At 43.1% G+C, this 1,153,433-nt stretch overlaps 2 protein-coding genes and 1 non-coding gene across 4 annotated transcripts; 1 reads left to right on the forward strand and 2 right to left on the reverse strand.

Annotated features, from left to right (window-relative positions):
- Nucleotides 1-73,150: 73,150 nt before the first annotated feature.
- Nucleotides 73,151-73,225, forward strand: Trnas-cga (transfer RNA serine (anticodon CGA)). The gene has a single exon. It is a non-coding gene; the product is annotated as a tRNA-Ser (tRNA).
- A 279,521-nt stretch (nucleotides 73,226-352,746) lies between these two features.
- Nucleotides 352,747-918,838, reverse strand: LOC126262767 (COBW domain-containing protein 1-like). 2 transcript variants are annotated; one of them, XM_049959580.1, is made up of 13 exons: nucleotides 918,468-918,836; nucleotides 911,945-912,041; nucleotides 890,467-890,558; nucleotides 849,571-849,630; nucleotides 849,435-849,472; nucleotides 647,685-647,764; nucleotides 610,963-611,049; nucleotides 560,866-560,910; nucleotides 548,838-548,897; nucleotides 482,625-482,682; nucleotides 476,647-476,763; nucleotides 359,264-359,390; nucleotides 352,747-352,930 (listed from the first exon to the last, which is right to left on the reverse strand). In XM_049959580.1, exons 1-13 carry the CDS (start codon nucleotides 918,637-918,639, stop codon nucleotides 352,836-352,838), a joined length of 1,128 nt encoding a protein of 375 aa, XP_049815537.1. In that variant the 5' UTR covers nucleotides 918,640-918,836; the 3' UTR covers nucleotides 352,747-352,835. The 2 variants fall into 2 exon arrangements, with proteins under 2 accessions (XP_049815537.1, XP_049815538.1); XM_049959581.1 differs by lacking the exon at nucleotides 610,963-611,049 and having other exon boundaries at nucleotides 918,468-918,838.
- A 43,819-nt stretch (nucleotides 918,839-962,657) lies between these two features.
- LOC126262796 (probable cytochrome P450 6a13) lies at nucleotides 962,658-1,033,144 on the reverse strand. The gene is made up of 6 exons (XM_049959617.1): nucleotides 1,033,011-1,033,144; nucleotides 1,024,744-1,025,007; nucleotides 1,014,616-1,014,778; nucleotides 999,615-999,914; nucleotides 983,938-984,189; nucleotides 962,658-962,970 (listed from the first exon to the last, which is right to left on the reverse strand). The coding sequence occupies exons 1-6, from the start codon at nucleotides 1,033,035-1,033,037 to the stop codon at nucleotides 962,804-962,806; spliced, it is 1,173 nt and encodes a 390-aa protein (XP_049815574.1). The 5' UTR covers nucleotides 1,033,038-1,033,144; the 3' UTR covers nucleotides 962,658-962,803.
- Nucleotides 1,033,145-1,153,433: the final 120,289 nt, after the last annotated feature.

The raw sequence follows: 1,153,433 nt of genomic DNA on the forward strand, positions 1-1,153,433 counted from the left end.
CAGGGTAAAAGATGGCCGGAGAGAACGGTCCCCACCCTCTCCCCTGTACTCTGTGCAGTCAGGCCGATAGCCCCGTCACGGACTTGCGCCTTGAATTTTACTTTTAATGGGAGATACAATAGACTTCACATTCACGTTTTCATAGCTTCCATCAATTTGGCCATATACGGTGTCCTGTGACCACCAGTAAAAACCTTTTGCAGCGCGAACTATGCGAGACGTACAGGAAGAGACTCAATGAGATTCTGGAAGGAACCGACAGGGACGTGGACCCATGCCTCGGCCAGCTACGCTAGGTTTCTCAGTCGACGGTCGAGGTGGTCCCAAATATTCTCGATTGAGCTTGGTGGCCAGTGGACTACGGTAGACTCATCCTATGCTGCTCGAACCACACACAAACAATGGGATCTGTGTGACACGTTTGCACTGCCCTGCTGATGGAAGCAGCCGGCCAGTGTGGCCGAGCGGTTCTAGGCGCTTCAGTCTGGAACCGTGTGACCGCTACGGTCGCAGGTTCGAATCCTGCCTCGGGCATGGGTGTGTGTGATGTCCTTAGGTTAGTTAGGTTTAAGTAGTTCTAAGTTCTAGGGGACTGATGACCACAGATGTTAAGTCCCATAGTGCTCAGAGCCATTGAATCATTGATCCATTGATGGAAGCAATCGTGCCGAGAACAAGAGAAAGAATGCATGTCGTGGAGGAATCGTGGACATGGTCCACATACTTTTGTTGATCCATTGTACCTTCAAGAATGAGAAGATCACTCCGGGAATGCCAACAAAACATTCCCCAGACCATAGCGCTCCCTCCTCCAGTCTGGACCCTTCTAACAGTTGTTGCAAGTTGTTTGCTTTCAGACGTTTTACGCCATACACACCAACGGCCATCTGTCTGACGGAGCATAAAACTTTATTCATCTCAGAAGGCCAGCTGTCGCCACTCAGCGGACGTCTGGTTTCGTTCGCCGCCGATGCAGTCGTGAACCAGGAGCGTGCTGCAAAGGCATGTAAGCAACAACATTCACTGAACGGTCATTGAGGAGACGCTGTTGGTCTCTGTGCGCTCAGTTGCTCAACAGTTGCACGTCTATTTGCCCGTAGACACCTCCTCAGCCGTCGTTGACCCCCGTCATTTATGCCCAATGGTACACCTCAGTTGCCATGTCCGCTGTCTTGCCACGCACAGTATACTTCAACCACGGCGCACGCGAACAGTTTACAAACTTAGCCATTTCGGAAATGCTTCCACCTTTGGCTCCAATGCCAATGATGAAGCCCATTTCGACGTCAGATGAATCGCTGCGTTTCCACATTAGGTTAACTGTTTCACTGTAATCCGCGTCCCCCCCCCCCCCCCCCCACCACTACTCCTCAGCACGGCACGTCTATATTACCTCCACAGCTAGTGCCGTTTGTGATTGTTCATTGTGCGTTGACGTCGAGCATAGGTGATAGTCTCATTAATGTGACTGGACCGTGAAAAATTTTGTATTCTCCATACGTTGCCGGGACATTCTTTACAAATTTGACTTTGGTCAGCATTTAAGACATCCATCTTAAACAAAAATTTCTCGAATTACCTAAGCAAAGTGACTGATTACTGATTTATGATATATCTATGACATTAGCAATTTCCTAAAACTGTACTCGCCGATCAAACAAAGTCGCACTTTTTATTTGTTCGTTTTTGGCACATAATGCTAATTTCGTGGTTATACCGACCGGTAATATACCGGTTTTGTATATTTCGCTCTACGGATCCTTCATCTTTTCTGATACACATTACATTTTATCTTTTTACCGTCCTCTCTCCATTTAGTAACATTGATCTTAAATTTTCCTCTATTCGCAAGTAAATAACATACCATCGCTACATTTAAAATTTGCTGCTTGAATCACTTATTTTAGTGGATGAAATTATAGTCTGTTATTTCACGATCTCCGAAAGATTACGTGTTTCGTTCCTTCATTGGGATACTCGTATGACAAATAATTATTTCCAATAAATGATCACAACAAAGTCAGTTGCGATACCCCTTTTTCTAAATGAAGTTGACAAGCGACCGCTCCACAGATGGAACGACGCAACGTTGTAAGAAACTTACGTATAAGTAAAAATAACCTGCAAACCAAATTATTCTAGCTTCTTTAGCGAGGGATCTTTTCTCGGACACTTTTCTTCTGGTTTCCGTCCTGCGTAACTCACGCTTTTTAGAGGAGGTGGGGTGTTTTCTTCAAGTTTGAGTCTTTTGTGACAATACATTCCTTAAACTTTAAAATGTTCCTTTGTTTTAGAAAATGTCAGAATATCTATCTTGTTCTAATCCGTATTTCTTTCTGTCAGCGATAATTAGACAATGCAACGTGGAAGTCTTTACAAGGTGATGCAACTGATCGGATGCCATTGTAGGTCACTGTATGCAAACATGCATAATCAATCACAGAACCTGCTTTAATTTTTTTAATGATTGACGAAGTCCGATTAAAATTTGTTGTACGCTTTTTTGTGCCCGTTAGCTTTGGCGACTCAAAACTTTACTACTGATACACAGTCTAGCATCACCCTATTAACGATTGACCACGAAAATCACCTACATGATCATTTTCTTTAACAGAACGTTTGGTCTTCCTTATAATAAATTCCTGCTCTCATCAGTTCCATTAGTACACGTTTTTAATAATTAACTCTGTACCGGTAACAGGAATTATATCATACACTGTCTATAAGGTAACCTCCGACCGCACAAGTACAACAGGGGACGATTACTGTTATTGCCTACATGTATTAAAGATGTACATATAAATGCGAACGCATAGGTAAACTATGCATAAAACGTCAAGGTGATGTAGCGGAATCGTCTATTCTGGATTCATGAGAATCTACAAAAATGGTTCGTCTCCTGATTTTTCGCGGTTTCTCAAAATTGTTTTGAGGCGGAGGAGCCCACTCCAAAAGGGCATGGCCGCTGGCCTGTCCTATGCTTCTGCAGTTGGGTTGACCCTCTGTGTCCAATGACCTTGATGTTCAACGGACATTAAATACACTACTAGCTTATATTTCTGTATGTAGTGCTGGAAACCTAAGGGGTGCGTGTGTACTTCAAACTACAGATCTGTGCACAGTATGACACTAAACTTGCATGCAATAACCATCATCCCTTAGCAGATAAATAGTAAATCTTTGTATTTTAGAAATCAATGTATGCTAACGTAGCGTACTGAAACTGTTGAATTTTAACAGAACCAACGAAACATACATGACTTTGTTGGTAAACACTTCCAATATTTTTAGATTTTGTAGATAATATTATATGAAATTTAAAACAGCCATTTCCATTACATGAATTTATTATTTTTGGTGACGTTTTCACGATTTGGATGCCAATAAGAAAAAATTAATGTGGTGCATGTCAAATGTAATTTAATTTCTTAACGATAGACTTAACTGCTGTATAAAGTCAAATATTAGTTACGAAAGAAGAGTTTCTGAAGAAAATCATTCATGTCTGTAAGGAAATAATTGAGTTTATTGTCAATAAGGGGAAAAGGACTAGAGACAGAGAACTGCAAAAGGGAGGGGCGAGTCATTGTCAAAACCAGGTATAGGACATTCACGAAAAATAATTAACTGAAATGTTGTTCATCTGTGAGATGCTGTCATAGTAGGAGGAGACGTGATACTCCTACGTGGCGCGTCCCAGGATAGGGAAGTCCTCACCGGTTTACTGGCGGACTTGATCGGATTCGGTGGGTAGTCAACTAGAAGACAGCAACGAGTCGGAGCGTTTGCAACCATCCAAATGCACACTAAAACACGAAAAGAAGATTAAACATGAACAAATAAATTATATAGCAACACACAACATAAGCTCAGTACTTCAGACCGGAAAATTCAAGGAGCTCACAGATGAACTAAATAAACAAAAAATTTTAATAATAGGGATCCAAGAAATGAGAAACACCACAGAGGACCCTTTCGAACCACAAGGATACAGAATTTATAATGGGAAACCAAGACCGAGGACAATGAAACAATGTCCCCACTTTGGAACAGGGTTTTTAGTAAACATAAAAATAATAGATTTAGTAACGGATTTCCAAGCAGTATCACCAAAAATTGCGACTCTAAGCTTTAAAACAATGAATAAAACCTATACAATAATAAATGCTCATGCCCCAACAAATGAAAAAAATTGTCTAACAAAAACAAAGGAAGAGGTAGATAAATTTTGGGACCTTCTAGAACAAACTGTGAACAGAGTAAATAAAAAGAATATAAAAATCTTATTGGGAGATTTGAATGCTCAGTTGTGAAAAGAAAGGAAATATAAAGATATAATTGGAAAATGGAGTCCACATAAATTTACGAACAAAAACGGTCAAAGACTTGTAGAACTCTGCAGAGAACACAACCTTATATCTAAATCAACATATTTAAGAGGAAGCCAAATAAACTTAAAACATGGAAACATCCAGACTGGAGGAAGGGCGAGTGGCAGTTAGACCATGTCTGTATGGACAAAAGTTTTCATAAGGAGATCCACAATGTTAAAGTTCTGAGAGGAGTAGACACAGGCTCAGACCATTATATGGTTAAAATTAAAATCAAATTCACTCCGTTAAAGAAGAGGAGCGGAAAAACTAATAAAATAAAAAGGAGGTTTGACCCACATCAGCTAATTAAAAATAACAAGTACCAACAAATAACACAAACCATCAAATTAACAAGTGATGTAGATCGACTAGTGCCTAGTCTTAAAAAAGAAGCAGAGAATATAGCTCCCTTGAACACACGAAGGAAACATGCATGGTGGACATCAGAATGTGACAAATTCCATGAAGATAGACACCAAGCATGGTTAAAGTTTCAAACACATAAAACTGAAGAAAATGCCATCAACCTAAAAAATGAAAGAAAAAAAAATCACACAAAATATTAGAAGAATAAAGAGAGGATTTCATAAAGATATTATAAACTCTATAGAAGGTAATTATCATAAAACCAACTCCAGGAACTACTATAAAATCTTTGGGAAACAACTACAACAATATGAGGCCCCTACACTAATACTGAAAGATGAAGATGGAAGAATGGCACCAGTAACAAAGAAAATGCAGAAATCATGGCAAAAGCATTTAGCAAACTTCTAAATTGCGAGGAACCCAATGAACCCTTACAAATCAACATAAATACCCCAATAAAAACCAAACCTAACAAACTAGACCCTCCAACTTTACAAGAAGTAGAAAAAATTCTTAAAGAACAAAAAAATTATAAGGCATGTGGAGAAGATCAGGTTTTTGTTGAAATGTGGAAATATGCAAGTGACACAGTCAAGACCTCCTTACACAGGGCTCTAACAAAAATTTGGGTAACAGAACAATTTCCCGAACATTGGACCACAGCTATCATCCACCCACTACACAAAAAGGGAGATAAGAGCAACCCAGACAACTACAGAGGAATCTCTCTCCTAGATTGCACATACAAAATTCTATCCAAGATCCTACGAGGGCAGTTCAATAAGTAATGCAACACATTTTTTTTCTCGGCCAATTTTGGTTGAAAAAACCGGAAATTTCTTGTGGAATATTTTCAAACATCCCCGCTTCGTCTCGTATAGTTTCATTGACTTCCGACAGGTGGCAGCGCTGTACGGAGCTGTTAAAATGGCGTCTGTAACGGATGTGCGTTGCAAACAACGGGCAGTGATCGAGTTTCTTTTGGCGGAAAACCAGGGCATCTCAGATATTCATAGGCGCTTGCAGAATGTCTACGGTGATCTGGCAGTGGACAAAAGCACGGTGAGTCGTTGGGCAAAGCGTGTGTCATCATCGCCGCAAGGTCAAGCAAGACTCTCATCTCCCGCGTGCGGGCCGGCCGTGCACAGCTGTGACTCCTGCAATGGCGGAGCGTGCGAACACACTCGTTCGAGATGATCGACGGATCACCATCAAACAACTCAGTGCTCAACTTGACATCTCTGCTGGTAGTGCTGTCTCAATTGTTCACCAGTTGGGATATTCAAAGGTTTGTTCCCGCTGGGTCCCTCGTTGTCTAACCGAACACCATAAAGAGCAAAGGAGAACCATCTGTGCGGAATTGCTTGCTCGTCATGTGGCTGAGGGTGACAATTTCTTGTCAAAGATTGTTACAGGCGATGAAACATGGGTTCATCACTTCGAACCTGAAACAAAACGGCAATAAATGGAGTGGCGCCACACCCACTCCCCTACCAAGAAAAAGTTTAAAGCCATACCCTCAGCCGGTAAAGTCATGGTTACAGTCTTCTGGGACGCTAAAGGGGTTATTCTGTTCGATGTCCTTCCCCATGGTCAAACGATCAACTCTGAAGTGCATTGTGCTACTCTTCAGAAATTGAAGAAACGACTTCAGCATGTTCGTAGGCACAAAAATCTGAACGAACTTCTCCTTCTTCTTGACAACGCAAGACCTCACACAAGTCTTCGCACCCGATAGGAGCCCACAAAACTTCAGTGGACTGTTCTTCCTCATGCACCCTACAGCCCCGATCTCGCACCGTTGGATTTCCATATGTTTGGCCCAATGAAGGACGCAATCCGTGGGAGGCACTACGCGGATGATGAAGTTATTGATGCAGTACGACGTTGGTTCCGACATCGACCAGTGGAATGGTACCGTGCAGGCATACAGGCCCTCATTTCAAGGTGGCGTAAGGCAGTAGCATTGAATGGAGATTACGTTGAAAAATAGTGTTGTGTAGCTAAAAGATTGGGGAATAACCTGGTGTATTTCAATGCTGAATAAAACAACCCCTGTTTCAGAAAAAAAATGTGTTGCATTACTTATTGAACTGCCCTCGTATATGAAAGAATCAAGGAGCAATAAGAATAGGAGTTAGGGGAATATCAGGGAGGTTTCAGACCATGGAGAAGCTGTGCAGAGCAGATAATTAGTTTAAAATTGATTATGGCATACTACAAGAAACGGAACAAACCTATGGCAATAACATTTGTAGATTTTAAGAAGGCATATGACTGTCTCCACAGACCTTCAGTATTAAAAATTTTAAGAAATCTAGGACTCCATCCAAAACTAATTAAAATAATATAACTCACTCTAACCAACACCAAATCAAAAGTGAAGTTTAGAGGAGAAATTTCGGAACCATTCCTCATAAAAACAGGCTTAAGACAAGGTGACTGCCTATCACCATTACTGTTCAACTGTGCACCGGAATACATAATGAGAGAATGGTACAAGGACAATCTATAGATGATAAGAATTGGAAGTGCAACAGATGATATTAGCTTAAACTGCTTGGGATTCGCTGATGATCTCGCTCTCCTAGCCAACACCGTTCAAGAAGCCAGGCAACAAGTGAAATCACTATAAGAAATAGCAGAGAAAAAACGGAGATTATGCTAACTGATCCACCACTTGCAAACAATATTACAATAGGAGAACAGGAAATCAAAATTGTTGATAAATTTAAACATTTAGGCGAAATAATAACAAACAATCTAAATGAGAAGCTATCGTGGCAGAATAGAATAAAAAAACTGAACTACGCAAATTACATTACCAAAACTACATACAACAAAACAAGCCTATCTATAGATGCAAAATTAAAACACTATAAAACAGTTACACAACCAGAAACAACTTATGCAGCTGAAACTATCTTCAGAACAACTAATACAGCAGAAATTAACAGAATACTAAAAATGGAAAAAAGAATGATTAGGACATGTATAAATAAACAGTAAAAATAAATGGACATTGGAGAATAGCATAAAATGAAACAGTATATAAGAAAATAGAACCAGCCATGAGCACAATCAGGAAGAAATGCATCTCATTCTTCGGACATCTGATGAGAACTCCAGAAAACAGAATTAGTAAAAAAATAATACAAAAATTGTGGAATAGCAAGAGTGACATTAAATGGATCACAGAAATTAATGACGATATAAAAGAACTTCAAATTACAGTAGATGACCTAAAAAACGAGACAGAGGAAACCAGAATGCTGCAAGACCCGCAAACCAGACTACAAATGAAAATCAATAAAGGAGTACAGGAAGAGTGGTCTCAGATGAAGAAAGAAAGAAAATATCTGAAAGAATGAAGAAATATTGGGCAGACAGAAGAGCAAAACACCTTTCATATAAGAATAGACTCTAATACACTCCTGGAAATGGAAAAAAGAACACATTGACACCGGTGTGTCAGACCCACCATACTTGCTCCGGACACTGCGAGAGGGCTGTACAAGCAATGATCACACGCACGGCACAGCGGACACACCAGGAACCGCGGTGTTGGCCGTCGAATGGCGCTAGCTGCGCAGCATTTGTGCACCGCCGCCGTCAGTGTCAGCCAGTTTGCCGTGGCATACGGAGCTCCATCGCAGGCTTTAACACTGGTAGCATGCCGCGACAGCGTGGACGTGAACCTTATGTGCAGTTGACGGACTTTGAGCGAGGGCGTATAGTGGGCATGCGGGAGGCCGGGTGGACGTACCGCCGAATTGCTCAACACGTGGGGCGTGAGGTCTCCACAGTACATCGATGTTGTCGCCAGTGGTCGGCGGAAGGTGCACGTGCCCGTCGACCTGGGACCGGACCGCAGCGACGCACGGATGCACGCCAAGACCGTAGGATCCTACGCAGTGCCGTAGGGGACCGCACCGCCACTTCCCAGCAAATTAGGGACACTGTTGCTCCTGGGGTATCGGCGAGGACCATTCGCAACCGTCTCCATGAAGCTGGGCTACGGTCCCGCACACCGTTAGGCCGTCTTCCGCTCACGCCCCAACATCGTGCAGCCCGCCTCCAGTGGTGTCGCGACAGGCGTGACTGGAGGGACGAATGGAGACGTGTCGTCTTCAGCGATGAGAGTCGCTTCTGCCTTGGTGCCAATGATGGTCGTATGCGTGTTTGGCGCCGTGCAGGTGAGCGCCACAATCAGGACTGCATACGACCGAGGCACACAGGGCCAACACCCGGCATCATGGTGTGGGGAGCGATCTCCTACACTGGCCGTACACCACTGGTGATCGTCGAGGGGACACTGAATAGTGCACGGTACATCCAAACCGTCATCGAACCCATCGTTCTACCATTCCTAGACCGGCAAGGGAACTTGCTGTTCCAACAGGACAATGCACGTCCGCATGTATCCCGTGCCACCCAACGTGCTCTAGAAGGTGTAAGTCAACTACCCTAGCCAGCAAGATCTCCGGATCTGTCCCCCATTGAGCATGTTTGGGACTGGATGAAGCGTCGTCTCACGCGGTCTGCACGTCCAGCACAAACGCTGGTCCAACTGAGGCGCCAGGTGGAAATGGCATGGCAAGCCGTTCCGCAGGACTACATCCAGCATCTCTACGATCGTCTCCATGGGAGAATAGCAGCCTACATTGCTGCGAAAGGTGGATATACACTGTACTAGTGCCGACATTGTGCATGCTCTGTTGCCTGTGTCTATGTGCCTGTGGTTCTGTCAGTGTGATCATGTGATGTATCTGACCCCAGGAATGTGTCAATTAAGTTTCCCCTTCCTGGGACAATGAATTCACGGTGTTCTTATTTCAATTTCCAGGAGTGTAATTATATTATCCTAAATATCATATTAAGTTATTGTTGAAACAAATTGTATCCCTGTGTAACAACTTGTTTACAACTTTGTATTTTTGACTATAATGGTCCAATGAAGGCCATAAAATAAATAATAATAACATCTGTGAGATGGGTATAACTGTCAAGTAAATAGTTTTCAGCATAATGACGCTCTGAAAGTCGGTTGGCATTAGATTTTTTAAAAAATATATGAATTTTGATGGTTTTCCAGTGCGTTCTTCATACAATTAGTGACATACAGTGATAATTAATGCCGATAGCGAGGAACAATCTTCCTTTTTCATATCAACAAAAGGTCCCGAAAGAGAAAGTAATTTTAGTAGTAATAAATCTGGAAGGCTGAAACATTAAAAGTAGAAATCCACATGGGAGATTCCTGACTCTAACACAGTATTCACAGTATTCTGTATTATGTATAAAGAATATAAGAGAATGTTGTACCTGCGTGATAGTGTACCTCGATCTGTATTTCAATCTAGTGACCGATTTTCGAATCACACGAAGGTCCGCGCAGTAGAGACCGCTACAAGCATATTCTGCATTTCCTATTTTTTGCTGTCATGAGACATGGGATTGTGTTTTGTGCAGCGTTTGTAAATATTACGATATGTACTTACTTAAGTGCAGTATAATACATTGCAGTTCTTTAAATGATATCGTTAATTCTTCGGTTACAGACTTTTATAGTGAATATAGTTGTATATATTTCTACAACATGTTACGTAACGTGTGGACGGTTAAGAGATACTTCGGCAGTCACGCGTCATTTGTGCATTGGAAAGGAAGGTCTCCTACAATGGAACACGAAGTAGTTGCAATTGAGTCGAGTTTATTTAAAAATTTTCCATATCTTGAAAATGGAAAATTGTGTTGGTTGCGAATAGTTTCTCTTTCAAAATATTCTGACTTGTAATCGGTTTTTGATAATACTTCTTAATTTTATTTTACTTACTGATTATTGGCGTGTAGTAGAGTAGTAATGTAACTCAGCGGCTATAAATAGATTATTGATATGATTATTTCGATTACAGTAAGTTTAAATTTGAGCTGAACGTTTGTTCCTAGGTATATGACCATGCAGTTGTACTTTGGAACAGTTTTCCACATTTGTAAAAACGTTACTTTTTCGGAGTATTTTTTTAATTACTGACTGCAGCACACATAAAGTGAATGTTATCATTTCAAACTGGAATAAGAAAATAAATTAAACTTCCATTACAGGGCTGACTACAACCGAAAGTCTGAAAAGTGTTCCAATGTAGAAAACTCTCTCCCGCTACAAAGGTGACGAATTTGATCTTTTGGCTTGTTAATATTGCTTTGTGATTGGTGAGATACATTCATCCAGACGACCTGTAACCGTAAAAATTCACACAGTTGCAGAGAATATATTATGATCACGTTAAACCTGTAGACAAACGTGAATGTAATTTGTAACATGAGCAGGACTAGTACTAATACATATTTTTGTGATGCTGGTTCAATTCAGCTTGTACCTAAACTATTCGTAGGACAGGTAATACGTAATGTTACCGATGAACCACATTCCAGGAACGTGGGCTTCGCGATCTGCAGGTGTCTGTAAAGCATAAGTTGCTCGTGAATCTATACTTATAATAAGAATGGATACCTGTGTGTGTTCCACATCTCCCCCTTAAGCAACTGAAGTGACTTCAACCAAACTTATGTTTCACGTCTCCCCCTAAACCACTCAAGTGATTTCAACCAAATTTGGTACATGAACTCCCTACTGTCCAGTGATAATTGGTGTGAGGGTAAAAACAACCTACCTATCGCAGTCGAGGAGGTATGACGTCATGATCATGAGATGTGTCTGAAGCTGCCACTTCATGCATGACGTTTAAATGTCTTACTACTGTGCTACTAAGTGTATTCACAATAAATTTTGTACATGTCCCCTAAGTGCAACTACAATAGTGTATCATGATATCACACATAGTTAAGGAAATATGACGTCATGAACTCCGAGCTACGTGAAAAATGACACATCGTTCATGAAGTTTTAATACTTCTTAATTTTTACTGTTAAAGAGAAACCTAGAGTCGAGTCAAGTTAAGCAAAGCTTTCGACAGCTTTCTGCTACGAGGTGCAAGCGGCTGTAGGCGAAAACGATAGACGTCAATGAAGAGGTGGTGCCATAGAGGCGTTTACAAAATCGCGCTGTAGGCACGCAAAGTAACTGCGCGCAGGGATCACGTTCCTTAATTTGAATACTGTACTTACACATTTGTACATAATGCAAATTTCTTTACACGACTGTTTCATAATTTCAAAGGTGTTTTCATGAAAACGTGGAAATCAAATATTTTCGACACTTCACTAAAAACACAGTTCACTTTTTAGTTTTTGCTTCTAACAGAAAGTTGCAAGGTGAATACTCGGGCATTACCGAGTTTGTCAGCTAGTAGCTTGATATAGGTGAGAAAAGCTACGCTAACAAAAACTAATATAACTTAGACGATTATTGTGGTTTGGTCTCTGGGTAATGGAAGAATACTATAAAAGCTGCGCAAAAGATTGAAGCAGCAATGAGTTTTCTTACTTTGCTTAAGAAAATGTGGCAAGTAAATAGGTTTTCAAGTGTAGCATTTAATTATTTTGAAAATATTTGTAAGCACAAAGCTGCGACGTTGAATTATAAGGAATTGCCAACTGAATTCACAAAGCAGGACTCATTTTTAATTAAGTGCGTAATATTTAGAAGACTGTATGTTCAAAACCAGCTACGGTCGTCTTTTTTTCCAGTCGACTTACGAAATGATTTGTTCAGTGAGGCCACAACTGGATCTTTCCTAACTGTCGACCGAGACCGCTTTTCTCAGGTTTCAGTATCCCGACGGGTAAAAGTAAGCAGCCTTCCTCTCCAAAAAGTACAAACTTCGGGGTTCTGGATGAAGTTTCCAAGAAATTCAGGAAAAAATATCAACGAGATTCATACTTATTAAAATATTCCAGGCTATACGGATGAATTTGTTGTTGAAACCTAATGTTTCGTCCCGTCTGCGAAGGATATCGCTAGTGATCCGGGATGTGCATCGATGAAGCTACAACCTCCCTTGTGGATGTTCTCCATAAACGGAGACGCAGCCGGCGTCTGATACCGAGCGGTTCTAGGCGCTTCAGTCCAGAACGGTCGTAGGTTCGAATCCTGCCTCGGGCATGGATGTGTATGATGTCTTTAGGTTAGTTAGGTTTAAGTAGTTCTAAGTTCTAGGGGACTGGTGACCTCAGATGTTAAGTCCCATAGTGCTTAGAGCCGTTTGAACCATTCGAACGGAGACGCAACGTTGGGTTTGTGCGAAAAATAGCCCGGAATATTGTTATAAGCGTGACATATCCTGCCATTAAAGTTTACAGTTTACAATAAGGAGGAGATCCGCAAACGAGTATAACTTCATCGAATCAAATTAAGGTAGCAAGCTCGACTGTGTCCATTTTAGTAGTTTAGACTACCTTTTATGCGAAAGTAATGTAAACAACTAAGCGTTTCCCGTGACCTTTCATAGGCAATATTCACATATGCCGCTAAGTGTAACTGCAATAGTCAATCATGGTACCACACGTACTTCAGGAGGTATGAGTCATAAACATAGAGATACGTGAAAAATCGTGCATCATGGACGAAGTTTTAATCCTTTTTTTCTTTACTAATAAGATCCCCCGTCAGTCGAATCAACTTAAGGAAGTCCCTGACATCTGTCAGCACTATAGACACCGTTCAACAGCGAGGTGCAAGCAGCTGTACGCGAAAACAATAGACGTCTATGGCTCGTAGAGAGCTTTGAAGAAGCGTTGCCATAGAGATGTTTACAAAATGCACTGTAGTCACGAGAAATATCTGCATCCAGGAATCATATGCCTCAATTTGAATACTATACTTACACATTTGCACATAAGGCATATTTATTTTTACGATTGTTTCATAATTTCAAAGATGTTTTCACGAAAACATGGAAATAAAATTTTTTCGATGCTTCACTGAAAATGAGTCCATCTTTTGCTTTTGTTTCTAATAGAAAATTGCATAATGAATACCCGCTCATTGCCGGGTTTATCAGCCAGTACCTTAGAATAGGCGAGATAAGCTACACCAAGCAAAATTAATGTAACGTAGGGGATTATTGTTTTTTGGTCACTGGATAATGGAGAATACTATAAAATGTTGTAATTCCATAAGCTGCACAAAAGGTTCCAGCAGTAATATGTTTTCTTGTGTTGCTGTCACAATGAATGAAAATGTGGGAAGTAAAGAGGTATACTCTGTTTAACATTTAATTATTTTGAAAACATTTATAAACATAAACCAGTGACGTTAAATTATAAGGAATTGCCAGCTGTGTTTACAAAACAGGACACATTTTTAATTATGATCCATGTGTATCGTGGAGTATTTGTTCCGCAAGTTATAGCGGACTTCTTATTGGGCCTATAACCAGAAAGTTTGTGACAGACCGCGCAATGAAGCTGTACAGTTTGAGGAATGTATGATGGTGCTGTAATTCGAGGAACGGGAAAACATAATCTAATTTGCACTGTGCTGACTGTGCTGAATAGCTGACAACACCAGAAGCAACTCGGCACCAGCTGCTGGAAGAGACAAGATCAATTCCCTCACGCTTGTTGTCGCCCAATATTCGTTGTTCGCGGGGATACAAAGGAAGGTCAGTTGGCTGTCTTCGCGGACGGTCATCTGGCTTCCCCTCCCCGTCTCGTTGCTCGACAAAAGCGAGGGCGTTATCTGGTGTCTGGTATTCTCTTCTCCCCGCTCGTCCGCGTTCTTCCAGCCCACGCGGCACCCGCCAGCAGATTATCGTATCGATTGACCCCAGCGTGACGTCAGAGGACAATCTGAGGCGAACAGGTGTTGGAACGGGTCTACCTCTAAACGGGAGACTACTGGTTCCCATTAAATCAGCAGTCCAAGCTCACGGTACAGAAAATAAGGGTTTACTTGGCTGCAAGGCAGCTCGTCTCAGGATGGCCGTTCTTCAAGGAATTGTCAGACAAGATTGGAAGTACCATGGAGCCCATTACTAACACTGACAATGGCAGTTCTGTATTTATACTACAAATTCGTACAGTTTACATGATATATCAACAGAAAAAAATACGCAGGCTATTCCAAATCCTTTGCATCAAACGTCTATAGGTGGTAGATCACGTCACGGAGAATAGCTTTTGTTAGAAGCAAAGTGTTCGCTGACCCTTCCCAGAGACCCTACGCCGTCTTATTAACTGCTTATGCCCCGAAGAGGCGGCAGAGCGTAGACACTCCGAGTTGTTTGAATGCAATGTGTATTAACTATAAGGCAGTCATCTGCTTCGCATGAAAAGGGATAGCCTGAGCTTGTAAAATACTTTTCCTCATTTAGAGACATTCATTCTTAATGTTTTCTTGTTGAAACTCACAATATCAAATTACTGGGGTAGGAAGTATGCAGATGTAACACACCTGTTTAGCAGACCCTGCTAGTCGTAGAATATCGTCGTCCCAGGACCGAAGAATTCAAATAAAAGCGCAGCGTGAGCGGTAAGTATCGCCGAACATTATGTCTCCGACAAAAGTTGCTCTCTATTATGTCATCTATCAACCCTAGACGTTCTATGCAAAGACTCTGAAGCACCCTGTATACAAATTTGGAAATTTGTGGTAAGGTATTGCCGGCCGGAGTGGACGAGCGGTTCTAGGCGCTACAGTCTGGAGCCGCGCGACCACTACGGTCGCAGGTTCGAATCCTGCCTCGGGCATGGGTGCGTGTGATGTCCTTAGGTTAGTTAGGTTTAAGTAGTTCTAAGTCTAGGGGACCGATGACCTCAGATGTTAAGTCCCATAGTGCTCAGAGCCATTTAAACCATTTTTGGTAAGGTCTTATGGGACGAAACTACTTAGGTCATCGGTCCCAAGCCTGCACACTACTTAATCTACCTGAAACTAACTTACGCTATGGACAACAGACACACACATGCCCGAGGAAGGACTCGAACCTCCGACGGGGGGAGCCGCACGGACCGTGACAAGGCGCCCAGACCGCGCGGCTACCTCGCGCGGCACCCTCTATACAAGGTGTTCGGAAATTCCCGTTAGAAACTTCTTGGACTTACTGGTCTGGGTGAGTAGATAACATTTTGTATTGGAACTCATGTCCGGAAACGTACCATTTCCATGCTAGAACCATTTGAAACCATGGTAACGCGACCACTTTTACAAGTAATTTATTAGACGTGATTCATTGCGCCACTTGTTTTAAAATCCCACTCATTAATAACCAGCGAAACTGCTCGTGTACTCGTTGACCGGTTCTCTTCAAGTTATGCATTAAGGCCTGTTCCATCTCGGCTGTGCTGCGTCTCTTTGGAGCAACACAGCCACGCCTTCTGACGGTCAAGGTACCCTTTCTCGAAGCCGTTGCGTAATTGTGGCGAAAAGGGTGTGCGATGGTGTCGGACCTTATGGAGAACGATCTAGATAAAGGCAATGAGCAGCTCTTCCATTACCGTGAGCTTCGCCATCCAAAACGATCATGTCGGTGTATTTTACAGACGTGTACTCACTCACAGACGCGTGAATGAGGTTCGAACCTGGCCAGGGAGGTAGGGTAGACGTCAAGTGATGTCAACCGATCCGACGTCACCACCCCCACACTAACTAACCTGTTGCATACCAACGTAGCAAACATACTTTCAAACGGCTGTAACACGGAAACGGTACGTTTCCAGACATTGGTTTCTGTTAAAAATATTATGTAGTCACTCCTTTCTAAGCGTTCTCGAAGTTTGTAACGGGAATTTACGAACACCCTGTTCAATAAATATGATACACATTCAAAGAAAATAATCTTTTCGTACATTCAGTCGACAGGACGTTACAAATGGATAACCGTTTGGACTCTTTTGTGATACAATTACAGGTTCTTAAACTGCACTTCTGATTAAGTAACAATGAAGACACGGAAACTAATCTGTTTTGGGTAAGAGGAAAGAAATGACGAAATCGAAATTATTACACATAAGGCAAGGATAAGCTCGACATTAACTATAATCGCGTTTCTATTGGCGTAAACAATTTGATAACGTCTAGTAAGACTATTACAGATCCTGAATGCGAATAATCTGTTTGTAAATAACCGTCAAACCTGAGTCAAACGTGTCAATCGGCAGTTTTTACAGATCACCTGCATCAGGAGGTGTAATAAGAAAACGCTTTAGTGAAAACTTGGAGATTTTTGGTCGTTAATTTCAGGGCCATGCTGTGGTAATAGGAGGAGATTTCAGTTTATATACTAAAACATTCGTGTGATTAAGGTAGACCAAGGTAGAAATTTTTGCAGCCTAATCTTCTTATTGACTTAAAATGTACCGTAGAGAGTCTATTTTTAAGATTCATTCATATAAAGTGTGCCATAAATATTAAAATAAGAGTATGTTAAAACTGCGATTTATTGCATGGGGGTCTGGTGTATCCGAGCGCTCGAATGCAACCGATGTAATACTGTAATAGTTACCGACGGAATATGTGTCCTATTAGTTTTGGATAATATCAAAGAGGATATTAGTATCAACTAAAATATTATTCTCGTCACGATTTATCTTCGTAACATGATTCATTTACGATAAACGGCCTGAAAGCACGTTCTTGTCTCGCGTCTACTGAACTGATCATTCACTTGTTTTTTATTCGATGTAAAACACAAGAGCTTGGAAATGACAGACGTTACAGATAGTTTTAAAACTATGGCAGCCACAGCTAAAACAGTCGTACATCACTGACCGACTATTTGATACAGGTGTTAAATACAGGTTTAAAACTCTATGTTGTTCATTTTTGGAACACATCCTACGACCAGTTTAGAGACAGAAGTAATGACACTGCTACAAATCGTCGGGCAATAGACCGCGCGCGCTTGAACTGTCAACACAACTGGCACCGAGAAGAGTACCCTACGACTTCCACATTGCTGGCAACGGGTTATACACAACGCTGGTGACTACTTTGGAGGTCATTTACACCTTTGAAACACGTATCTATTTTGTACGAGCTGTAAATAAATATTTGCCACTATTAAAGGTGCAACCCTCGTATTTTATTAGTTTAACACCTATAAATACATAAACACCTGTTGTACTGTATGAACTGGTCAGTCGATCATGAATGACAAACTTATTTATACGGATAAAAGAGGTTCGGGAAGTAATGCCAATAGTGCAAAATACGCTTCGATTGGTAATCGGAAGCCAGTTACGAGATATAATTTCATCAAAATGAGAGATTGTGCAGTTTCAGTATCAGAAAACACAAGTTGAAACTTTAGACGCTTGTTTTTTCAAAACAACAGTTTTCGAGTTGGCGGGAGCTATAACTCATGAAGCATACATGCAGTTACGTAATACCTTTTGTTTCTGAGTTGGCTTTATTTCTACTGTAATACGTAAGATGTTTTAGATCTAGTTTAATTTCGATTTTTGGTGCAGTTTTATAACGAATTTTTTGTCGAAAGCTTTGAATTTTATTTCACAGTTCCGCCATATTGTTGAAAAGCATTTTTAATATCCCTAAATACTATGTTAGGAAAGATCATCAGTTTCAAAGCAGTTTTATCCTAGGATGAAAATTGTGGCATTCAGAGATCCCACGAACAACCGTCGCATTTCACGAAGGCCTTTCGTCGATGTCGTGCAGCGTCCCCTGGGTACAAGATTTTTACTTTACAAAATTCTAAATACAATCTTAAGAGTCTACGATGAGGATCTAAAGTCAGTTTTTTAACTGACTTTTCATTTTACTGAAAAAAAATCACGAATATCGATTCCAAAATCGAGCGGCACCCTGGTCTACCCCCTTAAAACTAGTCCCAGGACATGGATTGACGTGCAATTATTTCGAATGTATTCCCAGAAAATCTTCTTCAGTAGTTAGAGAACTGACTATTGAAGGTTACGTCTTAAATATCCTAGTAGGTAACAAGACTAGTCTTTCAACGTGCACGGGGGACATAGTGACCATAAGGTTCTCACAGTAACTCGAAAATTGTGGTGAAATGCAGAAAGACTCACTCAGAGCAGTACATTCATTAAATTTGCAGGAGCATGTGTACGGAATGTGTGGAACTTAATCAGAAGTAAGGCAAATGCCATACTAGGAAGAACCCTCAGAAAGAGTACTCCACCTACGAAGGTTGGACAGGGGAAAAGGAGAACTTGGAAAGAAGGAGAGTAACGCGTTTCGTCACAGACTGGTTTAGTGAGAGCGACGACGTCACGGATGTGCTCAGACAACTCCAAAGGCAGACGATACACGAGAGCCGTTGTGCTTTATGGTTGCGGCTTAGTGTTAAAATTCCAAGCGCGTTCGTTCCTAGAAGATTCAGTCAATTTATTGCTTCCTGCAAAAGAGGTCGAAGGTAGAGTTCGTCTGGGACAGGAAAAGGGGAGAACGACAGTGGAACACAAAGTACCCTATGCCACAGATCAAAAGATGGTTTGCGAAATATGGAAGTAGACATCGCTAATTCTGTATTCGGATCTATAGTGAGTGACAGCTTCCCTTTAAGTATCGCATGGATGATTTTGTGCTGTCTGACAAGTTCATTACCTCCGTGACGAAACTCCACGCATTCGAGTACCACAGGCTTTTCTCTCCAACAAAGTTCTTTAGTTTCCAGAGATCGCTACGAGTATTTTATCGACAAACGATACGACACTTTGGAATCATTGGCCTTCTTAGGTGAGAGGTGCTCCATCGGCCTCCAATACAAGTCAACCGATTGAACTTCCTTTAGCGATCTCTCCACTCGATTCCATCAAGCTGCCTTTTAGTAGCCTTTTAAGACTGATTTCACATAAGCGCAAGTATCATAATCTCCCAAGTGCTGTCAAAAACTCTGCAAGTTATACCGCTTTGCTGTCACTCATTTACGCGGTGAGCTTTACAGTATTGACAGGATTTGGTTGAGAGATTCAGTCTAAAGTAATTGAGCAACCTTTCAGTCTAGAGACAGTTACAGTGCAATAGCTTTTCAAACAATGCCATTGTACTGATTAAGCTTATTGGTCTATATTATCTCGAATCCGCAGGATCTTCATCACCAGCGTTGATGATTGTAGCTGATTTACACATTCTCTATACATCGGGACCGTTTCCGTTATAAGTGCGTCGTTAAGTAGAGACCTTATTCAGGGCACAATCCACGACCTCAACCGATAGCGTACATCGATGTAGAGACCGTCATCTCCTTGAACGATTCTCCAACACTAATCCATTAAACATAATGTAGCAACAATCCTACAGTTCTCAGGCTACTTCATTAAATTGCCCTTAGTTGACATCATGAAGTACTGTATTGTTGCCACATATAGGCGATGAGCAAAGTCTTAGAATTTCAGTCACTATCAGACGGCAGTAACGTTAGTTTTGGCTGAACAGAAAGAAATTGGTTATCGAATAAATAAATTTACGAGTATTATAGCTTGTATTGGTCGGCCCTAATTACTCAGAATGTATTGCAACATAATTGTGTTGAATTCACTACTTTTATCAGTGAAACAACTATTGTAAACAATCACTCTTGACATTTGTTTGATTGCGACAGACTGAACCCCTTTGCTCCTTGGTGCATAAATGTACACGTATTGAAAGGTGAGACCAATCTAACATATCAGATATGTTTGGCTACAACAGACAACTGCTTGAATTCATCCGTCTCTTTCCACATCAGTAATTTTACTTATGTTTACAATATCTGTTGTCATTATATGATCCACCTTTTCACTTTTTGATCCTTTTTGGAAATCCAGCATTGCTAACATTTATTGAAAATGAGAAAAATATTTTATTCTCAGAGTCATAATAGGGTCACAGCTTTCGCTGGTAAAACCACCCAGTATGGCATCAGAGCGCTGCTCCACTGGTTTTGTGACACTTTTTAGTGGCAAGCTTTTGAAACAGTTGAAGTATTTCAGTCGAAGCATGAGGTCCAAGTACCTCGATTCCCATAAAGTACTTACGATGTAATCGATATTAATTAATTGTAGGGCCTATATCACTCTGAATCCAATATATACCTTCAAAAGCATTTCCTTGACAAAATCTGATTGCTGATTCGTGCTTTCTAAAATGCCATCGCTTCACACCGATAATACAAAAATTGTGATCAATTTTTATTTTGAAATTTTCTTAGTAAATTTTCTTCTTGTATGTTTTCATTCTTTCTGTCCCGGTTTGAGGCGTCTTGCCACGGAAAGGGTCATCACTTCAGTCTCTATGCTGTTCATTTTTGGAACACAACCTACGACCAGTTTAGAGACAGAAGTGATAACACTTTCTGCAGGACGTGACCATCATTTTGCAGGACAGTGCTCAAGCACGTACAGTGCAAGCTGTTAATGATTTGTTTGACTGATTGGGCTGCTAAGTGCTATACCATCTACTGCACTCCCCTGACTTAAGCCCTCGATTTATAAACTGAAGGTAACACTTCACCTCATTCGCTTCAGAATTGCGTCAAATTCGTCGGGCAATAGACCGCGCCGCTCGAACTGTCAACACAACTGGCACTGCTAAGAATATCCTACGACTTCCACATCGCTGGCAGCGGGTTATACACAATGCTGGTGACTACTTTGAAGGTCAGTAAAACTTTGAAACACGTATCTATTTTGTACGAGCTGTAAATAAATAGTTGCCACTATTTAAAGTTCCAACCCTCGTATATGAAGCGACCATTTCAAATGAAACTGCCTCAGTTGAAAAAGGCAGTGAGTGGCTGACAGCGTGAGGAGAAGTTTTGTCACTGTGTGAATATCCCTGTTCAATATAATTCAGTAGCGGCAAGGCTTGGAATTTGAACGATTGCATCTATGCCGATTTATAAGTTTTTATTTGAAATGCAAGTGAAACAAAGGTAAACATTACGTAAGTTTTTTTTTTTTTGCTTTATTGACTGCTAACACAACAGTAATAAGAAACAGACATCAACAAAAGACATGGATCTGTACCTCTGGACAAATAAACTACACCAATACGGTACGTATACACGCATGTGAATATGCCAAGGTACACCGCCTGATAAAGAAATATGAAGCAGCTAGAAGATATTGTCGGATGTCGATGTAACTTTGCACATGTACACATTCTGGGCGAGTATGTAAACGATTACGTGATGACTGGGTGTTGTGTGATGTCCTTAGGTTAGTTAGGTTTAAGTAGTTCTAAGTTCTAGGGGACTGATGCCCATAGATGTTAAGTCCCATAGTGCTCAGAGCCATTGATGTAAACGATTGGAGTTCTAATTCTCTGTGGCAAGTATGGCAGCCACCAAAGTGCGTTAGATTTTTGAGTTTAGAGCTATTGAAAGGCCTGGTGGGATAAGGGCCGCGCACAGCGTCAGATATTGAGTGTTCACTCTGAAGAACACGGAGATGCCGCATACTCGTGTGGGACAGCCTGAGACAGTTTGAAAGGGGCCTTATTATGGGCCTCTATTTGGTCAGATGGTCGAACCGCGCAGTACCCAGATTAGTGGGTTGTTCGGATGTGACAGAGGCCCAGTGTTGATCTGCATGGGAACGCGAGGGCAGCCATAATCGTCGTCAAGGGTCCGGTCGGTCTAACCACTAAAAGGAAGGAGCTCCGTATTGTGCACAAGACGTATTGTAGGCCCTTCACATCTGCGCCTGCCGACCAGGAACAGGAAACGGACCCCTTGCAACATCCTGTGTCATCACGCATCATTGGTCAGGGACCAGCGGCAGCTGGACTAGTGAAGTATCGACCTATGAGCAGACTAACATATTCATCAGAACAGAAACGGCTGCGTTTGTAGTGGTGCCGTGACAAGGAAGCATGCACTGCTGACGAATGGACCAGATCGACAACACTGGCGGGTTGTTGGTTGGCTGATTTGTGGGAGGGGACCAAACAGCGAGGTCGTCGGTCCCGCCGGTATAGGGAAGGATGGGGAAGGACATCGGCGTGCCCTTTCAAAGGTACCATCTCGACATTTGCCTGAAGCGATTTAGGAAAATCACGGAAAACCTAAGTCAGGATGGCCGGACGCGGGTTTGATCCGTCGCCCTGCCGAACGCAAGTCCAGCGCGCTAACCACTGCGGCACCTCGCTCGGTGCTGACGATTGTCGGCGCATTGTGTTCAGTGATGAATCGCGATTCTCCACTACTCCGATGACCACCGTCAGCGAGTATGGCGCTGACCTATCCTTCTGTTACAGCGTTTTGGAGAAGCACTGTGGTATTACTCCTGGTGTCTTGGAGTCAGAAGTCATCGGGTATAACTCTGGGTTACAGCTGGTACTGATTGACGAATTTCTGTCGGCAGAAGCTACCTCACGAACATCCTGCGTCCTCGTGTGTTACCTCTCATGCAGCAGTATCGTGGTCCAATTTCTCAACAGGACAATGCTCGCCAATACAAGGCATCTGTCTTTATGAACTATCTGAATGATGCTGAGCTACTCCCGTGGCCAGGATGACCCCAGATCTGTACACGATTGATCGCATATGGGACTATTTAAGAAATAAATCCGCCAAACAGCCGTGCAGATTAAGAAGTTATTTTATTTTGTTTTCGCTATCAGTTTCGGCAATTCAGTATGCTATCTTCAGGCAAGTCTTCGAAGGAAGCACTTGAGGGTTCACAACATCCAGAAACAGATGGCTCCAGTAGGCCAATACCGATAATTTTTGAGAGATGCATATGGGGCCTGGAAATGGCATATTGAATTGCCGAAACTGGTAGCGAAAATAAAATAACTTCTTAATCTGCACGGCTGTTTGGCGAAATTCTTTGTTAAACATTTGACCAACGGCTGTCCCACGTCCATAATGGATCAACAGAGTCTTTATGGGACTAGGTCAGACGTCAGCTCTGGCCGAGTGCCAGTATGCATGACATCAAGCACCAGTTACGACAGGTGCGTGGCAGCTTGCCTCAGGGGAGGACACACCGACTCTACGACACCCTTGCCAGCCCAGTCAGTGCATGCGCCCAGGTCAGAGAGAGTACACCGATATTCTGATAACTGAGCCCCCACTGTCAAGTTCTTTGCACATAATCATTGAAATAATATGACACACCCGCTCACCATTTCGTTTCCTTCTCACCTTCTGGATGCTTCGCTTCTTTTTGTCAGTCAATGTGAATTCACCAGTTGTCGTGACTTACCGAAAATAATCATTATATAGAACTCAGTACACAAGAAGATCCCTCACTGCATGTCTACGCACGGCGTCCCACAAGTGTTGCGTCCCATAAACCATGTGGTAGGTAATTGAGTAACAGTGGAAGCTGCGTCCATGTGATGGTACTGGCTGGTTCAGCTACGACGTACGGCCTTTGTGCTGACAGCGTGGCTGCAGCGGCGCGGCGAAAATCTCAAAGGAAATATGGCCGGAGCTGTTTAAACCTCTTGGGCCGACCTCCATAAAAGGCGAGCCCCTGCCGAGGAATGGACAAACTCTGCGTCCTTTGTTCTCTTTTAGCTTCCACGGCCCCCGAAAGGGCTCGCAGAATTTTTTTAGAGAGCGCAGCGCGTGAAATGAACCTCTTTTCCCTCATTCTCCTTTGCGGGGCTCCGCGTTTTCCAACAGAGGCTCGACGCAGATGTGAAAAAAATCCATTTACTGCTACGAGCAGGCGAACTTACTTGAAACAAATGCTCGTTTTCCCTACGTTCTTTTAATCTGTCGCTCAACGAACTCCGTGCGGTTCCGATTCATACAGACTGCGCTTTCAGTGTTTCTACTTGAAAATGATGCAAGGAATGGGGAAATTTTGCCTTAACTACAACGTTCAGATGCAAATTTCTTGTGAGAACAAGTTGGGGCAAAAATATTCGTTATTCAACATTGGATCCGAGTCTCATAACTTCTTTGCGGAGCTTTTTCGTCTGACTTTTTCTTTGCAAAAGAAATGAGGTCTCTTCATTTGTGCTGGATACTTGTAGTTCCTTGTCCACATACTTACAAGGCTGTTGTTGGTCACTTGATTCCAGGAATTACATACGGTTGTCTTGTCAGCTGTGAGAACAGCACTGAAAATTCCATCACTGAACAATTTAGATATATGCTACCCAGCTTGCATTTTAGTTTTACCAAGGCCTGGAAATTTCTTATGTATACGGAGTGATTCATCTGCCTCTACCGATGTCGTTTTATGCAACCCGAAAGGTTATATCTGACTTTCATAAACCACGCGCGAGATTTTCATATTCCTTTTTCGCTACGCGCGAACAATTAGTCCCACAGAAAAAAATGAACAGGTTCTTTTCATTGGATGTAATGTAGTTAATTGTGCGTTGGGATCCGTTTTTCAAGAGGCCGTAGTTCTCGAGTTATTCGAGAAAAACGTGCAAAAGTGCCCTTCAAACGTACCTGCAGTACCATACTCATCCTTCACTAGTATGTTATTATCCATCACAATCCCACTGTACAAAAATTTGCGACTGCGCGAATTAACATTCGATCTTGTATGGCCCACACTGATTGTCCTCATTACGCCATCGGCTTAGTGGAGCTCTTAAAAATTGTAAAAGTGGCGTTTGTGTAAATTTTACCCTAAAATTTTGTGAATGTTAACAGCCTAAAGTAGTCTCATCGTTGTATTCGTAAGGACTCCTGACTGCAAAACTATTGTGCTTGTAAGGGTTAAGTTTTGATCGAATTGTCAACGCAACTAGTTTTAGCGTAACGTTTAAAAAAGGGCAAGTTTAAATTCATAATGTTAATGAAATAGCCAACTATACTGGCGACGTAACAGTCCAATCAATAGGTACTGTTGAATCAACCCATATATTTTAGCAAACCATTCAAATTCAACTACGATCACACTTCCTTTGGGCACTTCAGACGATACCCTTGTCTCTGATGAAAACTCGCCGTCGAGGAGAACATACTGGGTTCTGTTACTTGGAATCTTCGAGCCACTCAAATATTTGGGAATCTGTTCCGTACGCTTGTACTTCGTTAACAGTCGACAGTGTGGCACCGTGTCAAATGCCATATGGAAACCTCGGAATATGGAACTGACCTGTTGCCCTTCATCCATGGTTCGCAGGATACCATGTAAGAAAAGGGCAAGCTGAGTTTCGCACGAGCGATGCTTTCTTAAACCGTACTGATTCGTGGACATTTCTCACCGTGTTGCCACATTTATTTTCTAGTGCTGCCCTCTCAACAAATGCTACGTAGATTTTAACTAGCATGCATACTGCCACCTTTTTAGTAAACTGTAGTAGAAATAGACGTTCGGCCTGAACTGGCAGTAACATTCAGTTACAACATCCCTACAGTTCACTTTTATTGCTTCAAAGTTAGCACTACACAAATGTAGCAAAAACTGTTTGCAGAGTTTATGTATTTTCGAGAAATACTCGGCTCTGTTACAGCTGGCTACCGTCAGCGTTATCAGGTGGCCATTCCTGACACTGGCGATATCTGTGAGTAGATGCGGATGGATTCTCCAGGAGTATGGCGAGTGCTCTCTCACCAGGAACACTCACTATCAGTATTATTTGCCTTTCATACAGCACACTCATAATAGTGGCCCAGATGCCAGACGAGCTATTAGCTAGCGGATGACACATGCTTGGACATGGAATGCTGTAGCAGCACAACAGCATCTGGCGACGACGGGGCACTTGCTAACGTAAGTACGGTGTAAACTTTACGGCAGCACAATAAGGCCTAGGGGCTGGGCTAGCGTACATCACACGCGGCCCGAGGCGGTTGGCAGGAATGCTCAGGCGCTCTGAGTTGAACCGGGGGCCCTTAGAGACTGGCTGTAGTGTCAGGCGATATCCCACATGGGGCGGCCTCACCTTGGCGGATCCAGTTCGATGCTCGGAACCACCAGTGCTGACCGACGACTCGTGAAACAATGGCTGCACCTAGTTGGTGACGATACTCAGTGAGGCTGTTGCAGATACAATGCCTGTTGAATGCACTACACTGAAAGAATGATGTTGCCAGTTCCAGCAACAATACTCACATCATCCTATCTGCACTTCTCTTTGAAATAATCACCACTGGCTGTTCCCAAGGACTGGTATGTTCCTCAATAACACCGTCTCGTAGCTATTGGTTAATAAGTTCTTCCGTTTCTGATTCCATGTAATGTGTATGGTAGTGTACGATAAGCAGCCTATTCATTTCCATTTGGGATCCACAAGGGCTACGCAGAACCCCATATTCTAACAACAACTGCTCGACCACCATGTTCTGTGCTCCTTCCAAGTGTGTTACCTTCTCCCACAACGCAGCTAAACTGGCGGCTTGCTTAAGACTAGTGTAGTAATCTGCTCTGTCTAAATAGTTTTCCTGCAAGATCTCCCAATGGACAACCATCAACCCCTTGTACAATTCCACATCCATGGTCCCAAACTCATGCGTCTGTCTCTTTACCACGTAATACTTGTATGCATACAACACTTCTGCTTGTGAAACTCCATGCTTGTTTCCTTTAGCTGCTCCACTACAATGCGTTTACCAGCAAGTTACTTCGTACATTCACTGAAAGTAATTTTGCCATATCTTCCAGTACAGAATCACGCAAATTGATCTATAGTGGCCGTGCTCCCAGCTGTAACTGCTCCCCCTTGAGCCATGGATGAACCTTGCAGTAATATGGCACTGTCAACAATTTCCCTCAGATGCAACGACGTCCCATCAAGTTCTACCAAGCATTGATGACGGTCAAGTCTAGCGTGATGTTCGTGGAAGAATATAACCTTAAGATTGCACATTAACCATCGCCTATATGAGGTAAAACTTCCATATAAAACGGAAAACTTTTTGCCCTAACCCGAAAACTCAGCATCGCTGAACCTAGAGAGCACACGTCATTTCCACTACTTCCACTTAATCTACATCGTTATGGACTAAGCCTCCCATTCCCCCTCTAGTCTACACTCGTCACTAACACCTGAAAGCCCATGTCCAGTAACAACTTAGGCATCCTTCCGTAAACTATGCTACTTAAGCAAAATCCCACTGCTGCACATGTTTTTGCTATCCTTATATTTCCCGCTCCGACCTCCGTGTCTATTTATCACGCATCCTGTTAAACTTTTACCTGCATGTCCATTCTGAACGCCTTATTCGCGTGCATTTCTTATATTGTAGTTAACAGTATTCGCGCAATGTGTCTTATTTGTCTCCATCTGTAACATCTAACGCTCAGCGAAATTACCCTTCCTACCTCTTGTAATGTACCCGCTATGGTTTCAGCTAAACTGTTAGCGTCTCCGCTAGGGTGAGTCGCGAAAACCATAAAGTTCCATTTATTTCGTGATTGGTTAAAGATCTCGAAACGAGGTTCTCGGCAAATTTCTTGTCTCTTGCACCGAGCGATATAATAAACCAAGTTGATTCCTTTTAATGGAATGGCATACTTCTTTTAACGGCATTCTAAATATCCTGAAACGGCGAGTACAGTGATATAACGCTAATTAATAGTGTATTTTCTTTGCAACTTAGAAATATGCTAAAACTGAAAGACAAAATGGCCTGAATCGGTTACATGATGGAGTAAACACCACCTAGTGGGGCTCCTTTGTCAGGCTCTTAGGCTCTGACGTTAAATGCAGCAAGATGATAGAACTACGCGCTTAAGATAAAACGTTTTTCCTCGCCGTCTTACTTTACGTAACATAGATATACAATCATTTAGAATGTTGTAAATGGAGCTACATGTCAACATCTAGGTTATCAAAAGGGTTAAAAAAAGGTACTTCACACGGGTGTGCGTACTCATATTTAAGTGATCGGTTTTTAAGAAACAAGCAAATAGTCAGAAGGGTTAACACAACGACGGAGTCTGCCATGAGAGCCTTACGTGGAAATATTATAGCGCAATAGCCAGCCGCTTTGCCATTTAATTTTAGCCCACTTTTCGGAAATTTTTGAGAAAAGTGTTAACGCCAACATCAACAATTGGCACCTTACTGTACCGTTCTTTATAAATAGCAACTGAAACCCATTAAGAAAAAAAAAGTCTACCTCCGTAACTAAGTGGTCAACACGGCTGACCATCGTACGGCGTACCTGAGTTCGATGCCTGGTACAGCCAGCGGTTTTTCCTTGGTGCGAGGACTGGAGCGGGATGCACTCAGCCTCTTTACGCCATCTGAGGAGCTGCTTGACTGAGTAGTAGCGGAACCAGGTCTGCTAAGCCGATAATGGCAGCGAGAGCAGTGTGGTGACACCATGTCCATTCATACCGCACCTCGATCAGACAATTGGCTGAGGATGACACGGTGGTCAGTCAGGATTCATTTCCACGTATTTGGCCATAAAGGCGGTGTTTTCTGTGCCTTTAAGAGAAAAAAGAAGACGAACGTGATTAAATATCTCCATTGGTATACAGTTAAGAGTACTAACCGCATAACAGAATTACGTGCTCATCTGTGTGCTATCATTTGTACTAAATCTCGTTTGATATCCTAAACTGATCTCTATATAGAAAAGTGTTACGTCTCACGTGATACATCTGTTATAGAGTGTCGACAAAAAGTGTCCCTTATTTTGAGAGGTGGGAGTATCGATCAAAAAAAGACAAAAAGTCCAGAAATTTGGGCTTAAAACGCATTCCTTATGAATTATGAGCAATCGTTCCTCTTCGCTACTTTGAAATCTCTACTACAGCAAAGTCTTTGCTATTAGAACGATCTATGGAGGGCAGTAAGCAGATGAGAACACATTACTCTTTCACTGTGAAATAGCAGAGTCTATTGCCCACTAAATGTATGTGTGAAAGTTATCTGACATTTATAAGAAAATGGTTTGTTGCTTCACTTGTATGAACCACATTTCAGCTTTTGTTTGAACGGTGCATTTTATAGTATGACAGGCAAGTTGTCTGATAGGAACTGAAGATACACTATGTGATCAAAAGAATCCGCACATCTGGCTGAAAATGACTTACAAGTCCGTGGCGACCTCCATCGGTAATACTGGAATTGAATATGGTGTTGACCCACCCTTAGCCTTGACGACAGCTCCCACTCTCCCAGGCATACGTTCAGTCAGGTTCTGGAAGGTAATGGCAGCCCATTCTTCACGGAATGCTGCACTGAGGACAGGTATCGATGTCGGTCGGTGAGGCCTGGCACGACGTCGGCGTTCCGAAACATGCCACAGGTTTCTATAGGGTTCAGGTCAGGACTTTGTGCCGGTCAGTCCATTACAGGGATGTTATTGTCGTGTAACCACCCCGCCACAGGCCGTGCGTTATGAACAGGTGCTCGATCGTTTTGAAAGATGCAATCGCCATCCCCCAATAGCTCTTCAACAATGGGAAGCAAGAACGTGTTTAAAACATCAATGTAGGTCTGTGCTGTGATAGTGCCACGCAAAACAATGGTTCAAATGGCTCTCAGCACTATGGGACTCAACATCTCAGGTCATCTGTCCCCTAGACTTAGAACTACTTAAACCTAAGGACATCACACACATCCATGCCCGAGTCAGGAGTCTAACCTGCGACCGTAGCAGCACCGCAGTTCCGGACTGGAGCGCCTAGAACCGCTCGGCCACCGCGACCGGCTCACGCAAAAAAACAAGGGGTACAAGCCCCTCCATGAAAGAAAACGTCCACATCGTAACACCACCGCCTCCGAATTTTACTGTTGACACTACACACGCTGGCAGATGATGTTCACCGGGCATTCGCCATACCCACACCCTGCCATCGGATCGCCACATTGTGTGCCATGATTCGTCACTCCACACACCTTTTTTCCATTGTTCAATCGTCCAACGTTTACGCTCCTTACACCAAGCGAGGCATTTACCGGCGTGATGGGTGGATAATGAGCAGCCGCTCGACCATGAAATCCAGATTTTCTCACCTCCCGCCTAACTGTGATAGTACTTGCAGTGAATCCTGATGCAGTTTGGAATTCATTTGTGATGGTCTGGATAGATGTCTGCGTATTACATATTACGACCCTCTTCAACAGTTGACGGTCTCTGTCAGTCAACAGACGAGGTCGGCCTGTGCGCTTTTGTGCTGTACGTGTCCCTTCACGTTTCCACTTCACATCGGAAACAGTGGACCTAGGGATGTTTGGGAGTGTGGAAAGCTCGCGTAAAGACGTATGACACAAGTGACACCCAATCACCTGACCTCGTTCGAAGTCCGTGAGTTCCGCGGAGGGCCCCATTCTGCTGTCTCACAATGTCTAATGGCTACTGAGATCGCTGATATTGGGTACCTGGCAGTATGTGGCAGCAAAATGCACCCATTATGAAAAACATATGTTTCTGGGGGTGTCCGGATACTTTTGATCTCATAGTGTACCTTTCAACAATCAACCAGTTTGGTAGTACGTGAGGTACTATCAGTCTATCGCCCATACCAGAAATAAAAGTCGGCGCTGATGCCTTGCTTCTTGAACTGCGTGAGGATTTGTATCAGCGCACACATGTTGGTTATAAAAACCGACAATCTCATCTCGCTTGAAACCGGTCTCCTGTGTGCACAATATTTTTGGTATGAAAAGTGAATTTTCGCAACATCTTTGCAACAGCCATTGGCAGAACTACTTTTGTTTGGTCGGCTGATCTTGTGGCCGAAGGCCTTGGACATGGTGTACATGGGGGGGGGGGGGGGGTAGCAACTGCTCATGCCAAAATTGTGAATACGGTTTACAGAAACCACCGTATTATGTGTTTACTGTTTGCTGTACCCATGGAAAATAACAGAGGAATGGGTCTTTACTTGTTTACTGCATTCTGTAGGTCGTTCGTAAGAGCAAATGTCTTGCAGTAGTAGGAATGTGTTTCACAGTAGCGAAGGTGAACAAATGTTCATAGCTCTTAAGATATGCATTCTAGAGTCCATGTTTACCCGAGACCATGTCTTCCTTGTGTTTGGTCCATACTACCATCACTCAAAGTATGGGATACCTTTTTGGCAGCCAGTATACGGGTAAGTGATTTAGACGACTGCGATTCGAGTGCTGGTCTTTGTATTCCTTCACATCAAAACCAGAACTCTCTTGACAAAATAAAAGTGCGACTGTACACTATAGAAAATATTTTTCTTGTGTTTGGGCTGGCCGCTGCTCCATCTGACAGTTTGCCCGAAATATGCCGCTAGGTATTCGACGACCGTATTTCTCATCTAATGTACCTGTTTGCAGCTGTGTCACAGTATACTCCCTCAGTGTAACTTCCCAGAATGGTTTACCGTATCTTGAGATAGAGGATAGTTATAATTAAACTTTCGCTACTTGAGAGGGGCTCCATAAAAAATGAGTGATCGTAGGACAATGAAACTTTGGAAACATTTGTAAGGACATGAGGAAGAGAAATGTCGAACAAACAACTGAAAGAAACACATTTTAATTTTCGCTTGAGAAGGTAACATTTGTTAACTGTGTATCATGTTTATGTCCCACGTTACAAACATTGCTCAGTGTACGACCATTTGCATACATGATAGACTTGAACCGCACTACAGATATTATTTCGCAGCAAATGTCAAACGGTGGACCATGAAATTTTTAGCTGACACAACTCGTAGACTGCTTGAAGATGGCACATTGCGCCCAGCATTCTCGGTCATGACAACAGTAAATTCTTCAACAACTGGCCGTCAGTCTTTCCCACCAACAATTCTCAAATCACCAGTTAATTCGAACTTCCAAATCGTGTTCCTCAATCCCGATGCGGAAAGTCAACCTGTCCGTAGTCTTTTATGCATTGCGAAGAGCAGCAGCATTGTTGCTGTTGTTTTGATTAGACAGGTTGATGCGTAAAACTACGCTATCCTTGTCTAGACCCGTGTTGACTGTATGGAACTGTAACGCACACAAATGCTTGTGTTTCAACCGTCCCAGTACCGACGCCCAACGGCAAGTCATGGCACCAAGACCACTAGCAAAATAAATCCTACACCGCACAGTCTGAAGATCATTCATATGAAGTTGGGTACCCATAAGGTTAACCCGAGCGAGGTGGCGCAATGGTTAGCACACTGGACTCGCATTCGGGAAATTTGGAAATTTAAGATAAGTTCCTATGGGACCAACCTGCTGAGGTCATCGATGCCTAGGCTTACACACTATTTAATCTAACATAAACTAATTTACGCTAAGGACAACACACACATCCGTGCCCGAGGGAGGACTCGAACTTCCGAAGGGGGCACTCGCATTCGGGAGTCTGTATCCGGCCATCCTGGTTTAGGTTTCCCGTGATTTCCCTAAATCGTTTCAGGTGTAAGTAGGCTGTTTAGGTTTTTATGTTGGTAACGCCACGTAGCGCTCTGTATGAAAATCACTGACTGCTGTGTGCAGTCAGTGGCTGGTTTGCATTGTTGGAATATTTGCTATTGTAGTGTTGGGCAGTTGGATGTTAATAGCGCGTAGCGTTGAGCAGTTGGAGGTGAGCCGCCAGCAGTGGTGGATGTGGGGAGAGAGATGGCAGAGTATTGAGAGCGGACGATCTGGACGTGTGTCCGTCAGAAGAAGGAAATTTGTAACACTGGATGTCAATATATAATGTTTTTTGAACACTATTAAGGTAAATACATTGTTTGTTCTCCATCAAAATCTTTCATTTGCTTACTAAGCCCATCATTAGTTAGTGCCTTCAGTAGTTAGAATCTTTCATTTAGCTGGCAGAATTGGCTCTCGCTGTATTGCAGTAGTTCGAGTAACGAAGATTTTTGTGAGGTAAGTGATTCATGAAAGGTATAGGTTATTGTTAGTCAGGGCCATTCTTTTGTAGGGATTATTGAAAGTGAGATTGCGTTGCGCTAAAAAAAAAATATTGTGTGTCAGTTTACTGTTGATCAGAATAAGTAAAGAGAGAAATGTCTGAGTACGTTCAGTTTTGCTCAGCTGTCTGAAAATCAAATGACGTAGAGGTTTTCCAGCACTGTCATTTATAAATTATTCTAAGGGGACGTTTCACAGGTGAATGCTGGGGTGGTTCTTTCGAAAGAGCACTGTCGACTTTCTTCCCCATTCTTCCCTAATCTGATGGGACCGATGGTCTCGCTGTTCGGTGCCCACCTCCCCAGCCAACCAACTATAAACAGTTTTTTGTCTATAGTTGCACAGCCGGCCATGGTGGCCGAGCGGTTCTAGCCGCTACAGTCTGTAACGGCGCTACCGCTACGATCGCAGGTTCGAATCCTGCCTCGGGCATGGATGTGTGTGATGTCCTTAGGTTAGTTAGGTTTAAGGGGGTTAGGACGTCAAACGGGCCGACTTGGAGCAGGAGAGGCACCACAGGACATTTTAATTTCTACTGTCTATACTTTTACAAATAAATTCATAAAACTTTGTCAGCATGACCAGGAAGGATTGAGGACTCACACTCATAGCAGTGGAAGTTCAAAAACGTAGCAAAATACCTTTTTTTACATGTGAAATTTCATCATTTTTTCACTTACTACTGGCTGCATTTGTTTCTGTAGGTACACTTTTCATCCTAAGTAAGAGAGATTCTTCGATGAATTTTGCACAGCATACAAGCAGTACTTACAGGTGTATGAAACTCTAGAATTTTCCAAATCTATTAAAAACTGTGGTAAAAATTGAGATAATTAACCATAAAATTTGAGTTTTTTCTGTACAAGAAGTTTAAAATGTAACAGTTCATTTATTTTTTCATAAAGTAAATAAACTCTAGAGTATCATACAAATGTAACTACAGTTTGTATGCTGTGCAAAATTCATCGAAGAATCTCTCTTACTTAGGAAGAAAAGTGTACCTATAGCAAGAAATGCAGCCAGCAGTAAGTGAAAAAATGATGAAATTTCACATGTAAAAAAATGTATTTTGCTACATTTTTGAGCTTCCACTACTATGAGTATGAATCCTGAATCCTTCCTGATCATGCTTTCAAAGTTTTATGAATTTATTTGTAAAAGTATAGACAGTGGAAATTAAAATGTCCTGTGGTGCCTCTCCTGCCCAAGTCGGCCCGTTTGACGTCCTACCCCCCTTAAGTAGTTCTAAGTTCTAGGGGACTGATGACCTCAGAGGTTAAGTCCCATAGTGCTCAGAGCCATTTGAACCATTTTATAGTTGCAGAAGTAGCGAAAGTTCAATTATAACCACCCTGTAACCAAGTGCTAGGTTCTTCGCTGCTGGCGAGGATAGCACGCAAACGCCAGTACAGCGACGGAACTGCAATAAAAATAAATAACGGTCGGTGCTTGCGATTCCCGTCAGAATAATGGAGACCTCGCCTCCGCCAGTTCGCAACCAGTTGCGAGGAGAGATTCCGCGAGGTTGGCAACTCGCCGTATCCCACGGTAGACGCTCCTCCTGCACAAGTGCCCAGCCACGGCGGACGGCAGATCTTGCACATTGTCATCCACTTACCGCGGCGCTTCTTTTTTCGCCTCCCGCTGGCAGGACCGTGCACGATCTCGAGATGCTGCGGTAACTGCCTCCGCTCCTCCCCCCCCCCCCTCATATTTCTGCGACAAACAGGGCGGAGAGCGTCCGACATAATCCCCCGCGGCCACGAAACCACATCCTCGAGCTTTTCACGCTGCGACCTCACGCTTGGATGACGCGCTACGGGGCTAATCCGGGCCGCTGCGAGGACGACAGCGGGGAAGGCCGCTACAAAGAAAAATGGTAATATAAGAGCAGTTATGAAACGAGTTCCACATTCATAACCGCGGGCCGCGCCGCCATAGGGAGCAAACGAGGCGCGAGGCGGAACGCCGTGTCGCTGACGCGGGCCGGCGGGGCGGGCCGCGGCGAGGCAAGGCGACCCACTCGAGCGGCGCTGGCGGCAGTTGGCGGCCGCCTCTCGACCAACTGGCGGCTCCGGGGCCGGCCCGCGTGAACACGTGGCCCGCCGCTCTGCCGCCGCCACTCGACGTCCGCGCATTGTCCCGACGCCCGGGCAGCGGCCGGTGGTACACACACTCGACGCCGATCTGCGTCCGCCCGTCGGGCCGAAACCCGTGCTGAGGGGGCCATTAACATGCGTTCGAGATAGAGGCGACGAGACAAACAGCTCGCATTAGGGACCTCTCGAGCTCAATTTGTTTTGTGTGCGCAGCACACTGTGCGAACAGTTTGCGCAGCCGCTTTTGTCATTTCGCCGATTGACATGACGCAGTGGCGACTCTGAAAACGCAGTCGTGATGTTCGTAAGTACACGAGTTCCGAACAATCAGTTTACATCTACAGTGTCCCAGTTGGGTTGTTTGGGGGAAGAGACCAAACTGCGAGGTCATCGGTCTCATCAGATTAGGGAAGGACGGGGAAGGAAACCGGCCGTGCCCTTTCAAAGGAACCATCGCGGCATTTGCCTGGAGCGATTTAGGGAAATCACGGAGAAACTAAATCAGGATGGCCGGACGCGGGATTGAACCCGAATGCGAGTCCAGTGTGCTAACCACTGCGCCACCTCGCTCGGTACGCAGTGTCCCAGGAGGAATGGTCAGTATGCAGGGATATGACAGAAACGATCGTTCAAAACAGAAGCCGGCCACGGAGGCGGTTCTAGGCGCTTCAGCCCGGAACCGCGCCACTCCTACGGTCGCAGGTTCGAATCCTGCCTCGGGCATGGGTGTGTGTGATATCCTTAAAAAAAATTGCTCTGAGCACTATGGGACTTAACTTCTGAGGTTATCAGTCCCCTAGAACTTAGAACTACTTAAACCTAACTAACCTAAGGACATCACACACATCCATGCCCAAGGGAGGATTCGAACCTGCGACCGTAGCGGTCGCGCGGTTGCAGACTGTAGCGGTTAGAATCGCTCGGCCATTCCGGCCGGCTGTGATATCCTTAGATTAGTTAGATTTAAGTAGTTCTAAGTTCTAGGGGACTAATGACCTCAGAAGTTAAGTCCCATAGTGCTCAGAGCATTTTTTTTAAGCAGAACAGGTTTGAACGTAGGCTGTAAAATTCACACCTTATCAGCCACGAGCAGTTTTTCAGTACAAGAGACGTGTTTCCCAGTGCCGAAGATAAACAAGTGCTCATGGATCTTACAGCATGCGCTTTAGAGCCCTTGTTTACTAGACGTTTTTGCTTCGAATGATGGTTCCCGTCATATACTTCGATAGTTACCATGCCTTCTGCGACACACTGTGTGCCACGTTTACTAGAATACGCGGTACGGATTACGAGGTGTGTGTCCAGTAGCAAGAAGCGACGCTGACGTCACAGATGACAATGCCGACGCTAGGTAGTCCGCCGTTTGCATATCCTACTGTAATCACTGCGTTTTTGAGAGAATACAGGAGCAGAAATTTGGAAACAAAATGTTCAAGGAGAAGAAATAAAAACTATAAAGATTACAAATGACACTGTATTTTTCTCAGGGATGGCAAACGGCCTGGAAGAGCAGTTGAACGGAATGTATGGAGTCTTGAAAAGAGGTTATAAGACAAGTGTAATTGAATGTACTCGAGTGAAATCGGGTATTGCTGAGGGAATCAGAACAAGAAACGAGACACAAAAAGTAGTAGAATAGTTTTGCTATTTAGGTAGCAAAATAACTGATGTAGGGCGAACTAGAGTAGATATAAAATGTAGACTGGCAACAGCAGAAGAAGCGTTTCTCTAGAACAGAATTATTATCTAATACACCGAAGAGCCAAAGAAACTGTTACACCTACCTAATATCGTGTAGGGCCCCCGCGAGCACGCAGAAGTGCCGCAAGGCGGCGTGGAATGGACTCGACTAATGTCTGAAGTAGTGCTGGAGGGTACTGACACCATGATTTGACCAGGGCTGTCCATAAATCCGTAAGAGTACGAGGGGTGGACATCTTTTCTGAACAGCACGTTACAAGGCATTTCAGATAAGCTCAATAACGTTCATGTCTGGGAAGTTTGGTGCCCAGCGGAAGTGTTTAAACTCAGAAGAGCTCTCCTGAAGCCACTCTGTACCAATTCTGGGCATGTGGGGTGTCGCATTGTCCTGCTGGCTCTGCCGAAGTCCGTCGGAATGCTCAATGGACATGAATAGATGCATCTCATCAGACAGGATGCTTTCGTACGTGTCACCTGTCAGTCGTATCTAGACGTATCAGGGGATCCATATCACTCGAACTGCACACGCCTCACACCATTACAGTGCCTCCACTAGCTTGAACTGTCCGCTGCTGATATGGAGGGTCCATGAACTGATGAGGTTGTCTTCATATCCTTACACGTCCACCCGCTCGATACAATTTGAAACGAGACTCGTCCGACCAGGCAACATGTTTCCAGACATCAATAATCCAATGTCAGTGTTGACAGACCCAGGCGAGGCGTAAAGCTTTGTGTCGTGCAGTCATCAAGGGTACACGAGTGGGCCTTAGGCTCCAAAAGCGCATATCGATGATGTTTCGTTGAATGGTTCGCACGCTGACACTTGTTGGTGGCCCAGTATTGGAATCTGCAGCAATTTGCGGAAGGGTTGCACTGCTGTCACACTGAACGATTCACTTCAATCATCGTTGGATGACTGATCTTGCAGGATCTTTTTCCGGCAGCAGCGATGTCAGAGATTTGATGTTTTACTGGATTCCTGATATTCACGGTACACTCGTGAAATGGTCTTACGGGAAAATCTCCACTTAATCGCTACCTTGGAGTTGTTGTGTCCCATCGCTCGTTCGTCGACTATAACACCAAGTTCAAGCTCACTTAAATCTTGATAATCTTCCATTGTAGTAGCATTTACCGATCTAACAACAGCGCCAGACAGTTGTTGTCATACAGGCGTTGCCCTCCGCAGCGCTGTATTCTGCCTTTTACGGTATATTGATAATTTTTACTTTTTGGACCGTCTGATTACAACTGAATGAAACACAATTTTCGTGTCATACGCGTTTCGCCTTTATTCTCTGCAAGGCATCTTCAGTGGCCTGGAATATGTACATACTTTCACTATTCAGTTTACATTTTGGGGCACTATACCTATACGTTATTAACAGTTCTCGTGGATGGTTTACGCTATGATGTAGTAATATTTTAAATTCTACTTACACGGTGCGTGAACGGTTGGTTTTCTACAAATTATGTTTCTGCTCCATTTTTAGTGCCGTTGCTCTTCTTATAATTGCCACTTGGGGTTTTCTCCACATTTCACAGCACTAGGAACTGAACACTTGTTTTGAAGCAGTGTTTTTGTTTGTGTTGCTGACTGTCGGATGTTCTTGCCAAAGATCGAATGTTAGTGCCAACTTTCGAGAGTAAATTTTGAGGTATCTGTGATCTGTTTGTGTATGCATGTGTGTGTATGTTTTGGTGTGAAATAATATTAATTTTGGTGAGTTCTTTTTGTGGTTATCAATATACCGTAAGATTACACGCAACTGAGGAAGACAGGGCTACAGAAGTTGAAGCTGTATTCTGCCTATTTACATATCTCTGTATTTGAATTCGCATGTCTATAACAGATTCTTTGGCCCTTCAGTGTATAAAGTTATGTGTTAGAAAGTCTTTTCTGAAGTTATATTGTCTCGAATGAAACCTTGTACGGAACTGAAACGCGGACAATAAACATTTCGGACAAGAAGAGAGTGGAAGCTTTTGCAGGTTAGATGGGTGGATCGAATAACAGATGAGTAGGTACGGAATCGAGTTGAGGGTAAAAAGAAATTTGTGGCACCGTCTTGAATAGACCAGCATGAAGTGCTACATGAAATGTCTTCGGACTGAACAGCACAAAAGTAACAACGACAAAGTTGCTTACGTGAGTCTGAGACTTTTCGAAGACTTACGGTCAAGTACAGAGTCACGCTACAGCTACGGTGTATTGAGAGATTCTAAGAATATGTTCTGAATTTTGTTCGGCGGAAAATGATTTGCTGATCGCGAGTTGTACTAACCACTGCAGACGACTAAGCAAGTTAGAAATTATGTTTCATATATTTTCTAAGAACAACTACACGAAACTAAAAAATGGATAAATGTTTCTAAACGTACCGTTCGTTTTCAATTGCTAATGCCTGTGCTTGCTCAACAAAGAGCCTATTTGGTTTATGAAAGGAATTTCAAAAGCGTGGTGTTGAATCTTCCACCCAAACCCAAGCTGAAGCCTGACGCTGTTCCAGCTCTTACAGCTTCCATCCCCTAGAGTTAGTAATGAGCGTAACAATGAGAGAAATATTCGGTCACAAAAAGGAAGTTAACTGCGTAAAATTAGAAAAGATTTTACAGGTAAACAATTACCAATTAGTGAAGAAAATACTAACAGAGAAAACATTAGGAATGAAAATAAACAATCCTATAATTGCGACAGTGAGCCTTTGCGTCACCACTTAGAAATCTTGAAAAAAGAGGTGAAAGTACTTAATAAAAAGAGATGGTCTATTTTGATGTAATTCTTAGTAACTTAAAATAAAACATCTTCGCAAAGTAGTTTGAGGGTTCTGTTTCTGACTGTCAACAAAAATGGTAATGAAAGGACGGTGCTCTAACTGGTCATTTGAGGATAGTAAATGGTTGTGAGCGTACGTTGCATATCTTATAAAAATTGTGTTATGTCAGGCATGTATTGAAACATCTTATACTACAGTCACTATTAAAAGACGGAGAGTCACGCAGTTTAGTACTCCGCCAGGTTTTGTACTGTCATTTCACCGACCAAGATAAATTTTATAAAACGAACGATGTTTTAGATATTTCTTAAGCAAACTGAGAAAACTGTCACATACTGACAAATTTGTTTGTTTATTAAACTATTTTGCATAAAAACAAATTTATTTGGTCATTAACTAATAGAAAAGTTAACAATAATAATAATATACTATAAAATGAAAAACCCCGATTGTATTAATAATTATGCTCGGCAAACCCATAAATTTCTATGAGTTGCGCTGAAGCGAGAATGTTAGCGATGACGTCAGCGCTTATAGCAAATCTGCACGTGATACCTACCGTCTGTTGTAGTAACTGAGGTCCATACTCTGCTGACCACTTGACATTGTACCACTTGTTAAGGTTTCTCCCCTTTCCATTCGCGTGTGGAGTGCGCGAAGTTCGTTTGCCTAAATGGCTCTGTACGCACCATAATTAATCTTGACTTGGCGGTCCATACGATATCGATGTGTAGTGGGTTGTGGTATATTCCTAGGTCTTTTAGTAAATGCTATTTCTTCAGTTTTTGCAAGTAGGTTTTCGCTGGTAACTGGTATCTGTCTTCAAGCGGCTGCCATTTTAGTTTTCTCAGGATCTCAGTAACGCTTCCCAGTGGGTCAAACAAACCATTCACGGTGCCCTTCTTTATTGAAGTTCAATATCCCCTGTTAGTCCTGTCTGGTATGGGTCTCACACACTTCCGTTTTCCCAGTATACTACCAATGAAGCTACGTCTTTTAACTTTTGTACCTACGACTGAGTTTATGTCATCATTCTAGTTCATATCAATACAAAATATTTGACCCAGGTTTTTTTGTATGAGCTGTCATAGTGTAATAAGTTGGTTTTTTTTTTTTTTTTTTTTTTTTTTTTTTTTTTTTTTTTGCGAAGTGTATAATTTTACACCTCGGAACACTGAAAGAAAGTTCCTAATCCCTGTACCACTTTGAAACGTTATTTATTATTTATTTAACGTATGGCTAATACAGACATATGATGACATTACATATACATATGTACATATTGACACACAAGAAACTTAAGTTTGTCTTTACAACTGAATATCCAGTCCTTCAATCCAGCGCACTGCATCTGGAGTTGCTAGCAGGAAGTCCTCTTTGGCGCCGTGATACTCTCGAATCCTGCATTCACTGACAATGTGGTGAACAGTCTGGTATGGAGCCCCGCAGTCACAAGCTGGATCAGGCTTGAAACGTTATCACGATCTGACTGAATGTTTTTGCAGCTTTCCTTCAGCCAGTACGTTATATACACTGAGATTACAATGGACATGGGAAAGGGTGATGCACTTATACAGATAGCGGTAATACTGCGTAGGCCTACACAAGGTATGAAAGGGCAGTGCACTGGCGTAGCTGTCTCTTTTATTCGTGTGAAAAAGTTTCCGACGTGATTATGTCCGCACGACGGGAAGTAACGGACTTTGAACGCGAAATAGCAGTTGGAGCTAGGCCTACGCGACACACTGTTTCGGAAATCGTTACGGAATACAGTTCTCCAAGATACACAGTGTCAAGAGTGTGCCGAGAATACCAAATTTCAGGCATTATCTCTCACGACGGACAACACAATGGCCGACAAACTTCACTTGACGACCGAGAACAGCGGCGTTTGCGTAGCGTTGCCAGTGTAAGCGGACAAGCAACACTGCTTGAAATGACCGCATAAACCAATGTGGGACGTACGACAAATGTATCCGTCAGAACAATGCTGCGAAATTTGGCGTTAATGGACGATGGCAGCAGACGAGAGGCGCGAGTGCCTTTGCTGACACCACCACATCGCTTGCTGCGCCTCTCCTTGGCTCGTGACCGTATCGCATCGAACTTAGACGACTCCAAAACAGTGCCGCTGTAAGATGAGTCCCGATTTCAGTTGGTAAGTGCTGATGGTAGGTTTCGAGTGTGGCGCAGACCCGACAAAACCGTGAACCCAAGTTGTCAACAAGGTACTGTGCAAGCTGGTGATGACCGCATAATGCTCTGGGCTGTGTTTACACGGAATGGACTGGATCCTATGGTTCATCTGAATCGATCGTTGGCTGTTCGACTACTTGGACACCATTTGAAGCCATTCATGGAGTTCACGCTCCAAAACAACAATGGAGTTTTTATGGATGACAATGCACCACTTTACTGGGGCACAATTGTTCGTGTTTGCTTTGAAGAACATTGTGGGAAATTCGAGTGAATGATTTTGTCGCCCAGATCGCCCGACATGAATCCCATCGAATATTTACGTGACGTAATCGAGTAGTCAGTCCGTGCACGAAATCTTACACCGGAAACACTTTCGCAATAATGGCCGGTTATAGAGGCAGAATGGCTCGATATTTCTGCAGGGAACTTCCAACGACATGTTGAGCCTATGTCACGCTATGGCGGAAAAAATGAGGTCCGACTCAACATTAAGAGGTATCCGGTGACTCAGTGTGCGAAATGACCGTATGGCATTTATTGGCCAGGATATCACCTTTGGGGTTTCGGCCGCTGTATTGCAAGTCTTTTTAGTCGACGCCACTTCGGCGACTTGCGTGTCTATGATGATGAAAACGATTATGAAGGACACACAACACCCAGTCCCCTACCGGGAATCGAACTCGGCCCCCCTTGTGTGGTAGGCGGTACCGCTACTGCTGCGCTATGGAGGCGGCAGTATGTAACTGCATGATTTGTGAAAATTCTGTGGTTCTTATTAATATGGCAGGTAATTATTGTGTGAGGGCCATCTAGAAAGTAAAGAACGTTTGTGCATACAACCCAGGCCGGCCGAAGTGGCCGTGCGGTTAAAGGCGCTGCAGTCTGGAACCGCAAGACCGCTACGGTCGCAGGTTCGAATCCTGCCTCGGGCATGGATGTTTGTGATGTCCTTAGGTTAGTTAGGTTTAACTAGTTCTAAGTTCTAGGGGACTAATGACCTCAGCAGTTGAGTCCCATAGTGCTCAGAGCCATTTGAACCATTTGAGCATACAACCCACGCACCTGTCTCCTGGCAATCCCTAGTTGGTTGCTGGTGTTCATTGTGATGCGGACAGCTGTAACCACGGCTGTACTGATTGTGAATCCTTCCGACTGTGAGGTGCGAGGTGTTATTCGTATTCTGCAGACAGAAAATGTCAGATCGTGTGTCGCTCACAGTAGACTCGTTATAATTTATGGTGAAGGTGTCTGAAAGTGATGCATTTGGTACACCTGTAGTTACTTCTACAGTTACCAATGACTCCGCGTCCAAGACATGTTGCGTTCTCCTTACCAGTTAACCCTCAATACAGTCACGAATTTTGTTTGGTACCCAGTACAATCGTATGCCTCGGTAGCTGAGCGGTCAGAGCAGCTGGCTACCATGCCAGGGCCTTTTCCTTGGTGACAGGACCTGAACAGGTGAACATCCTCGTAATGCCAACTAAAAAAAGGAGCTACTTGACTCATCATTATTAGCGACTCCAGGTCAAGAAAACTGACAATGGCCATGAGAGCAGAGTGCTGACCACATGCCTCTCCATATGGCACCCAATGACACCATTGGCAGAGTATGACACGGCGGTCGGTCGGTGTCTATGGGCCCACCTGGGCCTGTGGACGGAGTTTACATTCACATTTACCTTTATCTGATACAATCGTACTTTTGTTTTAAGCGTATGCTTGGTACCGAGCTAAATACTTTTCAGAAGACAGGATACGCTACACATACTTGACTGTCATTTTCAGTGGCTTTCAGAGTGTCACGTGATAAAAACGCGAGTTGAGTTTCGCATGACTGATGTTTTATTGGCTTTTTAGACCATGTCTCTTCCTCAAAATAAAATTACGCTTTTCAGTAAATACAATCATAATTTGTTGACTCTTGCCAGCGGAGTGACTTGAGTATATCACCTGGGGGCGGGACGAGGGCAACATTTCCAAGGGGGCAGTTGAAAAACATGGAGGACCAAAAAACAGGAAGGACGAAGTGGGAAGAAGAAGAAGAAGAAGAAGAAGAAGAAGGGAACTGAATGAAGGCCGCTAAAATGGGAAGGAGGCCAAGGTGTACGAAAGGGAACCGTGAGGGGATTCGGACTGGGCTGTGTTAAATGACAGTTACGTAAGAGATTTATTAACTTTTACCGACACGGAGCCGTATGTTTCCTATTTTCGACTAATGATGATACCACTCTCATTACGCCGAATGACCTAATTCAATAAAAGAGTAGCGATAATGATCTGCATATGTTGCTTTGTTTGTTACGAGTTTGCATCTTTCGGCAACGAAACAATGAAAGCCGAATCGCGTTATTTTTGCAAGCAACTTCGCTTCGGAACGTCTATCGCTTACAGTTGTATCATGTCAGTCTTTACAGGTCGCATAATTTATTATCGTGACCTCATAGAATTTCCGTAAATTTGTTGAAAATTTTTCTTTAACTCGACTTTTAGTTGGCTTTGATCACATCCTCACCCGGTTAAAATACCGGCTTCAGTTGGAAAGTTGTCGTGTACCAAATGAGGCAGCTTATTTTACGTTATCTTCTACGAGGGTTTCTCAGAAAGTAATGCACCGCATTTTTTTACGTTTGTACACACATTAAAAAGAGATTTGCATCACCTCAGTTACGAGAGTTCCGGAACTGTACAGAAAATTGGAATAGAGATCAACATCAACATCACATCCTCCCTTTTTATTGCTCATGAAAACCACACATTGCATGTTGTAGCACCATACAGCGAGACCTTCAGAGGTGGTGGTCCAGATTGCTGTACACACCGGTACCTCTAATAACCAACAGCACGTCGTCTTGCATTGATGCATGCCTGTATTCGTCGTGGCATACTATTCACAAGTTCACCAGGGCACAGTTGGTCCATATTGCTCCACTCCTCAATGGCGATTCGGCGTAGACCCCTTGGTGGATCACGTCGTCCGTATACAGCCCTTCTCAAACTATCCCAGGCATGTTCGATAGGGTTCATATCTGGAGAACATGCTGGCCACTGTAGTAGAGCAATGTCGTTATCCTGACGGAAGTTATTCACCAGACGTGCACGAAGGGGGCGCGAGTTCTCGTCCATGAAGACGAATGCCTCGCTAATGTGCTGCCAATATGGTTGCACTATCGGTCGGAGGATGGCATTCACGTATCGTGCAGCCGTTACAGCGCATTCCATGACCACCAGCGGCGTACGTCAGCTCCACATAATGCCACCCCAAAATAGCAGGGAACGTCCACCTTGCTGCACTCGCTGGACAGTGTCTCTAAGTCGTTCAGCCTGAACGGTTTACCTCCAAACACGTCTCCGATGATTGTCTGGTTGTAGGCATATGCGACTCTCATCGGTGAAGAGAACGTGATGCCAACCCTGAGCGGTTCATTCGGCATGTTGTTGGGCCCATTTGTTGTACTTTTGTATTTTATCCTTTTATTAAATTTATTAAATTCAATATCCCATGTTTTATCCAGGGACTTCTATTTGGCCTTGTGCTTATTGCCTATTTGATCACCACTGACTTCACTACTTTATCTTTCAAAGCTACCCATTCGTCTTCTATTGTATTTCTTTCCCCTGTTCCTTTAATTTACCCCCATCTCATCTCTTTAATTTCTCACCTTTTTGTAGCTTCCTCGGGTATGATCTGCAGTTCATAGCCAACAAATTGTGGTCAAATCACATCTGCCCCTGGAAACGTTTTGTAGCTTAAAATTTGATTTTGATAAATCTCCCTCGCCATTATATTATCTAGATGAAACCTTCTGCTGTCTCCAACTCTTTCCAAGTATGTAACTATTTTTGATCATTCTTAAGCTGTTAGCAAATATTAAATTATACTCTGCACAAAATTCCTCTTTCACTCCTTTCCTCCAGTCCCTGAACTCCTAGTTTCCCTTCTCTTCCTTTTCCTACTATCGAATTCCAGACCCCCATCACAATTAAATCTTTGTCTCCTTTAACTGAATAAGTTTTGCCTCATCATACACTCTTTCAGTCTCTCCATCATATGCTGTGCTAGTAGGCATATAAACTTGTACTGCTGCAGCAGGTTGGTTCCTCCATTACTCCTAATTCCCACTATATCTAATAACAGCCTATTCTCTTACCTTTTTAAATTCTCTAGTCCACCTACCTGTTTTAGGACTCTTTAACATATCACACCACAACCAATAAAGCATCAGGTGTGTTTTCCCTGATGTCATCCTGCTGGTTAAAACCCATACGGAGTTCTGAATGGGGGCCAGTTTTACCGCCAACATGTTTTCCCCCAGAAAATACCCCCTTTTTTTAATTTAACATTACACAGCTTCACAATGCGGGAAGTTTTTGGGATATTTGGAAGCTAAACATGCAGAAATGCTTCTAGACTGGAACATGGGTATTCCTTTTATTTTGGGAAAGGAGGGCTTTACGTATGTGCAATGAACATTGCTAACAGATACTTTGATTAGCGAGACAGTGTATCAGATCTGGCCAGTCCAATGTCAGGACATGTCCAGAGCAAGTTTAACTGAAAACCAGAGAAGAGAGCCGGCTGAGGTGGCCGAGCGGTTCTAGGCGCTACAGTCTGGAACCGCGCGACCGCTGCGGTTGCAGGTTCGAATCCTGCCTGGGGAATGGATGTGTGTGATGTCCTTAGGTTAGTTAGGTTTAAGTAGTTCTAAGTTCTAGGGGACTGATAACCTCAGAAGTTAAGGCCCATAGTGCTCAGAGCCATTTGAACCATTTGATCCAGAGAAGAGATCCTCCTAGAGTCTCACACTTTACTACTAGTATTCACGTAAGGAGCAGCATCAGCACCTGGGAGATATCCGAGAATAAATGATGAGCGACAGTCAGAGTCACTGTTGGTACATGCAGAATCCAAAATGGCCACCAACCCCCGCTTACACTCGGTGGCTTCCACCTTGATACGCTACTAATTGAATCCCATTTGCAGCCAGTTGGCATGCCCAAATTTCAGGCACACACAGGCTGGTAATAATATGCAATACACGATCCAAAGAAAAGTACATCTGTCAGTGTCCTGTTTCTTTCAAAGCAGTATTATTTAGCGTATGGCTAATACAGACATATCATGAAATTAAATTACATATACATATTATGTACATATTGACACACAAGAAACATAAGTTTGTCTTTACAATGAATATCCAGTCCTTCAATCCAGCGCACTACATCTGGAGTTGCTAGCAGGAAGTCGTGATAGGCTCGAATCCTGCATTCAGTGACAATGTGGTGAACAGTCTGGTATGGAGCTCCGCAGTCACAGGCTGGATCAGGCAGCTTCTTCCACTTAAAGAGAGCATCCCTGCATCGGCCATGGCCGGTACGTGTTCTGTTGAGAGTAGTCCATGTCCTGCGTGGTAGGTCGAATCCACTTGGAAGTTTAGCACCTGAGAAGATGTTATGCAGGTGCGCATCTGTCACTGCTTCCCACCGACCTTTCCATTCTTCAAGAGGTTTGAAATCCTTAGCAACCATGTCAGCAGCATCGCACAGAGTTGGCGTGATTTCAGTCTCTTGCGATTTAAAAGTGGCAGGTCGCTATGCACGGGTAGGTTAGAATTCCTGGAGATCTTGTGGAATTCTCTCATAAGGGCAGTACATCTGCATAGATCAGGAGGCATTATACCGGTTAACATTGGAAGCCAATAAACTGGAGTAGATCTGATTGCACCAGATATTATGCGCATTGTCGTATTCAGCTGGGTATCAACAAGCCTTGTATGATGACTGTTCATCCAAACAGGTGCACAATACTCAGCACTTGTAAGTAGGCTGTTTAGGATTTTATATTGGTAACGCCACGTAGCGCTCTGTATGAAAATCACTGGTTGTGTTACGTGCAGTCTGTGGCTGGTTGGCATTGTTGTAAATTCGCTATTGTAGTGTTGGGCAGTTGGATGTGAACAGCGCGTAGTGTTGCGCAGTTGGAGGAGAGCCGCCAGTAGTGGTGGATGTGGGGAGAGAAATGGCAGAATTTTGAGAGCGGACGATCTGGACGTGTGTCCATCTGAGACAGTAAATTTGTAAAACTGAATGTCATGAACTGATATATATATATATATATATATATATATATATATATATATATATATATATATAATGACTTTTGAACACTATTAAGGTAAATACATTGTTTGTTCTCCATCAAAATCTTTCATTTGCTAACTATGCCCATCATTAGTTAGTGACTTCAGTAGTGAGAATCTTTTATTTAGCTGGCAGTATTGGCGCTCGCTGTATTGCAGTAGTTCGAGTAATGAAGATTTTTGTGAGGTAAATGATTCATGAAAGGTATAGGTTATTGTTAGTCAGGGCCATTCTTTTGTAGGGATTATCGAAAGTCAGATTGCGTTGCGCTAAAAATATTGTGTGTCAGTTTAGTGATGATCAGAATAAGTAGAGAGAGAAATGTCTGAGTACGTTGAGTTTTGCTCAGCTGTTTGAAAATCAAATAACGTAAGGGGTTTATCAGCACAGTAATTCATAAAATTTTCTAAGGGGACGTTTCACACTTGAGTACCCCAAGCCCAGAGCTGAAGATCGCAGGGTGGTTGCTGAAGATCCCCAGGTAGTTCCGCATAGCTTATGGATGATGTTGTTTCGAGTCCTCAACTTTTGAGCTAAGTTAAGAAGGTGTTGTTTGAAGCATAGTGTACGATCCAGGATGACACCAAGATATTTTGGGTTCCAACTATGACGAAGAATTCTGCCTCTGAAACTTACTTCCAGTTTTACGTTCGTCAACCGCTTATTTAGATGGAAGCAACACACTTCTGGTTTACTCACACTGGGTGGGAGTCTCCAGATTTTGAGGTAATTATCTAATGCAGACAGGTCATTGGCTAGAATCTCTTCTGTTGTCTTCATTTCCTGGTGGTTTACGGCGAGAGCCAGGTCATCGGCATAGCAGTATTTTCTGGACGAAGTGTCAGGTAGATCAGATATATATAGGTTGAACAGTAAGGGTGAGAGGACTGATCCTTGAGGCAATCCGTTGTTCAGCTTCCTGTCCTTACTTATGTTGCTTCCAATGATTATCTGGAACTTCCGATCACTTAGCATGCTGTTAATCAGTCGAGCCATTGTTCTGCAGGGTATGATGCGGAGAAATTTGTAGATAAGGCCTTCCCTCCACACAGTGACGAAGGCGGCAGTTAGATCAACAAATGCCACAGGTGTTTTCTGCTTCATTTGGTATCCTGACTCTATGAAGGATGTGAGAGACAATACTTGGTCGCAGCAGCTACGCCCTGGTCTGAAGCCTGCCTGATCAACTGGAACGTTTCCTAGGATAGCGCTACTTATTCTGTTATATAATAGCCTTTCAAAAAGCTTGTAGTAGCAGCTAAGTAGGGCCATGGGGCGATAGTTTTCTACCTTGTTGCTGGTTTAGCCAGGTTTCAGAACAGATATTATCTTCGCCTTTTTAAACTCCAATGGAAGTTGACCAGTCAGCAGGATGCCAGTGAAGAATTCTGCCAGCCATTTCTTAGCTTTTCCTCCCATATGGATCAGGAATTCTGGATGGATACCATCGAATGCAGGCGCCTTAAGAAGTTTGAGGTCCTTCAGTCCAGAGTCAATGTCTGAAACTGTGAAGGGATGGGTATACTCAGATGAGGGAGATGCCTTCTTTTTCAGGTCACGAAGCTGTCGTCTGATATGTCTTGTATGTTTCTTGTCAGGAGGTACTCTTGAGGTAGTAATGATGTGGGAAGCAATATGATCTGGTGTTACTTCGGAATTTTTTCTGCATGCTGGTGCGCTTCCTCCAAGTTTTCTCAGAAGACTCCATGCTTTCCTGTTCGAGTGGGTAAAGTCCTTATTTTCGACTGTTTCTGCCTCCGAGACATGTCCAAGCTGGACAATAGTTCCGTAGCTATCTCTGGGTCACCACTTTGCTGGAAGTGTTGGTACAGTGTTTCACTTTCATCATTCCATCCTGGAACATATTCTTTTCGGTATCATCTTGGCATACACTTTTTAGCTGTTGTTCTTACTGCACCAATGAAGCGTTGATAGTTATTATGTGATGGAGGTATCCATCGAATGGTCTTATCCAGTTCCGTTGAAAACTTCATCCAGTCAGCTTTCTGGAAATTCCATCGAGCATGCGGAGTTGATCGTATGACAGGAACCGCGCAGCCAATTTGTATTATTACAGGTCTGTGTTGGCTATGAGGAAAGGCATCTATCACTTTACTTGTGGTGTTGATGGCAAAGCCAGTTTCGTTGCAGCTAACAAAGCATAAGTCAGGATTTGAATCCTTGTCCGAAGCAGCCTACATGAAAGTGTCTTGATATTTGACATCAAACACTACATGAAGATTATTCTCTTCGACCCATTCTGCAAGCATGCCCCCATTTTCATCATTTTTAGAGTACTTCCAAAGTTCGTGGTGACTATTGAAGTCTCCTATGTAAATTGCAGGATGTTCTGCTGTGTGTAGGACAAAATCGGGCCATGTTGTTTTGGGTGGTTTGTAAACATTTGTAATAGTAATGCCGTGCAATTGTATGACAACTGAATGTATATCTGCCTCCACACTTACAGAAATCAGTGAAGCTTCGTTTATGTTGTGTTTAGCGAAAGATCCAGGTTTTATCTGATCAAAGATGATCATCAAATAAGAATACGCAGTCAGCCTTTGGAGTATGTAGACCAGAGGTTTACTTCGAACTGTCACGTACAGATTTAGGAATGTTACGAATGCAGCTCCGAATGGCTTTCGAGGTTTCGTAAATGCTAATCGTGACAGGCGTAAGTGGTACGCCTTTTATTTAATGTGTAAATAAAAATGAATTCTTTTACTTTTCCGACATCCTTGAAGATTGCCTCATGTAGGATTTGTTGAAGGATTTTCGTATCAGTTCTTTCGTAATAGGCATTATACGGTATATTTTTGTTTACTGACATAAGTCAGTTCTTCATAAATCTCCTCACTGTAGGGTTTATGGAAATTTCAGTGTATCTAACCTAATGAAATCGAGAGATATGTTAGCATTCCGCTCTTATTACAGCGCATTTTCTAGCTACCAGCGGTCTGACATTTTATTAAACACGTTACGGAAATATTAAGATTGCATCGATAAATATTTGTCGTAGACTGTTATCGTGATAGGTAATTTGGGTAATTATTATCTCCTGCCTTTGTGTTGAGCATTACGTCACTGCCAAAAGCTCTTTTTGTTCCCTCTTTTCAAAACAGAATATCTGAGTTTATTATGTGTTCTCGGACGTGGTAATTAGATATAATTTCTGCTTCTTTCTGTGGACCAGTTCCGTCTGGATTTTACTCGTGGCCTGTTTTCAGCATCGAGCTTTTACACAGCCAACCCTACTTCACTCTTCATGGACAGAGAAACAGGAAATAAAGTACAAAATTTCTATGTCACTTTTGTTAGGGAAATTCGTTACTTTTTTTCACTCTCTTTTTGGCAGTGAAAAGAAGAGCGCCTATGTTGTATAATATGTGATCACTAGATCGTACATCACAGGTTATATTAATTTCGATATTAGTCAACAATGCGCAAGGAAATAAGGCATGCTGTTGATGATGATTTCTTATGTCTATGGAAAATTTAATTTCCAAGATCCTACCGCTGCTTCTCAAAAACAATAACATATAATTTACGCGGGTATTGGATTTTATTCTCATTTATCATTCCGTTTTCGCTTTCAACCATTATACTGCCACCAGAATGAAAAATGCTCCTATCGTTGCACAAAAATGGCGAATATGTCCTTGGCAGAGTTAGGGATATAAAAGAAGGGAACTTGCTCTTCGACTTCTCTGGCAACTTCAAAGACATTGCAGTCAAAACAACTTGAAATATTCGCGCTTTTCTACTTGTTCTACTTGTTAGTATTAGTACCCCATGTCATGTACTATGATACATCGTGCCAAGCATAGTAACATGTCGCATAATATAACACGTTCTATTATAGTATCCAACATGGCATTTGTCATATCGTGCAGTACGACACAAAGTGTCATTGAAGTTTATGCTGCATGCATCCCCACTCTGGGATACTTCCGTTACACATATACCGCCACTCTCGGATACTTCTTATAGTACCTTCATTCTACTCTCTAGAAGCACATAAATCTGTGTCTGCTTGTTGTTACACACGTCACCATACATGTAACAGGTGCGGGTCTAAGGAAGTCACTGCGCTGGGGGCAGTAGGGTTAACTATTTAAAATAATTGGCCAACTGCGAGAAAGGACTCTGATCCCGTATAGGTTTTCTTTTTATCGTTTCTAAGCATGCTGCTTACATCGTGGCAACGAATAAAGCTTTCACAAAACAACAGGACGTCCATTAAGTACATCAGTTTGTCTGCCGTCTTACTAAATTTCAAACTATTCGCACTAGTCTGAAATACAGAAGTCGAGCGAGTAAAAAAGCTCACAACAACGTGATTTTTGCCCCTAAAATTGGAATAAAGCAATGTTTTTGAAAGCGAGTTATATGGCCGTGGTCTATGGAATACTTCTATTCCTAACGTTTCGTCCAATACTACGTTGGACATCCTCAGAGGTATGGCTCGTCCTGTTGAGTCCTGCCGACTGACGAGTCGGGCGTCGGAGAGCGGCCTAAATACTGAGGAAAGTGAAACCGGTATTCAAACCTACCAGAAAAATAGGACAAGTACTTCGTTCTGTTAAAGATAGAAGGCCGCCATTATCATCTAGCGGTGTGTATAAAATTCCGTGTACTACGAAAAGAAGTGTGAATACGAGGGTAAAGGAGCATAAAAGTCTTTGCCGATTGGGTAAAACAGATAAATCGGCCGTTGCGGAACATGCACTTCAGTCCGGTGACCATGTAGTTAAGTTTTCTGAAACTACAGTTTTAAGTGCTACCACGAACTATTATCCACGACTGTATAGGGAGGCTATTGAAATTTATATACATGAAGATAATTTTAATAGAAAAGAAGAAGCCTTGAAATTAAGCGAGATATGGACAGTGGCGTTATAGAATCGATAAGTGATTTTTATCTATGACGGACTATTAGCGATAGTTACATTTTATCTTTGACTAGTTTTCTCTCTGCTACTATGTGCAAGCTAGACCACGCCCACTTTCCTTAGTATTTAGGCCGCTCTCCGACGCCCGACTCGTCAGTCGGCAGGACCCAACAGGACTAGCCATACCCCTGAGGATGTCCAACGTAGTATTGGACGAAACGTTAGGAATAGAAGTATTCCATGGACCACGGCCATATGTTGTTGTTGTTGTGGTCTTCAGTCCTGAGACTGGTTTGATGCAGCTCTCCATGCTACTCTATCCTGTGCAAGCTTCTTCATCTCCCAATACGTACTGCAGCCTACATTCTTCTGAATCTGTTTAGTGTATTCATCTCTTGGTCTCCCTCTACGATTTTTACCCTCCACGCTACCCTCCAGTACTAAATTGGTGATCCCTTGATGCCTCAGAACATGTCCTACCAACCGATCCCTTCTTCTTCTCAAGTTGTGCCACAAACTCCTCTTCTCCCCAGTCCTATTCAATACTTCCTCATTAGTTACGCGATCTACCCATCTACTCTTCAGCATTCTTCTGTAGCACCACATTTCAAAGGCTTCTATTCTCTTCTTGTCCAAACTATTTATCGGCTATATAACCCGGAAGAATTATCAACAACAGTACCATTCGGTCGTGAAAGCCTTCATTGTATGATTTTCGAAAGCGAGTTTTTAATTTTATTGTAAAAATGCATATTTTATTTACCTGATTCACTTTAAACCGTTTCTGCGCAGTTCCAGCAAGAACGAGTATTACCGACCACATCTAGCTCAACTCTAAACTAACGTATGTCGAAAACGGATAAAGATTATTGGTTAAAAAATTTAGTTTCGACTTTATCCATTTGTCAACGTCCGTGCAAAGTTTCTACCGATTATACAAGTTTAAAACACAAAAGTGGCAAGCTTCAAAAACCTCCCAAAAAAAAGGCGTTTTTAACACGTAAATTCCAAACGAATCAAGATTTTTTTCAGACGATTTGAAATCATCTTATACCAAGGTCTGTTACATCGGTGGACCAAATTTGAACCATCTGTCTCGCTCCATTCCGCATTTATTTAAGAGTGACTGTTTTTGTACGTAAAATCCGAACAATGGTGACCGTTTCTGCACGTAAAATCCGAACGGTGCACCTGCAAAGAGTGTCAGTAGTCGAGCATTAATTTCAGCCCGCCGTTTTGAAAAAGGAAGTAATCGATACGCACAGTTTGCCTGGGCGACAGCTCCATTTCGCCTTCAAACCTTACTTAATATACGGTAATATAGCTCGTAGTGAGGCGGATGTTCGAATGACTGTACAAATGGCCGCTGGTCCGGGCTGTACCAAAAATCTTTTCACCCCATGTTTCTGGCTCACATAGGAGCCGAGCACTGTAACGATAATACTACAAATAATAAGCATGCCCAGTAGTCTTACACTGATCATAACGGGAGATGCACCCATATCTAGAAACAAAGCTCCAGTTCACTCTGAAATCATTGTAACATTCAAGAGTTTCAGAGAAGGAGTAATGTAATAGAACATAATGATGCAGGGTCTCTATAATTTTTCTATACATGGCACGAGGTTTTAGGAAAACCAATTTTAGTACCAGTGAAATAACTCACACTAATGAAGCAACTATAAGTAGTTACGTTAGGCTCGGAGCCCAAGTGAGTAAATGTCTGACTACACTTCCGAAGGTTCAGAAAAGGTGACCAATAGTAAACGATTAAGTGTCTGATTTCACAACCGTTAGTTCAGGGTTCAGAGAGCAGTCGGCCCAAGAATTTTTTTTTCCTGCCGCTAATAGTTTCTATCAGCTTTGACAATAATTTGTAAATAAAAATGGCAAGTTTTACCATCGTTCAAAGTCCAAATTAAGCATATACCCCCACCTCTATAACTGGCAGTAATTAGTAAATAAAAAATGCCAAGTTGTACCATCGTTCAGAGTCCAGATTAACCATAGGTCCCCCAATAACTGGCTTGGCGAGTCAGTTCAGAGTTCGAAGGTAGGCACGAACACAACATCTCTAATAGTACGGTTACTGGTGGAGAACTATGATCTTCCAAGCAACGCTCAACTTAATAACACCTTTAGCTTTTGATACAGAGTCCAGTCAGAGGAAATGATAAATATCGTGTTTTGAGTATTTTTTATATATATTCAATGAAATTGTTGATGATGTTCTTAAGGTAAATTGTTAAACCCAAATGAGAGCCATTTCTAGCTAGGAGACGTATGTGAGGTGGTGGCTGATACGAAATTTGTCTTTCAAATGAATCTAAAATACGTCAACTGAGATTAAATCTAGGGACCACACTGGCCTTTGTATTCAAGTGACACCACCTTCTCGCGGCGTGCCGACAACAGCGCAAGAATGTGGATGACCATCCATGTCGTCTACATGGAGGAAAGAAATGTCAACGGCATATATTAAACAAAATATCGGGTAGTAATCCCCTTGCACCCTTCGCTACGCTTGCAATCGGCCTGATTAAGTGTACCTAATTACTGAGAGAGGTATCAGTTCCAAAGCAGATAAACCGAAACGATATAAGGAATGTGCATGACTAATCGTTATTATGACAAGTGAATATGTTGGCTGCAAATATGAATAATTACAATAAATTTCTGTCAGTTAGTCGAATTTAATATCTAATTAGGAAAGCCCAGTTTAATGAGAATTTAGGTATGGAGTGAAATAACAGGATAGCCGGTCTTAGAGCAAGGTATAGTTTTGGTACTGATCGAGTTAGATCGGTATTTAATTCACGTAACAGCAAATGGAATAAGGCGTACATGGGCGATAACGGTCATTTCACATGTGGGAGCTCAGTGTAATATGCAAGCTTTCACAGAATGTATTTGGTCAGTTATCATTATACTTAAATGGAAGAAAGAAACACCTTAGCATTAATTAAATTCAAGATTGATTGACTTACAGTGTCAAGTGACGCAGTAAGTTCTACGATCTCGCAGTCACCAAGTTTAACTTCCATTTGGTTGACATTATAGTATCCCTTCATAAACTGTAATGCAACCTGTGATATAAATCGAAATAAAGAGGGCTGCAACGGGTCGATAGACATTTTCCAACACACGTAATCTACTTAAGTACCACTAACCAGAGTCGCTAAAACCGATTTTACTAGGGGTGTACTGAAAATTTCGTGCTGCGAATGGTGCAATAAGCCAGTGGGGCGGGGGGGGGGGAATAAAATATTAATAAAAATTGTGTCATACATATTGCTATATTGTCTTAATTAAATGATGCATCGACAGCATATATATAAAATACGCTAACGTTTAATTAAACATGTTATCATAATTGACGCAACACATAAATTGTTGTTTCAATCACAGTAGTCAAATATATTAGAAATATACAACTATATTTGCAGAAGCATTATCTGTACCAATTCCTACCGTATTAGCGATTGGAAGTTTGAGATCTTTCAAAGAATTCACAAGAACAGCAGCCAGATTTCTTGCATCTGCAGTTTCTACTACAGCGAGTTTGAGAAATGCTGATCTAAGGTTTAGATTTTTACACTGTAGTACCGTATAACGATACCCAGCAGTTTAGACATTGATACATCTGTGGATTCATCTATTAGCACACTGTATTTTTGGTTACCTATATCTTCAACCAATGATTGTGTAAAATATGGAGCCAAAACTTCAGTTATAATGTTAGTGCACTTTGTACGATGTAATTGCATGTTTTTAGCGCCCTCATCACCGGAAAACACCTTCTTGCACAGTATTCCTAAATGATTTACAGTTAAAATAGAACAATATTCAGCAATAAATAAAGAAAGGGCGCCTTCCGCTCTGCTTGCTATTACAACTGTAGTTTTCGGAACAATTTTCACAGGTAAGGTGGTTTGTGTTTTTTTTAAATCAGTTTTTTGTTTATGTTTAATAGTTTTCGAATAGTTTCTAATATCACGCAATTTAGCATAAAACTCTGTTGCACATACTTGACATCTTGCCTTGGATAAGTCTCCAGCGACTGGTTTCAGCCACCCATTGAATTCAGGTTCTGCTTCCCACGCATCCCGATATTTTTGAGCGTACTGCTTCTTCTTCTGCGGTAAATCCATTATGTAAGCCACCACACCAATTTATAATCACTGAAAACTCAAGCGAACTAGAGGTCATTAAACAATCTACTCACTTGGTAACTCGATGTCAGTCCTATTGTTCATTGTTTAAAACGTAATAATGTCTGAGATAGCCCCACCGAATTGTTCTTGAGTTACCACTGTGCATGTGGTAATAATTTGATTGCGAGTTAACATTTCGAAATCTAGTGGGTAATGAATAATGAATTGTTCTATAGTCAGGGTTTTCTTCCTCTGTAGGCAATTCCCACATTCAGGTTTACTAAATGCTGAACAATGCTACGTGATCTGCTAAGAACTTAATGTAACGTAGTAAATCTAGAACGAAGTCAGTGTAGTGCCCATGCTATAGTTAAATTCTTAGTTTTATTAATGAAAATACTGGCCCAAAATAGTTTAGATTTGTATTTCAAAAGTCGCCAGACAATTTTAGTCGCTTAAAAGTTTATTTTGTCGCCAAGACGAAGGCAAACGGCGCCATAAACTCTCGTTTATAAAAAACCTGAATTATCACTTTCGCCTGCGAGAGCGTAGCGTTGTTAAGTAACGTTGTTGGCGTGTTAGCGATCAGTGATTTTTAACAAACTTGTGTATTCCGTGACTTTACTAATGATTTTTTGTTCTGATAGAAGACTACGAAAGGACGTATTTTCAAGGGAGGTGTACTACTGTTGTTAAAAAAAAAAAAAAAAAAACAAAAACGACAGCTACCATTGCTGCGAGATGTCGGAAAATGGAAAATATTAATTTTTGTCTATATACGCTCTTGTAAGATGGTTCAAATGGTTCAAATGGCTCTGAGCACTATGGGACTTAACAGCTGTGGTCATCAGTCCCCTAGAACTTAGAACTACTTAAACCTAACTAACCTAAGAACATCACACACATCCATGCCCGAGGCAGGATTCGAACCTGCGACCGTAGCAGTCTTGCGGTTCCGGACTGAGCGCCTAGAACCACTCGGCCACCACGGCCGGCGCTCTTGTAAGAAGTTGAATATATACTGTAATAGTTGAACACTGAGAAGAACGTTTTCATGAAAGAATGATTCTTATCTTAAAACGTAAAATTACGATACAAAGTTCGAGCAAGCAGAAGACAGGATTTTGAGCGCTAGGTCGTACTGTGCGATCCCTGTTTAATAACACGGTCTTTTGGAATGAACAGATTCCTCTGTGAAAAGCGAAAATTTGTAGAACTTGCCCTACCGACACAGACTATCATAATTGTTCAGAATCGTATCCGTCTGACTTGCTCTTCAATAACAGCATCAAGAATTTTTTCAGAGCTACATTACGATGCAGGTCTTGTAAAGCTCTTTCTTACGCTGGCTGCTAAGAACTTTAACCTCGGGTGCACTCGATTTCACTCCGGAGACGTCACGCATTACTGCAAATTTAATAATTTACTCATCGTCAGCCAAGAAGACAGTAATTAAGATCCAAAGTACTAATTATTTCATGTTTGATGAAAACGTCAATTTCAATTTCCATTTTCAAAAGTAACGCCAAAGGATAGATTTATTTAAATCATTTAATACTAGGAAAGAAAGAGGACCTGGTGAGAATAGGGAACAGTAGTTACAATGAATTTTGCAGCGGAAAGTTTCAAGGCTGCCTGTCTGTTCGTTTTGCTCTTATCAGGAATACTTAAAAAAAATTTCTAGTGGCCAAGGGAGGGTCATTAGAACATTTATTATAAAAAAATTATTAAATATAAATGACATCACAAGCAAATTTAACGTAATAAGGCAAAGCCGAAACACACTGAGGTGACAAACTATATGGTGTCGGACCTCATCTTGCCCGCTGTATGCAGCATGAACTCAATAAGTCGTTGGAAGTCCAGCTCAGAAATAGTGAGGCATGCTGCCTCTATAGCCGTCCATAATTTCGAAAATGTTACCGGTACAGTATTTTCTACACGAACTGACCTGTTGTTTATATCCCATAAACGTTCGATGGGATTCATGGCTAGCCATCTGGGTGGCCATATCATTCGCCAGAATTGTACAAAATGTTTTTCAAACCAGTCACGAACAGCTGTGGCCCGGTGACAATTCTATCATTGTTTAGGAACATGAAGGGCTGAAAATGGTGTCGAGATAGCCGATCATAGCTATTTTCAGTCAATGGTCGGTTCAGTTGGACCAGAGGACGCAGTCCATTACATGTAAACACAGCCCACACTACTGTTTCGCCGCACTGTCCTAACGAATACGTTCGTCGTATGTTCAGCATTGATTTCAGCGCTTACTTCAGGCAGTGTTGCTTGTCTATTAGCACTGAAAAGTCTATGCAAACGCCACTTCTCTCGGTCGTTACGTGAAGGCTGTCGGCCACTGCGTTATCTGTGGTTAGACGATAGAGGTAATTTGGTATTCTCGGCACAGTCTTGACACCGTGGATCTCGGACCAATGAGTTCCCTAACGATTTCCGATATCGAATGTCCCACGTATCTAGCTACAACTACCATTTCGCGTTCAGATTTTAATTCCTGCCATGCGGCCGTAATCAAGTGGGAAATCGTTCCACATGACAGTACAAATGATAGCTCCGCTAATGTACTAGCTCCCCTACTGCACTGCTCTTTTATACCTTGTGTACGCGCTACTACCGACATCTATATATGTGCATATCGCTACCTATGACTTCTTTCAGTTCAGTGTACAATAGACAATTACTAAACAGACAAAGCTGAAGAATATTGTTGACTAAGAATATAAAATTACTGTATCTTGCCAAGTTCACGGATCTCCATATTTAATTAACTTCTCTTTCAGAAAGGCTATTAATATTGCTGTAGTGCAAGATCTTGTAACAATTTGATTAACCTGCTACCATGACATTTTCAATGCAACGGAAAGATTTAGCTTCGCTGTTTGGCACATTTATTATTTTAATAACGTGATATTGGTTGTTAGGATCATAGGATATGGACCTGCCGTGAGAAGTTTTCCGGGAAGGGGGGGAGGAGAGTAACTCCGTTCTAAAATTTCCAGTTTTGGTATAAATCAAATCAGGCTTATAACAAGTAGATGTTCTTTCATATGTTTCCTTCAACCTTGCTTTGGAGAAAGTGATTTCCAGAGAGCTATTTACAGCTATTCAATGGTCTCCGATTCGGAGACAGTGACGTAAAGCTCCTGGCATACGCAAATGATGTAGTCTTACTCAGTGAAACGGAAGAAGAGCTGAAGGACACGTACAAAAAATCCCTCAGGCACAGTTCCAGAAAAATGGGACTTTTGATAAACCAAGAAAAAAATAGAATATATGGAAGCAGGTCGAGTCATAAACCTAGATCCATACTTTGAAACTGACCACCATTCGAGATTCACAAAAGTTCATCAGCTTAAATACATTGAGTCGCGATTCAGCAGTAAAAATTTCATAACACTGGATGTAAATGAAAGAATAGCCTCAGGATCAAGATGTCTCTAAGCTCTAAGCAGCCCACTCAAAAGTAAAGCTTTGTCATTCACCACAAATACGAAGACATATAACACCATCATCTGATAGCTAGTACTGTATGGTTCGGAAAGCTGGACGCTTACCGAGAAAGAAAGAGAAAAAACTGAATGTTTTCGAAAGAAAAGTGCTGAGAAAAACTTGAGAACCAGTCCTGGAGAACGACATCTGAAAAGTTCAAAAGAACACTGAAATTTATCAGTTAATGAAGCAACCCACTATCGTCCAGAAATGAAAAAGTACGAGACTGCAATGGGCTGGGCATGTGGCTAGAAGGAAACCAACAGAATTCCTAAGAAGGCATTTGAGGCCACTCTCCAAGCATCAAGACCAATGGGCCGACCGGTGGAAAGATGACATAGAGAAGGATGCCGCAGCATTAGGGATCATCGCAGGGTGGAGACAGACAGCGAGGAATACAAGAAAATGGAAGCAAATCGTTGATGCAACGCGTGGACTACAGGGCCTGTGATCACTGAAAAAAAAAGGTATGAGTGGTTGGTCAGTTTAGAGACAAGTCATGCCATAAGAACTACATTTTTTAAGTGACACGAAAAGATTATTGTATTCCAGAGAATTAATGGTTATCCACTCAATACGCGAATAAAAGCTGTGTACTTCAGTTTCTGTGGGACGCCTATGATTATTGATTATATAAGTGCCACAGGATTGGGTTTAAATTTTTATACATTTGACTAAATATTGTCCAAATAATAATTCTACGACTCTGGCAAGCCTTTTCCAGTTCTGACTTTTTGAAATGATACAGACATTCCTGAAGCGACATTGCTGGAGCAAAGTAACAGTCCTGCGGCAACAATGACTTCAGTCAAGGCTCAGCAGTTGTGAATAACATTAAATAGGCTTCATCCACACAGTATTCTTCCATTAATAATTTTCTTGAAGCTTTTTCCTTAATAAATACTGTACTGTGCCCCACAAAACTGCTTACCCGTCACATCCACAAAGCCTGGCTACATACACTGCCACCACTCGTTCGACGTACGCACTTATGTGCGCGCGTTTTTTCTCGCTCGTATGCCAAAGATCCTACTACCATTTAGATATTACGTTTGATTTTGTATACAGCAAAAACTCTGACCTGGCTAGTGTGTCTTCTTTATAAAATTAATAAAAATTTACCCCAACAGTTATACAAAAATAATATGCCAATATTGCAAACTGATAGCACGTATACAAAGAAACAATAAAGAAGGGCATTGAACCTTACGTAAAATAATATTGTAGCATAACGTGACATACTGTGGTGTAGTTTTGTAGAATGATTTCGCCTCTTCACCATCGAGTTAAATAACATGGTAGGATCACATGAATGTCCGCGAGTATGTCGATGTTGATTTTTACTCAATACCTTAGTCCTCGACCAAGGTGAAGTATTTTATTTCCAAGCATAAGTTACTTTGTTTCGCGTACCAGTTTCTCCCGAGAAGCGATTGTGCGGTGTCAAGCCTCATCACTACATCTCGAGCCTTCAGATAATCTGAGTAACGAGTTCTTCCATTCTATGTCTTCCATTCTGTGTCAAGTGTTTGTGGCACATACATCCACAGGCTAAGTTCCTACCACACACACGAAGAAGCTTACTGTGGACAGTGTGGGTTAACATACTCCTTTATACAGTTGATTCGCATTCTGCGCCTTGTCGCGTTGGGTTGTTGACAATCTTGCAATGGTTCTTTTCGAATATCTCCGTTTGTCTGAAGATGAGGTAATTACTGTATGTTGAAATTGCACTTGGCGACACTGATGGTATTTGCACCTCGTAGTACTGAAATTTACTATCTCTTTAACATTGTCCACCCTATGAATCCGATAACGGTGACCAGCTTCTATATTACCAATAGCTCGACGTTGCAGAAAGCCAATAATCCATGTCGCTGAGATGAAACTTCCTGGCAGATCAAAACTGTGTGCCGGACCGAGACTCGAACTCGGGACCTTTGCCTTTCGCGGGCAAGTGCTCTACCATCTGAGCTACCCAATCATGACTCACGCCCCGTCCACACAGCTTTACTTCCGCCAGTACCTCGTCTCCTACCTTCCAAAATATCGACGACCTAAGGAACTTCAATAACTGAGCAACGCATTGTTTGTCTTAGGCACTTAGTTCATGTATCTGTATGTATGGCATGACTTCTGTGTTTGATGTAAGCAGTTGAACTCCAAGTAATCTCATTCACAGCGTTCTCCACGAGGAATGCCAGGATATATTGACTGATCCCAAGTTTCTTTTACGTTCAATACCTCGCACGTGCAGCTGGGAGCGAGACAGACGCTTTCTGTCTTCACTAGGTCACTAGGAAACTATCGTGAGAAGAACGGAAGAAGTCCTATACTGTGGTAATGGGAAGACGTGAATGATTCAGAACTCGAGAACTCTGTTCTCCAGAACGAATAGGAATCACATTATATGAGAAAAGTACCACCACAGCTGTATCTTGAGAATGTCTTCAGTGTATCACACTAGTTTCGGCGTCCAGTTACCCCCATCCTCAGGCCCCACAACTGCCAAAAGAGTATTTGATTTTCTTGCCGCATTTACTATGGGATCCTTGTTACTAGCACACTTGGGCTACCTTTCATCAGGAGTCTATACTCGACACTATGTTGTCTCCACTGTGTTTTGGAACTGGAGACAGCACGGTGCCGCCGAAACTAGGCGTGTGATAGAATAAATACGTTCTCAAAATGCAGCTATGGTGGTACTTTTTCTCATATATTTCATCAGCTGAAGTCCCTCGTCTATGGAGTAAAATGGACATAAAAGGCATCACATTGATATCAGACAACCTAGAGCATTTTCGGGTATATCCTAGGTCTAACAGGCACCGTATACTTCATCTATGCAAGCGACTGTACTCGAGAAATACTCATATGTGTATCTACAGGGCTGCTACGACAATGTGGGATTTTACGATATTTGCAATGTTTCTAAGCAAAGTAGTTTATCTAAACCAAGTAAAGTTATATCCATTCCTGAAGTTAGTTTTTCAGATAAGATTTTACTTTATACATAAAAATAAAAAAAGTAGATTTGAATACGTGGATTTGTTATGCTGTCTTTCATGCATTTTACGGAAGGTATTCGCAACAAAATCGTTTCTTCTGCTTATTATACTGTACAGTATTATTTGAAGGGAAAACCGGCGTACGATTTTTTTTTTTTTTTTGAAAGAGAGGTTGCAAAATTTGACAGAACTTTACTCCTGAATTAAAGTGGAAACTAAACATCAACGTTCGAGAAGGAATATGCACTCTGCAGCGTGGTGTTCCCTAATTTGAAACTTCCTAGCAGATTAAAACTGTGTTTCGGGCGCCAACTCAAACCCGGCATGATTGCCTTTCTCGGATAATTGCTTTATCCATTGAGCTATCCAGTCACGAGTCGGAACTGACTCTCAAAGTTTTACTCCCGCCAGATCTACTATTCTAACCTCACAGATGTTCTCCTGCATACCTAGCAGAATAAACATTCCCGGGGGAAAAGCTACTGCGGAGAAACGGCTACCCCACTGCTTAGTGGGTTGTTTCCCGAATAATTTTTACTCTGCAACGGAATGTGTGTCGATTGAGACTTTCTGCTACGTGAAAACTATGTGCCGCACCTGAATGAGAGCACACTCCAATACAGAGCGGAAATTCATTCTGAAAACAATACCCTAGGCTGCGGTTAAAGCATTTCTTTGCAGAATCCTTTCTATTGGAATCATTTGTCGTACTAGGTATGTATGAGAACGTCTCTTGAATTTGAAAAGTTGGAGGACGGCTGTGGCGCGTACGTCACAGGACGTAACACAGCAGGTCTTACAAGTGCCAGCAGCCCTCTTCGGCAGCGAGTGAGTAACTGTTTCAGACGAGTTTAATAACTCTTGACCGCGCTTTTAAATGCATGCAAGCTTTGGATAGCACACGCAAAAGTTACGACATTAAGTGGGAAACTTTTCAATTACATACTGATTTCGCGTGGGTCTTGCACGGAGTCGAGCGTTCGCGAAGTGTGGGGGACAAACCGACTAGTGTGACGTCACAAGTTCTTTCCCGGGTTTATATTTCTCACAGGGCTGGGGAGAAGAGATACTGACAGAAGTCCAGATTTGAGGAGGGAAACATAAACATAGCCAAAGCCTTGCACGAAAAAAAAAAAAAAAAAAAAAATGCGCCAAGCGAAATGTAGTGTTAGGAGGGCTATGCGAGAGGCGTTCAATGAATTCGAAAGTAAAGTTCTATGTACTGACTTGGCAGAAAATCCTAAGAAATTTTGGTCTTATGTCAAAGCGGTAGGTGGATCAAAATAAAATGTCCAGAGACTCTGTGACAAAATGGTACTGAAACAGAGGATGACAGAATAAAGGCCGACATACTAAATGTCTTTTTCCAAAGCTGTTTCACAGAGGAAGAGTGCATTGTAGTTCCTTCTCTAGATTGTCGCACAGATGACAAAATAGTAGATATCGAAATAGATGACAGAGGGATAGAAAAACAATTAAAATCGCTCAAAAGGGAAAAGGCCGCTGGACCTGATGGAATACCAGTTCGATTTTACACAGAGTACTTGAAGGAACTTGCCCCCCTTCTTGCAGCGGTGTACCGTAGGTCCCGAGAAGAGCGTAGCGTTCCAAAAGATTGGAAAAGGGCACAGATCATCCCCGTTTTCAGGAAGGGACATCGAACAGATGTGCAGAATTACAGACCTATATCTCTAGCGTCGATCAGTTGTAGAATTTTGGAACACATATTATGTTAAGGTATAATGATTTTTCTGGAGACTAGAAATCTACTCTGTAGGAATTAGCATGGGTTCCTAAAAAGACGATCGTGTGAAACCCAGCTCGCACTATTCGTCCACGAGACTCAGAGGACCATAGGCACGGGTTCCCAGGTAGATGCCGTGTTTCTTGACTTCCGCAATGCGTTTGATACAGTTCCCCACAGCCGTTTAATGAAGAAAGTAAGAGCATATGGACTATCAGATCTTATTGTGTGATTGGATTGAAGAGTTCCTAGATAACAGAACGCAGCATGTCATTCTCAATGCAGAGAAGTCTTCCGAAGTAAGAGTGATTTCAGGTGTGCCGCAGGGGAGTGTCGTAGGACCGTTACTATTCACAGTATACATAAATGACCTTGTGGATAACATCGGAAGTTCACTGAGGCTTTTTGCGGATGATGCTGCAGTATATCGAGAGCTTGTAACAATGGAAAATTGTACTGAAATGCAAGAGGATCTGCAACGAATTGACGCATGGTTCAGGGAATGGCAATTGAATCTCAATGTAGACAAGTGTAATGTGCTGCGAATACATAGAAAGAAAGATCCCTTATCATTTAGCTACAATATAGCAGGTCAGCATCTGGAAGCAGTTAATTCCATAAATTATCTGGGAGTAGGCATTAGGAGTGATTTAAAATGGAGTGACCATATAAAGTTGATCGTCGGTAAAGCAGATGCCAGACTGAGATTCATTGGAAGAATGCTAAGGAAATGCAATCCGAAAACAAAAGAAGCAAGTTACAGTACACTTGTTCGCCCACTGCTTGAATGCTGCTCACCGGTGTGGGATCCGTACCAGATAGGGTTTATAGATGAGATAGAGAAGATCCAACGGAGAGCAGCTCGCTTCGTTACAGGATCATTTAGTAATCGCGACAACGTTACAGAGATGATAGATAAACTCCAGTGGAAGACTCTGCAAGATAGACGCTCAGTAACTCGGTACGGGCTTTCGTTGAATTTTCGAGAACATACCTTCACCGAGAAGTCAAGCAGTACATTACTCCCTCCTACGTACATCTCTCGAAGAGACCATGAGGATAAAATCAGAGAAATTAGAACTCACACAGAGGCATACCGACAATCTTTCTTTCCACGAACAATACGAGACTGGAATAGAAGAGAGAACCGATAGAAGTACTCAAAGTACCCTCCGACACACACCATCAGGTGGCTTGCGGAGTATGGATGTAGATGTAGAAGGTTAGTCATGAGCATAAGATGTGCTTGGATACCTCAGTCGACAAAGCAATGTTGCCCCAGAATGCAAAGGTTCCGCATTCGATTCGGATCTGGGAAACAATTTTAATCTGCCAGAAACTTTCAACTTAGAATTTGTCTTATGCTCTTGTCGTTCCATAGTCATTTGTGAAATTTAGTAGAACAGTCCATATCTAATTCTGTGGGGTTTCGTTAATGCAAATTTAAATTATGTTTGTTCGATGTTTAAAATTTTTCAATAGAACGTTCTCTTTCTCTCACTCTCTCTTTGTGTGTGTGTAAGAAGCAAGGGAACAAGCGAAAATCGTTTCCTGAATTCCTACAGTAAGAGGACGCTTGTGACAACGGAAAGGCATAGACATCCAGTAAGTGCATATCTGAATGTAGGCTCTCCCGGCATTCACTACTGGTGAAAAACTCTCGGATTTCCAGCCGGGTGGCAGTCTTAAGACACGGCGACTTCTCGACAGTGTCATGCGCTTCATCTTATGGCCAGCTAGAAACGCGAATACATAAATCAAATAATTGAGAACGTAGGTTGCAGGTGCTACTCTGAGATGAAAAGGTTGCCACAGAAGAGGAATTCGTGGCGGACTGCATCAAACCAGTCAGAAGACCGACGACGCCCCCCCACACCCCCCCCACACCCACCCAAAAAAAAAAAAAAAATTACGAGAGCTCTCCACCATTCAATAACTCAAGTGCCAGCACGAACCGATCCTGGACATAGAGCGAGGACTATTGTTCTCGGATGCGACATTCGAATACTCGAGACCAGTTCTCGATAACACTCTGGATTCGAGTTCCCACTGCCACGCTGTCATCGTGCTCAGTCGCTGAACACCCACAAGAACGGCAGCTGCTGCCTTATTCCGGGTTACTTAAGGCGCATTACGGCGACCCCGCGTGTTTGAACACTGGCGGGCACCAGGCAGCCGCGTCCTTGACGAGGCCGTGGAGGGCGCCTCGAGGGCGGCGGCGTGCCCGCACAATGCGCCATCACGCCGCCTGTAATTGCGTGCACAGCCACCGGCTGCCAGCCGCCAAACAAGGGCCGCAGATTGTGCACACCGCGTCCTCTGTCACCAATGCGGATGTCTGACTGCTCCACGCTTTGCAAACTCGCTGCTCACTTTTTTTGACAGGTAGCTGCATTTCTCCGTTTAGGGCTCGAAATGGTATGTCTCTCCCATATAATGAAGCATCATTCACCATCAACTGCTTCAGTGTCTGCTGCAACTTACATAGAACGCTATAAATCAGTTTTAGCCCTCCTTAATTATTGTCCTAATTATTTGCTCTCAGCTGTAAGGGTCGTCTTCAGTCAGTCAGTGATGAACACCTTTTTTACCTGACTATTTAGCCATTCTCTTCTTAGTTCGAAGATTTCCGGATATGGAGATTTGCGGCCACCGCAGATTTGCGGAGACAGTCTCCACTCCCCCGTCACTCAAGCGCTGGAATAGTATCCCGTCTTCTCCCATGCCTCTCGGTCCTTATACTTTTTTTCCCTCTCCCCTACCTCCAGGCGATACTAGCAAAATTAGGTCCTGCTTGAAAAGCATTTCCCACATTCAGAAAATGAAATAAGATCTGTTCACAAGTAAAATGTAAATGTCGAGTGACTAGGGCCTCCCGTCGGGTAGACCGTTCGCCGGGTGCAAGTCTTTCGATTTGACGTCACTTCGGCGACTTGCGCGTCGATAGGGATGAAATGATGATGGTTAGGACAACACAAAGCCAGTCCCTGAGCGGACAAAATTTCCGACCCAGTCGGGAATCGAACCCGGGCCCTTAGGATTGACATTCTGTCGCGCTGATCTCTCAGCTACCGGGGGCTGACTTGTTCACAACTTATACATTCTAAGACAAAAAGAAACGACGCATCACTAAGGAATTATCCAAATGAGAAGGAAATCGGGTGTAATGTATGTACACAGACAAACAAATGATTACAGTTTAAGAAAAACTGGATGGTTTATTCAAGATAAATAGCTTCACAAATTGACAAGTCAGTAAGGTATTGGTCCACCTCTGGCCCTTATGCCAGCAGTTACTGACCTGAGTATTGATTTACGCAGTTGTCCAATACATTTCGGCGTATTAAGCACTCGACAATTTACATCGTAAGCAGGTTGCACGCGGCGAGAGCCTGTTCTTGCCGGCTAAACCCTTGGTAACAACGGTCAGCGCTGCAGGAAAACGCGGATCATCATAGCCCAACCGTCAACGGTTTCAAATCTCAGCAATCGCCAGGACGCCGAGGCCCAGGCACATCCGTGCAGCCTACTATCACAAAGCCCCAGAGGGAACACATAACTAAGCAAAGACGATACGACGAGGGCCAGAGTCGATGGAACGCGCGCTCAAATTACACCAGTAGGATTGGCGAGCGCCCTCATAGAAGTCGCCACGGCTCATCATAAATTGAGAGAGTTACTGGATTTCCTCCTGAGGGATATCGTGCCAGATTCTGCCCAAAAGGCGCGTTAGATCGTCAAAATCCCGAGCTGGTTGGAGAGCGGAGGGCACAATGCTCCAAACGCCCCAACTAGAAAGAGAGCGGACCTTGCTGGCTAAGGTACGGTTTGGCAAGTGTGAAGACAATAGAAACTCTGGCCCTGTTGGGAGGGGAATATCTTGCTGACATGTAAGCCCGGAATCGCTCGCCATGAAGGGCAACAAAACGGTGCGTTGAATTTCGTCCACATACCGCCGTGCTGTCAGTGTGCCGCAGATGACAACCAAAGGGGTCCTGCCATGAAATGAAATGGCACCCCAGACCATCACCTCTGGTCGTCGGGCCACATGGCAGGTGACATTCAGGTTAGTATCCCATCGCTGTTCGAGATGTCTCCAGACACGTCTGCGGCTGGAATCTCATTGGACCGAGTAGAATCGTCTTCGGTGAAGAGACCCACTTCGAACTGAGCCCCGATGACCAGATAGCGTTGGGAGAGTAATCATTTGTTTGTCTGTACATGTGCATCTTATCTACCGACTGCCGTCCCATTCTGATAATTCCTTCGTGGTGCATATTTTCTTTTCTTCTTTTAGATTTCGACTATTTTTTCAGGCATCAGTTAACAGTATATATCTACCTGAAAAAATACGTGACACAATGTTGTCTTACAAAGTTATTTATTAACTACTAGTTTCTGTCATTGACCATCCTGCGACTCTGAATATGGTTAGTGACGGAAACCGGTCCTAAACAAATAATTTTACAAGACAACATTGTGTCATGCATTTTTCCAAGTACTTTGAAATTTACATACGCTCTTCCACGAACGGCAATAACCCTTATCGTTGTTAACCGCTGCAAATAGTCTATATTTGTAAATATCTACGATTGTGTTAGTTGTAAAGCTGGAAAGCTGGAAACGACCTCCTGTCTTTACAACAGTCTTATTGGCAGGAATTCCATTGACCTCGTTTTCCACATAGTAGCTGGCCACACACGGGTATATTTTAGCAACAGGCCACGTATATTTCCAACACATTCTGGAACACCTGCAGGTCCCACGTGTATATTAGGGGAGACACGCCCTTCTCGGTACCAGCAGTCCAACCTCAGCTGCTGTCCGCAAATCTCCGCAAACCCTCCTGTCCGGATATCTCCGTGTCCGCATTCCTCCGGCATTCTTTCCCCTGTGACGTGTCGAGGGTCACTTTTGTCTTGCCAGTGGTCAGGGAGTCGTGCTTGGCGGCGTATCGCGCCGGTGCTGCGAGAGGAAGGGCCGCACACGCACGTGATGGGACCGAGGTGGAGCAGCGACCAACGAAAGGAAGTGAGTCGGTACACGGCCGAGAACGGGCAGCCTTCTCCAAGCCGATAGGCCAATGAGCTGTCTACGCGACGTTGACAGCGGCCATTTGGGGCGTGGCCGTGGTGTGGACACAAACGAACTATGTCCTGTCCCGGGCCGGAGGACAGCTTTACCAGTGGAACAGAAGAAAGGGGCTTCCGCTTTCCAAGAGGATCACTACCTACTTTCTTTAATAGTCGATGGCTCCATCTTGGTCCTTAAGTGGTTCAGTATAGCGTACAGTGCAGAGTGCAAGTGGTGCGCTGAATGCACTGGTTAACAAGTAATACTCGTATAAAGCACGGAAAGTCTGTAGTTATGGTGCAATGTGTTATGGTTATTGTGTGCTGGCGAATCAGGCGTCCGAATGTGTTCTCTAAAGCCCAGAGCCATTTTGATTTTCTTAATTGCATGTCGTGAATGTGATTGATTTATATGTTTTGTTGTAAGGAAGGTGATGTGTTTTTATTATACTGTGAATGTAACAGATTTTTTTCTATCACTTAAACAAAGGAAGTTATTATTATGTTCTGTGAGAATGCTTCATTATGTAGTTCATTAAACAGAAGATTCTGTAGAGATATATGTGTAGGTAGTTCTTTAGATACTTGATAGTAGCTTGTCATAGAGAATACCAGGTGGTGGTGGGAGTAGTCATAGATCAATATTTAGCTGCATTCTATGTGAGAGTTATCGTATTGTCCTACAGTTAATTGCAGAAGCTATATTTATTTTTTTCTGTGTGTGACCATGGACCATCTTTTGTAATTATTATTGATGTTGCCTGACTCTGCGTGCCGGGCATTAATTGACTTTAATTCTGTTTCCTTGAATTCTGTTGAAGGCATTTTAATTGTTATTGTCTTTCTTGAACTCTGCTCTCAAGAACTGCGTTGGGCTGAAGATTAAGTTCTGTTTAATTTTTATTGTTCTGTTGCCAATTAGATTTTAGGTTTAAAAAAGTAGTTATTAAATTGAGTCGTCTCCTATAGCTCCCTGCCCGAATCCCATTCCACCAAATCGTATGCTTCATTCAATTCACTATTAATCCTGTAGGAATAACAGCATAGCTATGAAGAAATCCACAAGACTACAACCCCATGGTAATGACGTTCCTTAGGTGATTCAGTCTAGATGTAACGCTGTGTCTTATACAGATGTTCCCCGGAGGGATAGCAACTTGTCTGGTTTATCAACTATCGTGTGATGTCGTTTCCTATGAGATCCTGAGGGCTGGGTTCAGTCGCATAGTTGGATAGGTTTCTGTGTACTTCGAATAGAATGGCTCTTTTCCTTCGCGAAGTGTGAGAGTTGTGTGGTAAGTGTATCTTCGATAAAATGCTCTCGGAATTACAGCAGCTTTTAGTGTATTAAAACTCATGAGCTTTCGACCATTGCTCCTTGCGTGTTGCAAAGCCGTGACAGGCGTGTGTGGCTGCTGCTATCGTCCTTACATAGACGTGCTATCGTCTATGACAACACTGGTGCCCAGTCCAGTGCCATATAGAGTAATTTTTTGGTCGCAGGAGGGCTGTGCCCGTGTCACCCATCCGATGGCCTGGTCCCAACCTGTGCTTGACTGCGGACAGCCGTCTGATACCGTGTGAATGCGGACAATTTTACACAGAATAATCTGTACATACTGTTGAATAGTGCCATGTAGAACACGAGAGCTGTTTCTGCCTACGGTGTCATGAGAAAACAGCGGCAGCAGAACCTGCACTAGAAAACGGACACTGAATTGCATTCTACACTACATCTGGTATGAAATGGACAAATAGTTTTTGGGGTGGTGTTATAAAAAATTCCGATGCACGACACGCTTGATCTCGCGATACAGACGGCGAAGAAGCCTTTCGATTTGTAGACCCTGATCAGTCTCCTACACTCGTACTCGTCTGCTTGTGAAACTGATTCCATATGGGTGATCAATCTTGCTTTGTTTCATAATATAAAGCTAGCCCGAACTCACACCGATGATCGGTACATCCAAAAATATGGGAAATCCTGTTTTTGAAATACCAACATTTATTGTGAAGAATGAGATTTTCACTCTGCAGCGGAGTGTGCGCTGATATGAAACTTCCTGGCAGATTAAAACTGTGTGCCCGACCGAGACTCGAACTCGGGACCTTTGCCTTTCGCGGGCAAGTGCTCTACCAACTGAGCTACCGAAGCACGACTCACACCCGGTCTCACAGCTTTACTTCTGCCAGTATCTCGTCTCCTACCTTCCAAACTTTACAGAAGCTCTCCTGCGAACCTTGCAGAACTAGCACTCCTGAAAGAAAGGATATTGCGGAGACATGGCTTAGCCACAGCCTGTGGGATGTTTCCAGAATGAGATTTTCACTCTGCAGCGGAGTGTGCGCTGATATGAAACTTCCTGGCAGATTAAAACTGTGTGCCCGACCGAGACTCGAACTCGGGACCTGGAAGGTAGGAGACGAGATACTGGCAGAAGTAAAGCTGTGAGACCGGGCGTGAGTCGTGCTTCGGTAGCTCAGTTGGTAGAGCACTTGCCCGCGAAAGGCAAAGGTCCCGAGTTCGAGTCTCGGTCGGGCATACAGTTTTAATCTGCCAGGAAGTTTCATATCAGCGCACACTCCGCTGCAGAGTGAAAATCTCATTCTGGAAACATCCCCCAGGCTGTGGCTAAGCCATGTCTCCGCAATATCCTTTCTTTCAGGAGTGCTAGTTCTGCAAGGTTCGCAGGAGAGCTTCTGTAAAGTTTGGAAGGTAGGAGACGAGATACTGGCAGAAGTAAAGCTGTGAGACCGGGCGTGAGTCGTGCTTCGGTAGCTCAGATGGTAGAGCACTTGCCCGCGAAAGGCAAAGGTCCCGAGTTCGAGTCTCGGTCGGGCACACAGTTTTAATCTGCCAGGAAGTTTCATTTATTGTGAAGTTTGGAAAGTAGGATTGAGGTAGTAGCTGAAATGAAGCTGGAGGTGTGGGCCGTGAGCCCTTCCTAGGTAGCTCAGTCTCGCCAAATTTCCGTGCTCGAGTTCTACTCTGACATACAATTTCAGACAGTCAGTAAATTTCAGCTATCTTCACTGTATCACATACCGGATGGTTATAATCAAACTGAAGGTGTCCTGGTTGCTGCAGTGTAGACTGTATACATTGCAGTACGCTGAAGCATCATAGGTAACTTTCGTTACTCGCTGCACTTGTGGAGTATGATGAAAACATAATTGTTTCACTTTCTGCCACTAGTTGAAAATATGGCGCTGTAAGCAGATTATGGTGTGGTTCTAGGGAAAGAGGAGGAACGATCAAACACATGATAGCTGTGGTTCTGTTTACGTTTATCAGAAAATACGCAAAAGTTACAACATGTGTTCAAAATGGTCTACAGACTCAGCAATATGATGCATTTGCAACACGGGTGGTCGACAGTTGTTCGCAGCATATCCGATGTGATCAGAGTGATATGTCATCATATGTTATCCTTCAGACGACGAAGAGTCAGGGTTGTGGGCTTCCAAAAATAAAATAAAATGTGACCCTCAACTACGTACCCTCAGGCTCAGAGTTGAAATACAGTATTAAGGGTTTTGGCTGGTTTCGTTGTCTAGGGGTTTGGACACGTAGTTGCCGCATTAAGCCAAATACTGCTGAGTCTGCAGTATGAATATACACATGAATCGAGTGGTCGAAGGTTCCTATCACTTGACAGTTGTGAATTTTGAATGTAACATAGAAATTTATAAATGAATGATTGCAATTAAATAAATCTGCAGGTACAATTTTTTTGAATAACAGGGAAACAATAGATTCCTACTCCACGTAATTAGCTATGAACGAGAACATAGCTCGTGAGATATTCACTTCTAAACGCATACTACGTCTTCACTGCAGAAGCCACGGAAATCTCACGAGTGCACAAGTCGGCTCTACGAAATATTTCTATCTCCCGCGTTCACGCGCAAACTGCTCCACTCTCCAAGTATTTCCCACAGCCATCCGTCGCGCCTCTCCGTCAAGCACTTTCCCGCGTCCTCTGTGACCCGATGCTCCTCCCCCACTTCCAGACACTTCTCTCCATTCTCCGATAGTCGCCTACCGTAGTAACGAGCGCTGTGATTGCCTGGAGCGCTCCCGCCATGTGTCCAAGTCAACGCACACTCACAAACATATTAAAACACATACTTAATACTGGATTTACCTTTAAATAACTTGAAATTAAATAACTATTCCTACGGCTGGACCATAAACACGCTCTAACACACATTATTAAATACATAAACAAATTAAATAAACATAGGAATAGAAGCAAAAGTAGGCCAGTAGCCTAATGTCTCTGTGCTTTCTGAAACACAGTAAATATTTGACCAATTTCTTCATGAATAGTGTATATCGGATATAAACAAAGACATAGACGAATAAATATATTTACAAGCATGCTGCTACGGTTTTTTCGTGTAACTGTGGAGTACTTATAGCCCGACGCGATCGATAGTAATAGGCCACTTTGACCTCCAATAACTTATGCACTATTCAAGTTACATAGCTTTCTCAAGACACGTCGATCGACAAAATCGGATGAACCATTTAGATTTTGGAAATTCGTTGCTGGGAGCTACTTGTATAATTTACAGTCAGATACTAAACTTTAAGCTAATAAAGATATTGAAAATCTGTTTACACCATCAGAATCGTCGTGCAAATAATGGTAATGTACATGTTTCTTTTTGAGGTATCATGATTCCTCTGGTTACTATTAATTTCTACATGAGCTGTGAAATGTCTGCCATTAGGGTTTCACAAAATTCGCCATCTTTGGCAATCCCGGCGTAAAAATCTCCCTCATCAACACAAAGCACAGCACTCGACACAGCGTCAATATGGAATTCCCAGCCACGAGGACGGCCTGTACCACGTGCTGGGGCTGCCCCTCTTGCTACGGCTAACGTTCGACCCCACGCGGCTGCTGACGAGCCCCGGTTTGCCGGGTGACCCGTGCGGCCACGCCAACCCCGAACTTAGAACAGTTTCAGGGTGCCACAACTCGTCCATTACCTCACAGCGTACATCAGTGGTACACAATCTTTCAGATATCCCCACAAGCAGACTTCACGATTTAGGTCGACGGGTCTGGAAGAAAACATATCTTGAAATTACCTAGGTGGTTCAAATGGCTCTGAGCACTATGGGACTTAACTTCTGAGGTCATCAGTCCACTAGAACTTACAACTACTTAAACCTAGCTAACCTAAGGACATCACACACATTCATGCCGAGGCAGGATTCGAACCTGCGACCTTAGCGGTCGCTTGGTTCCAGACTGTAGCGTCTAGAACCGCTCGGCCACTCCGGCCGGCGAAATTACCTAGAGATGATTCGGTCGTTATCGAAGGTTTCTCGAAGCAAATCCTTCGCCTGGCAGCTAACATGTGCTGTTCTCACATTCTGCATGAAAATAATATTGTAGACAGAGCTATGTTCTTGGAAAGCTGGAATCGCGTGTTCCACAAGGGGGTCCTTATAACGTGCGGATGTCAATGTGTACCTAACACACCAGCGAAGTGTCATCTCCTCGAAGAAAATCGGACCTAGACTGAAGGAGCTTGTGAAACCACACCACTCCGTCACATAACCTGAGTGCTGTGGATGGTTCCGCACAATACATTGCGGAGTAGAGCTCCATATGCTTCTGTTCTGCGCATTTACGGCACCGTGCAGAGAAAAACGTGCCTCTTCCGCCCAAAGAACATACCCCAGCCATATGTCATTCCAATGTGTGAATGTGTGTTGTAGGGACACCAGAGGAGAGACACAGCTTGAGCACTGGTTGCATAGTTCAAGGCATGTGCTGTATGGGTTGGCTATAGCTACAGCAACTTCATCAACAACTGCCATGCGAATGGGCCGCCTCCCTCTCCGTGATGTACCACCTAATTCACCTGTTTCTTCAAATTCCTTTATCATGCTCTTCACATGAAACCTCTTCGCAGCTGTTCCGGTCGGCCTTATTCGCGCAATGCAACGTTGCTATTGCTGCCGTTCTGATTATACAACTTTACCTGCAATGCACTGGCTTTCTTCTCAATACCCACTGCATTTCCTATGGAAAACTTCAACCTTCTTAACCCCTTACACCAACGATCACTTTATAAAAGAAATCAACAAGTGTCACCAAGCAACAAAAACGTACTGACATCTAAACAGAAAACATTTGCATTCTGACTGCTTACAGCGCAATATTTTCACCTGGTGTCAGAAAGTGGAACTACTATTTTTTCTGCATACTCCACGAGCGCACCGATTAATAAACGTAACTACCATGTTTCAGTCTCAGCTGCAGCATACCGAACACCGATAATTTAATTCTAACCACCAGTTTCGCAATTCATAATAGAATTCTCAAATGCATATCACCACATTTAATACCCCCAAAGGAAGGTGTTGCAGTTAGTCTCTGATTGGATATGGGTTGTAGGTTGCTGGATACAGCTCTTAAGATAAACAGTACATCATTCGTGTGAATATTACAAAATCTCTGTGACGGATACGCTACAACCTCCCACCTTTCGCCATCAGCATTATCATTCTGTGGTAAGACTCACTCTAAAATTACCGATGGAGTCCGCTCGATCGTCAAGGTGAAGGATGTAAAGAGATCTCACCATGTAGCCAGCTCACTGCTCTTTCAGGGACTACCAATCTGACCAAATAGACCACAATCTCTCCCCACTTAACCTCCCAACCAACTCCTTGCTACGTCCTTAAAATGCGGAAAATGAAAGTCTCAGCAAAACATTTCGAAAGTACGAGACTCTGTCATGCAAAATGATAGTATTTATTTTCTACTAGAAGATTACGCCTTATTCCCACTTTAACAAATCTCTCCGCGTCTATAAAAACCTTCTTCCATTATTAGCTCCCCAATCCAAAACGACTACCGGCGAAAAGTGATGCACAGTTAAACTAGAAAAAAGACCATTAAGTGTACCTACGGTAAGGAAACATGAAGGCCGAAAACAACTATAAGTGGATTAAAAAAAATACACTCCATTACTGTGTCATGGCCGAACCAAGCAAGATCCTTATCACTGAAGAAATACCGTGATGTAATCCTGTCGTCGTCGCCAGTAAAATATCGTCACCAACATCTTCGTTACAGAATTCCAGAAAACAACAACAAGCCACAAATAAGGACTACATAATCATCTGTATTTGCACTAAATGGCCTACATCTCTCCCCACCTCTCCTCTCCCTTTCCCCTCCCTTCTCATCCTTACTGGCAACAACACTAGCGCCCTTCGCGTAACTACCAGTACTGAGTCCCTCAACTACATTACCAGGTGTACAACACCGAGAGAACAACCAAACGACAATAACTGAAGTTGACATAGAAGCTGCAGCCTTAGTCTAAAGTTATCAGTAACACTGAGGTCCATCAAAAATCTCAATAATTGGTAACAACCTTCGCACTTTTCTTAAATAATATACAAATTTTATATTGAGTCTTTACAGTGAAATGACAAAAGCCATGGGATAGCGATATGCACATATACAGATGGCGCTAGTATAACGTACACATGGTGTTTTGGTGGAGCTATTATTTGTACGCAGGTGATTCATGTGAAAAGGTTTTCGACGTCACTAGGATCTCACGACTGCAATCAACAGACTTTGAACGAGGAATAGTAGTTGGAGCTAGAGACATGGTACTTTCCGTTTCGGAAATCGTTAGCGAATTCAGTATTCCGAGATCCACAGTGTCAAGAGTGAGCCGAGAGTACCAAATTTCAGGCATTACCTCTCATCACGGACAACGCAGTAGCCGGTGGCCTTCACTTAACGACCGAAAGCAGCGGTCTTTGCGTGGAGTTGTCAGTGCTAACAGACAAGCAATACTGCGCAAAATAGCCGCAAATAAACCTCAATAACGACGAATGTATCACTTAGGACAGTGCGGCGAAATTTGAAGTTAATAAGCTATTGCAGCAGCACATCGCCTGCTGCACCTTTCCTGGGCTCGTGACCTTATCAGTAGGACCCTAGACGACTGGAGAACTGTGGTCTGGTCACATGAGTCCAGATTTTAGCTGATGATAGGGATCGAATGTGGTGCAACCCCACCAAACCATGGACCCAAGTTGTCAAAAAAACAACTCTGCAAGCTTGTGGTAGCTCCATAATGATGTGTGCTGTGTTTACAGAGAATGGGCTGAATCCTCTGGTCCAAATGAACGTATAATTGACTGGAAATGGTTATGTTCGGCTACTTGGATACCATTTGCAGCCTGAAGTTCAAATGGCTCTGAGCACTATGGGACTTAACATCTATGGTCATCAGTCCCCTAGAACTTAGAACTACTCAAACCTAACTAACCTAAGGACATCACACAACACCCAGCCATCACGAGGCAGAGAAAATCCCTGACCCCGCCGGGAATCGAACCCGGGAACCCGGGCGTGGCAGCCTGAAGTGTTGGCAGAAAAGCCAACACCGTTTTGCTAGAGGAGGCCGAAATGCACGCGTTTAATTACACGCAGGCTGGCGTGAGGTCTGGAACATTACAAGGAAATGAGAACGTAGAAAACGGACGCAGTTGCTGTAATACTTAGCTTTAATCCACAATTGGTGAACATTGGTCTGACGGTACAGGCATCACAATATATATAGCATAGGATTATGGCGCCTTGCTAGGTCGTAGCAAATGACGTAGCTGAAGGCTATGCTAACTATCGTCTCGGCTAATGAGAGCGTATTTGTCAGTGATCCATCTCTGGCAAAGTCGGCTGTACAACTGGGGCGAGAGCTAGGACGTCTCTCTAGACCTGCCGTGTGGTGGCGCTCGGTCTGCAATCACTGACAGTGGCGACACGCGGGTCCGACGTATACTAACGGACCGCGGCCGATTTAAAAGCTACCACCTAGCAAGTGTGGTGTCTGGCGGTGGCACCACACAGCCATTGATGGACTTCATTTTCCCAGACCTGTCACCGTGCCAAAATTGTTTGCGATTGGTTTGAAGAACAGTATGGACAATTCGAGGGAATGATCTGGCCACCCAGATTGCCGGACATGAATTCCATCGAATATTTGTGGGACAAAATCGAGAGGTCAGTTCCTGCGCAACATCCTATAGTGGCAACACTTTCGCAGTTATGGATGTCTGTAGAGGCAGCATGGCTAATTATTTCTGCAGGGAACTTCCAAAGACTTGTTGAGTCCACGCCACGTCGAGTTGGTGCACTACGCCAGACAGAAGGAGATCCGACACGATGTTAGGCGGTATCCCATGACTTTTATCACCTCAGTGAAATACAGATTGAGTTAAACAGCAATGAAACTAACACAAAACGAAGACCTGAAAGCGCGGTACTGGCATTTGTTTACATACAGCGGAGAACAACATATTTGACAGTAGGGTACCAGACGTAAGGCCAATTCTACAAGAAATAAACTCGAAGGACGAACACTAAACGTTAAATTGTTAAATGTAATACACAAATTACTTGCGCTGTCAATCAATACCTAATAAAAGATCCCATACGTTGTATAAAAAATTTGCATCCAAAATTCATAATGATCCTTCGTTGTGCTTCAGGATGTATAAGACACTTGTATTTTAACAGTAACCAACGAAGCTAAGCTATTTCGATTTTGTCGCAAATTTATTTTGGCAATTTAAGAACGTAGGACGTGTCTTCGTGTGTGAGCAGGTATATGTCACACTAAAAATAGAAACGTGTGTCCTGCATATATGGTTACTTTTTGAACAATTAACATGTGGTGATACATTTTTGACACAAAATTACGCTTGTATACAGTGGTCGAATATCAAGTTACAAGCCCATCTGTCTCCTCCCCCCCCCCCTCCCCTTGCCCAATAATTGATAAATTGTTTCGCATATCGAAGGATGTCAAGAATTTATCCCTTCCATAAGGACCATAACTATGAAAGCAAAGTGATATTCCACACAAACTTTTACATGATGACCACTTTTCTATTCATAGGCCCACTGTCTACAAACTGCTGGGGATAGTGGTACCAACTGTTGCAGAAACAGAATGATACGTCAGCCATGAAGACACAGGATATGCAGTTACGTAGCAAGAACCATTTCTGTGCAATTCCTCTAAAAACTAGTAACTGTTTGCAGAGTTATTACACAAGATACACACTGATCTGCTCAAAGACTCTTCTGCAATTTCCGTCGGCTGTGAAAGCAGGTGTTTTCCTTCGCAGAGCCGCCAAAGTACATAGACAGCAGGGCGACGGTGTGGCCTCACGGCGTTTGGGTAATTCACGTGAATGTTGTTCGAAGATAAGCCGCGCGATACCGCAAACCAACAGCGGAAATTTATAATCGGGAGGGTGTTATCGTCTCGCAAGGATAAGCAGTCTGCCCCGGTGCGAAGACGCCAGTGAGGTGTCGCGCCAAGTTGCATATGCGCACCGCGAAAGGGGCACCTACGTCACCCTGAACAAAGACAACAGCCCAACTGCTTATCCCACTTGTGGAAACACTGCTTCCATTAGATAAGGAAAGATAATTTCTCCGCGACGTAATACGCTGGTCTCTATAAATAACGGAAAAGTCGCACCTCAGAAATCCGTGAGGTGAAAGCCTAGAACGTCACAAAGGCTACAGTATGTGCCACGCTACGCAGTACAAGTTACGTCAATACGGAGATGTTTATCATGAGCAGAAATACACCACATTCAACTGTGTACGATGCTGGTAATTACTGTATCTGAGATTTAACAAGCGCATCGATGATCTTATATACCGCTATCAGTGGGAGCAACGTATGACCTAATTACTTGTTGGCTTGACTCCTTTTTGTCAGAAGAGGTCGGTAGTAATCTGTCACTTTAAAGCCCATACATTTAAAACAGAAGTAATACGTAAACTCTTTTTAGTAAATAAACATATGAATGAAACAAACATTTTAAATAAATAAGAATATGACTGGGTGAATCCCATAGGCTTTATGATGTTGGCGAAACCGGAAGAGTTCTATTGTAAATCAAATATTATTGAAGTTCTAACGCTTGAGTGTGGTAGTCTCCCATGGATCGCTGATTCGAAATAAAAACAACTAAACAATAAATTTCAGCTGAAAAACAAAATTCATGACAAATATAAAAAATGCACCAAAATACATAGAAACACAAATAGGTAAAATAGAGCGAGTAAATAAATGTAAATGTCTTGGAGAAACTATACAACAGAATGGACTAGAAAAATCTGCAATAGATGTAAGAATTAACAAAATGGAAAGAGCATATGTTTTGGCCAAAAATATTTACAACAAGAAATGTATACCTAGAAAAACAAAACCAAAACACTACACCATAGTGGTACGACCAGAATGTTTATATGGATCTGAATGCCTAACTATGAACTATAAGATGGACAAACTAGAGGTACTGGAAAGGGGGATTATTAGAAAAATAATGGGTGCAATGAAAACTGCAGATGGTTCGAAAATGAGAAGTAATGAGGAGATCTATAAAAATATAGAGAAAATATCTGGTCAAACGAAGATTAACATTTATTGGACACCTCTACCGAATGAATGGAAATAGACTAACAAACCAAATAATCCTATATTTCTGGATGAAGAAATCGACAATAGCATGGATTACAGAAGTAAGAAAAGATCTTGAAAGAAACAACATCAAAGAATCAGAAATACTAAATTTGGAAGGCTTTCAAAGCAGAAGAAATAAAAAATCGGGAACAAAATGGACAGAAGAAAGGAAGAGACTTCCTGGGGATAAAATGAGGGAATACTGGAAAAATAGGAAACAACAACAAAGGAAGAAGAGGAGCTTAAGTTGTTAACGTGATCCTGGTTGGTCAATACGATTGTAAAGAAAAAAAAAACAATTATGTGTTATGTGATACAAGCAGAACAATTACAAAAACACTCGGTGGTAAAGTTCATTTGACTGCACAGTACTTTACAAAATTCAACAGCAAATATTTAAAGTCTGGAAGTGCAGTTTTCCCAGTGCAGTTTTCTTCGATCAACCAGAACGTAACCCAAAGTTCGTTATTCTGAAAAACCACTGCGAAATTATGCAACAGTTACGTATTAACTACAGCAAATAATTATAGTTCACAGTTGCTGCAGATCCAGTAAATAAAATTAAAGTACAAAGTGAATCACCAAAAACACATTCAATTGCTCCAAGTGCAGTGAGAAAATAGCCTATAACTTGCGCAACAAAAATTGTTCTAAATATTTAAAAACGCTAAGGTCCTCAACTCACACGAAACTGCTCGGCACCACAGCAACCTGACAAAACACACTCACCAACACCGACAAAAGCCCGCCGACAAAACCTCACACACCTTTCCCCTCGCCCTTAAATGTTATCTGTGGCGTCACATACTACTGAATCCAAGTTAGACACTTTAATAACGAGCACCATCCAAATCTAAAGCTATTTACATATGCAATTATGATACTGTAAAACACAGAGAATTATATCGGTCGTTTTGCGACCTGTCATTGAAACATCAACACAGTGGTAAACAAGCTATTGACAAAGTTCATCAGGTTTTCATTGTGACAAACCTGAAGTATAAATATGCAAACATTTTGAATAATAAATTGTGGCTACTCATACTGTCGGAAAATTACATAAGGATATGAGAACTCGTGCTGCCTTCATACTGCATCTGATTTTAGAGCGTAATAATATTGACATGTTTGCATATCAATTTCTGACAAACTCATCTGTAAGTCTTTATATACAAGCCATTGTTGTTGTTTTTTTTTTGTTTTTTTTTTTTGTAAAAAGTAGCGTGGTGTAGTATTTACTGACATTGTCAGTTGTCATGTGACACCTCACATTATTCCCGCGACTTACTAGTTATTTATATTACACTGAAGCGCCAAAGAAACTGGAAAAGGCATGCTTATTGAAATACAGAGATATGTAAACAGGCAGATTACGGTGCTGCGGTCGGCAACGCCTACGTAAAGCAACAAATGTCTGGTGCAATTGTCATCTCCGTTACAGCTGCTACAATGGCAGCTTACCAAGATTTAAGTGAGTTTGAACATGGTGTTATAGTCGGCGCACGAGCGATGGGACACAGCATATCCGAGGTAGTGATAAACTGGGGATTTTCCTTTACGACCATTTGACGAGTGTATCGTGAACATCAGGAATCCGGTACAACATCAAACCTCCAACATCGCAGCGACCGGAGAAATATCATGCAAGAACGGGAACATCGACGACTGAAGAGAATCATTAAACGTGACTGAAGTACAACCTTTCCGCAAAATTGCTGCAGATTTCAATGCCGGGCCACCAACAAGTGTCAGCGTGCGAACCATTCAACGAAACGTCATCGATACGAGCTTTCGGAGCCGAAGGCCCACTCATGTGGCCCTGATGATTGAACGACACAAAGTTTTACGCCTCGCCTAGGCCAGTCGACACCGACATCGGACTGTTGATGACTGGAAACATGTTGCCTGGCCGGACGAGTCTCGTTTCAGATTGTATCGAGTGGATGGACGTGTACGCCTATGGAGACAACCTCATGAATCCATGGACCCTGCATGTCAGCAGGGGACTGTTCCAGCTGGTGAAGGCTCCCTAACGGTGTGGGGCGTGTGCAGTTGGAGTGACATGGGACCATTGTCTAGATACGACTCTGACGATGACACTTACGTAAGCATCCCGTCTGATCACCTGCATCCATTCATGTCCATTGTGCATTCCGATGGACTCGGTCAATCCCAGCAGACAATGCGACACCCAACACGTCTCGAATTGCTATGCTCCAGGAGAACTCTTCTGAGTTTAAACACTTCCCCTGGCCACCATACTCCCCAGACTTCAACATTATTGAGCATTTCTGGGATGCCTTTCGACGTGCTATTCAGAAGAGATCTCCACCTCCTCGTACTCTTACGGATTTATCGACTGTCCTGCAGGACTCATGATGTCAGTTCCCTCCAGCACTACTTTAGTGCCGGCCGGTGTGGCCGTGCGGTTAAAGGCGCTTCAGTCTGGAACCGCGTGACCGCTACGGTCGCAGGTTCGAATCCTGCCTCGGGCATGGATGTGTGTGATGTCCTTAGGTTAGTTAGGTTTAATTAGTTCTAAGTTCTAGGCGACTGATGAACTCAGAAGTTAAGTCGCATAGTGCTCAGAGCCATTTGAACCATTTTTGAACTACTTTAGTCGAGTCCATGACACATAGTGTTGTGCCACTTCCGCGTGCTCGCTGGGGCTCTACACGATATTAGGCAGGCGTACCAGTTTCTTTGGCTCTTCATTTTATAATCTATCATAACAATACTATCCTTTGTAATAATAATCATAGAGCTGTGCTTAATATCACATGAGCGCTCCACATTGTAGAGATTTTGTGGTGTACTTGATTTTTGTATATCCTTTTTGTATGATCTGTAATATAATTTCGTTAAAATATACGAGGGCGCACTAAAAAGTAATGCCTACGAATTTTTATGTGACAACTCTTAAGGCTTTTTAAGTAAAACAAAAGGTGTTAACAGTCTACTTCATTATTCTTCATGTCTACATATTTCGAGCCCTATGCATCTAGAGGGTAACGTGTGACACGGTGGCTTATAACATAACTATGTCGGTGAAATCGAGTTTAGAATTCGAAGAGATCGTTCACACATGGAGCACCTTCCCTTCCGCGGAACAGTGTCAGACCACACACGAACGCTGTGGCATCTGCAACAATCCGAAACATTGTGTTCCCTGTCATCTATCATCCTCCATACACTCCCGACTCGACCCCAACCGATTTCCACCTGTTTCCAAAAATTGAAGAACACTTTTAAGGACTTCACTTTGATAGTGATGAAGCGTTGCAAACAGAGGTGATGTTGGGGCTCCGACCACAAAGCCCAGTATTCTACAGTGACTGTATGAACAAACTGGTCTCTCGTTGGGAAAAGTATGTTCATCCCAAGGTTGCATATGTTGAGAAATAAATATGTAGACTTGAAGAATTAAGATGTAGAATGTTAATAACGTTTTTTTTTAAAAAGCTTTAAGAGTTTTCACATAAAAAATTCGAATAATGTTCATCTTTCATTTACCGGTTCAGCCAGCGTGCACGCACGGTCTCGGGAATACCCACGTCCGACTGATGACCACAGATGTTAAGTCGCATAGTGCTCAGAGCCATTTGAACCATTTGAATACCCATGTCCAGCCACTCAGTCATCAGCTCTACCTAAATTGCTCAGATGCCTCACCCAGTTTGCTTGCCGATCCGTCAAATACTCATGACAGTCTCTGGCATTCCGAGCTGGCTTCTTCTAGTGTCACAAGTTTTATAGCAGTAACTCGTTATCCTTGGAAAAGGCCATAGCGAGTAGCAACACACATTTGGTGAGTGTCCAAAACAATTTCTCTGGGATTCTGGATGGACGTTCAAGATGATCATATAATCTGTAGAATTTATTTCATTTCAAGATATACCTAGGTTGGATTGTCGTCTTTCACGAATAAATCCTCGCCCATTGCCGGCAAAGATTCACGCTTCCTGTGAGATTGTTCGAACGCCTCCCACAGAAAACCTTTCGGTGACAGTGCTAAGTTCTATTTTTCTCATCATTCCTAAAAGCATCAATCATCATTACGGAAAAAATTCGTAAAAAATTCTAATGGCGATCAGGAACCACTAGGGTCACTCCAAAGGAAATGCACAATATTTTTTTAAACATCAAATTTATTTTCTGTACCTTTGGTATTTTTACGGTACAGTGACATATCCTTCAGAGACAAACTCAGTTTTCCGCATAATCTCCGTCCTTTCAAACTGCGTAACGTCACCATAGAATTACAGTCTTTATACCTGCACGGTAGAAGACATGACAGTACGTTTTGAACTACTCTTTTCCGGCCTTCCCAAGGGAGTTATCCTCTTCAAATATCATTTCGGGAAAGGATTCCTTCAGTTTACCAAGAAATGATAAATAGTACCAGTCCCGTGCTGTAGGGCGGGTGTTTCAGTGCCGTCCAACCAGGCTTTGCGATCTCGGCGGTTGTTTTCTCACCGATATTTTTCTCAGTATTCGGCAACAACTCGCTTCTCCTAGTTCCACTTACACTGACGTTTCGTTTGTGGACCATCTTGACGGAGTGCTACGACAGTGCGACTTCTGGAAACAGCTTGAATTAAATTTGAATACAAGTGGGAAGAATGTTTCTATGACCTCCGTGAACAGCAAAGATTTTAGCACAAAAATTTGGTTTTGAAAAAAATATTGTGCATTTATTTTGGAGTGACCACCACAAAAGTCCTAGATTAACAACGGGGCTCTTAAGACAGGACGATGCTCGCAAAAGTAACAGCTCGAAAGTGCGTGTTACTTTCTTACACAGTTTTTAACACTGAAGCCTTTCAGTTCTTTCCGACAGCTTTTGTTCTGTTATCTGTTATGCACGTCAATGAATGCTAGATTTTTTTCCTCTACTACTCTTACCTGAAGATGTTTTATTGGGCATCGTCAATATCTAAGAAACATCCGGCCCGACATCTTTTGTTACTTACCTCACCTAACTGCGCACCAATAACTGTTCTTTCTGAAAGTCAGTCCGCAGCTCGTGGTCTTGCGGTAGCGTTCTCGCTTCCCGCGCACGGGGTGCCGGGTTCGATTCCAGCGGGGCCAGGGATTTTCTCTGCCTCGTGATGACTGGGTGTTGTGTGTCTTTCATCATCATTTCATCCCCATCGACACGCAAGTCGCCGAAGTGGCGTCAACTCGAAAGACTTGCACCAGGCGAACGGTCTACCCGACGGGAGACCCTAGCCACACGGCATTTCATTTCTGAAAGTCAGTCTGGACTCCTCTTTAACCACTTTGGTCTGTACAAGTTTCACTTTGGCCTGTACAAACACTAGGGAGAATCGCCTGGCGAAACAATTACAGATGACAGCTGCAACACCAATTATCAAATTTACCACCCAACAGGGATAGACTGTTCCAGTGGATAGGTAATTCTGTTCAAGTGATAACCATGTTACTGTAACATGCAACGGATATTACCTTTCCTTGAAGACGAAAAATTGGAATAATGTCTGTTTGTCCTAAAATGACAAAAGGAACCATTTTAACATACAAAAAAAGAAAAAAAAGAATTAGATGTCGGCAGTCTGTGTTTAATTTTTAAAATTTCAGCCTTTCCTTCCACTCGGAATGAAATTAACTAACACGATGTTGCAGAGCCTGTGTTACTCCGAACTACGATGCAAAGTTCCTTCGTACATGTATGCATGTCCTGGACTTTAAGGGTGCATGGTGAGAGAATGGGAGATTGCCTCTTCCGTCTTTACAACCTCCGTGAACTACATTTTACACTACTGGCCATTAAAATTGCTGCTCCACGAAGATGACGTGCTACAGACGCGAAATTTAACCGACAGGAAGAAGATGCTGTGATATGCAAATGATTAGCTTTTCAGAGCATTCACACAAGGTTGGCGCTGATTTCTCATACACAAACAGCAAAAAATGGTTCAAATGGCTCTGAGCACCATGGAACTTAACTTCTGAGGTCATCAATCCCCTAGAACTTAGAACTACTTAAACTTAACTAACCGAAGGCCATCACACACATCCATGCCCAAAGCAGGATTCGAACCTGCGACCGCAGCGGTCGGGCGGTTCCAGACTGTAGCGCCTAGAACCGCTCGCCACTCCGACCGGCCACAAACAGCAGTTGACCGGCGTTGCCTGGTGAAACGTTGTTGTGATGCCTCGTGTAAGGAGGAGAAATGCGTTCTGTCACGTTTCCGGCTTTGATAAATGTCAGATTGTAGCCTATCGCGATTGCGGTTTATCGTATCGCGACATTGCTGCTCGCGTTGGTCGAGATCCAATGACTGTTAGCAGAATATGGAATCGGTGGGTTCAGGAGGGTAATTCGGAACGCCGTGCTGGATCCCAACGGCCTCGTATCACCAGCAGTAGAAATGACAGACATCTTATCCGCATGGCTGTAACGGATCGTGCAGCCACGTCTCGATCCCTGAGTCAATAGATGGGGACGTTTGCAAGACAACAACCATCTGCACGAACAGTTCGACAACGTTTGCAGCAGCATGGACTATCAGCTCGGAGACCATGGCTGCGGTTACCCTTGACACTGCATCACAGACAGGAGCGCCTGCGATGGTGTACTCACGACAAACCTGGGTGCACGAATGGGAAAACTTCATTTTTTCGGGTGAATCCACGTTCTGTTTAGAGCATCATGATGGTCGCATTCGTGTTTGGCGACATCGCGGTGAACGCACATTGGAAGCGTGTACTCGTAATCGCCATACTCGCATATCACACGGCGTGATTGTATGGGGTGCCATTGGTTACACGTCTCGGTCACCTCTTGTTCGCAGTGACGGCACTTTGAACAGTGGACGTTACATTTCAGATGTGTTACGACCCGTGGCTCTACCCTTCTTTCCATCCCTGCGAAACCCTACATTTCAGCAGGATAATGCACGACCGCATGTTGCAGGTCCTGTAAGGTCCTTTCTGGATACAGAAAATGTTCGACTGCTGCCCTGGCCAGCACATTCTCCGAATCTCTCACCAATTGAAAACGTCTGATCAATGATGGCCGAGCAACTGGCTCATCACAATACGCCAGTCACTACTCTTGATGAACTGTGGTATCGTGTTGAAGCTGCATGGGCAGCTGTACCTGTACACGCCATCCAAGCTCTGTTTGACTCAATTCACAGACGTATCAAGGCCGTTATTACGGCCAGAGGTGGTTGTTCTGGGTACTGATTTCTCAGGATCTATGCACTCAAATTGCGTGAAAATGTAATCACATGTCAGTTCTAGTGTAATATATTTGTCCAATGAATACCCGTTTATCATCTGCATTTCTTCTTGGTGTAGCAATTTTAATGGCCAGTAGTGTATATATACAGTATGATTCAGCTGCCCCTCCACAGGGGTTTTATGCAACCCACAATGCCTTCAAATATCACACACAAGATTTTAATATTCTCTCGCTTGCTCTGCGCAACTGATTAGTCTTACAGAAAAAATGATCAGGATCTTTGTGTTAAATTCTGTACTGGAATAACTTCTCGCTAGGAGCGTCATTTTCTTAAATAACTAGAAAACCGAAGTCCTCAGTGTAAACGCATCCCAGTAAAAATTTTAACTGATTTAAATTTCCTACAAAAAGATCCTGTTAATTTTTTCTGTAGGATTAATGGTTCAAAAGTAACAAACGCAAGAATATGAAAATCTCTCATGTAGTTTTTGAAGGTGTTTTGGGTTGCATAAAACTCTTAGGTTAGGAGCAGCTGAAGCACTGTGTCATTATTACTCCCATTTCACCTAATCTGTCCGTGATTGATAATAAGGAAGGACCAGTCTTGGTAAGGTTGTCTAAACTCGAATTCCTGTGATTTTATTGTAATAATTATTTTGTGATTTATGTGTGGGAGTAGGAAGTGTATTGTTAGACTCTTCTTGAAACGTGCGATAGTAAAGAGTAAGCCAATCTTTAATATACAATCATTCTCCTGAAGTGTGTGACATGTGTGTTCGATGAAACTCTGTGACGCTTTCGTGTTGATTAAATGAAACTATGACACAAAGTGTGCAGTTCTTCCTGTCATCTTTACTTTCTCTTCTATTAATCATCGTACCTGATAAAGGTCCCATACCGACGAACTATACTCAAAAAACTCTCGAATGACAGATGCTTTAGCTTGCTCCCTGTGGACGAATTTCTCAGATCTCTTCCAATGAATTCTAGTCCGCTATCTGCGTTTAGTACTACTAGCCTTTATGTAGTTTTCCACCTTAAATCACTCGGGACGCATACACATAGACATTTTATCTTTGTGAATGTTTCCAAGCGTTGATCGCCAATGATATAATCAAATAATAATTTGTCTTGGCGCATTTTTATGTGTAAAGCGTTTCATTGATTTGTGTTTCAGGGGAACTGCGGGTATTCCATCAAGCGGTTATCCTCTGGAGATCTTCCGGGATCTTGTCGCAATTTTTTCTAACTGCATCTTAACTGTATTCAGTAATAATTGTTCTGTCATTTCTTCTTCCCTACATTCAACAACAGCAATGAACTTCCAAAGGTATATCGTATAATATTGCTTTGTGGTACTCTCGAAGCTATATTCACGTCTGACGATTTCTCCCTTTTACGGACAATATAGTGATTCCTGTTTCCTAAGTAGTCTTCAGTTACAAAACTGCTCTGAAACACCATATACCGTCCTTCGTCCACTATGAGACAGAGTGAAACTACAACTGATGGCTTCCGCGAGTCGAAGAACACCGAAAGAGTTTAGCTGCCGCTGTGCACCTCATTCTTCTACGGAAATAACACTCGGGTTTCAGAGGATCACGTAACCCAGAGTTCCACATTGTGCTTGCATTAGGAGAACATACTCTCTATTATGACAAGGCTGCCAACAAAAGGAGTATCTTCTCAGCTGAAGGGTTCGAAGCCTTTTCTGCAAAACCCGGCAGATGCTTTCATTCGCCCCATTGTCTACGACGGTTCTCTGGCACTGCACTTAATGCACGTAAACTCACCTCTGTGCTAAAATCTGGATCGTGTTATTAAACCTCTGACACTATTTCGCTGCCAGACTGCATAATATATGCCACAAGACTCGGTACTGAATCTATAAGAGTACCTTGATCTGCAATATTGTGCACATTTTGCGATAATGGATGGCCACTGGCACTCGAACATATTAACTATATTTGAACTACAGTAAATTTTTCTGATCGTACTCCTGCCAGTTTTTCTCCTGATACGCAGTTCTAGCGGCGAAGGTGTATTACAACACGAGGGAAATCCGCATTGCACCGGCTGCTACGCTATCATTCCAGGCAGTGGCGCCTTAAACCAGAGAAGCTCCATTACGCGGACGGGGTGCCCGCTGTTGTGGGCCCGCCTTATCTGCAATGATGGCGTAACTGCGCCAAGCCCCTGGGCGTGTACAATGCACCGAGGTCGTGTGGCAACGGCGGACACTTTACTGCATCACGTTCGTTTCCCACGTCCCAGGCTTTCCAAAACATTGCAGCAAAAGTGCAACCATTTATGTTTCTAAGTAGTCCAGACGTAGTCCACATGCATATCTATAACTTTACTCCACGAGCCATCGTAGAGTGGATGATGGAGGATGTGTACTGTACATTTATTACTTTGCTCCTTCTTGTCCTGTTTAAAGATATTCATTATCTAACGTAACTTGGCTGTCCTTAGAGAGGGTTTGCAGACTATCACTGTGACATAAGGGTTTGTGTTACGTCACGCACGGTCAATAGAAGATGATTATGAAGAAATGCCCACAAGACACTGTCTGTGGACCAGTCTACTAGGAGGCAGCATGTGAACCAGTGGCGCAGATGACGCACAAAACGAAATAAGGAGTGTGCGACAGTATTAGTTACAGCAATAAACTATGTGCTATACCGTCCTTCCTTTCCGATTCCACTGCTGTTAATACATGACCATAAATATATTACCTAAAAATTATTACAAGAAATCAAATTTCTATATGCCTATAACCAGAATAGGTGGACCACTACACATTCTCTTAACCTGTCAAAGCCTGATAATAAATCTCGATGTAATAGTTAAAAATACTAAGTACAAGAATAGCATGCCTAAGCTCAGCGCACAAATCAATCCACTGGAATGTAGAAACGAAATCGAAAGGTCACTAGTCCAATGAGCACGTATCCTAATGTCTACTAGTCACTTATTTAACAACACGTATATAGTACAAAAATGAAACATGACCCTGATTACTCACTGCTGTTGCCATTCAACCTGAATACAAAGAACTAACACTCCAGTTATAATAGAAAGTTGTGAACTGACAGTTGATGTATGGATCAGCCACGTCCTCAGAGTAACATACATTGTTAACACACATTACTTTCACTAATGGTACAGTTCCGAACTGCACATTAACATGTACTTGCAACACAACTACAAAAAAATTGACAGAATGCAGCTACAGACACAGATAAGGGACAGCATTAGACAGAACACGCTTATAGCAATAATTTAAACACAGTTCAAATTTCATAGTTATTTAGCTATATTGTGATAATTTTGTAAACTTTGGTGTGTACTCAGAGACAGCGCTCTTACTAAACAAATAATTACAACGGGTAAAGTGCATTCGAACTTCTAAGGCAAATAGTTTGGCGCAATATACTATCGCCAACAAGCACAATACGGCCTTGTTTTTGACAGTATCAACAATGTTTTGACAAGACTGAAACTGAACCCTAGTGAGACCTGGAACCTTGATGAAACTGGAATCACTATAGTCCAAAGGCCTGACAGAATAGTCGCCGAAGGAGATTACGGCAAATGGGAGAGTAACGTCTACTGAAAGAGAATCACTTATCTCTATGGCTTTAGCTGTTAGTGCAGTTGGGAATAGCATGTCTTCATTTCTCACATTCCTTAGTTTGACTTGGAACCCTATTTTATCAGAGACTGTGTCACTGGGAGCAAAGATAGCTGCGTCCAAAGGTAGTGCCAATTCCTCAGGGTGGATGACAGAAACAAATGCATCATTTTCTGTCACATGTTCGATGTTCCAAAGACCATCCCTGCTTGGTACTAATTGAGAACTATAGTACCCATTATCTGCCGGAAAATGTCGCCTGTCACACTTTTATCTTTTCCAGCTCACAGCCTTTAGACAGAAGCGTTTACGGCTCCTTCAAGACATTTGTCAATAGAGCATGCGATGCATGAGGGGCAGCAAACGACCAATACAGTATACGACTCCCAGAATTTGTGTAAACTGCACTAACAAATGCAGTTACGTCGAGAAATTTATTGACTGAATTCAGAGTGACAGAAAGCTTCCCCTTAAACAGGAACATTTCCACCTATAGTGACTTCCTGCCTCCATGGCAGACCATGAGAAAAAGATTGAAAACCATCATCACCATCATCATCATCATCATCATCATTTAAGACTGATTATGCCTTTCAGCGTTCAGTCTGGAACATAGCCCCCCTTATAAAATTCCTCCATGATCCCCTATTCAGTGCTAACATTGGTGCCTCTTCTGAAGTTAAACTATTACTTCAAAATCATTCTTAACCGAATCCATGTACCTTCTCCTTGGTCTGCCCCGAATCCTCCTACCCTCTACTGCTGAACCCATGAGTCTCTTGGGTAACCTTGCTTCTCCCATGCTTGTAACATGACCCCACCATCTAAGCCTGTTCACCCTGACTGCTACATCTATAAAGTTCATTCCCAGTTTTTGTTTGATTTCCTCACTGTGGACACCCTCCTGCCATTGTTCCCATCTACTAGTACTTGCAATCATCCTAGCTACTTTCATATCCGTAACCTCAACCTTGTTGATAAGGTAACCTGAATCCGCCCAGCTTTCGCCCCCTTACAATAAAGTTGGTCGAAAGATTGAACGGTGCACAGATAACTTAGTCTTGGTACTGACTTCCTTCTTGCAGAAGAGAGTAGATCGTAGCTGAGCGCTCACTGCATTAGCTTTGCTACACCTCGCTCCCAGTTCTTTCACTATGTTGCCATCCTGTGAGAATATGCATCCTAAGTACTTGAAACCGTCCACCTGTTCTAACTTTGTTCCTCCTATTCGGCACTCAATCCGTTTATATTTCTTTCCCACTGACATTACTTTCGTTTTTGAGATTCTAATCTTCATACCATAGTCCTTACATTTCTGATCTAGCTCTGAAATATTACTTTGCAAACTTTCAATCGAATCTGCCATCACAACTAAGTCATCCGCATATGCAAGACTGCTTATTTTGTTTTCACATATCTTAATCTCACCCAGCCAGTCTATTGTTTTCAAAATATGATCCATAAATAATATGAACAACAGTGGAGACAGGTTGCAGCCTTGTTTTACCCCTGAAACTACTCTGAACCATGAACTCAATTTACCGTCAACTCTAACTGCTGCCTGACTATCCATGTAAAGACCTTTAATTGCTTGCAAAAGTTTGCCTCCTATTCCATAATCTCGTAGAACAGACAATAACTTCCTCCTAGGAAGGATAATCTTCTTACACTCGGGGGGTGGAATTTCAGAACCCTGAACGTCGTAGAGAAGCTAGAAAATCTAAAAAATGAAATGCAAAGGCCCAATCTATAGTAGGAGTCAGTGAAATGAAATGGAAAGAAGACAAGCAGAAAATTGTATAACGGGAGTAGGATTCGTTATGAATATGAAGGCACGGCAGAGACTGTGTTACTGTGAACAGTTCAGTAATAGGGTTATTCTTATCAAAATCGACAGCAGCCAACACCGAAAACTATAGTTCAGGCATACATGCCGATATCGCAAGCTGAAGATGAGGTATATGAGGATATTGAAGGGCAATACAGTAAGCAAAGGGAGACGAAGATCTAATAGTCAAGGGGGAATAGAATGCAGTTGTAGGGGAAGGAGCAGAGGAAAGGTTACAGGAGAATATGGGCTTGGGACAAGGAAAGAGAGAGGAGAAAGACTAAATGAGTTCTGTAATTCATTTCAGGTAGTGCTAGCTAAAACTCTTCTCAAAATTCACAAGAGGAGGAGGTATACTCGGAAAAGGCCAGGTGATGCGGGAAGATTTCAATTAGATTTCATCATACTCAGAGTTTCCGAAATCAGAGACTGGATTGCGAGGAGTACCCAGGAGCAGATATAGACTCAGATCACAGTGTAATAGTAATGAACAGTAGGCTGAAGTTTAAGAGATTAGTCAGGAAGAATCAATACCCCAACAAGTGGGATACAGAAGTACTAAGGAATGACGAGATACCCTTGAAGCTCTCTAAAGCTGTTGATACGTCAATTAGCAATAGCTCAGTAGGCAGTACAGTTGAAGAGGAATCGGCTTCTCTAAAAAGGACGATCACAAATGTTGGAAAGCAAAACATAGGTAAAAAGAAGGTAACTGCGAAGAAACCATGGGTAACAGAAGAAATACTCTAGTTGATCGATGAAAGAAGGACGTACAAAAATATTCAGGGAAGTTCAGGAATACAGCTTTACAAGTCGCTGAAAAATGAAACCAACAGGAAGTGCAGAGAAGCTAAGACGAAATGACTGCACGGAAAATGTGAAGAGAGCGAAAGAGAAACGATTGTCGTAAGGACTCACTCAACACATAGGAAAGTCAAAATATCCTTCGGTGAAATTAAAAGCAAGATTAGTAACATTAAGAGTGCAACGGGTATTCCGCTGTTAAGCGCAGATGAGAGAGCGGGTAGGTGGAAAGAGTACATTGAAGGTTCTGTGAGGGGGAAGAGTTATCTGATGTGATAGAAGAAGAAACAGGAGTCGATTTAGAAGAGATGGATAATCCAGTATTACAACAAGAATTTAAAAGAGTTTTGGAGGACTTAAAATCAAATAAGGCAGAAGGAATAGATAACTTTCCATCAGAATTTCTAAAATCATGTGAGCAATTGGGAACGAAACGACTATTCACATTGGTGTGTAGAATGTATGAGTCTGACGACATACCATCTGACTTTCGAAGACTGCAAGAGCTGACAAGTGCGAGAATTATCGCTCAATCAGCTTAACAGGTTCTAATGACCCTCCCTTGGCCACTAGAAAAATTATCAAGTATTCCTGATAAGAGCAAAAGGAACAAACAGAGAGGCAGCCTCTAAACTTTCCGCTGCAAAATTGATTGTAACTACTGTTCCCTACTCTTACCAGGTCCTCTTTATTTCCTAGTATTAAATTATTTAAATAAATCTGCTCTTCGGTGTTACTTTTGAATATGAAAACTGAAATTTACTTTTTCATCAAAAATAAAATATTTAGTGCTATGGACCTTAATTACTGTCTTCTTGACTGAGAAACAGTAAATTATTAATTTTGTAGTATTGCGTGGCGTCTCCGGAGTGCAGCCGAGCGCACCCAAGGTTAAAGTTCTTCTTAGCAGCCATCGTAAGAAACACCTTTTCAAGATCTGCGTCTTAATGTAGCTCTGAAAAATTCTTGACGCTGTTATTGAAGAGTAAGTCAGACGGATACGATTCTGAACAACTATGATAGTCTGCGTCGGTAGGGCAAGTTCCACAAATTTTCGTTCTTCACAAAAGAGAATCTGTTCATTCCAAAATACCGTTTTATTAAACAGGGATCGCACAGTACGACCTAGCATTCAAAATCCTAAGTCTTCTGCTTGCTTGCACTTTGTATCGTAATTACTAGGAGAGGATAGATGAGCATAATATTCACTTCAAAAATGAGAAAAAATTTACCTTTTAAGATAATTATAAAAACGTTCATCTCAGTGCTCAACTATTACAGTATATATTCAACTTTTTACAAGAGCGTATATTGACAAAAATTACTATTTTCAGATTTCTCGCAGCAATGGTGGCTGTCGTTTCCTTTTTTAACACCTCCTTTGAAAATACGTCCTTTCGTAGTCAAGTCTACTACCAGAAACAAATAATTAGTAAAGTCACGGAATACACAAGTTTGTTAAAAATCACGGAATGCTAACAAGCCAACGATGTTATTTACAATGCTGCTCTTCCGCAGGCGAAAGCGATAATTCAGGTTATTTATAACTGAGAGTTAGTCTGTAGAATCTGGTTCGTAATGGTTGGTTCCACCAATTAGACCATTTTACAGGACCCCTCTAATAAATAGACAGAATATTCCAGAATGAGATTTTCACTCTGCAGCGGAGTGTGCGCTGATATGAAACTTCGTGGCAGATTAAAACTGTGTGCCCGACCGAGACTCGAACTCAGGACCTTTGCCTTTCGCAGGCACGTGCTCTACCATCTGAGCTACCGAAGCACGACTCACGCCCGGTCCTCACAGCTTTACTTCTGCCAGTATCTCGTCTCCTACCTTCCGAACTTTACAGAAGCTCTTCTGCGAACCTTGCAGAACTAACACTCCTGAAAGAAAGGATATTGCGGAGACATGGCTTAGCCACAGCCTGGGGGATGTTTCCAGAATGAGATGTTCACTCTGCAGCGGAGTGTGCGCTGATATGAAACTTCCTGGCAAATTAAAACTGTGTGCCTGACCGAGACTCTAACTCGGGACCTTTGCCTTCTGTAAAGTTTGGAAGGTAGGAGACGAGATACTGGCAGATGTAAAGCTGTGAGGACCGCGCGTGAGTCGTGCTTCGGTAGCTCAGATGGTAGAGCACTTGCCCATGAAGGGTAATTTTAAGATTAGTAAAAGCAAAGATGGCAATTGGTTGCAAAGTAGATGTCAGTGTCCGAAGCCACGGGGCAGGTGCTAACAGAAGTTGCAAACACTAGCAAAACGTTAAGTACAAAATTGAGAGCAGCACTCCAAGTGAGGAAAACAGACATGTCGGAGCTTACCGAGATTGGCTACAAGAGGCAAGGAGAGGCGCGCCAGCGGTCTCACTGAGAATTCCCTCTGAATACAAAAACATAGGTTTCTAAAGAATCTCGGCGGCGCATCATTTCTCCCTTTCTATAGTCGCCCCATCAATCCACCGGCACTTAACAAGCTTCAGTCAGTCTGGTGAGTCGCTGTGCATCTCCACCAGTGGCCAATCACATTTAGATTCCCCCTTTATGCCTACTCGGTATGTAGGGATTCTTCTGGATTTTACATTAACAAATTCCAAGTTTGGTATCAACAGCGTTCAGCTGAAAGATAAACGTGACTGCCACTCCTATTACGGCCAGCAACAACCGTGTTTAATGTCACTTGGTCCCGCTATCCGTCCTTCTGTGGGTGGGGACTGCTGCAGTAGCACTCTAACCTGTGTAAATCCACTGACGTTGCAGTTCTCAGGAGCAAGTATCAAGCTTGCTGCCTCTGCTAAGACGCGCCTTTTCGTGGCCATCTTCTACAGTGACGCCTTACGACAGCATCTAGGTGGTGGATGGCGCTACCAATTAATTCCCTGAAGTGAAACTTCTCCCTTGAGGCAGCTGCCTAGAGCGTATACAGTTTTCACGGCTGTAGTGCTACAGTTCGTCTCCGGTAACCCAAACGCTACGACTTTTGATTGCTTTCTGCATTAGTCTAAGATCTCCTACCTTGGAGTGTCATTGATGATCCAAATAGCCTTAAGCGTAACAACATACAAGTCATTATGTGATTGATCTATATACGACAACGTGGCATGGACTCAATAAGTCGCTGGAAGTCCCCTGCTGAAATATTGAGCCGTGCTGCCTCTGGGTGAGCTGGGTGGCCAAATCATTCGCTGCAACTGTCCGGAATGTTCTTCAAACCAAAAGCAAACAATTGTGGTCCCACCGCGGCTGCTATCCATAAGATATCCATCGTTGTTTGGGAACATTAAATCCATTAATGGTTGCAAATGGTCTCCAGATAGCCAAACATAACCATTTCCAGTTAATGATCGGTTCAGTTGGACCAGACGGCCCAATCCAGTCCATGTAAACACAGCCACCACCAGCCTTCACAGTGTCTTGTTGACAACTTACGTCCATGGCTTCATGGGGTCTGCGCCACACTCGAAGCCGCCGCCATCAGGTCTTACCAACTTAAGTCAGGACTCATCTGACCATGTCACTGTTTTTCAGTCGTTTAGGGGCCAACTAATATGGTCGCGAGCTCAGGAGAGGCGCTGAGGCGATTCTGTGCTTCAGCAAAGGCACTCGCGTCTGTTGTCTGCTGCCATAGCCCATTAACGCAAAAATTTCGCCGCATTGTCCAAACGGACACGTTCGTCGTACAACCCACTTTAGTCTATGCGCTTCTTTCAGGCAGTGTAGCTTGTCTGTTAGCACTGGCAACTCTATGCTGACGCCGCTGCTCTCGGTGGTTACGTGAAGACCGTCGGCGACTGCGTTGTCCATAGCGAGAGGTAATGCCTGAAATTTGATATTCCTGGCACATTCTTGACACCATGAATCTCGGATATAGAACTCCTTAACGGTTTCTGACATGGAATGTCCTATGCGTTTTTTCTTCTGCCTATCTGCGACTCAGCATGTCTCCTATATGGTGAGTGGCAACTACGCTTTTCATTACGTTGTAACACTCAGTCCTCGATTTTCGATTGTAATGCTTTTGACAATAAATTACGAGGTGTGGCTAGAAAAAAACCGGACTAGTACTGGTGAAACAATGAAACGAATGCAATAAGGCTGAAAGTCGCGTGGCCTGTCACGTGACTCTCGCTCCGGCTACTGCTCGAGTTTCATCTGCCTCCTGCACTCAGTCTGCCCGTGGCGTCTGTTTTAAGTAGTTGACGTTTTGTCTGTGCGTCGGAAAATGTTGAGTGTACAGAAAGAACAGCGTGTTAACATCAAATTTTGTTTCAAACTAGGAAAATCTGCAAGTGAAACGTTTGTAATGTTACAACAAGTGTACGGCGATGATTGTTTATCGCGAACACAAGTGTTTGAGTGGTTTAAACGATTTAAAGATGGCCGCGAAGACACCAGTGATGACACTCGCACTGGCAGACCATTGTCAGCAAAAACTGATGCAAACATTGAAAAAATCGGTAAACTTGTTCGACAAGATCGCCGTTTAACAATCAGAGCAGTGTCTGAGTTAACAGGAGTTGACAAGGAAAGTGTTAGGCAGATTCTTCATGAAAGTTTCAACATGAACAAAGTGTGTTCAAAGATGGTTCCAAAGTGTCTCACAATTGAACAGAAGGAACGCCGAAGAATGATTTGTTCTGACATCCTGGAAAACATTGAAAGTGATCCCACCTTCTTACAAAATGTTATTACTTGCGATGAATCGTGGTTTTTTACTTACGATCCCGAAACTAAACGCCAATCGATGCATTGGAAAACTCCTGGTTCTCCACGACAAAAAAAACACGAATGTCAAAATCGAAATTCAAGGCAATGATGATTGTTTTTTTTGACATCAAAGGGATTGTGCACATTGATTGGGTACCAGAGGGACAAACAGTGAATCAGCATTACTACATTAGCGTCCTGGCTACCCTACGTGAGCGAGTACGGAGAAAACGGAACGATTTGTGGAGAAAAAAGTCATGGATCCTTCACCAAGACAATGCCCCAGCTCACAGTGCGTTGTCAGTGAAGACGTTTTTGGCAAAACACAACATTCCCATCTTAGATCATCCACCCTACTCACCTGATTTGGCCCCCTGTGACTTTTTTCTTTTCCCTAAAGTCAAGTCAGCTTTGAAAGGAACTAGATTTGAGACTGTTGAAGCAGTAAAAGAAAAAGCGACGGAAGTAATGTATGGACTTAGCGAAAATGATCTGCAGCATTGCTATGAACAGTGGAAAATTCGTATGGAGCGGTGTAGAGACCGAGGAGGAGAGTACATTGAAGGAGATAACATGAAATTGTAAATAATTGTAAATAAATGTTTTTTCCAGCATCAGTCCGGTTTTTTTCTAGCCGCACCTCATATATATTATTTTGACAATACAATAAATTTTACAATTTTCAATTAAAAGTTTAGATTGACAAGAATATCACCTGTTCTTAACTACCTCTCTGAGTTTGGCCTGGCATTAATTAGTATTGGACGTGTAGTCCTCTTAAATAAATTGTGCAGCGCGATCTAACTCTATACAGACTAATAGGATGTCGTCGAGTTACAGGAAAAAGAAGTAACCAACTGCTAAACGAATCTGACAGCTTTTGAATACAGCACAATGGCATGGAGCTCAACGCATTTATTGAATTAAGGCCCTATATTCTGCCGAGCTGGTCGTGTGGTAGCGTTCTCGCTTCCCGCACCCGGGGTCCCGGGTTCGATTCCCGTCGGCGTCAGGGATTTTCTCTGCCTCGTGATGACTGGGTGTTGTATGCTGTCCTTAGGTTAGTTAGGTTTAAGTAGTTCTAAGTTCTAGGGGACTGATGACCATAGATGTTAAGTCCCATAGTGCTCAGAGCCATTTGAACCATTTTTCTGCCCAGCTGCGATATCACCATATCACGACAGTGAAAGTGACCGCTGCTGACTGCCTTGACTGCAGCTCCCGCACTATCGGTCGTTGCAGCTCTGATACCTGACTACTCACTTGGACTAATTTTGTCCGTAACACTCCTCTCTGTGTACTGCTCTGGTATCGGGCCATTTGCGAGTGGGATCAGCTGCTTGCCCATTGGCCAGATAACGACAGAATCTCATTACAATCAAACGTGAATAAAGATCAGTTCTAATGTCCAACTGCTCCTACAGATTCATAATTTCTCCAATATGCTTGCCAAGTGACGAATGTACAGGTCACAGAGACACTCTAGTGCATCTGCTCGATAATCAATCGGAGTCTAGTGCCTCTCTATTGTGCACAAGGTGCGCACACAGAGACAGGACCTCTCCGCTCAGGGAAAAGGCTCAGACCCGACTTTCCCACTCCACCTTCTGCAAACTGTCATGGACAGAGCCCGTATAAACACGTCCTGCAGATGGCTTTCAGCCTCCAGGCCTGCGTTCCGTGGTGTGCCAATGACTCCGGAGCGTGGCCGCCCCCCAATGACACTGCACTGGACGCCAGAGCAACAAAGCTGTTCCGTCCCTGCCATGCACCGCAGAGTGGCCTGCTAGTTCAAAATGGCTGTCCTCACTTCTTATGGTTTCTTAGCAAAAACATTGTGCTATAGTCTGACTGCCAGTTATAACTTGAGCATTCAAGACACTCGATTTGTAACGGCACCCTCGTTGCCCGCATACGTCAGTGTTCTAAATAACATGAATTCGATCTCTTACTGCAGTTAAAATACGAGTTCTGTTCTAATTGTAGCCGGCCAGGGTGGCCGAGCGGTTCTAGGCGCTGCAGTCTGGAACCGCGCGACCGCAACGGTCGCAGGTTCGAATCCTGCCTCGGGCATGGCTGTGTGTGATGTCTTTAGGTTAGTTAGGTTTAAGTAGTTCTAAGTTCTAGGGGACTGATGACCTCAGAAGTAAAGTCCCATAGTGGTCAGAGCCATTTTTTTTGTTCCAATTGTCCGCCTCCGTAGCGTTACCGCCTTCCACGCAAGGGGCCCGGGTACGATTACCGACAGGGGACTGGGTGTTGTGTGTCCTTCATCATCATTGACTCGCAAGTCGCCGATGTGGCGTCAACTAGAAAGAACTTGCAATACGGCGGGCGAATTCCCCCGAATGGGGCCTCCCGGACAACAATGCCATACGATCATTTCATTTAATTTGTTCTAATTGCTTCATGTAAGACATCCATAAGATCCGAGGCCATACAGTGTCTAGCTCCAATTCCGCGTTCAAAGTCTGTTAATTCTCGGTATGCAGCCATAATCACATCGAAAGCCTTTCCACATGAATTACCTGAGTACAAACGACAGCTCCAACAATGCACTTCCCTTTTATACTTTGTGTACACGATACTACCACCATCTGTAGACTTGCATATCGCTATCCCATGGCTTCTCTCACCTCAGTGTCTAACAATGATAACACAATCAGTTTTTGTCACAAAGTTGTAAGAACTGGAATTAAAATAAACTGCGAGTATTAGAGTCGATATAGTTTCAGTTAAATAGCCTATGTAGTAACTGAAACGATAAAATCATGTGGACCAAGTTGCCCTCACTGTCGTGCCAAATTGCCCTGCGGGTGGTGTTGGGTTGGGTTGTTTGGGGGAGGAGACCAGACAGCGAGGTCATCGGTGTCATAGGATTAGGGAAGAAAGAGGAAGGAAGTCGATCGTGCCCTTTCTAAGGAACCATCCCGGCATTAGCCTGGAGCTATTTAGGGAAATCACGGAAAACCTAAATCAGGATGGCCGGACGCGGGATTGAACCGTCACCAAAGGGTGGCGTAGGTTGGTCCAGGTAGTATGACTGTACTAAATGTTGTTTTGTTATGAATAGTAAACAATGACAGGCTGTAGTTAGTTGTAGATGTGCTGAAACAATGAACCAATGTTTTCACATAAAAAGATCAGTGGAAACGTTTAAAATACAAGCTAGAAAAATTAAAGGAAAAAAGTGGGCTAGTCTGCCCCGGTCTCCCTACTGTCTTGCATTCACTGAAAACCATGCTAAAGAACGTCTCGAATATTAGCTTTTATTATTCATTTAAATCATTGGTGTCTGTTGCAGATTGTGATTTCCACGTTTATGAGTTCTTTACACCATGGAGCACTAGTATGAGATGGTAAAGGAGCCTATATCAGGTAACATCTGATGGAAAAATCACCTCCTAGACACTTATAGAAAAAATCACTTTCCGCAGAATCAATTTAAACATTGCAAATACCCACCCAAGTATTTCCAAAGCTGTTGAATACTATGCCTGGAGGGAGTGCGAAGCCATGACAAGGCGTAAGCACATGTTGTATTCCTCCAAGCGACTTCTCTACAGATATGATGCACTTACGACAATCTCAACCGAATTTGAGCGCTTCTTTCCACTTCGCCCTCTAGTAATATGATACTGAGCCTTGTGTGTCGTTTTTCCATGATACCAACACGCAGATTAAGTCCATTTGTTCAAAGACCATCGAAGTACCGTTTCCTGCCTCTAAACGAGTTTCTTTTTCTTTTTCGTCGTTGAAATGACAATTTCAGAGACTTCACTGGTGTCATACAGATATGATTTTATGTACATGGACTGAAGCGGCTAGTGAAAATTTCTACCAAGGCTGCGAATCAAATCCGGGTCTCTTGCTTAATAGGCTTGGCACAGCAGTTCACACAACTGCATGGATTAACCTGCCACATCTGGGTTTGATTCCCAGTTTTGGTACAAATTTTTACTCTCACTTTCAGTCTATATACATCACTTTTTTGTTGTTGACCTTGTCAGTTGATGGGCACACAACTCGCGTTTCCCGCTATCTCCATTTTCGTCACACCACCTTCCCCTTTCACAAAGTGAATACACCCTGAATCAACTGCTAAACCCGAATGAAAATAATTTTAAACTAAGAATATGTGTCTGCTCTGTCGAGGACATTTATCTGAAAAACTGAGTATTCGTGTAAAATCGATCTGTAAAGATTAACAACTCTAATGACTACTGAAGCACAAGTCGCTGAAGAAACAATACCGCATAACAGACAATTATGAGCACCAGAATCACAGGAGGTATTATTTGGAAAAAAGCTGACCATTGGCTTGGAACAAGCACACAAGACAAAAAAAATCATTCTGCCCTTAGGGCGTCTAGCTAACATTGCATACCACGGTCTACATCCTCGATAATGGCCTCAAATCGACGAGGAAGCTTGGCCACGAGTTCCTTCAGATATGCCACATGCAGCCGAAACGGCTGAGCCACCCAGCTCTGGGGATGCTGACTGCTACCTTTCACTCCCTGTTCCAGATAATCTTATGCGAGATTAAGATCGGACGATTTAGTGGTCCAGTCGAGGTGGCAAAGAGTGCCCGAGTGTTCGTCAAACCGGGAAAGTATGGGCGCATCTCACTAAACACGTTGTCTTCTTGGAAGACACTCGGTTGTAACGAAAAACACATCGTGGTTCACGTTTTCGACGATACTTGAAAGAATAGACCCGTCATGGTACGAAAAACACCTAGAAAATATGACATTCACGAACTCGAGCTAAGTCCTCCACGCACTGCAGTTTAAACGCCCCTCTGCGCCCCCAAGCACTCTTCACCTTGCATCGTCTGGAAAGAGACGAAATCGCCATTCGGCGATTGTCGCTATAGGCTTGCAGTCACCTACTGCTCAGTTTCTGTCTTGTTTTGCCAATTGAAGAAGCGCAGCATTCTGTGCCGCTGTGAGAAATGGTATTTTGAGTAGTACCCGCCTCTGTGTGTCTATGTTCAGGAGGACGATGGTTCAGATCACCGTTCCGGCATCCACATTTAGGTTCCCCGAAATAATTTCAGGCAAATGTTGGAATGGTTCGTTTAAAAACGGGATGACCAGTGTGTACTCCTTCACTAATGACTGCGACGTTAAGCTCTAACCTTCCTTCCTTCTTTCTGAGTGTACGCAGAATGCAGTTTCCTTCGCAGTGATCACTCGAATACTGTTTGTGGTGCACCTACACTCACTGTAAGAAGCCATTTCTTTTCGGACTGAAAATGTCAGACAAGGCGTGACAGTCGTTTCTGGTCTCCGTTGGTTAGGATCTCCTTACGACTGCTGTTGCGTCGCGTTATATGGGTACGAGTGGTACGACATTCCCTACAGGAAAATTCGACAGTCTGCGTTAACGCACCAACAAATTGGGTAACTTTTTACGGTGTGACCAAGGCCACATGCAAAGATCAGATCTGTTCTCATTTCTGTCATTCTGTCACTTCTCCACGCCAGTTCATCTTACTACACTGATCCATATAATCGACTGGCACATACGCATCATTTCACATCAAAGATTTAAGTCAGTGGTGGAGATTCACATAACCGCCTGATAGCAGTTCACATCGTGTAGAGCGCTCCAAACAGACCACAGTGCACTTCTAAGTGCTTGCCTAGTAGTTTGACCAGCGAGTCTACGTTAACACATGTGACACTCACAGAGTCATATTTCCCAAAACAGAACTTGTTTTGTTGTCGTACTTTCATCCATTCTTTGTTACCACAGTGCATTGTACGATACACATTTCAGTAGATATGACAAAGTTCAGGAGATAAACACTGATAGTCTGAAAAACTAACCTCTGTGTTTTAATAACTTAATTGAATCCACACAATTGAACTTCTATAGTGAATAAAAATCATGAAAGAACGTTGTATACATGGAAGATGCCTGGAGATACTGGAATGTTTCAGATAGATTATATACTGGTAATGGTAAGACAGAGATTTAGAAACCGGGTTTTAAACTGTAAGAAATTTCCAGGGGCAGATGTGGACTCTGACCACAATCTGTTGGTTATGAACTGTAGATTAAAACTGAATAAACTGCAAAAATGTGGGAATTTAAGGAGATGGGACCTGGATAAACTGACAAAACCAGAGGTTGTAGTGAGTTCCAGGGGGAGCATTAGGGAACGATTGAAAGGAATGGGGGAAAGAAATACAGTAGAAGAAGAATGGGTAGCTTTGAGGGATGAAGTAGTGAAGGTAGCAGAGGATCAAGTACGTTAAAAGACGAGGGCTAGTAGAAATCCTTGGGTAACAGAATAAATATAGAATTTAATTGATGAAAGGAGAAAATATAAAAATGCAGTAAATGAGGAAGGCAAAAAGGAATACAAACATCTCAAAAATGAGATCGACAGGAAGTGGAAAATGGCTAAGCAGGGATGGCTAGAGGACAAATGTAAGAATGTAGAGGCGTATCCCACTAGGGGTAAGATAGGTACTGCCTACAGGAAAATTAAAGAGACTTTTGGAGAAAGGAGAACCACTTCTATGAATATTAAGAGCTCAGATGGGAAACCAGTTCGAAGAAAAGAAGGGAAAGCAGAAAGGTGGAAGGATTATATAGAGGGTCTATACAAGGGCGATGTACTCGAGGACAATATTATGGAAATGGAAGAGGATGAAGATGAAGATGAAATGGGAGATATGATATTGCTCGAAGAGTTTGGCAGAGCACTGAAAGACCTAAGTCGAAACAAGGCCCCGGGAATAGACAACAGTCCATTAGAACTACTGACAGCCTTGGGAGAGCCAGCACTGACAAAACTCTACCATCTGCTGAGAAAGATGTATGAGGCAGACGAAATACCTTAGACTTCAAGAAAAATATAATAATTCCAATACCAAAGAAAGCAGGTGTTGACAGATGTGAAAATTACCGAACTATCAGTTTAATAAGTCTAAATACAAACCCGAATTATTTACAGACGAATGGAAAAACTGGTAAAAGCCGACCTCGGGAAAGATCAGTTTGGATTCCGTAGAAATATTGGAACTCGTGAGGCAACATTGACTTTTCTTAGAAAGTAGATTAAGGAAAGGCAAACCTACATTTCTAGCATTTGTAGACTTAGAGAAAGCTTTTGATAATGTTGACTGGAATACTCTCTTTCAAATTCTGAAGGTGGCAGGGGTAAAATACAGGGAGCGAAAGGCTATTTACAATTTGTACAGAAACCATATGGCAGTTATAAGTGTCTAGGGGCATGAAAGGGAAGCAGTGGTTGGGAAGGGAGTGAGACAAGATTGTAGCCTATCCCCGATGTTATTCGGTCTGTATATTGAGCATGCAGTAAAGGAAACAAAAGAAACTTTCGGAGTAGGTATTAAAATCCATGGAAAAGAAATTAAAACCTTGAAGTTCGCCGATGACATTGTAATTCTGTCAGAGACATCAAAAGACCTGGAAGAGCAGTTGAACGGAATGGACAGTGTCTTGAAAGAAAGGTATAAGATGAACGTCAACAAAAGCAAAACGATGATAATGGAATGTAATCGAATCAAGTCGGGCGATGCTGAGGGAATTAGATTAGGAAATGAGACACTTAAAGTAGTAAAGGTGTTTTGGTATTTGGGGAGCAAAAAAGCTGATGATGGACGAAGTAGAGAGGATATAAAATGTAGATTGACAATAGGAAGGAAAGCGTTTCTGAAGAAGAGAAATCTGTTAACATCGAGTTTAGATTTCAGTGTCAGGAAGTCGTTTCTGAAAGTATTTGTATGGAGTGTAGCCATGTATGGTGGTGAAACATGGACGATAAATAGTTTGGACAGGAAGAGAATAGAAGCTTTCGAAATGTGGTGCTACAGAAGAATGCTGAAGACTAGATGGGTAGATCACATAACTAATGAGGAGGTGTTGAATAGAATTGGAGAGAAGAGAAATTTGTGGCACAACTTGTCTAGAAGAAGGGATCGGTTGGTAGGACATGTTCTGAGGCATCAGGGGATCACAAATTTAGTATTGGAGGGCATCGTGGAGGGTAAAAATCGTAGGGGGAGACCAAGAGATGAATACACTAAACAGATTCAAAAGGATGTAGGTTGCAGTAGGTACTGGGGATGAAGAAGCTTGCACAGGATAGAGTAGCATGGAGAGTTGCATCAAACCAGTCTCTGGACTGAAGACCACAACAAAAACAACAGTGAATGACGGAATAATATGCGTAAATACAGCAACTTTTGTATTAAGCAATATAACTGTATTCTCTAAGACAAAAACAACTACACACCACGAAGGAATTATAAGAATGACATTGAAACCGGTATGCGTGGTGTCCATACGCAGACAAACAAAAGATTCCTGTGCAACCTCCCCGCACGAAAAATGTTAAATAATAATGAAAATGGAGCCAAGCGTAAACTCCCCACAAAATATTGTTAAATGGAAATGTGCCAAGCGTAGCCTCGCCACAAAAAAGAATAAGAATTAAAATGAATTTTTTAGTATTGTAACCTCTGAACAAAATTGGCTCCCATTTATTGTCTTTGTGCAGAAATGCATTCACATTTAATGTTACCACAAAATTCTTTTCTCATTTAATGTCAAGTTCGAAACAGAAAAATTCCTAAACACCAAAATAATAAAAAAAAGTTTTGTAACCTGATGAATTTTATGACAGCAGCGCTGCCCTTCGGCCCTGTATTCTGAATAAAAAAAGGCAAAAATTCTTACCTCAATAAAACTGCAATTATATCTACTCTAAAGTAGACATTTTTTGACACAGCTTCGTGCAATGCTGGCGTATATATATATATATATATATATATATATATATATATATATATATATATATATATATATATAATTTTTTTTTTTTTTTTTGATTCTTGGAATCAATGATAATGCATTGGAAATTCTTTAAATTGAAATGAATGCTTTTCTTTAAAAGAGTTGCTTTATATTATAAAAATTATTATTGGGGCATTTCTTAGAACAAATTAAATCACAGTTAAATGGCTCAAATGGCTCTGAGCACTATGGGACTTAACTTCTGTGGTCATCAGTCCCCTAGAACTTAGAACTACTTAAACCTAACTAACCTAAGGACATCACACACATCCATGCCCGAGGCAGGATTCGAACCTGCGACCGTAGCGGTCCCGCGGTTCCAGACTGAAGCACCTAGAACCGCACGGCCACACCGGCCGGCTGTTCCAAAAAAAATGGGTGATTCATTCAAGAGAAAGAGCTTCACAAATTCAGCAAGTCAGTAACGCTTCGGTCCACCTGTAGCCCTGATGCAAGCAGTTATTCGGCTTGGCACTGATTCATATAGTTGCTGGATGTCCTCCTGAGGGATATGTGCCAAATTCTCTCCAAGTGGCTTTAGATAGTAGAAATCTCGAGATGACTGAAATGCCCTGTCCATAACTCTCCAAATGTTGTCTATTAGAGAGAGATCCGGCGGCATTGCTAAGCAAGGCAGGATTTTGCAAGCACGAAGACGAGCATTATAAACTCCTGCCGTGTGCGGTTGGGCATTATCTTGTCGAAATGTAAGCCCAGGGTGGCTTGCCCTCGAGAGCAACAATACAGGGCGTAGTGTATCTTCCAAGCACCGCTGTGCTGTGCCAGTGCCGGGAATGACAACCAAAGTGATCGAGCTGTGAAATGAAATGCCACCCGAGACCATCGCTCCTTGTTATTGGACTGTATGACGGGTGATAGTCACGTTGGTATCTTGCCACTGTGGGGGGCGTCTCCAAACATGTCTTCGCTAGCAAAAAAAAAAAAAAAAAAAAAAAAAAAAAAAAAAAAAAAAAATTCAAATGGCTCTGAGCACTATGGGACTCAGAACTACTTAAACCTAACTAACCTAAGGACATCACACACATCCATGCCCGAGGCAGGATTCGAACCTGCGCCTAGAACCACTCGGTCGCCGCACCCGGCCTCCTTGCCGGTCATCTGAGGCTCTTTTTGAATACCGACTCATCACTGGATACAATTCTAATCCAGTCAATGACATTCCAGGCCGAAGATGTGTCTGGAGATGCCCCAGACAGCGTTCGGATACCAACTGGTTGTCGCCCGCCATACATGGAATCATGGTCTGGGGTGCCATTTCTTTTCGTAGTATAACCTCTTTGGTTCTGTAGATTGAACGATGATGCTATCCTTTTCTGCAAAATTTTCCTCGTGTTTACTCCTCCATTCGGATATCCGGAAGGGTGTACCCACGAGAATTCTAGGGGTCGAAGCATGCTATGTGAGGCGGCCGCAGTGGTCTAGCGGTTCTAGGCGCGCAGTCCGGAACCGCGCAACTGCTACGGTCGCAGGTTCGAATCCTGCCTCGGGCATGGATGTGTGTGATGTCCTTAGGTTAGTTAGGTTTAAGTAGTTCTAAGTTCTAGGGGACTGATGACCACAGGTGTTAAGTCCAATGCTGCTCAGAGCCATTTCAACCATTTTGAACCATGTGAGATGCAGTCATCGGAATAGTAGATTGGAAAAACTGATAAGAGAAATGTATAGGCTGAAGTTAAAAATAGAGAACTGAGTACAGGGTTGTAAGTGCAAAATGACATATGTGTGATGCAGAGGTAAGTCTAACAATGAATAAAAAAATATGAAAGTGGTCACATGCTATGAACAGCGTAATCAACATATTCCCTACATACAAAAACACAGATAAAATTCATTTAAACCACATGTTGTCAACTTTAAAATTATAAAGTATGGAAAGTTACTGCATGATCAGCAACAAAACTGAGTGAGGCCTAACTGATGTACAGCACTTTATGAACACGTTACCGTAGCTGGTGACTCATAGAACATATCTACTGTCAGCACCTGTAGCTTCGCCACTGACCAAATCCACACTTGTGTTGCATCTCCTCTAGTAATGGTAGGGGTATCTCCTACACACATATCATCCTCTCGGTATTGCACGTTTACAGATGCTTAGCGGTCCATCACACGACCGCTCATAATAAAACTAGCCACTTTATTACTGTAGCGTACACTTTTTTTTCTCATTGGCAACGACATGCACGAATTCATCTTCTGTGCCAACCTTTTCATGTCAGAGCAACACTTGCAGCTTGTCCTCAGTTACCTGCTGGATCTTTTCCAATGAGAGTTGGCATGAGGCCCCCCCCCCTCGCCCTCATATTTCTATCTTACTCTGAGTAATTCGATTTTCCTCTCTAATTGCATGAGGTGAAAAGTTGCTATTCCTTCACACGCGGACTTCCCACACAGCGTCTTTCGTCACCCGGGTGGTCCATTGACTGACGGGTTCTGCTGATCTTGAGAGGGTTAAGCCGACAGGTGTGAGGGAGTCGAGTGGATGCTTTCCAGACGCCGACATTGTCATAAGATCGGGGGCGACATGCCCACAGGGTCACAGGGGTCTGACGGAGCGGCTGGGCTAGAGATTCCGTTACTTCGCAGAAACTTAGTGAAAACACTTTATGACGGGCTACCAGCGAGGCGTGGGAATGACTTGTGTTCCCAAGCAGTCTTGGCGGGCAAATTCCCGCGTTTTCTGCAAAATCATAACTGTGATTGGCTTGCTCAGGGGATAGCTCCGTGAACCTGGTTCGCAGGAGAGCTTCTGTAAAGTTCTGAAGGTAGGAGACGAGATACTGGCAGAAGTAAGGCTGTGAGTACCGGGCCTGAGTCGTGCTTCGGTAGCTCAGATGGTAGATCACTTGCCAGCGAAAGGCAAAGGTCCCGAGTTCGAGTCTCGGTCGGGCACACAGTTTTAATCTGCCAGGAAGTTTCATATCAGCGCACACTCCACTGCAGAGTGAAAATCTCATTCTGAATTATTTTCAATTAGATTTTTTTAAATTTTACCTACTATTTCTAATTGCTTTTGATTTCTAAGCCAGGCCTTCAGCCGCTCTTATTTTGGTGTCGTTTTGTGCCTTCAGTCCAGAAAGCATCTCAAGTGTTCTTTAACTAGGCCTTCAGCTGTATTGTCTAATTGTGATCTTTTAAAGAAATGTGTAAATAAGTGGTTAATAGAAAAATAAAGTTGTGTGTTTGATTGTGCAACTCACAGCAACTGTTTACGGCCCCATCCACAATTGTAACCTTATCCTGTGCGCTCTCTGAGTACCTACTAACCAGGTTTCAAAGACTACATCCCTGTCTAACACCATTTTTAATTCGGGCATTTCGTACTTGGTCTTCCACTGTGATCATTCGCTCATGGTTATTGTACATATTGTACACTATTCGTATGGCCCTGCAGCTTACCCCACTTTTTATTGCCCCTAAACTAGGAAGCACTGCAGAGCGTCTGCAGCTGTATTGGAATAGCACCTCAACATCGAACACCTCAGCATGGAACGAATTGGATTTAGGACGGTGGCTTGCTAGGGTAGTCTGTGCAATCGTGCAAAGTCTCTGAGCCAGGGTGGTGTAGAGGTTAGCACACAAGCCTAGTGAACAGGAGATCCAGGTTCGAATCCCAGACTTGGTAGAAATCTTCAATCATCGTTTCAGTCTGTATATATACATCATAGATGTTTGAGACTTGAAAAAGTCTCTGGAATCATATGGTTTCATTTCATTTGAACTTGTTCAGTGTTTGTGTATTACTGCTCCACAACTACCCGATGACATCAGCCAGTTAAAGCGTGAGATGTCCTCGTCTGGGGTTGTCGCACTGTATGGGACTGTCTGATTTCAAGTGAGTGAAACGGGATGTTACCGCATTCACTACACAGGATTTTCTCTCAGTCCTTTAGCCTTTTTTCTTTCTTTTTCGCTGCTTGGCAGCACTCACCAGCATGATGCTACGACCAGGAGTGGGATGATCTCGCAAATAAACAACCCTACCGCTGTAGCTGAGAACTGTTTTAGTGCTCACCGCGCGAGCTAGCCGCGCACCCATCGGCTGCCGTTGTGATGCCTCGGCGAGAGCCATAAAGTGGCGATTATGAGCGGCTGGGCGCCGGCCCTCTCGCAAAGCTCGCCGCGGCTGCAGGAAGCGACATCTGCGGCGGAGGCTCTTAAACAAACAGCAGACTGGCGGCCAAACAAGCCGCGGCCAGCAGCCACCAGGCAGCAGGCAGCAGGCACCGCCACCCCGGCCGCCTCTGTCAAAACAAGCCGCTTCCTGCCACCACTAACCACGCCTCTAGTCCGCCGTCTAGTACGCCTTATTTCCTAAGCGAGGCGTCAAGAGCACATCGCTGACGAAACCTCAGTGGCAGATTTAGAAGTGCGATTTATTTTATTAGATTTCACCTTTCCTTTCAGTCTTCGTGAACTGTCCCAATATTAAGGAAGGAAGGTTAGAGATTAATTTCTCGTAGAGAGTGTGTCCATATGTGAGATAATGGATGGGTTAAGCAAAAGGTTTCGAACGCTTGGCATATTTTTTTTTTTTATTTAACTAAGGCATTTGATTGTGTTGATCACAAAATATTGCTTCAGAAGTTGGACCATTACAGAATACGGGTAGTAGCTCACAATTGGTTCACCTCTTACTTTAGGAACAGGCAGCGAAAGATCATTATTCACAATGTTGATAACGGCTGTGATGTGGGGTCTGAGTGGGGTACGGCCAAGTAGAGGAGCCCAGGCATCAGTGTTGGGGCCACTCCTGTTCCTTTTCTATATATAAATGATATGCCCTTTAGTATTACGGGTAACTGTAAAATATTTCTGTTTGCTGATGACACTAGCTTGGTAGCAAAGGACGTAGTGTGCAACATTGGCTCGGTTTCAAATAGTGCAGTATATGAACTAAGTTCATGGCTTGTATAAAATAAACTAACGCTAAATCACAGTAAGACACAGATTTTACAGTTTCTAACACACAATTCAACAAAATCTAACGTTTTATTTTCACAGAACGCGCGTAGTGAAACTGAACAGTTCAAATTTCTAGGTGTTCAGATAGATAGTAAGCTGTCGTGAAAAGTCCATGTTGAGGATCTTGTTCAAAGGCTTAATACTGCCATTTTTACTATTCCAACGGTATCTGAAGTGAGTGATCCTTCGATACGAAAATTAGTCTACTTTGCTTATTTTCATTCACTTATGTTTTATGGTATTATATTTTGAGGTAACTCCTCCCATTCTAAAAGGATATTTTTGGCTTAGAAACGGGTGGTTCGGGCAATATAAGTGGTGTAAGTTCACGAACCTCTTGTCGACCCCTGTTCACGAGTCTAGGTATTTTGACATTGGGCTCTGAATATATACAGTCCTTACTGTCATTTCTTGTTAAAAAATACTCGGCAGAAATAAAACCTGCATTTGGATCGGACTTCCTTAACTCTTGTGCAGAAAGGTGTGCAGTATACTGCTGCATGCATTTTCAGTAAGCTACCACTCGAATTCAAAAATCTTAGCAGCAATCTAAACTGATGAGTTTCCTAATGGGTCACTCGTTCTATTCTGTCAAGGAGTTCATGGAAAAATTAAGCTAATTCTTATTGTATTGTTGATTGCGTTTACTTAATCTTACGGACTGACTTTTTACAGGTTCATAAACATTTATTTTTATCTCATATTACTTTTATGTTGTAATGGTGAGTGTTCATCGGAGGTGAGGGTATCATCTGGAGTGCCCCAGGGAAGTCTGGTAGGTCCGCTGTTGTTTTCTATCTACGTAAATGATCTTTTGGATAGGGTGGATAGTAATGTGCGGCTGTTTGCTGATGATGCTGTGGTGTACGGGAAGGTGTCGTCGTTGAGTGACGGTAGGAGGATACAAGATGACTTGGACAGGATTTGTAATTGGTGTAAAGAATGGCAGCTAACTCTAAATATAGATACATGTAAATTAATGCAGATGAATAGGAAAAGGATCCCGTAATGTTTGAATACTCCATTAGTAGTGTAGCGCTTGACACAGTCACGTCGATTAAATATTTGGGCGTAACATTGCAGAGCGTTATGGAGTGGGACAAGCATGTAATGGCAGTTGTGGGGAAGGCGGATAGTCGTCTTCGGTTCATTGGTAGAATTTTGGGAAGATGTGGTTCATCTGTAAAGGAAACCGCTTATAAAACACTAATACGACCTATTCTTGAGTACTGCTCGAGTGTTTGGGATCCCTATCAGGTCGGATTGAGGGAGGACATAGAAGCAATTCAGAGGCGGGCTGCTAGATTTGTTACTGGTAGGTTTGACATCACGCGAGTGTTACGGAAATGCTTCAGGAACTCGGGTGGGAGTCTCTGGAGGAAAGGAGGCGTTCTTTTCCTGAATCGCTACTGAGGAAATTTAGAGAACCAGCATTTGAGGCTGACTACAGTACAATTTTACTGACGACAACTTACATTTCGCGGAAAGTCCACAAAAATAAGATAAGAGAGATTAGGGCTCGTACAGAGGCATATAGGCAGACATTTTTCCCTCGTTCTGTTTGGGAGTGGAACAGGGAGAGAAGATGCTAGTTCTGGTACGAGGTACCCTCCGCCACGCACCGTATGGTGGATTGCGAAGTATGTATGTAGATGTAGATGTAGATTTAATGTACTGACACGTTCCATGACCTTGGAAATTTGCTCCTCAATTTGGTCCTACGGAACTTGACGTGTCGATAAATAAATAACATCTGTGTCGTTAGAGACGGAGCACACACCCAGAATGTTTCACGGACGGGGTTGGTTATCGGGGTGCCATGTCAGAGGAACCACCCCGGCATTAGTCGCTATATGAGGCTGCATACAAGTATAGTACCAGTCTTACACCTCTACCTTACTCCCACAATCAGTTAATCTCGACGAATGGCCTCACACGAGACTCCTTAAAATAGCACAGTTATGAAACTATTACAGGAGTGTTTACAGAGGACAGATACAACGTACACACACACACACACACACACACACACACACACACACACACACAAATGAGCAGACAGCCAAACAATTATTTTTTAGGATTCCATACCTCAATCGATAAAAACGGAACACTTACAGGATCAAAAAAATGGTTCAAATGGCTCTGAGCACTATGGGACTTAACATCTGTGGTCATCAGGCCCCTAGAACTTAGAACTACTTAAACTTAACTAACCTAAGGACATCACACACATCCATGCCCAAGGCAGGATTCGAACCTGCGACCGTAGCAGTCGCGCGGTTCCGGACTGAGCGCCTTAACCGCGAGACCACCGCGGCCGGCACTTACAGGATCACTTTGTTATCCGTTCGTCTCTCTGTCCGTCTTCTAAGAACTCTTTTTTCTCAGGAACAGATACAGGTATCAAGTTGAAATTTATCTCAAATATTAAGATCGTCGTTTTGTTGGTGAGTAAAAAATTTATGCTTTTAAGTCAGTACTGTCGAAAGATATTACTTTGGCAAGAAGCATGGTTTCATAGTACAAGGAAAGGAAAAACATGCCATAACAGTCAATTTGTAATTATTTGCCGTTTGTAGGCCGTGTGTCCGTCTATCAAGGCTGCTTTATCTCAGGAACGGGTAGAGGTAACAAGGTGAAATTTATGTCAAATACACAGGTCTATAGCACCCTCCAAAAACTATAAATGAGCTATCTGTATTTTCATGGATGATGGAGAGGTGTAAATGTATCAATTTGAGGTTAAGGTACCCTGGTTCCGAAACGTTCGAATCGAGAATTATAAGCGAAAATCGTTCTGACACCTCTGACAGAGCAACACATGCACCGATGCTGTTGTAGTTAAGAGCCGGCCGCTGTGACCGAGCAGTTCCAGGCTCGTCCGTCGGTAACCACGCGGCTGCTACGATCGCAGGTTCGAATCCTGCCTCGGGCATGGATGTGTGTGATATCCTTGGGTTAGTTAGGTTTAGGTAGTTTTAAGTCTAGGGGACTGAAGACCTCAGATATTAAGTCCCATAGTGCTTAGACCCATTTGAACCATTTGTAGTTAAGAGTGTAGGGCATGCAACATTCAGACGTGATAGTCTGGATCAAAACAAGAGAAAAAAAAGATATGTAGTAAGTATGGGCTCGAAAACACATACCTTAAGAGCTATGAGCACTTTTTCATCTTTGAAACTGTGAAACACATCTATTCTACTGCAAACTCCATGCTTCCCACATTTTGGGATGAGGTAGTGAGGACCAAACCAAGAAAAAAACGTCCCATAAATACGGGTTCGTAAATGCATCCCTTAAGAGTTATGAGCACATGTTCAGTAGAGGGGATGTTTCACAGAAGCGACGATGAAGAAGTGCTCATAGCTGTTAAGATATGCATTTTAGAGCCCATGTTTACTACGCATATTTTTCTCTTGTTTTGGTGCAAACTACCACCTCTGAAACTTGTTTGCCCTACAATCTTATAACAGTACCGGTACATGTATTCAACTGTCAGAGGTATTATAACAATTTTCGGTTATATCTCTCGCATCTTTGTTTCCTGATCATGGTTCCTTACCTCATATTGATACATTTATCCTTCTTCATTATCCATGAAAGTATGCAACATCATCGTGGAATCACCTTCTATACATAATAATCAAAATTGACACAACAATAAATTAATTATAGCTCATTGATATTTCGGGTGAACTGCTGGACATCAATAACCTGCTGCCAAGATACTTCGGTTCCGAGTCTTCAGCTGTATACTAGCTAAAGTACACTCAGCTCCCCTATTTAAGACAGGGGTCTCCAGTTAGATAACGAATGAAATCCTGTCATAGCAAAATTTCGTGCTCTGCGGGGCTGCGTCGTCATGCAATTTCACCGTGAGAAGACGATAGAGCTGATATCGACAAGACGATTAGGAAGATTAGAGGTTGACGGTCCAACGACACAGCTATTATTGGAGACGGAGCTCAGATTACGAAAGGATGAGGAAGGCGATCGGCCGTGCCTTTTGCAAAGGACCCATCCCGGCATTTACCTGGGCCAATTTAGAAAAATCACGGAAAACCTAAATGTTGGTGGCCGGACAGAGATTTGAATCGTCGTCGTCCCGAATGTGAATCCATAGTAGCTTCACATAGACATGCAGCAGAAGCAAATGCGCTCTAGCGACACGTGCGCAGTGACAACTGGGCACACCACACATGCTGCAGCAAAGTCTTAAATAGAAGAGCTCAGCGTAATTTCGCCAGAATACATCTGAAGATGATCAGAAGACTTTGCGCTGAAACATCCTTGCAGCAAGTTACTGACATCCGGCAACTGGATCAAAATTTCAATGAAGAATCTATAAGCCGGGAAAGTTTTAAATTTCACATCAAATTAAAAGTAGTTCCAATTCCCCCATTCTGATTAAGGTTTTTGGGAGATTTGCCTTGGTAGTACGACAATTTATAGAATTGGTAATTACCTCCAATTTATTCCCATTTTGAAACCCCTCCGTCCTATCAGCAGCTCGTCTGATATATATATGAAAACAACCGAGGCACTCCCATGAGCCGGATCTACTCCTTGGACGAACCCGTTTAACATATAATGTTGTATTGACGTATCTAACATATCGCATGAGATCAACTATTCCGAAGGCAGTGCTTTCGGAACGCTCAGATTTCATGAGAACTAAAGAATTTGCCTCCACAGTCAGCAATCATCCACTTCCACCATAAATTCTGTAATTGATTCAGGATTAACTGAGCATTATCCAGCAACGATGTGCTGCCACGTCTCACTCCTTGAGACCAGGTTCTCTCAGATGGACTTCTTTTTCGATAAAATACCTACAGAAATAAAATAAGCAAGGTTTTGCCCGACTTTCAGCGGTCTTCCTAGGCCAAAGACTAACTAGCTGAGAAGTGGATGCTTCAATACATGACTTTTCCAGTAGTGTCACTAGACAACTGCTACCACCATATTTCGGTTCCGAGTCTTCTTCTGTTTATTAGATTCTAGTGGCCCTAACATAACCCTGGTGGGTGTTGAGAGACGGAGGGGACACGTTGGTAGGTTGCACGGCTTTCTGCCAGTTGGTAGTCCGCTATGAATCAGCGACGAGCTTTCTTGGGCCGATTTTACTGTTGTCAGTTGAAGTCAGTTCTGAATAGGCTGTTTGTTTGGCTGGTCACGGCAGTATTCTGCACTGGAGCACCAGAGAAACTGGTATAGGCATTTGTATTCAAATACAGATACATGTAAACAGGCAGAATACAGCGCTGCGGTCGTCAACGCCCATATAAGACAACAAGTGTCTGCAGCAGGTCTTAGATCGATTACTGCTGCTACAGTGGTAGGTTATCCAGATTTAAGTGAGTTTCAACGTGGTGTTACAGTCGGTGTGCGAGAGATGGGCCCAGCATCTCCGAGAGAGCGATAAAGTGGGGATTTTCCCGTACGACCATTTCACGAGTGTACCGTGAGTATCAGAAACCTGGTAAAACATCAAATCTCCGACATCGCTGGGGCTGGAAAAAGTTCCTGCAAGAACGGGACAACTACGGCTGTAGAGAATCGTTGAACGTAACAGAAGCGCAACCCTTCCACAAGTTGCTTTTCAGTGCAGGACCAACAACAAGTGTACCCTTGAAGACTGCTCGACACAAAGGTTTACGCCTCGCCTGGGTCCGTCAACACCGACATTGGATAGTTGATGGCTGGAAAAATGTTGTCTGGTAATCCTCTTTTCAAATTGTTTCGAGCTGATGGGGACAACCTTATGAATCCATGGACTGTGCATGTCAGCAGGTGATATTCAAGCTAGTGGAGGCTCTGTAATGGTGTGGAGCGTGTGCGGTTGGAGTGATATGGAACACCTGATACGTCTAGATACGACTCTGACACGTGACACGTATGTAAGCATCCTTTCTCATCACCTGCATCCATTCATGTCTATTGAGCATTCCGACGGACTTGGGCAATTCCATCAGGACAATGCGACACCCCGCCGATCGCTGGTGGCCGAGCGGTTCTGGCGCTACAGTCTGGAACCGCGCGACCGCTACGGTCGCAGGTTCGAATCCTGCCTCGGGCATGGATGTTTGTGTTGTCCTTAGGTTAGTTAGGTTTAAGTAGTTCTAAGTTCTAGGGGACTTATGACCTCAGCAGTTGAGTCCCATAGTGCTCAGAACCATTTGAACCATTTTTGAATGCGACACCCCACACGTCCATTATTGCTACAGAGTGGCTCTAGGAACACTCTTCTGAGTTTAAACACCCCCGCTGGCGAGCAAACTCTCCAGACATGGACATTATTGAGCATATCTGGGATTTCTTGCAACGTGCTGTGCGGAAGAAATCTCCTGCCCCTTGTACTCTTACAGATTTATGGACAGCCTTGTAGGATTCATGTTGTCAGTTCCCTCCAGCACTACTTCAAACGAGTCCACGCCGCGTCGTGTTGCAGCACTTCTGCGTGCTCGCGGGTGCCCTACACGATACTGGACTGGTGTATCAGTTTCTTTGGCTCTTCTGTGTATGAGGCCGCTACCCTGCGATCGCATGAGGCCGGTCGTACCAGGTGTGTTTGAGTGCGACGCTGGTTGTTTCCACCTTGCACTCGTACAGGAAGGATCGGCCAGGAGAAGCGCGGGACGGGCTGTCAGGTGGCGACCTTGCGACGTGTCGCGGGGGAGGAGTCGGCGGCGAGATCTGAGGCGGCGGCCCCGCCAGATGGGAGGCGGCCCGGGGGCCTGCGGCTGTGGCGGGGGCGGGGGCGGGGAGGGGTTTGCCGTGAGGCCTTCCGACTCCACACCGCCTGCTGCCGCCTGCCTAAACAGTTTCTGTTTGTAAATCTCTCTTAGCAAACGGCATTCCGCCACACTTTCCTCTCAGTATATTGCTAGAGTTTCTGAAAGTACTTGATACCACGAAAAGCACATACTCTATATTAAGAGCTTGTCTACTGTCATGACAGTTAAGCGAAGCTCTGATTTACGAAACTATGCCCTATTTTATGAACGCTGATGACCCAATATTCAATATGTCCACAAGAAAGTAAATTAATCTATAACTTTACACATATACATAAACAAAGTAAGTGCAACGGCAAAGAAGAATACACATAGATCGTGTAACTTAACATCAAACAGTATGTATTCACTAAGAAAACTCTACCAAATTATACTACTGGCCATTAAATTTGCTACACCACGAAGATGACGTACTACAGACGCAAAGTTTAGCCGACAGGACAAAGATGCTGTGGTATGCAAATGATTAGCTTTTCAGAGCATTCACACAAGGTTGGCGCCGGTGGCGACACCTAAGACGTGCTGACATGAGGAAAGTTTCCAACCGATTTCTCATACACAAACAGCAGTTGACCGGCGTTGCCTGGTGAAACGTTGTTGTGATGCCTCATGTAAGGAGGAGAAATGCGTACCATCACGTTTTCGACTTCGATAAAGGTCGGATTGTAGCCTATCGCGATTGCGGTTTATCGTATCGCGACATTGTTGCTCGCGTTGATCGAGATCCAATGACTGTTAGCAGAATATGGAATCGATGGGTTCAGGAAGATAATACGGAACGCCGTGCTGGATCCCAACGGCCTCGTAACACTAGCAGTCGAGATGACAGGCATCTTATCCGCATGGATGTAACGGATGGTGCAGCCACGTCTCGATCCCTGAGTCAACAGATGGGGACGTTTACAAGACAACAACCATCTGCACGAACAATTCGACGACGTTTGCAGCAGCATGGACTATCAGCTCGGAGACCATGGCTGCCGTTACCCTTGACGCTGCATCACAGACAGGAGCGCCTGCGATGGTGTACTCAACGACGAACCTGGATGCACGAATGGCAAAACGTCATTTTTTCGGATGAATCCACGTTCTGTTTACAGCATCATGATGGTCGCATCCGTGTTTGGCGACATCGCGGTGAACGCACAATGGAAGCGTGTGTTCGTCATCTCCATACTGTCCTACCATCCGACGTGATGGTATGGAGTGCCATTGGTTACACGTCTCGGTCACCTCTTGTTCGCACTGACGGCACTTTGAACAGTGGACGTTACATTTCAGATGTATTACGACCCGTGGCTCTACCCTTCATTCGTTCCCTGCGAAACCCTGCATTTCAGCAGGATAATGCACGACCGCATGTTGCAGGTCCTGGACGGGCCTTTCTGGATACAGAAAATGTTCGACTGCTGCCCTGGCCAGCGCACTCTCCAGATCTCTCACCAATTGAAAACGTCTGGTCAACTGTGGCCGAGCAACTGGTTCGTCACAATACGCCAGTCACTACTCTTGATGAACTGTGGTATCTTGTTGAAGCTGCATGGGCGGCTGTACCTGTACACGCCATCGAAGCTCTGTTTGACGCAATGCCCAGACGTATCAAGGCCGTTATTACGGCCAGAGGTGGTTGTTATGAGTACTGATTTCTCAGGATCTATGCACCCAAATTGCGTAAAAATGTAATCAAATGTCAGTTCTAGTATAATATATTTGTCCAATGAATACCCGTTAATCATCTGCATTTCTTGTTGGTGTAGCAATTTTAATGGCCAGTAGGGTATGTAGTGTTAACACAACTACAAAGGTAGTGCAGTGAGGATGGTTGCTCCTTGTTGTAATTACGTAACTTGGAAAATTTGGAATTTTGTGGTAAGGTCTTATGGGACCAAACTGCTGAGGTCATCGGTCCCTACGCTTACACACTACTTAATCTAACTTTAAATTACGCTAAGGACGACACACACACCCATGCCCGAAGGAGGACTCGAACCTCCGACGGGGGAAGGAAGCCATGCGAGCCGTGACAGGACGCCCCTTAGACCGCGCGCGGGGTAGCCGTCACTTGGATTCGAAAGCATTTATCATTGTAATGCCTCATCAAATCACCAAAATCATAACATAGTCTAAGCACAAAATCTGCAGATATTATTAGAAATACGGGAACGTATCACTACCATGTACTACAGAAGATACCCTGCTTTATGGATATATGCTCTAAGAACTCTGCCACAGCAATCTGCTTTCTGATAACCGCGTCCAAACTTAATTTCTGTACTTGTAACTTACTTGTACACAGAATGGACTATGTGTAATTAGTGAACTGAAAAGCTGTGTATAACTCAACTGTTTGCTTGTTCGTACAGCGATTAATCATCGAAAAATCAAAAGAGGTATCCTAAAAACAGGTGTCGACAAGATGGCGACACACGAAGCGTACCCTATGGTTCAGGAAGAGCAATAATAAGTAACAGTAATACAGTAATATTGAATTAAGAAACTATATTGATCTGACATTGGTCAGAAGAATCATATAAAGCACTTAGGTTTTACAGTGAACATTACATAAATCGAAGTTTGATAAAGCCAAGAATTACGTGTTCTGTGTATATGTATCCAACAAAGCAATAAAAGAGGTATTTAAAGTGCACGAGGGGATATGATTCAGTGCATAATGCATGGGATTGAATAAATATCACTCGATCCCATAATCAGCTTCCATCTTACGAAAAACGAGCGATATGTGAGCGTTTATGGCGCTACGAGCATGAATACCAAATCACGTTTCACTACAATGGGTAAGATTTTTGATTATTCTTTGCTGTACATGACTACCACAAACAGTATTGGTTTCACAGGCACTATTCCTTTATGTCCTATTCTTGTTAATCCTGCTTCAGAAATCAAAGACTTCGAACACTGGTGACTGAGGCAAGATGAGTCAGACGGGGAACATCTCATCTACTGAGCACCTATTGAACATTGCTTATTGAAAATCAGCTACGATCGATAATGCAGTTAGTGCGTTCAAGGAATATTAGCTCTAACGCCATGTTTGCATCGTGTTTAACACACGTGATTTTGCTGCACCGAAACATACAGATTGTGTTCTTGTCACGGACCCTGTCAACACTGAAAATGCTCCTATTCTGGCCGCAGCACCTAAAGGACATCCTACTGAAAATGCTGACGAATCTGCTGATGAACATCTGATAGAGCAAAATGACAAACCACGAATGGCGCTCCTACCACGCTAAAACAGCGTCGAAGTATTTTTGATTTGAAAACATGGTCTAAAAAAAGATTATGTGCAAAAAACCGGAAACATCACAGCGTGCAAACTGCAGATGTTTTACTAGGCTCACCTATGAAACAGATGTTGGTTCAAGATGAAACCTGCAAGTGATCTACATGAATGCTCCACCAGGTGACTGGGCAGAATGCTGGAAACACCACACATAGTGGCATGAGGACTGCCCGAACTTTGAAGGGCAAAATTTGTGTTTGATTGTCGGATATGCAGTGCTGATTTAGAGTTGTATTAATTTCAACACAATAATTCTTTCACTATATACTACTTAATGAGGACTATATAGAAATGTTAAATTACTTAACGTATTGTCTTATATCTTCTAAGGAACAAATTATTCAACTTCAACAGTGTTTTCATTCTGCCCCATCACAAAATCATCTTCCTGCAGTGCTGTGGCAACATAATTCTCATTGTATTAAAATAAAAATTTGTACAGTTTGGCGGAACATAACAAAATGCCTTTCTACTACTACACGTAAAAAAATATAACTACCTAAAAACGGTATTAATTATAAGTGTCTGAAATTTGACTCCACCTCATTTTAGTGCCGGCCGCTGTGGCCGCGCGGTTCTAGGCGCTTCAGTCCGGAACCGCGCTGCTGTTACAGTCGCAGTTTCGAATCCTGCCTCGGGCATGGATGTGTGCGATGTCCCTAGCTTAGTTAGATTTAAGTAGTTCTAAGTCTAGGGGACTGATGACCTCAGATGTTAAGTCCCATAGTGCTCAGAACCATTTGAACCATTTGTGCTTGGTGTGGTGGAATACTTGTGCTAAAATTTATTTAACATACCGTCCAATTTGTGTTTCAGTACGACGGACTTAGTAGCCGTACTCTGGTGCACCACGAGTGTTTCTTTGAACACCATAAGGCTCTAGTTCGACGTAAACTCCTCTCGTGTTCGAAATGAAGCCTCGGTTTCATGACGGAGTAGAGGTGTTCTTGTTCGATAAACTTATTTACAAAATTACGGAATTTTAGAAGTGGACTTTGTTCTCTGAAATTCACTGTTAAAGGCAGTCGCGCTATATCCCAGTGAGCTTAAATGTGGAATAGGGAAGCTTTCTTCTAAATTCTGTCTTTCGTTGTGTGAGTGATCAGTGTGAACGTGTTATGTGTGCTCTTGATAAATCGTGTCCAGTGATTTAGCAATCTTGCCCCACATGCGTCGGTCCAGGTGCTGCGCTGTATAATGTACCACGTGTCGATACTCACGGGCTATCATTCCAACTAAATATATTTTAGCTTGTGTATATGTGTTACTGTTAATGAGGAAATAAATGTGAGTTATTGATAAACTCTTGGTTATTACATCTCACAGCACCATTCAGCTCCCTACTCAGGAGCCTTAAAATCAGTCGCTTTGCACCTCCTCTTAGCAATGTTTCAATGAAATGTATCCTGCTTATTGTATATCGAGTACATGGAGTGGTATTTTATCAAATCATCAAATGATATGTGAGGTGGCGCCTTTTTATAGTTTAATTAATTAATATTTGAATAACTGTGGCCCACTAACCAGAAATTTTGTGTTTGGTACTTGCTGCAGGCAAGCAAACATAGCCTATACTTGCAGAGTCATTCTTGGAATTTAGGAAATCAGAAAAGAGATATTTTGCAGTAGTAAATGACGGCAGGTATCATTCCCCTGTCAGAAGGTTCTCGAACAAAAAAAAATGGTTCAAATGGCTCTAAGCACTATGGGACTTAACATCTGAGGTCATTAGACCCCTAAACGTAGAACTACTTAAATCTATTTAATCTAAGGCCATCACACACATTCATGCCCGTTTAACATGACAGAAGTGCAACCCTTCCGCAAATTGCTGCAGATTTCAATGCCGGGCCATCAACAATCGTCAGCGTGCGAACCATTCAACGAAACACCATCGACATGGGATTTCGGAGTCGAAAGCCCACTCGCGTACCCCTGAGGACTGCAAAACACAATGGTCGCCTGGGCCCCTCAACACCGACATTGGACTGTTGGTGACTAAAAACATGTTTTCTGGTCGGACGAGTCTCGTTTCAAATTGCGTCGAGCGAATGGGCGTGTACAGGTATGAAGACAACCTCATGAATCCATGGACTCCGCATGTCAGCAGGGATATGTTCAAACTGGTGGAGGCTCTGTAATGGTGTGGGGCGTGTGCAGCTGCAGTGATATTAGACACCTGATACGTCTAGATACGACTGACAGGTGACACGGATGAAACCATCCTGCGTCCATTGATGTCCATTGTGCATTCCGACGGACTTGAGCAATTTCAGCAGGAGAATGCGACGCCCCACACACCCAGAATTCCTACAGAGGGGCTCCGGGAACACTCTTCTGAGTTTAAACACTTCCGCTGGCCACCAAACTCCTCAGACGTGATCATTATTGAGCATATACGGGATGCATTGCAAAGTGCTGTTCAGAAGAGATCTCCACCTAAATACATTTCCGGAAAAAAATAGTGCACCCTTTCAGAGGTTTCCAATTCACCCACGACTTGTTTTTGCAACAGTGCATCTGGAGAACATGAAATGAATCCATTTATAATGGTTCTGAAGTACTAGGTATCGATTCACGCTGCAACACCCATATTAGTATGTGGCGTACCCTCCACGGTCAGCTGTGCAGGCGCTAACTCTGACATCCAAGAGGTCGTACAGATGGCGAATACTGTCCTGGTATATGTTACGCAATGCCTGCTCAACCTGTTCACGAAGTACTGTAAGAACTGTTGGTTCACAAGTCGCGCGAGTCACATTCCGTCCCATCACACACCACACACGCAAGATAGGAGACAAGTCTTGAGGTCGTGCTGGTCAGGGGATTTGCCGCAGATCTTGCAAAAAACGTGCGCAGAGTGTGGGCGAGAATTATCCTATTGAAACAACACATCGCCTTCCTGTTGCAAGAACGGCAAAAGAACGGGTCTAACAACATTCTGCACCATGAGGCCTGGGATGGGGCGTGTGTTGACGAAAGCGCTTTGTGAGACAGCACTCACCAGGTCAAATGACTATCACTGGCATGTTGGTAGAATCTGCTTCCATCGCTGAAGACCACAGCAAGCCTTTCCACCTTCCAAATCATCCCTTGATGGTAGCAGTCGAACCACCCATTTCGAGGCTGTAGCCTATGTGCAAGATGCATTAGAGGTGTGCTTGTCCGTAGTCCCACTGCCAATAAGCTGTTCGCAACAGTTCGCGTTTACACGTCCGGACCCACTAGTCCTCTTACCTGAGCTCCGGTAGTTGTACGATCTGGCACTACTGCCGTTACAATACGACGATCCTGGTGGGCGTCCGTGCTGCCTGGACATCCAGAACCACGCCTACGGATGTGAGAATGTTCACGTGACGTGATACCGCCATCGTTGCAAAACTGACTCAGCACATCCAAATTGTATGGCTGTTCTCCGAAAGGACCATCCCGCCACTCGGAAGGCCACAGTTTGATTCCTTTCAAACTAGCGCAGTTGGCTATTGGAAGCACGAGTGCGTCTCTGTGGCATGGTTTCCTGTTTGCTGCAAACGCCTAAACGTCTGCACCACGATGAGCCTTCCGGCTCTCAGCATTCCCTATTAAACGCCACAACCCTGTCTGTTGGCGGACGACGTTTAAACCATTATTAGTACATATACGGTCCCTCAGGTAGAATTGCCCTCATCGGATCAAAATCGACATCCTCTTTCCAGTAGCACTTATTTCCTTTCCGGTAGAGTATTTCTCCCTGACACCTCCCTGCCGCCGTTGGATAAGTCGTATACTCCTAGCTCACTCATTTGTTACATAGTTTAATTCTTAATTTCTTTGCGTGTATTTGATACTTGCATTGTTTAATTCATAAATTTCGGGTGTATTATAGTATTTGAGTTGTAGCATCGCGTTTTAGTACCTGAATAGTGTAAATTCGCGTAGTCGTTTGTCTTCTGTTTTTGTTTTGAACGGCCAGTGTCGGTTGGTCACAGTCAGTGTGCTTCCTGCCGCCGTTGGATAAGCAGCTGCAGCAGCAAGTCGTATACTCCTAGCTCACTCATTTGTTACATAGTTTAATTCTTAATTTCTTTGCGTGTTTTTGGTACTTGCATTGTTTAATTCATAAATTTCGGGCGTATTAAAGTATTTGAGAGTTGTAGCATCGCGTTTTAGTATCTGAATAGTGCAAAATCGCGTAGTCTCCTTCCGCCGCCGAGCAGTGTGTCAGCAGTGCGCAAGTAGCAGCATTACTGCATTTACTAGGCAATCTTGTATTTTAATAACCGTTTAAATTTTGTCGATTTGTTTGCGCTCTCTGTAGATTAGTTCAGACGTTCTTTGCACAACAGTTTTTAGCAAGGATAGGGACTGCAACTGCTGTGTTCGGATGCAGGCTGAGTTGGCATCCCTTCGCTCCCAGCTTCAGGCAGTGTTGGCTTCGGTCACACAGCTTGAGGCTGTTGCCAATGAGCATCACTGTGGGGGTCCGGATGGGGGTTTGTCGGGGACGGCCAGCTCGTCCCACGCATCCCCCGATCGGACTACGACTGTGGTTGCCCGGGATACTGCCCGCATTGAGGCTGACCCCTCACCTGTGGTAGAGTGGGAGGTCGTCTCAAGGTGTGGCAGGGGGCGAAAGACATTCTGGAGGGCTGAACGGAAGGCCTCTCCAGTTTGTCTGACGAACCGGTTTCAGGTTCTGTCTCAGGCTGATACTGACCTTCGGTCTGACATGGCTGCTTGTCCTGTTCCAGAGGTTGCCCCTCAGTCTGCAAGATCCGGGCGGTCGCAGAGGGTGAGCTTACTGGTAGTTGGGAGCTCCAACGTCAGGCGCGTAATGGGGCCCCTTAGGGAAATGGCAGCAAGAGAGGGGAAGAAAACCAATGTGCACTCCGTGTGCATACCGGGGGGAGTCATTCCAGATGTGGAAAGGGTCCTTCCGGATGCCATGAAGGGTACAGGGTGCACCCATCTGCAGGTGGTCGCTCATGTCGGCACCAATGATGTGTGTCGCTATGGATCGGAGGAAATCCTCTCTGGCTTCCGGCGGCTATCTGATTTGGTGAAGACTGCCAGTCTCGCTAGCGGGATGAAAGCAGAGCTCACCATCTGCAGCATCGTCGACAGGACTGACTGCGGACCTTTGGTACAGAGCCGAGTGGAGGGTCTGAATCAGAGGCTGAGACGGTTCTGCGACCATGTGGGCTGCAGATTCCTCGACTTGCGCCATAGGGTGGTGGGGTTTCGGGTTCCGCTGGATAGGTCAGGAGTCCACTACACGCAACAAGCGGCTACACGGGTAGCAGGGTTTGTGTGGCGTGGGCTGGGCGGTTTTTTAGGTTAGATGGCCTTGGGCAAGTACAGAAAGGGCAAACGCCTCAACGGGTGCGGGGCAAAGTCAGGACATGCGGGGACCAAGCAGCAATCGGTATTGTAATTGTCAACTGTCGAAGCTGCGTTGGTAAAGTACCGGAACTTCAAGCGCTGATAGAAAGCACCGAAGCTGAAATCGTTATAGGTACAGAAAGCTGGCTGAAGCCAAAGATAAATTCTGCCGAAATTTTTACAAAGATACAGACGGTGTTTAGAAAGAATAGATTGCATGCAACCGGTGGTGGAGTGTTCGTCGCTGTTAGTAGTAGTTTATCCTGTAGTGAAGTAGAAGTGGATAGTTCCTGTGAATTATCATGGGAGGAGGTTACACTCAACAACCGAGCTAGGTTAATAATTGGCTCCTTTTACCGACCTCCCGACTCAGCAGCATTAGTGGCAGAACAACTGAGAGAAAATTTGGAATACATTTCACATAAATTTTCTCAGCATGTTATAGTCTTAGGTGGAGATTTCAATTTACCAGATATAGACTGGGACACTCAGATGTTTAGGACGGGAGGTAGGGACAGAGCATCGAGTGACATTATACTGAGTGCCCTATCCGAAAATTACCTCGAGCAATTAAACAGAGAACCGACTCGTGGAGAAAACATCTTGGACCTACTGATAACAAACAGACCCGAACTTTTCGACTCTGTATGTGCAGAACAGGGAATCAGTGATCATAAGGCCGTTGCAGCATCCCTGAATATGGAAGTTAATAGGAATATAAAAAAAGGGAGGAAGGTTTATCTGTTTAGCAAGAGCAATAGAAGGCAGATTTCAGACTACCTAACAGATCAAAACGAAAATTTCTGTTCCGACACTGAAAATGTTGAGTGTTTATGGAAAAAGTTCAACGCAATCGTAAAATGCGTTTTAGACAGGTACGTGCCGAGTAAAACTGTGAGGGACGGGAAAAACCCACCGTGGTACAACAACAAAGTTAGGAAACTACTGCGAAAGCAAAGAGAGCTTCACTCCAAGTTTAAACGCAGCCAAAACCTCTCAGACAAACAGAAGCTAAACGATGTCAAAGTTAGCGTTAGGAGGGCTATGCGTGAAGCGTTCAGTGAATTCGAAAGTAAAATTCTATGTACCGACTTGACAGAAAATCCTAGGAAGTTCTGGTCTTACGTTAAATCAGTAAGTGGCTCGAAACAGCATATCCAGACATTCCGGGATGATGATGGCATTGAAACAGAGGATGACACGCGTAAAGCTGAAATACTAAACACCTTTTTCCAAAGCTGTTTCACAGAGGAAGACCGCACTGCAGTTCCTTCTCTAAATCCTCGCACAAACGAAAAAATGGCTGACATCGAAATAAGTGTCCAAGGAATAGAAAAGCAACTGGAATCACTCAACAGAGGAAAGTCCACTGGACCTGACGGGATACCAATTCGATTCTACACAGAGTACGCGAAGAACTTGCCCCCCTTCTAACAGCCGTGTACCGCAAGTCTCTAGAGGAACGGAGGGTTCCAAATGATTGAAAAAGAGCACAGGTAGTCCCAGTCTTCAAGAAGGGTCGTCGAGCAGATGCGCAAAACTGTAGACCTATATCTCTGACGTCGATCTGTTGTAGAATTTTAAAACATGTTTTATGCTCGAGTATCATGTCGTTTTTGGAAACCCAGAATCTACTATGTAGGAATCAACATGGATTCCGGAAACAGCGATCGTGTGAGACCCAACTCGCGTTATTTGTTCGTGAGACCCAGAAAATATTAGATACAGGCTCCCAGGTAGATGCTATTTTTCTTGACTTCCGGAAGGCGTTCGATACAGTTCCGCACTGTCGCCTGATAAACAAAGTAAGAGCCTACGGAATATCATACCAGCTGTGTGGCTGGATTGAAGAGTTTTTAGCAAACAGAACACAGCATGTTGTTATCAATGGAGATACGTCTACAGACATTAAAGTAACCTCTGGCGTGCCACAGGGGAGTGTTAGTGGACCATTGCTTTTCACAATATATATAAATGACCTAGTAGATAGTGTCGGAAGTTCCATGCGGCTTTTCGCGGATGATGCTGTAGTATACAGAGAAGTTGCAGCATTAGAAAATTGTAGCGAAATGCAGGAAGATCTGCAGCGGATAGGCACTTGGTGCAGGGAGTGGCAACTGTCCCTTAACATAGACAAATGTAATGTATTGCGAATACATAGAAAGAAGGATCCTTTATTGTATGATTATATGATAGCGGAACAAACACTGGTAGCAGTTACTTCTGTAAAATATCTGGGAGTATGCGTGCGGAACGATTTGAAGTGGAATGATCATATCAAATTAATTGTTGGTAAGGCGGGTACCAGGTTGAGATTCATTGGGAGAGTGCTTAGAAAATGGCGGCTTCTGCTGTGCAGCAACTCTGTTTCAACCCCTGGCCTCGAAGGCTCTCCGAGAATTCTAAGTTCTGCCGAAAAAGTGCGACTAAGTCGCAAGACCGTTCGACTCCTACGAAGATCAGATGGCGAATCCTGCTGCCCGCGCAACGCAAGGGCGAAGCCAACATTGTTCAAACCCCTACTCTCCTCTAAAACCGCGAATTAGCATTCAGTGCTGATTCCAAAATTCCCCCACACTGTCTCAGAACATCATTCGCGCCAATAGCGACCATTCCCTCTGATTTCGACCAGGGCTTTATGACGTCAACTAGCCTCATTTTAAGTTGACCAATCATGCCTCTGCTATTCAGCTGAGAAGACTGAACTTGCGATTTGACCAGCTACGAAAACAACACGCCTACACCACCGGCCATCCGGCAAGAGCCAGTCGCACCCAGCAGGGTGCAGTCCACAAGCATTCTCAAAATCAAGAGGACAATGCAGTCAGTTGATGCCACGAATCTTCGTTCCGGACTGCGGCGACACTCAGACCTCTCGCAGGTGGGTTCGCTCTGCATACAATAGACGAATCTCGACCGACGTCAGTCGTTCCGCCAGGCGGTTAAGGCTATTGTACGAACCCTTCAGAATTCGGGGAAGTGTAACCCCCAGCCGGATATGCGGTGTGCCGCGTCCTCCGATGCTTGCTTCGCACAGGCTACACAGGAAGTAACCCAACATGCGTAGGAATCAAGTGAAATGTAATTTTGAGCTCTCAGTACAAATACTCTTACAACAATAACATTATTCGGTCTGTTACCACCGTGCAATGACATAGAACATTAGCAAAATTGATGAAAATGAGAGACGACATGCAAAAGAGAGCATGAAACCTCTCAAGTTCAATTCATTAAAAAGCAATTTTAACAATTGCACCATTAATATTAGTGCATGGAATCGGAAGTACACAGTTCCCGAAAACAAGAAAAGGTCACACCAAGTGGGCATGGCTGCAACCAGGTTCAAGAAACAATTTTGTCAACCAAATGAATTACAATGACATTAAATGTACTAACAATTGGCAGGCTTAGGTAACCGTTACACATTTGGGTAACATTTGTCCAAATACAGGAAGGACCACAAGTCACGCCAGTGGTTGTAGCTGTTGGAAGGCCACTTCGCAATGTACGAGGGCAGTTCAATAAGTAATGCAACACATTTTTTTTTCTGAAACAGGGGCTGTTTTATTCAGCATTGAAATACACCAGGTTATTCCCCAATCTTTTAGCTACACAACACTATTTTTCAACGTAATCTCCATTCAATGCTACGGCCTTACGCCACCTTGAAATGAGGGCCTGTATGCCTGCACGGTACCATTCCACTGGTCGATGTCGGAGCCAACGTCGTACTGCATCAATAACTTCTTCATCATCGGCGAAGTGCCTCCCACGGATTGCGTCCTTCATTGGGCCAAACATGTGGAAATCCGACGGTGCGAGATCGGGGCTGTAGGGTGCATGAGGAAGAACAGTCCACTGAAGTTTTGTGAGCTCCTCTCGGGTGCGAAGACTTGTGTGAGGTCTTGCGTTGTCATGAAGAAGGAGAAGTTCGTTCAGATTTTTGTGCCTACGAACACGCTGAAGTCGTTTCTTCAATTTCTGAAGAGTAGCACAATACACTTCAGAGCTGATCATTTGACCGTGGGGAAGGACATCGAACAGAATAACCCATTCAGCGTCCCAGAAGACTGTAACCATGACTTTACCGGCTGAGGGTATGGCTTTAAACTTTTTCTTGGTAGGGGAGTGGGCGTGGCGCCACTCCATTGATTGCCGTTTTGTTTCAGGTTCGAAGTGATGAACCCATGTTTCATCGCCTGTAACAATCTTTGACAAGAAATTGTCACCCTCAGCCACATGACGAGCAAGCAATTCCGCACAGATGGTTCTCCTTTGCTCTTTATGGTGTTCGGTTAGACAACGAGGGACCCAGCGGGAACAAACCTTTGAATATCCCAACTGGTGAACAATTGTGACAGCACTACCAACAGAGATGTCAAGTTGAGCACTGAGTTGTTTGATGGTGATCCGTCGATCATCTCGAACGAGTGTGTTCGCACGCTCCGCCATTGCAGGAGTCATAGCTGTGCACGGCCGGCCCGCACGCGGGAGATCAGTCTTGCTTGACCTTGCGGCGATGATGACACACGCTTTGCCCAACGACTCACCGTGCTTTTGTTCACTGCCAGATCACCGTAGACATTCTGCAAGCGCCTATGAATATCTGAGATGCCCTGGTTTTCCGCCAAAAGAAACTCGATCACTGCCCGTTGTTTGCAACGCACATCCGTTACAGACGCCATTTTAACAGCTCCGTACAGCGCTGCCACCTGTCGGAAGTCAATGAAACTATACGAGACGAAGCGGGAATGTTTGAAAATATTCCACAAGAAATTTCCGGTTTTTTCAACCAAAATTGGCCGAGAAAAAAAATGTGTTGCATTACTTATTGAACTGCCCTCGTATATCACTCAATAAAAAAAATCCCTTAAGCAATAAAATTGAGTCCCTCAAACCAGACAAAACGGGAAGGCATAAAATTTGAATATAAATCCCAACCCGTACATTCCAAGCAAACATTAAAAATAACCTTTAATTGATGTACAATTGCCCAAAAATTCGAGATAATTTGGGAGTACATGCAACTGATATGTACTTCCAACTAGTACCAACCTGCAGAAACACAGACAACAACCTGTAATAAATATACAATTGCTCAAAATTCAAGATACGTTGGAAGCACTTGCAACTGAAATGTACTTCCAATTGGTACAAACCGTCAGAAACGTTGATAAAACCTTTAAAAAATATACAATTGCTCAAAATTCAGAGTAAGCTGAGAGCTCCCGCAGACAGTTATCACAGCCAGCAAAGAACGAGCAGACAAAGCTTCACAACAAGTGGAGTTCGCTAATAACAGGGGACCAAGATAAGTTTCGACAGCTTATATTGGTAAGTAACAGGTCTTAAACTTAACACGCTGAGAAGTAGTAATAAGAGTCCAAGGTTTAAACGAGCAGTTACAGAGGTATAAAGAGGAGGAACCTCGGACTTGCCAAACAAGCCTTAACCTCCTGAGCTCATTAAATTCACCAAATAGAGCAAACTATTGGTTCACGCTTGAACGGCGAAACTCGGTCGTGGTACATATCAAACGATCAAGTTTACTTAAGTTGAGTCACCACGAGACGACTGGTAGGGACGGCAGACTACAGGTCAGCCCAGACGCCTTGTGACCATGGAAATGCCGCCGCGGGTAAAGCAAACACACCTCTCCCGCGGGCCCAGGGGAAAGGAAAGCGTCGTCTGTCGCCAAAGCTGTCCTGCCAACACACATCAAAAGGCAACAATGATCTGCGCAAATAAGGCTTCAGACAAGAATGGCCAAGGAGTATAAAACGTGAACTGCACAAGCGGCTACCGATACAGGTTAAGTTTAACACTCCTTAAATTAATATTTTTCAGAAGCGAAAATATCAGCGCCTGCTGATGCAATAACTCAGGCACACACATGTACCACGATAGCTTTGCTACCTACACGAATCATATTACAATTGATTCCTTTCACGGGACTTATAATGGGGTACACTCTTACACTTGTACAACATAATACGTGGAACACAAATTGCAGTTAGTAACACTGACCGATGATCATGCGCTGAATCACTCGTAGGCGTGATAATATAACAGGTCCAATTCCATATAACACAGACATGGCCTTACGATATCAAGTACTAAAAATAAGAAAACAGCACTTAACTCCACTCAGGTGTGAAGGAGCCGTGACTTCCAGGATTCCAATCAGGGTGCTATTGCCTCGAATCCTTACAGGCCATCGTCCAGGAACCATAGAATTTAAGCTTGCAGAGTAAACCTGAAACTTGTCGACCAGCGGCCAGGCCTGCTCCCAACGATTTAATCTTTCGCGGCTTCTGCAGACCCGCGCCGGACAGCTGGAATCCCCCAAATGCAACGACTTGCCAGCCACGTGCCGTCCAACCAACTGCTCTCCAGGTCGCGCCAAACCAACAATACATACACCTCGACCGAAGACCTTAGCTCGCGGCATACGATGGAATCGATATCGTCAACAATAGGTAGTGGCGCCAATGGAATGCCATACCGCCAAGAGTAGAGCCACCACCGCTCACACGCTTCTAGAGATTTCCAGTTCACTCAAGATTTGTTGTTGCAACAGTGCATATGGAGTACATGTAATGGACCCAGTTACTATATGAAACGCACTGATAAACCCGCAGGACAGGACAGGTAGTTGGAATTGTGGAAAGGGGCCAAAATGAGCGGCTGTCAGTTACACTCGAACACATATAACTTTATTTATTTGACCAAACATTATAGTACAAATTCTTGAACTTAGTTATCAGCTGAATACGCCACACTATCTTATACCTTAAGGGCACAACCACTTTAATTTAAAAAAAAAAAAAAACGGCTGAAAGCCATTAACTCAAAATTCAAACGCCAAAAAGAATATTTAGAAGGCAGAAGGCCTCACGTAAAGTAAGTTCTATAACTTGGCTGAAGGCCCAAAAATCTAACACTTGAAAATCAACAACCTTAATTTAAAGACGGCTGCAGGCCGATGATTTGAGACTCAAGGTAAAATTAAATAAAAAGCACAAGGCAGAAGGCCTTATCTTCAATTAGGCTGAAGGCCCCAAACGGTCAGATGTTCGAAACACAAATATCCTTAATTTAAAAACGGCTGAAGGCCCCATGAGTTAAAACTCAAGGTAAAATAAATTTACACAACAAACCCTTATTTTAAATTAGGCTTAAGGCCCCAAACAATCTAACACTTGAAAAGCAAGGAACTTCAGTTTTAAAGCGGCTGAAGGCCCATGACTTAAAACACCACTAAAAACAATTCAACTTTAATGCAAAACCATCGGCTATGAGCCATAAAAATACACACAACAGAAAATAATAAAAGGCAGTGCAGCTAACGGCGCTCAGAAGTTTCGGAGGTCGGCCAGCACTTGAAATACTAACGTTCTCTTAGGTGAGACAGGCAGTCGGGCCAACCATTCTCGATCCGACGACAACCTAACCAACAGACAGTCAACGGACCCACCGACAAGGTAACTTGGGCTCCACTCGACCAGCACACAACTGGGAGTTCAATGCAAAAGTAAAAGCATGGACGCCCACAACCAAGCATACATTAAGCTGCCGAACTACACACCGTGCTGGTCAGTGGCAACACAGTGAGGAAAAGGACACTGCCTAAATTTAGGTCAACTGCCAGGGCAGATAACCGGAACGTTAACGGCCACAGGGCAGAAAATTCCGCTGGTGCATATCAATTGCAAATAACCAAATACAGTTAGCCTCCACTGGACAGTGGCTAAACCTTCGCCAACTCGAACACACACGTTGTTGCTCTCGGGAATGTCCCAACAGTCAACAACGAGAACCAAACGGCACAATGTGAACACTCTTGACTTGCTGGTAAATTAAATCCAAACTCAACTTTCGTGTCCAGGGTCGGTGAGCCACGGACCTCGTAGCAATGGGAACAGCCCCACACACTCTGACGCTGCATAGATACCGCCAGCGGGCCCGGCCAAACTGCGGCCCGCGGAGATTTCCTCGCTGCTCCACGCCAACCGACCGACTCCTCGCACACAGCACAGCCGGAAACTATAAGCACCAGACCAAAGATAGTACAAGGTGCGAATATCGATACACACCACTGCTGCCTCTCATGGAAAGAGCGAACAACAGCATAATCGCAATGCGGGGAACCAAACACAGAATAGGAACCAAGGTTTAAAACAACACGTACATGAGCCCAACACGGCTCACTATGGTTCTGGGTACCAGGTATCGATCCACACTGCAACACCCATATTAGTACTTGGTGTAGCCTCCATGGGTGGCAATGCAGGTGCTGACTCTGGCAACCAGTCGATCGTATAGATGGCGAATACTGTCCTGGGCCACGTTATGCAACACCTGCTCAACCAGTTTACGTAGTTCTGTAAGTGTGGTTGTTTGACGAGGCGCACCAGCCACTTCTCATCCAGTCATATGCCACACATGCTCGTTTAGAGAAAAGTCTGGATGTTGTGTTGGTCAAGGAAGTACCTGCACGTCTTGCAGAGCACATGGACAATGTGTGTTTGTGAGCGTTATGCTATTGGAACAACATGTCATCTTCCTCTTGCAAGAACGTCAAAACAACGGCTCTAACAACATGCTGCAGGTACCGACTGCTGGTTAGCGTCCCATCCAGAAACAGTAAAGGTGAATGAGAGTTGCAGCTCATCGCACGCACGCCAGACAATAAGGCCTGGGGAGGGTCCAGTGTGTGTTGGACAAATGCGCTCTACGGGACAGCGCTCACCAGCTCTACATTGTACGTGCTAGTGACCAACACTTGCGTCCAGGCAGAATCTGCTTTCATCGCTGAAGACCACGGAGCGCCCTTCCGTCTTCCAAGCGATCTGATGGCACCAGTCGAGCCATGCACGTCGATACCGTAGCCTGGGTGGAAGACGGTCTGCAGGTGTGTGCACCCATAGTCCCCCTGCTAATAACTGGTTCACAACAGTTCATGTGGATACGTCTGGGCTTACAATCCCTCTTATCTGTTCTGTGGTAGCTGTACTATCTGCCACTGCTGCTCTTACAATACAACGATCCTGGTGGGCATCTGTGCTGTGCGGACGTCCAGAGCCTCGTCTAAGGGTGTGAGAGCGTTCGCGTGACCACTGATACCAGCCTCATTGCACAAAGTCTCAGAACATCCGACTTGTGTGGTAGTTCTCCGAAAGGACTGTCCCCCCACTCGGAAGGCCACAGTTTGACTTCTTTCAATCTCGCTCAGTTGGCCGTCTCCGTGGCATGGTTGCCTGTTTCCCTCAAACGTCTAAACGTCTGTCCCACACTGAGCCCTCAGGCTGTGAGCATGCCCTATTGAAGCGGAGACACAGGTAGTGCTCTGGTAGCTATGCCACTACACGTTCTGTTGGTAGACGACTTTTAAACCATTATAAGTTCATTTACTATCCCCAGGTGGAACATACCGTCGTGGGATCAAAATCGGCACCGTCTTTCCAGGTTGTAACGCCGCTTCCTTTGGACGAAAAATGAAGAATAAAAAAACAGTACCCAAAGCCCATAAGTCCCAAAAATCAAGTTCCAAATTTCATAAAAAAGAAAAAAGTCCCTTTTTGGAATAATATTGCTTGAATAGTAGCACGTAGATGGAAAAGAAATTCAGTTCCAAGTAGCTTAGTGTTTTGAAAAGGAAAGAAATAAAAATGATAGAATCCCATTAGTTTCAAAATAAAATCATAGTAGATAGCAAAGTACCGTAGTTAGAAATGACGGAGTAGGGCGAACGATCTCTACTCCTTATGAGTAGTCTTTGAGAATCGTGTGTAATACCTAAGAAAGAGGTATGTACTGTTACCGTGTTACGAGAGTTTGCCGGAGGAAGTCGTACCTCAACGTGTGCTCGTATACGTGGGCGCGACGAGATTGTTTTTTGAACGCTAAAGATTTGCGATCTACTACGACGCACTGAACTTGTAAGAAGTAAATGAGTAACTTCAAATAGGATATCACATAGAATCCAGATAGTGAAAATTCGAAATTGTCTTAAATTGAATATTTCAATAAAAGACTGGACATTACCCAAAGTTAGAAACTATTAAAGATGGAGCGATATAGAGATTAAACTTTGAAACCGAATTGTGAGAAAAGAATTAGCTTTCGTAAAGTGAGTTAATGTGGACTCTGGAACTTGCAAAATATGTTGGACTGAAGTATACGTTATTAATTGCACCCTGATAGGAAAAGCTACTTCCTTACGGCAATGTTAGGATGTGAAAATAGTCCAATAAACCAGCATTCAGTGTTATTATCACGTTAATAACTTCTTTCAGTCCATTCAATATTGTATACTCAGTAAATAACTATCTGTGCGACGACATTGATTGTCCAAGGAACGCGGCGTGCATAAGTACTCTTTGCCGCATTAACAAATTATCACTCTATTACGAACTATTAGGCTGTAGTAAACTGAAAAACTTTAGTGGAGATATTGGTGTTGTGTATGTACTGAAGCTATCATTAATACCGTAATAGGAACTGATATATCCCTACGTGTAGCTGTGTTTAAATACGCCGGGGAGCTCGTAATTGCTTGACCTGATCGAGACAAATAATACGCACTCGGTGGGATTTCAGCGCAGCCGAAATAGATTTTTTATATAACGTCAATATGTACAGCTCTACCACTAATTAGCCAGACTGCGACATTATAAGGTGGACAAACGTTTTTCTTCCCACAGTGTATTTCTGTCAAGCACTAGTGGGCACTGGTTTCCAACGGCCCATTAAGCCACAACTCACACGACCGGGTTCTGTCTGCACTCTACAAAATAATCACACACCAACCTAGTGTAGACCTCGAGCTACGTTACCAATCGAGCTGTCAGACAAAAGGTGGTGGGGGGGGGGGGTAAGATGGGGACAACAGATTTGCTATTAACGCATGTCCCGTCCTAGCCACAATCTTGAAATCGCGGCGTAATCGGATAAACATCACTGTAAAAATCAACCACATGGTAGAGAAAAAGTAGCACTGTAATCACCTTCCTTAAGGAAAACAAAAGGACTCAATTAGTGTCTTCCGCCTAATGAAATCGTTAGCTTCAGTGGTTCTCATTCGGTACCGTACACTACCATCCGAATGGCACAAAAACGAACTGTCAGCAGAAGCACGTAACGGAATATCCGTGCACACCGGGAGTGCACTTGAGCCGTGGGAGTGTTATTGTGTGATGTACCAGTAAAGACTACTCTGGGGATACGACAGTCATGGCATAGCGATATACACATATACCGATGGTGTTAGTACCGCGTACACAAGGTATAAAAGAGCAGTGCATTGGCGAAGCCGTCATTTGTACTCAAGTGGTTCTTGTGAAACGGTTTCAGGCGTGATTTTGCCGCACGACAGGGATTAACACACTCTGAACGCTGAATGGTAGTTGGAGCTAGACGCTTAGGACATTCTATTCCGGAAATCGGTACGGAATTCAGTATTCCAAGATCCGCAGTGTCAAGACTAAGCCGAGAATACCAAATTTCAGGCATTACCTCTCACCACGGACAGTGCTTTAGCCGACGGCCTTCACATACCGACCAAGAGCAGAGAGTCTGCGTAGGGCTGAGTGTGACAACAGACAAGCAACACTGCGTGAAATAACCAGAGAAATCATTATGGGATGTGCGACGAACGTATCCGTTAGGACAGTGCTGCGAATTCGGATTTATTGAGCTATGGCAGCAGATGACCTACGCGAGTGCCTCTGCTAATAGCACGGCATGGCCAACAGCGCCACACCTCGGTTCGTGACCGTATCAAGTGGAACCTAGACAACTGGGAGTCAGAGGAGTCCCGATTTCAATTGGTAAGAGTGGCGGTAGGGCTCGAGTGTGGCTGTGTGTAAATGTAATTGAGTTGATCCTATGGTTTGGCTAAATGGTTCAAATGGCTCTGAGCACTATGGGACTTAACATCTACGGTCACCAGTCCCCTAGAACTTAGAACTACTTAAACCTAACTAACCTCAGGACAGCACACAACACCCAGTCATCACGAGGCAGAGAAAATCCCTGACCCCGCCGGGAATCGAACCCGGGAACCCGTGCGTGGGAAGCGAGAACGCTACCGCACGACCACGAGATGCGGACCCTATGGTTTAACTGAACCGTTCACTGACAGGAAATGGTTACATACGACATGATACGACATAGCACTGCCTACGTAATTCCAAATTACGATGCTATGTCCGTTGGAAAATCTTTATGTTCGGCTCCTTGGAGACCATTTGTAGCCCTCGGGCATAGGTGTATATGTTTTCCTTATCGTAAGTTAGTTTAAGTTAGATTAAGTAGTGTGTAAGCTTAGGGACCGATGACCTCAGCAGTTTGGTCCCATAAGACTTTACCACAAATTTCCATTTTCTTCCATTTGTAGCCATTTATGAATATCAGTTTCCCAAAAAACGATGGAATTTTTACGGACGGCAATGCCTCATGTCACCGGTCCACGATTGTTCCCGATCGGTTTGAAGAACATTCTGGACAATTTGAGCGAATGATTTTGCCGCTCAGGTTGCCCCACACTAATCCAATCGAACATTTATGAGACATAATCGAGGTATCAGTCTGTGCACAAAATACTGCAACGGCAACACATCCGCAGTTATGAACGGCTTTACGGAGGCAGTAAAGCTCGATATTTCTGCAGAGGACTTTCAACGACTTGTTGAGTCGATGCCACGATGAGTTGCTGCATTGCTGCACAACGCCGAGCAAAAGGAGGTCCGATACTATATTATGAGGTATTGTAACACCCCAAGAAACCCGAAAACCCAAATAAGAATGTCACGATAATTTTAAGTTGGGAACAGTGCTATCCTGACAGGTACGACAACTTTAACAGTAATACAACACCTTAAAATTTTGATGAACACCAATTTCAGTAATTACTGAGTATGTCACGATATAACGGTAGAAAGAAAGAATGATTATTTTTAATTAGCTAACAAACATCTCAGTAATAACTGCAAATCAGAACGACGAAAGTTAAGTCCAAAGTAATATGTCGGTCAGAGATAACATTTATTGTGAAAGAGAGTTGTAAACGCGGCGATAAAGAAATTCAATGCGTCTACAATGTTCGATCATGGAAATGTTAGTCGGTTGCTGGTTTGCTTGCTATGAAGTCGTGAGAGAGCACCGTTTCTTATAGCACTACAAAGGGAACGCTACGAGATAGTTTCTATTCAAAAGAAGTACTATTGCGTGATAGAGATGCACGGACTTTGTTCTCAGTTATTCTGACTTGAGAACTTGAATTGAAGTGATATTCTGATAATGTACGACGAGCTAATGAACGTTATTTATTGGAGATATTATTTTTGGAGTCAACCTTCATCAAAGTGAAGTTACAACGAAGAATAGACATAGTATCGAAGACTGCAATACCTGATTAGCCTTTAGTAGGAAACATTAATACGACCACACCAAGATATTACAAATACGCCGATTGTAAAAGTTGTCGTAATTGTCACGATCACCGAATTGAAAATAATCGTAATTGATCTGAGCCATCGGTGTGCGTGTGGTGTGATGATTATAAACTAACTGCTAAGAAGGAACAGTAAGAATTGTTCGTCAGTAATGAAAATCTCACGTGTTGGCTGCATCATTAATTGAACTGTGTGATAGTTGATAATCAAAATTAATTAACTGTGAACATTTTAAGTGAAAGAGTGACTTGATGAAGATTGAGCATTGAAAGGAGTATTTTGCCGAAATAATATTACGACGCACGAAAGCAAGATAGCATTATAGATTATCTCCGGATTTGCGTCGTGCCGTAGTGAACAATTCTGCCAAGCAACGTAACAACAACTACTGATACTGAACCGCAAATGAATTTTTCCTCGCTTCAGTGGTGTGAAACGACGCCGGTGATGAATGATTCACTCAACACTGCAATAACTAACTAACCGGGCATAGCAAATCATCACGAAACCATAACAAACAATTAAAATCAACAGTTCGCATCGCTGACAAGACTGTGCGGACTCGCAAACGAACTTTCATACATTACGCGAGGAACAATTTCCTTTAGAGATTTTCAGGTGCTCTTCTACGTTATCTGACGGGGACAACCATCACTGCGCGTCGCGTCTGCATTCCACCGACCAAGCTGTAGCAGTAGCGGCTCAACATCAACAGCGACAACAAAAGGGGAGAGGGGACGTCACAGTATCCCACAGCTGTTGTCACCTCATCGTACTTCTGCATCGGATAAGGTACGCAGTTTCGGTAGTATTTCGATCACGAAGAACAAATGATACGTGTATGTTCGTTACATGCTGCTAGCCTTCACTGTCGATGCTAGACCACCTCTTACGACAGGCTTTTCGCAACGTTGGATTGGTGTGTATCATCAGCAATTACCACCATTTTTCTGAGCGCGCCCACTGTCAGAAGGGCCTGTATTTAGGATGAGGTCGATTCGAGGCCAAGTGGGCAGCAGGCGGAGCGGTGGCTCGCTTCTCCGCGACGCAGGAAACGGAACAAAGCGGCAGCGCCGGCGGTGGAATAACATTATTTTGCTTGTCAGCGCGCGCCGACTGATCAAAGCAGCGCAAACAGCGCGATCGCGCGCCGCCCAAACAGCCGGCCGTGTGATGTGACGTGGCCGGCCGACCGACCGGCCGGACGCCAAGCAAACGCCGACGGCCGCCCATTGGAGCCCGCCGGTCCTGCCTGCTTGTCTCTGCAGCGGCGGCCGACTCGGGTCCGGCTCTTCAGGTGACGAGGCGTCCAACACTGCACAGGACTGGCCGAGGGGAGGGCAGCCCCGACTGTTTATGAAGGCCACATGACAGGGAAACATCTGCTTCGCACCCTAAATGTTTCCCCAGCAAACTGAAGTTTCTCATGCTGCATTCTGCAACCTTGCCAAAGTCTTTGATTGAGTCGATCACAAAATTCTAATTAGCAAATCACATTGTTATTTATGGTATCCCTCTTGTGTGGATGTAATCTTACCACCAACACAGAAGGCAGATGTTCTCACAAACAGACTGCATCTCTAGTATAAAAATAAACTCGGAATGGAGGAACGTAATATACGAAGTGACACAGTGATCGGTACTGCCTCCTCTCTAGTTTCTGACCTACGTAAACTATCTTCCAATGACCTTGTGTTGATAGCATAAACATAACAATCAGGGTCCAAATTCAGCCTTAGCAGAGACAGCTTATGTGATAATTGAACAAGCCTACCGGTGGTTCACAGCCAACAGAGTCTTGGTTTTTGTTTGTCCATCCTTGTGATCGGTGGTCTGGGTCCTCAACTGTTCACTTTCGTAATAAAATGAAACATCTGCGGCCGTCGCTTTGATGTTATTATATTGCATCCATTTTCGGTGATTCAGTACACCATCTTCATGCTTTAACTGACGCTGAGGGGTGAACTGCAATCGTGAACACAATCCCATCACTGGCCAACATCTATGAACTGGCTTCCGTACAAAAGCAATGTTGTATCTGCAACCATAACTACCAGCTAGTTGCACTATTGAAACGTATGTATGCAGGGTAAATTAATTCAAGTTTGGTGAGGAAATATTGTGTTGAACCAGGGGTGCTCAAATGTAATATCGATTATGTAGTAGCGTCGCTACTCAACAGCTATCAGCGATCGCTGGTCAAGGTATTATCGATAATGTGTTAGAGTTAACTTTAGATCGAGATATATATGGAGGTCTCTGAAGTGTAAAGACCTGTTGTATCTGATGCGTAATGGATATATACTTACTCGCCACTGACAGTAATGATTTTTTTATTTTCAAGATATTATTCCGTTTCCTAAGAATGGCAAAGGAAGTTGTTTTATATTACTAATGCAACGCGCGTATTCATAAGTGATTATTAAGACGATTTATAGCACTCACATCGAGTCATTTTGTAAAGCTAATTGTTAATGTATAATCAGTTTATTGAGTGCGTTAATTGTGAACATTATTAACTTTCAAAGATTCAAAATACAATTTTTAAAGTTAGTTGCCATATTGTTACATACCCCAAGTCAATACTGGTTCCCAGATCCATGTCATTTTTGATTAACTATTTTTCTCAAGAAGTTATTGCCTCAGTCGCATTCGATTTAATTAAAATGTATGCTAAGCAACAGCCTTGCACTGTAGCTGTTTGCTGACTATATACAGAGGTCACTAACAGAGAGCAGTGAGAAGTGCTTTACCACTGCGCAGATAGAGGTAAGAAATTTTATTATTGCGGGGATACCATTCATTAAGCACAAGGACGATTATTTTCAAATTGATTCAGTTTTCTTTTATTGCCAGGGCCAATTGCAAATCAATAGTATTGCATCAGATTCAGTTTTTGAGTTACGCAAATTCATTCAGTTTTGCTTTGGTTTAAAGCTATTGACAGTTTACATTTCCGCCGTCAGTAAAGTTCAATACAGGGCAAAGCGCGTAAGCGACGAGATAAAATGCGCGTTCACGTGTCATTCCCATTATAACTGTTGTGTTGCACACTACTTTCAGTTACGTAATTTCAAATGGTTTAAATGGCTCTGAGCACTATGGGACTCAACTGCTGAGGTCATTAGTCCCCTAGAACTTAGAACTAGTTAAACCTAACCAACCTAAGGACATCACAAACATCCATGCCCGAGGCAGGATTCGAACCTGCGACCGTAGCGGTCTTGCGGTTCCAGACTGCAGCGCCTTTAACCGCACGGCCACTTCGGCCGGCTACGTAATTTCAATCATATTTCAAACGTACATGTTTCAATATACTAAAACAACATGTAAACCATGGCTGCTGGTGTTTCATTTTATTACATGTGAATCTTAATCTCACGAAGACTTACACTATACAATTTCAAACAAGCAACAATGACCCTACAGCACAACAAGCAGAAGTTGATGGTCATGCACTGCACGAATAACAGTATGTGAAATTCCTTGGGGTCCATCTGGTGACAAGCTAAAATGCAGGCGACACATCTATACCACTAAACGCTAATGCAGTGCGTGGTGCATACTCCCAATACCGTGGCCGGCCAGCGTGGCTGAGAGGTTCTAGGCGCTTCAGTCTGGAACCGCGCGACCGCTACGGTCGCAGGTTCGAATCCTACCTCGGGCATGGATGTGTGTGATGTCCTTAGGTTAGTTAGGTTTAAGTAGTTCTAAGTTCTAGGGGACTGATGACCTTAGAAGTTAAGTCCTATAGTGCTGAGAGCTATTTGAACCATTTAGCCAATGCCTTGTTGCCTATATATCCCCTGCCAGGGGCAATACAAATTTGATTTTCAATATTTCATATGATTACTGACCCAAATTAAAAATTTAAAATGTAGTTATAATCCACTCGTAATCTTACATTGAAGATTAAACGCAATAAGACAAGTATTAAAGTTAGAAATTGTGTGTATGCTACGAGATATAACTAAAAGTGCGAAAAGGGCCTAGCTTCAGTTACAGTTGTTTACTTTAAGACCTGTGATGCGATGCTATAGTTCAATTCTTTTATCTTCGGGGCTCGCGCACGCCCGCCCAGACGCAGGAGATTGCTGCGTTGCCAGTTGCAAACGACGCACGCGCCAAGAGAAGCAGCGCCATAGTATAATATGGTTCGCAAAATTACGAACAGTTTATGAAGTAAAGCCACCACGGCCGCATTAACGCTTTCGCTGCTACAGAGACGTGCTCCCCGCATTCCGCGCTGTGCGCGATTTTGTCATCACTGCACTGCTCGCCTGCGCAGACACATGGTGTTCTGACTGCTTTGACACACTTATCATTCGATTTCACAAAAACTATTTGGCCCAGAAGTTTGATTAATACACGTGTTCTTGACTGATACCTTCCACCCACAAATGACTTAATTTTGTTTCGATGTTCAGCGCAGTTACTGTGCAGCATTAAATGTAGTAAACCATTGCACGAAATTTTGAAGAGTTTGCAGAGGTAAAAGTCCATAGCGTATACTTTCCGTATGGTCGATTTTAGTTGCAACAATGTTGAGAATGAAATGTGGAGAAGATACCTAAGTTTCATATAAAATTTACTGTATAACAATATCTCATTTAATTTAAGTACCAGATAGGTGTCGTATGTAATATTGAAAAATATTTCGTCTTTCGCGACTGTAACAAAACTTTTACTTATACCAGAGCCATTTCGCTTTTTTCTAAAACGTTCTGATTAAAACAAAGTTGGCGAAGTACACAAAACTGAATTGTGGACGTAATAAAACATAGAAACTAAAATATATTGTCAGTGAGACGCAGGGCGCTAACAATTTGTGTTTGTCACGACGGACAGCAAATGCTTGCCAAAACGTAGGTAGACGAAAATATTGAATACGATGTTGCCAAAGCAGCGAAGCAAAGAATTGCGTCAGACAATAAAGTAGCTCGGCAACGTACGAGCCGAAATTCTGCTCTAAATAATACTTTTAATACTGTCGCAAAAGAATATATCTCAATATGAATAGTAAAACAGCGACTGCGGAAGAGAAGATATACAAACAAAACAGATAACATGAATATTGTATGTGTGCCTTTTCATTGTTTTTAATTGCTGTGAAAAGAAATATTGGGGGACAAAATTAGAAAAAAACAAAAATTTATTATGATTATAATGAAGAGACAAAGCACTAGAAATTTCAAAAAATTACATTCAGACGAATAAAATTCACGATGTAAGACACTTCGATATTGTTTTTAAATAAAGAAAATATTAAGCACCATACAAGGTTTGAACTCTGAACTTTGCACTTAGGAGCCTAACACCTTAACCATTATGCTAACGCAGCTCATCGTTCAATTGAGCTCCTGGAGGAGTATAAAACATCACGCAAAATACCGACAAACACCGTTGGTAGGACTATGAATTACTGACGTTTCGTCGAAGTACAATAGGAAACAAACAATTATCGCTGTTTTTTATTGCAAAAAAGCAGTTCGTGAGAATGATACAAACACCTTTCCTTGCTATCGCCTGAATCAGGAGGTTTATTGCTTGTTTGGTTTATTTAATTAATAGAATATGAAGCAACTGGTATAAAGAATGATTTTTCCAAACTTTCTATAAAAGAAAGTCTGCTATCAAGACATAGCTTTTGTTCAATTACTTTATTTATGACTGAACGTTTCTAAAACTTAAGACACTCGTCCATGCTCTGCACTGCAATCGAGCTCTGGCAACGTCGTTCTCTGTTCATTTGTAAGTAGGCTGTTTAGGTTTTTTTATTGGTAACGCCACCTCTGTATGAAAATCACCGGCTGTGCTGTGTGCAGTCTGTGGCTGCTTTGCATTGTTGTAATACTCGCCATTGTAGTGTTAGGCAGCTGGCTGTGAACAGCGCGTAGCGTTGGGCAGTTGGAGGTGAGCCGCCAGCAGTGGTGAATGTGGGGAGAGAGATGGCGGAGCTTTGTAATTTGTCATGAACTGCTACATTTATAAATGATGATATAAAGGTAAATACATTGTTTGTTCTCTATTAAAATCTTTCATTTGCTAACTATGCCTATTAGTAGTTAGTGCCTTCCATAGTTTGAATCTTTTATTTAGCTGGCAGTAGTGGCGCTCGCTGTATTGCAGTAGCTTGAGCAGCGAAGATTTTTGTGAGGTAAGTGATTTGTGAAAGGTATAGTTTAATGTTAGTCAGGGCCATTCTTTTGTAGAGATTTTTGAAAGTCAGATTGCGTTGCGCTAAAAAATATTGTGTGTCAGATTAAGCACAGTCTTGTATAATTTTTCTAAGGGGACGTTTCACATTATCTGACTGTGTTTTGTGACGTCAGATGCGCAGAATGCACCTAAACTCGGCCGCCTTCGTTAATGACGCGCACTATAGTTACAGGGCATAAAAATTCGCGATTGGCAAAACTGCTTATGACGTCATGAAATCGGAGCATAACAAGCAGTTCACTTGAAAAAGAGGAGGGCATCGGAAATTTATTGGAGTTTTAACACGACACGTTTTTCTTGGTGAAATGTTTTCGGAAGAAGCTATCACGCCATTGTCCAGCTGAGTGTTCTCACACAGTGATTAGTAGTCACGTCTTGTTTGGTGGGAAGCAAATAGCAGGCTGTGCGTTTCAGCTAGAAAACTGGGAATTCGTCCAGAAACAGAAATGAGAATAGATCATCGTGAGCCGCGTTCTCCACCCGAGCGGTCAGTCGGGGGTCCAGAGTTCGTATTGCTGGAAGCACGTACTTCAGAGACGTAGACACACCGGCAGTGTTTTGCACGTCTAATGCTGATTGTTCACGGTGAACATCATTAGCAGCACAGGTATCGTAGGAGAGCCCTTAATCTGTATTTAGTCAGATAGTTACAGTCATCTGTCTCAAGTCAAGCATTTATTTAATAGACGCATGCGTTTCTGAGTCAAATTGTAAGGCCCAAAGTCACTACTCGCTTAAGTGGAACCCTGCAACTAATTTTTTGAACCCTCAGTAATGCCTAAAGGGCACATTTTCATTCATCTTCAAGTAATTCTGAAAAATCAGTTGATTCACGTTTTGTAATTCATGCAGGGCAGATTAGTAATATCAATTGACGATCTTTCATAGATGCGTTTTATATTTGTGTTTTAACTTCATAAATTAATGTGATCATTTAAAATTTGTTTCTGTTAGCACCTTCACTTAATATCATGTTCAATATTAGGTAATTCTACACTTTAGTCATTCCATTGCTCAAGTAATTTCAGCTTTTGTAGTAAAGCTGTGGGACAAGATAACCATTTCAAACACATGCACTGTTTTGCAATGTTACTGATGTTCCACAACAACATTTATTTAGTAGTTCGTTGAGAAGCGGCTTTCAGCTTTCTAGGCCATCCTCAGCAACCTAAGTCCAAACGGATAGTCCGTATAACATATGCAAGGATTTATAGCTGCATGAAGATTATGTTTCCAAAAGAAGACCGCCTTTCAAGACCGATATATGACCTTAAACAAAAAGCACAATCATAGTTAAATACACAAATAATCTACTGAGAATTTATATTACGTTGTACTCGAAGTTCAAAAGTAAAATACTGTAAAAGCCACACATCTCTGAAGGTTCTCCTATTTGATGGGATCAACAGAACCCAATGCATGAATGAATGGTTCAAATGGCTCTGAGCACTATGGGACTTAACTTCTGAGGTCATCAGACCCCTAGAACTTAGAACTACTTAAATCTAACTAACCTAAGGACATTACACACATCCATGCCCGAGGCAGGATTCGAACCTGCGACCGTAGCGGTCGCGCGGTTCCAGACCATGAATGAATAATTGAATGAGAAGTAAGTATATTATTCAAATTTACTTATTCGTTACTGATCCAACTAAACTGGTGACATTACATGAAGGTCACAGCAGAGAGAGCTTGTTCATATATTCGTGGTAGAGGGAACACAGCGGATTTTAGGCAATTCCCAAGTTTTAGAGACAGGCGAGTTTTACAGCAATTAGAAAATTTCTTAGCCTAGGACAGATGTGGGCTAACGCCAACACAGTTTATTCATTCTGCTTAGCTACGGATTGCGCAGTAATATAAGGCAACAAATGAGGATTCTTACAGAAAGTAGAGAGAGCAACAAGATCCTCTCCATCTCCAGATGTTCAGTCAAATTTATGTTGTGTTATTCACGTATTTGTGTCCATAATCTGTCATCGGTTTCACTATCAATTTAGAGCTGAGTCGATTTTCAAATACTAAAGGTTTATCAAATATTGTAAGAAGTATGATAACGCATCAAACAAGTCGGTGGACTGACGACTCAGAAATAAATAAAAAAGCATGGGCATTACTAATGTCACTTTAGCTGACCCTTACTCGAGAATGGATTCAGCCCGAAACTTGTAATAGTAGTAGATACATGCGACTAGGCGTCTGCGAACGATAATGTCCAGAAAACTGGCAGAAGACTGTCAATATGATTCAAAGATAATACGAAGGCACGAAATCTACAACATCCAACTCCGGGAATCACCTGATAATATGTAAACATCATATTGAAACCATACATATCAATTCACAAGTCCTCCACTGTGCTCAAAATGACATGCTAAATGGATACAATTGTGGAACCGGAAATTAACAGTAACTCCAAGATTATTTAAACCTACGATTATTTTAACGAGCTAGAAGAGCTCAAAAAGAACGCTTTTCACACCACATATACCGATCTCCTGTGAAAATGCCAACCTTGGTTTCATGTAATCTTGGTTGTCGTTCACTTTTTGCCTTTTATTTGTCATTATGTCTGTTGCATTCCATTATTCTTTATTCTTACATACATGGAATGTATTCCGACTCTATAATTTATTACTTGCCTGATAAAGAGAAAATTGCAGTACTACTAGAGAGCTATGACCACTCGCGTAGTGAACATGCGATAAACGATGTAAAAAACATGGCGGCTATAACATCACATCATTTACAACATTTGGAAACATAGACGACACAGACAGTTTTGATTGTGAGTGTTACCTCGGGGAAATAATAGTTCGAGTTGCGCTTATTATGATTAACCACATATAAATGAGAGAAACCTTTCTTGTAAAGTAAACGAACGTGTCGTAAAAACAATGTGTCCGCTCAGATATTCTCGGCGTGACTGACTCATGGTGTTCTTCCATGTTCACCGAGCGAGGTGGCGCAGTGGTAGCACACTGGACTCGCATTCGGGAGGACGACGGTTCAATCCCGTCTCCAGCCATCCTGATTTAGGTTTTCCGTGATTTCCCTAAATCGTTTCAGGCAAATGCCGGGATGGTTCCTTTGAAAGGGCACGGCCGATTTCCTTCCCACTCCTTCCCTAACCCGAGCTTGCGCTCCGTCTCTAATGACCTCGTAGTCGACGGGACGTTAAACACTAACCACCACCACCACCACCACCACCATCTTCCAGGTTCGAGGGGCGTTTGAAAAGCCCGTGCAAAAATAAAAACTGCTTACGTGTTTGGTGTAAAGCTTTTTAATTTTCCAACATAGTCTCTGTGGTGTCACCGCCAGACACCACACTTGCTAGGTGGTAGCCTTTAAATCGGCCGCGGTCCGTTAGTATACGTCGGACCCGCGTGTCGCCACTGTCAGTGATTGCAGACCGAGCGCCGCCACACGGCAGGTCTAGAGAGACGTCCTAGCACTCGCCCCAGTTGTACAGCAGACTTTGCCAGAGATGGATCAATGACCAATACGCTCTCATTTGCCGAGACGATAGTTAGCATAGCCTTCAGCTACGTCATTTGCTACGACCTAGCAAGGCGCCATTACCAGTTTATATTGAGATTATAATTATGTTTCATCAAGAGCGATGTTCTCCAATTATGGATTAAAGTTAAGTATTCCAAGAGCTTCGTACTTTATTTATTAGACTCAACTACTTTAACTGTTCCAGACCTCACGCCAGTCTGCGTGAGCTTAAACGCGTGCATTTCGGCCTCCTCTAGCAACACGGTGTTGGCTCGTCTGCCAACACATCAGTCTCCTTTTAGACTTACACACTTCGTCCAACGCTTTTCTAATTTGTTGATCCCTTCCAAATAATAGGAATTGTCCAAGTCTGCAAAACAGCTATTAGTTGCTGCAGTCTCCTAGTCATTTAAATAAAATCTGTGTCCCGCCAGCCATTTCTTCAAATTGTGAAACATGTAGTAGTCTGAGGGAGCCAAGTCTGGAGAACAGGGGGGATGTGAAACGAGTTGGAACCCTATTTCCATTAATTTTGCGACCACAACTGCTGAGGTGTGTGCTGGTGCATTATCGTGATGGAAAAGGACTTTTTTGCGGTCCAATCGCTGGCGTTTTTCTTGCAGCTCAGTTTTCAAACAGTCCGATAACGATGAATAATATGCACCTATAATAGTTTTACCCTTTTTCAGATAGTCGATGAGGATTATCCCTTCCGAATCCCAAAAGACAGTCGCCATAACCTCTCCGGCTGAAGGAATGGTCTTCGCCTTTTCTGTTGCAGATTCTCCCTTGGTAACCTTTGGTTTAGATTGTTGTTTGGTCTCAGGAGTATAGTAATGTATCCATGTTTCATCCACAGTGACGAAACGACACTTGAAGTCCTGCGGATTCTTCCTGAACAGCTGAAAACCATCCTTGCAACACTTCAGACGATTCCGTTTTTGGTCAAGCGTGAGCAATCGCGGAACCCATCTTGTAGATAGCTTTCTCAAGTCCAAATGTTTATGTAAAATATTATGTACCCATTCATTCGAGATGCCCACAGCATTAGCAATCTCACACACCTTAACTTTTCTGTCATTCATCACCATATCATGGACTTCATCAATAATTTATGAAGTCGTAACCTCCACAGGGCCTCCAGAAAATTCAGCATCACCTGTTCCCATATGGCCACTCTGAAAATTTTCAAACCCCTTATAAATTGTTGGTTGGTTGTTTGGGGAAGGAGACCAGACAGCGTGGTCATCGGTCTCATCGGATTAGGGAAGGATGGGGAAGGAAGTCGGCCGTGCCCTTTCAGAGGAACCATCCCGGCATTTGCCTGGAGTGATTTAGGGAAATCACGGAAAACCTAAATCAGGATGGCCGGACGCGGGATTGAACCGTCGTCCTCCCGAATACGAGTCCAGTGTCTAACCACTGCGCCACCTCGCTCGGTATAAATTGTTCTAATCGAAGGTGCAGAGTCACCGTAATGCTTATCAAGCTTCTCTTTAGTCTCCTAAGGCATTTTTGCCTTTCAGAAAGTAATGTTTAATCACCACACGAAATTCTTTTTCGTCCATTTCTTGACAGTCACTCGACTTCCTTGATTGGCTGAAACTTGGTGTGCGTTCTTATCAAAGATGCTACTAACTAAACATGACCTCGATACGCGCCGGTGGCGCCATCTCTCGGACTTTGCACGGACTTTTCAAAAATTGTTCACATTTCATGATCTATATTTCGACGACCGATCAAGTCGCCTTTTTTTCATATTCTGCGAGCTCTGCTGTGATATGCAGTTCCGATTCGTACATACTTTTCACTTGTAAACCAGGATAGTGTTGACAAGAAAAATTTAACTATTTATCGTAATTCCAAATTACGATGCAATTTTCCGTCGGACATGCATGTCCGAAGGAGAAGGCGCTGCGGCGGCTACAGCCGGTATGAAATACATAAAATGTATTCAGAGACGCGAAAAATGGACAACCATGTGGTGTATAACGGAATGACGACAATGAAAGTTTGTGTCGGGCCGGGACTCGAACCTGGATTTCCTACTTATCGCTAGTATTCGCCTTACCATTAGGCCATCCGAGCACGACTCACTACCACACGCCAACTTCCATATATTGTTAACCATGTGTCTATAACCTGTACTCGTACATCCATTATGTATATTCCCGTATAGGGGAGTCATTTAACTTGAAAGTCGCTTGCCACATTTCGGCGGATGTGTACGATACTGCAGCGCATGCATGCATGTCCGAAGAACCATTGCATCGTAATTTGGTCTAAGGAATAGCGTTGCTGCCCCTGGATCACGGGGTCTCGGGTGCGATTCCCATCTGGGTTGGGAATTTTCTTCGCCCGAGGACTGGGTGTTTGTGTTGTCCTCACCATTCCATCATCATTCATGAAAGTGGCGGGATTGGACTGAGTAAAGATTGGGAATTTGTACGGGCGCTGATAACCACCAGTTGAGCGCCCCACAACCCAAACATCATCGTCATCATCTGCTTCGTAATTTGGAATAACACAGGCACTGCAATATAGTATTTATCGGTCGACACAGGGCAGGCGTCTTTCAAGTAAAATGTCTTCCCTGTACAGCAATATACATAACGGATATACGAGTACAGGCTGTAGACACTTGGTTGACGACATATGGAAGTTAGGGTCAGGCCTTCAGTTGTGCTCGAATAGCCTAATGGTAAGGCGACCACTCACGAAAATTTTCATTGTCCTCATTCCATTATACAGTGAATGATTACCCTTATTCGCAACTACGAATACATTTTACGAATCGAGTACCGTTAAAAAGGCTCCATAACTATTAATAGCAATATGGCAAACATAATAATTTTAAAGGAAGTGTTTATCGTAAGATACTGAAAACGACTAAATATTAAAATCCCCCAATCAAAAGATACAGTAGTTCCTCATACCAGCAGAGATTAGAATTGTAACTTGTCACGAAACCAAAGAAAATACAACAAACAACGTTACAAAGAAATCAATACGCGCACCAAGAGTTGACATCTGATCAGCTGTTATCATTACGTCACTGGTCAAAGGCGACAGTTAGTATCGTAAATTCTTCTTGACGTCACTTTCCTGCCGTCTACAACACAGAACACATCATCGCCGCCCAGCAACACTATGCAGCCTAACATAATGGTGCTCGCGTAACAACAGAGGCCAGCCTCGTGCTGGAGGAAATTCAACAACTTGTCCGCATTACCAAAATGCATCGCTGACTACGCCGTCGCTTAGCAGTGTTATACAGTGCAACTAGTATTGTACACTGAAGAGCCAAAGAAACTGTTATACCTGCCTACTACCGTGTAGCGCCCCTGCGAGCACGCGAAGTGCCGTAACACGACGTGGCATGGACTCGACTTATATATAAATTAGTGCAGGAGGGTGTACACACCATGAATTCTGTAGGGCTGTCCATAAATCCGTAAGAGTATAAGGGGTGGAGATCTCCTCTGAACTGCTCGCTGCAAGGCATCCCAGATATGCTCAATAATGTTCTTGTCTGGGCAGTTTGGTGGCCAGCGGAAGTGTTTAAAATCAGAAGAGTGTTCCTGGAGCCATTCTGGACGTGTGGGGGGGTCGCATTGTTCTTCTGGAATTGCCCAAATCCGTCGGTATGCACAATGGACATGAATGAATGCAAGTGAATAGACAGCATGCTTACGTACATGCAACCGGTCACATCGTATCTAGACGTATCAGGGGTTCCATATCACTCCAACAGCACACGCTCCACATCATTACAGAACCTCCACCAACTTGAACAGTCCCCTGCTGACATGCAGGGTCCATGGATTCATGAGGTTGTCTCCATACCCGTACACGTCCATCCGCTCGATACAATTTGAAACGAGATTCTTCTGAACGGGCAACATGTTTCCAGTCATCAACAGTCCAACGTCTGTGTTGACGGGCCCAGGCGAGGCGTAAGGCTTTGTGTCGTGCAGTCATCAAGGGTACACGAATGGGCCTTCGGCTCCGAAAGCCCAAACGATGATGTTTCGTTGAATGGTTTGCATGCTGACATTTGTTGATGGCCCAGCATTGAAACCTGCAGCAATATGCGGAAGGGTTACACTTTTGTCACGTTGAACGATTCTCTTCAGTCGTCGTTGAGCCCGTTCTTGCAGTATGTATTTCCGGCCGCAGCGACGTCAGAGATTTGATTTTTTACCGGATGCCCGATATTCATGGTACACTCGTGAAAAGGTCGTACGGGAAAATACCCTCTTCATCGCTACCTCGGAGATGCTGTATTCCATCGCTCGTGCGCCGAAAGTAACACCACTTAAATGTTGATAACCTACCATCGTAGCATCAGTAACCGATCTAACAACTGCGCCAGACACTTGATGTCTGATATAGGCGTTGTCGAGCGCTCCGCCGTATTCTGCCTTTTTACATATCTCTATAATTTAATAGGCATGCCTATTACAGTTTCTTTGGCACTTCAGTGTATAACGTCCATTGTAAGCAACTGATGCCACCTATAGTACATGGTTATTTCATCTGCCACCTGAAGAAGAACTCGCCTACTTACCTGTTTGAAGGTACATCAACTAGATAATCGTCACCGTCTAGGACAACCATGCTTGTGACAACGATGTGAAAGCTTTTCAGAACATTTTTTAATCATTATGAAATAATTCTTGACAGTTCTACGTTGTTGTGATGCACGCTTAGCTATTATTTTACGTTAATTTTAAACCGTGTAGGCCCACACAAACGCCGGCCGGAGTGGCCGTGCGGTTCTAGGCGCTACAGTCTGGAGCCGAGCGACCGCTACGGTCGCAGGTTCCAATCCTGCCTCGGGCATGGATGTGTGTGATGTCCTTAGGTTAGTTAGGTTTAATTAGTTCTAAGTTCTAGGTGACTGATGACCTCAGAAGTTAAGTCGCATAGTGCTCAGAGACATTTGAACCCACACAAACCAAACTGAAATAGCAAAAAAATGGCTCAGAGCACTATGGGACTCAACTGCTGTGGTCATAAGTCCCCTAGAACTTAGAACTACTTAAACCTAACTAACCTAAGGACATCACACACATCCATGCCCAAGGGAGGATTCGAACCTGCGACCGTAGCGGTCGCACGGTTCCGGACTGCGCGCCTAGAACCGGAGACCACCGCGGCCGGCCCTGAAATAGCATCCATAGTCATATTAAGACTCACAGTGTCGAGCCCCAGTCAGTCCTGTAGCCAAAAACCTCATGTATATGCTGAGGGGTAGCATGCTCTCACGTCACTGCCAAGAAGTGTTTATGTAATCATTCAAAAAATGGTTCAAATGGCTCATAGCACTATGGGACTTAACATCTGGGGTCATCAGTCCCCTAGACTTAGAACTACTTAAACCTAACTAACCTAAGGACATGACACACAGCGATGCCCGAGGCAGGATTCGAACCTGCGACCGTAGCAGCAGCGCGGTTCCAGACTGAAGTGCCTAGAACCGCTAGGTTCATTATGTTATATACTACACTGAGGTGAAAAATTTTTTGAGATACGCCCTAATATTGTGTCGTACTTCCTTTTGCCCAACGTAGTACAGCAACTGGAAGTGGCATGGACTTAAAAATTCGCCGTAAGTCCCCTGCACAAATATTGCGAAAGTGATTTTGTACAAGAACTGGGCTTCCGATTATGCCCCGCAGACGTTCGATGGGATTCACGTCGGGCGATCTGTGTGACCAAATCATTCGCTCCAGTTGCTCAGAATTTTCTTCAAACCAACTGCGAACAATTGTGGCCCAGTGTCACGGTGCATTGTCATCTACAAGAATTCCATCATTGTTTTGGAACATGAAGTTCATGAATGGGTACAAATGGTCTCCAAGTAGCCGAACGTAACCATTTCTAGTCAATGATCGGTTCGGTTGCTGCAGAGGATATAGTCCATTCCATGTAAACAGAGCCCGCACAGCCCAAACAATTATGAAGCCACCACCAGCTTGCACAGTGCTTTGTAGGCAACTTGGGTCCGTGGCTTCGTGGGGTCTGCGTCACACTCGAACCCTGTCATCAGCTCTTACCAGCTGAAATCGGGACTCACCTGACCAGGAGACGGTTTTCCAGTCGTCTAGGCAACTGATATGGTTACGAGGTTAGGAGAGGCACTGCAGGCGATGTCGTGCTGTTAGCAAAGGCACTTGCGTCGTTCGTCTGCTACCATAGCCCATTAACGCCAAATTTCACAGCACTGTCGCAGGTTCGAATCCTGCCTCGGGCGTGGATGTCTGTGACGTCCTTTGTATTGTATTTTATTGTATTTATTTATTGTTCCGTGGGACCAAATTAAGCAGAAGTCTCCATGGTCATGGAACGAGTCAATACATGACATTGTAACACGATAGTAGAAACAGATAAAATGAAATATAAAAAACATATCCAGGCGACAATTCGTTAAGTTTAAATAAAGAAAATCAACAATGTAACACTGGAATTTGCTTAATTTTTTAGCTCTTCCAGGAGCTCCTCGACAGAATAGAAGGAGTGAGCCATGAGGAAACTCTTCAGTTTAGACTTAAAAGAGTTTGGGCTACTGCTAAGATTTTTGATTTCTTGTGGTAGCTTATTGAAAATGGATACGGCAGAATACTTCACTCCTTTCTGCACAAGATGCAAGGAAGTGCATTCCACATGAAGATTTGATTTCTGCCTAGAATTAACTGAGTGAAAGCTGCTAACTCTTCGGAATAGGCTAATATTGCTAACAACAAACGACATTAAAGAAAATGTATACTGTGAGAGCAATGTCAGAATTCCCAGACTATTGAATAGGGGTCGACAAGAGGTTCTCGAACTTACACCACATATAGCTCGAGCAGCCCGTTTTTGAGCCAAAAATACCCTTTTTGAATCAGAAGAATTACCCCAAAAAATAATACCATACGACATAACTGTATGAAAATATGCGAAGTAGACTACTTTTCGTGTTGAACTGTCACTTATTTCAGATACTGTTCTAATGGTAAATAAAGCAGCATTTAGTTTCTGAACAAGATCCTGGACATGAGCTTTCCACAACAGCTTACTATCTATCCGTACGCCTAGGAACTTGAAATGTTCCGTCTCGCTTATAATATGCCCATTCTGTCTGATCAAAATATCGGTTCTTGTTGAATTGTGAGTTGGAAACTGTAGAAACTGAGTCTTACTGTGATTTAGCATCAAATTATTTTCCACAACCCACGAACTTATTTCATGAACTACATTATTTGGTACTGTTTCAGTATTACAAACAAGATCCTTCACTACCAAGCTGGTGTCATCAGCAAACAGAAATATTTTTGAATCACCTGTAATACTAGAAGGCATATCATTTATATAAATAAGAAACAGCAGTGGCCCCAGCACCGACCCTTGGGGAACGCCCCACTTAACAGTGACCCATTGGGACTGAACATCACTACCACTCTCAATATTGCGGAGAATTACCTTCTGCTTTCTGTTCTTAAAGTAAAAGGCGAACCAATTGTAAGCTACTCCCCTTACTCCATAATGGTCCAACTTCTGCAGAAATATTTTGTGGTCAACACAGTCAAAAGCCTTCGTTAAATCAAAGAAAACACTTACCGTTCGCAACCTTTTATTTAATCCGTCCAAAACCTCACAGAGGAAAGAGAATATAGCATTTTCAGTTGTTAAACCATTTCTAAAACCAAACTGTACATTTGACAGCAAATTATGTGAATTTAAATGCTCCAGTAACCTTGTATATACAACCTTCTCGATAACTTTAGCAAACACAAATGGCATAGAAATAGGTCTATAATTGTCAGCATTATCCCTGTCTCCGTTTTTATAAAGTGGCTTCACTACCAAGTACTTTAATCGGTCAGGAAACCGACCACTCCTAAAGGAAAAGTACTGGGCTAACATACATAGAACAATACTTCAGTATTCTGCTAGATACCCCGTCATAGGTTAATTAGGTTTAAGTACACTCCTGGAAATTGAAATAAGAACACCGTGAATTCATTGTCCCAGGAAGGGGAAACTTTATTGACACATTCCTGGGGTCAGATACATCACATGATCACGCTGACAGAACCACAGGCACATAGACACAGGCAACAGAGCATGCACAATGTCGGCACTAGTACAGTGTATATCCACCTTTCGCAGCAATGCAGGCTGCTATTCTCCCATGGAGACGATCGTAGAGATGCTGGATGTAGTCCTCTGGAACGGCTTGCCATGCCATTTCCACCTGGCGCCTCAGTTGGACCAGCGTTCGTGCTGGACGTGCAGACCGCGTGAGTCGACGCTTCATCCAGTCCCAAACATGCTCAATGGGGGACAGATCCGGAGATCTTGCTGGCCAGGGTAGTTGACGTACACCTTCTAGACCACGTTGGGTGGCACGGGATACATGCGGACGTGCATTGTCCTGTTGGAACAGCAAGTTCCCTTGCCGGTTCAAATGGTTCAAATGGCTCTGAGCACTATGGGACTCAACTGCTGAGGTCATTAGTCCCCTAGAACTTAGAACTAGTTAAACCTAACTAACCTAAGGACATCACAAACATCCATGCCCGAGGCAGGATTCGAACCTGCGACCGCAGCGGTCTTGCGGTTCCAGACTGCAGCGCCTTTAACCGCACGGCCACTTCGGCCGGCTCTTGCCGGTCTAGGAATGGTAGAACGATGGGTTCGATGACAGTTTGGATGTACCGTGCACTATTCAGTGTCCCCTCGACGATCACCAGTGGTGTACGGCCAGTGTAGGAGATCGCTCCCCACACCATGATGCCGGGTGTTGGCCCTGTGTGGCTCGGTCGTATGCAGTCCTGATTGTGGCGCTCACCTGCACGGCGCCAAACACGCATACGACCATCATTGGCACCAAGGCAGAAGCGACTCTCATCGCTGAAGACGACACGTCTCCATTCGTCCCTCCAATCACGCCTGTCGCGACACCACTGGAGGCGGGCTGCACGATGCTGGGGCGTGAGCGGAAGACGGCCTAACGGTGTGCGGGATCGTAGCCCAGCTTCATGGAGACGGTTGCGAATGGTCCTCGCCGATACCCCAGGAGCAACAGTGTCCCTAATTTGCTGGGAAGTGGCGGTGCGGTCCCCTACGGCACTGCGTAGGATCCTACGGTCTTGGCGTGCATCCGTGCGTCGCTGCGGTCCGGTCCCAGGTCGACGGGCACGTGCACCTTCCGCCGACCACTGGCGACAACATCGATGTACTGTGGAGACCTCACGCCCCACGTGTTGAGCAATTCGGCGGTACGTCCACCCGGCCTCCCGCATGCCCACTATACGCCCTCGCTCAAAGTCCGTCAACTGCACATACGGTTCACGTCCACGCTGTCGCGGCATGATACCAGTGTTAAAGACTGCGATGGAGCTCCGTATGCCACGGCAAACTGGCTGACACTGACGGCGGCGGTGCACAAATGCTGCGCAGCTAGCGCCATTCGACGGCCAACACCGCGGTTCCTGGTGTGTCCGCTGTGCCGTGCGTGTGATCATTGCTTGTACAGCCCTCTCGCAGTGTCCGGAGCAAGTATGGTGGGTCTGACACACCGGTGTCAATATGTTATTTTTTCCATTTCCAGGAGTGTAGTTCTAAGTTCTAGGGGACTGATGACCTCAGATGTTAAGTCCCATAGTGCTCAGAGCCATTTGAACCATTTGAACAATTTGAAGGTCGACGGCCACTGTGTTGTCCATGGTGAGAGTTAATCCTGAAATTTGGTATTCTCGGCACTCTCTTGGTACTTTGGACCTCGGATCACTGAAACCCCTAACAGTGTCCGAAATGGAATGTTTCATGCTTCCTGCTCCAACAACCATTCCGCGTTCAAAAACTGTTAATTCCCGTCGTGCGGTCAAAATCAAGACGGAAATCTTTTCACATGAATCAAATGACAGCTCCACCAAGGTACTTTCGGCACCTCACTGTAATTTTCTGGTGCTATATATTGTCAGAAGCGACCGTCTGTTCCTTTTCATCTTTCAACAGGCGAACGGCATTGGTGATTATTTCCGTTGTGTTGGTGCACTGCAGGGTTGGACCAATGCGGTGAAAGCTTCGCGGGAAGACAGTGTCTCGCGTCAGTAAATTCTTACAGATTCTTGGCTGTAGCGCAGCAACGGATGTGGATGTCCTGTGCTCTCGTAACGAGTGCTAGGGAGAGTAAAATAGGAGTAGCCTACGTAAAGGAAGAGCGTGAAAATTAGCCGAGGTGGGCGCGACGGAGGCGTGGCGGCTTTTTGCCTCGGCCATCCGCGTGAGGCTGTGCGGCGGCGCGGCGGCTGTCTGGAGCGGCTGCTACTAATTGGGGTCGAGGGCTGCCATGTGGCGGTAACTGTAGAGGCCGCGACACAGCCGGGGCCCGTGTTATTTCGGTGCGGTGGCAGAGGCGGCGGCGGGGGCGGCGGGGGCGGCAGGCAGCGTCAGACGGCGCGGCGCCGCCCGGCGGGGGGACGCAGCTCGGGTCACCGTACTTCACACCAACATCTTCACACACAACTTCTGCGGGGCATACCACTCTTCATCACGCCTCCATGCATCTACACTGTCAGGTTGTTACGACTGTCTGTTTACTATCAGTAATTTATTTGTCCAAGGATCATTTTACAAAGATTCGGGGTTTTTCAGCTTAATACAAGGAAAACATCAGCCAAAACATTGACCCCTACCCACCATGATACTGAATGTCACCTGGTAGCAATACAGACAAGTGACATGATGGAGGTTTTTTTTATATTTTATGCTTCTCTCTGCTCTAAACTAACGCTGCAGGCTAATGAATTCAATTCTGATAAGCATCGATGAAACGCGTGCCAACTTACCCTCCAAAACTGTGACTGGGCAAATTATGAGTGTGAAATAATACAAGCGTTCCCAAATTGAAATTTTCACTTTGCAGCGGAGGGTGCGTTGATATGAAACTTCCTGGCAGATTACTACTGTGTGTCGGACCGATACTCGAGACCTTTGCCTTTAACGTGCAAGTGCTCTGGCAACTGAGCTACCCAAGTACGACTCACGCCCCCTCCTCACAGCTTTACTTCCGGCAGCTTGCCCGCGAAAGGCAAATGGCTCTGAGCACTATGGGACTTAACTTCTGAGGTCATCAGTCCCGTAGAACTACTTAAACCTAACTAACCTGAAGACATCACACACATCAATGCCCGAGGCAGGATTCGAACCTGCGACCGTAGCGGTCGCGCGGTTCCAGACTGTAGCGCCTAGAACCGCTCGGCCACCCGGACCGCTAAAGGCAGTCCCGAGTTGGAGTCGGTCCGGCACACAGCTTTAATGTGCCAGAAAGTTTCATAGATGCATGCCCTTCGCTGCAGAGTGAAAATTTTATTCTGGAAACAGCCTCCAGGCTATGACTTAGCCATGTCTCCGCACTATCCCTTCTTCCAGAAGTACTAGTACCGCAAATTCGCAGGAGAACTTCGGTAAGCTTGGAAAGTAGGAGACGAGAGAGGTACTGACCGAAGAAAATCTCTGAGGACAGGGCGTGAGTCATGCTTGGGTAGCTCAGTTGTTAGACCTTAGTCCGTCTTTCGCATCCGTGCAGTGCGGACGTGCTGCAGTTTCCGCCCGCGAAGTGCGCGCGCTCGCCGTTCTTTACTTTCAGTCGCCATCACGTGTACTGGAACCATGGCCAACGGTTTTCGAAAATCAACACTACGATTCACCTTCTGCAATGACTACATCCGGCCAAAGGCCTTGAAAGTGGAACGCTTCCCATGCAACGTAGCCATTTTTCCATCTTAAGCAGTACGGTGTACGTTAAAGTCGTCAATGACGCGGCATGTGGAAGAATACTTCGTGACACCAGTGATGGACTGCGCTTTTGGCACGACGACGGCAATGTCGGTGGGGTCACTGTCGACCTCACAGGCTTGGGCATACGCACCTTACGGGCTTTTGTACTACAATGCGAGCTTCCGGCGGAGGACGTTATCGCAGCTTTCCGTCTCTATGCCACCATACACGGCCACACTGCCGAACACTGGGCGTAATCCCAAACGTACCCCGTTCTTAACGGTGTACGACAGATCACCATCGATCTCTGTTGCCACGTGCCATCTTACCTGCAAATCAATGGGTGCCGCGCTGTCGTCATATACGACGGCCAACCCAAGACCTTTTCCGGGTGCGGCAAAGACGACCACCTAAGGTCACCGAATTGCCGCCCGCTACCGTGGCGCCTCCAACTCCGACGACTGTTTTACCGACCACCTGCGCACCTACATCATGCTCACAATCTGACGCTGTTCCGGCGCCACTACCAACAGCGAGGAATTTCGATTCCCTCCCGGCCGATGATACGGACGTCACTTCACTTATCGTCCTCGCGACGGCCTTCCTCCCAGATCGCCGCGACTCCCTCGCGTCTTCCGACACAGAGGGACAACGTTCACCTAAAAGGAGCAAGAGGAGGTGCTGCACGGAGTCGGAACGACAGTTCATCCCCTGAGGCTCCAGAGGCCGTCCGGCCCTACGAGGCACCACGACCTGCACCACGACGACAAGAATAACGTAAACGCGACGCAGGCCCTGACTGTGCCGGTACCTACTCTGTCGGCTCACCCAGAACGAATGGACTCCACCGTTAAGGCTGCCTCCGAGACATCCCCCGTTCCTATGGCTCCTCGGACCACCTCCGATGGCCTTTCCAACAACTCGTCCCACAGGTGCGCTACGGTGCTCATCACCTCGCAGTGCTTTCAACATTTCGCACCGCCACATTGCATTCGAATATGAGTTAAAAGTGAGAGAAAAGCAGAGCTGCGTCAGTTGTCCAATGGCAATTGCCAGTACCTTGGCACACCAATTTTATCAACGTAATCAAGTATTCTGATTAAATGGAAGTTTCATTACAGGTTTGCATATGAAGCGAAACTGTTTCCAAAACGCTGTCCCACCGCAGGTGGTAAGGAAAGTACATAAGGGGAGCACTGGTTAATATATTTTTTATATTGTTGATTAAAATTACTTAAATATGATAGACTTGAATTTAGAATTCATTTATGTAGATTTTTTCCACAAATAATATTCATATTTTATGATCTGTTTCTGTTTATTTAGAACTTGTTCAAAATACGGGTGACAAATTCGGAAAACCACTGACATGAGAGACTATAACGAATGCCATATTCTAATGGTCCAGAGCCAGGGTACGATTATCTCGGAAACGGTGAAGCTAGTTCGTCTGTTCGCGTGTTACTGTCACGAATATGTACAGAACGTTACTGATGGGCGGTGAACCCATGAGGGGGCGACGAGGTGTCACGCATCTTCACATGAGTCACAGAATGAAGAGGTCGGAGGCTTGCGTGATCTGTAATGCAGGATAGGCAGCGACCTGTTTCAGATCTGACGGCGGACTACAATGCTGCTGTATGTGCTGATGTATGTATCAAATGCTGAAAGAAGACAAAGCGACTGGGCTGACATTATGGCTAGGGGAACATTTTTGTGTCATTCTATAATAACATTAATGGGTGTATGAGCCACAATATTTTACCGCAGAATTTTTCATCACAGCTATCTTTCCTGTACTGACATGGACTTACATATCCTCAAAAATTAAGAAATTAGAAGATCCCTTTCCCTCAACCACGGACGTTCATCTCAGGCTTCAAGAAGAAATTAACTGTTCCAATCAGAGCAATAGAAAATCTGGTAGAAGCTGATCTCATGGAAGATCATTTTGCGTTCTGAGGAAGTACAGGAACCCGCATGACGATATTGACTCTACAACTTATCTTAAAAGATAGGTTGAAGAAAGGCAAACCCACTTTTACTTCATTTGCAGACTGAGAGAAAACGATTTGCTAAACAGTCTGCACTCTTTGAAATTTTGAAGGTAGCAGGGATAGAATACAGGGAACGAAAGGTTATTTACATCCTGTGCAGAAACCAAATTGCAGGTATAAAAGTCGAAGGACGTAGAAGGGAAGCCGTAGTTGAGAAGAGAAAGAGGCAGAGTTGTAGACTATCCCCGATGTTATCCAGTCTCTACACTGAGCAAGCGGTGGTGGAAACCAAGGAGAAATTTGTAAAGAGAATTAAAGTTCAGACAGTAGAAATAAAAATTTTGTGGTTTGTCAATGACACTGTAATTTCAGCAGAGACACAAAGGACTGAAAGAGCAGTTCTTATGAATGATTAGTGACTTGGAAAAAGGTTATAATATGAACATGGCTAAAGATAAAACAAGTATAATATAATGTCGCCGAATTAAGTAAAATGATGTGAGGTAATTACATTAAGAAGTGAGACACTAAAAGTGGTGGAGGAATTTTGCTACTTGGGCAAATAAATACCTGGAATCAGCCAAAGTAAAGAGAATAGAAAATACAGACTGGCAATAACAACAAGAGCATTTCTTAAAAGAGGAAGTTGTTTATATTCAACATACATTTAAATGTTAAAACGTCTATTATTATGGTATTTGTCTGGAATGTAGGCCTGTACAGAAGTAAAATGAGGATGATAAGACCATCAGACAAGAAGAGAACAGAAGATTTTGAAATGTGGTGCTACAAAAAAAAATGCTGAAGATTACACGGGTAGTGTGAAAAATTAATGAGGAGGCACTGAATCTAATTGGGCAAAATAGAAATTTATGGCACAACTTGAGTAAACGAAAGGATCAGTTGACAAGACAGATATTAAAATAAATAAATGGAAAGTCGGGTAATGCTGAGGGAATTAGATTAGGAAATGAGACACTTAAAGTAGTAAAGGAGTTTTGCTATTTGGGGAGCAAAATAACTGATGATGGTCGAAGTAGAGAGGATATAAAATGTAGACTGGCAATGGCAAGGAAAGCGTTTCTGAAGATGAGAAATTTGTTAACATCAAGTATAGATTTAAGTGTCATGAAGTCGTTTCTGAAAGTATTTGTATGGAGTGTAGCCATGTATGGAAGTGAAACATGGACGATAAATAGTTCGGACAAGAAGAGAATAGAAGCTTTCGAAATGTGGTGCTACAGAAGAATGCTGAAGCTTAGATGGGTAGATCACATAACTAATGAGGAGGTATTGAATAGGATTGGGGAGAAGAGGAGTTTGTGGCACAAATTGACAAGAAGACGGGACCGGTTGGAAGGACATGTTCTGAGGCATCAAGGGATCACAAATTTAGCATTGGAGGGCAGCGTGGAGGGTAAAAATCGTAGAGGGCGACCAAGAGATGAATACACTAAGCAGATTCAGAAGGATGTAGGTTGCAGTGAGTACTGGGAGATGAAGAGGCTTGCACGGGATAGAGTAGCATGGAGAGCTGCATCAAACCAGTCTCAGGACTGAAGACCATAACAACAACAACAAATGAAAATAAATAAAATTTGGCATCGCCATCCGCTATTTCCATCTGGAAGATTGCCTTCTTTTCACTTTGCACATCGAATATGTATCCAACTATCACACTCATCGTACAGAATTCCATTTTTCACATTTTCATGACACTTTCTACTTTTCTTGGGAGCTGACTCATTTGTAAGCATATTACCTGTCGCCATCTTACCGAGGTAAACAGCCAGTTACGTAACCGAGGAAAGTGTGTTTGGGGGGTGGGGGTGGGGGGGGGGGAGTAGGAGAAGGGAGACTTAGGCATGAATACACTTAATAGTTAGATACGAATGTAGGTTGCAATAGTTACTAGGGGATGAAGAGTCTTCAACAGGATAGACTAACTTGGAGGGCTGCATCTAACCAGTCGTCGCACTGCAAACTACAACAACAGCATACCAGCACACCGTGCATTCCACCAAGACGCCGGGCGATCAGTGAGACACGTGGTGCTGTGATTACTAGAGAGGGAAACTTCACTTAGCTACATGAAAAAATATTTGTGTAGGTGCGAGTAGTGGGCCGCAGGAAGTGGATCAAACTCGTGGCCCTCAGCAACTTTTGTGAAATGGGGAGGAAGCTATGGCAGAATTTAAGTTGTAACAGATAAGGATGCCTTGCATACTACTTTCTTTTCCCGGTTGCCATGTATGGACGTGCACCCTTCTTTTGAAAACTGGCACGACGATACTGTCGCATAAGAGGTAGCACAAGAGGACGGAAGTTGTTCACGACATACCGCTGTGTTGTAGGAATTCCTTCAGCACTCCCAGTTGTGAACTGGTCATACTGCTGCAGTCCCACATCGCGAGTACCTCAACATCACGCAAACAGCTCATAGAGACATTTGTCGTATGTGGACGAGCATTACCCTGTTAAAAAAAGTGGCACTATGGTACTGCCCCCTGAGAGATGCCACATGACAAAGTAGGATGCCCGTGACGTACCGTTGTGCCGTTAGGATACCCTCGATCACTACCAGCTGTCATCTGAGACCATATGCGATGGCTCCCCCACACCATGATCCCAGGAGTAACACTGCTATGGCTCTCCGAAACGTTAGAAGAATGGGACCTCTATTAGACTTGCCACCATACTTGCCGGGATTCATCGGTGAACACAATGCGACACCATTCGGCAGAAGTCCATGCCTCCCGGTCGTGGCACCATTCCAAAGGCAGCCGTTCGTGTTGTGGAGTTAACAGCAGTGTTCGACTGCTGCTAGTCTCCGAACTATGGTACTGGACTACAAAAGATGTTTCAGGGAGTCACTTACTTGTTCTCAGATGGCAGCTGCACATGTGAAGAGGCTACAATACGCTTGGAGCACAGTACTGACTCAAGGTATTTTCCCGGACAGGTTAAAGTATGCCATTGTCAAGCCTCTCTACAAAAAAGGGGACACTACAGAAGTCAATACTTACCGGGCAGTATCCTTGCTCACAGCATTTTCAAAAATTGTCGAGAAAGTAATGTACTCAACAGTGTTTAACCATCTCAGCAGTCTGGATTTCAAAAACGCTGTTTCACTGAGACAGCAACATACAATTTCACTGCCCGCATAATAGAGCCTTTAAATAGTAAATTGTCACCAATAGGAATTTTCCGTGACTTATCCAAAGCGTTTGATTGTGTGAACCATGACATTATGCTACAGAAATTACAAATCTACTGTACAAATGCAACAGCATATGAGTGGTTTAAGTCATACCTACAGAACAGGAAGCAAAAACTTTCTTTATATGGTTTAAGCGATTTAAGAAAATTTCCCACTTCATCCAACTGAGTGAAATTTCAGTAGGTGCTCCATAGGGTTCGATCATGGGTCCCATTCTGTTCTTGATATGTTTGAATGGCCTCCGTTCTTATCTGAAACACGAAGCGACACTGGCATTGTTTGCTGATGATACAAGCATCATTATTAATCCAGTAAAAGAAACTCCAATAAAAAATCATACAAATAATGTCTCTAGAAAAATTATTGATTGGTTTTCTGCGAATGGGCTTGTTCTGAACTTTGAAAAAACATAGTACGTCCAATTTTCTACTGCAAGGAGTACAGTTCCTTCAAGAAATATAGACCATCAACAGAAGTCAGTAGCCAAGGTAGAGCATACTAAGTTTTTGGGTGTACATATAGATGAGAATTTTAATTGTAAAATTCATATTCTCCGAGAGAGATTAGGTTGAGCAACTTTCAGCACTCAGAATAACTGGTAATTTTGAGGATACAGAAATTAGCAGGCTAGCATACTTTGCATACTTTCACACTCTGATATCATATGGAATAATATTTTGGGGTAACTTAACACATAGGCAAAAAATATCTGAAACCCAGGTAACAGGTTCAGGATAGGAAAGGATCAAACATCAACACGTGGGAGGGAGACCCATCATATGGTTCGTCGTTTTCACCAACTTAACATTTATGTAAGAAAAACATACTGATCTATTAAATTCCAGATTAGTAACAATCATGAAAACCATCAGAATTATAGTGACCTATTAAGTGACAAACTACTGAAATTTACGTATAAAGTAAAAGGAAACAGTATTCAATAAACATAAAGCATCTGAGTTTATAACAGTATGAAAAATTTGAATCGTAATGTACAAAATTCATTAGTCAATTCCGCCTATCTCCACAACCTACAACCCTGGCGGCAGTCGCTCAACCCATGTATAGCGCCAAGGAATAAGACAACTACTCAACTTTTGCTAGATATGACAGGCGACGCGGCAAAGCGCCCGCGCGGCAGTAACTTAGACCTCGGGCGTTGAGCAGGTTGCCGCCAAAATAGCGGCCCGGAAGTCACGGCTGCAAACACCAAGGGAGACTTTGAACATAAAGCACTCTCAAACAGTAATGGAATATACATTCACAAATGATGAGACTCGCTTATCACGGTAAATACAACTCCTAACCTTAGATAAAACAAATAGTTAAAGCCCAACTTAAATAAACTTATCATCATCATCATCATCATCATCATCATCATCAGCCAATTCTATCATTAAATGATGTGGCCTCTTCGAATCGTGGATTCAGGTAGGCTTTCAGCAGTCTTCTCCAAGTGGGACGGTCTTGGTCAGTTCTCTGCCAGGTGTTACCAGCGATCTTCTTGATGTCTTTGTCCCATCTGTCTGGTGGTCTTCCTCTAGGCCTCCGGTGCTCTCTCGGACTGCACTCCAGTACTAGCTTCGTCCATCTGTTGTCTTTTCTTCTTGCGACGTGGGCAGCCCACTGCCATTTCAAGGAACCTACTGTCTCTAAGATGTCATTAACCTTCGTCACAGACCGGATGTCATCTGCCCTTTCCCTATCCTTTCTTGTATAGCCCAGCATTGATCTCTCCATAGCTCTCTGTGCTGTCCTAAGTTTCCCTTTTGTAAATGAGTTCAGTGTCCATGTCTCGCAGCCACACGTCATCACAGGAAGACTGCATTGATCAAATACTACTTTCTTCAGATTTACTGGCATTTTAGATCTGAATACTTTTGGATTCTTCCCAAATGCTTCCCAGCCAAGCTTGATACGTCGATAGATTTCTGGCCTTATGTCTCCCTTCATATTTATAATCTGGCCAAGGTAGACATATTTACTGACCTCTTCTAGTAGACTGTCCTTGACTTTCACATCTCCAGCTGGGACCCATTTGTTGGACATTACGTTTGTTTAGGAAAGGTTCATGTTCAAGCCAACCAGATGACATTCCGATGCAAGATCTGTAACTAAGTTTTGGAGCTCTGCGAAGTCTTTGGCCAGTAAGGGAATATCATCAGCAAATCTCAAGTTGGTAAGCCTCTTCCATTAATTCTAATTCCCTTACCTTCCCAGCTTTTGCCCCTGATTTAAATGGTTTGTGAAGATATATATATTACGCCATCACAAAGCGTTTAATCAGATCAGGGGCAACTCTCTAAGATTGACAGAGTTAATTCGAAAGGATATTGTCGTACATAAATACATACGCGTCTCTCTAGGTAAGATGATAAGCGAGTACATGTAACTGACAAGGTGCAGCTACAAACAGAGCAGTTGCCGTTAAACCCCTAAGCAAGGCAGAAACTTTATCTCAGTAGTAGCCCTACGTAACTCAATTATGACTAAAAGACATGAACGTAGTTTAGAATAAACACACTTTACTAAATCACATTTAGATTTCAAATTCAGTACCTGATACAGTACCCTGACATTGCCACCGGGTACAGTGCCACTCATCGGTGTAACAACTTGAATTCGTAATGTTGCACCCCAAGCGGGTGCACACTACCGGTTCACCAATCAACAGAATTACGTGGCTTCAAAGCAGACGCACTAACAACCATTGGCCACTTTCAAGCCAAGTCACACTGCAGAACAAACAAATGCATATTATTCACGAACACGACACAATAATATTGCGCCAATTTTCCTTTAAACAATAAAAGCATAGGACCAGAATTTCCATAGGCAGAATGTTACGGTGCAGTCTCACGGCTTTTAACTCCTCTTCAGGTAAGAGAGGGAGACCCCCGTCACCAGAGCTCCCAAGCACGACCTTCGTCAGCTTCTTTAGCAGCTCGCTCGGTGATCCGGCTGGGTACATGCGCTGTCCATCCCACATCTGCCAAACCAAACCCCGCCGCCGGCACTGCTGCTCCAACCCTCCTCCTTCCCCCACATGCGGTTCACAACTCACTCCATCGCGCCGAGCCTCCACACCTCAACCAGGAAAACCAAAGATAAGTCACGAGGGAGGTGACTATCGATACCGCTGCCAGAGGTAGTTAGGCCAGCAAACCGAGCCGCCACGGCTCAGTATCCACTGCTCAAAAGGAAGTAAGTAGAGTAATGTGTGGGGCTCATAGTCGCACCTCCTGTAGGCATCTCTTTAAAAGGTTAGGAATTATTACAACAGCCTAACAGTACATTTGCTCAGTAACGAAATTTGTTCCCACCAACGTGAACCAGTTTAAAAACAACAGTAACATTCACGATTATAACACGAGAAGAAACAAAGACTTATAGTATCCTCTAATTAACTTATCGTTGGCACAGAAAGGGATAAAATATGTTGCTGTAAAATATTTCGAAAAATTACCAGATGGAATAAAATGTCTCAGAAATAGCAGTAACAGTTTTAAAAATAAATTGAAATCATATCTCCTTGACAACTACTTCTATACCATAAATGAATTCTTGAATAGGAATCAATAAATCTATAGGTATAATATATGCATTTTGTGCCATTTCCACATCATTACAGTTCCTATCAAATTAAGCAATGCAACACATAACTAAACTAACTAACTAGCTACGTTGATCCTCCCTTGCGGTCGTCAGACGTTGTTGTTTGGAACCTTGACGACGAGTGTGCCTGTCAGTGTCAAAATCAGGCCATTGTCACATCTGAACGCCCCACACACCTGGATATTGCACGGTTCGACCAGTCGGCCAAATTGAAACCAACAATGTGGCCACTTTCAATCTCTGTCGTGTACTGATAAAGCTGTCTCAGACATTTACGCTATGTTCCCGTCTCCTTAACACCTGACGACGTTCACGTTCCTTATACACCTATCAGACCTGGTAACAAGACTAAACACTAACGATACTAACGCATTCTGGTGGCGGTTCTACAAATAACGTAGAAATATAACATACCGCCGATGGAGTGTGTACGTTTATTAAGTCGCAATGACGCAATGAGATATCACCATCTCTTCTGCGTGCCTAATTATTTTCTCGGGCAATGTAGATCTTTCTTCATATTTATGCACAATAATTTGCTTATTTTTATCCTTCTACAGATCTACTGCACATCGTCATAAGGAGCACGAAGTCTCCCAGGCGGCTGGTTGTTCTATCTACAGCTTACCAAAGTAGTTCCTGTAAACAGAAATCTTTGACGACAATTGACAAGTAAATCGTTAGCAAAGTGAAAGCTTAATTTGTAATGTGCAAAATTTCCTGACCTTCTGCAGAAGACGTTTCCGCACGCTCGAAAAGTCACCTTCTATATCCAGGTACATGCGAAATCCAAAGGCAAGAACAGAAAACTTAATAACTATGGATTATGGCGCAGCCCTGTAATTTTTGATGCGTTTTGGCCATTGCTTCTGAGATGGCCAATAAACGCTGTCGTCGTTTTTTCTGTACTGACGGGAACGGACACAGTTGATAGCTTAGAATATCGTCGGTAAAATGTTACCTAATCCGTGTGAGCTATTTTTAGCAACCACCAGTTCCGTGTGTCAACATGAGAAACGTTTCGTGGGGAACTTCTCCAGGTCTGTGATCAATGCGAGTGCGCTTGTTTACATCTGGCGTCGCGCGAGGGGGCAGCGGACGATGATTGCAGCGCGGGCGCGGCCAGTATTTCTGTTTACGAGTGACAGCACCTCGGGGAAACAATGGGAAACGGTGAGGCCAAGTTTTCTTTAGTCTCGTCAAGGGAGCAGAGAGGCCGGCAATACTCGCTTTGTCAGAGAAAACAAATACTCGCCGCCCTTTCATCCTTGAGTAAAGAAACATCGGCCGGCTCTTGTGAGGCGCGCCGGTCGGCGGTCGTCCGCAGACACCATTCCGGAGGCGGCGGCGGCTGTGGGCCGCACCAAGCGCGTCACGCCTTTGACCTGTCCTGGAAGTCACAAGGCGCAATACACTGACGTGATAAAAGTCATTGGATAGCGATATGTACATGCCTAGGCGACGGTAGTGTCGAGTACACAAGGCATAAAAGGGCAGTGCATTAGTGGAGCTGTCATATGCACTCGGGCGTTTCATGTGAAGCGGTTTCCGACGCTATCTCGGCCGCACGACGGGAATTAACACACTTTTGACGCGGGATGGTGACTGGAGCTAGACGCATGGCACATTCCATTTCGGAAACCGTTTGTGGATTCAATATTCCGAGATCCACAACGTCATTGCCGAGAATTCCAAATACCGAATTTCAGGCATTACCTCTCACCACGGACAACGTACTGGCAGACAGCCTTCACTTAACGACCGAGAGCAGCGGCGTTCACTTAAAGTTGTCAGTGCATGAAATAGGCACAGAAATCAATTTGGGACCTAAGACGAACATACCCGTTAGGACAGCGCGGGGAAATTTGACGTTCATGGGCTATGGCAGCAGATGACCGACGCGAGTGCCTTTGTTTTACAGCACGACATCACCTGCAACGCCTCTACTGCACTCGTGACCATACTGGTTGGACCCTAGATGGCTGGAAAACAGTTACCTGGTCAGATGAGCCCCGATTTCAATTGGTAAGAGCTATTGGCGCAGACCACACGAAACCATGGACCCAAGTTGTCATCAAGGTTGCTGCATAATGGTGTGGGCTATGTTTACATGGAATGAACTGGGTCCTCTAGTCCATCTGAACCGATCATTAACTGGAAATGGTTACGTTTGGCTACTTGGAAACCGTTTGCAGCAACTCGTGGATTTCAAGTTCCCAAACGTCGATGTCACGTTACCGGGTCACAATTGTTTGGGATTGTTTTGAAGAACATTCCGGACATTTCGAGTGTTTGATTCGGCCACCCAGATCGCTCGATAAGAATCCCATCGAACACTTATGGGAAATAATATAGAGGTCAGATTGTGCACGAAACCCTGCAGCGGCAACACTTTCGAAAGTTTGGCTGGATTTAGAGTCAGCATGGCTGAATATTCCTGCAGGAGACTTTCAGCGACTTGTTGAGTCCATGCTGCGTCGAGTTGCAGCGCTACTATGGGCAGAAGAATGTCGGACACGATATTCTTGTTTCACCACTTTTTGTGCTATCTTCAGTGGGTTATTTTTTATTTTCTTACTGTGAAATTGTTGTTACTTATTAACATTCAGCGATACTTTTGGTACATAATATTTATAATTGTGAATGAATAATTGTTGTGAAATATTACACATCATTTGTACATAGTTCACAGTTGAGATATGCATTAACGACCTCATGCACTGTCTATTGTTTATAACACTATGTCTAAAGTCCTAGGTATAGCTTAATTGGAAAAAGAGTGGATGTATGCATTAGTTTACATACCTTACATGATGATATTGGATATTTATGATGATAGCTGGTCTGCTACACAATCTACAACTTCTCATCTGCAAACAGCAAAATGTAATTTTTATTTTTCTGTTTATTATGCAGTTACAAACGGTACGTTACACACAAAAACGTGATATATACTCATTTTCGAAGTACGAAACGGATGTGGGGCTGGAACCCGTAACTGGAGTAAGTAGAGAGAGAATTGTCAATCATTGGCTAATATTAGCCGGCCGGTGTGGCCGTGCGGTTCTAGGCGCTTCAGTCTGGAACCGCGTGTCCGCTACGGTCGCAGGTTCGAATCCTGCCTCGGGCATGGATGTGTGTGATGTCCTTAGGTTAGTTAGGTTTAAGTAGTTCTAAGTTCTAGGGGACTAATGACCACTGATGGTAAGTCCCATAGTGCTCAAAGCCATTTGAACTGTAGTGTGAGTAGCTGTTTAAACGTGACTGTATATAGGTAACTAGAAGCAACTAAATGCAACGGTGCATGGCCAGGCTATAATGTGTAGTGCCTAAACTCGTGCCATCTGTAGAGAACACACCTCTGCAAAATTAATATTCGATTGTATACCGTAAATAAAAGCTTTCACAAGGTGATAGTGTGTCAGTTTCAATACTAAAATTACTTACTTAAAGTAGTTACGTAATAAAATTAAATCCATCGAAAATCACGTTCCTCTGTTCTATCATTTCGATACTGGACCACATATTACAGCACAAGCAAGGACTGGCACCTATATCACATACACGGCCATGTGTCTCGCTGGAGACAGTCCTTAGCTCTGGGGTATTGTATAGAAAAATAGGGTGTGTAGAGAAAACATCATTCTTTCATGTGGGTATTTTCATCGTGTAGAATAAATAAGTGTTGAAGAAACGAATATGGAGCACTATTTTGCTGTCGTCGCTCGTGTAGGAAACCTCGGCCTGAATGTGAGGGGAACAGTACGCCGCCGGTTTCGCGCTATCCTCGAGTTTCCGAGTGAGGAGGTGACTGGGACAGCGAGTGCTACGGAAGCAGTGTTTGCCCGGCGCCGCGGCGCTGCCACGAGAGATCCTGTCTAGGTGCGGCGCCACCCCCTCTGCTGCCGCCCTGGGAGCGGAGGGTGGGCAGTAAGGATGCGTGTGACGCGATCATCACGCACGGCGTGTCGCGAGGCCCAGACACGTGTAATTACTTTGTAGCCGCCCACAGCCTGCCCCGACAGTTCCTACACAGCACCCGTCTAGGCGGCAGTAGTCAACGGTCCAAAATATTTGTCGGGGTTAAAGGAAGACAGTAGCATGCTGTAAACACATCTCGGCTGAGGGTTGAAATTACACAGCGTCGTTATTTTAGCGGAGGCTGATCATCACAGGCCGTCACTGTCCCTATAAAGAATACACCGCCAGAAAAAAATGAATACAACTTTTTAAAATTTTTCGGTTGACTCAAAAGTCGTTACTACAACAGTACAATTGGAGTCCATGAAATTTTACATTTCTAAATCAACAGCACAAGTAGTTATGAGATACACTCATGCTCATAAATTAAGGATAATGCTGATACCTGGTGAAACAACGCTCTGGTGGGCGGTCTGCTGGTTTAAATCACCTCGGGGTATGACCATGCGATGCATTTGACCTGCTGTCGTCGCACGGTGGCTCTGACAGCAGTCCACACAAGCAGAGCTGTGTTGGGCATGTCAGAGTACGGTGCAGCGAGTAAATGTGCAGACGTTTTCAGACGTGCTAATGGTGACTGTGTGTTGAAAATGGCTCAAAGAACAAATATTGATGACGTTGTGAGGGGTAGAATAATAGGGCGACTGGAGACTGGTCAAACACAGCAGGTCGTAGCACGGGTCCTGTGTTTGCCACAAAGTGTGATCAGACAGGAAACGTGTCCAGGCGCTACAGTAGGGGACGTCCATAGTGTGCAACACCACAAGAAGACCGACATCTCACCAACAGTGCCTGCAGACGGCCACGGACACGGAGTACTGCAGGTAGCCTTGCTCGGGACCTTACCGCAGCCAATGGAACAGTTGCAGCCAGACACACAGTCTACAGACGACTGAACAGACATGGTTTATTCGCCCGGAGACCTGCAAGGTGCATTCCACTGACCCCTGGTCACATGGTCACAGGAGAGCCCGTAAAACCTGGTGTCAAGAGCACAGTACCTGGTCACGAACAGTGGTCCCAGGCTATGTTCACGGACGAGTCAAGGTATAGTATGAACAGTGATTCAAGCCGGGTTTTCATCTGGCGTGAGCCAGGAACCAGATACCAACCCCTTAATGTTCTTGAAAGGGAGCTGTATGAAGGTCGTGGTTTGATGGTGTGGGGTGGGATTATGATTGGCGCACGTACACCCCTGCATGTCTTTGACAGAGGAACTGTAACAGGTCAGGTGTATCGGGACGTCATTGTGCATCAGTATGTCCGCCTTTTCAGGGGTGCAGTGGGTCCCACTTTCCTACTGATGGATGATAACGCACTGCCCCCCGAGCTGTCATCGTGGAGGAGTACCTTCAAACAGAAGATATAAGGCGAATGAAGTGGCCTGCCTGTTCTCTAGACCTAAATCCCATCGAGCACGTCTGGGAAGCTCTCGGTCGGCGTATCACTGCACGTCTTCAAACCCCTACAACACTTCAGGAGCTCCGACAGGCTCTGGTGCGAGAATGGGAGGCTATACCCCAGCACTTGCTCGGCCACCTGATCCAAAGTATGCTAACTCGTTGTGCGGTCTGTGTACGTGCGCATGGTGATCATATCCCATTTTGATGTCGGGCTACATGCGCAGGGAACAGTGGCGTTTTTCTCAACTTATCGCCAATACCGTGGATCTGTGTCGTGTGTGTTTCCTATGTGCCTATGCTATTAGCGCCAGTTTTGTGTAATGCCACGTTCTGTGGCACCATATTCTGAAAATTATGCTTAATTTATGAGCATGAGCGTAGAAGGTATCGATCCGTTCTGAAAAACCTATGTTAGTACGTAGTGTAGCCTCCACGGGCGGCATAGCAGGTGCTGATTCTGGCATCCAGTCGATTGTACAGACGGCGAATACTGTCCTGAGATATGTTAAGCCACGCCTGCTCGACCTTTTCCTATAGTTCTGTAAGAGTTGTTGGTTAAGGAGTCACAACAGTCACTTCTCGTAACATCATATCCCACACTTGCACGCTTGGCAGTTTATTCTGTTTCTGGAGACAAGTCCAGAGATAGAGCTGCTGCCTAGGGAAGCTGCTGCATGTCTTGCAAAAGACATTATGTGTCACGGGCGTTATCCTGTTGGAGCAACACGTCACCTTCCTGTTACAAGAACGGCGAAAGAACAGGTCTAAAAACATTCTGCATGTATATCAATGTCTACATATATACTCCGCTACCCACCAAGCGGTGTGTGGCGGAGGGCACAATTCGCGCTAAAGTCATATTTCCCCCTTCTGTTCCACTCGCAAATCGCGCGAGGGAGAAACGATTGTCTGAACGCCTCAGCACGAACTCTAATTTCCCTTATCTTTGAATAGTGATCATTGCGCGATTTGAAAGTTGGTGGTAATAATATATGCTCTACATCCTCGGCGAAGATCGGATTTCAGAATTTAGTGAGCAGTCCCTTCCGTTAAGCGCCTCGTCTATCTGCAAGTGTGTCCCACTTCAAACTTTTTATCAGATTTGTAATGCTCTCGCGATGGCTAAATGTACCAGTCACGAATATTGCCGCTCTTCTTTGGATCTTCTCAATCTCTTGAATCAGACCCAACTGATAAGAGTCCCATACCGACGAACAATACTCTAATGTTGGACGAACTAACGTACTGTAAGCAATTTCCTTTGTTGAAGGACTGCATCGCTTCAGGATTCTACCAATAAACCACAATCTAGAGTTCGACTTGCCCGTTACTTGTGTAATCTGATCATTCCATTTGAGATCATTTCGAATAGTCATACCTAGATACTTGACGGATGTTACTGCTTCCAAAGACTGGGCGTTTATTTTGTACTCGTACATTAATGGGGATTTTCGCCTTGTTATGCGCATTAGGTTACACTTACTAATATTGAGAGATAACTGCCAGTCATTACACCACGTATTTATTTTTTGCAAATCCTCATTGATTTGTTCACAACTTTCGTGTGATACTACTTTCCTGTAGACTACAGCATCATCGGGAAACAGTCTAATGCCGCTGTCAATACCGCTAACCAGATCGTTTACGTAAATCCTAAAAAGCAGCGGACCTATTACGCTGCCCTGGGGCACACCTGATGTTACGCTTGTTTCTGTCGAAGTTTCCCCATTCAGGACGACATACTGCTCCCTGTCTGTTGGAAAACTTTCTATCCAACCGCATATATCATCGGATAGACCGTAAACGCGCACTTTTTGAAGCAAGCGACATTGGGCAACTGAGTCTAACTCCTTTCGAAAGTCGAGAAATATGGCATCAACCTGGGAGCCGGTATCTACAGCCTGTTGTATATCATGCACAAAGAGGGCCAGCTGTGTCTCACATGACCGCTGTTTCCTAAAACCGTGCTGGTTTCTGCAGATGAGCTTCTCAGAGTCTAGAAAGGTCATTATGTCTGAACACAAAATATGTTCCATGATTCTGCAACAAATCGATGTCAGTGAAATTGGCCGGTAATTATGTGCATCCGATTTTCTACCCTTTTTATACATTGCTGTGACCTGCGCCTGTTTCCAGTTTCGTGGAGCTTTCCGCTGTTCCAATGATCTCTGATAGATGATAGGTAAGAATGGTGCTATATTCGTAGAATAGTCAACATATAATCTTACGGGGATATCGTTTGGACCAGATGCCTTCCTGGGGTCTAAGTATCATAACTGTTTTACAATCCAACATACACTAACCGCTGCTTAACGTTCCCTCCAGAAACAGAAACAGTAAACGAGAGTTGTAGCTTATCGCAGCCCATACCATGAGGCCTGGGATGGAGCCAGAGTGCCTTGGACGAATCCTTTCTACGAGACAGTGCTCACCATGCCTCAGCCGTACACGCAAACGACTATCAGTTGCGTGCAGGCAGAATCTGCTTTCATCGCTGAAGACCACGGCGCACCATTCCATCCTCCAAGTGATACTCTGACGGCACTTTTTCTAGAGGTGTGCGATCCTGTAGTCCCACTGGTAATACCAGATTCACAACAGTTCTTGTTGAATCAGCTTCGTACAGACGAATCTGGTTTCATCGCTAAAGACCACGGCTGCGCCATTCCATCTTGCAAGTGATCCTCTGATGACACCCATCGAGCTATGCACACGGATTCCGTGGCGTGAGTGAAGGACGTGCTAGAGGTGTGTGTTCCTGTACTCCCACAGCTATCACCGGTTCGCAACATTTCGTGTTGACAATTCTGGGCTCACAAGCCCTCTTTTCTGAGTTGAGATAGCTGTACTATCTGCCACAATATGACGATCCTTGCCGGCGTCTGAGTTGCGTGTACGTACAGAACATCGTCTGTGGATGCGAGAATGTTCATGCGACCACTGATACCAGCATTGTTGCACAACTGATGCAGCACGTCCAACTTGTGTCGTAATTCTCCGAAAGGACCATCCCGCCACTTGGAAGGCCAGAATTTGACCCCTTTCAAACTTGCTCTCTTGGCTGAGAAGCACGTCTCCGTAGCTTAGTTGCCTGCTTGCTTCATACAGGGTGTTTCAAAAATGACCGGTATGTTTGAAACGGCAATACAAACTAAACGAGCAGCCATAGAAATACACCGTTTGTTGCAATATGCTTGGGGCAACAGTACATTTTCAGGCAGACAAACTTTCGAAATTACAGTAGTTACAATTGTCAACAACAGATGGCGCTGCGGTCTGGGAAACTCTATAGTACGATATTTTCCACATATCCACCATGCGTAGCAATAATATGGCGTAGTCTCTGAATGAAATTGCCCGAAACCTTTGACAACGTGTCTGGCGGAATGGCTTCACATGCAGATGAGATGTACTGCTTCAGCTGTTCAATTGTTTCTGGATTCTGGCGGTGCACCTGGTCTTTCAAGTGTCCCCACAGAAAGAAGTCACAGGGGTTCATGTCTGGCGAATAGGGAGGCCAATCCACGCCGCCTCCTGTATGTTTCGGATAGCCCAAAGCAATCACACGATCATCGAAATATTCATTCAGGAAATTAAAGACGTCGGCCGTGCGATGTGGCCGGCCACCATCTTGCATAAACCACGAGGTGTTCGCAGTGTCGTCTAAGGCAGTTTGTACCGCCACAAATTCACGAAGAATGTCCAGATAGCGTGATGCAGTAATCGTTTCGGATCTGAAAAATGGGCCAATGATTCCTTTGGAAGAAATGGCGGCCCAGACCAGTACTTTTTGAGGATGCAGGGACGATGGGACTGCAACATGGGGCTTTTCGGTTCCCCATATGCGCCAGTTCTGTTTATTGACGAAGCCGTCCAGGTAAAAATAAGCTTCGTCAGTAAACCAAATGCTGCCCACATGCATATCGCCGTCATCAATCCTGTGCACTATATCGTTAGCGAATGTCTCTCGTGCAGCAATGGTAGCGGCGGTGAGGGGTTGCCGCGTTTGAATTTTGTATGGATAGAGGTGTAAACTCTGGTGCATGAGACGATACGTGGACGTTGGCGTCATTTGGACCGCAGCTGCAACACGGCGAACGGAAATCCGAGGCCGCTGTTGGATCACCTGCTGCACTAGCTGCGCGTTGCCCTCTGTGGTTGCCGTACGCGGTCGCCCTACCTTTCCAGCACGTTCATCCGTCACGTTCCCAGTCCGTTGAAATTTTTCAAACAGATCCTTTATTGTATCGCTTTTCGGTCCTTTGGTTACATTAAACCTCCGTTGAAAACTTCGTCTTGTTGCAACAACACTGTGTTCTAGGCGGTGGAATTCCAACACCAGAAAAATCCTCTGTTCTAAGGAATAAACCATGTTGTCCACAGCACACTTGCACGTTGTGAACAGCACACGCTTACAGCAGAAAGACGACGTACAGAATGGCGCACCCACAGACTGCGTTGTCGTCTATATCTTTCACATCACTTGCAGCGCCATCTGTTGTTGAAAATTGTAACTACTGTAATTTCGAAAGTTTGTCCGCCTGAAAATGTACTGTTGTCCCAAGCATATTGCAACCAACGGCGTATTTCTATCGCTGCTCGTTTAGTTTTTATTGCCGTTTCAAATATACCGGTCATTTTTGAAACACCCTGTATGTTTGCACCACACTGAGCCTTCTGGGTGTGACCATTTTCTATTAAATGTAGACGCAGATGGTAGCTATGCCATTGCGCTATCTGTTGGCGGACGACGTTCAAACCATTATAAGTACATCTACTGTCCCCCAGGTGGCATCTGCCGTTATCGGATCAAACTCGACGTCGTCCTTCCAGTAGTACTATTTTTTTCCGGCAGTGCATGCAATTTTTGAGACCGTGGCTGCCTTCAGATACAGCATGAACTCTGTCTGGGAATCGGGAGTCACGTTATTGACACTTTCTGCGCTGTATACCAGCATCTCTTTTGCTATATAGCTTTTGACACCTCTTCCTTCAGTGACAAGATGGTTCTAGTATCTCCATTGATTACTGCTTTGCAACCACCACATGCCTTCATTAACAGACGTTATTACTGTTTTACCCCACACGTATGATATATTAGTGTGACTAGCCTAATCATACCGCTCTGTTACTGCTTGCTGCCATAAAGCCGCATTGATTGCGGAACGCGTTACACCTTCATAATAGTACACAAAATACACTACCTGATCAGAAATATACGGACACCCCTGTGTAATGCCTAGTTAACCACTAGACGTTACGTGATATCAATCCGACAATATGAAACGATGGGGGGTTTATTGAAACCAAGACCAGGTAGGCCTCATGTACTGACTGTATTATCATCTTTTCTTGTATGATCAGACAGTTCAGTATGTCGAGGACAAATTATTAATACTGGTAGTAATGTACACTGAGGTGAAAAGTCATGGGTTAGCGATATGCACATATACCGCTGATGGTAGTATCAGGTACACAAATTGTGTAAGTAGCCTTTTTTGTGTGTGTTTGTTGGCAGCGCTATGTAGCGCTCTGCATTAATAACTCTGAAACCGCAGTGAGCACTCTGTAGGAGACTCTGTGGCTGGTCGCATTAGCAGTTGGAAGTTAACTGCATTTTTTGTTTATTTTTGTTTGACATTTGCATTATAGAAATATTATTCACATCAACTAGACAGAAACGAATTATACAGAAACATTTTAACAATTGTTAAGCATTCAATTCGCTGTAACCTTAGATAAATTTTTATATATTATGTTCTTTATATTACTTAAAAGGCGTTAACAACTGTATACCAATAAGATTTTAACAATGAGAAGTCTTTGCTGTTAGATTTAGAAGCATCCAACCCACCTTACATTTCAAGGTGGTGTGTTACTTTGTACTGATAATGCAGTAAATAAATAAAATAAATAAGTTTTCAATAAGGCATTGCGCAAGATGGTGGCGGTTCCATAATGGTGTGGGCTCTATTAACATGGAACGGACTGGGTCCTTTGGTCCAATTGAACCGATCATTGACATAAAAATTTATGTTTGGTTACTTGGAGACCCTTTTCAGCTATTCACGCACTTCATTTTCATGGATTGCAATTTGCCGTGTCACTAGCCCACAATTGTTCGTGACTGGTTTGTAGAACATTTTGGACAGTTAGAGCAAATTATTTGGTGACTTAAATCGCTCGACATTGATCCCATCGAACATTATGGGACATAATCGAGACGTCAGTTCGTGCATAAAATTCTGCGTCGGCAACTCTTTCGCAGTTGTGATGGCTATAGAGGTATCGTGGCTCACTATTTCTGGAAGGGACTTACACGACTTGTTGAGTTCACGCCACGTGGAGCTGCTGCACTACACGGATCAAAAGGAGGTCCGACGCGATGTCAGGAGGTATCCCATGACATATGCCGCCTCAGTTTGTATCATAAATGTTACATGCGCTTTGTGCACTGATTATTCTTTGTTACAGATTATTGTGAGATATCCATGCATGAAACTGTGAGTTTTTGACGCTGTGTCTATCCAGTGCGAAAAATCTTGGAGAATTGTGTTAACTAAAAATAAAAGGTCGATTGAAATACGTGTTAACTGAATGGAAAAGGAATTACCAATAGGAAGGAGACAATCAGCAGACCGAAACTTCCTGGCAGATTAAAACTGTGTGCCCGACCGAGACTCGAACTCGGGACCTTTGCCTTTCGCGGGCAAGTGCTCTACCAACTGAGCTACCGAAGCACGACTCACTCCCCGTACGCACAGCCTTACTTCTGCCAGTACCTCGTCTCCTACCTTCCAAACTTTACAGAAGGCAAAGGTCCTGAGTTCGAGTCTCGGTCGGGCACACAGTTTTAATCTGCCAGGAAGTTTCATATCAGCGCACACTCTGCTGCAGAGTGAAAATCTCATTCTGGAATCAACAGACCGCTGGTGACACTCAAATGAAACTATATCGACTACTTATTTTATTAATTTGCCATTCGGATTTCAGTTATGAGAGTGCGGAGTAAGAGGAATTCTGGACGCTGTGAACGAGCCTGCTACACGACCAGCCCTATTACACGCCTCCGCTATGAGAGCGTCCAGCTTCACTATTCGGACACGCATTGCACATAGCGGAATCTCTCCGACCGTCGACACATTCGTTCACAAAATCTGCGCCTTAACTGGACCTTCTGTTTACACTTGTGAACTATATCATAAATTGAATGTAAAAATTTAGCTTGAAATTACAAACTCATGAATAATCAGAGTAACAAAAAATATCGTAAGAGATAATTAGTGACGGATACGGACCGCCTACCATTGCGGAGGGTGGTTATAAAAAATCGGATGATATCACCGGGAGGGACCACTCGTGAGTTCCAAACTGCTAGCAGGCGTCCAGGTAGTACAGTGACTGTGCGTAACGAGTCAAAAAGAATTGAGTACAGTGCTGGAGCAACTTCTCATAAGTCACAGTTTTCTGTAGTCAATGCTAAGCGTCACTTGATGTGGTGCAAAGAACAACGCCACTGCAAAATGGATGACTGAAAAGGGCTGATTTGGAGTGACGAATCACGCTAAACTGTGCAGCAATCTGATGGTAGGGTTTCGGTTTGGCGCTTGTCTGAAGAACATTGCCTGCCTTCACGTGTAGTGATAACACTGAAGTACAGAGAATACTGTGAAACGGTGTGGCAGAGGTTTCCGTGCTTAGGATGCTGTCCCATTATTACGCTTAAGAAAACGCTAATTGCGGAATGATATGAACCCATTTTATAGCATTGTGTGGTGCGATGACAAACTGCCCTGTCATAAAGCAGCATCTTTGAGACAATGGTTCGTAAAGAATAAAATTACTGAAATGAACTGACCTGCCTAGACTCCCGAACTGAAGTCAATGGAACGCCTTTGGGATGAGTTACAACGACTTCAGACCAGACCGCAGCGTGCAACATCACTATCTTCTCTGGTTTCGGCTCTTGACGAAGAATGGCGCACCACTCCTCAACGGACATTCAGACACCTCACTCAAAATGTTCCCAGCAAATTTGATGCCGGCGTAAATACGAAGGTTAGACACCCCACATTAATGTCCACCTAATAGCGCGAGTAGCTATGAAGTACGTCACCAAGTCTCAGAAGAGAACGACAACGAACAGCACAAAATTCCGGCTTGTTAAAATATTCTTGTTTTCTGTCTTAGGCTTACGAAAGTAACATGAAAATGGCAACGACAAGCAGTGGATTGGTGCATCTAAGCTTCGGTGCTGGCGCAGGATGCAGGGCATAAAGTGGGGCGAAAGAAGAACCAATGTATCAATTGATCAACTCGGTACCTCCGGCACCATTCTTGTCGTGTCAGTCGGGCGTATTCTGAGAACAGATGGAGAAAATCCACAGAAAATGATCGTTTTGGGAAGCTGGTAACCGTCCGGGATGGAGACGCTTGGTTCATGGGGTCACGATGCTCATCAATGAGTACAGTGAGTTGTGACGATATGTATACTTGATCAGACAGCGTATAAATTACTTGTTCTTTTTTATTGTTTTCCACCAGGCGCGTTTCATGTTTGTACACATCGTCACACATCTATATAGGTAATTTTGGGTATTATACTTACGATGCATTTCGTTTACCTATCAATACATCTTTATTCACGTGACTGTATAAACTAACACATCGTACGAACTGCAACAATTAACTTTATACTTATAACGCATTTCGTTTTCCAGTCAATACTTATTTATTCACCAGAAAGTGTAAACTAACACATCGTAAGAACTGCAATAATACACTGTTGTTTTATCTCACACATTAATCTCAAGTTATCATAAACGACGGCCATTTTATGTCACAGAGGGTATAAATAAGGCCTGCGAGAGAAATCATCGCTTCTAATCCATAACGCAATGTGAAGGTGCAATTTCCTCATGGTGAAAGGATGAATCGTTATAGCTATGTGTTTCTGCCAAGAAAGAGTATTGTTTTATATCAGCTAAAGCAGGATTCAGTATTTTACTTAAACGACAGCCCCTATCACGATTTATTCTATCACATGCCACTCTAATTTCAGTTGATTATTCTCTCGATTAAACATTGCTTCGTCACCGCTTATTTCTCAAGAGTATAGTAATCGTGTGCAGCGATGGTGTTCAACACATCTGTAGTGAACGTTACGGATCGTCTGACAAATTTGCGTTTTCCAATAGCTGCAAGGGATTCTGCAAACACCGTGTCTTTTGAGCCCTAGAACATCTTTAACCGAGCCAAAGAAAGCTCTGATATTGAATGACGCTCGATACATCCTTTTAATTTTAAATATCCGTGGCGTATGAGAGGGTCGCCCTTCGCGGTAAGAATCAGTTCCGGCGAGATTTAGCAAAGAACGTTTTCACAGGAATTATTTACAGCCCGATGGACCTCTGAAATATTGTGAAGATAATAGTACGAACCGCTGCAGATCCGACAAGAATATTCAGACATCATTCTGTAAACATAGTATTAATAAAGTGATTCCACATTTGGCTGTTTGTAGATTAAAAGTTTTTCCTTGTCAGTTTGCCGTGCAAATTACTTACGATGCCTGTTACTTTTTTTACATGTTCTGAAGTCGACACCTTTTTCCCTCGTCGTTAGTTACATGTAAAACATGTGATGGAATATATACACACAGGACAAACCAGGAGAATATTTGACACCAGATAGAAAGAATGTAAAAGTATGGAAGAACAGAAGAAACTTTTGAGAAAAAAAACTGTAGTCTTCAACGTATGTACAAAGAGGAATAGACACTGTAAAAAAGTTGAACGCCATATTTACAAAGAAAAAACTGTTTTTAATCTGGTAATAGCAAAGTGTAGAAACATGTTACGTGTACTATTTTTACAAAATGACACTGGAGATGCCACGTAAACAAAAGAGAAAGCCCACTGGTGAAAAACACTCTTACACTGATGAGTTAAAACATTGTGACCACCTGCTTAATAATTTGTTTGTCCGTTTTTGAAGAAATACATCACTGGTTTTGCGTATCAGGGATCCGACAATGTTGGTAGGTGTGTGGCAGTAGACACACGTAGGACATGTAATTCGCGTAAATACAGGCCGCTGATGATGGAGCCCGAAAGTGACCCTGGTGGGCTCCATAGAATTTACATCACGTGAATTTGGTCACTGAGAATCAACGCGAATTCACTACAACACTCCTCAAACCACTGTAGCACGGTTCTGGCTCCGAGACACGGATAATTATACTGCTGAAGGATGACGTGACCGTTGGGGAAGACACCAAGCACGAAGGGCTGCAGTTGATTCGCAGCTGTCAGCGTGTCCGGTTATTACCGCAGGTCCTACGTAAGCGCGGGAGAATTCTCCCACGGCATAATACCGCTCCCGCCAGCCTGCGTCTGTGGAGCGGTGCACGTTTAGAGCCGCCGTTCACCTCGATGAAGACGTTTGTGGAGACGACCATCGACGTAGTGTAGCAAAAATGTTATTCACCCGAAGAACCAACAGGTTTCCATTGATCGACGGTCGAATCCCGATGATCCCATGTCCTTTGCAATCGTAATTGACGATGTCGTTGGGTCAACATGTGAACACGTAGTGGTGGTCCGCTGTGGAGATCCGTGTTCAACAATATACGACGGACGGTGTGCTCCGGAAAGCTTGTGCGTGCACCAGCATTGTGCTCTATCAGCAGAGATGCCACAGATCATCATCTATCCTACTTTGCAGAGCAGAAAAGCCTCCATACCCCACGTTCTGTGAAGAGTTGCGGACGTCCGACCATTTCGCGCCTAGTGGTAGTTTCACTGTCCTTCATCTTTTCGTAGATGCTCACTACAATAGCATGTGAACATTCGACCAGCTTCGCCGTTTTCTAAATATTCGTTCATAGGCTTTGCGTAATAATAATCTACCCTTTGTGAAAGTCGCTTATGCCAATGGATTTCCCCATTAGTAGCCCATATCTTCACTGTGATGGTCCCCGTCCGTGCTTGCTCTGCTTACATACCTACATTCGTTACAGCGTCACGTTCCCGCTGCGTCACCAGGCGGCATGCAAGATCGCGGTGGGCAGTGGTCGTAATGTTTTACGACAGGTTTAAGACGAAAAATGTTTTTGTGTGCGTAGCTCAAGTCCGCGCCGTAGATTTTTCATGAAATCTCCATCTCTGAGAGGTATAAAGGTTACCAGAATAGACAAATCACAGTTTGGACTGGCGCTGGCCACCGTGTGCCTGACAGGCCAGCTACGTGATCAATGATGAATTCAGAGGACGGAAAGGGGGGGGGGGGAATCCCCTATGAAATTAAAAATCCCTCTCCCCGCCACCTAGAAATTAGTATCTATTTGTATGTAATACTAGGTGAGAAAGCAGGCGTTGCCCAAGTATTTATTTATTCCAATCTTCTATTAGTCCATCTCCTCCTCCCTACTCTCTCTATCCATCTTCTCCTTCCGCTTGTCTTTGTCCATCTCCTCTTTCTCCCTCTCTCCAACTCTTCCTCCTCCCTCTCTCTACCCCTTCCTCTCTCTTTATACACCTCTCATACATCCTCTACCTATCCATCCCTCATATCCCTGTCCATCACCTCCATCAACTCCACCACTCCCTCTCTCTGCCCACTACCTCCACCCCCCCACTCTCTATACATCTCCTCCTGCTCCTCCCTCTGTCCATCTCTTCCTCCTCCCTCTCTGCCTCAATCTGCTCCTCCTCCTCTGTCCAGCTGCTCCTTCATCCTCCTGCTACCCTCTCTCTTTGTACCTCTCCTCCTTCTCCTGTTCTTCTCCTTCCCTTTCCCTTCTGTGTCCATCTCCTCCTCTCCCCTCTGTCCATTCCTCCTCTCCCCTCTCTCTGGCCTTCTCCACCTTTTCCCCTTCTCTGTCCCCTTGCTCCTCCCCTGTGTCTGCTCATCTCCTTCTCGACCAACTCTCTTCTTATCTCTTCCTCCCCCATATCTCTATCCACCTCTCCTCTTCCTTCTCCTCTCTATCCATCTTCTCTCGGCTTGCCTTCTCCGTCCACCTTATCACACTGCCCCCAAAAGAACGCTGATGTTTCTTACCATCACATTACGTCTTTCCAGATTGTAACTAATGTGTATACCAAATTTGATTCAAATCGTTCCACGGTTTTATGTTGAGCTTTTCACCCATATCTTTGCATGCATATACGGATTTCAAACATATTTCACACATATTTATTACCTTCCACGAGTATTTGAACTCGTATTTCACCGGAATGACTAGCGTATCTCCTGAATAATGTGCTGTACAATGATATAATTTTTCAGGCACATATAGTTGTATATGTGCCTGCTCTTTGCGAAATGTGTAGTGAACAGGGTTAGTTTGTGGCAGTTTCTCCTCCTGAACTATGTGTCGTACAGTGATATAATTTTATAGGCACATTCAGCGCTGTATGTCCCTATTATCTGAGAAATGGGTTGCAAATAGAATTAGTAGTAACGAAGTAATAAATTTAAGCGACTTGAATCATGCGGTAGTTTTTCACGCATTCAGTGTTTATGACGTCGTATCTCCTGAATTAAGTGTCGTACAATGATGTAATTTCTTTAGTACAGTCAGTGATCTATGAGAATACATTCAGCAAAATCTTTCACGACAACAGTAAGTAGTAATAAATTAAAACGTCATAGTTCATATAGCAGTTTTATTGCATGAACAGTGAAAGTGTAGTAAGCGACAAACGTTTTTCCTTTCGTCATTTTTCCGGGGTCGTCAGCGAGAAAAGTTTCGTAGAAGTTTGAAATGAAGGGTCCGGTAGTTTAGGAGACGTAGAACATAACACACACACATACAAACATACATTGACACAATTTGTGTGGATTAGAAGTCAAAATAATGTATGAATTTAAATTATCGTGTGGGCTGGTGTAGTTAAATAACTAATAAGCATGTATTGCTTTCACATATTACAACTGTGCCGGCAACCGCCGTTGACGAAATCTCGTGATAACTTTGCGTATAATGAAACGCGCGAAAAGTATATGTCTAAACACAAAGAGTGGCCCCTGCTACAAACCGCCACAATAGTAAGCTTCCTTTGTGAACTAAATTTCAGTTTCTTACATGTAGCTATTTTAACGGTTAACAAGTCAATAACTTGCTATGGAAGAGCGGCGTGATTATGCAATCTGCGTGAAGTCTTCAATTCGTTGTACATAAAGAAGTGTTAAAACCGAAATACAATGCCGAAACAACAAACTTAATTTGTTTTCTTTTCTAATAAAAGAAAGCGCATTGCGGACGACGTAGATGACTATTGAAAGAAATACTATTCCTCAATCTTCGAAAGAAAAATGTGCTACTTCTGATCCTCACTTAAGCCGTCATTCTAAACAAAGTGTTGAACGGGAGATTAAGTATCAGCGAAAATGGGAGTGTGGACTCAAATGGTTGTACGTTGACCGCGATCAGGGCGAAGCTTTTTGCAAATTCTGTGACATAAATTTTTTGAAAAATGAAATAGAAGTTCTACAAAAAACAGGAGAACTATTGATTTCTGAACCTTTCTCTATATTTAGAAAAGCTACTGGAAGCACGGGAAAACTACACTGAAGAGCCAAAGATACTGGCACACCTGTCTAATATCGTGTAAGGCCCCCGCGATCACGCAGAAGAGCCGCAATACGACGTTGCATGTACTCGACTAATGTCTCAAGTAGTGCTGGAGGGAACTGACGCCATGAATCCTATAGGGCTGTCCGCAAATCCGTAAGAGTACGGGGGATGAAGATCGCTTCTGAACAGCACGTTGCAAGGCATCCCGTATATGCTCAATAATATTCATGTCTGGGGAGTTTGGAGGCCAGTGGAAGTGTTTAAACTGAGGAGAGTGTTCCTGGAGCCACTCTGTAGCAATTCTGGACGTATGGGGTGTCGCATTGTATTGCTGGAATTGACCAAGTCCGTCGGAATGTACAGTCGTGGACAAAGCGATCGAGACCCCTCGCCTTTTCGTTATGCTGATCCGCACGGCTTTAAAGTCTGCTACACAGCATAACAGGCAAGGCGACGAAGTGCTACCAACATACTATGCACAGGCGTGAAATTGACAAACTATCTGAACTTTTTTAGACTGTTTTCCATAATTTGTAAGACTATATTAATGCTGATTACTGTGTTAAATACAACACGTAAATATAAGACAGAACTGAAAGAAGAAACGCTAATTGTATGAAACGGACGAATAAAAATGAATTTCAGCTTATCCAGATAACATAACTGTTTCAGTAAGACAAAGAACCCCAGACCGTTACGAATTAGCAAAATATTATCCGCATTCGGCCGCGAAACGGTCTGTGTCAACGTTCAGACCAGTCATACTGGATTACCATTGCTGACCTACCATGAAAGTGTGCAGATTTAGCAATGCGTGAAGATTCATAACGAAATTCACTTAAACATCATTCAGTGCCACACTTAAGTCAATTCCATTATTGACAGAAGCGGAAAAAGGAGACAGTATCATGTATGAAATTCTACAAGAGTGTCATATTGACATCCACAGAGCGCCAGTACAGAATAAAGGTAGCGATAAAACGTATTGGGGGCGCGAGAATTTCTTAAAATTGCTTTACTGATATTCTACCTGCCTCCATAGAGATTAGAACCGAAAACAAATCAGACCTTCCTTTCACTATGCTAGCAGACAACCCAGGCAAACAGCCCTCTATTATTACCCCAGACATGAACAAGCCGGCAATTTCGCAATGGAAATCTGCAGTTTCTGTTGCATAGAGCTTTCTGGACTCAAAAACATGAATTTTCTTCCTTTATGTCACCACTTATGTGACAATCATTCGGGATGTTTATCGAAATAATAAATTACTGTTATTAGAGAGTAAATTTTGTAGGATAATTCTGCACCACCCCAGGAAATAAACGGCTTCATAGCTGCCAAACGTATTCTACACTGTTTCGAATTCTCCACTAGACTCGCCACAGCCAGAAAACGTTCATTAGCCGAAGTGTTTCTTAAGCTAGCTAACAATGGGAATGTTCGTACTTCTAAAACGCGGTGGCATTAATACTGGGATGTGAATTACCACGTGTATAGGCAAATTGATTCTATTTGCATTCCTGTAAACGTGATTTGGATCGAAAGCGTAGCTACGATTAACATGCTGATGTATCGACTGCAACTAGAACATTTGAAATAAAGAGTACCGGGTGTTATTTATGCGGCCCTCATCTTCTGTAGCTGTCGTAGCTGTTTTCGTTGTTAGGATTTCGTCACTTAAACCGGTAAAAACGGAACCGTACTAGTCTCACTTTCTTGACCGTCTATCGGTCTACCCAACCCTTAAAACCAGTTTACCTCCAGAAAGGATGGACATAATAATCGGAAATGTATCGCACTTCTTGCTGTAACCGGTCCCTTGGTGGTGTAAAAAAGTGAGCTTCTATGACAACGCAATCTAAAGATACGACGGTTTATGTAAAGAAAATTTACGCGAAAGGTCAAAAAATGGCTTCAAGAACTATGCGACCTAACTGCTTAGGTCATCAGTTCCTAGACCTAGAACTACTTAAACCTAGCTAGCCTAAGGGCATCACAGACATCTATGCCCGAGGTAGGATTCCAGCCTGCGACTGAAGCAGCCGTGCGGATCGTGACTGAAGCGCCTGGAACCGCTCGGCCACCGCACCCGGCGAAACCCTACTCACCTCATGTATAATGATAATATATACTGTCTAGTGAGGATAAACTGTATTCGCCAGCAACTCAGATCGTTTGATCACGGAACTTTTACGAAGCTACATTCGAACTTTGTTCGAAGTCGTCTGCAATATCCATTCATAAACACCCTAGGAACGTCGTATGCGATATCCACTTCTGAAGACGCTGGCAGATACTGCAGTACTATAACAAGTAGGTGGGAATTTATTGTTATTGGTCCATGCATGACACTTTATTTCAATATCAATTTAACGCGCCTAGGTGTTCGTATATGGGTGAAATTAATGAACAAAAAGTAAATAAACATTAAACAACTTCGATGTTCAGATCAAGTGAAAGTCACATGTCGTAATTACAACATAATTTCGTTGTTACATCTACATGACTACATCAACAGGATTTCTTTGCAATCCGGACTTACGTGCCTGGCAGAAGGTTCGGATTATTTCTCTACCGTCCTACTCATTAACAGTGTGCGGGAAAAGGGACCACTTAAATCTTTTCTTGCGAGCCTTGAATTACATTATTACTATGGTTTCTTCCTGTGTAAGTTCCTTAGGAAATAATGTTTTGGCATTCAGAACAGATGGTGGTGATTGAAATTTCGTGAAAAGATCTCGTGGCAACGAAAAACGCATATGTTTTCATGAATGTTACCCCAACTCGATTATCAAATCTGGGATCCTCTCTCCCCTATTTCGTGACATTACAAAGCGTGCTACCGTTCCTTGGACGTTTTTGCGTGCACAGTCAATCACGTCTGTCAAGGATATTATAGCAGTGGATGGACAAACGTAGTGTAGGCAGTGTTTTCAGTTGGCCTGTTGCGTATTCTTAGTGTGCGGCCAATAAAACGCAGTCATTCGTTTGCCTTCCCCACAAAAGTATGTTTTCAATCTTTCCAGTTTAAGTTTTACTGGGTACTGAGATGAACTGACAGTGCTTCGACTTGTGTTTTGTCATGTAACCGAAAGTTAATTAATGTTATTGGACGCAGCTTTCGTGTTTAATGTATTCCTCAGTCAACACAGTACACTCCTCGTACGCCACACATAACTGTTTCAAAGTATTAAATTGTTACTGATCTTACCATGTTGCAGTGGTCATCTTAACTTGCCGTTTTGAAACAAAGGAAAATATTTTAGCGAAATGTAGCAACTAAGAAGCGGAGTATCCAAACAAACAAACATTTCCGGTTTAAGTAGTTGCAGTAGGTCTACTACACAGTAACGTAAATTAGGAGCAAAGTCCATAAGTAGATCCTTATCAGGAAAACCAGCCCTCATAATGCAAAGTGCCACTACAACAAAGAAAGTTTCCAAACATGTCAATGAGTAGTCGAGGAAAGTGGACGCACTCTGTCTACTGAATCCCAACGCACGCAATTTACAAGGGGACACGCCAAATGTCACACCCCGATCTTGATGAAACTACGCTCATTGAAAGAGGGGACAAAATAAGCTTACACTCTACCGCTTCTGAGAAAACGACGGTCAAAGTGTTCAATGCGTTGTTGCTATAGTGTAGATACCTCTTAGCGGGTAAGGATTCAACTGAAGCGGTGGCTCTGCGGCTACCATAGCGACTTCGGAACTTTGCGCTGCGAGTTCGAAACCCGGTTTTTCCTTTTTTCCCCCCTCACTCTCTGAATTATCTACGAATATTTATTCCAATTTATGATGAAACACTGTTGTCGTTATTCGTCAGTTAATTTACTGTGTAAAGAAATAAGTTAAAAAGGGATCTCATAGTGCGTAGTGGGGCGATCACTCTGTTGTAGAAATAATTCAGAAGCCAAGATCGCTTAAATACTGTCTACTGGATAACCGGTTTCAACACACTAAAGGTGCCATTATCGGATCTAAATGTAGATTAACATTGATAAACCATTTGGATATAACGATACATGAGGCAGACCAGATGATTTTAGATCAGCTTGTCTCATTCGTTTATTACTTTTTAATTCATTAATTACACATAAAGTTAATTGTCGAGTAATTACAACATTATTTCAACATAAATTAGAAAAAAAAACATTCGTAGATAATTCTGATAGAGAGGCAGGAAAATAAAATAATTAAAAAACCCATTATGGTCTCGAACACGGGAATCAATGTTAAGAAGGAACGACGGTAGCCACTGAGCCACCGCTTCAATTGCGTTCTCGGCTGCAGAAGGTATCTACACTAGACCGTCGTTTTCTCGGAAACGGACGAGTGTCTGCAGATAAGCCGAAACACATGTTCGCTTATTTTGTCCTCTCCTTCACTGAGCAAAGTTTCGGGACAATCAGCCTATGACACTTGGCGAGTTCCCCTCGCTCGTCGAGTCGCTTCTTACGCCTGGCGAGAATTATGTATGCCTCCGAGTAAACAGCGCCACCTGGAAACACGGCGAGCGGGGATAAACACGTTTTCCTTCTTATAAGGCAACCTTCTACAGATAAAATTCATGAAGTGTTCTTCAGGTTGCCTCAGATAGTTCAGAAATGTTTCTTGCGTTAGGCCTGCCGCATATGCAAAACGTAAACATTTCATTTCATGTAATATTTATCAGGATAAGACATGACAAGAGTGGACCAGTCCCTTCTGAGAAAAATTAGAGATTCTAAGTTGCTCCACTATGTAATGACACGGGTATGGGCTTGCGATCTCTCTTTTATGCCATCGATTTCCGTGTTACACATACTTGGCCACTGCGTTGCGGCTGCCATCGTGGAGGAGGCAGTCTGTTTCCTGCCAGCGCTGTTTCCGTAGCTAATATTAACCGCGACGAATCATTCAGTCAACGCTAAATGGCCCATCTGGCTGAGGCAGACAAGGGCGCTATAATAGAACTCCATGCAGAGGGATCTTCAAATGCCGACATAGCAAGAACTATGGGTCTTCACTAGTCGACGGTAACCAGGTGGATCAGACGAAAGGAAGAGAGTGGTAACCTGAATGGGAGGCCTCATGGCCGACGCCGCAAAACAACAGCAGCTCAGGATCAGCAGATACGCCGTTTCAGTGAGAACCACCCATTTGTCAACGCACGACAAATTCAGCAAACTTTGGGTCTCAATGTTAGCAGTAAGACCGTCACTCGTCGTGTAAGGGAAGGTGGACTGAGAGCAAGAAGCGCTGCTGCGAAAGAGACATTGACTGTTTCCCAAAGAGAAGCTTGCCGTGCTTTTGCTACTGAAAATGGCGACAAACCTCTCCAGTTTTGGAGGCGAGTGATTGACACGCACCAAAAAGTTTTCTCTACAGCATCAACCGGAAAAGTACTTGTTTACCAGCCTAAATGTGCTAGCTATAATCGAAAACATATTTACAGTTGCCGAAGGAGTGGCAGGTTGTCGGTGCCGGGCGGTGTGGCCGTGCGGTTCGAGGCGCTTCAGTCTGGAACCGCGTGACCGCTACGGTCGCAGGTTCGAATCCTGCCTCGGGCATGTATGTGTGTGATGTCCTTAGGTTAGTTAGGTTTAAGTAGTTCTACGTTCTAGGGGACTGATGACCACAGATGTTAAGTCCCACAGTCCTCAGAGCCATTTGTTGTCGGTAACGGTATGGGCGTGGATATTGGCCGAAGGGTGTGGGCTCCTGTGGGAAGTGGAAGGAAGATTCGATGCGCGCAATTACATATCAATTCTGGAGAACGTGATGTTGCCTGCTGTGGCAGCAAGATTTGGCGATGATCAGATCATGTTCCAACAAGATCGCTCGCCTATTCATATGGCACGTGTGGTTAAGAGGCGGGTCGACGACCATAGTAATATTACTGTAATGGAATGGCCACCTAAAGGAGCTGACACGAATCCCATTAAGAATATCTGGGCAGAAATGGTCAGAGTAATACGAGAAAAGGGCAGTCACCGTCGACTCGCCGACAGCTTTCTGATGTGAATCATGACGCTTGGAATGAGTTACTTGAATCTCCTAGTTATGTGGCTCGAGTTGTGGGCTCAATGCCCAACAGACTTCGAGCTGTTGTGGAAGCCAAAGGAGGCTTCACCAATCAGCTGTTTCAAGCTTTGTTTCTTTCTTCTTCATTTTTTTTTAATTTTTTTTTTTTACTTACAGACGTATATTTTATATAATTTCAAGGAAACGCCGTAAATGGAATGTGGACTGATTTTTGAGGCTTCATTTTGTGACGGTTAAACAGTGCTGCATCATGGGACCCGCTATTTGTCCACATGTGGCTGAACATCAGAGGTGTAAAAAATTTTGAGGTGCCGAAGTTCTCTGGAAGAATAACGTCTTTTAGACAAGGAGATGATTTTTAGTTCATTTCATTTTAACCATTCACACTATGCTTTGACATTCTAATTTTTGATTTCATTTTATTATTATGTATCTTTTCTCCAGTGAAAGTCAACGGTAGTAAGTTTCAAGATATGAAGAATAACTGGAAGTTTTTAATTTGTGGAAAGCGTATTTAACAGTTAACATTTTCAACAAATCTGTAGTTATAGGACATATTAAGAAGCAAGTCAAAAATGGCATTGTGGAAAGATCAGGTTGGTCTCTAAAGGGTAACGACGGTAAAATAGCAAATATGAAACTACGGGTAACAACTATTGTTGACGGTGAGGAGCCATAATCGATATGTCACTTTTCCGTAATTGTATTTCTGAAGTTTATCGTCAATCCTAGGACTGACACCGATACTCTGTTTTACGCAAAGAATATAACCTTCAAAATTTATTTAGCAGCGCAGAATATTAAATCACAGTTTATAGATCAGGAACCTAATCCAACTGCCTTTAATTTTAGTTTCACGGATGACATTGAGACAGTAAATAACAAGAGAAATAACGAAACTCTCAGAATCAATATAGAGAATTCAAGTGTCATGTGGATTCAAAAGTTTGCTATAATAGCGAATAATTATTTTTTACAGACCCCTTCATGCCTACATTTTCTGTCAGACAGACAATGTTTGAAACTAGGACTAACAAGGTAAACAATTTTTCCACAAATTGTCAAATTGGAAGTCGGAGAGCCAGTTACATAAATTACGATGACAACAAACGTTTTTCAAGTAAACTAATCACAGGAGACATCCAACGCATTTATTGTGTGTTACATGCACAGTATGAAAACTGGCAACGCCACCAACACACAATACCACTAACAGGGGAACATCCCCATCGCACCGCCCTCAGATTTAGTTATAAGTTGGCACAGTGGATAGGCCTTGAAAAACTGAACACAGATCAATCGAGAAAACAGGAAGAAGTTGTGTGGAACTATGAAAAAAATAAGCAAAATATACAAACTGAGTAGTCCATGCGTATGATAAGCAACATCAAGGATAGCTTGATCTCGGGAGCGCAGTGGTCGCGTGGTTAGCGTGAACAGCTGCGGAACGAGAGGTCCTTCATTCTAATCTTCCCTCGAGTGAAAAGTTTAATTTTTATTTTCAGACAATTATTATCTGTCCGTCCGTCCGTCCGATGCGAGGTAACTGCGCCGTAGTATGATGACGCTACACCTAAATAAACATCGAAAGACATGACGTCAGTCGAGTACAGCGCACGGAAGAGAGAGTATTCCTGCTAACGAGGCTCCCTGGCTGGCAGTTGATTGTTCGCTACTTTGGACGAGAGTGTATTAAATACGTGAGATGCATTGCGTGGGCAATATGAATCCAGCAAATATAGCTCGTGACTTCAATAACAATGTCAATGAATATTTTCCGAACTGAAAGGCATCGGAAAGTTCCTTAAGGGATCGAACGATTGTCGAACATTTGTATGATTATTTCCTACATTTGTTGATAAACAGTACGTGTGGTGATGATTGTCTGAAAATAAAAAAATCAAACAACTCACCCGAGGGAAGACTTGAACCAACGACCTCTCGTTCTGCAGCTCCTCACGCTAACCACGCGACCACTGCGCTCCCGAGATCAAGCTATCCTTGATGTTGCTTATCATACGCATGGACTACTCAGTTTGTTTAGTTTGATTATTTTTTTCATAGGTACACACAACTTCTTCCTGTTTTCTCGAATGATCTGTGTTCAGTTTTTCAAGGCCTATACACTGTACCAACTTATAACTAAATCTGAGGAGGGTGCGATGGGGAGGTTCCCTTGTTAGCTATGAAACAACTGTAGCAAAACGGAGCATTCTCGTTATCCATGTGATGGATAAGACGACTAATTCGCAACATAAATGTCAATGTGAGCATCAGTTTCTGTTGGAACATGCTTCCTGGACCAAATGACATACATTTCCTACGTCTTCAATGCGAATCATGTAGCAAATGTAATTTAAAGGACATAAAAATATCGAGTGAATTTACTAACATAATTATGAACCACTCACAAACATAAATCGATGGTCACATAGTTGTCAAAATTGTTCTACAGCATTGCCATTGTCCACTAGACTAGCAGCAGGAAGAAAACGTTCGTTCAGCTGTGCTGAGATATCTTGCACTAACGAAGCTCGCGCTTCGAAGACGCCACAGCATCGCCGGCCACCATTTCATGGGAAACGAAATATCTCAAGTGTACAGTCTTAGACGTAAAAACTGACCACCGGCCGGCCGCCACAGAGACTAAGTCCGAGTCGTTCACTTAACGTGGACAATAAAACTAACCTCTCCTGACAACTCTAAGTCCGGCCATCTGCACAATCTGGCAACACTGTTAGATGCGGAAGTGTTAGGAGAAATTGTTGTTTACTTCCGAGATGTTCTCGGATTGTGTGAGCCCATGGTCTAGTGACAGAGCGGTCCCCTTATTTGTGAGCACATTAGTCAAACTAAGGCAGCGCCATCCGGACAGTCTGACGAGTTTGTTGATAGAAGAACTAGCACCGCCCTCCCTGCTGCCACCTGTGCCGATACACCACGTCCCCTCCTCGCTCTTCTACATCGGTGTCTTTTACCTCGAACTCAGTTACGTTCGACTTGCCTTCCCAGCGACCCAACTGGCGATGGCAAAGATGGTTTATCGGGTCCTGCAACGTGGACGACCCGATAACGTCGTGGAGAGGAAGCACCCGAACGTCAACTGGCGAGTAGTGTGGAGGACAATTCATCACGTAACACTGGACACTGACGTCACGGCGATGTGTGTCGACGGTAAGCAGATGACCAGATCAAGGCTACGTGCGATCCACGTGGTAGACTCACCCACGTGCATGAGCTGTGGTGTTCAAGACGACGATGAACACCGTCTTAGCTGTGGTGAGTCGGCGGCAGTGTGGCACTTAGTGAGGCAAATGTCAGCATACTTCCTTTGAGTAACGCCGAATCGCCGGCCGCGGTGGTCTCGCGGTTAAGGCGCTCAGTCCGGAACCGCGCGACTGCTACGGTCGCAGGTTCGAATCCTGCTTTGGGCATGGATGTGTGTGATGTCCTTAGGTTAGTTAGGTTTAAGTAGTTCTAAGTTCTAGGGGACTGATGACCACAGATGTTAAGTCCCATAGTGCTCAGAGCCATTTGAACCATTTGAAGTAACGCCGAATCATATCGACCTCAAGACTATCTTATTCCCGGATAAGACGTATTACCCACGCACTAAAACTAATGCAATGACGTGGCTTCGTGGACATGCACTGCATTATTTGTTTCAAGACGGCACTAAGGACACTTTAGACTTTTGGAACTATTTGCAGGAACGACATTGCAAGATCCTTCGTAACCCAAAGTGTCGACAATATTTTTCCAATTATTTGTGGAGTGCGTTCCACGACCCTCCACGTAGCTGGAACATCACGGGTAAGAGAAGCTAAAATTACAAGACGATGATAGAACACTACACGGTTCAACGTGGGATCTACCTTGGTCATTTCGAGAAGTCATACCTGGATGATACAGCAGATGGAGAGTTTCGACGTGAACCCTCACACTCTGTAGCAGTATTTGCCCCATTTCCTCTTTTTGTCCCCAGTGTGATAAAGGTTTTCGCAGTTTTTGTTTCCCATGCGGTGCAGGATGTAGCACTGGTTAATGGGGGTATGGATCCCACCCTTCAGTTTTGTTTCATGGTTTCCTTAGCCCCGCACTTTGTTCTCTTTCTTTATGCCTTTTTCTCCAACCATTAGCATGTTTTTAGTTATGTGCGTCCCCAACTCGACTCAACGAGTGCACTTACTACTTTTCAGTTCCTTACTGTTTAAAAAAAAAGTGGTAATCTTCGTGCATTCTAAACTTATGGTCGCCTGTTCGCAGTCCAACTGTTTTTTTTTTTTAATTTTTTTTTATTTTTTTTTTTTACCACACGTCGGTTTAAAGTTATGAGTATGATTGAGCATCCAAGATAATTCGCTAAACATTCTACCCACCAGCAATAACAAGTATTCCAGAAACAACTCCGCAGGACAGCTCGTGGATGCGACGCGATCATAACAGTTTACTCTCGAGCGTTTCCTCGCGCTGCAGCGGCTACCGGCCACCCGCCAGACGCCACCCGCCGCCTGAAATCCGGGGCCGCCCATGTGAACGCAGCGCCACGCTTTCAGTGTATGTATCAACTGTCATTTTCGAATTTGAAGTTCTAGTTATCGACTTGCAGTTAAGCACTGGATTTTGCATACTTGACAATCATGAAATACAGTTAAGCATTGTAAAATTGAGTCCCAAGTGGAAGTAGGTGTAACATCTGAAACACAACGTTTACTTTTGGTATAACAGGGGGGTGAATGCAGAGGAGGCAGCTAGAAAGATTTGAACTGTGTTTGGAGCGAGTGCTTTTGGGAAAAATACGCCAGAAAAAGATATTGGTGTTTTACCAAAGATCATTCTGGCATGAATGATTTTCCACATTAAGGAAGTCTCGACTGCTGATATATGTGAGAGATTACCATTTTACCATCATGCGACATTCGCAGTCAACAGGCAAAGTTCAGAAGTGTGGTGCAGGAGTACTGCGTGCTCTAATTCGAAACAACAAAAATCAACGGAGTGACTATTATTGAACGTCATCAGGTCACTCATCGAGCATTCCTATGCAGTACTGTTACTGGTGACGTGTTATGATACCTTTATCGTTAACTTCCTAAGAAGAAAAGAAAGGCTGAGCCCCACCAAAAGACGTAAACTCGAGGAGAGAGTAGTGTGAACATAATATTTTACATCTGATAAATCCAAAAGTGTGTTTTGGGCTACGAATTCTGCCCCCAGGGTGTGTGCAACACAGCTGGAATTTGTTGCCAACAACTGAGACACCTTTCGGTCACAGTGTAAGAAAATCGAGCAACAAAACTACATCACCTGTGCTACTGCATGATAACGCACTATGTTGATTTGAGAAACAAAACTATCCAGGAGATTGATAGGAAAGTCGTCTCTCAGGCACTTGTATTGATAGGGAAGTACTCTCTCAAGCACTTGTCCCTCTCGTCATATGTTTGTAAAATTTTACCTTTCCCACTCTTCATCGATCAACCGTCAAGGCAATTCATTTCTAGACGAAAATACTTTTAAAACTACTCTGGTTTATTGACATCGTTAGAACCAGTAGGTTTCTACAGGCGTAGAATTTGTAAACAACTTTAGCACTGTCATATCGTTTTAGATATCGTGAAAGAAAATTCAGCTGCTAATTAATTTCTCTTTGATAATTACTGTTGCGTTTAGTAAACTAATGGAAAATGCAATTAAAATATTCACTGTACTAATAAAAACTAAATTCAGCTTACTACAGAAACATCACGACGGCAGTCTATCTTAATAAAGCATTAAGTTTCTGTGAGACGATTGAGCCTATTTTAACACGAATTAGTAGCATATTACAGACTTTACACTTCGAAAAGATCTGTATTTATTTCATTTCCTGTACCATTCGTAAGTAGTATCAAAATGTGACATTTAATAGATAAAATTATGTATTCACAACAACAACAAAAATGTCGGCAGAAAACAAAAGTGGCATTATGAATCTGGCAGTACCGTAAGGTTTTCGCTCTGACACTAAGAGTTACTGAAAGTAGCAAGACGAAGTTTGCTCGAGCGTTGTCTTACGAGTCCCTTATTAAGTTTTTATCTGCCTGCTTGTAGCTGTGCTCCAAAAGAATTAAAAATCTGGCTTTCAGCAAGTCTCGAAAGGCGAACGAAAGCAGCTTGCACCTGGTTACTAAGCATGTTACCTGGGAACTGGTTTTTTCCTAAAGTGGGAAGACATCTTTTTGTGGTTGAATTGGCAAATGCCAGTCAGACGTGTGCCGTTGGTCTAAGCGTTTCGGTGTGTTGAATTTGTACCAATGATTTTTCTACAGGTTTTTTCTGTCCCAAATAGAGAGTTGAAGTCTCCCATTAGTATTTTCACGTCATCTTGGTGAATTTTGCTCATGGTATTTTCGAGTGTGTTCCAGAATTTTTCAACATTGTCGGTGTTTTTCATATTTTCGATGTTGGTGGGTTCAAATGGTTCAAATGGCTCTGAGCACTATGGGACTTAACTGCTGTGGTCATCAGTCCCCTAGAACTTAGAACTACTTAAACCTAACTAACCTAAGGACATCACACACATCCATGCCCGAGGCAGGATTCGAACCTGCGACCGTAGCGGTCGCGCGGTTCCAGACTGTAGCGCCTAGAACCTCTCGGACACTCCGGCCGTCGATGTTGGTGGGGACACGTGCATTGATGAGTGTATATGTTTTACTGGGGCTCTGAATGACCATAGTCATAAGTCGCTTGTTGACGGGCCAGCCGCGGTGGCCGAGCGGTTCTTGGCTCTTCAGTCCGGAACCGCGCGACTGCTACGGTCGCAGGTTCGAATCCAGCCTTCGGCATGAATTTGTGTGATGTCCTTAGATTAGTTAGGTATAAGTAGTTCTAAGTTCTAGGAGACTGATGACCTCCACTGTTAAGTCCCATAGTGCTCAGAGCCATTGGAACCTTTTGATTGTCGATCGGTGTGATTTCTTTGACAGAGTTGATAGATCGGTGTTCGAGAAATGCAATGCCGAAGATTGGTACGCCTTTCGCTACCTTTTGTTGTATTCTGCTCTTGAAGATGCAATGGTTTCCCTAATGCACGGTTTCATTGTCAGTTAGTCGTGGTTCTTGAAGTGCAAGGATGAGAATTTTTTGTCGGTCCATTTCTTTCGTGAGATTATTTAATTTTCGTGTTTGGATCAAGGTATCGATGTTTACTTTTAAATGCATGTTTTTTGCTTGTAGGGAAATTTACCAGAGATCTTCGATATTCTCTGTCGTGCTAACCTGGACTCCCCAGAATCCGAAAATCCAACTGCCGCCTGTCGACAGCCGGGTTGTGTACCACGTGGGATAAAGTTGACTTTGCTTGCATAGTTTACGTTTGCTTGTGTTTCATTGGTTGTGCTTGAGTGATACCAGGACCGGACAGGACCAGAGGGTGTTGAAGCCTTTGAAAGCAAATATTTTCAGCCAAGCTCATTGAGCTAACAGACGGTGACCAGAGTAGCGGTGATTTTCACTCAGACGTGTCTGGATTTTGCGTCCAACAGATTGAGTAGCCGTTCAGGATTGTGTTAGTATTTGGTTCACCCCTAGTATTTGATTTCCTCGGTACCACCCATATGGGGGAGGGTTTCCACTATCCGCCACACGCGATTATTATTATTATTATTATTGTCATTATGTCTCAGCAAATCCGATATGGTGTTATCTTCCCACCACTGAAATAGTTGTGTATTGTTCGATTCAGTATTTTCATCACATAAATGTGGTTTATAATTACGTTACATTGCTACTAGTAGCCATATTTCTCACTTTTTCTTAGACAGTTGCTACCTGTTACTCCATCATAGGAATTTATGTGCGAAGCATTGTTGCAATACAGACGTTCAAAATATCCGATTTCTGTAATTTCATTTCGATACCAGATCGTTATAATCGGATTCAGCCAGGTAGTCTTAATGTGGATATCCGACCACGACTGTCACCATATGATAGACTGTGTAAACCACATTCTTTATCGGACTGTTGAATATAGATCACTTATCTATGACAGGACCTGAATTCTTAAACACTGTGGAAAACAATAATCCGATGTGCTTATTACAAATACGTTATTTCAATAGAAATATGTTAACTAACGAGATAACAGTTCATTTACAGGAGCAGAACTAATGTTCAAATGATCAAATGTGTGTGAAATCGTATGGGACTTAACTGCTAAGGTCATCAGTACCTAAGCTTACACACTACTTAACCTAAATCATCCTAAGGACAAACACACGCACCCATGCCCGAGGGAGGTCTCGAACCTCCGCCGGGATCAGCCACGCAGCTCATGACTGCAGCGCCCCGACCGCTCGGCTAATCCCGCGCGGCTACTAAAAGTATACTCGTCCACAAAACCCATGTGGACAATTATCTGATAATCGGTCAAGCTTTGCTTTGTCGCAGCTCTTTAGGATACAAGTCCATTTACTTTCAGGCTCCTCCTTACAATTATTGCAATGCAAGGTAATTGAAAAAACTCATCCACTCGACGCCAACTGAGGAACTGACTGGTGCATGTGTTGCTCAACACACAGTAGTTGTCACCCTCACTGGAATCAATGAGTGTGTGTGTGTGTGTGTGTGTGTGTGTGTGAGTTTTCGTGTTCATGCACAATCTGAATCAATACTATTAACATTAGACAGACAACCGGCAATAAATATTGCATCAAACATGACTGTAAAGTATGTTAATGCGATGGGAAGTTACAAACTGAATTTTCACCCAACCCACGTACTGCATATTACGTTAAGTAAGATGTATTAACTCCATAGTATCGTTAGCAGAGAGTGCGCTCTTGTTGTGGAGGCCTGCGACAAGCGCAGCGATCAGCAGTGCCCAATGCCGCCGCGATTTGTTTATGTTGGCTGAGCGTGGACACTGCAGCAGACGCTTCGCCATAAACAGAAAGAAATCACCTAGGCTCTGACTGCAGTGAGCGGATATCACTGCCTGCGTGTTCTTATAGTAACCAACGTGAGACTCTACTCACAGGTGCCATGGAGCAATTGCAACGGGTATCATGTTATTAGTCATGAGAATATTAACCAGTGATGAAATGTCCACTCTATTTGAATCCTAAGAAAATAGAAACCTTCTCACAAAGGAATGTGAGGTGATATCAAAATTTATTCAACATACAAAAATTACCTGCAGGGCTTTCATGTATGCAGTAGTAGCACACAAGGAAATATTATGTCTTGGAAGCGTATATTTCATTTCCTCTTCTCATATTAACGTCCTTGTTTTAGAATGAAGTGAGAAAATTAACACGAAAAACTTAAGTTCCTCAGAAGCATATAAGTCATTTCATCTTCTCATATCATAGCTTTTGTTTTAGTATGAGGTAAAAAAATAAACAGTTTACGGCTCTGAAACATAATATGACACCAGATTCTTATCGTAGGCGCTATCGGAAACGCAAAAAGCAGGGAGCTGTCCATTCTTTTGTCCTAAAGTCTGTTTCCTTTCATGCATTACTCACGCTAGGAGGTTCTTATTTAAGGACTTGTGGGCATCAAGTTCTTCAGCAGAACAAGCCTTATGTTATTGTGCTTCTACGGCATGGAAAAAATGCAAAAAAGACGAGTTCCCCTAGAGCAGTAAGGATATTTGCACATGTCTGTATTCAGCAATGACTTCCAGCTGCCACAACACTTCACAGAATCTTTGCGGCAGGCAACATAACTGTGCGTGCACTTCAGACTTCATTCAGTAAGACGTCAGGAGATGGTTGGAAAAGTCAAATTATCGTTGCTTTCCGAGTCGTATTCAATCCAGAATGAGGTGTTATTAAGGTAGTTGAACGTTCTAGCAATTACACTTCTATAATTCCCATATGAGTATTCCGATAGCCAAAAGAACCCGTTAGTGTGAAAACATCTGGAACTGCATTAACATCAAACTGCGAGAACTTGAGACAATACGTGGACTCTTCTCTTCGCTAGGTGACCTATTACTGGTATTTAGGATTCTCTCCGTCCTAGGCGTAATGGAAATCGAACTTCAGAGGCGCTTTCCGATATTCTTGACAAACATGAGAAACTTGTAATCACTGCGAGTTACAACTGCGTGATGATAATGGTTCAAAAAAATGGCTCTGAGCACTATGGGACTCAACATCTTAGGTCATAAGTCCCCTAGAACTTAGAACTACTTAAACCTAACTAACCTAAGGACATCACACACACCCATGCCCGAATCAGGATTCGAACCTGCGACCGTAGCAGTCCCGCGGTTCCGAAGTGCAGCGCCAGAACCGCTAGACCACCGCGGCCGGCAATAATGGTTCAGGTTGTCAGTAGTTGTGGTGGTGTTATGCTGTCAAACTGCTTACAGCAACGTTAATGGTAGCACTCATAATTTAGCGCTGACTACCTACTTATGTAGAGATAGTGTTGTGGCCGGCCGCGGTGGTCTCGCGGTTCTAGGCGCGTAGTCCGGAGCTGCGCGACTGCTACGGTCGCAGGTTCGAATCCTGCCTCGGGCATGGATGTGTGTGATGTCGTTAGGTTAGTTAGGTTTAACTAGTTCTAAGTTCTAGGGGACTGATGACCTAAGATGTTAAGTCCCATAAAAAAAAAAGGTAGTGTTGTGGCGTCGTCGCTTGACTTTATTTGGCCTCAGCTTGAGTAATCCAACTTAACGAACATAGTACTACATTCGCGGTCTGCTAATGATACAGTATGACTACAGAGATCATCGTGCGGATATTACATTACTTCTGCAATGAATTGCTTAAAAAATATTACCCTCAGCTATGCAGGTGGAATGACTCATTACGCAGGTACTCTATGTTGCACTTGGTTAAGTGATTAGTTCGCTGCAATCCTGCTTCTACTGTTTGTAAATACTTGTATACTTCAAAAATGGTTCAAATGGCTCTGGGCGCTATGGGACTTAACGTCTGAGGTCATCAGTCCGTTAGAACTTAGAACTACTTAAACATAACTAACATAAGGACATCAGACACATCCATCCCCGAGACTGGAGTCGAACCTGAGACCGTAGCTGTCGCGCGGTTCAAGACTGTAGCGCCTAGAACCGCTCGGCCACCCTGTCCGGCATATTTGTATACTGGCCATTCGTTATTTGACTAAATATGAACTACAATCTAATTCGCATGTATATGAAATGGGTTAGCGCCGGCACAAAGGTATGACTAAGGATTGGATGCCGTTGGAGTCCCGTTATTTTGATGGCAAGACAGATGTTCGCAAATCACCTCTATCGCCTCAAAAAATATCGAAGGACCGACGTCCACACTGTCACAGCGCGTTGAAATACAGCAACGACGGCAGATGAAAATTTGTGACCGACTGAGCTTCGAACCTAGACCTCCTGCTTACTAGACAGACGTGCTGACCACTGCACTATTTTTTTTTAAAGTTTGAGAAGACTTTCCGCATCAGGTAGGCGGAGGCAAAGAGGGCAGGGGTCGAAAATCCGAGGCCTGGCCACAATGCCTCCCCCATACCTGTCACGGAGCAGCTGCATTATTCACATGTATTCCATGTTTGCACTCATATATTCCTTTAAATTTTAGAACAAAATTGAAGTAGTAATTAAGGTAAAATAAATTACAGATTGTCGCCTCCAATGGCGTGCGTTCCTTGTGGAACATAACTTATAACAGTGAACAGGGTGACGGAAAAATAAATAACAAACATTCATTCAGAAATATATTCACAATTTAAGTTATTATGCACTGGGTGCATATGAGGTCTGTACGGAAGCCATATATTTTTCAACAAATGAAAAAAATTTCGGAGCCGGAGGGGTTTTGCCAAATTAGAACAGTTCTGATTTTAGAACCAACGTAAAGGAATATTCCAGGAATAAAAAAAAGTGTAAGAATAGTATTCTGCTTCTAATAAAAAAAACTGTCCACCTCTTCGTAGCCCACATAAAACAATAGATAAAAAAATTTGAAACCGTTGGTTATATTTGTTATTCTTCTTCAGCGTAAAATGTTCTTCTGCAATATAAAACATGTACTCTTCTAAGTTCTAAGTTTATACCCAGAAGCCACGAATAACTGTTATTCTTTGCGGACGGGTAACTTTTCCAGTCGGGTTGTAAAGCTTCAGTTATCGGTATATGACTTTCTGCGGTTCTGTTGATAGTGCTAATTTATTCCTAGTCCAGTTCCAAATTCTGAGTCTATTTTCACATAAGAAGGTGTGTGCTACAGTTTCTACAAGCCCACATTTGTCGCAGTATGGAGATGGTCTCAATTTGATTTTTCATAATCGTTCCGCTGTGGGTATGGTTTCGTTTACAACGTCGCACCATGCGGCACTGACTCTAGTTGGTAGAATTTTATTGTTGATATTTTTCCAGACGTTCCTCCAGTTTTTTGTAGGTCAATGTAGACGATGTCTGGTAATATAATCATAGACGGTTCTAGTGTTGGTCTGTGCTGGTGGAAGTTTTATACAGCTTTAATCGCCATAGTACTTAAGGACGTAATCTAGGTTGGCGTGCAACATTAACAAGAGCGTTCCTATCCCCAGGATCTAACGAGAGGAACAGAAATTTCGTGATACCTGTCTTAATGGCGTGTATTAGTTTAATAGCACGTCTTTAATTCCAAATCCTCTGTCTTTCCTCTGCAAAGTCGCCGTGTGAAAGGCTACTTTGATGATATTTTGTTTCCACACATACCAAGAGGCTACAGCTAATATTTTATGTGCAGTGACCTGCAGTATCGGTAAGACTGCTGCGACATGACAAATTTTGCTATGTATCTATATATTTATAAACTGAATATTCTGCAGTCAGTCTAACGATCGCATTTCATGGGCCTTCAACAAGGTTCCGATGACATCAAGTTTCCGCTCCCAATTGTTCGTCGCCATGTGGTTGGGGTTCGCCCTTGATCACAATCCGAGTTGGAGTCTCTCTTCAGTTACATCTAACCAGTGCGCACCTATTGCACTATTGTAAGAACCGGGATGCAGTATTTTGGATTTAAAATTTAGTAAATTTGTGGTAAGAACTTATGAGAACAAGACCCCCCCCCCCCCCCCGGCCATTATTCCACTCGCTCGCCCCCACACTGTATTCCCGCGTGGGTTCGGACGATGTCGTGCGTCTAGCACTGAAAACTCTAGATGAGCCGCCGAGACCCAAATAATTATACAGGATGTTTCAGGAGAAATAGTAAATATTGTAGGAGGTGGTAGTATAGACAAATTGCAGAAGAAATGCCAAATAACATGTGTCCAATTTTTATTTCGTACATACAGCTGGGTTCAATGCATTTCCGCTTCGTATGTTGGTCCTTACAGGACCCAGTTGTCTACACTTCCTTGAAAATGACTTCCAGCGTTATTGGAAGAGGTTCATTTGGCTACAGGAATGCCTATGTTCCTCCAGCATGACGGGGCTCCTGCAAATTCTAGTCGTCAGGTGACACATTATCCAAACCTAACATTTTCTGGAAGATGGATCATTAGATATGGGCACTTTTCTTGGCCTTCAAGGTCCCTGGACGTTCTGTCTTTGGATTTTTGCCTGCGGGGATGGTTAAAGGCGAAGTCTACATACAAAAAGTAAACCCTAGAGCCGATTTGTTCGTTCGGATTTTGAATAGTGCAGCGCTCATAAAAGAACGGAAAGACGACCTCAGAAGAGCTGCACGTGGTGTTATCAAGAGAAGTCAAATGTGCATTGAAGTTGGAGGGGAATTTTTGAAAATCAACTTTGAACGTCCTCATTTGCCTTTGATTTGAGTTTGTTAGGGTTACGTACTAACAGCTGTATCTTTGTCCTCAAGTTCCTCTCGTTAGATCCTGGGGATAGGAACGATCCTGTTAATGTAGCATGCCAGCCTAGCTTACGGCCAAAAGTACTATGGCAATTGGATCTGTATAAGACTTCCACCAGCACACACCAACACTAGAAACGTCTATGATTATATCACCAGACATCGTCTTCACAAACCAATTCCGGTAAATTAACCTACAAAAACTGGAGGAACGTCTGGAAAAATATCAACAATAAAATTCTACTAACTAGAGTCAGTGCCGCATGGTGCGACGTTGTAAACGAAACCATACCCACAGCGGAACGATTATGAAAAATCAAATTGAGACCATCTCCATACTGCGACAAATGTGGGCTTGTAGAAACTGTAGCGCACACCTTCTTATGTGAAAATAGACTCAGAATTTGGAACTGGACTAGGAATAAATTAGCACTATCAACAGAACCGCAGAAAGTCATATACCGATAACTGAAGCTTTACAACCCGACTGGAAAAGTTACCCGTCCGCAAAGAATAACAGTTATTCGTGGCTTCTGGGTATAAACTTAGAACTTAGAAGAGTACATGTTTTATATTGCAGAAGAACATTTTACGCTGAAGAAGAATAACAAATATAACCAACGGTTTCAAATTTTTTTATCTATTGTTTTATGTGGGCTACGAAGAGGTGGACAGTTTTTTTATTAGAAGCAGAATACTATTCTTCCACTTTTTTTTATTCCTGGAATATTCCTTTACGTTGGTTCTAAAATCAGAACTGTTCTAATTTGGCAAAACCCCTCCGGCTCCGAAATTTTTTTCATTTGTTGAAAAATATATGGCTTCCGTACAGACCTCATATGCACCCAGTACATAATAACTTAAATTGTGAATATATTTCTGAATGAATGTTTGTTATTTATTTTTCCGTCACCCTGTTCACTGTTATAAGTTATGTTCCACAAGGAACGCACGCCATTGGAGGCGACAATCTGTAATTTATTTTACCTTAATTACTACTTCAATTTTGTTCTAAAATTTAAAGGAATATATGAGTGCAAACATGGAATACATGTGAATAATGCAGCTGCTCCGTGACAGGTATGGGGGAGGCATTGTGGCCAGGCCTCGGATTTTCGACCCCTGCCCTCTTTGCCTCCGCCTACCTGATGCGGAAAGTCTTCTCAAACTTTAAAAAAAAAATAGTGCAGTGGTCAGCACGTCTGTCTAGTAAGCAGGAGGTCTAGGTTCGAAGCTCAGTCGGTCACAAATTTTCATCTGCCGTCGTTGCTGTATTTCAACGCGCTGTGACAGTGTGGACGTCGGTCCTTCGATATTTTTTGAGGCGATAGAGGTGATTTGCGAACATTTGTCTTGCCATCAAAATAACGGGACTCCAATGGCATCCAATCCTTAGTCAAACCTTTGTGCCGGCGCTAACCCATGTCATATACATGCGAATTAGATTGTAGTTCATATTTAGTCAAATAACGAATGGCCAGTATACAAATACGCCGGACAGGGTGGCCGAGCGGTTCTAGGCGCTACAGTCTTGAACCGCGCGACAGCGACGGTCTCAGGTTCGACTTCAGTCTCGGGCATGGATGTGTCTGATGTCCTTAGGTTAGTTAGGTTTAAGCAGTTCTAAGTTCTAGCGGACTGATGACCTCAGACGTTAAGTCCCATAGCACCCAGAGCCATTTGAACCATTTTTGAAGTATACAAGTATTTACAAACAGTAGAAGCAGGATTGCAGCGAACTAATCACTTAACCAAGTGCAACATAGAGTACCTGCGTAATGAGTCATTCCACCTGCATAGCTGAGGGTAATATTTTTTAAGCAATTCATTGCAGAATTAATGTAATATCCGCACGATGATCTCTGTAGTCATCCTGTATCATTAGCAGACCGCGAATGTAGTACTACGTTCGTTAAGTTGGATTACTCAAGCTGAGGCCAAATAAAGTCAAGCGACGACACCACAACAGTATCTCTACATAAGTAGGTAGTCAGCGCTAAATTATGAGCGCTACCATTAACGTTGCTGTAAGCAGTTTGACAGCATAACACCACCACAACTACTGACAACCTGAACCATTATCATCACGCAGTTGTAACTCGCAGTGATTACAAGTTTCTCATGTTTGTCAAGAATATCGGAAAGCGCCTCTGAAGTTCCATTTCCATTACGCCTAGGACGGAGAGAATCCTAAATACCAGTAATAGGTCACCTAGCGAAGAGAAGAGTCCACGTATTGTCTCAAGTTCTCGCAGTTTGATGTTAATGCAGTTCCAGATGTTTTCACACTAACGGGTTCTTTTGGCTATCGGAATACTCATATGGGAATTATAGAAGTGTAATTGCTAGAACGTTCAACTACCTTAATAACACCTCATTCTGGATTGAATACGACTCGGAAAGCAACGTTAATTTGACGTTTCCAACCATCTCCTGACGTCTTACTGAATGAAGTCTGAAGTGCATGCACAGTTATGTTGCCTGCCGTAAGTTTTCTGTGAAGTGTTGTGGCAGCTGGCAGTCATTGCTGAATACAGACATGTGCAAATATCCTCACTAATCTAGGGGAACTCGTCTTTTTTTGCATTTTTTCCATACCGTAAAAGCACAATAACATAAGGCTTGTTCTGCTGAAGAACTTGATGCCCACAAGTCCTTAAATAAGAACCTCCTAGCGTGAGTAATGCATGAAAGGAAACAGACTTTAGGACAAAAGAATGGACAGCTCCCTGCTTTTTGCGTTTCCGATAGCGCCTACGATAAGAATCTGGTGTCATATTATGTTTCAGAGCCGTAAACTGTTTATTTTTTTACCTCATACTAAAACAAAAGCTATGATATGAGAAGATGAAATGACTGATATGCTTCTGAGGAACTTAAGTTTTTCGTGTTAATTTTCTCACTTCATTCTAAAACAAGGACGTTAATATGAGAAGAGGAAATGAAATATACGCTTCCAAGACATAATATTTCCTTGTGTGCTACTACTGCATACATGAAAGCCCTGCAGGTAATTTTTGTATGTTGGATAAATTTTGATATCACCTCACATTCCTTTGTGAGAAGGTTTCTATTTTCTTAGGATTCAAATAGAGTGGACATTTCATCACTGGTTAATATTCTCATGACTAATAACATGATACCCGTTGCAATTGCTCCATGGCACCTGTGAGTAGAGTCTCACGTTGGTTACTATAAGAACACGCAGGCAGTGATACCCGCTCACTGCAGTCAGAGCCTAGGTGATTTCTTTCTGTTTATGGCGAAGCGTCTGCTGCAGTGTCCACGCTCAGCCAACATAAACAAATCGCGGCGGCATTGGGCACTGCTGATCGCTGCGCTTGTCGCAGGCCTCCACAACAAGAGCGCACTCTCTGCTAACGATACTATGGAGTTAATACATCTTAATTAACGTAATGTGCTGGACGTGGGTTGGGTGAAAATTCAGTTTGTAACTTCCCATCGCATTAACATACTTTACAGTCATGTTTGATACAATATTTATTGCCGGTTGTCTGTCTAATGTTAATAGTATTGATTCAGAGTGTGCATGAACACGAAAACTCACACACACACACACACACACACACACACACACACACACACACACACACACACACACACACTCATTGATTCCAGTGAGGGTGACAACTACTGTGTGTTGAACAACACATGCACCAGTCAGTTCCTCAGTTGGCGTCGAGTGGATGAGTTTTTTCAATTACCTTGCATTGCAATAATTGTAAGGAGGAGCCTGAAAGTAAATGGACTTGTATCCTAAAGAGCTGCGACAAAGCAAAGCTTGACCGATTATCAGATAATTGTCCACATGGGTTTTGTGGACGAGTATACTTTTAGTAGCCGGCGGGATTAGCCGAGCGGTCGGGGCGCTGCAGTCATGAGCTGCGTGGCTGATCTCGGCGGAGGTTCGAGACCTCCCTCGGGCATGGGTGTGTGTGTTTGTCCTTAGGATGATTTAGGTTAAGTAGTGTGTAAGCTTAGGTACTGATGACCTTAGCAGTTAAGTCCCATACGATTTCACACACATTTGATCATTTGAACATTAGTTCTGCTCCTGTAAATGTACTGTTATCTCGTTAGTTAACATATTTCTATTGAAATAACGTATTTGTAATAAGCACATCGGATTATTGTTTTCCACAGTGTTTAAGAATTCAGGTCCTGTCATAGATAAGTGATCTATATTCAACAGTCCGATAAAGAATGTGGTTTACACAGTCTATCATATGGTGACAGTCGTGGTCGGATATCCACATTAAGACTACCTGGCTGAATCCGATTATAACGATCTGGTATCGAAATGAAATTACAGAAATCGGATATTTTGAACGTCTGTATTGCAACAATGCTTCACACATAAATTCCTATGATGGAGTAAAAGGTAGCAACTGTCTAAGAAAAAGTGAGAAATATGGCTACTAGTAGCAATGTAACGTAATTATAAACCACATTTATGTGATGAAAATACTGAATCGAACAATACACATCTATTTCAGTGGTGGGAAGATAACACCATATCGGATTTGCTGAGACATAATGACAATAATAATAATAATAATAATCGCGTGTGGCGGATAGTGGAAACCCTCCCCCATATGCGTGGTACCGAGGAAATCAAATACTAGGGGTGAACCAAATACTAACACAATCCTGAACGGCTACTCAATCTGTTGGACGCAAAATCCAGACACGTCTGAGTGAAAATCACCGCTACTCTGGTCACCGTCTGTTAGCTCAATGAGCTTGGCTGAAAATATTTGCTTTCAAAGGCTTCAACACCCTCTGGTCCTGTCCGGTCCTGGTATCACTCAAGCACAACCAATGAAACACAAGCAAACGTAAACTATGCAAGCAAAGTCAACTTTATCCCACGTGGTACACAACCCGGCTGTCGACAGGCGGCAGTTGGATTTTCGGATTCTGGGGAGTCCAGGTTAGCACGACAGAGAATATCGAAGATCTCTGGTAAATTTCCCTACAAGCAAAAAACATGCATTTAAAAGTAAACATCGATACCTTGATCCAAACACGAAAACTAAATAATCTCACGAAAGAAATGGACCGACAAAAAATTCTCATCCTTGCACTTCAAGAACCACGACTAACTGACAATGAAACCGTGCATTAGGGAAACCATTGCATCTTCAAGAGCAGAATACAACAAAAGGTAGCGAAAGGCGTACCAATCTTCGGCATTGCATTTCTCGAACACCGATCTATCAACTCTGTCAAAGAAATCACACCGATCGACAATCAAAAGGTTCCAATGGCTCTGAGCACTATGGGACTTAACAGTGGAGGTCATCAGTCTCCTAGAACTTAGAACTACTTATACCTAACTAATCTAAGGACATCACACAAATTCATGCCGAAGGCTGGATTCGAACCTGCGACCGTAGCAGTCGCGCGGTTCCGGACTGAAGAGCCAAGAACCGCTCGGCCACCGCGGCTGGCCCGTCAACAAGCGACTTATGACTATGGTCATTCAGAGCCCCAGTAAAACATATACACTCATCAATGCACGTGTCCCCACCAACATCGACGGCCGGAGTGTCCGAGAGGTTCTAGGCGCTACAGTCTGGAACCGCGCGACCGCTACGGTCGCAGGTTCGAATCCTGCCTCGGGCATGGATGTGTGTGATGTCCTTAGGTTAGTTAGGTTTAAGTAGTTCTAAGTTCTAGGGGACTGATGACCACAGCAGTTAAGTCCCATAGTGCTCAGAGCCATTTGAACCATTTGAACCCACCAACATCGAAAATAAGAAAAACACCGACAATGTTGAAAAATTCTGGAACACACTCGAAAATACCATGAGCAAAATTCACCAAGATGACGTGAAAATACTAATGGGAGACCTCAACTCTCTATTTGGGACAGAAAAAACCTGTAGAAAAATCATTGGTACAAATTCAACATACCGAAACGCTTAGACCAACGGCACACGTCTGACTGGCATTTGCCAATTCAACCACAAAAAGATGTCTTCCCACTTTAGGAAAAAACCAGTTCCCAGGTAACATGCTTAGTAACCAGGTGCAAGCTGCTTTCGTTCGCCTTTCGAGACTTGCTGAAAGCCAGATTTTTAATTCTTTTGGAGCACAGCTACAAGCAGGCAGATAAAAACTTAATAAGGGACTCGTAAGACAACGCTCGAGCAAACTTCTTCTTGCTACTTTCAGTAACTCTTAGTGTCAGAGCGAAAACCTTACGGTACTGCCAGATTCATAATGCCACTTTTGTTTTCTGCCGACATTTTTGTTGTTGTTGTGAATACATAATTTTATCTATTAAATGTCACATTTTGATACTACTTACGAATGGCACAGGAAATGAAATAAATACAGATCTTTTCGAAGTGTAAAGTCTGTAATATGCTACTAATTCGTGTTAAAATAGGCTCAGTCGTCTCACAGAAACTTAATGCTTTATTAAGATAGACTGCCGTCGTGATGTTTCTGTAGTAAGCTGAATTTAGTTTTTATTAGTACAGTGAATATTTTAATTGCATTTTCCATTAGTTTACTAATCGCAACAGTAATTATCAAAGAGAAATTAATTAGCAGCTGAATTTTCTTTCACGATATCTAAAACGATATTACAATGCTAAAGTTGTTTACAAATTCTACGCCTGTAGAAACCTACTGGTTCTAACGATGTCGTTAAACCAGAATAGTTTAAACAGTATTTTCGCGCCGGCCGCGGTGGTCTAGCGGTTCTAGGCGCTCAGTCAGGAACCGCGCGACCGCTACGGTCGCAGGTTCGAATCCTGCCTCGGGCATGGATGTGTGTGATGTCCTTAGGTTAGTTAGGTTTAAGTAGTTCTAAGTTCTAGGGGACTTATGACCACAGATGTTGAGTCCCATAGTGCTCAGAGCCATTTGAGCCAGTATTTTCGTCTAGAAATGAATTGCCTTGACGGTTGATCGATCAAGAGTGCGAAATGTAAAATTTTACAAATATATGACGAGAGGGACAAGTGCTTGAGAGAGTGCTTCCCTATCAATACAAGTGCCTGACAGACGACTTTCCTATCAATCTCCTGGATAGTTTTGTTTCTCTAATCAACATAGTGCGTTATCATGCAGTAGCACAGGTGATGTAGTTTTGTTGCTCGATTTTCTTACACTGTGACCGAAAGGTGTCTCAGTTGTTGGCAACAAATTCCAACTGTGTTGCACACTCCCTGGGGGCAGAATTCGTAGCCCAAAACACACTTTTGGATTTATCAGATGTAAAATATTATGTTCACACTACTCTCTCCTCGAGTTTACGTCTTTTGGTGGAGCTCAGACTTTCAATTCTTCTTAGGAAGTTAACGATAAAGGCATCATAACACGTCACCAGTAACAGTACTGCATAGGAATGCTCGATGAGTGACCTGATGACGTTCAACAATAGTCACTCCGTTGATTTTTGTTGTTTCGAATTAGAGCACGCAGTACTCCTGCACCAGACTTCTGAACATTGCCTGTTGAATGCAAATTCAAGTGGTTCATAATTATGTTAGTAAATTCACTCGATATTTTTATGTCCTTTAAATTACATTTGCTACATGATTCGCATTGAAGACGTAGGAAATGTATGTTATTTGGTCCGGGAAGCACGTTCCAACAGAAACTGATGCTTACATTGACATTTATGTTGCGAATTAGTCGTCTTATCCATCACATGGATAACGAGGATGCTCCGTTTTGCCACAGTTGTTTCATAGCTAACAAGGGAACCTTCCCATCGCACCCTCCTCAGATTTAGTTATAAGTTGACACAGTGGATAGGCCTTGAAAACAACACATGTCATTCGAGAAAACATGAAGAAGTTGTGTGGACCTATGAAAAAAATAATCAAACTAAACAAACTGAGTAGTCCATGCGTATGATAAGTAACATCAAGGATAGCTTCAGCTCGGGAGCGCAGTGGTCGCGTGGTTAGCTTGAGGAGCTGCAGAACGAGAGGTCGTTGGTTCAAGTCTTCCCTCGGGTGAGTTGTTTGATTTTTTTTATTTTCAGACAATCATCACCACACGTACTGTTTATCAACAAATGTAGGAAATAATCATACAAATGTTCGACAATCGTTCGATCCCTTAAGGAACTTTCCGATGCCTTTCAGTTCGGAAAATATTCATTGACATTGTTATTGAAGTCACGAGCTATATTTGCTGGATTCATATTGCCCACGCAATGCATCTCACGTATTTAATACACTCTCGTCCAAAGTAGCGAACAATCAACTGCCAGCCAGGGAGCCTCGTTAGCAGGAATACTCTCTCTTCCGTGCGCTGTACTCGACTGACGTCATGTCTTTCGATGTTTATTTAGGTGTAGCGTCATCATACTACGGCGCAGTTACCTCGCATCGGACGGACGGACGGACAGATAATAATTGTCTGAAAATAAAAATTAAACTTTTCACTCGAGGGAAGATTAGAATGAAGGACCTCTCGTTCCGCAGCTGTTCACGCTAACCACGCGACCACTGCGCTCCCGAGATCAAGCTATCCTTGATGTTGCTTATCATACGCATGGACTACTCAGTTTGTATATTTTGCTTATTTTTTTCATAGTTCCACACAACTTCTTCCTGTTTTCTCGATTGATCTGTGTTCAGTTTTTCAAGGCCTATCCACTGTGCCAACTTATAACTAAATCTGAGGGCGGTGCGATGGGGATGTTCCCCTGTTAGTGGTATTGTGTGTTGGTGGCGTTGCCAGTTTTCATACTGTGCATGTAACACACAATAAATGCGTTGGATGCCTCCTGTGATTAGTTTACTTGAAAAACGTTTGTTGTCATCGTAATTTATGTAACTGGCTCTCCGACTTCCAATTTGACAATTTGTGGAAAAATTGTTTACCTTGTTAGTCCTAGTTTCAAACACTGTCTGTCTGACAGAAAATGTAGGCATGAAGGGGTCTGTAAAAAATAATTATTCGCTATTATAGCAAACTTTTGAATCCACATGACACTTGAATTCTCTATATTGATTCTGAGAGTTTCGTTATTTCTCTTGTTATTTACTGTCTCAATGTCATCCGTGAAAATAAAATTAAAGGCAGTTGGATTAGGTTCCTGATCTATAAACTGTGATTTAATATTCTGCGCTGCTAAATAAATTTTGAAGGTTATATTCTTTGCGTAAAACAGAGTATCGGTGTCAGTCCTAGGATTGACGATAAACTTCAGAAATACAATTACAGAATAGTGGCATATCGATTACGGCTCCTCACCATCAATAATAGTTGTTACCCATAGTTTCGTATTTGCTATTTTACCGTCGTTACCCTTTAGAGGCCAACCTGATCTTTCCACATTGCCACTTTTACTTGCTTCTTAATATGTCCTATAACTACAGATTTGTTGAAAATGTTAACTGTTAAATACGCTTTCCACAAATTAAAAACTTCCAGTTATTCTTCATATCTTGAAACTTACTACCGTTGACTTTCACTGAAGAAAAGATACATAATAATAAAATGAAATCAAAGATTAGAATGTCGAAGCATAGTGTGAATGGTTAAAATGAAATGAACTAAAAATCATCTTCTTGTCTAAAACACTTTACTCTTCCAGAGAACTTCGGTACCTCTCAAAATTTTTTCAGCTCTGATGTTTAGCCACATGTGGAAAAATAGCGGGTCTCATGATGCAGCACTGTTTAGCCGTCACAAAATAAAGCCTCAAAAATCAGTAAATAAAACTATTCTTGTACAGTTGCTCCGAATCGCATATACCAACCGCCCTTTGCTGCGACAACGATCAAAGTCTATTGGGTATTTGATTTTGCTCTGCTTTTTCGGGCCTCCTTACCTCTCCTTCTAGCCCAACCTTAGTTCTGCAATTACGTCTTCATCGGCGAGCTTCTTCTCAATATTTTTATTTTTTGCTGAACTGTTTTGTACCATTCTTGCATACACACGAGTGTCACGTATTTTATAGAGACTGAATGAATATATAAGGTGAGTATTTCTTCTCTTATCAAATTAAATATTACATATCTTGCTGTGAATTAATTTGTTTGTCCCCGTTCCACTTACTGCGTTTCCTTGAAATTATATAAAATATCAGTCTGTAAAAAAAAATCGCGTATAGCCTCCTTTGGCTTCCACAACAGCTCGAAGTCTGTTGGGCATTGAGCCTACAACTCGAGCCACATAACTAGGAGATTCAAGTAACTCATTCCAAGCGTCATGAATTTGCTGATTTGTCGTGCGTTGACAAATGGATTGTTCTCACTGAAACGGCGTATCTGCTGATCCTGAGCTGCTGTTGTTTTGCGGCGACGGCCATGAGGCCTCCCATTCAGGTTACCACTCTCTTCCTTTCGTCTGATCCACCTGGCTACCGTCGACTAGTGAAGACCCATAGTTCTTGCTATGTCGGCATTTGAAGATCCCTCTGCATGGAGTTCTATTATAGCGCCCTTGTCTGCCTCAGCCAGATGGGCCATTTAGCGTTGACTGAATGATTCGTCGCGGTTAATATTGGCTGCGGAAACAGCGCTGGCAGGAAACAGACTGCCTCCTCCAAGATGGCAGCCGCAACGCAGTGGCCAAGTATGTGTAACACGGAAATCGATGGCATAAAAGAGAGATCGCAAGCCCGTACCCGTGTCGATACATAGTGGAGCAACTTAGAATCTCTAATTTTTCTCAGAAGGGACTGGTCCACTCTTGTCATGTCTTATCCTGATAAATGTTACATGACATGAAATGTTTACGTTTTGCATATGCGGCAGGCCTGACGCAAGAAACATTTCTGAAATATCTGAGGCAACCTGAAGAACACTTCGTGAATTTATCTGTAGAAGGTTGCCTTATAAGAAGGAAAACGTGTTTATCCCCGCTCGCCGTGTTTCCAGATAGCGCAGTTTACTCGGAGGCATACATAATTCTCGCCGGGCGTAAGAAGCGACTCGACGAGCGAAGGGAACTCGCCAAATTTCATAGGCTGATTGTCCCGAAACATTGCTCAGTGAAGGAGAGGACAAAATAAGCGAACATGTGTTTGGGCTTATCTGCAGACACTCGACCGTTTCCGAGAAAACGACGGTCAAAGTTATCAACGCGCTGTTGCTCTAGTGTAGATACCTTCTGCAGCCAAGAACGCAATTGAAGCGGTGGCTCAGTGGCTACCGTCGTTCCTTCTTAACATTGATTCCCGTGTTCGAGACCATATTGGGTTTTTTAATTATTTTATTTTCCTGCCTCTCTATCAGAATTATCTACGAAAGTTTTTTTCTAATTTATGTTGAAATAATGTTGTCATTATTCGCCAATTAACTTTATGTGTAATTAATGAATTAAAAAGTAATAAACGAATGAGACAAGCTGATCTAAAATCATCTGGTCTGCCTCATGTATCGTTATAACCAAATATTTTATAAATGTTAATCTACATTTAGATCCGATAATGGCACCTTTAATGTGTTGAAACCGGTTATCCAGTAAACAATATTTAAGCGATCTTGGCTTCTGAATTATTTCTACAACAGAGTGATCGCCCCACTACGCACTATGTGTTCCCTTTTTAACTTATTTCTTTACGCAGTAAATTAATTGACGAATAACGACAACAGTGTTTCAACATAAATTGGAATAAACATTCGTAGATAATTCAGAGAGTGAGGGGAAAAAAAGGAAAAACCGGGTTTCGAACTCGCAGCGCAAAGTTTCGAAATCGCTATGGTAGCCGCAGAGCCACCGCTCCAGTTGAATGCTTACCCGCTAAGAGGTATCTACACTATAGTAACAGCGCATTGAAAACTTTGACCGTCGTTTTCTCAGAAGCGGTAGAGTGTAAGCAGATAAGCCGAGACACGTGTTCGCTTATTTTGTCCCCGCTTTCACTGAGCGAAGTTTCAGCAAGATCAGGGTATTTCCTCGGGAACTTACACAGGAAGAAACCATAGTAATAATGTAATTCAAGGCTCGCAAGAAAAAAATTTAAGTGGTCATTTTTCCCGCACACTGTTAATGAGTGGGACGGTAGAGAAATAACCCGAACCTTCTGCCAGGCACGTAAGTCCGGATTGCCAAGAAATCCTGTTGATGTAGTCATGTAGATGTAACAACGAAATTATGTTTTAATTACGACATGTGACTTTCATTTGATTTAAACATCGAAGTTGTTTGCTGTTTATTTACTTTTTGTTCAATAGTTTCAGCCATATACAAACACCTAGGCGCGTTAAATTGATATTGAAATAAAGTGTCATGCGTGGACCAATAACAATAAATTCCCACCTACTTGTTATAGTACTGCAGTATCTGCCAGCGTCTTCAGAAGTGGATATCGCATACGACGTTCCTAGGGTGTTTATAAATACACTCCTGGAAATGGAAAAAAGAACACATTGACACCGGTGTGTCAGACCCACCATACTTGCTCCGGACACTGCGAGAGGGCTGTACAAGCAATGATCACACGCACGGCACAGCGGACACACCAGGACCTGCGGTGTTGGCCGTCGAATGGCGCTAGCTGCGCAGCATTTGTGCACCGCCGCCGTCAGTGTCAGCCAGTTTGCCGTGGCATACGGAGCTCCATCGCAGTCTTTAACACTGGTAGCATGCCGCGACAGCGTGGACGTGAACCGTATGTGCAGTTGACGGACTTTGAGCGAGGGCGTATAGTGGGCATGCGGGAGGCCGGGTGGACGTACCGCCGAATTGCTCAACACGTGGGGCGTGAGGTCTCCACAGTACATCGATGTTGTCGCCAGTGGTCGGCGGAAGGTGCACGTGCCCGTCGACCTGGGACCGGACCGCAGCGACGCACGGATGCACGCCAAGACCGTAGGATCCTACGCAGTGCCGTAGGGGACCGCACCGCCACTTCCCAGCAAATTAGGGACACTGTTGCTCCTGGGGTATCGGCGAGGACCATTCGCAACCGTCTCCATGAAGCTGGGCTACGGTCCCGCACACCGTTAGGCCGTCTTCCGCTCATGCCCCAACATCGTGCAGCCCGCCTCCAGTGGTGTCGCGACAGGCGTGAATGGAGGGACGAATGGAGACGTGTCGTCTTCAGCGATGAGAGTCGCTTCTGCCTTGGTGCCAATGATGGTCGTATGCGTGTTTGGCGCCGTGCAGGTGAGCGCCACAATCAGGACTGCATACGACCGAGGCACACAGGGCCAACACCCAGCATCATGGTGTGGGGAGCGATCTCCTACACTGGTCGTACACCACTGGTGATCGTCGAGGGGACACTGAATAGTGCACGGTACATCCAAACCGTCATCGAACCCATCGTTCTACCATTCCTAGACCGGCAAGGGAACTTGCTGTTCCAACAGGACAATGCACGTCCGCATGTATCCCGTGCCACCCAACGTGCTCTAGAAGGTGTAAGTCAACTACCCTGGCCAGCAAGATCTCCGGATCTGTCCCCCATTGAGCATGTTTGGGACTGGATGAAGCGTCGTCTCACGCGGTCTGCACGTCCAGCACGAACGCTGGTCCAACTGAGGCGCCAGGTGGAAATGGCATGGCAAGCCGTTCCACAGGACTACATCCAGCATCTCTACGATCGTCTCCATGGGAGAATAGCAGCCTGCATTGCTGCGAAAGGTGGATATACACTGTACTAGTGCCGACATTGTGCATGCTCTGTTGCCTGTGTCTATGTGCCTGTGGTTCTGTCAGTGTGATCATGTGATGTATCTGACCCCAGGAATGTGTCAATAAAGTTTCCCCTTCCTGGGACAATGAATTCACGGCGTTCTTATTTCTATTTCCAGGAGTGTAGATATTGCAGACGACTTCGAAAAAAGTTTGAATGTAGCTTCGTAAAAGTTCCGTGATCAAACGATCTGAGTTGCTGGCGAATACAGTTTATCCTCACTAGACAGTATATATTATCATTATACATGAGGTGATTAGGGTTTCGCCGGGTTGCGGTGGCCGAGCGGTTCCAGGCGCTTCAGTGACGAACCGCACGGCTGCTTCAGTCGCAGGTTGGAATTCTACATCGGGCATAGATGTCTATGATGCCCTTAGGCTAGCTAGGTTTAAGTAGTTCTAGGTCTAGGGGCTGATGACCTAAGCAGTTAGGTCGCATAATTCTTGAAGCCATTTTTTGACCTTTCGCGTAAATTTTCTTTACATAAACCGTCGTATCTTTTGATTTGATTTGATTTGACATAGAAGCCCACTTTTTTACACCACCAAGGGACCGGTTACCGCAAGAAGTGCGATACATTTCCGCTTATTATGTCCACCCGTTCTGGAGGTAAACGGGTTTTAAGGGTTGGGTAGACCGATAGACGGTCAAGAAAGTGAGACTAGTACGGTTCCGTTTTTACCGGTTTAGGTGACGAAATCCTAACAACGAAAACACTGAAGATGAGGGCCGCATAAATAACACCCGCTACTCTTTATTCGAAATGTTCTAGTTGCTGTCGATACATAAGCATATTAATCGTAGCAACGTTTTCGATCCAAACCACGTTTACAGGAATGCAAATAGAATGTATTTGCCTATACACGTTGTAATTCACATCCCAGTATTAATGCCACCGCGTTTTAGAACTTAAGAAACACTTCTGCTAATGAACGTTTTCTGGCTGTGGCGAGTCTAGTGGAGAATTCGAAACAATGCAGAATACGTTTGGCAGCTGTGTAGCCGTTTATTTCCTGGGGTGGTGCAGAATTATCCTACAAAATTTACTCTCTAATAACAGTAATTTGTTATTTCGATAAACATCCCGAATGATTGTCACATAAGCGGTGACATAAAGGAAGAAAATTCATGTTTTTGAGTCCAGAAAGCTCTATGCAACAGAAACTGCAGATTTTCATTGCGAAATTGCCGGCTTGTTCATGTCTGGGGTAATAATAGAGGGGTGTTTGCCTGGGTTGTCTGCTAGCATAGTGAAAGGAAGGTCTGGTTTGTTTTCGGTTCTAATCTCTATGGAGGCAGGTAGAATATCAGTAAAGCAATTTTAAGAAACTCTCGCGCCCCCAATACGTTTCATCGCTACCTTTATTCTGTACTGGCGCCCTGTGGATGTCAATATGATACTCTTATAGAATTTCATATATGTTACTGCCTACTTGTTCCGCTTCTGTCAATAATGGAATTGACTTAAGTGTGGCACTGAATGATTTTTAACTGAATTTCGTTATGAATCTTCACGCATTGCTAAATTTGCACACTTTCATGGTAGGTCAGCAACGGTAATCCAGTACGACTTGTCTGAACGTTGACACAGACCGTTTCGCGGCCGAATGCGGATAATATTTTGCTACTTCGTAACGATCTGGGGTTCTTTGTCTTACTGAAACAGTTAAGTCATCTCGATAAGTTGAAATTCATTTTTATTTGTCCAGTTCATACCAATTAGCGTTTCTTCTTTCAGTTCTGTCTTATATTTACGTGTTGTATTTAACACACTAATCAGCATTAATATAGTCTTACAAATTATGGAAAACAGTCTAAAAAATTTCAGATAGTTTGTCAATTTCACGCCTGTGCATTTTATGTTGGTAGCACTTCGTCGCCTTGCCTGTTATGCTGTGTAGCAGACTTTAAAGCCGTGCGGATCAGCATAACGAAAAGGCGAGGGGTCTCGCTCGTTTTGTCCACGACTGTACAATGGACATGAATGGATGCAGGAGATCAGACAGAATGCTTACGTACGTGTCACCTGTCTTGAGTCGTACCTAGACGTGTCAGGAGTCCCATATCACTCCACTTGCACACGCCCCACACCATTACAGAGCCTCCAGCAGCTTGAACAGTTCCCTGCTGACAGGGTCCATGGATTCATGAGGTTGTCTCTATACACGTTCACGATCCGCTTGATACAATTTGAAACGAGACTCGTCCGACCAGGCAGCAAGTTTCCAGTCATCAACAGTCCAATGTCGGTGTTGACGTCCCCAGGCGAGGCATAAAGCTTTGTATCGTGCAGTCATCAAGGGTACACGAGTGGGCTTTTGGCTCCGAAAGTCCATATCGATGATGTTTCGTAGAATGGTTCGCACTCTGACGCTTGTTGATGGCCCAACATTGAAATCTGCAGCATTTTGCGGAAGGGTTGCACTTCTGTCACGTTGAACGAATCTGTTCAGTCGTCGTTGAGCCCGTTCTTGCAGGATCTTTTTCTGGCTGCAGCCATGTCGGAGATTTGATGTTTTACCAGAGTCCTGATATTCAAGGTACACTCGTGAAATGCTCGTAAAGGAAAATCCCCACTTCATCATTACCTCGGAGATTCCTGTCCCATCGCTCATACGCCGACTATAAAATCACGTTCAAACTAAGTTAAATGTTGATAACCTGCCATTGTAGCGGCAGTAACCGATCTAACACCTGCGCCAGACACTTGTTGTCTTACATAGGCGTTGCCGACCGCAGCCCCGTTTTCTGAATGTTTACATAGCTCTTTATTTGAATACGCATGCCTGTAGCAGTTTCTTCGGCGCTTCAGTATAGAAAAGCACACCAAGTCAGAGAAATGAGCAAAGAGGTTGCACTTGAAAATTGTGAATTACAGATATTAAACTCTCCAATTAATGCGCGCAGATTACTAAATAAAATGAAACTGAAAAAGCGATAAATCGCCAAACAGTGTATTATTTAATTATAAGTCTGTAGTTTCCTTAGCAAGGAAGAAATCAACCATTTATTTGAGAAACGGGTTATTTTGAGCGATTTTATCAGTCCGCGTAAACTATCGTCGAAAAAATCGATATAACCGAAAACCAATTGTTTCAGCGATAACCACCATTGCAGCGTTACATATGCGAGTGTGTTTCATTTAGTGTTCGGGAGTTTATTCAGTCAGTCTGCAAACATAAAATTTACAGGTCATTTCAACAGAAGCATTTTGGCCAGTTATTATTTCAAAATTAGATTTTTAATTTTAGGTAGAATTTTTATTCCGCTAGTTTTGTGTTTGGAAACTGTAAGGCAAGCACTGTGACGTCACACATAGTAGCACTGTTCACTGCACTGCACAATACAGAATGTCACGTGATAGCTTATTTAGCATACAGTTTTACGTTTTGTAAGTATTTTTGGTAAAAACTGCAATCCTAAGGAAATGCAATCCGAAAACAAAGGAAGTAGGTTACAGTAACATTGTTCGCCCACTGCTTGAATACTGCTCAGCAGTGTGGGATCCGTACCAGATAGGGTTGATCGACGAGATAGAGAAGATCCAACGGAGAGCAGCGCGCTTCGTTACAGGATCATTTAGTAATCGCGAAAGCGTTACGGAGATGATAGATAAACTCCAGTGGAAGACTCTGCAGGAGAGACGCTCAGTAGCTCGGTACGGGCTTTTGTTGAAGTTTCCAGAACATACCTTCACCGAGGAGTCAAGCAGTATATTGCTCCCTCCTGCTTATATCTCGCGAAGAGACCATGAGGATAAAACCAGAGAGATTATAGCCCACACAGAGGCATACCGACAATCCTTCTTTCCACGAACAATACGAGACTGGAATAGAAGGGAGGACCGATAGAGGTACACGAGGTACCCGCCACCACACACGGTCAGGTGGCTTGCGGAGTATGGATGTAGATGTAGAATACAGTTTTACAGTTTCTGATGGATTTGGCGTCTCTTTCTATCATCAAGCATTTACATAACGACAACATTTGCGTTCATCGGGTTCACATTACAGCACAGAAATACAAGGAAGTTTAAGAATAGGGTATCGATTTACGTACACAACAACAACAAATTACTATCGTAGAACAGTTACAAGGTCGCTCGCAGCTGTCTACAGGGAAGGGCAGTAGCCGGCGCGACAGACCGGCGAGTGACGCGCGCGGCCCGGCCTCGGTGGCCAGGTGGGAGCCGTCAGGCACGCCCCCTGCCACCGCGGCCAAATATTTGGGGTCCGTAATTGGCAGGTCGCGCCGCCAAGCACAACACGTCACGGGGTGGCCCGGGCTGGCACCACCCACCTCCAGGATCCTCAGCAACCGTTACCCACCGTGAGCACCTGTACACGCTTCAACTTTCCCAGTAATATTAGTCAACGTGTCGCAACTAGAAGCCCTCAGACCTCGGCAGTTGATGGGCAGATGAATTAATAATGCATTAATGTAGTGGCCATACAAGATCTGTGTATCAGATTCCGTATAGCAAGATGCAGTTTCTGTACGAAAGCGTAGAGCTCTCCATCTCATCCTCCCCACTGCTCAGTGATCTCCACGCACTTCTTAGGAGACTGAGGCTTGGGAATGTGACTGTGGGTGTTAACATGCAAAACCTGAAGGCTTGATCTCACCAGTCCCACAACAGTGAGCTGTAGAGGAGATTCAAACCGCGTACTCGGTCTCCTAGGCTAGCATAAGGGTTGGAAATGTTCCGATGACGTAATATGTTCTCTCAGAAACATAAGGAGGAAAATAGCAATGCAGTTATGGATAGGGGCTCGAACCTGGTATGTTGCCTTTAGCGGACAAGTGTTCTACCAACTCTGCTACCCAAACACGACTCACACCCGTTCTCAAAGTTTTATTCCGCCAGTACCTTCGAAACTTCACAGAAGTTCTCCTGCACGTACTTCTTTTCATGTGACTGTGTGGTGTCTGTTCTTCCGGGCATTCATGTAACTGATTTGCCTCGACGGGCAATGAATTCACAACCTTCAGTAAGAATGCACATTTACGTTCGACCTCCTGCGGGAATCTAAAATCAGTGAGATGGAGGACATGCACAGATAGTCCTCGCATTTACCATAAACACTGTGCCCAAATGGTGCAGCGATTAATGCAACTGCCTAATAAGTAGGAGGTCCCGATTTCGAGTCCTAGTCCAGCACACATTTACACTCGTCGCCGCTGATTCTGCCCAAAGCCCCAATGCACCTTGAGAGTTGGCAATACTCTCTTAGGATTTAAAGGTTGGCTACAGCTCGCATACACAAGCTCTGGAATCTAAGATATTGTTGTCGCGCTTCGCAGCGCACGGATTAATTAGTGGCAGTTTGGAAGCCAGTGTAGGAGCCCGCCTGCTGTGGTGCGCACGTGTGTTGGGCGAGAGGTCGTCGCCGAGCTGCCGTACTGCCGTACTGCCGTGTCCGCCAGCAGCGACACAGGATTTGATGTTGAGTTGATATTTTTTATAATTTGCAGCGCGCTTATTAATGTAAAGAAAAGGGTTTGTGTATGTGCGTAGCAGCAGACGGTAATTTTGATAATGATAGGAGTTGAATTCTTAAGGGAAACCATCGTTAGGCGAATAGATTAAGTATTGATTTTTCTCATTGATTTCTTTTGTAATTGTCAGGGAATTCTTTCACTATGTATTTAATTGAGAAGTATTTCAGTCTGTCTCAAGAGTTTGATTAATTAGTAATATTGCTTTAATGCCACTGGAGGCAGATTTACATACGAAGCGATTGTTTAAAGAGCTTCTAGCGTTTTGTTAATTGAATGAGAAAGAATCGCTTTCAGAATACAGTTTTTGAAAAAAGGAATTACTTCTTTGGGTTATCATTTATCGAGTTTAGATTTGACCGAACCCTTTCTCTCGAATTATATGTAGCTGCAGTAAGCAGCAGCAGCCGAAGCAACAGCAGGAGCCGCCATACAGAACATGCATTGCACTCAGCATGAATAATAGGTTTTTTTATGTTTATGTTAAATAATGGAATGCAGCAGATGAAGCAGTGGCAGCAGAAAGAGCAAGTAAGTTATTTGTTGCTCACAGGACCAATTAAAAAAACAATAAAGTTTAGGCGATCTCTGTAATAGTAAAGTTAACAAGAGTACAAGCACGAGATTTTAAGTAGAAAACACGAGCTAAGAAGATAGAGCTCGCGACATTCAACCTGATTTCATTAATTACTTCCCTTTCCTTTCCATTCTCCCCCCTCCCACTTCAGTTTACACAATATATTCACAGGTGAGGATTCCGAGGGAGGGGGGGGGGTGTAGGGGAGTCTGTACATGCCCGAACTCCAGCATGGACGGGGACTGCGGATAGGTGGCGCTAGGAGGGAATGTGAGTTGACCAGGGACCCTGCCGAGATAGTCCGCGCATTTTCGACAAACACTGTGAGCGGGTCCCGCAGTGGTTAAAGTAACTGCCTATTAAGTATGAGACCCTTGGATTGAGTCCCCGTCTGGCGTACATTTTCACTTGTCGTCGCTTTCCGCATGAAGTTCCGATGCAGTTGATACCATTAGTTCCTTCCCTTTCCCTTCCTTTCTCCCCCAACTTCAATTTACATAAAAGCATTACTTCCCACCAGGACTGGTTCTTTCCTTTAAGAGCGCTAGTCCTGCAAGGTGGGCAGCAGCTGTGGAGTTTCGAAGGTATGAGATGAGGTATGGGCGGAGAAACCTGTGAGTCGTGTCTGGGTAGTTCAGTCGTAGATCAACTGCTCGTGAAAGGCAAAGGTACTAGGCTAGATTCCATCTTTGGGAAGCAGTTTCCAGTCAGCGAACACTCCGCTGCAGAGGGAAAATGCATAGTGGAGTGCTTGTATTGCTGTCACGAGGAAGCACTCACCTCAGAGGTGATGTTATGAAGAAAGGGTAAGACCAGTGAGAATGTCGTCATTGGACTTAAAGCCTATCATTCTACAGCTCAGATCTGGTTCACTGAAAAGTGTAAATGTTTAACCAATTTCAAGAGGTCACTGATGCCCTCGGAACCACGCTGATGTTTAAAAGTGTTTTATATTTCTTAAGTGGGCAACTAATAATCCAAAGTGAACCACGTAATGTGATCAAGCACAAGATATATTGTGAATCTTACGATATCAGCTCCTGTCGATATCTATATTTAGGAAAAAAAAATTTACTAAACGTACTAATAAAATACTTCTGGTTCCACTGTCTGTTACCTTCTTTCCTGTTCCAACGCTCCTCTGCAGCATTGTCCCGGATTCGATTCTCGGCCGGTCGGGGTATCTCTGCCCGGGAACTGGGAGTTTGTCTTGTCCTCATCACTCCATTGTCATTCGGGAAAGCGGCGAGACTGGGCAATGACAAGATGCGGAATTTGGAATTTGTACGGGCGCTGGTAACCACGCAGTTGAGCGCCCCACAAACCAGATATCGTCATCACGATCATCATAATCCGTTCTAACACGAAAGACTCGTGGGAAGAACGAATGTTAGAAAATCTCTATTAGCTCTAATTTCTCATATTTTCTCGTTGTAGTCACCTCGCGAGACGTATGTGGGAAGATATGGTAGGATTCCCGACTCTTCCCGGAAGGTAATCTCTAGGAATTTGAATAGTTAACCTCTGTTGTAGAGACTTAACACTGAAGTTTGTTGAGCATCTACGTAACGCTGTCGCATCGAACAATCGTATCCGCCAACGCGCCACTCTACGTCGGATCTTGTCTACTTCTTGCTTTCAGGTCCCAGACTGATGGGTAATACTGAAGAATATGTCGAGAAAGTTTTTGTAAGCCACTTCTTTCGTGTATGAATGACACTTCCTGTAGAGTCTTCCTGTAAATATCAGTCTGGCACCTGCTTTTCATAGAATTTGTTTTATGCGGTCGTTCCATTTTAGGTCACTACTGGTGGTTACTCCTAGTTATTTTACGGCAGTTCCAGTTTCCAGTGATTTGTCACCAATAGTGTAATCGAACGGCAGTGAATTTATTTGCCTATTTATGCATACGTTATATTTATTTACTCTCAGAGTCAACTGCCAGTCCCTGCTACAATTATCAATTCTCTGCAGGTCTTCCTGCAGTTAGATACAATCTGAGGATCTTCCTACTTCCCCACGGACTCCACATCGTCTACGACCAGATACAAGGAGCTTATGACATTATCCACTCGATCATATGTTTTAACGTTGCTGTGACATTATCTTGGAGTAATCCAAATTGTCCTATCAGAGTTGAATTCACAAACACTGTCACCATTAAGTACTATTTTATCGTGGAATAAAAAGATCAATTAACTTACTGGGAATATTGAAATTTCATGAAATCCAGACCCTTAGTTGCTTACAGGCGTTGATAAATATCGACGGGGACAGTTGAAAATGTGTGCCCCGACCGGGACTCGAAAGCCAGATCTCTTGCTTACACGGCAGACGCTCTATCCGACTGAGCCACCGAGAACACAGACAATAGAGCGATTGCAGGGATTTATCTCTGGCACGCTCTCCGTGAGTCCCACACTCCCAACTTTCTGTCCACACACTACATTTGTAGTGCCCCTGCCCACTATACTCATTACTGGCAGCAGACAATCTACCGATTCCCGTAAGAGTTCGGGCAATGTGAGTGCATCCGCACTGAAGAAGATCATTGGCCACTAAGCATTATCTATATGAACATAGTAGCTGTTCTTTCGGACATGTCCGAAAGAACGGATACCATTGGTGATCTTGTAGCTCTCGAAGAATGAAATTACATGAAATCCAGACCTTCAGCTGCTTACAGGCGTTGGGAGTGTGGGTCTCACAGGGAGCATGCAAGAGATAAATCACTGCAGTCGACTACCCGTTTTGTCCCCGGTGGCTCAGTCGGATAGAGGTCTGCCATGTAACCAGGAGATTCCGGGTGGAGCACTGGGCGGGGCATACATTTTCAACTGTCCCCGTTAATATTTATCAACGCCTGTAAGCAGCTAAAGGTCTAGGTATCACGTAATTTCATTCTTCGAGAGCTGCAAGATCACTTATGGTATCTGTCCGAAAGGACAGACAGCATCTTATTACTTGGAATAAGTGGATGATTGTTAGACTATGTTTTCTGTACTTGTTGCTTTGAATCACGTTAGCGATATAATAAATATAAAACCTATCTATCAGTAAGTGAGTGGGAACTTACCATCCACTGTCTTTACCAAGAAAGAGGATTCCCTATTCAACAGCGGCCTTCGCCGCTAAATACATAGAGGGGGCAAAAGTCATGGGATACGTCTCAATATCGTATCAGACGTTCTTTTGTCTGACGTAGTGCAGCAACTAGACGTGGCATAGAGACAGTAAATCACTGGAACTCCCCTTCAGAAATATTGAGCCATGTTGGCTCTACAGCCGTCTATAATCGCGAAAACGTTAACGATGCAGGATTTTGAACACGAACTGACTTCTCGATTATGTCCACAATGTTAGACGGGATTCATGTCTGGTGATCTGGGTGGCCAAATTATTCGCTCGAACTGTCCAGAATGATCTACAAACAGGTCGCGAACAACTGTGGCCCGAGGCATGGCGCATTGTCATCCACAAAAATTTCATCGTTGTTTGGGAACATGAAATGGCTGCAAGTGGCCTCTAAATAGCCGATCATAATCATTTCCAGTCAATTATTGGTTCAGTTAGACCAGACTGTGGTGTCACCGCCAGACACCACACTTGCTAGGTTGTAGCCTTTAAATCGGCCGCGGTCCGGTAGTATACGTCGGACCCGCGTGTCGCCACTGTCAGTGATTGCAGACCCAGCGCCGCCACACGGCAGGTCTAGAGAGACTTCCTAGCAATCGCCCCAGTTGTACAGCCGACTTTGCTAGCGATGGTTCACTGACAAATTACGCTCTCATTTGCCGAGACGATAGTTAGCATAGCCTTCAGCTACGTCATTTGCTACGACCTAGCAAGGCGCCATTGTCAACTCCTATTTATCTTGTGATGCATGTACCATCAAGAGCGATGTTCAACAATTATGGATTAAAGTTAAGTATCCCAGAAGCTACGTACTATTTTTGCTAGTCTTAATACCTTTGCCTGTTCCAGACCTCATGCCAGCCTGCGTGAGCTTAAACGCGTGCCTTTCGGTCTCCCGTCCATTGTGGATTGGCTGTCTTGCCTGTCCACAACACAGACAATACAGTCCATCCTATGTAAACACAGCGCACACGATTATGGAGCCACCACCAGTTTGCACAGCACCTTGTTGACAGATGGATCCATGGTTTCGCGGAATCTGAGCCACACACAAACCTTACCGAATGAAATCGGAAGTCATCTGACCAGGCCATGGTTTTCCAGTCGCGTAGGGTCCAACCTAAATGGTCACGAGACCAGGAGAGGCGCTGCAGGCGATTTCGTGCTGTTAGCCAAGAAGAGCGTGTCAGTCGTCTCCTGTCATAGCCCACTAACGCCACATTTCGCCGCATTGCCCTCAGGGATACGTTCTTCGTCTGTCCTACATTGATTCTGCGGTTATTTCACGCAGTGTTGTTTGTCTGTTAGCACTGACAACGCAAACGCCGCTGCTCTTGATCGTTACGACCGTCGACCACTGCGTTATCCGTGGTGACAGGTAATGCCTGGAATTTTATATTCTCGACACCCTGTTGACAGTGCTCATTTCGGCATATTGAATTACTTAACGATTTCGGAAATGGAATGTCCTATGTGTCTAGCTCCAACTACCATTTCCTGCAGGAGTGGTGGCAACGGCCTTGCCGCAGTGGATACACCAGTTCCCTTGAGATCACCGAAGTTAAGCGCTGTCTGGCATGTTCGGCACTAGGATGGGTGACCATCCAGGCCGCCATGCGCTGTTGCCATTTTTCGGGGTGCACTCAGCGTCGTGATGCCAATTGAGGAGCTACTCGACCGAATCGTAGCGGCTTCGATCAAGAATACCATCTTACGACCGGGAGAGCGGTGTGCTGACCCCACGCTCCTTCTATCCGCATACTCCACCGAGGATGACACGGCGGTCGGATGGTCCCGGTAGGCCACTCGTGGCCTGAAGAAGGAGTGCTTTTTTCTTCCAGTAGTGCTAGTTCTGTAAGGTTCGCAGAAGAGCTTCAGTGAAGTTTGAAGGGTAGGAGACGAGGTACTGGCTGAACTAAAACTGTGAGGACGGGTCGTGAGTCGTGCTTGGGTAGCCCAGTTGGTAGAGCACTTGCCCGCGAAAGGCAAAGGTCTCGAGTTCGAGTCTCGGTCCGGCACACAGTTTTAATCTGTCAGGAAGTTTCATATCAGCGCACACTCCGCTGCAGAGTGAAAATCTCATTCTGGAGTCAAAATCTTGGCGGAAACCTTTACTACACATGAATCACATGAGCGCAAATGACTGCTCCGCCTGTGCACTGGCCTTTTATACCTCGTGTACGCGATACTGCCCCATCTGTATGTGCGGGTACCGGTATCCCAGGACTCTTGTCACCTCAGAGTCAGGCTTAATGAGCACTAGATGCGTATCTTACGTTACTACTGTACTTAGCGCGGCTCCTGCGGATTCTGTCGACGCTACCTGCTCGGCAGTTGTGCTCTCCTGGCGCACAGCGCTCAGCCGCAGCCCGCCTGGGCGCTTGCGCACGCGGGCTAACGATGTTTGCTCAGCTGACCAATTAGCCCGGCGTAGCTCTCTGCCCACGCGACCGACGACTCTCGTGTCTGCGACGACAGCTGTGTCTTCTTTCACTGTCTATAAATACTGTTACAGCTTCCTCAACCTTGTAAATTGGCCTTGCGTTATGCTAGACATATCCTGAACACGGGTTAACATATTCTCCTCTCTTTCTCTCTCTCTCCCTTTCTGTGTGTGTGTTTGTGTGTGTGTGTGTGTGTGTGCGCGCGCGTGTGTGCCATGAGGTGACAGAAGTTATGGGTTAGCAATATGCACATATACAGACGGCGGTAGTATCGCGTACACAAATTAGAGGGTGTTTCAAAATAAATATACGGATTTTAAGGTTTGATAGCATTTATTACATTCAATTTACAATTATAATAAATACATCAAATGAAAGAGCAACTCAGATAGTTTTTCTTAGAAGTGTTCAATCTGGGCACCTTTCGTCACACATAGTCGACAGGTGAGTTCTTCCCGAATCGCGATCAGTGTTGTTGCAAGACTGTTGTTTCTAAAGTCATGTAGATCAGTTAGTAGCGGACCCCATCTGCTCTCGGGTGTGGTATGTCATATTTGTGCCAACTTTTTAGTGCAGTGTTTAAGTGAGTGTTCAGTGTTGTGCGTCTTTCCACAGTGTTGCGAACAGAAATCATGCTGTCGCTGGGTGTGCATTTTATATCTTTTGCGAACAGAACCCAGACTGTCGCCGTGTTTTTTAATTGTCTGTCTATTATTTTTCTGCTTCCTGTGTATTTTAATAGCATCATCAACCCTGTGTTTTATGTTTTAAGCTCCAGAATTTTCTGCCATTTTACCTTTAAGTCACCGATTTTATCGCCAACTGTTATTATTTTTTATTATCTTCATCTTTTTACAACAAATTCTGTAGGCTGAAGAGCGGCGTAATAAGCTGCTGCCAGCCCGCCCCCTTTAGGGGGAATCGAAACTCAATAAAGGAAAAAAAAAAGCTGATAGCGGAGGAACACACTCGTACACATGATCCTTTACGAATCTCTGAAGGTAAATATCGCGTATTGAGTTACGTCAGTCAGGCTGCGTAACATTTTGCTGTCAAATAAAGTTACGTGAATCAGCTTTTTCCAGTTGAGGAAAGAGCCATAGTTCTGGGGAATCAAGTTAAGAAACACCATACACAGTTGCTTCCCCGGAGAAAGAGAGGTCCATAAACTTTCCGTCGGGATGTGACACAAAAACCTTAACTGTAGGGGAGTCTCGTTGCAGTTGTACCAGCTCGTGAAGATATGCTGAACCCAAGACACGCACATTATGTCTATTCAGTTCTCCAGTTAGGTGAAATGTCGACTGATCAGTGAAGACGACAAGATCCGGAATATGTTCGTCGACACGCAGCAGCATTTCCTTTGCTAAGTTGGCACGTAAACTGCAGTCTGTAGGCTTTAGAGGCTACAAGGATGTAGTTATAAGCGTCTCCTTAAAAGTCTCCACAGAGAGGTCACTGGAACTGCTAATTCACGACTAGCCTTCCGAACTGATTTCTCGGGGTTACGGAACCGCGCGACTGTTACGGTCGCAGGTTCGAATCCTGCCTCGGGCATGGATGTGTGTGATGTCCTTAGGTTAGTTAAGTTTAAGTAGGTCTAAGTTCTAGGGGACTGGTGACCTTACATGTTAAGTCCCATAGTGCTCAGAGCCATTTGAATCATTTGAATACTTTGGTCTGTCGCCCCTTGGCGGTGTAATAAATGTAAGCTTCTAAGTCAATACAGTCAAAAGAAATGGCCATTTATGACACACATTTTTATACTCAAAACTGATTCCTCAAAGCCTCTAGGGCTCTTCCCGTTGATCTAGAATCATGAAATTAGTCAAGAAGCAACATCTCATAGTGAATCTAAAGGAAACAATCTGAAAAGTATTTGTTCGTAATTTTGTTACATGACAAAAATATTTTTTTCGTCATTTGTTATCCGACTGATAATCTCCTTTTGCTCAGGAAAAGGTTGACGTACGAAGCTTAAATTAATGTATCACATTAAAGTCTATGGTGCCTTGGCAGTATAAAAACTCCAAGCTTCTCAGTCAATATAATCAAAAGATACGGCCATTTATGTAACATGTTTTACACTGACAGACTCATTCACCAAAACCAACAGGGTCATCCCGTTGACATACAATTATGATACTTGGGAAGAAGCAAGGTTTCACATTACAAGCAAAGAATAAAAAAAAGAAAAATTGTTAATTTGTAATTACATCACATGAAAAAATACTTCTTGTCATTTTTTCTCCTACTATCTGTCCAGTAAAGACACCTTTGGATTTTTTTTTTTTTAATTTTGTGGTAAGTGCCTATGGGACCAAACGGCTAAGGTCATCGGTTCCTAGGCTTACACACTAGTTAATCTAACTTAAACTAATGTACGCTAAACACAACACACACACGCATGCCCGAGGGAGGACTCGAACCTCCGACGGGGAGAGCCGCACGAACCGTGGCAAGGCGTCCATGGCCGTGCCGCTATCCCGCGCGGCAAAAGACACTTTCTTGTCAGGAATAGATAGATAGACGTATATATTGTCTGTATCGACATCACAGCACTCAAAAATAGTCGAGATTCTCGATTTCTGTAACGGATAAACTATCTGTGTACAGAATTAAATTTGTACAGAACCCACAGTGCGAGAATGCTACTCGCACTTATCCGGATTTTTTGGGAGTAATGATATAAAACGGCTTTTATAGCGTCTCCAAGTCTAGTTGGTTCAGCATTTCTGTGCTGACTAAACCAATCGACAATAAATATTCTCACCATTTCCATGACCGTCACAACTGGTAATTTCAGCAGTATTCCTTAATTGGACTATTGGTGTGGGTCTCTTACGGTGGTCACAACCGATATATTCTCTATTAATTACTACCACGTCTCTAATAATCTCACTGAAGAAGAGACGTCAAAATTTAAAAACTTCTGACACATTAAAAATTGTATGCCAGGCCGCGTTCTATCTTAGAGCCATAGTTTTTTTTCCTTCTGTACTTTAATGACCTTTCAACAGCAGTATCAGTAGATGATGAGTTTGCTTTGTTTACTGACGATATAAGCATTGCGCTAAGAAGAAAATCAATTACAGTTTCAGAAATAGGATAATATTTTCATTGAAATTAATACCGTGTTTCTAGCCAATTTATTGTCGTTAAACTTTTAGAAAACTCACCATATGCCGTTCGTAGATTGCTTTTTCCCTTCATCTATGTGCAATGAAGCACGTTTTGGTTGATCCATTGTCGATGGTACTCTAAATTCCAACCTACCTTCCTTCCTTCAAGAGAGGAAAGAGAGACGAATAATTCAAGCATAACTTTCTCTCGTATTTTCGCAGTACACGAATTAGAATCCTACATCCATACAACAGCTTACGTGCTACTAAGAAATTATACGTATGTCGAAACGCACACAGCCGAAACTTTTTCAAAAAATCTCAGAACTCACGTAAAATACTGCAATTCCACGCGACTCCGTTTCAGGCGGTTCGAAACACTGACTCGCTTAACGCCTTTCACGCAACGAAAATATTCCACTGGTTGCCACCAGCAGCGGAACGTGACGTAAAATATTTTTCAGACTGAGAATGGAAGACAAAGTTTACGCGTTCCCTTTCGGACAAAAGAAAAAAAGGCGGTACACAGCGCATAACAGGAATTGAGATTACGAGGACGCTCGGTGGAACTTTATACTTTTAATAGAGGAGAGTGTGGTGGCACGCAGACGGGCGTTCGTCGAGCAGTTTGCGTGTTTATTCGTGCGAATTTTCTCCCTCCGAGAGTACGGGCTCCGGGAAGTCAGATGTATGCTGAGGAGGGGGAGGAGTGAGGGATAGGGGGGAGGTGGGATACAGATGCTGCGTCTGGGGTTCCCCGTCACCCAGCGAATGTAAAGAATGGCGTAATTCTAAGCCAAATACGTGCAGTAGCGCACTTCAATTAAATCTGCGAGCCGCGGAGGGAAGAGAATTAATGCGCGCGAGAAAATCGACGGGTAAAAGCCGCTGGAGAAAGTTGGGGAATTTATTCAGGAAACTTGAATGTCAGCGGCGGATTGGGAGTGGTTGTGTGGACGAGTCGGCAAGAGGTGCGACGGAAGCGCCATCTGGGCGGGCGCGGCGCGAACCTCGCAGGGCCGCTGACGTCCGGCGCCTGTTGCCGTCCCTTCCTCTCCCTCTCGTTCCTTTGTTGTCGTTCCTCGCTATTCCGTTTCGTTATCTCCTTCTGTCGCTCCATTTCCCCTCCTCACATCGCCTTCCCTTCGCTGTTCCACGTCAGACGTCTCCTAGCAGCCCGGTCGCTCCTCGGACGAAATTCCTGCCAATTTCCCGAGGAAAAATATTATATTTCCCCGTCACAATGAAATCCTCGTGCCAACTCCACCGTAATTTCTCCAGTCTGTATATAAACATCCCATTCAGTACCGTTTGGCGCTATTCAAACGTTTTGTTTGAGATGTTCCCGGAATTCCAGACAGCGTCTCTGTCGTGGCTGCAGTTGCTGCTCCCACCCCCCCTCTCCCCCTGTCACCCCTCCTCCATCTGTTTTCCTCCGCCAGCTCATCTCTCTGAAGGAGCCAAATGGTATCTTATCCGTACCACACTTCAATGCTTTCAAAGAAGTTTCTCAGAAGAATGTAGCAGTAAATGGCTCTGCCTGAAAGAAGTGCACATTTTCATAGCTTCACAAATGCTAATATTCTTTACAAAATGAAAAATTTAATGTTTAATTTTACTGTCAACTAAATATGGGATGGCTGAAAAGCTGCGCTCGAAGGCATTCGCATAAAATACTGTTTTATTGGTAAGAGATGTTGCTTTAAATTAACATGCGGCATGATCAATACTGTCTTCGATGAAAGACGTCCCATCTACAAAGTGAAAAATTATTGTGTATTTAAAAATATTGAAATTAAGTTCATAATCTTACAATAATTGAATTTACAAACATTCACACCAATTTAAACCGAATTCAATGTAAACTATCTTATTCCTAAATACCCCATATTTTTTTCCGATCCTTGGCTATGAAACCCTATTTTTCAACGTAACCTCCATTGCATACTATGGACATAAGCCACCTTAATGTCAGGACCTCTACACGAAATGTTCCGAGACTCATTTTATTCGAAATGTATTCGCAATTGTGGTTCAAAAATGGTTCAAATGGCTCTGAGCACCATGGGACTTAACTTCTGAGGTCAGCAGTCCCCTAGAACTTAGAACTACTTAAACCTAACTAACCTAAGGATATCACACACATCCATGCCCGACGCAGGATTCGAACCTGCGACCGTAGCGGTCGCGCGGTTCCAGACTGAAACGCCTAGAACCGCTCGGCCACGCCGGATGGCCGCAATTGTGAATATGAACTACCATCAGCTGTATATTGGAACGTCGACAGTGAAAATTTGTACCCCGACTAGGACTCGAACCTAGATTCTCCGCATTGCACGACCGATCGTCTTAATCGCTTCAGTTATCTACGCACGTATTTTGTCCAGACCGAAACTTCCATATGTCATCCATGTGTCACAACTTGCGCTCGTACATTACGTTTATTCCATCCCAGGAGAGTCAAGGGCTAGAAAAGTTAACACGAAATGCAAAAGAGCTGTGCCTGTGTTATTAAGAAGTACGATGCATGCATGCATCCCGAAGGAAAATTGCACCGCTCTTGTTAATAACCCAGGCACTGCCGTTTCGTACTGATTTTATTCCTGGCTTACAAGCGACGTCAGCGCAGTGACTGCGGTAGCAACTTGATCTAACAACTGTAAACAACAGTTGTGCTTTCGACCATTCTGTGAGCAGGCAGTGCTAAGTAGTGAACGTGCAGCCGTAGCGTACTTCACAAATTGCAGTGGAGAAATATCTCTAAATCAAGTGTTCAAGACATGCTGCAGAATGTTCTGAAGACAAATTTTTTCACCGATCGAAGCGACGCAGTGGTTAGCACACTGGACTCGCATTCGGGAGGACGACGGTTCAATCCTGCGTCCGGCCATCCTGATTTAGGTTTTCCGTGATTTCCCTAAATCGCTCCAGGCAAATGCCGGGATGGTTCCTTTGAAAGGGCACGGCCGACTTCATTTCCCATCCTTCCCTAATCCGATGAGACCGATGACCTCGCTGTTTGGCCTCTTCCCGCCAAACAACCAAACCAACAAATTTTTTCACATACACCTGACCTCCTGCACAAAGACAATAGCAACTGGACGCCTGCCGCGACTTGACTGAAATAGAAAACGCGGACAGTCTTATTCCGGAAAATATCAAGACTGATGCTGAGACTTGGTATTATCAATACGAGCCTACCACAAAACGATGAAGTGCAGAAATTCACATGAAACAGCAGTGGAATGACGACATAACTTACAATCAAGCCAGTGTGAGCAATATCGCAAAGGAGGGGAGTTTCGCATGGTTGTAAGAACGTTCTGTGCGTTGCACTCAAGTGGGTGGAGACAACGCAGAACACCTGAAGAACTAACAGAGCCATCTTGATTTTTCTCTATATCTTACTAACGCAGTCGCGAAATTGTTTTGGACTGAATGGGTATGTCGCCATGGTACCGCTATAGTGGTCTACGTCTCAGCTCTTGTTGCATCAATTACTTCCTTATGATTGTTACAGTGCTTTCCACGGAGTGTATGCTTGAATGGGCCAAAGGAATGGAAGTCTGAAAGTGAGAGATACAGCCTGTATGGCGTACGGGGAAAAACGGTCCACTGAAGTTTCGTGATGTCGTCTCTGGTGCGCAGGCTTATGCGTGGCCTTGCATTTCGTGGCCACGAACAGCCTGTCATCTTTTCTTTCCTACGAGTCTAACAGTATACTCCATAATTTGACCGTGATGGAGGAAATCGAACAGAATAGCCTCTTCAGGGTCTCAAAAGACTTAAACAGCTGAGGGTACTTCTTTGAACTACTTCTTCTTCGGAGGCATTGCGTCGTGTCACTCCACGGATTGCCGTTTTGTTTCAGGCTCAAAGTGATGAATCCATGTTTCATCGCCAGTGACAAGGTTTCACAATAAATCGCCACCATCAGCCACATAACAAGCAAGTAATTCGGCAGCAGTCATTTTCATTCCTCTTTATGCTCATAGATTAGGCCTCGAGCACAAATCTAGCAGTAATGTAACTGGCGAACAAGGGTGTCGGCACTGCCAAAAGAGATGTCCAGTTGATCACTGAGTTGCTCGATTTAAATTCGTCGATCACTCCGAATAAGTATGTACGCACTTTGCAGAACTGCGGGCGTCACTGGTGTGTGTGGCCGGCATGCGCGTGGGAGACCAGAGTTCCTTCTGATACTTTGTGGCAGACTGAAACTGTGTGCCGGACGGAGACTCGAACTCCGGACCTTTGCCTTTCGCGGGCAAGTCCTCTACCATCTGAGCTACCCAAGCACGACTCATGGCCCGTCCTCACAGATTCAATTCTGCCAGTACCTCGTCTTCTACTTTCCAAACTTCACATAAGCTCTTCTATGAACGTTGCAGAACTAGCACTCCTGGAAGAGAGGATATTGCGGAGACATGGCTTAGCCACAACCTGATGGTGTTTCCATATTGAGAAATTCTTTCTTCCAGGAGTGCTGGTTCTGCAAGGTTCGCAGAAGAGTTTCTATGAAGTTTGGAAAGTAGGAGACGAGGTACTGACAGAATTGAAGATGTGAGGGCCGGTCGCAGGTTCGAATCCTGCCTCGGGCATGGATGTGTGTGATGTCCTTAGGTTAGTTATGTTTACGTAGTTCTAAGTTCTAGGGGACTGATGACCTCAGGAGGTAAGTCCCATAGTGCTCAGAGCCATTTGAACCATTTTTTTTGAGGGACGGTCGTGAGTCGTGCTTGGGTAGCTCAGATGGTGGTGCACTTGCCCGCGAAAGGCGAAGGCCCCGAGTTCGAGTCTCGGTCCGGCACTTAGTTTTAGTCTGCCAGAAAGTTTGATATCAGTGCACACTCCGCTGCAGAGTTAAAATCTCCTTCTAGAGTTCCTTCTCCTTGTTGTGTTCACGACAGACGCTTCACCCAGCGAGTGGCAGTGCTTTTATTCAGTCTCCGATGTGTGTGGACGTTCTATAAACGCCTGTGAACATTCGTGACCGGCTAGTTTTCCGTTAAAAGAAATCCAGTAACTGCCCTTTGCTTAGAGCGCACCACAGTTGCAGACGCCCGTTCGAAGTCTCCAAACTCGTGCTGCAAAGTTTAGGATTAAACAGGAAAATTTTCAGCCATTTCTTCTGTGTTGTTGGATGGATAATTCCAATAACAGCAGTCAGATTTATGTTCTACGCATCTACGTAGGGATTTCAGAAAGTAAATTACACTTCTTATCCAACGCTAAGACCATTGGGCAACAAGAGCGGTGCATTGTCAGAAGAGAGTACATGTTCTGGGTTTCGAGTAGACACAGTTCTGAAGCCATACGGATAACAAGTGCAACTCAGTGTGTGACTGAAATGGCGTGGGAACTGGAAACGTAGTCCCCTGCTGAATTACGAGAGACAGTAATACACGGTGGTTACAATTGAACTTTCGCTACTTCTGCCAGTGTAGACGGATAACTATTTACCTAAGAGTTCTCAATTTTATAGGACTGATGGTCAGACTGTGCACTGCAAGATTTACATTTTTAGTAGTGTTTGATATCACGACTTGCCATCAGACGTCGTTACTGTTATGGCGACGTACGATTTTTCTTTGAGGAACTCCGACCCCAAGAACCAGGTTTCTTTATTTTGTACGTTTTGGAGATTCCATATCAAAGGCTTCTTCACTGTTGTGAAGGTATTCTCAAAGAAAAGAACGGAATCGGAATAACAAAACAAGTAAACCATAATAACAATACAGTTGCTACTGCATAATCTTCAGTTCCGTGTAAGTATGTTATATTTTGTATGCCCGAAGGTAAATTAAGCTGTTAGAGTTCTGATGCATAATTGAGTCTGCATATTTATAGCCAAATACGAAACACGCTGAAAATGCGGCAGGAGATTGCAAACATTTGGGAGGCAATTCCACTTGCGCCATTTGCCTTACTACCATGGAAAACCTCATCAAAACCTTGGTCATAACAGGGAATTATAGCAAAACTGTTTCTAATTTAATTCTGGTACACTATGTCCCAGAATACTTAACGTGTGCATAAACGTTTTTTATGCCTCTGGGAATAGAATGGTAATGCATTCTTGTACTCGCAACATTCGGGGAAGTCTTAATCTACAACGGAATACAGCACTACATAGCACTCCTCCATCACAATTTCTCGATCCGAAATCAACTCAGATATTTTTGTTATCACATTCTTGTCAACTTAGAGGCTTGCAATGGATGGGTTCTTTATCATGCTGTTCCTATTTTCTAAAGCTTCACAAAGTGCTTCAAAATTTCTCCGTTAAGTCATTCTCTGATCCAGGGCAGAGGGCAGTGTTAAGACACACACTTCATCTTTGTTAGTGCTCCTCAACTCATCCACACCATCCATGCTTTCATTAGCTTAAGTTCGTTTAACTTAATGCCTTGGTGTAGAACAGCCCCCTTCTTGAATTTACAACTTCATTCCAATTGTTACCAGCATTAGTTTGATGTGCGCTTTATGAGGGGTATTCAATAAGTAATGTAACACCTTGAAAGGTGGCTACACTGAGTCACAGCGCCAGAGCTTGCGCCAAAGAGTATTATTCAGCCGCCTCCACTGGCAGTGCTTGTTCAGAAGTTCCCGTAGTTAGTGCTTGTTGAGATGTGGTAGTGGACAGTACTTGTCGAGAAGTCGTCGTGGAGAGTGCATACTGAGAAGTGGGCAGTAGGAGTTCTGATGTAGCCGTGACTAGTTGTGAGCATGTTGTATGCAGTTGTTCTGATGGGCTAGACAGCCGATGCTGTTCGATTGCGGATGTTGTAATGATCAGAGCGTATGTTTCGTCAATATATATGAAGGTAATAATTTTTTTTTATTTTTATTTCAAATGTCTTGAACAATAATGCCTCTTGGTAACAGGTTCAGTCAACAAAGCATTTGGCTTGTGTTCATGTATTGGAGTGTAATTCTGGTTTCTATGTGCAAGTATAGTATTTCAGTTTTATTTAATTAATTCAGTGTAAATGGTATTTAAAATATCTTGTCTTTTTGAGGAAGAACCGTGCCAGATGTGTACGTTGAATCACACTTCCACACACAGAACAGCTACACTTGTGCCTTGTTGTTTCGTAGCTTTCATAGTTGCTGGGGACTTAGTTAATTAATTGTGTTAACGGAAATTTTCTTTCATTCTTTGTTGTTATTCTATACAGTCAGATTGCGTACTAATACCAGTCAGGGCCAACCGGTTACGAGACTTCGTAGCCGGACATACAGCGACTAAAACTAAAATTATTTGCATAATACTATTTAATTAAGCCCCCATGCACGTCGCGACCCTGCCAGGATCGTCCCTTGGAATCTTCTGATAGTAAAAATGGCAGACAGTAGTATTGTTGAAGTAATTTGTAGTTTAGTAATTGTAGTCTATATTGCATGTGTAGATTTGGTAATGAACATTTGTAGCTGTCTTTTGTCTTTCTTCTAATGGTATTTTTGCAGAATTTAATTTTTGATGTCTTGTATACGGGTTTGACAATTTTGTGCAATTATGAAGATTTCAATTGTTCGTTAATCGTGTTTGTCGGGAAGCATTTCGTGTGAATGGTATTGTTGGAGATAAAGTGTCATTGTGTGTAATTTTCGTATAGTGACGAGTTTTGTATGTTTTGTAAATGATTACGCGATCGATGAAAAAGGCAAAAATGATGGATAGTCAGAATGACGAAATTGTTGACATGGCGAACTCGCCAACACAGGAGAACAGTATGATGAATAATGAAGTTGAAAACAATTTAATAAGTCGGGAAAATAGTCCGGAACCATTTCAAAACTTTTCACAATCAAAAAATTTTCAGAATACGAGATTAACGACAGGAGATTCTGGAATTGTATCGAACACAGATAGCTTTACAGCTATGACGAAGGAAGCTGGTTTTGCGAGAAATGTTAGAGGCGAAAAGAATTTCGAACCAGTTAATATGGAGCAGTTAATGAGTGCAATATTGAATTTGGGATCTGAATTAAAAACAGTGGTATCACAGTTACGATCTGAATTAAAAACCAAGATGGAAGCAATGGCAACACGGTTAGGCTCACAAATAGGAACAATTAAAACCGAGATGGAAACAATGGAAACACAGTTAGGCTCACGAATAGGGACATGTTTCAAAAACATGAAAGATGAATCAAAGAAAGAAATTAGAGAAGAAGTACAACCTATTTTGAATGCTCACAATAATAGTTTAATTTCAATAGAAATTAGACAAGAGGAACAGGACAGAGAACAGGAAGAAAAAGATCGCGTGATAGTACAGAAATTTTCAGAGTTAAATTTACAACGTGCACACGATAAGGAAGAAATATTTGAAAGAATCGAGGAATCAGTACCAATTGACAGAATAAATAACCTAACGCAACAGTATGAACAGTTAACTACTAAATGTGTCAATACCGAAACCCGAGTCGCGACACTTACGGAAGACGTAAATAAACAGAAAGAACAGATAGGTGACTTATCGGAAAGAGTTGAGGAGATTTCAGATAAATTGACAAGTCATAGTTTAAATGGGGACAGAGATTCGGATGATACAGCTCCATTGCCATTTGCAGAAACAGAAGAGTACCAGAACATAAATAAACATGTTGAAAATCAGGGAAAATTTAATGAACGCGTTAAAAGGGAATTTGAGGCATTACGAAGGCAAGTCAAACAAATTGAAGGCGAAATCGTAGGAAAAGAAAGCAGAAGAAATTTAGAATCACAGATAGCAGAGGGGTTTGAAGAAAGTAATTTATTTCATTTACGAGAAGCAACAAGAGAGCGCCAGGCGTGCGAACTTGACAATAATCGACATTGGGACTGGGACAGACGCGGTAGGTCTTTGTCACCACGAGGCGAAAACTTTGACAATAAACACTTTTTAACTGTTCGGAAATTTAAGATCTTTCGCAATTCTAAGAATGACATACATCCATGTTCATGGTTAGATCAATTTATGTGCGCACTTCCACCAAATTGGCCACTAAATCACAAACTGGAATTTATGTGTGGCTTCTTAAGTCCTCAGGGGATTCGCTACACTAAGTGAATATGTGCCGTAGCGTGCACAGGGCCCCGAGCTGTAGTGGTGCTATTTCCCTTTTAGTTTTCTGCACTGCTGCCTACTCTTCTACTATTCTTTGTCTCTATCAAAACAATTCTTGAACTATCAATCTATCTAGAGAGTCGGTAAAGAATGACCGGATATGACTATTTTACCCAGAAGTGATTTCGGAAATTACCGTTTGGACTTACTATATTTTCTGCAGCATTCATTCGTAGTTTAAACGAAATTTTACCTGTTTATCTTCGTGACAATATTACTTCATATGTTGATGATATTCTTATTGCTAAACGTTCTTGGAGCGAGCATAACAAAATTTTGGATTCATTATTACGTATTTTTGCAAGAGTTGGCATTACAGTGAACTTGGAAAAATCTGAATTTGGTTGTTCTCAGGTGAAATTTCTTGGTCATATTATTTCTACAGAAGGTATTCTTCCTGATCCAGAGAAACTAGACGCTATTCGTAATTATGCTGTTCCTACTACTAAACGTGATGTAAGTAGTTTCCTTGGTGTCTGTAATTTTCTTAGACGCTTTGTTAGATTGGACGATTTGGCCACACCTCGTTTATGTGAACTATCTGGAAAGAATTCTAATTGGTGTTGAGATGAGGAAGCTCAATCAGAATTTGAACAACTTCGTGATGCTTTAGTTGCTGCTCCACTTCTTTCACATCCGGATTCATCTAAAGATTTTTGTTTGGCGACGGACTCATCATACAAAGGCCTAGGTGCACATTTATTTCAAGAGATAGAAGAAAACGGCGTTGTAGTACAGAAAACTACTGCATTTGGAAGTCGTGTTCTCTCTAAATCAGAAAAGAATTATTCGATTACGGAACTTGAAGCCTTGGCTGTTGTATGGGCTTTCACAAAATTTCTGGACATTTTTGTTTGGCAGACATATTAAGGTTTACACCGATCACCGAGCTCTGGAATTTCTTATGTCAACAAAATTAACACGTGGAAGATTGTCACGATGGGCGCTGTACCTACAGGAATTTGATTTTAGTATTGTTTACATACAGGGTTCTTCAAATATTATTGCTGATGCTTTATCACGTGCACCTATGGGTTTGAAACAAAGTGCTGAGGAGGACTGCAAAGAGAACAATTATTGTTTGATGAATATTCAAGGTGTTGCGTTTGAGCATTTTATTTCGTCTTTGCTCCAGGACATCGCTAAGGAGCAAAACAAGGATCCAATCTGGAAGGACATTAAGGAGAAGTGGAGGAGAAAGGAAAGCGTAGCGATTAGACAGTATTATTTAGTTCGTAATGATATTCTTTTTAAACGAAAATCGGTCGACAACTCTGTTTGGTTAGTTTGCATTCCTGATGAGTGTGTTAATAAATTGATTTGGTACACACATTTCAGTTATACACACTTTGGTCCCAGAAAATGCTTTCATAAATTACGAGAAAATTGGTACTTCAGCAATATGGAAAAACGTATTTGATCTGTTCTTGCCAAATGCAAATTATGTCAAAAGGCTAAGCCGCCAACTATTTCTCACAGAGCACCGTTGTTTCGTATCATTCCAGCGAAATTAAAAGACATGGCTGCAGTCGATTTGTTCGGTCCAGTGGTTCGTTCTACTAATGATTTTGCGTACATTTTGGTAGCAGTGGAATTGACATCAAAATATGTGTGTTTTACACCTTTACGCAAAGCAACAGCTCGTTCAGTATCTAACGCTTTCATCAAACATTTTATTAAAGAAGTGGGTCATGTTGATAAGGTTATATCAGATAATGGATCACAATTTCGCTCTAAAATTTGGCTTCGTACTCTACGGCGTCGTAAGATTAAACCAATTTTCATTTCACTTTTTCACCCTCAATCTAACGCTTCAGAGAGATGGAAGAAGGAAATCAAGAAATTGTGTCGACTTTGTTGTCATCAGAATCACAGAACGTGGGATCAGTATCTTCATATTTTTCAAAACATTCTGAATGAACTCCCTAATGATTCGACTTCTTTACCGCCTATATTGATATTAAAAAAACAAAGCCCGATAAATCGCATTTCTGAAATCGTTCCTTTGCGGCCTTCACGGAAACTGCGGCATTCTGAAGTTGTCAACCTGGCTCTACAAAATATTGCGTCTGCGGCTGCTACAAGAGAGAAATCAGCTAAGCGTCCTGGTCGTTTAAAAACCTTGTCAGTTGGTCAAAAGGTGTTAATTAAGTCTCACCGTTTGTCTCACAAAGGAAAAGGCTTGTGTCGCAAATTTTTTCTGCTTTATAACGGTCCATATAGGGTTCGCAAAATTATTCATGATAACACTGTCGAAGTAGAAACTCTTAAATCTCGGCGCTCTAAGGGAATACATCATATATCGAACGTTAAAATTTTTGTGGAATGACATACTTTTGAGAGACTAAGAGTTACATGTAAACACGCAGAGAATACAAGGATACCGCGCCGTGTTCCGGCGGCGGCACATACTCAAAGCAACAGTCAAGTCTGCGCGGCGCACAAGGCAGTCGTTGACAGCAAACAATTACTTCCTACGTCAAGCGTACCTACAACTGATCGAGCGCTCAGTGCGAATGCGCTGACAGCCGTAAACAAATACACAGTCTAATTTCTCCGAATAAATTCAGTATAAAGCCATAGTGACTTGATAAATTATGTTATTAACGTTCAGTATTTTTCAGGATACGGTTGTATAAAATAATTAAGAACTTCAGGTAAATTCTGTGTGTGTCCGACGTTAAGAGGACTTGCTATCGAGAAAATTTCAGGAAGAATGTAATTTCGAAGAAGAAACTAATAAACTAAAAAGGTAACTATTAATTGAGTTTATTTTTCAGGTAACATATTTTCACTTAGGTACGTATTTTAGACGTAATTTGCTGCTCGCGATTACGTGATTTATACTTTGTGCTAAATTTTATGTTCTATGAATTTACTTGTGAAGCGACGTGCTTGCGTACATTTGCTGATTTTGACAATGTTTTATTAATGAACAGTGTTATTACTTGTGTATATTATGCATCGCTTGGCTGCTATGCTTTTTCACTGATGTCACATTTTTTTAAATTATGTGCCTGCTGTGCTTATTTACTTAAATTATAATTGTCACCTGATTAATTGTGCTGACTGTGGTTATACTTTGTGATTTATCTGCTTGCGCTTTCATGTTTACTTGTTAAGATTACATATGAACATTTATTTGCTTATGCTGATATGATGCTAATGACCTGTTTATTATGTAAGATACATATTTGCTGCTTTGCGTATGGATTGCATATTTACACATTTCTGTTTGTTGTCATAACTACTCTTTAATTTGGTATATAGAAATGCTGATATGCGGTGTACGAACATGGAGTTTAGGTCACACTATGGTATTAATTATAGATTGTTCGCTTGGCAGAGCCTCGTTGTAGGGAATATGCTGCATCCACTTGTTGACACTGTTCTGTACTGGTATATTTACTCGCTATTGCATGTTTTGCTTACGCTCAGTGCCTTATATTTTAAGATAAGAAAATGGACTACTATAATGCTACGAACGACATTGGTACAAGAAACTTCATTGAAGTCACATGAGCTGGAGGTTTTATGGAAGCTGTATAAATTTATGCTAATAGGAAGGAAGCTAACGACATGACATACCAACACTAGATTTAGACCACTGACAGTCATTACACTGCATTCTTCGTGAGCAATTGAAATAGTAAGTGACACTTGACACAAGAAATACTCCACATGTTTGCTTCTGTTTTGCCATGATTCTTGAAGTGGTGTACACACTGTGAAATATTACGATTTATTCATTCAAAGTCTTATGTGATCTTTCATACTACGTACTCGCACCTACTTACTGAAAGTTATTCAAACTGAAGGCTGTTAGAGGTCATGTATGCATTTCTTTTATTTTATGATGGACAAGGTAACCAAAATGTATTTTATAATTCATAATGAGTAGAAGATTTGGCTCAGGAGGACTACACAGAGGTTGTGTGTGGATATTGTGCCTTCGGATTGCATGGGATGATAAATTGAAGTTTGCACTAGGATTTTGTCTGTACTTGTTCGAGGAGACTGACTAGAGGAAAGAGTTGTTATGGAAGTGAAATGATATTGGTAATAAGGTTTATATGGATCGACGTATTGAAGAGGTATTATTGAGGTATTGAGATTGTGTGAAGTTGATGATTATTGGAGTTTTAGTGGACAAGAGGTAAGGTAAATGATATTGATGATAAGGTTTATATGTATCGACGTAAGAGGTATTATTGAAGTATTAAGATTATGTGATGATAATGATTATTGGAGTTTTGGTGGATAAGAGGTGAAGTAAGTGAGGAGCATTTTTTTCTTTGTTTGTCGGTCTATATGGAACAAGGAGGATGAAGATAGCAGACTAGAACCCTCAAGTGGAAGGAAGATTGTCTACTCACACACTTTGTTAAATCAATAAGCAGTATATACTTTTTTTTTTTTTTTTTTGGAGAGAGGAAGCATTTGCATATCTTGGCACACAGGCAGTTGTTCAGCAACTGCATATTTTGATCTGGCTTGGCAAACATTGGTCTTGACGTGATGACTATGACGTTGACTAACTATTATTGACTATTACACACTGTTACCACTACTACTTGATACACAAGTTGAACATCAAATTTTGACAGAATTGCATTTACACAGTTAACACTATTCAATTACACAGTAGTACTTAATATGTGGATGAAAGATGAGTGAGTGTGTTTTGCGTGTTTTCCTTTCCTAATCCCAAATAATTGGTAGCGACATATCTCCTAAATATTATTTTACTTGTTTGTTGTGGCTTGCACTGACACCCATAAATATTATAGGTTTACTGTTATTTGTGTATTGTAATAGTTAATATGACAATTATCTGATAACATTTGTGTGTTTATTACAATTTGTATGTTTAGTGTAAGAGCATTAATAATGATTTTGTAAAAGCAATTTTGTATGCATTCAATCTGTTGTTCATGCCTGCACCTGTTCAACATTAATGGGTGCCACTTAGAAATGTTTAATATCTGCTGATGAACTCTGATGAACTGTCTAATTAGTGATAGTGAATATTATGGACTGTTACCTGCACTTGTTCAAAATGATGGGTGCCACTTGGAAATGTTTAATTTCTGCTGATAAACTCTGATGAACTGTCTGATTAGTGATAGTGAATATTATGGACTGTTACCTGCACTTATTCAACATGATGGGTGCCACTTGGAAATGTTTAATTTCTGCTAATGAACTCTGATGAAATGTCTGATTAGTGGTAGTGAATATTGTGGACTGTTACCTGCACTTGTTCAACATGATGGGTGCCACTAAGAGATGTTTAATTTTTGCTGATAAACTCTGATGAACTGTCTGATTAGTGATAGTGAATATTATGGACTGTTACGTGCACTTGTTCAACATGATGGGTGCCACTAGGAGATGTTTAATTTGTGCTAATGAACTCTGATGAACTGTCTAATTAGTGATAGTGAATATTATGGACTGTTGCCTGCACCTGCTCAACATTACTGGGTGCCACTGATGGACTGCTTCTGCTGAAATCATGTCACTTGTTGGTGTCTGCACCTGCTCAACATTGCTGGGTGCCACTGATGGAACTGCTTCTACTGAAATGAGGTCACTTGTTGGTGTCTGCACCTGCTCAACATTACTGGGTGCCACTGATGGAACTGCTTCTACTGAAATGAGGTCACTTGTAGCTGTCTGCACCTGTTCAACATTGCTGGGTGCCACTAATGGAACTGCTTCTACTGAAATGATGTCACTTGTTGCTGTCTGCACCTGCTCAACATTGCTGGGTGTCACTAATGGAACTGCTTCTACTGAAATGATGTCACTTGTTGGTGTCTGCACCTGTTCAACATTCCTGGGTGCCACTGATGGAATTGCTTCTACTGAAATAATGTCACTTGTTGGTGTCTGCATCTGTTCAACATTCCTGGGTGCCACTGTTGAAGCTGTTTAAATACTGTTTATGAAATGTTATGAGACTCTTACCTGCACCTGTTCGTCATTTCTGGTGCCATTGATTGAATAATACTTCTGTAAACTATTATGTAAACTATTATGTAAAATCACATGTATGTAAGCATTTGTATTCCTTACTGTATTTTATATATTAGGTTATTGAAGGGTAGTGCAAAACCAAAATTTATTTAGTTATGTGATATTTACTTATTAATATTATCTTTTCTTTTTGTCTGTATTTTTTTGGACGAATTTGGTGATATTTTCACCACCAATGCTGGCAAAAATACCATCAAATTCTAGCCCGTGGAGGAGGGGCATATGAAAGGTGGCTACACTGAGTCACAGCGCCAGAGATTGCGCCAAAGAGTATTATTCAGCCGCCTCCACTGGCAGTGCTTGTTCAGAAGTTCCCGTAGTTAGTGCTTGTTGAGATGTGGTAGTGGACAGTACTTGTCGAGAAGTCGTCGTGGAGAGTGCATACTGAGAAGTGGGCAGTAGGAGTTCTGATGTAGCCGTGACTAGTTGTGAGCATGTTGTATGCAGTTGTTCTGATGGGCTAGACAGCCGATGCTGTTCGATTGCGGATGTTGTAATGATCAGAGTGTATGTTTCGTCAATATATATGAAGGTAATAAATTTTTTTTATTTTTATTTCAAATGTCTTAAACAATAATGCCTCTTGGTAACAGGTTCAGTCAACAAAGCATCTGGCTTGTGTTCGTGTATTAGAGTGTAATTCTGGTTTCTATGTGCAAGTATAGTATTTCAGTTTTATTTAATTAATTCAGTGTAAATGGTATTTAAAATATCTTGTCTTTTTGAGGAAGAACCGTGCCAGATGTGTACGTTGAATCACACTTCCACACACAGAACAGCTACACTTGTGCCTTGTTGCTTCGTAGCTTTCATAGTTGCTGGGGACTTAGTTAATTAATTGTGTTAACGGAAATTTTCTTTCATTCTTTGTTGTTATTCTATGCAGTCAGATTGCGTACTAATACCAGTCAGGGCCAACCGGTTACGAGACTTCGTAGCCGGACGTACAGCGACTAAAATTAAAATTATTTGCATAATACTATTTAATTAAGCCCCCATTAAACCTTTAATTCAGAATTACAAAACACCATATTATTCTTCACTCTTTTGGCTACAGAACCCTATTTTCTACCATAATTTCATCTACATCTACATCAACATCCATACTCCGCAAGCCACCTGACGGTGTGTGGCGGAGGGTACCTTGGGTACCTCTATCGGTTCTCCCTTCTATTCCAGTCTCATATTGTTCGTGGAAAGAAGGATTGTCAGTTTGCCTCTGTGTGGGCTCTAATCTCTCTGATTTTATCCTCATGGTCTCTTCACGAGATATACATAGGAGGGAGCAATATACTGCTTGACTCCACGGTGAAGGAGTCATTCAGTGCAACGATCTTACCACACTCTATTGGCAGTGTCTGTATGCCCACATGGCAGAGTCTGTGCTGAATACCATGCCCAGTAGATGTGCAGACAGCAGGGCATGGGTGGGAAGAGCAGTGGTGGTGGAAGTTGTGGTCAACGCACTGTAGGGGAAATGCCGAGTGCTGGAGTCGAATTGCCATTCTAAACTGAAGCTTACACTCACAATTATTTGAAAATATTAAGTGGGGCCCACAACACACGCACTTGTGTGTTGACTGTCCAAAAAGATCTGTCACCTCTGCTTTGGTTAGTATCTAAAAAGGAATTCCGCTGAAAATGCGGCGATTTATTTTCGAATGGATTGTTAACCATTTGTAACTTTCAGAGAAGAGTCACGAGATGCGAGATTTGAGGAAAGCCTACACATTTCTCTTGTTGCCATGTTAAAACTTGCTTATTTTGCCAAAACATAGCTGAATTTAGATAGTCTCACCTCACTATCATGCTCTGCAGAAGCAATTGCGAGAAAATGCTGAAACACTGGTTTATTACGTTTACTAAGTGAGAATCTCAGGAAAAGTAAAGTCAAAATCTTATGAAAAAGCACATCCTCTGTACAAAATAAACGTGTAAACCGATAGCATTTCTCGTTTCACCAGCTATCGATGGCCCTTAAAAATTACTTTATTTCATTGAAAAAGTCTGTAGTTAGTGGAATAACACGATAGATAAAGAAGTTTTCAATAATAACCATACGGCAAAATACTCTCCTCTTTGTGTGCTATGATTTGTCAAAATTCCATTTCGACATCTCAAACCTTTTATGAAATGTACAGAATGTTGTGGGTATTTCACTCTGGCTTTATCGCTGGAGCGACGCGATCACAAATGAGTGTGTTATTTCAGATCAGTTTTCTCGAGGTCGGTGACATATAGAGACCTCCACCAAAGTTTAAAGAAAAATTCAGTATTTTAGCTAAACTTCATACACAGCAACATACACTGAAGCGCCAAAGAAACGTGTTTAGGTAAGCGTATTCAAATACAGAGGTGTGTAAACAGGCGAAATACGGCGGTACGGTCGGTAACGCCTGTATAAGACAACAAGTGTTCGGCTCTGCTGTTAGATCGGTTACTTCTACCACAATGGCAGGTTATCAAGATTTAAATGAGTCTGACCGTGATGTTATAGTGAGCGCACGAGGAATAGCACACAGCATCTCCGAAGTAGCGATGAAGTGGGGATTTTCCCGTACGATCATTTCACGAGTGTACCGTGAATATCAAGAATCCGGTAAAACATCAAATCACCGACATCGGTACGGCCGAAAAAAGATCCTGCAAGAACGGGCTCAACGGCGACTGAAGAAAATAGTTCAGCGTGACAGAAGTGCAAACCTTTCGCAAATGGCTGCAGATTTCAGTGCTGGGCCATCAACAAAAGTCAATGTGCCAACCATTCAACGAAACATCATCGATATGGGCTTTCGGAGCCCTGGTGACTGCACGACACAAAGTTTTACGGCTCGCCTGAGCCAGTCAACACCGATATTGGACTGTTGACGACTGGAAACTTGTTGTCTGGTCGGACGAGTCTCGTTTCAAATTGTATCGAGCGGATGGTAGCGTACGGGTACGGAGACAGCCTCATGAATCCATGGACCCTGCATGTCAGCAGGGACTGTTCAAGCTGGTGCAGGCTCTGTAAAGGTTTACGGAGTGTGGAGTTGAAGTGATATGGGACCCCCGATACGTGTAGATACTACTATGACAAGTGATACGTACGTAAGCACCCTGTCTGATCACCTGCTTCCATTCATGTCCATTGTGCGTTCCAACAGACCTGGGAAATTCCAGCTGGACACACTCCAGAATTGCTACAGAGTGGCTCCAGGAACACAAGTCTGAGCTGGAACACTTCCGCTGGCCACCTTACTCCCCAGACATGAACATTATGGAGCATATCTGGGATGCCTTGCAACGCGCTGTTCAGAAGAGATCTCCACCTCCCTCGTACTCTTAGCGATTTATGGACAGCCCTGCATGATTCATGGTGTCAGTTCGCCCTTCAGATATTAGTCGAGTCCATGCCACATTGTGTTGTGGCACTTTTACGTGCTCGCGGGGACCCTACACGATATTACGCAGTTGTATCTGTTTCTATGGCTCTTCAATGTATTATGTAATATGCACCAAACACAAAATCATAGCGACACCTATTTTTCACTGCAAATTTTTCCACATTTCCCCCAGTGTCTTATTTCCACGTAAATATTGCAATAATTATGACCATTAACGAAATGATGCACACATCGTCATGAAACCGACATATAAAGCTACAAATAATGCAAAAATTAAACTTTTTTAAAGAATAGTTTCTGTAAGATCATTCGAGGAAGACTACAGGGCATGATCCTCAGTTCTGTTATGGCCGACCGGCCGAATGGTGGCAGACAGGGTCGGCCTCCGTTTCCGAACAAACGAATGAAATCGCCCAACGCTCTGGACGAAAATTTGTTCTTGCGCATCGGCTACCGCATCCTGCGCAGACTCTACCACTCTACCAGTCGACGTCGATACCAACGTCTTGATGCTTCAGTAAACTCCCCATCATCCAAATACTGCCTCCCAGAGAGTGCATCTTTCATTGGGGCAAACAGAGGGAAGTCTGAATGTACGAGATCCGGGCTTTAGGGTGGATGGTGGACAGTCTAATGAAGCTTCTTGAGCTCCTTTCAGGTGGATTGATTTTTATGAGGCCTTGCGTTGCCATGGAAAAAGAGTAACATTTTTGTGGCGACGAATACGTTGAAGTCGTTTCTTTTGTTTCCTGAGAGTAGCAAAACCCATTTCCGAGTTGTAGTTGCACAGGGAACCTACACAGTCCCAGAAGAACGTCGCCATGACTTCATCAGCTGAGGGTGCGGCTTTGAACTTTTATTTCGGAGGAGAGGTGGTGTGGCTCCATTCCGTGGTTTGCCGTTTGGTTTCCGATTCGAAGAGGTGAATACATGTTTTATCACCTGTGACGACGTTCGACAAAAATTTGTCACAGTCAGCCTCGTAACGTGCAAGCAATCACGTCGAATGAGAGTGTCCGCATGTTACAACATTGCAGGAGTCGCTGCTGTGTGCGGCCGGCCGGCGCGTGTGAGATCTGACAGGTCTGAGCGAGCTTGTTGCGATGATGACAGACTCTTCGCTCAACGACTACCGTGCTTTTGTTCACTGCCGGGTCTCCGTAGACATTCTGCAACCGCCCCTGAATATCTGCGGTGCTCTGTTTTTACGACAAATAAACTCGACCACAGCTCTCTGCTTAGAATGCTTCTCCGTCAAGCCTTTTTTTTCTTTTTTTAAAATTTGTGGTAAGGTTTTATGGGACCAAACTGCTGGGGTCATCGGTCCCTAAGCTTACACACTACTTAATCTAAAACCAACTTACGTTAAGGACAACACACACACACACACACACACATGCCCGAGGGAGAACTCGAACATCCGACGGGGGGAGCCGCTCGAACACGCGGCTACGCCTTTTTGAAGGCTACGTATAGCGACACCACCCCCCAAATCTTCATGAAACTATAGGAGCGGAAGCGGGAATATTTCACGTTATCCAATAACAAAGCCCGCATTTTTCCAACCAAAACTCGCCGAGAAAAAAATGTTATATTACTGATTGAACGCCTCTTGTAGTACAATCTTAAAGCTTTGATTTGGATTACTCTCGTAGTTTCAGCAAGAATTTGACGTTTGATACTTTTATCGTAGTTACAAGAATAGTATTAACTCTTAAAGAATTCAGAGTATGATTCCATAGTACACGTGTGAAACAGAAACACAGCTGCTAGGAGCACACGAAAAGCACGAAGCGTCTGGCGAAGTAGAAGTGGAGGTGAACTGCAATAGCAAAGCCCGAGGCATGGAGAGGCAGCGCGTTTTGGGGCTGCCTGTTCCGCAGACGACCGAGAGAGGGAGGTAGAGGGAGGTACAGGGTGAGAGGGAGTGAGAGAGAGACAAGAAAGAGAGAGAGAGATTGAGAGAGGGAGATGCTGCGTGGAGAGTGGGAGGGGGACGCAACAACAATATAATGCCCGTATCACAAGCAGCCGTCCGCTCGAGTTGCCCGGTATTCGCTATTGTAGGGCCCCACCACTAACTTTCAATCACGGGGAATGTCAACGTTGATGCAGGCGGGTCGCCATGGCAACGTCACTGTGGCGTGGCCGGTCGGTGGAGAGCCGGCAGCGCACAGGCGCTCTTTGCAGCGTCCTCGTTCCGCCCACTGGCAGACGCCACATTAATGCCGGCGTTTACGGCGTTTCGCTCCGCTCTGACTGCTGTGACGCAAATGTGTCAACTGTTTTCATTTGTCAATTCGAATTATAAGGTTTTTTGAAGTCACAGGTAGCTTATCGTCCAGATTTTTTTATGCCACAGTCGACTAAATTGTTATTGAGAAAGAACAGAAGCATTTTGGAACTTTTTTATGAATGAAAATCCTAAAGATAAAAAGAAGCTAGGCATATAATTAAGCAGCATAGGTTTTAAAGTGCTTGGGCACTCGATCACTAACATAATTAGCCTGCCGCGGTGGTCTAGCGGTTCTGGCGTTGCAGTCCGGAACCGCGGGACTGCTACGGTCGCAGGTTCGAATCCTGCCTCGGGCATGGGTGTGTGTGATGTCCTTAGGTTAGTTAGGTTTAAGTAGTTCTAAGTTCTAGGGGACTTATGACCTAAGATGTTGAGTCCCATAGTGCTCAGAGCCATTTGAACCATTTTTGAACTAACATAACTGTGAAGGCACCAGACAATAATAGATCGTACACATCAACCTTCCTCGGAATGTTTGAAGAGTAGGAAAGGAAATCAAACGTCCCGTTTCAAAAGAATCATCTCATAATTTGCCTTGAGCGATTGAGGGTAATCACAGAAAACCTAAATCTGCATGGCTGGACGCGGATTTGAAACGTCGTCCTTCCGAAAAAAAGGCTCTGAGCACTATGGGACTTAACATCTTAGGTCATCAGTCCCCTAGAACTTAGAACCACTTAAACCTAACTAACCTAAGGACATCACACACATCCATGCCCGAGGCAGGATTCGAACCTGCGACCGTAGCACGTCCTTCCGAATGCGAGTCATTGTGATAACCATTGCGCCACATCGCTCTGTTAATATTTCACCAAGCAGTATGATTGCAAACACCAGTCTGCGAGCTATGTGTGTAAGTAAGTGTGTAAGTAGGAGAATACCTCTTCTTTCAGTAATATCCGCCTGCGCGTAGTAGAGAGCCTTTTCCTTGCTGCCTGCCATTATTCAATTACTGTAGTTTGCCGGTTCTGCCTGTGGATTCACGAACCGTGTCATTTGTTGGTAGTAACAGATACGTCAAGATCACCTTTACCTGGCCGAACGTTACCTGACTGTGAGACCATCGACAGGAGCACGCCCAGCATCTGAAAAGTATCCTCTGTTAACCATAAATTGTAAGTTCTAGAAACCCTTTCCGTTTTCGAGTCTCCTAGTTTTTATACAACTTTATCCTCCAACAGTTGCCGTGAAATTTGAAAATTGATATATCCATACTTATTATAAAAATGTATATATGTATGAGGGTACATGTGCAAGTTCCACATCTCCTCCAAACCGTTGGATCGATCTCAACCAAACTTGGTCCACATACCCCTACTGTGAGGCAACAATCGGTGTGGGCTTACTGATCACCTACCTATCATAGTTTAGAAGAAAAAAATGTTCAAATGTGTGGGGAATCTTATGGGACTTAACTGCTAAGGTCATCAGCTTACACACTACTTAACCTAAACTATCCTAAGGACGAACACACACACCTATGCCCGAGGGAGGACTCGAACCTCCCCCGGCACCAGCCGCACAGTCCATGACTGCAGCGCCGTAGACCGCTCGGCTAATCCCGAGCGGCAGTTTAGGAGATATGACGTCATAAACAACGAGATGCGTGAAAAACTGTCGCATCATGCATAACGTTTAAGTGTATTACTTCTTTGCTACTATCACTATTTGCTACATATTTCGCAGACAGTATCCACATATGCCGCTAAATGTACCTTCACAAATATATCACTGTACGACACATACTTCCATAGATACGACGTCATAAACACTGAGATGCGTGAAAAACTGCTGCTTACATTTGTTCTTTACTACTAAAAATTCCTGCAATCGAGTCAACTGAAGGAAAGACCTCACACCTGGCAACGGTTTTGACAACTTTCAACTACGAAGCGCAAACGGCTGTCAGCAAAACTATAGCCTTCCTTAGAGCTATAAAGAGGCGTTGCCATAGAGATGTTTACAAAGTTGCGTTGTAGACACGCGAAGCAGCTGCGCCCAGCGTAAAGAGACTCTCCGGGATACTGTATTTATACACTGAAGAACCAAAGAAACTGTTAAACCAACCTAAAATCGTATAGGACCCCCGTAAGCACGCAGAAGCGCCGCAACACGACGTGGCAATGACTTGACTAACGTTTAAAGTAGTGGTGAAGGGAACTGACACCATGAATCCGCAGGGCTATCCATCAATCGCTAAGCGTACGAGGGGGGTGGACATCTCTTCTGAACAGCACGTTGCAGGTGTTCCAGCTATGCTCAATAATGTTAATGTCTGGGGAGTTTGGTAGCCAGCGGAAGTGTTTAAACTCAGAAGAGTGTTCCTGGAGCCATTCTGTAGCAATTCTGGACGTGTGGGGTGTCACATTGTCCTGCCGGAATTTCCCAAGTCCGTCGGAATGCAAAATGGACGTGAATATATGCACGTGATCATACATGAAGCTTACGTACGTGTCACCCGTCAGAGTCGTATCTAGAGCTATCAGGGGTCCCATATCACTTCAACTCCACACTCCGTAAACCTTTACAGAGCCTCCACAAGCTTGAACAGTCCGCTGCAGGGTCCATGGACTCATGACGTTGTCTCCATACCCGTACACGTCCATCCGCTCGATACAATTTGAAACGAAACTCGTCCGACCAGTCAGCATGTTTCCAGTCATCAACAGCCCGATGTCTGTGTTGATGACCCCAGCGTAAAGCTTTGTGTCGTGCACTCATCAAGGGAACACGAGTGGGCATTCGGTTCCGAAAGCCCATGCATATGGTGTTTCGTTGAATGGTTCGCACGTTGACACTTGTTGGAGGCCCAGCATTGAAATCTGCAGCAATTTGTGGAAGGCCTGCACTTCTGTCATGTCGTACGATTCTTTTCAGCCGTTGTTGGTCCAGTCCTTGCATTATCTTTACCCGGGCGTAGCAGTGTTGGAGATTTGATAGTTTACCGGATTCCTGATATTCAGGGTATACTCGTGAAGTGGTCGTAGGGGAAAATCCCCACTTCATCGCTACCTCGGAGATGGTGTTCAATGGCTCGTACGCCGACTTTAGCACCACTTTCAGACTCCCTGAAATCTTGACAACCTGTCATTGTGGTAAAAGTAACCGATCTAACAACTGCGATAGACACTTGTCTTATATAGGCGTTGGCGACCGCTGCGCCGTATTCTGCCTGTTTACATGTCTCTGTATTTGAATAAGCATCCCTATACCAGATTCTTTGACGCTTCATTGCACATTTGTACAGTATGCATATTTCGTTGTACGACTGTTTCATAATTTCAAAGTTGTTTTCATGAATAAATGAAACTGAATTATTTCAATTTTACACTGCAAACACAGTTCATTTTTTGTTTTCGTTTGTGATCGAAAATCGATGCAATGAATGGCTGGGCAATGCCGGGTTTGTCAACTAATGTAAAAATAAAAATGCTTACAGTAATTTTTGTGGAGTTTGGGATGGGAGAGCGAGGGTGCTATGACCCCCTTGTCCTCCCACCCCACCCCTTGGATCCGTGCCTCCCTTACAACTCCCCTACTGTTTCACTTCGTAGAAAGCTAGTCTTCTTCTTGTCGATTATAGGTTGTTTCATCATTTTATGATTGTTGGGTGGATTTCATTGATTACAATGGATTCAGATGTTGCTGGTAATTTATTACATCTTTGTCGAAATTATTACCGAACTATAGTAACAACATAGTGCCACGAGATTTGAATAAAACTTCAACTTTTATGAATGCTTTAATTTCGGGCAACAGTTCCTATCTGCTAATTACTGTTCAGATTGCCATCAAACGAATACCAGGGATCTTTCCCGTGGCTAAAAAGGCGTCCGGGGAGTGGGTCCACTGCTTTCCCCCTCTTATTGCGCGGCGGGATAAGGCTGCACTCTACTGCAGTCATGCTTGCACCGCAGACTTTCCCTTACTTTTTATTCGTGCAGCAGTTGACAGTGGTGTACAGTGCACCACTCGACTACCATACGACCACGTCCTCTGACCGATTTAGTAGCTGATTCAGATCTCGATCACTGTCCATCAGGCCTCTTGCTTCCTCTCTAACGACCTCGATTCTGAAATTCCTCAAACGGTATAACGCGTCTTAAAAGCAGCAGTGGAAGCTTCTCTACTACGTGATGGCAACCAGTTGAATGATTATCTCCTCTCCCTCTCCTCTCTCCACTCCTCCCCTCTCCTCCCCTTCCCCTCCTCTCTACTCCCCTTTCCCATCCTCCCCTTTCCTCCCCTCCCCTGTCATCCCCTCTCCTCCCCTCCTCCTCCACCCCTCACCACCCCTCCGCCTCCCCCATCCTCCCCCCTCCCACCTCCTCACCCCTCCTCCCCACTCCTCCCCATCCTCCCCCTCCTCTCCCCTCCTCCCCCTCCTCTTTACTGTCCTGTCCTCTCCTCACCTCCCTTGTCTGATCATCTCACTTCCCCTTCTCTCCAATCATTTCCCCTCTACTCTCTTCTCCATTCCACTCTTCCCCTCTCTTCTCCACCTCTCTCTGATCCTTTCACATCTCCGCTGCCTCTCCACCCACTTCTCTCTCCTCTCCACACCTTTTCTCAGTCTCCTCTCCTCCCTTCCTCTCATTTTTCCTCTCCCCTCCCATCCACTCCCCTACTCTCCCCCCTCTCATCACCATACCCCAACTACTTATAACAGGTAAATTTTTTTTTTATTTGTTGTGTATATGTCTACTCATGTGTCTCTCGGCCACGTATGAGCCTTTGCAGTATAAGTCAGTCCCATTTAACTCAAAACTAGAAAACACTAGGTCACACTTCACAATAACTGCTTAAAACAACGTTTATGACCGTTCTCTTCCCCGGTCGTTTTGAATCTCCCTGCAGTGATTACATTCACTAACCATCCCACTACAGTCTCTTATATGAATTTTTTTCGACACTGAAAACTAGTAATTATGTTCAATTCTTACTAACCGGAACACTGTCACTGGGGCTCCTGTACAGAATAGAATGCTGTAATTGTTCTGAAAAATTAACTTTCGTCAATAGTAGCCATGGAAAGAGAGGCATTCCAATTCGTTTTCCTCATCTGTAAAAATCTTCTGCTTTTAAATATATCTTACAGCTGTAGAGAATTGATCTGGAGAATACGGATAAATGGGCAGTAGCAGATCATATAGTGGGAGCAGGGAACCACCAATGGTTTTTCGACACCATGGTTTTGTCAATATCCAATCATTACTATGCTAGCATGTACAGAGAGGCCTCATAAATTCAAAACCACGAAAACCACTTGAACAGAAGAAAAGAAGGTTTGAAATCAGACAAGTTGTGGACCTTCGTGCTCAGTAAAGCAAACAGCAGAAAATCTTCCAAGCTACAAACTTCGTAATACATTCGGCGCGTCTCCACAATCTTAGACAGCGGTCTGATGATGTCACGAACCAACTATTGCGTCTGTACCTACAAACAGTTCGACTTGTTGAGTTGTATGAGATTGTAACTGCTCTCTGAATCGATGAAGCTTCTGACTATGTCTCCAGCACTGGAAGACGAAACGATAGGCAGGGAATTATGCCTTGGACCAAGGCCCGGTGCCCATAAAACGAAAATTACCAAAGACTTGAAATTAAGTAAAATACTATTCCAGTATACAAAAAGTAAGTTCGTCGTTTTCTGGGTCCGTGTCCCCCTTCATTTCGCAGAAACTGTTTCCTCACAAGGAGAACACAAGTGCCATCACTCGGTCGCTCAGTGGAAAAAGGAGTCAAAATAAGCGGAGACGTGTCTCGGCTTATCGACAGATACTCAACTGTTTCTGACAAACCGACTGTCAAAGTGTTCGAAGTACTTTATCTGCCTTTTACAGGACGATAATCCCAAGTGCCCTAGTGGCGCAGTTGTTAGTCTCGCGGTTTCGTAATATCGCGTCCCGTGTTCGAAACCCGATTGCTGATTTTATTTACTTTATTTTTACTGCTGTCATGTATCTATCCATGCCTGTTTCCTATTAAATTAGGGAATACAAGGGCATTATATTAACTGTAAAATTACAACTGGATTTCACAATAATTGTCTCACAATTATTATATAATATATGTATGTATGATACATTGAGGGGTTACGATCTTTTTAAATTCTCTTATTCTGATATTTCATCCTCAAATCAATGGTTATATTAATTTTTATATTTTTTTCGTGTGTTTTCTCTCCAAGAAGGTTTGGTGCATTCCCTTGAATGATACCGATTGTAGTTCATTCGAAACACGGATATTCCGAACACCACGAGCAATTTTTCGTCTGAATCTCATTCGAGAGAGAAACGTCGTTAACATTGGTGAATATTTCGCGCGTCGGCAATAATTTTGCACCAAATCATACATAACGGATCACTTTCCTGAAAACTGGCTCTTGCGGTTGATTATGAATCAAGATACAATTCAGGAATTTCACCGAAAACAATTTCAAATAATTTTCTCTCTCTTTCTCTTTTTAGTTCGTTCATCAAAGTTACAGTTAGTAGACGGATAAGGAGAGCGTTCGTTATAACAATATACACTGGAAAACATTGGTGCAGTAATCTCCTACAAACATGGAAATGTAAATGAAAAAAATCGAGTTTCTACACGGGGAACAAAATTAAAAAGCCGCTATGCTAACCCTCACCATTTTGTCTGGGGCTATCGCGCTATATGAAGCACATAAAGGACCTGGAAAATAACTTTGAAAACTTTGACCGTCGTTTTTTCCAGAAACGGTCGACTATCTATCGATAATCCCAGGCAAGTGTTCGCTTACTTTGACCTCTCTTACACTGAATGAAGTTTCTGGGAACTTGGGTTACGGTACTCGCCATAACCCGAGTAAGCCTCGTCAGTGGCTTACTTACGGAAGGCTGCTGCCACGCAGGCCGTCTAACCAGAGGAGCTCTTCACAACGTGGCAACCTGCCCGAGCCCGCGATAGGACACTAGCTGCCTGCTGAATTCTGGGGGCCCTGAAAACATCAGCGCGAGGCGACTGCGCCGTTAACTTTTATGGGATGGCGCGTGTGGCGCGTGGACGCGACCAGTAATTTAAATATTAGTGGGCGAGCCTGGGGGAGACAGGGCGCAGTTTTATGGTGCCACCCGCCATAAACATTGCAGCTCGAGATAAGGAGGCCATACGGGGTTTTATGGGTAGGCGGTGTCCACAGGTGGCCGGCCGGCCGTCTGGTGAGTCGCCGCGGTCAGCAACCGCCGCTCAGATAGGCTGTATGGCTACAGTGTTATCAGGTTGCTAGCCGTTACTTGTTTACTTCGGAATACACGCCGACTAACGCTATCCACCATTGTACCGTAATGCACGATACATCATAATCTTGTCAGCGACCGATTTAGTATAATTATTTACGTTGTTCGTGGTTCGTATTTATCTGTCTGTAATGTGGAAGGAGTCAGTTACGTTTCAAATACCGGGTGTCCCAGAAGTCTTCCCTGATTAAATTCATAAGGCATAAAATATGGCCGGCCGGTGTGGCCTAGCGGTTCTAGGGGCTTCAGTCTGGAACCGCGCGACCTCGGGCATGGATGTGTGTGATGTCCTTAGGTTAGTTAGGTTTAAGTAGTTCTAAGTTCTAGGGGACTGATGACTTCAGATGTTAAGTCCCATGATGCTCAGAGCCATTTGAACCATAAAATACGATACATAGACAAATACTTTTTATCTTGAATTGCATGTTACATATTCAAGGTTTTGCGTAGATACGTTCGTACTTTTCCTTTGTTTGATGCAGAGCTTTGTGACGTAAGAACAGCGGAAATGGGTACCATTTGCAAACAACATGTACTAAAACCAGGAGAAAGCCTAATGTGTCCTCTGGTACCACGAGACAGTCACCAAAAAAAGCCCAGAAAAACATCCAGACGGCATATCATTGTCAGCCATCAGATGTTGGTTGGTTGATTTGGGGGAGGGGACCAAATAACGAGGTCATCGGTCTCATCGGATTAGGGAAGGATGCGGAAGGAAGTCGGCCGTGCCCTTTCAAAGAACCATCCCGGCACTTGCCTGAAGCAATTTAGGGAAATCACAGAACACCTAAATCAGGATGGTCTGACGCGGGTATGAAGCGTCGTCCTCCGGAATGCGGGTCCACTGTGCTAACCATTGCGTCATCTCAAAAATGGTTCAAATGGCTCTGAGCACTATGGGACTTAACTGCTAAGGTCATCAGTCCCCTAGAACTTAGAACTACTTAAACCTAACTAATCTCAGGTTATCACACACATCCATGCCCGAGGCAGGATTCAAACCTGCGACCGTAGCGGTCGCGCGGTTCCAGGCTGTAGCGCCTAGAACCGCTCGGCCACAACGGCCAGCAGTGCCACCTCGCTCGGTCCATTAGATGTTAGAAGCATCAAGGTATGTTGCACGAAGTCTAATTCCTTAAAAACAGGGAGCATCTGTGATCTGTCTACAACAGACAGGCCTGTGGTCTGGTGCTCAGATAACTCAGACAGTAAGAGACACCTTCGTGAGAAGTCATAAGAAGTCAATCCGCAGAGCCTCACGTCAGTCGCAAATTCTAAAGACCTCAGTGCACCGCATCCTATACAAACAACTTATTTTCCGTGCGTAAAAAGCCAGATCATGCAGTCCTTCCAACCAGTGGATTACAGTGTTTCTTGTGACTTTGCTATTGCCGTTCTGGCTGAGAATGACGAAGATGATTACTCACTCGAACGTTTTGTTTTCTCAGATGAGGCTACATTTCATGTGCATTGTTTCTGGTGACTGTGTCTCATGATACAATAGGACACACTGCAGGTATTTCGCATTCGTGTGCAACAATCGACAGCATCCTTGACTGCCTGAATGCCATGACGAATAAGAGCTCAAGAAGTCATCGGAAATGCTCGCGGGAGAGTCCTCAGCAGCATCTGCTGCTCTTTCCTTCCTTACGAGGTACCGTCGATTCGCGCAGTGCTTATTGCAAAAGATGTCACCAAAGGGAATCGCTTCGTTAGCGGCACGGCGCCTGGGCTCAGCGTATATATATATTTTATTTGCAAATGAGTGCCCTATTCCGCTTCCCGTTACGTCACTGGACCCTGTAGCAAGCAAAGAGCAAAGTAACAGATAACACACAAAAACTTTAATATGGCGTATGAAATTCGAGATAAAAAAGTATTTGTTTGTGTTTCATATTTTACGTCTTACGAATCCTTGTAATCAGGAAAGGCCGGCCGAGGTGGCCGAGCGGTTCTAGGCGCTACAGCCTGGAACCGCGCGACCGCTACGGTCGCAGGTTCGAATCCTGCCTCAGGCATGGATGTGTGTGCTGTCCTTAGGTTAGTTAGGTTCAAGTAGTTCTGTGTTTAAGAGTTTGGCAGACCTACTCTAAATTTAAATGTAATATGGGGAGGGCTTGGGGCAGAGTTCATTGATTTGGCTCAAAGTGTGTCACCCTCTAAATATTTGTGTGCAGAGTATGAGGGGCTTTTGAGCAGCTATTGACGTGTCAGTGCCGTGATGGTGCGGTCAGGCGCACTGACTGGCAGTTCGTCAGCTCAGGTTCGATTCCTGTTGCTACCACCATTTTCTTTCTTCATTTTATTTTATTCCTCACAATGTCAAACTATTAATTAAAAAAATTATATACTTTTAAACAGTTCAACTTATATATAAAAAATTAATATAGTCAATTTCGTTACAATTACTACACGTGTAATTCAAAAGGCTGTAGTTGGTGAAGAAAAAAGCGAGTATACGAATAAATTTAGTATGAAAGTGTATGAAAAGAGTGTCTAACATTCTGCGTGGTGTCTGTTTGTTCTAAGTCGTGTCTCCCTACCACTTTGACGCAACGACGCTCTGAGCGTGTTTTTTAGGGAATTGACTAGTTTGAACCTGGGACCTGTTGCTGGTATGGAGACGCCAGACCACACATGACATGTAGAGTTCAGAAGAGTTCAGTGAGACTAGCGATGATATTATCAAATACTTAATGGTTTCAGCGTCAGCTCCACTGCACTCCCTGTAAAAGAATCCTAATACTAACTAAATTTAGTGGAAGTGGTTCAAGGGTTTCCTATCTTTAGTTAGCTGGTATAATAACGTCGAGAAAGTACTTAAGTTCACCATTGGAATTTTTATTCTACTCACAAAACATTGTTTATAAATTGCACTATTGATAAAAGGAAATATTTTAAAACAGGATGATAAAAACCAACTGCATTCAACAAAAATGTGAACGAATATTCTCTGAATGGGTTTCCAAATTCTACCATGGATCGAAGGATGACCTATGCCATATCACATCTATAATCTACGTTTAAATTAAATTTCATAGAAGAGAAAACTATCAAAAATGGTCTACAGTGACCCTCAATTATCTTTAATTACTTATTTAACTTGTCGTAAATTACAGTGGCTGATGTGGCTTCTCAATAATTATGTGACAGAAAAATCATCGCGTTTCAGATGTGTGTGCTGTCCTTAGGTTAGCCGGCCGAAGTGGCCGTGCGGTTAAAGGCGCTGCAGTCTGGAACCGCAAGACCGCTACGGTCGCAGGTTCGAATCCTGCCTCGGGCATGGATGTTTGTGATGTCCTTAGGTTAGTTAGGTTTAACTAGTTCTAAGTTCTAGGGGACTAATGACCTCAGCAGTTGAGTCCCATAGTGCTCAGAGCCATTTTTGAATCAGGAAAGACTTCTGCGACACCCGGTATAGCACATTTACTCAGTGAAAATGCTGCCACACGCTGACCTGAATGCAGGGTGTTTCACTGTTCGCGGTACAAAGGCGAAAGAGAGTGTAGGAGACAAAGAAACAAGGAAATAATCCTTCTAAATATGGTTTCCCCCACACGACATATGGTGTGAACACATCATAACAGAATCCCCCAGGATCGGAACTGTGGGGCAAACACACTACAACATGTGTTCCACGTCGCCACCGTTCATGTGAAGGCAGGCTTCAGATCGTCTCTTTATCGATGCCCGTACACTTTCAAAAATCCAAGTGTTTTCAAAATGATTCAAATGGCTCTAAGCACTACGGGACTTAACATCTGAGGTCATAAGTCCCCTAGACTTAGAACTACTTAAACCTGACTAACCCAAGGACATCACACACATCCATGCCCGAGGCAGGATTCGAACCTGCGACCGTACCAACAGCGCGGTTCCGGACTGAAGGGCCTAGAACCGCTCGCTCACAGAGGCCGATCAGGTGTTATCCGAATGCATTGACAGCCATCCGTAATGCATTCACGGTGTTAATCAGCACTATCAACAAGGATCGAATACACCAAAGCTTTTAAATATCCCGATACAAAAAAAGTTCAACCGGTTCAAGTCAGGGCACCTGGCAGTCCGTGACCAATACACTTGCTGTCAAAATGCTGTTTACAAGGACTTGGAAATGATGGTAAAATCAAACAAGGGCAGTTCAGTACTTTCTAATTTACGCCTCACTTATCGAAATAAATGACTTCATTTGTGAAAACGTCGCATCACAGAAATAATTTATTTCCGGACCTTCGTTTATCAGGATTATTTGCTTGTTTCATTGCCCCCTACTCACGCCTTCCTGTGCCAGTTACTACATATTACCCCACGAAACATCAACGAACGGTCGTATGTAAAGTATGCAAATGTGTTTTACGGACTAGAAGACGCACGTTTTTCTTCGAGGAATTGCCTCCAAGATTCAGGCGCGTCCTTTACACGAAATTCATGTAAAAATGTTCAGTGTTTCAGTTAAAATTTCCGCTAGTCTTAACAATGGCCATACATTCGATCCCGGAAGACGCCTGTCTCCACCTGGAAACAATGAATTCAACTGGCAGCAGCAGCAGCGCACTGATGTGACGAACATGAGTTGCGGGGATTCACAAGCTTGCTAACGTTGTCTCCCTCCCGTCCCATCACAAACCCAGAGCTTATGATGCGTCATTGCAGTCTGTCGTGCCAGTGAGCTTGAATTGAAAGTGATCTCTGTTATAGGTACGATAACAGTACAATATTTTAGTTAGTAGCTAGTTTCGTTATGGAAAAAATTAAAAGGTTTTCATAGGAAGCGGGCTGTAAATTGAAAGTAATAGAATATTCAGATGAGCGTAGAAACAGAGCAGCTGAGCGGCATTTAGGCTCTCCACCAACAGAAAAAAAAAACATTCGCTATTGGCGGGCTAGTAAAGAAGAACTGAAAAATTGAGGTAGACTAAATTTGCAAATAGAGGACTGAATGCAAAATGGCCAAAACTGAAGGATGACGACTTTCAGGGATTTTAAATGTCAGATCGTTTTTAAAAACTAAGAATTTTTTAGTCTGGCTTTGAAATCTAATAATGAAAATGGTAAAAATGTTATTTTTTAAAAAACTTGCTTGAAAATTAAGGTGCAGCTTATAGTCCGTAACGTCTTATAATCCGTAAAACACGGTAACTTTCCGATGCTTTCATCGGCAAAATGAGAAACGGCATGTCACGTGGCTAAACTTAGCAAATCAAATTTCTTTACGAAAATTTCATTTATCATTACTTCTGCTGGTCATATCTGTTGGATCTGATTTTGATGCTTGTATCATTAGCAAACAGAACTAGTCTGCTTTATCATTAATAAGACGGGAGTCAATTACATACAGTAAGAACAAAAGTAAATGGAATACTCAACTTTTTGAACCGTCAAAAGATGGTTCAACGTGGGTCGAACACTTGTACAGAGTGACACTTCTGGAAGCCTGGGCCTCTTTATGGGGTAAGCAGCTTTCCACAGACGTTTAGCGGAGTGGCACAGCTTGCTGTAGTCCACGAAACGTCTTCATACGGAGCGTGAATGGATGGATGTAGTTGCGTGTAATTTGCCTGCGTTTCCGCGAAACTATTTTGTTTTCGGTGTCCACCCATATAGATTTTTATTCGTAGAATCTCTAGAGGACAGTGTCGCGATGATTCCTTAGCAGAGGCATGACCTTTGAGATAGTCTTGTCGGTCTTCGTTAGCGAATGTATTACAACTGCAAGACACATTTAGCCGACTTTGTGTCGTTTACAAGGAAAATTACGAGCAGGTAATCTCATTTCGTCGCCCATTACAGGTTTTTACAAGATTGCCAGTCAGTTTGACGTGCTTCATTATTTACAAAATTTCCCATGGTTTCTATTTTATTACAGTTTCTGTTTGTAGGTCACACAAGCCAGAAATAATTTTAAGTTGCAATCAAATTGTAGTCTTTTTAAAGTCTTAGCAGTAGTCTCGTCTTAGTCTCAATTGCTGATTTCTTTCTTCTTTCCCCATCGAAATTTAAAATTAATCAAACTGGTGGCCGTGTTCTCGTTTTTTTTTTCAGTGAGTAAACATTTAGATGAACTTTTATTATTAATGTGTCTCCTTGGGTTCCATTCTTCAGACACGTTAGTGCGTTGGCGCCTTCCACTGCAGTTCCACTTACCTCTTGGTATATTCTCGATATCGAGCCGCTGGACCATAAATTCTCGATATCGAGCCGCTGGACCATAAACAGTCATATAAGTGCAGAAGCTTTTGATTTTCAGACATGCACTCCTGAACCGAAAGTCAACCGTCATTTAGTATTTCTACGGGGGGATATGGTAGTAAAAGTGCGTTTCTTCGCTTTCTTCGTAGGCAGGAATAAGGTCACAAAAGTGAACTTGTTTCCACAAACATTGTAGACGATATCATTTTCGAAGTCCCATCCAAGCACACTGGTTTCCGTAGTTACATAAAAAGATCATATGTTTCTCGCTTTTTGTTCGGTAGCAAACAGGACAGTCGGAAAACTGTTTGTTTCCTCCCTAGGAGTGTACTGTGGGAATTATAAACAGCTGTCTGAACTATTTGTTCGAATTTTTTAACTTTCCATACACAAAGAACGGTTCACAGCTTGAGAAACATGATTTCCCGTTTTCGCTGTCAGACATTCCGTACCCTGTTGTCACCTGCAAATAAAAATTTGCTGCCATAGTTCAACACTAACTTATTTTCTTGAAAGAATATTTTTCCAAAATCGGTCGGATCTTGCGTAGGTTCAATGTGTTTTCTCCTTGTGCCATGCAACTACTCCTTCGCACTTTATGTGATGGTGGCGCAGTTATTAAGTCATAGTCTCCATTTAAGCCCTGCTTTTTCAACATAAATTGATGAAATTGTAGTATCTGATTCATTTCCACACGCACTTCATTTGCTGCTGCATCTGGAATTCAAACAAGGCTATCTTCGCCTAAAACTGCCTTATTTGTGGTTGATGGTCTTCCTTTGCTCTTACTTTTGTACCGTTTACAAAACGCCAGTACGTTACATAATCTTAGATGGAATAGTATTCTGATGCCTGTTGTATATCAATAAAGGATTCCCTTTGGTCGTCTCGGTAAAATCCATCTGCACAACACTCACAACACTGAATACTCCTTGCCAGTCAGAGATCAACTGCTGTATTGAGCTCTGGAAGAAAGCCACGCACCACAAGCGTCTGCCAATGAACTCGTGTACAGACAGGATTCTTACAAGGGAAACTCCCATTGTATCTCCCTCAGATTTAGTGGTGAGATGGCCCAGTGGACAGTCCGTCAAAAACTGAAAGTAGATCAAGCATGAAAAAAGGAAGAAGGTGTACTGAACTGTGAAAAGAGAAGCCAAATAGAGAAAGTGAACGCTCAAAGCTCAAAAGTTCAACATCGAGTGAATTTCAATACACATGGCGTTGTGGTTGTTTGGTCACGGTGTTGGACTGCGAAAGAGGAGATCCATGTACAAATCTCTCTCGTGTCCCATTTTTTTTTTTCACAGCTCTTATGAACTGTCAAAAAAATGGTTCAAATGGCTCTAACCACTATGGGACTTAACATCTGAGGTCATCAGTCCCCTAGACTTAGAACTACTTAAACCTAACTAACCTAAGGACATCACACACATCCATGTCTGAGGCAGGATTCGCACCTGCGACCGTAGCAGCAGCGCGGTTCCGGACTGAAGCGACTAGAACCGCTCGGCCACAGAGATGAACTGTCCGTCCGGTCATTGACATGTCTGTTCGCTGTATTCAAATCTGTGTCTGTATCGTGGTGTAACGTCGAACAGCGAGTTGTGAGGAAGAGAGCTCCGTACATAAGTACCTCCTACACTCCTGGAAATTGAAATAAGAACACCGTGAATTCATTGTCCCAGGAAGGGGAAACTTTATTGACACATTCCTGGGGTCAGATACATCACATGATCACACTGATAGAACCACAGGCACATAGACACAGGCAACAGAGCATGCACAATGTCGGCACTAGTACAGTGTATATCCACCTTTCGCAGCAATGCAGGCTGCTATTCTCCCATGGAGACGATCGTAGAGATGCTGGATGTAGTCCTGTGGAACGGCTTGCCATGCCATTTCCACCTGGCGCCTCAGTTGGACCAGCGTTCGTGCTGGACGTGCAGACCGCGTGAGACGACGCTTCATCCAGTCCCAAACATGCTCAATGGGGGACAGATCCGGAGATCTTGCTGGCCAGGGTAGTTGACTTACACCTTCTAGAGCATGTTGGGTGGCACGGGATACATTCGGACGTGCATTGTCCTGTTGGAACAGCAAGTTTCCTTGCCGGTCTAGGAATGGTAGAACGATGGGTTCGATGACGGTTTGGATGTACCGTGCACTATTCAGTGTCCCCTCGACGATCACCAGTGGTGTACGGCCAGTGTAGGAGATCGCTCCCCACACCATGATGCCGGGTTTTGGCCCTGTGTGCCTCGGTCGTATGCAGTCCTGATTGTGGCGCTCACCTGCACGGCGCCAAACACGCATACGACCATCATTGGCACCAAGGCAGAAGCGACTCTCATCGCTGAAGACGACACGTCTCCATTCGTCCCTCCATTCACGCCTGTCGCGACACCACTGGAGGCGGGCTGCACGATGTTGGGGCGTGAGCGGAAGACGGCCTAACGGTGTGCGGGACCGTAGCCCAGCTTCATGGAGACGGTTGCGAATGGTCCTCGCCGATACCCCAGGAGCAACAGTGTCCCTAATTTGCTGGGAAGTGGCGGTGCGGTCCCCTACGGCACTGCGTAGGATCCTACGGTCTTGGCGTGCATCCGTGCGTCGCTGCGGTCCGGTCCCAGGTCGACGGGCACGTGCACCTTCCGCCGACCACTGGCGACAACATCGATGTACTGTGGAGACCTCACGCCCCACGTGTTGAGCAATTCGGCGGTACGTCCACCCGGCCTCCCGCATGCCCACTATACGCCCTCGCTCAAAGTCAGTCAACTGCACATACGGTTCACGTCCACGCTGTCGCGGCATGCTACCAGTGTTAAAGACTGCGATGGAGCTCCGTATGCCACGGCAAACTGGCTGACACTGACGGCGGCGGTGCACAAATGCTGCGCAGCTAGCGCCATTCGACGGCCAACACCGCGGTTCCTGGTGTGTCCGCTGTGCCGTGCGTGTGATCATTGCTTGTACAGCCCTCTCGCAGTGTCCGGAGCAAGTATGGTGGGTCTGACACACCGGTGTCAATGTGTTCTTTTTTCCATTTCCAGGAGTGTATTTGTTCTACGCATGTACCACATGTTACGACTCTTACATTCCGTTTTGAAAGTTTTGACTCTTGTATTCCTTTGTTGTAACATAGTTCACACCAGTTTATTTGTTGTTTTCATTTCTGTGAGAGGCCTGTGCGGCATCTCACCTGCTGTCACTATTCATCACATTTATTTGCGGCGGTAACATATTCTCACCAAATGACTTATATTCTATAACCAATGCTTAGTATGACAATTGCCAAGGCTACAGAACTAGAGCAGACAAGTCAATTACCGAGCGGGAAGTTCATAATTATGTGAAGAAAAAGAAGAAAATTGGGCAAGAGGGAGATTTGAACGCCATTTTACCGTTTTACAGTCCAGCGCCGTGACCACACAACAACGATGCCTTCGCTCTGTGAATTTGCTCGATGTTGCAAATCTTGAGCTTGGACTGTTCACTGTTTCTATTTTGCTTCTTTTTTCACAGTTAATTACACCTTCTTCCTGTTTTTATGCTTGATCTGTGTTCAGTTTCTGATGAGCTATCCACTGGGCCATTTTATCACTAAATCTGAGGGGGGCGCGATTGGGAGTTGTCCTTATTACTGCGGTAACTCGCAGATAGGGTTGGACACCTGATGTATCCTACTTGTGGATCACCCTCTTCCCAGGTCCACTACTGAAGTGCCCTGGGCTCCAAATAAATGTTAACATATTCCATCTCCGTACTGGTGTCAGACCGTACAAGTGTCACATACTCGAAACAAACATGGTCGTCTCTGCGTTCTACTGGCTAAACACGGAGTGAACCAATTACACGCTATATCCTGAAAGCTACAAACTTCAAGTAACTTAAAACCAATGTTTTTCTCAAACAAAATAATTAATGATAACTTCTACATACTGTTGGCATCAGGCGAAACTGCTTTCGCCTGGCCACAACTGTGGGTTCTTTGATTGTTGTGGCAGGAGGCTCATCACATTGGAACAGATGAAATATTCGTTCAATTTATTTCACAAGTGAATAAAAGATTTACTTTACTTCGACACACTTCTTTGCAACAGTAGTACGGATAATTTGCAGCTGTCATGTTAATAGGAAAGCATCGTTTGAAGCACTAATTAACAAACAGTTCTGTTGGAGTACAATGTTCAACATTAACGACACTACAAGTTGATATGAAACTTACCACGATGCTCCTAGGCGATGATGTTGACTGCTGTAGCCGAGGTGTCGAATTACCAGATCTCTTTATAGCTCGGCAGGATATTGACCTCAGAGTGACGGCGCTGCTATGCCGATAGGGGATCATACTCTTGAGGAGCGCGTCCCATGTCGTCATGGATTGCAGCGAGCTCTCGCTAATGTCTGTGGTATCGATTCAAGTTGCGAACTTTGGGGTGGCAATGCGATCTCTGTACCATACCACAGGGTCGATGCTAGAAAGCAGAAAAGTAATGAGACTGAAAACACTGCGAGCGATTTGGAAACGCTGTTTTGTTCTGTTTGTGTAGACCTACGTGTTCATCCCTTTTCTAGTTTCGCGACACCCCTGATGCTACTATTTGACACCCACGAGTGTCGGGACATCCAGTTCTGAAAGCTCTACCTTAGACAGAACATCATGTCATTTTATTTTTGTGGAGGCACCACACTTGCTAGGTTGTAGGCTTCAAATCGGCGGCGGTCCGTCAGTACACATCGGACCCGCGAGTCGCCACTGTCGACGCTAGCAGACCGAGCGCCGTCACTCGGCTGGCCTTACGAGACAAGCTAGCGCACTGGCCAGTTCTACAGCCGACTTTAATAAGGAGTGGTTTACTTCTTATAGCTTCAGAGATATCATTTGCAGAGACGTTAGTTAGCATAGCCTTCAATTAAGCCAGTAGCTACGACCTAGCCAGGCGCCACATACAGTTTATGCACTGACAATTGATCTACACTACTGGCCATTAAAGCTGCTACACCAAGAACAAATGCAGATGATACACGGGTATTAATTGGACAAATATATTATACTAGAACTGACATGTGATTACATTTTCACGCAATTTGGGTGCATAGATCATGAGAAATCAGTACCCAGAACAACAACCTCTGGCCGTAATAACGGCCTTGATACGCCTGGGCATTGAGTCAAACAGAACTTGGATGGCGTGTACAGGTACAGCTGCCCATGCAGCTTCAACACGATACCACAGTTCATCAAGAGTAGTGTCTGGCGTATTGTGACGAGCCAGTTGCTCGGCCACCATTGACCAGACGTTTTCAATTGGTGAGAGATCTGGAGAATGTTCTGGCCAGGGCAGCAGTCGAATACTTTCTGTATCCAGAAAGGCCCGTACAGGACCTGCAACATGCGGTCGTGCAGTATCCTGCTGAAATGTAGGGTTTTGCAGGGATCGAATGAAGGGTACAGCCACGGGTCGTAAGACATCTGAAATGTAACGTCCACTGTTCAAAGTGCCGCCAATGCGAACAAGAGGTGACCGAGACGTGTAACCAATGGCACCCCATACCATCACACCGGGTGATACGCCAGTATGGCGATGACGAATACATGGTTCCAATGTGCGTTCACCGCGATGTCGCCAAACACGGATGCTACCATCATGATGCTGTAAACAGAACCTGGATTCATCCGAAAAAATGACGTTTTGCCATTCGTGCACCCAGGTTCGTCGTAGAGTACGCCATTTCAGGCGCTCCTGTCTGTGATGCAGCGTGAAGGGTAACCGCAGCCATGGTCTCCGAGCTGATAGTCCATGCTGCTGCAAACGTCGTCGAACTGTTCGTTCAGATGGTTGTTGTCTTACAAACGTCCCCATCTGTTGACTCAGGGATCGAGACGGCGTTCCGTATTACCCTCCTGAACCCTCGGATTCCATATTCTGCTAACAGTCATTGGATCTCGACCAACGCGAGCAGCAATGTCGCGATACGATAAACCGCAATCGCGGTAGGCTACAATCCGACCTTCATCAATGTCGGAAACGTGATGGTACGCATTTCTCCTCCTTCCATGAGGCATCACAACAATGTTTCACCAGGCTACGGCGGTCAACTGCTGTTTGTGTATGAGAAATCGATTGGAAACTTTCCTCATGTTAGCACGTTGTAGGTGTCGCCATCGACGCCAACCTTGTGTGAATGCTCTGAAAAGTTAGCCATTTGCATACCACAGCATCTTCGTCCTGTCGGTTAAATTTCGCGTCTGTAGCACGTCATCTTCGTGGTGTATCAATTTTCATGGCCAATAGTGTATATGAGTGAAGCAATCAGAATTGTAAAGAAGTGTTCGCAGTTCAGTCTATAACTGCACTTGTAAATATTATTGTACAAAGTCAAGATCGACGTTCATCGCTGATGCTGAATTAAAGCTAAGTATTTAATGTATTCCTGTCTACTAACTTCTAATCACCTAAGATGTTCCTGATACAGCCCGTCAAGTATAGTTCATTGATCCTCACGTCAGCCTACGTGATCAACGCGTACAATAATGGCCACCCCTTGTGATCAGACTGAAGAGTCAAATTGCGTGACTCAGCCGGGTCAACCTTTTCCCATGAGGGCCATAGTTCCGCCTCATACATAACAATTTTAAGAAAGGTAAACGAGGCTGGAGTGCAAGAAAATCGTGTATACTTTTTGTGGTGTCACCGCCAGACACCACACTTGCTAGGTGGTACCCTTTAAATCGGCCGCGGTCCGTTAGTATGCGTCGGACCCGCGTGTCGCCACTATCAGTGATTGCAGACCGAGCGCCGCCACACGGCGGGTCTAGTCTAGAGCGACTCCCTAGCCCTCGCCCTAGTTGTACAGCCGACTTTGCTAGCGATGGTTCACTGACTACATACGCTCTCATTTGCAGAGACGACAGTTTAGCATCGCCTTCAGCTACGTCATTTGCTACGACCTAGGAAGGCACCATATTCAGTTACTACGAATGTATTCAGAACAGATAATATTGTGAATCATGTACCGTCAAGAGGGACGTCCATCATTAATGGATTAAAGTTAAGTATCAAACTAATTACGTCGGCTTTCTGGATTGTAATTCCTTGTCATGTTCCAGATCTCACGTCAGTATAGCCCTTCCCTCCTCACGCTAGCCTGCGGCCTCCACTAGTAACACGGTGTTGGCTCTTCTGCCAACACAACACTTTTGTAAGCATTAATGCGTTCGCAGTTGCTTGTCGCTCTCTTTAGAGTATCATTACCAGCAATCAGCTGCTACCATTTGATAGTAATAGGCAGCATAAATGCCGTGGTGATTGCGAAAAAAGCGTAGACACGGAGTCGTCCGGCAGCGTCCGCAGCGGCGCCGTTCGGGAAACCTCGGCTGCGTGGGCGGACGAGGAGGAGGAAGAGGAGGGGCGGACGGGAGAGTATCGGAGGTGCAATATCGCGGCGCAGGCAGCGGCGATGTTTGAGATCATCAGACAGGGCAAACATCCCGCAGTAAGCCGGTGCGGCGCGGCGGTGCGCCGGGCGCGAGACAAAAGGAGCAGATTACAACGGTACCGTATCACTGCGCGCGCCGGCAAAGTTTGGCCGTGTTTGATGTGAGCTCAAACAACATGCGCCGCGCACCGGGCCCGTGCGTCAATATATTCCAATATCCTTTGAGAACAATATCGCGAATAAATATTGTAAAATTGCGCCGGCCGTCATATAGGCGGCAGCGGCGGGCGCGGGCCGCTGTGTGCTCAGGTCTTGAGAAGGCGGCGCCCGCCTGCCCGGCGAGCCGGCCTGCCTGCAATATCAGCTCGCTTCGCTTTGCTTCGCCTCGCCTCGCCTCGCCTCGCCTCCCAGCTCTGCCCCGCGGGGCAAACAATTGTTTTAGCCGGCAGGGATTCCGGCGCCGGACACTGAGCAGTCCCTCCCTCCCCGTCTCGTCCCGTCTGGCAGTGCTCTGAGAGGGCGCTGCGGACTGCGAATGCTCTGGGACTCTCCTTCCGCTCTGGTAAAAATGCTCTCGACTGGTGGCAGCCACCGGCTCCACTTCAGAGACGCTGTAAACCTGCCGGCACTTCTCTGTCCCTGTTTATCGGATGCCGCCTCTAAAATTCTTTGTGCCTAGCAACGTTATACGCTGCTTCTAACATTCCCTAATACTTTCTTTGTAGAAATAATAAACAGCCAGCCAGTTGCAAAATGGAAAGTTTATTAAATGAAAACCTTAAATTTCTAATAACAAATCGAAATTTCGCGCCGTTATCCTGTAAGTTGGTAAGCGTGCTACAAACAGCGTGCAGAATGGCCTGTAGGTGGCAGCATAGTGCAGATGCACACATACCGTCGCAGTATCAGTATAAAGATGGCCGTCCCACTTGCGACTTGCACCTGGGAAGAACAGCGTTCTGTTATTCGATTTTTGCGTAGTGAAGGTGTGAAACCGATTGAAATTCATCGACGAATGAAGGTTCAGTACGGTGATGCATGTTTGTCACAGCACCAAGTCTACGAATGGACTAGGAAGTTCGCAAATGGTGTGACTTCAGTGGAAGATGTTCCTCGTCCAGGTCAGGCACAACGAATTGTGACTTCACAGAACATTGCAGCAGTTGAAGCCATAGTGAAGGAAAAACCGCCGAGTGACACTGAATGACATTGCAGCATGTTTACACATTAGTCACGGGTCAGCACATCACATTATGCATGATGTGCTCCAGTTTCACAAAGTGTCTGCAAGATGGGTGCCACGGCAGCTGACTCCTGAAATGAGAGAACGACGTGTTGATGCTTGTGAATAACTTCTTCGGCGCTTTGAACGAGAAGGTGGTGGCTTCCTTGCAAGAATCGTTACTGGGGACGCAACCTCGGTTCACTTCCACCAACTGGAAACGAGGAGAGCGAGCAAGAAATGGCGCCATTCCTCATCACTAAAACCAAAGAACTTTTGAACAGAACCATCAGCGGGGAAGGTTATGCTCTCTTTTGGGACGATAAAGGCGTCATTTTGGAGCATTACATGCCTAGAGGGACCACTATCACCAGTGCATCATACAAAGATCTCCTAAAAAATCATCTGCGGCCTGCAATCAAATCAAAGCGACGTGGACTGCTGTCAGCAGATGTCCTTTTGCAACATGACAATGCAACGCCCCACGCTGCCCATACAACAGTTGCAACAATCACAGACCTGCATTTTGAGTGTCTTCCTCATCCACCATACTCACCAGACCTTGCCCGAAGTGATTTCCATATGTTTGCACCACTCAAAGACGCAATGGGAGGAAAGAAATTCCGTTCTGATGAAGATGTACGCCACGCGGCAAATGAGTGGTTGCGCGGACTGCCAAAAGAATTGTTTTCTAAATGAATTTACGCACTTCGTAAGCGCTGGAGGACTTGCATTGAGCGTGGGGGAGAATATGTTGAAAAGTGTTGTAGCTTTGTACCACTTCTGCATAATAAATAATATTTAAAAAAATATTTAAGGTTTTCATTTGACTCATCCTCGTACAAGGGTTGAATGGAAAGTAATGCCTTCACCTTCGTTAATTGGGTTTGTATGGGAATATTTTAATAAATTAAACGCAGAAATAATTCTTAAAATGTGATCTTTAATTACCGATATTCAGTTTTCCGCATAATGACCAGCCAATTGGATACACTTCTGCCAACGATGAACAAGTTTTCTGAAGCCGTTACGGAAGAAGTCGACACTCTGTTTCCATAGACTGACATTTCGTCTTCGGGTCGTAATGGTGTACCCACGTTTCGTCTCCTTCCACAACTGAATGGAGAAAGGCGTCACCTTCATTCTCGTAACGCGAGAGGAGTTCCTGGCAAATTTCAAGTCTGTGCGCTTTTATTTCAGGAGTCAGCATCCGGCGTACCCATCGTGCACAGATCTCCCGACAGCCAAGCAAAGAAATAATGTGACCCACATTAATGTCACCCAGACGTTCTTGTGAAATGCCGATTGTGCTTGCAGTTTCTCTCTGAGTGATACGCCGATCGTCCTGGATCAATCTGTCGAAATTTTGCTTGTGAAACTCGGTGGTTGCTGTCACAGGACGTCCAACTCTTTGTTTGTCACGCAGGTCAGATGTTCCCGCCTCAGCATCTTTAAACTTACTCGCCCAACGTCGCACAGTACTCACATAAACACAATCACCATAAACTGCTTTCATTCTCTGATGAATCTCCTTTGGGGTGACACCTTCTGCTGTCAAGAATTCAATGACTGCATGCTGCTTAAACCGCATTGACCGACCGCCTGCGCAGGGTTCCAACTTGACACTGTAACAACACAATCGTTCAATACTAAGGCTTCCCGCCAACTGGAGCCGTAGAAAAGAGACTACAGAACAATCCAGTACCTGCCGCATACCAATGCTGCCGACTGTTGAAGAGCTACGAAAGTGGAGGCATTACTTTTCAGTCAACCCTCTTAGAAACATCTTCTTCAGATGGAAATATTAACAACTGGGTTACAGGTAGTGGCAGAGCTACGTTAAAATATAGCCGAAAGGCCACAACTTGTAACCCAATTGTCAATATTTCATTCTAAATAAGACGCTTTTATAAACGTTAAAACCATGGTAAAGGGATGTTTCCAGAATGAAACTTTCACTCTGCAGTGGAGAGAGCACTGATATGAAATTTCCTGGCAGATTAAAACTGTGTGCCGGACCGAGACTCGAATTCGGTACCTTTGCCTTTCGTGGGCAAGTGCAGAGTGGCTAAGTTATGTGTCCACAATATCCTTTCTTTCAGGAATCTTAGTTTCGCAGTAGAGCTGCAGTGAAGTTTGGAAGGTGGGAGATGAGGTACCCGTGGAAATAAAGCTGTTAGGAGGGGTCACGAGTCGTGCTTGGGTAGCTCAGATGGCAGAGCACTTGCCTTTGAAAGGCAAAAGTTCCTATTTCGACTCTCGGTCCGGCACATAATTTCAGTCTACCAGGAACTTTCATAGTAAAGGGGTTTTAATAACCCTTCGATTTCACATATGATTAGCTGTTTATTATTTCTATAAGAAGATTTCTTTCTATGGTTGTTCCTCCAGCCATGTTAAAAATTCCTTAATACATTTTATTAGGTGACCAGTTTACTCTGAAAGTGTCACGCAAAATATTTCGGAATATTTCTATGCTCATTTACCTTGATCAAGTAGTCAATCACTGACGCTGCATGCGAGGTGTGTGAGACAAGTAAGGATACTGATTTTTTATCTACCAGAGCTTTTTTCTCAGAAAACAATATTGTCCCCTTCAAAATAGTTTCCTTCAGCAACTACGTACCGGCGTAGTTGTTGTTCCTAGTCTTAATAGTAGCGCTGAAACTAGTAGGGCTTTTAACGTGTCGGTCATATTCTTTAGAATGTTGTCCAGAGTTCCATAATAACATACTTTTAAAGTCAAGGACTCAGACAAGATTTATGGGGGGGGAGGGGGAGGGGCGTCTGTGGAACAACACAAATGCCTTTTGAGGTCAAAAATTCTGTGATGGTTGGTGGGTTGATTTGGGGAAGGGACCGAACAGCGAGGTCATCGGTACCATCGGATGACTGAAGCATGGGGATGGAAATCGGCCGAGTCCTTTCAAACGAACCATCCCAGTATTTTGCCGGAAGCGATTTAGGGAAATCACAGAAAACCTAAGGGATGGCCGGATCCTGGTTTGAACCTCCCGAATGCGAGTCTAGTGGGCTAACCAATGCGCCACCTCGCTCGGTTCCATAATGGAACTGACCGTGTCACATGCGAAGTTGTTATGATGCAGCATCCACTTGTCTGCAGTATCTGGTCTCAGGCGAGTCACCCTTTCCTTGAGACTTTCGAGGACATCTTTGTAAAGCTGTTGACAGTTTATCCTAGAGGAACAGATACTTTATGCACAATACCCCTACTGTCCAAGAAAACAAATCAGCATCGTTTTGATCATTGATTTGCCCTTTCGAGCTTTCTTCAGTCGAGGAGATGTCTCAGTGTGCCACTCCTCACTTCGTCGCTTTGTCTCATGGTTCATCACCTGTGATCACACGATTGAACCATTGGTGGTCACTGCCAATCTACTCAAGCAAATTAACGCACACGTTTCTTCGATTGTTCTTCTGCTCAGGTGTGACTTTTTTCGGCACCGTTTTGGCACAAACCTCTCGCATGTGCGAATCTTCGGTCAAAATTTGATATACGATGAAAGTGTTTAACAGGTCACCCATTGTCCTGATCGTTAAACGTCGGTCTGATCGCACAAGAACACACACACGCTCGACGTCTTCGTCAGTTTTTGAAGCTGGTCTCCCTGAGTGAGGTTAATGATGATGATGCTTGGGTTGTGGGGCGCTCAACTGCACGGTTATCAGCGCCCGTACAAATTCTCAAACTTTGCTCAGTCCAATCTTGCCACGTGCATGAATGATGATGAAATGATGGGGACAACAAACTCAGTCATCTCGAGGCAAGTGAAAATCGCTGACTCCGCCGGGAATCGAACCCGGAACCCCGCGCTCGGGAAGCGCGAACGTGACCGCGAGCTGTGGACTGCGAGATTCATATTCAACGTGTTCTCGGTCTTTCGAAAATGATTTGTGCCAGCGAAAAACTTGTGCTCTCGATAAGGGCTTTTCCCCATGGGCCTGTTTCAGCTTTTCAAAGGTCACACTCACGGATTCCCGATGTTTAACACAAAATTTGATGGCATAGCGTTGCCCTAAATTCAGCTTTTCCATTTTCGTAACACACAACTAAAACACAGTCTCACTAATGGCGCTAGCAAAACTCGCGTGATGGCGGTACGGAGCTCAGACTCTGGCTGCGCTTAAGGGAGGGATGAAAGCACCGTTCTACAGAAGTAGAGGAACACAACGTTGCCAGGTCGCTGGCAGTGTTGTTAATATCATTACTTTTCCCATACACCTCGTAATTATTGAATCAAGATTCAGTACCACTAGTGGCAGTCCTTCTATTGCCTTCGTGTCACTTTTTTTAGTGTAGTTAAGTGACTGCTCAGTTCGAAGCCTACAAGCTGACTGGAAAAGATAAGAATGAGAGCTTAAGGCGAAGTCGCAACCTCAGGTAACTAGCCTGGCGTTTGCGTCCCTCGTCCCACACTCTCTGCACAGGACGAGGATGGCTTCTTATTCTTCTTCATTAAAAATAAAAAAAGCAGCATTTTTCGTAGAAGCCTTTTAGGAAGATAAGGATTCCAGAATGAGATTTTCACTCTGCAGCGGAGTGTGCGCTGATGTGAAACTTCCTGGCAGATTAAAACGCGCACACTCCGCCGCAGAGTGAAAATCTCATTCTGGAAACATCCCCCAGGCTGTGGCCAAGCCATGTCTCCACAATATCCTTTCTTTCAGGAGTGCTAGTTCTGCAAGGTTCGCAGGAGAGCTTCTGTAAAGTTTGGAAGGTAGGAGACGAGGTACTGGCAGGAGTAAAGCTGTGAGTACCGGGCGTGAGTCGTGCTTCGGTAGCTCAGTTGGTAGAGCACTTGCCCGCGAAAGGCAAAGGTCCCGAGTTCGAGTCATGGTCGGGCACACAGTTTTAATCTGCCAGGAAGTTTCATATCAGCGCACACTCCGCTGCAGAGTGAAAATCTCATTCTGGAAACATCCCCCAGGCTGTGGCTAAGCCATGTCTCCACAATATCCTTTCTTTCAGGAGTGCTAGTTCTGCAAGGTTCGCAGGAGAGCTTCTGTAAAGTTTGGAAGGTAGGAGACGAGGCACTGGCAGGAGTAAAGCTGTGAGTACCGGACGTGAGTCGTGCTTCGGTAGCTCAGTTGGTAGAGCACTTGCCCGCGAAAGGCAAAGGTCCCGTGTTCGAGTCTCGGTCGGGCACACAGTTTTAATCTGCCAGGAAGTTTCAAGATAAGGATTGTCTAACCAGGTTTCGCTCCCAAGGCTGAGTTGTGAATCGCCGTTACCTCAGGAGCGACGTCACAAAATAATGTTCGGTTTAAATTTATTTCAGAATCCGGCTTTCTGATTGGTTCTTACTGTTATTTTCCGTACGGCATGTACTTTCTCGTCCGTGCTTGTGTGTGTGCCACCTCATAGGTCAGTTTCGAAATTTTATCATGAAATGAGAGATATTTTCTGCTTGCCTACAGCTATGTTGGTTAAACATGGTGTAAATCTGTAAGAGTAGCAAATTATTCACCATATTTACTTTAGTTTTACTGGACGTAACTCACAATGTCTGTCACGACTGGCGTGCAAGTTTCCGGCTCTGATAGGGAGAGCAAAGTTTCAGTGTCCAGAAATAAGACACTGCTCGGTAGGCAACAGAAGAGTACACTTTTCATCAGGCTTTGGAATAGTAATGACTTGCCGCTGGGCGATCTTGGAGGAAAGACTACTGAGGGAGCCTTATGGTTCGCTTGCATACTTAAGACAGAAAGAGAGTTGCCTTCCGCATTACGCTACGAGGTTGATAAGATGGGCCAGCGTTGCAATCACTGATTTCGTAGGAACACGGTACTAGTTCACTCCCTTCAGGAGCCAGTTATTCCGTTTTAATACTTGACAACCAGCTAGTTAGCTTTCAATATGCGCTTTGGCGATCTCACTGGCTTTCGAACCTATTTTTGCTTGTTCTTGCTACAATTTACTAACCATGCTTACAGTCACTTGTATTCATGTAAATCCACGTGACTATGTTTTTATCGTGACCACCCACTGAAAGGTGGCTACACTGAGCCACAGCGCCAGAGATCGCGCTAGAGAGTATTGTTCCGCCGCCTCCACTGGCAGTGATTATTGAGATGTCGTAGTGGGCAGTGCTTGGGGAGAGCTCGTAGTGAGGAGTGTTTGTTGAGATGAGCTAGTAGGCAGTGCTTGCTGAGATGTGATACTGAAAAGTTCTTGTTGAGATGTGATAGTAGCGAGTCGGTGTGGAGAGATTGTAATGTCTAGAGTGCTTTTCATCAATATAAATTAAGGTAACAAACTACTTTTCTTTTCTTTCTCATTATTTCAATGTCCTGAATAATGCGTCATTACAGGTTCAGTCAACAAAGCATCTGGCTTGTGTTCTTGTATTAGAGTGTAATTCTGGTTTTCTTGAGTAATTATGGTATTTCTATTTTCTTTAATTAATTCAGTATAAATGATATTTAAAATTTCTTGTGTTGTTGAAGAAGAACCGTGCCAGATGCGTACGTTGAGTCATACTTCCACACACAGAACAGTTACACTTGTGCTTTGGTTTCGTAGGTTTTATAGTTGCTGGGGACTTAATTAATTAATTGTATTAATGAAAATTTCCATTTCATTCTTTGTTGTTGTTCCATGCAGTCAGATTGCGTAATAATACTAGTCAGGGCCAACCGTTACGAGACTTCGTAATCGAACAGACAGCTACTGAAGCAAAAAATTAAAATTATTTGCATTCTATTTTAATTAAGCCCCCATGCACGTGGCGACCGCTGTTTCGGATCGTCCCTTGGAATCTTCTGATTGAAAAAATAGTAGACAGTAGTATTGTTGTAGTTATTTGTAGTTTAGCAATTGTAGTCTATTTTGCATGTGTAGATTTGGTAATTGTCATTCTTCTAATGGTTTTTTTTTTTTTTTTGCAAAATTTCATTTCTGTTGTCTTGTCTACGGGTTTGACAATTAGTGCAATTATTTCAATTGTTCGATTAATCGTGTTTGAGGGAAACATTTCGTGTGAATGGTATTGTTGGAGATAAAGTGGCATTGTGTGTAATTTTCATATAGTGACGAGTTTTGTATGTTTTGTAAATGATTACACGATCGATGAAAAAGGCAAAAATGATGGATAGTGAGAATGACGAAATTGTTAACATGGCGAACTCGCCAACAGAGGAAAACAGTATCATGAATAATGAAGTGGAAAACAATTTAATAAGTCGGGAAAATAGTCCGGAACCAATACAAAATTTTTCTCAATCAGAAAATTCACAGAATACGAGATTAACGATAGAAGATTCTGAAATACGAGGCCTGTTCAGAAAGTAAGCTCCGATTGATTGCCAAATTGAAACCACAGTGAACATCAGAAATGTTTTACTTGTAACAATTAGCTACACCTTTCAGCTACTTCTCTACGTAGTCGCCGTTCTGACTTAGACTTTTGTCATAGCGTTGTACCAACTTTTCAATAGCCTCATCATAGAAGGCAGCCGCCAGTGCTTTCCGCCAATTCTCCACGCTGGCCTACACCTCGTTGTCTGTGTCAAAATGTTGTCTTCAAAGACAGCGGTTCATGTGACCAGAGATGAAACTCAGGGGGAGACAATTGCGGACTGTATTGTGGGTAATCTCACATTTCCATTTGAAAACGATGCAGGAGCATCTTCATTGCCCCTGCAGAATGCGGCTGAGAATTGTCTTGAAGAAGAAACAGCACGACAGTTATGTAATGTTAGCTGCATAGCTTCAGGCGAAATTTCTCACCAGGCCCTCGTACTTGGCGGCAGACACTATTTTCTAGACATCTTTACGCACTCACTGCGAGCTCAGAAATGAGAAGAGCGACGTGATGATAACTGGGGTTATACTAGAGACACTACCCAACACATCTGTGCAAAGCTTTATCGGATTTTCATAGTCGTTTCCATTTCGCGACCGACCGGAGCTTACTTTCTGAACGCCCCTGGTAGTATCGAACACAGATAGCTTTACAGCCATGACGAAAGAAGTTGGTTTCGCGGGAAATGTTAGGGGCGAAAAGAATTTCGAACCGGCTCTTATGGAGCAGTTGATGGGTGCAATATTAAATTTGGGATCTGAATTAAAAACAGTGACAACACGGTTAGACTTACAAAGGGGAACAATGGAAACACGGTTAGACTCACTGGGATCACAGTTGGGATCACAAATAGGAACAATTAAAACAGAGATAGGAACAATTAAAACCGAGATGGGAACTTTGGGATCAGAATTAAAAACTGATATGGGAACTTTACGATCTGAATTAAAAACTGATATGGGAACAATGGAAACACGGATGGATCTGAATTAAAGACAGAGATGGAAACAATGGAAACACGGTTAGACTCACGAATAGGGACATGTTTCAAAAATATGAAAGATGAATTAAAGAAAGAAATCAGAGAAGAAGTACAACCGATTTTGAATGCTCACAATAATAGATTAATTGCAGTAGAGATTAGACAAAGGGAACAGGATAGAGAACAGGAGGAAAGAGATCGCGTGATAGTGCAGAAATTTTCAGAGTTAAATTTACAATGTGCACACGATAGGGAAGAAATATTTGAGAGAATCGAGGAATCCGTACCAAATGACAGAATAAATAATCTAACACAACAATATGAACAGTTAACTACCAAATGTGTCAACACTGAAACCCGAGTCGCGACACTTACGGAAGACGTAAATCAACAGAAAGAAAAAATAGGTGACTTATCGGAAAGAGTTGAGGAGATTTCAGATAAATTGACAAGTCTTAGTTTAAATGGGGATAGAGATTCGGATGATACAGCTCCATTACCATTTGCAGAAACCGAAGAGTACCAGAACATAAGTAAGCATGTTGAAAATCAGCGAAAATTTAATGAACGCGTGAAAAGGGAATTTGAGGCATTACAAAAGCAAGACAAATATATTAAAAGCGAAATCGTAGGAAAAGACAGCAGACGAATTTTAGTATCACAGATAGCAGAGGGCTTTGAAGAAAGTAATTTGTTTCATTTACGGGATGCAACAAGAGAGCGCCAGGCGCGCGAACTTGACAATAATCAACATTGGGACTGGGACAGACGCGGTAGGTCTTTGTCGCCACGAAGCGGAAGCTTTGACTGTAAACACTTCTTGACTGTTCGGAAATTTAAGATCTTTCGTAATTCTAAGAATGAGATACATCCATGTGCATGGTTAGATCAATTTACGTACGCACTTCCGCCAAGTTTGCCACTAAGTCACAAACTGAAATTTATGTGCAGCTGTTGATGTCCTCAGGGGATTCACTATTCTAAGTGAATATGTGCCGTAGCGATCACAGGGCCCCGAGCTGTAGTGGTGCTATTTCCCTTTTAGTTTTCTGCACCGCTGCCTACTCTTTCACTATTCTTTGCATCTATAAAAAATAACTCTTCTACTATCCGTCTATCTAGACAGTAGGTAAAAAATAACCGGATTTGACTGTTTTACCCAAAAGTGACTTTGGAAATTACCGTTTGGACTTACTATATTTTCTGCAGCATTCATTCGTAGCTTAAATGAAATCTTACCTGTTTATCTTCGTGACAATATTACTTCATATGTTGACGATATTCTTATTGCTAAACGTTCTTGGAGTGAGCATAACAAAATTTTGGATTCATTATTACGTATTTTTGCAAGAGTTGGCATTACAGTGAACTTAGAAAAATCTGAATTTGGTCGTTCTCAGGAAATTTCTCGGTCACATTATTTCTACAGAAGGTATTCTTCCTGATCCAGAAAAATTAGATGCTATTCGTAATTATGCTGTTCCTACTACAAAACGTGATGTTCGTAGTTTCCTTGGTGTCTGTAATTTTCTTAGACGCTTTGTTAGATTGGATGATTTGGCCACGCCTCGTTTACACATTTCAGTTATGCACATTTTGGTCCCAGAAAATGCTTTCATAAATTACGAGAAAATTGCTACTTCAGTAATATGGAAAAACGAATTCGATCTGTTCTTGCCAAATGCAAATTATGTCAAAAGGCTAAGCCGCCAACTGTTTCTCACAGAGCACCGTTGTTTCCTATCATTCCAGCGAAATTAAAGGACATGGCTGCAGTCGATTTGTTCGGTCCAGTGGTTCGTTCTACTAATGGTTTTGCGTACATTTTCGTAGCAGTGGAACTGACATCAAAATATGTGTGTTTTACACCTTTACGCAAAGCAACAGCTCGTTCAGTATCTAATGCTTTCATCAAACATTTTCTTAAAGAAGTTGGTCATGTTGATAAGGTTATATCAGATAATGGATCACAGTTTCGCTCTAAAATTTGGCTTCGTACTCTACGGCGTCGTAAGATTAAACCAATTTTTATTTCACTTTTTCATCCTCAATCTAATGCTTCAGAGAGATGGATGAAGGAAATCAATAAATTGTGTCGTCTTTATTGTCATCAGAATCACAGAACTTGGGATCAGTATCTTCATATTTTTCAAAACATTCTGAATGAACTTCCTAATGACTCAACTTCTTTACCGCCTCTATTGATATTAAAAAATAAAGTACCAACAAATCGCATTTCTGAAATAGTTCCTTTTCCGCCTTCACGGAAACTGCGGCATTCTGAAGTTGTCAACCTGGCTCTACGAAATATTGCGTCTGCGGCTGCAAAAAGAGAGAAATCAGCTAAGCGTCCTGGTCGTTTAAAAATCTTGTCAGTTGGTCAAAAGGTGTTAATTAAGTCTCATCGTTTGTCTCATAAAGGAAAAGGCTTGTGTCGCAAATTTTTTCTGCTTTATAACGGTCCATATAGAATTCGCAAAATTATTCATGATAACACTATTGAAGTAGAAACTCTTAAATCTCGACGCTCTAAGGGAATACATCATATATCGAACGTAAAAATTTTTGTGGAATGACATACTTTTGAGAAACCAACAGTTATACGTAAACATGCGGAGAATGCAAGGATACCGCGCTGTGTTTTGGCGGCGGCACATACTCAAAGCAACAGTGAAGTCTGAGCGCCGCACAAGGCAGTCGTTGACCGCAAACAATCACTTCCCACGTCACGCGCCTACAGCTGATCGAGCGCTCAGTGCGAATGCACTGACAGCCGTAAACAAATACACAGTCTAATTTCTCCGACTAAATTCAGTATAAAGCTATGGTGACTTTATAAATTATGTTATTAACGTTCAGTATTTTTCAGGATACGGTTGTATAAAGTATTTAAGACCTTCAGGTAAATTCTGTGCATGTCCGACGTTAAGACGACTTGCTATGGAGAAAATTTCAGAAAGAATGTAATTTAAAAAAAAAAGTAATAAACTAAAAAAGGTAACTGTTAATTGAGTTTATTTTTCAGGTAACATAATTCCACCTAGGTACGTACTTTAGACGTAATTTGCTGCTCGCGATTACGTGATTCAGACTTTGTGCTAAATTTCATGTTCCATGAATTTACTTGTGAAGCGACGTGCTTGTGTACATTTACTGATTTTGACAATTATTGATTAATGAACAGTGTTATTACTTGTGTATATTATGCATCGCTTGGCTGCTATGCCTTTTCACTGATGTTATATTTTTTTATTATGTGCCTGCTGTGCTTATTTATTTAAATTGTAATTGTCAACTGATTAATTGTGCTGACTGTGGTTATGTATGTAAGTTATACTTTGTGATTTATCTGCTTGCGCCTTCATGTTTACTTATTAAGATTACGTATGAACATTTATTTGCTAATGCTGATATGATGATAATGGCCTGTTTATTATGTAAGATACATATTTGCTGCTTTGCGTATGGATTGCATATTTACACATTTCTGTTTTGTTGTCATAACTACTCTTTAATTTCGTGTATAGAAATGCTGATATACTGTGTGCGAACATGGAGTTTAGGTCACACTATGGTATTAATTATAGATTGTTCGCTTGGCAGAGCCTTGTTGTAGGAATTGTGCTGCATCCACTTGTTGACATTCTGTTCTCTACTGGTATATTTACTCGCTATTGCATGTTTTGCTTACGCTCAGTGCCTTATATTTTTAAGATAAGAAAATGAACTGCTATAATTCTACGAACGACATTGGTACAAGAAACTTCATAGAAGTCACATGAGCTGGAGGTTTTATGGAAGCTGTATAAATTTATGCTAATAGAAAGGAAGCTAACGACATGAAATACCAACACTAGGTTTAGACCATTGACAGCTATTACACTGCATTCTTCGTGAGCAATTGAAATAGTAAGTGACACTTGACACAAGAAATACTCCACATGTTTGCTTCTGTTTGCCATAATTCTTGAAGTGGTGTACACACTGTGAAATATTATGATCATTAACACTTCGTAATCGTACTTACTTACTGAAAGTTATTCAAACTAAAGGCTGTTAGAGGTCATGTATGCATTTCTTTTATTTAATGATGGACAAGGAACCAAAATGTATCTTATAATTTATAATGAGTAGAAAATTTGGGTCAGATGGATTACACAGAGGTTGTGTGTGGACACTGTGTCTTCGGATTGTATGGGATGCTGAATTGAAGTTTGCACTAGGATTTTGTCTGTACTTGTTCGAGGAGACTGACTAGAGGAAAGAGTTGTTATGGAAGTGAAATGATATTGGTGCTGAGGTTTATATATATCGACGTATTGAAGAGGTATGATTGAAGTATTGAGATTATGTGATTATTGGAGTTTTGGTGGATAAGAGGTGAAGTAAGTGAGGAGCATATTTTTTTTTTCGTTGGTCTATATGGAACAAGGAGGATAAAGATGGCAGACTAGAACACTAAAGTAGCAGGAAGATTGTCTACACACACACTTTGTTAAATCACTAAGCAGTATATACTTTTTTTTTTTTTTTTTGGAGAGAGGAAGTAATTGCATATCTTGGCTCACTGACAGTTGTTCAGCAACCGTACATTTTGATCTGGCTTGGCAAACATTGGTCTTGACATGATGACTACGACGTTGACTAACTATTATTGACGGTTATACATTGCTGCCACTACTACTTGATACACATGATGAACATAAAATTTTGACAGAATTGCATTTACACAGTTAACACTATTCAACTACACAGTAGCACTAGATGTGGATGAAAGATGAGTGAGTGTGTTTTGTGTGTTTTCCTTTTATAATCCCAGAGAAGTGATCCCAACCTATCTCCTAAATATTATTTTACTTGTTTGTTGTGGCTTGCACTGACACCCATAAATATTATAGGTTTACTGCTATTTGTGTATTGTAATAGTTAATATGACAATTATCTGATATCATTTGTGTGTTTATTATTATTTGTATGATGAACTGTCTAATTAGTGATAGGGAATATTTTGGACTGTTATTTGCACTTTTTCTACATGATTGGTGCCACTAGGACATGTTTAATTTCTGCTGATGAACTGTGTGATTAGTGATAGGGAATAGTATGGACTGTTATTTGCACTTTTTCTACATGATTGGTGCCACTAGGACATGTTTAATTTCTGCTGATGAACAGTGTGATTAGTGATAGTGAATTTTATGGACTGCGGTCAGCACCTGGTCAACATTACTGGGTGCCACTGATGGACTGCTTCTACCGAAATGATGTCACTTGTTGGTGTCGGCACCTGTTCAACATTGCTGGTGCCACTAATGGAACTGCTTCTACTGAAATGGTGTTACTTGTTGCTGTCTGCACCTGTTCAACATTGCTGGTGCCACTAATGGAACTGCTTATACTGAAATGGTGTTACTTGTTGGTGTCTGCACCTATTCAACATTAGTGGGTGCCACTGATGGACTGTTTCTACTGAAAAAATGTCACTTGTTGGTTTTTGCACCTGTTGACCATTGCTGAGTGCTACTGCTGGAACTGTCAACTACTTGTTTCTTGGGCTATGGAAAGCGTTTATGTGAATATTTGTATAAACTGATTTTTTGTGTATTACTGTTGTGAAAAGTTATGAGACTCTTACCTGCACATATTCGTCATTGCTGACGCTATTGATTGAACTGTTTAACCACATAATACTTGTGTAAACTGTTATGTAAAGTCACATGTATGAAAGAATTTGTATTGCTTACTGTATTTTAGATATTAGGTTATTGAAAGGTCAGTGCAAAGCCAAAATTTTATCTAGTGATATGATATTTACGCATTAATATTATCTTTTATTTTTGTCTGTATTTTTTTGACGAATTTGGTGGTATTTTCACCACCAATGCTGGCAAAAATACCATCAAATTCTAGCCCGTGGAGGAAGGGCATATGAAAGGTGGCTACACTGAGCCACAGCGCCAGAGATCGCGCTAGAGAGTATTGTTCTGCCGCCTCCACTGGCAGTGATTATTGAGATGTCGTAGTGGGCAGTGCTTGGGGAGAGCTCGTAGTGAGGAGTGTTTGTTGAGATGAGCTAGTAGGCAGTGCTTGCTGAGATGTGATACTGAAAAGTTCTTGTTGAGATGTGATAGTAGCGAGTCGGTGTGGAGAGATTGTAATGTCTAGAGTGCTTTTCATCAATATAAATTAAGGTAACAAACTACTTTTCTTTTCTTTCTCATTATTTCAATGTCCTGAATAATGCGTCATTACAGGTTCAGTCAACAAAGCATCTGGCTTGTGTTCTTGTATTAGAGTGTAATTCTGGTTTTCTTGAGTAATTATGGTATTTCTATTTTCTTTAATTAATTCAGTATAAATGATATTTAAAATTTCTTGTGTTGTTGAAGAAGAACCGTGCCAGATGCGTACGTTGAGTCATACTTCCACACACAGAACAGTTACACTTGTGCTTTGGTTTCGTAGGTTTTATAGTTGCTGGGGACTTAATTAATTAATTGTATTAATGAAAATTTCCATTTCATTCTTTGTTGTTGTTCTATGCAGTCAGATTGCGTAATAATACTAGTCAGGGCCAACCGTTACGAGACTTCGTAATCGAACAGACAGCTACTAAATCAAAAAATTAAAATTATTTTCATCATATTTTAATTAAGCCCCCATGCACCACTTGTGCCCGTATAGAGTTTACCATTAGAATCCCTTTCCCATGTGTTAATTGTTAATGTTTATCTTAGCGAATTACTCTCGTGCTTTGATTGTCGATAGTAAACCTGATTGTTATAGTGACCATTTATTTCTGTCATAGATAAGTGATACCTCCTCTCACTAATCGGTCTATGTGCATGGTACGGCGGCTATATTGTCGTGGTTTGCTGGGTCATCGTTATTAATTATCATTCAGTAAGACATATCCATTGGAAATATTTTCATTTTCTTTAATTAATTTGCATGACCAAATGGGGTGCTTCTTTTCTCTGTAGGTCACCGTGGTTCGATTCCCGGCTGGGTCGGAGATTTTCTCCGCCCAGGGACTGGGTGTTGTCTTCATCATCATTTCATCCCCATCCGGCGCGCAGGTCGCCCAATATGGCGTCGAATGTAATAAGACCTGCACCAAGACGGCCGGACCTGCCTCGCAAGGGGCCTCCCGGCCAATGACACCAAACACTCATTTCCATCAGACACTAGCATTAAGGGGCTATGCAAAACAGCACAACCGATACCCCACAAATGTCCATCGATGACACTGTTTTATTCTCCACCGATTGATGTATGGAACAATAAGGCCGTCTACACTATCTGACCAAAAGTAACCGGAAACTTCTACGTAGTGTAAAATTGACCACTACATGTCATAAGAGGCGGACCTGCCAGTGTAAAAGGAGGCGGGCAGTGTTGTGTTGCCAGTAGAGAGGCAGTAACTACAGAATGGATCAGTCAGGAGTACTTCGTGTCTTCGGACGTGGGCTAGTCGTTGGATGTAGCCTGAGTAACAAATCCATCAGGGCTGTTCAACCGATCCAAAGGTACCCAAGTGATGTGATTGTGAAGTCGAAACACGAAGGAATAACCGTAGCTAAACCAAGACCAGACAGAACTCTTGCACTGAAGGTAGGTTTTATGTCTGCATGTAGTGGCAAACATAAGTTGTAATTAGTAGCAGGAGGTGACCGGGGTGTGACGCAAGATCTGATGGCCGAGAAAAGATTAGTATCAAAGTGAGACGCCAGCGATCAGAAAGATTACCTATCTTTATTCTCCAACCGAAGCAGGCACCATCTATTGCTCTCATAGCAAGTAGCTACGTAATTCACAATACAATTCACAAATCCACAATGCAATCCAAATCGTAACTAAGCTATAAGCCCAAGGTTGTCATGTAAGATCTACACAATAACACTTCCATATTAACACAGCTAGCGAGCAACAGCGAGTGGCCATGGCGTCAGGTCTGTGCTCCCGTTATATCTTGTGGCCATAGAGGGAGCTGCAGGCAAGAACTAATGAATGGCGCGACGTCTCCAGCCGGAGATAACGCCACGAACCTCTGGCGGCCGCGACGTGAAGCTGAGGCCGGCCACCGCGCACGTGCGGCCGGGCTGAGCGACGGCAGGGCGCGCGTCATTCGGTTAGGTCCGCGGACATAGCAGTAGCCTTGCGGGGGGTAGTTGCAAAACATTGCCTGAAATCAACAGAAGGAATGACTCGAGAGATCCAAAATGCTTCCAGCAGTCCAGCTAGCACAATGTCAGACACTTCAAAAGAATGCGGCACAACAGCCGAGCATCTCCTCACAGGCCTCACCTTTCCGTACTCAACACTAAGTGACGCTTGGAGTGTACCTGACTGGACACCACATGCCTGAAAACAAGTTATTTCGACTGATGAAGCGTGCTGTAGACTACCCTATGGCAGTCCGATACCAGAGTTTGAGTTTGGTGAAATGTTACCTGCCAACACGTGGAGTTCCCACAGCGAAGTATGGAGGAAGTGCTGTCACGGTATGGCAGTTTTTCCAATGGTTATGATGTGGTCCCCTTATTTTGCTTGAGAAAACTCTAAATGCGGAAGGATATGAGCACATTTTACAGCTTTCTGCATTACGTATAGTGGAGGAGCAGTTCGGAGACAATCTCAGTCTACATCTGCATGACAGTGGATTCTGTGATAAGGCAGCGTATGTGAAAGCAATGCCTTACGGAGAACGTCAAAGCAATCCAGAGGAGTTCTGCTACATTTTGTGCCGGTAGCTTCAGTCAACACGCGAGTATTGCAGAAATGCTTCGTTAACTGAAATGCGAATCCCTGGGGGAAGATGTTGTTTTTACGAAATGATACGGAGAATTTTTAGGGAAATGGCATTTGCAACAGACCGCTGCCGCCAAGATACATCTCACTAAAGAGTTAAAAGGGCTTCTACAGAAGCATTAGAAAGTTTTTTCTCCTGCTCCGCTTGCGAATGGGACAGGAAAGGGAATGATGAGCATTGGTACAGTGTAGTCCCCGTTGCGCAGCGTTCGAAGACTTGCAGAATATGTATGTAGATGTACAGGCATATCAAAAAGAATCATCCGATATGGCACTTCTATACTTCTGAAAATAATAAACATATAAATGAATTTTGTTTTTTGATGAACTGGAAACGCAAAACGTTTTTTTCATACCTTTTTATAGTGTTCTATATACCCCCCTTAAGATTCACGGCATATGTCAATGCGGTATTCATATTGTTCCCACATTACAGCGAGCATCTCTTCAGTTACAGCTTCCACAGCTGCTGTTATGCGATGTCTCAGTTCATTCATTGTTGCTGGTAATGGAGGCACATGAACAAAATCTTTTATAAACCGCCACAAGAAATAATCCGATACAGTAAGATCCGGTGACTTTGGAAGCCAGTAATGTAAGGTTGAATTATTTGGTCCAATGCGACCGATCCATCGTTCTGTAATCCTTTGATGTAAAAATTCCCGCACTTCCGGATGCCACTGAGTCTGTGCCCTATCCTGTTTGTGAATGAAGTCTTTTGAATCTGTCTCCAACAGTGGGAAAAGAAAGTTCTCAAGCATATTGAGATAGGTGCTTCAGGTAACAGTATTCTCGGCAAAGACCATATACCTTTTCCCGTGACAGCACAAAACACATAAAATTTTGGTGAGTTCCTCTCATGTTGTACAACTTCACGTAGTTGTTCCGTATCCCATGTTCTCGCATTATGACTGTTCACCTTTCCATTTAAACGGAACGTTGCCTCGTCACTAAACACTAAGTGCGGGAGAAAACTGTATCCTCCATCCTGCCAAGAACGAAATTACAGAACTCCACACGTTGTTGTTTAACTGCACGAAGAGCTTGCAGTAGCTGAATTTTGTATGGTTTCATGTGTAAACGTCGATCCAATACACGCCAGACGGACATCGGGGGCATGATGAGCTGTCGATCTGCGCGGCGAACGGATTTCTGCGGACTCCTTCTAAAACTATGGCGGATGCGTTCGACGTTTGTGTCAGACACTCGGGTACGGCCCGGCGATATGCCTTTACACAAACAACTTGTTTCTCGGAATTGTTCATGCCGTCGCCTAAAGCTCTGTGCTGTGGGAGGATCCACACCATACCAAGTACGGAAGTTACGCTGAACAGTTATAACTGATACGCACTCCGCAAAGCGTAGAACACAAAACGCTTTCTGTCGTTCGACACCATTAAAGCGCACACTGCTGCTACCTAGCGGGAATCATGTACAACTCGAGTGTTTGCTCTTTCCAACAGTACAACGTTCACGCACATATCTCAAATAATATAATAATTATTTTTTTTAAATCAGATGATTCTTCTTGATACACCCGGTATACCGGGTGCAAAATACAGTACACAGAGCGCCATCTGTGGTAGTAGCAATGGGCGTAACTCGGTTGGACAAACTGAGATCGGATAAAAATTATGGGGATACAATTATTCCATGTTACTTCTACTCTTACAAAAGCTTACAACCGTTATTATCCGACTGACTTAACAGTCAGCTCTTAACACAGAATTACTTATATTTCTCTAGGTATGTATGTGTGTAGTATGTACCAACGGTCACAGTTATTAACCAGAACTCGAATAACTATCTCTTCATTAGCTACCGTATCTCAGAATGAGACAGAACTGTACAAATGTCTGCTCTCGACTAATAAGTGACCAAGTCCTACGTCTTCGTTGGCTAATAGAAGGTACACCTAAGTTCTCTCTCACACACACATTCAACCACATATACATAAACAGATACTAATACAACACTACAAGTGTTTATATTGAGGTGTACATAAAGTCTGGGAACACTTTCAATTATTTATTGCAAGAGAACTAAACATTGTACAGATGTCATACATACTGCATTTTGAAAAGAAACTCTGAAAGTTTTTTTTTTTTTTACAAACATTCAATATGCAAACCATGAGTGTCCTGGTAGACGTCAATACGGTAATCGAATTCTTGCCATACCCATCCCAGCATGGCATCGTCGACTGTGGCAGCCGCTTCCCGTATTCTCTCCCGGAGCTCTGCTACATCACATGGCAGAGGCGTTACATACACCAGATCGTTAATGTGTCCCCACAGAAAAAAGTTAAAGTTATACAGAGTGAGATCTGATGATGGGGGGCGGGGGGGGGGAATTCATGAAACAGCTGTCCCCTTCTGTAACACGGCCGATCCATCGATGCGGCAGCTCCGTGTTCAGGTCCAAACGAACTTCACGATGAAAATGGGGCGGAGCCCCATCCTGCTGAAAGATGAACGGAGAGTCTGATTGCATTTGAGACATCAGTCATTGCTGCAACATGTCCAAGTAGGAATATTCAGTGACAGTGCTCTCGGCGAAGAAGAATGGCCCGCACAGTTTTCGACGTGACAAGGTACAAAATCATTTAGGCCTACCTTTGGGGAATCACGCTCAAATTCATTGCATTCGTGTGGATGCTTTGTACCCCAAATTCGACAGTTATGACTATTCACTTTCCCATTAGTGTGAAAAGTGGCTTCGTCGCTAAAAATTAAGCCATCAACAATGCCATCCCCATCCTCATCCAATTGTTGCAACTGCGCACAAATCTCTTTGTCGTTGTCACTGAGTTTCTGCACTAGCTTCAATTTGAATGGTTTTATAGACAGCTTCTGTCGCAGGCCTTTCGACACTCTCATTAGAGTCATTTCTAGTTCACGGGATGCACGACGCACCTATTATTTTGGACTCCTCGTACACGGTCCACATTTACTTCACTCACACTGGGACATCCGCTGGTCTTGGCCGGGCACAAGCTACCCGTCGTAACGAATTTGTTGTGCCAGTGGTAAACGACCTTTCTTGTCGGTGGCTTCTTACCGTACTTGGTTCTAAACATACGTTGAACAGCTGTAGCACACTTGTTTTTGTCGAACTCAAAGACACAGAAAGCTCGCTCTGCACCTGAACTCGCCATGTTTGCGACTAGCGCTGACAAATCTTTCCGGGTTTCTCTTCTAAATGACATATGTATGATATCTGTACAATGTTTTGTTCTTGTGCAATAAATAACTGAAAGTGTTACCGGACTTTATGTACACCCTGTATTTAAGTAGGTAAAATGTATTACGTCTCGACTCAGGTAGAGTTGCTGAGTATTGATATCGCTGGTGCACATTTTCTTACATAAACTTAAAAAATGTATGCAACTCTATTAAACAACCTGTGTGTAATTAGTTGTAACTGAACCGACACAGTAATGTAAAGTAGCTATAAAAAAGTTCCTTTTGCTGTGTACACAGTCACTTGTGACAAGTGCAGTCTATCATTAAATATAACAGTTAATGTCATAACTGATCTACTCTCGAAATAAAGTTATATTATCAAGCAAAATGAACTTAGTGCTGAATTACTTGACACTTCTTGCAGAACACAAGATATTTTTACTTGGTTTTTCTAGTTTTGTCTTCAACACTAATGCAAAAGAACTGACTGTAAGCAATATCTTAACATTCTCTACATACAGAATGTATTTAGTCCTGTTATCAAATTTTTTTAATAATTATTACTGTTCTATTGTACTTTGCAGTTAACTTCATTGAAACAGAGTCATCGGTGTGTTATTGAATTTACGTGACCACACACTCATTTGTTTGTTATGAAAATGTCTTCTCCAAAGATGTATAGTTGGTTTTTCTGCTCACATGAGTCTGTAGAAATTGTAGCGACCGAAGAAGGTTGCTGACCTTTGGCTTTGCAGATGTTTCACTATGCTAAAGGTAGCTGGGACTATGGCGTAGCATCTTCAATGCAAGCATTGGCGATTATAAAAGAATATTCTCACTCAAAATTGCTGCTCCAAAAAATAACTTGGCGACAAATGGCTCTGAGCACTATGGGACTCAACTGCTGTGGTCATAAGTCCCCTAGAACTTAGAACTACTTAAACCTAACTAACCTAAGGACATCACACACATCCATGTCCGAGGCAGGATTCGAACCTGCGACCGTAGCGGTCGTGCGGTTCCAGACTGTAGCGCCTTTAACCGCTCGGCCTAACTTGGCGACATAAAAGTGTGGAAATCCTTCGGATGAAATAAGGAAAGGGCTATTTTTTGGGTTAGATTTTGATTTTTTTTTTAAATTTAGACTGTGAATGCCCAAGCAATAATATATTTAAGTGGCGTGGCTTCAATTTATTAAAACTTTCACATTCAGACTAATTAGTGCTTAGCCCTCACAGTAATTGTTAAAACAATAACCACACAGTTCCAAGAGCACCTTCCCTACAACAATTGTCACTTCTTAGACAGAATGGTCCATTGATCGTGACCGGGCCCAATATCTCACGAAATAAGCGTCAAACGAAAAAACTACAAAGAACGAAACTTGTCTGGCTTGAAGGGAGAGTCCAGATGGCGCCGTGGTTGGCCCACTAGAAGGCGCTGCCATAGGCCAAACGGATATCAACTGCGTTTTTTAAAAATAGTAACCCCCATTTTTGTTACATATTCATGTAGTACGTAAAGAAATATGAATGTTTTAGTTGGACCACATTTTTCACTTTGTGATGATGGAGCTGTAATAGTCACAAACATATGACTCACAATTATAGACGAACAGTTGGTAACAGGTATGTTTATTAAATTAAAATACAGAACGTAGGTACGTTTGAACATTTTTTTCGGTTGTTCCAATGTGATACACGTACCTTTGTGAACTTATCATTTCTGAGAACGCAGGTTGTTACAGCGTGATTACCTGTCAATACCACATTAATGCAATAAATGCTCAAAATTATGTCCGTCAACTTCAATGCATTTGGCAATACGTGCAACGACATTCCTCTCGACAGCGAATAGTTCGCCTTCCGTAATGTTCGCACATGCATCGACAATGCGCTGACGCATGTTGTCAGGCGTTGTCGTTGGATCACGATAGCAAATATCCTTCAATGTTCCCCACAGAAAGAAATCCGGGGATGTCACACCCGGTGAACGTGCGGGCCATGGTATGCTTCTTCGACGACCAATCCAACTGTCATGAAATATGCTATTCAATACTGCTTCAACCGCACGCGAGCTATGTGCCGGACATCCATCATGTTGGAAGTACATCGCCATTCTGTCATGCAGTGAAACATCTTGTAGTAACATCGGTAGAACATTACGTACGAAATCAGCATACACTGCACCATTTAGATTGCCATCGATAAAATGGGGCCAATTATCATTCCTCCCATAATGCCGCACCATACATTAACCCGCCAAGGTCGCTGATGTTCCACTTGTCGCAGCCATCTTGGATTTTTCGTTGCCCAATAGTGCATATTATGCCGGTTTACGTTACCGCTGTTGGTGAATGACGCTTCGTCAATAAGTAGAACGCGTGCAAAAAATCTGTCATCGTCCCGTAATTTCTCTTGTGCCCAGTGGCAGAACTGTACGCGACGTTCAAAGTCGTCGCCATGTAATTCCTGGTGCATAGAAATATGGAACGGGTGCAATCGACGTTGATGTAGCATTCTCAACACCGACGTTTTTGAGATTCCCGATTCTCGCGCAATTTGTCTGCTACTGATGCGCGGAATTAGCCGAGACAGCAGCTGAAACACCTACTTGGTCATCATCATTTGTTGCAGGTCGTGGTTGACGTTTCGCATGTGGCTGAACACTTCCTGCTTCCTTAAGGGGGGTAGAACGTCAAACGGACCGACTTGGAGCATGATAGGCACCACACATTTTAATTTCCACTGTCTATACTTTTTCAAAAAATTCATAAAACTTTGTCAGCATGACCAGGAAGGGTTCAGAATTCACACTCATAGCAGTGGAAGTTCGAAAACATAACGAAATAATTTTTTTACATGTGAAATTTCAACATTTTTCACTTACTAATGGCAGTATTTGTTGCTATAGGTACACTGTTCTTCATAAGTAAGAGAGATTCTTCGATGTGTTGTGCACAGCATACAAACCATACTTAAAGTTGTATGAAACTCTAGAATTTTCGAAATCTATTAAAAACTTGGTAAAAATTGAGGTAATTAACTATAAAATTTGTATTTTTCCTAAACATGAAGTTTAAAATATAACAGTTCATTCGTTTTTTCATAAATTAAATAAATTCTACAGTTTCATACACCTGTGAGTATGGTATGTAGGATGTGCAAAATTCATCGAAGAATCTCTCTAACTTATGAAGAAAATTGTACCTATAGCAACAAATGCAGCCATTAGTAAGTGAAAAAATGATGAAATTTCGCACGTAAAAAAAAATTATTTTGTCTATATATTTTCGAACTTACGCTGCAATGAGTGTGAATCCTGAATCCTTCCTGGTGATGCTGACAAAGTTTTATGAATTTATTTGTAAAAGTATAGACATTGGAAATTAAAATGCCCTGAAATGCCTCTCCTGCTCCAAGTCGGCCCGTTTGACGTCCTACCCCCTTAAACAACGTAACTATCCGGCGAACTGAGCAGCGTACATAGCGCACGCCCGTTGGGCATTTTGATCACAATAGCCATACATCACCACGATATCGACCTTTTCCGCAATTGGTAAACGGTCAATTTTACCACGGGTAATGTATCACGAAGCAAATACCGTCCGCAGTGGCGGAGTTTTACGTGATACCGTGTACTTATACGTTTGTGACTATTACAGCGCCATCTATCACAAAGCGAAAAAAGTGGTTCAACTAAAACATTCATATTTCTTTACGTACTACACGAATATGTACTAAAAATGGGGGTTCCTATTTTAAAAAACGCAGTTGATATCCGTTTGACCTATGGGAGCGCCATCTAGCGGCCCAACCATAGCGCCATCTGGTTTCCCCCTTCAAGCTAGACGAGTTTCGTTCTTTGTTGTTTTTTCGTTTGACGCTTATTTCGTGAGATATTTGGCCCGATCACTGTCAATGGACCACTCTGTATACACAGTCCAGTCCTCCACTGTAGCCCATCTCAGTTAATATAAATTGCTGTTAACGTCTCCGAACACTATATCACTGCTGTTGTTCCTTGAGTGAAGTCAGGTTATTATTGTTCTACCGACGTCCTCACCCCTTCATCTTGAAGATCTTCTGTGTCGATTTTCACTTGATACAGTGACTGCCTTATTTTCATCTCCCGATCTTCCGTCTTGTTCAACTCCTTCAGAGTTTAATTTGTGTATGTAAAAGGTCACATTAAAACTGCGATTATTCACACAACAGTGATACCATGATGAGTGTCTGGAGGTTTCGTCATTACTCTTATAATGAGCTTCAGAGACTGTTTCAGTGTTCAGTTTGCTTTAAATCGTTCCTCTTCTTGCATCCAGTACACTAGTAACTGTCCGTTTCTTCGCTCGAAATTAACTTATCATTCCATAATCACCGAACGCTAAAACTCAACGAAGACAGCTCCAACCAATAAGCAGCATGCAACAGTTTCAACTTTCAACTATCACTCTCCTTATGTTTTATTTACAGAGATTTAATTTTATCCTATTGAGCAATAGTACTTTTATTACGGTTAACATTACATAGATTTTGCGTTTATAGTGACATGAAACATTGTAAAACAAATATTTATGGATTACATTGGAGTAGTTTATATTTATGCAGCACTTTAAGGTTTTTATGCTGAAAAAGTTTAAAACACATTCGAATTTGTATCAAAATGTGAAATTATGAACAAAAGTTACTACACTGACTCATACTGAAGAAAGTTTCTGTCACAAGGTCGCCAGTCATAGTGACTTACCGAGTGGTCGTGTACCAGTATCCTGACAACCCATGACCAGATGTTTTCAATGGGTGAGAGGTCTGAAGAAGGTGCTGGCCAGAAGAACAGTCAAACGCCCTTTGTATCGAGATAACTCAGGACAGCAGGGGCAACGTACATTCACGCATTATCTTATTGAAAGCTAGTGTCATGGAGACATCTAAAATAAAATGCAGCTACCCGCAACAACATGATAGAAAAATGTAGCACCCATTGTCCATTGCAGTCGGCCGCTCAACGGCGAGGCTGTCATTAGCGTCCGGATTACTGGCTGTGCAACCAGAGCGATCGTGTTGTGTGCTCAGTAGCACTGAGTCCGTATGACGATGGTGAATGTAATCTGGCATCGTTCAATCTCCTTGGAACCACGACACATGGCTACATCCGTTGTGATGCTATTCATTTGAAAAAATGACATGTTATCACTTCTGTGTTCAGTACCGCCGCTGGGGGCACCAGTGTCACGCGCCCCCCTCTGGAGTATTTTCGACTTTATATCAGATCTCTTTTCGCTCAATCGTGGGCTGCCTCTTGGGAGGCTACCCCACTGTCTAATAATCTTTGCACCATCAGGGAGACTCCTACCATGTAGCGTTCTTCCCTCTGCCTCTCCCGGCGGGAATCTGCCATCCTCTACCATCTTCGGCCATCTTGGTATTGGCCATACGAGGTTGACCCATGTGTTTTTACTTCGCAATGAGCCCCCCCCCCCCGCACCACCACCACCACGCCCCTTTGAAGTTCCGTGGCTCCGCTCACGGTGATCCATGTTCTGCTTCGTGATAAATACGAGTTCCCTATATTTTGCCTGGTCTGCTTCCCCTTTTCTTGTGTCTTCTTCCCCTGGCGTTTTCCCCGTTGTATCGTGATAATTGTAGGGTGTAGGTGTTGGGACGGTTCGGTGGCGGTGCTAGTGCGTACAGCACGTGGCATTTCTGTGGCACCCCTGTTTTCCCCGTTTCGACCCGCCCCCTTCTGTTCTTTCTTCTTCCTGCTGTTCTGACGTTCCTTTTCCCTCTTGTTTGCACATTATCCCTTCCCCTTGACTGGACTATGTTGTCTGTGTTGTTCCTCCCTTGATTTCTACTAACCTAGATAATGAGACCGATGATCACGATATTTGGTTCCCTTCCCCAAATCAACCAACCAACCCACCAATTAAACAAGACCACTTCCAGACTCGACGTACGTTGCGTGATTGTACGACCCTGCAGGGCCAAAAGAGCGTGTCTAATCTCTCTGACGCCATTGCGTGAGGTCGTTGAACTCCTCAATAGCACTGAGTACGGCCCAACAGAACCTACAGATAAGTCACAGTGATCGCAAACAACAGTATCGTGGAACAGTAAATCACACTCTCGATAAGCCATAATATTGGCTCTGCTGAGTTCTGTAAGTCCGACTGGTACTGGTAAACGTTTCTCCATCTTACACTAGGCATAACATAGGCTTGTCACAAACAAACAACATTTATATGCGTTTTCTGGTGAGAACCACTCTGTAATGTTTTCTTTAACAGAATACACCGAATAAATCTGATTCTTGTTTCAGTTAATAGTCATTTAATTACTAATTCATTATTTTGGAGAGTGCTTAATTAATGTATACCAGATCCAGGGTCCAATTTCCAAACCTCCAACTGGAATCACACAAACTGTAAGCTGACAATGATTCTGGGTGTACTTGCCACTGGTCGCTGTCCAGTAACTATTCGATTTCCACAGAAAGTGAAGGTTTAGTTTTAAGTTGGAAAAGGAGCTCTGCTGAGGGATATTGTGAACTACCCAGTGTATCTTATCAGTCTCCGATGGAAATTAATCTGATTAGCAGACTGAAGTGTAAAAATGTATCTCGATTTCATTTATACTCAAATAAGAGTTTATTTACTTTCCATTACTTTTTTACCTGTTTTTATACGTGTCCCATTCAGTAGAGAAGAGATTTATTCTGCAATAATGTTTTGTTGTGAATTTCACACGTAAGATCTCGTAGAAAGATCTGAAGATACTAAATCTGCTGCAGACTAAAGAAGGCAAAGAAAAGACCGCGATTTTTATTAAGTGTTATGTTCTGTACGCCCTTAAGTAAGCTATTTTCCGTATCATTATATAAATCTGATTACACAATATAACAGTTTCACAAAATCTATGGAGGTTACGTGTGTTTCTTAGTTAAATTTGCTTCTCTTTTATATGGTTGGTTTCCCAATAAAACCGGCTGAATTACTAAACTGCTAACCAGGTTTACGATTCGTGGTTCATGGTTCACAGTCCAAATAGCTGGCTGCCTATATAACAGCTTCCAGGGGGCGACAAAAATTTGATTTTCTGTATTTCATGTTATCACTGACCGAATTTAAAGTTTAAAGTGCTGTAATAATCTACTCATCAAGAGTTATATTTTTATGTAGAAGGTTTAAAAAAATGGTTCAAATGGCTCTGAGCACTATGGGACTTAACATCGACGGTCATCAGTCCCCTAGAACTTAGAACTACTTAAACCAAACTAACTTAAGGACAGCACACAACACCCAGTCATCACGAGGCAGAGAAAGTGGAAGGTTTAAAATACAAAGTATTACAGTCAGTAACTGTGTTCAGTATATATAATGAGACAGTGTAATTCATGGTGCGTAAATTGACCAGATTTCTTTCGCCCAGTATTATAATATGAGAGCAATTAGCGATTTGCAGCTAACTTCTCAGTAGTTTCAAAACTTTTTACAAAACTTCATACGAAACTTTTTTCACGCTGACGCTCCTCCAACAAACTGATGAAACGAATAAGATTTATCGCTTAATGCATGTTCGCTTTTCATGCAGCAAAATTACATCATCAGGCATGACGTTTTAACTTATTGTTTCTTTACTGTTACCTTAAAAGTGAGCAACTTTGTAACTGAATATTACTCGATGACAAAGAGAACACGTCAACTACAGTAATTCGTCTGAACATTCAGAATGAGATTTTCACTCTGCAGCGGAGTGTGTGCTGATATGAAACTTCCTGGCAGATTAAAACTGTGTGCCCGACCGAGACTCGAACTCGGGACCTTTGCCATTCGCGGGCAAGTGCTCTACCATCTGAGCTATCGCAGCACGACTCACGCCCGTTACTCACAGCTTTACTTCTGCCAGTACCTCGTCTCCTACCTTCCAAACTTTACAGAAGCTCTCCTGCGAACCTTGCAGAACTAGCACTCCTGAAAGAAAGGATATTGCGGAGACATGGCTTAGCCACAGCCTGGGGGTTGTTTCCAGAATGAGATTTTCACTCTGCAGCGGAGTGTGCGCTGATATGAAACTTCCTGGAAGATTAAAACTGTGTGCCCGACCGAGACTCGAACTCGGGACCTTTGCCTTTCGCGGGCAAATACCATCTGAGCTACCGAAACACGACTCACGCCCGTTACTCACAGCTTTACTTCTGCCAGTACCTCGTCTCCTACCTTCCAAACCTTACAGAAGCTCTCCTGCGAACCTTGCAGAACTAGCACTCCTGAAAGAAAGGATATTGCGGAGACATGGCTTAGCCACAGCCTGGGGGTTGTTTCCAGAATGAGATTTTCACTATGCAGCGGAGTGTGCGCTGATATGAAACTTCCTGGCAGATATAAACTGTGTGCCCGACCGAGACTCGAACTCGGGACCTTTGCCTTTCGCGGGCAAGTGCTCTACCATCTGAGCTACTGAAGCACGACTCACGCCAGTTACTCACAGCTTTACTTCTGCCTCGGTCGGGCACACAGTTTTAATCTACCAGGAAGTTTCATACCAGAGCACACTCCGCTGCAGAGTGAAAATCTCATTCTGGAAACAACCCCCAGGCTGTGGCTATTATAAGAATTTGGGAGCATTCCTATTCTTTGATTTCGCCAGTGTCTAAACTCATTTCATATTCTACATTGCATATATTCCTCCTAAATTTGGAAACTAAAGATAATCTATTGAGTGTGTTACATTTCGGAATTTGTTTTTTTTTTATCATTCTAAAATAATGGACAAACCTGTCTGAAAACCAAATACTGTCCAGGAAGCTTCTATGTTACTGTGGCATTCCCAGGTACTTGGAAGTAAAGTGTGATAGTAGTTTCACGTTCACAGCTTACAGCGTGGGCATGGGGGTTAAACTGACATTCTGCTTTCCGCAGCGCTGCGGCGAGGACGTCTGTTTACGTCGCGTCCGCGCGGTCGCGAGTGCCCGTAGTCGTTTACTACTTCGTCGCCGCTAGTTTAGAGTCCATCACTACCGACGCAACATGGCACATTCATACAGACAAACCACAATCAAGATCAGTTTTCAAACCGATCATGCACGACCGCGAGCTTTTGAAGTGGAACGTTTTCTACGTGACGACGTTAAAATTGACCCGCGGGACATAATTGGTATCCATCTCTCTATTACGAGCAGTGTTGTCTACGTCAAGCTAGTAAGTGACGAGGTGTGCAACAGAATCGTCGCACATGCGAACGATCTTAAATTCAAACATTCTGATGGCCATATTGGGGCGGTCTCTATCGATCACGCGGGGCTTGGCCTCCGTACGATACGCGTCTTCGAACTCCCTTTCGAAGTACCACCGGACGTAGTCACCGCGGCTTTCCAGCCATACGGCAAAGTGATCAGCCATATGGCCGAAAAATGGACCACCTTTACAACGTACCCCGTTCTTAACGGGGTACGACAGATTAAAATTGAACTGACCAAACATGTTCCGTCATATCTTGTCATCGGCGGATGTAGGGCGATCATTATGTATGACGGTCAGCCACGCACTTGCTCTGGTTGTGGCCAAGTAGGGCACGTCCGGTCGGATTGTCTCCGACGACGGCTTACACAAATCCCGACAGGTGAATCTATGACTCCTTCTACGGTGACGACCCTTCCTCTCAATTACGAAGTTGCACGGGCCGCAACCTTTTCGGATGCTGACGACATTAGTCCGATAGCCGCCCCCGATGGAGAGACCAAAGTGGCTTCTGCAGTACAGGATCCGGCCTCTACAACGGCGCCCCCACCTGAAGATAATCACCGACCGACCTTGCAAGAAGGCGTGGATGCCAAGATGAACATTGACCCACGGGTTGTGCCGACAGCGGATTTTCTTCCAGACACCGGAGCAGCTGACGAAATCCACCCACATTCAGATACTGAAACACACGTCCGTAAACAGCGTTCCCCACGAAAACACAAGAGACGGCGGCGTGCTCCATCGGACGAGTGTTTGCAGCGATCGTCTGACATGGACTGTGGAAATTCCGACGACGGTACCGGTGGTACAGAGGCCGCTGTAACTTCAAACTCAACAGATCGCCGTGGTGACGGCTTCAGCCCCTCAGACCCCACAGCACAGCAGGATCACAAGCAGACAACCGCTGCCGATTCCCAGCCAGCAGAGCCGATGGAGTCAGCGCCGAGTGCCGCAGCAGCCACTAACAGCCACCAACAGCCGATGGTGTTTCATGGCGACTGGGCAGACGACTGTGAGGCACACTCCTTGCCCATCGTGTCGGACGACACGGGGGGAAATTTACCCCACTAGTGTTGACCCTTTCCCGCCGTCAGTTACAGTGACGAGACAGCCTTACCAGGGTATTGATGGCCAACACGGATGCTGTGGATAGACCTCAAACTTATCGCGTTGCAACTATAAACATCAACACTATACGGACGCGCGCTAAGTTATCCTTGCTTCAGGATATGTTGAACTCTGCTTCCATCGACATAGCCCTTCTCCAGGAAGTGTACGTTGACGACTTCCCAGGCATGTACGGTTACGATGCTTGCGTCTCTCCAGCTTCCCCAACAGGCAGCGGTGTCGCTGTACTTCTTCGGGAAGGGATAGTAGCGGACGATATCCTGTTTCTGCCTGGGGCAAGAGGAATGGCACTCACAGTACTGGGTGTCCGCCTTATCAATATCTACGCACCTTCCGGGACGGACAAACGTCGCGAACGTTCACGATTCTTTGCGGAAGACGTCGCCCCGCTCTTCCAAGGCCGCCACGACCATCTGGTGTTTGGAGGTGACTACAATTGCGTACTGGCGCCCAGAGATCAACTCCCACGACATAATCCGTGCCCGGAACTCGGGACGCTAATTCGAGACCTGCAGATGGTGGACACTTGGGAACATCTTCACGGCCACCGACCGGGATTCACGCACTTCACAAGTCACTCTTCCAGTCGTATCGATCGGATTTATGTCTCACGCTCTCTCGCCGCTGGAACACAGGATGCGGAACTGTGGCCTGCAGCATTCTCGGACCACTCAGCTTACATTTGTGCCGTCACCCTGCGGCGGCAACAAGTGTGGAGAAGCCGCAGCCCGTGGAAATTAAACATCGCTCACCTGTCGTACCCGGATTGCCGCCAAGCCGTTGAGGATACTTGGCATTCGTGCGAAAATCGCCTCCGTGCATATCCCACAACGATCCGCTGGTGGTTGGACTGCGCCAAACCGGCACTGAGGCGAACGTTGATAACCTACGGTCGTGACCACGCTACTTGGCGAAGACATACACTCGACTTTTACTTCCGGGTCCTGCGCGACTGCGATGCTATGGCGCCGTCTCCGGAACGACAAACGGCGGTCCACCGTGCTAAGGCTCAGATCCTCGCTCATGTGCGACGCCACCTAGAGGGGGTAGCCATCCGCTCGAGGACGCAGGATCGGATACCGAGCGAACGCCCGTCAATGTTCCACGTCCTTCGTGAACGTAAACGACGCCAACGAGCGCTGATACGCTTCATCGACACGGAGGACGGTCATCGCCTCACCACGCAACAAGACATAAACACAGCGTTCTACAATCATTATTCCCAACTCTATTCCGCTCAGACCCCTGATCCGACAGCACTGGAGGACGTCTCTCAGATGATTTACGGCACCGTCACCCCGGCAATGGAAGCGGCCTTGATGGAAGAAATTACAGAAGAAGAAGTGATCGACGCCATTAGAAAAGGAGCTGTCAACAAGTCTCCGGGTCCTGATGGCCTCCCCTTGGAATTTTACCGGACTTTTCAATATTTATTAGCCTCCCGATGGACGGACATCTGTCGCGAACTCCTATCCCCGGACGTGCCGCTCCCTGCGGCCCTTGTGGAAGGGATGATTATTCCTATTCACAAACCGTCCGGTGGCTCACGACTGCAGGACTACCGCCCGTTGACGCTATTGAACTGCGACTTTAAGATCTTTTCTCGACTGTTGGCGGCGCGGGTACGCCAGACCCTACGAAATGTTATCTCACCCGATCAAACGTCATTAGGAGGTGACAATAATATTCAAACAGCACTCAGTGAATATCGTGACTTGATTTCACTGGCGAGGGCATGTCATCTGAAGGGTGCACTGGCGGCAATCGATTTTAGTCAAGCTTTCGACCGAGTGGACCACGACTATTTGGAAGCGGTCCTCCAACATATGCGGTACCCACAGCCATTCGTCACCGTCGTCATGCGACTACTCCGTGGCGCGACGTCCAAGGTGATCGTCAACGGCCGACCTTCGCGGCCCCTCACCATTTCTCGATCGATACGCCAAGGCTGCCCTCTGTCCACTTTACGCTGTGGCCATGGAACCTCTCCTCTGCGGCCTGCGCCAACGACTAACGGGTATGACGTTACGAGGCCACACTTTCCGGTGTAAAGCGTACGCTGACGACCTGGTGATTGTCATCCGCAACGGTGACGACACCGCTAGCGCACTAAATTGGATAACGAAATATGGCATGGCCACTGGTAGTCGTATCAACGTCGCAAAATCGGTGGCGATGAACATCGGGGTCGGATTGTCTGAGAACAGTGTCACCCCCTTACAGCTCAGAGATAGTTTGAAATGTCTCGGCATTGACTTTACCGACGATATACGACGGACCGCTGCTCACAACTTTCGACGGCTTTTACGGAATGTTCGGACTGGCATTGCCAACAACCGCCTACGAGCCCTGGACATCGTCCAACGGACCCAGTATGTTAACACACATTTAGCGTCACGCATTCCGCACATCGCCCAGATATTACCTATACCGGTGATGTTAGCTCGCTGTATACTTGCGGCTTTTGGGTCCTTCGTGAGTTCAGGAATGCTTTTCAAGATCAAATATGAGACTCTCACCCTTCCCCCGGATCGGGGAGGGCTTGGCCTTTATCACGTTTATGACAGAGCGGTCGCCCTATTTGTGAGCACATTAGTCAAACTATGGCACCGCCGTCCGGACAGTCTGACCAGTTTGTTAATAGAAGAACTAGCACCGCCCTCCCTGTTGCCACCTGTGCCGATACACCACGTCCCCTCTTCGCTCTTTTACATCGGTGTCTTTTACCTCGAACTCAGTTACGTTCGACTTGCCTTACCAGCGACTCAACTGGCGACGGCAAAGACGGTTTATAGGGTCCCGCAACGTGGACGACCCGATAACGTCGTGGAGAGGAAGCACCCGAACGTCAACTGGCGAGTAGTGTGGAGGACAATTCACCACGTAACACTGGACACTGACGTCACGGCGATGTGGTATATCACTGTCAACGGTAAGCAGGTGACCAGATCAAGGCTACATGCGATCCACATGGTAGACTCACCCACGTGCACGAACTGTGGCGTTCAAGACGACGATGAACACCGTCTTAGCTGTGGCGAGTCTACGGCAGTGTGGCACTTAGTGAGACAAATGTCAGCATACTTCCTTCGGGTAACGCCGAATCATATCGACCCCAAGACTATCTTATTCCCGGATGAAACGTATTACTCACGCACTAAAACTAATGCAATGACGTGGCTTCGTGGACATGCAGTGCATTATTTGTTTCAAGACGGCACTAAGGACACTTTAGACTTTTGGAACTATTTGCAGGAACGACATTGCAAGATCCTCCGTAACCCTAAGTATCGACAATATTTTTCCAATTTTTTGTGGAGTGCGCTCCACGACCCTCCACGTAGCTGGAACATCACGGGTAAGAGAAGCTAAAATTACAATACGATGATAGAACACTACACGGTACAACGTGGGATCTACTTTCATCATTACGAGAAGTCATACCTGGATGATACAGCAGATGGAGAGTTTCGTTGTGCACCCTCACACTCTGTAGCAGTATTTGCCCCATTTCCTCTTTTTGTCCCCGGTGCGAAAAGGTCTTCGCAGTTTTAGTTTTCCCATCCGGTGCAAGATGTAGCACTGGTTAATGGTGGTATGGATTCCACCCTTCAGTTTTGTTTCATGGTTTCCTTTGCCCCGCACTTTGCTCTCTTTCTTTATGCCTTTTTCTACAACTATTAGCATGGTTTTAGTTATGTGCGTCCCCAACTCGACGCAAAGAGTGCACTTACGAGTTTTCAGTTCCTTACTGTTAAAAAAATTAAAAAAATGAAAAAAATGAAAAAAAATAAAAAATACATAAATGAATAAATAAAATAATAAAAAATATCATAATAATACACCAACTGCAAAAAAAAAGGGGTAGCGTCTTCCAGCAGACATTTTGCCGCTCACCAGTCTTTCATTCAAATGGTTACAAAAGGTATTAAAATAAATTTAGAAGAACAAAAACGATTATTTTGCGGTTGAGTCTGTCATTCGTGAGGTCGTGAAACTGTAAAACTGAAAGTTCTGTGGGCTCCTACTACCATTTTCTGGGTGATGGATTTGGACATAAATGTTGGGGAGGGGAAATTATATGAAAAAAGATGTTAGATAAGTACTGGAAAGGGTCAAAAGACGGGATGTAGATGGTAGCAAGATTATAGTTACGTGGGGAAAACGTGGGCTGCAGCCTTCGTTTGGAAAATGAGGACACAGAATAGGTTATAAGATGTTTTAGTTTCAGGAACGATTTCAAGGTGTGAGAATGTAATTTGGTTGAAATCAACCCTGAAATATACATGAGTAGTGTGGAGACATATGCGGGAGGGGGTCCTATTTTCTTAGTTACAGGGTAAGGCACCGGACCAGGATTCTTCAGGATGGATGCATTTTGGTCTTGGGATTTGATTTTGCGGGAGGCATAGGACTGGTGAAGGTACACAAGGTAGCAGCGGCAGGTGATCACATACTAATGTGCTACAGCACACCGTAAATATCGCACTTGGATAATGCCATTTCTCGTGCCATTATGTAAATAAAATGGACGAAAACGTGTTTTGTAGTGCTTTTTCGGCGATAACTAGAAACCATTGTAGAGTGCTGAAATTATCGGTAGCCCGCTGCGACCACCTCAGAGAAGGAATGCAGCTGTCTGTCTGTGACTGCACGCGGTCTGACGTGACTTCATCTCTTCCAGCACCATGGTGCTACGTTGCTCAGGGCAAAAGACCAGTAGTTTTGTTTGAATGCGCTTGTACAGTATTCTACAAGCAACAAAGTGAATTCTGTGTATGATCTGCTCTAGGCCCATTCTCAGTAGATCTTTGGAGGAGGGAATGAGAGTTTAAGAGTTTGGCAGACCTACTCTAGATTTAAATGTAATATTGGGAGGGCTTGGGACGGAGTTCACTGATTTGGCTGGAAGTATGTCGCCCTCTAAATATTTATGTATAGAGTATGAGGGGTTTTTGAGCAGCCGTTGACGTGTCGATGCCGTGGTACTGCGGTCAAGCGCACTTACTGTCAGTTCGTCAGCTCGGGTTCGATTCCTGTTGCTACCATCATTTTCTTTCTTCATTTTATTTTATTCCTCACAATGTCAATTATTAATATAAAAAATTTATATATATTTAAACAGTAAAATTAATATAGTCAATTTCGTTGCAATTACTACCTGTGTAAGTCAAAAGGCTGTAGTTGGTGGGAAGAAAGCGAGTATACGAAGAAATTTAGTATGAAAGTGTATGAAAAGAGTTGGATCTGTGGGTGTGATGTACACAGTGCACTTTCTTGCTTTCCGTGTTTGTTACTCGGGGACATTGATACTCGTGGTACATGGAGAGTTAAAAATGTAGGATGTATTAATGCATTAACAAGAAGACATAGCGGAAATTATAGACATATAAATAACATACTTTACCTTAGTGCATTATGTAAAGCTAATATCACAACAGTATTAAGTCATGCCTATCATGAAGACATAATGAAACACAGTGTGTTTATTTAGGTAATATTGTAGCAGATTAGTAAAATTTTGCACAAGCCATACCTAATCCCATGTAACTGAAAAGATGAAAAATTATCGGCTGGTACAAGGTATAGGTGAGAGAGGGTAAATGGCTGCAGAAAGTGACGTGGAATGCTCAGTATTCAAGAATTTGGAGAGAGAGAAAAAACTCGGAAGGGTTGGAGAACGATATTCCATTTGCCTAGGTAGGGATGGGACATGAAGGTCTTTTAATTATGTATGATATTCGAGGGATCTGGTCCCCATGTTCTATTACTGGTTTAGTCTATTATGGGTTTTATTTTGGTTATTATGTGTGGGTTACAGGTTAGCTTTTGACCGAATATTAGTCCAAGGTATTTTAGTGTTTTAGTTAGGTGAACTAGGTTATTGTGGAGTACTCCCCCTCGATGGTGTGGACGGAATTGGAAAGCGGTGTGGGCTTGTAATTAACATTCGGTACTAATGTTTGGAAAAAGAAACCATACTACTCTATTTGTCATTGAGATTACATGGTGAGGATTGCCAGGAGGACAAAAGATAATTGCATTAGCCACAGACTCACCTCGGAGAAGAAGGGAAAATACCAAGGTAAGGAAAACAAACCATTTAGTCTGCTCTTGGTGACGGCTCGAAACCGAAGGGGGGGGACGCTTTTGCTCCGAGAGCCCTGTCTCACAAGTCAGGCGATCCTGTGGCGTGGTTTGATTGGTAGTGGGCGTTGCTGACGACGATTCGGCCTGTTCCGGATGAACCGGTCGATTGTTGTCGCATCAGCTGAAAGGCGACTGAAGAGAAAGGCGACATCTTCGCAAAATGGAAGTAATAAAAATTTCTCGCTTTAGGGCCTGGGGCAGCTTGTACAGTGACCAGTGAGGCAAAGATCTCGAGGATAGAAAGCTCAGTTGGTTATTATGATAATAACTGCCTGGGTTTTTGAAGGATTGATGGAGAGGTGATACAGGTTACACAAGGAGGTGAATTAGTTCAGGTGAAGCTGACGGGGTTGTTGGGAGAAATGGAGCGTGTGTGATGGAAGGCGGGGAAAGCAGTGTCATCGACGTAGTAAGCGTATGGGTGGGGATGGCATAACAACGTCGGCTCTGTGCAGGAAATAAGGGATCAGTGGCAGTATAGATCAATGGGGCAAGTGTACAATTGGGTGTTATTTATTGTAACATAGGATGGATGGAGAGTCAGAAAGAATGCGATTAGGCATGTGTAACTGACTGGATGTGCATAGTAGAACAATTTGAATAGGAGGTCAGAATGCAATACTCATTTACCTTTTATTGTGTAGTTGGTATGAGAAGAAGACGACAGTAGTTGTTAGTCCTCAGGGAGGAAGTTGGGACAGAAGCCACACAGGGTGTTGTGGAGATGTGAGTGTTTTTCCACGTATTTGTTGAAGCATTTAAAGATGATTTATTTAAGGACTCCGCTGAAGACTGAGGTACGCTGTAGGGTATCACTAGGTGGTGTGGTGATGTTGGAAATAACTGAATAATGAATTACAGATGAGATGGTTGTTGATGGCTGTTGATTCTATGACCAGGCAGACTGTGTATGTTGGATCTTGACTGCTATGGGTGCAGACTACAGTGCGAACTTTCAGACTGGGGATGGAATTGACTTTCTGCGCATCCTTCACTGAGATCTATCGGTCTTGGCATAGTGGGTTAATGGGTGGCGATCGGATGTGGTAGCCATGGATGGAGAGAGGACATAGGGATGAGGGTAGTATGGGTAGAGAGAGGTGGAAGTTGTTGGTGTAGGTTGTCATGGAGACTAGGATCATCTGATTTTGTAAGAACAGACACCCTCCTGGTGATCATGAGGGAAAATGGGGTAATTCAGTTTATACTTAACTGTCTCTTGGGAGAGTGTCTATGGATTTAAGAATCTATTTCTACTCCAGATAGAAGGAAGGCATATGCAGTCGCTGAGGTTGGGTGGGAACATTAGATGTGTTAATTGGTGGGGAGATGGTTGAGATGGAGATGTCACAATGGGTGTGACATCCATATCCTCAAAGCTATTCTTTTTGATGCTGGGTTTTTTGGCTACCTGGTTAATGGCTGATTTCATTACATTAGATTTGGATGAATTTCCTCTATCGCAGGATGAGGTTTGTTGGATAGTGGTGATAAATATGTTACCAGGAGCCTACAACCGTGGAGATGGCAAAGTATACGAGTGCAGTTGACAGTGCAGATGTTGATGATGATGGCTGCTAGTAGTGCCACTGGTGGTAGTGGTGTTGGTGGCTGTGCTGCTGTTGGGGTAGGTGATTTTCCAGGTGTTGGTGCTGGTGACAGTTCTTGCTATGTTGATAGTATTGACGTTGTTGCTGGTGACAATGAAGCTCAAAACCGCACAGTTGCAGTATAGGTAGAGAGTTGGGGAAGACAGAGGGGAGCAAAAAGGAAGTTGATGAAATCCTACTAGGATTTGTATGGGGTGGTAGGCATTCATGTGATGGTGGCGGTGGTATGATGATTATGACGACGACGACAATGATGATGGTGCTGATAATGCATGATGTGTGTCCTGGCACAGTGTCGGCGTCCACACTGTAAGGAAGGTGGGCGATAATGGAGATGGCAAGGCAAAGATTCCCTTCTCTGGAGCCTGTGAGGCGACGATTCCTGTTCTCCGATGGGGGCGATCGGTTCTTCTACGACAACAGCCCGAGCAACGTCCAATAGTGGTTGCAATGTAATGGTTAAATAGGTTTCCGGCGTTGATAGTGACAATGATGTCTTCAAACAATGACTGCATAATCTTAATGCTGAGTAGTTTATCGGTAAAGACCCTTCAGAGAGTTGCTCCAAATGGTTGAACGTATGTCAAGAGACACGAACGTTTCTTGCAGCACAGCAACTTTTACTTTGTGTTTATCCACTGCATAGTACGCCTAGCATCCTCATGTTAGAAACATTTGCTCCCAGGAAGAGGGAGTCTGACGAACACAATGATTTCAGATTAAATTTCTACTTCGACGTCCTTCGTGACAGACTGATGTTGTAATCTACAACTATACTCTGTAAACCACCATGAGGTGCATGGCAGAGTGTAATTCGACAGAACGTGTTGATACTGGCGCTTACAGTTTATACAGTTATGGTACTTTCATTAGATTGGGATGTGTATGTGGTTAATGAGAGTATCGAAGAGGGTTGACAGTGGTAGTAATACTGAAATCAGTGGTAGCTAGGTGCATGAAGTTAGGAACTGAGCTACTTGCTTTTGGTTTGTCAGACAGCCCTGGCTTTGGCAGGGTAGGTTTATTGGTGCCAGTTCAGAGAACACTGCAGGTTGCGACAGCAGGTATCGAGAGAGTGAAGTGAGACTCTGGCTGGCGTTTCCGAACAGTGGAAGCTGAGGCAGAGGACATGGTGTAAGCCACAGGGGGTCCACTTGCCATGGGAAGCGGCATATTGTCACAGAGGCAAGAGGCAGAACTTTTTTCCCCTTAGTTGCGACGGAGCGAGGCTCCTACAAGTGTTCTCGGCCGAGGATAAGTGCGTTCTGTGATTTATGCTGGGGTCCTAACGTTGTTTCTTGGGAATCTTCCTGTGAGATGCACACAAGTCGCACTGCTTCATTCGGACGCCGAGCGTGATATCAAAAAACATAACAGTGGATGCCTGTTCGATTACGCGAGATGTGTCAGGACTGGGGGAACAGGTTTTTCTCCCATCTTACGGAGGGACACTGTACATGTGATATGCGAGTGGCGTAGGAGAGCGCTATCATTTTCGATTGGTGGTTTTAGCTTTTTGGTGCGTGCTCCATGTGGTGTATTTTTCGGACTTGCGTTAAGTGTGAGGAAGCAGAGAATTCCACCAGGTGCCGTGGACCCAATGCAAAACCGAGCTGGCCAATGCATTCGAAATTTCTACAAGTGCATGGTGAGCGTTTCGCAGCGCCAGCAGCGCTGTCAATAGTTCTCGATCACTGTCAACCGTATTAGGTGCATTCAGATTACGTTATCCATTTTTAAAACCAGAACAGAGTCAATTTGCCTCCCTGTGTTTGACTTTGTTAACTGTACATCAGTATATTTCATTTTATGAGCATGAGCATAACTATAATTGCTGTGTTATATCGAATTAGCTTCTATATCGTTCATGTCTTTTGGAAATAAATATGTTGTGAAACTGAATTCTATTTATTATTCAAGTAGACATGGTTCCTTGATCACCTTTATTAATTTTATCTGTGTGGGGAGTTCTACTGCACATAAATTTTGCAGTAGTGTAACTGTAGGTTGGTTGTGTGTCTCAGAGATATTCAGATGCAGAATCTCATCTGAGGTACCCACATATGCTGAAGCGCCAAAGAAACTGGTACAGGCATGTGTATTCAAATATAGAGGTATGTAAACAGGCAGAATACGACGATGCGATCGGCAACGCCTAAACAAGACAACAAGGGTTTGGAGCAGTTGTTAAAGAGGTTACTGCTGCTACAGTGGCAACTTCTCAATATTTAAATGAGTTTGAATGTGGTGTTACAGTCGGCGCACGAGCGATGGGACACGGCATCTCCGAGGTAGCGATGAAGTGGGGACTTTCCCGTACCACCATTTCACGGGTGTACCGTGAATATCAGAAACCCGGCAAAACATCAAATCTCTGACATCGCCTGCGTGCGGTAAAAGATGCTGCGAGAACGGGACCAACGATGACTGAAGATAATCGTTCAACGAGACAGAAGTGCAACCCTTCCGCAAATTGCTGCAGATTTCAATGCTGGGCCATCAATAAGTGTCAGCGTGCGAACCATTCAACAAAACGTCATCGATACGGGCTTTTGGAGCCGAAGGCCCACTCACCTACCCTTGATGACTGCACGACGAAGCTTTACGCCTCCTCTAGGCCCGTCAACACCGACATTGGACTCTTGATGTCTGGAAACATGTTACCTGGTCGAACGAGTTTTGTTTCAAATTGTATCGAACGGATGAAAGTGTACGGGTGTGGAGACGACCGCATGAATCCATGGACCCTGCATGTCAGCAGGGGACTGTTCAAGCTGGTGGGGGCTCTGTAATGGTGTGGGGAGTGAGCAGTTGGAGTGATATGGGACCTCTGATACGACTAGATACGACTCTGACAGGTGACACGTACGTAAGCATCCTGTCTGATCACCTGCATCTATTCATGTCCATTATGCATTCCGATTGACTTGGGCACCAATAGGACAATGCGACACCCCACACGACTAGAATTGCTACAGAGTGGCTCCAGAAACACTCTTCTGAGTTTAAACACTTCCGCTGGCCACCAAACTCCGCAAACATGAACATTACATCTGGGATGCCTTGCACCGTGCTGTTCAGAAGAGATCTCCACCTCCTCGTACTCTTACGGATTTATGGACAGTCCTGCAAGATTCATGGTGTTCGTTACCTCGAGCACTACTTCAGACATTCGTCGAGTCCATGCCACGCTGTGTTTGGGCACTTCTGCGTCCTCGCGAGGTCCCTAAACGATATTAGCAGATGTGCCAGTTTCTTTGCCTCTTCAGTGTACCTGCCCACCAAAATGTCATTTAGAAAACTCTCAAATAAAAAAATGAGTACACCACATCAGACCTCTGTAAACCTTCTTCTCATCGTGAAAGTAAGCAGCTTAGGCCTGCATTCAGGACTCAGAGAAAGCCTCCTCGTCATCACTGTGCATTTGGCCAACGTCCGCTGCTTTCGCAGTCACCGACTGTTGCCGCCTCCATGGAGATGCCATTGCGTTTATAGGTTTTAACTGGAATGTCTTCGTGCGTTTGTCGTCATCGCTATTTATCTCGTCCGTCTTCGTCTGGCAAAAGAGTCGCCACACAGCCTTGAATGTCTCTGCATCTATTGTGTTTTTTATTTCCAGCTCGTTTGATCAGCATGGATGTTCCAACAACCACCATTGTTGCCGTCATATTCACCTACTCTGTAACAAAATCCCACTCCATCAGCCACACATACTTTTAACCCCAGCTTTAAACCACTAGTTATTACTGGTTATTCCAATGTTGCTCACTTTCGCTACCACAAGGGTGTCCACTACCTCCCCACTTTACAAAAAAAAAAAAAAAAACTGTGTCAACCTTCTCTTTTTCAGCCACTTTTCCACCACTTTCCATCTCACCATTGACCCGAGGGTTGCAGGACCTACAATCTCAACAACTACACTACTTCTATCTGCCCAAAAGTCTACTAAGAGACCATTAGCAACATCAGCTTCACCACTACCATTTGCCATCACACTAGCTTCATCTCAAATCCACCATGCCACAGGTAATTAGTCTGCCAGCTAGTTCTAATTCACAGATAAACCAATGTCTTTGCGAACATCATTTAAAAACACTAGGGTACCACCACAAAATCCTGAAACCATGGACTAAATCCACACATTCTTCAAACCTCCTCTCCAACAAATTCCTTTGTGTTGTCCCACTCTGAACCAAATATTTTTACACCAGAGATCCTGTACTTTGAAATTAAAACTCGAACATAACCCAAACCATCACCTGTAAAGCCTCTATGATTACAAAATATGCAATCTTGAAATCTAATCCTACTTGTTGTGCAATAACGTTTGGTCCCTACATTAACGTTTGGTCTCCACACTTCTTTACTATCTTCGCCACTTCCATGTACCAGACAATCGTGAACTTACCACCATCTTCCAAATGTCACTGCTGTACCAAAGAGGTTGACCTGAAGAATACAGCAAAAAATCCAGCGGGAACTAAATTCAAACCCAAATACGCCGATCATAAAAACCCTCCACATTCTCAACAACTATGGCTCCCTCATTAGTCACTGCAGAGTGCCTACTACTGTCAGAACTATTTTAACCAAAAATTTTAAAAGCTGGCCTACCTGTCTCCTCTACATGTGCCATCACTAACCCAAAAAATCCTCTATCCTACAATTCCCTTCCAAACTCAAGACGTGTGATGAATCTGTCCAACATATTCCTACAGGTCGAGGCTTTACCATCCATCATATCCAGTTTAACGGTCCCCGTTTGTCCACAGCGCTCCATCCAGTCAACTCCTTATATCCATAATCACTGAAGTCATCAACTAATTGGCAATTGCATAAAATATTCCCCTCTTTGAACGTCTTCACATACTCCATTCTCCATGCTAATACTATTGCTCAATTTTCTCAAAACGATTCCCACTTCACTTTCATCAACCTCGATTCTGTCGTACAATCCCTCGCACTTACATTTGTGTAGTACAACCTGTCCTACAGTAGTCCAATCTCTGTCCAAGTATAACAGATCCTATCTTTATCCAACCCTTGGGTCCTTATGTGTAAATTCTTCCTTCTTCCAATATCCTTAAAGCAACTCCTTACACATCCAAGTTCCACTTTCCTCCTCACTATACCTTTTCGTACTCCTGCTTTATCCAGAGGGGTGATAAAGTTTCCATAGACCACTCCCAGGTAGATCAACAGCACCAATCATCATCATCAGGAGCAAAATAACACCACGCCAGTCAGTACAGAAGTAATCATCACCACAGTAAGTCTACGGTATGTGTTTGTACACAGATACCTGGCGAGATACTGTGTACTGACCCCCTTTCGAAAAGTAGTATATATAAAATAACTGCCAGTTGCTACGGAACATCAGATCAATGATAGTAAAAGGAAACGTAGAGGGTGGGGCGTATTAACTGCAGCGGAGCCTGTCCACGGACTTTCTGTATGCGTTCGGCAGTTCATGCAGTACTGTGTGTGACGAAGGTTGTTGTGGAAACAATTAATGCAACATTCCGTGTGGAACGGCAAACTTGTTTGCATGGCATCAGTTGAGTGCTTACAATCATAGGCGAGCAGTTCGAGAGCTCGAAGCCGGTCAACACTACTGTGGCCACAGTAATGGTTGTGTCCAAACTGTCAACCCGCGGTTGAAAAGCGGCCGCTGAAGGTGGGAATTCTACATGAAGGCATTCTGTGGGTCGTAGACAGACCAACACTTCACAAGAGGATTGATGCATAGCCCTAGTGGCGAAAAGGAACAGACATCTCACTCCTAGGCAGATCGCTGCAGACTTTGTAACTGCTACCGGTACACGCGTCTCTACCAGAAAAATTTGCCGTCGACTCAATCAAGCTGATCTGGTTTGTATGCTCTGCAGCCGGTAAAACGCATTGCTCTTCATCGCCGCTATCGTCGGGGGAGAGTTCTTTGGTGTAGAAAGCATGTTGGTTAGGGTCAGCAACAGTGGTCCAGAGTGGTATTCTCTGACGAACACCGCTTCACTGTGGCAAGTGATTCTGGCCACCTGTTAGAGTGGAGACACAGGGGAATACGTTCTACTATTACTACGTGATCAGGCCTAGTGGACCGCACGCATCTACAAGTTTCCTCCTCCACTGTATTCTGTCCATTGGTGCTATCCGCCATTCATCCACATCTATTGACACTTGGTTTAAATCTTCATGGAGTCCATCCCTCCAAAGCTTCTTGGGTCTCCCTGGCGGTCTCTTTCCTGTAGGTGTGAAATCCAGGAGCTTCCGAGGCCATCTGTGATCCTCCATCCGGGCCACATGGCCGGCCCACTGCATTCGCTTGGCTTTGACAGTTCCTGCTATGTTGGGCTGCTGGTATAGTTCCTCAAGCTCTTGGTTGTATCTGGTCCTCCATTCCCCTGTATCTGCATCCAGAACCGGACCGAAGATCTTCCGAAGCACTTTTCTCTCAAAAACAAGGAGCTTATGGAAGTCCTGTTTCCGGATACTCCATGTCTCACAGCCATATAGAACAACAGGCTGGATCAGGGTTTTGTACAGTCGAATCTTGAACTGTCTGGAAAGATATTTTGACCGAAGCAGTTGTGCTAGGCTGTGGTAAGATCGGTTTCCTGCTTGTATTCTGGCATTGATTTCTGCTTCACATGACGAGTTCTCAGTGAAAAGTGCCCCTAGGTATTTGAATTCTTGCACTCTCTTGTAGGAATGGTCCCCAACCTGCAGTGATTGTAGATGATCAGCAGTCTGACAATGACCACGCGTCATAACGAGGTACTCTGTCTTGGCTTCGTTTATGTTTAGCCCAAATTTGCTGGCAGCCTCCTTCAGTGCTTTGGTCATTTGCTCCAACTCCTCTTCTGACCTAGAGAGTAAACAGATGTCGTCTGCATGGGCTAAGTATGCCAGTCTCTTTCCTTCGATTTCAATCCCTTCGTTCTCTTGGAAGATCTCGCGTACGATCTTCTCGAGGGCAAAGTTGAACAGGATAGGGGACAGCCCATCTCCTTGCCTGAGTCCTGTCACAATTTCTAACTCCTCAGTTACGCGATTTCCCATCTTCACCTTTGCACGTGTTTTGTTGAGACAGATCTTTATCAGATTGATGAGTTTCTCTGCTATGCCAAACTCCCTTAAACAGTTGAGCAGTCGCTTGCGATGTATGGAATCATAGGCCTTCTTAACATCAACGAATAAAATATGCAAATCTTTACCATATTCACCCAGTTTCTCAGTGAGCTGCCGGAGACTGAAGATGTGATCTATTATTGACCGTCCTGGCCGGAAACCTCCCTGGTACTCCCCAATCACAGATTCTGCTACTGGCTGAATTCTATGTATGAGGCAATTGGACAGGATCTTATAGCAGATGTTAAGCAGGGCGATTCCTCGATAGTGGTCACATTTCAGTTTGTCGCCCTTCTTGTGTATTGGACAAATCAGAGCTGTTTTCCATTTTCCTGGTAGTTCTTCTTTGGTCCATATTTCCTGTATCAGTCGGTGTATTTTTTCTGCAAGTTTCTCTCCTCCTGCCAGGATCATTTCAGCCTGTCTTCCATCTTCACCTGGACTCTTATTCTGTTTAAGGTGTCTGATTCTGGTTTTTATCTCATCCAGGGTAGGTGGGGGATAGTCTGCATCGGCTGTAATTGGGTACTGGAAATGAAACTGCAGTTCGGGTTCATCACAATTTAGCAGCTGTCGAAAGTACTCTTTCCATCTCTCAGCTATGTCCCTATCGTTCGTCAGGATCTTATCGCGGGAATATTTGACAAATTCACCGCAGAATCTTCACGAACGTCTCCGGTATGGGCTAAGCGTTATGCTGTGAGCAGGCATTATGCACAATGACCGAACGCAGTTGCATATTTTTACGCAACGTACTTTTACAACACAGCGGTATTGCGGGGAGATTATTCTGGATCATGTCCGTTTTGGGGTGCGGTAGGTCCCGACTTTTTTTTGTTTATGGACGATAATGCCCGACCACATAGGACCGGTGAGGTGTCAGACACACTGACAAGTGAAGATATTGAGCGCATCGAAAGGCCTGCATACAGAACGGCCCTAAGCTCTATAGAGCATGCCTGGGATGCTCTTGGCAGACGTATTTCTCAACGAACAACCCGTTACAACCGCGCATTAACTGAGAGACGCCTTGGGAGAGAAGTGAGACAGTATCCTCAACAGTTCGGTAACCAGCACGCATGACAAGTGCAAAATGTGCATTAGTGACCGATGAGGGCGTTTTCCTTACTGAGAGTCCGATATCGACTTTTATTTTGGGGGTCTGAACCGTATAAAACGCGAACGTTATTTATATCTGGTATCGTGCTTCCTCACGTGGTGAAAACTGTTCCTTTCTTCGTTATGAATGTACCACTTCACCGCTATTACGTATGTACGTTACATGTCGTCCATCATAGGCTGTGATTATTCCTGTCCAACATTGTCTCTGTTCCTTAGCAATTGTCAAGCAGTGTATAGGCATTGATGAGTCAGAACATCATGTCTACCAGCTTAAAAGCGTGTTGGTTCACCTTCAGACCGCAATATAGCAGCGATTCTGTGTGGCGTGCATTCGACAGATCCTTGGTAGGTTTCCAGAGGCATCTAATACCAAATGTGCAGGCATAGGTCACGCTATTCCCGGGTAGGCGACTACTGTGCGAGCAGCTAGCGCCCAATAGTGTCACAGACGTGTTCCATCGAGTTCAGATAAGCCAAATTTGTTGGCCAAGAGAGAAACGTGAGTTCATTATCATGCTGCTCAGACCACTGTAGAACGATTCTGGCCTTTTGACACAGACACTTAATTCTGCTGGAACATGCCATCGCCGTTGTGGAAGACATAATGCATTGAGGTTCAAATGGTTCAAATGGCTCTGAGCACTATGGGACTTAACTTCTGAGGACATCATCAGTCGCCTAGAACTTAGAACTACTTAAACCTAACTAACCTAAGGACATAACACACATCCGTGCCCGAGGCAGGATTCGAACCTGCGACCGTAGCGGTCGCGCGTTCCAGACTGTAGCGCCTAGAACCGCTCGGCCACTCCAGCCGGCTAATGCATTGAGGGCATTCAGGTGGTTCACAGTAATGTTCACGTAGTCCACGGCTGTCCTGGTGCCTTCGATTACTACCATAGGTCCCATGGAAGCCCAAGTGAATGTACTTCACAATATAATAGTAACCCCACCGCCACACGTCCGTAACACAGTGCAAGTTTCGAACAGCCTTTCACCTGGGTGGTCACAATCAGGACACGACTATCGACCTGGCGTAACAACAAAGATGATTCATCCGACCATGCTGATACATTCCCACAGATCCGCTGTCTAACATCGATGATTCCATGCCCACGGCAATCACAATTAATGATGCCGCTAGCTGAACATTGGAAGAGAAGCCCCTTGTTGGGCCGTCTTTTTTTTGAACCTCCGATCGCTTAGTATTGAAACTACGCGAGCGGCACAAAGTGGACATGCGCTGCAGGCTACTGCTCAACTCTCCGCCATTACCGACCTCAAGGCATCAGTCTGCATTGCACTACAGCCGCGTAAACATGGCTGCCGTCATTGTTGTCGCCGCCAAGTGTGAATTTCGAAGTGTAATTCGGTTTCTGCAAGCAGAAGGAAATAGTGCAGCAGAAATTCATCGGAGAATGATCTGAGTGTACGGTGATAACTTCATGAACGATTGTGTTGTGCGTGAATGGTGCCGATAGTTTAAAGATGGCCGAAATGACGTGCATGATGAAGAGAGCCAAGGACGCAAGTCTGTTGTTACAGCCGGCCTAGCTTAACGAGTTGACAGAACGGTTAGAGAAAATCGTAGGTTCACCATAACTGCTTTGTCTATGGAAATTCCAGAAGTTTCAAGATCTGTCATACAGTCTGTCATTACTGAACATTTAGGCTACAAAAAACTTTGTGCTCATTGGGTTCCAAAAATGTTGACGGGCGCCCACAAAAGTCACTGAATGGCGTCAGCTTTGAATTTCCCTTACCATTATCACGATGAGGGAGAGAACTTTTTAAAATCAATTGTTAGTAAAGATGAAACTTGGATCCAATACGACAAACCGGAAACAAAACGACAGTCACAACAATGGACGCATCCAGATTTACCAAACAAAGCAAAAAACTTCACAAAAACATTCAACAACAGAAAGACTATGGCTACCGTGTTTTGGGACCAAAAAAGGTGTGTAGCTTGTAAAGTTTATGCAGCCCGGAACCACTATTAATGCAGCTGCTCAATGTGGAAACTTTACGACGTTTTCGGAGAGCCATTCAAAACAAACGAAGAGGAATGCTGACTTCAGGAATTGTGTTGATCCATGACAAAGCTCGTCCACACACTGCTGGCACAACCAAACGGCCCCTTGAACAATTTCAATGCGACATTTTCGATAATCCACCGTACAGTCCTGACCTGGCACCCAGCGACTTCTACCTTTTTCCCGAACTGAAGACGTGGCTAGGAGGACAGCACTTTCGAACCAACGAAGATCTTCAAAACAACGTCAGAGCTCATTTGAGATAATTGGCAGGGTACTGCAGAGCTTGTCCACGGGTACAATAAATGCCTCACTCTTTTCGGTGATTATGTTGAAAAGTAACCCTAAGCGTACAAAACTTTTGGTAATAAAATAATTGTTTTCTATGAACTTGTCTTTTATTTGTAGCCTATTGGAGTTTGAAAAAAAACGGCTCTCGTATGTGTGCTGAACCGTGTGCTCCAAAGCACTTAGGCATGAATCAGAATTGTCGTCTGTCGTCCGATCTGCGGCAGATCGCCACCAAACCTGCTTACAGAGCGGACAACTTCCGGCCTCCATGTTCCGTCTCGAGGCTTTGACGTTCAATAACTTGTTCCCAAGTTATAGGGACAAACGCACATGACAGGAGCTCGTGAGCAGTCGACCAGCTTCATCGTTTCTGAGCAGTCGACCAGCTTCGTCGTTTCTGAAATCTCGTTCGCAAGCAACAAGCCATAACAGTCTGCCCCTTGTCAAAAGTCGCTTACGTCAGTGGATTTCCCTATTTGCGGGTCGCGTCTTCGTTAGAGTGCTCCACATCCGTGTCTGCTCTGTTAATATACTTACGTTGCCACGTTATGTGCTCGCAACCATACTAGGTGCCATTGCATCCATCCGTGAGCAGTGGTCAGACTGATTTCGCTGATTAGTACATACGTAGATTTCTTCCGCATATTATTTTGATGATGGCGTAAGCCGAAACAAAAGTTTTGTGGTGTATGTCATTAAAAGTGATGAAGATGGAACACTAAGAAAAATCATGGCTATGACGGCACCCTTCTGTGCACAAGTCCTGAGTTGAAACGACGAAGGACAACAGAAGTTCAGAGGTGGAACTTGAAAAATGACAGTTCGTAGATTAAGGAAACTTTCCTAGGCCCCAACGAATATAGCTTCGGCGAAGTAAATCAGTTGATGATTAGTCCAAAAATATTAGGAAGGACTGTGTGGTAGTTGAAAGAAGCCTTACAGGACAGGGAAACGTTGAATAAGCTGAAATCCGAAGGGCAGTCTGTAATGCGGTGAACTACAATGCGCTCCGTACCTTCATGTCTGCAACTACGGAATTCATAAAATTTTGTTGACTCTGTTTAGTTTAATCTCATCTTTTGAGTATTTACTTAGTGTGTATGTGTAGCAGCAACTTGTACTTTTGTAATAGGGTATTCTGGAGATTAAAATAACAGTGACTCAATTTTAAGTTGTACTCTACAACTGCGTAAAATATGTTTCCCAAACAACTACATCTACATACATACTCTGCGAAGCACTGTTAAGTGCATGGCAACGGTACTTGTACCACATGTTAATCTTCCTTCCCACTCCAGTCGCGTAAGGAATAAGGGAAGAATAACTGCTTGAATGCCTATGTGTGTGACGTACTTAATCTCCGTGGTCCCAACAAGAGCGATGCGTAGAGACTTAAGAAGTAATTCAGGTTTTCAGCATTTTAATGACGCTCTGCTTGAGTCACACAAAAGCGTGGCAATTCGTGCCCCCACTTCTTGTGTATTTTCAGTATCCTCTCTTGGTCCTGTACGGTATGGGTCCGACACACTTGAACAATATTCCAAGATGGAGCGCACAGGAGTACCTCTCCTGAAGACGCAGCTGAGTTTGGCTCCGGTCCAATCTTACCGCTCTATCGGCTGCCGCCACTTCCGTCACTGACATTGCAGAGGCATCGACGTCGCTTCATAAGCGGCGCCCCCCCCCCCCCCCCCCCCCTCTCGCTATTCTAAGCCCATAATGAATCCGCTGGCAACTTTTCCTCTGAATACTCTCTGTTTAGATATCGAGAAAATTGCTTAATAATTACCTTCATCTCCTCGGAGCACCGAAGAAGAAGACGAACGAGGGGGAGGGGGTCGGGGTAAGGGTGGCAAGGGAAGGTTGGTGGAGAAGGTGGGGGGGGGGGAGGGGGAGGAGGCGCACCGAAGAATATGACGCTGCGCTGCTCCGCTTTTCAACTTGCAGCGGCAAATAAAGAAAGTTTTCTGAAGAAGCCGGCGGCATGGCCTTTATTTTCATTAAAAATAGCAAGCAAATCCGCCGGCAAGTAATAACTGAGAGAGCGGCCGAGCCCGCTTGCCGCGTCCCCGGCACAAATAAAACTCTTTCTCGTCCGGAAAAAAATACAAGTTATATTAGCAGTATTAAATATTTATCCTATGGGCAGAATGGAATGAAAAGAGGATAATGCGAGCGCTCCATCCCGCGGGGACTGCGTCGCTCCTTCCGAGTCTGGCTGGTCGCACGGAGCCGCCGCCGCCACGGGACGCACCGCATCGATTTGATGTGATTGCCGGCAACACAGCGCCGAGCGCTCGTCATGCCGTGCGTAAAAGCATTACCCTGCTTAAAGGCCGCCTAACTACCAGCCCGGTCCCCAGTCCGCGCTCACAAGGAGGCTAACTCGATAACGGGCGGATTATGAGTATCCCCGAGTCAATAGCACGTCGAAAAATATTTAACGAGACTCTTGGATGGAAGTAATTAGTCGAGAGCCGCAGAAAAAGTCTCCGGTGAACCGGAACAACGGCATTACAAACAAAAAAAAAAAAAAAGAAAAAAAATGCGCCTTTGCCTCCGTGGTGTTATGCGAAGAGTGAAACCGGATTAGACCCGAGGATGCGAAAACACGGCATGGGCGTCGACCTTCAGCGGCTGTACTGACTATTCCGCATCGTCACAGAAAAGTGATTCACACACTTGCTTCCGTTATTGATGAATAATCGAATTCCCAGAGCTAAAGCATAGGCCACTAACCATGAACCGTACACTCTTCTCCAGCGCAAACAACAGCGATATGTTTAACACAATTGCACTAGATCGAATAGTCCATTGGTATACCATAGGTCCAGTGGGAACAATGTCCGCCCCCGGTGGCTGAGTGATCAGCGAGACGGACTGTCAATCCTAAGTGCCCGGGTTCGATTCCCGGCTGGGTCGGAGATTTTCTCCGCTCAGGGACTGGGTGTTGTGTTCTCCTAATCATCATCATTTCATCCCAATCGACACGCAAGTCGCCGATGTGGCGTCAATTCGAAAGACTTGCACCAGGCGAGTGGTCTACCCGACGGCGGGCCCTCGTCACACGCCATTATTATTGTAGTGAGCACAATACGGTGGTGGTATTATCACGTATACCAGGTATAAAAGGGCACTGTATTGGGCGGTCCTGTCGTTTCCACTCACGTGATTCATGTGAAGAGGTTTACGACGTGATTGTGGCCACACAACGTGAATTAACAGACTTTGAACCCGGAGTAGTAGTTGCAGCTAGACCCGTGGGACATTCCATTACGAAAATCAATATTCCGAGATCCAGAGTGTGCCAAGAATACTACATTTCAAGCATTACCTCTCACTATGGACAATGCAGTGGCCGACGGCCTTCACTTAATGACCCAGAGCAGTGACGCTTGCGTATAGTTGTCAGTGCTGACAGACAAGCAACATTGCGTGAAATATCCGCGGAAATCAATGTGGAACGTACGGTGAACGTATTCATTATGACAGTGCGGCGAAATTTGACGTTTATGGGCTATGACAGCACAGTGCCTTTGCTAACAGCACGACATCACCTGCAGCGCCTCTTCTAGGCTCGCGATCACATCGGTTCGACCCTAGACGACAGGAAAGCCGTGGCCTCGTCAGATGAGTCCCGATTTCAGTTGGTAAGAGCTGATGGTAAGTGCAGGTCCTCCCCCCCCCCCCCCCCCGGAGCAATGAACTCAAGCTTTCAACAACGCACTATGCTAACAGGTGGTGGCTCCATAATAGCTTGGGCTGCGTTTACAAGGAATGGACTGGATCCTCTGGTGCAACTGAATCGATCATTGAAAGTGTTCGGATACTTGGAGACCATTTGCACCATTCGTGCACTTCAAGTTCCCATACAACGATGGAACATGTATGCATGACAATGCGGCTTCTCACCAGGCAACAACAGTACGCGGTTGGTTTTAAGGACATTCTGGACAATTGAAGCGAATGATTTGGGCACCCACATCGACAAACATGAATCCCATCGAACAATTATGGAATATAATCGACATGTCAATTGGTGCACAAAATCCTACACAACACCTTCGCAATTATGGATGGCTATACAGGCCGCATGACTGAATATTTCTACAGGGGGCTTCCAACGACTTTTTGAGTGCGTGCCAAGTAGAGTTGCTGCACTAGGCCGGCCGGTGTGGCCGAGCAGTTGTAGGCGCTTCAGTCTGGAACCGCGCGACCGCTACGGTCGCAGGTTCGAATCCGGCCTCGGCATGGATGTGTGTGATGTCCTTAGGTTACTTAGGTTTAAGTAGTTCTACGTTCTAGGGGACTGATGACCTCAGATGTTAAGTCCCATAGTGCTCAGAGCCATTTGAACCATTTTTTTGCTCTACTACGGCAGGAAAAAGGACATCCGACACGATATTAGGAGGTATCCCTTGACCTTTGTCACCTCACTGTATTTCGGCGTGACGCCACCTGTCAATGGCGACGTGCGTAATCACCGAAATATTGTTCCCGCTGGACGTTATCATCCGGCAGTACGCCTGTGAAAATGCTTATATAACTATACAATAATTTTATTTTCTTCATGTAGTGGTGATCAGTTTTGCAATTTAATAAATTTCGGCAGCTTTTTATTCGATGTTTTAATGAAGGATTGTTTTCAAAATGGTTCAAATGGCTCTAAGCACTATGTGACATCTGAGGTCATCAATCCCCTAGAACTTAGAACTACTTAAACCTTACTAACCTAAGGACGTCACACACATCCATGCCCCAGGGAGGATTCGAACCTGCTACCCTAACAGCAGCGCGGTTCAGGACTGAAGCGCCTAGAACCGCTCGGCCACATCGGCCGGCTAAGGATTGTTTTGTCTGTGGCATGTTCAACATTATTTGTCTGCCTGATTTCTTTTACTTTATGACGTGTAGTATGTGTGCCTTTTGGAGTGTCAGAATCTATCTTGTGATTGCTTACTGCAGAAGTTTTTAAACTATGGATACATTTAAGAGGCAGGGTAAACTGATCTACATCTACACGTACATGGATACTCTACAAATCATCAGAGGGTTCATCGAACTACCTTCACAATTCTCTATTATTCCAATCTCGTACATCGCTCGGAAAGAACGATCACCTATATCTCTCCGTACGAGCTCTGATTTCCCTTATGTTATCGTGGTGATCGTTTCTCCCTGTGTAGGTCGTGTCAGCAAAATATTTGCATTCGGAGGAGAAAGTTGGTGATTGGAATTTCGTGAGAAGATTCCGCCGCAACGAAAAACGCCTTTCTTTTCATGATGTCCAGACCAAATCCTGTATCATTTCAGTGACACTCTCTCCCACATTTCGCGATAATACAAAACGTTCTGCCCTTCTTTGAACTTTTTCGATGTACTCCGTCAGTCCTGTCTGGTAAGGACGCCACACCGTGCAGACGTATTCTAAAAGAGGACGGACAAGCTTAGTGTAGGCAGTCTCCTTATTAAATCTGTTATATTTTCTAAGTGTCCTGCCCATAAAACGCAAACTTTGTTTAGCCTTCCCCACAACATTTTCTGTGTGTTCCTTCCAGCTGAAGTTGTTCGTAACTGTAATTCCTAGGTATTTAGTTGAATTTACGGCCTTTATATTTGACTGATTTATCGTGTAACCGAAGTTTAAAGGGTTACTTGTAGCACTCACGTGGATGACCTCACACTTTTCGTTATTTAGGGTCAACTGCCACTTTTCGCACCATTCAGATATCTTGTCTAAATCGTGTTTCAGTTTGCTTTGATCTTCTGGTGACTTTATTAGTCGATAAACGACAGCATCATCTGCAAACAACCTAAGACGGCTGTTCAGATTGTCTCCCAAACCGTTTATATAGATAAGGAATAGTAAAGGGCCTATAACACTACCCTTGGGGAACCCCATAAATCACTTCTGTTTTACTCGACGACTTTCCGTTAATTACTAGGAACTGTGACCTCTCTGATAGGAAATCATAAATCCAGTCACATAACTGAGACGATATTCCATAAGCACGCAATTTCACTACAAGCCGATTGTGTGGTATAGTGTCAAAAGCCTTCCGGAAATCCAGAAATATGGAATCTATCTGAGATACCTTGTCAATAGCACTCAACACTTCATGTGAATAAAGAGCTAGTTGTGTTTCACAAGAGCGATGTTTTCTAAACACATGTTTACTGCGTGTCAATAGACCGTTTTCTTCGAGGAAATTCATTATGTTCGAACACAACATATGTTCCAGAATCCTGCTGCATATCGACGTTAATGATATGGGCCTGTAATTAAGTGGATTACTCCTACTACCTTTCTTGAATATTGATGTGACCTGTGCAACTTTCAAGTGTTTGGGTAGGGATCTTTCGTCCAGCGAACGGTTGTACATGATTGTCAAGTATGTAGCTAATGCATCAGCATACTCTGAAAGGAACCTAATTGGTATACAATCTGGACCAGAAGACTTGCTTTTATTAAGTGATTTAAGTTGCTTCATTACTCCGAAGATATTTACTTCTACGTTACTCCTGTTGGCAACTGTTCTTGATTCGAGTTCTGGAATATTTATTTCGTCTTCTTTTGTGAAGGCATTTAGGATGGTCGTGTTTAGTAACTCTGCTTAGGCAGTACTGTCTTCGATAGTATCTCCATTGCTATCGCGCAGAGAAGGCATTGTTTCTTGCCGCTAACATACTTCACATACGACCAGAATCTCTTTGGATTTTCTGCCAGGTTTCGAGACAAGTTTCGTTGTGGAAACTGTTATAAGGATCTCGCATTAAAGTCTGCGCTACATTTCGAGCTTCTGTAAAAGATCGCCAATCTTGGGGATTTTGCGTCTGTTTAAGTTTGGCATGTTTGTTTCGTTGTTCTACATCTACAGACATCCGCCGGCCGCTGGTGGCCGAGCGTTTCTAGGCGCTACAGTCTGGAACCGCGCGACCGCTACTGTCGCAGGTTCGAATCCTGCCTCGGGCATGGATGTGTGTGTTGTCCTTAGGTTAGTTAGGTTTAAGTAGTTCTAAGTTCTGGGGGACTTATGACCTCAGCAGTTGAGTCCCATAGTGCTCAGAGCCATACAGACATCCTCCGCAAGCCACCGTTTGGTGCTGGCGAAGCGTACCCTGTACCGCAACTAATCATTTCCTTTTCTGTTCCACTTACAGACAGAGCGAGGGAAAAACGACTGTCTACATGCCTCCATAGAGAGCCCTAATTTCTCGTATCTTATTTTCGTGGTCCCTACGAGAAATGTAAGTTGGCGGCAGTAGGGTCGTTTTGCAATCAGCTTCAAATGTCGGTTCTCTAAACTTTGTCAGTAATGTTCTTCGAAATAAATGTCTTCTTCCTTCTAGGGATTCCCACTTGACCTCCCGAAGCATATCTATAACACATGCATGCTGATCGAACCTACCGGTAAAAATCCAGCAACTCGCCTCTGAATTGCTTCCATGTCTTCTTTCAATTTCACCTTGTGCCGATACCAAACCTACCGGTAACAAATCTAGCAACTCGCCTCTGAATTGTTTCGATATCTTCTATTAATCCGACCTACTGCGGATCCAAAATACTCGAGCATTACTCAAGAAAAGGTCGTACTGGCGTCCTATATGCGGTCTCCTTTACAGATGAACCACACTTTCCTAAAGTTCTCCGAATAAACTGACGTCGACCATTCGCATTCCCTACCACAATCCACACATGCTCGTTGCATTTCATATCGCTACGCATCGTTACGCCCAGATATTTAAACAACGTGTCTATGTCAAGCAGGACACGACTAATGCTGTATCCGAACATTACGGGTTTGTTTTTCCCACTCATCCCTATTAACTTACATTTTTTTTACATTAACAGCCAGCTGCCATTCATCACACCAACCAGAAATTTTGTCTGCGTCATCTTGTATCAACCTATAGTAACTTGTCTTCGACACCTTCGACACCACAGCTTCAGCAGCGAGCAACCACAATTTCTGCCCACCCTGTGTGGCAGGTCATTTATGTATATATTAAATGCAGCGGTCCTATCACACTTCCCTGCTCCACGTCTGTCTCGAACCAATTGCTGTTTTCTAAACTTTCTCAGTAGCGTTCTTCGAAATGAATGTCTTGTTCCCCCTATGTATTCTCACTTTTCCCACTTTAGCTCCCGAAGCATATCCGTAACATTTGCATGCTGATCGAAAGTACCAGTAACAAAGCTAGCAGCTCACCTCTGAATTGCTTCTATATCTTCTTTCAGTGTCAGGATTTATCCTCATTTTCTCGTTACCACAACTACGCGAGGTCCTGGATCCAACCGTTATACTTTTAATATTTAGCCGATCTTCCCTTTTTAGTTCTGTTTAGGTGTAGGTCATGCCTTGTGAAACCCCATAAATCGATAGTTCCTACTGGTACCGACGCAACATACACAAAGTTGACTGCCATAAGTATAATTTGCAACAATGCATTAATGGGCCTCCATGCATCGATTGCGTCGTGGTTGATCGTGAAGTAGGAACAGTTCCACAAAGTGCACATTCGTGCCACGAGTCACAAAGCGTATCTTAAAAAGGTAACCACATACGTCATATGGCACTTTCCTGTCGAAACATTTTCGCAACTCACTACTATCAAAGGACCTCTGTTGTAAAATCCTTACATATAGGCCCTAAGTCTCCTTTTATTATAATTAGCGCTCTGAATATGCATATGGCGTGGTACGCTGCCCCTAAAATTTCCTTCGACTTAAGGTCTACAAATCGACTATGGTGCATCTGCACTTTCTTCTTCCTAACATTTAGCATATCCCAACGTTTCCTGCCCTTATATTACTTCTATCCAATGCCGGTTTAAGGCCCAAGCGACACAAGCGGCTGCTTGGGATACAGAACTGGGAAGATAAAATTTGTAAACGCGGTATAGTGTAATTGGTAACGAAAACTCACACGTAAGGAGGTACACCATAATAGAAGCCAAATACTTACGGTAAACATGTACCAGCAAAGTGGCTAGCACCTTAAACAATAAGTATCTGAGGGGATCTGCGACCGTGTTGGCGCTATTGATTATACACTTGTCTTGGTCGTGAAAAACTGTTTTCTTTAACTTCTCATATCGTGTTTCGGCTATTCCCATCATCAGATCTTTAACATCCCTGCCATCAGTGCTCAAACTGAAATGGAATGGTTACGAGTGACAAGCTACCTGTATTTTGACGTTAAGTTAAAAATTGAAAACAAAAATTGCGTTTAGGACAAGTGTATCATCATTAGCGCAATATAGTCACCCCCATCTACACAGATGCCAAAGAACTGACCCTAAATAATGAAAAATGAGACGTTCTCAATATGAGTTAAAAAAAAAAGAATCCATTAAATTTCGGGTGAACGATGTAAACAGGCAGAATCCGGCGCTGCAATCAGCAACGCCTCTATAAGACAACAAGTGTCTGGCGCAGTTGTTAGATAGGTTACTGCTGCTACAACGGCGGGTTATCAAGATCTAATAAGTTTAAACGTGGTGTTATAATCGGCGCACAAGCGATGGACCTGAGGTAGCGATGAAGTGGGGATTTTCCTTTACAATCATTTCACGAGTGCAAGTGTACCGTGAATATCAGGACACTGGTAAAACATCAACTCTCCGACATCGCTGCGGCCGGAAAAAGATCCTGCAAGAACGAGACCAACGACGACTGAAGAGAATCGTTCAACGAGACAGAAGTGCAACCATTCCGCAAATTGCTGCACATTTCAATGCTGGGACATCAGCAAGTGCCCGCATCTCGTGGTCGTGCGGTAGCGTTCTCGCTTCCCACGCCCGGGTTCCCGGGTTCGATTCCCGGCGGGGTCAGGGATTTTCTCTGCCTCGTGATGGCTGGGTGTTGTGTGATGTCCTTATGTAGTTAGGTTTAAGTAGTTCTAAGTTCTAGGGGACTGATGACCATAGATGTTAAGTCCCATAGTGCTCAGAGCCATCAGCAAGTGGCAGCGTGCGAACCATTCAATTAAACATCATCGATATGGGATTCGGACCCGAAGGCCCACTCGTTTATCCTATGACTGCACGACACAAAGCTTTACGCCTCGCCTGGGGCCATTGGACTGTTGATGAATGGAAACACGTTGCCTGGTCGGACGACTCTCATTTCGAATTGTATCGAGCGGATGGACGTGTACGGGTACTGAGACAACCTCAGGAATCCATCGACCCTACATGTCAGCAAGGGACTGTTGAAGTTGGTGGAGGCTCTGTAATGGTGTGGGGCGTGTGCAGTTGCAGTGATATGGGACCCTAATGCGTCTAGACACGACTCTGACAGGTGAAACGTACGTAAGCATCCTGTCTGATCACCTGCATATATTCATGTCCATTGTGCATTCCGATGGACTAGGACAATTCCAGCAGGGCAATGCGGCACCCCAAAAGTTCAGAATTGCTACAGAGTGGCTCCAGGAACACTCTGGAATTTAAACACTTCGGCTCGCCACCAAACTCCCCAAACATGAAAATAATTGAGCAAATCTGCGATGCCTTTCAACGTGCCGTTCAGAATAGATCTCCGCACCCTCGTACTCTTACGGATATATGGACAGCCCTGCAGGATTCATGGTGTCAGTTCTCTCCAGTACTACTAGAGACGTTAGTCAAGTTCATGCCACGTCGTGTTGCCGCACTTCTGCGTGCTTGCGGGGGCCCTACACGATATTAAGCAAGTGTACTAGTTTCTTAGGTTCTTCAGTGTAATTGGGCTAAAATTTCACAACCAGAAATACAATGCTACTTTAGAACTTTACACGTTACAATTAACTGGTGAGTTTTCTTCATGTGTAACATACAACTTATGCAACTAAACAGTGTCTTATGGTTAATACGCCAATATAAAATTTGATATTTTTTTTTGTATTTCCATCAAACTGTTTCCGTAGAAATTAAAAAAATTCTACATTACAGAATTTAAAAAATCTGTTATTAAACTAAAAAAAATCACAGAAATATTATATTTTCATTCTTTCTATTCAGTTTAATAGACAGTAGATATTTACCGAAGTTACGTCAATACAACGTAGTCAGTTCTTTCTTCTTTCACTAAAAGCTTTGAAAGTATCAGGAACTACCTCAGATGGAAATGAATTTCTTGTTAGCATTTAGCATTGGGATAGGATTCAAAATATATTTCGGTTACATATGGAAGTCTACGTAGTACTTATTTTAAAACCTAATTCCACGACCATGACGGAGCTTACCATCTGCAGAATCTTTAACAGGACCGATTGTGGACCTTTAGTGCAGAGCTGATTGGAGGGTCTGAATCAGAAGCTCAGACAGTTCTGCAAGCGTGTAGTCTGCTAGTGACACGATGTGCACACGCGGGCAGGCCTAGGAAAAATTGGTATAATAGATGAAAATTGTCATAGCTGTGTTGGGAAAGAACGCAAGTTTGAAGCACTAATAGAAAGCACTGAAGCAGAAATCGTCATTGGTATTGAACGCTGGATAAAGCTGGAATTAACTTGAGCCGAAATTTTTGCCAAGGACCTAACGGTGTTCGGTGTGGATCGATTAAAGTCAGTTAGTGGTGGCGTGTTTCTTGCTGTTAGATGCACTGTAGTTTATCTTGTAGTGAAATTGAAACAGATAGTTGGTGTGAGTTTGTATGGACTGAGTGTGTACCCGACAGCCGGTTCCTTTTACCATCTCTCCGATTTAGATGGTACGGTTGCTGAAAGTTTCAGCGACAACTGCAGCCTCATTTCCAATAGGAACCTATCTCATACACTCATAGTTGATGGTGACTTCAATCTACCCTCGATATGTTGGTGAAAATTTGTCTAAAATTGTGGTTATCATAAACCTCGTCTGAGATCGTACTAAATGCTTTTTTCGGGAATTTTTTGAGCAATTACTTCCCTTGCGCACTCGCAGTGTAAATTGTTGCGAAAACATACTCAACGTCTTGGCAACTAATAACCCCGAGCATCTTGACGGATACAGGGATTAGTGACGACAACATCCTTGCAACGATGCTGACTACCGTAACATCCAAATCCACAAAAATAAAAGCACAATATATCTATTTAAAACAGCAGATAAACATTTGCTTGACGTATTCCTAAAAGACAAGTTTTCACTCCTTCCAAATTAACATTGTAAGCGTTGATCAGATACGGCTTAAATTCAAATAAATAGTATATCGGAACTGAGTGTTTCATACCAAGGAAATTAGTAAGATATGGAACAGATACACCTTTGTACACAAAAGAAGTCTGGACACTGTTGCAGAGGTAGCGCAAAAAGCATGAAAGATTTAAAAGAACTCAAAATCTCCCATCCGGTGATATTTTACAAAAGCTCGAAATTTAGCGCTGTTTTCAGTGGGAGAGCTTTACACAGTTTCCACAACGAAACAATATCTCGAAGTATGGCAGAAAATCCAGAGAGATTCTGGTTGTGTATAAAGCACACCAGCGGCGAGGCACAATCAACACCTTCACTGCGCGAAAGCAATAGTAATGATATCAATGACAGTGCTATTAAAACACAGTCAGTAAATGCGCTTTTCAGAAATTGATTTACCAAAAAAGACATAGTAAATATTCCAGAATTAGAATCAAGAACAGCTGAAGAAAGGAGATACCCTCAGTGTAGCGAAGCAGGAAAGTCAATAAGGGCAAGTCTTCTGTTCCAGATTGCATACAAACCAGTATGTGCGCTGATGAAATCGCTCCATTTTTAGCAGTATCATAAAAAACAGCTCGCTCGAAAAAAGATCCGTACCAAAATACTGGAAAGTATTGCTGGTTACAGTGCTAGATGAGAGAGGAAAGAAAAGCAAGCCGCTGAGTTATACCGATATTGGTGAAATCGATTTGCAACTCATACTGTGTTCGGACACTATGAAATATTTAAAAGAAAACTATCTATTGGCACGTAAGTCAGCAAAGATCTAGAAAATATAATTCTTGTGAAACACAGCAGGCTGTTAATTTACATGAAGTAATGAGGGCTATCGACAGGGGCTCTCAAATTTATTCCATATTTCCAGATTTGCAGAAGGCTTTTGATTGAATCCTTGCAAGCGACACACTGTGTGCCTACAATTTGAGCAGCTTTCTTAAATTATTTGCGGATGTGCTCTCTCTTACCATCTATGAGGTTATCAGAAGATCAAAACAAATTGCAACATTTAGACAAGATATCTGTATGATTCGATGATTCGAAAAGCGGCAGTTGACCCTAAATAATGGAAAATAAGAAGTTCCCCAGATGAGTACAAAAAAAGAATCCTTTAAATTTAGTTTAAACGATAGATCACAAAAAGTTAAATATTTTACATTCAACCAAATACCTAGGAGCTACAGTTACGAACAACTTAAATTGGAACGATTACGTCGAAAATGTTGTGGGGAAGGTGAATGAAAGACTAAGTTTTATTTACAGAATACTTACAATAAGTAACAGATGTACTAAAGAGACTGCCTACACTACACTTGTCCGCTTGTTCTGGAATACTGCTGCGTGGTACGGGATCCTTACGAGAGAGGACTGACGGTAGACATTGATAAAGTTCAAAGAAGGAAGACTCCTTTCGTATTATGGCGATCTAGCAAAGAGAGCGTCACGAATTTGATATGCGAGTTGGGGTGGTAGTAATTAGAATACAAGCTTTTTCGTTACGGCGAGATCCTTTCACGAAACTTCAATCAGCAACTGTCTCCTTCGAATGCGAAATTATTTAGTTAGCTCCAGCTGCATCTCTAAAATGATCATCGTAATAAAATAAGAGAAATTAGAGCTCACACTAATAGATTTAAAGGTTCGTTTTTCCCATGTCTACTCTAGAGTGTAACGAAAGTGGTTATATGAACCCTCTGTCAAGCACTTAAGCGTGAACTGCAGAGTTGTCATGTAGATCTAGATCACTAAATTTGCATTTGTTGTTATTTGTATTGCCAACAGCGTAAGGAAAGTCAACCGATGTCTGGGGAACGGGGTGACTGGGGAAAGAGGGGGGGGGGGAACACCAAGCGATATGTCGCTTGTGTGGTGATGTGTTCTCGAACCAGCCCTGGAACTACCGGAGGCTCTTCTCCACCGAACTCTAGCAATGGTCAATGGCTGTTCATAGTCCTCGATCCTGGTCAGTTCCTTCCTCGCTTCCTCCAAAGGTACCAGAGGGGGACATACCTCCGTACCTGGTTATTTAATGAAATGTTCCTAGTGCATACTACGCAATTCCAGCAGTGAGTGTCGTAAGTTTTCCCAGTGTACTCACCACTAAATCCTTACCCCCTCCTCTCCATGAAAATGCATCCTACAAGACTGACAAAAATCCTCCACTCACTAGACTATGACAGCTTCCACACTTTTCACTCATGATGAAAGTAATTTAGAAAGACGAATTAAGATGACTGACACACGTCGGAATTGCTGCACTACACCGGGCAAAATGAGGCCTCACAGGATATTAGGAGGTATCCCATAACTTCTGTCACTTTAGTATATAATGACTGAAAAATGAGTTAGTAGTTGCATTGTTTTAAAATAGTTTGTGTTGCTAAGTTTTAGTTGTTTGACCTTTATAGCTTGGAAAATTTATAACTAGGCTGCGTTAGACCAACTTTGGCTGCGTACGCTTTGCCAGCGTAATAATTCTTGGTAGTCTCCTGGGATTTGCTGCCCGAAAATCGACATGAATCGGTATTTCGACTATCCATTTGTCCACTATCTTAAAGAGAGACGCTGCTGGTGAGCCCCACTGAAAAATGATGCCATGGCCTTTTTTCTTTTTTCGCATTTTCATTCTTTCCCCGTAAGGGGAACGTCGGTTGGTTTGAAGGCATGCAGTGCACTTTTCAGCAAGACGTATACCAAGGCTGCAAGCCGTCGTGCTATTTTGGCCCCCATACCGTACATTGCACATGTGCCGCCCCGCACATGTGCTACTGCAGAATCGGCTTGTGACACCGCCTGTAGCAGTACACCAGCACCAGTAATGTATCGTAATCAAAAGACTATCCTCCCTTTTGGGTCAGCCGCACGGAAGAACGTTGTGTTTTGTTACGAGACAGTACAGGGTTGCGATGTCCTGTTAAGACGGAAATGTGTTGATGCAGAGTGACTTCCATCCTGCACAGCGACAGATTTACAAATGACTTCGTGCTACAACTCATTTTCTTACGTGTTACAGGTGTATACTTCATGTGTGTGTGTGTGTGTGTGTGTGTGTGTGTGTGTGTGTGACGGTGCGGCACACGTGTCAGTTTCTCTATAAACAAAACATTATCACTATAACATGTACACCTTTCATATAAATGTTGGTTTGCAGATATGAACGGATATATCATATGCTTACATGGTTAAAAGTTTCTTGACCGAACACCATCTATATAAAAAATTGTGCGAAGTACCTTCTTTTTCTGTTATTTATTTTTTAACCAAGGGGAAAGAATATCTACTAGTTCTGATACACAGGAGGCAGGATTTCTTTTTAAAAAGATGATACTGATTCACATCACGTCGACGACGATTCTTAAGGCACTGCGAATATTTTCTGCTAGTCTTACAGCAAAATTAACTGATGAAGTATTGTACACTGGTCCTCCTCCTACGAAAAGAAACATCATGACATCTGATATATAAGAGGACCCCTTCGAAGCTGTTTCCACGGGGAGTATGCTGTTGCCTTTAATGTTTCCAATAAATACCTGCCTTTATTTTTCCGTCGACCAAATTTAACGTCCTGCTCACAAATCAGGAACTGCATCGTCTCTACAGAACTCAGTCGCTTGAAATACACTCAGTTTATCACTCAACTCACTATCAAATTACAAACAGTTCCCAAGGCATCTATCTGATCCACGTGGGTCCATATGAGTGCCACAACGTTTATTGCAATTCATCGTTCCACAATAAATAGCTGTACTGGCCGATATACCACCGATGGCGTTGTTTGCGGGTGTCGAAGTACCGCGTGGAATTCCTTGGCAATAGAATGGTCATGAAAGTCAGCGCGAATCGTTTCTCAACAGATAGTTTAACCACCCAACTGCGGAACTTGCGAGTATGCGACAGATTCCTCTCATTATACCCTGTATGTTGGATGTTGTCAGTTCTTAGAACCAAAATGTAAATAGCAAACACGTGATAGATAGCCAATGGGATTATTTGCTTGGTGGCATACCTGCTCTAAGAGAAAGTTCAAGATTTCGTCAGGTTTCTCTTTTTGGATGCAATAATGGAAGCTATGAAAGTATGCATAACATTTTCATCAGAGTTCTATTCATTTTAACAAATAAATTAGCGACAAGCACTAGGCATAAAAAAAATACTTCATCAGTCTTCGTTAAGAAAATGTGGCTGCTGGAAGTTGATTTCGTTTGGAATTATATATATACAAGTAGCCTTTTGCCCATGGCTTCAACCACATATGCATATGGCACATATATTGCATACAACTTTCCCACGCTGTCTGTCCATCTCGTCCTCCCCCTCTTCCTTTTCTGTCTGCTCACTACCACTTCCATCACCTTCCTACACCTCCCCATTGTATCCTCTCCTTCTGAACATCTCCTCTTTCCCCTCACTCCACACATCTCCTCCAGTCCCTCCCCTCGTCCATCTAATTCTTCCCCCATTCCTCTGTCCATATGCTCCTCTCCTTATCTCTGTCGATCTCCTCCCCCCTTTCTCTGTCCATCTCATCCACTCCCTTCTCATTATTCATCTCCTGTTTCCACTTCTCTGTGCCCTGGAATGCATTGCAATACTAGCTACGAAATGTGCCAGTAATGCGGGGTAGTCTAAACACAGGCATTGCAATCCTTTTTCACCCCCACAGTACTCCCTTCCACACAATAAGTAGTATGTATACCAAATTTGGTTAAAATCGACCCAGTAGTTCAGGTGAAGACATGAACCATACACAACTACGCAAATACATCAATTTATATGTGCACGAGCTGAGAACCCAGCGTTGCCCAGGTAAGTATTTATTCCAGTCTTCAATTAGTCCATCTCCTTCTTCCCCCTCTCCCTGTCCATCTCCTCCTCTCATTTTGTCCACCTCCTCAACATCCTATCTCTGTTCACGTCCTCCATCCCCCCCTCTGTCCATCTCCTCCTGTTCCTTTTTCTGTCCATCTCCTCTGTCCCCTCTCTGTTCACGTGCTTCTCTCGCCGACTAATTACATCTCCTCGCCCTTCCCTGTGCCCAAATCTTCCACCCCCCCCTTTCTCTGTCCATCACCGTCGCTCTTCTTACTTCGCCCATCTCCCCCCCCCTTCCCTCTCTCTGTTCATTTCTCCCTCCCCCTTTCTCTCTGTCCAACTCCTCCTCCCTTCTTCCTGTGTCCATTTTTTCCTCCCCCTCCTCTGTCTGTTCATCTCCTCCTACCCCTTCCCTCTCCACATTAGCATCTCCACCCCAGTAGGATGGTGATGGTTCTTATTCCCACAGTATTACCTTCCACAGCTTAACTAATATGTGTACCAAATTTGGTTGAAATCTTCCCGGGGTTAAGAGAGCTTTCTTCCTGTGGCTTTGCCCATGTACACACAAGTCATACATATTTAACATACTAAACAAGTATTTGTACATATATTTCATTTGTCTTTCTAGCAAATTTCACTGTGTAGTTCATTTTTACACATCTCAGTGTTTATGTCATCTTATCCCCTGCACTGTGTGTCAGGCAATGATATATTTTTGAATATCTTTTCAGAGACATATGTGGATACTGTCTGCAAAATGTATCAAAACTACAGTTAGTAGTAAAGACATAATAATTCCAAAGGTCATGCATGATGCGGCAGTTTTTGCGAATCTCAGAGTTTATGATGTAGTATCACCTGAATCTTTCATCAGACACTGATATACACTGACCAGCCGGAACATGATGACCACTAACCTACCACCCATATAAACACATCCAGGTGATAGCAGCATCACCTGGTATGGAGCAACTGCTAGTCAGACACATGCACGGTGCATGTAACACCAGTTAGCATGCTATGAGTAGAACGGGGGAGGCTTGAGATCCATCTGAGTCTTGACTGAGAGTAGATAGTGGTGGCCCAGAAGCACAGCATGAGCATTTAAGAAACTACACAACTTGTCGGCTGTTTGAGAAGTGCAGTGGTGAGAATCTTCAACACATGGCAAAACGAAGGTGGAACCACATCCAGGCATTGTGGGGTTGGGCGGCCACCCCTCATCACAGATGTTGAACATCATAGGCTGGACAGAGTGGTCTAATACGACAGGCAGCAAACTGTGGCAGAATTAACGTCAGACTTTAATTCTGGGCAGAGTACTAGTGCATCTGAAACCACAATGAACTGAACATTCCTAACAATGGATCTCTGCAGCTTATTACCCATATATGTGCCAATGTTAACACCATGACATCGACAGCTATGACCGAAATGAGAACTTAGCCATTGGTACTGAATGTTGGCACACTGGCATCTGATGAATCCCAATACCTTCTTCATGAAGCCAATGGAAAGGCATGAATCTGTTGTCTTCCAGGACTGAATCCGGCATCACAACTAATTACCCCATCCCCAGAATATGTGGGAATTAGGTGACTTGCCTGTACAATGTGGTGTCAACTTGTCCTTGATACCTGAAGTACAGGTCAGAGACAAACTGGCGGTGGCTCTAATACATTCTGGGGTACATTCACATGGGCATCCATGAGTCCAGTGGAGATCGTTCAAGGCACCATGATGGTCAAGGAGTGTCATACACTGGTTGCAGACCACGTACACCCCTTCAGGATTATCATGTTTTGCGATAGCAGTGGCATTCTTCAACAAGATAATGCGCCATGTCACAAGGCCAGGAGTGTGATGGAGTGGTTGGAGGAACACAGGGGCGAGTTCCAGTTGATGCGCTACACCCCAACTCATCAGGTCTAAATCTCACTGAATACATCTGGGATTTGACCGAATCTGGCATCACAACTCATCACCCCCTCCCCGGAATTTATGGGAATTAGGTGACTTACGTGTACAGATGTGGTGTCAACATGCTCCAGTGACCAACCAAGGCCTTATTGCTTCCATGCCATGACACACTGCTGTTATGCATGCCAAAGGTGGATATACCAGATACTACATAAGAGATCATAATGCTATGGCTGATCAGTGTAATTTTGATGGTACATTCCGTGGTATATGTGAACACTGTCTGCAAAATGAGTCATGAATACAGTTTGTAATAAGGAAGTAATAAATTAAAATATCATGTTTCATGCTGCAGTTTTAATGCTCAAACAGCAGACATGTAATAATTGATAACTTTTTCCTTTCTCCATTTGGGTAGGTTGTCAGCGAGAAAAAGTTCCATAAAGGTTTGAAATCATGTGTAAAGTTCGTTGCAAGTCACTATGTGCTCTCATTCTCAAATACTGGCCGGTTGAATAATAGTTTTCCGCAGATCATAGGCTACATTGCTTCTTTGCCGCACCCCCACCTCCGACATTGGTGGGTGGTTCTTTCCACCTCAGCGATTCGTTCCAGACAGTATTTGATATGTGTAATAAGTTTAGCTGAAATCGGTCCATTGGTTCAGGAGGAGATGTGGAACATATACACAGAGTGTAACAGGTCTAAGTGCAGATATTTCCTATGTGGTATCTTAATATGTGCACAAATCAGTGGTTAGTTTTTTTTTCTCTGAATCAAACAGTTTTCCCAAACATACCTCACAAACTCTGACTTGATTTTTCTGCGTGGTCATACTGTACCACTAAGTGGACTATGCTTGTCAGTATAGACTAAATGTTTTCCATGTGTACATCCAAGCTTCAACAACTGACCTGCTGCCCAGGGGAAAATTAAAATTAATGGCATACACTTGCCACATGTACTTGAAAGGTACTAACCAACCTAATTTTTTACAGCAATATTTATTAATCTGTAAATAACATGAACACTGATGTAATATTGTTCAACACACCATCTTCAGTCATCAACAGTAATTTATGCACTTATACCTGTTGCGACCTATGTGTACATGCCTACATATATATACCTATCTTTATAATATGTGTGGATATGACATAGATTATAAGCTACACTTGCCATAAGACCACTTTATTAACAACACACGGAGTTGATTTGTTAACAAGATAATGTACAAAAGAAGTTTGTGTGTCCAGATAGCAGCTTAGGTACAAACTCCTTCTTGGCTGTTACCATCGACGGCGGCCACTACGGTCTGGTGGAACAACTGCTCGATAGCCGATCTGTCCAGGTTCCGCCCTGCAACAAAATAAGCACTTATGAGTTGAAACTCGTCCAGCTATCGTTCTCCAATGTCTGGAACAAGTTGCGAATTAGTATCATGTGAAATCTGGCTCTTTAGGCAGTCCTTTTGTCTTTAAAGGTAGTGCAAAGGCTCCAAACAGGATTCGTATTCTGAGTGGTATCAGTAGGATTTCCATCTCCATACAGTGCAGAAGCAACTTCGATTAGAGTGGATGAAGTAGAGCAGACAGAACATAAATAAATCAGCATGGTTGGGGATTACAGCAGTTTTGAATTTTCGAAGTAGCTACTCCTCAAATCCCTACTTGTTCAAAGTAGCTCTTCCCCAGAGACTGAACGGAACTAAAGATATAATTTAGACATCTGAGATGGTGCTATAGAATGATGTTGAAAATTCGATGGGCTGCTAAGATATGAGGCGATTTTCTGCAAAACTGGCGAGTTGAGGAGCACGTGAAACACTCTGAAAAGAAGAAGGGACAGGATCATAGAACATGTGTCAAAACATCACGAAATAGCTTCCATTGTATACAGCGACCTGTAGAGAGTAAAAAGGGTAGGGATGAAAGGTGTTCGAACAATCTCAAACCATGAAACATCCTGGCAGATTAAAACTGTGTGCCGGACCGAGACTCGAACTCGAGACCTTTGCCTTTCGCGGGCAAGTGCTCTACCAACTGAGCTACCCAAGCACGACTCACGCCCCGTCCTCACAGCTTTACTTCTGCCAGTACCTCGTCTCCTACCTTCCAAACTTACAGAATCTCTCCTGCGAACCTTGCAGAACTAGCACTCCTGAAAGAAAGGATATTGCGGAGACATGGCTTAGCCACAGGTAGGTAGGAGACGAGGTACTGGCAGAAGTAAAGCTGTGAGGACAGGGCATGAGTCGTGCTTGGGTAGCTCAGTTGGTAGAGCACTTGCCCGCGAAAGGCAAAGGTCCCGAGTTCGAGTCTCGGTACGGCACACAGTTTCAATCTGCCAGGAAGTTTCATATCAGCGCACACTCTGCTGCAGAGTGAAAATCTCAATCTCAAACCAGTCAGAAGGCTGATGGAAAAAGAAATAGTATACTACCAGGTAAATATGGAGCTGTAGATTATGTCGATACGGTTACGAAATAGACATGATAGCAATGTGTCATTGTGTATGAACCTAACTGCAATATTTATCGTATTAATTCCAATTTTATAGCTTAGCCAGTAGTTGGCACACAGAGAAGAGTGCTCTCTTGAACACCGTCTTCTTCTCTAGTTCACATATGTTTCAGAGAGTAACAAAAGAGAGTAGTAACAAAAGGGAGAATTTTCTTGAAACTTTTGTGGAAAACGTTTCTTGCATGAAGTGTACATTTTTATAAAGAAAAGCCAAGTAATTATGTAATTTCGTGATTGATTAGTGAATCAAAGTCGATCACAACACCTAACAACAAACTCTTTGAACTTAAAAAGAATTTTTGTACTACGTGAATTCCATTTTTCATGAGACATATTTATGATAACAGTACAATACTGCTGATTCCGTTGATACAACACAAACTTTCTGAATTTGTATTTTAGGATTCCTGAAAGAAACGCATATTTCAAACCCTGAAACTGTTTTAATAAGTTCACCCTTGTTATGATACCATAAACTGAGGATCATTAGCAACTAAAGATCATTGCAGGGAAATAAGTTTTATGGGGGACCAACTTATTTAACTAATTCCAAAATTATACCGCATATTCTTTAAAAGACTGTTTTGAAATGTAACATTTATTCAGCAGACACTTGAAGACAAAAGATAATGATTTGCAAATGAAACTGCAATCCGATCAATCAGCTGAATTAATATCATTAAAATATAAATCAAAATGTTTAATCATCTGCAACTTCAAACATATTACAGAGCAGAATGTAAAAGCAGGTTTGAATGAGCACGAAAATTCCTTTAAGATGTGGCACTTTAGCCATAAATTCTCAGACCATTTAAATTTTGTAAAAAATGTGTTTTTTTTTTCTAAGATGGCAAACAGGTTGCAGGGTATAACAGTGGGATCAAGTTTGGTTGCTAACACATTAACACACATTCAAACAGAATTAAAATTCAACAGAAATGTCGACTTGATTTTGAGATATCACATCCCGTAAGCTGGTGGGGACGTCAAGTGTAACTTCAGAGTGAGTCAGTGTTGTGGCATGTCACAAAGATGCACAGTACTTTTGTTCTTGTGAAATTCAACCATATATATGTTGACAACAGTGAGTAAACATGACAGATGATGTCCACGTGCGACTTCATTCATTTGTTTCATTTATCAAGATTCACAATTCACATGGGTATAAAACTTGACTGCACAAATGAACTTCAGGACCAGAGATTTGGAATCAACTGCGGCCAACAAAATAATGATATTAACTGATGAAATACACATGCTGGAATTGTGGTGTTCTGGTGCTTCACTGAACTGAGGCTCTCAGTTATTACTCAATCCCAAGTGTGATGCCAAGAAGCCTACTGTCGATGATGATTCTACCACCTGAGCTCGGTAACGGACTGGAGTAGAGAGACTTACAAGTCAATAGGCAAGCCGGTGAGGCGAATGCCGTGGTGTTTTGGCTGATTCCTCTATGTGGAACACCAACACATGTAGAAATTCTACTTGTGCCTGTTGAAATGGTACACTTTACCAACATAATAATGTCTTCTAATTCAAAAACATTCAGTTGATTTGCACATTCAAGTGACATATAACTGATGGACACTGTACCAGCCTGGCGCAGTTTACTGAAGAAAGAAGTAAACGCTCTTGAATCTGACACTCTGCAGTTAGGAAATAGCTTACCGCATTCTCTACAGTACCCACTGGAACATCAGTACACAAATGCCCTATCGGCATACTCAACATTTGTAAACACATACGACATCGTTAATTGATACAGTAGCATTGGCCAACAAGTCACAGTTGAAAGCTTCAATGACGTAAACTAAAACATAATTTCAACCTTATCTTCAACAATAAAATGACAATCCAGAATAAACCCTTAGTAAGTGGTACAAAGAATGAGACTTATGGAGAAAGTAAGAAAAATGTTCATTATTTCGAAAGTGATCGCTATTAATGTCCATTTATCGCACTTTGAGACAAGGCAATTAATGTCGTCATGGAAAAATGTTTGTGTTTACCAATGGAACCATGACTGTACCCAGGCATGCACCTCATCGTCCGAAGCAAATCGTTGGTCACGGATGTCTTTCTTCAGGCTGCAAAAATATGGAAGTCGCATGGGGAAAGATCGGGACTGTATGGAGAATTTGTAAGGGCTTCTAAGCGAAACTCCTGCGGGTCAGTTGAAACAACCTTGGCAACATGTGGGCACACATTGATGGTCTCGACACACAGTGGGATACATTTATTAACAGTTAGGGCGATTACTTGTGAAATAATAAGCAGTTTAATTACTTTTCTTCATCTGTCTCGTTTTCCTTTGACTGCTCCTTCTATACACTGCCTGACGAAAGGGGGGGGGGGGGGGGGACACGAAATGAAATAGGAAATGTAATATTAATTCTGTGATTAAAAAGTCTAGTCGAATTTATACAGAACTTCGCATCATGACTCCACTTATCAGTAAGAATTTGCACCCTAAATGGCCTGGATGAATGCACTTATTCTGTTGGGAAGGATGTCATAAAGCCACTGTGTCCTCTCTTGAGGCAAGTTGCACCGCAACTGTTGTAACTCGTCCGTGATAACCTGCACACTGCCACAGCAACGGAGTCGACGTATGAACCGGTCCCATATATATTCAGTTGGGGACAAATCTGTGCAATTTGCTGGGCACAGTGTTATCTCAACATCATGTAAACTGTTCAGAGACATATGTGCGTGCGTGAACGACCCTGATCCTGTTAAAAAATATGCACCACGATACTGTCACATGAGAGGTTACACAGGAGGATGCAGGAACCATTGTGCTGTAAAAGTTCCTTCAGTCACTACTAGACATGACCTGAAGCCATGCCTGAAGTCTCCCCACACCATGGCGCAAGAGTATCACCGCTGTGTCTGCCCCAAGTCTGGAAAGATATGAACCTCTTCCCAGATCGCCGCCATACTTGCCAGAGATGGTCATCCAGGATTGTGCAGAGCCATGATCCATCGCAGAACACAGTGCGACGCCTTTCAACAGCCACTAAAAATACAGCCATGTGTGTTGCGGTGTTAACAGAAGCCTACTCACGAGATGGTAGTTTCCTAATCCAGCTGCTGCTAGTCTTTAATCAATTGTGTGGGAAGACAAAGAATGTTGCAAGGAGTCTATTACTTGTTCGGAGATGGCAGGTGCAGATATGAGGGTTTACGATGTTCTTGGTGCACAATATTGTGATCCTCCCTTGTCATGATGAAACGTGGTCGACTGGAATCTTCAGACAAGTATGCCTGCCCTCACGTTCCCTTGAAGTGCAACATAGGGCCTCTGTCAAATCTAAACATCCCACAAATCTAGACAGTGCCCAATTCGACCAACCGATAAACGAAGACCCAAAATGTGGCAGCTTTCATGCGCTATCAGGTGCTATAACGCTGTCTCACTTGAGTACATGGCATCTCTGTATCCTTCACAGTGATCAGTCAGTATCTTATGTTGCACATGTCTCTCACGTACTCTACTAGGCCTGGGAAAAGTACTAAACAGTAATGCGCTCTGGTGGCCAGTCCACCTGCCACAGAGAACTAAAGCTCCAATCATTTGCACTGCCAAGTGACCAAGTCTTCTTGGTGCTTCACTTTTTCTGTTACGAAGTGTGTGCACTAACCTTTCTCTGCTGCGTGTCTCTGCTTATAATGCTGTGCAAAAGCCAAGGACGAAAGTAACTTTCGCATGATGTTTCAGTGTCTGTAATACGGCTGGACAAACTTGGGCCATTCACAGAAAGAATTTTTACGGTATAGTATGCAGTGAGACGATTAGAAAATACACATTTTTTGAAAGACAATAATTACACTGAAGTGACTGTGGATCATGATGGTCCTCTGGACGTTACAAAAGACGGGACATGGTTGTTAATAGAGAGTGTGAGCACCGCGCAGTGCTTGCTCCGCAACTTGCTTCCACACTGGCGACAAGGCTGATAGGGAGTTTTTATGGTAGAACGTTCCATCCATCCACCAGCGCGGCTGACAAATGTTGCATAGTCTTTGGTGCATGTGCACATGCTGCAGTACATCTCCCCAACGCATCCCGCACGTGTTCAATGGGATTTAAGTCCGAGGAATATCCAATAGCTCCTCCACCTGCGCTGTTCGATGCAGTCACGCATTGTCGTCCATAAAAATGAAATCAGGGCTGAATGTACTCACGATAAGGCGCACATGGGGAAGGATTACTATGTCACAATAACGTTGACCATTGGGTATACATTGTTCAAAGATTTGGAGATCAATACGTCTATGCAACGTTATGTCTCTCCACACTACGACACGTGGACTACCAAAACGATCATGTTCGACGATGTTCCTGAGTGGATTGCGTGTTCCCGCCTCTCGTCATACGATGGTATGTCCAGACTGTGAAGCATGATCGTTTTGGTAGCCCAGGTGTTATGGTTTTGGGAAGCATCATTCTGCATGGGCGTACTGAATTGCAAATCTTTGAACACAATACACTCATCGGCGAACGTTCTTGTGCACTGTACTCTTCCCCCGTGAGTGCCTTTGCAGAGGTGCTTTCGGTCCTGACTTGGTTTTTGTGGATGACACTGCGCTACCGCACCAAACAGCGGAGGTGGGGAAGCTCTTGGAATGAGAGGATATTTGGCGAATGGATTGGTCTTCCCGCTCCCGCGACTTAAATCCCATCAAGCACTAGTGGGATGCGTTGGGGAGACGTATTGTAGCACGTCCACATGCACCATCGACCATCTACCAGATGTCATTCGCGCTGGAGGAGGAATGGAACGCTGTACCACAAGAACTCGATGCCAACCTTGTGGATAGGATGGGAGCACGTTGCGTAGCATTCACTGCCGTGTGTGGTAATCACACAACCTATTAAGAACCTGGTAACAATTTTCAGACGCGTTGACTTAAGTGCACTTATTGTCTTTGAATAAAAGGGTAATTCATAGCGTTGTTCTTTCAATAGTAGAGTGTAATAGTTCTTTCAATGTATGATCAATATTTCATGAAGCTATGTTACTTGGGAGTAACTTATCAGGTGAAAGTTACTTTCATCGACAAGTTTTTCACAGAAGTGTACATAGCTGAGCAGAGACGTGCTGGCGAGGACTGTGGGGGATACGCAGAGGGCCGTTTTCACTCGGACTGCTGGATGGGCGCTCACCGATCAGGATGAAGCGGCAGAGGGCGCCTGGCATGTCCCAGCCGCTGGGAAGCGGCTCGGCGTCGTACGTGTCGTACACCGCCTGCAGCTGCAGCGGCCGCGACTCCCCCTGCACGCTCATCACGCCCTGCAACACAAGGTGCGAATGCTTAGCTCCTGAAACGATCTGTCAGTCACTGCGTCCAGTATTCAGAATGCCATATTCTACACGAGTCATTCCACAAAAATACAGCTGCTTGCAGTACTAACCATTTAATTCAAGCATTTAGTCTAATAGTTTTCTACGTCTAGAAGTGTTAATTCCAAAGTTTTAACTACAGCACAGAAGAAAAAATGAAGACTGACCGCAAAACTTGTTGATGGTAATAGCCCTTCTCTATATATACAGATTTATACATGAAACATCATCCCAACAATGTCTGACTTGGCGGAGACCTTGGTAGTAGAAGTTTGCATTTGGCTGTTCAGGATCACCTCGTCATTCTGGAGATGTCTGCCACGCAGTAGTTTCTTCATACGAGGAAAGGGGACGCAGAATTCGCTGGATGGCATGTTAGGAGAATACAAGGGGTGAGGCAAAATTCCAAAGCTCAACGAAGCTGCTTCTGTCTTATGGCCGTAACTCGCCCAAAAAGTACCCAGTTTCACCTATGCCTGTGATGGTGAATTTTCGCCTTTTCCGGCGGTATGGATCCACATGTTTTCACCGCTTGCTCTGCTCCTATGTTTCGGGATCGTAGTGATACACCCCCCTTCCGTCCACGGTCAATAGCACGCTAAGAAGCCATATGATTTGGCCAGACATTTCCGCTCTTGCCTCTGTTCGGGTGCCAACCTCTGTAGAAATCTCGTCCACGATCATGGAAACTAATCCATAACTGATTTCCACTTGTTCCACTATCGCCTGAATTGCGATACGCCCGTCTTTGAGCACTATGGTCTCCATTTCTCTTGTGACTGTCTTTTCTATGTGTGAGAGACTAAGTCATACCGCCCTCACAATTTCTGATACCAATGGTACGATTATTTTACGAATTTACAGGGAGGTGACAAAAGTCACGGGATAGCGATATGCACATATACAAATGGCAGTAGTATCGCGTACATAATGTATTCAGGTGATTCATTTGAAAAGGTCTCCGATGTGATAATGGCCGCACAAAAGAAATTAAGAAACTTTGAACGCGGAGTAGTAGTTGCAGCTAGATGCATGGGACATTCCATTCCGGAAATCGTAAAGGCATTCAATATTCCAAGACCACAGTGTCAGGCATTAGCTGCCGAGAATTCTTCCAGGTTGTATGTCCATTTCAGGCATTAGCTCTCATCACACACAACGCAGTGGCCGACGGCCTTCACTTAACGAACGAGAACAGCGACTTTTGCGTAGAGTTGCCAGTGCTAACAGACAAGCAACACTGCGTGAAGCAGCCGCAGAAATCAATGTGGGACGTACGACGAATGTATTCGTTTGGTCACTGCGGCGAAATTTGCCGTTAATGCCCTGTGGCAGTAAACGACCGACGCGAGTGCCTTTGGTATCAGCACAGTATCTCCTGCAGCGCCTCTCATGGGCTCATGACCACATTGGTTCGACCCCAGACGGCTGGTCAGATGAGTCCCGATTTCAGATGGTAAGAGCTGATTTTAGGAGTACAGCGTTGCACAGACCCCACGAAGCCATGTATCCTAGTCGTCAACAAGGCGCTGTGTAAGCTGGTGGTGTCTTAGAGGTGGTGGTGTCTTCATAATGGTAAGGGCTGTGTTTACGTGTAATGGACTGGGTCTTCTGATCAAACTGAAGCGATCATTGACTGAAAATTATCATGTTCGGCTACTTGGAGACCATCTGCAGCCATTTATATACTTCATGTTTCCAAACAACGACTGAATTTTAAACACAACAATGCGCCATGTCACTGGGCCACAACTGTTCGCGATTAGTTTGAAGAATATTCTGGACAATTCGAGCGAATTACTTGGCAACCCAGATCACCCACCATTAATCCCATCGAACTTTTACGGGACAGAACAGAGAGGTCAGTTCGTGTACAACATACTGCACCGGCAACACTTACGCAATTATGGACGGCTATAGAGGCAGCACGGCTCAATATTTCTGCAGGGGACATCCGACGAGTCATATCTGAGTCCATGCCACGTCGAGTTCCTGCACTACGCCGGGCAAAAGGAGGTCCGACATGATTTTAGGAGGCACGCCGTGATTTTTGTCATCTTAGTGTGTTTTATGAATAAAATTTATAAAATTTCTTTCCTCTAAACTGCGCTATATCAACACATAAACCGCTACTTCGAGTACCCAATATTTATTGTTACACACTCATGCACCATACCTCTCTGAATACGATGCTAATGTTACAGTTGAGAACAGGAACACGGAAAGTCTGCACGCGTAAATTGTACAAACATAATGAAACAATCTTACTGTCAGACTTTCAGAGAAATAAGACGAGGATAGGCACTGGGCAGAGGTATTTAAACTTTGAGTAAACATATCGACATGTATTTTCGGTGCAGGTGGAAGATAGGCTGCTTATCGGCTACGTATGGAAGACCGATGTCTCATTTGTCTAATCAGCCAGACTACAGCAAGTATTAATCACCTACACCCACCGATAAAAGCAATAAAATTTTAGTAGGGGAGGCTCACAATTTGTAGGAAGATGTAAAAGACGGCTCCTCGTAATTTTAAAATCCGATCTTCGTATGATACACGTTGACATTGTACGAGGCGATTTAGCAATTACTACTACCTATTACAGCTGTTTGCAGGAAATGAAGGTTACGCTGCGAGTAAATATTGTTAATGACAGATGGTAAAATCTTCAGAGTCATTAGGCCGTGTCATGTTTCTCTTCAAACGTTTCGACTCCTGTGCTGGGATCTTCTTCGGAATTCTACTTGTGTCCCTAGATGGCTGGACACTGTCGAAAGACAGAGTCGCGTTCACTCGTAGAAGGCCATCCCCTTCAGATATAATTGTACTAGCTCTTTTTCCAATCTTGGAAGCACTTTTCGTTCTCACTTTTTGTTATGGTGTTCAGCTCCTTCAGCGATTCTGTTTTTATCTCACAATGGTGGAAAATGACGTCCTTTCATGGCTCTCCTCAGCCTTGGGAGCACAAAGAAGTTGCAGGGGGCCATGTCCGGCAAATACTGAAGCTGAGGGAACATAACTTTTTTTTTTCTTTTTTCAAAAAGTCACGAACAAGCACTGATGTGTGAGCAGGAGCCTATTTCCACAAGCGATTTTGCCAACATTCTCGTCGTTTTCTTCGGACTGCTTCACGCAAGCGGCACGTAACTTCCAGGTAGTATTCCTTACTGACCGTGCGACCATAAGACAAGAACTCGCGATGATACATTCCATTTTAATCGACGAAAATGGGAGAAAAACCTTCATATGTGATCGAACCTGTCGAATTCTTTTCAGGCTTCGCTCTTCAGGCAGTTTCCATTGGCACGACTGAGCCGTTTTTGAAAGTCATACCCACAAAACCATGTTTCATAAATCGCACGCATTATTCCACTTTCAGTTGCAACAGTTTTCGATGGACATGAACGCAGAGTTTGGAGACTTCATATATTACTGCACTTTACATTGGTTAAATCACGGGACATGCATGGAACCATTTTTCGATTAATCTCGATACTGTTGAATTTATGAAGGAAAAAAACATACAGGAACGAAGATTGGAACATCCGGAATGGATTGCAGATTTCGTATTTTAAGCGGACTTTACTGCACACAGTCCACAGTAAGACAGTGCAAGATAAATTGTTTCTGTTTTGATGGGGATGCATTTAAAAAAAAATCGCGTCGTAGAAGAGGCACATTCTGACAAAAACAGTCCAGTTCCCTAAGCTCACTGGCATTAAAGGAAGCACGAGGTTTGAAGAATTCACTGTGGCCTTGCAAGAATTACTATAGTTTTATAAATGTCTTGAGGACACTGTCTACTGGTTGGCTGGTTGGTTGATTCGGGGGAGGGGACCAAACAACGAGGTCATCGGTCCCTCCAATTAAGGAAGGAGGGGGGCGGAAGTCGGCCGTGCCCTTTCAAAGGAAGTGACTTCGGAAAATCACGGAAAACCTAAATCAGGATGGCCGGACGCGGGTTTGAACCGTCGTCCTCCTGAATGCGAGTCGTGTGTGTTAACCTCTGCGTCACCTCACTCGGTTTCTCAGATATTTTTCCGAGTGTCCGTAATGAGGCTGTAAAATTGCTACAATATTTCTATCGATCTATTTGTTTGAAAGATCCTTTTTAGATTATGAAACTAAGTAAGTCACGATTACGTGGCAACTTGAGTGCGAAACTCTGTGAAATTGTCTGCAACTCTCTGCATGCCGATAGTTCGTACCAGATAAAAATTATATTACGTCTTCAGTGCGGCAAAAGTAATTTATTCTGAAAAGTTGTTTTGATCTATGTTATTGAAAAATGCGAAATGTAAGACGAAGTCGTATGCAGTGCGACTGTGCTGCCATTTAAATGCGGCGCGTTCTTTGTTTGCCCGTATTCCCCCTCCTCGCGTTCAGACAGCCCAGTGTGGCGGTGAGGGAAATGTGAAGCGAGGTGAGCGCTTCGGCACTCGGGTCCCGGGCATGGCACGCGAGCCGAAATCTCGGCACCCCTGTGCTAGGGCGTCAGGACGGTCGTCGTCTTCAAAGTCTTCTCGACCCTCTCCGAAACGTTTAAACACTCATAAACTCTCGTGTTATTCGTCAGCCGCTGTTGCTGAGCGGTTCTAGGCGCTTCAGTCCGGAACTGCCCGACCGCTAAGGTCGCAGGTTCGAATCCTGCCTCGGGCATGGATGTGTGTGATGTCCTTAGGTTATTTAGGTTTAAGTAGTTCTAACTTCTAGGGGGCTGATGACCTCAGATGTTAAATCCCATTGTGCTCAGAGCCATTTGAACCATTTTTGTGTTATTCATAGTGAATTCGGCCACCACCCACAGTCAACATTTCGAATGCAGTGCTCACCTTTATTCCACTGTCAAGAAAAACGTAATGGAAATTCTTTGATCCATTTTTGTCGACAGTAAAAATTCACTGAGCAAACGGTTCAAATGGCTCTGAGCACTATGGGACTTAACATCTGTGGTCATCAGTCCCCTAGAACTTAGAACTACATAAACCTAACTAGCCTAAGGACATCACACACATCCATGCTCGAGGCAGGATTCGAACCTGCGACCGTAGCAGTCACGCGGCTCCAAACTGAAGCGCTTAGAACCGCACGGCCACACCGGCCGGCCTTCGCTGAGCACTCATACACTTGTATAACCTTTTCGACAGTCAATAGCAAACTAAATATTCAAAACAGCTGAAAGTGCAAACATACAACAGGAACATGTGTGCCAGCAAGATGAAAAACATTTTGAAAATCGGATGTATAAAGCCTGCGAAATGAAAGAAAGTTCCTGTTACTTTTTGATCATACCACGTATCTGAAATATGACCATTTGCCAAAGTCACAAAGTGACACACTGTGGATTCGACGCAGCACTTTGGAATACGTTGCAAGAATACCAAAAGAAGCACTGCGATCGGGCCAACGTCAGCCTCGAGTACAGACGAATCCTTGCTGAGAGCGCGTCCGCCGACGAGACGAAGCCGCAGCTGATGGAGCAGCCAGTGCACTGAGATGTGCCTCGCGACACAATGGAGGCGTGCGCGTTGACCAGCGTGTTATTGCAGACGGTAAGCCCGCCGCCCGGCGAGCAGCCGCCTAATCTTCACTGTTCGGTTCCCCGGGCGTCCTGTGTTGGGCTCAATTAGTGATAAGATGAAAGAGGAGGTAACCCTCGAGTGGGAGCGGTGCCGCGTGTTTAAACAAGGAGGGCCCGGCTGGCGCGTAATATAAAAAGCTGCTAAATTAGTTTTCCCCTTTGACACTTGGGCCGTGGCCGTCTTTGGCGCGTGTGTGGAATGTTTTAATACCGCGGCGGCGCGCCCCGCTCGCGCGAACAAATATTAATAGAGCGCCGGCCAGCTTTCATGTCGGCGGTCGGCGCCGATGGGACACGCCCCCGTTCCCACCGCAACCGGCGCAAGGCGTGGGCGTGCGTGTGAGCCTGGGCGCGTCACCACACACAACCCTCCACCCACCACCTAGTCGCTAGGTCGCTAGGCCGTTATTATTCTACGCAGCGCGGTGCGCTGGCGTTACATGCCATTATCCGATTCCGAGGAAGGCACGAGCCGAGAACGTAAGAAGTGTAGCCTCTCAGAGCGGTAGGAAAGTATATGCCTTCCTATCGCATCCTAGACTTGCTCCATGGGAGATAATGGGGGGACCGGTCAGACAAATCAAGGATCCGGGCACTTCTCAAGGCGTTTGTGTTATGGACTGTAGTGTGGACTCTTACATCGTCCCGCAGGAATATGCCATTTGGTACCGGACTCATGACGGGTATGGCAACCGGGTTTGCCATTCTTGGTTTAAAATAACAGTCTTGAGCGCAATGATATTTATTTATGACGATCAGTTTCGGCTTTAAGTTAAAGTCATCTTCAGATGTGAGACCTACAAGGTTAGGAATATTAAGAGTTAGCAGAGAGATTAAAACGTATAGCGTTACAAAAAATACAGAAATGACGTAGCATTTACCTCTAGGGCACAGCAGCCAATGCCATGAAAACTTCCTCTCAGAGGTTATTCAGGATATCGACTATCTGCCGTTACCACGGACAAAATCGGCATTACTAAGTGCAGTTTTCAGTTTTTCTGTTTTCCTAGCAGCCATTTTTTGCCGCGAAGGCTTGCTGACAATAGCATCTCGGTAACAGTTTTACAGCAATTTGTAATATGTTTATTTTCGTTTTAGTACCTACTTTGACATATTTTTTGCATATTATTATGACAATTTTTCATTCATACGCCGTCACCTGGTAACGACGATTTTCAGTTTTTCCTGCAATGTACGTTATGAGTCGTTCGCACAATTGTTTAAGATATCGACCTGGATCGTTACCACGACGCAGTCGGCGGCCCCAATGTCTACGTCTTTGGTTTGAGTTACCATTTTGCTTTTTGCGTTACCATGGCAACGGTGTCCGTTTCAGTACACACTTCTCAAGTTTCAAGGCTGGCATCATGACCTATGCATTACTTTGACAACGGCGTCATTTTCTGATACACACTAGAGGGCACTATCTAGCAAATAGAAGACGACAAGTACATATTTCAATGGGTGAATCTTTTAATCAAACCATATTCCCTAATTATATATTCAAGTGTTATCTGAATGTGCACATAATTACTTCTCTCTGGTTCACTTGTTTATCGGCAAAACATTGGTGACAACGACGATTTTACCATTCACATCAGTTTCACTAGGTGACACTGCTTCCTCTCTCATTCTGTAAGACTGCCTCTTTTTCATATAAGAGGCTACTTGTTTGATGATTTGTAATGGTGTAACTTCTTAAATATTCGTAACTGGCCTACGAGACATTAGTTTGTAAATTTCCTTTAACGTCGAAATTTCACGCCATAGGTTGATGCAGACGTAATTCGCATTCGTCGCGGAAACCGCAAGCTATTTAACTCGTGGCTCTACGGCCATCAGCCTACTACCAACTTTAACTCTTCCTCACCTATCCTACTCCTCATCAGGGTTCCTCTCTCCTTTCCCCTCTCCATTCATCGCCATCCCTTTCCTCTTATAACCACTTCCTTACCCACACAACACAGTACCCTCCACCCTCTGTCTTTCCTACCGACTGCAGTTCCCATTTACCATCTCTACTCCTACCTACCATCTCCATCCATCAATTCTACGGAAAATACTCTCTCCTCCGGCAATACTTCTCACCTTAGTGCAGGTGCTTCAGATTTTAAGTGAAAATGCAGCGCTTCAGTGTTTTTAATACAAGAATTTCACTTTCCTACGATGTGTTTTTACACTGTATATGTTTAATTTTTAACTGACCGTCTTTCAATTTTAATTCAAAATAGAAAAAAGTCCTAAATTTTGCCTCTATTTCTCATTTTTTTTAAAAATTCGTTTGGATGAAGAGCGGGGAATTGTACCGCTCACACTTTACCGGTTGCCACACGCGTTTTCTGTAGTCTGCGGTGTGTTGTCAATGCTACAAGACGCATGGCAACTCGAGATATCAACTCACGTTCAACTGATCTGTTCCCGACGATTAGCGGTGACGCACTGCCTTTCACCTCTAGGTAGATTTCAGCTATTGTCAGCTCTCTATTGCCAGAGTCAATCAAACAATCCTACGATCTTCTCATAATTCAGACCGCCTGCAAGGACCGTCCCTAAACCTCTTGCAACACTGTTGTCCTGAGTTCACCGCTTCAGCAGTCGTTCTGTAGTCACTTTGGAGTTGTCGAAATCAACGGAGGCGTAGACCCATTTTAGTTGGAAGAGGGAGCAACTTGTCTGATCTTGGCGAAGAAACTATTCCATTGTTTGTACACAATGACAGGAGATTTCCACTCTAAATCAACAACATCGCACACTAAGCTCAACATAGCGCCTTCCGAAAACCAGTCCAGTGCCTCAATCATTGTCCCACTGTATTCACTGGTATTTTCACAATTTCGAATGCTAGAAGTAAGAGAGAAATCCTGGGAAAGAAACAAAAGTATCATTTTAGTAATCACGTACAATCAACAGCAATCATAGGTGCGATTTAGATTAAGAAAATTGATGGAAAATGGAAAATATCGCATGAGAGGTCCACGCCGTTTACCAGAGGACTAACGACGCGTGCCTTTTCACAATTTTTTTAACAACAGGATACATGAAAAAAGAAGACAATTCCTAGTTTTTTCACCTGAGTAACACTTTATCTTCTGGTAAATATTTTCGAAACCTCTGAAGGTGCTGAAACAAGGTACTGAACAAATGTCAGTATGGAAAGGGACGTGAGAAGTATCTACCTACAGCACTAATCAACTTCTTTTTTTTTTTAGAACTATGTGCTACTTTTAACGGCATTCGATAGAGCCTGACACGACAAGTAATGTAAGACGGTGTCTGTTACGCTCAACATTTATTTACGTTCAGGGTCAGCTTCAGTAGGTCACGTTGCATATCGGACTTGTCGTCTGGCATTGTGCTACTTTCTTATGTACAACCGTATCATCTACGAACAGTCTTAAAGAGCTTCCGATGCATTCTGCTAGATAATTTATATACACTGTAAACAATAACGGTCCTATCACACTTCCTTACGGTACTCCGAAAATTACCTCCACGCATCTGTCGATTTTGTACCGTTAAGAGCGACGTGTTGAGTTTTACCTGTAAGAGAAATCTTGTACCCGTCGCTAATCTGGTACGGGACTCGGTAAGTTCGTATTTTTTTCAATAATGACAGTGCAAATCGTGTCAAGATCGCTGATTTTTACATAAGACAAAAAGTCATAATTCTTGAGCCTAAAACGTGTTCCATAATTCTACAACAGGCTGATATAGGTGTCAACGATATAGGTGTATAATTGTCTACATCTGTCCTAGGACCCACCTCGAAAACGGGAATGACCTGAGCTTTCTTCCAGTCGCTAGATACCCTTCGTTGTTCCAGCGATCTACGATAAACTGCTGCTAGAAGGGGAGCAAGTTCTTTCGCATAACATTTGAAGAATCTTATAGGTATCATATCTGGCTGTAATACCTATCCACTACTAGGCGATTGTAGCTACTTTTCTATTCACGATCGGTTACCTCAATATCTGTCATTTCGACGTTCGTTCGATGACTGAAAGGAGGAACCGTCTTACGATCTATCGCGGTGAAACAATTTCGGAAGACCGAATTCAGTACTTAGGCCTTCTCTCTGTTATCTTATGGTTCGGTGCCAGTATGGTTACTGAGTGAATAATAGAGAATTTCGAATCTCTTACTGATTTTGCTGCTCGCTTTGGTCGAGGTTCTAAGGTGGAAATGTGGAATCTGTTCAGCAAAGACATATGCAACGCCGCGTACGATGCCAGCAGCCCAGCGCGACTAGCGCCCGAGGGAACCCATGATTTGTTCACCTGAGCATCCAGTATCGTCCAGCAAGACATTCACAAGAACAGTGCGACGCTGCACGGGGCAGCACGCATTGTCATCACGGCGACTATCGTTGTGGGATCCCCTGACTTCGCAGCAGACACGGGCGCCGACAGTGGTGCATGCAACGACAGTAACGGACACATGACGGACACAGCGTCGACTTCTCAGACGCGCTCCTGCTCTTCGCATAGCATCACAGTTCAAATGGTTCAAATGGCTCTGAGCACTATGCGACTTAACTTCTGAGGTCATCAGTCGCCTAGAACTTAGAACTACTTAAAACTAACTAACCTAAGGACATCACACACATCCATGCCCGAGGCAGGATTCTAACCTGCGACCGTAGCGGTCGCCCGGTTCCAGACTGTAGCGCCTAGAACCGCACGGCCACTACGGCCGGCTAGCATCACAGTGGACGTGTATCCATGCGTGGAGGCTGCACGGTGAACAAACGTCGTCATACTGCAGTCGTCATCGTTACACGGGTCCAACACCTCTCACCCAATGGAAACACCTGCTTGCGGCTTGCCCACACACTGGCACGTCATCACTCTCCGGCCACTACGACTGATGAACACCTGAAGCAGCATGACGTATCCGTACCTGTCAACCAAGCTCAGTTTGACTCAGTGCCCAAGCGGCTTACAGTCGTTATTGCTGCCAGAGGTGGCTGCTTTGTCTATTAAATGTAGTACCCCATATTCCGCCAAATCACTTAAATATGTATTCTTCCTGCCGTACTGTATACGTACCACAAGGAAAATGTCGTTATTTTCTGTTCTTCCTGTCGCTGCAATTAAATAGGCAGCTATGTTGACTGTTCCACTGCAAAAGTAGTTGTTTCGAAATCTTGATAGACAAGAGAGGCAATGAAATTATTTTAATATATTTACTGAGAATTAGTGACTGCTGTAAGAGAGAGCTGTAAAATGTAAAATACCCTGGCTTTCGCTGACAGTAAGCATCAAGCAAAATAATAAACGAAACTCTAAATATCACATTAATCATTTCACTGGACTGATAATTTTCATATATCTACATCTATAGACGAATATGGCACGAAATTCAGTTTTCTTACGAAAGGATTTGCTCTTTTCGGCTCCTTACATTCGTTACTCACGTCTGTTTGCTCTAGGAATCCAAAGGGGTCAAATTCGATCCCCGTCTGGCCCTAAGATTTTAATCTGTTACTATTCACTTCCTTCACCTATGGCAACGTTTGTTAATTTCAAAAATCCCGAGCTGCACGGTGCGCCATAATCCACATTAAGGGTACATCCCCTATATTTGGCTGGATAAATCAGTTCAAAGCTCAAAAGAAGGTAACGTACGCCCCTCTAACAGGACCATGCCTAGCAAAGCACTATGGTGTTCAAACCAACGTCCAAGTTGATGACAGTTTCACATCTCTGACTAAAAGAAGAGATCGATTAATAATAATAAAATAATAAAATAATAAAAAAAATTAAAAAAGAAATAAAAATAATAAAATAATAAAAAATAAAATAATAAATAAGAAATATTATTTATTGTGCAGAAGTGGTACAAAGCTACATCACTTTTCAACATAATCTCCCCCACGCTCAATGTAAGTCCTCCAGCGCTTAAAAAGTGCATAAATTCCTTTAATTCTTTTATTAGTCCGCGCAACCACTCATGCACCGCATGGCATACCTCTTCATCATAACGGAACTTCTTTTCTCCCATTACGTCTTTGAATGGTCCAAACATATGGAAATCACTTGGGGGCAAGGTCTGGTGAGTATGGTGGATGAGGCAGACACTCAAAATGCAGGTCTGTAATTGTTGCAACTGTTGTACGGGCAGTGTGGGGCCTTGCATTGTCATGTTGCAAAAAGACACCTGCTGACAGCAATCCACGTCGCTTTAATTTGATTGTAGGCCGAAGATGAATTTTTAGGAGATCTGTGTATGATGCACTGGTGATAGTGGTCCCTCTAGGCACGTAACGCTCCAAAATGGCGCCTTTGTCGTCCGAAAAGAGAGTCAGCATAACCTTCCCTGCTGATGGTTCTGTTCGAAACGGCTTTGGTTTTGGTGATGAGGAATGGCGCCATTCCTTGCTCGCTCTCTTCGTTTCCGGTTGGTGGAAGTGAACCCAGGTTTCGTCCCAAATAACGATTCTTGCAAGGAAGCCACCACCTTCTCGTTCAAAGCGCCGAAGAAGTTCTTCACAAGCATCAACACGTCGTTCTCTCATTTCAGGAGTCAGCTGCCGCGGCACCCATCTTTCAGAGACTATGTGAAACTAGAGCACATCATGCACGATGTGATGTGCTGACCCATGACTAACCTGTAAACATGCTGCAATGTCATTCAGTGTCACTCGGCGGTTTTCCTTCAACTGCTGCAATGTTCTGTGGAGTCACAACTCGTTGTGCCTGACCTGGACGAGGAGCATCTTCCAATGAAGTCACACCATTTGCGAACTTCCTACTCCATTCGTAGACTTGGTGCTGTGACAAACATGCATCACCGTACTGACCCTTCATTCGTCGATGAATTTCAATAGGTTTCACACCTTCACTACGAAAAAAGCGAATAACAGAACGCTGTTCTTCCCTGGTGCAAGTCGCAAGTGGGCCGGCCATCTCTATACTGATACTGCGACGGTATGTGTGCATCTGCACTATGCTGCCAGCTACAGGCCATTCTGCACGCTGTTTGTAGCAGGCTTACCAACTTACAGGATAACGGCGCGAAATTTCGATTTTTTATTACAAATTTAAGGTTTTCATTTGACTCAGCCTCGTATATTGAAGCCTTTGAGAATCGTCAGTTTGGTAGTGAATGGAAATGTGAATGTGTGTGCCTGTGGGGGATGGGGGATGGCGGATATGTATTTATGTGTGTTTGTGTGTATGGGTGGGGGGGGGGGGGGGTTGCTGTAAAAATTGTGGATGGGGACCAAGAGTAAAACTCGGTAAGACGGTTCAATTGGATGCAGGATTAAATATTAATGTAGATATGAGGAGACTTTGGACTGAAAATCACAACAAGACTAACAAAAGAGACAACCAATAAAATGTCGTCCACAAAACGTAAACTGGTTCGGCTATTTTCAGTGGGATGTATTTATTTTTCTTTTTCTTCTTCTTCTTCTTCTTCTTCTTCTTCTCCTTCTTCTTCTTCCCGGTTCAAGCATATGAGAACTTCCTACACAAATGGTGCAACTGCCAAGGGAATATGGAGTCTCCTTGCCTGACTCTTGTTTCAGTTCTAAATTTTTATCTAGTCTGATGAAGTGTAATGGGAGCTGTACCATTCAGTACGCACTCTTCAGTATACTAATACAGGTTGACTCAATCCCCTGTTTCTGATGGGTTGTTAGAAAAAAATCTGGTTGTAACTGACAACAAAAGTTGGCAAAAATCTCTGCGTAATTGCACGTAATGACATTGTCTTGGAGATTAAGTGATTGACACGTGCTCATTGAGTATTCCTAACAAAGCAGCAACGGAAACACTTGTGGCATGTACAGTCTTTGTCATAAAATCGGGCCGCCAGCCGACCGCCCCAGAAACGAAGTCCAAGTTATTCACTTAACCCTAGTAAGGCGTTCGGGTGTATTTTGACGCACAAGGATTTTTGATGGTCTATAATTTTGAAAATATTTGGTTTTCAAAAACTGCCTTCACTGATTTTGTTTGCCCCTTAGTGAAGTATATTCTGACAGGAAAAAAAATATTCTGGAGCTTTTGTGTGACAGCCACAGAAATAGTACAATACAAGCTTTACGGGTTTTTTCAGACGCTGTGTAGTTTAAGCATAATTGTTACAGTAAATTCTGACAATATTCAATTTGCCAACAACGGAACGTGTTTGGGTGCAGGAAAATGGGTATAAAAAGTGAAATCACTGTTTTTTTAACAACTAAATATCTATTTTCGTGGAAAGGAGGGAAGGGGGAGTAAAGAGATTCACTTCTACTCATGTAATTATGTTTCTACCTTTACAATTCATATATTTTGTAGGATTTTTCCCCCTCACGAGTACGGCCTCTTTGCAAGTGTCTGATAGTGATTAAGTAGTTTCGAAGGATGAAAATCATGTTTCGAAATGCAGCTCTTCATCTTCACTAGAAGACGCAGATGATACACCAGATCAGCAAATAGTAAGCAGTGCAATTATAGTCCACGGATAAATCAGTTGAATGGAAGAGAGCACAAATAATTGAAGTAGGACGGCACATAGCATGTAATATACACTGAACAACCAAAGAACTGTTACACCTGCCTAATATAGTATAGGGCCCCCCCAGCACGCAGATGTGCCGCAACACGACTTGGCATGGACTCGACTGATGTCTGAAGTAGTGCTGGAGAGAGCTGACACCATGAATTCTGCAGGGCCGTCCATAAATCCGTAAGAGTACGAGGGGGTAGAGATCTCTTCTGAAGAGCACACTGTATGGCATCCCACATGTAATGTTCACGGCTGAGGAGTGTGGTGGCCAGCGGAAGTGTTTAGTATAGAGTGTAAGTCTAGGGACCGATGAACTCAGCAGTTTGGTCCCTTAGGAATTCACACACATTCGAACATTTGAAACAATTGAGGCATTTTTCGGTCGCAATGTATGGTAAACTGTCAACAAAACAACATCACGTGTTGCTGATCCACAATAAAGCCCGCCTGGTCTCTTCTGATATTTAAAAACAATCCATTTATTTATATGGGAAGTCATCCAGAAGGATGTGTAAAAATGGGCTGCAATCACAACATTTGCTGGCGTGTCTGGCGAGTGGTTGGTACCACAGAATGGTTTGTAGTCACATCAACACTTGCTGGAGTGTCAGAAGAGCACAATCGTAGATAATTTGACAAGTTTTGTTTCCATAATTTTACAGCCTATAAGATTTTCTTTTTTCACTAATACTGTCACCTATTAAGAATATGGGACATGTCTTAAGTACAGTGTATTTCGAAGCAGCTTTGGACATAGTGGGCCTTATATGGTTGTGACACAGACTGAGCATTAGTTCAGCTGGAATAGAAAGGAAAAGAAAGTAGCTTAAATTCATTAGAATTCCAGTTCGTTACTTCTTTGCCATTGGATATTCTCAAAAACAAAGTCCGGCTTTTTAAATGTATTAAAGATCTTTTATTTTTTCTCCTTTTCTCCGGGCCTCATCCCATGTCTTCGGCATTTATTCTGGAACTGGCAACGGTAGTGGTAGAGGGTTGCCACCCCGGCCTTCGGAAGCACTGCGTGTGTATATTTCATTGAAATGTATCAGCTGAAGTACCATTCCGTGATAACATTCATCCAAAGTTTGTGAAGTTTTATAAAGACGTTTGTCCTGTATATTCAACATTTTATAAATGGGTTTCTGAAACTAACGTCTCTGAAGCGCGTCCCAATATTAAAAAAAAAAAAATCAAATCATAGACAAAGTGTTTTATATGGAATAGTGGACTCAAGTCGGGGACACTGCACAAAAAATTCGATTTCATCTGCAAAAAGTTTACGATTACGGACAACTGGAATATAAAACAGATTATTTTTGTTATTAATTGGTCTTGAAAGCGCAAAATAATTCCTGGCTATTGGCCTAGATTGACTAAATGAAAAAAAGTACAGAAAATGCTAGGAGCGCTTAAGGAAAACAAATACTTGACCTGAACGGTCTACAAAGTGGCTCCACCAACAGGGAAACTGTCTTCCGTATTCAGCACAACGCCTGTGTTGACAATTCACATTGCACAATGTTCCTTCACGCATAGATGCATGTGTGAAGGAAAAGACGCTGCTTGACGATCGACAGCTGCCCCTTTAGATATTACGAAATTAAATTTGTGTCCGATTTCCCGCTTGTCGCGATCAGTCGCCTTAGCCACGATGTATCATGTGAATAAAATAAAATAATACACATTACAAGCCACGACGGATTAAAACTACGATCACAACGAATGTCCCTTCCTGTTGCGGGAATCAGATAATGTGTATGTGTGTGTGTGTGTGTGTGTGTGTGTGTGTGTGTGTGTGTGTGTGTGTGTGTGTGTGTGTGTGAGCGCGCGAGCATTAGGAAAAGTGGGCAATGTGACATGTCGAGATTTTGGTTGGTCCGGGAGGCGTGCTCATATAGCGGAAGCGGTTAAGGCGACCGCTTTTAGATGAGTAGTTTGATGGCGGTTTATGATCATACTTTGGGGACAGACCTGCCAAAACGTCGGACATAGTGCATTACCTAAAAGGATAATATGTCGTAAAAGAATTACACTTTTTTACTTAACAGAAACAGTCCTTCACTGCCCTATCGAGAAATGTTCTGGAACTCTCGTATGTAGTGAGAGACAACTGGCGGACGACTGAAGTCACTCAGGTGGCCTCACGTTAACAGCCTGAACCGTCCGTTGCACGAATGGAGCCGTGTTGATTCCGTGAGTAGGAAAGCTGACATCCTCGATGCCCAGTGAGGTGCACATGTGGATTTTCCACTGCCGGTTCCCGCAGCTGCGATGCAGCGAAGCAAAAAGCGAGCGGGCGGGCGGGCGGCCGCGCATGCGCAGTGGGGCCCTCTGCGGCCGACCGCGCACGCCGCCCGCGGAATGCCGATTTTTCACCCGCGAAACGGTTTTTCTCTGATTGATACACAACCAGAGAATCAGAAAAAATATGTTCACTACGTGGAAATTCTCTCTTCGCGAAATAAAAACCGTTCGACATCGCCACTCGGTCGGATAATGCGGGAATCATTTTGGTTTTTGAGCCCGAACAGGTCCGTTTTAAATGTTACGGCTGACTGTTTTATTCCAGTGAACTGGAGCGAGCTCGGCCGATAGTCGCTGCAGCAGAGCTGCGCTGTTGTTAAACTACACGGTTTGTGACGCCAACAGGGACATTAGCGGCTGTTTTAAAATGAATTTCCTTTCAGTAATTACCGGACTGGCACGTCACACAGACGGATCAGACTTGAGAAGTGCACTGGCTGGGTCCGAGGAGGAAGGAGGATTGGGTTTAACGTCCCGTCGACATCGAGATCATTACAAAAGGAGCATAGGCTCGGATCGTGTCAAGGATGGGGAAGAAAATATGCCGTGCCCATTTAAAGGAACCGTCCCGGCATCTGCCTGAAACGATTTTTTGGAAATCACGGAAAAACCAAAATCTGGATTGGTGCACGTGGGTTTGCACCGTCGTCCTCCCGAATGCGAGTCCAGTATGCTAACCAGTGAGCCACCTCGGTCTATCCGTCTGAGTCCTTTTGTTAGTTCCGCTCTCCTTCCTTTCGGTATCTCCTTAGCCCTAGGACGAGTAATTTCCGCCTTCCAATACATTCCCACCGCAGTTGTAGTCGAAGACTTTCAACCATTTGGACTACATACTCTGAACATTTGAAGTATTCCTTTACAGCTCCGTGCACATAGAGATGGTTAGAGGTGCGATGAAATGGTCACAGCGCTGGAAAAAACAAACCTGAATGACTGTATGGAACGTTGACATTTCCTCCTGCCGTACGCCCCAGTGCACACGGTGTATTAAGAGTTTCAGTTAGGCTGTGTGATAAACTCATTTTGCAGTAGGTAGCATCGGCCAGTCGGATCAGTCCTAAAACCTAATCCCTGTACGGTGTTCATGTATACGTAAATACGTGTAACGTACGGATATCCATAGTTAGACTGAAGTAAGTGCGAAGATATTCTCTTAAATTGTGTGAGAGAATCAGTTTATGAATCTATAAAAACTAAAAAAAAAAACTTAAAAAATAAACAGTCAAACGCAGACTTGTAAGTTCTCAAGCCACAGTTGCTGTTTGTTGTAACTGGTTTTTTTAGACTTCGAAGTAATGAAAAAATGCAGTTCAGAGAAGGATAAACCGACGCAGATCATGTATCAGTCCCACAGTTGTCAAATGACGATATCGTTAGTTATGGAACGACGAATCTTGATCTATACATGAAGTGTACATGCTATTTCACACTGAGTGCAGATGAATAACAAAAGGAATTTAAAGAATGAGAAAATACTCAACCTGAACACATGAAAACAAACAGTGAAGAATAGTTTCTTCAACAAACGAAATCTATTGGCATACAGTAGTCCGTGGTCTTGTAATTTTTTACTTAGTTGCGAGCAACGGATCTCTGTGACTAGAACTCACAAAGAATACTTAGGAAGTAAATCAAACTTTTAATTCATAATTAATAACTATTATTTACAAGTTTAAGTTTTTTTGCTTCCATTTGACAGGATTACACGTCATATAAATGTATTACAGCCGAGTGCGATGGGAGTGGCATACTCTATAATGAGTAGAAGTTTCTACATAATCAGAATAAATGGAAAAATATTAAAGGCTGAATAACAAGTACATTGTATTTGTTTATTTCATACTAGTTTTCGGCGGGCCACCTTCAGGAAGCAACTAGGGACACAACTGAAAGGGACACTAGTTCTTAGGTAACCAAACATTATAAGAAAAGATGCAATACACTTGCATAGAATGTTGTGCATCAAACTTGTTCCTTAACGCTGAAATTGCAATGTACACAACAACAATGTTAAGTACACGAAATAATTCAAAAAAATGGTTCAAATGGCTCTGAGCACTATGGGACTCAACTGCTGAGGTCATTAGTCCCCTAGAACTTAGAACTAGTTAAACCTAACTAACCTAAGGACATCACAAACATCCATGCCCGAGGCAGGATTCGAACCTGCGACCGTAGCGGTCTTGCGGTTCCAGACTGCAGCGCCTTTAACCGCACGGCCACTTCGGCCGGCGAAATAATTCAACTACACAATATTACAGGTTAACTGATTATAATGCAAAATTTTGTGAGGACCTGACAATGGCTGAGAAACTGTTAATCTGAGCATGTTTTTAATACTGTCAATTTAACTCCAGTATGTGCCATTGTAGCAGTTTGTGGGTATATGGCTGGTTGGTTGCATCATGTAAACTTAAAAGTGGGGACTTGCTCAGTTGTAATTGATTCTTTAGAACTAGCTAGTGATTTTGAGCTAAATGTCTGTTTACCTCAAGAGCTACTAACAGATTTAGTTTTCTTCTTTTGTTGGCTACATGTAGTACTTCTGCGTGGACTTGACATCTGTGTCCTTTTTTTCTGCATATTTTCAGCAAAGGTGGAGTCTGACTTACATAAACTGCAATTGCATTTATGTTCAATCACCCTAGTTGATGTGGTCCTGCCTGTGTGAGCATTATACAGTTTGTTGCATTCATGGCATTACTTAATAAATCTGTTTCATCCTTTGTTGAACAGGACATGAGCTGTCGTGCCTCTTACATAAAAAGAAGTTTTGTAATTGCAGGATTTGAGGGTTTGGCTAATTTGTTGGTAGCTTTCCTAAATATGAGATAGTATATGATTTGGTTTTAGATATGACTGTTGCTACAGAGGGGGCATACACAGAGGGCAAACATTTTTCTTGTTTGTTTTCCTGTGTAAAATGTTGTCAATCAATTTGGGGGTCCTGTCACTGTTTGATGCAATACATTTATTTAATGGTGACAAATTCTGACCGAAAATTCTGTTTCGACATAGGTATGGATGTAAGACAATGTACCATGGAATGGAAGGCAGTATGTTTGTGTGATATTGGGTGCTGTGAACATGAGGGTATTAATGTGTCTGTTGCGGTGGGTTTTCTGTAAATTTTGAAGCTATGAGTGTTTGCAGTGATAACCAAGTTGAGGTCTAAGAAGTTGACATATTTTTCACGAATCTCCATGGTGAACTGTATGTTTATATGTTGTAGCTTAGATGTTCTAGGAATGTGGTCAATTGTCTTTTAATTCCAGTCCACAGACACAGTACATCATCTACGTATCTGTACCAGTGTTTGATATTATCACTGAAAGGTTCATTATGTATGAATAGTTTTTCAAAATGGTCTATGAAGATTTCTGCTAAAAGAGGACCGAGGGTAGACCCCATAGGCAAGCCATCTAGCTGTTTGCATGGAGTTCCTGAAAATAATTCTGTTGTAAAATGTCTCACTGGCCAGTTTTATGTCCTCTACTTATACAAGGTTGATACCTGCTCTGCATTGTAGTTCTGTCAAAATATCAAGGCATTTTTTGGCTGTTATGTCTGTAAATAAGCTGCTAACATCAAAAGATACTAGTTTTGCACTATGTGGAACATGGATATCATTAATTTTGTTAATGAGGTTCACAGAATTTACAATTCCAGACTTATAATTAATCCCCAGATGGGTCTAAATTATCAATTATATCTGAGCACATCCGGTCTTTTAAGCTTCACATGACGCAATCGGCCAGCCACACACCTACAAAGTGTCAAAAAGACACACTGCTATCCAAAAATGAAACAGTAGAATTTCCTATTCTTTACCCCGCAAACTTCAACACTGTAGCTTGTAATACTTTAATATTTTGTATTTTAACCATGTCCTGTATGTAATATTTCCAACTACAGAAAAATGTAACCTACAATGTAAAAAATGTTTGTCATACAATGTAGTGTATGTTATTTTACCTTGAACATGGAATTGTTCCACCAAGAAGTAACAGAGGAATTCATATATAACAAAAATATTGAAATAAGTTTAACAAACGCTACTGGGGGGGGGGGGGGGGGTCAGTAACGTTAAATGTTATAATGTGAAATTAATTGTCAGCTGGGATCAATTCGTTGCTACCTAAGCAAGAGAAGACATACGACTTCAAATTTGTATATGGTTCATCAGTAGAACAGTAGTTTTGTCATGCATGGTTGTTTCAAGCCCTTAAAAACCAGAAACAACCAGAGTTACCTTAATTTAGCAAAGACAAACCAGTGAATTTTTAAATATAATAACATAAGATAATGAATAAATTAGTAAATGAAGAAGATATAAAAGAAATACCATGGATAATTATGAGCCAAACCAAAAGATTGATGTTCACTATCAATTTATACGATGTTCACTATTAATTTATTAAAATCCGACTCAAAATTACTTCAAATGGTGGCCTTACACAGATTGTTATTTGAACACAGCAAAAAAATATGAAATTAAAAGACTGACTTAGCAGAGTAAGCGGAGAGTTCTCAGACAATAACAAATGTAAAGCAAAGGCAATGAGCCTTGCACCAAATCACTCAAACTGATTTAAGTTCAATCAAGACTATACACAATAATAAATTAACTTTGGCAAAAGTTCAGTCAATAGCTATTCTAGCACTCAAGTTCAAAACATTTCTATGTTCTGAACTGTTACATACTGAAATATTCCCAAGTCCCAAACAGGCAACTTAGGAATAATTCTAAGCCCCAACCTACACTTAAGCCCATGCAGCTCATTGGCCATGCAAACTTTATGAAACAACCTTACAAGCCAAGAATGGATATGACCACAAACTTCACTCTGTCTGCCTATTTAAAAACTTGGTCATGTGACCCACTACAAACAATTTTATTTACATAAGAAACTGCCCATAACTGGACCCCCAATCTGTTTTTGATTTTTTAAAAACAGAAAACAGCAAAAAATTATATTTTAAAAGCATGTAATATTTACTTCATAATGTTGTGTGTCATCTATATTTTATTCTTAGAAAATACAATTAAAAGTTATTATGGAAAATTTACTTTCCAAAACATTTACACTACATAAGTTTGAATATTAGTTGCCAAAGTCAGAGCCCTTCTAAAACTAATCAAAATACCAATAAACAAAATTGGAAAAACGAATTGAATCAGACAAAACATAATCAATTCCAAACTAGTTTTAATATAACATCTTCCAGAAGGATATAGAATTTCTCTCTGTTTTCTTTGCTGAACCCTAGGCTTTCTTTCTGAGAGTTTGGTTTTGTGGCGTTTAAGGAAAATGCTAATCCACTTTATCCCAGCAATGTCATCTTTTAAAGAGCGTTTAGTGTAATTTTTCTCTGTCAATTGTACAGCCATTCTTCACAAGTCATTGCGAGTAACAACAAAGGAAGAAGCTTCTGTAGCAAGACCATACAAAACCAGCTCTTCTTCAAGATCTGTACTCTAATTTGTAGATTTGCCTCCTGTCGATTTTGGTGCTTCCTCAGGTGCATCGTACATCATGTTAGACAATCTCGTAACCTTTGTTTCTGAAACTTTAAACTGTTTATTGGACTCCTTCTAGACCTGCATCGGTAGCTTTAGTCATTTGAGAAGGACTCCACTTTCTTTGATCCGCCTTCCCCATTATCCTCTTAGAATCTTCAATAGAGTTCTTGCACTGTCAAAACATATAACGGCGAGCTGATAAGTACCAAGTGAAGCGGGCGCGACTAGTGCACTCAGCCACAGAGTGGTAGAAGCCTAAACTACTACTTGCACTTGTTTCAACTAGCGTTTAGGAGAATGCAAAGCGAAGAGACCAGGGCTCCGCCGCAATTTCCTCTGAATATTAACAGCTTTGTTAGTATCGACTTACCACACATGCTAATAATTTTAGTGAGTTCGTCCCTCTATTGAGGTTTCAGCGCTGTCATTACATTTTCTATAGAATGTCTGGGAGTGGTTTTAGTACTTCTCGTGAATATTCGAAACTTCAGTTTCGGCACAGTGCGACGCTGGCCATTTTGTTTGGGGTCCACAACCACGCGGAGGCAAACTTTATCACAACCACGCGATTTCCAAATGGCAAGTGCAAACCTATCCCATCTCCTTTCATTCCTCGTAACGCTGCTCAGCGCCAGCTTACCTACCTGGCCCGGCCACTACATCGCAATTTGCCAGTCACATATTGCTCAACCAAACCCACTGTTTTAGAATACCTTCCATAGCGAACACATTGTTCATAAAGTTATAGTGTCCCATATACAGGGTGATTATAATTAAAGTTAAACTTTCAAAACGCTGTAGAAATAGCACCACTGGTCAAAACGACGTCCACATTGCAACGGAATATTATCGGAGAAGGGGGAAAACGTATGGCAGCAGAAAAAAAATAGTGTGGAAATTGATCAACAGATTGCGCTGTACGTGTCAGAATATGTGAATGAAAACACCGCGATGCGCACGACCCATAAAGTTGGTATAAACACGCCGGGTACAAGGCTTTTCCTCCTTTCGCGTCTGCTACGTCCGCCATGACTCTCTCAATGTAGGAACGCGCTCTGCTTGTAAAGCTGTATTACAAGAATGATGACTGTGCACATGTCGCTCTGCAGAAATTCAGGACACTGAAGAGTTTGAGAAAAGGCGTTGGTCGGATGACTGCCGTGGGTCTGGAGAATTCCGTTGTGAATTTTCCACTGATAGAATCAATTCTGGAATTCTTCCTCTGTGAGCTCCTTTATGACGCGTACCGCTTTTCCTTTCACTGCTTCAACTGACTGAAATCTCCTTCCTTTAAACGCAAATTTGACCTTGGGGAACAGATAGAAGTCGTATGGTGCTAGGTCAGGTGAACGAGGCGGGTGGTCTAATACTGGGATGCTGTACTTCGCTAGTAATGACCGGAGCGTTGTCTTGATGCTGAACCCATGACTTGTTCTTCCACTATACAGGTCTTTTTTTCCTTATTTTCTCACGGAGTAGAGGAAGACACTGAAGGTAGTAAAGCTGATTAATAGTTGGACGTTCCCAAAACCAGTAGAGATACACAATTCCGTGAATATCGAATACAACAATAATCATCGCTATGAATCCTGATTTGCTCATTCGAGTTCTTTTCGCACTCGCTGTAGTGGAGCCTTCCAGTGCATGGATTGGACCTTAGCCCCTGGATCAAAAGTGAAAAACCAACATTAGTCACATGTTATCGCTCTTTCCAAGAAATCAGGATTTTTTCAATGGTACTGCCAGTAGTAACATTTTTTCGAGCTTCTTTTTTGTTCGATCGTGAGTATTTTAGCCACCAGTTCCGCACACACTTTTCCCATGTTACAATGGTTCTGTTAAATTTACCTTACGAATTCTTTGTCAAGTCCTAAAGTTTTATCAGTCGATCTAATTAACAACCGACGGTCAGATCGAATCAGATTATGTACTTTATTTTCTTTCGTTTCTGATGAAGGCCATCCCGGGCGTGAGTAATCTTCAACGTCTTCTCGGCCGTCTTGGAAACGCTTGAACCACTCAAAATCTTCATACGTGGTAAACGATCTTCACTATATACTTCCTTTAATAAAAGATGGGTTTCAGTAGCATTTTTTTTCCAAGTTTCATGTCGAAGTATATGACAATTCGTTGCCCTGTTATTACACATATAAATTTTCCGACAAAACAGAATAACAGCTCTTACACAGACCAGGGCCATGGCCACACTTATTTGTCTACAGACACCACAGATGCCGAATTCGACTGAGAAGGCTTCACAGCTATTGGTCGTTCATGTTTGGCGCATCCGTACTTCTCTCTGACAGCATCATTCATGTTATTTTCTAGCTGCACCTCGTACACCGAAATTGTCACACAGTCGATGTATGAAATCTAGGTTCCATTAGTTTATATCAATTGCATACATTGCTTAAGGGCAATGGTTTGACCACTAAGACCATATTACAATTACGGAACATGGTGGTCCTTGTCTCTTTATGGTTGCGAGATCCGGGGAATGGCTCCAAATATTCGTTTACAAAAAAATTTGATGTTTCAAAATAAGGTCGTAAGAATGATAACAGACGCGTCCTCGTTCGTTCCGAATAATCTCAAAGATAAGGAAACAAACATGCCATCAATATCTTGTATCATCGAGTAACGGACAAAGTCATTCTACAATAATATTGAAAATTATCCTTACAAACTCACTTCATCATTAGCTTCCCATTCTTCTCAAATAAACTATAAAGAGCTGAAGATCACGATCACGCGAGAATTTAGAGAATAACGCATTAAAACAAATGCAAAACAAAAAGTACATGTAAATGAACCCATCAGTTCTAAACACACAGCGCAGAATGAACGCACTCAGGCGAAGTCCGCCGTTGCTTCAAACTGCATGGGTTACCTACGACATTGAAGTGCATTTGTTGTTCAGACATGCTTGCATGTTGTTCAGAAGTATGAAGCAAAGTTCCTTCGCACATGCATGCATGCTTGACAGCACAGGCACTGCAACATCGCATTTATCCGTCGGCACCGGGCAAACGACTTCCAATTCAAATGTCTCCCTTGTACTGCAAAATACATGGTGGATGTACGAGTACATTCTGTACACACATGGTTGACGGCAGACAGTACTTTGGGTCTGGCCAGGAGTCGTGCTCGGACAGCCTAATGGTGAGGCGACTGCTTGCGAAAAGTGGGAAATTCGAGTTGGATTCCCGGTCCTGCATAAATTTTCACTGTCGTCATTTCATTATAGAGCCGATGGTTGTCCAAATTCGCAAATGCGATTACATTGCACGTGCACGCATTAACGGCGAACCTGCCTCTAAATAGCGCGCTGACGACCACCATTTCTTTGTCTTGTCCCGTTGCACAAAAGAACTTGTAACCCAGTATGACATGTGTCTCTAGTAGTGTTCGGACAAAATGCCCTGGCATTATTTTGTCCTCTACTAGCCGTTCAACGTTTCATTTCTCTCTTTCTCCGTCTGGAAGTCGTTCTAAGATCTTCGTCATGGTCTTCACGCTTCTTTCCAAAGGGTCGGTTCCGATGTATAATGCGTCTGTAAAGGCCCTTTTGAGTGAATTTTATTGTCGCAGCAGATTATAAAGTTAACTTTCTGGCACTTGGAAGTAGTTGCGGAAGTACTCAGGTCTGTTGGCTTCATATTACTTTTCCTCTGTTGCGATGCCTGTGTTAATCTGAAAAGTTACTTACTATAGTAGCTATTGCACTATGATTTCGGGCTCTTCTTCTTTGCAACTCACTTTCCGTTACAAACGCGCACACTGCATCTTAAAATTTGGTTATACTCCAATTTATAAAACATTTGCCTCGTACAACGACTCTTGTATAATATTCTGGCCAACTTATCTCCTTGGAGACGTCAACAACCAAGATTGCAACTCCCTGGAGAGTCCGTGGAGCTGGGCGTATCTCTTGGACGGGGCGTAAGGGGCATGTAAGGCGGCAAGTGCCGCAAGGAACGATAATATCGCCGCCCACAGGCCCGTTTTGCAGACACGCTGCATTCGTCCTAGCATACGGCACACGTACGAGCGAAAAAAAAAACAGAAGGCGGGTAGCAAACGTGTAATAAACTTAAAAAGAAAGTTCCTTGTTAAAAGTCGCGGAAGTCGTTTGTCGGACTGAAAGGGTGAGGTACGAAACATCGCTTTAAGCCAAAGCTATCTCCTACACCTGACGGAGCATGCACTTGCCAACGTCACCGTTTCATCACGTGACATCTCATATTTTCGTTGCGCTTTTTCACATTTTCTCTTATTAGATCACATGCACATTATCTCATGCTTTAATTTACTTGTACTAACCAGCTGAGCATCCACATCCCTGAAATCATTAACCTGTTTTTACCTTAAATTAATGGCATAGGAATATATTACCAAATCTCAGTACAAGCACGTCGGACAAAAAATTAGTGACTCCAGGAGACATACCACCACCTCTGGCCTTGATAGAGACCTTCCCCAACGATTTCCGAAATGGAATGTGCCTTACGTCTAACTCCAACTATCATTGCGCATTCGTAGTCTGTTAATTCCCGTTGCGCGGAAATAATCAAGTTGGAAACCTTTTCACATGAATCACTTGAGTACAAATGACAGATCTGCCAAAGGATTGTCCTTAAACAGCTTGTGTATGTGATACTACCACCATTTGTATATGCGCGTATGGATATCCCATTATTTTTGTCACATCAGTGTGTATCATGTGAGAAAAGGAGAGATGCTTTCTAGAACCGTTCTAACATTAGCGTAAATACGGCTTCAGATCTGTTGACGTACCTTGCTGCGGAGCAGCGTGTTTGAAAACCTAAACAGAGCTGTGCAAAGATCCGGCGGCTGGAGAGCCGTGGAGCGGCGGCCTGGTGCGGCAGGGCGGCGCGCTGTCGCTTCCCCGGCGGCCCGGCTCGCCGCTCCGCCCCGGTCTCATAACCGCTGCGAGGCGAGGCGCGGATATTGCGGGCGCGGCGCGCTGTTCCGCCCCCGCGAGCAGCGGCTACGGCGCATTCCGCGGGCCCCCAGCCCGGGCCGGCGCGACCGAGCCTCGTTACGCCGCGCCCTGCCTCCCCATTCGCCAAAAGACAATATTGGTGCGCGGCGCGGGTGTCGGCGCAGCCGGGCGCCGTTCACAAGGCGGCCAGCGGCGCCTGCGGAATGCACCCGGCGCGGCGCTGCGGCGAGCATATCAGCTGCCTGCTCTCACCTGCAGCACTAGCGGCTCCGGGAGAAACGGACTTGCAGGGGCGTGGCCAAGTAAACGTCTAGCTCCACCACATGTGTAGGGCCACCGTTGGCAACCAAACCAGAACGACTCGTCTTGTATATAAATGAAAACTTCTAAAGAAGGAGAAAAAAAAAAAAAGATTTGTACCACCTGCATATCTGCGAACGTTCATGACTTTAGATCCAAAGGGATCAGGCACTCAAAGAGTGTTGTTGTTGTAGTTGTCTTCAGTCCAAAGACTGGTTTCATGCAGCTCCCTATCTTGTGTGAGCCTCTTCATATCCGAATAACTACTGCAACCTACATCTTTCTGAATCTGCTTACTGTATTCATCTCTTGGTCTCCATCTACGATTTTTACTGCCCACCTTTCCCTCCAATACTAAGTTGGTCATACCTTGATATCTCAGAATGTGTCCTATCAACCAACCCTTTCTTTAGCTCAACTTTTGCCACAAAGTCCTTTTCTCTCCAATTATACTCAGCGTTCCCTCATTAGTTACATGATCTACCCACCTAATCTTCAGCATTCTTCTGTAGCACCATGGTCTGCCCCCGGTAGCTGAGTGGTCAGTGCGACAGAATATCAATCCTTAAGGGCCTGGGTTCGATTTCCGGCTGGGTCGGAGATTTTCTCCGCTCAGGGACTGGGTGTTGTGTTGTCTTAATCATCATCATTTCATCCCCATCGACGCGCAAGTTGCCGAAGTGTCGTCAAATCGAAAAACTTGCACCCGCCGAACGGTCTATCCGACGCGAGGCCCTAGTCCCACGACATTTTTATTTTTGTAGCACCATAATTCGAAAGCTTCTACTCTCTACACTCCATACAAATATTTTCAGAAAAGACTTACTGACACTTAAATCTATATTCGATGTTAACAAATTGCTTTTCTTCAGAAATACTTTTCTTGCCGTTGTCAGTCTACATTTTATATCCTCTCTACTTCGGCCATCATCAATTATTTTGTTGCCCAAATACCTAAACTCGTCTACTGCTTTAAGCGTCTCGATTCTTAATCTAATTCCCTTAGCATCACCTGATTTAATGCGACTATATTCCATTATCTATGTTTCGCTTTCTTTGATTTTCATCTTATATTCTCCTTTCAGGGCACTGTCCATTCCGTTCAACTGCTCTTCCAAGCCCTTTGCAGTCTCTGACACAATTACAATGTCATACGCAAACCTCAACCTTGCAGAGTAAATACCGTTTCGCTCCCTGTATTTTACCCCTGCTACCTTCAGAATTTCAAGAGAGACATTTCCAGACAACACTGTCAAAAGATTTCTCTAAGTTCACAAATTCTATTATTGTAGCTTTGCCTTTCCTTAACATATCTTCTAAGGTAAGTTGTAGGGTTACTCTTTCCTCGCGTGTTCCTAAATTTCTCCGGAATCCAACCTGATCTTCCCGAGGTCGGCTTCAAATAGTTTTTCCATTGTTCTGCAAAGAATTCGTGTTAGTAGTTTGCAACTATGTTTTATTAAATTGATTGTTCGGTATTTTTACATCTGTCAGCAACTGCAATCTTTGGAATGGGAATTACTACATTCTTCTTGAAGTCTGAGGATATCTCACCTGTCTCATGCATTTTGCGCGCCAGATGAAAGAGTTTTGTCATGACTGGCTCTCCCAAGCTATCAGTAGCTCTGACGGAACATCAGCTACTCCCGGGCTCTTGTTTGGGCTGAGATCTTTCAGAACTTTGTCAAATTCTTCTAACAATACCATATCTCCCATGTCATCTAGATATACGCCCACCTTCCTTTCTATAATATTGCTATCAAGTTTCTCTCTCTTGTACAGACCCTCTAGATACTCGTTCCTTCTTTCAGCTTTCAGCTTTGTTCAGGACTGGATTACCATCTGAGCTCTTGATATTTATACAGCTGCTTCACATTTCCCCAAAGGGCTCTTCAATATTCCTGTAGGCGGTATCTATCTTTCCTCTAGGCATGCATGCTTCTACGAACTTGCATTTTTTTTTTCTCGAGCGATTCTTGCTTAGCTATTTAGCTCTTCCTATCAATCTCATTTTTTAAACGTTTGTATTCTCCTTCGCCTGCTTCATTTCTGAATTTTTAAATTTTCTCCTTTCATGAATGAAATTCAGTATTTGTTGTATCATCCAAATATTCCTAATAAATGGTTCAAATGGCTCTGAGCACTATGGGACTTAACATCTGAGGTCATCGGTCCCCTAGAACGTAGAACTACTTAAACCTAACTAACCTAAGAACATCACACACATCCATGCCCGAGGCAGGATTCGAACCTGCGACCGTAGCAGTCACGCGGTTCCGGACTGAAGCGCCTTGAACCGCACGGCCACCGCGGCCGGCTATTCCTAATAGCTCTTGTCTTTTTATCTATTTGATCCTCTGCTACCTTCACTATTTTATATCTTAAAGCTACCCATTCGTCTTCTCCTGTATTTCCCCTGTTCTACTCAACAGTTGTATAGTGATCCTTCTGAAGCTCTCAACAACCTCTGGTTCTTTCAAATAATCTAGGTCCCACTTCCTTAATTTCTTACCTTTTCCCAATTTCTTCAGTTTAAATCTGCAGTTCATAACCAAATCATTCTGGACCGAGTCCACATCTGGCGCTGGAAATACACTCCTGGAAATTGAAATAAGAACACCGTGAATTCATTGTCCCAGGAAGGGGAAACTTTATTGACACATTCCTGGGGTCAGATACATCACATGATCACACTGACAGAACCACAGGCACATAGACACAGGCAACAGAGCATGCACAATGTCGGCACTAGTACAGTGTATATCCGCCTTTCGCAGCAATGCAGGCTGCTATTCTTCCATGGAGACGATCGTACAGATGCTGGATGTAGTCCTGTGGAACGGCTTGCCATGCCATTTCCACCTGGCGCCTCAGTTGGACCAGCGTTCGTGCTGGACGTGCAGACCGCGTGAGACGACGCTTCATCCAGTCCCAAACATGCTCAATGGGGGACAGATCCGGAGATCTTGCTGGCCAGGGTAGTTGATTTACACCTTCTAGAGCACGTTGGGTGGCACGGGATACATGCGGACGTGCATTGTCCTGTTGGAACAGCAAGTTCCCTTGCCGGTCTAGGAATGGTAGAACGATGGGTTCGATGACGGTTTGGATGTACCGTGCACTATTCAGTGTCCCCTCGACGATCACCAGTGGTGTACGGCCAGTGTAGGAGATCGCTCCCCACACCATGATGCCGGGTGTTGGCCCTGTGTGCCTCGGTCGTATGCAGTCCTGATTGTGGCGCTCACCTGCACGGCGCCAAACACGCACACGACCATCATTGGCACCAAGGCAGAAGCGACTCTCATCGCTGAAGACGACACGTCTCCATTCGTCCCTCCATTCACGCCTGTCGCGACACCACTGGAGGCGGGCTGCACGATGTTGGGGCGTGAGCGGAAGACGGCCTAACGGTGTGCGGGACCGTAGCCCAGCTTCATGGAGACGGTTGCGAATGGTCCTCGCCGATACCCCAGGAGCAACAGTGTCCCTAATTTGCTGGGAAGTGGCGGTGCGGTCCCCTACGGCACTGCGTAGGATCCTACGGTCTTGGCGTGCATCCGTGCGTCGCTGCGGTCCGGTCCCAGGTCGACGGGCACGTGCACCTTCCGCCGACCATTGGCGACAACATCGATGTACTGTGGAGACCTCACGCCCCACGTGTTGAGCAATTCGGCGGTACGTCCACCCGGCCTCCCGCATGCCCACTATACGCCCTCGCTCGAAGTCCGTCAACTGCACATACGGTTCACGTCCACGCTGTCGCGACATGCTACCAGTGTTAAAGACTGCGATGGAGCTCCGTATGCCACGGCAAACTGGCTGACACTGACGGCGGCGGTGCACAAATGCTGCGCAGCTAGCGCCATTCGACGGCCAACACCGCGGTTCCTGGTGTGTCCGCTGTGCCGTGCGTGTGATCATTGCTTGTACAGCCCTCTCGCAGTGTCCGGAGCAAGTATGGTGGGTCTGACACACCGGTGTCAATGTGTTCTTTTTTCCATTTCCAGGAGTGTATCTTACAATTTAAAACCTGGTCCCTAAACCTCTGCCTAGTTAATACATAATCAATCTGAAACATTCCGGCGTCTCCATGTCTCTCCCACGTATACAACCTTCTTTTATGATTCTTAAAACAAGTGTTAGCGATGATGAAATTATGTTCTGTGCAACACTGTACCAGGCGGCTTCCTCTTTCATTCCTTTCTTACAATCCATATTCACCTACTATTTCTCCTTCTTTTCCTTTCCCTTTTATTGAATTCTAGTCTTACCACGATTAAATTCGCGTCTCCGTTAATTATCTGAATAATTTATTTTTTTCTCAACACACATTTCTTCGATCTCCTGAGCTAGTTGGTACGTAGATTTGTACTTTATGGTGGACGTGGGCTTCGTGGTTATCTTGGCTACGATAATGCGTTCTCTATGCTGTTCATAGTAGCTTATCAGCAATCCTGGTTTCTTATTCATTGTTAGACCTACTCCTGCATTACTTCTATTTGATTTTGTATTTATAACCCTATATTCACCGGACCAAAAGTCCTGTTCCTTCTGTCACCGAACTTCACTTATTCCCGCTATATCTATACGAAATTAGATAACGAAAGAATAAGGCTTTTGAAATAAAAATATAACTTCAGTGTGAAATAAAGACGAAACGATAACCAACGTAAGAGCAGAATAGTTTTCCACTGAGTTCGTTCTTCAATGTTCACTGATCCTCTAGTGAAATGCACATAAATAGGCTTCGAGATAAGTTGCATCTGAGGGAGCGCAGCGACTATGTGGGACGAGGTGGCCACGCCGAGACTACTGCGCGCTGCTGAACACGGGGGGCAGTCAAATGAAAACGAGGTAAATGGAGAAAAGCAAGTAAACTGTTAATTATTTCAAAAGTAATCGCCATAACTGCTAATCCCAATCTCTCCCCATGTGATATTCACATTTTTGGAGCTCTGAAGAAAGATATTCGTGGCCTTCGATTTGGTTCGGACGAAGAGGTGCACGCCTGGGTACAATAATGGTTGCATAAGCAACCGCAAACATTTTTCCATAGAAGGAATTGACCGTCTTGTCTCACAGTGGAGTGAATGTATTAATAGTTATGACTGTTACTTTTGATACAATAAATAGTTTATTTTTTTCCATTTCTCTAGATTCCATATGACTAACCCTTACAAACACAGCAACGACGCCGGCATGAGAAGGGCGTAATCGAGCCGCCCAGCAGAGGAGTCTGCTACACTAAACTCAATTTATTTTATTTTAATTTCATTTTACCAGTTTTAACAACATCTGAATATACTACCACTGAGATATCCTTCACAATTGCATTCTAATAACGACTTATTAGTGCTCTATTTTTTTCATTAATGGCAAACTTTTAAAAATGTACTTAATTATGATTCCGATAATCATATATATGTAAGTCCTTTCCATAGGAGCACTTCCATTTTAATATTACATATTTAATTGAATATAACTTGAATGTTACATGTAATTTTTAAATGTATTTGTATGATTTTAGGAAATGATAGTCGCTAGCACGTATGCATAGGTTTTTAAAAAATGCGTTTTTAAAAGCTTTTTTAAAAAATTTAAGCTGTATGGCATCAATCATATATACTCTTGTGTGTGCTTCTAAAATATCAGTTTTAAAGATTCGTTAGAACGATATTAATACGTATAGAGATTCACCTACAGCTTTCCCCCTCCGCCCATTTTATTTTCCCGTATCTTTCTCCCATGGTCAATACATAAATAGCACATTGCTATACTTCAGCTTCAGGTTTTTTTTTCTTTTCTTTTTTTTTTTTTTTTTTTTTTTTTACCATTGAAGATATTATGCACGTTCACAGACGTATTTTAGACTTCGTCACATTCAAAGTGCCTAACTGAAACTATATGCCCCGCAATATTTGCGGTATATATTGCACTGTAAATATTGCGGAAATGGAAAGTTGCAGTGTATGTATTTTCAGGTAGGCACTTGAAATATGACGAAGTTTAAAATACGTCAGTGAATGAACGTAATATCGTCACGTGGTAAAAAACACTGAAGCTGAAGTATTGCATAGACTTTTTAAAATATGAGTAAACAGATGATTATAATACTTACAAAGATTATTTTTGTGCAGACAAACACTTTTTTAAGTGGAATAGTGCCACTGACATTAACACACTACAAGTAGCGTAAATTAGAATGTCAGTGGTTTTTGTTGCAGTATTGTAGTGGCATTCGTTTACGAGACATGGTATTTTGAAAGGTTTCCACACCGACTCTTGTTTGTGCCATTCAACCTGCAAAGTTGCTAGGTGTGATGTTCTTATGCTTGCTTACAATGTGCTTGTGTGTTCCTTGAGTGCAGGCAATTGGACGTGAATGGGCTATGGGATTTTCCGCAGAAAGAGCCAATTTACTCATGGCGTATGGAGAGTGTAGGAAGAATGCAATTCGTTCTGTTATGGTGTATGCGGCAAGATATTCCAATGGACGTCAACAATCCCTGCAACTACTTATCAATCTCTTCAACCAGTTACGAGAAAGTGGTAGTGTAACACCTGTTCCATCCCTATCACATTTCTCTCTATCAAGAGCTCTATGTAAATGATTATGAGATTCGTGTTCTGTACATGGGCATTAACGCAAGATGCTCCAGATGTATCATGTGTGTTCCTTAGTGATGAAGCCACATTTACCAGTCGTGGGCAGGTAAACTCGAAACATGCACTATTGGTCTGTTGACAACACCCCTTGGCTTCGTCAGGTGGAACGTCAGCGTTCATTGAGTGTAAACATGTGGTATGGGATAGTGAACCATCAGCTCATATGCCCGAGTTTCATAGACGAAACAGCGAAATTGCAGCCTCCTAACAGACTATCTTCCACAGATGCTAGAAGACGTTCCTCTGCAGACTCGGAGTAACCAGTGGTACCAAAATGATGGGTGTCCAGCCCATAGCGCACGAAGTGCTACAGTATGTATTCACGATCCAAATCGTTGGATTAGAGGCAGAGGACCGGTACCTTGGCTGGCCCGTTCCCCAGATTTCAAGCCTGTAGACTTTTTTCCGTGGGAAAAGCTGAAATACGTGTCTACAAGGATATACCACCTACACCACATGATATGCACCGACGTACGTATTACAGCAGCCTGCTCAGACATCTACGCTGAAACGCTAGCACGTGTGCAGCAGTCATTCCATACCAGACTGGAAGCGTGTATCGCCGATGCCGATGGTCATTTTGAACACAACCTGTGATGGTCAATTGTCTCGTTAATGGTAAGAATTCATATAACTAGCGCATGCCATTGTGTTGTTCTTTAATGTGTGCTACCACAGGTATTGCTCAAGTGTCGGCATGGGAACTTTTCAGAATAAGGTGTCTTGTATACGACTCGCAATAGAATCCAGCAACAAACACCACTGACATTCTAACTTACCTTAGCTTTAATTTGTTAATTCCAATTGGGACTGTTCCATTTAAAAAAGTTTATGTTTAAACAAAAATACACTTTCTGAGTATTATTACAGTTTGTTGATTGGCTAACAAAAAGCACATCAAAAGCACTTTGCATTTCCGCAATACTTAGGGTGCAAGTTTAGGTGACTCACTCACTTCCATTTGGCAATATGTCAATTTAAAAAAAATCAAAGTTGAGGCACTCAGTTAGAAATTGCACGTCTCTGCACTTCAGTGAAACCAAAATATGCTGCTGGGTGACATTCTATATCGCATTGCTCCGCACAATCTATTGTAATAAGGTTCGCACGTCCTCTCCACATGGTGGTCGAGATGCCAGTGCTTAAGCGTGTCCCACTCTTTGATGGCGGTTCTCGTACATCATCCAGTATGTGACGAGAGTTCCTGCGATGAGTGCAAGCTTCACTTGGTCCCACGCGTACACAAACATTTTTGTGCACCATATACCGCAGGCCATTCCATTCGCTTGCCTCCTGCCTCTTGGAGGTCACAAGGTGACTGCAAAACATTTGTGCATTGTCTTGAAAGACGAAGCCTTCGCCCAAATGTTCAGTGCAGAGCTGGGCAAGTAGTTGGAGGGTCCTGCTCACGTCGCATAGCCTCAACACACTCTCGGTAATTACGAAACACGACAAAAGCCCATACTGACACAGCCTAAAATATGGCCGACATACTTCCCTGCTGAATTGGTGGGATTAAATGTCACAGACGCGCAATGATACCTTTCCGATATCACGCTCTTCTAATGCGATAATTAGACATAAGAGAAACCCAACATTCGCCAGTAACGAGAACTTAACGGCAATGATTCAGGTTCTATTCACACACTATGTGGTGAAAAGTATCCGAACACCCCCAAAAACATACGTATTTCATATTAGGTGCATTGTGCTGCCACCTACTGCCAGGTACTCCAAATCAGCAACCTCAGTAGTCATTAGACATCGAGATAGAGAGCAGAATGAGGCGCTCCGCGGAACTCACAGACTTTGAACGTGGTCATGTGAATGGGTGTTACTTGTGTCATACGTCAGTACGCGAGATTTCCACACTCCTAAACATCCCTAGGTCCACTGTTTCCGATGTGATATGAAGTGGAAACGTGAAGGCACACGTTCAGCACAAAAGTGTACAGGCCGACCTAGGCTGTTGACTGACAGAGACTGCCGACATTCGAAGAGGGTCGTTATGTGTAATAGGCAGACATCTATCCAGATCATCACACGGGAATTCCAAACTGCATCGGGATCCACTGCAAGTACTATGACAGTTAGGCGGGAGGTGAGAAAACTTGGATTTCATGGTCGAGCGGCTACTCATAAGCCACACATCACGCCGGTAAATGCCAAACGACACCTCGCTTGGTGTAAGGAGCGTAAACATTGTAAGATTGAACTGTGGGAGAACGTTGTGTGAAATGATGAATCACGGTACACAATGTGGCGACCCGATGGTAGGGTGTCTGTATGGCGAATGCCCGGTGAACGTCATCGGCCAGCGCTTGTAGTGCCAACAGTAAAATTCGGAGGTGGCAGTGTTATGGTGTGGCTGTGGCCGAGCAGTTCTGGGCGCTTCAGTTTGGAACCGCGCGACCGCTACGGTCGCAGGTTCGAATCCTGCCTCGGGCTTGGATGTGAGTGATGTCCTTAGGTTAGTTGGGTTTAAGAAGTTCTAAGTTTCAGGGGACTGATGACCTCAGATGTTAAGTGCCGTAGTGCTCAGAGCCATTTGAAACATTTTTTTTGTTATGGTGTGGTCGTGTTTTTCATGGAGGGGGCTTGCACCCCTTGTTGTTTTACATGACACTGTCACAGCACGGTCCTATATTTATGTTTTAAGCACTTTCTTGCTTCCCACTGTTGAAGAGAAATTCGGGAATGGCGATTGCGTCTTTCAAAATGATCGAGCACCTGTTCATAATGCACGGCCTGGGCGGAGTTGTTACACGACAATAACATCCCTGTAATTGATTGGCCTGCACAGAGTCCTGACTTAAATCCTATACAGCACCTTTGGGACGTTTTGTAAGGCCGACTTCGTGCGAAGCCTCACCGAGCGACAACGATACCCCTCCTCAGTGCAGCAGTCCGTGAAGAATGGGCTGTCATTCCCCAAGAAAGAGTGGAAGCTGTCATCAAGGGTAAGGGTGGGCCAACAGCATAGTGAATTCCAACATTACCGATGGAGGGTGCCACGAACTTGTAAGTCATTTTTAGCCAGGTGTCCGTATACTTTTGATCACATAGTTTATGTTATCTATCCCACCATTTTCACGGACCAGGGTTATACTGATGTTAATAATGGACGCTTAAAAAGCCACTTGATGGTGCGGTGACGGCTGCCGACTGTCTGGAACCATATAGTCCTCCTAGTTGCTTCGATAAAAATAGCGCCCATTTCTGTTACAGTGTTCTCAGGGTACCTACGAGCCATGATTTGTAGACAGCAGTCACCAGGTGCGTGCGACCAGTAGATGGTAATTTTTCAGTGTTTTCCGTTTCAAGATACCGGCTGATGGTTCGATTAAATTCGCGGTGGTGTACACTAAATCGGCGACTACTTTCCGCGCTGAATCTCCTTGCCATATAACGTCACGCCCACACTGTATAAGAGTCAAATCACAGACTGAACATTGTATACAAGCTGCGACGGACGGCCGTTGAATTGTGCCTGGACAGTTTAGTCGGAAGGACGTTGTTCACAAAAAGCAATGTTCCGAGTTCGAACGCCTGTCTGGCATACGCTTTCACCCTCTTTGCACAGCTATACGTCCCTAGCGATCTCCTGTTGTCAAAACAGTGGGCAATTTCTGTACATCTTGAATTGTGTTCAAAGGGATTTTACACCAATCATTACACTAAAACTGTCCATTTCCTTAAAAATGTGACAGAGTAAGAAATTTGTTTTTATTTGAATTTCCAGTACAGCACGAAGTAACTGTGTGTATTCAATGTGGGACTAAAAAGTTGGCGACATACACCTACCTACTAAAAACCTGACAACATAGATCTTCCTTGATATAGGAAATTCGAGTATTCTGACCATGTCGACCTCTTGATGATGTTAATGCGCAGATTAATGCAGCCTTAACAAAGCAGCGGACGACAACTAGCATCATCTGCGACTGTCGAATAAAACTTCGAAACTGCCAACTATCGAAATATCGGTGATTATCGAGGATGTCGTTGCCCCGCTGCATTCCCGGAAATTATTTGAAGAACAAAAAGAAGAAGAAAAGAACTACCTGGAAATGGTGTACGAGGTGTTTGAGAAAAGTAATGAGATTGGCAATATCGTGTTACTCTAATTGTGAACACCGGTATGTTCATCCCTTCCAGATGCTCCGTCCGAGTTTAAGCTCTGTACAGCTATCACGTGATTTTTGAGAGTGGTATCAGTGAAACTGTGTTTTTGTTGCGTGTTACAAAAAATGGAACAGCGGAATTTAAAAGCAACGTTATGTCATCAAGTTCTGTGTTAAACTTGGGAATCTGTGAGTGTGACCTTAGAAAAGTTGAAAGAGGCCTATGGGAATCAAGTGCTTATCAAGAGCACACGTTTTTCGCTGGCACGAATCATTTTTGGAAGGCTGACAAACGTTGAAGATGAACGTCGCTCAGGGAGACCTCCAACGTCAAAAACCAACGAAAACGTCGGAAGTGTGCGTGATCTTGTGAGACTGTTCGTCCAGGACAAACTGTCAACCAAGTTTGTAACAAAGCTGTTCTTGAAAGACTCAGGAAAAGGGTGAATCTAATGAGACTGGACATTGCGGAAAAGTGGATGCTACATCAGACAACGTCCCATGTCACACGGTCACCTCCATCACTGACCTCAAAAAGGCATTCATGTTATTCTCCAGCCAAATTATTCACCTGATCTAAGTCCTTGTGACTTTTTTCTTTTCCGGAAATTGAAAAATGTCTTAAATGGTTCAAATGGCTCTGAGCACTATGGGACTCAACTGCTGAGGTCATTAGTCCCCTAGAACTTAGAACTAGTTAAACCTAACTAACCTAAGGACATCACAAACATCCATGCCCGAGGCAGGATTCGAACCTGCGACCGTAGCGGTCTTGCGGTTCCAGACTGCAGCGCCTTTAACCGCACGGCCACTTCGGCCGGCAAATGTCTTAAAACCACGTTATCTTTAGACTCTGACGAACATTCAAAGGAATCATACTGACATGTTAAAGGTCCTCGCAGTTGAAGCCTTTCAGCGCTGCCACCAATGCTGAGAACAACGACTCTTCCAGTGAATAGCTGACGAAGGGAACTACTTTGAAGGGGACAATAGTGCTGTTAAAAAAAATAAAAAAAAATGGTAGGTAAAATCAGTCTCATTACTTTTCTCACACACCTCGTAGGTCTTTTTGGGCATTGGCTGTGTGCAGGAAGCGAAACAATAAAAATGTACAATGGAGGTCTCTGGAACAGAATGTCAAAGAGCGACCAACATAGTGTTACGGTGACATCGGAGCCATAAGTGAATCCTGTGACATGGCGAGGCAGAAATAAAATAAAAATGCGGCAGAGGTGTTATTTCATCCTTATAATCTTCAAACGAATCTAGGATACTTTTCGTGAGTGGGTAGCATTATCGTCTTGAAGATACAATGCTGTGCTGTAAACATTAACTGCGGCACTGGCCGACCACATAAACTAAAAATGATTTCATAGACTTTATCTGTTACCTTTTACTGACAGCAGTTTCTTTGTAGATTGTTGTGTTTTCCTGGGTTTCGTTGTTGGAGGTGAAATGCCATTGGTTCACAGGTGCAATGTCATTTGTGCTATGAAACGTCGCTCCATGACATCTCGTGTCAACATGAATGCTTCAGTACCTTGGGCACGTAGATGCAGTGTTGCTGTTTACTAAGTACACAGAACGTAAACTCCTTCTACAAAAAGAATGTTTTCAGCCCCTTATTTAGTCACATAACAGCCTCTCGGCAGTCTAATATTTTGGAGAAATGTACAGTAAATTTGTATTTAGCCAACCATTTTAATTTATTTTATTTCATGACTTACTGTAAATGAAAATGTAAGGAAAATGTTGTATGAATTTTAGTATTATTCTGTCAATGCTACTATACGAAATTTTTGCCTATTATGAAGCTTCGGTCCAGTAGGGAACTTTCAATGTATGGAAAAAATCGTAAATGTGAAAGTAACAAGTGAAAAAGTCAGTCTAAACCGGAACTCGGGAAGTGTTCAGATGGACGGAAGTGGCATGTCTGATTATTAGTGGAAATTCTGTTATATTTTGCATAGGAAGGTGGTTTTCGTGCAGTAATGGAAGGACGAAGTAGTGTGAACATAGGAATCCGTAATTTTGAAGTACAGTCAAACCATTGTCAGGGCTAGGTCGTGCATGGATGGACGGGAACGAGTGCAGAGTCAGTTTGTGAAAAATTAACTATTTGTGGAAGGTAAAGCTCTTTTTGTGGCGGTTAAATTTAAGATGTTTACGAAGATCAAAGAGGCACTGGACGGATACCGCAGTAATATCGCGAGAAGGCGAGAACACAGACCTTCAGGAACACGTCTGATTCGCTATTATTGCAATAGCTTACCAGAATATCGACAATAGAGCTGCTTCCGAAAGTCGATGCAGAAGGGGATATCGTAAGAGTTGAAGACTGTGAAGAAAAGAAGAAAAACAAGAACCAAGAATTACAAGAGAGAAGATTTTTCAAGATCCAGCACAGAAGATATTGACAGGTAAGATTGTTTTATACATCGAGCAGCATAAAGCTGGACACAATCTTATCAAGGGAATGCAAATGCACCATGACTTCTCTTCGCAGTATTCCGAGCTGCTTTTTGTTTATTTTGGTCAGAAGTGAGGCTATGGTTTTGCGAACCTATTAGCTGTGTTACGAGTGGAGATTGATAGCTATTCAAATGGTTCAAATGGCTCTGAGCACTATGGGACTTAACATCTATGGTCATCAGTCCCCTAGAACTTAGAACTACTTAAACCTAACTAACCTAAGGACATCACACAACACCCAGTCATCACGAGGCAGAGAAAATCCCTGACCCCGCCGGGAATCGAACCCGGGCGCGGGAAGCGAGAACGCTACCGCACGACCACGAGTTGCGGACTGATAGCTATTGTTTGTACTTTGAACTGTGGAATGTTTGGAAAGTTACACACTGTAAGGACCAAACTTTGAAATATTTAAAGAGTGAATACTAATAAAAGAAACGGTTCAACTATTAAAACATATAGTTATAAAGGCATCCATTGTAAAATTATAAAATCGTATTCACCCAGCGAAATCGTGTTCCGCATCTTATTCGGAAATAGATTCAAAATCTATTTGGAGCAGCTGTGGAAGCTTTGTTTGCTTTTCATTAATAAATTTTCCTGTTGACAAGATAGCAACGCCATCTTGCTTTGGTCCATCGAGCGTCAAAAACCGATGCACCATGTCGGAATCAAAGAGCATGCAACACAGCGCGTACAGTGAAACAGATTAATATTCGAGGGATTCTTTTACACCACGACCAGCTTTGTTGTACATCTAGTGAAGACAGTAATTTAACTATTATGTAATCGCTGGTAAAAACACTCATCTTGTGAACAAAGCAATTCAACTATTATGTAATCGTTGAAAAAACATGAGAAGTGTATTTTGCATTGCCTAAGAAAAGAACAAACGGAATTTCTTGCTTATCTTTTCCGAATCGGCATGAACCTCTCTCACAGCTTGAAAGTGTAATCATATCGTTTAACAGGAACTACATTATGATTACAGGACGTGTAAATGATAATATATTTTACTGTAATCATCAACTCTGTCGCTATGGAAGTAACTGTTTTATGAATATATTTACATATAGCAGAGGAAAGTACGAATATGCTTTTGCGTAGCAATGATAAGATTAATGATATAACATTACATGGCTTGTATCGCGAAGCTGTCTGAGTTTAATGTTTACTTTCCGCCTTCTTTGAGGCCCCCATTTTATTCACAAGTGCTTTTGTATTTTCATACCCAACAGATATTTTAACAGTCAATGTTTATTATACGCTTAAGACAGTATATCTTATCAAGTACAGATCTATCATCAGTTATTACTGGTTTTCCGTCTTGAGCTGACTGCGATTTAATTAAAGAGAATTACACCAGACGCGTTTCGCTTTTATTTATCAAGCATCTTCCACGGTTATTCTGCAAACTGGATACAAATATTTGTACATTTTTGGTGGCTTTAGATGGAAAACAGTTCAAAAATGGTTCAAATGGCTCTGAGCACTATGGGACTCAACTGCTGAGGTCATAAGTCCCCTAGAACTTAGAACTACTTAAACCTAACTAACCTAAGGACATCACACACATCCATGCCCGAGGCAGGATTCGAACCTGCGACCGTAGCAGTCGCGCGGCTCCGGACTGAGCGCCTAGAACCGCTAGACCACCGCGGCCGGCTGAGAAACAGTGCTTCGTTTATAAATTTGGTGCGTAAGTCACTTACAGTGTTTCTTTACATATTCTCCAAACCACAGCTTCTTCCCGCCTCGCTAGCAGCGGTTGACGTCGAAAGACTTCGTTTGACACATGCACTTTGCAATTTTTGCCTTCCTGCAGTATTTCTTGCGCTGCATTTGGATTATCTACCCTTCACCTTTGTAAATTGAACTGAAGTTATGCGTGTTTCTCACTCCGCACAATATTACAGAGTTCATGTTTGTTCGTTTGTTTTTGTTCATGTTGTGAGTGTTGCCAACGTATGAAACTACTTTTTTTTCGCATATGTGTGAATTAGCGTAAATTAGTGAAAATGTCTTCTATATGAGATTTCTTTCTGTGGTGGGGTGGTGGGTGGGCCTGGGTGATGATTATAGGACAGAATATGGGAGGAGATGGTAGTGGTAAATGGAGCCTGCGGTTATATGTGTATATTTAATGTTATACTGAGTGGTCAATCAGTATAAAGAGTATGTGATTTGTCAGGTTGGTCTGATCATTTATGAGTTATTTTGTGGTGACGTTTTCACACTCTAGGCGATACGATGGTGAACTATTACCAACACCATACACACAATTTTATTTACACTAAGTACAATACACAGCGTCCGTTCGATACGAAAGCTCAGAGCGTCCTAACTATGGTATTTTTATGCCTTGTTTTTTTGTTAAAAAACATAATGGACATTCTGTATGTTTACTTGTGGTTGTATGTTGTTGTGTTCCACCTTTTGTTACCTGTTTCATTCTCACTTTGTGTTGTTCCCGTTCTTGTATTTTGTGTGTTTGTGTGGGATTTTGTCCCTGTGTTGGTGACAGCTGATTGTTCATTTTGTTTCTTTATTTTATCGTTTAGCTATGTTACTAGGTTTTCTTTGTATCCATTGTTTGCGGCTATTTGTATTATAGTATTCATTTATTTTTTTGTAATTGTATCTAATGGTACTGTGTTTAGTATGTGGACCATGTATCCAAGCGCTGCATGCTTTTGAGAATTGGGGTGTTGCGATGTCTCGTGTATAATTGTGTCTGTTGCTGTCGGTTTTGGGTATATGTCAACGTTGTTTTTTTTTTACCTTTATGGTGATGTCCAAGAATTTTAACTGCCTGTTTTGCTCTTTCTCTATTGCAAAATGTATCTCATCATGAACAGCATTTGTGTGTGTGTGTGTGTGTAATTGGTCAGTTTTATTGCTTGTTTCATCTATCAGACACAAGTGTCATCCATATGTCTAATCCAGTATAGGATGCTGTACCTATATGGTATTATTTTGTTAAATATAATCTGTTCCACATGGCTCATAAATATGTTTGCTATGGTCCAGACACTGGGGATCCTATTGGTAATCCTTCACTTTGTACACAGAATTCAGTACTGAACTGGAAATAGTTCTGTTATCAGCGCTAGCAGCCTGACTGTTTCTTTGATGTACGTGGAAGTGTACTGTGTGCCGTAAGAGCTTGTTGTTTCAGTTACTGATATATTGGAATACTTATTCTCTACATCAGGGTGGTGGCTGTGTCTGGAACCTGTATGTCTTTTATGTAATGAATCAATTGTGTGGTGTTTCTTATAGTTCTATCCTCTTGTAATTCGTAGTGTGCTGATAAGATTTTCAAAGTGTATCTTGCAAGTGAGTAAGTGGGAGCGTTTGTATAATTCACAATAGCTCTGACGGGGAGGTCTTTCTTTCGTAGCTGTGGTTGACACAGGAGGGAAGATGCGCTGGGATTTGTTTGTGACAGTTTTCTTTTTTCATCGTTTTATTGTATGTTTAATGTCTTTCAGAGTGTTTCTCAACTACGTTTGGAATCTGTTAGTTGGATCTGATTACAGTTTTGTAATTTTATTTTGTGTGATGAACTCTTGTGTCTTATTGATGTACTGCTCTTTATCCATAAGAACCATTGTGTTTTCTTTGTATACCTTTTATGATAATGGTGTTGTGTTCCTGTAGTTTCTTTCTAAGTTTCATCAGTGTTATGGCATCTGTACTGTTTGGGTTTCCTCTGTTTTCTTTCGTCTGTGTTATTATATTTTTGATTTCATTGCTGGCTAGCTCTCTAGTCAGACCAATGTTCCCTCGCAATCGCATCCCGCCCCCCCCCCCCCCCCTCCACCCGAAATCTCATCTCACATCTCTGCCAAACATACAGGATATTATCACTCACTCCGCCCCCTCCCTCCCTCCCCCCCCCTCTCTCTCTCTCTCTCTCTCTCTCTCACACACACACACACACACACACACACACACACATACACACACGAAAACAAGCAGTTTCACAGGTTGGCAACACTCACAACATGAACGAAAACACATAGAACTTCAGTTAAATTTACGAAGGTGAAGTGTAAATAACCCAAATGCAGCGCAAGGATTACTACAGAATGGCAAAAATTGCCAAGAGTATACGTGAAACGAGATTTTTCGACGTCAGCTGTTGCTGGCAAGAAGGGGAGAAGGACAACAGCCGACACTTTAAGTAGTTATAGTTACTCCAGACACTGCGATATACATATATCATATACTGGTATTCGTTATTTTATGAGAGTGTCTGAGTGTGTCACTTTGTACATCACAAACTGAAGTAGGAGGAAAGTTAGCCGTAAGCCGATTCTATACGTATATTCCCATAGCACTGAAGCATTCTGTGTTAAGTTGCATCTGTTTAAAATGGGCATGGTACTCTTGAGATAATTTTAGTGAGGAAGGTTTAACTTGGGCCTCGTTAGGCACTATCGTACTCAATATTTGCAGCGGTACACCGAACTCTTATTATTGGTAGATTATAATAAGTGAGACGACAGTATTGGGTTGATTGCATTAGTCAGTTACAAAAGGACGTATTCTGGCTTTTATCAAAGCACTTCAAAATTATTAATATTTTTGAAATCCGTATTAATTAATCGAGTTCAGCTCGCTACGATCCGCGTATGTTTTTTTAAATTTTATTTTAGCTAGGAGAAAACCGTTTCAGTTCAACGAATAACGTAGCTCCCAAGCCTTGTTGGTCACGACGTCCAAATGATAGTAAATGTCCTTCCCCTTTGAAGCTCCATGCTGAGACATTACCACTCAGCAGCAATACGTACACATTGATGGAATCGTTTGATAAAGCGCTCTCTAGTGTTTTCTTCTCCACAAGCACAAATTAAATCATGAGACATGATTCACAAGCTCATACGGACCTAGGACGACGATGAGAACTTCGGGATGGGCGCTGTACAGGGTACAAAATTTAGTACACAGAGCTACAACCCCACCTGTGGCCGCAAAAACGGATGTAAACAGGATGGGCATCGAGTCAAAGTGAGCTTGCTTGAGACACATATACAGCTATGTTACTCCATGCTGCTTCCTACTCTCTATGCCAGGGTTAATGACTTGTAGTGGCTGGCGATTGGCGGCGTGCCAGTCTCTAAAGAACCCTTGACCAGATGTTTCCAGTGGATTAGAGATCTGCAGAACAAGGTAACAAGGTGTCTAGTGACACAGTCGAACACCCTCTATATCAAGACAGGACGGAACAACAATACGGGCAATAGGCGGTCTTGAGTTATCTTGTTGAAATATAACATCACGAAGAGTATGAAGCTTGGGCAAAGGCCTTAACAAGTCAGACATGGAATGCCTTCTGTCCAAATTACCGGCTACACGCACAAGAGGTGATCGTATTGTGTACCTAATCATACCCACACCACGAAGCTAGTGACTTAGTCGATGAAATATGGCAAAGTTCGTCGTCCTCGGAACCTCCACACGGGTATGTGTCCATCGCGATGCTAATATACAGGACATAAAATCCCGTCTGAGGCCTGCGTTCATTTTTATGTTAATAATTGGCAACCAATGCTGTACAATCGCAATAATGTCATGAGATGTTCAATTGACTCTTTTATTAGAACATTTTACGCGTTTCGGGATTACACCCATCTTCAGACATCACATACTTCAACTCCTTCCTAACCAACCAGGCGTACAGCATTGACAACTCGCAGTCATATGTTACTCGACAGACCAACTGCACAAAATCGGAAAATTCTTTCAAATCTGAAGGGGCAATGACCTCCGGCACTATTTACAACGTTCTTAAGGAACATTGGAAACACTTGACCAATGAAGAAGGTATAAAAGAAAACAAATTACACATAAATACAATGGTCGTCTTACAAATTTCACATACAAAAATATTTTCTGAAAACAAATGCGTTTCTTTTATCTTGAGTTCTGCTGACGGCTGCTTTGTATGAAACGCACTTTACAAATTCTAATTTGCCAATTCACCATTTCTGAGTAAATTTAATTTCTGGTGTAAGAAAGCTTTCCTCATATCGGTTTTTGAGCCTGTTTTGTGATGTGACCTTTTTTTGCACAGTTAATTTTATGTGGGTATCAGTCTGTTCATTCTTTGGATGTTTCACAAACTTTAAGACATATGGGACACAATGATTCCTGCGAACCATTGAAACTGGAACGAAAGCTTTCACAGGCGCTTGTCGTTCTCCATAAACGCGCAGTACGCTGCCAAAATGTGAGAAGAAAATAGCGCATCTTCTTCGTCATCAACGTAATTTTCAGTTACATAATCCGAAAATTTGAACAGTTTTTGGTCACGTGGCTGTATGCTGACCATTTCAGCAAAAAAGACAGTAATGTCTTGAATATTTAAGTAACTAATTCTAAAGATGTATTTCAGCCACTGGCCTTTCTCACTGTTCTGGTCTCTGTACATCGAAGTGTAATGTTTCTGGGCTCAGCAGCCATCATTTCTAGCTCCAAGAATCTTCCCTCAGAGCAGTAGACGTTGCAGCATTATGCATATGACGTAATCAGTGATGCGAGGCACCAGGAGCAAATGGTAACTTTCTTGTGGAAAAGACCTCCAGAATTGTAGTTTGTCAATGGCACTGGCTGATACGTTCGGAGGCTGCGTATCAAACTGCAAACTTTATTACAGCAATGTTTTAATAATGGCGCATTAAACATGCTTAACACTCTGAAACAGGTATCTTCTAAACAGCAAGCTATTGCCTACTTATTTCGAAAGTTAGTTATTAATTGTTAAACTAAAAACAAAAGCTAAACTAAAAGCAGACAGGGCTCCCACGTGAAGTAGCGGTTATGGAGTACAGATGTAATATCCATCTTTTGATTTACAGCTCCTTGTATTGGCCGTGTTTGCAGTTAACATTTTTGGGATTTGAGGTCCGCCAATTAAGCGAAACACCGTTTTTCTCAGTACCCAAACATGTTTCGGCACCACTGTGCCATCATCAATGGGTTTTCGTTTTTATTTATTCTGCAATGTGAACATTTTTGTTACATGATTATAAAATTATATGCATTCAAACAACAGATCGTTTCATTTTGTAAATACCTTTACATTTGGTGAGCATAAATTTTTTGGACCACTTTTGTGTTAATTACTACAGGTAGCTTGTCATCTGCAACTAAACGGTGTTCAAATGGCTCTGAGCACTATGGGACTCAACTGCTGTGGTCATAAGTCCCCTAGAACTTAGAACTACTTAAACCTAACTAACCTAAGGATATCACACACATCCATGCCCGAGGCAGGATTCGAACCTGCGGCCGTAGCGGTCGTGCGGTTCCAGACTGTAGCGCCTTTAACCGCTCGGCCACTCCGGCCGGCCCAAACGGTGTCGATGAGAAAGTTTTTTTGCTGAGAGTTAACCTATCTTCTAGAGTGTAATTTAGTTTTTCGCAATGTTTTCGCGCCTATTTTCGTATTTACGTTTTCGTGTGGCAAGCACTTCTATTCTCCGTATCATGCTGAGACGTTGTGATGCATACGTAGCTATAACAAGTATTTTCCACAAATAACGTAGTAAAACGCTTTTCGCTACACCAGAACACAATGTGATTGTGGTTAGTTATGTGTCCCAGCCCAGTCAGTGTTCATTTGTTCACCAGAGAGTTCGGCGCCAAATTTGAATTTTATTTGCATTTTATCTTTGTGTGTATGTGTGTGTGTGAGCACGCGCGCGCGCGTCTTTGTGTGTGTGTTTTCTGTGTGATTCTTTGCTGTGTGTATTATCTTTTATATGGTATTCCTATTTGTGTGTAAATGGTGCGTCTTTGCAGATTTTAGTGTCCTTATTTTTCGTGTGTGTGTGTGTGTGTGTGTGTGTGTGTGTGTGCACATGCGTGCGTGCGTGTGCTTGTGTGTAGACTTTATCAGTTTGGGCTGTTTTTATTTGTAAAGTTCCTTTAATGTGTTGAATAGTGTGCCCTTGCAGAGTGTAGTGTATTCGTTTAAGACCTGCCGCGCGGGATTAGCCGAGCGGTCTAGGCGGTGCAGTCATGGACTGTGCGGCTGGTCCCGGCGGGAGTTCGAGTCCTCCCTCGGGCATGGGTGTGTGTGTGTGTGTGTTTGTCCTTAGGATAATTTAGGTTAAGTAGTGTGTAAGCTTAGGGACTGATGACCTTAGCAGTTAAGTCCCATAAGATTTCACACACATTTGAACTTTTTTTTTTTTAAGACCTTGCGAGGTGCCGGGGCTAGTAGTGTATTTATCACTAAATTCTACTAGAATCCACATGTGTAAATCATGCTCTAAGCCCCCCCTATTCTAACTCCGACTTTTGCTGTTGCACAAGGATAAAACAAATACGCGAACTGACTCTAATCAACCCTGCTAGTGGAGTAGAAGAGAGTTTGGCACCTGCAATAATTTAATTTGATAAATAAGTTAAATAAACAAAGGTTTCATTAGCATAGTGAGGAATGATAGGGTTGCTCTATTGATTAACAGAAAGAAAGTTCTGTCCAAAATAACAATATGATTTATTAAGATTAAACGCAGAATAGTAAAAGAGACACAGGAAATATAAAACATCAAATCGGCTAAAATTGGAGATTCATACAAACACGGTAAAGGTGAAGTTGTCCCTAACTTAGATCGTGAGGTTTAAGACGAAGTGGTATGTGGAGCCAATTCCTTTCCACTCAAATCTCAAGAGAGACACACAGCTAACCCAATAATAATTGCTGCTACTCGAAACTGAACAAAGTTAGAAAAGGATGAACAGGCGCGCTCTGCTGAGCTCTGATTATCACCTAGGAAAATCCCTATCTGCCGGTGCTGCGGACGTACATTACCAACAGTCTTCTTATCTCCCAGAACACGATCTGGCGTACCGCAGGCGAGGGCTGGTTGCTCAGACGTCCTCGACCGAAAGGCGACTGCCGACTACCCAGAGCACCCGTACAGGCCGAACACCGAACATTCCCGCCCCCACGACAGTGGCCGTGGTTACGTTCCAATCAGCAACTCGAAAACCGGCGGAAATTCCACTCCATTGCCGGAGCACTACCATTCCACCAATGGAGATTCTTGGCGCCAATTTCCGTGCTGATTTTGCAGAAAGTGCGGGAATTTTCCCGCCACAACTGCGTGGGTACACAAGTCATTCCCACGCCTCGCTGGTAGCCCGCCAGAAAGTGTTTTCGCAAAGTTTCTCTGAAGTAACGGAACCTCTAGCCCAGCCGCTACTTCACACCCCAGCGGGCGTGTCTCTTGACAATGTCGGCGTCTGAAAAGCATTCACTCGACTGCCTCACACACGTCGGCTTAACTCTCTCCAGTTCCACAGAGCCCGCCTGTCACCGGCCCACCCGGGTGACGAGAGACGCTGCGTGGGAAGTACGCGTGTTAAGGAAAAGCAACCCTCCACCGCATGCAACTAGAGAGGAGAATCGTAAGATAGAAATATGAGAGGGGGCTCATGCCACCTCTCATTGCCCCTACGCCATTTTAGATTGTAATTGGTGAGCGGTTGGCTCACTTAGGAGCAAGGTAGTGAGTCAATCGCCCAAGAACAATCTTACAAAGTGACTCCACATACCGCACTCTATAAAAAAGATCATTGCAACTGAAAAATGCAACTCATAGAGGGAGGATTATTTATGATGTAGCCAACTTCACCTTCTTAATATGGAACACTAACACTCACATCACACATCCATACCCAGGGAGCCCCTTCCAAACACCGATTCACGCAGACATTCACGCTCTAAACATGGCCCGGGCATCTGAGCCAAATATGGAGCAGTTTATTCTTTACAATCAGAGTTGGAGTGCTCCGCAATTAAATGCCCAAGATGTTACAACAATTTTAATCATTAAACTAACCTGACCTCACTCACACATGATAATATTTAAGTTAACAATCTCTTTGTGAGTTTTCAGAATCTAGTTACAACCTCCGATTCATTCTGTCTCCCTGCAGCAAGAATAACCTTTACAAAATGTTCCCTGAACTGATGGTCCATTCACAATGACAGTGGTGGTATCTGCTTCAGTTTATGGGGACTTCAGGCACACTGTTAGCATACACACAACAATAAACACAAAATACAAAAAAAACATGATGTGGAGAACAATACAGTAATCTGTAATAAGAATTACAGTGTAAAACACAAACGCATACAAGGTATAACATACATTACAGAAACAACATAAGAGAAAGAAATTTAAGAAAAACAAAAAAAACAAGGTTCATGGGGCATCAAATTGTGCGTGCACATTGCACAAAGTTCACGACTGTGCTGAGAATGAGGCACTAAATCACATTGTTAGAAATATCCGTGGCACTTCACTGATTCCACTGTACTGACATCACATAAGGCTAAACGTCGGTTGTAGTAGCTACGTTGTGGCAACAGCAATAGGGAGTTCTGGAGTGTCTGCAGTACGCTGTTGAGATTGTAGTCAGACCCACGCATATGATCACGGCAGTACGGTAGGAAGACACAGTGATAGGTTCTCCTCACGTCGATTAATTGTCTCTGAGATCTCCTTGTTGGGATACATCACTAGTCTAGGTCTCTTCTCTCGCTGGACAGAACTTTACGTTTCCCAATATTGCAGTTCGACGAGGGATGATGGCACGTGGAGTGACTCCACAAGTGTGTGAGGTCATCCATACAGGATCGAACTAGGAGCGACTATTGTTAAAAACTGCTCTCTAATAGAGAGGAGAAGTAAGACATGAGACCATACATTTGTTAGTGTGGCACGATACTGCTTTGTGTATGCAGATCGGCCAATGCTAGTGAGTTGTAAAAACCCAAACAGGTGAGTATAGAGCGTCCCTTTCTGTCCTGAGGCACATGAGGCGCAGGTTCTGACACGATATGTGATGTTCTTCGTGTACTCACGACAACGTGGTCTGCCGCAGGGAATCCCTCCAAGCGGCTGCCGCGTCCGGAGAGCTAGCAGGCTGTCGCGTGTCAGGGTCAACGGCCAGCCCCACTTTCGCTTGTGGCGGGGCGAGGGTCCCGTGTAATCCCTCAGGTAGGCAGCCGGGTGACTGTCAGCGTGTAGGACGGGACGCTCGCCCTCTAGCAGGTAGCCGAAGACCTCTTGTTTTTGCGCTGGCTGGCCTCTGCATTGCCACGTTCCTCGTCATCTGTACAATTCTTACAAAAGTCTTATGCCTAACTTTTTCCCATGACCTTCTATGTTATAATAAATTTACATAATGAAACATTGATGGTCTGTCATTTCAGACACTCTTATTTTACTTTTATAGTTATTAATCTATGGCAATCATTATAACATCTCATCTAGACATGGAAATAATTTATTTTGATATATGTGTAGAGACCGATCTCAGTATGTACATGGTGTGTGATAACTGATGCTTTGTAATGGATGAACAACTAAATGTGCGGGCCCGCACTAATATTACTATTAATTATATAGATCGACAGTAGACATGCTTCAAGAATTAACTACCATATCCCAACGATCTACATTCTACGTCTTTTCATTAAATTATGTTGTTATGCAGGTCTAAGTTTTACTGTGCTATAAAGAACATGCAACTACGCTACTTTCGCTCGCCCGTCGTCCCTCCATCTCGGGTCTGTGGTTTGGTGACCTGAAAAATAGCAACTCAACAGGCGCGCGCCACACTTGTGGTAGAAAACCACCACAATATTAATCTAGTTATTGTTAAATCCTACAGTTTAACTTATCCTAGTATCGTACTTTCCCTTTTATTTATTTATTTATTTATTTTATTTTATTTATTTATTTATTTATTTATTTATTTTTTTTTTTTTATTTACCTTATACAATACCCTTACATAGTTCCTGTTACGCTGAGATGTCTTGCTGCTCGCCGCTATTGACGACAGTGATGTGCGCGCCGTACGACATGACCTCCGAGTTTTCATTACGCCTCACTGAAACTCCAGAGACTGGGTTAGCCATGGCTATACACGACAATAAATTTATAGTTGCAACTTCCTTCTCTATGTGAAGCGGTTTTCGCGATCGAAGTACACCTTTCCAGAAGCAATGTAATATGACCAAGCCAGGACTGGTTCCTGTTGAGGATTCAGACACCCAACACACGCCAGCTACACAGTATGTCACGAATATCCAAGTACAATTCCTTGGTGATTCATCTGTGACAAAAACGAGCAGCACGCTAAATCCCCAACCAGCACATTAGCATGGTAGGCTTTTATGCCCTCATTTCTCTCGTCTAGGGCACCATTAGAGTCAAATGCTCACAGGTTCACCCCGACTTGCAAGACAACGATACCGGCGCAGCTCTGCAAAAACTATACTGCCCATATTCACCCTCGAAATCGCGCAATATACCACAATCGTGCAGTGCACTGACGCGTGCCTGCAAGCATTGGTATGAACGTCTCACGAACTGGTTGTGGCCGCTATGGAGCGTATCACGACCTCTCAGAACGCTTCTAAGAGCACGTTCTTGTATGCGCCCGTTTGTGCGACGTCTCGTCACTCATCCTTATCCCTTAACATGGACACCAGATAGGAAAGGACAAAAACATTGCTCATGAAAAGGTAGTGTCTCCTACTCCATCGACATTGGAGATCGCAAACATAAACAAAAAGAGGATAGCAGCAGTAAATTCTTATGCAAGACAACGCAGCGTGTTAATACTTTAGCAATCTTAATCTATTAATGTAACGATTATTGTTCCCCGAACAAAGGTTCATATATTTGCCTATTCTACTATGTACATTTCTTAGACTACTACTATTCTACGAACTCCTTTATGTGAGATATGTGGTGGAGTCCTATGGACTTCTTTCCTTTCAGCGTCTCCAATTCATAAGCATTGTGGTGAGCTGCTCTCCTTATACGGTACGGGCCGTTGTAAACAGAATAGAATTTTTGGCATTTCATTTTTTGTTTGTTCGAAAGTCGGAAAGACTTAACGAGCACCTTTTGTCCAATTTGGAAGTGTCGTAGACGAGCTCCCCTGTCGGCACGTCTCTTCCTGACCTCTGCTGCAGCCCGTATCCTCTTGAGAGCCAAATCCACTATGGCTTGGTGCTGCGTTCGCGCCCTTGGTGGGAAGTTTACGACCTTGGTTATCAAGTCCTTAGGAATCCGGTTTTTCAGTACTGTAATGGGTGCCAATTTTGTTATCCCATGGGGTGCCTCATTGATCACCTCCTGGAAGTCTTTAAGGAAAACGTCCCATGTCGTGTGCTGTTTGTTACAGTACAACCGGCACAAGTTTCCGAGTTCTTTGATAACCCGTTCTGCAGCATTCGAGCTCGGATGGTGTGAAGATATAAAAATGGGATCAATTTTACATCGACGCAACATCTCCTTCCATGTTTTTGACTTAAACTGTGGCCCGTTATCAGAAATGATTCTACTCACATGACCAACCTGTGGTAGGAAATCCCGGATTAGGGCTCGTGATACAGTTCGTCCTGTTGCCCTCTTCAGTGGCGTAAAGGTAACGTATTTGGACGTTAGCTCAACAAACACTAATACGTAAGTATATCCTCTTCTTGTTCTTGGCAAAGGTCCCATCAAATCTGTTGCTGCTAATTGTCTTAATTTGGTCGGTACGATTGGGTATAATGGTGCCTGCATGCTCACAGTGGTGTGCTTAGCCTTTTGGCAGTCTTTACACACCGACAGTACCCTCCGAATTCGACGCTCCATGTTTCGAAAGTAACACATGGTCCTTAGCTTGAGATTGCACTTGCGTGGTCCGAAGTGTCCATAGCTGAGGTGAGTATGCCATATAACCTTGTTTATTAGGTGTTCAGGGATGCATACCCCCCATTCAGTGTCATTGGCATAATTTCGGTGGAAAATTATGCCTTTCCGCAAGAGATAGAACTGCCTGATGTTGGCGTGTCTTCTGTCTATCCATTTCTGTTTCAATAACACTAGGGCAGGGTCCTTGTCTTGCTCCTTCTTGATGTCCTGCATACTACAGGTAATAAAATTTTCAAAGGCTACTTTCTGCATATAGAAAAGGCAGTAGTGATTTTCCTCCAGATCTTCTTCCATGTTGTGCTCAAATCCGATCGGTGACCGTGATAAGGCGTCTGCAATAATGTTCTGACTGCCGGGGATATATTCTATCGAAAAGTTGTACTGCTGCAGATATGATGCCCACCTAATGAGCCGCCTGTGATTAAGCTTTGCAGTCATCAAGAACTCGAGTGCCTTGTGGTCTGTGTAGACCCTCGTCTTGCGACCAAACAGAAGGTATCTGAATTTTTCAAACGCCCATACAATAGCCAGCGCCTCTAACTCGGTTACTGAGTAATTCCTCTCACTCTTGGCTAGTACTCTGCTAGCAAACGCAATTGTCTTCCACACCCTGTTTCCGTCATGTACATAGTCTTGGAACACCATGACACCCAGACCGGAGTATGAACTGTCCGTTATTATGCAAAGCTCTTCTGCTAAATTAGGGTGTGATAGGATGGGTGCTTGTAATAATGCGAATTTTAATGCTTTCCATTCGGATTCGGCTGCCTCATCCCATTCCCAAGGAATCTTCTTTCCTGTAAGTTGATGCAACCTAGGACTGCTCTGAGTTTTGACATGTATAAAGCGGTTGTAAAAATTTATGATCCCCAAGAACCCCCTTAACTGCTTCTTTGTCGTAGGAATGGGAAACTTTTCAATCGCTTCGATCTTTTCGGGATTTGGCGCAATGCCCTCACCCGTGATGATATGTCCCAGAAATTTGACAGAGGACGTCCCAAAATTCGATTTTTCAATATTGATAGTCACTCCGTAATCCTTGAATGTCGCAAGGAGTTCACCGAGGACCGCATTGTGCTCTCCCCAAGATTTCTCCGCGATCAGCAAATCGTCCACATAGCTGGTGACATGACGTTTCAAATTATCGCTTAGTATGCCGTCCAGCCCCCGAATGAATGCGGCAGATGAAACGTTCAAACCAAATGGTAGTCGACGAAACCGGTAACATCTTCCAAATGCTAAAAAGGCTGTGTACTGTCTGCAATTTGGATGGAGCTCGATCTGCCAGAAACTCGATTTTAGATCAACTGATGAGAAGATTGATATTCCATGGAAGTTTTGTAATAGTTCCTCTAATCGTTCCGGTCTGTCTGTTTCGGGTTCAATTATGGTATTAATTTGTCGCGAGTCCAAGACTAAACGAATACTACCATCTGCCTTCTCGACTACTCTTAACGGGTTATTATAGGCTGAAGCCGTAGGTTCAATTATTCCTTCACTCAGCATTCGCGTAATTTCAGCTGCTACTTTCTGTCGATATGCCAAGGGGATTGGATAGGGTGGCACACGAAACTGGTTGTGCGGACGAACACGAAATTCATATTGGAAGTTCTTTATTGATCCTGTCTTGGGAAGAAAGACCTCCGCATGTTCTACTAGTAATTTATGAAGTTCTTTGCGGTGGTCACTCCTTATATTCTTTATTGCTTCCACTTTTTCTCCTATTTTCTCCTTTATTTCTCCCATTATTCCGACTTCATTCTCATCCGTGTCCTCTCCCTTACCCGCAACGTCGACCTGTTCTTCCTTTCTGTCTTTCAGACACGCATAGTTTATCCGAACACAGTTAGACGGTAGTTGAGCTGGGATCAGCTGATCGTCGAACTTAATGTGGACGGGATTCCCTTTCCTCAAAACCACTTCACCTCGTCCTAGATCAACTATCGCTTCATGTTCATTTAGGAAGTCCGTTCCTATTATCATGTCGATCGCCAGATTTGGCACGATCCAGAAGTTAGACTCTATTTTGTGTCCTTGGCAGGAGAATTCCAGTCTTGTTTGTTGGGTGACCTCCGTACATTTACCCGCTAATGCCCCTTTTATTTTGGTTTTCTTAACCGATAGGACAGGCCAGTCCATCTCCTGAGAGCACCTCTTGTATGCTGCCTCAGATATTGCTGTTATGTAGCTTCCACTATCTATTATCGCATTCAGACTCTTTTCAGCTATTGCTACTGTGATAAGAGGCTGCCGATCATGTCGAGGAGTTGCTTTATGTTCCTCGAGCAGGATTTCTGATAAATCTTCGTAATGTATCATCCGTAGTTGGCCAGGTCCGAGATTACGTGCGAAATTCCGGCGGCCTGTGTTCGCACTAGTCTGGCGTCAATCCCTAGTTAGGCTCCCCCTCCTCTGACGTGCATTAGGATTTGCGGGTCTGGTTTCAATCTCCTGGTTCCACCGTTGTCCTTGGTTTCGCTCTCTCCAATTACGGTCGCTTTGCCGTTCGTTATTCCTTCTATCCCAGATTCCTTGTCTAGATTGACCCTGCTCCCTGACGTTCTGGTTTCCGTGTCTTTGGTTTCCATAACCTTGAATAGCGTAACCTTGACTTCCGTAACCCTGGTTTCCTAACTGACCAGTGCGATTATGCAATCTGCTGTCGTCTTCTGTTCCTGGCCGGTGGTATTTGTTACTTTGCCCCTTCTTCCTGTCCTTTGCGTCTTGTTTATCAAAGACTACTTCGAGTTCGCGCAATAGAATCTTGAATGCTTCTATGTCAGATCCACACTTGCCGACAAGTGTCTGTTGGTACCTAACTGGCAATTTGGAAAAGCAAAATTTAATGATTTCTCCGTTACTATATGGACTATCTAAAAATTGATTCTTCTTGAGTAAATCCTCAAGAAATTTGGTTGCGCTCCTATGCCCGGACACTTCCAGTTCAGGACAAAATATTATTTCCTCTTTAATCCTGTCTTGCGTTTCCTTTGACCAGTAGGTACGCAGGAATGCACCAACAAATTCCTGATAGGTCCGACACGTCGCTGCCACACCCCGCATCTTTTCCGCGGCTTGGCCTTCGATGTGTCCACACATGAATTCTAATTTTGCCTGGGTTGGCCATGATGCCGGTAATGAATTAGTAAATTGCATCACCCAGCTCTTCGGATGCATCGACCCTCCATTATCTTTGAACTTCTGGAATTTGAGTATCGACAGGAAGTGATTGTGATCAAAATTCTGTCCGATCCTCGCACTGGTGTTGTCAGACGATTCCGATACTTGCACGTCTGCTGAGTGTCCTGCTCTATCTTGCTGATAACTGTGATGTGCTACCTCTGTATCACAGTGGAAGTGGCACTCAGAATTCACTCTCCTAAGTGGGCTATAATTATTGGAGCTATTACTCGCTGTTTCTGCGTGTGCAGTGTTAGTTCCGCACTCGGTCAATGGGCTAGAGCACGGCGGGCTTTTCCTCGGAGACACAATTCTTTGTACTCCATCATTGGTACCCGAACGCGCAGTGCTCGTGTGCCCGTTTTGCTCTAGTTTTGCTATCCGACTCTCTACTTCTTCCATTCGTTTCGTGGTGTTCGCAACCGCGATATTACCTTGAGTTTTTAAGAATGCTAGGGATTTTGAGTGGGATTGTGTTGTACGTCGCAAGCGCCCTGCGAGTTTAGAAGTTGATTCCGCGACTTTCATTGCCCCTATTGCTGCCGTTTTGGCTAGGCCTGCTACTTTTTGTGCTACCATTGACATTTGTTTTGCTTCTCCACATTCTTTCTTTATTGTTAATAATTCCCCACGAATTTCCCCTATATGCGAAATTATTGCCTCCGTGTCCTTCTTACGCTGTTCGTCAGCTTCTTCTTTCTCCTTCTTACGCTGTTCGTCAGCTTCTTCTTTCTCCTTCTTACGCTGTTCTTCAGCTTCTTCTTTCATTGATCGTAGGAAGCTCAGTATTGGGTTAATGTCATCATTTTGATCCTCGTCACACCTGGGTGATGTAACTCTGGACACCTGTGCACTAGAGCTCTGACGTGGCCGAGCTGGCCCCTGTCTGCTCTCGTTCGTTTGATTATAAACCTCTACTACCGTCTCGACCTGTGTGCCCGTCTCTGTTTCATCCTCTACCTCACTCTCATAATCACGGCGGCGACGTTGCTCTAAGATCGCGTCCAAATCACCTTCCTCATCAATGACCCTGGCGTCCTGTCCTGCTAAAAATGTGCCCATCTCATCTCCGAACCTATTCCCGTCAGTAAACTGCCCCTTATCCATTATGCTATCCTCTTTTGTTTTAGCTTCCCCCGATAATAGTCGTGCCTTACTTCTCGTTATCATTCATAAAAACAAATTCATCTAAAATGCACAATAAAATTAATCTACTCCATATATTTTTTCACATAAACATAAAATTTCAACAACGCTGTTCCCACGCTGTAATCACAAACACAATTTGGTGTGGTACAGAAACCGCACACAAATCCGACAAAGTGCGATGCGGTACAGACACCACATCAGCGAAACACAAAAAAAACAATGAACAAAAAATATATACACTGAAAACAAAAACTGTAGTCATGCGCCGCTACTTAAAACTAAACGCGGAACTACCAAAAAAAACTTGGGTATTAATCATTAAAAAAAATAGAGAGAAAAAAAATTGAATGTTCCTACTAAGAATCCTGTTTGTTTATCAGAGATTCACAGGAAAGATCCGAGGCCAAGGGTCGCCATATTATGCGAGGTGCCGGGGCTAGTAGTGTATTTATCACTAAATTCTACTAGAATCCACATGCGTAAATCATGCTCTAAGCCCCCCCTATTCTAACTCCGACTTTTGCTGTTGCACAAGGATAAAACAAATACGCGAACTGACTCTAATCAACCCTGCTAGTGGAGTAGAAGAGAGTTTGGCACCTGCAATAATTTAATTTGATAAATAAGTTAAATAAACAAAGGTTTCATTAGCATAGTGAGGAATGATAGGGTTGCTCTATTGATTAACAGAAAGAAAGTTCTGTCCAAAATAACAATATGATTTATTAAGATTAAACGCAGAATAGTAAAAGAGACACAGGAAATATAAAACATCAAATCGGCTAAAATTGGAGATTCATACAAACACGGTAAAGGTGAAGTTGTCCCTAACTTAGATCGTGAGGTTTAAGACGAAGTGGTATGTGGAGCCAATTCCTTTCCACTCAAATCTCAAGAGAGACACACAGCTAACCCAATAATAATTGCTGCTACTCGAAACTGAACAAAGTTAGAAAAGGATGAACAGGCGCGCTCTGCTGAGCTCTGATTATCACCTAGGAAAATCCCTATCTGCCGGTGCTGCGGACGTACATTACCAACAGTCTTCTTATCTCCCAGAACACGATCTGGCGTACCGCAGGCGAGGGCTGGTTGCTCAGACGTCCTCGACCGAAAGGCGACTGCCGACTACCCAGAGCACCCGTACAGGCCGAACACCGAACATTCCCGCCCCCACGACAGTGGCCGTGGTTACGTTCCAATCAGCAACTCGAAAACCGGCGGAAATTCCACTCCATTGCCGGAGCACTACCATTCCACCAATGGAGATTCTTGGCGCCAATTTCCGTGCTGATTTTGCAGAAAGTGCGGGAATTTTCCCGCCACAACTGCGTGGGTACACAAGTCATTCCCACGCCTCGCTGGTAGCCCGCCAGAAAGTGTTTTCGCAAAGTTTCTCTGAAGTAACGGAACCTCTAGCCCAGCCGCTACTTCACACCCCAGCGGGCGTGTCTCTTGACAATGTCGGCGTCTGAAAAGCATTCACTCGACTGCCTCACACACGTCGGCTTAACTCTCTCCAGTTCCACAGAGCCCGCCTGTCACCGGCCCACCCGGGTGACGAGAGACGCTGCGTGGGAAGTACGCGTGTTAAGGAAAAGCAACCCTCCACCGCATGCAACTAGAGAGGAGAATCGTAAGATAGAAATATGAGAGGGGGCTCATGCCACCTCTCAACCTGTTTTCCTTCCACTACTGCCTTCTGTATATTGAATTTTTCCTCAATGGTCAGTTTGCTGTATAGGCTGTGGCTGGGTTTTAGTATTCTTAAGTCTGTTTCTATTGTGGTTGGGTGGTGGTTGTTGGCTATAAGGTGGTCAGCAAATGTGCTATGGGAGCTGTTGCTTTTTAAAGCTCTGAGATGTTCCGAATATCTTGTTTTGAAGTTTCTGCATGTTTGTCCTATGTATACTGACTGGCAAGTGTTGCATGTAAGTTCATATATTCCTGACCTGTTAAATTTCTCCATGGGTGTTTCTTGTGTTCTGATCTTTTCCTGTGTTATGTCCTCCGTCCTGTATCCTATTTGGAGTCCCTGTTTCTTTAATATGTTGCCTATTCTGTGAACAATCTTGTTATTGTAGGTGAGTATGTACCATATCGTTTTGTGTGTGTTGTTGTTGCTCTGTTGTGTCTTGTGTGTGGCCATTGTTTGTGTTTTGTGTTGTTCTGTGCTGGGTGAGAATTTGTGTGTGTGTGTGTGGTATGTTCATTTTTGTACTGTTTGCATATTTTGTGATTTAACTTGTCTACCATACGGGTAGTATAACCATTTTCTACTGCTATTTGTTTTATTGTGTTTAGTTCTTGTGTGTAGTTCTGTTTATGGGTGTTCTGTTTAATCTGTGGAGCATGAATCTGAAGTTTGCAGTTTGCATGCTTATGTCTCAATGGGTGGTTTGATAGGTTGTGAATGGTGGTGCTTGTGGTTGTCGGTTTCCTGAATATTGTGAGGTTGTGTGTGTTGTTTGTTTTTTGTATGGTGAGATATAGAATGTGTAGTGTGTTGTTAGTTTCTGTTTCTAATGTGAAGTTAATTTTTGGGTGTAAGTTGTTTATTTCAATGTGACATAACAGTACCAGTATATAACTTTGTAGTTCTTTGGTTTTATTATGTTTCTGAAGATCATGTTCTCCAGGTTGTTCATGAATATGTTAGGTAGGAGGCCACTGATTGGTGATCCCATTGTCAGTCCTTCGTGTTGAGAATAAAATTCTTTGTTGAATACAAAATAATTTTGTGATGTTATGGTCTTGAGTATGTTTGTTATTTCATTGATTTGTGTATCTGGTATGTTTCCTTGTTGTTTTAATCTTTGTGTGATGATGTTGATTGTTTCATTTATTGGAATGCAAGTGTACATTGATGTGACGTCGAATGATATGGGGTTGCTGTGTCCGGTATGTGTATGTTCTTGATTCTGTCTATTAACTCCTTTGAGTTTCCCAGATTCCTGTTATTATCAAACATGTACAGTTTTTTCAGTAGTGTGTGTGTTTGTTGGGCTAGGTGGTAGGCTGGAGCATGTCGGAAGTTAATGACGGGTCTTAATGGTGTGTTATCCTTGTGAACCCTTGGTGAAACTTTCTCATCAACATCGTTTGCTTGTAGATGGCAAGCTACCTGTAATAATTAACACAAAAGTGGTCCAGAAAATTCATGCTCACCAAATGCAAAGGTATTTACAAATAGAAACGATCTGTTGTTTGAATAAAAATGCACATAATTTTATAATCATGTAACAAAAATGTTCACATTGCAGAATAAATAAAAACGAAAACCCACTGATGATGGCACAGTGGTGCCGAAACATGTTTGGGTACTAAGAAAAACGGTGTTTTGCGTAACTGGCGGACCTCAAATCCCTACAGATGTATTGTTTAGTGCGGTCTATTTTAGCTAATTTCATCTAGAAATGTTAAGTGTGAATCAGTTTAATCGCAAAATAAAGTTTGTAACTATGTTAATAAAATTTGATTTGTTCAAGATACAGTGGATAAAGTTTATAACTTGCAGTTTATCGTGTTTTTCTTAAATAGATAAGAGTGACATCCCTAAAATATAGTGAACGCACCAGTTATTTAGATCACATCAGTTCCTCGCTAACGTATCTACGACCTGTGCGTTACTGTCTACGCAGGGGACACCTTTAAAACACTACAGGTTGGTTAAAATTAACAGAATTCTATGCATTTCACTCAGTGCGGTGAAAGCAACTAGGCACCTTGTGTGTAACGCATTTCGAGAACAAATGGTAACACCGAGGAGGTTGATGACATGATTCGGTATTTCAGTGAATCACATTATTATTTTCGCCGCAGAAACCAAACCAAGTATTTGTATTTTTCGCACCTGAAATATGTAAAAGTTTTTGAAGGTCCGCGGATTAAGCGATGTACACAACTCTCGGTAGCGTGAATGATGTATAGCTAGTTTTAGGAATAACGTAATTTAGGAACATATATATTTCATCGTTTTTAAGAAAATGGAAATAATATTCTATGCTAATTATGGCCGTTTAATAGTTACACAGCTTTCTTAAAATAAGAATTAGAATTGTACTTAGCAAGCTTGAGCCAGGTGAAACCTATAACCAGTAATCTTGACTGACGGGAAGGCAACTTTGACATTCTCATGAATTAACTGTTCAAAGTCAATAACCATCGTTTCTGGATTAAAAGAGAGTTGCCTCTTTCTACATTCATCTTGAACACAATGTATAATTTTCAAATGTGTTTCCTTCTTCTTGTCCTTTATAAGGCTGAACGCTAATGGTATTACGAGGTCTGTTCAAAAAATTCCGAAACATTCGTAATTTCGCGCCAATGGTGTGCTGCAACGAAACGCGCTTGGCATCCCTGCACACGCCTGTGTTTAATGTGTAACTACCGGAAGTTTCACTGTTGTATGTCAGTTAGTTATTGTTCACTACTGTATTGAGTTGAACGTTGCGTCGCACAGTCGGCGAATTTCGAGATGGCAGAGTTAGAGGAGCAACGCATCTGAATTAAATTTTGCGTAAAACTCAAGAAAACCTTTACAGAGAAACACAAATGATGCAAGAAGCCTACGGTGATGAGTGCTTAAGCCGTACTCGGTGTTACGAATGATTCACACAGTTTAAAAATGGCCGCACGGAAGTTAAAGATCACCCTTGTTCAGGACGGACTTGACGTTTCACAACGACGCTCATGTCAGAAACGTCAAAGAAATAGTGCATGCCAATCGAAGACTGACTGACCGAGAGATTGCAAAGGAATGTAACATTTCAGTTGCATCATATCATGAACTCCTGACACAGCATCTTGGAATGCATCTGTTGCCGCCAAGTTCATCCCACGGCTCGCCACCTCAAATATGTAGAAAGAAATAACGTTTGTGGAAATGTAAAAGTTTTTTTCAGGTCTTCACAATCTGTGAAGAGCTTTTGGGTCGCGGAAATGAGAACGAGATATTTCTTAAGAGAATCATAACTGGTGGCGAGACTTGGGTTTACCGTTATGATGTTGAGACCAAAATTCTGTCTTCACAATAAGTCAGGGAAGTTTCTCCAAGACTAAAAATTGCTCGTCATTCGGGTCAAATGTCAAAGCCATGCTGATAGTTTTCTGTGACTTTGAAGGATTAGTTCATCGTGAATTCGTGCCACAGGGATAAAGTGTTAATCGATGGTACTACGGGGACGTGTTGCGACGCCTGCGGGAAAATGTGAGAAGGAAACGGCCTGAAATGTGGCGAGACAATTCATAGCTCTTGCATCACGATAACTCACCCGTACCGCCGTCCCTGTTGGTGCGCGACCGTTGCGCAAAAAACGAAATCACTATGCAGCGTCAATATCTGTATTCTACAGTCCCGACCCCTGCGGTCTTTTGTTCATTTCCAAAGCCGAAAACACCGTTGAAAGGACGAAGATTTGCAACGTTAGATGAGATAAAAGAAAATTGGCACACAGCGCATCGCGTGATCCAGCGAGAGGCGTACCAAGACTGCTTCCGGAAGTGGAAACGGTGTTGGGAGCTGTGTATCAATTGTGGAGGAGACAATTTCGCAGGAGACCATGCACAATAAGTAAAAGGTAAGTATAAAACAAATTTGTGGACAAAGTTCCGGAATTTTTTGAACAGACCTCTTAAGAACCTCCAGAGTAATTGTGGTTCGTAAACAACTGTTTCGCTGCATAGCGAATACAATTTCGTGCTCGCAAAGGTATTGTAGATTGGAGTCGGCTGAAAAAAAAACAAGAGTATTTTCTATATAATTATAATGGACAAATGCTTCGCCTTTTCTAATTGTCACCTCTATCTCCGATACGGCAACCTAAATTTCTAATGCAGGTTTCGGCAGTTTCGGGATACTCTTCAAACGTGCGTGAGTGATATTACTGCAAATATATCTTACATCCTACCTCGTTAATGTGTCCACGGCTGTCGAATTGTCATCCACTTCTCTGCGCATAGGCTCTGATGGTCGTTTATTCGCCTTTTGTTTTAACAGTATTCGTTAATATTCTCCTGTTTAACAATTTTTCTGGAATTAGTACGTCGTTCTGAGTGCCCCCCAAACACTGCCGACTGCAAATTATTAACAGAACACCGCTAATTTTTACCACAGCATCGCCATCCACCTTCTTCAGCTCCTAGAACTCTTCTGCAAGGCAGAATTTAAAACAATCGCAAGAAATATATATTACCACGAACACTAAATATAGATTGGAAAACGTGAGATTCTGTTATTTTTCTCTTCGACTACCTTGAACTGCATAACGAAACACTATGCGATTCTTCACAGATGTGAGCAAGACTGAAGATTTCGGTTAGGCCAGGAACACCGCCCCCGTTCACTCATGCCTAGGGTCGGACCGTCCTGCTACCTGCGTGCAGAGGTGCCGACTTCGAGCGTAGGATAACTGACCCTTTCACAGTACCCTGTTGTGGTGATTAAAATTACGAGTACAAGTCTGTCGATGTGTGCGCCTCTGTAATGTACTCCAAACTGTCCTTCGCGGCAGTTTAGAGTATATACAACTATATCTAATCTTATATTCTCTTTTCAGTTTGCACATATTTGCATAAGGTGTCACAAGAGCAAAATAAAAACTTCATAAATAAATGTTTTTAGATAAGTTCAAGTTCCTATGGGCCAACGCAATTACACGCAGAACGTACGCGACTCCATCTCGGGAAATCGTCCTTCCACCGGCTACGGCTATATTAATCGTCCCAGACACAATGTCACTTCCACCTTCGGCAGCAACAACAAACTGCGTCGCCTCGGAAGACGCGCCCCCTACCGCCCAGCGAGCGGCGCTAAAGAGCCGCCTACAATGCTAACCCACACGGCGGCACCAGCGGCTTTGTTTTCGTTTCGGAAGTTCTGTTTTATGGCGGCAAAGAGAACACAAACTACCGCAAAACTTGGCCTCTGTTGTCCCAGGCCTGAACAAATGTTTTTCCTGTGGCTGTCGTAAAGAGACAATTCACAGTATACACAAACGGGCGCAGGCAGTAAAGAGCCGCGACTGTGTGTATTTGCGGTGCCGCAATAAAACTAGAGTTCATTTGCGGATCCTATGTTAGACAATAGCGCTGCGGCTGTTTGTCGTACAGCTGCCAAATTTAGCACTTTAAGAAAACTTAAAGGCTGTCATCTGCTTCGACAGCCTTTGTAGAGTCATTTACGTGTGACTGTGTGTGTGTGGACTAAAAAGCAAAATATCTCGGGGATTTTCGCCGTGACCCAGCAGTGAAGCAGTTTCTCGCAACATGCAGGTGTGACCACCAGCTCATAAAGGAAATCCACACTAGAATGTTGAAAACCCTTTTGATGGATCTTTCTCTCCGAAAACGTATCAGGGGAAAGAAGTCTGAAAACCGAAATACAGACAGCTAACGAAGTTTTATTCATAGAATATATGACTCAGAAATGTAATCCCTGAGGAGAAAGTACTGGAAACATCCGAGAGTCGTTGTTAAAGAAAAATGGAAAAAGTAAAGTGAAAAGATAACATTTAGAATGAAGAGGTACGCAGCTAATAGTACGGACGATAGTGGACGCGATTCGGGAGAGGAATGGAAACATCTTGAGGATGAAATAATAGCTGGATGATGTTGTTCAAAAGTAAGTGGAACAGACTACAGGATCAGAAAGGCAAAGGATCCATTTGCTCGATGACTTAACTCCATTTTTAAAATTTTTTTTACATACGACCTAACATGACTATCCGTTACGCAGTATTAGACAGTTTATTAATAACAGTAGTGGTGTGAGACATAAGAATATTGTTGGCTGCATGCTTTTATATACGAGGGCTGTTCTGAAAACAAGATCTGAACTGCGCGGCCGCTACGGTCGCACGTTCGGGCATGGATGTGTGTGATGTCCTTGGGTTAGTTAGGTTTAAGTAGTTCTAAGTTCTAGAGGACTGGTGACCTCAGAAGTTAAGTCCCATTGTGCTCAGAGCCATTTGAACCAAAACAAGATCTGATGCCGTCTGGTGTGTGGAGAAGAGGAAGCTGAGTCAATTCATAATTGCTGTGTCGCTCGGCTCATTACGGGTCTAGATTTTTTTTCTTTTATTCTTGTCCAAGACATTATACAATAAGAACAATAAAATTATTTAGTAAAATTTGTGTGGTAATTTCCAGTATTAAATAGTTAACACAACTGAGACAACATTTTTTCAACCTCCGATGGATCGCGAAATTAAAACCACTGTAAAAATCCTGTGAAGCTTTCGCAGCGACTCTAGTACACACGTCTTATTACGAAACGTCGCTCTTTTTAAGTTCTGAACGCACAGCGAGCACGTAAAGATATCTAGGAAATAGTGTCTCCTGCTAAGTGTGAAACCCTAGCGTGCGCTTTCGCCTGATTTCACGCAGCCCACATAACCTAACTGTCAAGCATTTACATTTTCAATACAATTCTCTGTCGCACATTGCAGGTGCAACGAAGACGACCTTGCAGCGTTCTCGATGGACACCCGCCATACAACCCCCTGATTTTCGCCTCTTCGCTCACATGAACCGCTGGCCATGAGGACATTTTTTTGGCACAGACAACAAGCTGCAAAATGGTTCAATGGCTTTGAGCACTATGGGACTTGGCATCTGAGGTCATCAGTCCCCTAGAACTTAGAACTACTTAAAACCTAACTAAGCTAATGACATCACACACATCCATACCTGAGGCAGGATTCGAACCTGCGACCGCAACGGTCGCGCGGTTCCGGACTGAAGCGCCTAGAACCGCTCGGTCACAGCGGCCGGCCAACAAGCTGCAGACCAGCGTAAGAAAGTGGAGGAATGCACAGACGGGTACCTTCCATGACGAGGTTATTGCAAAGTTAGTACCACAATACGACAAACGTCTGAGTCGGAGCGGCAACTATGGAGAGAAACAGTTGCAAGGTATAGCTAATTGTTTCGAACAAAACATTTTTGATCTTCATTGTGGTTTCCATTTCGCGAGCGATCGGACGTAGAAAAACGAATATCTTCGAACGTCTTGTGGTAATGAAAATGACTTCCGACAAGGTTTTCAGGTGCTTAAATTCCAAAATTGGTCCAGAACACAGCAGCCTGGATGGTCTTGTTACTTTCTGGAAGCAAGTCGACTAAGGTGTACGGTTCATCCAATCTTCTGCAGATTACCAAGTGAGGTAGATCTTGTAGTACGCCGCATTCTTAGCGCTCATCAGTACTAATGTAGCCCCATTCCTTCGCTCCAGCGTATTACGGCCCTTAGGTGATTAAGTTATTTCCAAGTAGTTTAAGGGAGTTCAGAGTACTGTGGAAAGGTTATGGAACTGTTGTTTGCGTCGTAACAGTAAAGCAAATTGGCAGCTATGGTCGTAAATCCCGCCGATTGCGAATAACGTACCGTAAAGTGATTCCTGCGTGCGAAGAAGATGAAAGAAGTAGAAATTCATGGTCAACTTCGTGCAGCATACGGAGAAAGCTACTTGTGACCAATAAGCTTCATTACCACAAATTTGTCGCAACGATATGTCCCTAAGCTTCGGACTGACGTCCACAAGACACAGAGATTGGGAGCCACATTAAGGTTTCTGATGCTTGCCCCGTAACCCTTTTTTATCTCTGTGAAATCTGATGACACTGGTTTTTTCGCACAGAAAGTGAATCCTCCTTGTTGATTTAATGAAAGGAGCACTGCAATACATTCCATAATTTACTGTAAAATCCTAAACAAACTCAGAAAAGCTGTTGTTGTTGTGATCTTCAGTTCAGAGACTGGTTTCATGCAGCACTCCATGCTACTCTATCCTGCTCAAGCTTCTTCATCTCCAAGTAACTACTGCAACCTACATCCTTACGAATCTGCTTAGTGTATTCATCTCTTGGTCTCCCTCTACGATTTTTACCCTCCACGCTTCCCACCAATACTAAATTGGTGATCCCTTGATGCCTCACAATATGTCCTACCAACCGATCCCTTCTTCTAGTCAAGTTGTGCCACAAACTTCTCTTCTCCCCAATCCTATTCAATACCTCCTCGTTAGTTACGTGATCTACCCACATTATCTTCAGCATTCTTCTGTAGCACCACATTTCGAAAGCTTCTATTCACTTCTTGTCTAAACCAGTTACCGTCCATGTTTCGCTTCCATACATGGCTACACTCCATACAAATACTTTCAGAAGCGACTTCCTGACACGTAAATCTATACTCGATGTTAACAAACTTCTCTTCTTCAGAAACGCTTTCCTTGTCATTGGCAGTCTACATTTTATATCCTCTCTACTTCTACCATCATCAGGTATTTTGCTCCCCAAATAGTAAAACTCATCTACTACTTTAAGTGTCTAATTACCTAATCTAATTCACTCAGCATCATCTGATTTGATGCGACTCCATTCCATTATCCTCGTTTTGCTTTTGTTGATGTTCATCTTATATCCTCCTTTCAAGACACTGTCCATTCCGTTCAACTGCTCTTCCAGGTCTTTTGCTGTCTGACAAAATTACAATCTCATCGGCAGACCTCAAAGTTTTTATTTCTCTTCCAGGATTTTAATTCCTACTCCATACTTTCCTTTTGTTTCCTTTACTGCTTGCTCAATATATAGATTGAATGACATAGGAGATGGCTACAAGCTTGTCTTACTCCCTTCCCAACCACTGTTTCCCTTCCGTGCCCCTCGACTCTTATAACTGCCCTCTGGTTTCTGTACAAATTGTAAATAGCCTTTCGCTCCCTGTATTTTACCCCTGTCAACTTCAGAATTTGAAAGAGAGTATTCCAGTCAACATTTTCAAAAGCTTTCTCTGAGTCTACAAATGCTAGAAACGTAGGTTTCCCTTTGCTTAATCTATCTTCTAAGATAAGTCGTAGGGTCAGTATGTTCCAACATTTCTACGGAATCCAAACTGATCTTCCCCAAGGTCGGCTTCTATCAGTTTTTCCATATGTCTGTAAAGAATTCGTATTACTATTTTGCATCCGTGACTTATTAAACTTATAGTTCGGTAATTTTCACACCTGTCAACGCCTGCTTTCTTTGGGATTGGAATTATTATATTCTTCTTGAAGTCTAAGGGTACTTCACCTGTCTCATACATCTTGCTCACCAGATGGTAAAGTTTTGTCAGGGCTGGCTCCCCCAAGGCTATCAGTAGTTCTAGTGGAATGTTGACTACTCCCGGGCCTTATTTCGACTTAGGTGTTTCAGTGCTCTGTCAAATTCTTCACGCAGTATCATATCTCTCACTTCATCTTCATCTACGTCCTCTTCCATTTCAATAATGTCGCCCTCACGTACATCGCCCTTGTATAGACGCTCTATATACTCTTTGCACCTTTCTGCCTTCCCTTCTTTGCTTAGAATTTGTTTTCCATCTGAACTCTTGATATTCATACAAGCGGTTCTCTTTTTCTTTCCCCTATTGATATATGCCTCTACATCCAGAAAAAAAAGGCGCGGGATGTTGAGTACTGATATCGCTTTCATTGCACGATTACACTAGGCTACACACTGCCGCGAGCACACAAACGTCGCTAAATAGTTTAACCTGGAAACTGATCATCCTCCGTCCAGCCCGCGATCTCCACCTGTGTCCGAAGACGAGAAAACAGCTAGGGTGACAGCGGTTTCAAAATGACAAGTTAAAGGAGAGGGTGAACGGACGGCGTAGCTCACAGGCGGCCCAATCCTTCATTTAGGGCACTGAAGAATCTCATTCCTCGATATGACAAATGCCTTCATGTGGAACGCAATTACATAGAAAAGCAGCTGACAGTTCTAGCTTTAAGTCATAAAATATCCCTCTGAATGTTCTGCCTTTTTTTTCTAAATTAGTGCAACTTACTTTCCAAACAGCCCTCCTATTTAGCTCCAAATAATGATGCAAAATATTATCGGAAATACTTTTTCGAACAATTGAATGCAAAAAGGTTAAATTACATCTCAAATATCACGATTAATTATCACAACAACTGATGATAGTATATATGTACGATAATAATTATGTACTGTATATGGGTCAACTGGCGTGACAAGAAAACATGGAGTAACACAGTGGGACAGATTACAGTCAGTAGAATAATACTGTCTTTTATTTGAACAACTCACACAGCTGCATATTGCTCATTGTCTTATTGATTGTTTTTTCCTTTCTATCGGTGACATCTGTTCGTTGCTGGTGCAAGTATAGGTGTTTTTCATGGGCATTCAGCATTCGGAAAAGAAACTTGATCACTCTATTTACAACAGAGAACAGATGAATTACACACTGCTATTTTAAAAAGGTGAAAAACTATTTTTGTAATATTTAATTCTACGTTCGTGGGCAGAGAGTGACAGGCGGCGGTCTAAAATATTTATTCCGTCTTTAGCATTGTTATAGTGAAGAGCTCCTTGATATTTCATCATTCTCTTTAGAAATTCGCCACTTCTAGCATTACAGCGTATGTACTGAGATCAGCAGTGCAATGTCTCCATTTATTCTTCTAGCGTACAGATACTAATTTGCTTCGATGCAAAACAGCTCCACTTCTACTAATAAAATTCTTGTTCCTCATTCTTGATTTCATGACTTTCCTGTCAAATTTCTGAGTGTATATTTCTCTTATTTACAAAATATCTGTTATCTGTGAAGTTGTACAAAAAATACTCAGTTCTAAGACAACATTCCTTGTTCAAAAGAGATCTGAACAACGTCGACACAACTTGTAAAAACGTAGGAAGACGTCGGCACTCTTTGTGGACTTTTGTTCGCTTCCCAGGGCAACTAACGATGGATAGATACAACAGACAATTTTGAGTTCACGTAACTTGTAAGAATTAACAAATCGGGATCTTTTAAGTGGGATGCACACAAACAAAATCATTATATAATGTCAAGGGAGGAATGGTAATTTTTCAGGTATATGACAGGAACGATCAATCGAAGCAAAAGGTCTAATAAACATAGGCTCTAAAATGGATATCTTACGAGCTTTGAGCACTGCTTCCTCGTCGATACTGTGAAACAAATCTCTTCGACTGCAAGGTTTTTTTCTTTCCATATTTTGGGAAAAGATGGTATGGAGTATAACAAGAAAAAATTGTCGAGTAAACATGGGCTCTATAATGCATACGTTAAGAGCTATGGGTACTTGTTCAGCAGAAGAGGCGTGTTTCACAATAACGAAGATCGGTATGGATTTTACAGCCCATACTTAGTAGACTTTTTTACTTCGAATGATCGTTTCTGTCATGCCCCTGAATAAGAGCACGAAAAATACTTTTACAAACTTTGGGGACAGGTTCCTTACACCAAAACAAGAAAAAAGTTTATATAAATATATGTCCGGCAAGCCTACGTTTTCCAACTACAACGCAACAACTTCACCTATCTACGCACCCGTTTACTCATTGTATCCTAGATGGCGTTGAGTTGAAAGGGAAACTTGTTTACATACGTCATTCGCCTGTCTTCGGTGTGTCCATTCAGTACATGTACTACAGACAGTGCCTTAACTGAAAGTGCTCAGACGCGGCAGGATATTCTTTTTGAGAGCAGGCAGACACTATTTTTATGTGCGGCCCCACGAGGTTCAAATGGTTCAAATGGCTCTGAGCACTATGGGACTTAACATCTGTGGTCATCAGTCCCCTAGAACTTAGAACTACTTACACCTAACTAACCTAAGGACATCACACACATCCATGCCCGAGGCAGGATTCCAACCTGCGACCGTAGTGGTCACGCGGTTCCAGACTGAAGCGGCTAGAACCGCACGGCCACACTGGCCGGCAGCCGCACGAGGCTGCAAGGCAGCGTCAGCCAACGTTTACGGCCAAAGCCAACCGAATCGTCCAATCTTCGGTGCCTTGTAGCGTTGCGTTGCCGAGAGACGATCTACAGCACCACAGACTAGTGATCGAGAAAGACCACCTGCTGCTCGTCCGCCTGACCAGGAAGAGCACATTCTATGGGCTGTCGAAGAAGAACCAGGTATCAGCACAAGACAAGTGGCCCTTGCATATGGTACATTGCCAAGTGCAGCAAGGAGGATACTTCACCTTCAGCTCATGTATCCATATCATCTTCAACGTAAGTAAAGCCTTATGCCTGCCGATCACCCACCACGAGAGGACTTTTGCCAATATTTTGTTGCAGAAACTGACAATCCATTGTTTTTCTCTCCAGTTTTGATTAGAGATGAGGCAAAGTTTTCAAGAAATTGAATAACAAATTTCCACAACCAACACATATGGGCTGATCGCAATTCTCATGCTGCAGTACAGATAGACATAAGCGTCAGTTTAAGACTACTGATGTGTGGGTTGCAATTGCAGGTGACTGTCTGGTACAGCCATGCATTCTCCCAACACGTCTTACAGCTGCCGTCTACAGGGTCTTTATTCTGGATACCCTCAAAGACCTATTAGAAGATGTGCCCCTGCAACTAAGAAGAAACATGTGGTTTTTGTATGATGGAGCTCCAGCACATTTCAGTCTCAGTATTTGAGACGCACTGGCTGGTATCTGCCAATGAAAAAGTAGAGAAGGACCAGTTCCATGGCCTGAACATGCCCCCTACTTCGGTCGTTTGGGTTCTTATGTAGGGCGGTTCTAGGCGCTTCAGTCCGGAACTGCGCTGCTGCTATGGTCGCATGTTCGAATCCTGCCTCGGGCATGGATGTGTGTGATGTCCTTAGGTTGGTTAGGTTTAATTAGTTCTAAGTCTAGGGGACTCATGACCTCAGATGTTAAGTCCCATAGTGCTTAGAGCCATCTTATGTCTGGGGGCAAGATAAACAACTGTTATCTGCAGAAACCACCCGAATGCAGAAACTCTTCTTCGATATGTCATGGAAACTTGCAAAACCATTAGAAACTATCGGGGAGTACTTGAAAGGGTTCGACGAGTGCATGCATGCTTAGAAGCAAAAGGAGGAGGTTTCGAGCATTTATTCTGAGTTACCATATGAATGAGCTCCAATTACCTGATTGAAAACTTTCCTTAACAACTCGAAAATGACTTACGTTTATATGGATTTTTAATTGTTTTGATTTAAGGAACCTATCTCCTACTTTTGTGAAATTATTTTTGAAACACCGTATATATGAGGAAGGGTACACGCTTTGAGATGCGATAATATTAGTGATTCTGAACAAGAAACTTCTTGAGGACGTATGCCCTATTTCGAATGGTTTCCGAGAAGAACACGTTTAATATCACTTTTGTACGTTTTTCTCTAATAACTCGAAAACCACACTCTCCAACGAATTGTGTCTCTTTACACAATTAAACTAAATTAAACTTGCTACAAAAAAGGTACTATTTATTTTTTGTCTAGGACTAACAGTTTGCGCGGAGAGATCGCGAGAATATGGAATATCTCGCGCGCCGCGCCTGCGCTTTAGCTTGGGTGGTTTCTGTAGGCCAGTTCGAGGTAGTTTTCCGACTTGATAGACCACAAGCGTCCATTATCAAAATGTTCGTCTCAGCTTCCTCTATATTACTGTGGTACGTTCTAGACAATTACAATGAATAATACAGAAAATAAATAGAAATGTACATAAAAAGTGTTCTATTTCGGAAACCATTCGGAATAAGGAATATATCCACATCCAGTCTTTTGTTCAGAATTACTAAAGCTATCACCCGTCAAAACACGTAACTTTCCTCCTGAGTCCGCAGCTAGTGGTCGTGCGGTAGCGTTCTCGCTTCCCGCGCCCGGGTTCCCGGGTTCGATTCCCGGCGGGGTCAGGGATTTTCTCTGCCTCGTGATGACTGGGTGTTGTGTGATGTCCTTAGGTTAGTTAGGTTTAAGTAGTTCTAAGTTCTAGGGGACTGATGACCATAGATGTTAAGTCCCGTAATGCTCAGAGCCAATTGAACCATTTCCTCCTGAGTCACCCTGTATATTTTCTCTAAGGGTACTGACAATAGTCGCATATTACCGGTCATTAAGAGTATTCTTTGTTGCCAAAGATTCGCGATTGTAGTTGTTCCACGAAGACACGAAGCAACGATGAAAAAAGGTAGGGTTTGCACTACCTTCTTGTAATTGACTAGTATTAATGACTAAAACAATGGACTGATACGGCACTAGTGATTAAATGTCAGTGATACGGTACTAGTGATTAAATGTCAGTAGTCGTCATTGGAAAATACGACCGATTCACACCATTTTGTCATACTCATAGTCCGAAGTTACATGCTATGGGCGGAGAGTAAGTACTGTTAACCGATGCAGTGCGAGTTGTGTTGAATGGGCCACGTCGAATTATGTCTAATATTAGGCATAAGTACGCCACTGTAAAAAAAAGTTTAATAATTCTTTTTATCACTAGTTTTTGATAACCAGTCAAATGTTTCTGTTCTTCGAAGACGATATTTCTACTTTTAGTCACCCTGGTTTCGAATACATTTTATTTGATTTCAGATGCTAAAAAAGGAACTCCTAAAGTAAAAAATACGAAATGTAATGGCACTTATTTAGAAGTGTTCAGTATTTAACAGCTATTTCATTACAGCCCATTCACGGAATGGGCTTTTATTTTTCAAACATTTCATTAACAACGGATATCTATGACTTCTGTTGACTACTGTATTTAAATGCAAAAGATAAGGTTCAAATTACACTGAAAATAAAATATCTAGTACAATATCCGAGGAATTTATTAGACGTTTTCTTTAAGTGGCCCATTGATAGCAACCGTCCCGTACATCTGGCACCGAGGAGTCGTTGACATGTCTTGAATGTTAACTTTAGGTTCAAGTAAACAGCTTCACTGACAGCAGGCAGTTGAAGAACCTGCCCGGCCACGTCCGCCGTGTACAGGACGAACATCTACATCTGCATCATTACTGCGTAGTTCACAATTAAGACTTCATCGAACCACGTTCAGGACATATCTCTACCATTCCACTCTGGAACAGCGCAGGGGTAAACGAACACTTAAAATCTTTCCATGCGAGCTTTGATAGCTATTACTTTATTATGATGATCAATCCTCCCTAAGCCGGCCGCGGTGGTCTAGCGGTTCTGGCGCTGCAGTCCGGAACCGCGGGACTGCTACGGTCGCAGGTTCGAATCCTGCCTCGGGCATGGGTGTGTGTGATGTCCTTAGGTTAGTTAGGTTTAAGTAGTTCTAAGTTCTAGGGGACTTATGACCTAAGGTGTTGAGTCCCATAGTGCTCAGAGCCATTTGAACCATTCCTCCCTATGTAGTCTGGCGCCAACAACATATTACATGGGAAGATCCTGCCGCAGCGAAAAGAGCCGTTAGTTAAATGCTGCCGATGCAATCCAAGCGCCACATCCGCGGCACTGTCTCCCCCGTTTCGCGATAGTACAAAACGAGTTGTCCATCATTCAAGTTTTTCGATGTCCTCCATCAGTCCCATTTGGTAATGATCCCACACTACACAAAAATACTCCAGAAAAGGGTGCACAAGTGTGGCCTAAGCAGCCCCTTTAATAGACCTGCTGCACTTTTTACGTGTTGAGTCAATAAATCGCAGTCTTTGGTTTGGTTCACCCACAATATTATCTATGTGACCGTTACAGTCTCAGTAATTCGTAAGCCAAATTGAATTTTTAAGTATTTAGTTGAATTTGTAACCTTTAGATTTGTGCGATTAATCGTGTAACCAAAATTTTGTGGGTTTCTTTTAATACTCATGTGGATGACTTCACACTTATTTAGAGTCAACAGCCACATTTCGCACCATACAGGTATCTTGCCTAAATCATTCTGCAATTGGTTTTGATCATCTGATTACTTTATAAGATGGTAAATGGCAGCATCATTTGCAAACAATTTAAGAGGGCTGTTCAGACCGTCTTCTAAATCGTTTATTTAGATCTGAACAGCAGATGGCCCAGAACACCTCCTAGGGGAACGCCAGATATTACTTCTGTTTTACTGTATGACTTTCCGTCAGTTATTATTTCTGACAGGAAAACACAAATACAGTCGCAGAACTAAGGCGATACTCCGCAGGTATACAATTTGATTAGAAGTCAGAACAATGTAATAAGCCTTCTGGAAATCAAAAAATATGGAATAAATTTTATATCCTCTGTCGATAGCACAAACTGCTTCGTGACGATAAAGAGCTAGTTGAGTTTCGCAAGGACGATATTTTCGAACCCTTGTTGGCTGTTTGTCAATAAATCGTTTTCTTCGAGGTAACCAATAATGTGCGAACACTGTTCACGTTCCCGAATCCTACTGCAGACCGACGGGGCCGTGACCTGAGAACAGCGCGGCTGCAGGAGCCGCTTGCGTTCCACGCGGCTGAATTTATACGGCGGGTGGGGCCCGCGACGCGGCGCTGGCCGGTGCGTGGCGCCCGCCGCCCCGCCTTGCAGCAGGAATGCGCCAGATGAGGTCGGCGCGGCTATTGGCGTTCCTGGGCGGCGCCGGCGCGCCTCCACGGCCGTCATTACGCAGCTTTTGTTGTGGTCGTGTACGGTCAAGATTGACCGATAAGGCCGGCGTATATTGGACGCGGCCAGGAATGCCCGCCCCAGGAGCCCGTCCCGAGGACACGGTGTGAACTCCCCGGCGCTACGAGGGCAATCGCCACGCCTGCACGCGCCGCCCGCACGCGTCGCACATATGGAGGGGACCCCGCGCGCTCTGCTCTCGCCGAGCGGGTAGCCGCCTGCCGCCGTCCTAAGGGTCACTGTTTGGTGCCCGCTGCAGGAATACGACATAGAGGTCTCGAAACAACAATGAGATGTGCGGTGTAACCAGACACAACACACGCTGTCAAGAGTTTCGCAGAGTATACACCGAGGTGACAAAAGTCACGGGGTAGGGACGCGAACAGATACAGATGGCGATAGTATCAGGTACACAAGGTATTAAAGTACAATACATTGGCGGAGCTGTCATTTGTGCTCATGTGATTCATGTGATAACATTTCCGACGTGATTATGGCCGCACAACCGGAATTAACAGACTTTGAATGCGGCATGATGGCCGGAACTAGAAGAATGGGACATTCCATTTCGGAAATCGTTAGTGAATTACATAATCCAACACCCAAAGTGTCAAGATTTTGCCGAGAATACCACATTTCAGGCATTATCTCTCACCACAGACAGCGCAGTGGCGGACGGACTTCACTTAACGACCGAGAGCAGCGGCGTTTGCTAAGAGGGTTGGGTTGTTGTGGGGGAAGAGACCAAATTACGAGGTCATCGGTCTCATCGGATTAGGGAAGGACGGGAAAGGAATTCGAACGTGCACTTTCAAAGGAACCATCCCGGTATTTGCCTGGAGCGATTTAGGGAAATCAGGGAAAACCTAAATCAGGATGGCCGGACGCGGGATTGAACCGTCGTCCTCCCGAATGCGAGTCCAGTGTGCTAACCATTGCGCCACCTCGCTCGGTGGCGTTTGCTAAGAGTTGTCAGTGCTAACAGATATGCAACAATGCGCGAAATAAGCACAGAAATCAATGTGCGACTTAGGACGAATATATCCGTTAGGGCAATGTGGCGAAATCTGCCGTTAATGGGATATGGCAGGAGACGATCCACGCGAGAGTCTTTGCTAACACCACGACATCGCCTGCAGCGACCCTATTGGGCTCGTCACCGTATCTATTGGACGATAGGTGATTGGAAAACTGTGGCCTGGTCAGACGAGTCCCGATTTCAGTTGCTAAAAGATGATGATAGCGTTCGAGTGTGGTGCAGACCCTGAGAACCCATGAACCCAAGCTGTCAACAAGGCACTGTGCAGCCTGCTGGTGGCTAGATAATGGTGTGGGTTGTTTTAAATGGAATGGACTAGGTATTCTGGACGTTCGACTGCTTGGAGACCATTTACAGCGATTCATGGACGTCATGTACCCAAACAACGATGGAATTTTTGTGGATGACAATGAGCCATGCCAATTTTTCGCGATGGTTTTTAAGAACGTCCAGGACAACTAAAGTGAATGATTTGTGAACACATCCAGCATTTACGCCACATAATCGAAAGGTGAGTTCGTGCACAGAGTCCTCCATAGGCAACACTTTCGCAGTCGTGGATAGCTATAGAGGCAGCATGGCTCAGTATTTCTGCCGGGAAGTTCCAACGGCTTGTTGAGTCGAAGCCACATCGAGTTGTTGCACTATGCCGTGCAAACTGAGGTCCGGCAAAATATCAGGACGTATCCCATGACTTTTGTCACCCCAGTGTAATTTCCGTCGCGTCACAGGACGGAACCGAGTCATTTCCCTTGTCGCGTCATCCGGGAGGGTATATATGATCTCGTCGAATCATCTTCGCAGGACCACGTAACAGCACAGAACCAAACTTAGGATTGGTTGGGTTCCTCCATCCCATTTTCACGGAGATGCTATGAACCAGGCGAAAGCCGGGCAGTGAACACACAAGATTTTCGGAATTTATACAATTTTATGAAGGTTATACTCAAACATTCGTCGCACTAAACAGTACTATGATACGTTGCTTCGCAGAATCATAAAATCTGATATCATAAGTATCGACGGTCGTTGAACTGGTTATATTATTGCACGAAATAACAGTGCCTGTGTTATTAAGATGTTCGATGCTATGTTCGTTCGGCTATGCACACATGGCACTGCTATTTTGCATTTATTCGCCAAAACCAGGCCCTCGACTTTCAATAAATGTGTCCTTCCTGGACGAGAATATACGTAACGTACGAGTGCAGGTTGCGACACATGTACGACGACATATGGAAGTTTGGGTCTAGCTGTGAAATTTCCTCGGCTGGCAGATCGGTCAAGGCGGCCGCGGTAAAGTGGGAAATCCGGTTGGTTCAAAATGGCTCTGAGCACTATGGGACTTAACATCTGTGGTCATCAGTCCCCTAGAACTTAGAACTACTTAAACCTAACTAACCTAAGGACATCACACACATCCATGCCCGAGGCAGGATTCGAACCTGCGATCGTAGCAGTCGCACGGTTCCGGACTGCGCGCCTAGAACCGCGAGACCACCGCGGCCGGCTGGGAAATCCGGGTTCGATTTCCGGGCCAGCACAAAATTTGTCGTCATTCCAACATACAGCCGAAGATGGTTCATATTCGCACTCGAATACATTTCCTGTGTATATTTTTCCACCCTATGAGCCTTAGTCGTTTATATTTTTGGAGGTTGTATCGGACGTGAAATCGTAGAGCTTAAAAAAAAAATACTTTTGTCGAAAAAAAGCTTTAAGTGGATGGTAAATGACTGTAACTTAAACTTGTCCATCTGTCCAACAACTTTGTGTCAAAGAATCTATCAACTTTTTTCATGCTGAAACGTACTGCTCGCTGCAGACTCGTGCATTCAGCTGTCCTCAGCCTTACGTCGTCACGTTTTTTTTTACAATATCAAAGTAAAAATTTTTACTCGCTTTCGCTTTTGTCTTATACGAGTAATGCTTTATTTTTCAGTTGCTCTGCATTCCAAAAACTAGATTTAGGAAAATTTTTAACACAATCGTACCATACTGTTTCCTATTCATCACTGAATGCTCTCGAGGGGAAAAAAAAAAATGTAATTCCCAAGAGCAGGTTTAATCTAAATATTTCTCACTCGGTTTCCTATTTTTTCGTTCGGAAAAGTCTGACCTTTTCCACGTCCTTCTTCCTGTTATTTTCATCTCATTTATATCCTGATTTCTCTATCTTTGCCTGTTAAAGAAAAAAAAAGAAAACGTACTAATTTAAGTTCTTATGCCTCTTTGTGCCCTTCAACCCGGTATCGCTTTCACAGATGCAACGTGAGCGTACGGCTGCAGCGTAGCTGAACAGTCGCATTGTTATTACATAGACTTCAAGAAAAAGAATAATATCACTTGTTTCTATCAAGATAAACAACGTAATATTATTTACTTTCAGACAAAATACAACACTCCAAAGTTAGGTTGGCGCACCGCAAACCTCACATGAACAGAGAACTTGCTGCCACTCCGAGACGCACTGTTGCTTTCATTCAAAATTGCGTGAGTGGTCTTGTTACTGCATGACGGACATTGCAATGGAGGCACGTTACCACTACCGATAGAGTTTAGCAACAGCTCTTGTCTGATACAGTCTACTGGCAGGTACAACCCGACGTTCCCCAAAGTATGGTTTGGTGCAGATCTCCTGGGTAAAGAATAGTAAAACCACGCAAAACCTAAATCACGAGTGGTGGGTAGAAATTTGTGTGCGGGCCCCTCCTAAAAATTCACTGTATTGATAACTGTGCCTTGTCGGCTCGTCCCTTTAATATTGACTGCATAACCACAAAATTAAAGATTTGTTAGGTGACGATCAGTTTGACTGTACGAAATAAAGGTTCCACAGGGGCAGTTCTGATGGTGCCTTTGATAACGAAAGCATAACTTAACAAAAATCAAGCCAAGTTCATGGATATGTCCACCTGGAAAAGACGTTCGAGATGTAAAATACTGCAAGATGTTCGAAATTATCAATGTAACAAATGTAAGCTATAGGGAAATACGGATAATATACAACGTGTACGTGGATCAAGAGGGGGAAAAATAAGAAAGGAAGATCAAGAACGAAGTGCTCGGACTAAAAAGGGTGTCAGAAGTAGCCTTTCACCGTCGGCCGGAGTGGCCGAGCGGTTCTAGGCGCTACAGTCTAGAACGGCGCGACCGCTACGGTCGCAGGTTCGAATCCTGCCTCGGGCATGGCTGTGTGTGATGTCCTTAGGTTAGTTAGGTTTAAGTAGTTCTAAGTTCTAGGGGACTCATGACCACAGAAGTTAAGTCCCATAGTGCTCAGAGCCATTTGAACCATTTAGCCTTTCACCCCTATTGTTCAGTCTAGACATCGAAGAAGCAATGACGGAAATAAAAGAAAGGTTAAAGAGTGGGACTACAGTGTGAAAGGATATCAATAATAAGATTTTCTGATGACATTACTATCCTCAGTGAAAGTGAAAAAGAATTACAAGATCTGTTGAGTGAAATAAACAGTCTAATGAACCGAAAATATGGACTGACAGTAAATCGAAGAAAGACAAAAGTAATGAGAAGCAGCAGGCACGAGAACAGCGAGAGTCTGAACATCACAACTGAAGTACACGCAGTTAAGAAATTCTGCTAGATGTGTAGCAAGATAACCCATGACGGGCGGAGCAACGAGGACATAAAAAGCAAACTAGCAATGGCAGTGTCTTCTCATGAAATTTCGATCACAGACTTTCTCCTGAGAGTGTGAAAATCTTTATTTTGCTGGTGCACACCTACATGGGGAGGAATGATCGTCGTAATAAAATAACAGAAATCAGAGCTCGCACGGAAAGTTTCAAGTATTCGTTTTTCCCGCGCACTGTTCGAGAGTTGAACGGTAGAGAAATAGCTTGAAGGGTGGTTTGATGAACGCTCCGCCAGGCGCTTAATTATGAATTGCAGAATGGTCATGTAGATGTACTGTACGCGATGTTTCTGTCATTGTGTTGCTCGGTGGCTACGTCTCAGTCTGGCTCAAGTGGCCGTCCAGAGAGGACGAGCCGTACTAGTGCCTGCGGAGCGTGCGAGTTCGTATTTGTTTACATTCAGACTTAGCGAGCTTCGCGCACTGAAATCATTGCAAATAAGTTAAGGAAATCGATATTACATTTCAACTTTTGTCCCGAATAAGCATGACCGAAAGCCTTAGATGTGGAACGCTTCCTCCGTGAGGAGCCGAAGATTCCGCCATCGGAATTGCTGGGTATTCATTTCTCGATTCTCAGTAACAGCATTTGCGTTAAAATGGTCAATAACGATTAGCGCGAGCGCGTTTTAAACGCAACCAAACAGGGACTCCGTTTCCGTCGTGCTGACGGTAACCTCGGCGTGGTCAAAGTCGAACATGCGGGATTAGGCATTAGCACGTAGCTCCTCCTCAAGCATGAGGACGCGTGGAAAAGCTTTACGTAGGAGGATACAGTGCGACTTGGAAAGAATTATTATTTGATCTTATGACTGGCAGCATGCACAAAATATAGATAAATGTAAGTTAACACACAATTACTGTGTTGTTCGAATGCACTTTTAGTCGTGCGCTGCTTGACACAGTGACGTCAATTACACATCTAGGTTTATCGTTGCAAAGCGACATGAAATAGAATGAGTTAAGTGGGAGAATTTTAGGGAAGTGTATAAATGAGACCGTCTGCCGAACACTTGTGCCATACATTTTTAACAGTGTTGCTCGAGTATTTGGGATCTTCATCAGATGGGGTCAACTGAAAACTTTGAAGTAACTCAGAAGCGTTCGGCTGGATTTGATTCAAATTCTCAATGCCGCCCCAGTCTGCGTTTAAATCTCCCCTTACACATGAATAGAACTACGGAGGCTCTCCATATTCTGGAATAGCACCTAAGCATTGAACGTAAATGGGGGAACCAGCCTCAAAACCAGGTGCAGGAACTTATACAAAGCCGGCCGCGGTGGCCGAGCGGTTCTAGGCGCTTCAGTCAGGAACCACGCGGCTGCTACGGTCGCAGGTTCGAATCCTGCCTCGGGCATGGATGTGTGTGATGTCCTTAGGTTAGTTAGGTTTAAGTAGTTCTACGTGTAGGGGACCTATGACCTCAAATGTTAAGTCCCATAGTACTCAGAGCCATCCACAAATTCAGAGACTTCAGTATATATACATAAAATCATAATTGTATGAGACCAGTAAAGTCTCTGAAATTATGTCACTTCATTTGTATAAGTACCTGCACCTGGTTTTTTTGCCGGCCGCGGTGGTCTCGCGGATCTAGGCGCGCAGTCCGGAACCGTGCGACTGCTACGGTCGCAGGTTCGAATCCTGCCTCGGGCATGGATGTGTGTGATGTCGTTAGGTTAGTTAGGTTTAAGTAGTTCTAAGTTCTAGGGGACTGATGACCACAGCAGTTGAGTCCCATAGTGCTCAGAGCCAGCCAGCACCTGGTTTTCAGGCTGGATCCCCCATTTACGTTCGATGCTGAGGTGCGATTCCAGAACATGGATTGCCTCGGCAATTCTGTCCGTGTGTGATGCGGAATTTAAAAGTAGACTGGGGCGCCAGTGAGAATTTGGATCGAGGAGGGAGGCGTGCCAGGGCAAGCCGTGCAGTTGTGTGAACAGCTGTGTCGATGTGGCTTAGTGGCTAGCGCACCTGCCTAGTAAGCAGGAGACCCAGGTCCGATTCCCGGCCTTGGTACAAATGTTCACTCGACGCTTCAGTCTATACACGTAAAACCATATCTGTGTGAGACCACGTAAGTCTCTGAAATTGTGTCACTTCATTTTGCAACAAAGTGTTTTTCGCTTGTCAGAATTAATTGGGTCTGCGAGTAATAATTGACATCTTTGGATTTCGTTTGTGAGCTAGTCCGCAGCTATCAAGACAAAACTCTAGATTATGTAATTTTCATTTAAATTAGGAAAAGCAAGAAATGTTGCCATACAGAAATACGACCATTCTAGCCAAAACACATAAACTACTAGAGAAAGCATACATAGATAGAATTAGATGGTGTTACAGCTTCTGTCCGTAGAACTGTTTTGCGTGTACTACACTGTAAAGTCACGCAGATCAGACTATATATGGAAGACTGTCCCTTCTTATATTATTTTCCTTTTTACATAACGACGAGCGACTATTATCATCATCATCATTTAAGACTGATTATGCCTTTCAGCGTTCAGTCTGGAGCATATTCCCCCTTATAAAATTCCTCCATGATCCTGTATTCAGTGCTAACATTGGTGCCTCTTCTGATGTTAAGCCTATTACTTCAAAATCATTCTTAACCGAATCCAGGTACCTTCTCCTTGGTCTACCCCGACTCCTCCTACCCTCTACTGCTGAACCCATGAGTCTGGCTCAAATGGCTCTGAGCACTATGGGACTTAACTGCTGTGGTCATCAGTCCCCTAGAACTTACAACTACTTAAACCTAACTAACCTAAGGACATCACACACATCCATGCTCGAGGCAGGATTCGAACCTGCGACCATAGCGGTCACGCGGTTCCAGATTGTAGCGCCTAGAACCGCACAGCCACTCCGGCCGGCCCCATGAGTCTCTTGGGTAATCTTGCTTCTCCCATGCGTGTAACATGCCCCCACCATCTAAGACTGTTCGCCCTGACCGCTACATCTATAGAGTTCATTCTCAGTTTTTCTTTGATTTCCTCATTGTGGACACCCTCCTGCAATTGTTCCCATCTACTAGTACCTGCAATCATCCTAGCTACTTTCATATCCGTAACCTCAACCTTATTGATAAGGTAATCTGAATACACCCAGCTTTCGCTCCCATACAACAATGTTGGTCGAAAGATTGAACGGTGCACAGATAATTTAGTCTTGGTACTGACTTCCTTCTTGCAGAAGAGAGTAGATCGTAGCTGAGCGCTCACTACACTAGCTTTGCTACACCTCGCTTCCAGTTCTTTCACTATGTTGCCATCCTGGGAGAATATGCATCCTAAGTACTTGAAACGTTCCACCTGTTCTAACTTTGTTCCTCCTATTTGGCACTCAATCCGCTTATATCTCTTTCCGAATGACATTACTTTCGTTTTGGAGATGCTAATCTTCAAACCATAGTCCATACATTTCTGATCTAGCTCTGAAATATTACTTTGCAAACTTTCAATCGAATCTGCCATCACAACTAAGTCATCCGTGTATGCGAGACTGCTTATTTTGTGTCACATATCTTAATCTCACCCAGCCAGTCTATTGTTTTCAATATATGATCAAGAGCGACTATTAAACATCAGAAAATAATCAGTAAAAAAGAATCGGCGTCACAATTTCGTGCATACACGAAGAGACTGAGACAGTACAGTTCCTAACCGCCAACCTCCGCCTCCCTTGGCGTCACAAGTTCCATGGAAGCATCGGTTAGCTGAGCCACCGACAGGCTGCAGAGCCCTCACAGGAAGGGCGCTGAGTGCGAGTGACGCTGTCGTTTACGGGCAGCGATGGCGTCTGCGGGCGACTCGGCGCACCGGGGTGGCCGCCGTATTAGAGCGGCGAGAGCTTCTGTGAAGTGTCTGCGCAAACAGGCGCTGCCCCGCTGCCTCGCTGCCCGGCTGGGTGGGGCCGCGCCGGCCAGCGACAGATGTGCGCGGACCGTGCCTCCGGCGCGCCTGAGCCGGCTTACGCTACGGTCGGTAAACTGTGTATTAAAACTCAATGGCCGCCCCACAAAGGGCGGGCGCTCAATACGGAACGGGATTTACCGCGACCGGGTCTCTAAATAATAAGGGCGCAGGGGGGAGGGGGGGAGAGAGAGAGAGAAAAAAAGAGAGAGGAGCACTGAAAGCTGGCCGCCAGTGAAAGACGGAAAGGTGACGGATATATTCATAGTGCTGCAGAGTCTTATGTCCACAATTATCATTTGCTACGTTCTACCTGTTTACAAGCCTCAGTGGCGTCGAAATAATGGGCGCGCCGGAGGGAGGCGGGATATAGCTCGCGGCCGTCCGGCGATTGTGGAGATGAAAAGCGACGCCCGGGGCGACGGAATTACAAGGCGACCGAGCTCACCTAGCTGTCTTGCTCGCTCCGTTTGAGTAGCGACCGAAGGATTACCGAGGCGAAGGGAAAAACTGTGGACCCAAAGCGGGAAATAAAACGCAACAGCCAACCCGACAGTTATCAGAAGGGACTGCTCAAGTTGGGTCAATAGCCTCTTTAATCCCAAAATGATTGCCAGTTTCGAATCAGAACACAGTAAGCAATAATTCTTCGCAGTGGGCTTTGTTCGGATATTATAGCACTCTGTCGCAACAGTTCATAACGTCCTCACCGTGATTCCAATAAGGGATGCTGTCTTCAGTTGTGACACTGCAAGCCCGTGTAGAGCAAGAAAGCGACTATTTTACGCTACCAAACAAAAGCACGTTCTTCTCAGGACTACTTTTTAATGTGATACTAATATCGCAACTTGACAAGAAGAAGGGATCGGTTGGTAGGACATATTCTGAGGCATCAAGGGATCACAAATTTAGCATTGGAGGGCAGCGTGGAGGGTAAAAATCGTAGAGGGAGACCAAGAGATGAATACACTAAGCAGATTCAGAAGGATGTAGGTTGCAGTAGGTACTGGGAGATGAAGAGGCTTGCACAGGATAGGGTAGCATGGAAAGCTGCATCAAACCAGTCTCAGGACTGAAGACCACAACAACAACAACTAATATCGCAGCAGTGAAGGTAATTGGTGAAATGTTTTGCAGAGGTTTTCCAGTTGGGTCACATCTCGCCCCACTCCTATTTCACTGGCATTTACCGTATCATACGTATACACAGTCAAATGTACTGCTTCGTTACATAAGTCAATGAGTTAGAAGGGGCCGGCCGGAGTGGCCCGGCGGTTCTAGGCGCTACAGTCTGGAACCGCGCGACAGCTACGGTCGCAGGTTCGAGTCCTGCCTCGGGCATGGATATGTGTGATGTCCTTAGGTTAGTTAGGTTTAATTAGTTCTAAGTTCTAGGAGAGTGATGACCTCAGAAGTTAAGTCGCATAGTGCTCAGAGCCATTTGAACCATTTTTGAGTTACAAGGCAATACAGGCTCTACGTGTGACGTACTCGTGGAGTTTTGAAGACAATATGCGACTCCATACATAAGACATTTTATGTCGAGGAGGCCTAAAGTCGTCGGTACACAGGACGCGTTTGCTAACGTTGACGTGGTGTTCTTCGAGCATTATGACGTCACTTCCAGCTATTTCTCGTTGAGGAGCCATTTCGTCATCTGGAACAAAAAATAAGTTCTCCGAAATTTAGGGGACGTCACACGCACAGTAGAACGAATAGGAAGTAAAATCGCTCCCTACGTCACAAGCAGAAAGCAAGACGCTATACTGTATTTACCCAGTTCAGGAAGCCCATACTTGGTACATTTTACGTTGTATGTTACATTCTACGAATTTATGCTGTTTCTAAGCATCAGCACATTGAATGTTTCGACAACGAATCGTTATTGGTACGATTCGCCGTAATAAAATGACAGGGAACGTAATATTGATGGTTAAAGTATTTTCGCCATATGACTCGTGTGTTATGGGAGTAAGCTGTTTTAAGGGTACGACCCACTGAAGATTCACGAACAATTGTCGTTCTTGTTAGGAATTGTTACAATTAAATGTCAGTTAATAACATTTCGGCGATTAAAGCATTTAGAAACTTGTAACATAAAATACGAGGTTGATAAAAGCTGAGTTTCAGCACAGCGTAGCGTATTTGTTTAAGGCGCCATGATCGGGAATCGAGGGTTAATCGAAAGAATGTTCGCGCCCCGATGCATCAACTGATAGAAGTAATTTCTGCAGTATCTGATGTTATGTATATATAAGTGTGCTCTTTGTCAGGAGTCAGTTTGTTCGATTTGGTGAACTTTTACAAGCTGATGTCCTTCCTCAGTGGACATGTATCTTTCACTTTTGTCATACGCATGTTCACGCATATTGAGATTTTCAGGCGCGTACTACAGACAGAACACAATGACTAGCCGAGAAAATAAATATGCGTTTAATATTGCTAACGTAGAAATTCTACGCGCGTCCGTTTTAGTAAACAAACTGCGTCGTCTGTGGACCAAATAAAGCCGACAACTGACACTGGAGAATGCTAGATCACGTTAACCAGATCGTGGCGTGTGCCGACGGCGCTGTCTCTCGTAATGTGCACGTAAACGTTAGCTGCCTCGTCCCGTGTGCCGGCAGTTTAAGAATAAAGCTGAAACGGTAGTATTCACAGTACGCGTAACATTCAAATTTGGTGTTCGTCATTTCTGAAACTTATAATTTGCGTAAATTTATTAATTATACAAATTCGTTTTCTTTCGAATGAACAATCCACTGCAAAGGACGAAAATCTCAATTTCCAGAACAAAACTCCTAGGAGCTATCGTGGAACCGAACCTGAACATTTGGTTTTATATTCGGACAAAAAATTCTGAGAGATAAGAAGAATGTTGGCAGTAGTCAGATGGTAACGCATAATAAGTAACTAGGCCTACGACTGCGATACGATTAAATTTTATGTACAAATTAACAGGTACCAACTCAGTTCCGTTACCTTTTCCAAACGTTCTTACCTGATGTTTGACAGATCTTGACAACAGGTCCAAATTTTATTGCTAGAGGTTCTGAAGAGAACCGTCTGAGTCCAAGCCTTATGACAAATTCATTTTAGCCAGGAGATCTTCGAAATTATCAAACTGTCTGTGCATCTCATGGTTTGATATTTGCCTCCAAGTGACAGTTGTTTACCACCACCCATACGACAAATGTGACTTAAGAAATGTCAAGGATGCAAACAGTCGTCACAAATACTTCCGTATATGTAGGTTACAACCTGATTCAAATCGATGAAATATTGTGGGATTTACACAATAAAATTCAGCGGCGAACTCGAGAAGTGTATCTGCAACAGTTCCATCGGGAAAGCCTGAAAGTCACATCTTACTCAAATAAATCAGGAGTTGCATATTTTCATCTGTGCAATAAATCGGCACACAAAGACCTTAATGTCTATTTTCTTCACAAAATGCATCCAAGATACCTTGGCATCGCTTTAGACAGAACACTTTGTTTTAAGGAGCAGTTCACACGGATATCTACTAAGCTAAAAAGCAGAAACGACATTCTTGTGCAGCACTTGTTGGGGATCATCAGCAGACACACTTCGAGTGTCGCACTCGGGATTGATATTCTCAACAACAGAGTGCTGTTTGTCTGTCTGGCTTAATAATCCATATGTGAGAAAGACGGATATACAACTTAACGAATCCATGCGGATAGTTACGGGACCGTCCGATCAACACCTACATACTGGTTACCATAGCTGGGCAACGTTAATCAACAAGTTAACTTCCCTAATGATTAATCCATTGCTAAAGAGGTTAACTTCATTAAACGTTAAAACGTTATTTTACAGGGGATTTATCGGATATTACAGTTAATTGTTAACTCGTAATAGTAAACTTTATGTTATGGGTGTACTGAAATGAGCTAGTAAATCAAACGTATTACAGCTGCTTGAATAAAAGGGGTTTGCTGGGGAAATTTAGATTGATGACAAATAAAAACAGTTCGGTCATTTATTCGGTTAGTTTTATAATTATTTAATTATCAATGATAAATCACGGGAGAATCAAAATACCAGAGAATCAGATAGTATTGGACATCAACATCTTAAAGGTTTCTCCCGAGAGCGAGGCTAGTTCAGGAGAAAAATGTCTTCGCCCACAGAAAAAAGTCGTTTGACTGTGGCAATCGAGGGTACAGGAATATTATATTAATACATAAGTTAATTAAAATCCGTTTTCCAAGAAATACCACATCGCTGAATGACTATTTTGATTTCTTGTCTATCCACATTTTATGTAGACTCTGGACTTTAATTTCTACAGATGTATTTGTACTAGGTTTCTATTTAGAGTGTTGTTCGAGCTAGAATCCGATTCCATGATTAGTTTCCACAGTCAACCACTAACAAAAAGTAGTAATTAATGCGAACACAGTAAACAAATAACAATAAACATCCAGTTATTCTCGCTCGTACTCGATTGTTTGCATCAATCGCATTCACCTCGGCGTTGCCACACACCTACATGACCCAAAATTGTCAGAACACGACTTCCGTGAGCGGTACGGTCTCATTTTAGTCATAAACAGTAGATATCTAATTTACGATTAACGAAGTCAAAGAAAGTTGGGGGAGGTTGAAGAGTCCGTTAACGTTTTCTAAAATTAATTTAAAAGGTAATCCATTACTCTAAAAGTAACGAAAACGGATTAACATCTAGTGCCCAGCTATGCTGGTTACCTATCTTGAGTCACGTTCCACCTCCTAATATCAGACGGAAGTATGTGCTATTACGTCGATACCACCATCTCTCTCTCCGTTGTAAAGGCTGTTTTGGCTAACTTGTATGCTGCTGTTTCGTTAGAAGGCATTCCACAGAGAGCTTCTTTCGAGCACGTTAACTTCCTGGTTCCTAGACATGACTTTCAGTATACGGTTCATAGAGTCGTACGCCACTGTAGAGGTATCTGAGTAGGGTAATAGATGCGCTGATCTGGAATCAGAGAGGACGACGATCCTATCATTCAATTAATTTAAACCTGACAAGTATCGTGCAAGGAGACGTTCGCTATAGGCCAGGAAGATGACTATGAGTAAATCTGGGGGGAAAACGATTGTGATAGAAACCATGGTCTATTCAGTCTCGAACTGAACCGTTGGAGAACATCTTGTGTTGAGATACGATCTGCGTTATCAGACTATATCCGGCCCCGTGACGTAAAGCCGGCGTCCGCCCCGGCCCTGGCGCTTGCAGACGGCCACTTATTTTGACCGAGCCGACAGCTGAATGGAGAGAGACAGAGAGGGGCTGCCCCATTGTAGCGCTCCGCCCTCGTCACAATATTTGTCGTGCACCGCCGCTCATCTGTTTGTTGTGGCAACGCGATGGCCGCGCCACGGCGAGGCGCGCATGCGCGACGGCTGTTTGCGCTGTGGTCATACCCGCTGTCACAGCCTATCCGACAATTTATGCGCCTCCCGTCACGTGTCTTGCCACAAATGCGGACAAAATGAAACTCCATTTCCGCGGATTCCGAAGGGGTATTCTACGACGTCAGATGTTCTGATACAGACTGGACATACATCTTCATTTATTATTTACAGATTTCGAGAAGTAATCTCATCTCAAGTGCAATACCGTATTATTACAATTGTAGTGTCACACTATGATATTCGGCTACCCTCTTATGCCGACAGTTCAGAACACAAACAGACATGACAAAAAATGTAATGGCATAAAGAAAGTTAGTTTCATACTACTGAAAAAAAAACTACTGTAATGTATTTTCAAAATGCTTAACTCTTAACACTGGATTATTTTTCTTTCCTTCTCGTTTAGACAGCGTCACGTTACTTAAACTTAGTAATTATCCACTCAAGGTGTTATTAACTATAGTTACCATTGTTCAAATGCCACAAGATATCTCGGATCCACCTCCTTTCTTGCCCAAGACTTCATGTAATTTCAACAAATATCTCTATAAGCGAAAAAGCGTTTCGAACAGATAAGTAGCTCATTTCATCATCATATCCCCGTAGCGTCGGTGACGTCGGCTACCAACACAGAAAAGAAGACATGGTTCGACGGGAGCTTAGTGATGGAAAACGGACGGTCATAGTACGTGTCGTCTTCTTTCAAAAGGCTAATATTCGTCTGTATAGCTACAGCTTCCTGTCTTCAGCGATCCTCTTCTTCTTCATGTATGAAGAACATCCTGCCTCACTGATCATATTTTGTAAATAGGATGATCTCGGACGTCTCTTCGTGTCCCTTCTTACGATCTTGCTTTCGAAAATGTTTTATAAAACAGTAACTTAGTAACGTAGAAGTAAGAATCTTCAGTGTATCGAAGCAGCTTAAAACACTTAAGAAAGGCAAGGCCTCCGGTTCAAATTGTATACCAGTCAGGTTCCTTTCAGAGTACGCTTAGCTCGATAGTTAGCAATCATATACGTCTGCACACTCGTAAAAACATCCATACCTAAAGACTGGAAAGTTGCACAAGTCACACCAACACCCAAGAAAGGAAAGAGTGATATCGACAGAGGATGTCAAACTGATTCCATATGTTTAGATTACCAGAACGCTTTTGAGAGCGCTCCTCACAAGCTACTTCTGATCAGTTGCTTGCATATGGAGTATCGCATCTGTGAGTTCCTGTCAGAAAGGCGGCAGTTCTCCATACTGGCGGAAAGTCATCGAGTAAAAGAGAAGTAATGACTGACGTTAAGAAAGTGTTACAGGCCCTCTGCTGTTCTTGATCTACAAAAACGATTTAGAAGACAATTTGAGCAAGCCTGTTAGACTGTTTTCAGATGATGCTGCCATTTAACCTCTTGTAAAGTCATCAGAGAATCAAAACCAATTGAACAATGATTTAGCTACGACATTTGTATGGTGCGAAAAGTGGCAGCTAACTCTAAGTAACGAAAAGTGTGAAGTCATCCACATGCGTGCTGAAAGGAATTTGCTAAATTTCGGTTACACGGTAAATCACACAAATCTAAAGGCTGTAAACTCAACTAAATACGCAGGGATTACAATTAGGAATAACTTAAACTGCGCCGGCCGAAGTGGCCGAGCGGTTCTAGGCGCTACAGTCTGGAGCCGCGCGGCAACTACGGTCGCAGGTTCGAATCCTGCCTCTGGCATGGATGTGTGTGATGTCCTTCGGTTAGTTAGGTCTAAGTAGTTCTAAGTTCTAGGGGACTTATGACCTCAGCAGTTCCCACAGTGCTCAGAGCCATTTTTGAACTTAAAAACTGCAACGATCAAATAATAATGTTGTGGGGAAAGCAAACCAAAGGTTGCGATTTATTGGCTGAACACTTAGAAAATGCAACAGAGCTGTCTGCCCTCTTCTGGAGTTCAGCTGTGTGGTGTGGAATCCGCATCAGATACTATCGACGGAGAACATAGAAAAAGTTCAAAGAAGGGCAGCTCGTTCTGAATTACGTTGTATCTCGAAATAGGGGAGAGACTGCCTCGGATATGACGCGCCACTTGGGATGGCAATCTTTAAACAAAGGCGTTTTTCTTGCGATAGGATCTTCTCACAAAATTGCAATCACCAAGTTTCTCCTCAGAGTGTGAAAATATTTTGTTGGCGCCCACCTACATATAGGGAGAGGTGGCCTTCGTAATAAATAAAATCAGAACTCGCATGGAAAGATTTAAATGTTAGAGAGTGGAAGGGCAGAGAAGTAGTTTGAAGGTGGCTCGATGATCCCGCCGCCACGCATTTAATTGTGAATTGCCGAGTAATCATGTAGAGGTACATGAATACTATGTCTAATGAAGTTCCCAATGAACGTTTCTTTGCTTTCTCCTATAACGTCCAGTAGTTCTCTCTTATCTCGCACTTGTAGAACCATCTCATTCGTTTCTGTCAATAGAACTATTCTTGTAATTCTCCAGAACTATATTTCTGCAGCTTCCTTGTTTGCTATGGGAGCCGCTCTTGGCCAGAGACATTCTTTTGATTTACTTGAGACATCTACTGTTTTGCTCCACATTCTTCCTAGACAGTAAAATTTGGTTACTTTCTCGAGTTACTCATTGCCTATCTTTTTGTCAGTCTTACCTCCACCTCCTTTCTTGTATGTATCCATATCTTTTGTCGTCTTGGTATTTATTTTTATTTTTAGTTTCGTTATCTCTCGATTTAAGACCTAAAGCATTTTATTTAGTTATTTCTCTGAGTCTGCCATCACTGCCATGTCATCGGTAAATATGATGCAGTGAATATGAATATCGTTAATTTTGAGTCCAGTCTTACGTCATTTAGGGGAATTTAACCGATAGAGGCAGAACTGTGCTGCATCGTCGAGGCTACAAACGGGCAAATGCCAAGAAAAAAAGCCTTCACTATATTATGAAGTCAGTGGTATGAAAAACACGGCTTCAAAAATTCCTATCTTAATATGGAATCTGACTGATGAAGAAATGTTGATTTCTAGACGAAAGTAATATCTTCAGCTCAGATAGTAGGGGAGAGTGGGGCAAGTTGATACGTGGGCAAGTTGATACAGATGGAACTATGAGCTAACACGCTTGCACAGGGCGGACATGAGTGAGTAGAGGCTGTTGTTTGCCGCGACGCAGTGCCACACGGCGTCCAGCTGTCAACAGAATACTCCACGCGTTTTTATTATTGAAATTGTGTTTTCATGAGTAGAAAGTAATTGTTGGCTAGTGTGTTTGAGTTGTCGTACCAGCAAGAGGATATTCTTCAGGAAGTTGGCACAGTTAAACGCCTGTTTCTTGGCAAGAATTTCATGATAGTTTCATCTTTCTAGACTTTATATTTTAGACTTAAGTTTGACTTAAGAGACACTTATTCAATGGGGCAAGTTGATACGGGTAGCTGGGGCAAATTGATACAGTGTATCAACGTACCCCAATATTGTAAAAATTAGAGTTTTGTCTTTTCTTACAGAAACATGGCGCGCAATTATACCAGGAAGACAAATCGAGGGAAAGTTCCAAATCAGAGCTTTGAAAAAGCCTATGAAGCCGTCAAGACCAAAACCATGTCTTTACGGGAAGCAGCTGTAGTCTTCGAGATCGACAAAATGGCATTGTTAAGATTTATAAGAAAGAAAGATGAATCCCAAGGTCAAGCGGTTACAATGGGGTATGCCAAAACAAGACAAATTTTTCCAGACCAATTAGAATCTCAACTCGAGGAGTATACACTCTTCTAAAATCTACTACGGACTTCAACCACAAAACATAAAAGTTTTAGCTTACGAACTTGCTGTGGCTAATAGGAATATCATTACATTGCCTGATTCATGGATTAACCGTAAAATGGCTACAAAGGACTGGTTTAGCTTATTTATGAAAAGACACCCTCGACTATCAATCAGGGAGCCTGAGCCTACGAGCCTTAGTCGCGCTACCAGTTTTAATAAAGCCAATGTTGATCTATTTTTTGACAATTTGAAGAGTACTTAAGATAAATACAAATTTGAACCTAAGGATATTTGGAATGTCGACGAGACCGATGTGCAAACAGTTCAGAGACCAAACAAACTCGTTGCTCAGAAAGGAGTACGCCAAGTAGGGAAAGTTACGTCAGCGGAAAGGGGACAGGCTGTCACTATGGTATTGGCTGTCAGTGCCATCGGCAACTCAGTTCCTCCGATGTTCATATTTCCAAGAATATTCTTCAAGGATCACTTCATCATTAACGGACCACCAGGATGTATTGGAACTTCCTACCCATCCGGATGGTTTTTGAAGTTCATTAAACATTTTCACGACCACGTTAAGATCTACCAAGGGCAAGCCCTGCTTGTTGGTTTTGGATAACCATGAATCACAGTTATCTATTGAAGTGCTCAACTTCTGCAAAGAAAATGGTATCGTCATGTTGTCGTTTCCCCCGCACACTTCCCACCGCCTGCAACCGATTGACAGGTCAGTTTATGGGCCTTTCAAGAAATTTTACTTCGCTTCAGTCGACGACTGGATGATCAACAATCCAGGGAAAACTGTAACAGTCTACGACATTCCTGCCATAGTAAAGATGGCACTACCTAGAGCAATAAATCCTACAAATATTATATCTGGATTTCAAGCAACAGGAATCGCGCCATACAACAGAGAAGTGTTTACTGATGATGACTTCTTGTCCAGGGCAGTCACAGATAGAGAGATGACTTCACAAGACAGCACTGTCAAGACTTCTCAGGCTGGGACAAGCAACGCTGATGGTCTACAGTCCAAAGTGAAACGAGCTGAGACTACAACTGCAGTTCCATCTACAAGTAAGGATGTTTCTCTAGGTGTATTCACTGTAAGCCCTCAAGACATCCGCCCCTACCCTAAAGCTGGAGAGCGAAAAAATATCAAAAAAGGGAAGAAACCTTTAAAATCCGCTATCCTTACTAGCACACCAGTAAAGGAGAGACTGGAAGAGGAAGCCAAACAAAAGGAAGCTAAAATGGTAGCCAAGTCAGAAAACGCAAAAAAAAGGCTTTTTAAAATGATAGAGAGTCAGACTAACGAGAAGAACAAGGTGAAGAAAAAGAAATGCGTCCCAAAGAATAAAATGAAGGTTGCATCAGAGTCTGAGGAAGAGAACGACGCCTTGTGTCTCATATGTTTGGAGCCATTCTCCGAATCCAAGCCAGGCCAGGACTGGATACAGTGCATTTCTTGCAAAGAATGGGCCCATACAGAATGTGGTAAAGACTGTAAGATGTACACTTGTATTCACTGTACATCTGACTTTGCAATCATTGATTCTGAGTAGGTTAAGGACACAATCTCATGATATGTGTGTTTAAAATAAGTTAATAATATGTCTTACGTTACCTTTGTACTATATTCTGCTTAATAAATGTTTTCGATTATCTATTGAGTGATTATTTGCTACCTTAATGTCAATTAGCTTATTATTTATACATTTGTATCAACTTGCCTCTCGCTAGTATCAACTTGCCCCCATGTAAGGAACATTGATATACTTTGTAGCATTAAACAAATATTTTAATTCTGGGAGATATGTGTGGTTATTCAAAGCGTCAATACCATAGAAAAGTGCACAACTAATTGAAGTATAATATCATAATTTTCGCAATTAAAACAAAATTAGAACAAAAAATGTAAAAAATAAAATCTGAAAATTGTCTCAACATGCCCCGCTCTCCCCTACGTTACATGTGTGACGTGAAGTTAACGAAGAACTGCTGTAGAAGAAAGTTTGGTGATTGTAAAGCGCGGCACGGACAGTGTAAAGGTATACGGGTGTTTATTTGGAGTGGGTAAACGCATAAAAAATGTGCCTCACATTTATGTCCATACTCTAGCAAAACGGCGAACAGAAAAATATTAATGAGTGAACAGCTACTCAGTCACTATCGGGAAACTATTAATACTTGTCCATGATCTCCGTATCTCTCGCGAAGGAGAATTTATTCGACGGACAAAAGTAGGCCTTTAAATAAGTCACGACTAATTTCATCATTAGAGGAACTAGAGATGAGGTTGCAAGATTAGCACGCCAGAAAGAATAGGAAATATGTAGAAACGTTTTAATTTGAAGAAAGATACCAAATAAAGCATTTTTATTGCGAGTTATATTAATTCATAGTAAGGCGCCAGTATTAATTATTTAACCTAGTTATGTATTTCAAAGCGGCTATTTTATAATTATTATTACGAGGAAAGGCGGTACAGAATACGTACAGAAAAACTGTAAAACTGTAGAATGATTCTCATGCATTCATAAGTTTGCAAGAAATATTACAGGAAAGAGTTGTACAGCCCAGTAATTGTACGTATAGCCCCAGTTGTCAGTCGCAACGCGGACCTCAAAACATCAATAACTGTTACTGGAGTTCTATCTTCCTAAGATATTACATACAGCGCCCAGTCGTTCCATCTAACTAGACGTGTCGCTATGTGCGTGCTGAATTGACAGACCAAGGTCAAAGGGCAGTAAACACCTGTGCCAAGACACTTTGCATCACTAATTAGTGAGTGCGGGAGGGAGGCCACGTGACTTTCTGCTGTGCCCACCTACAGACACACGTTTCTGAAGCAAGGTCTCCCGAGTCCTATATCTCCTACAAGGCTGGAGGCTTTATGCGTCTGTCCCTGCCTTAGTCTCTCTGCATTATACCGCAGTCGTCCTGAAATATCACTGTACTTCTTAACACCTTTTACCTTCTGGTCTCCACCCCGTTACCCATGCGATTGGCATATGAGATATTGTTCCTCGAGGGACCATTGTGACATTTATCAGCAATAGTAACAAGACATTTTCTTGCATTTTATGAATGTCATTCGCCCTGAGAGTCTACTTCCTTTCACCTCGTCTATATCCCACTCTAGCCGCCCTGTACATAGTTGAGGCACAGCGAAACCGAGTATTAAAGTGAACCACTGTTCTAACATAGGATGAAGCAGTAACACTGTTCAGTGACACTCTTCCACCAATATATTCCGCTAGGTCAAGTAAAATTTCTGCAGGTGTGCTACTATAGTCTTCTGCCAAAATCGTGAACGGTGGGGGTCGGAATGAGATGGATGTCCTGGCTGCCTGTTAAAATAATCAGAGATGATCACGCGGGCTTAGAGTCAGCCTCTCCCCCATCTTAGTTTAGTTTCCATACCCCTTTCTGCGACATTTCTTCAATATTTCTTCGTTCTACATACTTCACAAAGACACTCAGCGAGCATTTATACTCCAATCCAAACAAATATGCTTCGACTGGCACTGGGAAAATAGCGTTAACACCGGAATGTGTTCAGGATTCATCTGTTTTCATCTCCCCTACAAGACGATAATCGAATGGTAATGCAATGCCAGTTAGCAGGTGATTCGACCTCTAACTAAATTTTTCAGCTACTGTAGCAGTCATCGGTCCGAAGACTAATTTGATGCACCTCTCCACTCTAGTCTAACCTGTACAGAACTCTTCAGCAGTACTGCACCTTACATCAATTAGAACCTCTTTACTGCATTATAGTTTCGATCTACCTCTATAATATCCACATCCCTCCCCCATCCCCGTCCATACTAAACTGATGATTCCTTAACGTGTCCCATTAATCGATTGCTTCCCTTAGTCACGTCAGGCCATCAATTTCTTTCTTCCCAATTCCATTCAGTACCCACTCATCAGGTTTCTGATCTACCCATTTATATTCAGTATCCTTTCTCAGCACCACATTTCAAAAGCTTCTGTTTATTTTTACATTTACTGCTTATTGTCAACGTTTCACTTCCATATGAGATGCACTCGACAGAAGAAGACCACCTCAAACTTAAATCTGTATCGAAGCTACCCAATATTTTAATCGTTAATCGATGTTACTCATCGGTTAACGTTCATCTATGTTCTGTGAAGCAATAGTATGTGCATGATATTTATCGCACCACATCTTAATGTTTCTTTCTGTTCTATTCACGTTTGGAACGTCATAAGAATGATTATACCCGTATACTTCGGTGGGAGTGGCCGAGTACGGATTACTGGAAGTTTTCGGGGGAAGTATGGTGCATCTATAAAGCAGATCGCGTACAGGTTGCTTCTTCGACCCATTCTTAAGCAATGTTCGAGTGTCTGCCATCCCCGCGAGGCATGCTGCTAAATTTGCTACCGGTCGGTTCGAATAGAATGGGAGAGTTACCACCGTAAATGCTGAACGAGCTTAGATGAGAATTCTTTGAGGAAAGAAGAGCAAGCTTAGAAAACCAACATCTACAACAAGCTCCAGAACGACCTCACAAGGTGACCACATTATGAGTTTGCCACAATTTTGTTTCTACGGTTTTAAAGTACTGTACAGCGACGTCCACAGTGTTAGCTCAAAGCTGGTAACTGTGCAACGAGTGTTGTCTACTTCTGTTCAGATTTGGGATCCGTCTGATTCCAGACAAATCCCACTTCAAGTTGTCATACAGCATACAGCGTTGGCCGCCTACTTGGTAGAATCATCAAGCAGGAACTCAGCTCTATTGAACTGTATGTGGAGCAAACCCAAAATTTTGTGTTTGAGGACACCATTGGATAGAACAAGAATTCTTTGCTGCTGTGTACTGAGAGCGCTCTGAACAGCAACAGACCGAAGTACCAGCCGAGGTACAGGTACTTTTGTTTTTAAGATGTGGCCAGGAATGTGTGGGGCTTCTTCGAAGAGCAATAGGCCCCTCACGTCGGCCAGACATGTCACCTTTTGGAGCACGTGCCATGCAACGCCGCGCCGGCCACCTTCATCAGGGCGATCTGGAGTCGCAACACGCTACTAGGTAGGTGTCTGCAGCTCAACTTCGGGCGCTCGTGCGTGCCTCTGTGTGTGTGTGTGTGTGTGTGTGTGTGTGTGTGTTTGTTTCTCCGTTAATGTTCTTCCTTAAGAGGAGCTTTTTTTCAATAAAGATTGGCAAAACGGCTTTAATACCAGAAATATCCAGTTAGGTCCCAAGAGGTATCAATCAATCTTAAGAATTGGCAATTTGCTCTTAGTGCAGAGAAATGGTCATTCCTGAAGTAAAAGTCTTTAAGACTGCAGTCAGTATTTCCAACTTGAAATGTACACTTTATCAGCCGTGGTGAAACGGCCAACGGTAGGAGGTTGAAAGAAAGGAAAATTAAGGTTTAAGGTCTCATTGGCGACGAGTCCATAGACCACATGCACGGGTTGGGGAAGATGAGGTATAAAATCGACCGTTGCTTCAAAGGAATTATCTCCACAATTTACTTCAGCCAGGGATCATTCGAGTCGTTCTACCGAATACTAGTCCACTGTCTTACCAATGCGCTACCTCGCTCGTAAACGGTATTATAAGCGAATACGTAATTCGCAGACATGATTTTCGAGTAGAGGCGAGGAAATGGAATCTCCAGGAAGGTTTAACGGCTTTATCGGGCCTGGTACCCACCTAGGAGACATCCAACTCACACCTTGTCCCCAAGGTTATTCGAAGCCGGGCAAGTACTATCAGTTCAACGATCAACGAGTACAATGGTCTGTACGGACTCCCGACTCAGTAGATGTAGTGCTTGCTCACACCGATGAGAAGCCTTCAATTAACCTTCTAGCAGTTACAACTGAATTGGACGTTGTGCGCAGTACGGTGTCGAAAGTAATACGTTGAGACCAGCTACTCCTCTACCGATCACACAATGTGGAAACACTAATTCCTGTTGACGTGGGACTTCGCGTCGTTTTGAGCCAGTGGGTGCCGCTGCGCTGTATGATAGATTATCACTTTTTCTATCTACGTAGATCTTACTACTCTTGGATGACGCATGTTTTACCAAAGACGGAATAATCCCAAGTTTTAGCACCTAATCACGAATGGGACGATGAGAATCCCTAAGCTGCAGTTGTGAACAGCCACTGAATACATTTGCAGAAATTGAGGGGGTTGGGGGGGGGGGGTATTATTGGTAAATTATCCCTTATCTGAGCCATTTGCACGACTGCACATATATTTTCGAGAGACTTACGCCCCACTTTCTTCAATGGCATCTCACTTCACCTCAGTTCATGCTTTTGTTTACAACGTAATTAAATCCCACCTCATTACTCAGATCTTGTTCGTGTGCTCCTGGAAAATGATTACGAAGATGAGGTCCTCTTTCGTGGCTAACTCATTCACCTTTCAGGACCCGCACCTTGTTTTCGATTTTTGGGGTCATGAGGAAAGTCTTGTGTGCGAGACACCTGTCAGACTGAAGCAGATTTTCTGCCTGTACAACTTCTCAAATTACTCTGGTCTTGTACGGACGGGTACAGGTGAAGTTGTGCGATGGTATGATGTCAGCAAAAAAGGGGAGCATGCGACTGTGGAAAACTGTTATGAATGTAGCATCTTGTATAACTTGTTCAAATAAATGCAATTATTAGAAGAATTGTGTTTACATTTTTTATAATCAATAGAAAACGCTTAGTTTTAAATTTTGTAATTTTCGCTTGTATCTTTCACCAGAGTTGATCTGAAATACATACATTTGACTTTCTCTATTGTCACGGAAAGTTGGTTTCATCATCACAGAAACACCCAGGTTTACTGGGTAGTACTAAAAAGGAGACGCTGGTCGTATACAAAGGAGAAAGGTTTGTTTCTTGGAAGAAGAGACGTCGTAATGTTAAAAAAATTTAAGCGCTGGGCACTCGATGGAAGCAGTAATTTATCTCGCGAAAACCTGCTCAGCGCCGCCCACAACGAGAAAATCGTGAACGTCCGAGCTCCTCATGTTCGAAGCAGAAAGTGATGTTTGTACAAGCACTGCGAAGTTTCCTTTACAATCCGCAATTTTTTTCCCTGCTACGTTACTTAACTTATTTTTGATCGGAGTAAGTAGGCTTCAGCGCCTCAGAAATGTTTATGTAAAGACGTTTACAAGGATGTGATGAAGCCACGCCTCGTTAATTATCAGGCAGATGTGGCGCAGTTGACATGCTACAGCTACGGACGGCTGACTCAGTATACTAACACTGGAAACGACGTTTACTGCGCAGGGCGACGTGGTTGCTATAGGCGCACAATCAAATGCTATATAATGTAAACAGAAGCAACTTACAGAAATTAATGAGTATCACAGGGGAATTCTCTTTATCAATCAAAAATGCCACTATGTTTTCGTAATATCAAAATTCCCGAGTTAACACTAACAAGTGGGTGGTCATACAGTCACCCGATCACTCACGAACGTATAACAAGTCGTAAGATGGCTCTGAGCACTATGGGACTCAACTGCTGTGGTCATCAGTCCCCTAGAACTTAGAACTACTTAAACCTAACTAACCTAAGGACATCACACACATCCATGCCCGAGGCAGGATTCGAACCTGCGACCGTAACAGTCGCGCGGTTCCGGACTGCGCGCCTAGAACCGCTAGACCAAAGTCGTAAGAACATCAGTTTCAGGTGGTAAGGCCTGTCCTAGGTTTGGAGACAAACAAGGAGTTGTTGCTCAGAAATTATCTCGTTCACACTTGCGCAACGGTGGATCACAATAGAATGAGCGACACAAGTGACTTGATGAGAGGTAGTGCCACATCTTAAAGTGCTGTAAATGTTGTTGGATGACACATTCCGAAAAAGCTACCTGCTATTGTATTGGCTTATATAGGCGAGTTGTGGAACCGCAGAACAGACGCCGAGCGATGATAAATGAAAATGAAATGATCGTATGCCACTGTTGGCCGGGATGTCCCAGTAGGGTTCGGCCGCCAGGTGCAAGTCTTATTTCAGTCGGCGCCACATTGGGCGACTTGCGGCCGATGATGAGGACAAACACAACACCCAGTCCCCGAGCGGAGAAAATCTCCAACCCAGCCGGGAATCCAACCCAGGTCCAGTGCATGGGAGGCACGCACGTTACCACCCAGCTAAGCAGGCGGACTACACCGAGCGGTAAGTTGTAGGAAACTGGTGCAGCGTCTTCAAAAGAAAACGCCTGTCAGTTCATTCTTAAGTCTGACGCTACGTTACGAGATATAGTAGTGGGTATATTATAGTATGCTTGGTTTCTGTATAGGCAAAGGGAATTTGTGGAAGGCTGTACAAACTGCTTGTCATGTTGAGTGATTTAGATATATGGTCGCCTGATCACCTCTTCTTGTTCTGTTCTCGTAGTTGAGCCACCAGAGCCATCGACTTGACATAATTATTCTTTTTTAATATTGTTTGGGGAAATCTTTTGTTTGCCTCACTGGGGGTAGATGTGAGCCTTCATGAATCTCTATTTTCGACCTTCAGTTGGAACGTAATCTTTCTATTTAATCATAACTTCTATCTTTGTTCGCGAATGCTGAAAAGTATTTCCATTCTATTTCTAGGATTATGGAGAGCGAAGCAGGTATATTTCATTCAATGCTGGGATATTTTGCCTAATAGATTCGTCTTATTGTACAATTTTTCCACATGATTTCACCAACCGAAGTTTTCACGTTGTTCATTTACGAGTTCACGGCAAAGCTTTTCCACAGAGCAGCTTAAAGATTGCATCGTAGAACTTTTATTTTTAGTTAGCTGAAATCTATAAGCTGGTTTGTAGAGCCAATGACCGAAACTGAACTGCCATAGTAATTCAAGGAGTAGTGTGGCTTTGTATGCTAATTCATTGCTGATGAAAAAGAGGCACTGCCTTAGCTATATGAACGCATTTTGTCCTTTTTCTGTATTGTGGCCTTTGAAAAATAATTGATGGACCGAGGAATAATACGATAGTTAATTGTTATATTGACTCTATTGAATCTGAGGTTCAGTAATATCTTCGAAAGACAGACAGCTTTTATTTTGTCTCTGCTTATGTAAGTTTATTTAGTCTCCACAGTTTTACGGTAGTATCGACTTGTTTTTGTACGTTGCATGTCTGGTGCTCGTAAACAACGCATAGTTGTCTGCATACAGTGCAAACGGCACATCTTGATGCCAGAGTATGACGCTGGTATACACCTTGAGGCACTCGCCGATAACACAGAACCTCGATGAATTCAGGCGTGTATTATCTTCATTTCTGATCTTTCAGCATCTACGAAAACAATTATTTGTGTGTTGGTCCATTTTTAATACAGTAGTCAGGGCGTGTGATCATAATAATTAATTTAATTATAAATCTGTCCCAAAAAAGCTTTGTCATAAGCTTAAGTGCAACTGATTAGTAGCTACAATCGATTTAGAGACATTAATGTTTTCGTAATATTTTCAACTAGTCGCAAACTTGATTTCGGCTGAAAATGTCTTTTAAAACCAAGTCGTTTTTTATTGTTTTCGATAAAAATGATTGGACTCTTTTTTTACTATGATTTTTTTTGTGTAGAACTTCGGTCGTCGTCGTTAGAAGAGTGATATGTGTCGTATGTGCGTCAAGACTAGATGTTTCAGAATGTGCCTGTTGCGCTCCGATTATTCTCAGAACAGAGTTAAGGGGCTCCGGAACGCCCTATACTTGCAATGTTAAAATAACGCTTATAAATTACATCTTTCCTCACAAAGTATTTGAGGTAGGAAGTTGAACTTTTTACAGATTATTTATTGGAATATGGGCTACAACTTAACACAGGGATTTTACAAAATTTTAGTTCAGTTATTAAAGATGATTTTTTTTCAATTGTAATGAAAATTCACAACATTTTATTGCAATTTTTTATTTATATATTCAAAAATATACAGTTTTTTGGAAAAAGGCTGTGTTAAATTATGCAGAAGGTACTGTGTAACATTTACTGAAAGTTTGAAACAAATATGTTTGGAAGGTCCTTAGAAAACATGTACTTAGTATGAGAAAATAAAAGTTTTGGGAATCGAGCGACAAAGATTGGATTAACTTTTTAGTGCATTCCAGGTCCATAGGATAGATTATCTTCATCCTCTGCAAACTCGTCCTCCAGCTTCCTCTTGTTCCTCCTCCTGTTTACTCTTGCTTGTATTTCTAGACTCTTTACAGCCTTGTCTGCAGCCCGAAGGCGTTCCTTGTCTAAAGCAAGCATCGCTCGTACCATGTTAGAACCTATCTTCATTCCCATATTTCTAAATACCTTGCACCTTACAATGTTGCCATCATTGAAAGTCGCAACAACATCATACACACCAAAGTGTTTCTATTCCAACAAATACAGTCTTGGGGATTCTCGACCATATAACACTATTTACACTTTCATTGGGGTTTTGAGTTTTTCCGTGAATACACTTTTTCAACAGTTCAGGTGCTGCTAAGTCTCTGAAAATAGGTTTTATCACCTCCATTATTGCATGAGGCAGACTATGCTTATGAGTGTACACTTCACCAGTTAGCAATCCTTTGTTATATTTACACCAACTGTCTTCTTCTTTGGGACACAAGATATGTTGGGGATTTTCATCGTCTTTATTGTTTACAGTAATAACACATACCTTTGGCTTTCCAACATTTCTCCTTTTCTTAAAAGCCTTCAGAGGATTTCTAATAACTTTACTTTTACTCATTATTATACTTCAACAAAACAGAGACTCAAGAAACAGAATTAATTACGAATATTTTCGAGATAACGACAGAGTAAATAAACATGAAACAATCGACAATCACACCAGCGATATATATTGAACCATCACAGGTTAGCCACAATACATACTTTAACTCACATCACTAAAATGTACCTGATGAACACGGACGTTAATAATAACACCACTTGACAGCAGTTTAACAGCGCCACAGTGGGTCACGCCCATGTAGAACACATTTCAAAAAATTTTTTTAAATAGTTGTAGTCTTCGGAATTGAATAAATTATATATCTATTAAAAGGTAATAGTCTGCAGATTCAGAAAACGCAAAAAAGTAAAAATTGAACTTTTCATGATTCTGAGCCTTTCTGGAGCCCCTTAAAGGAACGAACTGGGCTGGCAGGGGGGGGGGGGGGGACGCGACTGTGCCTGTGAAGACGTCACACGCGGCCCTCAATGGGGACGACAGCGAGCGACGAGCCCCGCAGACATCTGGCGGCGACGGGGTGCCGGCTCGGTGCTTGGGCGAGATGCGGTAACCAGGCCGCCCGTTGCTCCGCGAAAGGGACCCAGCCACAATGGGCGGCGGGGATAAGCCGGCCGGCCGGCCGGCGTGGTGCAGCACAGCGCCGCGAGCGGCCGAGATGTAAACGAATTTAGGAATCAGGGGCGGCGCCAGGTGCGCGCAGAATGGGCCGGCCGTGCTTGCTGACAACTCGCCCGCAGACGCGAGCGTTCAGTTTTTGTAATCCTATTAGCGAGCGATACGGCCGTTGCCCATTCGCGGCAAATCGAGCGCGAGAGTAGAGTAACAGTCCGCATCCGGCAACGATCGTTACATAAAAGGCCGTGCCGGATCTTTTGTCGGTGCGTTTAAACATTTATTGGACGTCAGGGAGGGGCCGCTGGTGCTCGCTGCGAAGCATCAAAATAAACACATTCTCTGCGAATGGTGAGCCAACGAGGATGGGACACTCGGCGTCGTAAAGGCAGTTTCTTTTCTTCCCGTCTTCATCCGCTTTGACGACTCCAGCCTATATTAGCTCTGACAGTTATTATTTACTTTACATACAGCTACAGACACAACGAAATACTTATCTTTCATTACGAAACCTTTCATTCAAATAAAATACACATGTTACAACACAAACACATCGGCCAATACTGCGGATCTGTTACCCCACAGCCGGCCTCGGTGGCCGAGCGGTTCTAGGCGCCTCAGTCCGGAACCGCGCGACTTGTACGGTCGCAGGTTCGAATCCTGCCTCGGGCATGGATGTGTGTGATGTCCTTAGGTTAGTTAGGTTTAAGTAGTTCTAAGTTCTAGGGGACTGATGACCTCAGATGTTAAGTCCCATAATGCTCAGAGCCATTTGAACCAACTGTTTTCCCACACAGCACCTTAATATGGTTTTCAGTCAGGACGTCTATGCTGTTCTCGATAACTGCAATTACCATCCTCACTTTTCTTTTTACGGCAAAACGAAGTTATTCAACAACTTGCTCATCGTAGGATGATGGAAATTCAACGTCAACTTTGGACGATTAGCTTTCAGGGAGGCACAGAAGGCTTTTCTCAACCCGCCTGGGTAGCCGAGAGCGCTAACTCGCTGCTTCCTCGACTCGGGTAGACGCGCTGGCCCCGGACCGAATCCGCCCGGCGGATTAACAACGAGGGCCGGAGTGCCGGCCAGCCTGGTTGTGGTTTTTAGGCGGTTTTCCACATCCCGGTAGGTGAATACCGGGAAGGTCCCCATGTTCGCCTCAGTTACACGACTCGCAGACATATGAAAAACGATCGCACTATTCTATGACTTACACTAGACACAGACAGCTGGGGTACACTGATTCCGTCCCCGGTGGTACAGGGTGGCGACGGGAAGGGCATCTGGCCACCCCTTAAAATTAACATGCCACATCCGTTTAACCATAACAGCAAACCCCGCAAGTCAGGATTAATGCTTGGAAAGAGAGAGAGAGAGAGAGAGAGAGGTGCTTTTCTTGGCAGTTATACTTAAATATACCAAGGTGACAAAAGTCATGGGACACCTCCAAATATCGTGTCGCATCACTTTTTGCCCAGCATAGTGCAGCAATTCGAGGTGGCATGGACTCAACAAGTCGCTGGGGCTCATCTGAAATGATACCTCCATAGCGGTCGACAACTGCGAGAGCGTCGCCGGTGCAGGATTTTGTGCACAAACTGACCTCTCGATTAAGTCGTATAAATGTGCGATGTGATTCATGTAGGGTGATCTGGGTGGCCAAATCATTCGCTCGTAAAATCCAGAATGTTCTTCAAACCAATCGCAAACAACTGTGACATAACATCGTTGTTTGGGATCATGAAGTCCATGAATGGCTGCAGATGGTCTCCATGCAGCCAATCATAACCATTTCCAGTCAATGATTAGTTCTCTTGGAACATGTGGCAAAGTCCATTCCGTGTAAACAGAGGCCACACCATTATGGAGCCACCACCAGCTTTCACAGTGCCTTGTTGACAACCTGGGCACATGGCTTCCTGGGGTCTGTGTCACACTCAAACCCTACCACCAGTTCTTATCAACTGAAATCAGGACTCATCTGACCAGGCTACGGTTTTCCAGTCGTCTAGGGTCAAACCTATATAGCACGAGCCCAGGAGATGCTTTGCAGACGATGTCGCGCTGTCAGCAGAGGCACTCACGTTGGACATCTGCAGCCATAGCCTATTAACGCCAAATTTCGATGCACTGTACTAATGAATACGTTCGTCGTACGTCCACATTGATTTCTGCGGTTATTTCACGCAGTGTTACTTGTCTGTTAGCACTGACAACTCTACGCAAATGCCGCTGCTCTCGGTCGTTAAGTGAATGCCAGCGGCCACTGCGTTGTACGTGGTGATAGGTAATGCCTGAAATTTGGTATTCTCGGGACACTCTTGACACTGTGAATCTCGGAATAGTGAATTCACTGGTGATCTCTATGATGGAATGTTCCATGCGTCTAGCGCCACATAGCATTCCGCACTGAAAGTCTGTTAATTCCAGTCGTGCGGCCATAATCAAGCCGGAAACCTTTTAACATGAACCACCTGCGCACAAATGTCAGCTCCAACAACGTGCAGCCCTTTAATACCTTGTGTACGTGATACTACCGCCATCTGTATATGTACATATCGCTATCCCATGAATTTTGCCACCTCGGTGCATAATTCGAACGATTTCCTAAAGAGAACTTTGATTGCTACTGTGCCACATTAAAACCATTGTTACGAAATATCTCACGCTCCCACTCTCTACTCTTCAAATTCATCGAAACATTAAAATGCACGAATACAGGAGTAATATCGCTTCCACTGTAATATGTTATTTGTGTCATTATGTTGCAGATGTTAATCTATTGTCCTCTCGCATCGCACACCGACAGCAGATCGTCAAATTTACATACAGCACGAGATCATAACGTTTCAACTATGACCTTTTTGTTTGTTTGCAGAGACATATCCACAGTTCTGGTACACATTGCTTTCCCCACGTCATAGAATCGTAGCCCGCCGCTAGAAGAGCCAAAAGAAAATGACGTAACCCATCAATGAAGTTGGGTATCGTGCGATACTAGTTTACGCCGGCAGCGGAAAGGTTGCAGCTGTGTCAGTCCGCCATGATACCACGCAGAAGAACAGCAATCCCAATATTCTGCTTATTCAGAAACTAATGCAGTTACAAGAACAATTTCTGCCACCAACAGGATAGAAATAGTCCTGCTTCTTGTGGCGTCATTCGAAGAACGAGGCACCATGACAAAGTTGCTAGCTCACCATGAAACTACAATTAAGCACAGTCGCTGCCAGATGCAACGATGAATGACAGAAGTCGGCGTAGACATGCTCTCAAGAGTTTCCAAGACTTACGTGCTCCGCACACGGAGCGACTCAAAAGCACCTCGTTGTCGACGGGAGTTTGTAATGGGTCTGCAGCGAATCACTTAGTATGTAGTTAAACAGCACTCGGCAGACGACGCAACTGCAGAGTAACTCCCTCGTCAACCGCTTGCAATGTGTTGCCCATCAGTTGCCAGTGACTCGGCACCCGCGCTGCCAAGCGAACTGAGTTGCGTCGTCCTCCAACACAGCTCTGTATTGGTTTAATTTGAAGATGAACGAGCAGGTTATGAACATTAGGTTAGCTTTGCACAGTAACTCGAAAAACATCCCATTTTATACAACTACAAGCTCCTAGGCTACTGTAGAATACATTTGACAGAAAAAGGGAGGTGCGAAGACGGAAAAGGATTCCATATGACCTATATAGTATAGTACACCTTTTGTTTCTCTTCAGTCTTCTGAAAGGTTTAATGCGACCTGCCACGAATTTCTCTCCTGTGCTAACAACCTCTTCAGCTCAGAGCAGCAATTTCAACTCACATCATCTGTTATTTACTGGATGTATTCCAATCTCTGTATTCATTTACAGTTCACTCGACAGCTCCATCTAGTACCTTGTAATTCACTCCGTTATGTCTTAACAGATGTCCTATCATCCTGCCACTTTTTCTTGTCAGTGTTTTCCATACATACCTTTCCTCGCCGATTCTGAGGAGAACCTCCTCATCCCTTACCTCATTAGTCCACCTAATTTTCAACATCCTTCTGTAGCACCACATCTTAAATGCTTCTATTCTTTTTCTTCCGGTTTTCCCAGAATCCATGTTTCATTACCATACAATGCTGTGCTGCTAACGTAGACTCCCAGAAATTTCTCCCTCAAATTAAGGCCTATGTTTGATATCCGTAGACTTCTCTTGGTCAGGAGAGGTACAGTACATCTAACGTTTAAAATAAAAGTACCGTAACGTCAATGGAAGTAAATGTACAAGAAATCGTAAGTAATTTCGTGTGGCTATCAGCCTTTGTCGTTCTGTCAAATTACGTTGTCAAGTGTAACCGTGGAACAGTGAAAGGCCACAAATCTCCAGTACTTATAAATACAATGGCGTTCAAAGACAAATCATTTAACGAGCACAAACAACCATCACATTTCCGTGTACCGGTATATAAATTTCAAGATATTTTGGTTGTCAAAATAAAAGTAACGATGAGTTATGGTGGAAGAAATCAACTGCGCCAAATCACTGTAGCACTGTTTTCAGTCGTTCCACAAAGACGTATGAATTTCGAATGTGTCTGTTACAGCTCCTTGGCTCATACATACAGCTTGCATCTACAACAAATCTATATTTACATCTACATGGATACCCTGCAAATCACTCGTAAGTGCTTAGCATAGTGTTCATCGAACCACCTTCGCAAGAATTCTCTATTACCATATTCCACTCCCGAACAGCGAGCGGAAACAACTAACATCTGCATCTTTCCGTGCGAGCTCTAATTTCCCTTATTTTATAATGACGATCGTTTCTCCGTATGTAGCTCGGCGTCAGCAAAATATTTTCGTATTCGGAGGAGAAAGTTGGCGATTGAATTTTCTTGAGAAGATCCCGTCGCAACGAGAAACGCCTTTGTTCACCCCAAATTCTGTAGCATATCCGTCACACTCTCTCTCCTATTTTTCGATGATACAAAACGTGCTACCCTTTTTTGCGCTTTCCCGATGTACTTCATTAATCCTATGTGATAAAGATCCCACGCAGCACAGGAGTACTCCGAAAGAGGACGGACACGTGTAATGTAGACAGTCCCTTTAGTAGATCTGTTGCACCTTCTAAGTATTCAAAATGGTTCAAATGGCTCTGAGCACTATGGGTCTTAACATCTATGGTGATCAGTCCCCTAGAACTTAGAACTACTTAAACCTAACTAACCTAAGGACGGCACACAACACCCAGTCATCACGTTCTAAGTATTCCGTGTATAAAACGCAATCTTTTGTTCGCCTTCCCCACAACATTTTCTATGCTTTCTTTGCAATTCAAGTTGTTCGTAATTGTAATTCCTAGGTATGTAGCAAAATTTACAGCATTTAGATTTGACTGATTTATCTTGTAACCTAAGTTTAACGGATTCATTTTAGTACTCAAGTGACGACCTCACACTTTTCATTATTTAGTGTCGGCTACCAATTCAGATATATTTTCTAAATCGTTTGCAGTTTGTTCTGATCTTCTAATGACTTTACTACGCAGTAAACGACAACTTCATATCCAAACAACCAAAAACTGCTGCTCGGATTGTCTCCTAAACTGTTTATATAGATAAGGAACAGCAGAGGGCCTACGACACTACTTTGGCAAACGCCAGAAATCACTTCTGTTTTACTCCATGACTTTTCGTCAGTTACTAAGAACTGCGACCTCTCTGACTAGGAACTGTGACCTCTCTGACAAGAAATCACGAATCCACGCATAACTGACACGATATTCCATGAACACGCAATTTGATTACAAGCCGCTTGTTAGGTACGGTGTCGAACGCTTTCTGGTATCTCGAAAATCCCTTGTCGATAGTACTCAACATTTCGTGCGAGTAAAGAGCTAGTTGTGTTTCAAAAGAACGGTATTTTCTAGATCCGTTTTGACTGTATCAGTAGACCGTTCTCTTCGAGGTAATTCATAATGATCCAACACAATATATGTTCCAAAATCCTGCTGCATATCGACGTTAATGATATTGGCCTGTAATTTAGTGGATTGTTCCTGTTGCCTTTCTAGATGAGTGGTGTAACCTGTGCAACTTTCCGGTCTTTAGGTACGGTTCTATATGTACGGTTCTATATGTACGGTTCTATATGACTGTTAATACCTAATTGGTATACAGCATGGACCGGAACCTTGCTTTTATTGATTTAAGTTGCTTCACTCCTCCGAGGGTATGTACTTCACAGTTCTTCATGTTGGTAGCTGTTCTTGATTCGAATTCTGGAATATTTACTTCCTCTTCTGTGATGGAGGAATTTCGGAAAGGCTGTGCTTAACAACTCTACTCTAGCAGCACTGTCATCGATAGCATTTCCATGCCATCGCACGAAGAAGGCATTGTTGTGTCTTGCGGTTAGCATACTTTACTTACGACCAGAATCTCTTTGGATTTTGTGCCAGGTTTCGAGACAAGGTTTCGTTGTGGAAACTATTAGAAGTATCTCGCAATTTCGAGCTTCTGTAAAAGATCGCTAATTTTGGGGATTTTGCGTTCGTTTAAATTTTGCATGATTTTTTCGTTGTCTTTGCAACAACGTTCTGACCTGTTTTGTGTACGGGGCAGGATCAGCCCCCGTCGTTTGTTAATTTATTTGATATAAATCTCTCAGCTGCTGTCGATACTATTACTTTGAATTCAAGCGACATCTAGTCAACACTTACAATGCTAATTTGAAAGGAGTGAAGATTGTCTCTCAGAAAGGCGTCAAGACAATTTTTATCTGCTTTATTTAATAAATATATTTTTCGTTTATTTTTGGAGGTTTGGGAGTTGTGGTATTCAGTCTCTTTACGACAACCCTGTACTCATTAATCCCTAATTTGAAAGGAGTGAAGATTGTCTCTCAGAAAGGCGCCAAGAGAATTTTTATCTGCTTTTTTTAATAAATATATTTTTCGGTTATTTTTGGAGGATTTGGGAGTTGTGGTATTCAGTCTCGCCACGACAACCCTGTACTCATTAATCCTTTTATCCGTTTTGATGCTCTTTGTTAGCTGAGGATTATTTGCAGCTAAGTTGGTGAAGTATGTTTTCCAAACCGTTTACTATTCGCGTGGAATCATGAACAAACTGCTCGAAATAATTTTCGGAGAATGCTTGTAGCACAATTTTGGTTGATATTTAATGCGTACCTCCGGATTTAAACATGTATTTTCGCCAATGTATGGAAAGTAAATTTAAGTCACCAACAACTACCATTGTATGAGTCGGGGACATGTTTGAAATCAGACTAAAGTTTTCTTTGAGTCTTTCCGCAGTAGTATCATCTCAGTTCTTGAGTTGGGAAGTTGGTAAAAGGATACAATTATTATTTTATTTCGGTTGCCGAGAATGACCCCTGTCGATACCAACTCAAAGGAATTACTTACTTCTGTTTCGTCATACGATAAACTACGTTTAAAAGCAACAAACACACCACCGCCAACTGTGTTTAGCGTATCCTTTCTGAACACCGTTGGTTCATCCACAAAAAATTTCGGCTGAACTTATCTCCGGCTTTGGCCATCTTTCAGTACCTATAACGATTTGAGCATCAGGGCTTTCTATAAGCGCTGCAGTTAATATATCTTTCGGAGTACGGATGATATAGAATTTTCTTCTTCTTCTTATCTGTGTGTAGTAACAATAGAGAACCACATCTTTCTTTGAGTTTGAATCTGTGCTCGACGTGCCGAGTGTAACCATAATATGTTAAGAGGACAAACAATACTCCCTCTCCTGTACGCTCGCACACGGCAACTGCAATTGCTCATTTCTGTGTCGCTCCCTGTGTGGAACTGTAGGCAGCCAGTTGCCGAAGTAGATCGCCTGCCCGTTGCTTTCGCCTTCAGTCACTCCGTGTGCGGACGACCTTACAAGAGAAGGGAGTGCCGCTCACTCTACTCTTCAGTCATCGCCGAAGACGGCTGCATCGTCTTATTAAAGAGCCAGCAGCGCGAGAGTTGTACTACAATTTGGAAATTTGTGGTAAGATCTAATGGGACCAAACTGCTGAGGTCATCGGTCTCTAAGCTTACGCACTACTTAATCTAACTTACGCTTAAGGACGACACACGTACCCATGCCCGAGGGAGGACTCGAACCTCCGACGGGGGCAGCCGTGCGAACTGTGACAGTATGCCCCAAACCACGCGGCTACCCCGTGCGGCATTGTATTAGACAGAGCTAAGTAACAAAGTTTATAGTCAATCGAACATTGACAGAAGAGGCTATTATTCTGTACTATATCAAGTGACACGTTACTGTTCAGTGACATTAACAAAAATGCACAGACAGTCCTGTGGACATGGACTGTTTAAAATTAAGTATTTCATCCTGTTGAAATTATAATAAAGTGATATAATACATTGTGTGTGTGTTGTATCCACTCGGCCTCCTCCAGAAGCCAATCTCAGAACCCACCACAGCGCAGACGAGTGTTTCTTCGGCCAGCACAACAGTGCTCATGTGTGAACTGACGAACGGGAGTCGTCACTGGCACTGAAGCGAAGTTCTCATCACATATTGTAGCGGATAAAGGATAGTCGCTCAACTGCCAATATCAACCAACCTACATCCCCAATCCAGAATTAATACTTTTCACGGGCAGCGCTCTTTCTGATTGAGGCATTCGTGAACGTATCGCGAACTGCCTTTAACCTTACACTTTCCTCTAGCTCCATTCCGTGTAGGGCACGTGTCCAGGTCCAAATCCCGCAATGGCTGAAAATTTTTGCGTATCACAAATCAACAATGTAACATTTACTATTTATACAACTTTCCATGACCGCTGCGCTTCCTTGTTCTCGTTGTCCAGTCGTTGGAAACCATTTGGCTTCTAGTATTTTATGTCAGACAACTTTCACCCTAAATACTGTAGCAGCCATCAGATAGTGACTGTCGTATTGGGATGTAGGTGTGTGTATTTATTACAAACTGCTGAATCGCAGGTGCTACCTATAACTTCTGTGGAACAAAAAGTCACAGTATATGGTGAATAACGTGTACTTTCCATTATTTTAGATATCTGGAATGAAGCACACAGTCCGCAGCTCATGGTCGTGCGGTAGCGTTCTCGCTTCCCGCGCCCGGGTTCCCGGGTTCGATTCCCGGCGGGGTCAGGGATTTTCTCTGCCTCGTGATGACTGGGTGTTGTGTGCTGTCCTTAGGTTAGTTAGGTTTAAGTAGTTCTAAGTTCTAGGGGACTGATGACCATAGATGTTAAGTCCCATAGTGCTCAGAGCCATTTGAACCATTTTTTGAAGCACACAACGTATGTGTAGTGCCACCACTGCATGAGGGAGGCGGTGCACGTAAACGCCCGCTCCTTCCCCAGCGGCAGTCTTTGGGATGGACAGAGCTTTTTTTCCCTTACAACCTCTTCCCTTGAAGATCAGTAAAAGATGAACAAGAAGTGCTACACTGAGGAATAAAAACATTTCACAAAAGATCACAGAGTATACACTACCACATAAACATCCCTACTGGTCGAAAAGAACATTATGACCACCGACCTACTGTCGATGTAAACCAGTCCCGGCGATAGCAGCGTCACCTGACGAGGAATGACTGCTAGTCAGACACACGCACGGTGCGTGTAGTATCAGTGAGCGTGCTGTCCATGTGTAGAAGGGGAACGGCGCGCGATCTATCTGAGTTTGACCGAGGGCAGATTCTGATGGCCTAGACGCGCGAGGATTTCGGAAACTGCACGAGTTGTCGGGCGTTTGAGAAGTGCTGTGGTAAATGTCTTCAACACGTGGCGAAACCAAGATGAAACTACGTCCAGACGTTATGGGGTTGGGTGGCCACCCCTCATTACAGATGTCGGACGTCGTAGGCTGGGCACTGGTAAAACAGGTCAGGCCGTGAACTGTTGCGGAACTAACACAAGAGTGAAACTGTGTTTGAATACACAGTGCCCCGAACATTCCTAACTATGGACCACCGAAGCCGACGACTCATGCTTGTGCCAATCACGACATCAACAACTACAACTGACAAGGGCACGTGACCATCGGCAGTGGATGTTGGCGCAGAGGCACAGCGTTGCATCCCACTACAGTCCTCATCATGCCGATGGGAGGGCGCGAATCCGTCGTCTTTCAGGGGAACAGCTCCTTGACACCTGTACTGCGAGACGGAGACAAGTTGGCGGCGGCTCCTGCATGCTCTGTGGAACATTCATGTGGGCATCTTTTGGTACAATGGAGCTCGCGCAAGGCGCTACGACGCCTAAGAGTATCGTACACTGATTGCAGAACACATACACCCCTTCATGACGATCATGTTTCCCGACGGCAGTGACATTTATCAAGAAGATAATGCGCCATGTCACAAGGACAAGAGTGTGTTGGCTCGAGGAACACAGTGGCGAGTTCCAATGCATGTGCAGGCCACCCAGCTCGCCAGATCTGAACCCGATCGAATACATCTGGGGTGTAATGGAACGTGTCGTCACTCATCACCCCCTTCTCCAGAATTTACGAGATTTACGTGACTTGAGTGTGCAGATGTGGTGTCAACTCCCTCCAGTGACCTACCAAGACCTCATTGCTTCCACGCCACGACGCGACGCCCCCGTTATCCGTGCCAAAGGAGGGCATACTGGCTGTAAGGTAGATGGTCATAATGTTCTGGCTGATCAGTGTGTATGTTTCTCAGAGCTTAACGTCTGTTGTGTTTGGGTATTCTGGTTCAAATGGTTCAAATGGCTCTGAGCACTATAGGACTTAACATCTGAAGTCATCAGTCCCCTAGAACTTAGAACTGCTTAAACCTAACTAACCTAAGGACATCACACACATCCATGCCCGAGGCAGGATTCGAACCTGCGACCGTAGCGGTCATGCAGTTCCAGACTGAAGCGCCTAGAACCGCACGGCCACACCGGCCGGCTTGGGTATTCTGGAATCTATGTGAAATCACGAAACCTACACAGGTTTGACAAATAGTAGGCGATAGGAGTTTTAAAGACAAATGGCAGCTGTAGTGGAAGAAACGACAGGAGACGAAAGATCTTCCTCCTGCCTGTAGTGGTGCTTAGGTTGTCTCTCATTCTTGTAAGGAGGATTTTCGAGGACCCGGTGCTTACCTTCATTCTGATGATGTCTGCACCAGTAGCCTTCTCCCACAGAAGAGCTTGTACGAACGCATCCAGCGCGGAACGTTCCAAGGTAATGGGGAACTCCAGCGTCAGGGTACGGACAGACTGGAAGCAAATTAAACTTGTGTAATCACTTGTTGCATCTTTCCATAATTACATTCTTTTATAAGACGGGATCTTTCTAAATTAGTGTTCTTAAATTAGGTAAAGCGGAAATAAGTTGCTGTTTTCGTTACACAAATGTCTACGTCCTCGATGAAAGTATGACAAGCGGCACCGTTGTTTGAGGTTTAGCTTTTAACAAACGCTTCCTCCATCTACTACCAAACTCTCTTAATACAACAATGGAACCAGTCTGTGTTGTAGTCGTTGTCTCATAAGCAATGGCTGTTCATCTAATGTGGAGATTCACGGGTGAATCTGTTTGGAGCTATCGTTCAAGATAAGGTTGTATAATTTTTCTTTTGAATCATCGAAATCACCACGTATAGATAACTGGCAAACACGCCAAACATAATGGGAAATTCTTCGATAGGACTACTCAGTATCTCAAAGGACCACACAACACGACCTCTGAGATAGTAATTTAATTGCGTGAATCGCTATGTCCACTCCGTTCAGGCATGTATTAACTACGCTACTACGACTTACGACACAACAGTTCACTCGTTCAGTTGCCATAGTCTCAGTGGTATCATGCTCTTCACATGTTCCTATTCTGTCCACAGAATGGTGCCTTACACACTGTCTTTACTTCCGACTTTTTTTTTTTTTGATTCATCAGTCTTCTGACTGGTTTGATGCAGCCCGCCATGAATTCCCCTCCTGTGCCAACTTTTTCATCTCAGGGTACCTATTACAGCTTCCCCTACAAAAATGGCTCTTAGCACTATGGGACTCAACAGCTGAGGTCATAAGTCCCCTAGAACTTAGAACTACTTAAACCTAACTAACCTAAGGACAACACACACATCCATGCCCGAGGCAGGATTCGAACCTGCGACCGTAGCGGTCGCGCGGTTCCAGACTGTAGCGCCAGAACCGCTCGGCCACCAGCGGCCGGCCTTCCCCTACAGTTTATACCTTCTACAGCCCTCTCTGGTGCCACGGAAGTTATTCCTTGATGTCCTAACAGATGTACTATCATCCTGCCCCTCCTTATTGGCAGTGTTTCCCATATATTTCTTTCGTCATCGATTCTAACCTAATTTTCAACATTCTTCTCGGAAACATATCTTAAATCCTTAGATTCTCTTCTGTTCCGGTTTCCCCACAGTCCATGTTTCACTACCATGCAATGCTGTACTTCAAACGTACATTCTCCGAAATTTCTTCCTCAAATTAAGGTCCACGTTTGATACTAGTAGACTTCTATTGGCCATGAATGCCCTCTTTACCAGTGCTTGGCCCGCATCTCGTGGTCGTGCGGTAGCGTTCTCGCTTCCCACGCCCGGGTTCCCGGGTTCGATTCCCGGCGGGGTCAGGGATTTTCTCTGCCTCGTGATGGCTGGGTGTTGTGTGATGTCCTTAGGTTAGTTAGGTTTAAGTAGATCTAAGTTCTAGGGGACTGATGACCTTAGATGTTAAGTCCCATAGTGCTCAGAGCCATTTGAACCATTTGAACCAGTGCTTGTTTGCTTTTGATGCCTTCCTTGAGATCATGTAATTCTTCTTCACTTTCACTCAGGGTAGCAATCTCATCAGCGAAGCTAATCATTCACTTTCTTTCCCCCTGAATTTTAATCTCACTCTTAGACCTTTCTTTTATTTCCTTTATTGCTTCTTCAATGTACAGAGTGAACAGTAGAAGCGAATGAACTACACCCTGTCTTACATCCTTTTTAATCCCAGCATTTCGTTCTTAGTCTTCCACTCTTATTGTTTGCTCCTGGCTCTTGTATATACTGTATACTTCCCGTCTTTCCCTACATCTTACCCTTATTTTTCTCAGTATTCGAATATAACCTCCCACTATCCGTGTCCAAAGTACATATGGTATCGATCATTTCCTGTGTCACGTCTCCAGATGTGTTCACTTATCATTTTCTCTGTGTGCTATTATTGGAAGTCGAGCAGTGTCGAACAAATCTCAAGCCATCATCGTAGGAATATCCATATTTCCAAATACGTCACTGCCGACGAAACTGCAACATCCACGAATTCTATACGCAACAATAGGACGTCAGTTTTTCAGCTGACACCAAATGTCTGAGATGCTGAGGAACTGGAAACTGTTACAAATACATCGCACAAGGTTAAAAATTTTAGTTCTGACAAAGGCGCTTAACATGCGCCAGTTTGGAATCATACTTCATTCTGACTGCTCAGATGTGTACTACAAGACTTCTCAAAACAGTACTGCTTTCGTGGAGCACGTATTTATTCGGAGTAATTGAGCGGCGAGCATTATTTGCGAGACTTTAAAAAATAATGTTATCTACTCCTTTGTATCAAGGGTCCATCTGCATCAACTGACAGAATAATGCACCACTCCCGTTGCTTGAATGACAATATTAACGGCGATTCTGGTCAGGTATTATGTGATTAGTGCGTCCATTCCCATACAAGAAGTTTTTGATGGCTGAACTGTGCCACCTACACCACATGTGACACACTAGACACTCACTCAGTACTGATCAGATACTGCAGATGTGACACACCACAGACGGATGAGGCCTGTTTAAGACAGATCCCAGAGTGGTCTGACAATAGGTCCTAGTGTATTTATCAGCTCTAGTGGGATTTGGGATGTTTGGGTAACTGTGGCAGAAAGGATCAAAGCAATTATTTCATCTGTGACTGCCCTCGTGGGCAATTAGGTATGTTGCTCCATTAAATGAAAGAGTTCCAGCTGTGTCTACAAACGCGGGGACCCAACTCATAGAACCTTAATGGTGTGCGTCTGGGTGTTCTGCTGAGTTCTTGTTTCCATTTTATGCACAATATTTCTAAAACCGATCCAGCTGTCTTCATCACGTGCTGTGAGTTTTGCTGTGACGTGCACTCGCCGCCTGGACTTCAACCAAATTGTGAATTATTGTTCATCTCACGCCGATATTTATAGCTTGAGTTCGACTCTCGACGACCACTACGCCCTTTAATGCTCCTTTGTTTTTCAGAAGCCTTACTGATACTCCCTCAAACGCTCATTTTCTCAGAGATTCTCAGCTCTGGTGTATGTGACTGTTGACGAGATCTTAACAAATTGTGTGCTCGAGCACAAACTGTGTTTAACTGGAAACCTGTTTATATAACGTTTTCCGAAATATTTATTTCCATAGATTGCTTAATTACGCTGTCCAAGAAGCTTGGCTTTTGCACCACGATACTGGTCTCATCGTATTTTCATATATATGCCAAACAGTCCAAAGAATTTTAGACCAATCGCACTACTGGGTCACCTTTACAAATTTCCAGAGAGAATGATTTTAAACCGTTTCTTACATGTTATTGATCCCTTTCTTGTACCTCAGAAAGTTGGATTCCACCCTGGTAAAAGCTTCACAGGACAATTACTCGGTCTTACACAGTTCACAGAAGATGTTTTTGAAGTCTGTAAGTTGACAGGAGTGGTATTTATGGACTTGACAGTGGCGTAAGTCACCATCAACCACCAGTTACTATTAAATATGGTCTACAAGCTAACTAAGGATTTCAGCCTCACCAGGTTCGTCACCATTCTTCTGCAGAACCGAAGATGATCCATTTACCTCTAAGGACGGCCTAGCCGATGGAGGCTGCAGAAAAACGGCCTTCCCCAGGGAAGTGTGTTGGCTCCATTTCTGTTTAATATGTAGACTAACGACCAACCCCTAGTCCCCAACTACAGGATTTTCTTGTATGCTGATGATCTAGCACTGGCAACTCATAGCACAACTTCGATTCAATAGAAATCACCCTAAAGAGTGCTCGTGAAGATCTATCAAAACTCTACAGAATAAACCAGCTCAAATCAAACACATCAGAGACACAAGTGTGCGCTTTCCCCCAGATAAAGAGGGAAAACACCCTCAAGTTAAAGATAGAATGGTCAGGGGTTAAATTGGAACAGTGTGACACTCCAAAATACCTGGGAATAACACTTGACAGATCTCTAATTTTCAAAAAACACTGCACGAATTTCAAATCAAAATTCTCCACCAGGGAACAATCTACCGAGAGAACTGGCCGGATTACAGTGGGGCAGTCAAGCCCAAACTATCCAAACTTCTGCAATGGCATTATTCTGCCCAGCTGCAGAGTATGCCTGTTCTGTTTGGTGTAAGTAACACACGCCAAAAAGGTGGATATTGCGCTAAACTACACATGCACAATTATAACAGGCTGCTTGTAATCAACTCCAGTCGAATGGTTCTACCAGCTTCCAGGAATTGCACCATCTCCTGTTCGAAGAGATATAGCAGCAATCAGGGAAAGAACGACAATGGAGAAGGGGAAAAAAACTGCATCCCATGCATGGGCAACAATCCTACTCACAACGACTAAGATCAAGGAAAAGTTTCCTTAGAACATCGGAGAAACTAACAACTACTGATGAAGGACCCAGCGCCGGCCGAAGTGGCCGTGCGGTTAAAGGCGCTGCAGCCTGGAACCGCAAGACCGCTACGGTCGCAGGTTCGAATCCTGCCCCGGGCATGGATGTTTGTGATGTCCTTAGGTTAGTTAGGTTTAACTAGTTCTAAGTTCTAGGGGACTAATGACCTCAGCAGTTGAGTCCCATAGTGCTCAGAGCCATTTGAACCATTTTGAAGGACCCAGCCTGTAACTATGGAGTGCTGAGAACCTCCCATCCTCCTGGTTGTGAAAGATTTTGAGAATGTCTACCTCCTGATCATGATGAGATTGGACAATCTGAAGTCCCTGAATAGGCTGAGGTCTGTAGTGGGCAGATCACGGGTTAACCTGGCAAGATGGGGATACACTGAAGAAAACAAAACCCATTTGACTGTGGGGAAGGACAGACTATTGAACATATGTCGATTGCGTCCAGCCACATGCACAGAATATGAGTTTCACCAGGCAACGGAAAATGCACTGGAAGCGGCCAAATTTTGGTAAAAATTGTATGCACTGTGTTGATCTGTCAACAATTGTATAAACTGTGTTTCATGTATGTTTCTGACACGAGAATAATAATAATAATAATAATATTTTCATTTCATACTAGTCGAGGCACTGCTCGGCGACAACTCATTTGCTTCTTTCTTTCCAGATGACTTTCTATGTAAACCGAAGGAAGCAAAATACATTGGGTGCTATTTTATGGCATCAATCACGTCGAGAAAACCCGAGAGATCATTTCGTAAAACCTGAGCTAATCTTTTATATGGTTATGGTTTTTATATGATACGTTTCGAGCCTACAGAACCGGTGTTGTATGTTGGTAGTGATTCCCTCTGAAAGTTCTCCGACGACATTTCTTCTTCGTCTAAGTTTTATATTCATCTCCAAATCCGCGTAGAGTAGTTTTAGGTCGCTATGACATTTCCAGTCAGAAGTACTATATTCTTTCGTTAAAAAGTGATGCTTAACTGTCTTTTACTGTACATTTACGGGGGGGCGGGGTTTAATAAATAGAACACTTTTATTACCTTATTAGCACAGTATTAGTAACCTTACTTTAATAGTTACTGCATAAACAAACAAGCACTTATCGGCGGAGCGAAACTGAAGAAATATTGAGAGCTCAGAGGACACCGCGAAAAAAAGGTGGTTGCACACCACATTCAAAAAGCAATGAATATTTAAACACTCACATAACTTGCTTATTACGTCATTATTTACATTCCTCAAAAGCAAAAACAGAACTGAGAACAGCCCAAACAAATTCTTTGATGGGCATGGTACAACAAGTAAATATCACTAAGTAAATTATACGTCAGATAACTGTAAAAAATACTTAGTTGATTCTGGAGAGAATTCAGATAATACAGTCTATAATTTAATGATAAAACTTCAGTACAGACCTGGTTGATGTGGGGAATTTTGCTGAATCGCTCCACAGTTTCAGCGACTTCTCGCAACCTGCAACACAGTTTACCAACGCTATAATTAGTAGATATCTTCAGTTTACAATTTTAAAGCCATGTTGTGTCTTCAAAAACTCTCTTAATGTTAAAAGGATGAAGCGATACAAAAGTACTTAACAGTGGCATCCGTAGCGAGTACTCTCCGACATACTTTGAGAACTTTAAGCAGCAATACGTTGAAACTGAAAAAAATCAGTCTAACTTTTTTTTAAAAAAAAAAAGAGCGTAGCAACCTCGTGATAACCAATTGTAAACAAAGTAAAAAAGTCGTCAAACGAATCAACAATGATCGGGAGCAAAATATTTCAATCCCTACATTACTACCGTTAATACAACCGCTCGTTGCTACCAAAGATTTATCTAAAACGAAGGACATGGGTCGAAAACAGGAATACTCGCACAAAACCGATCCACCGAATTACGAGAATACAGCCATAATCATATTTTGTACGTTCGTAATATTTCGGCTGTAAAAACACTGGAGTGATCGGACAGACTCACGGTTTGGGGCTTCCGTCCGCCTTACATACCGGCAGGTATATGTGTACTTGTATGAATATCAAGAGCTCAGATGGCAACCCAGTTCTAAGCAAAGAAGGGAAGGCAGAAAGGTGGAAGGAGTATATAGAGGGTTTATACAAGGGCGATGTACTTGAGGACAATATTATGGAAATGGAAGAGGATGTAGATGAAGATGAAATGGGACATAAGATACTGCGTGAAGAGTTTGACAGAGCACTGAAAGACCTGAGTCGAAACAAGGCCCCGGGAGTAGACAACATTCCATTAGAACTACTGATGGCCTTGGGAGAGCCAGTCATGACAAAACTCTACCATCTGGTGAGCAAGATGTATGAGACAGGCGAAATACCCACAGACTTCAAGAAGAATATAATAATTCCAATCCCAAAGAAAGCAGGTGTTGACAGATGTGAAAATTACCGAACTATCAGTTTAATAAGTCACAGCTGCAAAATACTAACGCGAATTCTTTACAGACGAATGGAAAAACTGGTAGGAGCGGACCTCGGGGAAGATCAGTTTGGATTCCGTAGAAATGTTGGAACACGTGAGGCAATACTAACCTTACGACTTATCTTAGAAGAAAGATTAAGAAAAGGCAAACCTACCTTTCTAGCATTTGTAGACTTAGAGAAAGCTTTTGAAAACGTTAACTGGAATACTCTCTTTCAAATTCTGAAGGTGACAGGGGTAAAATACAAGGAGCGAAAGGCTATTTACAATTTGTACAGAAACCAGAGGGCAGTTATAAGAGTCGAGGGGCATGAAAGGGAAGCAGTGGTTGGGAAAGGAGTGAGACAGGGTTGTAGCCTCTCCCCGATGTTATTCAATCTGTATATTGAGCAAGCAGTAAAGGAAACAAAAGAAAAATTCGGAGTAGGTATTACAATTCATGGAGAAGAAGTAAAAACTTTGAGGTTCGCCGATGACATTGTAATTCTGTCAGAGACAGCAAAGGACTTGGAAGAGCAGTTGAACAAAATGGACAGTGTCTTGAAAGGAGGATATAAGATGAACATCAACAAAAGCAAAACGAGGATAATGGAATGTAGTCAAATTAAATCGGGTGATGCTGAGTGAATTAGATTAGGAAATGAGACACTTAAAGTAGTAAAGGAGTTTTGCTATTTAGGGAGTAAAATAACTGATGATGGTCGAAGTAGAGAGGATATAAAATGTAGACTGGCAATGGCAAGGAAATCGTTTCTGAAGAAGAGAAATTTGTTAACATCGAGTATAGATTTAAGTGTCAGGAAGTCGTTTCTGAAAGTATTTGTATCGAGTGTAGCCATGTATGGAAGTGAAACATGGACGATAAATAGTTTGGACAAGAAGAGAATAGAAGCTTTCGAAATGTGGTGCTACAGAAGAATGCTGAAGATAAGGTGGGTAGATCACGTAACTAATGAGGAGGTATTGAATAGGATTGGGAAGAAGAGAAGTTTGTGGCACAACTTGACTAGAAGAAGGGATCGCTTGGTAGGACATGTTTTGAGGCATCAAGGGATCACAAATTTAGCATTGGAGGGCAGCGTGGAGGGTAAAAATCGTAGAGGGAGACCAAGAGATGAATACACTAAGCAGATTCAGAAGGATGTAGGTTGCAGTAGGTACTGGGAGATGAAGAAGCTTGCACAGGATAGAGTAGCATGGTGAGCTGCATCAAACCAGTCTCAGGACTGAAGACCACAACAACAACATGTGTGTACGTGGCAATTTGTGGTCGAGGAAATTCCATAAAGGCGGCAGAGATATATACTCCAGCGACCCTTCTGTGAATGAAGATGTCTGACAAATTCTGGCTGACAGAGTGACCGTACCGTCGTCAATAGTAGTAGTTGTTGTGATCTACAGTCCGAAGATTGGTTTGATGCAGTTCTCGATGCTACTCTATTCCGCGAAAGCTTCTTCTTCTTCGAATAACTACGCCGACTTACATCCTGCTGAATCCGCAGGATCTCTTGCTCTCCCTCTACAAGTTTTACCCCCACACTTCCCTCCAACACGAAATTGGTGATACCTTGACGCCTCGGAATGTGTCTTCTAGTCAAGCTGTGCCACAAATTTCTTTTCTCCCAAATTCTATTCAGTGTTTCCTCATTAGTTACGTGATCTAGGCACCTACTCTTACGCATCTGTAGCACAACATTTCTTAAGCTTCTCTTCTCTTATTGTCTGAATTGTTTACCGTCCATATTTCACTTCCATACACGCCTACACTCCATACAAAAAATTTCAGGAAAAACTTCGTAGCGCGTGAATGTATATTCGATGGTAGCAAATCTCTTTTCTTCAGAAACACTTTTCTTGTCATTGCTAGTCTAAATTTTATATCCTCTCTACTTCAGCCATCATCAGTTTTTTGATGCCCAAATAACAAAACTCATCTATGATGCACCTTCAATGCTTTAAGCTCACTACTCTTTATGTAATGTGGTTTTCTCACGATGTATGTTCGCCTCTAGATCGGCCCTTATGTGATTCTGTCTGGCTCTAAAACTTTGGTTCCCTGCGAATGTGTATTAACTGGATTGTGTACCAGTGTCGTAATTCTGTCTTGACAAGAGCCATTATTGTCAATTTAAAGTTCTGACATATATACCGTTTGTGGGTTTCACTAATATAGTAATGTAATTTTAAAATTTTGGCTGTATATGCCACTGGGCGTAATTCTCTTGGCGTAAGCGCCACCTGCTTTTTTTATGTATAACTACATTATTTGTACCAACGCTCCCATACTGTTATAACGGGAGTGTTAAACGCCTTCCTTCTTTTTTATTGTTATGTTATCTAAGGACGTTATTAATACTGATAATTTACACGTTGCCTTTGTACGCCAATTGGCAAATGGTTCTCGCCATGAGCGCCACCTGCCCTGGTCTCAGAGTAACTACGCTCGCCGATTACACTCAGTCGGTTGTGAGCTCTGCAAGATCCATGTACTAATTTATATTTACGTGACAAACCCTTATTCGAGGGTTATATTTCATTTTTGACAAATGGATCTATGCCGACATTTGTAAAAGCGGCGATGGTACATTAGCCCTTACTAATGTAAAATTGTAAGTACCAGTCGTCGTTCTCATATTTCTGTAATGCAAGAGCTCTCTAATTTGTGTTAAAATTTATTCTTGGCTTAAGTTTCATACTTTTCTAATGTAAGCTATGATGTTCATTGTCCTTAGGCCACCTTCTGAAGAAGACAAATTTATATTTATCGAAACCTAGGTAAAGAATTCTTTATCCATTGCAACTGGTCGGCTGTTTATAATTTTATTACGTGGAACCGTTGCTGTTGTGCAGCTATGTTTAAAATATTGACTCATCTATTACTTTAAATGTCTCGTTTTCTAATCTAATTTCCTCAGCATCACCTCATTTAATGCGATTACATTCCGTTATCCTTGTTTTTCCTTTGTTGATGTTCACCTTATATCCTCTTCTCCAGACACTTTCCATTCCGTTCAACTGCTCTTCCAAGATCTTTGCTGTCTCTGACAGAATTACGATGTCATGGACAAACCACATTTTATGTCTTCTCCCAGAACTTCAATTCTCCAAATTTTTCTTTGGCTTCCCTCACTGCTTGCACAATGTACAGATTGAATAACATCGATGTTATCTCCCTCCCTTCTCAACCACTGCTTCCCTTTCATGCCCCCTCGACTACTATAACTGCCGTCTGGTTTCTGTACAAAGCCTTTCGCTCCCTGTGTTTTATCCCTATTACCTTCAGAATTTCAAAGGCAGCATTCTAGCCAGTATTGTGAAAAGTCTACAAATGCTATAAATGTAGGTTTGTCTTTTCTTAACCCATCTTCTAAGGTAAGTCCAAGGGACAGTATAGTCTCGCGTGTTCCTACATTTCTCCGAAATCCAAACTGATGTTTCCAGAGGTTGGCTTCAACCAGTTTTTCCATTCTTCTGTAAAGAATTCGTGTTAGTATTTTGCAACCATGATTTTTAAACGGACAATTCGGTAATATTTACACCTGTTGGTATCTGTTTTCTTTGGATTTTGAATTATTACATTCTTCTTGAAGTCTAAGAGTATTTCCTCTGCCTCATATATCTTGCACACCAGATGGAAGAGTTTTGTCATGGCTGGCCCTCCCAAGGCTGTCAGTAGATCTGACGGGATGTCGTCTACTCGCAGGGCTCTGTCTCGACTTAGGTCTTTCAGAGTTCTGTCAAATTCTTCTCGCAGTAACTTATCTCCCATCTCATGTTCACCTACATCCTCTTCAATTTCTATAATATTGCATTCACGTTCATCTCCCTTGTGTAGACTCTCTATATACACCTTCAACCTTCCAGTTTTCCCGTCATTGCTTAGGACTGGTTCTTCATCTGAGCTCTTGATATTAATACATTCGCTTCTCTTTTCTTCAAAGGCCTCTTTAATTTTCCTGTATATAAATTACCCACTGCCAAAGACGGATTTCACATTTTTAAGGTTAAAACCGTCTTCACCATTAATCAAATCGTTCGTCAAACGTATTTCAGTAGCTTCCTTGAAAACTGAATCCCAGAGGGATGGGAGAGATGTTAAAATCGGAGCGTTCCGTAGTCCATAGCGTGGCTTGCCTGCATGCAGTGCTCGGCCACCGCAGATTTTGTAAAATTTTGAAAATTGTGGTAAGGTCTTATGGGACCAAACTGCTGAGATCATCGGTCCCTAAGCTTAAACACTACTTAATCTAACTAAAACTAACTTACGCTAAGGACGACACACACACACACACACACACACACACACACACACACACACACACCCATGCCCGAGGGAGGACTCGAACCTCCGACGGGGGGAGCCGCGCGAACCGTGACAAGGCGCTCGACACCGCGCGTCTACCGCAGATTTATCAGTCTGCAGCAGGCGAGGATAGCGCCAGTGTTTGGCGCAACGTGCAGTACGTCCGATATACCACAAACCACACTCAACGGGAAACTTATACACGCCTACTTTCTGTAGAATCAAGTAATCCTTCACAGAGCCAACGAGCGTGGCTACCTTTGGTGCTGAGAGAAAAAACAATCCTGACTTTACGCACTTTAAATACGGCAGCGCCTGAAAAACTCAAACTTCATATTCAGAAAGTATTTTAGTGGATGCCCCTTTTCGAAACACATACTTCGCAGTGAATCACAGACACAAAGAATAAAAAGCGGTGAGATTTCGCAAAAGGAATTTAAAGTGCGTTTATTCCATATCGTGAAATTCGTGCCGTTACTCGTCAGCACCGTTACAGACGTACGAGATGAAACAGCGGTATCATAACAATAATGATTATATAACGTTGCTACAAATCTAAAATTACAGAGTCAAAAGATGGTTGAAGCATGTATGAGACGACTACACACTTCAAGTGAGAACAACTGACAATGGATTTCGTAGCTTTAATGGCTCAAAAAATTATACTGCAGCAGTTTGAAGATGACTGTCGAGAAGTTTATGATGTACGTGTGAAGCAAATTCTACAATGCACTTTCTAAGGCTCAATTAGTTACTCGCCTAGTATCAGCAGGCAATAACGTTCTGACTAGTACTCGGAACATATCGGATGAATACTTACGAAGTCCATATTTTGCATTTATTACATCCTGACAAAAATCAAAAGCTGTAAAAATTCATTGCGACTGTTAAATCTTTGTTCGAAATTTTTCTCGCAGGAGACAATAGTATTCTTCCTTCAAAACACACCCGTGACTGATATTCGGGTGTAGACTTTTCAAGAAGCGCAGACTGCAACTGAATTCATTAGGAACAGCCGCAGCTGAATGTTCGAAATCGGCTATGTAATTCCTCAATAATTCCGAACAGAATATATAATGGCTACAGCGCTACTTAAAAAAAGAGTATTATTCGTAATCATAAAATCGACTATGTGAATCGTTTTCGGGAAACTAAGAAATACTTGGATGTAAGATCCACATTGTTCGCAGTAGAAGTAACCAGAATCGGCAGACAATTTAAGAATGACTTGTCGAGCAAACGTTTTAGTGGCCGAGCCCACAATGCTTGCACACATAACAAACAAGAAACTGGAGTTTATTATCCGCATAACTTGTCAGAAGCGATAAAACAGAATTTACAGTCACCCTGTATACCTCTGTAGCTTGGGAAGTTCACACTGTAGGGCTGACCAGACTAGATATACAGTAGGACAGTCACCACATCTTTATAGTCACCAGAATATGTTAGGGAGCCGTCTGACCAATTGTCATCGCTAGTGGAGGCAGGACAGGAACGGCTATGACATAAAAGTTAGAAGAACAGATGTAAACTTATTACCCGAAGACGTACCTCCATGCAGAAATGCCTGACACTGCTGAAGTGGAATGTTGCTCAGAATATTTCCATTAACAATGGCTGGTTGAGAGGACAAAGACCTCAGCTAACGCGATGGCTGTTACTGATAGATACTTCGATTAGTGGGACTGAAAGCGCAAGCTTACCAATTAGATACAAGACACATCCTGTGCAATGTAACATAGTAACATAGAGACAGTCCTGCGTTAGACTTCTTATTGAACAACTTTGCTTGAGACTTTGCTCAAGTTATTAGCTTAACACAGGTGGCAGAAGTTGTACGACATGCTGCTAGAGTCAGCCCCCCGTCCTGAATTTACATTTTGTAACCACCAACAGGTGTCAATGCAAGTTTTCTTCTCTTTTTTTTCCGAAAACTGTATGTCTAATATGGATACAAATTGTGACCTCCGACTAGTACCAAGTTGCACTAGAGCACCCAAATAGTTGTCATCACATCATTGCTCTAATTTACTCCCAAGGCTACCTTAACACCTAAGAAAACATCCCTGATATATATAAACTGTTCAATATTTTATTGAATAATAATTTACTAAGAGAGACTTGCAGGTTTCTAGTGTTCTGATAAATGTACGCACAATAAAATTTAGCTGTAGCCTAGAGTCAATGATTCACGGGAAATAAAAGTAATTAGAATGTATCTCTATTCCATTCCTACAGCTGATGCACGTTTTAGATACCCAATTCTCACTGAATCAGTATTTGATAAAACACAAAGCAACTAACATTTAATCTGAGGTTATCTGTGTATATACATGCAATGTAACACACACAAGAAGAAACAGAACTGGGAATATGATGTACAACCATCGAATTCAGGCCACCTACCAAACAGGCGTGTCATTACCTGAAACATTTCAGTTTACATGACAAAAACCCATCGTATCTAAAATGAGTTAACACTCTGATCTCACAGGATTCACTCAATACGATGTAAAGAGGAGGATCTGTATGTTATGTAAATTTCTTTTTCTGTCAGAACTGTCGCATTCCGGCAAAGGTTCTATAACCAGCATTTACCAAGGATGTGGCCTGGGTGACGTTGACGACAATGTGGGCTGAGGTCTACTAAGTTAATCTGTAACGAAGTAAGAGAAAAGAAGTCTCCTAGGATGCTTCGCACAGGTGATTTTGGAATGGAGAGGAGAATTTGCTCGCTTCGTAAAAAAGTGAATAAGTATGTAACCAATTCACGATTCAATTTAAGAACGATTTATCTCCCAATAGTTCAGTCTTATTTGCAGAGCGCTCCCGCAGTGACATTATATCTTTGCAAATAAATGAATACACCCTATCACTCTGTACGTCACGTCATTTCCAGAACTCCCGGTTCCTGTGTTCTACCTTTCGTTATCAGAGACAAGTGCTCTGCTTGAAACTGGTTTCGACAATACACAATCAAATACATTAACCACAAGTGGAGACAATCGCGAAAAAGCGCTTGGTTTTCTTATGTTCTAGCATACAGAAAATATAAACTACTAGCTGAGAAACCCGGCGTTTCCCGCGTCAGAATATATGGCGTGCTAGAAGGCACGGGTACCATTACACTGTACATATGAGATGCGTGCAGACGTATATCTCATTAATGATATTGTGAATTCAGCTATCCTGTTGGTAAGATAGTTTGATAGCAGTGCATGAGTGTGATGGGAAAAATTCGCAAAATATTGAGCAATAAATACTCGTAGGTACAGTTAAATGATATATCACTTACGATCTTTACCGTCCATGTAAAAATCTTTTTACTGGTTCACTCACAATGCAATATGAAAGTGATAGAGTCCACAAAGTATTTCATCCACACTGTGGTGGGTGGAAATGGGTGATTGTGGTTGGTAAATATCTCAACATAATGCGCAATGTGGAACACTCAGTTCTCTGAGAAAAATTTATGTTCTCTATGAGTTTTGAACTTTTCCGTATTAGAGAATCTATTCGCTTACAGACTCCTCACTTTGTTCCATTCGAATTGGCATTAACATTACGTTACAGATACATATTTAACACAGGCTAACACCACATGGCTCATCTGAAGTGATTGACGAAAACACACACAATCACGAAAAGGACTATACTGACGAAGAATAAGCGAAATGTTTATCCGAAATTACTGTATACCGTTTGATTGTTCGTTTGTTAGTTACGAGTATTCTACCCATCTGGATATTTTTCTTTGTGCCTCTGTTGATAGCCAGTAAAGTGATCTGACGAAAACGATTACACGTCGTTATTAATGTCTGAGTGAAGAAACCGCGTTAGCATCCCATTATGTCGTACGAATGAAACAATAAAAGGATTTTCACATGTAGGGTAAAGTTGGCAGTCCACAGGGTGTACACTGAGTTGACAAAAGTCGTGAGATAGGGTAGGGTAGACAGATATACAGATGGCGGTAGTATCGCATACACAATGTACAGAAGGTCAGCGCATTGCCGGAGCTGTTATTTATACTCAGGTATGCACGCGAAAAGGTTCCGACGTGATTATAACCGCACGACGGGAATTAACAGACTTTGAACGCAGATCGATAGTTTGAGCTAGAGGCGTTTTCGGAAGCTGTTAGGAAATTCAGTATCCCGATATTCACAGTGTCAAGAGTGTGCCGATAATACCAGAATTTTGGCATTATCTCTCACCATGGACAACGCAGTGGCCGACGGCCTCCACGTAACGACCGAGAGCAGCGGCGTTTACTTAAGGATTGTCAGAACTAATAGACAAGCAACACTGTGTGAAATAACCGCAGAAACAAATGTAGGAAGTACGACGAAAGTATCCGCTAGGACAGTGTGGCGAAATTTAGCGTTAATGGGCTATGCACATTACGATCAACGCGAATGTCTTTGCTAACAGCATGATATCACCTGCAGCGCCTCTCCGGGTCTCGTGACCATATCGATTTGACGTTAGACGACCAGAAAACCTTGACCTTGTCAGATGAGTACCGACTTCAGTGGTTCAACTGAATCGATAATTAACTCGCAATGGTTATGTTCGGCTACTTGGAGACCATCTGCAGCCCAAACTATAAAGGAATTTTTATGGATGACAATGTGCCACCTCACCAGGTCACAACTGTTCGCGACTGGTCTGAAGAATTCGGGCAAATGATTTTGCATGCAGTTCGCCCAACATGAACCCCATCGAAAATTTATGGGACATAATCGAGAGGTCAGTTCGTGCACAATATCCTGCTCCGGCAACACTTTCGCAATTGTGGACGGCTATAGAGGAAGCATAGCTCAGTATTTCCGCAGAAGTCTTCCAGCGACTTCTTGAATCCATGCCAAGTCGACCTGCTGCACTAAGCCGGGTAAAAGGAGGTCCGATACGATATTAGAAGGTATCCCATGAGTACTGTCACCTCAGTGTATAGCCTTTCCTACGAGTATTCACTACTACATATTTCGCGGATTTCCGTTCGCCACACTTACCCACTGCCACGTACAGCGACCAGACTCCCTTACTAACAGCATGAGGGCAAGGGCTATCTACCAACATAACCAGGAATGGGTTGGCAGTACGTGGTCATGGAGGAAAGTCTATCACTACGTATACACACAAGCCTTCTATATATAAATATAGAAGATTACCAGTTGCCATTACAACACGATACAAATGTGAGACAATCTTTGTTACTCTTTATGTCCTGATACACAGCACGTATCAACTATTACTCGTTGCTAATACTAATACAACACACAAACTCTCTAGAATTTGTTATTTTCGAACAGGCAGGAAAGTGAAGAAAACAAATATTGGTGGATATTTGTAGGAACTTAGTTGTTCTCTCTCAAATGTGTACACACTTTTTGTAGTTATTACTGCATGAGCACCGAAGTGTCACTCTAAAGTAACTGCTCACGGCGGTTGGTCTGTTGTACTGCTACTAGTTGCTTCCTAGTAATTACTCCTAAGTCACAGTCCACATTGACTTGGCCCAAAGCGCTAGCCCTTTACATACTGCTTTTTCAGAGACTTTCGTGTTTTCCCAACAGAGATGTTTTCACCTGAATCTTCCGAAAATGTTCCTAAAGATTCTTCCATAACCTTCTAGAAGGTTCTGTTTCTCAGCTCGTTGTGAACAAGTCTGATCTCATACGGAGCACTGGACAACTTTGCGGCAAATGATTCGCGGAAAGTAAGTAGTAGTACAGCTCACGATCCACACAAGAAGCTTGTGTCGGTTTATTCATAAATACTTATGTGGTTCAGACTGCGTGAAACTACAAGATATGCACACAATAAGACAGACATCATCGGACGGAACGTGTCTAGCTTTTAACTCATAATACAGATGGTCAGTACTGAAGTGGCAAACGTCAATAAGGCAATTAAATTCTTGCCATGCATGTTCCAATACGACAATGTAAATATCACCGACATTATTAACTGACGTTCCTTGCAACTCTTGCAAATTAAGTGGCAGTGGAGTCAGGAGCACAGAATCTTTGACACAGACCCATAAGAACAAATCACATGCAGTTAAGGCAGGTGACTTTGGGAGGCACAGCAAAGAGGAGAGTTATGACGGCAAGCATGTCCGATCCAATGCTAAGGCCATTCGGCATAGAGATAATCACGGATGTGCTGAAGAACGTGTGGTGAAGCACCGTCTTTTTGCAAAATGAAGTCTCCAGAGTTTTGGTGTAATTGTGGCAAAATCATATCCTGCTACATGAAAGCAGTCAGTTTTCCCCGTAAAGAAAAATGGTCCACACACGTTTTAAGAGGACGTGACACAAAGGATATAAAGTTAGGTGAATCACGAATGTGTTCCAGATTCTCGTGTGGATATTCTGTACCCCAAAGACACCCGTTTTGAGGATTGACCTTTCCTGACACATGAAACGTGGCTTATACACTGAAAACCAACTTCTGTGAATAACCATCTGCTACCGTTTGCCGCTATACGTCACTGCGAAAGTTAGAACGAAGTTAATTGTTCCGAGTAGTCAGCGCATGTAACAGCTGCAGCCCGAAAGGTTTTATACACAGAAATTTGCGTAGGATATGCCCGACAGCTAACTATGGTGTCTTCAGTTCTCTGCTCGCACCTATTATCTATTTCTTCAGGCTCCTGACGAATGATCCCCACAAATGCTCAATCTTCTCTACTGACGAAACTGGCCAGCGTGTTTTCAAAACTGGTTCAAATGGCTCTGAGCACAATAGGACTTAACATCTGAGGTCATCAGTCTCCTAGAACTTAGAACTACTTAAACCTAAGTAACCTAAAGGACGACACACACATCCATGCCCGAGGCAGGACTCGATCCTGCGACCGTAGCGGTTGCGCGATTCCAGACTGAAGCGCCTAGAACCGCACGGCCACACTGGCCGGCCAGCCTGTTTTCTTTGCACCATATAACCAGACAGTCACATGGAATGGATTCTGCCACTCATGGATTGTTCTGCTTAATGAAATTCTCACCTGATATTTGGTGCGAAACCGTCGCTGAAGCGTCACAATTGACAAACATTTGACGAATTCAAAGATATAAAATGCGCGCATCGCGCCGTTATACGCCAAGTTATGATGCCCCTGTGCCCTAGAGATGGGCTCTGTAACTACACTAGCGCATGTATTGCGATCGAAACTTGGAGAGAGATTGTCTGCTGGCGTGTGTCATTTCTTTTGGAAACCATTTAAGTGCTTTCCATTGACCCTGTGTTTCGATTCTTCCATTGAATTCCTAAGGGACCAAACTGCTGAGGTCGTCGGTCCCTAGACTTACACACTACTTAAACTACCTTAACGCTAGGGACAACACTCACACCCGTGCCCGAGGGAGGACTCGAACCTCCGGCGGGAGGGGCCGCACGATTAGTGACATGGCGCCTCTAACCGCGCGGCTACAGGTTTATCAACACGTCATCTTTGTAGTATCATAGATCGATACCCCTGCCACCGGCCGACCATACTCTGCCGCCGCGATGTAGGTTGGCCGGCGGCATCTACAAAGCCCTGTCTTCAGTCATAGTCAGCCTTCGACAGTTCGCTCGCGCATTAGTAGCGGGAGACTCCCACTGCACGACGCCCTTTCGCTTCTTGTAATAGCTGGACTTCATTGTTGTTTGTTATTTTGTAAAGTTTGCAGAAACCTGGAAGTAAAACTTCTGTTTACTGTATTTAGGTGTTCGCTGATCATTTCTGCTCCTGTCCGGCTTCTCTATGACGACAGTTCCCACATCAGTCTGTATCCGTTATATACGAAATAGCACACAACGATCTTCAACTTCAGTCGGTGTCAACGATGGCAGACGTCAGCGGCGCTTTGTTTTTGCAGTGCGGTGTACCTGTGAGTCAACGCACGACGGCAGCAGCGGCGGCGGCGGCGGCGGGAGGTCATTGTTTGCGGTTACCTGCGGCCGCGGCCGTGTCACCCCGGCGCGGCGCCCACAAAGGCCGCGGGCACAATCGTCGCTTTATTCATGAGGACGCGCCGCTCCTCGCGGCCACTATCCATAACGATTTAAACGGCGGACAAAGCGCGCGGGGTTTGATCCGCAATATTGATCAAGAGGGCGTGAAACGCGGCCATCTGCCGGGGCGGGGAGCGCCGCCTAATGAGGCGGGCGGCCCAGCGGGGCGCTGCTGACGGCACGCCGCGCCGAGCTCCCCGCTGTCGCCGCCCCCGCTGGAGGAGGACCACCAGCCGCAGCGCATCTGGGCCTCTCTGCCCTACTGCGACTCCTGCGCTTACTGTGCAAATGATTCCGCGTTAAACTGCAGCTCACCTCCAAAGAAACAGCTCAAAGCCGCACTCTCAGCCGGTAAAGTCATGGTGACAGTCTTGTGATACACGGAAGGGGCTATTCTGTTTGATGTCCTCCCTCATGGTACGATGATCAACTCTGATGTGTACTGTGCTACCCTCAGGAAACTTAAGAAACGACTTCAGCGTGTTCGTCGCCACAAAAATGCCAACGAACGTCTCCACGGGAGCGCAAAGTCTCTCACAGCTTGAGCACCCGAGAGAAGCTCACAATACTTCATTGTTCAGTTCTTTCTCATCCACCGTACAGCCCAAATCTCGCACCCTCCGACTGTTTGCAGCACCAATGAAGGAGGCACTCCGCGAGAATCAGTATGTGGATGATGAAAGTCTCTTCGGGTTTGCTGCTGGATCCGGCAGTAAACCCGAAGAGACTTTCAAGACTTATTACGCCGGGAAAATAATCACAGTATGTGGATGATGTTGGAGGATATCCATCCAAGCAAGACGTTGGCTCCGACGTTGAGCGGTGGAGTGGTATCATACGGGAATACAGGCCGTCCCAGTAAGTGGCGTAAGACTGTCGCATTGAACATAGATTATCTTGAAAAATAGGGTTTTGTGGTGGAGAATAATATGATGTATTCGAATCCTGAATAAAAGCAACGTGCTTTCAGAAAAAAAGTGTTACATTACTCACTGAAAGCCCCTCGTATCACCTCCAATATATCTACGAGTATACCCCAAAATCCTCTCTTGTACCGTGTGCCACTGGAGTTTGTTGAGTATTTCTGTACGCTCTCGCGTTTACTAAACGATCTCGTGGCAAAACGAGCCGCTCTTCGTTGGATTGTGTCCATCCCTTCTATTAACCCAACCTGGTTAGCGTCCCCAGATTTATGAACAATACTCTAGAATTAATCGAGCTCGAGTTTCGTAGGCCAATTTTTTCTTAATCAAAATATCCACGGGTGTCTACAGTGTCCAACGGGCACAATATTTCGGCGATCATACATGTCGCCATCATCAGGTGAACTGACGGACTGAGCTCCTGTGAACGTGCCGGCACGGAGATCCGCTATGGCTGATCAGAGGTCGCAGAAATTGTTAGTGCTCTTGAACAGGTTCCAGCTCGACTTCCACCTGAATCAGCTGAGGAAATACGTCGTGAAACTTGTCGCGCGTTGACGAAATCCAAGCCGATGAAGTCAAATATCACCAGTAAAGAGAGGGCGGCCATTCGTGATATGAGGGAGCGCTCTGAAATTGTTGTCTTACCGGCTGACAAAGGCAATGCTATAGTTGTTGTCTCCCATAAGCACTACACAGATAAGATGCAGAGCCTGCTAAATGACGATTCCTACCGGAAGATCAGCGTTGACCTTACAAAGAAGGTGGAGAACAAGACGAGGTCGCTTCTCAAGGACGCAGATTTACCGGAGTGTGACGCTAAGAAATTGTTACCCCAAGGTCCGGTACCGCCTAGACCATATGGACTCCCAAAGGCTCACAAAGAGGGGGTACCATTACGCCCCATTGTCAGCAACATCAGGGCACCTACATATTTGTTGGCTAAATACCTGACGGGAATATTAAGTCCTTATGTGGGTAAATGCCCTCATCACATCCGCAATCCCGTGGATTTTGTTAAACGCCTTGATAGCTTGAGGTTGGATGAGTCAGATATCATGGTGAGTTTTGACGTCGTTTCCTTTTTTACGAGGGTACCCCTGCGTGAGTCACTAGAACTGATTAGTCAGAAGTTTGACGAGAAGACCACTGAACTTTTTAGGCTGCCTTGACTTCCACGTATTTTCTTTTTAATGGAGAATACTACGAACAAACGGAGGGAGTCGCCATGGGTAGCCCACTCTCACCGGTGGTAGCGAATTTGTACATGGAGAACTTCGAGGAGGAAGCCCTGTCGTCATCCGAATGGAAACCTACTTGCTTTTTCCGTTACGTGGACGACACGTTCGTCATCTGGTCACATGGTATGGATAAACTCTTTGACTTCCTTACACATCTAAACTCCATACACCTCAACATCAAATTCACTATGGAGACTGAAACGGAGGGTAAACTACCTTTCTTCGACGTCTTGGTCAAGAGAAGGGCTGATGGCACCCTAGGTCACGGGGTGTATCGGAAGACTACGCACACTGATCTGTATTTGCACGCAGACAGCTGCCACCACCCTTCACAGAGGAATGGGATACTTAAAACTCTAGTACATAGGGCGCGCACTACCTCTGACGCAGAGAGTCTACCCCAGGAATTGGAACATCTGGGAACTGTATTTCGAAAGAATGGGTACTCAGAGTGGCAGATTCAACGTGCTCTCCGCCCAACCACTACAGCACAACCTGTGGAGATGGATGAAATCATGAGGGAGGAGGTAGGCACTGCGTTTATTCCATATAAAGGCGCACTCTCGGGGAAAATCGCCCGCATTTTGAAGAAACACAGGGTCGGAACTGTGTTTCGTCCTCCGAATAAAACTCCTGCACTGGTGGGGAGCGCCAAAGATGACCTCGGTTTGAGGAAGGCCGGCGTGTACCAGATTCCGTGTCAATGTGGCAAGTCGTATATTGGTCAGACGATGCGTACCGTCGAGGATCGATGCCGTGAACACCAGAGGCACACTCGACTGATGTATCCGAGCAAGTCGGCGGTCGCTGAACATTGATTGTCGGAAAATCACGCTATGGAGTATGAACGCACGAGCATTCTGGTACAGACGTCGAGATACTGGGACAGCGTTAGAGAGGCCATCGAAATTTGCACCAATGACGACCTCATAAACCGTGACTGTGGCTATAATCTTAGCAAGGCTTGGGAACCAGCGATTGGGTTAATCAAGAGTAAATCGAGCAAACGTATAGTTGTGACGACCACGGCGGACAGAGCCATGACACCGACGTCATCTCAGACGCCGTCGCAATCTGTTCCACCACGCGACCGTGGCGCGGGGCGCGGACGGCGGAAGGAGCGCGCCGCGGACGGAGGGTATTTAAATCGGCCGCCGCCGCAACCGAACCCAGTTCCCTCAGAGCAGCCATAGCGTACGGATCTCCGTGCCGGCACGTTCACAGGAGCTCAGTCCCTCAGTTCACCTGATGATGGCGACATGTATGATCGCCGAAATATTGTGCTCGTTGGACACTGTAGACCGGCAGTACACCCGTGGATATTTTGATTATCAAATACGCCGGGAGAAACTCAAGACTCACAAATTTTTCTTGTGTGGTCTGCCGGCCTGTTGTGGCCGAGCGGTTCTAGGCGCTTCAGTCTGGAACCGCGCGACCGCTACGCTCGCAGGATCGAATCCTGCCTCGGGCGTGGATGTGTGTGATGTCCTTAGGTTAGTCAAGTTTAAATAGTTCTAAGTTCTAGTTCATGACCTCCGATGTTAAGTCCCATAGTGGGTCAGAGCCATTTGAACCATTTTTTTCTTGTGTGGTCTACATTTCTGTAAGATTCTCCCAATGAATTTCGACCTTGCATCTATCTTTCCTACAATTTAATTTATATGGTCATTCCACTCCAGGTAGCTCTGGAACGCTACTGGGAGGTATTTTAAAATTGTTACTGTTGTCAATGACGTGCTGTCAGTAGTAGACTAGGACGGCAGTGCATATCTTCGCCTACTTGTGCGCAATATGTTACTTTTTAAGTATTTTCAGTCCTAACTGTAAGTCCCTGCATCAATCGTCCATCCCCTATTTTTCAATAGAATCTTCTGGTCGATAACTACTTTTTACTTTCTCATATGTACGAGGCGTGCTCAATAAGTAAAGCAACAAATTTTTCTCGGTCGATTTCGCTTGAAAAAAAAAATGCCGAATTTGTTGTGGGACATCGTGGAATATTCCCGCTTCAGTCATCATAGTTAAGTGAAGTTCCGATAGATGGCGGCGTTATACGTAGCCTTCACAGCTGAGATGCTTTCCAAGCAGAGAACTGCCATTGACTTACTTTTGGCGGAAAACCAGAACATCGCAGATATTCATAGGCGCTTGCAGAATGTCTACGGAGATTTGGCAGTGAACAAAAGCGCGGTGATTCGTTGGGCGAGGAGGCATCATCGCAACAAGGTCGCGCAAACGTGTCCGATCTGCCGGATGGCCGCACACATCTGTGACTCTTGCAATGCTGGAACGTGCGGACACGCTCATTCGAGGTGAGCGACGGATCACAAACACCTCCCTGCTGAACTGCACGTATCTCTTGGTAGTGGTGACACACTCGTCCACCAGTTGGGGTACTCAGAGGTGTGTGCCCGCTGGGTTCCTCGCCGCCTAAAAGAAGACCTTCCGACTTCCATCTGTTTGGCCCAATGAATGATGCAACCCGTGGGAAGCAGTATGTGCATGATGGGGAGGCACTTAGACGTTGGCTCCAAAGTCGACCATTAGAGTGGTACCATGCAGGCATAAAGGTCCACCCAGTTAGGTGGCGTATTGCCGTCACACTGAAAGGAATGTACGTTGAAAAATGGGGTTTTGTTCCTAAAAGAGTGGGGAATAATATGATGTATTGGAATCCCGAATAAAACCAACCTGCTGTGAGGAAAAAATTGGTTATATTATTTATTGAACGCCCCTCTTACAAGTTACACTGATTATAATTCTACCTTTTTCCTGACAAATTTAATACCGAGGCGATTCCACTATGTACGCTCTCAACAATTACCTTCTCATTGTTTTCAATTGATCTAGTACTCTGTCTCTAGCCTCCTCCTAGATGTGAAATTCGTAGATTTTATCCTGAAAACAGGTTCGTCATGTTTCCTCAGTAGTTTACCATGAAACAGTCATCATAAATGGCAGCGGCAACTGCCAGTGGTCATCCGCGGTTGAGTACAGCCCACTTCTCACCTTTCTCATATGATAAGGCTTCAGACACACGCATCAAGTGCACTGGATTAGCAATCGGAAGAATCGAGTTTCAAGCTCACGTCTGCTGATCCTGACGCTAATTTTCCATGGCTTCCCTAAACTGATCAAGCTGAATAACGGTGTGGTTCCGTACAAAAACATACGACGCTTTCATTCTCCTTTCTTGTCTTATTCAAGCTTGTGCTCCGTCTCTAATGACATCATCGTCGACATGACGTCATATTCTAATTTTTCTATCATATGCATCCACGTTCATCCTTAAGTTCTGCTACTGATCTAGCACTTTCCATTAGGTAATCGTCCCAGTAACTTCTTACCTCTTTGAAGCGCACAAAGAACTCCGTAGATCCACCACCCATGCATTTGCCAGACCACACGTACTGCTCAGCACCATTTCGTGTGCATTACTCTCATGATTACGTCTTCTACGCCAGCCTGTTTTCTAATACATTTGTTTTCCTATCCCTCTCACTTATTCCTAACATGCAGTTCTCCGTTATTCTATGAGTAAACTTCACTATTTGAACGATTTTACGTTATAAGTCCATTTCACAATGCCAGAAGTCGAAATCGGTAACAAACACTGACTGAAAACTTCCCCTTTTAACTTACAGCAATCTTAGTTTTGAAAAATCTATTGGGTTTAACAACAGTACTACACAGCGCGTTTACTCAGATGTTTATTTCTTCTGCTGTCCATCAAGTCACCGTCATCTCCTACTCTAAATATAAAAATTTATCAAATATTAGTATGAGTTCGGTGTGAATTTCTATTTCTTTCTTTCGAGTGTGTGGGTTACTGATTGTAACTGATCCTCAGGCATACTTTCAAACTTGCTATACAATGATCATTCATCGGTTGTTGGTATTTATCCAACCGAGGCCCAAACACAACACTGTGATCATCAAAACAAAGGTTGTTCAAATATGTTTCACTAACATGTACTCATTCTTCGTTTTCCCAAATTGCAGGGTTTTATAGCGTGGACAACAGCTGCTAATATTGAATCTCTTTCTGTCGTTCCTCTTTCGCTTCTGTAAGGGGCGATCAACCGTTTCCGTTCAAAGGCCGCACAGTCCAGAATCGATATGCCAATCAGGCAAAATCGCCGTGAACGTTGAGGCAATCGTTCCACGGACGCGCAGTTCGGTAAAACACCGTGTCCTGCTGAGTGAAGAAGTTCGAAAAGCTGTCGGCACACGGACCGTGCTGTCGAACGTCAACGTTGAGCATGCTAAGTTCAACGTGCTGCTGAACGGTCAGAAAAGGTGCGACTTGAGCATACGGTACGTGGGCCCCAACGTGGTATACGCGATCACAATGCACTACAGTGGCAGTTGAGAGATGTTTCTAGTTCGTAAATCACACTGTTTACTCAACGTTAGCTCTATTAAAACGCGCATTTCCTCCATCGTCCACGAAAACGAAAGTACCATGTCCAATCAATAAGGACACAGGCTTATAATAGTTCCATTACAAAATGTGCGATACAAATTTGCAATACTTCTCCACTTAAGATAAACGTTATTTCACCATTCCCACATTTTAGTAAAACCCCAAGGTCAGTCTTACTTGATCACTGCTCCTACCCAGTAGCAGAATCTTTGCAACATGTGAATTACGAAGCGTAAAAGAAAAAGGAGCAAAATAAGTTTATACAAGTAGCGCAAGCTCTCCTGTAGATTGAGCCAATCGAACAAACTCACCCCTCGAAATAAGGTGAACTTATATTTACATAAGATCAAATACTATAGTCTATACTTACATTAAACTAATAAGAAAGTTTCAGAACCTAATAAAAACGCAAATGTTAGAAAAAAAATTGCAAGATCGGGGATGCGAACCGCCGCCCTAGGTTAAAATCTTTATACGGATCAGTGATGCTACTCACAACACTAAACCAACTACACGCTGTGTGTAACAAATCATAGCATGTTAGAACTTGCTGAAAACTTTAATCGTAGATGTGTTACTGATTGAAACTTAATTAGAACAAATTGTACCAAGAACAATGGGTTTTGGGTGGATCTTCAGTGTGTCGCAGCCTTCAAATAGAATATTCTCATAATACGCAGGTTACAATAATTCTTTTGCCACGAATATGATGTTTCTCATTATTTTACTGGAACGAATCACACAGTTAACAACGGGTTTCACAGTGATTCTCACTTTTCTTGTGCTCAGTAACGCCATATACACGCATTTACTTTAAATGAATGCCAATATGGCGCCTCACAACTCTGTGCTGAATGGAGATGGCGTGCTTGTGACGTGGGTGGCGTTGTGCCATCTCATTGGTCAACAATCAGACGCACGCTCTGAATATCTCACATGCTAGATATTGCTCTGCACGTTCGGAGAGACTCCCGAACGTGCTGTTCCACGTTATGACGTCAGAAACTCGGCACGCTCAACGCTCATCGTTCTGATGCACGGTCCGTGTGCCGACGGCTTAACTGTCTGCTGCACATCCTCGTCCGTCAGGAATCGTTGACGCTTCAGCGCCTTTTTTATGGGACCGAAGGTGTGATAGTCTCATGTGGAGAGAAAATGATTTCAGAGCGGGTGCTCGAGTGTCTCCCATTTGAGTTGGCATAACTTTGCTTTACAACATTTGCGACTTGGGGACATGCGTTATCATGGAGCAGCAGCACCACATGTCGCTGGTTTCCCGGACGTTTCGCCTTAATTGCACTGTAATTTCTCCAGCGTCGCGCAGTCCCATTCCAGCGATGGAGGCACCAGGTTGCTTGAAATTGGTAAGCAATGAGCCCCAATAATCAAAGAACAGGATGAGCATCGACCGGCTTCTTGTGTCGAACTGCGACCAGCACGAAGCTTGAAGCACAATTCCACAACGGTGGTTTTCGACGGACATGCTGTAGAATACATATGCTTCACTCTCCGATGGATATCTACGGGTCTTCGTCCTTCAGCAACCAAGAAAAGAATAACAGCGCGTTGCTCCTGTTTGAACGCATTTGGGAATAAAGTTACCATGGTTCATGTTTCCACATTTTCCGCCCACGCAACGGAAAGATACGAATGCCACACTGTTCTTCGCCTACCTGTCGGTGCTTAGATACCCGCATCGGAGTCGCAGTACGTTGCATATATGCTGCAGCAATACCCTCAAAGCTGGTCGTTGTGGACGAGCGGTTCTAGGTGCTTCAGACCGGAACCGCGTTGCTGCTACGGTCGCAGGTTCGAATCCTCCCTCGGGCATGGATGTGCGTGATGTCCTTAGGTTAGTTACGTTTAAGTAATCCTAAGTCTAGGAGACTGATGGCCTCAGATGTTAAGCCCCATAGTGCTGAGAACCTTTGGAACCAAATACCCTCAAACGAAAACTTTTTGATCCCTCCTTTCAAATTTCTCGCTATCCGTATCAAGACCAATGGAAGCAATAGCACGATCATATTCATTCTGCAGTATATTAACACATATGAAAGCAGTGTGTTGTTTCTCAGTCTGCCAATACGGTTTTCTCTGAAACTAAGTCACAAGCTTTCTTAAGATTTTGATCCCAGACAAAGCGATAAGTCATAATTATTGGCCCGTTCCACATTTTGAGTCACGACTTACAAGTGGCTCGTTGAGTTATACACGTTTCTAACGCCAGCTTGTTCCTTTGTTTGATTAAAAACCATATCTTTTTTGCCCCCTGCTGGGTTGGAGGAAAATTTTGTCAAATTGTAGCGAATTATGGAGTAGACTAATGGATTCAATTTTGGTATGCCTTGTGGGTGATCTTTGTTGTAAAGTAAAACAGTAATGACTTTGTTCCAGTCTTAATGAACATTTTTCTCCATACACTGACTGTAATCAATTTTTGAACTTACTTTTCTTGTGTTATTTCAGTACTAAATCTCGAACCCGATATTTGACTTTCGTTGAGAGTGCGTTACCACTTGCGACACGCGAGCACGCATCACGGACCGCCCCCAAGCTTCAACTGTGCTACTTCAGCAGTATTCTGGAAGAGGCTCTGTGGAGACTGGGCAAAGCACCGAGAGGAACTAGTGGCATGTCGAAGCAGGGAGCCGGTCCGTGACGAGTGCTCCAACAGTGCAGTTGGTAACGCAGTGTCCACGGAAAGCGCACGTGTCCAGTTTCCTGTGTTCGTCCGGAAATCAGTTTTAACATATGTCCACATATTAGTTTTGTTCTACGTTCCAACAGATGAAAATTATATGACAGGCAAGGATACTCATCCAAACATTTGCTTGACTGGAGAATTCTCCTATAACGATGCAAATCTCACAGACAATATGTCAATAGCTGCCTTACAGTCTTCATGAAAGCACAGAAGATCTTGTGTATTTTTGGACTCTGACTGGTAACATAAAACATTTAAATTAGAGCACCTCAAATACAGCATCGGGCTTTTGGAGTTTACTCCGTGATGACATTTCCTGACTGACTTAAGCTACGTCCGGTGCACGCATTTATATCTGAACTTTTGCTTCACATAGGAAACGTTCGTATCATCTGACCCACCCCTATACGTCTCATGTTCGATCTTGTAGCTTCGGTTTCCTCCACATAAGAACGATGAAGAAGTCAGCACTGGAGGGCCGCCCCACATATTGCTGTAATTTATCAGGAATTTTAATTATATTGTACACCCCAAAGTATCGCTTTGGATTAGATAAGCTGTTTGCATACCTCCTACAACCACACGAAATAGACTACTGTACAATAATCAATCACTGGGTAAATAAATATAAAACTGTTCCACAGTTCCATTCATCCACCACTTTCATAGAGCAACATAGGTTCTTGTTGTTTCCTTTTTTGCGATTAAGACTCTGGGAACGACACATGAGCGCCTATCGTATGTTCGATGCAAACCAACATCTTTGAAAATTTACACTATTATCTGAAAAAGAGACGTTGTCAGTGTTCTGCAAGTCACTTCTGTCGTAGATGAACTACATTTCCTTAATATTCTCCCAAAGAATTTCAGCCTGTCACTTGCTTGTTCAACTATTTGATTCTTGTGGACATTCCACTTTAGGTCGCTCCACATGGTTAGCTGTAGGTATTTTACGGTGGTCGCTGTATCCAGTTATTTGACATCAATAATGTAACCGAAAAGTAGGGGATATCTTCGCCTGTTTATGCGCAACATGTTACAGTTATTTACGTTCAGGATCACCTGCAGTTCCCTGCACCAACCACCGATCCTCTGCACGTCTTCCTTCACTTCACTACAGTCTTCCGTTGTTGCTACCTCCCTACAGGCAACGTGTCGTCCGAAAACAATCTCCTGGATCTCCCGACATTATCCACTCGATCACTTACAAACACCATAATTCGAACAGTAGCGGTCCTCTTACACTTCCTTGGGGTATTCTTGAAATTACCTTAAAATCCGTCGATGTTGTTCTGTTAAGAACGACGTGCAGAGTTCTGTCCGTAAGGAAGTCGTGAATCCAATCACCAATCTGGCTCGATACTCGGTAAGCTTGTATTTTTTTCACTAAACGGCAGTGCGGGACGGTGTCAAATGCCTTCCTGGGATCACAGAACACGGTATCAAACTGGACGCCGATATCTACAGCGCTGTGGACCTCATGGACGAAGAGGGTGAACTGAATTTCGTAGAGTTCTGACTGCGGAAGCCATGCTGCTTGTTATTAAGATTTTCGTTGCCCAAAATGCCATGATACGTGAGCATAAATCATGTTCCACATTTTACAACAGACACACGTCACTGAAATTGGCCTGTTGCGACCAGTTGAAACTTCTTTCGTCCGTCCACAACTGTGGGTTCCTTGGTTGCTCTGGAAGAGGTTCATCATACCATAAAACGGGAAATATTACTTCATTTTATTACGTAAACGAATGAAAGCTTTACTTAACTTCCACACGCTTCTTTGAGACCAGAGTACTTGATAATGTACAACTGTCACATACTAGCAAAGCATTATTTTATGCACTAATTAATGAACTGTTCCCTTGATGTACAATGTTCGACATTAATAACTCAACAAGTTCATCTGAAATTTTAGCACTTCATTGGTCTTACACTATAATGTTGACTGCTGTAGCCGCGATCGCGAACTGGCGGTGAGTTCTTGCATGTTCAACACTATTTCGACGTCGTCGTGAGATCGTTGTCTTTTGCTGAGAGGGAGGCATGGTCTTCTGGATCACATACTTTATGTTGTTGCGGATTGCAGTGAACCCTCGCTAATGTCAGCGGTATCGATTCGCGTTGCCGACTTTGATCTTGCACCGCCATCTCTGGATGATACCACACCAATAATTGTGGAAATCCGTACAAGGGATCTTCTTGGAAACGAGCATAACATGCCCTTTTCCAGGTCGCTATGTACTTTCATTGCTCCAGCGACCAACAATAAACTAATAGTAGCAGGGGAAAATTCTTTGACACAACCTTTGTAGAGTCTCACAGCTATTCTATCCGATCCAGATAGCTTTCCACTATTGAGAGATTATGGCTGACATTCCATTCCGCAAACAGTTCTCTCAATGTCAGCCATTTCAGCATTCGTGTCATGACTCAAAGAAGAATCGTATCACGATCCTCTCAGATAAAACCGCGTCAGAAAACAGAATCCAATATTTCGGCCTTTTCTATGTCATCTTCCGTTTGGTGCCAACATAGTCACGGAGCGACTAAAGAAGTGACTTCGACCAGTTTACCAATTTAAGTAGGTCCAAAACTTCCTAAAATTTTTAGTGAGATAGGCTGCACGACTTTACTTTCGAAATTATCACTTTTAGGATTCCTCGCCTGATGCTAACGGTGGTTTCTTTCAGCTTCTGTTTGTCAACTGGACTTTGACTTCGCTTATATCTGTGATGAAACTCTCTTTGGCCTGGTGGCAGCTTTCTAACACTACCGCTGAACCACGTTCACCGTTGACCTCTAGGAAACCGAATATTTGTACAAACTCGCCATCATCGTAGCTTCTGAAGAGCGCTGGTCACGAAAACACTTGGCATGGAACTTGGCTTAATGACGCCACATTCTCTTCACAACGACTGAATGTTTATCTGACGACTGATGAGCGTCGTAGGAAACGATGGAAGCGTCAGGTATCAATGAACGTCTGAGATATACAGTCCGACGGATTCAGCAGGAAGGAGGCTTCAGTCATGTTTTGAGCTGGAATCGGGTGCGGATGTCGGACGCCTCTCATCGCTACTGAGGGTAATTTCAGGGCAGTGCAGTAACGCGTTAGAATACTTAAATCTACTATGGCGCTCTAGATGTAATGTTTCGTCGACGGGATCGTCTTAAAAGATGATCATGCATGACGCAACCGTGTACAAGACGTAACGATCTTCCTCCTGGAGGCAACAATCCACTTAATGATAAGATCTGTGGTGAACCCAACTGAGGATGGTTGGGCCCATCTGAATCTTGGAATGCGTCGTAGCAGTAATTGTCACGCACTAGATGATCTCAGGAGAGCCACCACAGAAGAATGGGATGTTAGGCACGAGCAGCAACGTTTCTAATCCGAGTCCATAATTTAGGTTATTGTTTTGCTAGATTTCTCGGTACGGATTCTTTTTTTTTTTTTTTTTAATTTCGCAAGTTTTATTTTTCATTCTCACACGTTCAAAGATCTGCGTATAGAACAAAATACGTATTTGTCTGGCTGTGGCTAAGCAATTTGAATAATCCGCCTGGTAACAGCGACCACCACTCTTGGGGCTGGTAATCAGCCCTGGGAAAGTCCCGGCGGTGTTTTTGATGCGACCCAGGCCAGGCTCTCTCTTCTGCGGCGCAGCCGATAATATGCTAATGGCATGCAGATGTTTGTCAAACACTTTTCTGGAGCAATAACGGGGCTCCTCGTGGATAATGGAGGCGACATATTACTGCCCCGCGGCCCTCGTCTTCCACAGACTCAGCGCTAAAAGGCCGGGCCAACTTTTGCCAGCGCAGCCGCGCGGGAAGTGGTGGCCAACATCTTCCCACTCCCCACGCCCCCGCCTGCTCTTCTGGTGCTGCTGCGGCGCGGCGCGGAAATTAAATGCGTTCAGACGGCGGCGAGTGGTCGGGGAGTGGCGGCAGAGCTCTGGGGGGGAGGAAGTGGGCGCTCTACCCCACAGACCAGAATGTCAGCTCCGAGGGCGCCACGTACCGGCCGCCGTACCTCCGAGTGTTTAACCAAGCAAACACCTCTTGCTGTATGGCCAATTCCTTTTTCATTTATTGCCTCAGCTATCACCACTGCCATCACATTTTCTGCCCTAGAGGCTAGCTCAGCATTATTTCATTCCCACCACAGATTTAGGTTTAAAGTACGACGAATTTATCCTAATGTCGTGTATTAGTTGATCTCTCCTCCGTCCCAGACTTCTCTCCGTTTATGGGTTCCTCCTGAAGCATCTTCTGTTACGAATTTATCCTAATGTCATGTATTAATCGCCCTATTCTCCTTTCACTGTTCTTTCTAAATCCCAGTTTGTTCTGCCGTAGGTTTTCATGGAAAGCCTTTGCCAGTGTCTTTTCCGATTCTTGACTGTCATTTATAATTGCCTTTACTCGATAGACGTTTATAATGATGTATTATTGCTTTATCTGTTTACAGTTACATCCTTCTTACTTTCACCAGATTCAAATTTAGAATGCTTTTAAACTTCGCTCTTCACGTCTTCACGCACATGTTTTAACACTAAATAAGTAGGCGTAAAGGTGGTTTTGTTCTGGAGACGGCTCACAGATTCTTTATGTCCCTTCAGCCTGCTTTCAGTAACATATAAGTTGCCGTCACCCACACTTTTAATGTAGAACAGATGTTTGCGATTTTAAAAATAACAAAACACATAAACTGTTTTACGTTATCGGGTGTCCATCTCGTTGCAGTCGTTTACGAAAAACGATATTTCAACAGCATACCTTGCTGTCATCTTCTGATCATATCGTTTTTGTTGCTGCAGATGATGGGAACGGCTAAACCCCCAACTCTAAGAGGAGTTTAAACTCGACAGTTATGCCTCCAAACTCATAATTGTCATTACATCTCGCCTACTTTATACTGTTATCGCTGCCCACCCATTCCCTCACCACCTGGCCGGATGTCGCGTCGGGTGGAGCGGTGGTGGAGATGGGGATCCGTGTTCGCCGTATACTGGATGCCGCCCGACGTTGGCGGCAGAGGCACTGAGGTACCGGAGTTCGCGCCCAGAATTCGACGATCGCGTCCCTCCCACTCCACCCGACACGGCATGCCGCCAGGCGTTGAGGTAAGAGATGGGCAGAAGTAATATGTAAACACATATAGTATACAAAATACGAGGATAAGTCAGTTATTAACCGCAATTTAGTTATATTTTTGTTTATTTTGATAGTACTGTCGTTTTACGTTGAGGACGCATGCGTTGTTTATATGTTGTTATATCATTGCAATTTTCAAGCTACTAGCTTAGTTTCGCTATCGCTGCCGCGCTGTTAATCATTGCTGCTACACTATTTGCACCAAACAAGAGCAACGTTCAGTGATCCGTTTCTTGTGATCGGAAGGCGTATTAAGTGCTTAAATTCATCGAAGACTTTCGGTACAGTATGGGAACAGTGTTTTGCCACAACGGAGTGTCTACGAATGGATTGAAAAATTCCGAAATGGCTGCATATGTGTTACGTACGATGAAGGAGCCGGACGACCGTTTACAGCCACAAATGAGGAAACCATTGAGCGTTCACGTGAAATGATTCTCTTAGACAGACGATTAACGATTGACGCAGTGGCACATCATCTGCAAATTAGTCACGGTTCTGCCTATGAAATCATCCACAACAGACTTGGATTTCATAAAGTTTGTGCAAGATGGATCACAAAACGACTCACACAGTTGCATAAACAAACGCGCCTTCTTAGACAGGATCATTACTGGTGACGAAACATGGATCCATCATTACGAGCCAGAGAGTAAACGGCAGAATATGGAATGGAAACATCCAAATTCTACGTGCAAGAAGAAGTTCAAGACCCAACCGTCCACAGGAAAACTGATGCTTACTGTTTTTTGGGACGCACTAGGCCCTCTACTGGAACATTAAGGGGGAAGGAGCACAACAATAAACAGTGTACGTCACAGTGAGATGCTTACTGCCAGATGAAAGCCTGCAATTCGAAGCAAACGCCGAGGATTGCTACCAAAAGGTGCTGTGTTGTTGCACGACAATGCCCGTCCGCATACTGCTGCCCACACTGCTGAAACGCTCCAGACACTCAAATTTTAAATACTGGATTATCCTCCACACAGTCCCAATCTTGCTCTTTCTGACTCTCACTTGTTTGGTCCACTCAAACAAGCATTAAGAGGCGGTCGATTTGCCTCGGACGAAGCAGTGAAAGAAGCGGTGCATTCCTGGATCGCAGCTCAACCGAGAACCTTCTTTTTCGAGGGCATCAGGAAACTTGTACAACGATGGGCCAAGTGCGTTGAATCGCAGGGAGACTATGTCGAAAAATGATGTTCTTGTAAGTTTCCTATTTGTTTACAATAAAATTTTATAGCTACATTGCGGATAACAATTGACTTACTCTCGTAGATATAATAATAATAATAATAATAATAATAATAATAACGGAGGCGCGATGCAGCAAAGACGCTCAATCTACAGGTGTCACCTCAACATGAGAGCAAGGTACCCTGTCGAAATATCGTGTTACGTAAAGGACCCGACACAGCTGTACACCTGGGAGCAAACAGAAGTTGATTCGCCGGGACACTGGAAAATCACATAAATACATCTACATCTACATCTACATCCATACTCCGCAAGCCACCTGACGGTGTGTGGCGGAGGGTACCTTGAGTACCCCTATCGGTTCTCCCTTCTATTCCAGTCTCGTATTGTTCGTGGAAAGAAAGATTGTCGGTATGCCTCTGTGTGGGCTCTAATCTCTCTGATTTTATCCTCATGGTCTCTTCGCGAGATATACGTAGGAGGGAGCAATATACTGCTTGACTCCTCGGTGAAGGTATGTTCTCGAAACTTGAACAAAAGCCCGTACCGAGCTACTAAGCGTCTCTCCTGCAGAGTCTTCCACTGGAGTTTATCTATCAACTCCGTAACGCTTTCGCGATTACTAAATGATCCTGTAACGAAGCGCGCTGCTCTCGGTTGGATCTTCTCTATCTCTTCTATCAACCCTATCTGGTACCGATGCCACACTGGTGAGCAGTATTCAAGCAGTGGGCGAACAAGCGTACTGTAACCTACTTCCTTTGTTTTCGGATTGAATTTCCTTAGGATTCTTCCAATGAATCTCAGTCTCAACGATGGGCCTCTGCAGGAGACGACCCATGCTTGTGCCAATGTTAACACCAGGACATCGGCAACTACGACTGAAAGGGGCACGTGACCATCGGCACTGGACACTGGCGCAGTGACACAGCATTGCCTGGACTGATGAATCTCGATACCCTCATTATCACATCGACGGGAGGGTACGAATTCGTTGTTTTAAAGAGGAACAGCTTCTTGAGTGTGATGGGGTGGCTCGAGGAACACAGAGGCGAGTTCCAGTTGATGTACTAGTCCCCAACTAGCCAGATTTGAAACTGGTGCAACACGTTTGGGATGTGATTCGACGTGTCGTCGTAGCTCTTCTGCCCCTCCCCGGAATTTACGGGAGTTAGGTGACTTGTGTGTGCAACCGTGGTGCAAAGTCCCTCCAGCGACCTACCAACGCCTCGTTGCTTCCATATAAAGAAGCGTCGCCGATGTTACCGGCTATTAGGTAGGTGGTCATAATGTTCTGGCTGAACAGTGTATTTCCTGAGAAAAGAATTTTATGCTTGCCTTCTAGATGAGGGAGCATTTCGGACCCGCTTACTAAATGCAGATCTCGCACAACATGCAAGCCCCATAGTGAATGTCTCACAACAATCTCACTTGGGAAGTGTGCGGGGGGGGGGGGGGGGGGGGAGAAGGAAGGAGGTTTGGAGGTGGCAGAAGTTTGAACCGTGCCCTGAGGTGCTGCAGGCTTTCCACAAGGATACCTATCTCCGCGACAAGACATTTTCACTAGCGTAGAGGGCGATGTATCACTATGGCCCTATAACGGAAAGTAAGTAATTTGTCTTGGTCATTACCTGAGGGACCCCAGGTGGTAGTGGTGTCCCCTGTTAATACATTGTTCTCCCAACGTGCCATGTTGCAGAGATAAATCCTGAAGAGTTTTAGGCGTGTCATGATAGTTTGCTTTGCCATCATTTAACCGTCTCGAATTTCCCAGCTGAAGACTGGACTACGTGACGTCTTTTTGCACCACGACAACAATGTCTCGTCCCACACCACCATGTGGCCAGTGAAAGTACACTCCTGGAAATTGAAATAAGAACACCGTGAATTCATTGTCCCAGGAAGGGGAAACTTTATTGGCACATTCCTGGGGTCAGATACATCACATGATCACACTGACAGAACCACAGGCACATAGACACAGGCAACAGAGCATGCACAATGTCGGCACTAGTACAGTGTATATCCACCTTTCGCAGCAATGCAGGCTGCTATTCTCCCATGGAGACGATCGTAGAGATGCTGGATGTAGTCCTGTGGAACGGCTTGCCATGCCATTTCCACCTGGCGCCTCAGTTGGACCAGCGTTCGTGCTGGACGTGCAGACCGCGTGAGACGACGCTTCATCCAGTCCCAAACATGCTCAATGGGGGACAGATCCGGAGATCTTGCTGGCCAGGGTAGTTGACTTACACCTTCTAGAGCACGTTGGGTGGCACGGGATACATGCGGACGTGCATTGTCCTGTTGGAACAGCAAGTTCCCTTGCCGGTCTAGGAATGGTAGAACGATGGGTTCGATGACGGTTTGGATGTACCGTGCACTATTCAGTGTCCCCTCGACGATCACCAGTGGTGTACGGCCAGTGTAGGAGATCGCTCCCCACACCATGATGCCGGGTGTTGGCCCTGTGTGCCTCGGTCGTATGCAGTCCTGATTGTGGCGCTCACCTGCACGGCGCCAAACACGCATACGACCATCATTGGCACCAAGGCAGACTCTCATCGCTGAAGACGACACGTCTCCATTCGTCCCTCCATTCATGCCTGTCGCGACACCACTGGAGGCGGGCTGCACGATGTTGGGGCGTGAGCGGAAGACGGCCTAACGGTGTGCGGGACCGTAGCCCAGCTTCATGGAGACGGTTGCGAATGGTCCTCGCCGATACCCCAGGAGCAACAGTGTCCCTAATTTGCTGGGAAGTGGCGGTGCGGTCCCCTACGGCACTGCGTAGGATCCTACGGTCTTGGCGTGCATCCGTGCGTCGCTGCGGTCCGGTCCCAGGTCGACGGGCACGTGCACCTTCCGCCGACCACTGGCGACAACATCGATGTACTGTGGAGACCTCACGCCCCACGTGTTGAGCAATTCGGCGGTACGTCCACCCGGCCTCCCGCATGCCCACTATACGCCCTCGCTCAAAGTCCGTCAACTGCACATACGGTTCACGTCCACGCTGTCGCGGCATGCTACCAGTGTTAAAGACTGCGATGGAGATCCGTATGCCACGGCAAACTGGCTGACACTGACGGCGGCGGTGCACAAATGCTGCGCAGCTAGCGCCATTCGACGGCCAACACCGCGGTTCCTGGTGTGTCCGCTGTGCCGTGCGTGTGATCATTGCTTGTACAGCCCTCTCGCAGTGTCCGGAGCAAGTATGGTGGGTCCGACACACCGGTGTCAATGTGTTCTTTTTTCCATTTCCAGGAGTGTAGTTTACTCACGATTGCAGATGAATTAGTCAACCCCTTGTCTTTGCATTAACCTTGTGACTTCTCACTCCCGAGACTGCAGGACAGTGTGAAGTGCAGGATATGGCGTTGGGGGAGGGGGAAACAAGAGCCTATCGATTCTGTTCCAATCATTACGATTTTGAGGATATGCCCTCTTTCTACAGGACAATTCCTTAACACATTTCTTGTGTTAGCAATCAGTATCTCCGAGAAATTCGTTAGCTCACTGTCCACTTAGCTCACTGGCCACTTGCCAGAACTGTTAGTTATTCACAATATATAGGGTATGATTAGGCGATATCTGACTTGGTTTGCACTACTGTCACATATGCTCTAATTCCAAATCCAATTTCGATATTAGAAGAAGCGTAGGAAATTCTACCAAGACGACATCTCTATGCATAACTGCGAGATTCCATTAAAGCTAGAAAAGGCTCCAACTGTTGTCCACGACAGTGTCTACAGGTGTATGGCCCCATGAGTACCATCGTACAAACACTTGATAAAGATCGTGCACAATGTTCGACCCGTATAACATGTGCATTCATAAAAGAATTTCTTTTTTCATTTAGTTTAGTGAAACAAAAATTGTCCTGCGCAATTATTTAATGTAATAAACATCTTCAGGTACACGTCTTTATTTTTATGTTGAGTGTTTGTGTGGCGGTATTCTTCTACGTCTTCATGCACATCTATACTCCGCAAGTATTCGTGTGGTGTGCAGCGATAAGCAACATTACTTCCACCCCTATTATTATCGCGAACGGTGCGTGCAAAGTATTATTGGAACTAACCTTCTCCAGAGGTACGTCCTCTCTGATATCCTAGCCATGTTCATCTTGCGAAACGTAAATGAGAGGAACGAATATGATTTCCGACTCTTCGTCGCAAACATACTCTCTCGGAATTCCAACACTGATGCATAACACCTCTTTCGTAGCGTCTATCACAGTAGTTAGTTGCATATCCGTAACGCTCTGCCACTGTATAAACGATCCCGTGACGAAACGCGCCGTTCTTCGTTGGATCTTCTCCATCTCTTTTATTGATATGAGGAACTCCTCGAACACTGTACTCCGTTCTTATTAACTCCCCACGCACAGCCACTGCGCTAGCTGGCCTGCCAGTAAAACTTTGGAACTCAGAAGCGTTCCATAGTTTATCATAAGCGAGCGTAGAATACGATAGTTTTCCTAGTAGTGCTGGCTAGTTAAAATCGTAACCACGTTAACTGTACGTTAAGTGTGTTGCATACCTTTTGGGTGTTATTTCGGTAGCTTTGCGCATTTGAAAGTATCTTATTAGATTGCCTAGAAAACCGTCTAGAAACAATATGGGTTTATAAACGGCTGTGTAACCTACGGACAGTTTTGTTCTATGTAATTATCCTCCTGTCTGTTACTTAAAAATAAACTTTACATATAGTAAAATTGAAACTGTTGATGTTTAATTCAGGTTTTATTCGAAAGTTGTTGATTTGTAACGTCAAACACACCGAAGTCGTAGTAAAAATAAAAAATACTGATTTATTATACGGCGCTAGAAAAACAGGTAAAACTTAAAAAGAAAAAAAACGCAAAATAAAAACACGTCAAATATCGCTTCAGTACTGCGTCGAGCTTATTTAAATCATGTTTCTGTCCTTCATAGTCGAGCGGGTCTAGGCGCTTCGGTCCGGAACCGCGCTGCTGCTACGGTCGCAGGTTCGAATCCTGCCTCGGGCATGGATGTGTGTGATGTCCTTAGGTTAGTTAGGTGTAAGTAGTTCTAAGTCTAGGGTACTGATGATCCCAGATGTTAAGTCTCATAGTGCTTAGAGCCATTTGAACCATTTTGCCCTTCATAAACAACTTTTGACACTTACAAATAAGAACAGAAAACTCTTGCCTTTGGTGGTTATGAAGAACGTTCTCCTGAATACAAAATAACAACAATAATTACATAGATTTTTATATTAGTGTATGTAAACCGTATATGCTTCAAAAGTTATTGTTTCGGCTACGTCATCAATTAATTTTGATTACTTGTAAAATGCAATTTACATTTTGCAAAAATCTAAAATACACAATGGACTAATACTGAACGATGTGGGGTTCTAATTACGTTAAAAACAAACAAAAAACAAAGAGAATTCGTCTGCTTCCAGATTCTTTCCCACACATTCAATTATGCTCCCTTTCCTAGCACTGCTACCAATACCACCGGTAATCCTACCGTTTACTGCGCCATTTCTGTACTGTACCAAAATTAAAACACCATAGTTCTGGTAGAGGGCAGTTCTACCTGTACTTGTTCTTTCGCGTTTCCACTTCACAATCACATCACCAATGGTCGAACTGGAGATCTTTAGAAGTGTCGAAATGTCCCTGAGAGATCTGTTAGTTAAAGACCAGTCCATGTTCGACGTCACTGGGTTCTCCTAACGGGCCCACTCTGGTGTTAATGCTTCTCTCTCTTCTGACTGCACACAACTTGTGGCCACGTTTTGCACTGGCGGATCCGCTTCTTTTGACGTCTTCACATCACACAGGGGTGTCTGGGGATCAGATAATATGCGTCTATAGCGCCATTCCCGACACTGGGAATGATCGGTGCGTTTCTCCCGATCGCTTGGTTCGAGGGTACACAAACGGTGACCTGTCTGCAGACGTCCAGAGCAGCAGACAGCCGAGGCAGCGGCGCGTGCCTCCCTCGGTCTCGGCCTGCAGCCGGCCGCTGGCAGGCTTCTCGGGCGCCCTGTGGCAGCCGGGGGGATTACGCCGTAAACAGCGCGCTCGTTAGGCGCATTGTGCGCAACTTGTGATATTAACACGGCCGGGGGCGGGCCGGCAATTTGTCGCGCGAGCCCGGGCGTGCAACCCTCGCGGCTGGTCGAGAGGGGGAGGCTCGGCTGCTCTCCGCTGCGCCCCTGTCACGGCTCCGCGGTAGGTGTCTCCCTCACGGCCGCCTGGGATTGCATTCCGCAAACAGCGTCACTGGCGCGTGAGAAGTTATTCACTCGCGAGTACGTCATCTGCCGTTCCATTTTGCTATCTTTTCTTCGCTGTTATGATACAGGCACTAAAAAAAATTGCGCTGTCGCTCACACAGCCTACGCTCTCTCCAGGTACGGATCCTCTGCTCTAAGTGATGTGTAATGGCAATGCGAAACCTGCTGATACTGATAAGCCACAACAATGCGACCACCGACCTACTATCGATATAAACCCGTCTAGACGATAGTAGCGTCACGTGGCGTGGAGCGACTGCTAGTCAGACAAACGTACGGTGCATGCAGTATCAGCGAGTGTGCTGACCGTGTGTAGAAGGGGGAAAGCGCGCGATCTATCTAGGTTTGACCGAGAGAACGTTGTGATGGCCCTGAGATTCGGCACGAGCATTTCGGAAACTGTACGACTTTCGAGTGTCCAAGGAGAGCTGTGGCGAGTGTCTTCAACATGTGGCGAAACCAAAGTGAAACCACGTCCGGACGTCGTGGGACTGAAAGGTCACCATTTATTAGAGATGTCGGACGTCGTAGGCGGGGCAGAATGGCAAAACAGGACAGGTGTCGAACTGTCGTGGAATTAAAATCAGACTTTAATTCTGGGTAGGGTGCAAGTGTGTGTGAACACACAGAGCACCGAACACTCCTAATGATGGGCCTCCGCAGCCGACGACCAATGCATATGCCAATGTCAACACCATGACATCGGCAGCTACGACTGAAATGGGCACGTGACCATCGGCACTGTGGCGCAGTGGTAGAGCGTTGCCTGGGTCTAACGAAACCCGATACCATCTTCATCATGCCGTGGGAGGGCGCGAATCCGTCGTCTTACTGGGGTACAGCTCCTTGACACCTATGTTGCTGGACAGAGACCAAGCTGGCGGCGGCTCTATTATGGTCTGGGGAACATTCACGTAGGCATCCATCGGTCCAGTGTAGCTCGTGCAAGACACCATGACTGCCAAGGAGTATCGTGCACCGGTTGCACACCACGTTTAAACCTTCATGAAAACTTTGTTTCCCGACGGCTGTGGAATTTTTCAGCAAGACAATACGCCATGTCACAAGGCCAGGAGTGCGATGGAGCGGTTCGAGGCACATAGTGACGAGTTCCAACTGATGTGCTGGCCATCCAACTCCGCCAGATCTGAGCCTGATCGAACAGATCTGGGATGTAATTGAACATGTCGTCGGAGCTCATCGCCCCCTCCCCAGAATTTTTGGGAATTCAGTGACTCGTATGTGCAGATGTGGTGCTAACTCCCACCAGCGACCAATCAAGGCCTCATTGCTTCCACGCCAAAACGCGTCGCCCGTGTTATCCGTGCCGAAGGTGTACATAACGGCTACTAGACAGGTGGTCATTATGTTGTGACTCCCACGTGTATATTTCCAGGTAAATTTCATTTAATTCAGCCTCAGTTGAAATGTTCAGATGTGTGTGAAATCTTATGGGACTTAATTGCCAAGGTCATCAGTCCCTAAGCTTACACACTACTTAACCTAAACTATCCTAAGGACAAACACACACACCCATGCCCGAGGGAGGACTCGAACCGCCGCCGGGACCAGCCGCACAGTCCATGACTGCAGCGCCTAAGACCACTCGGCTCAGCCTCAGTAAAATATGTTTTTTTTACCATGTAGCTTCTCACACCTTCGGATTAATAATGTTAGGGGAACAGAAAACCTATATTGTCACTGATAAAATTCACAAGAAAATCAACACAGTTTATTATTATCTTTGATTTATTTATATATCTTTGTTCTCGCACCAACTGAAATGCACGCTACCCAGAAAAATAATTTACCTGCCATATTTACGTTATTATTGCACACTGCCGAATAAAGCAATGCTTCGCAATTGCTACATATATACTACACTGGATACACATCCTGATCTCCTTCTGCCCCCCCCCCCCCCCGCTTTTGTTAATCTCATCTTACTACTCTTCTCTCTGTCCATCAACTCCTTCCCTCTCTACTCCATCTCCACCTCTCCCTCTCTCTGTCCACCTTCCCCTTCCCTCTCTCTACGCCCATTTCCTCCCCGCTCCATTCTATGTCCATCTACCTTCCTCCCTCTCTCTGTCTTTCACTCTTGTTTATTGTTGTTACACATGAAACCATAACTGGAGAGTGAAGTCGTTAGAATGAATGGATAAATGGGAAGGATCATCCATATACAGAAAGAGAACCTCTCCACTGCTGAATCTGTGAGAATACTGTCTTCAACGACAATATTTCGCAAAGTTTTAATCGGCGAACGCGTAGAAACACAAACTTTTGGGCGATTCAGATTCCATAGTATTATTCTAACCAGTTGACGATAAGCCACATATACAACTCTCCTCCATTCTCTTAGAACAGACTATGAGATGGAAAAAAAAGCACATTGCTGAAAAGTTCGATGGGTGGCCAAATCATACGCTCTAATTGCCCAGAATGTTCTTCGAACGAATCGCGAATAATTGCACACTACCTTGTTGAAAACTTGAGTTCATTACCTCGTGGGGTCTGTGCTACACTCGAACCCTACCATCAGCTCTAATCAACTGAAATCTGGACTAATGTGACCAGGCCACGATTTCCAGTCGTCTACGGTCCAATCAATATGGTCACAAGCCCAGAACGGGTGCTACAGGCGATGCCGTGCTACTGTCGGTCGTCTGCTGCCATAGTCCATTAACGCCAAATTTCGCAGCACTGCCCTAACGGGTTCGATTTACGTCCCACATTGATTTCTGCGGTTATTTCACGCAGTGTTGCTTCTCTGTTAGCACTGAAAACTCTACGTAAACGCCGCTGCCCTCGGTTATTATGTGGAGGCCTTCCGCCATTGCGTTGTCCGTGGTGAGAGGTAATGTCTAAAATTTGTTATTGTCGGCAAACTCTGGACACTGTGGATCGATTTGCGAAACGGAATGTCGCATGCGTCGAGTTCCAACTACCATTCAGCATTCAAATTTAATTCCCGACGAGCGGTCATAATGGCGTTGGAAACCTTTTCACATGAATTATTTTAGATCCCGGGCAACCGCAGCTGTTGAAAAGCATGATGTTAGGAAGAACTCAACTTACAGATGGTAAAATTGTTGTTTATTGAAACACGACCTGTTTCGCAGCTTCACGCCGCATCATCAGGTGAATCTACAAGGCAAAGGCAAAGTACAGTGTCAGCACAGATATTAAAATTCATGAAGGAATGTCTAAAATATACTCGTAACGTTAAAAGATCATAGGCATACCCTTCGCTTCTAGTCAAGAGGTCGGATTGGCGATAAAGAACCGTCACAGCTAACATGATTAGTAGCGGCACACGCAAATTATTATGTGGAAAGAATCAGGTGATAATGTCTTACCAGTGAGACAGTGCAGGGCAACGAAAAAGCTGTCCGCACGAATGACAAAGAGACATTAGGTGGCTGGCGGAATGGAAGCTATTCATGTGGACAGTGCGTCGTCATACGCTTGTTACCAGGAGCGCTGGGCTCAATACCTGTACAAGCGAGAATAGTACAGAATTTTATACTAGCATCTAACCATACAAACAATGAAAATTAGCCAGAATGCTATGGCGCTTTAATTCCAATTGGTTATTCAACGAGAACTGTACGTTTCTTTTTTATGTCTAAAATTTTCATTTCCATTAATATATTCAAATTATGGCTTTCTTTCTTTTTTGTGAAATATTTTTAAATTTTCTGAAGGGCTAATGATACTGTGGCCCTCATTGTGTAAGTGCGCTGTTAATGCTGATAGCGGGTTATTTAAGTTAAGGCGTTCCTGAAATATTATTCGAAATGACTTATCGGTTTTGTCCTATATATTTCTTAGAGCAGTCATTGCATTTATTCATCACAACTTTTTCCTTGTGCCTGAGTTTTCTACCTAGATCTGAAAATGTAAAATACGCGGGAATAATGTTTTCGGATCTCATATGTCTGCCAATTTTTTCGGGTATTGCACCCAAGTATGGTATTCCACAAAAAAATAGTGTTCCTTTGTCTGCTTGACTGGTCTAAGCGTTATAAAATCGGCCTCTAATCCGCTAAGAGAAGGCATATTTTTCCTCTTCAATATGTTTCTATTAATTGTGTTAACAAATTCTGGATCGTAACAGTTTTGATACGCGATATACAGTACAATTTCATATTCAGGTTCAAAATGGTTCAAATGGCTCTGAGCACTATGGGACTTAACTTCTGAGGTCATCAGTCGCCTAGAACTTAGAACGACTTAAACCTAACTAACCTAAGGATATCACACACATCCATGCCCGAGGCAGGATTCGAACCTGCGACCGTAGCGGTCGCGCGGTTCCAGACTGTAGCGCCTAGAACCGCTCGGCCACACCGGCCGGCCAACCTCATATTCAGCCACTTGAGCTTCTCTGACAAGGGGCACTTTATACATACTGTTTAAAATGGCTCGGAATGCTGCGGATTTATATGTCATTGGGTGACATGACTGCTTGTGTATGTCAAGGTCTGTCGTGGTTGGCTTTCGGTAAATATCGAAGCCTATATTTCCATTTTATACGGTCACTTGGAGGTCCAAAAACGGTAAAGTGTCTTCTCGGCGCTTGCATGGTTTGAACTATTTAGATCTCGAAGAAACTGGTCACTTTCAAGATTATTACCATCAATACTATGAAAACATCGTCAAAATATCTATACCATAAAGTTAATCTTCTAGCATCTTCAGCGAATATTGTCATAAATTCTTGCTCAAAGTTGGTGATAAAAATATTTGCTATGCAACATGCAAGTGGAGAGCCCATGACTAAGCCTTCTTGTCGTGAATAAAAATCATCCTCGAATTTGAAATAATTGAAAGATAAAGCAACTTTAATACAGCCACCATTTCTTCTACCTCTTTGGATGGTCTCTCCAAAAAGGTACTCAAATTCTCCGCGATAACACTTTGCACTTGAGCAACAAGTGTATTAACATACATCATATTGATATCACATGTCATCAGATGTGTGGTTGGCGGCCTGGTTACGTCCTGCAAATTGATTATAAGCTGTTTCCGATTTTTTACTCTGAAATTAGTAAGATGCCAGAAATGTTTATTCAGATATTCAGTAAGTACAAAAAATAAGAAAGAGCATGGTGTTTTGCAGATTAAAGTGATGTTTTTTTTTTAAATGGGAACCCAAATATGTGATTTAAGATTTGAAGACAGCGTCAAATTTACGTGTGGTATGATACATTTTTAAGGGCCGTAGCAAGGTGCAATGAATGTCAAATCGGCATATATCTTTTTTGTTCTCGTAGGGATTAACTCGGAACAGAAGACGGATACAGCAAAATACAATGTTATGTAAAAACTGGAAAGAGCATAAGGAATCATGTATAGTTAGTAATAACCATGACCTTAAAGGTAATAGTCGAAGGTCAATCGTAGGCTGATTTTTGTTTCCCGGAAACCCCTATTTGAGACGTCAGATTTGGAAAGAATGAAGAGAGATTTGAATTTTCAAGTTTTAATTAACGTTTTTATTGGCAAAAACACGTACATCACAATGTATAAATGTTATTTTGACATTTGCAAGGCGGAACAAACATAAATGAATCGTAGATAATTGATTTACAAATCTCTGAGTGAGTTCCCGCGCCTCTCATTCGTTCGGGAAGCCACTCCCAGTTTGTATCTGTCATTGTAATTTGCTGTATCCGTCCTCTGTTCCGAGTTAATTGCTACGAAAACTAAAAACACATTTACTTATATGACTTTCATTCAACGTTGTCTTGACCTTGAATAATGAATCATTTTATAAGTAAAATTTGCGGTTCTTTTCAGATTCTAAATCAAATGTTAGGGTTCCCATTGAAAAAAAAATCAGCTTAACCTCTAAATCACCTTGAAAAATCAGGTTCAAGATCACGGACATAGCGAGCAATGCGTGATCCTCTTTGCCACCTACAATTTTTATCTGAATAATTTTGCTGTATCTTATCTCTACCCCGGGTTATTCCCCATTACGACTTAAAATGGTTCACCCTTTATATATATTTATATTCAACATATGGCGCTTCAAAAGGTATAAAAACTCTCGCGTATTTGAATGTAATGTTGTGCGAAAACTTCAGAGAAATCGGTGAAGAACTTTAGGAGATTTAAAATTTTTAAAAAAGAAAACTTACATTTTTATTTATGTATATGTCTCGGTGCCTATAGACTTGCATGTAATGGCGGATTAACGTTTCTATGACGTGGTTTTACTAAATGAGGACAAACTATAGGAACCGAACCCTAGGAGGATAAGGTGCAAAAATGGTCATACGGATATATGGCCGAAAATGCTTTGCAAGGGGAGCTACACCCACCTGAAGGTGGAAATAAAATATCTTTGACAGTGACCGTTTCAGTGATTGAAAGCACAAATGATATGACTCCAGGCAAGTACGAATGTTCTGTCTATACTACCGTTTTAGCTCCACACTCAAGAGCGCAAGAATGTTGTCTATGACCAGACTGAGTCGACAATATCAGAGAAGTGGATGTGTCTTAGAAATAATGTGTGAGCGCACCGTCAAGGACAACATTACCGACCTCTTCAGTGTGGAACTAAAACACTAGTACAAACACACATTCCCATTTGCTTGGCGTGTTCTCAATCACTGAAACCTGCACTGTCAAAGATCTGCTATCTCCAATTTCAAGTGGGTGTACTTCCCTTAGAATGCACTTCCACCAGCACGATCATATGACCTTCTCTTTGCTCTTTATCCTCTCAGGTATGGTTTCCTGAAGTTTGTCCACATTTAGTAAAATTACACTGTATACATCAGATTTGGGATAATGGAGAGAGATAAAGCGAGTGCGTCTAATCTTCTTGGCTGATGTACTAGAAAGTAGCCCTGTGTTCATTGTCTCCATGTTCGGAAAGAGGAAGACAAAGGATGGAAGCCACAGATGATCTATAGTAATCATCTGTGGCCTAAGTAACCTTATGTTGAAATTACTCATTGGAATTCTCTTTAATATTGCTATTCATTACCGATCTAATTCCTAACTATGATCGATGTCAAAAATAAAGAAAAATTACAAAACCACATGTAAGACGCAAAAGAAATTCTCCTATAAGGTAGCTAAGGCACTGTCCAATTCTTATAAAACAAAAACAAACAAAAAAACCACAAAAAACAAAAAAATCCAAATGGTGGGAATATATACACTTTCTTACAAACAGACAACCGAAACACCAATTCTAAACAGAATGAATTTGAGGGAAAAAAAGAAACAATATCGAATTAAATGTCCAGTCAACGACGTGGTTATTACAGATGACGAACTATCTCTGATAGAAGACGCGTGGCGAAGGAAATCGGACTTGCTCTTTCAAAGAAACCATCCGGGCATTCGACGAAACAAACACCGATGAGCCAAAATAGTATGACCACCTACCTAACACAAGAACCGCCGACCGAACATTTTTGTCCCACTGAATAAACTCAGCGCTGCTTACTGCTACACATAGCTGTTGGTCTTAAATGGTGTCTGCTACTGCGATACAGTTATGAAACGGTAAGTGGGGCTTCTTTGGCGGAATAAAATTTTTTGTAAGTAACATAAACTAATTGTGCGAAGTACGATACTGTAGCATGGCTCGGGTGCGGTCTCGCGGATGTGCAATTTTTAGTGTTGATAAATACTGAAGAAGTTGAACCCGAAGCAGAATATGTAGACGCTATTTCAATTGATTCTGTTTATGATTATGATGCAGAACAAAGCGCAACAGGGAGGCCGGATGAATCAGAGGACAGCAATGAAGATTCTGGTAAATGTCCCCTTGTACACAGTTGTGGAGATGGTGAAAAATAAAACGAGTCAAAGATTAGATATTTTTCTTTTCCCATTTTTCATTGCAACTTTGTTCATACCACATAAAAGTCTTACTTCACTTACCACTAAGTGCCACCTCATTCACGTCGTCATGGATCTAGAAAAAGTAGTAGAGGAGAATCTGCCACAGAGGTTCGTGCAGTGTTGCCAGAGCTGCTGTAGTTGTCATTTTGCTAGATAATGACGATGAACAGAGCATAGCTTAAGGCGACGGCGATTCTCATCCAAATGATGCAGAATTCAGCCATGCACATGCTTGATGGTAACAGACACTGTTCCAGTAACAGGTACAGAATTTGAAGCTCATGGTGGAACAGAGTGCCAACCAACATACGGATTCCCGAAAGGCGTGGACAGCAAAATATTCTTAAAGAAAATTCTGGCCCTTTTCCATGTACATAAAAGGCGTATTATCATTCATTTTCCCTATACTGCTTGGAATTTGTTTTTGACGAACCTGTCATGAAACGCATTCAAAAATGCACTGTAACAGAGGAGTGCAGCCGGTTGGGAAGTGAAAAACGGTCATTACCCTTACAAGAGCTGGATGTACTTTTGCTACAATGTGTGATCGAGGTGCCACTGAATCTAAGGGGATAGAAGTGGATCTTCTTCGATCAGAGAAGTGGTGAATACAATTTTACAGGTCAGTTACGTCACGTAATCTCTTCAGGGAACTCATACGATTTCTCAGGTTTTTTTTTTTTTTTTTTTTTTTTTTGAGGTCGAGTAATAAATGACAAGTTAGCTCTCACGTCAGGCGTAGAGAGATTCACAGCAAACTGTCAAAGCATGCACATTCCTGATCCTTATAGTTGTGTTAATGACCAGCTGCTCCCCCGCTAATATAGATGTCAGTTCATTAAGTTCACGTCTTCAAAATCTGTCAAATATGGGCAGAAATACCGTGTGACTTTCTACAAAGGTTCCAAGTATATACAAACCTGGAACTAACACAAAGTCAAAGCATGACACAGTGACATGTTACGACGAAAAAATGTATGGAAGTGAATGATGTTGGCCAGATGACCTGTAGGTACTCAGTCAAACTGGTCGAAGAAGGTGGCCTGTTTATACTTTTTATAATAGTCTAGATTTAGCAGGCGTCAGAACTTGGGTAATTTACAGAGAAGTAACAAATATCAAAACGACAGGACGAGATTTCCTTCTCAAGCTCACAGAGGAACTTACCAAGAATTAGATAGGAACCAGGATCAGAGCTCTATCTATTCTCGTTGAGACTTACGTCGAATTGCCGCCGCCACTGACAGTTGCGAAAATTGTGCAAAGAAGAAAAAAGCTTATACAAGTGCCTCGCTTGACACACCAAATTCCAATAAATGAGTTCTTAGAGTTTCCTACGCCTGTGCAGTTTGCAAAGCTCGGTCTACAAACATTGGTGCTTTGTAGGTAGCTGACAGGCACATATGTACTTACACAGACTGTAATGTTTACCTTCAGATAATGTGTATCAAAATGTAGACCTGTATCACACTATGCTAATATACCGATTGTATATAATCAGTTCTTTCTTAGTGTAAAGAATATCATTTTGTACAGAAAACTTTATGACTTGGCTGTATTTCTTTAAACAATACAATATTTCTTCGTGATACTCGATCAATTTCCAAGTATTTGCATATTTAACGTGATTTTGACAAAAATTGAGAAAATATTCAATCTTTATATTTTGAAATAATTTGCAGGCCCCTTAAGTATATAGCATGACTGTACGTAACGTTTAGAATTAAAACAACATAACAGATCATAAGAGTGACTATTTGTTACAGAAAAACGCATCGAGTAGAGTTGTGACATTCTAGTCCAGATGGCCGTTTTAAGGGGTTAGCAAATTCGGCGTTTATACAAGGTGTACAACTTTGCTTCCGCCGTTTGCCGATAGGTGGCGACAACGGTAAGTAGCGGTCGAAAGAAACAGATCGCAGACGTAAGGCAGTTAGCTTGGATCTCGGTCAACACAACCTCATTCAAACATTAGTCGATTTGTGAAATAAAGTTGTTCTTGATTGAAAATGTCAGTTTACGAGCCTAATTCTCGTCATTTGCGAGAGGTGTTACTGTTTTGTTTCAATATAAATAAAACAGCGGCTGAGTCTCATCGAATGCTCTCAAGTACGTATGGTAAGGACGCTATTAGGGAAAGGACGTGTCGTGAGTGGTTTCAACGCTTCAAGAACGGTGATTGTAACTTCGTAGACCGGTATAGTGGTGGAAGAGAGAATGTTTTCTAAGATGGACAATTGGAGACATTGCTGAGTGAAGACTCGCGTCAAACTCAAGAAAAATTGGCACGATTAGTGGGAGTGACACAGCAAGCCCTTTAAAAACGTCTAAAGGCTATGGGCACGATTCAGAAAGAAGGAACTTGGGTCCCGTGTGAGCTGAAACCAAGAGACGTTGAAAGGCGTTTGTGTGATTGTGAACAGTTGCTTCAGAGGCAAAAACGGAAGAGATTTTTGCATCGCATTGCGGCCGGGGACGAAAAATGGGTTCATTACGATAACCCTAAACGCAAAAAATGATGGGGATATCCCGGCCATGTTTCCACGTCGACGGCCAAACCGAATATTCGCCGCTCCAAGATCGTGCTCTGCATTTGGTGGGACCAGCTCGGCGTCGTGTACTATGAGGTGTTAAAACCAAGTGAAACAATCACAGGTGCTCGTTATCGAACGCAATTAATGCGTTTGAGCAGAGTATTAAAAGACAAACGACCACAATACAGCGAGAGGCACGATAAAGTGATTTTGCAGCACGACAACGCTCGAGCCCACGTTGCAAAAGAGGTCAAAACGTGCTTGGAAACGTTAAAATGGGAAGTCCAACTCCACCCGCCGTATTCTCCAGACATTGCTCTCTCTGGCTATCACCTGTTTAGATGAATGGCGCATGTTCTGGCTGACCAACACTTCCGATCTCCTGAAGAAGTCACAAATTGGATCGATTCGTGAATCGCTTCAAAAGATGAACAATTTTTTCGACGCGGGATTCGTACACTGCCCGAAAGATGGGAGAAAGTAGTGGCCAGCGATGGAAAATACTTTGCATGATACATGTGTAACCAGTTTGTTTCATTAAAGCCTCAAATGTTGGGGAAAGATGGCGGAAGCAAACTTGTACACCTAGCAGTGTTAATAGCGTGCTAGTCTTCTTATGGAACGCTTACAAGCAGCCATTCTGTTTGGCATGGATTCGACAGGATCCTGGTAGGTTTCCGGAGGCACGTGGCACCAGATGTCTGCGCAAAGATTACGCAATCACCACAAATGACGAGCCGAAAGTTTGCGAGCGAAGAGCTGGCGTCTAATGTAGTCCCAGGTGCGGTCCAACGGGTTCCGATCAGGCGAATTTGGTGGTCAAGACATCAAGGTGATGATCCTCAAACCACTATAGTTTGCGAAGTCACATGGACCGTTACCCTTATCGCAAATGCCATCGCCGCCCGGGAAGACATCAAGCGCGAAGGGATACAGGCTGAAAGCAATAACGTTCACGTTGTCCACAGCTGTCACGAGGTCTCCGTTTATTACCACAGGTCCTATGGAAGCTCAGATGAATTTCCCCTATGGCATAACACCACAAGACGTTTCCATCGAATCACGGTGCATTTTCGATGGTCCAGGCCCCATTGCTGTTGTAATTGACGATGTCGTTGTGTCACAGAAACTCACGTTTCAACAAGTTCACGCAACGGTGTGCTCCAAAATACTTTTCCCTACACCAGCATTGCAGTATGTCGCCCGGTCCGCCACAGAGCGCCATCTAACCTGAAACACATAGCGGGCAAACCTTCGACCTCCACGTCCAACATCCTGTCGCTTGCTCGTGGTTCCACTGTCCTGCAACAACTTTCTACAGATGTTAACGACAGTAGCAAACAGGCAGCCGATCAGATGCTCTCTTTCCGAGACTCTCGTTTGCAGGTGTCGGACAGTGACACTGTACCGCTGTCAATGGATTTTCCCATTTCAGGCCCGTCCTGTCACTAGAATGATTCCCCATTCGTCTCTTCTCCGCTCGTATACTTTCCTTATCGCGTGACGTTCCCGCATCGCCACCAAGTGGCGTTCTGCTACGTCGTGGGTGCTATTCAAACCGTTTTGGTTCAGCAGTGTAGTCTAGTACTGACGCAAGCAATGTGATGCTCATTTTCAACATCGCAGCACTCATAAGTTCTCGCTGTGTGCTAGTGACAAGTGAAGAGAATTCAAAGGTGCCCATTTCGAGAACCATATAAATTGAACTTAAGATTTCAAAGCTTCAAACCCATGGAAAGATTAGTAAATATCCTATAATTATGTATCGTCCTTGCACAATGGTGATTACAGCAGTTCATATACTTCATTGTAGTGGTTCACTTACATATACATGAATATAGTGCAAATCACACATAAGTACCTGGCATAGGATTCATCGAACCACTTTCACAATAATTGTCTATTATTCCAATCTCGAACAGCGCATGAGTAGATCCCGCCACAACGAGAAACGCCTTTGTCTTCATGAAGTCTGCCCCAAATCCCGAATCATGTTCGTGACACTAAAAAAAAAATGGTTCAAATGGCTCTGAGCACTATGGGACTTAACATCTGAGGTCTTCAGTCCCCTAGAACTTAGAACTACTTAAACCTAACTAACCTAAGGACATCACACACATCCATGCCCGAGGCTGGATTCGAACCCGCGACCGTAGCAGTCGCGCGATTCCGGACTGTAGCGCCTAGAATCGCTCTTCGTGACACTCTCTGCCCTATTTCTCGATAATACGAAACGTGCTACTCCTCCTTGAACTTTCTCGGTGTACTCCGTTAATCCTATCTGGTAAGGACCCCAGAGAGCGCAACAAACTCCACAAGACGGTTCTCTTCTTGGTAATTCATAATTTTCGTAGTGCAGACAGTCTCTTAGTAGTTCGGTTGCATCTTCTGAGTGGTCTACCAATAAATCGCAGTCTTTGGTTCGCCTCTCTAGAACATTTTCTACGTTTCCTCTCCAATTTAAGTTGTTCGTAATTGTAACTCCTAGGTATTTAGTCGAATTTACGGCCTTTAGACTTGACTGACTTATCGTGTAACCTAAGTTTAACGCATTCATTTAACCACTCTTGTTGATGACTTGACGCTTTTCATTACTTAGGGTCAAATTGCCAATTTTCGTACCATTCACCTATCTTTTCTAAATCGTTTGCAGGTTTTTCTGATCTTCTGATGATTACTACGCGCTAAACGACAGCGCCATATCCAAACAACGTAAAACTACTGCTCAGACTGTCTGCTACATGGAAAAAAATGGAAATGAGCGTATGACATCGTTGGCCGGGAGGCCCCTATTCGAGGAAGTTCGGCCGCCAAGTGTAAGTCTTATTTCAGTCGACGCCACATTGGGCGACTTGCGCGCCGGTGACGAGGATGAAATGATGATGAGGACAACGCAACATACAGTTCCCGAGCGCGGAAAATCTCCAACCCGGCCGGGAATCGAACCCGGGCCCGCTTGCATGGGAGGCGAGCACGTTACCACCCAGCTAAGCAGACGGCTAAATCATTTTATCTAGAAAGGAACCGCAGAGGGCCTATAACACTACCACGGGGAACGCCAGAAGTTCCTTTCTATTTTTTTCTCTTTTTTTTTCTTTTTGATCGATGACTTTGCGTCAATTACTGCGAACTGTGACCTCTCTGAGGGGAAATAAAAAATCCAGTCGCATAACTGAGACGATATTCCATAAGCACGCAATTTGATTACAAGCGGTTTGTGAGTTAGTTGTGTTTCGCAAGAGCACAGTGTTCTAAATCCGTATGAGCGTGTGGGAATTGACGGTTCTATTCTTGGTAATTCATAATTTTCGAACGAAATGTAAGTTCCAAAATCCAGCTGCATGTCGACGTTAATTATATGAACTTGTAATTTAATGCATTACTCCTATTGCTCTTCTTGAATCCTGGTGTGACGTGTGCAACTTTCCGGTCTTTGGGTACGGATCTTTCGTCGAGCGAACGGTTGTATACGATTGTTAAGTATGGAGCTACTGTATCGGCACACTCTCAAAGGAACATAACTGGTATACAGTCTGGACCAGAAGACTTGCTTTTATTAAATGATTTGAGTGGTTCTAGGCGCTTCAGACTGGAACCGCGCGACCTCTACGGTCGCAGATTCGAATCCTGCCTTGGGCATGGATGTGTGTGATGTCCTTAGGTTAATTAGGTTTAAGCAGTTCTAAGTTCTAGGGGGCTGATGACCTCAGATGTTAAGTCCCATAGTGTTCAGAGCCATTTGAACCATTTTTTTAATTATTTAAATTGCTTCACTACGTCGAGGATATCTACTTCTGAGTTACTCGTGCTGGCAGGTCTTTTTGATTCGAGTTCTGGAATATTTACTTCGTCTTCTTTAGTGAAGGAATTTCGAAAGGCTGTGTTTACTAGCTAGCTCTGCCTCAGCAGCGCTGTCATCGATAGCATTTCCGTTGCTGTCGGACAACGAAGGCACTGACTGTCTCTTGCCGCTAGCATTCTTTACATACGAGCAGGAACTCTTTGCATTTCCTGCCAGGTTTCCAGATAAAGTTTCGATGTGGAAACTATTACGAGCTTCTCGCATTGAAGTACCCGCTAAATTTCGAGTTTCTGTAAAAGATCGCTAATCTTGGGGATTTAACGTTCGTTTAAATTTGGCATGCTTCTTTTGTTGTTTCTGCAACACTGTTCTGTTTAGTTTATTCTTTCTTATTTGCTTAGAATTACAGTTGATTATGCTCTTGCAGACAACTAAAGACTTCGTCAGTTCAGCTCCGGAGGTTCAGGCTAACAATGGAGCAATCATTTAAGAACGTGGATGCTATCATGAGAAGATACAGCACGATACGGTCAAGATGTGGCAAATCTAGAATGCATTCAACAAACTTCACCCTGGGCTTCTTTAACCAAATAAGACTAGCAAAAAAGAGTGGGGACGGGAAGAAGAACGCACCAAATCTAATCACAATGCTGCTCAAGAAATTTTGCACTGTGGTCAAAAAATCTAACACGCTGTGTTTGTCCTTGGATTGATACAAGCCATTATTAGTCCAACAACGGTCCCATGGTACCATGCTTATGGTCTTTAGTTCTGTGCTATTATGCTTTATGAGGTTAATACGTTCTTGATGATTTATGTATTTCGCATCATCTTTAGGATCTGGCAGTTTATACCTCTTTAAGAATGTTTTTTTTTTTTCACCATAATAAGAGTTATCAAATCCACGATGTAGACACAAGGGAATGATGAAATACTGAGAAATGTCTGAATATTATAGTTCTTGCAAACATATAATTAATGTACGCGTACCTCAGTTACTTATATCTAACGAAATACAACGCAACGAGGGAAAAATTACGATTCGTTCGTTCTGCAGACTGTGCAATTTTGTGTAGAATACAGAAAATGCTCTCTACGATTTTTCATTTGAAAGACGTAATTATTTACAGTTTAATAACGCCGGTCAAAGGACACCGACATGCATAATTTTGATACTTCCAATAAACGGAGAAATACTTAATTCATTGAGATCCGGCCTGAACTGTCAATTTCGTTCGCATGATATCCTCATCTTAATGGACAGAGCATGTAATATTCAATTATTGAACGCTGGCAGTTCTCATTCTTTTTTGTACTGATTTTTCTGGCTCATATTTATTTTCAACTGTTCCGAGTAAAAGCTATAGTTTTCACTCCCAGGAGACGAGTCAGCACATTTAACTCGTCAACACGTCGGCCTTGAATTACACTTTATTAGTAGTGTTGTGACTACCGATGTTCGAAGGCTGTCACGCAAACCTTTATTTCTGATACAATTTCTAATTCCTTTTCTGGCAGCTACACTGGTTCCCTTAAAAACCGCATTACTGTCACTGTGCCCATTCTCAGATGTTATGAACGTAATTCATTGTCTGCGTGCAAAAATGTAAACCAGTATTGCACGTTTTTCTACTGATGCTGAAATGGTAATAAGGCTCTCGAGAACAAAGTCATTGGTCTTCTAGCTTTACAATCAGAGACAACCATGGTGTAACGTTCCCAAGCGGCTATTTGCTATTGTTGCTAACTTTCATTTAGCGTATGCTGGTCAAAGACACAAGTGGAGCAGTCTTAAGCAGCAACATATTGCCCAGAAACATTTGCAAAAATCTCACCTGGCTTATTTAGGAACGAATCAAGAGAACTGGAATAATGTTTTTTTTTTTTTCGCCTGCATATCAAAGTAAAGGTCAAAAGTAGTTAATGGTTCTGACGCTAGGCTGTATATTAACATTATGCTTACGCTGTGGACCAAGCAGGTGAGAAATTAGATGCTTTTATTATTCATAACGAAAAATATATGCTTAACTAATTTCTCTAGTTTTTTACGTCTCAGCACCTTCGTAAAGCACAGCCCGTCCAAATATTTGATACGGCGAAGAAATATAATGTACACGGGACGAGAGGTAAACCTTTAATTAATCCACAGGTACATAGTATGTCATCACGGAAAATACGAAAACAGCCCACTACCGATCGATTAGTATGGTTGCAACTTTACAACACATTAAATACTCTGCCGTAAGGTCAAGCACCGGCACAACGGACAGGCATGTTAAGGCGGAACGTTAAATCCGAGAGGACTGTGAAGAAGACGTCAGCCAATAGTACGCTGACCGACCCCTTTGTAGGACGACACCGAGGCAGCAGCGGTCTCTGGGCGAAGAGAACATAAGCGCCGCGGCGCCTGGCTGAAGCCCACTTCAAGACTAGCCGTTCTACAAGCTCTACAGCAGCGACTTAGGAACTGTATAACTTCACTTGTATTAGGAATTGTATGTACTGAAGACGTTTTCTTATTTTGTATGTCACCCATTACTTGCGACACATCATTGTAAATTCTCAAAGTATTGTTGTTTATCTTACTGTAATAAAAATTCATTAATACGATGTGCTTGAATTGTTGTCGAGCGATCTGAGAAGCAGGTTTCCTAGGCACCCCATATTTAACGATTAGGCAGGACACAACATTAAATGCATCCGCAAAAAGAATTACAGTAGCTAATAAAAGGTATTACAATTACACGCTCTGAAAGCTGCTACTAGTGAAACAAAGCTACAACACTTAACATAATTTTGACATTTCCAGACAAACTGGAACTTCATTCCGTTTTTGAACTAGAACTAGGGACTTCTTGTTTCACAGGAAACGATTACCAACTTCTTTTATTTATTTTTATAACAACAGTGAGGTATTCGCAGATTAAAAAAGTGTCACAGGTTGCAAGGGGAGCTTCGAATCTTAGAATATGAGGCTTGAGTATCATTGCTCGTCTGCTGCTCGTCTGTTCGAGCGCACGCGCGGGGGCGCTGATGTGTGTGTGTGTGTGTGTGTGTGTGTGTGTGTGTGTGTGTGTGTGTGTGTGTGGCGCCTGTGTGTTTGTGTGTGTGTGAGAGAGAGAAACTGCGCAGAAGGATTACCAGAAATTTCATAGGCGAGCCTTCAGGACGAGTGACCGCTTCAGAGCGACAGTCCATTGCGAAAATAGAGCTGAGGAAGATCCAACGATGACACACACAGCGTTCATATCTGTTACAAGCGTTTGATAAAGGCTGTAACGATATAGTTACGTCAAGGCATAATTTTCTTTCGTGTATTCGTTAATTTCAATTGATAATGCAGTCGCATAAATGTTGTCATATTTCTGCCTGAGAAAATTAGTAATCGGAAATATTATTTTTGTGATCCATTTTCTAAAACGTAAACAACACAGAATCAGAAGAACATGTAATAATAATAAACAAAGTATGTAACATATTTTATTTTGCTCGTTAGGCAGAGACTTTATTTGTCATAACAGCACTGAGAGTAGTAGTCAGTGGCAGACTGCCGATGTCGTGGTGTGTGCTCTGACTGCAGCTGTGTGCGATACTGATGATCGAGGTTGGCAAATATGAAACAAGTCACACAACACTGCAATAGAAGGAACGATGAAGGGTATTGAAATTGTTTATCTGCCACTGAATCGTGTCTACAGCAACAATCCAGCTGAGTTCTACTTGTTTGTAACACGCAGTTTCTCGATAACTCTTTTCGTTCACATTCTCAAATTCAGGAGTTAAATAGAGTGCAGAGAATTTAATACTTTTTTACAACCCTTTATCATAAGGTATTTTGGCACCAAACTATAAGTTTCTTTGCGAACGTACGGCCGGCCGAAGTGGCCGTGCGGTTAAAGGCGCTGCAGTCTGGAACCGCAAGACCGCTACGGTCGCAGGTTCGAATCCTGCCTCGGGCATGGATGTTTGTGTTGTCCTTAGGTTAGTTAGGTTTAACTAGTTCTAAGTTCTAGGGGACTAATGACCTCAGCAGTTGAGTCCCATTGTGCTCAGAGCCATTTTGAACCATTTGCGAACGTACTGTTTCGCGGTTGCTGTACATTCACAGATTTATTAATTGCAGAGTATCATCTGTATAAATATCTACGTTGTTTAGTCCATCATTAGTAGTATAATTTGCATCTATGGCTGTGTGAGTGATTCCCATATTTGTTACGACGCTAAGTATTTGGATGATTCAGTGATACAGTAGGTTACAACATTAGCAAACATACGTCGATCTTCCAAATGCCATAAATGTTTTATTTATTTCTAATTTCAAATTATCAGTACATGCACGTAGTCATAACATGGCGTTGGACAGTCCGATGCATTTAAGGTCATACTTTTAATAAATCTGGATAATTCAATAGTAAATCCTGACGGCCGTGTCATAAGGTTGCGACGCGTTCTGGTCATCATTTTCGTGGACTCACTACCACTAAGATCGTGTTCAGTATATTGTGCGATGGCAATTGGAGCACTGAAAACGTGATGGAGGCTGAAATCACCTGGAAAAGATATAGACTACACCACGACAAGATATTCTCACTAGCCTTAACATATAGGGATCTCCTGTACTGACAAAACGAGTGTCAGCTGCACCTTGGGCCATCTTTAAATAACTCCTTATTATGTGGTACGAGACGGCGGCATCTTGCTCAACAAAATGTCTTGTTTGCACAAAAGACTTTGCATCACAATACCATATTAACAGCCGGCCTGAGTGGCCGGGCGGTTCTAGGCGCTACAGTTTGGAACCGCGCGACCGCTGCGGTCGCGGGTTCGAATCCTGCCTCGGGCATGGATGTGTGTGAAATCCTTAGTCAGGTTTAAGTAGTTCTAAGTTCTAGGGGACTGATGACCTCAGAAGTTAAGTCCCATAGTGCTCAGAGCCATTTGAACCATTCTTAACCATATTAACAGCATGGGACTTACAGATGTTTCTGTTTGTAGCGACTGGAACATGTTTATTCGTCAGCAGTAAGATGGACGTGTGATACTGAAGCAATGTTAGGTACATTTTATAGACTTTTTTAAACTTTCAATGACATGAACGAGGTACATGGCAAAGGGACACTGTTGCAAATACTAGTAAAACATGGTCCACGCTCGTCTGTTTGAGGAATGTTGTAAGTTGGTGGCTTCTTGGAACAGGAAGTAAGGCCATATCCTACGTGAGCGACAGAAGCGATCGACAGCAAGCCACATCTGGATGTGCGACATCTGGATGTACGACATCCCTGCTACGAGCAGCTACATCCTCCGTTGTCCTGCGTGCGAGTGACAAACTCCCGCGACAAGATGGCTACAAGAGACGGCCAACTATTTATAATAAATAGCACTCATGAACTGTAAAATATTGTAGCTCGAGAATAAGGCAACAACTTCAGTGTTACTTAGGAAAATAAGACGACAAAGGAGCGCCGTGCGGTTGGAAATCGATCGTGTTACTCCATGCTTTTTCTATCCAACTCGATGATCAAAAAGAAAACTTCTGTAAAGCAAATACTTGTTTTTATTGCTGTCATGACTGCACTCCAAGACTCTAGCGAACTTTCACTTGCAGTATATGCCTCGTACCATCCAAACCAACAGTGCTGCGTCACTCAAAGTATGGAAAGCAGTTACTCATTAAATACGATACACATACAAATTCCACATAATCTGGCGTTCTAAGATTAATCGTAAACGCTAAATTCAGTACTTCTTAAAGAAATGCAACAGTTTTATTCTAAAAATAATAGAAAATTCTCCACAGTATGTGGCTTCAATATGTTGAAGCGAGCCTAACTCCATCAATAATATTACCAGCTGGGAACACAAGTTTACAAGGTTAAAACGTCGAACGCACAGAAGAAAGAGTATGTCGTGCTTATTTAAGCTACAGTTGACAGGAAACACAGAAGACAAGGAAATGGGGATATGGATATGAAAATGTTTGAAGAAAAGGAAGCACAGACACGAAAATTTCATGAACTGTCCTCGGTTATTCCGGCATAAAATTACTGCTGTTCATACCGCACAAGATAGCGAACCAAAGTGCGACATTTCTGGCGACAGGCAGGTGATTCGAATGCTTTAAGTTTAGTGCAGTAGTATTATTAAGCACAATTATCAAAATTGTTATTGAAACCTGTGAAGCAATTATATATGACCTACAGTTATATATTCTGGTAACTGAAGCAAAACTTTTCGTATGTTTTGCGATGAGTTGTGACTGTCACGCATTTCGCACATTCCTTACTAGTCACTGCATATACAGGGTGTCCCTTCTAAGAGTCGCCTGGCGCATTTTCTCTGTTTCGGTAGATACCTGTAATTCCGTTTTTGCAATGTGTAGCTGGAGTGAGCCCAAATAAATACTTCTCATCACGTCTTTCATATGACGCCCAATGTCGACGGAAAGCGCCGGTTATCTTACCATCACAATGAAAATGATTATTTAAATCGGGATTTTACATTTCCATTTGATAGAGCGGTCCCAAATTAGTCTAGTGCGATATTTGGTTTATCGATACGTGTCAGCTGAGACAGCAGAACACGAAGAGTAACCAGTACTCAGCAGCGACGGCACCGCCCTGACTGTAACCGCTTTCCAGCAGTGCTATTGGAAGACTGGTTATTATTCGTGTTTTACTGCCTTTTTTAATACATAACGATAAAATAAAATCCGCACTAGAGTAATTTCGACTCCGCTGTATGAATGGGCATGGGAAATTCCACTTCAAGGATCATTTTCTTTGTAACAGGACACAAACCGACGCTTTCCATAGACGCTGGGAGTCGCATGAAAGACGTGATGAGCCGATTTTTTTTGGCTGACTTCAAATATACAATGCAAAAACGAAATTGCAAATATCTGCCGAGATATCAGAGGAAATGCGCCTGACGGTTCTTAGGACGGACATCCGTTATAAGACGTACTTTTCGAAGTAGAAATGTTTTTCCACATTGCTGTGTAATTCGAAAGGTTAATACTATGTTTTTAAATTGATGAAGAAAGCTGTAGCATAGTGAATCGTCCAATGATCAACCTAATGTGGTAAAAACAATTACTACCTCTGTATATGCCTACGAAGACTGTTTCCGTTAAAAAGACTACCTGAAAAATTGAATTAAGGAATTATAGGCACAAGACGAACTAAAAATATATACAGTGCTCCCTAAGGCCATGTGGTCGGTTCACGAAGCTCTGTCAAAGTTTGAGTGGCGAATATTCTCAAATCGCGAATACTCGCATTCTCACGCTCAGTAGGCCTACGTGTTGACAAAACCGACAGAATTTTTGGGGCCATCAGTACTGCTCGCCAGCATTTCTAGTATTGACAGTACCTTAGCACAGGCCCTCGGACGGCCAATGTACTGTCCTGGTAAGGCACATAGTTTTAATCTACCAGGAAATTTCAATATATTGGTGGTCTGACAATGTTACTGGACGTGTGAGGGCCACTTAACATGCTCGTCTAATGTCTTTGAGATATTTGGAATCTTTGAGGGTGTCATCTGCTACAAGTTGAAGATATTACTGTAACGTTATAGGCCGCTACTCGGATGCAATAATTTTACCTTGCTTTTTGGGCCTAGTCTTTGACTTGAACTCATATTACTAGTCTAGCGTCAAAGCCACTTGGCGTTTTTCTTTGGAACTGCTATGAGCTCACGTCGCTCGCTGTCGTAACGTTCGCTCTCTGCTAAGTTTCCAGCCATCAACTTTAGCATCGATCTTGCTTTACACATGCTTTGTAGTTCGTTGTAATGGCAAAACAACTTATTTGAAATCTTATTTAAAGCTTGTTTAAGATCTTACAAATTTCATTTATAATAAAAGCCGATGCTCGAAAATTCGGCTGATATAAATGTATAATGAGATTCCCGGTAGCCGAACGAAGTAATTGTCTTCCCTGCAAGAATTTGAAACTGCAACCGGATGCTTTTGTAGACCGAAAACCAAACTATTTACTCCATATATTTTCGGAAGCTTTGCAGTAAACGGCGTTTCACTTGCATTCGTACCATCGCCATACGCGACTTCAGTGGTATCTAGTGAGAGCTCACTGGAGCGCAGGATGGACGTCTATTGTGTTTTCTGATGAAAGTTGGTGTCAGTGATGTACCAGCATTTCACATTTTCAACGGCTTATATCGCGTTTACATTAACTTGTGATCTTGTAGCGTTAATAACTTACATGTGTACTACAGAAAATTCACTACGCTACATTAGCATTTTTGTTGCGATTTTTTCCGTTAGTTTATTTAGTCATTAATGATCCTCATTTTTAAAAAAATGGCGTTTCCGATTACTCCACATAAAGAGTGTGTTTACACAATTCAACCCATGACATCCTTTTCTTTATAACTTTCAGCACGATTATCTGAATTTTCTGTTTCCGTATAACCTATGGTCCCGCCTAGTCGAGAGAGACGAGGTGCCAGTGTATATTTTTATGCGACTCACGTCTATGCGATAACCAAACAACTTTAAACCTTTTACGTTAGGAAATCTAAGATTTTAATCCAATCGTGCAAAGAAAGGAAAGCTGACTTGTGATTAAGAAATTGCTCAGTTGCGCCAGCAAACAATACATTTTTATTGCGAATGGTTTCGCCTCTCTCAGCGGCGCGGTAACAAATAACTCTGCAGGCAGCGCGGTCTGGACGGATGGCTGGAGCACTGCACTCCGGCAGATAAGTTGGACAATAACCGTAATTAGACCTTTCTTGGGGATGCGGGCGTGGCGCCCCCACAGCCCACAGCAGAGACGCGCCTGCTACTGCCGCTGCTCTGCAATGCGAGGCGAGGCGAGCCACGGTCGGGACAATAGCACCGCGCTACCGCCAGCGACTTTCTTTTCAGCGCACGCGGATCACATTTTCCGTAACAAAAGCAATTAAGAGGCCGTAATTGCAGCAATCACGCGCGCTCCCAGCGGCGGAATAATTGGAAACATTCCAGTTAGCAACAAAGACGTGTATTTAGCGACTGAAAAGCTCATTAATCGCCGCACCGGAGCCACGGTCGAAGGCAGACGGCGTGGCTTTCATGTTGCGGCTTCGTCCCCCTCCTAGAAGCGTCGTTTGAAGGCGCAAGCGGAGGAGACTCAAAGTAAGGGACCCAGAACACTTTTTCTTCCCGCAAAACTATGGACGAGTCACAGCCCGAGGTGGCGCAGTGGTTGCGTCACTGCATCCTATGTTGGGAGCAGCAGGGAGACAATATCCTCGATCGCCTGCCCTCAATGAGGTAAGTAATTTGCGGCCATTCTTCCTTTGTTACCGCTAAATTACCTTTACCTTTTAGATAAGAATAATAACCATCCAACTTTTGCAAATGGATATTTATTCAGTTTTCAACCAGAAATATTTCACCCTTTCGTATTAGGCATGATCAATGGTCTATAACTAAAAGATAATTATGTAACTATATATATTTTGTTAAGAGACATGTACACTATCTGATAAAATGTATGCGGACACCTATTACTGGACGTTAAAATAGGGTGTGTTCATCCTTCGCCTTTATGACGGCTTGAACTGAACTTAGGACACTTTCAATAAAGTTTCCTAATGTCTACGAAGGAATGACAGCCCATTTTTCGTCAAAATCCGAAGCAAGAGAAGGTAGTAGGTAGTGATGTTGGACGCTGGTGCCTGAAGTGAAATCGACTTTCAGGTCAGAAACTTTGGCAGACTGCTTTGTGACGCGGTGCATCATCATGCTAATACAGTCATCGTCCAGGAATTGTTCCTCTTCTGTACGCAGTACACAACGCTTTAATTTACGTTCATATCTTTCCGCATTTACCTTTTTCTTAAGCGCAATAAGGGGAATAAAGCCTAAACATGAAAAACATCCCGATACCGTAGCATCACTTACTCCCTTCTTCATTAGTCTATTGGTACTATACAAGATAGTACATAACGTACTCAAGGCGTTCCCAACCCCTCTAACCGACTGCCAGAGCTATTAACGTGATTCATCAACTCAAATCACTGGTTTATAGTCATTTAGTGTCCTCTGTGGTCGCTCTTTATGCTACCTCAAGCTGCGCTTCGCACTGACTACAGATATATATGGTTCATGAGGAGCAGCTCGACCATTGTATCCTAATCATTTTAACTCCATAGGCACAGTCACTGTGCTAGCTTGACTACTGGTAGCACTTTGGAACTCACGAATGATTCCTTCTCAGATTTCATGTGATTTTTACAACCACCCTCCGCAATGCTCAATAGTTCCCGTCCGTCTGTAGGTCCACATGAGGTCCGCCTGGTCTTGGTTTAACTGTGGTTTTTCCTAAGCGTTTTCACTTTACAGTCACGTCACTAACAGTCGACTTATGCAGCTTTGGAGGGGTTGAAATGTCACTGATGGATCTGTTACTCAGGTGACAGCCAATGACTAGTCCATGTTCGAAGTGACTGAGCCCTCCTAACCAATCCATTCTGCTGTTACTGCTTTGCTACTGATACACAATACTCCCAGCCTCCAATTGCATCGGCGGGTCCACCTCTCGTGACACCTAGTGGTCAATTCCGCTTTACATAGAGTGGACGCATACTTCTGATTACATAGCGCAGTATTTCCTCGTTGCCGGCACACTTATTACGTACATCGTACCCAAGCTAGATTTACTGCTTTCTCAAAAAAAAATGTTCCAATGTGTGTGAAATCTTAGGGGACTTAATTGCTAAGGTCATCAGTCCCTAAGCTTACACACTACTTAACCTAAACCATCCTAAGAACAAACACACACATCCATGCCCGAGGGAGGACTCGAACCTCCGCCGGGACCAGCTGCACAGTCAATGACTGCAGCGCCTTAGACCGCTCGGTTAATCCCGCGGCACTGCTTTCTCAAATCGGGGAACTATTGATACCTAAAGAGACACAAAATTTTGTGTAGGACGAAACACCTTTTCGTCTTGTTACGTGTCGCAGAATCTTCCACGTCGTTTTCGGGATTTTTTGCGGGCATCTTGGATAATCGCTAATCAAGTTAAAGCAGTAAGTCCATGCGTGTCCAGTTTCGGAAACTAAATTTAAGTGCACGCTAGATGTAGTCGATAACTGCCGCTAGAGAACACTGTGGTTGCAGATCACGTTGGTGGGCACTTCCCGTGTGATGTCCAGGTATGTTCACCATCAACGTTGAAAACCGCACCCGGACCCACATTAACTGCTACGTTCCGTGTTAAGAGCGGCTGCAGAGAATCCGGTTAAGGTGAGAGGAGAGGGCCACTCGGAGATCTATTGAAAACCCCTTACAAATGCTCCCGAAGAGACAGTGCAAATAACATCTGGAAAAATTGCTGTTCCAATACAGGTATATAAGCACTCTTCCATTCGATGCTTGTTTGCGTTCAATGAAGCGCAAAGAATCAATATAATTGCATAAAGCAGAAATTATCTCTCTGAGACAATTGACGGAATGTCCACTGGTGACCAAAATTAAAGCAACAAACGAAAATGGTGCAAGATTGCGTTTATTTTCCTATGGCCCTCCACTGCAGAGAGTCTGGTAGGCGTCTTCTCTGTGCCATACTGCACCGCCTTTTGACTGTGTACACAGCGACTGTGCATGACCGACCACCAGGCAAACACTACCCTGTTTGACAGATGTCCTGACGTCATCGCTGGCGTGGTTGTTCGTTGACCGGAATGCCATCTTCCGTGCAGAACACGATCGTACGGACATCTGTTAAAAGTTCGTATTATTCTATCGTGAATTAGACACAGGACGGGGAAATAACGGTTTGTTGCTTTAATTTTGGACACCAGGGTGGATGCAGAAAAAGAAAAGTTTTAAATTTTAACGAAAGAATTGGGCTAATTGCTCTTGTGTTTATAAGATAGCTTGTTCTTTAAGAATAACAACAGGCCAAGAAAAATATCATGATATGGACTAGAAGAAAAAGAAACAGAAATCAGTTTATATGTCTCTCGCCAATAACATAAAGTTTTCGCAGAAGGCGTCAATAATGCTAAAAAGTTCTGGGATTTGGTATTAGAGCCTCAAGTAGAACACAGTCTACTGAATGCCTCTGTTTTTTTTTCCCCCCCCCCCTAACGGGTGATTCAGAGGGGGCGATGGTTACATATTGAGAAGGAACCACAAAACGTTTAGCTGAATCGCTAAAATTAAGACGCGGGAAGCATCCTATGAGTTTTTATTTACTACAGACTAAGCAATAGGAAACGAAGGTCTTTCTTCATAATTACGTGAACCATCATAATTAACCTTTGGAAGTTAATAGTACACGATGTTTTTAACTCTCCGCACCACCTTCAGTCCTACAATATTGTTTGGGTAGTCAGGAATACGAACACTGCAAGTCAGTAAAAGATTATGAGGTGGTGTTCTTTCGTATGAAGTTTTGTTCGAAAAAGATTCTTCAAAATGTTCACTGAGCACGTCTACGACTTGTGCTGCTGTAATATGATTATTCGTTGCTACAGTCCTTTCTGATTATTATTATTTCTGTTAGTAGTTCCTTTCCGCGGGACTGTCTCAATATTTATTTGTGTAGGCTATCTTAAGCAAAATGTTCAAATGCTTGTAAATTCCTAAGGGACCAAACTGCTTAGGTCATCGGTCCCTGGACTTACCCACTACTTAAACTAACTTATGCAAAGAACAACACAAACATCCATGCCCGAAGGAGGACTCGAACCTCCGGCGGGAGTGGCCTGGCAGTCCGTGACATGAGTAGGCCATCTCAATCATGGATACTTAACCATCTTACAAAGGTAATTATCACACACTAGTTAATCTGAACAAACATTTTAGATCCTATTTAGCGTGAAATGTCGCTGTGACCTGCTACACAAAGGATGCACAAAGCTCTTGAATTGTTTCCAGAGGAATTCTGCAGCATTTATGCACGCAGGGCAGTATTTACTTCTGTGAGTTAAGATCACGGAAGAAAATTTATACCGAATTCTCTACTGGCCAACTTATCAGACACGCACAGTAATGTTGTGAAAGCATAAGTAGACATCATATACAAGACATTTAAGTGCAAGCGAGCATTTGTCAAATTTTGTCTGAACAGAAGCAGCAGAACACATTCTGGCAGAAGCACCTTGAGACAAGGTAACAATAAGCGAAGCATGCTTCTTAAAATATCCACATCATCATTAGCCTTGTTTCACTGAAAGAGAAAAACAAGAGGAACAACGGATGACCATAAAACTGGGGCCCACGTCAAACAGAGTCTTCTCCATTTCAAATGGTAGTATCTATATTATGGTAATTGTTATAAAGGACCGAATTGGTTGGCCATCGGTCTGTTCGTAGCATGTAAGGCCTAAGTCAAACAGAAATGGCGTGGCGCAGACTTTTGGCGGAGAGGTGGCGCTCTTTCGCGCCTCCTTCATGTTAACAAATGCAGCAATTCACACAGAAATTGCGTGGCGGGAACACGTCGCTTCGTGGTCCACGCCACTTACCTTTGTCGCCACGAGTGGCGCACCAAAGGGACGCTGGCGGACACGTCCAAGTGGAGCGCTGCTGTTTCCATTAACTTGAAGTCATGTGATGTGCCTCTAATAATATTGTTTAATATAGATGAAGCAAATCTGTAGAGTGTTTTTCAGTGAAATTTTTTATTTTCGAGTAAACAAAAACCACAGTTTTGGCATTCAAGACTGCTCTCCGCTATGCAGTCTATCTCATTCGATTTTGAGGAAATTATTCGGGAAAAATTAATACATAAATAAAATAAAAAAATAAATTTTCGACAGCTTACATTCCGACATCATAGCTCGATAATGAACTGGTTTTATTTTCGTTATCGCCCATAATTACTATGATACTTCCCAAATAAGTAAACCGCCGGACATATTTTGAAAAGTATGCAGTGAAAAATGTAGTCGCTGGTCAGCTTACAGTTCGTATATTTAAGGGCATAGGATGCTGCGTACGAAATATAGCTAAATGTCGAAATTGTTTTTATCGGTGGAAGGAGAGCGACACCTCTTTATGAAGTCAGTTGCAGTCACATTTTAAGTTAATATTGCGTTAAGAGTTATTTTCTTTTTAAAACTAGTTGTAGACAATCGCAAATCCAGCATCATAGTCACTATACACTGTTTACGTAAATTTTTCTTATCTACAGTGACACATTCAGTCACGACACAATCAATAAATATTTTAGTTACATGTTGTCGAAAAAGTGGCGTACTGCAGCGAGCAACGAATGATACGGGGGACTTTGCTGTTGATATAACTGAAGTCTTCTGTGTTCTGGATGTGTTATCCATACCTACTTTATGATAACAGTTTTTGAGCTTTCTTGACGTAGTCAGTGTATGTAAGATAAAACGCAATTTTACATCCTTCTGTGACAGTTACGACACAGTTAATTAGGCTATCTTCGAAAAAATAGCACTATCTTTGTGATTTTCCTAGATGGACAACGTTGAATCTGTGATGTTGCAATGTTGTGCTGCTAAAGGGCTCAGATTTTACTGTATCACTCATTACAAAAACAGAAACCTTATTTTCAGAAAATACAATAACACAAGTCAAAACACATAATGTTTACTGCAATACAAATCTGCACAAGCAAAAATTTAACACTATTCCTGTCGCAATTACACCAATCATGCACAGTCAGCATTACATTTTCTGTCATCAGTCCAATGTGTCTTGCCAGACAGACGTGCAAATCCACTATTCACTTAGTACTTACTCACAGAAATTCCGTTTTTCAGCTGGGATATGTTGTGAAATGTCAAGTAAGGCTTTCTTCTTCGTACTTTTAAATGGCAGAATTTTACCACTCAAGATGAGGAAACCTGAAAATTTATCTAGCGGTAGATTTCTTTTCCTAGCACCTCTCAACTTCTTTGCAAAGCTTTGACAATTCCATGGTTGCTGAGTGTTATGCCTTTTTCTTCCCCTACGTGTAGTAGGGTCGTCAGATGAAATGTGTAGCCAGATATGTTTAGTTATTTTGAGTGAACCCCTGTGCAACCCGGGTCTTATGCACTTAGAAATCCTCTGGTTGCATCTTGTACAGAAGGAATCCGTCGTCCTTGGTGTTGGCAATGACTGGAATCCAATTTTCTGGGTGGCGGTTGTTGTGGTCTTCAGTCCAGAGACTGGTTTGATGCTGCTCTCCATTCTACTCTGTCCTGTGCAAGCTTCTTCATCTCCCAGTACCTACTGCAACCTACATCCTTCTGAATCTGCTTAGTGTATTCATCTCTTGGTCTCCCTCTACGATTTTTACCCTCCACGCTGCCCTCCAATACTAAATTGGTGATCCCTTGATGCCTCAGAATATGTCCTACCAAGCGATCCCTTCTTCTAGTCACGTTTTGCCACAAATTTCTGTTCTCCCCAATTCTATTCAATACCTCCTCATTAGTTATGTGATCTACCCATATAATCTTCAACATTCTTCTGTGGCACCACATTTTCTGGGTAAAATGATATTTTGATGCTCTCTTTATGGGCAAAATCTCTATCATATGTTAGGAAACAGCCCTGTCACGAGGAATTTGTGGTCTACAGCTGTGAAATATTTACGGACGATCAGATTCTGTAAAAGTGTCGTACTATTATGAAAACCTCTCACAAACATCAGTAATATTTAGGCTTACTTTCAAATGAAAATCATATAAAAATCAGGAATAATGATCAAAACATTCCAGTTTTGTTGATTTTCTCTGAATGTTGTCCTTCAGCTTATCTAAAACAAAATAGAAATACTTTTGAGACATTCTGTAAAAACATTAGAAACGTTAGGGACACATGTACAGATCTTTCACTACGTCGAATGTGGCATATTTCTTCCCTTTTTCAACCATGACGGATGTACCCCATATAAACTTCGCTGCCCAACATTTACGAGTTACAGAAGATCCAGGACATCAGTATTCTGGTGTGATGAAGACGACATATTGTAATCCACTTGCAGTACACTCGTCCTGCGCCTCTCTGGCAGCACCACTCCAGTGCGAACTGCTCACGTACCTGACTCGCCACTGCCAGGCGTCCGCACCAGGCCATTTCTGTGTGAACTGAGCCTAAGCAGTTCAATGCCTACATTTCTCATGTGGCCACCATACACGAAGCCAACTTCCTATAAAAGATAAACGACGAATTCCTGGAGTACGTTACTGCATCAACGTCATCTTTCTCGTATGATGAATGATTTCATCATCACTTTTGTAGCGATGATGGACTCGTCAAGGTGCCTGCAAAAATTGCCACACTGTCGAAGATATTCATTTTAGTCACTTTTATTTTAGCTGTTAATGTAAGTACAGTACACTGTTCGGAATGTTTAGTTATTTCTAACGCCACCTTCGTAACATTAGATCTAATTAAAATCGCTCCTATAAGCTGTCGTCCAGAAAGATCTACATTAAATACCAACATCAGGGATAAAATAATTTTTTCACTTATATCCTTTAGTAAGTTCTATGAGGCAGTGGCCGAAGCTTGTAAGCTACTTGGTGACGTAACGTTAAAAAAGATACTAAAACTATTAACATTAAAAATACAATACATTACTCAAAATTAACAGAGCGTGAAATGGACAGAAACAGCCTAAAAGAAGAAAACAATCACACATACTTCAGTAAAAGGAAAGATAAAGGGGAGGTGAAGCAGAGATAATGACCGTGAACACTGTCAAAAAGAAAGAACTTCACTAACCTTTCATCGTTGCCACCACTGCTGTAGGCTCTGAGGTCGAGAATTCGGTTGAGGTCCACCCTGCAACATACCAAAATACTTTTAATCATAGGGGTCTATAAGTCTTTTTAAAGGGAAGTAGAGGAGCACCTAGATGTGGGAGTTGCTTGTAACAGACAAAAAATTAGCGATACACATTTCGCTGATCTCACAGTAGCGGTCGCCGAAAGTGAAAAGGAATTGAGTCAGGGGCTTAATGGAATGAAATGAGTGCTAACTGATGATGCATGAAATTCCTACTTGTCATATCCATGCGAAGTGTCGGGTTCATGTCCAGCTTGTTCCGCTATAGCCCCTGGATAATTAACTCCTGCGCTGAGGGTCTAATTGGTTGGCCAGTCGTTTGGAACGGAAGTCACAGCTGGTGGTGGGGGCATCCCCGGAGGTATGGATGGGGGTGGGGTCCACGTGTCGAGACTTGACGCTGCCCCTCGCTACCACACATGAGCGTTCCTGGGGTATTTTTGCTATCTCTACGTGCCACGCAGAGCTCAGTTGCAAACAGATGTCACGGTTAACAAGTACGTCGTGTACTCGCATTTCCACTGCCACTTTGATGACCTAGTCGCAGAACCTGTTGGCGCGAAACAGCAGTTTGTCTCTTCAAAAACAAACGTGTAGCCCTGCCGTCGCTGTGTTCTGCCACTGCAGACTTGTCAGTCTCTCTAAAGTTCCTCACATGTTCTGCACATATCTGCGAGACGCACCGCTACGTCTGGCCGATGTCCTGCATGCCACATTCGCAACTGATGCTGTAGCCAGCAGGTGACCATAGCTCTAGTTGGGATTTGATTGACTCAAACATATTCTTGATTTTAGCCGCTGAGCGGAATACACGACGATCTTGTCAACCGGGACAGTGATTTACAACTGAGCTTTGCATGGGACGAGGCGTTGGCAAAAATACGTCTAAAACGCTGTTAGGTGAAAGCGGCGAAGATAGCGAATAGAATAGACCGGCAGCACCAATACTCAACGTCCAGATCCCCTCCACCCTACCAGAGTCCACCTCACCATCGGCTGCGACATCTCTTCCGGAGGCAGGCGACTGGCTCGGTTATTGGGCTCTCGGCAAAAAGTCAGCGGTCGAACGACTGCAAAGGAACGAAACAAATATGGACGCGACACGTCTCTTGGAAATGTCGAGTAGGAAAGTCGTCAAAAAGTTGCGACAATGCGACTCGGCTGATAACCCGACATGATTTCGTCAATGAAATTGGCCGAGAAAGACTGCATTCTCTTATAGTAATGAAATAATTAGGACCTTTGATAAATGATGTTACATTAGGCTGATGCGTTGACAGGTGAAAAAATTTAGCCGCCCTACTACGAGAGACTGGAAGGACTTGGAAGAGCAGTTGAACGGAATGGACAGTGTCTTGAAAGGAGGATATAAGATGAACAACAACAAAAGCAAAACGAGGATAATGGAATGTAGTCGAATTAAGTCGGGTGATGCTGAGGGAATTAGATTAGGAAATGAGACACTTAAAGTAGTAAATGAGTTTTGCTATTTGGGGAGCAAAATAACTGATGATGGTCGAAGTAGAGAGGATATAAAATGTAGACTGGCAATGGCAAGGAAAGCGTTTCTGAAGAAGAAAAATTTGTTAACATCGAGTATAGATTTAAATGTCAGGAAGTCGTTTCTGAAAGTATTTGTATGGAGTGTAGCCATGTATGGAAGTGAAACGTGGACGATAAATAGCTTAGACAAGAAGAGAATAGAAGCTTTCGAAATGTGGTGCTACAGAAGAATGCTGAAGATTAGATGGGTTGATCACATAACTAATGAGGAGGTATTGAATAGAATTGGGGAGAAGAGGAGCTTGTGGCACAACTTGACTAGAAGAAGGGATCGGTTAGTAGGACATGTTCTGAGACATCGAGGGATCACCAATTTAGTATTGGAGGACAGCGTGGGGGGTAAAAATCGTAGAGGGAGACCAAGAGATGAATACACTAAGCAGATTCAGAAGGATGTAGGTTGCAGTAAGTACTGGGAGATGAAGAAGCTTGCACAGGATAGAGTAGCATGGAGAGCTGCATCAAACCAGTCTCAGGACTGAAGACCACAACAACAACTACGAGAGAATGAGAAAAAATTGTCTAATAAAGAACGTAATGAAACGAAAAGACAAAATGGTTGACACAATGACAAACGTTGATCCAGTCTGGTGATAAGCACCTCCAATACATCTGCAGGTTGTAAACAATAATGTTTTACAAGTCATTAGCAATGCTCCATTACACACAAGCACCATGGACTTGCACAATGAATTCTGTCTCGACACCACTGTGGTGGTGATCAAGAAATTAACTGCATGACTGTACAGGAACTCAAGAAATTCGAATAATCTCTTCGTCCTCAGCTAGGAAAATTAAGATCACAACCACAACAGACCAAACCGCTCTTTAGCAGGGATAGCCGATCACCTATGACTAGTTCAAACTGACAAACACACTGAACAATAGGTCGGTGCCCTCCTGTATTACAATATAATGGCTCCTACAGGAAGCTGACAACACACAATTCACAAATAAATCCCACAAGAAAATTTACACCCAGTGGCTGATTTATAATCAAAGTGACAACTCTGAAAATGACCTTGGCATGTTACAGGATCGAGACAACTGTGGTAGGGCCAGGAGACATCATCGGTGCCAAGCAACAAACTACTAACAATCCTGTCACTGTGATTCCACCAATACCTCTACCACTCATCACTACAGACACAGAGGATCTTTTCCCACTACATTCCGCGGCCCCTTTCTCCTTCTGACCTTAAATCGGCACCCTTCAAATGTTTCTGTGTACCACAACCGCAATGGGACCATTTTAGGGTGATTGCACCCACTCGAATGGGCAACACTGCAGTTTCGCATCCACTGATTTTCTGACAGGAATTCTAATCCTTTCGTAGAGATGACAGCAGAACTTTTTGTGATGGTCACCATGCAAGTCCGATCGTGGAGGGGCTCCACTTCTTTCTCGGTTGGATAATCATCACACATGAGTTGTGCTGAAAACTAGTTGCAGGATAATGTCATGCGAGAATCACAAGGGCAAGTCTAGTTATAACCGATCAAAAGCACCAGAACACCCCTATGTAATGTGGAACTGATCACTAGAAGTCACGACAGACAGACCCGCCAATATAAAAGGATCCGGTAAATATCGTGTTTTCAGTGGAGAAACAGTAACAACAGAATGGGTTAATGACTTCGAACGTTGACTAGCCAGTGTACGTCACCTCAATTCTTCAGCTACACTCCAACCCTTCTAAAGCTTCCCAGGCACACTGTTGGTGATGTGAATTGAAAACACGAAGGAACAACCTAGTTAAACGAAGACCAGGCAGAATACATGCACTGAAGGACAGGTACCGTCGAGCGTTGCGGATGGTGGTTGTAAAAAATCGCATAAATTCAGAAGAAGGAATCACTCGTGAGTTCGAAAGTGCATCCAGAAGTTCAGTCAGCACAATGACTCAGCATAGGGAGTTACAGAGAATAGGGTACAATGGCTGAGTATCTCCTCATATGTCACATACAGTCCCGTAATCGCTGCTAAGTGATGCTAGAGATAGTGTAAAGAGCGACGCCGCGATGGCTGGAAACGAATGAGAGTGGCAATCCGACGGAAGAGTTTGGTTTTGGCAAATGCCCGGGGAAAAATGCCTGTCATGTGTACTGCTAACAGTGAGGTACCAAAGAGTTGGTGTTATGCTATAGGGGTTTTCCTCGTGTTTAGAGCGCAGTTCCCTTATTGCTCTTAAGAAAATGCTAAACGAATTACGATATGAACATATTTTACAAAATTAAGTACTGCATACAGTAGGTGACCAGTTCTAAAACGACGACTGATTGCATCACGATAACAATGGAACCTGTCATGAAGCACCATCTGTGAGGCAATGGTTTGTGAACAATAACATTCCAGAAATGGACTGACCTGCCCACAATCCCGACATGACCTCAATAGAATAACTTCATGATGAGTTGTAATGTAAGCATTGTTCCAGACTCCAGAGACCAACATCACTGCCTTCTCTGGTTTCGGCTCTTGAGGAAGACATGGCTGCCATCCCTCAAAAAACATTCAGACACTTCACTGAAAGTGTCTACAGCAGAATGAAAGCCTCACAAAGACGAAGAGTGTATACACCCAATATTAATGTGCACACATGGATGTCCCGATCCTCTTGATTAGGCTGTATCAAATGCAAACCGTCGTCAACGTGAAGCGCAGCAGTTGTGCTGAAATGAAGAAGATGGCAGGCAAGCAACATGAATCTGGAACAAGATCAAAACAGCTTTAGAGTACACTGCATGACGAAAGAGGACCATTTCAAAAACACTTACGTCAGTTTAATAACATGTGAGACTGCACGGGCTATTTATAACTTTCTTACATTCAGCGTGTTTGTGTGTGTTTGGAGCTTACGGGCACGCAACGCCAAGGTTATCAGCACCCTTACACACATTAAAAGAAACGAATGTGAACAAAATGTCTAAAATAATTATCACACGATGAAGAGGAAACCTATTAAATGACACATACTCACAAACACACACTCAGTCACTCATTCTCTCAGTCCATTCGCGTTGACCCACACAATCAGTCGCTCCCGCAGGTCTTAATAGAATGGAGGACGGTGAAAGGTGCTATTCCTGGATTAAAACAGAGGTAGAGAACCACAGAAGAGCTTAAATAAAAGCACAGGAGAAATGTGACTGGCTGACTACTTACAAAAAACATGGGTGAGCCAATCACCTTGTTAACACATGAAGAATGTATCCATAAAATTTTTGGAAACAAGTTGAATATAACACAAAATCTTAAAAACTCTGACCTCATTCGCTTCAACGCCATTTAAAAGAGAGGGTAGATCTACTGGCAAAGCTACCACTGCCCTCTGGTCCACAAATAAAACACACTTTAGTAAAATGTGACGCACAGTAACGTGTACGGCACAAACACCACACGTTGGAGGATCCTCTCGTCAGAGCAAGAAGCCACGCATCAGAGGACTGTGGCCTATGTGAAGACGAGTAAGCACGGTCTCATCCTATCTTCATTGGCGAAAGAAGGTAGCCAGCGGCCGTGTAGTGGGCTTTACTAGACAGTGCTTATTATCAGCCACTTCCAGTCACTCGTCTTACAATTGACGCATGGCTCTTCATCTCAACAGCGAGAAAAGAGCATGCTGAGGGATGGCACACTGAACTAACCGATGATCAAGACACGCCTCCTTGGCTGCTACATCTGCCCTTTTGTTCCCTGCAATACTCATGTGCCCTGGCACCCATCAGAAGAACACCTCCTTCCCCACCATTTGTAGCCGGAGGAGGACAACCTAGATATCATGAACAACTTAATCAGCTGGATACAAGGTTTTCAGAGACTGAAGGGCGCTCAGGGAGTCGAAACAGACGAGGGATTTAGCTAGTCTGGCACATCTTATCTGATCCAAAGCCCTCCAGATTGTACCAAATACAGAGAACTATAGAGGCAACTGAATCTAGAAGACATGATCTGGGAAAACAACAGAGCAACCAACAGAGTCCTCCTGTTTAGACCCATCTATGAAGACAGCTACATACTTGTGACGCTCATTTAAAATGTCGAAAAATTTCACAATAAAAACAGATGTAGAAGTGCAGTCTCTCATGGACTGCGCTAAATCTAAAACTTCTCTCGGCCTCTGTAGTAACCAGGGTGGCAGAGGGCTTAAGTCCCAGATTTGAGCCTGTAAAAGCCACACATCTAGGGACTCCAGCACACATTTTTCATGGATCCCAAATGGCCTTGTTGCCCATGGACAGTTCGTAAAGAGGTGTTCCTTAGCTGTACAAGCAACGGTACGGTATGCTCGGGAAATGGGAGTAACGAGGAGCTAAAACGCCTGATGCAAGAGAAGCTGCCGCTGGATGGTAAGTGGCAGTTAACCAGTCTCAGCACAGACACTCGGTATGGGGCTACTCCTGTAAGTGCCTGTGGCCAGTCCCATCCCCTCATGATGGACAGCATCAGTGACTTTCAAGTATGGAGACCTCACTGACCCGTATACTGTGGACACATAGTGCAACCGTGATCAAAGAAAGTCCTATAAAACTTGAGCAGACGCAGCCTGTCCGCCCCCATAGCCCTGTGGCTACAATACTGCAGTGCTTCCTGGGCCCTTGCCTTCAGGTCTTTCAGGTGTGCTAACTTCGATAGCTTGTAGTCAAAAATGAAGCCCAAAAATCGCACAGAGTCCTTAAAAGGGACAATGGTGCTCCACATACGTACTTAAGTTTAAAAAAATACTACAAGGGCGATTAAAATGAACACACACACACACACACACACACACACACACACATTTCTCCACAGAAAACGTAAAACCAGTTAGTGAAACTCATTTCTCCAACTTATTCAATGCAAGTTGCAACTGAGGTCGCAATACTGGAGGAGGAACAGAAAGCTGAAAAATCGTCCACAAATAAGGAGCATTGTCAGGACTTCTTACCATAGACATGAAACTGCGTATGGCTTTGGCAAAGAGGGTAACGCTTAAAACACTGCCCTGTGCAACACCTTTCTCCTGCTCCAAAGTATCAAAGTATTCGACAGCACATCAGCAACTCAGAGCCAAAAAAGTGCTTTGATAAAAAGGACCGAATAAAGATGGGGAGTGGCCATGGAAGCTCCAAGGGCTGGAGGTGTCTCCAAGTTGTACTGTACGTTCTGATATGAAAAGTATACCTATACAATGCTGTTTACGTAGGAAAGCCTGCTGAAGAGCCGTCTCTAACAAGGTCAGGTTGTCGACAGTAGATCAAAATCTCCTAACTCCACACTGGGAGCGACTTAAGAGCTTCCTGGTCTCCAATACCCAGACTAGACAACATTTAACCATTCTCTCCAATGTCTCTCCTACACAACTTGTTAAGGCAATGCTCTGGTAACTACTTGGACATGTTCGGTCCTTTCATAGTTTGAGATGAAGTACCAAAATCGCCTCCCTCCACGACCTGGGAAAGTGGCGTATCAACAATATCAAGTTAAAACATTGTAACAGGATTTCCTCGGACACTGGTTTCAAATTCCGCAGCATCCTGTATCGGATTTGGTCGTGACTGGGTACAGTATCACAAGCTGCAGATAGTGCCGAATCCAGTTTCCTCACACAGAATGGGCAGTTATAGGACTCTGAATTGTTAGATCTGAAATGCAACTCACCCCGTTCCATGGTAGCATGGTAACGACGGTACGCTGGGTCCTGGGTGGCAGTGGCAGTAGTCAGTGCAAAATGCTCTGTCATTGTCTGTGCAATGTCTTCATGTGTAGTTTGGAGCCATTCCCGATCCAACAACGCTGCTACAGGTAATGGACTGCCTTTACTGGAAATCTTATGGATAGCTTCCCATACTTTTGTAGAACAAGTGTAGCGACTGATGGAGTCCATGAACATTTTCCATGACCTAGTATTGGCTCTCATGACTCGAAAGGCTGTGAGGTTGTTCTCTTGTTGCCTCTCCCGTATTGCTGAAAAGCACTCATCATTTCACCAAGCTACAGTTTGTCTCCTAAGTAGCCTAATGGACCACTTGTCAGATGTGGTCCACCCATTCCCGAGCACTTTTTCAGTGTTCAAACACAGCCAACTGGATGAACAGTGTCCACTTAGCCCTGCTGACTAAGCATTTTGGTCGCTTCTGTACAAGTAGTCCCCCTTCCAGTTGGTGAATGAGTTGGAACGAAGGTCGTCAATGACTTCCCACACAACAGAGACCACGAGGGCTGGAGACCAGAAGGAGAGGTCAATGGCTGAGAATGGCCCACTAGCAGCGCAGAAATGAGTGGGCGTACCTGTGTTAAGGATGCAAAGTTCCTGAGAGATGAGGCTCTCCAAAACCCATCCCCAAGGACAAGCAGAGGTCGAGCCCCACAGGACAATGAGAGCTTCAGAGGCTATTGCATCGTGGAGAAGTAAATAAAGTGAGCAAACAGGTTGTAACAATGGAAAATTGTACTGAAATGCAGGAGGATCTGCAACGAATTGACGCATGATGCAGGGAATGGCAACTGAATCTCAATGTAGACAAGTGTAATGTGCTGCGAATACATAGAAAGAAAGATCCCTTATCATTTAGCTACAATATCGCAGGTCAGCAAATGGAAGCAGTTAATTCCATAAATTATCTGGGAGTACGCATTAGGAGTGATTTAAAATGGAATGATGATATAAAGTTGATCGTCGGTAAGGGAGATGCCAGACTGAGATTCATTGGAAGAATCCTAAGGAAATGCAATCCGAAAACAAAGGAAGTAGGTTACAATACGCTTGTTCGCCCACTGCTTGAGTGCTGCTCAGCGGTATGGGATCCGTGCCAGATGGGGTTGATGGAGGAGATAGAGAAGATCCAACCGAGAGCAGCGCGCTTCGTTACAGGATCATTTAGTAATCGCGAAAGCGTCACGGAGATGATAGATAAACTCCAGTGGAAGACTCTGCAGGAGAGACGCTCAGTAGCTCGGTACGGGCTTTTGTTGAAGTTTCGAGAACATATCTTCACCGAGGAGTCAAGCAGTATATTTCTCCCTCCTACGTATATCTCGCGAAGAGACCATGAGGATAAAATTAGAGAGATTAGAGCCCACACAGAGGCATACCGACAATCCTTCTTTCCATGCACAATACGAGACTGGAATAGAAGGGAGAACCGATAGAGGTACTCAAGGTACCCTCCGCCACACACCGTCAGGTGGCTTGCGGAGTATGGATGTAGATGTAGATGATCCTCCGATACACATGATTTTCAACTGCAGGTTCTTTCCTGTCAGTAGCCAGGGGAGAGCAGAGGAATGGTGCACGTTATCTACAAACACAGCGACCCTCCCTTGGCCCTTTCTCCAGTCAGGTCATCATTGTGAAAGGGCATATAGCCCTGTAGGATAGGGGCATCAGACGCTTTAAAATGTGTTTCCTGCAAACACAAGCGAAGGGGGCGTTCATTTCCTCCAAATGTGTCCTGAACCCATTGATGTCCCACTTTAATTTGGGAGCCATCTGTCCTTCTACCATGGAGGTGAGGCTGTAGTTAGTGGAGGTTCAGTCTTGGGGCGAGATGGTTGCACCAGTCTGATGTCAAGGTCTATTTGTCTACAGAAGAATCTTCGGAAACGTCAGAGAGAATGACGTAGATATCATCGGACATTTTACTTCCTGATTCTGTCAATTGTGGTCGCTTGACCTTTGATTTTTTGACCTCGGTAGGCTTCAGAGGCACAGCTGCGTCTGTGGTAGTGGCAGCACTGGACAGTGCACTACACTGAATCTTTGGAGGGGCTGAGAGGTCTGGTGGCAACCATGGCCTTTTCTGAAGTTCTCAGAGGAGGTACAGGTGTCAACGGAACTGCAGCAGCACAAGTGCATTGACAAATGCAGGTGCTACTGTTGACACTAGCAGCCTTTGTTTGTGTAGCAGCACTGGCGTTCTGCACTGGATATTTAAGAACTGAAGCAAAGGAGGTAGTGAACGTTGGAAGCAGCATGGTTTTATACATCTTTTTAGCCTCACCATAAGGAATGTGCTTCATAGTCTAAAGCTCTTGCTATCTTCTGTTCTTCCAGACATACATTGCATTGCCAACTCCAGACAGGGTGAGCTACAGAGCAATTCCCACATTTCAATGGAGATGAACAAGCAACTCCTTCATGGGCAGCCATACCACATATGCCACAAGTCGCTTCTCCCTTACACCAAAGAGTAGTCTGCCAAAGTGTTGGCATTTGAAGCAGTGCGTTTGGTTTGAAATAAAAGGCTGCACTCTAAGGCAAAGAAAACCTGCCTTAACGTGCTCACAAAGCTTTGTGCTATTAAATGTCAGGATAAAGGAGTCGGAATATACAAAGTCCCCATCACCCCTTCAGGATGTTTAGCAATCCGCGATGCCTTCTGTAGCCCACTCATCTTTCAGTTCCTCCTTGGTAATGTCCACCAGATCCCTGCACATTACAACACCTTTGCTGTAATTCAAGGTGCTGTGCATCTCAGTTTCGATGGCATATTCCCGAAGTATTGCGTTTTCTGTGTGTTCTTAACTTGTTGGGAAGTAGATGATTCTACTAATAGTGCCCCATTATGCAATCCCTCAACTTATTTTAAAGTGCCAGTGATGCCCTCTAAGACTTTTTGAATATAGAAACGCGATACTTTCTCGAAGCTGCCCTCTTTCATTTTCACAAAGTTTTTGAATTAACTCCCTATCTTGTTTCACTTGGTCTTTTTACCGACCAGTGGCCCGCCGTTCCCGCTGGAAGGAGAAGAAGAGAATTTCGAGGGTTCGATCCCAGTCCCACGAGCAGCTACGGAAATAAATGTCCACCTACACAGACTCCCGCATGCCCACGTAAGCCTTATACAACTGAGGTGCGGCAGGTTCCTCAGATGTTGCCCGCTAACGACTGTTCGCGATGGCCGCTGAATCATGCTCAAAGCTTACGGTGAAAGTGGACTGGCGACACTTACCAGCCCCCAGCTCAGGACCCACAGGGTCGCCAAGTCCGCACCCAGCAAACTAATTCTGGGCAACTGAGAGATTCTTACATTCATACAACAGTCCTCGAGACACTGTGTTACGTACATTAACGTACATGCAACTACGTTACACCACGCACAGATTTACTTATGCAAATGGATTTCACGGTGTCCACAACTGTGAGCCCAACAATGTACCTTTCTGTAACTAGAGTATCCGTTCAATATGACCCTCACATGAGATTCTTCAACACCAAATATCACTTGCATGGTTCGAATATCGTATCAGGCCATTAAATGTGTGCGAGCTTGGTTGCCATAAGTTTCTCTATTTGTGTTCAATAGAACAGTTTGCAGTATATGCAGAGATGGTTAAGCCCATTTAGCTTTGTTAGTTACACAGACTGATGTTCCATGTTTCATCGAGTTCTATATAGAATTTCCTATCTATGTTTCATTTTTCACGTTTTTCTCCACATTGAAGATTAGCGTAACTACATACATTGCATTGGGGCATTCCACACGCTGAGAGTGAATAACAAATGGAGGACGGAATCGACTGCGACTCAAAAGACAGGACGGAATGTAGAAGAGATCAGACTACGCTTGACCGTCCTCTTTTAGAATACTGCTTCGCGGTGTGGGATCCTTACCAGATAGGACTGATGGAGTACAGCGAAAAAGTTCAAAGGAAGGCGGCACGTTTCGTATTATCGCGAAATATGGGAGAGAGTGTCACAGAAATGATACAGGATTTGGGCTGGAAATCGTTAAAAGAAAGGCGTTTTTCGTTGCGACAGAATCTTCTCACGGAATTCCAATCACCAACTTTCTCCTCCGAATGCGAAAACATTTTGTTGACACCGACCTACTTGGGGAGGAACGATCACCACGATAAAAAAAGGGAAATCAGAGCTCGTACGGGAAGATATAGGTGTTTGTAATTTCCGCGCGCTATACGAGATTGGAACAACAGAGAATTGTGAAGGTAGTTCGATTAACCCTCTGCCAGGCACTTAAATGTGATTTGCGTAGTATCGATGTAGATGTAGTCTACAGAAAAAGACAGTGCTAATGGTCAAAGAACAGTCTTACTCACGGGAGAAATCAAAAGAAACGTTACTACATTTGAACACATAAGAACGTGATATAATACCAGGTAAAAGACTCTTCAATCAAACGTACCATCTGCTATGCAATTTACAGTGATTCTAGTATACACTTAAATGCAGACTTACACTAAAAAGCAAAGATAATCGGATAACCAAGATCGAGTGGCGCTTTCAAACCGTTCAGCTTCGAATTCACCTAACAGAACACTGTTTTATGAAGGGGGCGAAAAATACAAATGAAATAGAATATACGATTTATGGTAGACTGTGGTACAACTACAGCGACACACTACAGACTAAATCCTCGGGGCTGAGACTACTGCGAAACATCGGGTGTGGCGACTTACCTACAGCGCGTCGTCTCAATCACCCCAGCAGCCGAGTTGATGCACCTGTTGACAACAGAAAACAAGCATTTATTTAATTGCTATAGATGATCGACTGTTGTTAAGAGGTACAAATAACTCAACTTGAGGTAGCTTTCTGCCGCGACAAATATGCATAGCAGATTATTGCTTTAAGAAACCATAAGGTGGTCATTACTAATAAAGCAATAATTACAAGTATACGGGAGCCACAAAGCAAGAAGTGACGAGGATATGCCTTTTTTTACAGTACATGAATCCTGAATTTTACTAGATTTAGAAAGAAGCTTCTCCTTCTGTAGAAGACCCAGATTCCTGTGTTATTGTTTAAGTTGTTTTGAAACTGCTCACAGACGACTGGTATCTACGGTGTCCGCTGTCTCTCGTTTTTCGATTAACTTTCTCAGCTGCTCAAGTTGACAGTTCAGTGTTAACTTCTAAGACATGCTCTATATCTAAAAACAAGACTTTTCCTTTGTCACTAAATAACTCCATTGAGTGTATGCACATATATATGGTTTTTGATGAAGGGCAGCCTTTTCAGTGGTTAAAGGGGCAACAGCCAGTATGCTGACAGAGGTGCCGATATAACATTAATCAACATTGTCATATTATGTTGGAACTCCAGCACAGCTCAAAGCAATGGTAAATTACAGTCACTATGGAACGGGTGGAAAAAAAGTGAAGCACCCAGAGGACGTCGCTGGATGTCAGTGTAACTTCGTACACACACACTCCCTCAGTGGATACGTAAATGATTAGAATTACAACTCTGTGATAGGTACAACTACCACCAGAGTTGTTCATGTCAGCAGCCGTTACTGGTGCAGTACAAGGTCTCACCCTAATTACCACACAAACACCACTTTCACTTTTAGCCAATTGTTCTAGTTCAGACCCAAGTCACATACAGCCTAACTGTATTGATGCAATCCAAGGTCAAGTGACTTCACAATATAGTACAACTGCTCACAGCTTCATCACTGCAAGTGTCCTGGGTTCAAGTCCCATCATGTGCCATTTTCTTAAATAATATCTGACTTAAGAAAAATTTCGCAATAACGTCTAATGCAAATAGTGCAATAGTGTATTGCATCAACACCTAACCTACACAAATCTAGATCCGAGCCCACTACTCCAATGCCTACCCCTATGGGACCCAACAGTGCTGCCCTTGTCGCTCCGTGGCAGCCACCCCTTCTGCCGACACACCTCTCTGTGGCACCCGCCACTGCCATCCCTCTTTCCCGTCTGCGGCCTCCCGTAAACCCCGCGGCTGACGTCCCGTCACTGTTGTCGTACGGATGTTCAGATATTACCCCCACCATTTTAAATACATATAAATCTTCTGTAAGGGCTTGACGTACTTAGATATTAGTTTTAATCAGAGAGTTCTACCATGTTATGGGCTACAGGGCTTGATGATGTGCATCTACATCATGTCTGAAAACAATCTGAAACCACATGTTTTAATATAAAAATTTCATTTACTTCACAACCCATCATCGTGTATGACGTAACACAGCCTGTCAAGCTACAATTTAAGTGAGTGAAAAAGTCGTATATCTATACTGTAATAAATATACAATACAATCATCCATAAACTGATGTTTTACAGGAGAGAATAACAGTATGATTCCGTGACACAGTCATCTACCACGTTTGCATCACACTGGAACCACTACATATTACAAACGATCCATGTGCACTCTATACCGCCTGTCTAAATGTAATTAATTTATACAGTACAACTGCCAGAGCCATATAATTCAACCATAAGGAGTTTCAATAATGCCGATCTCACATACTATGGGATGTGATAGTTCTTGAATTTGCCGGCCGGAGTGGCCAAGCGGCTCTAGGCGCTACAGTCCATTACAGAGATGTTACTGACGTGCAACCATTCCGCCACACGCCGAGGATTATCAACACCTGCTCAATCGTGTTGAAAGATGCAATCGCCATCCTCGAATTGCTCTTCAACAGTGGGAAGCAAGAAAGTGCTTAAAACATCAATGTAGGCCTGTGCTGTGATAGTGCCACGCAAAACAACAAGGGGTGCAAGCCCTCCCCATGAAAAACACGACCACACCAAAACACCACCGCCTCCGAATTTTCCACTACACACGCTGGCATATGAAGTTCACCGGGAATTCGCCATACCCACACCCTGCCATCGGATCACCACATTATGTACCGTGATTCGTCCCTCCACACAACGTTTTCCCACTGTTCAGTCGTCCAATGTTTACGCTCCGTACACTAAGCGAGGTGTCGTTTGGCATTTACCGGCGTGATGTGGCTATGAGCAGCCGTTAGACCATGAAATGCAAGTATTTTCACCTCCCGCCTAACTATCATAGTACATCTACATTTATACTCCGCAAGCCACCCAACGGTGTGTGGCGGAGGGCACTTTACGTGCCACTGTCATTACCTCCCTTTCCTGTTCCAGTCGCGTATGGTTCGCGGGAAGAACGACTGTCTGAAACCCTCCGTGCGCGCTCTAATCTCTCTAATTTTACATTCGTGATCTCCTCGGGAGGTATAAGTAGGGGGAAGCAATATATTCGATACCTCATCCAGAAACGCACCCTCTCGAATCCTGGCGAGCAATCTACACCGCGATGCAGAGCGCCTCTCTTGCAGAGTCTGCCGCTTGAGTTTATTAAACATCTCCGTAACGCTATCACGGTTACCAAATAACCCTGTGACGAAACGCGCCGCTCTTCTTTGGATCTTCTCTATCTCCTCCGTCAACCCGATCTGGTACGGATCCCACACTGATGAGCAATACTCAAGAATAGGTCGAACGAGTGTTTTGTAAGCCACCTCCTTTGTTGATGGACTACATTTTCTAAGCACTCTCCCAATGAATCTCAACCTGGTACCCGACTTACCAATAATTAAGTTTATATGATCATTCCACTTCAAATCGTTCCGCACGCATACTCCCAGATATTTCACAGAAGTAACTGCTACCAGTGTTTGTTCCGCTATCATATAATCATACAATAAAGGATCCTTCTTTCTATGTATTCGCAATACATTACATTTGTCTATGTTAAGGGACAGTTGCCACTCCCTGCACCAAGTGCCTGTCCGCTGCAGATCTTCCTGCATTTCGCTACAATTTTCTAATGCTGCAACTTCTCTGTATACTACAGCATCATCCGCGAAAAGCCGCATGGAACTTCCGACACTATCTACTAGGTCATTTATGTATATTGTGAAAAGCAATGGTCCCATAACACTCCCCTGTGGCACGCCAGAGGTTACTTTAAAGTTTGTAGACGTCTCTCCATTGATAACAACATGCTGTGTTCTGTTTGCTAAAAACTCTTCAATCCAGCCACACAGCTGGTCTGATATTCCGTAGGCTCTTAATTTGTTTATCAGGCGACAGTGCGGAACTGTATCGAACGCCTTCCGGAAGTCAAGAAAAATAGCATCTACCTGGGAGCCTGTATCTAATATTTTCTGGGTCTCATGAACAAATAAAGCGAGTTGGGTCTCACACGATCGCTGTTTCCGGAATCCATGTTGATTCCTACTGAGTAGATTCTGGGTTTCCAAAAACGACATGATACTCGAGCAAAAAACATGTTCTAAAATTCTACAACAGATCGACGTCAGAGATATAGGTCTATAGTTTTGCGCATCTGCTCCACGACCCTTCTTGAAGACTGGTACTACCTGTGCTCTTTTCCAATCATTTGGAACCCTCCGTTCCTCTAGAGACTTGCGGTACACGGCTGTTAGAAGGGGGCAAGTTCTTTCGCGTACTCTGTGTAGAATCGAATTGGTATCCCGTCAGGTCCAGTGGACTTTCCTCTGTTGAGTGATTCCAGTTGCTTTTCTATTCCTTGGACACTTACTTCGATGTCAGCCATTTTTTCGTTTGTGCGAGGAGTTAGAGGAGGAACTGTAGTGCGGTCTTCCTCTGTGAAACAGCTTTGGAAAAAGGTGTTTAGTATTTCAGCTTTACGCGTGTCATCCTCTGTTTCAATGCCATCATCATCCCGGAGTGTCTGGATATGCTGTTTCGAGCCACTTACTGATTTAACGTAAGACCAGAACTTCCTAGGATTTTCTGTCAAGTCGGTACATAGAATTTTACTTTCGATTTCACTGAACGCTTCACGCATAGCCCTCCTTACGCTAACTTTGACGTCGTTTAGCTTCTGTTTGTCTGAGAGGTTTTGGCTGCGTTTAAACTTGGAGTGAAGCTCTCTTTGCTTTCGCAGTAGTTTCCTAACTTTGTTGTTGTACCACGGTGGGTTTTTCCCGTCCCTCACAGTTTTACTCGGCACGTACCTGTTTAAAACGCATTTTACGATTGCCTTGAACTTTTTCCACAAACACTCAACATTGTCAGGGTCGGAACAGAAATTTTCGCTTTGATCTGTTAGGTAGTCTGAAATCTGCCTTCTATTAATCTTGCTAAACAGATATACCTTCCTCTCTTTTTTTTGTATTCCTATTAACTTCCATATTCAGGGATGCTGCAACGGCCTTATGAACACTGATTCCCTGTTCTGCACATACAGAGTCGAAAAGTTCGGATCTGTTTGTTATCAGTAGGTCCAAGATGTTATCTCCACGAGACGGTTCTCTGTTTAATTGCTCGAGGTAATTTTCGGATAGTGCACTCAGTATAATGTCACTCGATGCTCTGTCCCTACCACCCGTCCTAAACATCTGAGTGTCCCAGTCTATATCTGGTAAATTGAAATCTCCACCTACGACTATAACATGCTGAGAAAATTTATGTGAAATGAATTCCAAATTTTCTCTCAGTTGTTCTGCCACTAATGCTGCTGAGTCGGGAGGTCGGTAAAAGGAGCCAATTATTAACATAGCTCGGTTGTTGAGTGTAACCTCCACCCATAATAATTCACAGGAACTATCCACTTCTACTTCACTACAGGATAAACTACTACTAACAGCGACGAACACTCCACCACCGGTTGCATGTAATCTATCCTTTCTAAACACCGTCTGTACCTTTGTAAAAATTTCGGCAGAATTTATCTCTGGCTTCAGCCAGCTTTCTGTACCTATAACGATTTCAGCTTCGGTGCTTTCTATCAGCGCTTGAAGTTCCGGTACTTTACCAATGCAGCTTCGACAGTTGACAATTACAATACCGATTGCTGCTTGGTCCCCGCATGTCCTGACTTTGCCCCGCACCCGTTGAGGCTGTTGCCCTTTCTGTTCTTGCCCAAGGCCATCTAACCTAAAAAAAAAACCGCCCAGCCCACGCCACACAACCCCTGCTACCCGTTTAGCCGCTTGTTGCGTGTAGTGGACTCCTGACCTATCCAGCGGAACCCGAAACCCCACCACCCTATGGCGCAAGTCGAGGAATCTGCAGCCCACATGGTCGCAGAACCGTCTCAGCCTCTGATTCAGACCCTCCACTCGGCTCTGTACCAAAGGTCCGCAGTCAGTCCTGTCGACGATGCTGCAGATGGTGAGCTCTGCTTTCATCCCGCTAGCGAGACTGGCAGTCTTCACCAAATCAGATAGCCGCCGGAAGCCAGAGAGGACTTCCTCCGACCCATAGCGACACACATCATTGGTGCCGACATGGGCGACCACCTGCAGATGGGTGCACCCTGTACCCTTCATGGCATCCGGAAGGACCCTTTCCACATCTGGAATGACTCCCCCCGGTATGCACACGGAGTGCACATTGGTTTTCTTCCCCTCTCTTGCTGCCATTTCCCTAAGGGGCCCCATTACGCGCCTGACGTTGGAGCTCCCAACTACCAGTAAGCCCACCCTCTGCGACCGCCCGGATCTTACAGACTGAAGGGCAACCTCTGGAACAGGACAAGCAGCCACGTCAGGCCGAAGATCAGTATCAGCCTGAGACAGAGCCTGAAACTGAACTTGCAGTGGATCCTGATGCAGTTTGGAATTCCTGTGTGATGGTCTAGATCGATGTCTGCCTATTTCACATTGCGGCCCTCTTCAAATGTTAGCGATCTCTGTCAGTCAACAGACGAGGTCGACCTGTACGCTTTTGCGCTGTACGTGTCCCTTCTCGTTTCCACTTCACCATCACATTGGAAACAGTGGACTGGGGATGCTTGGGAGTGTGGAAATCTGACGTACAGACGTATGACAGAAGTGACACCCAATCGCCTGACCACGTTCGAAGTCCGTGAGTTCCGCGGAGTGCCCCATTCTGCTCAATAGTCATAAGACTAATGACTACTGACGTCGCTGATATTGAGTACCTGGCAGTAGGTGGCAGCAAAATGCACCTAATATTAAAAACGTGTTTTTGGGGGTGTCCGGATACTTTTGTTATTTTTACTCAGGTGACTCGTGTGAAAAAGTTTCCAGTATAATTGTGGCAGCACGACGGGAATTAACAGACTTTCAACGTGGAATGGTAGTTGGAGCTAGATGTATGGGACATTCTAGTTCGGAAAGCCTTAGGGAATTTAATGTCCTGAGATCCATATTGTAAAACTCGGAAATTTGTGGTAAGATCTTATGGGACCAAACTGCTGAGGTCATCGGTCCCTAAGCTTACACACTACTTAATCTAACTTAAACTAACTTACGCTAAGTACAACACACACACCCATGCCCGAGGGAGGACTCGAACCTCTGACGGAGGTAGCCGCGCGAACCGTGACAGGTTGGTTGGTTGGTTGGTTTGGGGAAGGAGACCAGACAGCAAGGTCATCGGTCTCATCGGATTAGGGAAGGAAGTCGGCCGTGCCCTTTGAATGGAACCATCCCGGCATTTGCCTGGAGCGATTTAGGGAAATCACGGAAAACCTAAATCAGGATGGCCGGACGCGGGATTGAACCGTCGTCCTCCCGAATGCGAGTCCAGTGTCTAACCACTGCGCCACCTCGCTCGGTACCGTGACAGGACGCCCTTAGACTGCGCGGCTACTCCGTGCGGTTGATCTACATTGCCAAGAGTGTGCCAAAAATATAAAATTTCGGGGATTACCTCTCACAATGGACAACGCAGTGGGTGACGGCTTTCACTTAATGACCGACAGCAGCGGCGTTTACGTAGGGTTGTCAGTACAAACAGAAAAAGAATGCTGTGTGAAATAACCGCAGAAATCAATGTGGGACATTTGACGAATATATCTGTAAGGACAGTGCGACGAAATTTGGCATTATTGGGCCATGCAAGCAGACGACCAGCACGACTGCCTTTGACTTCGCCTGCAGCGCCTCTGCTGAGCTCGTGACCATACTGGTTGGACTCTACACAAATGTAAAACCGTGGTCTAGTCAAATGAGTCCCGACTGTAGTTGATAAGAGCTAATGATAGGGTTTGAGTGTGGTGCAGAGCCCAACAAGCCATGGACCCAAGCTCTCAACAAGGTACTGTGCAAGCTGCTGGTGACTTCATAAAAGTGTGGGCTGTTTGCATGGAATGGTCTAGGTCCACTGGTCCAACTAAACTGATAATTGACTGGAAGTGGTCATGTCGGCTACTTGGAGACCATTTGCAGCCATTCGTTGACTTCTTGGTCCTAAAAAAAGATGGAATTTTCATAAATGACAATGTGCCGTGTCACTGGGCCACAATTATTCGCAATTGGTTTCCAGAACATTCTGAACTATTAGAGTAAATGATTTAGCCACTCACACTGTCCAACATCAATCCCATGAAACATTTATGTTACATAATCTAGAGGACAGTTCGTGCACAAAACCCTGCACCGATAACACTTTCGCAATTATGGACGGCTGGCTATAGGGGCAGCAAGGCTCAGTGTTTCTGCAGGGCACTTCCAACGACTTGTTGAGCCTATGTCACCTCGAGTTGCTCCACTACGCCGCACAAAAGGAGGTCTGATACGATATTAGGAGGTATCCCACGACTTTTGTCACCTCTGTGAATGTGTATATGGATGTTCCACATCTCGTAAACCACTGGACCGATTTCAATCAAACTTGATACACAATAATTTACTGTCTGGAAATAATCGCTGTGGGGTAAGAAGCGCCAGCCTAATAGGGGGTGGGAATGGGCCTATGAGTGAAAAAGCTGAATAGACCACGATGCATGAATACTCATACCCTGGTCAGCCAATATTTGAGAATAGGAGCACTTAGAGAATTGCAACAAACTTGACACGTAATTTCAAACCTTTACAAAACTTGTTCTTGCTGACAACGCTCACAAAATGGTTAATGTACCAACAGGTTATTGCTTACTGCGTATTCGCTGTTGTCCACTAAAACTGCCCCAAAAAGCATGACATTCTAATTTATTATTTCTTTAAATGCATGCGCAACACGTTTTACAGACAGTATTCACATATACCACTGAATGTACCACAAAAATTGTATCATTGTGCGTACGTAGTTCAGGAAATTCTTGACAAACTGCCGCATCATGCACAACGTTTTAATTTATTACTTCTTTACTTCTAACTCTATTCACAGCACATTTCGTAGACATTAGCCACATATACCACTGGATCTAAGTGACAAAATTATATCACTGTATGGAACATTGTTTAGAAAACACGAGGTCATAAACATTAAGCTGCGTGAAAATGAAATTCCAGAGCGAAATTCGCTAGAGATACTGGTGAAATACGTGTATAACTACCCGTGAAATACGCTATTTTGTCGAAAATTGACTTGTTGAGACCGTGGTTGTAATACTACACTATAAGATTTATAATTGAAACAGCAACCAGCCACAATTGTGGTTTAACAAGTTTTATTTGGATCGAACCATCACCGATTTCGTATTTTTTACAAATCCATTTCAGATGGTTGTTACTTGTTTCGTTTTGTTTTGTTGTTGGGACCTAGTTTGGTATTCGTTATTGGGTTGCTGTACTAGGGTACACAGAAAGTTTTGCTCCACTATTTGGTAAAGTTTAGGATAGAGTTACATCTTATGACCTCTTTCAAAGCAATTATGAAAAGTAATTTTTGAGAACATGTCTCATGGAGAACAGCCGTTTTTTTATTGCTGAAGAATGAACACGAACACTCACAACCGCAAGATACTTACTGTTTTATTTTTTTAGGAGGCTACACGTTTCGGTCTGTTTTAGACCATCTTCAGACCTACCACCACAATGCCACAATGGTAGACGGTTGCTGTGAAAGGAGCAGGGGCTATGTCTCCACGCAGTTAGCGTTCATGGAAACATAGCGCCTGCTCCTTTCACGACCAACGCCACTGCCTGCCATCATGGTGGTAGGTCTGAAGATGGTCTAAGGCAGACTGAAACGGGAACCTCACAAAAAAATAAAAAAAGTAAATTTCCTGCAGTTGTGATTGTTCATGTTCATTCTTAAAAATTTATGAAAAGGTTTTAAGCCTTATTAAGCATACAGCACGAAGGTTTTCACCACAATTGACGTTTTAATAACTCTTAAAAACTTTTTCATAAATGCTTTAATACAGGTCATAAGAAATAAATTCATCACAAACCAAAAATTTCTACCTATCCTAGTTGCAATGATACAAAATGAGGCCCCAGAAAAAAAAAACACCAAACGTGTAACTACCATTTGGAGATGGTTTCGTAAAAAATCTGAAACCGGTGATGGTGTGATCCAAATAAACCTTGTTAAATCATACTTGTGGCTGTGGTTGCTGTTTCAGTTATAAACCTCATGTGTGAAATGTGTTAAATACTGTATGTGTGAAATATACCTGACATGAGTGTACCTGGACATCTACATGTACGTGTACATCGCTACTATTCAAATCACACTTCAGTGGCTGCCACAGGGTTCATCGAATCACCTTCACGATAATTCTCTATTATTCCAACCCGGAAAAGCGCGCGGAAAAAAACGAACATTTATATATTTCCGTGCAAGCTCTTATTTTCCTTCTTTCATTATGATGATCGTTTCTTCCTATGTACATCGGCGTCAACAAAATACTTTCGCAATCGGAGGAGAAAGTTGGTGACAGAACTTCGTCAGAAGATTCCACTGCAACGAGGAACGTCCTTATTCTAATGCTGCCCACCCCAAATTCCGTATCATGTCCGTGACACCCTCCTCCCTATTTCTCCGTAATACAAAACGTGCTGCCCTTCTTTGAACTTTACTGACGTATTCCGTTAATCCTGTCTGGTAAGGAATCCATACCGCGCAGCAGTACCCCAAAAGACGACGGACAAGCGTAGTGTGGGCAGCCTCTTTAGTAGATCTGTTGTCTTCTAAGTGTTCTACCAATTAATCGCAGCCTTTGGTTCGCCTTCCCCACGATATATTCTGCGTGTTCTTTCCAATTTAAATTGTTCGTAATTGTAATTCCTAGGTATTTAGTTGAATTTGCGGCCTTTACATTTGACTGATTTATCGTTTACCTGAATATTAACGGATTCCTTTTAGCACGCATATGAATGACTTCACACTTTTCATCAGTTAGGCTCAATTGCCAATTTTCACACCATACAGATATCTTACCTAAATCGTTTTGCACCTGGTTTTGATCTTCTGATGACTTTGCTACTCGATACATGACAGCACCATCTGCAAACAACCTAATACCCCTGCTCAGGTTGCCCCTACATCATTCATATAGATAAGATACAACAGAGGGCCTGTAACATTGCCATGCGATATAAAGCTCCACGTGGAGCGAGAAAGGTGGGGGGGGGGGGGGGGGGGGTGATGGACAGCGAAGGGGAAGGTGGAGATGGGCACAGATAGCAGGCCGAAGGAGATGGACTGACAGGGAGGGAAGAGGACGAAATGGACAGAAAAAGGAAAGAGGAGGAGATGAAGAGGGACAGGGGGAGGAGGAGAAGGACAGAGTGAAGGGGGAGTACAAGATGGGCACAGAGAGGACGAAGGACGAAATGGGCAAAGAGAGGTGGGGGGAGGGGGGAGGAGATCGATTAATAGAAGACTGGAATAAACATATATCCGGGCATCGCCGAGTGCTCAGCTTGTCATATTTACTTCGTCATGCGGCAATTCCACAACTACCGAAGACCACGCACATCTGAAGCATGCAGCTTCCTATGTAATGCAAAGTGAGAAAACAATTACACTCTCTGTGTACAGTTTTTAATGACGAGTTATTCGAATCAAAGCTCTTTTTAGCCTCGTAACAGTTAACGGCATCAGACGTGCATCAAATGAGGGAAAATCACTGTGAACTACATACGAAATTCACAGCCGATCCAGATTCCATGTCACAGATCCATACACATATACACTTACACATTATTATAGCAGCGCACACACGTACGCTGATGGATGACCGATAAAATGTGGAGCTTAAAGAATTAGGAAACAACGTTGGAACCTCGAGGGCGATGATAATCCATGACAAATTCAAGTCTGAGTACGAAGTATCACAAAGACTTTGATCTGTACAGCTGCTACACCTCAGAAATAGGCAGAACAAAAGGAGGGTGTATACGATTTAAGTGTATTGGTACTCATCACATCACACTTATAATAATAAGCAACTAAACACCGCACAAAATCTCACAGCCATGCGAGAAGTCCTTTGACGTCTAACTTACTTTTTAATCCGGAAAACCAATACGAATTCAAAAAGTTGTGGAAAGTGAGCAGCGTCCAAACAGGGTTTCACTTTCATGTGTGTCTTCCACATAAGCGTTATTGACTAACAGCATTTCGCTAGCCAAGCATAACGTGAAAATAGTTAGGACTTATTACAACTAAGACATATGACGGTAAAAGCGTCCCCCGGCAGAGCAGTCGTTGCAGACGCGTGCTGAGCAGAGTATTGAGTGTAAGTCCAGTGACTGAGTTTTGTGTTCCGTACAATTACGTAGCACATTTGAAAACGCGTACTGTAGAGCGCTGTTTCTGTTAGTTTCAAGAACCAAAGTAAACACTTCATATTTTATTATTTGCGAACCACTGATATCCCGCTGCTGACTTATTTGCAATGAAAGCAAGAACATCCTGTGCGAATAACAAAAGTCAGAAAGAGTAAAAAGTAAAACAAATAGAGCTAAATACCAAAAGGTATTCTGGCACACATGCGAACAAAATTGATAACGTCCTGAAGAAACATAGAATAAAATCAGAAATTAATCCATGCAAAAGCTTTCAAAACATAGAGGATGACAATGACTTATTCAAAAAATCTAACATTTACCATTCCGTTGTAGTTTTCATGCAGAGACAATGGGAACATGAGAACACGTTAGGGTTTTGTAGTAGAATATTATAACCTTTCGTCACACTATGCAAATTATAATTGTTTACAACTGCGTCGCTGTACCTCCACACACATGCCAAAATCATGCATATATATCGTCTTGAACATCACGTACTGTACACAGGAACGCATTCTCTATAACATCATATTACTGGCATGCTGCTGACATATGTTTTTCTCAAGTTCCTTAAGGTGGTTAATAGCACAAAATGTCTTCTCAAATCCACAACTCTTACAAAATCGCTCAAACTATATGTCTATACTAGGAAAATATGTACAGGGTCAATGTATATCTTCAGAAAACGTCATCACAAATATTCAGCGAGCGTACACATTTGCAGAGCTTGTGATCTATCGGACAACTGTAGTCATGTATGAGGTACTACTTTTACTTCACAATAATTTCACTAGACTGGTGTGCATTTTGCTTGTGTCTCCATTTTTTACAACCAACACCAGCAAGTGGATGAGTTATGTTACCCTATGCAACCTCTGTGCTTGTACAGGAAAGGCAAAACTGAATTTTGTGGTACGTTTCCAATAACATCACGTTTACTTGAGCGATTTTAATGATTACTTACTGCAGTTAATAACATAATTACGTATAAAAATACACGAAAAGCAGTCATCGTACAGTTTAATGTTCCCATGACACCTCAACGACATGCTACACTAAATTTCATCCAAAGGCAGATTTTTGGAGCAGTATACGTCTAACTATATCTCTCGGAATATCAACACTGTTAAAAGTTCAAATGCGAGATAACATTAATTATTATGAATTTGTATTAGACTGGTGCATAAGTTCGTCCCGTTTTTGTATTGCAAGTTGGTATTCCGTTGGTATGCGTTTATTTATCGATTGTCATTTTTATATGTAGTTCACTGTTGTTATTTGAGTTTACATACTTCGATTTTGTCATTATGGAGATAACTGAATGGAGGTGCGGACGCTAGAAAATGGAGTGCCACGTAGAGAAATTGGAACATTTACAGCATATTCTATTTGAATTCAGTAGAGGGGTGACAGCAGCGGAGGTAGATAGAAATATTTGCGTCGTGTACAGTGATAATGTCACTGGAAAGAGCACTACAAGAAAATGGTTATTTCGTTTTAAGGAGGATCGTTTTGACATTAGTGACTCTCCATGTTCAGGAATACTTTCGGTATTTGATGGAGATCATTTAAACGCATTACTCCACAATGATACACGACAGTGTACTCGAGAACTGGCAAATGTGATGAAATGTGACCATTCAAACATCGTGCGACGTTTGCAGGCAATGGGGTACGTACAAAAATCGAGTGTATGTGTACCGCATTCACTAAGCCAAAACCACAAAAATCAGTGGGTAGCCATACGTGCATCTGTGCTTGCTCATCATCAGCTGCCTCGCGAACAACACCGACCATTGCTATCCTGTATCGTTATGGTGACGACAAATGGTGCTTTAATGCCAACATAAGGAAAAGAAAGGAATGGTTGAGTCCAAACAAAGCAGCAACTCCCAGTGCAAAGACCTGCGCGCACCAACAAAAGATAATGTTATGCAACTGGTGAGGCAGCGAGAGTTTGGTGTAGTACGAATTGCTTGTCCGAGAGATAACCATCACTGCTGACATTTATTATCAACAACTAAGACATCTTGCAGACGCAATGTAGGTATAACGATCACGAAGACTGTGTAAAGTGATGCTACTCCACGATAACAACAAGCGCATTCTGCTAGACCGACAAAAAAACGCTATACAGCAGTTTGGTTGGGAAGTCATTCCGCTCCCACCTTATTCACCTGACCTTGCGACCTCAGGTTTTCACATTTTCTACTCTCCATAGAACAAGGATCAAGGAACTTCATTTCCGGTTGAAAATGCACTCCAAACATGGTTCGTCGAGTTCTTCGCCTCAAAGCCACAAGACCTTGGGAGAAAGTGAAAACAGTGTTACGATCATTAGCTAGCCTGTGACAACCGTCAAGACGTCTACAGGGTCTCCAGAAAAAAAAAAGATTTCAATATTTGCAGAGGGCCGGCCGGTGTGGCCGTGCGGTTCTAGGCGCTTCAGTCTGGAACCGCGTGACCGCTACGGTCGCAGGTTCGAATCCTGCCTCGGGCATGGATGTGTGTGATGTTCTTAGGTTAGTTAGGTTTAAGTAGTTCTAAGTTCTAGGGGACTGATGACCACAGATGTTAAGTCCCATAGTGCTCAGAGCCATTTGAACCATTTGCAGAGGATGTAGTAAGCGCCAAGGAAAGGAAACATGTGTCTGTAAACACTGACGTAACCTCATTTCGTCGGAATTATGGCGTGTATACGAGGAGCAAATCTTGCACACTGAGTATTTTTGCACAAGACAAAGGAGGAAACAGCGCACATGCTGGATCTTTGTGCAACACAACGTGATTGCATTGGCACCAAGGACACATACAAAAAAGTTCATATACAGTGTTTCACAGAGTACCAAAATACATAGTGTACCGGTCAGGTAGGTTATTTTCATCAGGTATACCCGTGGTGTCCATACAGCTCACTGTTTGTTATGACACAGCAGTACATTACCCTTGCTTCTGTGTCCGTCACTGGACGTACCCCTCCCAATGAGGGCCTACTATTCAACAAAGGAGATAGCAACTATGCGGGAAGCAGATGGAAGCAGCCTACAGGCTTTTAACCTGTATGATCGGCCTGTCAGATTGTAATTCTGCCACTGGTTTCTCCAAACGTATGCTCACTATCTGCAGTTGATGGGGAATGAATGTGTTGTTTACTGATGAGGCTGGCTTCACAAGAGGCGGTACCATAAATTACCGTAATATGCACATTTGGCCCAATGTCAACCTGCATGCCTTGGAGAGAGACATCAGCACGCATTTACTATCAACATTTTGGTAGGCGTCCACGGGGACAGACTATTAGGTCCTACGTTCTACAGAATGCACTGACTTGTATTAGGTACTGTCTTTCCTTCCGAACCAGTTACCTATATTGCTGGAGAATGTGCCATTAAATGAACTCCCGCAAAAATGGTACAAAGATGATGGGACACCAGCCCATTTGCAACTTTGAGTGAGGCAACAGTTAACATGAGTCTTTCAGGAACGATGGATTAGTCGGGGAGGGCCAATACCTTGGCCAGCCTATTCTTGGCCTTTACCCTGTAGACTACTGGCTTTGGGGATAAGTAGAGATCTTGGTTTACGCGGTATAGAAACTCTATGAGAAAGTGTGGTCAATGCCTGCAATGCAAGTCGGTAACAACCAATGGTGTCCCAACGAATGCATGATTCCACGAGAAGTAGGGCGGAAGGTTGCACTGCAATGGCTGGCGTTCACATTAAGCACATGTTGTTAAGAGTAACACAGAGACGTGATGATCATTGACAGTAGTGGTAGTAGACCATAACTCAGAAGACATGAGATTTACAACCACTGTTCACAGGAACTTTTTTCTTGCCTTGCTTCATACCACATCCTCTGTAAATAATGGAACCTTACTTCTGGACATACAGTATATGTCAGGACCATTAACAATTTTCACTTTATTAATATTATTATGATTCATACATAAGACAGATGCACATATGGTAGATGAACGTGAAATGATAATAGATCAGTTACATAAAAAACATGACGTTGACATGGTAATAATATAAATATAATGATAAATAAATGATCTGTCACCCAAGGTCTGCCGTGCAGAGTGGCCGCACCGTTTGAGGCGCCATGTGACGAATTGCGCGGCCCATCCCTCCGGAGGTTCTAGTCCTCCCTCGTGTGTGTGTGTGTGTGTGTGTGTGTGTGTGTGTGTGTGTGTGTGTGTGTGTTGTCCTTAGTTTAAGTATGTTTAAGTAGTGTGTAACTCTAGGGATCGATGAACTCAGCAGTTTGGCCCCACAGAACTTATCACAAATTTCCAAATTAGGAATTCACACACATTTAAACGTTTAAACCCAAGGCCCGACAGTAGTTTCATACATTATGAGTGACACACAGCAGATTCTTCCTGCAGACACTGATGCAGTTATCAGGACCACCACCTGAGGAATAAAACTAAGTACACACAGAAGGCATACACCAGCTCTGACAACGTAGTAACTACATTTCATTGCTTCTGGAAGACTAACTGGCCGGCCTGCCGGCCGCGGTGGTCTAGCGGTTCTAGGCGCTCAGTCCGGAACCGTGCGACTGCTACGGTCGCAGGTTCGAATCCTGCCTCGGGCATGGATGTGTGTGATGTCCTTAGGTTAGTTAGGTTTAAGTAGTTCTAAGTTCTAGGGGACTGATGACCACAGCAGTTGAGTCCCATAGTGCTCAGAGCCATTTTTGGAAGACTAACTAACCAACTAACTGTAAAGAGTATTCTTCCCACATATGGCAGTGTGCTATAAGTAATGGATACTTCACTCAGAAAGTCAACATGGACTGCAATGTACAAAGTAACCCACACTCTTGAACAAACTATCACCTTCATCAGAACTTGCGACAGCGTCGACATAGTGAAATCTTTACAACTGAGAAATGACAAAACATTCTAAATCGGATACCAAATTAAATAATACATGGAGGTCAAGCTCTGTCATCTGTCCCCCTGTGGCCAATCGAGTGGTCAGTTACTATCTATGAGCAATGAACACTTGCAAGAATTGCTTTTTCATTTGATATATTATTTATAATTGTAAGTTGAATGCACTAAATGCTACAAAGCCTTGAAACCTGTACACCTATTATGAAATACCCTGTATTACACAGAAGTGTTATATAAAAGCTGGAGAAACACGTCTTTCTCAACCTAGAGCACTGTTCTCCACCATACTGCTCAATATGGATATTGTCAAACTGCGACAGGTACCCACAAATAATGTTATTCCACAGGCCTTCAGAAAAATAATTAATATACCCAATCAATTTAAATCAATTCCTATTAAAGAAATTACTAATTTAAATGCTGTTAATGCATCACGTGTATGAAAAGGAAAATTGAAAGAGACTAAAGTAAAAGAACAAAATGGTTCAAATGGCTCTGAGCACTATGGGACTCAACTTCTGAGGTCATCAGTCCCCTTCAACTTCTGAGGTCATCAGTCCCCTATAACTTAGAACTACTTAAACATAACTAACCTAAGGACATCACACACATCCATGCCCGAGGCCGGATTCGAACCTGCGACCGTAGCGGTCTCGCGGTTCCAGACTGTAGCGCCTAGAACCGCTCGACCACTCCGGCCGGCCTAAAACAACAAAAACTGGAGTATCTGGCGTAAAAATTTGCCATGAAGGTAGACTATAAACTGCTACTGGAAAAATAACAAGACACTGCCAAAGTACAATAATGATAACTAATTAATTTTAGTATAGTATATGGAAAAATCTGGAATCAGTAAAACAAGACACTGGCATTTACTGCGAACAGCAGTGGAAAATGGTCACACGTTCGTGTACATGCAGAAAATGACAAAAATGGTTCAAATGGCTCTGAGCACTATGGGACTTAACATCTATGGTCATCAGTCCCCTAGAACTTAGAACTACTTAAACCTAACTAACCTAAGGACAGCACACAACACCCAGCCATCACGAGGCAGAGAAAATCCCTGACCCCGCCGGGAATCGAACCCGGGAACCCGGGCGTGGGAAGCGAGAACGCTACCGCACGACCACGAGATGCGGGCCAGAAAATGACACATTCAGGAATGTTTACTACAGCAGAAGATACACGAAAAACCCGTTTATAAATCTCCATTTCAATTTCAATCTGTTTATAATGGGTGGTTATACAGGGTGAGTCAAGAAGGACTTTACAAGTTTGGAATGATACAGAAATTTATTGGGATAACTTACAGATCGGTAGATGCGTCATTTTGTAGCAAAGAACGTCAAGTTTCACATAAAACTGTAAGGGCGATTTTGGTTTGATGTGAGTACCACTTACGATGTGGTAAAAACATTCCACCGGTAATCGATTTCTTCCCACACTCGTTGCAGGAAATGGGTACATTTTTATGTACAAACAGCGCAATAGCAGTAAACACATAAGTGAATCCGTGCCTGGAAGAAGGTAGAACGCCATAGTGCGTACCCAGAGTTGACGATACCGTACAATAAGACACACACACAAGCACTACGAAAACTAAAGTAGCGTACAACACGACTCAAACCACACATCAGACTGCAGAACAGCTAGCGGCAAGAAGAGTACGGGGAGTAAGGCATCATAACATTCTGCAGACACATTTGAAGGAGAGCCAATGCAACGACTGTGCTAATAACCACAACCAAGCGTCGCGCAGCCCTTCTTATAAACACGCGTTTATTTCGGAAAGTATGTGTTTCTGGGCCCATGTTTATGGGGCTTATTTTTCTTATTTTATGAGCACTAGTACTTCTCAATTTATACACTGAAGCGCCAAAGACACTGGTATGGGCCTGCTTATTCAAATATAGAGATATGTAACCAGATAGAATACGGCGCTGCGGGCGGCAACGCCTACGTAAGACAAGTGTCTGGTGCAGTTACATCGGTTACAGCTGCTACAATGGCAAATTATCAAGATTTAAGTTAGTTTGAACGTAGTTTTATATTCGGTGCATGAGCGATGGGACACAGCATCTCCGAGGTAACGATGAATTGGGGATTTTCCTGTACGACCATTTCTCGATTGTACCGTGAATATCAGGAACCCGGTAAACCATCAAATCTTCGACAGTGCTGCGGCCGGAAAAAGATCCTGCAAGAACGGGATCTACGATGACTTAAGAGAATCGTTCAACGTGACAGAAGTGCAACCCTTCCGCAAATTGTCGCAGATTTCAATGATGGGCCATCAACAAGGGTCAGCGCGTGAACCATTCAAAAAAACATCAACGATATGGGCTTTCGGAGCCGGAGGCGCACTCGTGTACCCTTGATGACTGCACGACACAGAGCTTCACGCCTCGCCGGGCCCGTCAACACCGACATTGGACTGATGATAACTGGAAACACGTTGCCTGATCGGACGAGTTTCGTTTCAAATTGTATCGAGCGGATGGATGTGTTCGGATTTGGAGACAACATCATAAATCCATGGACCATACATGGCAGCAGGGGACTATTAAAGGTGTGGAGGCTGTGTATTGGTATGGGGCGTGTGCAGTTGGAGTGATAGGGGGCTGCTGATACGTCTAGATAAGACTCTGACAGGTGACACGTACGTAAGCATCCTTTCTGATCAACTGCATCCATTCATGTTCATCGTACATTCCGATGGACTTGGGCAATGCAACAACCCACATGTCCAGAATTGCTACAGAGTGGCTCCCGCAACACTCTTCGGAGTTTAAACACATCCACTGGCCACCAAACCACCCTGACAGTCATTCACATTATTAAGCATGTCTGGGATGCCTTGCAACGTGCTGTTCAGAAGAGATCTCCACCCGCTCGAACTCTTACGGATTTATGGACAACCCTGCAGGTTTCATGGTGTCAATTGCTCTGGCACTACTTCAGACATTAGTCGAGTCCATGCCACGTCGTGTTGCGGTCCTTCTGCGTGCTCCCGGAAGCCCTACACGATACTAGGCAGGTGCACCAGTTTCTTTGGCTCTTCAGTGTATATAACTGCTTAGCAGCCTTCACAAGGGATTCATTACCTTCAATTCGCACTATGTGGAGGGATTCCTTTAGTTTCCCGAAGAAATCGTAATCAGACGGTGCCAGATCAGGGCTGTGGGGTGGGTGTTTCAGTGTTACGGAGCCAAGTTTTGCGATTTCGGTGGAGGTCCTCATGTCACTGACATGTGACAGTGCAGTAGCATGCGACTGCAAACCATCATGTTTTGCCGATGTTGCCAGATGCGACACACTCGAGTACGAAGTTTTTTACGGGTTACCACATACCATCAGAACAGATACTGGTTCCGTGTGGCATGATGTCCACAAACAAAGCCCTTGTAATAAAGGAACACAGTGGTCATTAGTTTTCCCCCTGAAGGCGCAGAAATTCTTCTTCTTCGGCAAGTTTGCACGAGGCCATTCCATTGACTGCCTTTTCATCTCTATTCAAAGACATGTGACCAGCTTTCATCTACCGTCACAATACTTGCAAGGGAGTCACTCCAGGATTCTATTATGTCAAGTTCGCTATTCACAGTCGTCCGTGTTTCTTGTCTGATGACTAACGTCACATCAATCAACTGCGTTATCTCCAGACACCTTTTTCAAGTCTTGAGAATGATTGTTACTGTTTCGGTGTCACAACACAGGGACACTGTAACTGCATGTTGCTTCATACGAACATCAAGGGAAGCAGCCATCTTGACGGAGTTTTACTACAGGGCGACTTGCAGAAACCTGGTGAATTAAATTTGAATAAGAGCAGGAAGACTGTTTCTATGACTTTGTGAATAGTAAAGATGTAGAGCAATAGTTGAATTTTTGAAAAAAAAAATGTATTTCTTTTGGAGTGACGCCCGTAATACTTATTCTTTAATACAATTATGTTTCACTCAGTATTTTGCCTAGGTGCTGTCGCGAAGAGACCTACTGGACTCACGCACTCACAGTCAACTCGCAACTCTCAACTGTCATCAAAAACCGTAGGCGTGCTCGATTTGTAAAACTCGCATTCTCAGTACCGACACTACCCAACAATTTACGCCTCCCAAAGACAGCCTCCGGCAGATGTGGAAACTTTACAAGGTGTCAGCAAGTCATGTCCACTCTGTTCGGTTTAAAATGCCTTTTCATTTTAATCCTCATAATGTTATGTTGACAAAATCTTTCGCAACCTCTACGAAACATTTTCCTTATGAAAAATTCTGTCCGGAATTTTTTAAAAGTATGTTAGTCATTGTTGCTACATTCAAAATTTCCATGTAAGTCTTCATTTAATGGTCGATTCTATACATTGTACATGGTGTTCCACACAAAACCGGTACGCCTTTCTAGTCGAACTGCTTGTGACGTGTCAACACTGTCTCTAACGTTGGCTACACTGCATTTTATGGGAAAGTTGAGTGCAGCTGTGTGTTCGTGCCTCAGTTGCGAGAAGCTTGTTTGTTGAGTTGTTAAGGATGAGGCAGTTTGCATTAGAACAGTGAATTGATTGTGTTGTGTTATATACAGGCATGTTCCATGAAGAAATGTGAAGAAATGTATCAAGCGAAGTATCATGGCAGGAAACTCACCACGACCAAAGTTATTCAAGATCGTACAAGAAATGGAGGGCTGTGTGATCCGTTGAGAAAATGAGGAAAGTGAATAAGGATGTTATCGCAGCAGACTGGTTTATCACATACATCGCTTCATCGTGTACTAAAAGATATGAAATTGAAAGCGTATCGTGCGAGTGTAGTGCAATAGTTGAAATCTGAGGACCAGGAAAAAAAAAGAGTTCATTATTGTAACAGGCTGTTACTATCAATTGCTAACGGATACTTGGACCCCTTGCTTTACTTCATGCCAGATCAGGCCTAGTTTCATTTATTAGCTTATATAAATTCCCAGAATTGCAGGCACTGGTCCCTGGACAACCCACATATTCCGCATGAAGAACCTCTTCAATCAGAGAAGATAAGTGTTTGGTGTGCGTTGTCCGACAGGCGCATTATTGGCCCGTATTTTTAAATTACACCTTAAGTAGTGCCAGGTATTTAGAGACCTTTGATTCATATTGTGCAAAATTAACAGATGGAGAGTAGCATTCCAACAAGATGGAGCAACCGCTCACACATCCAACCAAGGTATGGCCCATATTACCAATGTCTTTCCTGGATACAGATTTGTCAATAGAGGCCTATGGCTTCAAGGTCCCCGGACTTAACATTGTGTGATTTTTATTTATAGGGGATGCTAAAAAGCAATTGTATGCTGAGAATTACAGCACAGTAGACGATCTTAAACGGAACGTTACAGGAGAAATTAACATCACGCCTGCAGAATTACAGCGTGTTGCAGGTAACGTCATCACACAAATGTAGTGATGCCTGGACGCCCACGGAAACCACTTCCAGCATCTCTTATAAATACACTATGTGATCAAAAGTATCCGGACAGCTGGCTAAAAATGACTTACATGTCCGTGGCGGCCTCCATTGGTAATGCTGGAATTCAATACGGCGTTGGCCAACCTTCTTAGCCTTGATGACAGCTTCCACTCTCGCAGGCATACATTCAATCAGGTGCTGGAAGGTTTCTTGGGGAATAGCAGCCCTTTCTTCACGGAGTGCTGCAATGACGAGAGGTTTCGATGTCGGTCGGTGAGGCCTGGCACCAAATCGGCGTTCCAAAACATCCCAAAGCTGTTCTATAGGATTCAGGTCAGGACTCCGTGCAGGCCAGTCCATTACAGGGATGCTATTGTCAGTTAACTATTCCGCGACAGGCCGTGCATTATGAACAGGTGGCTCGGTCGTGTTGAAAGATACAATCGCCTCACCGAAATTCTCTTCAAAACTGGGAAGCAAGAAGGTGCTCAAAACATCAATGTAGGTCTGTGCTGTGATAGTGCCACGCAAAACAACAAGGGGTGCAATCCCTCCCTGTGAAAAACACGACCACACCAAAACACCACCGCCTCAGAATTTTACTGTTGGCACTAAACACGCTGGCATATGACGTTCACTGGTCATTCGCCACACCCAGACCCTGACATCGGATCGTCACATTGTGTACCGTGATTCGTCAATCCACACAACGTTTTTCCACTGTTCAGTCGTTCAATGTTTACGCTCCTTACACCAATCGAGGCGTCGTTTGGCATTTACCGACGTGATGTGTGGCATATGAGCAGCCGCTCGATCATGAAATCCAAGCTTTCTCATCTCTCGCCTAACTGTCATGGTACTTGCAGTGGATCCTGATGCAGCATGGAATTCCAGTGTGATGGTCTGGATAGATGTCTGTCTCTTACAAATTACGACCCTCTTCAATTGTCGGTGGTCTCTGTCAGTCAACAGACGAGGTCTGCCTGCACGCTTTTGTGCTGTAGGTGTCCCTTCACGTTTCCACTTCACTACACATCGGAAACAGGGGACGTAGGGATGTTTAGGAGTGTGTATATCTCGAGTACAGATTTATGACACAAGTGACACCCAATCACATTGTAACACTTATATCGATTTGAAGTAGGTTTATATTATGTAGCTGTGTATCTGTAATTACGAAATGTTTATTCTTTGTTGATTAAAGTCATTGATTTGTGGCAGGAAATTTAAAAATACTGTAATGTATATATGGAAAAAGCTAAATGAAGTTTAAAATAACGAAATTTTATATTATGTGTATATTTAGAAGAAAAAAATTGTATATTGGAAGCTGATTCATGCTTAGGGCACTTCTATTGTAAAATGTAAAAGATGCAGGAAAGTCCCTCCGCAACGGAAGTGGCTTGGCGCGATGTAAAAGGTGGTTTTGGCGGTCGGACTGGGCGGCTCCTTGGTGTGGATGGTACGCAGTCAGTGGCTAGCCGTAGCGCGGTACACATCGACGGTGCCAAGGGAGGCAATCGGAAGCCGCTTTGCAAGGAATTTTGACTGAGATGTGGATTTGGCTGTTGCATGGTACTCTCGGCAATAGGGAATGGCTATAATACATTAAAAATCCGTCGCCAAGAAGAAATTGTGAAAAGCATTCAAACATCAAGAGCCGTGAGTACAGTTAGCCGCCACGTCGCTTGCACCACTACTTCGCCACTGCTCCACCAATTATATGCGTACAGATATGTATCAGAGCGTGGACCAGTTAATTTTTGCGAGTGGTTTTAATAATAATCCAAGTGCTATAAACCTGTGTTTAGCACCATAACTCTTATCCTGAACATGAACCTGTGCAGGATCCGCTCCTACGTGTTTATAAAACCGAGTATCCTGTTTCAGTGCACTATTATTGTTTATTTATGTTTGTCAGATGTGCAAGTAGTATTAAAAGTGAAGCTAGTTAGAATTTTACTAAAATACTCTCAACTCATTGCAAAGTATCGTTTTGCAAAAATCCAGTGCCAGACTGTAAATGTTACTGTGTAAAATACCTGCTTCACAGGTGATGAAAAAAGTCAAATAAGTTATACTCATCTGAAACTTAATTTAGCTTTGATTACTATCATGAACGATTTTTTTAAGTTAATTGAGCTCAGTGTTGAATAATTTGCCTTAAAAAGGAAAAAAAAAACATAAATTATTCCAAGCGAAGATAAGCATTTAATTTAATCGAACTGAATTTTGGCAGCTGAAATAATCATAGAGTTTGACTAGAGATACACTATCAGTTTATGGGTCCCCACCATATCTTCTCATATTAGAAAGCTAATTGGAATAGTATTGCTACTAAGGAAATCTGATACATTTCCATAAATGGGAGCATAAACAGTGTAATTGTGGTATTATTTATTTTATTTGTGGTATTTATATGTCAATTAAGTCAGAACCCCCTCCAGCCAAATTTTAGTACTGATCCAAGTAACAGTCTTGAGTGTAGCTCTTATTAGTGTGAGTTTGGTACAAATTTAGCTTTCTTTAGTTACAAGTACGTGGAGTATTGGTGACTGCTGCTACACACAGCTGGGAGTGGCCTGTGTCCGTTTGTATCCTGTGTGCTATTCAAAGGGAAATATTAATGAAAGTAACTTAAATAACTAATATTTAATTTTGTTAAACATATATTTCCAAATTCATGTGCCTAATTGGGTTGACGACCGTTCATTTTTCATTCGTATACGAAATTTACAACTTTCATTAAACACCAAAGTTTAAAGCCTGTTTAGTTTTTCTGTTAAATTCACCATATTCAAAATTACTGTGAATACCTTTATCCGTCAGATATACACGCGCGGTCAAAATTATAAATCCTCTCAGAGGGTAACATTAGATTATGTCTTGGTAGGTTAGTGTTATAACCTGACCACGTTCGAACTCTTTGAGTTCCGCGGTTTTTGTGGGTTACCCCGTATATCGTCTTGTAGAATAGTGGTGATGGTAATTCCTGGAACTATCGGGTTTCGTACAGGCTACCTTGCGGTTGTTCGCTATTGCAATATCGTGCATTAATGGTCTCGATTAGGGAGATGGAGTGTATAAATTGTCGCCGAAATGAAATTCTCCACTCGCGATATGCAGACGCACAGCCGGTTGTTGGGAGAGAAACAGATTAGCGCGCCAGTGAGACAAGGGAATCCGCAAAGGGCTGTTCCCGGAACGGAGGAACAGACGCGCGGCGGTCGCAGACGGCGGCAGGCAGGAAGTGCAGCGGGCGCGGTGACCAGGTCGGCGTCGCGACGCCGTCACAAAAGGCAGGCGTCGGGTCTGCAAAAAAACCGCCGGCGCTCACAATGAAGAGCGAGCCAGCGGCCGGGGCGGGGACTCACCCCGCTTAGCCAATAAACTGGCCCGCGCACAATGGCGCCGCGCGAAATGAAATTGTGCGCCCCGGGCCGGGCGGTCAAAGGGGCCATCGCTACAGGTAATTGTGTAGCGGCAGACAAAGAAAAATACCGGCCGCTCGCCAAGGTGATATTGCATAGGTGCAGAAACTAATCGAGGCGCCGACAATGTAGCGCCGCTGGTAATTAGCCCGCTGGAATTTATATCACGTCCGCCGTGCGCCCGAGGTCCGAGGCGATACTCGGCAACTGTTGGCTTTCGCCGACCAACTCGACAGGTGACTAAACTCCCTGCTCCTCGCGCGTTGCTCTGTAGGTTGCTGGGCGGCGCTGCGCCGTCCACCACAAAGGGACGGTGTGTCCTACTGGTCACAGACACTCCCTTCCCTCTCAGTAACCGCAAAACGGCTATCATTGTAGGATTGTAATTCACTGCTAAATATTTCTCAAAAATTATGAAAATATTTATTTTACAGAGTTACAAGGTACATGTTGAGGTCAGTAATTGTATGTAAGATTTTTATTCAATGATTTTCAGCGTTATTCACTTATTCGTTTAGAAAATAAGATAGCGACGACGTGTTTCGACAACACATTGACATCCTCAGATGTTTACAGCAGCAGTTCGCGTTCAATTTTTATTTTTGTATTTACTGATTTCCGGCAAAGTTTATTTCGCCATATACAATTATGTCTCATAATGAAATAGGACTTTTGTGCGACTTCATTACAAAATATAAAACACAATGTATTACATTGTCAAACTGTATAAAGATAAGCAACAATTTTTCAACAGACTAGTTTACAAATTACATTAGTCTGATTATACCATTACAATGAAAAGCACATATTTCAATATTAAAATATTTTAAAGTAATAGTTCACAAAAGCAGATAAAATGGCAAATATATTTGGCAACAGACGTAGTCATGAAACAATTGTAAGAGGTACTCGAAGACAAGAATAATCTTTATTTTAAAATATTGTACAATTCTTGGATGATTGTATTTACCACAATCTGATAGTACATATGCCCAATGTCCTCTTTAACGGGGCCCAAATCGCAGCTTGGAGAGGGTATTTATTTTAACAAATGGCTCCTTTTACGAATGGCGTTCAATAAGTAATGCAACACCTTTTCTTCTGAAAGTAGTTTCGTTTTATTCAGGGTTCCAGTACATCATATCATTCCCCACTCTTCTGGCTACAAAATCCTATTTTTCAACATAATCTCCGTCCACTACGATGGCCTTAAGCCATCTTATGGGGAGGGCCTGTGTCACTGCATAGTTCCACTCTACTGGTCGACGTCTTCCGCACACCCATCATCCATCACCCATCAACACGTACTGCTTCGGTAGGCGGCCAGGAAGCCAGCGGGCACACACATCTGAGTACCCCAACTGGTGAACGAGTTGTCAGTACTACCAACTGAGACATCGAGTTGTGCAGCGACTTGTTTGTTTGTGATCCGTCGATCACCTCGAATGAGTGTGTCCGAACGTTCCAGCGTTGCAGGAGTCACGCAGGAGATAGTATTGGTTTGTGCGACCTTGTTGCTATGATGACACACGCCTCACCCAACGACTCATCGTGCTTTTGCTCCTTGTCAGGTCTCCGCAGACAGTCTGCAAGCGTCTATGAATATCTGCGACGTTCTGGTTTTCCATCAAAAGGAACTCAATGACAGCTCACTCCTTAGAAAGCGCCTCCTTTACAAACTCCATTTTGAAGGGTTGGCCTACGTATAGTGCTGCCGCCTATAGGAACTTCAAGAAACAATACGGGCTGAAGCGGAAATATTCCACGATGTCCCACAACAAATTCTCCGTGTTTTTCAACCGAAACCGACCGAGAAAAAAAGTGTATTGCATCACTTACTGAATGCCACTCATATTAGCTTCAAGTGACTTGCTATTAGTCTAACACTAATAATTTCTGATTTGGTTGGTGTAGAATTGAGAAACAAATGATGGCGTGAAATCTGTTGCTGAAACATGCAAAACAATCAGCCGCTGTTATTACGGTCTGTGTCCACTAACACTGTCTATTCCGTTTTTGCTTGGTTGACGAGTGTGTTATGAAAATCACTGTATGGCAGGGGTATCGCATTTAATTAAATGTATCCAGAACACGCCAACAAGTACATTCAGTTCAGGAAGTTTTGCTCTCCTTACTCAATCTAAGTCTTATCTAGCGATGATATGTACAGTGGTGAACGTACTAGAAGGTGTGGTGTCACCGCCAGACACCAACTTGCTAGGTGGTAGCCTTTAAATCGACCGCGGTCCGTTAGTATACGTCGGACCCGCGTGTCGCCACTATCAGTGATTGCAGACCGAGCGCCGCCACACGGCAGGTCTAGAGAGACTTCCTAGCACTCGCCCCAGTTGTACAACCGACTTTGCTAGCGATGGTTCACTGACAAAATACGCTCTCATTTGCCGAGACGATAGTTAGCATAGCCTTCAGCTACGTCATTTGCTACGACCTAGCAAGGCGCCATGTTCAGTTAGTATTGATATTGTAAATAACGTACAGACGAGAGCTACGTTCAACATTAATGGATTAAAGTTAAGTATTCCACAAGCTACATCCTTTTTTCTAAAGTCTAAACTCCTTGTCCTGTTCCAGACCTCACGCCAGCCTGCGTGAGCTTAAACGCGTGCCTTTCGGCTTCCTCTAAAATTCGTGGGTTGGCTCTCCTGCCAATCCACAACAGAAGGAATATTCGAGAACAAGATTGGTTGGTTGGTTGGTTTTGGGGAAGGAGACCAGACAGCGTGGTCATCGGTCTCATCGGATTAGGGAAGGATGGGGAAGGAAGTCGGCCGTGCCCTTTCAGAGGAACCATCCCGGCATTTGCCTGGAGTGATTTAGGGAAATCACGGAAAACCTAAAACAGGATGGCCGGACGCGGGATTGAACCGTCGTCCGCCCGAATGCGACGAGAACAAGATCTTGAGGTAGTGGAAGAGTTACGGAAAGCAAAAGATGATTCAGAAGTTAAGTCTACTGTTAGGGTTAACTGGTACAAAACGGCACACAATGAAGACTGCCGTCTTCACACGTGATTTGATTGACACATTTGACTTTCATGAAAAAGAAAAGCAGAGGGCAGGGTCATGGAAAGAATAATCCACTTCTGGACAGCGAAGAAGGCGTCCCGTAAGTTATTCTAAACGTTGTATGAGTTTTGTGTCATGATACCTCGAATAATTCAACACGATTTTTTTATGAAGGGGAAAGCGGAGTAGGGGTCGTGGCGTACATCGACTCATCACTGGACTGTGGACCAATTTCTTCTGAAGAAAGGGAGGAAGATTAGAGGTTACCTTGTAGACTTCCTATAGAAGTAAAGATTCTTCCTGGCGAAGCAGATACTCAGCTTGTCAGAGGAACGGACAGGCGCCATCCATGCTCTTTTCATGGAAACAATCCGGTCCTCCCCCTACAGCGATTTGGGTAATCCACTGAAAACTGAGATAACTATCATGGACTGGAATCTGAAGCTCGCTTGACGCAGACTTCACTCTCCTTTGACCGGCCGTTATGGCCGAGCGGTTCTAGGCGCTTCAGACTGGAACAGCGCGACCGCTACGGTCGCAGGTTCGAGTCCTGCCTCGGGCATGTATGTGTGTGATGTCCTTAGGTTAGTTAGGTTTAAGTAGTTCTAAGTTCTAGGGGACTGACAACCTGAGATGTTAAGTCCCATAGTGCTCAGAGCCATTTGAACCATTTCACTCTCCTTTCGCGTCCATTCTTATTGTTGTAGGAACGATAATAACACCGTCCTGCATAAAAACTAACGATAATTATCTGTACTACGCACATAGAAGCCTGAAACACTGCAGATCATTACTTACATATATCCTACATCAACCCATGAATGTGAATCACAGTACTCGAACTCGACAAAATAAGTAGGGGAACTATTCAATATGCAATTTCAGTTTGTGTCTTCCTGCGTTTGGTAAGTATTGTTATAGAGAAAGCTACCCCAATGGCTTCTCTGTAATTTTACAGATAGCCGTATCAGCAAGTGAACTTCCCACATTGTGGCAAATGGATGACCATCTATAATTTTTAATGTTTTCAGCTCGCCTTCGCAGCTCAACAGTCAACATATCTGACTGCAATACAAATGACCTTGGTGTTTATGCTCAGCACAGTCTGGAGCGCGGAATATCCAGCCGTATGAGGACAACTAAGCAGTTACTTGAAGTAGTAGTAATGGTTCCAGTTTTGGGAGCCCACACTAACAAACGGAAGGCCAACTTGTCAGGCAATTGACGTCACAAGAGAGAATCAACCAGATCTCCTTTGGCAGCACAGAGTACGATTTTGGATATGAAAGAGCACTCCTCATTCTCAACCAAAAAACGGGAAGGCTCATTGTTACTATCTCCCTCCTTAAAGCTAGCTTCTCGACGCTTCAGCATTTTTCATTTTCGTCCCTGATCTGATGTCGTCATTGTACTCACGTTCTTCTCTCTTTGCTATTAATTCCATCAGGATACAGAAAGGTATGAACGGTGGAGTACGAGCCTATGTTTCTCCCATTTGTAATTGTTCTTAGTAGGCTTCTTGTTACTTTTAGTCTTCGTCAGTGTTCACGAACGTAACGCACAAACTGATGAACCAAAACATCATGAACATATGCTTAACAGAGTGTTTGTACACTTTTGGAATGCAATACAGCAGCGGTTCTGAGTGATAGGGATACGGCAATTCCTTGGTAGGTTTCCGGAAGTACGTGCCCCTAGATGTCTACCTACAGGCCATGAAGTCTCATATACACTCCTGGAAATTGAAATAAGAACACCGTGAATTCATTGTCCCAGGAAGGGGAAACTTAATTGACACATTCCTGGGGTCAGATACATCACATGATCACACTGACATCACCACAGGCACATAGACACAGGCAACAGAGGATGCACAATGTCGGCACTAGTACAGTGTATATCCATCTTTCGCAGCAATGCAGGTTGCTATTCTCCCATGGAGACGATCGTAGAGATGCTGGATGTAGACCTGTGGAACGGCTTGCCATGCCATTTCCACCTGGCGCCTCAGTTGGACCAGCGTTCGTGCTGGACGTGCAGACCGCGTGAGACGACGGTTCATCCAGTCCCAAACATGCTCAATGGGGGACAGATCCGGAGATCTTGCTGGCCAGGGTAGTTGACTTACACCTTCTAGAGCACGTTGGGTGGCACGGGATACATGCGGACGTGCATTGTCCTGTTGGAACAGTAAGTTCCCTTGCCGGTCTAGGAATGGTAGAACGATGGGTTCGATGACGGTTTGGATGTACCGTGCACTATTCAGTGTCCCCTCGACGATCACCAGTGGTGTACGGCCAGTGTAGGAGATCGCTCCCCACACCATGATGCCGGGTGTTGGCCCTGTGTGCCTCGGTCGTATGCAGTCCGGATTGTGGCGCTCACCTGCACGGCGCCAAACACGCATACGAGCATCATTGGCACCAAGGCAGAAGCGACTCTCATCGCTGAAGACGACACGTCTCCATTCGTCCCTCCATTCACGCCTGTCGCGACACCACTGGAGGCGGGCTGCACGATGTTGGGGCGTGAGCGGAAGACGGCCTAACGGCGTGCGGGACCGTAGCCCAGCTTCATGGAGACGGTTGCGAATGGTCCTCGCCGATACCCCAGGAGCAACAGTGTTCCTAATTTGCTGGGAAGTGGCGGTGCGGTCCCCTACGGCACTGCGTAGGATCCTACGGTCTTGGCGTGCATCCGTGCGTCGCTGCGGTCCGGTCCCAGGTCGACGGGCACGTGCACCTTCCGCCGACCACTGGCGACAACATCGATGTACTGTGGAGACCTGACGCCCCACGTGTTGAGCAATTCGGCGGTACGTCCACCCGGCCTCCCGCATGCCCACTATACGCCCTCGCTCAAAGTCCGTCAACTGCACATACGGCTCACGTCCACGCTGTCGCGGCATGCTACCAGTGTTAAAGACTGCGATGGAGCTCCGTATGCCACGGCAAACTGGCTGACACTGACGGCGGCGGTGCACAAATGCTGCGCAGCTAGCGCCATTCGACGGCCAACACCGCGGTTCCTGGTGTGTCCGCTGTGCCGTGCGTGTGATCATTGCTTGTACAGCCCTCTCGCAGTGTCCGGAGCAAGTATGGTGGGTCTGACACACCGGTGTCAATGTGTTCTTTTTTCCATTTCCGGGAGTGTATTATAAGCCGGTAGATTGTGGGTGTGGAGCTGGTGCCCGATAGCTTCCCAGATGTGTGCGATCGGGTTCACATCAGGCGAATTTGGTCATGATGATACCAAAGTAGCTTCACTATCATGTTCATCAAACCATAGTAGCACGATTATGATCTCGTGGTATGGAGAATTGTCCATATGGAAGATATCAACGCCATCGGGGAAAGGTATCAAGTGCAAAGCTATGCAAGTGATCCGCAATAATATTCACGTAGTGCACAGCTATCATGGTGCCTTCAAATATTATCATCACCGTAGGTCCCTTGGAAACTCTAGTGAATGTCCTCTATAGCGTAATACTGCCCCCAACTGGCCTACGTCCGTGCCGCAGTGCATGTTTTGAGTAGCCGTTCGCCTGGATGATGGTGCATCCGGACACGACCATCCACTTGATGCAACAATAAATGTGGTTCATCCGGCAACGCGAAATGTTTCCATTTACTAATTGCCCTTTCTTGATGATCTTGTGTCCACTGGAACTGACAATGTCATTGGGTCAACGTTGGAACAGCTAGGAGTCGTCTGCTGCGGAGCCCCATCTCCAAAAATGCTGGCTGAATGGTGTTCTCCGAAACATTTGTGCTTGCACCAGCATTGTACTCTATCAGATCTGGGATAGTACGCTACCTATTTTGCTGTACAGAGGGGGCAAGCTTCCGACCTCTACGTTCAGTGATGAAGCGTGGATGTCCAGAACCTTGTCACGTACTCGTGGTTGCTCCTGAACTTCACCTACTTCCCATAGATGCTCACGAGAGTAGCGTGTGGACACGGGACCAGCTTCACCGTTTCCGAGATAACTGTTCTGAGGTTCCGGACCATGACAATGTGACCCACTTATTGTTGTTAAAGGACGGTTTTTCAAAACCTGTCATACACGATAAGTAAATTCATCTAAATCCTCGACATGAAAAATTAATCGTAATTGTAGAAATGAACTGATATAGAATACAAGAGTGATTGTCCCTTTCCATAGTAATCTGAAACAGATTTGCAAGGAATGTTTTTTAAGCACAATGGACGACACGGGTGCAGAGCCGAACACGGAAACAGTCCAGGTTTCTGCTGAGTCTTTCTTAGAAGATCAGCGAGGGGAAGTGGTGACTGTAACGGCCGGGCCCTGCACGCGTCTTCGTGACACGCCGTGGCGTCGTCGTCGAGGCGGACAACAGTTAGGACACCCTGTAGCGATTGCTGGTACAAATGTTTCTACTGGGCAGAATGAGAAGAAATTTTTAGCGAGAGGCGCTACCAGCAGCTCAACGTTTAAACCCTACTTTTGATACGAACGCTGTAGGTCGCTATCTCGCACATGAAAAGAGAACCCCAAGCTAAGCCTTTGAAAACAGCAAAATGCTGCTGCACACGTAGGTCTTACAAAAACGACCTACGGACATTTGCTTCATCTAAATTTTTTCCACGGTGAAAGCGATACACGGCACTGCCGGAGGGAAGCTGCCTCATTTTCCGAGGAGATCGACAGAAATAATGAGGAAGGACTTTTTTTCAGAGGAGAATGGTAGAAAAGAAATCACAATGGTAGAAAAGAAATCACTGGTTAACCAAATAAAACATAGCCCGCAGAAGGGGACCTGCACTCTTTGAAGAACATTTGGGTCGGTTGGAGTTAGGAAGATTCCCAGCCCTTCAATCAAATTGGACATGTATTGAATGCGAGGTTTCCTTATGGGACGCCCCCACAAAGGAATCACTTCACTCCTTCTTCTTTTTCTTCTTCTTTCTTGTTAGTCATCTTCAGTTCTTGTCATCTTACCTCTCGTCTTAGAGCCTGGGGCCACTCCGTTATCTTCGACAGCCATCGGCTGGTCTGATGCGTTTGGGGGGACTTAGAAAATTTTCGGCCCCTCCAACACTTACTGACTGGACATGGACGCTGGCGCTGACACTGACTGAGGTCACAGTACTTCCATCACTGACAGCTTCACTGTTGTGACAGGGAGCCGCTACTGCGTGAGATGTATGTAATTTCAATTCAATTTCTAATTTTACAACCTCAGATTCTAATTCTGAATATGCGCCTTGAAGTCATGAGCAGTTTGCTTAGAATACCCACAGCAGGTGTGACATATTACCTTCAGTAATTCTACATATTACCCGCAATACTCCTATCTTCAGTAGTTCTGTCCTATGCTACCCACCTTCACTACAATCACCGAGTACTTGCACTATTTATTATCAGTTTTCCACCGCCCCATCATGTTATGTTCATCTGATTTGCGTATGCTCAGGTTGCCACTATTAAATGTTATTAAGAAGTTGCCACAGGTTCCAATTATTGTGTATCAAGAATTAATTATCACTGTGAATATTTGAATATCATTTTGCCTTCATTAACTTGTCTAACTTTTGATATGAGAATTGGTGATCCCTTGATGCCTCAGAACATGTCCTACCAACCGGTCCCTTCTTCTTGTCAAGTTGTACCACAAACTCCTCTTCTCCCCAATCCTATTCAATACCTCCTCATTAGTTATGTGATCCACCCATCTAATCTTCAGCATTCTTCTGTAGCACCACATTTTGAAAGTTTCTATTCTCTTCTTGTCCGAACTATTTATCGTCCATATTTCACTTCCATACATGGCTAAACTCCACACAAAAACATTCAGAAACGACTTCCTGACACTTAAATCTATACTCGATGTTAACAAATTTCTCTTCATCAGAAACGCTTTCCTTGCCACTGCCAGTCTACATTTTATATCCTCTCTACTTCGACCATCATCAGTTATTTTGCTCCCCAAATGGCAAAACTCCTTTACTACTTTAAGTGTCTCATTTCCTAATCTAATTCCCTCAGCATCACCCGACTTAATTCGACTACATTCCACTATCCTCGTTTTGCTTTTGTTGATGTTCATCTTATATCCTCCTTTAAAGACACTGTCCATCCCGTTCAACTGCTCTTCCAAGTCCTTTGCTGTCTCTGACAGAATTACAATGTCATCGGCGAACCTCAAAGTTTTTATTTCTTCTCCGTGGATTTCAAAACCTACTCCAAATTTTTCTTTTGTTTCCTTTACTGCTTGCTTAATATACAGATTAAATAAAATCGGGGAGAGGCTACAACCCTGTATCACTCCCTTCGCAACCACTACTTCCCTTTCGTGCCCCTCGACTCTTATAACTTCCAACTGGTTTCTGTACAAATTGTAAATAGCCTTTCGCTCCCTGTATTTTATCCCTGCCACCTTTAGAACTTGAAAGAGAGTATTCCAGTCAACATTGTCAAAAGCTTTCTCTAAGTCTACAAATGCTAGAAACGTAGGTTTGCCTTTCCTTAATCTTTCTTCTAAGATAAGTCGTAAGGTCAGTATTGCCCCACGTGTTCCAACATTTCTACGGAATCCAAACTGATATACCCCGAGGTCAGCTTCTACCAGTTTTTCCATTCGTCTGTAAAGAATTTGTGTTAGTATTTTGCAGCTGTGACTTATTAAACTGATAGTTCGGTAATTTTCACATCTGTCATCACCTGCTTTCTTTGGGATTGGAATTATTATATTCTTCTTGAAGTCTGAGGGTATTTCGCCTGTCTCATACATTTTGCTCACCAGGTGGAAGAGTTTTGTCAGGACTGGCTCTCCCAAGGCCGTCAGTAGTTCTAATGGAATGTTGTCTACTCCCGGGGCCTTGTTTCGACTAAGGTCTTTCAGTGCTCTGTCGAACTCTTCACGCAGTATCATATCTCCCATTTCATCTTCATCCACATCCTCTTCCATTTCCATAATATTGTCCTCAAGTACATCGCCCTTGTATAGACCCTCCATATACTCCTTCCACCTTTCTGCTTTCCCTTCTTTGTTTAGAACTGGGTTTCCATCTGAGCTCTTGATATTCATACAAGTGGCTCTCTTTTCTCCAAAGGTCTCTTTAATTTTCTTGTAGGCAGTATCTGTCTTGCCCCTCATGAGATAAGCCTCTACATCCTTACATTTGTCCTCTAGCCATCCCTACTTAGCCATTTTGCACTTGTTGTTGATCTCATTTTTGAGACGTTTGTATTCCTTTTCGCCTGCTTCATTTACTGCATTTTTATATTTTTTCCGTTCATCAATTAAATTCAATATTTCTTCTGTTACCCAAGGATTTCTACTTGCCCTCGTCTTTTTACCTACTTGATCCTCTGCTGCCTTCACTACTTCATCCCTCAGAGCTACCCATTCTTCTTCTACTGTATTTCTTCCCCCTATTCGTGTCAATTGTTCCCTTATGATCTCCCTGAGACTCTGTACAACCTCTGGTTTAGTCAGTTTATCCAGTTCCCATCTCCTTAAATTCCCACTTTTTTGCAGTTTCTTCAGTTTTAATCTACTGGTCATAACCAATAGATTGTGGTCAGAATCCACATCTAGCCCTGGAAATGTCATACAATTTAAAACCTGGTTCCTAAATCTCTGTCTTACCATTATATAATCTATCCGACACCTTCTAGTATCTCCAGGATTCTTCCATGTATACAACCTTCTTTTATGATTCTAGAACCAAGTGTTAACTATGATTAAGTCATGCTCTGTGCAAAATTCTACCAGGCGGCTTCCTCTTTCATTTCTTACCCCCAATCCATATTCACCTACTATGTTTCCTTCTCTCCCTTTTCCTACTCTCAAATTCCAGTCACCCATGACTCTTAAATTTTCGTCTCCCTTCACTATCTGAATAATTTCTTTTATCTCATCATACATTTCATCAATTTCTTCATCATCTGCAGAGCTAGTTGGCATATAAACTTGTACTACTGTAGTAGGCATGGCCTTCGTGTCTATCTTGGCCACAATTATGCGTTTACTATGCTGTTTGTAGTAGCTTACCCGCACTCCTATTTTTTTATTCATTATTAAACCTACTCCTGCATTACCCCTATTTGAAGTTGTGGACATAGTCTCTTCAAAACACAATAATTGGCCATAGGAATACGGATAATGACATCAATAACCAGAGGCGCTAACTGCCATTTCATGGACAGAAATTTACAGTTCAGTGATGCTATATACGACATACTGCCTCCTGCGCAGCACCATGCAACGAAGAGAGCGGCTAAAAAGTCAGAAGCATGTACAATGTATTTCGGAAAGCGTTGGTTTCATATCGAGTGTCCAAGTCTTTCGTATCAAACACCTCTTCAAGATACTTTCTATATCTGGTAACAACCGTGATCCATAACTGAATGGTTACACAGCTTCGTAGACTAAATCACCTTTTCAAATCTGTTATATCTTCTGAGGTACATCTTCTGTACAACTTATAAGGTAATCCTGCTGGAATGTTGACTTTTGGAGCAGAACAATCAGTGTTCCGTAAATCATAACTGTACGTAATCTAAAATCGTATGCGATGTCATCTTGTGAAAACTGTGTGCGTATATATATATTGGCCAACGTTTGTTTTTACGTAAATTATCACGAAGTTGTAGGAAGCTACAGGCTAATCATCGAAGTGTGTGCTAATCATCGAAGTCCAAAGTGTGTGAAATCTTATGGGACTTAACTGCTAAGGTCATCAGTCCGTAAGCTTACACACTACTTAACCTAAATTATCCTAAGGGCAAACACACACACACACACATGCCCGAGAGAGGACTCGAACCTCCACCGGGACCAGCCGCACAGTCCATGACTGCAGCGCCCCAGACCGCTCGGCTAATCCCGCGCAATCATCGAAGTCCATTTTTCAAGTTCTTCATATGTAGTATGGCCCTGAATGTGATTGTTCCCCATTGTTTTGCATACAACTTGCACAGAGAATACTAATGTGGAAAATTATACTCAGAAATTTTACGTGCCCCATAACATATCGAGACACAGCGCTACACTCATGCCAGACAGCCCTTTCAATGGTCGTGCTGGGATAAATCATACTGTACCTTACGACACGTGATGTCGTTATTAGACTGAATATATAATACATCAATAATGGAATATTAATTGAAATATTTATTTTATTTTATTTTTCAACCTAGCGGGGCTACAGAGAATTAGCAGTATTATCATATGGTTCAAATGGCTCTGAGCACTATGAGACTTAACAACTGAGGTCATCAGTCCCCTAGAACTTAGACCTACTTAAACCTAACTAATCTAAGGACATCACACACATCCATGCCCGAGGCAGGATTCGAACCTGCGGCCGAGTATTATCATAATTACATTTTCAAATATGATTCGGCATGTCCGCTTGATTTAATTCTGTAGGCATGGGATGATAACATTACAACACTTCTCTCACAGCGGTGGCGATCATCCTTAAATTATTACCTCGACGCAGCAAGAGAAACTGTTTTGTTTATAGTAACTTGGTTTTATGTTTTTCATTCATAGAAATATATTCAAAACTCAGGTCATGCGTCGAGAATCAAATCGTTTCTTCGTAAAAAATAGCAATTACTGTAGTAGCCAAAATTCGTTCCCCTCTCTAGCTCATCTCAGCCAAAAAGAGGAATGATAAAAGATGGAGTAGCTCCTAAAAGAAGCACTGGGACATCGCCTCACACTTTCGATATAATGTCTTGGTCGACAAGACCAGAAATCGTATTAAGAGATACAAAAATTCGTTAATTATGTTAACAGTAACAATGTATACGATACATATCCCGTAAACCGATTCTTTCCACGTCATTTCGATAAAACACTCGTTCAAATTATCTATGGAATATGTTACAAACTAACTGAGATACTATTCGGTACTAGTTAATGCCACGGGAATATTTAATTTACTTTCAGTGTTACAACGGAGATTACAGTGCTGATGAATATCGTATGTTAGACTGCGGACTCTTGCACAACCTTGGGAAGATTGAAGAAATCAATGAAAGGTCGTTCTCAGTTCCGAAGCAGTGTTTTGAGTCGTTTCACTGTGAACAGCGAAGGTTCACCGCTTATACTGTAAGTCTTATCGGGAAAAGTTCCTAACAGATCTCTGTAACCACGTACTGTAAGTCTTATGCGGAAATAGTTCCTAACAGATCTCTGTAACGCTGTATTCAATGTCTCGAAAAAGCAGTCGTATGCAGCGCTCTATCATAGCGTAAATTGTTCTACTGGTGAAACATGTCACTATTAAATTTAAATTTGTGCGGCGTCTAGAATAGCTCTACATCCTGATTCATCGATCATTACCATCTTCTGATGATTGACTCGAGCCTTCAACTTTGCTTGGTGCCTTCTTAAACTTCTGTCAAGCACTACTATTTCTTTAGGGAGAAATGTGCAGTGTTGCGTACAGCAACAGACGAATATGACTCATGAGAAAGAATTTTCCTTTTTATTAGATGAATATGGTCTGCGCTGACTATGTGTGACAAGTTAAAACCGTGTACCATGCCGGGGCTCGAAACCGGACACCTACTTCCCAAGGATAGTGCGCGAGCTATTCTAGCACGTATCGCGGACAGACTTGAAGCTCCAATTTACTACGGGCTTCTCGCCGTATCTGCCCAAATTAGCATAGAGATATAGATTGTCATATACAATCGTATTTACTTCTTGTGCATGCAATGTGTCATACGAGTCTGGGCAATGTCCGAAACAAAATTTTTTACTTTATCCCTTCTCGATGGTAAATCTGAAATTCTGTTCGTGGACAAGTAAGTAAGGCTGTCCTCAATTAGAAAGTAATTTTCATCCCAGCAGTGTTTTTAACTAGGCCTGGTCCTATAGGACCTTCCTCAGACAGACTTACGGAGCCAATTAAGGGAGGATCCGCAGTTTAATGTAGACCATGGTATAATTTAACACTTTTCACGTTTACAAATCATTACCAGGTGTCTAAGAGGCTGTAAATGGAGGACTGTACTCCACACTCATATTTTGGCAGATACCCATTAACTCATCGAGGAAACTAGTACTGAGAGCAATAAGTGTTGGCGAAATGCACTCTTTCCATCAACAATGTAATGCACTTACAGCCAACTGTACTTGACATCATTGCAAAATATCTCAGAGCATTCAACACAATACACTATCTGAACAAAAGTATCCGGACATCCCCACGTAATGCGGAACTGACCACTAGGCGTCGCGAGAGGCGGAACGGCCGGTATAAATCGGTCAGGAGAGCTCAGCGAATCCGAACGTCGACTAGTTACTGGTTGTCACCTGATCAGTAAATCCATCCGGGTCATTTGAACCTTCTTAAGCTGCCCAAGTCCAAAGTTGACGATGAGATTGTGAAGTAAAAACGCGAAGAAACGAGTACAGCTATACCAAGACCAGGCAGACATCATGTCCTGACAGGGACTGTCGAAGATTGTGGAGGGTGGTTGTAAGAATCGCGTAAAATCAACGGAAGATATCACTTCTGAGTTCCAAAGTGCTACCAGCAGCCCAGCTAGCACGATGGCTGTGCGTAGGGACTCAAAAAGAGTGGGGTTCGATGGGAGAGCAGCTCCACACGGGCCAAACATTCCTTAAGTCAGTGCTAAACGACACTTGAACTGGTGTAAAGAGAGACGCCACTGGTCAGTGGATGACGCGAAATGAGTTACAGTGTTTTTCGTGGTTAGGGTATGGTCTCATTACTGCGCTTGATAACACGCCAAACTCGGAAGGATAAGACGACATTTTACAGCGTTGTGTACTGGGTAGAGTGAAGGAACAGCACAACAGTGGACCCTGTCACATTGCATCATCTGCGAGGCAATGATTTGCCGACATTCCTAATATCGACTGGCCTGCTCAGAGTCCCGACCAGAATCCACTGGAACAGCTTCGGGATGAGTTAGAACGTCGACTTCGTTACAGACCCCAGCAGGCAACTCACTACCTTTCCTAGTTACGGCTCTTGAGGAAAATGGGCTGTCATTCCTCCACAGATATTCAGACACCTCAATGAAAGCGTCATAAAGGCCTTACATTAATGTCCACTAATAGGTCGACGGATACTTTTATTAGACAGTGTACCTTTTTGAAAAGACTCCTCAACTTCCTGCAGTTATCAGTCTGTGGAGACTTTTCTACAAAGCAAATCTGAGCTAAGCGAGCTCCAGGAAGAGCTAGGGAAGCCTCTGAAGCACTTGGGGGCCAACAGTGCGGATAACGGCGGAGCGGTGCCTGCAGAAGGGCGCGACGACGCGGTGTATCCTGTGCGGCGGCGGTAATTCGTTCAGCCTCGGTTTAACAGCGATCCGGCCGGGGAGGGCCGCAGGCAATCTGATGACGGCGCACGTGTCGGGATTGAGTTACGGAGTAATCTGGTTGCAATACTCGGCGGCGCCCGCCTTCGCGGCTCGTAGCTCGCGCCAGCCCCTCACCCCAGCCTCGCCTCGAGTGGCGCGTCACGAATCCGACACCCGGCACGCCAATCACGCAACAGATTGCGCATCAACGGAGCTGAACGCGCCTTTGCTCCTATATTTCCCGCGAGCGAAACTTCAGTCACTGGCAGGCGAGCACCTGCCTCCAGATACGCGTAAGGGACCCGAATTCGATGACTTTTCCAAGAGTCCTTAGTGCGGAACACCACAAATGCCGCACTGATGATACGGTTGACCTTGCTGGCAATTACATCCTCTGGTTTGATATCGACTGTGTAATGTCTCTTGCAGCGGTCTCTCCGCGATATTTTCAGAAATTTTATAAATTATATATCTCAGTACATATCTCGAAATATCTCTTCTTATCTTACCGATTCCTAACCTTTAATATACGATGATTATCAATGCAAAGTAGTTTCAAGCCCTATTATTCTTTGGAGCGTCCATTTACTCCATGGAATAACTTCTCTGCTATCTATGTTTTCTCTTATGAAAAGAATGAAAGAGATCTTGCCGACTAGCCGTGAAAGAAGGAGGATGTATATGTATGTATTGTGTGTGCCTCAGTCTTTTTCTGAGGTTTCAAAAGATTACTCCCAAAAATCAAGGTTTTCTAAACACGTTCCATTTACAACATGGTCAAGTGCACACCAGTAATCAGTAAGTGAAATCAAATTAAGCACAAATGTCGTCAAAAACTAGTTGCAAGTTAAATACAGTTTGAAATAGGAACAACCAAATTTCCATTTTCATGACGGGTTAAATTATTAAGACATTAAAGAAATTCAGTTCACTTGCAAAGTATCACATGTTCCGCTACAAGACCACCTCCTGTTTCAAATACACGATGGTGCACGACCGACAAAGTACGGCTTACTTTTCCACATGTTATGCAAATTGTTCCAAAATATATAGTACTTTAAGCAACATAAAATTATGTACCTGACGAATTACCTACATATTCCAAATACTTTAATATAATGCACAGGACATACATGTGCAGAACGCGAACCATTCACAAATGTTGCACAAATCCCAATCTCATGTCTAACAACAACAAAAACTGTAGAAACTGGCGAAAACTGTAAATCTTCTTTTACTGCGCTTTCCTTCATGTAAGTGTAAAATCAGCCATTAGTTGAAAAAAAATGGTTCAAATGGCTCTGAGCACTATGGGACTTTACATCTATGGTCATCAGTCCCCTAGAACTTAGAACTACTTAAACCTAACTAACCTAAGGACATCACACAACACCCAGTCATCACGAGGCAGAGAAAATCCCTGACCCCGCCGGGAATCGAACCCGGGAACCCGGGCGTGGGAAGCGAGAACGCTACCGCACGACCACGATCTGCGGACTTTAGTTGGAAACAGCGATCAAAAAAACATCACGTGATCCTAGGTACGCTATCCTCAAGGTACAACATTCTCCTCTACTGATAAAATTTGTTTAGGGAGTATATAGGGCTCTTGATCTAGAAACTAATGGGATGAACCAGCTGTTCTGTAACACATAAATGCCTCCGTGCAATCAAATTTGGGAGGAGCCCTCATGCCACACAAGTATCGCATCATTATCGCCCATACTTATGCGTAAGTACCTTGGTAGGTCAAAGATACAAAGCACAAGATGTTAAAATATGATGCACCGTGACTGTTTTTCCACAAACGCTGCATTCGATGGGTCTTCTTGTTGGACAGTATCCGATACGAAGTCTAGTCTTTGTGCCTCCCTTCAAACTGGAAATGCGTCATGGCCATGTTGTCGGCTTGACTGACTGCAGTTTGTTGCTCGTGACGTCCTGCCACTAGACTCAATCATCGGCGTCTCTGTTATCAATGACTCTATAGCCTGTACGAGGCCTGTCATAGTGAACTGTAGTGCTTTCCACCACAGTCAGCATCGAGGTCACTACGGGGAGAGCACTGCCCGTAAAAAGGCAAAACACTGGGCTCAGAACGTCTTCTAATCACAAATTCGGTAGATGGTTTAATAATCTTTACTACAAACCGTCAATTTTCATACTAAATGGTTCAAATGCCTCTGAGCACTATGGGACTTAACTTCTGAGGTCATCAGTCCTCTAGAACTTAGAACTACTTAAACCTAACTAACCTAAGGACATCACACACATCCATGCCCGAGGCAGGATTCGAACCTGCGACCGTAGCCGTCGCACGGTTCCAGACTGTTGCGCCTAGAACCACTCGGCCACCACGGCTGGCTTTCATACTAACAAAAGGCCTTTGTGTGCCAGTAATACTTTCATCACTCGCAAGGTAATAATTAAGACGAATTCCGCCTTTAATGTTTCGTTCCTGGAGCGAAGTGATTGACCCACAGTAAAAAATCGACGCACATGACTGGTAACTATTAAAATGGTCCAAACACTGTTGCGAAATTCGTTTTTGCATTTGCTTTTAATCTGCACTGAACACAATGCATTATCAAAATTAGTATCATTCATCTTCATTTTCTTTGCCATTTTCCGTTTCTCTAGGGGGTCGCCAATTTTATATAGATTGGAGCAATGTTAGTGGCCGAATTCCCTTCCTGACGTCACCATTTGCCCCGGGACCGATGTCGTGACCCCATCCGCCAGCGCCTATAGTAAATATCGTGGTCAGGTGGGAGAACGTTTTCTAAATGTTTGCGTATCCTGTATCGGAGGCGAGACGGGTACCAGCCCATTATTTACCTAGTTGGATATGGGAAACCGCCTAAAAACCACATCCAGGCTGAGCAGCTCACCAACCCTTATCGTTAACCCTCGAGGAGGATTCGATCAGGGGCTGACTCGCCTCCCCGTATCCCAGAAGCGGCGCGATAACGCACTCGGCTATACGTGTTCAAAACGTGCCGTATCGTTGGCGTTATTTTCTGTTGCCATCCTCAATAGATGTTTCTAAAATAATTACATCACTCTTGCAGACGAGTGTACAGATACCTTAGATCGCCATCACCTGGCCTGACCCTAACCGCCAACTACCTCCCAGCCGAAGTGTGCCAGCGCTAACGACATCCTTCTATACACAAAGGAATCTATCAAACGGTCACCTTCAGCTTGGTGAAAATGAATAATTGCAGGTTGAAAGCAAATACATCACAATAATAACAATCAAAATTACTCCGGCACCTAATGAGTAACATATGTGCTCTCCGTCTTTCTCTCTCTCGCCCCGATAACACACAGCAAATCGTTATAAAAATTTGAACACTTATTAATTGATGTGGGAGTGAATCAAAAAGTCTTTGCCCCTATTTTTTATCAGCTGAAAAACGGTACATACAAGTAATTACAAGTATATGTACTATTATACGTACCTTACACTATTTTTCCAATTAGTCTGCACTCCGGTTCAGACATTTATCCCATCGCAGCACTACATTTGGAATGCCGCAGTGGTAGGATTAGTCTGGCTGACTGTGGGCCCCCGGCGGTCTGCTCTCTTGAATTCATCATTGCACGTGAATTGCCGTCCTGCCAGGAACTTCTTCAGCGGACCGAATACGTATAAATCACTAGAGGCGAAGTCCGGACTGTATGGTACGTGGTACAGACTCTCCCTGTGACCGGAGATTGTCGGCGGTTCTGATTGCCGCGTGTTGTCTCGCACTGTCATGGAGGGTAACCACGATGTTGACATCGACAATCCATCAGCGCTTCTCCTTGATGGCGACCCGCAGCCGTGACATTGTAGAACAATAACTGTCGGCATTAATTGTTACATCTAGTGGCATGAAATCCAGCAGGGGCTGACAAAGACGTTCCCAGAAGACCGTTAACACCACTCTGCCAACAGATGGCACTGAACGGATTTACACTCCTGGAAATGGAAAAAAGAACACATTGACACCGGTGTGTCAGACCCACCATACTTGCTCCGGACACTGCGAGAGGGCTGTACAAGCAATGATCACACGCACGGCACAGCGGACACACCAGGAACCGCGGTGTTGGCCGTCGAATGGCGCTAGCTGCGCAGCATTTGTGCACCGCCGCCGTCAGTGTCAGCCAGTTTGCCGTGGCATACGGAGCTCCATCGCAGTCTTTAACACTGGTAGCATGCCGCGACAGCGTGGACGTGAGCCGTATGTGCAGTTGACGGACTTTGAGCGAGGGCGTATAGTGGGCATGCGGGAGGCCGGGTGGACGTACCGCCGAATTGCTCAACACGTGGGGCGTCAGGTCTCCACAGTACATCGATGTTGTCGCCAGTGGTCGGCGGAAGGTGCACGTGCCCGTCGACCTGGGACCGGACCGCAGCGACGCACGGATGCACGCCAAGACCGTAGGATCCTGCGCAGTGCCGTAGGGGACCGCACCGCCACTTCCCAGCAAATTAGGGACACTGTTGCTCCTGGGGTATCGGCGAGGCGTGTTTGGCGCCGTGCAGGTGAGCGCCACAATCAGGACTGCATACGACCGAGGCACACAGGGCCAACACCCGGCATCATGGTGTGGGGAGCGATCTCCTACACTGGCCGTACACCACTGGTGATCGTCGAGGGGACACTGAATAGTGCACGGTACATCCAAACCGTCATCGAACCCATCGTTCTACCATTCCTAGACCGGCAAGGGAACTTGCTGTTCCAACAGGACAATGCACGTCCGCATGTATCCCGTGCCACCCAACGTGCTCTAGAAGGTGTAAGTCAACTACCCTGGCCAGCAAGATCTCCGGATCTGTCCCCCATTGAGCATGTTTGGGACTGGATGAAGCGTCGTCTCACGCGGTCTGCACGTCCAGCACGAACGCTGGTCCAACTGAGGCGCCAGGTGGAAATGGCATGGCAAGCCGTTCCACAGGACTACATCCAGCATCTCTACGATCGTCTCCATGGGAGAATAGCAGCCTGCATTGCTGCGAAAGGTGGATATACACTGTACTAGTGCCGACATTGTGCATGCTCTGTTGCCTGTGTCTATGTGCCTGTGGTTCTGTCAGTGTGATCATGTGATGTATTTGACCCCAGGAATGTGTCAATAAAGTTTCCCCTTCCTGGGACAATGAATTCACGGTGTTCTTATTTCAATTTCCAGGAGTGTATTTATGTACTTGTCACAGGTGAACACCGATGTTCCTACACAATGCTCATGCTCTGCTGCTTCGATTCCAACGTGAAGTACAGTATTCACGTTTCATAACCAGTAACAATGACATCCAGAAAACTGTCACCCTCCTCAGCATACCGTTGCAGATGATTCAGTAAAGTAAAAACTCGTTTGCCATTCATCATGTCATCCAACTACTTAGTCACCCACCGACATGAAATCTTCCGGTGCCCTAACGTCGGTGTCGTAATGACTCCCACACGAAATGGCAAGCTGCTTCGAAATGACCTTGGTGTGCACACGCCGATCCGCTTTCACCTTTGCATCCACGGGGGAAATGTTGTCAGTCAGTGACAAACGCGGCCTCCCTGAACGCTCACTCTCATGTAAGTCTTCACCGCCTTTTGAGAAATCAGAACTCACCGCCTCACACTTCCCAAAGCGATACACTTACCCCCATACGTGGACAGCATTCCCATATGGTTTTCGACGGGCGTTCTTCCCTTGCTCTATAGAAAACCAGTGACAGTTTGTTCCTCGTAAGTCGTGGACGGACTGACAGTAGCGCCGTGCCGCGCATCTACCGGCAGATCAGGAAGGGCAGGTCCAAGAGTGGTCCACCGCTAGGAGTGGATATGTTGACTTCGCATATGCAGCCGTAATTTCGCGAAATAAAGGGGCAAATACTTGCAAATTCGACCTCGTATATTATTCGCTTAACAAACTTTGATTTAATTGTGTGAATTTTGACCATACAATTACAGTAAAATCTTCATTTCTTTGTCACACTACGTTGATTGTGCCTGAAACTAAACTAGCTTCAAGTACCGGTACCGTACCAGTACAAGAACCTGAGTGCAAGGTAACGGTAACACATGACAGACTGTCCACTATAGATACCCTTGCAACAAACCATTATCAGCGCTCTCCCCAGCGGCGGGCAGATTCCAGCGGCGAACAAGTTTATTTACATAATAAAGCCGACTTCCTGCAGTTGCAGAGCAAAACGATTGTTTCTCACGACACTTTCTTTTTGTCCTTGTCGGTGGTGAGAAATCCGTTGTTAAGTGAACATCGATGTTACTAGCGGTACGCTGATAATCTTCATAGGAATTTTGGACCTCCTTCTGACAAGTTTTGAACAGCAGTAAGTCTCTTTATACCCATAGTATTGGCTCCAGTCTCTGACACTACGATAGTGGCCAAATAGACAAATATACTAAAGCTGTCTTTCATTTTTCAGGTATTACTGTCAATGTGGCAGTTCCAAATTAATCAAAATGCGATGAGGAGACACTGAAAAAAACAATGTGTTGCAAATGACATGGAAGATTCAGCATCAGCTAACGAACAGGCACTTTTCCCCGTCTACGAGTTCATTAGCACAGTCTGGGTAGCTGTCCTTAAAAAGGGGGACAGCACAACAGTGGTAGCTTTTCGGGGAAGATTTAAGAACCGTTTCACTGATCAAATGAGCTAAAGAAACAAGTTTTTTGCCTCTAAATAAAACAGAATTTTTAATATTATCTCGTGATTTAGCGGAGCAATAAGTTGGCACATCGATTCAATAGGAACGGGGAAAAGCGGTGTTCCGAACTTTCCTCGTGGTGTGTCCAATTCACTAGCAATCAAATGCACAAGTTTAAACAAATAGCAATGAGCTGTTATTTTGAACGCCTATACAACATTTATTTTACTGTTCTATTTCATTTTGTTGTCGTTTTTCTCATTTGAAATGTTTTGTTTCTCAACCACTGCGCCCGGCGTTGAATTAAGTCATTTAAACATTTTCTTAAAATGTAATTAATGATATTAAAACGACTTTTATACACGAGATTTATTAGTATTAATGTCGCGTCACTTGATACGACTAGAAGCCAGAGAACATTTTACTCAAGGTTACCGCCACGAAACACTGGCGTTCTTACACTACTGACATTATTGGTCTGATGCAATACTTTTCTAAATATTTGAATTACTGGGGAGTGCTCCTTTCCTATAGCAATGACGCAATTCTAACTTTTGGGGACGGTCATTTGTATTTTGCTCTACTTTCTGCTTTCTATTTTCCTCTTTTCCCTGTTATGCTTATCTTTTAGAAAATGCTGCATAACAGAATGAAGAGGGAGGCCACAAAATCAGCAAACACTATTCTGAAACAAATAATAACTAATGTGTAGAGGTAACGTATCTCTTCCTTGAGAGTACGAGTAGCAATGCAAGGATAGAATAGCGCATTAGGTATGTTAAGAAGCACTCACGTGCTCAGTCCCTTAGATATCTTTTTTTTATTTTCGCGGTGATGACCATCATTGCTACCTCAGATAAGGGATCACCCTTTTATCACGCTTCAAGCGAACACCGTCACAGGATATTCCATTATCGCCCCTCCTCCCAGACTCATTAAGCTGCCGAGACATAATAAATGCTACAACTCGAAGAGAAAAGAAAAATATAGGATATCAATATACGAAAAATAATTATTCTTTATTATATTTACGTCTACATCTGTACTCCAGAAACCACTTTACGCTATCTGTATCCTGGAGTCGCTTCCCCCCTTCTCCTGTTCAAGTCGCGTGCGGTTCGCGAGAAGAGCGACTGCGGATAAGCCTCTGTCTGGGCTCTATTAGAACAGATAACGAAGCAAATAACGTTCGCAAAATCCGACGGTAATCTGTACCCAAATCGCTCAGTGATTAGACATCGCAAACAAACATTTGTTACAGAGTATCAGATGAAACCGCCCTTATGAACGTAGCATAAGCAAATTGTACTTAAAGTGGACTACAGTTTTTATGAATTCAGAGTAACACTTTTCACTGCTTACTGCAACAATCGCTTTGAGTCTAGTTGTAAGGTGAAATCAATTATCGTTGTAAAGTTAGCTGGTAAGGGTGGAGAATAGCACGCTAATAAACACGATCCAAGGATAAAAATGCTGTGCGATAGTGAGCCATCAACCGCATTCAGATCGTGCTACCATAGCTCGCGTGGAAAATCTAGCAGTAAGTATGTTTTCACAAAGTCAGAAATTAATATTGCAAGAGCCATAACAATACTATTTAATACTGTGTCCGAGTGTGTACCGACACGGTGGCCGAGTATGTACCGCTACGCCTGCCGCTTATGATTCTTACGAAGCCTCACCGCTGTGCGGGATGTCTAAGCAATAGGGGAGATCACTTATTCATCGCCCTTGACATGACTCCTAACCTAACCTAACCTAACTAACCTAACCTAACCTAGCAGAACCCATCGTGATGGAAAGCACTCAAGGTAACCGATGAAGTTAAATTTTTCAACACCACGGACACGCAGCAATGATACATGTTACATTAAAAAACTCATTAAAACAGGAGGCTGAAGTTGTTGAGTAAGTACACTTTCAACGTCGTTTGAACTGAGGAAGACATACAAAATCTTGGTTGATAAACAGTAGTTTCATATGAGCCGCAAAAGAATAAAACCGAAAGGAATTAAGATCGATTAAAAAATACTATAGTGTATTTCCAAATATCTAAAACAAAACTCGTTCTTTACTTTCTGCATATCCCAAGTAAGTAGCGGAACTCTGTTATTTGAATTATAGTTTAACTGCTCGGTGAACTCTTCTCATCCATAACGATGTCTTTGTTTCTTATCGATTTTTTCCACATGATCACCTAAAATCTGTGATTTACAAAAATGCATACCATTCAGGTTTCGTTTCTGCCACATCTCACGCGCTGATCTGAGTCAAGAGAGAATCCAAGATTTCGTCCTGATAGATTTTTGGCGTATCCTCTGCATATGCACTACACAGTAACAAGTAAAGCAGTTAACGTCCTATACGGCTAAGGTTTTGGAGCTGAGGGAAAAATACCTAGAACAAAAACTGGGATAGATAGAAAAGAGCACACAGTATATGGTTTCTACGACAGACGGAGGCATTATATTGTGTACGATACTCACGAGATCTCTGTACGCAAAGCGTCGATTTGCTCGCGTGTCGCGAGGTCCACCTTATTTACAATCACAAGGTCCGCCAATGCCACCTGCCTACAAGAAAAAAAAAAAAAACTAAATGAGTTATTATAATTTATTCTGCACAACTTAAAAATAGTTTGACGACTATAAAAATCAAACGACTGCTAAATACCAGAAGTCACTAACTTCTGAGATCAAAGAGAAACTTCAGCTACAGGTGGCTGAAGTGGGCAAACTGTGACAGGAGCCACTTTGAGCGTAGCGTGGTAAGAAATGATGAACAAGACGGTACGATAGTACCAAGCAAAGAAGCTAACAAAACCAGTTCTTTATTTTACGTTACAAGCAAGAATACTTGACTCAATTTTTTAATGCTCCTCGTGGCGTGTGAAAAAAAAACATTAAAAATGGATGCCGAACAAAGAGTAATAACTATAGACTATGTGATGCCCACGTATCTTGATGTATGTGCCCCAATGGTACACTCTGTAAGATTCCTAATGTGTAGCAATTAAAATTAAAAAATTGAACGCTAGTCAGCATACCCTCTTTGGTTTCATATGTTGTTTCTACACTAACGAATTAATGTGCTCCATAAGAGAGTATCGAGAGGAAACAGAAACGGTGGTCGTGCCGGAAACCACATGGAAACCTTAATTACAATTCAATTCCCGTATACGGAAGAAGGCTGTTAAAATCTTCATCTGGTTTTGGACTTGCGAAATTTATTTAAATACTGCACAGCCATGATGGGACGGTAATTTCAGAGAAGCTCCCCATTCACTTGCGCCAAACGTCGATCCGCTGCAGGTCTTCGTGCTTTTCACTACAAACCGTCCAGAATTAAGAGCTGCTACACAAACAACAGCTAGAAACGTTGTGGAGGAACAAATTAGGAACGAAAGTATTTCATCGTGGTTGTTACACGAGGCATATAACAAGACGAATTGACTTAAGATATACAAAATAAATTATTTGTTGAATTGCTGGTGATAAGAAGCGACACAGACAAAATCAGGAAAATGAACAAAAATCAAGAAACAGGCAGGATATTCTTGAATACGTAAAGTTGGCGATCATAATAAACTGTGACCTGTGCAAAGAGCCAATTTGCATAACATTCCAGTAACGGCGGGTGATGTCGTGGGTGTAGTCTGCCTTCTTCATCTTCCAAAAGTCACTGTAGGCTGTAGCTCCCCATGCAAAGATCCCTGAGCTGGTCCTGCCGGCCGCGGTGGCCGTGCGGTTCTAGGCGCTTCAGTCCGGAACCCCGCGACTGCTACGGTCGCAGGTTCGAATCCTGCCTCGGGGATGGATGTGTGTGATGTCCTTAGGTTAGTTAGGTTTAAGTAGTTCTAAGTTCAAGGGGACTGATGACCTCAGATGTTAAGTCCCATAGTTCTCAGAGCCATTTGAATAATTTTTGAACCTGAGATGGTCCTGTAAGTCGTTGCCCAAACGTTATGCTCCGACACCTGCCCCTCTTCAACTCTCTTCAACTCGTCGCCGCAGCTACACGCAGTCTTCACCGACCCAAGGCAGAATGTTCTATCGCAACCAAAACCAACTTCAGGTTTGCCATACCTACGGATGTGCCTTTCACTGCACCACAGGAGACGAACTGTGCAATGACGATGTTCGAAAGGACCAGAGAGTAGTACCATTGCTCCTAGTCCACCTTCCATTAAATTCTCCCTAATGATTCCACGACGTCTCACAAAATGACTGGCTTTCATACCAGACGCAGAATATACCAGAAAGAAGTATAGATGGAACGCAAACGGGTGCTAAGTCAAGTTACATAGAATTTGAGACAGAACTGGCGGGAAGTGGAGTTTTAGTTTCTAATTAATTTGAAAACTGGTGAAACCTTGAACGTATAATATAAGTTGGCATAATATCATGACTTCATATTTTGTCTTTATTTCCCTTCGACAGTGTCGCCAGAAAATAACTTTAGACGTGAAATAAATGCATATAACGGTGTAAGATGGTAAGATATTTACGATATGAATCTCCCATCCCAACTACTGATATGGCCACAGTGCTGCTCACGTGAATTGCAATGTGAGTGCCCCTTAACTGCCACGTGACTGGCCCAGGGAAGAGAATAATTTCTGTTCATTGAGCAGTTCATTGTTCTCCTTTCGGTATTTGGCGAAGAACTACGGCAGATATCAGCGACGTCGCTTTGAAGTAGTGCTGAATGATAAGTGTGTGGGTCAATGAACGGGAGCACAAAGAGAATATGACGTAGGTGATGGACAGGTTTATTGAACGGTTCGGTAGAAGGCACGAAGACGTCAGACTTGGATCAGGTGGAAGAAGAAATCTTTTCGCCTAAGAAGTGTTTTTGGATGTCCCCACGCTGGTCATCAGTGTGCTATAATTAGAGGGTCAATGATGTTTTTACTCTACAAGTGAATCAAAAAGTGTGCTTCAGAATCGGAATTACGGGTAAAAAGAGGACAAAGCAACTCCACCGAAAAAGAACTTAGGCCTGCAAACATTCCCATCAACGGCCATCACTGAGCTAATGAACTATGACAAAGTGCCAGGAGGAAGGATGCAAGATGTTGGAGGCCTTCTCGGAAGTGCATTCTTTGCTCTGATGAATGTGCTATTTATCAGAGTTTATCAGAGTTTCATAAGAGCAAAGGAAGACCCACAAGCTTACCAAGACACTGAGAACGATCCTCCATACGTCATACTTAGGGCGGGGATGACTGAAGAACACATTGTTGGTCCGTAGCTCTTTGAGGGTTTAGTGCCCCACATTACTTATCTGGAGATGTTGAATGTTTGGCTTTTTCAGCAACTTGAGGCTTTGGGCATGAACGCCACGGCTGTCTACCAACATAATGGAGCTCCCGTCCACTTCCCACAAGCCGTTCACAACATTTGAATGATCTTTTCTGGCTGGGGGGCCGCACTTGGGTCCCGAAATTCACCCGGCCCTTCACTGCCTCGGTCTGGACCTCACCAGACAACTACCTGTGGTGGATATAAAAATAATACGTGGTCGATGGTCTGCAGGCGAGTGTTCTTAAAGGCTTTCAGGATGTGACACTGCAGTTGCTACAGTGGGTCAGTTGGAGAATATGGAGGCTTATCGGCTAGTGCAGGTGGATATTTTGAACAAATAACTTATCATTCAAGTTACAATGAAATCAGCCGGCCGGTGTGGCCGCGCGGTTAAAGGCGCTTCAGTCTGGAACCGCGTGACCGCTACGGTCGCAGGTTCGAATCCTGCCTCGGGCATGGATGTGTGTGATGTCCTTAGGTTAGTTAGGTTTAATTAGTTCTAAGTTCTAGGCGACTGATGACCTCAGAAGTTAAGTCGCATAGTCCTCAGAGCCATTTTACAATGAAATCATTTCACCTGTAAAGAAACTTAATGGCCGCCCTGTGTTTTCATCATTAGAAAAACACTTATTTATTTATTTAAATTGTTTAGACCCGTAAAGGATCACACAAAGCGAACTACGATCTGTGGTTGCTAAAATATTTATTATTATTACTGTATTAGTCTGGAAGATATAAAATTTGTCAATGTAGTGTAATTTCTGTATTACATAAATAGAAATGTATTTATGAGACGACTGCTACGGTCGCAGGTTCGAATCCTGCCTCGGGCATGGCTGTGTGTGATGTCCTTAGGTTAGTTAGTTTTAAGTAGTTCTAAGTTCTAGGGGACTGATGACCACAGATGTTAAGTCCCATAGTGCTCAGAGCCATTTATGAGACCTGCAGTGTCCAAAAATAACAAGTGACGTAAATTGATGGACTCAAAAAAATTTAAAAACAATCCTACTTGACCCTCTGAGTGTTAACATTGGTTATAACTGTAGCTCCAATAAAATAACTTTGTGACTGTCAGATTTCACTGGCAAGTCATTGTTACCGGTGTGCGGCCAGGCACGCTTGACGAGGATCTGTATACATCTACATCTACATCTATACTCCGCGAGCCACCTTACGGTGTGTGGCGGAGGGTACTTATTGTACCACTATCTGATCCCCCCTTCCCTGTTCCATTCACGAATTGTGCGTGGGAAGAACGACTGCTTGTAAGTCTCCGTATTTGCTCTAATTTCTCGGATCTTTTCGTTGTGATCATTACGCGAGATATATGTGGGCGGTAGTAATATGTTGCCCATCTCTTCCCGGAATGTGCTCTCTCGTAATTTCGATAATAAACCTCTCCGTATTGCGTAACGCCTTTCTTGAAGTGTCCGCCACTGGAGCTTGTTCAGCATCTCCGTAACGCTCTCGCGCTGACTAAATGTCCCCATGACGAATCGCGCTGCTTTTCGCTGGATCATGTCTATCTCTTCTATTAATCCAACCTGGTAAGGGTCCCATACTGATGAGCAATACTCAAGAATCGGACGAACAAGCGTTTTGTAAGCTACTTCTTTCGTCGATGAGTCACATTTTCTTAGAATTCTTCCTATGAATCTCAACCTGGCGCCTGCTTTTCCCACTATTTGTTTTATGTGATCATTCCACTTCAGATCGCTCCGGATAGTAACTCCTAAGTATTTTACTGTCGTTACCGCTTCCAATGATTTACCACCTATGGCATAATCGTACTGGAATGGATTTCTGCCCCTATGTATGCGCATTATATTACATTTATCTACGTTTAGGGAAAGCTGCCAGCTGTCGCACCATTCATTAATCCTCTGCAGGTCTTCCTGGAGTACGTACGAGTCTTCTGATGTTGCTACTTTCTTGTAGACAACCGTGTCATCTGCAAATAGCCTCACGGAGCTACCGATGTTGTCAACTAAGTCATTTATGTATATTGTAAACAATAAAGGTCCTATCACGCTTCCTTGCGGTACTCCCGAAATTACCTCTACATCTGCAGATTTTGAACCGTTAAGAATGACATGTTGTGTTCTTTCTTCTAGGAAATCCTGAATCCAATCACAAACCTGGTCCGATATTCCGTAAGCTCGTATTTTTTTCACTAAACGTAAGTGCGGAACCGTATCAAATGCCTTCCTGAAGTCCAGGAATACGGCATCAATCTGCTCGCCAGTGTCTACGGCACTGTGAATTTCTTGGACAAATAGGGCGAGCTGAGTTTCACATGATCTCTGTTTGCGGAATCCATGTTGGTTATGATGAAGGAGATTTGTATTATCTAAGAACGTCATAATACGAGAACATAAAACATGTTCCATTATTCTACAACAGATTGACGTAAGCGAAATAGGCCTATAATTATTCGCATCTGATTTATGACCCTTCTTGAAAATGGGAACGACCTGCGCTTTCTTCCAGTCGCTAGGTACTTTACGTTCTTCCAGAGATCTACGATAAATTGCTGATAGAAAGGGGGCAAGTTCTTTAGCATAATCACTGTAGAATCTTACGGGTATCTCGTCTGGTCCGGATGCTTTTCCGCTACTAAGTGATAGCAGTTGTTTTTCAATTCCGATATCGTTTATTTCAATATTTTCCATTTTGGCGTCCGTGCGACGGCTGAAGTCAGGGACCGTGTTACGATTTTCCGCAGTGAAACAGTTTCGGAACACTGAATTCAGTATTTCTGCCTTTCTTCGGTCGTCCTCTGTTTCGGTGCCATCGTGGTCAACGAGTGACTGAATAGGGGATTTAGATCCGCTTACCGATTTTACATATGACCAAAACTTTTTAGGGTTCTTTTTTAGATTGTTTGCCAATGTTTTATGTTCGAATTCGTTGAATGCTTCTCTCATTGCTCTCTTTACGCTCTTTTTCGCTTCGTTCAGCTTTTCCTTATCAGCTATGATTCGACTACTCTTAAACCTATGATGAAGCTTTCTTTGTTTCCGTAGTACCTTTCGTACATGATTGTTATACCACGGTGGATCTTTCCCCTCGCTTTGGACCTTAGTCGGTACGAACTTATCTAAGGCGTACTGGACGATGTTTCTGAATTTTTTCCATTTTTGTTCCACATCCTCTTCCTCAGAAATGAACGTTTGATGGTGGTCACTCAGATATTCTGCGATTTGTGCCCTATCACTCTTGTTAAGCAAATATATTTTCCTTCCTTTCTTGGCATTTCTTATTACACTTGTAGTCATTGATGCAACCACTGACTTATGATCACTGATACCCTCTTCTACATTCACGGAGTCGAAAAGTTCCGGTCTATTTGTTGCTATGAGGTCTAAAACGTTAGCTTCACGAGTTGGTTCTCTAACTATCTGCTCGAAGTAATTCTCGGACAAGGCAGTCAGGATAATGTCACAAGAGTCTCTGTCCCTGGCTCCAGTTCTGATTGTGTGACTATCCCATTCTATACCTGGTAGATTGAAGTCTCCCCCTATTACAATAGTATGTTAGAAAAAGGTACGGCCAAACTTTCAGGAAACATTCCTCACAAACAAATAAAGAAAAGATGTTATGTGGACATGTGTCCGTAAACGCTTAATTTCCATGTTAGAACGCATTTTAGTTTCGTCAGTATGTACTGTACTTCCTCGATTCACCGCCAGTTCGAAAATGGTTCACATGGCTCTGAGCACTATGGGACTCAACTGCTGTGGTCATTAGTCCCCTAGAACTTAGAACTACTTAAACCTAACTAACCTAAGGACATCACAAACATCCATGCCCGAGGCAGGATTCGAACCTGCGACCGTAGCAGTCGCACGGTTCCGGACTGCGCGCCTAGAACCGCGAGACCACCGCGGCCGGCCACCGCCAGTTGGCCCAATTGAAGGAAGGTAATGTTGACTTCGGTGCTTGTGTTGACATGCGACTCATTGCTCTACAGTACTAGCATCAAGCACATAAGTACGTAGCATCAACAGGTTAGTGTTCATCACGAACGTGGTTTTGCAGTCAGTGCAATGTTTACAAATGCGGAGTTGGCAGATGCCCATTTGATGTATGGATTAGCACAGGGCAATAGCCGTGGCGCCGTACGTTTGTATCGAGACAGATTTCCAGAACGAAGGTGTCCAGACAGGAAGACGTTCGCAGCAATTGATCGGCATCTTAGGGAGCACGGAACATTCCAGCCTATGACTCGCGACTGGGGAAGACCTAGAACGACCAGGACACATGCAATGGACGAGGCAATTCTTCGTGCAGTTGACGATAACCCTAATGTCAGCGTCAGAGACGTCGCTGCTGTACAAGGTAACGTTGACCACGTCACTGTATGAAGAGTGCTACGGGAGAACCAGTTGTTTCCGTACCATGTACAGCGTGTGCAGGCACTATCAGCAGCTGATTGGCCTCCACGGGTACACTTCTGCGAATGGTTCATCCAACAATGTGTCAATCCTCATTTAAGTGCAAATGTTCTCTTTACGGATGAGGCTTCATTCCAACGTGATCAAATTGTATATTTTCACAATCAACATGTGTGGGCTGACGAGAATCCGCACGCAATTGTGCAATAACGTCATCAACACAGATTTTCTGTGAACGTTTCGGCAGGCATTGTTGGTGATGTCTTGATTGGGCTCCATGTTCTTCCACCTACGCTCAATGGAACACGTTATCATGATTTCATACGGGATACTCTACCTGTGCTGCTAGAACATGTGACTTTACAAGTACAACACAACATGTGGTTCATGCACGATGGAGCTCCTGCACATTTCAGTCGAAGTGTTCGTACGCTTCTCAACAGACTCGGTGACCGATGGATTGGTAGAGGCGGACCAATTCCATGGCCTTCACGCTCTCCTGACCTCAACCCTCTTGACTTTCATTTATGGGGGCATTTGAAAGCTCTTGTCTACGCAACCCCGGTACCAAATGTAGAGACTCTTCGTGCTCGTATTGTGGACGGCTGTGATACAATACGCCATTCTCCAGGGCTGCATCAGCGCATCAGGGATTCCATGCGACGGAGGGTGGATGCATGTATCCTCGCTAACGGAGGACATTTTGAACATTTCCTGCAACAAAGTGTTTGAAGACACGCTGGTACGTTCAGTTCCTGTGTGTTTCCATTCCATGCTTAATGTGATTTGAAGAGAAGTAATAAAATGAGCTCTAACATGGAAAGTAAGCGTTTCCGGACACATGTCCACATAACATATTTTCTTTCTTTGTGTGTGAGGAATGTTTCCTGAAAGTTTGGCCGTACCTTTTTGTAACACCTGCACGTGGCTCATGAAAACAAACTACGACTGGCTGCCTGCTGACCCTATCGCTCCACTCGTTGGAACGTCCATGACAAGGTCATTTGAATCCAAGTACAGTCTTGCAGTCCAGTTCTACGGACAAGGAGGACTGCTGCAGTACCTTCCTCGAACTACTCGCATCAATACAGACGGGAAGTTGACACCTCACGCCAACGCTGTAAGGATTTACTCCGAACGCTAAACCTGGAGTATAATCTGCAGTATCATCTCTCTGAATTTCAGCTATTTTCACAAATGAGACTGTCGATGACAGTCTAACATGTATATGGTGTTTACCACCATAGCATAATCCTTAGAACAGCAGAGGATTCTTTCCTTACGTCAAATTTACCTGCGGGCTAATGGTTTCCACTTGAGTACGTGGTTCTTGCACTGTGCATATAAAGGTACTTTAATTCATCATTGCCATAACTGCCCTCTAACATTCAGTGCTGCCACATCCATAAAGGGTTCCATCGTGTTGATATTTCACAATCGAGGAAAACCAACCGGAAGACATGAACTATGCTAAAAATCGATATAAAACATCATTAGTTATTGAACATTTAAATGTTAATACTACTTCTATGCATAATGCCGAGTCGACGATAAATTAATGAAGTTACTCAGGTGTTAACAAGTCATCAGTTACCGCCAAGATTACAATTTTCTTTAAAACGAAGCCCAGTGTGAGAAAGATCCCGCTTTCGCAGTGATCCATCTGCAAGGTGAAATTGGTGGTAAAAAGTCGCCAGAGCCAAGAAAACTTCGGAAAATGCTGAAAACGTACCGAGCTATCATGGTCACAAGAAGTAAACGCACTGCAGTAAGTCAACTGTTTAGCTCCAGGTAGCAGTCTCTAAACAAGACCCAGAGATATAGCACTGTGCCCACACTTTTTAGTTGGACTTCGAGGAGACAACACGCGCTTTTTGGGTCGACACCAGGTTGGATCCAGTACACAGGGAATTACAGATAAGGCGTCATGTTGGTGGAAGTATTTACTTGAGTGCTGACGCCAAGGAGGAATAGGAAGAAGAAGACGATTCGACGATCAATTACTCCGTTCCTGTAATTACTAGCGAGTGGCGATACCACATGCCTTAATCTAGCGACTGTATCAGGAATGGACGATCATCGGCGAGCCTCACGATTAATGATTTTGCAACACGGGTAACTGCCTCAAATGTTCTACTGCCGCTGAACCCTGAGCCGTCTCTCTCTCTCTCTCTCTCTCTCTCTCTCTCTCTCTCTCTCTCTCTTTCTCTCTTGCACCCACACGCTCGCAGGCACGCACGCACACACGCACACACACACACACACACATCTTGAAACCAACGACTTTCAATTACTCTCATGTTTATGTGTATTTGCCACTTTTTCAGAGATGATGGTATTCAGTCGTGGACTTTCCTCCGAGTAGTATTTACAATGAACCCTTCCTTAACCAAATTTTTAAATGCATCGCTAATTTCAAACGTGAGTGAGCGGAAAAAGCTGACAAACTGAACATGAAGCAGTCCTGACAAGATGTTTACCGCCGGTTCCTCTTTTTATTTTGAACTTGGCTAAGGGAATAGAATACACTGGATGATATGGCGCCTGAAATAATGTTGCAGTTTTACAAGTGCCCCAAGTAAATATTTAGTTTCTACAGTGATTTACGGTCCAGGCACATTTCGCATTTTAAATCATCTTCAGCGGATTTAATCTCTAATAATACAGTTTTACTGGAGATGGCTTTTGTACAGAAGGCGAAAAGCGTCTATAGCGTAAATACGAGGGCCGTTCAGAAAGTAACCTCCGGTTGATTTAAAAAAATACACCAAGTTAAATAAAAATATTTTAATATATACATCTTACAACTACATCTTTGCACTATTTTCCTACATAGTCTCCATAGCGATTGAGGCACTTATCGTATCTCTTCACAAGCTTTGAAATTCCTTCTGCATAAAAATCACCCGCTTGTGCCTGGAGCCAGCCTGTGACCGCATCTTTGAGCTCTTCGTCGTCATCAAACCGCTGTGACCCGAGCCATTTCTTCAAATGCATGAAGAGGTGATAATCACTTGGCGCCAGGTCTGGGCTGTAAGGTGGATGGTTGATAACGTCCCACTTGAAGGACTCAAGAAGGGCCGTTGTTCTGCGAGCAGCGTGAGGACGGGCGTTATCGTGCAAAAAAACGATACCGGAAGTCAGCATACCACGGCGTTTGTTCTGTATAGCCCGTCGTAACTTTTTTATTGTTTCACAGTACACGTCTTGATTAATGGTCGTACCCATTCACGGACAACTCCTTCACTCATAACTCTTGGTCCGTACACGGCACAAAGCTCACGATGAATAGCTGCTGCAGAATATCCTTTGGCTGTAAAAAACCTTATGACAGCACGCACTTCACATTTGGCGGGGTTTTCTATTGCAGCACACATTTCAAACTGCCACAAAAACTAAACTAGCGCAGGTACGACGTTCACTCGACCACGGCTTGATGCCGACTGACCTGTTGAGTGCGTGAACGCACAGATGGCGTCGCTACTCCCCCCACAACCCGCACTGTGACCAATCGGAGGTTACTTTCTGAACCGCCCTCGTAAATACTGGACTGCAGCCAGAAAACGGTATGTCAGTTTATAGAAGCTTTCAATAGAAACAGGAATTTATTATTTGGAAAGCTGTACAATGTTCTCAGGAAAAGATTAGTTAAGTGTTTCGTCTGGAGTGCGACACTTTATGGAGCTGAAATATGGAGACTGATAAGAAAGGACGAAAGGTCGTTGCAGACATGTGAAATGTGGGTGTGGAGGAGGATGGAAAGAATTAGCTAGGCTTAGAGTGAGGCTAGTGCAGATGTGGTGGCAAGTATAGGAGAGGAAAGAGGTACATTGGAAGTTATGGTCTGGCCTCTTGTTGCATCGGAACTGTTTGATGGTAAATGCACGGGAAGGATTAGTGTGTGTGGGAAGAATGAACAATGTTGTTCCCTTCAAAATAGTTCCCTTCGGCAACTATACACCGGCGGAGTCGTCGTTCGCAACCTTGGTAGCAGCTGTGAAAAGCTTCAACTTCTGGGGCCTTTAACTCGATCACAATCTTTTGAATTTTCTCCAGAGATCCAAAACACGCCCTTTTAAGACTCTTTCCACTCCGGGAAAAGAAAACAAGTCACAAGAATTCAGATCAGCTGAATAGGGTGCTGTGAAATAACAGGTAATGCCTATTGAGGTAAAAAATTTCGTGATGGAAGTAGCCGTGGGAATGGGCGTTGTCATGATGCAGCACTCACTTGTCTACAATCCCCGCTCTCACTCGATTCACTCTTTTACATCTTTGTAAAACACTTGGTTGACATTTTGTCTGGTGGAACAATTTCTTTATTTACGATACCCCTATTGTCAAAAAAAGCAAGTCATTATTGTTTTAATTTTTGATTTGGTCCATCGACCTTTTTTCGGTCGTCGACATGTCTCAGTGTGTCACTCCTCACTTTTCCTCTTTGTGTCAGGATAGTACTCAAGAGCCCAGGATTCATCAACTGTGATCACACGACTCAACCATTTGTGGCCATTGGCAGTCCTCTCAAGGAAATCAACGGATACATTTCTTCGATTGTCCTCCTGTCCAGTTGTGAGGCTTCTCGGCACCATTTTGGCATGTGTAAATCTTCAGTCAAAATTTGATGTTCGGTGAAACTGTTTAACAGGTCACTCACTGTCCTTATTGTTAAACGTCAATCTGATCTCACAAGAGCACTCTCACGTTCGACGTTTTCGTTGGTTTTTGAAGTTGAAGATCTGCTTACGCGATGTTCATCTTCAACGATTTGTGCCAGCGGAAAACTTGTGCTCTTGATAAGAAATGCCCCCCACAGATCCTTTTCAACATTTCACAGGTCAAACTCGCGGAGTTTCCAAGACTAACACAAAACTTGATGGGACACCGTTGTTCTAAATTTCGCAGTTCCATTTTCGCAAAATACAGCAATAAAACATTGTCAGTGATGACGCTCTCAAAAATCACTTGACGGCTGTACGGCGCTGAAACTCGGAATGAGGATCTAGAAGGGATGAACAAACTTTTCTACACAACTACTTTATAACAACACAGCATTGCCATACCGCTCGAAGTGTTGTCAGTCTCATTACTTTTTCCATACAATTCGTACAAGATGTTGGGTGAAGTTAAAGGAATACGAAGCCACGTGGAATTGAAGAGAGCAGCAGAAGACAGAAGAAAATGAGGAGCAACCGCGGGAAGACCTCCTTCGGACAAAACACATAATAAATAACAATTCGCAGAACAAATTTTTATGCACTACTGTCCATTAAAATTGCTACACCACGAAGATGACGTGCTAGAGACGTGAAGTTTAACCGACACGAAGAAGATGCTCTGATATGAAAATGATTAGCTTTTCAGAGCATTCATACAATGTTGGCGCCGGTGGCGACACCTACAACGTGCTGACATGAGGAATGTTTCCAACCGATTTCTCATACACAAACAGCAGTTGACCGGCGTTGCCTGGTGAAACGTTGTTGTGATGCCTCGTGTAAGGTGGAGAAATGCGTACCATCACGTTTTCGACTTTGATAAAGGACGGATTATAGCCTATCACGATTGCGGTTTATCGTATCGCGACATTTCTGCTCGCGTTGGTCGAGATCCAATGACTGTTAGCAGAATATGGAATCGGTGGGTTCAGGAGGGTAATACGGAACGCCGTGCTGGATCCCACCGGCCTCGTATCACTAGCAGTCGAGATGACAGGCGTCTTATCCACATGGCTGTCACGGATCGTGCAGCCACGTCTCGATCTCTGAGTCAACAGATGGGGACGTTTGCACGATAACAACCATCTGCACGAACAGTTCGACGACGTTTGCGGCAGCATGGACTATCAGCTCGGAGACCATGGCTGCGGTTATCCTTGACGCTGCATCACAGACAGGAGCGCCTGCTATGGTGTTCTCAACGACGAACCTGGGTGCACGAATGGCAAAACGTAATTTTTTCGGTTGAATCCAGGTTCTGTTTACAGCATGATGATGGTCGCATCCGTGTTTAGCGACATCGCGGCGAACGCACATTGGAAGCGTGTATTCGTCATCGCCATACTGGCGTATCGCCCGGCGTGATGGTATAGGGTGCCATTGGTTATACGTCTCGGTCACCTCTTGTTCGCACTGACGACACTTTGAACAGTGGACGTTACATTTCAGATGTGTTACGACCCGTGGCTCTACCCTTCATTCGATCCCTGCGAAACCCTACATTTCAGCAGGATAATGCACAACCACATGTTGCACGTCCTGTACGGGTCTTTCTGGATACAGAAAATGTTCGACTGCTGCCCTGGCCAGCACATTTTCCAGATCTCTCACCAACTGAAAACGTCTGGTCAAAGGTGGCCGAGCAACTGGCTCGTCACAATACGCCAGTCAGTACTCTTGATGAACTGTGCTATCGTGTTGAAGCTGCATGGGCAGCTGTACCTGCACACGCCATCCAAGCTCTGTTTGACTCAATGCACAGGCATATCAAGGCCGTTATTATGGCCAGAGGTGGTTGTTCTGGGTACTGATTTCTCAGGATCTATGCACCCAAATTGCGTGAAAATGTAATCACATGTCAGTTCTAGTATAATATATTTGTCCAATGAATACCCGTTTATCATCTGCATTTCTTCTTGGTGTAGCAGTTTTAATGGCCAGTAGTGTACATTTGCTGCGGAAAATGGCAAGCACTTAGAAACTTGCTCTATCAACGCAAGATGAAATCCTTGAAAAGCCATTTTATGAAGCAGCAGATACAAAATGGCTGATGATGATTCGGATCGAGTCCCATTACTCTCGGCTTGTCAGAGCTCTGTTTTACCGGCCACTGCACGACAAACCAGGAAACGACGTTCGAAACTATCGCGCGGAGAACCTGATCGGCGGGGTACGATACATCCGATCGTAAAGCTGTGGCGTGTATGCGGGAGTTGAGAGAGAGAGAGAGTGAGAGAGAGAGGTGGGTAGGAGGAGAATGAGAGGAGAGGGAACTGAATGCTGAGAGAGACGTGGCGGCTTGGCTGGCCCGGCGCTCTCCTCGTCTCCGCTGATTGCATTAGGGCGGGGCTGAGCGCCGTAACGGGATTACGCGGCCCGCGCCGAGACGAAACGCGGTTACCATATCATTTGGCCGCGCCGCCGACTCGGTAAACGCATTTGCGGTGGCGCTGCGTGCGCTGCGCCCCGCCACGCCCCCCTCTGCGCGCCGACCAACCGGAGCGCAGCGACGGCCGCCACCCCGGCCGCACAATATTATTATTCAAATGTATTCCTTGCTCCCAAAATAAAATGGAAAATGTCTGTGGCGAGGAGACGCTCCCGACTGCGGGAAAGAGGGCTTCCTTACAAGCGCTTCCCGGGGAAGATAAAAAAGAAAAAAAAAAAAGAGACAATCTGCCAGAGTTGGGACGTGAGCGGGAGGAACGGCAACTCCGGGCAGCTTCATAATAATGTGTCAGACAGCGTCAAATTTTGTGTCTCCCACTAGCGGCTCTCCAGGAGCTTTTTCCAGCCACATCGATAAAAGTAAATGTTAGATGGTAGATACTGTACCACTTCTTCACTTATTATCAGACACTTAATTCCTTACTCAAATAGGAAGGTATCTAAAACCAGTGCTGACTTCTAACTCATATTGTGATACCATTCTGTTTGAATTATCGCGCTTTTTATCAGTGTAACATCGACTGCGACCACTCAATCTGTTCCTAATACATTGCTTTAATGGAAACTCCTATGTAAGTTATAACCTAAAATTATTAAGCAATAGAAGTGGGTTTATTTATTTATCATATGATAAAGAAGTACATATACACGAAATTTGTGACCAAATGTGCACAATCTGAAGATCGTGCAATCTCACATCTACATATCTAGTTTCCATATCCATTCAATCAAATGGTTCAAATGGCTCTGAGCACTATGGGACTTAATTTCTGAGGTCATCAGTCCCCTAGAACTTAGAACTACTTAAACCTAACTAATCTAAGGACATCACACACATCCATGCCCGAGGTAGGATTCGAACCTGCGACCGTAGCAGTCGCGCAGTTCCAGACTGTAGCGCCTAGAACCGCTCGGCCACTCCGGCCGGCTTCATTCAATCACTTCATCCAATGCATGGTGAATGTCCATTATTGTTCCTTTGTGCGCTCGAAGAGAGCAGTCAGTAACGTTAAGCTGTACTGGCTGCAAGGAGACACAGCAGTCGCAATTCGAAGTACTAGCCCATCCCACTCTTTGCGCTAAATATGCTCAATTCAATTCCAAACCTCTCCGCAGTGTCTCATGAAGTGAGGGCACATGTGAAACTGTTGACGGTGATCCCTCCGTTGCATGGAAGCATTAAGCTCGGCGGCCCTTTTGGTGCTCTTCGAAAGGTGTAGGCTATACAGGGTGAAGAAAAATTGTGTCAAGAAATTTTAACCCTGGATAGCTCATACCAGCAAGAACCAAAATTACTAATGTTGTGTAGATCGACAACGCACATTTCTTAAGCTACGGAAACTTGGCGCCACGCGCTCCGATTGGCCGCGGAATTGCCCTGTTGCCGGATGCTCTGGATAACGCATGACCGCGAATGCTTTGCCTGCCGGAGATCGCGATGTATCCATGGTGGCTGGTACGCTCGGTGGTATCGCACCAGCCTTCCACTCTGGGGGCGAATCCGCCGGGGTCCCGACACATCCATTGTAGTGTCATGATAAAAAAAGACCGTCAATAGCTGTTAGTTCGTGCACAGAAAGTCTTTTACGAATTGTGTCGGCCCTGAAAAGGGCCTTTTTTTTGTAGCTAGAACATCGTTTACTTAAAGCAGGTGCTTGAACTTCGTTTCTAGGTGGTCCGCGTCCGGGTGGGTGAACTAGAACCTTGAAGAATCCCCGCAGGAAAAAGTCCGGTGGCGTGAGGTCTGGTGATCGCGGGGGCCATGCCCTACGAGCACCTCAGCCAAGTACCCGGATGTCGAAGAGTTGATTTAAATATCGCGCACAGCACGACTGTTATGTGCGCCTCATCATGCTGCAACCACATGCGTAGCCGTATGTCCAGGTGAACATCTTCCAGCAGACTGGGTAGAGTTTTTTGCAAAATGTGAAGGTAATTTTCCCCGGTAAGTGGAGGAGGTAGACGGACCGGTCCAATCAGATGGTCACCCACAATGCCTTCCCAAATGGTGAGCGAAAATCGTTCCTGGAGTCAGTGGACGAACGTGACGTGAAGATTTGCCTTTCCCCAGTAATGAGCGTTTCGAGTGTTGTAAAGGCCATCGCGATGTAAGGTGCACTCGTCGGTAAACAACGCAATGGCGGGAACTTCGGGATCTCGTGCAACACGTCGCAGAAACCACCAGCAATAGCCTGTGTTCATAGTCCGCCACAGGATTTAGGTCTTGGACAGGGTGGAAACTAAATGGATGCTGGCCGTCAATCCTCAAAACCTCCCACACTAACCGATGAGTGACCCCCACGTCGTGTCCAACCGCTCGAGTACTTTTCGTAGGTGCTTCCTCGCTGCGCTCAGAACAGTCTCTTCAAATGCAGCATCCCGTCGTGTTCGAGATCTTCCAGCAACACCATGATATACCCCTAACGAGCCTATTTCGCCAAGTCGCCGGTCAATTGCTGTAAACGTTTGCGGGTGTGGGTGGCGTCTTGCTGGATACCGTTCCTCATTCAACCGTATAGCATCATGCGCATTACCGTTGGCTAGTCCATAATCAATGACCAATCTTGTTGTTCTTCAAACGAATACTGTGCCGCCACGCTTACTGTATGACTAAATCGCAGGTGACGTGTGTGCATCGAAGCGAAGCTTACGCGTGAATGCCTCTGACGTGAGGTGGAGACATATAGCAAGACCTATTCGACAGCTGTATCACGAGGGGGCAGTGACGGGGCGAAGGACGTTTGCATGTGTGAACCGACAAACCATAGCGCTGTCCGTCAACCGGAGGGCGTGGCGCCAAGTTTCCGTAGTTTAAAAATGTGCGTTGTCGACCTACGCAACATTAGTAATTTTGGTTCCTACTAGTATTAGCTATCCAGGCTTAAAAATTTCGTGACAGAATTCTTCTCCACCCTGTATATCGACAGCGCGTTTCACCCTCTCCCTTCTCTCTTCGTCTCCTACACGAACATGACGCTTCACCACACACACACACACACACACACACACACACACACACACACACACACATCACACTACATCACATCACATCACAGTCACCAACACTTAACAGATACATTAGTGTACACAGCTCTCATACTTCGCGAAGAAAAGGTGCCTACGGGCGCAAAGGATAGGGAAAACCTTTCCAATTAGTCGGTTCAACCTGCCCTTCGTGGCCTCCTAGCCATTCATGCCATACAACTTTACTTTACTTCACTTCACTTGGGCATTAGATAAGCACATATGCCTTGTCCGGTTCGAATCAGGTTCAAGATTCTCCACTGACGTCTGGGTAGATAGAATCTTTGTATACGCAATTGGATGTCTGTTGACTACTGATGACAACTCCCGCTCGATTTTTCCATGAATGGAAGCGCCAACAATGTTTCTTGCAGTGCGTCTCGATGGTTCGTTAATTTCAAGCGTTGTGTTCTGCTTGTGCACTATCTCGATGAATGGGTAGCTGAGGATTCTTGTATTCAGCATAATTCCCTTTACAGAATTCAAGGACAGGTTGCTTAAACCAAAACAAGAAAAATATTTCTAGTAAGCATGGTCTCTAAAATGCATACCTGGCGACCCATGAGCATTTATTCATCTTCGGTACTGTGAAACATCTCTTTTACTACAAGCTCTCTGCTTTCCATGTCTTAAGAGGAAGTATTCTGCACAAAAAAGTGGCCCACTAAACATGGGTTCTAAAACGCATACTTCAAGAGCTGTGAGCACTTGTTCATCTTCGCTACAGTGGAAGGCATCTCTTGTACTGAACAAGTTCAAAAAAATGGCTCTGAGCACTATGGGCCTTAACATCTGAGGTCCCCTAGAACTTAAACCTAACTAGGTTTTAGGTTAGATGGCCTCGGGCAAGTACAGAAAGGGCAACAGCCTCAAAGGGTGCAGGGACACCACACACATCCATGCCCGAGGCTGGATTCGAACCTGCGATCGTAGCGGTCGCGCGGTTCCAGACTGGAGCGCCTAGAACCGTTCGGTCACACCGGCCACTGAACAAGTGCACATACCTGTTAAGGTATGCATTTTAGAGCTTATTATTACTAGATATGTATTTGTTATTTTTGTCTGTACCACCATTTCTGAAAACTTGTAGGTGGAGGTCTGGTTCAGACTGTATATATTGTCAACAGTAATGGTCTTATAAATCCTCTTTTACACGATCGACTTTCTTGTCTCAACTGAGTGTTCGAGATAATTGCGTCTACTGCAGCCACTTGGTGCTCTATTCCCGTACGCAAGGTAATTTGAACCGGTAAGTCGAGGAGGTAGACGAACCGGTCCAATCAGATGGTCACCCGCAATCTGTCTGTTTTTAATAGTCATTTTCGTTTACAAAATGGTTTAAATGGCTCTAAGAACTATGGGACTTAACATCTGAGGTCATCAGTACCCTAGATTAGAGCCACTTAAACCTAACTAACCTAAGGACATCACACACATCCATGCTCGAGGCACTACACGCAGCAGGCGGCTACACGGGTAGCAGGGGTTGTGTGGCGTGGACTGGGCGGTATTTTAGGTTAGATGGCCTCGGGCAAGTACAGAAAGGGCAACAGCCTCAAAGGGTGCAGGGCAAAGTCAGGGCTGCGGGGACCAAGCAGCAATCGGTATTGTACTTGTAAACTGTCGAAGCTGCATTGGTAAAGTACCGGAACTTCAAGCGCTGATAGAAAGCACCGAAGCTGAAATCGTTATAGGTACGGAAAGCTGGCTGAAGCCAGAGATAAATTCTGCCGAAAATTTTACAAAGGCACAGACGGTGTTTAGAAAGGATAGATTGCATGCAACCGGTGGTGGTGTGTTTGTCGCTGTTAGTAGTAGTTTATCCTGTAGTGAAGTAGAAGTGGATAGTTCCTGTGAATTATTATGGGTGAAGGTTACACTCAGCAACCGAGCTAGGTTAATAATTGGCTCCTTTTACCGACCTCCCGACTCAGCAGCATTAGTGGCAGAACAAGTGACAGAAAATCTGGAATACATTTCACATAAATTTTCTCAGCATGTTATAGTCTTAGGTGGAGATTTCAATTTACCAGATATAGACTGGGACACTCAGATGTTCAGGATGGGTGGTAGGGACAGAGCATCGAGTGACATTATACTGAGTGCACTATCCGAAAATTACCTCGAGCAATTAAACAGAGAACCGACTCGCGGAGATAATATCTTGGACCTACTGATAACAAACAGACCCGAACTTTTCGACTCTGTAAGCGCAGAACAGGGAATCAGTGATCATAAGGCCGTTGCAGCATCCCTTAATATGGAAGTAAATAGGAATATAAAAAAAAGGGAGGAAGGTTTATCTATTTAGCAAGAGTAATAGAAGGCAGATTTCAGACTATCTAACAGTTCAAAATGAAAATTTCTGTTCCGACACTGACAATGTTGAGTGTTTATGGAAAAAGTTCAAGGCAATCGTAAAATGCGTTTTAGACAGGTACGTGCCGAGTAAAACTGTGAGGGATGGGAAAAACCCACCGTGGTTCAACAAGAAAGTTAGGAAACTACTGCGACAGCAAAGAGAGCTTCACTGCAAGTTTAAACGTAGCCAAAACCTCTCAGACAAACAGAAGCTAAACAATGTCAAAGTTAGTGTAAGGAGGGCTATGCGTGAAGCGTTCAGTGTGTTCGAAAGTAAAATTCTATGTACCGACTTGACAGAAAAACCTAGGAAGTTCTGGTCTTACGTTAAATCAGTAAGTGACTCGAAACATCATATCCAGATACTCCGGGATGATGATGGCTGACACGCGTAAAGCTGAAATACTAAACACCTTTTTCCAAAGCTGTTTCACAGAGGAAGACTGCACTGCAGTTCCTTCTCTAAATCCTCGCAGAAACGAAAGAATGGCTGACATCGAAATAAGTGTCCAAGAAATAGAGAAGCAACTGGAATCACTCAACAGAGGAAAGTCCACTGGACCTGACGGGATACCCATTCGATCCTACACAGAGTACGCGAAAGAGCTTGCCCCCCTTCTAACAGCCGTGTACCGCAAGTCTCTAGAGGAACGGAAGGTTCCAAATGATTGGAAAAGAGCACAGGTAGTCCCAGTCTTCAAAAAGGGTCGTCGAACAGATGCGCAAAACTATAGACCTATATCTCTGACGTCGTAGAATTTTAGAACATGTTTTTTGCTCGCGTATCATGTCGTTTCTGGGAACCCAGAATCTACTCTGTGGGAATCAACATGGATTCCGGAAATAGCGGTCGTGTGAGACCCAACTCGCTTTATTTGTTCATGAGACCCAGAAAATATTAGATACAGGCTCCCAGGTAGATGCTATTTTCCTCGACTTCCGGAAGGCGTTCGATACAGTTCACTGTCGCCTGATAAATAAAGTAAGAGCCTATGGAATATCAAACCAGCTGTGTGGCTGGATTGAAGAGTTTTTAGCAAACAGAACACAGCATGTTGTTCTCAATGGAGAGACGTCTACAGACGTTAAAGTAACCTCTGGCGTGCCACAGGGGAGTGTTATTATGGGACCATTGCTTTTCACAATATATATAAATGACCTAGTAGATGGTGTCGGAAGTTCCATGCGGCTTTTCGCGGATGATGCTGTAGTGTACAGAGAAGTTGCAGCATTAGAAAATTGTAGCGAAATGCAGGAAGATCTGCAGCGTATAGGCACTTGGTGCAGGGAGTGGCAACTGACCCTTAACATAGACAAATGTAATGTATTGCGAATACAGAGAAAGAAGGATCCTTTATTGTATGATTATATGATAGCGGAACAAACACTGGTAGCAGTTACTTCTGTAAAATATCTGGGAGTATGCGTGCGGAACGATTTGAAGTGGAATGATCATATAAAATTAATTGTTGGTAAGGCGGGTACCAGGTTGAGATTCATTGGGAGAGTCCTTAGAAAATGTAGTCCATCAAAAAAGGAGGTGGCTTACAAAACACTCGTTCGACCTATACTTGAGTATTGCTCATCAGTGTGGGATCCGTACCAGATCGGGTTGACGGAGGAGATAGAGAAGATCCAAAGAAGAGCGGCGCATTTCGTCACAGCGTTATTTGGTAACCGTGATAGCGTTACGGAGATGTTTAACAAACTCAAGTGGCAGACTCTGCAAGAGAGGCGCTCTGCTTCGTGGTGTAGCTTGCTGTCCAGGTTTCGAGAGGGTGCGTTTCTGGATGAGGTATCGAATATATTGCTTCCCCCTACTTATACCTCCCGAGGAGATCACGAACGTAAAATTAGAGAGATTCGAGCGCTCACGGAGGCTTTCCGGCAGTCGTTCTTCCCGCGAACCATACGCGACTGGAACAGAAAAGGGAGGTAATGACAGTGGCACCTAAAGTGCCCTCCACCACACGCCGTTGGGTGACTTGCGGAGCATAAATGCAGATGTAGATTCAAACCTGCGACCGGAGCAGCAGCGCGGTTCCGGACTGAAGCGCCTAGAACCGCTCGGCCATTTTCGTTTACACTCCAGCGTCAAAATTCCGGTGTTGTGAGAGCTGTCTGCTGTGCAACTTGACATCTGAGGTTATGAGAGAGTATCCTTTTTACCAAAAATCGAAATATAGTGACACGATGTAGGAACGAGCAATGACAATAAAGTTTATTAATGACAAAATCAGAATTAGTAGTGAAAGTTTTTGTTAACGGTCTCGTAGTAAATAAACTTTCTACGCTCCTGAGAACTGAGAGAATCGGAAAAGTGTCATCCAAACATTTCAGAACATATGTTTGTATTTGCTCGAGAAAGTATGTGTAGTTGCAAACACATCTGACAACGCAGTAAATACTGCCATTTTGCTTTATCCTTTGTATCTCTTGCTAAGCGGCACGTAACAAGGTCAAATATTTTTCTAATCTTAATCTCACTTTTTCACTGTTGAAACAATTTTCATTAAAATACCTTTATCTGATGATATTTTTTTCTGCATATTATAGGTTTTTGCTCTGTAAAATGTGAATACTTTTTATTTTCAGATATTTCGTCTCTCTTTTAGGAGAACACTATTAGGAAAAAATGCAAGGATCTTATGTAACTTTTCAGTGTGCTATGAAAAGAAAGCAAACAACATAATAAAGATGAAGAAGACACGGAAGCAAAAAATCAATTTCTCTATGTATAAAATAAGTGAGCTCGACCAGAATAATTTATAATTTACGATGTTTGCAGACGACGCCAGAGACCCTTTTCTCTGCGCATGCGCAGTGTGCAACATACTCGGAAATGTCTCCACACTCGACACAATCTATTGATCGTTGACGTCACAGACACTCGCGTTGTGGTTGGCTGCTAATTTACACGCTGGCGTGAAAGGTCCCCGCATTTCGAGTATCCGATTTTGGCCAGACAGTCGCTCATGTAAGACGGGCTATATATTTCTCTGATGTACACCTGAAGCTACTTTTTGAATTTAAGTTCTCGTCTTCCAATTTAAGCAAACTCAAAACCAATGTAATAAATCAAAATATGCTGTTGTAGATTATCATTATCTTACGCCGGTCGCTTCAGTTCTCAAGCGCACTGTTCACTCAGTCGCACTAGCAGTCTTGCAATAGGAGATGGACCTGACCCAGAAAACACAGGGACGATACCGCAGATTCCCGAGGTCTATGAGCGCGCCAGGATATTCGCGATCGAGTAACAAAGATCACAATTAAACGCTCTTCTTCACCTTTCCTCACGCAACTTAACATGCGATTGTTTCTGTAGCAGAACTCACAGTGACAAAATGATTCAGAACATTTCTTTTCGTTAATGAAAAGGTCAACCCCCCCGAGACTGGAAAATTTCCTGGAGTCTTTCAGAATTTCATGAAATGGCCCTGGCTTTCCCAGCAAATTCAGTTTCCCTATGAATTCCCCATTTCCAGGTTTTCTTGATAAGGTGCCGTTCTATCTGCTCAGAAGAGTAATCAGTTGGGAAAATTTCACCGAAGGTCTTCCCTCGTTAATTGGAGGGACGAAAATCCGAAGTGAAAAGAGCTATATTATTAAAAGCGCGTACAGATTTTACTTAATACTTTGTTCATCGTAAGTTCAGACCTAAGGTAAATAAACGACCGCTCAGAAACTGGTCCATCGGGCGCCATGCTCCTACATCAGATGCTTTTCCATAACTGGAAATACGCCCTATTTTTTTATCGGCCATTTTTCGAGCGCATGATACACTGAGCAAGATAACGCATTTAACATTTCACTGTTTTTCTCAATCACGGTATGAAATGTTCAATCCAAGCGGTTCTTGTTTCAGATACCATTGGACAATCAGTTTCTCCGTCACGCCATTCGTGCTAAACTAGTACTGTCGCTCGTACGCGCAGTGAAAACGTGTGAAATTGCTTTGTTCTGCAATGAAACATAGGATCCAAGAACTGTACTACATGGAATTTGAAGTTATACTGTCTGCTAGCTCTACATTTTGTGAATCACATAGACACGGAATTTGATGTTATGTTGCTCTGTTGTTACGATACGTTAAAGCTCTAGCCAAGTCTTGCGCGAAATCCAGCGACGTAGTGCAGCTGCAGGTTAAATGCATCAGACGTAGAGTTGCGTTCTGCCAAAACTACGGTTCGGTAGTTTGGGTACAGTACATAAATGACGCAGTAAATGGTACGATTACCGGTAGTACTGGTAGCACTGGTAGGGAAAAAAACATAAATTAATGTCTGAGACAGGAACCGTTTCTTGTTTGTTTTGCACATTATTAGAATCGCACATCATTCAGTGTTCATTGCGTATTTTAAATTCTTACAAAATATAAATTGCATTTTATAAGTAAAAAACATTAGCTGCTCGCGTAACTTCTGCGCTTTTATGTAACCAAAATAATTAGTTCTGATGCAAGAAAACATTATTTGTAGAAACACGAAAAATGTATGTAGTTATTGTTGTTATTTTGTAATCAATAGAACGTTCTTCATCATGATCAAAGGCAAGATTTTTCTGTTATTATCGATAAATGCGAAAGTTGTTTATGAATAACAAAAGCATGTTTTATATAAGCTCCACGAAGTACTGACTCGATGTTTGACACAATTTTGTTTCGCATTTTTTTTAAATTTTACCTTTATTTGAGGAAATTACGTTTTCTACGGTAGGATGATAAATCTGTATTTTTTTATTATTTTTACAGTCTGGAACCGCGCTACCGCTACGGTCGCAGGTTCGAATCCTGCCTCGGGCATGGATGTGTGTGATGTCCTTAGGTTAGTTAGGTTTAAGTAGTTCTAAGTTCTAGGGGACTGATGACCTTAGAAGTTAAGTCCCATAGTACTCAGAGCCATTTGAACCATTTTTTTTATTATTTTTACTACAACTTCCCTCTGTTTCAAGTTACTAATCAACAATTTTCGAATAAAACCTGAATTAAACATTGCCAGTGTCAATTTTGCTATAAATACAGTTTATGTTTAAGTAACAGACAGGAGGAAATCCAAGCAGAACGAAAATGTTCTGTGGGTTATGCAGCCCTTTATATATCCACATTCAATTTCTAGACGTTTCACCGGTTTCCGGTTTCTAGAGATATCTAGTGACACACTGTACGCATTTGCAAACAAAATGATCGAAACAACTTAACGCGCGATAGGTATGCAAAACACCTAACATACAGGTAATGCGGTTATGACTTTAGCTGAGCAAAGCTGGTAGGAAAGTACCGTACCCTACACTTACTTAACGATAGCCTTCGATAGTTTTACAGCTCCACTCAGACGACGAGGCGGTGTGCGAGCTTCGAAGCGACAAAGAAGTCTTCCAGAATGCGAAGAGGATTCCAGAGACCATGAAGAAAAGGAGATTGATATTTCTTGGACATTCGTATAGAATGGATAAAAGTAGACTATCCAAACAAATACTTTATTAATGCAGATACAAGAAGACCACTACAATGTGGATTAAAGAAGTGCGGAAACATTTGGAGAAATTCAAGAGCCAGGAAGCCGTCGTATTAGAACAGGTCAAATTTCGAAACAGAATATAAAGCCTGGAAGGGTTTCAGGTCGAAAGAACTACAAAGATCGGAAGGATGTGGACGGACGAACAAAAGCAACAGAATAGCGACTGTATGAACGCAGAGTCTCACGGCGATAACATTGAATAAAATGTTCTCGGGTTTCCAACCACGTCAATTGCTTACAACTACACGAGCTTTCGGCCAAGCACTCCTTGGCCATTGTCAAGTGTTATGACTGCCAGTGGGCTGTTTACGCGCCCTTATATACGCTAGCTGCAGGCTGTGACGTCACTGGTGCCCGTGACATTGCCATATATGGGCATGTTTTGAGTCTGCGTTCGACGTTCCCTCTTCAACCGCGCGATCGCTGGATCCCACTTGCTTTGCTGCCATTCTGTGGCTCTGTGTAGGGCAAGATAAGCCGCCGGTTGAAAAGACACAAGATCAAATCAGTCTTCAAGCCTCCAACGAAAATACAATTAGTGAGACCAGTTAAAGACGCAGTAGGTCTCAGAATACCTGGAGTCTACGAAATACTTTGTGAGTGTGGCCAGAAGTACATCGGACAAACATACGCACTGTGGAACAACGCAGGAAAGAACATGAGAGGTACTATCGCCTACGATATCCAGAGAAATCTGCGTTAGTAAACGTTCACCACATAAAATTTGACGATACCTCTGTCGTGGCTCGCACTAACGGCTTCTGGGACAGTTTAATAAAGGAAGCTATTGAAATAAAAATTACCGCAAACACCCTGAATAGAGACGGTGGCTTGCAGCTCAGCGCTGCGTGGGATCCAGCGATCGCGCGGTTGAAGAGGGAACGTCGAATGCCGACTCAAAACATGCCCATATATGGCAATGTCACGGGCACGAGTGACGTCACAGCCTGCAGCTAGCGTATATAAGGGCGCACCAACAGCCCACTGGCAGTCATAACACTTGAAAAGGGCCAAGGAGTGCTTGGCCGAAAGCTCGTGTAGTTGTAAGCAATTGACGCGGTTGGAAACACGAGAGCATTTTATTCAGAATAGCGACTGTACGGAGAAGTACTAGAAACAGAGGAATTTCCAGACACAGAGGACAAAACGAAGTTGTAGCGTGATCCTAAGTGATAAATTCGCCAACACGATAATAATAATAACAATAATACGGCGTCTGCCATAGTCTGTTCCGCTGTCACGATGTGTGCTCTTCATCTTTTGCTACGTCTTGGCTCCACATACAGCCTCCCCCTCGGCGACCGCTGCGCTGTGAGCAGACCACTCGTACACCGGGGCGGGGCTACGAGAGCAGAGCGGAGCCGCGCGCATGCTAGTGCTCGGCCGTCGAAAAGTCGCGCTCGGCAGGCGAAACAATAGCATTAGCCAGGGCGCGGGGCGGGGCGGCCGCTAGACTCACGCCATCTGCCGGCCATTGTGCGCGCCGGGAGGTATTTGCGGATAAATAGTGTGGAGCGCGGCCCAGCCGCACGAGTGGGATCGCGTCGGCGCACAATAAGGCGGACAATGCGCAATCCGCGTGGCCGCTTCATCTGCGGCCCGCCACTTGTCGCCGCAGGCAAATCAAATGGCGAAACCGGCGCCGGCGCGTCGCCAGAGACGCTGCATTCACTCCGACCGGAGTCGGTCCTCCTTTCCAAATCGGACGTTTCACAATGTCGCTAACGAGTAATTACACGTACACTTCGCGTTCTCATTAACGGCCGTATGAGGACATCAAAAGACTACATTAACATTTAGAGAAAGTACAGACTCCACTGTTCATCTTAGGCGGAACAGAGCTGCAAAAAAGTAGAATGCTGTTCTCGAAGCAAGTATTACGTTACGATAAACAGGGTGGCCACTCAAACTTGGGAAAAAAAATCCCTGGGAAGTCCAGCTGTGAGGGGCACCAGTATACCACAATGACGACTTTTCTCTCAGGCGAGCTATTTATCAGCCATAAACAGTAGTTTAACTGCAGTTTTACAAACATCCGTAATTTATATGGAATCATTCATTTCATGTCCGTGTCCGTTCAGCACTTCCAAACAATAGTAGCACCGATAGCTTTGTCATTTCCTTCGTAAACATCTTGTATTTTGCGCGAGTTGTCCAGGAGGGGGCATACAAGTAGGTGGCTTGGATCTTCTTCAGCCCCGCAGTCGCAAGGGGTGTCTGCGCTCGCTGGAAGAATTCCCCATTTCTTCAGGTTGGTCTTGCATCGGGGGATGCCCACTCTTCAGCGGTTGAGACACCTCCATACAGGGTATTGTAGGTTTTCGCCAGGAGCTAGTTCTTCTTTTAGTGATACGTCTACGGGCAGTGAACTCTTCCATGTTTCAACAAGAATTGCCTCTGGTGCTCCCTCCAGTGGCGCAGTCCTAGCAAGGAAACTCTTGCGGGATTTAAGGCGGGATCCTGCTGCCTGATCCCACATAATACCCACAGAATTAACACACCTTCAAACAGTAAGTAAATTCAGATTCAATGCTAAGTTAAAAATGCAGAAGTCCCTGAGATTTTATGAAATTCCCAAAATTCACTTAGATTTTCCTGATTTTTCCAGTTAAAATGTAATTACTTAAGAATTCCAGTTTTTCCAGAAAAATCGCTACCCTCGATAAGAATTTACTCTATCCCATGCCGTAAGGATTATGCCGTTAATCCATCATTGTGGTTTGTAACGCATGCAACGTCCGAAGTTTTAGCATTCCCTGTGCAACACTTCTCATGTAAATTACACGACATCCAGGTGTGGTGAATATATTGGTTACTACGGCATATTGTGTGGACCATGCAATAGTTGTGCGTAAGTTGTAACATCAGGGAATTAGGGAGAAAAAGCCCAACAACGGTTCACTTCAAGCCTGAAAAGTACGAGGCAAAATGTTGTTTCCCATGTCAACAAACAAGGAAGAGGTTTGAATCTGGCCCGGGCACGTAGAGCAGGGAGTGTCACAGGGGACTGTTCTGGGTCCGTTGCTTGACATACTGTAATCAATGATCTCCCATTACATTTACGAGATGACTCAAAAATTTTACTCTTTGCAGATGACACTAGCGATATTCTGAAAGACGTGGAACGTAACACAAATAATATAGTTAACGGGTGTCAGTAATGTCAGCACATGGCTTTCAGAGAACAGATTACCGCTTACCTATAAAAAAAACCTAATGGATTCAGGGCTCTTGTAAAAGTGAAATTTTTTCTGTGTCAAGCCAAGGTAGTCAGCCAGTGAAGTCGACTACTTTCAATTCTTAAAACTCAGGGTAGGTGGAAGGCGTTCTTGGAAGTATCACATTCACGACCTTGTACAGAAACTGAATGCTTCTACCTTCATTTACGAATAATCTGCACCATTAATGATTGTTCCTCCGTGGCGGTCCACGGTCAAGTCGAACCTTCTGAAAGAAATTTCCGCCATTTCACTGTAAATTACTATTCATTTATTTCATACAATCATGATTTCAGTTTTACAGCCATTCTCAAGTGCAAGATGAAATGTAGTAAAACGTCCTACATACCTAAATGACTTGCCACTATCGATATATGTTATTTGTACGATCACATATCATTTTCTAGGGGACAAACTGTCAAAGCAGCGAGAACATAACATGTTAAATATTTTACATTACCGCATACATTCACAACGAATGGCTGAGACAATAAAGATAAGTATGGTCAGAACTCATGAGAAATTACGAGGGGAAGTAACTGCCCCAGATATCAAATCTTCGAGCTATGGAAGATGGGGAAATGCTGCTGAAAGCAGAGAAGAAAACCTAAAAAAACAACAAACAAATAAGTGAATTGGAGAGAGAAATAAAAGTATATCTGGTACGTTATTTTTTAATGAGTGAGTCATCTGTGTCGATAAGAGACTTAGAACAGGCCGTAAAACACCCATAAGAAAAAAATCAGTAAACTAAAGAACTGGAACTTTGAAAATCCAGAATAAAGCAACAATAATATAATTATTAATAATAATTGCTCTGAACCCACTATCCAACATGCTAAATAATACAAATTATGGATACAATATTACTGGAACATACCCACACAAAATCACACATTTGCTATACATGGATGATCTAAAACTACTGGCAGCAACAAATCAACAACTCAACCAATTACTAAAGATAACAGAAGTATTCAGCAATGATATAAGTATGGCTTTTGGAACAGACAAATGTAAGAAAAATAGCATAGTCAAGGGAAAACACACTAAACAAGAAGATTACATATTGGATAACCACAGCGACTGCATAGAAGCGATGGAAAAAACGGATGCCTATAAATATCTAGGATACAGACAAAAAATAGGAATAGATAATACAAATATTAAAGAAGAACTAAAAGAAAAATATAGACAAAGACTAACAAAAATACTGAAAACAGAATTGACAGCAAGAAACAAGACAAAAGCTATAAATACTTATGCCATACCAATATTGACCTACTCATTTGGAGTAGTGAAATGGAGTAACACAGACCTAGAAGCACTCAATACACTTACACGCTCACAATGCCACAAATATAGAATACATCACATACATTCAGCAACAGAAAGATTCACATTAAGCAGAAAGGAAGGAGGAAGGGGATTTATCGATATAAAAAACCTACATTATGGACAGGTAGACAATTTAAGAAAATTCTTTATAGAACGAGCAGAAACTAGCAAAATACACAAAGCAATCACTCATATAAATACATCAGCTACACCACTACAATTTCATAACCACCTCTACAACCCTTTAGACCACATAACATCAACAGATACGAAGAAAGTAAATTGGAAAAAGAAAACACTTCATGGCAAGCACCCGTATCATCTAACACAGCCACACATCGATCAAGACGCATCCAACACATGGCTAAGAAAAGGCAATATATACAGTGAGACAGAAGGATTCATGATTGCAATACAGGATCAAACAATAAACACCAGGTATTACAGCAAGCATATTATTAAAGATCCCAATACCACAACAGATAAATGCAGACTTTGTAAACAACAAATAGAAACAGTAGATCACATCACAAGCGGATGTACAATACTAGCAAATACAGAATACCCCAGAAGACATGACAATGTCGCAAAAATAATACATCAACAGCTTGCCTTACAACATAAACTTTTAAAACAACAAGTTCCTACATACAAGTATGCACCACAAAATGTGCTGGAGAATGATGAATACAAATTATACTGGAACAGAACCATTATAACAGATAAAACAACGCCACATAACAAACCTGACATCATACTCACCAATAAAAAGAAGAAATTAACACAACTAATCGAAATATCCATACCCAATACAACAAATATACAAAAGAAAACAGGAGAAAAAATTGAAAAATACATCCAACTGGCTGAGGAAGTCAAGGACATGTGGCATCAGGATAAAGTTGACATCATACCAATTATACTATCAACTACAGGAGTCATACCACACAATATCCACCAGTACATCAATGCAATACAGGTACATCCAAACATATATGTACAACTACAGAAATCCGTAATTATTGATACATGTTCAATTACCCGAAAGTTCCTAAATGCAATATAACACATACCGTACAGTTAATAGGAAGTGACGCTTGATCAAGGTCCGCGTCACTTCCCATTCTCAACCAGACTTAACGTCTGAGAAAGTAAAGAAATAATAATAATAATGTGCTAAAGTCTTGTGCTTCTCTGCGATTCACACAGGGTTCAGGTGGGGTTCAGGTAAAGACCCGTATTTACTGATAGTTCTATGGAGTATTCTGAGTGGAGACATAATTAAATGAAATATTTAAGACACAGCTATTAATCTGCAACGATTACACTTAACCTGATAAAATAGGACTTTAGACATCGTCCATTTGTGCAGTTCCTAAAATTACTAAACAATTCAATTTCTCGGCGCTTCTTTCCGCTTCTGCAAGGCAAATACGAGAGAGTCTACTTACAATAAAATTTTAACTTGGCGGGAATTGAGTAAACTTCAAACCGCTGAAAAATCACGGCCAAGTGTACTTGTAATTGATAGCCTTATAGGCGATTATAAATACGTTATAATACACAGAACGAGTCCGTAAAAACAGGTCTCGTCAACGAGAGATGAGACAAATAAAGGTAAACCATGCAAAAGACAAATACTCGCGAGAAGCGAGCAGAAACAATAGCACTGTGTCGCAGCAAAGATGAAAACAAAACGTCATGCTGTGGCGAAATAAAGGCTGTTATTCCGAATGAGAAACAGCAGGGAAAAAATGCTCGGCAGCTCGTCGAATAAAGTGGAGTCACTGGCAACGCGGCGAAAAAAATTTACATTCGTTCTCAGCGACGCAGTGCAGCGGCTATTGTCGGTAGAAATGAAGTCGCCAAAGGGGAAGCAGTGTTTCGGAAAAGTGTTCGCTTATTGATCCGCTATAACGTGTCGTCCGCGGTACAATAGACGCAGTCAATAACGAAGGTTGTGCTTTATTGCAGGACATCGCGCCGGGATCTGTAAAGGTCTTTTATGCTCGCACGTATTACAACGATGCGATAAAGCTTTTCACGGAAGGCAAAAATTTGCTCTCGTTCAGGATGTTACAAAACGAGTCCTTCGACAGAATTTTTCATTGCAAGTCAATAATTTTGTCTGTTCCCTTGATAATGTAACGCTGAGAGTGATCACATGCGTCATATAGGTACATTTTACGAATTTCTTGTGCTGTCGCACTCAGATCGTACACAGTTCATCTGTCATGCTGACAAATCCATCACCGCCGCTTCGACACAGACAGTGTCTTGTACATTACGCTGCGTAAGTCACAAGAATTCTGTTATTAGCAGAATGCATCACGCAATTACTCGTGGAGTCGTAATTGATATGAGTACTTATGCGGCAAATTACTCACGTTTCGTCTGGAGTGACTGCTCACATTGATTAACTTTTTGCGTACAACGCTTGACGCTTCTATGATACATACAAATCCACGGATAACACTTTACAACGACGTATGTCCAAACATTCCTCAGCGTTAATTCATCTGCTGAACGAAATGAAAAGTATTCTATCATCAAAGTATAGACGGAAAAACTATACCTTGTACAAAAATTGGTCAGATGTGAGTAGAACTCGCGCACCGACGATTTCGTACCAATTTCATTATGTATACTACATACATTTCCGTGAATCGAGGATCTCGACTATTTTTGGCTTTTATCGACAAGATACTCGAATTCTGAAGCCGGATAACGAATGACAAAATTTTTTTCGTTTGGCATCATTATGAATTAACAATTCTCTGATTTTATCCTTTACTTGTACTGTGAAACCTTACTTCTTGCCAAATTTAATGATTCTACGTTAAGGGGAAGTATCCTTTACCTTTTAATGAGTAAGTTTGCGTTTTAATGAGTAAGTTTGTAAGAATATGGTACATGAATCGCCGCATTTTTTGACTACACTAACGTAGAGCCTTAACATTTTTACACCTCCAAAGGGTTACAGAGGTCATTCTGTAACATTTCAACCTGATACGTCACCCCTTCCTGAGAAAAAGGGGGCTTAACAGTCGGACGGACGCTCTGTCAGTCTGATCACAACTGATAAAAAAATCGAGTGATATAATTATAAATTATAAATTTTGCTATATTTTTCCTTTAGTTGTGGTGTGAAACCTCGCTTCTTAGCACATTTATTGATTGTAAGTCAACGGGAAGTACCCTTTAGATTTTACTGTCAGAGTTTACGGGTTTAAAACACACTACTGTCCTTAAAAATTGCTACACCACAAAGATCACGTGCTACAGACGCGAAATTTAACCGACAGGTAGAAGATGTTGTGATATGCAAATGATTAGCTTTTCTGAGCATTCACACAAGGTTGGCGCCGGTGGCGACACCTACAACGTGCTGACATGAGGAACGTTTCCAACCGATTTCTCAATAGGCAATGTTCCATTTAAAAAAGTGAATGTTTGCACGAGAAATAAACTTTCTAAGTATTATTACAATCTGTTGATTGGCTAACAATACGAGTTCTGACTACCAGTCCATTCTGTGAAAACCGCACGTCAATAGCACTTTTCATCTCCGCAATATTTGCGGTAAAAGTTTTAGGTGATTCACCCATTATGCACGTTCGAAGTCGCGCCACACTGCATATAGGCTGCAGCAGCGCCATCAAAACGAAACTTTTTGATCATCTCTTACATTTTTGTTGGTATTCATTTCATAACCTCTTTTCAATACAATATTCATTCTCCAGAATGAAATTTTTACTCTGCAGCGGAGTGTGCACATACATTAAACTTCCTGGCGGATTAAAACTGTTTGCCGGTCCGAGACTCGAACTCGGAACCTATGCCTTTCGGAAGCAAGTGCTCTACTAACTGAGCTGCCCAAGCACAACTCACGACCCTCCACACAGCTTTACTTCCGCCAGTAACTCATCACTACCTTCCAAACTTCACAAAAGCTCTCCTGCGAAACATGCAAGACTAGCACTACAGGAAGAAAGGATATCGCAGAGACATGGCTTAGCCACAGCCTGTGGAATGTTTCAGAATGAGGTTTTCGCTATGCTAAGGAGTGTGCGCTGATATGAAACTTCATGGCAGATTAAAATTGTGTCCCAGACCGAGACTCGAACTCGAGACCCTTGCCTTTCGTATCAGCGCACATTCCGCTCCTGAGTGAAAATTTCTTTCTGGAAACATACCCCACTTTGTGGCTAAGTCCGTCCGCAATTTCCGTCTTCCAGGAGTACTAGTCCCGCAAGTTTCGCATGAGTGTTTCTGCGAAGTTAGGAAGGTAGGAGATGAGGTACTCATGGAAGTAAAGCTGTGAGGACGGGTCGTCAGTCGTGCTTGGGTAGCTCAGTAGCTCAGTTGGTAGAGTACTTGCTCGCGAAAGGCATACAGTTTTAATCTGGGGAAGTTTCACTATCCATTGTGTTCAACAGCTCTTTCAGCTCCTTTGCTGCTTCTGGCAGAATTACAGTCCCACCGGACTCCCTGTTATATACCACCGGTTTTACAGAAAGCAGCACGAAAGCCTCATACACGTTTTATTTCAGAGAACTGGTAGCCCAACTGAAACTGTTGTCCTCTCCACTGGATGACATTTATCAAGCAGGGCAACTGTCCACTCCCCAAGTTCAAAATAAGGTTATTTAATTTGTGGAACAGTCACGTGGTTCAAGCTTGTCTACCACAAGCTTAGACTTCGTAAACCGTTCTCTTGAAATCTAAAGTAATAGTATGGAAGGAAGGAATATTGAAGTTTAACGTCCCGCCGACATCGAGGTCATTAGAGACACAGCACAAGGTTGGTATACGCGGTACGTCCACAAAGTAAAATCCGTTTGGTTATATAAAAAAAAAAAAGTGAACAGATACAGAAAAAATATTTATTATAAAAAATCTACAACTCTTAAATTACCTTTTTCTACATAACTTCCGAAATTTTGTAGGCACATGTCATAGCGTGGTACAAGTTTTTGTATGCCTTCTTCATAGAAGGTTGCCGCCTGTGTATTCAACCATGTGATAATACGTTCTTTCAGTTCGTCATCATCGTTGAAGTGTTGACCACCAAGGACAGATTTAAGGTGTAAGAAGAGATGAAAATCGCTAGGAGCGAGGTTCGGGCTGTACGAAGGATGATCAAACGTGTCCCAGTGAAATACACGTAAGAGTTGTTTGGTCACATTCGCCGTGAGAGGTCGGACGTTATCGTGGAAAAAAACACCACCTTTTGACAGTAATCCTCGGCGCTTGTTCTGTATTGCGCGGAGCAATTTCTTAATGGTCTCGCAGTAACCATGTGCATTGATTGTTTGGCCTCGTGGTAAGAAATCAATCAGCAAAATGCCTCTTCTACCCCAAAAAACCGTGCACCTGACTTTTCGAGGTATCAAGATTTGCTTAGGCTTAACCTTCGTTGGGGGTGAAGTGTGTCTCCATTCCACTGATTGCCAATTTGTTTCAGGGGTGTCGTACGATACCCAAGTTTCATCCGCCCGTGACTATCCGAGAAAGAAAACCATCGCCCTCTGCATTGTAGCGTGTCAAAAACTGAAGTGCACTGTTCATCCGTTGTTTTTTGTGTTGTTCAGTAAGAATTTTGAGTACCCAAAGTGAGCAAAGTTTTCGAAATTTCAGTTTTTCAGTAACAATTTCATGAATTAGCGATCGTGAAATTTGCGGAATTTCCATAGCAAGGGCACTAAGTATAAACTTAAGGTTGTGCTTAATCATCTCTTCAATTGTGGGAACCAGTTCATCAGTAACCACAGCCGGGCGTCCACTTCGTTCTTCATCATGCACTTGGTCACGTCATTCATTGAACAGTCTGACCAATCTTCTAGCCACTGAACCATTTTGTCCGTAAACCACACATATTTGCCGATGAATTTCCTTTGGTTTAACTTTCTTTGCATTTATAAAACGAATCACAGATCTGATTTCACACGCGGCGGCATTTTCAATTACTGCTGACATTATAAAGAAGCACTACAAAGCACACGTCGGCAGCAGCTATCTGAAATAGCGTACATGTCTTATCCTTCAGTCAGAGAAAGGGCCGCGCATGCTCGGAACTGCGATCGTACAGCTGCCGCGGATAGAAACAGAAACGGAACTTACTTTGTGGACGACCCTCGTATTTCAAAGATGGGCAAGGAAATCGGCCGTGACCTTTCAAAAGTACCATCCCGGCATTTGCCCGATCGATTTAGAGAAATCACGGAATGCCTAAATCTGGATGGCCGGACGGGGATTTGAAACGTCGTCCATCCGAATACGAGTTCATTGTGCTAACCACCTCGGTTGGTGACGGCAGTACTGTAATCAGCGTTTGGTCATTTGCATAACACCTTCTACAATGTATCAAACGCTAGTATATCCGACGTCACAACTATCTGAACTATTTTGCGTGGCAAAGGTGGGTATTCATAATATTCCGTTAACATATGTAGTTTTTAGAGAGAATGCGACGGTGGGCTTTAAAAGTGGCGCATCTGGAACACCTGATAATTCTGGTTCAAATCACGATTCGCCATTCTAATTTACGTTCGCTCCTATCCCAATAAACGAGTTCAAGGAAGGTTCGACCGAGGCAGCAACAGCCGTTATACATATCTAATCGAATAAGCTAGCACTGACTCTGTACTGACCTCTATGACGACGATGTGTGAGAACTTACAATTTCTTTTGCTAGGAGTATCATAAAAACACCAATAATGTGTTCACGTAATAACTCAATTTCTATTAAGTATGATATCAGTCTATATTGTCGATACGAAGAAACAACGAGCCTGTATAGTTTCCCGACAGATGACGCCAATATTGGACTAAGAGGTAAAAATGATAAATGGAGCGGTCTCCCAATATGGTCCTCACCTGACAGCTTCGTTGAGATCCGGCTTTGGAGCGGACGAGTGATCACCGCTGGAGGCGTCACCATCTTTCTGACGTAGTTGCTGCAACAAATGCAGACACAGATTACTAATACTGTTGTGTCGATATGATGTAGAACGAGTCAGTTAACAAAAAAAAAAAAAAAAAATGGTTCAAATGGCTCTGAGCCCTATGGGACTCAACATCTTAGGTCATAAGTCCCCTAGAACTTAGAACTACTTAAACCTAACTAACCTAAGGACATCACACACACCCATGCCCGAGGCAAGATTCGAACCTGCGACCGTAGCAGTCCCGCGGTTCCGGACTGCAGCGCCAGAACCGCTAGACCACCGCGGCCGGCCAGTTAACAAAATATGGATACGTGATCAGCGTTAATATTAATGAACATATTATTTTTTACTCCTACTCATGCAACTGCACTTAAAAACTACGAGTTCAACATACTCAAATTATACCTCGTATAACCGTGTGGAAAAGCTAATGAAACGCTTATTAATGAGAAAGCGAAAATATTATTTGTATGTGTTACACGACAATAGTTTCACTAGTAGTAAAGAGGAGATATAGAATTCGCGGAGGTGTTGTTGTGGGTATTTTTTAATCTTACATTTTTTTACTTATGTATTTATTTATTTTTAATAGTGGTGTGCAATGCGTAGTTTCGTCAATCATCCTCATAGCTAGAATTAAGCGTGGCCTACCTTAGTCAATAGCTCGTAATTCTAAAATACACACCCAATTTAAAAATTCTCCAAGTTACAGTCACAACTGGAGTTCTACTTCCGACACTTAAAAAGGTGCAATGCACAAGTCTATGGCAGTTTGCTTCCCACTGTGAAAGAAGAGTTCATTCGAGGCGGAGCACTTAATTTGATTAGATAATGATCGCCAACAAATCGGCACGTTCCTATTATAGGAATAACCTCGGCACTGTCCTGAAATGCACAACCACGGAAGGCCTGATTCTTGATGGTAATTGTTTGCTCATCTCGTCTGGACTGCTATCATTTCTTATGAATTCTACTATGGAACTCGAAGCGGAAGTAAAGATACTGTATTTCTGACTGGCTATACTGAAGCTCCGTTAATATACTTGAAATGTAATGATGAAGATATTAATACCAAGAAACGAGTTGCGTTTATTTGTAAAGCTTATGGTTGGACAGGAAGGGCACAAATTTAGTTAAAAAAAACATAATAGGTATACTAGGATGAAATTTTCACCCTGTAGCGGCATGTCCGCTGATATGAAACTTCCTGATAGATTAAAACTGTGTACCGGAGCGGGACTCGTATTCGGGATGTTTGCCTCTCGCGACTGAGGTATCCAAGCACGGCTCACGACCTGTCCCCATAGCATTACTTCCGCCAGTACCTTATCTCTTACTTTCCAAACTTCTAAAAGGTTCTCCTGTCATGTCTGCGCAACATCCTTTCATCTGGGAGTGCTAATCCCGCAAGTTTCTCAGGAGAACTTCTGTGAAGTTTGGAAGGTAGAAAATGCCGTATTGGCGAAAGCGATGCTGTGAGGACGGGTCGTGAGTCATGCTTGTGTAGCGCAGTCGGTAGAGCACTTGTCCGCGAGAGTCAAACATCCCGAATACGGGTCTCGCTCCGGCACACAGTTTTAATCTACCAGTGCCTCGGTCCGGTACATTGTTTTAATCTGCCAGAATGTTTCATAATAGGTATTTTTCCTAAATATAACAGATTTTATGTGACTTAAGAAAAAGCAAAACTAATCGAAATAAATATGCTAATTAACAAACGAAGGAAATGACCGTCACCAACGCTGCAGGACCTGAGTATTGTTTCTACAATACTACCATTATATATCATTTCGGTCGCATCTTAATCATAACCTTCGTACACATTGATGAGCCAGAATATTATGACCACTAACCACGGTGAGAATGAATATCACCTGGTTGTGTTGCGGGCACGTGACGCGGTACGGAAGTTACGAGTGGAGCACAGACAAATGAGGTATCATTCCAGCACCGAAAAGCGCCGCAAATAGGGAAACTACTAACATAAGCGACTCTGACAAAGAGCAGATTCTTATCGCCTGGTGCCTGGGAACAAGCATCTCGGAAACAGTGATGCTCGCCGGCTCTTCGCGTGCTACTGTCGTGAGCATCTATGGAAAGTGGTTGGACGGTATTGAAACTACGAGTAGGCGACAACGTGTCAGAGGCCCACCCTGATAACAGAACGTGGTGGTCAGAGGCCTGCTCACTCTGTGAAGCGGGATGAGCAGCGATCTGTGACTGGTCTGACCAGCGAACCTAAAGATTTTGGACAAAAATATGGAAACTTCGCGAGAAACGCTTGCTCGAACATAAATGCAGATACTAGCAAGCCTTCAGGTTGCACTGTTGTATCTGGACACGAATAGCACCTGTGCAGTGTCCTTAATACGTTGCAGGAGTTAGTCGTGGTCAGAACAATGTTCTGTGTAGTTGTGAAGGCGTTATATCGGAGCTAAGTGAATTCGAAAATGGTAAAATTGTTGGTGCTCGTATGGTGGGTGCTTCCGTAGCCACGAAAACCGACGTGTTTGGGTGTTTCAAGAGGCACCGTAAAGAAAACTTTATACCGGATACAGGTAATGCGGAGAAACATTATCCGCTAAGTCACAACGTCGGCGAAAGTACGTGCTCAGTGACGCTGTCAGGCGGTCATTGAAGATTATTGTGACGAAAATGAGAGGACGACAGCTGCATTCGCGAACCCAACACGAAGGGAGACCCATAAACAGCGATTTGATGGGCGAGGTTGATTTCAAAAACCACTCCTCAGTGATGCAAATGTCCGTAACAGGAAAATGAGGTGATGAAGCCATAAAACCTGTACATGGAGCAATGGAAAAAAGTCATTTGGTCGGATGAGTCTTATTTCACATTTTCTCCAATTTCTGACTAATTTTATGTCCCAAGAGTGAAACATGGCGGGGGTTTGGTGATGCTTTGGGCATCCATATCGTGGTATTCCATGAGCCTGCTCTACAATGTCGCATTAATGTCAAAGATTATGTGACCATTTTGACTGATTAGATCCATCTTATGGTACAACGTTTGTTCCCCAGTGGCGACGCTGTGTTCCAAGACGATAGGTCCCATATCCACACATTTCGCATCGTCAAGGACTGATTCTACGACCACGAGGATGAATTGTCGCATCTTTTCTGGCCAACTGCCACCAGATCTCAACATTATTGAGCCTCTATGGTCTACTCTGGAGAGAAGGGTGCGTAATCTCTATCCACTTCCATGATTGTTACCTGATGTTGCCACTATTTTGCAAGAAGAATGGTACAAGATTCCTTCGAAGACCGTGGAGGAGCCGTGTTTATCCATTCCGAGACGAGTGGAAGCTGTTTTGAACGCCAACAGGTTTCCTATGTCGTATCAGGCACAGTAAAGTTGCTGTGTTTTCGGTGTTTCCATAGTTTTGTCGATCCTTTGTACGTATACAGAGCGTCCAATACTCGGGTGGCCGTGATGTTTTTTCCAGACCTCGCACGGGATGTAGAATTAGGTAGCGTAGCAACGTGAAATGCAGTCGCCTAACGGCTATAAAATACATCAACCTGATAAGTGACACCAAAGCACCACATCTCGTTTGTTATTTGGTACATTACTAGAGCGCATATCATTCCTATATGGCTATTCATTACTTATGAGACATAATCTGTTACGCACTAAAGGAATAACTTAAATAACTCAATTGCTACAGTCATCGTGCGATAACTGTTTGGTAGAAAATATGTGGCTTTTCTATTGCTTCTTCTGCCAGCAATTTACAAATTGTTCACTGCAACACTGAATAGTCTTGCAACAACCGAGGTTACAACGAAATATTATTGATTAGACATTACTAATGCCATATAACAGTACAAAATACGTACACTTCGCATAAAGAATGAAGAATTTGTCGGTTTCCACAGACCGCATTTACGATTCCCGTCCTATAGGTTCATTTCAACTGCCCAATATTTGCATCTTTCGTCATTTATTGGAAATATTACCGACTTGAACCCACCTTCGCTGCAATTTTTACAGTCAATAGAGGAACTACCTGGAACTGCTCTTTATTATCCTTAAAATTTCGTAAGTCATACTACTTACATTCATTAAACCCCTCCTCAACAAATATCTAATTTACAAAATATGGTGCGGCATCACGCCAAAGATTCCAGTTACAACACAATTATTTTACCAATGTTAAATTATATAAAATGAAACGACAAAGGACATGCAGAAGAGCAACAAGACTTCTTGTATTTCTACGTGCAAATAGCCCATGATACAGTATTGGGAGCATTAAAATAACCCTACGACAGCACCGCGCACACTAATCCAGCCAAAGTAAACATAGAAAAGGTAAAAACGTGGCACCCTAAGCTCCCAGCCAATCAGCGTTGACATCATCATTGGTCTGTCTCTCTCTCTTTCTATGCAGGCTCTCTAGCTCTGACGAAAGAGTACACTTCAGATGTAGGCAATAATATTTCAAAGTATACCGTTCATTGTACACTGTTGAACATAGGGCTCAGCAGCAAACGACCTCGTAAGTACAAGAAATGTATCCCTAGTTGCGAATATAGAAAACCATTACCTGTATAATGGAATGGCGACAGTGAGAATTTTTGCTGGAGCGGGACTCGAACCCGGATTTCCCGCTAATCCCGAGCGGTCGCCAGACACCTGTAAGTATATAGTTCTGGCAATACCGGCCATGACCTCCTTCTTCTGTGCGGATGCACACAAATTCCCCGAACTCTTACGGGACTTGGTAAGAAGGTCTTCAAAATGGTTCAAATGGCTCTGAGCACTATGGGACTTAACTGCTAAGGTCATGAGTCCCCTAGAACTTAGAACTAATTAAACCTAACTAACCTAAGGACATCACACACATCCATGCCCGAGGCAGGATTCGAACCTGCGACAGTAGTGGTCCCGCGGTTCCAGACTGTAGCGCCTAGAACCGCTCGGCCACCCCGGTCGGCTGACCTCCTTCTTCTGTGCGGATGCACACAAATTCCCCGAACTCTTACGGGACTTGGTAAGAACGTCTTCCACGAGTAGTGAGTGTGTTGGGGTGGGGCACTACAAATGTAGTGTGTGGACATAGAAGGTGAGAATGTGGATCTCGCGGGAGGCGTGCGCGAGATAGTCCCTGCAGTCGCGCTATCCTCTGTGCCCTCGGTGGCTCAGATGGACAGAGCGTGTGCCATGTAAGCAGGAGATCCCGGGTTCGAGTCCCGGTCGGGGCACACAATTTCACCTGTCCCCGTTGATATATATTTGTTCGTCAGGATAGAGGTCAGGAGCGGTGGACGTTGTAAAATGAAAAATAATGAAGTTGGAATGGACCCAGTTTATTCTGTAACGATGGTACATGGGTGCCAACGTAGAGCTGAGCAGCCCCAAGAGGGGTTGCCGTCTGTTCATCAGGAAGTTTGAGGAGAGATGCAGAGGGTAGAGGAGCGACTACTCGGGGCCGAGGTCTGAAGCTAAGAGAGCGCGGAGCTGTTTGCAAGCCGCTCTCGCCGCTTCCGGCCGCATCCCCACGTGATCACACGACTAGCCTTTGATTGGAGGGTCGATTCCGACAACGCGCCTTGCTAGTAGCGTACCCTCGTCAGCACAACCAACCCGTGGGACTAGAGCCTGACCGAGGAGCACGTGGCAGAAATGTGCCGACCACGGTCTTCCGGCCAGCACCTTCCACCACAATATGGCCAAGCTGGCTACGGCCGTACACTGTGAATGTAAAAAGTTATGTAATAAAATTTTATCGGCAATGATCCCTCTTGGAGGGTCTCCTCCCTACACATATCAACGGCCGTTAGCAGCTGAAGGTATTAATATAATTCTAATTTCGTTCTAGACGGCTGCAGGTCATATAAGTATATTTTACTTCGAGGTCGCTTGACCGGTGTCGGCGGATAAATATGAAATTGCAATGCCTGTGTTATTACGAATTACGATAATGGATGTACGAGTACAGGTTGTAGACACATGGTTGACGACATATGGAAGTACACTCACAAGTGTTATCTACTCCGCCCCTAGGAAATCGACAGTTACCAGTAGGGTGGGCATGGCATCATGTAGTTGAACATTATATCTGCATCTACATCTACATTTATACTCCGCAAGCCACCCAATGGTGTGTGGCGGAGGGCACTTTACGTGCCACTGTCATTACCTCCCTTTCCTGTTCCAGTCGCGTATGGTTCGCGGGAAGAACGACTGTCTGAAAGCCTCCGTGCGCGCTCGAATCTCTCTAATTTTATGTTCGTGATCTCCTCGGGAGGTATAAGTAGGGGGAAGCAATATATTCGATACCTCATCCAGAAACGCACCCTCTCGAAACCTGGACAGCAAGCTACACCGCGATGCAGAGCGCCTCTCTTGCAGAGTCTGCCACTTGAGTTTGTTAAACATCTCCGTAACGCTATCACGGTTACCAAATAACGCTGTGACGAAATGCGCCGCTCTTCTTTGGATCTTCTCTATCTCCTCCGTCAACCCGATCTGGTACGGATCCCACACTGATGAGCAATACTCAAGTATAGGTCGAACGAGTGTTTTGTAAGCCACCTCCTTTGTTGATGGACTACATTTTCTAAGGACTCTCCCAATGAATCTCAACCTGGTACCCGCCTTACCAACAATTAATTTTATATGATCATTCCACTTCAAATCGTTCCGCACGCATACTCCCAGATATTTTACAGAAGTAACTGCTACCAGTGTTTCTTCCGCTATCATATAATCATACAATAAAGGATCCTTCTTTCTCTGTATTCGCAATACATTACATTTATCTATGTTAAGGGTCAGTATCAATGGTAAAGTGTCGCCTGGTCCGAGAAATCATGTTTCTTGTTACACCAGATTGTTGGTCGTGTCTGGTTACGCAGTCGTCCACACAAACGGCTCTTCGAACATCCACCACGCCACGAACAAGGCCTGCTGGGAGCAGGACATTCACCTGGGCTTCCACGAATCCTGGCCCAGCTGTGAACTACGTGATGCTTGTGTCATCACCGATGGTGGTGGCGCCTTCCAGCAGGATAACTGTCCGTATCAAAAGGTTCGAATTGTGTTACAGTGCTTTGAGAGACATGACAGTGAACTCACGTTGATGTCTTAACCACCAAATTCACCTGATCTGAACTCGATGGAATACATCTGGGAGGCCACTGGCCTCTAAACTACGGGAACTGCGTTATCCATGATTAGACATCTTGGCGACGGTCAGCTGTCTGTCCCTATTGTTGAGTAAAAAATATGAGTATACGTTGCAATAAACAGTTGCGTAACATCAAACCGCAGATATCACAGTAGCGTTGGCTCACCTTTACGCAGAAGTAGATTTCGCTGAAGCGTTCACAATGTTGTCTTCTGTATTACCAGAGGGCTGTCACGTTACCCACCTATGGAATGTGCTAAAACAATTTAGGAATGTACACTAGAACAGATATCATTACAAGTTTTCACAATGAAATCTCTGACTTCCCTAGACAGCGCTTCACAGTGTCGCATAACGAGATCAGAGCAAGACAATAGTAAAACTGCTGCAGACCCGCATGTCTGAGATGACGCAAGGATCTCAGTACTGTCCCACGTGGGACCATGAAGTCTCAGAAAGAAAGAAGCACGGACGTCATTTTGATGACTCGCACAAGAACCGAGTGAACAACCCAAGATGTAGTATGCAATGCCAGTCTACTAAGAGCACATTGGTTCGTCCTGTACTTCACAGAGCACGTCTCTCAAAGATGGAAGCCAAAGCAAGGTTTAGGAATGCTGACGCCACTCAAGGGAATCGCCTCGCCTGGTTACCCTTATTGCAACAGCGGGGATCGTAATATGGCTGCCTAAGTTCTCCGGAGGTGTTCAATGTAGTTCGCAGCTTTCAAATTCCTTATGACAAATTTAATATTACCTTTCCGGCCTATTTCTGAAATGATGTTTTTGCAGGTCATGTCTCCAAAACCGCATCTTATAGTTATTTTTTTTTTGTATTTTATTGCATCTCAATTCACCAATAAAATTTTTCTGTTATAAATGAATCAGAAGCAAACAATTTCGTTTTTTTAAAATAATTCTAGCTCCACCACTTGCTCGAATCCGAAAGGCATGCTAATCAATGTTTCTATTCTAGAACAAGTGAAACATGTATCATTAATAATGTTCTGAATTTTTAATTTGACTATACAATAACTGAACGCATTCTGGTACTTATACTGCCGAGTCGATAGGTTAAACAGTTCTTCAAAATATACTATCGGTTCAAAAATATGTAACTATCATACTATTTTTGTAAGATGTGATACAGCCATACGAAGGCTCATACATTCTTTTCGATTTAAGCTTTTCTTTGTTTAAATGATTTGGATCAGAGAGTGTCCGTCAGAATTCTCATGCTTCAGATTATTATCCAGTTGTTTCTGCTTAATGGCTGCACGTGATATTGCAAGAGTCTGCGGTGGACTTTACTGATAATTGGTGCTTGACTCTCAAAATACAAACGCCATCGCATCGTCTGCAGAGAGCTTAACTTATAATTGCTTAGCGGCGGCGAACAAGGATGTTTCCACATCATGGAGTTCCTTTTTGGCCGCTTGAGTGAACACACAAACCCGTGTTTCACCGTTCATAATGAAGCTTCGCCCAAACCAATTTTCCTTCTCTCTTCAACGACTGAAGTTTTGGAGCGAGAAAGACAGTCGTCTCTGGTCTCCTGCCACAGCATTTTCCAAATCCGTAAGAAATTTCTTCAGTGACATTGGAGCGGAAGTTAATGACAACTGTGGGACATTTCCTTTCATCCACCCTCGCAATTTCGATTAATCTATGTAGCCCAATTAATTCATACACTGGGAAGATACACATCTTTGATATCGGATGGTCATCACATGAGTGATTTCAAGCATTGTTTGTAAAGTCCTGAAGTCCTTAATGGAAATAATCAGTCTAGAGACCGACGAGACATGCTCACTTCTAAACTGACGTAAGTTAATTCTCGTTTCCTTTCTAAACCTATTTAAAACTAATTTAATGCACATAGTTCTTCTCACGAGGTGCTGAGCTCGTACAAGCATCACACTGAAATTGTGACAGCGCAAGGCGTGAACTTGAAATGTTAGTGCTTGGTGTTGAAATGTGGTGCATGCATCACTAATAATTAACTTGACAGGAAATAAAGGATGATTTTCGTCCAAGACTTCTGGGAGATGAAGTGATGATGTTTTCTGGCGTAGAGACTGTCTGTGCCAGTCTTCGCTCTGCAGCCTGGTAGGTGATGGCCGAAATTAGTTCCACAATACGACAGAATGAATTTAAAATGCTTTTGCAGAGAACTGATTTCGGCAAGTTTTTTGGGGTTCTCACATTTATCACTTGTTACTGTCACACTCGGAAACATCTATGGTTGTAATAGTGGTACCAGTAGATGGCTCTCTCTCTCTCTCTCTCTCGAATAAATTTATCGACAGAGTATTCTCAAATTTTATGCTTGTATGGCCCACTTTATCGACTGAAAATAAAACCCCTTTCAGCATCAGGAATGGAAACGACAAGGACATTCACATTCTATGCCAAAGACTGCAGCAAACTAAAAAGTAAATTCGTGGGATATTATACAGAGAAAGAAACTCGTTGTCTATTTCTGGTTCTTTGCTCAAAATTCACATATGTTCGAATAATTTACTTTTATGGTATCGGACCAATTATACGTAGGTCTATTCAACAGTTTTATGTTTTCTGCTGTATTAACAGGTCACTAGCGTCTATATTTATGGCTTCCTTCTTTATGCTACAGTATGTGCTGCTATCCAGAAAATCGTCCAAGCTCTCAAATCTCTTTCTTCTTCGCCTCATCTTCCCCTCCACACACCATTCGATGATGATGACGATGACGATGTTTGGTTTGTGAGGCGCTCAACTGTGCGGTTATCAGTGCTCGTAAAAATTTCCAACCTTTGCTCAGTCCAATCTCGCCATTTTCATGAATGATGAATAAATGATGAGGACAACACACACACCCTGTCATCTCGAGGCAACTGAAAATTCCTGACCCTGCCGGGAATCGAACGCGGGACCCCGTGCTCGGGCACGCCATTCGAATCTGTTTTTGTAAGTCTCTTCTTTTTCTTAATATAGTTCCTACCGAATTCCTTTTCCTTCCCTTTATTTCAGTAAGAAATTGCCTCTGCCTTCCCACTGTTCTTAGTAGCTCGTCGTTTTTCACGCTATCCATCAACCCTACTTTTCTCCATTCTATGCCCCATGCACATTTCAAAAGCCTCCAGTGTATCTCTATCTTGCTTGCGCAGTGTACACGTTTCAGCATCATACAGAAGAACACAAAAATGTTTATCCATATTGCTGCAGAACTCTACTTTTTTTTGTACAAGACGCCTCGTTCACTAATGCTATCGTGATTTTAATTTCTGTACAGCTAGGTATTAAACACTGTGCAGCACATTTTCTAATATTTGTTCATTTAGCATTACATTTATGTCTTTATTTCCTCGTAGTGCCATTACTTTTGCTTTCTTTGTATTGACTTTCATTTAATTCCATATTCTCTCCTTTGGCTTCAATGATCTTCCTATTTCCCTTGAGACTTCTTTATCCATTTCCACACGGACCACGTCGTCTGCAAACTTCAAACACTATATATTTGTCCTCCCCATTTTTATCCCTTTGTCATCTAGTAGGTACAAAATCAAATGGCTCGAAGCACTATGGGACTTAACATCTGAGGTCATCAATCCCCTAGAACTTAGAACTACTTAAACCTAACTAACCTAAGGACATCACACACATCCATGCCCGAGGCAGGATTCGAACCTGCGACCGTAGCGGTCGCGCGGTTCCTGACTGAAGCGCCTAGAACCGCTCGGCCACTCTGGCCGGCTCTAGTGGGTACAGTTCAATTATATTCTCAAAGAGTAGGAGACAGGCAACAGCTCTGTACTATTTCTTTTCGTCATTTAGTCGTGTTGGTACTTTCTCTTTCCCGGCTGCTTCTTTTCTTTAAATATAAAGTGTTTATAATTCGCCTGCTTTTCTACTTCACTTTGTTTTCCCTCATTATAGCTGTAGGCTTAACATGAGCCACATTTTAAAATGTTTTTCCAGGTCTATAAAACACTTGCGTAAGTCTCTTCATTTCAGTCAATCTCTCTGCCAAATTTATCAAGAGTTCTCGTGCATCTCTCGAGTTTGCATTTATTCCAAACCCAAACTGCTCTGCATCCAAATTCTTTTCCATTGTCTATTATTTGGTCTATATTCACTGGAACGACTTGGCAATATTACTAACAGACAGGGCGAAGTTGAAATGAGTTTACTTGCAACTAAAGGTTGCTGAAATATGCATTTGACTCATCTCCTTACCTCTGCGGTCGCGTACAGTAGGCCTTCTCCATCTGGCGACCTTGGTAAAGAATGCGTTCGATGGTATTAAAAGGCAGAGTGGAACCGTATGCCATCCTCTACTGACATAAGTCATGTACAGTCCTATCCAATTAGTCGGTAACAGCAGGAACACGCCTCCCGCAGATGGCATTAATGACGAATTGAGTGATAGCTTAGCGGGAGTCACAATGGCGTTCCCGCAAGAGGGGAGTTTAGTATGCAGCTGCTTAATGCGCCTAAGCGATTCCGTTACGCCGCTGCTAAGCTAATATGCCATATGTTGCAGTCGACTACTTGCAAATTTCAGGGAAGGGCTCTGTTTGGACAGACAACGAGAGTGAGTCTATGGAGAGAAGAAAATATCGAGAGGGAGTATGCATATACACTGCGATCCAAGTCACGTTAGCAAGTATAATAACGCGGATACAGTTCATGGCACAGTGACAAAATTTTTGATAAATAATGGCACGAGACGGGACTATTTTCCTTTTAACTTTGTTTGGCGGCTCGTGAAAAGAGGAATACAGTAATTTAAAAACTAGAGTGTAATTCCTCCAGAAATGGATGGCTGATGTGCTATACAAGAAGTTGACATATGCACCGTTTAGGTGCTAATGTGGTTATGTTACACCGTGGCACCAGTTTCCACTCTCAGAACATCTCGAGCAGCATTTTTCGCTTTTCCTCTTTTTTTATCATTATAGTCTTCTATAATATATTAGAAAATACATGAAAGCACAAGTGTTAATAATTATCGACACAACGTGAAACAATATGTGTATTAATTGTCTTGTGACAGCCAGAGCGAGAGCACCAGCAGCAGCGAGTACTGTTTGTATAAAGCGTTTATTTTGCATTTTGTTTACGACCTTCCACTAAGGAAGGGATTCTATTTGTGTTTATCTGCTCTGCATAGAAACTAACAGTTCTTGATCGTTAGGAGAGAAATTTATTTTGTACTTATTTGCTGCGCTTAGCTTTTAAATAGTTTTTCTGGGAAAACCTAGCGTAGTTTTCGCGTCTCGTATTTCAGTGAGTGTTTCTTGATTATCAGAGTAGCTCATCAGAAGATTATCTTGGGAATTTGTCACCGTATAGAGTAGGGTAAACATAGTCATGTGTAGGGACTGTGGTTGTTGTGAGCGGACGCAAGGAGAATTGGCCACTCTTCGGGGGCAGGTGGAGGCTTTGTCTGTTAGGCTCATCGAGCTCGAGGCGCAGGCGTCGGCTCGTAGTGGCGTTGGGGCAACTGTGGTGAGACCTATGCCTACTTCGGTGGCCTTGGAATCACATGGAACCCCTGATGTCGCTGCGTCTTCCGGCAGTGAGCATCTTACCGGTCAGCCATCACTCCAGGGTGAATGGCGGACAGTGGTGGGCTCGCGCGTGCCTGGCCGAAAGGCGAAGGTGGGATCTGGCCGCGTGGCAGCTGCCTTACCCCTTTCCAACAGGTACGGGCTGCTTCCTAGTGGTGATGACATCGTTTCCGAGCCACCACAGGATGCCTCGCCTGTTGGGCCATTGGCCGATTCTCCGGCAAGGTCCCGACAGTCACAGAGGGCGGGCCTATTAGTTATAGGGAGCTCCAACGTTAGGCGGGTTATGGAGCCCCTCAGGAAAATAGCGGGTAGGTCGGGGAAGAATGCCAGTGTGCACTCGGTGTGCTTGCCGGGGGGTCTCGTCCGTAATGTGGAGGAGGCCCTTCCGGCAGCTATTGAACGCACTGGGTGTGACCGGCTGCAGATAGTAGCACATGTCGGAACGAATGACGCCTGCCGCTTGGGTTCTGAGGCCATCCTTGGTTCCTTCCGGCGGCTGGCTGATTTGGTGAAGACAACCAGCATCGCACGCGGAGTGCAAGCTGAGCTTATTATCTGCAGCATAGTGCCCAGAGTCGATCGCGGTCCTCTGGTTTGGAGCCGTGTGGAGGGTCTAAACCAGAGGCTCAGACGACTCTGCGACTATAATGGTTGCAAATTCATCGACCTCCGTTATTGGGTGGAGAACTGTAGGGCCCCCCTAGACAGGTCAGGCGTGCACTACACACCGGAAGCAGCTACTAGGGTAGCAGAGTACGTGTGGCGTGCACACGGGGGTTTTTTAGGTTAGAGGGACCCCCCCTTGGGCGAAACGATAAAATACCTGACGGCTTACCAGAGAGAACATCATCATCGTTGATAAAGAACGTCCGTCCTCAGAGACCAAAAACAGGAAAAGTTAACGTAATATTGGTAAACTGCAGGAGTATCCAGGGCAAGGTTCCTGAATTAGTATCGCTTATTGAAGGAAATAGTGCGCATATAGTATTAGGAACGGAAAGTTGGTTAAAACCGGAAGTGAACAGTAACGAAATCCTAGACACAGAATGGAATATATACCGCAAGGATAGGATAAACGCCAATGGTGGAGGAGTATTTATAGCAGTAAAGAATTCAATAATATCCAGTGAAGTTATTAGCGAATGCGAATGTGAAATAATCTGGGTTAAGTTAAGTATCAAAGGTGGGTCAGATATGATAGTCGGATGCTTCTATAGACCACCTGCATCAGCAACCGTAGTAGTTGAGCGCCTCAGAGAGAACCTGCAGAACGTCGTGAAGAAGTTTCGTGATCATACTATTGTAATAGGGGGAGACTTCAATGTACCAGGTATAGAATGGGATAGTCACACAATCAGAACTGGAGCCAGGGACAGAGACTCTTGTGACATTATCCTGACTGCCTTGTCCGAGAATTACTTCGAGCAGATAGTTAGAGAACCAACTCGTGAAGCTAACGTTTTAGACCTCATAGCAACAAATAGACCGGAACTTTTCGACTCCGTGAATGTAGAAGAGGGTATCAGTGATCATAAGTCAGTGGTTGCAACAATGACTACAAGTGTAACAAGAAATGCCAAGAAAGGAAGGAAAATATATTTGCTTAACAAGAGTGATAGGGCACAAATCGCAGAATATCTGAGTGACTACCATCAAACGTTCATTTCTGAGGAAGAGGATGTGGAACAAAAATGGAAAAAATTCAGAAACATCGTCCAGTACGCCTTAGATAAGTTCGTACCGACTAAGGTCCAAAGCGAGGGGAAAGATCCACCGTGGTATAACAATCATGTACGAAAGGTACTACGGAAACAAAGAAAGCTTCATCATAGGTTTAAGAGTAGTCGAATCATAGCTGATAAGGAAAAGCTGAACGAAGCGAAAAAGAGCGTAAAGAGAGCAATGAGAGAAGCATTCAACGAATTCGAACATAAAACATTGGCAAACAATCTAAACAAGAACCCTAAAAAGTTTTGGTCATATGTAAAATCGGTAAACGGATCTAAATCCCCTATTCAGTCACTCGTTGACCACGATGGCACCGAAACAGAGGACGACCGAAGAAAGGCAGAAATACTGAATTCAGTGTTCCGAAACTGTTTCACTGCGGAAAATCGTAACACGGTCCCTGACTTCAGCCGTCGCACGGACGCCAAAATGGAAAATATTGAAATAAACGATATCGGAATTGAAAAACAACTGCTATCACTTAGTAGCGGAAAAGCATCCGGACCAGACGAGATACCCGTAAGATTCTACAGTGATTATGCTAAAGAACTTGCCCCCTTTCTATCAGCAATTTATCGTAGATCTCTGGAAGAACGTAAAGTACCTAGCGACTGGAAGAAAGCGCAGGTCGTTCCCATTTTCAAGAAGGGTCATAAATCAGATGCGAATAATTATAGGCCTATTTCGCTTACGTCAATCTGTTGTAGAATAATGGAACATGTTTTATGTTCTCGTATTATGACGTTCTTAGATAATACAAATCTCCTTCATCATAACCAACATGGATTCCGCAAACAGAGATCATGTGAAACTCAGATCGCCCTATTTGTCCAAGAAATTCACAGTGCCGTAGACACTGGCGAGCAGATTGATGCCTTATTCCTGGACTTCAGGAAGGCATTTGATACGGTTCCGCACTTACGTTTAGTGAAAAAAATACGAGCTTACGGAATATCGGACCAGGTTTGTGATTGGATTCAGGATTTCCTAGAAGAAAGAACACAACATGTCATTCTTAACGGTTCAAAATCTGCAGATGTAGAGGTAATTTCGGGAGTACCGCAAGGAAGCGTGATAGGACCTTTATTGTTTACAATATACATAAATGACTTAGTTGACAACATCGGTAGCTCCGTGAGGCTATTTGCAGATGACACGGTTGTCTACAAGAAAGTAGCAACATCAGAAGACTCGTACGTACTCCAGGAAGACCTGCAGAGGATTAATGAATGGTGCGACAGCTGGCAGCTTTCCCTAAACGTAGATAAATGTAATATAATGCGCATACATAGGGGCAGAAATCCATTCCAGTACGATTATGCCATAGGTGGTAAATCATTGGAAGCGGTAACGACCGTAAAATACTTAGGAGTTACTATCCGGAGCGATCTGAAGTGGAATGATCACATAAAACAAATAGTGGGAAAAGCAGGCGCCAGGTTGAGATTCATAGGAAGAATTCTAAGAAAATGTGACTCATCGACGAAAGAAGTAGCTTACAAAACGCTTGTTCGTCCGATTCTTGAGTATTGCTCATCAGTATGGGACCCTTACCAGGTTGGATTAATAGAAGAGATAGACATGATCCAGCGAAAAGCAGCGCGATTCGTCATGGGGACATTTAGTCAGCGCGAGAGCGTTACGGAGATGCTGAACAAGCTCCAGTGGCGGACACTTCAAGAAAGGCGTTACGCAATACGGAGAGGTTTATTATCGAAATTACGAGAGAGCACATTCCGGGAAGAGATGGGCAACATATTACTACCGCCCACATATATCTCGCGTAATGATCACAACGAAAAGATCCGAGAAATTAGAGCAAATACGGAGACTTACAAGCAGTCGTTCTTCCCACGCACAATTCGTGAATGGAACAGGGAAGGGGGGATCAGATAGTGGTACAATAAGTACCCTCCGCCACACACCGTAAGGTGGCTCGCGGAGTATGGATGTAGATGTAGATGTAGATGAAAAGAGAACTTGCATGACTGAGAGACTGTTAGAAATAAACAACAAAATAACTGAATTTGTAACTCAAAAGTTTATGAATTCTGACGTTTTATCACGTCTCAGTTCCAAACAACAACAGCTACAAAGATTTACGAAGACTGTAAACATTCATTTCGGGCGGCGCTTTTCGTATGTAAGCTACGTACTTGGCACATCACGCGACTAATTTCCAAAGTGAAATTTTCAGAATTGTATGCTCGGAGAAAGGCAACGAGATAAATGCTTTCCGTCGACTATCAACTCTCTTAATGAACTGCTCACACCCACATTCTGGGTGGAATCAAGTATCCTACAATGTAAAACAAGCGACTCAGGTAACACCAGCACACTAGAAGGAAAACGGAAACAAACACATTTGTTAACTATTAAAAGACTGCTATGGACTTTTCAGTATTTTTTTTTTCTCGATAACAATGGAATTTAATTTGTAGCGATCAGCTGGCTATCGGGTAAGGAATGTGCGATCGAAACCTATCTAAACTCTTTAATCTCAAGGCTACGGCGAAGTTCATGCAGTCTCTTGGTGAACTGTGCAGCCAGTTTGATTGTACTTGAAATTATAGTTACCTCTGGTGAGTGGTCTGGAGCCGAAAAATGACAAATGGCTCTGAGCACTATGGAACTTAACATCTGTGGTCATCAGTCCCCTAGAACTTAGAACTACTTAAACCTAACTAACCTAAGGACACCACACACATCCATGCCCGAGGCAGGATTCGAACCTGTGACCGTAGCGGTCCTGCGGTTCCAGACTGTAGCGCCTAGAACCGCACGGCCACCCCCGCCGGCCCGAAAAATGACACCCTGCCGAATTGGATGTTACTAGATGAATTTCTTGTTAGGAGCACTTCCACCTTAGTCGCAAGGATGGAGCTGTTAATTTTTGCGTTATTCTTTTGCACAGCAGTTGTTTCGCAACACAATGTCTACATGTGATTCGTGTAGTCCAGGGTATACAACCTGTCAAGTAGCGCTTTCGAAGACCATGGTTTCTCTGTTGCACACTGGAGTGAAGGTCGACATGCACAGTAGAGCTTAATTTTAGTACTTTTTAGAAATAGTCTTCAGTAAGCGGGCTATGACTTTTGGGCATCATTTGAGGCCATTCGGTATGATACGATCATCCAGTCAGTGGGTTCACACGTTCTATGCCATCTGCTTTTCTTTGGTATAATCATCCTTACATCCAGGATTAACACAGGTTCAGTCCCACTTTTGACACAGAAGTTCTTACGTGATTCTCCGCCTGCAGAGTACTGTCTCTCACCAGCGTAATACACCAACGCTACCGACCACATATAGGACAATAAACGCGTTGGTAGAGGTGCTGAGTAAACGGAATTTGTTTAAAGCTTGCCAAATGACGAAAATGGTGCGAAAGCTCTATGCGTAATATGGATAGGATTCTTATTTCACACTAATATGCAGAAATGGGGCATTATATTTTATTTTATCATATCACGGTGCATAATTCAGAGACATCCTTTCACATGAATAGAGGTGAAATGGATGTATCTACAACAAAATCAATAAACCACTACCAAAAGACTGTGCGGCAGGACGACGAAAATGATGATGTGGCCCAGCGAGCACTGACAGTTTCATTCTGTTCAGAAGTGCAAGTCACACATCGGAGATTGATCGCTGCGATAGCCTATTGCTTGCATGTGTATATGTTTGTATGTGTGTTAGTCTCAATACTAACAATGACAATGGATTCAAGACAAACCGTCAACGAGGCATCGGAAAATTGGTACTATTCATAAAACTGTGTGCCATAACATAAAAAAAACATATCTGTACGTATCCCACCAACATACCGAACACTAAAAAGACACTAAAAAGAGGAAATCAGAAGTCCTTAAAAATATTGCAAAAACAGTCGAGTACTGTCACGACGTCAGGTTAGAATTTGCGTTCTGCTGAAGAAATATTTGAAAAGGCAAAATCCCACTAAAACGAACAAGAAATGGACGTAATTAGCAAATGGGTCAATCACCAACCGATACCAAGACGAAATCCATCGCATACCCAAACAACGGAATGGAAATGAAGTCCCATGCTTCTTGAGCAGAGCGTAGGGGAACGATGCGGGAGACCCGCACCGCCGTACTAGTCAAGGTCCTAATGGAGGTGGTTTGCCGTTGCCTTCCTCCGACCGTAATGGGGATGAATGATGATGATGGAGACGACACAACAACACCCAGTCATCTCGAGGGAGGTGGTTCAAATGGTTCTGAGCACTATGGGACTTAACATCTGTGGTCATCAGTCCCCTAGAACTTAGAACTACTTAAACCTAACTAACCTAAGGACATCACACACATCCATGCCCGAGGCAGGATTCGAACCTGCGACCGTAGCAGTCGCGCGGTTCCGGACTCGAGGGAGGTGAAAATCCCTGACTCAGCCGGGAATCGAATCCGGTACCCCGTGCTCGGGAAGTGATAACGCTACCGCGAGACCACGAGCTGCGGACAAAACAATGGAATATATGGTTAAATATAGGGTGACCAGACGTCCGGATTAATCCGGACATGTCCTCCTTTTTACCTCTTTGTCCGGGGTCCGGGCGGATTTTTACAGTGTCCGGCTTTTTCGCAAAGTTGAGCCTAATACAGTTAAATTTACAATTCGTCCCGTTCTATTGCTCTTTTCTTAAATACTTTAATATTGGCACAGCCTTCGTGATAAACATGCACGAAGGCGGTGTTAGAAGGTGGCACCAGGATCGTCGATGTTATCGTTGATCTACCTATAAGCGAATGCAAATATCGATTATTTAAAATTTTCGTTTCGTACTTCGCTTTGTATTGGCTTGGCGTCCTGTAGTGCACGTGTGATTTGTGTGTGTACTTTTTAAACGAGTGAGTTACGTCAAATATTTGGCTATACCTAAACGAATGTGTACATCTTCTGATGTCCTTTCATGCAAATATCCGGCTTTAAGAAAGGAAGAAATGAATTTGAAGGGGAATGTAAGATATGTGGAGCTGGAACGTACGTCTCAGTGGCCAATAAAGGTAAGAAATAAGTCGACAGATTAACTGTCATGGTTTTATTTATCTGTTTGATAGTCATTCAATTTATTTGTATTTTGAAGGTTAAAGTGCAGTTTACATGTCGTCAGATGCTGCTCGAATTGTAGACCTTGGTAGCGGTGCGTCGAATGAAGGGAGGTGAATGATCTTACGTTTTTCGCTTTGTAAAGAACTGACATAATAAAACAATCACGCCACACTGTCACCACAATCAATGTTTTTAATTTTTGTTATATTGCTCTGTTAACCACCACCTGACCATCAGTAACAATTAACTACTAGTTTTACCGGTAACTCCCGGCAGTCACGTGACTTGTCCAAAGCTGACGGGTGGTATCCTCATCTGCAGTTGACCCGTTTCATGTGTCCCCTTTTTTCCTCCTTTGTCCTCCTTTTTGAAGCTGTTTGTCCTCCTTTTTAAACAATTGCATCTGGTCACCCTAGTTAAATATCAAAGGCAGACGACTGCGCGGACGAAAGTCATCCTAATGCATCTTTAACTCTTTTCATCCGCATCAGCATCTTAATTTTCATTTGCAAGTCTTTTATCAAATATTTTTAAATCACTTTTACCAGTTCGGTATGCCGGAGCTCTGACGACAGGCTTCCGCACGGTCCGAATTTTTATTGCTGAAAATGGACCACGTAATTTACATTCCTTTGACTAAGAACGTAAGTGTCGGTCATCACCACATTGTTATACAACATGGCCACTCAGATCCTTGACAAGTGGCGTAAGTTACAGTTTAATGCCGTAATGAAACTGAATATGTGAAACTTTCTGTGAAACGTTTACGTTACACTGAGCAGTCGAAGTCGTTCAAAAATGGTTCAAATGACTCTGAGCACTAAGCGACTTAACTTCGGAGGTCATCAGTCGCCTAGAACTTAGAACTAATTAAACCTAACTAACCTAAGGACATCACACACATCCACGCCCGAGGCATGATTCGAACCTGCGATCGTAGCGGTCGCTCGGCTCCAGACTGTAGCGCCTAGAACCGCAAGGCCACTCCGTAGAAAGGCGCCTATCAACTTCCATTTGCATCGCACAGTTCTTTCTTGATGTTGTGATTCTTTTCCTGTCAGCGTATTTGAAACAAATGTCCACTGATTCACGGATTTTATACAGAACATAATTTACGTCGTAATAGCTTTTACCCATGACTGCACTCGCATATCAGTGGCTTTGTTATGATGAATGATGGTGGGTAAGTAAGCTACTGTACATGCAATAACATCAGCCGTCCTCAAATGTCTGCCTGGTGGGATAAGCAAAGCTCGTGATGTGGTCCCCCCCCCCCCCCCCACACACACACACACTCAAACTTCCGCAACGCATTTTGTATCGGCATGCACAGCGCCGCTGCCGAGTAGCGCGTGCAGAGGGGCATGGGCAGGAGCGCACATCTATGCACTGTACTACTGAAATAGGTATACATTATACAACATGAACATTATGCAACAAATTGTGTAGAAGTAGGGATTAAACTCAATGAAGACTGTTTAAGCATTGTATTCATTGCTTGGAACCACGTCACGTATTTACATACCAACCAATAAACGTATTTTCGGTAATATGATAAAGTTCAAAACTCAAAAATTAAACAACTTTTAGAAGGAGTGCATGTTTCTCCCTAATTCGCGTAATATTCTTCAAATCTAAGAGTAAGTTGCACTACACTTTCTAAAATAGTTTATATTCTTCCTCAGAGTCCAAGGAATTTCCACACGAAATTTCATCAAAACTAGTTCAGGGGATAGTCGTGAAAACGTAACAGAGTTACTTTCGCTTTTTATAATATTAGTAGCGATAAAACTTTCTTACGATACATTTTTTCAGTGGTGAGGTTTTGATTAAATAAAGTCTATACGGTGGCCTTAGCTACATTCAAGTTACCTGTGAAAACCCAATAAAAATTTGGCTAATAGTTTTGGAGATTACCCTGTTCAAAGAGACAAACAGGCAGACACGACAGTGTTACAGATTTACTAATAGTAAAGGCGAGAATTACATGCAAATACATGTTTTTATAGGATTTCGAGATGGCTCAAACTTAGTACTTACCCATTTTATGACTTGCTGATTCCGAATGTGTATAGTTTTTCCGTGCATTTTTTAGACCTTTTTTGGGATACAAACATGCATAATGCATATAAAATGCATTTTTAGATTAGTTACACAAGTTAGTTTCAGTGTAAACGCATATTTTTTTGGTACTGAGCAGACATCTCAGGTTTTAAAATTTTATGATCATTATTTTTGTTTCAGGGATTAGGACTGAAGAAACAGAAAGGGGAATAATAAAATAGAAAGTTAAGTTTCTCAAAATAAGACGTCTTTCCCAGAAAAACTCCACAATTGCTAGCATCTTTTATAGTGCGCTGCGTAAATTTTAATCAGATATTGTAATTGAATAAAATTTAAATAATTATTTCATTCTCTTTTGCCTTTCTATATTTATAAATTTTCTGAAAGTATGCTTCTTCTAAGTATTCTGTGGCCAAATGATCTAACTAAAGGCAAAATTCTTTTTCTAAATTATGCTACTCCCTGCACGCTGAAGAAAGGAAAAGCAATTAAAATATTCCACACCAATGTAAAACACACTACACGTCTTGTTCATGGGGTCCATCGTGTTACAAAAGAAAAATTCTAGTTATGATACTATGAATAATTTGACCTCTTGATCTAAAAACGTGTGTGTAAATTTTAGGGATGTATCAGTTTTAATGGTCCCAAAGCTGTGGAAACAAATTAGTCATTTTAAAATTATACTTTGTTTTATACAGGTGTTTTCGAAAGCCCCTGTATGTGCAGATGCTTACAAAGAGAGACTATCTGGCGATCTTTATTCCAACTTGGTCGGAAGCTGCCATGTTTTACTCTGACTATTTCTTTTCCACTAAATCGGTATGAAATAAGATTGATACATGGTTAATTGCAATAAAACTAATACTTCAGTATTTAATTCTAAAGTAAATACTTCATTTTAGGTAGTAAACTGTTTCTCGACAGATAATGCCGTATGTATCAGAGACGCGGAAGTAGCATTTGAATGCTCAAATGTACAGCAGGATTTAATTAACATTATGAGAAACTCCTCTAAATTGTCCTCTACAATAACAATATTAGAAGTCACGTGTCTACCACTGGTAGACTCAGTGTCAATTGTTGAGGAATTCCAGAGATTCGTCAGTCATGTCCAAGAGAAAGTGGGATTAGATGCAAAGAACGAACTGATCAGAGTCATAAACAGGAATTCAGAATATGGATTCCTTTGTTCTATGAAGGTAGTATTTAGTAGTGGTAGAATTTGATCTGACAGAGTCACAAATAAGTTCTTTCAAATGTGCGCCTATAACTTCTTGAGATGTATAGGTCACTTTCCGCCTATAAAAATGTTTTGGCTGACAAGCGCAGGAACATCACAGAAAAAAAGTTGTTAAATGTCAGTAGTTAACTGTGCAAAAAGGAAAATGAATTAATAAACTGGGAACAAAAATGATAGCGCATGTATTAATGTATTTTTCACTTAACCGTGCATGTATTGTAGTTTGATAGTGCATGAATGCGTGCATATTTTCGGATTTTATAGTGCATGGATTTCTCGTCTTTAATTATTAAACGGATTCACATTCAGGAGTCAGCAGACTGTGAAGCGAAGATTTTAATTGATGGAGTATCTTACAGCATCATTTTTGTCGCTTTGTGGCAGCTTCCGGTTACCGCGTAAGTGACCTCTGGCACTGTAAAACAAAACGGGCATGACGTTCATGTACGGCAGCTGCTGGTACGACAAAAATTGGCTGATGTACGTGTAATTGTGCGGGAACCCACGAGGAAGGCAATATCCCAAACTTCCCAAACTTATGACATTGTACATTTCAACAAATAACATTCGTGCCAATATGGCGGTAGACGTACGTGTTGATATCCGATTCGGCGTAAGATTCTACTTGCGAAGTACCTGAATAGGATAAATTATAGGTGCATTGACTTGCAGCTGATGCTGCACGTAAATATAAAGTATGTAACGCACTGCGCATAAATAGGCGAAGAGATCCATTAATGGTAGCTTACTATGCTGGTGACAAATCACAGAAAACAGTAACTACCTTGAAATACCTCGGGGTACTGACTTGAAGTGACCGAAGAAGGAATGACGACATAAAAAAAAGTAAGGAAGGCAGATGCCCAGTTACGATGCACTGGGAGATTACTGACGAGTTCATTCACGACAGAAGTGGCTTACAAAACACTTGCTCCACAGAGTCTTGAATACTGTTCATCAGTCTCGGAACCCTTACCAAATAGGATTAATAGAAAGGTTAGACACGATGCGACGACGAGCGGCGCATTTCGTAACGGACTTATTTAGACGCCCAAGAATCTCCAGTTACAGACATTAAAAGAAAGTGTTGTGCATCATAGAGGCATACTATCACAATTCCGGGACTATATGAAGAGTCGAGCAACATACTAGTTCCACCCAAGTAAGTATCGCGAAATGGCCACGGCAAATAACAGGGAAATGACAGCTCATACAGGAGTTTATCAAAACTTATTCTTCCAGCGTGCTCTTCGTAGATGGAAGAGGAAAGAGGGAGAAAAGGTAGGGAAATCAAAATTACCCCTGTCACACCATTATAAGGTAGCTTGTTGACTACAGATGTAATTGTAGACGACGTATTTACTACTATGAATAGTATCCATATCCACTCAGACCTCAACCACACATGATTTTTTCGCAAACATGTAAGCTGCAATCATTTATCTGGATATTTGCTTGTTCGTCTTCTTAATTTCCTTTTCCTGTGACTATAGCTCTCTAAAAGCTAGGGTAAAGCCGACGTTTAGGAGAAGGCCAACCTGGGTTTAGAAAAGAAAAAGGGACCCTGGAGGCTATACTGTCAATAAGAATGATTTTAGAAAAAATTACTGAGACAAACAGGAAAAGGCATGCCGTATTCAATGGCCTAAAGTAGGCTTTCGATAGTGTGGACAGGAAGATACTGTTCGGATAACTGAATGAAATTAGAGTAGAATGGAGAGATGGAAGACTCGTTCTCAACCAACACAAAAAAAGAGTACAGAAATAGATATCAATGGCATTCAAAAGAGGACAGAACAATAAGATGCGTTCGACAAGGCTGTCCTCTCTTTTCATATTTATTTACATTATTTGTAGGAACTGCAGTACAAACAATGAAAAGCGGCACCAAAGACTTAAATGGACGAAAGGGGAGAAGAAAACCACTTAAACGCAAGAAACAGGTAGAAGAGATTAAAACGACAAAAAATGGCTGGCTGACCATGAGAATAAAAAGGAGAAGCCAGCCACTCTGCAGTACATTAAAACGTCCACCCTAAAAGCACTAGGGTGGAGGACACAGACGGACAAAGGACATGCGCTAAAACTTAGATCAAATGATAAAACCCACCCTCACGAATAAAACGTAAAACTAAATCAGCTGATGAGGCGTTGTCAGATAAAATTAGCGGCAACGAGTCTGGTAACCGAAGATTTCATCGCAGGGCAGTCATAGTGGGACAGTGCACCAGAACATGGGTGCCGCATCGGCACTGAAGCGGGTCTTCACGGCGCAGGAGGTAACCGTGGCTCGCCCAAGCGTGGCCAATGCGGAGCCGGCAAAGAACCACAGAGTCCCTGCGAGAGGCCAGCATGGAGGATTGCCACACATTCGTAGTCTCCTTAATGGCACGCAGTTTGTTGTGTGTACTGAGACTATGACATTCCGACTCACAAAGCCGAAAAACCCTGAGGTCATTTTCGGAGATGCCCATCTCCAGAAGCGGTTTCCGCGTATCCTGTTTGGCCAGCCTGTCAGCAAGTTCGTTGCCTGGGATTCCGACGTGTCCTGGGGTCCACACAAACACCACTGAACAACCGGACTGATCCAGGACATAATGGACTCCAGGATGGTCGCTACCAAAAGATGACGAGGTTCGCACTGGCCGATAGCTTGTAGGCTCCTCAAGGAGTCAGTACACAGAAGAAACGACTGCCCACGCCACGAACGGATGTGCTCAAGAGCACGAGATATAGCCACCAGCTCTGCAGTGGAAACACTGCAGCCATCGGGCAAGGAATGCTGTTCAATATGTACTCCATGGACATACGCGAAGCCAACGTGACAGCCGGCCGGAGTGGCCGAGCGGTTCTAGGCGCTACAGTCTGGAATCGCGAGACTCCTACGGTCGCAGGTTCGAATCCTGCCTCGGGCATGGATGTGTGTGATGTCCTTAGGTTAGTTAGGTTTAAGTAGTTCTAAGTTGTAGGGGACCGATGACCTCAGCAGTTAAGTCCGACAGTGCTCAGAGTCATTTGAACCATTTGAACCAACGTGACAATCAGCCATCGAGCCGTTGGTGTAAACCACTTTATGGCCTCGGTACATGTCAAGAATCGAGAGGAACTGACAGCGGAAAGCCGCGGGCTGAATTGAGTCCTTTGGGCCATGTGAAAGGTCCAGGCGAAGCTGCAGCCTAGGTGTACACCATGGAGGTGTACGCGAATGGACCTCGAGTATAGTGGTAATGGGAAGGACTCCAGTTCAGATAGAAGGGATCGGACGCGAACTGCAATTGTACACCCTGGCCCGGACCGCCGATACGGGAGATGAACGCCGTGGGTGGGAAAAGGAGACGGTAATTCGGATGTGTCTCCCCCCCCCCCCCCCCAACGAACCATGGACCTTGCCGTTGGTGGGGAGGCTTGCGTGCCTCAGCGATACAGATAGCCGTACCATAGGTACAACCACAACGGAGGGGTATCTGTTGAGAGGCCAGACAAACGTGTGGTTCCTGAAGAGGGGCAGCAGCCTTTTCAGTAGTTGCAAGGGCAACAGTCTGGATGATTGACTGATCTGGCCTTGTAACAATAACGAAAACGGCCTTGCTGTGCTGGTACTGTGAACGGCTGAAAGCAAGGGGAACCTACGGCCGTAATTTTTCCCGAGGGCATGCAGCTTTACTGTATGATTAAATGATGATGGCGTCCTCTTGGGTAAAATATTCCGGAGGTAAAATAGTCCCCCATTCGGATCTCCGGGCGGGGACTACTCAAGAGGATGTCGTTATCAGGAGAAAGAAAACTGGCGTTCTACGGATCGGAGCGTGGAATGTCAGATCCCTTAATCGGGCAGGTAGGTTAGAAAATTTGAAAAGGGAAATGGATAGGTTAAAGTTAGATATAGTGGGAATTAGTGAAGTTCGGTGGCAGGAGGAACAAGACTTCCGGTCAGGTGACTACAGGGTTATAAACACAAAGTCAAATAGGGGTAATGCAGGAGTAGGTTTAATAATGAATAGGAAAATAGGAACGCGGGTAAGCTACTACAAACAGCTTAGTGAACGCATTATTGTGGCCAAGATAGATACGAAGCCCACACCTACTACAGTAGTACAAGTTTATATGCCAACTAGCTCTGCAGATGACGAAGAAATTGAAGAAATGTATGATGAAATAAAAGAAATTATTCAGATAGTGAAGGGAGACGAATATTTAATAGTCATGGGTGACTGGAATTCGAGTGTAGGAAAAGGGAGAGAAGGAAACGTAGTAGGTGAATATGGATTGGGGCTAACAAATGAAAGAGGAAGCCGCCTGGTAGAAATTTGCACAGAGCAAAACTTAATCATAGCTAACAATTGGTTTAAGAATCATGATAGAAGGTTGTATACATGGAAGAACCCTGGAGATACTAAAAGGTATCAGATAGATTACATAATGGTAAGACAGAGATTTAGGAACCAGGTTTTAAATTGTAAGACATTTCCAGGGGCAGATGTGGACTCTGACCACAATCTATTGGTTATGACCTGTAGATTAAAACTGAAGAAACTGCAAAAAGTTGGGAATTTAAGGAGATGGGACCTGGATAAACTGAAAGAAACAGAGGTTATACAGAGTTTCAGGGAGAGCATAAGGGAACAATTGACAGGAATGGGGGAAAGAAATACAGTAGAAGAAGAATGGGTAGCTTTGAGGGATGAAGTAGTGAAGGCAGCAGAGGATCAAGTAGGTAAAAAGACGAGGGCTAGTAGAAATCCTTGGGTAACTGAAGAAATATTGAATTTAATTGATGAAAGGAGAAAATATAAAAATGCAGTAAATGAAGCAGGCAAAAAGGAATACAAACGTCTCAAAAATGAGATAGCCAGGAAGTGCAAAATGGCTAAGCAGGGATGGCTAGAGGACAAATGTAAGGATGTAGAAGCTTATCTCACTAGGGGTAAGATAGATACTGCCTATAGGAAAATTAAAGAGACATTTGGAGAAAGGAGAACCACTTGCATGAATATCAAGAGCTTTGATGGAAACCCAGTTCTAAGCAAAGAAGGGAAAGCAGAAAGGTGGAAGGAGTATATAGAGTCTATACAAGGGCGATGCACTTAACGACAATATTATGGAAATGGAAGAGGATGTAAATGAAGATGAAATGGGAGATACGATACTGCGTGAAGAGTTTGACAGAGCACTGAAAGACCTGAGTCGAAACAAGGCTCCCGGAGTAGACAACATTCCATTGGAACTACTGACGGCCTTGGGAGAGCCAGTCCTGAAAAAACTCTACTTTCTGGTGAGCAAGATATATGAAACAGGCGAAATACCCTCAGACTTCAAGAAGAATATAATAATTCCAATCCCAAGGAAAGCAGGTGTTGACAGATGTGAGAATTACCGAACAATCAGTTTAATAAGTCACAGCTGCAAAATACTAACACGAATTCTTTACAGACGAATGGAAAAACCAGTAGAAGCCGATCTCGGGGAAGATCAGTTTGGATTCCGTAGAAATACTGGAACACGTGAGGCAATACTGACCTTACGACTTATCTTAGAAGAAAGATTAAGGAAAGGCAAACCTACGTTTCTAGCATTTGTAGACTTAGAAAAAGCTTTTGACAATGTTGACTGGAATACTCTCTTTCAAATTCTAAAGGTGGCAGGGGTAAAATACAGGGAGCGAAAGGCTAATTACAATTTGTACAGAAACCAGATGGCAGTTATAAGAGTCGAGGGACATGAAAGGGAAGCAGTGGTTGGGAAGGGAGTGAGACAGGGTTGTAGCCTCTCCCCGATGTTATTCAATCTGTATATTGAGCAAGCAGTAAAGGAAACAAAAGAAAAATTCGGAGTAGGTATTAAAATCCATGGAGAAGAAATAAAAACTTTGAGGTTCGCCGATGACATTGTAATTCTGTCAGAGACAGCAAAGGACTTGGAAGAGCAGTTGAACGGAATGGATGGTGTCTTGAAGGGAGGATATAAGATGAACATCAACAAAAGCAAAACGAGGATAATGGAATGTAGTCGAATTAAGTCGGGTGATGTTGAGGGTATTAGATTAGGAAATGAGACACTTAAAGTAGTAAAGGAGTTTTGCTATTTGGGGAGCAAAATAACTGATGATGGTCGAAGTAGAGAGGACATCAAATGTAGACTGGCAATGGCAAGGAAAGCGTTTCTGAAGAAGAGAAATTTGTTAACATCGAGTATAGATTTAAGTGTCAGGAAGTCATTTCTGAAAGTATTTGTATGGAGTGTAGCCATGTATGGAAGTGAAACAAGGACAGTAAATAGTTTGGTCAAGAAGAGAATAGAAGCTTTCGAAATGTGGTGCTACAGAAGAATGCTGAACATTAGATGGGTAGATCACATAACTAATGAGGAGGTACTGAATAGGATTGGGGAGAAGAGGAGTTTGTGGTACAACTTGACCAGAAGAAGGGATCGGTTGGTAGGACATGTTCTGAGGCATCAAGGGATCACCAATTTAGTATTGGAGGGCAGCGTGGAGGGTAAAAATCGTAGGGGGAGACCAAGAGATGAATACACTAAGCAGATTCAGAAGGATGTAGGTTGCAGTAGGTACTGGGAGATGAAGAATCTTGCACAGGATAGAGTAGCATGGAGAGCTGCATCAAACCAGTCTCAGGACTGAAGACCACAACAACAACAACAATTCGGATGTGCAGGAGAACTACGAACGTGTGCAACGTAACCGGTGAGCAGCTGTGCACTCCTGACCTGCAATGGAGGGACTCCAGCCTCCGCCAGGACGCTGGTCACCGGACTCGTCCTAAAAGCTCCCAACGAGCGAGGTGGCGCAGTGGTTAGACACTGGAATCGCGTTCGGGAGGACGACGGTTCAATCCCGCGTCCGGCCATCCTGATTTAGGTTTTCCGTGATTTCCCTAAATCATTCCAGGCAAATGCCGGGATGGTTCCTCTGATAGGGCACGGCCGACTTCCTTCCCCATCCTTCCCTAATCCGATGAGACCGATGACCTCGCTGTCTGGTCTCCTTCCCCAAAACAACCCAACCAACCCCTAAAAGCTCCCGTCGCTAGTCGAACGCCACAGTGGGGCACTGGTCGAGTAAAGGCAACGCTGAGGGCGCCGCCAACCATAAAACAGACTCCCATAGTCACGGCGGGATTGAACAAGTGCTCTGTAAAGATGCAGCAGTGTAGAGCGATCTGCACCCAGTTGGTGTTGCTCAGGCAGCGGAGGTCATTGAGGTGTCCCCAGCACTTCTGCTTAAGCTGACGAAAGTGAGGAAGACAAGTCAATCGGGCGTCGAAACCCAGTCCTAAAAATCAAAATGTCTCCACTACAGTGAGGGGATCATCACTAAGGTAAAGTTCTGGTACCGGATGAACAGTACGACGCCGACAGAAGTGCATAATAAACGACTTTGTGGTCGAAAACTGGAAGCCGTGGGCTAGAGCCCATGACTGCGCCTTGTGGATGGCTCCCTGTAGGCGCCGCTCAGCAACACCAGTACTGGTGGAGCTTACTGCAGAAGTCGTCTGCATACAGAGAGCATTCTCCTCGATATGGGGGGGGGGGGGCTATGGGAGGCACCAATTTGGACACGGAAAGCACGAAGCGACAAGAAATTCTGGATCAAAATCGGGAGCGGGCCTCGGAAACCTCATTTGTATAATGTGGCAAGGGTATGATGTCACCAGGTAGTGTCATACGCTTTTCGTAAATCAAAAAAGATGGCAACAAGATGTTGGCATCTGGGAAAGGCTGTTCGGATGGCAGACTCGAGGGACACAAGATTATCAGTGGTAGAACGACCCAGGTGGAAACCGCCCTGGCACGGAGCCAGTAGACCACGTGACTCCAGGACCCAACCCAGCCGCCAACACACCATACGTTCCAGCAGCTCACAAAGAACGTTGGTGAGGCTGAGGGTCCGATAGCTATCCACATCAAGCGGGTTTTCGCCGGGTTTGAACACTGGTATGATGGTGCTCTCCCGCCAGTGCAATGGAAAGTTGCCATTGCACCAAATCCAGTAGAAGATCATGAGGAGATATCGCTTGTATTCAGACGAGAGATGTTTAATAATCTGACTGTGTATCCGTTCTGGCCCAGGAGCTGTGTCGGGGCAACGTGCAAGGGCACTGAGGAGCTCCCATTCTGTATATGGGGCGTTATAGGGTTCACTGCGGCGTGTACTGAAAGAGAGGACTTTCCCTTCCATCCGGAGTTTGAGAATGCGAAAGGCTGGGGGGTAATTCTCCGACGCAGAGGTGCGAGTATTGAGCTCAGAAAAGTGATCGGCAATCGCGTTTGCACTGGTAGATAACAAGCATTCATGTTAACACCGGGAATACCTGTTGGGGTCTGGTACCCAAAAACTCGTTTGATTTTTGCCCAGACTTGGGAAAGTGACATAAGGCACGCAATGGTCGAGGCGTATCTCTCCCAACACTCCTGTTTTGTCCTTTGATAAGCTGGCGAACGCCGGCACGAGGCCGTTTAAAGGCTATAAGGTGCTCCAGGGAAGGATGCCGCTTATGCCGCTGTAGAGCTCGCCGAAGCTCCTTAATAGCCTCAGCGACTTCCGGCGACCACCAAGAGACTGTCTTTCGCCAGGGGCACCCTAAAGGACGAGCGATCGCGTTTTCCGCCGCAGAAACGAACGTTGTAGTTATCAGCTCAACCACCACATCGACGTTACCATGTGGAGGAGATTCAACGGTGACAGCAGAAGTGAAGACTTTCCAGTCTGCCTTGTTAAAACCCATCTAGGCAGGCGTTTGTGGGCCTGACGCTGGGGCAGTGACAGGAAGATGGGGAAGTGGTCACTACCATACAAGTCGTCGTGTGCTCTCGAGTGGATAGATGGGATAAGGCCAGGACTACAAACCGAGAGACCAATGGCCGAATATGTGCCGTGTGGCACACTGAAATGTGTTGGGGCACCTGTATTTAAGAGGCAGAGGTCGAGTTGTGACGGTAAATTTTCGACATCTCTGCCACAGCCTGTAAGCACAGTGCCACCCCACAATGGTTTATGAGTGTTAAAATCTCCCAAAATTAGGGAAGGTTTAGGGAGTTGATCAACCAGTGCAGCCAATGGGTTCAGGGGTACTGCACCATCTGGAGGAAGATAAACGTTGCAGACAGGCATTTCCTGCATCGTCCTTATCCTGACAGCCAAAGCTTCAAGAGGGGTTAGAAGGGGCACAGGTTCACTCCATACTGAGTTCAGGACATAGACACGAACTCCACCTGACACTCTATTGTAGTCACTACAGTTCTTGTAATATCCCCTAGAGCCGTGGAGGGCAGGGGGACACATTTCCAGGAATCAGGTTTCCTGAAGGACAATGCAGGAAGCACATGTAAAGCTTAAGAGTTGCCATAGCTCAGCCATGTGGTGGAAAAAACCTCCGCAATTCCACTGGAGGATGATGTTATCGTGAGGCTGGGAAGGCATGAAGTGCGCAAGGAGACAAGTTATGCATCAGGGTCACCTGCTGCCACCGATCGAGTATTTGTAGCCATTTCTACGGTGGATGAGGCATCAGTGAGATCCAGGTCCGCAGAGGCACTAAGATCTCCACCACATCCTCAGATGCAGAATTGATAGGGAGTGGTGGTGGTGGTGGTGGTGGTGGTGGTGTTGGGGCTACAAGAGGGTCCTGTTTCTTAGCAGACTTTTTCTTAGTTTGCTTGCTCTCTCATTTCTGTTTAGGGGTTTGATGGGAATATTTCTCAGAAGCAGCTTCAGGCAGGAGGAAGACCATGAAGCTCTTCGTCCAGCAGCTTTTGGCTCCTTGATCCGTGGCATTATTGGAGTCCTTGGGAGGAAGGGCCCCAAGGGACCCCTAACGCACAAGAGGAGCCTGAGGAGGCTGTTGCTCCTCCAGCAAGGGGGAGGGGACTGATGTCCCCTGCGTTTGGGGGGGGGGGGGGGCATGCTCCTGAAGTAGGTGCTTTGGGAGCAACGGAGGAAGACTTGCCCCCTACCACCATGGGGGCGGATGTATTCTGGCGGCCCGAAGGGTCCACTGTTCATGTCACAGAGTGAGGAACCACTGGCACTTGGGACAGCGATGGTGACGTAGCTGCAGCATACGTCGATGTCAACTGAATGGGGTGTAATCTTTCAAATTTTACGTTTAGCCTCTGTGTAAGTCAACTGGTCCAAGGTCTTGTACTCCATGATTTTCCGCTCCTTTTGGAGTACTAGGCAGTCTGGCGAGCAGGGGAGGGGTGTTCTCCACAGTTGATGCAAGTGGGAGGTGGCACACATGGAGTATTTGGTGCAATGGATGTCCACAGTTTCGACATATGGCGCTGGAAGTGCAGTGGGAAGACATGTGCCCGAACTTCCAGCACCTAAAGCACCACATAGGAGGACGTACATACGATTTAACGTCATAACGGTAAACCTTCACCTTGACCTTTTCAGGCAATGAATCACCCTCAAAGGCCAAGATGAAGGCACCGGTACCAACCCTGTTGTCTTTGTGTCCCCTGTAAACGCGCCAGATGAAGTTAACACCCCAGCGTTCTAAATTAGCGTGGAGTTCGTCGTCAGACTGCAAGAGGAGATTGCGATGGAAAATGGTCCTCTGGACCATGTCGAGGCTTTTATGGTGAGTGTCGGAAACAGGAATATCACCCAGCTTGTCACAGGCGAGTAACGCGCTCGGGATTGGGATGGGGATACAGTCTGAACCAAGACTGCGCCGTTTCGCATCTTGGACAGCGCTGTCACTTCTCCAGTTTTATCCTCAAGGTTTTCAACGAAAAAATGAGGCTTCGTAGGTAGAAAGGAATCCCCATCAGTTCTGCAACAGACTAAAAACCGAGGCGAATATGGCTACACCCACGGTGTAGCGAGGGAGGGAAACGATTCACGGTCGTACCTGTCGGCACTGAATTCGATCCTGTCCTTCTTAGTGACTGCTGGTCACCGTAAGGTCACCAGCGAGAGATGAATTAGTCCGCTTCATTGCGGGTCATCTGCCCTGATGCCACCCACTTCAACCAGGGGCTCTACCCACGCGCGCCACCCAGCTACAGCAAAGGCCAACTGGCAAGATGGCCGTTACTAGGAGCCCTGATGCCCAAGGAAGACAGGCATCTACTCCTTGGCATATGTGAGGAGTTTACAGCTCAGGCATAAGTAGTGCGATTCGTGTGTTGTCAGGGGCTACCACCAAATATGTACATGACAGCCCCACCACAACGGACTGGCTACCATTCTGGATATTGGGCGCAGAGAAATTCAATATTGTCATGGAGAAGAAAGAGGACAGGAGACAACGGAAGGAGATGACATACCCCAGAAAGTGTCCTTGTCCAAACGGTTGAATTGCAGGTGGAGATGCACAGCCATGACAAGAGATTCAGGAGATCGAATCTATGGATAACTCACGCACCACGTCAAGTGTCCTTCCCCATATGGCCCGCACTTCTGTAGAATTTTGAAAGTGGCATGTCAAACCATAAAATGCGATCTGAACTCATAGGGCCAAAAAGTGTGAGACTCCTTTTAGTCGCCTATTACGACAGGCAGGAATACCTCGGGCCTATTCTAACCCCTCGACCTGCAGGGGGGAACTGACCTGTAATCCGCAGTCTTTCCTCTACCTTGTGTTATGGCACGACAACATTACTCCTCTTGAAATAGAACCCATTTGCAACTGTGTACTTTGTATCAATTAATTTTCGTCATACACCACAAACACAGCTTCATTAGAGATCATCTGTTCCCGAAATCGGTCATTTCGTCTTGTCAGTGCTACTTCACAGCAACAAGTTCGGGTGCCCATCTTTCGTACTAACAATAAGTCACGACCAGGGTTACAATCCCGCGTGCTTCAGTATGAGAGAGTAGACAGCTACGGCAGCGCCACAGTTCCCAGACATGTCATACTCGCGGAACGGAGGAAGACCCGTTAGCACTGATGTAACAGCGGCGCCCTGATTTTGAAAAATGCAACCCGCAACATTAGACTCGTACTCGCTCAGTTTCTTACTTCCACTGGCTACATCAGCGAGGTACTGCCTTTAGTGTCTGATTATGTAGCTTTAGAGCGTGTTTCATTTGAACACGCCTCGTGTCATCCTTATTACTACGTGACCGTACGACAGGAGCATAAGAAAAGGTTTGACACTTGCCCTCAGTGGGGACAAAGGGAACGCAGCGATGCACGCAGGACGAGTGCAACACCTGCCGCCCGACGCCGCACAATAGGAGGGCCCGAGGGTGTAGGGTGGCGGTGGGCAGGTGGCGCCGCGTGTAGCGAGTAGCGAGTACTCGCAGCCGGCCGCCGGCCCTCTTTTTAATTAACACGCGCGAGCACGTGCGCGCGCGTGTCCCGACAATGGCAGCGAGCGCGCGGGATAATGACGCATCGGCCGCCTATGCCCGCCCAAATATTATGAATCGAGTGCAGCGCTTAGCGCCGGAGGAAGGTATTTCATTTGGGTGGCAATAGCCGGGCTCCCGGCGGCGGAGGGAGGCGGCCACCGAGATGGGGGCGATTGTCCGCCGCAGCCGCCGCCGCTGGTACCAGAGACGGTGGCGCTGGCAAGAATGGAATTATTAAGAGCCAGAGACAATGGCGTTATTAAGGCGGGAGCTGGGCGCGGGGCGCTGCGGTCGGGGCTGAGTAGGCCCCACCTCGCGGCCAAACATTTAGCTCCGCCGTCGCCGGAGTCAGCAGAAAAAAAAGAGGGCGGGGGTGGGAGGCGAGGAAAGGGGAGAGGAGGAGCAGGAGCCGGAGCAGGAGGACAGAAAGACGCGCTCGTGAAATTGCGCGGCGCGTCTTAAGCGGCTTAAGTCGCGATTGTCCCTGCTATTTGATCCCCTAGCGCTCGGCGGCACAATGCGGGCGCGCGCATCCCGCGTCAGCCGGCCCGCCGAGAGGCAACTTCACGCTCGCCGGTAATTCCCGCGACAGCGCGGCCGCCACAATGGCGTGATTATAAACCTCGCGATTCCCTGACTGCTGCCAATTTCATTCTCTGCCCCGTCCGTCCGTCCGTCAGTCCCCTCCGGCCAGACACGCCAGGGGTGGGTTGGTCTTCATTTAGCGCCTGCTACAAAATCTGCCCGCAGCAATCTCTTTTTCTCCGAGCGTGTCTATGGCCTGAATGGTAAGGCGAGGTTAATAAGCGCCGTGTCGTCTCTTATGCGAGACTGGCATCTCTGCCCGAAAATGCAACGCCGCCAGTTGCTCATTCGAGCGACGTTTCTTCGATCAGCTATAAAATAAAACGAAACTCTAGCTACATTTTTGTTTCTATCTAGCTCGACGTTTAGGCCACAACCAAATAACCAAACATACCCTCTAGCTCGACGTTTAGGCCACAACCAAGTAACCAAACATACACAATTTGCGGGACGCATCCTTTAACAATTTCGAACAAATACACTAGTTTGCCATAGGCCGAAATGTATGCCTTATGTTCGCTGCTGAGTGTACAGAAAGGTACCGCCCAACAAGTAAACTACTGAGGCATGTGTTACTTTTCACAAAAGATGCAGGTATGAATAATGACCTACTGTTTGAAAAATAGACGTAGAAAACTGAGTCAGATGCTGAAATACAATGAAGGGAAGACATCGCAACACGAGGAGTAGTGCGACATAAACGAAATTTGGTAGGCGTGTTCCTACACCTGAATATGATGCCTATTCAAATTTTCGCGCGTGTCACATCAGAGCGACGCTAGTAGAGCCACTATGAGCATGCAAATCAGGTTTGCTTTAAATGCACGCTGTAACGGTCGTGAGCATTGGTTACCTGTGAGGTTGGACGTGGTGAGTTGACGTTAGTCAAGAATACCTTTCGGGCGACTATGATGCCATTATCAACACACCACTGACGTCAACCGAAGTCGTGTAACAAGACTGTGACAAGCTGGAAGTTCCTTCTCCGATACTGCAGAAAGACTTGGCAGGAGTGTAACCACTGTACATGACTGCTGGCAGCGGTGGTCACGAGAATGTACGGTCGCTAGAACACTGAGATACGGACGGCCACGTGGCACTAGCGAGAGGGAAGACCATCGTGTTCGCCGTATAGCTCTGGCGCATCGCACTGCATCTGCAGCAGCTATCTGAGGAGCAATAGGCACCACAGTGACACAACGAATGTTACAAATAGGTTACTTTCAGGACAGCTCTAACCCAGACGCCATGTAACGTGCATTCCACTGATCCCAAACCACCGCCATTTGCGACTCAGTCGTCTCCAGCGAGAGCTCATTGGAGGGCAGGGTGTGTTTTCTGACGAAATCTTGTTCTGCCTCGGCGTCAGCGACGGTCGTGTGTTGATCAGGTGGAGGCCGACCAGTTGAGGACCTGTACCCAACCTGTCTGCGTGGTAGACACACAGGACCTACACCTAGAGTTATGACAGCAAGAGCACTTTTGTGGTTACCTCGCACAACCTGAGTGCAATTTTGCACAACAATCTGGTGACTCGACCTGTTGTGCTGCCATTCATGAACAGCATTCCAGGGGGTGTTTTCCAACAGCATAAAGCTCGCCCGCATACCGCTGTTGTGACCCAACACGTTCTACAGAGCGTCGACTTGTTGCTTTGGCCTGTTCGATCGCCAGATCTGTCTCCAATCGAGTACATATGACACATCATCGAATAACAACTCCAGCGTCATCCACAAACAGCATTAACCGTCCCTGTATTGAACGTCCAAGTGAAACTGGCATGGAATTCCATACCACAGACTGACATCGGGCATCTTTAAGACACAATGCATGCACGTCTGCGTGATTGCGTTCAATATTTTGGCAGTTGCGCCGATTGTTACTGTACCATCATTTAACATTTGCAATGGTTTACCTCGCGCTTCAATTAGCTTTTGATCTTGCAATTTTAATTACTTAAATATGTTACCTAGACATTCCATTAGAACTACTGACAGCCTTGGGAGAGCCAGTCCTGACAAAACTCTACCATCTGGTGAGCAAGATGTATGAGGCAGGCGAAATACCCTCAGACTTCAAGAAGAATATAATAATTCTAATCCCAAAGAAAGCAGGTGTTGACAGATGTGAGAATTACCGAACTATCAGTTTAATAAGTCACGGCTCCAAAAAATTAACGTGAATTCCTTACAGCCGAATGGAAAAACTGGTAAAATCCTACCTCGGGGAAGATCAGTTTGGATTCCGTAGAAATGTTGGAACACGTGAGGCAATACTGACCCTACGACTTATCTTAGAAGCTAGATTAAGAAAAGGCAAACCTACGTTTCTAGCATTTGTAGACTTAGAGAAAGCTTTTGACAATGTTGACTGGAAAACTCTCTTTCAAATTCTGAAGGTAGCAGGGGTAAAATACAGGGAGCAAAAGGCTATTTACAATTTGTACAGAAACCAGATGGCAGTTATAAGAGTCGAGGGATATGAAAGGGAAGTAGTGGTCGGGAAGGGAGTGTGACAGGGTTGTAGCCTCTGCCCGATGTTATTCAATCTGTATATTGAGCAAGCAGTAAAGGAAACAAAAGAAAAATTCGGAGCAGGTATTAAAATCCATGGAGAAGAAATAAAAACTTTGAGGTTCGCCGATGACATTGTAATTCTTTCAGAGACAGCAAGGGACTTGGAAGAGCAATTGAACGGAATGGACAGTGTCTTGAAAGGAGGATATAAGATGAACATCAACAAAAGCAAAACGAGGATAATGGAATGTAGTCGAATTAAGTCGGGTGATGCTGAGGGAATTAGATTAGGAAATGAGACACTTAAAGTAGTAAAGGAGTTTTGCTATTTGGGGAGCAAAATAACTGATGGTGATCGATGTAGAGAGGATATAAAATGCAGACTGGCAATGGAAAGGAAAGCGTTTCTGAAGAAGAGAAGTTTGTTAACATCGAGTATAGATTAAAGTGTCAGGAAGTCGTTTCGGAAAGTATTTGTATGGAGTGTAGCCATGTATGGAAGTGAAACGTGGACGATAAATAGTTTAGACAAGAAGAGAATAGAAGCTTTCGAAATGTGGTGCTACAGAAGAATGCTGAACATTAGATGGGTAGATCACATTACCAAAGCCGGCCCGTGTGGCCGTGCGGTTCTAGGCGCTTCAGTCTGGTACCGCGTGACCGCTACTGTCGCAGGTTCGAATCCTGCCTCGGGCATGGATGTGTGTGATGTCCTTAGGTTAGGTTTAAGTAGTTCTAAGTTCTAGGGGACTGATGACTTCAGATGTTAAGTCCCATAGTGCTCAGAGCCATTTGAACCACATAACTAATGAGGAGGTATTGAATAGAATTGGGGAGAAGAGGAGTTTGTGGCACAACGTGACTAGAAGAAGGGATCGGTTAGTAGGACATGTTCTGAGGCATCAAGGGATCACCAATTTAGTATTGGAGGGCCGCGTGGAGGTTAAAAATCGTAGAGGGAGACCAAGATATGAATACATGAAGCAGATTCAGAGGGACGTAGGCTTCAGTACGTACTGGGAGATGAAGCAGCTTGCACAGGATGGAGTAGCGTGGAGAGTGGCATCAAACCAGTCTCAGGACTGAAGACCACAACAACAACAACAACGTTACCTCGCCTATGTATTCCCGAAATTTCATTACTCTACATTAATTATTTTTTGGTGTTGCGATTTTTTCCGTCACTGTATAAATATCCATACGACAATAACAGTAAGCAGCTACAAATGCAGGGTAGCTTCATCCAAGAAGTAGAAGGCGTAAGACCACAACATAAGCTGCCAGAAGTTTATACAGAAAAATTTATATGCCTTTATGCTTTGTCAATTACAGTATGAACTGGATATGAAACATAATTATAAAAAATGTGAAACGGATAAATTAATAATGACAGTTGTAGAACTGGAAACAATTAATCTAATTTGCCCTGAAGATCAGTGGCTACACATACACCCAGATGGCTAATATAAGGAAAAAGAAGGAAATGTTGGAGTAAGAATATATAGCAAAATTTTTGGTTTGTACAAACTTTAATACCACACCGTTGAAATTCTGAAAGTGAAGTTGAAGCCATCGGTATGGCAATACGTCAACTAAAGTATATTTACACACATTTATTTACACACATTCGACAAAATAGTCATATTTTGGGATTCCAGAGTCGCAATAATCGGCAGTTATCAACACACAAGATCCAGAACTCATTCACGTTAAGGAAGTCCGCGAAGTAAATACATAAATTCTATAAAAGGAAAGCAGGCAATTCTAATTAAGAGGAAACCTTCTTACTGTGGGTTAGATAGTAACGAGAAAGTAGATTTTCTAGTCAGAAAGAGCACAAAAATTTAACGGATTAGAAAAACTAACATGTCGTACTCTGCAGTTAAACGCACTATTTGAAGGCGAATTAAAACGACCCAATAAAATTTCATGTGAGATAAAGATCTGAAAAAACATTTTGGACGACTCAGTAGTATCTGATGAACCAATAAGAGGAGCAGTAGGCATAATCCCACTTGTCTACTCGACGTGACTGCTCGCCCGTCCACCAACATAAAGTCGCCATCCTGCCCTCTCCGGAACGTGTTTCGTGTCATTAAATTCTTTCGATCATGAACAAACATCATTTAAAAGACTGCAACAATTAAGTGATTCTAATTCAGACTTAACAACATTTTACTGGAAAGCAAGAAGCCGAATAACAAGTGCCACAACATTAAAATAATAAGAATAACAATAATGTCAGCTCTGGATAAGATTTCAGTGTTGCAAAAATTGAAAACTTCCTTTAAAAGTTCACTTCACAAAACGAAAAAAAAAACCTACAAATATACGAGCACGATATCATTGAGTCACAACAACACGTAAAATACCACGATAATGCAATTGGCCTGTATAGAAGACTGGATACAAAATACTCGTGCGACCAAGTTAAGACAGACGCAAATTATTCCATGAAAACCAACTTTAAAAAGTTTTTAAGGAGTAGCAGTACGTCAGGAATCTGGGAATACACTATAGTGCCAACAAATTTCTCCGGTGGGGACCGCGACGATAAATTAGACTAATTACAATTCGCTTAGAGATGTTAACCAAATATTCTTCCCGTTTCCCATACGCGAATCGAACGGAAAGAAGCCCTAATAAGTAGTTAAGATGCAAAGTACCCTCTGCCATGCACTTCGCAGTGCTTTGCAGAGTACGTATGTGCATGTAGGTGCAGACTGTTTTTCTCCATCTCGAGTTAACCGTTGGGTCTGTTAAACTGTGATGATAACTGAGGAGAGTAATTTTCGTTTTCGTCCATTATGGAAGTATCTTGACACTGACAGTGCTTACTCGCATTTTGCTGTTTTCCAGCCACGACGTCCTCCTCAGTGTTGCATTGTTTCATCAAAATTTGCATTTGGATTTAAAGAAATATTCTAGAACTCACTGTATCGTGTATGGCGTATGATATTCTCTGTTGTTCTCTGTCCCTCTCTTTCTGTTGCACGAAAGAACGAAATACGGGAAAATAACTGTAGTACGCTTCATAAGTTCTCTTGATGCTTTCGCATTATAAATAATGGACGTAGCACAATCGTTTTACTGTCCGTCTCAAACAGTGGTTTATTAATTGTCTAAAATCATTTCACGAAAAGGAAGGCGTCTTCGGCCACAGAATCACAAGCAACATAATGAATATTTCCGTAATTCTCTCATACCAAAGGAACTAATCAGTTACAAACATAGCAGCACGCCTCTGGATTCCTTAGATCTTTTCCTCTAATCCGACTTGGTGAGTTTTCCAAGCACTCGAGCAGTAGCCTAATAAATAATGGTTCGCGGCTGATTTTTACTGGATTCTCGCAGTTTAAACCGAAAGTGTTTACTCTTCATTTCCTTCCAGCCAACTGTCGGATATTGTAATTAGACATCTACATATGAACACGCATACCATGCAAAAGCATTTCCTTAATACACAGTACAGAAGCATTCTTCGGAAAGTTTGTCGGTAAGTATATATAGATATGAGGACCTTTTTATTAACTGCTGGTGCTATTAACTTCATGAGGATTATTTGCATGGGTGAAACTGAAGCTCTCCATATCCGTCGTCTCTCACGGTCGAACAATACAGCTGGCCATAACATGTCTATTCGAATTTTCGTCTTTAGCACACTATCTTACTGGAGAAAAGTAAGCTTTGTAAGACAAGGCAGCATCGCTTCGTACAATGACGTAAGATTAGTTCGATCATAGCCTCGTGGCATTCAGGGTGTATTCATCGGCCCTGAAGTCACCTACACCCAATACTATGTAATACACGTGGGTTACAGAGAAGGGAAAAGTAAGCTCCTTGGCATGCTGATCTAACGAAACTCACGTGGCGTTGATCTGTCAAAGATAGTCATGATTCCGCAACGATTCCTGTATTTCGTTAACTCCAGGCGACGAGGAGTTACTGTCGCCATCAGACCGTAAGACTATTTCACACTCTAGCAGGGAGTTTCTAATCCATTTGTACGTAAGTGGATACCTGCCTGACGTACTTTTTTTACGTCAAGGTATAGTTAGATAGGGTGGCCATCGTGTGGTAGGCCTATACGATTCTTTATTTTTTCTATGTTTGTAGAATCCTCGGATGTCTGCCATGGTCACGCCCTAAATTCTCCACGATATTTCGGCAGCACGTTGCCATCTTCCTGTGGTTCCTGATGCCTGCTGCTTTGTTCGTACCGGCTCACTATAAACGTTGGCCGTCACTCCCTCCATCACTCCGCTCCTGTCGCTTATCTGTACAGCCACTGTAGTGCGTAGTGGTGATGGCAAGCTGGCGACGCCTGGCTGGAACTGCGATTTCCGCTATCACCGCCGGGTGCGGACCTTACTGCAGGGGAACGCTTTGCTTTTCTCGGTTCAGTGAAAGTGCCTGAGGTATAAGCCGCTATCTTTGTTCATTAGACCTTGCTGGATCTTAATTTCAATGGCCTCTTTAATCACGCAATCCTGAAAGGAGGAAAACTGTCTAAGTATCTTACTTTTGTTGTAATCTGTAGCCGGCCACGGCGGATTTCATAGTCTGGCGAAGTTCAGGGTAACGTCTACGTTCAAGACCTCTCTTCCCCACGTGAACAGTTTCCCCACAGTATACCTGTTTGGTAGGAGATTCGGTAGGCCCGTCGTTTGTGAAGGCCTAGATCATCCTTATCGAACGGAATAGTATCTAGGTCACGGGGGTGGACGAAATTCACATGTGTCGCTCCACGATTCTGCTTACTTTTCTGGAGACACTGTCTACAAACGGGATGTGCGCTAATGATTTATGCTCTATACGGCTTGTTTAAACACCTGACTTCCCTCCTGAGTCCATCTGTGGGGAATTGCCAACATCACGTCCATAATCTCACAAATTCTGTACAACATATACAAAGATCTTCGCTCACTGGCAGTGAACTGTTACCTTTTGACGTAGTGTGCCTCTTTGCCAGTGCGCCACTAAAGGATTCCATGGAAGCAAGAAATGCGAGACCAACCGTACGAGTCTCTCGAATTTACGCTTACCTCAAGTGACTATCTTTTTGATGGAAATCATTATGAGTAGGTGAACGATGTCACCATGGGGCGTCCTTTGTCGGCGTTTGTGGCGAATCTGTTCATGGAAAATCTCGAGGGGGCTGAAAGTTGTACAGGGGAACCAAGGATTGAATACAGTAAACAAGTTCACAATCATGTAAAGTGCAGTAGCTATGGAGGTATAACAAGATTTGCCCACGAAATCCTAATACTGAGAACTGCATCATAGCAGTCTTTGTACTTTCTACAACAACAACAAAGTTCAAAAGCCTTGCTTCATAGGCTTCTTAAAAAGCGTGACTCCTCGTATTTAATTACAGCCATCCACAGCATGTTTATGTCTGCTATGTGTATGTCTATATTTCTGTTTCAGGTGTGGCATCAAGACCTAAATGACTGACTGTGACACCGTTTTTTTCCATGTTTCACCCTATACGTCAAACTGTACCTGATTACATTACAATATACCGGGTGATCAAAAAGTCAGTATAAATCTGAAAACTTAATAAACCACGGAATAATGTAGATGTAAAAATTGACACACATGCTTGGAATGACATGGGGTTTTATTAGAACTAAAAAAAAAAAAAAGTTCACAAAATGTCCGACAGATGGCGCTGGACAGCAAAACGTAAGTGAGTGCGCATGAGAATCGTGTATAAAAGGAGCTGTAATGAGAGAGAGAATCAGATGCGCCAGCAGTCGCAGTATGTTGACGTTACCTGAAAAGGCGCTTTTAGTGGAGCTGTATTATCAGAATGGGGAATGTGCTAGTTCAGCATTACGATCCTATCGCCATAGGAAGGGGATTCGAACGGGTAAAGGTCTGTTGACAAATGCAGCTGTGGCGAGAACGATTTCGAAGTTCGAAGCCACGGGTTGTTTAGACGATAGACCCCGTAGTGGCCGACCGAGCACAAGGCGTAATGCCGCTGAGACAGTTCAGGAAGAAATGGAGACTGTAGCGGGTTCGTCTATGCACGGGAAAGTCAGCGCTCGTGCAGTCGCACCGGCATTCCATACACTACTGTTTAGTTGGCACTTAGGCGTACCCTCCGATGCTATCCGTACAAAATGAAACGGCATCATGAACTGTTACCTGGCGATTTAGTGAAGTGGAGGGCATTTGCGGTGAGGGCGTTTCAAAAGATGGCGAAAGATGACGATTGCTTGAGTAACGTGTTGTGGACAGACGAAGCTCATTTCACCCTCCGAGGGACTGTCAACGCCCACAACTGCAGAATTTGGGCTACCGAAAATCCCAGAACTGTCGTGGAAACTCCATTGCACCACGGGAAAGTCACGGTATGGGTAGGATTTAACACACCTACCGTTAGCGGGCCTTTTTTCTTCGAGGACATGCGTGATTCTGGTTTTGTAACTGCTACCGTGACGGGTGAGAGGTACGCCGATATGTTACAGAATCGCATCATCCCCAGCCTGGCCGATAAACACCTGCTGGTACGTACGATGTTTATGCAGGATGGCGCTCCACCCCATATTGCTAGACGCGTGAAAGATCTCTTGCGCGCGTCGTTTGGTGATGATCGTGTGCTCAGCCGGACATGATTTACAGTGCTGTTCACAACACTTTTCCTCGACTACAGCTATTGTTGAGGAATGATGGTGGACATATTGAGCATTTCCTGTAGAGAACATCATCTTTGCTATGTCTTACTTTATTATGCTAATTATTGTTATTCTGATCAGATGAAGCGCCATCTGTCGGACATTTTTTGAACTTTTGTATTTTTTTGGTTCTAATAAAACCCCATGTCATTCCAAGCACGTGTGTCTATTTGTACCTCTCTATCTACATTATTCCGTGATTTATTCAGTTTTCAAATTTATGCTGACTTTTTGATCACCCGGTAAATATCCATCATTTACCGCTGGCCAACTGCAATGCGCCTCGACGGTTTCGATTCCACTAAAACAATGTGGAAACTTTCCTTTTCAGACGAGTGATCAACCTTTGTACTGAAATCTCCCTTTTCCATTATTATTAAATCCACCATCGGCTAATCCGCTGAACGGGTAGATGCTCCGAACATAATATTATAGTCTGCAGCAATACGAGTACACACGCACGGAAGCACCTGAACAGTAAATAAAGCTGCAGATGTTACCAAACAAGCGGCGACCGCCGGATCGTATTTGTGGATTACTAGTTTCGATCGGTTCCGCGGGCGAAAGCAATATCGGCGAGCTGGCTAAGCAGTAATTAGAGCGGCTAATAGCTGGGTTAATATTGACACTGCGCCCACCGGCCGCTGCGCGCATCCAATAGTGAGCCGTGTGCCCCGGGCCGGGCCGGGCCGGGCACTTGACCAGGGCACAAACCGAGGCCCCCAGCCACCGCCGCCGCCACCGAGTGCGCCGGCACAAGGGCCCACGCCACGGTTACGAGGCAGCTCCGTTACAGCCAGCTCCCTAACCCAAACAGCGACTCACATTAGAGCAGCTCATTCACTGACAACACGTACGCTACACACCAACCATTTTATTGTGATAATTTCCTGGAAGTGACAAATACAGTGCGTAGATCCCGGTGGGTGTCGCGTTACATGCCCTAGCGCAATATGTCACCAGGGTTGTTATGAAAGATGGGGACAAATTGTGGGAGACGATATCTGAGAAGAAATCTAACAATTGATGTCAAATCAAAATACCGTGTGGTTATAATTGAACTTTCCCCATTTAACAGTTATAACACGGAAACTAATTACCGTACGAGTACCAAACTTGGTAACATTAATATGCAGAGTTTAGGGTGCATGATTCCCATGCGTCACAGCGCCACCGTCGAGATCCAACCATGGCCACCAGGTGCCGTGATCAAAATGGTGCAAATGGCTCTGAGCACTATGGGACTTAAACATCTGAGGTCATCAGTTCCCTAGAACTTAGAACTACTTAAACCTAACTAACCTAAGGACATCACACACATCCACCCGAGGCAGTATTCGAACCTGCAACTGTAGCGGGCGCGCGGTTCCAGTCTGAAGCGCCTAGAACAGCTCGGCCACACTGGCCGGCTGCCGTGATCAGTCATCGTGATTCACAGTCTCACACACCTGACCTGTCACAGTGCACTTGTTGGCGTGCGGACTTAAGCTTGGACAAAAGGAGCATGGCATTATTGTTAAAACTGTATTATCAAAATAACAGTAATGCTGCAGCAACAATTCCAGTATATCGCCGGCTGACAGGATTACGGAAGGGTCATCTTACTCCACCTGCTGTGCGGAGCATGAAGAAGTTCGAATAAACTGGAGAACTGGGCGTCGTTCCGAGAAGAAGCCGACGACTGGTTGCACCACTGGTTGATGAAATCGCTGTTGCTATGGCAGATAACGCTGTGCTCAATTCCCGATCGTCAGGCAGTGTGCGTGCGTGATGTGTCACAACAATTGAACACCTCGTGGTTCACTGAACGAAAGGTGCTTCGAACCTTTCTCAAATTGTATCCATATAAGACGCATATCGTACAGCAGCTTGCACCACACGACGCACAACGACGTATTGACTTCGTTCTCCACTTCCTCGCAAGGACTGAAGCTGATAGGAGCTGGCTCTGGACCATCCTATGGACGGACGAAGCTCATTTTCACCTAACGGGTGAGGTAAAAACACAGAATTGTCGAGTGTGGATATCTTCACCTCCTATCACAGAGCATGAAGTTCCTCTGTAAGGTGAATGTTTGGTTTCACGGCTACGTTCATCATTGGCCTATTCTTTTTTGAACAGGTTGGCGCTCAAGAACGAAATACGTGCAGAGTGACTGGCCAGCGTTACTGCGATTTGCTTCGCCAGTATGTCATACCCGCCCTACAGGAGTGAGACGCATTGAACACAACAGTTTTCATGCATGATGGGGCCCCACCGTACATCGCTTGTGAAGGTCACCTGCTTCTCGGAAACACATTTGGAAAGGATTGAATAATCAGTCGATCGTTTCCAAATGCTTGCCCAGCACCATCACCTAATCTCACTCCCTGTGATTTCTGGTTGTGGGGATACCTTAAGGACAGGGTTTACCAGGGGAACATTCACACATGTGCTGATCTAAGGCCCAGCATATCACGAGAGGTAGCCAGTATACCTATGGACATGCTTCGTTGTGCAGTAAAGAATGCAATCCTGCGCTTTCGGACTCTTCTGGACACTGATGGGCGCCATATTGCGCCCCTTTTGTATCAGTAATGGTACCGGTATGTACTGGTATGATGTACCGTAGCAGCACATTAAAAGTGTTTCAACTTAACTGATTCTGCATTAATTCTCTTCTCCATGTCCTTGACATTAATGCTACCAAGTTCGGTCCTCGTACGGTAATTAGCTTCCCTGTTATAACTTGTTAAATAGGGAAAGTTTAATTATAACCATCCGGTATGTCCGAAAATGCATGCAGGGGGGGGGGGGAGAGAGGAGGGCGGGAGGTAATTTTTTCATACCATAGAGCACCCTATATAGAACGCCAGCGCGGATACATGGAGGGAGTTTTTACCTTCTTTCACTGAAAGTGTTCATATTATTTCATGTATTAATTTTCAAGTCTCTGAGCTAACTTCAGAATAAAGTAGTATGAAAATTGAGTCTCGCAAATGTCAAGAAATCTAGAGCACGACAAGTTGTGCTTAGCGTAGGATACTCTCGCTCACCTTGCGCTAGTCCACATATAAACGTCTGCAGCTTGATCGGCTGCAAAAAAACACCAATAAAGCACCAGAAAAATCACAGGAATTCACGTAAAAGAAAATAAGACTGACTTCCTCGAATGGTATCGGAAAGGACCGAAAATAAGCAACTCTTTCCAATGCTCAATCCACATTTCGATTTTACTACTTTAAATCGTGTGAAATACGGCGCTATAGGAGTTCTACGACTTTGTACCTGTTACTGTTCTTAAATCAGTTGGCTGACATGTGAACCTCTCAAATTTACGGGCTAATGTCTTTACAATGGCGGACTTTTCTGAATTATAAGTTACTGTACTCAAGGAACGGCAGTTAGTATGGGCCCGCGTTTCTCGAGCTTGTCGCAAAACAGATTTGGAATAAAGCTCAATCATCATTCCACTATTTGCTACAACTTGACTGATCAAGCTGTTGAGTTTGTGTCTCAAATAGATTTTATTTATTTTTGAGTGTCGAAACTGATGAAGGGTTAAATTGTCAGCATCTGTTTATCCTCTTAAGGGTAATAAGTGCTATTGTCATAATAGTATTAATATTTAAATAGTCTAACATAGACTGAATAGTAATAATAATAAATCCGCTGACTCAAGGTGGTTTAATGTGGAATGCCAGTCACGTAGCTTTTTGAAGAAGGAAAAGTGTGCCAGCGAGCGTCGCGGGGATCGGTCCGAGACTAAAATAACAAAAGTGGTTTCAAATGTTTAGAAAGGCGAAATGACTGAGAGGGCTGCTGCCGATCTTTTTAATGTTCCTAGCTAGAACTACACTATAAAGGAGACCGAAATCATTGCAAGGAAACAGCAGACATCTATGACACCTCAGATAAGATTTTTCAAACAAACATTTCACGAAAATTTCGAAAATTACGAAGAAATGCTTGTAACACACATGAGAGATGTCGATTCTAGGTTAACGCCGCTAGCTAAGACTGAGTTTCAAAACTTCACTTAACGATTTGGCGGAAAGTATAAAACTGCCTTACAGGTTTAAAACAGAAAATAAATTGGCAGGTAAAGATTTCAATCAAAACTTTATGAAGAAGAACCCAGAAGTATCCTGAGAGATAATCTCCATCTACAAGCTGAAAGGTTTTCTAGCAAACTTTTATTATCTTGTACTTTAGACATGTAAATAGAGTAATTTCTTCGTGAGCCATAAAACACCTTTTTTATTTAAAAACCTATTTTTTTTTGTTTGACCCATATGACCCAACACTTTTCATAGCGTCTCGAATTTTAAGTTTTGAAGAAGTTTTTCTTACTGTGTGCCGTTTTAGTTCGAAATCTTTTTTTCAAAATTTTTATCAGAACAAATGTTCAAGTAAAGTTTTTATACAATCACACCTTATTTCCAAACAAGAACAAAAGCTTTGTACCAGTTTTGGCTTTGAGGGTGGCCATACTAGCCCCCGTTCCCCTACTAATGGCAATATATAATTACCATATTAAAACAATTTACAATTTATATACACTCCTGGAAATGGAAAAAAGAACACATTGACACCGGTGTGTCAGACCCACCATACTTGCTCCGGACACTGCGAGAGGGCTGTACAAGCAATGATCACACGCACGGCACAGCGGACACACCAGGAACCGCGGTGTTGGCCGTCGAATGGCGCTAGCTGCGCAGCATTTGTGCACCGCCGCCGTCAGTGTCAGCCAGTTTGCCGTGGCATACGGAGCTCCATCGCAGTCTTTAACACTGGTAGCATGCCGCGACAGCGTTGACGTGAACCGTATGTGCAGTTGACGGACTTTGAGCGAGGGCGTATAGTGGGCATGCGGGAGGCCGGGTGGACGTACCGCCGAATTGCTCAACACGTGGGGCGTGAGGTCTCCACAGTACATCGATGTTGTCGCCAGTGGTCGGCGGAAGGTGCACGTGCCCGTCGACCTGGGACCGGACCGCAGCGACGCACGGATGCACGCCAAGACCGTAGGATCCTACGCAGTGCTGTAGGGGACCGCACCGCCACTTCCCAGCAAATTAGGGACACTGTTGCTCCTGGGGTATCGGCGAGGACCATTCGCAACCGTCTCCATGAAGCTGGGCTACGGTCCCGCACACCGTTAGGCCGTCTTCCGCTCACGCCCCAACATCGTGCAGCCCGCCTCCAGTGGTGTCGCGACAGGCGTGAATGGAGGGACGAATGGAGACGTGTCGTCTTCAGCGATGAGAGTCGCTTCTGCCTTGGTGCCAATGATGGTCGTATGCGTGTTTGGCGCCGTGCAGGTGAGCGCCACAATCAGGACTGCATACGACCGAGGCACACAGGGCCAACACCCGGCATCATGGTGTGGGGAGCGATCTCCTACACTGGCCGTACACCACTGGTGATCGTCGAGGGGACACTGAATAGTGCACGGTACATCCAAACCGTCATCGAACCCATCGTTCTACCATTCCTAGACCGGCAAGGGAACTTGCTGTTCCAACAGGACAATGCACGTCCGCATGTATCCCGTGCCACCCAACGTGCTCTAGAAGGTGTAAGTCAACTACCCTGGCCAGCAAGATCTCCGGATCTGTCCCCCATTGAGCATGTTTGGGACTGGATGAAGCGTCGTCTCACGCGGTCTGCACGTCCAGCACGAACGCTGGTCCAACTGAGGCGCCAGGTGGAAATGGCATGGCAAGCCGTTCCACAGGACTACATCCAGCATCTCTACGATCGTCTCCATGGGAGAATAGCAGCCTGCATTGCTGCGAAAGGTGGATATACACTGTACTAGTGCCGACATTGTGCATGCTCTGTTGCCTGTGTCTATGTGCCTGTGGTTCTGTCAGTGTGATCATGTGATGTATCTGACCCCAGGAATGTGTCAATAAAGTTTCCCCTTCCTGGGACAATGAATTCACGGTGTTCTTATTTCAATTTCCAGGAGTGTATTTTATTGGTTTTATTATCACCAATATTCTAGCTCTTGTCGTACATTAAAAGTGGGTATCTCAAGAAATTATAAAATTATATTTGGGGCGGCGGGGAATGGGAATGAGGAAGGAGGAAGTATGAAACTGCACGCTGCCCCCCCCCCTCCCCCCCAAAAAAATTGTTAATCAGCATTTGAATCAACACGTTCCAGTGAACGGCACGCTGTCTCTTCCTGACCGAAATCCACAGACCTGCGCAGATCTCCAAGAAACAAGGCGTTTTGTTCATTATTCACTAACCGTTATTTCTTCCTCTTACCTAAAATCTTCCTTTCACAGAGACTGAAAAGCGAATGTACTCTTATCTGCATTTTCTGCGGTGCACATTTTCTCCCCTCGCGGAAGAAGTGCCTTTGCGTTAGAAAAGACCACAACTAAAATGGATTACGATAGAATAGAATTTATAAAAGGAGAGAATGATTTTTTACTGTCATGTAAGTACAGGTAGTTTTCTGTTGAAATATTTTAAATCGTTGTTCTGCTCAAAGAGGAACTTCACATTCTCCATTAAGACGGTCTCTTCTCGTGCATACTTCACATCACCTTCTGGGTCTTTTCTTCGTCGTGTTTGGCGTAAATTATTGTTGTAATTCATGACAACAATTGGCTTTTGTACGATGCCACTCTCTGAATTCACTTCTTGAAATGTGTCCTCATAGAACGTGCTGGTCACCAATACAAGTCTCTTGTGCTACCACTTCATCAACATGTGCTTCTTTCTGTGCGCCTTTACGAATTTGTCCTTCTTCAGTGATCCATTTTTCATTAAGCCAGGGAACTAATTCTGTTTTGCTGTATTATGTCGACAACATCGGTGTTCTAGTCTGTCAACTAAATCTGGACAAGAGTACCAGTTGTCGAGGTAAATGCAATAGCCCTTTCCGAGCAAATCATGAGCAAGCTGCAAAACAATCCGAGAAGTTATTTTCTCTTCGTGATAGCCGTAATTTGTGCCCTTATCGGTGTAAAGAATGAAACTATTTATAACCGAGCGAGAATTCGTTATCTGACGGAGGAGAGGTCCCATCTAGCGGAGGAACTATTGATTAACAGCAAAAATTATTCCAGTGAACTGTGGCAGGATCCCAAGCAACCAGTTTTGAGTTATTTTAGAATAAAATTAGTCTTGGTTGCGAAATTACTTTATAACAATGACGCGTTTTGTGGCATCATCAGAATTTGTAAAAATAGTTGGATATGAAACCCACCCGTCATAAGGCGGTATAAAATGGAAAATGGATGCCACAGTGACTGGATACGTAATCCATCAGTCATAAAAACGTGTAAAATGCAAGGTGGACTTTGAACACACCCGCTGACTATTTATTTATTCGTATGGCTTGGGCCCCCCGTCGGGCAGGCCGTTCGCCGGGCGCCCGTCTTTCAATTTGACGCCACTTCGACGACCTGCAGTCGATGAGGATGATGATGAGGATAGCACAACACCCAGTCCCTGGGCGGAGAAAATTCCCCGACCCTGCTGGGAATCGAACCTCGGCTCAGAGGATTCAAAATCCGTCACGCTGACCATTCAGCTACCGGGGGCGGACGCCCGCTGACTGACATAGTAGCACAAAATAGGGCCACGCTTGCAAAACAAACGCGGTATGAGCCGCACGCAGCGCAATGTGCCTTTGGCGTGCACACAAATACTACCGTGACAGATCGAGATGCTAATAGCGCTTTCAGTGTGGCAAGAGGTGTCCAGTTGGTGCCCATGACCGGTGTAGGGCACATTTACGAAATATAAAAGCTACTAAACCTAATAAATTAAGAAACATATACGCAAACCACTGCAACCACATGAAACCGAAAGTACATCAAGGCACCGCTATACAAAACAGAATAATTAGGTAAAATAAAGACATAAAATAGCAAGTCAAAATATGTCATTAAAACTGTCATACGGAGTAAAACAGCTAAACAAGTGCTTGTACAACGCATGGCAACACCATGGCATAAGGAACAGTGGCAGCCGTAAACTTTGCAAACTACTAACACAGACCCATTTCTAGTCATTGGAATAAAAATATACGTTACAGAATATAAAAAACGTAATGTCACCTATGATAAAATAATCTCATTAATAAGGCCCCCTTTGACATAACTAAAAGCGTTATAACGCGCCTGTAACCATAAACATTCCCAATAGATACAAGCCACAGAATGCTGCGGGTGGCTATACCCGTCGAACCCACAGAGAACGAAAGGCCATGGACGGATGTACCCTTCTTGTCCACTTTAAGGATGAATATGTCAACCAAGTCTTTTCGCACATACGATCATATAACGTGTATGAATGGGCTTCCAGTAACCCAGAAGACGTCACCTGAACCGTGGCCGAGATTTTGGTTTCATCAGTGATAGTTATTTACAATATGACTCTGTTCCACACCCAGAAATTTTTTACGATAGCTGACTCTGGCCGCGAAAGCCTGCGCAATTAAAACTGTCAACGTTCTTTTCCTTCCTTGACACATGGGTACGTCCATTGTCATGCTGTAGACCACTTGTTGCCATTCTTGTGTTGTCGTTGTGCTCATGAATGCTGGCGAGTCTGACTCTGCTGCTGTCAAGGACAGCCGCAACAGTCGTCGCTGAGTTGACAGTCCGTGCTGCTCCAAGGGTCGTCGTAATGTCCGAGAGAATACTTGTCTTTCTGCAAGTAAACCCATCTCCTGGCTCAAAGTACGTGACGCGGTTGTACGATCCTGACTGGCCGAGGGAACAGAACACCTGTCCTCTCGGACGCTAGTCTCATGGAGCCGACCAGATTCGGCTAGGCGATAGCGTGACCCTCCTGAACGCATCAATTTTATGTTCGCATGACAATGGTGGGTTGCCGGCCAATGCACCCAGTAATATCGCGAAACGATACACTACAGTCTCGCTACGCCACGATCCTGCTATTGTCGATTTCCGACCCGTGCTCGAAGACGTTTCTATTTCTTACACTACCAACATCAAAATGCTATTTTTTGAACGTGAAACCCGCTGCATAATCTTTCCTTATACAGCAAGGCAAAGAAAAGCCACATGACCGACCGACCGCCGTGTCATCTTCTGCCAACGGCGTCACTGGATGCGGTACGGAGTGGCGTGGTATCAGCAACCCGCTCTCCCGGCCGTTGTCGGCTTTATTCACCTTGGAGCCGCTACTTCTCACTCACGCAGCTCTTCAATAGGCATCACGAGGCTGAGTGCACCACCTTACAGTCTTCCCACGAAGGAAAAGTCCCTGTCAGCACCAAGAATCGAAGTTAGGTCCTCGGCATCGCAGCCAGACGCGCTCACCACTGAGCTATGGAACCGGACCTTCCTCCTGCCCATTTAACTTCAGCATACCAAACAACTTTTCATGCAGAAGCAAAATAAAAAAAATGTATCGAGCAAGTATTGTTTAGCTATCAGAGGACATTATGCAGCATACTTTGCTTTCCTGTAACTTCGTTCGGTATGAAGATATGATCAGTTAAGCATCTTTTTGAAACAGAAACTTTCATTTTTCTTATTCATTAATCCACTTTCTTTTTTCAAGATCTGTTCAAAAACCTTTCACAGTGTACCATTCACGTAAAAATGACGTTATGAAAACTGTAAAACAAAACTGACTTTGCCTCTCCTGTAATAGTACAAAGTGCAGACACCCGGCGCAAAGTCACTCGTCCACTTGTTGGAGCTGACAGTAAACGAATGAAAACACAAGGAAAATGCACAGCGGCCATTCAGTCAACAACTGTAAAAGAAAAATAATAATGATACAGTTTTTAATCAAGACCGGCCTTTACTTACACAACCTACCGTTCACAAGTACTACAGTACTGTGCTACATATTTACGTATCGTGTACATGGAAACACTATTGGGATTATTGTTCACCTAACTTACACTCTCTATAGGTCAATAGCATTTCTACTTTCTCTTCGTTGGTATAGATCGTACTCGAAAAACCTTCAACCGAAAACCGTTAACTGAGTTTCAACTGTTTATTGTCAACACCAACAAGTGGACGAGTTACTTTACCCCGAGTATCTCCTCTGTGCCCTAGTACAAGAAAGTGAAAGTCTGTTTTGCGTTAACGTTTTCAATAACGTCTTGTTCACGTGAATGGTACACTGTGACAAGTTCTTGAACAGGTCTGGAGGAGTCGAATTGGTTTACCAAATAATACATATATTAGAGTTGTTGCTGTCGTTTTGAGTCCGAAGACTGGTTTGATGCAGCTCTCCATGTTACTCTATCTTGTGCAAGCCTCTTCATTTTCGAATAACTACAGCAACTACATCCTTCTGAATCTACTTAATGATTCATCTCTTCGTCTCCCTCTACGATTTTTACCCTCCACACTTCCCATCAATACGAAACTGGTGATTCCCATATGATGTCTCAGAATGTGTCACATCAACTGACCCCTTCTTCTAATCAAGCTACACCACAAATTTCTTTCCTCCTCAATTCTACTCAGTAGCTCCTAATAAGTTACGTGATCTGTCAATCTAATTTTCGGCATTCTTTTGTAGCACTATATTTTTATAGTTCCAATTCTTTTCTTGAGTAAACTGTTTATTGTCCATGTTCCACTTCCACAGGTGGCTAAACTCCATACAAATATTTTCAGATAAGATTTCCTAACACTCAAATTTATATTCGACGTTAACAAATTACAAAAAATATAAGGTGTCATTAAAAAAATCTGCGTGCGCAGTTTCAATCAGCGCCGTAGAGTTTTTTTTGAAAACGTCGGGATAACATCGTAAAAGGTGTTTCGTTTTAAGACGCAATTTAATAATCTTTAATAAAACGGATACACAGATTAGTATAATGGTTGTTTGGGAACATGAAGTCCATGAATGGCTGCAAATAGTCTCCAAGTAGCCGAATACAACCATTTCTAGTCAATAATCGGTTCAGTTGGACCAAAGAACATAATCACAGCCCACACCATTATAAAACCACCACTAGGTTGCACAGTGCCTTGTTGGCAATTTGGGTCCATTGAGCCACACTCCAACCCTACCATCAGAAATCTGTGTGTGTGTGTGTGTGTGTGTGTGTGTGTGTGTGTGTGTGTGTGTGTGTGTGTGTGTGTGTGGCTTACGGGCGCTCAACGGCGATTTTATCAGCGCCCTCACACACATTAAAAGGAACGAATGTGGATAAAATTACTAAAATTGTTGGCACACAGTTAGGGGGAAACCTATAAAATGACACACATGCACTCACACCCACCTGATTCGCGTTGATCTGCACAAACACTATCACACATGCCTGCAGACAACGGAGAAAGCGTGAAAAGTGCTATACGTCGGATTAAAATAGAAGTAAAACGACAGAAGAATTAAAGGTACAAAGAAAAATGACTGGCTGACCACTTACAAAAAACTTGTGTGAGCCAGTCACCCTGTTAACACATTAAGAACACCTCCCTAAGATTCAGGTAACAAATGAGACAGTTCACAAAACCTTAAAACTCGCACCACATTCGTCTGAACGTCACATAAAATATAGTGCATATCTGTCGGTAAATCTGCCGCTGGCCTCTCATCGGAAAATAAAACCAAATCTAATAAAATGTGGCCCACATTGATCTGTATGCCTCAAACACCACAGCACCACACGCTGGAGGGTACTCTCGCCGGAGCAAGAAACCATGCGTCATAGGGCTGTGGCCTATGCGAAGAGAGTAAGGAGAACCTCGTCCCGTCTGCGTGGCTGGACGGAGGTACACCACCACCGCGCTGTGGGCTTTAGGAGACGGAGCTTGTTGTCAGTCACTTCCAGCCACTCATCTTCTCATCATGTATGACTCTCATCTTCTCATCATGCATGACTCTGTATCTCAGGGGGAGAGGATGCAGGGGGATGGCACACTAAACACAATCCGGGAAAACGACAGAGCAACCAACAGAGTCCCCCTGTTTAGACCCATCCGTAAAGACAGCTACATAGTTGTAGCGTTCACTTCAAAGTCAGAAAATATCGCATTAAAAACAAAAACAAGAGTGCAGTCTCTTCTTAACGGGAATAAATCTAAAATTAATCGGGGCCTCTGCAGTTACCAGGGTGACAGACGGTTGTACTTCGGGATTGTGCTTGCGCCACACCAAGTGACTCCAACACATGCCGTACGCAGATCCCAAATGGGTTTGTTGTTCACGGACGACCAGAGGAAAGGCGTTTCAGAGGTGGACGAGCAACAGTATGGCACACAGGTGAAGTCGGAGCTGCGAAGAACTTACATGGCTGGCACAATATGAGGAGCTGCCGCCAGATGGTGAGCGGCGGTTCAGCAGAGACTCGGTGTGGGGCTGGCGCTGTAAGCACCTGTGGCCAGCCTAATCCATAATGGAGGATAGCGTCAATAATCTTCAGGTAAGAAGGCCTCGCTCATTCGTACCCTGTGCGTCCACAGTCCAGCCGTGGATGCACAAAAGCCCTATAAAACCGGAGAAGACGTGCCCTGTATGCTCCCCAAGACCTGTGGCTAAGGCACTTGAAGATATTCAGTGCCTTCTGCGTTTTGACTTTCAGGTCTCTCACGTGTGGTAACCACGACAGCTTCGGATAAAAAATGAGGCTCAGAAACCTCACTGAGTCCCTAAAAAGTAGAATGGTATCCCTCATATGCAAGGCAGGAAAACTAAAAACACGACGAGAACTTGTAAAATGAACACACACACACACAAACTTATCTGCAGAAAACTGAAAACGTGGTCCTTGGAGCCCACTCCTCTAACCTCCGCACTGTTAGTTGTACTGACGGGTCGCTGTTGCAACACTGGAGGAGGAAAAGAAAATAGCAAAATCGTACACAAATAAGGACCACTGTACAGGGCCCCTTAGTGTACACATGTTACTGTTAATGGCTATGGCAAAGAGGGTAACACTTAAAACACACAGCCCTGAGGAACATCATTCTTCAGCTCAAAACGATCCGACAGCACATCACCAATCCGGGACCTAAAAAGTGCTTAGACAGGGAGGACCGTATGAAGAAGAATTTACCGAGGCAGCGATGTTTAAATAGGAAAGCCCGCTGAATAGACGCCTGTAATAAGGTCAGGTTGTCTACAGTGAGACCGAAATCTCCGGAATCCACACTGAGTGCGACTAGGAGTTGCCTGGCCTTTAACAACCAGACCAGGTCTTTCCTACACAGTCAGTTAAAGCGACGCTCATGTAACTACTGGGACATGTGCAGTTCTTCCCTGGTTTGAAGAGAGGTATCGGAATTCTCTCTCTCCACGAGTTGACAAAGTTGCCTGTCTGCAACATAAAATTAAAACATACGCGAAGGATTTCCTGTAGATAAATGCCGAAGTATGTAGTATCGGATCTGGTCGTGACCGGGTGCAGTATCACGAGTCTGAGTCAGTACCGACTCCAGTTCCTACATGGAGGGACGGTAGTTGTCAAGCTCAGAACTGTGTGATCTGAAGTCCAACTTGCCCCTCTCTGCAGTCATACGATAGCAGCGAAACAAAGGAATCTGACTACCATCGGCAGTAGTCGCTGGAAAATGCCCTGCCATCGTCTGAGCAATGTCTTCGGGCTTTGTTTGGAGATACCCTGTTTCCAACTAAAATCGGGACTCATCTGACCAGGCCACGGTTTTTCAGTCGTCTAGGGTCCAGGCGATATGGTCACGAGCCCAGGAGAGGCCCTGCAGGCGATATCGTGCTGTCAGAAAGGTTCAAATGGCTCCGAGCACTGTGGGACTGAACTTCTGAGGTCATAAGTCCCCTACAACTTAGAACTACTTAAACCTAACTAACCTAGGGACATCACACACATCCATGTCCGAGGCAGGATTCGAACCTGCGACCGTAGCGGTCGCGCGGTTCCAGACTGTAGCGCCTAGAACTGCTCGGACACTCTAGTGTCAGCAAGGGCACTCGCGTGAGTCGTCTGCTAACATAGCCCTTTAACGCCAAATTTCGCTACACTGTCCTCACGGATGCGTTCGTCGTACATCCCATATTGATTTCGGCAGTTGTTTCGTGAAGTGTTGCTTGTCTGTTAGCACTGACAACTCTATGCAAACGTCACCGTTCTCGGGCGTTAAGCGAAGACCGTCGGCCACTGCTTTGTCTGTCGTGGAAGGTAATGCCTGAAATTTGGTATTCTCTGCACACTCTTGACACTGTGGATCTCGGAATACTGAATTATCCTAACGAATTCCGAACTGGAATGTCCCATGCATCTAGCTCCAACTACCATCCCGCGTTCAAAGTCTGTTGATTTCCGTCGTGCGGCCATAATCGCGTCGGAAACCTTTTCACATGAATTCGCCAATGCACTGGCCTCTTATCGCTTGTGTACGCGATAATGACCACCTGCTTAACTGCATGTTTTGCCACCTATTCAAACAGAGTAGAACACAGATTCTGCTTCCCATGGATTCTACATGTCAGGATTCCAGACGTATGACACCAGATGTCTACGTACAGGCCAAGTAATTCCCGCGAATTACGAGATGGTGGTTTACGGGCATGCAGGTGGCGCCTGATATGTCTTCCAATGGTACAGATCAGGCACATTTGCTGGCCAAGACATCAATGTGAGTTCACTATAATGCCTTGCAAACCATGGCAGCGCTATTCTGACCTTGCAACACAGACAGTTTTCCTGGTGGAAGATGTCATCGCCGTAGGGGGAGACTTCAAGCATGAAGCGATGCAGGTGGTCCGCAAAAATTTTCACTTAGTTCACTGCTATCATTTTGCCTTGGATAACCACCACAGATCCGATGAAAGCCCGACTCAATGTACCCCACAACATAATTCTGCCCTCACCGGCCAGCCTCTGTAGCACGGTGCATGTTACAAGCGGCCATTCGCCACAATGTCGGCGTGTAAGGACCCAACCATTGACCCGATGTAACAAGAAATGCGACAGGCGATATATGGTGAAAAGTCAGTTATGCTGTGCCCATTGTAATCAAGACTGAAGATGTCATTGAGTCAACGCAGGAACACGTAGGGGTCGTGTTATGTGGAGCTCCATCTCAAACAATGGCTTTTGAACGATTTACTCCGAAACATTTGTGCCTGCACCAGCTCTGTACTCTGTCGTCAGATCTGCCACAGATCGGTGCCTATCCTGGATTACACAGTAGAGGATCCTACGACCTCTATATTTTGTGATGAGACGTGGTCGTCCAGTATCATACGGCCTACTCGTTATTTCACCATCCTTCAACCACTTTAGTCGGCCGGTGTGGCCGAGCGGTTCTAGGCGCTTGTCTGGAACCGCGCGACCGCTACGGTCGCAGGTTCGAATCATGCCTCGGGCATGGATGTGTGTGATGTCCTTAGGTTAGTTTGGTTTAAGTAGTTCTAAGTTCTAGGGGACTGATGACAGATGTTAAGTCACATAGTGCTGTTAAGTCACATAGTGCTCAGAACCATTTGAACCATTTCACCCACTTTCCAAAGGTGTTCACGACATTAGTACGCAAACAGGCAACCAGCTGCGCCGTTTCAGAGATTCTCGTTTCCAGCTGCTGTGCCACAACAAAGTCCCCTTTGTCAAAACCGCTTATTTCTGTGGATTTCCGTATCTGCGGCACTTATCTTCGCTATAATGACTGTCCATTCGTCTCTCTTCCGCGTACATTCTTTCCTTACTGCGTCACGTGCCCGCAACACCACCAGGAGGCATTCAACCTCGTGGTGGGCAGTGGTCATAATCTTTTGGCTCATCAGTGTAGATGGCACTACTGCTACCTACTTTGTAGGATGGTCTGAAATGCCATTTGGACGTAGCACACCTCGTGTCACTCTGAAGTCTATCGCTTGCCGTATTCACGGTGTTGCAGTTTTAACGGCAATCTGTGTACGTGTAAGGGCGTGTGCCGCGGTGGTTCAGTATTTGGCAATCACGCTGTAGCGCGGTAAGTCGTTCGCCTCGCGGAGTGGCGGAGCGGAGGCGGCGAACAAACAGGGAGCTCGGGATTGGGAGCCATTAGCCCCGGGCGGGTAATGAGGGACAGGTGGGAGGGACGCGGCGGCCACGCCCAGCCAGTCACCCGCCGCCGCCGCCGCTGCCGCAGCCACGGCGCACCGCAGCGGCGCGGGCTGGCGCGCACACGGGCCGTGCAATAAGGCGCCGAGTCAACAGCGCAGAGTTCCATTACAGTTGCGAAATGAGTTTTACATGTTGACAGTGGCCCAAGGCAAACGCGGCCGCCGTGTGCCGTGCCGCGCCGCGCCTCGCCGCCGCAGACCCCGGCAGCGCTGCAGCAGCAGCCGCAGCCGCCTCTTGTTTGGCAATAAATGTTATTGGAAAAAGGCACCGGCGGCGCTGCGGCGTCCCCGGCCGGCCTTTGTGCACACGCGACTCCGGCTGCTCTGCGGACGGGGTGCGGGGGACGCGACGCGAAGAGGCCGGCACAGGCAGGCGCAGACAGAGGCGGAGGGAAGCGGAGCGCCGGCCTAACGCAAAGTTATTACGCGACGCGACCTGCGCCCATCTGCGGCCGCCGCGCGCGCGCATTCCTCCCCTCTCTGTAGCGATGGCGCGCGCTCTCATACGCCCGTACTTTTGGCTCTGCGGCCTACAGGGGAAATTAAAAATTCAACTTGCGTCACAGCTACGAGTCCAGCGAACGACACTGTTGGTCGCATAAGAGAATCAAATCTCACTAGTTACACGTGTTCCCTCAGAAGTATCTGTAGCCAATCCAGCTCCTTGTGACCTCTAATAAATAACAATTCGAAACTAAAGTAATAAAAGTTCCAAGAGGATCTAGACAAAATAATGTAAACACCTCGTTTTCGAAGCGTGATTCCTGCCTCGTGTCCAACATGGTGGCGGCGTTTGTTCTTACTTTGTACTACAGTGCAATCACTCTGGTAAAGTTACGCAAGGTTTTTTTCTTTATTGTTATTTAATTCCCCCGCCCCATACAGGCAGGGGTTGAGCTACCGCAGGCCGCGGTGGCCTAGCGGTTCTAAGCGCTACAGTCTGGAACCGCGCGACTGCTACGGTCGCAGGTTCCAATCCTGCCTCGGGCATGGATGTGTGTGATGTCCTTAGGTTAGTTAGGTTTAAGTAGTTCTAAGTTCTAGGGGACTGATGACCTCAGCTGTTAAGTACCATAGTGCTCAGAGCCATTCGAACCATTTTTGGTGGGCTATCGGCGGATACAATTTGCCGCTCTTCAACCACATGAGAGGATAATTTAAAAAAAAAAAAAACATAATATAAAAACTGAGCATGGCGTTTGACGAAAGCAAAAGCTTTTGTGCAATAACAAGACAGATCGTCAATTGCAAAACTTAAAATATAAAAGGTTGATTCGGTGATTAATTAAAATACAGATAGAGATGAAAGAATTAGTGTCGCACACGAAGATATTAAAACAGATAGACAGGTGCATAAAGCAAAACTGAGCCGATATGTGATGAGTGAAGAGATGAGTGGGAATAGACTGGCAGGGAGAAGGGTATCAGAACGAAGCATTTACGAGATAGTACGTAGGAGGTGGTTTGTAGATGGATATTTGGAGAAGGGATGTAGGGAAAGTGGAGTGCGATGCGGTTCCGAACCGAGACTTACGAACTGAGTGGAGGGGATTGGAGGGGAAAGGATTTCTGACGAGGGGTGGGTGTTAGGGATCTCCTAGATTTGGTCTGGATCAGGACGGATTTCATCCTCGGCTAAGGGACGGCGATTAAAGTATCGTTAGGAGAGGATGTGGAGGGAATGGAGGCGCAGTATTGGGGGAATGTGGTGGTAGCGGCGCGGCGTAGTACCACGATCAGTGAGTGGAGAAAACAGAGCGCGGGTAGTGTCGAGTTTACGCCTAATACAGGATATTCGGAGGTGTTCAACAGGAAAGAGCATGCTAGGGAATTCGATAAGTTGGTAGAGGATGCGGGTGGGGGAGGGTAAGCGGATATAAAAGGCTAGGCGAAGTGCATGGCGTTCGAGACTCCGCAAGCGTGATCAAAGTAGGGAGGAGCAGATGTCCATCCCATAGCAGAGGACTGGTCGGATTAGCGCTGTAGAGGTGTGGATGATTGGGGAAGGGTCCAATCGGTATGTTCAGGCAGTTAGTAGTTTTAGTAATTTTAGTCTATTGTGGGCTTTCTGCTTAAGGGTTAGTAGATGAGTCTTCCATTTTAGTCTGCGATCAAGTGTTAGCCCGAGGTATTTTAGTGTGTTAGTTAATTGGATGAGACAGTCGTAAACGGTAATGTAAAAGTCGTGAGGGTTATCCAAGATGTCTGAATCCTCCACAAAAAAAATGAACTATACCTTGAGATGAGAACGAATTCTTTCGCGACGCCGGCACTGTTGCATAAAACATTCTCGGACTTCTTACCGCCTCAATCTAATACATAAAAATCTATGTTTGTTTGTTTGTCTCTTCGTATTTTATGCGCTGCCATACCGTTCATGCTATTCTGATAAAACTTTGTCAACCTCTTGCTTGCGCTTCTGCGAAGATTATAGCCATAGTGCAGTTAACTTACAGTAGGTGGAGTACGTTGCCGTACCGGAAAACGTATCTGAAAGAGCGTGGAAGTAATGAGATGTTAGAATGTGACAGAAACAAAGAGATCAGCGTCTTTTTGTGCCTGTTACCTACAAATCGACTGAAAGTGTCACGAATGGGGACGAAGTTGTTAATTATCCAACTGAGTTTTTAAATTCGTTGGATCTTTCTGGTGTGCCACCGCACAAATTCTCATTCAAATTCGGCGTGCCAATTATTCTCTTGCGGAGCATTAACCCACACCCAGTATGTAATGGAACAAGACTCGCTGGGAAGAAAGTGATGCAGAATGTCATCGAGGCAACTGTTCTTAATGAAAAGTCGAAAGGAGAAGATGTGCTCTTTCCACGCATTTCCATTCGTGCAGCCTATCTCCGTATTCCTATTGTACCCTTTGTAGGCCGTATGTACGCATACAGGAGCAGTGTTCAACGCTAGGACGCACATGTGGTTTATGAGATGTCTCCTCTGTAGACTATCAAAGAACCGAAGTCTGCCACCTGCCTTATCTACAACTGAGCCAACGTGATCGTTCCATTTCATATCCCTACAAAGTGTTACACCCAGGTGTTTATGTGATGTGACTGATTCCAGTTGTGAATCACTGATATTATATTCACAGGATACTACGTTTTTTCGTTTAATGAAGTACACAAAATTAGGTTTCAGTACTTTTAAAACAAGTTGGAAATCTTTGCTCCATTTAGAAATATTATCCAGACATGATCGAACATTGCTCGTCCGCAGCTCGTGGTCGTGCGGTAGCGTTCTCGCTTCCCGCGCCCGGGTTCCCGGGTTCGATTCCCGGCGGGGTCAGGGATTTTCTCTACCTCGTGATGACTGGGTGTTGTGTGATGTCCTTAGTTTAGTTAGGTTTAAGAAGTTCTAAGTTCTAGGGGACTGATGACCATAGATGTTAAGTCCCATAGTACTCAGAGCCATTTGAAGCCATTAGAACATTTCTCCAGCTGGTCAACTGTGAAGTCTTGAGTTGCAGTTAATATATGTCATGTCATTAATATACAACAAGAACGCAACGGGTCCCAACACACTATCCTGTGGTACACCCAAATTAACTTCTACATCTGTCGAGAAGTCCTCAATCTAGACTAAATTGTGTTTCATACTCCATATAATTGTAATTTTGTAAATAAACACTTGTGTAGCACCAAGTCAAATGCTATTTCGACTTCAAGAAATACGGCATCTACCTGATTGCGTTGATCCATTGGTTTCAGGATGTCATATGACAAAACCGCTAGTTGTGTTTAGCGTGACTGATGGTTTTGGAATCGTTAACGCTTTGCTCTGAAAAGGTCTTTCTGTTAAAGAAACATCATTACATTTGGGGTCAGAATATATTCCGGGATTCTACGACTGAAGTACATCAATCAGTCAGACTGGACTACACTTTTCTTCTACCCTTCTTGTAGACAGTGGTGACGTCTGTTTTTTTTTTCCAACCACTGAGTACAACTTTTTTTTCTGCTCACGTGATCTACGGTGCATTATGATTAAAACTGGAGCTTCCTCAGCTGCAAATTCTATACAGAATGTGACAGGAATTCCGTCGTATCCTGGAGACTAATTTCAGCGATTTTACCTGTTTCTCAATGCCACTGACAGCCTTTAAACATGACCACCAGAATTTCTTTGGGTTTTGTAAGAGTTTTTTCGATAAGATTCTGCTACGGCAGCCACTGAAGGTTTCACTTCATCCATTGTTCTATTAACAGCCAAATACGTTTCATTCAAATTACGCTTTGTTTTATATCTGTTACGCAGAATTTACTGTTTCTTTACCGTGACTGTGTACCATGGAAAGTGCGTTCCATCAAACTGTTTAATAGTTACATATCTATCCAGTGGATAGTTAACTATTATTTTACTTTCAACCTCAGCCGTAGTTCCTCTACATATTGTTGCCTATAACTAAATAATTGGAATTACTCGTTGATATATGAGACCAGTGCCTATCTATTTCACTGAACATGTAAATCTTCCTATTTGATTTAACTGATCTTTGTGCTTTAGCTGCCAATGCTACTACAACCTGTCTCATGATCAATGACACAATTTTCAATATGAACATCCTCAAAGAGATCAAGACCATTTGTTACCGTTAGGTCTAGCATATTTCCCATCATCAGCGGACTCCAGAATTACGTGTTCTAGATAGTTTTTAAGAAACGTACTGAGTCACGTTTCGCAGGGTGTCTCATCACTCCAACCGCTTGTAAAACAGTAATAATCACAGAACCTTCGAAGTCACTGGTTCAATCCTTTTACTCGGCTCAAAACCAGAGAGTCCTGATCAGTTCTGGGGACAATGTCTCAGATTGTGAGCTTCGTTGATACTCTGTGAGTAAGACTGGTCTTCTCAATTCTGACAGTCGCGGGAACGATCGAAGTACGACCTCATGCCCCAGACGACAGGAATCTTTCGTTCCAGCGTGGGTCACAATTGGTTTCGCTTTGTTCACTTAATGGATTCCGGAATAGACCCTTCAAAAGGTTGGATGAGGCCTCCCCGCACACACACAGAGTGCACTACGTGATCCCTCTCATCCCTTTCTGTCATTTCCTTAAGTGGTACTATTATTAGCCGTATGTGCGAACTGCCAACGATTAACAGACTCCTAGACTTCTGTGTTTGCCTCCCTTTGATACTGGACACTGCATGTTTCGCAAAAGATGAAGTGTGTCAGGAGCTTGGGTTTAGCTTGAGTGGAAGACAGCACTTCGAACTTGTTAGTTAGGTGAGTGGGTGAAACACACTCAGGTCTCCTCGGTCTCTGTCTCCCCTGTGAAGGACTTCTACACCTATCACTGATACGTCACTCACTGTCAAGTTAGACTGTTGGACTGTTTGGGGAAGGATACCGACAGCGAGGTCATCGGTGTCATCGGATTACGGAAGGACGAAGAGGGAAGTCGGCCGTGCCCTTTCAAAGGACCCGTCCCAGTATTTGCCTGGAGCGAGTTAGGGTAATCACGGAAAACCTAAATCAGGATGACCGGACGCAGGACTGAACCGTCGTCCTCCCGAATGCGAGTCCAGTATGCTAGCCACTGCGCCACCTCGCTCGGTCACTGTCAAGTGGAAGAGTGGTTATACATACTGTATTTCCTGCACGTAAGACAGCATCCGTTTGGAACGGAAACTACTTAAGGTGCCTACAAAATCTGTAGTATATGTCCATCAGCATGTCGCCCAAAGCAAACATTTGAAGCAGCTTCCAATCGCTTGATAGCCGTCAGAGCTGTTGCTTAGCAACAGCAAGTAACTCATCCAGTGGCCGAGAACAGCACTCACAGTTGCGCTGCATTTTTACTGGTGCAAGTTTATCTGAACATTAAATAGTCGACATAAAATTAGCCTTGCTGATATTGCTTCAATTTCTGGATCTGTTTCGGTGCAAGTATTGTAAGTCCTCTTTAAAATCTGAAGCTACAACACCAAAGAAAGTGGTTAGTGTAAAATGAAGAAAGAAAACTCTGGGATAAAATTTGCAGATTTCTCGAAGACAATTTTGTTTCTTGAAAATTTTGTAAATTATGTTAAGCAACAAATTCGTGTAACAACGTCGAAGACTGTGATAATGTATGACAAATATCGATAACATTAACTACTACTGAAGTAGGAAACCAAAAGGAAGGCAATAACGCATTTATAAAATGGACAAAACAGAATAAGAGACTGGATCCCTAAGAGTCAAATCTACGTTGCGATTGTAAAATTTGAAACACTGACTCAGATGAAAGAGATCAATGAGCAAAAATGTGGACGTATTACACTAATCACGTACCTCCACTGCTGTAAGGGAGAAAGACTTTCCTAAAAGACGTTGCTGTCGAAGTTTACAGAATAAACAATTGTAGCTCATGATGTACACAGCTGCATTCCTTGGAAGTAAAATAAATTGTTTGGACAAAGCAAGGTGCACATAAGAAACGGACTAGCATTCGTCGCAGAAAGGCGCCTACTAATACAGGCTACAATCTGAGAAAGAAATTTCTTCAATTACACATCTGGATCACAGCACTGTATGTAAGTGAACTGACAATGGGAAAACCGTTAAAGAAGGTAATCGAAGCGTTTGAGATGCGGTGTTACTGTAGCTCCCTGAATATAAAATGGACTATAAGAAATTTCTTCGCAAGCCGAAGAGGAGAGGTATTTGTCGAAAGCACTTAGCACAAAAAGAGACAGGATGATAACATGTATTAAGCCATCATGGAGTAAATTCCGTGACACGAGAGTAAGCCGTACAGGGCAACACTTGTATGAAAACTGGGGAGAGACAGAACGATTAAAAAGTTAAAAAGAAAAAAGTTATTTGACTGCGATATTAACAACAAAAACATCTGTAATCGTTGTGCTATTATGTAGACCAACTGTCATTTTCAAAGTATGGGCGTCGGCTACGTTGGTGTATGCTTGGCCACAACCAGAGATCTACAAAGGGTATCTACCTATACTGTATCCACTACCATGACAGCATAAAAAGTTAATGAAAACGCCGTACATTTCGAATAAATTGCCAGGAAATAATTAAACTTACCGATGATCTGTAAAGAGGAATGTTACTTATAATAAGATGACTTCTGTGCCAATGTTGTCCACAATATGAAGACCTTTCGCTCCGGTGGTGAAGTGGAAAAGATCTGCACAAGTTGCCTACCAACCACATTGTAAAGCCGTAGTAGTCACAGTTAGTTTAGTTTGTAGTACGACGGGTTATATGCATTGTTTAGTATTTATCATATTCTATAGTGCGTGAGAAGGCCGTCCATGGTCCACCACAAAATTTTCTCAACTTCGCTGCCAACACATAAACTGAAAATAAGGTCTTTCTCTTCAGTCTTCGCAGACGCACAAAAAACATGTATTGACGGCAGATATTCCCCTTCGCACAGTTCCTTTCCGCGCGGTAATCCACGTGCGGGACGAAGCACACTTATTTCCGGGCACGACAGCAGCCGCTTGAAGAACCTTGTCACCGATACAGTATATGCGCCTAGAGAACACAGGGTCAACAAAAACAGTGCGACAATCACTACGTACACTAAACATTCGGTACCAATCAGTGCAAACGTGAAATGTGATCCGTCTCCTGCCACAGTTTGGCTTTGTCCTTGGAGAACACCATAAGCAACCAATAAACGACACTTGTAGACCAGAGTCTGAACGTCCGCGTACTACAGACGAACGTCAAGATCGACGCATTATGCGAGCAGCGCTGGCCGACCGAATATCATCCAGGGACGAAATCCGCGCCCAAGTTGCAACTGCTGTATCATTAGGAACCATTGGGAACCGCCTGCTTGCAGCAGTAATAATGTTACATGTGCCTCTGGTCAAGATAGTACTGACACCACGACACCGTCAAGCATGATTGCTCTGGTGGCGTAAAATAGTTGACTGGAGGCTGGAATGGTGCTCTGTTGTCTTCACTGATGAGAGTAGGTTCTGTCTGTATGCGAGCGATGGGCGGACTCGTGTATGGCGTGAACCTGATGAACTGCTTGATCCAGGCTGTCAGTTAAAACTCGCTATCGCATCCGGTGTTTCCGCGGAGAGGGTAACCAGCGCCCGCTACATTGCACAGCCTGCTATCCCCGTCCACTGTCATTTCTTCGACAGGAATGTGATGTGTATTCCAGCAGGACAATGCATCACTACATACGGCTGCTCAGGCGCAACGTGCTCATCGTAGTGCACAACAACGGTCTCGGCCAGCAAAAGCACCACATCTCACGCCAGCTTAACACGGTTGGGACATGATGAAGCGGGGCCTTATTTGTAATCCAGGGCCTGCAAGAACCCTTGCCGAATTGCAACAAAAGCCGCCAGATGCCTCGGAAAATCTACTGCAGGAACCACTCAGCACATTTATGGCTGTTTGCCAGCGAAAATAAACGCCTGCCTTGCAGGCTGGAGGGAGGTACACTGTTTATTGATGCGACTGTTTGGAGACACTTGACTGTGACAGGTTGTAAGAGGTCCACGACTAAGGAATTTGTTGCTAGCGCACTCGAGCAGATGTAATTTCGATGGATTGCTCACGCGCTGCCTGCGATATGTAAGCTATAAGACAATCTCAGACCAGAGAGCAGTGTTGTCTGCAGTAAGAGCAGTGTCAGTAGTAGGAGTAAGTAGTAGCTAGTCGAGTCTGGTGTATGGAGTTGGCTGGGCCGGTCGTGGGGAGCGATGGCGGTACCTGAGCGATGTAGTATAAGGTAAAAGCAGCCTCGCGCAAATGTACTATTGTTATATCAAGTCCTATGTAAATGTTTCAAAAAAATCTTTTAATAATAATCTTTTTTATATAATTTACTTTTTGACAATCATTCATCTGAATTTAAAGAATTTGCTAATTTCTCCAATCCATGGTCATCCCGATTATTGTAAAGAAAAATCAGGTGTTTCTTTGTATACATGACAAATCTATCAGCCAGCATTGCACTGGGCTGTGCCAGAAAAATTTCTTATAGGAGCAGATATATACGCGTTATCCGGCGACTTCATTGAGGTAAGAATTTTCAATTTATTCAGTATGATCTTTCAGGGCAATGACGCAGCACTGCTGACGTGCAAATTTACCAGTTTAAATTCACAGTCAGTTAATTATTGAAAGGTTATAAGTGAGCCACAATTTTATTGACAGATTAGTCATATTTTATTATTCCAAGGTTACGGAATTTTTTCTGTTGGGAGGTTACACTGAATGTGAATGTTATATACTTATTATTTTTAACACTTGGGAGGTTACAAGGTGTGTTTAGTTTTGTCTAAATTTGTTATCATATACTCCTACAATGATGAGCTACCTGTTACCTCACTTGTCAATAAAATGGCCTTCCCAGAGGGTGTTGGATTTTTTTTGGCAACGTACTTTACGCAACCATGTTCACTCAGGGAGATGATTTCCACGAGCGGTCTGCATCTTCGAAAGTAAATATTCCTCCAACCACGTAACTACAACCTGCCATACTTTAATAATGGGTATGGAATTTAGAATTGGTGGATTAGAATATTAGGAGCCATGCTATCTGTATGCAGAGAGGTGGTGCGATGTTTAAGACCCTAGACTGTCCCAACCGCCCCCCCCCCCCAAAAAAAATACCCTCACACTACATCAGCGTGTTATAATGGATGTGCAGTGTATATGAAAATGGCCTCTGACAAGGAAGAGAATTTTTTAAACGCGCCTGAAAATAAATTATTATAAAAGGTAAGACACAAAGGAATTACAGGCATTGGCAGAGAGTAGGCATTGATTTAAATCAATAAGGAAGGTTGAAAAATTGTGCTGGACCGGGTTTCGAACACAGGTCTCCTGCTTTCTAGGGAAATGCTCTGACTATCAAGCCATCCGAACATAGTGGCCATCGCAACTGCACGGGTTAACCCATCACACCCCCCCGTCACACACAGATTCTCAACTTACCCACGCACTGCTAACGTTAAGTGCCCTTTGTCCTTATCCGTATTATCCTAGTGTGCATCCGCACTGAAGATAGCATTGGTCGTCCTCGCCTTAATTATCTATATGTGACGTTCTCCAGAAAAATATGTAACTGGTGCCACAATTTTCTCAGGTTGAAGCTATAAAGAAAAAGCTTATAAGTAATACCTGGTAAGTGTGTTACTTTGAATAGTAAAAACCAAAAGTCATTTTTGTCAACCAAAACGAAAGTAGAGAAACTAAAATTAAACAGTGTTGCACCTGCAGGTAAGGCCATCAGCTTATGATTCTTGTTCAATGTACACCGTTCACACATTTCTCATAATCACTGAACATGGCAGATTGCGCAGTAGCTAACAATAGAGGAAAAGTACAGGGTGATTCAAAAAGAATACCACAACTTTAGGAGTTTAAAACTCTGCAACGACAAAAGGCAGAGCTAAGCACTATCTGTCGGCGAATTAAGGGAGCTATAAAGTTTCATTTAGTTGTACATTTGTTCGCTTGAGGCGCTGTTGACTAGGCGTCAGCGTCAGTTGATGCTAAGATGGCGACCGCTCAACAGAAAGCTTTTTGTGTTATTGAGTACGGCAGAAGTGAATCGACGACAGTTGTTCAGCGTGCATTTCGAACGAAGTATGGTGTTAAACCTCCTGATAGGTGGTGTATTAAACGTTGGTATACACCTGAACGTCAACTACCCGAGGCGATGGATCGGCCGCCAGGCAGCCCGTGACAGAGCACTTCATCACTGGCCTCCAAGAAGCCCTGATCTTACCCCCTGCGATTTTTTCTTATGGGGGTATGTTAAGGATATGGTGTTTCGGCCACCTCTCCCAGCCACCATTTGAAACGAGAAATAACAGCAGCTATCCAAACTGTTACGCCTGATATGCTACAGAGAGTGTGGAACGAGTTGGAGTATCGGGTTGATATTGCTCGAGTGTCTGGAGGGGGCCATATTGAACATCTCTGAACTTGTTTTTGAGTGAAAAAAAAACCTTTTTAAATACTCTCTGTAATGATGTATAACAGAAGGTTATATTATGTTTCTTTCATTAAATACACATTTTTAAAGTTGTGGTATTCTTTTTGAATCACCCTGTATAATGGCTTTCAAATACTTCTTTAAATACAAAGTTAATCAGGAGAACATGTACTAATAATGAAAATAATGGTATTACAATAATTTTGCTGTATGACATTCATAAAAATATTTGAGGTATGAAGAAGGCAAAAACGCGTCCGAATTTGCAAAAATTATATACAGAATTTCTGCGGAAGAACACATATTCACAAATATTGAACAATGCTGTTATTTCTGCACATTACGAAATAGGCAACAGTCTGAACATAATAATAAATTGTAGATCTCTCTTTAAGGTACACGATATTCCCTAAAGTTGTCACTCGTATACAAAGAAACAATGGATTTTAATCCGGAAAAGTAATAAAATGGGACTAGAAATGGAAATTTCTGAATTAACCAGTTGCAAGTCATAAAGGCAGTTATGGAAAAGAGCAATAAGTGTTAATTACCATACTGACTGAATTTTGTACGTTTCCAGAAAGTTTTCGACTCATTTTCGACCAAATCTGCGTGATTTGTTTTGAGAAAGTTAATGTATTGAAAAACATAAACATGAAAAATATATACATCTATCCAAAGGTTTCCATTACACTTCCTCAGGAAAACCGGTAATTTTAAATTGGAAGAGGAGACAAGACAGGAGATTTTATATCATCAAAGCTATCGTAAGCTATTGTAGGTATAGAAAAAGTATTCAGATCATTGAACAGGTTCAAATGGCTCTGAGCACTATGGGACTTAACTTCTGAGGTCGTCAGTCCCCTAGAACTTAGAACTACTTAAAGCTAACTAACCTAAGGACATCACACAAATCCATGCCCGAGGCAGGATTCTAACCTGCGACCGTAGCGGCCGCGAGGCTCCAGACTGTAGCTCCTAGAACCGCTCGGCCACTCCGGCCGGCCATTGAACAGGGAAAACACAGATGGGATACATGTTAATGGAATGTATCTGAGTGCCTTCTTTTTGACAATGACATTATACTGTTGGCCTCTAGTGGAAAGGAACTTCACCAACGAATGGAAAAATTTAGTACACAGCTGGTTCGAAATAGTCCTGGAAATCGGTAAATAAAATTAACGTTAAGTATAACTAACATAGTGAAATTTTTACAAACTGACAATGAAGTCATAAAATCAGTTGAAGCTTTTAATATTAAATAGGAAAACACATTGTAGTGTGCTGCAAAATTATATTTATTTGGTCACGAACTATGTTTCAACTTTTCAGATCATCTTCAGTTACAATGGAATGTCGCAAACACAGGTAAAAATGACTTGTGACTTATACACATATAATTTATACGGAAGATACAAAAATAACAGAGCGTTTACATTCCAAAGCGTTACAATTTTTTGTTACATGGAAGTAATTACATTAACTAAAAACGAGGAAACACAATTTTATGTGGCAATACATACAACTAATGAGAAATAAGATTAATTTACAGTTTGAACCTATAATTTTTAATTAATACTTAATTTAAGGGAGGGCAAAAGGAAATTGAGTGTGATCACTTTATACTAAACTGGCATTTTGTGTCAAATGTTTGTTGATATTCGGTTATTTCCTTTCTGCTATACTTAACGAAACGTAAGACTTGACCTTAGAGATCGTGTTAATGATTTTCTGTTAAAAGACGATTAGCAAAGGTTGAATATTTCTTTCTAAATGTCCAGCTTCTCTGATGTCCACGTAACCTAATTGCCACAGCTCTGCCTGACTGACCAATATATACCTTTTGACACTTCTAGTGTGTGATGTTATATACACCTCTCTGTGCCATGAGCTGCAGTTTGTCTTCACTATTGTATAGAAATTTTAATAAGCTATTGGTATTATATAATGCAGGTCTGTAGTTGTGAGACTTTTTAACTTTTTTGCAGGGTTATCTGAAACGTTGCCAATATATGGGATCTTGCACCAGGCTTTGTAATTACTGGCTGATTGCACTCGTCCAACGTACAGAATTGTTGTAATTTTATCCATTTTCTTTTTTGTAGTATAAAATCACGTGCAAATAGTGTGAAAAAGTATATATTGGTCAGTTAGGCAGAGCTGCTGCAATTAGGTTATCATACATAAAATCTTTGTTGTCCCCCTTTTCAGTTAACATATTTATTTCTATGTGACATAAAAAGGTAATATTTTCCCATGTAAACACTCGGCGTCATTTTTGCATCTTGGTACAAACAATATCTGTGTAAGTCATGCATCATTTTATCTGTGTTTGCGACAGTTGTCATCTGAAGGTGGCCTAAGAAGGTGAAAGCCGATTCGTCCCCCAATAAAATATAAGTTCCCAGAACGTTAACAAGTATTTTCCTGTTTAATATTATTACCGAGTTCTGCCAAGCACCGACAGACAATTGGTGCTTTTATTTCCTTTTTAGGGCGTATGAAGACAACGACTGGATGGGAAGCAAAATAAGTAAACAGAGGAGTGAAAGTGGCCAGAGGTGCTTGTGGCAAACTAAGAGAGGATTTCAAACCTAAGAACCCAATGTGGCTGAAAAAAAAGTTTACGAACAGCGATACGTCGAATTTTAATGCGCAAACCACCTACAAGTAAGAGGTGTTTCGCGGTAAATACAAACATGGACACTGGGAATTTCTGGGACAGACCAAAAGTAACAAATGCGCCAGGAAAGAAACTGGCATGCAATGAAAATGAAACACCGGTGGTTACCACATAAAATCATGATAATGTGTGGTAATGGACGAAGGGAGCTTTCCTGTGGATTCCAAGACACACGAGTACTTAATTGAACATGAGAAAACGACACTGTGGTTGCTGCAGGAGCCACATCGGATGATTATAGCTGAAGACTGTAATGCATGGATAAGTGTAGAGTGAGCATTTATACAACATTGTATGTTAAACAGTAGGTGATGATGAATCACTGCAAATCGCCAATGTCACAGTATGGCGCTTTACATGTACTTGTTTTCAAATTTCCTGGCAGACCAATACTTTGCCGTGCCGGGAATCGAACATGGAGCTTTTGCTTTTAGCGGGCTAGTGCTCCACTGTCTGAACTACCCAAGCACGACTCACAGCCCGCCTCTTACTTACACCAGCACCTTTCTCCTAATTTCCTAACTTCCGATAAGTTCTCCCGTACATTTTGCGAGACTAGCGTACCTGCAAGGAAGGCATATTGCGGAGTTCTGGTTTCGAAAGATGTGAAGAACTTCTGTGAAGTTTAGAAACTGGGAGAAGAGTACTGGTGGAAGGAACAAAGACAGCAGATATCATTACTGACGATTTAGATCCAACGTAACAAATACGACGAAAATATGAAATGAATCAGTTCATTTGAACTAAACAATTGATTTCGTCTGTTTCTCAACACCGCCGTTAAGAGAGTTGAAACCTCGTAATTGTCTGTGTATTTTTAGAAAGTAACCGCAAAATCACACGTCGAGAGACCAATACCCAGTAGACTCAGATCGAGGAAGAATACTGACAACAAGAAATAAAGATCAGGCAGCCATAACAACAAGGAAACGGAATGTAGGGTCCCATGGCAGGAAAAAATGTACTTGCCAAAACATTAATTAAATAACGTTTTGGTGGCCACGACAGGGGAAGAATACTGGCCGTGGCTTTATTGAGAGAATAATTCCGGCATTAGTACGAAATGATTTAGGAAAACACAAGTCAAACACATAATTTTATTTTATGGTCATACAGATTTTCAGTTTCTCGCTTGCTGGAAAAGTATACATGTAAGAACTGTGATTGCCGGGAGTACGGGTTTCTGTCGTCGAAGTGCTGTAGCTCTTTATCGAAGAACAACCCGTAACAGTGGCTAAACAACACTGGATATACAAGTATATTGATTACAATCTGAATCTGACTCTGGTGTTATAAAAGTTACGAATTTCTTATGTAAAGGCATGTCCTGATTACCGCTGAAGCAATTCTCATGTCACACCCGTCAGGACCATTTCCTGTATCACAATTTGCCTTACGACTATGTTGTGCTTGTACGATATGTACGTTTGTAGAGCTGTAAATGAAAACTTACACTTCTTAAACACTGTTTTCCGCTGTCACAGTACAAATGGGACTTTCGGTTCGTTTAGGAGGAGGAATGATGTTTTTAGCCTAGAATATTACCTTATTCCCAGTATATGAGCTACGTGTGTAGTGATTATTTGTCAAGCAGATATAGTCCCATGCTACCTAAAAGAATACACGTTAACTTAGCGCATGCAGAATAACATTATCAAACTACAGTACGTCCACGTAGTTCAGCGAGCTAGCGACAGATGCCATGCGCACCTTCTTGGACTACAGAGACACCTAGCGGATGGACGTCGAACGCTACAACTGAGGCCAAGAACTCGACCCAACCGCGTGTGGTAACTTAATCCATGGTGAAAAACTGACTTCTTTCAAGAGTCTTGCTTCGGATTTCATATTTTTAAATATTCCAACAACTACAATATCTGTTATAAAATATCATACACCTAAAAGATGGCACAGCATTACTGAGTATATGCGGAATGGATAATTTATAGCTGGCCGGTGTGACCGAGCGGTTCTAGGCGCTTCAGTCTGGAACTGCACGTCCGCTACGATCGCAGGTTCGAATCCTGCCTCGGGCATTGATGTGTGATGCCCTTAGGTTAGTTCGGTTTAAGTAGTTCTAAGTTCTAGGGGAGTGATGACCCCAGATGTTAAGTCCCACAGTGCTTAGAGCCATTTTTTTTTGATAATTTATAATAAATAGTTAAATTTATCATGCAACACATTTTTTTCTATCTAAAAGTATAAGCAAAGAACCTTGTTTTATCCATCAAGTTTCAGATTTGAACACGTATAGCCTCCATGGTCTCTTTTGAAAGGATGATCTTCATGGTGTGTCAGTTCCGTATGATAATCTATTCGTAGTATTATGTCAAAGACAGTGTATTTTGGGGGCTATGCAGATATGTGTCATACTACAAAACCATAATATCGATTTCTACCCCAATCGATCCTTATTTGTTTCTGACTCTTACGTTCCTTTCACATCCTGCAACACTTTGTGTATGTGAAAAATCCAAACAGGTATAATTGGTTGTGTTCTAATGTCGGGAGAAGACAGTCGCATACCACCGCCTACAATAGCACCATACCTCGTAAAACGCTGCACTTTTCACAACAAACTTTCAAGTAGTGGTGATATTACAACAAAATATCATCAGAGAAGAACGAAGGTTTACTAATGCACATGTTAGTTTTTAATAATGAAATTTTTTTACGGAGAAAATCAAATAAATTAGGTTGTTCTTCTCAAAAGAAACTGAAATATGCGAACTTAAATAAATATATCAAAGCTTGTAAGAAACAATTATATGAAGAGGAAACGCGTTCGTAATACGCACAAATAACTGTGAAGTGGAGACTTCAACCATTAAAATTCTTCCATTTCTCTCCAGAAAGAAAAATCAGTAGACTTTTCTTCTGCTGCCTTGGAAGCTATGGCCCTCAAAACAGTTAACAAGCTGCATCCGGTGTTCCTACATTTTCAAAAGGTCTCCATTCGGTGCCGCACCAAAGGCTACCAAAGAAGAAGCATTCGTATGGGAAACCTGGGTAGGTTTGTTACTCAATGAGAATTCCTAGTCAGAAGTGCGTAGATCATTACCATTGACAGAAATTTTTCCACACAGTGAGCTTTGAGCAAGTCCCAAGGAAATGTGACGGAACCATTATCGTTCTAATAATTATTAACGATTCGACAAATGTTAGAAGATGAAGTCTTATATTTATCTCAGATGACGCACCAGAATGAGGAAGTGTTATCCGATGAAACCTAAGGCTCTAACCAGAGACGTCCCGACAAGATATCGTGCAAAAATTAGGAACTAGCTCTTAATGTCGTGAAATATGAAGATAAGCTATACAACAATGAAAGATAGCTTCTTCTTCCACTGTACACTAATTCGCAGAACACGGTAGATGAAGCTTCTAAATCACCGAGCTGGGATGACGAAGTAATCTGCAGCATCGGATATTATCTACACCCTCTCAGATTTGTGAATGACATCGATTTGTTTTCTTCGGTTATAAAACATGTTTGTTAAAAAACGGGTGATCAAAATAAGCAAGATCGAGAATAGAAGTGAAAGGTTACAGTTCGACTAAAATGACATACCTACAGGAATGGAAGGAAGATTAGGTTTAACGTCCCGTCGACATCGAGGTCATCAGAGTCGGAGCACTACGTCGGATTGCGTCACGGATGGCGCCCAGCGATTTTGGGGAATCACGGAAAGCCTAAATCTGGATGGCCAGAACCGAGTTTGAACCGTCGTCCTTCTGAATGCAGGTCCAGTATGCTAACCACTGTGCCACCTTGCTCGGTTTCATACAACCAGTCCGCTGAGAAGATTAACAATGTACATCAAGAACTAGTCGAAAGTTTCGTACATTTACAGTAACTGAAAGCGCCAACGGATGAATTATGAAGTAAATAAACAAATAATAAAAATTACTGAAGATTATTTGTCAAGTCGAATGCCTTATTCGAAAGTATATTCCCTAAGAGCGTCAGATGGAATCTTGACAATCAGCGCGTACTGTTTATTCTACCCATGATTGTGCAACACCTAACGTGAGTGAAAGGATTACAGCAAATTCCGTTTACTTTCGTTTTTTTTCCCTTATTTCTGGAACTGTATTCTATGACAGACTTGGTACAAAAAGTGATAACACAGTGTAGATATTTTAAAATAAGGACCTTCCTTTATTAGTTACAGCCCGACCTGATGAAATGAGGCTGATTAAATACGAATACAGGTTGGGAATGAGGTGACGGAGGAAAGCATAATTGGAAGGGGAGTTAAACAAGGCTTCTGACTCTCCTCAATACTGTTTAACATATACTTGGAGCATATTATTTAGAAATATTTGACGCGAAAGGAGGACTGCGGGTTGGTGGTAGGAAGATAGAATGTATTCGATTTGCGGATGATATGGTGTTACTAGCACAGAGCGGAAGACCTATGATTGGAATGTTAAAAGAATTAAATAACACCTGTGAGAGAGTCGGAATTAGAATTAATAAGAAAAAGAGAAAATGTATGGTGATAACTGCAAGAAATGTAAGAACGCTATAAAGTTGAGACAGAAAGATACAGGACAAGTTGGTGCTTTCAAATAACTGGGAAGGATAACTACAGACAAAATCAGATATCATAAGGAGGTGATACGCGTATATCAATCACCAAGGAGGCATTTAATAAGAAGAAGAAGCTTCTAAGTGGGCGCATGGACAAGGTCCTGAGGAAGAGACTGGCGAAGTGCTTTACATGGAGCGTGGCATTATATGGAGCTGAGACATGGACAATGAGGAAAGAGCAAGAAAGAAGAATACAAGCATTTTAGATACGAATTTTTAGGGGGATGGAAACGTTAAAAAAGTAAGAAATGAGGAGGTGTTGAGAAGAGAGGAAGAATAGAGAAATTTTAAAGGTAATCAAGGCAGGAAAAACAATTGGTTTGGACAATGGATGAGAAGAGATTGTTTGCTGATGGATGATATGGAAGAACGGTGAATGAAAGAAGAAGAAAAAGAAGGGTACGCAGAAGATACCAGGTGGTGGATAGTATAAGGACAGAAAACAATTATGAGATAACGAAGAGCGTACCAAATGACAGGACTGCACGGAGAGCTACATGTGAAGACCTGCCATAGGGCAAAAGACTGCTGACGAGGATGATTATAAATCAGTTAAATAAATCCACGAACTCTGTTGACACGTGTGGTGCAGCAAATTTTGTATAGCTGAGGAACCATGTGCGCCGCTTTAGGGCAGGCCGTGCCTCTAAGAAACTAACCAAAGTGAGTGTCTTCAATGTTATTAGTAAGGCAGAATACAAACCTTGCCATGGCAACACAGTCATGTTTTGTGCTGACTACGAATCGCTTGGCAACAGAATGCAGATCGTTAACCTTTCCAGAAACTAACACTTGAGAATTGCATAAAAGGCGAGGGGGAAAAGTACTAGATCTGACAAAAATGTAAGGGAAGTATCTACTGAGGCGAATTAGCACTCTGTGGCATACATGAACAAAATCGATCAGTCTCATTTGAAAAAGGCAAGCTGTTTGCTGCAGATGTGCGGTTGCGTTCCGTCAAAAGGTACAAACGGGCGAGGTCTAGCGCAACACCCGGGAAAACGACATGTCGAAATATTCTGAGTGGTGAATTTAGATGTGTGCGGACTCAAACGGGTTCTCCTTTATAGACGATCTCCGATAAGTCAACCTGTCTGGTAAACGTATGCTTTCAACTTCAGTCTTGTTTCTTTTGTGTCAGAAATTGCACAGTACATGTTCCGGCGGAATCACTGAAGACATCTATAATAAACTGTTCGTTCACTACCGCCGAGAAGATCGATTTTGATGATACTTGTCACGGCGAAGAAAACACAGTCCAAGGCTTAAAATCAATCGCGTACTAATATGTAATGGATGACAGTTTCTTGATAATGCCAAAAGTCTCTTTTCTTTCTGGACGAACACTTTATGTTGGGAAGAATCAGAACACGTTGTTTTTGTTGTTGCTGTCGTGATCTTTAGTCCGAAGACTGGTCTGATGCAACTCTCCATGCTACTCTATCCTGTGCAAGCCTCTTCATCTACGAATAACCACTGCAACCTACATTTCCTGAATATGCTTGCCGTATTCATCCCTTGGTCTCCCTCTACGAATTTTACCCCCGACACTTCATTCCAATACTAAACTGGTGATCCCTTGATGTCTCGGAATGTGTCCTATCAACCGATCCCTTCTTCTAGTCAGGTTGCGCCACAAGTTTTTGTCTCCCCAGTTCTATTCAGTACCTCCTCATTAGCTACAGTAACTACTCATCTAATCTTCAGCATTCTTCTGTAGCACCACATTTCAGAAGCCTCTTTCTTTTCTTTTCTAAACCGTTTATCTTCCATGTTTTACTTCCATTCATGGCTATACTTCGTAAAAATACTTTCAGAAAAGGCTTCCTAACACTTACGTCCATATTCTAAGTTATACCTCCTCATTAGCTACAGTAACTACTCATCTAATCTTCAGCATTCTTCTGTAGCACCACATTTCAGAAGCCTCTTTCTTTTCTTTTCTAAACCGTTTATCTTCCATGTTTTACTTCCATTCATGGCTATACTTCGTAAAAATACTTTCAGAAAAGGCTTCCTAACACTTACGTCCATATTCTAAGTTAAGAAATTGCTGCCGGCCGCTGTGACAGAGCGGTTCTAGGTGCTTCAGTCCGGAACGGCGCTGCTGCAACGGCCGCAGATTCGAATTCTGCTTCGAGCATGGATGTGTGTGATGTCCTTAGGTTAATTAGGTTTAAGTAGTTCCAAGTCTAGGGGATTGATGACCTCAGATGTTAAGTCCCATAGTGCTTAGAGCCATTTGAACCATTTGAACAAATTGCTCTTCTTCAGAAACGCTTTTCTTGCCGTTACCGGTACAAATTTCATATTCTCTCTACTTCGGCCATCATCAGTTATTTTTCTGCCCAAATAGCAAAACTCATCTACTACGTTCAGAGTCTCGTTTCCTAATCTAATTCCTTCAGCATCACCTGATTTAATTCGACTGCATGCCACCATTCTTGTTTTGCTTCTGTTAATGTTCACCTTATACCCTCCTTTCAGGACACTGTCCATTCACTTCAGCTGCTCTTCCAAGTCCTTTGTTGTCTCAGACAGAATTACAATACTATCGGAAAACCCATTAGCTTTTATTTTTCCTCCATGGGCTTTAATTCCTACTCCAATTGTTTCTTTGTATTCCTTTACTGCTTGCTCAGTGTAGAGATTAAATAACATTGGGAATAGGCTACAACCCTGTCTCACTCCCCTCTCAGCCACTGGTTCCCTTTCATGCCTCTCGACTCTTACAACTGCCGTTTGGTTTCTGTAAGAGTTGTAAATAGCCTTCCGTTCCTTGTATTTTACCGCTGCTGCCAACAGAATTTCAAAGAGAGTATCCCAGGTAATATTGAGAAAAGCTTTCTCTAAGTCTACATATGCCACAGTTCAGTAATATTCACACCTGTCAGCACCTGCTTTCTTTGGAATTTGAATTATTATATACTTCTTCAAGTCTGAGGGTATTTCGCATGTCTTATACTTCTTGCACACCAAAATAGAAGAGATCTGTCATGGCTGCCTGCCCCAAGACTGTCAGTAGTTCTGACGGTATGTCGTCTACCCGGGGTTTCGTTTCGGCCTAGGAATCGGTACATACGGGAAGACAAATGAATGGTTAAGTAAAAGTAAATGAGATTACGCTGTAATAGAATTGGTATGATACTGAGATAAAGATTGGCGGAATATATTGTCAGATGAAGATCCGGAAGGTGGACGATGGAAATTTTTCGCTGGATTCCTCTTGATATAAGAAAAGCCAAGAAACTAGCGGACTTGTAAGGCTACAAATAGTAACGGAGAATTATGGAGAAGAGGCCTACAGCTAGGAGAGGACAGAACCTGGCTGCAGACAAAGGTGATAAAGATTCTCCATACAGGCTTTCTAAACCCATCACATGCCAGCCTCTTACCTTTATGGAATGCTTTTTCAAAATTGTTATTATTAGGATTGACATTTGCTAGCAGAACCGGGACCTGTATCATAGCCTGGCCTCTACAAACGATTCCACCGTTTACGTAATACTCACTCCTTACTTGCCAATTGGTACACCGCTAATTTAATAACATTAGAGTCGAAAATAATATGTGATGTTCAGCCAGGGACAGCAGTCCAAAGAGAGTTGATATTAGTGGTAGAGAAAAGGGTTGGGACCAACGACCAGTGGAAGAAAGGCCGTGACTGAGACAAAAGCCAATCAAGCTGTGGCTTCGATGTTGATCGTCTGAGAGACCCAAATGTTATAAACAGTTTCGAGATTTGCTTGAAACTCGAGGAAACAGGAGTCGGCAGCAGGTGATCGCGATGTGCAGTTTTCTGGCGACTATCTTCCAAAGTTTTATCAGTTGCGTTTCACACTCATCGCCAGCGTTACCTGTAACGTCTGGTGAATTAGTGCGAAACCTTGGTTCCGTTCCCTTTCAATGCTGTGGTCGTTTCTTGCTATCACCACTTTCAAATGAATTAAATACACTGTAAACAAAACAGAAGAGATATACTTGAACGGTGAGCAATGATATCATTTCATGTCACTGCATCTTCACTATTTTCATCCTCACCGACCATTCATTTCATTTTCGTAAACTTCATTATTCTACCAGAGTACAGAAATAGACATTAATGGCATTAAGAAAGATGCTACGATAAGAAGAGGCTTCCAACACTGCTGTCCTCTGTTTCCATATTTATTTCATTTATTCATAGTGTCACATAAACAATGAAAAGCGGAAAAAACGCATCAAAATTAATGGTAAACATATACACTGAATTCGATTAGTTGATGATACAGTAGTCTTAGCAGATTCTGAATACAACACGAACTTTATTTATGTTAACAGTTTTATCTGATACCTGGCAAAACCACCAACTGAAAATAAACAAAACAAGACTGGAATAATGGTGTTAGGTGTATCGAACACATAAGTAATGGAAACATTAATATAGTAAATAAAATACTAATTCAAGTAAATGAATTTTGCTACTTGTACGGTACAATAAACAGATGACAAACAGAAGTATAATGGATATTAAGAGAAGAATTGCAATGACTAAACAAGCCTTCAGAAATAGGAGTACTGCACCGCAATTTGTTATTAAACAATGAATTTATAAACACGAACTAAATTAGCATGACAGTTATTTGGACCATTTTAAGGTACCGGTGTGAAGTGTGGATTCTGGGGAAATAGAAAAAAGGGAGGTGTAGAAGAAACAGAGATTTAGATATGAAGAAGAGCCACAAAAACATAATGGACTGAAAAAAAATCTAATGAACACATACTACAAGAAATTGAAGACGAAAGGACATTGATTAACATCATTTACAGAAAATAAACTAAATTTATTAGACGTAATAGCTTCACAAAAGTCATCTTAGAAGGAAAAATCCCAGGAAAAATATTAAGAGGCAGGCCCAGAAAATGTACATTACGAGGTGTTATTAATGGAATGAACTGCGGCAGCTACAAACAAACGGTTCAAATAGGGAGGAACAGAGAAGGATGGCTGCATCTGTGAGGTGTAACTTTTAGTCTTTTAATTATGACATTCCTTGCAGACGGGGTAAACGACTGTTTGCTAGAGATTCCACTCCCCCAACGGTGCTATTCCCACATGTTGCGATGGAAAATCTTTGATAACAGTGTCCGGAAATCAAAGGTGGAACACGGGTGATAATCCAAGTTTGATTCATGTTCGTTACACCGGTAAGATTTGCCGAAATGAAAAATAAACCGTATTGGTTTTGTGGAAACTACAGTGTTTGAGACAGGGCGTCTGTTTGGATTGTAGTTCTGAGGACGTTGGAAGAAACTATATACTGCTCACAGTATATATTTTCTTTAGCTCGTAAAAAATAACTGGTTCTGAGGACAAGATTAGTTCCATCCACTAACAGTCATTCACGAACATTTTATTTGATTACGACATTTGGCTCTAGCCCGTGTCCAGACTGGGCACCGATAGAGATCCGCAGATGAACAGATCTGTTTCTTTGTGGCGCAACAAGCGCAAGCCAATTTACTGATCTGCAAAGCGGCAGAGATTCACACGGGCTACTCTCAACAGGGTCAACAGGTCTGCCGGTCCCTCCATCGGCGGAAGTTTTGTGTCAACCTGTACTTGCCTGTGACCGCTGCTGCCCGTTGCGACAGGTCGACACACTTTCTGAACAGTCACGCACGTGAAATCTTGGATACCGCCCTAGAGAACAGCATCCCCAAGGAGGAGTATTGAAAGGCCGGTCGTTCTTGTAGATACCCGTGATTCGCAATGACATATCCATTGCACTTTCTGAGGTAAAGAAAATTAATTTCCGAGTATTATATAAAAAAAAAACTGAGTAAAAATACGTTGAAGTGCGATGAAAAATCAATTCTATCGCGGTCGAAAAATTTTAACTAAACTTTGTTGTACCATCGTTAGTCATGTCGACACTTCCGGACATAACGTGCAGATGACAATTTAAAATAGTGTGGTACAAAATTCAGGATTTTGTGTCTGACAACAAATTAGCTTATACAGTACTCGAAGATTGGATCTAGAGTGGATATGAATATTATTTCCTACCCTAAATCTAAGTATGTGGAAGCTGTCGGTCGGACGTGTGCTACTATACCTTCATGTTAAGCATACGAATTACACCAAAATTTCTCAGGAGTGTTTCAGTTTGTTCTAGTAGGACGCTTGTAAGCTTTTGACGCTGTACGACACAGCTGATGGAACTTACATACAGTAGGGAGATAAAGGAAAAATCGAAATAGTGGATTTCGCTCTCCAAACAAGTTGCAAAAAGGCAAAAACTGTATTGTCAGCTGGAAAAGGTAAGCGACGGTCTTTTAGGATGCACACACAAGATACTAAAACAAACCTTTTGGTAGTCTGTCAGAAGCACCGCGATTTCAACACGATTAGATCCACATAACACGCACCAGATATGCATACAGACACTACAACATCTACATCTACATGATTTCTCTGCAATTCACAATTAAGTGGCTGGCATCGAACCACCTTCAACCTATCCCTCTAACGCTGCACACACTAACAGCGCGAGCGAAAAAATGAACACCTAAATCTTTCAGTGTAAGCTTTGATTTCTCTTATTTTATTATGATGAGCATTTCTCCCTGTGTAGGTGGGCGCCAACAAAATATTTTCACCCTCCAAGAAAAAAGATGCTGACTGCAATTTCATGAAACGATCCTGCCGCAACGAAAAACGCCTTTGTTTAATGGTTGACTCCACAATTTGCACATGATATCCGTGGCACTCTCTCCTCTGTTTCGCGATAATGCAAAACGAACTACTCTTCTTTGGACTTCCTTATCCTGTGTCTGTTCCATCTGATGCGGATTCCACACCGCACAGCAATATTCAAGAAGAGAGCGGACAAGCACAGTGTAAGCAGTCTCTTTAGTAGGCCTGTTGCATTTTCTAAGTGATCTGCAAATAAAACATAGTATTTGGTTCTCTTTCCCAACAACATTATCTATGTGATCGTTCCAGTTTAAACTATTCGTAAATAAAACTTAGTTGAATTTACAGCCTTGATATTTGTGTGTTCGGCCTTGTGAGCGAAATTTAGATGATTCCTTTTATTACACAGGGGTATACTTCACCCTCTTCATTATTTAGAAGCAATTGCCACTTCCGCCCCATACAAAAATCTTGTCTAAATCATTTTGCAATTGATTTTGATAGTTTGATGACTGATGATCGTATGCACGAGAAGCTGCAACGGATTTTCCTTTTTTTTCTCTCTCTCTCCTACCTAAAAACGAAACTTAATAGCCAAGTAAAATTACTGTTGACAAATCATAAACTCGCCTCTTAGTAACTGCAGTCTCACTGTACTTATAATGTTCTAAGAAAGAAAAATCAGTGTGAAAGTTACATAAGAGTGAAGTTGATATCATTAACTCTTTTCGGGACGGAACTCAAAATGATGTGTCGTTATACCTACAGTTAAGAATAAAAAGGAATATACCAAAAAATCTACAAATGACATTTCTTATAATGATCCCATTAAAGATAGGATTAATGGAAGTATTTCAGTAGCCACCGTTCAGTATGTGAGATCCGCAGATTATCGCTGTTCACTTAGAGAGACTTTCTAGGAACTGAAAAAAAAATAACTGTTACTTACAAACGACACAAGCCAATATTTTCCATTACATTTCTATAAACACGATCACGCGTGACGGATTACAAAAAATATATTTTGCCATTGATGGAAAAGCGCCATGGTTTACATTGTTTTATTTTACACCTTCTATCAATTTAGTAAACTGCCTGAAAAGAATAAATACATGGTGAGAATAAAATGTGCAAACATTAGTAACACAGTGATATCATGGAATAACGAGAGACTTGGAAAAAATGTTTCAGAATTATGTATTCGAATTGCTATCACCAACATGTGACACAATTCAAGGAGAATTCTGAAGATTCAAAATACAATCAGGTAATCAACATTTTTGTAAATCTTGGTATTAGTCAACTGATTAGTATAAGCACGATCAAAACACGATACATTAATAATTTATACATCAATGATGGTCGTGCTACTAAACACAGAATTATTACCAACTTCAATAAAAAATTGTCATCCTCAGATTTCATCACTGTGACGAAGACAATATGTAATGGAACATTAAGTATCTTTGTATGATACTTCACTGCTGTAAAATTTCCACAGTTGACAAGAAGAATTTACGATGTACTGAAACCTGTAATGCATTGTTCAAATATGTGTGAATTCCTAAGGGACCAAACTGCTGAGGTCATCGGTCCCTAGACTTACACACTAAGTTAAACTAACTTATGCTAAGAACAACACAGACACCCATGCCCGAGGGAGGACTCGAACCTCCGGTGGGAGTGACCGCGCAATCCGTGGCATGGCGCCTCAAACCGCGCAGCCACTCCACGCGGCAACGCAGTGTCGCAGATTGTTTCACACGCGTACAGAGAAAGAGAGAGAGATAAGTTGAGTACACATAATCACAGAGCGTAATCAGTAATGTGATTAGGTCCAGGGGCCTCAAGGAATAGTCGATTTTGTAATGCAATGAAGTGTGTGTCTGAAGGTTAAGAATTTACAGGCATGAAAATAGTAAGCACCTTTCAATGGCTGTAGGCTGCAGTAGTTATGCAGAGAAGGGGCTTGCACAGGATAAACGAGCATGGAGAGCTGCAACAAACTATAGTCTTCAATGTAAGACCACAACTGCAACAAATGTTTACTCCAACTTTATGACTGATTACATCTGTACAGTAATTATTCTACAGTAATTATTCTAAGTAGAATCTTACGATTCTAATATTTCAAACACAGACCAACCACGCTGATGAACAAATCCGCAGTGACATGGACCTACAGAATTTGTTAACGTACAAACACAGGTGTCATTTACTTTCTTAATGGCCACTACCTACGGATTATGGCTCGGAGAAATCCTGACAGCAACGCCACCATGTTGAATAATGCTTTTCGTGCAGCCACAGGAGTCGGGTTACGACAAACTGTACGCAAAAGGCTGCATGATGCCGTCCATGGCGAGGTCCATCTTTGGAAGACACCATGCAGCGCGGTAGAGATGGGCCTAATGACATGCCGAATGGATCGCTCAGGATTGGCATCACGTTCTCTTCACCGATGAGTGTCGCTTATGTCTTCCACCAGACAATCGTCGAAGACGTGTTTGGAGGCAACCCGGTCAGGCTGAACGCCTTAGACACATTGTCCAGCGAGTGCAGCAAGGTGGTGGTTCCCTGCTGTTTTGAGATGGCATTATGTGGGGCCGACGTAAGCCGCTGGTGGTCATGGAAGGCGCCGTAACGGCTGTACGATACGTGAATGCCAGTGCAACCATATCGGCAGCATATTGGCGAGGCATTCGTCTTCATGAACGACAACTCGTTCCCCCATCGTGCACATCTTGTGAATGACTTCCTTCAGGATAACGACATCGCTCGATTAGAGTAGCCAGCATGTTTCCAGACATGAACCCTATCGAACATGACTGGGATAGATTGAAAGGGGCTGTTTATGGACGATATGACCCACCAACCCATCTGATGGATCTACGCCGAATCGCCGTCGAGGAGTGGGACAATCTAAACGAAAAGTGCCTTGATGAACTTGTGGATAGTATGCCACGACGAATACAGGCATGCATCAATGCAAGAGGACCTGCTACTTGATATTAGAGGTACCCCGTTTTCAAGAAGGGACGTCAAACAGATGTGCAGAACTATAGACCTATATCTCTAACGTGTATCAGTTGTAGAATTTTGGAACACGTATTATGTTCGAGTATAATGACTTTTCTGGAGACTAGAAATCTACTCTGTAGGAATCAGCATGGGTTTCGAAAAAAGGCCCGCATCTCGTGGTCGTGCGGTAGCGTTCTCGCTTCCCACGCCCGGGTTCCCGGGTTCGATTCCCGGCGGGGTCAGGGATTTTCTCTGCCTCGTGATGGCTGGGTGTTGCGTGCTGTCCTTAGGTTAGTTAGGTTTAAGTAGTTCTAAGTTCTAGGGGACTGATGACCATAGATGTTAAGTCCCATAGTGCTCAGAGCCATTTGAACCATTTTTTTCGAAAAAGACGATCGTGTGAAACCCAGCTCGCGCTATTCGTCCACGAGACTCAGAGGGCCATAGACACGGGTTCCCAGGTAGATGCCGTGTTTCTTGACTTCCGCAAGGCGTTCGATACAGTTCCCCACAGTCGTTTAATGAACAAAGTAAGAGCATATGGACTATCAGACCGTGATTGAAGAGTTCCTAGATAACAGAACGCAGCATGTCATTCTCAATGGAGAGAAGTCTTCCGATGTAAGTGTTATTTCAGGAGTGCCGCAGGGGAGTGTCGTAGTACCGTTGCTATTCACAATATACATGAATGACCTTGTGGATGACATCGGAAGTTCACTGAGGCTTTTTGCGGATGATGCAATGGTATATCGAGAGGTTGTAACAATGGAAAATTGTACTGAAATGCAGGAGGATCTGCAGCGAATTGACGCATGGTGCAGGGAATGGCAACTGAATCTCAATGTAGACAAGTGTAATGTGCTGCGAATACATAGAAAGAAAGAAAGATCCATCATCATTTAGCTACAATATAGCAGGTCAGCAACTGGAAGCAGTTAATTCCATAAATTATCTGCGAGTATGCATTAGGAGTGATTTAAAATGGAATGATCATATAAAGTTGATCGTCGGTAAAGCAGATGCCAGACTGAGATTCATTGGAAGAATCCTAAGGAAATGCAATCCGAAAACAAAGAAAGTAGGTTACAGTACACTCGTTCGCCCACTGCTTGAATACTGCCCACCGGTGTGGGATCCGTACCAGATAGAGTTGATAGAAGAGATAGAGAAGATCCAGCAGAGGGCAGCGCGCTTCGTTACAGGATCATTTAGTAATCGCGAAAGCGTTACGGAGATGATAGATAAACTCCAGTGGAAGACTCTGCAGGAGAGACGCTCAGTAGCTCGGTACGGGCTTTTGTTGAAGTTTCCAGAACATACCTTCACCGAGGAGTCAAGCAGTATATTGCTCCCTCCTACGTATATCTCGCGAAGAGACCATGGGGATAAAATCAGAGAGATTAGAGCCCACACAGAGGCATACCGACAATCCTCCTTTCCACGAACAATACGAGACTGGAATAGAAGGGAGGACCGATAGAGGTACTCAAGGTACCCTCCGCCACACACCGTCAGGTGGCTTGCGGAGTAACGATGTAGATGTAGATGTACCCGTGTGTACAGCAATCTGGACTACCACCTCTGAAGATCTCGCTGTATAATGATGCAAAATACAATGTGTGATTTTCATGAGCAATAAAACGGTCGGAAATGATGATTCTGTATTTTCTGTTCAGGTTCCGCAACTCTCGGAACACAGAAGAAAAAAAAATACATTCATTACATCGTATTAAGCTTGTCTATAGCAAAAACAGGGGTTTACAATACTGCAACCCAAAGCTTTGATAATTTGGCCAGTGATACAAAAGTCTGACAGAAAGCAAAGTAAAATTTGAAACAAAATTGAAAACATTTCTTTTTGGCGAATCCTCCTATTTCGCAAAAGACTGCCAATTATTGTAATGTGTAAACGATGATGGGTAGGAATTACTAACACCTGTCTCTCTCTTTAGTTAAAACACAAAAATCTAAAAAATGAACAGCAAATACACTCCTGGAAATTGAAATAAGAACACCGTGAATTCATTGTCCCAGGAAGGGGAAACTTTATTGACACATTCCTGGGGTCAGATACATCACATGATCACACTGACAGAACCACAGGCACATAGACACAGGCAACAGAGCATGCACAATGTCGGCACTAGTACAGTGTATATCCACCTTTCGCAGCAATGCAGGCTGCTATTCTCCCATGGAGACGATCGTAGAAATGCTGGATGTAGTCCTGTGGAACGGCTTGCCATGCCATTTCCACCTGGCGCCTCAGTTGGACCAGCGTTCGTGCTGGACGTGCAGACCGCGTGAGACGACGCTTCATCCAGTCCCAAACATGCTCAATGGGGGACAGATCCGGAGATCTTGCTGGCCAGGGTAGTTGACTTACACCTTCTAGAGCACGTTGGGTGGCACGGGATACATGCGGACGTGCATTGTCCTGTTGGAACAGCAAGTTCCCTTGCCGGTCTAGGAATGGTAGAACGATGGGTTCGATGACGGTTTGGATGTACCGTGCACTATTCAGTGTCCCCTCGACGATCACCAGTGGTGTACGGCCAGTGTAGGAGATCGCTCCCCACACCATGATACCGGGTGCTGGCCCTGTGTGCCTCGGTCGTATGCAGTCCTGATTGTGGCGCTCACCTGCACGGCGCCAAACACGCATACGACCATCATTGGCACCAAGGCAGAAGCGACTCTCATCGCTGAAGACGACACGTCTCCATTCGTCCCTCCATTCACGCCTGTCGCGACACCACTGGAGGCGGGCTGCACGATGTTGGGGCGTGAGCGGAAGACGGCCTAACGGTGTGCGGGACCGTAGCCCAGCTTCATGGAGACGGTTGCGAATGGTCCTCGCCGATACCCCAGGAGCAACAGTGTCCCTAATTTGCTGGGAAGTGGCGGTGCGGTCCCCTACGGCACTGCGTAGGATCCTACGGTCTTGGCGTGCATCCGTGCGTCGCTGCGGTCCGGTCCCAGGTCGACGGGCACGTGCACCTTCCGCCGACCACTGGCGACAACATCGATGTACTGTGGAGACCTCACGCCCCACGTGTTGAGCAATTCGGCGGTACGTCCACCCGGCCTCCCGCATGCCCACTATACGCCCTCGCTCAAAGTCCGTCAACTGCACATACGGTTCACGTCCACGCTGTCGCGGCATGCTACCAGTGTTAAAGACTGCGATGGAGCTCCGTATGCCATGGCAAACTGGCTGACACTGACGGCGGCGGTGCACAAATGCTGCGCAGCTAGCGCCATTCGACGGCCAACACCGCGGTTCCTGGTGTGTCCGCTGTGCCGTGCGTGTGATCATTGCTTGTACAGCCCTCTCGCAGTGTCCGGAGCAAGTATGGTGGGTCTGACACACCGGTGTCAATGTGTTCTTTTTTCCATTTCCATGAGTGTATAAAATGACTCGTTACACATCATTATGATTTATCATACAAATGACAAATTTAACATAAAACAAACTAACTATTGGCATATCACAAAGAACTGTATAGACTTGAATATTTTGAAAACCTCAGAATGAAATTCTGAAATACACTAGACGTAGATTCCAATTGTGATATGTTTGGTTATTCCTGAAAGACTGACAGAGTTATTAGCGAGAAATATTCTGAGAACACAAACAAGTAGGCTACTATCGAAAAGGTAGGCCTGTATGTTACATACGTTAGGATATCATTACTAAAAACGTTGACTTACATACATGTTAAAGCAAAATATCCATTGTACTGGGTCTAAGCGTTTGAGACCACTCCCGTAATCAGATTTACAGAATTGCGGTATTTTATCCTTTAAATTGCTATTACTGGTCACACACTGAATAACGCTTCATAGGTAAGATAACGAACCGAGAAGATGTGTAAACTACAGTGCACTGTCAATCTAATAAAACACCTCCAAACTGCACTGTTTCTTTGAAATTTCAGCAATCCTTCATTTTCTTAACAGGCACAAGATATCCACAGCAAGCCTTGCGTCTTCCGTCACTGCGCACGTTTATGGGCTAGCAAAGAACACGTATGCAAGTTTTTTTTTTTTCAAACGTGAATATTAAAACTGTTATGCATACGAACCGAGCCGGCCGTTGTAGCCAAGCGGTTCTAGGCGCGTCAGACCTGAACCGCGCTGCTGTTACGGTTGCAGGTTCGAATCCTGCCTCTTGCATGGATGTGTGTTATGTCCTTAGGTTAGTTAGGTTTACGTAGTTCTCAGTCTAGGGGACTGATGAGCTCAGATGTTAAGTTCCGTAGTGCTTCGACCCATTTGAACCATACGAGCTGAAAGCTGAAAATGTAACGAACGGAACCACAATGAACGCTGACAGATACTGTGAGACTCTGAAAAAACTCAAACGGGCAATTCAGAACCGGAGAAGAGGAATGTTGAGCAAGGGCGTACACATTCTCCATGACAACGCTCGCCCACACATCGCTCTGCAAACCGTTGCTCTCCTACAACAGTTTCAGTGGAACATAATCACCCACCCACCCTATAGTCCTGACTTGGCGCCCACTGACTATCACCTGTTCCCTAGGTTAAAAGAACATTTGGCCGGAAAGCGATTCAGCTCCGACGACGAGTTGAAAGAAGAGGTTCATAAGTTTCTGAACACCATGGCGGCCAGCTGGTATGACATGGGCATACAAAAACTGCTACAGCGTCTACAAAAATGCATCGACAGAAATGGTGATTATGTCGAAAAATAGCTAAATGTTCAAGCTGTAAACTGTTGTAAACCATTGTAGAAATAAACAGGTCTATGTACTTATAAAAAAATAGGAAACCTTACTTTTGGGATTACCCTCGAATTTTCTTTTTTTTTGCGTTTCTTGTGTCAGGTAAAGCACACTGCTGTATATTTTCTACATTTAAGTATGAATTGCAAGACGAGCTATCGTGTCACGGAAGCTTACGTTTTACCACCCGTTAACTCATTCATATGTCGCATAATTCTTATTGAGACGCGGTTATCTTCCGCACCCCAGGAAACATATAGTTCAACTATTTACACCGCGGATTGGCATGAAAAACAAGTCCGAGTCTGTATCTAAATGTGTTAAGTCATCTTTCTATATAGCAGGCAGGCAAATAAGCGGTGGTATATTTGAAGGTTTAGTTATTTTCTGTAAAAATTCAATGTGCTTCAGGCGTAACACCACAGTAACTAATATTATACAGTTTTTCATGAATTTTATTCCGCTGCATTTCGAAGCACACGAACAGCAGCGGCACACTTACAACTCACGCCCCATGATTAACGCAGAATTCAAACTCGCTACTCTTATTCACTTGGTAGCGACGCTAAACTGAGACCACGAAGCCAGGCACTAAATAATTAGCAGAGAGCAGTAATGACATTGTGTTATTACGCTGCTTCGTGACTGGAGGGGTGTCACTTTTTTTTTTTTTTAGGCTGATGCGTAAGATCGTAGCGTTTCTCCATAAATTAAATAAACACAACAAATACGCATAACAGGGACTTTAATCATAATAATATATTCTCCTTCAATATTTACTTTGTACAACAGTCTGCCACCGCTGTGGTAACTTTTTGATTCCACGTTTGCAGAAACCACGTCGTTTTCAGGCGAAGAACTCGTCGAGCCATGGTTGGAGCGCATTTTCATACAGAAAGGAAGTTCCTTGGAGGTTTTTTGACAGAAAGCGGAAAAGGTGAAAATCTTATGACGCAAGACCATGTGAATATGGTGGGTGCGGAATGACTTTCCAACCCAACTCCTGTATAGTGTTTTTCATCAGTCTAGCAGAATGCGACCGTGCGTTATCGTGGAGTACCATCACTTCACGCAGTCTTCCTCGAAGCTGTTCTTGGATTATGTCTGTAAGACATTTCAGTTGCAGACAGTAAATGCCAGCAGTGATGGTTACACATCGGGAAAGCATTTTGTAGTACACCACTCCGTCGCTTTTCCACCAGATGCATAACATTTATCTTTTGTGGATGCCCGCAGGTCTTTGTATGGGAAGTTGCTTCTTTGTTTTGGCTCAACCACTTCTTTATTTTCGTTATGTCAGCATGAAGGCACCATTTTTCGTCACCAGTAACGCTGCAGGGTACGAATGGTAGGTGTTTTAGCGAGCCAATTGATGATGAGGAAGCAGAAATGCAAATATGACAGCTCGCTGATTTGTGTGATTTTGGCTTAGAGAGTGCGGTACCCATACATCCGATTTTTTAACTTTCCCCATAGCATGCAAATGTTGCACAATGGTGGAATTATCACAAACGTGGATCACTGTCGATTAAAGTGTTTAACGATATCCATCAAACCTCGAAGGTCTTCCTGAATGTCGAGAGTCACTAATGTCAAAATGATCGTCCTTAACGAGAAAACCATTTTCTTGTCGCGCTGTCCAGTGGCATTATCCTCACACATGCGCAAATGTTTCTGGCTGTCTCCTCTGCTGTCACCCTTCCACTGAACTCACAGCGAAGAACATGTCGGAAATGTTCCGATTTCTCCAATTGGCACTCCATTTTCCAGTGTCAACAGTAGCACTCGCTGTCTCCAAATGACAAAATGAAAATATGTAAATTCAAATACCAACACGGAACTACAAATAAAGAATTAAAATTGATAAATAAACCTATAGCAAACGGAATACCAACACGAAAAACAAAATTTCTATGTTGATCACTCTGTGTCCAAAACATCAAATAAAAAAGGTCGTCGGTAAAACGTTTTACTTTGTAATAAAAAGTGTGGTACTGGAAAAATTCTTGGCAGTACCAAAGGAACACATGAATTACTCATAACAGCCCGCTTCGGCCCGAGACTTTGCAGTATAGCATGAGAATTGACACACGTCATCAAAGGTGTTAATGTGAACGACTATAAATTAATGTTCGGAATGTGTTTACACTGTGTTGTAAAATTATGGAAGAAACGTAAGTCAGTGGTACGGTGTGATAATTTTGTGGACAAGCTCGTGATCCTGCATGTACACTGAACTGACAAATGCTTTCTTTCAGTACCTGGCGCTTTACTCTACCCTAGAAGTCCGCTATAAATTTATAGTATAAACAGGAAGTCGCAGGAGTGGTGTCTGTTAAAGGAATGTCTTATAGGCATTTGCCAAGGTAACCGTGTTCCCGCAGAAAGTGTTCCGATCAACTGCAACTTCTCCGTTTGACAAAACATATCAGTACCAACTTATCTCAAACGACAGCAGTGTGTTCCTCGACAATGAGTCTGTATGTGATAAGATGTGCCGTCAGAATCTTCTACCGAAGATACGACAACAGACCACAATATCTGACTGATACCAACGACGACTCACCAACTTTCTCCAAAACAGGCGCATGACTGTGCAGGTTGCCAATAAGACACCAGATGCAAAAACTCCTGTTCGTACTTTACGGCAATGACACGCCTACGGTCCAAAGTCCAACCGGCCCATTTCGCTGGCAGCGTCAATGCTACCAATATTTTTCGCCTTCAGAGGCAGTTAGACTTCAACAGCGAGTGGAGTCATCACAAAAATGTGACACTTCATCAAGAGACGGTGGCAGTGTACTTCAGAAATAAGAGACCGTCACACCTAGATCACATTCGGTTGCAAGAAAATGACATTCTGCGGAGCGACTCAGTTCGAAATCTAGGCGTTCTCCTTGACAAGACCTCACATCCAGGTCGAGGACCTCCGCACCAAGGCGTCGGCTATGGCGAGACAATTGATGCCTTTCTTCAATAGCGTCAACAGATGCCTCCCATCTACATCTACATGGATCCCGCTTAAGTGCCTGGCAGGTTCACTGAATCACCTTGATAATAATTCTCTATTATTCCACTCTCGAACAGCGCGCGGAAAAAACGAACACCTATATATTTCCATCCGAGCTCTGGTGTTGACTGTATGTCAAAATACTGTTCTCTTCGAGGTAATTCATAATGCTCGAACACAACATGTGTTCCAAAATCCTGCTGCATATCGACGTTAATGATATGGGCCTGTAAGCTGATGTGTAATCCGTGCATCTTTCCAGTCTTTGGGTACGGATCTTTCGTCGAGCGAGCGTCTGTATACGATTTTTAAGTATGGAGCTAATGCATCAGGATACTCTGAAATGAACCAAACTGGTATTACGGTCTGGACCGAAAGACTTGCTTTTATTAAGTGATTTAAATGGCTTCACTACTCCGACGTTACTCATGTTAGCAGCTGTTCTTCATTCGAATTCTGGAATATTTACTTCGTCTTCTTTGATGAAGGAATTTCGGAAGGCTGTGTTTAGTAACTCTGCTTTGGCAGCATTGTCGTCGATAGTATCTCCATTGCTATCATGCAGAGAAGGCATTGATTGTGTCTTGCCTCTAGCATACTTTACATAAGACCAGAATCTCTTTGCATTTTCTGACAGGTTTCGAGGCAAAGTTTCGCTGTGGAAACTATTATAAGCATTGCGCATTGAAGTCCGCGCTAAAATTCGAAATGTAAAAGATCGCCAATCTTGGGGATTTGGCGTCTGTTTAAATTTGGCATACTTTTTTCATAGTTTCTGCAACAGTGTTCAGGCCCATTTTGTGTACCATGGCGTTTGTTATTTTATTTGGTACAAATCTCTCAATTGCTGCAGATACTATTTCTTTGATTTCAAGCCACATCTGATCTACACTTAACACTGTTAATTTAGAAGGATTGGAGATTGTCTCTCAGGAAGGTGTCAAGTCAATTTTTATATGCTTTTTTTCAATAGGTATATTTTTCGTTTATTTTTGGAGGATTTCGGGGTTACAATATTCAATCTCGCTACGACAGCCCTGTGTTAACTAATCCCTATATCCGTTTTGATGCTCGTTATTAGCGCAGGATTATTTGTTGCTAAGAGGTCAAGTGTGTTTTCACAACCATTTACTACTCGAAGGGGCTCATGGACTAATTTCTCGAAATAATCTTCACAGAATGCGTTTACTACAATTTTGTATGATGTTTTATGCCTACCTCCGGATGAAAACATGTATTTCCGACAATATATCGAGAGTAAACTAAAGTCAGCACCAACTACAAATTGTATGAGTCGAGTTGGTGTTTGAAATTAGTCTCAAGTTTTCTTTGAATCTTTCAGCAACTGTATCATCTGAGGTGGGAGGTCGGAAAAAGGATTCAATTACTGTTTTATTCCGGTTGCCAAGAATGATTTCTACCCATAGTAACTCACAGGAACTGTCTAGTTCAATTTCGCTACAAGTCAAACTACTTCTAACAGCGACAAACACGCCACCGCCAACTGTGTTTAGCCTACCATCTTTGGACACTGTTAGGTCCTTCGCAAAAATTTCGGCTGAATTTGTGTCCGGCTTTAGCGTATAACAATTTGTGCATCAGTGCTTTCTATTAGCGCTTGGAGTTATGGTACTTTCCCAACACAGCTACAACAATTTACAACAGTTATAGTGATGGTAAACTCAGACTCTATAAGGCCACCAATTTTGGCGAATATTCTCTATGTAGCTCGGTGTGGGCGCTAGCCAGCACCACACGACGCAGAAAGACATAAGTCGTAAAGAACACTTGCCTTTAAAAGACACTGCGCGCGCACCGATACAGCTGGATAGTGGCATCCAAGCCGAAACCCACACGAACAATATAAATGAAGCGATTCGGAAACGTTCTCAGACGCTCTAACACCATACCGAGTCTCAAAAGGTATCATCAGCCACTTGAGAGATGTGGGAATAGCGGATCCAAGAGCTCGGCAGACGGTCAGGAACAGCTTTTGTATCAAGGAGTTGAACAGAGTGGAAAGGAATCACTCTACAAGGGAGAGAGAGAGAGAGAGAGAGAGAGAGACTAGGTTTGGTGTATGGAGTAACACACTTCCGGCGTCACCTGTATGGTAGAAAGTTCAAGGTAGTGATGGACTATAACGCTTTGAAGTGGTTAGTAGGTTCCAGTGCCCATCCAACAGACTGACGAGGAGGGCGTTAAAACTCCATGAATTTCAGTACGAAGTAATCCACAAATCATGGAAGAAACATGCAGATGGGTTAAGAAAGAAAGTAGCGGTAATATAAGCACTAGGTCAGAACTTTGAGGAATGGCAGGCTTCACAGAGCGCCAATGAGGAATGCCACCGATATGGCAATCAGCAGCAGTTCAGTGTGTTGATAGACTTGTGCAGAGAGACTAAGGTTGTGCCAGAGGTATTTAAAAAGGAAGTACTACGTGAAATACATGATCATGGTTTCCCAGGACATGAAGGATGAAGGGCAATGAATCAAAGAGTGGCAGAAAAATAGTGGTGGAAGGGAAGGAGGAATAATGTCGGTCAATACATTAGAAATTGTATAGAGTGTGCACAATGTGTGGATTTGAATCAAAAGTAGGTACTATTGCAGAGGTTGCAAGAGGCGACAGAGCCATTTAGTTTCCTTGGTGTGGATGTGTTAGGACCATTTTAACCGAACACCAGTGGGTAACTGTTTTGTGGTGACCATAAAGACCGTTTTTCTCATCACACAGGGATAGTGCTGGTGCCAGACTAAAAGGCATTCACAGTCAGACAAGCACTGGTGAACAGGTGGATATTTAAGTTTGGGATGCTGGGGACAATAATTACAGATCAGGGAATAAACTTCAAGTCAGACATAATGAAAGAGTAATATCAGTTTTAAGAGTAAAAAAAAATTACGTAGAAACGAGTCCACTTCATCCTTAGGCTAATGGAAGGACGGAACAGGCTCATCAGACAATTGGAAAGGTACTTGGTTATTACACGAAAGCACACCATTCACATACTTATCCTTTGGGCGAGTGCATATAACTTCGAAGTATACACTAGCACAGCTTTTGAGGTGGTGTATGAGAAAGATACCATCTTCTTTTGACATGATTAGACAGAAATGAGACAGGAGCGGTGATATGGTCCAAGAATTTGCAAGAAAAGTGAAGGAAGTACGGAGAAACATCCAAGAAGCAAACACTAAGGCATTGGAGAAGCAAGAAGATGCAGTGAAGCAAGTAGGAACGTTACAGTAGTACAAAGTAGGACAATGGGTGATGTTATCGATTCCACATACTCCGAAGGGGAAAATGAAGAAGTTTGTAACACGGTACTAGGGTCCATACCAAATGACTAAGACCACTTCACCAGTACATATGAAGCTACAGGTGCCAAAAAGGTAACAATTGTGCATGTTGGGCGTCTACAGCCCTTCAAGGGTGCGTCCGAAGCGATTCCACATAAGGTGGGAATGAAAGTCAGGAAAGAGCCAGAAAAGATGAAATGAGGGAACAAACAATAGGAAGAGGAGGTCTGTACACCTCATGATCGACATGCATTGAGACCAAGGAAATAACAGATATGTATTGTGTTTCTGTGATTTCAGTTATTTTTTCTCTTGTGTGCAGTACATGTTGTTTACATTGTTTCATATAGATTCCGTGTTTTTGTTTGGATAGGATGCATCAGTAGTGTACTGAAACGTGCTGCTATAGACAGTGGGTTTCTGCAGTGAAGGGAGTTGATAATGGTCTCCGTCCTCAGGTTGCCATACAGAGAAGGGCCAGAGGAGAAGAATGCTAGTTTTGGCAGTGCTGTATCTCTTCACTGAAAGAGTAGTGGGAGCACTACGAGATCATCAGCTGGACAGAGGAGTTGTACTTTCCAGGCATCAAAACATAGTGTTATGAATCCGTAGATGGTCATTGAGCTTAGCGTTTACTATCTGCAAATTATGGAACGAGGTAAGCAGGCTTGAAGAGATGTTTCAAGGGTACAACAGTTAACGGATGGAAATGGGTGTTTAGACAGGTTCTCAATGAACACGGGAAGTTAGTCGTGGAATATGCATGATTAAAAGAGCAGCTGCAGGAGGTAATCAGAGCAATGCCAGTAGTCAGCACACCGCACAAAACAAGGAGTTTTAGGGAGATAGTTAAGTGTGGCAAGTAGAATTCTCAAGACCATATCCATAACAGCAGACACATGCAATGTGAGCAAATTGAACGAAACAGTAGAAGCCACAAAGGGGATAACGAAGCCAAACACATCAACTTAGCGGCATTCCAAGCAGATCGTGAATCTGGAGAGTGGTATGTTGAACAACACACACACACTTTTTGGCGGCTTACCACGAAAATTATGAATTATGCCAGGATCTTAGCTAGTACTTGAAGCCGAGATTGGAAGCCGTACAAGCAGGGATGCATGTACTGGATGCGAGGATAATGCTGACATGACTACTGCAACCTCTTGGGGATACCATTTGGCGGCCAAGAGAACTGACGAACTTGCAGGAAATTGTTCATCAGGTGCTTCACGGCCAACTGATTCCGGTCTTGCTGTAATGTGAGTCGCATTTTAGAGGACTGAAGAAGGTACAAGGGGAGTTACCGCCAGAATTACAGTTAGTAGTAGAACCAAGTAGGCAGAACTTGCATTTCCACTACCGTAGTGCAACAGTGTATGTGACAACGGATAATACACTTTGTACGTATCACAGAGGATACCGATAGCAAACGAGAATGTGTTATTCATATCTTACATAGTGCACACCTACCCCACTGAAGTTCGTTAGTGGCAGTTGGAAAGTTTGTGCAAGTGAGAGAAGAAGGTGTATTGCTAGTGGCGAAAGACAGGGCTGGACATGTGGTAATGACCAAGAGTGAGCTTCAACAATGCTAGAGCGGTATCGTCACCATATAGCCGATGTGCAGAGTTGCAACAGGTGGAAAAGTACACATGTATCATGCAATTGCTACAGGTAGAGCAGAGGGATGTCCACCTCAGAAAGAGGTTTACATTGGATATACTCAATATATGACAGTGTAGTAGTGGTAACTACTAGCTACGAGGAAGGAAATCTCATGGGATGAAGGCATTTAGAGCTGCAAGGTAGTTGATCAACAGGAGCAACTGTGGTGTCACGAAACCTACATTTCATTTGAATATAACACAGCTGTACTGACCATATGAACCTCTGAAGGTGTTGCCTAAACAAAACATCACCTTCCTTAACAGCACATGAGAACACAGCATAAACCTTCGATTTAGTCTGTTAATAGTCGTGCATGAGGGTCGAATCACAGCAGAACAATATTGTTGCAGCATATAAGACATTACTGGGATGGCAGACGGCGAGTAGCTGTGACCTCGAGTGTCACAATTCCTCCCACCATAACGACTGATTTTGATTGGGTCAGCCTTTACGTATCTGAGATGACGTGCTATTCAGAGACCTGATCCACGAACAATTCGATTCCATGTGGAACAGATGTTTTTTGGTGACTGTATTCTTCTAATTAAATTCAGTATCAGTCCGCAATCATGAGCGGATTTTTTGAATTTGATTTTGATTATAAGTATGGTCTGGAGGGGGTCATATTTTTCCAATCTCAACATGTTTAGTGCTGACCTGCACTTACGAGGCTGCTAATTTATCGGAAACTTTCTACGACAGTGGTCTATTACATTCGCAAGAATACATCGATGTGTACGTATTTGTGACATAGTGACTCTTAAAATCTGCTCTCGAGGTTACCCGTAATTTAATAAAGAGCTATCCCTGTTCTCTCCATTGTAGTATACTTTCTTTCTTTCTTTTGATTGAGAAATATCCCAGAGATACAGAATAAGTAGTAGTAATTAGCAGAATGTTAAGCAACAAAATATTAGCGCCTGGTAATGTTTAACTTCAAAAAATGGCTCTGAGCACTATGGGACTTAACTTCTAAGGCCATCAGTCCCCTAGAACTTAGAACTACTTAAACCTAACTAACCTAAGGACATCACACACATCCATGCCCGAGGCAGGATTCGAACCTGCAACCGTAGCGGCCGCGCGGTTCCACACTGTAGCCCCTAGAACCGCTCGGCCACCCCGGTCGACAATGGTTTACTTACTGGATATATCCACATATGTATTTTCCCAAGAAACAATACAATGTCAGTAATCTATAGGAACTTTCGTTTGCTATCCCCATCCGTCTGCTGCAATCTCGTGTCCCTATTACTCCAGCTTATTAAAACGAGAGCAGTCACACAATTTTAACAGAGGCTCTTCGCCAGGTGTTTTTCCTCGTCGTCCTTTATTAACCCAGCTGTAATTATTTTTAAAATGGTTTGAGTATGTAAATATTATACTGCATTACTGAGAACAATGCTGTAACAAGTAAGCTAAATAATCCATAATTAAATATTTCAGTGTTAAAAAAAGATAACTGCGTAAAAGTTACGAAAACATAGAAGAGCCTCCAAATAGCTGTCACTGCGTATATGCTCTGAACTGGCATGTGCTGTACAAGATGACAATTATTGAACTATAAGCAAAGAAACGTAAATTATTTACGAAGTACGGCGCGCACATACTTTATTCAACGTGTAAACGTCACTACAGTTATTCGGATTTAGCTTATGACACGTTCGATATTCCTGCCACCATTGGCGATGTGGCACAGGCGAGTAGCGAAATTCTGCATGACCCGCTGAAGTGTCGGAAAATCGATGCTGTCAGTGACCTCATGGAAGGCTGTTTTCAGTTCAGCAATGGTTTTGGGGTTATTTCTGTACACCTTGCCTTTAATACAGGCCCACAAAAAGGAGCTATTACGTATCGGCAAGAAAATCCCAATCTCTCTCTCTCTCTCTCTCTCTCTCTCTCTCTCTCTCTCTCTCTCTCTGTCTCTCACTCCCCTTTTAGTCGTTTAGTCGATTCCGACTCTCCGTGACACTATGAAGTAAAGCACGTGAATTTCTTTTGTACTGCACTATCTCCTGCACACTATCCAGGTTGGAATCCGTTACTTCTCAGATGCCATCGATCCATCTCATCCTTTGTCGCCCTCTTATCCTTATGTCTTCGATCTTCGTAGCATTAACGTCTTTTCCAGCTAGTCATTTCTCCTCGTGGTGCGCCCAAGATTGGTCGGTTTTTATTTCATTATTAGATCCTCCAAGGAGCAGTCTGATATCATTTGCTTTAATACTAACCTATTGGTTTTCTTTGAGGTCCATGGAAGTCAAGGAGTTTCTTTCGACATCGCAATTCAAATACGTCTATTCTAAGCCGTAGAGCCTTTCTTATGGTCCAGTCCTCACATTCGCACATCGCAACTGAAAAGAACATAGCCCTTACTATATGATCTTCGTTATTAAGGTTATATCTCTACTCGTTAAAACATTCTCTAGGTTGGACATTGCCTTTCTACCAGGTAACAAGCGTCTCTTGATTTCATGGCTACAGTCACCATCAGAAAAACTAGGGAGCCGAGATAACTGAACATTGAAACTACTGTACCACCACTGTTTCTCTTCGTATAAGCCAAGAAATGATACGTGTAGTTGCCACAGTTTTTTTGTTTTCTTGTCATTCAGCATTAGAACAGCATTTGCACATTTTTCATTCACCGTCAGCTAGAGGATCTGTAACCCTTCTTCACTCACTGACGTTGGGGTGGTGTCGCCTGCGTATGTAACGTTATTTATATTTATCCAAGCTATTTTAATTCCGATTCCAATGCTGATTTCTATTACAAACCGTAGTTTATAGTTGCAATGGTGGTCCCTACACAGACTCATCAAAACTCACACACAGGGCACTGCATCGTACTGTGCATTCAGTCCATCGGCCAAATTGTATTTATTTCCGCACATAAGTCTCGTAGCTTTTAGTACTCTTCAAACAAAAGTGCCGCACGCCACTATTTATCCCATTCAACGAAGGAAATTTACGGGAAAAAATTCGTGTGGTCGCAAACTTTTGTTCAGTGGTAGCGGGAGAGTAATGAATAATATATTAAAAAATTATAGCTCTTGGTGTGTAACCTAGGGGGCGCAGGTGGTGGGAGAGAGTCTTTAAAAGCTACTTTTTTTTGTTTTCGCAACTATAAGCCCGCGTCTCCTAGTGAAAATATTTCCCAGTATAAAACTAAAACTACATTATTTGAAATAAATGGTTGTAGCTTCATCATGAGTTGCATTGAGAAGCATGTATTTTTCTTATTTCTTGATGGTGAATAGTTTTGGACACCTGCGTTCATTTTCAAACCATCCGTGGTGTAAGCGTGACAAATACAGGCGATAGCCCATGTACAGAAACTGCCCCTGCAATAATGAAAGCGGTGTGTAGCCGAATTAACAACAGGAACCGCTTTCACTACTGCAGGGGCAGTTTCTGTACTTGGGCTATCGCCTGTATTTGTCACGCTTAGACCACGGATGGTTTGAAAATGAACATAGGTGTCCAAAACTAGTCACCATCCAGAAATTTAAAAAAAAAATAGACATTTTTCAATGCAAATTATGACGAAGCTGCGACCATTTATTTCAATTGTAAGACAATTTGGAACTATATGAAATTAGTACACTAAATTTTCTACAAGAAAGGTCCTATTCATTTTTTCCATAGGACCAACAGTTTCTGTTTTGCAGGGAATGCAAAATCACAGGTTATTAAAAATAGTGTTTTAATGATATAACATTAACGTACATTGTTAAATAACGTGGGTTAACAACAAATATTACATGTTTGTACCAAATCTAAGTGCAGTAGAACCGTATTAAGAGATAACTTGTGTTCTTGGGGTGTCACAGGCCACTCAGTACAGCCCCCTCTGTAAGTCCCAGCAGTTCGTGAATCGAAGAGTTTCACGCAGCTACAAATAACACAGTTAATGGTGAGAGAAGAGCAGTAACTTTCTGGTCATTCATTAATTCGCCACCAACTGACTACAATATAAATACTCGGCTTTACAGTTTGCTGTCAACGACAGACAGCAGCAAGATGCAAGATTTGCCAATCCAATTCCTTTCCCACCTACACTACATAGGTTACTGACATCATCACATTTACGAATTAAGCACTTCTCAATCATTGTGTATAGGAACGTATCTCACATAAAAAGTCACTTAACAACTGCGAATAAGTACTCATTTAACAAACTGACAATAACTCCACTCTATAAACAAGATCTCAGTGAAGTTTCTTGTGTACTTACGTAAGAGAACTGGACAGGATATGCTGTGGAGGTATAGTCTGTCCGTAAACTAAAACGCAGCGCAGAGTGGAGGAAGTCGCCTTCCGTGGAAGAACGCTACAACTGCCATATAGGATGACTAAGAATCAATTTCCCCTGTAGCAATGTAGGACAGTGTGCAGAGATTTACGTAGAATATTTCTAAACGCTTTTCTTGCGTTTGTGTTATTAGCAACTCATATCTGCATTCCATGTAATTTTAACACACTTCGTGGAAAATAACACCCCTCCGCCACCCGTAGTGTCTACGCACTGCGTCGCCAATGAGTCATCAGGCGAACTGCAGAAGGATCGTTATAACTACCGTGTAGTTGCTTTTTATGGCGTGGTGCGGTATAGAGGATGGGGAACTGCCTGCCCGCTCTTCATTTTACAGGCCTATGAAGGAAGTGAGTGCATCAACACAATCTGGCGACATACCTTCAGTCACGCTTCTAATCTCCACCCCCGCCTTCCAACTCTATGAAACACCCTGAACGCAATTTACCCCTTAAGAAGGTTCTTTTGTACTTAGATGTGGTTGTTGCTGTCGTTGTTGTTGTCTTCAGTCCTGAGACTGGTTTGATGCAGCTCTCCATCCTATTCTATCCGGTGCAAGCTTTTTCATCTCCCAGTACCTACTGCAGCCCACATCCCTCTGAATCTGCTTAGTGTATTCATCTCTTGGTCTCCCTCTACGATTTTTACCCTCCACGATCCCCTCCAATAATAAATTGGTGATCCCTCGATGTCTCAGAACATGTCCTACGAACCAAACCCTTCTTCTAGTCAAGTTGTGCCACAAGCTCCTCTTCTCCCCAATTCTATTCAATACCTCCTCATTAGTTATGTGATCTACCCATCTAATCTTCAGCATTCTTCTCTAGCACCACATTCCGAAAGCTTCTATTCCCTTCTTGTCTAAACTATTTATTGTCCACGTTTCACTTCCATACATGGCTACACTTCATACAAATACTTTCAGAAACGACTTCCTGACATTTAAATCAATACTCGATGTTAAGAAATTCCTCTTCTTCAGAAACGCTTTCCTTCCCATTGCCAGTCTACATTTTATGTCCTCTCTACTTCGGCCATCATCAGTTATTTTGCTCCCCAAATAGCAAAACTTCTTTACTACTTTAAGTGTCTCATTTCCTAATCTAATTCCCTCAGCATCACCCGACTTAATTCGACTACATTCCATTATCCTTGTTTTGCTTTTGTTGATGTTCATCTTATACCCTCCTTTCAAGACACTGCCCATTCCGTTCAACTGCTCTTGCAAGTCCTTTGCTGTCTCTGACAGAATTACAATGTCATCGGCGAACCTCAAAGTTTTTATTTCTTCTCCATGGATTTTAATACCTACTCCGAACTTTTCTTTTGTTCCCTTTATTGCTTACTCAATATACAGATTGAAAAACATCGCGGATAGGCTACAACCCTGTCTCACTCCCTTCCCAACCGCTGCTTCCCTTTCATGTCCCTCGACTCTTATAACTGCCATCTGCTTTCTGTACAAATTGTAAATAGCCTTTCGCTCCATGTATTTTACCCCTGCTACCTTCAGAATTTGAAAGAGAGTATTCCAGTCAACATTGTCAAAAGCTTTCTCTAAGTCTACAAATGCTAGAAACGAAGGTTTGTCTCTCCTTAGTCTTTCTTCTAAGATAAGTCGTAGGGTCAGTATTCCCTCACGTGTTCCAACATTCCTACGGAATCCAAACTGATCTTCCCCGAGGTCGGCTTCTACCAGTTTTCCAATTCGTCTGTAAAGAATTCGCGTTAGTATTTTGCAGCTGTGACTTATTAAACTGATAGTTCGGTAATTTTCACATCTGTCAACACCTGCTTTCTTTGGGATTGGAATTATTATATTCTTCTTGAAGTCTGAGGATATTTCGCCTGTCTCGTACATCTTGCTCTCCAGATGGTAGAGTTTTGTCAGGACTGGCTCTCCCAAGGCCGTCAGTAGTTCTAATGGAATGTTGTCTACTGCGGGGCCCTTGTTTCGACACAGATCTTTCAGTGTTCTGTCGAACTCTTCACGCAGTATCATATCTCCCATTTCATCTTCATCTACATCCTCTTCCATTTCCATAATATTGTCCTCAAGTATGCCGGCCGCGGTGGTCTAGCGGTTCTGGCGCTGCAGTCCGGAACCGCGGGACTGCTACGGTCGCAGGTTCGAATCCTGCCTCGGGCATGGGTGTGTGTGATGTCCTTAGGTTAGTTAGGTTTAAGTAGTTTTAAGTTCTAGGGGACTTATGACCTAAGATGTTGAGTCCCATAGTGCTCAGAGCCATTTGATTTTTTGTCCTCAAGTACATCGCCCGTGTATAGATCCTCTATATACTCCTTCCACCTTTCTGCTTTCCCTTCTTTGCTTAGAACTGGGTTTCCATCTGATCTCTTGATATTCATACAAGTGGTTCTCTTTTCTCCAAAGGTCTCCTTAATTTACCTGTAGGCAGTATCTATCGATCCCTAGTGAGATATGCCTCTACATCCTTACATTTATTCTCTAGCCAACCCTGCTTAGCCATTTTGCACTTCCTGTCGATCTCATTTTTGAGACGTTTGTATTCCTTTTTGCCAGCTTCATTTACTGCATTTTTATATTTTCTCCTTTCGTCAATTAAATTCAAAATTTCTTCTGTTACCCAAGGGTTTCTACCAGCCCTCGTCTCTTTACCTATTTGATCCTCTGCTGCCTTCACTATTTCACCCCTCAAAGCTACCCATTCCTCTTCTACTGTATTTCTTTCCCCCATTCCTGTCAATTGTTCCCTTATGCTCTCCCTGAAACTCTGTACAACCTCTGGTTCTTTTAGTTTATCAAGATCCCATCTCCTTAAATTCCCACCTTTTTGTAGTTTCTTTAGTTTTAATCTACAGTTCATAACCAATAGATTGTGGTCAGAGTCCATATCTGCCCCTGGAAATGTCTTACAATTTAAAATCTGGTTCCTAAATCTCTGTCTTACCATTATATAATCTATCTGGTACCTTTTCGTATCTCCAGGCTTCTTCCACGTGTACAACCTCCTTTCATGATTCTTGAACCAAGTGTTAGCTATGATTAAGTTATGCTCTGCACAAAATTCTACCAGGCGGCTTCCTCTTTCATTTCTCTCCCCCAATCCATATTCACCTACTATGAATCCTTCTCTCCCTCTTCCTACTCTCGAATTCCAGTCACCCATGACTATTAAATTTTCGTCTCCCCTCACTACCTGAATAATTTCTTTTATCTCATCATACATTTCATCAATTTCTTCATCATCTGCAGAGCTAGTTGGCATATAAACTTGTACTACTGTAGTAGGCGTGGGCTTCGTGTCTATCTTGGCCACAATAATGCGTTCACTATGCTGTTCGTAGTAGCTTAACCGCACTCCTATTTTTTTTTTATTCATTATTAAACCTACTCCTGCATTACCCCTATTTTATTTTGTATTTATAACCCTGTATTCACCTGACCAAAAGTCTTGTTCCTCCTGCCTCCGAACTTCACTAATTCCCACTGTATCTAACTTTAACCTATCCATTTCCCTTTTTAGATTTTCTAACCTACCTGCCCGAATAAGGGATCTGACATTACACGCTCCGATCCGTAGAACACCAGTTTTCTTTCTCCTGATAACGACGTACTCTTGAGTAGTCCCCACCGGAGATCCGAATGGGGGACTATTTTACCTCCGGAATATTTTACCCAAGAGGACGCCATCATCATTTAATCATACAGTAAAGCTGCATGCCCTCGGGAAAAATTACGGCTGTAGTTTCCCCTTGCTATGTGGTACATACATTTAATATTTGTTCTTAACCTAGTTCATTTAACAAAATACATCAATTTTATATTATGAAAAAATTATTATTAATTGTATGCGATTTGTCCATCCCCTGCAACGCGGAAACTATTAGTCTTATAGAAAAAAACAAATAATACATTTTTGTAGAAAATTTAAGTAGTTGAATTCTGTGCTGGGAAGCATTCTCGCTAGATGCTGTGGGTTTCGAGAAGTTCAAGAAAAGCATTAATAAGTGTACTTTGCAGCCCCCCGCCAACCACGCTAACATCACACTGGTCGGGATTTTTTGTATGTTGTTCGTAATACTCCCCCCTTCAGCACCACCACTGTACAAAAATTTGCGACCTTGGTCTTCACAGACTGGAATAACTGTCGCTATGTTGCCTATTTCCGAGGTAAAATGTCGCTTCGAGAACCATCTAGTGACTGGCATGCTGTATCGTTCGTTACCGCTATGCTGCTACCGAACGCAAACAAACAAACGTTAACTCAAAGCGGTTAAGTAAAGTTCGGGCGTCTTTTTGCCGCATTTACATTCTCATTCGCAAAATAAAGACACGACAAAATCTCGTGGCACCAAAAAGAAACAAAAATAAGAAATCTGGCTACGATAGCAAAGACGTGGCAGCAAAATGCAATTAAAGTAAATTTTCGTTCTGGTTGGTAGATAACAGCCTTGCGTAACGCAGCAAAAGACTTCGGGTTCTTTACCTCTGTTCTTACACGGCGATTTCACATGTCCTTTACCGCTGGAGTTAATAAGCGCAGTTCCGCCTTTCTACATGCACGAACATTCCTTTGATTGCTCATCTTATTTCCTACGAAGTTGCTCAACAACACGCAAAAGCCTTTATGAGGGCAAGGTAAACAATCCCTGGCCTGTTAGTAAAAGACTAGTCTTTTTATTTCTGAAAGCATAACCTTTGGTTGTCCTCATCCACAATAATTCACGTTGAACAAAGTTTTTCCTGTGGGTAGACTCCACCCCGTAAACGTGGTTCCGGAATGTCTGAAAAATATTCACTCACTCCTGGTATAGCCTCTTTACTGAACTTAAGACGTCTTTCACAAACAAATTTATTTGTTGTGGGAACAGGAGTCTGTCAGAAGTTGCAAATTCGGTGAATCGTCTCGCTGTACTGTACATTCGTCAGTTTTCCCGTTGCCATAGCACTTCTGTGGGCGTGTACACTGTTCTGCAGAAAGACTGTCTATTTATTTATTTATTTATTACAATCCAGGCTTGTTCTTCTGTGCTTTTTTATCCAGTTGTTCCGTTAGGCTTCCGTAGTATTAGTCATTTATTGTTTAACCTTTCGTAAGAGAATCAATAAAAATAATCCTCATTAGTCCAGCAAAACGTGTGCCAAAACCTACCGAGTACATGACGTCCAACTTGCTTATTTTGTCGGTGAAGGCCAACGACTTGCACAAAATGCTTTGAATGCTGTTCATTTTCGAGACGAAATTATGCGCTTCTGTACCATCTATCGTAACAACTCGGCGAATGAAATCATTGATAGACCTTTTTTAAGGATCCAAGCATTTCTGACACACTCTAGTCAGTGTTGAATAAATGTGATACTCTTCATGCAAAAAAACCTTATCATAGATCTCAAGAGAAGACTGCCCACTTCTTAACTATAACAATGTAGGGAAGAACTTCTGAGACATGTTCAACAGCTTTAGATTAATTTCTGTTGGTGTTAAATGATCCAAAGAACAGTTTTATGGTGGCGCGGTATAACAGCATATCCAGTCGAACGAGTCACACAAAACAATAAATCTTTAAAAAGCCTACAAACAAGTTGACTTTTCGCTTGCGTTACTCCAGAGATCACCAAAAGATGTAATTGTAGACTGGAAATGGGAAACACTGAAAGTGCTAAGTACCAAAATGTAAAAAAAAACAGGAAAAAACCATGACAGATTCGGATTAGAAAACATTTCAGTCGCAGGAATGCAAATTATAATAGTTTCACGTCATCTGTAGCGTCTGACAGAAAAAGTGTTCAAAATGGTTCAAATGGCTCTGAGCACTATGGGACTCAACTGTTGAGGTCATTAATCCCCTAGAACTTAGAACTAGTTAAACCTAACTAACCTAAGGACATCACAAACATCCATGCCCGAGGCAGGATTCGAACCTGCGACCGTAGCGGTCTCGCGGTTCCAGACTGCAGCGCCTTTAACCGCACGGCCACTTCGGCCGGCAGAAAAAGTGTCTGCAAAATGAAAATAAGTTTAGAACTTAAGAAACATAAAAAAAACTTTAAGTAAAGATGTAAATGCCATTCTTCATTTCCAAGGAAACGATGAATGTGCAGAGCATCATCTCGCTTATATCTGAGCAGTAACACAGAATACGGTATTGACATTTCTGACACAGCGACAAATAAAAGTGCCTCTATTTCAGTTTACGAAAATCGAACGTGGGTAAAATGTCATCCTTTTTCTTCATCACTCCATTTGTAGGCCAACTGGAGGAGAAAATATTTCGTAGGATGGGAAGATCATGTAGTTTGAACCCCAAAACTCAGGATATTTTGTTTTCTTTCATTACGCTTCACAATACGTAGTTAAATTCTAATAATTTCATGTTACATCACATTGTGGTGGTTCTTTCTGAGCAAAAGTCATCCCTTTGTTTGTTAGACAGGGCTCTCTTTGAATTCTTAGCTCGACATTCTTCACGTTTCTAGTCTTGTCTTTCCGTCATAAACCACTGGACACAAAAGATTCACGTCTAAAATAACTAAAATGAAGTAAAATGTACTATTGCTTGTTACTTGTAGGAAGTGAGCGGTAATAGGTTACAACATGTTTCCCACCACGTAAGACTCGCTCGTCACATTCAGCGTTCCTCAAGTTGCGATCAAAGGACTTAACTCACTGTCAAAACTGAAAGGTATTTTGACGTACAAGGAGATTTCTATGGTACTTCCCACCATTCCAAGTTACCAGCCATGGCACTTCCAGCGGTTTACATGGAAAAAAGTAAATATTTTTGGCACTTTCATTGTTTCCCATTTCCAGCATTCAGTCGATCTATGCATCAGGTGGAGAAATTTTTGCCTTGGCTTCGTATCACTGAAGTCCTGATAATAAGCGAATTGCAAGCACCCAGTACGAATATTATGCTAGTAGTTTACATGTTGTGAACCATACTTGAGCGGTATCTCACTTAGTAATTGTACTTTTCTTCCGTCATCTGCCTCCTGAATGTATCAGTTCTACTCGCCAAGACTTTCTCTCCTCCGCCAACCTCTTCATCTCACTGTCAAAGAGTGCACCTTCACCCAACGTCTGCGATTATTTATTACATATATTTCAATTTTGACTTCCTCTACAATTTCTTCCTCCTATGTCTCCCTGTAGCACAGTGAAAGTGTCCTAACATCCTGACCCATCTTCTATTCAACGGTATCTGCATCTACATCTTCTCGATCACTCTGCAATCCGCAATTAAGCACCTGACAGAGGGTTCATCGAACTGTCTTCGAGCTACTTCTCTACCTTTCCACTCTCAAACAGCGCGCGGGAAAAACGAACACTTACATTTTTCTACGCGAGCTCTGATTTCTCCCATTTTATTACGATGATCATTTCTTCCTATATAGGTGGGCACCAACAAAATATTTTCACATGAGGAGAAAGCTGGTGATTGAAATTTCATTAGAAGACTCTGCAGCAACGAAAAACAGCTTTGTTTTAATGATTGTCACCCCAATTCACGTGTTATAACCGTGGCGCTCTTTCTCCTATTTCGCGACAGTATAAAAAGACCTGCCCTTCTTTGATCTTTTTCGATATCTACAGTCGATCCTATCTGATGCCGATCCCTCACCGCACAGCTATATCCAGAAAATAACGTACAAGCGTAGTGTTCGCTGTCTCTTCAATAGATGTGTGTTGCATTTTCTCAGTGTTCTGTCAATACATCGTAGACTTTGGTTTGTATTACCCATAATATTATCTATTGATCTTTCCAACATACGTTATTCGCAATTGTAATCCCTAAGTATTTAACTGAATTTACAGCCTTAAGATTTGTGTGATTTATCGTGTAACCGAAATTTAGCGGATACCTTTTGGTACTCATGTGGATGAATTCACACTTCTCATTATTTAGAGTCAACTGCCAATTTTTGCACCATGCATGTACCTTGTCTAAATCGTTTTGCAATTTGTTTCGATCATCTGATGATTTTACAAGTCGGTCAATGCCAGTATCATCTGCAAATAATCTAAGGGTGCTACGCAGATAGTATCCAAAATCGTTAATGTAGTTCAGTAACAGCAGATGTCCTGTAACACTTCATTGGGGAACGCCAGATATTACTTCTGTTTTACGAGATGATTTTCCGTCTACTACTACGAACTGTCGTCTTTATGACAGGAAATCACGATTCCAGTCGCGCAACTGAGGCGATAGTGCACAGATACGCAATTTGATTAGAAGCCACTTGTAAGGTACGGTGTCAAAAGCCTTGTGGAAATGTAAAAATATGGAATCAATTTGACATCCCCCATCAACAGCACTCGTTACTTCGTGAGGGTAAAGAACTAGTTGTGTTTCACAATTACAGTATTTTCCGTTTGTGTGTTCGCTGTTTGTCGATAAATCGTTTCCTTCGTGATAACCCATAATATTCGAACACACTATTTGTTCCAGAAACCAACTGCAATTCGACTAGTGATATGGGTCTGCAATTCAGCGGATTACTCCTATTTCCTTTCTTGTGTATTGGCGTGATTTGTGCAACTTTCTAGTCTTTAGGTACGGATCTTTTAACAAGCAATCGGTTGTACATTATTGCTAATTATGGAGCTACTGTATAAGCGTACTCTTGAGAGGAATCTGACGGGTTTACAGTCAGGATGGGGGACCTTGCCTTTCTTACGTAATTTAAGCTGCTTTGCTACACTGAGGACATCTACTTCTAAGTTATTCATGTTGGTACTACTGTTGTTTCGAATTCTGAAACATTTACTTCGTCTACTTTCGTGAAGGAACTTCGGAAAATAGCATTTAGTAATTCTGCTTTAGTGGCGCTGTTATCAGTAACATCACCATTGTTATCGGGCAGTGAAGGTATTGATGGTGGCTTTCCGTTGGTGTACTTTACACCTGAGTACAGAAATTACAGAATTCATAATATGCTTTTTACTAGATATTCTCCTCTTGGAGGTCATATCCAAGACTTTTCTCTAAACTGGCTAGCCCAGGCTTCAATGAAATCCGAACCAGTGTTCAACTCGGCATTTTTATCTACGCAAACCACTGTCAGAGCAACAGATATCCGGACCTTGAAAATGTGGATTAGTAGTCTACCGATTCCTCAATCAGCTACGAAGCCACCAAACCCTGTGCAATGTACATAAGTGAAAACTTGTAGAACCGCCGCAGAGATATTTGGTACTCTGTTTTGACAAATAAAGTATGTAATGAAGACAAGATATTCTGCAGAGTGTACTAGCGGTTTCAGTTTATTGCGAAATATAAAACTGGTTGAAATATAAATTGCTACTGGTTGAATGGTTCAAGAATAGAAACATGTGAGTGTTTCACTATATACAGGATGGTTATAATTAAACTTTTGCTACTCGAAAGTGTCTTCATGGAAAACTAATGCTCCTAGCACAATGAAACTTTGTGGAAACATCTGTAAAGACATGCGGAAGAGAAACAAAGAATAAACCATTGAAAGAAACACGTTTTACTTTTCACTTAAGACTGTAACATTTGTTAATTACGTACCATTTTTACATTCCAGGTTACAAACGTTGCTCAATGTGAGGACCATCTGCATACTCGACAGCCCGGAACAGCATTCGAGATACCATTCCACAATGGTTCGTAGCATTTTTCGATCGGTGAACTACAGAGTGTTCAGTTACCGTGACACAGCTCGCGCATTACTTGAAAATCGCACATTGTGCCCAGATTTCTCAACCATGGCAACAGTAACTTCTTCAGCAATTTGTGTCGCAATTTGCCGTCGGCCTCTCCCAGGAGCTATTGCCAAATCGCGAGTTAATTCGAACTTCCGAATCTTGTTCTTCAATCCCGGTGCGGAAAGATGACCTCCCCGTATTCTTTTAATGCGTCAAGACTCGCGAAAAGCAGCGGCACTGTTGCTGTTGTTTTGATAAAACAGCTTTACGAGTGTAGCCCCGCTCAACTTGTCTAGACCCATGTTAACTGTGCGCAAATTTAATGCTAGTGTTTCAGCCCAACGTTGCCGTACCAGTACCGGCGTCTAACGGCAACTCATCACACTGACACTACTAACAATGCATTACCCATAACAACGTTAAATACAGGATGACCCAAAAGTCTGTCAAAATTTGAAAATGCACTAATTCATGGAATAATGTAGGCAGAGAATAAAATTCGACAGCATATGCCTGAAATGACACGAGGTTTTATTGAAACCAAAAACGAGTGTAACAACCGGCCAACAGATGGCACCGCCGGCCGAAGTGGCCGGGCGGTTAAAGGCGCTGCAGTCTGGAACCGCAAGACCGCTACGGTCGCAGGTTCGAATCCTGCCTCGGGCATGGATGTTTGTGATGTCCTTAGGTTAGTTAGGTTTAACTAGTTCTAAGTTCTAGGGGACTAATGACCTCAGCAGTTGAGTCCCATAGTGCTCAGAGCCAAACCAACAGATGGCACCAAACAATCACTGACGCCACATGAGAACCCTGAATAACATAAGCTGTAGTGAGAGAGGCAGTCAGGAATCTGTAATTCAGCGGATTATTCCTATCACAGAACCAGAGGCAATCGCGGCACGTTGACTTTAGCTGAAAAGGCACTGTCAGTGGAGCTTCGTTATCAGAATGTAGAAGCCGCTACTGCAGCTTTACGATCCCACCGCCATAAGAAGGGTATTCGAACGACTAATGATTCTGTGATAAGTGTCACTGTGAAGAAGATGATCACGATATTCGAAGCGATGGGTTGTTTAGACGATCGGCCCTCTAGTGGGCGGCCAGACACAAGCTACTACACAGGAAGAAATGGAGACTTTAGCAAGTTCGTGTCCGCATGGTGAAGTCAGCGCTCGTGAAGTCGCACGTCAGACCGTTATTTCTCGCATTACTGTTTGGAGAGCACTAAGGCGTACCCGCCACTGCTACATGTACAAAATTTAGCAACATGAAATGTTAGCCGTCCATTTTATGACACGGAGAGCATTTGTGGTGGGGCACTTCAAAAAATGATGAACGATGGCGATTGGCTGTCAACGTATTGTGGACCGACGAAGCCCATTTCAAAGTCAGAGGTTCTGTCAACAACTGCAGAATCTTGGTTACCGAAAATCCTAAAACTCCCTTGGCAACCATACTGGTGACGAGAAAGTCACAGGTGCTGCTTTTTCAAGCTGTCAGTGTAACGTGTGCGAGGTACGCCGACATGTTACAGAATCGCGTAATTCCTAGACTAGCTGATAAACGCCTGCTGCAGGATACAACTTTTGTAAGGATAGTGCTCCACCCCATATTGCTACGCGTGTGAAAGATCTCTTGCGCATATCGTTTGGTGAGGATTGCGTGCCAAGCCGCCACTTGAGTCATCCTTGACCTTCCAGGTCTCCGGACCTGAATCTGTATGATTTTTGGTTATGCCGTTACCTGGAGTCGCAAGTCTACCGTGATCGTCCGAACTCATTAGCGACACTGAAAGACATCAATCGACGGCTATCTCACCATACATACTGATATGCTGTACAGCGCTGTTCACAAGAGTCGTCCCTCGATTACAGGTATTGTTGATGAATGACGACTGACGTGTTGAGCACTTGTTGTAAAGAAGATCGTCTTTGTTACATATCAAGTGTAGTTCTAACTCCTGCATTAATTTATCATACCAGGCACCAACAGTTGGTCATTTAGTTCACTTTTTGTTTTCAATAAAACCCCATGTCATTTCATGCATGTGTGTCAATGTTTACTTACCTCTCTACCTACATTATTCTGTGAAGTATATAACTTTGAAATGTTAACGGACTTTTGAGTCATCCTGTAGTTTTCGTCACCACTGGCTCAAATAGCAAAAGTTAAATTATCACCATGCCGTATATAAATTTTTTGCTGCTCCCAACCTGACAACCTGCCGTCAGATTTCAGATACCACTTCTTTTCTGGTACTTTTAAACTGCTAATCACCTGTACTCATGAGAGTGAATGGGGTCTGTTCCAGGCTTACCAAGTCAATAACAATCTGACGCGTTAGCCGGAAATTGTATCCCTAGCTACGACGCTAACCAAAAGATGTTACATCGCAGTTTTAAAAATAAGAAAGGATGACGAACTGTCGTGATAGGTCACGTTAAGTATCACTGAGTCTAAACTCATTTATTACAACAGTGTGGTTAGGTACAATACATGTTACCCTCATGACTGCCAACATCAGATTAGAATTTTTTCGGGCTTGGACGAGCCCTTTAAGCCCCCACTGGGTGACGTCACATTCGCTTACCAGAGAGGATTCGTTCGCTCTCCTACTATACGCCAAATTCATCACAATTACAAAAACATGGAAACACCGCGTAAAATGCATACTTGGACATAAACGCAAATGCTAACGTAGTCTGCAGATTGCACGGTTGTAGACAACTACAACAGAATCTATAGAATATCTATAAACTGATCACATATTTTACACAAATGAAGTAAAACAGTGAGTTTCATTCCTGCAAAACTCGGTCTTTCATTTCATATAATTACAATCCCTACCGAGCAGAATTCTTTGTAACAATAACCCAAATCAGTAAATCTGTTTCCGAACAACGTGGTCCTCCTCTACACACAACTTACGAAATCGAAAATATCATAAGGTATCGCGCGACTTTATAGACAATATGCTGTAGAATACACAATTATCGCGCTGCTTCAGGAAGCCGTATTTGCGAAATTATGCAAAATTCATATACCAACAACGGTTGTCCTACGCAGTAGGATCAGACTGATTAATTAAGTTCGTGTGGCTCAATGGCCTGATGCAAATCTTTCACTCGGACGCCACTTTGGCGAGCTGCGTGCCCCTATCCTACCCCATTTATCCAACCGGGGAGAGGTTGAGAAGTGAGGGCTAGGTTGCAACGAAGACTGAAAAATCTGTGGTCCAACCGGGATTCGATCCCGCAAACTCCCGGTCTCCAGACAAGTGCTTTGCCTCTAGACCACCATGCCCGGATGCTCAAAGGCTTTTAACAAAACACTAAAAAATGTCACTGGAGTCCTATAGCAGGTTTCAGAGAGATGGATGTCGACGGGAATTATTTATTTATCGGGCTGAAATAGGGAGCAGCAGGCGAGGAGTGCAGGTTGTAAGGATTACAGTGCATTTGCAGTCAAAGTGTTCTAACACGCGGCGCAGTCAGGTACTACTGGAAAGTCGCCAGAGTTTGAAATGACATTTACGCAACAGTGCACGAACATTTCTTTTTGTGCGTTGTCACGGAAACCTCGCGATTCGTTGCTAATCTTAACAGAACTTACGATTATGAAGCAACGGAAAAAAAGAGCAAGTGATCGTATTGCACAATCGGTTTCTTGCAAGCTGTTTTCACCATTAAAGACGTCGCTTGTTCCGATTTCTCAATGGTGACGTCAATGTATGCATTCTTCAGACAATCGGTGCAGACTAATGTTAAAAAACTGCTTGTGGACGTTCTCCACTCCTACCTACCAGACTCTGTCATGAGGAAACATCCAGACAAATGGGCAGCAGACATTTTGCCCTCGCTTGCGGCAGTTCCCCTGCACGTCTGACGTGAATACACCGACCTCAAAATCGCAGATTTCTATTTTCTGCCGTGAGTACAGATAAAACTGAAGGACGTGAAAGAAAAAGTGATGTAGCAGCTGAGTATGGTTTCAAATAAGGAGTTGCAGGAGTAATTTGCAACAGTTGTCTGAATACTGGTGCAAGTGTATGAATTCGAGTCGGCAGCTCTGTGGTGAAAGTGCATAATCCGATCGGCTTTGACCGAACCTGGAACTTTTTACCCCTGTCTAGCACATATGGAAGTAGTCCTCATTTCTAACAGTAAACTGTAAATAGTTTCAGGACTGCTTTCCGAACAGCTGTGGATTCTTGCATGAGGCTCGTACCACTTACAAAACTGAGAAACAGAAGCTAGATCCACATAATGCAAGAGTCTCATAAATGCCCGTCCCCGGTAGCTGAGTGGTCAGTGCGACAGAATGTCAATCCTAATGGCCCGGGTTCGATTCCCGGCTGGGTCGGAGATTTTCTTCGCTCAGGGACTGGGTGTTGTGTTGTCCTAATCGTTTCATCCCCATCGACTCGCAAGTCGCCGAGGTGGCGTCAAATCGAAAGACTTGCACCCGGCGAACTGTCTACCCGACGGGAGGCCCTAGGCACACGACATTTACATAGTAGTGCGGGTAAGCTACTACAAACAGCATAGTGAACGCATTATTGTGGCCGAGATAGACACGAAGCCCACGCCTACTACAGTAGTACAAGTTTATATGCCAACTAGCTCTGCAGATGATGAAGAAATTGATGAAATGTATGATGAGATAAAAGAAATTATTCAGGTAGTGAAGGCAGATGAAAATTTAATAGTCATGGGTGACTCGAATTCGACAGTAGGAAAAGGGAGAGAAGGATTCATAGTAGGTGAATTGGGGCTAAGAAATGAAAGAGGAAGCCGCCTGGTAGAATTTTGCACAGAGCATAACTTAATCATAGCTAACACTTGGTTCAAGAATCATGAAAGAAGGTTGTATACATGGAAGAACCATGGAGATACTAAAAGGTTTCAGATAGATTATATAATGGTAAGACAGAGATTTAGGAACCAGATTTTAAATTGTAAGACATTTCCAGGGGCAGATGTGGACTCTGACCACAATCTATTGGTTATGAACTGTAGATTAAAATTGAAGAAACTGCAAAAAGGTGGGAATTTAAGGAGATGGGACCTGGATAAACTGACTAAACCAGAGGTTTTACAGAGTTTCAGGGAGAGCATAAGGAAACAATTGACCGGAATGGGGGAAAGAAATACAGTAGAAGAAGAATGGGTAGCTTTGAGGAATGAAATAGCGAAGGCAGCAGAGGTTCAAGTAGGTAAAAAGACGAGGGCTAGTAGAAATCCTTGGGTAACAGAAGAGACACTGAGTTTAATTGATGCAAGGAGAAAATACAAAAATGCAGCAAGTGAAGCAGGCAAAAAGGAATACAAACGTCTCAAAAATGATATCGACAGGAAGTGCAAAATGGCTAAGCAGGGATGGCTAGAGGACAAATATAAGGATGTAGAGGCTTATCTCACTAGGGGTAAGTTAGATACTGCCTACACGAAAATTAAAGAGAGCTTTGGAGAACAGAGAACCACTTGCATGGATATCAAGAGCTCAGATGGAAACCCACTTCTAAGCAAAGAAGGGAAAGCAGAAAGGTGGAAGGAGTATATAGAGGGTCTATACAAGGGCGATGTTCTTGAGGACAATATTATAGAAATGGAAGAGGATGTAGATGAAGGTGAAATGGGAGATATGATACTGCGTGAAGAGTTTGACAGAGCACTGTAAGACCTAAGTCGAAACAAGGTCCCCGGAGTAGACAACATTCCATTAGAACTACTGACAGCCTTGGGAGAGCCAGTCCTGACAAAACTCTACCATCTGGTGAGCAAGATGTTTGAGACAGGCGAAATACCCTCAGACTTCAAGAAGAATATAATAATTCCAATCTCAAAGAAAGCAGATGTTGACAGATGTGAAAATTACCGAACTATCAGTTTAATAAGTCACAGCTGCAAAATACCAACGCGAATTCTTTACAGACGAATTGAAAAACTGGTAGAAGCCGACCTCGGGGAAGATCAGTTTGGATTCCGTAGAAACGTTGGAACACGTGAGGCAATACTGAACTTACGACTTATCTTAGAAGAAAGATTAAGAACAGGCAAACCTACATTTCTAGCATTTGTAGACTTAGAGAAAGCTTTTGACAATGTTGATTGGAATACTCTCTTTCAAATTATAAAGGTGGCAGAGGTAAAATACAGGGAGCGAAAGGCTATTTACAATTTGTACAGAAACCAGATGGCAGTTATAAGAGTCGAGGTACATGAAAGGGAAGCAGTGGTTGGAAAGGGAGTGAGACAGGGTTGTAGCCCCTCCACGATGCTATTCAATCTGTATATTGAGCAAGCAGTAAAGGAAACGAAAGAAAAGTTCGGAGTAGGTATTAAAATCCTTGGAGAAGAATTAAAAAACTTTGAGGTTCGCCGATGACATTGTAATTCTGTCAGACACAGCAAAGGACTTGCAAGAGCAGTTGAACGGAATGGGCAGTGTCTTGAAAGGAGGATATAAGATGTACATCAACAAAAGCAAAACAAGGATAATGGAATGTAGTCGAATTAAGTCGGGTGATGCTGCGGGAATTAGATTAGGAAATGAGACACTTAAAGTAGTAAAGGAGTTTTACTATTTGGGGAGCAAAATAACTGATGATGGTCGAAGTAGAGAGGATATAAAATGTAGACTGGCAATGGCAAGGACAGCGTTTCTGAAGAAGAGAAATTTGTTAACATCGAGTATAGATTTAAGTGTCAGGAAGTCGTTTCTGAAAGTATTTGTATGGAATGCAGCCATGTATGGAAGTGAAACATGGACGATAAATAGTTTAGACAAGAAGAGAATAGAAGCTTTCGAAATGTGGTGCTATAGAAGAATGCTGACGATTAGATGGGTAGATCACATAACTAATGAGGAGGTATTGAATAGAATTGGGGAGAAGAGGAGCTTGTGGCACAACTTGACTAGAAGAAGGGATCGGTTGGTAGGACATGTTCTGAGGCATCAAGGGATCACCAATTTAGTACTGGAGGGCAGCATGGAGGGTAAAAATCGTAAAGGGAGACCAAGCGATGAATACACTAAGCAGATTCAGAAGGATGTAGGCTGTAGCAGGTACTGGGAGATGAAGAGGCTTGCACAGGATAGAGTAGCATGGAGAGCTGCATCAAACAAGTCTCAGGACTGAAGACCACAACAACTACGCTAACAGATGCACATACAAGGGTAGACGAAAATACAGAAACAATAAGAACATAACACATTAACATGCCCAATAAGCATTCAAAGGAGGTTCCAATCGTCTTGGAATAGAAAAATACAGGTCCTCTATGGTTCCCAAGCAAATCTTATACCACTCTTTCTGCAAAATGGTAACTAGTTCAGATAATGATGATGGAGGTGAATGGCCATCACTAGCCCTTCGCCGGCCGAAGTGGCCGTGCGGTTAAAGGCGCTGCAGTCTGGAACCGCAAGACCGCTACGGTCGCAGGTTCGAATCCTGCCTCGGGCATGGATGTTTGTGATGTCCTTAGGTTAGTTAGGTTTAACTAGTTCTAAGTTCTAGGGGACTAATGACCTCAGCAGTTGAGTCCCATAGTGCTCAGAGCCATTTGAACTAGCCCTTCTCTCCGAAGTAGACCACGAAGCCTCAATAATATTGAGATCTGGTTACTGTGGTCACCACAGGAGATGAGCCAGTTCATACTCGTGCTCACAAAACGAGTCCTGGACGAATGCAAGTTGTGTGACCAGGAGTCATGTCGTCTTGGAGCAGCGTCACCGTTGGGGAATAACCGCTGTACCATGCGATGGATCTGATAGGCCAAAATGATCACATAATCCTTGCAAGTAATACGACCTTGCAGTGTATCCAAGGGGCCTAGAGAACGCGGTTAGAAGACAGAAACAGTGTGAAACAAGAGTCAGCGGATCGTATGACTCTTCATTGCTTCATAGTCCATGTTTTACGGCTTCGGTATCAGGCATTCCCGTTACGGGCATTAGCATCACTGTGAGTAGTTTTGGGATTCCAGCACGCCCTGCAGTTCCCAGCTTACGGAGTTCCCTTCGAGATGTTTTGGTGCTGGCGGGATTCGTGAGTGCGACATTCAATTCCGCAATGCCTTTTGCAGCTGTCGTCCTCTTATTTTTCTTCACAATCCTCTTCAATGACCTCTGTAACGATCACTCAGCACACACTTTCGTCCGCGTTGTGGCTTAGCGAATGACGGTTTTCCGCTTTCCGTGTGTGCAGTGTAAATCTTCGATATGGTGTATCTTGAAACACCAAACACTTCAACTACCTTGTTTACGGAAGGAAACGCCTTACAAGTAGCACCAATTTACCCAAATTCACTTAGCGCTGATATAATGCACCCACAACTACACACTACTGTTCTGACCACTAGCGACACTTGCAGCTTATTGAGGACATTGCACATGTGCCGCTCGTTATCAAATACAACAGAACGACCAGCAGGTTTGCCTAGCAACTGCACTTACGTTCAATCATCCAATTTTCGCGGAGTTTCCATACTATTGTCCAAATACTGTATAATGGTGTGAGTCGGGTGAATTATGAAAAGCTTAAAGGAAAATAGGTATAGAAAAATGCCTTAAAACTGTAATACGCACGAAAAGTAATCGTTTCAATTACGAGCATCCGAACTTAGGCACATAAAGTAGGCCGGCCGAAGTGGCCGTGCGGTTGAAGGCGCTGCAGTCTGGAACCGCAAGACCGCTACGGTCGCAGGTTCGAATCCTGCCTCGGGCATGGATGTTTGTGATGTCCTTAGGTTAGTTAGGTTTAACTAGTTCTAAGTTCTAGGGGACTAATGACCTCAGCAGTTGAGTCCCATAGTGCTCAGAGCCATTTGAACCATTTTGAACATAAAGTAGATCACATAAAACTTGTTACTGATTCATTGCTGCCTGATGAATTTGCCCTTGCAGGCAACCGTGAAAACACATTCATGCTAAAACAAAATGGGCTGTATCCACTCACAGCTACGTATGTTACATCAGATGGATTGCTGTCGAAACAGGTAACGCCTACGTCGTTTTCGTACTTTGGCAGTTTGTAAGGAAAACGTCTCAAAGGGCACGTGATCTTGGAATCAACATTGTACGCATACACCGATGAGTCAAACATTATGACTTTATTTTATTTATTGTTCCGTGGGACCAAATTAAGGAGAAGTCTCCATGGTCATGGAACGAGTCAATACATGAAATTATAACACGATAGTAGAAACAGATAAAATGAAATATAAGAAACATATTCAGGAGACAATTCGTAAGTTTAAATAAAGAAAATCAACACTGTAACACTGGAATTTGCTTAATTGTTCAGCTCTTCCAGGAGCTCCTCGACAGAATAGAAGGAGTGAGCTGAGGAAACTTTTCAGTTTAGACTTAAAAGTGTTTGGGCTACTGCTAAGATTTTTGAGTTCTTGTGGTAGCTTATTGAAAATGGATGCAGCAGAATACTGCACTCCTTTCTGCACAAGAGTCAAGGAAGTGCATTCCACATGCAGATTTGATTTCTGCCTAGTATCAACTGAGTGAAAGCTGCTAACTCTTGGGAATAAGCTAACATTGCTAACAATAAACGACATTCAAGGAAATATATACTGTGAGGGCAATGTCAGAATTCCCAGACTATTGAATAGGGGTCGACAAAAGGTTCTCGAACTTACACCACACATAGCTCGAACAGCTCGTTTTTGAGCCAAAAATACCCTTTTTGAATCAGAAGACTTACCCCAAAAAATAATACCATACGACATAAGCGAATGAAAATATGCGAAGTAGACTACTTTTCGTGTTGAATTGTCACTTATTTCAGATACTGTTCTAATGGTAAATAAAGCAGCATTTAGTTTCTGAACAAGATCCTGAACATGTGTTTTCCACAACAGCTTACTATCTATCCGAACGCCTAGGAACTTGAACTGTTCCGTCTCGCTTATAATATGCGCATTCTGTCTGATCAAAATATCGGCTCTTGTTGAATTGTGAGTTAGAAACTGTAAAAACTGAGTCTTACTGTGATTAAGCATCAAATTATTTTCCACAAGCCACGAACTTATTTCATGGTTCAAATAGTTGAAATGGCTCTGAGCACTATGGGAATTAACATCTTAGGTCATCAGTCCCCTAGAACTTAGAACTACTTAAACCTAACTAACCTAAGAACATCACACACATCCATGCCCGAGGCAGGATTCGAACCTGCAACCGTAGCAGTCCCGCGGTTCCGGACTGCAGCGCCTAGAACCGGACGGCCACCGCGGCCGGCGAACTTATTTCATGAACTACATTATTTGACCATCTGTTTAATAGCGTGTTGGTCCACTTTTCAAATACAATACAGCAGCGGTTGTGCTTGGCATGGATTCTACAAATCCTTGATTGGTTTCCAGAAGTATGTGGCACTAGATGTCTACGCACAGGTCATGCAATTCCCGCAAGTTACAGGACGGTGGTTTGTGGGCACGCAGCCGGCGTCCGATATGTGTTCCAATGGGTAAGGGTCAAGTAAATTTGTTGGCCAAGACATCAATGCGAACCACTGTAGCGCGATTCTGACCTTGCAACATGGACAGTTATCCTGCTGGGAGATGTCTTCGCGCAGGGGGAGACTTCAAGCACGAAGCGATGCAGATGGTCCGCAATAATGTTCATGTAGTTCACTGCTGCCATGATGCCTTCGATCACTACCAATGTAGCCCACAGCGTAGTTCTGCATCTGTGGCACGGTGCATGTTACAAGCAGCCACTCGCCTGCATGACGGTGTGTAAGGACACAATCATCGATCTGGTATAGCAAGAAATGCGATTCATCCGACCATGCGACACGTTTCTATCGATCCACGGTCACAGCCCAGTGATGCTGCGGCCATTGCAATCGTAATTGATATCACTGTGTCAACACGGGAACACACTGGGATCGTGTGCTGTGGAGCTCCATGTTCAACAATGACCTCTGAACGGTTTCTTCCCAAACACTTTTGCCTGCACCAGAATGCACTCTCTCTCGTCAGATTGCCACAGATCGCTGCGTATCGTGGGTTACACAGCGGCCATCCTCCCGCTGCTATGTTCTATGATGAGACCTGGACGTCCAAAACCATACGGCCTACTCGTGATTTCACCATCCTTCAATCACTCCCCACAGGGGTTCACGACAGTAGTAGGCGAAAAGCCGACCAGCTTCGCCGTTTCAGAGATTGTCTTTTTAGCCGCAGCGCCACAACGATGTGCCCTTTGTCAAAACTGCTTATATCAATGGATTCCCGAATCTGCGACCCGTATCTTCGCTACAATGACTACCCATTCGTCTTTGTTCTGCTTATATTCTTTCTTTTCTGCGTCACGTGCCCGCAACGTTCCAGGTGGCATTGAGCCTCGCGGTGGGCAGTGGTCATAATGTTTTGGCTCATTAGTGTAACTGCTCTCACACGAAAGGTGTTCTGCATTGGCTTTTATTTCCGCTATACTTAGTTATCCAAAAATTTACACATCGCTTTAGCTAAAATACGGAAGAGCCGAAACGATTACGCAATGAGAAAGGTGATATGAAACTGATGATGCTGATAGCAGCGGTCTCCGTTGTCTTCTGCATCCTCATGCCACTGATTGTTGATTCGTCTTCTGCTTGTAGGGGCAGTTTTCCACATCAAGGGCAAGAACCTCCGTTCTCTCCCCTGACCACTTTGACAGGGCTGAATGAGGAAGGCAAAAAGGGTGACTCTTTATACCGGAAGTCCTCCGCAGCTGATGTCATCATCACAGAATATGTCTATATTGTGCTTGATACGGCATTTGTTTATTCATTGTCAAATTAGTCTTGCTGGAAAAGAGCTAACAGTCCACCAGCGATAGTATGCCATAGAGTGTGTCTCTTTTACGGAAATTTAGAGAAGAAATGGCTGATGGCTACTTCAAGAAAATCATGAACTTATTGCTAAGACAATGAGCATTATCTCGGAGAAAAGTCACGCTCATTATCCAGATGTGTGGAGTGCACGAACGAAGGTGGAATAATTATAATTCTCACATAGTTGCAACATGACTGTGGCTACTTGGCTTGGAGTTAGCTAGTGCATGCTGTATCCTGAATAATCACCGTTGTCTTCTATTATTATGAACAGATTATAGCATCACTTCATAACGTGTAATGCAAACTGTGACATAAATGTAAATATTGGGTGCTGCGACGGCTCAAAGGACATTTTCAAATAATAATATTCTATTTATTTAACATAAAAATACTGTAAAAGGGTCTACTTATTACATCAAGATGATATGTTAATTAATTTTTGAAACATCAGCAACGGAAAAACTCTCAGTTATAAATAATCTGAATTATCGCTTTAGTCCGCGAGAGCGCAGCATCGTAAATATCGTTGACTTGTTAGCGTTCCGTGATTTTTAACAAACTTGTGGATTCAGTTACTTTTCTAATGATTTTTTTTCTGATAGGAGACTTGACTACGGAAGGGCGTATTTTCAAAGGAGGGGTACTTCTATTGTAAAAAGACAGCCGCCATTGCTGCGAGATATCAGAAAATATCAATTTTCGTCAATATACGCTCTTGTAAGAAGCTGAATATGTACTGTAATAGTTGAACATTGAGAAGAACGTTTTTATGAAATAATAATTATCTTAAAAGGTAAATTTTTTCTCATTTCTGAAGTAAATATTATGCTCATCATTCCTCACCTAGCACTTACGATACAAACTGCAAGCAAAGAGAAGACTAAGGATTCTGAATGGTAGATAGCACTGTGCGATCCCTGTTTAATAACACGATCTTTTGGAATGAACAGATTCTCTTCTGTGAAACAGATGTCGGAACTACAACTCAACTATATGTCACACACTGTTACAGAGATTAACACCTCCAAGACGGTCAGGTGCTACTGCTGCAACCACATTATATTCCAGTGGGTGAAATCAATGAGAATCTCCCATGACAGAACTCACAGATTCAACCACGTGGACAAAAAACAAGTCTGATAGCGTTCTGGCCGGCAACATAACTGTGGAGTACACACAAATGTGCGTACTGTACAAAGGAGACAGTTCAATCCAAATTATCAACTGCGAAGCATTCGTAAAAAATTTCCACAGTTTGAACCAGTTCTAAAAAGCAATGGAGTTCTAATACTAGGTGAAGACAGCTGGCTTAAACCGAAACTTGCAACTGTGAGATATTTCGGGTAAATCTAAGTGTCTGTCGAAAGAACTGGCTAATGGGAAATGGAAGTGCAGTAGATACGAATCCACCGACAAAGAATCTACACGTGAGGTTGTTTGGAAAAGACGCAGTATTAAGGGTAAGCATAAACGGATCCTTTCATCGACCATAAAACTTATCCACAGAGGCAACCAAAATATTGCGAGAAAATTTCAGTTCGCTAGTAAGTACGTTCCCCAGTCACACTGCTATCACTGGAGCAGGCTTTAGACCATCCAATAATCTGCTATTATTGGGCATGACATGGCATCCATTGATAAATTAGGAAATACTGGCTCTGGAAACTACAAAGAATAGTTCGAAAACCAAGTCATGACGGAAAGATATTAGACGTAATAGCAACAGATAGACCTAATTAGTAGGAATGCAATAACGACTTTGGGCCAAATATTCAGAAAGGCTATTCCTCGGACTGTGACACGTGGAGACGAGGGCAGGGCTGTGGCGATGAGAAATGCAGAGACATTGGAATGACGTCATGATGTCCCCGCTCCCCACCCCTCACTACATGCATGTGACATTAGGAGGGACTGTCCTAACACGTGTACATGTGCTTAGTCAGCAAGGTCTCAGATAAGTCGAGACATTCTGAAACATTCACATTCGCAAGTGTCTTATTTCCACATTACAGAGATGCAGGTTGCATGCATTCAGAGACGGGTGAGGGGTGGGGGAGACAGCTGTGTACCAGTGGATGCCAAGGACAATTAGAGAAGGGACAGTCTTTAATGTTAAAGCAGAAAATATGTGGTGTATGTAACAGTTACCTATAACATCAATTCTCCAGGATGATCTGCCTGAGATATTGCATTAACCCCATATTTACAAATATGACCTTATGGATCTGAATTTAACGCAAGACTTTGCTACGACTTTTAGCGAAACAGAAATGTGTGATAAATTAACATCAAACCACGATTCCTTCTGCAAGAAGCCTACCTAAGAAACATAAAACAGAAATAGGCAGTTAACGTGGATGAGCACCAATTGTAGACTACAGTTATACAACATATGAATATGTCGAATCAAAAGCCCTTGAGAAAACAATGATACCGGTAAACATACAACCGATTTTATAATGTGTCCATGATATGTGTCTACGAGAAACTATTACCTCTTCCGAGGCTAAAGAACATGAAAATAACAGCCAGGAAACTGTGATTTACAACTACACAATGGATGGTGCTTCTGGTCCTGTGGAAAACAGTCTACGTGTCTCAAACGCCAACAAACAATATTTTCAATGTGCTCCGCTGTACTCTGTGTCGGTCACTTCTATGTGGACCCTCTACCAGATAGTTTACAGAAGATTTGCTGATGTCCTGTCTACCTTTAGTTTTAATGTTTTACCTCTGGAAGATAAGGAATTTGTTAACACGCATTAACACAAAACTGATATAATTATTACATAAAAGTTATATTTTTCTTAGTCCAGGACATCGTGCTCCATAAAACAATCAAATACTCTGCAGGTCTTAAGAAACATAACAACTTTATCACACAGATTTAAACCATTCCCTATTACAGAAATTAGTCCTTTAAGTGCAGTTAATGTGTCATGTCATCCAATCCACAGAAAACAGCCAAGTCTTGTAGGCAAATACTAACAAATGGAGAATAACATTAAGTCTTTGAAATCTTAGGGCGCGGCAAGGAAAAGTCACAGTACAGTCAGCGGGCCAGCCAGGGGCCGCAAATAGCGATAACGCTATAAGCTGTGAACACAAGGTGATCCAAGAACATTACAGGCATAACACCAATTTCGCTAAGCACGCATATCGACTGTGTCAGTGAGGCAGCATTTCCTGTTTAGGCAGAGAGCTTTGGATAAGAGAGATAAAGAGAAAGGATCTTTGGTAGGGACACCGATAAGTCATGAAAAGCCAGTGGCAGGTTTAGGATGCATTGTGTGACTATATAAAGAGACACGCCCCCCCCCCCCACCCCTCTCTCACCACCCAGAACTACTGACGAACAGTTCAAAATTAGAGCCATGGGGTGGTGAGAGGCATTTGACGTCACATCATGTCATGGACAAGGGGGAAGGGGGGGCGGCGGGGAAGTCGAGCAAAACTCGGAGGCAGGACGCTCCGAAGAGGGAAGTGAAGTGAATTCCAGGGACAAGTCGAAAAGTCAGTGATGGAAGTCAAATGAAGTCGGGGGAGACAGAGAGACAGAAAAAAGCAAGAGATTAGCCAGGCCAGGTTACGCAGAAGTAGCTGCAGTAGTGTCAGTGCAGATAACAAAATCATAGGTAAATACCTGGGGAACTTTGTGGGTCGTACAGTGGGCGCAGGCTCAGTTAGTACTGACAGTCTCATTTCAAAGCAGACAGAATGGTGCTAGCGCTAAGACTTGGCCTTTTCGTGGGTGCAATTCCTTCAAGGCAAGTAGAACAAGAACTGAAACTGTTTTCTGAATAACGTCAGGAGTTTCAAAACACTTCTAGTTGGGGTTATTTCAAGTCACTTTCCAAACCTTACCTTTTGTAATAACGGATTCAACATTATAACCAGGTCAAGACTCTCTCACATAGGCCAATCGGCAAATTGCCTTCTCATGAACCCTGTCGCCTAAATCTCAGGCAATATTCACGCTATGGATGTGACAATGTGTACACAAAAGAAAATTGGAAATGGAAGATCTCAAAGTCCAAAAAACGCAATCTGGAGTATTTGGCGAAAACAACTGTTACGATTTTTTTTGACGAAGGATAAAAAACAGCCAACCAGCTGTCTTCACTGAAACTTAAATACTGTTGCTGAATGTCAGCCATGTTCGAGATAGTAATTGTCACGAAGGAAGAATGTAATCTGCTACTGGAAAATGAACGATTCATTGCAGATGGGCAGACCTTATAATAGAAAGTGGCCATATGTTGCAGTACTCGCAAAAAATGATGGCTCCACGCACGTTAATTTAAAGTTAATATCCAAGCACGGGGTCATATTAATGTTTGGCTGAATCTAATTGTTGAAAGTGGATATCTGGAAGCATAGCAACCCTTTTTTCTTACCTATACGAATGTGTATTAAATACCGATGTTAGAACTACTGTTCAGTACTTTATCCCATTGAAGTGTCAGGTGTTTTCCACTGTGTAACAGGGTAAGTCAGTCATTGGCAAGAATACCTTAACCTGAAATTGAGCCACGTGTTTTTTGTACTGCAACTGGAAAATAATATTGAAAATTATTGGTTTCTTTAAAGTGATATTTTACTTTGATGCAAGAATCGAATTTTCATTTGTGATCAGAGATCGAACTTTCCTCTGTGTGGAGTCTTGTCCAAAGACATTATTACTTCTGAGACTTGTAGTGGTCCAGCGAGCCTGTCAAGCAAACCGAAAGGCCGCCATGTTTATATAAGTGTTTACAAACCAAACAAACTGTACTTGGTGCATATTGTAATTATATTTGGGTATTATGAAATACGCAGTTTAAGTGATACATGGCATTACAGATCTTTCCAAAAGGCATAATTTCTTGTATAATTTAGTGTGCTAAAGTGTCAGAAAATGTGGTATTGGTACCTAAGCATGATACAGATCTCAGTTTTATTTGCTAGTTGATTATGGAAAGGAAAGGAAATAAATTGTGTAAACGTTTTTAGAGAGAACTGACATATTTCTGATTGGTAAATGTTGCAGCCTTTCTGTCTCCGTACTACCAGTAACATAATCTGAAGTAAGCCTAAGATCAAAAGTAATAAAAAATCTATATTAGCCAGTCAATAACATCAATTATATCTTCCTAGTGTAGAACATGATGCAATATTGTCTTCCCCCTACACAATGGTGCTTCATGGGGTGAAGCACTACTGACAAAGCTCTAACAATGTTTACGTGGTGGAAGTTCGATCTACATATCACCAGTAATATAGCATCAAGAAGGCTTAAGATCGAAATGTCTACTTCTTTACGTATTTTGATAAATATTACCGACAATGTCAATGTAGGAATAGCATTGCGACGTTTTAATCTGAAGATACACAGGCGTGTTTTAGGCATCAAGCGTACCTTAACCTGTAAAAAGTGTACCTTAACATATAAGTTACACCAGTAATGCCAATAAGTGAGCCGCATTTATTTTCTACTGTTACAGAAAAATAATACAGACAATTTAGATGTAGAAATAACATTGTGATATTTAATTTGTGGGCCAACTTCCCTTGCACCAGGTAGGGCACAAATGCCAAACTATAGTCTTATCTGAGTGCCAAGTAAGTGGGGTACAGAGAACAAGAGGGTTGACTCTGAGGTGCATACTGATTGGCCATTTCGTTTCAATGACCAGTAACTGGGTGAGCAAACTAATGTGTGTGTGTGTGTGTGTGTGTGTGTGTGTGTGTGTGTGTGTGTGTGTGTGTGTGTGTGCGCGCGCGCGCACATGCGCATGGGACCATTTGCACTCTACTAACAGAGCTGTGTGGCTTCTGCAAACGCTGGCAAAGGGCAGCTCTGGGTACATAATGATTGGCTCTTTCATTTTTAGTGGGGGGAGAGAAAAGAGAGGAGGGGACACGATGACACAATCACGCCGCCGTAACAGTTCTCGTCCACGCAGTCCTGCCCTCGCCTCCACCCGTTACAGTCCAACACGTGGCCAGTGTGCATATCTGGCCCAAAGTCGCTACTGTGTTCCTACTCTTACCACTTTCAGGAAGGCCACTTTACAGCTGGTATCAGTGGTCATAAGGCAGTCGTAGCAAGAATGACTACCAAAGTACAAAGGGCGTCCGAAAGTGGAAAGATTTACGCGTTCAGTAAACCAGATTAAAAGCCAGTTGTGCCAAATCTCAAGAAAGAACTTTAAAACATTTGACTCTGGGCATGACCATGTACGATAATTTTAGAAACATAAAGATAGAATCATTGCACAGATGTGTCAGAAGAAAAGTTCATGATGCGAGATGCCTCCATGGTGCATAGTTTCGGTAAAGAAACTTCTAAAGAAACGGCTTCCAAGCAAAACAGACGTAAAGCAGAGTGTAGTGTTATAGATAGGGAGATACTACATGAAACAGATTTGATTTCCGAAACGACATCGAACTAAGCCCAAGGAAATTCTGGTCATATGTAAAGCCTGTCAGCGGTGGATAACACAACAAATGAAATTGAGGATAGCAAGCCAAAAGCAGAACTCCGAATTCAAATGTTCCTTTACAAAGAAGGTTCCAGAAATACAGTATAGTTTAATTCTCGAATCACTGCAAATATGAATAATGCAGATATTATGCTTCGTTCATCATAAGAATAAACCTAATGTAAACAAACACAAGCGCGATGATTGGTCAGCAGCCGTAACTCTCGTACACTGATATTGTTCCGCTCCTGGAAGTAGGTCCAGCTTGTATATAAGGTATCTTATTACTACGTAATTTTAAATGAAACTTAAGACATTCTGATGAACTGACTGCCATCAATGTTTTTCTTAATCATAGTTTACCTACGAATTTTTATTTCAAAAATCGTGTACAGTCACAGTCTCCGCAAAAGCTACTTGTGCTCTGATTGTCTCGCTGTTAAAACGTACTGCAAAAACGGATCACACTGTTCCTGCTTCGTAGTGAGACATGCGCGTAACACCGTTAACGACGCAAAACAAGTTGTACTTAATGTTTTTCACGAGCTTACAGAAAAGAAAATCAGCTCTGACGATTTTCGAGGAACAGTATGTTACAAGTTGGTGGACCCATACATATTTCATTACAGCGTAACTGGTAACGTCGTTGATCGATAACAGAGTATGTTTGCGGCGACAATTCGGATCCTGTTATAGACTACTTTTTTTTAGTTTGAATACCGACATCGTCGTAGAATGATAATCAGATAAGCTTTGGGGCGACAGTTCAAATCTCGTGATCTATAATTTTTTTCGGTTTGAATATTTAAATCATTTAAATATGAAATTCACCAAATATATGTTAATGAACTCATACTTTCATTTTTCAAAAAAAATGCATATCCTCTAGTTTTTAATTAAAAACCGCACGCACAATTCTGCTTTTCACTGATAATATACACTCCTGGAAATTGAAATAAGAACACCATGAATTCATTGTCCCAGGAAGGGGAAACTTTATTGACACATTCCTGGGGTCAGATACATCACATGATCACACTGACAGAACCACAGGCACATAGACACAGGCAACAGAGCATGCACAATGTCGGCACTAGTACAGTGTATATCCACCTTTCGCAGCAATGCAGGCTGCTATTCTCCCATGGAGACGATCGTAGAGATGCTGGATGTAGTCCTGTGGAACGGCTTGCCATGCCATTTCCACCTGGCGCCTCAGTTGGACCAGCGTTCGTGCTGGACGTGCAGACCGCGTGAGACGACGCTTCGTCCAGTCCCAAACATGCTCAATGGGGGACAGATCCGGAGATCTTGCTGGCCAGGGTAGTTGACTTACACCTTCTAGAGCACGTTGGGTGGCACGGGATACATGCGGACGTGCATTGTCCTGTTGGAACAGCAAGTTCCCTTGCCGGTCTAGGAATGGTAGAACGATGGGTTCGATGACGGTTTGGATGTACCGTGCACTATTCAGTGTCCCCTCGTCGATCACCAGTGGTGTACGGCCAGTGTAGGAGATCGCTCCCCACACCATGATGCCGGGTGTTGGCCCTGTGTGCCTCGGTCGTATGCAGTCCTGATTGTGGCGCTCACCTGCACGGCGCCAAACACGCATACGACCATCATTGGCACCAAGGCAGAAGCGACTCTCATCGCTGAAGACGACACGTCTCCATTCGTCCCTCCATTCACGCCTGTCGCGACACCACTGGAGGCGGGCTGCACGATGTTGGGGCGTGAGCGGAAGACGGCCTAACGGTGTGCGGGACCGTAGCCCAGCTTCATGGAGACGGTTGCGAATGGTCCTCGCCGATACCCCAGGAGCAACAGTGTCCCTAATTTGCTGGGAAGTGGCGGTGCGGTCCCCTACGGCACTGCGTAGGATCCTACGGTCTTGGCGTGCATCCGTGCGTCGCTGCGGTCCGGTCCCAGGTCGACGGGCACGTGCACCTTCCGCCGACCACTGGCGACAACATCGATGTACTGTGGAGACCTCACGCCCCACGTGTTGAGCAATTCGGCGGTACGTCCACCCGGCCTCCCGCATGCCCACTATACGCCCTCGCTCAAAGTCCGTCAACTGCACATACGGTTCACGTCCACGCTGTCGCGGCATGCTACCAGTGTTAAAGACTGCGATGGAGCTCCGTATGCCACGGCAAACTGGCTGACACTGACGGCGGCGGTGCACAAATGCTGCGCAGCTAGCGCCATTCGACGGCCAACACCGCAGGTCCTGGTGTGTCCGCTGTGCCGTGCGTGTGATCATTGCTTGTACAGCCCTCTCGCAGTGTCCGGAGCAAGTATGGTGGGTCTGACACACCGGTGTCAATGTGTTCTTTTTTCCATTTCCAGGAGTGTAAATTCTTAAGTATCGATATTTTATAAAAAGATTGTTAAAGATTGCTGAAGTTATGAAAACATTACACAACCAAATTTTTTTGGAGAAAAATGAAAAATCAAATACTCTTTATTTGAATATGTCCATTGTTTTGAAGCACAGAGGTGGTCTCACACGAGCCAAAGCGATAAGTGTCGTAGAAACATGGAAAACACCAATTTTCACTGTAAAAATGCCGCATTTTACGGTTGTCACTATACCATTACTATCTGGACCAAACATTTGTCGCGAGAAATAAGATGACATTTAAGCTCGCATACTTACAGCAACTAATGCACCAAGCTTTGTGACACGTCACTGCCGAACGATGGCGAAATGCAGAACAGCATGACACAGAAGAGGAGGAGGAAATGTGCACTTTTTGGTGGCTTGGGATTCTGTTGCTGATCGCCTCGTTATGAATGTACCAGTACTGAAGTGTATTCCTCGGAGTCTGATATGGAAGGAGTTCAGAGACCACCAGACGACTGACTGTAATACCTTCAGTGGCCTCAATATTTAACTACATGGGAAATCAACAGTGTGCTCTTATGCCACGTACGGTGTAGCTCATGAATAAAAAGTCAGAAATTTTCATCACTCTTGTTTTTAATTACAATACTACGTTAGCTGTGTTTACCGTCAGGTCATCTAAGAAGCGTATCACTTGAGTTTTGCCATATATAATTTCCTTCAGTTTACAAATTAAATTATATTCAGAGCTATATTCTTTTTTGCTCGCCTCGTGTTACGTTTTTACTGCGACTGTTCACATCACTCCAAGTTGGGTGGATCACTTGTCTGGCCAGTGCTGTCCAAGTTAAAAGCGCTGGTAAAGCTGTTGCCCAGTTTCATCGCTGAGTTGAGGTATGCGTAACGCACAGGATAAAAAGTACTGTCATTACCGTACTTGACTGTACTCGAGACAGCTGGGCTTTCGCTACACGTGAAACGAAAGCCAATGAGGTTACAGCAAACGCGGAAGAATATATAGTGTAATGTTTAGACGAGGTTTATTCTTATGATGAGACACAGATGAAAGCGCAAAAATTAAACAAGGCTCCAGGGCCCGATAGAAATCCTATCAGATTCTGCACAGAATTCGCAAAGCACAAATAACTCCCTTCTTCAAAAAGGGTACCGTAGGTGACGCACTAATTTGCCATCCAGTATCACATTATCTGTTGTACGACCTTGCAACTTATTCTAAGCTCGAACGTAATGAGATGTTTCGAACAGCAAGACTTCAGGCCAGTTTTCAAGGATAGTGAAAACATCTCATGCGAAATGAACTCACGATTTTCTCACATAATACTCTGGAAGGCATATATTAACAAAGCTCTTTTCCTCTCTGAAGTGGCACAAGAAATGCAAAAAATTACAATATCAATTAATAAAAATGTACTGTGGTCGAACGGATTTTTTTCAATATTTCTTCCCGGGAGGAAGCGTGCGTCTTTTTCCAAACGTGAATTGTGATGAAGGTTCTATAACGTTGTGGGCCATCGTATCGTTATAATCGAAAGGTGATCACGCCTGTGACTTCCATGAACTCATTACATGTGATCATACTCCTTCAATGATGAGGGTAACCTCCCCAGCATAGGTTTTTTCAAATGTGAATCGTACATGTTACAGTATGATAATGGCCCCAATAAACACAGCTGTATATGTAAAAGGCTGATTCAATAAAGTTGAGGATCAAGTAACAGGTCTTTCCTGGCCTCCACAACCGTCAGCTTTGAGTGGTAACGAACAGTTGCGACCTTAATTGAGAAAAAGATTGACGGCTTTACTTTCAGCCAGCATATCTTAAACAAATGGACCGCCGAGGAATGGCATAAGGACGGTTGATCGCCTTTTAAGTTTACACGCATAGATCCCCAGGACTGAGATCCCTCTGGACGCGATTATTACGCGCATGTTCAATTTATTCTGTGCACTAGCAGTAAGAGTGGGAGAGAGAATACTGTACACAATGAGCTTTCAATTTCCACGGTCCCTATATGCAGATTGGTTGGTTGGTTGGTTTGTGGGATTAAAGCGACCAGACTGCTACGGTCATCGGTCCCTTATTCCAAGCACTAAAAACACCCACAGAGAATAAAAACGATCAACAGAATAGAGCACAAACGACACAGAACAAGAGAAACTGAGACAAAGACCAGACAAAACGAACTAAAATCACACAGAGTGTGACGGTGGTTGGCCGACCATAGAAATAAAAAAGGAAAAGCCAGCCACTTAAAACACATTAAAAAATCAGTTTAAAACCGGAGGCCAAAGGCCAGAATCCACACAAAACAATAAGATAAAACAGAAACACTTAGATTAAATGATAAAAACCCCCTGCCCGAATAAAATGTAAAACTAAGCCAGCCATAGCAGGGTCATCAGATAAAAGGGCAGGGAGCGTGTCAGGCAGTGCGAACGTCTGCCTGAGCACAGCTAAAAGCGGACACTCCAATAAAATGTGCACCACAGAGAAAACGGAGCCGCAGCGACACAGAGGTGGGTCCTCACGGCGCAATAAGTGGCCGTGTGTCAGCCGAGTGTGCCCAATGCGCAGCCGGCAGAGGACAACAGACTCCTGGCGGGAGACCCGAATGGACGACCGCCACACAGTCGTCGACGCCTTGATACGACGGAGTTTGTTTGGTACGGGCAGGTTGCGCCATTCAGCGTCCCATAAATCGAAAATTTTGCGGCGTAATAGGGCCCGCAAATCAGTCGCTGGGAGGCCAATCTCCAGAGGTGGTTGACTGGTGGCCTCTTTCGCCAGGAGGTCAACATTCTCATTGCCAGGTATCCCAACATGGCCTGGGGTCCAGACGAAGACCACAGAGCGGCCGCAACGCGCAAGAGTATGCAGGGACTCATGGATAGCCATCACCAGACGGGAACGAGGAAAAAACTGGTCGAGAGCTCGTAAACCGCTCAGGGAATCGCTACAGATAACGAAGGACTCACCTGAGCAGGAGCGGATATACGCTAGGGCTCGAAAGATGGCGACCAGCTCAGCAGTGTAAACGCTGCAACCAGCCGCCAAGGAACGTTGTTCGGAATGGTACCCGAGAGTGAGCGCATAACCGACTCGACCAGCAACCATCGAGCCGTCAGTGTAAACAATGCCAGAGCCCTGATACGTGGCCAGGATGGAATAAAAGCGGCGGCGGAAGGCCTCTGGAGGGACTGAGTCTTTCGGGCCCTGCGCCAAGTCGAGCCGAAGGCAAGGGCGGGGCACACACCATGGGGGCGTGCGCAGAGGAGCCCGGAAAAGAGGTGGAACAGGGAAAAACCCAAGCCCAGAGAGCTCTTTGACGCGTACGGCGATCGGACAACCCGACCGGGGCCGACGTTCTGGCAGATGGACGACTGACTGCGGGAACAGAACACGGTAATTTGGATGCCTGGGCGAGCTAAAAACATGGGCAGCATAAGCAGCCAGTAATTGTTGGCGCCGTAACCGCAGTGCAGGGACACCTGCCTCCACTAGTATGCTGCCCTATATGCAGAACTAGTGATATTGTTCTTTATGGCATCAAGAGATGGAAGCTTCCTCGAAACAAGCTTTCGATTTATACGAGGTGCGGCTAGAAAAAAACCGGACTGATGCTGGAAAAAAACATTTATTTACAATTATTTACAATTTCATGTTATCTCCTTCAATGTACTCTCCTCCTCGATCTCTACACCGCTCCATACGAATTTTCCACTGTTCATAGCAATGCTGCAGATCATTTTCGGTAAGTACATACATTACTTCCGTCGCTTTTTCTTTTACTGCTTCAACAGTCTCAAATCTAGTTCCTTTCAAAGCTGACTTGACTTTAGGGAAAAGAAAAAAGTCACAGGGGGCCAAATCAGGTGAGTAGGGTGGATGATCTAAGATGGGAATGTTGTGTTTTGCCAAAAACGTCTTCACTGACAACGCGCTGTGAGCTGGGGCATTGTCTTGGTGAAGGATCCATGACTTTTTTCTCCACAAATCGTTCCGTTTTCTCCGTACTCGCTCACGTAGGGTAGCCAGGACGCTAATGTAGTAATGCTGATTCACTGTTTGGTACCCAATCAATGTGCACAATCCCTTTGATGTCAAAAAAAACAATCATCATTGCCTTGAATTTCGATTTTGACATTCGTGCTTTTTTTTGTCGTGGAGAACCAGGAGTTTTCCAATGCATCGATTGGCGTTTAGTTTCGGGATCGTAAGTAAAATACCACGATTCATCGCAAGTAATAACATTTTGTAAGAAGGTGGGATCACTTTCAATGTTTTCCAGGATGTCAGAACAAATCATTCTTCGGCGTTCCTTCTGTTCAATTGTGAGACACTTTGGAACCATTTTTGAACACACTTTGTTCATGTTGAAACTTTCATGAAGAATCTGCCTAACACTTTCCTTGTCAACTCCTGTTAACTCAGACACTGCTCTGATTGTTAAACGGCGATCTTGTCGAACAAGTTTACCGATTTTTTCAATGTTTGCATCAGTTTTTGCTGACAATGGTCTGCCAGTGCGAGTGTCATCACTGGTGTCTTCGCGGCCATCTTCAAATCGTTTAAACCACTCAAACACTTGTGTTCACGATAAACAATCATCGCCGTACACTTGTTGTAACATTACAAACGTTTCACTTGCAGATTTTCCTAGTTTGAAACAAAATTTGATGTTAACACGCTGTTCTTTCTGTACACTCAACATTTTCCGACGCACAGACAAAACGTCAACTACTTAAAACAGACGCCACGGGCAGACTGAGTGCAGGAGGCAGATGAAACTCGAGCAGTAGGCGGAGCGCGAGTCACGTGACAGGCCACGCGACTTTCAGCCTCATTGCATTCGTTTTATTGTTTCACCAGTACTAGTCCGGTTTTTTTCTAGCCACACCTCGTACTAGAAGGCAGAGTAAAATAACAGCAGTTGCGGAACCTCTACAGTTCGCGTCACAAGGGATAATTCTTTTGAGATGATGTTCACATGTACGTCACAAGCATACATAAATAGCAAATTATAGCTAATTTCAATTCAATGTTAGACGTTTATAGATGGGTAGCAAGCACTAAACACGTTTACTTGTTGAAGAGAACATTTCTCACTTGGTTCTTTATTAATCTTCAGAGGTCACTAAAAACGAAAAAAGGGCATTTAAAATAAGGAGACAAATCAAAAATACGAGTCAAACACAAAAAGAAAAAGTTTAGAATCAGCACTCACAAGTAGGAATAAAAATAAAACTGGTTCTCACCACCATGTGCCAGGAGACAATATTCCTGTTAAATTGCAATCTCGTGACGCAAAAACTGAGCCATGTGCGACTACTTAAACTAAAGCTGCATACTGTTTTGCCGAAGGGCGATCCCCACTGTATGTAAAGCTCTGTGGTTACACGATAAGCCACAACAAAGATTCTACGAAAGAGAGTGTGCTCTTTTCTGGCGTTTTGATTAAACTTCCGAATACAATTCCAAAATGCATACACTTGCACATCTCCTTACCTGGAATGAAGATGCCTGTGGCAACGGGGGTAAGCAGTAATAAAATATCGGCAGCTAAACACATCTGAAGACAACAGGTATCTTCCGTAACATGTAGTGTCAGGAGTAAATCAATCAAGTGGCAGAGATCGAACATTTTATACCAGGTTACCAATATGAAGCAAACTTTAATTCGGCGAATGTAAGGACGTCAAAAACATAAAACACTTATTAACAATCTACGTTTTAAAGGAATTTCATAACATTAAATACAATAATGGAATCTATGCAGAAAACCTCCATGGTCATATAAGGTTACAGTATCAGCCAAAATATATCGTTTTATAAACCAACGGGTTTAATATTACAGAATAAGAAGTTTAACAAGTCGTGATTGTAAACTAATAAGACGAATTATTTACAGATGAACAGAAAGGCTGGTAGAAGTCGATCTCGGTAAGGACAAGTTTGTGTCCTGGATAAATGTAGGAGCACGCGAGGCCATTACTCATCCTTGGACACTACTTAGAAGGGAAACTCCCAATCGCAACCCCTCCAGATTTAGTGGTAAGATGGCCCAGTGGATAGACCGTCAAAAACTGTAAACAGATCAAGCAAGAAAACGGGAAGAAGGTGTGCTGAGCTGTGAAAAAACGACGCAAAATCGAAAAAATGTATGGTCTAAGCTGTAGACGTGCAACATCGAGCGAAACTGAAGAACCACGATGTCGTGGTTATGTGGTCGCGTTGTTGGACTGCGTGGGGGGAGATTCATGTTCAAATCTTCCTCGTACCGCTTCCCCCCCCCCTCCCCCACACGCACACACAAAATCATGAATTGTCCGTCCAGTCATTCACGTGTCTGTTGGCTGTATTCAAATTTGTCTCTCTGGCGTGGTGTAAAGTCCGTTTGCAACAGCGACGTGTAATGAATAGAGCTACAGACGTACGTACCTACTAGTTGTCCTACACATTTTATTACTCTTGCGTTCCGTTTTGACTCTTGGATTTCTTTGTTGCAACATACAGTAGTTCTCACCCGTCTGTTTGTTGTTTCCATTTCTGTGAGAGGTCTATGCGCCATCTCGCTACTCTCACTATTCATCACATTTACTTGCGACGGTGATATATTCTTACCATATGACTCACATTCTATAACCAACGTATAGTATGACAATTACCACGAGTGCAGAAGAAGAACAGACACATCAATGACAGGACGGACAGTTCACAATTTTGTAGGAAAAAAGAGATGGGGCCCGAGGGAGGTTTGAACACGGATTTCCCCTTGCAGTCCAACACCGTGAGCACATAACCACGACGTCGTGGCAGTCCAAGTACGCTTGATGTTCCAAATCTTGAGCTTGGACCGTTCACTGTCTCTATTTTCCTTTTTTTTTAGTTCAGTACAACTTCTTCCTGTTTTCATACTTGATCTGTGCTCAGTTTCTGACGGGCTATCCACTGGGTCGTTTTACCGCTAAATTTGAGGAGGGTGCAATGGGGAGTATCCCTTGATAGAGGATAGGTTGGAGAAATGCAAACACATTTTCATAGAATTTCTAGATTTGGAGAAAGTTTTTGAAAAAGTTGACTTGAATACACTCTTTCAAATTCTTAATGTAGCAGGGATAAAATACAAGGGCCGAAATTTTATCTAAACTCTGAACCGAAAGCAAATTGCAGTTATAAGAGAAGAAGGATATGAAAGGGAAGCAACTGCTGAGAAAGGAGTAAGACAGGTTTGCAGCCTAACTTAGATGTTATTCAGTCAATACAGCGAGCAAGCAGTAAAGAAAATCAAGAAGAAATTCGGAAAGGAAATTAAGATGACATGAAATAAAAACTGTTTCCCAATGGCACTGCAATTCTGTCAGAGACAGACTTAGAGGTTCAGTGAGTGGAATATATAATGTTTTGAAAGACATTACAAGACAAACATCAAGAAAACTAAAACAAGGATAAGGAATGTAGTCGAATCAAAACAAGTGATGCTGAGGGAATGAAATTAGGAAACGAGACATAAAAATAGTAGATTTGTTTTGCTATGTGATCAGTAACATAACTGATTACGGCCGACGTAGAAAAGATATAAAATGCAGAATGGCTACAGCAAGGCTCAAATGGCTCTGAGCACTATGGGACTCAACTGCTGAGGTCATTAGTCCCCTAGAACTTAGAACTAGTTAAACCTAACTAACCTAAGGACATCACAAACATCCATGCCCGAGGCAGGATTCGAACCTGCGACCGTAGCGGTCTTGCGGTTCCAGACTGCAGCGCCTTTAACCGCACGGCCACTTCGGCCGGCCCTACAGCAAGGAAACCATTTTTGAAAAAGTATCAGTTTGTTAACATAACTTGTAAATTTAAGTGTTAAGAGGTCTTTTTCAAGATATTTTTCTGGAGTCTGGTCTTGTATGGAAGTGAAATGTGGAAGATTAGGAGTTCAGACAAGAAGAGAGTAGGAATGTGGTGTTACACAAGGATGCTGCAGACTGGACGGGTAGCTCGAATAATTAACGAAGAGTTAACTAATCTAATTGGAGAAAAAGAAATGTATGGCGCAGCTTGACTAGCATAAAGGATATGACGCATCCAGACGCATAGAAGAATCGTAGCTTTGGAAATGGAAGTGTAGGGGGGTAAAAATCGTAGAGGGGGACCAAAGATTGACTCTGATAAATAGGTTCAAATGTTCAAATATGTGTGAGTTCCTATGGGACCAAACTGCTGAGGTCATCGGTCCCTAGACTTACACAATACTTAAACTAACTTGTGCTAAGAACAACACACACACCCAAGCCCGAGGGAGGACTCGAACCTCCAGCGGGAGGGGATAAATAGGTTCAAATTGATGTAGCTTGCAATGGTTATGTAGAGATGAAGAGGCTTTTACAGTACAGAGCACCTTGGAGAGCTCAATCTAATCAGTTCTGACTGAAGACAACAACAACATAATCGAACAGTCGTTTTGGTTTAGGTGAACGGTACACTGTGATATACTTTTGAATAGGTCTTGAAGAGAAGAATGAACTATCGAGTTCTATTTTTTTAAATAACCGCACTTCTGTTCATATCTTCGTAACAAATAAAGAAAAGCAGTCACGTTGGTTAATGTCTCCCTGGCAGATAAAGAAATTTGCTGGCTACATTTTTTTGAGAAGGGCGTTCAATAAGTAACGCAACACTTTTCTTCGGCCAGTTTCAATTGAAAAAAATGCGGAATGTTTTGCGGGACATCGTGGAATATTTCCACGTCAGACCCTATAGTTTCATGAAGTTCCGATACGTAGCGCCACTTTACGTAGCCTTCAAAATTGCATCAGTAACGGAGGTGCGTTCCAAGTAGTTAGCTGTCATTGAGGTTCTTCTGACGGAAAAGCAGAGCATGCAAATATTCATAGGCCCTCTCAAAATGTCTATGGAGACCTGGCAATGGACAAAAGCACCATGAGTCGTTGGGCTAGGCGACTCTCATCTACACAACAAGGTCGCGCAAACCTGTCCAACCTCTCGTGTGCCGGCCGGCCACAGTCAGTCGCGGCTTCTGCAATGTTGGAACGTCGGACACTGTCATTTGAGCTGATCGACGAATCTAAAGCAAACAGGTTGTTGTACAATTGGACGTCTCTGTGGTCATTAGTCCACCACTTGGGCTACTCAAAGGTATGTACCCCCTGGGTCCTCGCTCTCTAACAGAAGACAATAAAGAGCAAAGAAGGGGCATCTGCACCGAATTTCTTGCGCGTTACGAAGCTGTCCGTGACAATTTTTGTCGAACATCGTCGTCGCAGGTGATGAAACATGGCAACCCATGGAGTGGCGACACACCACATCTCCTCCGAAGAGAAAGCTTGAAGCTGCACCTCGGCCGGTAAAGTAATGGCGACGGTTTTCTGGGACTCTGAAAGGATTATTCTGTTTGATGTCCTACCTCATGGCGCAACGAGAAACTCTGAAGTGCACCGTGCTAATTCGAGGAACGACTTTAGCGTGGTCATCGCCACAAAAATGCAAACGAACTTCTCCATGACAACGCAAGGCCTCATACAAGACTGCACATTCGACAGGAGCTCCTCACTCACCCTACAGCCCGGATCTCGCACCTTCCGGCTTCCATCTGTTTGACCCAATGAAGGATACACCCCGTGGAAAGTAGTACGCAGACGATGGGGAGGTTACTCGTGCCGCAAGACGTTGACTCCGGCGTCGACCAGCGGAACGATACCATGCGGGCATACGGGCCCTACTGGTAAGGTGGCGTAAGACCGGCGCACTGAACGGTTATTATGTTTAAAAATAGGATTTTGTAGACAAGAGAGAGTGTACGGTGTACTGGAATACTGAATAAAAAGGAGGTTGCATTACTTATTGAACGCCCCACGTGCATCGCTTCTGGACAAAAAGTTCAAATGGCTCTAAGCACTATGGGACTCAACATCTGTGGTCATCAGTCCCCTAGAACTTAGAACTACTTAAACCTAACTAACCTAAGGACATCCATCACATACATCCATGCCCGAGTCAGGATTCGAACCTGCGACCGTAGCGGTCACGCGGTTCCAGACTGGCGCGCCTAGAACCGCACGGCCACATCGGCCGGCTGACAAAAAGTTCTCTGGGGTGGTCGAGATAAATGGGGCACCTCGTATATACGTAAATTTTACACTTGTTTCTAATATGAAATATTGTTGTTTGGGGCGCCATGTTTAAAAGTGACACTGTAACTACGCCAGCAAATAATGTAGCTTATCTCAACATTTAATTTACCCAGTTACGCGTGAGTGTGTTCAAATGTGTGTGAAATCTTATGGGACTTAACCGCTAAGGTCATCAGTCCCTAAGCTTACACACTACTTAACCTAAATTATCCTAAGGGCAAACACACACACCCATGCCCGAGGGAGGAATCGAACCTCCGCCGGGACCAGCCGCACAGTCCGTAAGTGCAGCGCCTTAGACCGCTCGGTACGCGTGATTCACGGCTGGGATACTGGTAGTGGCCTTGATTGATCATTACGTATCTATCGGCCAAATAAGAAGAAAGTGTCACGTTATCATTTACAAGGGTTTCGTTTTTAACATGAGAAAATGTAGCTTTTTTTTAGTAACCGTTTTACAGTGGGTTAAATTAACAAGATTTTTGACGGTAATGGATCAGCTACGTAACTAGTTTTCCTTTCGAAGGGCAACACTTACGGATGACGTGGTCGCAAGACACAATTTGGTGGAACGGTGCTGGAAGAGGACGAAGGTAAGGCTTTCTGCCGTGATCCAGGCTTCCGTGACACCAATACGAGCACAGCCGGTCGCTGGAAGTTGCTAGTAGGCCTCCTGGATCATGTTCCGAGAAGGAAGTGGGGTGGTTACAGGTGGGTGGTGGGGGCGGTGGAGGGGTCGGCGTCCGCGTCAGCTGCCTCAGATGTGCTGGGAGCTTCCTCCGCCAGTCTGCGCGACACCGCCAGACCATCAGCAGCGACCACACGTTTTTGCGGTGAGTACTGTGCGGTTCCGCGCCTATGTCACACACAACTCGTATTGTTACATGAGCAGAAGTTCTCAGATACACCTTAATGGTAACACAAGACTTGGTCCCATGAATATTTTCTACCTAATAAATATTTCTTTAAAAATAAAATCTATCTTGCTTCGATCTAGTGGTCCAAGAATACGCTGCTTCTATCCGAGGAAGATCCATAACGCTGACCGTGAAAATCACTACGACGTTTACTTCTCCTCTTCGCATGGCCTTACAGCCCCCATGTGTCTTACCTCTTCACAGAATTTCCTCCTCTCTGCCCTCCCCAGCGTGATTTTCCGCCGTCTTCCGACTGAGAGGTTTTATATCTTCTTCGACATCGTCTATCCATCACTTCGTGTCCTTCTCTCTGTCTTCTTACAGCTGATCTCATTCCAGAACCTTTTTAGTCGTTCTTCCAGTATTCATCCCTTCGACACGTCCAAGTCAGGTTATTCTCCTGCTTCTTATTGCTCTTCCATTATCAGCTCTTTGTATGAGGCGGTCTAGCTCAGCGTCCGTTCTAGATCCCCAGAAATCACTGTTATCCTGGACTGTCCCACAGATATTGCGCAGAACCATGCATTCAAATATCTTAACCTGCTGCTAATCAATACTCGTTAATGCCCATGTTTCAAATGCGTAGGACATAACTGGCCTGATCATGAGCCTATCTATATATTTGCAATTTCAGCTCTCTATTTGATAACCTGGAGGCCAATCATTTCTTAAACATGTGGAAGCGTCTACTATCGCTTAGGATGCGCAGTTTCATTTCAGATAACGTGGAATTTGTCCGATTAATATTAGCTCCCAGATAGTAAAAATTCTGGAGATATTCGAAATTGGGGCCTGCTGCTGCTAGTTTACCAAACTTATTATCTTCCTTCCTGGTGAAATTCAATACGATGTATACTACACCTTCTCAATTACACCTGTTCTTACCAATTGATGTATCCTTGACTGTTTCTAGCATTCCTATTTATTTTATTAGGACAGTCGTCTGCGTTTGGAGTTAAATGCAACCTACAAATGACCGAACGGCCTAGATACCAACAACAGAACAACAATTAACTAACTCATAGGTAACATAATTACTGCCCCACCTTTGAAACGACTGGTTGTTGCGTCACAAAATTAAATAACATTCCTTTCAGATTTTGTCAATTAAGACTAACATACTCCCTCGTCAACTTAACCGGCCGTCAAAGATTGCTTTCTTCTGCACTAAAGAATTAATACCGGGATGAAGAGGAGTGAGACAAGTCATCGCGAACAGTGTTGAAAAAACAAAAAACCACTCTGACTGGTTCCGGTGATATATGTGAATACAGTCTGCAAAATGTGTTGTGTATAGTTAGTAATTAAGAAGTAATAAATTAAAATGTCATACCTGTTGCTGAAATTTCACTCCATGACAGCGAAAATGTAGTAAACGATAAACCTTTTTTCCTTTCATCATTTTGTGTGAGGTATCAGCGAGAAAAAGTCTCGTGAAGGTTTTAAATAATGCGTAAAGGTTGCTGGAAATCACTGACTGCTCTCGTTCTCAAAATACTGGATGAAAGTAGACCTAGTCTGTGTAATTTGCGCGTCGTAAGTTAAGCTGCCTGTAGACAGAGACCTATACTGACGAAGAAAAATCGCAGCACAAAAAAAATAATAATAATGTAGACTGATGAACTTTCGTGTATACACTTGTGTATACATATTTAAGTGATTAACATTGCAAGATCACAGGTTAATGTAAGCGCGAGAAAAGCCATTGCAAATGTGAAATGCTGGCACTTTAATAACCAGTGAAACCGCCACAATGTTGAATGAAAGCATACAAACGTGTATGCATTGTGTTGTCCAGTTGCCGGATGTCAGTTTGTTGCATGTGTTCCATGCCTGTTGCACCTGACTGTTCAATACAGGGACTGTTAACGCTGCCTGTGGATGATGCTGGAGTTGTCGTCCGATGATGTCCCACATGTGCTCGACTGGAGACAGATCTGGTGATCGAGCAGGCCAAGACAATTCGTCGACACTCTGTAGAGCAGATTGGGTTACGACAGTGATATATGGGCGAGCGTTATCCTATTGGAAAACACCCCCCTGGAATGCTGTTCATGAATGGCGGCAAACAGGTCGAAACACCACACTAGGGTACGAATTTGCGTGGGGTAAACACCATAGCGCTCCTGCTGTTACATTAAATCGCACCCCAGACCGTAACTCCGGGGTAGGTCCAGTGTGATAACCACGCAGAAAGGTTGGTTGCAGGCCCTTAACTGGCTACTTCTAACCAATACACGGCCATAACTGGCGCCGAGGCAGAACCAGCTTTCATCAGAAAACACAACAGGCCCACCCTGCCCTCCATTGATCTCTTGCTTGACACCAACTAAGTCGCAAATGGCGGTAGTTTGGGGTCAGTGGAATGCACGCTACAGGGCGTCTGGCTCGGAGATGTCCTGGAAGTAACCGATTTGTAACAGTTCGTTGGGTCATTGTGGTGCCAACTATTGCTCAAATAGCTGCTGCAGACGCAGTACGATGCGCCAGAGCCATACGCCGAACACAATGGTCTTGAGTCTCGATAGTGCCACGTGGCCGTCCGCCGCCGTACATTCTTCCGACCATTGCTGCCAGCAACCATGCACAGTGTCTACATTTCTGCCAAGTCTTTCTGCAGTGTCGCAGGAGAAACATCGAGCTTCTCGTAGCCCCATTACAGGACCCCACTGAAACTAGGTGGGGTGTTAATGGTGTCTTTGTCGCCTTAAAGGCATTCTTGACTAACATCAGCTCACCACGTTCAGTCTCAACGTTCATAATCGTTACTGTGTGTATTTAAAGCAAACCTAATTTGCATTTCCATAGTGGCGCTGTTACCGCCTCTCTTATGCAACTGGCGCGAAAATGGAATAGATATAACCTTTCACATGTAGAAACACGCCTACCAACTTCCGTTTATGTCGCACAACTCCTTCCTTCCTGGTGGTGTGATTTTTTTTTCCGTCAATGTAATGTCTAACTGCAATTTTAACTTATCGTTTTACACTTTTAACATAAGATTTTATCTCTTATTTCCAAGGCACTTTAAATGATTCTCAGAAAGTACGGAAAACCGACATCTAGATGGTCGAATGGGCATCGGAACTGCTCTCCTGACGACTACCATACCAGTGTCTCAATTACTGCATCGCCTCGCTCGCTAGTTACTAGATACTACAGTTTAAGCTTCGTACCATTTCTCCAAGCTGAAGATACTCGTGAACGAATTACGTGGTCAAGGAGACGACAATGCCAATTGCGCTTAAAGAACGGTGTGTCTCCTGCATTTGCATCTGATTCTTTGCCCGGTGTCTTTTAGCGGAAGTAACTAAGGACAGAATATAGTGTAGCCGCAGCAAAATTTCCCTCAGTGCACCTTTCGTTGGCATGTCGCAAACACAAAGGGGAAAAGGAATTCTCGTGCAGACAATGTCCCTTTCTCTTTCATGTTTGTGCAAACTCGCCTTCCATCACACAAAGCTTACGGTTTAACTAATATAATATGCGCATTATTGTCTTCGGACGTATTCCCGAATTCAAGCACTGTTCAGGTGGAAGTAATGACTTTGTAAAAGACGCTGTTGCGTAACGCAGGAAATGTGTTTTACAGATTCAGTAACTCATATGCATTTAATACTAATAATAATGTTGATAGTGATGATTATGTTGATGATGATGGAGGATGATAATGTGGTTATTAGTGGTCGTAGTAAGAAGGAACATCAGGTATTCAACTTGGAATCTACCGAACTAGTTCCAGTAGATACCCGCTGGCACACCTCAGCATGTTCGTCTCCTCTTCGGCCTGTCTATACATCCAATTTGTCTACAATGTTAACACGGAATAATGCGAATATGGACATACAGTGAAACTAAACTCACTCTCTCTCTCTCTCTCTCTCTCTCTCTCTCTCTCTCTCTCTCACGCACACACACACACACACACACACACACACACACACACACACACACACACACACACTTTCTTTATGAGTAGGCATATCACCAAAAAGGCATCTGACCTATAGCAAAATGGTGCTGGAGTAAGTAGCATCCCCACTAGGTTAGCTTAAGAAACATCTTCAAGCATGTGCAACGAGAAATAATCAAAAGTGTTTGTGAGTAAGATACCACGGAAGTGCCAAAATAACTGGCATACGTTTGAAAAGAAGATGCCTATTAACTCATGAAATTCGACGTAGGAAATAGACAGTAGTGATTTTCTGTAATTAATCCACAAAGAATGCAGGAAACGCAGAAATTAAATTTTTTTTACTGGCGTTAGAGATGAAGTACTGGCCCAACTGGAGTACGATGCGACGGGAATACAGCTGCGGCCTGTTTGAAGAAACCATCCTAGCATTCGTGAGTAGCGATTTAAAGAAACCGTGAAAATTCTAAATGGCGATGATTGAAAAATGATATGATCGTGGCTCCACACGCAAAAATCAATCCATTAGTATTCTTAAGCTCCAACATGGTGTTACGCAAGAGATAGAGAACGAACAATCAAACGAATTACATTTTTTGAAAGAAATTTCCGCCGTTTGACTCTTAATTGCTCATTTATTTTACACAATAATGATTTCGGTATTTTAGCCATTCTCAAGTACACCTTGAAAAGTTAAAATATGTCTGATCCGTCTGTGACATGTCATCGCCGAAAAGACATGTTCCTGGTCTTGTAGACGATGACATGTCATAGACATGTCAGACATATTACAACTTTTCAACATGCACTTTAGAATGGCTACAAAGCCTAAATCATAATTGTATAAAATAAATGAACAATTAACAGGCAAATGATGGAAACTTCTTCTAAAAAATTCTATATGACTGTGGTCCCCCACGAATTAAAGATCATAAATTAATTACAGCTCATATAGCGACACGATAGCAGAGGCTTTTCGAAAGTGTCTTCAGTGGGTTAAATGGAAAAAATAATAGTTTATGGCCCCGAAGTTGACCGTACGAAGGAAGGAAAGAAGATTAGAGTGTATTAACGTGCAGCGATGACGACATAAAAATGAATCATTACACTTGTAGGTTGCATGTAGATCTGGACAGCTTATTGGCTCAAATGGCTCTGAGCACTATGGGACTTAACATCTGAGGTCATCAGTCCCCTAGAACTTACAACCACTTAAACCTAACTAACCTAAGGATATCACACACATCCATGCCCGAGGCAGGATTCGAACCTTCGACCGTAGCGGTCGCGAAGTTTTAATTCTTCTGCTCTCACAAGCTAGAGTCTATAATGCTGTTTCGTACACTTATCATATTAGCTGAATCAGGTGTCTATAAACAATCTTCAAGGCTACTGTACAAATCACGACTCACATTACCGCAGTTCGCTGTGGGTCAACTGGACCTCCGCGTGTTATAGAACTCTGATAGACAACTCCTGGTCGTCAAAATATTGCTGTGTGTGTGTGTGTGTGTGTGTGTGTGTGTGTGTGTGTGTGTGTGTGTGTATCGCAGACTTGAACAATCCAGACAGTACTAATTTTGACTGAGAACGGAAGCAGAACCTATATCTTTGCCTTTCGTGTGACTGAACGAGGTGGAGCATTGGTTAGAACACTGGACTCGCGTTCGGTAGACAGGGGTCCAAATCCCCGTCCGACCAACCAGTTCTAAATTTTACGTTGTTTTCTTGAATCAGTTCGTGTAAATGACAACATAGTTCCTTTAGAAAGTACAAAGTAGTTTTCCTTTCCCATCCTTGTCTAATTCGAATTTGTGCTCCGTCTTTAATGGTCTCACTGCCGATGAGACGTTATAGCCGAATCCCCTCGTTTGTGGAGCAGTGCAGTGGCTCTGTAAGGCGCAGTTCTGATGCTGTTTGGGCTCTCTTCACTCTCTCAGTACCAAGCTTAGTTCATAGGCTATGCGAGCGGGTCCATGCATCAATTAACTATGTTACACACAATACCTACAAGTAATCTATATTCCAAAAGCAGGCACGTGAGCTGTCCTGGAAACGAATTAGAATTTATTGTACTATAAGGATTAAACTAACACCACTACGTCTCCAAAGAATGATCAGAGTCAGTGTCAACTAGCAATAGAGTTTCATCTTCAACCTATTGACAAATATGGCAAGGAAAGTGTGGCAACCTTCATCCTTAACTCAGCATAATCTCTCAACGACACGAATTTAGTGCCAGCCACAGAGGAATTTTAGGTAGCAGTTAACCTACACTAATGGACTGGTGTTCTCCGAGGTTCAGACAACTGAAGTGTAAAATTCAGCGCAGCGCTAGGAAGGAGCGTCATGAACAACATAAAACAAATCCTGACCGGTGGGATGCGAGCGTTGGGGTGGGGGTCGGTTCTCGAATAAATCGAAAACCGCGGCTTCTAGCGAAAATGTTTGCTAGTATAAAATTAAACTAATAAAATTTCCTACAAAAACGCTGCTATTAATTTTTTTCTTTAGGGCAGGGGATGGAGAAATCACAGGTTACTAAGAATACTGTTCTAATGGTATAAAATTAATGTTTATCTTTAATTGAATTCACGTAACAACTGCAAATAAGTACGCGCTTAATAAACTGAAAACAACTCCACTTCATAAACACGTGCTCAGTGGAGTTCTTTTGTCCACATAACAGAAGAGAACTGGACAGGAAATGCTGGGGAGGTACAGTCTGTCAGTAAATTGAAATGCGAGCAGAGCTTATGGTGTAGGGAAATTGTATTTCCATAAAGAACACTACAGCTACCGTGCAGGATGACCAAGAATCAGTTTCTCCTCTAGCAGTGTAGAATCGTGTGCAGAGATTTACGTAGATTCTATCCGTATGTATTGCCTGCGTTAGTGTTATTAGTAGCTAACAGCTGCATAACACGTAGTGTTAATGCATTATGTGCAAAATACACACTCCCCGCGCATTTCTGCACAGCACTGTGTCACCAGTGATTCAGAAGGTGTCCTGTGGAGGACCCTTATAACTTTTTGAATCACCTTATAGTTGCTTCTTGTGACGTTCTGGAGTAGATAGAGAGGGTAATTATCTATTCGCTCTTCAGTTTGTAGACCTATAAAGGAGAGAAGTGCATGACCAGAATCCGGCGACCTATCTTCCCTTGCGTTTCTGCCCTCCACCACTCCATCCTCCACGCTGTTACACTCCCAGGACACAATATACTCCTTAATGCGGCTCTACTGCACTTAGATGCGGTACAAACATTTAATATTTGTCTTTAACCCAATTCATTTAGAAATAAACATTAATTTTATACCGCTAGAACAATATTTTTAATAATTAGTGATTTTTCCATCCCATGCAACACGCAAAGTGAAAAATATGAATAGGGCCTTTTTAGTAGGAAATTTAATGCAGTTTAATTTTCCAATGGTAAACATTTTCGCCAGAAGACGCGGTTTTTGAGTTATTCGGGAAAAACATAAAAATGTGTCCTCTTCCCCCATTCCAATACTCACACCCCATGGTCAGTATTTTTAGTATGTTTTTCATGACACTCTTTCCTAGCACTGCGCAAAAGTTTGCGGCTACATGATTTCATTCCTCATAATCGACATGTTTTGCTCTTTGTACCTGCATGGGTAATTGCCACACAAAATCATTAACGTCGTTTTCATCAGGCCACCCAGTTACAAGAAACCATTTGTTGACTAGAAGAAATGCTGTCATATGCCAAAATTAAATTACGGATACCAGAGTGGATAAATCATAGGTATCCACTGATACATGGTTACGTATAATGTGATGGAATAACATCTAGATTAATCGTGCTTGACTGGAACAGCAAGAGCAACTGATAGGGAATTCAAGGAAGCTTTGAATGAAACATTAAGGTTTAATTAAGGTCGACTCAATGGTTTCGCGGGTCTTTTTTACTTTAAAAAAAAAAAAAAAAAGCAGGATTTATTGGCGTATCAAGGCTGGCCATATTCGGCCTCAGCCGTAGATTTCATACGATATATATACACTTAAAAATATGTCAATTAAAAGAAATTCTCGATATTGACAATCTTCACATTTGCCAAACGCAGCCTACAAATCAACAATCATTTTGATACGTAACACAGTGCCAAATACATCAAAAATGGTTCAAATGGCTCTGAGCACTATGGGACTTAACATCTTAGGTCATCAGTCCCCTAGAACTTAGAACTAGTTAAACCTAACTAACCTAAGGACATCACACATATCCATGCCCGAGGCAGGATTCGAACCTGCGACCGTAGCAGTCGCGCGGTTCCGGACTGCGCGCTCAAATATATCAACTAATATAATAATACGAAACAGGACAAAGCAAGTGTCACTAATGCGTGTTGGTTAATTCAGAAGTATGTAGTCTGTTGTTGTGAACTTCAGTTACACGACGGATTTGATCGCAGCTCTGCACGCTGGTCTATACCGTCCGTCCATAAAGTTGCCGCACAGATTTTATTCCTGGCGTATAAGCGACGTCAGCGCAGTAACTGGTCGCAACCTGAACTATTGTAAATAACAGATGTTTATTCGACCAAGTCAGTTGTGAGCAAAAAGTGTTAAACAGCGAGTGTGCAACCGGAGTGTGTTAACGTTGTGTCACAAATCGCAATGGAGCAACGAATTGAACATCTCTAAGTAAAGCTTTCGAGACGTTTTCCAGAATGTTTAGAAGAAGAAAAACGTGTGTACGGAAGTTTGTCTCGCACCCCTTGACTCCCGAACAAAAACAACACTGAAAATTTGTACCGGACTGGGCCTCGAACCCAAATTTCGCACTTATCGCGAGCGGTCTCCTTATCATTAGGCAATCTGAGCATGCTTCACAGCCAGATCCAAACTTCCATATGTCGTCATCTATGTTTCTACAACCTGCACTCGTACATCCATCATGTGTATTCCCTTACAGGGAAGATATTTCAACTGCTAATCGCTTGCCCGATGTCGGCTGATAAATACGATATTGCAGTGTCCGTGTTGCTCAGAAGTAACGACTCAGTGTTGCTGGAACAGAGACTGCGGCGACTACTGCCGTTGTAAAATACACGCAATGTATTCGCAGTTGCGAATACCGGCAAGCATCAGTTGTATAATGGAATTTTCATTGTCGTCATTACATCATACAGCTGATGCACGTATTTCATAACGGCTCTAGTCGCTGCAGTGCCTGTTGCGGGAACACTGAATCGTACTTCTGAACACGGGTCTGCAATATCGTAAGTGGAGGATAAATTGCCGATCGCGAAGTTGGATGCCACCTAGTAGCGTTACGGCCATGTGACGCAGTAACAAAAGTATGTCAGCGGAGTGGACACGGAAGGGGGATCATCCTAGCGAAGATATGGGCGGCAAATAGGGAAATCCATTGGGAAAAGCGACTCTGGCAAAACGCAGATTCTTATTGTGCAAAGACTGTGAACGAGTACCTCGAAAACGGCGAAGTCGGTCGAATTTCACGAACTACTGTCGTGAGCATCTAAGGAAAGAGGTAGGAGGACAGTGAAACAACCACTAGGCAGTAAGAGGTTGGACGTCCACGACTCTTCACACAACGTGGGGTTCGGAGGCTCGTCTGCTCTGTAATGTAAGATAGTGGTATCTCTGCCGAAAGAGCAAATTCAAATTGCTCTGAGCACTATGAGACTTAACTTCTGAGGTCATCAGCCCCCAAGAACTTAGAACTACTTAAACCTAACTAAGGACATCACACATATCCATGCCCGAGGCAGGATTCGAACCTGCGACCATAGCGGTTGCGCGGTTCCAGACTGTAGCGCCTAGAACCGCTCGGCCACTCTGGCCGGCGCCGAAACAGCACAATGATGGTGAACGCACAAGTGTTTGAACATGCAGCTCCGCAGCAGACCTCTACGTTTTCACACGTTGACCCAATGACATCGTCAATTACGATTGAAGTGGGCACGGGACCATCGGCCGGCCGAGGTGGCCGAGCGGTACTGTGGCAGTAACCGAAGACACGCTGACAGCTGCGAAAGAGCTGCATCCCTTCATGCTTGTGGTCTTCCCCGATAGCAATGTCAGCTTTCAGCAGTATGACTGTCCGCGACTCGCAGCCAGAACCGTGCTACAGTCGTTTGAGGTGCATTATAGTGAACTCACGTTGATGTCCCCGCTACCAAATCTACCTCATGATAATCCTACGGAACCCATCTGGATCGCTATCGGGCGCTCTCACCGCTTACGCAAATCAGCAGCCCACTATTTACACGAATTACATCACCGAGCGTACACATTCAATGCCACATACCTCCACAAACCTACCAACAAACTGTCAGATCCTTGGTACGCACAATCAGTGATGTATTTCTTTCCAAATACGAACAAAAAAGCTATTAAGCATGTGGTCGTAATGTTCTGGCTGATTATTGTAAGTCTGCAATGGTTCGCCAAGACCGAAGAAGTTGCGAGAGTGACGCGCGATAAAAACAACATCCAACAGGAAGTGTTTTCTGAAAGGTCCACAACTAGAAAACATCTGAAGAAATAAAATCACCGCCTTACCTTTCTTATATATATATATATATATATATATATATATATATATATATATTAATCCAGTCTCTAAACTTTTTGGACTGATGGAGTATTCTGGGGAGCCTTTTCATCTCTATGTAACTACTGCAACCCAGATCCATTCGCACCCCTGCTTACTGTACTCAAGTTTCAGTCTCTCTCTACACACACACACACACACACACACACACACACACACACACACACAACACACACACTTCCTTCTATATACCGTACCAAACAGATGATTCCCCGACGCCTCAGGACGTGTCCTATGAACTGATCTCTTCTTTTAGTCAAGCTGTACCATAAATTTCTTTCTTTCGCAATTGGTTCATTATCTATTCGATCTATTCCTCTAATATTACGCATTCTGCTGTAGCATCACATTTGTAAAGTTTCTGTTCGTAATAATTACACAGCGAATCTCATTTGGCGGAACACACTAAGTTTGCTTGGGACACAGTTGTCTTTGTTGCGAGCACAGCTGACCTCACACGAGTCGTGTTGTTTTTGCAGCGGCGGCCGACTCTGACTGCCCGCCAGACGGTGCCTACCCTGCTGCAGCCATGACGCTGATTTCGCTGCCGCCGGCCGTGCAGCAGGCCATGGAGAAGGAGATGGGCCGCGACCGCGCCGGCCTCACCAGCGACGTGGCCAACCTGCGCGCCTGGCTGCGCCACCAACCGCACCTCCCCCAGGACCAGAGTGAGTCTCGCCCTCCAGTCCACCTCTTACTAATTACGCCGTCACCTACACTGAAGTGGCAAAAATCAAGGGACTGCGATATGCACATATACAGATGGCGTTAGTATCGCGTACACAAGGTCTAAACGGGCCGTGCGTTGATGGAGCTGCCATTTGTACTCAGGTGAATCGTGAGAAATGGTTTCCGACGTGATTATGGCCGCACGACGGGAATTAATAGCCTTTGAACGCGAAATGGTAGTTGGAGATAGGTACATGGCACACAACATTTCGGAAATCGTTAGGGAATTTAATACACAGGTCAAGACTGTGCCGCGGATTCCAAATTTCAGGCATTGCCTCTCATCACGGACGTCGCAGTGGCTCGCGGTCTTGACATAACGGCCGAGAGTAGTTGCATTTGCGTAGATTTGTCAGTGCTAGTGGACAAGCAACACTGCGTGGAATAACCGCAGCAATCAATGTGGGAAGTACGACGTACGTATCCGTTAGGACAGTGCGGCAAAATTTGGCGTTAATGGGCTGTGGCAGCAGACAACCGACGCGAGCGCCTTTGCTAGCAGCACGACATCGCCTGCAGTTCCTCTCCTGAGTACGTGACTATATCGGTTGGACCATGGAGGACTGGAAAGCCGAGACCTGGTCAGATGACTTCCGATTTCACTTGGTGAGTCTGGCACAGATCTCATGAAGCCATGGGCCCGAGTTGTCAATAAGGCACTGCGCAAGTTGGTGTTGGCTCTGTAATGAGGTGGACTGTGCTTACATGGACTGGACTGGACTGGGTCCTCTCCTCCTATCACTGATTGGAAATGGTTATGTTCGGCTACTTGGAGACCATTTGAAACCATTCATGGACTTCATGTCCCCAAACAACGATGGAATTTTCCTGGATAATAATGTGCCAAGTCAGCGGACCACAGTTGTTCACGATTGGTTTGAAGAACGTTCTGCGCAATTTGATCTAATGATCTGGCCAGCCATCGAACATCTATGGGACATAATTGAAAGGTCAGTTTATGCAAAAAATCCTGCACTCGCAACACTTTGGCAAGAGGCAGCATCGCTCAATACTTCTGCAAGGGACTTCCGACGACTTGTTTAAAATGGTTCAAATGGCTCTGAGCACTATGGACTTAACATCTGAGGCCATCATTCCCCTAGAACTTAGAACTACTTAAACCTAACTAACCTAAGGACATCACACACATCCATGCCCGAGGCAGGATTCGAACCTGCGACCGTAGCAGTCGCGCGGTTCCGGACTGCGCGCCTAGAACCGCTAGACCACCGCGGCCGGCTCTCAAAGTAAGAGACCGTAGATAATTTTCAGTTCCTTGTCGCTACGACGCATGTTCCTCATTCTACCCTAATCATTACATTCTGATTACAGCTACCAGAATTATGCAGGTAATGGCACTTGCATTAGACTATCACACGTAACATATCACTTCGTTGGTGTTCAGTCTCTAATCATTAATAAATAAGTAAATAGTCCGCGTACTATTAGATATCAGGTCTTGCAACAACTGTAAATTAATTGCTTCCATGTACGAACTGTAACCCACATTACACCCAGTGGTTATAATTAAAGTGCAATTAGTCATGGAAGGCCAGTGTGGGCTGTAATTGTTGTATGGCAGCGAAACTTGGTAGATATGCTAATGCGTTATTGCGGAACAGATTTACGCTGGAAAACAAAACTATCCAATTCTGGCCACCAGGTGCAAGTCTGGTGCTGTGAATGCAAGAAAGACGTATATGTTTACATACATATATATGTTTCCATATTTTATGCATTAGGAACGGGACGTGGGCAGAAATTGCAAAACAAGTGAGAGCACGTACTCCATGGCCACTTACTGCAACATCAAACTCTTCGATAACGTACACTGGGTCAGGATGCCTTCCACTTCCATGTACCACACCTTGCTCGCCCGCGTTTTCGAATTTCATTATCATCACCTTTAAACCGTTTAATGACAGCCATACTGTTATAGCTTATTAAATGACAGCGTGGATCTCATCCCGTCATACAGTGTGCAGCGCCATATTTGCACCTGGTGGCCAAAACTGGAACTAATTTTTTTCCGGCGTAAATTAGTTCCAATTAACGCATTAGCATATCTACCAAGTTTGACTGCCATAAATAATTACAGCCCACACTGGACCTCTGTCAGCAGCTGTACTTTAATTATAACCATCCAGTACTAACTGCCCTCGCACATTCCTCGTCATCCGCTACACGCAACTGAAGAGAATGTCTGGACTGTGAAGAGTTAACTACACGCCGGGGCAACTACATACTGTTGGCACACAAGAATTGAAGACCTCACAATGGCGACATTTCGTAACCATACTACATTCAGATCCTTCGATACAAACAACGAAACAGTGTAACAACATATGCTTCAGATGTTGGCGAAAGTAGATTATGGGGAAATACGCTTCCCGGAGGAAGTCACGTAAACAGTGGTATCGCTAACCTGAACGGCGGAATTCTCTCTCTTCCGCTTTATACGCACTTTCACCGCCGCTAGTCTAAACAGCAGCGGTACTTTCTCAGGCCCGGGGCCACAAAACGCTGAAGCGTTCGTAAAAACAAAACCAGGAAGCAACAGAAGAGTGGCGTGTTTTGTGCGACGGATGTATCCTGTTCGAAAACTACTCCCGTAACGGCAACCGTCGTCAAACGTAACAACAGAACTTCTCTCTGCCTGCCTCTACCTGTTTCCCACCACGTACGTGCTGTTCTACTTTCTTGTATACAAACAGAAAAGTAGAAATTTGTGTTCGAAGCCGCTGCAAAACTTCGTGCTTTCACCATCCAGTAGCTTATTCACTCTGCTGTAGCGCAAATGTCGTGGTTCCGAGAGTAATAAATCAATTATTGAAGAGGACATGACTTACATGTAGCCTGTCTAAGTGCAAATTCTTTGAAAACGAACAGTTACCCAACACGAAGAACTACGGAAACACAAAAGGAGGCGGGATGTAGAGTGGGAGGCAATGCCTTATATCTCTATGCCGCTTCACTAAACGAATATAAACATTTTTATTAATGCTATGCCAACAGTCGCAAATACTGCTTTTTGTAACTTTTTTACTTGCGATATAGTTAGGACTTTAAAGCACAGTCAGGCACTGCTTACACTCAGAACGAAAATTTCAGAAACAAACGACCTGTGCAACAAATTAATTTGATTATTTATTTGATATTGGTTTTAAGAATATTTCACAATGATATAATACATATATTATTCATTAATGTAGTTTTTGGGCCCTGTACAGTCTGCTGAAGAGTTTGCTAGTCTCTAAATACATCAAATTCGAGTCCACCAGGGGTGTATTTGTTAGCTGTCATATTAATAATATAAATATTTCTATTGTTTCCGCAAAGGCGAGACACGTTGAGAAAGCAAGCGTGGGATTCAGTAATTCTTACACCGAATTCCGACAAAATCCAATTCGACAAGAATAACGATTACACAGACTACACCATAGTAAATTGATTCAACGACATATGCTATTTCCGTGAATGCTCAGAAGGAATTACTTAAATTCTGATGCGTTCAGTGCGGTACCAAAAACACCAGGAGACTTCTTTTACAGTAGAGTTACCAACTCTTTCCCACAAGCAGAACAAGTGTGAACTAAAACGGGTGTGGGATCACTTACGATGACCGGGAGCATCTGCTGTCAATGCTTAAAACTGAATCAAATGTTCAGCAGGGATTGAAGTAAAAAAAAAAAAATTTTTAAATGAAGAGGCGTGCAAACCATCCGCCCGAAGGAAGAAGCAGGAAAAGTTATCACAAGCTCTGGTTGAACCAGGATAAGACAGAAAATGATCAGAGAATTTTTCGAAATATACATCCCGCCATGCTCCTTAAATGTTTTTAAGAAACTACTGAAAACCTAAATCTATATGATCGGACAGGTGTTTCAACACCGCAAGAGAGTTAATTGTAGCGGAAGTAAGTTGCATGAAGTATAAACTACCTTTCTGCTGAACTAAAACCAACATTACCCTCCCTGTCTTTCCGTTTAACTTCGCACGCATGCTGTCATGTTATTCGATTTCAAATGTGACATAAGTTTCATATGGCTGTTTCATGGATTCTTTCTTTGTCAGTTCCATGCTGTAAGAAAACGGACAGTGAAAACTACTTTTACACTTCAATGAGAGATTAACTTTCTAAGAGTTTACATTTCTCCCCTATAGCTCTAGCATTCAGCAGCTGTATTGTTTCTTATATTCCCAGGTACCCATCGTTTTGTGATAGCGTCGCTGTCCCGGAAACCCGTAGGTCGCAGGTTCGCCTCTGACTTGAGTGTGGTCTTTACATAACCCGTCATTGTGCATGGTGTATAAATGAACAATCGAATGAAAAAATAACGCGAACAGGAAGATAATACGTTGGTAAAACGTATTCTAAATAAAATTAACATTTGGAATAGCCGGCCGCGGTGGCCGAGCGGTTCTAGGCGCTTCAGTCCGGAACCGCGCGACAGCTACGGTCGCAGGTTCGAATCCTGCCTCGGGCATGGATGTGTGTGATGTCCTTAGGTTAGTTAGGCTTAAGTAATTCTAAGTTCTAGGGGACTGATCACCTCAGCAGTTAAGTCCCATAGTGCTCAGAGCAATTTGAGCATTTGGAATGTTATGGATTCCAAACTTACATGTCGAATCTGACTGAATCGGTGAAAATTCAGATAGTAAGCAAATTTTAAATCCTTTTTATTGGGAAAATGGTTCAAGACGACTGGTGAAGTACAACAAGAAAGATGCTGCGTAAAATCCGAATCACAAGGCACCCGAAAAAGACCAGTAATAATGCAAACAGACTTGTAAGTAACATATAAAATCAGAATAGTAGACCATAGTAAGGGGATTACGAACATTACAACAGTGTCTCTAATATACAGATTCCATTGAAAGCAGTTTGTTAAACTGCACTGGTTGGCGTAGTTTCCATTAAAATAATTTTGGTACAAACCCGCACTGCTGTTTAATAAACAAACACATATATCACTGAGCTGAAGCTAACGAAAGCATGAATTATACAGAAGGGATGGCAAATGACCGACAGCTTTCATCGGAAGAATTGTAGCGAAGTGTGACTTAATATAAAAACAATTGTTATCTTTCAATACTGTTCGTCGGTCAAGGACTCTTCGGTATGATGTCTGAATCCATTAAGTTCAGAGATGTGCTGTGCATTTTGTGACTGGTCTATCCCAACCAATAAGACAGAGCCGGCCGGTGTGGCCGTGCGGTTAAAGGCGCTTCAGTCTGGAACCGCGTGACCGCTACGGTCGCAGGTTCGAATCCTGCCTCGGGCGTGGATGTGTGTGATATCCTTAGGTTAGTTAGGTTTAATTAGTTCTAAGTTCTAGGCGACTGGTGACCTCAGAAGTTGAGTCGCATAGTGCTCAGAGCCATTTGAACCAATAAGACAGAAAATGCAATTACTATGACAACGCTGACGTAGTGCATGCGGCAAACTACAGACTCCCCACAACAGAGTGGTCGGACACGAGGCCTTAGTTACGGCAGTCGCTCTCAGTGATTGTAGGGTAAAATGGTTCAAATGGCTCTGAGCACTATGGGACTTAACATTTGAGGCCATCAGTCCTCTAGAACTTAGAACTACTTAAACCTAACTATCCAAAGGACATCACACACATCCATGTCCGAGGCAGGATTCGAACCTGCGACCGTAGCGGCCGCGAGGTTCCAGACTGAAGCACCTAGAACCGTTCGGCCACACTGGTCGGCAACAACGAGGTCACTAGAGATGGAGCACAAGCTCGGATTAGGGAAGAAAGGGGAAGGAAATCGGCCGTGCCCTTTCAAATGAACCTTCCCGGCATTTGCCTGAAGCGATTTAGGGAAATCACGGAAAACCTAAATCATTATGGCCGACGCGGGTTTTGAACCGTCGTCGTACCGAATGCGAGTCCAGTGTGCTAACCACTATGCCACCTCGCTCGGTAGGCGCGGCCGAAGAAGAATCAACTGCATATTGGCACGTACAGTTATTCACAGCTGTGGAAGACTCATCTAGTTGTAATTCAATCAAATTTCCTTTTATCTGAAATGCAGCATATGCTACTTACAGTAATCTGTGTGCGAGAAAAAAAAATAAAGTCTTGGCATAACAGATCAGTACACTCGTCACACTTCACGCTCAAAAGAAATGATGTTAAAAGATGGAAACTCTGGTTACTTCTGATTTTATGTTTAGTGTATAAGCGACTTTAGCGCAGTAACTGTGGTGGCAGCTTGGATTAACAACTGTACACAACCAAGGCATTTGTGGGCAGCAATTGTTAAAAGTAGTGGACGTGCGGTTATAATGTGGCAGCGTTGTGACGTCATAAAGCGTAGTAGAGAAAGAGCTGAACATCTCTAAATCAAGTATTCAAGACATTCTCGAGAATGTTCTGAAAAAGAAGTGCGTTCAAAGTTTGTCCCGCACACCTCGACTCTCAAACAAAAACAACGACGCGTGGACGTCTGCCGCGACTTGACTGAAATACGAAACGCGTACAATTATTTTCTGCGAACTAGTGATCACGGATCACGAGACTCGGTGTTACAAATAGAAAACTTCCACGTAACGACAAAATAGAGATGGGTCTCTGATGGTTCGCCACGACCGAAGAAGATGCCAATGTGACGTGCGATGTGAACAACAGCCCAAAGAATGATTTTTCTGATAGTTTCACCTGGCTGCATGAACGTTCTGTGCGTTGTATTCAAATGGGGAGGACCTATGCAGAAAACCACCGTCTTAACTTTTCTCTACTTTTTATTACTCCAGCTTCGAAACTTTTCGGGCTGAGAGGAAACATGTCGCCCTCTGGACTTCGTGGACGAAGAGAGCCAGCAGAGAGAGTACCCACATCCTGGTCCCCGCCTCCACTAGTGGCACGTACCCGCCAGCAGTCCTCCCGGGAGGATGTAGCGGCAACGAGGAACCGGTCGCGTGGCCCACATCCCAGCAGGCGCGCCGTGCGCCGGCCGCCGGACAAAAGGAACCAGCGGAAAAACTGCGGCATAACGGTGCGCAGCCCTCGCTCCTGCCCTGTGCTAAGCCCGGTCATGCGTATCACCCTGACCAACCTAGTCCCGAGCAGCATATCCTATTTCCCGACTTTGTAGAACTTTTTTCTAATGAGTTGATTGAGTCGTCTCTCTCTTCCTGTCTCGTGCTTCTACCTACTAGCTATTCGATTGGTGCATAAGTTCGTAGCGTTTTTCCATGAGTTTAATATACACAACAGATACACACAACAGACGCTAGTCCTTTACTATTTACAACAGTCTGCCAACGCTGGGGTAATTTTTCGACTCCGCGACTGTGGGAACCACGTGGTTTTGAGGCGAAGAATCGTCGAGCCATGTTGGGAGCGCACTTTCATCCCGAAAGGAAGTTCCTCGATGGTTGTTCGATAGAGAGCGAAAAAGGTGAAAACCTGGGCGCGCAGGATCAGGTGAATAAGGTGGGTGCGGAATGACTTCCCAACCCAACTCCTATATAGCCTTTTTTGTCAGTCTAGCAGAATGCGGGCGGGCGTTATCGTGGTGTAGCATCACTTCACGCTGTCCTCTTGGCCGTTGTTCTTGGATTGCGTCTGCAAGACGCTCTGAGTTTTGAAGATATATGTCAGTAGTGATGGTTACACCTCTTGGGGAGAAATTCGTAATACATCATTCCGTCGCTGTTCCACCACATGCATAACATTAACTTCTACGGGGCCTGCTGCTTTCTTTGGACTCGACTATTCCTTTCTTTTCTTTGTTGTTGTTGTGGTCTTCAGTCCTGAGACTGGTTTCATGCAGCTCTCCATGCTACTCTATCCTGTGCAAGCTTCTTCATCTCCCAGTACCTACTGCAACCTACATCCTTCTGAATCTGTTTAGTGTATTCGTCTCTTGGTCTCCCTCTACGATTTTTACCCTCCACGCTGCCCTCCAATAATAAATTGCTGATCCCTTGATGTCTTAGAACATGTCCTACCAACCGATCCCTTCTTCTAGTTAAGTTGTGCCACAAACTTCTCTTCTCCCCAATCCTATTCAATACCTCCTCATTAGTTATATGATCTACCCATCTAATCTTGAGCATTCTTCCGTAGCACCACATTTCGAAAGCTTCTATTCTCTTCTTGTCCAAACTAGTTATCGTCCATGTTTCACTTCCATACATGGCTACACTCCATACAAATACTTTCAGAAACGACTTCCTGACACTTAAATCAATACTCGATATTAACAAATTTCTCTTCTTCAGAAACGCTTTCCTTGCCATTGCCAGTCTACATTTGATGTCCTCTCTACTTCGACCATCATCAGTTATTTTGCTCCCCAAATAGCAAAACTCCTTTCCTACTTTAAGTGTCTCATTTCCTAATCTAATTCCCTCAGCATCACCTGACTTAATTCGACTACATTCCATTATCCTCGTTTTGCTTTTGTTGATGTTCATCTTATACCCTCCTTTCATGACAATGTCCATTCCGTTCAACTGCTCTTGCAAGTCCTTTGCTGTGTCTGACAGAATTACAATGTCATCGGCGAACCTCAAAGTTTTTATTTCTTCTCCATGGATTTTAATGCATACTCCGAATTTTTCTTTTGTTTCCTTCACTGCTTGCTCAATATACAGATTGAGTAACATCGGGGATAGGCTACAACCCTGTCTCACTCCCTTCCCAACCACTGCTTCCCTTTCATGTCCCTCGACTCTTATAACTGCCATCTGGTTTCTGTACAAATTGTAAATGTTTTTAAGTTAGCATAAAGACACCATTCTCGTCATTAGTAACGATGGAGGATACGAGTGGTCGGTGTTGTTCACGAACCAGTTGAGACGAGCAGTCACAGATATGCCCACCCACTGATTTGTGAGAGTTTGACTTCGAGCGTGCGGTACCCTTACATCCGTATTTGAACATCGCCCATTGCATGCAAATGTCGCACGATGATGGAATGATCACAGTTCGTCACATCTGCCAGTTTTCGAGTACACTGACGTGGATCATTGTAGATTAATGCGTTTAAACGATCTTCATCAAACTCCTAAGATCTTCCTGAAAGTGGGCAGTTACTATTCTCAAAACGATTCTCCTTAAAACGTGTTCTGTGCTATTGAACTGAAACAGAAGAATACGTCGGAAATGTTCTGATTTCTCCACTTTGTACTCCATTTTGTAGCGTCCACAGCTCCACTCACTATCTCCAAGTGACAATATCACAATACGTAAACTCAAATAACAACAACGAACTAAAAAAAAAGACAATCGATAAATAAACCTACAGCAAATGAAATACCAACATGCAAAACGAAAACGGTACGAACTTCAGCACCAACCTAATACAAACGACGCGATGTGGGTTACATATTCTAATCTCTATCCATCACTACAGTTTTTCTCTTTACTGGTCCGTCCAGTATCACGAAGTAATCTCGATATCTTGCTACGAGATACACTAACTCATCCATTTTTCTGATAAGAGTTTCGAATATATTCCTTTTGTCTCCTAGTCACTCTGTGGTAACGCCTGCAATCCGCGACATCCCCCCCCCCCCCCCCCACCTGTCCCTTGCACGCATACGCGTAATAGCGAAGTGTACAGCATTTCAGATGATGTGGTTGAACAACTGGAGCAGCAAACAGTACAGATTAACGCGAATATCCACGGGCGTTTCAAAGACGTTGTAGCTCATTGCAAAGACAAGTGCAATATTGCATGCAAATCCAAGAGCAATACGTGGAACACTTCAACACTTCCTCTGACATTTGGTACGTAGAACATGAGCAACTGAGAGGCACGATAATTAATTTGGAGAGATCCGCTTCAGTTACACAAATATTTATTCAAACCACGATATGTTTCGGGATTTTAAAATCTCATCTTCAGGTGCATGAAATTATTGTACTTGTTAAAACATAATATGCGGTCGGGCCAATCAGTGCAAGAGCTCCAATCATTGCATGTTGACGGAAACTGTTCGCCGCCGGACAGCCGCACGGAGCTCTTGCAGTGACTGGCCCGACCGCGTATCTTGTGTTACCGAATACAACAAATTCATGCACATGAAGATGGGATTTTAAAATACCGAAACCGATCCCGATTTATGTAAATATTAGCGCAAATGAAGCGGATCTCTCTAAATTAAAAATTACTAGTTTTAGAATGGAGCGTGCTGAAGCAGTTTTCCTTATTAAGGAAGGCCATGGGAAAATTTTGATCCAACTAAGAGAGAGACTTTAGAGAAAAGATTACATTTGATTCTGTTGCCAGTGGCGCCTCTTCACCATTATCATATATTTTCACCCTGTCAGTTTTCTCTATTAATTATGATACACTCGGTACACTCTGATCACTTGTTCCGTGCCACCATGACGAATACTACAAAGACATATTCGTCTCTCCTTCATCATCTGGAATCGAAGACGTGAGTTTTCGCAGTAATTTGCAACAGGGTCTTGTTTCCGTGAGCAGATGATACCCAAGACGCTAAGGATTGAATTTCTCCTACTCGCAACTGCTGCCGGTACGGTCATCCGCAATTACGGAACTGAGGAGGATATCTGGTGTGTGCAGGTGAAGAATGGCTGGAGCGCTTCCTGATAGGCTGCAAGTACAGCGTGGAGCGCGCCAAGACGGTGCTCGACATGTACTACACGGTACGAGGTGCAGTGCCGGAGTTCTTCAGCGACAGGGACCCTCTTGGTGCCGACGTCCTGCGCAGCGTGAGCGCCGTGTAAGTAACAGTGTGATAAACTTGTCTAGTCATTAGCTTCAACTCCAAAGTTAACACCAATTTTTGTACGTTCGTTTGATATACAGGAATGCAAGCCCTTTCCCTATCTATTGCGTCAAGTAAGTATCTTTATTACGGGGTGAGTTCCAGTACACTACAGTGTTGCGATCGTATTGCTTCACATGATAACAAAAGAGAGTGGAAGAAAGAGAGTGATTTCGGTACCGGAACTAATTCACTCCCCGATTACAATGTCCCACTGGCAGAAGGCTAATGCTTTCCAATGTTTTCAAGGGAAAAGAGCCCAGGGTGAAAGTGGGAGCTGTAAAGTTGAACTCCACAGCCAATCCATCTTCTGAAGACGATACTTCTCAAACACTGCAACGTTTTTTCCAGGTAGAGTGATATGCATGCCTCTGTCACAACTGGCATCGAACCTCAAGTGGAACATCTAATAGCAGTTCCAGAAAGATGCTGATAAGAAAATGCTTCCACTTCGCTGATGAGACATCAAATGGTAATCAATCGCATATCGTGTGGTTCCACTCCAGCCATCGATTCTGAAGAGTGTCTTACCTCCACATTGTAAAACTTCATGAGGTCAGCGTGCTAGAAAGTACTGCACACATTAAACAAATCCTTGCGAACAGCACAAACCGTCATCACACACCACCCCATTGCCTGTTAGTTAATTAGTCTTTGCTATCATCTTCACTTCCACGTTTAAGTAAAAATCATTCAAAGACATGCATTACGACACGGCGGTCGTAAAGAAGACGGTACTCATCACACAATAAGGGCAAGATTTTTAACTTCATCACAGTCCTGATTTATTGTATTACGCTGTAGAGCATGAAATCGCCATGCTGTACCACGTGTGATTCGCCGCGGTTCTTCAGTAATAGTTTCTTCAATAATTTCTTCATCACGTTCAATATCTGACACCAAATAACCCAGAAGCACCTCTCCCATGCTTCCATGTGTCCTTGAACGCTATAATTGAAGAAGTGAAATCGACTGCTAAAAACGAAACTCAGAACGAGGAAGTGAGTACTTCACAGGATGCTGTCAATCAGTAAATTTTGTGGCCCGTTCCCCTGCCACGCTAACTTCGGCCAGATCCACATAACTCACACAGTGTGACGTCCTATTCACTACGTCGTTGTTTCATCACTATGTGGCCGTTCCATTACGAGGTACAGCAAATTTGTTCGTACATCGTTAAACTGCGCTGTTGTCAAACAATGTGAAATTGTGTAAACTCTAAACTTTGTCACTTAGTTGATCCTAAATTAGGACATATGACAAAACACTAATATATTGTGTCACACAGCAGGTAGGTCGGCAGGAACAAATCAGTGAACAAGAAGCTCTGGAAACAAATCGCTGTTAACAGACTTGATTAGCACCGTTTAGCTTTTACAGCTAGCCAGAGCCGAATCGAGGTGATCCAGCAGTCGTGGCAGAATGGCAGAACTGCCAGGAAGTTTCGAGAACTCCATTGTTGAACGTGACCGCGCTGTGCAGGCGTCAGCTGTGTGAACCAAACACACTGTTGTCACACACCTCATGTTAGCTATAGACGCCTGTTCGGTAGTTGTCGTTTCTTTGTGATGCTACTCGGACGAAAAGACACTGTGTCATCATCGTACGTTTAAAGTCGGAGGGAGTGGTTTCTTCTCGTAGGCAGAAGACTGGAACACGAGGTGTGGGGAACTCACGTACCGCTCCCGGTTAATTCTTAAATCGTGTTTCTTTCTTCTTTTTTTTCTCTGGTCAGTTTATGCGCTCCCCGCTCCCTCTTCGCCCTTGTCGAGGGCTATTTCGCTACGCCCTCGAACTGGCCAATGGCTTCACATCGATTTTTTAAAAATGGCTCTGAGCACTATGGGACTCACTGCTGAGGTCATAAGTCCCCTAGAACTTAGAACTACTTAAACCTAACTAACCTAAGAACAACACACACATCCATGCCCGAGGCAGGATTCGAACCTGCGACCGTAGCGGTCGCGCGGTTCCAGACTGTAGCGCCAGAACCGCTCAGCCACCAGCGGCCGGCATCGATTTTTTAGAATACAATAATTATAAATTAGGTAATTAATGTCTTTTTTGGCCAGCTTCCGCTGATAACAATGAGCAAGAAAAAGCAGTGTCTCATCCGACGAACGAATCACCATTAGCTGTGTCACATGCCATAATTCCATAAGGCACCGAAGAAGTGTATGTGACAAGACTGAAGGCATGTGTGCAGTCTGGTGATCAAGAACTCCACGAGGCCATCTCCCGTCTCCTTGTCGGCAAAGTACTGGTGATGGAGGTTTCCTTTTCCACTAAGAAGATAAAAACCAGTTCCTTTGCATCGAGTGTCACCGCTTGATCTTTGCAGCTTCAGGTATGAATGCAGAATTTTACAATACCGAATCCTGCTTGTCTTATTGTGTAGGCTATGGCGCTTTATCTATCGACACGTATAACCTATTGGATTTGGTTTCGAGATCTTCGGCCGATACTTATTTAACGATTTTTGTGGCATTTCGCCAGCACGACTTGCTTGTCAGTTCACCCTCTACTGCTGGTGGTGGACTGGAGATGAGTTCACAGCCGGAGATTATATGTATGTATCGCGCCCACTTCTGAGGGCCTTTCCCCGGTCACTACCGCTACGGTTCTCCCCTAGTTGGCTGCAAAGGTCAAATGGTTCAAATGGCTCTGAGCACTACGGGACTCAACATCTGAGGTCATCAGTCCCCCTAGACTTATAACTACTTAAACCTAACTAACCTAAGGACATCACACACATCCATGCCCGAGGCAGGATTCGAATCTGCGACGTAGCAGCAGTGCGGTTCCGGACTGAAGCGCCTAGAATCGCTCGGCCACAACTGGTGGCGCTGCAAACAAAGGTTGTTAGCTGCAGTATGGGAATCCAGGATCCGTTTACCTTGAGGCTTTGTTTTTCCTTGTTAAAACCATTGTTATGTTTGTGACTTTCTATGGCTTTTCTGAACACACGGGTGCGTTAGCTCTTCTCCACGCGAGAATTTACGTGTCGCCGAATTTTATTGTCTGATCGGTCTCACAGAGCGTGTGTTCCGCTACGGACAATTTCTCCAGCTGCCCAAATTGCAAAACCGTTCGTGTTAAATGAATCCGGTATCGATGAGGCGCCTGATCATGTCAACATAGAATTTCCACATGCAGGCCTTCTCGTATATGGAATATTCCCAATACTGCGAGCGAGTTCTTTTTTTCTTTTATTTGTCTACAATGAAACGCCAAAGGAACTGGGTTGCATTTTCAAATACAGAGATATGTAAACAGGTAGAATATGGTGCTGCGGTCGGCAACGCCCATATAAGACAACAAGGGTCTTGCGCAGTTGTTACATCAGTCACTGCTGCTACAATGGCATGTTATCAAGATTTAAGGGGAGTTAGAACGGGAAAATTTTTTTCACATTTTCGGCTTTTTATCTCATTATAAAATTTGACGTAGTCTATATATACATATACATATCACTTATAAACTCACATGGGAAGTATTTTATTTTATTATTTTATTTTTTAAATATAATCTACACCAGTAGAAAATGTTAAAATTTTTACGTGCATTACTTCAAGATCTAATAAAATCGGTAATTTTTTATATAAAAAGCTGTGTATTGCTGTGTTATAAAGGTTAACAGTGTTGGTCATGCCCATAAGAGGGGGCTGAGGAAGTTGAAACAAGGTTTGAGAGACAAGAAACTTTCTGATGGTAAAACCATAAGATGCAGGCTGACAGACAAATTGACTGATGAACTACAGCATTATTATGGGATGGCCATTAGGAATAATACTGAGGATTTGTTGAAAATGAAGCAGGCAGTATGGGCTACCTTCTTCCACAGACCGTCAACTGAGGAAAAACCAGTACACCACCTTTGCACTCCTCATAGACAGTGCAATTACTGCAATGCTCAGTACTCAAACAGTTCATACAGCCATGAACATTCCATCCTAGCAGCAGTCATGGATATCATAAAACCTATTTACACAGACCTGGCAAATACTGAGTTACTGAAGAAGTGTCTGCATGGTCAGACTCAAAATCCCAATGAGTCGTTCAATAATCTTGTATGGACTCGCTTTCCAAAAAATGTTTTTATTGGATTGAAAACTTTAGAGTGGGAGATTAGTGATGCTGTTACTGCTTTTAATGATTGCAGCATTGGTAGGGTGAGTGCTACAGCATATGGGAATTAATCCTGGAGCAAACTGTATCAGAGAACGTGAATGGATGGACAAGGTTCGCATTGACATAGCAGAGTATGCAGCACAGTTGGCCACTAAGGAGTCCAGAAAGAAGAAATGAAGAAAAGAAGAAAAAAAACTTGGAAAAAGATCTAGAGAATGATACACAGTATGGTGCAGGGTGCTTTTAAAATTAAGCATATATTGAGTAAGTTACAGTCTTTTGCAGCTTTAGAAGCCGTTCCTGAAAATTTATATTTTATGTTGTACTTTTCCCTAAATCTCAGAAACCACTTCGAGTACAGTATTCAAATTTTCATGGAGTAATAACATACATATCCTGAGTCTACTGAACAAAAAGAAGAACATAATGTTAAGTATAATTGAAATTATTTAGAATAACGTACAAAAAGTACACAAAATTTTAACCGTGTAGTTAAAAAATTGTATTTCCGAAAGCAGTGGCTGAAATGCAATTATTGTAGTTACGTACATTCAGAACATACAGTTTAATGTCCTGTAAAAGTTTCATGTCAATGGCTACAGTGGTTCCTCAAATACTGGGAAGCCGTCGCTCAATTTAACATTGTCGCGATAGGGCGTTCCACCGCCCCTTCAGTGAGTTTGAACGTGGTGTTATAGTCGGCGCACGAGCGATCGGGAACAGCATCTCCGAGATAGCGATGAAGTGGGGATTTTCCCGTACGACCATTTCACGAGTGTAACGTGATCATCAGGAATCCAGTAAAAACTCAAATCTCCGACATCGATGCGGCTGGAAAAAGATCCTACACGAACGGGACCAACGAGACTGAAGAGAATCGTTTAACGTGACACAAATGCAACCCCTCCGCAAATTGCTGCAGATTTCAATGATGGGCCATCAACAAGTGTCAGCGTGCGAACCATTCAACGAAACATATTGATATGGGCTTTCGGAGCCGAAGATCCACTCATGTACCCCTTAATGACTCTACGAGACAAAGCTTTAGCGTCGCCTGGACCCGCCAACACTGACAATGGACTGTTGATTATTGGAAACATGTTACCTCGCCGGACGAGTATCGGCGGATGGACGTGTACGCGTATAGAGACAACCTCATGAACCCATGAACCCTGCATGTCAGCAGGAGACTGTTCAAGCTGGTGGAGGCTCTGTAATGGTGTGGGGCGTGTGCAGTTGGTGTGATATGGGACCCCTGATACGTCTATATAAGACTCTGACATGTGTCATGTACGTAACCATCTTGTCTGATCGCATGCATCCATTCATGTCTATTGTGCATTCCGACGGACTTGGGCAATTCCAGCAGGACAATGCGACACCCCAAACGTCCCGAATTGCTACGGAGTGGCTCCAAGAACACTCTTCAGAGTTTAAACATTTCCGCTGGCCACCAAACCCCCAGATATGAACATTACTGAGCATATCTGGGATGCCTTGCAACGTGCTATTCAGACGAGGTCTCCACTCCCTGGTACTCTTACGGATTTATCGACAGTCCTGCAGGATTCATGCTTTTAATTTCTTCCAGCACTACTTCAGACTTTAGTCGAGTACATGCCACGTCGTGTTGCGGCACCTCTGCGTGCTCGCAGGGGCCCTACACTATATTAGGCAGGTGTACCAGTTTCTTTGGCTTTTCAGTGTAAGACCCTCTTTTGATCTTCTTTGTCGGTTTGTAGTATTGACGTCGTGTTTGCGCAATGTACGGCCGATTTTGTCCGTCTGCCTAAAGATTTATTGCAGAAATCCCTATCCGACTTTTCTTCTTCCGGAGTGTCTGGCCGGCCTGTGTGGCCGAGCGGTTCTAGGCGATTCAGTCTGGAACCGCGCGACCGCTCCGGTCGCAGGTTCGAATCCTGCCTCGGGTATGGGTGTGTGTGATGTCCTTAGGTTAGTTAGGTTTAAGTAGTTCTAAGTTCTAGGGGAATGATGACATCAGACGTTAAGTCCCATAGTGCTCAGAGCCATTTGAACCGGAGTGTCACTTTGATGGGTGTTAGATTTCATGACTCTTCTTATGCAATTTTCGAAGTACCCATTGCTGCACCCCAGGTGTTGCATCTCGCATCCGACGTGCTGTGGCCTATATATTGTTTTGCGTGCGTTACGAGTGTTATTAATTATTCCTCTTTACTGGCTCGGGTAATGGTTTGAAAGTTTGTGCGTACATGTGCGTAGGTTTTTGATTCACGATGCTGCCCAGGTTCTCAACATTTCTCGTAACTAGCCCCCTTTTACATCTCCAAAACAAATTTAATGTTGGTACGGAGACTGTTCAGATGTCTTAGGACATCACCGAACAATGATTCGACGTACCCGTCCCACACCTTACATTTAAGGCTGCTAAATACAGCGCCTATTTTTCAAAATGATACATAAAGACATTGGCAGCCAACGGACTAAGTTGACTACCCATGGCGACGCGTTTCCAACTGTTCATAGAAATCACAGTTCCACATAAAGTAGTTTGTGCATGAAAGTCTGGTGACGTTGCGCGGGAAAATAGAACCAATGTGCCTCGGAGATTGAATGAATGGAACTTCGGTAAAGAAAGAAACATCATCAAAGCTGAACAGGATGTCGTTCCGAAGTTTTAGTTTCTTCAGCGTATGAATGAAATGTCCCGAGTCTTTTATGTAACAGTCGATCTTCCCCACGTGCAGCTGATGCAGAGCGGCCAAGTGTTTTGCCAATTTATACGTCGATGAGTCACGAGCGCTCACGATCGGACTCATCATACACAGCCGTCTGTGTAACGTTTTACCCGCGCTAGAAACGTTAGAACACCTGCGCTCTTTGAAAGTCAGGTCACGTACCAATCTTTACAGTCTAATTATTATCTTTAGCACTGGGAAAGCTAGAACTATACTGCACATGAGAGGGACCACAAAAACAACGAAATAAACATCGAATTAGCGCCACGACGGAGGCTAAGCAATACCAAGCGAGGAAAAAGCCTTCTCTCTCCTGTACTGCGCCCTACGGCCAGCAGTCAGCTGGCTGGAAAGCCTCGGGGAGAGCAGCGTCGGCACGAAACAAGAGACAGCAGGTCGGCGGGGCGGAAGTGTGCCGCGAACCCGTTACGTCGCGACGAGGAACCGGCGGCGCTCAGCCGAAGTAATTACCGAGCGCCCGACACCCGGCACCGCGCGGACAACGGCACTTAGCCCGCCCGGTCACGCTAGCTCGAAAAAAAACGGGTTCCTCTGCCAACAGTTACTGTCAAACTCCCAACCGCTAATTTACTCCTTCTTTCAGATGCGGCGTCACTTCGACACCAAAGTCGTTCACCTAAAATATCACTTGAATATAGGCACACAGCCACAGGAAAAGATTGCTACTCACACAGTTACATAAGGGAAGTTCAGTTAGTGGTGCGCAGTTAAGCAAAAAATGCGGATATCTGCTTAATGTTTTGTTGTAATCTACATATTTACAAACCAATTTGTCATTTGGGAAGTCCCAGGTATTGATCATTGTAAAAATAGGTGCATTATTATTCATAATAAACACATAAGAGTGAGGGCACAAAAAAGTTAACTGCGGACAGGCAGATAAGAATACACATTCATTCAGGCATTACTGTTACTTCAAATACTTTTACTGTCTTCCCTACTGTTGCTGTCTGGCAGGAGGCACTTCTGAATAAACTGCCACTGTTGTCCTCTTGGCCAAAAGTTCACTACCTGACAAACGTATTGTTAGATCCCACTACATAACAGATGGGCAACTGCTATCAGGAGCACAAGGGACCAATACTGTGTAGACTTCATCACTAATACAATAAATGAAACTGCAGCGACAGTTTGAGTAAAATCATTTAAATTAAGAGGTGTATATATTATCCCTGAAACTAAAAATAATGCTTTCTTACCCGAATAACAAGAAAGAATAGAGGAGCAACAGCATATGTCTAGTTTTTATGACACTACACACTACTACATTGACCAGCCAATGTCAGTTGCCTCCATTTTCAGCCCATACAGAAAAACTTTAAGTACATACTCTTAGGCAATGCTTACTCCCTTACCGATTAAATCACCTCTGTCTGCATCAAGATTCTAGAGCATATAATTCACACATAATGAACTGACCACTATCTTCCTTCCTTGAACTAAAGCAACTTTCTCCATAGCAATTACAACATACCAGTACTCTACAAACAACGGTCATGCAGAATCCCACCTACACTCTTCACAATTGGCAAAAGTTAGTAAGGAGGGTACATCCACATGGTATGGCCAGCCAGGTTTGCTGCTGGACTGACCTGTTCACAGGCAGAAAGCAACACACTATCTGGCATATTCCAGGTAAGTCTGATAGGACAAATAACGCTCATATTATAGAAAATTTTACAGGAAGAAAGTAATATATGAAATATGTAGCACTATTAACCATTCTGAAGGAGAACTACATATGACCACACACACTATCTCAATGGCTTGCGAAATGCAGTTACTTATAACTGTCAGCAATGTAACACTGAAGATGTTATTACTTGAGTTTTATGATAATTCCCATTAAAAATATTAAATATGCCACTAATTAATTTCTTGAGTTTCATTGTTTGTATTGACAAAAGCTTTACTCAGTGATATCTATCATGAATTCTGGATAGTTCATACAGATTGTTGTGCAAGACCATTGATCAAGGTCATCCAACCAATTCTCTACAGGTGATTGCTTACAGGTTGGCTAAAAACTGAAGCCTACATGCAAAATGTGCAACCCAAGGAGCACATCTGTAAACGTTTTAAACAGTTGTGTGTATTTTACAGAAAAATGCACACTTCAACTCTATTGGCAACACCCACTGCTTACATGAGCTGCAAATTACATGTGACTCACAGTTGCAGTTCTGAATATGAGCTGCAAAGAGAAAATTATGTTAAAACAAAATTTGTAAATCCTGCACTGCTCCCATTAATGTTTCCCGCAGTTTCCTTAGCTCAGAAGCCACTGCGAATCAAATATATGCTTGCATGTTCTCCTTCAGCATAATCTCTACTGTCACACCTTAACTTCCTGTCATCGCCTCCTAGAATAATCTGTATATTAATGAGTACCAGCTGTAATCTTTTCCCAATTGAGCAGGCCACGCAAAAGAGTTATCAGATTAAAATGGTACTCGTATCCAATTATATCTCGACAAAAAAATCACCCTGTTGCAAAGATTGGAAAATCTCTCTTACTGAAGAGAAAGATAAAGTAGTTCACTTCATTAAATGTAGAATTGTAATAGGTTTTCACTGCACAATGAAGAAGATACAGCTGGAATAGCTGATGTGCTAAAAATATTTGGAAATAATGTACTGGGATACAAAATAGAACAATTCATTGATGTGATAACTTGCAGATTGCAGTTAGTCTGTAAACATATGGCTTACAAAACACTTGTATGACCTATTCTGGAATGTGGCTTCATTGGGTGTTAATCAGTGTCAGTCTGTGAAATGGTACTCTTTCCAAGTGGTCATTAAATGTTCGCTGCCATTGAGCGTGTGTTTCACACTCTGTTACAAGTATGTAAATTAGCTAGGTAAGTAATTACTCTACAATTAACAAAGAAAAACTTGTTTTTTTTTTTATCCAAATATTTTACATAACATGTATGATGTTCCCTAAACTGTATTTATATGGACCACGAGGCTCACTGTAACTTACTCTTGCAGCACTGAATTGTTGAGCCCTGTTTATGTTACCATCGCACAATATCTATTATTAACTCTTGTTAGATACTGTCATTGCAGGCATAACTCTCCTGGAAATCAGGCTTTGTGTGTGATTAATTTGTCAGTGAGACTCTGTATGGTATTCTTCAAAAGCTCTGACATCTTTTGGACAGTTGTATTATTGGCAGCTGAGGATGTATCCTAATAATACTAAAAAAGGAGGTATGGCTGTTTGCCATATTCTAAAAAGTGACCAGTCAACTGCCATAATCATTCTGACACAGCCCGGTCAGAATTTACAATAGCTGTAAAAAGTATGGTATGGTTGTAACACTCATGGAATTAAAATCCATTTATAAAGAGGAAATTATTTCCCAGTTGGTCATATGCACTGAAGAAACTGATAATTTCCTTGTCAAAGGAATCTTACTGAATTTGCCCCAATTCATTTGGAGGGGCCACACGAAATTCAACCGCAGTGGTAGGCATAAGAGTATCTTGTTTTTCCAAAATATGAGTATAAGTTACTTGGTGGGATCAATTAGTGAGTTCCGTGCATGCTTACTAGCAAAATTAGGTATCCAAATAACAATTACCAATAATTCTGAAGGTAGCAACACACATGACTACAACAACTGCACTTTGAACAAACTACCAGCACAGGCAAATGAATCACGTATTACTAAAAGGAGACAACCCCCTCAAAAATGAAAATGTAGGTTTTGTTATTTTCAGTTTCTTGAGACATAGATGCATTGATTGGAAAGAGGCCATCATTGTCTTGCTGCTTGCAGAAAGCAAATTTAAATCTGCAATTTTCCTAATAGCGAGATTTTGATGAAAACTTTGATTAACTATTTGACTTATAATATTAAGATAGGCAGCTCAGAATTTGAAGTTCCAAATAATTTTTAGCATGCTATGAGTTTTTGATACACACAACCTGAAAACACACGAAGGTAGGTTTTAATGACATAATGAGGACCAATGTAAGAAAGGGCCTACAGAAGTGTGCACCTTTCTATACCATTACACTGAGTACGTCATCCCCAAAAGAGAACTCCACTTGTTCACAATGCATGAAGTAGCAAAAGGCTTATAATAATGCTACTGTTCTTAACAGATAGTGGCCAATTTGATAAAATCTACCACTGTTTACCCACTGAAGAGCACTCTCGTGTACCATACGACCACGACTATTAAATGTCTTGAAAAGGAAGTTACGTACGTGTGACCAAGTACTTATTCCAGGTCAGTATATGCCACTTTTCACCGAATCTAGCTGCCTTGGTCACTTTAATGTTCATGCAGCAAAATGAAGAGAAACAGAGAAATTTTATAATATGTTGGATGCTTTTATACAAACATGTCATTTTCTTCAGTGAAACAATGGGAAAAGGCACTAGAAAACAGGAGAAAGTATCATTTGCTCCCTATTAGCTTCTGTACTTCATAGTACACACCAAAAAAGGAAACAGAAGTAGCTTATAAGCTGTATGTCCATACTTTTACAATGTGAAAGCCAGGATATATTTTGCCACCTAGAATATTGAACTTCCTCAAACAGAAGCATATGATGGGAAAATTCCCATAAACAAGAAGCAGAAAGATGATACTGATATTACAGATCGATAGTATAAAGTTTAGAAGAAGAGCTGGAGATGTAGCCTATAACAGAAGTGGATGACAGTGACTGGAAAGCGACTACTAAACTTAATGTACTTCTGTGAACATGTGGCCCGTAATCATTTGTAACATGTTTTGTATTCATTTTTGCATGTACTTAGGGCAGTTTTGTAAACACTTAAGAGTTATAAGGATAATATTAAAAACATTCAATGGTTTTGGTTCAAAAGAATTGAGGAACTGTAAGTTATTTGGTTATCATTTAAATGTACTTCATATCAAGACTATGTATGGTAATTTTTCTGTGTTTGCACATTCCTGACACACACTTACACTTTACACTAGATTTATTCCACTCAAAATACTGTCATTCATTAAATATAAGTTTTTACTTATGTTATTTAAATAAGTGCCTTAAAATATATTTGCTTCCTCATCTATTGCTGTAAGGGGTAGCTCCACATGATAAAAATCACCACAGCAGCTACAAATACTTTTAAAATTAGGTAATATTAACCTTACACATTCCAACAAATGTACTCATTCACACAACAGAAAGAAATTCACCTTTAAATTGTTAAACAAGGTTGTGGAATCCTTTTTTCTTACTCCTGAATGATTTATCAAATATGAGTTACCCCTTTTATAAATAAGCTATTCAAATGTGATGTAGAAACAGTTATAGCAGAGACTGCAGTGCCATCAAAAGACAGGACTGATTAGGAAATATGTTGCAGGTACTATTTCCCAGTTCCTGGCTATACTCCAGAGGGCTACAGGGTCAGCCTGTCAGCTTTGGCAGACACGGACCCATCAGTCTTCAGTCCTCGGGACTACATGAAGCGCATGTTCCTGGTAGCAGATGTGCGCCTACAGGAGGAGCCTTGCCTCGGTGAAGTGCTGCTCTTTGATCTACGTGGATTCACGCTGCAGCATCTTGTAAAGTTTACACTGCCACTCGCCAAGAAACTCCTCGTCTGTGGCCAGGTATGAATTACAAATAAGATCAAAGTGAAAAGTTGGAAACCTGCTTGTGAACAATTGCATTTTTTAAATTAAAAAATGCATTTTCAAAATGGTTCAAATGGCTCTGAGCACTATGGGACTCAACTGCTGAGGTCATTAGTCCCCTAGAACTTAGAACTAGTTAAACCTAACTAACCTAAGGACATCACAAACATCCATGCCCGAGGCAGGATTCGAACCTGCGACCGTAGCGGTCTTGCGGTTCCAGACTGCAGCGCCTTTCACCGCACGGCCACTTCAGCCGGCTATGCATTTTCAGATTTAATACAGTCACCCTTTAGGTTAATGCATTGCAGCCAACATTTTTTCCCATGTGGTTTTTGAATGTCTCCAAATTATATGGCTGCCACAATCTCTTTGCTGAAATCAAAATAGTTCCCAGCCACAACGTTGTTTGGCTGTGGTCATACATCAGTATCTGTCAAATCTGGTGAAAAGTGTAGATGTTCCAATTATAAGTATTTCAGATCACTTAGTTTACTCTTGCCACTCCTTAATTCACCTCACTGTTTCTAACAGGTGAAAGAATTTCTACTGACAAGCCACCACCCACAACAAAGAATTTTATGACAGTTCACTATTCAAATTTTTCAATTCAACACTAACAACACAATTACATAAAACCAAAATATTCTGGTGATAAATTTGAGGCTAAGTTTACATAACTGCACAATGTGTATCAATGTAACAAAATAAAAACATCACAGGAGGTACACAGAATGGACCTCAAAGTATGAATCAATCAAGTGATTACTAACAGCCATAGCCAATATCCTTCTGACACTTATGATTAATGGGACAAAAGGATGAGAAATAAAGTTAGTTATTGGTGAGTTCAGAAAAATAAGCCAGAATTGAAAGGGAGCTCATGCGCTCAGTGAGAGCATTGGCGACTACAGAAAATCATGCAAGACACACATTACAATACCAAGCGTGCAAAGGATGGTGTTTAAGGAAGAGAAAGTGTATGAAATCCATCAATGCCAAAATGAAACAAGGGGACACAAAACTTAATGTTAAAAAATGATAGTCAGGTAGATAAATAAAATAAAAATTACAATATTGTACATCAGAGAAAATTGTAGGAAATCAAAAAAACTAACTGAAGATATCAGCACAAAACCTAATGATCAGGACTTTTATATCGGTACCTCTTACTCTTTGCACTAAATCCAGTGAGGAAACAGAAATGTAATTTGAAACACTTACAAAAGCAGGTTAGGGACTTAGTTCCCAGAATAATTTACAATTTTAATTACTTCTGCAATTACATACTTGTGTATGTCATGCAATAGGTTATACACTGAAGAGCCAAAGAAACTGGTGCACCTGCCTAATATCATGTACAGGGCACCCACTAGCTTGCAGAAGTGACAAAACACAATGTCACATGGATTTGACTAATGTCTGAAGTACTGCTGGAGGGAACTGATACCATGAAAGCTACAGAGCTGTTCATAAATCTGTAAGAGCATGAGCAAGTGGAGATCTCTTCTGAACAGCATGTTGCAAGACATCCCAGATATGCTCAATAATGTTCATGTCTAAGGAGTTTGGTGGCCAGTGGAAGTGTTTAAACTCAGAAGGGTGTTCCTGGAGCCCCTCTGTAGCAATTCTGGACATTTGGGGTGTCACATTGTCCTGCTGGAATTGCCCAAGTCAGTCGGAATCCACAATGGACATGAATGTTTGCAGGTGATCAGACAGGATGCTCATGTACATGTCACCTGTCAGAGTTGTATCTAGACATATCAGGGGTCCCATATCACTCAAGCTGCACACGCCTCAAATCATTACAGAGCCTCCACCAGCTTGAACAGACCCCTGCTGACATGCAGGGTCCATGGATTCATGAGGCTGTCTCCATACCCGTACATGTCCATCCGCTCGATACAATTTGAAATGAGACTCGTCTGACCAGGCAACATGTTTCCAGTCATCAAAAGTCCAATGTCAGCGTTGACGGGCCCAGGTGAGGCATAAAGCTGTGGGTCATGCAGTCATGAAGCGTACACAAGAAAGCCCATGTTGCTGATGTTTCATTAATGGTTCACACAGTGACACTTGTTGATGACCCAGCACTTAAATCTGCAGCAATTTGCGGAAGATTTGCACTTCTGTCATGTCGAACGATTCTCTTCAGTCGTCGTTGGTCCCATTCTTGCAAGATCTTTTACTGGCCGCAGCAATGTCAGAGATTTGATGTTTCACAGGATTCCTGGTATTCGCAGTACACTTGTGAAATGGTTGTATGGGAAAATCCCCACTTCATCGCTACCTCAGAGATGCTGTGTGCCATCGCTTGTGCACCGACTATAACACCACATACAAACTCACGTAAATCTTGATAACCTGCCATTGTAGCAGCAGTAACTGATCTAACAACTGCACCAGACACTTGTTTCTCATATAGGCGTTGCCAACTGCAGTGCCGTATTCTATCTATTTACATATCTCTGTATTTTAATATGCATGCCTATACCAATTTTTTTGGCACTTCAGTGTAGATAATTTCAGAGAAAGCATACATCCATCTTATGGCAATTTTATAGCTCATAACAGAAAATATTTCACTCTTAGTTGCTATTTAACTTTTCTTTTGTGGACAGTTTACTATTTTATCTACAACAGTGTCATATCTCTGACAATGACATCAAATCACTGAAGATCACACAACAGCTAAATTTTAAAAAACTGCTTTATGGCAAAATTAACCAAAAACAACACGCAAACTGTAGGGGAATAATCTGACAGTCATTTTTTTGAAGCAACAGTCCCAAATAACAATTAACATAACAACAAAGAGTAACATAATTCATAAATGTTAGCTTATAGTTATAAATGGATACCAAAATATATTTCTTTATACTAATTACTTCAAGGGAAATGTTGGTATTATGTTCTATGGTTAGCCGGCCGCGGTGCTCTAGCGGTTCTAGGCGCTCAGTTCGGAACTGCACGACTGCTACGGTCGCAGATTCCAATCCTGCCTCGGGCATGGATGTGTGTGATGTCCTTAGGTTAGTTAGGTTCAAGTAGTTCTAAGTTCTAGGGGACTGATGACCACAAATGTTAAGTCCCATAGTGCTCAGAGCCATTTGAACCATTTTTTGTTCTATGGTTAACAGATCAAACAGATTTACTTTTTGTCTCTGTTCCAGAATGCCCTTCCCACCCGTATTAAGCAAATTCATCTTCTCTATGCGCCTTCATTTGCAGACAAAATACTTGCAATTTTCAAGCCTTATATGAAAGAAAAACTTGCAAAAAGGGTATGTATGAGACTTGAAATACTTGTAGTCTGTTACTTGGTTTCATAATATTTTTATCTAATATCAGTACATGATAATGAGCACATACATGAGTGAGTAGGATCAAGTTTCCACTCTGCAGCAGAGTGTGTGCTGATATGAAACTTCCTGGCAGATTAAAACTTTGTGCTCGACTGAGACTTGAATTCAGGACCTTAACCTTTCGCAGGCAGATGTTCTAATGACTGAGCAACCCAAGTACAACTCATGACCTGTCCTTACAGCTTTACTTATGCCAGTGGAGCACTTGCTCGCAAAAGTAAAATTCCTTAGTTCGAGTCTCTGTCCAGCACACAGTTTTAATCTGTCACGATGTGTCACACGAATAAGTAACCAGTGTTATACGTATTCATGTATGTTAATATTGGCATCATTGCTTTGACAGTTAACATTATCACATTTTCAGGTCTATGTCCACACTGGAGGGAGCGAAGGTCTGGCAAAATTTTTCTCTACAGACATTCTTCCGGAAGAATATGGAGGATCAGCAGGCAGTAGGAGTGAACTTAACTGTGAGTTGTCAATCATTACATTTTTATATTCAATCATTAAGACTTAGAATACATTGTATGTCTTTACAGAGGAAGGGAACTTAGTGAAAACCAGAATATATCAATAATAATTAACAAATGTATACCAGAAATATTACCATAGTGAAATGCAGATAAATCACAATATTTAAAATATCATTAATCAATATGTTTGTGGCTACTTATCAGAAAGCTGGGAAATAACTTTACTACAGCCTACTCCACACAGTGAAATATTATTACATACAGTTTCATTTTACTCTTCATTTCATGTGCTATCTGCTGGTGGAACACATATTTAATGAATTTTAACAAGTTGTTTTCATTTCTGTTTGTAAACAGTGGCCTGGCAGAAAAAACTTGAAAGTTATCGTGACTGGATTCTTGAAGAAGAAAAGAAGAGGGCAGATGAATCAAGACGACCAGGGAAGACACGACTAGCGAATGAACTTTTTGGTATGGAAGGTTCATTTAAACAGCTTGCTATTGATTAGGTGCAATTCATCTTTTATTGTTTCAGGTATAATCTGAAATGCATTGCTCGGTGGTAAAGGTTATCAGATGCATTATCTTAATATTACATGGCACACAAGTCTTACTATGTATATTAGAAATTCCCTTAAGACTTGTGCTATTCATGTAAAAAGACGGTGATAGTGATCTGATAGTTCGCTGATGCTACTTGCCTCAATCCATTACATGATATCGAAATCAGGATGAGAAAATGTTTGTGAAGTTGAAAAAATGCAGTTGCAAAGTGCTTGGTCATACTGATGTAGCATCATCTGTATTCAGAAATTTTTATGCTTGTGTTCAAGCAGTATGTAAATACAAGAATGTGCTCAAATGTTTTCATACAATGAAACATCAACTGACTGTCTCAGTGTTCTTATTTTGTGTTGACTACACTATGAGAATTATTCCACTGGCTGTTAAAACTGTGATGCACAATATGTGTGTTTAATAAATTACGCACAAACAATACAATTACTTTCTTTATAACACAATTGTGACACAGGTAGTATTCACTATCAATGGCATGCACTTATCCACCACCCTGTTCTACTTTAACAGAATAGTGAGCTGGAAAATAAGGAGAATGTTGGATGCAGACATAAACATCATATCATAAAGGTCATTTATTTCACCCTGTGCCTTCCAAATGTGTGTTCAGTGGTGTTTCAGTTGGTCTTTCTTAAACAAACATTTATAATTGCTTATAATTTTATGGTGGATCAGGATTAAGCCAAAGGTTCAATTTCTGTCTGGCATACAGTTTTAAGTTGCAAGAAAGGTTCATTTCACTGCAGAATGAAATTTCTGTGCAGGACTAATAAATAAGTGGTGAAGTTACATCTTCAGCTAAGTGTTTGTAAATGTACCAAATATATTAACCACGACTCTTTCAAAGGTTATTTCTCAGTCCATATTGGATGCATGTTTTTAGTATTTCATTAAAGCCAGCTTGTACATTCTGGCTATTCATAGCTCACCAATGTACGCTTCAATCTTCAGCTATACTTCTTGACTTTGTAAATGTTACTACAGTTCACATTCAGTCTATACTGTTGTACAACAATGAAGAAGAAGAACACAATCGTCTGAAAGGCATTAATGAAAAGTGCAAAAATCTAAGCAATTGCAGGCGAAAACTCTCAACCAGGTTTGTTAAGGGATGAAACAACACATGTGTAAATACTTTAATACCTAAACCAGGTATGTGAAAAAACAAATTACTTTATTAAATTTGCAACATATACCTACACATGTGAGCTGTGTTTCACTAAATAAACTTACAGTCAAAAGTCTGAGGATCTAAGCATTTGCTGTGTAAAATCCTAAAGTAACAAAAACAACAGCTGAACTAATATCAAAGTCTTGACTTTCCAGGTAAGTAGTGTCACCAAAAGGGCACAATGTTTGCACATCATATAATGCTCAGTCAGCTATAGACATGACAGCTTTAAACCTGTTCAATTTACCAAAAATCAGACAAGTGCAATGCTCTGAGGGTCCCATACAAACTTAATTATGTACATAGATAGCTCAACTATAGGCTTCAGTGAGTGAGTTTGTGAGTATCGAAATAGGTGACATTAACTGCCATTATTTTTATTGCATTAACTTAGAGGTTTAAATTTTTTACACCACTAAGGGATCACACAACTTCGTATTTGACATATATTTCAGCTTGATACTTCGAATTGTTCCTGAGGAAAAAAAGGTCCTGACAGACAGACGGACAACAAAGTGATACTATGAGGGTTGGTTGGTTGGTTGGTTTTGGGGAAAGAGACCAAACAGCGAGGTCATCGGTCTCATCGGATTAGGGAAGGAAGTCGGCCATGCCCTTTCAGAGGAACCATCCCGGCATTTGCCTGCAGCGATTTAGGGAAATCACGGAAAACCTAAATCAGGATGGCTGGACGCAGGATTGAACCGTCGTCCTCCCGAATACGAGTCCAGTGTGATAACCACTGCGCCACCTCGCTCGGTTCTATGAGGGTTCTGTTTTCATTAACTGAGGGATGGAACCCTAAAAATGACAATGTAATCGCCATAGTTGTGTCATCTGACATGTGTATAAATTTTAAAAAAAGTATAAAACTGCTAGTAATAAAGTAATAGGTGTGTTTCAGATGATTATATCTATCAGTCAAGAACTGTGTTTGCCGTTCAGCTCACTGGTAGGTTATAAAGAGAGGAGAATAATCTATATGCTGACCTAGTTTAATGTAAAATGATGTGTGAGCTGTTACAAAGGGCAAACTCGCATATATGTTGCAGTTGTCTGCTCTAAATACAGGTACTGAAATTAGCATTACTGTTACATTGTCTTCTACTGGTGGAACAGAGATTATTATTTGTATGTTACAACGCTATGTCAGCCAGATGTGGTCACTTGTCCTATTTCAGAGGGAACCTCTCAGCCTGCAAGATACGGGCAGTCAAAAAGGGTGGAATTATTGGTAGTGGGGAGATCCAGTGTTAGCCACGTTATGGGGCTCCATAGGGACATGGTTGCCACGGAGGGGACAAAAGCCAATGTGCACTCCATGTGCATACCGGGTGGGGGTCATTCCGGACGTGAAAAGGGTCCTTCCAGATGGCATGAAGAGCACATGGTGCAGCCAACTGCAGGTGGTGGCTCATGTCGGCACCAATGATGTGCATCACTTTGGATGAGAACAGATTCTCTCTCTGGTTTCAAGAGGCTAACAGAAGTGGTAAAGACTGCCAGGCTCAACAATTTGCATCATAGTCAACAGGACCAGTTGCAGACCTTTGGTACAGTGTTGAGTGGAGGTTCTGAATCAGAGCCTCAAATGGTTCTGCGACCATGTAGGCTACAGATTCCTCAACTTGTGCCATAAGGTGGTACCCAGAGACTGGAGAGCTACACAGATCACACCAATATAGTAGAAGTAATCCACTAAATTACAGGCCCATATCATTAACATTGATATTCAGCAGGATTTTTGAACATATATTGTGTTCAAACATTATGAATTACCTCAAAGAGAATGCTCTATAGACACACATTCAACACAAATTCAGAAAACATCATTCTTGTGAAACACAACTAGCTCAAACTGTTGAGTGCTACTGACAAGGGATTTCAAATTGATTCTTTATTTCTAGATTTCCAAAAGGCTTTTGACACTGTACCACACACGCAACTTGTAGTGAAATTCTTTGCCTATGGAACATCGTCTCAGTTTTGTGACTGAATTTGTGGTTTCCTGTCCGAGAGGTGACAGTTTGTAGTAACCGATAGAAAGTCTTCGAGTAACACAGAAGTGATGTCTGACATTCCCCAAGGTAGTGTTATAGACCCTCTGCTGTTCCTTATCTATACAATCGATTTAGGAGACAATCTGAGTAGCCGTCTTAGGTTGTTTGCAGATAATGCTGTTATGTATGGTCTAGTAAACTCATCAGAAGATCAAAACAAATTGCAAAATGATTTAGAAAAGTGATCCTAATGGTGTAAAAACTGGTAATGAACACTAAATAATGAAAAGTGTGAGGTCATCCACATGAGTGCTAAAAGGAATCCATGAAACTTCGAGTACATGATGAATCAATCTAATCTAAAGGCTGTAAATTCAACTAAATACCTAGGAATTACAATTACAAACAATTGAAATTGGAAAGAACACATAGGAAATGTTATGGAGAAGGCAAACCAAAGACCGTGTTTTACTGGCAGAACACTTAGAAAATGTAACAGAACTATTAAATATACTGCCTACAATACACTTGTCCATCCTCTTCTGGAGTACTGTTGTGTGGTGTGGGATCCTTACCAGATAATATTAATGGACTACATCGAGAAAGTTCAAAGAAGGGGAGAGAGTCATGAACATGATACAGGATTTGGGGTGGACATAATTAAAACAAAGGAATGTCTCGGTGCAGTGAGATCTTATGATGAAATTTCAGTCAGCAACTTTCTCCTTCAAATGTGAAAATATTTTGTTGACGCTGACCTACATATGGAGAAATGATAATCATAATAAAATAAAGGAAATCAGAGCTCAAACAAAAAGATATATGTGTTTGTTTTTGCTGTATGCTGTTTGAGATAATAGAGAAAGAGTAGATAATGGAGCATTATTGTGAAGATAGTTCAATGAACCCTCTCTGTCAGGTACTTAACTGTGATTTGCAGAGTATCCATATATATGTAGATGTTGATAAAAAGATAGAGGTAATATAGTTCAAGCATTTCGTTACGACATCAACTTGCAACATGTGGCACGCCATATGGTAGTTTGGGTGAACACCGTATTGTCATAATTTTTTAGGTAACATCATGTACTTCCCAATAAGATACTCATAGCAGTATCTAAACATTGTATTGGTCAAGGTGGAATAAATAAACTTCCAGCAGCTGATCAGTTATTTACTTTACTAATGGAGTCCACCATTTCATGATAATATGAGTGACTGTCATATATTGATCTATTCCATTCTGCTATGCTACTAATTATGACATGGTGACAAATGGAAACATACATTGCTGTTGTTTTTGTTTTTGTGCTGCTTGATAATACCAAAGGTCGAAAATCTAAGTAACTACTAACAAAAACGAACTGCCCTCATGCAAGAAAATGATTTTGTTCAAGAGGAGAACAGTCCCCGTAGGTTTCAAATAAGATTTGAGTACAGTAACTGTGATACCATGCACAAAGCTGAATACCCGAAGTAAAAGCATTCGCAAGAAATTAAATACTTCACAATCAAGACCAAACCTGATATGAACCAGAAACACTATCAGATTATCTAGCTTCCAGAACTGCTATTTTCTCTTTGGTAGGACAGAAATATATAACTAAAGGATGAGAATAAAATAAGTCAGTGATACATAGTACATAGTCTGTCAAGCAAAAGCAACGATGCACAGTGATGAAAATGATTAGATTATTGTATAGCCAATGAAAGAGGGCACAATTTAAATTAATTATGGTAATGAGTAATGACAAGACTGTACTGGCAAAATGAAGATGCAGCCCACTAGAGGCAGGAAACCACCCACTGAGCAAGCGAATGAGATTAGACGTGATGAGATGAAGGTGTTAATGTATTACAGCAACAAAGTCATAGAAGAGGGGTTTTTGTCTGAAGGAAACACAATGGACATCAAGGCAGCATGAAGCAAGTGGTAGTACACAGGAGATCTGTCAAGCAAAAATAGATAACTGAAAACAGAGAATATAAGCACTGTCTCATTTGTGAAAAAAGTACATGTGTCATTTTATGAACAAAAACCTTCTGGCACGTGGGTTATCCTCGGCTGGATTAAAATACCAATTTATTTTACATTGACTGCTGCATTGTTTTGGATATGTATCTACTTCCAAGTGATTGTATTAGTACAACACATAACATCAAATGAACAGACTCGTGTTACAGTTGAAGTACTCATCAAGTCACACAACGGCAAAACTGGAGTAATGTGGACGTTGCAGCATAGTTTGTAAAGGTGAGCCTTTCTATTGTATGTTACACAAGCACTACAGGTGCACAGGTGCTGAACATCACAATATTTGTTACATGCAGGAGCTCAATACCAGAAATAATCATGCTCCAGAATGTTCTGTGTATAATCTCTAGCAGCTTTACCATTTCTCGTATTGGTGTTTCTACACCTATCAGAATAATCTTTTGACATGTTATACTACACAATCACACGAAAATTAATACACTGCCAAAATTTCTTTGTAATGCGTACAAAATAAAAGGATATTTTAATCCCACCAATGACAGAGAGTGAAGCAGAATTTTATAATTTAGAATATTTACAGTGGCTTTGGGCCCTATTTTAAGAAAAGTATTGTGACATTTTAGTTACTGTACATAACAAAATTTGCAATAAAGCTCCCACCTGGTACCTAGAAGGTAGAAATAAAAAGTTATCAGTAGACTGGGATACACTTATGGTGTTTGAAATCATTGTTGAGAAATTTAAGTATTTGACATAACAAAGAAATTATTTTCTTTTTTATAATTTATTCTACTTCAGTTAAGGAAACCATTTGCCTTGAAAGATAATCTAGTTTAAAGATCTGCAGTTAAAATAAGTAAGAACAGTTAAGAGTGACTTGGAAACTATGTTTACCTAGCAGTCAGTTACTTCCATTACAATTGGAAATGTTTAATCTGAGCTCATTTTCCATTTTTATGACAGAAGTCTGTGGACCACTTGCTCAATATTACAGAATTTTAGTGCTTTAAGGAAAATGATGGTTACAGTAAGTGAGTGCAAGAGAAGTTGTGAATTCATCTAAATGACACCTGCATTCAATAAGAGGAATTTAGAGGTTTCTTCTTCTTCATGTTGTTCTTTTTAGATCTACAGGCTTTAGGTACAAACATAAAGCATGATGTGGCAAATATAAAAACATTTTCTTCCAGCCCTCTGCACACTTTCTACAATGTGTTCCTTGGTTGAGGTCAACACAACAAAAACTCATTCTCTTGACTTTAGTGGCCTCTAGGAGGTATAATGAGACAGAATATTTATGTTGTAAGTGACCTCAGGGAAAGATGTAACGAGGTACAAAAATGGCAACATGTATTTCACAGCATCAGGTACTGTTTATTGTCAGATGTATGTTACATCAAATCCTATAGCAACAATGTATCTACCAACAGACAGACTTTATCGTATAAATGGGTGAAGTAAGTATGGTCTTGAAATTTGAAAAACACACACACACAGAGAGCTGTATGGAAACACAATGCCGGGTTGCAGTTATGGAATGAGGTGGGAGTTGTACCAGGTGGGGTGAATAAAGAGGGAAAGAGGTAGGAAGCAGGAGGAGGAATTGGAGGCTGGTAGCTGGCAGTTTGGAGGAAGGCAGCAGGTGTGCAGGACAGGAGTGCATGAGGTACAGGTGGGAGGAGCACAGTCTGGGTACGCAACCAACATGACGTGGATGATTACATGAGTGAAGGATGTATTGGAAGGATTACTCCTATCTACGTAGTTTAGAAAAGCTGGAGCTGGAAGGATGGATCCAGATAGCATGGTATGTGAAACAGCTGCTGAACTCCCTGTATGTATCGTACCCTTATACCTCACAAATCCCTTGATGCCTCAGGATGTGTCCTACAACCAATCACTTATTTTTGTCAGGTTAATAGTCTCCAATACTGTTTCAAACTTTGTTAAGGGGAAGCTGACAGATTATCTACAGACTGCCTCGATCATCTATATTTCAGCACAAGGAAAATTTCAGGGTAATGTATTATAATTATTTATAGGTCACAGAAAATAAAAATCTTAAGCTGAATCAAAATCAGTTCACAATACAAAGCAGACACCCCATGCCTCAGCAGGTGGAATGAATTTTTTACCCTTTACAGAGATGACACTGCCTACCGATTCATGGCACCATAGGTAAAAGATGCAAGAAACTTAGCAGTGACGTACGTTCCCAGGTTGGAGCAACAGATGAAGAAGTGGTGTATTAAACCAAATCCTGCAAAAAGACAACTGCTAATGTTAGCCACTGAAATGTTACATGAGCTCAAGGCTCAAAATAAACAACCTTTCTGTAACACTGTGACAGGAAAGTGTGGAGCCACTACAAAGTATGAAATATCTAGGACTAGTTCTCGACCACACCTTGTCCTGGAAACATCACAAAGATGTGATCATCAGCATGGCAAAGCAAAGAATAAACCTAGTAAATATGATTCACTTGAGATTTGGCAGTGCAAACCCAAAATCAGTACTACACACATACAGAACATTTGTAAGGCCCTGCTATAGCATGGCACCTGCCTATAGGCACCATCAAAAGCCCAATATGAAAGCAAAGTAGCTTCTGACCATTGAAACCTAAGACTCCCAGGTAAACTTCACCACACCATATCAAATAACACCACATGTGAATCCACCGACACACACCAAATACTTGAAAAAAATCACGCCCATAACAGGAAAACATGGACCGAATAGAGCTTGCTTCTTGCCAAATTTCAAGATTTTTGGTCAACGGGAGGTACAGTATAGGTTTTGATGTATGAATTTGGAACTATCAACATATGTAACATAAATGGCTGCTTCTTTTGACTGCATTGACTTACAAGCTTAATTTTTTTACACCACTAAGGGACCATACAAAGGAGGGTTCAATGACGGTTTAATGAAAGACTTAGTCTGCAAGCCACTTCATGAATTCAACATTATCCACTTCAAGTACCCTTAAACTCCCAATTTTGTAACTTTCTCAGCCCAAAAGACATTTCTGAACAACAATGAAATAACTGATAAGGGGAAAAGAGGAAAAATCCAGTGAAGTGAAATGCACTGTACAACATATGATCTGACTAACCCAGATACCGACATGCCAGTCTTAGGATAGTGACATGAAGTGTGACATCGCTACTGACAATGTCCAAATTATAAGTTAGATAACAATCCATCTCATAACCACAAACCTACCTCAGACACACCTGGGACAATGAAATGTAGTTTAACATTGAAATGACGATCCATATCCATAACTAGAAATTGACAAACCTATAGAATAGAACAAGAGCACTTGAAAAACATACACTCCTGGAAATTGAAATAAGAACACCGTGAATTCATTGTCCCAGGAAGGGGAAACTTTATTGACACATTCCTGGGGTCAGATACATCACATGATCACACTGACAGAACCACAGGCACATAGACACAGGCAACAGAGCATGCACAATGTCGGCACTAGTACAGTGTATATCCACCTTTCGCAGCAATGCAGGCTGCTATTCTCCCATGGAGACGATTGTAGAGATGCTGGATGTAGTCCTGTGGAATGGCTTGCCATGCCATTTCCACCTGGCGCCTCAGTTGGACCAGCGTTCGTGCTGGACGTGCAGACCGCGTGAGACGACGCTTCATCCAGTCGCAAACATGCTCAATGGGGGACAGATCCGGAGATCTTGCTGGCCAGGGTAGTTGACTTACACCTTCTAGAGCACGCTGGGTGGCACGGGATACATGCGGACGTGCATTGTCCTGTTGGAACAGCAAGTTCCCTTGCCGGTCTAGGAATGGTAGAACGATGGGTTCGATGACGGTTTGGATGTACCGTGCACTATTCAGTGTCCCCTCGACGATCACCAGTGGTGTACGGCCAGTGTAGGAGATCGCTCCCCACACCATGATGCCGGGTGTTGGCCCTGTGTGCCTCGGTCGTATGCAGTCCTGATTGTGGCGCTCACCTGCACGGTGCCAAACAAGCATATGACCATCATTGGCACCAAGGCAGAAGCGACTCTCATCGCTGAAGACGACTCGTCTCCATTCGTCCCTCCATTCACGCCTGTCGCGACACCACTGGAGGCGGGCTGCACGATGTTGGGGCGTGAGCGGAAGACGGCCTAACGGTGTGCGGGACCGTAGCCCAGCTTCATGGAGATGGTTGCGAATGGTCCTCGCCGATACCCCAGGAGCAACAGTGTCCCTAATTTGCTGGGAAGTGGCGGTGCGGTCCCCTACGGCACTGCGTAGGATCCTACGGTCTTGGCGTGCATCCGTGCGTCGCTGCGGTCCGGTCCCAGGTCAACGGGCACGTGCACCTTCCGCCGACCACTGGCGACAACATCGATGTACTGTGGAGACCTCACGCCCCACGTATTGAGCAATTCGGCGGTACGTCCACCCGGCCTCCCGCATGCCCACTATACGCCCTCGCTCAAAGTCCGTCAACTGCACATAAGGTTCACGTCCATGCTGTCGCGGCATGCTACCAGTGTTAAAGACTGCGATGGAGCTCCGTATGCCACGGCAAAATGGCTGACACTGACGACGGCGGTGCACAAATGCTGCGCAGCTAGCGCCATTCGACGGCCAACACCGCGGTTCCTGGTGTGTCCGCTGTGCCGTGCGTGTGATCATTGCTTGTACAGCCCTCTCGCAGTGTCCGGAGCAAGTATGGTGGGTCTGACACACCGGTGTCAATGTGTTCCTTTTTCCATTTCCAGGAGTGTATGAACAGTTTCTGGCCAAGAACTAGCAAAACACTTTCCTTAAAATAAATAAACAGAAACAAACAACCTGCAGCAATTCCTGTTGTAAGCGGACAACAACTTGATACCAAATCAAAATATAACAACAAAGATGTAACTTTTTCCTCAAATCCCTTGTTAACAGAATGCAAAACAAACTCAATTTTTTAACTGGAAGAGAGGTTTCATAGTTGATGTGGATGGTCACAATCTGCTAATCCATATCTATGAAAGTTATTACAGTATATGTGAACCCACCGTGATCCTGTGTGCTTTAACCTACGGGTAGTACTGACACAAGAGACAGATCTACAGATTTATTCTGTTTCCATATTTGTAAATAAATATAGCTTCCATTATTGGTCCTCTCATGTACACGATCTTAATCACTACAATAGAAATAAATTGTAGGTACAACTGTAATGAAACCATTTAAATTGTAGGTAAAAATATAATGAAACCATTTTCAGATTGATATCACAGACTACCAAAGATTCAAGTTATTGTGGAAAACAGACTCTTCTTGTATTTCCATTAAAAATAGGACATGAAAATGTGATACTGAATATCTTTCAATTTAAACATTACATTCTCAGAGCGTAAGAAAGTCGAAATAGCCATTTTGAGAATGATGCAGCCAAACATCAAGTTTCATCAAAATAAAGATAATTCTTTAAGTGAGTCATTAAATGTATAAAGAGTAATGGAATGCAATGCATGTTTGAGATTATGACACCAAAAAAATCACAAAACAGGTGCAAATAATATGTACTGCCCCTTTAAGTTTAATAGAAGTACACTACTGGCCATTAAAATTGCTACACCAAGAACAAATGCAGATGATAAACGGGTATTCATTGGACAAATATATTATAGTAGAACTGACATGTCATTACATTTTCACGCAGTTTGGTTGCATAGATCCTGAGAAATCAGTACCCAGATCAACCACCTCTGGCCATAATAACGGCCTTGATACACCTGGGCATTTAGTCAAACAGAGTTTGGATGGCGTGTACAGGTACAGCTGCCTATGCAGCTTCAACATGATACCACAATTCAGCAAGAGTAGTGACTGGCATATTGTGACGAGCCAGTTGCTCGCCCACCATTGACCAGACGTTACCAATTTGTGAGAGATATGGAGAATGTGCTGGCCAGGGCAGCAGTCGAACATTTTCTGTATCTAGATAGGTCCGTACAGGACCTGCAACATGCGGTCATGCATTATCCTGCTGAAATGTAGGGTTTCGCAGGGATCGAATGAAGGGTAGAGCCATGGGTCGTAACACATCTGAAATGTAACGTCCACTGTTCAAAGTGCCATCAATGCGAACAAGAGGTGACCGAAACGTGTAACCAATAGCACCTCATACCATCCAGCTGGGTGATACGCCAGTATGGCGATGAAGAATGCACGCTTCCAATGTGCGTTCACCGCGATGTCGCCAAACATGGATGCAACCATCATGATGCTGTAAACAGAACCTGGATTCGTCTGAAAAAATGACGTTTTGCCATTCGTGCACCCAGGTTCATCGTTGAGTACACCATCGCAGGCGCTCCTGTCTGTGATGCAGCGTCAAGGGTAACAGCAGCTATGGTCTCCGAGCTGATAGTCCATGCTCCTGCAAATGTCGTCGAACTGTTCGTGCAGATGGTTGTCTCCAGATGGTTGTTGTCCCCATCTGTTGACTCAGGGATTGAGATGTGGCTGCACGATCCGTTACAGCCATGTGGATAAGATGGCTGTCAACTCGACTGCTAGTACTACGAGGCCATTGGGATCCAGCACGGTGTTCCGTTTTACCCTTCTGAACCCACTGATTCCATAATCTGCTAACAGTCATTGGATCTCGACCAACGCGAGCAGCAATGTTGCGATATGATAAACCGCAATCACGATAGGCTACAATCCGACCTCTATCTGTAGTGGACTGTTAAGGCAGCCAGTCCACAGTGAAGTAGCCGAAAGGGCACGCGTCAACTCATGCCGTCTGGCGCGAAGTCTGGAACAGGATTCGTAATGAATGTGATAAAGAAAAGAACGTAGCTACTAGAACACTTAACTTTTATATCGTCCTTTGGTATACAGCATTCTTGATGATACAAGTGAGACTCAGTAGATACATGAAGTTACTTATGGCGCCTTGCTAGGTCGTAGCCATTAACTTAGCTGAAGGCTATTCTATCTGCTCGGCAAATGAGCGAAAGGCTTCGTCAGTGTAGTCGCTAGCAAAGGCGTCGTACAACTGGGGCGAGTGCTAGTACGTCTCTCGAGACCTGCCGTGTGGTGGCGCTCGGTCTGCGATCACTGCCAGTGGCGACACGTGGGTCCGACATGTACTAATGGACCGCGGCCGATTTAAGCTACCACCTAGCAAGTGTGGTGTCTGGCGGTGACACCACACTATCAATGTCAGAAACGTGATGGTATGTTTTCTCCTCCTCACACGAGGCATCACAACAACGTTTCACCAGGCAACGCCGGTCAACTGCTGTTTGTGTATGAGAAATCGGTTGGAAACTCCTCATGTCAGCACGTTGTAGGTGTCGCCACCGGTGCCAACTTTGTGTGAATACTCTGAAAAGCTAATCATTTTCATATCACAGCACCTTCTTCCTGTCAGTTAAATTTTGCGTCTGAAGCACGTCATCTTCATGGTGTTGCAATTTTAATGGCCAGTAGTGTAGTACCATTTCAATTTAAGTGTCCTCGCATCGGGGACTGTTAAGTAAATACAAAATTAGCCTGACACTGTTAAAGAATAGTGTTACCTATTTACCATATTTTTCCATAATTATGTACAAACTTAGTGCATGCAACTTAGTACAAACAAGTGCACCAGCAGAAAACATTTTTACTTCATTTAGCTGATGAAATTTAAACAGCTGATCTGACTTTCATGGAACATAGCCAAGAACCATCCTGATTTAATCAGATTTCAGTTAAAAAACTGTATTACAACAGGACATTTCATTTGGGAGCTACAACACCACATATCAGATACACGGGTTAAACTTATAAGACCCTTCTGTTAAAAATTCATGTAATTAATGTTTCTGTTCTTTTTATTTTAAATTCTATACAATGTATCATTTCCCCCTACTTTAAATGTTTTCACATGCACAGCTATTACATTTACTGCTGCAGAGATACATGTGCTGATAGATAATAAATGAAAAGTACTAAAGATGTGATGCAAGGATGCCTTACTGGGATGAGACACTGCCAGGTATGTCTTGGCTGTGACAATGAGCACAATTACTGCAATAATTTGAATTTCAATCACTGATCTTTGAGAAACTTGATGTCCTTCCAAAGAATTGCCCAACATGTTGTATGTGCCAGCTTTGAATTGGTCCAAGAAAAATGTATATACTCATTACCCTGCCCCACTTGGCAGCAGCATACAGGTTTCCTCCTAAACTGCCCCACCAGACAACCAGCCAGTGCTGATCACACAGACAGCACAGTACAAATTACAATCAGTGTTACACTCAAAATGTAATCTACAATGTAATCTACAATCATAATGAAACATTTTATGAAGAACAGGTTGTGAATGAAGGTGCTGATCAGCCTTGAAATTTGCTTTGAATGTAGCCAAAGATATGATTACATATATGACTTGCACAAAGTTTTGGTTAGCAATGAGAGCAGAGTCTGTATCGCTACCAGTAATGGTCGTTAGGAACTGTTGTGCTGGCCAGGAGAGCAGCATTTACCAGAGGGCATTGGGCAAAGACACAGAGGACCTACTCAAGGAAACATACTGAGAGGAGCCATAGTGTAAAGTAAACATACAAATGAATGGAAGATTATGCTATAACATCCCATAAATAATGAGAGAGAGAAAAGAAGTTTGTGTGAGAAACAAATATAAACACAAATCAGCTCTCTCCTTCTCCAAGGAACCATCACAGCAGTCATCAAATTTGACTAACGTGGAAACCACAGAAAACCTGTACCTGAATTGTTGGATCGGTATCTGATGTCCACTTGATTCAAATATAAGTCCTGCCTTAACTATTGCACCACCTCACTTGGGTCATGAAAGTACACCTTTGATGTTTGTTGAACGAAAAATGACCTGTGCAGGGTATATTCAGGACTTCATCTTGCACATTCTGTCAATATTCATGAAACAACAAAGCTCTTCAACTGATGCAAATACTGATTACTTTAATCGCCGTGTTCTCTGAGTTGCCATCAAGTCTGCTTGCCAGACCAACCACTAGACCTGTATTTATTGTCATTGTTTGGGATGCTGTGAGATACCATCTCACCTACATTTATTACCTCAACATATCTTGACCCAGTGTGACAACAGGTTAAAATAATGAGGAAATCAACATACCAACTATCATCTTAACAACTATCACTATGAACAAATGCAGGACTGCTTTGTGGTCAGTGGAGGCTATACGAAATACTATAATTCTTATCCAACCTGTATAATATGTTTATATAATTTGACTCCTTATTCAGCTGGACAGCTTTCGGACTTTGCCCATGGATGATGGTTCATAATAAATACGTGAAACATGTGCCAATTATATAACTGTATTGCAAAGGGCCAAGCCCAAAAATTGTCCAGCTAAATGAGATATAAATAATAAACAATGGAAAATCAAGGATGGAATGTAACAGTATTATGAGAAGGAAAATTGCTACTCACCATAGAGCGGATATGCTGAGTCGCAGATATGCACAACAAAAATGTTTTCACACTTAAGGCTTTCAGCCAATGGCCTTTGTCAACAATAGACACACATATGCACCCAACTGCAGTCTCAGGCAACTGAAACCACACTGCAGTGTGGTTTCTGTTGCCTGAGACTGCAGTCGTGTGTGAGAGTTGCATTTGTGTGAGAGTATATGTGTGTGCATGTGTGTGTCTACTATTGACAAAGACCACTGGCCGAAAGCTTTGGTGTGAAAATCTTTTTGTTGCGGCTATCTGCAACTCAGCATCTCCACTATACAGTGAGTAGCAACTCTCCTTCTCATAATACATGAGATATAAAATGTAGCTAAGGCAATATCCAACATGTATTTCAAAACCAAGCATTTCCAAAACCATATTATGGCTTCTGTGCACAGCTAAAAATTAAAAATAAATAAATAAATAAAATAATATAATAATAATAATAATAATAAAATAAAAATAAAAAATAATCATCATATTAATAAAACTTCATTCATTCCCACTAAACCACAACAAACAGCATTCCCTACATTAATTTCTTACAAAAGTAGGTTCCACTTGATTCAAGGCCTGAAATAATGGATGTATTAAGAAGATAGCCAAAAGGATGCTTCGTCAAGAGAGTGACAACCTGACAAAACTTAATTGGGCAGCTCCACGCACAAGTAATATTACTGCACTACATGATTAAAGAGGCTTCAGCAGTGATGTATGTTAACAGAAACATGCTGTCCTTACCTCCAATCCATGAGTGCTGTCCATAACTGTAACAATTCCTGAAATGATGGTAATAAAAGGACTCATATTTACAACAGGTAAAATGACACAAGTCTGCAGCATTTTGGTAAATGTTTAAGCAAATAAATGTTCTTACCATCTAGAAAAATGTCACTCCCCAGTTCTTTATCAAGCCAAAAAATAGATGCAATGGGACCTGCAAATTAAAAAAAAATAAGAACTTCATAAAATATATGCATAATAGTATTTTAGTAGCTTTCAAAACTGAAATAACACACATTTCAAAACAAAAAAATAAATAAATAAATTCACAAAACTTAAAAGTTTCATCGATTACAAAAATAAGATGCAAATTAAATAGTCTGCCCAATGAAGGTATTTTTTCACAACATTTGACTGTAACACTGTAAAAAAAAGTAATAGCAAAAGAATTAACTATCAGTCAGAACAAGACCCTCTCCTTTCTTCTACAGAGTAGGTATTTCCTATCACACAGCTTTATGCTTGTGTCTCATAAATGCACTCATAAACATCTGAAAGTTTTCGAGTAAATTGCACATGGACTTCCCACTGTCTTACACAAAATGTAAATAAATATATAAATATGTAACTCCAACAAAATAAAGTCAATATGGTACAGAACGTTCTGGCAGAATATATATATATATATATATATATATATATATATATATATATATATATATATATATATATATATAATTTGGGAGTGAAGGTAACACATCACTGAATAATACAGGTGTTACATCGTTGACATGCAAAATAAATAAATAAATAATGAAAAGTTCTCTAGCTCTCATGGCTCGACAGCTACACTGTGATGGCTGAATACACAATGCTGGGACTTCAGTTAAGGAGGTAGTCTAGGGCTGTATTGTGGAGAGAGTGAGGGAAGAAAAGAGGTGGGTGGCAGGAGGGAGGGTTGGGGAAGGGTGGCTGATGGCTCGGAAGAAGGCAGAAAGTGTATGTGATGTGAAGGCAGGAATACGAAGACTGTAACTACACGACATCTAAAATAGTATAACAAGGAACTGTCCCTGGTTCAGCATTTGGAAAATAAAAAATGGGTGGGGCAAACAAAAGTGGCTCAGATGAGTGGATACGATTGGACGTGAATGTATGCATATAACCACACCCCAAGACGTGCACACCACGTGTACACTTGCCACATGATCCACCCCGGTTCAGAGTGTACTGTGGGATGTATCAGTGTGAGGGAGCAGTTAAAAGGGGACAATGGTACTCACAGTGGAGCAGCAGTTGTTCATTGTGGAAGGTTACGTGACAACAAAGTCGTAGAAATGATGAGGTCAGTTGTTCGCTGAGAAGTTTAATGGTGTCAAAGTGCCAGCAAAGAGTGCCATGCAACACTTCATCCAAAAATGGCATCAAACAATTTCTGTTTTGAACAAGTAAAAAAATACATTTCAAAATATCAGAATGAGATTTTCACTCTGCAGTGGAGTGTGTGCTGATATGAAACTTCCTGGGAGACTACCTCGTCTCCTACCTTCCAAACTTTACAGAAGATCTCCTGTGAACCTGCAGAACTAGCACTGGCAGAAGTAAAGCTGTGAGGACGGGGCATGAGTCGTGCTTGGGTAGCTCAGTCGGTAGAGCACTTGCCTGCGAAAGGCAAAGGTCCCGAGTTCGAGTCTCGGCCCGGCACACAGTTTTAATCTGCCAGGAAGTTTCATTTCAAAATATGTCCATGCAAGAAAAATGTGGCTGCAGCTCACCAGAAAATGCTTCAGAGTCCCGCCAAATCATCCCAATGCCTGTTGCAAGAGACTGGCATATCACGTCGATGATGCGGATGAATACTCCACTTGGATGAGCACGTGCATCCCTAGTGAGTGTTGGTCACGCATTAAAACCAGTGCCTCCTGTTTTGTAAGCAGCTATTCTCTGGGATAACAACAAATGGTTGGACATGGATCTGTTCTTTATGTCTGATAATGCCTGGTTTCACCTGAATGGCAATTTCAACTCACAGAATCACAGCTTCTAGGCAGCAGGGAAACGGCATAACTTCCACAAAACACCATTGGATGATCAGGAGGTTGGGGGTTTGGTGTGCAGTGTCTGCACACTACATTATTGGTTCCATCTTCTTTCATCAGTCACTGACTTTGGCACATTATACTGCCACTGCCAACATTCATTTTGAAACCAGTTTTGGTAGCACTGATGAGGAGGAAACGACCTATGGTTACTTCTAACAGGATGGAGCAATTGCCCATACAGCCGGCCAAACTTTGGATCAAATTTACACAATCTTCATGGCTGACAGAGTTGTTAGTAGAGGTCAGTCTTGTCATGACCCTAGCTGGCCACCCAGGTCACCTGATCTCTCAGTGCGTGATTACTTTGTGTGGGGAGCCCTCAAATCTAATGTGTATAGCAACTATCCTCATAGCATTCAAGAACTGCAGCAGAACATTTCAGATGAGACTGCAGCAATTACAACAGTGCAGCTTCAACCCATCCTCAGCAACTTGCTGACGGGCCCAAAAGTGCCACGAGATGAATGTGGGTCACCTTCAACATCTGCTATGGTCAGGTCACTTCTGTATTTTCTTTCCTCTGCCGTGTTTCTTTGTATCCTGGAACTCTGTTCTCTGGTCCATTTTTATTTGCCCCACCCAGTATCTAAGATATCACTGAGAATACTATATATCACACAGAATTTCAGATCATGGCCCACATTTGATTCACTGTCTCCTAAAATAGGCAGCAGGTCAGCTGGTATTGGCTGATGCCCTCGAGGCTTGATATAAAAAACATTTGTTAAAATGTGGTGTACAGATACCTGTACACAACAAGCACTCTGGAGGCACATTAAGAGTACTTTCTCCCACTGCAGCAGCCACAAGGAAGAATGCCGTAGCTATGTCGCTGCTTTCACTAGCCCCAGCTTGTTGTTCCTCAAACCTAACCACTCCAGCTCCCACACATGCATGGCCCTCTGCCTCACACTTTAGAAATCGTATTTTCCAAGCAGGCTTTCTTAGCTGCATCTTCTTCTGCTTCATTACCCTGAACACACACGTCTTCTGGTATCAGCAAAATGACACCTCCGTGTTCTACCTCTGTAAGTGGAAAAGGGGGTGTTGTGAATTAGCTGAAGATACTTGAAAGTTAGTGTAGAGGACACTTAGGAAGTCGGTGCAGATGAGGAATTTGATAGCAGGAAGACATCATATCTGCTGTAGTGCCCTGATGATCCCAGAACATTAAGACCACCTACCTAATAGCTGTTATCTTCACCTCTGGCACATAATGTCATGGAACCAATAAGGCCTCAGTACATCGCTGGAAGGGGTTGGCTCAGCATCTGCACACACAAGTCACCTAATTCCCAAAATTTCAGGGAGGAGGGCGATGAGCTCTGACATCACGTTCAATCACATCCCAGATTTGTTCAATTGGGTTTGGATCTCACGAGTCGGGGAGGGGGGGGGGGAGGGGGGGCGGGAAGGGGGAGATGGCACATTATCTTAGTCAAAAATGCCACTGCCATCGGGAAACATGATCGTTATGAAGGTGTGTAAATGGTCTGCAACCAGTGTACAATATTCCTTGGTCGTCAAGATATCTTGCATGAGTTCCACTGGGTCCAAGTATGCCCACATGAATGTTCCCAAGAGCATAAAGGAGCTGCCACCAGCACCTCTCCAACCCGCAGTACAGATGTCAAGGAGTTGTTCCCCTGGAAGACAATGGATTAGCGCCTTTCCATCATGAAAAAGATATCAGGGTTCATTAGACCGTGCAACACTCTGCCACTGCGTCAATGTCCAATACTGATGGTCATGTGCCCATCTCAGTTGAAGTTGCCAATGTCATGGTGTTAACATTGGCACATGCAGGTGTCATTGGCTGCAGAGGTCCATCATTAGAAATGTTTGGTGCACTGTGTGTTCAGACACACTTGTACTCTGCTTAACATTGAAGTCTGATGTTAGTTCCACCACAATTCATCACCTGTCCTGTTTTACCAGTCTGTCCAGACTACAATGTCTGAAATCTATAATGACAGGAGGTCACCCTATCTCATGATGTCTGGACGTGGTTTCACCAAGTGTTGAAGTCACTCACCACAGTATTCCTCGAACACCTGACCAATTGTGCAGTTGCTGAAACGCTCGTGTCGAGTCTCTGGGCCATCACAATCTGCCCATTGTCAAATTCTGATAGAGTGCATGCTTTCCCCATTCTACACATGGACAGCATGCCCACTGACACTATGTGCATCATGCATGTGTCCGAGTAGCAGTCATTCCTCACCAGGTGAGGCTGCTGCCACCGGGATATGTTTGTTATTGACAGTAGGTCAGTAGTCATAATGTTCTGGTCAATCAGTGTAATTCAGCATTATACATTGTGAATATATAAGATAAGTCAATATTGAGAACACTTTGTGGAAATAACACAATGCAGCCAATCGAATTATCCTGTTTAGAACCATCAGCATAAACAATCACAAAGTTTCAATGCTCAAATAAAATTATGTAGAACAGCAATCTGAAAACATAGCTGGAGGAAAATTCTTTTTGTACACTGGTAAGTCTAAAATAATTCTGGGTCTCCTTATTGACCAGGGTGGCAAACAACTCCAACTTCGATGAAGCACAGAGATACGGTCCACGTTAAGAGCTATTAAGACCTGCCACACATGAATCCCAAATGGCTTCATTGCTTTTGACCTGTTTTGCAATAGTCATTCCATTGGATGCTGAGCAATGCTTCAGAGTGCCAGGGGTCACAGGGTGGAGAGTATGTTGTACACATGATGCACCATGAAGATTTGCCATCGGATAACAAGTGGTGGTTCATTTCCTCAGGACAAAGGCTGGGGATTGAACTTGTCCTGTATACTCTTTTTAACAGCTGAATCCCCTCATGGAGCACAGCATCAATAATCTTAAGATAAGATGACTTAGCTGAGCCATAAACCATGCATCCAAGTCACGGCGGTATCGCACAAATGCCTTTTAAAAATGGAGCAGACACATGCTGTCTGTTCCCCATGACCTGTGGATGACGCATTTTAAAATATTCAATGCTATTATGGCTTTGGCCTTAATATTTTTAACTCACGGAACTTTTAAAATTCAGAAGACTGTCCCTCATTTTAAGAATAGGCAGGGAAAGAGGGTGACGAGAATTATTAAAATTAACACAAACACATTTGTCTGAGGAAAATTTGAAACATATGCTATCAACCTCTTCCAACCATCACTTCGTTACTTGCAGCTGACGAGTGGTCACTGAGAAGTTAGAGAAGGAGTGAAATATGAAAATATCATCCACAAACAATGAAAACTGAACATGAGACTTAACCATGGATGTAATACCATTTATGGCAACAGCAAACAGAGTTACACTTAAAACAGATAACTGAGGATGTCATTCTCTTGCTCAAATTGCGTGAAAAGATCATGACCACCCTGATTAAAAAATCAACTAGAAAGGAAAGACAGCATCAATACTGGTAGTCATCCTTGGAAGTCCCATTTGTCAAGCTGTCCAGGATGTAATGCTTCCAAGCAGTGTCATAGACTCTTTTGAGATCAAAGAAGGTACCAATGAGTTGCCATCTGCATAGGAAAAATTGTTGTATTTCTGCCTTCAGCAGGGTGAGGTTGTTGAGAGTTGAACTACCCAGTATGCTCGACAATTCTAGGACCAAACTCAGACAGTCGTTGACCACACTTCCTAGCATCTTTCCCACGCAGCTAGTGAGGGCCAGGCTACAGTATCTACTAGGCAATGTGTGGCCCTTCCCTGGTTTCAGAAGGGCCACTTGAACTGCCTCCTTCCATGAACTGGGAAAGCCCCAGATAACCAAATCAAATTAAAAAAGGATAGGAGGATTTCCTTTGCATCCTGTTTGAGGCACTGTACCATGCTATACAGGATTCAATCCTTACCTGGTGCTGTCTCGACACAAGACAATGCATACTCAAGTTCCCACACAGAAAAGGGGCAATTGTAATCCTTGGTGTTGGTGGAGTGGAAATTCCAACCACCCATCCAGATTAATGCCCGACGATGGTGGAAAAGTGGATCCACATTTTCAGTGGCAGTGACTGAACTGAACTACTCTGCTATCGCTTGCACAGTGATGTCCCCAGGCATAGACTGGAGACAACCCTGCCTCTGTAGAGTAATTATAGGCACTGTCCCACCTTAGCCAGATATCCTCCTCATGGCTTCCCAAACCTTTGAACAGCAAGTGTGACAATTTATCAAGTCTAGAAACACATGCCAAGACCTCTTCTTGCTCTCTTTTATTGTCATTGGTGCCTTTTCTCTCACAATCTAAAAGCCTGCAAGGTTCATAGCCAATAGTTCACATTTGGACTGTTGCAAGGCCATGAGTGACACTCACTGTTCCACCACGTGATCTGTCGCCTCTGAAGACAGCCTGAGGACTTTGGGACAGATGCGTCAGTAGCACAGTGAGGTGATCCACCCTGTTCTGGATAGTATCTGGATGTTAAAACACAGCTAATTGGCTGTTCCAGTTTTCTCTGCTAAGCTTCCACTATGGTGGCTTCCTTTTGGAGACAGCTCTGCCTCAGAGGTGCAAAGCAGATAGGAAAGTGGTCACTTGAATGCAAGTCATCGACCATTTCCCAGAGAGCACCATCTGTAAGGGCAAGAGAACAGAAAGCCACGTCTATGGCCAATAATGACCTCATCGCAGTTTCATTACCCATTGACCAGTGAGTAGCATTTATAAATGGCAAGAGAACAGAAAGTTAGGTCTATGGTTGAGAATGAGTCCATGGCAGTGTTACAGCATGTGCTACCACCAGTGTTAAGAAGGCATAACTCTTCTGACACAATGAGGCTTTCAACAACTCAACCCCTGGTGCAAGTCAGTGTAGATCCAAATAGCACATTATGTGAAACTTCCTGGCAGATTAAAACTGTGTGCCCGACCGAGACTCGAACTCGGGACCTTTGCCTTTCGCGGGCAGGTGCTCTACCAACTGAGCTACCGAAGCACGACTCATGCCCAGTACTCACAGCTTTACTTCTGCCAGTATCTCGTCTCCTACCTTCCAAACTTTACAGAAGCTCTCCTGCGAACCTGCAGAACTAGCACTCCTGAAAGAAAGGATATTGTGGAGACATGGCTTAGCCACAGCCTGGGGGATGTTTCCAGAATGAGATTTTCACTCTGCAGCGGAGTGTGCGCTAATATGAAACTTCCTGGCAGATTAAAACTGTGTGCCCGACCGAGACTCGAACTCGGGACCTTTGCCTTACTTATGCTGTATGAAGTAATGCTGTGAGTACCGGGCGTGAGTCATGCTTCGGTAGCTCAGTTGGTAGAGCACCTGCCCGCGAAAGGGTGTTGGCCCATGGTGTGGGGAGCGATCTCCTACACTGGCCGTACACCACTGGTGATCGTCGAGGGGACACTGAATAGTGCACGGTACATCCAAACCGTCGTCGAACCCATCGTTCTACCATTCCTAGACCGGCAAGGGAACTTGCTGTTCCAACAGGACAATGCATGTCCGCATGTATCCCGTGCCACCCAACGTGCTCTAGAAGGTGTAAGTCAACTACCCTGGCCAGCAAGATCTCCAGATCTGTCCCCCATTGAGCATGTTTGCGACTGGATGAAGCGTCGTCTCACGCGGTCTGCACGTCCAGCACGAACGCTGGTCCAACTGAGGCGCCAGGTGGAAATGGCATGGCAAGCCGTTCCACAGGACTACATCCAGCATCTCTATGATCGTCTCCATGGGAGAATAGCAGCCTGCATTGCTGCGAAAGGTGGATATACACTGTACTAGTGCCGACATTGTGCACGCTCTGTTGCCTGTGTCTATGTGCCTGTGGTTCTGTCAGTGTGATCATGTGATGTATCTGACCCCAGGAATGTGTCAATAAAGTTTCCCCTTCCTGGGACAATGAATTCACGGTGTTCTTATTTCAATTTCCAGGAGTGTATTTACCATAATCTATTCATAAATCATCTAGGAGCTCTTTTTGGTTATTTAACAGGAAGAAACAAAGAAATTTTGATTGCTGGTGACTTTAATACAGACTTTCTAATGCAATCTTCCAGTAAACATTTACTGCTGTTAGTAATGTTGTCTTTCAATCCAACTCACACCGTAAACTTTCCAACTAGGACCACTAAATCCTCAATGACAGCTATTGATAACATTTTTATAGACAAATCAAAGGAACAAAATCATATCATAAAACCTGTAATAAATGGACTATCAGATCATGACATGCAGCTCCTTGTTTTAGATGTAAATTCTAAGCAGATTATCAAGACTGCTAAATCTGAGTACAGGAGAGTAGTCAATCAACCAAAAATTGAGTGTTTTAGAAAACTGCTCAAAGATATGAACTGGAAAGATGTTTATAGTGCTCATGACATGAATGAAAAATATAACACATTCATGAACAATGTCAGTACCATGTTTGAAAACTGTTTTCCTCTAAAAGTTACTCAAATTAAACAGAAGTCTATAATAAAACCATGGATTACATCAGGAATAAAGATTTCCTGTAAGACAAAAAGGAAAATGTATCTGTCGACCAAGAATAGCTCTAATGCTGATGATTTAGCTAAATACAAGGAATACTGTAAAATATTTAAAAAAAGTAATTCAGACATCTAAACAAATGCACTACGAGAAGAAGATAGCAATGTCAGGGAACAAAATAAAAACAATATGGGATATAGTGAAAGAGGAGACTGGTAGACCCAGAAAGGAAGAGGAGCTAACAGCACTAAGGGTAGATGGCACATTAGTAACCGATGGGCACCGTGTGGCAAATCTATTTAACAAGTACTTTATATCCATTACTGATAGAATGGGATTGTCAGGATCAGTAAATAATGCCCTTGAATATCTGAAACTAGCCTTTACAAATAGCTTCAGGTACATGAATATGTCACTCACTTCGCCAAAAGAAATAACTTCTATAATAAAATCTTTAAAAACAAAGCATTCTAATGGTTACGATGAAATATCAACAAAGTTAATTAAGGTATGTTCTTGTGAGTTTAGTACAATTCTAAGTTACTTGTGTAACCAGTCAATTCTAACTGGGACATTTCCTGACTGGCTAAAATATGCAAATGTTAAGCCTCTATTCAAGAAAGGGGATAAAGAGATACCATCAAATTACAGACCGATTTCACTTTTGCCAGCATTCTCAAAAATTTTAGAAAAAGTAATGTATAGGCAGCTTCTCGACCATCTGACCACAAAGAACATATTATCAAGAACACAGTTTGGATTTCTGAAGGGTTCTGATATCGAGAAAGCTATTTACACCTACAGTGAGAATGTACTTAATTCATTACATAACAAGTTACAAGCAGCAGGTATTTTCTGTGATTTGTCAAATGCATTTGATTGTGTGAACCACAACATCCTTTTAAATAAATTAGAATTCTATGGTGTCACGGGCAGTGCTGCAAAATGGTTCAAGTCATACCTCGCTAACAGGAAACAAAGGGTGTCAGTGCAAGGGACTAGTGAATTAAGTCATCAGTCATCATCAGAATGGGAAGAAATTACATGTGGTGTCTCACAAGGATCCATCTTAGGGCCATTGCTTTTTCTTGTGTACGTTAATGATCTCTCATCAGTTACACTGCCAGAAGCAGAGTTTGTTTTGTTTGCAGATGACACAAGTATTGCAATAAATAGTACATCTAGTGTAGTTCTAGAAAGATCTTCTAATGATATTTTCATGGATATTAATACATTGTTTAAAGCCAACTCACTGACATTAAACTTTGAAAAGACTCACTATATGCAATTCAGAACCTGTAAGAGGTTTCCACCCAGCATATGCATAAAGTATGAAGAAGAGCAGATAGAAGAGGTTGACAGTCTTAAATTCCTGGGATTACAACTTGATAATAAATTCAGTTGGGAGGAGCACACCACAGAACTGCAGAAACGCTTAACAAATCTGTATTTGCAATTCGAGCGTTAGCAGACATAGGTGACATAAAAATGAAAAAGCTTGCATACTTTGCCTACTTTCATTCCAGAATGTCATATGGTATAATATTTTGGGGTAACTCTTCAAGTCAAACAAAAGTTTTCATAGTCCAAAAGCGTGTAATACGTATCATTTGTGGAGTAAATACACGGACGGCCTGTAGAAACCTCTTCAAAGAACTGGGTATACTAACTACTGCCCCTCAGTATATTTACTCCTTAATGAAATTTGTCCTAAATAATATATCTCTTTTTCCAACAAACAGCTCAGTTCATACATACAATACCAGGAACAAAAATGATCCGCACAAGGACTTAAAAGCGCTTACTTTAGTTCAAAAAGGGGTCCACTACTCAGGAACACTCATCTTCAATAATTTGCTAGCAAAAATAAAAAATTTAGTTACAAATAAAGATCAGTTTAAAAGGAGTCTGAAAGACTTACTAGTGGCCAATTCCTTCTACTCCATTGACGAATTTTTTAATAGAAACAAATGATGTATTGTATATATTCATACTACTAGTATTGTTAGTTCAGCTTTTTTAAAGATGATGTGACTTACCAAACGAAAGCGCTGGCACGTTGATATACACACAAACAAACACAAACATACACACAAAATTCTAGCTTTCGCAACCAATGGTTGCTTTGTCAGGAAAGAGGGAAGGAGAGGGAAAGATGAAAGGATGTGGGTTTTAAGGGAGAGGGTAAGGAGTCATTCCAATCCTGGGAGCGGAAAGACTTACCTTAGGGGGAATAAAGGACGGGTATACACTCGCACACACACACACATATCCATCCACACATATACAGACACAAGCAGACATATTCAAAGGCAAAGAGTTTGGGCAGAGATGTCAGTCGAGGCGGAAGTGCAGAGGCAAAGATGTTGTTGAATGACAGGTGAGGTATGAGTGGCGGCAACTTGAAATTAGTGGAGATTGAGGCCTGGTGGATAACGGGAAGAGAGGATATATTGAAGAGCAAGTTCCCATCTCCGGAGTTCGGATAGGTTGGTGTTAGTGGGAAGTATCCAGATAACCCGGATGGTGTAACACTGTGCCAAGATGTGCTGGCCGTGCACCAAGGCATGTTTAGCCACAGGGTGATCCTCATTACCAACAAACACTGTCTGCCTGTGTCCATTCATGCGAATGGACAGTTTGTTGCTGGTCATTCCCACATAGAATGCGTCACAGTGTAGGCAGGTCAGTTGGTAAATCACGTGGGTGCTTTCACACGTGGCTCTGCCTTTGATCGTGTACACCTTCTGGGTTACAGGACTGGAGTAGGTGGTGGTGGGAGGGTGCATGGGACAGGTTTTACACCGGGGGTGGTTACAAAGGCCTCACCTTCAGCCCCACTCCCAGATTCAACCAAACAGCCCTCGTCAAAGATTTACTGTCCTACACTCGTACCCTCTGCTGGAAATATCACTTTGCCATGAAGAAAAATGATCCTAATCCTACTCCTAATGATCCAACTCCCCAAGACACTATCCAAATTGAACCCTGCCTGGAACAGTTCCGTCCTCCGTCACAGCGGGACCCACCTCCTCTTCCTCAAAATCACCCTCTCCAAACTTTCCAGGAATTTCTGACTTCCAGCCTTGCCTCTCAATCCTTCTTAAAAAATCTTAATCCTTCTCCCAACATCACCACTGCTGAAGCCCAGTCTATCCGTGATCTGAAGGCTGACCGATCCATCATCATTCTTCCGGCGGACAAGGGTTCCACGACCGTGGTACTTGATCGGCAGGAGTATGTGGCTGAGGTACTGTGTCAGCTTTCAGACAACACCACATACAAAGTTTGCCAAGGTAATCCCATTCCTGATGTCCAGGCGGAGCTTCAAGTAATCCTCAGAACCTTAGGCCCCCTACAAAACCTTTCACCTGACTCCATCAACCTCCTGACCCCACCGACACTTCCTAAAATTCACATACCCAATCATCCCGGCCGCCCCATTGTAGCTGGTTACCAAGCCCCCACAGAACGTATCTCTGCCGACATAGATCAACACCTTCAACCCATTACATGCAGTCTCCCATCCTTCATCAAAGACACCAACCACTTTCTCGAACGCCTGGAATCCTTACCCAATCTGTTACCCACGGAAACCATCCTTGTAACCATTGATGCCACTTCCTTATACACAAATATCCCGCACGTCCAGGGCCTCGCTGCGATGGAACACTTCCTTTCACGCCGATCACCTGCCACCCTACCTAAAACCTCTTTCCTCATTGCCTTAGCCAGCTTCATCCTAACCCACAACTTCTTCACTTTTGAAGGCCAGACATACCAACAATTAAAGGGAACAGCCATGGGTACCAGGATGGCCCCCTCGTACGCCAACCTATTCATAGGTCGCTTAGAGGAAGCCTTCTTGGTTACCCAGGCCTGTAAACCCAAAGTTTGGTACAGATTTATTGATGACATCTTCATGATCTGGACTCACAGTGAAGAAGAACTCCAGAATTTTCTCTCCAACCTCAACTCCTTTGGTTCCATCAGATTCACCTGGTCCTACTCCAAATTCCATGCCACTTTCCTTGACGTTGACCTCCACCTGTCCAATGGCCAGCTTCACACGTCCGTCCACATCAAACCCACCAACAAGCAACAGTGCCTCCATTATGACAGCTGCCATCCATTCCACATCAAACGGTCCCTTCCATACAGCCTAGGTCTTCGTGGCAAACGAATCTGCTCCAGTCCGGAATCCCTGAACCATTACACCAACAACCTCACAACAGCTTTCGCATCCCGCAACTACCCTCCCGACCTGGTACAGAAGCAAATAACCAGAGCCACTTCCTCATCCTCTCAAACCCCGAACCTCCCACAGAAGAACCACAAAAGTGCCCCACTTGTGACAGGATACTTTCCGGGACTGGATCAGACTCTTAATGTGGCTCTCCAGCAGGGATACGACTTCCTCAAATCCTGCCCTGAAATGAGATCCATCCTTCATGAAATCCTCCCCACTTCACCAAGAGTGTCTTTCCGCCGTCCACCTAACCTTTGTAACCTCTTAGTTCATCCCTATGAAATCCCCAAACCACCTTCCCTACCCTTTGGCTCCTACCCTTGTAACCGCCCCTGGTGTAAAACCTGTCCTATGCACCCTCCCACCACCACCTACTCCAGTCCTGTAACCCGGAAGGTGTACACGATCAAAGGCAGAGCCACGTGTGAAAGCACCCACGTGATTTACCAACTGACCTGCCTACACTGTGACGCATTCTATGTGGGAATGACCAGCAACAAACTGTCCATTCGCATGAATGGACACAGGCAGACAGTGTTTGTCGGTAATGAGGATCACCCTGTGGCTAAACATGCCTTGGTGCACGGCCAGCACATCTTGGCACAGTGTTACACCGTCCGGGTTATCTGGATTCTTCCCACTAACACCAACCTATCCGAACTCCGGAGATGGGAACTTGCTCTTCAATATATCCTCTCTTCCCGTTATCCACTATGCCTCAATCTCCGCTAATTTCAAGTTGCTGCCACTCTACCTCACCTGTCATTCAACAACATCTTTGCCTCTGCACTTCCGCCTCGACTGACATCTCTGCCCAAACTCTTTGCCTTTGAATATGTCTGCTTGTGTCTGTATATGTGTGGATGGATATGTGTGTGTGTGCGAGTGTATACCGTCCTTTTTTCCCCCTTAGGTAAGTCTTTCTGCTCCCGGGATTGGAATGAGTCCTTACCCTCTCCCTTAAAACCCACATCCTTTTGTCTTTCCCTCTCCTTCCCTCTTTCCTGACGAATCAACCGTTGGTTGCGAAAGCTAGAATTTTGTGTGTATGTTTGTGTGTCTATCGACGTGCCAGCGCTTTCGCTAGGTAAGTCACATCATCTTTGTTTTTAGATATATTTTTCCCACGTGGAATGTTTCCATATATATATATATATATATATATATATATATATATATATATATATATATGTGTTCTATATCTACAAGGATCTCCTCAGCACAGATCTATGGAACTAAAAACTAATCTACTCCAATCTAGCACAGATTTGGATGAAGTCCGTGTTGCCATCCCACCAGTCCTGTAGTCCTGAATCCTTGTGCTTCTCCACCACGGGCACCAAGGCATAACCACATGAAAATGTTTGCAAGGCATTTTGCCCACAAGCACAGCATTGATTCAGCAATTGAGAAACTTCTCTCTGGGTGCAAACAGTGTTCCGAGCATCAGACAGCCCTCCCACATGAACTTTTTCTCCATGACCCATTCGCAGTCAGCCATTGATTCTGGGGTTCCATTCCATCATTCCATGTGTTTAGTAGCAGCGGATGCACTGCCAAATTATTCATATGTCTTGCACATCTGCTCCACCTCAGCAGAAGCTACTGTGCGGGCTCTAATGCATATTTTTCTGATCAAATTATTGCCACAGATGATCGTCTCCAATAATGGCCCACAGATTGTCACAGCATTTTTCCATGATATCAGCATCTGAAATGGTATAATTCACCTCATGTCCACACCATTTCACCCCCCAACCAAGTAGTGAGGTGGAACGTATGGTGCACACATTTCATATGAAATTGGCAAAGTGCTTGGCGGACTCACCTACCAATACGGTGTTGCCTGTGATCCTAAGCACCTACAGGCACGTGCCACTGAACAGCTGCAGCCCAGCAGACATTGCTACACCATGGCCTGTGACATGGCTGCACCCTTCACAATATGCTATGGACAATCTAGTGCAAACCATTTGCCAGCAGCTGCAATAGGGGCCGGCTAAGGTTCGGGTGATGCATGGCCAGCTAATTTTCAGCATGGATGACCACAGGGCATCACACTCTCACCATCAGAATCAACTACACCACCAGTAGGGCAATGACTCATGGCAGCCACAGCAGACACCACTGGCCAGCCCCCCTGCAGATGCCACCCCTCCCAGGGACCGAATGCCATGGTGGCTTCTACCCTGGATGTGCTGGTGAGTGTCGAAAATGTTGGGATGGAGCCATTGCCTGTCCTGGACCCTCAACTGGTGTCTGATGGTGTCTGCCCAGATGCCATCAGTTCGCCTGGGCGGATTGGGTGGTTTCCTTGCCCATGCTGATTTCTGCCAGTAGCGATCCAGCTGGTATGGTTTTCCATTTTCATACACCAATGCCAGTGGTGCTGGCTCCGTAGAAGAGGGTAGGGATGTTGTGATGTTCAACTTTTGTATCTGAAACAAGCAGCAGCCGGGCAAAGCAAGCACACCACTGTTGCCTGCATCCAGTGCTGTGGCCAACCAATAGGGACATTTCAGGTTACTGCCAATGCGGCCTCAGGCACTTGCATATTTTCCATTGTACACAAAAACTCTTGAGTCAGACCAGCTCCGTGCCAGTGTGCATTCAGTTGTTAGTGATAGGACTGTGTACTTTAACAGTTTATAGTTGTGTTAATGTTTCTCTAATCTTGTCATTATTCGGCATGCAGTTATCACTGATGTAATTTTTTTATATGTAGTGGTTATTAATAAAGAGTGTAAAATAAGCATCCTTGACTATAGTTAATGGTTATGTGCAGTTCTACCACAAAGGATATACACCCAAAAGTTTTGACTTCCCGGAGCTTGGTAACTTGCTGTGATGTCGCTATTTCAAGCAGTAATGTGCCTTAATGCAGCCACTTAACATACATGAGGGTTCCAACCAACCCATCAAGTCAATTTTGTATATAAGAGGATGATACCTTCTCAAATGTACTATCTTCTCTTTGTACCACAAGAAAGACATTTTGACACACTTGGCAAGCCCTGTTACGATACAGTGCTTGAACTTACGATGAAGGCTGCTCAAGAGGGCTACCCTCCCAAGTTCTATTTGTAGGATGGATGTTTTTACTGCCCAATGGACCAATCAAATTGTCGGGAGTAAGTGTCTGACAAGTCATGGATGCCATAGTGATCCAATGAGCAGCCAAGTAAACAAAAAGTCTGTCTCGACAGGGCCCTGCCTGTCTGGGTATCCTTGAACACATGGGGTACAACAGATTCCCCATTAAAATTGTTCCATATCAACAGCCATGTATCTCTTTGGCACACAGTACACCTTAAAAGACTGAGGTTTTTTTTAGAGAGGTTTGTGCCATCCTCACAATCCAGGTGATTAACCCAAGATCCCCATTCCTTGTGACACACATCGTTCCACCAATACATTACATGGTGGTCGCTGAAGCATGCCCAGAGGCTTCACAACAGATGACCGCTGGCACTCACCAATTCCACAGTTCATGAAAACCTTATTTGCCAACTCTACATCTTCCTGAGGTGCTGACCACTTAGCATGTGCCAGGGGAGGTGTGTGTGTGTGTGGGGGGGGGGGGGTGGAAGGGGGGGTGGAGGGAAGGGGGTGTATGTGGCTTATTGAAAGACAAGGACATGGCAAGCATTACCCCCTGGGAGGATGGATTGGGCAGATCTTGCACCTGGGCCTTCCTCAGGGATATGGCCTGTGTGTCAAGGGGCTGGGAGTGGGTGTGGCATAAGAGATGGACCAGGATATCGTGTATGTTGGATGGGCAGCAGAGTATCACTTCATGAGAGGTGGAATTATTGAATACTGTTCTCTTTCTCCCAATCACTAAAGTAAAAACATATTTTTTACTATCAATCCCTCCACCTTAAGCCAACCCAATCCCAACACTGAACATGGCCTGTTTAGAGCTCATATCACCACCCAACGACAACTTTCTCCCTCTCCAACCTAACTACCCCTTGGTTACCTTCCAGGAATTCTGTACTTCTACCTTGGCCTCACTATCTTTCCACAGGTTCCTTTCCACTAACACAACCCCCTCGACAGAAGAAAGGACTGTTTTCCACAACTTCAAGACAGACTCTGATTTAATCATCCCCCCCCCCCCTCCTGCAGACAAAGGCTCCACCACTGTCGTGATGAATCACAGTGATTACCTGGCAGAAAGCATCTGCAACTTTTCTGCCTAAAAGCCTTGCCACAGTGATCCCATGTCAGATGTCGGGCATAACCTCCAATCCCTATAACAATCCTTCAGCCCATCTCAGAATCTGTCCCCCGAATCCATCCCCCACCTCACCCCAATAATCGTCCCGCACACACTGACCTTCTACATGCTTCCCAAAATACATACACCCAACAATCTTGGATGCCCCCATGTAGATGGTTACTGTGCTCTCACTGAAAGACTCTTTGCTGTTGTCAACCAATGGCTTTAATAAACTCTCTATAGCCTATCCTCTCATATTAAAGTTACAAACAACTTCATTCATTAGCTCTTGGTCATCTCATCCCCATTATTACTGGGATCCCTATTGTCACCGCCCCTCCCTATACAATAAGCTCCCCCCCCCCCCCCCCCCCATGCCTATGGCCTTGTTGCTATTCAGCGTTACCTCACACAACCTCCTTAGTATTCCAAACCCACCATATTGTTCCTTATACATTCTCACACATAAATTCTTCTTTTGAGGAGGAAGATATATACACAAATCTGCAGCAGAGTCAGGGGCACTCACTTGACACTGCCCTAGGCCAGTTAGTTTGTGGGAAACCCAGGGGAAACCTTCCCAGCCCCCCAATATCCCAAACCTCTCATCTGGATATTGTTCACTGAGGATATCTTCATGATCTGAACCCAGGGCCACGATACCCTACCCTCATTCTTCCACAGCCTCAACACCTCTCCCATTCATTTCACCTCATCATCCTCAGCCAATGTGCCACCTTTCTGGTAGTTGACCTCCACTTATATGATGGCTCCATCCACACCTCTGTCCATATAAAGCCCATTAATCACCAACAGTATGTGCATTTTGATAGCTGTCATCCTTCCATATCAAAAAGTCACTCCTATATAGTCTGACCTCCTTAGAACATTGTATCTGCAGCAATGAGAAGTCCTTTGCCCAGCGTGCTGAAGGTGTTACAAAGGCCTTTGCAAAAGGACTATCCATCAAATCTAGTCCACAAATAGATTTTTCATGTCATATCTTAATGTACCCCTCATCCTCCTACCACCACCAAGAGCCAGCAGCAAAGGAGAACCCACCCCATCAGCTAGTATCATCCCAGACTGGAGCAACTAAAACATGTCCTTTGCCAGAGCTTCAACTGTCTATCGTCATGTCAAGAAATGAAGAACATCCCATGTGCAATTCTTTCCATACCTCACAAAGAGTTATTATGTTGCCTACCCAACCTACACAATATCCTAATCCGTTCCTGTGCCACAACCATTCTCAATCCCTTGCCACACGGGTCATATCCCTGTAGAAGAATCCAAGTGCACTTACCACATTATATTACAGTGTCATCACCAGTTTGCCCTATCCTGTCTGAAGCAGGGGTATCTGTGATAGTAGCCAAGCCATACACCATATCTGCTGCAATTTCTGCATAGCATTTTATATGGGTATGACCATCAACTAAATGTCCATTCAAATGAATGGTCACTGCCAAACTGTGGAGAAGAACAGAACTGAACACATGCTTCTGAGCAGCACAACATGCTTGACTTTAATGGCTGCTTCATAACCCATGCCTTCAGGATCCTTCTCCCCAGCACTAGCTTTTCACACTCTATAAATGGGAGTTATCTTTACAACACATCCATTGTTCCTGTAATCCTACTGGCCTCAGTCTCCATTAACCCACTGCCCCAACACCATCTACCCAACAGTTTTCCCTTCCTCTGCCCTGCCACCCATTCAAAATCCACACCACCACATCATCTTCATCATATGCTGCAAAATGTCACAGACTCCGTTGCTCATATGTTGCTTCCTATCGCATCTATGTGCTGCCTCTCCCTCCTGCCTTGCTATCTTGCATGCCTGCTGCCTCCCTCTGAGCCATAAGCCACACCTCCTCAACGCTCTCCAACCCTCCCACCATATCCCCACCTTTATATCTCCTCACCTACTCCTCCCAACATAACCCCTCACCCCATTCTACCTTCTTAACTCCAAGCCCAGTCTTGTGTTTTCAGCTGGCATAGTGTGTGTGTGTGTGTGTGTGTGTGTGTGTGTGTGTGTGTGTGTGTGTGTGTGTGTACACCATAGGTCATTAAAGGATTCATCAGAAAGCTAGCAAAGTTCTCATTCTTTTTTTGTGCTCACTGATGACTCAGTGCTTCCACTATTCACGCTATTCAATGAGCTGTTACCTCCAATAATCAATAACTAAGTCTTTTTACTATTCAAAGAAAAGAGCTGCAGTTGTTTTGAAGAAAAATTCAAGTCCTTCATAAGGTGAGCCAGTGTGTTTACACACTGTCTAAAATAAAGCAATGCACGCGGGAAAGGAGTACAGTGTCACAATATCACCGATCAATGAGTGTACTGTGTTCAAAATTTGGAGCTCATTACGCCGATGCAACATTATGCTTTCTCACACTATAATGTATGGATCACATTCGACTATGTTCCATGATTTATTACATGTTCCCACCTCTCGTCACACATAAGACACCCAAGAAGAGTGTCAAACACTGTCAGTTTTGTGATCCAAGTGTATGATGTGGGAAGGCATAATGCTGCACGGATGTACCAACCTCCAAGTCTTTGAAATTGATACATCCACTGGTCTATGTTATTGTGACACAGTACTCCTTCCCCATTTACATCTTTCAAGCAATGCATTCTGCCCTGACTTCACATTTATAGAACACAATGCACAACCACAATGAACAGTGTAGGTGGATGAGCTCTCGGAGTGGGAGGATATTTGGCAAATGAACTGGCCTGCCAATTTAACCAACTTAAATCCCATCAAGGATGTGTGAGATGTGTTTGGGAGGCATATTACAGTATGTTCACAAGCACCAATGTAAGTCCACCTGTTGTCAATCATGATGATGGAGGAATTGAATGCCCTACCACAAAAGCACCTTACCAACCTTGGAGCCAGAATGCAAGGACATTGCACAGCATACATTGCCATCCTTGGTGATCACACATCTTGTTAACAATCGTGCCCCGTTAAGAAACATGTAAATCACAGTAAATTCAGTATAATGAGTTATTTGTTATGAACCTGATAAAGAGGTGTGTATTCAGGCAATAAGGTTTTTGGATCCACCTTTGGTTATGTTCTCAGAACTGAGCAAAGTTTTGAATTCAGATAGGATACTTAAAAGCACTGGCAAACATCCTCCAAAGGTTCCACATACTGCACAGTTATTATGAACAAATAACCAGCTTGACCAGTAAGACAGCAGTCAATAGTTAGGGAGAAGCTTGGATGAGGCTCTGTGAATGACCTGCATAATCAGAAACATTTCAGGAAGAAGAAGAAGAACTGAGACAACAGAGTTCAAAGAAATGATAGCTCTTGGAACAAAATATTCCAAACGTTCCTCAGGTGATTCTACTCTCCAAGCTCAGCATCCCCCCTCCCCCCTCCTTGAGTCATCAGTCTTCTGACTGGTTCAATATGGCTTACCTCCTCACCTCGAATTCCTCTAGTGGCAACCTCTTCACCTCAGAGTAACATATGTGCCCTGCATCCTCAATTATTTGTTGGATGTGTTCCGTGAAGTTTTTACCCTCAACAGATTCTTCGGGTACCATAAAATTTATTTCCTGGTGTCTCAGCATCTGTATTATCATCACGTCCCTTCTTCTTGTCAGTATTTTCCATATGTCCCTTTCTTCAACGATTCTGCAGAGAATCTCCTCATACGTTATCTTATATTCAACATCTTTTTATAGCACATCATCTCATATGCTTTGATTTTCTTTTTTTCTGGTTTTCCCATAGTCTTTGATTCACAACCATACAATGCTGTGCTTCAAATGTACAGTCACAGAAATTTTTTCCTCAGGTTAGACTTCCTTTGGCCAGGAATGCCCTCTCTGACTGCGAAAATAAGCTTTTTATGTCGTCCACCCTTCATTTGTCATGTGTTATTTTGCTTAAAATATGCAACATTTCCTTAACTTTGTGGTCCCCAGTTTTGATGTTAAGTTATTGCTTATCTCATTTCTGCAACTCCTAATTATTTTGTCTTTCTCTGGTTTATTTTCAATTCACATTGTGTCATCTTCAGATCTTCATTCCATTCAACACGTCCTGTAATTTTTCTTCACTGTCACTGAGGGTAGCAATATCCTAGCACATTTTATGATTGATATCCTTTCAACCTGAATTTTAATAATCTTAATCCCACCACTGAGGCTTTCTTTTATTTACATCATTAATTGTTCAAAGTCTAGATTGAATAACAGTGGCAACGGACTACATCCTTGTCTTATACCCTTTTTACTCCAAGCACTTTTCTATTGGTCTTCAACTCTTATTGTTCCCTCTTGGTTCTTGTATAAATTATATACTATTCATCTTCCCTGTATGTTTCCTTAGTTTTCTCGAAATTTTGAACATCTTGCATCATTTTACATTGATGGACACATCTTCCAGGTCACAAAATCCTTTGAATGTATCTTGATTTTTCTTAAACTTTGCTTCCATTATCAATTGCAACATCAGAACTGCCTCTCAATGATGCCCTTACCTTTCTGAAAGCCAAACTGGTAGTAATCCAACATGGTAATCTTCACTTTAATTTTCCATTCTTCTGAGTATTATTCTTGCCAGAAACCTGGATGCATAAGCTGTTAAGCTAATAGTGCAATAGTTCTAACACTTATCTGCTTTCACTATATTCAAGATTGTGTGGATGAATTCTTCCAAACGTCTAATAGTATGTCTCCAGCCTCATAGATTCTACCACCAACTTGAGAAGTTGCTTTATTGTGTGTGACTTACCCCCAGTGATTTCAGAAATTCCAAAAGAATGTTATCTATTCCCTCCATGTTACCTGATCACAAGATTTCCAAAGCTCTATTAAACTCTTACTACAATATTGGATCCCGTATGTCATCCACACAGACCCTATTTCCTCCTTAATAATGTCATCAGACGAGTCCTCCATCTCACAGAGGCCTTCAGTCTACACTTTCCACCTATGCACTCTCTCCTCTGTGCTTAATTCTGAATGTTAACACCCCTGCTTTTAATTTCACTGAAGATTGCTTTGACTTCTGCATGCTAAATCACTCATTATGACAAATATTTCTTTTTCAATTTCTCCACATTTTTTTCTGTAGCCACTTTACCTTGTCTTCCCTGTATTTCCTATTTACTTCATTCTTAAATAATTTATATTTCTGTATTCCTAAACATCCTTAAACATTTTTGTACTTCCTTCTCTTGTCGATCAATTGGAGTATTTCTTCTGTTACACAATTTCTTGGCAACTACCTTCCTTGTACCTATGTTTGTCTGTCCGACTTCTGCGACAGACCTTTTTAGATATGACCATCATCTTCAACTGAAATGCTCATTGTGATATTTATTATTGCAGTGTCTATAGCCTCAGAGAACATCAACACATCTCATCATTCCTCAGTACTTTGGTATTCTACTTTTTGGCACAAAGTATACCACCATCTCTTGTGAATTTGGAACAATGTATTCACTATTAGTAGCTGAAATCTATTGCAGAGCTCAATTAATATTTCTTCTCTTCCATTCCTATGCCTCTTAACTGTTTCTTCTATTTCTTCCCTGCTACTGTGTTCCAATACCCACAGAATTAATCCCTTCAGTATCCTCATACACTTTCTCTCTCTCTCTCTCTCTCTCTCTCTCCATCATATGCTCTGATGTTGGATTGTATAAATGAACTATAGTTTCTGGTGTTGGTTTGCTGTTGATTCTGGTGAAAACAACACTACCACCAATTTTTTTTGCAGTAACACACTCTCTGCCCTAATTTTCTCTTCATAACAAATCCTACTCCTTATCTATTCTCTGCTGTCATTGATATTACCCTATGTTTCACTGGCCAGAAATCGATATCTTCTTTCCATTTTAATTCACTGACCCCCATTATATCTAGATTCAGTCCTTGAATTTCCCTTTTCAGATTTTCTAGCTTCCCTCCACATCCAAACTTCTGACACCACACATTTCAACTTGAAGAATTTAACCCTTTCTTTGGATATTCAATCTCATGGTTGCCTCCATTCTAGTAGTCTCTTCCTGGAGGTGAGAATGCGGTATTAATCTGGAATCTTTTGTCACTCATGACACTTTTTCAATAACAGGACATGTCCAGTGGATACACATTGTGTGTCTTTAATGCAGTGGTACCATTGCCTCCTGCATCCTTACGTCACCAATCATTGCAGATTCTTCTACCTTTTAGCAGTGGTTTCCCACCTCAAGGGCAAGACGTTGCCCTGCAATTCTATCTACTTCTCTGCCCTCTTTGAGGAAGCGGTTGGCAGAACAATGGTGACTTTTATATACCAGTGGTCTTTGGACACCATTGCTGATAATTTTTAATCAAAATTAAAGAAGTTGCTGGGTTCAAACCAGAGACTCACAACATTTTGATTATTAGTCACAGACACTACCGACAGACCATGGGTCCACATGTATTCAATGTATTTCACTACTTCCTTGCCCCAAGTGTTTTTAGAACATCCATGTCATCAGTATACTATGCAGAATGAAATTTGCTTCTGTTACAAGAAATTTGGCAACTTCATCAGTGTTTGTAATTCTCATACTTCTAGGAAGGTCAGGAAGGCACACAGTACTGATTCAGTGCATAAAATTCAAACTTTAGTATGAAAGGAACAATCCTCTAAAATTATTAATGATTTTACAATATTATTTTAAGTGCACAAAGCAGCTCACGCATTGCTTATTAGTTGAAATACATACAGAGTGGTCAGAAACAGCCTGAAAAGCTTGTAGGGTGGTTGTAGAGTAGGTTGTACTGAGAAACAACTGTTAAGTAAAATAAAAATTAAGACACATTGTACCATTTCTATGATAATTAGCACTGAAGTTAGATGAAGTAATGTGCTCACACTCGAAAGCTGCATGCATCAGCTGTGTTGTCATCTGTGAGAATGCACCATGAAAGAGCTGTGAACTTCTGACAGAACCCGCCATAGGTGAGTGCCTATTTAAACCCTGCCACGCTATTCTCACGCTCAGTTATCATGTTATTACTACTTGCATACATTTGTCTTATCTTATTGTGTTCAATGTATATTATGGTGATTGGTCATCCGTTGCTTCTACAATGCATCATAGTACTACTGACGAGTTTTTATACAGGCAGCAAGGGGTTCTTAATGTGGTGTTGCAGCATCTTCGTTAAAAGCAGGAGGCATTCGCCACAGTACAACACAATCAAACCCTAATATTGGAAACGTTTGCCTCTGTTTTGACCAATTCAGGTCTGTCTCAATCTACGTCACCTGCTACGTTGCCCCTTACACCTCCTGACGCTACCACAGTTGTTTACACCCCCCACCCCCCATTTCCAGCTTATGATGAGTCTGTCAAAGAACGGAAAGCCTATGAAAAAGAAGTTGAGGCAGCATTTTCATGTGTTTGGATTGATATTATCGTATGCCGCACTTCCTTTTTGTCTTGATTATCACCTCGCATGTATCAGTTCCTTTGCCAACTGGCCCCCCTGCACAATCGGTCTTCACTCTCTTTTGATAACATGTGCAACCTTCTTCCAAACACTACTGTAATAGGATGCACATCATTGCCATTTGAGTCAAGTTCTACTGGTGTCGCAAGAAACTGGAACATTCCTATAAGACTTGGCAGCTGAGCTTCACAGTTTAAGCTGTTGTCGTCACTTTGTCACTGATGTACAAAACGAGTCATATGCCAACCAAATGGTTTGCAATGCAATCATTTGATTGGCCCCAATCATGAGGTTCATAAGCAGGCCATTCAATGTGAAAACCCACACTCTCCAATGACTATTACACAACTGTTTGAGGTTTCGAGGGCTGCAGGTACTCAGACTGAATCGTGGAGTGAGGTTGCAGAACTTCAACCACCTTTCCCCACTGCTTGTCCAGCGGTTCACCAGGGGACAATATGGTGGCAGTGGTCCAAGGATGAGCAAAACATCACAGTGGCTGGCCCTATTCACTAGGGCAGCTATGGCTGCAGCAGCAGCACAACATGCCCAGTAATGAACAACAACGCAAGTGCTCCATGCTCCTCTCTTGTTCATCATGTTTTATCACTCATGAGGCCAGACTGTCCTAAGTGGTGGGCCATTTGCTGCCAGTGCAACAAAATGGGCCAAATTTCTCCTGTTTGTAACACAAACCCTTTAGCACCAGGGTCCCATACATTAGCCAGTTACAATAAACAAAGCATTCCAATATTGGGTAGTTTCTTGGCCCCGGTCACGTATAAATCTGTGGTTTGTCCACTGACTGTTCTGGTGGTGAGCAATGCATGCGCTGAAAATTTGTTTGGTTTGGATACCTTTAACCTTTTTGGGTTCACTATTTCCGAAGAAGTTAATCTCATCTCTGATCAAGTGCCTTGTACACAACTCGACTCTTTGTGCTCTGAATTTCCCCACCTGTTTCCCACAGGCTTGGGCTGTGTCAATAATTTCAAAGCCAACATCACTATGAAACCTTCAGCCAGATCTCTTTTCTTTTGGGGTTACCCAGTGCCAATGCACCCAGTGACCAAGTGAATGTGGAGCTCAACCACCTCATGGCCTCTGGAGTAATCCAACCAATTGCATCCAGTGAGTGGGCTACCCCCTTAGTCATCATCAACAAGCAATCAGGATGGTTACATCTTTGTGGCGATTTCAAAGTTTCTGTCAATGCCCAGTCTATCATTGACATGTCTCCCTTGCCATGCCCTGACAAACCTTTTGCCAGGGTTGCTGGTCCAGTACTTTTCCTAGATTGATCTCTCCAACACATATTTGCAGCTTCCTGTTGATGCTGACTCTCAATGACTCTTGGTTGTTAACTGGTTTTTGGCTTGTCTCAATACTTGTGGTTACCATTTGGCATGGCCAGCACCCTGCGATTTTTCAACCATATCTCTAACATCTCAAAAGGTCTGTGCCACCTATCTGGACGGTATTATGGTCTCCGGCTCCTCCACTGCTGAACATCTCAACGACTTATGTGTGCTCTTTTTGGTGTTACAGGCCGCCAAGTTAAAATTCAATTTGGAAAAGTGCCACTTCTTTCAGGCTTCTATAGTTTATTTTGGGTTCAAGGTCTCTAGTGCTGGTATCAACCGCAACCTGTCAGTCAAGGAACTACAAGTTTTTTTTTTTAAGTTGTTGTTGTTGTTGTGGTCTTCAGTCCTGAGACTGGTTTGATGCAGCTCTCCAGGCTACTCTATCCTGTGCAAGCTTCTTGATCTCCCAGTACCTACTGCTACCTACATCCTTCTGAATCTGCTTAGTGTATTGATCTCTTGGTCTCCCTCTACGATTTTTACCCTCCACGCTGCCCTCCAAAGCTAAATTTGTGATCCCTTGATGCCTCAAAACATGTCCTACCAACCAATCCCTTCTTCTAGTCAAGTTGTGCCACAAACTTCTCTTCTCCCCAATCCTATTCAATACCTCCTCATTAGTTACGTGATCTACCCACCTTATCTTCAGCATTCTTCTGTAGCACCACATTTCGAAAGCTTCTATTCTCTTCTTGTCCAAACTGCTTATCGTCCATGTTTCACATCCATACATGGCTACACTCCATACAAACACTTTCAGAAACGACTTCCTGACACTTAAATCTATACTCGATGTTAACAAATTTCTCTTCTTCAGAAACGAATTCCTTGCCATTGCCAGTGTACATTTTATATCCTCTCTACTTCGACCATCATCAGTTATTTTGCTCCCCAAATAGCAAAACTCCTTTACTACTCTAAGTGTCTCATTTCCTAATCTAATCCCCTCAGCATCACCCGATTTAATTTGACTACATTCCATTATCCTCGTTTTGCTTTTGTTGATGTTCATCTTATATCCTCCTTTCAAGACACTGTCCATTCCGTTCAACTGCTCTTCCAAGTCTTTTGCTGTCTCTGACAGAATTACAATGTCATCGGCGAACCTCAAAGTTTTTACTTCTTCTCCATGAATTTTAATACCTACTCCGAATTTTTCTTTTGTTTCCTTTACTGCTTGCTCAATATACAGATTGAATAACATCGGGGAGAGGCTACAACCCTGTCTCACTCCTTTCCAAACCACTGCTTCCCTTTCATGTCCCTCGACTCTTATAACTGCCATCTGGTTTCTGTACAAATTGTAAATAGCCTTTCGCTCCCTGTATTTTACCCCTGTCACCTTCAGAATTTGAAAGAGAGTATTCCAGTTAACGTTGTCAAAAGCTTTCTCTAAGTCTACAAATGCTAGAAATGTAGGTTTGCCTTTTCTTAATCTTTCTTCTAAGATAAGTCGTAAGGTTAGTATTGCTTCACGTGTTCCAACATTTCTACGGAATCCAAACTGATCTTCCCCGAGGTCCGCTTCTACCAGTTTTTCCATTCGTCTGTAAAGAATTCGCGTCAGTATTTTACAGCTGTGACTTACTAAACTGATAGTTTGGTAATTTTCACATCTGTCAACACCTGCTTTCTTTGGGATTGGAATTATTATATTCTTCTTGAAGTCTGTGGGTATTTCGCCTGTCTCATACATCTTGCTCTCCAGATGGTAGAGTTTTGTCATGACTGGCTCTCCCAAGGCCATCAGTAGTTCTAATGGAATGTTGTCTACTCCCGAGGCCTTGTTTCGACTCAGGTCTTTCAGTGCTCTGTCAAACTCTTCACGCAGTATTGTATCTCCCATTTCATCTTCATTTACATCCTCTTCCATTTCCATAATATTGTCCTCAAGTACATCGCCCTTGTATAAACCCTCTATATACTCCTTCCACCTTTCTGCCTTCCCTTCTTTGCTTAGAACTGGGTTGCCATCTGAGCTCTTGATATTCATACAAGTGGTTCTCTTCTCTCCAAAGGTCTCTTTAATTTTCCTGTAGGCAGTATCTATCTTACCCCTAGTGAGACAAGCCTCTACATCCTTACATTTGTCCTCTAGCCATCCCTGCTTAGCCATTTTGCACTTCCTGTCGATTTCATTTTTGAGACGTTTGTATTCCTTTCTACCTGCTTCATTTACTGCATTTTTATATTTTCTCCTTTCATCAATTAAATTCAATATTTCTTCTGTTACCCAAGGATTTCTATTAGCCCTCGTCTTTTTACCTACTTGATCCTCTGCTGCCTTCACTACTTCATCCCTCAGAGCTACCCATTCTTCTTCTACTGTATTTCTTTCCCCCATTCCTGTCAATTGTTCCCTTATGCTCTCCCTGAAACTCTCTACAACCTCTGGTTCTTTCAGTTTATCCAGGTCCCATCTCCTTAAATTCCCACCTTTTTGCAGTTTCTTCAGTTTCAATCTGCAGTTCATAACCAATAGATTGTGGTCAGAATCCACATCTGCCCCTGGAAATGTCTTACAATTTAAAACCTGGTTCCTAAATCTCTGTCTTACCATTATATAATCTATCTGATACCTTTTAGTATCTCCAGGATTCTTCCAGGTATACAACCTTCTTTTATGATTCTTGAACCGAGTGTTAGCTATGATTAAGTTATGCTCTGTGCAAAATTCTACAAGGCGACTTCCTCTTTCATTTCTTCCCCCCAATCCATATTCACCTACTATGTTTCCTTCTCTCCCTTTTCCTACTGACGAATTCCAGTCACCCATGACTATTAAATTTTCATCTCCCTTCACTACCTGAATAATTTCTTTTATCTCGTCATACATTTCATCAATTTCTTCATCATCTGCAGAGCTAGTTGGCATATAAACTTGTACTACTGTAGTAGGCATGGGCTTTGTGTCTATCTTGGCCACAATAATGCGTTCACTATGCTGTTTGTAGTAGCTAACCCGCACTCCTATTTGTTTATTCATTATTAAACCTACTCCTGCATTACCCCTATTTGATTTTGTATTTATAACCCTGTAATCACCTGACCAAAAGTCTTGTTCCTCCTGCCACCGAACTTCACTAATTCCCACTATATCTAACTTTAACCTATCCATTTCCCTTTTTAAATTTTCTAACCTACCTGCCCGATTAAGGGATCTGACATTCCACGCTCCGATCCGTAGAATGCCAGTTTTCTTTCTCCTGATAACAACGTCCTCTTGAGTAGTCCCCGCCCGGAGATCCGAATGGGGGACTATTTTACCTCCGGAATATTTTACCCAAGAGGACGCCATCATCATTTAATAAGTAAGACTGCTTATTATCACCAGCTTTTGCTAGGCGCAGTGTCAGTTGCACAATGGTGGGATGTTTTGCTGCATAAGGGGACATATTTCCACTGCTCACAGGCATATGGAACAGCATTTTCCAAACTCAAGTCTATGTTACAGTCTGCACCTTGCCTTGTAATCTATCAACTGGGTCAACATTTAGTGTTAGCAATAGATACATTCCAGTATGGGCTGGGAGCAGTATTAGGCCATAAATATTCTGAGGGACTAAGCAGCCTATTGCATGCATGTCGAAGACACTTAATTTGGCTCAGACTAGATATTCACAAATATAGAATGAAGCACTCGCCATTGTTTATGCCTTCAAAAAGTTTCATGTTTTCCTGTATGATGTAAAATTCCATCTCATCACAGATCACAAGACATTAGTTTTGCTGTTTAGCCCCTCAGTGTTGTTGCCCAGTACAACTAGGAGAGTCACTTCTGCCCCACAATTAAACATGCGAATGCTGACAAGCTCTCCTATCTTCCAGCCGGTCCAGACTCAGTTTTTGATCAGGAGGAGTTACTCTGTTTCCACATTGATGAGCGCACTCAACAAACTATTGGTGATTTCCAATCACTAGCACTTTGGCTGTGCTACTGATCTGATTTTACAGAAAGTGATACACTGTGTAAAACACGGCTGGCCTGTGGTGCTTCCATCGCAGGCATCAGACCCCCTCCGTAACTACTGTGTACTTCAGCATTGTTTCTCTGTCACTGACCACGTTCTACTTCTCAATACAGACTATTCAGCTCCTCATCTAGTGGTTCCCTAAGCTCTCCATTCAGATATCCTGCAATTGCTGCACACTGATCACTGGGGGCGGGGGGGGGGGGGGGGGGGGGGGGGGTGTCATGCACAAAGGCATTAGCCAGTCGTCATATTTTCTGGTATGGTTTGGGTGGCGACATCACTTGTTTAGTTACAACATGTTCTGAATGCACAATGCAGCAAGATGCCCTGTAGGCAACATTGTCTCCGTGGTCGCAACCTTCACAGGCCTGGAACTATCTACACACCGATTTTTCCGGCCTTTTCCTTAATGCATACTGGCTAATAGTAACTGACGCATTCTTTCAGTTCCTATATGTTGTTTATGTGCCTGTCAACTTCAGCTGCTGCCACCGTGGCAGCACAGACAAAAAATATTTTCACTGATGGACTTCCAGCAGTGTTGGCCTCTTTTAATGGCCCTCAGTTTGTGTCACAAGAGTTTGCCTCCTACTGTGATGCCCATGGGATTCGTCACATTTTCACCCCACCCTTCCACTTGCAGTCCAACATTAAGTTGGAACATTCAACATGCAAATGTAAAAGTATGTGACTAAGTCCCTGTCTGACAATTCCTGGGATCAATTTCTGTCTTCCTATCAGTACACTCTATTTGGCAACAACAGCCCTGCTGGACTGCTCCACAGGAGTCAACCCTGGATGCTCATGCACCTCCTATGACCCAACCAGGGACGTCAACCTGTGGAGCTGTCTTCCTTTTCCAGCTCAAGTTGGCTGTCCGGACATGCGGGTTTCGTCATCGCCCAAAATGGATTCCCGCCATCACCTCCTGATGCTGCAGCTGCCATCTCTGATGACATCCATATGGAGGAGAGCTCTGTGCACGTCATTATGACCAGTTGTGCCGGTGCATGGATGACTGGACAAGCCTAGCTGGAACTCCGACATCACCATGCCAGTCTGCCTTGCTCGATGGATCACCTTATGTGGTTGAGTCCCTGATACGACATACGAGGGATCCCCTGTCACCAGTGGACGAATCTGGTGCAGCTTCTCCAATACGGCTACCAGTGCCAACATAGCTGCCGTCCACACTGAGCCACCTTTTCCATCTCAGCCATCAACTGCGGGGACACCATCACCACCACCACCACCACCGGGCACTGGACCTGATGTGGACATGGAACTTGCACCAACGACATCCATCCTACCATATGGGTTGCCATGAGAAGGCAGACTGCAATGCTGCCCACACCCAAAGTACTTCTGACCATATGTCCCATTATCAGCACGTCATCTCTGATAGAGCTTTGCGGAGGAGAACGTCAAGGACATCTCGTGAATCTGAGCTGTTCTCCAAGGGAAGAGGAATGAAGTAATGCATCCACACTTGAAAGCTGTGCGCAGTAGCAGTGTGTTATCATCAGTGAAAGTGCACCACAAAAGAGCAATACTGTGAACTTCCAATAGAACCTTCCATGCGTTAGTGCCTATTTAAACTGCACTACACTAACACTCAGTTATCATGTTATTACTGCTTCCTTACATTTGCCTTATCTTATTGTGTTCATTGTATGTTATGGGGATTGGTGTGCATGCCACAGTTTAATAAAGTTGAACTAACATTCTTGGTTGTGTTGTGTCCAATTTACATTAGCCAATCACACCACTGCATGCACAAATTCAAGTAGCCTGCCAGAGATGGTGACACCAAACATGTTCTTTGTTTAGTTTCCTAACATCAAACAAGAGAACAATACAAAAACTTGACATGGTGTGATAGTAAGGATCCAATCCAAGCCAAAGGCTGAGCAGTCTCATCTGCTATCATCTACGCCATTAAAAAAATTGACACTAGTTGTATCTGGCAGACTGTTTCAATATGCATGCACAACAGCCTGATTGGCTAATTTCAATGGCAATTAACTTGTAAATGGCACAACGTACTGACTTTTTTTCTTAACAGTTTTTTCTCAGCATAAGCTACCCTGAAACATCTTTACAAGCTTGTCAGACTATTTCTGACCATCCTGTATATGCCTCTTGGATCACCTTTAATAGAACAATTTGGCAACAAAGCTATGACATGTAGCAGACATGAGTTGCAAAAAAAGGAATAATTCAAAACTGAAGTATCATATAAGAGCGCAGTCAGACAAATTTCCTTTCTTGTCATTAGTCCATCAAATACAGACAATATTTCTGATCTAAGTTCTTTCTGCTTTCAGATGTGGCCCTACCTTCTATTCAGTAGGAAATTATTCCTGTGGTTGGTCTGTGGTAGGAGGAGGAGGAGGAGGAGGAGGAGGAGGAGGAGGAGGAGGTGGCGGTGGTGGGTGTAATGGATAGTTCTTGTACCTTGGACAACCACAATGGAATTACTCATGTGGTACAGGACTGGAACTAGGATTGGAATAGGGATGGACAAGAATATTCTGTAAGTTGGGTCAGTAGGACAATACTACTTTGGATGAGACTGATAGGATTTTGGCTAGGATATTTCAGAGCACAATGAGAGGTTCTTGATGCTGTGTCGAGGGCTTGTGCCTACTCAAGACAGCAACCAAGGACACAGACAAGTTACGCGGGCACAGACTTTTGCATGGGACAGCTCTTCAGATGACAAAACAAGGGATGGCCATGCTCTACCTGGCCACCAGGGGGCAACCTGAGCACTATCAGAGGTCACTGGCCCCAAGAACCTTTTCTCCTCCACAGGTAACAAGACCAAAAGTAGTACTTGCAGTGTCCTCTGACCCAGGCAGTATTTAGGCTAGCACCCAGGCTATGCTCAAGCACTTCACTCCGAGTGAGTTTTCTGGCCCAGGTACTGACAGTAAAAAAAAAAAAAATTAAAAAAAAAACATAATCTGGGTCTCGCTCTGCAACCCCCACTGTATCTGGGTCTCGCTCTGCAACCCCCACTGTGATGTATCCACCGTCCACATTGAACTTCACTTCCAGGAGCTGCCAGCTACGGACCTACATCATTCTTGGGCTCTACATAGAAGAGACATGGCCTCTGCGCCATGACCAGCAATTGGATTTTGCAATATTTGTCTTTGTTTTTTGCTGACAATATGCAAGACTTATCTTCTCTGCAGCCCTCTGGGACTTTAATTGTGGCATGCTTAGTGTCTGGGCACTGGACTTTGGAACATTTAATTTATTCTGATATTTTCATGCCTTCAGATGTTATTGTTGTTCTTTCAATATTTAATTACGGACTTGTTTTTAATTACTGTGTTCCAATCTATTTCCACAGCTACAATCTATTTCCATCAGTGAAGCTTGTTTATGTGAGTTGCAATAAACTTCATACTCATTTCATATCTTGGTACTTTTCCTATGCTGCCTTTAGCATAGTTGGCTACAAGTTTCTGTCAGTATCTCACATGTGTGGTCTGATCCAGATACACAGTCTTTTGACATGTGTTCTTCCACTTTCAAGTACACTTATTATCATGTAAATTCCAGCATGATGGAACTGGTGGATGTATTTGCCCAAGTGTTGTTTTCGTTCCAGCAGATGCAGTGCACCCACGGACTCCTGATCAAGCAGCTGGGGCCATCTCCACATCGCCTCTGGAGTTCTGCGACCGTCTCTCCCACATCAACTCCATTGTCAAGAACTTCCAGGCAGCACCCCCCCCCCCCCCCCCACTGTTGCAGTAATTCAACAAGAAGACTGGGTCATGTGCAGTGAACTATATCGCATGCATGGAACAGCACTACCTAGCCCACGGCATCAAAGATGATACCCAAGAGCGCAGCTTCTTTCTGTCAGTCACACACCCAGATGTTTTATCACCTTCTGCAACAACTTAACCTGGAAGTGGAACTTCACACTCTGCCCTATGACACATTGAAGTCCAGTTTCTTAGAATATATCGACTCCCAGGTGAATTTGGTGGCAGCCTGCCACAAGCTTTTCAACTGTTGTAAACTGAACATGTAGTCTTACTGTGAATGGATAGCTTGCCTCCAGGATTTAACTTGTGACTGCCATTTCCAGTGTAGTAATCCTCAGTGTAGGCAATCATATGTGACGTCCTTGATCCGAGGCGTGATTCTTGTGCATGCCCCCATTGAAGGACTATGCACAGATCTCCTTAAACTAAAAGATCCTTCCTTAGAAACATGTCTTCACATTATCAGATCTTTTGAGCAGTGTTTCAGATTGTCAGCCACCCTGCAGGACCCACCACAAGCATTTGCTACCTGACCAACATGATCTCCTCAATCCAAGTCAGGCAACCCCACCCAGCTCAGATCCACACACTGCTAGCATAGAGTCAGTGGCCACATGCCACCCTCAACAGCCCCCTTCCTATAGCCACTGTTTCATTAGTCACCAGAGACACCAGTGCCACTACCAGCGCACTAAGTGCACCTTTCGTGGGAAAACCTAACAAAGGGCTTAAGTGTGCCGAGTAGTGCTCAGAATGAATGTTGATTGTGCATGTAAGGAACTCTTGGACACAGGGTTGGAACACAGGACAGGCTTGTTCCCAGATGTATCCAACATTCAATCTGTGCTTCCCTACTAAGAGCAACCTCTATTGCTCACAATAGTCAACAACAACTTGCTCACTGAGTTGCACAGGGTGCTCTGCGACCGTCATAGACTGCCAATATTATTATCACATGGAGCCCCTCCCCTTCAGCCTTCTGACTCTCTGCTGCATAGTTACAGCAGTAACATTAAAGTCAGCATCCAATTTACAGTCCATGTTCAGTATTGTTCGACAGCTCTTATGGCCAGGATTATGGTCTTCAGCACTCCTGGAGCCATCAGTCTCTTGGGGCTGGATATGATCAACACTCTTGGCTTAGAAATCAATGACTCCATCCTCATCGTCAAGTCACTGGGTGCCAACTCCTGCCTTTTCTAAGTTTAGCACAGTGGTCACACAACCCTCCTTGGATGTCAAAGACTTTGAGGCATATGTGGCTCTTCCCTCATCTGTGACACTGAAGTTCTTCGAAGCCGGAAATGTTCCTTTTGTAGTCAGGGACAAACTTCAACTACAGCTACAGTGGTTGCAGGATGAGGGTATTCTCATTCCCTTTCACAAAAGCTTATGGGTCACCCCCATTGTCTTGTAGAAAAACCAAACGGTGCACTGCACATTTGCAGGGACTTCAAGACAACCACTAATGTCCAATCTGTCATACACGCTTATCCTATTCCCAAGGTAAGGGACATAATGATCTACCTCTCATGGGTGGTAAAGCGTTTGCCAAGACTGACCTCCATGAAGCATATCTCCAACTTCTACTGGCCAAGAATTCCCAATGCTTCCTTGTGGGCTGTTTTACCATAATAGACTTCTCTTTTGCATCGCCACTACTCCAGCAATTTTTCAGCACTATCTCAAGCACCTCGCCTGCAGTGCAGCAGTCATGATGAACTCTTTATATGACATTCTCATTTTGGGCAAGGACACACAGGACTTGGCTCACAACCTGCATGCACTGTTCATGGTCCTCCCACAGGCCAATCTCAAATAGACAAGTGCTGTTTTTTTTCGTTTTGTTCATCAAGTGGAATACCTGGTTTTTAGTACCTGAGGTATCTGCCCTATTCCATAGTATATTGAGGCAGTGAAAAACTTTCAGGCCCTAACTAACACATGCCAACTGAAACCAGTGTTGGGGCAGCTCAAGTATTACTGTAAATTTATTCTGCATGCAGCAGCCATTGCAGAACCCTTACACCACCTCTTATGCAAAATAGTTTGCTGGCAGTGGACCCTGGCATGTGATAACGCTTTCTGGGACTTGGTACAAGCCATCCTCTGCCCCAAGTGCCTTATAGCGTACAACCCCACCAAGCCCCAATCTCGGCAGCTTATGCATTGGCCTACGGGTTAGAAGTGGTCCTGTCACACGTGACTGACGAGGTCCACAGCTGCCATTTCATGCTGTTCACAGGCCTAAAACCTCATACACCTTCTTTTAAAAGTGTCAGCAAAGATTTCAACCAAAATGGCACACCACCATCATTGGCGGACTCTGTTTCTTTCATGCTGTAATTATGACTTCAGTAACATTTGACACTCCAACATGCTATTGCCGACCTTCAATCACATCTGCCCCTGGGCCAGGGCTGTGTCTCTGACGCAGACTCCAAATTCTGCTTCCACCTGGACATAGCCATGACCAACCTACTGCTGGACGTGAAGTTCGTCATGCGCCACATTACTGAGGACCCAGTGCTCCAGGAGGTACTCTGCCTGGTGCATGCAGTTTGGCATCAGACTGCAAGCAGCTGTGACATCCAGAGGTCGAGGCCTACAGGTATCACTGGAATGAGCTCTCTGCCCTCAGATTGCACTACTGCTACATGGGGACAACAGCCGCACCAAGGTCGAGATCCTAAAAACCCTCCACCAACATATCTTGTGTCTCTTGCAAGTCAGGCACTGGGGGATTGTACTCACCATGTACCTTGCCTACCAATAAGTCTACAGGTGGGGCATAGATGCGGTGATCATCCACACAGGCCATCCTTCCAAGTTGTCTTTTTTTTTTTTTTTTTTTTTTTTTTTTTTATGACAGATACTTCTGCTCCCTGGTAAGAGCTAAACCTGGATTTTGCAGGTCCCTTCCTGGGGTACTCCTGGTTAATCACCACAATGCTCACAGTGATTTCCCCTATGTCTCAAACATGTCTACCATGTCTGTAGATCATTCAAACCCTGTCCCACATTTTTCAATTGAAGGCTACCAGAAACTATTGTCACGGATAACGCCCCTCAATTTGTTTCTGTGGAATTCCCCATTTTCTGTGAAGCAAATGCCATAACTCACCAATACACATTGTGCACTTCCACCCTGCTTCTAATGGTCTAGCTGAATGCTTTGTACATACCTTTAAATCCCAATTGTGCAAGTTCCAGCACCATCACACTCTGGATGATGCCCTTACACTCTTTCTGACTTTTTATTGTTGCACTCCCCAGGACAGGTCAATCCATCAGAAAAACTCACGACTAACCACATCAGTCACAATTATCTATCATCCACCTCACTAGCATCCATCCCCTCATCTAAGCAGTCCAATTGCCACTGTTTCTCTCTCCAAGATCCCATGTGAGCCCTTATCTTCCCCAAAAGCTGCCAGCATTGGTTTCTTGCAGTCATTTCCAGTCTTCTGGGCTGAGCCAAGTTGAGGTGACACTTAAAGACGGTACGGTGTGCTATAAGGACATTAACCAAATGCAGCCTTCCCGAGGACCTCTTCCTAGAACCGGTAGTCTACCATTGTGTTTTGGAGCCCTCCACAATTCCCATCCCACACACCTGTCTAATCTCTGGACTGTGGCTAGCTCCTTGGAGGGATCCTCAGCTACTCCACACATCACACCAGCATCAACGTCGGTAGTGGTGGAGCTCAGCACCTCAGCCATCCTGGCTAAAAGCAGGGAGCCAGCTTCTTCCAGGGACATCAAGATGTGTTACCACCTCTCCTCCCCTTCAGGAGGGAAAGGGGGGAGGGAGAGGAAGAAATGCTGAGGGGATGGCTACACTCTGTCAGGCCAACAATCACCAACACAAGCACCTCCAGCAGTCACTGGCGCCATGCACCTTTTCTCCTCTGAGGGCAACATGAATGGTGCCCAGGTTATCATCTGGGCTACTCTCAAGCAGTTCACTCCAAGTGAGTCTCTTGGGCCATGCACCAATTGCATACACATTCCCATAATCAAGATCTCACTTTCGAGTTGCCACTATGGTGATGGTTCCATCCCCATCGACTTTCGCCTCCAGGAGCTGCCACCTACAGACCTACACCATTCTTGGTTTATGCACTGAAGAGACATGCCTTCCAATGCTGTGACCAGCAACTGGACTTTTCTTTGGTTATCGTTGGCAATACACCAGACTTAATTTTTTGTGCAACCCTTACTTTTGCATGTCACTTCTGAACTTTGATTGCCACATGCTTAGTGTTGCTTAGTGTTTGGATATTGGATTTTGGAACTTTCCATTTACTCTGACATTTACAGGCCTTCAGCCTTCAGATATTATTGTTGTTCTTTCAATATTTGATGAGTGACTTGTTTTCAATTATTGTTTTATACACTAATTCCCATGGAGAAGACTGTTCAAGTGTGTTACAATAAACATCATGGTCATTTTATACCTGATTATTTTTCCCACACTGCCTTCAGTGGACATGTCGCTTGGTCACTCGAAGCCTAATGAATGATGTGGTCAAGCTTTTCAAGGCTAGGGTGATAATGAGTGACCAGAGGACTGCTGGTCAGCAGCTGGTTAACAGTTTTACTGATGTCAGAGGAAGTGATTCATGGGGGATCTGTTTATGGATAAACTGGGCAGAATACTGTCTGTCAAAAAAGGTTTTGGTAAGGTTTTTGGTATATTTCAGCAACTACTGCTTTCCAATACCAATGAGGTGTGTTGGGGTGGTGAGGCTGTACAGGAGAGTCTTTTTGACATGGAAGGGGTGACAGCTGTCAAACTGGAAGTATTGTTTGTGGTCAGTGCACTTGATATGAACAGATATCCCTATGGAGTTATCTGAGAGGTGGAGATCAACATCTAGGAAGATGGCACATTGAACTGAGAAGCACCATATGAAGTCAATTAGGGAGTAGGTGTTGAACTTATGAAGAAAAGAGGAAAGGTTGTCCTTGGCTTGAGTCCAGATCATGAAAATGTCATCAACGAATCTGAAGAATCTGAACCAGACAAGGGGTTTTAGAAGTTGATTGTATAGGAAGGATTCTTCCAGATTTCCCATTAATCAGCTGGCATAGGATCGTGCCATGCGAGTACCAATGGCAGTACCATGGATAGGTTTTCAGATTTGGCCTTCCAAAGCGAAATAACTGAGAGTCAGGATGTGGTTGATTAGGAGGATTAAGAAAGACGTGGTGGATTTGGTATCAGGAGGATGTTGGAAAAGGTAGTTTCAGTCAATTGGATCTAGAGACCAATGACCTCAATAATGGGTCATAAATTGAGAACACAATTGGAAAAATAAACCAGAGATCAATGTTTTATTTGAAGGAGAGGACTTTTAGAAGAAAGACATTTACAAACATTTCAAGTTTTCTGTGAGATTGGACATTCTTAAAAATACAAGCTTACACAATTGCTTTCTAAACTTTTTTTTATAATCGTCATAGAAGCTCCATTATATTTCCACAAATTATAAGGCAAACCCTGAAATACACTTACAAGCATTTCAGACAAATGCTGCATCATCATTTGTAACATTCATTGTGTGTTCTAAAATTACTTTCAGATGTTGTTCTTATACATCAGCTGTGGACAAAAGCTCTCTATCTGTATCCTGATAAGTACAAGAAGGGAACCTCTGTACATTTCTCACAAACACTGAGGAATTTCTGGTACTCCAGGAAAAGCATGTTAGCGAGTCTATCACTTAATACCCTAATGTATGGGAAATTTTAACTCTGTGTGTGACTTTCCATATTCCCTATAACACGTTTTCTCAAGTCTTTCACTTGCCCAAACACTTTGTCAGACAGTACATGTCTGGTAAGAAAGAGGGGATGACACAACTGCCATAAACCACAGATGTGACCATGGTAGTCAGATGAAAATAGAAGTCATCAATATGTGGTAATTAGTCCACTCTGGTGACATAACTTCTCAGATGTTTAATCAAGACACAAGTATGAAGAGGAATGAGAAATGGGCATCAACAGTTTGTATTCCTAAAGGACAAGTGAATGTCAGGAGAAAATCAAAACCCACACACAATTCAATGACAAGCAGAGACAGGATAAGTAAACTGAAAGTTGGGAATTCAGGTCCACTCATGATATCTTCAAGATCTGGATCTATGGTCAAGACACACTATCCTTATACCTCCATAGCCTCAAGATCTTCTCTCTCATCTGCTTCACCTGGTCCATCTTCCCAGAAGTTGACCTCCATCTCTTTCAGGGACGCATAAAAACCTCTGCTCATATCAAGCTCACTTTTGATATGTGTCATTCTTTCCACATTTTAATGTCTCTCTCATATGCACAGCCACTCATAGACAACACATATGAAAAAACAAACAATCCTTTGCCCAGTTTACTGAAGGTCTTAATACAGCCTCCACAGATAACCATTACCCTCCAAACCTAATCTGTAAATGTATCTCCTATGTCCTAAGACCTGTCCTATGCACTCACAAAACACATTGCTTTGCAATTCCGTCACAGACATATACTATCCTATCAGGGGCAGGGCCACCTATGAAATCAGACGTATCACATTTGAGCTCTACTGTGACTTTTGCACAGCCACTTTATGTGAGCTTGACCACCAAACCAGCTGTACACCCAATATAAACCCCACTCCCACACTGTAGCCAAGAGCAGAGTTGACCGCCCTATGGCAGAGCACACCGCTGAGCACAAGATGATGGATTTCAGTGGTTGCTTCCTATCTCAACTCTTTCTCCCAGCAACAGTGTCTTTGATTTATGTACATAGTATTGTGCTTACAACACATTCTTTAATCTCATAAACCTACTGGACTCAATCTTCACTAGCTCCTGACCAATTCCACCTCCAACCCTGCCACATAACCCATTCTGTAGTCACACCCTTGTCTCTGCAGTCTCCATGTGCCTCTGTTCTATCTCCCATTCTCAGTCACCACCTTCATATCATTCTGCACCACACACAACTCCTCCTGCTTGTGACCCAAAACAAGCTCACCAGTGCCATATTCCTATCTAGTGTGTCTGCTGCCTCTCCCCCAGATGTCACCACTCTTCCCTCAAGTCCTCTAATCCTCTTCTGTCACCTCACTCTCTCCTACCAATACAGCCCCTCAGCCCAGTCTAGCTGCAGTATTGGCAAAATGTAGTTGACTGAACCCATAGAGATGTACATGTGTTATGTGCATACTGTATTATTTAGTTCTGAATATGGACATCATCCAAAACTAGCCAAATTTTGCAGTCATGTTTATGTGCCTATCAACCAATCAATACCTCAATTATAAGGTGATTTGTTAGCTTTACTCCTACTTTTATTTACATTTCACCAACGTCTTTCCATCATAAGAGTTACACTTCACACAAGGTAAAATTACTCACCTGGATCTGCCAAACCAGTAGTTTCCAGTAGAACATAATCAAATTTTCCTCTCTTTTTCATTAGATTCTCAATAGCTTTCACACCGTTGTCCCTGAAACAGTACATACAGTGTTACAATAGTTCCGAGGACTATAGCATTAACTACATGAAGAAAGAAACATATAAGAGACCAGCAATTGTGTGTTTCATATGTCAAAACATTTGTCTCAGGGGCATAACTACAGTCATGCAGATCCCAAGGAAAGTACCTACAGTAGGGGGCCCCTTCCCCATCTTGCACGCTTGGTTACACACCCATTCCCCATTCAACAAAATGTTGACTACTAATTTTTCTCACAGACCCCCTTTCCCTTAATTAAATACACACTACACTACATCACCCAGGCTGTTTTCCTCCAACTTGAGTAATAAAGTGGAACTAAAAAGAAAAACTTTTATAAAAAAAGTCTATTTTTTATACTTTGGTAAAGAAGAAAATAATCTTAATAACTTTTCTCTGATTTATCAAAACATGAAACAGCTATTCATTCCTATGAGATTCTGCATTTAACTAATAAAAAAATCTTACTACTTTTAAAATAAAAATTAATTAGTTACAACACATATTAATATCATGAAAGGAAAATAATATAAACATCTAATAAAACATTGCATGATGATACAGGAATAAAAGTAGTATATAAGTGTGAATACCCACGTAAAAGTTTAAACTTTGAATCAAATGTATGTTCTATGTGGCCTAAATTCTTGTCTCACTTCAATGAATGTGTCCTAATTCTTTTATGTGTAAATTGGTCCATTATTTCAGACAGATCAATATTTTGTGCTCTTTCACATAATGTACATAAATACATCTATACTCTGTGAATAGTGCTTTGCAGAGGATTCTTTTTACTGACTCATTCGTTACAGCCTGTTCCTGTTCCATTACGCTCTAGGGCTGGATTATGTTTTAAGATCTAATGCTACACTCAGTTCATTACATTTCTTACTCATGAATTAAGTTTGGCACAGGCCTAAGAATGGCAATGATGGCATCATATCACAGCTCAACGTGTTGAAAGTGCTTATGGGAAAAGTTTTTAAATGTTACCCCTGTGATATGCTGTGAGCAAAAAAATATATAGATGTTCTCACCCATGCCGGAGTATAGGGCATTTTTAAATTACTCTCTGACAGTGTCTTTAAGGGCTAAATTGTAATTTGATCCTTTATTGCACACCATCATGTACACCACTCATGACATATGTTACTTCACAGCTTACCCAACAATATTTGCTCCGTTTAGTCCCTTTCATTCTGTAGATTCAGATAATTGATACTGGACTCCTATACACGTGGATCTTAGAAGGTAAATGATTCACTTATCTTAACCTCTGAAGGATTTCCAGAACCAGCTTCAGTTATTTTAACACAGTGAAAGACTTCACCTGATTGATATATTTTACTAATTTTTTCCACTTTTCCCTCCATTTCAATTTTTTATGTTTTTCTTTATTTGCTTTGTGCACCATGGGGCATGTTCTTTGGAATCCCCATTTTAATTATGGCCCACTATTATAACTGGGTAATTACCTTAATTATGTGATGACTATTTTCCATATATTCTCTTAAAACTAGCAACACATCATGACGGTTGCAATGCTCAACAATACAGGTGCCCCACATTGAGTAACATCAATGCTTAGAATCAGTCTGAGATGCCACAACTACACCTTTCTGTGAATGCACAGCATACATTCTGAAAGGCCTATATAATGACCTAGCAAACATGGCAAAGTTTTGCAATAGCTAAATCTGTAAGGGTATTGGATATACATCCCAAACTCCTTCCTCCCTCTCTATATGTCCATCTCCACCCCCCCCCCCCTCTACCTTTGTCCATCTCCATCCCCACAACCCCCCCCCACCCCCTCCTTCACTCCTCTGTCTCTCTCCTCTCCATCACTCTCTCTGACCACGAGCCTTGTTCACTGCCACTGCAAACAAGACCTTGATTGGAAATTGAAGCTGCTTAAAATAAATAGATAAATCAGTGTGATCATTGGTATAAGGGGTATAACAGAGACTTTTGCAGCTACTGGATCTGTGAGGATAACAGCTTCAATGACAGTATTTCGCAGTTTTATTCTAATCATAACTTGACAGGCCAGAAATACAACTTTTCTGTATTCTGAGAAAACTAACAGTGAGGAAGAAAGCAAAACAGCACTTCATTGTGCAGACTATTTTTGTTTAAAGTTAAATATAAGGAAAAATAACGTACATGGGAAAAACAATTTTCTAATGGTTTACATGTCCCGCTATCATAATTAAAGCTGAAAGCAAGAAAGAAAATGATACCACACATTTTCACAGCACAGTACAGCACTTTTTTCTCCCAGTCAGTTAAAAAGAAACTTGTACATTGTCATTTAGAAAAGTATGTAGCCTATATCCGTCTGAATGTTTGTTAAAGATCAGGTAAAAGTTTGAAGTAAACCGGTCAAGAACTTTTCCAGAGTTTTGCAAACAACATTTCATGCCTGAACATTTATTAGAGTATCATGTAATCTGAAGTAAATTGGTCAAGTACTTTTCAAATTTTGTTAAAATGTTGAACAATGATTTCTCTTTGTACAGTAGTATAGATATAGATATGGAGGATTTCAGCATGATAGCTATACTCCGGGTACTCTGATTTTGCAAACTAATCATGCAGTCTATTTATTGCAGCTTGCGTGAAGCAGATTGTGCTGAAGGTGCCTGAATTATGTAAATCTTATAATTAGAGGTAGAGGAGAATACTGCAAATTATACATTCTCTTACAAAGTTTCAATGCAAAGTTCACTTATTATTGTGGTCATATAGATAATTTTTGGCATATCAAGTATAACTCCATGGTGTATGGGAACACACATTTTCCAGTGTAGGTATCATTCAAAATAATTCATTTTTACTGTAGTTTTCAATGTGTTACAAATGGATTTCATGCATTAAGTTGTAGCTAGTCAGATAATTTTTTGTTTTAAATCATAGACATCTTAAAGAGTTTGGATATTACTGTAAAGAAACTGATTTGAAATTGTTCATTCTACTACCATAAAATTAAATATGGTTAGTCAGCTTTATCATCTTTGTGTCAGCACAGTTTGTATCCTCAGCCACAGTACATGTTCTCTTGACTACTTGTTCCCTAGTGCTGATTCAGAAGGGTCACTGGAAACTGAACTGCTAAAATTTTTATGTGTGTTGCTCTCATATTTGGCTACCAAATGTTACTGTGCACAATAAGGTTGATGCTATAGTCATCAGTGCTTAACGCTGTGTTTCATTTTGGTGATAAATTATCTACAGCATAAGTATGATTAGTAAAACACTTGAAAGACATACTGTAAGTAGCAATGTTGCTTGTAATCAGTCAGTCTCATCGACACCACTACACATGAGAAATTTATCAAGCATTTCAATCAGCATTTCAATCATCAATTTTCCAAAAATTTCTGTCATGGAAAATGAAGTGCTATGTTTAATAGGAATGGCAGTTGGTCTATGTAAGTTGACTTAGACTCGTAAAAAAAGTTTAAATTTATTAAACCTGTTTTGGCACACTTTTCTTGTAAACTGTAATCTGTCCACTAAGGAAGTGTTCAGACCTACTTTATTTGCCTGTTACCTGAACTCACTGAAAGTGTTGTAAGCGTCTACAATTTTGAGACAATCGTTGATCATTTAATTACTTGATTTTTCAAGAAATTTCTTTATTTTCACAAATCTTTTTCCTGCCACATTTTAATAGCTTCCAATTTTTGTTATCTTGCTACTGGAGAAATTTATTTTTTCTTGAGAATATATGCAGTGGCAATACACAGGAAGGATGGTGTTTCGAATCCCTATCTGCCTATCCAGATTTGGGATTTTTGCAGATTCCCTAAATCACCAGGTGAATACCAGGCTAGTTCCTTTGAAAGAGTATTTCCTATTTCTTCTTTACCCTTCTGCAACAGGATGTTAAACCTGAAACTTCCTCCCTTCTTTGATAACACATACATTTTCATTCTCTTACAATTTTGCTTAGCATTTTACAATTCAGTTTGTAATGTGATTTAACATGGTAATCATCATTGTCCCTTGACACTTATTCTAACTGATATTCAAATTGCATTTGTAGCCCAGGGATTAGGAAAATTTAATCTACTCATTTGCACAGGTCATTTTTTAAGGAGAACAGTTTTCAAAGTTTATTTAATTATTAATGCTTAGGTTATGGAATACTTTATATTTTTTTCATGTGTATTGATACATGTGTCCAGACTGCAATTTGCAAATACAGGGTGTTCTAAGATTACAAGTTCGGTAATCTATGTATCACAAATGGGGATAGGTAAAAAGGTGCAATTTGTGGCATAATGTTCACACACTCCTAAAGTGTTAGTAGCCTTTTAACAGACTTTAATGTATGCACTGTCTGTAGCATGCAGAATATCTAAGTGATATTCCAGTTCCTCTCATGTCCAGCTAAGCATGTCCTCATTAACACGTGCAATTGCTACTCTAAAATGCACTTGCAGTTCCTGTAGGTACTGAAGGCTGGTACATAGTATCCTTCACAAAGCCCCAAAGAAAGAAACCTAATGGGGTTACATCTGGATGCTTCAGGAGCCAGGCAATGGGTCCTCTCCAGCCAATGCAGTGACCTGGAAATGCGTTGTCAAATCCTTCCTAACAATCAAGGCCCAGTGAGGAGGGCCACCATGCTGCTGCAGCATATCAGGTTGCTGTTCATCGAACTGTTGAAATACGCACTCTTCCAGAATTTCTAGGTAAAGCCAAGGTTACTGAAACCTTTGCAAAGAAAAATGGTCCCACCATACACACTCACAAAGCAAACCACACTACACATTTACCTTTGCATAATCACACACAATTTCCATGCTAAAGGGAGGGCTGACAGAGTTCCAGATCTTCACATTGCATTGGTTTTGCTTACCAGACACATGAAAGGAACTTTGTTTATGAGAATCACCTTTTGCAGGAAGTTTTGATTATCTTTTTGATGCAACTCAGACTCTCAATTGCAAATGCTTTGCACTTTCACCTGACATCAGGTTGAAACATTTGCAGTAGCTGCACCTCGTATGCAAGTAAGTCAACTGGTGAGATGAAGAATCCATGGTGGCCAAAAAAAAAAAAGGACATACCCAGTGTGAACTTCAATAATACCAAGGGAAGCAAGAAACTTACAGATACTCCAACTGAAGGCCACTTTGCTGCTACACCAGGTGTGATTCATCTTACACCTGACTTTGATCATGAGCTTAAGCAATGATGATTTTCCATCCTCAGTGCTGAAGGAGGTCTTGCCCACAGTGACCACAGCCTTTACACAAGCAACTCTCACTACCTGGACATACTTCCATCTGACGCATGCAACATGAAAACCACAATTTATTTGGCACCAACAAGACTGGCTATGCAGTGCATGGTAATTATATGCGTTAAAGCATCCAAGTAAAATAGCCCACTTGCATAATTCCATTTATCCCAAAGTAATAACTAACATTAGGAAAGTGGCTCTGAGATTGTTAATAATAAAAAGGGAATATTATTATCTCCTTTTCAATCTTACTGTGTGATGGAGAGGTGTCAATTGTTTTAGGTGAAACACTTTAGAGCAAATTATTAACTAATTTAGTAAAAGGTAACTACCATCAACTTAGCAGTGGTCCAAAATAGACAAATTTTATGGAACTAAATGCAATTATAACATACTTTAATGATATGGCATACTTTAATTATATTGTAGCAGGTGATCCACTTCCCTTGTTTTTTACTGATTGCAAATGCTGCATACAAATGTTTTTATAATTTATACTAAAAAAGAATCTGTAACAGTATCATGTCTGTCAGTCTTTGAACACACTAATCTGCAAGACTATTACACGTATTTTTATGGGGTTTTCACTCATAACTTTAGCATATTTATATATGCCATATGGCCTACATTTCATCAAAATCAGATCACAGAAAAAAAGCATTCATATGTCTCATAAAAATGTATGTATATATATTTCACATCCCCTCCAAAACCACTCGCCCAATATCAACCAAATGTGGTACACATACCACTTACTGTCTGGAAAGAATTGCTCTGTGGGTAAGAACGACTTAACTATCACACATGTAATAGTGGGGGTGAAAAAGAAGTTTAGGCCACGACATGTGAATGCACAGATTTTATTCATCCAGTATTTGAGTAGAGGGTGTTTAGCGACTTGCAACAAACTTTACATGTAATTTCAAACCTTTAACGGCATTAACATTTTAATTTAGTGCTTCTTTACTACTAATTGTATTCACAGCAAATTCTGCAGACAGTGTTCACATATAGCAGTGAATGTACCTGCAAAACTATATCATTGTACGACACATAATTCTAAATGTATTAATTCACAAACAATGACATGCATGAAAGCTTCCACATCAGGCATGGTGTTTAACCCTTGCACGCCTATGTATACAGTGTGCAACTACAAATAAAATTGTTTTGCACTGTTCCATTGTTATTTGACAGTTATGAGCCCATACTTATTCCTTCATTATTGCTTCAGCTAACACAGTGACAAATTGTGTTGTCATATGTCCAAGAGAGCAGAAGTGATATAAAATAAACAGTGAGCTAGGAGAGAAAAAATTTACTTTGCATGCAGGAAAATGACACCGATTATGAGCTAGCAGTACAATCCCACAATGAAGCAGTTGTCTACAAGGTAATTAGAAATCAAATAAGTGGTCGCCTGGGATCTGATGCAACTGCACTGTTTAAGGCATCAAGTGGGTCATTACTAGAGACCAGATTATATGCATTTGCATGTTGCATATGCATTTGCATATTTAGCTCCTTTTCACCGGCCATTGCATATTTTAACTAAAAACTAGTGATGATGCTTATTTTCATGCTATATTTACAATATTTTAAAAATTTAGATGGGTGGTCTCTGGCTCGATCTACTTTTGATGTCTCACAGATTGACTGCGACCTAGAACTGCGTGCAGTCGTTAACCGAGAGGCCACTGCCTAGCGAAATCATTACAGAAGAGGGACAGGAACACACAGACAGAGTCAATGCCCCTGCTCCCACAACCCCCCATTAATCCCCTCCGCTGTCATAACACATGCGCTGGTAACAATTAAATTAAACTATGTGTTGTACACGAAGCTGCCCGAAAAAAGGAACATCATTTCATGGGTAGCTGACCATCCTGGAAGATTTACATATAATGGAATTGTTTTGTATTGTCGTGTTTGCGAGAAAAACATTTTGTGCAAAAAAAGAAAGTTTCAAATAGACTAGCATGTCAAGAACATGTCTTGATATCGCAGGAACGCAGAAGAAAGGATCACAGCAACAACTTCTGACAAAAGCAAGTTGCATTAGCAAGGATTTGGCCAAAGGTAACCAAAAAAAAAATCAGTTTAACATGGATCAATGTGAAGCATTCATTGCACGCAACATTCCTCTTCACAAACTTACAAACCCTATCCTCAAAGGCTTCCTGTGCAAATATTGCTTAAATCAAAATATAACAGATGAATCAACATTGCATAAAAATTACATACCGACAATTTACTTAAAAGTTCTGGAAGAAGTACGCAATAAACTCAAGGACAGCATTACCTGGATTTCAGTTGATGAAACTACAGACACTAGTGCCGTTACATTGCAAATTTAATTGTTGGTGCTTTAAAAGAAGAGTATTCTTCTTCCTATTTAGTGGCTGGTTGTTGTTGTTGTTGTGATCTTCAGTCCTGAGACTGGTTTGATGCAGCTCTCCATGCTACTCTACCCTGTGCAAGATTCTTCATCTCCCAGTACTTACTGTATCCTATATCCTTCAGAGTCTGCTTAATGTATACATCTCTTGGTCTCCCTCTACGATTTTTACCCTCCACGCTGCCCTCCAATGCTAAATTTGTGACCCCTTGATACCTCACACATGTCCTACCAACCGGTCCCTTCTTCTTGTCAAGTTGTGCCACAAACTCCTCTTCTCCCCAATTCTATTCAATACCTCCTAATTAGTTATGTGATCTACCCATCCAATCTTCAGCATTCTTCTGTAGCACCACATTTTGAAAGCTTCTATTCTCTTCTTGTCCAAACTATTTATCGTCCATGTTTCACTTCCATACATGGCTACACTCCATACAAACACTTTCAGAAACGACTTCCTGACACTTAAATCTATACTCAATGTTAACAAATTTTTCTTCTTCAGAAATGCTTTCCTTGCCTTTGCCAGTCTACATTTTATATCTTCTCTACTTCGACCATCATCTGTTATTTTGCTCCCACAATAGCAAAGCTCCTTTACTACTTTAAGTGTCTCATTTCCTAATCTAATTCCCTCAGCATCACCCGACTTAATTTGACTACATTCCATTATCCTCATTTTGCTCTTGTTGATGTTCATCATATATCCTCCTTTCAAGACACTGTCCATTCCGTTCAACTGCTCTTCCAAGTCCTTTGCTGTCTCTGACAGAATTACAATGTCATCAGCAAACCTCAAACTTTTTATTTCTTATCCATGGATTTTAATACCTACTCCGAATTTTTCTTTTGTTTGCTTTACTGCTTGCTCAATATACAGATTGAATAACATCGGGGAGAGGCTACAACCCAGTCTCACTCCCTTCCCAACCACTGCTTCCCTTTCGTACTCCTCGACTCTTGTAACCGCCACCTGGTTTCTGTACAAATTGTAAATAGCCTTTCGCTCCCTGTATTTTACCCCTGCCACCTTTAGAACTTGAAAGAGAGTATTCCAGTCAACATTGTCAAAAGCTTTCTCTATGTCTACAAATGCTAGAAACGTAGCTTTGCCTTTCCTTAATCTTTCTTCTAAGATAAGTCGTAAGGTCAGTATTGCCTCACGTGTTCCAATATTTCTACAGAATCCAAACTGATCTTCCCCAGGGTCGGCATTTACCAGTTTTTCCATTCGTCTGTAAAGAATTAGTGTTAGTATTTTGCAGCTGTGACTTATTAACCTGATAGTTCGGTAATTTTCACATCTGTCAACACCTGCTTTCTTTGGGGTTGGAATTATTATATTCTTCTTGAAATCTGAGGGTATTTCACCTGTCTCATACATCTTGCTTACCAGACGGTAGAGTTTTGTCAGGACTGGCTCTCCCAAGGCTGTCAGTAGTTCTAATGGAATGTTGTCTACTCCAGGGGCCTTGTTTCGACTCAGGTCTTTCAGTGCTCTGTCAAACTCTTCGCGCAGTATTGTATCTCCCATTTCATCTTCATCTACATTCTCTTCCATTTCCCTAATATTGTCCTCTAGTACATCGCCCCTGTGTAGACCCTCTATATACTCCTTCCACCTTTCTGCTTTCCCTCTTTGCTTAGAACTGGGTTTTCATCTGAGCTCTTGATATTCATACAAGTGGTTCTCTTTCCTTCAAAGGTCTCTTTAATTTTCCTGTAGGCAGTATCTATCTTACCCCTAGTGAGATAAGCTTCTACATCCTTACATTTGTCCTCTAGCCATACCTGCTGGTAAAGAACTTGAAAAAGTAAATCGTTCTACGATCACCAGAATTGTGTCTGAGGGTATTAGAAAAATATTTCCAGACTCTTCTGCAGATGAAAGGGGTTTGTTTTTATTTCAGATACTGCTCCCTGTATGATCAAAGCAGGAAAAGCCCTCCGAGTATTGTATCCCAATTTGATCATGTGACGTGCTTTGTTCATGAAGCACAGCGCCTTGCTGAAGAAGTGCATAAGTGTGTTCCACACTTGTGAATGTAAATAAACTGATTTCATTCACAAAGAAAGTATTTCTAAAGGATCCTGCTCACATCAACACCTACAAAAATTACCAAATGTGTGTATATCTCCTGAACCAGTGGTAGCTTGTTTGGATTTGTGGGTCGAAGCTGTATGGTTTTACAATGAATATTTCGAGGTCTCTAGAGAGGTAGTAAATGACTTCAATAGTGCAGAGGCTTTGGCAGTTTGCCGGTGCAAGGAAGCTTTTAATGATTCCGGTATTAAAAAAGACATTGCTGTGATTAACACTCATTTTTCCCATATACCTGCAAGTATTAAAAAGCTTGAAACTCAATGTTTAGTGCTGAATGAATCTATTCAGTTAATGAATAAAATTATTCTAATGAATTCCTTATTACCGGAGGTATTCCCAAGAAAACTTAAAGATATGTTTGAAAACAATTTAAACAATTACCCAGGCTTTGAACCCTTGTCCCAAATTGATAGTTTTATTAATGGGACGGGTGACTTACCAGAAACAATAAATGCCAACATAGCATCCAAATTCAGATACTGCCCAGTTACCACAGTTGTGATTGAAGACACAATCTCACTACTGCACATTTGGAACAGTACTTCGTGGTTTATGTTTACAATAGTAGAAAAACGTAAAATAAATTGTAAATGATGCTTTGGTCCAATAGTATTAATTGAAAGTTAATGCTATTAAAAAAAATCATGATTGTATATTGTTTTCTAAATGAAATATTACACTATTTTTGAGTGTGCCCCTCTGTGTGCGATATATCTCGAAATTGGTCCTCCACGTATCAATTGTCTTGCTGTGACTCACTAGCATTGCATTCTCTTGTTACCAACAACATTATCAAAGGAGAAATAATTCTTGAAACACAGTATGCATCCCCATTTTGCAAATTTTTAGAAAATCATCCCAGAAAGATCCCCTTTCTAACCTCTACCACAAAATATTCAGGAAATGATATCAGCATTCAATATGAACCAATTTTTCATGTGGCCGGCACTCTTCCTCGTAACTGATATGCACAGATTCAACTTTTGAGATATAATGCACACAGTAACTACCATGTTTTTTTATTATTTGATCTTGCATATTTCGACACTTTTCATGCATATAATCTGGTCTCTAGTTATGACTGAGGGGTATCGCCTGTCTGTGGCAAGTGATATATCACAGTGTCTTTCATTACTGTTTAATTGAACAGAAGTTTATCTCATATTATATAAGTTTATTTTATCACTGTTTAATTAGACTAAGATTAGACAGTGATTTTGCTCATACCTGTTTACATCAGTAACGTAAAGACAGTTATTCTTTATATCTGTACAAAGTACACCGCATTCCCACACACGTTGTGAAGAACGGTGTCCCTGCTTGCGAGTTAAATTTATTATTACACACCCACTGAACCAATTTTGATGAAATTTGGTAAGCAATTAGCTTGAACGCTGAAGAAAAATATAGCGTCTTTAGAAAGTGTACAGTACAAGATACTTACTGACTGAAGAATATTATGCAAGCTAAGAAAAAGATTTACTCTTTGAAAAGGATACTTACTCTTTAAGTTTTGAACTTTACTACATCTGTGAAAGTGCTTTTCTTGGCTGATACATGCTATGTGATATAATTCAAAGTACTGAATACACTGCTTACACACTCTTCAATGAGTTTAATTGACACTTTCACACTTCTGTTGCATAATGTACATGTTGTATAATGTGTAGCTGCTATGCGCAATATTCATCATTTGAGAATGAGAGCACTTAGTGACTAGCAACACAATTTCAAACCTTTATGAAAAATTATCTCGCTTACATACTGCATTTTCGTTGTTCATGTAGTAAAATTGTCGCATTAGGCATAACATTTTAATTTATTACTTCTTTATTATACACTGTATTCACAACACTTTTTGCAGACAGTGTTCACATGTAGCACTGAATATACGCACAAAATTATATCACTGTATGGCACGTAGTTCATAAGATACAGTGTCAGAAATTCTGAGGTGCATGAAAAACAGCCACATCATGTATGATGTTTGAATTTTATTACTTCTTTGATACTAACTTTATTCATAACAAAATTAGCGGACAGTATCTACTTATGCTGCTGAATGTACCTACAGAATTATATCATTGTTCAGCACGTAGAGAGGGGGAGGAGGAGATGGGAAGAGAGAAAAAGAAGAGAACAGCATGGACTGAGAGATGAGTAAGAGGAGATGGACACAGAAAGGAAAGGTGGGGGAAATGGACAAAGAGAAGCCAAAAGATAAGACTGACTAACAGAATTAAGAAATATGTATCTGGCAATACCAGGTACTCAACTAGTTAATAAATATAATTAACATAAATCAGTTTCTCAAGTTGGATTACATAACGCTGTCACCACAGAAACAGCTTTTCACTGTGAGACTTGCAACTTATTACTACATAAAATGGCATTCATAATGTAGAGCTCGTTTGCTATTTAGTGACACCCCCCCATGCTTTTGTCACTTCACAATTTTATATACAAATAAGTTATTCCTTGAAAACAATAGTGAAACTGTAACTATGTGTGCCAACTAGTTAGTGACAAAATTATAGATAAATTCCCTAAGTTTATGTTGCCTGTAGTTGCTTATCATTTCATGTATTGTTTTACGTATGATTACCAGAATTAGTACGTGTGTATCATCTATCATAATAGTGATGTGTTGAAGCTCCTGCTGTCTTATCTACCTCGAATTGTATTTTCTTATTATTCAATTGTAACAGCAGAGTTAAATTTGAAAACAGATCATGATTTAGGGGTCAGGAGCAGAATATGATTTTTTTTAAAAAAAGCACTGTGCAGTGGGAAGTCCAATAGCTGGATGTTCAATGCGAGTGGAGACTCAAAGGGGCTGCAAATCAACTGAATGACTTAACAGGAAATTAAAGAAGAGCCCAGCTTTTGTCAATCATAAGTTTAATGTTAGAGCAGTAGTTACTGAGAAGTTCGATTCCAAAAAATTCAAAGTTTCCCATTATAATTTTCAGATTGACTATCCATTGTCACAGTTAACTGAAGTATTAAAGCACAGCAATATACACCTAGAACAGACTAGGATAGGAATATGCACATAACACAGACAAATTGCTAAAGTTTAGTGATGCAAAATGATTTTATTAAAGATGTGAAACATCTCTGGAAAGAAACATACCAAAAGTTTGTCAAGGGAAGAAAGCAACATAAGAAACAATAGACAATCTGTACCATAATTACATGAAAGAAATAACCGAGGTACAGGAAAGCTAGCAAAAAGAAAATTTGTGTACCATGGCAGTTGAAAAGGGAGTAGTACTAATGAGAGAAGTGAGAACAGTTGAAAAATACAAAAAAATGATCTATGGTGACCTACAGTTAGTTTGTATGTTCACATGCTGTTCAGTGCCTTCTCTGTACATTGACTGAGTGTCTTATCACATCACATTTTGCAGTCTCAAACAATAGAAACTCCAGGTAGGAATATCAACAATGTAGGAAAAGATCCATTGCTACTTTCATAAAGAAGACACATCAAGTTGCATACAGTTGCCTGTCCGCACCTTGACATGTCTTCTTTACAGTAAGTAGCAATCTATCTTTTCCTACATCGTTAAATTTTGCTGTCTATACCCTCTTCAGACCCGAAGATTAACAAAGAATGGAAAAAATGTTTCAGTTGCTTTTTCTGGTGCAGTTGATCTCAAAGTTGTACAAAAAAAACAAATTTTGAAATTTTATTTTATGTAATGTTTGAATAATTGAATGTACACAAGTGCAAACTGGGTCTTAACAGAGAAAAAATGCCGATCTCATAGTATTTTCATATTTTTATTTACAATGAAAAATGTACACATTACTTCTCATTTTTATGTACACATTACATTTTATGAACACATTACTTCTCATGTTTATGGAATTTAGCAAAACAATTGTTTTTTAATACATACAAATAAACTTTGCACTTTTTACACATTGCGCGAGAACATGACAAAACCTTTTGTACATAATCCTTGAATTAATTATGGCTAAATCAGTGAAGTGGTTGAATACTCTGACAATCCACTTTTTTGTCCTGATGTCTGACCTGTAGTATGCCATGTATCTATCACAAAGATCAATGCCACCCATATTGTGACAATAACTTTTGATGATGGCTGGTTGTTTGACACCAACTTTTGCTTTCTCTGTATTACACCATTGTATGCTGGTAGCCTCTGGTTCACTCCCTATGCACGAGGATAACAAAGTGACAGATTTATTGTCCTTCCATTTGAGGGCACATACTTCCTGGTCCTCCTTTACATATTCATCCCATTGCCCCCGCTGTAGCCCCTGATCTCTCTTGAACTTAGAAGCTACTTATTTTATTCTATTGGTCATCACAGTTCCTGTTTGAAATATATTACTGTCTAGTAAAAGCTGAAAATATTTTGAACTAGCAAAAAATCTGTTGCTTTAAATTACATGATTGTTATCACTGGACACAGTTCTAGCCAGTACTTTGAGTATACCCGCTCTCAGGCGATGTTCTTTTTGATCGCTTTCACGAATTGTTCCTTTGCCAGTGTATGTATCAAAATTAAGGACAAGTCCATCTGATGATGCCAAAATAAAATTGTTGAGGCCAAGTGGATTTAGTTTGGAAGGTACTTATGTCCACATATTACACCTCCCCGTGAATGGAGTCGTCTGTTCATCCACAGACAGGTGCTGAGACCTGGATAAAGGAATACATTTATTTCTAAAAGCATCAATTACAGGCCAAACCTTTCAGAGTTTGTCTTTTGTGTCATGATCTTCCAAATTATTTACAAAATTCAGATTATTACATAATTTTAGTGTCTATCTCTTGTCATGGTTGATGATACAAATGGAATATCAAGTTGCATATTGAAACTTCCTGGCAGATTAAAACTGTGTGCCAGGCCAAGACTCGAACTCGGCCTGGCACACAGTTTTAATCTGCCAGAAAGTTTCATATCAGCGCACACTCCGCTGCAGAGTGAAAATCTCATTCTGAAAGTTGCATATTCCAGTAAAGTCTTGCCTGGGGCAATTTCAATGTACCCATCAACATCTCAATGTCGACAAGGGACAAAATTTTGTTTGTAACAAGATTTTTTGAGTTTTGACAATGACATAAATTAGTTTGTCCTGCAACATTTTTCCAGAAATTTTTATCGAAGTACTCGAAGAAAAACTGAAGGGTTTCTCAGTTCACCATCTGTTTGTTCTTCAAAGTTGTTGTAAGAAGGCTGTTGCTATTACACATCCTGCAAACAAATTGTGCCACTGAAAAATAGTGATCTAAATCAAGTCAGATGACACACAGAACTATACCAATGTATTGCTTACTTAGATAGCATTCATCTTACTGGACGACAGTGAGAAGATGAAGCTGATGTCCCAGAATTGTGTGCATCATTGTTAGATGCAGATGCTTCAGGAGTAACATCCACATTGCATGCTTCAACTTCAAGCACACCAATTCATTCAGTTGAAGTTGGAAGTCCATCAACAGGCTCTTCATCTTTGTCTGACAAGGAACTCAAGTCACTCGTCTCAAGTAGTTATATAATTTCATCGTCTGTCAAAGCTGAGAAGAAAATTAAGTAAAGTGAAGGTAACTTTTGGAGTAACTGGTAACTGTTGAAAGAAATTAAAGTGAACCTAACACCAAAAGTAAAAATTTTAGAGCTTTTACCAAGATTAGAACCCAGGACCTATGTATTATAAATTCAGCATGCTACCCATTTCACCCACAAAGACTTTGCTCCTAAGCTACAGTGTTAGTAGCTAAACTTTAAGACTTTAATTCAGATTGCATTTTAAATTACAATTTTGCAATGAGATCAGTTTTAGCATTAGTACCACGACATTCTGTGAGTCAAGACCTAATGTACACAAACGTGTAGTTCAAAATTCAACAGTTGATGTTTGTAAAACTACGAAACTATTTTTTAACTGCATGCACATATCACTTCCTTGATGTCTTGTTTGGAGTAAGACATGAGAAAAACAGTAATACAATTCAAAAACAAGTATTGTAACTGAATTTATCTTTCTCATGTGTCGCGGATGACACCATCCTTCAGATTGGAAGTTTCACGATGCAAGACGACCCCCAAAACTGACTTGCGCATGAGCTAGTGGCAAGAACAGAAACCGCATGATGTGCACAGTCGTGCACATCAGGTCTCAATTCAAGAAAATGACACTTGGCAGGATGACACTACAAAGACCTGATGTGCACATATGTGTACATTGGGACTGAAGAGGTTTTAGTTGACATAAGCCACCACACATTAAAACTATAGTGTAGCATATAACTATACATTAAAAGAGTCCTACAAAATAAGAACAATAAAAAGGCAACCAGATCTAACAACACAAGAGAGGGAACAAGCAGAGGAGTGAAGAGGGAATAAAGAACAGAGGTGAATATAAAAGTCAGAGCCACTGACATCTTGGAATGAAATGACAGAGTATATGCTACTGAAATTTGAATACAAGATCACAACGTTGTTCATGCATGGCACGTCAATGTACTGGTATGGCAGTGGGGGGACTAAAATCCCAATTCTTCACATATATCATCTCTGGAGAATCCTTGATTCCCTCATCTTTAAGGGACAGTAGTAGCTACAGTCTCCCTCAGCTGACTCAGTTTCGATCAGAATATGCTTAGAATAATGTTAACTTCCTGCTTGCTTATCAACTGACTGAATGCTTTTCTACAGGATTTAAGGAAGAATTTGTGCATGCAGAGAGAGCTTGAATCCGTTATCCACTTATGATGGATCCATTTTCCAAAATATCTTTATGGCAATTTGCTGCAGGAGTAATATTTACTGTTACAACATGGACCAAATGTGGGGAAGGAGAACATTTTTGTGTAGAATTACGTATGAAATGCATATCTATAGAATAGGTAATTGCTTTTGCTAGTTGTCACAGGCCACACTGAAATGTTACTCGCAGATTTGACATCCCTGAAAGATGCTTAATTTTACAGACATTTGTGCTGCTGCATGATTAACACTATAACTGAGCTGCCTTGTGTGTTGGCACATATTTTTATTCATTTCTGGATTGCTTTGTTAATATCTTGTCGCAGCTTTCTAGTGTGGTATTAGTCTGGTTTGGGGAAAGATTATCTGGCAGACTTTGCTGAAATGATTAAGACAGTGGAAAAAAATGATTAAGCACACAGAACAATTCATAATACAGCCTTTTATGATGAGACTCCATTGGACGACAGTGTGGGCTGGGTGACTTGAAAATATACACATTTTACATGGAGTTTGTGTGTTATATGGACTGCAAGTTCAGTGACTTATCCACTTTTCTGGTATGCACCTTGGTTAGCTGTCATATGGTCAGTTTAGGGTGCACCTTTATCCAGTACTGTTTCACATTTTTGATAAGTTTTCTTGGGCTGCCCTCCAGTTTAATTCCGTTACATGTAAAAATGAGCAGTGTAATCTATGGCTCAGTAGGTTAAGGGAAAGAAATGCTCCTGGATATTCAAAATCGGAAATTACAGAAAAAAGAAAATCTTCACAAAATATTACATCTGTATGATCAGGTTACTTAAGTACAGAGGTTGTTCATTTGTATCTCCTTAACTGAATCCTTTCAGATTTCACAGTTTATATTGGTCAGGTGACATAATCTGTCAGTGACCCCAAGAGGTAGCGAGGGAGCAGAATGAGCTACAACTAAATCCACATCTATACTCAGTAAGCCAGTTTACGGTGGGAGGCAGAGTGTAAATTGTGTACCACTGTCACTTCTTCCCTTTCCTGTTCCTGTCACAAGGAGCCTGCACAAAGAACGACTATTGATAAGCCTCAATGTGAGCTCAAATCTCTCTAGCTTTACTTTCATGGCATTTCTGTGAAATTCACAAAGGAGGAAGCAATTTATTGATTGAACCATTCCATTTTACGGTCCAACCCAGACCAACCCACTCATCTCACTTTTGAGGAACAGTAGCAGTTGTTGCAAGTACAATGACTATCTTCAGTTCATATAAAGGGTGTTACAAAAAGGTACAGCCAAACTTTCAGGAAACATTCCTCACACACAAATAAAGAAAAGATGTTATGTGGACATGTGTCCGGAAACGCTTAGTTTCCATGTTTGAGCTCATTTTAGTTTCGTCAGTATGTACTGTACGTCCTTAATTCACAATCAACATGTGTGGGCTGACAAGAATCCGCACGCAACTGTGCAATCACATCATCAACACAGATTTTCTGTGAACGTTTGGGCAGGCATTGTTGGTGATGTCTTGATTGGGCCCCATGTTTTTCCACCTACGCTCAATGGTGCACATTATCATGATTTCATACGGGATACTCTACCTGTGCTGCTAGAACATGTGCCTTTACAAGGACGACACAACATGTGGCTCATGCACGATGGAGCTCCTGCACATTTCAGTCAAAGTGTTCGAATGCTTGTCAACAACAGATTCAGTGACCGTTGGATTGGTAGAGGTGGACCAATTCCATGGCCTTCACGCTCTCCTGACCTCAACCCTCTTGACTTTCATTTATGGGGGCATTTGAAAGCTCTTGTCTATGCAACCCCGGTACCAAATGTAGAGACTCTTCGTGCTTGTATTGTGGACGGCTGTGATACAATACGCCATTCTCCAGGGCTGCATCAGCACATCAGGGATTCCATGCGACGGAGGGTGGATGCATGTATCCTCGCTAACGGAGGACATTTTGAACATTTCCTGTAACAAAGTGTTTGAAGTCACGCTGGTACATTCTGTTGCTGTGTGTTTCCATTCCATGATTAATGTGATTTGAAGAGAAGTAATAAAATGAGCTCTAACGTGGAAAGTAAGCATTTCCGGACACATGTCCACATAACATATTTTCTTTCTTTGTGTGTGAGGAATGTTTCCTGAAAGTTTGGCCGTACCTTTTTGTAACACCCTGTATAGGCAATAATTTATTTGCTCTGGCATTATTAATGTGATGAAATTACTGAGAGCAGATTGTCATCTGTAATACAAAGATTAAAGGTTTTCATATAGAATTTTCAAGTGATTAAATTAAATGTGTTTCAAAGTGTCCACTCGCTGAGAAATTGCGTACCAAAACTGGAAGATTTGTAACAACAATACAGGCAACTATAAAAACATGCTGGAAGAGATTTATTTATTTATTTTTCAAAAATTTGAGGAGGTAGGACATGCAAATGCTTTCAATGTCACTAATATTGAAGAAGTTACCCAGTTCTTGGTCAATTGTAGCTCAAGAGGGACAAGATTCATTCATGGAATTGAAGTTATTAGAGAAAGAAATAAAGATTTTGACAGAACAACAATGGCCATGAAAACACATGAAGGATGCAAATAATAGGTTCAAAATTTTGGTCATTGTATATTTCTGAAGTGATAATATGAATGTTACATATTAACATATCTGAAAATGATGCTAGTAGTTTCACACATAATATGGATATTTAACTTACTATGGGAAAGAACAAAGTTGCCTACGTAACTCTCACCGAGCAGCTTTTCAGCATTATGGCACTTTTTGAGGTGTGTATATTTTGACTGACAACTTTTCAGGAAAATACTTCTTGCATTTATCATGCAGGCACTGGGTATATGAAATCATTCTCAGAAGAAGTTCTGGGGAAAAGATGAGCTGTTGAAATACAAGTCTGTCTGTACCAATCCTGAAAATTACTGTTAATAAATTCCAAACTGTAATTTGACATAAAATGGCCAAGCAACAATTGGGTCAAGTGATGTATGCTAACTTGAATCCTGAATTTTGTATCAGGGAACAGCAACCCAAAAAATATACTGAATTTTTAGAACTAACTGTAACCTCTGTTGTCGAAGCATTACCTTGTGGAGCATATTTCCATGCCCTGGGGGTGATCCATCACGCAAATTTAATGGCAAATGCTATTTAACACTTCAAACTGTTTGTATTCTGAAATTAATCTTAAATACCACTTCAAAAGGAGACTGTAATTTGTCATGTTTGTATTTTCCTAATAATTGTGCATTTAGAAGCAAAAGTCTGTGGCCTTTCTAAACCTAAAGCATCAAATATTAATGTCAGTAATTTTTCAATACTTTACAAAATATCACACACTCTACTGTGATACCTCTTCATTGTGTTATGTCCTTAACCAAGTGGTGTACCAAGGTTGTGATTGATGTGCACACACTGGGATAACAACTGTTTATTAACCATGAACTAAACTAACTAAAGTTTCTGAGTACAAATGTCCACACAATTTGATTACAACTGAAATGCCAATCTTTGATGATACCTAGATGGTGCTCACTATGACAAAGTCCATGAATGGCGTAGTGGCAATTTGCATGGAGGTGCCATGGAAGAGTAGCGACATGTTTCCACAAGGCTATGGGCTTGTGGACAATCCACCCATGAATAGCCAGGTGCGATAGTGCCATGGTCCCAAGAGGCAGTAGATTGTAGCAGTCCGGAGACAAGTCTAGTGAAGTGGGTCACAGTGAAGGGAGGTATTTCTCAAAATTGGTCCTCTGCTAACGGATAAGCCACCTTTTATGATTACCAGTTTATGTCATCCCATGGCAATGTGAGTGCTTAAAATGTGGGCCAGGATGTGGCTTACTATTCCTTAACTTGAATCGTCTTCATAGCTGCTACAAGATTGCAGTTTTGATCACTGGTTAATAATTCTGTTTACTGCAATTACCTTGCACAGCCTGCTATATGTTGAAGGCTAAATCATATTATCAAAGAACTCATTCAATGTGTTTTAGTTAGCACTGCTAATATCATAACCATGACTGAAAATTCTTCCTAATTATTTGGAAAAACATATATGATTGTTCGCACAATTCCAGTTATATACAGGATGTGAAATATTACGACAGAGAGAAACCATAACAGGCAAGTTCAACACCAAATAATGGATACACTGATTTGGCACATAATATTTACCAATTACCAATCTTATTATTTCAATTTGAGTAGCCATATTTCATTTTTTTACAGTTTTTTAAAGATGATTAAAATTAAATGCCAACAATGACTAAATTATTAAACTGCTTTCTACATAGCAGCAGTTACCAATTTTGGGTAGTTATTCTCTTCTTCAGATAGCTACACAAGTGTTATGCAACAAATTTAGCATCATGTTCTTTCTTGCTCTGTACAGACAGACAACTTTATTTTGTTGTGGTAGTTTTCATGGACAAGAATGGGATAACTGATTAGAAATCCAGATAAAAAAAAATTGCCAACTTAGGTGCAATCCTGTTTTGGACACTGCAGACCTTCACTGCACACCATTTTACAAAAACATATCAAGCCAGAGAATAGTCACAACAACATCTTACATGCACATTACTAACGCTTCTTTCATTCTTACCCGTGGAAATTGCCGCAATGCGAAATGAATTATCATTTATACAGCAAAGCAGCCAACACGTTACTATTGTCACACTCAGTGTCATGTACATACGCATGAATGTAGCTGTGTGAAGCTGGCCACATGTCAACGAAATCAGAATAGTTTGAATTAAGAGAGTAGTTCCACAATAACAGTTTCACTGAGACATGTATGCACACAACACAAGTGTGGTTATCTATAACATACAAGGCACATAGTAAAGTCTCTCTTACTTGACAGAGCAACACAGGCAACCATTTCTGAGCTCCAACCACTCTTCATATAATTCTCCATCCTGCCCAACAGAGACACTCTTCTCTAAAGCACTGCCTGTAAAGATACGAACACACAAATACTTTAAAAATCAACTATTGTACAGATTTCCTTTGAATGACATCAGCTACTTGAACTTTACATTTAGATGGTAAAATATCAAAGAAAATACTAAATAGAAGGTGTTACAAATGACATACTTGTTCTACATCAATTTCTACAGTCTGAATTCATTTAACTTCAGCTTCTGACAAACGCTAGATATGGTCTATGGATTATATGTGCAGCTGATCTCTCCCACACTTTTTCAAATACGAGGTTGCAGTAGTGACAGACTTTTCTGGTCCTACACTGGATGCCAGTTATGTAGTGATCCTCTACTCCTACCAGCCAAATAGGTTACGTCACAACATTGGAAATAAAGGTGACAAGTATGTAGTGTACAAAATAAGCTGCAATGATTGTGATAAGGTTTATATAGGACAAACCAGAAGGAAATTCATGGCAAGGTTTAAAGAATACTCCTACGAGGGAGTGGCAGCGCATTGATGACAACAGTCAGACACTCAGAAACATCAATCAGATAAGGGAAAGCATGGAAATATTAAAAGTATTACACAGAACCAGAAAGGCATATGGCTTAAACATATTGGGAAACCTAGATATTTTTAACCACAAAAACAGATATCCAAAAACAATTTTGGATGCTCTTTTGATATTTTTCGAGAACAGACAGTGAGATGTACTGACTGTGACGTGCTCTCCTGTTGGTGACTAGGCCATACTTCATGTCACTTCTGCTGGGCTGGCAGAGCTCCAACTGGTGAGCATCAAACAACCTACCTCAGGGAGCAAGCTACTGCTGGTTCCACAAAAAGGAGATGTCTACCAAACTATTTTAATTCAATAACTATATTGTTTTATTCTCTACAATATGTTTATAAGTTTACAGATTTTGGGTACTGTTTGACTACATTTTAGTTCACAGCAAACAGCTTTTCATTTATCAGATGCCCGCAATTATAACAATAAGTGCTACTTTTATAATCACTGCATCATGATAAGGTAAAAAATATATTTAATACTAAAGTTCATGATGCTGTTACATAGATATTATTGTGTAGCAGTTTAAATGAATACTTGTTGCTTATTTAGAGAAGTAACTGGCACCTTCTGAAAAGCTAATTTCACAAGTATGGAATTATACTCATTTAAATCATTTTTTATAATCTGTCTGTGAATGTTTATATTTTACAGTGAGGTTGTCTTTTTATAAGTATGGAGAAAAAATATACACATATATAAGTAATAATATAAAATTCAAAGGTAATGTCCCCAGCACTAACGCCAACTATCAACTAAAAATTATGAATTTGAAAAAAAAATTTGAATTAAGCTATTAGTTGGCACCCACTTAGGTACAGGTTTCAGGAGTGACACAGAACTTTCTTTTATAAGTTCTAAGCTTTTCGGTGAGTGTATCTTTAATTAGCTTGTTGTTGTATAACAAATGCCTGTCTCTAATTATGTTCCTTTCATCTTAATTGCTGATATCTGATGATGGCAGTGGCCAAAACATCGTAAGAAATCAAGAAATTTTAGTAAGCGAACTAGACTTTTTTTTCCAGAAAATATTCACAATGATCACAGACTCATAAAGAAAATTCATTCCCTTTTTTAATAAGCCTTCATTGTCTGCCTCGACAAGGTCATCTCTTGGGTTGAACTCATAAATGTCTCACACCGAGGTCCAGCACCCATTCAGTGTTTTCAATAATCAGCTAACAATGCTGAATGCAGACAACTCAAATGACTACACGACAGAAATTTCTGCTGATCAGTAATATCAAACAGATAATTATAAGCCAACTTCATGTGTGTGCTATTGTTTATAATTGTTTGGCCTCCCCCTTCTGTACCTTCTGGAAAATCAGTATTTGAACCAGAAGTAATACATTATTCTGGCGATGGTAAGGAGTGTTACTGACTAGTCAGACTTCTAACTTCCTCACTCTTTATTGGTAATTCTCTTCCCTCTAACAGTTCATTAGATTTCACCTGTGTGTCTAAATAAAACACCACGTGCTACTTACATTGGTTACCAGGCTTCACATATCTTCTCGTGTGAAAAACACGGTTTACATCTAGTATCACCTCAGGCAACACAGCATTGTGGGCGGTATACAACAAATGAAATAGCAGGCTGGACTTTGACTGCACTTCACAGCAGCTAGTATCCTGATACATACTCCCACTAAAAACATTTGTAAGCAGACAAGGAATGCAGCACATCACAACTGACCTCGACGCCAGAAAGTAAGCAATGGGCAAGTACCGAGAGGAGAAATGATGTTCGTTCCACAAGCAGCCAAAGATTATATAGCAAACTTGTGCAGAAAGATTTATAGGTGTCTTGAAAACGGCATGTATCACATTACTCATTGATAACAGATTTCAAACAGCAGCCTATTGAGTTTTTCCATGTTGTGTGGTTACATTATAAGTGACAGTTTTTGTTTGGGCCATGAGATACTTAACACAGCACCACAATAATTTTGTAATTGTAAAGCATAACACATCTGCAGGCTCTACGCATCCTGTCATTTACAGCTGCATCATCACACTATAAATTAATATCATTGCACAATAAATTAATAACAATGTCAATTTTAAACACTACAAATATATTAAAACTGACACACTACAAATGGGATAACTGTACAAAAGCCATCTTACAACTTATTTCCAGTTTTACAGTCATTACTTGGTCATATTCTCTTCCATTCCTACTGCAAGTAAGTCACTGTCAGGACATTTTCCTATGCATACCATTGGTTTAGCACTTTCATTGGCCACATGACAGTCCACAAAAAGTCATCTATGAAATGTTCAGTATTAACTCAACCACAACTGCCTCTTTTATCAGCATACAAAAGCTTTTTCACTGCCTTTTGCTAACATTAATGGTTTATTAATAATACTGTGGAAATAAGGAAAGCATTCCTGTTGTGTCTTTAGGATCAGTATATTCAGCTCTGATTTTAATTTTGAATTTAATTTAAATTGGTCCTTGATTTCTCACAATAATAAAAAAAGACAGTCTGCTGATTAATAAGGTAATGAATTTGTTAGTAGGTTATTAGACAACTATGAGTCTTCATCTTTCAAACCATTTACAAACAGCTTTGAACATAACACATCACTCTATAATTGCAGCTAACCATTGTAAAATGCCATCTGTAGCTGGGAGTCACTAGAAAGTTCAAAGTACTGGAATTTGATAAGTATGACACAAGAAAGAATGAAATTTCTAAAGAAACAGAGACTACTGCAAAATAGGTACAAAACACAGCACAGGGCTGTAGATAGCAAGATGCTGAATGAAATGTGTTTGGCAGTCAAGAGAGCAATGTGTGAAGCCTTGAATGACTACCGTAGCATAATACTGTCAAATGATCTTTAACAAAACCCACAGAAATTCTGATAATGTGTAAAGGCTGTTAATGGCACAAATGTTCCTTTACACTGGAAAACCCAGAAGTATTGCCCAACTTAATTCTCATACTACGGAAGAGATGAGTGAAATAGATATTAGTCTCACTGGCATTAAGAAAAAACTGAAATCACTACAACTGAACAAAACCCCAAAGCCAATGAAACCCTTGTCAGATTCTATACCCAATTTGCAACTGAGTGAGCCCCTCTCTTAACTGCAATCTGTCGTAGATCCCTCAAACAAAAATGTGTGCTGAGCTATTAGAAGAAATCACAGGTGACAGTCATCCACAAGAAGGATAGCAGAAGTGATACACAAAACTACCATCCAGTATCATTAACATACATTTTTTGTAGAATCTTAAAACATATTCTGAGCTCAAACACAATGAGGTTTCTTCAACAGAACTCTCGAAAACATAGATCATGTGAAACCCAACTTGCACTTTTCTTGCATGACATCCGGAAAGCCATGGATCAAGGCAGTCAAGTAGATGCAGTAGGCTTTATTAATGATCTTGTGGACAATATTAATAGTAACCTCAGACTTTTTGTACCTGATGCTGTTATCTACAATGAAGTACAGTCAGAGGGGAGCTGTACAAATATCTACTCAGATTTTGATTTTAAGATTTCAAGGCAGTGAAATGGTTGGCACCTTGTTTTAAATGTTCAAAAATGTAAAACTGTGCACGTCACAAAATGGAAAAATGTAGTATCCTAGGAATATAACATTAGTGAGTCACAGTTTGAATCAGCAAACTCTTACAAATACCTGCGTGTAACCCTTGTCTGGGAGATGAAGTGGAATGATCACATAGGCTCGGTCACAGATAAAGCACATGTCAGACTTTATATCTAAAAACAAAGATGATGTAACTTACCAAACGAAAGCGCTGGCATGTTGATACACACACAAACAAACACAAACATACATTTTTTGTAGAATCTTAGAACATATAATTTTAGAATATATAATTTTTCCACGTGGAATATTTCCCTCTATTATATACATGTCAGACTTTGGTTTATTGGTATAATACTAAGGAAATGCAATCAGTCTACAAAGGAGATTGCTTATGAATCCCCTTGTGATCCATCCCGGAGTTTTGCTCATGTGAGTGGGACCCATACCAAAGAGAACTAACAGGTGATATTGAATGTATACCAAGAAGGGCAGCACAAATGAGAGTCTTAAAGAGAGAGGGAAATTATTCTGAGAGTGTCTACTAACAAAGTTTCAGGAAGCGGCTTTAAATGATGACTCTACAAATATACTTCAACTCACCACATACCGCTCCCACAGGGATCATGAGGATAAGATTAGATTAATTAAAGCACACACAGAGGCATTTAAACAATCATTTTTCCCACGCTCCATACATGAATGGAACAGAAAAAAGTCCTAATAGCTGGTACAGTGGAACGTACCCTTTCCAATGTACTGCACAGTGGTCCACAGAGTATAGATGTAGAGAAGGGCATAGCAAAAGCACAAACATTATCAAAGAAAAGGATGTAGCTGCCAGAAGGGAAACAAAACAGAAAACAACATTTAGGCCTACACTAGATTGGTCAAAACTAAAGGTTTGAAGAAGGTATGGTTATTACAGTTGCAAGACAAACACAAACATGCTTCAGCCAGTGCAATCTACCAAAATGACCATAACGACCATGTGCACACTGTCAAATAGGATTTTCCTTGTTAAATGCACCTCACACCAAAACTGAAATAAGGATGTGTATCCTTCTCCTTAGTGTCTGCCAAATCTTATAACAAGAAAGATCATTCCAGAAGAACTTGTTGCCAATGAGCAAGGTTTCTGTGCAGATCATGGAAAATACAAACTGAAAAAGGACATAAATCTGGTATTATTGGTCCTCTCTATAATCACATTCCTAAAATAATCTTGGACCTGTAGCAGATGAGAAGATGGAACAGTACCCAACTCTGGCACAGCTGAGAAAACAAGAAAGAAACATGATAATGTGATGTGTTAATTTTGGAACCCCAAATATGTTGATAACATCTTGATGAGTATATCATGGGTATCTACACTGGCTAGTAACCCTCCCCCCCCCCCCTCCCCACTTTTACCGCAATCTTGCCTGTGGTGACAGACTGATGTGTTGCATAACCTGAGATCTAGATTATGTTGCAAGGTGACAATACGGTTGCAGTTTGGGGAAACCAACACACGTGAATGCAAAACAAAGGTTGCAATAAAGGGAGAGGCACGGCCCTACTTAACTCTTACCCCACTGTTACCTTGAACAGTCAAGTGCATTTATCATTCTTAAAATACTTTATTTATGTCACATAGGGATATGGCACTTCACAGTAAGCCTACCCCATAGCATCAGTATGTGAAGTGCTAAATAATACAGACCGTTTACAGAGGAGGCATACTGAACAAGTAAAACAAGTCAAAATCTTTATCTGTCACTAATACCATATTGTACGAGTTCTTACACAACTTGTATCAGTGTCTTGGTATGATATATGTAATTTTTTCAATGATTTAAAAATGCTACAGTGCTCCGATGCTGATCCTTTGATAAAAAGGAATAATACGGACAACGATTGCTTCACAGCATCGTTTGAAAGAACTCAAAGACAGTAGAATTTAACTGTAGAATTCACGGATATATTTCTGATACAAGGGCGTCAATGGAATGCAAACGAGTAAGCCTGTATGACTCCCTTATTTTAACTCTATATTATGCTCAACAAACCATTCACGCGCGTGGAGGTTCTGTAAGTTTCTACACGAGGTAGAAATGATGTCTAACGAAAATTTGCCCTCTGCATCATCCCAATCCCATGACTGGCTTTTGAAATGTTCTATAATACTTAATTGACTTTCCCCACCCAAATCTGCACCAGGTACTTTGAATGATTCACGCGTTGTTAGGTGATAAACGGTTATACAACAATCATACGAGATAGTGACATGTATATATTTACATATAGTGTTTCTGCTTTACCTTCCCCAAACTCGTTTAAAATTACTGCAATCTTCTTTTCGTGCTCTTCTGTTAAAATATAGTTAAGAAGTGTTGTTTTCCCTGCGCCTAGATAACCAGTTATTATTGTTACTGGCACTGGCTGGAAAACAGCTGGAACTAATTCTGGGACATCCTCATCCGATGATTCCATAATTACTACTCGATTACAGTCTAAAATTTTACAAAAGTTATCACTTATTGACACTTCGTACACACAAATTTTCAAAACATACACAAGTTCGGCATTTCGCTTTTGTTTTCTAGCAAGTTAACCAATATTGCAAGACAAAACTTCTTTCTTTTACAGAAATGTCTTTATTAGCTATTTAATCTGCAACGCTTGATGCTCACACTAAATAAGCTTAGAATAAAGTTATCGTTGACGTTCTGTAGAGGAATTTTACAAAGCCCAACAGGTCGATTCAAGGTTATTAAAAACAGAGCTGGGCCCGAAGCGAAGAGGACTGCGAGTGACTTGCGCAGTGACGTCACTATAAGAGCAAACTGCAAAGCGAGGGAGCGGCTGGCGGAGCGAGTGGCTCTTCAGCACAAATAACTACTTATCACTACAATCAGTTCCCACGAAATTCTTTAAAACTGTTGGTTTACCTGTTTAGATGTTAGTAGCGGCTGAAGAGTGCCATTGCCAGGATTTTCGCTTATGTGTTGCTGCCGCCTTTTGCATTTTCAGCTTCATATTAAGGAAGCACATGCGAATGGAAAGTCTTGTTCTAGCATACCGCTGGATGATTTCCGGTGAAAAACCAGCTTATTTAGTTTGGACAGCAGCGATATGTTTTTACTATATTTCTGTCCTTCGAAATACTCTCTAAAGCGTTAAATTCATTAAAATCAGTTCAAACTGTGATGCTTTATGTAGCCAGTCATCTGTCGGAACTGTAAGCCCACCGCGAGATAAGACTTCAATCCAGCCAAAATGTGGATTCGCATTTGACGGAACGGAACGCCAAAACATTCCACAGTGTACTTCAAACGGTGGCAGTCATACAGGCCGCCAACGAAACGGAAAAGAACGGGATGAAACGGCAGTAACACGAGATCTGGCAATATCCCCATCGCGTCGTCTGAGACCTAATCAAGTTGTTTCTCCTACGAAAGATCGGGAACTACAGTTTAACTCTGTAGCTATGTGTTTTCAACCCATTTGAATGCTTCTCGCACAATGCGATAGTTTCTATTTAGTGGTGGGCAGGAAATCGCGTATCTGTTAGAAATCACAGTGACTGGGAAGTCACAGATATCACAGTAGCAACTTTACAGAATCTAACTGCGACTTCAGTCACAGTTAGCAGTCGCAAGTAGTATTTCACATTCAAAGACGTGAGCCATCTATTGGTCGAATTTAGCACTGCTTTCTGCGATTTCAGTGACAAGTCGCAACTAAGAGTCGCAAGTAGCAACTAGAAAGCGCGGTTAACAGTGCCATCTTTGGGTCAAAGTTCGTACTACGCCCATCTCTGCGATACACTATTGAGTCAAACTGCGATTTCTGTGACAAATCGCAACTAAGAGTCGCAAGTAGCAACTAAAAAGCGCAGTTAACATACTTTTCCTAGTGTCATCTGTTGACCGACGTACGTACTTCGTTATGAGAGCCTTGTGCCTCACGAGATCGATGTGTTTTGTGTGCATATGAAGGGCTTATTTCAATAGTGGTACAAGTCCATTTTTGTTCATTTTGAGATACAGAGTCGTAAAGTTAAATGAGCGCTAAAAAATCTGCAGTTGAGATACCAGAAATATTCAAGCATATGGCTTCTTGCTAGAGATGAACCTTTATTTATGTTTGTTTGGATCACTAATTTCAGAAGCATTATAGACAGAAAAGTGGAGGTAATGGACTTGTACCACTATTGAAATAAGCCCTTCATATTATATGACGACATGCACATTCAGCATCAGTTATGGTTGGTCAAATACTGCTGTGACTCTGAATGTATTATATTAATAAGAAGCAACATTGCCTTTTTCTCCTGAAAATATCAAGTAACGTAACAAATGTGTTTGATTCTGCTTCCAATATGACAGTTTTGGTTAATACTCCACATGCCTACAGGACTTTGCAATGTTAACACAGTAGAACTCAGACATCTGTATAAGTGTAGAGAAATGAAAACAGTCATATGAATGCCTCACTTTTGTTCCAACACAGTTCAAGACTCGGGAGAAAACTTCACACACAAGAACTTTTTGCCGACACTACTACCACCTACATAAGTAAGCTTTTCCTGTGTTACTTTCAAGTAATGCACTTCAGCTATTCCTGATTTAACTGGAAGATCTGTACTTCCCACTTTCATATCAACAGCCTCAAAATGCATATTGTAGACTTCGGGATATGTTACAGGTCAGTGTCACACCAAGATTGTGGAGAAAGGAGGGGGGGGGGGGGGGGGCATGTCACTCTCCAACAAGTGTTTACCAATAAGTAAGTGGCGGAAAATTATGGGTATAGGACGGCTTAAACATGTAGAAAATGAGATTTTTATTATTCACTCACTGTATTTGACATTTATTATTCCTTTAAAATCGCACAACAACTTCAATAAAACACAGTTTAATCATTCACACACTTATTTCACAATTATTTGACTTTTAAACTGCAAATCCTCTAAGAGCTGTCTTTAATCTTCACGAGTCTCTCTCAACAGCCTTGATGTGGATAGATACGTACAGCAACCAGTAATCAGAGTCAGAACTGTGTCTGCAAAATCACAAGGATTATTAAACAATTGTTGCTGTCATTAATTACTAGCAATATAATTGACAGAGTAGATTGCTAATATTTGCTATAATGAATAACACATTTGCAAGAACGATCTCACTGAAGTAATTAAGTCCATCAAAACGCTTAGAAACTAACCTCTCGTCTGACGAAAACGGTCTAAAGACGCAGTGGCAATTTCTTCAGATCTGTTGACAATGATATTTTGAGTTATCACTTTACTGAGTGACTGAAATGTAGTTCAGGTACCTGTGAACATAACAATATGTTAGAATTCATTTTCTAAATACGAACTATTACGGTACTGTACGGCTACTTACATATTAATTACACTATTAATATTTTCACAGTTGTTTCTTTAATACAAAATTAAAGCCAACGGAAGAAAAAACGTAAAACATACTTGCCAATGACAGTTTTGTTGAGATGCAATTTTCTGTGTTGACAGATGTAACTTTTTCATGCGGTGGTAAGTCGCAGAAATCGCAGGAATCACAGAAATCGCGGAAGTAGCAGAAATCGCAGAAATAGCAATGGCGGAGGGATACACGACCTATGTTCCTTAACTGCGACTCTTAACTGCGACAAATCACAGTTAAGAATAACAGATACTGAAAAGTAGCATTCACAGAAATCACTGATAACGGAAAATCGCAGTTTAGCCCATCACTATTTCTACTGCTTGTCTTCATGCTTGCCAGCAGGTCCACCGGATCTCTCCCCAAATGCGAATGTTTGCATCACTATGGGCAGAGCCCTCCAATCGGCTTGGGATTTTGACTGTCTAACGCGCCATTGGGATAGAATTTAGTACGATATCCCTCAGGAGAACATCCAACAACTCTTAAAAATAAATGCCAAACCGAATAACTGTTTGCGTAAAGGTAAGTAGGCTACACACCTGTATAAAACAGCCGGCCGAGTTGGCCGAGCGGTGCTAGGCGCTATCTGGAACCGCGCGGTCGCAGGTTCGAATCCTGCCTCGGGCATGGATGCGTGTGATGTCCTTAGGTTAGTTAGGTTTAAGTAGTTCTAAGTTCTAGGGGACTGATGACCTCAGAAGGTAAGTCCCATAGTGCTCAGAGCCATTTGAACCATTTTTTTAAATACAAAATGGAGCGACTGTCTACAGATATTGTAGACGGATTGTTTATAGAAATGTAGCTAGACAATGTGTATAAACCGCCTAGGTATTTTGTTTCGTGTACACACTTGAATGCCTTGTTCCTCGATATTTGCTACGTATGGCTGATCTTGTTAGCATCGCAGCTTGGGCGGCGATAATAATGGATAGTGAAAGAAATCAAAAAAGGAGACGTAGGTCGAAACGTGAACTGTTTGCGGAGGAGCCTCGTTTCGGCTGTAATTTTCTTTCGACTTTGAAAGTAGAAGCACAAGATTTTTTCAGCATTACTCACTGATACTTAAAATTTTTTGGCCGGCTCTTCGATAACCAGCTACTTCTTGTTGCGATTTTTTTATTTGGAAACGTTAAAGTCCCACAAACATGATACCACGTGAAACTCTTCAGTCATCTGCAACACTTTTCTGTTGGCCACACCTTGATAAGTGAACTTCAACAATAAGAAAAACAAAAATAATAAAAAAAACTACGAAGCGTTTTTCACGCTCTAAAGAGGATAACTGAATATCATGCCTACCAACACGTTCACGTTATGAAATGTTTCGCAGTTTTCTACGAATTGTCTTCATGTCTCCCATTTCAAACAAGAGCCAAAAGGTCTATAATTTTGTTGCAAGAGCGTGTTATAGACAAGAAATGTCTCTCAGTTGTCTATAAGGGTGGTTCTTTCCACCGTGATTGCTATGAAAGTTGCGTAAAGGTGGTCTCATCTGTGAATAGAACGGATGACACATAACTCGGAATCTGTGGTTGCCTGGTGAAGAAACCAGTAAAAAAAACCGCTGCCAGTGTGGAAAATCTGTGGCTAGTAAGCCCTGCAAACGCTGTAAGCGATAAGTGTAGGAACAAGTGTCATGGAGAATGACAAACGGTCGTCTGGCTTACCCTGTACTGGCGGCTCAACTGTCTCCAAGTCTGGTGTCCGAATATTTCGAGTAGATCCTTCATGATTTCCTGCTTCCTGAAACGACTGTCTCACACGAACGGCGAAACACTGTTGCAAACATTGGATGCTTTGGTTGTTGTCGGCAGGGATGTGTACCTTGACACAACCTTGCTGCCTGCATCCAGTTTCCATTTGCATTTCTGTAAGTAAACATCATGTTGGCATGCTCTCGATTCGAACATGGAACCATCGTGTACAAAACGCTGTATCACATCCACTACGAAGTGAGTCAGAAAAACAAGTGAATCGGACACAACATTACCAGTTACTGTGGCAGGAGAGGGCGCTAGGGCATGACATATGAGGAGCAGTTCCACCCTCTAGTAAGAAACCATGCACACTGTAACTAGGTCTGCATGGTAAAGCGCGTATTAGGCCACAGTCTAAGTAACGAAGTACAGTTGAATAAATGGTCTCTAGCATGGAAACCATGCATTTCCTGACATGACTTCATTAGACCTTTTTTGTTCCATAGCCTGTCATGAATCAGTCCAAGAGTTTGTACACAGTGGAAAAAATCACCCTGTTTACAAAATAGCTCGATTGTCTGTAGACACTGTCTGCATACAAAAATAGCTCGGCTTTGTACGAGGGTTGGCAACTATTTATTCACAACCGATACAAAAGAGTTACATGTTTGCACCTGTTACTGTCCTTCAAAGCAGTCACCAGCGTTGTGTAGAACCACCAGCGATGTGGAAGGCGTAGTACACCGTTAGCAGAGTCTGTTCTGTTGATGGTGCTAATGAAGTGGTGTACTGCCTGTCGAATCTCTAGAACAGTTCTGAAGCGAATGCCACGAAATGGTTCCTTCATCTTCAGAATCAAAACAAAGTCACAAGGATTTAAGTCTGGGGGCTATGGTGGATGGTACAGTACTTCCCAGTCATGTCAGCCGAACAGAGCAGCCTGCGCGGTATGCGCCCTCACATTGTCATGCAAAATGATGGGAGGGTTGCCCAGAAAGCGTCGCCGCTTCTTTCGCAAAGTTGGTTGCAGGTGGTGCTCCAAAAAGAACAGTAATACTGAGCATTGACGGTCTGCCGTGGAGGAACGTAATGCGTTACGATAACACCATGACAGTCGTACACAAGAATCACCATAACTTTCACCACACTGGGGCTCTGTCACAGTTTCAGCTTTCGCGGCGACCCATCATGCTTTGCGAAAGAAGCGGGCGACACTTTCTGCACAACGCACCCATCATTTTACACGACAATGCATGGGCGCATACAGCGCAAGCTGTGGCTGCTCTGTTCGGTCGACGGGACTGGGAACTACTGTACCATCCATCATACTCCCCGGACTTTAGTCCTTGTGACTTTGGTTTGATTCTGAAGATGAAGGAACCACTTCGTGGTATTCGCTTCAGAACTGTTCCAGGGATTCGACAGGCAGTAGACCGCTTCATTCGCGCCATCAACAGAACAGGCTCTGCTAATGGTATACTATGCCTTCCACATAACTGGCAACGGGTTCTACACAACGCTGGTGACTATTTTTAAGGACAGTAACAGGTGCAAACATGTAACTCTTTTGTATCAGTGTTGAATAAATAGTTGCCACTATTTAAGTTCCAACCCTCATATACTAGTGTGTACAAGGTATAAGGGCCAGAGGTGAACCAACGCATTATTGACTAGCTTGATTTGTGAGGGACGTCGCAGGTTGGTAGTATACCAAACCCAGATAATCCTGACGTCCTTCTGGAAGGACGACGTCACTCATTATTTAAATTATTTATTTTTGCGAATAACGCATTGTTGCAACGGACTGTGACGCATTGTTATATGAAGTAGGCAGAGTCAGTTGCACGCTGCGATAGTCAGATTGACACTGTCGTTCATAGTGAGTGAGAAACTGTCTTGAAAATAGGGCCGATTTTACCATGGACGAACTGACTGACCTTGACATCGATGGGTTCAAAAGGCACTGAGCACTATGGGACTTAACATCTGTGGTCATCAGTCCCCTAGAACTTAGAACTACTTAAACCTAACTAACCTAAGGACATCACACACATCCATGCCCGAGGCAGGATTCGAACCTGCGACCGTAGCGGTCACGCGGTTCCAGACTGAAGAGCCTAGAACCGCACGGCCACACCGGCCGGCTTTGACATCGATGGGTATGTATATTTTCTTTCATATATCGTCAATAATTCTGAAACTTGTCATATAATATCTTAAAGAATTAACCTATGTTATTTATGGGTTCATATTACGATTGAAAGTTTTCGTCAGTTGTAATTCAATAATGTTTTCAACCATCCCCCCAGAAGGACGTCAGGGTAATATGCTGTCATGTTGTATTCACAGAAAACGATGTACACTGATGGAACTTTTAGACATATTAGAATCAAAAGATGAGGAAATACCTAATACTGGTGTGAATGTAACATTACACCCTCTTCTAAATTCAACTGATGACGTAACATGAAGATTCGGGTGCTGAAGAAAATCCAAGTGTAGATAAATTACCAGCAAGTCAGCTCAGTGCTACTGCGCTTTCTGATTTGGCCATTTATACCGATGGTAATGCTGTGAATGCAACAAGGAAACAATCATTTACCTCTGACGTTGTTCCAGGACCCTCCAGCAGTACAAAAACAGCAACAATAACAACAATCATCACAAACAAAAGCAGCAAGGCTATCGAAGAATCAAGTTCTAAACCTCAAGAAATATAACTGGAAAAGTGGTGAAATAGTTAATCCAACACCTGTATGACCTCTAATGTTCACAGTTGCAATGAAGAAAGGGCGAACACTGCTTGAATATTTCCAAGAGTTTTTTGATAACGAAGTGCTTCAAATGATGGTCACTTACACAAATCAGTACGCAGCCAAGAGAAATAGACTAGGTGATTGTTCAGAAGACGAGATGTTGGTGTTTATTGCATTACTTCTGCTAAGTGGATATGTAACAGTGTCACGCAGAAAGTCCATCAACGATCTCGTAACAAATGCCATGTGCAGAGATCGATTTGACTTTATCTTTTCCAATTTTCATGTATGCAACAATAACAATTTAGATAAATAAGATTATTTTGGGAAAATCCGCCCATTACTGTGTATGCTGAATGATAGATTCAAACAATGCTACTCACGTGCGGCATCATTCTGTCAATGAATGGATGGTCCCATACTTCGGGGGTCACGGGGGCAAACAATTCATAAAATGGAAACCAATCAAATGCGGATTCACATTTTGGTGTGGAGGCACAAGTGGTGGATGTATTGTTTGGCTCGAATCCTACCAAGTAGTTAGCACCTGTAGTAAGGATTATGAAACGAAAGGTAAGGGGTACAGTGTGGTAATGACTTATGTTGACCAGTTACTTCCACATGTTCCATATCGAATACACATTGATAACCTCTTTACCAGCGTTGAACTACTACATGACCTAAAAGAGAGGGGTGTGGAAGCAACAGGAACAATAAGAGGAAACAAAGTTAAGAATTGTACTCTATCATCTGTAGGTAAAATGATAAAAGGAAATAGAGGATCACATGAAGTTTGTTCTGACTCAGCATCCAGGATTTCCGTTGTACGTTGGAATGACAACAGTGTTGTTACTGTAGCCACCAACTTTGTCAGAGTGCAACCACTACGCTCTGTAGCAAGATTTTCCAGGGAACAAAAGAAAAGGATTAGCGTGCCTCAACCTAACTTATTACACTCCTACAATACTTAAATGGGAGGCATAGATCGAGCTGACCAAAATGTATCCCTATATAGATGCTCTATAAGAGGGAAAATGGTATTTCCCGAGCATTGCACATTTTATAGACATTGCAGAGCAAAATGCCTGGGACCTTTACAAGCACAACGAAGAACCCATAGATCATATGACATTTCGTCTTCGAATTGTCACTGCAATTCTTGAAAGTAACAAAAGAGTCACTACCAGCAGAGGACGTCCTAGTAAGAGGGCAAAACTAGATTCTAGATTTGATGAAAGAGAACATTATGTTGCTGAATTACCAACGGACGAGATAACAAAAAAGAAGAAGCAGCTGAAATGTCGAAGTTGCCACAAAAAAACTACTACTATGTGCATAAAATGTGACGAACCACTTCATGTTTGTTGCTTATTGTCTTATCATACTAGTGTATAAAATATGTGTATAGGTTATTTTCTTTGTTTTTTTGTATTTATTAGTTGTTTTAGCCCATAATTCAAATTTATTTATATTTATTTGAAAGTATAAAAACCAAAACAAGTTAATTGTGCAATGTTGTATACTTTAAAAACATGTTCCCTTATTGTCCTGATATCCCTCTGGAAGGACGCCCATTTTTGGAAATACTAAATAAAAATAAATACTCAAAATTGTTTCTACTTTCTTCCTTACAACCTTGTGAGTGACTGTAGATAAGATATAAATCAATTTTGAAAAACAAATAACTCAGGACTATCTGGGTTAAGTGTGTCCACCCTAAAAGTTGTGAAGCACACTAGCCAGAAAATTCTGAGAAAAAGGTCTCTAAAATTTCATTTGCAGCTCATTTACCCGTCAATTTATATGCTATTGCAGAAGGATGAGTATGGTTGCACTCTGGTAAAGTCATGTGTGACGCCATTATGATGTGTGCACTCTATATCGAAGACAACACAGCTTGTTAATATCTTCAACTGGTATATTCGCTGCTATTTTGGAAGCTATTGATTGTTCTGTTTTCCTTGGATGTGTGAACCTGACAACGTTTGGAAAAAATGACCTCACAATACGATTTGTAAACGGTAAAATTGGCTCCCTCTTTACAATCTATAAGTACGTAGTACTCAACGTTAAATCCTGAGTTTTCTGGGGTCGTGGCTCATAAATATCACAACAATGACGACAATAAAAAGGTACATGGCATTGTCCGTAGATTCACACTCAGCGAAGCATTCTTAAAGCTCTGATAGTTCTTTCCAAAAGTTGTGAAACTAAGTTAACGTTGGATTTGTTGCACACTGTGTATGTGTTTGCAATCTTTTGAGGCATCTGATTCTATAGAGGTTACATTTGTGAGCTTATATACGAGCTTTTGTCTGACTAGGGCTCCTGACGGACTGGCCCCATTCGATTTTCTGTATGTCTGTTTTCAACATTTGAAAGTCTGTGCTCAGACATCAGTTTTCTAAAGCAATTCTACACTATTTTAAAAATGAAAAACTCGAAAAAGTTGCATCTAAAAATGAGATGAATTCTGACCACTGTTTATTGCAAAACATTCAAAAGATATTTCGTCCACGTTTGTGGATCCATGTGTAGCTTCAAAGACTGAAAAAGAAGAGTATATGATTCGAATCTCCTACAGTATACAACATTTTTTTTTTACTTTTAGCTAAATTCTAAACTTTTGTCAAGTGGAAAGTATAATAAATATGTAATGAATGATGAATTTTCCAACGAAAATAACTTTTTATTTTCAGCAATGGGTCGTATAAAACAAATTAAAATTTGATGCAGACGTGTGAAATGACTTATTTAGATCAATAATACTCCAGAACGAATTTCACTCTTGTCTGTATTAAATTGTAATTTGTTTCATTTGATCCATCATGAAAATAAAATGTTTTATTTTCATTAGAAAATTATGGTTCAATATTTATTATAATTTCCAGTTGACAAAAAACATAAAATTTAAATAAAAGTAAAACAAATTGTTATAAGGGAGACTCAAACCACAGACTTTTCCATTTCTGGTCTTTGATGCCACACCGGTTTTTTTAATTATACTTCAATGCGCTGGTTTATGGTTTTTGATTATGTATACGAGGAGCATTTAGTAAGTAATGAAACACATTTTTTTTTGGTCATTTTCGGTTGAAAAAAAAAGTGCAGGTTTTGTTGTGGAATATCGTGGAATATTCCTTTCAGCCCCTCTAATTCTATGAAGTTTCAATAGGTGACGGCGTTATACATTGCCTTCAAAGTGGGCCCTGTAATGGAGAACCAAGAATCAAGTTTCAGTCAGGTTACATAACAGGTCTGATTGAAGAAAGACATTGAAGTAGTTTTGAGATGGGATGCTAGATTTGTTACAGGTAGATTCGAACAACACATAAGTGTTACGGAGATGTTTTGCGATCTCAAACGTGAATCCCTGGAGGGAAGGCGACGTTTTTTCCGAGAAACACTATTGAGAAAGTTTAGAGACGCTGTCTGCCAAACAATTCTACTATGCCAACATATATAGTGCGTAAGGACCACAAAGATAAGATATGAGAAATTAAGGCTCATACGGAGGTGCAGATAGTTGTTTGTCCTTTGCTCTATTTGCGAATGGAACGGGAAAGAAAATGACTAGTATTGGTGCAGAGTACCCTCCGCCATGCGCCATGTGGTGACTTGTGGAATATCTGTGAAGATGTAGATGTAGATCTGCCTCATCTCCCATGTACTGGCGTGTCGCACACAGCTATGACCACTGCAGAGATGGAATGTGCAGACATTCGCATTTAATGCGATCAACAAATCACAATCAAACATCTCACTGCAAAACTGGATGCCTCTGTTGGTTGGTGCTGACACAGTTGTCCACCAGTTGGGGTACTTGAAGGTGTATGCTCTCTGGGTTCCTCACCACCTGACAGAAGACCACAAGAGCAATGAAAGGCCATCTGTGTGGAATTGCTTGTGCATTAGGAGGCTGATAATGACAATTTTTTGTCGAAAATCATCACAACCAATGAAATACGGGTTCATCACTCCGAACCAGAAACAAAACGGCAATCCATCGAGTGGCACCACACCACCTCTCCTCCAAAGAAATCTGCTACCTCAGTGGGTGAAATCCTGGCAATGGTCTTCTGGGATCTGAAGGAGTTATTTTGTTTGATGTCGGCCCTCATGGTGTAGTTATTAACTCTGAAATGTATTGTATTACCCTCAAGATACTGAAGAAACGATTTCAGTGTGTTGGTAACCACAAAAATGCAAATGAACCTCTGCTTTTCCATGACAATGCAAGGTCTCACACATGTCTGTGCACCCAATAGGAGCTCACAAAACTTCATTTGACTGTTCTTCCTCATCTATCGTACAGCCTGGAATTCAAACCTTTTGACTTTCATCTCTTTGGCCCAGTGAAGGATACCCTCTGTGGATGATGAGGAGGTTATTGATGCAACAAGACATTGGCTCTAATGTTGACAAATACAGGCCCTCCCAGTAAGGTGGCATAAGACTGTAGCATTGAATGGAGGTTAAGTTGAAAATTAGGGTTCCATAGCCAAAAGAGTGGCTAATAATGTTGTGTATTGAAATCCTGAATAAAACCAGCCTACTTTAAGAAATAAACATGTTGCATTACTTATTGAACGGTCCTTGTGTATAGAATGAGAATACTAGGTAGGCAGGAGATATCATTGAGACTGGACTCTTGCTGTTCGTGAGACAAATGCCTCATTTGGAGGATACTTGTATACAATCAAAGGCAAAGGAAAAACAGTAATCAAATTAAAAAACAGACCAAGTATGAAGTTAAAACAGAAGGAATGAAACTGAAATAAAAGTTAACTGAAAGGAAATTTAAATATGTGAAATTAAGTAAACTGGAATAAAATATAACATTTTTAACAGTGAAACTAATTAAGAATAAAAGAAATATTTCCATCTGTTTTCTACTCATTTTTGTTTTTCTCTGTTTCTTCTCATAAACTCTTAAAAGCTTCTGAAATTCATTCTCTAATAGTGTCCATAGGTAGTTTTGAAAGTTTTTTCGTAGGTTGTTTTATGGTAGTCTCTTTTGATACCTTTTCTAGAGGAAAGAAGGATAATCAGTTGAGTCTGTTAAACTAAGTTCCAACATGTCATCACAGTGGAACAATGCACGTAGCCCTACTGTAGTAAGTGAATCTCTGTCAGACTTGGTTTTTGGCTATCATCCTACAGTAAAAGACAGCGTGTGGAATGGACGCAAACAAGGAAGGAGAGAAATTGTAATGGCCAGTGGCAGGAATAAAAAATTATCTGTACATAACACTTTATTTTTACACACTGTTATTAATAACAGAATGCAGGGTAAGTATCATCTTTCTATAACTCAGAACTGATGCTCTCGAAGTCTGCAATCAAACTCCAGCTAATTGCCCTGCCGTTTGTTTGGACATGTTAAAAATCTTGGTCATAGACTTTAATACTGATGACAAATGTTCTGTTGCTGCATGTGCTGTCACATGTTTATACAAACGAATGGCTTACAAAATGTTCTTTCATGGTACTCTATGGACTGATTATTTAGGCATGACAGGTTTTAATTTTGATATGATGTACTTTGCAACGATTTTGTAGTCTACAATTAGAAGCATTATTGGGCAAAGATCTCCTACTCTGTGACTAGAAATTTTATTTAGTATGAACACAATTACTCCCTTTGAGGAATTTTCCAGAAATTTGGACAGCAGTAAAAACTTGATTCACATTCTCTGTAAAAGTAGTTCCAATAATGTCCCAAACTCTGATAAAATTCAGTGGGGATGCCATCAAGGCCTGGTGATTTATTTTTGGCACATTATTTGAAAATTTGTTTAATGTCATCACTTTCAGATGGGTCTTGTAGGCACTCTCTGTCTTTGGAAATGTTTCAAGCACATTTATCTTGTTTTGATCTGTTTTAGCTGAAAGTAGGGGTTCCCATTATGCAGAAAGGGCACGTGTGTCTTTTAAACACTGATTGGGAAAATTGATAGTGTTCTTTTTCCAAAAAGCTGCCTCAGAATAGTAACAGATAAGGACCTCCACCAATCAACAACTGAGGCAAATTTTTGCCATTAGTGTTGGACACAATTCCGAGGTTTCAATAATTTCGAAATGAAGCTCTTAAAACAGAAGATAACTTCTTTAATTAGGCCTAATACCTTTCTCCTATACCCCTCCCCCCTTCCCCATCAGTTTGCTTGCACTTTTCTATGCCATTGGAATGGAGACATTTAGTGGCATAAAGGGCATCTGTGGGGATAACTACATGGTAGTGCTGAAATTTGGTGCTATGTGAGAATTTCTTATTGTAGATGTTCTTAGTCAGTTGATATGCTAGCTCCAGCTTTTTGATTTGTTGTGTTTGTGCTGCCACTTCAGAGAGATAGATTCACAGCCATTCTCTTTGATACTTAAACCTATGAGTTTCTTGATCTTGCCCTACTCCAATTGTAGTTCATGGGGGATCACTGTTGAAAGTGAAGAATTTAGTTTTTCCTAGTGATACTTCTGCCCCACTTTAGCAGCGTGATGTGTGAGTATTTTGAGCCACTTCTGTTCCCTTCTCTCTCATGTTTGTTTTCCAGGTACAGACCATTTGGAAACTTCTGTTTATCCACTTATTTTTGCCACACTCTTGTGACCTTCTGTAAAGTGCATTTGGAAAGTAACTGTGAGAATCTATCCCCAGACTGACTCCTGTCTTTGTTTCATATTTCTGAGACCATCACTCTGAACTTTACCTGTGACCTGGTATTACTCAGGGACTGTTGGATAAGGCTGTAGGTCTTGTCGTCTGGTCCTATTTCCTGCAGAATTCTCACAAGCGTAGGTCCTCCAACTGAATCGAATCCCATCTGGAAGTCCACAAAGATGACATGCCTTTTCCAGCTCTCTTAGCCCATCTTAGGATTGACTTCAGGTGTAGGATCCATTCAATGTTCCCTCACTTGTGGATCCAGTTGATCAGCTCTGTTTAGTAAGGCTTTGGGCAATCACCCTCCTTGTGTAAGGGATGGATTAGGGGTGATGCCCAGTCCATTAGTAGTCACTCTTTCTATCAAATATTCTTCAAGATATTAACCTGTTACTTACTTTCTCTCCAATGGCTTTTACAGTTCAGTCGCTAGGGAGTCTTCTCTCAGTGATTGTTGTCGAGTGCCTGCATTATGCTCTTCACTTTCTCTTCTGTAGGAGGATGGAAGATTAGTTGACTGGGACAGTGATGATATAAAAATGAAGGTTGAGGCAGTTTGCTGGTGAAGGGTTTTTGAAGTATTCAGCCAGGAGGTTGTAACTGGCTGTACCACTGTATACCATTTTCCATCTGCTCCCCGAAGGTGGAGACTGGGTGTACTGTAGTGACTGAGCTTTTGCTTAAGGATTCTACAGTAGATCCTGTAACTCTTCTCCTTAAAGTCCTCATTCAAGTTTGGACTGTGTTGTGTATCATTAGACCAAGAACCATTCCTTTAAAGTTCCTGATGTGAGTGCATACTGTTGGGAAACAACATAACCTATTTAGGAAAAAAAATCACCAATTTCATTATAGCAAAGGTTGCCACGAAATATTGGAAAATACTAAGTGCCATTTTTGCCTTCATGTGATTTTTCAGTTTTGCAACAAAATCCACAAGCCAAGTGCCAGTTATCAGTCTCTGGTCTAATGATGATAAGGGGAACACGTGGCAATGCTATTTCACAACATCGGTTGTGTGCACAGACCATGCAAAACGCCATCTTTCCTTTGTCTGTGAGCTGAGTGGTATTTATGGACATAATATTATGTTATGTGTTGCAACGTCATGGATGTTAACAAACAAAAAGTAATGTAAATTAGTGTGTCACTGATGTTTGTCGAAGGATTCTAGTATGAGTCATTTATGACATATAGTATTTTGAAAAGTTTCTTCACTGACCCTTGTTTATGCCATTCAGCCTGTGTAGTTGCAAGGTACAGTGTTATTACATTTGCATACAGTATGCTTGTGTATTCCTTGAGGGCATTGTGACTAGCTAGTCAGTTAGTGAGTGATGGTCCAAACAGTAGATTGTGGATGGATGATGGGATTCACCAATGCAGCAAAAGTCAACATGCTCATGGTGTATGTGGCAAGATATCCCAATAGACATCAACCATCTCAGTAATTATTTATCAGCCTCTCATGAAAGTGGTAGTGTACTGTCTAGACAATGTAACAGAAGGAAACAAGTGATGACAGAAGGAGGGGAAGTTAATGTTATTGCTGCTGTTGCAGCTGATCTACACATTAGCTCCTGTGCAATCACATGAAGAAGTGTCACGAGTCAGACAAGTGTCATAAACATTCACCATCGACATAAGTTCCATCCCTATCACATCCTGCTCCATCAAGAGCTTCATGGAAACGATTATGAGAATCAGGTACATGGGCACTAAGACACAATACTCAAGATGTATCACATGTCACATTTAGGAATAAAGTTACATTTACCAATCATGGCCAGGTAAACTGCTGAAACATGCATTGTTGGTCTCCTGACAATCCCTGTCGGCTTCGTCAGGTGGAACATCAGCATTCATGGAGTTTAAATGTGAGATGTGGGATAGTGAACATCCATTTCATAAGTCAATTTTTTGTAGATGGAACACAGAACTTGCACATGTATTGCAGCTTCCTCACAGATGCTAGAAGATGTTGCTCTGCAGCCTAGGAGGGACCTGTGGTACCAACATGATGGCTGTCCAGCCCCTAGTGCATGAAGCACTGCAGAATGCCTTCACAATTTTTTTCCAAATCATTGGATAGTACACAGAGAACCTGTGCCTTGGCCAGCCCATTCCCCAGATGTGATGCCTGTAGACTTTTTCTGTGGGGAAAGCTGAAAGATGCTGTCTACAGGGACATACCAGCTACATCCAATGATATGCAATGGCATTACTGCAGCCTGCTTGGACATCAATGCTGAAATGCTAGCATGTGTGCGACAGTCATTCCTTACCAGACTGGAAACAAGTATTGCCACTACTGATGGTCATTTTGAACACAACCTGTGATGGTCAGTTGTCTCATTACTGGTCAGAATCCACATAAGTAGTGTATGCACTTATGTTGTTCTTTAGTGTGTGCTACCTCAGATATTGTACAAGTGTCAGTGTGGAAACTTTTTAAAATATGACATCTCATAAACAACTCGCACTAGAATCCTGCAACAAAGATCACTGACATTATAATTTAACCTACTTTTTGTTTGTTAATGTCAATAGGCATTGTTCCATTTAAAAAATTGTATGTCTGCACAAAAATACTCTTTCTCAATTTTGTTACAATCTGTTGATTGGGTAACAACACAAACCCTTGACTACCAACCCACTAAGTGAAAACCACTCATCAATAACACTTTTCACTTCTGCAATATTTGTGATGCAAGTTTTAGGTGATTCACACTGTATACATCTTGAAGCACTGACATTTCAACCAAAGATACTTTGTGGAGTGAAAATGGCAGTAGCAATTATTTAACATCAAGTGTAGTAGTGGGTAAGGAAACCACTGATGAAACTGTGACTTGTGATGAAGATGAAAACTGCAGATCTGGCATTACTCATGTTGACAAAGATGAAAGACAAAGAAATGTAGAAGAAGTGATCCCACAGCAGAATCTGTGTACTAACGATGTACAAAATTACATTCCTTAACCAGATATAAATTAGTTATTGAATGGGAGGCCAAAAAGGGGATGGAAATGTAAGTTTGAAAACCAAAACAGTGAGATAAGAAAAACATGTATCAAAAACAAGGGCTGTTTTGCTCAAAGAAACGCCCTCCAAGAAGTTAAAGAGTTCGGACATTACCTCTGCCCATGCAAATGTTTAAAAAGTGGGAGAAGACAGTGCTAGGAAAGAATTCAAAAAATTTTTTATAGTGTTGGCTCTCATGATGCCCAGCATGCATTGATTTGCCCAATGGTTTCCAAGTTTGAAATAAAATGGAAAAGAGCGAAAACATTAAAGAAAAGAAAGTTTAGCAGGTTATATAAACTGTGTGAGTAGTTACATTTAAGATATCAAGTCGTAAAGTGAATAACGCTTTGCAAAATATGAAGCACCCTGAAGAAGTTCATGACAGTCATGGAGTGGAAAAATTTAAATTGATGATGCCCACATACAAGAGGTAGCTGGGCACATTAAGAAATTCCCCAGAGATAAACCTTTAATGTTATTTGCAATGATGTAATTGTTTTGTGTTCCATAAGGCTCAATAAAAGATACAGCCATGTTACAATAATTAAAATTGTGTTACCTTCAGCATCTTCTGCAACAATGTTTAGCTTACAAAACATAATTTGTTGTTATTGAAGCTTTGTTTCCAAAAAGTGGACTCATCGAGTTGTTTCATCCACAGATCGTAGTCTAGTAGCTAGTGTTGCTGCCTCTGAATCACAATGTCCTGGGATTGATTCCTGGCCGGGCTGGGGATTTTCTCTGTGCAGGGACTGAGTGTTTGTGTTGTCCTGATCATTTTGTCATCATCACTCGTGACAGTGGCTAAATAGGATAGTGTAAAAATTGGACTGTGTAAAAATTGGGACTTCGTACGGGTGCTGATGACTGTGCAGTTGAGTGCCCCACAAACCAAACATCATCATAATCAAGTTGTTTCAGTCTATGAAAAGCATGTGATATACTATGTTCTATTGTTATAATAGTTCTAATGCACTGTTCAGTTATACATAATGAGAGCAAAGGATTTTCAAGTCTGTTAATGCATAACAGAAGCTCAAAAGCTACAATTAAACATGTTGTTGTTGTTGTGGTCTTCAGTCCTGAGACTGATTTGATGCAGCTCTCCATGCTACTCTATCCTGTGCAAGCCTCTTCAACTCCCAGTACTCACTGCAACCTACATCCTTCCTACATCGGCTTAGTGTATTCATCTCTTGGTCTCCCTCTATGATTTTTACCCTCCACATTGCCCTCCAAAGCTGAATTTGTAATCCCCTGATGCCTCAGAACATGTCCTACCAACTGGTCCCTTCTTCTTGTCACGTTGTGCCACAAACTCCTCTTCTCCCCACTTCTATTCAATACCTCCTCATTAGTTATGTGATCTACCCATCTAATCTTCAGCATTCTTCTGTAACACCACATTTCGAAAGCTTCTATTCTCTTCTTGTCCAAACTATTTGTCGTCCATGTTTCACTTCCATACATGGCTGCACTCCATACAAATACTTTCAGAAAGGACTTCCTGACACTTAAATCTATACCCAATGTTTAAAATTTCTCTTCTTCAGAAACGCTTTCCATGCCATTGCCAGTCTACATTTTATATCCTCTCTACTCGACCATCATCAGTTATTTTGCTCCCCAAATAGCAAAACTCCTTTACTACTTTAAGCGTCAAATTTCCTGATCTAATTCCCTCAGCATCACCCGACGCAATTCGACTACATTCCATTATCCTCGTTTTGCTTTTGTTGATGTTCATCTTATATCCTCCTTTCAAGACCCAGTCCATTCCGTTCAACTCATCTTACAAGTCCTTTGCTGTCTCTGACAAAATTACAATGTCATCGGCAAACCTCAAAGTTTTTATTTCTTCTCCATGGGTTTTAATACCTACACCAAATTTTTCTTGTGTTTCCTTTACTGCCTGCTCAATATACAGATTGAATAACATCGGGGAGAGGCTACAACCCAGTCTCACTCCCTTCCCAACCACTGCTTCCCTTTCGTGCCCCTCAACTCTTATAACTGCCATCTGGTTTCTGTACAAATTGTAAATACCCTATCGCTCCCTGTATTTTACCCCTGCCACTTTTAGAATTTGAAAGAGAGTATTCCAGTCAACATTGTCAAAAGATTTCTCTAAGTCTAAAAATGCTAGAAACATAGGTTTGCCTTTCCTTAATCTTTCTTCTAAGATAAGACATAAGGTCAGTATTGCCTCACGTGTTCCAACATTTCTACGGAATCCAAATTGATCTTCCCCAAGGTCGGCTTCTACCAGTTTTTCCATTTGTCTGTTAAGAATTCACATTAGTATTTTGCAGCTGTGACTTATTAAACTGATAGTTCGGTAATTTTCACATCTGTCAACACCTGCTTTCTTTGGGATTGGAATTATTATATTCTTCTTGAAGTCTGAGGGTATTTCACCTGTGTCATACATCTTGCTCACCAGACGGTAGAGTTTTGTCAGGACTGACTCTCCCAAGGCTGACAGTAGTTCTAATGGAATGTTGTCTACTCCAGGGGCCTTGTTTCGACTCAGATCTTTCAGTGCTCTGTCAAACTCTTCATGCAGTATCGTATCTCCCATTTCATCTTCATCTACATCCTCTTCCATTTCTGTAATATTGTCCTCAAGTACATTGCCCTTGTATAGACCCTCTATATACTCCTTCCACCTTTCTGCTTTCCCTTCTTTGCTTAGAACTGGGTTTCCATCTGAGCTCTTGATATTCATACAAGTGGCTCTCTTTTCTCCAAAGGTCTCTTTAATTTTCCTGTAGGCAGTATCTATCTTACCCCTAGTGAGATAAGCCTCTACATCCTTACATTTGTCCTCTAGCCATCCCTGCTTAGCCATTTTGCACTTCCTGTTGGTCTCATTTTTGAGACGTTTGTATTCCTTTTTGCCTGCTTCATTTACTGCATTTTTATATTTTCTCCTTTCATCAATTAAATTCAATATTTCTTCTGTTACCCAAGGATTTCTACTAGCCCTCATCTTTTTACCTACTTGATCCTCTGCTGCCTTCACTGCATCATCCCTCAGAGCTACCCATTCGTCTTCTACTGTATTTCTTTCCCCCATTCCTGTCAATTGTTCCCTTAGCTCTCCTTGAAACTCTGTACAAACTCTGGTTCTTTCAGTTTATCCAGGTCCCATCTCCTTAAATTCCTACCTTTTTGCAGTTTCTTCAGTTTCAATCTGCAGTTCATAACCAATAGATTGTGGTCCGAATCCACATCTGCCCCTGGAAATGTCTTACAATTTAAAACCTGGTTCCTAAATCTCTGTCTTACCATTATATAATCTATCTGATACCTATTAGTATCTCCAGGATTCTTCCAGGTATACAACCTTCTTTTATGATACTTGAACGAAGTGTTAGCTATGATTAAGTTATGCTCTGTGCAAAATTCTACAAGGCGGCTTCCTCTTTCATTTCTTCCCCCCAATCCATATTCACCTACTATGTTTCCTTCTCTCCCTTTTCCTACTGACGAATTTCAGTCACCCATGACTATTAAATTTTCGTCTCCCTTCACTACCTGAATAATTTCTTTTATCTCGTGATACATTTCATCAATTTCTTCATCATCTGCAGAGCTAGTTGGCATATAAACTTGTACTACTGTAGTAGGCATGGGATTTGTGTCTATCTTGGCCACAATAATGCGTTCACTATGCTGTTTGTAGTAGCTAACCCGCACTCCTATTTTTTTATTCATTATTAAACCTACTCCTGCATTACCCCTATTTGATTTTGTATTTATAACCCAGTAATCACCTGACCAAAAGTCTTGTTCCTCCTGCCACCGAACTTCACTAATTCCCACTATATCTAACTTTAACCTATCCATTTCCCTTTTTAAATTTTCTAACCTACCTGCCCGATTAAGGGATCTGATATTCCACGCTCTGATCCGTAGAATGCCAGTTTTCTTTCTCCTGATAACAACGTCCTCTTGAGTAGGCCCCGCCCAGAGATCCGAATGGGAGACTATTTTACCTCCAGAATATTTTACCCAAGAGGACGTCATCATCATTTAATCATACAGTTAAGCTGCGTGCCCTTGGGAAAAATTACGGCTGTAGTTTCCCCTTGCTTTCAGCCGTTCGCAGTACCAGCACAGCAAGGCCGTTTTGGTTAGTGTTGCACTGCCAGATCAGTCAATCATCCAGACTGTCGCCCCTGCAACTACTGAAAAGGCTGCTGCCCCTCTTCAGGAACCACACGTTTGTCTGGCCTCTCAACAGATACCCCTCCGTTGTGGCTGCACCTACGGTATCTGTATCGCTGAGGCACCCAAGCCTCCCCACCAATGGCAAGGTCCATGGTTCATGGACATTTTTGTATGCTAATGAACATTTTTGTTATTTTTTTACTGTTGCTTAGAATTTGATTACGAGGTGCATTCAAGTTCTAAGGCCTCCGATTTTTTTTCTCCGGACTGGAAAGAGATAGAAACATGCACATTGTTTTAAAATGAGGCCGCGTTCATTGTCAATATGTCCCAGAGATGACAGCACCGTATGGCAGATGGAATTTTACCGCCAGTGGCGAGAATGAGAACTGTTTTAAATACTTAAAATGGCGAAGTTTTCCTTACTTGAACAGCGTGCAATCATTCGTTTTCTGAATTTGCGTGGTATGAAACCAATTGAATTCATTGACAGTTGAAGGAGACATGTGGTGATGGAGTTATGGATGTGTCGAAAGTGCGTTCATGGGTGCGACAGTTTAATGAAGGCAGAACATCATGTGACAACAAACCGAAACAACCTCGGGCTCGCACAAGCCGGTCTGATGACATGATCGAGAAAGTGGAGAGAATTGTTTTGGGGGATCACCGAATAACTGTTGAACAGATCGCCTCCAGAGTTGGCATTTCTGTGGGTTCTGTGCACACAATTCTGCATGACGACCTGAAAATGCGAAAAGTGTCATCCAGGTGGGTGCCACGAATGCTGACGGACGACCACATGGCTGCCCGTGTGGCAAGTTGCCAAGCAATGTTGACGCGCAACGACACCATGAATGTGACTTTCTTTTCATCGGTTGTGACAATGGATGAGACGTGGATGCCATTTTTAATCCAGAAACAAAGCGCCAGTTAGCTCAGTGGAAGCACACAGATTCACCGCCACCAAAAAAATTTCCGGTAACCGCCAGTGCTGAAAAAATGATGGTGTCCATGTTCTGGGACAGCGAGGGCGTAATCCTTACCCATTGCGTTCCAAAGGGCACTACGGTAACAGGTGCATCCTACGAAAATGTTTTGAAGAACAAATTCCCTCCTGCACTGCAACAAAAACGTCCGGGAAGGGCTGCACGTGCACTGTTTCACCAAGACAACGCACCCACACATCGAGCTAACGTTACGCAACAGTTTCTTCGTGATAACAACTTTGAAGTGATTCCTCATGCTCCCTACTCACCTGACCTGGCTCCTGGTGACTTTTGGCTTTTTCCAACAATGAAAGACACTCTCTGTGGCTGCACATTCACCAGCCGTGCTGCTATTGCCTCAGCGATTTTCCAGTGGTCAAAACAGACTCCTAAAGAAGCCTTCGCTGCTGCCATGGAATCATGGCGTCAGCGTTTTGAAAAATGTGTACGTCTACAGAGTGATTACGTCGAGAAGTAACGCCAGTTTCATCGATTTCGGGTGAGTAGTTAATTAGAAAAAAAATCGGAGGCCTTAGAACTTGAATGCACCTCGTACATTGGGGTTCCACTACTAAGAGAAACAATAATAACTCTTCTTCAGTACAAAAATTGGGAAAATTCGACGTAAATACATTTTTGAGGGAATGGAAACTTTGAGCTCCATTATCTCACTCATGACATTTTGTCACTTGGTCTAGTGATGCATACCACTGCCCATTTGTTAATTGCTCCTGGGTCTGCTGGAACTTCACCTGTATGATGATCTTAGCTGTTAGTTATTACTGTTCTGTGACTGTGCCTCTGTTTGCCTGGGGCTTCTGTGAATCGGATACTTCCAGTATTTTGTTGCTGGGTGAATAGAATTTGATAGCTAACTCTTAACTTTCTGTGACTGACTATTAAGCCAGTTGCTGGAGGTGGACTGTTCTTCATTCTTCTCCGCCCTCTCTTCCTCTTGAAAAACTAGTACCCCTGTGACTGAAACGCTTACTTATCTGTGTATCTGGTCTCCTGTACTGATGTGAGCAATATGGTACTGTGCCAAAGTGTCTGTTAGGTGCTTCTACTTACCCATATTGCGGAAGAAATTGACATCCAATCTAGCAAAAAGTGCACAGTAGTTACAATTTTTACCATTTTATTTTCAGTAAAATGTCCTCCATGATTTGGTTGAAAATTTATTGAGGGATCAGGCCATAATTAATTTACTACCAATAATAACCCTGATAAGTTTGGTCTCAGGGTTTCCTCCCCAAGATTGATTGTCTTTCTGGGCTGTGAAGACCAGTCTTTCACTTGTGGTTCTTCTTCTTTTAAAGTCATTGGTATGGTTTCAGACCAATTCCTCGACCTTGGAATTCACTGACTGGTTCTTATTTTGTTATATTGTACATATACAACTGTACATTGCTCACATTGTAGTGTTTGCAGCAGTGCTGGAACAGATACAAGCTGTATAAGAGTTGAGGCTCCAGGACTGTGGGAAGGCATATAATCACAAAAATATGTTGCAAATATGTGGTTTGTTATTATTGTGTTCATTGGCATAAGTTGCAGCTGATTTCAATTTAACACACTGATTAACTTATTTGGACATAAACATACTACAGATGTTATTTTTTCATCCAGCTGTATGTCAAACATAATGTGCCACTGAAGACTTGTTTACATAAATCAATAGATGCAGTGAGAATGCTTAATACAAGGTGTTAAAAATTCACTGCCCAAATTACAGGGATCATACAAGAGACAAAAACAAAAATATTTTGTAAAGCAATAATGTATCAGACATCCATATTGCGTGAGCACTGAGTATGCACAGGTAAAACACAAGTGGAGCAGGTAAAAGTTATCATCACCTAATGTTTTTACACCAAACATTAGTGTGAGATACATAGTACAGTACAGTACCATTAATCTGAATTAATTGGGACCGGACCTTGTTCCGTTTAACGCTTTATTTGGATTAGCCGGAATTACGGTAATGAGTTTCTAGAATGAATTGTACCAAGCAGATAAGAAGGTACACCATGGGAACAAATGAGAACAATGGCTCACTCTCATGCCCTGCCCTTGTTGTTTTGGATTGTTGAAACCCTTGTAGTGTCTGAGGTCAGTGCACTGCCAGTTGGCTCGTAAAGGATTTGGTATGTTAGTTATTGATGGCTGGCATGCGTAACAGTTGTACTGTATTTGTTCTGGTGTAGTGGTGTACGTATTTTCATCATGAGTAAATGGAAACATACAACGTTAACTCTCAAAGAAAAACTGAATGCTTTGAAGTGGATAGACAATGGTGAGAATGTATCTAAACTGGCAATGGAACAGGGTGTTGGTAAAGCAACCATTTGCGATTGGAAGACGAACCAAGCAAAGCTTGAACAGTCCTGTGCAATGTCTTCAGGAAAAACACTCAAAATTCGGCAGACTTGAAACAGTCCCAGTACAATAAAGTGGATGAAGCTATTTTCCTTTGGTTTACGCAGGAAAGAGTGAGGGGAACTCCTTTGAGTGGAGCATTGGTTCAGGAGAAGGCTGTTTACCGGAACAAGTTAATGAATGGTGATGAATCTTTTAGTGTGAGTACAGTTTGGTTGGACAGATTCAAAAAACGTCATGGAATCCATAAGCTAACAATTGCTGGAGAGAAGCTTTCTTCTGACCATGATGCAGTAAAGGAATACTTGGGTGAGATTGAAAAAATGATAAGAGAGGGAAAGTCTCCCCAACAAATTTATAATGCCAATGAAACTGGCCTTAATTTTAGGGCATTGCCAACAAAAAGCCTGGCATCAAAAGCAGAAGACCATGCTCCTGGTCTTACAATGTGTAAAGATTGTGTGACTTTATTAGTGTGCAGCAACGCTGCTGGTAGTCACAAGCTGCCTTTAATGCTGATCAGCAAATCTGTTAGGCCCAGAGATTTTAAAAAGTGCAACATGAAGTCTGTGCCTGTGTATTATCGCAACCAGAAAAAAGCGTGGATGGATGGTAAGCTGTTCAAAGAATGGGTTCACAGCCAGTTTGTTCCCACTGTCTGATGGTTTTTAAGGAAAATCGTTTGTCTCCCTGTGCAGTCCTTTTGATTGATAAAGGGCCATCTCACCCCATCACTGAGGAATTATGTGATGGGGAAATTGTGGCGAAGTTTTTGCCACCAAATGTTACACCACTTCTGCAGCCAATGGACCAGGGCGTACTGCAAACATTAAAACTGATTTACAGAAAACAATTTTTAAGAATGCTGTTCCAAGATGATAGCATTCCTTTAGTGGTCAAAATAAAAAAGACTAATGTGAAGGATGTTGTTTATTGGGTCACTGAGGCACGGCAGAATGTTTCAGAAAATACTCTGAGAAAATCATGAAGAAAACTGTGGACATCTCTTAAATTTCAGGCAACCTAGTTGAAAATGAAGAGGAAAGTTTGCTAGAAATGATATAGATAGTCCCTGGATGTGAAGCTACTGAAGGAGACGTAGATGAGTGGATGGCAGTGGATGGGGCATGTGTCGAGAACCTTACTGATGCTGATTTAGTTGCTGCTGTGACTCAAGACCAGGAAGAACTGGACTGCTGTGACGGAAGTGACAATGAGCCTGAAAGCGACAGAGGAGAGCTGCTGCCACTCAGTGACGCAGCAGAAGCCCCTGACCTCACGTTACATTATTTGGAGAACAGTCCACTGCTACACCTACTGATTTGATGTTTATGAGACGATGGTGCAACTATGCATCATATAACAAACTGCCTTCATTATGCCAAAAAACAATGACTGAGTTTTTGTCATCTAAAAAGTAGGGATAAAATTTCTGCCATATTTTAGTAAGGTTGACAGCTTTCCTTTCATTGTTATGCATTGTTTATACCTAATGTTTTCTTGCCAATTTTTCTAATACATGTTTACTGTACTGTGTAAATTAAAATAGTGTGTATGTACAGCAGTTTACCGCACAGTTTTCCATACTTAGACTAACATTTTTCATGTTCAGATTAACCGAACTTCAGATTACAGGGGTTCAGATCAGCAGGACTCTGCTGTATGTTGTGATGGCACACTTTTCAACACTAAGTCAGTAAACAGTGGGTATCACTCATGCCTACATGACAGTTGCTGTCTCAGCATGGAGTACTACACATGGGCAGAGCTGCAAGACATGCACTTTTATGATGTCGCTGAAGGTAATAGTTGAAAAGCCCAGCAATTGTACTGTAATGTTTTCCTGCACAGAGGTACCCATATTATCACACATTTACTGCAATCCATGCTCAACTGGGAAATACCAGCACATTGATGGTAAGCAGGGACAATGCCGGCAGACCAATGATGGTGAATATACCAAATGTACAGGAAGACATGGTGCTACATTTTGAGAACAATCCAAGACAAGTACATGAGCTGTTGCTCGGCATTCACCATAGTTTAGTAAGGGATGTGTTGCATGGACAGCTATTCCATCCTCTTAATTCTATGAGAGTATAGGCCATGGGACCAGATGACTATCCACTTCATGTTGGGTACTTACGCTGGTTCCTGCAAGAGGCTAATGAACATCATCTTTTTACTGAACCTGTATTCTGGGGTAACTCTTCAAGTCAAACAAAAGTTTTCAGAGTCCAAAAGCATGTAATACGTATTATTTGTGGAGTAAATTCACGGATGTTCTGTAGAAACCTCTTCAAAGAACTGGGTATACTAACTACTGCCTCTCAGTATATTTACTCCTTAATGAAATTCGTCCTAAATAATATATCTCTTTTTCCAACAAACAGCTCAGTTCATACCTACAACACTAGGAACAAAAATGATCTGCACAAGGACTTAAAAGCACTTACTTTAGTTCAAAAAGGGGTCCACTACTCAGGAACACTCATCTTCAATAATTTGCCAGTAAACATAAAAAATTTAGTTACAAATAAAGATCAGTTTAAAAGGAGCCTGAAAGACTTACTAATGGCCAACTCCTTCTACTCCATTGGCGAATTTTTTAATAGAAACAAATGATGTATATATTCATACTATTAATATTGTTATTTCAGCTTTAAAAAAAAATTATGACATGTTCCACATCCATGAGGATCTCCTCAGCACGGATCTATGGAATGAAAAACTAATCTAATCTAATCTAATATTGTGTTTACAGATGAGACTCAATTTACTTGGGAAGGCATTTACAATAGTCACAATTCACACTTACCGGTATGGTCAGATGTAAACTCATATACTGCAGTTGCGCAAGGTCATCAGAGACGTTTTCCAGTAAACATGTTGGCCAGTATCATGGGTGACTACTTATTTGGACCTTACATGATGCCTGCTCAATGCAGGCATCCAATGGACAGAGAGCTCTTGGAAGTCCACCTGCCAATGTTACTGGAAGAGGTACCACTTGAAATCAGAAGGTGAATCTGTTTTCAGTGTAATGGGGCCTAATGCACTTTGCAGAACCAGTGTGAGCAGTAATAACCATACTTTTGGGAGTCGGAGGTTTGGCTGGGGTGGACCTGTACATTGGTCTGCAATATCACCAGACCTCATCCCATTAGACTTTTTTCTCAGGGGATACACAAAAACCAAGGTGAATTCTACCCCTGATGATTTGGAGGCAGAATTGATTGCAAGAATTCGTTTAGTAGCCACTCAAGTACAGAAGACACCACGCATTTTCCAGTGAATACAGGACTCCCTGCTACATCAAAACTGGTTCTGTGCTGAGGGTAATGGTGCTCATTCTGAACATTTATTGTAATGTAATAGTGATCAGAACAATACAGCAATAAAAAATATTTACAGGATGGTGATTCTTCTGAAAAATCTGGAATTCCAGGGAATTAATTCTACCTGGAAAAATCAGGGATATCTCAGGAAATTTCAAGAATATCATAAAATCTCAGGGATTCTTTTTTTAAACTAGCATTGAAATTGAATTTTATTGAGTTTTATAAATCATAAATTTTAAAATACTCAATATATCAATGTTATATAAGTATTATTCCAAATAAATTATTAGTGTTTAAAAGTTGCTGTTAAACTACTGCTTATGGCTGGCATATAGCTCAATTGAGAGGGAAGGAAACCCATTGTTGTAGTATGCTGAACCATTGCCCTCCTCTCACCATTAATTTATCAGGAGCTTCTTGACATCATTTTCCTCCTTACATCTGAAATTCTGAGGGATTTTTTTTTCCAAGTTTGAATAGCCACCCTGATTTAACCTTGCTTTATTCTCAGTCACACACAATAACCTCATGAGCACTTAGTATTCCAGTAATATGCATTTGCCACACTTGGTTGCTTTACAAAATATATTTGTTTTTGTCCCCATCATTATCCTTGCTAGCTTGGGCACTGAATTTTTGAACACTCTGTATACAATTAGTTGCTATAAAATATGTATATCACTGAATTTTTTAAAGTAGTTCACAAATTTAATTTGTTTTATTAACTGACTTAGTAAGCTTGCCTTTTATGTTGTGAATGAAAATCTAGATTAATGTTGTAATATACATGTTGTCAACTCAATTAATTCTGTTGGTATTGGCAGGCTGGTTTTTATGGTGTTGAAGGTGTGTCCAATTTCATGTATCTGTGAGACAATTGGTGCTTAGTGTGTTGTCAAGGTAGTACGCATTAATGTGGTTTGAGTGACATGTTCGAAAAAACCTGTACTTTGCATTGTTTATTTTGATCTTTGAGGTCCTTGAGTTTATTTGCTAGTTGTGAGATAGACAACCAGTATAAGGTATAGATTAACTTTATCCCTTTTTGTGCTGGTAGAAGTATCTATTTATTGTTCTTATAATATTATGAAAAGTGGAGATGCTGAGTCACAGATAGGCACAACAAAAAAGACTTTCACAAAATCGGCGAGAGGTCACAAGGATCAAAGTAAAGAATAACTAATAAAAAAAAATATATTACTGTGGGTAGCAGTATGAAGAAGGGGGATGGCAGATGCGACAGGATGGTGGAATTAGGGGGTGTGAACTGGGATAGAATGGAGAAAGTGTGGAGGGGGGTGGAGACAGATTCGTAGGATGAGATGCAATTTAGTGTGGCACCGGAAAGGTGCGGGTGTTAATATTCATAAATATGGGAAATGACACCGGAAGAGTGATCAGTTTGAAAGTATAGGATAATTATTTCAGCGGGAGTAATGTGGGACATTAGATGCTGCACCAATAATCAGCGTGGTCTAGTAGTCATCTGTTGTGCAAGACTGAGACGGTTGGTACAGTGTGGCTTGTAAGTAGAGCATGCAGTGCAGTTTGTAAGGCGGCAAGAGAAAAACAGGAAAGAAGAGACCTGCTACCCACAGTAATATATGTATATTTTTATTAGTTATTTTGTTTTATTAGTTATTCTTTACTTTGACCTTCTGACTTCTTGCCAATTTTGTGAAAGTCTTTTTGTTGTGCCTATCCGTGACTCAGCATCTCCACTATATGGTGAGTAGCAACTTTCCTTCTCATTATATTGTTACATTCCACCTTGGATTTTCCATTGTTTTATTAATTGTCCTTTACATTTTAATGAGTGACAATTTGTTCTATGACATTTACTACTGCTATTTCAGGGATTATATTGATTCCAGCTTGAAGATTTTTTTATAAACTTTATTTTGCTTAAGAGATGTTTAAATGCCCTATTAATAACACATGTATGCAGCTTGTTTGTGAGCTGTTGGATGGTGGTTATATTTTTTCTATGAACTTGAAATGCTGTGTATGCTTTCTCAAAACTGAACAAATCTCTTGCAAAGACCCACCAGTTGATTGTGCAAGTTTAAGGTGACAGTACTCTGTCATATTCATTAGTGTCATATTGATTAAAAGCGTTTAAGAAAGGCCAGGAAGAGTGGTCAATGAACTTTGCTCTGGATGGCCATCAACCAGCTCAACTGACAACAGTTTGGTCAGTGTGTGTGATCTGTCAAATTCTGGCCATTGGTTGGGTGACCAGATGATTACAGAAACCCTAAACATTCCTGAAACAACTGTGCATGAACTGGTGGCCAATAAATTGCACATGAGGGAGATGTGTGCCAAGCTGGTTTACAAAATTCTGACAATCAGAAGAGTCATCAGGTGAGTGTCAAGGCTAAACTCCTTGAAGATGTGGAAACTGAACCTTCTTTCTTGGACAGTTTCATTACCACCGATGAAACATTGTGTTTCAAGTACAACCCAGAAACAAAATGTCAACACTGCAAGTGGCACACCTTGGAAACCACAAATAGCAATAAGGAGTAGCCAGGATGAAAACCATTGTTGACTGTCTTTTCCGAACACAAAACACGTGGTCTACAGAGAGTTCATTCCTAAAGGCCAAACCATTAACACTGCTCACTACATTGATGTGGTGGAGAAGCTGTGAAAAAGGGTCATCAGAGTGAGGAAGGAGATCACCACTACTTGGGAGCTCCACAATGACACCTCTCTGTGTGTCGGTGAGTACCGGGTGAAACACAAATTTGCAATGCTGCCGCAATCCTGCAACTGTCTGGAGAGGGTATGGTTGACTTCTGTTTCTCCCTGAGGATCAAGATCACCCTGAAATGAATCTGTTTTAGATTGATTATAACTGTCCAAAGCACTGTAACAAGAAGCCTTGCTGAGATTCCATTTGGAGCCGTCCAGGATGCATATCATGTGTGGAACAGAGTCACTGGAAAAAATGTGTAGATGCCCAAGGGAACTACTTTGAAGGATATTAAACGTTTGTAATGATGTTATTGTTATTCTGTAAGGTAAACCACAAAAAAGGCTTCCTTCAAGACAGTGAGTGTCATGTTAGTTTGGGAATATTGGTAACCTGCTTTTGTTTTGTTGTTAGCTAGAGCCTTTTTGGCTTTCTGTCCTACATGTAATTTGATATTACCATCTAGTTTCCCAGTATCCGTTACAATAATATCCTTCAATACTTCAGAGGTTAGTGGAGGCTGAACATCATATTTTAAACCTTTCACTCTTTTCTTGAAAAATTTTTGTGGTGTCTAATTATTCATAGAGCAATTATAACAATGTAACTATTTGCTTTTGAGTTTTTTAATTTTAATTTGTTGAAATAGACTGAAGTCAGTAGACTTGTTTTGGGCTTTTCAAATTCCTTTATTACAGCCTTCCACCCTGATTCATTACAAGGAGTGTGGTTGAGGCATCCAGTTGTCTTCTGCGTGTGTGTGCATGTCATCCTGCGATGCTGACAGTGTGCTGGCTTGGCTGAGTGGTGGTGCAATGCCAGTGCCTCTGACATCTTCTGTACTTGGCAACTAAGGCAGCCACAGACGAAGCATGGCTGATGTCTCCCGCTATCCTGTAAAAGCACTGTGGGTGGTGTGCTACGTCTCAGGGCTCGGCTGACCAAATGGCAGCTCTGCAACTAGTGTCTCAGGGCGGGCTGCCCTGATCCAAGGATGAAGTGTGGATTCTGTACAGCAGTCCCAATGGTGCCCCATGTGTTGCAGCCCCAGAAAAATAGTGTTGCACTACTAACATGAGACAATGTAAGTCAGTAGTGTTCAATGCTTTAATCAACTGGGCCATATTGGAAGAAGAGGAGTATGTTTGTGCTGCCTATATTATACTTAACACTAACACTAACCACTGAGAGAAAATAAAGAACAGTATGGACCAATGAGATAATAGCACCACACACACACACACACACACACACACACACACACACACACACACACACACATATATATATATATATATATATATATATATATGATGTGACTTACCAAACGAAAGTGCTGGCAGGTCGATTGACACACAAACAAACACATACACACAAAATTCAAGCTTTCGCAACCAACCGTTGCTACGTCAGGAAAGGGGGAAGGAGAGGGAAAGACGAAAGGATGTGGGTTTTAAGGGAGAGGGTAAGGAGTCATTCCAATCCCGGGAGCAGAAAGACTTACCTTAGGGGGAAAAAAGGACAGGTATACACTCACACACACACACATATCCATCCGCACATACACAGACACAAGCAGAAATTTGTAAAGGCAAAGAGTGTCTGTCCTACAGACAGTGTCTGTCCTACACCCGTACTCTCTGCTGGAAATATCACTTTGCCATGAAGAAAAATGATCCTAATCCTACTCCTAATGATCCAACTCCCCAAGACACTATCCAAATTGAACCCTGCCTGGAACAGTTCCGTCCTCCGTCACAGCGGGACCCACCTCCTCTTCCTCAAAATCACCCTCTCCAAACATTCCAGGAATTTCTGACTTCCAGCCTTGCCTCTCAATCCTTCTTAAAAAACCTTAATCCTACTCCCAACATCACCACTGCTGAAGCCCAGGCCATCCATGATCTGAAGGCTGACTGATCCATCGTCATTCTTCCGGCGGACAAGGGTTCCACGACCGTGGTACTTGATCGGCGGGAGTATGTGGCTGAGGGACTGCGCCAGCTTTCAGACAACACTACTTACAAAGTTTGCCAAGGTAATCCCATTCCTGATGTCCAGGCGGAGCTTCAAGGAATCCTCAGAATCTTAGGCCACCTACAAAACCTTTCACCTGACTCCATCAACCTCCTGACCCCACCAACACCCCGCGCCCCTACCTTCTACCTTCTTCCTAAAATTCACAAACCCAATCATCCCGGTCGTCCCATTGTGGCTGGTTACCAAGCCCCCATAGAACGTATCTCTGCCTACGTAGATCAACACCTTCAACCCATTACATGCAGTCTCCCATCCTTCATCAAAGATACCAACCACTTTCTCGAATGCCTGGAATCCTTACCCAGTCTGTTAACCCCGGAAACCATCCTTGTAACCATTGATGCCACTTCCTTATACACAAATATTCCGCACATCCAGGGCCTCACTGCGATGGAGCACTTCCTTTCACGCCGATCACCTGCCATCCTACCTAAAACCTCTTTCCTCATTACCTTAGCCAGCTTCATCCTGACCCACAACTTCTTCACTTTCGAAGGCCAGACATACCAACAATTAAAGGGAACAGCCATGGGTACCAGGATGGCCCCCTCGTACGCCAACCTATTCATGGGTCGCTTAGAGGAAGCCTTCTTGATTACCCAGGCCTGCCAACCCAAAGTTTGGTACAGATTTATTGATGACATTTTCATGATCTGGACTCACAGTGAAGAAGAACTCCAGAATTTCCTCTCCAACCTCAACTCCTTTGGTTCCATCAGATTCACCTGGTCCTACTCCAAATCCCATGCCACTTTCTTTGACGTTGACCTCCACCTGTCCAATGGCCAGCTTCACACGTCCGTCCACATCAAACCCACCAACAAGCAACAGTACCTCCATTATGACAGCTGCCACCCATTCCACATCAAACAGTCCCTTCCCTACAGCCTAGGTCTTCGTGGCAAACTGATCTGCTCCAGTCCGGAATCCCTGAACCATTACACCAACAACCTGAAAACAGCTTTCACATCCCACAACTACCCTCTCGACCTGGTACAGAAGCAAATAACCAGAGCCACTTCCTCATCTCCTCAAACCCAGAACCTCCCACAGAAGAACCCCAAAAGTGCCCCACTTGTGACAGGATACTTTCCGGGACTGGATCAGACTCTGAATGTGGCTCTCCAGCAGGGATACGACTTCCTCAAATCCTGCCCTGAAATGAGATCCATCCTTCATGAAATCCTCCCCACTCCACCAAGAGTGTCTTTCCGCCGTCCACCTAACCTTCGTAACCTCTTAGTTCATCCCTATGAAATCCCCAAACCACCTTCCCTACCCTCTGGCTCCTACCCTTGTAACCGGCCCCGGTGTAAAACCTGTCCCATGCACCCTCCCACCACCACCTACTCCAGTCCTGTAACCCGGAAGGTGTACACGATCAAAGGGAGAGCCACGTGTGAAAGCACCCACGTGATTTACCAACTGACCTGCCTACACTGTGAAGCTTTCTATGTGGGAATGACCAGCAACAAACAGTCCATTTGCATGAATGGACACAGGCAGACAGTGTTTGTTGGTAATGAGGATCACCCTGTGGCTGAACATGCCTTGGTGCACGGCTAGCACATCTTGGCACAGTGTTACACCATCCGGGTTATCTGGATACTTCCCACTAACACCAACCTGTCAGAACTCCGGGGATGGGAACTTGCCCTTCAGTATATCCTCTCTTCTCGTTATCCACCAGGCGTCAATCTCCGCTAATTTCAATTTACCGCCGCTCATACCTCACCTGTCTTTCAACAACATCTTTGCCTCTGTACTTCTGCCTCGACTGACATCTCTGCCCAAACTCTTTGCCCTTACAAAAAGGTCTGCTTGTGTCTGTGAATGTGCGGATGGATATGTGTGTGTGTGTGTGTGCGAGTGTATACCTGTCCTTTTTTCCCCCTAAGGTAAGTCTTTCCGCTCCCGGGATTGGAATGACTCCTTACCCTCTCCCTTAAAACCCACATCCTTTCGTCTTTCCCTCTCCTTCCCTCTTTCCTGACGAAGCAACAGTGACTCCATCAGTCGTTTAGTCTGCATTGTGGCGGACTCGGATGTGGCTTGCAAAACCGAGCTTTGCTTTGAAGATACGGTTGCACGAAGTGCAATACAGATGCCCAGTGGAGTTATGCATATATATGTAATTAGGCTTGTGCTTGGATTTGCAGAGCTTTTGTTTATCGTCCAGGTTCATCAGGTGGCTATGCTCGAATTGTTCCACACTCTTGTGTACAGTTGAGCGCCACTCTGATCAGCGCAATGCAAGCTCCTCCCAACGTTTACTCGGAATGCCATAGGCTGTGATATGGCGTTTGATGGTGTCTTTATATCGCAGGTGTTGGCCACCTTGCCGCCACTTTCCATATGAGAGCTCTGAGCAGAACACCGCTTTGGGAAGTCTACTGTAATCCATGTGTATGATAAAAATCTCCGTGTCTGGATCACGGTCTTCCCATTTTATGCGGAGAATTGATCTTAGACAGCGAAGATGAAAGGTGCCTAGCTTCCTAATGTCAGCTTTATAACAGCACCAGGTTTCTGAGGTGTAGAGTAAAGTTGGTAATATTATTGCTTTGTAGACCGCAATTTTAGTTTGTAGTCTGAAGTCATGTGATTTCCATACTCGGTGATTCAGTTTGCCTAAAACTGATGCTGCATTGGCTATACGAGCTGCAATTTCTGTTGTCAAGCTGTTGTCACTTCTAATTTTGCTACCTAGATATTTAAAGTGTGACACGTTTTCCAAATGATTGTTGTCCTACTTAATACTGTAGTCGTCTGTATTGGAACCCCTAAATGGTTGTTGAAGGACCTTCGTCTTGGTGATGCTTATGACAAAACCAAATCTTCTGCAGGAGTCATTTAGCAGGTTCGTGTATGTTTGGAGAGATTCAAGAGAATTAGCCATCATGCATACATCGTCTGCGTAAAGAATTTCTAAGATAGATATTTTATTTACGCCATTTTTGTTCTGAGCTGAGAGATGTTGAAGATACTTTTGTCTGTTCTCGAGTCAAGACCCATTTGACCACTGCAGGCTTTGGTCGCGTCTCTCATAACAGCTGCGAAATAAAGTGAAAAGAGTGTGGGAGCCAGTACACAGCCTTGTTTTACACCGCATGTCACGGGAAACTGGTCTGAAAGCTCGTTTTCACGGCGTATTTTTGCCGTCAAGTTGTCAAGAAACTGTCTAATCAAATTAATAATTTCGTCAGGGCAGCCAGTTTTCTTTAGTATAATCTAGAGAGCTTCCCGTGGGACTCGGTCAAATGCTTTTTCCGGGTCTACAAAGCACATGAACAGAGGCTGATGTTACTCTAAGCTTTTCTCTTGCATTTGTTTACAGCAAATATGGCATCCACTGTGCCTCTGTTTGGGCAAAAGTCATACTGGGTCTCTGGTAGCACTTTTTCTGCAATGTGCATTTGCCGGTTGTTGAGTATGTGAGCCAGGACTTTCCCTGTTGGCGAGAGAAGAGAGATTCCCCTGTGAGAATTGCAGTCAGAAATGTCACTTTTGCCTTTGTAAATCTTGCAAATGCAGGAATCTTTCCAATCTTGTGGAGTTATTTCGCACTCCCAAATCTTTAAAATTAGAACACAGTCGGTTCATAATGTTTGGTCCACCATATTTATAAAGTTCTGATGGTAAGTTGTCTAATCCCGCTGATTTGTTATTTTTCGGCTTAGCCAATGCCGAATTGAATTCAATGGATGAAGGGGCATCAGCAAGTTGTTCATCGACCGGCAGGCCTTTCTATTGCCCTATGTATGGAATATCAGTCGTCTGATGGTTGGGAATAAGAAGGTCATCAAAATGTTCTGCCCACCGAGCAAGGATATCACTCTGTTGCGTCACCCGTCAGCCGACAGGTTTTATCTTTGTGGCTTCTAGATTGTCGCTTAGAGATATTTTTGATCTCTCGTAATATATCTGATTATTAATAATATAGCTAGGGTCATATATTCTCTTTGTATCAAACTTTTGAGGTTTGCTTTTTCTTTTAGTTGTCAGTTTGAGTTTAATTTTGGAAAATAGTGGTCTGAATCAAAATCGACGCCACGCACCGCTTTAATATTATAGATTTTTTTATGGATTTTCTGACCCATGTCCACATGATCTATCTGGAACTCTCCTAGCTTGACGTTAGGGCATTTCCATGTCATTAACTTATGTGGTCTTTTCTTAAACTTTGTTGTCTTCAAAACCAACCCATTTGTAGTACAAAATTCAGTTAACTGTTCCCCGTTCTTGTTTGTAACTTTATGCGCTGGCCATCGACCCAACACACCTCGAAATTTCTTCTCTCGTCCTATCTTCGCATTACAGTCTCCAAGCAGAATTTTAATGTTAGTACCTGGTATGGGCCTTACTAGTTGATCAAGATCATCACAGAATTTTTCCATCCCATCCTTGTCAGTTCTACTTTTAATATTAGTTGGAACATGAATATTTATCAGTGAGTATCTTTAGTTTTCAACCTTAATTGTTAATAATGCCTTTCTTGAGGAATTGGATGAAAAATCCTCAATGGAATTCAATATTCTATTATGTACCAGGAAACGCACACCGAACTGGGGAACATTTTCTGTTGCCCTTTCTCCTGGTGGTCCCTTATAAAGTCGATATCCTCCTGATTCTTTCGGGTCCTGGTCAGTATTACGTAACTCTTGAAGGGCTGTGATAATTGTGTTCTGTTGGTCTAAGACATCTGTTAATTGTTTCAATTTATCAAATCATGCAAGGTCATTATAAATGAATGAAACGATTTCATAAATTCATTGTAGCTAGATTGCCATGTTGTTACGAAACGCAACACTCATATTGAAAAGCTCAAAAAGGTTTGCATTGTTGCCTCGCACTCGAGATTTCTGCCACGAGAGCGTAGCAGTGAGCAATTAGGCAAAAAAAAAAAAAAAAAATAGCGACAGGTGCCAAGGAAGCATATGTTGAGCTTGAAGTGCATTCACAATGCAATGACACTTAAGAATGGTGCGCAAAAAAATGGTTCAAATGGCTCTGAGCACTATGCGACTTAACTTCTGAGGTCATCAGTCGCCTAGAACTTAGAACTAATTAAACCTAAGGACATCACACACATCCATGCCCGAGGCAGGATTCGAACCTGCGACCATAGTGGTCGCTCTGTTCCAGACTGTAGCGCCTAGAACCGCACGGCCACTCTGGCCGGCGATGGTGCGTACAGTTTAAAGTTTTACCATTACCTGCTGTGAATGAAGAAACGGTTGGCCGCGTGCGGGCAAGTTTCGCACGTAGCCCACAAAAGTCGATGAACAGATCAAACAGAGAACTGAACATACCACAACCAACCGTTCGGAAGATCGTAAGGAAAAGAGTGAAGCTCAAGCCTTGCCGCCTGCAGTTGCTACAAGCCCTAACTCCCAATGACAAAATCAGACGCTTTGAATTTTCGGCAAACTTGCAACAGCCTATGGACGTGTTTTGTGAAAAACTCATCTTCAATGACGATACAAGAATTTTTGTGAGTGGCACAGTGAACAGGGACAATGTGCTAATCTGGGATTCATAGTATCCCCATACTATCGTGCAGCACACTCGAGATTCACCAGAACTTAATGTATTCTGTGTAGTCTCGCGGTTTAAAGTTAACAGTCCTTTTTTCTGCTGCAAAAAGACTGTTACGAGACACACGTATCTGGACATTCTGAGAAATTGGCTCATACATAACTGGAGACCGACAGTGTGGAATTCATCTTGAGGTTCGCGAATTTCTTTACAGGAAATTGAGAAACTGACGGATCGGTTGTGGTGGGGTTGATGGTCAGAAATTCGTGTCACGGCCCCACACTCTCCCGATCTAGCCCCACATGATTATTTTTTGTGTGATTTTATGTGGAAGGTTCACGCCGTTTTAACACGCCACAACACTGCGCAATTCGACTTGCCGGCTAAACGGGGACCCACAATGTGACTCCTTTCAGTTGCTGTCAGGTGCTTATAACGCTGCCTCACACGTGTAAGCAGCATTTCTACACTACTGGCCATTAAAATTGCTACACCAAGAAGAAATGCAGATGATAACCGAGTATTGGTTCAAATGGCTCTGAGCACTATGGGACTTAACATATATGGTCATTAGTCCAACCAGGTATTAATTGGACAAATATATTATACTAGAACTGACATGTGATTACATTTCACGCAATTTGGGTGCTTAGATCCTGAGAAATCAGTACCCAGAACAACCACCTCTGGCCGTAATAACGGCCTTGATATGCCGGGGCATTGAGTCAAACAGAGCTTGCATGGCGTGTACGGGTACAGCTACTCATGCAGCTTCAACACGATGCCACAGTTCATCAAGAGTAGGACTGGCGTATTGTGACGAGCCAGTTGCTCGGCCACCATCGACCAGACGTTTTCACTTGGTGAGAGATCTGGCCAGGACAGCAGTCGAACATTTTTTGAATCCGGAAAGGCCCGTACAGGACCTGCAACATGCAGTCGTGCATTATCCTGCTGAAATGTAGAGTTTCGCAGGGATCGAATGAAGGGTCGAGCCAGGGGTCGTAACACATGTGACATGTAACGTCCACTGTTCAAAGTGCCGTCAATGCGAACAAGAGGTGACCGAGACGTGTAACCAATGGCACCCCATACCATCACGCCGGGTGATACGTCAGTATGGCGATGACGAATACACGCTTCCAATGTGCGTTCATCGCGATGTCGCCAAACACTCATGCGACCATCATGATGCTGTAAACAGAACCTGGATTCAACCGAAAAAAATGATGTTTTGCCATTCGTGCACCCAGGTTCGTCTGAGTACACCATCGTCAACGTAAAGGGTAACCGCAGCCATGGTCTCCGGGCTGATAGTCGATGCTGCTGGAAACGTCGTCGAACTGTTCGTGCAGATGGTTGTTGTCTTGCAAACGTCCCCATCTGTTGACTCAGGGATCGAGACGTGGCTGCACGATCCGTTACAGCCATGCGGATAAGATGCCTGTCATCTCGACTGCTAGTGACACGAGGCCGTTGGGATCCAGCACGGCGTTCCGTATTACCCTCTTGAACCCACCGATTCCATATTCTGCTAACAGTCATTGGATCTCGACCAACGCGAGCAGCAATGTCGCGATACGATAAACCGCAATCGCGACAGGCTACAATCCGACCTTTATCAAAGTCGGAAACGTAATGGTACGCATTTCTCCTCCTTACACGAGGCATCACAACAACGTTTCACCAGGCAACGCCGGTCAACTGCCGTTTGTGTATGAGAAATCGGTTGGAAACTTTCCTGATGTCAGCACGTTGTAGGTGTCGCCACCGGCGCCAACCTTGTGTGAAAGCTCTGAAAAGCTAATCATTTGCATATCACAGCATCTTCTTCCTGCCGGTTAAATTTCGCGTCTGTAGCACGTCATCTTCGTAGTGTAGCAATTTTAATGGCCAGTAGTGTATGTCCTTCACAGTGGTCACCCAGCACCTGCGGCTGTTATTGCCTCTTACATATCCTATCAGGCACATTAATGCACTCTCATGGTTGATCTTCGTGTCATGGAGAATTTCAACTTTAAATCATTTACATACTTGCCGATAGCGTGTTCGTGTATTAAGTTACGTTGACATCGGAAGATATCTTCTTGTGCATCACTTTTTTGTCAGGTAGCGTCATATATTCCCTCTTTCTTTCACATATGCACTCATGAGCGGCAATAATATGCAGAAGTTTCATGATGTCTGAATATGTATACTGAGGTGACAAAAGTCTCAGGATACCTCCTAATATTGCGTCAGACCTTTTGTCCCGCGTAGTGCAGCAACTCGACGTGGCATGGACTCAACAAGTCGTTGGAAGGCCCCTGCAGAAATATTGAGCCGTGCCACCTCTACAGTCGTCCATAATTGCAAAAGTATTGCCGGTGTAGGATTTTGTGCATGAACTGATCTCTCGATTACGTCTCATAAATATTCTGTGAGACTGATGTCGGGCGATGTGGGTGGCCAAACCATTCGCTCGAACTATCCAGAATGGTATTCAGACGACTGTGGCGGGGTGACATGGCGCTTTGTTATGGGAATATGAAGTCCATGGATGGCTGCAATTGGTCTCCAAATAGCCGAACATAACCGTTTCCAGTAATGATCGGTTCACTTGGACCAGAGGACCTAATACATTCCATGTAAACACAGACCACACCATTATGCAGCCATCATCAGCTTGCACAGTGCCTTGTTGACAACTTGGGTCCACGGCTTCGAGGGGTCTGCGCCATACCCGAATCCTACCATCAGCTCTTACCAACTGAAATAGTGACTCATCTGACCACGCCACAGATTTCCAGTCGTCTCGGGTCCAACCGATATAGCTAAGAGCCCAGGAGAGGTGTTGCAGGCGATGTCGTACTGTTAGCAAAGGTCCTCACGTCGATCGTCCGCTGCCATAGCCCGTTATCAGATTTCGCCGCAGTGTCCTAACGGTTACGTTCGTCGTACGTCCCACATTGGTTTCCGCAGCTATTTCACGCAGTGTTGCTTGTGTGTCAGCGCGGACAACTCTAAGCAAACGACGCTGCTTTCGCTTGTTAAGTTTTCCGTGGTGAGAGGTAAATGTTTGAAAGTGGTATTCTCAGCACGGTCTTGACACTGAGGGTCTCGGAATATTGATTTCCCTAACGATTTTCGGAATGGATTGTCCCACACGTCTAGTTCCAACCACCGTTCCGTGTTCAGAGTCTGTTAATTCCTGTCGTGCGGTCATAATCACGTCTGAAACTTTTTTACATGAATCACGTGAGTAGAAATGACAGCTCCGCCAAAGAAATGCCCTTTCATACCTTCTGTACACGACACTACTGCCACCTGTATAAGTGGCTATCTCTATGCCATGTCGTTTGTCATCTCATTGTATATTTCTTAGAATCTGAGTTGATAAATCATATTTATCTACTTTCTTACACACTTAAGGTCAAGTGATTTTACTTTGAGGGTAGCTTATGGTTTAAATCTTCTCAATACTGTTTTTTTAAGTAAAACATAAATAAATGCGTTCTTTATTGACACTTGCCCTTATTTAAGACTTAGTAGAAACAATGTCATACATAAGTAGCTTTATGAAATTTGTTGATTCTTGGCTTGCAGAAACGACAGTTTCCTTTGGGTAAAAAAAAAGTTACGATATAAGAAATGTGTCATGATACACCTTCTACGGATTATAACGGAACAGAACTGACCAGCTTTGTGGGGTAGTAGAAAACGTCTTGAGAACCAAACTGAGGATGTCTGAAAGTTCATTACGATGCTCTGCAGTGTCATGGGCGACGTATCTAGGCATGAGTCTCAATCCTCGCTTTGTTCCTCAAGACACCGTTTATAATCCATCGAAAATTGTATCATCTTGTTGCACTCTGCAGATGGAGCTGCTACGATTAGTGCCTTCCTTATCAGTAAAAACTGGGTAATATGGTCCATATTTTCGCTTTAATTCCCGGCCAAACAATATGAAGATACCTTTACAGATGAAAGCTATTCACAGTAACCACTGTAATATACACTCCTGGAAATGGAAAAAAGAACACATTGACACCGGTGTGTCAGACCCACCATACTTGCTCCGGACACTGCGAGAGGGCTGTACAAGCAATGTGATAATGATCACACGCACGGCACAGCGGACACACCAGGAACCGCGGTGTTGGCCGTCGAATGGCGCTAGCTGCGCAGCGTTTGTGCACCGCCGCCGTCAGTGTCAGCCAGTTTGCCGTGGCATACGGAGCTCCATCGCAGTCTTTAACACTGGTAGCATGCCGCGACAGCGTGGACGTGAACCGTATGTGCAGTTGACGGACTTTGAGCGAGGGCGTATAGTGGGCATGCGGGAGGCCGGGTGGACGTACCGCCGAATTGCTCAACACGTGGGGCGTGAGGTCTCCACAGTACATCGATGTTGTCGCCAGTGGTCGGCGGAAGGTGCACGTGCCCGTCGACCTGGGACCGGACCGCAGCGACGCACGGATGCACGCCAAGACCGTAGGATCCTACGCAGTGCCGTAGGGGACCGCACCGCCACTTCCCAGCAAATTAGGGACACTGTTGCTCCTGGGGTATCGGCGAGGACCATTCGCAACCGTCTCCATGAAGCTGGGCTACGGTCCCTCACACCGTTAGGCCGTCTTCCGCTCACGCCCCAACATCGTGCAGCCCGCCTCCAGTGGTGTCGCGACAGGCGTGAATGGAGGGACGAATGGAGACGTGTCGTCTTCAGCGATGAGAGTCGCTTCTGCCTTGGTGCCAATGATGGTCGTATGCGTGTTTGGCGCCGTGCAGGTGAGCGCCACAATCAGGACTGCATACGACCGAGGCACACAGGGCCAACACCCGGCATCATGGTGTGGGGAGCGATCTCCTACACTGGCCGTACACCACTGGTGATCGTCGAGGGGACACTGAATAGTGCACGGTACATCCAAACCGTCATCGAACCCATCGTTCTACCATTCCTAGACCGGCAAGGGAACTTGCTGTTCCAACAGGACAATGCACGTCCGCATGTATCCCGTGCCACCCAACGTGCTCTAGAAGGTGTAAGCCAACTACCCTGGCCAGCAAGATCTCCGGATCTGTCCCCCATTGAGCATGTTTGGGACTGGATGAAGCGTCGTCTCACGCGGTCTGCACGTCCAGCACGAACGCTGGTCCAACTGAGGCGCCAGGTGGAAATGGCATGGCAAGCCGTTCCACAGGACTACATCCAGCATCTCTACGATCGTCTCCATGGGAGAATAGCAGCCTGCATTGCTGCGAAAGGTGGATATACACTGTACTAGTGCCGACATTGTGCATGCTCTGTTGCCTGTGTCTATGTGCCTGTGGTTCTGTCAGTGTGATCATGTGATGTATCTGACCCCAGGAATGTGTCAATAAAGTTTCCCCTTCCTGGGACAATGAATTCACGGTGTTCTTATTTCAATTTCCAGGAGTGTATTATTTCTTACGCAGCAGTCTCACAGTCAGTATGATACAAATAATTATCTTTCATACTGTTTTCCTCAGTGCTAAATAATCCATAAATTCGTAAACCGGTATCATAACCAAAGACAGTCTTTTTTTCTTTTTTTTTAATGAACTTCGTATGTAGCTTCTACCATGAAGTAATCTAAAAAAATTTATTGAAAAATTGCACTTTATGAGTAAGTGTAGAGGTACATAGTAGTATCACCAAAACTTCTTCGAAAGTGATTATTACTTGCCATAGACAAAGAGAATAGGAAAAAAAAACAATTAAAGTTAAATCACAAAACACATATAAAATATTTATGATTAAACCGTAGAAATTGAATGCAATTCAGTTTGGACAAGTTACATAAAACATTTGACTTTTAACACATTTGATGGAGTGACATGGCTTTATGCTCTGTCGTTTCTATCTTTGTTGTAGCCTCCTTGTTAAGGCACAAACTCAGTCCCGGGGAAGAACGTTAAGCCATGCTCCACCCTTCGGTGTCATGATCTTGCGTGTAGGATCAATCCTGAGTGGCATCTTGGTTCGGTAACATACTCGAAGTTCCACCTCTGAAAGAATTGCAGCTACCGCCATCTTCAGGATCAGCAAAGCAAGCTCGTTCCCTGCAACACAATAAGTTTGACGTTAACTTAACGTTCGTCAGTAAATTTTCACACGAATAATACATAATGGCAACAAAGTTTCATTCAAATTTCGCTACTCTGCGAGAATTATATGAAAGAAGAAGCTAGTTATATCAGAATTATGATAGATAACTGATCAGTGCAGTGGAACAAATACAAAATAAAGTGACCATTTGTTGTTTTGGAACGGCTAATAGTGATGGTGTTTCTACAATGGCAGTATGACAAGCAATAACCTTTCTTTCGCAGCTGAGAATGATTTTCAAAGAAAAATATGTGATCAGGCTATATAAAAAGAAAAAAGTAAAATGAACGCAATTATGGTGCAGGCAGCTTTTTGCTACGTTATTATTCTTTTCAGACAAGACGAGCATAATCTGAGGCATGTACTCAGTGGTCATGTTGACACTGATATGACTTTCAATGCGTTCCTCGAAGTATGTAAATGAGCATGGAGTGAAAATGCTTTTAATTTTCAAGTTATAAGCGAAGATCATAAGAAAAGACTGAAATTGGAATCCTGTGGTGTTATTAAAACATCTAACACCAAAAATCAACATCTATAAAAATTAAATAAAGTCTCGACTCGACGTAAATCAAAGCAAAAGCTTATTGAGACAAAACTCAACACACTACGTCACAACGCCCAAGAATAAAACTCCCATACCCAATTTGGTGTTCATAACTTTAAAAGTACACTCTAAAATAAAATCGACTCACAACGAAGGAATTATCCGAATGGGATGGAAATCGGTAGATGTGATGTACATGTACAGACAGACAAATGATTACAATTTCATAAAAACTGAATGATTTATGTAAGAGCAAGGCGATTACGTGTTGGTCCATCTCTAGGCCTTATGCAAGCAGTTTTTCGACTTGGCATTCACTGATAGACTTGTTGGGTGTCCTCCTGACGGATATAGTGTTAAATCTAATTGGCGCGTTAGGTCGTCAAAATCCCGGAGATAGTTGGAGGGCGCTGCCTGTTGTGCTCCAAACGTTCTCAGTTGGAAAGAGATTCGAAAACCTTGTCATACGGCACGACAACAAGGATGCCATTCCTTTTCATAACAGGACCCCTTTGGTACGTCGATGATATTCTAGGGCCCGTTTTGTTGTCCTACATGGAAAGCTATCTTGGGCTTATACTTCAGCAAGATAATGTTGGTCCGCACACAGAGAGAGTTTCTACTGCTTGTCTTCGTGCTTGGCGAATCCCACAGTGGCCAGCAAGGTCTTCAGATCTTGACCCGTCTGAGACCGTTTGAAGGATAATGGGCAGGGCCGTCCAACTAGCGCGGGATTTTGACGTTCTAACGCGTCGATTGAGCAGAATTTGACACGATATCCCTCAGGAGCACGCCGAATAACTGCTCGCATGAGGGCCAGAGGTAGACCAACGCATTACTGACTTGCCCAATTTGTGAAGCTCTTTCCCTTGAATAAATAATCCAATCTTTCTGAAGTTGTAGTCATTTGTCTGCCTGTAGATGTGCATCACATCTACTGATTTCCGTCCCATTCGGATAATTCCTTCGCGGTACGCATTTTTTTATTGTCCTAGGGTGTGTGTTGGACCTCAGTTTCATTTTGAAAATTGACGAATTGCTAGTGGCTCGTGAACTATTGTTTGAAAGAGTATAAAATTTTGGCGCAGTGGATATTTTTATATCATAATGAAAAAGTCATGTCATCAAATGACGCCATTTTTCGACGCTATAAAGCTGTTGGCTTCCCTCTCACATCGATGCAGCAGTCTATTTAGTGAGAAGCATGTCTTCTCATGGACCGCCTACAGCTTGACCATGAAGTCAGACACATCAGTACTGACCTTGTAAGTAGGCTGTTTATGTTTTCTTATTAGCAACGTTACGTAGCGCTCTGTATGAAAATCACTGGCTGTGCTGTGTGCAGTCTGTGGCTAGTTTGCATTGTTGTCTGCCATTGTAGTGTTGGGCAGCGGCAGCTGGATGTGAACAGCGCGTAGCGTTGCGCAGTTGGAGGTGAGCCGCCAGCAGTGGTGGATGTGGGGAGAGAAATGGCGGAGTTTTGATATTTGTAAGAATGGATGTTATGAACTCTTACATACATTATGACTTTTGATGACTATTAAGGTAAATACATTGTTTGTTCTCTATCAAAATCTTTCATTTGCTAACTATGCCTATCAGTAGTTAGTGCCTTCAGTAGTTTTTTGAATCTTTTATTTAGCTGGCAGTAGTGGCGCTCGCTGTATTGCAGTAGTTCGAGTAACGAAGATTTTTGGTGAGGTAAGTGATATGTGAAAGGTATAGGTTAATGTTAGTCAGGGCCATTCTTTTGTAGGGATTTTTGAAAGTGAGATTGCGTTGCGCTAAAAATATTGTGTGTCAGTTTAAGCACAGTCCTGTATAAATCTTTAAAGGGGACGTTTCAACCTAATGAGACGTTTCCGCTGCAGCGAAGGTCTTGCACAGAAGTATCTCTCTCTCTCTTTCTCTTCAGCCTTCCAAGTACACACAGATGCATAATATATTTCTCAGACGTGTGTGTGTTTGTGTGTCTGTGTGAAAGAGAGAGAGAGAGAGAGAGAGAGAGAGAGAGAGAGAGAGAGATATGAATAACACCGATTTGCACAACTTACGTCAAGCTTAAACAGTCTTTGGAAATACTGTAGTATTGGCAATGTTTTTTTTTAACATGGCGCCAGTTTTATGCAATTTAGATTAAGGTTATTCATTTTTCAGTATGAGAATACTCTAGTATTGGCAATATTTTTATTTGAATCTGGTTACATTTTTTTACACGACGGCTTTGCCGCAGTGGATACACCGGTTCCCGTCAGATCACCGACGTTAGCGCTGTCGGGCGTGGCTGGCACTTGGATGGGTGACCATCCGGCCGCCATGCTCTGTTGCCATTTTTTGGGGTGCACTCAGGCTCGTGATGCCAATTGAGGAGCTACTCGACCGAACAGAAGCGGCTCCGGTCACAGAAAACCACCATAACGACCGGGAGAGCGGTGTGCTGACCACACGCCCCTCCTATCTGCATCCTCAGCTGAGGATGACACGGGGGTCGGATGGTCCCGATGGGCCACTTGTGGACTGAAGACGGAGTGTAACATTTTACACAGTTCAGATGATGGTTAGGTGTTTCTTTAAAAAAAATAATACAAATCATTTAAATTGAACATGTAATATAATACTGTTTGCATGTTTCATTAGTATTTTCTGCATTTCCCACCAGTATGCCGACATTGAAAAAATCTCGCGGCTTGTGACGTCATGATATGTCATAGATAAGGTTTGAGATGTCACTGATAAGAGGGAGTGTGGCTTGTGACACATTCGTTCAAGGTCGTTTAAGTGCAAAGTGGCGCCCATCTTGGAGTATCACATCAGCGGTATCACGTAATTCAATACTGGGTTTAAGTGCAAAGTAAGGCACGTAGTACGTACCTATACTACTTTTGCGAACACGCATTTATTCAATATTATAAAATAGATCTTCTCTAAATTTAAAGTTACACTGTCCTTGGGCTCATTAAATTTGAAGTTTGGTACCCAAGTGGAGACAATCACACTGAAGTGTGGGCTGTCAGATACAGGTACAAAGCTTACCGAAATCAGAGCTCACGCCACCGTGAACAGAAGTGCCACTTCCTCATAGGGGGTTGCTGTTATGCGGATTTGGTTGAGAATTACGTCAGAAAACAGAAACTTAAAAAGTGCAGCATTGTTTGTAGTGCACCCACTTACGAAGGCAATTCAGCGTCCTTGGTCCCAGCCTCTCGGCCATGAAGACAATACCGAAGGCATTATCAGCGCAGAAAACGAACACACGAAGTAAAACAATAAACTGGTAGCCAAGATAGCAGGAATTCTTTTTATTTCATGGTATCATGGAATAAAAAGAATTCCTGCGATCTTGGCTACCAGTTTATTGTGTTACAAGCATCTAGATCGCTCCCACATGAGCACAATGTGCTCCCTACAAAACACACGAAGTATCATCTCATCTGTTAGCAGTCAAGTCCGTAGCTGCGACAGGCTACAGTTGTTTGCTGTATTCGCTCCATTTGCAGGTGAAGGGCTAGGGACAGCAGTCAGCGTAGACCTAACACCGACGACCCCTCTCGCCGACCCTCAGCTTCATTCTCTCCTTGTCCATCAGAATGTCGGGTTATACAGCCATCTTGGATCTTAGCCAAGTTCACATTCTTTTCTGTTTTGTATTTCTGAACTTTTAATTATGTGTTCAAAGTCTTCTACTCGTGGAGACAATCCTTAGCAGCCCAACGATCATACTCTAAGGAAAAATAGATTGCGGTATTTCGGGATAGATTGCGGTATTTCCGGACATAGGGGGCCTCGTCCTTCATAGGGGGCGTCCTGGCAGAGTTGTATCCCTCCGCCTCGGACCTTCAGAAAAAGGCTCCATTGTTTCCTCGACCTACTCTATCATATTGGTTATACCAGTATGGAGTTATAATAGACCTGTTAGGAAATTGAGTAAATTAAAAATAATAATAATAACACTAAACATCACAAAATCGAAAGTTAAGGTTTTGGAACATATACTGTATTCGAACATTATGAAGTACCTCGAAGAAAACGATTTATTGACACATAGTCAGCACGGATTCAGAAAATATCGTTCTTGTGAAACACAACTAGCTCTTTATACTCACGAAGTAATGACTGCTATCGACAGGTGATGTCAAACTGATTACATATTTTTAGATTTCCAGAAGGTTTTCGACACCGTTCCTCACAAGCGTCTCCTAACCAGGTTACGTGCGTATGGAATATCGTCTCAGTTGCGCGACTGGATTCGTGATTTCCTTTCAGCCAGGTCACAGTTCGTAGCAACAGACGGAAAGTCATCGAGTAAAATAGAAGTAATATCCGGCGTTCCCCAAGGAAGTGTTATAGGCCCTCTGTTGTTCCTGATCTATATTAACGGCATAGGAGACAATCTGAATAACCGTCTTAGATTGTTTGCAGATTATGCTGTCATTTACCGTCTTGTAAAGTCATGACGATCAAAACGAATTGTAAAATGATGCGAAAAATGGCAATTGACCCTGAATAAGGAAAAGTGTGAATTCATCCACATGAGTACTAAAAGAAATCAGCTAAATTTCGGTTACACGATAAATCACACAAATCTGAAGGCTGTAAATTCAACTAAATACTTAGGGATTACAGTTACAAATAACCTAAATTGGAACGATCACATAGATAATATTGTGGGTAGAGCAAACCAAAGACTGCGATTCATTGCAGAACACTTAGAAGGTGCAACAGGTCTACCACAGAGACTGCTTACATCACGCTTGTCCGCCCTATTCTGGTGTATTGCTGTGCGGTGTGGGATCCGCATCAGGTTGGACTGACGGATGACATCGGAAAAATACAAAGAAGGTCAGCTCGTTTTGTATTATCGCGAAATAAGGGAGATAGTGTCACAGACATGATACGTGAATTGGAGTGGCAATCATTAAAACAAAGGCGTTTTTCGTTGAGACGGTATCTTCTCATGAAATTTCAACCACCAGTTTCCTCCTCCGATTGTGAAAACATGATCATCACGATAAAATAAGAGAAATCAGGGCTCGCACAGAAAAATTTAAGTGCTCGTTTTTCCCGCGTGCCGTTCGAGAGTGGAACGATAGAGAGACAGCTTGAAACTGGTTCATTGAAGCCTCTTCCAGGCACTTTATTGTGAATAGCAGAGTAATCACGTAGATGTAGATGTAGATGTGTTATTGCTGCTAAAATGTTAGTTTCATTACTTTCATCATTTGCTCTTCTTTGTCCAATCCAATGTGTGTGAAATCTTATGAGACTTAACTGCTAAGCTTACGCACTACTTAACCTAAATTATCCTAAGGACAAACACACACACACACACACACACACACACACACACACACACACACACACACACAACACACACACACACACACACATGCCCGAGCGAGGACTCTAACCTCCGCCGGGACCAGCCGCACAGTCCTTCTTTGTTCTTGGCGAATTTTATTCTCCATTCTTCCAGTTTCTAGAATTTTTATAATGTTTGAAAAGACAGATCGTGAATCCTTGGCACCATCTGCATACTCCTCAGCATATAACCGCATCGCTGTTCTAATAGATTCGCGACATTCGCCATGAACGACATTCAATTTTTCGACTGTAGTGTACATTGTGCATGTCTCAGCGGCCTGAGAGCAAGTAATCTGGTTGCTAAAACAGCAGAAGACAGACTGATGGACTTGAAGAGGCCAGGTAAACACAAGAATCATAGCTGAGTTACGTGTTAGGTTAGATTTGGTATAATACGACAGACGTTTGTGAAACGTCTTCTCCTAACGGCGGGACAGTGGTATGCGGCGCTTTTATCTTAATACTATATGATCAAGTCTCATACATGTTATGTCGTTGAAGTTCCATTAGAAGAATACAAAGCTGATGCTGTAATTTGGCGACTATAAACGATAAAAATTGCACCTATCAGCCAAGAAATTCTGACCGCTGCTCACCGCGATGTTGGGTGCCTCCTGATGGCGTTGCGGCCAGGTGACGCGGTAACAAAAGTGTGTAAGCGGAGCAGACACGAACGGGGGACCATCCTAAAGAAGATATGGGCTGCAAATGGGGAAATCCGTTGAGAGAAGCGACTTTGATAAAGGATAGATTATTATTACGTGGAGCCTGTGAACGAGTATCTAGAAACAGAGGATACTGTTAAAATATTCACGTGCTACTGTCGTGAGCATCTACGGAAAGAGGTAGAAGGACAATGAAACTACCACTAGGCGCTAAATAATTGGGAGTCCTCGAGTCTTCTCAGAACGTGGGGGGTTCTGAGGTTTGTTTGCTCTATAAAATAGGATACATTATGATCTGTGGCATCTCTGCCGAAAGAGCACAATGCTGGTCACGGACAAGTGTTTCGGAACACACCGTTCATCGCACATAGTTGAGCATGGAGCTCAGCAGCAGATCACCCCTACGTGGTCACATGTGAATCCAACGACATCGTCTATTACGACTGCAATGGGCACGGAATCATCTGGATTCGACCGTCGATCAACGGAAACATGTCGGCTCTTCAGGTGAATCACATTTTTACTACATTTGGTCGATGGTAGTCTCCACAAACGTCGTTATCGAGGAGAACGGGGGCTCGAAACGTGAAGCGCGCCACGGACGCAGGCTGGTGGGAGCAGTATTTTGCTGAGGAAAATACACTCTAGCACTTGCATAGGATCTGTGGCAGTAATCGAAGACACGCTGACAGCTGCGAACCACCTGTATCCCTTCATCCGTGAAGCCTTCTCCAACGGCAATGTCGTCTTTCGGAGCCAAAATCGTGCTGCAGTGGTTTGAAGAGCATTATAATGAATTGACATTGATTCGCCTGATGTTAATCCTATAGAACCCATATGGGTCGCTGTCTGGGGCCATCACCGCGTACGCAAATCAGTGGCCCGTTATTTTCGCGGATTACGTGACTTGTGCGTAGACATCTAATGCCACATATCCCCACAAACTTACCAACAAACTGTCGGATCCCTGATACGCAGAATCAGTGATGTATTTCGTTCCAAAGACGGACAAACAAGCTATTAAGCAAGTTGCCATAATGGTTTGGCTCATCAGTGTAGTTGCGAAAGTCAGGAAATTTGCCATGTTGTCCGTTATTACTTGGCGAAAAGCATAGCTCGACATATTGATTCACTCTGGATATGTTTGGGGTGGTCCGTCTTAGCTGCCTCGTATATTTGATTGCATCTGGTTATTTACTCCACACTTTCTAAGTTATTCTTCGCATTCTCAGATCATCCTTTCAAGGACACAATCGAACAGAATAGAGGATACTTCGGTACATACATGAGACATTATTAAAAAAATGCTGTAGCAGTAAGACAATCCTACTACCGATAAGAATGGAGATGACGATGTCAAGGACTGACATGTAAAACGTCCGAAAACGACTTGTTGGTACCAGTATACCTTCCCTGTAATTAGTTGACTTGGAAAACTCTTGAAGTACGGAACACAACATGACTCTTATTTGCGTTGCGTAATTCATCAAACACATAATGAGGATAAACACAGCAACAAGCCAATAACTCAGTGGGTTTTGGGGCCAAAGATCATGCCACATGGCTCAATACCATAGATACAGTTTAACGTCCTCTCTACAGCTGCATGGTGACATTATTGGCAGGATTACAAAACTCTCTCTAAACACTCTAAATACCCCCACAGACCCTGGTGGGCCCATTGGTACTGACTGGCCGCCGACTTATCTTTCACCATTGGCGTCATTGGATGTGGTATGGAACTGCCTGAGGTCAGCACACTGCTCTCCTAGCCACTGTCAGTTTTCGTGACCTGGAGCCACTAATACTCATTGAAATAGCTCTTCAGGAGGTATCACGAGGTTGAGTGCACCCAGTTCCAATCTCTCCACCAAGGAAAAATCTCTGTCAGTACCAGAATCGCATGTGGATCCTTCGCATGGCAGTCAGGTGCACTGACCATTCAGTTATGGAGATGGACTAATGGAATTGTACAGCCAAACTCGCTAAAGAGACGGATTAAATACTGTACGAATATGTGTGAAATATATTAAATCCATCTGAAATACACACCGAGGTGGCAAAAGTCACGGGATACCATCTAGCATTGTCCTGGTGTAGTGCAGTAACTCGACTTAGCATCGACTCAACAAGTCATTGGAAGTCACCTCAAAGAATATTGTGCTGTGTTGCCTCTGTAGCAAAGCATACTTGCGAAAGTGCTGCTGGTGCAGGATTTTGTGCGCAAATGGATCTCTCGATTATGTCCAATAAATGTTCCATGGGATTCGTGATGCGCGATCTGGGTGGCCAGATCATTCACTTGAACTGTACACAATGCTCTTTGAACCAAATGCGAACAATAGTGGCCCAATGACATGCCGCGTTGTGATCCGTAAAAATTCCATCATTGGAAACATTAAATGCATAAATGGCTGTTAATGGAGTCCAAGTAGGCGAAAATAACCATTTCCGGTCAATGATCGGTTCAGTTGGACCAGAGGACTCAGTCTATTCCATGTAAACACATCCCACACCACTACGGAGCTTCCAGAGTATCTGTTGATGATTTGAGTCCATGGCTTCGGTGGGTTTGCAGCACACTCTAGCCCTATCTGCTCTTACCATCTGAAACAGGATTCGTCTGACCAGGCCACGGTTTTCCTGCTGTCTAGATTCCAACCGATATGGTCACAAGCCCAGAGAGGAGCAGAGGCGCTGCAGGCGATACTGTTAGCAAAGGCATTCGCGTCGGTTGTCTACTGCGATACCCCATTAACGCCAAATTTCGCCGTACTGTCCTAAGGGATACGTTCGTCGTACGTCCCACATTGATTTCTGTGATTATTTCACGTAGTGTCGCTCGTATTTTAGCAGTGGCAACTCTACGCAGACGCCGCTGCCCACAGTCGTTAAGTGAAGGACATCTGCCGGTGTGTTGTCCATGGTGAGAGGTAATGCCTGAAATTTGGTATTCTTGGCACACCGTTGACACTGTGGATTTAGCAATACTGAATTCGCTAACGATTTCCGAAATGGAATATCCATGTCCAACTACCATATCGCGTACCACTCCGTTAATTACCGTCGTGCGCCTATTATCACGTCGGAAACCTTTTCAAATGAATCATCTGAGTAGAAATGACAGTTCGGCCTATGCACTGCCCTTTACCACGTGTACCCGATACGAGCGCCATCTGTATTTGTGCATATCGCTATCCCATGGCTATTGTCACTTCGGTGTATGTGTGTCTGAAATAAACGGCCCAGTCACGTTAATGTGACCACCGCCTACGTTCAGCGCCAATATGCAACAGCCACTTAATGACAGCATGTGGCAGCACAAGCACTGGATGGTATATAAAGTGTGTCGGGAGACGCGGAAAATAGTGCGGTAGTTTTTGTAATGCGGAAACGGAGCGGATTATCTGGCGACCAAAAGCTGACGATCATAAGCCTTCAGGCCAAGGGTGGAAGCATTTCCGAAACGGTTAAGTCTGTAGACTGTTCGCATGCCTCCGTGGTTAAAATGTACCGTGCATGGCAAAATGGCGTTACCCAAAACTGGCGCCGAGGCAACTGTGGTGCACCATGGGACATAGATAACAAGGATGAACTAGGGCTGCGAAGATGCGTACAGGGGAACAGACATGCAACTGTTGAGCAACTGAACGTCCAAATGAACCAAGGGCCTAGCAACACTGTCTCCTCAACAACCGTCAAGCGAATGTTGCTGTATATGGGCCTCGACAACAGGCGCTTGGTTCGTGCATCCATGCTGACTGCTGTGCATCGGCGACGAAGGCTGAAATCTGCGCGTCAGTACCGCAATTGGATGTCCGCTGAGTGGCGACAGGTGGACTTTTTACATGAATGAAGGTTTTATGTTTCATCGTTGTGAAACGTCTGAAAGCATACACCCTGCAAACAGGTGGGAGTGTATTGTTTCAAGAATGTTTTCGTGGCGTTCCCTGGATGATTTCATCATTCTGGAAAACACAATGGATCAAAAACAGTATGAATAGCTTGGTGAAGTAATAAAGAAGAACGGCCGTGACTGGGAAGCTAAGAAACTCTGGGCAAAGAAGGTGGAAAAGGCTTTTCGCTGAACTTAAGATGTGAACAATAAGAGATATATTGCCTCTCAAGCATAATTACGGCACTGTTTTACAGTAAAAAACCTGAATATTTATATGAAGGCAAATGTGTCGATTTCAAAAAAGGCGGGAGAAATCGAAAATATGGAGCAGAAAGAGCAGAAACTCCTAAAGAACTATGGGGTCAACAAAACAGAAAAATGAATACCAGAAGAGGAGTAACAAGGATCTGTACAGAAAAACTGAACAAATAAATGTAGCGATGAGAAAACATAGAATGATGTTTTATGGCCATCTGGTTCCTGCGAATGAAAATAAGATATGCAAGAGAATTTTTAAAGACGTCAACTGGAGAAAAGTCTCTGTAGTGCAAGTGACTGCATAGAATCAGAAGTGATATGAAAGAGTTGAAGAGTGAAGTAAATGACATTATGAACAGAGATCCGTTTCGAAAGGATCTTTAAGGTACCCATCTTCAGAGGAAACCAAAAAGGAAACTATAGCAAAGTCGTGAGAAGTTCGGAAACAACAGCACTATGTGTCGGTTAGACCATCAGTGAGCACCACGAGTTCCTGCTGCTAATAAGGCGAGTGCACCGTTCGTTTATTACATATTTTTATGAGATTCAAACAGGAGCGAATTCAGTAATGGATAGAAACTGTGATTGCTGTGGGTTGTTGACCCTTCGCTCACAGCTCCAGGTAGTGTTGGCTTCTGTCACACAGCTTGAGGCTGCTGCCAAGTGGCATCACTGTGAGGGGGTCAGATGCAAGGATGCGAGGGTCATCGAGCACGTCCCACGTGGCCGCCCCGGGTACTGCCTGCACTGAGGCTGACCCCTCACCTGTGGTCGAGTGGGAGATCATTCCAAAGTCTGGCAGGCAGCGAAAGACTTTCTGAGGGGCCGATCGTAGGGCCTCCCCAGTTCGTTTGACGAACAAGTTTCGGGCGTTATCTGTGGCTGAGGAAGTCTCTAAGCCGGATGCAGTCGTTCACACTGTTCCAGAGGAAGCTTCTCGGTCCACAAGGTCTGGGAATTCACAGAGAGTTTACCACTCTCATTAGGATCTGAGACAGCTATGCCCTTTATCACTGTCGCTCAGCCAGATGCAGTCGCCTGTTCTGTTTCAGAGGAAACCTATCAGCCTGCAAGATCTGGCCAATCACAGAGGCTGGGTTTATTGATAGTTGGGAGCTCCAACGTTAGGCGCGTAATAGGGCCCCTTAGGAACTTGGCTGCCTAGTAGGAGAAGGAAGCCAGTGTGCAGTTGGTGTGCATACCGAGAAGAGTCATTCCAGATGTGGAAAGGGTGCTTCCAGATGCCATGAAGAGTACAGAGTGCAGCCAACTGCAGGTGGTGGCCTATGTCGGTGCCAATGACGTGTGTCGCTTTGGATCAGAGGAGATTCTCTCTGGTTTCGGGCGACTAGCAGAAATGGTAAAGACTGCCAGGTTTCCCGAAACTCCTTCACCAAAGAAAGCGAAGTAAATATTCCTGAATTCCAATCAAGAACAACTGCCAAGATGAGAAACATAAGAGTAGATATCCTCGGTGTAGCAAAGCAGCTCAAATCACTTAATAAAGGCAAGGCCTCCAGTCAAGATTGTATACCAGTCAGGTTCCTTTCAGAGTTTGCTGATACAATAGCTCCATGTTTAGCAGTTATATACAACCGCTCGCTCAAGGAAAGTTTCGTACCTAAAAACTGGAAAATTGCTCAAGTCACACTAATACCCAAAAAGGTTAATAGGAGTAATCCGCTGAATTACAGGTCCATATCACTAACGTCGATTTGCAGTAGAGTTTTGGAAAATATACTATGTTCGAAGATTATGAACTACCTCGAAGCAAACGATTTATTAACACATAGTCAGCACGGATTCAGAAAACTTCATTCTTGTAAAACACAACTATCTCTTTATACTCATGAAGTAAAGAGTGCTATCGACAGGGGATACCAATTGATTCCATATTTTTAGATTTCCAGAAGGCTTTCAACATCTTCCACAAAAGCGTCCTCTAACCAAACTGTGTGCGCATGGAATATCCCCTCAGTTTTGCGACTGGGTTCGTGATTTCCTGTCAGCCAGGTCACAGTTCGTAGTAACAGACGGAAAGTCATCGAGTAAAACAGAAGTAATATCCGGCGTTCCCCAAGGAAATGTTACAGGCCCTCTATTGTTCCTGATCTATACTAACGATATAGGAGACAATCTGAGTAGCCGTCTTAGATTGTTTGCTGATGATACTGTCATTTACCGTCTTGTAAAGTCATCAGATGACCAAAACGAATTGCAAAATGATTTAGGTAAGATATCTGTATGGTGCGAAAAGAGGCAATTCACCATGAATAAAAGAACGTGTGACGTTATTCACATGAGTACTAAAAGAAATCAGCTAAATTTCGATTACGCGATAAATTACACAAATCTGCAGGCTGTAAATTCAACAAAATACTTAGGGATTACAATTACAAATAACCTAAATTGGACTGATCATGTAGATAATGTTGTGGGCAGAGCAAACCAAAGACTGCGCACGATTCATTGGCAGAACACTTAGAAGGTGCAACAGGTCTATTAAAGAGACTGCTTACAACACGCTTGTCCGCCCTATTCTGGTGTATTGCTGTGCGGTGTGGGATCCGCAGCACGTGGGTGCTGACGGATGACATCGAAAAAGTACAAAGAAGGGCAGCTCGTTTTGGATTATCGCGAAATAGGGGAGATAGTATCACAGACATGTTACGTGAATTGGAGTGGCAAACATTAAAACAAAGGCGAATTTCGTTGCGACGGGATCTTCTCATGAAATTTCAATCGCTAGTTTTCTCCTCCATTGCGAAATCATTCTGTTGGCACCCACCTACATAGGGAGAAATGACCATCACAATAAAATAAGAGAAATCAAGGTTCGAACAGAAAAATTTAAGCGCTCGTTTTTCTCGCTCGCCGTTCGAGAGTGGAACGGTAGATAGACAGCTTGAAGGTGGTTCATTCAATCCTCTTCGAGGCACTTTATTGTGAATAGCAGAGTAATCCCGTTGATGAAGATTATAGGAACAAAAATTATTGGAAAACTTGGAAGTTAAATCAGAAGTAGATACTTACGTAATTGGTAGTAGGCCGTTCTCGAGTAAGAAAATAACTGTTAGATTACATAGTACTAAGGTATGCTGCCTGGCATGTATAATCCTAGCGGTAAGTCTATAAGCAATATCGGATCCAATTATATGAGGGGCGTTCAGTGAGTAACCCAACAATTTTTTTGTCTCGGTCAGTTTGAGTTGAAAAAATGCGGAATTTGCTGTGGGGGATCGTGGAGTATTCCTGCTTCAGCCCCTACAGTTTCATAGAATTCCTGGAGGTGGAGACACAATACGTTTCCTTCAACATGGCGTCTGTAACGGAGGTGCGTTCCAAGCAGAGAGCTGTCATTGAGTTTCTTTTGTTGGGAAACGACAGCATCGGAAATATTAATAGGTGCCTGCAGACTGTCTATAGAGACCTGGCAGGGAACAAAAGCACGGTGAGTCGTCTGGCGAGGTGTTTGTCATCATCACAGGAAAGTTGGGTAAATATGTCCAATCTTCCGCGTGCCGACAGGTCGCACACAGCTCTGAGTCCTGCAATTTGAACGTGCGGACACACTCATTCGAGGTGACCGACGGATCGCAATCGAACACCTCCCTGCGCAACTGGACGTCGCTATTGGTAGTGCTGGCACACTCGTCGATCAGTTGAGGTATGCAAAGGTGTGTGCCTGCTGAGTTCCCTACCGCCGAACAGGGCAACGGACGATCAACTTTGCAGAATTGCATGTGCTCTATGAGGTTGATCGTGACAGTTTTTGTCGAACATCGTCACAGCCGACGAAACATGGGTTCGCTACCTCGAACCTGAAACAAAAGGGCAATCCATGGGGTGGCACCACCTCTTCTCCGAAGAAAAAGTTCAAAGCCGCACTCTCAGCCGGTAAAGTCATGGTGTCGGTCTTCTGGGACGCTGAAGGAAATCATTCTGTCTGATGTCCTGCCTCATGGTGCAACGATCAAATCTGAAGTGTATTGTGCTACCGGCGGGAAATCGAAGAAACGACTGCCTAAAAACTGTAACTCTCATCAACACCACGATAAACAATATATATTTCGGTGTTTACTTCGGAGAAAATGTGAGCAAGGAGAGGAAATTATGCAATGGTCAACCACAGGGATCCATCTTAGCCACTCTATTATTCAACCAATGTATCTCCGATCTCCCCAATACCAGGTCAACAAAATTCTGCTAGCAGACAATATCGCTCTTGCTTGTAGAACCAAGGATCATGGACGAGCGGAGACAATTCTCACAGAAGATGTAACCGTTATGAGAGCCTGTTTTAGAAAGTGGCGATTTAAACCGAATACAAGTAAAACTGAAGTATGTACATTCCACCTGACAGACAAAAAAGGTAATGCGGAGCTCAGAGTGAAACTTAATACAAACACTCTTTGCCATAACAAGTACCCTAAGTACCTTGGTGTCATCCTTGACTGCACCCTTTCATATAGAAAACATCTCGAAAACACTGCTGCCAACATTAAAACTCGTATCAATATTATTCAAAAATTGTGTGGATTGACATGGGTAGCTTCAGCAGGTACCTTGCGCACATCATCGATTCCGTTGGTCTGCTCAGCAGCCAAGTATTATGATCCAGTGTCGCTAAACAGCTGCCACACCAACTGGATCGTCGTCCAGTTGAACCAAACTATGCGGTTAATAACTGGGGCAATCCGACCGTCACCGGCTTATTGGCTTCCTCTGCTGAACAACATGTATCCACCCACAATCCGTAGAAGCGAGGCCTTGCTTAAGAAATACCGCAAGCTACAGGAGAACCTACAGGAAGACATACCAAGTTTACGACGAAATAGACTCCGTTAAAGAAACACGCCATTACGACAAGCAGAACAGCTACATTCCAGTATACCAGGATGAGAGACCTGTGGGACCACAGATGTCAACTAACTGAAAATTCCCAAGGCAATGTTATAGGCCCTTTGCTTTTCGGTATCTATATAAACGATTTGAGAGACAATCTGAGCAGCCGTCTACCGTTGTTTGCAGATGACGCTGTCGTTTATCGACTAATAAAGTCTTCAGAAGATGAAAACAAACTGCAAAACGATTTAGAAAAGATATCTGAATGCTGCGAAAAGTGGGAGTTGACCCTAAATAACGAAAAGTGTGAGGTCATCCACATGAGTGCAAAAAGGAACTCGTTAAAGTTCCGTTACACGATAAATCAGTCTAATATGAAAGTCGTAAATTGAACTAAATACCTAGGTATTACAATTACGAACAACTTAAATTGGAAGGAACACATAGAAAATGTTGTGGAGAAGGCTAACCAAAGACTGCGTTTTATTGGCAGGACACTTAGGAAATGTAAGAGACCTAGTAAGGAGACTGCCTACACTACGCTTGTCCGTCCTCTTTTAGAATACAGCTGCGCGGTGTGGATTCTTACCAGATAGGACTGACGGAGTACATCGCAAAAGTCCAAAGAAAGGCAGCACGTTCTGTATTATCGCGAAATATGGGAGAGAGTGTCACAGAAATGATACAGGATTTGGGCTGGACGTCATTAAAAGAAAGGCGTTTTTCGTTGCGACTGAATCTTCTCACGAAATTCCAGTCACCAACTTTCTCCTCCGAATTCGAAAATATTTTGTTGACACCGACCTACATGGGAGGAACGATCACCACGATAAAATAAGGGAAATCAGAGCTCGTACGGAAAGATATAAGTGTTCATTCTTTCCGCGCGCTATACGACATTGGAATAATAGAGAATTGTGAAGGTGGTAAGATGAACCCTCTGCCAGGCACTTAAATGTGATTTGCAGAGCATCCATGTAGACGTAGATATAGATGTAGCTTGAGTGGTTCCAAAAGTATAACTGTGATACTATGGTACAGACCTCGACAGAAAACGATAGGTCGAATTGAACAGATATGTGACTAGGCATGACCGAGTGCGGAGACTCTCTTTACAAATGGGGTGCTACAGAGTCTCCGGTTTGTGGCTGTGGGGCTCCGAACGAGACAATCAAGTACATTACAGATGAATGCCCCTTGAATTCCTACCAGGGGTGTTGGAGCGCCCTCATGAAAGCTGATGATACGGCTCTTACACGGATTAGGAACCTATATATTGATATTTAGTTAGTTTTATATGTAGCTTTCATATTCTTGTTATATGTAGTATTACTGATTTCATATACCTGTAATTTTAAACTGCATGTGAGCCATACGAATGTGGAGTGGAGTGGTGCCATGCGGGCATACGGGCCCTCCTAGTAAGGTGGTGTAAGGTCGTCGCACTGAACGTAGATTATGTTGCAAAACGGGATTTTGTAGCCAAAAGAGTGGGGAATAACCTGGTGTATTGGAATCCTGTATAAAACCAACCTGCTTTCAGAAAAAAATGTGTTGTATTAATTACTGAACGCCCCTCGTACTGTGGCTGAGCTGGTGCGTTGCTGGCGCCAGTTTCCATCGATTGTCTTCTCATCGTTGAGTTGACTTAGATGCTTATTTGTCTTCTTCACATCTTTGGCGGCGGGGGATTTTAACTGCAGTACGCGCGCTCTGTTGGTGGCTGGTGTGCGGGTATGTGCGGTGTGAGGCGGAGTGACGTGGGACTGTGTTTGTATGCAGCTCGGCTAGAGGCCGAGTCGGCATGACGAAGGAGCGTGACCAGGCGCTATTGCGAGTTTAACCGTTACAAAATGGTTCAAATGGCTCTGAGCACTATGCGACTCAACTTCTGAGGTCATCAGTCGCCTAGAACTTAGAACTAATTAAACCTAACTAACCTAAGGACATCACACACATCCATGCCCGAGGCAGGATTCGAACCTGCGACCGTAGCGGTCACGCGGTTCCAGACTGAAGCGCCTTTAACCGCACGGCCACACCGGCCGGCTTAACCGTTACAATGCAAATCTTCTGGCCATGGTGATGGGGATTTCCTCGAGGTTGGGAGGACAAGTTCCGTCGAGTTGGTTACAAGTTACACAGGCCGAACGAATTGGAGTCGTCGAGTTGCTTCGGTGGGTGGTGTTCATATTAACTAAATATTCTAGTGTACTAAAAACCGTTTGGAATTGTTCCAGTAGCTTATCATTGAAATTGGTGTTGTCACTTGATAACTTGACGGCAGTTAAGGAAGTGTAACGACGCCCACCAAATAGACAGGAAGCATGGCTAAACACGTAGCTACAAATGTAACGAAGATCTGCGTAAGTCTGTGTTCGGCGTTCCAAGCTGCGCTGAAATATTTTTCCTATTCTACCTGTTATGTCATTATTTTAGTCTGGCCTTTAAATGTGCGCCGAGATTATTCATGCTATTCTAACTTTTATGCCATTATTTTAGTGATGGTTTTAAGGGATTGGCTAACCAGATTTTAAGAGCCTTGACTGCGCAAGTAAGTCACGGAGGTTAATTCTTTTGATTTCATTTGTGGAGTATATCGTCGCAAGATATTGATAACTAGTTGTGCAGTTAGGATTGTGTATCCCATGCCTCAGAATATTGTCTGCCGCTGGTGTGTTTTGTGTTGCAGATAACTGGCATGCTTGACGCGAGCAAACTGGGATCGGACTACCACGGTGGCAGAGTGATATTTAAGGCCCTGCCCCCTCCCACGTCTCGAGCTTTGTTGCAGCTGTCCTGTAATTCGATCCTTTCGGTAGAGAGTTATGGTTTCTGAAACTCAATCGCAGTGCACAGTTAAGTACCTTTTTATTTAATTTCCTGTCCCGTGGATTTCTTGTTTTGGTTAAAATCTTTTGGGGTGCTCGAATCCATCACTAATTCTCATGTAGAGTGGAAGCGGCCCCTATTAAGTTTCTCTTGGAAAGATCTTCTCGTTATAGTCATGTACTAAAATCATACGAACTTGGTATATGCAAGCAGTATTGTTCTAATTAATCTGAAGTTGGCCGAGTAAACTTTAAAAATTTTGGGGCTTGTTGAGCTCAGAACTTTGCTGTGAGTTAGTCATGTTAGTCATATTTTATGGATCAGGATTTTATGAACATTGTATTAGTTAATGAAGAGTTGGCTAAGTAAACCTTTAAATTTTGGTGTTTGTTGAACTCAGAACTTTTAACTGTGATAATTATGTAGTCATATTTTACGAGCATGCTTTTATGTATATTGTGTTTGAATTATGAAGAGTTGCCCAAAGAAGCCGTAAAACATTAATGTCTGTTGAATTCCGAACTTCGTAACGCCGGAAATGCATATCCTCCTATTTCCATCTATTGCACTGCAAATTTTTTTTCCTTATTTTGTTACCCGAAGATATAACATTTCTGTGTCTTTGTATATTGTAATTGTTTTACTATTTGTATATATTTATGCATTTATGTCGATTTATAATTGGTTTGTTTTGTGAATATTATTTGTATTTATACGCTGGGTCTGGCCTAGGGAAAACTATGCTATCGAACGAATACATCGATAGGTCGTGTGGAGAACAAAAATGTTAAGGATCTTTGGTGGTGTGAACTCTGTCGCGAGGAGCGCGGGCAGAGAGGGAGTCTGGCTGGGGTGGTGCAGTGGAGCAGGTGTGTTGTGTGAAGCTCCCGCGAGTTGCCGTGCTTTCGGGGTTTGGCAGCATGTAATTACGCTCGACTTGCGATGATAGTTTCTGACATGGTGTCGCGGACGGGAAGCATTAGCTGGTGCACATCAAGAGCCCGTTTCGTCTGGTGACCGTGTCGAGAAGAAGACGCGCCAACATCCAGCTTCTGCAACAGCGACGGCCGACAATGAGTGACTGTCGCCACCTCCTCGATCGACGGCTTCAAACCTTCAATCGACCAACAAGGAAGACTGGAAGCACGTAAAGTTTTAGAAATGTATGGCAGACCTCAGCTTTTCAAACTTTAAAATTGTTGCATCACGAAATTACAGCAACTTAGCATGAACGTTTGTTGCTCATTGTCCCAATTGCATTACCAAGCAGGGTCCCTTCCTTTTCCGGAATGAACCCGAGTGTCGTTGAAATTCAAACGCCAGCATCATTCGATTTCACTGCTTTAATTTCAAAGTTCAGTTAAGGTATTCATAGCTGGCTACAATATTTAGATTACACAAGCTCAAATTAAGAGTGCGAGGTTTGTTACCGTATTTTAGCTTACCTGTGACTGCAGCTCAGCTTGGTACGTACTAAATTTTACTATTGTTAATTGTTCAGAATCATTTAATTCAGGTTCAAAGTTAAATCTCTTACTTCTAAATTGCGTAGATTCAAGTAGCTTTTGAAATGATTGTTGAGGTAGTCCAAGACTGGCCGTATTTTACTGAATTTCGATGTGCTTCAGAAACATAGCTCACTATTAATTTCAGTCACTAAATTAACTTTCAATTTTCCGGTTTTATTAATTCTTTTGCTAAATTAAGTCAGAGTGTAGCGAAATTTATTACTTCTAACAAACTTTCAGTTTTCACACTACACGTGTCAACCTTCAGTTGCCACGCTTCTAGTGCTAATTATATGTGTAATAACCTTTCTTTTTCAGTTACTATAGTAATTGTCCATAGGACTGACGACCGTAATTTCCCCCAAATCTCAAATATCTAATTACCGCTAGTTAATTGTTGACGTAACGGCCGCACATTTACTTTCTTTATTAACTTTACCCCTTTTCAAATTTAATTTCCACCAATTTCATTTGCATTCTTCCTTTCATTTAGATGTAACCCTTTCCTCCCTCTTTACCGACAGATTAACTTCGGTGACGATTGCTTTTCCCAAGTTTCCATTAGGTACACACGGTTTAATTTTTCACTGTCATTAAGGTCGATAAGTGAGGGGGAGTTTACAACTTGGATGAGCTAAAAGATAGATAAGAGTTTCCATTTAAGTGATGAAGTAGGTGTGGTTCATTTGTCAGTCATGTTGAATTAATTATGGATCCATGGACAGGGTTTTAATTAATGCAAGTGGTTGAGAAAAAAAAAACGATGTGTGGAAGATATCTTAAAAGATTTTGGTGTTCTATAACACAAGCTTTGTTGTAACTATGGTTACTCTGAATGTATTATGAGCAATGTATTTGTAATAAAGAAGTGTGTGGCAACTACAACTGATTTCGATTGTACTTTCGGTGTGTCCAAAGGCACGGCTCCACAGTGGCTACTATCATTTGTAACTAGTGCATTCCGAAATAGAAGACGTTTCGTGTCAGAAGAAGGGTCTTGAGCTTACCGAAGCAAGCCCGTGGCCCTGCGCCGAAAGGCAGGTAGACGTAGGGATGGCGGCGCCTGCGGACGTCTTCGCGGAAGCGGTCGGGGTCGAAGCGGTCTGGGTCTGGGAAGTAGGCGGGGTCGCGGTGCAGGCCCAGCACGGACACCAGCACCAGCGTGCCGCGCGGCAGCGTCGCCGAGAAGCCCGGCACCTGGAACTCGCCGTTGGTCACGCGCGTCACCGTCTCCACGGGCGGGTACTTCCGCAGCGTCTCTGAGGAACAGACAGTTCACCAGTAAAGGCCTACGGTCAGCTCTACAATAATAAATGTTGGCATAAGGCTGACACTTTCTCCATTTCATGCAGGGGTTGGCACTACTCCGTGTCGATAAGTCGCTGAATGGCTTTGTTATACCCTCTCTGGCGGAAGGTGTATTATCTGCCGTCCCTGAGAGGCGAAAATGGGAAAGAGCAGTGTCAGCTGGGTGGCGAATTTATAGATTTTGGAGGGACGGCCGACTGTAGCAAAGTTTGCTCCGAGCCCAGCGACGATAGAGGACATGACTTTGCATGGGGGCTTAATTATTAAAAATGAATGCAATAATTTTAGTAGCTGTGTGTCCGGTTGCGAAGTCTCGCAACCGGTTGGCCCTGACTAGTATTAGTACGAAATCTGACTGCATAAAATAACAATAAAGAATGAAGGGAAATTTCCGTTAACACAATTGATTAATTAAGTCCCCAGCAACTATAAAATCTACGAAACAACAAAGCACAAGTGTAACTGTTCTGTGTGTGGAAGTCTGATTCAACGTACACGTATCTGGCACGGTTCTTCCTCAACACGACTAGATATTTTAAGCACCATTTACAATGAACTAATTGAAAAACCAGAAATACTATAATTGCACATAGAAACCAGAATTACAGTGTAATACATGATCACGACCCAGATGCTTTGTTGACTGAACCTGTGACCAAGAGGCATTGTTATTTAGGAAATTTGAAATAAAAAAATTTTGTTACCTCCATATACATTGATGAAAAATACACTGTGATCATTGCAACATCTTCCATATATACATTACACCAACCGAACAGCATCAACTCTCTCCGCCAGCAGAAGAGCAACTGCACACGACATGCTCTCCACTAGTACAGCTCTCGACATCCTCTCAACAAGCACTGCCCACGGCAACCTCTGAACTACTACTGCCAGTGAAGGCGGCGGAATAATACTCTTTGGCGCAATCTCTGGCGCTGTGACTCAATATAGCCACCTTTCAACTTCAAATATTTTTAAAAATGTCCGGAATGCGATACATCGATATTTAAAAAGATATCATTATCTGCTCTCAAAATATCGAAGTTCAAATGGTTGAAATGGCCATTAGCACTATGGGACTTATCATCTGAGGTCATCAGTCCCCTACACGTAGAACTACTTAAACCTAACTAACCTAAGGACATCACACACCTCCATGCCCGAGGCAGGATTCGAACCTGCGACCGTAGCAGCAGCGCGGTTCCGGACTGAAGCGCCTAGAACAGCTCGGCCACAATATATCGAGGAAATGTATCGACAAATCGACGAAAAAAATATCGACGTACCTGCCTATTGGGGTGTATATTTTGTAGGTTTTGTGGTCGGTCTTATACCAGCACTAGCGGGAAGTTGCGTCCCTGGCCGATATAACTGGGCAATATTTTGCCGACCCTAATACACCGCCAGATGAAAGTAGTATTACGTTTATCCACTCTTCTTAGAGTAGTTGTTTGGTGGCCCGGATCCTTCCGTGCCACCTCCCTGTCGATCCAACTGCGGTGAAGATTCCTGGAATGCTTCCGCAAGTTCTCTCTACTGCGCTACTAAATAAATAGCCACACTTCTCACAAATAGGAGTATATTTTACCCAACATTTTAACTATTTCTTTTAACAACATAATAAACAATTGATACGGTAATACCACTTGAGCTGTAGTTGTGTCCGGCTCTTCGAAAAGCGCGCCAGGCGGAGTGCTTTCGCTTCGCGTCTAGTGTTTGCGGTGGCGCTTTCGGTTTAGCGCGCTGTTTGGATCGCTACCGCTCTTTGGCGGGAGGTGGATCAAGTGTACGGTCACGAGACGATCGAGGAGGATGTACCGGCCGGTGACCGAGAGAGGTGGTGGCGCGAGCGGGGCCCTGTTATTGGAGGTCGTCAACTGCTCGCCACGTTCTTTGCCCGACCTCTTGGCTGTCAGAGGCTAAATATGCCTTACCCGCATGAAGCTTACAAGGGAACCTCCCCATCGCACCCCCCTCAGATTTAGTTATAAGTTGGCAGAATGGATAGGCCTTGAAAAACTGAACACAGATCAATCCAGAAAACAGGAAGAAGTTGTGTGGAACTATGAAAAAAAATAAGCAAAATATACAAACTGAGTAGTCCATGTGGAGGATATGCAACTTCAAGGGACCTGTCTGGTCAGCAGAGCCGTGGTCCTGTGCATAGCGTGAGCAGCTGTGGAACGAGAGGTCCTTGGTTCAAGTCTTCTCTCGAGTGAAATTTTTAATTTTTTGTTTTCAGACAATTATTATCTGTCCGTCCGATGCGATCACTTTTTTGGGAGTGATAATCACATCCACAAGAAAACCTAAATCGGGCAAGGTAGAAGAATCTTTTTACCCATTCGCCAAGTGTACAAGTTAGGTGGGTCGACAACATATTACTGTCATGTGACGCACATGCTGTCACCAGCATCGTATAGAATATATCACACGTGTTTTCCTGTGGAGGAATCGGTTGACCTATGACCTTGCAATCAAATGCTTTCGGTTCCCATTGGAAAGGCACGTCCTTTCGTTACTAATCGCACGGTTTTGCGGTGCGGTCGCAAAACACAGACACAGACACAGAGACGCCAATGAACGAACGGACAGATCATAACATTGCGAAAATAAAGAAAGTAAATTTTTCACTCGAGGGTTGACTTGAACCAAGGACTTCTCGTTCCGGAGCTGCTCACGCTAACCACGGGACCACGGCGCCCCTGAACTCCCATCCGTCTAGTTGTTGCCTATGTTACGCAAGGACTACTCAGTTTGTATATTTTGCTTATTTTTTTAGTAGTTCCACACAACTTCTTCCTGTTTTCTCGATTGATCTGTGTTCAGTTTTTCAAGGCCTATCCACTGTTACAACTTATAGCTAAATCTGAGGGGGGTGTGATAGGGAGGTTCCCTTGTTAGAAGCCGTGGTGCAGGAGGTCAGCGCATGGGACCGTATGTCTTCTTATCGGCCATTGAAACCACTGGCAGCGGTTGGCTCTGACGAGCATTTGGAAGTGCAACGTGTCCCCAGCGCTGTTGTGGAGTGTGAGAAGTTGAGTACTGTTTTATATATAAAGGGGTTTTTTGAGTTCTAGTGAAGTGTATGAGTTTCTTCACCAATGGTTTTCTTGGAATCTTTCCATCACAGTTTTCGTTTGCCTGTCCGTGGGAATGTGGTAATTGCTTCTTAGTCAGGCCGTTTCGTTCACACGTCGATTGGGTGATTTAGGGTCGGTGTTGCGTGTCTCTGTGGTTCGGAGTCTTGCAACATCTTCTAGTTTTGGGTAACTCGGGGAGGTGGTGGCTTGTAATGGAAGTTTTGGGGCTGATCTGCTGTGGCCCTGTGGACCACCAATAACTATTCCGCCTGTTGTGATTTGGGCCCCTTTACACGTGTCACTCCCTCACCGAGCTAAGGAAATTTTTTTTGGGAACAGCCTTTAATGTGAAGGTTTGTGTGCTGGCTTATTCACATTTACCTTGTAAGAACTGACAAGTGTAATATAAGTTAACTGGCGAGAGACAACTATTTTAGCTTTAGTACAAACTAGCTACTCCAAGGTGATTTTTTAAAGCAATTGTTCTCTTATAGATATAACAAGTTTAAAATCTTACTATTGGGAAGTTGTTAACGTCATACCTTGCAATATCCTTTACATAGAGAAAATTTGCCAGCTATTTAAAAGAGTATTTTTTAATTGTTGTCTTATATATATATATATATATATATATATATATATATATATATATATATATATATATATATATATTACTACTGGGAAGTTGTTAACGTCATACCTGGCATCTCCTTTTCATAAAGAAAATTTGTCAGCTATTCGAAATTGTTTTTGAAATTTTTTTTAAATGCCAGACTTAAAAATTTATTATTGGGAAAGCCTTTTAAAATAAAAAGATAACCTTTGCAGTGTGTGATATTTCACCAGCACCTCCTGGCCCCGACTTCCACGATAACGTTTTTGGAATAATATGTGTACTTGAGTTGTTGTTTGTGACCCGCCCTAATTGACGGTTCAGCTCTCTCTTGAGTACATTCAAAAACGTCCGTACATGCGTCCTTTAGGACCTGAGAGAGCAAACAAAGCACAGATAAAAAAACTACTGCTGTTCAGTAGTTCATGTTGTTCATTACGCTCTTGTTGGTGCTCCGTTTACTTCATGGCTCTGGTATTCAGGAACTTGCTGCACCATGGCCCAAATGACTCCCGGACGACCAGTGGTTGCAATACCATTTTTACTGGTCCCCTTCTCGCCGGCTCCACCACTGCTCCACATTCACTGCATACAAGAAAAAAAAAAAATACACAGTTTTCCATTCCCACTACATTTGTCCTTATTCAACTTACTCACGAGCATCTCTTGTCGACGGCTTCCCAATGGTATGTTCGGATGTTTACAAATATCCCAAAACACTACAATATATAAATATCGGCTGCACATTATAAATACACTGAAAAGCCAAAAAAACTGGTACACCTGCCTAATATCGTGTAGGGCCCCCGCGAGCACGCAGAAGTGCCACAACACGACGTGGCATGGACTCGACTAATGTCTGAAGTAGCGCTAGAGGAAACTGACACCATGAATCCTGCAGGCAGTCTATAAATCCGAAAGAATACGAGGGAGTGGGGATCTCTTCTGAACAGCACGTTGCAAGGCATCTCAGATATGCTCAATAATGTTCATCTCTGGGTAGTTAGGTTGCCTGCGGAAGTATTTAAACTCATAAGAGTGTTCCTGGAGCCACTCTGTAGCAATTCTGGATGTGTGGCGTGTCTCATTGTCCTGCTGGAATTGCCGATGTCCGTCAGAATGCACAAAGGACATGAATGGATGCAGGTGATCAGACAGCATGCTTACGCATGTATCACCTGTCAGAGTCGTATTTAGACGTATCAGGGGTCCCATACCACTCCAGCTGCACACGCCCCACACCATTACAGAACCTTCACCAGCTTGAACACTCCCCCGCTGACATGCAGCGTCTATGGATTCAAGAGGCTGTCTGCATAACTATACACAACCACTCGCTCGATGGAATTTGAAACAGACTCGTCCGACGAGGCAACATGCTTCCAGTCATCAACAGTCCAATGTCAGTGATGACGGGCCTAGGCGAGGCGTAAAGCTTTGTGTCGTGCAGTCGTCAAGGGTACACGAGAGGACCTTCGGCTCGGAAAGCCCATATCGATGATGTTTTGTTGAATGTTCCGCACGCTGATACTTGTGGATGGCCCAGCATTGAAATCTGCAACAATTTGCGGAAGGGTTGCACTTCTGTCACGCTGAACGATACTCTTCAGTCGTCGTTGGTCCCGTTCTTGCAGAATCTTTCTCCGGCCGCAGCGATGTGGGAGATTTGATGTTTTACTGGATTCCTGATATTCACGGTACACTTGCACTCGTGAAATGGTCGTACGGGAAAATCCCCATTTCATCGCTACCTCGGAGATGCTGTGTCCCATCGCTCGTGGGCCGACTATAACACCTCGTTCAAACTCATTTAAATCTTGATCACCTGCTATTTTAGCAGCAGTAACCGACTTAACAACTGCGCCAGACACTTGTCTCATATAGACGTTGCCGACCGCAGCGCGATATTCTGCCTATTTACATATCTCTGTGTTTGAATACGCCTGCCTATACCAGTTTTTATAGCGCCTGAGAGTATAGTGCTGGTTTTAGAGCTGTGTATTTGATATTGATTTATTATTAGATATTCGAGGACATCATCAAGCTCGCAACCTGCCTATCCCCCTTACAGCAAGAATTGAAAGGAAAACGATGCAGTTTCACGATTGACGGTAACCACTTTGCTAACAATGGTAACTGAATGTCAGTGGCACAATAAAAGGTCCCCCATTCGGTCCCGTTATATACCGCATTTGTCCATAACACCTATGTACACTTCCCTGTTTTTTCATTTCCGCCAACGCCAGCGACCTAGCAACTGTAGTGTCAAAATTACGTGATGAAGCTAAAGGCTGCAATTTCTGTTGGCAGCGTCGAACGCCGATTACGTCAGCATTTGCCCTCATATTTGTACGTCTCTATGTAACTGCTGCAACCTACATCCATTTGCACCAGCTTGCTTTAGTCTTCCTATACTTTAATAATGAATGTGTAAGACCGGAATTAGTACAGATCATAGCCTCAATTGCACATAACGCTACGATTAAACATAGTCTCCGTGCATTTCTACACATCTGCATCATCGTTGAATCTGGTGTAAGACTCATTAAAAAAAAAAAAAAAAAACTGTTTTGTGTAAAACATCGGTATGTAGATTGCTACCACAGAGTCTATTTTATATTTGTATTACCTATGTAATAAAAGAAAGTGCAGCCTTCAAATTTTTTGAGCGCAGGTAAGAGAAGCATGTCTGTTCGCACTGGTCTGTCTGCCTTCAGATTTTGACATGCAAGGATCGTGTGGTATTGCTGTAGTACTTTTACGATACAATAACTTATTTTGAAGCAAGTAAGTGATGTTTTTTTGTCAGTTAACGATTTTACATGTTTAATTTCATTATTTATTGTGTCATGAGTTTTATTTTTCATCATTTCTAGCAGGGAAGACTCAACACTTCAATGTGGAACCGTTCCGGCATTGGTGTGATTTTATTACTAATTTACAATGTCAGTTATTACTGATTATTATGTGTGGAACCTATAGTCATTCAATCATACAGCATAGAGCGAATACCGCATCTTGATTTTCAAATTACATTTCCTAAAATTCAATCGGTCCACATCTTCTGTTCTGCAGCTCCCAACACCAACCTTGAACTACAGTCTTCCTCCTGTAACAAAATTCTAACAGACTTGAGTTTGCGGAGGTGGAAGACTGACTAGCCATCTAATCCAGGTTGGAGAAATTGAGGGTTACGCTTCTTCAAGCATGATCGTAAAGTTATTTATCCCATCCATGAGAAAATCGTATGGGGACGCAGTAATGAACACGAGCAAAGTGCGGTATTGTGGGAAAATGTTTGGTCACAGAAAAACGGACGACGCAGATAAAACTCACAGCTGTCTCAGATAGCAATCGAGGACGTGCTGATGAAGTGATTCGAGGAGACAGACACGTTACAGTTCAGTAACAACAGCATTAAAAACATTCTAAGAAAAATGGGTCAAGGAGCAAAACCCTGAATGTTTCCAAACTGGTTTCGATGCCTGGGTTCAACGATCGCGCAAATGTGTACAAATGTGTGGTTACTATGTAGAATGGTAGTGTTGTATAGAGGAGAATCCAGGCTATAATTCCGCTCTTATTTGTTCATTATTAAATTTTTTATGACACAGCAGGCATTACTTTTTGATCACCCTTATATAATTACAGTTGTTTCACTTATCAGCTTCGTCCCGTCATGCGTCTCATTTGTAATATTGTACTTGTTTGTAATAATATCTTTGCTTAAGACAACGTTATCTTGTTCACTTGTGCCCCTGAAACATGTATCCAAAGTTTGGTGTATTTTGCTCAATTTACTTCCCTTCGATGCACAATTAGCTATTGTAATTTATCATGTAGTTCATTAACTCAACATATCATACATATTATGTAAGCTACGTAGTTTTTATTTCAGATTTTTATCAAAGTAATTTCAGTATTACATCGAATACAAGGCTATAAATACAAAATCAAGTAGGAATAATGGAAGAGTAGGTTTAATAATGAATAAAAAATAGGAATGCGGGTAAGCTACTACAAGCAGCATAGTGAACGCATTATTGTGGCCAAGATAGATACGAAGCATTCGTCTACCACATTAGTACAAGTCTATATGCCAACTAGCTCCGTAGAGATTGATGAAATATATGACAAGATAAAAGAAATTATTCAGATAGTGAAGGGAGACGAAAATTTAATAGTCATGGGTGACTGGAATTCGATAGTAGGAAAAGGAAGAGAAGGAAACGTAGTAAGTGAATATGGAATGGGGGTAAGGAATGAAAGAGGCAGCCGCCTGGTACAATTTTGCACAGAGCGTAACTTAATCATAGCTAACACTTGGTTCAAGAATCATGAAAGAAGGTTGTATACATGGAAGCGGCCTGGAGATACTGGAAGGTTTCAGACAGATTAATTAATGGTAAGACAGAGATTTAGGAACCAGGTTTTAAATTATAAGACATTTCCAGGGGCAGATGTGGACTCTGACCACAATCTATTGGTTATGAACTATAGATTAAAACTGAAGAAACTGCAAAAAGGTGGGAATTTCAGGAGATGGGACCTGGATAAACTGCCAGAACCAGAAGTTGTAGAGAATTTCAGGGAGAGCTTTAGGGAACGATGGACAAGAATGGGGGAAAGACATACAGTAGAAGACGAATGGGTAGCTTTGAGAGATGAAATAGTAAAGGTAGCAGAGGATCAAGTAGGTAAAAAGACGAAAGGTAGTAGAAATCCTTGAGTAACAGAAGAAATATTGAATTTAATTGATGAAAATAGAAAATATAAAAATGCAGTAAATAAAGCAGGCAAAAAGGAATACAAACGTCTCAAAAATGAGATCGATAGGAAGTGCAAAATGGCTAATCGGGGATGGCTAGAGGACAAATGTAAGACTGCAGAGGCATATATCACTAGGGGTAAGATAGATACTGCCTACAGGAAAATTAAAGAGACCTTTGGAGAAAAGAGAACCACTTCCATGAATATCAAGAGCTCAGATGGCACCCCAGTTCTAAGCAAAGAGGGAAAAGCAGAAAGGTGGAAGGAATATACAGAGGGTCTATACAAGGGCGATGTACTTGAGGACAATATTATGGAAATGGAAGAGGATGTAGATGAAGATGAAATGGGAGATATGATACTGCGTGAAGAGTTCGACAGAGCACGGAAAGATGTAAGTCGAAACAAGACCCCGGGAGTAGACAACATTTCATTAGAACTACTGATAGCCTTGGAAGAGCCAGCCCTGACAAAACTCTACCATCTGGTGAGCAAGATGTATGACACTGGCGAAATAACCTCAGACTTCATTAATAATAATTCCAATCCCAAAGGAAGCAGGTGTTGACAGATGTGAAAATTACCGAACTATCAGTTTAGTAAGTCACGGCTGTAAAACACTAACGCATATTATTTACAGACGAATGGAGAAACTGCTAGAAGCCCACCTGAGGGGAGATCAGTTTGGACTCCGTAGAAATGTTGGAACACGTGAGGCAATACTGACCCTACGACTTACCTTAGAAGACAGATTAAGGAAAGGCAAATCTACGTTTCTAGCATTTGTAGGCTAAGAGAAATCTTTTGACAATGTTGGCTGGAATACTCTCTTTCAAATTCTGAAGGTGGCAGGGGTATAATACAGGGAGCGAAAGGCTATTTACAATTGGTACAGAAACCAGACGGCAGTTATAAGAGTCGAGGGGCATGGAAGGAAAGTAGTGGTTGCGAAGGGAGTGAGACAGAGTTGTAGCCTATCCCCGATTGTTATTCAATCTGTGTATTGAGCAAGCAGTAAAGGAAACAAAAGAAAAATTCGGAGTAGGAATTAAAATCCATGAAGAAGAAATAAAAACTTTGAGGTTCGCCGATGACATTGTAATTCTGTCATAGACAGAAAAGGACCTGGAAGAGCAGCTGAACGGAATGGACAGGGTCTTTAAAGGAGGATATAAGATGAACATCAACAAAAGCAAAACGAGGATAATGGAATGTAGTCGAATTAAATCGGGTGATGCTGCCGGAATTAGATTAGGAAATGAGACACTTAAAGTAGTAAAGGAGTTTTGCTATTTGGGGAGCAAAATAACTGATGATGGTCGAAGTAGAGAGGATATAAAATGTAGACTGGCAATGGCAAGGAAAGCGTTTCTGCAGAAGAGAAATTTGTTAACATCGAGTATAGATTTAAGTGTCAGGAAGTCTTTTCTGAAAGTATTTGTACGGAGTGTAGCCACGTATGGAAGTGAAACGTGGACGGTAAATAGTTTAGACAAGAAGAGAATAGAAGCTTTCGAAATGTGCTGCTACAGAAGAATGCCAAAGATAAGGTGGGTATATCACATAATTAATGAGGAGGGATTGGATAGAATTGGGGAGAAGAGAAATTTGTGGCACAAATTGACTAGAAGAAGGGATCGGTTGGTAGGACATGTTCTGAGGCATCAAGGGATCACCAGTTTAGTATTGGAGGGCAGTGTGGAGGGTAAAAATCATAGAGGGAGACCAAGAGTTGAATACACTAAGCAGATTCAGAAGGATGTAGGTTGCAGTAGGTACTGGGAGATGAAGAAGCTTGCACAGGATAGAGTAGCATGGAGAGCTGCATCAAACCAGTCTCAGGACTGCAGACGACAACAACAACAACAACATCAAACATTAATAACTCTCATCTTTGAGAAGCATCCTTTAAAAGAAAATTCTTTTAAAGTATTCTGTAAAAACATTCTGAGAAAAATGGGCCAAGGAGCAAAACCCTGAGTGTTTCCAAACGTTTTGATGCCTGGGTTCAACGATCGCGCAAATGTATGCAAATACGTTGTTATCACGTCGAACGATAGTGTTATGTAGAGGACTGCCCAGGCTATAATTCCGCTTTTATTTGTTCATTATTAAAATTTTTATGACGCAGGAGGCATTACTTTTTACACTTGTTTCACTTCTCAGCTTAGTCTCACTTGTTATATTGTACTTGTTTGTAATAATGGCTTTGCTCAAGACAACGTTATCTCGTTCAGTCACACCTCTGAAACATGTCTCCAAAGTTTTCTGTATTTTGCTCTATTTATTTTCCTTCAGTGTACAATTAGCTATAGTAATTTATCATGTAGTTAATTAACTCAACATGTCATACATCTTATGCAAGTTACATAGTTTTTATTTCACATTTTGATCAAAGTAATTTTAGTATTATAACGAACATTAATAACTGTTATCTTTCAGAGGTAGTTGACAGATCTTTAGACGCACCTAGTCTCAATCAATCCTTGATATCATGAAATTCACAGTCCACATATTTACTATTGTACCTGATAATAGACTAACAGCTAATAACCAGTTAAATAATACATATTGCAGAATATTACGCAAACACCGTCTATTTTTTTTTTCATTTATAATGTATGAAATATTCTACATTGCTCCAAAGGAACAGTCGGCCAACGTAGTTATGTGAAAACAACTGGACTTCTACGGGACAGTGGTCGCCTGTCCCAGAAATGAGGCGTTTTAAACTTATCTCGTGAATTTCACCCAGGATGGTGACTCTTTCCGTAAACGGTTTCACTAATATGATGGTATCGAGTGTGATCCAACCTCGCCAGCTAACACTTCGTTCGTTGGTAGCAGTACAAGTACGTCTCGTAGCTGTACATGTGTCGCAAAGGCACACAATCTTAAGATGAGAAGCGGATTTTAATGCACTGGTGTGTTATGTTCCGTCGGAACCTTTCTGTGCGATGTCTTCACCTACGACGGTAAATCAATCTGTTATGTCCTAACATCTATCGAAGTTATCTGTTACACACCCAAATTCCATGCTGCGTAATGCTGAGGTGACACTATGACATAACTTAATTGAACTCGCCGCGCTGTTCATAAATCCGAGATGGACTACACCCACTCTATATTTTCCATTCGACAACTTTGGACGAAAACTCCTTCGTAAACTATAAGTTAAAATTCTATGCAAGAAATGCTGGTTCTGATGCAACATAACAGACAAATTCGGCCACTACAAAAAAACTGATTGAAATTATCCGTTCCTTCCCACGTCGATCTTTTTACTTATCTTTCTATTTCACTGCCACTTCCTCCCTTCCATCAATGTCTCCTCTCTTTTCTCTCCCACTGTCACTGCATCCTCTCTCTTCCACCGTCGCTGTCTCTCTTCTACTCTATTTCAGCACAGAAAATGTCGAATATGTTCGCATGCCAAAATTTTTGGTGAGGAAGATTGACTGACCATTAGGCACTTGGTTCCCCACTTTTCTCTCAGTCTTTTAAAGTGGATCATATTCATCTTTTTGTTGTCCGACAGGAGCATTTTTCCGCCAGTTCCCTTCTTTTCTCTGTTACAGCAGACTGTGCTACTTATATAAAAAGAATTCTATAAGTAAAAAAAAATTGGTGGTTTATCTACATATTTCGTCAAATTTATGTGCTTTGACACATATCAACGACAAATAAATACGCATAATATAAAGTTAACACAATTTTATGAATACTTTTCTCATAGATCGCAATTAATAGAAAATGGCGCACTTATGGCTTATGTCTTAAAAGAATAAAAATTTTATTAGAAATATTTACTAAATTTTCAGCCTTTCCAGTTTTACATAATTTCTGGCAATTATTTTAAGCTCTTTTCAGGCATGTTAAGACCCTCTTTAGCCCATTTTTTGTCACTTTAGTACCACTTTTGGTACATTTGTATATGCGCGAAATGCCCATTATGTAGAGAGAGTGCAGCATAAATTTTTATTGATGAAAAAATGCTAGTCTGGTGACCTCAAAAAACGTGCAATTGCCCTAGAACCTTTACCATGTGTTCACTACATCAGCTAAAAATACGGATATTTTACGTGTGTAATTACGGAACTTTGAACCTCTGAAATTCAGTATCGGACACTGATATCGAAAAAAACTGTAACGTTCTCTGAGAACATCTTAAGGACATATCGGAAAATGTCGACGACGGTCATGAACAGAAATTACAATACTGACCATCCCCACAACTGGTGCATTTCCTACCCAAACATAGTGGTTTTCTGGGATATTCGCAGGAACCGCATATGGAGAAACAGACTTTCATAAGCCGCCCATGGTCCACCCTAGACCACACCTTTTTACAAAAGAACCATGTGATTTGCTTCAAGTTGCCTGGGATGGAGGAAGTGTGTAGTGTTTAAATTTTGACCCTGTGTTGTAGGACAGGTACAGAATGCTTATTCTTCCAATAGGTATACAAATGGTTACTAGTCCATGGATTATCCAAAACACTTGACCCCTTATATCTGTGATCAAAAGAATCCGAGATATGACTGCCTGAAAAATCGCATTTTAGTGCGCGGGTTTTTAGTATACATTTGTACTGTGCACTATCGTGTACAGTCCGATAACTTCCATGGTAATTGAGGGAGCTGTAGAGGGTAAACATTGTAGGAAGATAGAGGCTGTATATCCAACAAATATTTGAGGGCGTTGGGTGCAAATACTACTCTGAACCGTGGAAGACCTAATACCAATGGCCAGGCAAGCATTTGATATACCGTTCCCCAAATTGGGAGTAGGCCTACAGTGAGCTATCTGGTGTTCCCCGTCGCTCGGTCCATTGACTGTGAGCGTGGTTGGTAAGTCTGGTAAATTTCAATGAAAGAATGCAACATTTTTGTTGCGCGTTCATGGTTAGTAAGCTCGATTACATAAGTGGAAAGCCTTAGGGTAAACGGATCCTGGCTTCACGTACTGCAGCGAACGACCGAGCCGGTAGCAAGAGGAGAACCGCACCGGAGATGACCGCGGAGAAGCCCTCGGACGTTGGCGCGCCAGGTACATATAGTCTGCGGCCGCGAGCTCGGCTCCAGTTCACCATCGGGTGAAGCTTTGACAATGCCAGCCACTCGTGCTGGCGAAACGTCAGTAAAATCATTAGATGAACGTCGGTCGAAGAACCCGAGACAGAAGCCAATAGGCAGTTTGTCCCATAGATTAGTTGTAGAAAGGCAGAACCATAACCGGAACCTATTATACTTCATTGTTGGACCATGTGAAATTCGTTGGCTAAAAAAAGACTGAGGCTGTCACGAAGAAAAAAAATGCTCTTCCACCGGGATAATGCACCATCCCACACACCAGCGATAACAATGGCGAATGTGCATGAACTGAACGTTGAATTGGTTTCTCATCCACCCTGTTCTCCAGGCTTAGTCCCAAGTGACTTCTTCCTCTTCCCAAACCTAAAACCTAGGCTTGCTGGGAAGAATGTTCATCAAATGAGGAAGTGATATGTTGTAATGCCACTTCCTCAGACGAGAAATAAAAATCAAAAATTAGCTCCCAATACCCCAAAGATTTCCCCCCATGTCCCAAATTCCCAGAAAAGTGAATAAGCGAACGAAGTTCCATTTATCACTATTATTAGGACAATAACAAGTAATTAAATCAGGAATCTAAGACTTGACAATTTAGCAATCTACGAAAGAAAGATTAAATTTCAGTAAAATAAAAATAAAAATCATAATAAATCGCAAAATTAGCATAAATTAACATTCGCGAAGTAGAACCAATGATCCCAAAGAATACTCCGTGTGAGTACTCTTTGGGAATCATGAGTAATGACTAAGTATAATTCAATGCATTGTCACTACGTTACGAGAGAGAGCCGAAGCAGGTCATATATTTGAATGCTCGTACATGTAGGCGCGCTTAGATTGTTTTTGAGATTGAATAATTGCGATCTATTATGACGCAGTAATACGATCTTCTGACTTCAAATATCACGGCATTAGAATTCGAACGGAGGATTTTTACCTACTAGAATAAAGTGAACTTTTAACTAGATAATTGAACTAAACACTACTTAGACAGTGATTTAGGCAACGAACACTGATAGACAATTTTCATTTATAATAGCCAGTGGTTTATGGAACTTCAGTGATAGGTCCGAAGCATCTAATTTAAATCCCCCCAACACCTGGGAAAGTTTTCTACTCAAGGCTCGGTTAGGAAGTGACTGATATTGTGCAATAAAACACCCTCTCGTGCCAAGTCGTGCATTTGTGATTTAAAATTCTATCAAATTATTGACATGAAACTCCCGAGTAATAATTACGCGCAGCGATAATATTTGACTGTAGCACTCGGCGCTTGTGTAGAATCTTTGACTCGAATAACAAGCCCACTGTTACGATTTCTTAGATACTTGAAATTACGACCAGCTTGTAGGGAATTTGTTGTGGCTGTGACTGCATTGGTTTTATCAATATTTCATCATTAATCAGTTAAACATCGATTACGAACGATTAATTATGATTCTTGGTGAAGTAAATATCTCACGCACGTCGACATTTCGGTTCAGCACTGTTATTTTGAGTAACGTCGTCTTCGTAACTTGATAACGATCTCAACACTCTACCGACTGTCGCCGAGATTTAGCCGAGGCCAAATACAAATCAAACCAAATCATCAAGAAGAAGAGCCGTTATAATATGCAGCCAGAGAGCATTTTGCAGAGTTTCAGCGAATGTATTTTTCCGATGGGGTGGAAAAGCTGGACAGTTGCTGGGCCAAGGAGACTATGTCGAGAAGCAAGGTGAGTCGTTTATGAAACAAACCTTTTTTCTTGCCTCTTTGCCAATCTTATGAAACGACGCTCCTACATTCCGAAGCTGGAGGGCAGGGCGCTTACCGGCGATCACGGTGTCCAGGTAGGGTAGGTGCTTGACGGCGGCGTAGCTGAGCTGCCCGTCGTGGTGGCGCAGGGTGGCGTCCACCTCGGCGCGCACCGCCGCCTGGACCGGCGTGTCGAGCGCCAGCTCGTGCAGGCAGAAGGCGAGCGCCGACGCGACCGTCTCGACGCCGGAATCCAGGTACCAGACGGGCAGCGCGCGCAGCTCCACGCCGCCCAGCCGGAAGCTCTCGGCAGGGCCCGCAGCCTCCGCCACCGTGGCCGCTGGGCCCTGCGGTTGCCGCGGTCTGAACCGAACTCCTGAACACACAAACGCCACATCACCATCACACGCTCACTGTTGTGGTGGCAGAAGAGCCAATACCGTGTTACTAGAGTAGGCCGAAATGCACGCGTTTTAGCTCACGCAGGCTGGCGTGAGGAGGGAAGGACTATACTGACGTGAGGTCTGGAACATCACAAGGAATTAGAATTCAGAAAGCGCACGTAATTACTTTGATACTTAACTTTAATCCATTAATGATGAACGTCGCTCTTGATGGTACGTGATTCACAATATTATCGGTTCAGGATTGATTCAAATGGTTCAAATGGCTCTGAGCACTATGGGACTTAACATCTGAGGTCATCAGTCCACTAGAACTTAGAACTACTTAAACCTAACTAACCTAAGGACGACACACACATCCATGCCCGAGACAGGATTCGAACCTGCGACCGTAGCGGTCTCGCGGTTCCAGACTGTAGCACCTTAGAACCGCTCGGCCACTCTGGCCGGCGGTTCAGAATACATTCATAGTAACTGCTAGGTCGTAGGAAATGACGTAGCTGAAGGCTATGCTAAACTGTCGTCTCTGCAAATGAGAACGTATGCAGACATTGAACCATCGCTAGCAAAGTCGGCTGTACAACTGGCGCTGCCGCGCGGAATTAGCCGAGCGGTCTAGGGCGCTGCAGTAATGGACTGTGCGGCTGGTCCCGGCGGAGGTTCGAGTCCTCCCTCGCGCATGGGTGTGTGTGTTTGTCCTTAGGATAATTTAGGTTAAATAGTGTGTAAGCTTAGGGACTGATGACCTTAGCAGTTAAGTCCCGTAAGAGTTCACACACATTTTTTGAACAACTGGCGCGAGTGCTAGGGAGTATCTCTAGACTAGACCTACCGTGTAGCGGCGCTCGGTCTGCACTCACTGATAGTGGCGACACGCGGGTCCGACGTATATTAACGGACCGCGGCCGATTTAAAGGCTACCACCTAGCAAGTGCGGTGTCTGCCGGCGACACCACACTCACAACGTCTACATCCTACGCAGTTCGCTTCTTCTTGCAGATTATCTAGAGCTGGCGCCGCATCTCCGACCCCAGTCGCCATCTTCTTCCATCTTGACTTCCCTCAACGTTCATATTCCTTGCTTCCACCACTTCCTCCCATTCATTTTGACATTCGCGCCATGGGAGACCCGAAGAAGTAGGTATTAAAATCCATGGAGAAGAAATGAAAACTTTGAGGTTAGCCGATGACATTGTAATTTTGTCAGAGACAGCAAAGGATTTGGAAGAGCAGTTGAACGGAATGGACAGTGTCTTGAAAGGAGGGTATAAGATGAACATCAACAGAAGCAAAATGAGGATAATGGAATGTAGTCGAATTAAGTCGAGTGATGCTGCGGGAATTAGATTAGGAAATGAGACACTTAAAGTAGTAAAGGAGGTTTGCTATTTGGGGAGCAAAATAACTGATGATGGTCGAAGTAGAGAAGATATAAAATGTAAATTGGCAATGGCAAGGAAAGCGTTTCTGAAGAAGAGGATTTTGTTCACATCGAGTGTAGATTTAAGTGTTAGGAAGTCGTTTCTGAAAGTATTTGTATGGAATGTAACCATGTATGGAAGTGAAACATGGACAATAAAAAGTTTGGACAAGAAGAGAATAGAAGCTTTTGAAATGTGGTGCTACAGAAGAATGTTGAAGATTAGGTGGGTAGATCACGTAACTCATGAGGAGGTATTGAATAGGATTGGGGAGAAGTTTGTGGCACAACTTGACTAGAAGAAGGGATCGATTGGAAGGACATATTCTGGGAGATGGGAGATGAAGAGGCTTGCACAGGATAGAGTAGCATGGAGAGCTGCATCAAACCAGTCTCAGGACTGAAGACCACAACAACAACAACATGTATTGTATTGTATTGTATGTTAACCGGAGGCCTAGAAACGATGGAGAGGCTCCGTCCCCGCCGCAGCCGCAGTGGTCCACAACCCCACGACGACTACCGCAGTCCACTTCACCCCTCCGCCGCCCCACACCGAACCCAGGGTTATTGTGCGGTACGGCCCCCGGTGGACCGAGCTAGGTTAATAATTGGCTCCTTTTACCGACCTCCCGACTCAGCAGCATTAGTGGCAGAACAACTGAGAGAAAATTTGGAATACATTTCACATAAATTTTCTCAGCATGTTACAGTCTTAGGTGGAGATTTCAATTTACCAGATATAGACTGGGACAATCAGATGTTTAGGACGGGTGGTAGGGACAGAGCATCGGGTGACATTATACTGAGTGCACTATCCGAAAATTACCTCGAGCAATTAAACAGAGAACCGACTCGTGGAGATAACATCTTGGACCTACTGATAACAAGCAGACCCGAACTTTTCGACTCTGTATGTGCAGAACAGGGAATCAGTGATCATAAGGCCGTTGCAGCATCCCTGAATATGGAAGTTAATAGGAATATAAAAAAAGGGAGGAAGGTTTATCTGTTTAGAAAGAGTAATAGAAGGCAGATTTCAGACTACCTAACAGATCAAAACGAAAATTTCTGTTCCGACACTGACAATGTTGAGTGTTTATGGAAAAAGTTCAAGGCAATCGTAAAATGCGTTTTAGACAGGTACGTGCCGAGTAAAACTGTGAGGGACGGGAAAAACCCACCGTGGTACAACAACAAAGTTAGGAAACTACTGCGAAAGCAAAGAGAGCTTCAGTCCAAGTTTAAACGCAGCCAAAACCTCTCAGACAAACAGAACCTAAACGATGTCAAAGTTAGCGGAAGGAGGGCTATGCGAGAAGCGTTCAGTGAATTCGAAAGTAAAATTCTATGTACAGACTTGACAGAAAATCCTAGGAAGTTCTGGTCTTACGTTAAATCAGTAAGTGGCTCGAAACAGCATATCCAGACACTCCGGGATGATGATGGCATTGAAACAGAGGATGACACGCGTAAAGCTGAAATACTAAACATCTTTTTCCAAAGCTGTTTCACAGAGGACGACCGCACTGCAGTTCCTTCTCTAAATCCTTGCACAAACGAAACAATGGCTGACATCGAAATAAGTGTCCAAGGAATAGAAAAGCAACTGGAATCACTCAACAGAGGAAAGTCCACTGGACCTGACGGGATACCAATTCGATTCTACACAGAGTGCGCGAAAGAACTTGCCCCCCTTCTAACAGCCGTGTACCGCAAGTCTCTAGAGGAACGGAAGGTTCCAAATGATTGGAAAAGAGCACAGGTAGTCCCAATCTTCAAGAAGGGTCGTCGAGCAGATGCGCAAAACTATAGACCTATATCTGTGACGTCGATCTGTGGTAGAATTTTAGAACATGTTTTTTGCTCGAGTATCATGTCGTTTTTGGAAACCCAGAATCTACTATGTAGGAATCAACATGGATTCCGGAAACAGCGATCGTGTGAGACCCAACTCGCTTTATTTGTTCATGAGACCCAGGAAATATTAGATACAGGCTCCCAGGTAGATGCTATTTTTCTTGACTTCCGGAAGGCGTTCGATACAGTTCCGCACTGTCGCCTATGGAAGAGCCTTTGGAATATCAGACCAGCTGTGTGGCTGGATTGAAGAGTTTTTAGCAAACAGAACACAGCATGTTGTTATCAATGGAGAGACGTCTACAGACGTTAACCTCTGGCGTGCCACAGGGGAGTGTTATTGGACCATTGCTTTTCACAATATATATAAATGACCTAGTAGATAGTGTCGGAAGTTCCATGCGGCTTTTCGCGGATGATGCTGTAGTATACAGAGAAGTTGCAGCATTAGAAAATTGTAGCGAAATGCAGGAAGGTCTGCAGCGGATAGGCACTTGGTACAGGGAGTGGCAACTGACCCTTAACATAGACAAATGTAATGTATTGCGAATACATAGAAAGAAGGATCCTTTATTGTATGATTATATGATAGCGGAACAAACACTGGTAACAGTTACTTCTGTAAAATATCTGGGAGTATGCGTGCGGAACGATTTGAAGTGGAATGATCATATAAAATTAATTGTTGGTAAGGCGGGTACCAGGTTGAGATTCATTGGGAGAGTCCTTAGAAAATTTAGTCCATCAACAAAGGAGGTGGCTTACAAAACACTCGTTCGACCTATACTTGAGTATTGCTCATCAGTGTGGGATCCGTACCAGATCGGGTTGACGGAGGAGATAGAGAAGATCCAAAGAAGAGCGGCGCGTTTCGTCACAGGGTTATTTGGTAACCGTGACAGCGTTACGGAGATGTTTAACAAACTCAAGTGGCAGACTCTGCAAGAGAGGCGCTCTGCATCGCGGTGTAGCTTGCTCGCCAGGTTTCGAGAGGATGCGTTTCTGGACGAGGTATCGAATATATTGCTTCCCCCTACTTATACCTCCCGAGGAGATCACGAATGTAAAATTAGAGAGATTAGAGCGCGCACGGAGGCTTTCAGACAGTCGTTCTTCCCGCGAACCATACGCGAGTGGAACAGGAAAGGGAGGTAATGACAGTGGCACGTAAAGTGCCCTCCGCCACACACCACTTGGTGGCTTGCGGAGTATAAATGTAGATGTAGATGTAGATGTAGACCCCCCAGGGAACATCTCACACCAGACGAGTGTAGCCCCAATGTTTGCGTGGTAGAGTAATGGTGGTGTACGCGTACATGGAGAACTTGTTTGCGTAGCAATCGCCGACATAGTGTAACTGAGGCGGAATAAGGGGAACCAGCCCGCATTCGCCGAGGCAGATGGAAAACCGCCTAAAAACCATCCACAGACTGGCCGGTTCACCGGACCTCGACACAAATCCGCCGGGCGGATTCGTGCCGGGGACCAGGCGCTCCTTCCCGCCCGGAAAGCCGTGCGTTAGACTGCACAGCCAACCGGGCTGACTAACCTTTTCTTCCTTACTATGCTAATTGGCAACCTGTGTTCATTCATCCTACTCACTAGGCCAAACCACATCAGCTGTTTTTGTTGATGTCGTCACAAATATCTCTCTCAATTTTTTATCCTATCTGTCCTAGTAGAGATTGAGCTTCGTCTAGTAAACCATCTCAATGGCAAGCAGTATTTTTTTTTACCGTCCTAGGATTCTGCTGCCTATAAAACTACACTCTGAACTACACTGAGGTGACAAAAATCACGGGATAGCGATTCGCACATATTCAGGTATAAAAGGTGAGTGCATTGACGGACCTGTCATTTGTACTCAGGTGATTCATGTCAAAAAGTTTGCGACGTGATTATGGCCGCCCGACGGGAGTTAACAGACTTTTAACGCCGAGTGGTAGTTGGAACTAGACGCATGGGACCTTCCATTTCGGAAATATTTAGGGAATTCAATATTCCGAGGTACACAGTGTCGAGACTGTGCCGAGAATATCAAATTTCAGGCATTAATTCTCACCACGGACAACGCAGTGGCCGGCGGTCTTTACTTGACGACCGAGAACAGCGGTGTTTGAGTACAGTTGTCGGTGCTGACAAAAAAGGCAACAATGCATGAAATAACGGCAGAAATCAATGTGGGACGGGACATACGACGAACGTATCCTTTAGGACAGTGCGGTGAAATGTGGCGTTAATGGGGTATGGCAGTAGACGACCGACGTGAGTGACCTTGCTAATACCACGACATCGCCTGCAGCTTCTCTCCTGGGCTCGTGACCCCACCGGTTGCAACCTAGACGACTGGTCAGATGAGTCTCGATATTAGTTAGGAAGACCTAATGGTAGGGCTCGAGTGTGGCGCACACTCCACGCAGCCATGGATCCAAGTTGTCAATGTGGCACTGTGCAAGCTGGTGGTGGTTGTATAATGGTGTGGGTTATGTGTAGATGGAATGGTCCGGGTCCTCTGCTCCAAATGAGTCAATGATTGACTGGAAATGGTTATGTTCGGCTACTTGGCGATTATCTGCAACCATTCATGGACTTCATCTTCCCAAACGACGACGGAATTTTTACGGATGTCAATTGCTCGCGATTGGTTTCAAGAACATTCTGGACAATTCGAGCGAATGACCTCAGTCACATCGACCATTCACCTTACACAATGGAGAGGTCAGTTCAAGCTCAAAATCTTTCACCGGCAACACTTTCGCAATTGTGGACGGATATGAGGGCAGCATGGCTTAGTATTTCTGCAGGGAACTTTCAACGACATGCTGAGTAAATGCCACGTTGAGTTGCTGCGCTACGCAGCGAAGAAGGAGGTGTGACACGATATTAGGCGGTATCCCATGACTTCTGTCTCCTCAGTGTATAGTATTATACGTTTTCTTCTTCGTTGTTCTTCTCATCTATTGTTCCACAGAATTGGTTTCATTGCCCTTTTGCAGCTCGACCTTTATTAATCCTCCTAGTGATTTCGTCATTGTTTGTGCCCTGTTTATTATACTCCAAGATATTTTCCCTTTTCCACGTCTAGTATTACTTCTCCATCTACCTACAAATTATTAATTTTTTCTGTTCCGACAGCCAAGTTTCACACTCCTTCATATTCAACTTCAGGCAGCTTTATTGTATTCCTTTTTAAGCTTTCGCATCATATAGCTCAGATCTCATCATCTTTTGGTAGTACAATCTGGTCAGCTGCAAAATACAGGCTAAATATTTTGCTATTTCATAATTTTAGACACAACTGCCAGCTGTAGTTTCATTATAACTACTGCAGCTAATGGTAATATTGAAAATGGCAATATTGCTATCAGCCGAGATCCTCTCCTCCTACTTAACAGGGATGGACAAGCCGAAATATCTTGCTGTCCTTTACTGTCACTCTCATAACCTGAAATTTTCCATGCCAAGTCTGCAGGATTGCTTCAAGATACAGCTTAAAAGAGGGCGGTGACAGACACATCCCTGCCGCAAACCCTTATTCATCTCGAATTCTTCTGTCAAACTCTTCCCAATCCTCGCTCTCCTGTGTTATTTCATAACAGTATCACAATTCACAAAAGATGAAAATAGATTTGCCGCGTTTTCAAGTGTAGCCTGAACCAGACTTTGCTAGCCCATTCAGATATGGGATTTACAAGTGTCTGTTGCTTTAGTATGTTCGAATTTTCTGTAAATCAGATTCAGAGGCAAACCAAGATGATCCTTTGTCTCGGGAGAATTGCCAAAGCTGCCTCCTCAGCCCTCCTCTCTCACCTTCACCGCCTAAAACTACCTTCCTGCAGTATTTTCTATGCAGATTTAGCAAAATCTATGTTTTTGTTAGAGGGTTTAATAAAAATAAAGCTTTACTGAAAAATATTACTCAAATGTTGGACACAACAAATCAAATTTATCATTATTGTAAATAAATTTCAGTTATATAATCTTTCTAGGGGTATATGAAGTAAAACAAAATCTATGCCTAATGTTTATAATAACTACTGTACATGGCTTGTAGTATGATGTATAGGGTGGTCAGAAACAGTAAAACAAAATCTATGCCTAATGTTTATAATAACTACTGTACATGGCTTGTAGTATGATGTATAGGGTGGTCAGAAACAGTCTGCAAAGCTTGTACGAGTGTTGCAGGGTGCACCCCTTCGCCGAGGCAAATCGACGGTCGCGACGTCTTCCTTAGGGCTCCAGAAATATGGAAATGGTATGGGTGAGAGATTCCTAGATTTCCGAAAAACGTTGGACACAGTGCCACAATGCAGACTGTTAATGGAAGTCCGCAAATGGAAATTTGGATTAGATCTTATGGGACCTAACTGCTGAGGTCATCGGTCCCTAAGCTTACATATTATTTAATCTAACTGTAACTATCTTACGCTAAGGACAACACACACTCCCATGCCCGAGGGAGGACTCGAACCTCCCCGGGGGGGGGGGGGGAGGGGGGGGGAGCCGCGCGAACCGTGACAAGAGGCCCTAGACCACGCGGCTACCCGTCGTGGCTGAAAGTCCGAGCTTACGGCGTAGTTACTCAAATATGTCAATGGACTAAAGGTGCGTTGAGTAATAGAACCCTGGGCATTGTCCCGAATGGCGGGTGTTCACCAGAGACAGATATAATCAGGAGTGTCGTAGGACAACACTTGTCCCCTATATACATAAACAGTCTCTAGGATAGGGTGAGCAGCAGCCTGCAAGTGTTTCCTGATGGTGTCGTCGTTGAATGACTATAGGAGGATACAGGATGACTCGGAGAGAAGTTGTATTTGGTGGGATGAGTGGCGGCTTCTTCTAAACGTCGGAAAATGTTAATGCAGATGTGTAGGAAAAACAAATCTACTGTATTCTGATACAATATTAGTAGTACGCCGATTAACACAGTCACTTCGATTAAATATTTAGGTGTTCTAGGTATAAAGTCGCGAAACGATCTGAAATGGAACGATCACGTAAGTTCGATTGTAGGTAAGGTGAATGGTCCAATTTGGTTTATTGTGAGTGTTCTAGAAAAGTGTAGCTCACCTATAAAGTTGACCGCGCACAGAACATTTTGACGCATACCTTAGTAGTAATCGGCCGTTTGGGATCCCCTCCAGTTTGGATTAAAGAAAGATCTCGAAGAAATTCAGAGGCGTGCTACTAAGTTTGTTACTGGTGCGTTCGATCAACACGCGAGTATTACGGAAAATGAAATGGAATTGGAATCCCTGAGTTAAGAAGTCGTTCTTTTCGCAAAACACTCTTGAGGAAGTTTAGAGAACCGTCATTTGCAACAGACTGCAGAACAATGCTACTATCACTGACAATCATATACCCTAAGGACCGTGAAGCAAGTTAAGAGAAATCGGTGCTCGTACGAAAGTATACTGACAGCTGGTTTCCACTGGCATCATTTGCGAGTGGAACAGGAAAGGAAATGATAGCAGTTGAACAAGGTATCCTCCGCCTTGAACCTTATAGTCATATACTGGGTTGTGAGCCATATATACAGTTACATATCACTTGACGATCAGCAGCTGTATGCAGTATTGTTCTAAATTGCTAATTGAATGCGAATTTCATGACATCAGATACCGTGGATATAGACGTACACTATGTGATGAAAAGTATGCGGACACCTGGCTGAAAATGACTTATAAGTGTGGCGCCCTCCATCGGTATGCTAGAATTCAGTATGGTGTTGGCCCACCCTTAGCCTTGATGACAGCTTCCACTCTCGCAGGCATGCGTTCAATCAGATGCTGAAAGGTTTCCTGGGGAATGGCAGCCCATTATTCACGGAGTGCTGCACTGAGGAGAGGTATCGATGTCGGTCGGTGAGGCCTGGCACGAAGTCGGCGTTCCGGAACATCCGAAAGGTGTTCTATAGGATTCACGTCAGGACTGTCCGCCCCGGTAGCTGAATGGTCAGCGTGACGGACTGCCGTCCGAAGGGGCCCGGTTTCGATTCCATGCTGGGTAGGGGATTTTCTCCGCTCAGGGACTGGGTGTTGTGTTGTCTTCATCATCATTTCATCCCCATCCGGCACGCAGGTTGCCCATTGTGGCGTCGAATGTAATACGATCTGCACCAAGGCGGCCGGATCTGCCCCGTAAAGGGCCTCCCGGCCAATGACGCCAAACGCTCATTTCCATTTCCACGTCAGGACTCTGTGCAGGACAGTTCATTACAGGGATCTTATTGTCGTGTAACCCCTCCACCACAGGCCGTACATTATGAACAGGTGCTCCATCGTGTTGAGAGGTGCAATCGCCATTGAATTGCTATCCAACAGTGGGAAGCAAGAAGATGCTTAAAGCTTCAATGTAGGCCTGTGCTGTAACAGCGCCACGCAAAACAACAAGAGGTGCAAGCCCCCTCCATGAAAAACACGACCACACCATAACACCACCGCCTCCGAATTTTACTCTGGATAGATCTTCCTATTACTCATTACGATCCTCTTCAACTGTTGGCGGTCTCTGTCAGTCAACAGACGAGGTCGGCCTGTACACTTTTGTCCTGTACGTGTTCCTTCACGTTTCCACTTCACTATCGCATCAGAAACAGTGGACCAAAGGATGTTTAGGAGGGTGGAAATTTCGCATACAGACATATGACGCAAGTACCACCCAATCATCTGACCACGTTCGAAGTCCGTAAGTTCCACGGAGCGCCTCATTCTGCTCTCTCGCGATGTCTAATGACTACTGAGGTAGCTGATATGGATTATCTGGCAGCAGGTGGCAGCACAATGCACCTAATATGAAAAACGTATGTTTTTGAGGGTGTCCGGATACTTTTGATCACATAGTGTACTGCCCCCCCCCCCCCCCCCCCCCCCACGAACCATGGACCTTGCCGTTGGTGGGGAGGCTTGCGTGCCTCAACGATACAGATAGCCGTACCGTAGGTGCAACCACAACGGAGGGGTATCTGTTGAGAGGCCAGACAAACGTGTGGTTCCTGAAGAGGGGCAGCAGCCTTTTCAGTAGTTGCAGGGGCAACAGTCTGGATGATTGACTGATCTGGCCTTGTAACATTAACCAAAACGGCCTTGCTGTTGTGGTACTGCGAACGGCTGAAAGCAAGGGGAAACTACAACCATAATTTTTCCCGAGGGCATGCAGCTTTACTGTATGGTTAAATGATGATGGCGTCCTCTTGGGTACAATATTCCGGAGGTAAAATAGTCCCCCATTCGGATCTCCGGGCGGGGACTACTCAGGAGGACGTCGTTATCAGGAGAAAGAAAACCGGCATTCTACGGATCGCAGCGTGGAATGTCAGATCCATTAATCGGGCACGTAGGTTAGAAAATTTAAAAAGGGAAATGGATAGGTTAAAGTTAGATATAGTGGGAATTAGTGAAGTTCGGTGGCAGGAGGAACAAGACTTCTGGTCAGGTGAAAACTGGGTTATAAATACAAAATAAAATAGGGGTAATGCAGGAGTAGGTTTAATAATGAATAAAAAAATAGGAGTGGGGGTAAGCTACTAGAAACAGCATAGTGATCGTATTATAGTGGCCAAGATAGACACAAAGCCTATGCCTACTACAGTAGTACAAGTTTATATGCCAACTAACTCTGCAGATGACGAAGAAATTGAAGAAATGTGTGATGAGATAAAAGAAATTATTCAGGTAGTGAGGGAGACGAAAATCTAATAGTCATGCATGACTGGAATTCGACAGTAGGAAAAGGGAGAGAAGGAAACATAGTAGGTGAATATCGACTGGGGCTAAGAAATGAAAGAGGAAGCCGTCTGGTAGAATTCTGCACAGAGCATAACTTAGTCATAGGTAACACTTGATTCAAGAATCATAAAAGAAGGTTGTATACATGGAAGAATCCTGGAGATACTAAAAGGTATCACATAGATTATATAATGGTAAGACAGAGATTTAGGAACCAGGTTTTAAATTGTAGGACATTTCCAGGGGCAGATGTGGACTCTGACCACAATCTGTTGGTTCTGAACTGTAGATTAAAACTGAAGAAACTGCAAAAAAGGTGAGAATTTAAGGAGATGGGACCTGGATAAACTGAAAGAACCAGAGGTTGTACAGAGTTTCAAGGAGAGCTAAGGGAACAATTGACAGGAATGGGGGAAACAAATACAGTAGAAGACGAATGGGTAGCTCTGAGGGATGATGTAGTGAAGGCAGCAGAGGATCAAGTAGGTAAAAAGACGAGGGCTAGTAGAAATTCTTGGGTAACAGGCGAAATATTGAATTTAATTGATGAAAGGAGAAAATATAAAAATGCAGTAAATGAAGCAGGCAAAAAGGAATACAAACGTCTCAAAAATGAGATCGACAGGAAGTGCAAAATGGGTAAGCAGGCATGGCTGGAGGACAAATGTAAGGCTGTAGAGGCTTATCTCACTAAAGGTAAGATAGATACAGCCTACAGGAAAATTAAAGAGACCTTTGGAGAAAAGAGAGCCACTTGCATGAATATCAAGAGCTCAGATGGAAACCCAGTTCTAAGCAAAGAGGGAAAAGCAGAAAGGTGGAAGGAATATACAGAGGGTCTATACAAGGACGATGTACTTGAGGACAATATTATGGAAATGGAAGAGGATGTAGATGAAGATGAAATGGGAGATACGATACTGCGTGAAGAGCTTGACAGAGCGCTGAAAGACCTGAGTCGAAACAAGGCCCCGGGAGTAGACAACATTCCATTAGAACTACTGACGGCCTTGGGAGAGCCAGTCATGACAAAACTCTACCATCTGGTGAGCAAGATATACGAGACAGGCGAAATACCCTCAGACTTCAAGAAGAATATAATAATTCCAATCCCAAAGGAAGCAGGTGTTGACAGATGTGAAAATTATCGAACTATCAGTTTAGTAAGTCTCAGCTGCAAAATACTAACGCGAATTATTTACAGACGAATGGAAAAACTGGTAGAAGCCGACCTCGGGGAAGATCAGTTTGGATTCCGTAGAAATGTTGGAACACGTGAGGCAATACTGACCTTACGACTTATCTTAGAAGGAAGATTAAGGAAAGGAAAACCTACGTTTCTCGCATTTGTAGACTTAGAGAAAGCTTTTGACAATGTTGACTGGAATACTCTCTTTCAGATTCTAAAGGTGGCAGGGGTAAAATACAGGGAGCGAAAGGTTATTTACAATTTGTACAGAAACCAGATGGCAGTTATAAGAGTCGAGGGGCACGAAAGGGAAGCAGTGGTTGGGAAGGGAGTGAGACTGGGTTGTAGCTTCTCCCAGATGTTATTCAATCTGTATATTGAGCAAGCAGTAAAGGAAACAAAAGAAAAATTTGGTGTAGGTATTAAAATCCATGAAGAAGAAATAAAAACTTTGAGGTTCGCCGACGACATTGTAATTCTGTCAGAGACAGCAAAAGACTTGGAAGAGCAGTTGAACGGAATGGACAGGGTCTTGAAAGGAGGATATAAGATGAACATCAACAAAAGCAAAACGAGAATAATGGAATGTAGTCGAATTAAGTTGGGTTCCGTCCTCAATTGCAAACACTAAACACCTAACAGAAAACGAAATCCAGAATTCACCTAGTTACGGACGTGGATGAATTGGCCCCTATTAGCACATTATCAAAGCCCACCACAAACGTCGTGCTACATCAGTATACAAGGTGTTCGGAAATCCACGCTGCAGATTTCTAGGACTTACAGAGGGAAGTGAGTACAAAATATTTTGAAAAGGAACCCATGTTCGGAAGCGCACCGTTTCCGTTCTACGACTGTTTCAATTCAGATGTTTAACTCATCTACTTTTGCTGGGAGAAATTGAATTTATCGTGACGCAGTACAGTTATTAGGTAACAATTCGAAAGGAAACGTCGCTTTATTACTTAAGCTCTTTCGTTTTAACTTTACGTGTTTACATTATTCCAGAACAAAAGAGAACCCGGGATACTGTACATGCAGAATAGTGCTGATTCATTACAACAGCGGCTCAATGTGGCGACCACACTGTAGCTACGTAGCTTATTCTGGTACACACTCTAAATCCCACCTGGTGTCTCATTAAATTACTAGTGCAGCGGACAGACCTCGTGCCAGCAGATCTTCCTCTGTCTCTCAGGAGTATCGTGTATTTAACTTTTGCATGCGACCCCACAAGAAGTAGTCCATAGGAGTCAAATTCGGCGATCGTGCCCTCGGTTGGACCACGTCGGCCTATCCGTCTGTCATCATATCGTCTATTGAGATGTTTCCGAAGCGCACTTGAGGAATGAGATGGTGCACCATCATTCTAAGACTAAAATTCAATGACACTGCTTCCAAGAACTGGACATATACGTTTTGTACGAAGTATGCAAGACCAGTTAGCTTGAGTAGAAGGAGGTATGCGCTAATCATATGACCGTCCATAATACTTGCCCACACGTTAATACCAAACAGGTGGTGGAATCCATGTACATGCATCTAACAGGGTTTTCGTCTGCCCACACATGGCTGTTTCGTGAATTCAGAACACAGTCGCTTGTTAATTTACATTCATATGTGAGCAGAACATGACGTGAAAACAGGGGTGTGTCGATGCAGCGGTGCAGGAACCACGTACAGTGGGTAAGGCGTTGTGGAAAATCGGCTGGACCCATAGCGTTTACCATTTGTAAATGGTACGGGTGTAACTGATGCTAAAGGATAACATCCCAGACGATACTAACACTAATACCCATTGCACGCTTAGTTGTTAGAGTACTCGTTGACAGTATCTATTCGACGCGATGTAGTACATCTTCACCAAATTCGGGCTTGCGGCGTTGCCGTGGTGCACCACAACCTTGCATCCTCACGGTGAAGGTACCTGTTTCTCGAAGCCGCTGCGTAACTTGGACAAAAAGTTTGTGCGATGACGTGATACGTTGCGGAAAACGTCCGTGATAGAGCCGAATAGTAGCTCTCCCGTCTCTTGGAGCTTCGCCATTCATTCACAAGGAGCATGTCTGTTTTTTGAGAAAATGTCTATCGAACCATGTTTACAGTATCGGAGACGCACAGGCACTTAATAGGTCTCGCAGCAAGGCAAACGGTTAAGTGACATCAGGTGACTGACGTGGTACCATCAACCGTCTCCCCTACTGCATACCAGGACAATCAACTGATACTTTTCTCTTTTCCTCATCAGACGTGGACGCGTTACATATTGGTATTGAGATCGCCGTGGAGGGACAGTACGTTTCTGGACATGAGTTCATTTTCAAAATATTACGTAGTCACTCTCCTCTATAAGTGCTTGAGGTTCGTAACGGGGATTTCCGAACAGCCTGTAGAAGCAAATCGATGAATGAAATGTGATGATGTCTAGGAACAGGCGTGGTCAGAATAGCAGGAACACCCGGTATACTGACCATCTTGAGTGCTGCTCTTGGTGGCATCGATGAGAAGCTGGAGGTAGTCGGCGCGGCGAGTGCCCGTGAGAGCTCGGTAGTTGACCGTGTCCATCACCATCGCCTCCAGGAAGTACTCCGCCAGCGGGTTCTTCCTGTCTTTCACCCAGCGCGAGAAATCGTTCTGCAACAGAACGCAACGGAAGTTTCATTGTGGCTCGAACTCTGGACTTGGCAAGTGCGCTATCCGCAACCGCGATTCTCACTTCGGTGCTTCTCGCTTCTTTTGTAGGTTTGTAAAACAGCACTTGGTATAATAAACTACTTTCAGTAACCGCTATATCTCAATTTACTGTAAGTCTGATACGAGGGACGTTCAATAAATAATGTTCCACAATTCTTTATCAGACATATTTATTCTTAATATGGATCTGCGTGGTGTCTGTTCTCTCAAAGGAACAGACACTGCGCATTCAGCTAATCAAATAATTATTATTCTTAATACACTCATGCTCATAAATTAAGGATAATGCTCATACATGGTGAACTACGCTCTGGTGGGCGGTTTGCGGGTTTAAATCACCTCGGGGTATGATCATGCGGTGCATCTGACCTGCGGTCGTCGCACGGCGGCGCTGGGAGCAGTCCACATACACAGAGGTGTGTTGGTGCATGTCAGAGTACGGTGCAGCGAGTAAGTGTGCAGACGTCTTCAGACGTGCTAATGGTGACTGTGTGTTGAAAATGGCTCAAAGAACACATATTGATGACGTTACGAGGGGTAGAACACTAGGGCGACTGGAGGTTGGTCAAACACAGCAGGTCGTAGCACGGGTCCTCCGTGTGCCACAAAGTGTGATCTCAAGATTATGACAACGATTCCAGCAGACAGGAAACGTGTCCAGACGCTACAGTACGGGACGTCCACAGTGGACAACACCACAAGAAGACCGATATCTCGCCATCAGTGCCCGCAGACCGCCACGGATTATTGCAGGTAGTCTTGCTCGGGACCTTACTGCAGCCACTGGAACAGTTGTCTCCAGACACACAGTCTACAGACGACTGAACAGACATGGTTTATTCGTCCGGAGACCTGCAAGGTACATTCCACTGACCCCTGGTCACAGGAGAGCCCGTAAGGTCTGGTGTCAAGAACACAGTACATGGTCGTTGGAACAGTGGTCCCACGTTATGTTCAAGGACGAGTCCAGGTATAGTCTGAACAGTGATTCTCGCCGGGTTTTCATCTGGCGTGAACCAGGAACCAGATACTAACCCCTTAATATCCTTGAAAGGGACCTGTATGGAGGTCGTGGTTTGAAGGTGTGGGGTGGGATTATGATTGGTGGATGTACACCCCTGAATGTCTTTGACAGAGGATCTGTAACAGGTCAGGTGTATCGGGACGTCATTTTGCACCAGTAGGTCCGCCTTTTCAGGGGTGTAGTGGGTCCTACCTTCCTCCGTATGGATGATAACGCACGGCCCCACCGAGCTGCCATCGTGGAGGAGTACCTTGAAACAGAAGATATAAGGCGAATGGAGTGGCCTGCCTGTTCTCCAGACCGAAAACCCATCGAGCACGTCTGGGATGCTCTCGGTCGTTGCATCGTTGCACGTTTTCAAACCGCTAGGACACTTCAGGAGCTGCGACAGGCACTGGTGCAAGAATGGGAGGCTATACCCTAGCAGCTGCTCGACCACCTGATCTAGAGTATGCCAACTCGCTGTAGGCCCTGTATACGTGTGCATGGTGATCATATCCCATCTTTATGTCGGGCTACATGAGCGGGAAACAGTGGCGTTTTGTAGCACATGTGTTTCGGGACGGTTTTCTCGACTTATCACCAATACTGTGGACGTACCGATCTGTGTCGTGTTTGTTCCCTATGTGCCTTTGCTATTAGCGCCAGTTTTGTGTAGTGCCACATTCGGCAATTATCCTTAATTTATGAGCATGAGTGTACTTCAAGACTATGCCATCAGCAAGCAAAGGCGTGGTTACGGTGTTGTGGGATGTTCAAAGTGTGGGTCCGCAGCTCGTGGTCTTGCGGTAGCGTTCTCGCTTCCCGCGCTCGGGTTCGATTCCCGGCGGGGTCAGCGATTTTCTCTGCCTCGTGATGTCCTTAGGTTAGTTAGGTTTAAGTTGTTCTAAGCTCTAGGGGACTGATGACCATAGATGTTAAGTCCCATAGTGCTCAGAGCCATTTGAATCAAAGTGTGAATTTGGAATTCATACCTACAGGCACCACAATAAACTCTGCAAGGTACTATTTCCTCAGAAAAATGAAAGCATGAATTCGAAGGGTTCTTTCACACATGCAGCACCCTCTACTTCAGCATGACAACGCCAGAGCGCACGCAAGCGCTGCGACACCTGCAACAATCCGCGCCTTGAGGTCGCTCTCATCCATCATACTCCATACAGTCCTGACTTGGCTCCATCTGATGTTCATCTGTTTCCAAAGCTTAAAACAACACCTTCGAAGACTTCACTTTGAAACAGCTGAAGGGGTGAAATCACAGGTGAGGATGTGGCTCCGTCAAAAGAGTCAAACATTCTACAGTGAAGAAATCAACAAACTGGTCTCTCGCTGGAAGAAATGTGTTCGTCGCCAAGGTGGCTATGCTGAGAAGTAAACGTGTGGTCTTGAAGAATAAAAGATGTAGTATGTTAATAACGTTTGCTTTATTTTAAAAGCTTTGAGAGTTTTCACATAAAAAATTCGGAGCCATTACTTTTCAGCACGCCCTCGTAATATTCGTGAGACACTCACATCCATTGAGGAAGATAGGGAATGAATGAGGAATCGACTGTGTTCTTTCAAAGCAAGGATCCCAGCATTTTCCATAGTCGATTTAAGGAAGCAAAGCAAAACCTAAATTTGGTGGCCTGATGGGGATTTCAACGACCGTGTGTTAACTTATTAAAGAACAAATAAATGGTTAGCTCTAACAAAAAACTGTCTGAAGAAGAGGCGCGTGTGAGTGCACAGAATGTAATGTTATACATCTGATTTGTCCACTGCAGTTGCTATTTATAGGCAACAACTGAGTGGTCGCATTACAAGAATAAGAACCAGGAAATTGCATAAGTGTTGTTGCAGTACAAGACCATCCCTACCACACTTATTCTTCTGATCTTGCGTTCTCAAACTTTTACCTCTATCGCTTCTTACCGAACAATCATCAAGAAAAATTCTTTGCAGACGAAAATGCCCTTTACGCTTGGATTGACGACAACTTTATCTCCGAACTAGTAGGTTTCTAAAGGCGTAGAATCCGAAAACTCCAGTACCTTAGCATTGTCAGACTGTTTTAGCGCATATGAGATAATATATTGTTAATGGTTCATTTATGTCTTATATCTTTCTCTTATATTCAATAAACCAGGAAGAAATTCTATAAATGTAAGCACTGCTCTAATACAAATGCATTACAACTTACCATGAAAATCTTACGACGAAAACTTACCTTAATAAATCAAAAAGTATTCATAATGCGATCCAGCACAAAACTTCAGCCATTATTAAAATTGTATCGATATTTGATGTTTGATTGTACTTAGTTAACAATCCCATTAGGTTCTGGGTTAGAATCCTCGTGCGACACAAAAATTTATATCACGTCATTTCAATTTTAAAAATGTGGTCTTTTGTTATTAGTCCACAGCTCGTGGTCTCGCGGTAGCGTTCTCGCTTCCCGAGCACGGGTCACGGGTTCGATTCCCGGCGGGGTCAGGGATTTTCACCAGCCTCGAGATGACTGGGTGTTGAGATGACTGGGTGTGACTGGGTGTTGTTGTGTCGTCTTCATCATCATCATTCATCCCCATTACGGTCGGAGGAAGGCAATGGCAAACCACCTCAATTAAGGCCTTGTCTAGTACGGCGGTGCGGGTCTCCCGCATCGTTCCCCTACGCTCTGTAAAGGAGTATGGGACTTCATCATCATTAGTTATTAAGGAATGAAGAAACTGTATTTACGATATTTCGTGATCACTTTACAGCGGCAGTAGTTTAATGGATAGGAGTCCTGGGTCTTGGTCAACTACAAAAATTTTCTTTGTGTAATTTCATGTAGAGACTTGTTAACTGATACTGGCCAAAAATGAGAAATTCCTCGTTTGGTTATGCCTAGTCAACAGTGACGATCAGCCCTTTGTTCAAGTCTCGATCAAGCACGAAAACTTTGTGTAGTTAGTTATCATTGGCTACAGGTGCTGGGTTTGAATAGTATCTAGAACAAAACAGTTCCGGATGTCCATTTAAGTGTAAACACGCTCACGAATACCTGAGATAATTTATCTCAGTCTGAGGTAGATAACAAAGGCGATAGGTGACTTTCAAACTGCACATCTGCTCATAAAGCCACGTGTCGCTAGTGAGTACAGTGAAATTGTTAGTAATGAGCTGTTGATATTGAGGTTTCATAGAGCGCTTGACGCCGTTAATCGCTTTTTTTATATTAGTAATTCGTTAGTTCAGATACCTTGCCAAGTGAACGACGTTTTTGGAAACCATTTAGAGAGCAAGAATACTTCGAATTTTCATAGAACTGTATCGATACAGTATCAGACAAGAGTCCGGTGCGGTACACAAGGCACCCGCTGTAGCCATTCGACGCAGCATTTTGCCATACCAACAGCTCCCTCAAATGGCGACCCAGCTCTCCTGGCAATGACCGGCCTTCAGGAAGTTCCGATAGCAGTGAAGTACGTGGAAGCACTTGTATTCCGCATTACAAAGATGAGGAGCACAAAAGGAAAAAAATTAAAAGCATCGTTCAATGTAATACTGACTACTAATCGACCGCGACTGTTTCAAAAATATGAAAAGGTTTTCAAATACCGCTACCAGTCGCAAAATTTGGTGACAACTAAATTATTTTATTTCTTTATCGACAGGGGTCGAGGTGATACCTCTTAATGAACTATATTGGCATTACAGAAACATTTAACACGTGTTTATACAGATATTAAAGCTTCTTTACATGTCTGATTTGATAATCCTGTAGAGAGAGAGAGAGAGAGAGAGAGAGAGAGAGAGAAGGCTAACCTAGTAAGAGACGATGTCACTTTGTGTACTGGTCTTCTGTCAACATCATAATTTTTATAAAGTACTCACTCACTTTGTTCCTGTGGCGTTGATGTTTTTTGTGATGTGTTGAGGCATCTTTATTTTCATGGCTCTTTTCGACTTATTCACCACTGTTCACAGACTTTACAGCGGTGTCTTTAAAGCACCATACACACGAAAAATAAAAATCAGCAGTGTTACGCCTTAGACAAGTATGTTCCCAGTAAGTTATTAAGAGATGGGAAAGACCTTCTGTCATTTAACAGCCTTGTAAAAATCTACTATGTAAACAATGACAGCGACATTACAGATTCAAGAGAAGTCAAAACCTAACAGACAAACAGAAGCTGAACGAAGCGACAATGAGCCTAAGGAGATTAATGAGAGAAGTGTTCAATGACACTGAAAGTAAAATTTTGTGAACTGATCTGACTAGATCCCTAAAATGTTTTCGTCTTACGTGAAATCAGTACGCGGTCGAAATTATCTATTCAATCACTCAGTGTCCATACAGGCATCGAAACGGAAGATTTCAGGGAGAAGGCCAAAACACTGAATTCGATCTTCCGAAACCCTTTCACTGCGGAAAATCGTAATACGGTCTCTCCCTTCACCTATCGTATGAACGGCGGACTGGCACATATTTAGATAACCGATCTCTCAATAGAAAAGCAACTACAATGTCTTAATCGTGGAGTGGCATCAGAAGCAGATGAGATACCTGTAGGGTTCCACAAAGCTTATGCGAAAGAACTTGCACCCATTTTAGCAACAGTTTATGGTAGGTCGCTGTAGCAACGAAGAGTACCATGTGTCTGATAAAAAGAGTAGGTCATTCCCGTTTTCAAGAAGGGTTGTAGGACAGATGCACACAATTATAGACCTATATCGTTGACGTCCATGTGTTGAGAATTATGGAACATACCTTATGATCAAGAATTATGAATGTTCTCCAAAGAGAACGTAAATCTTCTCCACTGTACCAAAAAGAGCTTAGAGAACATGCATGGAAGTTATATTGTGTTGGCTACATGCAAATCATGTGGAATGAGGTTCAGGTCTTTCGGATACTTTTCAGCATCCTGTTACCTTGCATAGATCCAAAGTGGAATGCCAGTCATCGATTTTGAATACGTCAAAAAAATCTTAAACATGTTTTAATTTAAAAGGCAATAAGAAACTTGTCACAAAACATAAAAGTTCAATACAGTGAGGTGTATAAGATAGTTCACAGGTCATTGTGGCAAAGAAGTAGCGAAGAATAAATTAATTTACATAACATGTTTTAACTGATCACATTACATCGATCACCTTACACTAACCACATTACACTAATCACTGTACAGAAATCAGATTGTACGCAATACTCATGGTATTTGATAAAAATAATATGCACACATTTTTCGGATCTACTAAGAAATTCGTCAAGGTAGTTAAACGTTTTGGCCATTACGTGTCGTCCTTTAGGCTCCTCTTGTATTGAAGTCTGTTGGCAATTAATTTCTTATAGCTGCTTGCAGGTTATTAAAATATTTTTTGCTGACTAATGGGCGCCTTTTTGGACAAAAGTAAGTGATGTTCAATCCTTTAAAGATTAATCTTATTTATAGTGCTGACGGCACGAAATGAACTGCTGGGCTCAAAAAGATGTGTATTACTTATAACAATTTTCATAAGGAATAAGTACCAGGCGGTTTTAATTAAAATGCAGCTACTGACAGAGTTCCTGGGCAGGCTGTAATTATCGTATGACAGTGATACTTTGCGTATTTTCTAATGCGTTAATGCGGAACCGATTTACACTGGACGAAAAGAGGTTCAAATTTTGGCCGGCATGTTCAAAATTTGGGCTGTAGGTAATTTCGTCGACGTCTCCGGTACTCATGTTGAACAAACTGTGTAAACAGCAATTAGCAATAAAATCAACTTAATGAACTTCTAACTTGTTTGACCATTTATGTACACTTCCCATTCCTAATCCATTACATATGGAAACATTTACATACACCTTTCTTGCATACACAGCCGAAAATTTGCGCCTGTGGCCAAAACTGGACTAATTTTTTTCCAGCGTAAATCTGTTTCGCATTAGCACATTAGAATATCTATAAAGTTTCGTTGCTATACGATAATTACAACCTGCACTGGACCTTTATGAGTAGCTGCATTTTAATTATAACCGCCCGGTTTAGTGGGAAGCAGCGCTCACTATGCCCAGTTCTTCAAACAGGCCCATGCAGGTCATTCTTCATTTCGCGTTCACAAGTAATTCTTACTACACGCTTTTGGACGCGGAGAATTCTAGCTTGGTTTGAACAAAATGAAAGAAAGCGCAGCAAGCTATCTTTTTAATTTTTGTGTCACCTACGTATACCAAGATCTGCGTTGCAAATGAAGGATTTAATAATGAATGGCATATTATCTGAGAGATTCTGCAACTGTTCAGCTATTTTAAAAATATTTAGTATTACTGTCTTAGCTGCACATATTTACACTGGATCGCTAGTTTCGATCATAAGCCATGATCACCTTCTGATCTGATTAATCACTATACTCGCGATGTACTGTATAACTATGCAGGGTGGTCGGGTGTTGCGGGGTAGGTTCTGCTGAGAAATAATTGTTAAGAAAAAAATTGGATATGTTGCGCCATTACCGATGTGATTAGCATGGAGATTAGACAATCAGGCCGCTGCGCGCAGAAATTCAAGTAGCCGGCCAGAGACGTTGTCGCCTAACGCCTTCTTCGTATGGTTTCCTAATATCGAACAAGAGAGAGATACAAAAATCGGATATGGGACCGTAGTAAGGATCGAACCGAAGCTAAGGGCTACAGTCTGGAAGCGCGCGACCGCTACGGTCGCAGGTTCGAATCCTGCCTCCGGCATGGATGTGTGTGATGTCCTTAGGTTAGTTAGGTTTAAGTAGTTCTAAGTTCTAGGGGACTGATGGCCTCAGAAGTTAAGTTTCATAGTGCTCAGAGCCATTTGCTGTCGCCAAGATGCAGCATTACTGACTCGCTGCTGGATTGCTGCTTATTCTTCGTGATTTGCTCTCCCTGTTAATACATACCGATAAAACGAATATCGGACTATACTAATTTGGTTGCGCTGTATCGTTTGGGCAAGTAAAATTCCGATTTAAAAATAATTCTGTTTGTAATAGGAAGCAAGCCGACGCTTTCTGCTTTCATTGGGTGTCGCATAAAAGACGTGATGACCTGCAATTGTTTCGGCTGAGTCCAGCAACACAATGCAAAAACGAAATAGCAAATACCTCCTGAAACACCAGAGAACATGTGCCTGACAATTGTTAGAAGAGACACCCGGTATGAATAAGAACATAGCCTACAATTACTGTAACTATTAGTAAGAGAACTATAATAACTATAATATGGTCATGAGAGAGTGATAACTCTTCCATTAACGCTGAAGCTCCACCTGGGCAATGATAAATTTGATCAAGATGTCAATTAAACGTTCCATTAGAGGTTCAGGTCGTGGTTAATCAGATCTGAAGATGATCTAGCTTACGACCAAAACTAGTAATTCAGTGTCAATATGTGCAACTTAGAATCTAGTAATTAATATTTAAAATACGACTATTTGTTTATGCTGTTCGGCAGTTCTGCGGTATGCTCCTCCAAGCTAAATTTACTATCGAGTAGTAATCTCAAGAACTTAACGCTGTCAGCCTCTTCTGTACGCTTCTCGTCACATTGTAGGTATATGTGGGGGAGGGGGGGGGGGCGACGACATTCTTCCAAGTCTTTACTGAATACAGCATCTTTTTCCAGGGTTTTAATGACAAATGGCAATGAATCATTTACTAATGCGCACGAAAATGTCATTATATTTCATAATTATAAAACTATACTCGATTTACTTTTATTGCATTGTTCGTATCATCTGCAAACTAAACAAATTTGGCATCTGGCGGTGTTAGTGACTTAAGTTAGGTTTAAGTAATTCTAAGTTCTAGGAGACTGATGACCTCAGATGTTAAGTCCGATAGTGCTCAGAGCCATTTGGACCATTTTAAATCGGTTACTGCTGCTACAATGGCAGGTTATCAAGATTTAAGTGAGTGTGAACGTGGTGTTATAATCGGCGCACGAGCGATTGCACACAGCATCTCCGAGCAAGCGGAGAAGTGGGGATTTTTCCCCTACGACCATTTCATGAGTGCACCATGAATTTCTGCAGATTTCAATGCTGGACCATCGACAAGTGTCAGAGTGCAAACCATTCAACGAAACATAATCGTAATGGGCTTTCGGAACCAAAAGTCCACTCTTGTACCCTCGATAACTGCACGATAAAAAGCTTTACGCCTCGTCTGGGCCCATCAACAGCGACATTGCCTAGATGATGGCTGGAAACATGTTGCCTGGTAGGACGAGAGTCGTTTCAAATTGCATCGAGCGGATGGACGTGTACGGGTATGGAGACAACCTCACGAATCCATGGATCCTACATGTCAGCAGGGGACTGTTCAAGCTGGTGGAGACTCTGATATGGTGTGGAGCGTGTGCATTTGCAGTGATATGGGACCCATCATACGTCTAGATACGACTCTGACAGATGACACGTATGTAAGCATTCTGTCTGATCACCTGCAGCCATTCGTGTCCATTGTGCATTCCGACGGACTTGACAATTGCAGCAGGGCAATGCGACAGCCCAAACGTCCAGAATTGCTACAGAGTGTCTCTTCTGATTTTAAACATTTCCGCTGCCCACCAAACTCCCCAGACATGAATATTATTGAGCATATCTGGCATGCCTTGCAACGTGCTGTTCAGAAGAGAATCTCTACCCCGTCGTACTCCTACGGATTTAAGGACAGCCGTGCAGAATTCACGGTGTCAGTTCCCTCCGGCTCTACTTCAGATATAAGACGAGTCCATACCACATCGTGTTGCTGCACTTCTGCGTGCTCGCGTGGTCGTATACGACATTAGGGGCCCTACACGATATTAGGCAGATGTACCAGTTTCTTTAGCTCTACAGTGTAGATAAAAAGCGTGCCATTGTGTCCAGTGCGGGCGGTGGGAGATTTGTCATACCTGGGGACGTGCGAGGGCGTCGCAGGGTCGTCCGAAGACGGCGGAGGCCGCGATGTCGATGGCGAAGCGCGTGGCGTAGTCGTGCACGTCGACGATGCCGGCGGCGCGGCGCAGCGAGTCCGCGAGGCGGCCCGCCACGGCGGCCAGGCTGGGGAAGGCGGCCTCGGTGCGCGCGTCGCCGAACACGGCCGCCGCCAGCCGGCCGCGCAGGGACGCCCAGCGCCCGTCGCCGCCCGGCATCAGCGACAGGTCGTTGGCGCGCAGCTGTGTGCACACGCGCGGTACTTGTAGCGACTGGCTCTTGTGGTCAGGTCACTCTGACTGTCCGAAGCCTTACCCACAACCGGCCGCTGTGGCCGAGCGGTTCTAGGCGCTACAGTCTGGAACCGCGCGACCGCTACCGCCGCAGGTTCGAATCCTGCCTCGGGCATGGATGTGTGTGATGTCCTTAGGTTAGTTAGGTTTAAGTAATTCTAAGTTCTAGGGGACTGATCACCTCAGCAGTCAAGTCCCATAGTGCTCAGAGCCATTTGAACCATTTTTTTTTTTCAACAAATCGTTCAAACGCCTCTAAGCACTATGGGACTTAACATCCGAGGTCATCACTCCCCTAGACTGAGAACTACCTAAACCTAATTAACCTAAGGACATCACACACATCCGAACCCGAGGCAGGATTCGAACCTGCGACCGTAGCAGCAGCGCGGTTCCGGACTGAAGCGCCTAGAACCGCTCGGCCACAGCGATAGGCTTACGCGCAACAGATTTTTGTGTTCGGTTTCCGTACAGGAAGATGTATAACAGACACAATGTTATTGTCGTTGTGGTCTTCAGTCTTGAGACTGCTTTGATGCAGCTCTCCATGCTACTCTATCCTGTATAAACTGCTTCATCTCCCAGTACCTACTGCATCCTACATCCTTCTGAATCTGCTTAATGTATTCATCTCTTTGTCTCCCTCTACGATGCTTACCCTCCACGCTGCCCTCCAATGCTAAATTTGTGATCCCTTGATGCCTCAGAACATGTACTACCAACCGGTCCCTTCTTCTTGTCAAGTTGTGCCACAAACTCCTCTTCTCCCCAATCCTGTTCAATACCTCCTCATTAGTTATGTGATCTACCCATCTAATCTTCAACATTTTTCTGTAGCACCACATTTCGAAAGCTTCTATTCTCTTCTTGTCCAAACTATTTATCGTCCACGTTTCACTTCCATACATGGTTACACTCCATACAAATACTTTCAGAAACGACTTCCTGACACTTAAATCAATACTCGATGTTAACAAATTTCTCTTCTTCAGAAACGCTTTCCTTGCCATTGCCAGTCTACGTTTTACATCCAACAGACACAATATTTGTTATGAAAACTGTGCAGAGATTTATCGAATAACCACCTCAGCATTTCTTGATCAGGAAAAAGCCTCCAATAAAGTCAACATAGCGAAATTGTGTAGGATAATGAAAAAACAGGGAGTAATCAGTCCATTTAACAAATACTCTATTAATCTATACGAACACGCAACGATCATTTTAGATGTAATTTCAGAGCTGGCGGCACCTTTCGTCACTAACGTGGTGATCAGACAATGCTGTAGCATCTCGCTCATACTTTTCAACATAAACAGAATTATACAGGGTGATTCACTACAGCCGCGAGGGATTAGCCGAGCGCTGTAAGGCGCTGCAGTCATGGACTATGTGGTTGGTCCCTCCCTCAGGCATGGGTGTGTGTGTTTGTCCTTAGGCTAATTTAGGTTAAGTAGTGTGTAAGCTTAGGGACTGATGACCGTAGCAGTTAAGTCTCACAAGATTTCACACACATTTGAACATTTTTTTTTATTCACGAAGATATGCAAATATTTTAATGTTATCCTACAAGTAAAGCTAAAGAAAAAAGTTTACATAAACATAGGTCCGCAAACGTTTACTTACGGAGTTACGGCTAATAAAAGATTTTGCCTGAAATTTAGCAGCTTCGCTAATATGAAGCCCTCGCAGAACCGTACGAGGTTAAAGTAAAGCACAATTTCTATTTATTTTGTTGTTATTTGTCTGGTGAGTTTAATAAAACATGAGGACAATGTCAATACACGTGAGGCATTACTTGATCGCGTTCCGAATCCAATAGACGAAATTAAGAACAACCCCGTGAAACTGAAACGATCAACAAAAGCCAGCCGGAGTGGCCGAGCGGTTAAAGGTGCTACAGTCTGGAACCGCACGACCGCTACGTCGCAGGTTCGAATCCTGCCTCGGGCATGGATGTGTGTGATGTCCTTAGGTTAGTTAGGTTTAAGTAGTTCTAAGTTCTAGGGGACTTATGACCACAGCAGTTGAGTCCCATAGTGCTCAGAGCCATTTGAACCATTTGATCAACAAAATTTGTTCATACACGGGCAGCTAAATGCAATGAACTTGGTGGAGACATTTTTGAACATATATTGTGAATGTGTTGTGAAATTGTATGTACGCTGTACAACTTCGTTAACACAAAGCTTTGTTTTCTCCAGTTTAACATGAATTCATGTGTGCTATGGTATACACTTATTACCATCATTTTTTCAAAATTAAATTCTCTACAACTTCCGTTGAAAACTTTGTGCAATTGTCTGGAATTTAAAAAAAAACAAATTGGGCCAAGTAGTTAATAAATTAAAAATTTTACGAAATTACTTCTTCGATTCTCTGGATGTTGTGGACGTGGTTACTATGTGTCTCAATTCACAGTAGCTGCTGGATCAAAATGGTGTCTGTTCACACGGCATCTAAAGCTAAAACTAAACTAAACTCCACCCGAACAGGCTATGAAGGCCCAACGGTGCCGACCAGCCGCCGTTTCATCCTCAGCCCATAGGCATCACTGGATGCAGATATGGAGGGGCATATGGTCAGCACATCGCTCTCCCGGCCGTATGTCAGTTTTCGAGGCCGGGGCCACTACTTCTCAATCAAGTAGCTCCTCAGTTTGCCTCACAATGGCTGAGTGCACCCCCCCCCCCTCCCCTTGCCAACAGCGCTCGGCAGACCAGGTGGTCACCCATCCGACAGCGCTTAACGTCGGTGATCTGACGGGAACCGGCGTTACCACTGCGGCAAGGCCGTTGGCACACACGGCAGATAAAAATTTTCAAACCGCTGTAGAAATAACACCACTGGTCAGCATGACGTCAAATTGCAACTGAATATTATCGGAGAAGGGAAAAAGATTGGGTTCAGTCTCCAGTTGTAGTTGTCCCATGTGCTTGTATCTGGCCAGGTGATTTGAGCAGCGTGTCCCTCGTATGAAAAAGTAATAGCTTCAATTTGGCAACAGTCATGGATGAAATTACAGTAAAATCCAGATCTTTAGTTGCTTACAGGCGTTGATAAATGTCAACGAGGACAGTTGAAAATGTGTGCTCCGACCGGGTCGGAAGATTGTGGCAGGGGCACTACAAATGTAGTGTGTGGACAGTAAGCTGGAAATGTGGGTGTCGCGGGAAGCGTGCCAGAGATAAGTCTCTGCAGTCGCACTATCCTCCGTGTCCTCGATGGATCAGTCGGATAGAGCGTCTGCCATGTAAGTAGAAGATCCCGGGTTCGTGTCCCTCTCAGGGCACACATTTTCAACTGTCCCAGTTGATATTTATCAACACCTGTAAGCAGCTAAAGGTCTGGATGTCATTGTAACTTCATTCTTCGAGACCTGCATGATCACCAATGGTGTCTGCTCTTCCGGACATGTCCAAAAGAACAGATACCGTCTTCATACAAGTTATCATGGAGATGTGATTTGATTGAGTGCTTTAAATTATAAGGTTTTGTAAATTATTTGACTTTTAAAAATAATTTTTATGTTCAGTGTGTCATTATTCTTGACGCTCAAAAAATATTTTTTTTTGTTGTTGCCTAGTACGTTGTGCACTAAGTCGCCAAGTCGCTTTATTTAGTTACAGTGAAGCGCCAAGGAAAGTGGTATAGGCATGAGCATTCACATACACACATGTAAACGGGCAGAATACGGCGCTGCGGTCGGCAACGCCTATATAAGACAACAAGAGTCTGGCACAGTTGTCAGATCGGTTACTGCTGCTACAATGGCAAGTTATCAAGATTGAAGTGAGTTTGAATGTGCTGCTATAGTCGACGTACGAGTGATGGGATGAATCATCTCCGAGGTAACGATGAAGGGGGGATTATCCGTACGACCAAATCCGGAATCCGGTAAAACATCATACCTCCGACATCGCTGCGGCCGGAAAAAGATCCTGCAAGAACGGGACCAACGACGAATGAAGAGAATCGTTAACGTGACACAAGTGCAGCGCTTCCGCAAACTGCTGGTGATTTCAATGCTGGGCCATCAACAAGTGTCATCATGCGAACCATTCAACGATACATCGTTGTTATGGGCTTTCGGAGCCGAAGGCCCACTCGTGTACCCTTGGTGACTGCAGGATACAAGGCTTTACGCCTTGCCTGGATACATCAACACCGACATTGGACTGTTGATGACTGGAAACACGTTGCCTGGTCGAATCAGTCTCGTCTCAAATTGTATCGAGTGGATGGACGTGTACGGGTATGGAGACAACCTCACGAATCCATGGACCCTGCATGTCAGCAGGGGACTGTTAAAGCTGGTGGAGGCTCTGTATTGGTGGAGGTTGTGTGCAGTCGGAGTGATATGGGACCCGTGATACGTCTAGATACGACTCTGGCAGGTGACACGTACGTAAGCATCCTGTCTGATCACCTGCATCCATTTATGTCCATTGTGCATTCCGACGGACTTGGGCGATTCCAACAGGGCAATGCGTCAACCCATACCTCCAGAATTGCTACAGAGTGGCTCCAGGAACACTCTTTTGAGTTTAAACACTTCCGCTGACCGCCAAACTCTCCAGACATGAATATTGTTAAGCATATCTGGGATACCTTGCAACGTGCTGTTCAGAAGAGATCTCGACCCTCTCGTACTCTTACGGATTTATGGACAACCCTGCAGGATTCATAGCATCAGTTCCCTCCACTACTGCTTCAGACATTAGTTGAGTCCATGGCATGTCGTGGTGCCGCACTTCTGCATGTTCGCGGGGGCCCTACGCGATATTAGGCAGGTGTACCAGTTTATTTGGCTCTTCTGTGTATCTGGGCCCCCCAAGCTTATCATCTTACGGGGTCAAATCTTCTTACATGTGTTTTGGTTAGTTGTACTGTCAAGCTAAGCTTTTATTTAACGTATGTGATGTTCATCAGCCACCTGTCTGTGTCTTCGTTCCACCAATGTTTTACATCCCACACGACGATAAAGTATTTACTGTTACCGCCTTGTGGCGTGATCTGAAGCTGAAAATCCGTTGGCCGCTGAACTTCTTTACAATCAGGTGTAAGTGGGGTGGCTGCCTTGGGTAGTTTCCTTATTATCTTGCAGCGACTTATCACAATTGTTTTGTCTACGCTGCTGGCACTTAATCTGACGAGTTACTCGTGAATTTTTACTTGTTTTATTTAAAAATTACGTCTCAGTTCATCATGCTATCATTGTATCTTTGTGCCTCGAGGAGCGAGCCCATTGGGTGCGTAGAAAAGGAGGAGTGTGATGAGCAGCGTATCTGGGCTGCGCTAAGTAATTTCGAGGCCGCTCGTCTGGACCACACTGCCCGATGAGTGATGGTTTCATAAAAGTAACATATAATTAGATACTTCCTAATTGAGTCTCACTCACCCAGTACACCAGTATGAAGACATGCAGCCGCGCGGAGTGGCCGTGCGGTTTGAGGCGCCATGTCACGGATTGCGCGAACCCTCCCGCCGGAGGTTCGAATCCTACCTCGGGAATGGGTTGAGCCGTGCATGGCTAGTGTTCCCGCCATCATGTATTTTACACCCTGTTTTTAACGTACTTCCATCTCACTACGTTAATTTAAATTACTACTGTCACTGAGTTGCTGCTTTTCCTGACCGTGAGCGGCGTTAGCAGCGCGTATCGATATATCCCCTCTCGTAGTATCTTGCTCGACTGCTATTACTTACCGGGCGTTGTCTGTCGTAGGGAGTTGGTCGCGAGTTCGGCTAGCGAGTTCGGGTCTGCCAGTCAGTTGGAACGCGTCTGGAGCGCAGTCCGGACCTGCCAGTCGGTGAGTTGCAATGCGGCACTAGTGCAGTCGGGTTGGAGCAACAGTGAGTCCTGCATCAACATGGCTCGCCCGACCATTGCCGCCACGCATCGCTTGAGCCGGGCTACGGTCTTGGTGGATCGTCGGTCGGTCGTCCAACCGGACGACGCGTTTTGGCTCGCCGATCGTTCATGCGTCGGCTGTGTGTGTGTGTGTGTGTGTGTGTGTGTGCGCGCGCAAGACTCCCGATTTGTCCTCGTGTGTGATTAGTTACTGTTGAGTATCGTTCAGGTCTTCGTGCAAGTTTTTGTCTAACTGTATGTGTAGTTGGTGTCATTTCCATTGACAACTTGTGTTAAATGTTGTCGACGTACTGGCAGTGAGTCGGTCGGTTGTCGCGGATTTAGGCGCCATTCGGTGCAATTAACTATTTTGATCGAGTACGATTTGAGTGCACCAGTGGAATTTTCTGCCTTTGGCCGTTAGTGTTCCGGTTACCTGCCCTGCCCACTATGGTAATTCCAGGCAGCGTCCTTTCCTCACCTGTTGTCGCTGTCCAACATGGTTTGTAATTTTGACAGCTAATACGTACTCCATTGTGGACTGTCAGGTTTGTAACATTGCCAGTTGGGGTTCTCATGTACTGATTGACGGGAAGCAAGTTTTTGTGTCGGTCGGTCCGTGGCTGCCCCCTGCTTGGGTTCCGACGGATGAAGTATAGCTGGGCTCACCACCTGCCTCACCTAAGTGAACGAGGGCAGACCGACCTCCCTGGAGGTCTTCTGAGTGCCACCGGTGTTTAATTATCTGTTGTCAGCTATTTTAAATTTTAGCCTTAAGGTTACTGTTTGTTTCTTAAAATTTTGCAAATTAATTTTTAAATTTATCTTTCAAGCTTAAACACTGCGGCCTTCTGCCTTCAAGGGGGTATGACGTCAAACGGGCCGACTTGGAGCAGGAGAGGCACCACAGGGCATTTTATTTTCTACTGTCTATACTTTTACAAATAAATTCATAAAACTTTGTCAGCATGACCAGGAAGGATTCAGGATTCACACTCATAGCAGTGGAAGTGCAAAAATATAACAAAAAATTTTTTTTAGATATGAAATTCCATCATTTTTTCACTTACTGTTGGCTGCATTTGTTGCTATAAGTACATTTTTCTTCACAAGTAAGAGAGATTCTTTGATGAATTTTGCACAGCATACAAACCATACTTACAGGTGTATGAAACTCTAGAATTTTCCAAATCTATTAAAAACTGTGGTAAAAATTGAGATAATTAACTACAAAATTTGATTTTTTCTAAACATAAAGCTTAAAACGTAACAGCTCGTACATTTTTTCATAAATTAAATAGATTATAGAGTTTCAGATACCTGTAAGTATGGTTTGTATGCTGTGCAAAATTCATCGAACAGTCTCTCTTACTTATGAAGAAAAGTGTACCTATAGCAAAAAATGCAGCCAATAGTAAGTGAAAAAATGATGAAATTTAAAATGTAAAAAAAATTATTTTGTTATGTTTTTGAACTTCCGCTGCTACGAGTGTGAATTCTGAATCCTTCCTGGCCACGATGACAAAGTTTTGTGAATTTACTTGTAAAAGTATAGACAGTGGAAATTAAAATGTCCTCCGGTGCCTCTCCTGCTCCAAGTCAGCCCGTTTGACGTCCTACCCCCTTGAGGATTTTATGGTAATATATTTTGAATTTTGAAGTTTGATTGGGGTCTTTAGCCATTGGTATTGCACCTTGCATATGTTGTTTCTTAAATTATTTTATTGCTATCTTAATTGGATTTTTATATTGTTAAGATTTCTTGTTGGAGGCCTTCAGCCGTGAAAGAGTTGCTAAATTACAATAAATGACAATTAGAAGCAGAAACTGACTTCAACCCTTAGCCCTTTCCACAATCCTATTACCTGTTCTGCACAACGGGTGTATCACGGGTGTGTGTGTTGTTCTTAGCATAAGTTAGTTTAAGTAGTGTGTAAGTCTAGGGACCGATGACCTCCGCAGTTTGGTTCCTTAGGAATTCACGCAGATTTGAACATTTTGAAGACACACATCAAACCAGTCTTCGGACTGAAGACCACAACAACGACAAGAATAGAAAACACGGAGCTTCCAGGCAAACTGTGTGGGAGAACGTACGCACCAAGGAGTCGCTGTCGCGGGTCCTCATGTGCCGGTCGGCGAAGCAGGCGAAGTTGGTGTCGAGCACGGCGGCGACGACGTCCGGGTCGCGCACGAGCAGCGCCGGCGTGGTGCGCAGGAAGACGCCGGCGGCGGGCAGCGGCGCGAGGCGGCGGTAGAGGCGGGCCAGCGCCTCGCCCGGCGAGCGCCGGCGCAGCGCGGCTGCCCACGTGTCGCCCAGCGGGAACAGCCGCGGCCGCGTCGACGCCACGCCCAGCCGCGTCCAGTAGCCGTAGTAGCGCGCGCGCGCCGCCAGGAACGCCACCAGCGCCAGCGCCACCAGCGACAGCACCGCCGTAATCCACTCCATCTGGCGGCTCAGCGCGTCGTCTGCCGGGTCATCAGCGCTGCGCTCGGCGAGGGGCGAAGGCGAAGGCGCCTAACAAGCAAGGGCCGATGAAAACTGTGCCGTTTACTCGGAAATGACACGGTGAGACCGAGGCTATGTACGAGGGTCTTATTTTTTCTTATACAGGGTGTTACAAAAAGGTAAGACCAAACTTTCAGGAAACATTCCTCACACACAAATAAAGAAAAGATGTTATGTGGACATGTTTCCGGAACCGCTTAATATCCATGTTAGAGCTCATTTTAGTTTCGTCTGTATGTACTGTACTTCTTCGATTTGACGCCAGTTGGCCCAATTGAAGGAAGGTAATGTTGACTTCGGTGCTTGTGTTGACATGCGACTCATTGCTCTGCGGTACTAACATCAAGCACATCAGTACGTAGCATCAACAGGTTAGTGTTCATCACGAACGCGGTTTTGCAGTCAGTGCAATGTTTACAAATGCGGAGTTGCCAGATGCCCATTTGATGTATGTATTAGTACGGGGCAATAGCCGTGGCGCGGTACGTTTGTATCGAGACAGATTTCCAGAACGAAGGTGTCCCGACAGCAAGATGTTCGAAGCAATTGATCGGCGTCTTAGAGAGCACGGAACATTCCAGCCTATGACTCGCGACTGGGTAAAACCTAGAACGACGAGGACACCTGCAATGCACGAGGCAATTCTTCGTGCAGTTGACGATATCCCTAATGTCAGCGTCAGAGAAGTTGCTGCTGTACAAGGTAACGTTGACCACGTCACAGTATGGAGAGTGCTACGGGAGAACCAGTTGTTTCCGTACCACGTACAGCGTGTGCAGGCACTATCAGCAGCTGATTGGCCTCCACGGGTACACTTCTGCGAATGGTTCACCCAACAATGTGTCATACCTCATTTCAGTGCAAATGTTCTCCTTACAGATGAGGCTTCATTCCAATGTGATCAAATAGTAAATTTTCACAATCAACATGTGTGGGCTGACGAGAATCCCGCACGCAATTGTGCAATCACGTCATCAACACAGATTTTCTGTGAACGTTTGGGCAGGCATTGTTGGTGATGTCTTGATTGGGCCCCATGTTCTTCCACCTACGCTCAATGGAGCACGTTATCATGATTTCATACGGGATGCTCTAACTGTGCTGCTAGAACATGTGCCTTTACAAGTACGACACAACATGTGGTTCATGCACGATGGAGCTCCTGCACATTTCAGTCGAAGTGTTCGTACACTTCTCAACAGCAGATTCGGTGACCGATGGATTGGTAGAGGCGGACCAATTCCATGGCCTCCACGCTCTCCTGACCTCAACCCTCTTGACTTTCATTTATGGGGGCATTTGAAAGCTCTTGTCTACGCAACCCCGGTACCAAATGTAGAGACTCTTCGTGCTCGTATTGTGGACGGCTGTGATACAACACGCCATTCTCCAGGGCTGCATCAGGGATTCCATGCGACGGAGGATGGATGCATGTATCCTCGCTAACAGAGGACATTTTGAACATTTCCTGTAACAAAGTGTTTGAAGTCACGCTGGTACGTTCTGTTGCTGTGTTGGTATGTAAGGATAAAAGGAAAATACTTCATTTATTACACATTCAGTTAGGTTTGGGCAGGCGATCATCATAGGCCGCACCAACCACTCCCTCCGCCTCCATGATTTCTACCTCACCATTTATGGCTGTCCTATTCACCTCACTCCTACCCTCAAATACCTTGGCCTCACACTCGACCACCACCTCACCTGGATTCCCGATCTCCTCATCATCCAACACAAAGCTCACAACCGCCTCCGCCTCCTGAAACTCCTGTCCGGCCAGACGTGGGGTCTGCACCCTTCCACCATCCTTCACACCTACAAATCCTCGATCCGCCCCATCCCCTGTTATGCCAGCGTAGCTTGGATTTCCGCCCCTCCCCGGTTCTATAAAGCCTCCAAATCCTCGAACACCGTGCGCTCCGTCCCGCCTTCCGCATCCTCCTTCCATCCCCCATCCGCATCCTCTACGACCTCATCCCCTTCCCCCACCTTCTCCTTTTCCTTGAACATATCCGCACACTATATATTGTCCGCCGCCTTGATCCCCCTCGCCCCCTGGTGTCTCCCTTCCTCTCCACCCCCAACCAGTTGCCACACCTTTACCATTGTGTCCCACACTCTCTTCATCTCCACACCCTCATTTCCCAACGCAACTTCCACCATCTACCCCTCCCGGATGATGAGCTTCGCCCTGACATCTACCCTTCCCTCTCCTATTCCCCCTTCCTCTCTTGTGCCCCCTTTCAGTGTCTCTGCACTTCCTCCTACCTTGTCTTCCCTCTTCATCTCCTGCCCCACCTGTCTCCTGCCTCTTAGTGTACCCGCAGACGCCCCTACTCTATTCATCCCGCCGCTTCCCCTGCTGCCCCTTGCTCTCCCTTGCTCTCCCTTCCTTTTCCATCCTCTCTGGCCTTTCCCTCGGCAGGTCCCACCGGGCAGTTTTATTCTTCGTCATGTGTGCTCCAAGTGGGTTTTAAGTGTGTTGTTCCAGAGTGTTTTTAATACTGTGGCCGACTTTTAACCTGTGCATGCGCATTCAGTGTCTTCTCTGTGTTTTAAGAATCGCCAACTGTGTTTTTTAACTTTCTGGTGACTTTTTTAACTGTACCCCATGAACGTCTCCATGTCAGTGTATTTTTACCTCCATTTTCTCCCTTTACTCTGTTTTATGTTCCCCTTTTTTATCGCCTTTTGTATGTACCATTTTATTCTTGTTTCAGTTGTTGTGTCACTCGGCTGAAGAGCGGCGGATTGTGCCACTGACAGCCCTCCCCTGCCCATATGGGGCAGGTGAATGAAATCACAATAAAGAAAAAAAAAATTAGGTTCGGGCACTCAATGGGTCCTTTAGCCTGCTGTGTTTGGTGATGTCTATCTCCTCTGGAGGGTGAGAGGTGTCTAGGCTGTTGTGGGTGACTGCTTCCTTATGACAGATCGCCTATTGGGAGGGGGGGGGGGTTAAACGTTACTGATTTCGGTACTCGATACTTGTGCCATCTTGCGGGGTTTACCGTTCCTACCGATTCTAATTGTTGAACTTTGTCCCTAAGGACATCGATTTTGTCAAAACCTCGTAGAGCCTTGTCATGGACCTTCTCTTGTACAATGGTCTCGTGGAGTGCGGTGCGGATGTCGACGTTTCTTGTCCACCATGGAGCTCCTGAGATCCATCGATAGCAAATGTTTTGCGGCGTTTGAGTTTGTTGTAGTTGGAGACGCATGTAGTTCCCCACGAGGTGGAGCCATATAACATTGTGGGTTCCACCGTTGCCTTACGCAATTGGAATTTAGCCTTAGCGTTGAGATCTTGACTCTTCAGGAATGGAATCAATGACCTGGCCATCTTCTGGGCTGCCGTCTTCTTGTCGTCAATATGCTGTGTAAAGAGTAATTTTTTGTCAAGGTAGACACCAAGGTACTTCACTCCCGGCGACCGACCAAAGGATAAATTGATCAGCTATTTGGAGTCTGTCGTTCAGAACTGGTTTCCTCCTTGTGAACATAACGGCTGCTGTCTTCGTCGGGTTGATTGTTATCTTATTTTGCAGCGCCCAGCGTTCCATTACAGCAAGTTGCCGTTGCATCCTAGCGATTAGCTGGTCCAAGTGTCGTCCAGTTGTCAGAAAGGCCGTATCGTCCGCATAAAAACTCGCCGTAACAATGGGGACTGTTGGGATGTCATTTACATATAAGTTGAAAAGCAGAGGCGAAAGGACAGAGCCCTACAGAATTCCTGCGGAGATCAGTTTCATTTCGGAGTTTTTATCGTCGACTCGGATATACAGTTTCCTGTGTTGCAGAAAGCTGACTATGAGTCCAACGTAACAATCCGCATTAGGGGTAGTGCGATGCAGTTTGACGATAAGGTTGGACCGTCACACTTTTTCGTAAGCTTTTTCGATGTCGAGGAATACGCCAATCGTTAAGTGCTGCTTGTTGTATCCTTCTTGTATCCGTTCGGTGATCCGTAGAAGTTGAAGTTCGGCAGATAACTTGTCCTTGAAACCGAATTGTTCGGGTCGTATAACATCATGGGCTGTAAGCGTGTCATGGAGCCTCTTCAACAGCACTCTCTCGAGCACCTTGGCAAGGGTCGGCAAGAGGCTAATTGGCCGGTAACTGTTGGGTTGTGCTACTCGAACCGTCTTCCATGCCATAGGAAAGTGTCCCTGCAGAAGACAGCGGTTGAAAATTCGGGTAAGGAGCACAGTTGGCTTCCTGGGCAACTGTTTCAAATAGGTGTTGCTTATGGAGTCGTTGCCTGGCGCGCTATTCCGAGTGTACGAGTATTAAAAATGTTCAAATGAAAAGGTGTGGAATGTCATAGCGCTCAAATCCCCTGAAATTTGCATACGCCGCTTTTTGATAACGCTGTGAAACATTTAGAAACTCGAATGTAGGGTCGACACCTCTCCCTAAAAAATTCGAAGCTGTGCTCTCAGCAGGCAAGGTAATACTCACCACCTTTTTCGACCGCGGTCCGATACTCATCGAAATCCTGGAGCATGGATAAACTACTAACAGTGACATGTACCGTAAGACATACCGTAGCCTATGCAAGTCCATCAAGAGCAAATGGCCTGGACGTAGCAGCTTGAGCATCCGCTCTAGAGCACGGAAATGTCGCGCTGAGACTTCCATGTGTTTTTGTCCATTGTAAAAACATCTCAAAGGGAAGCGCTTCAACTCAGATGATGAACTGAAGGACACAGTGGAGGACTGGCTTGTGTGACAGCAACAGGAATTCTGGGAACAGAGAATCTTTTGTCTACTTGTGCTAAAGCCTATGGTGATTAAGATCAGTTATACTCACAGTGTTGTTTCGCACCTTTTCTTTCGAACACCTCTCATAAGTACAGAGTGTTGTGTGCATAAGTGTCGGAAGTTTCATGCGGCTTTTCGTGGATGATGCTGTAGTATACAGAGAAGTTGCAGCATAAGAAAATTGCAGCGGGATGCAGGAAGATCTGCAGCGGATAGGCACTTGGTGCAGGGAGTGGCAACTGACCCTTAACGTAGATAAATATAATGTTTTGCGAATACATATAAAGAAGGATACTTTATTGTATGATTATATGATAGCGGAACAAACACTGGTAGCAGTTACTTCTGTAAAATATCTGGGAGTATGCGTACGGAACGATTTGAAGTGGAATGATCATATAAAATTAATTGTTGGTAAGGTGGGTGTCAGGTTGAGATTCATTGGGAGAGTCCTTAGAAAATGAAGTCCATCAACAAAGGAGGTGGCTTACAAAACACTCGTTCGACCTATACTTGAGTATTGCTCATCAGTGTGGGATCCGTACCAGGTCCGGTTGACAGAGGAGATAGAGAAGATCCAAAGAAGAGCGGCGCGTTTCGTCAGAGGGTTATTTGGTAAGCGTGATAGCGTTACGGAGATGTTTAATACACTCAAGTGGCAGACTCCGCAAGAGAGGCGCTCTGCATCGCAGTGTAGCTTGCTGTCCAGGTTTCGAGAGGATGCGTTTCTGGATGAGGTATCGAATATATTGCTTCGCCCTACTTGTACCTCCCGACGAGATCACGAATGTAAAATTAGATTCGAGCACGCACGGAGGCTTACCGGCAGTCGTTCTTCCCGCGAACCATACGCGACTGGAACAGGAAAGGGAGGTAATGACAGTGGCACGTAAAGTGCCCTTTGCCACATACGGTTTGGTGGCTTCCGGAGTATAAATGTAGATATAGATGTAGAAGTGGAGACATTTCTACTGATTTCTGAGGCCAGCGTACTGCGTGACACTACATCAGTATTTACTTAATGTGCAGACTAATAAATATAGCTGTTACAAGTAGTATATTTTTAGGTTGGTTAGTAACACGGAGTTATGCATGCCACAAGCAAGTCATTAATGTGTATTTTCCTCTGGGCAGCAAGTCAGATATTGAGGTGTGGACATGTGGAAGCCAAATGGAAAGTCTATAATCATATGCATAGTACACTTCATGGCACAGTTATGACCACGCAGAAAACATCAGGTAGTAAATTATGTGAGATGTTAACAAGAAAACCAACACACTGAATTGGGTAGATATTAAGGTACTCGGTTCATCTGAGCAATTGCCAGCGGGCTCACATGAATGCACAAAGCTGAAGTCGCGTATGAGCAGTGCCTTCTCCTGGTTGTGGCTAGTAGAAGTGTGGCTGTTAGTTGTCAGAGCAGTAGTAGCGCGCAGCCAGATGCTACCCAGGAAAGTTTTTCTGGTCCGCACAAGCTGCCAGATTTGCACACCGACAGAGGAATCTGGGTCGTAGTTGGGTGTTTCTCCACGTGACCCATGCTTTGTGATTTTACTGTTTTCTCTTCGTTTATGGTTCTCACGTCAAATGAAAACAAAACTTTTTTCTGTTACTGGAAGCTATCAAGTGAATTAAAATACTTTCATGTAATAACGGGAGACTAAAATATGTTATTAGTTTCAGTTTTATTATTTTGAAATATTTTGTTCAGAATCAATAATACTATTTATTGTCAAATATAAATTTTAGCTCATTTTTTATTTTTGGTAGTAATCATTTTCAAAGTTTTGCTGCAATAGAGTCTTCTACTCTAGCTTTGTAAGGTTTTAATAACTTCTTCAATTGCTTTGATAGTTGGGGGGTAAACTCTCTTCTAGATTTTCGCGAGTGTTTGAGTGTTCTAGCTTATGGATTTTTCTGGACAATTAAGAAGCTGATCAAAATATTTTGCTAGTATTTCGAAATTTTCAGCGGTACATAAACCTAATCATTGAGCCTCGTCCTTTGTCGTTATATTTACTTTTGAAGCACATCTACCTAACTCTTTCAATCTCACTTTTTTCTCTACAGATCTACTGCAAAAGGGCCTTTTTGGCAGTTTATCCGCGGAAAACATTTCATACTAAATTACCTCACATACTCGCTTGTTTTACCACCATCTAGCCTGTAGCATTTCCACTTACAAGACTAATAATCATAACTAAATCGATGGTATTAATTTTTTGTTTATAAACTGAAATGTTATTTATATTTTACAACTAACAGTTTAACATTGCGAGGAATAAAATAAAATGAAAAAAAATTATTGGTATGAGTGGGAACCAAAGCCGGGGGTGCAAACTTCCAGTCTGCGCATTATGCCACTCGTTCAGTGTCGTCAGAACAATGAAGGGTTCTTTAAAAAGTCGCGATGCTCTACACTTGCACAATACACTACACGCAATTTCAAAAGAGAAAAATACTGACCTGGTGCTGTGAGCAACGTAGTACTCATAGTGTCAGAAGGGATGACGTGAGATCAGAGCATGCGCATTCAAAGACAAACAGCTGCATCCCTTTTCTAAGTTAGCTGGGTTGATTGCCGTTTCAGCATTCGACGCTAGTTTCTAGTTATCGCGGAGAGAGCACTACAAAATATGTTTTCGTCCGTTTTATTTACTCACCACCGCCCATTGGAAGAAAAATGGTGTAATTTTAGTACAATTTCAGGCTCGCATTCTAAGAGAAATATAGTAATTCCAGCTCGCACTACAAGCGAAATGGCATGATTTTAGTGGGATATTTTCTGTGCGCTGTAACACATTAGCACACGATAACCGGCCGCCATTGTTTCCAACGATGCGGACGTTCACATTGGAGTTCTGCAAATTGGGCATTTTTCTCGCTCATACTCGCGCGGCCCGGAGGTGTGGCCGAGCGGTTCTAGGCGCTTCAGTCAGGAATTGAGCGACCGCTAAGGTCGCAGGTTCGAATTCTGTCTGTGATGTCCTCAGGTGTTAAGTCCCATAGTGCTCAGAGCCATTTGCACCATACTCGCGCAAGCCCGACGCGCTCGGGATTGGCTTGGCCGAGTTCAAACGCTCGAGGCAGGCTATGGTCGAACGAGGCGCCGCGGGAAGGGAAGGGCAGAGGCAGCCCGGTCTGGTGCGATCGCCGCGCTGCTGTTGCGATTGTTTCAATAGCAGCTCCGCTTGTCCGCGGGCTGGCGTCGCTCCTGGCAAAATACACCAGCTGATGAACAATACTTAGATCAATTTGGTCACGCAGTAGACATACACTGAGGAGGCAAAGAAACTGGTACACCTGCCTAATATCGTGTAGGGCCCCCACGACTGCGCAGAAGTGTCGCAACACATTGCATGGACTCGACTAATGTCTGAAGTAGTGCTGGAGGGAATTGACGCCATGAATCCTGAAAGGCTGACCATAAATCCGTAAGAGTACGAGAGAGTCGAGATCTCTTCTGAACAGCACGTTGCAAGGCATCCCAGATATGCTCAATAATGTTCATGTCTGGGGAGTTTGGTGGCCAGCAAGAGTATTTAAACTTAGAAGAGTGTTCCTGGAGCCACTCTGTGGCAATTCGGGACGTGTGGGGTGTCGCATTGTCCTATTGGAATTGCCCATGTCCATCGGAAAGCACAATGGGCATTAATGGATGCAGGTGATGAGAGAGGATGCTTACGTACGTGTGTTACCCATCAGAGTCGTATCTAGACTGCACATGCCTCACATCATTACAGAACCTCCACCAGCTTGAAAAGCCCCTGCTGACATGCAGGGTCCGTGGATTCATGAGGCTGTCTCTATACCTGTACATGTCCATCTGCTCGATGCAATATGAAACGAGATTCGTCCGACCAGGCAACATTTTTCCAGTCATCAACAGTCCAATGTCGGTGATGACGGGCTCAGGCGAGGTTCAAATGGTTCAAATGGCTCTGAGCACTATGGGACTCAACTGCTGTGGTCATTAGTCCCCTAGAACTTAGAACTACTTAAACCTAACTAACCTAAGGACATCACACACATCCATGCCCGAGGCAGGATTCGAACCTGCGACCGTAGCAGTCGCACGGTTCCGGACTGCGCGCCTAGAACCGCGAGACCACCGCGGCCTCAGGCGAGGCGTAAAGCTTTGTGTCGTGCAGTCATCAAGGGTACACGAGTAGGCCTTCGTCTCTGGAAGCTCATATCGATGACGTTTCGTTGAATGGTCCGCACGCTGACACTTGCTGATGGCCCAGCATTGAAGTCTGCAGCAACTTGCGGACGGGTTGCACTTCGGTCACGTTGAACGATTCTCTTCAGTCGTCGATGGTCCCGTTTTTACAATATCTTTTCCGGCCTCATCGATGTGGGAGATCTGATGTATTACCGCATTCCTGATATTCATGGTACACTCGTGAAATGGTCATACGGGAAAATCTCCACTTCATCGCTACTTCGGAGATGCTGTGAGCCATGGCTCGTGCGCTGACAATAACATTACGTTCAAACTCACTTAAATCTTGATAACCTGCCATTGTAGCAACAGTAACCGATCTAATAAGTGTGCCAGACACTTGTTGTTTTATATAGGCGTTGCCGACCGCAGCGCTGTATGCATCCTGTTTACATATCTCTGTATTTGAATACGCATGCCTATATTGGTTTCTTTGGGACTTCATTGTAACTTGTTTTATGCCATGAAGAAAATGTGGAAACAGTTTGGAGATTCACTGCCAACTTATAAATTTCCATGCTACACTGAAATTTCTTTCGCTGGTCACATTTGAGGCTGGAACACAAGACATTCTTCTCGCTAAATTAGATTGCTTGAGGAAGAGAGTACAGTTACACTTTCACCTCTCCAGAGGATCATAGTCGTCATTGTTGTGTCGGTTACTGAAGGAGTCAGCACCGACCCAAACAAGGAAGCAGAGAAGTTGCAATGGCTGGTGGCAGGAATTCAAAATGATCTGTACACTTCCTGATTAATAGAACACTTTATTACCAAAAACGAAAGAAACGTAACGTATGAGGTGGATTGATGTGCTTCCTGTGCCTCCCACATGCAATTACTTTTACACACTATTACCACTCGCCGAATACAGGCTAAGTATTGTCTTCCTATTACTCGGTACTGATGGTCTCGAAGTCTGCGACCGATCTGGGCCGACCAGTCATGGGTGGTTAAATCAACATTGGCAGGGGGTACTGAACTCTTTCCATAGGCGTGCGTGTCAACGCCTTCTTGATGCCGTTTTGCAGCGCTGCTCTGGTTAGTGCGCAGTCGATGCTTTACGATTAAATACAAGGTAAGCTTCATCGGTAGATTACTATGTCATGGCACACAGTCTACCCACTCCGACAACAGAGACTTCATTTCCTTGGCTACTGTGCACTGCAGGCATTCTCTCAAAGGCACTAAATAAATATTTACAGACCAGTGATCACGGCAATGCTTCGCAATTACTAAATATGTATGGGAATCGGATATTCACCCTAATTTCCTTCGCCCCCTTTCTCTCTATTGGTGTGCTCCCCTCCTATCCCTTTGTCCATCTCCTCCTCCCTTCCCCCTATATCTATCCATCACCGTTCCCCCGTTCCCTGTATATCTCTTATTCCACACTAACTCTATCCATTTCCTCCTACCTCATGTCTCTGTCCATATCCATAGAAAGAAAGATCCCTTATCATTTAGCTACAATATAGCAGGTCAGCAACTGGAAGCAGTTAATGCCATAAATTATCTGGGAGTACGCATTAGGTGTGATTTAAAATGGAATGATCATATAAAGTTGATCGTCGCTAAAGCAGATGCCAGACTGAGATTCATTGGAAGAATCCTAAGGAAATGCAATCCGAAAACAAAGGAAGTAGGGTACAGTACACTTGTTCGCCCACTGCTTGAATACTGCTCAAAAAAAAAAAAATGGTTCAAATGGCTCTGAGCACTATGGGACTCAACTGCTGAGGTCATTAGTCCCCTAGAACTTAGAACTAGTTAAACCTAACTAACCTAAGGACATCACAAACACCCATGCCCGAGGCAGGATTCGAACCTGCGACCGTAGCGGTCTTGCGGTTCCAGACTGCAGCGCCTTTAACCGCACGGCCACTTCGGCCGGCGAATACTGCTCACCGGTGTAGGATCCGTACCAGATAGGGTTGATAGAAGAGATAGAGAAGATCCAACTGAGAGCAGCGCGCTTCGTTACAGGATCATTTAATAATCGCGAAAGCCTTACGGAGATGATAGATAAACTCCAGTGGAAGACTCTGCAGGTGAGACGCTCAGTAGCTCGGTACGGGCTTTTGTTAAAGTTTCGAGAACATACCTTCACCGAAGAGTCAAGCAGTATATTGCTCCCTCCTACGTATACCTCACGAAGAGACCATGAGGTTAAAATCAGAGAGATTAGAGCCCACACAGAGGCATACCGACAATCCTTCTTTCCACGAACAATACGAGACTGGAATAGAAGGGAGAACCGATAGAGGTACTCAAGGTACCCTCCGCCACACACCGTCAGATGGCTTGCGGAGTATGGATGTAGATGTAGATGTAGATCCTTCTTTCCCTTGTTTACATCCATTTCCTCCTCCATTCTCTGTCCATCTCTTCCTCCGCCTCTCTCTTACCTTATTTATTACTTTTACACACTATTACTACTTGTAGAGCGAAGGCTAAGTATCGTCTTTCTGTTACTCAACAATGATGCTCTCGATGTCTGCGACCGAACTGGGTCGGTTAGCGATGGGCGGCCGGTCAAATCATCGTTGACAGGGGGCGCTGAACGCTGTCTTCCTGGAGCTGTGGCGCTGCCCGCTGCAAACGCGGCAATTCAAGGTTTATTCCACACACTCCCAATAACTGCCATTGAGATTTATTAATCGTCACTGCGAATGCAAGGCAATAGAAAACTGGACACGCTTCAATTGAAACTGCAAGTAGAATTCTTTGCATCAGAACACTATCGCTTTTTAAGCTTTCCTATGATTATCGATGTTCCAGTCACGTTGTTTATCGGCCTCTTAACAGCAAGTATTGTTCGATTGCATAGTTTCGGTTGGGTCAGACTGCGTAACATGATTATCACCGAGCCAACTTTGTGCTGCAAATTGTGTGGTGGAATTCCTGGCAAATTCAGTGTATAAAAGGAATTCAAATGGATGATTGACGACACAATCTGGATCGATAATGGAATGAATCGAAGTAAATGAATATAATCGTCCAGCGATTTGACTTAAATTTTTTATGTTCAATTCGTCTACGTCCTTATTTTTTGCTGTCAACAATGGCTCATTCGCTCAACCATACATGGTCTTTGTAATTTCCAGCAGAACTCGGGAACACTTTTGTGATCAGTTCTTCTTTCGATGTTGTGAATTGACGAAAATTAGGTGGACACGGAATGAGGCCAATCGAAGGGTCAAGCGGAATTATTCCACTGCCAATGTCTAATAATTACTTGGAGAACACCTCCGCCGATTCGTTATTTTGTAATGCGACTCGCATATTCGTTGTAAACTTGAGAGTTTTCACGTATCTCCATAAAGTCGATGACTTCAAGAAAGCGTTTATTTCAACGGCAGCTGTTGATATTGGTATGACTAGCAGTGTTTGGCGAAAATCACCGGCCAACACAATCATTGTACCTCATAAGAGCTCCAGATTATTGCGCAAACCTCTCAACCCTCATTGATAATTTTTACTTATGGACCGTCTGACAGCACCTGAATAAAACACAATTTTAGTGCCATACGCGTTTCGCCTTTATTTTCTGCAAGGCATCATTAATGGCCTGGAATATGTACATATGTTAGCTATTTTACTTACATTTTTTGTCACTGTGCCTATAGGTTACAAACTGTTCTGGTGGTTGGTATTTCCTATTAAGTAGTAAAGTTTTGAACTGTACTTACAGGTTGCGTGGACAATTTCTTACATATTACGCTCCTGTTGCATTTTTGGTGTTGTTCTTCTTCTTATGAACGCCAATTTGCGGTTTTTTCCACATTCCACAGCACTATGCACTGAGCGCTTGTTTTAATGCAATGTTTTGGTTTCTGTTGCCGACTGTCAAATGTTTTTGCCAAAGATCGAATGTTATTGCCAAACTTATGAGTGTAACTATTGAAGTATCTGTGGTCTGTTCATGTATGCATTTGTGTGTACGTTTGTGTATATGTGTGTGTGTGTGTGAGAGTGTTTTTTGGTGTGTTATCATTATTATTATTATTATTATTATTGCTCTCTCTCTCTCTCTCTCTCTCTCTCTCTCTCTCTCTCTCTCTCTGTGTGTGTGTGTGTGTGTGTGTGTGTGTGTGTGTGTGTGTGTGTGTGTGTGTGTGTTTGTGTCCAGATGGTGTGGGGAAGAGTTTTTTGTTGTTTTATATTATCATTTCCTTTATTAAGTGTAGTAGGGAGCCTGTGCTGATGTGTGTTTGTTCATTTATCACATGTTTGTTTTCTGCTATGGCTTTCTGGATGTGGAGGTTTTCTTGCATTTGTATAAGATGTTTGTCATGGTTGCTTATTCTCATTATTTTCATTTCTTGTCCCATGTTTCTAGGATGATGGTTGTAGTGTTTTAAATGCTCTGCAAATGTGGAATGGTTTGTTTCATACTTCCAACATCTGATATGTTCTTTGTATCTTGTTTCAAAATTCCTGCATGTCATGCCTATGTATACTGCATCACAACTTTGACATTCAAGTTTATATATTCCTGATTGTTGGAATTTGTCCCTCTTGGTAGCTGACTGGCTTAGGTGTGATTGAAGGGTTTGCCCCGGCTTATATGCTATTTTGAAGCCCTTTCTCTTTATGATGTTTGCAACTCTGTGTGTTAGTTTATGTGTGTAGGTCATGGTGTACCATCTGGTTCTTTTCTGTGTGGTGTTGTCATTGTGTGTGTTTGTTGAGTGTGTTTGTAAGTTTTCAGCTTGTGAGTTCTTTTGTATTGTGGAAATGTTGTGTTTGTTTTTTATTTGTGTTTTTATTTTTTGATTGAGCCTGTGTACCACATGTGTGTCATACCCGTTGTTCCTAGCTATTTGTATGATTGTACTCATTTCTTGTTCATAGTTTCTCTTGCTGAGTGGGATTCTGTTTAATCTATGTAACCTGTGTCTTAATGCTGGAAGTTTCTGGCTGTGGGGGTGGTTGGATGTGGCATGTATTATTGTGTCTGTGGCTGTTGGTTTTATAAAGACGTTAAATGTATGTTTACCATTTTCTTTTTTAATTGTAATGTCAAGAAAATTTATTTGAATTTATTTTTCTTTTTCAAGTGTGAATTTTATGTTATGATGAGCTTCGTTTATTTCTGAATGGAGTTCATCTATTTTTTCACTTGGCTCATCTACCAGACAAATAATGTCATCCACGTATCTGTAGCAATATATGATTTTGAAACTTTCATTTGTGGTTATCTTATCAAATATCTGACTTTCTAGGGGACTGATGAAAATGTTTGCTAGTGTTCCTGATATTGAGGATCCCATGGGCAGTCCATCAGTTTGTAGATAATATTCTTTCTCAAACTGAAAGTAGTTTTGTTCAGTTGTCAGTCTGAGCATATCTGTTATTTCTTTTATTGCGTCTGTGGTGAGGTTGCTGTGGGATGAGAGATTTTGTTCTATGATTTCTATTGTTTCTGTGATAGGGATGGAGGTATACATATTTTGTATATGGAATGAAATCAGTGATGCTGTGTGTGGTACCTGTATGTTCTGTATGTTTTCTATTAGGTTTCCTGTGTTTATCACTGTTCTGTTGTTTTCTACTTTATAGCGTTTTGTAACTACCTTTTGGAGGTGTTTGGCTATGGGGTATGTTGGGGCTTTCTTGAAGTTGATAACACTCGTAAGTTTGACAATAACATTCGATCTTTGGCAAAAACGTTTGACAGTCGGCAACAGAAACCAAAACATTGCATTAAAACAAGCGTTCAGGACATAGTGTTGTGGAATGTGGAAAAAACCGCAAATTGGCGTTCATAAGAAGAAGAACAACACCAAAGATGCAATAGGAGCGTAATATGTAAGAAATTGTCCACGCAACCTGTAAGTACAGTTCAAAACATTAATACTTAATAGGAAATACCAGCCACCAGAACAGTTTATAACCTATAGGCACAGTGACAAAAAATGTAAATAAAATAGCTAACATATGTACATATTCCAGGCCACAAATGATGCCTTGCAGAAAATAAAGGCGAAACGCGTATGGCACTAAAATTGTGTTTTATTCAGTTGCTGTCAGACGGTCCATAAGTAAAAATCATCAATATACCGTAATGTTACACGCAACTGGGGAAGACAGGACTACAAAAGTTGAAGATGTCTCTGAACCCTCGATTGAGAGCTCCTGTGCTCGTATGTGCGCCATTGTATACTCATCCCAAACGATAATTCTGCTATTGAGTAGTACTTTTACCATTGATGAATTTCAGGCGCGGCGCAGCGTAGCCGTCGGTCGGAGGTTCGGGTCCTCCCTCGGGCACGGGTGTTTGTGTTGTTCTTAGCGCAAGTTAGTTTTAAGTAGTGTGTCAGCCTAGGGACCGATGACCTCAGCAGTTTGATCCCATAGGACCTTACCACAAACTTCCAAGGTTTTCCAGTTTCAGGCAATAATGCATGTCGGTTCATCTATCGTTTTCAAATTCTGTGGCCGTTTGAGCGCATAATAATGTTCGTCCTCCTCCTAACACTGTGGCAGCGATCCCAAATGATGCCACCACGGCCAGCGCCATTTGACTTTGTGCGTCAATCAAAACTGAAATTGATGACATTGTGAACGTTTTGTCGCTTCCACCAAGTGCAGCGAAGAAGAAGATACCTCCTTATTCGTCGTTGACTTTTGTCGTGCGCGGTTTTCTGCCGGTGAGACCTGTGTTCGTACTAATCGAATCAAAGCATCGCGATCGTATCGTGGTTCTTACTCAGTTTCTCGATTGAATGCGCCATGCAAAACCTTGCCGAGCATCATAAAATACAAATCCTCCATAGAAATCAATATCTCGTTGTGGATCTCCACGTGAAATTCACGGTCGTGAATCGCTATTGTACGCACTCGATGCAGAATGTCTTCAGCCATAGTGGTTTTGTATTTGTACCACAAATGACAAGGGTTGGATGGGAAACACATTGAAATGATGAAGGCAAAAGGTGATCGAATTTGATGAACAGCAACGAAATATAAGCGTCAGCGAGTGTGTGGTCCCAATGAATGCCATCTTCGAGCAAATGTAAACACTGACAGGTTTCTAGACATGCTGCGCACAGCTCACCATTGACAGTTCGTAAAAATTCAAGTGAAGTTGGTCCACGAGCATTAACCAAAAGCAAACGCTGGTAAAAACATTCGTTATTGCTCGAATGAACGGTCTAAATGCGCCTCAATGCATCAGCTGAATATACATTCACGTATCCTGGAACAGACTTTCCGTGTTTCCGACGTTGGAATTTTTTGATGACGCAGGCCACGTGAAATATCTCCGCATCTCCGAGTGAAACAGTATTCTTGCAAATGGATCACTTGTCCATATCGCGAAGGACCTTGTCAGCGTTGTCACTGGTGGTGGTTCGGCTCTCTGCACTGCGTTTGCTGCCGTGAAATAAACACATTGTCCATTCTCCAGCTGCGCGGCTAAGCGTACCACAGTAGGATGACGTTCGTTTATGGAGAATGAAAATATTCTGCAAATCACCACATTGCTGCTGATGTCTTTCCATCTGATATTGCGAAACTTTATCGTTGGCATCTGTAGCTGCAACACCAAAAACAGCCCTGTCCCTTCCTTTCGTGACGTACTTGAAAACGTATTTGATGGACGTGACAGAATAGCAGTACTCATCATTACAATACGCTTTGAATGTTCTCGAAAGCAGCGGCAAAAACGGAATAATCCAGCAGTTGCCGATTACAATGTCCTTATTCTTGACTTTCGACGTTATCGTTATGCTGTTATTCTCAACAGTATGATGACGATTAGGGGGGGTAGCATTCATTGCCTTTGATTGTGTCAGCCAACGAAGCGCGCGGATAACCTTTCGAGCATTTGTTTTCGATCATGTCCGGCGATTCAGGGTTGTGATCCTCACTCGGTCCATACAACTCTGGATCTATTTCGGGATCAGGTATTTCTGCACAAATGACGGCGTCAGTTTCATCCGGTCTTATTTTCTCGGCCATCCGCAGGAGAATTGTGCATGAGGCAGTCCTGTTTTTCTGCCACTCAACGGAGTACATCCAACATCACACGTCTCCGAAGACATGGTATTTCGCAATCAGCTCCATGATCGTTTTGAGTTTCTGCTTGAATACTCCTTCCATTTTGGGTAGCAAGTGAAACCGATGAATAAGTCTGGTCGACCGTATTGGCGCACATAGGCCATGCATATTCGTGGATGTGCGTCGGGCTTCCAGCATAGATCGCTGGGAAAATAATAAGTCGTCCAACTTTGTTTGCATTTCTGTCTACGTTCTTGGCATCATACAGTTAATGTATTTTTCAGTACACAATTTTTGCTGATTTAGACGTATATATGGCAGACGTCCCGCTTTGATTTTGACATGCGAGTAAATATCAACGGCGAACTGATGAAATTATCTAGGGTAATTAAATATGTGAGTGTCCTCGTTTCGACAACTCACCAAACGGTAGACATAAAAATTCATACAGCTAAACTTTTTGTTTGTTTCTTAACTTGCTAGTGAATAACGAACTTTTGTTAGGAATCGGACTGAAACACGATTAAAAATATTGCTACGTATCTGTTAATGGATAAATCATCGTAACGGTTAACTTTGTGAATCGTTGATGTTCGTTTGTGTGGTGTGTTTGTATATGTGATGTGTGATGCAGTCGAAAAAGAATTAATCGTAAAAGTTGGGTTTAAACCTCGTTCTTCGATAATATTCATCCAAAATAAATAATTAATGTAGTTCTTAATTCGGAAGTAACAGTTGTACATTCGTATATTCTACAAGAAATACTTCGATCGTTGGTCTTGGCCAGAAAGCAGAGATGCTATTGGCTCTGGTGTTGGCGTCAATTGTGATAATTTGAGCTTTCCACTCGCGAAACATAATCCTAGAGGTTCGTGTCGAAGCCTGAAAGCATTGCAATGCTGACAAACATCGTTCATTGCTCCGAAGTCAACCATTGACATCTGCACCGTAATCGACTGTTGGATCGTACTTGAACGCCAAACGTTCACTTCTAATTTTTACTTATGGCTGTCTGTTTTGTCGACGCTCCAAAATATTTTGTGCGTAAACTCCAGCTGAGCGAGTGGAAACTCGACTGTATCCGTGGTCCTGGTGTCATAATGGATCGCGCTTGAGGAATTCTTGTTCGATTTGCCTCCAAACGCAGTCTACATTCTTCGTCAGTCTCATTGACTCGACGATCAGGTGGTTAGCTCGCGTAAGCTGACCGATATCTCGACGCCTTACTGTTGGCGTTTTTTTATTTTTATTTTTTTTAAGTACCACGAACTGAAATCAATTGAATGTTTTCAGGATAACAAATTACCACCAACTGACATCAATTCAATCTTTGCAACACACTAAAGATATGGTCATCACCGATAACAAACAGACATATCGCTTTCAGCTGTATTACTTTTCGCAAAATATCAATATTCTCTGCGAAATTGGTTGTTATGAAAACATACGACAGCAGAACGTCAAAGTGAATGTTACATTTTATATGTTATGAAAACTTATGACAGCAGAACTGTCAAACCGACCGTCATACTGCTTTTATTGAGATTTACATACAAAAATACCATCCAAATTTCCGACTTTTCCTGTGGATTTTCCAAAAATTTTCTTTCATACAAACAATGTCTCAAAATGTCACGAGTGCTATCACAGTGTCATCGTAACCAGTAAGTTTTTCAGAGATACCTCTCTCGGAAGCATTTCCATAATTTAATTGTACGGCTAAGTAGTGACTGCAGCATTCTAAACAAGCTGTTTCACCTACTCTCTGTTTCTTGCTACAAGCTTGTCTGCATCGAATTCATGTCAACAATTTTCTTCCTGAAACGGACGGTATCTTTGGCAGCGTAAGTCGTGGAAAAAACCACTGCAGCTTCATTTATCAAATAACCGTCATCGAAAATGTGTTTCAAGACGGTCTTCAAAACATATATAATGACTGCATACTGCTGAGAGTGTTGCAACGCCTTCCTATATTATCTTCTTATATCAGTGACAAATGAAGTCTTGTAAAATGCTGCAAATTTACTCCCGACAATTCAAATAATTTTTCCTCAATGTAGTTCTTAGTAAATTCCACTCTGTTTTTACTTCTCAGAAACGAGGGTTAGGGGTTATATTTCACAGCGCCTAATCTTGATAAACAAAGTGCGCAATAATACACATGTAACACATTTTCCGATGTTATCGGTTCATGTGTTCATGTGTCTACTGTTCATCCAAACGTATTCACGCCTGTCGCCTGGATACTACTGGGCATCATACTCTCCCGTATTTCATGGCGTGTCTTTCTGTGTTTCGTGCTACTGTGGTGGGGAAAGGCATAAGGTTAGAGACATCTACACGTCGCAGTTCTGAACCGACGATTACAAGGTCCTGACATAAAGCGCGAAATCCTACACCTAATATTAATGTGTGTAAATGGAAGAAGATCTTTGGCATACATTTTTGTACACCTTTTCAGGTACTGTAGAATTCACTGAGACTGATAATGCTTCAGAACTTACACTTTGTCGTGTTCTGCAGACATGTGCCTTCAGATGTGTGGTGGCGGATCTGTAGGATAGGAGGTCAGAGCACTTGTCAAATTACATGTAGCCGATATCCTTATCACTCACAATGAAAATCTCTCCCAAACACTGTTACAACCACTTCCTTTCTCAGAATATATTCTTTGTAATCGAACTTCGCTTTCGCATTCTCATTCATCTTACGTTAATGCATCTTGTCCTACAGCGCGCGGCTGAGCGGCGTTCGGGCAACTATAGTAGACGGCTGGACAATGCGAGCTTGAGATGCTCGAACGAGTAAGATTGGCTGTATTGACTTCTGCTCGACTTACGTGGAACTACATGCACCGAGCAGTTTGAGTGAGCTTGAACTTCAAATGCAAACTTCTAGTTCATATAGTAGTTCTTGAGTGGCTTTGTTATTAACAAGTGGTTTTCTGTCGCCGAGAAGCCGAATGACTGGTAGAAAGTAACGACTGTTGTTTGCAGAGGCTTGGTGACTATTTTGAGAAATGGTGTGAAGTGCCTACATCACAATGAAGTGTATTGCTGCTACTTAGCTGGCCCTAATAACGAGTATCTTATTTTGTGAATTTTCTTTGCAAATATTTTTAAGCAATGCGTTTTAAAGTCATTGTTTTTATACCGAACATTATTTCTGGTGTGATACAAAAACAAATGTAAGACTATGAAATGAAGATTCCAATGAATGGAGTGTGTAAAGATTCTCCTATGGAATAGTATAATTATTTTATCAAAATTTCGATTAACAAATGTTGTGCAACGTTGATATTGATCAGAAGCTGCAATTATAGATGACTTTAGATATATGAAGCATAACTCACGTTGTGGTAGAGAGTCCTTCATTCGAAACAACAAAAACGCTGGATTGGCGAAAACCTTGGAAGATAGTTTCTAAATTCAAATCTTACAGATTCTTAATAAACGCATAACCCATTGTTAATGGTTCAAATGGCTCTGAACACTATGGGACTTAACATCTGAAGTCATCAGTCCCCTAGAACTAAGAACTATTTAAATCTAACTAACCTAAGGACATCACACACATCCATGCCCGAGGCAGGATTCGAACCTGCGACCCTAGCGGTCGCGCGGTTCCAGACTGAAACGCCTAGAACGGCTCGGCCACACCGACCGGCTATTGTTAATTAAAAACAGCTGACTTAGTACAATGAAAAGTAAGCTGGTGGATCCAATGCTGCCGAAGTCATTCGTGGTCAGACGGTAGTGAAGAGCTGTGTGAGGCTGGCTTTGTTGGCAGAGCAAGTATGTCTAGGTGGAAGAGCTACGCCACAGGGAGTCGCCGTCGGCGCTAGCGACTTCAGGAGCTATCGATACTACGGCATTCTTCGAGATCTCAGAAAAGTTACGAGTAGTTAACGCTCCTCTTCACCGGGACTTGGTCGGCCCTACGGTTGCCAGTAAAATAAATATGGGTGCCACTCAGATAACACTATAGACTGCGACATCACCGTTAAAGTAGTTATAATCCAACACGGATGGGAAGGTAACAGCGAGTGGTCGAACTGTTCACAGTCGTCCACGCGATGATCGTGGTTTTGTTGCTGCCACCTTCAAAGTTTGCAGAATACTTGCAATTGCTCATTCAAAAAAGTTATGAGCTGAGTTTTTACCAACAGTCCCCAAAAGGACGAAACCTTATTTCACTGATTACTCCCCAACTGTACCGCTTTTCTAATAAATTATGTGATAGTGACTAGAGGAAAGGTAGTGTTTCTGCAGCCTGAGAATGGAGGTAGAAAACATCAGAAGTAAGTGGGTCAAAGCGATACCTACTGACCAGCAGACTACTTTAATAGTGACACAGTTCATGTGTTTCAACCGCCCTTTTCAAGAAACTAATCCTACTGAGATGGGTAAATTTGTTGTGTTACTGTTAAGTAGGTTCACCCTTTCTGAGGAGTGAGAGTAGATTTCCCGCAATGATGTATTGGCACGTGTGGTGCTCAGTTTTCGCTACAGAGTGTGGGAATCATTATTCTTTCATGTATTCATTACGAAAAATTCGGCTGTTAAACCGAAGTCGACTTAAAGAAAACTTCAAGTTTGCTCGCATTCAGTAACTGTTAATTTACAGTTTGTAGAAAGAGTTACAAAAAATACTGGCAGTGACAGTTTTTGTTCCAATCAACTGTCGTCGGCGTGGAGAACGTTTAAAACGGTCCAGTAGGGGATGGGGCGAGTGCTCTTTTATTGCCGTCCTTTGAGAAGCCAGGGGTGCAGACCGATTCGCCACGCACTCTTAACACCTTTTTTCACAAGCTGCGACATTGTAACGAATAAAACAGTGACTCGAATCTAGAATAAATTTAAAGGAAGCTTATTCTTAACACCTTGTCCGTGGCACTTAACATCAGTATAAATCATATGACGCCATCCCTGTTGAAAGAGAACCAAATTAAAAACAAGACCAATGGTCGAGATAAACGTTAATATCACCGAGCGTCGGGGACAATATGGTTGCATTTGGCTTCGTGATATTGTTTTCTTATCGGAGGGGTATAGTGTTACAAGGGCTCTAGATGGGCAAGAATATTCGATATCATCAAAACTATTCCCATGTGTCCTAGGGAATGTTGGCAGGTAAATTAACTGGAAAAAGAAAGAAGAAACATGTGTTAATGGAAGAAGCCTGAATCATCTTTGTTTTGTTAACGAACTCATGCTGTTTGGCTCTTGTGCAAATGAATTTCAAAACGAATCAAAGAGCTTAATATAGTAAGTTCTAAAGTACTGCTGAAACTCAATTACCACAAGACTAAAATAAAATGTATAATTAACACATTCAAAAGAAAACTGTACAAATTGCTAACGAAATCATAGAAACAGGTTCTTCTGGCATTCAGGATAACAGAAGACTACTGGATGGACAGCAGGATATAAAACAAAAAAGGAAAAACAGCCTGGAACGATTTTGGTAAACCGAGTATGGCTTTGCGTTCTATATGTAAGATAACGCTTACAGTGAGCGTGTTTTATCACTTTTGCCATATGGTAGTCAGACATGGACATTCACTCCGAAAAGCCCGTAATACTGAACAATTCTCAGTGATGGAGGAAATATTGATGACAGGTACTAATACATGAGATAGGGAAATAAATAAATGGATGATGCAACAAAGTGGAGTGAAGGACATAACCATGACCGCAAAGAAAATGAAACAGAGTTTCGTACGCGAATGGATGGCAGATAGATGTTCTTTTACTGAATTCTAAGTGAAAACGTAAGACGGACAAGACATCAGAATGGTAGGTGGATGGTCGATATCAGAAACGTATAGGAGTAGTATGGATGCATACAACTGTAGATTGTAATACATACAGTCCTTAGAAGTCTTTTATCCAGCAGTGGATATTAAGCAGCGTGTAATAAATGGAAATGCGAATGCATATGGAATAAATTCAAATTAATATTGCAATTAAGCACGAATCATAAACACAAAATAATCACATTGCCGATTTGAGTGTGCACAAACAGCGGTTAGGCCCTTGGCAAGTAGGGGGAGGGGGTATTGGCCACGTGACAGAACTGGTTACTCGTGCAGGCATGTGTGGCTGGTGTGGTGTCAGAGCGACGAATCTATCTCCTGCTAGTCTCATGTGGTGTCGTGAGGCCGTGGGCTGACAGCCGACAGCTGTTGTTTTGATGCACCGCAGCATTTGGGGCGACGCTCAGAGCTGCTACGGTCGCAGGTTCGAATCCTGCCTCGGGCATGGATGTGTGTGATGTCCTTAGGTTAGTTAGGTTTAAGTAGTTCTAAGTTCTAGGGGACTGATAGCCACAGCAGTTGATTCCCATAGTGCTCAGAGCCATTTGACGCTCAGAGCAGGTAACCCTTTCTCATTCCGTTCTTCTTGCTACCCTGGTAAACCGTCGACTAGCGGTTGAAATATCTCTATTTTACTCACCGAAGCGGCAACTCGTCAGCTCCCAGTAAGCAAGGACGGTTTAAAAAAAAATGGTTCAAATACAAGAGGTTTTGTGTGACGACTTGTGGTTATACCGCCAAGGAGTCCTGTTCTACTACCGCAGTAGCGCACAAATAATTGAAAATTGAGCCGTCGGAGCTGTATCAGTACTGCAATCACATGCTAGACTAATCTACATACTTTTACATAGTTTTCAGTTTGCAGCTGCAGCAACAGTAGATAGCATTGCCTATTATAAAACGGTACTACCAGTATGTTTGGTGATCAATAGTCACACTGCCACTACATGTTTCACTTTTATTTTCCCATAAGTTGTACTTCGATTCCTCCAACACTTTCCCTTCCGCGAAACCAATATGAGATCGCTACCTCCTCCTCCACAATCAGGTTCCGGGTACGCCCTTGGTATGTAGCAAAGATTACTGACAAGGGAAACTTCCCATCCCAATCCCCTCAGATTTAGGGCTGAGATGGCCCAGTGGATACCCCAGTCAAAAACTGAACACAAATGAAGCATGGAAACAGGAAGAAGGTGTACTGAACTGTGAAAAAACGCAAAATAGAAACAGTGAACAGTCCAAACACAAGAAGTGCAATAAAGACCAGGCTGAAACAGTACATGCGTCGTGTGCAAGTGGTCATAGTGTTGGACTACCACGAGAGCAAGCCGTGTTCGAACCTCCCTCGTGCCATTTATTTATTATTCACAACATTATGAACTGTTCATCCGGTTATTGAAATGATTGTTCTCTTTCTGTAGTCTTGGCAGTTGTCATACTGTACATTGTTTATATAATATGAGTCATGTGGTGAGAATACGTTACTGTCGAAAGTAAATGTGATGAACAGTGAGAGCAGGCGAGATACCACATAGATCGTCTCGCAGAAACGAAAACAACAAGCAAAAGGATGTGAACTATGCTACAACGAAGGAATACAAGAGTCAAGACTTCCAAAACGGAACGCAACTTCAAAAACGTTAGACACATATATTTTGACAGAGCACAGGGAAACATTGTGATTGTGAAACTTGCGTTCATTTGTTGCAGCTTATGTGATATACTACTAAGTTTTCATAACTTCTTTGCGAGTGATCAAATTCACATTCATACGAACACCTCCATCGGGGAAGGAGGCATATCTCATTCACTTACCAGTCATACAGATTAGATGCGTCGACAAGATTGATTGACTGGTTGACTGATTTGGGGGAGGAGAGACCAAACAGTGAGATCATCGGTCCCATCGGATTAGGGAAGAATGGGGAAGAAAGTTGGCCGTGCCCTTTCAAAGGAACCATCTCGGCATTTGCCGGATGCGATATAGGGAAATCACGGAAAACCTAAATCAGGATGGCAAGACGCGGGTGTGAACCGTCGTCCTACCGAAAGCGGGTCCAGTGTGCGCCGGTAAGAGATTCCTATCATATAACACACGTACTGTCACTAATGCCGTGTATGACTCACCAGACTTTTTTTCCGGCGGAGGATTCGGTTGACTTGTCGCCTTGTCATCATACGTTTGCGATTCCCATTCGAAAGCCACTTCCTTTTGGCTGCTTATAGTGTAGTTGTGCACTATCAACTTTCATAGTAGGTCCCTACCTTACGCCCCGCTGCTGCAAACGGACGTTACACCACGATACAGACACAATTTGAATAAAACGAACAGCGGAAAAAAAGGCACGAAGGAGGTTTAAACACGGTTTGTTCGCTTCGTAGTCGAACACCGTAACCATTTAATCACGACATCATATATTTTCCTCGCTGTTCTATATTGCACTTCTTGTTCTCGGACCGTTTACTGTTTCTATTTTGCTTTTTTTTTTTTAACGCTCAGTACACCTTCTTCCCGTTTTCATGCTTGATCGGTGTTCAGTTTTTGACGAGCTGACTGCAGGGTCCTCTTATCACCAAATCTGAGGGAGTGCGATAGGAAGTTTCCCTTGTGAGGAGTAAGCCGTGATGAAGAAATATTTCAGTAACGAAACAACTACGACGTGCGACAATAAAGTAATGAGACTGATGTGAAAAAAAATGTTGCTTACAATTTAGAGTCAGTTTAGTGTGGTCGCCTTCAAAGTAGTTCCCTTCTGATTGCACACACTTTTTCCAGCTCTTCTGCCATTGATGGTAACAATTCTGGAACTCATCGACTGTAATATCCTCCAAGACCCCCGTTATAGTTTTTTGGACATCTTGTGTTGTTTGAAAATGGTGTCCCTTGACCGCCGTTTTGACTCTTGGAAATAGAAAAAAGTCGTATGGAGCGATATCTGTTGAATATGGTGGCTGTGCTAGTACTGGAATCTGTTTTGAGGTTAAAAATTGCTGTACTGACACAGCAGTATTGGATGGCGCATTATGCTGATGCAGAATCCAATCATCAACAATGTCAGCACGGACACGAAGAACTCTTTTACGAAGTCTTTCTAAAATTTCTTTTTATTAATATTGGTTAACTGTTTGTTCACGAGGCACCCACTCTTTATGAACAATTCTCGCACCCTGGCCAAGTTGACATCCGTCCGTGAGGTTGATGGTCGTCCACTGCGGTCTTCATCTTCAACATTCGTTCTGCCCTCACTAAACAGTTTTATGCCAACGAGAAACTTGAGCTCTTGACATAACCTCCTCTCCAAAAGCCTTCTGAAGGTTACTGTAAGTTGTCGTCGCGTTTTCACCCAATTTAACGCAAAAAGTCGTGGCATACTGTTGCGCACTATTATGCAGTTCCATTTCCGTGACGAGAGACACAAACTCGTGTTAACTTATTACAGCACAACTCACGACTGAGGAGTTGCATCGATGTGCCACTTGGACTAGAAGCAGCACTCCTGAAAGAAAGGATATAGCGGAGACATGGCTTAGCCACAGCCTGGGGGATGTTCAGATGGTAGAGCACTTGCCCGCGAAAGGCAAAGGTCCCGAGTTCGAGTCTCTGTCAGGCACACAGTTTTAATCTGCCAGAAAGTTTCATATCAGCGTACACTCCGCTGCAGAGTGAAAATCTCATTCAGGTAGCGATGATTTCCTTTTTGTCTTGAATTCTGGTGCTTATTTATCTGTTTGTAATTTCAGTATAACAAATCTCAGTTTGTCGTTTTGAATGATTATTAAACTACGGGATTTATGCAATTATCATTACCAAAAAAATTTTTAATGCAAAATACTGTCCGTACCTAAACAACTGTTTTCATTACACAATTAAACCATGCCGACCAGTTTCGTTTCTTTTGTAACCATCTTCATATCACCCAAATCACTCAGTCATCATGCAATGACGTGCATTCGTGCTATGTTATGGCGAGTTACATTAATAAAAATTGCATATAATGGGTATTTGATGCAATATTTTGTAATGCAGCTCGCAATTTTTCTTCTTTATTACCGTCTGCTTGCGAGATTATTACTTACAACCCTGTTCGTCACGATGAGGCTTTTAACTACATGCTGTCAGAGTCTTGTTGGTCCATAATACTAATGGATGTTGTATAACTACAGCTAATGATCGTGTTTTTCAATGCTTATTCGCTGCTTTTAAGGGTTCCATACCTCAATCGGTGAAAACAGAACCCTTATCTGGTAGGTTTGTTGTTCGTCTATCTGTTTGTCTGTCTGTCCGACTGTTCAAAAGCCTTCATCACAGGAGTGGGTTGACGTATCAAGTTTAAATTTATATTACATATCAAGGTCTGCGATCTCTTGCCGATGGAAAAACTTGAATCTTCGAAGTCAATGCAATCAAATGATATGGTCATTTATGCCACGTATTTTGACAATCGCCAACTCACTCATCAGAACCTAAGGGTAGTTCCCGTTGTCCTAGCATCGTGATATTTGACAAGGACCAAGGCTCCAAACTACAAAAAAGGAGAAAAATCCGAGAACTGTTAATTTTGTAATTACGTTACACGAAAAAAAATTTGTCATTTGTTATCAGTGTACCTGTCTGCCTGCCAGTCTGTTAAGAACCCTTTACCTCAGGAATGGGCAGACGTATCAACTTAATATTTGTGTCACATACTAAGGTCTGTGATCCCTTGGCGGTATAATAAAAATTTGCTTCTAAGACGATGCAATCAAAAGATATGGCCATTTAAGTCACATATTTTGATACTCACAAACTCACTCATCAAAACCTACGGGATATTTCACGTTGACGTAGGATCGTGATATTTGGCAAGAAGCAAGGTTTCATCGTAGAACCAAAGGAAAATATCCGAAAACTGTTAATTTGTAGTTATATTGTACAACAAAAATATTGCTTTTGTTACTTGTTATCCGACTTCAAACTTGAAAGTAAAACATTCTCGAAAGTCTTGGAAGCCCTGGGTCCGATGACTTTTCAGTATAAATGTCGATAAGAGGCAAAAATCGACGAGATTATCGATTCCCGGGATGGATGAACTGTCTGTTTGTAGGAACGCTCAATGCACGAGTTGTACTCGCACCAGGTCAAGTTTTTACGATTTGAGCAATCTGAAGGTGGGTATAGAAAAGTAAACGAAACTAGTAATCGAGCTTTAATTATACAGCGATAATTGTGATCTAGGCATTAAAAGTTTTCGTACATTAAAATTTTTTTCATCTTTTGGGTTTGCACCTCTTGTATTTCTTCCGTGTTTGCAGTTACGTTATGGGTTATAGGTTCCGCATTTTTTGCAGAACACTTTTTTTTTCTTGTCGCCCAAACATGTTTCAACACCTCTGTGCCATCATCAGTGGGTTTTGTTTACTGGACAACTGTAGAAGTGATTTATCCAACAAAATGAATCCTAAAGACAGTTTTTGTTCGTTACTCTTCTTACCTGGATTTTACGTTATATGGTTCTGCAGAACCATCTGTATTGTGTGCTGCACTGTGAGCTTCTCATCTGCAAAGCGAACGATGTAAATGTGCGTTTTATGAACGAGTTATCCTATCGCTTGATTTTTTAAAAACGTGATTTTGGTATGGCTTCATGTGAGTATTAACAAATACGTACACAAAACATGTTTCCACACCAAAATCACGTTTAAAAAAATTAAGGGATAGGATAACTCGCTGATAAAATTCACATTTACATCGTTTGGTTTACAGATGACAAGGCATCAGTGCAGGACACCATACAGATGGTTCTGCAAAACCAAATAACGTAAAATGAAGGTAAGAGGAGTAACGAACAAAAACTGTCTTTAGGCTGCATTTTGTTAGATAACTTACAACCTAATATATGTTCATTTTTACAGTTGTCCAATAAACAATACCCACTGATGATGGCACAGAGGTGCTGAAACATGTTTGGTAACAAAAAAACAGTGTTTTGCAAACCATGACCTACATCCCATAACAGAAAAAATTATTTAACAAATTACATTAAACCCTTGTTTTCTCCCTATCAGTGTCAAGCTTCTCTAGCGATTAGATTTATTTAAGCATTAATCACTTTCTGCTCAAATACAGAATTATTTTTTTCCTCTCTACGAGTGGTAGTAGTGAAGGCTGTAGTCAGTTTCCATATAATTTCGCGAAGAGCGGGGTAACGTGAGATTGTAAAATAAAATCCAGCGTTTCGCCTTCTGCTGAAGGTACAATCATGAGATTAAGTCATCGCAGGTGGATTTTATTTTCTATCATTACGCCGTCAAATACAGAGAGGATTTTTATTGGGATTATTTTCATCATACTTCAAGGGCTAACTACACTTTTCTCTTTGGCTACGCTCATCTGCGGAACAAGACTCAACAACGTCACCGTTTTAAAATACAATGTCACCGTCTTAAAGTTGCACTACTTGCTTCTGAGGCTGTAATCGCAGAGCGTTGGAGGCGAATAAAGACAAAGACGGCTGGTGCTAGCAGCTACGCAGGCAAATACAAACTGGGGAATGTAAGCACGATGATAAGGAAAGCGTCGAACAGTATGCTAGTAGGTTGCGCTCTCATATAACGCGCACACACACTGGGAAATTAATTAATAAATGAGGATATGGGCAGTGTGCAGTACTCACCTGCAGGCGTGGCCGCCGGTACTGGCGGTATCAGCTGCGCTGCTGATACGGCTAATCAGTCTCGGGAGCCGGCCACGGGCTGCTCTCACGTCACACACGCTGCGTGACACCGAGGAAAGCGGGCGCCGCCTTCCGGCAGTGTCTGACACAGCTCGAGGCACTCACGTTGCGTTAACACTCACCGCGACAAACGGACGTTTTACAGCTGCTGCGTCAATTTCTTTCTACATCTACATCTACATCCTCACAACAATGTGACACCACTGCACACCTCGAGAGTCAATGCCGCTTACTGGCGTTGCGTGGACGTGGCGCGATAAGGAAAGTACACTGTATCAGAAGTATACGGACACGCAATGTATCGCGGATTTGACTGCTAGATGTCACGAGAGGCGGACCCAGCAGTATAAATGCGGGTGAGGAGTACTGTGTTGTCAGTAGAAAAGCAGTAACAGCAGAATAGTATACAGAAGAATGAAAAGAGAATTGAGGATATGTTGGATGACGATGAGTTTGGTTTTAGGAAAGGTAAAGGAAACAAGACTACAGAAAAACCAAGGGACGTTCATAGAATATGAAGACCTGGAAAAACTTTCGAAAATGTCAGATGATGCAAGATGTTCTAAATTCTGAAAAAAATAGGAGTAAGAGTGTACGGAAAGACGGGTAAAGTACAATATGTATAAGAACCAAGAGCGATCAGTGCTCGGGTTAAAAAGGGTGTAAGATAGAAATGCAATTCTCCGCCCCCTTCTGTTCAATCAATATATCGAAGAAGGAATGAGGGAAATATAAGAGTGATTCAAGAGTGGAATCAAAATTCAAGGTGAAAGGATATCAGTCATAAGATTCGTTGATGACATTGCTATCTTTAGTGAAACTGAATAAGAATTACGGGATCTGTTGAATGGAATGAGCAGTTCAAATGTTCAGATGTGTTTGAAATCTTATGGGACTTAACTGCTAAGGTCATCAGTCCCTAAGCTTACACACTACTTAACCTAAATTATCCTAAGGACAAACACACACACCCATGCCCGAGGGAGGACTCGAACCTCCCCCGGGACCAGCCGCACAGTCCATGACTGCAGCGCCCTAGACCGCTCGGCTAATCCCGCGCGGCTGGAATGAGAAGTCTAATGAGTAGAGAATATGTAGTCAGAGTAAATCGAAGAAAGGCGGAAGTAATGAAAAGTAGTAGGAGTAAGAACAGCGAGAAACTTATCATCAGCATTAGTGATTACGAAGGCAACAAATAACCCATGATGGACGGAGCAAAGAAGACATTAAAAATTAGACTAGCACTGATAAAATGGCATTCCTGGCCGGGAGAAATCTACTAGTATAAAACATAGGCCTTAATTTGAGGAAGAAATTTATGAGAATCTATGTTTGGAGCACGGCATTGTATGGTAGTGAGACAAGGACTGAAAAAAAGAGAATCGTAGCATTTGAGATGTGAAGATTACCTGGACTGATAAGGTAAGGAATGAGGGAGTTCTCACTGGCGAGAAAAGGAATATATGAAAAAAACTGACAAGAAGAAGAGACAGGATGGTAGGACGTCTCTTATGACATCAGGGAATAACTTCATCTACATCTACATCTACATTCATACTCCGCAAGCCACCCAACGGTGTGTGGCGGAGGGCACTTTACGTGCCACTGTCATTACCTCCCTTTCCTGTTCCAGTCGCGTATGGTTCGCGGGAAGAACGACTGTCTGAAAGCCTCCGTGCGCGCTCTAATCTCTCTAATTTTACATTCGTGATCTCCTCGGGAGGTATAAGTAGGGGGAAGCAATATACTCGATACCTCATCCAGAAACGCACCCTCTCGAAACCTGGCGAGCAAGCTACACCGCGATGCAGAGCGCCTCTCTTGCAGAGTCTGCCACTTGAGTTTATTAAACATCTCCGTAACGCTATCACGGTTACCAAATAACCCTGTGACGAAACGCGCCGCTCTTCTTTGGATCTTCTCTATCTCCTCCGTCAACCCGATCTGGTACGGATCCCACACTGATGAGCAATACTCAAGTATAGGTCGAACGAGTGTTTTGTAAGCCACCTCCTTTGTTGCTGGACTACATTTTCTAAGCACTCTCCCAATGAATCTCAACCTGGTACCCGCCTTACCAACAATTAATTTTATATGATCATTCCACTTCAAATCATTCCGCACGCATACTCCCAGATATTTTACCGAAGTAACTGCTACCAGTGTTTGTTCCGCTATCATATAATCATACAATAAAGGATCCTTCTTTCTATGTATTCGCAATACATTACATTTGTCTATGTTAAGGGACAGTTGCCACTCCCTGCACCAAGTGCCTATCCGCTGCAGATCTTCCTGCATTTCGCTACAATTTTCTAATGCTGCAACTTCTCTGTATACTACAGCATCATCCGCGAAAAGCCGCATGGAACTTCCGACACTATCTACTAGGTCATTTATATATATTGTGAAAAGCAATGGTCCCATAACACTCCCCTGTGGCACGCCAGAGGTTACCTTAACGTCTGTAGACGTCTCTCCATTGATAACAACATGCTGTGTTCTGTTTGCTAAAAAATCTTCAATCCAGCCACACAGCTGGTCTGATATTCCGTAGGCTCTTACTTTGTTTATCAGGCGACAGTGCGGAACTGTATCGAACGCCTTCCGGAAGTCAAGAAAAATAGCATCTACCTGGGAGCCTGTATCTAATATTTTCTGGGTCTCATGAACAAATAACGCGAGTTGGGTCTCACACGATCGCTGTTTCCGGAATCCATGTTGATTCCTACATAGTAGATTCTGGGTTTCCAAAAACGACATGATACTCGAGCAAAAAACATGTTCTAAAATTCTACAACAGATCGACGTCAGAGATATAGGTCTATAGTTTTGCGCATCTGCTCGACGACCCTTCTTGAAGACTGGGACTACCTGTGCTCTTTTCCAATCATTTGGAACCCTCTGTTCCTCTAGAGACTTGCGGTACACGGCTGTTAGAAGGGGGGCAAGTTCTTTCGCGTACTCTGTGTAGAATCGAACTGGTATCCCGTCAGGTCCAGTGGACTTTCCTCTGTTGAGTGATTCCAGTTGCTTTTCTATTCCTTGGACACTTATTTCGATGTCAGCCATTTTTTCGTTTGCGCGAGGATTTAGAGAAGGAACTGCAGTGCGGTCTTCCTCTGTGAAACAGCTTTGGAAAAAGGTGTTTAGTATTTCAGCTTTTCGCGTGTCATCCTCTGTTTCAATACCATCATCATCCCGGAGTGTCTGGATATGCTGTTTCGAGCCACTTACTGATTTAACGTAAGACCAGAACTTCCTAGGATTTTCTGTCAAGTCGGTACATAGAATTTTACTTTCGAATTCACTGAATGCTTCACGCATAGCCCTCCTTACGCTAACTTTGACATCGTTTAGCTTCTGTTTGTCTGAGAGGTTTTGGCTGCGTTTAAACTTAGAGTGAAGCTGTCTTTGCTTTCGCAGTAGTTTCCTAACTTTTTTGTTGTACCACGGTGGGTTTTTCCCGTCCCTCACAGTTTTACTCGGCACGTACCTGTCTAAAACGCATTTTACGATTGCCTTGAACTTCTTCCATAAACACTCAACATTGTCAGTGTCGGAACAGAAATTTTCGTTTTGATCTGTTAGGTGGTCTGAAATCTGCCTTCTATTACTCTTGCTAAACAGATAAACCTTCCTCCCTTTTTTTATATTCCTATTAACTTTCATATTCAGGGATGCTACAACGGCCTTATGATCACTGATTCCCTGTTCTGCACTTACAGAGTCGAAAAGTTCGGGTCTGTTTGTTATCAGTAGGTCCAAGATGTTATCTCCACGAGTCGGTTCTCTGTTTAATTGCTCGAGGTAATTTTCGGATAGTGCACTCAGTATAATGTCCATCGCACTAGAGGGAACCGTACAGGGGGAAAGCTGTAGAGGAATACAGAGATCGGAATACATCTAGCAAATAACTGAGGACGTAGGTAGTAAGGATAAACCAGCTAGAAGACTGATGACTCAAAAAGAGTTGCAGAGTGGGTAGGTCAGGAGATCTCAATGATTTCGAACATCGACTAGTCACTGAATATCACCTGAGTAATAAATCCACCAGGCACGTTTCAACCCTTCAAAAGATGCCCAAGCTGAGTGCTGGTGACGAGATTTCGAAATGGAAACGCGAAGGAACAAAGACAGCTAAACAAAGACCAGGCTGTCCTCATGTTCCGATGGACAGGAACCATCGAGCTTAGTGGAGAGCGGTTGTAAAAAATTGGTGAAATCAGCAGATGGAATCATTTGCAAGTTCCGAAGTGCTACGAGCAGACACAGCTAGCACAACGACTGTTCGTAGGGATTACAGTGGTCTAGCAGCTGCTCATAAGCTACACGTTTCTGTAGTCAGGGCTAAGCGAAACATGACTTGATGTAAACAACGACGCCACTGGACAGTCGATAACTAAGAACGAGTGAGTTGGAGTGATGAATTACCCTATAAGGACGTCTGTAGGTGTTTCATTTTCTTACAACCGTTGGGGTAAGTTAAAACATCGACTTCACTCCAAATCCCAGCGTTCAACACTATTATCCTCGCTGGTTTTGGCTCTTGACGAAGAATGAGCTGACAGACCTCCACAGACATGCAGACACCGTATTGTAAGTGAACTCAGCAGAGCGGAAGGCATCATAAATGTGAAGGGGTGATACACCCCATGTTAATGTCATCTAATAGGGGTCCGGATACTTTTGATCAGTTAATGTAATTAAGTGGAGCAGAGACGGATTGTGAATCATTCTAGCAACGGTACGGGCGTCAGATGTTGAAATTCACTGACATACGGGACTCTGATAAAGGGCGGATTCTTATGGCCGGTGTCTGCGAAAGAGGATCTCGGAACGGCGAAGCTGGTCGACTGTTCTGCTGCTGCTATCGTGATCATTCATAGAAAGCGGCTGTAAAGCGAAAAGCCAACATAAAATATTGGGTAGAAGGAATTAACATCCGGCAAACGTCATTTGAATATACTTTAACGAAGGAGGTATATGGAGTCTTATGACAATTATGCCATTGTGCAAATCTTCCTTTAAATAACAGATAGCTTCCAATCGGCCATCAGGGCATTGGATATATTCCCTTATTTAGTATTAATAATTGATGCCCACGCATCTGGCGACACTTACATTGTGCCATTTGTTGTATCAAGCAACATCTTGGTTAGTCTCCCCTCAGAATAGGCCACTTTCGTTTTAGCTCACCTTGCCGTAATGCTTAGTTTCTCCCCACTTACTAACAGATTTCTGTCAACTAGTCAACATATCATAGTTGGAAAACTGAATTCTCGCAAGGTGTTTAATAGAGCTGAACAGTGTATGTTATCGTATCAAAATTAATTTGCCAGCTTTTTTCAATAAGTTATCTCATAGTCGTCATCAGGGGAAAGAAAAATGGCGTTCTACGGATCGGAGCGTGGAATGACAGATCCCTTAATCGGGCAGGTAGGTTAGAAAATTAAAAAGGGAAATGGATAGGTTAAAGTTAGATATAGTGGGAATTAGTGATGTTCGGTGGCAGGAGGAACAAGACATTCGGTCAGGCGAATACAGGGTTATAAATACAATATCAAATAGGAGTAATGCAGGAGTAGGTTTAATAATGAATAAAAAATAGGAGTGCGGGTAAGCTACTACAAACAGCATAGAGAACGCAGTATTGTGGCTAAGATAGACACAAAGCCCATGCCTACCACAGTAGTACAAGTTTGTATGCCAACTAGCTCTGCAGAGGATGAAGAAATTGATGAAATGTATGATGAGATAAAAGAAATTATTCAGGTAGTGAAGGGAGACGAAAAATATATAGTCATGGGTGACTGGAATTCGGTAGTAGGAAAAGGGAAAGAAGGTAACGTAGTAGGTGAATATGGATGAGGGGGAAGAAATATTTCCAGGGGCAGATGTGGACTCTGACCACAATCTATTGGTTATGAACTGTAGATTAAAACTGAAGAAACTGCAAAAAGGTGGTAATTTAAGGAGATGGGACCTGGATAAACTGACTAAACCAGACGTTGTACAGAGTTTCAGGGAGAGCGTGAGGGAACAACTGACACGAATGGGGGAAAGAAACGCAGCAGAAGAAGAATAGGTAGCTTTGAGGGACGAAATAGTGAAGGCAGCAGAGGATAAAGTAGGTAAAAAGACGAGGACTACTGGAAATCCTTGGGTAACAGAAGAAATATTGAATTTAATTGATGAAAGGAGAAAATATAAAAATTCAGTAAATGAAGCAGGCAAAAAGGAATACAAACGTCTCAAAAATGAGATCGACATGAAGCGCAAAATGGCTAAGCTGGGATGGCTAGAGGACAAATGTAAGGATGTAGAGGCTTATCTCACCAGGGGTAAGATAGATACTGCCTACAGGAAAATTAAAGAGACCTTTGGAGAAAAGAGAACCACTTGTATGAATATCAGAAGCTCAGATGGAAAACCAGTTCTAAGCAAAGAAGGGAAAGCAGAAAGTTGGAAGGAGTTTATAGATGGTCTATACAAGGGCGATATACTTGAGGAGAATATTATGGAAATGGAAGAGGATGTAGATGAAGATGAAAGGGGAGATACGATACTGCGTGAAGAGTTTGATAGAGCACTGAAAGACCTGAGTCTAAACAAGGCCCCTGGAGTAGACAACATTCCATTAGAACTACTGGCAGCCTTGGGAGAGCCAGTCCTGACAAAACTCTACCATCTGGTGAGCAAGGTATGTGAGACAGGCGAAATACCCTCAGACTTCAAGAACAATATAATAATTCCAATTCCAAAGAAAGCAGGTGTTGAGAGATGCGAAAATTACCGTACTATCAGTTTAATAAGTCACAACTGCAAAATACTAACGCGAATTCTACACAGGCGAATGGAAAAACTAGTAGAAACCGACCTCGGGGAAGACCAGTCTGGATTCCGTAGAAATATTGGAACACGTGAGGCAATACTGACCCTACGCCTTATTTTGGAAGAGAGATTAAGGAAAGGCAAACCTACGTTTCTAGCATTTGTAAACTTAGAGAAAGCTTTTGAAAACGTGGACTGCAATACTCTCTTTCAAATTCTGAAGGTGGCAGGTGTAAAATACAGGGAGCGAAAGACTATTTGCAATTTGTGCAGAAACCAAATGGCAGTTATAAGAGTCGAGGGACACGAATGGGAAGCAGTGGTTGGGAAGGGAGTGAGACTGGGTTGTAGCCTCTCCCCGATGTTATTCAATCTGTATATTGAGCAAGCAGTAAAGGAAACAAAAGAAAAGTTCTGAATAGGTATTAAAATCCATGGAGAAGGAATAAAACCTTTAAGGTTCGCCGATGACATTGTAATTTTGTCAGAGACAGCAAAGGACTTGGAAGAGCATTTGAACGGAATGGATAGTGTCTTGAAAGGAGGATATAAGATGAACACCAACAAAAGCAAAACGAGGATAATGGAATGTAGTCGAATTAAGTTGGGTGATGCTGAGGGAATTAGATTAGGAAAAGAGACACTTAAAGTAGTAAATGAGTTTTGCTATTTGGGGAGCAAAATAACTGATGTTGGTCGAAGTAGAGAGTATATAAAATGTAGACTGGCAATGGCAAGGAAAGCGTTTCTGAAGAAGAGAAATTTTTTAACATCGAGTATAGATTTAAGTGTCAGGAAGTCGTTTCTGAAAGTATTTGTATGGAGTGTAACCATTTATGGAAGTGAAACATGGACGATAAATAATTTTGACAAGAAGAGAATAGAAGCTTTTGAAATGTGGTGCTACAGAAGAATGCTGAAGATTAGATGGGTAGATCACATAACTAATGAGGAGGTATTGAATAGAATAGGGGAGAAGAGGAGTTTGTGGCATAACTTGACTAGAAGAAGGGATCGGTTGGTAGGACATGTTCTGAGGCATCAAGGGTTCACCAATTTAGCACTGGAGGGGAGCGTGGAGGGTGGAGGGTAAAAATCGTAGAGGGAGACCAAGAGATGAATACACTAAGCAGATTCAGAAGGATGTAGGTTGCAGTACGTACTGGGAGATGAAGAAGAATCTTGCACAGGATAGAGTAGCATGGAGAGCTTCATCGAACCAGTCTCAGGACTGAAGACCACAACAACAACACATCTCATAGTAAATACGTGACCATCTGTGGATCTACTTCCCATAAATACACACTGATCTACAAAGCGGTGTGACAGCAATTTTATATAGCCTTGTCTTATATTTATTTTTAATATTTTATGCGTTTTAACCACATTCCCATCTATGTTACGGCACTAGAGTAACATGCGTAAGGGGCTGATAAACTCGTCGCTCAACGTTCATAAATCACACACACACACACACACACACTCACACACACATGTACACGCACATGTACAGGGCTGTGAGACCCGAGTTTCGCCCGGTGCATGAAATTTTCGTATAACTTACGGGAACGCAGCCGGTGACGTCGTCGACAACCGCCGTTATTTCGACATGAGACCACACTGTCATTTTCAAGGTAACAGTGCAATAGGAAAGCGCTGTGCAGAGGAATTTAAAACCTCTGTCTGCAGTGTAATTCCGGAAAGCAAAGTGTTCTCCAATAGTCAAATAATCTTCAAATCATCTTGTAAATATATATGGAGAGGTCTTTGCTTAAATTCTGCGTGGAATCCTGCTCTTTCTCCCACGTAAAAAAGAAAAAAAAATATGGAAATAGAAAAAAGTAACAAGAAACTAAATTTCTTGGATCTTACAATCACGAGAAATAATCACCAACATGAATTCTCCATCTACAGAAAATCCACATCCACAAGCACTGTTATCCACAGTTCATCTAACCATCTGACAGTGCATAAATATATCAGTGTCACACACATGCTCCACAGGATAAACAGTACATCTCTTAAACCAGAAAACTACACACAGTAACTAATTGTAATCAAACAAATTGCGGTTGAAAATGACTTCAAAACAGGCATCATAAAGAAACTCAACAAGGTAAAAATGAAACATAAAAATAGCGGCCAGCCACTCAAGAGCACAACGAAAGGAGCTGAAAACTCAGAGGTAGTACACACAGACAACACGGCAAACCACACCACATCAGAAAAAGAGACAAATGTTACACACTAACATACAATAACAAAAATTACATGGAATTGGAAACATCTTGAAAAAGCAAGGGATCTTAATAACATTCAGAACAAACAACACAGTTCAGAAAAGGCGAAGACCACTCATAAAAACCTCAGACAAATTCAGCAACGCTTGAATACATCAACTTGCATGCATCTCCGGTCAGGCCCAATACATAGGACAAACATGCAGAAACTTCCGAACGAGGTACACAGAGCACACGAGAGCTCTAAAGAGTGACAGCACACATTCAACTTTGGCAGAACACCTAATCAACAAAACCCATAACCTCCTAATATCAAAAACGATCTACACATTTTGAAACACAGCAACGGTCGGTAGTTCCCGGCGTGCGCTTCCAGCTAATGGGTTAGTGTTGTTAAGAAAGTAATAGGAATTAATTAACAAAAATGTTCAAATGTATGTGAATTCCTATGGGACCAAACTTCTGAGGCCATCGGTACCTAGACTTACACACTACGTAAACTAACTTATGCTAAGAGCAACACACTCACACCCATGCCCGAGGGAGGACTCGACCCTCCCGCGGGAGGGGCCGCGCAATCCGTGACAAGGCGCCTCAAACCCCGCGGCCACACTGTTCGGCTAAATTAGTAAGTAACCTTGTAAATAAAGATGGAAATTTTTGATTAAATTCTGCGTTGAACCCTCTCTCTCTCTTGTCAGAAAACAGAGAGTGATAGTTAATGCTACCTCACTCGTTGTTCAGTAATTCTCACTATCGACAACTTCTGGAGTCTTATCTTTCCGGAAGTACACTGCAGACAGAGGTTTTAAATTATTTTGCACGGCGCTTTCCTATTGCACCGTTGCCTTGAAAACGACAGTGTGGTCTCATGTCGAAATATCGGCGGTTGTCGATGATGTCACCCGCCTGCATTCCCGTAAGTTATGTGAAAAATTTATTCACCGCGAGAACTCAGGTCTCACGGCCCTGTACATGTGCATGTGCGCGCGCGAGTGTGTGTGTGTGTGTGTGTGTGTGTGTGTGTGTGTGTGTGTGTGTGTGTGTGTGTGTGTGTGTGCGTGCGTGTGTGTGTGTGTGTGTGTGTGATTTATGGACGTTGAACGACGAGTTTATCAGCCCCTTACGCATGTTACTCTAGTGCCCTAACATAAATGGAAGGGAAAATGGTTAAAACGTAATAAATATTAAAAATAAATAAAAGACAAGTCTATATAAAATTGCTATCACACCACTTTGTAGATCAGTGTGTATTTAAGGGAAGTAGATCCACAGCTGGTCACGTATTTACTATGAGATAACATACTGAAAAAAGCTGGCAACTTAATATTGATACTCAACTGCTCTTCATAGATTTCAGCAAGGTATACGATTACATACAAGGTTCGACTCTATTAAACACCTTGCGAGAATTAAAGTTTCCAACGAAGATATGTTGACTAGTTGACACTTGTTGACGGAAATCTGTTACTATTTGGGGAGGGTGAGCCAAAACGAAAGTGGCCTATTCTGAGGGGAGACTAAGCAAGATGTTGCTTGATACAACAAATGGTACAATATAAGTGTCGCCAAATGCCTGGGCATCAATTATGAATACTAAATAAGGAAATTTATTCTACGTCCTGATGGCCGTTTGGAAGCTATCCGTTATTTAAAGGAAGATTTACACCATGGTGTAATTCTCATAAAACACCATATCCCTCACAAATAAGTGTATCTGATGGCCTTGGTTAACCTATATTCAAGTGATGTTTGTCGGATATTAATTCCTTCTACCAAAAATTTCATGTTAGCTTTTCGCTTTACAGACCTACCGATGATGATGATATTGATGATGTCTGGCTTTTGGGGCGCTCAACATCGCGGTTATCAGCGCCCGTCGAAATTTCCAATCTTTGCTCAGTCCCGTCTCGCCCTCTTCCCGAATGATGAGAAAATCTCTGACCCTGCCGGGAATCGAAAATGTGACCCCGTGATCCACAGGCGGCAATGCCATCACTTTTCTTTTTTTTTAATCTAAAGAACCGGTGCAGGATAGGATGACGTGTAGGGCAGGGGTCGACGCCCGAGTCCAGGCCATCCCGTCCCCATGCCTAAGCAACGTCTTCTAGAATCAAAGGATCAGGGAGAGGATTTAGCGGGTTTGTCTATGTTTACTTATTTATTTTATTTTACTTTTTTGTATTTATGATTTTTTTGTACTAACACCACCAGACCACGAGCTACGGACAACAGACCTACTGAGAAACTCAAAATCACTCTGCATAAAATCACACATTCTACGGGTTAAGTAACTGCCTTCCCATGTTTCTTAATCACCTCCCAACATGTTCCGTTAATCAAACATACATTGCTTTCAGTGTTGGTCACTAATGACAGGTCTTTGTCATTAACACGTCCAATTTGCAACGGTTTCGACAAGTCTGACTGCTCCTTTAACTGTTCCTCTAATAATGATTCTTTTTACCTCTAGTCCTTCTTGATGCCTTATAAAAACTGACTCACATACAAGTCAAATGTTTATGGGGTTGTCAGAAGAGCTGATTCCTCTCTCAGGTGAACACTCACTGATCCTCTCGCCTTCAGTACAAACTGCTTGCCTCCAAGTCCTATTAGTGTCCCTTAGCGCTTGGCGAGAGGTGGGCTGTCTAACTGACTCTTCCATACCACCTCACATTATTGCTATTACTACGATGGTTATTGTGTCCATTATAATTATCCGGGCTGTTATGCCGTGGTCGGTTGATGAATTCTGTGGTGATTCCCAACGTTTCGTCTCCGACTGCGGGAGACATCTTCAAGGGGGTCCGTAGCTCGATGGAAGGTCCAACACACCCACTGGCTCGCTACTGACTGCCGCTAAATTCCGTGTCCGCGCGCTCCCGCGCCGCGGCGTGACGTCACGTGTTTTGAAAACGTCAGTGCAATTGGCCGCTGTCCGTCGCCGTCGATCGCCGTTGCCATCACCCAGTAGTGGACAGGTGGTACACGTCTTCTTTAACACCGGCATCCATATACCGTTTAATTTCACGCCCTCCTCCTTTCGGTTGAAATTATTTTGGTGTTTAGCGATTTCGATTGCCTCCCTGTAGAGCCTTTCGTAATATATTACGAATATAATATATTATAATATATATATAATATATAATATATTATATATGTAATATATAATAATATATTATATAATATATTTCTTTGGCTCTTCCGTGTAAAATTCGTTCGCCGGGTACAGGGTCGAGACCTGTATCCGTAAGTAAAAGATGCGTGATTGCTATTGATAAAGTCATGAAAAGTGAAGTTAAGCACTGTGCTTCACGAGAAATACTTTTCTTGCTTTTAAAATTTTAGTGACGGAGTTAAGTGCAACAAGCTGCAGTAAGCAGATTGTAGGAATACAACGCATATTTAAATTTTTGAAAGGTATTTCTTACGTCTCTCGCTTCACACGCTAGGAGGTCTGAATTGATCCTACTGTTGATAAACGGTCATTTCAATTCAGATCTGAAATCTCGTGAAATGGAAATGGAAATTTGTGGTAAGGTCTTATGAGACCAACCTGCAGAGGTCATCGGTCCCTAAGCCTACACACTGATGAACCTAACTTAAATTAACTTACACTATGGTCAACACACATGCCCGAGGGAGGACTCGAACCTCCGACGGGGGCTGTTGAAATGTATTTTTGTTTTACTTACTTGGTGAATAGACACCAAGCTACGCTGCATTCTGAAAATAGAGACATAGTCGGTTCCCATGTAGGGTAATGTGGTCCGATTTCCAATAACTGACTTAAACCAAAAGCTATTGTCTGGTAATATTACTCGCTGAAAACTGCAACTGAAGTCTTTAAAGAAAAACAGCAAGCTGCATTCTGGGCAATGAAAATTAACGGAAGTACTTCACAGAAGTTACATTGTATTGACGTCTGCAATGAAACACTATTCATTTATAAATATGTTTCTGCGTTTACAAATTCCAACAATTCTTCTTGGATTCCATCTGCCTTTTAATATTTCATTCTCTGCGAAGTCAAATGGCTCTGAGCACTATGGGACTCAACTGCTGTGGTCATAAGTCCCCTAGAACTTAGAACTACTTAAACCTAACTAACCTAAGGACATCACACACATCCATGCCCGAGGCAGGATTCGAACCTGCGACCGTAGCGGTCGTGCGGTTCCAGACTGTAGCGCCTTTAACCGCTCGGCCACTCCGGCCGGCTCTGCGAAGTCATTTCAACGCACAAATCTCTCTGTCATTATTCACGAAGAGTCCAAAACGACTCTTTCTCCGCAAAGGAAAATGGAAATTTATTAAATTAATGTGGTGTCACCGCCAGACACCACACTTGCTAGGCGGTAGCCTTTAAATCGGCCGCGGTCCGTTAGTATACGTCGGACCCACGTGTCGCCACTATCAGTGATTGCAGACCGAGCGCCACCACACGGCAGGTCTAGTCTAGAGAGACTCACTAGCACTCGCCCCAGTTGTACAGCCGACTTTGCTAGCGATGGTTCACTGACTACATACGCTCTCATTTGCAGAGACGACAGTTTAGCATAGCCTTCAGCTACGTCATTTGCTGCGCCATATTCAGTTACTATAAGTACTATCTTCAAGAATGTATTCTGAGCAGATAATATTGTGAATCATGTACCGTCAAGAGCGACGTTAATCATTAATGGATTAAAGTTAAGTATCAAACTAATTACGTCCGCTTTCTGAATTCTCATTCCTTGTCATTTTCCAGACCTCACGTCAGTACAGTTCTTCCCTCCTCACGCTAGCCTGCTTGATCTAAAACGCGTGCATTTCGGCCTCCACTCGTAACATGGTGTTGGCTCTTCTGCTAACACAAAATTAATAATCCTGTTGTTAGTAACAAAGGGCAAAGAAACGTTTTATTTCCGTAATTACATCGGCAGGTGGTGTTGATCGATGCCGCTTCACATTTAAACCTCTGTGGTGTCGTTTAAATTTTTTCTCTCGTGGATGTCTGTCTGTTTGCTAAGGCAGCTGAAAAAAGGCAAACCATTAATTATTTTACTCTAAATAACGCGCATATGCTCGTGGTGAAACCTGACTACTTATCACAAGATTCGCACTAGTTCTAAAATCCTGAGATAAAGCTCGCCAAATGAAAGACCGTCTATTATTAGTTGTACATATATTCCGGCAGGATGAGCTAAATGAAAGAAATCTGTTAAAACGTGGGGAGGAACTAAGCATCCTGTCAGGATGAGCTAAATGAAAGTGGCCTGTTGTTTTGTTTATTTGTGTACAGCATGATCCATTACAATATTTGTAATACTGCATGTGTGTGTGTGTGTGTGTGTGTGTGTTTGTGGAGTGTACTGTAATGTTTGTGTTGTACGATGATGATGAGAGAAGGGAGAGGATGAAGCCCGGTGCCGGCACATAGCCTACTCCTCGCGAATCCAAGGTGGCCGCCAAGCTTAACATCCTTACCCGGGAGACGGATCACCATCAACCAAAGTTTGGTAGACCATTCCGACGATTACACTCTGGTCACCAACGTATTACGTCAGTTGGTAACTAGCGCCGGCGCAGTCACGCTCTCGCTAGTGGTACACAGCAACACAATTTATCACGACTCTTTGCATTCTATTTTTAGCATCTCATTGATGGAGTTCAAGATGATTCCAAAGAATTACTTTTATGAAATATTAGAAAGGAAATGTTAAGCGGTAAAAGCACTGATGACAACACTTGCAAACTGTATATGATCGTCACTTAAACTTACAGTGTAAGATGTAACTGCACTGAATATTTTACAATTTTATGTGCTACTTTAGTTCAGACGTATTTAGGGAATACTGTGATAGAGATGGCAAAAGTTACCAGATGATGTTGACGCGGAAAATTTAATTCGAAGTTGTTGAAGACGGCGCAGTTCAGAGAAGATTTCTTTCCGCCGAAGCCCGCTTCCTTGCATGCCATCTGGCTCATCCATTCAAAAATCTAATGCGGCTGAATTTCTTTTCGGTTGCGGGGAATTCTGATAGTACTAGTGCTGCTAATACACTCCTGGAAACTGAAATAAGAACATCGTGAATTCATTGTCCCAGGAAGGGGAAACTTTATTGACACATTCCTGGGGTCAGATACATCACATGATCACACTGACAGAACCACAGGCACATAGACACAGGCAACAGAGCATGCACAATGTCGGCACTAGTACAGTGTATATCCACCTTTCGCAGCAATGCAAGCTGCTATTCTCCCATGGAGACGATCGTAGAGATGCTGGATGTAGTCCTGTGGAACGGCTTGCCATGCCATTTCCACCTGGCGCCTCAGTTGGACCAGCGTTCGTGCTGGACGTGCAGACCGCGTGAGACGACGCTTCATCCAGTCCCAAACATGCTCAATGGGGGACAGATCCGGAGATCTTGCTGGCCAGGGTAGTTGACTTACACCTTCTAGAGCACGTTGGGTGGCACGGGATACATGCGGACGTGCATTGTCCTGTTGGAACAGCAAGTTCCCTTGCCGGTCTAGGAATGGTAGAACGATGGGTTCGATGACGGTTTGGATGTACCGTGCACTATTCAGTGTCCCCTCGACGAACACCAGTGGTGTACGGCCAGTGTAGGAGATCGCTCCCCACACCATGATGCCGGGTGTTGGCCCTGTGTGCCTCGGTCGTATGCAGTCCTGATTGTGGCGCTCACCTGCACGGCGCCAAACACGCATACGACCATCATTGGCACCAAGGCAGAAGCGACTCTCATCGCTGAAGACGACACGCCTCCATTCGTCCCTCCATTCACGCCTGTCGCGACACCACTGGAGGCGGGCTGCACGGTGTTGGGGCGTGAGCGGAAGACGGCCTAACGGTGTGCGGGACCGTAGCCCAGCTTCATGGAGACGGTTGCGAATGGTCCTCGCCGATACCCCAGGAGCAACAGTGTCCCTAATTTGCTGGGAAGTGGCGGTGCGGTCCCCTACGGCACTGCGTAGGATCCTACGGTCTTGGCGTGCATCCGTGCGTCGCTGCGGTCCGGTCCCAGGTCGACGGGCACGTGCACCTTCCGCCGACCACTGGCGACAACATCGATGTACTGTGGAGACCTCACGCCCCACGTGTTGAGCAATTCGGCGGTACGTCCACCCGGCCTCCCGCATGCCCACTATACGCCCTCGCTCAAAGTCCGTCAACTGCACATACGGTTCACGTCCACGCTGTCGCGGCATGCTACCAGTGTTAAAGACTGCGATGGAGCTCCGTATGCCACGGCAAACTGGCTGACACTGACGGCGGCGGTGCACAAATGCTGCGCAGCTAGCGCCATTCGACGGCCAACACCGCGGTTCCTGGTGTGTCCGCTGTGCCGTGCGTGTGATCATTGCTTGTACAGCCCTCTCGCAGTGTCCGGAGCAAGTATGGTGGGTCTGACACACCGGTGTCAATGTGTTCTTTTTTCCATTTCCAGGAGTGTATTTCCATCACGCATTTTCAACGTGAAATACTTGCTCCATGAAAAGAAAGCTCCATGAAAGGAAGCCCACCTTTCGCAATTAGCTGTTAATTTTGCGTCGACATGGCATTTTGCTGTTGTAATTCCTAATGAACTGTCCATGTTCTTGTAGTTGAATGCGATGTATCCTGACACGTGTTTTAAGGCATCGTCGATAACGTCTTCACTGAACTCACTGAGTCACTAAGATTACAATCTCTAAGCGAATCATCTTCGTCTGATATACAAGGTGAAGCGAAATTCGCACACTCGGACATCGCAGAGCGACTCCTCACATGCCAGCGATAAAAAAATGTCTCTCGCAAAAGTTCGTCTGGCGCGTCCATTCGGCAGAAAAAGGACGTTAAAGACTGGTAATCTGGCAGCAGTGTAACCACATGTGCAGTAACTACCTCTGTCAGCATGTCTAAGTTGTGCTGTACGTTTGGGGCACTGGAGAAGATTTTGGGTTAGCATGCAGAGGGTCATGGGTTCGATCCTGGGTGGAGGCGCATTTTTTTAATTTGCTAATTTCATTCTGACGTTTCATACTGTAATATACACCATTTCTTAGGTCACATGTATCATAAATTTACAACATTTTGTAACGCTGAACATAGCAAATACGTGGTTAGACAAATAAGAAATAGACAGTTGAAATGACCTATCAGAGGACAGAATAAGTACAAAAACAATATCAATTTCGAGATGCTAAAGATGATAGCACAGTACAATAACACAGCATCTACTTGTCATTTATGCTACATGTAATATGAGCTCTCAGATGTCGCACATTTGCGCCCATTGACAGTAATAATGTCCATATTAATGACTGCATGACCTTCACAACAAAATACGATGTTCTCAGAATAACAGATGCTCAAAGCAACCTCCCTGCACGTCCAAACATTGCGCAACCCTCCAGATCATACAGCTCTGGACCCTACGCAGCAAAGCTGCGTCCACAGTAACAAGAGCAGGATGAACACGCGCTACCAATTCTTCCACATTCGTTGGCGGAGTAGAGGTCCCCACAGGAAGAAATCCAGGGGATTTATGTTAGGTGAACGGGGTGGCCAAACAATTGGATCTCCACGTCCGAACCATTTCCCTGGAAATGTTCTGTCCAAATACCGTTGCACATTATTCCTGAGTGTGGAGATGCACCATCATGTTGGAACCATATCCTCTGCTGAACATGTAGTGGAACATCTTCCAGAGCATCAGGCAGGTAGTTTGAGAGGAATACATGATACCTTCTCGGAGCCAACCAGTCAGGCAACATGTAGGGGACTAAACACCTGTCACCCGATATTCCGGCCCAGACGTTGGTACCAAAGTGAACTTAATATCCCTGGTCGCGGGTGATGTGAGAGTTAACCTCATACCAATGGTGGGCATTGTGCATATTGAAGACACCCTCACGAGCGAATGCTACTTCATCCGACCATAGTACGTTGTTCACGAAGTCATCGTTGGCTTCCTGTTGTTGTTGGGACCATTCACAGAATTTCATCCGCTGATTGTGATCTGCAGGATGCAGGTGTTACTTGAAAGCATAATGATAAGGGTGCATACCATGTTTGTGCAGCATGTTAACGACTGTGCGTTGCGAGACATGTAGCTGCCTTGCTACGCTACATGTACTTCGCTGACGTTCTTGGTGTATTACCTCCAGAATAGCTTCCTCAGTAGCTGGAGTACGGCGAGTCCGTGGACGACCTCTGCCACGTGATGGTGGAAGGAGGGAACCTGACTCCCGAAGGCGCAGCTCCAGATGATGAAACACATTTTTATCTGGGTGGCGTCGACGAGGATATCTAGCAACATATTGACGAGTGGCAACGCCAGCCCGATTATCACATGCACCAAGGACAAGAAGCATATCTACATATTCATCGTTTGTGTATGCCATACGTCTGCCACATTGGTTTAGTGGTTTACAATGAGAAAATTCGATACGTGTATGCATGTGCATTGGAGTCTGTCACGGTCACATTACTCTGCTTGCAACTAGTCCTAGTCTGGTGGACAACGCATAAAGTATTAACACGCCGTCAGTCTTGCACGCTGTTCCACCTAACCCGAATTACTCCTCTGACAGATATTGTTCTGCATAATTCATCCCGACACTGCTAATGGTGAAATGTTCGGTTTCGAATTGCACTGTTTCCCTAATGGTAATAGACGCGATGTTTCTACAATCCCACACATAGAACAATAATAATAATGCGTTGAGATGTTTACCAAACAGCGTGCGGTTACCAGACTCAGTGGGACCATGGCGATAACACATACAAATAGTAACCGAGTTTGGACATTATTCGCAAAGCACATTGCTAGTCCTACTGGCAACATAAGACCCAAACGAAATGTAGTGGACCTGATCGAGGCAAGAATAATAGTTAGTACTAATCTATGGGACTATTGGAGAAGGGTACAAAGAAAGTACGTTTCGCATCTAGTAGATTAAGTGATGCGAATAAATTCACTTCCAGTACGTGGAAAGGGCTTCTTTCAAAGCTGACTAATCTTCCATTTCTACAATTGCAGTATGTAAGTGCAAATATTTTCTAGAGGATCCGCTGCAATCGCTGTTGATGTTTAAGATGCCAGATACCGTAACACCTGGACTACATTTACCAAATAAGAAACATATACCTTAACCCAGGATCGAACCATTGACCTCCTGCATGTTAACCCAAAATTCTATCTACTGCACTGCACTAATATGTGCTGACGGAGGTTACCATATATGTGGTTACAGTGTTGCCAGATTGCCACTCTTTAACGTCCTTTTTCTGCCGGATGGACTCGCCGGACGAAATTTTGTGAGAGACATTTTTTTATCGCTTGTGTGTGAGGAGTCGCGCTGTAAAGCCCGAGTGCCCGAATTTCGCTTCACCCTGTATACTGACGTCACGTGTCAGTTACTTCTTTGAATAACTAACTAGAAATAAAGTTCTCTAATTCTTCCACTGTTTCTTCTGCAGAAGTTCATCAATTCGACGAATTCTAGAAAAGAAATTTCCGAAAAAATCTTGATTTAGTCCGACAGTCCAGATGGAGGTTGCTTCGGCATTTTTCACATCTGTGAAAAGTTCATAAAGTGAACTTATTTACGTAATAAATCCTTTTTGAACTGGAGGAGTCTTATTTCTTTTCCCTACACGCATATTCGAGCAAATTCCCAAAAACCTCTTTAGGGAATTTTCATGACTTCTGAGGTTGAAACCACTACCAATTCTAAAAGATGCTTTCTGATCTTGGGTGTATCTCGACTCCAGTACACCGAAGACGTCGTCTATCATTTCCATAAAGCTTCCATCACGATCTTTGTGAAGCTTGGGAAGTGCGACATGAAAACAGCTATGCAGCCATTCTAACTTCCTGACGTGCACGCCCACTTACTTTCATATCAGTTTCTGATAGGTGATGGGTAATGATGAGGCAGAGGATCTTCTATTACAGTCTTTGTAGGTACGGTACCGTCGGGCAAGGTATTTCATCGTCAAAAAACTGACTTCTTAAAAATTTTAGGAAATGCGGTACGTCGGAAAAGCCCATGTTTTTCTTGAATTCCGTAGGGTTCGAAAAACACCTTACAGTTTTGACACACAAAGTTATTTCCACACTTTTGCAGTTTTATTTCCCATATTAAACACTCACATAACCTAAACAACACGAACACCAGTTGCCCCAAGTTCTGTAATGATTATATGCAAAAAAAAAAAAAAAAAAAAAAAAAATGGCTTGTTACAGTCACATCAAAATCGAAATATACTGCTGCTTCCACTTTGAAAATAAACTTCGTATCATGGCTACTTGAACGTTCTTGTATGGTCCAAGTGTGACATCGTCAAATGAATCATAGCGGTACTACAGTCAAAAGTTCATTTCATCAAAGCTTAGGACAGCCGTAGCCTCAAATAGCGTAAACATTGCTGACTTAGCTTTATTTAAATCTAGTTCTTCCTTTAAAATGTCTAGTTGACGCTTTAAACTGCTTTGTCCATTTTTGAATCGTTGGTCGACAGGGCAAAGAACAGTTCCTTCTTCTTAGAAAACCACATGCTTTTGAAGACAATGTTGTCACAGTAAGGACATTGCAATATTGTCTGAACTCCACTTTTCTTTCCTTCATCAGACATCGAATTTGTCCTTGGGTGAAAAAACACTGAGACAGCATAGTTTTAAACTTCTTACTTACTCTTCCCATATTCTTATTAGAAGGAACAGATATTTTGAGAGGTACACCCGCTTTCTAAAGTCTTAACTTTCTTCGTAGCTGCAATTTTTTCCACCAGTAAAGCTTTTCTGCTCTTCACAATAGCCAGTTCTTTCACACGACTTTAATTTCTTGCTTTTTGATTATAACTTTCGGATCAGAAGGAATTTCTGTATTAATTGACACGTCCAGTTTTGTTTTCTTGGGAGACAAAACTTTCAGTGTTCTCAGAGCCCTCTTCCGCAAAGTTCTGATGTTACTACGACGCTCTATTTCTGATACGTTGCCTTCTGTGTTGTAAGAACTTGCAGCATCAGTTTTATTTCCGTGATGGTTACGTATTTTGTGGGATGGAACAGCAACGGACTTCAGCAACTTTCTTGTAGGTAAACCCAGCAACTCATTTTGTATGTCCCGTTTGTGTGGACGAAAATATTCGGAACATAAGTTCGCATTTTCAGTATTGATTTTGTCTTCACGATTACAACGAAGCAGCTATTCTCGTTGAAGTTCAAAGTCTTTCGGAAGCCGATGGTAAAGAACGCCCTCGGTTCTACGCCCAGAGTTACTGCACAACAGCACAGTACGACGTGTTTTTGCTCATTTTAACACGGAAAATACTGTGAACAACTGGCATGATTACAGATACCACTTCGTACCGGAATACGCCACAGGTCATGAACTACACTAAACGAAGCGAGAACACAGCACTATACCCAGTTCGTCGTTAGAATAAACCTGATGTAAACATTACGCCATGTATTCTTCCGCGTTTCCTTGTATCTCATCGGATTTCGTTTCACGTGGAGCGGAAGCCAAGCTGTGACCAGTACAGTGAAGTGCGATCATAAGGATACGTCTTATGCTGTGTTGCACGCACACAGAATGAGCGATAATGCGGGACAACAGCTTTACCGGCACACTAAACTTGGACAGCACAGGCCAGCCAGAGGTCCAAACTAACCTGCATTGATGTGAGCAGCTACAGTTAAGATGTAAAAAGACGAGCAAAGAAACAATATAGCTTCGAATGTCATTTAATTTTTAAAGAGAATGAAATAATAATCTGAGAAACTCTAGTTTCTTAGGTGACCAGACGGAAAGCATAAAATGCTCTCGTTCTCATCTGGCATAGTATTCTAATTACAAACAAGAGCGATGAAAATTTCTAACGTAAACATAGGGTAATTTTTCTGAGCGAACTGTGTGTGATGCAAAAGCATACTGCAGGGATTTCACCGTACTGCTGAATACTGAAGCCACTGAAGGTATTAGTCAGTCGTCTGATAGTCTCTTGGCTCCTTCCTTATCCGAATCCGAAAAATACATTTCAGTTCTGAAATTGTCACCTGCTACGTTGATAACGGGCCTATCAACAACAGAATCCACGAAGCCAACCAGGCGCAGCATTTTCTCTTCTTCTTTTATGACGATCCCTTCCACTTCCCTCCAGCGTTCGGCAGTGACGTGTGAAAAAGCTGCGTGCGTTAGTTTCAGTACGTCTGGCAGCTTAACAGTCTTGATACTACTCGGGCCAAATCCCGCAGCTTGGCTCCAGATCAGTTCTGTTGGGTTCATATTGTAATGGTACAGTAGCAAATGTAAAAATGCAGCATTTGTATGATGTGCTCGCTGCTGTGAAAATGATTGTTTTTCATGATTCTATGGTATCTACCTCTGTGATATAAAATGATGGACAAGTCCAAATAAAGAGGATTTGGTTTCTCATTTTTGCCTTAAAAAATTAAATTCACCTTTATGAACAGTATTTCATAAAACATCGATAATTAAGAATTTGTATTTGAAATGAAAACTGGAATTTCGCGTCCAATATGTAAACAGAAACAAGAAGAAGTGCATTATTCACAAAAAAATAATGATGAGTTTTATAATTACGAGATGTAGGTATTTAAAATTGAACGAGAAAAAAATGGCACACGGAAGATATGAGCCAACGAGTAATGACCAGTGTTTCGTCAACACCCATTACGCTACCGACTGCGCTACATGTGCGACGTGGGTGTAGTATCAACTGTAGTACACAGAGTGGCTGGGAAACTTCAAAGCCGACTATCTCCGTAAATTTATGACAGACATTAAGAACAGCCTATTTCTCAGTACTGTTTAACCGTATTTCGCACCTTTGTTTCACTACGGAACAGTAAGCAGCCTCAGGCAGTTTCACACTACGCATTAACAGCGCGACAATCCGAGCACAACGCTGCAGAGGCTGTGACTGTACACGATTTTTAAAATAAAAATTACGTAGCTAAAGCGTGGTTAAGAAAAACGTTGATGGCTGTTAATCCATTTGAATATCTTCAAGTTTCATTTTACGTAACTTAGTAATAATATATCTAATACATAAAGTAGGAGGTACTTCCAAGAGCGTAACAACACCGGTGTACGTGTGCTACGGCTTCTGACCAATCATCGCGCTTGTTTTTGTTTACATCAGGTTTATTCTTATGATTTTTTTTTGCTCGTTCGATCTGCCAGATGCATTTTACAAAGAAAAGATGATATTCATGTTAATCACAGTAAACGTTTGGAACTTACAATGTGGAAACAAATTATATCAGTTATTACATTACAATTATCTCAGGGAAACTACTTTATTACATTAAATGGAACAAAATAACATAAATTGAAGACAATTAATCACACAGTAACATTAAAATTACGGAGCCATTTCCTGGCATTGTCCGTTAACTTGTGAAGCGACATCAGAGAGCCGTCTCTGAAACCATGAATGTTACAAACCAGAAGATGGTCCATTGTTTGTACCTCACCACAGTCACAACACGAATCGTCTGTATAGCCCCATTTGGTTGTTTGCTGTCTGCATCGTCCAACTCCCGTGCGGAGCCTGTTTAGAGCCGACCAGTGTTTCCTGTTGAGATTGAAGCCTTCAACCCTTTTGGTTGGGTCGTGGATTAGGTGATGGTTTTCCACGACGCCTCTTCTCAGACCATGCCATACATTCTTCCATTCAGCATCGAGACCCTCTGTGCCCAATGTTCTGCTCCAGACGATAGGTTTCCTGGACTTGAGTCTCGTAGGTCGGCATGTATGGGTAGCCTTGGGGTTGCTTCAATTTTTTCTACTATGTCCTGGGTTGCTTTCTCTCTACGTATGGAAGCAGGAGCGATGTTTGCCAGCACCGGAAGCCACTCAACGGAGGTTGGCCTGAGAGTGCCGGTGACGGTTCTCAGAGTGTCATTTAGTTGTACATCCACTTTTTTGGCGTGCGGGCTTCTGCTCCAGACTGGGGCACCGTATTCTGCAGCGCTATACACCAGTGCCAGTGCAGCAGTTCGTAGAGTGGCAGCATCACAACCCCAAGTGGTGCCTGCCAGTCTGTTGAGCAGGTTATTTCTCGTCTTTACCTTTTGGGCAGTATAAGTAAGGTGTTGTCTGAAAGTCGTGCTGCGATCTAGCTTAATACCGAGATATTTTGGGAAATTCTCGTGGCTGATAACTTTACCATTTATAGCCAGGCGCAGTTCCCTTCTCGCTTCCTTGTTGTTTAGATGCATGACTGTGCTTACTATTTTTGTCACATTGATTTTTAGATGCCATGTGTCATAGTATTTTTAAGTGTAGCTAGATCTTCATTTAGAGTTGATTCCAGGTTTTCAAGCGATTTACTTCGCGCTGTAACAGCTCAATCATCTGCGTAGGCAAATTTACGTGAGTGCAGATCAGGCAAATCTGCTATATAGATGTTGAAGAGCCAGGGAACTAAGACTGATCCTTGCGGAAGACCATTTTTTAGGGTATGGCACTTGCTGGTTTCACCATTTAATTTGACCCTGAACTGCCTTTCGCTCAGCATGTTGCTCATGAGCTTCAACGTTGTTTTGCATTTGACTATCTTTGCCAGTTTTAACATGAGACCATTTAGCCATACAGTGTCGTACGCTGATGTCAGGTCAATGAGGACTATCCCTGGTTTCTTCTTTTCCTGAAAGCCTCGTTCAATGCGTGTGGTAAGTGCCAGCACCTGGTCGCAGCAGCTTCTTCCTTGTCTAAAACCTGCTTGCTCCACTGGTAGTTGTTCCTCCAGTACTGGTTTAAGGCTTTCCAACAGTATCCTTTCGAGCAGTTTGTAGCTTATGCACAGTAATGAGATTGGCCTCAAGTTCCCTGCGTCAGTGATGAACAGATTATAGCAACAACGACGCGTTTCCCGTGGACACAGCGCCGTAGCTGCCCAGTGACATCACGCCTCGCCAGGCTGGGCGACCCGCAAACACACGGGTACCCTCTTGACCATCAACAGTACTACATGCCCTCACTTCCTGAGACAATGCGGAGAGATCTGGTATTAAAACCAGGATATAGGCTCAAAGTCTGGTGATCTGGAACTTTACGCCACCGCCTCTCCTCCCTTTACTGGCCAAGTAGGCAGTGAAATTTTTTTCACCATCACGATTCGAACCGGCTTACGAACGGGTCGAAGTGCCACCGAACAAGCATGCGTTAACGACTTCGGCCCCGGAGGCCGATGCAAGTGATCTATATGCGGGAGACTTAGTAAGATGTTTCTTGATCCTACAAGTGGTGTAATACAAGTGTCGCCATATGTCTGAGCATCTGTGATTAATACAAAATAAAGGTATACACCCTATGACCTACCGGTTGATAGGAAGCTATCTGCCATTTAAAAGAAGATTTGCATCACGGAATTATCGTAAGAAATAATGTCCCCCACATGTAAGTATGGCTGATGGCCTTGGCTAATCTATATTCAAGTGACATGGTGATAACTAACTACCGAAGTATTAGCAAGAAGAATTCGATTACTGCACATTTATTTCACGAAGGTCTACAAACATTACAAAAACTAAACATGCCAGAAGTCTTCTTTCAAAATAACAAGAAGTATCAAATTATCTGAGTTACAAGTAATACACGTACGGTGGGTTCAAGAGGTACTAGGATCAATATAAAAGAGGTTTAACTCTCAGAGTCACGACGGAGTGGACTTTAAATGATGTTGCAGAAATAATTGTTTTATCCATGGTATCAACGAGAGGTTAGACATGCAACAGGATTAACAAGCAAACATTGCAAACACTGCTAACCGCACCTCTCTGTGTATTCACAGTTTCCTTTATCGTTTCCTTTGCCACGGAATTCATTAGCCCTGACGGCTATGTTCGTATCTACTGCTGCCGTATTTCCAACGGCTTCTTTCCTAACAGATGTTCTGCTAGGCTGGGTCGTTGCCCTCTGATACTCCACTCGCCTGTTAACATGTAGCGTTCTGTGCGGCAGAAATGACTCATTCTGGCTCGCAGCTGACGCTTGTTTTGCCACAACACGTCGCGGCGTTCCGTGCCTGTCCCTAGCCTGTCTCATTACATTACGGTCGGTCCGGTATCTTTTTTCAAATCGGGGCCGGTATATATTGTCCGCTTCCGTTTGGCCCGCAACGTTCGCGGAAATTAGTTTCCCGCGTCGTTATTATTTTGCGCGGTATACCCTCTACCGCGACCTGAATAATTTCCTCTGCCTCTTCCTCTGCCTCTTCCTCTTTGTATTATGTTGACGCGAAATCCTTCGCCGTCATTTCGTTCGTCATTGTTTCGGTTATTACGGTTACCAAAATTTTGATAATTGGCACGACTTTCGCGCCAATGATCTTCGTCTTCGACTCTTTCTAGAAATGCTTGGAAGCTACGATGATTGCTTCCTACATACCTCTTTGAATCCTCCGGAAGCTTTTTATATAGCTCCCAGATAATTTCTGAATCTGATCTTCTGCCTCTTAAATGCGTCAATTTCCGGTACCAATGCTCGCAGAAATCTTTCAAAGAATTCCTGCCCCTGTTATCATGCTGTTTGGCCATGATGAACTCCCGCCATAAATGGTCCTGCTTTTGTTCAGACCAATATTCTTCCGTAAATCTTTGCCTAAATTCTTCGAACGTCATTCGTTCGGTAGTTAAATTTATTCCCCAGCGCTTAGCATCACCTGCTAAGGCGCTAATTACAACATTTATCTTTTCCTGATCAGACAAGTGCTCAGGAAATACTCTCTCGCAATTTTTGATAAAATCTAACGGATGCCACCCGTTATGTTTCTTGGCTGGATCGAAGCGTTCCTCGCCTTCTAACAGCTTCGTAATCGGTGTGCCATTACAGACAACACCAGGCCTATCTTTAATTTTGCTCTCCAGATCGAAAATTCTGCCTTGAATTTTCGTAGTATTTTGTTCACAGTTTTGAACACATCCAGTTACTTTTTTATCTAAATCCCTTTCAGTTTCTAAAACTACCTTTTCCAACCGTGATATTCCGTGTTGACATTCGTTTACGATCTCAGTTTTGAGACCGAAAACTTTTTCGTCTACTTTTGTTTCTACCAGGGGCTCTACTTTCTCTTGGATGTTGATAATTTCAACATCGAATCTACTATTAATGTTTCCAATTTCCTCCTGCATAGTATCCATATTTTTGTTAATGGTATCAATTTCAAGTTTCAGTGTATTTACCACAGAACTTAAATTACCCACTTTCTGTTCTACTTGTTCTATTTGTTTACTAATTTTAATTCCCTGTCCTTCGACCTGTGCTTTAATTTGATCCACCTGTGTTTTGAGTTGCTCGTCAACGTGTGTTTTAAGCTGCTCATTCTGTATTTTGAGCTGCTCACTCTGTCCTGCAATTTGTTTGGTTAATTGTTCAAATAAGTCGTTCATACTTAAAATTTTTATACTGTTTTGTTCTACAGGATCGATGTGTTCCGATTCTACTTCAGAAGTTTCTTTCGGTTCTTTCTTTATCTGTGGTGAATCAAACATGTCAGTGGATTCGTTGACGTACCCACTATGATCTACAAAGTCACCCTCTACTTCCTGTTTTGTCCCTTGCTGTGTTCGAGACGATCTCGACATTTCAATCTGTTCGTTGACGTGTTCATGGTACTGTATGTACGCCAATTGTCTTTCGCTAACGCCATCTGTTATCTGGCCGCGTAAACTCCGGCTACTGTCAGCCGCATTCTCCATTTCGCTTGGCGCATTTACCCTACCTACGTTCCTGTCCATATTGAATGCCAACTATACCACACTATTATACTTGACGCTCACTGTAATTTATTTTACTGAACTTTTTCGCTATTCGTGCCACTGAACATCCACTGTTCGATCTTTACATTAATTTGTAACCGACAACAACTGGATGTCCTGTCACGGTCGCCACGTGTAACGCTACCGCCCTTAACCGGCCGTACGTTATCTGTATAAAGCCTGTACTGTAATAAGTTCACGGGCTTCACCTTATAAACAAGGATTTTAGTACATAAATTGACCGCGCGTACCTAATAGAAGCAAGATCGGACTTGTATTCAGTCAATAACTACAATGATGCATCAAGCAAATGTAAAGTATAATTGCTCGTTCGCATGGACAAGAAGTACACACAGTAGATGCTACCTATCATTAATAATTCGGTCGCCAGCCTGCTTAGGCAATGAGTGAGTTTTTCCTTGTACAAGTGAGTGCATGTACAAGCATAGTAACACGTAGTAATGATGCGTCATATGGCAAAGTTTGGAACCAGAAAAATCCACTGAACTAAAGCTTTCTCTTTTGTACTAATTTGGACGAGATAAATTCACACAACACCCCACAGCAATGATTACTACGAACTGCATTCTATATATTGATCAGACTGGAATCGGGCATAGATTTCCCTAGAATAAGCAATTTTGAAGGCACACATACAATGTCACAATTAAAATTGGAAAACAACACTAATACACTTAGGATTAATATAGAACTTAACTATACTGATCAAATCTGATCAACACATTTCAAGGTTTGAAAGAATGGACAAGAGAAGAGGGGGGGGGGGGGCTGAAACTGTTATGGTCATTATACTGAAACTGTTAAGTACTGAAGGCAAATTAACACTCAAAATTAGCAATCTATGGATAACTACTCATTTGTCTTACTTCTGAATAATTTAACTGTCATTATTTCTGTCCCAGATTAATAAAATAGCATCGCTAACTCAATGCAAAAAAACTCTCTTCCAAGTTAGTCATACTTTTGTTCTTTACCAACATTTGCAATAACACCTAGAACTTTTAAACTTCTTTATAGCATAGATTGATCTACTGATAATTCTTATTAACACTAATTTTTAATCTTTCAGTTCAGGATACTCGGGTTGCACAATACGAGGTAAGGATCCTGTCTAGGTCAATGATCAGGATAAGTCATGGCTAAAGCAATTCTGGTAAAAGTCACGTTATTATTGAACAATTAGAAACATTTTCGACACTGGTCCACACAAATACACTTCTAAAGATGAAATAAATGTTTGACCTGTGTAAGTCGGTGCGGCGGTTGGCGGGCAGCGAGATAGCGGGCAGCTCGGCACACATACAAGCACGGCTAAGGCTCACACTACATCAGCACTTTCCTTCTTCTTAGCGTCGTAATCTTTCCAACTTTGTGCCTCAGAATATAGCCATGCCAAGTAGTCATCGGAATTGGTGCATCCGAGGCGCAATGGAATACACTTTTCCTGGGTAGCCGCCTCGGTACAGTACGTGTTCCTCTGACCGATTCACCACTCCGACTCTTCCGGTTGCTCGCCTCCGACTGACTACTTGAGCCCGTTGTGCCGAACCGCGCCCAGTGTGCGTTTTCCCGCGCTCGCCTGCCTCCACCTTTTCCCGCTCCCCTACAGGTAGGGTATTCACCACAGGTTTTCTACTACACATATCCTAATGCATTACCTACGTATGGACCAAGTGTTTAAATTACAATTTTCATATTTTACAATAGTTTTAACAATAGTACACTTTCTTTTGATTATCACCTCATTTGAAATCCAACATAAATAATAATATTCATTTCAAAAGTTGCTCACTGTTTCTTCAACACGACACGAAAAGAGAAAGAAATAAATCAAACATTTTTCACACTAATTTATCGAAATTCATAAAGAAAAAAATTATTATATGTACAGTTGTCGTTACAAAGTGCACTGGGTAAGTTAACGAGCAAGTCATGGTAACTTGAAAGGAGTATAGTGGGGCACACTTGAATAAGATAAGAATATTACCAGAATAAGATAATAACATTAATAAGTTAAAATGAAACTAATATACTACAAACGATACAAGTCTCTGATAGGCTCGATAATGCGGATCGCTGCCTGTGTACGATCGCAGAGCCAAAGATCTCTGGTCTGAGATTTTTATAGTGTGGGAGTAAGAGAGCGATGGGTGCAGTGCTGTAGGTAGCTGTCTTTGAAGGAAACACGATGGAGTAGGCAGTTTTTTGTAGTGTGGTGTGTGAAGCCACCAAGTGTTAGATTAATGTAGGTATGTCAATGTTGGTGAACATGGAAGCAGAAGTCTTCATGCAATCAAGGTAAACATTTAAATAATTATGATTCCTGTTTTTTTGCTAGCGCGTTAGTTAGATGAGTTGGCTGATAGCTTGTAATTGTTGAGTAACCCCAGAACGTACGTAAACCGTTTTGATAAAATGGCTAGTTAGATATTTCACTTCGTAATGTTTCTACGTTTTGTTAACACCTACATTTAATTTGATGATTTGCATTTATATTGGATTAATGAAGTTAGATAATACTTTCTGATTAAACCTCAATGTTTTTGAATCAATGTAACTTCAACTTTCAGAACTTTTTGAAAAGACAAACTTGCAATATAATTTTGCTAAAAACCTGAGTGTTATTTTCACTATAATCAGTATCGCCTCCCTGTCCAAGTCATATTTTTTAAAGAAGTTGGATTTTCTTAAATGTTGTAGTTTATCAGCCAAATGAATTTCAAGTGCATTTCAAGTATTATGGCCAGCATTGCACACTGCTGAGCCTGTAGCTAGCATATTTATACTTTTTTTATGAGAGACCAGAATATATCGCGTTACTCCATTGCTGCTTTCGAGGTAAGACAGTTTAATTTATTTGTTATATGCACAGGGACCAAAGTTATTAGTTTTCAACAGGGCCAGGTGATTCAGTGCCGAAGGGGCTGAATGCATTTTTCAGTGACTATTTCTTTATTGGTATTGGGAGTTGGGACGAGTTCTAGTGTCTGATTCCACCCGTCGGCTTTGACCAATGACGTAATGTGTGATGTTACTCCGCTTATGTCTCAGATTGTAGTTATGAATGTGAAATGATTTCTCTGGATTTCTTCGTTACGCGCGTATGTTAAAAATGCGATGTACATTGTTTTTTTTCATATCCTAACTTGTTTTCGGTATCTTTTGTTGATGAAAGTGTTCGTAATGTATAAGATTCTGATTTCTCACGCAATTGCTTTTCATTATGGATGAGTCAGTTGTGCTTACAGCGAATATTCTCCTTGACGGAATGACTGACCATAACTCGACTATAAGATTTTTTCAATCATTGGGCGTTATTGCAGAATTTTTCCAAGTTAACTGTTTGTGGTAAATATATGGTGTTGGCGAAAGTTCCATATTAAAGAACTTTCGATGCATAGATATGGATGTGCAGAAAAAATTATATATGGAGGCCTATACGCAGAGGAACCTGGTTCGAAAGATCGAAGCTGAATGTAGAAGTAATAGTCATCTTAACTTACTATTTTTGCTATGAATATAAACACGGGTTGCCTGTGGCATTGTAGTTGACTGGTTTTCATTTTGGATCATTAGGGAGGAGGAGTTACAGTTGAAGTAGACGAGTGGCATTTTGGAAAGAGAAAGTATGAAAGGGGATTGAGGTGGCTGGGCTGTGGGTTTTTGGAGTAGTAGTTTCTGGAGGGGATTGTGCCGATGTTGTATTGAGGGTCGTTCCAAATCGTGCGAAAGAAGTATTAACATCTTTAATAGAAGAATATGTGGAAGAAGGTCAAATAGTAATGTCGAATGGGCTTGCTTCCCAGAAGGGAATTATCTGGGAGTACGCATTAGGAGTGATTTAAAATGGAATGGTCATATAAAGTTGATCGTCGGTAAAGCAGATGCCAGACTGAGATTCATTGGAAGAATCCTAAGGAAATACAATCCGAAAACAAAGGAAGTAGGTTACAGTACTCTTGTTCGCCCACTGCTTGAATAGTGCTCAGCAGTGTGGGATCCGTACCAGTAGGGTTGATAGAAGAGATAGAGAAGATCCAACGGAGAGCAGCGCACTTCGATACAGGATCATTTAGTAATCGCGAAAGCGTTACGGAGATGATAGATTAACTCCAGTGGAAGACTCTGCAGGAGAGACGCTCAGTAGCTCGGTACAGGCTTTTGTTAAAGTTTCGAGAACATACCTTCACCGAAGAGTCAAGCAGTATATTGCTCCCTCCTACGTATATCTCGCGAAGAGACCATGAGGATAAAATCAGAGAGATTAGAGCCCACACAGAAGCATACCGACAATCGTTGTTTCCACGAACAATACGAGACTGGAATAGAAGGGAGAACCAATAGAGGTACTCAGGGTACCCTCCGCCACACACCATCAGGCGGCTTGCGAAGTATGGGTGTAGATGTAGAGAGATGTAGATGTAGAAGGGGTTGAGACACAGGAACTATCATCATTTAATTGTAAATCACAATATTCAGTTTAAAGATTACAAGACGGGGGCATGTACCAATACTATCGAGGGGTATTGGGGGGCTGTAAAATCTGTTGTCGGCTGAGGAAAGAGAAGGACTGCAGTGTTGCAAGGCCTTTTAGATGAATACTGTTGGAGGAAGGGTAGTCCTAAATGTCATTGTGTATTTCTAGCATTTATGAAAATAGTCAGAAAAATGTACAAGCCACGTTTTGTTAGGTGTGAGTGGGTTTCACATTTTTTCTTGTTTTATGTCGCTTTTTTTCTGTTACAGTGGTTTTAGTACGTTTTTTGGGATTCTGTGGAGGGAGATTTTTCTGTCGTTTTAATATTTTTTTTGGTACAATGGTGGGGCGAGGGGTTGGTTGTTCTGTCTTGTGCTGGTGGGTTTATTTGATTGACTTGTTACATCATTTTTCTTGTTTTAAAATTTTTCGTCCTGTTGGGGGCGGGTGGTAGGGAAGAATTGATTTGGGTGGTGCCTCTTTCGTGCCTTGCAGTTTGTATTTCTTATAAATCTTTTGATCAGTTATTGTTATGTCCTTTTTCAGTTCTTTTTGTCAGCCTCGATCTTTCACTCCTTTGGAAATTCATATATAGTAAGTTTCTTTTTATGTAGCCAATTTTGTGTTTTCCTTTTTATGTTTTTGCTATACTTCTGTTTACTGTCTTTTCTGTCTTTTACTTTCATTCCTGAGGTATAAATCCTCCTACATATTTATTTTCGAGCTATTATAGCTGGTGTGTCTTACCTGTAGTACAGTTATCGGTTCCAAGGGTTTGTCATTTCTGCGTTTTATTTTTTTAAGTGTGCAGTGATATTTGTAAAGATTTTCTTTTTTCGAAATGTTTTCTTAACTACCCTGGACAATAATGTTCTTTGAAATGGATTAGTAAATTTGTCCTTTATAGGCGAATTGATTTGTCGATTACAAGGTTTGCAAGTTCTGCGTTTTTATAACGTGTGTTTGCAGTGGTTTCTTTCAGTATTTCCATAGCTTCTTTCCTCTTTGTACTTCCGTGACAAACAATTTATTAACTGCAGTAGTACTGAAAGTTACAGCGAAATAGAAACCCTACAACATACTACTGTACATAATTACTGCAAAGACGTTGAAAAGGCCGGCCGAAGTGGCCGTGCGGTTAAAGGCGCTGCAGTCTGGAACCGCAAGACCGCTACGGTCGCAGGTTCGAATCCTGCCTCGGGCATGGATGTTTGTGATGTCCTTAGGTTAGTTAGGTTTAACTAGTTCTAAGTTCTAGGGGACTAATGACCTCAGCAGTTGAGTCCCATAGTGCTCAGAGCCATTTGAACCATTTAGACGTTGAAAAATAATGATTTGTGGAATCGATGACTACAACTGACCTATAATGATATATTATTTACACTGGAAAGCGTGGAACTGATAGTTGGAATTTAGGTGTATTGTTCAATTGTAGTTACCGATTCCAAACATTCAATTTTTCATGGTGTACAGTCGTGGACAAAACGAGCGAGACCCCTCGTCTTTTCGTTATGCTGATCCGCACGGCTTTAAAGTCTGCTACACAGCATAACAGGCAAGGCGACGAAGTGCTACCAACATACTATGCACAGGCGTGAAATTGACAAACTATCTGAACTTTTTTAGGTTGTTTTCAATAATTTGTAAGACTATATTAATGCTGATTAGTGTGTTAAACACAACACGTAAATACACTCCTGGAAATGGAAAAAAGAACACATTGACACCGGTGTGTCAGAACCACCATACTTGCTCCGGACACTGCGAGAGGGCTGTACAAGCAATGATCACACGCACGGCACAGCGGACACACCAGGAACCGCGGTGTTGGCCGTCGAATGGCGCTAGCTGCGCAGCATTTGTGCACCGCCGCCGTCAGTGTCAGCCAGTTTGCCGTGGCATACGCAGCTCCATCGCAGTCTTTAACACTGGTAGCATGCCGCGACAGCGTGCACGTGAACCGTATGTGCAGTTGACGGACTTTGAGCGAGGGCGTATAGTGGGCATGCGGGAGGCCGGGTGGACGTACCGCCGAATTGCTCAACACGTGGGGCGTGAGGTCTCCACAGTACATCGATGTTGTCACCAGTGGTCGGCGGAAGGTGCACGTGCCCGTCGACCTGGGACCGGACCGCAGCGACGCACGGATGCACGCCAAGACCGTAGGATCCTACGCAGTGCCGTAGGGGACCGCACCGCCACTTCCCAGCAAATTAGGGACACTGTTGCTCCTGGGGTATCGGCGAGGACCATTCGCAACCGTCTCCATGAAGCTGGGCTACGGTCCCGCACACCGTTAGGCCGTCTTCCGCTCACGCCCCAACATCGTGCAGCCCGCCTCCAGTGGTGTCGCGACAGGCGTGAATGGAGGGACGAATGGAGACGTGTCGTCTTCAGCGATGAGAGTCGCTTCTGCCTTGGTGCCAATGATGGTCGTATGCGTGTTTGGCGACGTGCAGGTGAGCGCCACAATCAGGACTGCATACGACCGAGGCACACAGGGCCAACACCCGGCATCATGGTGTGGGGAGCGATCTCCTACACTGGCCGTACACCACTGGTGATCGTCGAGGGGACACTGAATAGTGCACGGTACATCCAAACCGTCATCGAACCCATCGTTCTACCATTCCTAGACCGGCAAGGGAACTTGCTGTTCCAACAGGACAATGCACGTCCGCATGTATCCCGTGCCACCCAACGTGCTCTAGAAGGTGTACGTCAACTACCCTGGCCAGCAAGATCTCCGGATCTGTCCCCCATTGAGCATGTTTGGGACTGGATGAAGCGTCGTCTCACGTGGTCTGCACGTCCAGCACGAACGCTGGTCCAACTGAGGCGCCAGGTGGAAATGGCATGGCAAGCCGTTCCACAGGACTACATCCAGCATCTCTACGATAGTCTCCATGGGAGAATAGCAGCCTGCATTGCTGCGAAAGGTGGATATACACTGTACTAGTGCCGCAATTGTGCATGTTCTGTTGCCTGTGTCTATGTGCCTGTGGTTCTGTCAGTGTGATCATGTGATGTATCTGACCCCAGGACTGTGTCAATAAAGTTTCACCTTCCTGGGACAATAAATTCACGGTGTTCTTATTTCAATTTCCAGGAGTGTATAAGACAGAACTGAAAGAAGAAATGCTAATTGGTATGAACTGTACCAAAAAAAAAAAAAAAAAAAAAAAAAATGAATTTCAACTTATCGACATAACATAACTGTTTTAGTAAGACAAAGAACCCGAGATCGTTACGAATTAGCAAAATATTATCCACATTCTGCCGCGAAACGGTCTGTGTCAACGTTCAGACCAGTCATACTGGATTACCGTTGCTGACCTACCATGGAAGTGTGCAAATTTAGCAATGCGTGAAGATTCATAACGAAATTCAGTTAAAAATCATTCAGTGCCACACTTAAGTCAATTCCATTATTGACAGAAGCGGAAAAAGTACGCAATAACATGTATGAAATTCTACAGGAATGTCATATTGACATCCACAGGGCGCCAGTACAGAATAAAGGTAGCGATGAAACGTATTGGGGGCGCGAGAATTTCTTAAAATTGCTTTACTGATGTTCTACCTGCCTCCATAGAGATTAGAACCGAAAACAAACCAGACCTTCCTTACACTACGCTAGCAGACAACCCAGGCAAACAGCCCTCTATTATTACCCCAGACATGAATAAGCCGGCAATTTCGCAATGAAAATGGCAAAATTATTTGCAGTTTCTGTTGCACAGAGCTTTCTGGACTCAAAAACATGAATTTTGTACCTTTATGTCACCGCTTATGTGACAATCATTCGGGATGTTTATCGAAATTACAAAATGCTGTTATTAGAGAGTAAATTTAATAGGATAATTCTGCACCACCCCAGGAAATAAACGGCTAGATAGCTGCCAAACGTAATCTACACTGTTTCGAATTCTCCACTAGACTCGCCACAGCCAGAAAACGTTCATTAGCCGAAGTGTTTCTTAAGCTAGCTAACAATTGGAATGTTCGCACTTCTAAAACGCGGTGGCATTAATACTGGGATGTGAATTACCACGTGTACAGGCAAATGGCTTCTATTTGCATTCCTGTAAACGTGATTTGGATCGAAAGCGTAGCTACGATTAATATGCTGATGTATCGACTGCAACTGGAACATTTCCAATAAAGAGTAGGGGGCGTATTTATGCGGCCCTCATCTTCAGTAGCTGTCGTAGCTGTTTTCGTTGTTACGATTTCGTCACCTAAACCGGTACAAACGGAACCCTACTAGCCTCACTTTCTTGACCGTCTATCGGCCTACCCAACCCTTAAAACCCGTTTACTTCCAGAACGGGTGGACATAATAAGCGGAAATGTATCACACTTCTTGCGGTAACCGGTCCCTTGGTGGTGTAAAAAAGTGAGCTTCTATGTCAAAGCAATCTAAAGATATGGCCGTTTATGTAAAGAAAATTTACGTGGAAAGTCAAAAAATGGCTCCAAGAACTATGCGACCAAAATGCTTATGTCATCAGCCCCTAGACCTGGAAATACTTAAACCAACCTACCCTAAGACACATCCATGCCCGGGGAAGGATTCGAACTGACGGCGCAAGTAGCCGTGCGATCCGCGATATGACGCCGTTGAAAGCACGGCTAACCCGCGCCGGCAAGCTGTTAATATCATCTGATGTTGCTAACAAGTTATTTACTTCTGGTGAATGATTTTCTGCGCAGTTCCTTTAAGATAGAATAACTAAAATATATTTGATGTTACGGAAGACGAAGGACGCCTAATTCATTTCCCTCTCTTTATGTATGATGTTAGATTCCATCATAGGAATTTATGTGCGCAGCATTGCTGCAATACAGACGATCAAATTATCCGATTTCTGTAATTTCATTTTGATACCAGATCGTTCTAATCGGATTCAGCCAGGCAGTCTTAATTTGGATATCCGACTACGACTCTCATTATATGATAGACTGGGTAAACCACATTCTTAATCGGACTGTTGAATATAGATCACTAATCTATGACAGGGCCTGAATTCTTAAACACTGTGGAAAATAATAATCCAATGTGCTTATTACAAATACGTTATTTAAATATAAATATATGAACTAACGAGATAACAGGTTATTTACAGGAGCAGAGTCTCATCCATCATAGCAGAGCAGTGCGAGATTGGTTTCAGGGCCAAGAGAGGATAAAGCTGTTGCCGTTTGTTCCACAATCACCAAAAATCAACCAGATAGAGAATATGTGGGCAGAGGTAACAAGGCCATTGCCACGTGGATCTACAAAAGCAAGCGACCTTTGGACAAATATAGAAAACAGATGTTGGGAAGTAAACCATCACGCTACACTGTCGACGACTTAATGAAATCAATTCCCCTACGCCTTCAAGATATCTTACGTAATGATCGTGGGTGGGTTGGTTACTAAAAGTATAAAAAAATGTTCAAATGTGTGTGAAATCTTATGGGACTTAACTGTTAAGGTCATCAGTACCTAAGCTTACACACTTCTTAACCTGAATTATCCTAAGGACAAACACACACACCCATGCCCGAGGGAGGACTCGAACCTCCGCCGGGATCAGCCACGCAGCCCATGACTGCAGCGCCCTTGACCGCTCGGCTTATTCCGCGTGGCTACTAAAAGTATACTCGTCCACAAAACCCATGAGGACAAATATCTGATAATCGGTCAAGCTTCGCTCTGTCGCAGCTCTTTAGCATACAAGTCCATTTACTTTCAGGCTCCTCCTTACATTTCTTGCAGTGCAAGGTAATTGAAAAAGACTCATCCACTCGTCGCCAACTGAGGAACTGACTGGTGCATGTGTTTTTCAGAATACAGTAGTTGTCTCCCTCACCGGAATCAATGACTGTGTGTGTGTGTGTGCGTGTTTTCATGTTCATGCACAATCTGAACCAATACTATCAACATTAGAGAGACAACCAACAATAAATATTGCATCAAATATGGCTGTAAAGTATTTTAATGCGATGGGAAGTTACAAACTGAATTTTCACTCAACCCACATCCTGCATATTACGTTAAGTAAGATGTATTAACTCCATAGTATCGTTAGCAGAGACAGTGCGCTCTTGTTGTCGAGGCTCGCGACGAGCGCAGCGATCAGCAGTGCCCAATGCCGCCGCGATTTGTTTATGCTGGCTGAGCGTGGACACTGCAGCAGACGCTTCGCCATAAACAGAAAGAAATCACCTTGGCTCTGACTGCACGTGAGCGGATATCACTGCCTGCGTGTTCTTATAGTAACCAACGTGAGACTCTACTCACAGGTGCCAAGGAGCAATTGCAACGGGTATCATGTCATTAGTCATCAGAATATTAACCAGTGATGAAATGTCCACTCTGTTTGAATCCCAAGAAAATAGTAACCTTCTCACAAAGGAATGTGAGGTAATATCAAAATTTATCCAACATACAAAAATTAACTGCAGGGCTTTTATGTATGCAGTAGTAGCACACAAGGAAATATTAGGTCTTGGAAGCGTATATTTCATTTCCTCTTCTCATATTAACGCCCTTGTTTTAGTATGAAGTGGGAAAATAAACACGAAAAACTTAAGTTCCTGAGAAGCATATAAATCATTTCCTCTTCTCATATCATAACATTTGTTTTAGTATGAGGTAAAAAAATATACAGTTTAGGGTTCTGAAACATAGTATGACACCAGATTCTTATCGTAGGCGCTATCGGAAACACAAAATGCAGGGAGCTATCCATTCTTTTGTCCAAAAGTCTGTTTCCTATCACGCATTACTCACTCTAGGAGATTCTTATTTAAGGACTTGTGGGCATCAAGTTCTTCAGCAGAACAAGCCTTATGTTATTGTGCTAATTACGGTATGGAAAAATGCAACAAAGACGAGTTCCCCTGGAGCAGTGAGGATATTTGCACATGTCTGTATTCAGCAATGACTGCCAGCTACCACAACACTTCACAGAATCGTTGCGGCAGGCAACACAACTGGGTGTGCACTTCAGACTTCATTAAGACGACAGGAGATGGATGGAAAGGTCAAATTAACGTTGCTTTCCGAGTCGTATTCAATCCAGAATGAGGTGTTATTAAGGTAGTTGAACGTTCTAGCAATTACACTTCTATAATTCCCATATGAGTATTCCGATAGCCAAAATAACCCGTTAGTGTGAAACCATCTGGAACTGCATTAACATCAAACTGCAACAACTTGAGACAATACGTGGACTCTTCTCTTCGCTAGGTGACCTATTACTGATATTTAGGATTCTCTCCGTCCTAGGCGTAATGGAAATGGAACTTCAGAGGCGCTTTCCGCTATTCTTGACAAACATGAGAAACTTTTAATCACTGCGAGTTACGCCACGTACTACTGGCCAGTGAGAGCTCTTGCCTCAGTGTTGACCTATGCGACATGAGTAGATGTTCACTTATTCTCCCACTATTCAAACTATTTTCGAGAGCATCTTAACTACGAAAGTTCTCACGGTTCTTGTAAACACGTTTAGTGTCGCTAAGTCTGACGAGGGCGTAACTTCCTAGTCAACGAACAGACTGTCAACTCTCGGTTGGTGGCGACAAGTCTTTCGAGGACGTAAACCATCGTCAGTTTCGTAGCTGTCACCTTGTGGCTGGTGCACTTGTTTATTCCTTGCTGTGTTAGATTCCATTAAAAGCAGCTTACTGATAGGGTGACTGCCTATACTTGTGCCATGATTATGCTCACACTGAAATTCCTGATGGAAACCACTTTTAAACGACATTTAAACACAGCAGGTAGAAGTGCACGTAGTGAGACATACGCCAGATCTTTCTGTATGTCTTTTATTATTTTGCTTCTTTGGATTAGGAAAGGAGTGCGGACCCAGGCTGTCATTTATCAAACATGCAAACTTAAAGAACCCAGTGCCACACTTCTTTGCGAGAGATTGGTTGTATTCGCAAACATTTAGCAAGTGACAGAAGCCAATAAACAGATTACGAAAGCAAAAATATATGAAAGGGGCGGGACAGATGTGCCCTAATAATTGAACGCTTATTAAATTTCACTGACGTGGATAGTACATACAAAAACACAAAACTACTGGCAGAATTGGAAATTAGTGAGAGGAAAACAGAGAACTTGGAATTCACTAAGTGTTGAAATGGAAATCCAGCTCTAACAGGAAGTGATGTGGCTTTCAAAATAATACAGCTTTCAATACGTGGGAGCATCTACAATGAATTAAGCAGCTGTGAAACCAAAGTTGATGCAGAAGGATCTGCAGCTAAATAGGACCCACCTGGACAGCCGAGCGTGTTAAAGCGCCTTTTCAGGTACCCGTGGAGGCTAGCCTGACCCAGAGTGGGTTAATGACGAAGGCTTCTGATCCGCCCAGACTGGATGCGGCTTTTATGCGGTTTCCAACATCGCCCTAGGTAAGTGCAAGACTGGTACCCCCGTCCGGTGTCCGATATAAGCCACGCAAACTTCTAGAAAGCAGTCTTACAGGAAAATGAGAAGTACTCTAGACGCAGACAGATAGGATAAACATATTCCGTTCTAGGTTAGGTGGGAAGGGTGGAGGGGGCGTGGTTGGGGGGGGGGGGGGCGGAAGGAGGGGAATGGGGGAACTGGTGGCTACAGGAACTTCACCCGGCCACCAACTGCCACTATCACGCCTCAGCCCACATAACAATGGGGACTCCGGTGAAGAAAGAGGAAAAGGCAAAAGAAGAACAAAAAGAAGATGAACAAATGGGTCTGCAGCCAGAAGGAGTCATTTTAATTCAGTACATACGTTAAAAAGCAGATCACTAGGACTAAACATCAAAATTAGGGTGCACCAATCCAATTTCCAACAAATAATCATCTACATAAGTCACATCTCAGTTCTTGACTCCCGAGTGGACTTTTCAGAAATGTGTACAACGAGGTGGGTGTCTGGGGCCCCTACTTTTAAACAGACATTGAGGACCGAAATCATTTAAAACTTTTAAATCATATTATAGAATATTTATTTTTAATTATTTTAGTGCTGTTTAAATGCTTCTTGTTCATTTTATTGCACTAAATAACTACTGCAGTATTTTACTTTTTGTCACACAAAATCGCATACTTTTTGTGCGGTTTTTTAAATAGTATACATAAACGAACTGTTAGAGAACTGGCCGGCCGGGGTGACCGAGTGGTTCTAGGCGCTACAGTCTGGAACCGCGCGACCGCTACGGTCGCAGGTTCGAATCCTGCCTTGGGCATGGATGTGTGTGATGTCCTTAGGTTAGTTAGGTTTAAGTAGTTCTAAGTTCTAGGGGACTGATGACCTCAGAAGTTAAGTCCCATAGTGCTCAGAGCCATTTTGTTAGAGAACTGAATTTTACGTTCTGGCAAATTATAGTCTCTCTGAAACAGAGTAAATTTTCACATAAAACTAAATTCCAGAGTTTAAACTCGCACATAAAAATTTGCACTCGATGGATACAAAAAGAAAGTCTGTAACATTGACATTCATTGCTGGGGTCCACATTTTTCTATATCACTACTCAGAACACATTTCATTTTGATTAACACTTTAAGTATTTTATTGGAGAAACGGAAAGATTCTCATCACATTTGTCTCGAAATTCTTGCTGAGAATGATCCTCTGTTGGGTAGCAGAACTGTGATCACTGGAGTTTGTAAAATCATCATCTCTCTCGACCATTTTTTGATATATATCATTGACACCTTCCTCCTTCCACCGACTAACAACTCCATCAAACTCCGTGTCGTTAAAACTGACACGTTTCTGCGAACACATTTTGCGCTGCACTGAAGAAAACAGGTACGCAGTTCACGAGGCGCGATCTATAATACCTGTCAATAACTTGTGTCAACAACAGACAGCGAAGATAATGCAGCCAGCAACAAAACATCGTAGGGTTGGCAATTTAAGGAGGATAGGAGGAGTATAAAAGCACACCGCCATAAGAGACCTTGGAGAGGGGGTTCGAAAATTTCTGCGCCATGTGCGAGACCAAACCTCGTAGGTTAAGGGTTAATAATCTTCAGGAAGCCAAATGAACCCACAGAATAATTCAGCTAAGCTGTTCGTCTCAGATATTTCCTGAACCGTTTAACATAAAGTAATTGTGTTTTCATACAAATGAATCGTGGTACATCCTCACGTAGATGACTTACAGTGTCTTTCCAAAGGTGGATTAATTGCAGAAATATCGATATCAGCTTCGGTTTTTTATATCGAGCTATCTGCATTTGTGTTGATGGCGGGTAGAGGCCATAAGTCCAGCTCAAACAGAGAAATGGTAACAGAGACGATGGCCTCGTAGCTGTTAGTAAATGTGTACGTGGAAAACACTGACGGTTCACTGCACCAGATATCCTATAATGAGCTGTAGTTTCTTAAATTGTGTGCAAGATGGATTTCACATCAATACACTGCAGAACTGAAAAATCGCCGCGTTGATGCTCATGGGGAACTACTTGCGTTGTTTGCCGGCTGAGAGCAATGTTTTGATCTAGAGGTTTTCAGTTGTGACACTGAAATGAATCAATAGTAACAGGTGAAAATTTTTGCTGGACCGGGCCTCGAATCGCCGTAACCGCCTCGGTCATCCGAGAACGCTTCGCATCAGACTCAAATTTCTGTTACACACTTCTAGCGTTGTCTCATCTACCCGTGAACCCCTTACTCGTCATTTCGGATTTCCGCAAGAGATCGACCTTTATGTGCACTGAAAGAATGGATAATTGGCTGTCATCTCCTCATATACATATATAGTGTTCAAGAAAGTGTCGGATAATTTTGAGAGGTGGTAATAATAATCGAAACAAGAAAAGTACGCCCATTAAACATTGGTCCACAAATACATACTTTCCAAGATAAACACTTGTTTATAGGAAGGACTGCGCGATGGTTGGTTGCGGATATTAACACAGTCGCTCCGTGAAATGTGACGGCAGGGTATTATGATATCTTACGCACATTACTCTACGTACCATTAGGTGGTCTGCAGTCAGTTGTGTGGCTCGAGTGGTATTGTAGGCTACGTTAGTTTTCGTCGTGTTTGTGTGCCATATCGTACAGTAATGTCAACCCCGGGTACGTATAATAGTGTTTGATCTTCTTCCAAACGTGGATTCACTTATGTATTTATTGTTATTCTGCTGTTTGTACGTACAAACGGTGTAGTACATTTACATTTTCTCTCTTACACCACTTGTTAGAAATGGAAGCCTACTACTCCACAAATGAAATGGCTGATATGATATTTTGATATAATTTAGCAAATGGATCGCGCTCTCTACGCTGAGAAACACCAGCAGCGCCGAGTGCGCTGGTAATCTATTCGGCACACTTCTCCAGCGTCTGAGTCACACAGGTACCCTTGCAGCTCGGAACACTGACCCTGGAAGGCCACGCACATTTGGGTTGTTTCGGGGAGAAGACCAGACAGCGAGGTCATCGGTCTCATTGGATTAGGAAGTCGGCCGTGCCCTTTCAAAGGAACCATCCCGGCATTTGCCTCGAGCGATTTAGGGAAATCACGGAAAACCTAAATCAGAATGGCCGGACGCGGGATAGAAACCGTCGTCCTCCCGAATACGAGTCCAGTGTGCTAGCCACTGCGCTACCTCGCTCGGTGGCCACGCACAGTCCCCACGCCCGACGTGGAAGAAAGTGTGCCACGTTCGGTGGAAGAAACTTCTGGGACCTGTGTGCGAAGATTAGCAGCAGCAGAAGGCATTTCTCACTCTATTATCTGGGAGGTACTTCATGAACAATTGCTGTACCCATATCATCTACAGCACCTTCCGGCCCTAAGGCTAAAGGATCGTCATGGCAGACCCGCGGTTTTGTCAGCTGCTGTTGCAGAAGCGTGCCGCATTTCCACAGTTCTCATCCACGATTTTATTTGCCGTCGAGGCAGGGTTCACAAGAGATCGTGTTAAGAATTTCCAAGTCAGAAAGTATGGGCAGATAAAAATTCCCAAGAAATTCAGGAAAGAGGGCATCAACGCCGATCTCAATCAACGTGTGGGCGGACATACTTGCCGAAAGATTAATAGTCCTGTACGTGCTACAACGAAGATTAACTGGGGCGCATTATCTGGACTGTCTCAGTAATGTATTGCCTACCTTGCTGGAGGCTATGCCATTGCAGCAACGAATACAAATGTGGTTCCTGCATGATGGTGCACCAGCACACTTTTGTCACAATGTGCGCGAACATCTGACGCAGACGTATCAGGACCGCTGGATTGGTAGGGGCTAGGGTTGGGGGTGGGGCACACCTTGGCCTGATCATTCGCCAGACCTCAGCCCCCTAGACGTTTGCTTATGAAGACACTTGAAGGAATTGGTCTACGCCACTCCAATCAACGATGTGCGAATATTGCAGGTTCCCGTCTTAAAGCGTGCCAGCAGTTACTACAACGTCCTGGTAAGCTTGAGAGACTGTGTCATTCCTTACGCCGGAGGGCAGAGGGGTGCAATGTCATGAATGGATTCTACGTTGCACACCTCCTGTAGCCGGCCGCGGTGGCCGAGCTGTTCTAGGCGCTTCAGTCCGGTACCGCGCGACTGCTACGGTCGCAGGTTCGAATCCTGCCTCGGGCATGGATGTGTGTGATGTCCTTAGGTTAGTTAGGTTTAAGTAGTTCTAAGTTCTAGGGGACTGATGACCACAGCAGTTAAGTCCCATAGTGCTCAGAGCCATTTGAACCATTTTTTGAAAAAAAAAAAAATACACCAAGTGTCTTTTAATCTTCCACACTCATCGTATTCATCAGATTTGCTTATCAGTAACTTTCACATCTCTGAAACGCTGAAGGAGATAATGTGAGAAAAACAATTCCAGAGATTAAGAGAGTATCTACATCATGACGAACAGAATTCTTAAACCGATATCAACTCCCAGCAGTACCACACACTGAGGTGATAAAAGTCATGGGATAGAATATAGTGTCGGACCTTCTTTTGTCCGTCGTAGCGCAGCAACTCGACGTGGTATGGACTCTACAAGTCATTGGAAGACCCCTGCAGAAATATTGAGCCATGTTGACTTTATAGCCGTCCATGGAAATGAGCGTTTGGCGTCATTGGCCGGGAGGCTCCTTGCGGGGCAGGTCCGGCCGCCTTGGTGCAGGTCTTATTACATTCGACGCCACATTGGGCGACCTGCGCGCCGAATGGGGATGAAATGATGAAGACAGCACAACACCCAGTCCCTGAGCGGAGAAAATCTCCCAGCCGGGTATCGAGCCCGGGCCCGTAGGACGGCAATCCGTCACGCTGACAACTCAGCTATCGGGGCGGACATAGCCATCCATAATTACGAAAGTGTTGCCCAAGCACGATGTTGTGCACGTATCGGCGTCTTCTTTATCTCCCATAACTGTTCGATGGGATTCATGTCTCGGGTGATCTGAGTGCCGAAATCATTCGCTCAAATTATCCAAATCGTTCTTCAAACCAATCGCAAACAACTATGGCCCGGTGACACGGCACATTGTCCTAGGAACATGAAGTCCATGAATGGCTGCAAATGCGCTACGTATCTGAAAATGGCCATTTCCAGTCAACGATGGTTCAGGAGGACTAAAAGACCCCGTCCTTTCCATGTAAACTCTGCCCACATCAGTATGGAACCACTACCAGCTCGCATAATACGTTGTTGACAACTTGGGTCCATGGTTTCGTGGGTTATGCGTCACGTCTGAATCCTACCATCAGCTCTTACCCACTGAATTCGGGACTCATTCGACAGCCGCGCGGGATTAGCCGAGCGGCCTAGGGCGCTGCAGTCATGGACTGTGCGGCTGGTCCCGGCGGAGGTTTGAGTCCTCCCTCGGGCATGGATGTGTGTGTTTGTTCTTAGGATAATTTAGGTTAAGTAGTGTGCACGCTTAGGTACTGATGACCTTAGCAGTAAGATTTCACACACATTTGAACATTTTTTGAACTCATCCGACAAGGCCACGGTTTTCCAGTCGACTAGGAATATGGTCACGAACTCATCGCTGTAGGCCATGTTGTGCTGTTAGCAAAGCACTCGTGTCGGTCGTCTGCTGGCATAGCTCATTAATGCCAAATTTCGCCGCTCTGTCCTGGCAGATACGTTCGTCGTATGTCCCACGTTGATTTCTGCGTTTATTTCACGCATTGCTGCTTGCCTGTTAGCACTGACAACTCCACGCAAACGCCACTGCTCTCGGTCGTTAAGTGAAGGTCGTTGCCAATTGCGTTTTCCGTGGTGAGAGGTAACGCCTGAAATTTGGCATTTTCGGCACACCTTTGACACTGTGAATCTCTGAATACTGAACTCCGTAACGACTTTCGAAATGTAACGTCCAATGCATGTATCTCCAACTACCATTCCGAGTTCAAAGTTTGTTAATTCCTGTCGTGCCGCCAGAATCACGTCGGAAACCTTTTCTCATGATTCACATAAGCAAAAAAGACAGCTTCGTCAAAGCACTGCCCTGTTATACGTTGTACAAGTACACATCCGATACTCCGGCTATCTGCATACGTGCATATCGTTACCCCACGACTTCTATCACAGCAGTGTATGCCCAGGAATGTCGATATCCATTTGTAGACACTGCAGAAATTATATTATAGAGACGAATATTTTTATAGTTTTTTTAGTTTTAGAGTCGTCCTAGAAATCTTTATTTGATAGAAAAACGAGGGTAACGTGCAGCCAATTGATCTGTGTTTCATTTAAGATTAATTTAGTCGTAATCCATTTGATCGCCACTGCCATGTCACTTGTCAGTCCTTCAACTGGAAACGAATGTCACGCGTACGCGGCAGCTAAAACGTCCAGTCGGGGTGATGCAAGTAGAAGATCAAACGCAATAAGTTGCTCTTGCTGTATCTGCAACTCATCGTTACAAGAGGAATTTCATGGCTGCAGCGATGCTCCCTGAGGTCAGACCGTACTGTCAAGCAGTTATCTTCCGCTGCTGATAAGACAGTGGACGCCTGAAGCGTGACAAGCTGTTTTCACTGTTTCTGTGTCCTTGTTCGGACTCAAAGACTCCTCTAGTGCCGTATTTTAAGAAGAATATACGGTTTTTCCTGCTGTACGGGCCTGAAGTAAATTATCATTTTCCAAACAGCGGCCCGCATCTCGTGGTCGTGCGGTAGCGTTCTCGCTTCCCACGCCCGGGTTCCCGGGTTCGATTCCCGGCGGGGTCAGGAATTTTCTCTGCCTCGTGATGGCTGGGTGTTGTGTGCTGTCCTTAGGTTAGTTAGGTTTAAGTAGTTCTAAGTTCTAGGGGACTTATGACCACAGCAGTTGAGTCCCATAGTGCTCAGAGCCATTTGAACCAAACAGCGCAATATCTCTGCTCTGATACCTTGCATAATTATTTTGCATTTAATTCAACTGTTTTTCTTATTCATATCAAACATGTGACGGACGTGTAACAGGATTAAACCTGCACTGTTAGCATCGGGAACAGACAGCGAGTGAGGAATGCCACCGTAATTTTTCAGCTCTGTCTCAAAAACAATCAATGTTTAAGGAACACTGGTGTGTTGCCCTAGTACTGCTCGATTCTCGTAGATAATATTCGAAATTTTTCGTGATCTTTTCCACTTCTGCCATTATTTACGAACTGCTATTGATCTTTTGCTGTTTATGTTTTGACACTGCATATACACTCCTGGAAATTGAAATAAGAACACCGTGAATTCATTGTCCCAGGAAGGGGAAACTTTATTGACACATTCCTGGGGTCAGATACATCACATGATCACACTGACAGAACCACAGGCACATAGACACAGGCAACAGAGCATGCACAATGTCGGCACTAGTACAGTGTATATCCACCTTTCGCAGCAATGCAGGCTGCTATTCTCCCATGGAGACGATCGTAGAGATGCTGGATGTAGTCCTGTGGAACGGCTTGCCATGCCATTTCCACCTGGCGCCTCAGTTGGACCAGCGTTCGTGCTGGACGTGCAGACCGCGTGAGACGACGCTTCATCCAGTCCCAAACATGCTCAATGGGGGACAGATCCGGAGATCTTGCTGGCCAGGGTAGTTGACTTACACCTTCTAGAGCACGTTGGGTGGCACGGGATACATGCGGACGTGCATTGTCCTGTTGGAACAGCAAGTTCCCTTGCCGGTCTAGGAATGGTAGAACGATGGGTTCGATGACGGTTTGGATGTACCGTGCACTATTCAGTGTCCCCTCGACGATCACCAGTGGTGTACGGCCAGTGTAGGAGATCGCTCCCCACACCATGATGCCGGGTGTTGGCCCTGTGTACCTCGGTCGTATGCAGTCCCGATTGTGGCGCTCACCTGCACGGCGCCAAACACGCATACGACCATCATTGGCACCAAGGCAGAAGCGACTCTCATCGCTGAAGACGACACGTCTCCATTCGTCCCTCCATTCACGCCTGTCGCGACACCACTGGAGGCGGGCTGCACGATGTTGGGGCGTGAGCGGAAGACGGCCTAACGGTGTGCGGGACCGTAGCCCAGCTTCATGGAGACGGTTGCGAATGGTCCTCGCCGATACCCCAGGAGCAACAGTGTCCCTAATTTGCTGGGAAGTGGCGGTGCGGTCCCCTACGGCACTGCGTAGGATCCTACGGTCTTGGCGTGCATCCGTGCGTCGCTGCGGTCCGGTCCCAGGTCGACGGGCACGTGCACCTTCCGCCGACCACTGGCGACAACATCGATGTACTGTGGAGACCTCACGCCCCACGTGTTGAGCAATTCGGCGGTACTTCCACCCGGCCTCCCGCAAGCCCGCTATACGCCCTCGCTCAAAGTCCGTCAACTGCACATACGGTTCACGTCCACGCTGTCGCGGCATGCTACCAGTGTTAAAGACTGCGATGGAGCTCCGTATGCCACGGCAAACTGGCTGACACTGACGGCGGCGGTGCACAAATGCTGCGCAGCTAGCGCCATTCGACGGCCAACACCGCGGTTCCTGGTGTGTCCGCTGTGCCGTGCGTGTGATCATTGCTTGTACAGCCCTCTCGCAGTGTCCGGAGCAAGTATGGTGGGTCTGACACACCGGTGTCAATGTGTTCTTTTTTCCATTTCCAGGAGTGTACTTGGTCGATCGAGTGAAATCATAATTTGGATTGCCTTCAGTTCACAATAACATATTGTTTGTGAAGATTCTAGAATTGTTCGTAGGTTCCCTTACATCTTTAGCCATTTGAATCGTCCGCTACCAAGACACTTGTTTTGTTGCCCCTAAACTCACTATGATCTCAGTTCAATTTGATTATATTTCGAGCGTTACATATTATATTGATATAGCCTGAGATTATAATGTGCCTAATAGCGTTACTTACTACTACAGTGAAATGCTGCAGTTATATTTTGATCGGTACGTTATGGTACAGCTACCCACATATTCTACATGTCGTATGAATAGACAACACGTCCAAACCACAACTGTGATACATGTTGTGTAACTTGGAGGGGGAGGGTGGAGAAAGGAAAGGAAATGAACTAATGGATCAACTGCATCGGGACTATATGCGGAACAGTGGCGACGAGTGAAAATGTGTGCCGGACGGGGATTCGAACTCAGGACCTCCTGCTTACTTTTATTTATTTTCTCTTTTATTTTCTGCTCTATGACTTTTTCGTTTTTTCTTTTTTTTTTCTTTTTCCTCTTTAAAGGCATCCCTTCTCCCCTTACAGCCTAGCCATCCATTCACCTGTATCGCCTTCATCGGCTGGCTTCTAAGCTTTATTTGCAAGTAAATCATCACATTGTAGTTCGAGAAAACATAGGAGGGTCATGTATGAAGAAGTAAACAACATTCTCTCTACATTTGTGATGGGAGTAGATTAAAAAAGAAAATTTATCATTTTCTATCTTCTCTGAGGCAATTTAGAAGAGTAAAGTTCTTCTTAATATTCGTTCTCTTCAAATTATTAACATCAAAAGGAAATGGTACACGAGTAATTATCATTTTATTGTTGAATGAAAGTTGTCTCTCCAATTCCTTGAGAGAAAAAGAAATATAAGAATACAAAAGTGTGAAATAAAACTCTCTTGTGCATTGTTAAACGTCTGCAGTAAATCCTTAAAGATTAAAATAGAGCTGAAGTCCCCTGAAGCAATTTGGTTTCTTACTGTACACACAGATCAGTGTCACCATCTACTAATATCCGAATTACTTGTACTTAATTAGTTAACCGTTGATTATGACGTTCAGTATATTTCTAAATGATTGCCTGTAGTCATTATGTTGGCTGACTGTAAGATGTTCCTTTCCGATGTATGAACAATAATTTTTGAAAGTAGTATGCCTATTCTGCATGATAAACTAAGGCGTGTGGCCCATGAACCGCATTGTAGCGTTGTTCTTTGTTGTGGATATCTCAGCTTTTGTGGTTGAAGGATCTCCAAGTGGTCTATACAACTGGGTGTCGCCGGTCTAGCCAGAAAATCTATGACGGAAAAGTGTTGCAATTATTTCTACATGTCCACACGTGAACCTATAAATTAGCGCGGCTCCTCTACCGCATGCGTCACAAGTGTTGCGTCGGATGAAGGCCTATCTTAGGTAGCTTCTCATTTTTGCTACTTCATCTTTCGCTGTTAGACACGACTCGGTTACGACGTGTGACGCTAACATGTCATTGTGCACATTTCGCCAAACTATATTTCGTTTCGGATGTACAGTCATACTCAAAAGTGTCCGAACGACCTGAATTGCATTTCGCCGGATTCGCATGCAACCCACATAACGTAGCTGTCTAGCAGGTGCTCTAATCGCTCCTTGGTAAAGTCGTTTGACTATTGGCTCTGAGCACTATGGGACTCAACATCTTAGGTCATAAGTCCCCTATAACTTAGAACTACTTAAACCTAACTAACCTAAAGACATCACACACACCCATGCCCGAGGCAGGATTCGAACCTGCGACCGTAGCAGTCCCGCGGTTCCGGACTGCAGCGCCAGAACCGCACGGCCACCGCGGCCGGCTCGTTTGACTATTGAAAATGGTTCCAATAAGTCACCACTAGAAAACACTGCTCTGTATCGCAATAACTCAAGATGTAAAGTAATACTACGACACTACAAATATCAGGGAACACCTTATCACAGATAAGAATGACCTTAAGGATTGTAAGTTTACATTTATTGCAATAAATGACATACCTGAAATATTACCACTCTAATTATTACGTCGGATAGGTAATACACCTAGTAAGTTCGTCGTATTCATGATTTCAAAGTAACATACCGTACTTATTATTAAACACAAAATGACATTAAAAATTTAAGTTTATCACGAGCAGCTAGTTGAGAATATGTATAAACTTCAAATGACACGACGAACCGTCTCGTTCTACATATGGATTCAAACCCAGGTCATGCAGACTAAGCAAAGATTTCGTGACTGACGGAAAATAACAGTCATTCCTGATTAGGCATACAGAGAGCGATATACCTCGATTTTAGACAGTATCAATTAGCAGATACCAACTTTAAATTACATAACGCAAACCTTTTAAACGGACGCGAATTCCTACCCAGTACCTATTGTCCCTGTTAACGAACTACGAGAGATGTTAAATATTGTTTCTTAACAAGTAACTTAACTTGAAATGCCGTGAGGTAAACCTTTGTGTTGGACAGGGATTCGAACCCAGATCCTAATAACATAGATATCGAAGCACAATCAACTGTGACATATCGCATTTTCTTGGCAGTAGCTAGATGTGTTAACTGAAATGACGAGACGAAACATTAATTTTTTTCTTCCCAGGACTCCAACCCGGCATCTATCGCTGTTATATTATAGAGAAAACGAACGTCAAATATGGGTGTGTTGCACCAGCAGCGACATATGAGCATGTTTCAACTAGAAATAATATGACGAAGAGTTCAGTGCTGACCGGGAATAGAGCTCCACGCATATAGTTGTTGACTACATACAAAGAGACGTCAGCTACCGAATTTTTCTCCACCAGCAGCTAGGAATAACATCTTGAACTTACAGTGATCTCGCAAATAGTTCTGTGGCTCATTGGGAGTCAAAAACGTCAAATATCGTTAGTGTGGACAACGAATGAAAATACATTAAACATCGAAATTATTATCCACCAGCAGATAGGTGTTCTCATGGTAGATCTTGATAATACATAATGAAATCTTTAGTGCCGGGACAGGATTCGAACCCATTCACGCGCAATATGTGGAGATGTTGAGGACTCTGCAGTTTTGAACAAACAACAAATTGTAGCCGAGCTGTACTGTAATGAAGGGAACAAATTCCGCGTTAAGGGCGGCCTGAGTTGCATTCCCAGTTCAGAACCAATTTTATCGACATACAGAAGCTCAGATAAAAGATGGAATAAGTGTCCTGCTATCCTACATAGCGTTTGTTTCGTTACTAGAAATAAATAACTAGTATAAGAAAGGTTACTGGTGATAGAATTTCTATATGATGACACGCCAGACTTTATTGTGGCTCAACCTAACGTCTACTTGATATAGAAGGAATATAATTTTTAAAGTGAATTTCAGACCACAATGCCATTATATCATCTTCACTTGGTGTAGCCAGAAGAGAATGGAATCTGTCTCTCCCTATCTAAACTCATTGACCGAAGTTGGAATCGAACCCAGACCATATATACGTGAATCTACCATCAGCCTAACAGACCACCAAACCCTCTCCTCACTGACTCTTTCTTCTATCATAACGCCGTTGTGCCACACTGGCTGAGTATTCTGACACACTGGCTGCCTGTATCAATTTGCCGCATGTTCAGTAAATTCATTTAATTGGTTGACCGAATCACCATGAACTAGATGCCTCGGCTACCCAGTGCCTACATTCAACTTTATTTTGTAATCACCGAAATAAAATCACGTAACTGCGACCTACACAGAACTGCCAACAATGTAGAATGCAGAAATTTAAATAGGAAGTGTTCCTTTCCACTTGAGCTACTGAGCGCTATCTGTTTGTTGAAAACGTCATGCAGTGCAAAAGAAAAGGTATAACTGTTTGTCTCTCAGAAGTACTGACATGGCCATATGCATTATCCCACAGCGCTGTGGAATCCAGAAGTTCTGGAAGAATTGTTCTTAATTTCTGGAGCAGTTATAGCTATGTGTCAGCTAATAGCGTAATGCTACGTATCGCAAGCGGTAGATAAGACGTCTCGAGTTCGAGTACATTCACTGCTATACTTTTTTAAAACGCAATTCTGCTGTCTGCTAAAGTTATCAATCTAATGGGACTTGTAACGTAATTCTCTTCACTTCTCAACCCAAAATAGTCGCGTGTGGGAAAAGGGCTAACTCCTGCGACATTTTATTCTTTTCAGGTTTAATAGACAACCAGGCAGCAGACGCATCTCGAAACTTTTGTATTTTGTATGGGGAGAGCGCATCGTGCCAAAATACGTCGGAAAAGTATTTTCTACATTAGCTGTCATCTGGTAGTGGCATTTTATTCTTCTTCAAACCTTGTTTGACAGCTTTAACTCAGAACAAGTTTTCTAGATGCATGTAATCAGTAAATCGCATGTGCATTTTCAGACTGTTATAGATAACATCAGAGAATTCGCATATATCGTTGATTATTAATTTCTCTCTCATGTTTACTATTGTTTTAACAACACTAAAGGAAACCTTAGGAAAATAGTGACCTGTATTATAAGAAATGTAATAAAACTACCCACAATAACCTTACGACGAAAGTCTGTTTTTATAAAACTGAGTATCTGTACACGAGTGTGCCTCTATCGACACGAATTGGTAAAATACTACTCACTTAGATTTTCATTGGGTCTGTGTTTAATTGGTATGCTGTGTCATACTCAAGAGGTATGCAAATGTGGCATTTCATAAATAAAGTTCTGTACTCCTAGAAACCCAAAATTTGCTTGTCAGCAGCGGAAAGAGGCGTTACCTGTTGTGCAGCATTGTAAGTTTTTCACCATTGCACTATGAGCCGAAAGTATTTTCTTGCGATTTCCTTATCGATGTTTGATCTGACTGTTTGTAGCTCTTTCACAGGAGGAATGAGAACGCTACACTCAGTGAGACTGGAACTGAGAACCATAACACACGCTTTTCCACAGGTCAGGACGTTACCAGAGAGCTGGCGGATAAGTATGTGGCATACCTTCCTCTTACGAGACCAATAGTGGCTAGAACTCGTAAACCGCTATTTGAAGGACGAGATTAGTTGCGATTTCCACGTGCAACGACTTTCCTTGGCTGAAAACCGTAAATTTAGAATCTTTTGTTACACCTCAAGCGATAATAACTCAGATTATTCAATGGAAATGACAGGTAAAATCAAGTGAACTTTGAGGCTTAATTCCGTGCACACCAGGAAGTAACTCGTAGATCACAGAGTTGCCAAACATACATTGCCTTGTTGCCAAATCTCAGTTACAATACCAGCAGGAAGAAGACGAACCGCTGTGATCTTATAGCGGGCTGCGAAGTGACCATAGCTGGTGTCTCCAAGTAGCGGCTGCTACGGCCTGAAATACGTAATGCATCTGATTCGCATTTTTGTAACTAGTTTTAGGGACTGGAGCGTAGTTACTAATAATATTAAGAACTGACTGCAAACTAAGCATCATAAATCAGTAACTCTCATAGTTGTTTTTATATTTCTTTCGTAAGTGTACTCAAAACTAAGAAACTCATTCACAGACGTTTTCGGGCGTCACCGATGGTCGAGCACAACAAACTAATAAAAATAAAAAAAAGAATGTGCGTGTGGGCGTGTGTGTGTGTGTGTGTGTGTGTGTGTGTGTGTGTGTGTGTGTGTGTGTGTGTATGTGTGTGTGAGAGAGAGAGAGAGAGAGACAGAGACAGAGATAAAAATCGAAAAGAATGAAAGAGAGAGTAAAAAATTGTAAAGAAATTGAATCATGGTATGTAAAGAAATCATTCATTAAAATGAAACGTTCCACATCATTACGAAATATCGTATTCATGATCTATGAAACAAGAATTAATCTAATGTAATGTAATCTAATCATATCATATTGATGACTAGCCATGAAGAGTCATGAATTACCGAAATTTTTGCTAATACCAGTAACCAAATCTAAACTTGAAAATAAAAGACGACAGTTTTTGTAATAAACCGGGACTTCTATCAAGACCCTTTCGTCCATGTTAACTAACTACGAAAGATGTCTGATATACCTCTATTCTGAAGTAACAAAGTGTGCATGCATTTAAAGATGAAGTGCATGATGTGAAGTTCTGTGACAGAGATACGAACCCAACACGGTTCTTTCCCTGTCTGCGGAATCCTTTTCAGGTTAATATCAAACATCAGCAATTACTCGTAGATTACATTAAAACTAAAGTAATTGATGAATACGATACTTGATAACAAAAACGCGCTGCCTTTCTTCATTTACTTGCGCCTAGAAATGGCTATCGAGTACTGCCAAAGCAAAAGGGAACAGATCTTGCTGCCTTCCGATATACGTCGCTGTCAGTTCTTCCGTATGATTTGTTCGACATGACCTGTTTCAAGTTGTGTATGACAGACAACGTTTTTGAAAAATCAATTGTTTTCCTTTGCAATAAACAGAGAGATTTTCATTCTAAGCTATCCAAGTACAAAGTTTTCGCAATATTAGTTCAAATTTAATATTCGCTTCTATAATGTAGGAGAGTATTTCACAGTTGCAAAACTCGCATCCGACTCATTGACCTTACACTTAGTCGCTGACCATAAATTCTAGCTCAGAGTGACACCGGTTTAAGTAACCTAATGTAGCGAAGACTGTTTGCCAGTGCTCTTTCTCACCGGAAAATACGCAATTCACTCATTGGGCTCCATAAGTGCACTGTAACAGTAATTTGTGTGTGTATGCGATGCATACGGATTAGAATTTAGTGGTGCTCTCTCTTCCACTTCTGTACACAATATGCCTGACCTAAACGGGCCCTTTATCATTACAGGCCCTGGGAGGAGCAACATCATACTGCCAACAGTAATGTGCTTATACTGACAACCTGACTGTTCGTTTTACCTGATTTTGTAATCATTTAAATAAAACAACATGACCTTCCAGTGGGAGACATTTCGTCCCTCTCTTTCTTCTGTGAAATTTGTCAGTAAACTTTTTGCCGTCCAGCCAGCGAAATGCAGCAGAGTACGGCCGGTAAACGATTAGTACCCTCTCAAAAACTTTCGTATATCAGATATGTCAGATAGGAACATGAATGATTTTCCTGAAAATAAAATTCTATAAATACATGTTGACTAGGATGAAAGCACGTAAACAATTAGAGAAACAGAGAGCGTCAGCCAGGTTCGACATGGCAAACGTCGGCAGGTCGCAACAGAGTTGCGAGGTACCATGGTTGGACCACACCGACCTGGATCATGTCCAGCACCATGTGGGACAGGAGAGTAGAAATGAGGCGAAGATACTAAGTATACAACAAGTGTCACATCCTGAAAATGACAGACGTGGGGAAGCAGAAGTAATTGATGATGAGTCACGCGGAACCACACATAGTCATAGAGGATCGAAGGTCACAAGGTCGTAATAAATGTAATACCGAAAGGTTGCATGTTAGTGGGCCAGTACTATGTACAGGCAACAAAAACTCGGCAGTTGACAAACGAAAGAGGAAAATATTGCATACAATAGTAACAGGGGAAGACGGACAGTAAACTCGACGACGAACTTGACATTTTCGAAGTTTTGCAGGAATTCAGTCGGACAACTACCTTAAGTCAAAAACAAAGTCAAGAAATATCAGATAGTCAAAAACAAACTCGACAAGAGAAAAACCAACAAGAGAGTCGAGTGGCAAAAGAGACGCTAAATGAACAGTTGGATCGTATAAGAGATGACACAAAGGCAACTTGCTACGCTATTGACAAACTGACACCACAGCAAGAACACATGGAGGGAAATAACAGTGACGCACAGAAAGAAACGACGGAAATCTGAGGCGAATTAAACACCTTCCGCGACGAGCGCGAACAATGACGTACGTAATGTCAAAATAATAGCGACCAGGGCTTTGCGTAGGTCGAGAGAAACGGTTGGATGACAGAAAGCAACATGCACCGCGTTACAGAAATTCAGCAATAGAATCCTCGTAATTGAATCCTAAAACAAGGAACAATTAGAACGATTGAAATCGGAAATATTGCAAAGCATGGAGGAACGCAGTGACAGGTGCTTTGAGTTCAGAGACCATATACCTGTCTGCAACCTCACAAGATTTGGTAAAGCTCTTCTTGAAGTAAATGCGAGTAAGGCACGGAATGTCCGAGCTGTGGAGAGTGACCGAAGACCACCATACAAAACTATTGAAAAACGGGATACAGGAAGTGATAAAGAACGTGAAAAGACATCTAGAACCGAAACTGAGTGTAATGTAAGACCCACAAAATCTCCAGTAGGTAGATCATGCGAAAGAACCAATGATAAAACGTATATTAGAGAAACAGACAAAGTGCAATCAAAATTACGTGAATTACGAGATGTAACATCAGGTTCAAAACAAACAGAAATTATAATGACGTAACAAAATCCGATGGGAGACGTGTACACGGTAACAAAAGCAGGCAGGTGTCAAGTCAGACCTGTCACAGGTCTACAGGTACCATTGCAGTTTGTGCCAAGACACAGCATAGCAGAATCTATGACGTATGATAGCTCAATGGCGTTGGCAAGGCAGGACACAGAACCGATAACGAGCGTAAGTCAAGGGCGGGAAAACATACCTGGAATAAACAAAATATTAACTGCAGGGCAAGTAGAAACAAGTTACTGCATACCGTTAAGACGACACAGTACGCACCTAGAAAGACTGCAGTATCCGATAGCGGTTCAACAAACAGGAAGCAACAATATGGACACAACAGGTGGAAGATGCGGTACGACGGTCGAGTCAGCATCACATGGTGGAACAACAAATTTTGATAACGGCCACTCTTTAACAGTCAGAAAGTTTCAGCATTATAAAGAAGATGGAAATACATTGCATCTACGGACCTATATAAATCAGTTACAAGTAGGTTTACTGGAACATTAGCCACTAGCGTATAAATTGGACTTTGTATGCGCTCACATGGAAAGTGTTGTAGCAGAAACCATGCACAGAGTGCGAAGGAACTGCACATCATATGACGATTCTGAAACATCTTTTCGTAGAATTTACTGGTCAGCTGAAGCACAAAATCGTATAAAGTATGAGTCGTTCCAAGAGACCGTTTTCGAAACTTCTGGCGAGAAGAGGCCAGTGAAACATTTTGAAAACATGGCGATAGGAGATCAGTGTCTAGACACACCGTACAGCGATGGGGAGCTGGTACGTCTCTGTATGATGAAACTCCCGATTCAGTATCGACAGTCTTTAGTAGGAAGAACAGGAGATAATTTGCAAGCGTTTAAAGGGATTCTGACAGAGTTGGAGCTCATATTTAGTGAAGCAGAAGCACGTAAAGTAAAGTATGAGAGAGAAGTTAACGGTGATAGAGGATCGGCAATACCAAAGGGTATGACAAAATTCATACGGGAGTAGACCGAATTATAGCCCAGCCAGGACAGGTAACAAGTTCAATTATAACGGAAGCATCAACGGAAATGGCAACTCAAGTAAGTATGAGCGCCATTGGAATGGGCAAGGCGAACAAAATACTTTCCAATCATGCAACCAAAACTTTAATGGTGTTCCGCGTTTTGTTCGAGAACTACAGAATCAGGGCAATGAAAGGAATGACGGCGCTAATAGGGCACAATGGAGATAAGACCACAAAATTTGGGATGTCGCCAGAATCATTTACAGGTGGACATGATAAACCAGGGTGATGATGGCTTACTTTCACCCTAACTCAGAACCGAATGTAGGAGAAAAGTTACACTTATTTATCGTGCACAAAGTGAACAAAACCATACACATGGAACACATGGGGGCAAAAAGGTCAAATATTGTGCTGAGACACAATAGGATGTGAATCTGATGAAGAGGAGGATGGTCTCTCTCGATTCATGAGAGAAAAAATAGATGATGATCCAGGCTTAGATTCCCTAAGAGAAATGTTTGAACAGGACGGGTAGACAGAGAGATCGTTCAAGAGATTACAGGAGCCACGATAACACAGAAGAGATCACAAGAACAAGTAGGTATCAAAGTGTTCACTTCAGTGGAAGGAATTCACCTGACATTAGATAATATACACCATTCTATATAACACAGGCAAGAGAAAAATGCAGATCCATCCAACAATGAACAAATACAAATTCTCGGATTGGAAATACAGGAAATAAATCGGTTCAACTATAAATCACTGGAAGACGCATTAGTGAAAGAGGAGAAACCAAAGACATCAATAGATCCAATTATCCATAGGTGACATAGAGGTGAAAGCGATTCTCGGCAGAGGGCCTGAACCAACAGCCATTATGGACTATTTTTAACCCTTGCATTGCGTAGCAAAAACCGCCAGTTTTGAAAACCAGCAAGACGAAAGTCAAGGGACCCATAATTGGATGCTCATCTGAGATCACAAATCAAACTATAATCACAGTGTTGTGTCAGGGACACTACGTAGAAACCAGTTTCGTGATCATTCCAAAACTGTCCATTGAGATGGCTATGGGAGCCGATTATTTTAATCAACAGAAGGCAATACTAGATATGGGAAATTGATGTGTGATCTTTGGGGACATCACAATACACTTGGAAGATAAAATTAACAACAAATCCTTATCAGGGGAATATTTGAAATTACAAATTCTGATAGATTATGGGAAACTGAGGAAAAACATTCGCACTATGTATGGACAGAGGAACCAGTCTCAAAAGAAAACGAACTTACTGATAAAATACATGCCAAGGTTGACAATAAACTAAATATCCCAGATGATACCTCCGATCAAGAAAGATGGGAATCAGAACACACACTGCATAGCAATTCAGAGGTATTGCTCTCAAAGATAGGTGCAATTAAGAACTACAAATACAAGTTCAAAGTAAAAGAACATAAACCCTTCATGGTACCACCCTATACCATACCATACCATTATGCTACAAAAAACAAGTGTTTCTCGAATTACATAAAATGATGGACGATGGGGTGATAGAATTGGCACCAGTAGTTCGCTACAAATTGATAAATAAGATGGAAGCGTCCTCCACGTGCATGACTCTAGGCAGATAAATACAATAATTATGACTGAAACATATAGACCAGAAAAGTTACAAGGTTAATACAAATATTTCATAGGGTTAAAGCGCTTACATTATTAGATTTGAGGTCCAGCTTTTGGCAAATCGAGTTGACACTAGAGTGTAAACAACACACATCCTTCATTGCACTTGTTAAATACTACTAATTTAAAATACTTCCGTTTGGACTCAATACCTCTTCAGAAGCGTTTACAAAAGGCTTGGGAACAGTTATAGACAGGGATTAACTTGCTATGTCAATGATATTTTTATAGCAGAGGTATGGCCACATCACACTTATGTGCACTGACAGGGAAAAATACGTCCTTCCAGTGGGACAGACAAGATGATGAAGAATTTAAGAAGTTACAAGTAGTGTTATTAGCAGCGCTGATTTTATCACATCCAGACCTGATGCAAGATTTCTGCATGGCAACAGACAGGGCTGGGAATTGTCATATGTCAACAATTTCAACAAGAAGGGCAAACTGTTCATAAAACCATTGCATTTGCAAGAAGCGTTTTAACCAGATGCGAAAGAAACTACTCCATAACAGAGCTAGAAGCTTTAGCTGTAGTATGGGGATCTCAAAACTTTAGAGTTCTCTTTTTGTCAAAAAAACCCGAGTTTACACAAATAAAAAAGCGTTATAATGTTTACTGATGGTGAACATACGGCAGACTCACCTGGTGGGTGCTTACCCTACAAGAACACGATTTCATAGTGATTTATGTACCTGCAGCAACGCCTTATCACATTTCCCAAGGTGCAGCAAAGACGACAGAGGGCAAGATCTACAGGAGGAACATTTCTCAATCTACTATACGCGAAATGTTCCATTTGAAAACTTTCTCACTAACACTTTTAACAATATCAAAACGGAACAAGACAAGGAATCAGAAAAAATAAATGGAACGATAATAATGGGATAGAGATTAGGCAGCATTATTTCTTGGGTAATGACATCTTGTTTTATCGATGAAGTGTAGGTAGTACCTTATGAACCGTTTGTCTACCAAATGAATTAATTAACAAATACACTCCTGGAAATGGAAAAAAGAACACATTGACACCGGTGTGTCAGACCCACCATACTTGCTCCGGACACTGCGAGAGGGCTGTACAAGCAATGATCACACGCACGGCACAGCGGGCACACCAGGAACCGCGGTGTTGGCCGTCGAATGGCGCTAGCTGCGCAGCATTTGTGCACCGCCGCCGTCAGTGTCAGCCAGTTTGCCGTGGCATACGGAGCTCCATCGCAGTCTTTAACACTGGTAGCATGCCGCGACAGCATGGACGTGAACCGTATGTGCAGTTGACGGACTTTGAGCGAGGGCGTATAGCGGGCATGCGAGAGGCCGGGTGGACGTACCGCCGAATTGCTCAACACGTGGGGCGTGAGGTCTCCACAGTACATCGATGTTGTCGCCAGTGGTCGGCGGAAGGTGCACGTGCCCGTCGACCTGGGACCGGACCGCAGCGACGCACGGATGCACGCCAAGACCGTAGGATCCTACGCAGTGCCGTAGGGGACCGCACCGCCACTTCCCAGCAAATTAGGGACACTGTTGCTCCTGGGGTATCGGCGAGGACCATTCGCAACCGTCTCCATGAAGCTGGGCTACGGTCCCGCACACCGTTAGGCCGTCTTCCGCTCACGCCCCAACATCGTGCAGCCCGCCTCCAGTGGTGTCGCGACAGACGTGAATGGAGGGACGAATGGAGACGTGTCGCCTTCAGCGATGAGAGTCGCTTCTGCCTTGGTGCCAATGATGGTCGTATGCGTGTTTGGCGCCGTGCAGGTGAGCGCCACAATCAGGACTGCATACGACCGAGGCACACAGGGCCAACACCCGGCATCATGGTGTGGGGAGCGATCTCCTACACTGGCCGTACACCACTGGTGATCGTCGAGGGGACACTGAATAGTGCACAGTACATCCAAACCGTCATCGAACCCATCGTTCTACCATTCCTAGACCGGCAAGGGAACTTGCTGTTCCAACAGGACAATGCACGTCCGCATGTATCCCGTGCCACCCAACGTGCTCTAGAAGGTGTAAGTCAACTACCCTGGCCAGCAAGATCTCCGGATCTGTCCCCCATTGAGCATGTTTGGGACTGGATGAAGCGTCGTCTCACGCGGTCTGCACGTCCAGCACGAACGTTGGTCCAACTGAGGCGCCAGGTGGAAATGGCATGGCAAGCCGTTCCACAGGACTACATCCAGCATCTCTACGATCGTCTCCATGGGAGAATAGCAGCCTGCATTGCTGCGAAAGGTGGATATACACTGTACTAGTGCCGACATTGTGCATGCTCTGTTGCCTGTGTCTATGTGCCTGTGGTCCTGTCAGTGTGATCATGTGATGTATCTGACCCCAGGAATGTGTCAATAAAGTTTCCCCTTCCTGGGACAATGAATTCACGGTGTTCTTATTTCAATTTCCAGGAGTGTAAGAGAAGAAGGTAACTAAACAATAGATAAGATCAATGCAGTAAGTAAAAATACAGGTACGTGAATCAAATTGATGATTAGTCCTAAGAAAGGGAAAAGCAACCAATTCTACCATGCCAGGAAGAGGCGATAGCAAACATTCTGTTTCAGATAAAACACGTACAGGTGGAGTGCTGACGGATGATAATCAATGTGGATGAAGAGAAGACACAATCAAAGAGTAACTGAGAAAGAACTTATAGAGCATGCACAGCTAATAATTAAGTACAGGTAGGAAACAAACACTAACAGCATGCAAGTTATAACCCTAAATTCAAGCATCATGAACACATTTCAGTCATAAACTATGAACTAGGAAGATGAGGAAACCTGATAGCATTACTGGTATGTAAACGTGAGCAATCAACCGCCCTATGTAAAAAGTCTAAAATGAAGGGCACAAGGTTTAACTGAGTTAAGTTCTTTTAACAATTTTACGTATGATCTGTTATGAAATTCTTTGTTTTTCAGAGCGACGTGTAACTTAAAAGCAAGGGGACAATGCTGTTGGAACATCGAGCAGGAAGACACAACGATGGTGGGACGACAGAATGGAACATCTAGGAGATGGTATAGGTAAAAGGTACAGGCATTGACGACTCATGATGAGTAGCAAATGACATGACAGTTTACAAGCAATAAAACGCAAACAGTAGATCAAAAAGAGGCAGTATGAAGGCGAATGAAGTGAAGAACGAACAACATGGAATCTTACTTCAAATAGGAATCGCACCAGAGGACAACAGGCAATCGATGAAAAACGATACATCCATGTACCAACAGGAGTGCTACACAATGGCTTGATGCTGAGCATAGAGCTACCAAGGTCACCATGAACATCTGTTCAAACCTATAAAAATCCCACATAAAACCTGGCAAAGTTATCCAGTACTGGCAACTAACATGTGAGGTCACACCCTATCCCGGCTCAAGAAGAATGAAAAACAAACAAGCAGAAGTTCCTGCAAAAAAAGAAGAGAAGACAATGGGAGAGGAGAAAGATGATGTGGGCTAGAAGAATGAAGATTCACCTTCCACAATTCTCTCCTGAGATCTCAAAAGTCAAATATGTGAAAATACCGTGAAAAAACTCCACAACCCATCAGCTTATTGCTCATCCAATAGTATGAACACATAGCACTCTGACTGTCAAATACTAAATATTACATAGACCTGCTACTGGTCCTCATAAATGGAAATGTGAGAAAATCCAGAAGAATGAGGGCCTACGATATGTAACGAAACCATGATCTGTTACATCACCAAAGTGATGACCCTGACAGTACAAGACTACCATGGAAATCATGCTGAAGTCTGTACAAACACACATTTAATTGATGGTCTACCATGAAACACTGCCAGTAATGCTGGTTCCATATTCTCCAGCTACTCTACAACTAGAACTATTGACATAAGTAATTACAATGTCTCTATCACATCAGAACAAGATCTTGTGGGATGTAACACCAAACTGTGGTCCATACAGCCACTCAGTCTACAGGAAATGTTTAGTGCAGCCCACAAATAAGTGCAGGACTACAATGGGAACTGTGTACCACAGTCCACAAATAAGTGTAAGAGTGCCACTTTAGTACTGGAAAAAAGTTTATTCTGTACCAGATCACCTAAGGAAAAAATTGTCCTCTACAAGTGCCAAGAAACGTTACGTTGATGTTACCTTCTAGTCAATGTATAATCTATTGTCTGATGTAATACATACCTTGTGAACTTCAATTATATTATGTAAACGTATATTCTTGTAATCTTCAATTATTTTATGTGTGTATGTCGTGTTTATCATCAACAGGGTTGAACTTAATAATATTCCACATATAGATGCAGAGATACAAACATTTTAAATGGACATGGATTGTGAAGGGTTGAGAGAAAATAATATGATAGTTGAGACAAAGGTTTCCTTGACTTCAACCATACACATCATAATTATTGATAAGGGGAATGAATGTGGGTTTTTCTTTTCACAAATTTGAAATGTAATTTAACTAGATAAAGGATGACTGAGATACTGATTCAGGTGTGAAAGAGACATTCTAGTGTAATTTCTTATGAAGTGTTCTCAAAAGCTAAACAAAAATTATAGATACTTAGTTGTGAACATATAGTATTTCAGTATTATAACATTAAGATTTACTAAAGGGTCTTGCCAATCACTTCTTTGAAACTTCTATGTATTAAAGATAAATAGTACTTTAAAATGACTCACCTTAACTTAAGACAAGGTAATAGGACAAAGTTAAAGGCAGCTGAATAAACTTGAGACAGTTATCTAATTTGGTGCTGCTTTAGTCAATGCCTTAACCCTTGACTAAACCCAGCACCAAATTAACTAGGAAGGCGTAATTATGTAACGTGGCAGCCCGTTTTTACCACCTTCCAGAGGCAATAGGCAAGGTGACAATCCATTTCAACACCTTCCGTGGGCATCTCCTCAAAGAGACAGTTCAAATGGTATATCACACGCCATACTTTGTGTTTAACAGACTTCATTTGTATATCAAATGACAGTGAAAGTGTACTTGGCTGATCAGAATACAAGTGTAAGTAATCCCTTTTCCCACTTGCATGTAAATACATGTCAGTGGCAATGCAGATCTGGAACAGAGAGGAGGTCATGAACCACGACATAACTTTTCTTTAAAAGCCACTTCGCAGACCCGTGTTGAATGATATGGATGGGTCATAAATATCGCGGCATCAAGGGATGCTGTGTGGGTCTCAACAGACTTCTGTAGCTCATTTTGCCACAGGGGCCAACGGTGCAATAACTGCCTCAGATGTCTGAAGGAAGTGGCGACTGCGCAATTCACGCTAATTGGATGAGCCATAATTTTGGAGGCGGAGAAGGAAATACATAGTTGAAACAGCACGTGGCACTCATGTGAACAGTGCCTGATATGAATGCTAGTAAAGGTCCAGGCCTCGTTTAGAACGCTCTCTCATTGGCAGAACAGTCTGAAAATCATGAGCGAAGGGAGACTGCATCCTTTACGTCATTTCTTTATGGTTGTGGAGTTAGTGGACAGGATGACTGAAAGTAAAGTTTTAAGAGTAACTCCTGTGGTTGGCAGTTTTGATGGAAGGCAGTATTCTTCACAGAAGCAGGAGATAAGCTCGGTACATGCAATTTGCAGACAAGAAACGGCTCTGTCTCTCTCTGTCCGAAACATTGTGATGATACACCGAGTGCTGAACATTCCGTGGGGCGTGTAGAGAGATTTATTCTGTGGTCACTTTGATCACAATGGACTCTGAACAGACCAGCGTTAAATAAGCTGAGAGTCTAGTATATTCTCCAAGAGGTGTTAATAAGGTCTTGCGAGAACAGCGAGGGTATTACTATGCACGTTGCTCCACCAACCAGGCGAGTGTACGCAACCTTTATAGACAGATTAGGGACAAACAGTCCTCTGCTTCACAGATCGTCTCGGTAATACTATATGACTGACACTTCAGTCAAGAATAAGCAGTTTTATAGGTTGACAGGCTGTGCGGAGCAGATGCAGTCATCCGGCGTCCTGCACGTCCACCGACTCACTGTGTAGCAAAGGTAAATGACACATTGCAATCGCGCAGGGAGTGCATTACATATGATCTTGTCACAAGCGTGCGTCTTTGTCCAGGTCAGTGTTTAGTTAGGACTATTATACTAATCCCTCCTTGTTGTGTTTATAATGATGAACATTAGTTAGGAATGGTTGTCCAACTACATTAATTAACGTCGTTTAAGTATAGCATATTGCTGAAACCATTTCTACAGAGTGTACTTCTGTTCCTGCTTGTTTGTTTTAACTTATCGGGTAGCAAAACATTGTTATCTATAACTATATGATACTAGTATAAATATTCGTATGTCCTCTTTTAAATTTAATTATCAGTAAACCATTTCTATCCTGTATCATTCTTTAAACAACGTGATAATAAGCTTCAGGAATTCACAGATAATCGTTCTTCTGATTTCTAATCAATTACGCGATTCATACTACCTTCCTGGCAGGGCCATAACGTAAGACAAGGCTTCTGCAGATAATCAGAGCGGTTCTTGCGTACCAAGTGGCGGGAAGCAGGCTGTTAGAAACGCTGGTACATCAGAGAAATTTTGATTGTTTTTCGTTTCTAGGGGTGCTAATGTCCATATCGTTCATTGGCGAGTCTGTGCAGTGGCAAACATTTCTTCGATAGTATCATCTCGCGTGCGTACATTTTTAAATGTGGAATTGAAAATTTCTGATTTCTGTCTGCTGTCCTCAGTCTCGGCAGCAGATGGATCCACGACAGATTGAACGGTTTGTTTGGATCCGTTCATTGACTTTACATATAACCAGAACTTCCAATGATTTCCCCAAAAAATCTTTCGCCAGGATCTGAATGTGAAAATTATTGTAGGCTTCACGCAAGGCCCTTTTTACAAATCCCGGAGCTGCTAGTAAACTATATCTAGCAGCATCCGTAGAATCTCTCTTTTAGCGAGAATGTAGACGTCCCTCTTTTAGTAACATTTTACGAATGTACTATTAAACCAGGGTGAGCCTTTGCCGTCTTTTATTGGTTTAATAAGAAAGTCCATTCAGTATACGTTCAGTTTTTTCCTCGTTGGCCATTATTTCTGCACTAAACGTTCTCAATTTTTTTTAAGTGAGTGGATACTGACTATCAGTTCGATGAAACACAAAGTTTCTCCTAGGTTTCTTGATGATGTTTGTACCCATTATGATCACTGTTCCTGTAATAACACGATGGGCGCTAATGCCTCCCTCACTGGTGACACTCTCGAAAAGATGGGATCTGCTTATAACTAAAAATTATAGAATACTGCTTTCGCGTGTGGGTCGTCGGGCCAGTTGTTCGAGGCAGTATCCGTAATTTTCCCGGCCGGTACTGGACACGTCGAACTTACCACCCATTGCAACCGGACGCTCAGTGTGTTTTCATGTTATCCAGTTCAGGATACCTTTGAATGACTTTATAACCGAAGGATCTGCATCCGATGATCAGAATAAACACCCGATTATTAATCCAAGTCTACCGACACCGGTTATTCAAGTTTATACGAGAGTTGTCCAGAAAGTAAGTTCCGATCGGTTGCGAAATGGAAACCACAGTGAAAATCGGAAGCGTTTTATTTGCAACAGTTAGGTACACCCTCCACCTACTTCTCTACACAGTCGCCGCTACAACTTCGAGTTTTGTCATACTGTTGTATCATTTTTCCAATATCTTCGTCATAGAAGGCAGCCGCCTGTGCTTTCGGCCCGTTATCTGCACTGGTCTGCAGCTCGTCGTCTGTGTAAAAATTTTGTCTTCATAGCCAGCGGTTCTTGTGAGCAGAGATGAGACTCATGGGGAGCCAATTACGGACTGTATTGTTGGTGATCAAAGACTTCTCATCGGAAACGCTGCAGGAGCGTCTTCATTGCCCCTGCAGTGTGCAGCCGAGAATTGGCATGAAGAAGGAACTGCTCAACAGTTGTGTTATGTGGGCTGCATGACACAGGCGAAACCTCTAACCAGGCCCTCATACTTGGCGGGAGACGCTATTCCCTACGCATCTTAATGTGCTCACTGTTCACTCAAAACTGAAAAGAGCTACGCGATACGATCGACGGGCATACTAGAGACACTGCCCAACACGTTTGTGCAAGCTTTTTTGGATTTTCCCAGTGGTTTACATTTCGCGACCGATCGGAACTTACTTCTGGACAACCCTCGTATTATTTTGCAGTCGGGATCATTTCGGTTCTCAAAATACTAATGCTTCTGTTTGTGGCTATAAACGGGAGGACTACATTTTACGACAGATGTGAATTCTGGGACTTTACTGCGAACCAAAGGGAACTGGAAAATAAGGATGCATTCATAAAGGAAAATGAAATAAGCGATCGGCCTTCAGTGACAATTTTGTGATAATATTTTACCAAGCAGATCGTTTTCTTTTTCCTGGATTTTCCATTTTTAGGTTGAAGGGGGCACGTTTCCTCCTTATCGTATAGAGCTCCAATTTCAGACAGCTCTTTTCGCATCAGATGGAACCACAAATTATGAAAAGTTTTGAAAAGTGCCCTGGTAATCAGTCTTCTGATTGGGTTGATGGGGTCCGCCACGAGTTCCTTACCTGTGCTAACGTCTTCATCTCAGAATAGCTCTACTACCCTATGACCTCAATTAGTTGTTGGATGTATTCCAGTCAACCATTCAGTTCTACGCTCATTTCCTTCTCAAACGAAAGCACATTTCTGCTACTACTCGTAGCAGATTTTATTAGCCAGGAATTCCCTCTTTTCCTATGCTAGTCTCCTTTCTACACCCTCCTTGCTTTGCCTCTCATGTGTTATTTCGCTTCCAAGGTGGCAGAAACCCGACAGTTAACCTTGTGGTCGGCAATATTGATATTCAGTTTATTGCTAGTTTCATTTCTGCTGCTCATCATTTCTTTCGTCTTTCTGCGGTTTAGTCTCCAGCCATATTCTGTGTTCATTAGACTGTTCGTAGGATTAGGCAGATCCCATAACTCGTCTTCACTTTCGCTGAGGATAGCAATGTCCTAAGCGAATCTTATCATTGATATCCCTTCATCCTAAATTTTAATACCACTCTTAAGATATACGCAATTGCTTATTACATGTACAGAATGCACAGTAGGGGCGAGAAAGCGAGAAACTGCATGCTGCTCTTAATCTCGATTCTTCTTGTTCGCTCTAGTTTCTTGTACGTATTGTATACTAGCGAACCTGACAATGTTTCGTAATCGCTGAATATGTATAGGAATTGGATGTACATCCTAATCTCCGTCTCCCCCAATCTCTCTAGCCCTCTCTTCTACTCTTTCTCTTTGTCCATCTCCTCCTCCTCCACTTTTCTCTATCCTCCATCTCCTCCTCCTCCCTTTCTTCGTCGTTCCACTCATCCGCCCTTCCTCTGTCAATCTCCTTCTTCCCTCTCTCTACGTTCCTTTCCTCCCTCATCTTTGTCGACCTCCTCTTCTCTCCTCTCTCTGACCCTGAACCTCGTTTGTTGCTGTAGAAAAGGAATCCTTGATTAAAATTTGAAGTCACTTAAAATTAATCGGTAAATCAGGTGGGATCATTGGTACACGGGGTGTGAGAGAGACGTCTCCGGCTGCTGGATCTGCGAGGACAGTAGCTTCAACAACAGTATTTCACTTGATTTTAATCTGAAAACGGGTAGGATGACAAAGTTCCGAACTATTCAGATTCCATAGTAGTAGTCTAACCATAACTGACAAACCATGAATGCAACTTCCCCGTTTTCTGTTTAAAACCGACTGCGAGGAATGAACGGAAAAAGCACATTGTCGTGTATTCAAATTTTGCTTAAAATTATATAGAAGGAGAAAGAATATATGTAGGAGAAACATTTTGTGTAACTGTTTAAATGCCCTGATATCGATGTTAAAATTGACTGCGAGCATGAAAACCAAACCACAAATTTTCACAGCAAAGCACAGTTTTTTTTCTCACAGGTAGTTCTAACAGAAAGCCTGTACATTGTTGTTTAAAAATATATAACCTATACCTATGTCCATCTGAATGTTTATTAAAGTATTGTGCAAAATCAGAAGTGTATCGATCAAGAATTTTTCGAGATTATGCCAACAATGTTTGCCTATTATATCATTGTAGGACATATTTATATACTATGTATATTTAAAAAGTATATAGTCTACGGCCATCCTAATTTTATTGCAATATCTTGTGAAAATTTGAAGGAAATAGGTAAAGAACTTTTGTACGCTCTGTGCGTCGGAACGAATAGTGAAGTATAGCGTAAAAATTTGAAGTAAATCGCTCAGGGACTTTTCAGGATTTTTGGTAAAAACGTTAAACTACGACTTGTCTTTATATAGCAGTATGGATCACCAGTCTTTCGCTATGGCTTACTCCTAATTTCCTCTCAGAATTTCGGACGTCTTGCACCATTTTACATTGTCGAACGCTTTTACTACGTCGGCAAATCCTACGAAAGTGTCTTGATTTTTCTTAAGTCTTGCTTCCACTATTAAACGCAATGTTAGAAATACCTGTCTGGGTCCTATACTTTTCGGCAACCCAAACTCATCGTCATCCAACAGATCCCCAGATCTGCAATTTTCTTTTCCATTTTTATATGTATTACTCTTGTTAGCAACTTGAAGGCAAGAACTCTTAAATTGATTGTGCAATAGTTCTCGCACCACTCTGATCTTGCAATCTTCGGGATTGTGTGGATGATATTTTTCTGAAAGTCAGACGGAGTGTTTCAAGTTTCATAGATTCTACAACGATCTTCAAAAGTTGTTTGGCCACCCCCAATCATTTTAGAAAGTCCATGATGGATGTTCTTTATCCTTTCTGCCTTATTTGATCGAAAGTCTTCCAAAACTCTGTTAAACTCTGACTCTAATATTGTGTAACGTTGTAACAGTGTCTTTTGTTTGTTATCGCGGACGTTTTGCCGTCGTAATGTATGTTTTGTATCTTAAATACGAAACTAATGATTGACTGTTGATAATTATGCAGTATATAACTAGTAATATGCTTTATTGAAACTATGTTAGACTTCATATTATTTTCTAAATTGTGGCCGAGCGGTTCTAGGAGCTACAGTCTGGAGCCCCGCGACCGCTACGGTCGCAGGTTCGAATCCTGCCTCGGGCATGGATATGTGTGTTGTCCTTATGTTAGTTAGGTTTAAGTAGTTCTAAGTTCTAGGGGACTGATGACCTCAGCAGTTAAGTCCAATAGTGTTCAGAGCCATTTGAACCATTTTTTATTTTCGAAATTAATTTTTGTAAATAACTGATCTCATCCCGAGGGAATGATTTTCAAAGAAATTTATGATAATATCTTCAGCACAAATCCAGGTCATGCACAACGTTTTTAATTTGGTGTCTGTTTCTCGCCTTGGCGCGCAACGTGTAAAGTGACTAGCAGTCACTGGCAGTCAGTCGTAGTTGGACAGTGGTACAGTACAGTTGACAATAAGCAGATAATTTTGTACAGTAACTTATTGCACAGTGGTAAATGGAAACGTCGACTTTGGGAATTTCCAACAGTAAGTCGTCTCAAGCATGTAACTACCTCGCGAGAAAATTTTTTTCGAGGCTAAATCCATGTTGTTATCAATCGCTTCAAAAGTCCAGCAAGCGTTGTTGCCACGGAATGCAATAAGGCGATCAACAGCTACATATTTGATATGAGACATGAAGAAACCGTAATGTGTTAAATGCTTCAGTTAAAGAGGATAAGACCGTTATCCTTTTCTATTTAGATACGTACAGTGTTAGGAAATGTTGATGTTAGGAAAAGTTGATGTTAATCAGTTGTGGACAATACATTAACATGATTTATAATAACATTTGTTAGAACTACTTGAAAACTTACCATTCCTTCTTCCCACGTCCTGTTGCCAAGTAACTTTGTTAAATCAAGAGTAACTAAAGGTAGTATAAATATTTGTACAGTAATGCTAATCTAACGCAATAGAAGTGTAAACAAAATGCCTTCAGCACACAGATAAAGAGATTATTTAACTTTAAAGTTTTGGTCATTTATTGGGAAGGTCACTTTGTCGTAGTTCATGGTTAATCTGACTTTTAGGATTCTGTAAGCTTTATGAAAAATAACAGAATTAACCATTGATCTCATTTCTGTTTGAAAAAAAGCAATAATATTGGTTGCCAACCCGTGGTCTCGCGGTAGTGTTCTCGCTTCCCGAGCACGGGGTCCTGGGTTCGATTTATGGCGGGGTCAGAGATTTTCACCTGCCTCGAGATGACTGGGTGGTGTTGTGTCGTATTCATCATCATCATTCATCCCCATTACGGTCGGATGGTAAACCACCTCCGCTAGGACCTTGCCTAGTACGGCGGTGCGGTATCCCGCATCATCCCCTACGCCTGTCAAGGAGTATGGGACTTCATCATTTCATTGGTTACAAATGTAGAGAGAGAAAACTGCGCTTACTTCTTAATTTTTCATTAAAATGAAGTGGTTCAATTTCAAGAAAAATCCTGTCAACGGTTTTGAGTGAATATATGAAATCAATTCTTGATTTTTGACCAGTCAGGACTGACGACCGTATTATTTAACAAATATTATATCATTTCTTCAGGAGGAGAAATCAAAAGGTGAGGTTGTCCCATTCCTCATCGCAGTGTTGATACAAGCACTATAATTCAATGGATGTCTCGAAGTCATTTAATCAAAGGCTAAGGCAAGAATGGCAATAAAATCACCAAAAACTTTATTATAAATCACTTTTTTTGTCTAGTTGTTAACTGTTTCTTATGCAGAGCTAACGCGCGTGTAGCATTACGTAAATGTAAATGACTTATGCGAGTGTAAAGTCACGACATGACACACGGTAGTTACGGTCTCGTTCAATATAACAGAAAGCGCGTCTTACATTTGGCTTTCCGGTGAAACAAAGTTAAAATCTCGTTCACAAAGAAATGGTAGTGTTACAAACGGGTACGCTATGTCATCCATACCGACTGACTTCCCCATAATCTGATTTCTTCTCTGCGATAACAGTAAAATTCCATTTCACTCTTAATGCTGACGCCCTTTATTTTAATTTCACCGTAATTTGTTTCGACTTCTCTGTATACCGGAACATACCTTCCCTTATCGTTTCTTTTTCGATTTCTTCATGTTCTTCTTGTAGACATTTCGCGTTGGCTTTCCTGCACTTATCATTTTATTCCTAAGTGACTTATAATGTTGTAATGCTGTGTTCCATTGTTTCCGAACGTTATTATCTTCCTTCTTCCGTCGATCAGTTGAAGTACTTCTTCTGTTACTGAAGGTTTCTTGGCAGTTACCTTCCTTGTACCTAAGTTTGCTCCTCCATCTTCTGTGTTCGCCATTTTAAAGTTGTTCAATCGTTTTCAACTGATCTGCCTACTGTAGAGTTATTGTGGCAGTTTTTGCAGCATTGGAGAACTTAAAACGCATGTCATCACTCCTCAGTATTTTTGTATTCCACTTCTCTCCACAATGATACCTTCAGACGATTCTGTTAAACTGCAGTTTGCTTTTCACTGTTACTAAATTGTGATCCTAGTCCACATCAGCTTCTGAGTGCGCCTTAGAATCCGATATCTGATTATGGAACCCTCTGCCAGGTACTATTATTGTGAATAGCAGAGTAATCACGTAGATGAAGATGTAGACATGTAGATGGAATATATTCCTGACCATGACGTAATCCAGCTGGAATCTTCCCGTGCCTCCGAACCTTTTCCAAGTGAACCTCTTTCTCTTATGATTTGTGAACAATGTAATCGATGTTATTAGTTGTAACTTACTCACTAACTCTCTCTCTTCTCTCATTCATACTACCAAGCCCTGAACTCCTTGAACTCCGTGTTCCGCTGCTTCCAGTACTATCACGTTCAAGTCCTCCCTCCTGGTTACTAGATTATCACCTCCCTTTACGTACTGCATTACACGTTCAAAGTTCTCATATACTGTACTTTCTCACCTTCTGCTTGCAACTTCGACATGTGTTTGTGAAACATCGTTTACGGCATTACTTTGCTGTCGAGTCTGAGGAGAACAACCCTAATCACTGAACATTTCGTAGTAACTCACTCTCTACCCCACTTTTCTATTCATAACGAACCCCACTCCCGTTATACCATTTACTAGTGCTGCTGATATTACCCTGCATCGTACTCGTGTGAGCTGAAATCCTTATCCTATTTCCATTTTACTTCACTGACCGCCACTATAACGATTTGAGCCTTAGCATTCCTCTCTTCAGATTTTCTAGATCCTCTGTCACGTTCATACGGCGAACATTCAACTCTTCCACGCTCCGTCGCAGAGAACATTACTCTTTTGTTGGTTATTCAGTCTTCTTATGGTGACCTGCCCCTCGGCAGTTCCCTCCCGAATATCCGAATATGGGACCGATCCGGAATATCAATTCTAGACCACACGTCTTGTGAATGTATTTTATGTCTCTTTAATGCAGTAGTTTCCATTGCCTTCTGCATCCTTATTTCGGTGATCATTGTTGCGCTTTACACCTGTATGGAGTAATTTCCCACCACAAGGGCAAGAGGTTGACTTGAAACTCTGTCCGCTCATTTGCCATCTTTGACAAGGCCGTTCGCAGAACAAGGGTGACTCCTTATGTCGGCCGTCATAGGCCACCATTGCTGATAAATTATTATTTAAAATTTGAGCAGTGGCCTAGATAGAAACAAGGATCTACCCTAAAGTAACTAAAACAAATGAAAAATAATTTTTTCATGGTGATAATGAAATTCTATGGCTATACCTCATATCACACCACTTAATTTTTAGCTTTCTTACAGAACCTAAGTTTGTATATTTATTCATGTACGTGACATATTGTTCCGAAACCGAATACATTGTTTTGAACCACCCAGTATTATCAAAGAAACCTGTTGTATTGAGGCGTGACAAGTGAAATAGTCTACTAATTCTTGTTATCGTACTTGTTTACGCTGGATCTTTACAGGCAACCTGTGTACGACGCCAGTCACTACCTTACTTTATCTCTGACCGACTGCAGCGTAGACTGCACAATGCGTAGGAGGCACAGAAGAAACCGCGCGCCAGTAATGATGAGCTCAGCATTGCAGCGTCTGAACCGAGGTCAAACTGGTTAACGTCCCACTCCGTACACCTGCCTTGCTTCGACTGGATATTACCTTTAACAAATTTCTGTATGATTTGCACTTCAGTACATGGCTCTGTTTCCCTACTGGAACGATAAGACTTTTATCATTCCGCCTGTCACTTCGTCTTCCGTTCCCACGGGTGTGCTGTCAACATTGGAACCTGTTATGTTGAGCTTATCGCTGAATGCCAGAACGAGTCGAGAGGTGAATCTCATCTAACATTGTGTGTATGTATGTATTGAACTGTGGTCCTAGAAACGACGGAGAGGTTTCGTCCCCGCCGTAGCCCCCAGTGGTACACAACCCCTCAACAGGCTACAGCAGTCCACTCACCCCACCGCCGCCCCACACCAAACCTAGGATTATTGTGCGGTTCGGCCCCCAGTGGATCCCCCCTCCGGGAACGTCTCATTTCAGACGAGTTAACCCCAATGTTAGCGTGGTAGAGTAATAATGTTGTACGCGGACGTGGAGACAATGTTTGCGCAGCAGTCGCCGACATAGTATATAACTGAGGCGGAATAATGGGAATCAGCCCCCATCCCCGAGGCAGATGGAAAACCGCCTTAAAAACCATCTACAGGCTGGCCAGCGCCGGGCGGATTCGTGCCGGGGATCGGCACACCTTCCCGCTCGGGAAGCAAGAGCGTTAGACCGCACGGCTAGTCGGGCGGGCCGTCTAACGTTACAGGAAGAATTTTAAATTACATGACTGATATTAGACATTTTGTTCATGAAATTGTACCGAAATTTCAGATGGTCGTCTATACCTGGCTAACTAGGTAAGTTAACCACCGAAAATTTCGACAATTTCGATATCAATTTCGATATTGCAGTGCCTGTGTCATTCCAACTTAACTATGCAAAGTTCCTTCGGACATGCATGCATGTTCGAAGGAACAGAAACTGCGGCGACTACAGCTGTTATTAATACATGAAATACATTCGCAGTTGCGAACGTGGACTATCATCAGATGTATAATGGAATGACGGCAATGAAAATTTGTGCCGGATCGGGAGTCGAACCCAGACTTCCCGCTATTCGCGAGACTGTGGACACATGTTTGACGTCATACGGAAATTTGCGTCTGGCCGTGAGTCGTGCTCGGATACCCAAATGGTAAGGCCACCGCACGCGATAAGCGGGAAATCAGGGTTCGAGTCCCTGTCCGACACGAGTTTTTATTGTCGGCATTTCATTATACAGCATATGGCAGTCCACATTCGCAGTTGCGAATACATTTCACTTATTAGACACCAAGCTCCTCATTCAGTACAGCTGAGGTCCATGTAATTTTTTTTCAGCACCAGCAAATTTCGTTAACACATTTAACAGAAAAACGCATTCTACAATTCACGATTACACTCATAGTTTACATTGAGTGCACCTCTTAGTTTTAAGTATGTAATTGCCAGTATATTATTTTCTATTATTTTAAAGCGTTTTGAAAAATATGTTACTTTCAAATAACGCTCAGTCATATGCTAGAACGATTGATTTTTCTCTTTTGCGCTCATGTGCTAATATAGTGCTCCAAGTAGTCACCGAAGAAGTTTGAACCCTTTTTATAATCGAATTTTGTTTTCGCCTGAATTCTTACACGTTAATGGACTCAGAAAAACCCGTTCTTCAAAGACATTTATAGTTTCAGTTTATTATTTTCTTATACAAGTAAAAAGGGTACAAAAATTATATCTCAAACAGTTATATGCAAATTCTTTTTTGTGATGTGTAGTTGGAGTTACCCCGAATAAATACAGCTCATCATATCCATCATGTGACTCTCAGCGTCGATGGAAAACATCGGTTTGTTTCCCGTCATGAGCTTAATGATGTTTCAAGCAGATTTTTACCTGTCTATTCCGTAGAGGGGCCCTGATTTAATCTAGTGCGATAGTCGTTTTATCGATATGTTTTAACAGGGACAGTAGAAAGCGAGTAGTCGAGCAGCGACAGAATCACCCTAGTCAACAATGACTGCTACATTGTCACGATCCGTGCTTCCCTCCCCCCTCCCCCCCCGCCACCACCCCCACCGCCCTCTCGTCGGAGATTCGAGTCCTCCCTTGGGTATGGGTGTGTGTGCTGTCCATAGCATAAGTTACTTTAAGTTAGAGACTCCAGCTACTCATTGTGAGGACGAAACTGCAGATGTCTACCGAAACATCAGAGAAAATTCACCTGATGACTATTAACAGGGACAGCCAGTAGATATGGTAACTGAATACTTGGTTATTTGTTCATAAATGCTTCATTTTACGTAAGTGCCTTACCTAGGTAAGCTTTAAACCAACGCATCACATTTAGATGATTTGTCGGATGCATTTATGAGTTTACAAACTGATGTAGAACTTACGGTAGCTTAAGAATACCCTTCTTTAGTATTTTGTGTTTGTTTTTTTCATCAGCCTTCTGACTGGTTTGATGCGGCCCGACACGAATTTCTTTCCTGTACTAACCTTTTCATCTCAGAGTAACGATTTCAACCTATGTCCTCAGTCGTTTACTGGATTTAGTCCGCCGCTGGTAGCTGAGTGGTCATCGCGACCGAATGTCATACCTAACGGTCTGGGTTCGAATCCCGACTGGGTCGGAGATTTTCTCCGATCAGGGACTGGTTGCTGTGTTTCCTTGTCATCGCCGGCCGAAGTGGCCGTGCGGTTAAAGGCGCTGCAGTCTGGAACCGGAAGACCGCTACGGTCGCAGGTTCGAATCCTGCCTCGGGCATGTATGTTTGTGATGTCCTTAGGTTAGTTAGGTTTAACTAGTTCTAAGTTCTAGGGGACTAATGACCTCAGCAGTTGAGTCCCATAGTGCTCAGAGCCATTTGAACCATTTTTTTTCCTTGTCATCATCATTTCATCCCCATCGACACGCAAGTCGCCAAAGTGACGTCAACTCGAAAGACTCGCACCAGGTGACCGTTCCACCCGACGGGAGGCCCTAGCCTCACGGCATTTCCATTTTGCTGAATGTATTTCATTCTCCGTCTTCGCCCTGGAGTTCTTACTCTGTATGGCACCCCGGTGTCCCATCATCCTCTCCCTTCTTCTTGTCAGTGTTTTCCACATATCCTCCCTCGAGGATTCTGCGGAGCACCTCCTCGTCCCTTACCTTATCAGTCCACCCAATTTTCAATATTCTTCTATAGCACCACGTCTCAAGTGCTTCGACTCGCTTCTGTTCCGGATTTCCCAGAGTCCATCTTCCATTACTATACGCTGCTGTGCTCCAAACGCACATTGTCAGAAATTTCTTCCTCAAATTAAGGCCTATGTTTGATACTAACGGACTTCTCTTGGACAGGAATGCCCGTTTTGCCAGTGTTTGTCTGCTTCCTCCGTTCATCGTGGGTTATTTTGCTACCCAGGCAGCAGAATCCCTTAATTTCGACTATTTCGTGATCACCAATTTTGAAGTTAAGTTCTGACGTTCTAATTCCTGCTACTTCTCATTACTTTCGTCTTTCTTCGATTTACTTTCAGTCCATATTATGAACTCATTATGGATTAGACTGATCATCCTATTCAACAGATCCTGTAATTCTTCTTTACTTTCACTAACGATAGCAATGTCATCATTGGTAACCTTTCACTTTTAATTTTAATCGCATGCTTGAATCTTTCTTTTGTTTTCGTCTTTGCTTCTTCGATGTATAGATTGTATGGCAGGGTCCCTGTCTTACGTGATTTTTAATCAGAGCACTTCATTCTTGATCCTTGATCTACCCGTCTTATTTTTCCCTCTTCGTTCTTGTACATATCGTGTATTGCCCGTCTTTCGCTATAGTACGCTCTTATTTTTTCACAACTTTGAACATCTTGCACCACTTTACTTTGTCGAACGCTTTTTCTAGGTCGTCAGATCCTTTCAAAGCTCTTTTAAATTCTGATTCTAATGGAGCGTCCCATATCTCTTCCCTGTCAACTCCAATTTCTTCTTCTATCACATCACAAGACAAGTATTCCCCCTCACAGAGGCCTTCAGTGCACTCTTTCCAACTATCCACCTATACGCTCTGTCCTCTGCATTTAACAGTGGTGTTCCCATTGCACTCTTTATATTACCACCCTTGCTTTCAATTTCATCGAAGACTGTTTTGACTTTTTTTTTATGCGGAGCCAGTCCTTCCGACAATCATTTGTTTTTGGATTTCTTCACATTTTTCACCTTAGCTTCCCTGAATTTCCTATTTATTTCATTCCTTCAGTGGCTTGAATTTCTATTGTCCTGAATTTTAGCCTATAAATATATTGATGATAAAATCTGAAGATGTAAAATCGTAATCGCAGTAGAGCAGATAGATAAATAGATAAATGGAGAGAGAGAGTGTGTGTGAGAGAGAGAGAGAGAACAGGATCTAAACTTGCTTTCTATTCCGTCTTGTACTAAGATAAATTAGAAAGCGTGCAAAATGTCTTCTACAAGGGGCCTATAAATAGTACTTTCAATTTAGCATTCATTAAAAAATCGTGGGTTGCCTGGTATTTAGTAATGATTAACAACAAAGTTTAATTATAGTTTTTGATAATTATCTTTACTTAAGCTTCAGTTACTTTGAAAAGCGCGTTTTTTACTGTTGTCATATGGTCGCTGGTATAATGTTGGATGCCAAAATCCTTGCTCCCCTCCAAGGAGCCATTTCCCGTCAACCGTTCACAACACCGAAGAAAATGTGTTTCAAGGAGTGAGAAATTTCGTAATGCAACGCAATAATGAGTTCCGTACGGAAATGGCTCCTTTTTTTACAATGGTACAGTCTTCCTACATACAGCTTCATTACAGTGTTCAATGTGTATCCTCTTTTTTTCTGAAGTTTGATGTATGTATCATACAGTTTCACATGCAATTAAAACAGGATATCCCTGATTTGTTTACTGTTGCCATCTTCAAGAAACTGACATGGCATCGAATGGTGACCACAGACTGCAGTCATCACTGGATGCAACAATTTATACGAACGCGTTAAGTTTCGTATTGTATACTGGTATCATATGTATGTGCATACATAATGATATTGTTTACATTTGTAGACTTATTTTCTTTTGTCGCACTTCGTATCCTTCGCTAAATACAAGCCACAAGTAATTCTCCTACGACACAAAGAAACATTTAGCCCCAACTTCCCAGTACTGTTTTATTTGTTATTTGTGGCTGTCGAGTGTCATCTAACGGTTGCGCTGGAGCCACTTCTTTTCTGTCTGAAATGAATCACTTCTTACTTCGTTTACACACTTTCAGATTTATAAAACGCTATTTAACCAATAACAAAAAGGTTTCAGTGCCACAGATAATAGTCTCACGGTGAAATATAAATACATTCAGGAAATATGTACTGATTTATGAGATGACCAGAAAGCTTGTGTACATGATTGCTAGTGCGAAATGCAAGAGTGTATGTGAAATATAAATACATTCACGAAATATGTACTGATTTATGAGATGATCAGAAAGATTGTGTACATGATTTTCAGTGCGAAATGCAATAGTATTTGTGAAATATAAATACATTCACGAAATATGTACTGATTTATGAGATGATCAGAAAGCTTGTGTACATGATTGTTAGTGGGAAGTGCGATAGTGTATGGTAGTTACTCACTAGCCACGTGATCGGACACAATACGACGGCAGCGTACAAGGTTGCACGGTGTGACTAGAAATGGCCTACCTGATATCTGCAGTGCAAATACACTGAGTGAGGTGGCACAGTAGTTAGCACACTGGACTCGCATTCGGGAGAACGACAGTTCAGACCCGCGTCCGGCCATTCTGATTTAGGTTTTCCGTGATTTCCCTAAATCGCTCCAGACAAATGCCTAGATGTTTTCTTTGAAAGGCCGATTTCCTTCTGATCCCTGACGCAGTCCGAGCTTGTGCTCCGTCTCTAATGACCTCGATATAGACGGGACGTTAAACCCAATCTTTCTTCCTTCCTTGTAGTGTAAACAAATCAAATCATAGAGAGATAAACAAGGGATGAAATGGAGCTGCGTATAACAGCGACTTCCAAACTGATTTTTGATATGAGAGCAGTCTGAAAGAATTCCATTAAGTAACCGCCCTTAAATCTTCGGAAAGTATCATTTTTAAGCGTGAAACCCAGTTCGTTAAGCGACCATTGATGTGAGGGATAAAAACTGCATACATCCAACTACGTAAACAGATGTTGCAAGGCTAGTATTCGTAGATTTAGTTAATTCGAATGCTATATTTTGGAAGAAACGTCAGGAAACACGTTGTTACACATGCAGTCCTCATCGCTTTGAAACTCAGATTTATTTCAATAAGCGTAATTTCTAAAACTTACCACCGTCATTAATGTATGACACAATTAAATCACACTAATACTAGGCCTATAAATGCGGAAGTGCGTATGTATTTAACTTTTCACGACTAAGCCACTGAATCGATTTTCATGAAATTTGGTGTAGAGAACATAGGCTACTTTATAAAGTGTGCAGTACACGACATTTGTTGATCTGAAGAATATAACACGAATTAGGGAAACATATTTACTCTTTGAAAAAGCTATTTACTATTTAACTTTCGGAACTTTATCGTATTGTTGAAAATGCTTTTATTGATTGATATGTTCTACATAACACGATTCAACTTAATGAATACAGTGCTTATAAATGCTCACCGTGTTCAATCCGCACTTCCATACTTAATATGCGAAAATACCTTCCTCTGTTACATTTTTACAGTTAAACCACTGAAACGATTTCTATGAAACTTGGTACGGGAATAGCTTGAACGCTGAGGAAGAACATAGGCTCCATTAGAAAGTGTCTGGTACAAGATATTTATTGATTTAAAGAATACTGTCCGAATCAGAGAAAAATATTCTCTCTCAAAATGCTATTCACTTCTTTACTTTATCATACTTGAGTAGGTTATGACCAAATATTGGCAGAAAATTGAAATAAACACAATTTTTTATTACAAAATGTGGATTAACAAATTTCAAGCTGATTTAGGAAACTATAACGCAAGTACTGCAGGAATGGCTCTACAAAGTATACAATACCTATTTAATTAGATAAACCAGTAAAAATTACACAGGCCAACGAAAAATTTTTTTAAAAAACTTTTTTACTTTGATAGCTGATCTTAATAGATTTTTGTGAGCTGAATCCAAATCTAGCCTTAGTTTTTTTGTATGACACATATTTTTTGAGCAATATGCTTTTTGTTATATTATATAAAAATCCTATGCTATATGGTAAATGGGGAAATTAATGAAACGCTTTGTTACAACATAAGCATGGTTTGTAGTTACAGTAAGCTACTTAAAACAATGATATGTGTTAATAGAGGTTTCACTTGTGAGCTGGAATCGGTTCGTATTTTCTTTCCCTTTTGGCTTCGAAGCTTCTTGTGTATCTTTTTCTACGATGAGTCGCTTGCTGAACTTCTCAGTGAAGTGACCAACAGTAGTCCCCCATCAAGTTGGTGTTCCAGCGGCCTTCGTAGCTTCTTTCCATCACTTTAATGTCCTGGTCAAAACGCTCTCCTTGCTCCTCACTAGCATCTCCCATATTGTCCGGAAAGTAATCAAGGTGACTGTTCAAAAAGTGAACTTTCAGGCTCGTTAAACCACCTAAAGTTTTAAACTTCTTTAACATTGTAGCTATAACAGAAATGTATTCTGGGTCTTTTTCATGACATAAGAGAACCGAGCGAGGTGGCGCAGTGATTAGACACTGGACTCGCTTCGGGAGGACGACTGTTCACTCCCGCGTCCGGCCATCCTAATTTAGGTTTTCCGTGATTTTCCTAAATCTCTCCAGGCAAATGCCGGGATGGTACCTTTCAAAGGGCATGGCCGACTTTCTTCCCCGTCCTTCCCTAATCTGATGAGACCGATGACCTCGCTGTCTGGTCTCCTTCCCCAACAAACCAACCAACCAACCAAAGAAACAAAAACCTTTTCTCCTTTTTTCAGGATAAAGCATAGGAAAATAATGGATTCTTTATTAAATATTAATAATTGCCACGGTCATAATAAATCTTTTGTTAGAATTAGGTGGGAATGAAATAGAAATCTACTTACGGCGATATTCGACCCAGTACCTCGCCCTTACTAAAGTACGTGTTTACCCACCTGACATCGATCTCCTGGGATATTAGCGACCCTACGAGGTGTGCAAACACGCCTATAATTTTCAAACTCGATTTCCTAGGAAACGGTTGAGAGTAGGTCTTCCTGTTCAAACATGTTAAATTCCTAGTCGTGCTCAACACATCCTGTCAATATAAATTACATCGACGAGATATCAAACATAGGCCTTAATTTAACCAGGAAATTTCTGACATTGTACAACCGGAGCACAGAATTGTAGCGAAAAGAATCATGGACTACGAGAAAACCAGAAAAGAAAAGAATCAAAGCGTTCGAGATGTAGTGTTATGGATCGATGTTGAAAGATAATTTGACAGATAAGGTAAGAAATGAGGAGTAATCGAATGTGTGGGAAACACACCCGTGAAGAACAGAATGACTGCACCTATGTTCAGAGATCTACAAATAGCTGGAGAGACGAAAGTGTCAAAAAATGTATGTGAAGACAGAGAGTGGAATACATCTACATCTACATCTACATCTATACTCCGCGAGCCACCTTACGGTGTGTGGCGGAGGGTACTTATTGTACCACTATCTGATCCCCCCTTCCCTGTTCCATTCACGAATTGTGCGTGGGAAGAACGACTGCTTGTAAGTCTCCGTATTTGCTCTAATTTCTCGGATCTTTTCGTTGTGATCATTACGCGAGATATATGTGGGCGGTAGTAATATGTTGCCCATCTCTTCCCGGAATGTGCTCTCTCGTAATTTCGATAATAAACCTCTCCGTATTGCGTAACGCCTTTCTTGAAGTGTCCGCCACTGGAGCTTGTTCAGCATCTCCGTAACGCTCTCGCGCTGACTAAATGTCCCCATGACGAATCGCGCTGCTTTTCGCTGGATCATGTCTATCTCTTCTATTAATCCAACCTGGTAAGGGTCCCATACTGATGAGCAATACTCAAGAATCGGACGAACAAGCGTTTTGTAAGCTACTTCTTTCGTCGATGAGTCACATTTTCTTAGAATTCTTCCTATGAATCTCAACCTGGCGCCTGCTTTTCCCACTATTTGTTTTATGTGATCATTCCACTTCAGATCGCTCCGGATAGTAACTCCTAAGTATTTTACGGTCGTTACCGCTTCCAATGATTTACCACCTATGGCATAATCGTACTGGAATGGATTTCTGCCCCTATGTATGCGCATTATATTACATTTATCTACGTTTAGGGAAAGCTGCCAGCTGTCGCACCATTCATTAATCCTCTGCAGGTCTTCCTGGAGTACGTACGAGTCTTCTGATGTTGCTACTTTCTTGTAGACAACCGTGTCATCTGCAAATAGCCTCACGGAGCTACCGATGTTGTCAACTAAGTCATTTATGTATATTGTAAACAATAAAGGTCCTATCACGCTTCCTTGCGGTACTCCCGAAATTACCTCTACATCTGCAGATTTTGAACCGTTAAGAATGACATGTTGTGTTCTTTCTTCTAGGAAATCCTGAATCCAATCACAAACCTGGTCCGATATTCCGTAAGCTCGTATTTTTTTCACTAAACGTAAGTGCGGAACCGTATCAAATGCCTTCCTGAAGTCCAGGAATACGGCATCAATCTGCTCGCCAGTGTCTACGGCACTGTGAATTTCTTGGACAAATAGGGCGAGCTGAGTTTCACATGATCTCTGTTTGCGGAATCCATGTTGGTTATGATGAAGGAGATTTGTATTATCTAAGAACGTCATAATACGAGAACATAAAACATGTTCCATTATTCTACAACAGATTGACGTAAGCGAAATAGGCCTATAATTATTCGCATCTGATTTATGACCCTTCTTGAAAATGGGAACGACCTGCGCTTTCTTCCAGTCGCTAGGTACTTTACGTTCTTCCAGAGATCTACGATAAATTGCTGATAGAAAGGGGGCAAGTTCTTTAGCATAATCACTGTAGAATCTTACGGGTATCTCGTCTGGTCCGGATGCTTTTCCGCTACTAAGTGATAGCAGTTGTTTTTCAATTCCGATATCGTTTATTTCAATATTTTCCATTTTGGCGTCCGTGCGACGGCTGAAGTCAGGGACCGTGTTACGATTTTCCGCAGTGAAACAGTTTCGGAACACTGAATTCAGTATTTCTGCCTTTCTTCGGTCGTCCTCTGTTTCGGTGCCATCGTGGTCAACGAGTGACTGAATAGGGGATTTAGATCCGCTTACCGATTTTACATATGACCAAAACTTTTTAGGGTTCTTGTTTAGATTGTTTGCCAATGTTTTATGTTCGAATTCGTTGAATGCTTCTCTCATTGCTCTCTTTACGCTCTTTTTCGCTTCGTTCAGCTTTTCCTTATCAGCTATGATTCGACTACTCTTAAACCTATGATGAAGCTTTCTTTGTTTCCGTAGTACCTTTCGTACATGATTGTTATACCACGGTGGATCTTTCCCCTCGCTTTGGACCTTAGTCGGTACGAACTTATCTAAGGCGTACTGGACGATGTTTCTGAATTTTTTCCATTTTTGTTCCACATCCTCTTCCTCAGAAATGAACGTTTGATGGTGGTCACTCAGATATTCTGCGATTTGTGCCCTATCACTCTTGTTAAGCAAATATATTTTCCTTCCTTTCTTGGCATTTCTTATTACACTTGTAGTCATTGATGCAACCACTGACTTATGATCACTGATACCCTCTTCTACATTCACGGAATCGAAAAGTTCCGGTCTATTTGTTGCTATGAGGTCTAAAACGTTAGCTTCACGAGTTGGTTCTCTAACTATCTGCTCGAAGTAATTCTCGGACAAGGCAGTCAGGATAATGTCACAAGAGTCTCTGTCCCTGGCTCCAGTTCTGATTGTGTGACTATCCCATTCTATACCTGGTAGATTGAAGTCTCCCCCTATTACAATAGTATGATCACGAAACTTCTTCACGACGTTCTGCAGGTTCTCTCTGAGGCGCTCAACTACTACGGTTGCTGATGCAGGTGGTCTATAGAACCATCCGACTATCATATCTGACCCACCTTTGATACTTAACTTAACCCAGATTATTTCACATTCGCATTCGCTAATAACTTCACTGGATATTATTGAATTCTTTACTGCTATAAATACTCCTCCACCATTGGCGTTTATCCTATCCTTGCGGTATATATTCCATTCTGTGTCTAGGATTTCGTTACTGTTCACTTCCGGTTTTAACCAACTTTCCGTTCCTAATACTATATGCGCACTATTTCCTTCAATAAGCGATACTAATTCAGGAACCTTGCCCTGGATACTCCTGCAGTTTACCAATATTACGTTAACTTTTCCTGTTTTTGGTCTCTGAGGACGGACGTTCTTTATCAACGATGCTGATGTTCTCTCTGGTAAGCCGTCAGGTATTTTATCGTTTCGCCCAAGGGGGGGTCCCTCTAACCTAAAAAACCCCCGTGTGCACGCCACACGTACTCTGCTACCCTAGTAGCTGCTTCCGGTGTGTAGTGCACGCCTGACCTGTCTAGGGGGGCCCTACAGTTCTCCACCCAATAACGGAGGTCGATGAATTTGCAACCATTATAGTCGCAGAGTCGTCTGAGCCTCTGGTTTAGACCCTCCACACGGCTCCAAACCAGAGGACCGCGATCGACTCTGGGCACTATGCTGCAGATATTAAGCTCAGCTTGCACTCCGCGTGCGATGCTGGTTGTCTTCACCAAATCAGCCAGCCGCCGGAAGGAACCAAGGATGGCCTCAGAACCCAAGCGGCAGGCGTCATTCGTTCCGACATGTGCTACTATCTGCAGCCGGTCACACCCAGTGCGTTCAATAGCTGCCGGAAGGGCCTCCTCCACATTACGGACGAGACCCCCCGGCAAGCACACCGAGTGCACACTGGCATTCTTCCCCGACCTACCCGCTATTTTCCTGAGGGGCTCCATAACCCGCCTAACGTTGGAGCTCCCTATAACTAATAGGCCCGCCCTCTGTGACTGTCGGGACCTTGCCGGAGAATCGGCCACTGGCCCAACAGGCGAGGCATCCTGTGGTGGCTCGGAAACGATGTCATCACCACTAGGAAGCACCCCGTACCTGTTGGAAAGGGGTAAGGCAGCTGCCACGCGGCCAGATACCACCTTCGCCTTTCGGCCAGGCACGCGCGAGCCCACCACTGTCCGCCATTCACCCTGGAGTGATGGCTGACCGGTAAGATGCTCACTGCCGGAAGACGCAGCGACATCAGGGGTTCCATGTGATTCCAAGGCCACCGAAGTAGGCATAGGTCTCACCACAGTTGCCCCAACGCCACTACGAGCCGACGCCTGCGCCTCGAGCTCGATGAGCCTAACAGACAAAGCCTCCACCTGCCCCCGAAGAGTGGCCAATTCTCCTTGCGTCCGCTCACAACAACCACAGTCCCTACACATGACTATGTTTACCCTACTCTATACGGTGACAAATTCCCAACAAATAATCGAGGAAGTTGAATGCAAGTGCTACTCTGAGGTGAAGAGGTGGGCACCGTACACAAAGTCTTTGCGGGCCACATAAAACCAGTCAAAAAGCAATTTGAAAAAAAAAAAAGAAAAAGATCATAAGGCTGACTACAACACCCCACGCCATAATTTGCAGTCCTACTCTTTGGATGATAATATCAGTTAATGTTTTCAACTATGCACTGATTCTCATTTGATGTACAGATTACTATGTGGCTTGTGTACGCGTGTGTTCGCTACAAGACACAGAAAACTGGCAGGTTTAGAGGGGAGTCGGTTACAGAATGAAAAATGCGTGCTGTGAAGACCGGACAGCGCAATACTTGTCTGCTGATGACACAGCTGGTGTGTGGAATACTGCGCGATATGTTCTGCACGTCGCTTAAATACGCAACGTGAGTTCGGAATTTCTGCAACTCACCCGTCCGCACGTGGCTGCGAATGATATATGCAAGCAGCACACGCGGCTAGCGCCTCGCCACTGGAGATAAACAAAACCGTTCTTTCCAGGGATCATATTAGAACCGCTTAGTCACTGGCTCTTTCTCATGAGTCATCGAATACTTAAATACTGCCTTCTGCCGCTACTTTTCACAGGTCCTTATCCCCGTGCTGCTGCCATTCGTTTGACAGTAAGGTGATGCGCATTTTTCAGCAGGACAGTGCATGGCCACTTGCCACTGCTGCGATGCAACGTGTTATTCGTGATATACGACAACTGTGCTAGCCGGTAAGAATACGATATCTCGCCAATTGAACGCTTTTGGAATATGATGAAGCTGGAACTTACTCGTTCTTCAGATCCTGCAGAAACCACTGCCGAATTACAACAACGGTTGTAAAACGTTTGGAACATTTATTGCAGGATGCCATTCGGAACTTTTATGGTAGTTTGCACGTGAGAATGCGGAGGGGAGGGGGGGGGATCTTTGTTGTCATATACTCCTATAGATGAATTACCTGTCGTATCACTTTCCAATAAAGTGAACTTATCCTTGAGAGTACTGCGTTTCTTTTCCGGCAATGTAACTGAAAGAAAGGTGCCTTACCTGTTTCATTCACGTCGCTGTATCCGTAATTTTACCTTATTTTAAATTTTTTTTTTAGAATATAGAAAGAGGATTGATAATTTTCCCTTATATCCCATCTAGATCTAAAATTTCTGAAGACTTGCATTTCAGCTACAGTAAAGATATCACAAGAAACTTCTGAATATATTATCAAGTTGTGAAACTATAAAAATTAATCAAAATATCCACGGGTGTACTGCCGGTATAGTGTCCAACGGGCACAATATTTCGGCGATCATTCATGTCGCCAGCATCAGGTGAATTGACGGACTGAGCTCCTATGAACGTGCCGGCACGGAGATCCGTACGCTATGGCTGCTCAGAGGGAACTACCAACAAACGGAGGGAGTCGCCATGGGTAGCCCACTCTCGCCGGTGGTAGCGAATTTGTACATGGAGAACTTCGAGGAGGAAGCCTTATCGTCATCCGAATGGAAACCTACTTGCTTTTTCCGTTACGTGGACGACACGTTCGTCATCTGGCCACATTGTATAGATAAATTCCTTGACTTCCTTACACATCTAAATTCCATACACCCCAACATCAAATTCACTATGGAGACTGCAACGAAGGGTAAATTACCTTTCCTTGACGTCTTAGTCAAGAGAAGGGCTGACGGCACCCTAGGTCATGGGGTGTATCGGAAGACAACGCACACTGATCTGTATTTGCACGCAGACAGCTGCCACGACCCTTCACAGAGGAATGGGGTACTTAAAACTCTAGTACATAGGGCGCGCACTACCTCTGACACAGAGTCTACCCCAGGAATTGGAACATCTGACAACTGTATTTCGAAAAAAATGCGTACTCAGAGTGGCAGATTCAACGTGTTCTCCGCCCAACCACTACAGCACAACCTGTGGAGATGGATGAAATCACGAGGGAGGAGGTAGGCACTGCGTTTATTACATATACAGGCGCACTCTCGGGGAAAATCGCCCGCATTTTGAAGAAACACCGGGTCGGTACTGTGTTTTGTCCTCCGAATACAACTCGTGCGCTGGTGGGGAGCGCCAAAGATGACCTCGGTTTGAGGAAGGCCGGCGTGTACCAGATTCCGTGTCAATGTGGCAAGTCGTATATTGGCCAGACGATGCGTACCGTCGAGGATCGATGCCGTGAACACCAGTGGCACACTC

This window comes from Schistocerca nitens, chromosome 6, assembly GCF_023898315.1.
Source record: "Schistocerca nitens isolate TAMUIC-IGC-003100 chromosome 6, iqSchNite1.1, whole genome shotgun sequence".
Classification (NCBI taxonomy): Eukaryota; Metazoa; Arthropoda; class Insecta; order Orthoptera; family Acrididae; genus Schistocerca; species Schistocerca nitens.

Excerpts from the sequence above, each read along its gene's own strand:
- LOC126262767 (XM_049959580.1), bottom strand. The coding sequence starts at position 918,639 with ATGGAATCATCGGATGAGGATGTCCCAGAATTAGTTCCAGCTGTTTTC. Across the intron at positions 548,898-560,865 it reads ATTGAGACGACGCGCTGTAG|GGTGGACCTCAACCGAATTC; the intron begins GTAAGTCGCCAC and ends GGTATGTTGCAG. Across the intron at positions 359,391-476,646 it reads CAGACATCATCAGAATGAAG|GGCGTGATGAGCGTGCAGGG; the intron begins GTAAGCACCGGG and ends CTTGTGTTGCAG.
- LOC126262796 (XM_049959617.1), bottom strand. The coding sequence starts at position 1,033,037 with ATGAGGACCCGCGACAGCGACTCCTTG. Across the intron at positions 1,025,008-1,033,010 it reads CCCGCGACAGCGACTCCTTG|CTGCGCGCCAACGACCTGTC; the intron begins GTGCGTACGTTC and ends GTGTGCACACAG. Across the intron at positions 1,014,779-1,024,743 it reads ACGCCCTCGCACGTCCCCAG|AACGATTTCTCGCGCTGGGT; the intron begins GTATGACAAATC and ends GTTCTGTTGCAG.